The following is a 1,153,433-nucleotide window of genomic DNA, read 5'->3' as shown; positions in this document are numbered from 1 at the left end:
GTTTAAATCTAACAGGATGAATCATAATGCACATCCTTTGCTTGTATTGAATATGAAAATGAGTAGTACACTCGATTTATTATACTTTAAACACAAGCAACATTATCCCCACAAGCCTGATCATCATCACCCTGCATCCGCATTCACTGAGTTCACGCCGTTTGAATTTAGGTTGCCATCGCTGATAGCCCCTTTACGGTCTGCTTTAATTTAAGAGCCGTTCCTTGACTTTCTAAATAATCTCAGTTCTGTAAATTAATTCCTTTTATACCCCATCGCGCACAACACACACACTCGCGATCCTCTCTTTGTGAAGGCTCAGGCGGGATTCCTCACCTATTCGTACGCGCCAAACCGCACGGTGGGCGCCAGACCGCACCCTTCTGGTACAATGGGGATTCCCCGAAGCGATGCCAACTCGTTGGAGCGAAGGTGCGTAAAGCCCTTCTCACACGGGGAGAGGCAGCTAACGTTGACGTCAACGCGAACGGGTTATCCGACCTCGCCGGGAACAGTACCGTCAGCACATGAGCACATGAGCTGGTTAACGTGATTTGCGCTCTCAGCCCTCTCCAGCGGCCGTTCTCGGCTATATTTGGCTCGCAAATCACTCAGTTCCTGAACTAAAATGACGTGCGCAAAATAGCTGCTTTAACTCTGTTAGCGGCTGTCGAAGAAGTGCAGAGAAAATCGCGAAGAAGATTCTGGACTCGTCGATGGACTGAATAGCGAATTGTTGATAGTGGGACACTCCATAATGCTGAGGTACGTACTGGTAGAAGTTATTCTTTAACTCAGTTCGATTTTCATCCCATTTTCGGTTTAAGTTGAATATAATTAAGGTATAGTGTCTAATGTCATTTTTGGCATGCCTAATTTCCAAATTCTCGGTGTTGCATTGACTACCAACACTCTGAAATAACGTATTTCATCACATAGATTTCGATATCAGAGTCATTTCGTAATTTCATTTGAATGGAAGAATGGAAGCTGCTCACAGTCGGTGGAAAAGGTATTTACCGGCAAGAAACACACATAAGCCAACCCATAAACCCAGGGATAGGTACATATATTTTACGCAAAGTTTCATAATAACAATAACGGCCAGACTGTAACTTGTGTTTACTTTCAGACGTTGACGTAGACTGGCCAGACTTTGGCCTTTGCAACCAATAATTGCAGCAAATACATAATTTACAATAAATAACATCGACCTTAAATGTAACACTTCTATTAAATGAGTAGGAAAAATCCATTATCTTTCAGAAAACAAAAGGTGGAAAAATTTTCAAGGGAAGTGGACAGGAATCTGTGACATTTTCTTGACTACTCAAAGCTCACGACACTATAAACTGCGCTACAAGTTAGACAGCCTCCGTATATGGCATATACCATCTAAAGACTGTGTCTACGATGTTATTTGATATTTAACATGCAAACAGTGCCAAAAAGAAATGTATTTGATAGAGGAGCATTTTGCCGTAGCATTGAATCGGTCTACGTTCTTAGCACACAAGTCAAACATTAAAAACGTCAACTACAGGAAGCCTTTACCTACCAGAATGTAGTTTCCTGTCAATTTGCTTTGACACACAGATACAGACAACTGAAATTTTGTACATGCTACAATAGCTTTTTTTAAAAAAAAAAAAAAAAAAAGCAGAAGATGTGCCATTTTTTCGAGTATCCTCCACCGCAAGACGGCCATCGACCAATCTGAGTACTCATCTGGCCATGGGTCCTCATGCTCAGCAGTCCCTAACATAACACAACCTGAGGCTAGTTACCCCCTGAGGGATAAAATTTAATTTTTTAGGGATAAGAACAGAAGGGTACAACTACATTTCAGTCACGATAGTAAATTACTTTCAAAAGAGCATTAGTATTTAGTAATACTGTAATACTGATTACATAAGTTACCAATAATTCTTGTTTTTTAAGACTAGCGTTAATGCGTGACACAATGTGGTAGAGATTACAGCTTCTGAAACGAATGTACGAACATCATCATCTTCACCTAGTCCACGCACTCCTCAAACGATTTGTACCACAAATCTATGACAGTACAACTGAGTCATACATCAAATGTGCTTAAATATCTCATGAAAATTCCTTCTCCAAGTTGTAGGTGGTTACAGCAACAGACCATAAACTGCTTCATTGTTCACTTTGCAACGCTAAACGAACTAATTTACAGCACAAAAGAACAGTAACTATGCAATGTCAGCTACACTGCTGTAGGACCTACACTGTATTATTATTACTATTACTATTATTATTATTATTTCGTTTCATCCGATTTTGGAGTACGTAAAATCAATCAATTTCAGTGCCTTTCTATTAGCCCAGTATTCCTTCATTCTTTGTAATCCTGTTTCCTTTCCTCCTCAAAGATTTGGATCGTTGGTTTGATATTCGTGTTAACTTGGAACTTCTCTTTTTTGTTTTTGATTTTTTTTCTTGCAGTTTTATCTGTGTGCATATCTTCTGTGACTTGGAATTTTCCAAGTCCTTCCCTGCATCTTTAAACTAATTTTGTCGGTTTTATTTTTATTGCGAATGTATTCAATATTTATATGTTGAGGTCTTTCCGAGGATGTGTTCTTAAAAAGTTTCCTCGTGTGTCTCAGAGTTCTTCAGTGGTGTGATGCAGATTAGTTTGTTGTTGTGGAATCACGGGCCAAGGATTTTCCTTAATACTTTTCTTTCTTTGATCGCCAGCCTTTCAACTGGGTCATGGGTGGTGGTGAATAGTGTTTCGCCTGCGTACAAGGCTTCTGGTTTGATTACAGTGTTCTAATGTCTTATTTTGCATTCCGTGAGAGGAACTTTTTGTTACGTGTGTTTCTAGTAATGTGCAAGGCCAGTTCAACTTTACTTCTTCTGTATTCCATTGTCTTTTTGTCGAGGGCATTCCAGATGATTCATTCTCCAACATATCTGAATTTTTTTACGATCTCTGCTCTTTATTGGCTTCTCCTGGGTCTCGGCTAATAGGACCATGTCATCTGCAAGGGCTAGGCAATTTACTTTTATGCTTTTGTTTTTCGTTCGTAATCGGATTACACTATGGAACTTCGTGTTCCACTCTCTCACTACTTTTTCTAGGGCGCAGTTAAATAGCAGTGGGAAGAGTCCATCTTCTTTACGTAAACCATTTTTATCTGAAAAAGGTCAGAGGGCTCTCCCATGAATTTGACTTTGGAGTTTGTGTTGGTAAGTGTTATCATTATTATTAGTGGCAACGGTCAGACACAAAGTATTGGGAACTTGAAGTATTCCAATTTTTGCCTGTTGAGAAGTATGGAGTCCAGCAATAAAATAGGCCTAAGAATAGTGAACACATTTTAATTTGGTTGATTTTCAGTGGGGGTGCAGAACGTGGGTGAAGCAAGCGTTGCTAGGGAAAGGAGTGGTGCAGGAAAAGCATGTTTTGTAACAAGTGTTTGTACGAAATGTGAATAATTTTTTTTAAAATAAGGAGATGTATTGAGAACTAGCGATGCACTGAGAATTGTTTCATCATTCTTTCTATTGACTCACAAGTTTTGGTTTAATAAAACATCCACAAAGACTAAATATCATTCATCTTTCGTCATTTTAAAAATGAAAGCGTTGAAAGGAAATTCTTTTTCATTCTGAAGTTTCGTTAGGCGCTAATGTTGATAATGGTGGTTTGAGGTGGGGGGATACTGGCTAATATCTGATGGTAAGCAGGAATAACATAAAGGTTGGGAACCACTGCCGCAGTGTTTTTTTTAAATATTTGTACTAGGCATAATTTTTTATAGAAACATATTTCTACATGTGAATGAATGATCTGGACAGTCATCTATTCACTTTTTATATATTTTGAATGGCTTCCATTATTATGAACACATTTTTCAACTCGCCTGCCAAAACCCTCCGCGAGCACTGCTGTCTCTCCAGGGCTCCTGAACACGTGCAATAAGCTGCTTTCTGCTGGGTGGACTAGGTTTTTTGAAGACTGCATCCTGTAGCCTGATCCACAGGTGCTCTATAGAGTTTAGGCCTGAGCTTTTTCTAGGCCATTCATCCCAAATAACAGGAAATATCTTCTTCAGGAGTGCAGTTGTTTGATTGGCCGTGTGAGGCGTTGCTCCATCTTTCATAAGAACAGCATTCGCTGGATTTGGGAAAAGACCATTCCGGATTGCTCGAGAATATACAGAAAAATTCCTTTCCCGATAATATTCATCATTGACTATTTTTTTTGCATCAACCATATGCAGTTCAGTTTTTTCCACAGTCACTCATGCCGCCATTATCTTCAATCGTTTCTTTTTTTGTGGACTGGAGAAATTTTCTCTGGTTCATTTGTTCGGAAAGGGCACTTAGTTTGGCTTTGGATAAAGTTCCATCCGAGACTCTTTTGTAAATAAAACGTGTATCCTTTTCCTCTTTTTTACGGGGATTAGCATGGCAGAAATCATCAGGCATTTTTCTTTCACAATGCTTGACGATCAATATTTTTTCCTGATAGTGTGGGTTTTGTTGACTGGACATAAGCAATTTTTCTACATAACTGTTTACTTATTAAGTCTTTTACACTTGTCCTACCGATAGTCTTCTGTCTTTTTTATCATCCTACAAATTCGGGAAGCAGACCGACAAGGCGATTCCCGACATGTCACACACAGTGGTCAACCTCACTGAACGACAATTGACCGAAGAGGAAGTGTCTGTTCTTCAAAAAGGAGGGAATTTCGCTATCGTCCCGAGAACTATACCTATAGAGGACATCATTGCCAACACCGAAGCAGCCATTCGGACCCTTCCTTGTGAAAGAGCAGAGGAAATACGCACTGAAACAGCCAGGATACTGCGCCGAGCAAAACCACCAGCTTGCAACCTGAAGGAAGAAGAGGTACAAACCATTAAGAATCTCAACGCCGACAAGAGTATATTGGTACTGCCTGCCGATAAGGGGAATGCGACCGTCGTAATGAAGACCGAAGATTATGAGCAAAAGATCCGAGACCTATTAGATCCGACGACGTACCGAAAACTAAGTGCAGATCCGACGCAGCCTATCACTCGGAATACGAATCGATTAATCAAGGCGTCTTCTCTGCCAGCGGACATACAGAGAAACCTGCGCAACACAGAAGCCCTACCACCTCGGCTGTATGGATTACCCAAGATCCATAAGAACAACGTTCCACTGAGACCGATCGTTAGCGCTCCTGGCTCACCAACGTATAAACTGGCAAAGCACTTGGCCTCTCTGCTCCAGCCACACGTGGAGAAGACCGACACATACATTAATGACTCAGGACATTTCATTGAGAAGCTGAAGGAACTGAAACTTGCACCAAACGACATACTGGTCAGCTTTGATGTTGTTTCGTTATTTACGAAAGTGCCACTCAGTGACGCTCTGGAGCACATCGGTTCCATGTTCCCGCAAGACATCAAAAAGCTCTTCCATGCATGTCTCACCACGAGCTATTTCACGTGGAATGGTGATTTCTACGAACAGCTGGAAGGCGTCGCCATGGGTAGTCCTCTCAGTCCAGTGGTGGCCAACTTCTTCATGGAACAATTCGAAGCACAGGCACTGGACTCGGCGACTTGCAAACCTAAGGTGTGGTACAGGTACGTCGATGATACTTTCATGGTGTGGAGCCATGGTGAAGAACAGCTCGGTGACTTCCTAAGGCACTTGAACAGCCTCCATGCCAACATAACATTTACCATGGAAGTAGAAAAAGACAAGAAACTGCCATTTCTAGATGTGCTGGTCACAAGGGACGGCGAAAACCTGGGACACAGCGTGTATCGAAAACCGACACACACGGACCGATACCTGCACAAACTGTCAAACCACCACCCGAGCCAGAAAAGAGGCATGATTAGTACGCTCGTAACGAGAGCAGGACGAATATGAGCCGCAACACCTCAAACGAGAAATGCAACACCTGGAAACTGTTCTGAGGAGCAATGGGTACTCCACAAATTACATTAGAAGTGTAACAGAGCCAAACACTCGGCGAAGTAACGAACCAGAAAAAGAAATGCCGGGTACGGCCTTTCTGCCATACATTCCCAGAGTGACGGACAGAATCGGCCGTATATTGCGCAAACATGGCGTAAAGACGATTTTCAAACCGACAAGGAAGATCAAAGAGTGTCTTAGATCGGCGAAGGAGAAAAGAGACCCACTTGCAATGTCGGGAATGTACCGTATACCATGCACATGCGGAAAAGTTTATGTCGGAATGACTGGACGATCCGTTAACACCAGGATCAAAGAGCATAAGCGACATTGCATGTTGGGGCAGGTGGAGAAATCGGCCGTGGCAGAGCACGCACTGAATGAGACCGACCACGTAATAAAATTCGCCGACACGGGTGTTCTGGCTGTAGAGAAGCACTATCATACGCGCTTGTTTAGAGAAGCTGTAGAAATACAAAAACACGCGAACAGTTTCAACAAGAAAGAGGAAAGCCTTAAGGTAAACGGATCCTGGCTTCCCGTACTGCAGCGAACGACCGTCGCAGGTAGCAAGAGGAGAACCGCACCGGAAATGACCGCGGAGAAGCCCTCGGACGTTGGCGCACCAGGTACATATAGTCTGCGGCCGCGAGCTCGGCTCCAGTTCACCACCGGCAATGGAGGGTGAAGCTTTGACAATGCCAGCCACTCGTGCTGGCGAAACGTCAGAAAAATCATTAGATGAACGTCGGCCGAAGAAACCGAGACAGAAGCCAATAGGCAGTTTGTCAACAAGTGGCCACGAAAGCCTTAACAATTTTGTAAATTTTCATTACCCTACTAAGTATATGTTTGTTAATTTTATAAAAATGCTTTATTTAGAAGAAGTGTACAACTACCACAACAACACTTGTCAGCAGCAGACAAACAACTGTTCACAGTGAATCTTGAAGTAATGTAGACTACAATTAAGTTGATACAGGTAGCACCATCTGTTGGTATGGTACTACTTCCACAGAGCCTCAAACCTCGGTGGATCTCTTCGTAAAAGAAAGGAGTAACTTTCCGTCCAACCTGTTTATGTAATAACATCGCTTCTAAAATTTCTAAAATATTGTAGTGAAAACGTGCGCTATTAAATGTATGTGCACGAACACGGGAATTGTGCGCTCATTTAACATGCAGGTCGCTGCTCGGGAATTTTTATAACGGTCACAGCTCGGCGCTCTGCAGAAATTACGACGTGAAGCCTGCAAGTTGCGGCGAAAGAAGTTGTGTACGACAGCCGTAGCGTGACCCGGGAGTTCCGAGCTCGCAGTGGGCGGAGAGCGGCTGCGAGTTGCCGAATGTCGCGTGAGCGCCTGCTCGCGGGCCGGATAATTAACGCTCTCCGAGGAAAAGCCTTCACCGGCCATGTTCGCTGAACTTACAAGAATTTTGTTCCACAGTATCGTTCTTCAAGTTCATCAAGAAAGTAAACAAACATTTCAGCTCAAGGCAAGTAATGGAACCCAAGCTGTAATTCTGCAAGTTCGAGAGCCAAAGGAATATTAGACCCATTTACGATGACCTGTGTACTGCGTTATAAACCTGTTGTAAATTACCCCTTTTCTCGCCATTGGACCCGATAGTGGTGTGCAGGGGTGTGGTATATCCCGCATGACGAATTTCTATAGTTAATTGCTAGAGGGCATGTCACAGTGCTTTGTAGTTCCAAATGGCTCTGAGCACTATGGGACTTAACTTCTGCTTTGTAGTTCCACGTAGCTGTTACGAGGTGTCAGTAGAGTGGCAGTTCGCCTCAGTACCGCAGCGGTAGCGTTACTGCCTACCACGCAGGGGGCCCAGGTTCGATTCCCGGCAGGAGAGTGGTTGTTGTGTGTCCATCATCATTTTCATTATCATTGACTCGCAAGCCGCCGATGTGGCGTCAACTATAGAGGACTTGCACTACGGCGGCCGAACTCCCCCGCATGGGGCCTCCCGGCCATCAACGCCATACGATCATACTCATACATAATACAGTGACAAAAGTGTATTCGTGTAACTTTAGTTGTAAATAGGATTTCGTAAGGTGTTGTTGGAACAATTTCGAGACGGCTGGGGTTTGCAGAACCCCAACACATCACTCTCGGCCCACAAGAAGAAAATCCCAAAGTAGCCATTTCATTAAATTTATGTGCATATATTGCACAATATATGATATTTGATTATATAATCAACTATTGTTTAAGATGGATCCTTATGGGCCAGAAGTGGCCCTGTGAGAACTTTGATGACGTACTTAATGGAGAGGGGGGCAGTAGATCACAGTTTATGAGATGAAGAGGATTGTCAGTGATCCTGACGCATCATCAGAGGAGAAAGGAGATGAAAATGATGGAGATAATGTTTGTGATTGTTATTGTCTGAGAAAAGACGGAACGACAACTGGACAAAACAATTTTTATGACCTATTCTTAGAAAGAGGTCGCACAATATTATTAGCCATTTTCCGGAGTCGTTTGAGATGCCAAATTATGCGCTACATCTCAGCAGGGACACATAAAGGAAGAAGACTGAATTTGGAAGACCTTTTGAGCATCTGACGGAAATGGGCCGGAGATTTGTCAGGTTGCTATGTCCCTCCAAGGATCAGGTTACTCTTGTGGTGTCTACGTTTTCATAACCAAGATACTCGAGCAACAAAGAACCAAGTAGACACCACGTAGGGCGTAGTAAGTAAATGTATGCCAAGTAATTTAGTGTTTTTATTAAATGTTTTTGTTAATTTAATGTGTTCAATTACTTCAGTACAATAACTTAGGAAACAAGACAACTATTTCGGTAATGTGTGGTTCAATATTTATAACTGTCAAGTGAGCAATAATTAACAAATAAAATTTCATTTCATTATTGTTAATGTATATTACTAATAGGCCGTATACAACAATGTTAACCCATTGTAAGAGCTTACAGTTGATTCAACCACTAGCTGCAAAGTTAAAACCTTCGAAACATACAGAAAAATTGCATGGTTTGTAAGAATTCCAGGTCCCCCCCCCCCCCCCTCTCTGCTGGGATAATCTCTAATCAAGCTAGCGATCAAGACGCCAGTTTTAGTATTCATTTCTAAAATAGTGAGCTTTATCCATCAGAGTGATTTTAAGGAAACCACGGAAAATCAGATGGATCCTCTCTCTTTTTTGAATATGAAACAATAACACTACTGGCCATTAAAATTGCTACACCAAGAAGAAATGCATTTGATAAAATAGTATTCATTGGACAGATATATTATACTAGAACTGACATGTGATTACATTTTCACGCAGTTTGGGTGCATAGATCCTGAGAAATCAGTACCCAGAACAACCACCTCGGCCCGTAATTGCGGCCTTGATACGCCTGGGAATTGAGTCAAACAGAGCTTGGATGGCGTGTACAGGTACAGCTGCCCATGCAGCTTCAACACGATACCACAATTCATCAAGAGTAGTGACTGGCGTATTGTGACGAGTCAGTTGCTCGGCCACCATTGACCAGACGTTTTCAATTGGTGAGAGATCTGGAGAATGTGCTGGACAGGGCAGCAGTCGAACATTTTCTGTATCCAGAAAGGCCCGTACAGGACCTGCAACATGCGGTTGTACATTATCCTGCTGAAATGTAGGGTTTCGCAGGGATCGAATGAAGGGTAGAGCCACGGGTCGTAACACACCTGAAATTTAACGTCCACTGTACAAAGTGCCTTCAATGCGAACAAGAGGTGACTGAGACGTGTAACCAATGGCACCCCATACCATCACCCCGGGTGATACACGCTTCCAATGTGCGTCTACCGCGCTGTCGCCAAACACGGACGCGACCATCATGATGCTGTAAACAGAACCTGGATTCATCCGAAAAAATGACGTTTTGCCATTCGTGCACCCTGCTTCGTCGTTGAGCACACCATCGCAGGCGCTCCTGTCTCTGATGCAGAGTCAAGGGTAACCGCAGCCGCGGTCTCCGAGCTGATAGTCCATGCTGGTGCAAACGTCGTCGACCTGTTCGTGCAGATGGTTGTTGTCTTGTAAACGTCCCCCATCTGTGTACTCAGGGATCGATACGTGGCTGCACGATCCGTTACAGCCATGCGGATAAGATGCCTGTCATCTCGACTGCTAGTGATACGAGGCCGTTGGGATTCAGCACGGCGTTCCGTATTACCCTCCTGAACCCACCGATTCCATATTCTGCTAACAGTCATTGGATCTCGACCAACGCGAGCAGCAATGTTGCGATACGATAAACTGCAATCACGATAGGCTACAATCCGACCTTTATCAAAGTCGGAAACGTGATGGTACGCATTTCTTCTCCTTACACGAGGCATCACAACAAAGTTTCACCAGGCAACGCCGGTCAACTGCTGTTAGTGTATGAGAAATCGGTTGGAAACTTTCCTCATGTCAGCACGTTGTAGGTGTCGCCACCGCCTCCAACCTTATGTGATTGCTCTGAAATGGTAATCATTTCCATATCACAGCATGTTCTTTCTGTCGGTTAAATTTCGCGTCTCTATCACGTCTTCTGCTGGGTGTAGCAATTTTAATGGCCGGTAGTGTACCTTAACTACTGCGCCACGATTCTCAGTGTTCGAATCTAGTGATGATCTGGAGAAAATTTAATCATTCGTATCATCCCTTTCGTATTGCCGCGTAAAGAACCATGTAACGAATTATCACACTCATAACCCACTTAAACAGGACTCAACAGGACGTCAAAACGACAGCAATCACGCCAAGCAATATTATTTGTGCCATTATTCGAAATTTTGGCTTTAGGTTTAAGTGGTAAAACTAAACAAACCTCTACCAAAGAAGTGCGATCATATGTAGTGAATAAAGTTTCGAATAACAGAGTTACATCTTTCAGAAACGGCGGGTGTTGCCTCAGAGTTTCGCATCTTGAGTCCGAGGTCACGCGGTATACGGATACCGTCAGTGTCGTTGTTCTCATAGCGCAGATGTTAGCGCAGGAGTTGACTCAGCTTTTCGCTCGGTTTCGGGCCTAACTGCCGTCCCATATCCAGTTTTCGTATCGTTCGATTGTAGGAAACCAAACGAAGGGCACTTTTGGCAACATCGTCTCTGGAGGGCAGTTTTAATTTGGACGCGCAACGGAGTGAATCACTGACTTCAGTGCTAATTAACTCGGAAACGGCCCAACGTATAGAATTTTTTTCTTAGCAATCATTTCTCAACACAGCCTTCCCTGCAGCACCCTTACAAGCTTCCCAGACTGTTTCTGATCACCCGTACATCTACTGTTTACAGTTTTGGTATAATTTATGTTCATGGATGGTTAATGATCTTTGTATCCCACTTACAATTCTTGGGGCTTCCATGAAACTTTGGTTACAGTAAATTCGGCCTTCATATTGGGTACACACAGGAACTGGCCTATTTCATGCCTACTCTAGTAGTACTCAATTTCGATGTGATTAGGTTTTGTATCGCATTAAGTACTTAAGTGTTTCGGTTGAGTTGAACTGCCACAAGCACGTCTCAAGACAAAATGTAACATAATTTCAAACACGATCTTGTGAACGAAATACCATCAATGAAACAGCTAAACTGATTACCCAGAAACATTACGGTATACTCTCTGTAGTACCTCAAAGAATAACACAGTAGGAAGTTAAACAATAATTGGTAAGCTGTTTAGCACTCGCAACATGGGTCCTCAGTTACTTGCTGGATGTTCAAGAGTTGGAACTTTGATAGTGGCAATTATTTATTTACAGCTGGTACAAAATAGATCCGTGTTTCAAAGTTTTACTGACCTTCAAAGTAGTCACCAACATTGTGTATAACCCGTTGACAGCGATGTGGAAGTCGTAGGATACTCTTAGCAGTGCCAGTTGTGCTGACAGTTGGAGCGGCGCGGTTTATTGCCCGACGAATTTGTAGCGGTTCTGAAGCAAATGCCGTGAAGTGTTTCCTTCCGTTTAGAAAACGAGTTGAAGCCACGGGGGCTTAAGTCATGAGAGTGCAGTAGGTGCAAGCTGTTACTCATTTGTTTGCCTGATGGGTCATTTCCGCCGATTTCTCTTACGACGCAGCCCTGCGAGGGCACCGTGCAACCCCCATGCCAACAGATGATGCATTTTATAGAGAATATCAGTGTATGTTTTTTATCATGTTTTTTGTGTGGTGTCTGTATGTTTGCGCGCACGTGAAATGTATCGCACACCCTCTTCCCGCCTGTTCTTGAAGCGTTGTCATCTGTAGCTCAAACGTAGCAGACGAATCTTGTTAGAGAATCCTCTCTGGGGTAGTGGCAGAGATGGAACACGGGTAGGTCATGACCAAACATAGTCCGAAAACTTCCGATTTGTGGTGGTCAGGTTGGTCATAGCCAATTGGTTCGGTCATTCCCTCCACTAGGCACCGGAGGATCTCCGGACGCCCGCCGTTTACGAGAAGAGTAAAAGAAGACGGGGAAGTGAGCGGACGTGCCTATAGTGCGTCTGTCTCGAGGTTGCTGGAAAAAGATATCAGAATTTATTATGTGTTATCTAATCCATTTTTTGCCGCATTAGCTTGAGTAGGTAAAACTACTGCAGGAACCGTGCTCATTTTTCCCTTTATTAACCAGAAATCCGTTTAAAATGTAGTGAAAGTGTCCTTTGTTTCGTGCCGTTTGGTAGGGAGTTCATAGGTTATAAAGTGTCTGTGCTTATTTCTATTTCATATTTAGACATAAACTCGTGTGAAATGTTAAATATTAGCGAATGGTTATATTTCCGGATCAAATATTTGAATTGTAATAGGCGTTTCTTTGCGGTACGTGGGACTTATTCCCTGTGCTCCAGGTGTGCACTGTATTCCGGATCAAGCGAGTGTAGATGATCGTAGGCGATTTGTGCTACCAAATTAACTTAATCAAATCAATGTTAGCCGCCTCACGGCACATGTTATAAATTATTTAGTCCGGTTTCTTTGCAGAAGAAATCAGATGAGGTTCCTTGGTAGACCCACGTGGTCGCAGGCATAATTTCTCAGATACAGCCCAGAATCATTAGAAGTAGCTCAACTCTGAAGTTCATTTGCTAAATTTACTCCCAAAATTATAGAACGAATAGAATTGATCTTTAAAGCGCCAGTACCGCCAGCTGGGTTATTTGTCGTATTTTCTCTACGCTCGGTGGGCTACGAATGCTAAATTCGATATGCTTTTAGTACTTCGCGTTCCCGTGGTCCAATCTCTGCTTCTTTCTCGGTACTCTTTCTATTAAACCTATTTCTTAGAGGCATTTTATGTTCGATTGTTTGCCACATGTAGTGCATGTTGACTGAATGGGTATCTTTCATCGCGGATTGACCAGACGCAATCCTGACCACTAGAATCCTCCTTGTTTCCTTCTGTAGCGTGCGCGTATTTAAAACTAGCAATATCTAAGAGGCCTCACCTCTACGCCATGTACACTTGTTACAACAAATACCGAGTAAATCGTTATATTGAGTATGTTTTCTTAGCATGATAAAATTAAAGGAGTTCAGTAATAACCAATCTACAACATGCTATGAAACCAAGCACTTTATAAAAAAAATCAGTGCCCAATAAAAATGCATAAAGCATTCAAATAAAAAAAGATGGTTAAAAGAGAGTTCACTGGGTCCACACATCAGCGTGTGTGCTAACCTTCGCCCTTCATTTCTCAGAGATGCGTTGAAAAAGGAACTAAATTAGAAAATTTTTCGCTCTGTTCCCTGAGTGTAACTCCATTTTCCCTTCGCGTTATCCGTTGCGCTAAATTATAAATTTGTCAGTGGTAATTTTGCAGCCACTGCTTCAGTAACGGATAGACTGTGTCGGTGTTCCCCCTGGTTGTGAATCACTAGTTAATAAAATTCCACACTCATTGAGGGCTGACTAGATCAGGAAAGGGAGCGTAGTCAGATGAATACAGAAAGGGCATGATAAAACGAGTGTTCTCTCCAGAGGTATTGAAGGACGTCTGTCAAAGAATAAGATAAGATAAAATAGTTAACTGACGTGGTCACCCCTCTATCTTTTATCACAGCAGATTGATACAGCATTAAACGGTGTCGATCTTTTCTTAACAATTTACGAATGTTTCACCTCGTTGATAATGGTAGTTAAGGCACTAAAAATCCTCTGGGTAAAGGAGAAACGTACTTTCATCCGTCCATATAAATAAAACCCCTAGCAAACGGCAAACGTTCAACTGTTAGTAAAAGTAGTTTTCTCTTATCGTTTATGCAATTTTAATTATGAGCGGTTTGAACTACTAATATTATATTCAACAGCTGCTTCGGTTTTGTTTAACAAGAATGTATATTTACAGTTGTGGTTTCCCACAGTACAAGCATGTTTGCTGCTACATAATTAACTGGCTGTAAACAGTCTAATAATCATACAAAACACTAACATATGGTGTTTAGGACAGTATCCTAGCAGATACCACATTGCAATCACCTTCTCCGATTAATGAAACAGGTTATCCGCTATAATTACATAAAATTTATTTTACCGGCGAAATATGATCTTACCGACAAAAGTGGGTACATCAGTAAATGTATCTCGCTGAATTCTCTAACTAGACACCATGAAAGATACTATATCACGTCCGCAGCTCGTGGTCTAGTGACTAGCGTTGCTGCCTCTGGATCACGGGGTACTGGGTTCGATTCCCGCCCGGGTTGGAGATTTTCTGTGCGCGGGGACTGGGTGTTCGTGTCGACGTCATCATTTCATCATCATCATCAACATTCGTGACAGTGGCTACATTGGACTGTGACACAATTGGACTGTGTAAACATTGGGACTTTGAACAGACGCTGATGACCGCGCAGCTGAAAGCCCAACCAACCAAACATCATCATTCTCATCATACTATATAACCGTTATGTAAATAATTACTGATTTTGGAATATTTGTCCAATTAGGAATGTTTAGGATGTGGTTTGTAGTTTCAGCATTTGCCTTACATCCAAGGAAAACCACCCTAAAGTACTGGTCAGATTTAACAACAATAAAGGAAGTTTCATTTATTCCTAGGACAATGACTTCCACCATCCCACACAAAAATCAAAATTTAGTGTGTTGTGTGTATATATGAGTGATTGCTCATTGGTATCTCCTGTAACATACGTCGTAATCGAAACAAAGACGCTGCGAGTGACATTTAATCTCTAAACATAGTACTCGCTAGTGCATCTGTGTGATTCTGATATTTTTTCGGCAGGCAAATGCTTTACTCTCTGTCTGTGCTTGTGTGTGTGTGTGTGTGTGTGTGTGTGTGTGTGTGTACTTATTAGTATCTCCGGTACTATACGTTGTGATGGAAACAATACACTACTGGCCACTAAAATTGCTACACCACGAAGTTGACGTGTTACAGACTCGAAATTTAACCGACAGGAAGACGATGCTGTGATATGCAAATGATTAGCTTTTCAGAGCAATCACACAAGGTTGGAGCCCGTAGTGACACCTACATCGTGCTGACATGAGGAAAGTTTCCAACCGATTTCTCATACACTAACAGCAGTTGACCGGCGTTGCCTGGTGAAACGTTGTTGTGATGCCTCGTGTAAGGAGGAGAAATGCGTACCATCACGTTTCCGACTTTGATAAAGGTCGGATTGTAGCCTATCGCGATTGCGGTTTATCGTATCGCAACATTGCTGCTCGCGTTGGTCGAGATCCAATGGCTGTTAGCAGAATATGGAATCGGTGGGTTCAGGAGGGTAATACGGAACGACGTGCTGGATCCAAACGGCCTCGTATCACTAGCAGTCGAGATGTCAAGCATCTTATCCGCATGGCTGTAACGGATCGTGCAGCCATGTCTCGATCTCTGAGTCAACAGATGGGGACGTTTGCAAGACAACAACCATATGCACGAACAGATCGACGACGTTTGCACCAGCATAGACTATCAGCTCGGAGACCGTGGCTGCGGTTACCCTTGACGCTGCATCACAGACAGGAGCGTCTGCGATGGTGTACTCAACGACGAACCTGGGTGCACGAATGACAAAACGTCATGTTTTCCGATGAATCCCGGTTCTGTTTACAGCATCATGATGGTCGCATCCGTGTTTGGTGACATTGCGGTGAATGCACATTGGAAGCGTGTATTCGTCATCGCCATACTGGCGTGTCACCCGGCGTGATGGTATAGGTTGCCATTGCTTACACGTCTCAGTCCCTCTTGTTCGCACTGACGGCACTTTGAACAGTGGACGTTACATTTTAGTTGTGTTACGAACCGTGTCTCTACCCTTCATTCGATCCCTGCGAAACCCTACATTTCAGCAGGATAATGCACGACCGCATGTTGCAGGTCCTGTACGGGCCTTTCTGGATACAGGAAATGTTGGACTGCTGCCCTGGCCAACACATTCTCCAGATCTCTTACCAATTGAAAACGTCTGGTGAATGGTGGCCGAGCAACTGGTTTGTCACAATACCCCAGTCATTACTCTTGATGAACTGTGGTATCGTTTTGAAGCTGCATGGGCAGCTGTACCTGTACACGCCATCCAAGCACTGTTTGACTCAATTCCCAGGTGTATCAAGGCCGTTATTACAGCCAGAGGTGGTTGTTCTGGGTACTGATTTCTCAGGATCTATGCACCCAAATTGAGTGAAAATGTAATCACATGCCAGTTCTAGTTTAATATATTTGTCCAATGAATACTATTTTATCATCTGCATTTCTTGTTGGTGTAGCAATTTTAATGGTCAGTAATGTAGATACAAACCTGCTGCGAGTGACATTTAATTATTGGCAGAAATGTGATCTTTGGATACTATGCGCACTAATCAGTGATGTCTATACTATCTAGATGTCGGACGCCAGCTGTCTGCACATGCCAGCCAAAGATGCTCCTACTTTGTTTCTTGCCTAATTAAACATGGTGGCCTCGAAATGTCACGAGTACGCAAAAGGAAGAAACTTTTTGATTCTGCTCCCACATCGTCCTATTCGCCGCATATTGATCAGACCAGTGTAAATTTTTTTGCCTAATTACAACACGACAGACTATGTAGATGACAAGAATCCGCAGGCACGTCGGAGTTCCATGCTCTGAGAGCAGAGATCTACACCCGAGTGGTATGGAGGTTACTAGCATTTACTCTTGCGTGTGATTTAGTTATTTCTTCGACAGTCAGTTGCTTTTGTGACGAAGACAATGGTGGTTGTTGTCGAAAGCTTGATTATCAACGTGACAAGTCCACCGACAACAGTTTAAGAGATTAATCGGCCGCGTAAGGCTTCGTGATTACTCCCTTGCTTTACGTTGATTTTTTTCTGCTTCTGACTGAAAAAATACTAGTATTTCAAGAACAGGCACATCCCTGACTAGGCGAGTTCGGTAAAAGTAGGTATGACCGACGTTTGAGTAACCGATTGGGTCTAAAACCTCGTTCTGCGACGAGTTGTAATCCAACTTCGCGAGTTGACCTACTTTTCCGAGCGCTACTTTGCGCGTGAGCCCTACTATTACGACCGGGTATCCTCCGCTGTAGAAATGAGGTCAATAAGCGCGCCGCTGCTGGTGGTGGTGGTGGTGGCGGCAGCGGCGGCGACGGCAAGTTTAATAAAGTTATTAGCACACCGCACCACGGCACAGCACGGCCCGCCGCCGAGCTCTCGGCACTCTGTTTGCGCTGGGGTGCTACGTTCCGTGGACCGAAGACGAGCAGGCAGAGGAGAGGGCGCCTCTATACTCACGTCGGACTGCGGCCAATTTTGTTCCAGTCCCCACGCTCCATATCCCCGGCGTTTCGAAGAAATTGTTCCTGGCACAGTCTAAACGTATTTATGTGATTAATTGACAGGTTTTCTCAAAAAAATGTTCAAAAGGGGGCTATGTAAGTAGGCTGTTTAGGTTTTATATTGGTAACGCCACGTAGCGCTCTGTATGAAAAGCACTGGCTGTGCTGTGTGTAGTCTGTGGCTGGTTGGCATTGTTGTTGGAATATTCGCCATTGTAGTGTTGGGCAGTTGGATGTGAACAGCACGTAGCGTTGCGCAGTTGGAGGTGAGCCGCCAGCAGTGGTGGATGTGGGGTGAGAAATGGCGGAGTTTCGAGAGCGGATGATCTGGACAGAGACAGTAAATTTGTAAGACTGGATGTCATGAACTGATATGTATTATGACTTTTGAACACTATTAAGGTAAATAAATTGCTTGTTCTCTATCAAAATCTTTCATTTGCTAACTATGCCTATCAGTAGTTAGTGCCTTCAGTAGTTAGAATCTTTTATTTAGCTGGCAGTAGTGGCGCTCGCTGTATTGCAGTAGTTTAAGTAACGAAGATCTTTGTGAGGTAAGTGATTCATGAAAGGTAGAGGTTATTGTTAGTCAGGGCAATTCTTTTGTAGGGATTATTGAAAGTCAGATTGCGTTGCGCTAGAAATATTGTGTCAGTTTAGTGTTGATCAGAATAAGTAAAGAGAGTAATGTCTGAGTACGTTCAGTTTTGCTCAGCTGTTTGAAAAGCAAATAATGTAAGATGTTTATCAGCACAGTAATTCATTAATATTTCTAAGGGGACGTTTCAAAATCTCATGGGACTTAACTGCTAAGGTCCTCAGTCCCTAAGCTTACACACTACTTAGCTTAAATTATCCTAAGGACAAACACACACACCCGAGGGAGACTCGAACCTTCGCCGAGACCAGCCACTCAGTCCATGACTGCAGCGCCTCAGAACGCACAGCTAATCCCGCGCGGCCGACAGGTTTTCTAGTTTTCAGTATAGCGTCCGCGTGATGATATTGTCGCAGGGACTTAATCTACAACAACCAACAGGGGACCCATTGAGTGTAAGATCGCAAAAGGCTATGATGTTAACAGCATTCGACGTCTCACGGTATTATCCACCACGCAACCACAATATTGGCTGCTAATGGCAAAAGGAGGCTGGACTGCAGTATCCAATAATGAGCACAGTGTGGTGTCACCGCCAGATACCACACTTGCTAGGTGGTAGCCTTTAAATCGGCCGCGGTCCGTTAGTATACGTCGGACCTGCGTGTCGCCACTATCAGGATTGCAGACCGAGCGCCGCCACACGGCAGGTCTAGTCTAGAGAGACTCCCTAGCACTCGCCCCAGTTGGACAGCCGAGTTTGCTACCGATGGTTCACTGTCTACATTTGCTCTCATTTGCAGAGACGACAGTTTAGCGTAGCCCTTAGCTACGTCATTTGCTACGACCTAGCAAGGCGCCGTATTCAGTTACTATGAATGTATTCTGAACAGATAATATTGTAAATCATGTACCGTCAAGAGCGACGTTAATCATTAATGGATTAAAGTTAAGTATCAAACTAATTACGTCCGCTTTCTGAATTCGAAATCCTTGTCATGTTCCAGACCTCACGTCAGTATAGTTCTTCCCTCCGCACGCCAGCCTGCGTGAGCTAAAACGCGTGCATTTCAGCCTCCACTAGTAACACGGTCTTGGCTCTTCTGCCAACACAACACACAGCAGGAAGCTACGGAGGGTAGTTGAACTGTTTTGTCGACGAGTAACTCTCAACAGTGCTGCAGTCCTAGTGGCGTTGATACAAAGCGGAGCAATGCAACGATAAACAAAGGAGACATTGCATTACATCTACAATAACAACAGTTGCCGAAATTGACTTTTCGTCAGAATTGATCCCAAGGAAATTCGCAGAGTGAGAAAGAAGTGGCAGATGAAATATTAGCGATTCTGCAACATGAGTTAATGGGATGTGTGGTCTCCTATATGCTTGACTGTGTGGACAACGTACGATGATAACAGTATTTGCTTAATAAGTGAAAGTAATATTGAAACAGGTATCGAGCCATACAGTTCATCACCCTTGTCGGACAGGAAGCGACAAATCCTGTCTCCAGTGAAACGTGTTAAAGCACAATCGTTGTCCAAGGAGATGGTATTAAGCGTATGTACGTACGTGGAAGATCATCCGCAGAATAGTAAAAAAACAATCATGAAGAGATTTTGAATAAGTCCGCAGCAATATGACTGTATAGTGCATAAGAAAAACTACGGATACTCAAGGGAAGACAAGGCGCACATGTTACAAAAACTGGTTTTTACACTTTACGAGGATCCTCAATAAAAGATACAGGATGTGCATGATAGTGCCCTACTGCGTTATGCACATCAAATGGCGCGCGACGTAGATTACAGTGATTTCAAGAGAAACAGTGGTTGGTTGCGTAACTTCAGACAGTGCTACAGAAATTTCAAACAAAGCGTCAACCTGATTCTACACGCCGGCAGCGGCGGCCGTGCGGTTCTAGGCGCTTCAGTTCGGAACCCCGCGACTGCTACGGTCACAGGTTCGAATCCTGACTCGGGCATGGATGTGTGTGGTGTCCTTAGGTTAGTTAGGTTTAAGTAGTTCTAAGTTCTAGGGGACTGATGACCACAGATGTTAAGTCCCATAGTGCTCAGAGCCATTTTTGATGATGCACAGTAAACTGCGAAATTGGCCCGAAAACTTTTGGATGAGATAAACAAACTCATCTCATTGTTCAGTAAAGAATTTGTGTTCGCTTCCGACCAACCGGCATTTGAAGAAGAAATGCGTATGAAAGAAAACCTGAAAATTATATGTACCAAGAGAGTTGTATCGAGATCAGCTAACATCAATGCATTAACGCAGGTGTATGCAATTGTGTCGATTGTTAATCTGGACTGTAAATTGCCTGGAAAGTTATTTACTGTGCTCGAAAAGTTTCAGGTGCTCAGCCCCTCTACGATTCCTTCCCGTGTGCGTGGTTTTGCAAGGACAGTAGGGAATATTTGTGTCACTGCAAGCAAGAGTGGGAAAATGGACGTAAGAGAACTACGACTATGATATGAGCACTAATTTTCGCCAATAACTGGTCAAAATAACTTTCTTTTTCTTCATGCCTGGTCTGCGTATGAAAATCACACTCCTTTAAAACAAATTATCCCTCCTGAAAAGTGTGTGACATTGCAGGTCATATCACATGGGCAAATTCAGACTCTGAACGTTTGTTTTTCCGTGCCTATAAAGCATATTATCACACTATCTGCAGCTGTTCCTTAAAGGACAGCCGGTTTCTCTATAGTCAGCACAGAGTTTCGCATCTGGTTGTATTCCATCACTTTCCATCAGTTCTCATCGCCCCGTTTCACCAATATGATTCTATATGCATTTTTAAGAGTTGTTACCTAGTTGACCGTCCTTCACTGTTTGTAACTCCTAGAAGTTTGCCTTCGATTATGATGGTGCAAACTTTTCTTATCACTGTGGCGCGCCATTTTTCATTGGGTGTTTATGGTACAAGTTAATGGTTTGTTTGAACATATCTTGAATGTTGATGATATCCATTTTAAGAAGTTTAATACACACACCCCATAGAAGATTGATATCTGCCTCTCCCGGACACTCATTTTCTGTCGCCCTTCTGATGCACATGATGAGTCATTAGCATCTAACATTTTTCCTATTATAGCTGTTAACACAACAAAAATGAGCCTTCCTAAAGTTTTGATTTTTTTACGAGCGCTTGTTTCAGACTTGTGCAAATACCTTCATATTTTGTAAGAATATAGACAAATACAAGTAATTAATGATCGTCCTGTTATTATGTGAAAGATTTATCCGTTGCCAGAACGTGAGCAACATGATCCGATAGACAATAAAAAAAAACCTATACCGCATCAGTCGTCGCCTGAGTCAAGGGATAACTAAATCGGTTGCCAAGCTATGGAAGTCTAATGTCAGAATTACCATAGAGTAAAAGTTGGGAACGAGAAAGAAAAATGCTCCCATCACAGGACAAAAGTGTTCAACAGACCTGTGTCCCGCGCAGATTTAGGGATGTAAGAGAAGGGAACTAGCTTTCCGATTTATCTGGCAGCATCAAAGACATGTAAATCAAAACATCATGGCATAATCGCGCTTTTCTACCGGTTAACCCTACTTTCCCAGTGCAATAAGCTCTCTTACCTGCAAAAGGATCTAAGGCTTCCATTCAGTCTCTTACTGACCAGTCTGGTGTGGCAGTTGAAAATAGCAAAACAAAGCCGAAGTTTTAAATTTCACGTTCAAAGAATCGTTCACGCAAGAGAATCGTACAATCATAGCGTCTTTTGATCAACTGACTGGACGACATAAGCATACCTGACCTACAGAAACAACTGAAAGATTTGAAAGCAAATACGTCACCAGGTCCGGATGGAACCCCAGTTCGATTTTACAAGGAGTACTTTGCGGCATTTTCCCCCTACCTAGCTTGCATTTATCGTGTCTCCTCCAGCACAAAGTCCCAAACGACTGGAAAAAGGGCAGATGACTCCAGGGTAAAAGAAAGGACACGCAAAATTACAGATGGGTATCCCTAACTTCGGTTTGTTGCAGAATCATTCAACGTATTCTCAGTTAGAGTATAAAAAAGTTCTTTGAAACTGAGAAGTTTACGTCGACGAATCAACATGGTTTTAGGAAGCATGCCCTTTTCTCACACGTTGTTCTGAGAACTATGGATGAAACACAACAGACAGATTCCATAATTCCAGATTTTCGGAAAGCATTTGACACGGTACTCCACTGCAGGCTGTTAACGAAGATACGAGCATGTGGAATGAGTTCAAAGATTTGTGAGTGGCTCGAAGACTTCTTATGTTATAGAATCCAGTGTGTTCTCCACGACGGCGACTGTTCATCAGAGACAAGGGTTTCGTCAGGAATACCCCAGTGAAGTGGGATAGGACCGCTGTTGTTCTCTAAATACGTATATCATTTGGCGGACAGGGTGGGCAGCAATCTGCGGTTGTTTGCTGATCATGCCGTTGATACGCCCGCTAAACCCGCTGGGCAGAACAGGTAATAGGATTGTGGAAAGGGCCAAGGGTTGAGGTCAGTTTCTGCTTATAATTGTCATTTATTTTAATTTAATAACCTTAATAATCAAAGCAGCACATAGCCGAATCTTTACTGAATGCAGATCTTTCACGGCTGATGCCTCCAACAGAAATCTTAAAAATCAACAAGGTAAAAATCCAATTAAGATAGCAATAAAACAATTTAAAGAAGCAACATATGCAAGGTCAAATACCAATGGCTGAGGGCCACAATTAAACTTCAAAATTTTAAAATATATTACCATAATCTTTAAAGGCTGAAGGATGCAGTATTAAAGCTTGAAACATAAATTTAGAAATTAATTTTGCAAAATTAAGAAAACAAAACAAAAAAAAGCTGACAACAGATAATTAAACACCGGTGGAGCTCAGACGGCCTCCAAGGAGGTTAGTCTGCCGTCGTTCACTTAGGTGAGACAGTTGGTTCGTCCAACTATACTTGATCCGTCGGAAACCAACCAGGGGACAGTCACCAACCGACCGACTGCTCTCAGAGTGCCGACAACGTCTAAAATCGTCGCCAGTGGAAATAACAACTGCACACACAACCTGACAAACACTTGCACGAAAACCTGAACGATACCCAACAGTAACTAAACACACACACGCCGACAAATCGGGAGTCGATACACACATGCACAGCCGACTCATGAACGATCGGCGAGCCAAAACGCGTCGTCCGGTAGGACGACCGACCGACGATCCACCAAGACCGTGGCCCGGCTCAAGTGATGCGTGGCGGCAATGATCGGGCGAACCACGTCGACGCAGAGCTCCCTGCTGCTCCAACCCGACTGCACTAGTGCCACATTGCAGCTCACCGACTGGCAGGTCCGGACTGCGCTCCAGACGCGTTCCAACTGACTGGCCACACGAACTCGCGACCCGAACTGAAACGAACTGAACTCTAGACGAACTGTTTATTCGAACTCTACCCCTACAGAAACTACCGGGAAGTAATAGCAGTCGAGCAAAGATACTACGAGAGGGGATATATCGATACGCGCTGCTAGCGCCAGCCACGGTCAGGCAAAGCAGCAACTCAGTGACAACAGTAATTTAAATTAACGTAGTGACGTGGAAGTACGTTAAAAACAGGGTGTAAAATAGATGATGGCGGTAACACGAGCCTCGCGCGGTTCACCGTTGTGTACGGTAAGGTGTCGAAGTTGAATGAATGTAGGAAGGAAGATATGAGCTAGACAAAATTTCCAGTTGGTGTGATGAATGGCAGCTAGTCCTAAATGTGAAAAATTTTAAGTTAATGAGAACGAGTAGGAAGATAAAACCGGTAATTTTCGGATATTATATTACTAGTGTCCTGTTTAACACAGTCAAGTAGTTTAAATATTTGGGCGTAAAATTTGCAAAGCGCCATAAGATAGAACAAACATGTGAGACCTGTGGTAGGGAAGCCGAATGGTCGACTTCGGATTATTGGGAGAGTTTTGAAAAAGAGTGGCTCACCTGTAAAGGAGACTGCATACAGGACTCTGGTGCGAGACCTGTTCTTGAGTACTGCACGAGTGTTTGGGATCCCTTGCAGGTCGGATTGAAGGAAGACATCGAAGTAATTCAAAGGCGGGCTGCTTTATTCGTTACCGGTAGGTTCGAACAACACGTAAGGTTTACGGAGATGCTTCGGGAACTCAAATGGGAATCCCCGGAGGGAAGGCGAGGTTCTTTTCGAGAAACACTATGGAGAAAATTTTTAGAACCGGCATTTGAAGATGACTGCCGAACGATTCTACTGCCGCCAACACGCATTGTGCGTGAGGACCACGAAGATAAGATACGAGGAATTAGGCTCGTACGGAGGCATATAGATAGTCGTTTTTCCCTCGCTCTGTTTACGAGTGGGACGGGAAAGAAAATGACAACTAGTGGTGCAGGGTACCCTCCGCCACGCACCATAGCTCGCGGTGTATCGATGTAGATATAAGTGTAGAAATTGTTGGCACCCCTGCATCTTGCAATATGTAGCCAAAAACCGTTAATAGTCTGCTTAAAATCCAGAAGATTTGCCAGTGATAGTAAACAACATCAGGGTGAATTTCAATAAAACCGACAAATGGCAGAGATGGTTTCCTGATTGGAAACGGAGGAAAGGCGGTCCTATGAACATGTGTTCGGAAATACATCGTTGGAACGGTAGATGGAGCTGAAGAATGACCATTCCTCTGACCACTTACCGTGAGTTCCTTGGCGTTACAGGCTGTGTGATTGACGCAGCTTAGAATGGTCCGGTATTTATGACAGGAGTAAGCCGAGATGTTTGTGTACGGTTAAGCAGATGGAAATGGTCGAGAGGCAGCCCCCCTTACGAACACCAACCACATCACACGACATTTCGAGCCCTTTTTGGGTGCTTGTGTGATCATGGATCCTTTCAGGCAGACGAACATGCAGGGAGACGGCGGATTGTGCGTACACCAGATTTGGAGGTGGGTGTTCTACAAGATATTTGGTCGAACCCTAATATACAAGTTCCAGGTAAGTGGCCTCCAGCATGGTGTAAGCCGAAGTACCATTGCGTGTGTCTTGAATGACAACCGCTACTATCCCTACCACAGGCACTCCCACATCTGTTGTGAGTGGATGCGATGGTACTCTGTAGTGTGTTCCGGGATGATTTGTTGTCGTTGCAGCCGGCCGAAGTGGCCGTGCGGTTAAAGGCGCTGCAGTCTGGAACCGCAAGACCGCTACGGTCGCAGGTTCGAATCCTGCCTCGGGCATGGGTGTTTGTGATGTCCTTAGGTTAGTTAGGTTTAACTAGTTCTAACTTCTAGGGGACTAATGACCTCAGCAGTTGAGTCCCATAGTGCTCAGAGCCATTTGAACCATTTTGTTGTCGTTGCACGCACGCCGTCCATTTCCGGACACATCTTCATAGGTCCCTTTTTCCTCCATTTCCAGTTAGGAATGCGTCCCTGCAGTTTGTCGATTGGCGGCCGGAGTGGCCGTGCGGTTCTAGGCGCTACAGTCTGGAACCGCGTGACCGCTACGGTCGCAGGTTCGAATCCTGCCTCGGGCATGGATGTGTGTGATGTCCTTAGGTTAGTTAGGTTTAAGTAGTTCTAAGTTCTAGGGGACTGATGACCACAGATGTTAAGTCCCATAGTGCTCAGAGCCAAGCTAAGTCGCACAGTGCTCAGAGCCATTTGAACCAGCCAGTTTGTCGATTTTATTAATGTCCGTTCTGTATATCATATGGCTGAAGAGCAACCTTATTAACAGAGATGGTGGATTTTGTTTAAATGCTGCTTGGAATCCGGCTCTGTCTCTCGTCAAAAAACAGAGGGACAGAATTAGTGCTACTTCACCTGTTGATTAATACACTCCTGGAAATTGAAATAAGAACACCGTGAATTCATTGTCCCAGGAAGGGGAAACTTTATTGACACATTCCTGGGGTCAGATACATCACATGATCACACTGACAGAACCACAGGCACATAGACACAGGCAACAGAGCATGCACAATGTCGGCACTAGTACAGTGTATATCCACCTTTCGCAGCAATGCAGGCTGCTATTCTCCCATGGAGACGATTGTAGAGATGCTGGATGTAGTCCTGTGGAACGGCTTGCCATGCCATTTCCACCTGGCGCCTCAGTTGGACCAGCGTTCGTCCTGGACGTGCAGACCGCGTGAGACGACGCTTCATCCAGTCCCAAACATGCTCAATGGGGGACAGATCCGGAGATCTTGCTGGCCAGGGTAGTTGACTTACACCTTCTAGAGCACGTTGGGTGGCACGGGATACATGCGGACGTGCATTGTCCTGTTGGAACAGCAAGTTCCCTTGCCGGTCTAGGAATGGTAGAACGATGGGTTCGATGACGGTTTGGATGTACCGTGCACTATTCAGTGTCCCCTCGACGATCACCAGTGGTGTACGGCCAGTGTAGGAGATCGCTCCCCACACCATGATGCCGGGTGTTGGCCCTGTGTGCCTCGGTCGTATGCAGTCCTGATTGTGGCGCTCACCTGCACGGCGCCAAACACGCATACGACCATCATTGGCACCAAGGCAGAAGCGACTCTCATCGCTGAAGACGACACGTCTCCATTCGTCCCTCCATTCGCGCCTGTCGCGACACCACTGGAGGCGGGCTGCACGATGTTGGGGCGTGAGCGGAAGACGGCCTAACGGTGTGCGGGACCGTAGCCCAGCTTCATGGAGACGGTTGCGAATGGTCCTCGCCGATACCCCAGGAGCAACAGTGTCCCTAATTTGCTGGGAAGTGGCGGTGCGGTCCCCTACGGCACTGCGTAGGATCCTACGGTCTTGGCGTGCATCCGTGCGTCGCTGCGGTCCGGTCCCAGGTCGACGGGCACGTGCACCTTCCGCCGACCACTGGCGACAACATCGATGTACTGTGGAGACCTCACGCCCCACGTGTTGAGCAATTCGGCGGTACGTCCACCCGGCCTCCCGCATGCCCACTATACGCCCTCGCTCAAAGTCCGTCAACTGCACATACGGTTCACGTCCACGCTGTCGCGGCATGCTACCAGTGTTAAAGACTGCGATGGAGCTCCGTATGCCACGGCAAACTGGCTGACACTGACGGCGGCGGTGCACAAATGCTGCGCAGCTAGCGCCATTCGACGGCCAACACCGCGGTTCCTGGTGTGTCCGCTGTGCCGTGCGTGTGATCATTGCTTGTACAGCCCTCTCGCAGTGTCCGGAGCAAGTATGGTGGGTCTGACACACCGGTGTCAATGTGTTCTTTTTTCCATTTCCAGGAGTGTAGTAACCATCGATATTTCTGATGTTAGTTATCTTTGGTTGTGTTGACACTTGTTCTATGTGTGGTGTCTTCCTTGTTTCTCCTCTATGAACCGAGGTATTAAATTTGCTTGTACATTTTTCCTTCCGAGAATTTGTGCCTTGAGAATGGCAGGGTGTGCACCTGTCGAAATATCGGCGGTGTTCGACGACGTCACCCGGCAGCAAACCCGTATGTTATTTGAACATTCGATTCGCCGGGAAAAGTTAAGGTCTCACATTGTTTTAATTTAAATTCCTTGAAGTTGCCAGATAAGCTGAAAAGCTACTTCCCTTCTTTTGCATCCCTATCTTGCCCAGGACATATTTGCCTTTTTTTAGCTACGACAGGAGCATCTTTCATTCTGGTAATAAATTATACACATCGTTATGTTTCCATTACCGGAAGAAGTAAGGTCTTATAAATTTTAAAAAAAGAGTAAATTAGTTCTACTTCCAAATGTTCGCTTTTGAATAGTCGCGCACAACAAAATTATGCAAATCAAACCTTTTTATCACGCAACTGAGAAAGAAAGGACTACAAAAGTTGAAGATGTCAAACCTTTTTAGTCTGTCTTGTTATTTCGTGATGTCTTTTATGTCACCGTAGGTACGAACAGTAACTTGCGCGGTTGTACGTAACGCCACTTGTCCGAAAAGAAATGCAACGCTTACTCCACAGCAGGTAGCGTCTACACAGCAACGACCGCCGTGCACGCTGGAACGCGGACTCCGCTATGCCTCCCACAGGAGTAATTGGCTCCCGGCTACCTCAGAGTTTTCCGCGCAGCCACAGAGTCAGTCTGTGGTTTATCTGCGCCGCCGCGTAGCGTGCACGTGGGGGAAACCACCGACCTTCTCCCTCAGAAAATCTCCGACTTGCTGTCCTCTTCGCTCGAGCAGCACTCTAGTAAGAGCCAAACTTTCAAAACAGCCTAACTTTACGACCGTCTGCTGAGAGTGGTCATCACGGACCCAGAGTATACTTTTAACACCTGGAAAATGGAACGGGTGAAATACTGACCCCCGCGAGTTTTTCGGTCATTTCTGTGGCCTACTTGTTGCTTTTCGTGACGTCATAACATCAGCTTTTTCTGTAATTAAATCATCGGCAGAACAATAATCAGACAAGTATTACGTTGTCTCTCAGTAAACTGCTCTGAACCAGTATCACTCATTCTGTGTTATGGAAACAGTCTCATGAGACAAATGCCACACTGTAACTAGATTATTTCAAAGAACTGTTTATTTGGTGGTATAGAGTTTTAAGTAGTCTCACATTCCTCAAAACAAACACACAGCCACGTCCGCATAACAGCTGCCCGGATGATACACAGAGTGTAAAAAACATGTACAGCAGTGATATAGAGGAAGTCGAGATGATTAATTTTATACAGAACATTTGTGATCTGTCAAATCGGGGAACTACCTCAAATTGGCCTATGGAAATGAAATGAGCGCGTGACGTCATTGGCCGGGAGGCCCCTTACGGGGCAGGTCTGTCCGCCTTGGTGCAGGTCTTCGACACCACATTGGGCGACCTGCGCCTGCAGGATGGGGATGAAATGATGATGAAGACAACACAACACCCAGTCCCTGAGCGGACAAAATCCCCGACGCAGCCGGGAATCGAACCCGGGCCAGTAGGACGGCAATCCGTCACGCTAACAACTCAGCTATCGGGGAGGACAAATTGGCCTATAAAACGCCTAAGCCACAGCGCACGCGCATCGCCCGTAATTTCCAATGTTTAGTCGTGGGGAAAAAATGAAAAGGATCTTTTTCGTATGAAATGATATGTAGTTTAATTATCTACTGGGATACGTTTTGGATAGAGGCTGTGGTTTTCGATTTACTTAAAAGTGACATTGAAAATCACCATCATCCCCACACTCATCCCTCTGCCTCCCACAAGTAAGCAATTTTAGTAGATTGTCTATGGTACTCAGTCACACCAATGTTCAAAAATGTGCGACTACACGAATTATTTCCCGTATTCGTCCTTTTTTGGTCTTCGTTGTCTCGGCCATTACGTCACTGGCTTAGTAGTACACTTAAAACTTGTAACAGTGATACTGGTATACATTTTTCCTCAAAAAGTTTAAATTTTAACAGTATGAAATTAATAATTGTTTCGTTTTCTTTGTTTGGTCTTCTTACTACCAAACTACTGTGCTTGTACGGGTTAAGTTTAGACCGAATTGTAAACTTAATTAACTGGCAGTGTGGCTTCAGTTGCCTGAGACTGCAGTCATGTGTGTGTGAGTTGCATTTGCGTGAGCGTGTTTGTGTGTGTGTATGTGTGTATATGTGTGTGTGTGTGTGTGTGTGTGTGTGTGTGTGTGTGTGTGTGTGTGTGTGTGTGGGTGGGTGGGAGTCTGTCGCCTATTTTTGGCGGAGGCCTTACTGGCCAAAGCTTTATTTGTGACAGTCTTTTTGTTGTGCCTATCTGCGTCTCAGCGTCTCCACTATACGCTAAGTGAGAACTTTCCTTTTCATAGTATTATTACATCCATCCTGGATTTTCTATTGTTTAAACTTAACCATTCTTTGCATGAAGTTTACAAAAATCATTTTTCTATCATTATCCTAACGGGAAAGTTTGAATTAACAATGTTAACACGTTGGGGCTGAAGCTCTTTTTTACGTGTTTACTTTAACAACACATATGTTTTTGGATAGAGTCCACCTTTAGCACTGCTCAGTACATAGTGTTTGATAGTGATGAAGATGAGGGAAAAGAAAACGTAAGTGAAACATAATGTAAATCGACACACACACACACACACACACACACACACACACATACACACACAGAATTAATTAATTTCAGACTTAGAAATAACAATTTTCAAATAGTAATTTTGGCTTAAACAATTTATCTACTTCAAGGTGTAAGTGGTTGCAGATGACAAACTGTCAAACAAAACAGTCACTGTAGAAACACGTTACATCAGAAAAACCACACCATGTGGTAAAAAGGTATGAATTCATAATTTTATGTGTTTTTTCAAATATCTGTAATTATGATTTAAAAACTAATAGTTACATGTATACAAACAGTAAAGAACATTCTTTATCTTTAACAGCCATAATATAAAAGCCCACTGGAGATGCCGCAACTGCAGTGAAACATGTTTGGGTTAAAAAACAAAACTGTGTTTTGCTAAAGGCGGACCCTATCCAAAAACATATGTAATGTTAACACGTTCAGTGCCCCCGCCCCGCCACGCGTGGTAACTCTGGGAACGGCAGGTCGCCGACGCCACACCTAGCGCCGTCTAGTCTACAGTATGTTTTGTTTACTGTGCGCGTCGGATTTGTCTCAGTCTGGCCCGGGTACTCCGCAGTGAACGTCAGTTGCCGCTTAGCTGTTGGTTTATCTTTCTACCACTCTGTGGTGAAACTTGCGCAGGTAGTGCATTTGTTTTCAGTTTATCGTTCTTTATCTATAAAAAAGTTTATTTCAGCGTAATTACTCACAAATTTTATTTTTATAGAAACATCTCGAAACAGGGGTGGAAGTACGAGGAGATTATTTCTTGTTGAAGGTGAATTTATAATGAGTACAATTTAAAATGCAAATCCTCCGTATTTCATTTTGTGTTATATTATCACTGTTCGTTGCACGCTTTGCAAACATATTTAATATTCGATTTCATAATTTTGTTATATTATTTTCAGTACATATTCAGTAAATTATTTTTTCCCCAGTGAAATATTCAGAGATTATCTGACAAGAAATGGATGCAATGTTCCCAGCGTTCTTTGTCCTCCATTTCATCTCTGACAATTAACTTTTTTTTCAGTTGAATGCGAGGATGATATTTCTTCTTTAGACTTACCAGTCTCTTCTAATTATACCGGCTCGACAGAAAATGAAGATAAAATATGAAACTTCGGCTGCTTTTTGTCCGACGTTCACTGCAGAGTGTTCAAGGCACGGACTAAGGCAAATCCGATCCGCACGGTAAACAGAACATAGGCAAGACCGTGCAGACAGTCAGAATCGCCTGCCGCTGTGGTCGAGCGGTTCTAGGCGCTTCAGTCTGGAACAATGCTGCTGCTACGGTCGCAGGTTAGAATCCTGCCTCGGGCATGGGCGTGTGTAATGTCCTTAGGTTAGTTAGGTTTAAGTTGTTCTAAGTCTAGGGGACTGATGACCTCAGATGTCAAGTCCCATAGTGCTCAGAGCCATTTGAACCATTTTTTTTAGTCAGAACATGCTAGGCGAGGCGGCGGTCACCTCCCGTTCCCCGAGCTACTACATCTGGCAGGGTGGGGACACCGAACGTGTTAACGAAATAGCCGACTAAGTCGATTGTGTGTGTGGCGATCAGATAAAATCAAATGTGTGAAATAATTCGTCTAGTCGCAAACTTTTGTACAGTCAGAGGAGGGAGAACCATGAAAAAAATGCTAAAAATCCTGACACTTGGGGACGAGTGCAGAGATGGACGTGCGTCCAAAGGTCACTTTTGTATGTTCTTCTTGAATAATTTTTAAACCATGGCCTCTAGCGAAAACGTATCTCAGCTGAAAATTGAACTACAAAAAATTTCCTGCAAGAAAGGTCCTATTCATTTTTTTCCTATGGCTAACGGTATGCACGAGCAAAGCGAGAGAATAATGAAAATCTGGCGCGGCGCGCATGCGTCGTAGCTTGGGTGGTTTCTGTAGGCCAATTTAATGTAGTTTCCAGACTTAATAGCGTCCTCTATCAATTTGCTCGTCTCTATTCCCTCTAAACAGCTGCGGTATGTTGTAAACCTGTAGGTGCAGCACAGTAAAATCTTCACTTTTCAGTTTCGCCCATTATTTATATGTTTTCCATTGGAAAGAACGCAATTTGTGCAGCATACACTCCTGGAAATGGAAAAAAGAACACATTGACACCGGTGTGTCAGACCCACCATACTTGCTCCGGACACTGCGAGAGGGCTGTACAAGCAATGATCACACGCACGGCACAGCGGACACACCAGGAACCGCGGTGTTGGCCGTCGAATGGCGCTAGCTGCGCAGCATTTGTGCACCGCCGCCGTCAGTGTCAGCCAGTTTGCCGTGGCATACGGAGCTCCATCGCAGTCTTTAACACTGGTAGCATGCCGCGACAGCGTGGACGTGAACCGTATGTGCAGTTGACGGACTTTGAGCGAGGGCGTATAGTGGGCATGCGGGAGGCCGGGTGGACGTACCGCCGAATTGCTCAACACGTGGGGCGTGAGGTCTCCACAGTACATCGATGTTGTCGCCAGTGGTCGGCGGAAGGTGCACGTGCCCGTCGACCTGGGACCGGACCGCAGCGACGCACGGATGCACGCCAAGACCGTAGGATCCTACGCAGTGCCGTAGGGGACCGCACCGCCACTTCCCAGCAAATTAGGGACACTGTTGCTCCTGGGGCATCGGCGAGGACCATTCGCAACCGTCTCCATGAAGCTGGGCTACGGTCCCGCACATCGTTAGGCCGTCTTCCGCTCACGCCCCAACATCGTGCAGCCCGCCTCCAGTGGTGTCGCGACAGGCGTGAATGGAGGGACGAATGGAGACGGGTCGTCTTCAGCGATGAGAGTCGCTTCTGCCTTGGTGCCAATGATGGTCGTATGCGTGTTTGGCGCCGTGCAGGTGAGCGCCACAATCAGGACTGCATACGACCGAGGCACACAGGGCCAACACCCGGCATCATGGTGTGGGGAGCGATCTCCTACACTGGCCGTACACCACTGGTGATCGTCGAGGGGACACTGAATAGTGCACGGTACATCCAAACCGTCATCGAACCCATCGTTCTACCATTCCTAGACCGGCAAGGGAACTTGCTGTTCCAACAGGACAATGCACGTCGGCATGTATCCCGTGCCACCCAACGTGCTCTAGAAGGTGTAAGTCAACTACTCTGGTCAGCAAGATCTCCGGATCTGTCCCCCATTGAGCATGTTTGGGACTGGATGAAGCGTCGTCTCACGCGGTCTGCACGTCCAGCACGAACGCTGGTCCAACTGAGGCGCCAGGTGGAAATGGCATGGCAAGCCGTTCCACAGGACTACATCCAGCATCTCTACAATCGTCTCCATGGGAGAATAGCAGCCTGCATTGCTGCGAAAGGTGGATATACACTGTACTAGTGCCGACATTGTGCATGCTCTGTTGCCTGTGTCTATGTGCCTGTGGTTCTGTCAGTGTGATCATGTGATGTATCTGACCCCAGGAATGTGTCAATAAAGTTTCCCCTTCCTGGGACAATGAATTCACGGTGTTCTTATTTCAATTTCCAGGAGTGTATTTTGTCCCGTCAAGGCTACCGAGACCATTAAGGGAAACAAAGACTATCAAGGACAGACATTCGTATGTTTTGCTGAGCGTAAGACTAGGATTGCTCATCCGTAACTCTTCATCAAGCTGTTAGGGATGTCCCAGCTGATACAAAAAGACGACATGATTTTCAAACGAGCGACAGTTTGCTCGAAATCAGGCTATATTATCGGTGAAATCCTTTTCTTTAAATTTTGACCACTATTATTAGCTTACCAATTGGAAAGCACGCAGTCCTAGTGCCATATCTTGTCGCATCTATCTCGGAGTCCTACGTCTACCCGATATTAGCACCTTTTCTGTTTTTAGCTGACAAAATCGCTTTCGCAAAACGTTACTTATGTATCTTTGCACACATTTGCAGATTACGCGCGTCCTGTTGTAATGGCACTATATTGCTAATTCGACTGCACATATTCACGTAATCATGGAAGGAGAAACGGTTTTTAATATCTCGTTCCAACAAGGTAAGTTCACTAAATCGTCCTTTGCATGCCATTTGACTCTTTTACTGGTTTTCTGGTCTTCAACACTCAGAAGTGTTGTGCAATGAACGGAACCGGAGAGCAATCTCCTTAGTGAACCATGAGCGTGGCTAACACAGGGAAGCTGCCTTATGGTTTCAATTCCGTTCTTAATGTTTACTAAGACTCTTCGTATTTTCATTTCTTCTACATCAAACGTATTCAGTATTGTGTCTTAGTTTAATAAAGGTACCTACCCATCTCGGGATTTCGAGAGCTGTTGGCCGCTCGTCTTTGTCAAATTTCAAAAATGGTTCAAATGGCTCTAAGCACTATGGGACTTAACATCTGAGGCCATCAGTCCCCTAGACTTAGAACTACTTAAAATTAACCAACCCAAGGACATCACACACATCCATGTCCGATGCAGGATTCGAACCTGCGACTGTAGCAACAGCGCGGTAACGGATTGAAGGGCCTAGAACCGCTCGGCCCCAGCGGCGGGCGTCGAATTTCCGTTTCACAGCATTCTTACGAGGGAACGTTTCTATTGTTGTCTATACTTTTTCACACACTTAGGAAAGTGTAAAGGCTATAACTTCCCGCGTAACCTCGCTGTGTAGTACACGCTTAATTTATTATAATTCACACAATTTATATGATACTGTATATCTATATATTATATACAAAAACTTCCGCCTGAATCAGAGTTGCTATTCGTCGAAATGCAATCAAAATCCCTATAGCCGATCCTGAGACTAACCTTTAAATACAGATGGACGCGAGCAAGCGACTTCAGTATGCACTGAAGCGGCAAAGAAACTGCTATAAGCATGCATACTCAAATACAGAGAGATGTAAACAGGTAAATACGGAGCAGCGGTTGCCAACGCCTGTATGAGAAAAAAAGTGTCTGGCGCAGTTGTTAGATCGGTTACTGCTGCTACAATGGCAGGTTATCAGGATTCAGTGAATTTGAACGTGGTGTTAGAGTCAACACACGAGCAATGGGACACAGCATCTCCGAGGTAGCGATGAAGTGGGGATTTTTCCGTACGATCATTTCACGAGTTTGCCGTGAATATAATGAATAAGGTAAAACATCAGATCTCCGACATCGCTGCGGCCGGGAAAAGATTCTGCAAGAACGGTACCGACGACGACTGAAGATAACCGTTCAACTAAAAGAAGTGGAACCGATCCCCAAACTGCTGCAGATTTCAATGCTGGGCCATTAATAAATGTCAGCGTGCGAACCATTCAATGGAACATCATCGATATGGGCTTTCGGAGCCGAAGGCCTCTCGTGTGTCGGTGATAACAGCACGATACAAGGCTTTACACCTCGCCTGGGTCCCTTCAAAACTAACATTAGACTGTTGACGACTGGTAACACGCTGCCTGGTCGGACGAGTCTCGTGTCAGATTGTATCGAGCGCATGGACATGTACGGATATGGAGACAACCTCATCAATCCATGGACCCTGCATATTAGCAGAGAACTGGTCAAGCTGGTGGAGACTCTGTAAAGTGTGGTGCGTGTGCAATTAGAAATGATACAGGAAACCTGATACCTCTAGATACGACTCTGACAGATGACACCTACGTAAACATCCTGTCTGATCACACGCATCCGTTCAAGTTCATTGTGCATTGCGACGGACTTGGGCAATTCCAGTAGGACAATGCTACACCCCACATGTCCAGAATTGCTACAGGGTGGCTCCAGGAACACTTTTCTGAGTTGAAACACTTCCGCTGGCCACCAAACCCCCGAGACATGATTATGGAGCATATCTGAGATGCTACGTGCTGGTCGGAAAAGATCTCCACCCCCTCGTACTGGTATGGATTTATGGACAGCTCTGCAGGATTCGTGGTGTCAGTTCCCTCCAGCACTACTTCAGACATTAGTTGAGTCCATGCCCGTCGTGTTGCGGAACTTCTGCGTGCTCGCAGGGGACCTACACGATATGAGGCAAGTGCACCAGTTTCTTTGGCTCTTCATTGTATATATATATATATATATATATATATATATATATATATATATATATATATATGAGCAAAAACGTGATGAATGCCGCCTGGTGGCGTTGCAGTAACGTAACACACTATATATACATGGAGCAAAGACGAATGAGGAATCATTCTAGCAACGATACACGCAGCTAATGAGAACACACACTGACAAAAGTGATTTTGACAAAGAGCGGATTGTTATGGCCTGTTGCCTACGAACAAGCATCTCGAAAATGACAGAGCTAGTTGACCGTTTACGTGTCACTGTCGTGAGCGTGTTTATAAAGTGGTTGATGGACGATGAAAGCAAGGGTTTGTGACAGGGTATTAGAAGAGCACGCTTCATCACTGAACCTCGAAGTCAGAGGCTTGGCCGCTCTGTGAAGGAGGACAGGCGGCGATCTGTGTCAAGTCTGACGACAAAGTGCAACACTGGTGCTGCACGAGTGTTTCGGAATATTCTGATCAGGACAAATTTCTGAATATGCGGCTCTGCAGCAGAGGAACTCTCCGTATTCCCAGGTCTATCAAACTACAATTAAGACAGCATTGGGCACGGATTAATCGAGATTGGGCCCTGGATTTACGAATACATCTACATCGATATTTTTCAATCCACCTAGCGGCGCGTGGCGCAGGGAACCCTGTGTCACTATTAGTCATTTCCGTTCCTGCTCCACTTATAGAACGAGGGAAAACATCTATATGCCTCCGTATGAGCCCAAATTACCCGTATATTATTTTCGCCGTCTTTCAGCGCAATGTATGTTGGTGGCAGTAGAATAGTTCTGCCGTCAGCTTCAAATGCCGGTTCACTAAATTTTTTCAATGGCGTTCATCGAAAAGAACGTCGCCTTCCCTGCAGTGATTCCCATTTCAGTTCCCAAAGCATATTTGTAACACTTGTCTGATTTTCGAACATACCAGTAACATATCGGCAGCCAGCCTCTGAAACGCTTCGATGTTTTTCTTTAATCCGACCTGCTTCGGATCCCAAACATTCTCGAGCAGACTCAAGAATAGATAGCACTAGTGGCCTATATGCGTCTCCTTTACGAGCATGTGGAATAAGTTCACAGGTGTGTGAGTGGCTCGAAGACTTCTTACGGCATAGAACCCAGTGTGTTGTCCTCGACGGCGTGTGTTCATCAGAGGCAAGGGTTTCCTCAGGAGTGCCCCAGGGAAGCGGGATAGGACCTCTGTTATTCTCTATATACATAAATCAGATGAACCACACGTTTCTAGAATTCTCCCAATAAACTCAAGTTGATCATTCGATTTTTCTACTACAAATACTCACATGCTCATTGCATTTCGTATCGCTTTGCAACGATACGGCCAGAACTTAACGATGCGAATGTGCCAAGCAGGATACTACTAATGCTGTATCCGAACATTATGGGCTTTTTTTTCCTACTCAACCATATTAACTTAGATTTTTCTACATTTAGAGCTAGCTGCCATGCATCACAACAACTAGAATTCAACTTGTATCCTCCTACAGTCACTCAACTTCGATACCTTACCGTACACAATCGCATCGTCAATAAACAACCGCATATTGCTGTCCACCCTGTCAGCCAAATGATTTATGTATATAGAGAATAACAGAGGTCCTATCCCGCTTCCCTGGGGCACTCTTGAGGAAACCCTTGTCTCTGATGAACACACGCCGTCGAGGACAACACACTGGGTTCTATGCCGTAAGAAGTCTTCGAGCCACTCACACACCTGTGAACTTATTCCACATGCTCGTACCTTCGTTAACAGCCTGCAGTGGGGCACCGTTTCAAATGCTTTCCGGAAATCTAGAAATATGGAATCTGCCTGTTGCGCTTCATCCATAGTTTCCAGAATATCATGTGAGAAATACGCAAGCTGAGCTTCGCACGAGCGATGCTTTCTAAGCCCATACTGATTCGTGGACGTAAGCGTCTCAGTTTTAAAGGAGTTTGTTATATTCGAAATGAGAATATGTTCAAGGACTCTGCAGCAAACCGAAGTTAGCGATATTGGTCTGTAATTTTTCGGGTCCGTTATTTTACCCTTTTTATTCACTGGAGTCACCTGCACTTTTTTCCAGTCACTTGGGACTTTATGCTGGGCTAGAGATTCACGATTAATGCAGGCTAGGTAAGGGACCAATCCCGTGGAGTACTCTTTGTAAAACCGAACTGGAATTCCATCCGGACCTGGTGATTTATTTGTTTTCAAATCTTTTAGTTGCTTCTCTATGCCAGGGATGCTTATTACTGTATCGCCCCTACTGGAGTCTGTCAGATGGTCAAATGACGGTGTGTTTGCACGATTCTCCTGTGTGAACCGAGCCACTGTGGACTACGTGACCATTACTGCGCATCACATTCATCCCTTCATGCTTGACGTCTTTCTCAACAACTGTGGCATCTTCCAACGAAATAACTGTCCTTGTCACAAGGCCAAAATATTGTTACACAGCTTTGAGGAGTCTGATATGGTGAACTCAAGTTGATGCCTTGCCCACTTAAATCCGCTTGATATGATCCCGTTGGAACACGGTTGCCACAATATTGGGTGCCAGTTCCGTGTCCCTCAAACCACCGGTTCGTAAGTTTCAGGAATTTGTGTCCACATCCTGATGCCACGTATTTCCGGAAGCATGCCAAGGACTTGTTAAATCCATGCCACGCAGACTAGCTTCTGTATTGCGTTCCAGAGGCAAACCAACACGCATTTAGGTAGGTGGTCATGATTTTTTCACTCATCAGTATAGGTATAGTGTCAGCTTTAGCGTCCGTCGTTGCTCGTGATATTTAATATCTGACACACAATGTGATTGGCATTGTGCCTTGTTAATGCTCATAGGTAATGCAAGCCGCGATGTAATGACGTCTGATGGTACTTATACTAGTTCCAAGATGGATACTGCCGCTGTAACTTATTATCGCAATAGAACTTGCAGTCAGTTTACCACGATATGTGTCGTTTGTTACATATTTAATTTTTCATTGATTTTCTTCGTTGTTCCATCTGAATATATGTGCTGATGTTCTTCTTTGACCAAGATGGCCCCATTCTGATTCACTTTCTGCAGCACGGGACGATAGTGAATGCCCAGCGTTACTCCCAAATCTTTACCACCTTTCGACAAGCAATCAACTCAAAACGACCAGGCAATCTCACCCGTGGGTCCTTCTGCTCCACGACGGTACTAAGCGTGATACGGCCAACACAGTCGCGGCACTCCTGCAGAAATTCAAATGGGAGGTTCTCGGCCACCCTCCATGCAATCCGGACCTCTCTCCCTATGCTTACGCCATTTTTGGTCCCCTCAAAAAAGCTCTGCGGTGCAAACGATTCGCCTCGGACGACGACGTCCAGCTGTACGTGCGGAACTGGTTAACATCGTAGTCCCGGGAATTTTATGACATAGCCATTCGGCGCCATGTGTCACAGTGGGGCAAGTGTCTCAACAACCAGGGTCAATACTTCTAACATACAGGCACTGGTTTCTGTAATTATACCTCCGGCTCGTTTCTTTTTAAACGCCCCTTATATATATATATGTATATATATATATATATATATATATATATATATATATATATATATATATATATGTGTGTGTGTGTGTGTGTGTGTGTGTGTGTGTGTGTGGTGAAGCGAAGTTCGCGCACTCGGGCTTCGCAGCGCGACTCCTCAGATGCCAGCGATTAAAAAATGTCTGTCCCAAAATTAGCTCTGGCGAGTACATCCGGAAGAAAAAGAATGTTAAAGAGTGGCAATCTGGCAACACTGTAACAACATGTATGGTGACGGCCTCTGTCAGGACGAACACGTTGTACTGTGCAGTTGGTGCAATGTTTAAAGTTTTCGGTTAGCAAGCACGAGGTCGAGGGTTCGATCCTGGGTTGAGGCGCATTTTTTTTATTTGCTAATTTCATTCTGATTTCTAAGGTCACGTGTATCCTAAATTTACAAGATTTTGTAACGTTGAACATAACAAATACGTCGTTAGTCAAATAAGAAATAGACAGTTGAAACAAATGACCTCTCATAATACAGAATAACTACAATAACAATATCAGCTTCGAAATCCTAAAGATGATAGCACAGTACAATGACACAACATCTACTTGTCGTTTATACTACATGTAATATGAGCGCATCTAGTAGATGACATGGTGCGAATAAATTCACGCCCACGATGTGGAAAGGGCTTCATCCAAAGCTGACCAGTTCTCCATTTCTATGACTGCAGTATGTAAATGCAAATGTTTGCTAGAGGACCCACTGCAATCGCTGTCAACGATAAAGATGCCAGTTACCGTACCACCTGGACTACATTTACCAAATAAAAATCGTACGCCTCAACCCAGGTTCGAACCCTCGATCTCGACGACGCTAAACCAAAACTTCATACACTGCGCCAACTGCACAGTACAACCAATATGTGATGACAGAGGTAGTCACCATACATGTGGTTACCGTGTTGCAAGACTATCACTCTTTAACTTCCTTTTTCTGCAATGTACTCGCCATACGAAATTTTGTGAGAGACATTTTTTTATCGCTGACATGTGAGGTGTCGCGCTGCGAAGCCCGAGTGTGCGAATTTCGCTTCACACTATATATACAGGGTGAGTCATAAATCAGGGAAAATATGTTGTGCAAATTCTCACACACTGAGCTACAAACATAAATTCGTTTTCCGCATGTTCCTATGTCAATAAATGAGAATGCAAATGAAAGGTAAAAATCTGGAAATATGAAGTGGACTTTAGGGTGTTGCTGTGCTCCGACATTGGCCAAGGGGATAGATCGTCAACAGGGCACAACACGCGAGTGTTGTAGGTAGTCTAGCCGCTCACCAGAAGGCGAGGCACAGCAATGACAGCGCCCACATCTATCTCGTACCGGTTACGCTGGCCGGTATTACTGTACATGCATGTTTTATAATACGGTTTTTGTGTCCCAGACTTAGTTTTAAGAAACGATTACATAGATACAGAATACAAAATACAACTCCACAGGTATGTATCAGTTAAGATAGACGAATACAGTACAGCTGTACAAACCGAAACTAACATAGAAACACTTGACCAGGAGCTGCAGTGGCGGTTTACAAGTACTGTTCGAAATGACGGCGACGACGTGTGTGGCAAAGTTTATCTCTTCGCAGGAAGGATTGCTGAACACGATCCAACATGTCTGCAACTCTTTGTGTATATCACAGGCATGTTGTATTCTGCGCTGAAGGGTGTTGACATCAACAACCTCTCCTTCATAAATCACTGATTTCAGATGGCCCCGCAAAAAGATTACGAGTCAAGATAGATGTAACGGAACTTGAATAGCGTATTTGCCTCTATTGGTTACGGTAGAGAGATCGACATTTCGGTCCTGTCTGTATATAATATTGCCTGAATAAAGGCTGGGCGAGTGTAAAGCTATCGTTAAAAACGCACGCCGCGCGATTTGTTACGATTTGGTCGGTCATAATAATAATAACATGCTTTTGAATACAATTAAAATATAACGGCGATACCTGTTTAGTGTTATTGGAAATAATACGTAGTAAATAAATGAGTAAGGTAGCCGATCCTATAAGAAGAGGTAAAATGGGCATATTAAGGTGTTTTGCTTTATATCGACGAAGCCGATGATACGGCGTCTTTTTTTTTTTCGTTTACTCTTAGAAATGAACAAGTAAAGAAGTGCTAATTGTGCGTTGTGAAAAAATATAGGGGCAAGTTTTAAATAGCTACGGTATACAATCAGACTAACAAATGGACATTTAGTTACACGAAATCGCGGATAGCGAAGTGTGGTCATTAAATTGAGTACACCTACAGGGCGGTCAATTCCGGGATAAGTCTATTCGCTTCTCACGAGGGACGCGGTATTGAGACCGGTTTTTTTAATTATATCGCGGAGAGCGAGCTTCAATTTATGAAAAGGAGAAAAGCTGTGTCATTATCATTGACTGTTGGTGTCAAGCAACCAAAACTGTTCAGCAAAGGGTTTCGGTGAATGAGTGGTGAATGCGAAATAAAACTGTGAAGGAAGTTACGTTAAATAAAACAGAAGAGACAAGACAGTTTGGTCGTATCTGTTATTATTCCATAAACTGTAACATTTCTTCTCGTTGTACGAAGCCTTTATAGACGATCGTTATGACAATTTGCTTTGAAGGGATCTCGTTACAAGTTTAGTTTTGGGGACCTGGTCAAGAGGGGATCGTTCGTAGATCCTATCTACTGCAGCTATTCTGGAATCAGGTGCTACCGTGACCGTTGTGGGTTGTCAATGGCTTAAGGTCATCATATCTCATGCTCTAAGATCGACGCGCCTTTCCTCTTGGTATAACGGTGCTTCACGGTAACAACGACAACGCCGACGACGAAGGAAGATACGGTAGAATATCACAGGCATGCTGTATTCTGCGTTGAAGGGTGTTGACATCAACAACCTCTCCTTCATAAATCACTGATTTCAGATGGCCCCACAAAAAGAAATCCAGTGGATTCAGGTCTGGCGATCTTGCTGGCCATGCTATAGGACCTCCATTTCGAAGGGAAGGCATTGTCCAGGTGGCGCCGTACTGTGCCGCTGAAGTGAGCGGGGGCACCATCATGTATGTACCACAGGTTCGTACGAGAGGCCAAACTAACGTCTTCCAACAATAACGGGAATGTAGCATCCAGGAAACGCAGATACCGCTCTCCTGTAAGCCTTTGCAGCCCTATGAGATGGTGATCAATAATACCACACTAGATAATGACACCGCATCGTATCACTATGCTGTGGGGGTTTTCTTCCGCCCACTCGTGCCAATTATGCGAATTCACTATACCCTCCTTCGTGAAATAGACTTCGTCGGTGAACAGTATTGTTCGTGAAAAATGCTGGTCGTGGATCTGACGCCGCAGGATGAAGTTGCAGAAGTCCGGCCTCCTCTGATAGTCTTCCGGCGATAATGCCTGTACCTTCTGCATGCGAAATGGATGGAATGGTTTCTATAGAGTACTCACATAACAGCAGATAGTGACATTCCCACCGCAGTGGCGAGAGACCTGGTGCTTATTGTTCGGTCCTCCGCAACAGTTTGTAACACTTTTTATTCGTCATCCGCACTGTACGTCGACGGTCGGCAACGAACACTAAATCCTGGAGGTGCAACACATGCACCATACTCCCTCAAGAGTCTGTCCACAGAGTAAAACGTTTCTGGGATGGAAGGCGACGGCTAGGAAACCTCTCGTGATACAGTTGCCTTGCGACGTCAGTTCTTTCATCCGCAAGCCCGTAGGTGAGGTGGATGTCGGCGTATTCCTCGTTTGTGAAACATTCCATGGTACTGTAGTAACACTGCGACGCTGCCGTTAGCACCTGTCGACACTGCGAGTATCAGGCAGAGTGAGCAGCGCAGAGGTGTTGTAAACACGTCATCCACGCCGCGGTTTTATTTCCGCCGTTGACCACTCTTTCCGCTTGCAGGACACACGTTCCCTAACATGGGACTGTACACTTCGTTACCGCCGGCAACGTGTGATTCACAAGTTCTGATACAATTTCACATACATTACGATGGGATTTGTTCTTTCTCGTATCTTTCAAACGCTGGCAGATACACATCAGCTCATTGGTGTGTCATGTGTTGTATCTACGTTTTACGTACACAGTACACCGAGGAGAACGAAATTAACAACGGTGCGTCACGCGTTACGCATAGCAGCATGCGGCCCTCGACATACTTTTCCTCATTTATGACTCACCCTGTATATGTATATATATAAGTGTGTGTTAAAAAACACATAGCTAATGTCCACACAGATCTTCATTAGGGGAGCCGGCCGCGGTGGTCTAGCGGTTCTAGGCGCTCAGTCCGGAACCGCGGGACTGCTACGGTCGCTGGTTCGAATCCTGCCTCGGGCATGGATGTGTGTGATGTTCTTAGGTTAGTTAGGTTTAAGTAGTTCTAAGTTCTAGGGGACTGATGACCACAGATGTTAAGTCCCATAGTGCTCAGAGCCATTTGAACCATTTCATTAGGGGATCGTGTAGAAATCTGAATAAACAGGCCGAGGGATTTTTGGTAAAAATCTTCCCCTTTGTACAGTACTTACTTATGTTTCAAGGCAGATTACGAAATCTTATGAAGTCCTTTCTCTTGTCTTGAAGGTAAAGTGCGCATAGTTTCATTAAGATCGGTATAAAACTGTAGATTTGTATGAATTGCAAACAAAAGAATGAGCATTCTTTCTCGTATTTATATTTAAGACGTACAGTACTATAACATCAAGTGAGCACAAGAATGTCTATGTAATCATTGCTGAAGTACAAATATATACGTTTTGTACATGGGACGATAGAGGTACAAGTGAACCTCGAGCTTTTATGATTATTTGTCATTTATGGCATTGCAGTATTAAAGTCATGTAGGCTGCTGCACTAGTTTTTATGTACGTTCGAATTTATGTTCGGACAGTTTTCATGAATATGCTCCGTACATATTGTTACATTAATAGTCAGATAGTTAAATGTGCCCCATATGTTTTCTTTGTTTGTATACAGGTTGCCTGGTAACGATCACATAGTTCGAAACTTGTAGGAACAAAAATTTGTTTATGATGCAATACAACAAAGACGTCCTTGTAATATTTGCGAGTGTGGTGCATTACTCACATAACATAGTTTAAATTACAGGGTTTACTTTTCCGATTTGGGCTGACCATTATTCATCGACTCATTAATTCATCTTTCTGTCAGCATGTACGCTATTCTAGCATTTAATTTAGGGTAGTATAACGGTGACGCAATAACACGGAATTTATCCCTCGCATTTACTTCGCCTGCGGTGTGATAGCTATTTTTTGAATGGGTACTGTACCTATTCTGTTTTACAGACTTCGAACATCAGATGCAATAACGTTTCACTCCCTAAATTCTATTTTGATCTTAGTGACAACATAGGTAAAAGAGCGTACACGTCACGTTAGTAGTTCTCGTTAACTACCATCAAAAATCGCAAACTGGTGAGACGAAAACACGTGACTCTAACATTCGGTAAGTTTAGATGAATCTCTGCTCCCTCTCCGACACTTTTTCTCGGAAAGCTCCCTTCCTTTGGTTCCGAAGTTACTCCCGGATAATACGATTAAGACACACGTGAGAGGCTTACAGCCGGCGGCGGGGAAGATTTTCCCCGGAAAGGTCTGCGTCGTATTTTCAGCCATTAGTTCTCACGGGCTACACGAGTTCCCAAGAAGAAAGGTTAAAAAAATAGTCCCTCCTTCCTTCCTCCCTTTCTCTCTCTCTCTCTCTCGCTCTCTCTCTCTCTCCCTCCCTCCCTCCCTCTCTCCCCCTTTCCCTCTCTCCCTCTCTCGTTTTTCGTGTTTCTTCCTTCACAGTCACTTAAAGGCTGTTAAATTAATGATGAGTCTGTGTTACATTAGTTAATGACTTTGATGTTGCATTCTGGTCTTCGAGAATATAAATAACTTATATACTGGATTCTTCAAAGTAGCAATGACTCTTCAGCGTTTCGTTTGCTTGTTCTTGCTATGCTATTGTCGTCGCTTCCACTACTCTTAATCAAAAAACGCCAACACAAATTCTTCGTGCAGATCGTTTGTTAACCAATAGTCACTTCTGCATATGAGTAACACCAAGCGGTAGTTCAGCATTTCTTTCATTTCTTTATACGTCGGATATTTTCCCTGAAAACCCATAATTTCTGCAGGGTGATCCAGCTGCCAGTACTATGGGTTTCATGCAGAACGCAACATCTTCAAATACCAAACATACAATTTTCATATTCTCTCCCTAGCTAAAAGCAGTCTTTTAGTCCTGCAGAAAAAATGTGCGGGACCTCTTTGTAGGGAATTTAGTTGTTGTTGTTGTTGTTTTTTTTTGGGGGAGGAGACCAGACAGCGAGGTCATCGGTCTCATCGGTTTACGGAAGGACGGGGAAGGAAGCCGGCCGTGCCTTTTCAAAGGACCCATCCCGGTATTTGCCTGGAGCGATTTAGGGAAATCACGGAAAACCTAAATCAGGATGGCCAGACGCGGGATTGAACCGTCGTCCTCCCGAATGCGAGTAGGGAATTTAGCGTAGATAAATTTTGTACTGGGATATGTTTTCACTAAAGGCTGTAGTTTTCAGTTTAGTCCAGAAAAACATACAAAAGTGACCTTCGAACGTGTTTTTCTTGAATAATTCTAAATGCGTCGCCTCCAGCGAAAACATATTCCTGCACAAAATTTAACTACATTAATATTTCTACATATGGGTCCCGTTTATTTTTTCTACAGCACTGATAGTTGACACGTAGTGAATGGGAAATGTGAAAAATCTCGATTGTGGTTTTTGAAAGCGTTCTGGGTAACATAAAACCCATGGGTAGGGGCTGCTGGATCACTCTGTATAGTTGAAACAGAATTTCGATGTTAGGTGACTGCAGTGAGGAAGCTAAGAAGATGAGATAAATCTTAAATAATTCTCGTAATTCGTGACATGAATTCAGTATAACTGAACTCAACGCCAGCCTTCTCAATGACCTGTTTTCTTACTAAACTTTGCCCACTCACCATTAACAGAAGAAAGTTGTACAAGCTGCTGGCAGGGACGATAGTCTAATCGAAATACACAGAAATAATGATTTTGTATTTACGATTGTGTAGCAGAGATCCAATGATTCTGATACTGAAGCTTTCTGATTTGAATCGAAATGTTAATTTCCCAGCTCATGTCTGTGGCGGTCACACAGTTTAATCTGTGAGAGATTCACAATAAATGTGGGCTCCGCAGTACAGTGAAACATTCATTCTGATAATTCTAGTAGATAAAGGAATATAACACTTTATTTTAAATGGAGAGTTCTACGCAGAAACAAAGTTGTTGTATAACAGTGTGATAAGCAGGCATCTTAATTAAAGATATATCTTCGTGGACAGACAGTGACGATGCAAGGAAGCGAACAATGTTTTGCTTCGTTGTAATAACTATGGCCGTAAATTGCTGATTCTGCTTTAAAACGCGTCATTGTGTTCTTTTAGTGTTTTATGTAAATACCGTCTTTCTTTGCCACTTTTTATTCGAACAGAGTAGGAAGGTAGCTGCAGCATCCAAAATTTAGTCGATGTGTCATTGATAGATATCCTAATGAAGATTTAAATATGTCTTACACCAAATGAAGATGGGTGAAAAACCAAAAATCGTATTGGGAACATACAAAAATATATAAATGGTTGCTGGTTACTGCATGTCCTAAAGTAATGTAATCCACAGCCATGGAGATAAACAATCAATAAATTGGATAAATGAAGTCTCTGTTTATTTGTTAACGAATTCAGTTATTTCCTGAGTGAAACGAGGACTATATTGCAGTACAGACGTTGGGTTTCTGCATATTGTTACATTAAGCGAGTAGTCTTCACATCATGACCTGATCCTTAGTTAACAAGGATTCTGATGAAAGATGACAGGCAGAAGCTGTATAACTCATCGCGGTGACAGTTTCTGCTTCGATAATTCCTGATAATTCAATTTCAAAGGAGATGTGTAACTATTCCCGTCAAGAAGATGGCTTCTGTTATAATTTCCAAGGCAAAGATTATTTGTTTTCAAGGGGCGACGACCACCGGAAGTGATTGTACCACTGCGAGAACCATGGCTTCTTTTATAATTTCCAAGGCAAAGATTATTTGTTTTCAAGGGGCGACGACCACCGGAAGTGATTGTACTACTGCGAGAACCATAAAACCCAGTTTTATGACCTGTAGTTTGTTTTGTTTTGTTATTATTCAGTAGAAACTCTGAGTCAGTGGCACAAGGTTACGTTTTGCTTCATAACAGGTTTGGCACTTTCTGAAAGAAAAGGTATCCATATTAAAAAAAAGTGGACTGAAAAATTGCAGAATTAAAATAATAATGAAAAGTAAAAATAGTAATAATGATATGCACTGTAACATACAAAATATCAAGGAAATATCAGAAGTAATAGCAAAGATTAATCTTCTTTGAACAATTCTATCGAATGAATGAGGAAAGGGTAACAAAGCAAATGCTACACTCCTGTACTTCTGGAAAAAGAAATCAACAATAACATGGAGTACAGAATATGAAAAAAGAAACTGGAAAGAAACAATATCAAAGGATCGGAGAATCGGAAGGAAATATTTTAATAATAAAATATTAAACTTAGAAGAAAAAGTAAGCGTTCAGGAAGAACAGAGATGAAAGAAACTGAAAGACAACATGAAGAGAAGATGAGGAACTACTGGCAAAACGGAACAGAATACAAAATGAAAAGAGGAACTGAAGTTGTTACTTGATCACAGTTGATCAACACGAAGAATAAAATATGTGTACCATAAAATTTTACTCAATTTATAAATCCTAAAGACAGACATGAAAGAGTAAGGCATTTCTCATAACATGTCAGTACGAACCATTTCGGTAGTGGTCCGTAATGATTTGCGAAAATTATGTTAAACGCAAACCAGTATAGTGAGATCACGTAAGAAGTATGAATCCTCTTTATATGAACAGTTCTTCCCATTGTACAATTCAGTTTATGGACTGAGTGACACCACAACAGAAACTAGCCGATCCGAAGTATTCACAGAGGATGCCATTATCTACTGCTCCATACTTACAGAATTCATTTACATGGTCCAGGCTGGTTCTTCGGATAACAGAGTTTTTGCGGGAACAAAAGCTTCAGTTGACTTCGGAAAATGCTGTCAGTGGCAGCCTCCATCACTTACGGAAAGCCTACTCAAAACATACGTCACAGAGTGCTACATACTTTTTGGAACATTAGTTGAGGATGTTATAATAACAAATTTTGTTCTTCTGCTCACCGAATGGATGTTACTATAGTTTTTCAACAGATTCATATTTCCAAGCATAAATCTCGTAAGTGACTAAGAACACTTTTAGTGTTAAACATAGGAGCACTTGGAGTTCCTGAACCAGTGCAGTGAGAAGTGTTGGTAGTTGCCTTTGGGCTGGAAACAGTGTTTTGGCCTGTTCTGAGCTGCCCCAAAACTTTATTCAGTATGAAGACAAGGAATGGCCTTCGACTTAAGAGACAGCTGAACGGTGCTCAGCAGTAATACCGTTGTAGAAAGTCAACTGCAGTGAAATATAATATCACCAAACATCGTTTCGTTGACTGTTGAAGTCCACCGGCTACTCTGCTGACACGGCGGTCCAACGAGGCGGTTGTACCCTATGCAGCCATGAAATCAGAACAGGAAGTCAACTAGATGCTGCTACATGCTCGAATTTCATCGAAAATCTATGTATCTACATCTACATCTACATCCATACTCCGCAAGCCACCTGACGGTGTGTGGCGGAGGGTACCTTGAGTACCTCTATCGGTTCTCCCTTCTATTCCATTCTCGTATTGTTCGTGGAAAGAAGGATTGTCGGTATGCCTCTGTGTGGGCTCTAATCTCTCTGATTTTATCCTCATGGTCTCTTCGCGAGATATACGTAGGAGGGACTAATATACTGCTTGACTCTTCGGTGAAGGTATGTTCTCGAAACTTTGACAAAAGCCCGTACCGAGCTACTGAGCGTCTCTCCTGCAGAGTCTTCCACTGGAGTTTATCTATCATCTCCGTAACGCTTTCGCGATTACTAAATGATCCTGTAACGAAGCGCGCTGCTCTCCGTTGGATATTCTCTATATCTTCTATCAACCCTATCTGGTACGGATCCCACACTGCTGAGCAGTATTCAAGCAGTGGGCGAACAAGCGTACTGTAACCTACTTCCTCTGTTTTCGGATTGCATTTCCTTAGGATTCTTCCAATGAATCTCAGTCTGGCATCTGCTTTACCGACGATCAACATTATGTGATCATTCCATTTTAAATCAGTCCTAATGCGTACTCCCAGATAATTTATGGTATTAACTGCTTCCAGTTGCTGACCTGCTATTTTGTAGCTAAATGATAAAGGATCTATCTTTCTGTGTATTCGCAGCACATTACACTTGTCTACATTGAGATTCAATTGCCATTCCCTGCACCATGCGTCAATTCGCTGCAGATCCTCCTGCATTTCAGTACAATTTTCCATTGTTACAACCTCTCGATACACCACAGCATCATCCGCAAAAAGCCTCAGTGAACTTCCGATGTCATCCACAAGGTCATTTATGTATATTGTGAATAGCAACGGTCCTATGACACACCCCTGCGGCACACCTGAAATCACTCTTACTTCGGAAGATTTCTCTCCATTGAGAATGACATGCTGCGTCCTGTTATCTAGGAACTCATCAATCCAATCACACAATTGGTCTGATAGTCCATATGCTCTTACTTTGTTCATTAAACGACTGTGGGGAACTGTATCGAACGCCTTGCGGAAGTCAAGAAACACGGCATCTACCTGTGAACCCGTATCTATGGCCCTCTGAGTCTCGTGGACGAATAGCGCGAGCTGGGTTTCACATGACCGTCTTTTTCGAAACCCATGCTGATTCCTACAGAGTAGATTTCTAGTCTCCAGAAAAGTCATTATACTCGAACACAATACGTGTTCCAAAATTCTACAACTGATCGACGTTAGAGATATAGGTCTATAGTTCTGCACATCTGCTCGACGTCCCTTCTTGAAAACGGGGATGACCTGTGCCCTTTTCCATTTGTATAACTCACAAGTTTGTTGAGGGTAGAATCGATTTTCTTTGATAATAAAAATGGTAACATCCTGAATGTTTTTAAAAACAATCTGGTAACGTTGTCCTGGATATTTTAAAAACCATCTGGTAACTTTTAAGAAGTTGTTGTTGTTGTTGTTGTTGTTGTTGATGATGATGATGATGAAATGATAGTTTGGGAACACCATGCTGAAGTCGTTAGCGCCTTCATTGTAACCCGATGGAACGAGAGTGGGTGAAAGACGCTCATCACAGCAACGTGCGAGGGTCATCCTCGCCACGGGAGCCTATTAGACACTGCTGATACGCCCCCCAAAATTGGAAATGCAGAGGAGAAAGAGCGGCCTACGGAAGCAGGAGGACGGGAGACTGATCAATGGCGTCGCCTGGCGCAAAGTGTAAACAAGAGGGGAGCGCAGCGGACTTCAGAAAGCCTTTTGAGGAGGCGAAAGCGTTTGAAGGCTGGCATTCATTTCCATGGCCGAAAAGCGTCGCAGGGAAGATAGGCGACTGCCACAGGTCCCGTCTCCAGTTGCTTGCGTTCCGTCGACAGCATGAACTTTCACCATGCACGTACAGCCTTCAATAGTGACGCAATTTTTTTCTCACGCAGCAGACTATATCGATTTAGGACCCAGGAGTCTATGCAACAAGTTATCTTAGCGGATTTTTATTTTATTACTATTTATCGGCCTGGTGAACAATGCGAACCAACAGTGTATTCTTCGAAGTTCGACGTCGTATGTTACAGAGATGCCGTCTACGATGTGTTCGTGTATGTAGTTCGTGTATTTTGTTTACAATATTTGTGGTTGGAAGCTTAGATCTAGTTGAGATGTCGGGATTACTGATATTAGCGATACTGACGTTTTCCTTTGATCAGTGATCTTAACGTTGGCGCTTTTCTCTTAAGTGACAATAGTGTTGACAGACTGAACAACAGCGTAGCCCGAGGCCTGTGTTGTCAGTTGGCGAAGCTAGAAAATAGGTCACGAAAAAAAAAAAAGATTTTTTAAAAATATTTAGGTTGCGGCGTCATTCACCACTAGCGTTGCCCAAGATGTAGATTAGGTTTCAAGGTGACAGTCTGGTTGTCGAAATCAGTATTTCCATGACAAATTCTAAGATGTCGAAGCCAGCGGTACGTAAGATCTCCAAAACAGATTTGTTGGCTTCGACAACTTACAATCAAACTGCCTCCAAGACGTCCAATGAGAAGTGGCCAATATTTAGGGATACGATAGGAACGATCACTGGAAGCATAAAGCTTCATCTGGACGTATTCCCTATTCCTAATGTTTCTCGAAACCACGTTTAATGAGCATCGCTAATTATTCACACTATCATTCAACACACTGTCAGATTTACAGATGTGGAACAGTTGGTAAACATTAAAGTATGCGTTTAACAAAGTGTCAGTTCAAAACTGAGTATTTTTAACACTTCCAACAAGTGAGCATTATCATACTCGTCAAATTCCAGTTGTTGTACAGTTCAACTGCGCTGCACTGTTCAACAATGTCTTGCTGTTCCCCACGTTCAGAAGAGAAATGGTAACTTGGAAGAATACCTGTTTCACGCAATGTGCTGAAAACTCAGGTAAAGACTCTACGATCAGGAATTCGACGTTTCGGACAGCGCCGACGGTATTTTTCGACAGCATCAGGAGTAATACCGTCGCAGAAGCCGTAAACATATAACAGTACGCCATATCTGTACATCCTTCAATAGTGTTACATTTTAGCCAACGCTTGTACAAACAACCGGCGCTTCTTTCTGATATTCTGAATCACTCGCACTACTTCACTCACAACACATCATGGACAACTGCGCCTTCAGCGGCTGTTTTAAGGGGAGATGGTGGCAGTCTTGCACTGATATTTTTGTAAATCCATATCTTTGCCACTTTTTGTTCAATCTCATTGAAATTTTGCACACTTACGTATAGAGATCTAATATTATTCAGAATTTTTAATAACAATCTAATGCAGAGAGATAATTTTGAATTTTTTATTGCATTATTATTTTAAGGTACATTTTTTCATAATTTCGAGGCAAATTTGGCAATTTTTTTAATGGTAAAATAAAATACACTAATAGGTGTACAATTAAGTGCAGAATCTTTTTGATAAGTTAATGCTATTATTTTCTGTGATATTTTGGATTCGAACATTTTTTACAAGCAAACTTTTCACTATATTATCAACTACAAAACTGTGTATAATATCTCGATTAAAATTTTGTTCCACTTAAATATTGCTTCAAAGTAAAAGAATAGGTGTGCCAAATTTCACTGCAACCCTTCCAGTAGTTTCTGATATATGTGTTCCTGAAAGCAGAAAACCTTAAGCTACAGAAAAATTTGGATGAAATGCAAAAAAAAAGCTATCATACCTTAGCTAAAACTACCCATATCCATATTCCATTTCTTCCTCATCATCCTCTACAGCTCTTTTAGCTCCTTTGCTCCTTTGTCTAGCAATTTTTCGTATGTTCTGGATTGAAGTCTTTGCCTTCGCGATTCTTTGCTTATCGATGATATGCAGTATATGCACAGTGAAGAATCCAGGTGTAAAGCCCAACTTGCTGAGGATGTGAAGTGTCACCACATTCCCATCATTAAACGCTGCTGCAGCTTCCAAAGCAGAAATCTTCACCACGTAATTGGAAACAAACACAGTCTTTGGACATATTTTACAAATAAGAGCATTGAAACTTTCCTTTTGGTTCTGTGTTTTCCCATGCAGACATTTTTCTAGCAGTTCTGGTGAAGCCAGTGCTCTAAAAGTTGGTTTAATGGCCTTTGAAACCTCATAAGGAAGGTTATTTTTATGGGTATAAGCTTCTCCACTTTCCTTACTTTTCAAAAATTTGCACCATTCGTTAGAACAGAGGCCATGTTGAGGTGTAGTGTCTGTCGACAAGTAATGAAATCAAATGGCCCATACTGCTTTCCTCGTACTGTCCAAGCTTGTGAGGTTACTTCTAATTGCAGCACCATAATAGACTTTTAGGCTGTCAATTCTCTTCTTTGTTAGTCTGTTTTTACCTCCAAGTGGCCTCCCATCCTCTAGTAGCTTGCTTTCATTGTCTGCAACAAGTTTTCGGAGTCGTCCACCCATCCTCTTCCGAATATGGCCTAACCACTCCAGTTTCTGAATAGTGCAGTCTTTTCCATAGGGCTGACTTTCAACTGCATTCTTGAAAGCACTAGAGTCACCATCTCCTAAATACTGTACGTATCTTACTCCATACTTTTGCAAAGATCTATGGAAAATGAATTTCATACCTGGAGCATCCATTCCACCACTGGAGCCTGCAAAATTTCTGCTACAAACAGCTTTATGGGCTTCTTGCCATTCTGTTTCTTTGCCTGCATCAATATATTTCTTGTGCAAGGAACATACAGAACAATATTTAGACATCACCTCTAAGTCTAATACTTTTCCAGTGTCGACACTAATGATTGTTGAAACTCCATGTAGCGAAGTATGACCCCTCTTCATCAAGGAGCTGTCACAGGAAACTGCTATATCGTTGCTATTAGTTGGGTCACAATTTTCTTGTACTACCCGCAGGACAGCCATTTTCATGCTCTCTTCACTTACTTCTGCAACTGCAATTGAGAACAGCAGTATTCATTGCATAAAATTTTAGGGGACCACCAGGCATGTTCATAATACCACATAAAATGTTTCCACCATCTCTTCCAATCCCTATGCATCTTAGCCCACAAGCAAATCTCATATTGGCTTCATAGATTCTATTACTGACCTTTGATGTCTTGAATGGTCTGTCAGCATCACAGTTCTGACACAAAATGTGCAATGCGCAAATCAAACCTTCTCTCTTTTCATCATCAACCAAATCCACATTTCCTCCACAAACAGAGCACTTGCAGGCTTTTCTTAGTGCTTCTGCCACCATTTCCAGATCCACAATTCTGAAACCTCTATTTCTGTCATTATCTGTTTCTTCTGACACAATCCCTGTCCCAAGTTTTATTTTAGATGCACTTGGAGACAAGCTAATGTTTGCATCTGCAGGCCCAACCCTAACCTCAATGTCAGTTTTTCGCTTTATATTGGAAATATGTGACTTACTATTTTTTTTAAATACTTTACCAGGCCTAGGCATTGTAAAAAGGGATCAACAGATACAATCTTGCACAAAGAATGGCATAATAAATCAAGCGTCGCTCGAATTCCGCTGAACATCACAATACCTGTTTACAACACTCCACAGCCTTCTATACCACACTGCTTGAACCAGAAAATGGCTCCACAGCCTTCTTCACAACGCTGCTGTTATGTATACAAAAAATCACAGCCTTGCAAAGCTATATTTTCTAGGTTCAAAGGCCAAATTCTGCAATAAAATGTTTCCTCCATTTGGTACAATGAAAAGCGGGCTTTGTTGCATTACACTGCTAATAATCTCAATTATATTTACTATCAAATAAGCAAATAAAAATAGTTTGTAAATTTTTCATTATTTCTGCCACCATCTCCCCTTAATGGCAGAAAGACATCTCAAGCAAAGAGGTTGAAAACAACAAGGCATGTTGCGCTAGACAGAAACGTCAGAGGGATTCAGTGGACAAGACACATTCGTGCGCGCTACTAGACCAACAGCATGGGTACATTACAAGTGCTTTATCTCGGAAACCATTCGGAATAATGCGTATGCCCATATGAAGTTTTCTGCTTCAGATGAGATTTCCTGTCATTTCCCTGACTATTGGCCATTCCTCCTGGGACACCCTGTATACAGGTTTTCCAGTATCATCAAGTGCATTGTACTGCATATGATCTAACGGGTTACGTAAGTCAATAAATTTGCGTTCCTGGTGTAACTCTCTATCTTCTTACTGACGTCGTATTCCCGGTGGTGGTCTCATTAGCACTTCCGTTTTTTCTGATGTATTCTTGCTGTTATTAACGTCATTCATTGGTCATTTCTTGAAGCTAGAATCTCCTCAATGTAAATTATTTCAATCTATCGGTTAGTATCGCGTTGTTTAATAATCTCAAAAAAAATTTTAAGCTTACCGTCCACTAAGAACATGAAATCATCCGGTTGGGTGATAGATCTCAGTGCCTTGTACACAAGGGAGAAATCACCAAATCACTGTTTCCCTGATTAGGTTCTTCGTTATTCGACGTCTTCGCATGCAACACATAGTCAAGTACCATATGCAATTATGTGCAAGGACGAGTAGAGTATACCTGATTCGAGTTTGTTCTTGAGGTAACTGAGCGGCCCTGGTGGAGGTCAGTTGCCTGAAACGAAACAGTAAATTTACTTTGGCAGATCTGTCATTATGGAAATATAAAAACAAAATAATTTCTCTAAAATTAATTTGATTGTATTCCCGCGTCATAACTTAAAGTATTTTATGCACTTAAGTACCGAAAAAGAAAAACAACGTCTCAGATATTTTGTGTAGTTAGATCTTGAGGAAGACCGCTGAGACATGGCCAAACCGTCAGATAGCTTATAATTTTGAATATTTTCCATTATAGTGAAGAATATACTCAGGACTAAACTGAAACTGAAACCATCTGAGTAGGCCTAAGTATTTGTAAAGGTTTATTACTGGACAGTTAGAATATTTTAAACTGTAGGTGTCTTATGTATACAAATAACAGCAGTGTTCAAGGTCTTAAACACACTAAACTAGCACCCCAGCAATTTGTGAGAATTACTGTGTGGCCTTGCCAACCAGGCTGCATAAGTATTCGTAACACAGTGACTGTATCCTTCCACAGTCAAGCATGGTATGCAGGAGTACTTCTGTGAAGTTCGGCGTTGAATAACCCAGTCGGTAAAGCAGTCGCCTGCAATAGGCAAAGGTCACAGGTTCGTGTCCAGTCTGGAACACAATTTTAATGTGCAAGGAAGTTTCCACGCTATAATGAAAACAAGCGTGTATCCAAATTCCAGCAGAGGGCACGTGACCCACTTGCCTCTCCACTCTTATGGGCGACTATGATTTACACATTCATCATTACTTATAAATTATATACATAAAGGTTCCTCGTGAATCAGTCTAGCTATTAGCCAAAACCATATAAAAACCGCTACAGTTTCTCCTGGGATTAGCCTTCGCCTACAGACAGAAAAATATTGTAGATGACTATTGTTTAGAGATATATTTCAAATACATTAGTATTTCCACAAATAACCTTATACGTCGGACAATCATACCTAAAAAATATGTGCACAATGTGAAGGATAATCAAACAATTTAAAATGAAAGATGGTAACTATTCTATATTAAACTGAGTGAAAGTCCAAATCCACAATAGCTGCGTTATTGTGTTTTTCCCTGTATGACGACAGGTTTCATACTCTGAAGGTTTATCTTCAGGTCATATCCACACATAGAATGAAACTACGTAAGTAGAAGCGCTACTTATCAACATAACACACCGAACAAAGTAGACAGTAAAGCGACATATTCACTAAACTAATATTTCAAGTGCCACGACTTTCAAGGTGCAAGTGCGCATAAAAACATGTCACTCCTCGGTAAAACCATGGATGTACTGGCATATGAGCATCCGGTCCGAAACGTGCGTGATCAGTAAAACATCTCCAAAACATTGTCAAAAGGCGAGCCCGGACAGCACATCACAGTCCACGTCTTATTGGATAAAACCTATGAGCACAGAACGTTGCAGAATGGACGTAATGTAAATTAAAAAATAGCTCACGGAGTCGGTAGAGCATTTGCACTTTGGAAGTCGTGGCACATGAAGCAATAGTTTTGTGAGTACATCGCTTTACTGGCTACTTTGTTCGGTAGGTTATGTTGATAAGTCTGTAGTTTCATTCTATATGTAGATATGACCTGAAGATATACCTCCAGGGTATGAAACCGGTCGCCATACAGGGAAAAACATAATACAGCAGCTATTGCGGGATTGGACTTTGACTCAGTTTAATATAGACTAGTTACCATCTTTGATTTTAAATTGTTTGATTGTCCTTCACGTTATTTATTAATATTTACGCTCTACTTTTAGGCGAACAGTAGTGTGAGATACTTGTTCTATGAATTTTGTTCTGTATGCTAAGTTCCATTCTGAACCAGTTTTGCGCATGTAGCTATGGACAATTACATGCTGAGGATTTGATGTTGGGCAGATGTCTGGCTTGCAAAACTGCACATTATAGGAGATGTGTACGATCTGAAAACTTCTGTCTTTATTAATAATAAAACTGAAAAACCATTGTGTCCTTGTTTGAACACGCCAGTTTCCCAAACTACTAGACGAATTTTCATGGCGTTTTACAGGTAACTTGAGTGTAGTTTAGTCAACAATAGGCTTTATTTCGTCGAGGTCAGATCACAGGAAAATAACTTAATTTAATATGTGGATACAACATAATTTAAACTTGTATCTAAAATCATCTACTCAGCTTAGTAGCTTGGATGTTTAACCATCACGGCGTAGAACACCATAGAACGAATAACTGGTGCTGTTAGTTTCGTAGTACACCAAAGAACCACTATATCGACAACGTATTTCTTTTTCTGAGTGACAGACGTATTTTGAAAATTTACGTCTATGACAGAATTAAGTATCATAATGTTATCTTTATGAAAGCAAATTAACAGCACGTTACTTGGGTGGGATATATAGATTTACTGATTTCGCTTTGTGTATCAAAAATTTAACGACACTGCTTTGCTTCCTTCGACAGGTTTTGTGTATATTCTTTATTACGAAAAACGAATTTATTAAATATGATTGTGATTTGAGTGCCTACTTATTACATTTCGATTTCGTTTTATTTTCGAATAAAAGTACCTAAAAACGGTCGAGTATTTCTGAATACACCAGAATGGCTAAAAGACTGAGGATTATCCAGTCTTAAGAATTCAGTGAAGATTGAGAACATCAAGCTTTAACTCGCTCTTTGGAAACTCCTTCCGAAAGCGAGATACAACTTATTTCTGATCAAGAGCGTTGTGCATTATCTCGCTTTTCAGAACCGTTTACACGCAGTCTTAAAGTCACCTCTCTCCAAAGCAACATCACAGAAGAGGAAATTTCTCCGGTTACTGCCCTAGGCGAGTTATTTTTTATCCACCGAATCCCACATATTCCTAAGAATTTATCATTTCGCTTTAAATGTGTACCATTCCCGATGAGCTTATGTTATGCAGTGACCATCAACAAAGCACAAGGCCAGGTGTTGCGTGTTGTGGGCATGGACGTTAGTGTCAGTCGCATTTTGCATGGCCACCTCTATATGACTTTCCTGTGTTAATAAAGCAAACAAGGCCCAATCATACTGCTTCAAACGTTGTATACAAAGAAGTCTTGTAAGTAAAAAATAAATTCTACGTGTGCGAAGTCTCAGGCACAACAATAAATAAATACCCGAACAGTACCAGGTTTGTCAGCTAATTGTAAGCGAAATCCTAAATGATATCCTAACAATGTATGTGGGTGTAAAGGTGCGTTCTGGGATTTGTAGTCGATTATTTCATTGGATGATAACAACGTACACTGCAACCACGCATAGTCATAGTAAGATTTAATACATACATACTGTTATCTTGTGCTACGTCGCCATGTCGTCTACGTCTACTGTATGAACAGTTATTTCATTCACAAAGGAACGTGATGGTATTGTAACACAACAGTACAACGTCAGTAGACATAACTGCAGCTCCGAAAACATCCAGAGAAGCTGAAGTTAGTTCCGTGACGTATATCTGAGAAATCAGATTCCTCATGTGAGATGTTTATACCAAGGTGCTGTTGTTAGACTTAACCTGTGTGCCAAATTACCAAATCTGTCTTGTACGATTCGAACGTGTTCCAAGCTCGAACATAAAATCCTCGCCTGAAACAGTGGTTTTATCATTTGTTTATACTGTGTCATCCACTTCGGCGGAATGTCCTCACATTCGTCGCTCAACTTTCTAACTTATTGTTTTTCTTTCGTTGTAGAAGAACTTGTAGGACACAAAGCGATATGCTTCCCTGGTAGAAATGAGATGCAGATCGATCTGTTCCCTGGCTGGAATAACATGTCGACTAGGAACGTGTGGTAAGGCGTCCCGAAGTAACCAGCACGAGTCACTACCAATAAATCCACATCACTGGAACGATCCAGGTCAGAAACAAAACAAAATCCTCGTTAGTTTAGCATTTTCATGTGATAAAGCTCTTGTTGCAGCTCACACAGTGATACTTCTTCAATTTTGTACGAGAAAGTTCTTGACATTTTACAGGTATATATATATATATATATATATATATATATATATATATATGTGTGTGTGTGTGTGTGTGTGTGTGTGTGTGTGTAACTGCATTATTGCATCGTTTCCTACAAAATTCATGGATTAATTTGTGTCGCCGTAGCTTACAGTGAAGTGATGGGATGCCTCCTAATATCGAGTCGCACATTCTTTTTTTCCGGCGTAGAGCAGCAACTCGACGTGGCATGGACTCAACAAGTAGTTGGAAGTCCCTTGCAGAAATATGGAGCTATGTTGCCTCTATAGCAGGCCATAATTGCGAAAGTGTCGGTTCAGGATGTTGTGCACGAACTGATCTCTCGGTTATGCGCCATGAATGTTCGATGGGAATTGTGTCGGGCGATCTGAATTGCCAGATCATTCTCTCTAGTTGTCTAGAGTGTTCCTCGTACCAGTCGTGAATAACTGTGTCTTGGTGACATGTCACCATTAGTTGGGAACATGAAGGCCATGAACGGCTGCAAATGGTCTCCAAGTAACCGAACACAACCATTTCCAGTCAATGATTGTTCAGTTGGACCAGAGGACCCAGTCCATTCCATGTAAACACAGTCTACACCATTATGGAGCCACCATAAGCGTGTACAGTGCCTTTCTGACAACTTGGATCCATGGCTTCGCGAGGTCTGTGCCACTCTCAACTCTACCATCATCTCTCATCAACTGATATCGTGAATCATCGGACCAGGCCACGGTTTTCCAGTCGTCTACGGTCCGATCGATATGGTCACAAGCCCAGGAGAGGCGCTGCTGGCGATGTCGTGCTGTTAGCGGATGCACTCGCGTCTGTCGTCTGCTGCCATAGCCCAAGAACGCCACATTTCGCCGCGCGGTCCTAACGGATACGTTCGTCATATGCCCTACATTTATTTCTGCAGTTATTTCACGCAGTGTTGCTTCTCTGTTAGCACTGAGAACCCTACGCAAACGCCGCTGTTCTCGGTCGTTAAGTGAAGGCCTTCGGCCATTCCTTTGTCCGTGGTGAGAGGTAATGCCTAAAAAGTTGTATTCTCGGCACGCTCTTACACGGTGGATCTCGGAATATTGAATTCCCTAACGACTCCAGAAAAGGAACGTCCCCTGCGTCTGGTTCCAATCACCGTTCCGCGTCAAAGCCTGCTAATTCACGTCCAGCGGACATATCATCTTTTCACATGAATCATCCGAGTACAAATGATAACTTCATCAACGCACTGCCCTTTTATACCTTGTGTACGAAATACTACTGATATCTGTATACGTGCATATCGCTGCCCCACGACTTCTGTCACATCATTGTATTTGATGGTTCCAATGGCTCTGAGTACTATGGGACTCAACTGCTGAGGTCATTAGTCCCCTGGAACTTAGAACTAGTTAAACCTAACTAACCTAAGGACATCACAAACATCCATGCCCGAGGCAGGATTCGAACCTGCGACCGTAGCGGTCTTGCTGTTCCAGACTGCAGCGCCTTTAACCGCACGGCCACTTCGGCCGGCATCATCATTGTATTTCTCTACGTGTTTCTTTACAGCAGCAATTTAGTCGCCAAACAAAGTAATAAAATGAGAATCCATTCTAAAAGGAAAGAGTCAGAATCTGAAAATATTAATCAAAAAGTTAGACAAAGTTTCCCATTGACTGCCACATGTAAATATTTCTTTGTATTAAACGGCGCATTAAGAAGTGATAATTTTAATTTCATGATGATGCTAGTTCCTGATGACAAATTTATAATGAGAAAATCTGAAGAAGAGGTTCAAACTGCAGTATACAAGTTGAGCCAAACTGCCATCATCTTGCCGTAAGACAAAATAAATGTAAATGGAAAACGATGAGGATCAAACAAGAAACAACGATAACTGGTCCAGTCCCTGGAGAGAATGATAATCGGAAAAATTGAGGTGAATTTTAGGAATCGAAAATCACGAAATAATGTCGTTAGCTATGAGGAGCTATGTACCACTAATACATAGACAGGGGCGGCGCGACAAAGCCTTACTGCCTTAACATCGATGAAATGGTGGAATAAGAAAGCCGGTTGCTCAGAGTGCAAATAACGTGTTCGTATCCAGATCACGGCCGAGCATTCTTCAGTGAAACGTCTGGACTTGACTAAAGCAGACAGAATCTCTAAATAGTTGTTTCCAGAGCGATGGAAGCCAAGTACAACGACGTACTAATTATTACTAATAACGAACCGAAGCCGACTAAGAACTGCAACGAAATGGCGAGGGAGAGTGTCTTTCCATAGTATTCTAACCTCGGCCGCAGCGCAGCAGTGTACCTTCTCCGAAAGAAAAGGTATCTATAGCCAACTTGACGGGATGGCAATGCAAACGGTTCCCACTGTTTGCAGCCGGGAGAACAGCTCATCCTTCTGACACTCATGTTGGTAACCCTGTGGTGGTGCCAGTTCCCAACCGCGACTGGGTTATTGTCCTTATACGTTGTCATGGCTGCAGTTTGCATTTGAAAGTAACAGTATTGAACTTCTATTGATTTTCTCCACACTGTGCATTTTCTGAATATACATGAATATTGCTCCAACCCTATCATTCCATAGTCCTCTACTCATGTGAACCATTGGTAGTCTCTGTTGTCCAAGGAAAATGATTTTAATGCATAAATTGACCGTTTAATTTCATCGACCTTTAAATTAATTCATTTGTAGGCACATGCCCACTGTCACTGAACTAGTCATTACTTAATAAATATGAATATGTGATTGGAAACGCGATTTTAATTTAATTCAACTCTCTTTCTTTGCAAGGAGACTCGAGTGGCCAGCTGCTAACACTTCTCCAAATACTCTGTAAGTACAGAATGGTCTCTGCATACCATGTCACAGGTCCCTTAAAGAGACGACGTGAACAATTTTGAGATGTAACCAATCAAAAGACCTACTCTTTGAAGGCAATGATGATTGCTGTAAGTTTACCAGCCAAAACATCGGAATAAAAAATAATATTTTCCTGGTTCCTCACCTGGAAGATGGGATCTATTCTCTGTCGAGCTGTCTGTCAGAGTTCGCACCCACTGATTTCGACTGTTTCCCCATCTGAATACGTGGCGATTTCTGTCCTCAAAATCCTGAGCTCCACTATGTGCTAATGGTAGTGCAATCTACTTTCAGGATCAAGTAGGCACATCAGTCATTCATCGCACTCTGGCAGATGGAGGCTAGGGAAGGTCTGCAGCAAGGAATCGTCGGCAACGCTGGAATGCTGCACCCCTTTCTTCGAAATAGATCAGTCAGAATATTTCTAAGCCAACAAATATTCTATGCGTTATGAAAGGACAAAAAGACATGATAGGAATAGATCATAAGAAAAAAACATTATTCAAATGAGTTGACGAAATGGCACAAAACATTTGCTACTTTGATGTCTGTCAGTAAAGTGCTGGAAACTACACAGCTTTCGCTATGGATTATGGGAACAAGTATGAAATATACCAGCGACAAATAGTTAAAAACCATCATTCATGTATGCAATGTTATAACGAATTATAAATAGCTACCAAAGGTGAGTTTTACTTCAACTACTATTCCACAAACCTTCAAAATGCGAAATAAAATAAACGGCCACTTTAAGCAGCTAACAAGCAGCATGCCACACAGCTGCGGCCTTGTTGCTTGTCGTCACCTTCAGCACAACGATCAGGCCCACACATAACAATCTTTCGCAGAAATGGCGTAGCAGCCCAGTATTTTAATAGCCATCAAAATGAAACAGCTAAACACGTCCCATTGAACGAAATAGAACTGGGCATTAAAATAAAAGGCCACTTCCCATCTTGAACTCTCATACATCAATGAGCACAGATTGACCATTGTACCACACTTGGTGCATAGCACAATGGAAGCTAAAATTAAATATTTCGACACCTAAAATGCTGTACTATTTATTAAAATATAAGTGACACTGATGCTGATCTACCTTACTGGTTACTCTATACTTATCAATGAGCATAGTTCTATTGAAAGCACCTCTTTAATTATTTTTTATTAAACACTGACCTACAGAATTTTCCCTTACAAAGACAACTCAAACTTAACCTATTCGTTTATTATCCATAATATACAAGCCCAACGCAATCTGACTGCTATACATTGACAACATGACTTCCATTAATTATCACAAAAGAATGGCCCTGAATTGCAAGAAATCCTAACAATAACACAAATCAAAAAGTTATAAAATTAAAGAAATATGAAACTACCTCCAACTCTGTTAATTGCCTAAACTTATTTCAGTCACGAATACCAACAGTGCAAACCGCATTCTTTTTCAAAAGTCACTTACCTCACAGGAAATCTTCATAACACGAACTACAGCATTTACAGCAAGTAGCAACAACAACCAGCTAAATAAAAATATTCTAACTACTACAGACTCTAACTACTAGAAGGCATACGATTATCGAAAGAAAGATTTTGTGGAAGAGCAAACAATGTACTTAGAAAATTTTACCTTATTCGTGTGGGATCCAGATCCAAAAATAATATAGTTGTCAATAATTCCACTGGCCAAACATTACCAACCAAACCTCCATCGTCATACATTTCTTTGCATATTTTCTTATAAACACATCATTTCATCTCACTTTACAATGCATGTCCTACCAACACAGAGTCTCCACTAAGAATATCATGTCCATACACTTCCGTATCCATTCTCTAACTGCTAGTCCGTCCAACCACAGAATCTCTTGCAGAGTATACAGAGAACTGTCAGCGATATTAACACAATCTATAGCGCTGCCAACACACAAACAGGCTACTTACATAGCCCTCCTGCTCTCCTCAAAAAAATTTACAAACTGTTTTGGGCAGCGGTCAAGACTAAGTTGTCAAACTTTTTATGTTAAAAATTTGAAATAGAGCAGATGCACATGAAGGTTAAGTAATACGCTGTTGGTCAATAAAGTAAAAATTCTCCTCACAGTCACTAAAGACAGTCCTAATAATTCATCAAAAGAGAAGTCTACACCCATTTTATGCACATAGGCTGAGCAGTATATGAAAATTCATAAGTAAGCAGTGCACAACAATGCAGTCTTGAAGAAGTAGTGTTCTCCTCCCCACGTAAACACAGTGCTGACTCTTGACATGAAGTTTTGAAATTATATGGTAAGACTGGTAATGAGCCACAACAGAGCAGAGCCACAGCACTATCAGTTGAAATCTTGAAGAATTTTGCTAGAATTGGTGGATCGCCACAGAGCAGACCCACTGTAGTATCAATCGAAGTCTTGAAGAATTTTGGTAGTATTGGTGGGTCACCAGAGAGCAGACCTATTGTAATCTTAGTAGAGATTATGATAGTAGTGGGCCACTAAAGGTGCGTACCCACTGTAGTCGTTGTAGAGGTTATATATGACGGTAGTATCTGTTCCCGAAAGAACAGTTACCGTGGATGACCATGTAGCTTTGCTAGAAATGAAATGATAATTAAATGGACACCCTAGCTGCAAACAGGCGTTGATGTACTTCATGTTGAAAATGTGTGCCCCGACCGGGACTCGAACCCGGGATCTCCTGCTTACATGGCAGACGCTCTATCCATCTGAGCCACCGCGGGCACAGAACATAGTGCGTCTGCAGGGACTTATCCCTTGCACGCTCCCCGTGAGATCCACATTCCCAATATGTCCACACCACTACATTCGTAGTGCGGGTAATAGATGTTTGCCCATCATACTCATTACTCGTGGCAGATTAATCTACCAAGTCTATTAGGCGCACTACGAATGGAGTGGTGTGGACATGTTGGGAATGTGGATCTCACGGGGAGCGTGCAAGGGATTAGTCCCTGCAGACGCACTATTCTCTGTGTCCGCGCTGGCTCAGATGGATAGAGCGTCTGCCATGTAAGCAGGAGATCCCGGGTTGGATTCCCGGTCGGGGCACACATTTTCAACATGTCCCCAATGAAGTACATCAACCCCTGTTTGCAGCTAGGGTGTCCATTTAATTATCATTTCGTTGTAGAGATGGCCAGCAGCCACCCGTTGCAACTAAGTGGGTGCACAATCACAACTGAAGAGTCTTGAGGATAATATAGCAAATCCATGAGCCACCACTGTGTAGCCAGTATTGATGCATATTACAAGTCCCTGAACCACCACTTGTGCACTCACTTTTTTTTCATGTCCTTACAACCAGCAATGCTGTCAACCAGTCCCTTGCTGAATTATCGACACACGTGCAAGCACTAAAAAAGTCATATAATCTCTAAGCCAGCCGCGGTGGCCGAGCGGTTCTAGGGGCTTCAGTCCGGAACCGCGTGACTGTTACGGTAGCAGGTTCGAATCCTGCCTTGGGCGTGGATGTGTGTGATGTCCTTAGGTTAGTTAGGTTTAAGTAGTTCTAAGTTCTAGGGGACTGATGACCTCAGAAGTTAAGTCCCATAGTGCTCAGAGCCATTTGAACCAGTCCCGTAAGAGTTCGAGCAATCCGTGCGCACTCGCACAGACGAAGGTCAATGGCTGGGTAGTCTTTAACTATATATATGAAGATTGTAACTGTTCTCGAAAGAACAGATACCATTGATGACCGTGCACCTTCTCTAGAATAAATGATAACTAGTTAAAACCCTAGCAGATTAAAACTGTGTGCCCGACCGAGACTCGAACTCGGGACCTTTGCCTTTTGCGGGCACACAGTTTTAATCTGCCAGGAAGTTTCATATCAGCGCACACTCCGCTGCAGAGTGAAATTTTCATTCTGGAAACATTCCCCAGGCTGTGGCTAAGCCATGTCTCCACAGTATCCTTTCTTTCAGGAGTGCTAGTTCTGCAAGGTTCGCAGGAGAGCTTCTGTAAAGTTTGGAAGGTAGGAGGCGAGATACTAGCAGAAGTAAAGCTATGAGTATCGGGCGTGAGTCGTGCTTCGGTAGCTCAGTTGGTAGAGCACTTGCCCGCGAAAGGCAAAGATCCCGAGTTCGAGTCTCGGTCGGGCACACAGTTTTAATCTGCCAGGAAGTTTCATATCAGCGCACACTCCGCTGCAGAGTGAAAATTTCATTCCAGTTAAAACCCTAAGCTGCCGACAGGTATTTTTGATATACCTCGATGGGGACAGCTGAAAATGTGGGCCCCGACAAGGGCTCGAACCCGGGATCGCCTGCTTGCATAGCAGACGCTCTATCCATCTGAGCCACTGACGACACAGGTGAATAGCGCGACTGCAGGGATTTATCCCTTGCACACTTCCCGTGAGACTCACATTCCCAACTCTTACGGGAATTGCCACCTTATAACATATTACATTATACTAGTACATATTAACCAAGGAAGCATACGAAACATAGAAAAAGTGCTTTGCTCAGAAGTTACCTGTTAGAGGCTACCTCAGCAACGATCATACATGACTGCTGATTGTGGAATGCAATTATCTCTATGTATTAGAACATTTCTTTTTAGAGTTATACAGAAACGGTAATGATTCAAATTACAGTATATGTTCATTTCCTGTTCTCAGGAGCGAATAATTTTAGAAAAGCTATATCTTTTGAAGTTTACAAAAATGTAAGGATTTATTTAGTAGCATAGTTTGCTTTGAATAAACTAATAATATTACTTTTAAGATGTTGAAAAACGTCATGCACTTAAGGCAATGAATATTTAGCTTTTTCTAGCATCTTATTTTATTTATGAGAAATTAAGGCTGTTTCTGGTATATAGTAACAATTTTATTCCTAATAAATAAATAATTTTTGATAACAATTACATAACTGATTTTTTTGTCAGTTATCTCAAACATGTGTCACACATGGTAACACCTATGAAGGAGAATCTGTAGGGCAACTAATTTCCTTAGCACAAGGTTACTTACAATAATTTTGTGAAATGCACCCATGAATAACGCAAAAATTGGGAAAACATGAATCACGTAACCTGCAGTTGGAATTTAGTTAAAGCATTAGTGAAAAATATGTGGTATCATAAATGTTTGTTATCTCTAGTTCACATAAATCTTTGCGCATTATAAATGAAGAATCACAACCATATACTTGGAAACAGTTGGATTATGTAAAGTAACTGCCAAGAACACTACAGATCTCCTAACAGTATATATATATATATATATATATATATATATATATATATATATATATATATATATATATATCATTTTCTTCATTTTACAGATCACTGGTAATGCCTAGTATGTATAGGAAAAACGTGTTTGCTTGGAAACGAAATAAACATTCAGTTGGAGAACACGAAATTTTCCTTGTCTGCATGATAAAACCAATGGAGGTACTGTAGCTGGACATCAATAGTGCAACTGATTATTACAGTCTGTGCATGATGGAGAGTTGATCGTGAAATGCTCTTTTTTCGGACGAAGCATGGCTATCTTCCTTGATGTAAGCAAATCACAGAACAATCGTTGTTGGAGTTCCAAAAATTCTCACCACTTACGTCAAGAGCCTCTGCAAGAGGTGAAAATGGGTGTGTGGTGTGCCATTAGCGCAACATGCAGTTCTGAACCGATCTTTTCCCATGAAATCATAACTTCTGATAGCTTTGTGATAGTACACTGCAACCTTTTCTTCAGTGATCTGACAGCTAACGAAAAGATTTTGCGTAATTTCACGCAGGGCAGTGTAGGAACCAACACTGCCAATGCGTTCATGATTAGTGGCGTCTCGTGGGAGTGTACGGATCGTGCGCCAATGTCTGAATAAAACTAGGAAATTGTGATATCATTCTTAATCAGCATATAACACAGTACGTCTGTGATTTTGCTCGGTAATGGTTCAACTCAACTGTTTACCACCAGCCTAGCCCCTGGCAGTAAGCGAGGCGCTCAGCATGAGCCGAGGCGTTGGTATGGCTTCGCCACTGAATCCGCTGTGCGAGTGTCACTGCGCATGCGTCAGTTCCGTCCACTGGTCGGCCGTACCGGAGGCAGGACGTTGTTTCGTTTGGGGTGACTACTGTTGTGGTGATTATGTCTCATGTTCCTTGCGTACGTGAAGATCACGGTAGTTCTTAAATGGGTAGTGAAAGCGTTGGGCAAAAACTATTACACAGTCCTTTTTCATTAGTATCTTGCACAGAGAAGAAACAAATTACGAACAAGGACAACCCATGTACTACCTTAACAGTATCAATGCGTGCAAAGGCAAAATGTGGTTCTTCTGGAAAGGGCTGTGAAAGGCATTTTCGTAAGGAGTTGTACGAGTTATCAAACCAGCTTTGCAGCTGTGATGTAACGAACAGAAATTTATTGTTGGACCTGTTATTTGTTACAAAGAAAACTATTTGAAATAATAAAGTGTATTACGATTTAAATAATTTAATACTGCAGTGAAGAAACATGGTGAATTTGAAATTCACCTTTCTATTTTTTTAACATACAACAGATTTACTGCCGACCCTGCTAGGACTGACGATCTTGTGAGTTCTCAACAATGGGTAGAAACAGAACTGCACGACGAGAAAGAAATAAAGAACACGGAAATATTGAGCAGATTACTTAATGCAGTTTCCTGATTAGCGAAATAGAAACTATCTTTTCGAAGCCACAAGAAAAATTCAGAATGAGCGAACAAAAGAAATTACAAATGCCGAGTATGATTCTCCATTGAAAGGACATCCCTGGTCCCATCCGTAAGCTTTCAGAATTATTTAATAAACGTAGTAGCTGACGTTTTGAGAGATGAAGTGTGAAATGAAATTAAGAATACGGATTTTGTGGTTATTATGCTTGATGAAATATAGATATAAGCGATAAATCAACTGCATTCCGTTGCTTTTCAAATTCACAGAAAAAAGTAATGGAACGCTTTCTTGAGCTTCACGATGTGAGCGCTGACAGAACTGCAACAGCTCTTTTTAATCATATCGATGAAATAATAGAACAATCGAAATGAGCGTCTGGCGTCATTGACCGGGAGGCCTGTTACGGGGCAGGACCGGCTGTCTTGGTGCAGGTCTTATTACATTTGACGCCGCATTGGGCGGCCTGCACACCGGATGGGGACGAAATGATGAAGACAACGCAACACCCAGTAACTGAGCGGAGAAAATCCCCGACCCAGACGTGAATCGAACCCGGGCTCGTTAGGACGGCAGTCCGTCACGCTGACCACTCAGCTATCGGGGTGGATAATATACACTACTGGCCATCAAAATCGCTACACCACCAAGATGACGTGCTACAGACGCGAAATTTAACCCACAGGAAGAAGATGCTGGCATATGGAAATGATTAGCTTTTCAGAGCATTCACACAAGGTTGGCGCCGGTGGCGACACCTACAACGTGCTGATATGAGGAAAGTTTCCAACCGATTTCTCATAGACAAACAGCAGTTGACCGGCGTTGCCTGGTGAAACGTTGTTGTGATGCCTCGTGTAAGGAGGAGAAATGAGTACAATCACGTTTCCGACTTTGATAAAGGTGGGATTTTAGCCTATCGCGATTGCGGTTTATCGTATCGTGACATTGCTGCTCGCGTTGGTCGAGATCCAATGACTGTTAGCAAAATAAGGAATCGGTGGGTTCAGGAGGATAATAGGGAACGCCGTATGGATTCCAACGGCCTCCTATCACTAGCAGTCGAGATGACAGGCATCTTATCCGCATGGCTATAACGGATCATGCAGGCACGTCTCGATCTCTGAGTCAACAGATGGGGACGTTTGCAAGACAACAACCATCTACACGAACAGTTCGACGACGTTTGCAGCAGCATGGACTATAACCTCGAAGAGCATGGCTGCGGTTACCCTTGACGCTGCATCTCAAACAGGAGCGTCTGCGATGGTGTACTCAACGACGAACCTGGGTGCACGAATGGGAAAACGTCAATTTTTCGGATGAATCCAGGTTATATTCACAGCATCATGATGGTCGCATACGTGTTTGGCGACACCGCGGTGAACGCACTTTGGAAGCGTGTATTCGTCATCGCCATACTGGCGTATCACCCGGCGTGATGGTATGGTGTGCCTTTGGTTACGCGTCTCGGTCACCTCTTGTTCGCATTGACGGCACTTTGAACAGTGGACGTTACATTTGAGATGTGTTACGGCACGTGGCTCTACCCTTCATTCGATCCCTGCGAAACCCTACATTTCAGCAGGATAATGCACGACCGCATGTTGCAGGTCATGTACGGGCCTTTGTGGATACAGAAAATGTTCGACTGCTGCCCTGGCCAGCACATTCTCCAGATCTCTCACCAATTGAAAACGTCTGGTCAATGGTGGCCGAGCAACTGCCTCGTCACAATGCGGCAGTCACTACTCTTGTTGAACCGTGGTATCGAGTTGAAGTTGCATGGGCAGCTGTACCTGTATACGCCATCCAAGCTCTGTTTGACTCAATGCCCAGGCGTATCAAGGCCGTTATTAAAGCCAGAGGCGTTTGTTCTGCGTACTGGTTTCTCACGATCTATGCACCCTAATCGTGCGAAAATGTAATCACATGTCAGTTCTAGTATAATATATTTTTCCAATGAATACCCGTTTCTCATCTGCATTTCTTGTTGGTGTAGCAATTTTGATGGGCGGTAGTGTAACTGTGGGAATAAACCTATTGTCCAATACTGTCACGGCGCTGCCATCATGAGCAGGCACTTCAATGTACTCTAAAGTTGTGGAAAAATATTCTAAGGCTCTGTTTATGGTCGTGTAATGAACCTGGCACTTCAACAATGTAACAAGGACCTGGTAGAACTATCTCTGGTCATCGCATCTGCCGAAGAAAGTGACACACATTCTGCAGTCGCTGCGGTATCCAGCACCCAAGTGAGATACTAGTGACGTTCACTTTAGCCAGCACTAACTGTGGAAACGGACACACGCTCAGTATTAAAGTAGGTGCCCCGCCTTGGAGTGAGTGAAAAAGGTTCATTTACGCCATTTCGTTGCCTTCACAAAAGCAGCAACGGTACTTCCAATGAAAAGATGGAGAACAGCCTAATAGCGACGTCAACTGATCGGCTATTGTTCATCATAGCCATTCCTGAGAGCCGTGTACTTTTAGCAGTCGCTGAGCGGAAGAATACGACACTTAGCGGCGCCAACTTGGTTGCTCGTCGTCGACGTCTCGTTACACCCCGCGGCACGGCTGCTGGAGTTTCCTGGATCGCCGCTTCGCCGTCACATGAATGACGTGACTGCTGATACGTGTTATGTGGTATCTAGGCTTGTTTGCAGAGCCGAAAATTCACATTTATCAAACAGCTTCATAGCTTTGTCTTCAGTTCATTTAAATAGACTGTCAGCTACGTAAAATCATCTTTTTGTAAATAATAATTTGTTGGGAGTTCAACAGTTTTCAAAATTTATTTATCACAAGAGAGAGAGACAGAGAGGGAGAGAGGGAGAAAGTATCGATTCCCTGCTTTAATTTTTTTTTTTAATGGAATGAAGAGTCACTCACCGACCAAATACAATCAATTTTCGTAATCTTACTGTAGATATAAGTTTAGATTTCAGTCCAATAATCTTGTTTTTCAGTTTTGCAATTCTTCGGTGTCTAAGAAGGTTTGGTTGTTTTTGTTTGTTTATTTCATTTATTCATTTGTATTTAGAGTATATCCTCAGTACAAGTTGTCCTATTGTAGTTTACTAGGTCGATCCTGTGGGTTCAACTATCCTACAAAAACTTTCGTCTTTGTTCTATTCTATTAATTATACAGTGGCGATCTGCATTTGTGGACTAAAAGGACCTGGCACACGGTATTCTTGGTTAAACACATTATTCTTTTTACACGTCTCCAAAAATCGAAATTCGCCGCGTCCATTTAATTTAGATACAAATGTGTCCATCCTTCCGTGACCATTTGGACCATAATTTTCGACCTATAGAGGGCCACGACTAGAGACAAAGTTTTACAGTCAACGAACGGGACTGGGAGACTTCCAGCATTTAACGCTACTTAGCCTCACAAATCACATTTCTCTGAATCTCACAAAAAGAGGGCTAAGGTGTAAAGCATGCTGTCGTATTTTTTTTTTCTTTTCCAACATCTTAAGATCCAAATTACGAGACACCACTGCTCACGATAGTGTTGCGAAGTTAGTTGCTATCATCAAAAACACTTCGTTGCAGAATATTGCTCACTGCCTTAAGTTTGCACAACTTAGCTATCATGCGTCATCTCATTTTCTGTTGTCACATTTTGCAATTCAAGTAATATTTCTTTCTACAAGTAGATTCTATTCTATCGCAGCTCCTGCGAAAATCATCATCAAATTGAATCACTGTACTAATAACATTATGTTAAAAACAGCTTTAACGTAGTAGCTTCACTTCATTTGTAGCATATACGCCGTACTTCATTGTGGTGAAATAATAAGACAGCCTTTTTCTAGCCAGTCTGCGGTCATAATTGGGTCATGCAGGGTATGTCGCCTGTTGCTAGACAAACGTCCGGTATTTAATGTTTTCATCTGGTGATAACCCAACAGCCGTTAGGTGCTATCAGCTGTCCTATTATTTTGTAAAAACAGCTGATGGTGAAAATGCATTTTCTAAACACATCTCATGACACCAGTCAACAGTAAAAATGTAATTGGGATGAAATAAATATTAATTATATCAGCCAAGCTGGTAACGTAAACGACAATGAAACCTCATATTAGCTCTCATTTCCAAGTTGAAGGCGGTGCATATAATAAAAATTATATTTTATTAGCATTCATTGTCAATCACTTCCCGTACAGGTTTAGAAATCCTGCTGATGATAGAGTGATTAAATTTCAAGCAACAACAGCTGCATGAATTTTGTTGCTGTTTTTAGCCCGGGCTCGTAGCAATAAGGGGAAGGGGAAGAGGGAGGGAGGAGCGGAGCATGTTTCATTCAAGCGTAGCTCCAGTCTGTTCGTGTGCTGGAAGAACGGGTTGCTGAAGTGTACCTAGTGGGTGTGGTCACTGCAGTTCCTATGATTCAATGTGCCTCGCAGTGCTGACAATGTTTACTGCTTTAATGAAAAGGCTACAATGAAATCGCAAAGCAAGGCGTAAAGACTGCACTTTGGCTGTGAAATCTGGGACCATTAGAAGGCCTGGGCTCCTCATGTACGTTGCATATACTATGTCTCGAGACTTCATTCGTGGTTGAATCGTAAAAGATCTTACATGAGCTTTGCTATACCTATGATCTGGCGAGACTTATCAAACCATATGAATGATTGTGACATTTGTATGACAACTCCATTAACACATGCTATTTCCAAGAAGAAAAATGTTTCCTTGAGATATCCCAACATACCATCGGCCATGCGACAAGTGCCTCACGAAGACACACTGCCTGTTCCTGTCCCACCTGATTGTAAAAGTGACGAGGACCGTGGTGAAGCTAGTGCTGCACCGTCACCTTCAAAACCCAGTTCTTCCAAAGATCCTGATACTGTGTGTGACGATTAGTGTACAAGAGGGTCACATAATAACGCAGTGTAAACTTCATGACCTATTGAGAGATCTGGAACTGCCGAAAGGTAAAGCTGAACTGTTGACGTCAAGATTACAACAGTGGAATTGTCTTTATAAGACGGTAAATGTGATTGCGTTCTGTAACCACAATATCCCATTCCTTCCATTTTTTTCTAAAGTGAAAAGAACTTTGTATTTTGTAGTAATGTACTGGGACTAATGACAGCTATGCGGTTTGACCATAAAAGGGATCAGTGGGGGTTGTTCAACGACTTTTCCAAAGTAAGTCCCAAGTATGTGCTACTGAATAATAGCAACGTGTTACATCGATTCAGATTGCGTATGCACCTTACATGAAAGAAACATATTATGACATGAAACAGTTGTTATTGCGAATGAACTATGACAGGTTTAAATGGTAGATTTCCGGGGATCTGAAAGTGACAGGCATATTCAAATGGTTCAAATGGCTCTGAGCACTATGGGACTTAACATCTGTGGTCATCAGTCCCCTAGAACTTAGAACTACTTTAACCTAACTAACCTAAGGACATCACACACATCCATGCCCGAGGCAGGATTCGAACCTGCGACCGTAGCGGTCGCGCGGTTCCAGACTGTAGCGCCTAGAACCGCTCGGCCACTTCAGCCGGTGACAGCCATATTACTTCGGCTACAACAAGCTACACCAAATTCTGTTACTTTCTATGCCACTGGGATAACCACACCAAAAATTATAAAAAGAAAGACTGAGCTAAGCGTCAGTCACTTGAACCACGATCTTCTCGAATCCAGGAAATAATTCTCCCTGCTCTCCATGTAAAATTGGGCCTAATAAACAACTTTATTAAAGCCACGGACAAAAATCGAGAAGCATTTTTCTATCTTCGCGAAAAGTTTCCACGTCTTAGTGAGGCAAAAATACACTGAAGCGCCAAAGAAACTGGTACCGGCAAGCGTACTCAAATACAAATATATGCAAACAGTCAGAACTCGGCGCTGCGGTCGGCAACGCCTATATCAGACAACAAATGTCTGACGCAGTTGTTAGATCGGTTACTGCTGCTGGAATGGTAGGTTATCAAGTTTTAAGAGAATTTGAACATGCTGTTATAGTCGACGCACGAGAGATGGGACACAGCATTTCCGAGGTAGCAATGAAGTAGGAATTTTCCCGCACGACCATTTCACGAGTGTATCGTGAGTACAAGGAATTCGGTAAAACATCAAATCTCCGACATCGCTGCCGCCGGAAAAAGATCCTGCAAGAACGGGACCAACGGCGGCTGAAGAGAATCGTTCAACCTTCCGCAAATTGCTGCAGATTTCAATGCTGGGTCATCAACAAGTGTCAGCATGCAAACCATTAAACAAAACATCATCCATATGGGCTTTCGGAGCCGGAAGTCCACTTATGTGTCCTTGATGACTGCACGACACAAAGCTTTACGCCTCGCCTGGGCCCGTCAACACCTACATTGGATTGTTGATGACTGGAAACGTGTTGCCTGGTCGCACGAGCCTTGTTTCAAATTGTATCGAGCGGATGGACATGTACGGGTATACAGACAACCTCATGAATCCATCGACCCTGCATGTCAGCAGCGGGCAGTTCAAGCTGGTGGAGGATCTTTAGTGGTATGGGGCGTGTACAGTTGGAGTGATATGGGATCCCTGATACGTCTAGATAAGTCTCCGACAGATGACACGTACGTAACCATCCTGTCTGATCACCCGTATCCATTCATGCCAATTGTGCATTCCGACGGACTTGGGCAGTTCGAGCAGGACAATGCGACACTCCACACGTCCAGAATTGCTACAGAGTGGCTCCAACGACACTCTTCTGAGTTTAAGCGCTTCCATTGGCCACCAAACACCCCAGCCATGAACATTATTGAGCATATCTGGGATGTGTTGCAACGTGCTTTTCAGAACAGATCTCCAACCACTTGTACTCTTACGGATTTATGGACAGCCTTCAGAACTCATGGTGTCAATTCCCTTCATCAGTACTCCAGACATTTGTCGAGTCCATGCCACGTCGTGCTGCGGCACTTCTGCGTGCTAGCTGAGGCCTTACACGATATTACGCAGGTGTACCAGTTTCTTTGGCTCTTCACTGTAAAAGACGGGATTTTTCCTAGGTCCTCAGACCCACTGTACAATGTACAAAGATGAGCATTTCAGTGCTATCCTGATATGTGATGAAGAGTTAGCTCGGAATACCTTTTTCTAAGTGTCAAAAAACACTCTAGGAAATAAGAGGGCAGAAAACTTTTAGGATCATGTGGCAAATCTTCTGCGCTGCTGCAGTAGATTGGGATGCACATTTGGTCTTCTTCCTGACAACTGTGGTGCTGTAACCGACGAACACGAGAATGCTTCCACTAGAAAATTTCAGACATGGAAATGAGGTACCAGGGAAAGCGGAGTGCATAAATGTTAGCGGCTTACTGCTGGACACTAACCAGGGAATCATCAGCATAAAACTACAAACGTTAGGCAAAGTATTGCACGAAACTTCCTGGCAGATTAAAACTGTGTGCCCGACCGAGACTCGAACTCGGGACCTTTGCCTTTCGCGGGCAAGTGCTCTACCATCTGAGCTACCGAAGCAGGACTCACGCCCGGTACTCACAGCTTTACTTCTGCCAGTATCTCGTCTCCTACCTTCCAAACTTTACAGAAGCTCTCCTGCGAATCTTGCAGAACTAGCACTCCTGAAAGAAAGGATATAGCGGAGACATGACTTAGCCACAGCCTGGGGGGATGTTTCCAGAATGAGATTTTCACTCTGCAGCGGAGTGTGCGCTGATGTGAAACTTCCTGGCAGATTAAAACTGTGTGCCCGACCGAGACTCGAACTCGCGACCTTTGCCTTTCGCGGGCAAGTGCTCTACCATCTGAGTTACCGAAGCACGACTCACGCCCGGTTTTAATCTGCCAGGAAGTTTCATATCAGCGCACACTCCGCTGCAGAGTGAAAATCTCATTCTGGAAAGTATTGCACCTTCAATTACCTTCATCCGAGGAATAACACCAATGTAAATCCATGCATAAACTTATTTAGACAATAACTTCAAAACGAGAGCTAATCTTGCCTGTAATTAACACTTTCGTTATCAGCACACCCGCAAACATAAAAAATAGTTGTTTTCATGCCAGTTACAGAGAAGAAGTAGAATTTTGTTGACTCATCTGTGCTACCGCAGTCGCTCTCAGATTGACAGGTGGCTTAGCCACTCCACTACAGACAGCTGTAAGCCGACCATCCCATCCACTATGTTGAGCTGCCTCGCGCCATAAAAAACATAACCTTTTACATGACATAAAAAGTGAAAACAAAGACAAGAACTAAATGTGGAATATGTCCCAACCCCAATATTAGAAAATAAATGACCTTGTTTACTATGGGAAAGAAGTAACGAGAAAGAAAATCTACGTTATGTAATAATAACGTACAAATTCAGTGTGAAAACAGAAGTGGAGACAGCGCGGAAGCGACGGAGTGACCTATGATGGTGATGGTAATGACCTATGTCCTAGTGAACTACTACCACTGTCACAGGAATCCTCTTTTTTCAGTTTATCAAGACGAACTCCGAAAATATTATGATAGAGTCGCTTCCTGAAAACTGATACTGTTATATGCATCTTCATGTGTTCGCGTCGTAAGGGCGGCTCCATTGAATTCTTCTCTCTAAAGATGGCTGAACGATTTACAGCCGAAATATTATAAGAAGAAGCTGCATATGCGGCTACAGGAGAGAATCTTCAAACTGACTGTAACATTTTATGCACTGGTTTACCCATTCTCTTTAGACTCTATTACTGTTGTGAAATTTTGCTCTACAGTGGAAATGTTATCGCGTCTTGATCAAAGAACACTTTCAGTGGAGAAACCTTACCTTATGGGACATGTTATGTTTTGTGCGACTTCTTACCGTAAGGTGAGATCAAAAAGTTTCTGTTCGGAAGCGGTACAGTCCAGATTCGGTATGCCGATCAGGCAGTGTCGTCATGATCGTTGAGGCAATTGTCCCATCGATGGACCACGCTGAAAACACCCGTTTAGTAAAACGTATCCTGCTGCAAGAAGAAGTCCAAAACTGAGTGCTGCACTTCCTCGTCCAACAGGAATTGTCGACTCTTCCACGCCTTTTTCAAAGTACCGTAGGCCTGGTTTTCGACAGACATGCTGTTTCATATAGACTGAAGGGCCAAAGAAACTGGTACAGGCATCCGTATTGAAGTACAGAGATATTTAAACAGGCAGAATACGGCGCTGCGGTCGGTGACGCCTACATAAGGCAAGTGTTTGGTGCAGTTGTTAGATCGGTTGCTGCTGCTACAATGGTAGGTTATCAAGATTTAAGAGAATTTGAACATGCTGTTATAGTCGGCGCACGAGAGATGGGATACATCATCGAGATAGCGATGAAGTGGGTATTTTACCGTACGACCATTTCACGAGCGTACCGTGAATATCAGGAATCCGGTAAAACATTAAATCTCCGACATCGCTGCCGCCGGAAAAAGATCCTGCAAGAACGGGACCAACTACGACTGAAGAGAATCGTTCAACGTGACGGAAGTGCAACCCTTCCGCAAATGCTGTAGATTTCATCGCTGGGCCATCAATAAGTGTCAGCGCGCAAAGCATTAAGTGAAATATCATTGATATGGGCTATCGGAGCCGAAGACCCACTCGTGTACCCTTGATGACTGCACTGCACAGAGTTTTACGCCTCGCCTGGGTCCGCCAACACCGACATTGAACTGTTGATGAATGGAAAAATGTTGCCTGGTCGGAGGAGTCTCGTTTCAAATTGTATCGAGCGGATGGACATGTACGGATGTGGAGACAACCTGCATGTCAGCAGGGGACTGTTCAAGCAGGTGGAAGCTTTGTAATGGTGTGGGGCGTGTGCTGTTGGAGTGATATTGGACCCCTGATACGTCTAGATACGACTCTGACAGGTGACACGTACGTAAGCATCCTGTCTGATCACCTGCATCCCTTCATGTCCATTGTGCATTCCGACGGACTTGGGGAATTCCAGCAGGACAATTCGACACCTCACAGAACCAGAATTGCTAAAGAGTGGCTCCAGGAAGACTCTTCTGAGTTTAAACACCTCTGTGACCACCAAACTCCCCACACATGAGCATTATTGAGCATATCTGGGATGCCTTGCAACAGGCTGTTGAGAAGAAATCTACACCGGCTCGTACTCTTGCGGATTTATAGACAGCCCTGCAGGATTCATGGCGTCATTCCCGTCCATCACCACTACTTCAGACATTAATCGAGTCCTTGCGACGTCCTGTTGCGCACTTCTGCGTGTTCACGGGGGCCCTACACGAAATTAGGTAGGTGTACCAGTTTGTTTGGCTTTTCAGTGTATATTTATCATTCTCCGGCGGAAGTCTATCGGTATTTGACTTCGGAATAAAAGTAAAGAATAAGAACACAGCGGTCCTTTTCGAACGCGATTGGTAGTAAGGGCGTCTAGTTCACGTTTCCCCATTTACCGCACCCTCGTCGGAAAGATCCGAATGTCACACTAATCCCTTGCCTACATACCGAACCAGACGTCGTCAGTGCGACTGGATTCAGGTCTTACATGCAGATATAACTCAAGACGTCGCCCTTAATGGTACAAAGTCGACTGATGTAAACTTCATTTTCGGAGTACCCCAAGCAACTGTAATAGTCTGTTAGCCTTTACACAGCATATTTATCACCTAGTGAAAAGTGTCGGAAGCTCTATGATACTGTTCATAGATGATGTGGTAGTCTATAAGAAACTAGCAAGGCCAGAAGACATTATAGACGTGTAGAGGGTTGATGAATGGTTCAGGTTCTAGCAGTTGATCATGAACGTGAATTTAAAAAAAAATGTTCAAATGTGTGTGAAATCTTATGGTACTTAACTGCTAAGGTCATCAGTCCCTAAGCTTACACACTACTTAATCTAAATTATCCTAAGGACAAACACACACACCCATGCTCGAGGGAGGACTCGAACCTCCGCCGAGACCAGCCGGACAGTCCATGACTGCAGCGCCTTAAACCGCTTGGCTAATCCCGCGCGGCCGTGAATAAATGTAACACATTGGGCACACATAGAAAAATAAATCGTTTACTGTACAACCACACTAGTGATAACAAACTGCTGGAAGCAGTATCTACCGTAAAATATCAGGGAAGATTAGTCGGAGCGAGAGCTTTACAGTGATGCTCAACACAATCCAGTAGCGGACGTTACAAGAGAGTCGTTATGCATCACAGGGAGGTTTACTTTTGAAATTTCTAGATAACACTTTCCGGGATGAATCAAACAACATTTTACTTTCCCCATATATGTCTCGCATAATGACCACGAGGACAACATTCGAGAAATTAGAGCCAATTCAGTGGCTTACCAACAATCATTCTTCCCACGCTGCATTCTCGAATGGAACAGGAAAGTATGGATCAGTGTTAACAGAAGTACCCTCTGCTATGCACCGTTAAGTGGCTTGTCGAGTATGACGTAGATGTAGATGAGTCAACATTATAATTTGTATAGCATATGAGCAACACATAGCAACAGTAATCACATAGTAGTAACAACAATAATAATAATAATAATAATAATAATAATATAGCAATGGATACACTGTATAGAATTCCAGAAATTTCAGTCTTACTAACATTATGTTAAGGAATTTCCTGAATAAGTTCTTGACGAATGCGAATAATGACATATAACACAAATGTATGGCAGCAGCAGTTCACATGGAATCAGTATAGAGAAGAAGCTGGCTTGTGTAATGTGGCTTTTTGGATGTGTTAATTTTTGTAAAGGAAAATGATATATGTGAAGAATTGTGGTCAGTGAAATAGTGTCTGTGTCTGCGATGGCAGCACTGCGGAATCGTAGAATCTATAACAGCCAGTAGTGGATATCTGCGGTGCGCAGCATGTGGGTTTTTCGTTGAGTGTACAGTGTAATGCACGGACGTACTTTTGGAACTATGTGAATTGCAGATTTATTATGAGGAGGAACGATGCCTCAGAACAGTGGTTGGATAGCATGCGGACTAAAGAACAAGGCGTTATTTGAAGAGATAAAAAAGTTATTTTGTTTTTGTAGACTTGTATTGTTGATCCACTTCACCCTCGTCGCAGTCAAGTTTTTGACAATTATTTTATTGATTGATTTTCTGAGTTAATTTAGATTAAATGAATTTTCATATTAGAGTTTATAATTGTTTTCTTTGATAAGTTTCTTCCTAACTGAATGTTAAGTCATGTGTTTCATTGGCATTCTGTGTCAAGATTATGAACCAATTTCCTTGGACCAACAGTAGTTAGTTTTTAGCAGTATTTTTTTTTTTTTTTTAGCTGTTGCGGAGTCTTTCTGTGTTGCTGTTTCTGCCAGTACTTCATTTTGCAGGTGGAATTCATAATACGTGATTATCTCGTTTCCTTTGCGGAATGTAGGTTCTGCCTGTTTCTTTATTTCTATCATTTCAGAATTTTTGTGTGTTTCAGGTTATATTCTTATACAGGTCGATATTACAGTCTGGTTTTTTTATACAGTTATATGTTTTTCCAAACAGTTTGTACTGAACAAGTCCACTGAGCGTGAAATTATTGGTTTGCTTATTTATTTGATTATGAATGAGATCGGTTTTCACACACGCAGGATTCTTTTCAGTTTCATGTAAGTAACGTGGCTTTGAGCTTAGTAGCACATTTAGGTTGCCAGTTTATATTCCCAGATTTGTATTTACGATAACACACACATACAAGTAAAGGCTACTCACTTACCCTGGTTAGAGGGAAAGAGAGAAATAATAAGGTAACGTTAATAGATTGATTGGAAGGAAGAAAACAAATAGAAAGGGATGAGAGAAGCATAGGTAGTTTACAGAGTGACACAGATGCTGGCTCCCTCTTGGACGGAAAGAAAACAGCAGGGATATGCCGAGAGGGGAGCCACGCCGATGGTAAAAGATAAAACTGTAATGTCCTCTTGAATGCAGAGTTGTTTTGGATAAGATGCTGGTTTATTTCGCAATCATAGGATTAACACTGAGAAGGAGATGCAGAAAGGTTTAGCATTTCAATCTGCTGCTGCAGTTAGGAAATAATTATGTGTATTTTCGTGGATTATTGAGGACATCAGTGACAATGAAACCCATGAAATAAAGAGAGCTAGTGAGAAACACGCCACCTATCCGGTCGCATCAAGGCTGAGCATAGATGTTGAACTACATCACAGTAGTAAAGATATGGCAGGACTAAAGAATGGAGTAATTTTTGTTTAATATGAGGTGGAAATATTTTTCTAAATTTTTACTCCTAAAAACACTATGTTTGTTAACAAATTCTGTAAACGTGCAGAAAATAATAGCTCGCGGCAGCATAGTACATGCATTTAATCTTAAAATGAAGAAATGAAGAGCTGAAAACATAATCCGTGTCTTTACTATACTTTAACGTCTTAATGTAAAGAACTGAATTTCAACTGTATAGAGAGACTGGTGCTTTAGACAACGGAAGTTATCGTACAAGTTCTAAGTAAAACTCAATAAATTCCAATTACTTCATAACAAAGTGGCCGGACGTAAGTGAAGAAATGCATTGAAATCGACTAAGAAAAGATGTGAGTGACGTAAAGCGCCAGCATTAATCTGAAAAGGAGATAAAAGTAGATCTAAAAGCTCGTTGATACTTTCCTTCGGTAAGACTGAATAGTATTCCATATCTCAGAAAGGCAGGAGAAGAATACTAATGACGTATTTTACAGTTGAGAAAGAGACCTTCTCTAACGAGAATAGCAAAAGACTTCATAAATGAATCAAGCTACCGTGTTGTAAAGGAAGCATTATGTTGTGAATAATTAAGCGTCCGAAGTACAGATCTAAGGTAGCCAGGCCGACGGAGCAATTCTTCGCATTTTTAAGAAGCTCTGTGTGAACTACAAATTGAGGAGCTCTACATAAAAGCTTACTAAACAACAAAAACTAGGATTTGATGAAAAGGCGACACTGACTTCGTGACTTTACTCTGCGCTTCGTCAGCAGGTAGTTCTGGTGTCGCCTCACAAAAAGTTGTTGAAACTACTCGTGGGTGGAGAAAATGGCTCTCTAACTTTGCTTGAAAGCATTTCCGCTCGGAATTAAAGCATTTTGATGTTAATCTCAAATAAAAACTAGAAGGAGGCATCCAATTACAATTACTGAGAACCTAAATAGATTATTTAATTGCTGATAGAAACAATCTGATGATTGAGCCGTATGCAACTTCTCAACGGGTCAAGAAAGAATATTCTTGTATAACTTATCGAACGCATTTTTTTAAAAAAAATAGCTATGAAGTAATCACATGATGACGCCCTCAGGAAATTCACTGATATAAGACTTCGGTAACGTGCGACTTGTGCACGCGCTTTAGCTCGCCGCTTCCGGGATTCGAGGAGGCACGACGGAGCGGGCGAGGTTTTTTAGGCAGTAACCCACAACTGAGTAGGTGAATGCCGGGCTGGTACCCCGTCCCAACTCAGAATATGCCGTAATGATTAATGATACTTAATCATGTACTGAGACGTTTAAAGCATGTAGGTCGCAGAAAGACAGCAGAATAAAGCAAGGTCATTTTTACTAGGAGACAGGCTCATGAAACGGGCAAAACAAACATACTGTCTCACTAAGAATCTCTTGTCTAAGACTGTTCAGCATTAGATGTTTATAAACTATTTTAGTGGTAACTGGTGACACAAGTGTCCCAAGAAGACGCGAAAGTGACGTTACTTTATGATACAGTCTGTCGTATTTCCCTTCGTAAAACTCCGATTTTTTTCTTTCCTTAATTCTTCAGTGGAAACGAATTTTTTACTTACAGAACCGAAGTTCAGTCAACTATTCCGCTTAAGGCAATGAAGCTCCTAAAAATGTATTTGTTCTGCTACCGGTAACACTGAATATTGTGTTAATGAGAAGACGATGGGGTTATACAACAGATACAAGGAGCATTTATTGAACTATATGAAAAAACGTACACTAGTTACAAGCTCCAGCGTGCACTCACTTTATTCAACATGTAAACATCATGCACACACTTGATAGCTCTGAGGGCAGCGTGGAGGATTACTAACCGAAGGGGCCCGGGTTCGATTCCCGGCTGGGTCTGAGATTTTCTCAGCTCGGGTACTGGGCGTTGTGTTGTCCTTACGTTCGAATCGTGAGAAACGACACTGAATTGTTGAGATGGTTGTAAGGACACGTCCCGAAAGCCCATAAAAAAGAAACAATTGCCTCCATCTGGTCTATACGATAGTCTGTCTCGCACGTTCTTTGTATTGCAGAATGGCAGCAGCACTAGCCTGGAAATATTTTTACAAAGTGACGTAGCAATGGAATACAATGCTTCATTTGCTTTAAAAGAGTAAAGATTTGTTTGTCGTTTCTATGAAATAATAAAAGAGGAAGGAAAGCGTGGTGACAGTAATAAATTAAAAATTTAACAACGATTCATTCGTGGTATACAATAAAAACGGAAAGTAGCTCACCCGTGTCTACATAATATGTCATAATCTGTTTGTAGCCCGTGAAAATCGACAATTTAACACGAAAAACAATATTCTTAAACCTCACTTTTCACCCTTTAGCACTGACTACTCGTAACGCCTATCCGGTGGTATGATTCCCAATTACAACGTAGTTTTTGAGGAGAATACACGTATTTTGTTTTTAGTATTCAACACCCTACAGCTTCTCGAGAAAAGCAGCGAACCTTGGACGGACTATTTAATTTAATTCTTTGATTCTATTTATCTTGAGATTGAGAGAGACAAAATTTTACAATTCCTGTTTGATTTCTACGTTTATTACAGGAAATAATAGGAAAAAAACCAAAAAAAGATAATCTCAGACAATGGGTTTTCTGAGTGGTATTAACAGCATAAAAAAAAAGAAGATACAACCGAACACCGGTTGTTTCTGCAATAACCGCCAGCCCTACCTCATAGAAGTGTGCAGTCGTAGGGTTGTTTGACATCCAAAGAATTTATACTTGTACAAGAACTGTATGAGTAGATTTTCTCAACAGAATGGAGAATGCTGCAAAAGAAGAAATGCAATGGTTTACGTATTTGGCGAAGACAGATACAGAAACATTACTAAAATCTTACTTTAATACTATTTCCTCAGCTGTTAATGGTTTTCTGAGACGTTTTCGACGGTAATACTTCTGTTTCAAGAAGGATATATTCGCGACAGTTTATGTTCGCTGCCTTTGTACGTGAGACGTCTACCGAATTTCCTTTCTCGATTTGTGTGTTTCAAAGTATTCTGTATTCGTGTGCCATCAAAGAAATTTTCATTACGAATGCGAAGTGGTTGACCCTTATAGTTCGATACCAACACTGTTTGTTGGTGGCATACAGAAGCTACTCGCTGCTGCACGCCGTGCTTCTATAGAGGAGATTGATCCCCGACGAATCCGCAGAATTGCTAGTCGGAAATATTGGTAGACAAGTGTCGCCAAATTCCATTTCAATTACCGCCAAACCCGGCTTTCAGACCCTGCTTCCGCCCATTCCTCGCAGCGGAGTCCGTTCCGGCAACACGGAGTTAGTTCCCACAGCCGCCGCCAGGGACAGCACTTTCCGGCTGGTCATTTGTGAGCGCGGCGGCGCGCCAGAAAGTTTCTCCATGCCAAGTCTGCAATTACAATTAAGCAGCCGCGCATTTACTGAGCTTTAACAACCGGACTTCCGTCGTTAGTAAATCCGTGCCGCAATTCTGATGAAACGTCTGTTTCAATTGTCCCTTCTCTCTGTAACGTTGCACTCGAAATTCACCTGCCTGCACAATTTCAGAAACACCTGAACTACATTTTAATTTTAGATGCTTGCTGAGAATTAGGCTCTATACAAATTACGCATTCTAAAAAAAATGCTGAAATTTCTTCTACAATCGTGAAATTATGTAAAATACTGGTAGCAAAGTTTACAACCAACTGTTTGAAGACGGAAATTATGTTATAGAGGTGTGAGTGCTCGAGATAAAGCTACACTGGTTTTATGAAACCATTCCATCTAAGTATATCCGATTTTGTCAATAGCTCCTTAAATGTTCAGTTATCCAAGTTCTTTCAAGTACTTCCCCATAAAGAGAAACTCTTCAGATCAGTTGTCCATTTTTCTTTTTGCTTTTTTTTTAGGATTATGTTGTTATGCATTTTGTGAATAAATTTTTGAATATGATGCCTCATGCAGCTGCAAAACTGTAGTGCAACAGGTAACCAATTTTTTATTCATCATGTAGACAGTCATTTGTTTATTCATACACATGTCAAATTAAAATACTATTAGACTTGACAGCTTCACACACAGAAAATTTAAATGAAAACTAACCTATGTCTAGGTATTGACATATATTCACCAGTTTGTACTTACGTTTATACACGTTTTAGTAGTAATAACAGTCATGGTGCAGTGTTGTTGTTGCTGCGGATGTAAAGAGAAGTGCGCGAAAGGAGGACCGGTTACTTTTCATAGCTACGTGCACTTATTCAGTACTGCACTAACCATTAAGTCAATGGAGTTCTGAAGGGATACATGACTAGCATCTTTATTGTAGTGTTGGAAACTTGTTTTGCACATATGCAAACTTCTACTACATCATCTGCAGATGTAACAAGACCACCACGACTCTTCCTCTGAATCAAAGAGTAAGCTGAGTGGTTACCATCACCCCTCTGTGCTGAGACACAAATTTCTCAAGTGATTTTACTCTCTAAATACCTCACAACAAACCCCGCTATGTACACAGAAATGCAGGTCGATACATCTGACAGGCAATCACTTGACGGGATGTAGTCATAATCATGGCTAACAGCACTGTCAGTTCCATCTGAAAGCATACACTTCCTGGCTGTTGCTATATTTATACACTGCACTTATACTGAAACACCTAAGAAACTGGTATAGCCATGTGTATTCAAATACAGAGATGTGTAGACAGGCACAACACTGCACTGAGGTCGGCAACGCCTATATAAGACAACAACGTGACCCAAGCCTCCCCTTCCCCTCCACCCGTGAGACCTTCGTCACACCCGTGGCCTATTGCACGAGGTGGTATCGCGGAAGGACCTGCGTCTTCTTAACGCCCGCCCTATCTTCACCCCCGGCGACTGGGAGCATGTCTACCAAGTCGCGGAGAAGTGGGTGAAGGAAGAGTGACGCTTCGGCAGGAGGAAGCCTGCCCCAGAGGATCAAGCAGCAGTAGACGACTTCTAAAACCTCAGGAAGTAGCGTGATACCAATTCAAACGAGAGGCCATCAAACGGAGGAACAGCAGCCATGCTGTTTACCCTCCCACATCACCGGACTCGATGACAGTCCGCCTATTAGTGCAGTGCAGTGGCACAGTTGTTACATCGGCTACTGCTGCTACAGTGGTAGGTTACGAAGTTTTAAGTGAGATTGAACGTGGCGTTCAAGTTGGCGCACGAGCGATGGGACACAGCATCTCCGAAGTTGCGATGTAGTGGGGATTTTCCCGTGCGACCATTTCATGAGCGTGCCGTGAGTACCAGGAATCCGGTAAAACATCAAATCTCCGACATCGCTGCCCCCGGAAAAAGATCCTGCAAGGGCGGGACCAACGACGACTGAAGAGAATCGTTCAACGTGACACAAGTGCAACCCATCTGCAAATTTCTGCAGCTTTCAATGCTGGGCCGTCAACAAGTGTAAGCGTGCGAACCCTTCAACGAAACATCATCGATATAGGCTTTCGGAGCCGAAGGCCGACTCGTGTATCCTTGATGACTGCACGACACAAAGCTAACCATCCCGCCTGGACCCGTCAACAGCGACAGTGGACTGTTGGTGGCTGGAAACATGTTGCCTGGTCGGACGAGTCTCGTTTCAAATTGTATCGAGCAGATGGACACGTACGAGTATGAAGACAACCTCATGAATCGGTGGACCCTGCATGTCAGCAACGGACTGTTCAAGCAGATGGAGGCTCTGAAATGGTGTGGAGAGTGTGCAGTCGGAGTGATACGTCTAGATACGACTCTTAGAGATGACATGTACGTAACCATCCTATCTGATCACCTGCATCCTTTCATTCTATTGTGCATTCCGACGGACTTTGGCAATTCCAGCAGGACAATGCGACACCCCACATGTCCAGAATTGCTACAGAGTGGCTCCAGGAACACTCTTCTGAGTTTAAACACTTCCTCTGGCCATCAAACTCCCTAGACATGAACATTATTGAGCATATCTGGGATACCTTGCAACGAGCTGTGTCCCACCCTCTCGTACTCTTACTGAGTTGTGGACAGCCCTACAGGATTCATTACTCTAATGAACTTCACGTAGCATTGCACCTATCGAAAGCTGATATGCCTAGGGAATACGCTTCTCCTAAAGTATCAGCTACTGAGTCATTAAAGAGCTGAGTAGTAAGTGCGACCTCGTTTTGTATTTAACCCAGTTGAAATTGCATGTATGTAACATATTAGCTAGTGGCTTGTAGGTAACTTATTAGTCTGATGGACACCCTCATTCTCATGAATTAGTGTAGTGCCTCAACGAACCCTCATGATACGGTATTGCCATCGCAATCAAGTAAATCCCTTTTCGTCCCCTAAAGTACTTATTTCCAACTTAAGCATTTGTGGGGGAGCTAGCAAAAGTGAAACAGATTTGTGTTTATCAGAAACATTGAAAGTGATACGCAAAACTGACGGTACCAAGGAGCAAGCAAGTGCAGTTGCCATGGAAAGATTTAATGCAGCACAATCACATCTTAAAGATATAACTTTAACGCCTGCAGACACATCGAGAACAATACACTTCCTCACCAAGTTCAATCCTGCAGTTAAAAAATACCCAACTAGTAGTTTCCAGTTGTCGTTTATACCCACACGCAAGAACACCATTGCCTCTTTCGCTACTGGCAAACAATCTTGAGTCAATATCAGATCCAACATCAACATAGCCAAAGTACCGACGGCCATCAAATTCTACTATTGCCTCAGTGACGCATCATCCATTAAGCCACTGCAGACGGGAGGATAATCTGCAGCAGCTTTCACTTTTAAAAGTTCGAAAGCCTCACTTGTAAAAGCAGGTACCCCATTCACACTCCGGTACCACTCGCTTATTGTTCTTGTATGTGGTAAACAAATGTCAACTGTAGCTCTCACATAATCGTACAGCCGGTTCTAGGTGCTCCTGTCCGGAACCGCGGGACTGCTACGGTCGCAGGTTGGAATCCTGCCTCGGGCATGATGTGTGTGATGTCCTTAGGTCAGTTAGGTTTAAGTAGTTCTAAGTTCTAGGGGACTGATGACCTAAGATGTTAAGTCCCATAGTGCTCAGAGCCATTTGAACCATTTGAACCATAATCGTACACTCTCGGAGAACAAAGGCTGAGTGTTGATGCAAAGGCTCTCAAGGCTGATCCATACTTTTTTGGAGATGGAGTAACTGTAACCTTTGCACACTGACGTGACAACAACTCTTCATTTACAACTGTTACCCTGAAATATTGACTTCATTTAAATAGTTCTTCTGCAAAGTTTTTATAATGTCTTTCAAACCGGAGTTTCTCTTCTTGAGTCACCGAGCGAGGTGGCGCAGTGGTTAGACACTGGACTCACATTCGGGAGGACGACGGTTCAATCCCGCGTCCGGCCATCCTGATTTAGGTTTTCCGTGATTTCCCTAAATCACTCCAGGCAAATGCCGGGATGGTTCCTCTGAAAGGGCACGGCCGACTTCCTTCCCTAATCCGATGAGACCGATGACCACGCTGTCTGGTCTCCTTCCCCAAACCAACCACCCTCTTCTTGAGTCGACGGTTTGTCTGCTTAAGCAGCTTCATTTTTTTCTGTACTGCATGTTTGCCTCCGAGACAGTGTCCTATTTCCTCTTCGTTAATACAACAGGCTCATGAGGTGGCGTGACTGGATTTGGTGGCACTTCCGTTAGCAACACTAAAAAAAAGTATTACGTTACAAAAGTAGCGTTTCACAAGTTTTGGAAGCACAGAAATTATCACTACTTAATGGAGTAGCGACTCTCAGTCTACGATCCACAGGTCCCAAAGTACTCTGTGGGCAGCTCCAACAATCTGTTGGCTGACAGTAACATTGCTCCCCTCGTGTAGCACTATTTTGAAACACATTTAACAGGTAAAACATAAGGCGAACTTAAGGGGCTTAGCATTGAAAGTTAATCTAAAAAGTTTAACATAAAAGTACAATCATTCTTGACATGTGTAGATTTGCCGCTAACAAGAACGAATCTAGAGTACACGTGAAATAAAGATGTACTGAGAAAGTTTGAGAATCACTGCATTTGTTGTTGGACAGTTAATATAAGCCTTACTTTCTTGGGAACTTGATGGTTGTTCGCCCTTCTCTACATTTCCTGTGTTGATCTCTGCAAAATATCTCTCTGCTTGGGAACCTGCTACATTCCAATACTTGCTCAAAAAATGCAGCTTATGTAACAGCCAGCTGTGCGTAAGGCCTATACTCTGAATTGGCAATCTTACCGCCATAAAATGAACTCGTGTAATTTGTATGGACACCAGCGGAATAGAAAACAAAACAAAACTTCTAACAGATAATGCAATCCAGAAAATTTATAAACAGGTTACAATTATAAAACTTCCTGGCAGACTAAAACTGTGTGCCGGACAGAGACTCGAATTCGGGACCTTTGCCTTTCGCGGGCAAGTGCTCTACCAACTGAGCTACCCAAGCACGACTCACGCCCCGTCCTCACAGCTTTACTTCCGCCAGTACCTCGTCTCCTACCTTCCAAACTTTACAGAAGCTCTCCTGCGAACCTTGCAGGAATAGCACTCCTGAAAGAAAGGATATAGATTATATACGAGTCCAAAAGCAGATTATCTAGTTGATGGAGTTATACAGTTAAAATGGGACTGGCCTCCTGATAATGTATTTCTCAACAGATCTTACGCTAGAACCATCCATTTCTTTTTTTTCAGTCCCGTGTTCCAACTCCGCTTTACTTTCGCAGTAAAAAGGTAGCTTCTGCAGGTGTCAGATACAGTTGTCTTATCACATGAAATGAATTTGTACATGAAATGAATTTGTACATGAAATAAGAGAGTAACAGTATTGAAGACTGTTGAACCCAATTGTGCTGCTTCATGAGAAGTTTCCCCACCACTAATTATCACATCACAGTGTGCTTCATGTCATTTAGGTACTGTATACAGTCATAGGAAAGTTTTTAGAATGCTGCACAACACCATTTAAGAAAAGATTAGGCACGCAATCCGATTCACGACAGCTTTGTACATTAACTTTTTAACCCTACCTTCCTTTTCCGTTATTCGTACATATTGCTAACAATCACAAAGTACAATGGCTTTGAAGAAAGCAGAGAAATCTCCAAACATATAATTAGCACTGAACACACATGTAGGAACAAAAAAGACTAAAAATTTCGAAAGAATTATTTTTAGTCGGATCACAATATTCACTCCCTGCATTATCTCAAAACGTTGAACTTCAGTATGCAGTACACTCACATCGGATACCAACACAATATGAACAATAGACAAACTTCAAATTTCAAAAAGTACACAACACACTGAAACATTGCACTCATTAAAGTAACATCTCGTGAAACTTACATTCTGCATGTATGACGGGAACGACGAGAAAATGCACCGTCTCTGATACGAACACATGACAATGACGTTCGACCAGTGTCAACTTCGCGAAAATGATCAGAACATACTCTGCTATATTCAAATGGTTTCCAATCTTTTCGTTGCGACGCCTTGATCCACAAGCTTCTTTTTTCACTGTCCTTTGGGATCCTACAAACAATCTGAAGTCGTTTAGTTGAAATGACTAGTCCATATTTTAACCATAAAAATTAATTTAGCTAGTGTACTTATCAGCGAAAAGTAACATCTGACTTCCCGGTTTTAGGCAACACAATTAACGACTCCTAATGAATTTATGATTCTCTTTCGAAAAGCAGCGCAGCAATAGCAAGACCTCACCAAAACTCAGCAATATGGCGGACGCAAACAGGGGGCAGGTTTCACTTTTCGGCGTAAGGGCGTCTCCCTGTTTTCTATCCTCCTTGGAAATAAACAATAGTTATTTACGTCCTCTGATTAGCGATACCTCTGCTAATAAAGTTTAAATATAGTCTTTTGTACTAACTCAGAAGTCTTTCATAAGAAAATCTTTGCTTATTGGTTTATAATTGTCAAAAATATTTTTTAACTTAACGCCAATGTTACCTCTCAAGAAATTACGTAAAAAGTAAACTTCGCGTTGTTAAACTTTGATAAAATTCTTCTCTGCTTCCTTTTTAAAGACTCACCATTCATGTATTTGTATTATATCACTGCCTTGAGCGTGATTGCTCTGCTTGTTCTAAGTCAGATCACTAAACTTTCAACCGTTTTTTTTATTTTTTAACTTCCCTTTTTGAAGTTCAAAATATGATTATTCTCTTTCACTTTATTTAGAATAGTGGGTCAACTGATAATACGGGCCGGCCGCTGTGGCCGAGTGGTTCTAGGCGCTTCAGTCTGGAACCGCGCGACCGCTACGATCGCAGGTTCGAATCCTGCCTCGGGCATGGACGTGTGTGATGTCCTTAGGTTAATTAGGTTTAAGTAGTTCCAAGTTCTAGGGGACTGATGACCTCAGATGTTAAGTCTCATAGTGCTCAGAGCCATTTGAACCATTTGACAATACGGGGACCTGGTTAAAATTTTAACGAATCAGAGATCAAAAAAATGGCTCTGAGCACTATGGGACTCAACTGCTGAGGTCATTAGTCCCCTAGAACTTAGAACTAGTTAAACCTAACTAACCTAAGGACATCACAAACATCCACGCCCGAGGCAGGATTCGAACCTGCGACCGTAGCGGTCTTGCGGTTCCATACTGCAGCGCCTTTAACCGGACGGCCACGTCGGCCGGCCCTATCAGAGAGCACTTTAGCTCCTTTAAAATGAATCAGATCATTACGAAGGCAAACGTTGATGTGAGCGAATGACCACAAATCTAATCTTCACACTGAACGAGATAGAAGTTAAAAAAAAAGAAAGAAAAAAAACGGTAAGCGGGACTACCAATTTCAAGCTCAACTTCAAATCAGATTTTCAAAACTCAACCACTCCAAGTGTTAGCTTCTCGCGTACGTACTACAAAGCTAATTGAATGTCACTCGTCACATACTGTTAGAATAATGGTAGCAGTTGGATTTTCATATGGTTCAGCTGGGGCAAGGGAATCTCTACAACTTTATCACTAACAATGAGTACGGGCTAAATACATTGGTACTAACAATTCACTTTCGGACGTTTGTTCCTGTATTTGTTCCTACGATCAAGAAAAACTTGAGAAAGGCGCTAGACTGTCAAATACTCCACAGTACGCAACAAGTTACCACCTCGTAGTAACACTATCCTCCACAAATCTACACAAACAGCTAACATTCAACTACCTTAGATGTGCTTATCCCAATACCTCAAAACTATACGCTACACACAAATCCTGAAGACGTGTGCAACAAACTATCACAGGGAAAAAAACCGGACTTCGTCAGACACAGCTGGTGACATTAAAACTTTCATTTACGGTCGTTCCTACGACACACAAATACTAATCTTCAAACTAGCGCAGCGTACCAGCAACGCTACACTAAGCCCATCACTCAAAGATTGCTTGACCACAGGTCAAGTACAAAACAAAATTACGTGGAGATACTTTCAAATCAAATTCATCAAACAGTTCCAATAATTGTGCCCTACTATCGTTATCGCATTATCTAATCTTGCGTTTAAAAAACTTTCCAACAAAATTCACGGAAAATCTTGATATTCAAGACAATCATACCGAGTTCTGCTAGCAAAGTATCGATAGCGAGACACGTAAACGTGTCTCCACCCACATGCAGACTCAAGCTCACGTACTCCTCTGCTCTTCGATAGTGACTGACTGCTTCTTTCTACATCTACATCTACATACTTACTCCGCAATCCACCATACGGTGCGTGGCGGAGGGTACCTCGTACCACAACTAGCATCTTCTCTCCCTGTTCCACTCCCAAACAGAACGAGGGAAAAATGACTGCCTATATACCTCTGTACGAGCCCTAATCTCTCTTATCTTTGTGGTCTTTCCGCGAAATGTAAGTTGGCGGCAGTAAAATTGTACTGCAGTCAGCCTCAAATGCTGGTTCTCTAAATTTCCTCAGTAGCGATTCACGAAAAGAACGTCTCCTTTCCTCTAGAGACTCCCACCCGAGTTCCTGAAGCATTTCCGTAACACTCGAGTGATGATCAAACCTACCAGTAACAAATCTAGCAGCCCGCCTCTGAATTGCTTCTATGTCCTCCCTCAATCCGACCTGATAGGGATCCCAAACGCTCGATCATTACTCAAGAATAGGTCGTATTAGTGTTTTATAAGCAGTCTCCTTTACACATCTTCCCAAAATTCTATCAATGAACCGAAGACGACTATCCGCCTTCCCCACAACTGCCATTACATGCTTGTCCCACTTCATATCGCTCTTTCCACAAAACCATGGCACAATCATAAATCTAGACAAACGTAGGGCGCTACCATTGTTCTTTAACAATCGATGCATAATTTCTTGTGGCTGTCGTTTCGTTGTATAGCGGCCAGCTCGCACAGGATGATCCCTGGCGCGCGTTGCTGCTGTCAGCCACCTCCACATCGATGGTCTTTGCTGCCTCTGAGCGAACATTTGTACAGGAGGTTGGGTACAATACAGGTCTTTTTAGAAAATATACACAAACACTCTGACTATAGTTGCAATAAATAAAGCATTTTTACACCCTTTATCTGCTTTACGACATTTTGCTGCTGTCATAATAGATTGAAACGACCACATTATTTACGTAACGACACGAAACTGTTCAAAATTAATTTTGACACGTTACAACAGCTCACTTTCCATTCTCAAGCGAGTAAGGAGATGAAATCGAGCAATCTGAGATGATGTTAGTGGAATATTTTCCATATATTTTAAACACACACATATATATATATATATATATATATATATATATATATATATATATATATATATATATATATGCCCTGAGGGCATCGTTAACAGATGGTAGCAGAATACTCTAGTGGACATTATTTAATATTTTGGCGTTTTATGAGAAAAACGGTTTGATGTTCCAGTCGTTTCCACAGGATTCAATAACGTATTTTTGTTTTCTTCTATTTGAAAGTTTGTGTTAAGCAGCTGTGAGTAAAATGTAAAACGGTTTCTTTACTTACTATACACGATGGTCCGAAATAGTCTGAAAACCTTGTAAGAATGTTGCAGGCTAAGTTCTGCTGAAAATTAACTATTAAGACAAAAATTCTATTTATTGCCCTATTTCAGGGCTAACTGGCATTGAAGTTAGCCAGTCACGAAGTTACGCACACAAATTACAGCATCGCACTAAAGACGGTATTGCCAAACGAGTGCTTCCTTTGGTTTCCTAAAACTAAACAACAGAGCGACACAAAAATTGGACTTGGGACAGTGGTAAGGATCGAACCCGAGCCGAAGGCTGAGCTGTCTCGTGTACTGTCGTACGCTATGAGAGCAGCTGACACTAATTATATCTGGCGGGCCGCTTGAATGTGCGCATACACTGGCGTGATTGGCTACCTTCAATTCTAATTGATTCGAAAATGGAGTAACATACAGAATATTTTTGCTTAACAATTATTTGTCAGCACAGTCTATCCCGCAATAAGTTTTTCAGACGATTTCTGAACACCCTGCACACTGAAGGTTTGGGCTATGAAGTTACTATATACGGTGGTCATAAAATGTCAGAAACGCTTGTAGGGATGCTGTAGGAGATGTTGTACTGAGATAACAAATGTTAAGAAAAAAAATTCAATAGGTTGCGCCGTTTCCGGGTTAATTAGAACTGAAGCTAGGCAATCAAATAGACGGGAGCGCAAATTCAAGTTTCAGCTAACCAAACAAAGCACTCATTGGGGAGCACCGCCCCTGGAAGGCCGCATGAATATGAGCGCGTGACGCTACGATTGGTTAACTCCAGTGCTAAATAACTCGGAAAGGGAGCAAAGTATCGATTTTTGTTCCGTAACATTTGTGTCTCAGTACAACCTGCCTTGCAACATCCTTACAAGCGTTTCACACATTTTCCAACCACCCTGTATTTCAAGTAAAACACCTTGAATTCTGATGTTATTGCTGCGTGCAATGTGGAAGCAGCATTTGTTATTACAAATAATGTTCAAGGAGTGGTGGGAACAGAGAACAAAATATCGTCAACTGACATTTTTCAGTAATGATTCGTTCCACCAAATACCATTTAGGTGAGAAGATGATAATGTATCATATTCTATGCTAGAAGAATATAGTTGACCTTACTGAATGGCTGCAATAGCTCTCTGTTATTTTCGATTTTAAGACTGGTTAAGGCTATGCTTCAGTGGAGCCGATACGTTTCTTCTCTACAAAGTGGGGGAGAAGTCACTACCGGAAAGTATTAAAGTAGCTTAGTATATAGTGCTGTGGTTACATGTATCTGGAAACGTATTCAGTTGAAAATAATGTTCCCTGTTCGTCGTACGTCTGAATTCTGTTAGAGACCACCTAAGTTACAACAATGCAGGGGTCATTCCATGAAACACGGCATGTGGTCGTGTTGTTTCTGGCGAATGGGTGCATGGAAAGGAACAAAGGGGTGAGAAATATGATGAAATTAGGGGAAACTTTTTAATCACACCAAGAAGGAGGGACCAACGGAGACTGATCTTTGCAAACTGGAAAGAAAGGCTTTTGCAACTGGGTCTTTGACAGGTGCACCAAGCAGTGGAAGAGCCAAGAAATATGACGATGGTAATGAAGTTGCTGAAAGCTTAAGTGCATCATTGCTTCGTTGACCAGCAGGAAGCGGTCGGCGGAGATGAATATTCCCAGAACCTCCATGTTTCGTTGGATGAAGAAAGAAGTGTACCGTTCATTTCGACTAGGTCGTATCAATGAATTAAGTGATCATGACATGAATATGCGACGCGACTCGTGCGAACAGTTACTTGCAGCTTTTCCAAAATTAGCGCATCGCACTAATCACTAAGATTATGATGACAGATGAACGAGTATGTACCGCATATCTTAGCTCACAGTCTCTAAGTGTCTCATTCATCGCTTCAATTGGCATATATATACATCACAGATGTTGGAGAGTTGAAAAGGTCTTTGGAAGCACATACACTGATGAGCCAAACCATTATGACCACCTGCTTAATAGCTTGTTTGGCCGTCTTTGGAACGAAATACATCACTGATTGTGTGTATGAGGGATCTGACAGCATGTTGGTAAGTTTCTGGAGGTAAGTGGTATTAGATGTCTACGCACATGTAATTCGCGTAAATAACGGCCTGCCGATTTGCGTACCCGCTGATGGCCCCCCGATAGTGACTCAGATGGGTTCCATAGGATTTACATCAGACGAATTTGGTCGCCGAAACATCAACGCGAGTTCACTAAAATGCTCGTCAAACCACTGTAGCACGATTGTGGCTCCGAGACACGTACAATTATGCTGCTGAAAAATGACATCGCCTTTGGGGGAGACATCAAGCATGAAGGGATGCATGTGGTTCGCAGCTGTCAGCGTGTCTTCGATTACTACCAAAAGCCCCACGCAACCTCAGGAGAAGCACTATACTGCTTCCACAATCCAGCATCCATGGCGCACTGCACCTTTCGAGCCGCCGTTAATCTCGATGACGGCGTTTGTGGAGACGACCATCGTCGACCTACTGTTGCGAAAATGTGAATCTGCGAAAAGCCGAAACATTTTCATTAGCCAGACGGTCGAATACTGGTGGTCCCGTGCCCACTGCAATCGTAATTGACGATGTCGTTGGATCCACACGTGAACACGTAGAAGTGGTCTACTGCGGAGCTGCATGTTCAACAATGTACGATGAATGGTGTGCTCCGAAGCACTTGCGCGTGGACCACCATTGTGTCCCTTCGGCAGAGATGCCACAAATCGCCATCTATTCAACTTCGGTGGTATTCTCACTGGCCCTCTACCTCTTTCCGTAGATGCTCACTACACTGGCAAATGAACATTCGACCAGCTTCGCCGTTCACGGGCTCTGCGTAATAATAATCTGTCAAAGTCGCTTATCTCAAGGGATATCCCCATTTGCAGCCCATCTCTTCGCTAGGATGATCCCTTGTTCGTATCTGCTGCGTTTACATACTTTTGTTAGCGTGTCATGTGCCCACAACGCCAGCAGGCGGCTCCAACGTCCCGGTGGGCAGCCGTCATAATATTTTTGTTCATCAATGTAGTTTCATTTGTTGAAAACAATTTGGTTTCGATTCAACGTTCGGTAATTTTTCTGCTTTTATGAGCCTGCATTTCCTGCAGTTGCATTAATTCCAGTCCACAGAACTTGTCGTCATAGAAACATTACCTGTTCTGCACTCAGGACAGTGTTTTTGTGTGTGCTTTAGTGCCCGGGAGTCGTTGACCTCAATGATTGGTGATGGAACTTGGTTGTCAGAGGTCAGAAAGTCAGTAGTTCACCACCCTGATCGATGCAGTGGTGGAGCAGCGAGTATATATCTTGTTGTCAGCCGACATTTCGTCATGAAAACTGCTTTGTTAAAACGTTCATTTATTGATGCGCCCGAAGGGTACTCTGTACAGTCGGTGAGAAGGTGCCGCGGTCTGCTAGTGGCCTGTTGTCAAGGGCAGCTTGCGGCGTAACTCGGCTGCTGAAACAATGATCTCAGCAACTCGGCAAGGGAGCTGATGCAACGTGCGTCCGTCAGTCTGGGCCAATGTTCGCGCAAACTATAGTCGAGTCGGCATGAGGAGATCTCTGGCAGCTACTAGTACTGGGTGGCTTTCAGTTGCTGCAGGCGAAACAGTAGATGTCTATACTGCTGTGATAACACTGAGGCATTGTCATAGAGACGTTTCCAAAATCGTGTCACTTGATTGGGCGGGACGGGTGTGGAATCTGCAGTGTGCAGCGTGCTGCAGTGTCAGAGATCTTCTTATCCCGACTCGACTACAGGCACAGCCTCGAAGCTCAGGGCAGGGCACACCAGGGCGCACAGATGCCACCATAGACCCAGCGTTGGTGAGACACGAGACAGCAGCAGTTTCTGCCATACAATCTGAGGTGGAGAGCAATGATTTTTCCCACAATAGTGGCTGAGCGGCTGCACGACCCCGCAATCGAACTATATATTACCAAGGCTACAGTAGTTACAGTAGCTACAGTACGTTGTGTGCTGTAGAAAACCTGCGTGCATTTAAACACGCAGGCAAGAACTATTAAACTCATCTAAAATGGTTACTCGCCCACCGCTGGAGACAGCTGTTTGCACTTTTAAGACATGCAGCGTCAGGTGCTGTGACGCACACGCCACGGCCTGTCCTTCTAGTGGGCCTCGGTCGGGTGTACCATGACGTCTGAACGTTATAGAGACCTGCTTGTGCAGCGTGTCATTCGAGTTTTGGAAGAGCGCAACTGTGTGCAAACTGCTGTTCGCATACAAGATGGGACAACACCTCATGTCGCTCGCCCAGGGAGAGATCGGCTTAAGGGGCTCCGGAACGCCCTATACTTGCAATGTTAAAATAACGCTTATAAATTACATCTTTCCTCACAAAGTATTTGAGGTAGGAAGTTGAAATTTTTTCCAGATTATTTATTGGAATATGGGCTACAACTTAACACAGGGATTTTACAAAATTTTAGTTCAGTTATTAAAGATGATTTTTTTTCAATTGTAATGAAAATTCACAACATTTTTTTGCAATTTTTTATTTATATATTCAAAAATATACAGTTTTTTGGAAAAAGGCTGCGTTAAATTATGTAGAAGGTACTGTGTAACATTTACTGAAAGTCTGAAACAAATATGTTTGGAAGATCCTTAGAAAACATGAAATTAGTATGAGAAAATAAAAGTTTTGGGAATCGAGCGACAACGATTGGATTAACTGTTTAGTGCATTCCAGGTCAATAGGATGGATTATCTTCATCCTCTGCAAACTCCTCCTTCAGCTTCCTCTTGTTCCTCCTCCTGTTTACTCTTGCTTGTATTTCTAGACTCTTTACAGCCCTGTCTGCAGCCCGAAGGCGTTCCTTGTCTAAAGCAAGCATCGCTCGTTGTTGTGTTCATAGATTTTTCTACCATTTTCTTCAGTTGCAGTTACTGCAACACTGTTCCAAAAGGTGGTCATGTATGAACACTTATCACATTTCAGTTGTATTTCACTAGCAAGTCCTACGTGCTTTATTATGGAGAGAACCAGACCAACTTCACTACAATGAATACATCTTACACAGTTTGAAAAAATTCCTTTGAGAACCGACATATCAAATATTTCATTCACATCCGATTCGCCCATAAAACATTCATAGTTTTCACTCATTGAACCAAGCTTCTTCTGTGAAGTATTTTCTTTCCCACTTTGACTGCTATGGGCAGGTGTACTTGAGAGGTTAGGTTCACTCACTTGGTTATCGTCTTTATTGTTTACAGTAATAACACATACCTTTGGCTTTCCAACATTTCTCCTTTTCTTAAAGGCCTTCAGAGGATTTCTAATAACTTTACTTTTACTCATTATTATACTTCAACAAAAAATAGACTCAAGAAACAGAATTAATTACGAATATTTTCGAGATAACGACAGAGTAAATAAACATGAAACAATCGACAATCACACCAGCGATATATATTGAACCATCACAGGTTAGCCACAACACATACTTTATCTCACATCACTAAAATGTACCTGATGAACACGGACGTTAAGAATAACAACATTTGACAGCAGTTTAACAGCGCCACAGTGGGTCACGCCCATGTAGAACACATTTCAAAAAAAATTTAAAAATAGTTGTAGTCTTCAGAATTGAATAAATTATATATCTATTAAAAGGTAATAGTCTGCAGATTCAGAAAACGCAAAAAAGTAAAAATTGAACTTTTCATGATTTTGAACCTTTCCGGAGCCCCTTAATGCAACCTTCCAAGAACGAGTTATCTCCAGAGGTTTTCCAGATGTATGGCCTGCAAGATCACCTGATCTGAATGCACGTGACTTTCCGCTCTGGAGATGTATGAAAGAACGCGTTTACATAGGAAATGTTTTGTCTCTACCCGACCTGAAGGCCAGTGTGCAGGAACTTGATGCTCAGATTCCATTGGAACTGTTGCGAGCGTCTATTGATCACGTCGTTTTATGTATGCAGCATCTCGTTGAAATCTCTGTTGCTTATATTGAACCAACTGAGTCAGCGGCCGTTAATAATAGAATCAACATTATGCCCTTCTCACTTGTTTGACCTTTTCTGCCCACATTTCGTTCCTGTTTCACCATACGGAAACATTTATGAACACAGCGCAAGATTTGCACCATGTGGAACTACTTTTTCAAGCGTAAATCTGTTCCGCATTAACGCATTAGAATATCTACAAGTTCCGCTGCCATACGATAATTACAGCCAACATTGTACCTCTGTGAGTAGCTGCAGTTTAATTATAACTACCCGGTACACAGCACACCGTACAGACTGTGAGCACTCACGCCCAGACATTGCATTAAATGTACGCCCTTTGTAGTAATTGCAACTGTACTTCAACGCTGATTAGGACCAGACAACACAACAGTTCGTTTTACACATGTAACAAGAGAAGCGACAGTTTACTAAGTACAAGTACTGCTGGGATTAAAAGGCCACTAATTATTATTAAATACGTCCAGCTAACTTTACGGTACAGCAACCTACACCGCCCTTCTATAGAAATTAAATACAATTTTACCCTTTTGAACCAACAACCTATACTCTTCAACATCATATACCGCATTGCATTTCCTTTCTCTGCATTGAACTCACTTGAAAACATCAATACTGTTACGTATCTGTCTCTCAACAAAGCGACTTTAAGAGCTATATTGCTACAGGTTCGTGCAATACGTAAGTTACATTTGCGATTTAGATTAATTTAAGCGTTCGCATAATACTTCTCCAGTTGAATTCATTGTACGTAAATTGTGTCCCGGTTTTATTATTAAAACTGTCAAGACCTATTTTGATGTATTGGTTGTCATGTGCCAAATAGTGATATTATGATACGTGCTAGGGCCTACCTTTGATAGACGACCACCTCTGCTTACAGTAGTAGAATCTCTGCTGGGCAGCTACGTATAGTGTTACTTTCCTTTGATAACGTTGAAGAGCATTCACTCACAGTAGAAAGTAGCCAATGTCTGTATGACGGCTTTTTGCCTTAATTTCCAGATTTGTCTCATAGTGTCTTAGGCTCATATTCTTGCCAAATACGTATTCCGTACCCAGCTTTCGACGTGCCTCCACTGAAAAGTTAGTACCACACTTGGGACGGATGCTTCTCTCCCTGCAGGTCGCAGACCAAAAACTTTACATTACGTCTTGCAGTTACTGTAGATATTTTCTTAAATATCCCGAAAATTTTACTGTTCAACACGATGGCTCCACCGCTGCGTTACCTACTGTCTTCTGATCAATCGACATTCAACTAGGCCAGTGCTTTTTACCAGCGTCAAAATTTCTCGAAGCAAATTTGACATTTTTGTTACGTATGCCAAAACTGAAAAATAGGTCGTATGAGAGACGTTTATTCCGGACGAAATGAGAAATTTTGTTTCAAGAGAGCACATGTTCAAGTAAGATGCACAACATCTTGAAGCCATACGACGTTGTTACGAGAAGTTCTTATACATTCGCTTTCCTGCGGGGATCTTGCATCACCATATTTTTTATCTATTTTAGAACTAATTACGCTGTATAAAGTTTTACAGCAGGAACGAATTGACGTTTAAACGCGTAAAACGTACCCGAGTAATTTTTTGTCGCTTCAAGAACACCAACAAAGAGAAGACGCTTCTTTTATGATATTGGATATTACCATTGTTTTTGTTGTTGTGGTCTTCAGTCCTGAGACTGGTTTGATGCAGCTCTCCATGCTACTCTATCCTGTGCGAGCTTCTTCATCTCACAGTACCTACTGCAGCCTACATCCTTCTGAATCTGCTTAGTGTATTCATCTCGTGGTCTCTCTCTACGATTTTTACCCTCCACGCTGTCCTCCAATACTAAATTGGTGATCCCTCGATGTCTCAGAACATGTCCTACCAACCGATCCCTTCTTCTAGTCATGTTGTGCCACAAGCTCCTCTTCTCCCCAATTCTGTTCAATACCTCCTCATTAGTTATGTGATCTTCCCATCTAATCTTCAGCATTCTTCTGTAGCACCACATTTCGAAAGCTTCTGTTCTCTTCTTGTCTAAACTATTTACCGTCCACGTTTCGGTTCCATACATGGCTACACTCCATACAAATACTTTAAGAAACGACTTCCTGACATTTAAATCTATACTTGATGTTAACAAATTTTTCTTCTTCAGAAACGCTTTCCTTGCCATTGCCGGTCTACATTTTATATCCTCTCTACTTCGACCATCATCAGTTATTTTGCTCCCCAAATAGCAAAACTCCTTTACTACTTTAAGTGTTCTCATTTCCTAATCTAATTCCCTCAGCATCACCCGACTTAATTCGACTACATTCCATTATCCTTGTTTTGCTTTTGTTGATGTTCATCTTATACCCTCCTTTCAAGACACTGTCCATTCCGTTCAACTGCTCTTCCAGGTCCTTTGCTGTCTCTGACAAGATTACAATGTCACCGGCAAACCTCAAAGTTTTTATTTCTTCTCCATGGATTTTAATACCAACTCTGAACTTTTATTTTGTTTCCTTTATTGCTTGCTCAATATACAGAATCAATAAGATCGGGGATAGACTACAACCCTGTGTCACTCCCTTCCCAACCACTGCAACCCTTTCATGCCCCTCGACTCTTATAACTCTCTTATAACTGGCATCTGTTTTCTGTACAAATTGTAAATTGCCTTTCGCTCCCTGTATTTTACCCCTGCCACCTACAGAATTTGAAAGAGAGTATTCCAATCAACATTGTCAAAAGCTTTCTCTAAGTCTACAAATGCTAGAGACGTAGGTTTGCCTTTCCTTAATCTTTCTTCTAAGATAAGTTGTAGGGTCAGTATTGCCTCACGTGTTCCAATATTTCTACAGAATCCAAACTGATCTTCCCCGAGGTCAGCTTCTACCAGTTTTTCCATTCGTCTGTAAAGAATTCGCGTTAGTATTTTGCAGCTGTGACTTATTAAACTGGTAGTTCGGTAATTTTCACATCTGTCAACACCTGCTTTCTTTGGGATTAACTGAATTGTGATGTTCATTCAATAAGCAACATTAAAGGTACAGGTCTGTTTCTATTAGTTAACCGCTTCGATAGAAAATACTTTACGTCGCTCCCAAATAATTTTCATTCGTCAGCTATTTTATTTAATTATTGCCTTATGCATGCCGTTTAAATTCTCCGATTTTGTCTCAGCAATTTGCAGGAGCGGGATAAAAATATGGAAACACCAAAACCAACACAAAACCGTGCCTAATACGGCGTAGGAAAACCGTTGGCACTCAAAAAACTTCAAGTCGTCTCGGTATGGATAAATACTGGTTCAGTACGGTTTTCAAAGGAATTTTCTACCATTCTCCCTACAAAATAGTGGCAAGATCAGGTAGCGGTGATGGGGTGGATAGCGATCACGCACCCTTATCTCCACAGTAGACATCAAAGGTTCAATAATATTGAGATCTGATGACTGTGGGGACCGAGGGAGATGCGACTTCACCCTTGTGCTGAAAAAACCGGTCTTGGAATATGCGTGTTGTGTGAACGAAATCCTATCGTCTTGGAACACAACTTCAGCATTGGGAAACTCGCATTGTACCACGGGATAGACCTGATCTGTCAAAATGGTCACATAATACTTGGCAGGAATGCGACTTTGCCAAGAACTCATAGGGTCCGTAGAATATCACGATATGTATGCCCAAATCACCAACGAACCACAAGCCCTGTTTCGCTTTTGAGACATAAACTTACATGGTTCAAATGGCTCTAAGCACTATGGGACTTAACATCTGAGGTGATCAGTCCCCTAGACTTAGAACTACTTAACCCAACTAACCTAAGGACATCGCACACATCCATGCCCGAGGCAGGATTCGAACCTGCGACAGTAGCGGCAGCGCAATCCCAGACTGAAGCGTCTAGAACCACTCGGTCACAGCGGCCGGCAGACGTAAACTCGGCCAGAAGTTGGGAAGAGAATGCAACAAGACTCATCCCACCGAATGACTTTCTTCCGTTGCTCTATAGTTCAGGTTTACGGCTTTGGTATCAGTTTTTAATGTTACGGGTATTTCCATGACTGATGTATAGTTTTGGAATTACAGCTCGCCGTGCAGTTCCTACCATACGGAGATCCCTCCCTTGTTTTGGTGTTGACAGGGACGGCGAAAGAGGTATTTACTTCTGCAGTGACCTTTACAGCTGACGTCCACTTACTTCACGTCGCAATCCTCCTCCACGGCCGTCTGTCACGACCACGCAAGACACATTTCCGTCCGCGTCCTGGCTTAACGGCTGGTGTTTTTTCTGTTTTCCTTGTATGCGGTATTAATTTCCAATTCGGTGCCTCTCCAGAAATCAAACAATTCGGCTATCTTTTGGTGCTTCCATATTTTAGTCCAACCCCTGAATATTCATCTACACCTACATCTACTCTGTCAATTCAACTAAATACTCTGGGATTGTAATTACAAACAGTTTAAACAAAAACGATAACAAAGAAAATGTCTTAGGGAAGGCGAACCAAGGGCTACATTTTATTCGCAGGATACTTAGAAGATGCAATAGGTCTACTAAACAGGCTGCTTACACCACTCTTCGGCAGTCGTCTTCTAGAGTGTTGCTGCGCCATAAGGGATCCTCACCAGATAGGACTGATAGATAACATCAAGAAGTCTCAGAGAATTGCAGCTCGTTTTGCATTATCGCGGAAGAGGGGAGTGAGTATACCGGCTATGATACCTAAGTTGGGGTCGCTATCATTAAAACAAAGGCGTTTTTCGTTGCTTTCCACAAAATTTCAATTAGCAGCTTTCTCCTCCGAATTCGAAAATAGTTTGTTTACACCCATCTACTTAGGAAGAAATGATCATCTTAATAAAGTAAGAGAAATCACAGCTTGCACGGAAAGATTTGTTTGTTTTTCCCGCACGCTGTTCGGCAATGGAACGGTAGGGAAATAATGTGAAGATGGTTCGACGAACCCTATGCCAGCACTTAAATGGGACTTCCGGCGTAACCAGGTAGGTACCTACATACGTATTCCAAGAAAGGAGGGACCTTCATGGCACGAACTCTTACAGGTAAGATTCTTCGGTTCGCCACTTCAACCGGAAACCAAACGATCGTCCATGGTATGAAAATATTCCATTCCTGCAACAACAAAAAAGTCCGGGACCATTCAATCAGCCCCGTGTTTTGGAATATGGAAGGGACACACTGATGAAATTCCAGCGTTTGGGTGAGGCCGTGGATGCCACGTCGTATCCCACCACTCTGCGAGAACTCCGAAGTTCAGGCGCCACGAACGACCTAGCCAACTAACAAAGGGAGTGATTTTTCTGGTAGACGATGCCTACCCTCACACAGCAACACATAAGCAGGAGGTATTACAACCATTTCATTAGGAACGATTGGAATAGCCTCTCTACAGTCCCGACTTAGCCCCCAGTGACTTTCATCATTTTGGACTCCTAAAATCACATTTTCGTGGCCGTTGTTTTGAAACTGATGATGCTGCAGCCGAAGAGGTTACACGTTGGCTGCGACAGCAAACGTAAGATTTCTCTGCTACCGGCTACCAGTGACTAGTAAAGAGATGGAATGTGTCTGAATGTAGAAAAGTGAAATAAATTGATTTACGTTGATTACTGCTGCCTCTGTCCCGTTTTGTAACTTACCTATTGATTTGCCCTCGTCTAACGGGAGTACGATTCGTTACGAATAAGAACGTTGAGTGAAGAGTGAGAAACTGCTAACACTTCAGTCATGGGATTATTCTCACTAGAACTGGAAACAAACCAACGCCAAAAGTTTAGATATCATGCCAAGGTCACAAGCAGAATATGAAGAGCTGAAGCATTTGAGGGCAATGAAAGAGTGTTTCTGTATGTAAATGGACATGAAAATCTAACAAACATAGAAGATTGGAAAACTATAGCAGAGGAAGTAGTAGAAAACAGAGTTACGGAAGAAGCAGTAGGAATTAGAGATGAGATAGCCCAGTTCAGTTCTACAATAAATTTCAGCTAGTAATAGCGAATACACTGTTCAAAAATCATAAGAGGAGAACGAATTCGTAGAAATGGCTCACAGACGCGGGAGATATCAGATAGATTATATCATGGCAAGACTGAGATTCCGAAATCAGGTATTGATTTGTAAGGCGTATTCAGTAGCTAATGTAGACTCACATCACAATTTAGTAATGATGAAGAGCTGACTGAAGTTTAAGACACTCGTCCGGAAGAACCAATGTGTCATAAGTTGGACGCTGAAATGTTGAGTAATTATGAAACGCGTTAGAACTTCTCTGAGGAATAGATACGACAATATTGGATTCTACAGTTGGCAGTCTAGTTGAAGAGAAATAGAAACCCATAAAAAGGGTAATCGCAGAAGTTGGCCAGACAAATATAGATACACGGAAGGGAACTACAAAACCTTCGGCAACATAGTAAATAATTCAATAGGTCGACGAAAGAAGGAAATAAAAATACTGTAGCCTACAGGAAAGAAAGGACTACAGCAACTGACGTCATTTGGGGTTTAGATTAACAAGAAGTCCGAAGCATATAAATGGAAATGGCTGAGACCAAGAACAAGAATCGGGATGAATTTAAGGAAAATTATTTAATAACAATTCAACCATGAGTCAACTGACAGTTACCAATATCTCGTGAAATGCACACAGATAGTGTAGATTTTTAATTAAATTCACAGATTATAAGGACATTTTCAGTATACATAAAATTACAAACAGTACACAAAACTGTCAACTGTGGAACACAATGGTAGCCCGACTACAAACAGTTAATTAATTAAATAAACCTGCGGATACACTTTGTCTCCGCAGCTAGATCACAACTGTGGGCTAACCCACAACAAGGCTTGAATATAAGTTCAACAAACATTAAATAAAAAACATTAAAATGCTTACATCTCCACTGGTTATTCTGCTCTCATATAGACTAAAAACGGCCAAGCTGCCCAAAAACTACCCACATGTAAAACCGAAGTATTAGTAATACTTCATTGATTGGCCATAAATCTGTTCCACATACATCACGCTAAGTACTTTAATAAACTACTGGGCCCCTAAAACACAATTAAAATAATAATGACAATTAAACCCTTATTTTTTTTAAAGAAATCAAGAAATTCAGTGATCATTTTGCCAAAAGACTTTCATCACACGCCCACAAGGACCTTGCAATAATAGAATTACAGAGTCAGTTACTTCCTAATCCGGCGACACCCCCACCGTGGCACGATGCCTCAACTTGAAGCTGGAATGGGAGATCCACAGAGTCGCGTGCGACCTGACAACGCCTAGGTCTCCTACGATGACGGGAAAGTAACCGAAGCAAAAGGAAAACGCATCCTTTTCTCGGACCAGCAGTACAGCGACACATCTAGCGCTGCCGATACAAGGCCGTCAGCATATACCAAACAACAAACAGCAAAACAAGTTCGAAAATAATTAACATACACAGCAATACTTAAACGGGCAATTGAAAATTCAACTATTATAACTTCAGAACGAGATTTTCATTGTGCAGCGGAGTGTGCGCTGATATGAAACTTCCTGGCAGATTAAAACTGTATGCCGGACCGAGACTCGAACTCGGGACCTTTGCCTTTCGTGTGCAAGTGCTCTACCAACTGAACTACCCACGCACGACTCACGCCCCGTACTCACAGCTTTACTTCTGCCAGTACCTCGTCTCCTACCTTCCAAACTTTACAGAAGCTCTCCTGCGAACCTTGCAGAACTAGCACTCCTGAAAGAAAGGATATTGCGGAGACATGGGTTAGCCACAGCCTGGGGGATGTTTCCAGAATGAGATTTTCACTCTGCACCGGAGTGTGCGCTGATATGAAATTTCAGTATGGGAGCTACCGCTCATAACATTGCAAGTTAACCTTCCCAACAATAACAAGAAGCAATGTAGGTCATCTAAAAGAATAATTACATAATAATTCAAACAATATTTTAACAATCAAGGTATAAGTTTGCTGAGGCCTCTTAGGAGCTAGTATACACTGTAACTGGGATACGCACCAAATGGCAGATGGCCGGTTAACCGTGCACCCGCAACTCGAAGGGCTCCGCAACAAGCAAGCACATACACATGGCCACACGTGCGTTCCATAAGGGCTGAAAACACACAACTTTAGTTACAGGCCAAATGGAATAACTCTCCCCACGATGGGCCATGAGATCTACAACAAACACAAATTACAATCAGTAGTATCAAATACTCAATAATAACTAACCGTGGTTTCAAGTACAAGATTAACATTTCAAAATACTATCTTGGAGCCAGATTGAGACACACAGCCCCAAAGGGGTCACCGAAAGACTTTAAGAAACTGGATTCCTGGCCAGCTCGCACTGTGCAGAATTACCAGTCTACTAAGTACAGTACTTACTAAACAGTCTTCGTAGATAATTTCGCCGGCCGGTGTGACCGAGCGGTTCTAGGCACTTTAGTCTGGAACTGCGCGGCTGCTACGGTCGCAGATTCGAATCCTGCCTGGGGCATGGATGTGTGTGATGTCCTTAGGTTAGTTAGTTTTAATCAGTTCTAAGTTCTAGGGGACTCATGACCTCAGAAGTTAAGTCCCATAGTGCTCAGAGCCATTTGACCCATTTTTTAGATGATTTCAAACAAATGCCAAGGATGCCAATAACTTCAGGATTCGAGGTAGGCACCAGATAATACTGTCCTGCTGCTCGTGGCTGCCAACAAGTTGCTCAATACATCTCGGCGTATTTAGCACAACACCATTGACTGATGCACGTCGCAGGTAGGTAGCACGCGACGAGAGTCGCTCATTGCCAGTAGCCGGTAGCAACAATCAACGCTACAGGAAAACACGGACCCCCTTTGTCCAACGGTCAGCGGTGTTAACTCGTTACAGTCACCAGAACACAAGTACTCAGGCACATTCGTCCAGCTCTCTGTCGCACGGAAGACTCACCACTACGCAGCTCCAGAAGGAACACATAACACAGCAAAGATGATGCAACGAGAGCTACAGTCGATGGAACGCGCGCCTATGTGGAGCCAGTAGGATCACGCGCGCATCCTCAAGGTAGCGGCCACGGCCCAATGGCTACAGAAAAATATGAAGAAACTGAAAAGGAAGTGGTCCTTGGAGGAACTGATTCAGTAAAAAGATAATTCAAAACAGTTTCCGATAAAATTAAATGCCACGGCTTCAACATTAAGAGTAGAAGAGGAAACCCATTGATATACCCGCCGGCCGGAGTGGCCGAGCGGTTCTAGGCGCTACAGTATGGAGCCGCGCTGCTGCTACGGTCACAGGTTCCAATCCTGCCTCGGGCATGGATGTGTGTGATGTCCTTAGGCTAGTTAGGTTTAAGTAGTTCTAAGTTCTAGGGTCTGATGACCTCAGAAGTTGAGTACCATAGTGCTCAGAGCCATTTTTATATACCCAGAGTAGAGAGCTGGAAGGCGGAAAGTTTACGTTCAGAGACCTTACGAGGGAAGGAACTGTCTCCCAACTAGCAGAAAATTATCAGATGTCAGTCTGGAAGAAATTCAGTATTTGAGGCTGCGTATTACAGTCATTTGGAAGGCTTGCGATAGAGCGAGGCGGAAGGCATAGATAACATTGTTTAAGAATTATTAGAACCATTGGAAGCAGTTAGTGCACAGAATGTAAGAGACTGAAGAAATGGTATCGAAATTTCCGAAGAATGTCAGCAAAACAGTTTCGAACACATAAAGGTCAGATAAATATAAGAACTACCTGACAATCAGTTTTACGGCTTATGCATCCAACTGCTGACAACATTAATATACAGAAGAATGGAAAAGAAAATTGAAGATGTGTTAAATGACGCTCAGTTTGGATTTAGGAAAAGTAAAGGCACCAGAAAGGCAGTTCTGGCGTTGTACTTGATGATGGAGACAATACTTAAAAATCAAGACACATTCGTAGGCTTTGCCGTCTTCGACAAAGCGTTAGACAACATAAAATGGTGCAAGACGTTCGAAATTCTGAGAAAAATAGAAGTAAGCTATAGGGAAACAAGGAAATCATACAATATGTACAAGAACCAAGAGGGAACAATATCAATGGAGAGCCAAAAACGAAGTCCTCTGATTAATATGGTGTAAGGCATGGATGCAGACTTTCTGTCCCATTGTTCAAACTGAATAACGAACAAACAAAACGGAAGTAAAAGAAAGGTTCAATAATGGGTTTAAAATTTAGGGTGGAAGGTCACCAATCATAAAATTCGCTGATGGCATTGCTACCCTCAGTGAAAGTTAATGATTGGAAAACAAAGGAACACGAAAGTAATGACGAAAGCAAAAATAAAATGAATCACAGTTTTAAAATCAAAACTGAGTGCCACCTAGTACAAGGTGTGAATAAATTATGCCATCTTGGAAGAAAAATAACACAACACATATAGGCTTTGATTTGAGGGAGAAATTTCTGAGAATGTACGTACGGAGAACAGAATTATTGGAAGTGAATCGTGGATTGTGGTAAAAACGCAAATGAAAAGACACGAAGAGTTAGACTAGGTGATACTGAAATGCACTATGTTTCGAAACTAAGTGCCCAGTACTTTCTCACATCCATAAATTCCTTGAGTTGCTTTTTCATTCATTGTGGTCTTCAGTCCTGAGACTGGTTTGATGCAGCTCTCCATGCTACCCTATCCTGTGCAAGTTTCTTCATCTCCCAGTACCTACTGCAACTTACATCCTTCTGAATCTGCTTAGTGTATTCATCTCTTGGTTTCCCTCTACGATTTTTACCCTCTACGCTGCCCTCCAATGCTAAATTTGTGATCCCTTGATGCCTCAGAACATGTCCTACCAACCGGTCCCTTCTTCTCGTCAAGTTGTGCCACAAACTCCTCTTCTCCCCAATTCTGTTCAATACCTCCTCATTAGTTATGTGATCTACCCATCTAATCTTCAGCATTCTTCTGTAGCACCACATTTCGAAAGCTTCTATTCTCCTCCTGTCCGAACTATTTATCGTCCATGTTTCACTTCCATACATGACTACACTCCATACAAATACTTTCAGAAAAGACTTCCTGACACTTAAATTTATACTCGATGGTACCAAATTTCTCTTCTTCACAAACTCTTTCCTTGCCATTGCCAGTCTACATTTTATATCTTCTCTACTTCGACCATCATCAGTTATTTTGCTCCCCAAATAGCAAAACTCCTTTACTACTTTAAGTGTCTCATTTCCTAATCTAATTCCCTCAGCATCACCCGACTTAATTCGACTACATTCCATTATCCTCGTTTTGATTTTGTTGATGTTCATCATATATCCTCCTTTCAAGACACTATCCATTCCGTTCAACTGCTCTTCCAAGTCCTTTGCTGTCTCTGACAGAATTATAATGTAATCGGCGAACCTCAAAGTTTTTATTTCTTTTCCATGGATTTTAATACCTACTCCGAATTTTTCTTTTGTTTCTTTTACTACTTGCTCAATACACAGATTGAATAACATCGGGGAGAGGCTACAACCCTGTCTCACTCCCTTCCCAAGCACTGCTTCCCTTTCATGCCCCTCGACTCTTATAACTGCCATCTGGTTTCTGTACAAATTGTAAATAGCCTTTCGCTCCCTGTATTTTACCCCTGCCACCTTTAGAATTTGGAAGAGAGTATTCCAGTCAACATTGTCAAAAGCTTTCTCTAAGTCTACAAATGCTAGAAACGTAGGTTTGCCTTTCCTTAATCTTTCTTCTAAGATAAGTCGTAAGGTCAGTATTGCCTCACGTGTTCCAATATTTCTATGAATCTGAATTTTTTCATGCAATGAGACTTCCGAATTGTCTCTTGCTCACCACACTTAATTGCACCCGTCTTAGTTACGTAGTACAAAACTGTTATTAGTAGTGATCAGTTGTAAAATTTTCTTGGATACAAATGCTAATGAGATAAATGTGAAGTAAAATATATGGAATAAACAGGAAATGAGTTCGCTATTAGTATTTCTATATGTATTTTAAGATGTCTTTGTCTATAAATACTGCTATTTCTTAAATGATGTCACCTTGCTTTCAGCTATTGGATTTTTAAAATTGCAGTTTCGGCAGTAGGACATTTTCAAGCATCTACAAAACATAACACAGCCTAATGACAACATAGGTCACATTATTTTGTATTATGTTTTCTAGATGCTTGAAAATGACTTAATGCCGAAACTGCAATCGAAAAGTACAATTCTAACTGCTGAAAGCAAGATGACATCATCTAAGAAATTTATAGAAGGTATGGAATCATATTACAAGAAAGTGTCTTTAGCCTCGGATGGTTTGGTGGAAGCTTAACGATGTACTCAAAATGGCTTACCTATCGGAAAACTGAGAAAGTCTAATCTGGTAATGAAGCATGCACCCTATGACAATTTTCACGAAATAGAGAAAATGAATCTTTTCCCTGTACTGAATTTTTTTCCAAAGAATTGCTCCTTCCGAACATCGATCTTGATTGCTTCTTACACATTTTTTCTAAATATCGAATAATTGAAAATGAAGAACTCCGAAATGTCGTCATCTGCGCCAAATAGAAATGCAACAACAGAAATCGTTACGAAATAATAAACGATTTTAAAATTAATAATTGTTAGTGCATGTTAAATAACGTTAGCACTCGATATTAATGTTCTAAACACGTACTGACTCTTTCTCATCACAGATTTGAAATACCATTGGTTTGGCGTCTAAAATCATTTAAATCAAGACTTGGTTGGTCGACTATATTTACATTTAAAGACAGATGCAACAGATCGCACAGAACACCTATATGAAATATTCTTCTCCGTGGAAAAAGCATATATAACTACTGCTTGTTTTTATAAATGAGATATCTATATTGCAATATATTTTCCGTATTCCACTTCTGTTGCAACGCATTAAGCTCCATTAATGTAAATGATACAATAATATCATTGCCCACACGGCACAACTGAGTAATTAATATGTATCTAGTCCGAACATTTTGGTTTAATTATTCCATAATTATTCCTCTTAATTATTATTCCATAATGGTGCATACTGTTTATTATGATTCCTTTGATTGCCTTCGTCTGCAAGATTAGTAAATTTTGCCCATGTGGCGACATACGAGTATATGTTGCAGCTGATAATATCAAGCGCACAGACACACGGACTTGGCTCCACTCTTCATTAATCGTTTGATGTTCCCTGTCTTCTCAGCGTACATATGAAGAAAAGATGTTAGGGGTTTAACGTCCTGCCATACACTTCAGTAGAGACAAAAGTAAAGCTCGAGTTTCAGAAGGAAACGGAAGGAATTTGGGCGTGTCCTTTTCAAAGGAACCACCCCAACATGTTCATTAGGTAAGCGATTTAGTAACGCCAAAGATAACACAAATGTGGGTGGACGAACGGAAATTTGGACTGTCGTCCTCCCGAATGCAAATCCAACATCTTGGTACTGTGCACCTAGTTCGGTGTATAAATGAGTTTAACACTTTTTTTTTTTTTTTTTTTTTTTTTTTTTTTTTTTTTTTTTTTTACAAATGTTAACAGACTGGTTTCACACCGTTGATAGAGACCTTCGCATTTCGCTAAAATCAGCGATAAAAATATGTCGCAAAATGGGAAGTTCATCCTGATGTAATACATTAATACCTTTTTAATGCTGACTGTCTTAAAATGTGAAGAACGTATAGTCGTCTTCTTCCTTCTTCTTGCCTGAGCCGCCATACTACTGTACTTCAGCATGAATAATAATCAGTTTTACTCCAAATATGATCTTATTTGGTACTACGACGCATAATCCTGTGCTCTACTAACGATTACACGCTTTGTGTATTTTTCAGCTTGTTAAATACTGTAACTTGGAAGCGGCCGGTTTGGTGAATCAACGGTCGCGAGCCTTAAGCGCGCTATTGTATATGCATTTCAACATTTATAAATCGAGCCTGCAGTCTATGCCTTAACAAAGTCCGAGCATTATTATTATTGCTATGCTAGTCATTTTCTTGCATGAAAACCTGTGTAACAAGTTAATTTATTTGTTTACAGCTGATCTACGCGCAAGGCAAAGCGTTGTATTCAGAGTATCGTCGTCTCTAACACAGAAAAGTAGAATTCTTCGTTGTTACAACCACTCATCTCATCGTTTACACATTTGAGATACAAGAAAAAATACAATCAAAAATTTTCCTTAACAACTAAAAACATAAATTCTGGAATCTGACTTTTCGTCAGCCTAATTCTAATACTATTATTACACACACAGCTTAGAGAGTATACAGACCTTCTTCAATATACATTACTTCCTTGATCGTAGCTGATGAAGCAAGTGTCTACCAAGCTCGTGCCCCCACTCTCGAAGATCACAGGACGGGGGCCTGCCGTGAGCGGTTCAAGTTTTTCTTCGTCCCGGTGGCAACGGCTTCTGGGTTAGGCATAGCTTCTACTCTATGGACTGTTTGTGTTTGATTACGCCAGTTAATATCCTGTAAGGCTCTTGACTGAAATTCTCTTTGCTTTTGCGTGTTATTGGGTTTATTTGCGTTACTTTGCTGGCAGAATTCCGCTGTCTGTGGATTATTCGGCTGTCTGGTATTGTTTTGTGTTTGCCAAGCAATCAAAAAAAAAAAATGGTTCAAATGGCTCTGAGCACTATGGGACTTAACATCTGAGGTCATCAGACCCCTAGAACTTAGAACTACTTAAACCTAACTAACCTAAGGACATCACACACATCCATGCCCGAGGCAGGATTCGAATCTGCGACCGTAGCGGTCGTGCGGTTCCAGACTGAAGCGCCTAGAACAGCTCGGCCACAACGGCCGGCGCCAAGCAATCGGATGATTATTGCCGGTAGCTTGTGTCTGTACAAATTACACAGGCTGGCCATACTCTGTTGCCCGTTGCAGCTGTTTTTGTTAAATTTTTGCTATTTCTTTAGATCCCCCCTTGAATTTATGGCTTTTGCCATTGCTGTTGTGATTACCGTAACCACTGCCATAGGTCTGTGTGGGGTAATGTTGCCATCCGTGTTGTACTACGAATCCGTTGTTCACTTGTTGATCCTTAAGGCTCTGTGGCATTATCTGCGTATTAACAGGCTTGGGTTGTACTGATCTCTATCGTATATCAAATCAGTTGAGTCCAGTATAGATAGAAAGTATTCCGTGTCGTGTTCCGGAATGGTATTGAGTTTTTCCCTATGGTGGGCAGGAAGACGGCTCTTTAAAATTTTCAGCACATCTACTTGAGATACCGGGTTCGTACAGTATCTGGTTTTATTCAAATATTTTTCAAAAAAGCCCCTTAAGCTTCCATGTTTGCTATTGTATGTAGTGGGTTGAATACTTCAAGTCTGAGCCTCTCTTGTACGGCCTCGGACCAATATCTATCCAGAAAGGCTCTCTAAAACTGTTCGCAGTAGTGACAACGTTCCGCCATGTCCGTAGCCCATAGTAGAACGTCACCCTCTGTGTGTTCAACAACAAATCTAATTTTCTGGGTTTCGGTCCAGGTACGAGGTAAAACATTTCGAAATGCTCTGATAAAGACCACGGGGTTTGTTCTTTTCGCTTCAGAGGTAAATACCGGAAAATGTCGATGCCTAAATAATCCCTCATCTGCAAGTAATGTCGACAAACACGCCGCGCTGTCAGTGACAGTCGTGTTTACATTCATTTGTGGCGTAACGCATGGCAATTGCGCTTGCCCGACAGGTACGGCTGCCGGCAAATGTTACTGCATGCTGCAACCTTCGCTGTTTTCCTTCGACGGGCTAGCCATGTATTGTGGGTTAGCAGTGAAAGTGTCTAACTTCTCTAAAAGCATGGGTTTGTTTTCTGTCAAATGTTGTTTTGGAAAGATCTCATCCTCCTACGCACTTTGCTGTCATTCATCGTATCTATCGATGAATTTCCGCTGATGCAATATTCCTTATTGTCAAAATCTGAATGACTGGCCTTATTTCACAGTTAATAGCCTGATCAATTGTTTTAAACATTCTGAACTTACACTGTGATCAGCACAGTGCGACAAGCTTTCCCGCTGGATTTGTTGTAAATAGTCTTCACGGGCTTGCCGCCGGATGACGTTGCGCAAATTACACAATATACAGGGTGTTTCAAAAATGACCGGTATATTTGAAACGGCAATAAAAACTAAACGAGCAGCGATAGAAATACACCGTTTGTTGCAATATGCTTGGGACAACAGTACATTTTCAGGCGGACAAACTTTCGAAATTACAGTAGTTACAATTTTCAACAACAGATGGCGCTGCATGTGATGTGAAAGATATAGAAGACAACGCAGTCTGTGGGTGCGCCATTCTGTACGTCGTCTTTCTGCTGTAAGCGTGTGCTGTTCACAACGTGCAAGTGTGCTGTAGACAACATGGTTTGTTCCTTAGAACAGAGGATTTTTCTGCTGTTGGAATTCCACCGCCTAGAACACAGTGTTGATGCAACAAGACGAAGTTTTCAACGGAGGTTTAATGTAACCAAAGGACCGAAAAGCGATACAATAAAGGATCTGTTTGAAAAATTTCAACAGACTGGGAACGTGACGGATGAACGTGCTGGAAAGGTAGGGTGACCGCGTACGGCAACCACAGAGGGCAACGCGCAGCTAGTGCAGCAGGTGATCCAACAGCAGGTTTCCGTTCGCCGTGTTGCAGCTGCGGTCCAAATGACGCCAACGTCCACGTATCGTCCCATGCGCCAGAGTTTACACCTCTATCCATACAAAATTCAAACGCGGCAACCCCTCAGCGCCGCTACCATTGCTGCACGAGAGACATTCGCTAACGATGTAGTGACAGGATTGATGACGGTGATATGCATGTGGGCAGCATTTGGTTTACTGACGAAGCTTATTTTTAGCTGGATGGCTTCGTCAATAAACAGAACTGGCGCATATGGGGAACCGAAAAGCCCCATGTTGCAATCCCATCGTCCCTGCATCCTCAAAAAGTACTGGTCTGGGCCGCTATTTCTTCCAAAGGAATCATTGGCCCATTTTTCAGATCCGAAACGATTACTGCATCACGCTATCTGGACATTCTTCGTGAATTTGTGGCGGTACAAACTGCCTTAGACGACACTGCGAACACCTCGTGGTTTATGCAAGATGGTGCCCGGCCACATCGCACGGCCGACGTCTTTAATTTCCTGAATGAATATTTCGATGATCGTGTGATTGCTTTGGGCTATCCGAAACATACAGGAGGCGGCGTGGATTGGCCTCCCTATTCGCCAGACATGAACCCCTGTGACTTCTTTCTGTGGGGACACTTGAAAGACCAGGTGTACCGCCAGAATCCAGAAACAATTGAACAGCTGAAGCAGTACATCTCATCTGATGTGAAGCCATTCCGCTAGACACGTTGTCAAAGGTTTCGGGTAATTTCATTCAGAGACTACGCCATATTATTGCTACGCATGGTGGATATATGGAAAATATCGTACTATAGAGTTTCCCAGACCGCAGCGCCATCTGTTGTTGAAAATTGTAACTACTGTAATTTCGAAAGTTTGTCCGCCTGAAAATGTACTGTTGTCCCAAGCATATTGCAACAAACGGTGTATTTCTATTGCTGCTCGTTTAGTTTTTATTGCCGTTTCAAATATACCGGTCATTTTTGAAACACCCTGTATATAGCGTACAGCGTACGCGCAGGAGGACCGCTCTGCGATTTTCGGCAGAGGGCGTTTGAGTATGGCGCCATCTATCTGCAGATCACTGTGCATGCGTGATTTCCGCGCCTGCGCATTCTACGCGCGCGTGTGCTATGTACAAGGGCATCGACGTGCGGATACCGTCAGTCGTACCTAGCCACCAGCAAGGTTCAACCACCAGAAGATGTCGGACAGTTACTCCGAGGAAATATTGTGGAAACTGCACAACGTCATCTGGCGGCAAACCCGTGAAGGCTATTTACAACATACCCACCGCGTAAGCTTGAAGAGTCACATTTGGTACCTTTACAGGGAGGAGATGGCGAAGAACATATGTGAGTTTGACAATTTACGTCTCAAGAGAGGTGGACTGTTAAGGGGGGTAGAACGTCAAACGGGCCGACTTGTAGCAGGAGAGGCACCACAGGACATTTTAATTTACAAATAAATTCATAAAACTTTGTCAGCAATACCGTTAAGGATGCAGGATTCTCACTCGTAGCAGTGGAAGTACAAAAACATAACCAAATTATTTTTTTTACATGCGAAATTTCATCATTTTTTTCGCTTATTGTTGGCTGCATTTGTTGCTATAGGTACACTTTTCTACATAAGTAAGAGAGAGTCTTAGATGAATTTTGCACGGCATACAAAACATACTTACAGGTGCATGAAACTCTATGATTTATTTAATTTATGAAAAATGAATGAGCTGTTACGTTTTAAACGTCATGTTTAGAAAAACCTCAAATTTTATAGTTAATTATCTCAATTTTTACCACAGTTTTTAAAAGATTTGGAAAATTCTAGAGTTTCATACACCTGTAAGTGTGATTTGTATGCTGTGCAGCCAATAGCAAGTGAAAAAATGATGTAATTTCACATGTAAAAATATTTATTTTGCTATGTTTTTGAACTTCCACTGCTATGAGTGAGAATCCTGAGTCCTTCCTGGTCATGCTGACAACGTTTTATGAATTTATTTGTAAAAGTATAGACACTGGAAATTAAAATGTCCTGTGGTGCCTCTCCTGCTCCAAATCGGCCCGTTTGATGTCCTACCCCCCTTAAGCACCCTTGCATTTTTACTGATATGCCGCGACAAGTAAACCAATCCTAAGTTTGCTAAATTTAAACATTATATAAACTCTGCATCTGCCGTTAGAATTAAACGGCGGGCGAGTGTGGCACTTGGGAGAGAAATGGAGCGCTACACGTGTTAGGAATTGTGCTTAGTGTCCAGACAGTTACTACCGCTCCACCTGATGATTTCAGCGAATCTTTCAGCGGTATCCTGGATCTCGGTAGGTGTCGCCACTTGGGGGCTGGCTGATTGGACTTGAACGACGAGCTAAGGTCCGTCAAATGACAAAATACGATCGACACGAACCCCGAACGCAAGAATAGATGCCAAGAAGGCCTGCCGTGTTTAATCTCAAGGAGAAGACTTTAGACGACGCTGCAACAACTCACTGAGTGGCAGTCGAGCGTGGAGCAATAGTTCCGCTTACTCGAGAACGTTCACCCATAGGCCCCCGCTTGCACGGGAGTAAAAACAGGAGTATCTACCGGATTTGTTTTTATCAAAACACTGACGGGCACTAGCAACGAGGTCTCGCTGCGTAGCAAAACGGCACTTGGAAAGTCTTGCATGTCGTCGCCTGATAGCAGAATTGTTGTGTCTTCTCTACGAATCGGAATGTCGAGCTTGGATGGTGCCTTGGTGTCGCGGAGGTCACATTCCGCCGACAACACGAGGCGCGTTCTCTTGCTGCCGCGGGCCGCTCCGCCCGCCTTTTCGAGCATCTCGGCTGCTGCAGAGCCAGGCTCTGCTCCCCCCAACAATAAGGGAAAAGTAGGCCAGGACCTGGAAGCAGGCCGCGGAACCAAAGAGAGGTTTTCCGCCACCTCCGCCCAGAACTCCGCGTCTGCCATCGTCTTATTAGGGCCATCAATGCAACGGGGAAACCCAACGGTGCCAACAAAGGTTGTAACTGGCAATCCCCTAGCAGCAACCCCCCTTTCCGCTCCGGACTTTAAGGCGTCAACACAAAATGCCAATAGACAAAGAGCACAGACAAATAAATACATTGTCAGTATTTGCGATCCTCCCGCCCCACTAATGAGCCCACTCGTGCTTGCCAACGCCCAAAACCGACTCGCCCAACACATCCTCAACCTAAATGATGGCAAGCAGAAGTCCCTTCAACCGACTAAAATTCTCCCCAAACCCACAACTGCAACCCAAACCCCCCCCCCCCCCACCCGATCCCAATTCCTCAAATCCTCCCCACTCAAAAGCACGTCCACGAAGGATAGACATAAGAAGAGCAGGAATCCCACCCCCCCCCCCCCCTCCAACCCAAATCGCCCCACCCCTCCCTATCACTAAGGAGCCCACGGTTTCTAAGCCACCGTCAGCATCTGTTGTCGCCCTGGAAGGGAACCAGGAAACCGCTGCCATGGAAGGGAACCACAAAACCGGGGAGGATTCGGAGGGCTTTGTACTGGCGAGGAAAATCTTTCGCCAGCCGAGGCTTCCACCTACTCAGGGAGTGGAACCCACCCCAAACAGGTTTCAGGCGGTGGCCAAAGCGCCAGAGGAACTGCACCAAACAACAACACGGAATCACACATCACACCGCCTCCCACTGATCGTCGCGGAGTTTCCCTGTAACTACGAGGAACTCCACGACATGATCAAAACACTATTCAAGGGGGACAACTTCACAGCAAAACCTACAGGGGTGTGGCAAAATAAAGATCACACTACACAACACAGAAAACTAAAACAACATAAAAAGGCCCCCACTGACTGACACACTACATGTTCCCCACCACAAAGACAAGAAGCAAAATCATCGTCATTAGGGACCTCCCCAGACGGCTTCCCCTCCCCCCCCCCCCACCCCAGGCAGTCAAAACAGACCTTACTTCCCAGAGATTTGTCGTAAAAACTGTTGAGCAGATGAGCAAAAATGGGGCAGAGAGTAAGTGGCCATTATTCCAAGTCACTCTGCCAGACATACCCCAGAACAGAGGTAAGATCAAGGTTGTTCTGGCAGTCCCTGTCACCACAGAGCCACTCTGCCACAAGAACAAGGTGGTGCAATGCTTCAGGTGTCAGGGACTGGATCATATAGCTGCCCACTGCCAGATGCCTGTGTGTTGCAGAAAATGCTCCAAACCCCATGAGACCAGCACTTGCAACATGAAACACTTGAACCCACAGATAAGGTGAGCACCGTGTGGGAAAAACAACACAGCAAGGTACCAAGGCTGTGAGGTCCACAAAAAACACACACAAAAGGTAAAGGGTGCGAAGGCCGCCCTCCACATACGAAAACAAGACACCACCACCCCATCAATTCCACACAGAGAGACAAAACAGGACAACACACACAGACAAAACTTGGGTAAAACCAAGGCCCAACACACCAAGGGCAACATGCACGGAAGAGGTTTCTCCACCAAAAAGAAATCGATGCAAGCCCCATCACCACAACACCAGACACACGCAAGAGCAACACTGGGAAAAACACAACAACGACCAGGTCCACCAAGGAAGTCCTAGGGAACCCCATGCTCAATCCACCCCCTCAAATCAGTTGTTAGGCATTATGGTCCAGACCATGAACCTCGTCATGGAAATGATGAAGGGATTCAGGGAGACCCAGAGGCAGAACACTCAGATCCTCGCTGCCCATCAGGCAGCAGTCCAGCAGTCGCTCCCCTCTGCGACTTCCTCAGTAGTTTCAAAACCCCATCATGGACAGATGACCAAATATCCAAGGCCTGACAATGTGTGTCTTTAACGCAGATGGCATTGTTAACCAAGAGGTCGGGTTCAGAGATCTCATGAAGGAATTCTCCATCGACATATGCATGATAGGGGAAACCCACCTAAAACAGGGAATAAAATCGACAGTTCCCAACAATGTTAGCTATCGTAAAGACAGACCAACCCAAGGCGAAGGAGTGGCCATATACATAAAAAGAAGGATCCTCTACCACCAGGTATACCTGCCAGCTACCAATAAAATTGAAGCAGTGGCGGTGGAAGTAACCACTGCCACTATACCCCTAATAATTGTTGCAATCTACAGACCCCCACAAGACTTGATAGACGAGGGAGACATAGCCGCTCTAGGGCAAACTGAAGGCAAACTCATAATACGAGGCGACTTCCATGCCAAACACCACGCCTGGAACCCTAGAGTAACCTCCAGAGCAGGCGCCAAACTGCAACAACTATCGTGCGACCACATGGGGTCCGGTCGAGCCCACACATTTTGCTAAAAATGGAGGTAGGCCCGACGTGTTATACATAACCCCAACTAGGAGAATCTCGGGGTTTGTGACCGCAAGGACAGTCAACAGAATGTCCTCCGACCACAACCCAGTGGTTCTAGAGGTCGATGTGGGAGAATGGGTAGCACTCCCACGGTACCAGACGTCTTACGAACGCACAGACTGAGAGCGATACCGAGAAACTGTCGCCTCTGACATCGCTCGCTCTCCGCCACCTACTGCCGAAAGAGTAGAATAAGCGCTACAAGACCTAACAGGTACCACCCATCTTGCAGGCAGCGGAAGATGCCACTCCCTCACAAAGGGACGGCCCGCGCCCGCAAGTACAACTCCCGGAACATTTGCTAGCCCAAATCCGACAAAAGAACAGAGTGGCAAAAGAGTGGAAGGTCACCAGAAATCAGGCCACCAGGAGGCTCCTCAATCGTCTACAGAGAGAGCTGAAGGTAGCGCTCAATGAGCACAGAAACCAGCAATGGCAAAAGCGCCTCACAGCTCTCAAAGTACACGATCATACGCTAAGGCAAGCAACCAAGCAATTCACTAAAAGACGCGCTAGGATGCCGCCACTACACGGCGAGCGGGGTCCGGCCTACAGCCATGCTGAAAAAGGCAACGCCCTTGCCGACACCTTTGAGAAGCAGTTTCAAGCGGCAGAACGAACATGAAGAGGTAGTCGGTCATCAAATGGCTGTCTTCCTCAATGCTGAGGAGAACCCAGAGGACGAACCCCCACTTTTGCCCCCGAAGACGTGGCAAAAGTAATTAATTCTGTCCCTACAAAAAAGGCGTCAGGACACGACATTGTCACCAGTTAGATAGTCAAAAACCTCCCGCCCTCGGCTATCAAACACCTCGCGAACGTCTTCAACGAGATTACTCGTACCCGCGAGTTCCCAGCTTACAGGAAACACGCGGAAGTGGTCGCGATACACAAACCAGGGTAAGACCCTTTATTCCCGCAGCACTACAGGCCGATTACCATCTTGCCAACTCTCAGCAAGATCTGTGAGCGCTTCATGCTAATACCCATACGAGATCACATCGCCAACGAGCGACTCCTGCCGGCTTTCCAATTCGGATTCCGACAGAAACATTCCGCCCCACAACAGATCATGAGACTGGTGGAAGCAGCCACAGAGGGCATCAACCACAGAGGCTACTGCGGATAGTGCTACTTGATGTATCCAAAGTCTTCGACTCAGTATTGCATAAAGGGCTACTATGCAAGTTATACACATAGGAGTTCCCCAGGAGCGTAGTCAGGTTAATCCAAAGCTATCTCATGAATAGAACTTTCTCTGTCAATGCAGAAACACCCACCTCTACCAAAAGGTGTCCCGGATGCTACAGGGACCGATCCTGGAGCCCGTTTTGTACAGTCTGTTCACTACAGACACTCCCACAGCCTCCCTGTTACTTCGAACAGGTAAAGAAACGACTCGTAAGGGCAACGTCTTAGACTTCCTAGCTACAAACAAACGCTAACTCTTCCGATAAGTTAACGCAGAGGAGGGCATAAATATTTATTATGCTATGATAACATCAATGACTTCGAGTGTTAAAAGGAATGTTAACAGAAGCAGGAACTTAGTTTTGCTTAGGAAGAGTGACAGGATATGAAGTGCAATGTACCTGAGTAGTCAACATCAAATATTCATCTCTGAGGACGAAGATTTGGAGGACATGTTGAGAAAATTCAAAATTATTATTCAGTACCTCTTCGATCAATATGTGCCGAGGAAGGTTTCAAGTGATGGAAAATACCCACTTTGGTCAATATCCGTGTTAGAAAATTTCTATGAAAGCAAAGGGACCTTTACCAGAGATTTAAGCGAAATCAAAACCTAATTGACAAACAAAATGTGAACAAAGCGAATAGAGCGTACAGAGAGTTATGTGAGAACACAGTTCGGATTTCAAAAATGCTGTTCCACTGAGACAGCAATATACAATTTCACTGCCCACATAATAGAGTCTTTAAATAGTAAAATGTCACAAATAGGAATTTTCTGTGACTTGTCCAAAGCATTTGATTGTGTGAACCATGACATTATGTTACAGAAATGACAATTCTATGGTATAAATGGAATAGTATATGAGTGGTTTGAGTCATACCTACAGAACAAGAAGCAAAACGTTTCCTTATATGGGTCAAGTGATTTAAATAAGTTTGCTACTTCATCTAACTGCGGTGAAATTACATTAGGTTTTCCCCAGGGTTCAATCATGGGTCCCCTTCTGTTCTTCATGTATGTGAACGACCTGCCTTCCTATCTGAAACAGGAAGCTGAACTGACACTGCTTGCTGATGATACAAGCATCATTATTAATCCAGTAAAAGAAACTCCAATTGAAAATGATACAAATAGGGTCTTTGGAAAAGTCATTAATTGATTTTCTGTAAATGGGCTTGCTCTAAACTTTGAAAAAACACAGTACATCCAATTTTCTGGTGCAAAAAGTGCAGTACCTTCAGTAAATGTAACACATCAACAGAAGTCAGTAGACAGGGTAGGGCATACTAAGTTTTTGGGTGTACGCATACATGAGAATCTTAATTGGAAAATTCGTAGTTGGATCTTCTAAAGCGACTAGGTTCAGCAACTTTTGCAGTCAGAATAATTGCCAATTTTGAGGATATAGGAATTAGTAAGCTAACATACTTTGCATACTTTCACTCTTTGATGTCATACGGAATAATATTTTGGGGTAATTCAACATTTAGACAGGAAGTATTCACTGCTCAAAAGAAAGTGGTTAGAATGGAGTTCGTAGTCGCACATCTTGTAGGCATATTTTTAAAAGATTGGGAATTCTTACAACAGCCTCACAGTACATTTACACACTAATGAAATTTGTTCTCAACAACATGGACCAGTTTAAAAACAAGTGACATTCTTGATTATAATACCAGAAAAAAGAAGGACTTACACTATCCTTTACTCAACCTATCTTTGGAGCAGAAAGGGGAAAAACATGTTGCTATAAAAATTTTCGACAAATTACCAGATGAAATAAAATGTCTCACAAACAGCAATAATAGCTTCAAAAATAAGTTGAAATCATATCACCTTGACAACTCCTATACCATAGATGAATTCTTGAATAGGAATAAATAAATCTATAAATATAGCATACGCATTTTGTGCAATTTAAGGGAATGGGGTAAGTAATAGAAATATTAATCTTTAACTTTGTATTGTAATACATATATATTAAAAAATCTTGATTCATGTGTGCATTTCTTGTGCACTTGACACGTTCCACATCATAACGGCTACCGTACCGTGCGAAACACGCAACCAACTAATTAAATAACTAACCATTCAGTGAATGTGTAATTAAGAGTCGACTGAAAACTCTATGACTTTTTCTTCTGACGTAAAGTCAGTAAGCGGATCGAAATCGTCTGTTCAATTGCTCAGTGACCATACTGACGCCGACGGAGGAGATGGTAAAGAGAAGGTCGACTGACTGATTTCGATCCCTCGAAACTGTTTCAGCGAGGAAGACCGTAGTACAGTTCGTCCTTTAAACCAACTCACCAACGCCGAAATGGAAGATACTGGGATATGTGACCCCAGAATAGAAAACCAACTACAATCACTCAGTGGAAACGCATCTGGAGCGGATGTGATACCTGTGAGATTGAACACAGATTATGTAAACTAACTTGCTGCCCTTCTATCAGCAATTTATCTTAGGTCATTGGAACAATGGAGGGTACCTCGTGACTTGGCAGATCCTTCTCTTTTTCTTGAAGGGCCGTATGGTGTATACACATAATCGTGGTGATACAAGTCTGGCGTCACCTTACGGTGTACTGTAGAGATACGTGGTACCACCTTCCAAGTTCCATTGACGAATAGCACATGGGAGGAATTATGGTCGGTAAATCTCCATATTAGATGCACTGTTCTAGTTTTCTGGTAGTCATTCCGTGAGACATAGTAATATTAAAAAAATCGTGTGGCTAGGATCACCCATCGGGTGGATAGGTCGCCTAGTGCAAGTCTTTTTAGTTGACGCCGCTTCGGCGACTTGCGTGTCGATGAGGACGAAATGATGATTAAAACACAACACCCAGTCCCCGATAGGAAGAAATCTCCGACCCAGCCACGTACTACCGCCGAATTCAAATAGTAAACCTCTCCGTGATGCACTAGCCTCTGTTGCAAAGTCTACCATTAGGACTTCTTGAGCATCTCATTAATAAATTCACACCGAATAAACGAATCTGTGATGGAAGCGCAGCTCTTCCTTTGATATTCTCTATCTCTTCCGTTAATGTAACCTGATAAGGGATACACATTGATTAGTAACAGCAAAAATCGGTAGAAACAGTCTCTTGTAAGCAACTTCTTTCACGGATGAATTACAGTTTCTTAAGATTCTCCCAATGAATCTCCACTTGGCATCTGATTTTGCAACAATTTGTTATTTGGTCACTGCTATTGCGAAATACAGAAGTGGATGTAACTGTGTTGTGGCTGTACACTTCTGCACAATCAAAGGAACAACACGTCGGGCCGGCCGGAGTGGCCGTGCGGTTCTAGGCGCTACAGTCTGGAACCGAGCGACCGCTACGGTCGCAGGTTCGAATCCTGCCTTGGGCATGGATGTGTGTGATGTCCTTAGGTTAGTTAGTTTTAATTAGTTCTAAGTTCTAGGCGACTGATGACCTCAGACGTTAAGTCGCATAGTGCTCAGAGCCATTTGAACAACATGTCGGTCCACTCGGGTGCTAGTTGCGTGGAACTGTTGAGATCCTGCATGGTATTCAGCACGGCCCTCCTGAATCCACTGATATCATATTCATATAGCAGACGTGGGATCCCGACGAAAGCAGAACGATAAATCACAGTCTCGATAGACCAGTTTCCTGCCGCTACGTTAATAGCCGTCTCCCCTTAGACAAGGCATAACATAATCTTCTCACAAAAAATCATTATACAAACTCAGTTTCTGAATGAGAACCCCATTGCGTAAATTTTCCGTGCATGCAGATTGTACCAGATGGTTGTAACTAAAGTGCAGCTCCTCACAGAGGTCCAGTGTGGGCGGTATTTATTGTATGGTACATATTCTAATGCGTTAATGCGGAACCGATTTACGTTGGAAAAAATTGGTTCGAATTTTGACCACCAGGTGCAAGTCTGTAACTGCGAATGCAAGAAAGACGTATATAAATGTTGCCTTATTCCATATGCAATGGATTAGAAGTTGGACGTGGGCAGAAGAAGTCAAACAAGTGGGAAAGGCGTAATATTGATTTTATTACCAACTGTCGCTTACGCAGTTTGTTCTACAAGATCACCGGAAGCGTTGACGAGATGCTCCATACGTAAAACGACTTGATCAGCAGTTGCTCGCAGCAGTTCCGTGGAGTCTGAGCAATGTGTTCCTGTACGCTGGCCTTCAGATCGGATAGAGACCGAACGTGTCCCTGGTAAACGCTTTCTTTTAGATATCCTCAGAGCCAAAAGTTGCATGGATTCAGATCAGGTGATCTTGCAGGCCATGCGTCTGGAAAACCTCAGGAGATAATACGTTCGTGGAAGATTGTACTAAGCAGATCTTTCACTGGCCGAGCGACGTCAGGTGTTGCCCCACCCTGCAAGAAAACAGTGGTTTCCAGACAGTTTCACTCTTCCAGAGCAGGAATCGCATGCTGTACAGGGAGGGCTCTCTAGCGTGCTGACGTCGCGGTACTCCTGACAGGCCCTCTGGGTGCATATTCTTCAAAGAAGAACGGACTGATAATAAAGGTGCTTGCGAGTACACGCCACAGTCACATACAACGTGTGCAATGGCTCTCCGTACACAGCACCTGTTTAACGGTACTCCTACTTCGGCAGTTACATTTTGTAGTGTAAAATGTGCCTATTCATTCCACAGAATATCACCCGGCCACATGTCATCAACTTCGATCCCTGTCAGAAACCGAAGAGCAAATTCAGACCTTTGCTGCGGATCGTGGGGTTTCAGTTGCTGCACCAGTGTAAAATAGACCGCAAAACTTTCCGTACTGTTGACCGTGGGATGCACAATTGTTGGGACTCTGCACCAGCACTAGCATTACCCAGGGCACACACTGCACGGTAAGTTACAACAACAACCTCCTCAGTATCTCACACCGACACAGCACGCCTTCCTCCTCCAGGGCCGGCCACGGTGGCCGAGCGGTTCTAGGCGCTTCAGTCCGGAACCGCGCGACTGCTGAGGTCGCAGGTTCGAATCCTGCCTCGGGCATGGATGTATTTGATGCCCTTAGGTTAGTTAAGTTTGATTAGTTCTAAGTTCTATGGCAATGACGACCTCCGATGTTAAGTCCCATAGTGCTCAGAGCCATTTAAACCATTTGAACTTCCTCCAGGTGCCACACCGAGCTCAAACTTGTTTTCGATTTACAGTATTGTCTACTTCAAACAATTTAATGACATTCGGCCTCTCCTCAGACTTTTAGTCGGCAATACTCTCCCAATGCAGCAGTATAATTGCAGCCGTTCACACAAACAGCTTTAGTAACAGCACACGGTCTCTCTTCTCGATAGGCGTACTGTTCACTCGCGTTATGCCTTGTCAAGTGGCAGCGTGGATGTCGTATCATTACACAAACAGTGTACAGCGCCAGATCTGCACCTAGTGGCCAAAATAAGAGCTAATTTTTTTCGAGCACGAATGGGTGCTGCATTAGCCTGTTAGCATATCTACCAAATAACGCTGCCGTACGATAGTTACAGCCCACACTGGACCTTCGTGAGTAGCTGCACTTAAATTATAACCACCTGACAGATAGTATTACTGTTAACTAATTTGTGCGAATGAACTGAAATGTTAATCATTTTCATTTCCAGACTTTTTAACATTTGTTGCAAGCCTCTTCATGTGTAATGGCAGTCATTGCAATAGAATGATGGTTGTATGACTTTCGAAGAGGCTTTAACTTTTCCCGTCTAGCACAGTACATGATGTCTCAAATTACCGGGTTGGGTACCCGCCGGCACTAGGGCCTTCAACGACTCGTCGAGGGCGCAGGCAGAGCGGTGTGATGGTGGAGGATGGCAGGGGAGGCGTGGGCCGTGCTTTGATCAGCGCCACACCGCACCCTGCTCGCCGAAAGACGTTAAAAGGCAATTGAGTAAACTTTCGTCACTTCGGCTCGCACTGATAATTAACACAAGTTTAAAATTAGATTTCCAACAAAATTGGTAGAGGAAGCAAGGAGGAGTGGTTGAAGTTAAAGGGCCCCCATTAAAGCGGCTCCGCGTGTGAGGTGTAAAATTAAACCCGCCTCTGCGACACCCCACAAAGTCGTCAGAGAACAATGTAACGATACACGCCGTCGGCGTTGTCACTGATTCTTCTTATACAGGAAGTCTGCACTGGACAACATACTTCGAAACACGTGTAATTAATGGCAGAGCATTGATACATCGAACGCGGCCAGCAGCTATATTCTTCTTAACAGGGAGTGAAATACACGTCTCCGAAATAATGTAACGTTTCAGCACCTTTATGTTGGACAGAGGAGTGAAAATCAGCAGTACCGGGAAGAGACGAGAAACATGCATGAAGCAGGCGTTAATAGTGCAAAGGGACTACATCTCATCCTTACCTGAAATTCCTTCCTCATGTCAACATTCACTCTTTAGTGTATTCGTCTCTTGGTCTCCCTCTACGATTTTTACCCTCCACGCTGCCCTCCAATACTAAACTGGTGATCCCTTGATGCCTCAAAATATGCCCTACCAACCGATCCCTTCTTCTAGTCAAGATGGGCCACAGATTTCTCTTCTCTCCAATTCTATTCAATACCTCCTCATTAGTTATGTGATCTACCCATCTAATATTCAGCATTCTTCTGTAGCACCACATTTCGAAAGCTTCATTCTCTTCTTGTCTAAACTATTTATCGTCCACATTTCACTTCCATACATGGCTGTTCTCCATACAAATACTTTCAGAAATGGCTTCCTGACACTTTAATCTATACTCGATGTTATCAAATTTCTCTGTTTCAGAAACGCATTCCTTGCCATTGCCAGTCTACATTTTATATCCTCTCTACTTCGACCATCACTAGTTATTTTGCTCCCCAAATAGCAAAACTCATTTACTACAGTAAGTGTCTCATTTCCTAATCTGCTTCCCGCAGCATCACCCGATTTAATTCGACTACAGTCCATTATCCTCGTTTTGCTTTTGTTGATTTTCACATTAATATACTGCCCGATTTACATTAGTAACTACGAGGAGTAAGCCGTTTGTTAATACTCCAACTTTGAAATTTCTTGATAAGATCTGTGCAGTCATGTTACACCACATATTCTTGAAGGTTTACTTCTCCTCCATTTTTGAAAAGCTACCATGTTTATTCATTATGGTTATTTAAATGATAGCTCTACTTGAGAGCAAACCAAAATACTGTTAACAATACTTTATTCACACTGATTTGCTTATATTAACTGAAACGTAATTTAAATTGTTGTACTATGGAAGTCATTGAAATTGCATATGAAATTAAGTAAACTTTTCCAAATTGAATATCAGAACATGTACGGCAATATGTGGCCCATTTCTGATGCAAGTAACTAAAATTATCTCATGATTTTTAATTGTTATTTTGTTTAATTTTATTGAAAAGGAAGTGGCACCTGAGGCACGAAGTCAGTCTGAATTATTGTCTTTCGGAAGCTGTTTGTGGGAGAGTCTTTCGAAGGTTGTCAGACGGCCAATGTATATTCCACCGATGTACATGATAATCGGTGACAATATAAGACAAGTGCATCAGCAACGCTGAAATCTTGGACTTTCTGATGCAATAACCCCAAAGGGTAGCAAAGTTGAGTATCTCATCACTTGGAGCAGCTACGTTATTATGTGAACTCTCATTAACTGTGATTGAAATTTTCTAGTTTCACTCGTCTTCCTTCTTGTGAATGGTGAAGGCCCAGACTATCAAGATGCTGCAATGGTCTCCTTGAGAATTCACTATTACCACTGTCCAACTGCAGACAGAACTAGAGAAACTGTATAATTTTTTTTCACTCAGCGTCAGTAGTAATTAAAATGCTTTCCTCCTCTCACACATTTAAGGGTGGCAGTTTACTGGCCTCCATGGTCGGTCTTACTAACGTACCCTGATGCAGTGACAGTCGATGTGGGTGCTGGAAACTGTTTGTCGAAGAAACTGCTTTCACAAGCGATTTACTGTCCAGAGGGGAGAGGTATTTGAGTATAGTTCCTCATCATGGCGTCAAGTCCCGAGTTAACGCTCAAACCTCCAACATTTTCTGTAGTCATTCACGTGAGATTGGTGGTCGGTTCGTCGAATGGGGTAGATAAGATATTCCTCACGTTGTGTTATACAAAAGCCGTAGGCTGCCTACCAGCAGCATGTTTCACCTCCTATCGTAACACTCTGCACAGACTTGGTATTTCGGAAATCCACGGTTGTGATCACAACATTCGGTTTAGAATCTGTCTATATCTGAACGTATTTATCTAAATAAAAATCAATTTCCACATGTATGAAAGATCATCACTTGAGAACGGCTCCACCGAATTGGCTGATTTTTTAAATTGTGTTCGTAATCATCAGGACAAGATTTTTATAAAAGAAAATTTTTGGAAATTCCACCGCAAATTTGGGTGGCATTTTGGTGCGGAAATCTCAATGAAAGAAGTGTGACCGTCGGGTTGGCAGTTCTGACGTCTTATGTTTCCATAACAAACAAACAAAAATTGTGTAATTGAGTTTGACAGTTCTGCTGTCACATGTTTTCATAACAATAACAAATTCCACATTGAATATTGACATTTTGAGGAAAAAAAGAACAGTATTAAAGTGGTACTTCAGTGTTTTATCGCTGATGAGCATAACTTTAGACTATTGCAAAGACTGAATTGATGACAGTCCCTAGTAATTTGTTGCGATGCAAACATTCAATTGATTGCAGTTCGTGGTTTATTTCTTTGGAAGAAATGCCGCCCGTGAGACGTCGAAGTATCTGTCGGCTTAGGCGCAATGCAGGCCAGTTACAGGATCGTCAAATAAATGAGACTGACTAAGAGCATGGACAGCGTTTGAAGGCAAATCGAATACGAATCTCTCAAAGGCAATCCATTGTTACTCCGTAACAATCAAATCCGATTTATTTCATTTCAATAGATTCATTATCTTACTGCAATGTTTTGTTTCAGTTCACACAAATTCAAAGAAAAATTCGGTTGGATGAATTCCTTCTCGGCCAACTGCCTGATTGACTGACTGACAGGCACAGCCTACCCTATGTTATCGAAAAAGCACTTCCACTTTCTGTTGAACCGGATGCTAGAAAGAACGTGTTAAGCTGTGTTGTGAAAACGTACCGTTTTATTTTCCTTTTCGAAGTCGTTTTTAATAGAAAACAGGAAAGTTGTGTTTATGGCTAACTTCATGTGAAATACTGTCATTGAAGCTACTATCCTCACAGATCCAGCAGCTGGAAAGGTCTCTTCATACACCGCGTACTAATGATTCCAACCAACTTACTCATTCATTTTGGTTTCTATTTCCAATAAAGTTCCATTTGCAGAAACAATAAATAAAGTCAAAGAGAGGGGGCAGAAGGAAATGGATAGAACATGGGGATGAAAAGGAGATAAAGCAGGGGAGGACGATATGGACAGAGAGCGATGGTGAGGAGGAGATGGGTGGAGACAATGTGAGATAAGAGAAGTGCAGGGAGTGGGGGAGGGCATTTGATGGACAGAGATAAGGAAGGAGGAGGAGATGGACAAAGGGAGGGGGAGCAGAAGAAGTATAGAAAGAATATTCCCATATATTTTTATCAATTACTAAACATTTCCGGGTTCGCTAGTAAATGAAAAAATAACTAAGTTGTGTCTAGTATTCACTTTGATCTTCATACTCGATGAAGTACTAGCTTTTTTTATTGGAGAAAATGAGGTGCACACATGTAACAAAAATTTATATGCAAAAATTTATATGAAGATAAAATGCATAAAACTTCCTTTAATTAATTAACTCCAATGTTCGTTACTAGTTATTGTTTTTGTGATGACGTTTGAGTTCAGTTTTCTAAACTGAAAGTTGTTCTGCAGGGAAAAAATGTTGGATGTCCGAAGAGTCATTCCCTTAACCATCCGTTGTTTCCCAAAATAACGTAATTTTGCATATTTAGGACGCGTGATCTACTCAAAAATTCGTAAAACGCTTGAGTTTCATCACTATCCAACTGAAAAAAGAATAGGCAACTAAAAGAGAGCACGAGATTAATTTAACTTGAGTCTATAAACAACCTCACCTCTCTGAATCGATAGTAAAAATTACTGATCTAAGTACCACATCAAGGAAATTGCAGGAAAAGAAAATGGTTTTTTCCAACTGCCTTTGGATAAAAATATACGAGATGAAATTCCGTTAAATAAAATTAACGTGTCAAGGAAGAACATAGATATGATATCATATGCTGCAGGGCAACAGAAGACGTTGATGAGTACATTTAAAGCACAGGCATGCATCCACTGAAACGGAAAACTTAAAGACATTTCCATGTATATAATGCCCTCTATTACTTCATGAACGGTTTTCGCAATCTCAAAAAGAGACTATGGAAAATTGGTAGTACACTATCGTGTCGAATATTATTATAGTGACACACAATTAGCGTACACGTCAAGAGCCTCAAGAGTGCTTACTAAGAGATATCTTTCGTTGCTCTTCACAAAAATGTCCGAAATATGTGTCGATTGTGAAGCCCATGTCACCCGATAGAGAGCATTTTCAGTTTTGCAAAAGTTAGTTTCACTTTTTTGGAAAGAACTTAGCGACAGTTACTAACGAGCGTTATATCGCTACACACATTTTCACGAACTGTCGAGTTCCGTTGAAAACACGTCGTTCCAGTACATAAAACATATCAGCATCTAGGCAGATAAAAAAATCTATGAGCATTAACTACAAGTCGAAAGCCGCGCGGGATTAGCCGAGCGGTCTCAGGCGCTACAGTCATGGACTGTGCGGCTGGTCCCGGCGGAGATTCGAGTCCTCCCTCGGACATGGGTGTGTGTATGTCCTTAGGATAATTTAGGTAAAGTAGTGTGTAAGCATAGGGACTGATGACCTTAGCAGTTAAGTCCCATAAGATTTCACACATATTTGAACATTTTGAACAAGTCGAAATATTCACCCCCCTTTTCGTCCACATACCGAGTACCTTGTTCCGCTCTCCAAACCCGTTTGTGAAGTTATGGAAACGAACGTGTTATGTGGGGCACACGATGTTTTCGCTCAGGGCGGGTCCTATTGGTATGTTTATATGGTAAAGAGACTGTCACAAAAAGGAACATTAAACCGGTTGCGTATATCATGAATATTTCGTCTTAAATTGTATGCTTTTCCAGGGTCTGCGAAAATACACACATATTAAAATCCTACGTGTATTACAACAGTTTCATATCAGCGCACATTCCGCTGCACAGTGAAAATCTCATTCTGGAAACATCCCCCAGGCTGTGGCTAAGCCATGTTTCCGCAATATCCTTTCTTCCAGAAGTGCTTCTTCTGCAAGGTTCGCAGAAGAGCTTCTGTGAAGTTTGGACGGTAGGAGACGAGGTACTGGCAGAATTGAAGCTGTGAAGACAGGTCGTGAGTCGTGTTTGGTTAGCTCAGATGGTAGAGCACTCGCCCACAAAAGGCAAACGTCCCGTGTTCGAGTCTCGGTCCGGCACACAGTTTTAATCTGTCAGGAAGTTTCATATCTGCGCACACTCCGTTGCAGAGTGAAAATCTCATTCTGCATTATTCGTGTTTATATTTGCAGAGTATTCCAATATTATGTAATAACCCACCGTCATCAGATTCCCAGGGACAAATAAAAAGAGTTAGATATATGCAACATACGGTCTAAAGCAGTTTTTAAATGTGCTTTAGGAGTAATGTTCGTGATTTGGAAACCTCTTGCGATCAAGCAAGGAAAATGGAAATATCGGCTAAGAGTGTACCATGCAGCTTGGCGTTCATGCACTCAACAAATATTAACATCTTGTAATTGCCTAGATTTTTGTAGTCGTGGACTTGAAGTACACTCCTGGAAATTGAAATAAGAACACCATGAATTCATTGTCCCAGGAAGGGGAAACTTTATTGACACATTCCTGGGGTCAGATACATCACATGGTCACACTGACAGAACCACAGGCACATAGACACAGGCAACAGAGCATGCACAATGTCGGCACTAGTACAGTGTATATCCACCTTTCGCAGCAATGCAGGCTGCTATTCTCCCATGGAGACGATCGTAGAGATGCTGGATGTAGTCCTGTGGAACGGCTTGCCATGCCATTTCCACCTGGCGCCTCAGTTGGACCAGCGTTCGTGCTGGACGTGCAGACCGCGTGAGACGACGCTTCATCCAGTCCCAAACATGCTCAATGGGGACAGATCCGGAGATCTTGCTGGCCAGGGTAGTTGACTTACACCTTCTAGAGCACGTTGGGTGGCACGGGAGTCATGCGGACGTGCATTGTCCTGTTGGAACAGCAAGTTCCCTTGCCGGTCTAGGAATGGTAGAACGATGGGTTCGATGACGGTTTGGATGTACCGTGCACTATTCATTGTCCCCTCGACGATCACCAGTGGTGTACGGCCAGTGTAGGAGATCGCTCCCCACACCATGATGCCGGGTGTTGGCCCTGTGTGCCTCGGTCGTATGCAGTCCTGATTGTGGCGCTCACCTGCACGGCGCCAAACACGCATACGACCATCATTGGCACCAAGGCAGAAGCGACTCTCATCGCTGAAGACGACACGTCTCCATTCGTCCCTCCATTCACGCCTGTCGCAACACCACTGGAGGCGGGCTGCACGATGTTGAGGCGTGAGCGGAAGACGGCCTAACGGTGTGCGGGACCGTAGCCCAGCTTCATGGAGACGGTTGCGAATGGTCCTCGCCGATACCCCAGGAGCAACAGTGTCCCTAATTTGCTGGGAAGTGGCGGTGCGGTCCCCTACGGCACTGCGTAGGATCCTACGGTCTTGGCGTGCATCCGTGCGTCGCTGCGGTCCGGTCCCAGGTCGACGGGCACGTGCACCTTCCGCCGACCACTGGCGACAACATCGATGTACTGTGGAGACCTCACGCCCCACGTGTTGAGCAATTCGGCGGTACGTCCACCCGGCCTCCCGCATGCCCACTATACGCACTCGCTCAAAGTCCGTCAACTGCACATACGGTTCAAGTCCACGCTGTCGCGGCATGCTACCAGTGTTAAAGACTGCGATGGAGCTCCGTATGAAACGGCAAACTGGCTGACACTGACGGCGGCGGTGCACAAATGCTGCGCAGCTAGCGCCATTCGACGGCCAACACCACGGTTCCTGGTGTGTCCGCTGTGCCGTGCGTGTGATCATTGCTTGTACAGCCCTCTCGCAGTGTCCGGAGCAAGTATGGTGGGTCTGACACACCGGTGTCAATGTGTTCTTTTTTCCATTTCCAGGAGTGTATATTTAGACGACGTGTAAAGAAGCAACATGCAAAAAGCAAAAAAAGAAAAAAAAGTTGCAACTAACCGATAATCTACTTCGACAACGTTGAAGTCACAGTTTTAGGTGGTACGAGAGTACATGATCCACTGGACGTTAGGCATATGTTGCCTGTATGCTAATTCGTTGCTTAATCGCAAGCTGGTTATACTGTTATGATGACAAACTGTTTCCAATTTGTTGTTGTTGTTTAAGTTCAAACGGCTGATGAGTATTTCAGGTCACCACTTTTCTATCGACAAAACAAAGAAAATGAAAGCAAGTGAGCGAAGACTTTCAGTATAGTAGTTATATTGATTTAACACAATCAATTTTCAACTAACTGTTTCACGACTAATATTTATGGTTAAGTTTTCTCATACTATAATTTGATAATTTGACCTCGTAATTATAATACCTGTGTATTATTCTGAGTTTCAGTATAATAAATGCAAAAATAAATATTACTTACTTGATGCTACCAAACAGATTAGTCTATTCGTATTGATTAATAAATAATTGAAATGGTAATGTTTCTCACATTTTTACAGATCGTTAATTCATTTATAAAAAAAATATTTCATCAGATTTGCGTGCAGGATAAATTAAGTTCATTAAACTGTGTTTTAAATTTAGTGCAGGTCCTAAGTCTTGTATGTAAGTTGCCCTTCCACTGATATATCATTGCGTATACAGGGTGGTCGGCAACAGTATGAAAAGAGTGTTGCTGCGTAGCTTGTGCTGAGATATAATTCTTAACAAAAAAATTCGGTGAGTTGCGCAGTTTCAGAGTTAACGGCCCGATTTTCTAATTTCAATGCTAATTAACTCGGATAGGGCTCAACATATCGAATTTTTGTCTTAACAATTATTTCTCAACATAACCTACCTTACAACACCCTCACAAATATTTCAGACTGTTTCTGACTATGCTGTATGTATTCAGAGCATTACTACCATTAGTGACTTACACGATACCCCCTGTCTCGACAATCTTTAATTATTATCTGATATATTTAATTATAATACAAACGCACTGAGCGCACAGCTACGGAGACAAACTCCACGCATAAGAAGATTTGGCTAAGTAATTTTCTTAAAGTTAGCCTGTGTTATAGAATCATGGTAAGAAACCTCAATGTCATTAATTTGTCCTGTTGAGACACGGTAGAGCAACAGCTATTGCAATGGCACTTACAAGCAAAAATACAGAAGTTTGTTATATTAATCTGAAGCTACTCTAGGGCTGCTAAAATAATTAGCTCTTTGGTTGTATGTTCAACTCTCTACGACTTCCAGAAACGTCTGCCGTGACTCATGACGACGCCAAACGCCCATTTAGTCTTCCAACTTTAGGGACTCATCTAAAACAAAAATATATTGGAGGCCTGTCCTGTAGACAGACCGAAGAACCATTTGAATGGTACTAAGTTTAGTAAATTTCAGTGACTGTCATTTTACTGTCAGTCTTTCATAACACAGTGTATATCTCTGAAATGGCTACTACAATGTAGACAGTAAGAAGACCGCAACACGACTTCGTCTCAGAGCTCCATCGATTGAAAGCACAATAACACATTAATGGAACATTGAAAAGTGGTAAGTGGTCTTTTGTTTGCAGTAGCCCAGTATCAGGTCTCGATGATATGGCACCATCCTGGGTGGACGCTCCAACCATCGCAACCAGCATTGTTAAAATTAGTCAGCCTGTTGGGTACTTACGCACGAACAAACATAAATAATACACGACGAACTGATTACATTCTCCCTTTTGAAGGACTGTTAAAATCGTTCTTATATGCTGAAAATGGTTAAATTTCATCATGTGCGCTTTGCTGTTCCTTAGATCAATATTTTTCAAACACTTTATAGTCACTGCTCTCCATATTTTTAAATGTTTTTTTATATATTGCAGTCTGGGGTGTTGCGAGACCAATGTGACTAGATCATGTCTTTGAAGTGAGATGGTTTAGGTCTTTCCCCTTAATGAAACAGAAAGTTTGTTATGTAAATTCACATCCAGTTAGCTGAAAAGTATTTTATTTAGCTTGTGCTAGTCGTACTTCCTCACTACAAGTCTTTTCCGGCTAGTATGTATTTGTCAAGTGCACCTTTTGATGTTACAATTAATGTAGCGTATTGGAATTACTGAAGAATGGGCTACAACCCTTCGGCTTCGACCAATGACGTCAGAAGTTACCAGAGATAGTGTATTGTACAGATTTAACAGCAAAGATGAATGTTGAGAAACAAAGGAATGCAGGTCAGAGAAGACAGACAGTAGACATATTTCACGTAAATTCATATTTCGAACATAATGTTTATTATATCGCTTCTTTGAGTCCTAGTGTCCTATTCTTCAGTTGATCTTCAAAGCTAAACCGAAGAATGGGGTACTAGTGCAAAAAATAAAGAAAAAAAGGGACAGAAGTTAGCATGGAATACCTCAGTTGACATGTATGAGTTGTTTCCCGAGCTTCAGTTGATCTGTATAGGCTAACTGCAGTACGGGATACAAATTCAACGTACGTCGACTTTTTCGCCTCTGCTAGCACTAGTACCCTATTCTTCAGTTGACCTTTGTAGGTCAACTGAAGTATGGGATACAAATTTTACAGGTGTTCATTTTTTCGCTTCCGCTACTACAGTATCCTATTCTTCAATTGGATTGGATTGGATTGGATTGTTTGGGGGAAGAGACCAAACAGCGAGGTCATCGGTCTCATCGGATTAGAGAAGGACGGGGAAGGAAGTCGGCCGTGCCCTTTCAAAGGAACCATCCCGGCATTTGCCTGGAGTGATTTAGGGAAATCACGGAAAACCTAATCAGGATGGCCGGACGCGGGATTGAACCGTCGTCCTTCCGAATGCGAGTCCAGTGTGCTAACCACTGCGCCACCTCGCTTGGTATTTTTCAATTGATGCTAGTACTAGCGAAGGTGAAAAGAACGGCATACGTAAAATTTGCAACTCATACTTTAGCTGACCTATATAGGTCAACAGAAGAATGGGATACTAATGTTAGTGAAGATTGAATACAAGTTTGTTTCGTCTTTGATACTAGTAGTATCGACGGAAAGTTATCGTAGTAGTACTAGAAACGGCGAAGAAACCTACAACAGTAAAATTTGTATTCCATACTTGAGATGACCTATGTAGGTCAGCTGAAGAATAGGATACTAATATTAACAAAGGCGAAAACCTCGACATGAGTAAAATTTGTATCCCGTATTCTGTTGAACTGTATAGGTCAACTGAAGAATAGGATACTAGTATTAGCGCAGGCGAAAAATAGCGACATACATAAGATTTGTATCCCGTACTTCAGCTGACCTATGTGGATCAACTGAAGAACAGGAAATTTCGTGTTGCAACTGAGGTACAGGGTGCCAATGTTACGTACAGTATGTCGCTTTTTTTTTTGTCTTTGTTAGTACTAGGAACCGGTATTTCAGTTTGTAAGGCTACAGTACTCTTACACAGTATCGATCGTACGATCTATGTAACGATCGTAAACAAAAGCAAAGACTGCGGTGCAGTCAATAATGTGCGAGTGGGTGAGCAAGAGTCGAGTTGTAGAGTCCGTGAGTGGAAGTCGGGTGTGCGAGAGGCTAGAGACGGCTGCTCGGTAACGAGGCCGGATATTAGTGGCAGAATATAGGCGTAATGGCACACAGTATTTGATTTCTGTTGAGTGTTTATAAATGTTGGTCAGCAAAAGGGTGTTTCATTTAATAAAATCCAGTATTCGAGAAAGGACGTGTTGTCATTTAGCAGTTTTGCTTAGATTTCCCAATAACAGAAGGGTATGACAATGAGTGTGATGTGAAGGAGCTATAACTGATTAATCTAAATTAATTAAATATAGCTTCATCTTCAGCGTATGCGAATAATAAAGTTCGGTGCGAAACTGGAAGTGGTGTTAAGTTGACCTATATAGGTGAAGTACGGGATACGAATTTTTCATATGTATATCTTTTCGCCTTCGATAGTGCTATTATCGAGTGAAAAATATCGTAGTAATACTAGTGCTAGCGAAGGCGAAAAAAAAGCGACAACTGCAAAATTTGTATTCCATACTGTTGACGAATCCTGCTTCAAGTCTTCCATATTCACAGGAATAGATAAGTCCACATCTGCAAATGAAAATCAAAAAGTAAAAATTGTCCAGAACGAGAAACAATTCATCCAAAATACGCTACTGGCCATTAAAATTGCTACACAACGAAGATGACGTGCCACAGATGCGAAATTTAACCGACGGGAAGAAGATGCTGTGATATGCAAATGATTAGCTTTTCAGAGCATTCACGCAAGGTCGGCGCCGGTGGCGACACCTACAACGTGCTGACACGAGGAAAGTTTCCAATCGATTTCTCATACACAAACAGCAGTTGACCGGCGTTGCCTGGTGAAACGTTGTTGTGATGCCTCGTGTAAGGAGGATAAATGCGTACCACCGCGTTTCCGAATTTGATAAAGGTCGTATTGTAGCCTATTGCGATTGCTGTTTATCGTGTTGCGACATTGCTGATCGAGTTGGTCGAGATCCAATGACTGATAGCAGAATATGGAATTGATGGGTTCAGGAGGGTAATACGCAAAGTCGAGCTGGATGCCAACGGCCTCGTGTCACTAGCAGTCGAGATGACAGGCATCTTATCCGCATGGCTGTAACGGATAGCGCAGCCACGTCTCGATCCCTGAGTCAACAGGTGGGGACGTTTGCAAGAAAACAACCATCTGCACGAACAGTTCGACGACGTTTGCAGCAGCATGGACTATCAGCTCGGAGACCATGGCTGCGGTTACCCCTGACGCTGCATCACAGACGGGATGGTCTGCCATGGTGTACTCAACGACGAACCTGGGTGCACGAATGGCAAAACGTCATTATTTCGGGTGAATCCAGGTTCTGTTCACAGCATCATGATGGTCGCATCCGCGTTTGGCGACATCGCGGTGAACGCACATTGGAAGCGTGTATTCGTCATCGCCATACTGGCGTATCACCCGGCGTGATGGTATGGGGTGCCATTGGTTACACGTCTCGGTCACCTCTTGTTCGCATTGACGGCACTTTGAACAGTGGACATTGCATTTCAGATGTGTTACGACCCGTGGCTCACCCTCCATTAGATCCCTGCGAAACCCTACATTTCAGCAGGATAATGTACGACCGCATGTTGCAGGTCCTGAACGGGCCTTTCTGGATACAGAAAATGTTCGACAGCTGCCCTGGCCAGCACATTCTCCAGATCTCTCACCAATTGAAAACGTCTGGTCAATGGCGGCGGAGCAACTGGCTCGTCACAGTACGCCAGTCGCTACTCTTGATGAACTGTGGTATCGTGTTGAAGCTGCATGGGCAGCTGTACCTGTACACGCCATCCAAGCTCTGTTTGATTCAATGCCCACGCGTATCAAGGCCTTTATTATGGCAAGAAGTGGTTGTTCTGGGTACTGATTTCTCAGGACCTATGCACCCAAATTGCGTGAAAATGTAATCACATGTCAGTTCTAGTATAATATATTTGTCCAATAAACAACCGTTTATCATCTGCATTTCTTCTTGGTGTAGCAATTTTAATGGCTATTAGTGTATCTCAGACTCATTAAGAATGAAAATAAGTACCGAATGAATTGATATGAACAAATGATTTAAATTAATACTCGTATAAGCGACGAAAATCGTAAACAAAGTCTAGCGCTGTCTTTTAAAAACATTTTCATTTATTTCAATTTACTATGATCACGCCTCGTCACAGAAGATAACCTATAGGTCTAAAATAAAGACATTAATATCTACGAGTAAACTATGACATCATTGATGAAATCAGACGAGTTGTATCCCATTCCTCAGTTGACCCAGCTTACTTACGTCTATGCATATTTCACATGAAGTTGTTTTAAAATATTTTTACTTACGTGTAGATGTTATGACGTTCATACTGCATCTTGGAGAGACTATTTGTCTCGTGACAGGTTGTACGAATCACATAATTTCGTCTGTATAAAATACTATTTTTGACATATAAACTGACAGTTCTCACTCACGTTCACAGAGAAATTGTATCTCTGAAGGTCAGAGATGGTGATTGTGTGTGATAAATATTAGAATTCTGTTTAGTATTTCTGTATAACGTGTGGTTTTATTCGTTTTATTTTTCTATAATTTCGATAAAGTTTTCTAAATATTTTTTTTTAGCTTTCAAATCGGTTTGTACGTTGAGGACGCCGTTGGGATATTTATTGGTATCTGTGTAAATTTCCACCCTACAAAATTTCATGTTACGACTACACTAAGTTTTATATTGGGTGAACAGGAAGAAGCTTTACAATTCGATTTAAAGAACAAACGAGAAAATGTGAAAACAACCAGTCAGGCTCCAATTACACTTAAAGAACCAAAAGCACACAGCGGACACATTGAAAATGGGCGCCTACAATTCATAACAGAATGCGGAGGTTGGAAGGTTGCTCGCTTTGTAAAGCAAGATAGCCGGCGATCTCTGGGAGATTTGCTGACTGGATACAGTGCTAGTGCAGCACAACTTTTTAGGAGTACATCGTTAAGTGCACATTGTTGAACACGGGGCCCCCCAGCGGACGACATCTATGTGTTTCCATGTTGCCCAACAACATCGTCAGTTGCGATTGCAATGGGCATGGGATCATTGAGGTTAGAACGTGTACGGATAGAAACGCGTAGCATCGTCGAATGAACCACGTTACTTGTTACAACAGGTTGGGGGCACTGATATAAATGGGGGACAATACCCGAGCTACCGTAGGATCAGTGACAGTAATGGGAGACACTATAACAGCTGTGGTCTGGGTGACAGTTATTGCGGACCATCTTCGTACTTCATTTCTTCCCCGACTTGTTGACCATAGCTGTTAAGTCCCATAGTGCTCAGAGCCATTTGAACCAACAAGCACAAGCATCTTCCCCGACACCCCGCCAGTGGCATATTCTAGAGGGATAACTAAACGTGTCACAAGGCTATAACCGTGCTACAATAGTGTGAGAAGCATGATACTGAACTCACACTGATGTCTTCGCCACGAAAATCGTCTGATATCATTAACATCGGTTTGCTGCAGAATACATGAACGTATTCTCATTTCGAGTGTAATAAATTTCATCTAGAAGTAAAAGCTTCTGGTAGCGAACCAGGATGGTTTTAGAAAACATCGCTCTTGTGAAGCTCAGCTTGTTCTATCCTCATATGATATTCTGCGAACAGTGTGCTGTTTGACACAATCACGGCGATTAAATATCTAGGCGTAGCGCTGCAAAGCGATATGATATGGAACGAGCATGTACGGGTTGCAGTAAGGAGGGAAAATCGTCGACTTCGATTTATTGGCAGAATTTTAGGAAACTGTGGTTCATCTGTAAAGGAGACGACATGTAGGACACTAGTGTGACTCATTCTTGAGTGCTGCTTGAGTGCCTGGGTCCCGCACCAGGTCGGATTGAAGGAAGACATCGAAATAGTTCAAAGGTGGGCTGCTGGATTTGTTACCGGTAGGCTCAAACAACAAGCAAGTACGAGGGCAGTTCAATAAGTAATGCAACACATTTTTTTGTCGGCCAATTTTGGTTGAAAAAACCGAAAATTTGTTGAGGAATATTTTCAAACATTCCTGCTTCGTCTCGTATAGTTTCATTGACTTCCGACAGGTGGCAGCGCTGTACGGAGCTGTTAAAATGGCGTCTGTAACGGATGTGCGTTGAAAACAACAGGCAGTGATCGAGTCTCTTTTGGCGGAAAACCAGGGCATCTCGGATATTCATAGGCGCTTGCAGAATGTCTACGGTGATCTGGCAGTGGACAAAAGCACGGTGAGTCGTTGGGCAAAGCGTGTGTCATCATCGCCGCAAGGTCAAGCAAGACTGTCTGATCTCCCGCGTGCGGGCCGGCCGTGCACAGCTGCGACTCCTGCAATGGCGGAGCGTGCGAACACACTCGTTCGAGATGATCGACGGATCACCATCAAACAACTCAGTGCTCAACTTGACATCTCTGTTGGTAGTGCTGTCACAATTGTTCACCAGTTGGGATATTCAAAGGTTTGTTCCCGCTGGGTCCCTCGTTGTCTAACCGAACACCATAAAGAGCAAAGGAGAACCATCTGTGCGGAATTGCTTGCTCGTCATGTGGCTGAGGGTGACAATTTCTTGTCAAAGATTGTTACAGGCGATGAAACATGGGTTCATCACTTCGACCCTGAAACAAAACGGCAATCAATGGAGTGGCGCCACACCCACTCCCCTACCAAGAAAAAGTTTAAAGCCATACCCTCAGCCGGTAAAGTCATGGTTACAGTCTTCTGGGACGCTGAAGGGGTTATTCTGTTCGATGTCCCTCCCCATGGTCAAACGATCAACTCTGAAGTGTATTGTGCTACTCTTCAGAAATTGAAGAAACGACTTCAGCGTGTTCGTAGGCACAAAAATCTGAACGAACTTCTCCTTCTTCATGACAACGCAAGACCTCACACAAGTCTTCGCACCCGAGAGGAGCTCACAAAACTTCAGTGGACTGTTCTTCCTCATGCACCCTACAGCCCCGATCTCGCACCGTCGGATGTCCATATGTTTGGCCCAATGAAGGACGCATCCGTGGGAGGCTCTACGCGGATGATGAAGAAGTTATTGATGCAGTACGACGTTGGCTCCGACATCGACCAGTGGAATGGTACCGTGCAGGCATACAGGCCCTCATTTCAAGGTGGCGTAAGGCCGTAGCATTGAATGGAGATTACGTTGAAAAATAGTGTTGTGTAGCTAAAAGATTGGGGAATAACCTGGTGTATTTCAATGCTGAATAAAACAACCCCTGTTTCAGAAAAAAATGTGTTGCATTACTTATTGAACTGCCCTCGTATTACAGAGATGCATAGGGAGCTCAAATGGGAATCCCTGGAGGGAAGCCGACGGTTTTTTTTATTTTCTTCGAGAACCACCAATGAGAAAATTTAGAGAACCGGCATTTGAGGCTGAATGCAGACCGAATTTACTGCCGCCACCGTTCATTTCGCGTAAGGACTGCAAAGGCAATCCCGCACAGAGGCGTATAGATCATCATTTTTCCCTTACTGTGTTTGCTTGTGGAAGAAGAAAAGAAATGTCTAGTTATCGTACAGGGTAGCCTCCGCCACGCACCGTACGGTGGCTCGTGGAGTATGTATGTAAATGTAGAGGAAGCTGTAGAAACTGCTCATCTGTGTGTGTGCGCGCACGCGCTCAATTTGATTATAAAAATCATATCTCGTGACACCAACGAGTCGGAGCGCGGCTGCAGGAAAAACGTGAAGAAATCGAAAAAGAAACGTTCATCGAAAGGTCTGATTCAGCATATAGAAAAGTCCGTTAGCAAGCACGGGCGGCCATATTAAGAGGGCAATGGAAATTCCACTATTAAGGGCAGATTAAAAGGCTCTATAGGGCGGGGAGGGGGGCCGGAATTGTCTGATGGATTGGTAGAAGAAGCAAGAGGAGTCGATGTGGAAGAGATATAGAGGCGGCTCTGGTCAGAGTTTAACTGGAATAGTTAGGATCAAATAAGGTAGAAAGGATAGCTAAAATCCCTTCGGAATTTTTGAAGTCATTAGGAGACACGGTAACCAAGTGACTACTCAATTGTTGTGTAGAATCTATGAGCCTGCAGAGATACTTTCGCAAAGTCATCATCCACATATTCTCGAAGATATCAAGGCCAGATAAGTGCGTGAACTATCGCACAATGATTTTAATAGCTCATACACAAAAGTTGCTGACAAGAATAATAGACGGAACAATGGAATATAAAATTGAGGATCTGTTACACGACGATCAGTTTGGCTTACGGAAATGTAAGTGAACATAGAGGCAGTATTGACGTTACAACTGACAGCAGAAGAAAGACATCTGAAAAATTAGGACACATTGATAGCATTTGCCGACCTGGAAAAAGCATTCGACAAATAAAATGGTGCAAAATGTTCGAAAGTAAGCTATGGGAAAAAACATGTAATGTACAATGTGTGCTGGCCCCTGTGGCCGAGCGGTTCTAGGCGCTTCAGTCCGGAACCGCGCCGCTGCTACGGTCGCAGGTTCGAATCCTGCCTCGGGCATGGATGTGTGTGATGTCCTTAGGTTAGTTAGGTTTAAGTAGTTCTAAGTTCTAGGGGACTGACGACCTCAGATGTTAAGTCCCGTAGTGCTTAGAGCCATCTGAACTATACAACGTGTACAAGAACCAAGACGGACCAATAAGAATGGGAAACAAAGAACGAAATGGTCAGATTAAAAAAGATTTAAGACAGGGATGTAGTCTTTCACGCCTACTGTCCAACTTAAACACCGTAGAAGCAATGACGAAATAAAACGAAGCTTCAACGAGGGGACAAATATTCAAGGCGAAAGGATATCAAGATAAGATTCGCTGATGGCATTGTTGTCCTCAGTGTAAATGAAAAAGAATTACAGGATGTGTTGAAAGGAATGAATGAGTATAGAATATGGCTTGGGAGTAAACCGAAGAACACGAAGGTAATGAGGAATGGTAGAAATCAGTAAATCCCGATTCTTTAAAGAATACAGTAGCTCCAAACGTCTGTCCATCTTACAAATCAGTTATTGCGTTAATTATTTATTTTATGCATCTAAGAGAGAAAAAATTAAGGAAACGTTTCAAATTATGAGTGAATCTTGTTGGAAATCGTTAAACGCTTTCATTATGAAATACTGGATGAACATATTCTAGGTGATTTGGGCTCCGTTTTAAGGAAAAGCTAGTTTTCTATGCATGTCAGTATATACGAGGTCGTATCTCCTGAACTATGTGTTGTATAATCCTATTATTTTGCAGGTACATCCAGTGGTATATGTGGATACTGACCGCAAACTGTGTAAAGAAGAAATAAATTAAACGTTATGCCTGATGCTGAAGGTTGAGTAAATGAACAAAGGAAGTGTAGTAAGGGATAATAAGTTCCATTCGTTATTTTGTGGGACATGTCAGCTAGAAAAAGGTTCATAATGGTTTGAAATTATGTATAAGGGTTGTTGGAGCCGCTGAGTGCGGTCATTCTAAAAAAATAGTGGATGAGTATACAGGCATTGGACAAAAATAGGAGAACACCGCAACAAAAGTTTTCGTAGCATAAATGCAGCTACTAGCCAGCCTGCTTTACCTGACGACGATCGACACCTGCGCAGTGTTCTCAGTACGTTGCAAGTGACAGACGCTGTCAGGGCAGTGTTTTGTGCAGTCGTGAGTGCATTACGTCGGAACAAAGTGAATTCGAACGTGGGCAAATGGTTGGTGCTCGTATGTTACGGTCTTCCGTAACCAAGGTAGCCTATGAGTTTGGTGTTTCAACAGGCTCCGTATTAAATATTTATACCTCATACCAGAAAAGCGAGAAACGTCATCCGTCAAGTCAAAGCGCGCACGAAAGTGTGTGTTGACTGATCGTGACGTACAGTCGTTGAAGAGGACCGTGACGCAAAATAAGAGGACAACAGCTGCAAAAGTCACTGCAGAACTGTATCTACATCTACATTACATCCATACTCCGCAAGCCACCTGACGGTGCATGGCAGAGGGTACTTTGAGTGCCTCTGTCGATTCTCCCTTCTATTCCAGTCTCGTATTGTTCATGGAAAGAAAGATTGTCGGTATGCCTCTGTGTGGGTTCTAATATCCCTGATTTTATCCTCATGGTCTCTTCGGGAGATATACGTAGGAGGGGGCAATATACTGCTTGACTCCTCGGTGAAGGTATGTTCTCGAAACTTCAACAAAAGCCCGTACCGAGCTACTGAGCGTCTCTCCTGCAGAGTCTTCCACTGGAGTTTATCTATCATCTCCTTAACGCTTTCGCGATTACTAAATGATCCCGCAACGAAGCGCGCTGCTCTCCGTTGGATCTTCTCTATCTCTTCCATCAACCCTATCTGGTACGGATCCCACACTGGTGAGCAATATTCAAGCAGTGGGCGAACAAGTGTACTGTAATCTACTTCCCTTGTTTTCGGATTGCACTTCCTTAGGATTCTTCCAATGAATCTCAGTCTGGCATCTGCTTTACCGACGATCAATAATTTATGGAATTAACTGCTTCCAGTTGCTGACCTGCTATATTCTAGCTAAATGATAAAGGATCTTTCTTTCTATGTATTCGCAGCACATTACACTTGTCTACATTGAGATTCAATTGCCATTCCCTGCACCATGCGTCAATTCGTTGCAGATCCTCCTGCGTTTCAGTACAATTTTCCATTGTTACAACCTCTCGATGCACTACAGCATCATCCGCAAAAAGCCTCAGTGAACTTCCGATGTTATCCACAAGATCATTTATGTACATTTTGAATAGCAACACTCCCCTGCGGCACATCTGAAATCACTCTCACTTCGGAAGACTTCTCTCCATTGAGAATGAAATGCTGCATTCTGTTATCTAGGAACTCTTCAATCCAATTACACAATTGGTCTTATAGTCCATATGCTCTTACTTTGTTCATTAAACGACTCTGGGGAACTGTATCGAACGCCTTGCGGAAGTCAAGAAACACGGCATCTACCTGGGAACCCGTGCCTATGGCCCTATGAGTCTCGTGGACGAATAGCGCGAGCTAGGTTTCACACGATCGTTTCTCGAAACCCGTGCTGATTCCTACAGTGTAGATTTCTAGTCTCCAGGAAAGTCAGTATACTCGAACATAATACGTGTTCCAAAATTCTACAGCTGATCGACGCTAGAGATATAGGTCTATAGTTCTGCACATCTGTTCGACGACCCTTCTTGAAAACGGGGATGACCTGTGCCCTTTTCCAATCCTTTGGAACGCTACGCTCTTCTAGAGACCTACGGTACACCGCTGCAAGAAGGGGGGCAAGTTCCTTCGCGTACTCTGTGTAAAATCGAACTGGTATCCCATCAGGACCAGCGGCCTTTCCTCTTTTGAGCGATTTTAATTGTTTCTCTATCCCTCTGTCGTCTATTTCGATATCTACCATTTTTTCATCTGTGCGACAAACAGAGTGTCTGGACATTTTGTTTTGATCCACCTACCGCTTTGAAATGAGACCAACATTTCTTTGCCATGTCAGTACATAGAACTTTACTTTCGAAAGCATTGAACGTCTCTCCCATAGCCTTCCTCACATTACATTTCGCTTCGTGTAATTTTTGTTTGTCTGCAAGGCTTTGGCTATGTTTGTGTTTGCTGTGAAGTTCCCTTTGCTTCCGCAGCAGTTTTCTAAATCGGTTGTTGTACCACGGTGGCTCTTTTCCATCTCTCACGATCTTGCATGGCACATACTCATCTAATGCATATTGTACGATGGTATGTCACACTCGTGAAGCGTGTCAGCATCAGTGCAACAGGAGCGGAGCTTCAATAGCTGGGAATTGCAGGGCGAACTAAAACTCCAAAACCAGCCATCAGAGACGCAAATAAACTAACAGGAAAACTTGCTGCCAAAGCCGTAAAACCTGGACTGTGCAGCAACGGTAGTTTGTTGTCTTTGCGCTGCTTCCATATTTTTGTCTACACCTGCAGCTGGAAGACTTGCGCAACGTCAGTTATATTGTCGCAAGACAAACACACAATTAATGATTGTAATACGAGGTTGTTCTAAATGATTGAAGCGATTTCATAACTTCGCTGTAGCTACGTTAATGTACAAATTGTCACAAAACTTAACACGTATAGAGAAAAACTCAAAAAAATTTTTATTGTTGCAGCCGCACCTCATATTTGTGCCACGATGGTGCAGCAATGATACCGACAGGCACTGAGAAAGCATATGATGTGGTTAAAATTTTGCGGTAACAAAGCGAAGACACTTTAGAACCAAGTTCAGCAAGGATCCACCAAGTGGCGACTCCATTCGGCGATGGTATGTGCAGTTCAAAGGATCAGGATGCCTCTGCAGTGGGTGAAGATAATGAACAATTCATGACGTGGCCTCCACGATCTCCCGATTTCAGGCCATGCGATTTTTTGTGTTGGGTTGTGCGAATGATTCGGTGTTCAGCCTCCTCTACCAACAAACCTATCAGAACTGTGAGTTCGCAACAACAGTGCTTTTGAATACTGAAATCAGTACTGGGGCCAAGGAGAGAAATGAAGTGAAGCTGAAAGGCATTGCTCCCCATGTTGTCCTTGATGGTTCTTGTGTTTTTGCAGGTGGTATTTTGAATTTTTCCCTTATAAAGGATGATAAGTTTAGTCATGGTACAGGATGGCTTACCGAGGCTTTTGTTTGCTGTGGAGGTATCGAAAGTGTGCTGAACGAAGAAACAAGTCAAATATCGACTTGATAGCTGCAGAATCAGTAGGTGTGCACGTATGGAGCCCTGGGAATGTGTCAAAAAAAGAAAGGATTTCGAGTTTTTCCGTGTATGTGCCAATCACTGTGCCAATATGTCAAATAATATAGCTACAGCAAATCTGTGAAATCGCTTCAATCATTTATAGTAACATTGCACTTATATTACTGCGTTAAACTTGTAACATAAGATTATACCTTTTAATAAGTAGACTATGACTCCATTTTAAATAGCTAAATTCGATGAATAATTACGCGAAATATTGGAAATGAAGTTTTTGTTATACCTGGAAGACGTTAGATTAGATAGGCGACCTGCATCTAGAACTGGGTTGCGGGATAGTGGTTCAGTAATATACATGAGACCAGAGATATACTTAACATCAAAACTGCGAACCACAAAGATGAGGAAATTAAGGAATTCTGCTACGTTGTAAGCAACGTAGCACACGATGGACTAAGCAAGCACGGCTTAAAAAGCAGATTGAGCGTAGGCAAAGAGGTCGTTCGTGGCTTCTTCTGAGGAAGAAATTTCTGAGAACATACGTATGGATCAAAAAAAAAAAAAAAATGCTTCAAATGACTCTAAGCTCTATGGGACTTAACATCTGAGGTCATCACTCCCCTAGACTTACAACTACTTAAACCTAACTAACCGAAGGGCATTACACACATCCATGCCCGAGGAAGGATTCGAAACTGCAACCGCAGCAGCCGCGTGATTGGAGCACAGCATTGTATAGTACTGAATCAAGGCCCGTGGGTAAACTGAAAAAGAAGACAATCTAAGTGTTTTAGGTGTGGTGTTGGAGAAGAATGTTGAAAATTGGGTAGACATAGGATCGACTTCCGTCAGCTAAATTCAATATCTCTTGTGTTATCCAGGGATTTCCACTGGACTTTTTATTTTTACCTATATAATCTTCAACTATCTCCCCTGTGTCATCTCTTGGGTAGAGATAGGATCGACTTCCGTCAACTAAATTCAATATCTCCTGTGTTATACAGGGATTTCCACTAGGCTTTTTATTTTTACCTATATAATCTTCAACTATCTTCCCTGTATCCAAGGTTCTCGGGTGTACAGCCTGATCCGATCGTCGAAGTTCCACGATATTTCGGCGAATAACCGTTCTGCCATCATCAGGTGGTGCTGATGATGGCGGAACGGTTATTCGCCGAAATATCGTGGAACTTCGACGATCGGATCCGGCTGGACACCCGAGAACCTTGGATACAGCACATTCGCCGGGAAAGACTCAGATCACATAACAACTATCTTCCCTGTTTCATCTCTGAAAGCTAATCGCTCGTCTTCTACTGTATTCCTCTCCCCTGTCCCCTTTGACACTCTCAACAGCCACTGGTTCCTTCAACCTATGGGTGTCCGATTTCATTGATTTCCTACCTGTTTTGCAGTATCTTCAATTTCATCTGCTGTTCATAAACGATAAATTATGGTCGGGTTCTACATAGACCTCTGGAAACGTTTTAAGGTTTAAGTTTTCTAACAAGGGAGACTCCCCATCGCACTCCCCCTCAGCTTTAATGGTAAGAGGCCCCAGTGGACAGCCCGTCAAAAAGTGAACACAGATCAAGCATAAAAACTGGAAGAAGGTCTACTGGACTATGAAAAAAAGCAAAATAGAAACAGTGACGGTCCAAGAACTAGAAGTGCAACATAGATCAGGTGCTAAGAAAAAAGGCGTCGTTGTTAAGTGGTTACGATGTACCACTGCAAAACGGGAGAGCCGCATTGACACCTTCCTCGTCCCTATATATATATATATTCGCTGTTCGCTTTATTCAGATTTGTGTCTGTGTCTTGATATCACGTCCGTTTGCAACAGCGAGGTGTAAGGTAGAGACCTATAATGACAATTGATTCTGCCCGACTACTCTATTAGCAGCTGAAAGGAAGTGGCTTTCGAATGTGAACCGCAAACGTTTGATGACAAGGCGGCAAGTGAACCAAATCCTCCATCAAGAAACGCGTCTGATTTGTCATACACGGCATTAATGGCAGTGCGGGTGACTTATGATAGGAATCTTTTAGCGACGCACCTAAGTTGTACGTTGGCAAGTGAGTGAGATATTTATCCTTGCCTGATATAGGTGTACGTATGAATGTGAATGTGATCACTCCCAAGGAAATGATGAAAAGATAATAGTTTGTCACATAAGCTGCAACAAATGAACGCAACAGGTTCACAATCACACAATTTTTCTGTGCTCTGTCAAAACATACGTATGTTTGAATTTGCGTTCCGTTTTGGAAGTCTTGAGTCTTGAATTCCTTTGTTGTGACGTAATCACCCCCGTTTATTTGCTGTTTTCATTTCTGTGGGATGTCTATGTGGTACCTCGCCTGCTCTCATTATTCATCACATTTAGTTATGACGGTTACGAATTCTTACCAAATGACTCATATTCTATAACCATTGCGTAATATGACAACTGCCAAACCTACATAAAGAAAACAAAAATTTCAATAACCGGACGGACAGCTCATTATACTGTGAAAAAAAATAAAAAATAAATGGCACGACGGAGTATTGAACACGATTCGCCATTCTGGTAGTCCGACACCAGGACCACTTACCCACGACGCTACAACTGTTTCAGCATGCTCTTTATTGCGCTTCTTGTTCTTGGATCGTTCACTGTTTCCATTTTGCTTTTTTTTTTTTTTTTTTTTTTTTTTTTACACTTCAGTACACCTGCTTCCTGTTTCGTGCTTGATCTGTATTCAGTTTTTAACGTTCTATCCACTACATCTGAGGGAGTTTTCCTTCTAAGTTTATTTCTTAACATCATGTAATCAGTCCGATTCTCTTCCATATATACTATTTCGGGGCTTAACGTCCGCGGGAGACAGAGTGTGTCCAAATGAAAGACACGTGTACGAAATACATTTCTGTTCAGGAAGCTGCACGAGAAATGAAAGATAACTCAAACATGGAATGAATAAACAAACATCACTTTAAAATACACTACTGGCCTTTAAAATTGCTACACCAAGAAGAAATGCAGATGATAAACGGGTACTCATTGGACGAATATATTTTACTAGAACTGACATATGATTACATTATCACGCAATTTGGGTGCATAAATCCTGAGAAATCAGTGCCCAGAACAATCACCTCTGGTCGTAATAACGGCCTTTATACGCCTGGGCATTGAGTCAAACAGAGCTTGGGTGGCGTGTACAGGTACAACAACACAATACCACATTTCATCAAGAGTAGCGACTGGCGTATTGAGACGAGCCAGTTGCTCGGCCACCATTGACCAGACGTTTTCAATTGGTGAGAGACCTGCAACATGCGGTCGTGCATTATCCTGCTGAAATGTAGGGTTTCGCAGGGATCGAATGAAGGGTAGAGCTTCCCGCGCCCGGGTTCCCGGGTTCGATTCCCGGCGGGGTCAGGGATTTTCTCTGCCTCGTGATGACTGGGTGTTGTGTGATGTCCTTAGGTTAGTTAGGTTTAAGTAGTTCTAAGTTCTAGGGGACTGACGACCATAGATATTAAGTCCCATAGTGCTCAGAGCCATTTGAAGGGTAGCGTCACGGGTCGTAACACATCTGCAATGTAACGTCCACTGTTCAAAGTGTCGTCAGTGCGAACAAGAGGGACCGAAATGTGTAAGCAATGGCACCCCATACCATCACGCCGGATGATACGCCAGTATGGCGATGACAAATACACGCTTCCAATGTGCACTCACCGCGATGTCGCCAAACACGGATGCGACCATCATGATGCTGTAAACAGAACCTGGAGTCATCCGAAAAAATGACGTTTTGCCATTCATGCACCCAGGTTCGTCGCTGAGTACACCATCGCAGGCGCTCCTGTCTGTGATGCAGAGTTAAGGGCAACCGCAGACATGGTCTCCGAGCTGATAGTCCGTGCTGCTGCAAACGTCGTCGAACTGTTCGTGCAGATAGTTCTTGTCTTTCAAACGTCCCCATCTGTTGGGTCAGGGATCGAGACGCGGCTGCACGATCCGTTACCTTTATCAAAGTCGGAAGCGTGATGGTACGCATTTCTCCTCCTTACACGAGACATCACAACAACGTTTCATCAGGCAACGCCAGTCAACTGCTGTTTGTGTATGAGAAATCGGTTGGAAATTTTCCTCATGTCAGCACGTTGTAGGTGTCGCCACCGACGCCAACCTTGTGTGAATGCTCTGAAAAGCTAATCATTTGCATATCACGGCATCTTCTTCCTATCGGCTAAATTTCGCGTCTGTAGCACGTCATCTTCGTGGTGTAGCAATTTTAATGGCCAGTAGTGTAGTTATATTGAGAGGACTCAACTCGTACGTCGAAGATATGCATGTGGTGCAGTTCAAAGTCCTTTGCTTACTCATGGTGTTGGCATATACTATCGTAGGTCTATGTACAACAGTTTTGTTGGCGCCTGACTTAAAGGTCCGCTTAGCTAACTGTCCTAGACGTGAGTTGACGTCACTGAGGCAAGGTAAACACAGAATAGCGACTTACATCACTGTACTAAGTGGCTCTGCTGGCGTCGTCGTGGCCTACACTGGTGAGGACACGGAGATAACTGGGGCGTAATTGACGAATAACTGGAACTGCCGCTGCAGACGGCGCCTTTATGTGCGGTATAGTCTCGCGCCCTGGTGACGCCGCTCGGGGTTGGACGATGGCCGTTGCAGTACCGACCGCTGGTGGTTGGCCGCTGCACTTGTGCTTCCAGCTTCGGAGTCATCGACGATGATGGTCTCTTGTGTGCTATCGACTGTGCAATGATATCACATATAAACCTTCTACCATGCTTCTTAAACCATGCTCTCTGCAAAACTCTACAAGGCGGCTTCCTCTTTCATTCATTCCTTTTTCCCAATTCATGTTCTGCTATAGTTTTTCCTTCACTTCCTTTTCCTGCTACTAAAACACTTATCTATGGGCTATACTGGCCTTCCACTTTCCTAGCGCAGCGTCTCTGAATTTGTTCGATGCCTGCCGTATTACTTACTTGATAAGGATTTCAAGCACTGAAACAAAGCTAGAATTTGTCGCATTAACAATTTCCTTTTATAGGTGCGTTTCATTTTTCCAGAAACCTTCCGACAAATCAGCATCTTGTGCTCATCTTTCCTAAAGCAAATTTACGCGATTGTCCTATTTCACATTATTTCTCGATATTATCCGTAACTCGGCCACGCAGTTGATCTAGCGCCCGCATATGACATATAAATGCTCTGCTGTCCGCAATTCAGGACTCTACACATTCACCTGCGCGCGTCTTCCGATAGGAGTTTTAAAATTAATTTTACTGGTAGAAGGATTGAAAAAACCTGTAATGTGTCTTGTTACAAGACGACGAATTCAAAGTGATGGTCCAACATAAGCTGGACGAATAGGTCGAGTGCGTGCACGTGCCAACTCTGGAGACTTAGATATGGTTACACATTAATCAACCACGCCGTCCCTCAGGTAGCATTGACACGCACGTTAAGACTCCGCAGTGTTTGCCTTTTCTGCTGAATGCGCCCTCCCCCCACGACAGACATAGAGCACAGTGTTTCAGAGGCTCCATTAAGACGGAGGACTCAATAGGAGAAGCAGCTCGCGGTCCGCCTGTCAGCTCCACGGGTAGGTGTGCCAGCCACCGCGCTGTCGAGCACTCCAGGACCTCACGTACACTCCCTCTGAATAGGCGCGGTGTTTAATTACGGAGACACGTGTACTGCAGTTAAACGCGCAATCTCGCTGAGGCAAGCAGGTAAAGCGCTTGTCAAATGTAATTAATACGGCGCGCCTTCAGCTGGCGGTCGCCATAATTACAGCGCTCGAGCGGCACTCATTAAACGGGCCGCTGACAGGACGGGGGTGGCGAACGCGCCCCAACTGTCTGCCCTTGCTGCCACTGCGAGGGCGCGACACTGCACCAGAGGGTGCGCCCCGCCAATGCGATCCCTTCTTCTTTTACTCTACTCCTCTTTTTATTATTCGAATCATTCTTATGCCCTATGGTGTGAACCGACCCTTTAGACAGCAGAGGACTTTGAACATAATACTTGGAGATAAAGAACTGATGGCTGGATTTTTTTTTTTTTTTTTTTTTTTTTTTTGCATAAACGACTTCCTGCTTATGGAAAAGACTTCAGCTCATAGCATCTAGGCCTCTACCAGATATAAAACCTTGTTTTATGATTACTAAACCAAGTGTTAGCGACGATTAAATTAGGCTCTGGCAAAATTCTACCAGTCTATATTCACCTACTATTTTTGCTTCTCTTCCTTTTCCTACTATCGAATTCTAGTCCTCCATCACAATTAAATTTTCGTCTCCTTTGACTATTTGAATAACATCTTTTATCTCATCATAAATTTCTTCAGTCTCTTCACCATCTGCGGAGCTACTTGGTATATTCACTTGTGCTACTGTGGTAGGCGTGGGCTCCGTGTCTATCTTGGCTACGACAGTGAGTTCACTACTCTGTTCAAAGCAGCTTACCCTCACTCCTAATTTCTAATTCATTATTAAATCCACACCTGCATTACCCCTAGCTGACTTTGTATCCCGGGTTCCCGGGTTCGATTCCCGGCGGGGTCAGGGTGTTGTGTGATGTCCTTAGGTTAGTTAGGTTTAAGTAGTTCTAAGTTCTAGGGGACTGATGACCATAGATGTTAAATCCCATAGTGCTCAGAGCCATTTGAACCATTTTTTTGACTTTGTATTTATGACCCTCTATTCACCTGACCAGAAGTCCTGTTCCTCCTTCCATCGAACTTCACTAATTCCCACTACATCTGACTTCAACCTATCCATTTCCCTTTTTCAATTTTCTAATCTACCTGTCCGATTAAGGCATCTAACGTTCCGCGCTCCCATACTTAGAGCCGCGCGGGGTAGCCGCGCGGTTTAAGGCGTCTTTTCACGGTCCGTGCGGCTCCCCCCGTCGGAGGTTCGAGTCCTCCCTCGGGCATGGGTGTGTGTGTTGTCCATAGCGTAATTTAGTTTAAGTTAGGTTTTGTAGTGTGTAGGCTTAGGGGCCGATGACCCAAGTAGTTTGGTCCCACAAGACCTTACCACAAATTTCCAATTTTTTCCGATACGTAGAATGCCAGCTTTGTTTCTTCTGATGACATCCTACGGAGTAGTCCCCGCCCGGAGATCCGGATGGGGACTATTTTACCTCAAATATTTTACCGAAGAGGACGCTATCATCATGTAACCGTACAGTAGAGCTGCATACAATCGGGAAGAATGACGACTGCAGTTTCCTCTTGCTTTCAGCCGTTCGCAGTACCAGCACAGCAAGGCCACTTTGTTTGATGTTACAAGGCCAGATCAGTCATACATCTAAACCGTTGCCTCTGAAACTGCTAGAAAGGATGCTCCCTCTCTTCAGGAACCGTAGGTTTGTCTGGATTCTCAACAGGTACCCCTCCGTTGTGGTTGCACCTACACAGCTATCTGTATCCCACCGACGGGAAGGGCCATGGTTCATGGGTGATGGGGAATCAACATTAATTCGTAGGAATTTTGTGTTTGTTATGCAGTCTATAGAGGTACCACCCATATTTAATTTAACAAATTCATTTTTCTTCTTCAAACTGAAGTTCATTGTGTCTGTTTTCTTTATGTTCAGTGTCACATTACTGCATACCGACCAATTGTAAACTAGCTTCAGCGTTTCATCTGCTTTCTCTATAAGAAGTTCTCTTGTTTTCTCAGTGACTATAATATTATTGTAATCACTAAACCGAATTTTTTCCCCATGATTGAATGGGGAATCGCTATTCTTTTCAAACTGTGATGTATATTTATGACGAGTTTATTAGATAATAGTCGTAAAGGTGCAAGTGAAATGCCTAACTCCTTGACGAGGTACTTGCAAGAGAGCTGCAAGTGAACACCACCAACAGTTCTTACTGCTCACCTTTTGTCTAATCGAAACTTTCTTTCTGATTGATGAGTTACCTCAGAAAATTGTCCATGAGACATTACTGAATGTAAATGTTCAAAGTATGATAGGAAATTGATTCATTCGCCTGCAACTAAGCAAACAACTGAACTTGTCTCAACAGTTCAGTAATATGTTTCTTCCAATTCCAGTTTTGATTAAAACGCACACTGAAAAAATTATATGTTTACTGACTCTTGTTCATTTGCTACATCACTTGTTGATTAGATTCTGTTCGTTGTACAGAACTGAATATAGTGTGTTTTCTCAAGATTAAGGAAGTCAGAGTTTTTAGAGATGCACTTAATAATTCTTTGAGAAACACCAGGACCAATTTCTCTCGTTGCTTTCTTTCTAGTGTAGTTTATTCTAACACAAGTACCGCCTACGAAGTATCAATTCTGTTTCATGAATGTTACGGTCATTCATTTATACTAGAAATAGAAGTGGATCCGTAATTGAGCCCTGTGCGACTCCCTTCGTGATTTCTTCCCAGTCAGTAAAATTTTCTCTGCTTTCAACATTGTTTGGATTATTTAGAACATTTGTTTTTTAGATTCTGTTTGCTACGTTTGATTCAAATTAGTTATTTGTAAAGCTCAATTCCATACTTACTACTCACCTTTTGTGTAATCAAAACTTTCTTTCTGAATGATGAGTTATCCCAGAAAATTGTCCATGAGACATTATTGAATGCAAATGTTCAAAATATGATAGGAGTAACATGATCTACACAGTCAGACGCCTTTGTCAGATCGCAAAAAATACACATATCAGAGGGGTCAATACGTATACGTAAGAAGAAGTCGTATTTGCTCCACCGGGAAATGGCGAGCGCTGAGAGAGACCACGACGAGCTTGGGGCTCCGATAATGGGAAGCAAAACGTCGCGCCGAGTCAGCCGCGCTCAAAGTTTTAAACGCAACAGGTTCAGCTCCTGAGGCCTCTCCTGGTCCTCGAACCCCTTCATTCCATCGGCCTTGGCTGCTGCACAGTTCTCAAGCTGCCAACTTCGGAATGAAATTCTCCCGATCGTCAAGCGGAACTTGGCGAGACTACTGGAATCAAGAGCTCTTAGGGGACTCTTTCACTTACATCTCAATCCCCGCCTTTCCTTTAAAGTTACTTAATAAAATCCCTGGCTCCTCCCGTACTTCATAAAATCTTTGGTTTCTCCCTCCTTAACGAGGGTTCTCCATCAGAGTAATATCGCTACATCTCCAGTGCTGAAGATTATTAACGTTCCGAATTCATGTCAAAAAAACAAAAAAAATATGTCATAGTCTGAGCGTGACCGCCGAGAAAGCATTCGCTCTTAATTTTTTGTTAGATATATCATATGTATACCTGTTAAAGCACCATATTTTTATTAGTACCCGATCAGCATTATGACTTCTGAGCACCTCTTCTTGCTTCTGTTCCGGCACGAGTGCAGGGACACCAGCATAAACTGTGCATGTTTACTCGCTGAAAACTAGAGAATAGCCCGCACAACAATTGATGCATCAGAACCATATTGTTTGTTTATGAAAACTTTTAAATCCTTGAAAGAAAAAAACTTTATATCCCCACTGATATAATACCTGCGGAATTTACCTATTTGCAAAGAGTAAGGTGGCGCAGTGGCTAGCTCACTGCACTCTTATTCAAGAGGACGTGAATTCCAACCCGCGAACAGCTATCTGGATTAATGTTTCCCGTCGAATGATTACTTTCCTTTCAAAAGTAAACGGCCGATTTCCTTCCCTATCCTTCCTCCAATCCGAAATTGTGCTACTTCTCTATCGACTTACGTTAAACACTATTCTTCTTTCCTTCCTTAACTATTTGTTGACTTCTCAACCAGCTATTTGTGACACAGATACAGGATACCAGGAATTATTTATTTTATTTATTTGCTATTTTCTTTTAGACTGTTATCTATATAAAAGAACAGACCGAATGTTGACCATGAACTGGCATCAATACAGCACATCATATTTTAACAGAATTTCAGATGTGTTAGTAATAACTAAGCATTTTGCTATTTAAGGTATGATTGTACCTACATAAAATAACTACATTAAAACAAATAATAATAATAATAACTAAAAATATTCTTCATACTACCATTTGGCGATCTGGCGCACAGATATACGTTCATCCGGAATCCAGGAGGCACACACCGTTGGTCTATTTCACTATGCGGCATTGGTGGGTCACAAATTTTGTAATTTGTAATTCTGGATTACACTGCTACAACGCTATGTTACACGGCATTACACTGCACAATACTACATTACACTAACATTTTGGTATTAGAACCAAGCTGGATCTCTCATTTGTCTGGAAGGTTATCCCCCGGCGCCCTGATATGCAACTCAGGATTCACAGGGGCTGTGTTGTTGTGCCAGCCAAGGTGTAGAGAGTGGACCATGCAGGCTTGCAGTTCATAAGCCGCTACCTTAGCTGTGAGCGGGTCCAAAATGTTTCTAATGGCTCTAAGCACTATGGGACTTAACATCTGAGGTCATCAGTCCCTTAGACTTAGAACTACTTAAGGGGATACGGAATCACCTATCCCCGCAATGTTAATATATGCCTACTATAGGGAACATTTTCTCACAAACTACTGGAGACAGAGAGGTAAAAATTTTACTGTATGTGCATTCATATGTTACAACAATACTGAAACAACAGTTTATTGTCAAAGTATTTTCTTACAGAGATATTGTACATTTATTTTTAAGTAAATTTTTTCCATCGCTTTTTACTAGACTATCACCCCTAAGTCTTTTGTAAATCAAGTAATTAAAAAATCGTTGTTTCAGTATGTAATAGGGACCTATGTCACTACGTCATAAAAATCTCAGACTTCTAGGTTGACCAGTACCTGAGATAATGTTCCTAGATGAAGTAAAAAGAAAACTTACGGGAAACGGAGAAATAAGATTAAAACATTCCTGATCCGTAGCTAATACCCCCTTCACAGTCTTCATAATCATCTTCAAGTCTTCTTTTGGCACCCCTCTGCACCTGTCTTGCTTTTTTCACTAATGTCTTGATTATATTATCAGCATGCCTTAGTCTGTGCTGATCTAAAAAGAACATAGCACGTACCGTACGGGAACCAACACACATACCCAACTTTTGAAGGACCTGGCATTTAGTTATATTTCCAAGATTGAAGGTTGCCACAGCATCATACACACCAAAATGTAGTGTATTAATTCCGACAAACACTGTTTTTGGGAGACGATGCCATATCACACTATTCAAGCACTCGTTGGGGTTCTGCGTTTTTCCGTGAAGACATTTCATCAGAAGACTTCTGTCAGCCAGATCTCTGAAAATGGGCTTTATTTCTGCCATGATGGCTGATGGTAGACTGTGGTGGTGAATGTATTTCTCTCCTGTTGTTAGTCCCCTATTGTATTTACACCAGCTGTTTTCACCTTTGGGGCACAAACCATGTTGTGGATGCTCATCCGTGGATGCGGTGTGGAAATATAAAGCCCATATAGCTCTCCTCATTTCTTCAAGATTGCCTGTATTTTGCCTGATTGCAAGGCCATAGCAGTTCTGAATGTGGTCTATTATGGAATCAGTCAATCTTCCTCTACCATCCAAGGTTTTCCCATCATCTAGTTTTTTCCCTTTCATAACTGATTTTAACCTTCTCAGCCTGGCACCCATTCTCTTCTGCACATGTCCTATGCATTCAAGTTTGCTTATATTTACACTGTTCCCATATGGTTTGCTTTCCAAAACTTCTTTGAATGCTTTAGAGTCACCATCTCCCAGATATTTGACATAGCGAACATTATACCACTGTGAAGAGCGATGAAAAATTTTCTTCACCCCAGCAACCTCCATGCCACCACTACTACCATAATAATTAGCAATACAGTCATCACTGTGTTCATTTTTCAGCCTGCCTGTGCACCTACAGTATTTAGACATTATTGCAACATCAATAACCTTGCCAGTATCAACACTAGTTGCTGTTACAACACCATTGTTGGAGGTGTGGCCCCTTTTCTGCCACGTGCCATCAAACGCCACTGTGAGGTCACGACTGCCGTCATTTTCTTCCACTGCTTCTTCCACAGCAACCTGCATTGACTTCTGTGCTACATCTTCAACTGCAAATCCTAGTACATAATTGTAAGCTTCAAACTTTGAAGGTGCACTTGGAAGATTTAGAACACCACATAGCATATCACCAGCTGCTTTGCCCTTACCAATTGCTCGCAATCCATAAACTAACCTAATATTTACACTATAAAGTTCAGTTTTCTTGTATCCATTATTTACAGGTACTGAAACCGAACTTGGAAACTTACAGCTGTCTTTACAAACACTGCATATTAAATTAAACTGGGCAGCCAGGCCAACATGGGATTCTACTTTCAGAGAAACGTTTCCATGACATTTTTTGCAGCACAAACTGTTTTCAAGAGCTTCACACAATATATTCGTATCAATGAGTTCAAAAACTTCATTCCCTCTATCAAGTAAATTATATTTCTCTTCCAAATCTCTTAGTTTTTTATGAGAAGCACTGTTTTCATTTGGTGTAAGTTCGTTCGGCAAATCAGTAATAAGTGGATTTTCCAACAGTGATGATGATGAACTGCTTTGCTTTGCTAATGAATCATTATTTCTTTTCTTTTGCCAGTTCACACGCTTTTTAAATACTTTTGCTTTAGCTCTAGGCATTTTCACTGCGAAAAATGAAGCACTAAATACGAAATAACTCAACAACAACTACTTTCTTATATCACACTGTTTACAAAACAGTCCCGCCACAAAGTCAAAGAGTAACTTGAGGAAACCAGAGAGAAACATTTTCGGGCAACTAGTGTATAAATAGTCGCTGGAAACCGGGATATTTGAATTCATGTCACTTTAAAGGTACTGCCAAAAAGTTCATGGTCAGCCACGAGAGACGTGTATAACTAAAGCGCAATACCCGATCTCACAAATATATAAAAATAAAATAGTTATAATTGTAGTAGAGCTATGTATGATACGTCATTTTAAAGAGGAAACATGGCAGAATATAATACGCCAATAAAAAAAATTCGATTTTTTAACCCAAAATCCGATTCCGTATCCCCTTAAACCTAACTAACCTAGGACATCACACACATCCATGCCCGAGGCAGGATTCGAACCTGCGACCGTAGCAGCCGCGTGGTTCCAGACTGAAGCGGCTAGAACCGCTCGGCCACTGCGGCCGGCTGAACGGGTCCAGCTTATGCCACAGTTCCTATCCTGACGTGTAAAGTCTTATCTAACGGCACACTCCCAGATGATGTGAACCATGGTACTGATTGCTCCACATTCGCAAATGTACGGGGTGCGCTGTTGTATTTTTAGTAAGGAGCTGGGGTATGGACCACGTCCCCACTGGTAGTGTATAGCTCCCTTGGTAAGAAATAAATATATCATTCTTGTTCTTTCTTTTATGCTAGGAAAAAATAAATTGCAAATTTGTGGTAAGATCTTATGGGACCAAACTGCTTTGGTCATCGGTCCCTCAGCTTACACACTACTTAAACTAACTTAAACTAACTTACGTTATGGACGACACACACACCAATGCCCGAGTGAGGACTCGAACCTCCGACGGGGGGAGCCGCGAGGACCGTGACAAGGCGCCTGGGCCGAGCGGCTACCCCGCGTGGCTCGGAAGGAACTGGTAGGTTTCCCTCTCCGTTTCTGCGGAGACTCCTTACCATTCTCTATCAACGCATGCTTTTATTTTCATATTCGATACGTCTCTTGTCCCCAGTATTTCCTTTACCTTATCATATTCGCCATTTTTGAGCCAGTGTTCTGCACCTCCCTTTCTTACCACTATGTCTAGCGGTAGCAAGCTTAGTATCACCAGCAGCGCCTCAGTCGTTGTTCTACACGCGTCTCTCAGGCCCAGGAGTACGGTAAACTGTTGTTGTGCTCGCCGTAGAGCCTATGCTGTGCTTAACTTTCTGGCTTTATGAGCCCGAACATTCAACCCGAAGCCCACAACAGCTAGTAAGATTGCGTTGTGGTTCGTTCTTGTTGCACTCAGTGGAAGCTGAAAACTTCTTTGGCCAGTCGTTGCTATTGTATTTAGGATTTTAATGCCTCTCTGGCAGACGATTTCTGCATGTGAATGCAATTTTTTCTTTTCGCCTATGTTAATTCCAACGTAACTAGATTTGTATTGTATTGTATGTTAACCGGGGGTCTATAAACGACGGAGAGGTTCCGTCCCCGCCGCAGCTGCAGTGGTCCACAACATTACGACGACTACCGCAGTCCACTTCACCCCTCCGCCGCCCCACATCGAACCACTCTTTCAGGGTTATTGTGCGGTTCGGCCACCGGTGGACCCTCCCCCCCCCCCCCCCCTCCAGGGATCGTCGCACACCAGACGAGTGTAGCCCCTATGTTTGCGCGCTAAAGTAATGGTAGTGTACGCGTACGTGGAGAACTTGCTTGCGCAGCAATTGCCGACATAGTGTAGCTGAGCCGGAATAAGGGGCACCAGCCCGCATTCGCCGAGGTAGATGGAAAACCGCCTAAAAACCATCCACAGGCTGGCCGGCTCCCCGGATCTCGACACAAACTCCACCGGGCGGATTCGTGCCGGGACCAGGCGCTCGTTCCCTGTCCGTAAAGCCGTGAGTTAGACCGCACGGTTAACCGGACGGGCTAACGTAACTAGATACTTCTTTTCTTTTCACAGGTTGGTCGTTTATTCTGATTGTGGGATTTCTCGTTCTTGATAATATTCCTTTTAGTAACATACAGACTGTTTTGTGGGCTGCTATCATTAGTTTGTTTTACATGTACTTGTTGCTTAATTTTTCGAGATCTATCCTACTGTTTGCCTCTAATTTAGGCCTTGTTGGCTGGTTCAAATGGCTCTGAGCACTATGCGACTTAACTTCTGAGGGCATCAGTCGCCTAGAACTGAGAACTAATTAAACCTAACTAACCTAAGGACATCACACACATCCATGCCCGAGGCAGGATTCGAACCTGCGACCGTAGCAGTCACGCGGTTCCAGACTGAAGCGCCTTTAACCGCACGGCCACACCGGCCTAGGCCTTGTATTAGCAGATACTATAATAGGTAGATCGTCTGCGTAGGCGATGCAGCCTGTAGTATTTGTTATACCCCGAAGCTGGTTCAGTAACGGCTCTATGCCAACATCCCAGAACTCTGGACCACAAACAAAGGGTTTGTGGTGTCTTTCACAATTTTCTTTCCAGAACATCCTGACTGCGTCTGCCTCTGTGTGCAATAATCTCGTAGACTGTTATAGAGATACCTTGGACAGCCCGTCTGTTTTAGTCTTTCGTACAGGGCAGGCCACCACAAATCATCAAACGCCCCAGTAATATAGTCATTATGCTTGTAGCATGCTTGTCGTCTGATGTGTTCAGAATATTCATTCTCGGTTTCATTCCTGAAACCGTACTCCATGGAGGTAATGCTTATTAGCTGTCTGTGGTCCATCAGGCGGCGGCAGAGAAGTTTTTGTTGTACTTTAGCCAAGCAATCGGCCTGTAAGATTTCGGTTCTATTGTATCTTTGTCTAACACTTTTTTTAGTACAATGCTATTTCCCGATTCTGAGCACCCAACCCTACAACAGATCTTCGTTTAATATCTCTGTTACGAATATTTATGGTACAATTTGGTTCACTAGCTGATGCAAAACATCTGCCAGTATTATATCAGGTCCTGGTGCTTTCTTCTTCTTTACCTTCATTATTGCCAGTCTCACTTCCTCCTGAGCAAATAGAATCACAGCAATGCTATTCATATGCTGCTCTGGTAATTCAAAGAGAGGATGCTGATGGAACACTCTGTCTCCCATCGTTGTATCGTACGGCAACGAAGTTCTGAGTAGGTGCTCATCTGGTTACCCAGTCTGTCGTCATCGTGCAGTCGGATCTTCTCAGGGCTAATAATACAGTGGGTAATCTAACTTTAGTTGTTGCAAATTTGTGTAGAAAATCCCAAACATCTGTTACCATCTGATCGTTAATGCACGTCTCCCATTTTTCTGCTCTTGTTTCCTGTAGTAGTTCCTTATATTGTTGTTTGTCAGTTCAATAGAAAATCAGCCTTCTTTGTCGTTCTGTTTCCCCTAAAGATCTTGAGTAGTATATCCTCGCCATCCTTACTCTATGTCTTAAGGACTGTAGGGAAGGACTCCGGGGAATTTCAAACTCTTTTGACTTCCGAACAAATGGGATCGCCTTGTGTCATTTGCAGCGTTCGCGCCAGTTCGTCCGATATGGCGTCAATATCAAAACCGCTTTCTTGCAGTGTTTATATCTTGAGTTTTGCATTTAAAAGTTCCCAGTTCGCCCGGCTTAGATTGCGTAGTCCCTCTGGATGGATGTTAGTGTCTAATTCATTACACGCGTTTGTAATTGTGAGGTATATGAGGTTGTGGTCACTTCTTGTAAATCCATGAGAGACCTTTCAGTTGCCAATATGGTCACTGACTTTCGAGATTGCGAGGGTCATATCTACGTTTGTTGCCGGCGCCTGCGCGATTTTGGAAAGTAAGTGAGCTGAGGGCCTATTCGTGACATGAAAGTCAAGATCTGTGCAATGTCCTGAAGGGAAAGTCCTCGTTTGTCCGCTACTCTGCCATGCCACAATTTTGTTTTCGCGTCTGCATCCATTACGAAAATGTGTCTGTCGTGTCGACCCAGGATTGCGGTGTTTCTAAGTTTTTTTCTCATGGTTGTATTTCCCGACTGCATTGAAAATATTGATTAGTCATGTAAAATTTTGCCACATTTCCGACATTATTTTTGTTTTCATCGCGTGTTCGTCACTGAGTTGAAGTATCTATGTCATTGTTACGTCTTTGTCTGGCACCACAATTGCAGCCACTGGATATCGACGTGATATAATGATCTGTGCTGTGACTGGCACGTGGGATAATGCCCCGTTTCTGGTATGTGATCCTGTATACATAGTGTGTAGTTGCAACTCCTCTAGCACTTTCCCGAACTCTTGCATCACCATAGCACTGCGCATCTCATTCATCTGGCCGGATTTAATCATTTTTCTCTGTTCCATTGCCGTTGGGGTGTGATTTGAATGTAACTGAATGTTACGGGAACCTAGTGAGCCCTTAGCTATGTGGCCTTTTAACCAGTAATCATATACAATTATGCCATGTGTCATCACTAATTGTCGTAAAGACGCTCAATATCAAATGTCTTCTGTCTCTTCTTAAAGACGGCTCAAATAGAGTCTGCAGTTCCTTCGTTTTTGTTGGCAAATTTTTGACACTGAGCTGATTGTGATCATCTTCCTCCATCACAGGAAACGTTATGGTACAGACTTTTTGATGACAGTGGTTCAGCAGGTGTCTTATTGTTATGGTTAACGTAAGTATATCCTCTTGTCTAGCCAGTCTCATTGCATTTTCACATATTTCGCAAAAAGTCCGCGGGTCCGGCCAGAAACTTCTTCCATTTTTCATGTCATGTCCATCACTGTTTGTATCCTTTCTGTAATTTTAGTTGCCATTGGTAGGTTTTATGATATGTGTATTCTCATAATCTTCCTCTATTAGCTGTTGCGGGCTATCACACTCCGTTACTACGTTTTGCGTGACTTTCATTTATTGCACTTCCAACATTTTCTGAATTTGACAGTATGTTCTTCTTTAAGTCTTCCTTCTGTAGAGGTAGGTATGCTGTCCGTTCCTTGTTTCGCTTTCTTCTTAGCCTTTCCCAGAAACTCCACTCCTTCTCTCGATCATTCTTACTGTTGGCCTTTTTGTTGCACATCTCGTTACTGCCCTTCTCTGTATCGCCAGTCGCGTTTTGTATCTGTATCGCTATGTCTCTTCTCGTTCTACCTTTCGCATTGGAGCAGAAAATTTTGGCTCTCTCTGAATATCGATTACTTTTCGATGGGAGATTCCGTTTCTTACAAAGATGACAGGTAATTTTATAATCCGCTTGATCAGTGATCTCTCCTTAAGACGTTTATTTTGAACATTTCATGTAAGAAAACGTTTCATGTAATATGCTGGTACCTCCTGTTTCTGTACGTATCTCATGAATAATCATTTGCGACCTCTTTCCGATACATATACTCGTATGTTTTCCTCTAAGTGTGATGCAAGTTTCCCGAAAATTTGGCCGTACCTTTCGGTTACATCCTCTATATCCAGAATGAGTAAAACACCGGGTCATAACATGTAAGCTCTCACGGCCGGTTTCTTCATTAATTAAAACTTCCGGGCTTAATTGCCGTGGTCCATGTATAAAACTGCTTCTCCTTCCTGACGTTTTGTTGCCTACTGCGGGCAACGTCTTCTGAGGTGAGTCGGCGACTGGCTGCTAGGCGCTGGAGGTCCCGCTTATATAGAGCGCTTAGATGGCGCCACCACTCATCACGTGCTTTCGACTTTAAAACTATCTCTGGCTAGTGCCATCTCTCTCGATTATAGGTAATCGATAGTCACTTCGTTGGTACAGAGTCGACCGCCATATCTTGTCTAGTTTTAATCCTTCTTCTTTTTTATTAAAATTATTTTCGTGCTTGTAGATTTCTATAGCTTCTCTATACATGCGGGTATAATAGTGTGAGGTCCTAGCTATCACGTTTGTCTCACTAAATTTTATTTCGCGATCACCGTCTTTGAAAACGTGTTCCGCTACAGCTGATTTATCAATTTGTCCCAATCTACAGTTCCTTTTGTGTTCCGTTAGTCGGGTATTAACACTCCTTTTAGTTGTTCCAATATAAACCATGTCACAGCTACACGGAATTTTATGCACACCTAGGGGTAGCTAAGGGTTGTCGTACGTCTTTCACCGATCTTAAACTTTCACTAATTTTCTCGGTAGGTCGAAAGATTGTCTCCACTTGAAACTTGGCCAAAACTTTCCCAATACGGTCCGTGATGTTATGAATAAATGGAAGAAAAACTTTTCCAGACGGCGGTTGTTGTCGTGTATTTTCGGACACTTTTCTTCTAGGGTGGAGTGCTCGATGTATTTCGTTGTCAGTGCACCCATTTCTCTTGAAAGCCGTCCGCAAATGGCTTAATTCATCTTGCAAGTTAATTGGCTCACAGACGTTATTAGCCCTGTCCACTAAAGTTTTTATGGCTCCTCTCTTCTGCCTAGGACGATGATTCGAATCCTTATGTAGGTAACGATCGGTGTATGTGTTTCCTATATACCTAGTGCCCTAAAATCCCATCTGCCCGTTTAATAACCAATACATCCAAAAAATTTAGTTGTCCATTACTCTCTTTCTCCGTGGTGATTGTATCTTTGGGTTGAATTTGTTTATGTGCACCAAAAAATCACTCCGTTCCTCTTCAGCATGATTGCATATCACAAAGGTGTCATCCACGTATAGATACCATTTCAAAGGGCTTTTTTTGTCCGACTGCAGCACTTGTTGTTCGAAAAATTCCATAAATAGATTAGCAATAGCAGGGCTCAGAGGGATGTATTGGTTATTAAACGGGCAGATGGGACTTTAGGGCACAATGTATATAGGAAAGACACACACACCGATCGTTACCTACAGAAGGATTCGAACCATCATCCTAGGCAGACGAGAGGAGTCATAAAAACTTTAATGGACAGGGGTAATAACACCTGTGAGCCAATTTATTTGCAAGATGAATTAAGCCATTTGCGGACGGCTTTCAAGAGAAGTGGGTACACTGACAATGAAATAGACTGAGCACTCCACCCTAGAAGAAAAGTATCCGAAAATACACGACAACAACAACCGTCCCTGGAAAAGTTTTTCTTACATTTATTCTTAACATCACGGACCGTATTGGGAAAGTTTTGGCCAAGTTTCAAGTGGAGACAATCTTTCGACCTACCAAGAAAATTAGTGAAAGTTTAAGATCGGTGAAAGACGTACGACACCCCTTAGCTACCCCACGTGTGTATAAAATTCCGGTAGCTGTGGCATGGTTTACATTGGAACAACTAAAAGCAGTGTTAATACCCGACTAACGGAACACAAAAGGAACTGTAGATTGGGACAAATTGACAAATCAGCTGTAGCGGAACACGTTTTCAAAGACGGTAATCACGAAATAAAATTTAGTGAGACAAACCTGATAGCTAGGACCTCACATTAAAACTAGACAAGATATGGCGGTCGACTCTGTACCAACGAAGTGACTATCGATTACCTATAATCGAGAGAGATGGCACTAGCCAGAGATAGTTTTAAAGACGAAAGCACGTGATGAGTGGTGGCGCCATCTAAGCGCTCTATATAAGCGAGACCTCCAGTGCCTAGCAGCCTGTCGCCGACTCACCTCAGAAGACGTTGCCCGCAGTAGGCAACGAAACGTCAGGAAGGAGAAGCAGTTTTATACACTCCTGGAAATTGAAATAAGAACACCGTGAATTCATTGTCCCAGGAAGGGGAAACTTTATTGACACATTCCTGGGGTCAGATACATCACATGATCACACTGACAGAACCACAGGCACATAGACACAGGTAACAGAGCATGCACAATGTCGGCACTAGTACAGTGTATATCCACCTTTCGCAGCAATGCAGGCTGCTATTCTCCCATGGAGACGATCGTAGAGATGCTGGATGTAGTCCTGTGGAACGGCTTGCCATGCCATTTCCACCTGGCGTCTCAGTTGGACCAGCGTTCGTGCTGGACGTGCAGACCGCGTGAGACGACGCTTCATCCAGTCCCAAACATGCTCAATGGGGGACAGATCCGGAGATCTTGCTGGCCAGGGTAGTTGATTTACACCTTCTAGAGCACGTTGGGTGGCACGGGATACATGCGGACGTGCATTGTCCTGTTGGAACAGCAAGTTCCCTTGCCGGTCTAGGAATGGTAGAACGATGGGTTCGATGACGGTTTGGATGTACCGTGCACTATTCAGTGTCCCCTCGACAATCACCAGCGGTGTACGGCCAGTGTAGGAGATCGCTCCCCACACCATGATGCCGGGTGTTGGCCCTGTGTGCCTCGGTCGTATGCAGTCCTGATTGTGGCGCTCACCTGCACGGCGCCAAACACGCATACGACCATCATTGGCACCAAGGCAGAAGCGACTCTCATCGCTGAAGACGACACGTCTCCATTCGTCCCTCCATTCACGCCTGTCGCGACACCACTGGAGGCGGGCTGCACGATGTTGGGGCGTGAGCGGAAGACGGCCTAACGGTGTGCGGGACCGTAGCCCAGCTTCATGGAGACGGTTGCGAATGGTCCTCGCCGATACCCCAGGAGCAACAGTGTCCCTAATTTGCTGGGAAATGGCGGTGTGGTCCCCAACGGCACTGCGTAGGATCCTACGGTCTTGGCGTGCATCCGTGCGTCGCTGCGGTCCGGTCCCAGGTCGACGCGCACGTGCACCTTCCGCCGACCACTGGCGACAACATCGATGTACTGTGGAGACCTCACGCCCCACGTGTTGAGCAATTCGGCGGTACGTCCACCCGGCCTCCCGCATGCCCACTATACGCCCTCGCTCAAAGTTCGTCAACTGCACATACGGTTCACGTCCACGCTGTCGCGGCATGCTACCAGTGTTAAAGACTGCGATGGAGCTCCGTATGCCACGGCAAACTGGCTGACACTGAGGGCGGCGGTGCACAAATGCTGCGCAGCTAGCGCCATTCGACGGCCAACACCGCGGTTCCTGGTGTGTCCGCTGGGCCGTGCGTGTGATCATTGCTTGTACAGCCCTCTCGCAGTGTCCGGAGCAAGTATGGTGGGTCTGACACACCGGTGTCAATGTGTTCTTTTTTCCATTTCCAGGAGTGTATATGGACCATGGCAGTTCAGCCCTGAAGTATTAATTAATGAAAATACAGGGTGTCCCAGAAATGTTGCGACAAACTTAGAAGGGTTGTAGAGGGTGCCTTGAGGAACAAATCGAGGATATAAACCCCTGTCCATACACGTCATCCGGTCACCCTACAGAACGCTGAAGTCATAGGCACCGGCGCCTGGTACGAGGCCACGCTGACGGACCGTGGGCGGAAAAAATTGGATATTTCAGAGAGTTCCAGGAGAACAATAATCTTTGGATGGAAGCCCGTGTCCTGAACCGTTATCGCATTTGTAGGGGACGAGGCGTTTCTGAACAGCAGCTAGATCCATCCTCTCCACTGGGATTGTCAGCCGCTGTCTCTGAAAAACAAACAACATTGTGAGCCATAAAGCCTACGGTCCATCAGCGTGCATAGTCACGATTTCTGCCGAAGGGGTAGCCTAGTGGCAGGCTCCAGCGCTTATAGTTTCGACGCCCTGTACCGACGTTGAATGATGTTTCCGGACAGGTATTCCTATCCTCGATTTATTTCTCAAGACATCCTCTACGGCCCCTCGAAATTTGTACCAACATTTCTGGAAGACCCTCCATATCGGAGATCGATTTACGCTACATTATAGAGGGACAACATCGTGAATTTTCTGATATACGCAACTGATTTTAAACGTTTATAGCTGCAGAACCATGACACCGACTTGTCTTTAAATCTACACATGTATTTTCCTGTGTCATTGGAAGGAAGATTCGTAAATGACTTTAACGACGTAATATGTCAAACTGATTAAATAGTAACAAGATAACAATGTCGCAAACCATTTTGCAGCCATCAGGCGAGGAGCTCGCACAAACGCCTGCCTACTATCACAAATGTAAGCCAACACATTACTCAGTTACGCTTCGCGTATGTTCCAATTCGTTTGAAGACCATTAGGCTCTGCTTTAGTCTCTTCCCAGTCAGACAACTTCCTCGTCAGTTTGTTTCGACTTTCACATTGTTGCAAGAGTTTCTGCTTCTGGCAAAAGTTAGAGCAGCAGTATGGCTGTACACTGATAGGTATCCAGGTATGACATTTCAAACATTATAAAAAAAAAATTCAAAAACTGGAAATGGGAAGAATGAAATAATCAACAAAGGGAAACAGCAGCTGATGAGAGAAATATAACTGACGTTTTACACTGCCCACTAACATTAGAGTGGCCACGTGCCAAAGATCTGAATAACCACCTTTTGCGCCTGAGACATGCAGGGAGAGAATCAATGAGGTTCTGGGATGTAGCCACAAGGATGTGGAGGCGTGCAGACTCCAGTGCTATGGTGAGCTGCAATAGGTTTCACAGCTGAGGATCCATGTCATAAACAGCCCGATGGAGGTCATCCCACAGATTCTCGATTGTGCTTTAATCCATCGGGGCCAGGTTGGTGGTCAGGGTAGTACAGTAAACCCATCGTGGTGCTCTTGGAACCACGCTCATTCATTGCGAACTCTAAGAGGCATTGGATTGTCCTACAGGTAGATACAATCGTGCGGAGGAAAAGCAAACTGCATGTAGGGATGGATATCATCCCGAGGACAGATGCTTACTTGCCATGATCCATTGTCCCCCCCAGAATGGCGAAATCACCCAGGGAATGTCACGAAAACATTCCCCAACCCTAATACTCCCTCCTGGTTGCAGGGTATTTGGTGGACGACCAGTTACGGTATTCGCGTGCAAGTTCCAGCCTCCGTCGCCAATGACGTGCATGAATGGATGAACCAGGTGCCTGCTGCAGAGGCTCATACGCAACAACGTTCGCTCGACGGTCGTTGAGCAGACACTGTTGGTAGCCCCTTGGTTCATCTGGGTGCTAAGCTGTCCAACAGCCGTCGCTCACCCCTGTTTTGGCCTGTGTTGCACCATAGTTCTCTCGGCACCAGTTTTGGATAGCACCATTTTTCCATACACGGTATGCTTTAACGACGGCGGCAGGCGACTAGTTTACAAACTTAGCTGTTTCAGAAATGCTTTCACCCTTGGCCCGAAAGCCATTGTTCATTGTTTCAGAAATGCTTTCACCCTTGGCCCGAAAGCCAATGTTTATATCCTCTTGGACGTAAGATAAATCGTTCCGTTTCCGCATTACGACAACGACTTCACTAATCTCTGCATCCACCCAACACGCGTTATATACTCTCCACGGCTAACTCTGCTAACTGCCGTCTTTCATTGGTGATTGCATGTCGACGTCTCGAACATAGGCGGTGGTCACATTAATGTGACTGGGCCGTGTAATAGTGATAACACACAATCCACATGTCACAGCAAGGCAGTTTCAATCTGCAAGTGGTATCAGTCGCTGGAGTGTTCTGCAAATGGTACATTACAACGCATATCAAGCTATCCGCATATGCTTCACCACGGAAATCACTTTCAAAATCTGTTACGGTCCTCCAAATGTTGTCCACGAAAAATGCAAAGTAATTTTGTTTTTATTAACAAGATTTTCTTTGTGGATGATGCATCGTCTAATAACCATGGCCAATCAATCTTCGCAATACGAATTATTGGTCAGTCGAAAATCGAGGCTGGGAGAGGGATGTGGATAAACAACGATCTTGGTGTGCCAACATCTGCTGCGGGCTTTCCCACTGGACATTAAGCAGTCCAAGTGGCATCAATAAGACGTATGCGCCGCACATTCCACACAGACAATTGCAAATATTGTTTATTAACCATTTGGAGACTGTTTGATCGGTCATTCAGAAAACGCAAAATGGCCTGCACGCTCCATAGACCTACCAGCTCTGGACTTCCACCGAGCGAGGTGGCGCAGTGGTAGCACATTGGACTCGCATTCGGGAGGACGACGGTTCAATCCCGTCTCCAGCCATCCTGATTTAGGTTTTCCTAAATCGTTTCAGGCAAATGCTGGGATGGTTCCTTTGAAAGGGCACGGCCGATTTCCTTCCCAATCCTTCCCTAACCCGAGCTTGCGCTCCGTCTCTAATGACCTCGTTGTCGACGGGACGTTAAACACTAACCTAACCTAATCTGGACTTCCGTGTGCGAGGAAAAATTGAGACAGGAGGTATAGTAAGAAATACCGACGGCTCCCGAAGACATTAAATAACGTATAACAGTTGCCTGTGTTGCAATAAATCCCGGTGAAATTCAACGTGCAACGTTATTTGCTCGGAATCACTTTGAAGCGTATATTAGTCCTCAAATTCTGACCACTTGATATGACAGCCACTATAATAAACATACGAATCATACCTGAGTTACATGTTTGCTTATTTGTGGTACAGTAGGCAGAAGTTTGTTGGCTCTCTTCCACTGACGGTGGAACAGTGGTTTCCAGCGATGTTATCTTGCTATCGTTCGATAAAGTTCCAAATGTCGATGAGACGATGAAGTCTTCTTCGAAGGTTCTTTTCAGTGCCTCATGATAATGCATATACACTCCTGGAAATGGAAAAAAGAACACATTGACATCGGTGTGTCAGACCCACCATACTTGCTCCGGACACTGCGAGAGGGCTGTACAAGCAATGATCACACGCACGGCCCAGCGGACACACCAGGAACCGCGGTGTTGGCCGTCGAATGGCGCTAGCTGCGCAGCATTTGTGCACCGCCGCCGTCAGTGTCAGCCAGTTTGCCGTGGCATATGGAGCTCCATCGCAGTCTTTAACACTGGTAGCATGCCGCGACAGCGTGGACGTGAACCGTATGTGCAGTTGACGGACTTTGAGCGAGGGCGTATAGTGGGCATGCGGGAGGCCGGGTGGACGTACCGCCGAATTGCTCAACACGTGGGGCGTGAGGTCTCCACAGTACATCGATGTTGTCGCCAGTGGTCGGCGGAAGGTGCACGTGCCCGTCGACCTGGGACCGGACCGCAGCGACGCACGGATGCACGCTAAGACCGTAGGATCCTACGCAGTGCCGTTGGGGACCGCACTGCCACTTCCCAGCAAATTAGGGACACTGTTGCTCCTGGGGTATCGGCGAGGACCATTCGCAACCGTCTCCATGAAGCTGGGCTACGGTCCCGCACACCGTTAGGCCGTCTTCCGCTCACGCCCCAACATCGTGCAGCCCGCCTCCAGTGGTGTCGCGACAGGCGTGAATGGAGGGACGAATGGAGACGTGTCGTCTTCAGCGATGAGAGTCGCTTCTGCCTTGGTGCCAATGATGGTCGTATGCGTGTGTGGCGCCGTGCAGGTGAGCGCCACAATCAGGACTGCATACGACCGAGGCACACAGGGCCAACACCCGGCATCATGGTGTGGGGAGCGATCTCCTACACTGGCCGTACACCACTGGTGATCGTCGAGGGGACGCTGAATAGTGCACGGTACATCCAAACCGTCATCGAACCCATCGTTCTACCATTCCTAGACCGGCAAGGGAACTTGCTGTTCCAACAGGACAATGCACGTCCGCATGTATCCCGTGCCACCCAACGTGCTCTAGAAGGTGTAAATCAACTACCCTGGCCAGCAAGATCTCCGGATCTGTCCCCCATTGAGCATGTTTGGGACTGGATGAAGCGTCGTCTCACGCGGTCTGCACGTCCAGCACGAACGCTGGTCCAACTGAGGCGCCAGGTGGAAATGGCATGGCAAGCCGTTCCACGGGACTACATCCAGCATCTCTACGATCGTCTCCATGGGAGAATAGCAGCCTGCATTGCTGCGAAAGGTGGATGTACACTGTACTAGTGCCGACATTGTGCATGCTCTGTTGCCTGTGTCTATGTGCCTGTGGTTCTGTCAGTGTGACCATGTGATGTATCTGACCCCAGGAATGTGTCAATAAAGTTTCCCCTTCCTGGGACAATGAATTCACGGTGTTCTTATTTCAATTTCCAGGAGTGTAGTTCCGTGTTGTGACGTGCCACCTATATCTTATTACTACTTGAGCGTCACGTAAAATAATTGATCTCCTATGAGTAATGCTGAGTATTTGAATACGAATAAAATTTATAAATGCTCAATCAGTCACTGTTCGACGTTCTAAGGACCACAGTGTCATAAAATATCTTAAGTAGTGTAGCACAGACTCACAGATGATTTGAAGTCAAGCAAAGTCTGTGGCGTAAGCCCGTGACAAGGCTGTTGGCCTGGGTGCAGGCAGAGCACAGCCTTTCTTCGCCACAACACTAGGGGGAGAGGGGAACTGGCTGTCACTCCGGCCGCCTTTCACTCTTGGACATGATCACCGATACTCATTTGACAGCAAGCTGAGTAGACTTGTGGCTGTCCTGAAGAACTCGGAAGAGGGAATATCCCCGATCCTATTAGAGATTGAACTCGCACCTTGCAGGGCCGGAGCATTGTGCTTTATCACCATGGCCACATAGGGTTCGTTTATATGTCAAAAATCCACTTATTACACAGTTCAGTCACATTACTGTAATCAACTGTCAAAAGCCTGACAACCAATTTTAGCAGCACGGGCCAGTGATACATGCTGAAAGAAAGTCAGTGAGGTTCTGAAAGGTATCGATAAGGATGCAATCATGCTGACTCCAGCGCCGTGGCTATCTGCACTAGATTTCTCGGTTGAGGGTCCATGATCCATGGTGCGAACAGCCCGATCGATGTGGTCCCACAGATTCTCCGATGGGTTTGATTAGAGGTAGTTTGGTGGCCAGGAGAGTATGGTAAACTCATCCTTGCGCTCTTTGAACCACATATGTACACTGGGAACAGTGTGACACGTTTGCATTGACTTGTTGGTAGATCCCATCGTGTCGAGGAAAAACAAACTGCATGTAGGGGTGGACGTGGTCCCCAAGGCTAGAATTATACTTGTGTTGATGCATTGAACCTTTCAGATTGACGAGATCGCCCAGGAAATGCCCCAAAAACGCTCTCCAGGCTATAACATTCCCTCCTTGTTTGCTTTCTTACGTTCGACGCTATTTGCACCAATTCATCTGCCCCATTCATATGGAAAGGCCACCTATCACCACTCAGTGGACGTCCAGTGGCTGTATTAGCATGTAAGTTCCAGCCTTCATTGCCAATGGACAACAGTCAGCGTGGGTGCGTGAACCAGTCGCCTCCTACAGAGGCCCAGACACAGCAATGTTAACTGAACGGTCGTTGAAGAGACACAGTTGGTAGCATCTCGGTTCATTTGCATAGTCAGTCACTCAACAATTGCACGTCTGTTCGCCCATACTCATTTCCATAGTCGTCATTAACCGCTGTCATCTGTGGCCCCTGGTGCACAACAGTTGCCTTGTCAGTGGTTTTGGATAACGCCATTTTGCCATGCACTGCATACTTTAACCACGGGAGCACATGAACAGTTTACAAACTTAGCCATTTCGGAAATTCTTCCACCCTTGGCCCACAAGCCAGCGACCATGCCCTTTTGGACGTCATATAAATTGCTCCACTTCTGCATAACGACAACGACTGCACTGTTTTCCGCACCCCCCAACACGCTTTATTTTGTACTGCGCGCCGCGGGTTTTGAAACCACGCCAGACGGCATGGACGTCCAAGACCATTAGAGATCTCTGCACCGTCATGCCATAAGCTGTGGAGGCGCACGCCTCCTGGCCCAAGTATAATGTGAGGGAGCCACGGTGGAACACATGGTCCCAGCGGCCAATAGCGATGTCCCTGATCATGTATTTAAGCGCCGGCCTCTGGCTCAGCCAGCCCCCCCCCCCCCCCCTCTTCAGGGCTCCCTCTCTCCCTCCTTCTCTTCTTCCTCCTTTTCCTATGCCAACTACCTTCTTTCTCCTTTTCACACACCCCCCTCCAGGCTTCCAGCTCCTTTCCTTCCCCCTCCACCGCCCCCCTCCCCCCCTTCCTGGCTTCCCCCTGCTGGGTCTCCCCCCTCCTTTCTCTTCCCGCTTTCTACCCTTCACCCCGTGGTAGGTCCCCTTTGGTGCAGCGATTTTTAACGTTTTCGTTGTGGTGTCAGTGTTTCTCCAGTGCCGTGTGCAGTGCTACGTTCCACCAGCACCAACAGTGTCACCAGCATCATTCATTTGTGTTCCTACTGCGGTGTTTCTTTGTTTTCGTGTCGACTCACAGTGCTCATTCTCCACATGTGTGTGTGGCTCTATGTTGTTTTTAAATCTACCATTTATACTTATCTATTTTTGTTCTTGTTTATTCACCAATTTATACCATACTATGTTGTGTGTTCTTTTCTCATTTGACTATGTTTTTCTATAACTCTCTTGGCTGAAGAGCGGCGTATAGTGCTGCTGCCAGCCCATCCCATTTTGGGGAGTGAAATAATAATAAAGAAAAAACAAAAAAAAGCTCAGCCAGATCTTTGCGTGCGTCTATCGACACCTCGCCTACAGACATCTTGTTTACATTACTTTGTTCCATGTACGAGTGGACGTGGTTGATTCGTGAGGTTTTCTTGTGGCTCCATTGCTTCTTGCGTGTTGTTGTTCGTATGGTCTCGCTCGTTGTCCTTCGTTGTTCGTGTGCGTCCTTTCCTGTTTGTGTTGTTGTTCGCGGGCCGCTCCGTGGGTCCCGCCATGCTTCCCTTCATGGCAACCCAGCGACTGTTCCGGTCGCGGTTACAACACTTTATATACCCTCCACCTCTGGTGTTGCAACCTACTGTTTGTGAATGATTATTGCACGGTGATTTCGATCGTAGCAAGTGGTCCCAATAGCGTGTCTGGGCCACGTGTACAGAAAATTTCTTGATGAAATCACCTTTCATTTCGGTTAGAAGGAAATAATTACTCTGGAGTTCTCCCGCCATGCTATTTTCCGTACAAATAAACGCAAATAAGCTACTTTCCCTTGATATGATGCCGTCACATGTATCATATCAGTATTAGAGTAGATCTCCAGTACTTTCAATACGAGTGCATCCTGTATAATTTGTTGCTTGTGTTTCAGCGTCAGACTGCATTATTCGATTATCCTGTTCAACTCTGTTTTGTCACAAAACAGAGCTGATGTTACAAATGGTGTTACAAACTACGTCGTAGATTCTAGAAAATGCTACATACTTGTTATTCTGCTGTGGCTTGATTTAATTATTCTGCAGTTTCAGCTGTCGAGGAAACACATACTACGTACGAGAAATTCCGATACATTCGTTCAGATAGAATATCCATCTGGATGTAAAAGGTAATGGCAACATGCCCCTAGGCACGCTCGAACGCCAAGAGCTTGTTATAAAACTAATCTCTGATCACACAAGACAAGGGAGTATAGTCCTTGTTCTTTTCTCTGAATTCTTAATATAACTGATTGTTGACTTTGGGCACTGCCCACAACGATAAAGCCTTCACAGACAGAACAACAAGTTTATGTTTCCACCACATCACATTCATTATTAGTGAATAACTTAACCATGTAAAAGTTGTAGGACAGTTACAGGATCTTAGAAACTGAGTAAAGATTGGGATTAAAAGATATTTATATGCTCTAATTGCTGACAAACTTCTCAATAAACAGAAAACAACGTTCTCTAAAACTCAAATCAAATTACAAGATCATGCTAATACTGTGGAGAGGTGCCGTAAGTGTGGTAGACTGTACAGAATTTGCACAGCAAGATCTGCTCATCTGCACATCTCATAAAATTAAAGTTAACGGTACAACAAGATGCCACAAACTATAGCCAAATGGTCCGCCCCGACAGCTGAGTGGTCAGCGTGACGGATTGCCGTCCTACGGGCCCTGGTTCGATTCCCGGTTGGGTCGGAGGTTTTCTCCGCTCAGGGACTGGGTGTTGTGTTGTCTTCATCACCATTTCATCCCCATCCGGCGCTCAGGTCGCCCAATGTGGCATCGACCGTAGTAAGACCTGCACCAAGGCGGCCGGACCTGCCCCGCAAGGGGCCGCCCAGCCAATGACGCCAAACATTCATTTCATTTCCATACCAAAATTAAGCAACACAAGTTGTGTGCCAAATGTAGAGAGTAACGTGTTGCTCAGAATATGGGTCGCACTGCCACAACTGTAGCACATTTCCTCAAAATCAGCAAACCACATGTATGTCAGCACCGCATGGCAGCCGGCAGTCATACATGTGGAGGTGAGAGAATGGCCATGAAACATAACTGTCCGTTCACACCTCTCTACTCTGTATGGAGGAGATGACTCGACGTTACTATGAATGCGACAGACGAGAACATCGCGTGTTTTATGAAAAAATGGACAATAACTTCTCACTCTGGGCTACAAAATGCACTTTAACAGATAAGATGTTCGTGCTGGGGTGGAACAGTATTCCATCGACTAGTCGTCTTCTTTACACCAAGAACGATGGAGGGGCGATTCAATTCGATTGGATACAACAAACTTTTGAGCAAAAGCAACAGATCTTTCCACAATGGTTGGGTGGTATCTCTGTGTCTTGTCCTTTGATGTTTGAGCAGAATAGGCAAAAATGTCATGCTCAGTCATTCTCTGGGTTTGGCAGTGGCGGCAAGGCACCTTTCGCTCAGGACTGTAAGAGGCATCGGCTCTGCTGGTAAAAGCATGAAGCAGGCTGCAGTATAACTTCCGCAAAAAATGCCCAGTTCCCAGAGGACCTTCGCCCTTCCTAATTAGATTCACTGAGCATCTCCTGCCAACAAAGACGACCGAGAGCCCATTTTGGGACAACACTGTACCAGTGAGAAAAACACAAAGCTTTTCTCCTAGCAAATGTGCTGAGTGCAGGCTATAAAAATTACACAATAAATGGTGGCAAAATTGAAACACTATCGTGTAGCAATATGAGATAGCATTGTCACATCAGCCTTTCATCCCTCTTTCAAAAGAAATAAAAGCTCCCCGAGTAACAATCCCTGTTCGTCACCTGCTTAAAGCACTCCAGAAATTAATTAACTTAAATAGCTACTGGAATCAGAAAAGACTCCTAATAGTCTTCCACCAGGATTGTGAAGAAAATCAAGGTGTGATATTGCTTGTTCGTTTATAATAGCATTATCTTCTGAGAACAAATGTGATACCTCCAATTTGTTCACAAATACTTTGCACTAGCAAAATCAAAATATAATATCACATATTTCCGTTTCATATAACATAAATCTGATGTTCATAAAATTTTCTTTTGGCCTGGGTACACATTGCAGGCTTCATGCTTAACCAACTTCATTAATCAAAATTTTCTTGTGTTACGTAATCTGTTTATAATATACGTATTTCTTGGAGCTGTGCCCATCAATTTCAACTTGTGACACATGAGTGCTACAACGACAGGATGGTCAGACATCATACAAAAATTTTCTCTCACACTGAGATGTCAAAATTGTAATAATAAAATAAATTGTTCGTATGAATGAGTCATAATGAAGATTAATATCTAGCGAAATTTGTTTCAAAAGGACATATTGTGAATATAATGGCTCATAAGAACCCGTTAACTATCAGCATTTAACGTAACATCTGACATCCCCTATAGTACAGAGTCCACTAATTTGTTTTACTGTTTATAAATTACGTAATGTATTTATCAGAGTACAAAAAGACACAACATAAATGAAGTAATGTGATAATTAAAAAATAGAATCTAATGGCACTTCAACTGACATATGTAACTGTTAATAAATATGACCTAGAGAATAGTAGATGTGGGCATCATCCGTACCACTAAATGCCACTTGTTTTCATTGAAAAATATGTGGTTAGGAAAAATTATTTTGTAAAATAAATGAAATGCGTTTGTGCAGCACCTCGTTCTCCACAAAATGCAGTGTTTACACATGGGCTTGATTTACAGAGTATTCTTAAAAAATTTCTTCTTCTGAGACACAGCTCAAATGCCGCAAGGCTTCACTGGTTTAAAAGGTATGGTCACCTCTGTTGCTTAGAGCTCCCTGATAGCTGGTTTACTTTGGCACCTGTTTTGTGCTGGCTGACAAGGAGCTGCCGAGAGGCGTGTGTCAGAAGTTCCCTTGTGGCTTAACACAGGGCGCTGTCTCTGATCTCGTCTATACCTGCTGCCCAGTACTCTTCTTGTGTCTTCCCACAGCTCATCTGGTACTGAAACAGTTGTACGAGTCAATCGGGAAGTTTTTCAACTGTGCACAACATTATCCCAGCACATGGTAATCCTCTCTTGATGTATCTCAAAGACTGTACTGAGACTTAATGTGACTGTGCAACCAAGGAAAATTTAAAATAAAAGTATTTTGGCTTGATGTCTTACAATAATTTTTTGCTCACAAATCAAGATAAATCAAAACACGGTTTCCACGCCAAAAGTTAAGTGCAAATTCTGACACAGTCAAACTGACTACTCATTATCTCAAGTTTCGTTATCTCCGAGAATCTTAAGTTCAACAAACTACTAGTACTCTATCTTAGGTCTGTCTATGTGACTGTCTAAGTGAGATGTGCGATACCTCTGCCAAATTTAGAAGAGAGTGCCGTGATCAAAATTAGGCAACACCTTCTATGAATATAGACACAACATACGAAAATGATGCAGAGGAAGACACAATACCTAACATAAGTATGGTTAGTAACGCTCAGCACTCTACTGGCAAAAGCTGGCATCTGACATAAGCTCAGAACTAGTCAACAAATGCCCCAGAACGTAATTCGCAGCTGGTGGAAAGTCTCATAATAACATTTGCTAGCCTCCTACACAGCGCCTCCCTAGGTGGTGGATAGGGGGATGCTCACCAGATACGGTGGGTACCGGGAAAATAAAATACACAGGGTGGACGAAAACTAGTACCAAGGCGACTACGGTTCCATATGTGAGTGGCGGTATCCCGGCAGCGTCTGTTCCACATGTTCATGGCGGATAATTAATATACACTGTGGCTAGCAGCCATTGTTGTAACATGGAGCTTGCTTCACTTGAGTTAATAGCCTCTGACAGTCAAACACGACATCGGATTCGGTGGGTAGCCAACTAGGTGACCCAAATGAATCGGAGCGTTTGAAACCACCCAACACTCACCAAGTGCTTAATGCCAAAATAAAACATAAACATGTTAACTACATTACAACACATAACACTTCGCACAAAACTAGAAAGCTCAAAATCTGCACAAATGAATTGGACAGACAAAACGTCGTAATAGCAGGACTCCAAGAAATGAGAAATACAACAGAAGATCCATTCGAATCTCAAGGTTATAGAATTTACAATGGAAAATCAGAACAAATTCCGCCCCCAGCACTGAGTGATCAGCGCGACAGACTGTCAATCCTAAGGGCCCGGGTTCGATTCCCGGCTGGGTCGGCGGTTTTCCCCGCTCAGGGACTGGGTGTTGTGTTGTCCTAATCATTGCATGCCCATCGACGCGCAAGTCGCCGAAGTGGCGTCAAATCGAAAGACTTGAACCCGGCGAACAGTCTAACCGACGGGAGGCCCGAGTCACACGACATTTATTTATTTAGCAGAACAAAGAGTTATGAAACAGTAAATTTGAAAATGATAGATTCAGTAACTGATTTTAAAGCTATTGATCCACGAATCGCAACTTTAACTCTGAAAACCACAAACAAGATCTGTACTATCATCAACGCCCATGCCCCTACCAATGAGAAAAATTTTCTGACAAGAACTATGGTAGAAGAAGAAAAATTCTTGGATCTTTTGGATCAGACAATAAATCAAGTCAATAAAAACAACTTAACGATCTTAATAGAGGATTTTAATGCCCAACTGGGAAAGGAAAAGAAGTATGGATATAATTGGAAAATGGGCGCCACATAAACAAACTAATAGAAACGGACAACGACTTGTTGAAATTTGCAGAACACATGGGCTTACCTCTAAATCTACATATTTTAAAGGAAAACCATTCAAACTTACAACATGGAGAAGTCCTGACTGGACAAGAGGAGAGTGGCAACTGGACCATGTTCGCATGGACAAATACTTTCACGATAAAATTCGAAATGTTAAAGTACTGAAAAGAAGAGACACAGTTTCACATCATTATTTTGTGAAAATCATATTCATCCAGTAAGGAAAAAAAGACAGAGAACAATTGGAGATAAAAGAAAATGTCACTCACATAAATTAATCAAAAATGACAAATATCACAAAAACACACAAAATACAATAGTAACGGATTATCTTGAGAAACTAATACCAATTTTAAAACATGATGAAGAATCGGCCCCAATAAATCATCATAAAAAATATGCATGGTCGACTCCAGAATGTGATGAAATTCATGATGAAAGACATCAAGCTTTGACAAAATTTCAGACTCACAAAACAGAAGAAAATGCAACTAACCTCAAAAACATCAGAAAAAAATCTCTCAAATTATCAGAAAATCAAGACGGCAACATCAAAAGGATCTACTGAGTTCCATTGAAGAAAACTACCACAAAGCAATTGCAGAGAGTATTTTAAAGCTTTTGGTAAACAATTACGTAATTATAACCCTCCCACACTATTGCTGATAAATAAAGATGGAAGAATAGCTCATAATAACAAGGAAAACGCAGAAATCATAGCAAAAGCATTCAACAAGCTCTTGAACTCTGATGAATCTGAAAAGCTTTTAACAATAGATACCCCTGTAAAAACCAAACCAGAAAGTATAAACCCACCTACAGCACAAGAAATGGAAATTGCACTTAAAGAAATTAGAAACTACAAAACATGTGGTGAAAATCAAGTGTTTGCGGACATGTGGAAGTACTTTGGTAAAACAATTCAGACATCTTTACATAATACTTCACAAAAATTTTGGGAAACAGAAAAATTCCTAGAAGAATGGGCCATAGCTGTAATTAACCCTCTTCATAAAAAAGGAAGCAAAAGTGATCCAGGCAACTATAGAGGAATCTCGCTCTTGGACTCTACCTACAACATTTTTGTCAAGATTTTATACAATAGGATCAAAGAACTGGGGAATACCAAGGAGGCTTCAGACCTCGGAGAAACTGTGCCGAACAACTAATTACTCTGAAATTAATAATGGCTTATTTCTGCAAACGAAACAAGCCTCTCTCAGTTACATTTATAGATTATGAAAGTATATGATCCTACCTGTAGACTCTCACTGTTAAAAATTTTGAGACCTTTCGGTCTCCATCAACAATTAATTAAGCTGATGTAAATTACCTCCACAAAAACAAGTTCAGAGGAGAACTTTCTGAATCATTCTTGGTAAAAACTTGTTTAAGGCAGGGAGACGGCCTGCCTCTACTTCATTTTAATCGTGTCCTTGGATATATAATGAGGGAATGGTACAAGGACAATCCAAAGAACATTAATGTTATTTTGTCATATGATGACATGATGGAGACCGTGGCTGTTGTTTGAAGACGTGCCGTTACCGGTTTCGAATCGTTGTGATTCATCCTCTTTATGACATGTGGTGTGTGTTTTACAGATTAATTGTCCTAAAATATAAATAATTCATAATTATAAACACGCCACACACAGATGGTTGCGTTACAGATTTTCATTGCATGTGACTTACGTGAAATGTCGGTTTGGAGTGTTTGTTTTCATAATATTCGTCCAACAGATGTGAATACATTCCCACTGCATTCTTGTTGTTGAACACGTAAAAATTTTCTCACTGAACACTTCAGATTTGTCACTGAGAAGATTTCTACCACACACCACATGTTTTGATACATACACAGAGCTTACAAACATATGAGTATCAAAGATGCTATGATATATTATAACATTTGACAATGATGTCCTATGTTTCGAAAGGATCATATATTCATTTACGCAACTGTAATGCCTTTTACACTAGTACAGAGACATTGATTTTTTGAGTTGATATTGATACATTAATTATATATATATATATATATATATATATATATATATATATATATATTAAATTATTTAATTACATTTACCATCATGAGAAATATAGTAACATATAAATTTGCTACTTGATCTGCAGATAGGCGTACTAACATTATTTGCTTTGGAGGTTGGAAAATAATTTTTGGAAATTTTTCAGGAAAGGGGTATTAGCTAACGCTGTTTGTTCATTAAGGATGTAGTCTGGGGTGCTGCTTTTGTGTGCGTGTATTTCTGTTTCTTCTAATATATTCATAGTGGCTCCTTTTTCTGCTAGATGTAAAATTTTTAAGTTGTCCTTAATGTTTCCCACTGAATGGTTTTCTTTGGCAATATGTTGGAACAGAAAAAGATGACATAAAGTTGAACTGTTTAGTATTTGCTGAAGACCTGGTTCTTCTCGCCAACAATATTCAAGCAACCAAACAACAATTACAATCATTACAGTAAATAGCGCAGAGTATTGGCCTTAAAATATCTTTTGAAAATAGCAGAAATAATACTAAGGGAACCGCCACTGGCAAACAAAATTAGAATTGGAGAACACGGCACGAAATCTGTTGAAAAGCTTAAATATTTGTAAGAAATAATAGCACACAGCCTGAATAATAAACCAGCACGGCAGAGTAGAACAAACAAATCATGTTACCAACAACATATATAACAAAAAAAATGCCTCTCAATAGCCACAAAACTGAAACACTACAAAACAGTCACACAGCCAAAAATAACATATGCTAGCGAAACTATATTTAAAACAACCAACACTGTAGCAATAGACATATTACTCAAAATAGACAGAAGGATAGTGAAAACATGTGTAAATAAAAAATATAAAAAGACTGAGTTTGGAGAATAGCTTGAGATGAAATATTTCATAAAGAAACAGAATCGGTGGAAGTACAATGAAAAAGGTACGGATCTCCTTCCTAGGACATTTGATGAGGACAACAGAAAATAGAATTAGCAGGAGAATGGAATAGTAAGAGCGGCGTTAAATGGATCTCAGGGATCAAGGAGGACATGATGAGATTTCGATGGAAGATCTAAAAGGCAAGAGAGACGCACTCAAGATTCTTCAGGACAAACATATCACACTATCAATAAAAATTAACAAGCACAGAATGGGAAGGGTGTTTCGAATGAGGAGAGAACGACTTGAAAGAATGAAAAAGTACTGGGCCAACAAAAAACAGAAGAACCCAATTCAAATATTGGCTAAAGTAGTCCAATATAAAATAAATAAATAAAATAAAATAAATAAATAATGTCTACAGTGCATTCATTGACCATACAAAACACAGCACCTCTAAATCTCCCTCGTGCTACACACAAAAGTCATCTTCCATGTCACAACACAATTCGCTAAATCCTTTAGGTCTTTAAATGACTGAAAGCAAGTAAAGGTTTCCTCAATGAAAGGTAAAACTTTAACACCAGATACGGACAGAAAGTCAAAAGAAAATGACGTGAGGCACCTTGATAAAAAATGCAGTACAAAATCAGATTTTGTTACTTGACATTCTCGGCGTTTCTGAAACAGAAAAAAATGATATGTATGGCCAGCATGTGGCGGAAGTCATCGCTAACTGTAGCTACACTTCATTATTTAAAAAAATATCTGTGAAACAGGCATTATTCTTATGCAATACGGGGTCATTGCGCCATGGGAGATACCGAGGAGTTAATTTCCTCTACAGTCTGCGTCTTGAGAGAAAGTGGCACATTTGTGTCCTTAACTTTCTTCAAATTTGACCGGCTTGGTCACGGTATTTTCTTTCGTTTCTGTTACATTGCCCAGTTGTTTGCCCACGGATTTCAATCGGAAATCGAGATTTCTCCCTAGGTCTGCCATATTTTCCCAAACTTGTTTCCTATCTGGTTTGGTAATTTTTCCTGTCCGTCTCTGATTTCCTGTTTGTCTCTCGTGCCTCTTTTCTATGTGCTTCGGACTTCCTATCTCTCTCCTCTGCTTTCCTCTCTCTTGCATTCCTTTCCTATCTGCGTCTACTTTCCTGTCTCCTTCGTGCATTTCTTCTGCTTTCCAGTCTGCTTCACGCATTTCTTTCCTACCTGCTTCGAATTGTTCTACCATTTATTTTACCCAAAATGGACTACCTCTCATATTTGCGAGATTCGAGCTGTTTTGTGCAGTTGTTGAGTCTGATTCGCAAGCTTCACTAGTTTCACACCGTTCGGCTATCAGTGTAGTTACCTGTGCTTCAGGCAACACAATCGCTGCTGACGTCTCCGCAGAAAAGACTCCGTTGTGACTTCCTTCGATTCCCTTGAATTCCCCTAACTAAGAATTCGCCTTGTCTACCTAGATTGCGTTCGACTAGCCTTATCCATGTACAGAAGATATGAAATGAGAACCTATTACACAGCAAACTACCGCTATCACAAGAGTGTCATCAGAAATATATCTAGACATATAAAACAAACAAAAAAATCTCCGCATGTAAAACAAATTTTTTTTCAACAGAATTCCCCCGAGCGCAGGTACATACACAAATAAAAGCACTCCGTCTTCAGGCCACAAGTGGCCTATCGGAACCATCCGACCGCCGTGTCATCCTCAGCTGAGGATGCGGATAGGAGGAGCGTGTGGTCAGCACACCGCTCTCCCGGTCGTTACGATGGTTTTCTGTAACCGAAGCCGCTACCATTCGGTCGAGTAGCTCCTCAGTTTGCATCACGAGGCTGAGTGCACCCCGAAAAACGGCAACAGCGCATGGCGGCCCTGATGGTCACCCATCCAAGTGCCGGACACACCCGACAGCGCTAACTTCGGTGATCTGACGGGAATCGGTGTATCCACTGCGGCAAGGCCGTTGCCCCTATATAAATAAAGCAAATTATAAAAAAAGATGTAGTTCATATGCACCGTAGTAGTGTGTCCTGCTGCTGCATATTAATGTGCAAGTTACAAAACTGGGGCAAAAATGGTCGCTACAACCTTTTTACCCTGAAGATGGGTCACTGTGCTGGGCTAACTGCAGGATATCAAAAGAAACCAAAAGCATGATCCTGGCAGAATCGCCATGAAAGCTGTTTCTCAGTTCTGGATCAGAGTCGAGGAGCATAAATTGAAAAGCTGGTTGTAAAACAAATCTCTGATCATAAAAGGTAAGCGAGTGCAATGCTCGTTCTTTTCTGTGAATTCTTAATATTCTTGATCGTTGAGTCTGGCGGCTGTTCAGGACAATACCGTCGTCACTGTGAGAACAACTAGCTTTGATATCCACTGGGTTATGTTTATTAGTAGTTGAGTGCCCAGCGTTGCCTGGGTATGTAATTATTCCAGTTCTATTGGTCTATCTCCTCCTTCCACCTCCCTACGTCTGTCTCTTCCATCCCACGTGTGCATCTCCTCCTGACCCTCTCTCTCTCTCTCTCTCTCTCTCTCTCTCCCTCTGTCCATCTGCTCCTCTGCATTCTCTTTGTTCATCTCTTCCTCCTTCCATCCTCCCTCTAAGTCCACCTTCTCCTCACCCTTCCTACCTCCTACTCCCCCACTCTCTGTTGATTAGCTTCTTCTCCCCCATATCTGTGTTCATCACCTCATTCTCCCTATCTGTCTGTTCAACTCTTCCTGTCCCCACTCTCTCTCCATGTTGTTACCCCTCCCCCAATAGGAGGCTGCTGGTTTTTACCTCCATAGTATTTCTCTCTAGACAGTAAGCAAAATGTGTATTAAGTCCAGTTGGAATCGCTCCATGTGTTCAGGAGAAGTTTATTATCAGTGGTTCTATCCACTCACGCGCCCGTCAGATATATTTAACATATTTTGGAGAAATTTGTATATACATTTCACCTGTATCTCTAGCGAATTTCGCCCTGTTCCTCAATGTTTATGACGTCATATCTCCTGGACTGTGTGTAGTCTAATGGTATAATTTTGTAGTTAAATTCAGCAGCATATTTGGTTATTAAATGCGAAATTTTGTTACGAATAGAGTTAGCAGCAAAGAAATAATAAATTTAAACGTATGCATGATACAGCAGTTTTTCACGCATCTCAGTGTTTATAATGTCATATGTCCTGAATTATGTGTGGTACAATGATATAATTTTGTAGGTACGTTTAGTAATATATGTGAATGTTGTCTGCAAAGTGTGTTGCCGATGCAGTTAATAGTAAGTAAGTAATAAATTAAAGAATCGTGTCTGATCCCGCAGTTTTACAGCTCGAACAGGGAAAATGGAACGAGTTTCACACTAGCGAAGATGAACAAGTCCTCATAGATACTCAGGTGTACATTTCAGAGCCAATGTTTACTGGACATTTTTCCTTGGTTTGATTCGTATCACCACCTCCGAAAGTTTCCTAACCTAAGATCTTAGCAATAACAATACCGATACATTTATTCCATTGTCAGAGGTATCAGAATGATTTTCGTTTGTAACTTTCGACATGTTCGTTTCCGGAACAGGGACTCTTGCCTCAAATTGATACAGTTATCCTTTTCCATCACCCGTGAAAGTCTGTTAACATCATCACGGGATTAGCCTGTATATACATACATTTAAAGGCCCCAGTACCTATAACTATGATGTTCTGCAGCGTCGTTGGATGACATTTCTTATTCAAAATATTATGTACTCACTCCCCTCTATACGCCCTACAAGTTTGTAAGGGAAATTTCCAACACCTTGCATATATACACACGCACATACATTTTCATAACAGGTACCGGTATGGATTAGTAGGTCGCCTTACCGTGGAAAAGTAGTTGGACAATGTAAAGGATCTTCCAATTAAGGCTAGACTGAGATTATCGGATATTTGTTTGCTCTATTTACTCACAAAAATCACAACAGACAGATAAAAAGTTCTCTAAACCTCACTGTCAGATCAAATTACAAGATTATACCAACGCTGTGAGAGATACCATAAGTGTGGAAGAATATACAGAGATTTCACAACAAGATCTATTCATATGAACATCTCGCGAAATCAAACTTAACGATACAACAAGATGCCACAAATTCTATCCAAATCAAGCAACACTGGTTGCGTGGCGAAGTAAACAAGCAGCGAGCTGTTCGGAATACGGACCGCTTTACCACAACTGTGACACCAAAATTTCCTCAAAATCAGCCACGTGCCCGACAGTATCTCACGGCAGCCGGGAGACGAGTGACCACATAGTGCAGGCGGCGATCGAATGGCCACGAAACATAGGTGTCCCTCCACAGCTCTCTACTTTCGAAGAAACGCTGTATGGAGGGGACGACTCAGTGTTCTTGCCAGTGTGAGAGACGAGAATTTCGTTTATTTTCTGAAAAATGGGCGGACGCTGCAGAAACTTCCCACTCTTAGCGAATGAAACGCATCTTAACAAACAATAAGCTCCTACTGGGCTGGACCAGTGTCCCACCGATTGGTTGACTTCTTCGCGGCAAGTACATTGGTGGTGAGACCAGTTTTGGAGCAAAAGCAACGCAGCTTTCCACTGTGGTCAGGTGGTGTCTCTGTGTCTCTTCCTTTGATATCCGAACAGAAGAGGCCAGATGCCGAGCTCAGTTACTCTCTGGGGACGGCCTTATTGTCGTGGCACCTTCTGCTCAGGGCTAGTAGCCTCCGGCTCCGCTGACTACAGCAGGAAGCAGGTTGCAGCCGTACATCCGCAAATGTCGCCCAGCTCCTAGGGGACCCTCACATTTCCTAATGAGATTCACTGACCGCCTCCTACCAACAAAGAGGTCCGAGAGACTACACAGGGAGAAGATCCTTCCCAGTGAGAAAAATGGCAAGCTTTCCTCCTGACAAATAAGCCTAGGACACTCGAAATAAAATTACTGACGAAATGGCGGCAAAAATAAATCAATATTGTATTGTACCTTGCTGGCTCAGTAGTGAAACAGTGTCGAACAGAACGTCAAATTATTACGCAAAACGTCGTAACATTTCCCTTGATGATGTATGTTTTGTTGCTATGTGAATTAAATCCTATATGGGATCGTGTGAAGCGCTTTCTATAAAAGTGTCGAACCAGATGGCAATTGGAAAGTACTGTCCCTACAATGAAAATGTGACTGCGGCCATGAATCGTTATCGAGCTGTATAACCGCATTACGAACAAACTACAATTAATAACGTGAACTGTGTCTCTGATGCAGACATATATTAACTGACAGTATGCATCCATTGTTAATGAACTGTATTTCTGGACTAGGTCGAAAGACATTCAGAATTTTGGGCATTCAGTGTTGTCTGGTTAACATAGGTGGACAGCTACGTCACTGACAGCTCGAAGACATTTGAATGCTTTATTTATTCCTCAGTAGTTTATTGCAGAAGACTCGTGCCCATTCAGGTGGGTAGTGGGTGGTGTTCGTTGAAGCCGCAATCCACCGTACACGATGTATGGACGAGACACAGTCAGCAGTAGCTACTCCCAGTTAGCTCGATGGCGGGCCGACCTTACGAGGCTCACTGCTGGGAAACCTTGCTGTGGTGTGTCAGTTGCTTGCGAAGCCACTAGGCTTGCCTAGGCCGGACCGTAGGTAAGGTGCGCTCAGTGTGTAGTGGACGCCCAGGGCACTGGTGGCTGTGAGGGCCTCAGTTCGACCTTCGACCCATCAGTGCTGCGGCTGGACCCCAGGCAGATCGTCCTGTCAGAATTGACTGCTGACTGCCTCACAATGGTACTGCATGCTGCAACGAACGCCGACTCGATGATCCGCCAATTCGATGCCCCAACCTGGCCAGACACCCAGTTTTTAAATACGCCAGGGCGGGCGTGTTATTGAGTGGATTGCCCAGTGGTACATACACCCCATGTCACAATGCCCCCGAAGCATCCTGGATTACAGTCATCGTCTGAAATTGTCATACTGGTGTACTGAGAAATTGGGGTGGTGAAGTGCTATGCCTGCTCACACCCCTTAAAACTTCTGGGCTAATAGGCCGTGGTCGATGTACAAAACTTTCTCTTAATGTTTCCTCTGCCACTGCAGGAGACATCTTCAGAGGTGAAGTGGCCGTTTTACCTTTGAAGTTGCCTCCCGCAGTCAGAGAGGAGACGTTCGAAGTAAGTTTTATACATCGACCATGGCCTATTAGCCCGTGAAGTTTTAAGTGATATCAGTACCAGCCGCGAAAGCTTATATTGCTATGCCAGCTGGTTACACAGCCTTACTGCTTATGTTACATAGCTGACAGACTGTTTAAATGGAGCCGGCCTCAGTGGCCGAGCGGTTCTAGGCGCTACAGTCTGGAACCGCGTGACCTCTACGGTCGCAGGTTCGAATCCTGCCTCGGGCATGGATGTGTTTGATGTCTTTAGGTTAGTTAGATTTACGTAGTTCTAAGTTCTAGGGGACTGATGACCTTAGCAGTTAAGTCCCATAGTGCTCAGAGCCATTTTTTTTTTTTTGTTTAAGTGGATCAAGGCACATGCCTTTTATTTTACTCATGATTTGAAAGGAACCAACTGATCTCACACTAGACAGCTATTTCTGTCTGATAAAAATAGCTGGATTCGCCTCGAAAACAAAAACAAATTGCAGAATATCTCTATTAACCTGCTGTGAGGTGTATACCGGGTGAGTCACCTAACATTACCGCTGGATATATTTCGTAAACCACATCAAATACTACAAATCGATTCCACAGACCGAACGTGAGAAGAGGGGCTAGTGTAATTGGTTAATACAAACATATTGTTGCATTGTAAAATGTTAATTACATCCGGAGATATTGTAACCAAAAGTTGACGCTTGAGTACCACTCCTCCGCGGTCCGGTCGTGTGTATCGGAGAGCACCGAATTACGTAGGGATCCAAAGGAATCGGTGATGGACCTTAGGTACAGAAAAGACTGGAACAGCACATTACGTCCACATGCTAACACCTTTTTATTGGTCTTTTTCACTGACGCACATGTACATTACCATGAGGGGTGAGGTACACGTACACACGTGGTTTCCGTTTTCAATTACGGAGTGGAATAGAGTGTATCCCGACATGTCAGACCAATAGATGTTCAATGTGGTGGCCATCATTTGTTGCACACAATTGCAATCTCTGGGGTAATGAATGTCGTACACGCCGAAGTACATCTGGTGTAATGTCGCCGCAGGCTGCCACAATACGTTGTTTCATATCCTCTGCGGTTGTAGGCACATCACGGTACACATTCTCCTTTAACGTACCCCACAGAAAGAAGTCCAGAAGTGTAAGATCAGGAGAACGGGCTGGCCAATTTATGCGTCCTCCACGTCCTATGAAACGCCCGTCGAACATCCTGTCAAGGGTCAGCCTAGCGTTAATTGCGGAATGTGCAGGTGCACCATCATGCTGATACCACATACGTCGACGCGTTTCCAGTGGGACATTTTCGAGCAACGTTGGCAGATATTTCTGTAGAAACGTGATGTATGTTGCAGCTGTTTGGGCCCCTGCAATGAAGTGAGGACCAATGAGGTGGTCGCCAATGATTCCGCACCATACATTTACAGTCCACGGTCGCTGTCGCTCTACCTGTCTGAGCCAGCGAGGATTGTCCACGGACCAGTAATGCATGTTCCGTAGATCACTGCCCCGTGGTTTGTGAAACCCGCTTCATCGGTAAACAGGTAGAACTGCAACGCATTCTCTGTTAATGCCCATTGACAGAATTGCACTCGATGATTAAAGTCATCACCATGTAATTGCTGATGTAGCGACACATGAAACGGGTGAAAGCGGTGACGATGCAGTATGCGCATGACACTACTTTGACTCAGTCCACCGGCTCTCGCATTGTCCCGTGTACTCATGTGTGGGTTCATGGCAACAGCAGCTAACACACCAACTGCACCCGCTTCTCCTGTGACGGGCCTGTTACGGACCCGTTTGCGTGCTACGACCATACCTGTTGCATACAGTTGGCGGTAGATGTTTTGCAATGTGCTGCACGTTGGATGCTCTCTGTCCGGGTACCGTTCTGCATACACCCTGCAGGCTTCAGCTGCATTTCGTCGACACTCGCCATAGATGAGTATCATCTCCGCCTTTTCAGAGTTCGAATACACCATGGTCACAGTTCCTACAGCACTACACTATCACAGACGTCTGGTAACAAGATGTACTACAGTTGGTCTGCGTGCGTAGACCAATGCAGAATAACAATAGCAGCAAGCGCTACATGCAGACACTGCGACAGCTAGACGAAACCACGACAGTGCACTACAGCCACACTCGTAAACACGGTCGTCATCGTAAACATGACCCTGCAGATGCTGCTCGCTTACCGTGGCCCGTGTTTGTTACAACACGCAACTGAACGTCGGAGGTTTCAAGCGTCAGCTTTAGGTTACAATATCTCCGGATGTAATTAACATTTTACAATGCAACAAACGGCACTGATTACGTATTTGTTTATATGTTCAAATGTGCTAACAAAACTAACGTGGCTCCATTTAAAAAACGTAGGTTTGTGTTAAAAAACATACTTCCGTGCATTTTTGTATGATTTGTATTAAACAATTACACTAGCCCCTCTCCTCACGTTCGGTCTGTGGAATCGGTTCGTCAGTATTAGATGTGGTTTACGAAATATATCCAGCGGTAACGTTAGGTGACTCACCCTGTATATCACGGAGAGGAATTGCCGCTACCAGTGCTCCTGAAAATGTGACTGTGAGTAAAGACGATTGTAGTGCCCAGCAAACAGACAGAGAATCAGATATTCGTGCCGACCCAACATTTCAAATGGTTCAAATGGCTCTGAGAACTATGCGACTTAACTTCTGAGGTCATCAGTCGCCTAGAACTTAGAACTAATTAATCCTAACTAACCTAAGGACATCACACACATCCATGCCCGAGGCAGGATTCGAACCTGCGACCGTAGCGGTCGCTCGGTTCCAGACTGTAGCGCCTAGAACCGCAAGGCCACTCCGGCCGGCCACAACATTTCAACTTCCATAGAAAGTGAGTAACACTTTTTGACTTAAGACGATATCGATTCTTTTCTTTATTTCTATAACGAAGAGGGATTTGAAATACTTTTAATATTTTTTTAGTTAAATATGCCAAAGTGAAAGGTTGATCCTTTAGTTTCAGATTACAAGTAGGTTTGTCGAAACACCTCATTTTGTGTTTTCTGAATATTTACTTCACATTTTTCCATGATACTATGATAAACATTTGAAAAGACACTGGCTATATGTATTTTAATATATATAATTTATAAATATATATACATATATGTGTGTGTAATTTATAAAGAGGAAACATATTACTAAGAAATCTCAAAAAGTAATCCACTGATTTATTTAGAATTTTTACATATTACTTACTGTAATAAAGGTGTGGTCAGATATAGACGTCGGCCATTAATATTGCTACACCACGAAGATGACGTGCTACAGACGCGAAATTTAACCGACAGGAAGAAGATGCTGTGATATGCAAATGATTAGCTTTTCAGAGCATTCACACAAAGTTGGTACCGGTGGCGACACCTACAACGTGCTGACGTGAGAAAAGTTTCCAACCGATTTCTCATACACAAACAGCAGTTGACCGGCGTTGCCTGGTGAAACGTTGTTGTGATGCCTCGTGTAAGTAGGAGAAACGCGTAACATCACGTTTCCGACTTTGATAAAGATCGGATTGTAGTCTATCGCGATTGCGGTTTATGGTATCGCGACATTGCTGCTCGCGTTGGTCGAGATCCAATGACTGTCAGCAGAATATGGAATCGGTGCGTTCAGAAGGGTAATACGGAACGCCGTGCTGGATGCCAACGGCCTCGTATCACTAGCAGTCGAGATGACAGGCATCTTATCCGCATGGCTGTAACGGATCGTGCAGCCACGTCTCGATCCCTGAGTCAACAGATGGGAACGTTTGCAAGACAACAATCATCTGCACGAACAGTTCGACGACGTTTGCAGCAGCGTGGACTATCAGCTCGGAGACCATGGCTGCGGTTACCCTTGACGCTGCATCAAATACAGGAGCGCCTGCGATTGTGTACTCAACGACGAACCTAGGTGCACGAATGGTAAAACGTCATTTTTTCGGATGAATCCAGATTCTGTTTGCAGCTTCATGATGGTCGCATCGTGTTTGGCGACATCGCGGTGAACGCACATTGGAAGCGTGTATTCGTCATCGCCATACTGGCGTATCACCCGGCGTGATGGTATGGTGTGCCATTGGTTACACGTTTCGGTCACCTCTTGTTCGCATTGACAGCTCTTTGAACAGTGGACGTTACATTTCAGATGTGTTACGACCCGTGGGTCTACTCTTCATTCGATCCCTGCGAAACCCTACATTTCAGCAGGATAATGCACGACCGCATGTTGCAGATCCTGCACGGGCGTTTCTGGATACAGAAATTGTTCGACTGCTGCCCTGGCCAGCACATTCTCCAGATCTCTCACCAATTGAAAACGTCTGGTCAATGGTGGCAGAACAACTGGGTCGTCATAATACGCCAGTCACTACTCTTGATGAACTGTGGTATCGTGTTGGAGCTGCATGGACAGCTGTACCTGTACACGCCATTCAAGGTCTGTTTGACACAATGCCCAGGCGTATCAAGGCCGTTATTACCGCCAGAGGTGGTTGTTCTGGGTACTGATTTCTCAGGATGTATGCACCCAAATTGCGTGAAAATGTAATCACATGTCAGTTCTAGTATAATATATTTGTCCAATGAATAGCCGTTTATCATATGCATTTCTTCTGGGAGTAGCAATTTTAATAGCCAGTAGTGTATATATAATAGTGAGACTTTGGTAGCAACAGGAAATTTGTATTTATGGCTTACCTGCTTATAATCAGAGAGAGGAGGAGAAGTTGGCCATAGAAAGGGAGGACATAATGGACTGAGAATGGCAGGAAAAGATGGAGAGACAGAGGGGAGGGAGGAGAAGATGGACAAAGAAGGGGGAGGAGGTGATGAACAGTGAGAGGGGGAGAGTGAGAGAAAGGCGAAGATTATTCTACCAACGAGAGAGGAGGCGTGATGGACAGGGAGAGGAAGGTGTGACATAGAAAGAGAGGAGGAAGGAGCTGATGGATAGAGAGAAGGGGAAGGAGTGGGATATGCACAAAGAGAGAGGAGGGGGAGATGGACAGAGACAGGAAGAAGAAGGAGATTAGGGCGTATATCCAGTTCTCATGCATATTAGAAACGTGTGCTTTCTCTTTTCTTTCTTTCCATTTAACCAGGCTGAGCGACAGCAGCACGTGGCCAGGAACAGCTAGCATAAAATAAAAGTGCGCACTCGACGTTATCAGTACTTTGCAAAGCACTACGGTCATGAATACAGGCCAGCAAATTATGGCTACGCGAGTGCATAAATCAGGAAAATACTCTTTCTTTTAGTCATTTCTGCCCACGTTCGAGGAGTGAGTCTTTCTAAATGCTTGCATTTCTTAGCGGAGGTTTTTTTCTCTCTTCCAATACTAAAGTTTCACTGGTGTTGCACCTGCGGGCTCGCGAAATCTGATGAATTTGTTGTTGATAGCAATTACAGTAAATGCGCACCACTACCTGGCTGGGGTGTTGTCGGTCGGACCGGAAGTCCATCCGCATGGGCAAGCACTCACCCTTGCAGTTGAAAAGTCCATTTTGCGACTGAAAAATTCGGTGAATGTGGTCTCAGAGAACAAAGGAAACTTGAGTCACAAACAAAAATACGTTTACTGGCGTTCCAGGTAATCACCATTAGCTCCAATACACCGATTGTAAATCTGTTGGAAACTGTCACCAAACGCTTCTTGTGGATTCGCTCAAAGTACCTTGGTCACGTGTTGTTGTAGATCTGCATCGTCACAGAAGATGAGACCTGACGCTACCAGCACTATCCGGAGACCAAGCGACAGTCAAAGGCTTGGTGTTTATCTTCTTCCGCACCTCCCTCGAGTAGAAATTCATGATGGACCAAGTCCTTACTGCTGAAAAAAGGCGATCTTGAATTTTGTCAGCCGACTTTTTTTTTAAAGGAGGGAGAAGGCAATAAACACTGTGCCATTGACTTTCGCTTGATCTCCAGTTCGTGTTGGTAGTGCCATGTATCATCTCGTGTACCGATGTGGATATCCAACAATGCGTGAACACGGGCTTCGAGCGGTTCCACAAGAAGTGCTTGCTGACTGTTTCCAACAGCTTAACAACAGATGTGAGAAGTATGTTGTAGCTAATGGTGATTACTTTTAACACCAGTAAAGGCCTTTTTAGTAAATTTTGTTTCTTTTATTTTCTGAGACCATTCACAGAGTTCTTCAGATGCACCTTGTATCCTATGTTGAACGTAGCTTGTGGTTTCCAGAATTCCTAGCCATTTAGGAGGCCCTTAGTTTTCCTTTTACTTTATTCTACCAACGTTACTTGTTAAATTTGAGAATTCATAGGCAAAACGTGCACTACTATTTGATTTGTTAATTTTTTGGGAAGGGAGGGGAGGGTCATGACCCCCACCCCGTCTTCGATCCATGCCCCGTTCGAAGTGAAAGACTAATATAAAACTACCATTTGGAAAGGCCGATGCCTGATTCATATTCATTATGGGTCGTCCATTAATTACGTGAAGGTTCTCTTTTTAATTTGGAGCCAGTCCTCCTTTTTAGCGCATGGTAAAATGTGTTGGGGCCCCCGTCCCTCTCACGTGAGATTTACCCTAGAGTTTTTAAATACGTAATTAAATTTACTTGAGTTGTTCTTGCTTTTCTTCTATCACTAAAAATATCTAAAGTATGTCTTCTATATACTACATTTTTTCTGTGAGATTAGAGGTGAAAATGATAACTACATTTAAGGTGCGTTATATCGAGTTTAAGTAAATTGTCTTGAAAGCTGCCAAATGGTTTTCTACATACCGTGGTTTCTGCAAATAATTTTCGTAAATAAGCAAATACAAAAGAGGATGCGACACCACTTTGCCTAATTCTTCAATGACTCCTTGGGCATTCATGTGCTTCCTTCCGTGTAACGACTGGACACATAATATCCATGTGTATTGATAGTACAGGAAGACAATCATTAGACATACCTACATTCTCCTCGTGAGGCCACTCCAGTTTATCGTTCACAGTCCAGCCAGACGGGTGACCACACGTGTTAGTCGGACCCTGACGACAGGTGCTCGCTTGGTTGCGTTCAGCGCCGATCTGCATTTTTGCAGCTTCAAAGTCTGCAGCATCTGTTATGGATAGTATGTTGATTCATCAAAAGAGACAGGCAGCAGTAATGGTATGGCATTTGGGAATAGCCTGCATATTTGGATACACCACGAGAGACTGCCGAAGCAGGAATAGTGCGAACGACATCACATCGTGTTCCCCAGGCTCTGGCACGTTTGGTTCTCCAGTCACTTAGAGGTTCAGATAAGGTACAGGTATGAAACCGTCTGCGAAGCAAAGTATGCATCGATCTCCTCGATGGCCAGCAGCAGTCGCGATTTTCGCACTTGACCACGTGCAAGTACAAATTAAAATTCCAGATTTATAAAGGCGCTTATAATAAGTATTTTATCATGAAGTACGTGTATATGAAGAGCCTAATATCGTGTAGGGCCCCCGCGAGCACGCAGAAGTGCCGCAACACGATGTAGCATGGACTCGACTAACATCTGAAGTAGATGCTTACGTACGTGTCACCTGTCAGAGCTGTATCTAGACGTATCAGCGGTCCCATATCGCTCCAACTGCACACGCCGCACGCCATTATAGAGCCTCCGCCAGCTTGAACAGTTCCCTGCTGACATCCATGGTCCATAGATTCATGAAGTTGTCTCCGGACCCGAACACGTCCGTCCTCTCGATACAATTTGAAACGAGACTCGTCCGATCAGGCAACATGTTTCCTGTCATCAACAGTCCAATGTCGGTGTTGACGGGCCCAGGCGAGGCGTAAAGCTTTGTGTCGTGCAGTCATGAAGGGTACACGAGTGGGCCTTCGGCTCCGAAAGCCAATATCGATGATGTTTCAAAAATGGTTCAAATGACTCTGAGCACTATGGGACTTGACTTCTGAGATCATCAGTTCCCTAGAACTTAGAACTACTTAAACCTAACTAACCTAAGGACATCACACACATCCATGCCCGAGGTAGGATTCGAACGTGCGACCTTAGCGGTCGCCCGGTTCCAGACTGTAGCGCCTAGAACCGCTCGGCCACCCCAGGCGGCGATGATGTTTCGTTGAATGGTTCGCATGCTGACACTTGTTGATGGCCGAGCACTGAAGTCGGTAGCATTTTGTGGAAGGGTTGCTCTTCTGTCACATTGAACGATTCTCTTCATTCGTCTTTGGTCCCATTCTTGCACGATCTTTCTCCGGCCACAACGATGTAAGAGATTTGATGTTTTGCTAGATTCCTGATATTCATGGTACACTTGTTAAATCGTCGTATGGGAAAGTCTCCACTTCATCGCTACCTCGGAGCTGCTGAGTCCCATAGCTCGTGCGCCGACTATAACATAACGTTCAAACTCACTTAAACCTTGATAACCTGCCGTTGTAGCAGCAATAACGGATCTATCAGATTTGCCAGACACTTGTTGTCTTATGTAGGAGTTACCGACCGCAGCGTCGTATTCTGCCTGTTTACATACAGTAGCTCTGCATTTGAATACGCGCGCCTATGCCAGTTTCTTTGGCGCTTCAGTTATATGAGTAGCGCAGATGCGAAAGCCACTAAGTGCATTTTTTATCGATTTAGAGTTCGGCACATTGCCGTATTGATTTCTTCAGCGCCTACACGATGAAATAGGTTTCAGGCTGTAAAACACGCCACAAAATGTTGAAAATGGCTAACTGCACATTCTCTTCGAGTGCAAGGCCGGCTAAATGTCCAACGTTTGCAAAACCCGTCAGGTTCAATAGGCATGGCGGTGCCCGTGCCATGTCCCATTCCAAAGCACGCCAAATGACATCAAACTTACCTGTCTACACATTCAAAGCTACGTTTTAGTTTTTTATAACTAGAAAGGATATTTTCTTATTCAGAGTGAGGTTGGCTGCGCGGTAGCAAACGCATACGCGACCATGAAGATCTCACTGTCGGTGCATTGCCGAAATATACGCCTGTAAGCACAGTTCAGCTGATCAACAGGGTGTCTGTTGACACATTTTCGCAAGCGTTTTGATGAAAATGGGGGATTCTGTGAACGGTTTAATGCAGTAGATGGTACAAAGTGGGCGTCATTGAAATAGTAGGAATTCTGAAAGAAGTCGAATCCATCGTAGTAGTTGGAAATGACCAGAAAGAGACCGAGGGCGACAGCCACTCTAGGGAAAGGAAGAGGCGTCCTTGTCGGTGGAAGATAAATCAAATGGTTCAAATGGCTCTGAGCACTATGGGACTTAACATCTGTGGTCATCAGTCCCCTAGAACTTAGAACTACTTAAACCTAACTAACCTAAGGACATCACACAAAACCATGCCCGAGGCAGGATTCGAACCTGCGACCGTAGCTGTCACGCGGTTCCAGACTGAAGCGCCGAGAACCGCACGGCCACAACGGCTGGCGCGGAAGATAAAAAAAGCAGGAAGGTAAATAATATGAAAAGTATTATTAACGCACTGTTATGATATGAAAACTGTGTTGACACTAATTGCTGTGACATAGCCTCATCAAATTCGTGGTACGGTCTGTGCTCTCCTAGTGGCGTAGTCTGACTAATTTAATGGACAATTCCTGCAAAATTGTAACTGGTGGGATGGGTTAGGTTGTAGGAGACCAGACAGCGAGGTCATCGGTCTCATCGGACTAGGCCCTTTCAAACGAACCATCCCGGCATTTGCCCGGAGCGATTTAGAAAAATCACGGAAAATCTAAATCAGGATGGCCTGACGCGTGATTGAACCATTGTCCTCCCAAATGCCACTCCAGTGTGCTAACCACTGCGCCACCTCGCTCGTTATATAATTGGTAGGTATATGACGAAAAAGTAAGAGTAGTGCGTAGAAAAACCGAAGAAAATTTGTGTTTTGCAGTAGATCTCGCAGGGAGCAGCAAGGAGTGCGCGCAATCGCGCGTAGTTGTGCTGAGTACTACACTTAAAATGTTGCCAGACAGCTCCCAGTTTTAGTGTCGGAGGAATTTTCCACTGTGGAGGATTTGGAGCAACCACTAGGGGAGAGGGGGTGTTGGCAGTAAGAACTGAAATTTTCTAACAAGAATGTGGCTTAATCACGCCTTTTTACGCTACTGGCCATTAAAATTGCTACGCCAAGAAGAAATGCAAATGATAAACGGGTATTCATTGGACAAATATATTACACTAGAACTGACATATGATTACATTTTCACGCAATTTGAGTGCATACATCCTGAGAAATCAGTACCCAGAACAACCACCTCTGGCGGTAATAACGGCCTTGATACGCCTGGGCATTGTGTCAAACAGACCTTGAATGGCGTGTACAGGTACAGCTGTCCATGCAGCTCCAACACGATACCACAGTTCATCAAGAATAGTGACTGGCGTATTGTAACGACCCAGTTGCTCGGCCACCATTGGCCAGACGTTTTCAATTGGTGAGAGATCTGGCGAATGTGCTGGCCAGGGCAGCAGTCGAACATTTTCTGTATCCAGGAAGGCCCGTACAGGACCTGCAACATGCAGCCGTGCATTATCCTGCTGAAATGTAGGGTTACGTAGGGATCCAATGAAGGGTATAGCCACGGGTCGTAACACACCTGAAATGTAACGTCCACTGTTCAAAGTGCCGTCAGTACGAACAAGAGGTGGCCGAGACGTGTAACTAATGGCACCCCATACCATCACGCCGTGTGATACTCCAGTATGACGATGACGAATACACGCTTCCAATGTGCGTTCACCGCGATGTCGCCAAACACGGATGCGACCATCATGATGCTGTAAACAGAACCTGGATTCATCCGAAAAAATGACGTTTTTCCATTCGTGCACCCAGGTTCGCCGTTGAGTACACCATCGCAGGCACTCCTATCTGTGATGCAGCGTCAAGAGTAACCGTAGCCATGGTCTCCGAACTGATAGTCCATGCTGCTGCAAACGTCGTTGAACTGTTCGTGCAGATAGTTGTTGTCCTGCAGACGTTCCCATTTGTTGACGTAGGGATCGAGATGTAGCTGCACGATCCATTACAGCCATGCTGAGAAGATGCCTGTCATCTCGACTGTTAGTGATACGAGGCCGTTGAGATCCAGCACGGCGTTCCGTATTACCTTCCTGAACCCACCGATTCCGTATTGTGCTAACAGTCATTGGATCTCGACCAACGCGATCAGCAATGTCGCGAAACGATAAACCGCAATCGCGATAGGCTACAATCCGACCTTTATCAAAGTCGGAAACGTGATGGTACGCATTTCTCCTACTTATACGAGGCATCACAACAACGTTTCACCAGGTAACGCCGGTCAATTGCTGTTTGTGTATGAGAAATCGGTTGGAAACTTTCCTCACGTCAGCACGTTGTAGGTGTCGCCACCGGCGCCAACCTTGTGTGAATGCTCTGAAAATCTAATCATTTGCATATCACTGCATCTTCTTCCTGTCGGTTAAATTTCGCGTCTGTAGCACGTCATCTTCGTGGTATAGCAATTTTAATGGCCAGTAGTGTGTATACGCTACTTGATTTTTAACTTAACTAGTCGTGCTTACTGTCACTTTCATTTTATCTGTGTATGCAGTCTTATGCCTACTTTTCAAGACACATGATGTGACAGAAAGGGACTCCTAGAGTCACTCCTGCCACTGCCAACCCTCAAAAGGAGGACGAAGCTGGAAGCGATATTGATTTGATGGATGGTGTTGAGGTCGATGTCACTTAAAAGCAATTTTCAGCCAACTTCATTTTCTAGATCTTCTTTTCGCTATTTTAACTAAGATGCAATTTTCCTCCATTCTTTTTTCGTTTTCATATCTTTCGTCGATGTTTTACTAAGATAAAATTTGGGCTTATTTTAATTTCTACAAGACTCCTTGATGTCTAAAACACAAAGGTTTACTTTTTTAAAACATGATGTTAAACATTCATTTTTGTTCTACTTAATTTTATCTATTGTTTGCAGTGTTTCTTCTATGATTGTATTACTTTCGTAATAATAAGGAACAACTGCCCTCAGCCACAAATCGTGATTTTATTAAAATGCACGATACATGTTCGAGAGCTTTCACAGTCTACATCAACTTTACATTTCGTTTAATTCTTGCACTGGCAAGATCATATTGTTATATCACAAAATACCACATTATGAAATATAAGTTTATAAAACTATGATGAATCGAAAAGTAACTTACTGTTTCTAGTAGTAGATTCTGATAACGTTAATGTACAAATACACACTTTCTATTAAACGGCACATTTGCAGGAACATTTTGTCACAGCATATTTTTGAACACAATTCAAAACAAGTCACAGAATTTCGACTGTGAAGAAGCTGCATTTTTACAAATACACAGATATTACAGGTGTTACATTATTATTTACCTAGCAGTCCTTAATAATACAGATATTTGAAAATATGATAAATGTGCCTATATTTTATAAAATGGTTAGATTATTAAAATTACTGTAGAAAAAACTTAACTTTTAAAATTACTGAAAAAATTGTGACTGCTAAACTCTGTTCGTTCATTCACCAGGTTTTCAGAAGCCTTTTCTTTATGTAACATTATTTCTAATTGCTCTAGCAGATCAAGTTTCTTATCATTTTTTCTGTGTGGAGTACAGTTAAGCCGTTATGGATGTCACTTAGTCTGTGTCTGTTAAGGTACTTGTGATAGCTATTGCAGATTTGCCAAAGCGACTAAGTCTAAAGGCAACAATGTTTTCTTTGTAGCATGTATGGAAACTTCTTCCTGTTTTGCTTGTGTAAAATGGAGGGCAGCTGTTGCACTGTAAATTATATACTCTACTATATACTGCACCATGGAAGGGTCCCAAGCGGCCAGCAAGCGACACTTCTGAATGCGAAATCGGATGAGTGCGACTACTAACGTTTATATTGATTTGTAAGATAGTTTTTACAATAATAAATGTATGCAGTGCCATAAAAATGAGCAATAACTAAAAAATTACACCACATTTGTGATAATTTAGTTTCCTACGGACCCTGGGAGAGGACAGGTAATTTACGATTCTCTTGTGACGTACACACATTTACTGAATAACGTCGTCTTCCTTTAATAACAAAAATTGCTAGTAAGCATAAAAAAATTAAGTGTCAATGAAAGTGCCTAAGATAATAACAGTAGACAACAGAAATACATGCATCTCATGCGTGAAACGTGTTTATATTCTCTTGTTTTCAGTGGGATAAGCTGCGGGTATAGACATAGTCGAAAATATTTATTCGTGAATGAGCTGTAGCTTCTATCACTCAGTCAGTGAGATTCGGCTGTGTTTACATGTATTTTGCGGTAATTTGTGTCTCTTGGTAACTTACTAACGCATGGAACCCAAAAATATAACAATTGTTCCGTTAATTAAATAGAAAATAATTAAAAACAAACATTACCCTTACGATGCATGTGACAAACTGCTTGGAGCGCTACTGTCGCACCAACTGTCAAACGGTAACAACTTACGCACCAGAGAGCGCTGTAACTGTATTTATTACACTGTGTTAAGAGACCCTACGACACTTAGAGCGACGGATCGAATGACATATTTTCCCAAAATACACTCATCAAAAAAATTCTTGCACGACCTCGGTTCCAAGAGTTTCGGAGCCTGTACAGAAAATTAGAACAGAGATCAACACAAACATAATTTCCGTCCTTTTTATTGCTCATGAAAACCACACATTGCATGTTGTACCACCATACGGCCAGACCTTCAGAGGTGGTGGTCCAGATTGCTGTACACACCGATACTTCTAATACCCAGTAGCACGTTCTCTTACATTGATACATGCCTGTATTCGTCGTGGCATACTATCCACAAGTTCATCAAGGCACTGTTGGTCCAGATTGTCCCACTCCTCAACGGCGATTCAGCGTAGATCCCGCAGAGTGGTTGGTGGGTCACGTCGTCCATGAACAGCCCTTTTCAATCTATCGCAGGCATGTTCGATAGGGTTCATGTCTCAAGAACGTGCTGGCCACTCTAGTCGAGCGATGTCGTTATCCTGAACGAAGTCATTCACAAGATTTGCACGATGGGGACGCGAATTGTCGTCCATGAAGACGAATGCCTCGCCAATATGATGCCGATATGGTTGCACTATCGGTCGGAGGATGGCATTCACGTATTGTACAGCCGTTACGGCGCCTTCCATGACCACCAGCGGCGTACGTCGGCCCAACACAATGCCACCCCAAAACAGCAGACAACCTCCTCCACCTTGCTGCACTCGCTGGACAGTGTGCCTAAGGCGTTCAGCCTGACCGGGTTGCCTCCAAACACGTCTCCGACAACTGTCTGGTTGAAGGCATATGCGACACTCATCGGTAAAGAGAACGTTATGCCAATCCTAAGCGGGCAGTTCGGCATGTTGCTGGGCCCATCTGTACCGCGCTGCGTGGTGTCGTGGTTGCAAAGATCGACCTCGCCATGAACGTCGTGAGTGAAGTTGCGCATCATGCAGCCAATTGTGCACAGTTTGGGTCGCAGCACGACCTCCCGTGGCTGCAAGAAAAGCATTATTCAACATGGTGGCGTTGTTGTCATGGTTCTTCCGTAGGTAGCGGTCATCCACAGTAGTAGTAGCTCTTGAGGGGCCTGAGTGAGGCATGTCATCGACAGTTCCTGTCTCTCTGTATCTCCTCCATGTCCGAACAATATCGCTTTGGTTCCCTCCGAGACGTCTGGACACTTCCCTTGTTGAGAGCCCTTCCTGGCACAAAGTAATAATGCGGACGCGATCGAACCGCAGTATTGATCGTCTAGGCATGGTTGAACTACAAGCAACACGAACCGTGTACCTCCTTCCTGGTGGAATGTCTGGAACTGATCGGCTGTCGGACCCCCTCCATCTAATAGGCGCTGCTCATGCGTGGTTGTTTACATCATTGGGAGGGTGTAGTGACATCTCTGAACAGTCAAAGGGACTGTGTCTGTGATACAATGTTCACAGTCAACGTCTATCTTCAGGAGTTCTGGGGACTGTGGTGATACAATTTTTTTTTTTATGTGTGTACGATATTAAAGCAGTTCAAGGGAGTTTAATGAGGGGTCAGATGAACGTAGCCATATTATAAATCCACCGTCAGCTTTGCCGTAGTTGGGTAAAAACATATAAAAACGATGTTTTTATTTGTTTTAAACATTGGTTAAAGCAACTTTATTAAACCATGTTTTATTTAGAAAGTGTATTAAACAGTGTTTTTAAAAAATGGCTAAAATACTTTATTTTAAACATGCCAACCATGAGTCGTATTTGGACGCACAGACAGGCAGGTGGACAAGACGGCATCGCGAAATTAATATTCACCGTTTTGATGGATCACTAAAAAATTCACCTTTTATTGCTATGTTATACACACTAAATGTCATTGAACTTTTAATTACTCTGCAGATGAAAGACAGCATCGCTCGTACCTTCCTTTGAACCGTATCATTACATACATTTTCAAATTCTTCACTTTCATTATCACTAAAAGAATCCTAGTTGGTGCACTTAGCTTAGCTTCCTTCCACAAACGATTACCTTCTTAATGGCACCTTTGTTTCGACCTGCCGACATGTCACATTGTGAAAGTTTTGATACAGTTTCAAGTTGAACACGTTAACATCGGCTTTATATGCTTTGCGGGTTATCACGACCGACCTAATCACCTGATTTCGACGGGCGTAGCAGGGTACTCCCCGAATGAAATCTGACGTCTTAAGTGTCAGATTGTTTTACACAGGAGAAAGTTGGACCCACACACGTGTAAAGCATTCAGAGCAGTTAACAAAATGTTAGCGGTTAGAATAATGTGTAGTTTCTTAAATAAAAAATTGGCGTTGATTTACATTTACCCTCCAATGTTGAAGTGAGATTTTGCTGGACCCCTCCCCCAGATCAGTTCTAGTGTCCGAGTCCACCAGTCGGATTTACCAACGACGTAATCGCTCTGTTTTATAGGGGCTCCCAAAATCGGATTTCATAAACCGATTTCCCAATACCTCTTCTGGGTGGCCATGTAAACACCTCAAAACCGATTCTGGAAATCCGCTTTTGTTGCCAGTTTTCCAATTTCGCAATCGATTTTCGCTCCCATGTAAACGCAACCGGTTTCGAAACGTGCTTGGGCTGTCAGGCTTTGTCTTGTTTTTACAAATTTTCTGCTAATATGGACGGAGTGGTTCTTTGTACAGTGAAGGATAAGTAGAAATGTTAGACTGAACCTGTTTACACATCGTGTAAATGAAGACAAATAGCGATTGTACTGACTAAATTACAAACTGTAAGAGCTGTTTTCCAGGTGCCATATTTAACTGGGCTAGCAAATCCGCTTCAGGTCTTCGCAGGTAAACGCGAAATGCAAAAACGGTCTCCGAAATTCGGATTTCGTCTTCCAGTAGATGTATCGCATGTAAACATAGTGAATTAGGGTTAGGCAAATAACAGTAGCGTTCGAACAGGCAACGAGATTTTCCGATACGCTGCAGCGTTAGGTGCAGTATCGAGTTTGTTCGAACTTCGACGTGACATTTGACCCAAGCGGCACGAGTGCAGGAGGTACGCAAGAAACTACGAGCGAGCCGCAACAATAAACTATAGCTCCGCTTAAAATGTGATAGTTTCGTAAAACGCGAGAGGAAACAGCATTAAATACTACTACTGGAGAAACTCCTGTTGTGTTTGAACAATTTTTCAATACGAGTTCTCATAAGTAGAGGTAACAGACAAGGGTGAAAATGTTGTCCTCCACAAAATAATACTTGACTGAATCCAGTGTAATGTTTTATTTGTTAATGAGGGACGGTAATGATTTACAAATGAGCTGTTCAGTCCCTGTTCACTTATTAGAATAACAGATAAGAACGTTACCAGATTTGAAAAGAAGACGGCAACATTCAGATGAAACAATCAGGGCACGTAATTAAGAATTAAATGCCGAACAAACGAAATAGATCTAAAGAGACTAATTTTATTGCGAGAATGAATTACTCTGGCAAGACCTGTCTCTGAGGCAGTACTATCAGACGTCACTAGATCCCGAGACGATCGAAATCTCGAAAATTGGACAGATTTCAATTTTTGATTTATTTACACGCATGATATGCGCCCTAGTAACTATTTCAGACCGTTTTCACGATTATTTTTATTATTGAAATCCGTGGTGCATTAAAAATGCTAAGACAGGTCGTTGCGATGGTACCAATAAAGTGCACTACATCGCAGACCGATCAATAGATCGTGCAGAGCCGGAAATTTCCCGAACTGTGACGTAAACCGTTCGGACATGGACGTGTGTGATGTCCTTAGGTTAGTTAGGTTTAAGTAGTTCTAAGTCTAGGGGACTGATGACCTCAGACGTTAAGTCCCATAGTGCTTAGAGCCATTTTTTTCGATCGAACAGTTCGAGTGGCGTTCAAACACGGCCTTATACATAATGCATGCTTTCATTTTGTTTATTTCGCATATTGTAGTAGTGGATGTTGAGGGTTGTCACTAGATGCCCTTCTTGGGCGCATACGGGCATATTTAAAAATTTAATGTTCACTCTTTCGTCCCCTCTCTCCCCTCCCCCCCACCCGTACACACACACACACACACACACACACACACACACACACACACACAATTCTGCGCTCACGTCATTAACGATAGTCCCCGTAGAAGAATTTTAAGGAAATGCTTTTCATCCCAGAAGAAAGGAATTTAGATAATTTTTCTTTGCGATTAGTCTCTAAAATTTTGTCTGTTTTAGCGCTCATTTGAAGTCAGAGTAATTAGCAACCAAAGACATCGTAAAAAATGAATGAGTAATCACAAATAAAATGCATTATCAGGTGATATGAGAATATATGAAATTAGATCCGAGTGGTGAGCTATTGTCCAAATGATATGCATCGTACGCAACTTCTGCAGCAATAATATTTTTCGTAATATTGCTATATTGGTATTTTATAATTTATTCACTTATGTATACAGCGTGTTCTGTGTTGGAACCACTCAGAGCGGTGCTAATGTTTATTTATTTATTTATTCATCCGTAAACAAATTTCTTTGTATGGATGTCGTCATTATACATACATGTCTATATTATTTTGTCATATAAGGTAATAAAATACAAGCTACATGTAATAAATTCATTATATATATATATATATATATATATATATATATATATATATATATATATATTACACACACAATTTATCATTGAACTACATAATGCAGAAGAACCTGCCTCAATCAAAAGCAATATATCACAAGACTCCTCTAATACTTGTATGAGTAAATTACAATCTAGTATGTCCACTTTATAATTTTTTAACCTGATTATTTATTTATGCCAATTTTATGCTGCATGAATTCTCTCATCGAGTAAAAACTATTTTTTAATAAATATTCTTTAAGGAATACTTTAAATTTACAGAGTTCCTTTATGTTTTTTATTTCTTTCGGCAGTTTATTGTATATCTTGACACCTTGGTAAAACATAGTGATTTGGGTTTTAGTTTTATTCATTCTGTCTAGGTACAAGCAGTTACTGTTTCTGGTTTGGTGATCATGTATGCAGCTGTTTGCTAAGTATTGCTCAATATTTTTGTGAATAAAAACTGTAGTTTGCAAGATATATTTACTTGGGATTGTCAGAATACCCCACTTTTTAAACAGCTCACCGCAGTGTGCTCTTTTGTGACTCTCGTTCATTATTCTGATAGCTCGTTTTTGCAATCTGAACACATGTTCCACATTTTGGGCATTTGCACCCCAGAATATTATGCCGTAACTTATTATAGAATGTATGTGTGCAAAGTACGTCATTTTCTGGCATGAACTATTGCACACAGTGACTAATATTCGTAAGGCATAGCATGCTGTGCTGATTTTTTTTCCCAAGCATCCTAATATGTTCATCCCATTTTAATTGTTGATCAACTAACCAAAAATTTTGTGCTGGCTACACACTCTACAGTTTAGTTTTGAACTTTAAGTTTTGTCATATTCGGTTTTTTCTTTATATAGAAGTTCATGTTATTAGTCTTCATCCAAAACAGTATAGATGGACAATGTGTTATGTTCTCTGATGTACCACTGGTAGGGGCGCGTGTTACGTGACATGGATAGGTTCCCATTTAAAACAAATAAGTCAATCACATTTTTCGTTTATCGCAACCAATGATTTTGGGGAACTGCACTGTTACCACAAGTTGTACCTCGTTTCACTATCCGGCGCTAGATGGGACTACAGGTTGCGAACGTTGTTCATTCACACTAATGCCGGTAGATGGCAGACTATTACACTTGCACGACGATATTGAGTGACGTCCATGTGTTATTGTGTTTACAGATAGGTAAATACGCAGGGAAACATCATTGCTTCAGCGTGTAATAATCAGTTCTGGCGTGTTTCGGTAAGTTGGAGATATTGTGTATGCTTTTCAGTTTATATTTATGCCTTCATCAACGTAATGTTGCTGAAGTCCTCCAGTATTAATTGCCGAATGCACCTGAACAAGTTGCAACCATAAACTGCAGCTAATATGTCCGCGATTTTCGTGATTTATTAAAACGCCGGCTATTTGATCCTGTATCAAACCTTAGCGAGAGTTGCCTCATGTATGGGATGCACCTATTGCAATATGGAAGTGTGATGTGTTAAGTACTCCCTTAATGACAGTCGGCTTTGCATTACGTTATTCTGATTTTAGCTATTCGAGAATTTTTGCTGTTGTGCAATGGGCATCTTCTCCAAGTAATGTAATGTTAAGTTGGGATCCACGTCGCTCATCTAATAGATGTCAGGTTTTTGCATAATGAATCGCCTCATTACTGTTGCAAAACGTAGATTTTAAGGAGAAGCTAAATGTTCCTTTGCGAATTGGCTGCCCGTTTTAAACGCTTAGCCAGTCATACAAATTAAGTTTCCAGTATAAAAATGTAAGAAAGTAACCAGGGTTATACTGCGCACGAATTGTGTATTGTGAGACAAAGTGTATTCCTTTTTCTTTCTTCCTAGCGATGGATCAGGTTGCACTGTGTTTTGTAGCCTATCCTTGAAACCATACTTTGTATTACATAAAATATTTGATTCACTTCCACATATTTTATGTAAAAGGCACTGTTATTGATTTGAATGACGGAATGAACACAAATAAGACAATGTCTTACATGCGGATGGGATAAAATTATTTGATGTTTTCATACTACTCAATCATGTTTGGTTCATTTCGTTGGTTTATGTGGAAATTCAGAGTTTTAGCTGCCACATGTTATCACTGGTAGCCCTATCCTTTTCTAACAAACAGCAGTTATTTTTCATATTGTATGTTTCCTAAAACCAATGTCAGTTTCGTCAATGCCTCATTCTTTATAGGCCTATGACAGAAATAAGGAAACATTTTGTTTTTCTGGATAGAACTGAAACTTAACATTCTTATTACATGTCCTGAATGATAAGCATTTCTTATACCGTAAAATCTGATCATTTAATTCTTCTCACCTGTGTATGCCTTTCAGAATCAGATAAACGTTATAAGACACCATTACATAATGAATAAAATTCAAACTTTTTCCCTCGTTTTTTGCAACAATGTGGTAGGTTTCTAGCAGCAAGGAGGAACATTTCTATGCAAAATACAATTATGTGTTACTGTTGTTTCAAATTATCATTCTTAAGATCATAGAACAGAACATGCATTATTCAAATTATTTCATTATTATTAGTTCAGCTTTTTCTGGTATAGCATTAGGCAATAAATTTTAAAAAGAAACACTGCAATAACATCCTATATTTTACCACAATAGAATGAATGAATACAGAGTCTATCTATACAATAAGGTTTGTTTGCAGAGTCAGCAACAATTTGTTTTGTTTTGTGCATCAGTTTATTCAAATACAGTAACAACTATCAGCACTTTTTCTTTCCCCGTTTCAGAGCAGTGCTGTTGGGAGCAGAGGAAGCAAGCTCCAACCATATACTGTGTAAGATAGCTGGAGGTGGAAGGATTAAACTTCATGTCCTCCTCAAACAAGAGATGTGTAACCTGTTTTTTGTGCTTTATACTGATAGCTGATCAAATAAAATAGTTATGCAGGGAAAAAATATATTTTTTTTTGTCCCTTCCACCAAAGCTTAAACTGTTGGTGACGTAGAGCACATATAACACAATATCTATTTATACACAGACTATGCAACATAAACTACAATTAATGGAAGACAGCATTTAGCAACAGTGCTGTGTTTTCCATTGTGTCTATTGTTATTTGGTGGTATATATTAGTGAAAACACTAAAAGTCAAGACTTAGATAAGATCTCTGTATGGTCTAAAAATTGGCAGTTGACCCTAAAAATGAAAAGTGTGAGGTCATCCACATGAGTGCTGAAAGTAATCCATTTAACTTTGGTTACACTATAAATCAATCAAATGTAATGGCTGTAAATCCAATTAAATATCTCAGAATTACAATTGCGAACCATTTAAAGTGGAAAGAACACACACAGAAGGTGTAGTGGGGAAGGTGAAACAATGACTTCATTTTATTGTTAGAACACTTAGAAGGCGAAACAGATGTGCTCAGGAGACTGCCTACACTATGCTTGTCCATTCTCTTTTGGAGTACCGAGCGAGGTGGCGCAGTGGTTAGCACACTGGACTCGCATTCGGGAGGACGATGGTTCAATCCCGTGTCCGGCCATCCTGATTTGGGTTTTCCGTGATTTCCCTAAATCACTCCAGGCAAATGCCGGGATGGTTCCTTTGAAAGGGCACGGCCGATTTCCTTCCCCGTCCTTCCCTAATCCGGTGAGACCGATGACCTTGCTGTTTGGTCTCTTCCCCCAAACAATTCAATCCAATCTTTTGGAGTATGGACGCATGGTGTGGGATCCTTACCACATAGTATTAACAAAGTGCATTGAGAAAGTTCAAAGGAGGGTAGCACATTTTGTATTAGCAAGGAATATTTAAGAGAGAGTTGCCATGGACATGATAAAGAATTTGGGGTGGACTTCTTTAAGACAAAGGTATTTTTCATTGTGGTGGGATCTTCTCATGAAATTTCAATCACCAACTTCCTCCTCTGAAAGCAAAAATATTTTTCTAATGCCGACCTACATTAGGAGAAATGAACAGCAGATTAAAATAATGGAAATCAGAGCTTGCACAGAAAGATATGAGTGTTGATTTCTTCTGCATTCTGTTAGAGAGTAGGATAACAGAATTATTGTGAAGGTGGTTCGATGAACCCCATGCCAGGCACTGAAGTGTGGTTTGCAGAGTAGCCATGTCGATGCAGAGCCCAAAAAGAAGGAAAATAAAGTACAGCAGATATTGCATTGATATTGCTTACTGACCTCAAAAGTAACTTACATTAATGTAGTTTACAATATGTTGCATGCACAAAACAAAACAGATGGTGCTTTCTGTTTAACCTGCTATAATACTTGTATCTGGTTCAACGGTACACTGGTCAAATAGAGCTTTTGCAGTACCTCTTTGCAAACCATGCAGAAGGTATGTGGCATAGTTCAATAAATTTTAACAGTGGTATAGATATAGGACAGAGAAGTGATTTATTCATGTTCATGTGCTACTAGTATTATAACATAAAATATCAAATAAATGCTGATAAAAGTATTTTGCAGCTCACCTTAAGATGAGGCTTCAAAAGGAGTGATTGTATTTGAACATCCAACATACCAGTTAATCATGTTACATGGACAGCATTTCTTTCATGTTCTGATTTTGCCACATATTGAAGTTTCTATCACATTTGCAACTTGTATAGAAAATATATAGCTGTTGGTTGTGATGATGAAATTATGAAAACTACGTTATGTGAAGGCTCTTTCTTCATTTTCTGGTTTTACTGCTTACAGACATTTATTTCTTTTATTACCGATTCATGTATAACCTTTGCAGTATCTGCATAGATGTGAAATGCATTGTAATCAAAACATAAATAATTTCATATCAAATATAGAGTCTATGTGATACTGTCATTTTCCGTCAATTTCTGTCTGCATCCAGAGTCCTGAGAATAGGGGGATTGGGGGGGGGGGGGGGGAGTGAGAGAGTTTGTGCATCTCCTTAATAGCTTGTTGGTTCACCTTTGGAATGCAGTACAGCAGCAGTTCTCTGCAGCATGGATACATCAATGGTGAGTTTCCAGAGATAGGTGGCACCAGATATCTGTAAACTCTCTCACAAGCTTCTGACCTGTTGTTTGTGGGCATGTAGCTGCTATCTGTTTTCATCAGGCAAATATGTAGGCCAACATGTCAATATGAGCTCACTATCACACTTCTCAAACCACTGTACCACCTTTCTAGACTTGTGACACACACATTTGTTCTGCTGGAAGATGCCGTCTCCACCAAGGATGACGTGAAACATAAAAAGGATGCAGGTGGCCAACAATGATTTTCTCATAGTTCACAGTTTTCATGAACTCATCAATTACTGTTACATGCCCAAAAGAAGTCCATGTGAGTGTTCCTCATAACATAGTACATTCATGCACAGCTGTTAGCCTTCTGTAACAAATAATGTGATGTGTATGGCCAGATGACATATTTGCAGTGATAAATGCTCTATCTTCATGTAGGAGGTGTCTGCTGCAAGTCCTTATGTTCTACATTGTGTGCTGAACCATGTACACTGAAACACTTGTGCCTGCACCGACCTTGTACTCACTCACAGTCACCTATGCTGCGTTTCAGAGCGAGCAAATGTCTGACCTCCATGTTCTGTGATGAGGTGTGAATCTCCAACACCTTTTCTCCTACTCATTGTTTCACTGTCTGGCTGCCACTTGCCATAAATGATCACGATGATAGCTCACTATCCTCACCATTTCCAAGATGCTTGTTCCCAGGCATAAGGCAATAACAATCTGCCCTGTGTCAAAGTCACTTATGTCAATGGATTTCTCCATTTGCAACCTTTATCATTGTTAAAATGATACACTATACATCTCTGCTGCACTTGTATACTTTCCTTACTGTGTTACATGCTGTGAGCACTGGTCGTAATCTTTTTGGCTGTCAGTGCATGTGTGTGTGTGTGTGTGTGGGGGGGGGGGGGGGGGGGGGTTGAAAGAGAAAAACAGCAGAAAGTAATACTGAAGACTAAATTATTTATTATTGTGGGTGGGTGGTGGTGGTGCTCAAAATTCTGTTTCATAACAGTTTGTGATGTACCTTCTAGATATGTGACTGCCCAAGCAGCCCATCACTAATACTGTGTTTGAACATTATGGAATTGTTCTTCCTACCCATTTACATTAACTTGCATTTTTCTACACTTAGAGCAAGCTGTCATTCACCACACCAAACAATATTCTGTTGAAGTCATCCTCAATCATCAACACTTTTCCCTTCATTAGCAAATTCACAAATTGCTGCTCACACTATCTTCCAGATCATTTATGTATACAGAGACTAAGACTACCTCTGTCTCTAATGACTCACCATCCAGGACAACATACTGGATTCTATTACTTGAAGTCTTTGAGCCACTCACATGTCTGAGAACCTATTCTGTATTCTCAAATCTTTGTTAACAGTCTGTATCGTGGCGCTATGTCAAATAATTTCTGAAAAGGTAGGAATATGGAATTTTCCTATTGCCTTTCATCCATGGTTCGCAGGATATCGTGTGAAAAAAAAGTTAATGGGGTTTTGTGTGAGTAGTGCTTTCTAAAACCCTGCTAATTTGTGGACAGAAGCAACTTTGCTGTCTAAAGGAGGTTTACGATATTTGAACTTAGAATATGCTCAAGAATTTGCAGCAAAGTGACATAAAGGCTATTGCTCTGGTATTTTTTGGGTCCCTTCTTTTACCTATCTTGTTTATAGAACTCAGTCTTATGGATCCCCCCCCCCCCCTAACCCCCCACCCTCTAGTAGTTTGGGACTTTTTGCTGGATGAGAGATTTGCGATAAAAGTGAACTAAATATGGGACCAAAGTTGAAGTTTTCAACTGTTTTTCAGTGCCAGGGATGCTTGTTTCTATATCCTCCTTGCATGTTTTGTGTGGCGCTCTAACAGTGGCATGTCTATATGATCCTCTTGCATGAATGCTTTTTTTAAAACATGAATTTAAAACTTCACATAATTAAACAGAAGCCTTCATCCCATGTAGTGATTTTATGTGGGACCGGAGTGAAAGATTAAGTGAATATGAATAAAAAAATATTTGAGGCTGTATGTGTTATGAGGCTACAAAAGTCTTGACCAATATGAGCTATTTCTCATATTTGCCTGAGAATATTTTGCTCTGGACAATATGCCTGTGAAAATAAGATAAATAACTTAATGACTCTTACATGACTATGGACTGACATTATTTATAAAGAAGATTAGGGCTTAGAGTCAGAGATATATGGTATACAAATTACTGAAATCTGTTGGAGATACAGAGACTAGAATACCTGAGTTGGTGTCAAATTATATGAAACAGAAATTTCTGATCACATTTCCAGGTCAACATTAACATCGCATTATCAAAAAAGGTAGCTATAAATGTGAAAACTATCCAATGATTAGACTCGCAAGTTATACTTGTAAATTGCTGGTCAGAATAATGCACATGAGAATATAAAGAAAGAATGAAGATGTATTGAAGGAAGGGCAGTTTACTTTTAGAAATGAAAAGCTACCGGAGAAGCTGTTCTGGATATTGGACTAGGAAATTGATGGAAGAGTGAAGAAAAATCAGGTTACCCTAATCCGTTTGTGGTCCTAGGGAAAGCCTTCAAGACTTTAAGTTAGACTAAGATGTTCACAATCATGAGAATATGGTGGCTAAAGGACAGAACCAGACATAAATTATTTACTGTATTTATGAAGCTCTTGTGAGAGTAATGGAAGTGGAAGGTGAAGAAATACACATTGGTGTTAGGAAGGGTATAAGACAGAGATGTGCCTTATTACCACTATTATTCAGCTTGTACGTCAAAGAAGCGGTACAGGAAGGGTAGGAAAATTTTGGGAGAAAACTAAAAATGCAAGGGGAACAGATTCCAGTGCTAAGGTTTGCAGGTGACATAGCCTTTCTGGCCAAGTGTAAGGAGGACTGACAGGACCTATTCAGTGGAGTGGGCAACAAGCTTGGCACAGATATGGCTTAAGAACAAACCATATAGAGATGAAGGCGTTGAAGTGTAGTAGAAAGGAGAGTAACTACTTGTTTAATTATGTAGTCTGGAATGGGCACACACATAAAGAACAGGCTCCCAGATAGGTCAGTAACAGTAAACAATTTAATAGCAATAATATAAACAGACACACTTCTTGTTAACATCAAGGGTTGCAGTTAAATCAGTCACACTGGCAACTGCCTTGTAGTGTGATAATCAGTGACAAGTCTTTATCTCAGACTGCCATAAAACACTCACTGTAAGTCTAACAAAATAAATTTCTGAGCCAACATGGATCCCACAACTTGGACAGCTGTCCAAACTGTACAATCATTGGAAAAGTCTAAGACCTCAGGATACCAGGTTCTGGAATTCAAGTCCACAGAAGCCAAGGTTACAGACCATTGCTCGTGGTGGACTGCTGGCAACTCGTAGAGGGCTCTGAAGGCACTAGTATCCAGGAGTAGTATCGGACACATCTGGGTCCTATTCAGCACTGGAGTTGCTGTCTTTGTGGATACATCAGATAGAATATCCTTAGTTTGCTGAGCGAACTGAATTGCTCTCATAGTGGCTGGGCGGCACCCTAAGTACCTGTCCGGTGGTAGGATACCGGTGTGTTACTCAGAGGGCAAGTGTCTTGCAAAGGAAAAATAGTGCTCACAATTGCAGCACTCTTGACTGCAATCCTCGCGCTACAGGTAGTGAGGTTGGCATTTCTTATGATGAGTCCAGAACCACAAGTTTCCTTGTCTGCTTTCAGAGGGTACTTTGGCAACAAATCACCCTATTGATGCTGTCTGAAATGTTTTCATACATGCAGTGCATGTTCCATCCAGTATTTGGATTGCCAGCACACGTGCTGACCATGGCAGGAGACGTTTGTGGTACTGAAGGGTGCCCACTTGCCAGCCATGGGTGTGTGCTGTGTAGCTGTAGTGGCAAGCAAATAGCTGGCACTTTAATGTCAAAATTGGGAACAACATAGTAGGAGAAGTGAAAGACTTCTCCAGTCTAGAAATCAAGATTATACAGGATGGCTGAAGTTAGGAATATGTCAGAAGTAGATTGACAAAGATGAAGAAAACTCTCTTCAATAAAAGAGCCCTCCTGATATTAGATATTGATATGGATCTGAATAAGGAGTGCACATCTGGAGTGCAATATAGTATGGAAGTGAAATCCAGAGAATAAGAAACTGAAGCATGTGAGCTGTGGCACTGTGAAAGTATGGAAAAAAAATGAATCAACAAAGTATGAAATATGAAATAGTAAACAGAAAAGGTGAGGAAAGAAGTCTATGGAAGACACTTAACCCCGAGAAGGCACAGTTTGACAGGGCATTTGGCACAGCATCCAGTAGTTGTTAACCTTACTCTGGAAGGAGCAGTAGTAAGAAAAATTTGGAGAGAGAGACTGAAACTAGAAGTGCAAAACTTATTGTATAGGATGTTGTGTGTAATAGTTGCACGAAGATGAAAAGAGTAAAAGATAATGAAAGATGTAGGACAGCATTACACTAGTGAAAAGATGGAGACTTGTAAAAAGGTACTCATTTCCTTACTCATTTTATAACGTTACAGATCATCTTTGTACAGGGTGGCACGAAAACGGACCAATTTGTTCACAGCAAAACAGGTATTGTAAAACATTTTTCTTCACAACAACAAAATCCTTGTATATTGCCATTTCAAGCATTATTCATGTTTTGAAAATGGTGTCTTGTTGGTGGCCACCATCATTATTTTGATACTCAGACAGCCTGTAATTTAAATCGTTCATAGCACATTCAGTCATCTGTGTAGGAATGTTTGTGATTTATTCACAGATGGTGTCTGTCAATTCTGCAATTGTGTGTAGACATCTAGCATACACACTGTGTTTCACAGCCACCCCAAAGGAAGTAATCACAGACTGGTATGTCAGGAGATCTGGGAGGCCACAAAATCTCCCCATTCCTTGAAATGATGGGGTTACCAAACACTCTACGCATTGCTGCCCTTGAAATTTGAGCACAATGAGATGTAGCACCATCTTGCTGAAATCAATACTCATTTGCAGAAAACTGTTACAGTTCAGGTTCTAAGAATGTGTCAACCATGGCAGCATACTGCTGACCAGTGACTGCAGTTGCTCATCCATGTTCATCCTCAAAAAAGAAAGGATTGATAATGCTCATTAAAGAGACAGCACATCATACTGTGATACACTGGCTCTAGTACCAGCAGTTTTGTTTGTTGACATAACCTGTGAGATGAAAATGTTTCTCAGCACTCATCCATAGAAGAATTAAGCAGCCTTCATTATCACTAATTTTAGTCGTGAATGCTACAGGTAGTCATTCACTTTACATAATCCTTTTCATTTAACTGTTTCATAACCCGTATCTTGTATGTTTCCAACTTTAAATCATTCCATAAAATTCTGCGCTTCCACAATTTGTCTCACAGAATGCTTTGGACTGTTGGTTACAAAATTCCGCACCTCCTCGTTTTTTTCCTGTGGGAGGCAATTTGTGGGCCTTACTAGCAAATAGGTGTACTTCCTCTTGCTTCAAAGTTTTTCACCCATAACCTGATTGCATGTGCCATAGATATAGGATCATTCTGTCTAAGGTTGAAATAATGAAGGTATTCCCATCTAGCAGTAGCCTACCCAGTCACTGTTTTTGTAAAGGACCTCCGCAGCCACTGCAAGTTCCATCTCACTCCGTCTCAGCAAATGGCGTACATACCCAAAATGCATTACAAACGTTCAGTGTTCCCAGTAATACCATTCCAAGTTTAATTAGTCTTTACCAGCCCATTTTTGTGCCACACTCTGTGTAATTCATTATGTTTATATGTTACAAAGATAAAAGCAAATGCTCTGTTAGGGCCTAGTTATTTGCCAGAGATTGTTCATTTTATTCAAATCACTTCTGGTGAATGTCACAATGTATGCCACACCAAGAACTTCATTGATTCCCTTCACTAGCATTCTCCTAACGTGGCCAGTACTGTGATGTGACTGACATGTTATGTGTACAAAGGAAGAAGAAAATGCCAACTTGGAAGTGAAACTCACTAGTAGATACCTTTCTTCAATTACATTTCAGGAAAGGTCTGCAAAATTCTATCTGCAGATGCCATCATCATCATTGTACTAAACATGTTTCTCAGTGACATATTTCTTTAGATGTGGAGTAGATCTATGTCAGAAGGTGGCAGATATTTTTGCACACTTTGAATACACCAACATTTCATCTTAAAAATCTATTAGCCAGCCTCACCCCCAGCAGTGCAAGTATCACTGTCAACAGTGCTGCAATTGCAAGTACAATGTTTCCTCAGTGAGACACTTTGTTTCCAAGCAACACATGGATATCCTCAGCTGGGCAAGTACTTACGGTTGTGTCTGGCCACTATAAGAGCGCGTCCGGCTGTCTTGATTTAGGTTTACCGTGATTTCCCTAAATCGCTTCAGGCAAATGCCGGGATGGTTCCTTTGAAAGGGCACGGCCGACTTCCTTCGCCGTCCTTCCCTAATCCAATGAGACCGATGACCTCGCAGTTTGGTCTCTTCCCCCCAAACAACCCAACCCAACCCCCTCCAGACAAATACCTTAAGAAAAATACTATAAGAGCAGTTCAGTTCACTGAGTCAATCAATGAATGTTGCAAAAGCAAGCTTTTTGTTTTGTTTGCAATCTAGGACACTTCTCTTATAATTTTTCATGTGGTTGGTACATAATACTGTTTTGCCCTTTTCAAGAAAGTCGCTAAGATAAATTCCTTAAGCATCCTAGAAAACACTGGCTGCAACCTCCCTGGCAGGTGAAATAAAGAACTGTATGCCATTTTTGGTGTAACCATTCTTTCATTTATACAGTTCTGTGTAGCTTATAAAAAAAAAAGGAGAACCGTTAGGGACATGAAATGAGTAAGGTACACTTTAACAAGAAAGAAGCAACTCTTCAGTGTTTAATATGTACTCTGTGTTTGCAATAAACTGTGTCTCTACTGCTTAATACTATTTGTGCTTAGGTCAGGTAATTGTAACCTGATAAATTGGCATGAATGCTGTTACTTTAAAAAAAAGCTGGCATTCTGTCAATTATATCGCCATACGAATATCTGTGCATATTAAACCACTCGCCTCTGGGATGGTGAGGTGCTCCGGGCCCATTTCAAATTTGCCCCGTGGATTAAAGACAAGGGATGGTGTGCTGGCCACCCTGGATATGGTTTTTAGGCAGCTTTCCGCATACCACTAGGTGAATACTGGTTTGGTACCTGTCCTGCCTCAGGTACATATTGTGCAAACATTTAGAAAACTTTCTCACACTTGCATATAGAATTAATTGTAGATACAGACAGGTGGGTATATTGATTCCATCCTGTGTTGTTAATATGGGACTGATGATCGTAGATGTTTAGTCTCCTTAAACCCACATTCAGCAGCAGTCTGCCAGTGGTATTAAATAGCTACTTCTTGTTTCTTGCTGATAACTAAATATTTATTTATATATATACAATGACAGTATTATGAAAAGGGTAGGTTGCTACTCACAATATAGAGGAAATGTTGAGGCACAGACAGAGAAAACAAAAATACCTATACATGTGAGCTTTCTTACAAAAGCCGCCGCCACCACCACCACCACCCCACACACACACACACACACACACACACACACACACACACACACACACACACCCCTATCTCTGGCCACTGAGGCCAGACTGTGAGTAACTGCGGCTGATGGAGAAATCAATCTGGATGGTAGGGATAAGGAGGCTGGTGCAGGAAGGGAGAGGGTTAGTGGCTTAGAGGTGGCTGAGGGTGTAGTGCTGCTTGTGGGTGCATGCAAGGACATAATGGGGACAGGTTAGGGCCATAAGGAGCAATGGGGAGGTTGAGAGGGTAGCAGAGAGAGAGCAGAAATCAGAGAAGTAGAGGAGGGAAAATAAGAGAGACTAACGGGTGCATTGGTGGAAGAGAAGACTGGGGAGCAGCACTTTTTCACAAGTCATAAAAGGTCATGAAGGGCATGTAGTATACTGTAGACAACTAGGAATAGAGTTAATTTGCAGAAACATTACATCAGTGTGACAGTAAAGGAAGCTTCTTTAACCAAGAATATCCAAATATCGAAATCAAGTTTTCCAACCTTACATCCAGTCTTCATTCTCTCATCTATACTGATTCTGAGATGAGTGATGAACAATCATATCTATAATGTAGGAAAAGCTATATTGCTACTTACCAAACAAGACACATCAATTTGCACACAGGCACAATTAAAAGACACTTACATAAAGCTTTCTGCAACAGCCTTCATCAGTAAAAGAGAGACACACAACATTCACATACACAAGCAAGCACACCCCGCACACACACGACTGCCAACTCCAGCATCTTGGGTCAGAATGCAACTATCATGTAGGATGCAAGCAGTAATCTGGAGGGTTGGGGAGAGAGATGAATGCTGTCTGGTGGAATGTGCAGGGACTAGATTGCCAACAGGCACAACTCAAGAGGTTGTGGGTAGGGAGGTGGGGAAAAATGTAGCAAAAATGGAGAGGAGCAGGGAAAGACAGGCCGATGCATTGGCAGGGGGCTGCAAATAAACAGCATGGAAGATGAGAATCGGGAGGAGGTAATAGGATAGAGGGGGTGGAAACAGGGTGTGGGGACAGTGCTTTATTGTAGGTTGAGGCCAGGATAATTGCGGAAGCAGGGAATGTGTTGTAAGGGTCACTGTCATTTGTGCTGTTCAGAAAAGCTGGTGGTGGAGGAAAGGATCCAGATGGCTTGGGTAGTGAAGCAGCCATTGAAATCAAGTGGTTATGTTAAGCTATGTGTCGTGCCACAGGATGGTCTGCTTCTCTCTTGGCCATAGTTTGGCAGTGGGCATTCGTACTGGTGGACAGCTGGTTGGTAGTTATACCGATATAAAAAGCTATGCAATGATCGCAGGCAGAGCTGGTAAATGACATGGCTGCTTTCACAGGTGGCCTGCCCCTGATGGGGAAGGATAAACCTGTGGCAGAACTGAAATAGGAACTGCTGGTTGGGTGGATTGTGCAGATATTGCACATGGGTATGATCCTTGTGGCAAGGGGTTGGGATTGGGAGTGGCATATGGATGGACTAAGATGTAGTGGAGCTTGGATGGGCGATGGAACACCACTTTAGGAGGGGTGAGAAGTATGTCAGCAGGATGTCCCTCATTTCAGGGCATGATTAGAGGTATTTAAGACCCCGGTGAAAGATGTGGTTTGATTGTTCCAGTCTGGGGTGGTACTGGGTGATGAAGGGGACACTCCTTTGTTTCTGGTTCTTGGGGCTGGTGGAAGGATTGGAGGTGTGAGAGGACATGGCATGGGAGCTCTGTTTGCGGACTATATCTAAGAGTCCATCCAGCACTTCCTGTTCCAGTCCTGCCACAGGTTTGTCCTATACCATCAGGAGTCAGGCTACTTGTGAAACTGCACAGCCTTGTATATTGGAATGACCACAAACTAGCTGTCCACCAGCATGAACAGCCACTGCCAAACTGTGGCACAATATCAGGGTTGCCACAAGTTCTGGAAATCAGGGAATATTAAGTAATTTCAAATGTGTCAGGGAAATTTTCAAGGCACTGGAAAAATCTCATTGGTCTCATTTCATCAACGTGGTGTTTGTAACACATGAATAGCTGGCCACACAAGTGGACTTCCATGATGGTTCAAAACTGCAGGCCATTTCTGTGGGTATCTTTAATGGATCAGGTCTGCTGGTCTGAAGCCCATCATTTCCCACTAATGTGTAAGCCCTGCCCATCGGATCTAGTCTCACCAATCTGCCTGCAGTCTGGTTCTGTTTGTTTGTGACATAATGCTGGAGATTTTCATGGTTTATCCAAGGGCCCAGGACTGCAGTGCTCCTCGGCAGGCTAGAGGCCGCGGGCGACGGATTTCAGGAATTGCGCCCGTCTCACCACAAGTACCTTGTACAGTGCGGCATTCTATGGACATTTCATTTATTCTAGTAAATTTTACCACTTCAAATATAATTTATGTATTAGAAAGTATGGACGATAAGAAGAAGAAAATTGTGGCAGTTGCTGGCGGTTCATATGCTATGTAACCATATATATCTCAAGAGAAAACTCACACAATACCTGTAAAATAATAAGACATAACACAGTGACTAATAACTGGCAATAATTAACATAGTAGAACCAACATTTTATTGGTGGTCACCCATAATGTTGATTTACACAATTCTTCCATGCATTGCACACTTCTTTCAAGAGGCTTACTTTTTTCTGACGTTATTTCAGAAATCAGTGAATGTATTTTAAATCTGTCTTGTGACTCCAAGGATATGCGTATTTTTGTCACAGTTTGTTTCATTTTATTGAAATAAAATAACACCAGTGGTCTTAATGGAACACACATACCATTTGCCCTGCTTTCTCCATCTAAACACAGTCATTACAAAAGATGTTGATGTTGCTCACACTGGGGAGAAATCCACCACGGGCCCCAGCCTTTGTAGCGTCTTTTCCCTTCCATGCTGCATGTCTTATCGTCTTGCTGTTCTTTTTCCCCTCCTTTGGGGAACGTGTCTGGGGTGTTTTTGGGAATGTCCTGCACTGTCAGTAGCTGACAAGAAGTCTCACCACTGTTTTTCTAGGCTGCTTAACGGTCTGACCGAGGCCAAAATCCAGCCTCCTTAGTGCCCACACCCACTCTTTTTCTCACCTTAGATAGAGTGGTGCTTCCATCAAGATCAAAGCAGGCTATGAGGTTCTCCCAGTCTAACCATACATTCCAAACCCAATGCACTACTACACATCATTTCAACCACACTGGAATGTGTTATCAACACCTGGCCAAATGTGTAATCTGCGTTAGGGATGCACAGGAGGGCGATTGTCCACCTCCTCCTCCCTGCTGTATCAACTGCAATGGCGACCATGCTGCTTCCTCTCGAGATTGTCCCATGTATCTCAGTGAGCGAAGTGTCCAAGAGATCCGGGTCAAGGAAAAAGTTCCTTATCCGGTTGTTCACAAGCTTCTGGCTGGTTGCAAACTCTGTGTTCTACCGTCTGGCACTTGTAGTACTGTTCTTGGTACATCTCACTCCATGAAGGACATAGCCACTTAGACATGTGACCTAAAATTCAGCTCTGAGAATGTGAAATTCCCCAGTGTCGTGGTAACATTGCAGTCCCCTCGTCCAGCTGTGCAACAAGCTATCAAACTCTTGCCTCAAGGGGCGAAGTCACTAGCAGGCCAGAAAGGACAGAGGGAATGCTCCTGTGAAGACTTCCTATGACCCTCCAGCCAACAAATACCTGAGCCTTCCTCTGCTAACCAGTAAGGCTCAAAGAAGTCTAACATAGTCAAGCAGTCATTTCCTTTGCCGACTCAAAGATTGTCTTTGATGGTGTCGCCATGTGATACCTTCACCCAGCTGGCCTCTGTGTTGCTGGTGCACACCACCAACTCTCTTTCTGTGTTGGACTCTGCAGGCCAACAGCAGAAGAAAGCTGATGCTTATGTAGACCTCATGGAGCAGCATCCTCCTGCCTCGGTGCCATGTAGCAGCAAGTCTTCCCAGGCTAGCACTCGGCAGCTGCTGAGGTGACACCACTTCATTTTTTCCTCATCATGACTCTCTTCCAATGGAACATTCACGGTCTTCAATTGAACAAAGAGGATCTACAGCTGCTTTCTGAATTGCAGCGTCCACTTGTACTATGCCCCCAGGAAACAAAATTGCGTCCTCACAACCAGTTTGAGCTTTTGCATTTCTTCCTGGTCCGTTTTGACCTTCCACCTGTGGTTGGCATTCCATCTCATGGTGGAGTCATGCTGCTCATTTGGGATGACATTCATAGCCAGTCCATCTCCCTGACTACACGTCTTCAAGCTGTTGCAGTTTGCCTTTTCCTTCCTCACTTGATCTTTTCCCCTTGTACCATTTACATCCCTCTGTCATTCGATGTCACCAGGGTCAACTTCCTCCACCTTATTGGGCAGCTACCTCACCCATTTATGCTGCTCGGTGACTTTAATGCCCACCATCCCATTTGGGGTTCTCCCAGAACCTGTTCAAGAGGTGCCCTCTTGGCTTACCTTCTTAATCAAGTTAACCTTTTCTGCCTTAGCACAGGAACACCCACGTTTCTTTCAGACTCCTCACACACCTGTTCCCATTTCGTCCTATCCTTCTGCACTGCGCTTCTTCCTCATCATCTTGAGTGATCCATTCTTTCGGTCACGTATTCTAGCAACCATTTCTCGTGTGCTATCCGTTTGCTGACTCACACCCCCACCTCTGTGCACACCCAAATCACAGCTTACTAAGGCCGACTTGAGGTTTTACTCCTCCCTGGCGACCTTCGACCAACACGATTTCCCCAGTTGTGATGACCAGGTGGAATATCTTACAATCATTATCCTTACCTGTGCCTTTTCATGCTTTCCCAATGGATCTATTGCAAATATGCTTCTCGGGTTTGCTGCCAGTACGTATTGTGTAACTTGCACAATATTTCATCGATGCAACTGCTCGATATCATCAGGTGGTGGTAGCTGCTGCTGTCACTGCTGCAAGACACAACTGATGATAATCACGTGGTGGTGTTGAAATTTATCATGCTAGTAGCAGGCAGTTCACGTGCGCAGGAAGACGCTCATAGTTGGTGGAAAGCAGTGCTGCTGGTGCCCCCTGCTGGGAGCCACAGAAAAGCCATCCGTGCTTGCGCTATGGGCAATGACTGTGCTGCCAGATGCTACTGTGCTTAAAGGCTGCAATTCCCATCTTGTATAACGTACTAGAGTCCTGCATGACCGAGTAAGCGAGCACAAAATACGAGATGGGGCGAGCACACCCTAACTGGATAGGCTGCCCGCACTAGTTCTTGTGACAGAGCATAGAAGCCGTGACCGAATACGTAGCACGTAACTTCAAACACATTACACGTGTCATTATCCGTGTGAGACTGCAGCCAGTACGGGCTTCTCATTTGTGGTCTCTCTCTCTCTCTCTCTCTCTCTCTCTCTCTCTCTCTCTGCAATCATGCAGTGCGAGGAAACCAGTGCAGTAAGACGTAAGATTGAAATCAATGTTTACACATTGAAGAGACGGGAAGGTCTAAAAAGCCAAGTACGGAGCATATTTTTGGCGCTTGTAGACGAAAACAGTGCGTCTACTGGATACGTATCGTGCATAAACTGCTCCATATTATTGTGTTTCTAATCGAGAACCACTCTTTTAAAGAAACACAGTTGCAAGAAATCTCACAAAGATACAGCTCCTTCAGGAATACCGGCAGTAATAAAAAATAGTATTACAGCAAAGTGTGTTGCAATGCGTGCTAAAGATATGAGACCTTTTAATGCTGTTTGCGGTGAAGGTTTCAGAGAACTAGGCCAAGAATTAATACATCTAGGTGCGCATTATGGAAAAGTTAACGTGGCAGATGTCATGCCACATCCCTCTACTATAAGCAGACATGTCAAAGAACAAGCTGATGCAATACGAAACAGTATAATGCCTTCTGTTATTGCGGAAGTTATTAATAAAACATGTGCTGCGATAGTTGATATGTGGACTGATTCGCATAATCAGGTGCACTATTTGACGCTTACATCTCATTACATTAACACAGATTGGTCTCTTGTGATCAATGTTTTATTTACAACAAAATTCCCGGATGTTAGGAAGACGGGAGTAAATATTATAAAAGAAAGTGCTCTATGAATTTAGCTGTGCAATGTACCCGTTCTTGGAAACATTACTTTTGTATTAAAAGAAAGAGAGAGAGAGAGAGAGAGAGATATGTTGGATTTGTACAGTACAGTGCAGAGAGTCGGGGCGAGGCGAGGTGAGACGTCAGCGGTGACCGGTCATGCTCGGTTATCCGCGTGTCCGGAATCCGGACATCAGACATGGGGCGAGTACGTGACCGAGCCGAGTCGTATGGGGCTGGACAAGAGCGGCTCGGTCACCCCTCAACAGGCAAGCCGTGACCGGTCAAACATGCAGCGTTGCAGCACTCTATAACGTACCCTCTCTCTCACTAGGGCTGAACTTGCCCATTGTTTAATTCTAATAGGATCTGACTGGGAAAATCCAGAGGAAAACATTAGATCTTCTCAAGAAGAGTTCTATTCCTTCTAAAGTGACCGAAAGCCTACATGAACAGCCTGCAGATCCGCCCCCCCCCCCCCTCCCAAAGACTGTACGGCCTACCAAAGATACATAAGGATGGGACTCCTCTTCGCCCAATAGTGAGCAGCGTTGGAGCTCCAACGTATTTTCTGGCCAAACATCTTACTGCACTGTTGGGACCTCTCATAGGCAAGTGTGATCAGCACATCTGGAATTCGGGGGACTTCATAGGTCGCCTGAAGGCACTTAAGTTACAAGTGTCAGATATTTGGTTAGTTTTGACGTTATATCTTTGTTTACAAAAGTACCTCTGTGGGGCTCATTAGAGCTTATCAGTAGCCAGTTTGAGAAAGACATTGTGCTTACCTCAACTTATTTCTTATTCAGTGACCAGTGTTTTGAACAAGTGGATGGTGTCGCCATGGGAAGTCCTCTGACTCCTATGGTGGCAACTATTTTATGGAAGACTTTGAGGAAAAAGCGCTGCAGTCAACAAGTCTCAAACCTTCCTGCTTCTGGTGGTATGTAGACAGTACTTCTGTGGTGTGGCCCCATGGAATAGAGACATTACCTGTGTTTCTCTGGCATCTGATCTCGCTCCATCCCAATAAACAATTCACAATGGAAGTGGAAAAGGATGGAATCTTACCATTCCTGGATGTCATAGTCAGAAGAAAAGCTGATGGTAAACTGGGACACAGCATCTATTGCAAATCAACTCATATGGAGCTATATTTGTAGGCCATAAGTTGTCATCATCCTGCACAACACGATAGTGTCCCACGCTCTTTGGTGCATAGAGCACATGTGGTCTCAGATACCGAAAGTCTACCTGGTGAGCTACAACAGCTGTGAATGGTATTCCAACAGAATGGCTATTCCAATAGGCAGATACACCATGCATTCTGTTCTAAGCAAACTTTAAGCAGGGATATAAATGAAGATGCGGCAGCACCCCCTGCAACAGCATTCTTGCCTTATTTTGGTGGCATGTCTTCGAGAATAGAAAGAATCCTCAAAAACCACAACATCAAGTGTGTTTTTCGGCCACCAGCAAAATTGAGGAATTTATTGTGCTCAGTCAAAGACAACCTTGGCCTTAGGGAATGTGGCGTGTATAAAATCCCATGCCAATGCGGAAAATCTTATCTTTTTTGGCAGACATGCCAAACCGTGCAAGAACGTTGCATTGAACACCATCGTCCTACATGCCTGGGGCAACCTGATAAATCAGCGCTAGCAGAGCATTGTCTTGACAGAGGACATCATATGTTTTACAAACAGACGGAAATTTTATCCCCAGAGTCATCTTTCTGGGACTGTGTTGTTAAGGAGGCCGGGGGTCATACATCTCCATACGGTGGACGATCTTATCAACAGAGATGCAGGTTTTCAACTAAGTGCCGCCTGGAATCCAGCACTGGCTGCCATTAAATCAAAACAGGAAAAACAAGAACTTCTGATTCATCACGTGACGCAACATGCTACTGAGATTTAACCGCAGGAGTGTCCAGCAGCGCAGTCATTGCCCATAGTGCACACGTGGATGGACTTTCTGCAGCTCCCAGCAGGGGCACGAGGAGCACCACTTTCCTCCAGGTACAAGCATCATCCCGCACATGCGTATTGCCTGCTCCCGTTATGATAAATTTCAATGACGGCACACAATTATCATCATTTGTACCTTGCAGCAGTGAAAGCAGCAGCTACCACCAACTGATGATGTCGAGCAGTTGCAACGGTGAAATATTGTGTGTGTTACATAATACGATCTGGGAGCAAACTCGAGAAGCAGTATTATCCGTACTGCTGCAGAACGTTCCATTCTTCACACTTCCTCTTTACCATGTCATGTTCCAGTCCCTTGGTGGATTGAGACATGCCACAATGCAATTTGCTCACAGAGACATGCTCTCTGCATTTTTAACTGCCATCCTATGATGGCAAACTGCTTCATTATAAACAAATGAGTGCACTGTGTCATTGCGTTCTTTGGGATAACAGAAAAGCTAGCTGGATTTCATTCACTTGTTCTTTTAACAGTTCCACCCCCTCTTCTGTCATGTGGGCCATCCTCCAACAGATCCATTCCCCAGTCTCCAGCCTGACAGTAGCAGACAATGTCATCATGGACCTTATTGCTATCTCCAACACCTTAAGCTGCCATTTTGTGGATATTTCGAGCTCCTCCCACTGTCATCCTGCCTTCCTCCGGTGGAAACGAATGTAGGAGGCTCAGGCGATACCCTTCTATTCTCAGAATTGTGAGTGTTACAATGTCACCTTTACTATGAGGGAGCTAGATCATGCTCTCACTTCATCCGGATCCTCTGCCCCAGGGCTAGACGCTGTTCACATTCAGATGTTGCAAAACCTTTCTCTTGCAGGCAAGGACTTTCTGCTTAATATGTACAACTGCTTCTGGGCAGAGGGAAAGCTTCCCAGATGCTGGCATGAAGCCACTGTCATACTCATACCCAAGCCCAGTAAGGACAAACACCTTCCTTCTAGCTACTGCTTCATATCTCTCACCAGCTGTGTTTGCAAGGTGATGGAACGTATGATTCATGCCTGGCTAGTATGGTGGCTCAAGTCTTGCAATTTACTAACCACTGCACAGTGCGGATTTCGAGCACGCCGTTCTGCAGTTGACCATCTCGTCAGTTTGTCCACCCATGTCATTAATGGTTTTCTGCAGTAATCCCAGACTGTGGCTGTGTTTTTTGATTTGCAGAAAGCCTACAAGACCTGCTTTAGGATTGGTCTCCTCTTTACTCTCTACGCATGGGGTTTCTGTGACCGCTAGCCCCATTTCCTTGAGGAATTTTTTAAAGACTGAGTTTTCAATGTCTGTCTCCCGCTGGGCACCTCCGGCTCATGTTTTGTTGACGATTTTGCCATTTATTGCAGTTCTTCGCGGACTTGTCTCATTGAGCGGCATCTTCAGTGATGTCTTGATCGTATTTACTCATGGAACATCGACAATGGCTTTTGTTTTTCCACTGATAAAACCATTTGTATGAACTTCTGGCAGTGTAATTGGTTTCTCCCACCATCTTTACATCTAGGGCCTGTTGCTCTTCCTTTCGTTGAAACTACGAAATTCCTGGGGCTCCTGCTCAAGAGGAAACACTCTTGGTCCTCCCACATGTCTTACCTGGCAGCCCGCTGTACGCAGTCCCTCCATGTCCTCAGTGGTACTTCCTGCAGAGCAGATCGAACCACCCTCCACCTTTTGTACCAGTCCCTCATAGTTCGAAACTAGACTATGGGTGCTTTGTTTATGCATCTAAACATACGTCACTCTTATTCTGCCTCAATACTATCCACCATCGTGGCATCCATTCGGCCACTGGCGCATTTTACCCTAGCCTGATTAAGAGTCTGTATGCAGAAGCTGCCAAACTACCACTGTCCCACTGCCGTGACTTCCTCTTCAGCAGATATGCATGCCGTTTGTCTGCTGTGCATGGCCACCCATCCTATGCCTCCTTCTTCAGTGACTCCTTTGATCGCCAGTATGAGGCACATCCCTCTTCTCTGTTACCTCTGAGAGTTCACTTTCAGCTCTTGCTGCGGCAGATTAACTTCACGCCCTCTGTAACTTTCCTGATGGGTGTGGACACTTCACCACCTTGGCCTCGTGCATCGGCCGGAGTTCACCTTGGCCTTCATTCCCTTCCTAAGGACACTAAACCAGCCTTGCTCTAATGCCTTCAGTTTCGCAAACTTCACATGGAATTTCATGATAGTACCTTTGTGTACGCTGGTGGCTTTCGGATTGACCGTGGTTTCAGGTGTGCCTTCTTCATTGTTACCAACTTTTTTTGGCATCAGTTTCTGGCACACTGTCCAGTATTTACAGCAGAGCTCTTCACCCTATATCAGGCCATGGAGTACATCTGGCAACATAGGCTTTTCAATTGTGTCGTCTGCTCAGTCTTTCTCAGCACCCTTCAAAGCCTCTGTGCACTGTACACCATCCATCACTTAGTGCAACAGGTCCAGGAAAGCTTGCACTTGCTCACTCTTGATGGAGCCACTGTGTTGTTTATACAGGTCTGACAGGAAACGAGGCTGCTACCAAGACTGCAGTCCTCGTACCTTAGCCTGCTAGTTCTTACATTCCCTCCAATGGTCTCAGTGTTGCCATCTGTCAGCAGGTGGTGTCACTTTCATATCGCCACTGGTCTCGCTTCATGGGAATAAGCTCCAGGTTATTAAGCCTCTCCCAGCAGCTTGGATGACCCCCTCTCGTCCCTCCCGCCAGGGGAAGGTCATTTTAACTGGGTTGCGTATTGGGCACTGCCCTTTTAGCCATCGCCATTTGTTAAGTGGCACTCCCCCTCCACTTTGCGCCCGACTTTTAACTGTCCACCATTTCCTGATGGAACATCCTTTTTTTTTTTTTTTTTTTTTTTTTTGACCGGTTACGTTCCTGTTTGAGTTTGCCGTTTTAGCAAATGACACGCAGGATATCGACCGGGTTTTACTTTTTATGCATTTTAGCATTATGGTGAAGGCTACTCGATTTTTAGTTCTGGACCTCCATTTCTCTATTGCATATTTTATAGACCTTTCTTCACGTCCCTGTTTTTAGCTTTCTTCTCTTCCGTCATTGGGAATTGAGATGTAGTCATTTTTAACTTCTTTCTTTGTCTTCATGTTTCACAGTTTTGACATGGGCGCATATGACCCTAGTTGCTTTTACACTCTAAAACAAAACAAAACAGAATGAGGGAGAAATACGTAAGTCCTTACATTTTTTTGTCAACTTATGTCTTTCTTACACTTGAGATCTCAAAATTTGTCAGGGAAAAATGCTAAAACTTGTCTGGAAATCAGAGAAATATCATGGAGGTTCACCTGGGGAAACTTGTGGCAAGGCTGAGTATGCAGCTGAATGTAACACACTTGATTTCAATGGCTGCTTCACTACCAGAGCCATCTGGATCCTTCCCTCCACCATCAGCTTCTCTGAACTGCGCAGATGAGAGTTACCCTCACAACACATCCCGGCCTCAACCTACAATAAAATACCATCCCCACATCCTCCACTCAATAGTTTCCAGCCCCGCTGCCCATCATCTCCTCTGCATTCTCATCTCTCATGCTGTTTATTTGCAGTCACTGCCAACGCATCTGCCCATCTTCCCCTGCTCCTCTCCATTTTTGCTGCTTTTTGCCCCACCTCCTTGCCACAAAACCTCCTGATGCTGCACCTGTTGGCCCTGCACACTCCAGACAAGGTTTCTCTCTTTCCCCACCTGTACACTATCCCTTCCCCAATCTAACCCCTCCAGAGTGCTGCTTGCATCCCACATGATAGTTGCATCCCAACCCGAGTTGCTGAAGTTGGTGGCCACGTGTGCATGAGGGGTGCTTGGTTGTGTGTGTGAATGGTGCGTACATGTCTCTCATTTACTGATGAAGGCTGCGGCTGAAAGCTTTATGTAAGCGTCTTTTAATTGTGCCTGTGTGCAATTTGACATGTCATCTTTATGGTAAGTAGCAAGTCATCTTTTCCTACATTGTTGATATTCCTAGCTGGCGTTTTCATTGTTTGAAAGATCATATCTCAAAGACCTGCATACATACGATCTCAGAAAAGTTCCAGGATCAGAACCAGTGGTGGGGAAAAAATCTGCCAAGAACATTTATTTTGTTGGAATTACAAACGAGAAGGAAGTCAGCCCATTACAACTCTACTACAATTGCAGAGAGACTGTTCTAGAAAATTGTGAAATTCAAATTATCTGTGTGAGATCTGTAGGGATGTCGGTGAAGGTGTTCAAAGTTTTATTTACCTTTTATTTTACACATCTAGTTTTGTAGGACCATATTGAGGAACAAATCTCCAAGGTCATGGAACATGTCAGTACATGAAATTACAACATAAAAGTGCTAACAGATAAAATAAAATGTTAATGAACCCAAAAAAGAGAAGGCATAAGTTTATGTAACACAATCAACAGTATGACACAGGAATCAGCTTAATTTTTCAAGAAACTCCTTGACAAAATAGGAGTAGTGACCCATCAGGAAATTTTCTGTTTCAGTTGGAAAGTGCATGGATTACTGCTAAGATCTTTGAATTCTTGTGGTAGCTTGTTGAAAATGAATGCACCAGTATACTGACATTTTCTGCACAAGAGTCAAGGAAGAGTGATCCAAATGCATATTAGGTTTCTGTCTGGTATTAAGCGACAGCTACCAATTTTTAGGAATAAGTTGATATTGTTAACAAGAATCGACAGTAAATAATATCTATGTATTAAGAGGCCAATGTGAGAATACCCAGACTAATGAACAGAAATCGACAAGAGGTTCGCGAACTTACACCACCTATTGCCAGAACTGCCTATTTCTGAGCAAAAACTATCCTTTGAGAATGGAAAGAGTTACCCCAAAATATAAAAATATATGTCATAAGTGAGTGAAAATAAGCAAAGTAGACTAACTTTGCTGTCGAACTAGCACTTACTTCAGATACTGCTCGGATAGTAAAAATGGCAGCGTTAAGTCTTCGAACAAGATCCTGAACGTGAGATTCTGACAACAATTTACTATCTCTCTGAACACCTAGAAATTTGAAATGTTTAGTTTCACTAATTGTATACCCATTCTGTGGAATTAAAATGTCGGGTTTTGTTGAATTGTGTCTTAGAAACTATAAAAACGGAGTCTTACTATGATTTAGCATTAGTTTATTTTCTACAAGCCAGGACATATGTCATGAACTGCACTATCTGAAACGATGCCAGTGTTGCACACAACATTGTTTACCACCAAGCTAGTGTCATCAGCAAACAGAAATATTTTAGGCTCGCTGTAATACTAGAAGGCATATCAGTTATGTAAATAAGGAATAGGAATGGCCCAGTACTGACCCCAGGGGCACCCCTTATTTGGCCATGCCCCACTTAGAACCCACCACGTCACAGCCATTCTCAACATTGTGGATAACAACCTTTCGCTGTCTGTTGTTAAAGTAAGAGGTGAACCAACTGTGAGCTACTTCCCGTATTCCATAATGGTCCAACTTCTGGAACAATATTGTGTAAGCAACACAATCAAACGCCAGAATGAGATTTTCACTCTGCAGCAGAGTGTGCGCTGATATGAAACTTCCTGGCAGATTAAAACTGTGTGCCGGACCAAGACTCGAACTCAGAACTTTTGCCTTTCGCGGGCAAGTACTCTACCAACTGAGCTATATGGAAGGTAGGAGACGAGGTAGTGGCAGAAGTAAAGCTGTGAGGACGGGGCGTGAGTCGTGCTTGGATAGCTCAGTTGGTAGAGCACTTGCCCGCGAAAGACAAAGCTCCCGAGTTCGAGTCTCGGTCCGGCACACAGTTTTAATGTGCCAGGAAGTTACATTCAAGTTAAATAAAAAGAGATGCCTATCATTCAAAACATTTTGTTTAATCCCTTCAGTACCTCACAGAGAAAATAAATACAAAATTTTCATTTGTTAACCCACTTCTAAAACTGAACTGTACCTTTGACAGCAAATTATGTGAAATAAAATGATCAGTTATCCTTACATACACATCCGTTTCAATAAATTTAGCAAACACTGATGGATAGAAATAGGTCTAAAATTGTCTGCGATATCCCTTTCTCCCTTTGTATAAAGTGGTTTTACTACTGAGGTCTTTAATAGTTCAGGAAACTGAACATTCTTAAAGAAAAAATTACAAATATGAATATAATAGAGGGGAAACATTCCACGTGGGAAAAATATATCTAAAAACAAAGATGATGTGACTTACCAAACGAAAGTGCTGGCAGGTCGATAGACACACAAACAAACACAAACATACACACAAAATTCAAGCTTTCGCAACCAACGGTTGCTTCATCAGGAAAGAGGAAAGGAGAGGGAAAGACGAAAGGATGTGGGTTTTAAGGGAGAGGGTAAGGAGTCATTCCAATCCCGGGAGTGGAAAGACTTACCTTAGGGGGAAAAAAGGACAGGTATACACTCGCGCACACACACACATATCCATCCGCACATACACAGACACAAGCAGACATTTGTAAAGGCAAATAGTATTGATATAATTCCCACTTTGTTCCGCATGATATCTTTATCCCTCTAGTCAGCCACCCAGGCTGGCTTTTACTGTTAATACCCTGTTTAGAATGTTCTAATTGAAAACAACTTTCAAAGAGCATGAGAAATGTGTTACAGAAAGCATTATATTTGTCATCTACGTTTTTGGTACTGTAAACATCCTGCCACTCTTGTTCCTTTACGAGGTTTAAAAAACTCTCTATTGTCATTGGATTAGCTTTACTGCATAGTTTGTAATTATATATAACATTTGTTGGATACAAAAACCTGTTAGTGTTAACATTTGTGCATCATGGTGTGGAAGGCCATTCACCCTTTTACTGATGGAATGCCCATTTAAAAGTATTGTCTATGGCTGTGCCGCTGTTCCCCAGCATCCTGATTGGAAAAAAAAAACCAGTCCACATCAGATCATACGAATTTAGATCTTCCAACATGCTTTTTCTCAAACAGTCGCGTACAAAATTAATATTGAAGTCACCACAGACAACTAATTTTTGGCACTTGCCATAAAGTGAACAAAAAACCCTCTATAGCTTGAGGAGAAATGCTCTGAAGTCAGAGTTAGGGGACCTATAAACAGCAACAATTAGAAATTTAATTTCACTAAATTCAACTGCCCCTGCACAGCATTCAAATACCTGTTCAGTGCAATGCTGTTATACGTCTACAGACTCAAATAGAATACTGTTTTTTGCACACTTGGCCACTTCACAAAGAACTCGTTGAAAAAACAGCCAACTAATCTGTACCCTGTGAAGAAAGTCTCTGAATTGTCAAGTTATTTAAGTAGTGCTCGGATATGCCAGTGATGTCAGAGTCAACATCTATAAGCAGTTCACTAACTTTGTCTTAATACCTCTTATATTTTGATGAAATATGCTAATTCCTCCACTACTTGGATTCTGATCTCATCTGAAGGTGATTCTTTTTTTAGAGGAACTTCCTTTGAGCAGGGATACCTGTCAGCTGACTTCAGTCTAAAAAGGTGCAGCTGTAACACCAACTACTACAGGAATTTTTCCAAGTGTTATCTCACTACTACCCACTTCACTGTCACCTGTAAGATTTGCCAGCCTCCCCTTCCCATACCTGTCGAGGTGCAGGCCATGCCTAGGAAAACCCGATCTATAGATAGACTCAACTGGCACAACTGCAATGTGAGCCGTGCCCTCCACCATCAGTGCCTTCTCTGGCCCTGTGTTAACATGCCTAACAGTAGCGTTAAGATGAGGCCGATCATGACACTGAAGTAGTTGCACGAAGTGCACATTAGTGTCACTAGTTTTAGTAGCTATCTCTACCAAGTCACCACCTACAGCATATTCCCTGTACCTATCAAGACTATTTCCAGCTCCACCTACTATCACTATCTGATACTCTTTCGTAAAATTCCTGCATAACTCCCCTATGTTAACAGTCACCTGAGCCAACCCTGCACTAGGCTTCACAATGCTGGTGACCTGGTACTTACAGCCCAACACTTCCTTGCAACTGCTGGCTCACACATCTGCCATGTGAACTACCTAGCTGCAGAACCTTCTTGTTTCTGTTAGAATTTGCAACTGACTTAGGCTCTTTTACTGCTGAGGACTGCTACATGTTTCCTACACGTACACCTACACCTACAAGAGGTTCCTCTCCACTCAAGATGAGAGGGATGTATCCTACACCGAATTTGAATAAGTTGTTCTGTTCTCCTGATTCCAGACATCAAACATGCTAGAAACACGTTGTACTAAGGATTTTCAGGAAATTTTTTCTGAAAGTGAATGAGTTATCATCTGCTTAGTTTTTTTTTAAGTGATGAACTTTTTAAATAGAAATAACTACGTACTCATGACTTCAAAGTAATACTGTACTGAAATTTATCTTGTTTGTAGGCAACAAAACTTCCCTATAAGGTTATTGAAATATCAAGTAAGGCCTAAATATGTTAGCTGCTGATTCAACTATAAATTGATATAATAAATTGAATTACAAGAACAGTTATTTTTGGAAACATTATTGGAGATATCAGCGATCAAAATATAATATTTGAAACTAATTGTAACAGTCAGATCGCAATGCACATTTATTAAAATGTGACCAGTTTCAATCATCACATGATCATCTTCAGACCTCTAGCCAAGCCCAACCACGAGATATTCCCAGTCCCACCCATGACAGTCTTAGATTGGAATTCTCATAAGCAAGTAACATTTATTGTTATTTGAACTCATTGATAATTGTTTGAATGGTACGACTTCATTGTTTTCAGAAGTTTGTAAATTCGTGATATTCAGATTTAAAGGGAAGGTAAACAGCTGTTCATATGATCACCAATTAGTCTGAAGAGAGAACATGAATGCATCCATGGGACGTAGTGGTACTGCTTCCTTCTGCTGGTCCCTGTTATACAATGTTCTTTTGATCATACACCGTTTGCATCAGATGGCTTACATTATAAAACGTAGTTTATCACTGCTCGTCCTATGGACACCCTCTGGTGACTCCTAAATTGTGAACATGCTGCTATACTTCTTGCACTACATCTACATCGACACTCCGCAAGCCACCATAAAGTGTGGGGCAGTGGGTACCCTGTACCTCACTGTACCTCACATTTCCCCTCCTGTCCCAGTCGCAAATAGAGCGAGGGAAAAATGACAGTCTGTACGTCTCCGTATGAGCCCTAATTTCTCATATCGTATCTTTGTGGTCCTTATGTGTGATGTATGTCGGTGACAGCAGAATTGTTCGGCAGTCAGCTTCATATGTCGGTTCCCTAAATTTTCTCAAAAGTTGTTCCCAAAAAGAATGCTGTCTTCCTTCCAGGGATTCCCATTTGAGCTCCCAAAGCATTAGTTTTGTTTGAACCTATTGGTAACAAATCTGGCAGCCCAACTCTGAATTGCTTTGATGTTATCCTTAAATCTGACCTGGTATGGATCCCAAACACTTGAGCAGTACTCAAGAATAGGTCGCACCAGTGTTTTATATGCAGTCTCCTTTACAGGTGAACCACTCTTTCCTAAAATTCTCCCAATAAACCAGAGTTGACCATTTGCCTTCCCTACCACAGTTTTCACACGCTTGTTCCACCTCATATTGCTTTTCAGCATTACGCCCAGATATTTAAACGACTTGACTGTGTCAAGCTGGACACTAGTAAAACTGTATCCTAACATTACAGGTTTGTTTTTCCTGCTCATCTACATTAATTTACATTTTTCCACATTTAGGGCTAGCTGCCATTCATCATACTAACTGAAAATTTTGTCTAAGTCATCTTGAATTTTCCTACACTCACTCAACTGTGACATCTTACTCTACACCATAAAACCAACTCCTGACCTGTAAACATGCTACTATGCCCCATGAACATTTTCGTGTCATCTCTTCAGCCCATCAGAGAAACAGTGATGGTGCATCAGCACATTTTGTAGATGGCATCTACATTCGTTTCAATCAAACACATCTCAAAAGGTGGCTGGATTGAAATGGACCAACCCCTTGGCCATCGCGGTTGCCAGATTTAACTACTCTCGAATTTTTGCTGTGGGACTATAAGAAGAATCTCATGTCTGAGACTCCTGTATAGTCAGAAGAAAAGTTGATTGCATGAGTTCGGGTGGCAGCAAATTTATTCAGCACATACCAGGGTTTGTCAACTGTGAGTATGAAAGCAGGCATAGCAGATACACATTGTGCGACTAACAGCAGGGTCATCATGTGGTTCAGCTCATGTTATAGGGCACACATGCTATGCTCATCCTCTCCACTGTGTGGTAGATTTGAAGAGCTCCAATCTTCAAACTTACTTTACACTAAAAGGTAAATTTTTGAATGTGGATTCCTTATCAAAAATTTCTCTAGGAAGTCCCCTCGACAAGTCTTAGAAACCTTTAAAAGTAATTATGAATTGTGTATATTAAGAACAGAATTGGATCCGGTACACTATCCTGAGGCACACTTTCATTTATATGTTTCTTGTCCTAGACATTTAACTAAAAATTTATCATCAGCAGACATGAACTATCTCTCTACGTTGCACCCCATTTTCCAGGTAAGACGGGAGCCTCTTGTTTGCTATTCCTCCTAAAACTAGTGCTTCTGGGTGACAGTGTCCAATGCCTTGAACAAATCTATGAATGTGCATGTAACACAGTCATCTTTGTCAAGAGGTTCAAGTACTAATTTTGTGTATTCTACAATGGCAGATATTGCACTTCTCCTACCTCAGATACCAAACTATGCTTTGTTAAAAAGTTTGTTTATTCATATAACTCTATTCTGTCTCTCATGATCGATTTAATTTTTTGAGAATGCTAACAGTAACTGAAACTGGCTTTTCATTTTCTATACCCTGAACATTACTTTTCTTTAGTAAGGGCAAGTCTCATACATGTCATAGGAACTCTGGATAAATACCAGAACTAAAGACCTCTTTTATTTTTATTTTTTTTTATTTTGAGGGGTTTATACACTGCTTACGCACGTCTTCAGAACAGAGACTGCAACATCATCTATGCCTACTGACTTTTTATTTCTATATTGTCTTTGTGACTTCAAGATATGTTGTGGAAAGCATCATCATTGTTATTGTTGCGTAATTCATTGCAGGTGCTACACGTGCTTTAAGATGATTTTGTTGCATCTTTTCCACAATACCAGAGAAATTGTCATATACAAAATTAGCCAATTCATAAGGATTTTCTGGTAATTTACTACCAAATGTCAGACAAGGAACTTGTTAATGTAGCTGTGCCTCAGGGTAGTATAACTGATCCAATTATGTTCTTAATAGACATAGTGTTTCATGGTTCCTTTTACAGACTTCTAGAGGTCATAGTGGGAATTTCTGATAAGGAACCCATGTCAAAACAATGTACTGTTTTGATGTAAAATAAGTTTGAAGATTGGATCTTTTCAAATTCCTCACTTCATGGTGTGCACATAATGATGCATGATGATCCTACTGTTGGTTACACAAGGTGAATATGCAACACAAGCTTTCATACACACAGCCAACAAACTCTGGTGTGTGTTGAATAAATTCTGCTGCCTCCAGAACTCATGCAAGGAGTGTTTCTTCCAACTTCACAGGTGTCTCATACACAAGTCTCTTCATATGGCTCAGTGGTTCAGTTGATAAAGTGTCAGACTACAAATCCGGTGGTCTCAGGCTCAATTCCTGATCAATTACCTTTTCTTTCACCTCTGGCAATGTTTGTGCTGTGAAAAATGTTGTTGCACCATGTCTGGGAATCCACTTTAAACTGCAGATCCACCAATAACTGGCTGGATTACTCAGTTCAAAGGTTGGAGAAAGGCAGTAGCATACCACCTCTAATAGGACCACACCTAGTAAAGCACTGTGGTTCTCAAAATAATCTTCAGATTAATGACTGCTTTTCTAAATTACTCCCAACTCTGATTTGTACTTCAATCTACATTTTCCAGTTTCATGTTTTATGGTATCCCATATTACTTTGCTGTTACTTTCTGTCTTATATATTATTTTGTCATTTAATGTGCGTGCGTACACACACACACACACACACACACACACACACACACACACACACACACACAGAGAGACAGCAGTTCGGGCATGTTTATTGGCACATGGTCACAAGTTACAATGTGGATTCCAAATAGTCTCCCAACTTACCAACTGCTGCATCCATAACACAGCATGGTCGATAGCTCCTCATAACATCTCTGGTGTAATCAGAGTGATATGTCATCATATGTTATTCTACAGATCAGGAAGAGTCTGGATACATCCCTGATAGTCATGATATTTCGGATATCCCCAGAACCAAAAGTCACATGGATTTAGGTTGGGGGATTTGGAAGGCCACAGGCCTTGAAATTGCCTAGAGTTGATGTAGCCTTTACCGAAGGTTTCTTGTAGCAAATCTTTCACATGGCAAGGGACACGTGGTGTCTCCCCGTCTTGCGTGAATGTAGCGGTTAGGTCACAGTTGTGTTCTTGCAAAGCTGGTTTCACAAGGAGGTCCTTATAAGGTGCAGATGTCACTGTACATGTAACAAGCTTGTGAGTTGTTATCTCCTTGAAGAATAACAGACCGAGAATGAAGGAGCTTGTGGTACCACACTACACAGCCACAAAAGCTGAGGGCAGTGGATGTTCCTGCACAACATGTGGTGAACTAGAACCCCATATGCAACAGTTCTGTGCATTCATGGCACCATGCAGAGTAAAATGTGCCTCATCCATCCAAAAACTACTCCCTGGCCACACATTAACCATTTATGTGTGTGCCAAAGAAAGAAGGGCAAAGTCACGGCATTATAGCCTATCTTGGGGCTTCATTTGGTGCACAGTCTGAATCCAGTGTAAAATGTGCCACAAAATCTTTTGAACCTTTGATCAGGGTAGATAGGAGTCCTATGACACAATTCGAGCTCTGGATGCAGAATTTGAGGCATGTGCTCCACAGTCTGCTATAGCTACAGCAACTTCATCAACAACTGCCATTGGAGTGGGCAGCCACCCTCTACCTGCTGCACTACCTAATTCGCCTGTTTCTTCAAGTTTCTTGATCATATTCTTTAGCCTATTTATTGACCATGGGGCCTCTTCACAGCTGTTTCTGTTGGCGATATTCCCGCAGTGCAGCCCTGCTATTACTGCCATTATGATAAAATAACTTTACCAGCAATGCACAGTCTTTCTTCTGAATAGCCATCGCATTTTCTGTGGGTAACTTCATTCCGCTTAACCCATTACATCAACAGTCACTTCACAAAAGAAATCAGCACTTGTCACCAAGCAGCAAATAGCATACTGGCATCAAAACAGGAAACATTACACATTCTGACTATTACAGGGCCATATTTTCACCTGGTGGCAAAGAGTGCAAAATCTTTTGAACTTTTGATCAGGGCGGAGAGAAGTCCTGTGACACAGTTCGAGCTCTGGATGCATGCTCCACGAGTGCACGCATTAATGAACAAACCTACAAAGTTTGAGCATGCTGCAAAGTAAACAGCCCCCACTGCAGCATTTGGAACACAGTCAGTTCAATTATAACCTCCCCGTTATATAAAACTTCAGCAAGCAGCATCTTCCTTACGTGTTTTTGTACGTTTGATAGTAATCTAGGAGCTATGGATTGATGTAGTTCTTTTGTAAAGAATTAAGAAATTTTAGTCTCCAAAGACTATATAATACCCATAGTTGACCGTCTGTTTTCCTTCAATGCTGCTACTGAATTAGCTACTTTGGGGTATGTCTCCTCAAAGACTAATGTAAACAATGTGCATAATTTAGAGAACTTAATATCTGCATTGGTTTCCACATATACTTCATCCCAGGTTTGATTTTACATTGCCCTAGTAAAAGTGTGAATTTTATGTCCCAAGATGATACTTTTATATGCCTGCAGTTTGTGTTATTTATCAAGCCTGCCTGCAGCTGCATTATCTAACAGTAATGATCAGAAAGGCTAATCTTTAATAGATACTTCACAATGGAAAATAGACTTACTTTCCATCTGTTGGTCACTGTTATTATTATTATTTTTAACTGACCAGTTTTGGGCAGTATCGCCGTCTTCACATCATTTTTCATATTTACTGAGTAAACTGACACGTTCGTATGATGATAGTACTATATGCTGATTTCAGTTTTGCAGAAACACACACACACACACACACACACACACACACACACACACACACACACACACACTCTTCCTAATTGTGTTTGTATTTAATTATAAGACTGAATCCAAAATGAAATGTGAAATTCAGGGTACTAGATGTAAAAATAATTTTTGTGTAGACTATATATCCCTGTATAGAGTTTGGAATTGAGTTTTACACTGTGGTGCAAAAATATAAAAGATGTTGCAAGCAAACAACAGGTGGGAAGTTAGAAATCCCAGAATATTCAAAAGCAGAAGGAGAAAAGAGTATGGCATTAACACTTTCTATATTTATCATAATAGTTGGACCTGAGTGCGTAAATTCAAGTTAACACTAATATTAAAACAAGGCAGGTTTTTAACTTCTTGAGTATCTACACAGCTGACAATGGTCTCAGAAATGTGTAGTTACATAAATGCTTAGTGTGAAGTAGTAGATAAAAACAGCAATGGCAGAGTGAAAGAGGAGAAACAGTAATTTCTTTGAAAGTAGCTGATTTCAATATACATCTATAAATTAATGTAGATGTAATTCCCATAATTATCAGTGTGAGTAGATTGATGCTTGTCTTAAGTTGTTGTTTTGTATGCTTTACATAATTTGTTGCAATTCAGTGGTGGCTTCTACCTGTTGATTAACTTAACTCAATCCACATTCGTGAAGTTATCCTTTGTAACGGGATTTACGGAAACCAGTGTCCGAATGAATGAACCACTTCATGAAATGTTTCTCCCCTCTTAGTTTAGTCTTATTCCTGTTACACACACTGTCAATGTGACCCTCTGTTTTCTGTTATGAAGGTAGACTCCATTCATGCAAGAGAGATGGTGTTATAATGCCATAACATCTTAGTTTGCCCAGTAGTATTCTGTGGCCCACACATGTTGTGCAGGCTCACAGAATATAACAGCAGCACAATTTTTCTTGTTTAGCTCTGCCATGACTTCATTTGTTGAGGTCTTGTATGGCTTTCCGTGTGGAGAATCCGTTATGAAAGTGAAACTGATTGGTATGTAAAAAGTATGCTCAGAAAAATGTGCTGATATTCTCATGGTTTACTCTCTCAAAAACTTTCCAAAAGCCTGCAATGAGTGGTGTCCATCATTGGAAACAGTTTACTTATCTGTATTTAAGTCCATCAGGAAACATTAACAACATATTCATGACAGTCATGCATATGCAGTGGCCATAGACAATTGAAAATAGGTTGGGAACATCCATATGGTCATGTGCGTGGAGTCCATTTTTTGTCCTGATCTGCAAGTAGAACAGTCATAATCACACCTTAAGAAAACAGTAGTGTCTCCACACAGGGAATGACAATTCTGCAAGCTCTCCAGTTGGCAGGTCATGTATACTGAACAAGATTTTGATCATACCGGACTTGCTAGTTGCACTGTTAGCTTTCAACACTCCAGTGGTACAGAGGGACAATGATCATCTTAAAAACATAATGCAGAAAGTGGCTAAGCTGCAGTAGTACGGAAGTTTGATGAAGTTGCTGTGGTTTCCATTGAACTAAGGCCTCCAACAAAATGAGCGGAAAGACCTCCTCACAAAGAACAATGTGCATTTACTTATCCTTGGTTTCAATGCATCTGACCACATCCCTAAATTAAATGTGCGGGTGTATACTGCATGGGAGGAAACATGATGGCAGAGAGCCCTGCATCAGACTGCATTTTACAGATTGGATACCTAGCATACAGTACCAGATGTTTGTGGTAAGGGTAAGTTTCTACCATAACAGCTTCCCCGACTACCTCTACAAAATAGATGTTAGAGATTCCCCAGTTCATTTGTATAACTGAACATCAGAATGTACTTTGGTGAATTCTTTTCATACGAGTGGTAGTGTGTTCACAAAGTAACTTTGTGAAAGAGACTAAGTAGGTGGAAACACCAGTTTAACAATAATGTCACTATTATCGTGGCATCATAAAATTCAAGAACTTACAAAGTAGTGATGGACTCGTTAAGAGATTGTGAGCTACACGGGTGCTTGAACGCCTTTTCCCACATCGTGCCACAGTCAGGCGATAAAGCCGGAACAATTGACAGGAATGGGGGAAAGAAGTACAGTAGAAGAAGAATGGGTAGCTCTGAGGGATGAAGTAGTGAAGGCAGCAGAGGATCAAGTAGGTAAAAAGACGAAGGCTAGTAGAACTCCTTGGGTAACAGAATAAATATTGAACTTAATTGATGAAAGGAGAAAATATAAAAATGCAGTAAATGAAGCAGGCAAAAAGGAATACAGACGCCTCAAAAATGAGATCGACAGGAAGTGCAAAATGGCTAAGCAGGGATGGCTAGAGGACAAATGTAACGATGTAGAGGCTTATCTCACTAGGGGTAAGATAGATACTGCCTACAGGAAAATTAAAGAGACCTTTGGAGAAAAGAGAGCCACTTGTATGAATAACAAGAGCTCAGATGGAAACCCAGTTCTAAGCAAAGAAGGGAAAGCAGAAAGGTGGAAGGAGTATATAGAGGGTCTATACAAGGGTGATGTACTTCAGGAAAATATTATAGAAATGGAAGAGGATGTAGATGAAGATGAAATGGGAGATACGATACTGCGTGAAGAGTTTGACAGAGCACTGAAAGACCTGAGTCGAAACAAGGCCCCGGGAGTAGACAACATTCCATTAGAACTACTGATGGCCTTGGGAGAGCCAGTCCTGACAAAAGTCTACCAACTGGTGAGCAAGATGTATGATACAGGCGAAATACCCTCAGACTTCAAGAAGAATATAATAATTCCAATCCCAAAGAAAGCAGGTGTTGACAGATGTGAAAATTACCGAACTATCAGTTTAATAAGTCACAGCTGCAAAATACTAACGCGAATTCTTTACAGACGAATGGAAAAACTGGTAGAAGCCAACCTCGGGGAATCGAACCCGGGCGCGGGAGGCGAGAACTGATGGAATCCTATCAGATTCTATGCTGATCTTTCAGCTGAATGAGCCCCTCTTTTCACTATAATCTACCATAGATTTTGTGAACAAAAATTCATTCCCAGCTGCTGTAAGGAAGCACAAGTCACACCCATCTGCAAGGAGGGTAGCAGAAGTGACCCAAACTGCAGTCCATTATTCTTATCATTCATTTGTTGTAGAATCTTTGAAAATATTTTGAGCTCAAACATAATGAGGTATCATGAACAGAATGACCTTCTCCGTGCCAAACTAGCATGGATTCCAAAAACATAGATTATGTGAAACCCAACTCTCATTTTTCTCGTGTGAGATACTGAAAGCCATGGTTGGAGGCAGTCAGGTAGATGTAGTATTCTTCAATTTCCAAAAAGCTTTTGAGTCAGTAACACATCTACAGTTATTATTAAGAGTAAGATAGTATGGATATCAAGTGAAATCTGTGATTGGATTGAGGATTTTTTGGAAGGAAGGACACTGCATGTTATCTTGGATAGATGGGTCATCTGTGACAAATGTAGAAGTAACTTCAGGTGTGTTTCAGGGAAATGCGTTGGGACCCTTGCTGTTTGTGTAGTGTATTAATAGCCTTGCAGGCAATATTTATAGTAGCCTAAGACCTTTCACAGACTATGCAGTTGTTGATAATGTACTGTCAGATATTGAGTCAGATCTTGATAAGATTTCAGTGTGGTGCAAAAATTGGCAACTTGCTTTAAACGTCCAGTAACGTAAAATTGTGCACTTCACAAAACCCAAATACATAGTATTCTATGACCATAATATCAGTGAATCAAATGCCAGTGAGCCACAGTTGGAATCAGTCAGTCATACAAATACCTGGTGTAACAATTTGTAGGGATATTAAATGGAATGACCTTAGTTGCAGTCATAGGTAAAGCAGGTGACAGCGTACGATTCATTGATAGAATCTTGTGCAAATACAATCAGTCAACAAAGGAGATCTCGTATTCCTTAACTGTGAGGGACCAAGACGGGATATTGAACAGATTCAAAGGATGGCAGCTTGAATGGTCAGCTGTTTGGTTGACCCATGGAAGAGTGACACAAAGATGCTGAAAGAACAGAACTGGCAGGTGTTTGAAGATAGATGCAAGCTATCCCCTGAAAATCTATTTAGAAAGTTTTTAGAACCAACTTTAAATGATAAGTCTAGGAATGTATTACAACCCCTACATATTGTGCTGATAGGGATCATGAAAATGTGATTATGTTAATTACAACAAGCACAGAGGCATTTAAGCAATCGTTCTTCCACAATGCACATGTGAATGGAATGGGAAAAAGCGCTAATGGAGTGTAGCCTCTGCCAATAGTAAACTTCAGACTCAATCTAGTTATGAATGTGTGCATAAGATATGTCTGAAATATTTGGTTGTTTAATCGTGTCAGTCCATCCTATGCCCAGTTAGGGTAGAGCCTCATGTCTATCCTTCCTATACTCAGTCAGGGTAGATGCAGTTAAACAGGCAGTGTATACCATCCATTTTCCTCATCGATTTCACAGTCACTGGTGTCCAGCGCCTCACCTCACATATCATATACCACCCATATTCCATAAATACAATATAAAAGTGGACATGTGTAGCACCTTGGCTGTACCTTTGCATAACAGTAAATCTTTCTCCATTTTGGCCATATGACTCTGGAACAAACTATCCTGTAACTTCCATCTTTTCTGGAATGACTTTGATTTCAACAGGAAATTAAACCTTTATCTGTTATGATTGGCATAGCTGCCCTCTCAGCATTTGCCAGTTGTATTCCTTCTGTCCATCAGAGAACCAGTATCTGTCATATTGTAAGCTATCCATTCTTTTCTCACACCTATTTATTTGTTTCCTTCCTCCCATTTTATCTGCTAATCTTATCATATTGCGTACAACTAAGAAATATTGAGGAAATCTCTTAACACAGTGTTACTAAGGCCGATATTTCTTAAATTTATATTACGTTTGTCTCAGTGCATATTGCAATATTTTGTAAAAATTTGAAGTCCAAACATTCATTAGTGTATTGTGTAAAAATCGGAAGTAAATTGGTCAAGATGTTTTTGAAATTTTTGGCAAAAATGTTAAAGTCCTATCTTTATACAGAGCAGTCATAAACAGCCTAAAAAGTGTATAGTGTCTTAAAGGGTAGGTTGTACTGAGAAATAATCGTTAAGGAAAAAATTCAGTATCTTGTGCTGTTTGCAATTTAATTAGCATTGAAGTTAATCAATCAGGTCATTGTGCATGTAAATTCTAGTAGCCTGCCAAAGCCAGTGGCACCAAATGTTTTGTTCACTGTTTTTCCTCTAACCAGACAATTGTAGCTTTTTCTCACTTAGCTTAAATTTATCATTTTCAAAAAAGGCCCATTTTAAGTGGTAATGATCATTTGAAAAAGTGATAACTCACAGAACCACAGATGTCCGTGCATTACCACATTTTAGCATGATTGAATTTGCATGTCCTGAGACCTGATTCATTAGAATTTTTTTTTTTCTTAACAATTATTTTTCAGCACAACCTCCCCTGCAACACTCTTACAAGCTTTCGTGACTGTTTATGACGCCCCTGTATTAAAACAGGATGTTGTTTAACATTGTTGGCAAAAATTTTGAAAAGTTCTTGCTCAATTTACCCCCTCCCCATGTAGTAGTATGAATAATAATAATAATTATTATTATCATCATCATCATCATCATCATCATCATCATCATCATCATCATGTTTGACTGTTCTAGTGCTGGCTGTCATTATCTTCCTTCCTAATACAAACAAAGACAGACAAAACATTAAACTTCAGAGTAACCCATTACAGTCATCTGCATGGTAAAGTCATTTTTCAGCCATAGCTTGAAGGTATGGTTACCTGTGCCACTAATACATCAGTAGGAAATGAATTGGAAGGGGTCATATTGCCTGCAGTACTCAATGATGGGTGGACATATAATTGTTTTTTCTTTGTCTTTAGATGACCTTATCAGCCACACACAGACTATTTCACATAGTTCAAGTGGAGTCAGTGGTCTCATCTGTGAAGGAGTAGTGGGCAAATCATAAGAAAGTTTTACAGTGGTCAAGTTAGTCAGGTTGCTCTTCATACCTATCCATCGCCCAAGAAAGTGATAGATATTAAGGATGTACAATAGACAAATATGTTCTTCAAGGGGACCTTACAATAGTATATTGTTTACTAGCCATACAAATTACAAAGCAGTTACTCCTACATATTTTGCATGTGGCTCATATGCTCCTTTCCTGTGTGATTATATAACTTTTCCATGTAAACTTGGAAACAATCATCTCTCCTCTAATTTTCATTAAATTTAAGTGTGTTTTATTGATTTCAGTAGACTAAAGTTGTATTATTAAACATATAGGTTGTAGCTGTGGCTGATGATAATGTATTCACTAAATTCTGTATTATAACTCTTACTACAGGTGTCAGGATGACAGTTAGTAGGAAATCATATAGCCCCAACAGGGCAGGTCTTTCTTTCCCCCCTTCCTTTCACAAGTGCTTTCAGAAACCTTCAAAAATCACATTAAGCATGTAATCCTATAATAGTATATATTCTGTGCACTTTGAGAACAGCAACTATTTTTAGGAAAGTTTTTTGTATCCTTTTTCGTATTCTTTGCATTGCAAATTCATGTTCTCTGATGTGAAAAACCAGTATTCCTTCAGTAGACTATTTTCCAGGTGGAGGAGGACAGCAGAAGGAGGACATGTGTTAGTAACCCTACTGGTCAGTGCCCGAAATCCACGGTCATTATCATTATGATACAAAGCGCATAAAATTTTAAAGCAACCATTTTGTGATGAGGTTGTAGGCCAGACTTGTCTTAAATTTGTAGTAAAGGGATCAAACACATGAAAATTGTTTATGATCATAGATGTTCAGAAAAACTTTCAAGGTGCCAGAAAACATTAGCAGTGTGCAAACTTCAACTGAGGAGAATCATAGTCAAATTACAATGCTTGCTAGATTGTGGAAGTGTCATGCATTGAGAACTTTGTCTCACTAGTCGTTAGGGTTCCATCCAAAATTTCACACGTTAGCCTCGTGGATTTTGCTAAAAGAAATGGGTTAATACCATGTTTCCATTTCCAGAAAAATGTAATCTTGATGAAATTCAATAAAATTTTATCTGTGGCTTATTGCAGAAATTACAGAAATCAGTTATTGTTTGTTGGTTATATTTAAATTATTCTTTGATTCTAGGATTATTTCCTAGGTGTCTAGAAAACTGCATTTTCTCGGGAAATAAAAATGGAGATGCTTATGAGATAATTACATGTTCACTTGACAGTTACTCTTGCAGGACTACATTTTTTTGTTTGATGCAAATGAAAAACTAAGCTTTTCCATTCATTATTGAGTTCAGTTTGTAACTTTATAAAAAAAGAAAAGATAGATAACCAGAATTCAGTCTTATCCGCAGAGGTCTTGTGCTGCTTCTGTTAGCCAGCATAATCTAAAGTACTGTAGCATTCCAAGGAATCCTACAGCAGAAACACAAATTTTACATTCATCAAACAATACCAGTATAAAAATAGTTTGTGAAATACAACATAATTGTCTTGTCAGAGAGAACTGTGGTGACAAAAAAATCTATTTTTATGTGTTAGAATGGATTGGAAAGAAACCGTTGTCTGCCATCATAGTTCTGGCATTTTCCATATCAAAAAATTTGGACATTAGGTTAAGGAACCATGAAGTTTTCTAAAAGGGTCCTTTCTTGTATCGTGGCATGAATCGTACTGAGTTCAATACAAGCCAGATATGTAAGAGCAGTTATATTGGCCAGATGGTAAGAATTTTTGTACAACATTTAAGGAACACAAAGATGTGGCCAATTCCAGGTCAGATTTGACAGTGTGCTTGAGTGACAACCAACATCAGCTGCAGCAGGTTGGTGATTACTTAACTGTCTTACACAGTATTGAGAGAGGGCAGTTATTCACTGTCCCAGAAGGAACTGAAATCTTAGAATACCTGATTGTTAGTGGGAAGGGCGGCTATGCCACTTGTAGGGTTATGAACCAAAGACTGTGGCTGACATGTAAAGAGTATCATTTCTCCTGTCCCCTGCCGTCAAGCCATCCCTGTGATTTCTGCTAGAAATACATGCCAAAATACATGTCTGTGCTGATGTCTAGTCTTCCCCTCCCCTGCTATGTGAGCAGTTAACTCGCCATCGAAGTTTCATCTCTTGGATGACCAGTAGTTTTCCTTTATAGTCACTGTGAAATTAGTATTGCCAATACTGAATCCCATGCTGTACTAAGTTTAAAACCTGTATTTCTGTTCTCAAGATTTATTAAGCTTCTAATTTTGACTGCTTCTTTCATTATACTGCCCCAATACAAAGACATCAATGAGAGGATTTTAGTGCTTTTGTATTCCAGTTTGTGTCCTTTACTGAGACTGTAGATTTCTGTTGTTGTCTAGACTTCTGTGTTATCAGTGTTTGATGCATCTGTCTTCTTTGGTGTGACAAGTTTGTCCACTGTGTGACTTCCCGCAGCTGCAAGGAGTCCTATAAACATCAGGCTTTCTGATACTAAGAGTGTCCTTAAGGGGACTGGTCCATGAATACCAAGGGAAACCCTGAAAAAAAAACATCAGTTTTCTAAACAGTGTAACTCAAAGAATAAGATTTGTAAGCCCAAATAATGCTTGCCATCTTTTAAGAAACCTGTTGCGGACATTTTTATGTATGAACCACAGCTTTAGCTCATAAACTTTTTTTAATTGTATTTTTTTGTTGCTAGTGAAATCAACTATACTAATTATTTATGTACATCATAGGTACACATTACTCAAAATACAAAGTAGAAGGTTTATTTTTTTCCTGTAAGTGCTTTACACTGTTATCTTTAAAGCAGACTATTGAAAAGATGGTACTGTCATAAACTGTGGTAAAAAAAAATTTTAAGTGTGATTCTCAACAATTTTGGAAATGAATTCATGGTTTTTCTCAAAGGGGCATTTTGTTTTCAAAGTTAAGTCACAAGAGTAACCTGCTTTTTAGTTAAGCATGTTTTAAGACAGTATACAACATTTCAGGTCTCTATCATTAAGTTTTTAGCCAAAGTGTACCAGAACATGAAGTAATTTAACTTTGGGGAAATTCAAGTTGAAGTTAAAACTTGCTTTTTCTATTAAACTTGCATGGCATTAATGCATCCCAGGTCCATATTCATCTTGTTTCCTGTGCTGTTCTTCCTCCCTTCTCTATTTCACACTACTTTTTCTTGTTCTTGCTTCTTTGGTGGCTTCCATCACTGATTTTTCTGCTTTGAAGAGTCTCCTTCGGTCAATAGCTTTTAGAGCTCTAAGCATATTTAGTCCACCAGGCCCTCCCATCAGTCCCATAACATTAAGCCTTGACACTGCACTGTCATTGAAACATAGAACAGCATCTAGCACATCTATTTTCAAAATATTTAGTGCTACTAGAACAGTTTTTGGTATCCGTTCCCATATACTGCTGAAACTGTCATTTGGATTTTGAGTCCTACAACGTAAAAAAAATTCTCCAATAATCTTGTGTCACTAAGGTCTCTGTATATAGGTTTTATAACTTCCTTTGTAGCAAATGGTGAAGAATGTTTATGGTTGTAGGTCTCACCTTGAGTAACAGCCCTTTGGTAACCACATCGTGAATTACTGCCAGGAGGGCAGAGTGCATGACATGGGTTGTCATCAGTGGAGGATTTATGAAAGAAGGTAGCCCATACTGCCACTTTCATTCACTCAAGCTCATTACTATTTTGTCTTATGGCTTGTCCATAATAATACTGCAACCTGTTAATTTCTTTGCCTGTAGGCCGACCACGTCCACTAATGCACTTACCATCAGCTAATTTCTTTCCTTTCAGATTCCCTTTCAAGTTCCTCAATCTTGTACCTAACCTTCTACCTAACCTTCCATTTTTCAATTTTCTGGTCAGCATAAGGTTTGGACTGACAAACTTTTTGGTACCCATTTGAGTCTCCATCACATAGGTAAGATGTATACATCACACGATATTTCTCCACTGACCTGTGGAATATCTTCACATCTTCAGATTCCATCCGTCCACCATAACCACTAAAATTAATCAAACATTTATGATTTTCAGTTCCACTAGTACAACCATGACAGTATTTGGTAATACATTCCACATCAGTGGCTTTACCGTTGCCCTAGGAGGTAGCTGTCACTACACCATTTATGGAGCTATGGCTTCTTTGTTGCCAGGATGCATCCAGGGCTGCAAACATACATGTATTGCTGTCATTCATGTCTACACCTTTCCTGGACAGCATTTCTCATACTATCATTTGCTTCTTCTTCTACAGCCCGTAAAATAATTTTATTATACCTGTCAAACCACGTAGGGGGAGGTAAGTCCATAAGGGCACAGAAAATTTGTGCACTTTTGTACCCTTTGGCTATACACCTCATAGCATAAGCAAGTTTAATATTTGTGTTATACACTCTCTGTTTAGCTATGCCACAAATATAACCACATTAGCTTAAATCACAAAAAAATTACAAAAATTTCTTAATTTTGATGCACAATCTCTTCTAGCATGTATCTCCTCAACTACCTTCACACCACTATTTCCACATTCCTTACACTGCAAAGCTTTATTTATTAGATTAGATAGAGCAGAGAGTTCAACAATAGCACAACCTGGATCAACAGTTGATATATTTACATTATCAGCATTAGTGTCCAGCACCGGTAGCTGAGTGGTCAGCGTGACGGAATGTCATCCTAAGGTCCCGGGTTCGATTCCCGGCTGGGTCGGAGATTTTCTCTGCTCAGGGGCTGGGTGTTGTGTTGTCCTAATCATCATGATTTCATCCCCATCGACACGCAGGTCGCCGAAGTGGCATCAAATCGAAAGACCTGCACCAGGCGAACGGTCTACCCGACGGGGGGCCTTAGCCACACGACATTTCATTTCATCAGCATTAGTATTGTCAAGCCCTTTGTCCAAATATCTCAGTTTTAGCTTGTATCACGTTGTGTTTCAGTATTAGCAGAGTTAATCAGTTTGGCAAACAGACTTCCATAAAATTTACAATGTTTACCGTCGAACTTTTTAATTCTTCCCATTGCTTTCAAGTGGAATAAGAAACACATGCATACAATAAGAAGCTCATGTATAGAATTACTTAACTGTAAACAAAATATTCTCAACAAAACAACAGCAAACAGTGACAACTCTCTATATAAACAAAAGATAAGCAACTTTAAAGCTTTTGCGGGTTATCAAACGTAAGAGATTAAAAAGTTATAAAAACAAAACAAATGAGAGCAAAACTTTATTTTTAACAGAGCTGACTATGTGCCTTGGGAATGTTGTGGTGCATGCAGCCACTTTTAAATTCCTCTAATTTTGGTTTTTTCAGTGGTTCATTTTCCTTTTGACAGTTATTCATGTAGAAGTCCCCTTAATAGATCCTAGAAGTGCTCTGCATTTCATAGGCAGCCAGATCATGCATTTAACATTATGGCTCATCGGTATTCTTCATATTTTTGAAGATACTCTGCCAGTGTATGGCGAGATGACTTATCTTCTCTGTTCCTCATTTTCTTCTAGATCTTTGCATTGTCTAAAATATGCTGGTTCTGGGACACGATCAATCTCCTGTACAGAATACCTGTTTCGCAGGAATAGGGTTAGAGGTAGTGAAGCTCATCGAATGATCTGTCTGAATCAGGTATGGCTCATCTTTTGTGAACCAGCATTGTAAGCATGCCACTTCAGTGTGAAATATGCTAACTGCTGGTGGCCTGTAGGTATAAGTCCATGTGTGTTGTCTTACAATTCACAGTGTGGCCCAAGGTGGCCTTCTCCTTTCTCTGCACCAACATTCCCTGAAATGGATGTTTGCCATTTTTCTCCTTCTACATTGTAAACTTGATATTAAGATGAAAATAATTAAGATGTTATACAACTAAAACTCCTGTGTGATGGTGGGAAATTACAAAAGTGTCATCTGCATATTGCCGAAAGCATAAAGATTTTAATTTCACTGACTGGAGTGCTTTGTCTTCAACATCTTCCACAAAAAGATAATCCACGAGGGACTACTCATTGTGACACCGCCAGTCTGTTCAAATTATTCATTATTGAATAAAAAATATGTCAAACTAAGCACACACTTAATCTGGTACCCTGTCCAGTTTCTCACCAGTGTGTGGCAAGTTTACTGTTTAGTACTGTTGCCAGCTGCAGAGTTTATGAAGTGCATCACCGTAGCAAAGATAGCAGTATCTTGAAGATATCAAGATCTCAGTAAGAAAATGAGGTCTGCTCTCCTTTCATCATTTCTGATACCATTTATCGCAAGAAGATAAACTAGAAGACAAATTTCGTAGATAGACTCTGTACAATTTAATGGACAAACTTCTACCTGATGCATCAGTTTTAGTCTTGGAGAAGGATCTTAATTTCTCACAAACAGTGAAGTCATCACTGATACAGGACAAATTAACTCCATCAGACAGGGAGTTCTGAAACTTTCCAGGGCACTGCCGAGAAGATGAGGCAAGAGCCCTACTGTGCACTGACATAGGTGAAGTCCAAAAACAATATCTCTGCTGCAGAAAAGTCAATGATTTGATCCCTTCAAGAGGATCCTGATTTATGATATTATTGGCAAGCAAAGACAACACAACTATCATCCTCTCTGGGCTGATGTACTTAAGCAAAGTCAACAAGTTACTGGACAACTACATATCGCCTTCTAAGGCCTTCACAGCCAGAATGCAGTGAAGAACTTCAAAGCTCACCTAGAGGCTACATGCATAGGGACTTGTCCCTCCAGTGCTATGTGCAAAAGGAATGGCAGTGCAAATGTCCACTTTAGTAGGAAAATGTGAGCACAACATATGTAACTCATAAGACTTCATTTATCAGCTCAGGAATGTGAGATGAACATCACATGAGATATTCATTAGTTTTGTAGTAGTCTCACTTTTCACTCACGTGCCTTTGCAGGAAATGTTGTTGGTCATTGGCAAGAAGATAAAACAATGTTTAGTAGATTTGTTTAACCCATGCTCACATGTAGACAACCCACCAACTGCCCTGTAGACAACCCACCAACTGCCCTGAGCAACCCAAACACTCAGTTGATTAGATTTTTAGAAACACTTCTTACACAAAAGTATCTAATTGTGTTTCATATAGTGACTGAATTTTGATAATTAAACAGCTTTATTATTGTTGTTAATAGTGTGAACTCTCAACTCTTCCAAGAAAAAAGAAGGTCTGTAGGAAATGAAATGCACACTTAACAGCAGTATCCAAGATACTCATTCCTTTGATAATGGCATCTTTGAATGTTTCTCTCAAAGCTTTTACAGAACATATTTCTGAACTCCACAAGCAAGTCTCACTCTGATGTCTGTATTCTCTATGTTCCCTCAAGATATTGACTCTGAAAAAGTGCAAATGAATTTTTGGTTTATTCAGCGTTAATATCCATAGAAGTCTGTTAACATCAAGTATAGATTTAAGTTTCAGGAAGTCTTTTCTGAAAGTATTTGTATGGAGTTTAGCCACATATGGAACTGAAACATGGATTATAAGTAGTTTATGCAAGAAGAGAATAGAAGCTTTCGAAATGCGGTGCTACAAAAGAATGCTGAAGATTAGATGGGTGGGTCACATAACTAATGAGGAGGTACTGAATAGAATTGGGGAGAAGAGAAATTTGTGGCACAACTTGACTAGAAGAAGAGATTGGACTGTAGGACATGTTCTGAGGCAACAAGGGATCACCAATTTAGTATTGGAGGGCAGTGTGGAGGGTAAAAATTGTAGAGGGAGACCAAGAGACGAATACAATAAGCAGATTCAGAAGGATGTAGGTTGCAATAGGTACTGGGAGATGAAGAAAGATAGAGTAGTACGGAGAGCTGCATCAAACCAGTCTCTGGACTGAAGACCACAACTACAGCATACATAGAAGGTGTATAAGTAAAATTTTATGCAAGTAAATGAATTTCATTCCTCAGACCTCTGCCCTGCAATGCGTCCACAACTGAACACTCATACGGGAGGCTTTTCAAAGTGCAAGTCACTTCAGCGTACAGTCCCCCCTTTTTTTCTCTTATTTGAATCTCACCCATTACCATTGCTAGCTCTCACCTGGCTTGGTATTATCAAACAAAATTTGAAAATGATTATGCCTACATATTTTGGATACCGTAACATCACAGGATTACTCTTTTTTTTTTCCATAGATGAAATATGCTGGTGCTCCCCTATCAGAGACACATTAATCGTTTCCACGGATTCACATCTTCATGCTAACCTGCTGGATCTTAAATATAAACCACTTTAAACTATGATTCGTTTATTCTGTGTTCTTTTCTTGTAGGAATAAGACTTGTGGGATAAAAATAGCTTCCAGTGTTATTGATTCTTTCAGTAACTGTGTCATATTATACTTCTGATAAATTATGAAATAGATTCGCTGACGAGTACTTACTTTCAGGAGGCAAAATGTTTAGTTCTGCTGATAGACAGGCATAAAAATAATAGTGACAATACAATCTTACCTTCCTTTCTTGTGGAGGCAAATAAAAGTGTAAGTTAGGGTGGACTGGAAAGGAAGGGCAGGTCACTGAGTTTTTAGGATGAGAGGGTCCCCACCTGTAGTCCATTGAACCATGATAGTACAAATGCAGTGGTTTCAGGAAAAATAAGTTTTGAGGCTGTTTCCCAATCATTCTGTGTCCATTAAAATGGAAAATTATTTAAAAAATTAAACCTCCAAGTTTTAGGGAGATGAAAGAGCTACTCTGCATCCTCTCAGAGAAGTACTTCTAGTATACATTTCATTTTTGATGGAAAAACTGACAACACTGTGTTTTTTCACAATGTAAATCCTTTTTAAAAAATACTATTGTTAGGAACAAAGTCCAGGTTTGCCAGTATTATTTCAGTGACTTTGGTATCGTGGTTAAGTGTTTCAGAATGCTTTTGGAAATGTAATTCCCTGTTTGTATAATATATAAATATCAAAACAAAAGGAAGAGTGATTATGAAACAAGGCAGTGACTTATAGCATATTCATATTAAGAAACTTGCAGGCTTAACTTCAGTGTTCAGCAGGTGGTTTACCATCAGTAGTGTGTTATGCCCTGTATCTGTAAGCCACTAAAAAGAAATTCAGGATTTTATCTCAAGAAAGGTGCCGCTGTCGCCCCCCCCCCCCCCCCACACACACACACACACACACACACACACACACACACACACACCACTAGTAATGAGTTCCATCGTCCCTGTCCTAGCTCCTCATAGTAATAGTAAAGCAATGAAAAATATTTTCATTGCCTGCAATTCAGTATTGTCAGTTGGTTAGTGACCTCAGACAAGGCAGATTATGAAGTACTTTCAGTTAAAAAATTAAAAAAAATTCTTCTCAAAACAGCTTTTCTATTTTCACAATGAAAGTCTTTTAAAAAATTCTAAATATTTAATAATGATTTTTATACAAACATTTAAACCACTGACAAAATGCTATTGGGACTGCGGTTCATCTTCCCTGCTCCCTTTCTTGTGTATTACAGTTATTGCAGCATTATTCCAACCACCATCTTATACAAACATTCTGTGAGTAAGTGTACTGTTTTACTTTTTCCTCCAGCTTTTATTATGTCTACTGTTATCCCATTATTTCACAGTTTTTCCTTTTTCCATGCACCAAATTGCTTTCCTTATTTCATCTGATAATTCAAAAGTCACACAAACATTATATAAATTTTTGTTTACTTGAATGCACTGCATACTGTAGCTTTTTGAATAAAACTTAAGATGTTGTTAGTATGCTCTCCCAGTTTTGTTGCAATAGTATCATCTTACATCTCAGCTTATGTGACTTTTATCCTACAGAAGTGCCTATATTGTTTTCTTCATACTTTGGTTGTTGTTGATTGTCTCCCATATAATCACATTACCCTTTCTGGTGTCTTCTTTTGATTTTAATGCAGTTAACAGTGTTGCCTTTTATCAAGTAGGTATTTATCACCAAACATTCTAAGTTTGAAACTCAGTATTATACAGTATGCTTTGTTTGTAATAATTCCATTCATTCTCTTTCAAATTCCATATCACTCTAATACTCAGTTAATACTGAATTCCTTTTTCTTTAAAGAAACTTTTCGCATCAGTCGCCAAATATTAACCACTATTATCACTGTGAAATCTGTGTTTCCTCAAGCTAAAGTCAGTAGTTGAGATTGCTTCTTACTGTGTAAATTATTGAAATACTTCGTATTTGTTACCAATCATGCAAACAGTTGTGAAATGAGTAAAGTCATCTTGTATACTTCTTTTTGCCACAAGAAATGGAAGCAATAGGATCCATGAAGTTAGTATGTAAGAGCTCATTTGGCCACTTAATGGTGCATATGTTGTCCTCTTCTGATTATGAGGTAACCTTACTTGTTTACCTTTCATACAGATAATACACGAGTAGTACATGATTCTAGACCATCATGGTTAATCTCTTCAATGCACTTTTATTTTTGATTTAGAGTATGGCATAGCAAACCACATGTTAGTTATATACATAGGATCCAAACAGTAACTTACATATAAAAACTTGGGTCACACTGAAGAAGTTGGATCGCTGACCAAAATAAGACCATAAGACACACTGCTGTAAAGTGATGTATATATTGGCACCACATTGATTATTTGGTGAAATTGCTTTACACCTCAGTAAAAGTTCTTCAGAAGCAATTTTTACATGTGCATAATTTAAATGATGTAATGAAAAGGATAGTTGCCAGAGACTGTGGTCATATGTGAGAGTTGTGTTAGTGTTAGTGTGTGTATGTTCTCTATTTTTGACAAAGGACTTGTTGGCCAAAAGCTAACTTTCTGGCGGTCTTTCTGTTGTCCCTTTTTGTAGCTCAGGATCTCCGCTATATGTGTAGCAACTATCCTTTTCATTATATTTTTATATTCCATTCTGGATTTTCCATTGTTTCCTAAGTAAAATGATGTCGCCTTTGTTGTCATATTTGTATCAGTTTCATTAGAAGTGCTGCATAGAAGTTTCTGGCAAATTTCAAATTACACAGTCTTGTCTGATGGCCCACTCCATAGTTTCTTGTAACAATTTCTTTTTCTTTTTGAGCAATTTTCTTCTGTTTTGTAACACAACTTAATAATCCTTTGTTTCCGATATGCAAGGTGACAATTATCGAACTATATGAAAAAAATGTAAATTAGCTAGAAACTATGGTGTGCACGCACTTTATTCAATGTATAAATGTCACTACACAGCTATTCAGATTTAGGTTATGACATGTTCAATATGCCTGCCATCACTGGCGATGATGTGGCACAGATGAGTAGTGAAGTTGTGCACGACCCACTGAAGTGTTGGAACATTGATGCTGTCGATGACCTCCTGAATGGCTTGTTTCATCTCAGCAATGGTTTTGGGATTATTGCTGTACCCCTTGTCTTTAATAGAGCCCACAAAAAGGAGTCACATGTGTTCGGATCTGGAAAATCGGTGGCCAACTGAGGCCCATGCCATTGGCCTCTGGGTACCCCAGAGCCAGAATGCGATGTCACTTTGGATAATGGGGATGAAATCATCTTCCAAAACCTTCACATACCGTTCGGTAGTCACTGTGCCATAAAGAAATATTGCACCAATTGTTCTGTGAATGGGCATTTCACACCACACAGCCACCTGTTGAGGGTGAAGAGACAACTCAATCACAAAATACGAATTCTTGCTCCACCAAATGTGCCAGTTTTGCTATTTTCACATGCAAATGGCTGACAGCAACAAGGCATGTGCACATGTGCATACTAATTCCCATCATGCCCCTTGGCCAACCATGCAGTTTGAACATGCTGATGCAAACCGTTCAAAAGTTATGATGACCGTATTTCATGTAGTTCAATTTTGTCACCTTGTATGTGCTTTGTTAACAACTTGTGAACAAGTCCAGAGACAAATAATGTTTTTATTTTAAATTGACATGACTTTCCATTGACATAGATGACACATTAAATTCACCAAGTTGAGTTGCTTTCAGTACAGTTCCAGTTTCACAACAAAAGTACTACCCATATTTAAAGATTCTGTACTGTAATCATGCAGCTGGAGAATTTTCCCTGTTCCTTTTTCTTTCAACTGATAGATGGTTAGCTGCAGAAAGAAAAGGTCATATTTTGTATTTGGACCCTGTGTATGCAGTGGGTCGATTAGTGAATAACTTTCATTTATCTGTTCCTTTTCTTACAATTATTCTTTTGCATCCATATTCGCCACAGTCATGATGTTCAAAGCTAAACTATTTATATATGTCTAATCTGTGCTTCTTTTTCAACTTCTATGCCAGAAATTTTTTTTGCATTGAAATTTCCCATGATTGAAATTGTTTCTTTAAGTGTGAAACAGGATCCTGTTCTAAGTCTCCTGTAAAACTTGGCCATTTTCTTTTTTGATCATGATGAACGAACCTAGTTTTCACATAGCCTAACATCAGTTTCTCAATTGCTAATTTTTTAATTGTAGTAACATCCTTTTATGTTTCTGAGACATTATTATCAAAAGTAGTTGCAGAGCACCAGTTTGTTTCAACCACTGCACCTGTCAACTGAAACCACATATTAACTTGCTAAATTGTGAAAAATGCACAGTAATTGTACTTTTTGCTGGATTGAATTTCTGTTGCAATATCTACTTTTATTAATGTGACACACCCAACTTTGTCGGGCATATTCTTTGATATTTGAAATTCTCTATTTGTAGCCAGTCATGTATTCCAATCATGTGGTTACAAATAAATGTCTCAGTTCTTTCTCTTAATTGTAAAATATGTCTTTTTATGTTTTAAGGAATTTTGAACTCTCTTTCAGTCTGTTCCTCTTCCATGACACTTTCCAAAAACCTTACATGTTATGTACATTTGTCAGTAACAATATTTAAAAAGAAAAGAAAAAAAAGTTACTAGTGCATACCTTGCACTTGAAATTTCGAACTTAGCTTTCTTCTGACAGTTTGTTGTTCCAAACTGATGAATGAAAAAAAGTTGTATGTACTATGATAACACTTAATTTCTTATTTCTGTACCTGTAACCTCAAGAAATATGTCCTGGTTGGAAAAATATGTTATTAATAGTAAAGACACTTAGTTCATTTATGCACTCAAAAAAGAAAAATGTTCATACACTATACATTCAGGATAACACATTCAGTACCAACAAAACAACAAGAACCAATAGAACCATAAGAATTACCCTTTAAAGTACTGCACTGCGCATTATTTACACTGTGAAATGTGTCATACAAAATTATTATTTCCAACACTCTCTTGAAATTAAAGCTTTTGTTCTCAAATTTAAGAGTACAGGACCAATTTCCTTGTTTTATACTACTGAATGCCCATTTTAGTCTGTCTACCCATGTATCCTTCAGTATTTTACAAACTAGACTTGTCAAAATTTCTTCCTCAATGGCAGTATTGAAGAAACACCTTAAGAACAACTAAATAATTTTCTAATTTATACATTACAGCAATAATTTTAAAAGAATGTAACCGAGTGAATTGTACGTAATTGATGGTGCGTAAGTTCATTCATTATCTTAATCTGTTATCAGCCATACACACTTTACAATACAGATGATACCCATCCATGTCATTGTTGTTTTAGTGTTGATTACTTCTCTGTGTAATAGATGAATCTCCTTTCTCAGTGTGGTCCTAGTTCTTATTGTACCACCTTTAGCCATCCATTTTTTCAGAATATTATGATTATAGTATTATTTCTAGCATTTGTGAATCTGTGTCTAATATGTTTTATATATTGAAATACATACAAAAAATTCTTAAGTTTAGGTATCTCGGCAGTGTTTCTTAGTAGCTGTATTCACTGATATGTCTCGGTATCTTTATTGGCTCTCTTAGGGCTACAGTAGAACTTAACACATCACCTCAATTATAACATCAGTGCATGACATTTTAAACAAGAAAAAAAATTTGGAAGTAGAGTTCATGTACCAATGTATGTCTAGTTGCTTTAATGCCTGTGCACTACTATCTGTTGCTATAACATGAAGGATGTTATAAATGGGGTTCTTTCCATTGACAGCTTACGATTTTATTTAATATTTTCTGGCACAGCTTTACTAATATTTCAGTAGTAACACCATAATCATATAGTGATGTGGATTACTTTGTTGCAGTGAACTTTCCTTTTTTCATGAAACATCTATGATGACCTTATGTTGATGGAACATTAAAACTTAATATTCCTTCCTTTTTAGGTTGATGCATTGTCTCATTGCTCAGTGGTTTCCAGAAAATGTTGTTCTTTTTGCCTCGCAGTAATGTATTCTTAAAACAGCTGTGATATGAATTCCAAATTTTAAAACCAGTTTCACTGACTTGTATACAGAAGGTAATTTAGCAAGTTAAATGTAATCAGCATCTTTATCTTTTACACTTCAACTTGAGCCATCAGTTTATTGGATTTAAAAATGATTTTTGATATACTAGGGAATTTCAAAAAGTAAGTTACACATTATTATAGCAGTCTAAGTAACTATTGTTGAATACTGTGCTCCACTTCAAAGTGGCACAGATAAATGACGTTGTTTTGCAATATAGTCACCAAGTCTCTGTAAACTATGTCCTAAACATTGTACCATCATTTAGTTCCTCAGTGATTGAAATTTTCTCCTTAGTCTTGGAGCCATTTGAGAACTTCTGTGTGAACTTCCTCACTGTCAGAAAATTTGTGAATTAGGACCTCCATTGCCTGGCCATTGGTGTATGTGATCAATGTTAATTTCCTTTCTTCACAGTCATATCCCTCTTGTCTGTGTGACCTTGATTAAATTTTTGGCACCATTTCACTGTAGCTGGATGCAAAATTGTGTTTAGTCCATATACCACCTGGATTTTGCACTGAATCCGTGTGCAGTTTAGACATGGTGCCCACAAGAAGCACACTACCCCATGTACTTCTACTTTGGAGTATTGTTTCCAGTTGTTATGCCATTTTACTCCCACACAGTGATGCATCTTTTATATGTACTGCAGCAGAACTATTTTTGCAGGAAAGAGGATCAGTGTTTAATGTCCCATTGTCATCAAGGCAATTAAGGTGGGTGTCTCTAGGAAACCCAGAGCATATATTTTCTTCTGGCAGTGTGGTGCAGTGCATTTCAGTGGTCGTACCATGGGATGCCATTTGTAACTTCCCTTTTGAAGGCCCTTTATAGCTTACTGTTATATGAAATAATTATTTTCCGTCAGATGCTTGGATGGATTCTCAAAATACTTACACTCATAAATTTTATTTGGCTTATTCCTTGGGTTTTTGTTTGTAACCTGAGTAAAAATGTAAATTACAGTAATAAATGAATGGATAAAATTATGTTTGCCATTGTAGTTTGGATCTTCATTTCATTCATAACCATTTAAATGAGAGAGCTCAAAAGTTCAAAGTACCTACATCTTCATTGTGAACTGTGTCACATCCTAGCACAGGTCCTATCACCAACTTTGGATAAAACTGTAGCTTGTGTGGTGCAATCAGAATGTTGTTGGTAATGTGGATAGAGGTCTGATAAGTTACCTTTAAGGGAGTGAGAGGTAGAAAATCTACTAGGATGCTTAGCACATGTAATTTTGGAATCGAGAGGTGAAGTTGCGGGTTTCATAAGGATTTAGTAAGGGTGTACACACTTAAGGACACAATTTAAGAACACTTTATTTCCCAGCAGTTCAGCCTTGCTTGGAGAGGTGTTTTACAGTGGCTTCACACCCTCACATATCAATGGTTACATGCTGCCACACTATATGTTAATCCCTCCCAACAGCTCTTGGTTCATGACTCTGCCGTTCACTATCAGACAAGTGCTCTGCTTGCCACTCATTCTGGCAACACACAATCCAGTACTGTAACCAAAGTAGGAGACAAGTGCAAGACAGAACTCATTCCTCTTTATATCCTGACCATGGTATACATATACTATTACTCATAGTTCGTGCTTTACTAACAAGCAGAAAACTAAGGATAATAACTGTTCCTGGATGTTTATTGGAAACTCATTTGCCTTTCCTTGATTGTCTACAGATTTATAGTTCTTCTCTGTAGCAGCATCCAAGTGTTATTCTATTGTGACTCTTGATGCTCAGCTGTACTACTGCTTTTTCTGCTTCCTGGTACTGACTGTAACTATGCCTCCAACTGAATCATCCTGTGCGCTTGTTGTTTATATACCGATTTTTCAGGGACTTGTGATTGAGTTTCTCTAATTAGCATTGCTTTCCCCAGCTGCTACCGAAGGTCTTCCTAATGACCAAATCTTTCCAGAACCTCTTAGGAAGCTTACGAACAGTCTGGAAATGTCCACTCTCAGTTGGAATGATCCTCAAACACGGCTGCCTTTGAGTATTAGAATAATACGTGGGCTCTCCTGGCCTTTTGTGAACCTAAAAGCAGGTATTTAAATGCTTTAACAGTTTCTGGAAGTTTGTCACTAATGCCGCAATCTCATGCTGTTGAGTTTTCTCTCTCTTATGAGCATCAATTTGCAGTATTACCAAATTTAAGAAAAATGGCCCTTGAGGTGACCTATTCCAAGTGAAAACTGGACAAGTCTTTCAGGATGTTTGTTATTCCTTAGCAATCCTGCAATATTTATTTTTTACTCGGATATATGTGTAGCCCACTGTATACTGATTGTATTCGTTTTATTTCCCTTTCTTTCTTCATTTTCGTGTTAGATTGCCCTCACATTTCAAACTTTTGAACATGCTGGTGTACAATGCAGTGGCGAACCCACAGTCAGTGGTTCTTTGACCTTCTCTTTGGATAACACAAGGAACCTTTCAAAATCCTGTTTCTTATTAGAATTCAGATATGTGGCCAATTAAGTCAACACTTGGGCATGTTCTCATTATAAAAATTTAAATTTTACAGGTTTTTGTTTTTCATGATATTTCTATTTTGATAGTGTAGCCACTGCAGTAGTTTATTTGGTGGATAGGCTTCCGTCTTCTATCGCTGTTTGATAAGTAGCGGTACTTTAATTTTACATACCTTTAATTTCTGAATTCACCAATTTGTGATCATAAAGTGTTATTCATTCATGTTTCCTCTCCCTTCTCATCAATTTCTAACTTTTTGTGATTTTGACTTCTCTCACACTAATACTATTCTGCCCATTGGATTTTTTATTTATTTATTTTTACTCTGTTGCTGCATGGGGGATGCCCCACCATGTTTATCCCTAGTCTTCTGCCATGTTGAGAGCTTTACAGCCTTTAGACTGCTGTGTAGTGTTTCTATTCACCACTCTTTTGGTCAAGTTTTGGGCTGCTTTCCATCAACTTCCATTGTGTAGATTCTCCTTGTCACAGTATCGTTTAGTATGCATGGCACATCTCCAAAACATAATAGACAATATTGTCCCATTTGCCATGAAGTGGCTCAATGAGTTATTAACACTTCTATCTGAAACATGGTTCAGTCTTGCAACACCAGTTATTTATTCAACTATCTTAGTTACCTTGATGCTTACAATCAGACAATTGTCTACCTCCATTGTGCTAGTTATTGTCATTTCCCATTTTATGCAGGATTAATTCAGCCTTGCTTTGGCTGCATTAGTATGTTGTTCATTGCCAGTGATAGTGAACCAAGGATACTGATATTTTTAATAGAATTTTGACATGCTGCCAGTGTGAATTGTCCTCTGTGATTCCCGCAGGTCAATTGTTTGTCGTGTCTCAACTTTTTAAGATGTAAGGTATATTGCTAATTGTGGCTACATTTTATCATCAGTGTAGAGAAGGGTCCTTGTTAGTGGTTGGCAAGTTTTCAGTATTGTTTGAGTGTCTGTTGACGATATGGCAACTCTACTACCCACTGTCAATCACAAGGTTGAATAGAAGTAGTTGTAAGGCAGACTGTTTCTGAATACCAACTGTAATACAGAAGTCATCTGACACCTCTGCAACATTTTCAGCCTAGCTTGTTGATTCTGTAAACAACAGTTTACCCACCTGACGAGGTATTCCAGAAGACCACAATATCATCGTATGTAAACGATTTGGGAGACAATCTAAGCAGCCATCTTTGGTTGTTTGCTCATGACGCTGTCGTTTATCAACTAATTAAGTCATCAGAAGATCGAAACAAACTGCAAAGTGATTTAGAAAAGATATTTGAATGGTGCGAAAAGTGGCAGTTGACCCTAAATAATCGAAAAGTGTGAGGTCATCCACATGAGTGCTAAAAGGAACTCGTTAAACTTTGGTTACATGATAAATCAGTCTAATCTGAAAGCCATAAATTCAACTAAATACCTAGGTATTGCAATTACAAGCAACTGAAATTGGAAGGAACACAGAAAATTTTGTGGGGAAGGCTAACCAAAGACTGCATTGTATGGCAGGACACTTAGAAAATGTAACAGGCCTACTAAGGAGACTGCCTTCACTACAGTTGCCAGTCCTCTTTTAGAATACTGCTGTGTGGTGTGGGATCCTTACCAGATAGGACTGACAGAGAACATTGAAAAAGTTTGAAGAAAGGCAGCACATTTTGTATTACCGCGAAATATGGGAGAGAGTGACACAGAAATGATACAGGATTTGGGCTGGACATCATTAAAAGAAAGGCGTTATTTGTTGCGATGGAATCTTATCACAAAATTTGAATCACCAACTTTCTCCTCCAAATGAAAAAACATTTTGTTGACACTGACCTACATAGGAAGGAATGATCACCATGATAAAATAAGGGAAATCAGAGCTTGTATGAAAAGATATACAATAATATAATAGATAGATAATAGAGAATTGTGAAGGTGGTTCGATGAGCCCTCTGCCAGGCACTTAAATGTGATTTGCAGAGTATCCATGTAGATGTTAAACCAGATGAAATCACACACTACTGAACAGAGTCTTTTTTAATATCTAGGAAATGAAAATGTAACAGCTTGATCTTTTCACATTGTTTCTCAGCTGCATGGATTGTGAATTTGTGAATGCAATTAATTGCTCCTCAGTTTTATGCAAATCGTATTATTTTGCCAGTAATGCATTTGAGGACCTTCATTACACAGCTCAGAAGTTAGATCATACTGTAACTGAAACATTCCATGGGATAAAGTGTTTAGAGGAAAAGACGTATCCTTTTCTTCATTGACTTCATTCTTCTTAGATGAGCTTCTGTGTTTGAAAGAGAAATTAGCATACATGCCCATCAGAAAACATTTTAGGACACCAGCTGTATCTGTTTATCACAAAGTTGTGGGATATATGGGGAAGAACATTTAACATAGGATGGAGCAGCTATCAAAGTGAGGGCAGTGCTACTTGTGGGTGAACTTAGCATAAACCAAAGATTTATTATGACCGTATGGGTCCTATGTGCCAGTATGAGTTGTCACATTGAAAACATACATTCTGTGTCCTACTAAGACCTCATGCAACAACCGCGAAGTAGACAAAATATATATAATTACAGCCATACAGAGCATGCAGATAGTCTGTTGTCCAAACTACATATTTTAAACTGTGTTTTATTTACATGACAGCTGCCAAACGTAATTCAAAATGAATCACCACTGACAAACACTCTACACTTTAAACACCCAGAGCCTCAATATTCAGGTCATTTAGATCATCTTTTCAAATCTGAAGATGGAAACTAGGTCTTCAAATTGAACATGTCTTTACCAGGGACCTAGTCTTAATTTTCACTGCCTTTCCCCTTGAGATCCTCGATGCTCTCCTACAGCATTTCTTTTCTCTCTCTCTCTCTCTCTCTCTCTCTCTCTCTCTCTCTCTCTCACCAGACATCTAGGTTTTTTATGTAGTTTTGTAAAATTATTTTATTTATTCTTATTTTCCCTTGTTTTGGTCCAGTGCCTTTTCCAACTTAGTGCAGCCTGTTATTCTTTGACGTATTGGTACCCAAAAGCTTTGTCACTGATGCTGTGAAAATATCCTCTTCTGTTGATGTGCCACTGTACTCAGGAGTCTCAGCAAACTAGAATTTTCAGGTTGGTCATTTCCACACAACTGTACATGACAATCAGCAAGAAAGTGCAGTTCAGACAGAAATTGCTGACTGTGCCCTCTTTATTGAAACCATTCTCAAACTTGCCAATAATTACTACCTACATAACTGGCAATACAGTATAGTGCAGACAGGTTATTCTGAACCTCATAGAGGTGCCACTGACATGAAGGAGCAAGCATCAGAAGATAGGTAGATAGATGTGTGACGTGATTTGCGTGGTCTTCAGGTTAGGTGCGAGAACAGCTAGTTAGTAAGCTAAACATATTGATTCACAAAAAACTAAGGTTTCAATATTTGTACATATTTTTCCACTCAGAGTATATATTGTACCTCACCAATAACTTGAATTAGAACTCCTTTGGCCAACAAGCTGTATCTGACTCAGCACTCTTCATCATTCAGAGCAGTGTTAAAAATGAGGAAGAACTAATGGTTTGTTCCTACAGAAATGTGTGTAGCAAATGCTTTTTGTACGGAAAACTGAGATGCTTTAGCAATAGGAATACCCAAGTATTTGAAATATGAATTGTTGGTACAGCCACCCATGTCACCAAACTCTGAAACACACCGTCTTTCGTAAGGTTCATAATTGCACTACAACTCATTTCTTGTAATGTCTGCTTTTGAGGAGAAAGCAACACAGCTTTTCACTGCCATACTGATAACTTTTCACTTTGTCATTGTACCATCCTCAAAAAAATTACAAAAACTCATAGAGTATACTGGCACGTTCTGTGCACATTTTCTTGTCATTAATGTAATTATCCTTCATTTTCTTCGATAATGTTCTTTGTGTTGTATCTTTGACAGAATGTTTTAGTTCTATTTCTTAAGTTATCTCTAATAACAAATTTATTTGTGTGATCAAAGTCTATAATGTATGGTTAGGACGTTTAATACTATTCACAAAATATCATCACACTGTCTGATGATAGGGAACTGCATTACACTATCTCCTGCATGTGGTTGGGATGGTATTGTAATTATGAGGGCATGCTGAATTTTAATTCCTCTGAATTTTTTGTGTGAAAACTCTTAAAACTTTCTAAATAAAACAAACTTTATTAATATTCTACATCTGTATTCTTCATATCTACATGTTTCCCAAGGCACCAATTGGTACAGATGTCGCAGCTCAGGTGTATGATGTGGCATTGTCATGCTGAACTAAAGGGTGGTCCATGTGTGAACGAACTCTTTGAATTTGAAACTTAGTTACAGCATGCTGTTTTTTCACTCAGTGACATAATTATGTTACACACCACCATGTTACATGCTACAGTTCTGAGCCCTATAGTGGCAGAGGGCTGCAAATCTGTAGACATGAAGAATAAAGATGTAGAATGTTAATAATGTTTGAAAATTAGGAGTCATTGCTTTTCAGCACACCCTCATAGATGTGTTTAGTTTTGAGCTGTTGTACTTCTGTCTAAAGGTACCTTACTCTCTTTAATATCTTTATATTATATCCCACAATGCCTCCTTCCTACCACTGCAGGAAAGGTAGAATTCTTCAGTTATCCATCATTTATTACTTTCTAAGTGTCAAAGTCCTTATTAGGAAAGTGAAAAATTGTTTGCTTGTTTCTAGTATTTAATTGAATTTGGTGAGTGTAAGCCAAAGTAAAGTGGAAGTTACAAATAATTGCAGTAAACAGTGTTCTGCAGTACTCTCCTGAAGTTTTTCTGGTTAATATATCAATGATCTAAAAGGAAAGGGTACTGCAAAGCATGACTTCAGCATGAAAGTTCCTTTTTTTGGGGGGGGGGGGGAGTGAATGATAAATGGAGTGAGAAGAGAATTATAGCTGAGATGCATTATTTGCCACATAGGCAGCAAACTCAAGAGCACTCAAAGGGACTGGTAGATTATACTCCTCTCTACCAAAGATTTGTTAATGAAATCAAGGCGAATGCACCATCCATCAGTGCTGCCTTCCATCTCATGGTGGAGATGACAACTGATTTATTTACATCCATACTGTCCCAGTGCAAATATTTAATTCATATCCCAAAATAGTGTCCAGATGAACATGATCACTGTGTTGTATTGGGGTGAAATTGTACATCTGTTCAAATTTGCACCGTGATGTTAAGTTTATGTGACTGAACTTGTAAGTTGTATTGAATATCAGTTAGTTACTCTATTTCTATGTTAATTGCTGTACTAGTCCCTTGAAACAAAAATTATGTGTAATCTCTATTTATTCTTAAAAGTAGATGAGACAGTGAGTAGTGAAAAGAATGTGGACCATTATCTTAGGAAAGGAAAGGTTCTCCAGTGAAGTAGCCTGTAAAAAGCAATAGAAGGGTGATTAGCAATAAACAGCTGTTGCAGCATTGTCTTTCATAGTTTAGTAAATGTCAGGCGTGATAAGTACCTGTAACTCAATGGTGACAGCTGCTAAATATGTCAGCATTGTTAACATTCAGAGCTCATATCTCATATTATCGTATTGGGCCTTTCTGAACCATTACTCTGTGTGGCGTTCATTTATTGTGCGAAGCTCTAATTGTGTGTTACTGTCTCTTCTCCATTATTACCCACTTTAAAACTGTGAAAGAAGAGCAAGAAGGAAGAGATTGTGGAAAACTCTTGTCCCCAATGTTGTCATTTTAAGAAATAACTGCAGAACCTTTATCATACACAAAAGTAAAAATGAGAGTTAAATAATTCCTGTCTTCATACTCATACAATGCACTAACGCACAGTTCTCTTGTACATATCCGATGTAAATTTTGTGTGTTCCAACAATCACATATTTCACAATAGTGTTCAGCCCTACCATCAGTCAGCTAAGAATCATTTCACATCAGTATTTATATATTTAATAACCTTACCTTCATCTACAGTGTTGAGAGCCTTCTACGGAAACCAAAACTAGCTGCTTCTCTTATGACAATAATCGATTTCCAGATACGTGGAAAATATTTGTCATTGAAGTATGATGTCACGTTAGTATAATAGTGATAATTCAAGAAACTTGGGTACACATCTGACCAAGGAAATACAATACTTACACTGGCATCACATTGTGTTTACTTTCTTGAAATTCGGTGTTGATAACAGTCATCTCTTTAATAATAAATATTTCACTCACTTCATAAGTGCAGCAAAATAACGATCTTCTGCACAGAGATCATTAACTACTTTCTGTGAAGTGTGCACTTATCTGACATCCCCATTTACTGATAGTACCAAGTCTCAGACTATACAGCCCAAACTGAAGGCCTTTCTTTTGGTACACACTTGTCTTTGCTAGGATGCCCTAACCACCAGTATTTCACCTGCTATTTGCTTTCTGTCATGAATAACCTTTTAATGCTATTCTTTTACTAAGGTTTGCCTCTGATGTATTTTTATGGGAACTGTGTTTGACAAATTACTCAACATCCAGGCTGAAGACCTGATGCAATTAAAATTAAAAGTAATTATATCAGTTCAATAAAATCCTGTGTCTGCTGTAACTCAGTTCACAACACATTGCAAATCTTTCATGGACATTGTGAATGGAAATGATTGTGTAACATTCATTTTGTTGTTATGGTGTTCAATGTGTTCAGCATTCAAGTGGGTACATGTACTTGGCAAGTTTTTATGAGGTTTAAAAAATTAAACAGAAAATAATTTTTCTTAAAAGAATTAAAAGACCATTTTGGACTGTGCAAAATACACTTCAGACAACACCCACTGAGGCACATACAACATTGACTATTATGTCTCATTGTTTTAATCATCAAAGCTTTCTCTCACCGTTGGCAGTTACAATCCAGGAAAGCAATTCCATGTTTGCTGATATACACAATTTAGTGGTCCCTGTAGGAAATAATGAAGCTATTGGAAATATCTAGTTAACTGGGCCATTTCCCTAAATCCAATATGCAGTTACTGAGCACTGAAATGTAAGCGGACATCCACCCTGAATAAGTCAGTGGTTATCCTTGTTGTTTTGGTCTGCAGCCCAAAGTCTGATCTGATGCATCTCCCCATGCTACTCTATCCTGTGCAAGCCTCATCTTGTTCAAGTAACTACTGCAACTTACATCCTTCTCAATCTGCTTAGTGTGTTCATCTCGTGGTCTGGCTCTATGATTTTACCCTCTATGCTTCCCTCCAGTACTGTATTGGTGATCCGTTGATGCCTCAGAATGTGTCCTACCAACCGATCCCTTCTTACAGTCAAGTGGTGCCACAATTCTATTCAGTACCTCCTCATTAGTTACGTGATCTACCCATCTAATCTTGAGCATTCTTCTGTAGCACCACATTTCAAAAGCTTCTATTCTCGTCTTGTGTATGCTGTTTATCATTCGCGTTTCACTTCCATACATGGCTACACTCCATACAAATACTTTCATAAAAGACTTCCTGACACTTAAACCTATATCCGATATTAACAGACTCCCCTTCAGAGATGGTTCCCTTGCCATTGCCAGTCTACATTTCATATCCTCTCTGCTTTGACCATTATCAGTTACTTTGCTGCCCAAATAGCAGAACCCATCTGCTACTCTGAGTGTCTCATTTCCTAATCTAATTTGCTCATCATCATCATCATCATCTGATGTAATTATACTTGATTCCATTATCTCATTTTGCTTCTGCTGATGTTCATCTTATATCCTCCTTTCAAGACACTATACATTTTATTCAACTGTTCTTCCAACTCCTTTGCTGTCTCTGACAGAATTACAGTGTCATTGGCAAACCTTAGTGTTTTTATTTCTTCTCCACGAATTTTAATTCCTACTCCAATTTTTTCGTGTTTTTTGGAATAGGCTACAATGCTGTCTCACTCCCTTCTCAACCACTGCTTCCTTTTTGTGCCCCTCAACTCTTATTACTGCTGTCTGGTTTCTGTACAAATTTTAAATAGTCTTTCGTCCCAGATTTTTACCCCTGCGGCCTCCAGAATTTTAAAGAGAGCATTCCAGTCAACATTGTCAAAATCTTTCTCTAATTCTACAAATGTAATGAATGTAAGTTTGCCTTTCCTACCTTAACTATCTTCTAAGATAAGTCATAGAGTCAGTATTGCCTCACATGGTGCTACATATCTATGGAATCCAAACTGATCTTCTCCAAGGTTGGCTTCTACCAGTTTTTCCATTAGCATTTTGCAACTGTGACTTCTGAAATGGGTAATTCAGTAATTTTTGCACCTGTCAGTGCCTGCTTTCTTTGGAACTGGAACTATTATATTGTTTGTGAAGTATGATAGAAGAAATGCTATCTCGTACATCTTGCTCATGAGACAGAAGAGTTTTGTCATGGCTGGCTCTTCCAAGGCTATCAGTAGTTCTAACAGAATGTTGTCTACTCCCGGGGCCTTGTTTTGACTCAGGTCTTTCAGTACTTTGTCAAATTTTTCACGCAATATCATATCTCCCACCTCATCTTCATCCTCTTTCATTTGCATAATATTGCCCTCAAGTACATCACCCTTGTATAGACCCTCCATATATTACTCCTACATTTCTGCTTTCCCTTCTTTGTTTAGGAGTGGTTTTCATATGACCTCTTGATATTCATACAGGTGGTTCACTTTTCTCCAAATGTGTCTTCAATTTTCATGTAGGCAGTATATATCTTAGTGATATATGCCTTTACGTCCTTACATTTGTCATCTAGCCATTCCCACTAGGCCATTTTGCACTTCTGTCTATCTTATTTTTGAGACGTTTGTATTTCTTTTCACACACTTCATTTACTGCATTTTTATATTTTCTCCTCTCATCAATTAAATCCAATATGTACTGTGTTACCCAAGGATTTTAGTAGCCCTCGTCTTTTTAAGTACTTGATTCTCTGCTGCCTTCACTATTTCGTCTCTCAAAGCTGCACATTCTTCTTTTACTGTATTGTTTCCCCTGTTCTTGTCAATCATTTCCGAATGCTCCCTCTGAAACTCTCTACAACCTCTGATTCTTTCATTTTATCCAGGTCCCATCCCCTCAAATTCCCACCTTTTTGCAGTTTCTTCAACTTTAATCTACAGTTAATAACCAATAAATCGTGGTCAGAGTCCACATCCGTCCCTGGAAATGTCTTACAATTTGAAGCCTGGTTCCTGAATCTCTGTCTTACCATCTATCTGAAACCTTCTGGTGTCTGCAGGTCTCTTCCACGTACACAACCTTCTTTCATGGTTCTTAAACCAAGTGTTAGTGATGATTAAGTTATGCTGTGTGGAAAATTCTACCACACGGCTTCCTCTTTCGTTCCTCACTCCCAGCCCATATCCACTTACCACTCTTCCCATTCCTACTATCGAATTTCAGTACCCCATGACCATTAAATTCTCATCTACCTTTACTATCTGAAAAATTTGTCTTATCTCATTATACATATCTTCAATCTCTTCGTCATCTGCAGAGCTAATTGGCATATAAACTTGTACTACTGTGTTAAGCATGGGCTTCATGTGAATCTTGGCTACAACAATGCATTCACCATGCTGCTCGTAGGAGCTTATATGCGTTTCTATTTTCTTATTCATTATTAAACCTACTCCTGCATTATCCCTATTTGATTCTGTATTTATAACCCTGTATTCACCCAACCAGAATTTCTGTTCCTCCTGACACCAAACTTCACTAATTCACACTATATCTAACTTTAACCTATCCATTTCCCTTTTTAAATTTTTTAACCTACCTGCCCGATTAAGGCATCTGACATTCCACCCTCTGAGCCGTAGAATGCCTGTTTTGTTCTCCTGATAACAACATCCTCGTGAGTAGTCGCCACCCGGAGATCCGAATGGGGGACTATTTTACCTCCAGAATATTTTACCCAAGAGGGCGCCATTATCATTTAACCATTGGGTAGAACTGCATGTCCATGGGAAGAATTATGGCTGCAGTTTCTCCTTGCTTTCAGCCATTCGCAGTACCAGCACAGCGATGCTGTTTTGGTTAATGTTACAAGGCCAGTTCAATCAATCATCCAAACTATTGCCCCTGCAACTACTGAAAAGACTTGCTGCCCCTCTTCAGGAATCACACGTTTGTTTAGCCTCTTGACAGGTATCCCTCCATAGTGGTTGCACCTACGGTATGGCTGTCTGTATCATTTAGTCAAGCAAGCATCCCCACCAACAGCAAGATCCATGTTTCATGGGGGGGGGGGGGGGGGGGGGGGGGGTCTTATCCTAAGTGAAGCCATACATCATCTCACAAATTTCTAAATGTTTTCTCCTACAACGTGGGCAAACATGGGCTACTATACAAAACGAGATGAGTAGGTAGTCATGTACAATGGAAAAAACATATCAAACTGAATGAAAAGCAGCTCCCTCAGTAAATGTAACAACAACGAAGTACAGTGTATTGCCCATTTCAGTTTTCCTGTCCCACCTTCTTAACCTCTGCCCCCAACCTCTCCTCTCCTCTCTCTCTCTCTCTCTCTCTCTCTCTCTCTCTCTCTCTCTCTCTCACACACACACACACACACACACACACACACACACCAAAACTACATACAATTATTCTTTACTCTGCAGCAAAACAATTTTCACAAGCTGCGACATCGTTTCGAAAAAACACAGTGACCCGTATATGTAATAAGTTTCCTTTAATTTACGTCTATGGTCACAATCTTTTCTGTTTCACAGATTACCGGTTTCGGTCTTTAATGACCATCATCAGATCTGTCTCAGGACTTTGATTTTATAAGACAGATCTGATGACGGTCATTAAAGACCGAAACCGGTAATCTGTGAAACAGAAAAGATTGTGACCATAGACATAAATTAAAGGAAACTTATTGCGAAACAATTTATTTATATATCTTGTGACCAGTTTCCAGCTAATAATTCAGTAATAATAAATTCTAAAATTTTGTGGTTTCTTTTTTAAATACCATATTTGGCTCATGATTCTTGCCTCATATGATTCAACTGTTATCCTCTGCAACCCATCCCAGTGTCTTTTCCTCTCTTTTGTTGTAGTGTCCAGATATGGGACCTCTCACTTGAATGATCTCGTCTTGATATAAACTGTTGAAGGCAAATTGCTTATTGTATGCAGTTGATAATATTTATTGTGAATATGTGTCCAGAGTTTAATTGTTCGACAACAGCCATGGTTTTTTTCCCCTCAAATTACAGTATTAGCTGAATTTATATATGAAGATCTCAAAACTGGGCATTATTTAAGTTACATACGCCAACTGTCTTATCTTGTATGGTACTTGGCCATGATGACACAACATTTGGGCAGATTTTTAGACTCTTGTGTTCTGTTTAGTAGACAAAAGGTAAAATAAATGAAAAATAGTAATTATGGCCAGATTAGAAAAATGCAATTGTCATAGTCAAATTCCCTGTTTGCCCTAATGATTCTGTACTCTTTTTCTCTCCATATAATCTCTTAATAGTTATTGTTGCTGAATTTAATCTTAAAATTTGTTTTTGTGCATCATGACCTTAGCAGCCAGAGATGTGTGTAAGTTGCATTTTCCCACGTGCTTTTTTTTTTGTGTGTGTGTGTGTGTGTGTGTGTGTGTGTGTGTATTTTCAACAGAGGCCTTGTTGACCAAAAGCTCACTTTCTGACAACCTTTTTGTTGTGCATATCTGCAACACAGCATCTCTGCTGTATGCATTGCAGATGCTTTTCATTTCCCTTCCATTTTTGTTCATTAACATTAAAATTTTGTGGTTATCTAATATTTCTTATAGTATAGCTTCCCATAGAGTTTGAAAATCCTGTCTTTGCTGAGAATATTCACTTTCTATAAACCACATGAGCCATTGAGTTCTGTAGGTATATGCATCTATGTCATTGTAACAATGGTTTTTTCGTTTTTATTGTTTTTGTTTACAGTGGAAAATCATATATGCATTGTTGTGTGTTGCAAGTCCAGTTGCACAAATAACATAACAAAAATCGGTAACACACAGTTCATAATTCAAAGACAGCAGCAACACAGTCCCACATTTTTTTCTGCAGAAGTATTTCTTTCGGTGCATATTCACTCAAAAATGGGAAATGTCAGGCTTGTGATACTTAACTTCTTCAGTTATTCTGTTAGAAGGTACCACTGAGTGTAACTGAGCAACTTGCAAACTTTACCATTAAGCTATGATCATCTTCTTCCACCAGAACTTTCCATCACCATATTTTCACTTCACAGCGTGTGTTGTGTCGTCATCATCATCATCATCATCATCCCCCCCCCCCCTCTCTCTCTCTCTCTCTCTCTCTCTCTCTCTCACACACACACACACACACACACACACACACAAACATTTCCACAATATTTTGTGACCGAATTATTGTATTTAAGTCTGGATATCTTACAATAGATTCTATATACATGAACTTGTTTAGGAACTGATTACAAAGGACTGCAGTGTGATTTTTTTTTTTACACTTCTGCAGAAAATTACATTTAATACACTGTGGATTTGTAAAACAAGCTGGTGTTTCAGTTGATATTATGTCTCCATTCCTGATTGCAGCCATCGTCATTGTTTATCTTCTGCAATATTTCAAGGTTTATGAGTTTTCCTTCAATATAGAGAAAGGATACAAAATCACAGCAATAAATATTTTGCGAAATGAATAAAAACTTCATATCAGCTTAATGAAACTGTTCAGTTATCTACCTGTAGTCATATCACACATACCATTGCTTAGCACAGAACTAAAATCAGGGAACTTGTCAGCTGTTTGACATTGCAGTAGTTGAAATAAATTTCAGAAGTTGTAGGCCTCTAGAGAGCCAGTCATATGCTGTAGCTGAAAGCTAGCCACAGTACAAAATAATATTTAATCCCAGTCACTATCCATCATGTCATGTGTAAAAGTATGTCATGCCAGTATTGTGGCTTTATGTAAAGTGACTTTCCCACTTACCTTTAGTTAATGATCTCATTAAAATGTAACTCTCACCTTCTTTACTAAACAAATGGATCCAAAATGAAATTTCTTTCCTACAGCATAGTGAGGCAGGTTTCTTTTTTTATCTGTGGTGTACTTTCTGTTTATTTCATTTATTGATCATTTGATAGCAGAGATGATTATTTGGTAAAAGAATGAAACAAAGTAAATTTGTATTTGACTTCTATAAATTTAAGATTATTTTTAATTTCTGTAGTTGGACACAGTAAGTAGTGTAACCTGACTGTCTGAATGAAGAGCAGTGGTTCACTCCAAGGAAAAAAGGATACTGAAGTGGTGATATTTTCACATCATATGGTCATATGTCTCAGTTTGCCTTGGTAAGTATAGTCAGTGTAATGTGCCAGTGTGTGGGGGGAGAGTGCCATTTTGTAGCTATTCTCTCTCTCTCTCTCCCCCCCCCCCCTCCCTCCATCACAGTTACAAAAAATGTATTGTTTCATATTCAATAAAATTTCCTCTGTAATTGTGCAAAAAGGGGAGGGCAAGAATACTGTTAAATTTGTAGTAAGATTTGTTGAAAAGAAATGTTTATTTAAATGTCATGTGTTGTTAAGGTGAGTGTGTGGAGGTTTATTTCAAAACAAGTGGTTCTCTGTTGTGTCATGCTTAATGGGCTCTTCCATGGAGTGCTCAGTGTACAAGTCGAATTGAAAAATACTGTTTTCTTAATGTAACAGGCCAACTCAAATAACTGTATTAAACTGCAACACATTGTGGAGAACACCTCTATTAGTACCCACTGGATATTATTTTCCAGGAAATGCAAACTGTTCTGTCATGTGATGGTCTGCAGCATTCTGTTAATTGAGAGGTGTACTGTAACACTACAAAACTTTGATCCGTTTAAGCTCATGTGGCACAGCAGCAGCCTAGTTGCTGTATAACAATTCAAATATCCTTTGAACTGTCATACACTACATGAAATGTTATGCTCATGACAGTGGTGTACTACATTAATCACCAAATGCATTGGAATGAATCTCAAAGTAAGACCTGAAACACTTAATGGTCAGATTAAACATGGTTTTACTAGCCCCTACTTAACTGTATTTTTTGCAAGAGTATCTGACTGATGAGGTGTTGAGGAAGGAGCATCAATTCACTTTTAACCCATGTTAGTTTTCTCTCCCAAGGTAATAAACAGCACAAATTGTTGAGGACTGGGTATTGTAAAACATATGTGCAATATTAACATTTTATTTATTCTCATTGATGGATGGAATGGTTGACATGAATGACTCAGATCATAAATTTCAAATGATGTTCAATATAGGACAGATCTAAATTTTAAAACTGGTGTATATACTGCCATAGAATACTGAACAAGTTCCATCTATTTGATAACATTTGCCATTCTTTATCACAAAACAGTTTTAGTTCACATTTTGGCAGACACTGTCACCATGTCTATTTTAAATTAAAATTTAACTTAGTCTTACTATTTACAGTTTATTGACTATAATAACTTAGTGGTCAGTTGGCATGGGAAGAATGGATTCCTATTCTCCTTATCAGGGATTTTCAGCACTTTCAACAAAGTTTAGAAAGGTACAACTGTCCCTGAGAGAAATCACAACTGACATTGCCATTAATTTCTAAAATGCAACAAGGCATTTAATAGAAAATATTTTGGAATTAAACAGCTATGAAATACTTCAGACAATAAATGCGACAATCTTGATTTACAAGTAAACACTTTCTGCAGTCCATTGTAATCAGGATAAACAAGCTCAATATGAGCTGACAGTCAATGATTTCCTGCCACACCAACTGAATATGCAGTTCACAGTTCAGACAAGTGGGCAGAATAATACTTTACAAACATATCACATATTTACAGTTTCATAATATCATGGTTTGAAAGGCCATATTGGTATGTAGTACAACAGACTCAACTGTCTTTTTGGTTTGACATTTGCACAGTATTTGAACATGACTAAAAAAGCTTCGTTCGCACTGAGATGCAGACACAGCTAAGCGCCAGAAACCTGCACTTTGCAGTCCATTATATATCTAATTGTATTAATATACATAAATTTGTTTCAACTGGTCCCGAAGTTCTGCAGGTATTGTGTACACTTCATTGGCAGGTTTCCTCTTCACAAGGCGTCTCCATCTGCCTCTCAGGTTTTTCCTAAATCCTCTGCAGATTCCGGGTTGACCAGCAGGGAGGGTGTGTACGAGCGGGTCCTGTAAAATACAACATTAAACTTACATGAGTTTAAACATCATTGTGACCTATCCAATAATATCGAGTTTTTAACGCAACTACCAAAATAAACACTGAACGAAATTCTTGTAAAAATTTGTCTCGCCCCATCGTTTCAAGTAAGAACGCATAAGCAGGTAATATAATTCTATATTGATTGTTACTTTGAAAACCTGTCTGTGTAGTACGTTACTTTAGAAACCTGATTGTTTTTGTTTACACTTATCATGCGGTAATTCTATTCTATAATCCAAGCGGGCGTGAGTAGGCCAACAGCTGTTCGAGCGCATACTTCACATACTAATAGCACAGTACTTAATGAAAGTATTCATTCCCTCGTGGCAAAACACACTTTCAGATTTCATAACGTGGTAAACGTTACTTATAACGTAATTTTCTATCACACTGAATTCACATTGGCTATTGAGGTTACGAAAGCCATGTCAATAACACTTTCACATCACTTATAACTGAACGATTCGTTTCTAAACTCCCACAATTGTCTTCACCAGTAAAACAATGCGACATGGAACACCCAGCTATGCATTCATTATACACAGCCGCCTCTGGCCAACAACGGTATTGCACCCACTCACGCTAGCGCGGAAACATCATTGTTAAAGACTACGCTACAAAAACTGCATATCTACCTGGTTGTTGCTGTACAGCGAGTAGGGTGGTGGAAATTGCCACAGAAACTGCGGAGGGTAGACTGTTGTCGTTGCTGTGCTCCCAGGGCAGGCCTCGGGTGGCGGCAGGATGGTAGTTGTCACCTGGGCAGACACCGTAGCGACAGATTGGCAGTTGAGGTGATTCACAGCTGTTATCTGCGTCGTCGTTGTCGTCGTCGTCGTCGCTGCTGCTGCTGCTGCGACGCCCACAGGATGCCGCGGCGGAGGGCTCTGGTTGTCATCTCTCTTCCGCAGTTTGCTGCGGGCCAGACGCAAGGTAGAAACGGATGAGTTTGGTCCAATCATCTTCTCGATTTTCTTCCCGGGCTTCAGGATGAAAGCTAGCAGCTTGCTGGCTAACGTGCTCTTTTGAGAAGGCGTCTTGGCGGTATTTAGAACCACGCGAAAGTGTAAACTGGCTGGCAGTGCCTAGCCTGTTTAGTTTATAATGAGACGAGACCGCGGGCGTCGAATCACTGTTGCATCTACAACTGTTGACGGTTCACACGACGAACAACGACCGAACAATAACAACAGCACTTAAGACCTGACTTGGGCTGAGCCAACACAACAGCAAACACCGTACGGCGAGCTGCGGCGTGCGCTCACAACCGTTGAGCGAGGCCCATCTAAACTACTAGCACCGTCCCGCACTCGTTTTAAACCGGAGGTCTGACGTCACAGACACGTGCCTCCCATTGGCTGGCGGAGCGGTGGAGGGGGCGGCCAGCCTCTATCTAGCGAGACTGCGCAGAGGAAAAACAAGCGCAGCAGCGTCACTGGCGCAAGGGAAGTACGCGATTTCTTCTAAACTGACGAATAGAAAGGTTTTAATTTCGTATGTACAGACTTTCGAGGCTCCATAATCAGTTTTCTAGTGTCACCTCCAATGCTTCTTCATGCTGTGACTAGCAATGTTTCGTAATAATTTTTAACTTTCTAACCCAGTAATGGTTTTTTGGTATTTATTTATGAAAGGTGTAAATGTAAACTAGAACCTTACATAAAATCATCATTTTCAGTTAGTAAGAACAGATGCAGAACCGCGTACATAGAACGAGATGTTACAGGTTGCCGTTGCTGTAGTGCGTACTACATGTGAGTTAGAGTGCACAGGTTAGACCTAGGATCTCTTGAGTGTATTTATCATGACTTTCCAAGTCTGTCAATGTACTGCGTATGTGAGAAATTACAAGTTTTTGATTCGAAATATTGGTATAATTATTGCAAGTCAGGCTGGAGGAAAGCTATCACACTCCATAGACCTGTACTACATTGTAAAGTGTCTACTAGGCTTTTATTACACTGTGTAATATCTTTGTCAGATATCTTTTATAAAATTTATTTTATACATTCTTCGACGGTGTACTTTGAGTTCTTTTATCACATCTTTTATAAAAATTTGTGTGTTCGTAGCTTTGACAGTGCAATAAGGATCATATGACCATCCCCAGAAAACCACAGTAACGTCGAAAATCGGCATTAAACTACTTATTTTAGCTTAGTGCTTCTTTCAACTTTAGCTTCTAGCTTGTGTTAAGGCAGTTCTTGAACCCAACGTATACGTAAAACTTATAATAAATATCATCATCATCAGTCATTTGCACCTACTGCTGGATGAAGGACTGCTTGATTTGTAACGAAAATGCCACCTCCAGTGTTTCAGTTTGCCTGTCCACTGCAGTATTTCAAGCGTACTGGAACATTTGTTTCTTAATTTTTTTTTAATATACGGAACTGACGGGACTCGAGTGTAGAAATGCGCTATATTTTCTGTTGAAGCATCTGTGAGAGGGTGCGTTTGGTATTAGCGCTGCGGGACCCCAACCATAGTTCCATCTCCGCGCGCGGTTGCCTTGTTGGTCCCAGGAGAGGCGATCTGGCCGCTCAGCCTTCGTATCAGGCAGTTCAAACGCATCTGCACGGCTGTAGCTTACATGGATGGTTGCATACGCGCAGTAATCGTGCCAGCACATTATTTCATGTTTTCCCCAAGCATTTCTTTTTCCCTTTTTGATAGAGGTGAACAGTTGCGGTCTGAGTCCTACAACTGTCGCCGACCTCGCTAAGCAGTGTCGTCGAGCGAGTTTCGCAGTATCGCGGGCAGGCGCCTCCTGATAGGCGCGCCGTCCAGCAGATAACCGTCGCAAACTGCCATGTCCGTACAGTACTGTGCTATGGATTGGACCTGGAAGTCGACCGGGTGGTAGAAATGTGGAAAAATCGCAGTATTATGAAGTACTGAAATTGGCAAATAATTTGCAGTTATTGCGTTTAAAACTTTTAGAGAACGGGAAATCCGAATTCTAGAGCGATCATGTAATACAAACAGCATTAATACTAAGTAGCCGCGGAAGGTGTAATTTAAAGGCTGTGAAGAAATCGTATATGGGGCTATTGTCAGTTTCTCGAGGACTGTTTTGTGATGAACACTGCAGACAACTCGTATACCAAAAATATCCGTAACACGTCTGGCGATTACAATCTACAAGGGCAGCGTTTACTGTTTTCTTTACCAGATAACGGCTATCGAAATGTTGCCATTAAACTTGGCCCTTTTCAGTACCTCTGGGCACCAGTATGTCGCTTACGTGGTAAATAAATCTTTACGACAGAGAAACCCTAGCACAAAACCCAAGTTCGGACAGCCTTCGAATGAGTGGTCTCCTTCATGCATCCGTTGACAGTTCAACATGTTACAGTTCTTCCTCCGCACTATTACCTGTCGTCACATACCACTATTTTTGAGTCTTCTTTTCAGGTTTGTCCGCCTCAGTGTTTCTATTTATAAGCATCGTAGGAGTGACAGCAGAAAGCGGTTCCATGAAAGCTAGGTTAACCTACGACAGACTCTTCAGGATCGGCTTCCTCCGAATACGTAAAGAAGTTCCGATTGATCAAACAGCTTGTGTGCTGACGTTGCACGCCAGTTCACTCTACAAAATTACTGGATATTACCAACTTGGTTACGATAGACGCAAGGTTTGTCTGGGAGCGGGCAGCGACGTCACAACAAGACTGGGGTACTTTTTCGTGCGTCGGTGTGTACAAACATTGGGATCGTGGCGCAAATGTGTCCTCTGTGTATCGGCGTCCGTTGCGCAGATGAAGAAACAGGCGTGTAAGTGGTGACGTAACAGGCGGCGGCGCCTTCGCCGAACTTGTGACGCCTGCGAGGTGTTCCCCGTGAGGCCCGCGGGAAACTTCCTGCCGGAGATTTCGGTATGCACGCTCAGCGAGTCGCTCGCTACAATTGTCGATCAGTAGTTATGTCGAGGAGCTGTTGCTGCCGTTGGATGGAAATAGCGTTTTTAGTACTGTGTCAAAGTGTCCATCATCTCGACTTCTATCCGGAGTAAAAGGTGGGAACGTCATGGAGAAACAAAAACATTTGTGAACTTTATCAACCAGTATACTGAGCAGCGCTGAGAAGATGCAAGCGTTGTGCTTCGGTAAGTTTAGGATAGGATGGGTTTTGTTTTACGTTTCTGCATGTGTAGTACACAGTCTAAACACCCCAGGGCAATATGAAACTAAAGGAACTTTCTGTAAGACGCAGGCCAATGTGCTTTATCGTCGGCCTGAGGTGTCATTCGAGGGTCATCTGTTCCTCATAGCTGTCTCGCAGTCGACGAGGCTGTCATTCAAAACATGAGTCTGTACTTAACCTTCAAGTAGCTTTTCACCTACCCTCAATATGGTGAAAGAGCCCTGTTACAGTCTTTCCACCAGTTGAAAATCATTGGAAATTACAGGGTCAGAACCTTGCAATGACCGTGCAACGACGTTGCAACAATCGTATTATCTCATACTCAATTAATTGGTGTTTTATTTGTCCCCAGAATATGTGAAAAGACGTTAGAGCCTGAAGAAATAAATGGATGAAACAAACAATGTTGCTTCGGCAAAGTAGTAGTTGCACAGTGCCTCCGCGAACTTATCGTCCACACATTTAGATGGTTTCTTTGCATATATTTTACTTTCAGCTACAGCAAATCAATGTGCGGTGCATTGCCGTACGTGGAGACTCTCGACAACTTCGAACTTTTGTGATGCTGTTTTTTGCTTCTCTTTGTGCAGTTAATCGTACAGTTTCATCTTTCTGCTATGAACAATGACAGTACGCTTCTAAACGTATCAAATTTGCTGTACTTGCATTATCAGAATCTGTCACTACTATTCTTCGACCGTGCTTTTGCTGCAAGGCGTCTATCGATTGCCGTATCTGCTTTTTAGTACGCTGGAATGTATTTATGAAGTGAGGTAATATTTTCAAGAAATGCTGCGGAGTGTCTTGAAATCTTAAAAGTGTATTGAACCGTACTTTTGAAGAGAGTGTCTGTGTTTCGCAACAAAATCAAAATTCGGTAACGAATTCATTGGAAAAAAGTGATAGATGTTGATTTACACGGCGTAGATGACAAGCTTTCTGTGTGTCTACGATGACGTTTCAGTGACTTACAGTGAGATAATTGGTTCGCAGTGGTAATCTTAAGACGCTTAGGGAGAATCTGGTTAATTGATTGAAGCTTCTTTTAAGCAGTGTCTTTTTGAAAACGTTAAATTCTTTTATAAAGTTTTGGGACAGTTTAGTTATCAGCAAACTGAAGGCCAGAGACGTAACTATTAAGGTTGGCAGAAGAGCAGGCTCTTCTGGTTGCAGTGGCGACAGTCTAACGTACCCTCTGTACGGACGCGGACAGAAAGTGCAGTGGCCGCTGTGTATTTGCGCTTGTGTCTGTCGGCGGGCGGAGCTGACTCAGGGGAGGGAGCTGTCTATTTCTGGCGAACCGATGCGAGCCGGGCACAGCGCAACTCGCAGACTAAGCTTTATGTAAAAATCGGTCACGTCGGAGAGGCCAGAGTTGTTAGCTGGTTCCTCTGCCGAGTCTGCACATCGACGCGTCAACGTCCTTGGTAGGCCTACATAGTGTGTGCGATATCGTCACGTGCCCTGCGTAAAATTTTGCAGGAAGATGCATGAATACGTAATTAGCGCTCATCCCCCCTCCTCCTCCCATAACACACACACACACACACACACACACACACACACACACACACACACACACAAAGCGCACGGGTAAACCTAGCGGCCAACGTGGCCAGGGCTATAGAAACCATCAGTTCTGTCCTTTTTCTCTTGACTAGCGATATTGTTGTGCCGGCCGCTGTGGCCGTGCGGTTCTAGGCGCTTCAGTCCGGAACCGCGGGACTGCTACGGTCGCAGGTTCGAATCCTGCCTCGGGCATGGATGTGTGTGATGTCCTTAGGTTAGTTAGGTTTAAGTAGTTCTAAGGGACTGATGACCTAAGATGTTAAGTCCCATTGTACTCAGAGCGATTTTTGATATTGTTGTGGTTGAGCAGGGTGAATTGTATGTCAGCATACAGGCAATTTCGCCGTGCGTTTCTTACTTACGTATTCGGAGGAAGTTGTGTGTGTAAGGTGTGTTACCTAGCTTCCTATCGGGAACATAAGAGAAACTGTAATATTGTACCACAGAGCTCAACTACAGCCTTATTGTGATATCCCTGGTCGCAGTTCGATCACTTACGGGCCTTGGGGTGCCGATATGAACCTAAGCGGAAATTAGTGCAGTTCATGTTCAGAATTAGCAATGCGTAAGGATAGGGAGATAGGGCAGATGAAAAATTGTAGTAAGGTGTAACGGATCGATGATGGAAACCACTAATTCGCAGGACTTCCACGTACGTAAATTTGAGTTTTGGTCTAGAGTTTGGTCGTGATAAGAATTTATTCAGACCGAAAGAGTGACACGGGTTCTCTGAGACATTGTACAGAAAAAGCTTACTGGTAACGTTACGATAGCCGTTGTTTAATAAAAATCCTAACACTACATTGCCTCCTACAATAGCCACAACTTTCCTGCGTGAGTACCGATGCACTTCCTAGTCATTCATTTACGCTTTTTGTAGTCTCTGTTGTTCATTCCGTAGAAGGAGAGAATATGAAATTATGTTGAATTTTCTCATTATGAGAGTACTAAAGGGCGATCTGTTTCAATTGTTAAAAACCATTCAAAAGCCAAGATCGCAAAAAAATATTTTTTTATTTAAGACAACCGGTTTCACACTCTTAGGTGTCATCTTCAGGTCTTCAACATTGTTTTTAGTAAAAGAAGTTTAAGGCCTGAAGACGACAGCTTGAATGGTTTTTAACAATGAAATTATATGTAATACTCCGGTGGTTCCTCCCCGACTGTCGCCCCGCCCGCTCTTATCCACGCACATACATTCTGTTTTATGAATTTTCGATGTCAAAGTACAGTAACCGCTTTCGTTTCTGTTTACTGCTGATTTATCAACAGGGAAGGTTAGTAGAAGATGATATGTTGGTAGGCCCTTGCACCATAGGCAGTTAAGCATTAACTGCCACGAGAAACAACTTGAGTCCGCTGGAAATCTATCGGAAGCGCCTCACGTGTTTGGTTATGTCATTGCAAAACTCCTGTTTGGTTGGCTTTCGGAGTTTGTGTATGACTTTCGCATCTTCTGTGGGACGTCAATGGCGCTATCGTGAGCGTTTAATGTCAAGGGCGCGACGCCGCCCCGCCCCACTGGAAGCGTATCTGGCGCCTATCGAGCACTGGTGACGGTGGAAATTAAGTAACATATTTTGCATGTTTACCGAGTAACTAGGCACGAAAACAACTAAATTATACGGATAAGAAACTGATTGCCGAAGGATGGTTGGTTCTAAATCCGCGTAGCGTTTTTAGGAAAGAGCGTTAGCCAGCAACTGCAGAGCTGATCATCCATTTGCCTTGGAAAAGAATCGAGCGTACATCTAGCTACTGATGTTCCGTTAGAATATATTGTCAGCTCCAGCACTCACCTGATGGTCAGAGCTAGCAGCACGATGATGAGTGCCACCAGGACCATGGCAATTAGCACACCACAGATCATGTACACAGTCTCGTTCGGATCTGTGAAACAGAAGAGAGGAAAGCGTAAATTAGTCACCGGTTTGGATACAAACTCTTTGCTGGCATGCTTAAAGGCTTAAGATACATGTTTATAACAATTTTGGCATCTGAAAACAAAGGCATCTCCTTATAAAACTTAGTAGTGTCTTTTGCTGCTATCGTAGGGATTATTACCTTTGATGATACGTACTTCTTTTTGCAAGGTACCTTTTTAAACAAGATCTTTTCTCTCTCCCATTTTTTTTAAATTGTCTATTCGTTCCATTAAAACGTTTCGGACATTGATCTAACAGCTGGACATTGCAGTAAGATGTCCATGCATCAGAAATAAACAGTTAGGGTTATAATACAATGAAGTATCATAAAGATCGATACTTTAATATTATTTTAGTCACCGACTTGTAGTACATGTGGATGTATGTTGATTTCGAATAGGCAGAGGTATCGGGCACAGTCTCCTGTCACGTAAATTTCTATGAAAAGTATGCATCCGTAACTGTGTGTACTTCGTCAGTACTGAGTGCTTCAGCCTGCGTTGTAATACGAGTAAATATGGGAGATTTAATGTGAATCGTGTACCTTTCTCTTGACCTGTCGTCCGATCATTGTGTGATCTAATATTAAGTAAAATTAACGAGACAGAGTTTCGGAAGAGTAGTGTAAGTTCGCCGTTAGTGCAATGACTTTAGTAGAGCCATTAAACTGCATAAAGAACATAATCCAGGTAGTATAGCACCATGAAGCCCGAAAGGGCTGCTTGCTGCATTTGCGGTCTCGCTAGCCTCTAATGGCATCTGCTGATAATGTCGGTACAGTTACTCGCAGGCTGGCTGCAAGGCATCGTAGGTGAAGGAGAGCAGAGCGTGGTCCGAACCAACTGAGCATCACAGTGCAGCGCAAAAACTGTCGCGTGTTTCACCTAACATGTTTACGTATCCCGACTCAGTTGCAGGAAAGTTACACACACACACACACACACACACACACACACACACACACACACTCACACTCACTTATCTTCAGTATATATACATACTGAAGGAAATGTGTAACTTTACTGCAACCCAATCGGGATTTTGATACGTAATCGTGTTGTTAGATGAAAAACGCGACATTTTTTGCGGTACACTGTGATGTTCACACTGTGATGTTCACTTAGTTTGAAGAACTCCCTGCTGTCTTTCCCCTGCGATGCCTTGCAGCCAGCCTGCGAGTAACTGTACCGATATTATCACTAGATGCCATTAGAGCCATCTCCGCTAGAGAGACCGCAAATGTAGCAGCAGCCCCTTCGGGCTGCATGTTGCAAGACTACCTGGTCTCTGTCCCCTACGCAGCTTAATGGCTTTACTGAAGTCATTAAACTAACGGTGAACATACAGTCCTCTTCCGAAATGCCTTCCCCTTATGTCGTGAACCAGGGTCAATTTTCACCTAACAACACGCTACTGACGAAGCACACGACAGCTGCAGTGACACAGTTATAGATACTTCACATACAGGGTGTATCATAATTAATTGCGTAAACGCATGCAGTTGAAAATACACGATACTAGAAGCTAAAAGGTCTCAGTATACATAGGGCCGAAAATGCATACACTGAGAGCTACGATCAATTTTTCATCTTAGGTATTGTGAAACAAATCTCTTATGCTGCACGTTCTTTGCCTTCCATATTTTGGGAAGAGGTAGTTTGGACCAAAATAAGAAAAAAAATTTCCAGCAAACATCTGCTCTAAAACGTATACCTTAAAAGTTACGAGCACTTGGTCATTAGAAGAGCTGTGTTTCAAAGGAGCAAAGATGAACAAGTGCTCATATCTCTTAAGGAATGCATTTTAGACCACAAGTTTACTGGACTTCATTTTCTTGTTTTGGTCCATACTACCAGTTTCCAAAATATGGATAGCAGAGAACTTGCACTAGAAGAGATTTGTTTCACAGTATCGAAGATGAAAAATTTCTCATAGCTCTTAAGGTTGCATTTTCGGCCCTATGTATACAGAGACTTTTTTGCTTCTAGTATCGTGTACTTTCAACCGTATGCGTTTACGTCATTAATTGTGATACACCCTGTATGTGCCCTATATAGTGCTTGTTGTGCTAAAAAGAGATTCCGGTACTGTGATCTACGGCGGATCTTGTTTTGAAATTTAGACGTCTTAAAACGTTAGTTTAACGCTCTTTTTGTCAGAGGTGTGGGTACGACATACCGGCGCGCACCGTCAGTGTAATATATGAGAGAGAGAGAGAGAGAGAGAGAGAGAGAGAGAGAGAGAGAGAATGAATATATGTAAAGCTCCTGCAAGGATTTTAAACAATAGTTAGTCGTTGCCGGATCGTATTACGAGTAAACTAAAGAAAATTACATAGGCGTAGGTTTTCACGGCTGAAGTCCATTTCATAGATTTCAGCTGGCTGCGATGTTTTATCACATAACGACGCGATCCGACTGCTAGAAGAATTTTGTGGAAATGAAGAAAATTACGTCCATCTTCCCTATTAAAATTAGACGAAGCGAGTTATTAGAAAGATTAAAGACACTACAAGGAAAATGTTCTTATCTCCGACAGACAATCCCGGTGTCCGTTGCCCGTGTCTTCAGTAAGCCACTTCAGACAAATGTTGGGTTTTGTTCCTTAAACGGATTAAAACAGACCCCTGCTTCCAACTTTCCCCTAGTGAGCTGTTACCTTGTAACTGCTGCCCATCATCGAGACGTGAAACTTCAGGCTCGTGTACCAACTTTCGTGTAGTCTTCAGTTTGGCGCGATATTGGTGAACTGTCAACGGTATACCGTGACCTGGTCGTCAGTTATCACGTAATGTATGCAGTCTCTGCCTGAAAAATACTTAAACACGTTTTTACGGAATGTAGGTCTGGCACGCCAGTTAGGAATTTTCCTATTTTGAAATCTGTAGACTTTGGGAGGTATTGAAGCCTGGAACCATGAGACAGTACGCTGGCAGAAAAGCAGTGCTTGTGAGGTAGACTGTATGAAGGTACATTAGATCTTAGATGCAGTACAAGAGTTGCGTTGAGAGACGTCGCTGGAAGTGATGTCTCTAGGCGCGGCGTTTAGAAGCAGATGGCGTTCAGTTTAGGGAAAAAAATGCTAGCCTAATTGTTTCCAAGAAAGACTGATGTAAACAATACACAAGGGGGGCAGTAGTGTCGCGTGACAGCTAGCGGCGATGTTAGGGTCCTGGACGCCCCGACTCACGCATGGCCGAGTGGTTACAAAATGCGTTTTCCTGCGAACCGCATAGTGAAGTGCAGGAGTAACACAGAAAAATCCCACTCAGAGTAAAACCGCTTCCTGTTTGTTGACGGCAAGACGAATAAGGTGACGTCTAGTGTTTTTTTTTTTCCTCTTGTTTCTTTGTGTTTGTTTTTTTCCATTAGTATTTTTCTTACAGGCGTTCAGATTTTCACCGTCTAAAACTTATTTTCTAATATATGATGTTATTTATCTATGGATTTCATCACAAAGAGAGCAGTGTTGAAGGGGAAAAGGAACCCCTTGGCTTTTCATTGCTTTAGTCTTACTTGCCAGTATCAGGTTAGATAAACTTAACTCTGCTGTAAAGTCCTGCGCTTAAGAACAGTTTGATAGTCGCAGCTAAAGCTTTCACTGATGAAGCATGGATTTTTAAGTCGGAGCTCAATCGCTAATTCTGCTGTCTGTCACTGTCACTGCCTTTATCGAGGTCTTATGTAAATCACATTGACTGTCGTATATCAATATGTTGACATGATTAGGCCGAAGAAGAAATTCCCGGTGGCACAAGAGAGAGACCTAAAAGTATTAAAGTCTCATCTAGTCTCGGTTAACGATTACAGCAGTCGGAGAATTTTTCTAGTGCGAATGTGGAATGCGGTCCCATAACTCGTCTGTGAGCCATATGTAACGCGCGACGAAGCACTAACTACTTGTACACTGCCTGGAATAGGAGTTAGGATGGATATCGGTAGTTTGGCCTGATCAGTGCACCTTTTGTTTTGCTTTGTTCGAGTAGAGTTTCACGCAAAAACGGAAGTGCAGTTGCTCTGACGTCCAGGCATCTTTCTGTAGTACAATGTTTCTGATTAACAGCGAACTTGGACATCATGGTGCCATTACACAAATAATTAATGTGCTTGTGACGCGTCCAGCCATACAAGGTGTTTCCCAGTTCATGTTCCTAGTAGTTGTAGAGCGGATTTAGTAGACCATGTTTTACACAGGTACCTCTGTCCGAAAACGTCATCCAAGGGCGCTACGTAGCGTCAGAGTTGTAGGCACCGGCGCATGTAAATGTATATATACACAGGGTGAGTCAGGAGGAAAGGTACGTGTTTTGCCAGGTGGTAGCATTAGTGATACTGAGGAAAAAAACTTGTTGTGGATATATGCCCTATTCCGAATAGTTTCCGAGATAGAACACTTTTAATGTACATTTATATTTATTTTCTGTATTATTCATTGTCATTGTGTACAACATACCACAGTAATATAGAAGAAGTTGAGACGAACATTTTGATACTGGACGCTTGTGGCCTATCAAGTCGGAAAACTACCTCAAAGTGGCCTACAAAAAGCACATAAGCTACAGCGCACGCGCGTCGCGCGAGTTTTTCAATATTCTCGCTATCTCTCAACGCAAACTGTTGTCCTACACAAAAAATAAATAGGATCTTTTTTCGTAACAAATTTAATTTAGTTTAATTGTGTACTGAGACACGTTTTCGTTGGAGTGTGCGGTTTCAAGTTATTAAAGAAAAACGTACAAAAGTGATATTAAACGTGTTCTGTCTCGGAAACCATTCGCAATAGGGCCTATGTCCACATGAAATTTTTTGTTCAGAATCACTAATACTATCGCATCTCAAAGCATGTACTTTTCCTCCTGACTCACCCTTTATATACAGGGTGATTCCGTGATGGTGATAAAACCTTCCAAGGGTGATACAGACGGATAAATGTATCAAAACGGTTTTCACTTATAACTGTCGATTCGTTTGTTTCTGGTACAGGGATCCTTACCTCAAATTGATACATTTACCCTTCTCCCTTCTTGAAAGCGTGTAACACCATCACGGCGCCAGCGCCTATAACTTTGAGTCTCTACAACCTCTAGAAATGTGTTAACATAAATTGCGGAACATCCTGTATATCTCTCTTTTTCTTTTTAGCGTTTCGGAATATTTCCAGTGGTGTTACTTTACGGAATGTCATCTCCGTACACGATCATTTATTGACAGCATCTTATAAGATAATAACAGCTACCACATCATTTCCACAATGCGATGGCTTCTCATAAATTATTCTGTAAATAACGAAGCAGACCTACTCAGGGTACCATTATTGTCATAGGTTAAGTTTATAGATCTACAACTAAAAATGTAGCACATATAACTAGAAATACAAGTTCCCGGATCGTACATTTTATTGAAGACTATCATAACTGGCTACAGCGTGAAAAGCTGAGAGAACCACTGACTTCGGTCCATTTGATAGGGTTTCTTAGAAATGGTCTCTTCGACAGGTGGTGAAAGACCGAGCAAAAATAAAGAGAACAAGCTACCTCTGTCGCATGAAATGATGTGACCAATTTGTCTGCGACGTGTCTGTTAAATTACCACTACATAGGCAGAGGTCCGCATTCATGTATCTTGGTCCATTACCGACCTTCGACACGTCACTGCATGTGTACAGATATGTGTGAGGAAACCAGAATGCTTGCTGCTGCATCGATTAGTGACTTGTCGGAGACAATTAGACTCCATCACATTCAGTAAACGTTCACTCTTTCCTCTGATTTCCTTCACTCTCTGGGAGAATTTTAGTGTCTTAAGATAATGTACAGCGCTTTAAACTGCTCCGGGAGACGGCAGTGTATTTAACAGATTTGCTGCAGGTAATCCTATAAACACACACAAGCAATTGCCGCAGTCCAACGATGGACCACGTCGTTCGCAACTGCCTGTTAGCTGTGTGTTGTTTACTGCGTCAAACTATTCCAGAGCGCTGTAAGTGTTGCGGATGATAATCGAAATTATGCTCAGAGCATGTATGTACGATGAGACATGGTTCGAGGGCGACGCCAAGGAGCAGTTATAAAGGGTTACCCTAGGATTTGAGGTCTTCCTGATTAAGGGCCCGTCCTGGTCTAAGTCCATATTCTTTCTGGCCACTTGCAAGTGCATTTTTTACGTAGCATTCGGTTACAAAGTGCAATGAAAATGGTATTTGAATCCTCGCGGTAAAGTCTGAAGTACGCATTGTCGATATGGAAGTGACGCTACAGCAGCCGTATCTCCCGTCTGAAGTGTTTTGATTCGCTACTTCGTGATCGTTCGGCGAAGGGCTGGTTAGATAACGCTTATCCGTCGTTCTTGGAATACGTCATTACGAAAGCTGAAAAAGTTGAAAGAATGTCCAGGTATCTGTTTGTGGATGACGCGCAGATAGCTGCACTCTTGAAATCATGTGATGCTGTCTTGAAAACTTGACGCAAGTATGAACAAGCTCCGAATCTCGTTGAGTGTTATTAATTTCGGTGTTCGTTCTTCTTCCCAGAATTCCAATATACGGATACATCGTCGTTTCACAAGTGAAAATCGCACTCGCCGAGTGGCTTGGATCATCATCATATGTTCACTAGTTTTCAAAATCGTCGTAGACGCAGGAAAGTTACTTAATGCCGGAAACTGGGCTTAACTCTTCCTTTGTTGTAATTTAAGAAACTTTTTAGTGGAAATATGATTCAATAAATTGTGTTTTAAATGTCATTCGACGGTCGTCTCCTTCCGCAGAGTAGCATAAGTAACAGATTGTAATCAAACGTAAAGCCAAACTGAGATAGAGGATCTATACCGTCATGCTTCCCCACGTATTTGTTGTCTTCCTTCTTTTGGTAGCACAGTAAAACAGAAGTTCCATTGCTTTGTGATGTTGCCGGAGACAAGTCTGTAAAAACTAATATGCCTCAATCTTCGGTCAATTGTCTTAGGTACTTTCGGAAAAGCGACGGGCTGTGTCTTCTCTTCGTTTTTCCTCCTGCTGACGTTATTTCAGTAGACATTAGAAGATAAGAGCACGTATACTGATTGTCCAGCTAGCATCATTTCCATTCATTGACAAACATTTATATTTAGCGGAGGCCTGTACGTCATAACTGTCCGTAGAGTGATAAGAATCTCAGAATCTGTCAATCTGATTTCAGAATAACAAAATCAATGCCTTTTAATAGCTGAATGTGAGAGCTCGAAGATATTCAAGCACCTTCGTGATTCGCAGAATACCTTGAGTGGAACGTCCGTTGCCTTGCGAAACGGCGACAATACGTGAGCAGTTGGAAGCAGCTGAATGAGGGAGCATCATAACGTGTACTTTCTACAGATTCACTAAGTCATGTGCCTTACGTGTGTATGATAGCAATAGCATCTGTCGGTTCCACTAACTAATCCATCTATTAGCAATATCTTTCTTTCTGTTAGCAATATCTTCCTTCTCTCTCACTGCATGAGGATGGAAACATGAAGTAAAAAAATGGTTCAAATGGCTCTGAGCGCTATGGGACTCAACATCTTAGGTCATAAGTCCCCTAGAACGTAGAACTACTTAAACCTAACTAACCTAAGGACATCACACACACCCATGCCCGAGGCAGGATTCGAACCTGCGACCGTAGCAGTCCCGCGGTTCCGGACTGCAGCGCCAGAACCGCACGGCCACCGCGCCAGAACCGCACGGCCACCGCGGCCGGCAAACATGAAGTAACGCCTATGAATAAAGTGTTGTACATTAGAGAGGAGGAAGGGGGGAGGCTTCAGATCCACACTTTGCTTGAGTTGAGCGTTGAATTAAAGGAACGAAAACTTGCCTTAGTCTGGCAACTTTTAAAAGCGGCACTTGCAAGCTTGCCGACCGGTGTGGCCGAGTAGTTCTAGGCGCTTCAGTCTGGAACCGCGTAACCGCTACGGTCGCAGGTTCGAATCCTGCATCGGGCATCGATGTTTGTGATGTCCTTAGGTTAGTTAGGTTTAAGTAGTTCTAAGTTATAGGCGACTGATGACCTCGGAAGTTAAGTCGCATAGTGCTCAGAGCCATTTGAACCATTTGAGCTTGCAAGCTCTTAATGTGATGAGGGCGTCACATTATGAGCTGTCCAGCCTAGAGCAGACGGGGCCCTTGATAATGGCAGAAAATCGGTCCTGACCGGCTGCCGCGGTATAAGGTCGTCTGGGGCGTTCGATAAGAGTGAAGCCTGTGAATGAGATTCTTGCCCGAGTACTAGAGTTTACGTAACAGCCCACGCCGGCGGATGTGATAAAACTGAGGCCGGCGGGCGCTAACAGCAAGGCGTGTCGCCTTCTCGGGCGGAAATTGGGTAACACCGTTAATTACGGCAGCTTTGAAATGGAAATGGATGATGGGTGAAATGAATTGTTTTGCTTTGTGGGCAACAGTTCGATTGTTGCATTAAATAAATACGCGAAATCTAATGCCTCACCTAACTCTGATTTTGAACAATATTGAACGGAAAGGAAGTAGTGTAAGTTATGCTCACCGATGAGTATACGTACCGACGTTGTGAATTTTACTGACTGACGTTAGCGACGAAATCTAGCAGGCAGGCGACCAAAAGTAGAGTGCAAAATTAGGTGAAATATCATCACTCTGCCAGCGTCACTCCTGTTTCCTGTGGATTGTTTCGTTGCATCCCTTCTTCCGGCCGCCGCTCTGCTGCGGTGGTTTCTTTTGCTGTGGCACCCCCTCGGAGCGCGGTATCTGCCCCGGGTTGTCGTGGAGACGCGCCGCCTTGTGTGTGTGTGTGTGAGAGAGAGAGAGAGAGAGAGAGAGAGAGAGAGAGAGGTTTGGAGGTGGTCTGAAGGTGGCACCAAGGGCGCGAGCGGCCAGGGCCCGGAAATGCCGCCAGCACTCACAGGCTTTCCCCGGACCGCCGCCGACATCCGCGGCACGGCACACTTGGCGTTTACCGTCTTCGTACAAGACATCGTACGTCCTGCGGCCTATGCTTTATGCTTCCATATGTTTGTCTTAGTTCGGACCCTGACGAATTGTGGCGCTGGCCATACAGCCTTGGCATCCGTCCTACTTTACCTCACACTACTTCACGTAACACACGTTAACCGTCGCTCCATTCGCGCTTTATCCCTACTGTGCGGCCACCTGTTGTGCAGACATACATGTGACTCCAATGCCACTGTCATTGACGGATGACTTGGGCAGCCAGCTCAAAGGTAGAAAAGCGTATACGACTCTGTTTACACGTTTTCGGGGAGCTTTCCTCGATGTCATGACAAAACTCAAGACTGGAGGTAAAAACTAAAAAATGTAGCGATTCACAATGAATCCTTCAATCTTCAGCATAGTGTACATTACTTTTAAACTTATAAGTAGATTAAAGCTGCTTACCAGACCAGGACTTGAAACATTGCCGTAAGGAAAAAGTTAGGGAACTTTACTATTTCAGTAGTCGCCATAACTGTTAATACATTTACCCCACTGTGAGACAAGATGACCAGATCTTCATCAAAAAATGTTTGCAGTTGTCTACAGAACCATGATTTTACCCAGGTGTGCACCTCTTCGTCCGAAGCAAATCGACGGCAACGAATGTCTTCCTTCAGGGCTCCAAAAATATGGAAATCGCATGGGATAAAATCGGGACTGTATGGAGACCATGTAAGGACTCCCAACGAAAATTGCAGCGTAGTCGAAACAACATTCGCGACAAATAGGCCCGCTGCAGACATTTCGCTCGGAAATCCTTACATTGTCTCCATACAGTCCTGGTTTCTTCCCATGCGATTTCCATATTTTTTGAACCCTGAAGAAAGACATTCGTGGACGTCGATTTGCTCCAGACGAAGAGGTGGACGGCTGGGTACAATCATAGTTCCATAGGCAAACGCAAACATTTTTCCATGAAAGCATTGACAGTCTTGTCTCGTCGTAGAATAGATGTATTAAGTTACGGCGATTTCTTCTGAAGTGATAAAGTCTACGTACTTTTTTCATATGTCTCGTTTTCATTACAATGTTCCTTATATTATCAACTGAAATGTATTTTTCGGTATTCAGCGAGTAAGAACAGCATCATCTCTCTCAGTCCTTTATACAGGGCGGTAAACGGTACTCACTTTTTGTAAGGTATATTTTATGTAGTAGATAAATATTTAGCATGAAAACGGTGAAATAGTTGTCTTCATTAATCATCTGCATTATTGAAAGCATTACTCTCATATTTTTGTGGATCTGTCAGCTCCACACCTATCCTTCATTTTGTTACATTTATTTGATGCTTTGGTACTTGTTTTAACATCTGCAACGCCACTCTCCAGCGCCCATTCTTGTCGAAAACTGTGTATCTGCAAACTGACTTATCGCTGTCTACAGTGATTATTCTAAGGTTACACACGAATGTGACATACACAGGTTGGTATACGTCGCATTCACATGCTGTCTTAGTCTGTGTGCGCTAATGATGTGAGGTTGCAGCGTGATAGCTTTAGCTCATGTAATCGAGAGTGGGTGCTTGAAAGTGGCGGATCAAATACAACCAATAAAAGGAAGTGTAGATGTGGAACTACTAATTCCAGAAAATGATTTTGTCGCCTACGAACCGACAAATAAAATTAACCTTCTAAAACAACAGAGAAAATAATAGAAAAACAGCAGTTCCATTCTCCAGATTTCTCCATTTCAGCACTCCTTAGACTGTATGGGTGGCAAAATTTCTTCATTCGCAAGATGCGTTCAGAGCGGGAGAAGATAAGCCTGCGGTCACTGTACTGGAAAATTCCTCATCTCGTGCCAGCAAGATAGTGTTACTTTCATCTAATTTAGCTGTCTACTCGTACCAAGGCCGTAGTGTTCCGCGATATTTGTTGAAAAGCTAGCGTTCATTATATCACAAAAATATTATTGTTTTTCCCTGAGAGAAATTTTATCTGAATATTACGTTGTATGACAATACGTAGTCGGGATACTGGCTGACGTCATTAGATTTTACGTTTTGCAATGTGACTCTTGATTAGGACTTATTTACTCATCCAGCAGAAGATGTGATATCTTTGGCGAGTTACTACGCGTAACTGATGTCTCTGTTCGCCATATAGTCGTTCAATTAATGTCATAACGTGATACTGAAAGAAAAATCCTCTCTGCCCAATTTAATCGCTCAGAGAAACGAATTAAATTGTGATTGGTAATAAAACAGTAGTAAATCATTTCAGAAGACTTTATGATTGAAACTGACTTTTTTTGACGACTTCCAAAAACGCCTGATAAATAATGGATACCTTTCGTAAACCTTGGTCGGAACTAGATAGTGGAACTATTTGCAGTTTATTTTTTGAACAATGATGTCTGTTGTTCTAGACAAAAATTTGAAAGTGTGTGTGTGGGGGGGGGGGGGGGGGGGAGAAGCGAGGACTGAATACTTATTACCATTCGTTACGCCGCTTATTGCTGTTACACATTGTTGAAACGCACAATAATATATTCTGTTGGATAATACTGTGGCGTGTTCTTATTTGAACTACTGCAGTGAACCAGAATCGTGTCATTCCCAAACATCCAAGTTCATCTCTGTGTTGATATGGATTGGCGATGCTGTTGTTTTGATACTATTACAGTTGTTTTTCTTTTCACTGTTTTGTTGTCTGATAATACAGTATATCAAAAGTAGTTTGATGCTCGACTTTTTATTCTGTGATCCATGACTTCTTAAATGTAATAAAAGTATGACGTCTGTAAGTACTGCGCGAATCTGCACTGTTTCAAAAATTAAGAGGAAATGTAAGATGTGGAGAAAACTGATTAACGTTTTCCAACGAAAGCCACAAGGAAAACATGCACTTGCAATGACGTATGCGGAAACAGGAAATTATTATATTATAAAGTCTCGTAATCGGCTCGGCTTGTGATAAAAAAGGTGGCCTCGGTCTGTCGAGAGGTGATCCATTTTTTGAATTATTTTTAGGAAGTACGCTCTGAAATCGCTGACCTAGAAAACTTGTGAGTATGCTGTAAAATAGCACGCTGTCGGTCGCTCCGGCGTGTTGAACTTCGCAGCCCAACAACTAGCGCCCTGTTATGACAACGAGCAGCCGCCTCGGCTGCACGTTGCAACATTTGTTTTCGGTTTTGCCATAAACAAAACATAGCGCCACGGGGAGAATTCCCCGAACCCCGCTATTCTGTTTGCGTAACTCGTACGGCACCTATCGTGCTCGCGGCTTATCTGCGGCAGCGTGCGTAATTTGCCAGATAAGGCTAATGATTTGCTTGATGGATCACCCCATGTACTCTGCTCCTACTGCGACAGGTGAGTCCTTTGCCCCCTGCTGCGCGTCTGTACTCGGGCGCTCGTCGTTTCAGTCGGTATTGGGTATGCCTTTCTGTACTGGATCGTCGGATTCAGGACTCCTGTATGCTGTTGTAAGGTCGAAAAATGTTCGAATGTGTGTGAAATCTTATGGGACTTAACTGCTAAGGTCATCAGTCCCTAAGCTTACACACTACTTAACCGAAATTATCCTAAGGACAAACACACACACACACACACACACACACACACACACACACACACCCCTGCCCGAGGGAGGACTCGAACCTCCGCCGGGATCTGTAAGGTCGAAGCATCGAAATAAGTATGGAACGGCATTAGCTGGAGCCCACTTGGCTGAAAGGTGGACCGCGCGATCCGAGGCGCTTCGTCAAGGACTGCAGGCTTGGCTTGTTTGGTTTGGAGGTTAGACTCAGGCATCAGCAATCAGCGTATTCGAACTATGTTAACGTAAGAATTATATAACAAGTGGGACGTGGAACTAGTTGAAAGGTCAGTGGCCAACAGCTGCAGAGATGAGAAGCTTAAGTTATTTATAGCAAAGAAGGCAATTGCGTTTACTTGACTGTGAATTGCAGTCTGTGGTCTATCTGTAGGACGAAAACAAAAACTATGTGCTCCAACTCTACATTAGTCTGTAACGATGACAGAACACATGCAAATGTACTTTGAAACGATGCTGTCATATTTCCATGGATGGGTGAGCAGCTAGACGTTAAGGTTGGATATTTTCCCTTAAACTGAGTTCACCTTTACCAAATGATGTGAACTTTTCATGTAAGTGATCAAAGTCAGCGAGATGTCTCAGTGGTAAGACTAGATTCGTATTCCGGAGGACGGAGATTGAAAGCCCAGTCGGACAATCCAGATTCAGGTTTTCCGTGATTTCCTTAAATCGCTTGTGCCGAATGGGGTCGGGGATGGTTTCTTTGAGAGAGCATGACCGATTTCCTGCTCCAATCTGAGCTTGTATACCGACTCTATAACGACCATTTCGCAGACGGGATATTTTTTCAGGAACCAGTGTAAGCGTTATTCCTGTGATTCACGGAGTGCGAGGAGCAGGCGTGTTATTGGGAGTGGAAAGCGCATTGGCTCAAACTCCTGTCGGCAATAAAATCACCACTTTCTTGACCGATAAAGCCCCTGTAAGGACATCGTTACTTTATATATAATGAATATTGCCGCCCGTGTATTGGTCGCAGTACGACAGCAGAGAAATAAGATTTAAATGTACAACATTTATTTTTGTCCCGCGAGGATACATGGCAATACATTCCGTTCCCATTCTGATTTATATTCTCGTTCGTTTTGTGTATGCCTTCTATTTCTGATGCGACAGACTGCTGATTTATCCACAGTCACCAAAATAACAATAGTATTAACAGTAGACGTTGCAGCATTATTACAGAGTTTCTTATAATCGTTGCTTGACAATCGAGCCACATTCTGAATCTGTGCTCTCGTTTTCCTCTACCTAGGGCAATTAAAGGACGACAAACTTCGGAGAACGCAGACACATACAAAATAGTACTATGCCTTGTGATAGTGGCGCCTCCAGCTTGATAGTGTGTCGAGAGTTTGTTTGGAGCGAGGCACAGCTCATATCCGGCGCAAACTCGTTTCGTTGAGCAGCTGTGCTTGGACCACTGGATCTTGGCACAGTAGCGAACACATGTAGCGCTCACCTCAAAGCGAGACGCCGTGAAAGCAAACAGCGGATCTGTGGTGGTGCTGGTGGTGAAATGCTTCTCCTCAAACTTGTGCAGACACAACTCAAATGTGGGCCGCAGCTGTATCATCTTCTGTCATCAGCCCGTTAAAGTTGTCTTCTTTGAGAGAGGAGATGATCCACGGTGCACGTAGTTTTGACTGTTTTACATGTCACTGCGTGTGCTCATGTTGTAAAGAAGGTAGATGATGACATAAAAAAAGAAAAAAAATCGCCAACCACAAGTGTGCGTCAAGGTGCGTGGTGAAGTACTACTACACGCTTTGTTACCGATAGTAGTGACGGAATCAATCCTTTAATCGTCACAGTGCTTCATGCAGTCGTTTTAGCACAAGATGGTAGTGACAGTGCTTTACTACGGTACTTTTTGGGACCAAAATCGTGGAGTACTACCTGCATCATGTCGAAACAATAAGTCAGAACTGTCGCCCCTCTTGTTTTCTTCGATAATGGTGATGAGGCAGTCTTCCATTGGCTCGGTGGTTGCTTAGTTTGCAAAACACAACGCCTCATCATCTGTACTGATTTTATAACAAAAACCTGTTGTTATCAATTCGTTCTGTCATATTCACAACTGTAAACACATTGCAAAACAGGGTTTATGACAGGAAGCACTTACACCAGACAGACACTTGCGTTGGGCAGCTGATATATAACAGCGTATGGTAGAGCTATCTAGTAGAACTTGCAAATGCGAGGAATAACCATAAAATTTTAACTGTCACGTCGAAGAAATAAATTAATGTCATTAATTTTTTGCCTGTCTGCGCGTACTTGTCTGCAGTTGTGGCAAAACATTGCAAAATGCATGCCACAGTAAAGCAGCATGCCGCTAGAGATCCTGAGGATCCAAAACCAAATAATAACGGGGGAGGGGGGGGGGGTGTTACTAGTGCAGTAATTCGTCTGGGTTGGCATTGACAGCTGCAACAAACAGTTCCACTGCCGCCGAAAACGAATTAACGCACGCTACCTCACTTTATAAAAGCCCTCGGCCATTTTGTTTTGATTCCTGTGGTAATGTGGCGCAACGCTTTCTGTGTATTCCAGGACTGCAAACTTTAGCTGCAAACAAACAAAATATTAATTACGTAGCTTTATTTTTCGATGTGACAGTTAAAACTTTGTGAGTACCCCTCGTGGCGCACCTCTGCTTGCAGGAAAGTAATGGTAGTGTCTTTCGGGTCGCCAGTCGCACCCCTATGTCTTGAGAGAGCCTCACTGAGTGTTATCTGGATTCTCATTCATCTTATGTAAAAAGTATACAGTACGAAGGTGGGTTCCTAGACCATAACTAAGATCACATTTTTCGACCTTAAATTAGGGATGGGCGGAAAATATAGACGTATCAAAACGTCGATACTTTTTCTAAACGATTTCGATATGTATAGATGATACATGAGTTACAGGTACAGTGATTAATCGATATTAAAGACTGAGTATCGAAACTGATATCTTTTACTGTGTTTTCTTGACTTGTAGGCACTATAGGTATCATCGGCAGATTTTTTGCCCATTCCAGCTACTTCCGACCTTTGCAAATGTCTTACGATGGACTTAATTTCATTTTATATTCAGTACTACAAATGATTACCAGATTTGAACATGAATATATCTGGAATGCATATTTATGAAAGTTTGTTGCTTATGTGTGTCATTTGTGCCATTGCAAATGAAGGTACGGGGTGCAAAACGAACAAGTTTGGTGACAGCACTGGTATAAGAATGGTGGACATAACCACTCCCTGCTCCCGACTATGAGGCAGAATGTGCGCTCTTCTTACCCCCTGAGTGCCAGGATCAAGAAAAGATAGACACGCTGCAAAAGTAACGCAGACTCGGCGCCGGCCGCTGTGACCGAGCGGTTCTAGGCTCTTCAGTCCGAAACCTCGTTGCTGCTACGGTCGCAGGTTCGAATCCTGCCTCGGGCATGGATGTGTGTGATGTCCTTAGGTTAGTTAGGTTTAATTAGTTCTAAGTCTAGGGAACTGATGACCTCAGCTGTTAAGTCCCATAGTGCTTCGAGCTTTTTTTTTTACTCTGCACCAAAGTCACACACATTACTGCACTGGTATGTAATGGACAATGGACTTTTGTTGTCTGACATGTTTGCGCTAAGTACATTATTTCAAGCTCAGAATACATATCACAAATGTTTCACCCCCGAGACTTCTGTAGCGTTGAGATGGGCCAAAATTATCGATATATTTAGAAACATCGATATTTGGCCCACGATACTACAGACGCCTTTCATAAACATCGATATTTCTTAAAAATTCGCCCGTGCCTACCGTAAGTTAGCACATCGTTGGAAATACTCCACTTCCACTGACTTCCGTAATGTCCACCATGTGCCCTTCGAAACAATAATTTAAATTTAGACTCCGCAAGCTGCCTTACGATGTGAGGCGGGAGTAATGGCTCTGAGCACTACGGGACTTAACTTCTGAGTCATCAGTCCCCTAGAACTTAGAACTACTTAAACCTAACTAACCTAAGGACATCACACACATCCATGCCCGAGGCAGGATTCGAACCTGCGACCGTAACGGTCGCGCGGTTTCAGACTTTAGCGCCTAGAAACGCTCGGCCATCCTGTCCGGCTGAGGCGAGAGTAGTTCTGGTACCATAACCTTTTGCCCTTCCTTGTTGTTCCTTTTGCGAATGTGGCATGGAAAGAATGATTGTCGGTAAGCCTCTGTACGGGATCTAATTTAAATGATTTTCTCGTCGTGATCAATTCGCGAGTCATATGTGGGACGAAGTAACATGTTGTCCTGTTGCACATCGACATATTGGAGGCGGGAGATGTAAGACACAGTGATGTTCCTTGTATCTCCAGCTTACCCGCGTAACAACAGTGCACTATGCGCGGAGGACAGCGTACGGGAAGCAACACTAGCTGAAGAAGGGTCTTTGCCGTGCGCGCCACATAGCGACTAAAAGTGGGTGGAGGGCGTTCGGGACGTGGGCTGCAGCGCCGGCGCGCGGCCGTGGCTACAGACGTCAGCGCGCAAGGGCGTTTCAATACAGGCAATCTGCGGACGCGAAAGGTGCCGGGCCAGCCCTGCAACGCTTCTGCGTCATCTCCAGCCACTTGGCCGCTCCTACAAGTTCATCTTCACAGCGGCGCCGACGGCTGCTGGTTCCAGCGAAACACATCTGGCAGTCCCGAGCCACACGGATGCAACTACGTGTACAAATTTCCGAAAAGTAAATTGCGATAAACAATTTAAATATTAGCAAGCAAGGCTGTCTTCCAAAGGAAGAATCGGATTCATATTAATTCGCTTGGAGTAAGCTCTCAAAATGTAAGCACTGCAACGGCAGAATGTCCTGCGTATTTGACTGGTTAGTATGCCTGGCCGTACGGAAGACCTGTGTTCGGGAGTCGGAACTACCAGTGTGTGTGCCTTGGCGGAAGGACTGCAGTGTGGTTTACTTGTCGACATGAAGGCAACTAAAGAGCTAAGCATATGTACTAATAGTCACATGCTTTTCGAACTGCCATGAACGATATGAGCATCGGATGAGCAGCAATTTAACGTCCTCGCAAACTGCGCAGTGCAGCTGAATGCAAGAGTTCAACGTTAGAGGGATTATGATAAAGCCCAGACCATATCGAAATTGTTACAAATTGATGAAGAATGGAGGCACAAATCGGTCATGATAGGTAACAAACCATCATCACTCCGTTGTGGCTCAGTGAGGCGCATCGAGTCTTGATCAGAAAGCTTGTACGAGAATAAAGCCTCGCGTTCTCTCCAACACTAGACCAGATACAAATAAAAGTATCACTAGAATTCGAGACTGTGTATGTACACGCTATATCCGTGATTATCTATTCCAGTGCTATTTTGTGTCATCCACAGTGACTGTAATTGCAGGTACGAAACACTGGCATAAATGAGATATTACACAACAGCTTTCGTCGACTTTCTAAAAGCTACAGTTTCTAGCTGTGAAATTTTAATGATACCTTCGCATTCAGTGTATACAAAACAGGAAGAAATTTTAATGATGTCTCCGCATTCAGTATATACTAAACAGTTAAGTCTGTAATGTTCGGTAAAGAGAATCCACGTTACAATGCCATGTGTGCGTAGGAACACAACACGCTCAAATTCTGCACCTCTGTGACACCGCTATGAAGTGTGTCAGAAGTAAGATGAAACCGTGACAATAACGCTCTGTTTCCAGATGTGTATTGACTGTTAAAACAATTGCTATTTTTAGGAAGGTTCATTTTACAATAATGACCGTTTGATCGTATCGCTTGATTCACAGACGTTCTCTCCCAAATATGCTTGTTAACTGCTACGAAAATAGTTCAAGCAGTCCAGTAGCCTGAATATTCAGGTTTTCAGTATTGCAGATGCAACTGATAATTACATGCCTTCACTTTTCCCAAATACAAGTCGGTGCATTCAGCTTTCGTGATACATCATTGACTAGGGGCAGCTCCTCTGTCGCGAGCCTGATATGTAAGACGGGCTCTATGTATACTCTACGAAATAGCTGTCACAAGACTACTGAATGAAAACGTCGAGTTCGAATAGGTTTTGAGGCAAAAGTCTATGTTGCTGAAACTAAGCAACCAACGAGGGGAAAAATACCAAATGTGTAAGTTAACATAATTGAGCAGTATTCATTTGTTGGTCACAAGCCGCAGAACAGATTCTCAAGAACGGAGACCAAGCTCGGCGTACCGCTACGGTTTTAAGTGAGTTTGCTTTGTTTTGGTGGTTGACTACCTCAAGAGAATTGCATTCTCGCTGGGTCTCGTCTACAGCTTACTCCACGTTGGGTAACTCGCCAGCAGCGTTGAGAAACCTCTCTGTGTTCCGAACAACATAAATTTTGCCGATCCTGAATGAAAATATTATCTTAATAAATTTTTCCCTTAGCTACCATATCTCATACTGTACTCCCGGCTTATCTTTGTCCTCGCGCTTTGCATAGACGAATATTTTCGTAATGATGATATACTGGCAGAGAAAAAACAAAATTCCTCTACTGTTTGCGATAGGTATTTTTGTTTTCTTTTTACATGGTTTTAAGAAACTGTTGCTCATATGTTGTCATTAGGTCTGTCAACGCCAAGTTACTTTCAATAAATTAACATCAAAAATTGTGCAAGCGATACTTGCAATATATTTCATCGCTTTACTAACACTGTGTTTTGTTTCGGCTGCTCAACTGCTAATCTTCTCAGTGATAAAGTATCGTGGCACTTTTCGGTGAGGATTATGTGATAACTGGACTGTTACATACATAATGCTCTTAGAATCGTCTACAGTATCCAGGAGATTAAGGAAATAAAAACAAAGTAACCCTTCACTGGAATCGCGAACAAGCCCATATCGATAACACACTGAAAAGAGCGATATCATTTACGCGATGGCGACTTTTGTTTAAGAGGTCTCAGGATAACTGGAGTGCCATAATCTGTACGAGGAATTGGACAGTATATCGCTGCTGCTTCTAGAAGCAGAGAGCGTCTCACAAAATTAAGGGAGGGTCTGTTTTGCTACCTCTTACACATTTGACCTTTTCCACTGCCCATAATTGTTAAAGCTATGTCTTAAACAGTCGTTAAAAATGCTAAAGTCATGCCAATTTAACTTCACATGAGTCTGAAAAAAAATTAAGTTTCACAACATTGGTACCAAATTTGTTTTCCATGAAACCATCACGAGCTATAACATATGAGAAACGTTTTCGAACCGAGTAAAAGAAAATATAATACAGCTTCAGTCCAATTTCATTTAAAATAACTTGTAGGCAAACAGATGACTACAGATGCACTCGCGTGTCGATGTTTGTCACTATGAAGGTATCAGGGAACGAGTGTGGCGTAACTTTTGTGAATTATTAAGGAATGCCCAGCACATGCCAAATGCAAGTGACACCGATATTGTAATCACACCGATATTGTAATCCGGGCAAAAACACATACACACAAAGTAATACACCTTCTTTCTGTCGTTCAAGTATGTGTCTCAAAAACTACACGTCTCATTGACGATTCCCTGTACTCTAAGCATTTTCTATAAGTCTATGCAACTAATTAGTAAAAGTTACTTAGAGCTTTTATGAAGCCATGGGGGGAGAGTCGTGTAACAAACTACTGTGTTGCAGTTTATTGTGATTCGTTTCATCGCGAGTGTAATTGCTTTTTTTTTAGATGGACAGGTTTTGGCACAATTTTTCAACTGTTTTATGTTCATCGTATGACTGGGGCACTTGACGTCAAGGTTATCAACGCCCTTGTGTGAAGATGTGCCTTGCTTCTTAAAATCGAACATAACAAATATCAGCGTATCGTAAGCATACACGGAGCGTGGTGGTGCATTGACTGAGCACTGAACTCGTATTCGGTGAATGTTAGGAAGGTAAATTTGGAAAGTTTATGGTCGATTCTTTCCCGCATTGTCTTTCAGCTGAGGTAATTATAGCTCCGTCTCTAACAACGGGGACATCACCGAGGCTGTCACCTGTAACCTTCCTGGTGTTCACAGTTATTCGGTGACGCCAAGCACTTAAATGTGATATGCAGAGTATCCATGTAGATGTCGATGTAAAACAGCCCCTACAGCATACAAACGCCACCTAACAAATGGCGTTGAAGTAGGTTAAACAGGACCATGTTAAAAGAGGGCACCGTTGCACTCCATTATCGCCACCTCTCTCCAGTAACTAAGGGCGTGACCATTTGCCTGACCCCGTGTTCCAAAGCTGTAGTAAGGTGATAATGATTAGGATTATAGTACCTCCGTTTATCATTTTCACACCTATCCTCATTGGTTCTGCATCAACAACACGGTTGACAGGCGATTGGAAGGGACCAGCCGTCCTCTTCTGCAGAAAACCATCTAGAGAATTTGATAATAAAATGCGTCTCACAGTGTTTTCAATACCGTTTTTTGCTTCGCCAATGTACCTATCGGAACCAACGTGCAAGAAATTGTCGTGAGAACTGAAGCCCTGAGTCTACCGCTTTGAAATGGACATTGGCGAAGAATAATACGCAACTGTAACGATAGTAGATGGATTTCATTAACAAGTTCTCCGTTCATTTTACTGCCCTTGTTTTGCCAAGAATAGCCACTATGGCTACTGTGAAACTATAGGGCTGCATGTAACTGAGAAGTTGCGCTTCCTCTTCGATAATACTCTGGTACGCTCATAGCGCAGTTGTAATGTGAATTGTGCGTGTTTTCGCTGTGAGAAAGTGACGCGGCGTTGTGTCACGGGATGCTCATCACTCCCCTTAACGTATTATGGAGAAAGTGATTAGCCTGTGCAGAGACGGATCAGAGTTGGAGTGGGCCTGTAAGCGGGCGAGCCGCCAACGCCAGCTGACGGAGCCTGCGCTGGTTCTCCTTCGCGGTCCCGTTACCAGCCTCTGAGCTGCTGGACGCGTGCACCAGACCGCTACTGCTGCCGCCGCCGCCGGCACTGCTTCTGCACACCGTTCCCAGGGGCTCCTGTCGCACACCTGCCCCGATAACTGGCCCATTTCCCATCACTTCGCTTCTTCGTAAATACCTCAAAAATATCTTTCTAACCAATTTCGAAATTCCTTGCAGTTCCTCATAATTGTTTGTGAGAGTTTGGACGGACAGTTCATCTAACTAAAAATGTAGTTTCCTTGTCTAGTTAGTTGAGTGCGTCACTTCAGACTTGGACAAATGCAGTAAATCTTCCCCTAAAGACTTCAAAACGAAAGAGTCATTACAGCTAAAATAGTTCGTTTTCGATTACGTCCTCCAACAACTCCAATTGGCTGGGAATTCCCCCCACCCCCATCCACCACTCCCCTCCCGGTCCCGCAGAATCCTGTGTAATCTGCAGAACGAGCACCCTGTTGTGTGCTCAAATCAGCTCTTTTGTACAGGGAATTATTTACGTGCAGTCTGTCAGAGCCATTACCTTCCTTTGTGTTTCCACCATCGTCTGTCTATTAATATGTTGATGATGATGATGAGTCCCATACTTCTTTACAGAGCGTGGGGGAGCGACGCGGGAGAACCGCGCCGCCTTACTAGGCAAGGTCCTAGTGGAGATGTTTTGCCATTGCCTCCCTCCGACCGCAATGGGGATGAATGATAATGATGAAGAAGACACAATAACATCCAGTCATCTCGAGGCAGGAAAAATTCATGACCCCGCCGGGAGTCGAACCCGGGACCCCGTGCTTGGGAAGCGAGAACGCTACCGCGAGACCACGAGGGGGGGACGTCTATTAATAACAACACCTCAAAATGCAGCATTCCTAAGCCAACTCTCACATCCTTGTATCGTCTAAATTACTTTCTGTTGCCCTTGGTATCGCAAATTTTTAAGCTAATCTTTCTGTGTATCTAGGCACTCAACGACTTTTTTTCTGAGCGTTACAGAAATTACACATTTTCCGGCTTTCGACAATAAACTAAAGCTTTATCTCCTGAAATAATGGTAGCTCCGTCATTCGTACGCATTCCTTGTAGACACAGTAGTAACTGTAATTTAATTATTTGTTGCCGGAAGTGATAAACATGTTTTTAACTCTCTTTTCACTCGTCTTTCAACATTTCCCATTCAATTTCACTTTATTGTCTTTCCTTGTTTCCATTATGATTATTGTAAAGATAACCACCTCGTATGAATCTGCCATTAGTACTTCCGTAAAACGTCTATCTTCTGACATGCAAAGTCTGTGTTCTGTTGTAAGAGAAGGCTTAATGGTCTTAATTTGTAATTCAAATAATATTTACATGAAATTCTATATTTTACTTCATACATACTTCACAAGCCACCATATGGCGGAGGGTACCGTCTACAACTGCTAGTCATTACCATTTCTGTTCTAGTCGCAGTTAGAATGGTTCAAATGGCTCTGAGCACTATGAGACTTAACATCTCAAGTCATCAGTCCCCTAGAACTTAGAACTACTTAAACCTAACTAACCTAAAGACATCACACACATCCATGCCCGAGGCAGGATTCGAACCTGCGACGTAGCGGTCGCGCGGTTCCGGACTGCAGCGCCTAGAACCGCTCGGCCACACCGGCCGGCTCGCAGTTACAGCGAGGGAAAAGCGACTGCCTTTATGCCTTTGTAGGAGCCGTAATTTCTCTTATCTTAAATTGATGGACCTTACGCGAAATGTACGCTGGCGGCAGTAGAATAGTTCTGCAGTTAACTTCAAATGCCGGTTCTCTAAATTTTCTCAATAGTGTTTCGCGAAAAAAATGGTTCAGATGGCTCTGAGCACTATGGGACTCAACTGCTGAGGTCATTAGTCCCCTAGAACTTAGAACTAGTTAAACCTAACTAACCTAAGGACATCACACACATCCATGCCCGAGGCAGGATTCGAACCTGCGACCGTAGCGGTCTTGCGGTTCCAGACTGCAGCGCCTTTAACCGCACGGCCACTTCGGCCGGCTGTTTCGCGAAAAGAACGTCACCATCTCTCCAGGGATTTCCATTTGAGTTCACGATACATCTCCTTAATACTCGCGCGTTGGTCGAACCTACCGGTAACAAATCTAAAAGACTCCCTCTGAATTGCATCGATGTCTTTCTTTAATCCGGCCTCGTGAGAATCCCAAACACTCGAGCAGTACTCAGTATGCAAGTTACGGTCATACTTTTAAATTTTCTAAGTTTTTCGTCATTGGTGTAAGTTATAGTTCTGGTTATTATGATTATGCATGCGCAGCCAGAAATGCCTCTCCTGGCTGCTCGATTGCTCAGCGACTTATTGTCACAGCTCTAATCCAAAACTACAGATTTCCATCCCACTTTGGTTTCAATGTTATTTTCTGCTCTAGTTAGCTTTACCCGTCTGATCGTAGTCGTGTGCTAGGAATGCCGCTGTATCAGATGTAGGAGCACCATTACCAGCTACGTGTTGAACCAGCTCACAGGTTGGAGGAAGTCAAGAGCCTACCACCTCCTACACGACCATGCCTAGAAAGTAAGAACTAATCCTCGACTTGATAAATTCGTCTTACCGGCGGCACGTGAAGTCACACTACCAAAGAAACCTTCTTGTTCCTTGGTTCATTTCCAGTTTCACAATTACTTTCATCCATCTCTTTAACAGAACCGTTTGCGAATTCTTGAATTGTAACTGTTTAGCAAAGGAATCTGAAAACTTTAACAAGTACCTAGCTTAGAATGCCTATCCTCAAATCTATTCACCCCGTCAACCACTTGACACCAGTGATGTGACAGGACAGCTGCATAACAACCTAGATTTTATTTTCTGTCTTTAAATCTCTCAAATGCCATTGTTTCTTGAGCACGAACTTTGTTTATGGTCCTGTTGCCTATATCTCGTGTTTCGTTGTCTCTTGTGATTATGAGCTTACGCATCCGCGTATCTGGTTATGCGAGATATGAGGATTTTGCATTATACGATGTAATCGGAGATGCGATGAGTCATAATCCTTTCGTTTACTCCTCCAGGTTATTCGTTTACGACCTAACGCAAGAACTGGTGTTTGCTTCGTTAGCCGTGTCGTCCCGGAAACGCTACGCAACACAGAATTGTTCCAGTTCCCAGTTGCAGGATACGCCGCATGTACGGACATTTCGTATTTCTAATCTCCACCGATTGTAATGTGTGGTTTATGATTTGGCTAAACTGAAATATGCCCGCCCGGTTAGCCGTGCGGTCTAAAAGCACTGCTTTCCGAGCGGGACGGCGTTCCAGTCTGGATTAGTGTCGAGGTCCGGTGTGCCGGCCAGTCTGTGGATGGTTTTTAAGGCGGTTTTCCATCTGCCTCGGCGAATGCCGGCTGTTTCCCCTCATTCCGCCTCAGTTACGCTATGTCGGCGATTGTACCACTGAGGGCCACGGCGGGGACGAAGCCTCTCCGTTGTTTCTAGGTCTCCAGTTCAATGCAATACAATACAACTGAAATATGTACGAAAGGACAAGCATGTACTACAAAGAAATTGTTTTTGACCTCCTATAGCGCTTGCGGATTGCATGCGTAGTTGAGCCTCTGTAACTATTACAATTGTTTAATATCTTACGGAGCCCTTCGGCTTATATACTGATTTCCACCGAGCGAGGTGGCGGACTGGTTAGCACACTGGACTCGCATTCGGGAGGACGACGGTTCAATCCCGCGTCCGGCCATCCTGATTTAGGTTTTCCGTGATATTCCTAGATCACTTCAGGCAAATGCTGGGATGGTTCCTTCGAAAGGGCACGGCCGATTTCCTTCCCCATTCTTCCCTAATCCGAGCTTGTGCTCCGTCTCTAATGACCTCGTTGTCGACGGGACGTTAAACACTAATCTCCTCCTCCTCCTCCTCCTCCTATACTGATTTCTCTGTTCTTTCTCCGTGATTGTAGCGTCGAATTATAAAACAGTTGTTTTACTTGCCGTGAAACGTAACTAGAACAATTTAGAAAGGCTTTTCAAAGTTTTTACGCAATAATTTAATCTGCAACATAGTGATTTGGCCGTAGTTTCAGATTTGCTTTATGCCAATGACGTGACGTATCTTTAATGTACGCTTTGCATTGTCACGCGAAGGTGTGCCGAGGCATGTGCCCACGTACTGGCTGCATTCCGACGATGGAAATTCTTATTGAAAACAAGAAATCTCCGACTTTGCACTCGGGAGATAACACGTCAGTGCTGATTGCATCTGTAAAAAAAAAAAAGTCGCTGTTGAAAGGTGTCATATGAGCTTATTTGTAAATCAGATATGTGGTTGATGTAATGCCTCGACATCTGTTGCTAAGCTAGTGGTGGAATGCTCAAGACACTGGGATCGCTTTCGGGGGGATTGCGATTGGAATTCCCCACCGGCCATTGTGGTTTGCCTAAATCACTAAAGACAAATGGTGGGGTGTTTTCTCTGACAAGAACACGGCCGATTTCCTTCCCTTCGGTTGCCCATCGTGGTCTTGGCTCCGTCTGTACTGACATCTTCGTCTACGGGACGCTAAATCTTTACTTCCTTCGACTTTATTGACTACCAGAACACAGTGGCAGACATTGGCTATCCGCAACTAGCAGACAGCGCTGTGCCTGTCCTCTACTACATTTGCGCACGAAGAAGATTCGCGGCGAGTTGGCTAATGAGACTAGCTGATTCGATAGGTATCGAATGGTATTGGCCGATTTCTGGTGGCAGTTAACAGTGTATTTACAGAACCGATTTTCATTCATCGGCGCTTTGTATGCTAATTTGAAACTCCGTGATAGATTAAAACTGAGTGTCAGACCGGGCCTTGAAGCCGGTATCTTTGCCTTTGGCGGCCAGTTAATTTATCGACTGTTCTATCAACGCACGACTCACGACCCGCCCCATCGCTTTGCTTCCGCCAGTAGTTCTCTCCTGGATGGCTCAATCGGTTAAACAATTCCCAGCGAAAGGCAAAGGTTCAGGGTTAGTGTCCCGGTCTGGCAGGAAGTCTCAGCAGTGTATTTACTGTGTCTACATCTGTGAAAGTAGGAGTAGCAAGCGGAGTCGCCGATTGCTGATACGTAACATGTACCTGAATTCGAAATAATTCTGTCTAAAAAATGGTTCAAATGGCTCTGAGCACTATGGGACTCAACTGCTGAGGTCATTAGTCCCCTAGAACTTAGAACTAGTTAAACCTAACTAACCTAAGGACATCACAAACATCCATGCCCGAGGCAGGATTCGAACCTGCGACCGTAGCGGTCTTGCGGTTCCAGACTGCAGCGCCTTTAACCGCACGGCCACTTCGGCCGGCCAATTCTGTCTATTGTCGTGTCCTATCCATTAGTTGCAGGGTTGTGTCTGCTAGCACAATTTGTCAACGACCGGAATGGAATTCATACCGGGCAACGGTATTCAATTTCCATCGATTGAACTGCTCCCATCAAACCCACCTCTCTGAGAGTGTAGGGTATGTCCATTAACTACGTGAGGAGTTTTCTGTAAAATTTTGACCAACCGCCCTCCCTTTGGTGAGATTTGGCGAGGTTCCTCCTCCCCATCACGTGAGGTTTGCCCCTAGTCAGCTAAAAATAGCAGAAATTAGTTTTTGTTTATTTTAAACATTGATTAAAACACCTTAATAAAACCTTGTTTTATTTAGAAATTGTATTGAAAATGTTTTTAATTCGTGATTAAAAACACTATTCTAAACATTCCAACCCTGAGCAGTATTCGGACAGACAGACAAAAAGGCTCCACGAAAACAGAATTAATTGTTTTGACGTATCCCTAAAAACTGACATTTTATTGGTATATTATATACTTTAAATGTCGTTGAATATTTACTTCGTTTTTGAGGTTAAAGACAACAATGTTTGTACCTTCCTTTGAACCGTACGATTCAGTAGCTTTCCAATCTCTTTGATGTATATGGTCACGGAGGCAATCCTTGTCAGTAAACTTCAGCTTATCTTCATCCACAAACGATGAAATTCTTGCCCGCATGTCTGTTTCGCCTTTTCGGCATGCAGCTTAAACACACAGTATGCATTGTAAGAATTCTGATCCAGACTCGTGTTGAACAGAATAACATCGACTTTGCATGCGTTGCTGAGTATCACAGTTGACTTACTGACTGACATGCAGTGGTTTCCACCCGCCCAGCAGAGAACTCTCCGAAAGAAATCTGACATTTGGTGCGGCTCTCTGTGCGGCTGGTTTTGGCGGAGGTTCGAGTCCTCCGCCGGGCATGGTTGTGTGTGTTTGTCCTTAGGATAATAAGGTTAAGCAGTGTGTAAGCTTAGGGACTGATGACCTTAGCAGTTAAGTCCCATAAGATTTCACACACATTTGAACATTTTTGGTGTGGAACTTGTTTCAAATTGGGGAATTCCCGGCATGCAGATGTGTAAAGCGTTCATTTCAGAGAGGCCATAAAGATTGGCGGGCGCTTCAGTATTGTCGATTGTAATAATGTATGTTGTTATTGTTGTTGTGGTCTTCAGTCCAGAGACTGGTTTGATGCAGCTCTCCATGCTACTGTATCCTGTTCAAGCTCCTTCATCTCCCAGTACCTACTGCAACCTACATCCTTCTGAATCTGTTTAGTGTATTCATCTCTTGGTCTCCCTCTTCGATTTTTACCCTCCACGCTGCTTTCCAATACTAAATTGGTGATCTCTTGATGTTTCAGAACATGTCCTACCAACCGATCCCTTCTTGTAGTCAAGTTGTGCCACAAATTTCTGTTCTCTCCAATTCTGTTCAATACCTCCCCATTAGTTATGTGATCTACCCATCTAATCTTCAGCGTTCTTCTGTAGCACCACATTTCGAAAGCTTCTATTCTCTTCTTGCCCAAACTATTTATCGTCCATGTTTCACATCCATACATGGCTACCCTCCATACAAATACTTTCAGAAAGGACTTCCTGACGCTTAAATCAATACTCGATATTAACAAATTTCTCTTCTTCAGAAACGCTCTCCTTGCCATTGCCAGTCTACATTTTACTTCCTATCTACTTCGACCATGATTAGTTATTTTGCTCCCCAAATAGCAAAACTCATTCACTAGTTTAAGTGTCTCATTTCCTAATCTAATTCTCGTTGCATCACCCGATTTAATTCGACTACATTCCATTATTGGCGTTTTGCTTTTGTTGATGTTCATCTTATATCCTCCTTTCAAGACACTGTCCATTCCGTTCAGCTGCTCTTCCAGGTCCTTTGCTGTCTCTTACAGAATTACAATGTCATCGGCGAACCTCAAAGTTTTTGTTTCCCCTCCATGGATTATAATACCTACTCCGAATTTTTCTTTTGTTTCCATTACTGCTTGCTCAATATACAGATTGAATAACATAGGAGAGAGGCTGCAACCCTGTCTCACTCCCTTCCCAACCACTGCTTCCCTTTCGTGCCCCTCGACTCTTATAACTGACATCTGGTTTCTGCACAAATTGTAAATAGCCTTTCGCTCCCTGTATTTTAGCCCTGCCACCTTCAGAATTTGAAACAGAGTATTCCAGTCAACATTGTCAAAAGCTTTCCTAAGTCTACAAATGCTAGAAATGTAGGTTTGCCTTTCCTTAATCTATTTTCTAAGATAAGTCGTAGGGTCAGTATTGCCTCACGTGTTCCAAACTTTCTACGGAATCCAAACTGATCTTCCCCGAGGTCGGCTTCTACCAGTTTTTCCATTCGTCTGTACAGAATTTGTGTTAGTATTTTGTAACCGTGGCTTATTAAACTGATAGTTAGGTAATTTTCACATCTGTCAACACCTGCTTTCTTTGGGATTGATAATAATGTATATTCCCCGAATTAAAAAATATCCTTTGCGCCCCCTCCTAAATGAGGTCTGGAGAGATTTTGTCGGACCCTCTCCCCCACCATTTCGAGCTCACGTAATCACTGGACGTCTCCTAGTCTGCTCTAGTGTAGTGTAGTGTAGTGTAGTGTAGTGCAGTGCAGTGCAGTGAGGAGTGTGCGGGGGCCGTAGCAGACTCCAGAGCGTGGCAGCGCCAGCCTCCCAGCAGCCACGCTGAGCCAGCCGGCGCGACGGCCACGTGTGCAGAGCGCCGCGCCTAGCCAAGGACAGCCGAGCCAGGCCTAGCCATACAGCCGCAGCCGCAGCTCACGCCACGAGCCGCGTGTCGCAAAGCGAGCTTCACCCATCGTTCCTTACTGCGGAACACTGATGCAGGATACCATTTTACTTCCAGGCTCATCCACAACTGGTCTACCATCGTTCCACAGGCAGACGACCTGAACTGCCGCAGTCATATCCAAATATCGTCTGGAAAGTTAAGGCGTGCCCAGTTTTCAGACCCTTGCTTCTCATGTTGTACATTAATGACCTGCAGACAATGCCAGGCTTTTTTACATGTGATGGAAGAAAGCAGTAACAGATACAGTAAGACCTTCATAAATTTTCAGACTGGTGCAAAAAGTGTCTAGAAATTTAACACTGTCCGCTTTACAAAACGAAGAGATACCTAGTATTGTATGACTACAATACCAATGAGATCGAATTTTCTCATTTGAGAATGTGAAGGAACGGCCTGTTTCATTTGGTAAAAAAACTTTCTGAAGCCAAGGTAGAATAAACATTTTTTTGTTTTCAACAACCGGAGCCGGCCGCTGTGGCCGAGCGGTTGTAGGCGTTTCAGTCCGGAACCGCACTGCTGCTGCGGTCGCTTGTTTTCATTTTATTTTATTTTATTTACACGTCAAGCTCCGTAGGACCAAATTGAGGAGCAAATCTCCAAGGTCGTGGAACGTGTCAGTACATGAACTTACAACATAAAAGTAATGACACATAAAAATAAATGTTCATGAACCTGAAAAAAGTCAGTCCATGAGTTTAAGTAAACGCTATCAGCAATACAAAAGAATCAGCTTAATTTTTCAAGGAACTCCTCGACAGAATAGGAGGAGTGACCCATGAGGAAACTCTTCAGTTTAGATTTGAAAGCGCGTGGATTACTGCCAAGATTTTTGAATTCGAATGGCAGCTTATTGAAAATGGATGCAGCAGTATACTGCACACCTTTTTGCACTAGAGGTAAGGAAGTCCGATCCAAATGGAGGTTTTATTTCTGCCGAGTATTAACCGAGTGAAAGCTGCTTATTCTTGGGAATAAACTAATATTGGTAACAAGAAACGACAATAAGAAATATACATACTGAGAGGCCAATGTCAAAATACCCAGACTCGTGAACAGAGGTTGACAAGAGGTTCGTGAACTCACACCACGCCCGAACCGCCCGTTTCCCCTTCTAGAATGGGAAGAGTTACCCCAAAAACATAATACCATACGACATAAGTGAATGAAAATAAGCAAAGTAGACTAATTTACGTGTCGAAGTATCACTCACTTTTGATACCGTTCGAATAGTAAAAATGGCAGTATTAAGTCTTTGAACAAGATCCTGAACGTGGGCTGTCCACGACAGCTTGCTATCTATCTGAACACCTAGAAATTTGAACTGTTCAGCTTCACTAATCATATGCCCGTTCTGTGAGATTAAAACGTCAGTTTTTGTTGAATTGTGTGTTAGAAACTGTAAAAACTGAGTCTTACTGTGATTTAACGTTAGTTTATTTTCTACAAGCCATGAACTGAGGTGAAACCGGGTCAATGTTGCACACAACATCCTTTACTACCAAGCTAGTGTCATCAGCAAACAGAAATATTTTAGAGTTACCCATAATATTAGAGGGCATATCATTTATATAAATCCTGCCTCGGGCATGGATGTGTGTGATGTCCTTAGGTTGGTTAGGTTTAAGTAGTTATAAGTCTAGGGGACTGATGACCTCAGATGTCAAGTCCCATAGTGCTCAGAGCCATTTGAACCATTTTTTCAGCAACCGGTTTCGACAGATTTTGCTGTCATTTTTAGGTCCTCAAAATTTTTGTTACAGAACGTGTTCATTGTGAGTTTGAACCTCATGGCAAGTTGTCACCAGTGAATGGAAAATATCAGGGTAATGTAAAGATATGTGCTACTGTGCATTTTATTGTATATTGTGATCTTTGTGACATAAGTCGTCTGTGAACGCTCCGTGAGTGGACATGGCGATGTACACAAGGCGCTTTTTGACTGTAAATGTTTAATGTCTGACAAACGTTCCTGTAAAGTCCTACATTTTATCCACTACCTTGACATCTTGGCATGAGGCTCTATCCATCTCACAGTGAACACGTTCTGTAACAGTAATTTTTAGGACATGAACTGACAGCCAAATCTATCGAAATCGTTTGTTTAAAAAAACAAATATTTATGCAGTCTTGGTTTTAGAAAATTTTTTCATCAATATCGGTGACGTACAGTTCGGATCGCTCGGTTCGTACCAATCCCTGAGCGTAACAATTTGAGGGGATGTGAAATGGAACGAGCACACGGGCTCAATTGTAGGTAAAGCAGGATACGGTCTTCGGTTCATTTATAGAATTCTAGGAAAATGCAGTCAGTCTACGATGCAAAGATTACATAGCATTTTTGCAGCCCACTCTAGGCAAACGTATGGGACTCATACCAAAGAGAGCTGACTTTTTTTTAAATACTCAAGGTAGAGCGTCACGGAGAACGTGAAAAACTTAACTTACACACGGTATAAGTCAGATGCAAACTGTTATTTTGAGGAATCCGCGAGTATACACGTACTGCTCCCATAGGCACCATGAAGACAACATTAGACCAATCACGGCACAGACACATTCACAGCCCGCGCTCCATACGGGGATTAAACTAGAAGGTACCCGGTTAATGCTGCAACGGGAAGTACCATCTGTAGTGCACTTGTCAGTGAGTGTAGATGTAGACCTCTTCCTATGGAAGATTGTTATGACTACGTGCTGAAGTCGACATCACTTGGGGATAGCTTACTATCAAATTGCCGTTACATTTGTTCAAACTGAAATCGTTGTGGCTGACCAAAGTAATTAACTTTTTTTAAGTGTAGGCGTTTGGCTACACTAATACAGGCAGTCGAAATTTATAGTTCTTCCTATCTTTTGAAGGTGCCAGCGTACCGTTTCTGATGAATTTAAAACATATTTCGTTCTCATGGTCAGCAACACATTATTCTAAATACAGCAAGTTTACCTACAGATATCTAATAAATCGAAGTAACCACGCACACTGGACGATTACAGTAAAATTCACAACCATTTTGTAAGCGGTTATATTCATGTTCTCACATTCGATTGATACTTGAGGACCATCTTCATAAGTAGCCAGTCTGATTGTCTTCTGTGTCTAGGTAGGGCGTCCAAAGTAGATGCTATTGATGTCCTTGATCGCCCCACAGTCGCAGTATGCTGATGTTGTGAGGTGGTTTCTATACAGGTGCTGACGATAGCAGTCGTTGTTGAATTTCATCCTCGCAGTCAGTCTTAGTTCCTGTCTCCTGTTCCCTATGTCAGCTGAGTCACATTTCATATCACATCTTTCAGCATATCATTCGGCCTCCTGTAAATGTGGGTGGTATCAAATGCCCTTCTGTAGATCTTCTATCTTCCACGCCTTGTTCTATTCTTTTTGCCCTGTCATTGACTACAGCAATTAGATCATCCGCGGAATGTATAGCTCTTGTATTCCATACTTTACTTTCTTATATCTCCCCCCCCCCCCCCCCAATCCCAGCATGTCCCTTGATCCATTCAAATGGTACCTCCGTACCCTTTCTTTACGTCTGTTGCAGCAGCAGCTATTTCGCATGGTAAACAGCAACTCCCTTTGGGTTTACCAGTTGAGGTTAGTGTTTGACCGCGGAAAGTGAGTCCGTGATTATTACGACATTGTTATCTGTGATTTTCATATTATATCTTAGTGTCTTTTCAACGCTAAGAGGGAAAGAAGCAATGCTAGGTTTCAATGTCCCATGGACATCGAAATGGCTAAGAATTCAGCCGTATAAATTGATGCCTCTTTCGGTAGGCGAAATACTCCACTCTTGTTATTCTTAATGGTTAATTTTTGCTATGGGCTACACACCTCTTTATCTCTTTTATATTCGTAGTTCCATTGGCTAATTCTCACTGTAGCGAAGTACAGTTGTAAATATAAGGTTTCCCCAATCTTTGGGGTCAAAATGGTAGAGTGCCTTAAACTGAGCAGTCTTAGATAGGAACTAATGGTAGGGAACGGTCTTTTAGATTTCTATTGATATAAGGGACTTATTCCTTGTGCGAACAGCTTCAGCTCGCATCAGGTTGACAAGTACTTATTGATGAATGTTCTACTACACGATCCAAAATCGTTTCGTCAAATTCTACTCTGCGAACCTTTCCTTCAAAGTTCGCAAGCTGTCTGTGGTTTGATCGACCCAGCTGCTCGCAAGTTTCTGTTCAAAACGATAAAAAAATTTGACAGTATATACCGAGAATCATTGTGGAATATCGTAAGCCTGTATGGAATTCCTGACCATGTCATTGATTTTTTTTTTTTTTCAGAAAGCTGTTTCTAGGCTCGAGTTGCTGTATAAGAAAAGAAGATGGAACACCTTTTTCCACGATTCATTTTCATATTAGTCGTAGATTTGATAATGAGGAACTCCAACATGGGCATACGTTGGAATGAGCCATCTGCGTTTACGGTGCTGGATTTTGCTAAGGACATATTTCCTCTGGCAGAAACACCACAAATTTGACAGCTAATTACTACCGAGCTGGATTGAATGGTCTGTTCTGTAGACTTAAAAATAATGGTGATAAGACAAACACAATGTGCATAAGAAGTAGAAATGTATCTATATCAAAGTTATAGTGATTCAGAAACTAGCCTGCTACTAGAATATGTTGACAGATTTTCGTATCACGGAAGCCTTCTGCAATAACGGGGACGTATATGCAGACCTCAGTAACAAAATTGAGGGAGTTTCTGAAGTCTTCCAACGAATGCGATCCATACGACAATTAGACTCGATAAGTATGTCGAGAAATCTTCGGTTGTACTGCTCTATCATCATACCAATGGCCACATACAAGTGTGAGATCTGCAAAATGTCAGTTAAATCAGCACACAAATTTAATATTTTTCACTAACGATGCGGATTTTGAACACCAGTTATCGCGACCACGTTTCGAACGAAGAAGTGCTGAGAAGTAGTAGTGTACGCAGCCTGCTGAAAGAAGACTGCAGCTTGCGGGGCATGTTGTACCAATGAAAGAAACAGGAGAATCCCCAGATTAGCACCGTTTTTGAAACCAACAGATGTATACAGAAGTAGGTGCAGACCTAGTAGTTACACGTGGGAACGAAGTTTTGCGAAGGACGTGAACTGGGAGGAAGCTGAAAGCTTGGCAGCTGATCAAGTTCATTGGAGGAAAGGTGTTGCCCGATATGCTACCAAGTATTGGAGGAAGCAAATCTAAATAAGTAACTCTATTTAGTATGATACGTTTTGCGAAACTTTTCTCAGTACAGTCGTTCAGCTTTCTGGGTACTATATCTCGATACACCACTCACTGAGTGCCTTCCTGTGGGTGCTTGTAGCGTGTAATGTTAAGTCTTCGATGAATTATAATCGGTGGAAAACTCCACCGTGGACATATCTAAGGCGACTGAGTACTGTTTTTCTAGATAATGCCACCAACGTCGATGCGACAGAAATGTTGTTTGTAGACGGTTTTGTTTCGGAAGAGAGACGTACTTCACACGCATTTCTGATCCAACAGCTCATTTTAGGCACTGGTTCCTCAGTTTAGTCTACTCTGTCGACAAAAGAATAGAAATGGAATAAATACTGAAGTATGCAACTATAAGCCAGAATTATAATACTGTTACGCGAGAACTACTTTTCGCTGCACTGTTGCCTTTACCGAGTGTAGTAAAGTTTTACTGTGACAGTTCTTGACCCACATTGACTATTCTTGTACCTTCATTGTGTTTTGAATTCATCTTCTATTCTCCGTTTAATACGAACTTTCATCGCATGAGGCTCGAGACGAAACAGGCGTTTGCTTCCAGAGTTCTACTTTACTGAACTTATGTCGCACGTTTTCGTTTCTTTGGTTCGCTGATCACCTGTCCCATTTCGCAGTTGAATATATGATATTTTTTCCGCTTTGTCGTAAGCCTGAGAGATTGTTTTTCGTCGTTTTGTGCAGGCTCTGATGGAAAGCGATCCAGTTGTGAGAAAGCTCAGTGTTGTGACGACCACTGTGTACCGGAGTGAAGGGTTCGCCGCGAGCTTCCGCCGGCGGAAGGGTAGGCTCGGGGAAAGTGAAAGCAAAGCGACAATTTCGCACGCTGCGCCGCGCCGGGCGCCGGTCTGCAGTCGGGGATGTATGTGGGTCGCGCGCTACATTGTAGTCACGCCGCCACAGCGGCTGCGGCGGCCAAGCTGCTGGGAGGGTGCGCCGGCGAACGCGCCCGAGCTGTAGGCTTCTGCGGCGTCCACAGTTTTGTAGAACTATACAGTGCTGCAGAGCTAATTATTTTCCATTTCCTCCTCTTCCTCCTAACCGTAGTGTTCGCAACAACAAGAACAATACTTGTACAGATAAACCGCCAGAGGTTGCGAGTTATTTATGTAATTTGTTTGACTGGTTTCGCTCTTCAGTCGGGAACATCTTCAGCTATTCATTGCTTTGGCGACAACACGTTACAGGTATAAACCATCGCCCGGCCCCATCGTCAACACACAGTGAGGTGAGTTCGATACAACACTTTGTATTGACAGAAGTGCCGAGTGGAGCCTTTAAAACTGTAAGTCGTTGTCGCCAGGGCAATGAATATCTGAAGATGCTCGCGTGCGATGAGCGAAACCACTAAAAAACATCAAATAATTCGCGAACTGTGGTGGTTTGTCAGTGCGTTAATTACAATGGTCACTGTGTTCCCTGAAGGCGATCCGTCCGTTTGCTTAAAAAGAGAGAGAGAAGAAAGAGGGAGGGAGAGAAGGGGGGAGAGAGAGAGAGAGAGAGAGAGAGAGAGAGAGAGAGAGAGAGAGAGAGAGAGAGAGAGAACTACATTGCGTTCAGGAATCAGTCTGATATATGGTAAGAAGAGACTGTACAATGAAGAATTTTATGTTAATGTTATGTTCTTATTTCAACTTGCAACTTCAGAGAAGTACGAGGACGTGCTGCAAAAGAATGCTGCGGAATTCTTTACGTGAAGACGCTTAAAGCTTTTTGAATAATTCAAACGTTATTCACATTCTGTACCTTTATTCTTCATTTCTACAGCGTTGTGACATCTGCATTAATCGGGTGCCGTGGGCTCTACGTCATCGATCAAACCTCCATACAGTCCCGACTTGGCCCCATCTGATTCTCATCTGTTTCAAAGCATTAAGGAACACCTTCGAGGACTTCACTTTGATAGTGATGAAGCGGTACAGCTGTAGGTGAGGTTCTGACTGAGTCAAGAAAATCAAACATTATACAGTGACGGTATCAACAAACTGGTCTCTCGTTGGGAGTAATGTGTTCGTCGCCAGGTTGACCATGTTGAGAAATAAATTTGTAGACATGAAGAATAAAGATGCGAAATGTTAATAAAGTTTGATTTTAAAGCGTTTTAGAGTTTTCACATAAACAGTGTAAAGGCAATACTTTTCAGCATGCCCTCGCACATATGCAGTTCTTACGACAGTTTGGGTAACAGATAGCTTATAATCACCCCGTGTTTCGAAGCCGTGTTTTATGATACATTTTGTACTGCAAATGTTCATAATTTTGTCTAATTAAGGGGCCTTGTTAAGGTATGAGTGTTATTCGCGTAAGGAAACACTTTCGATTTGTGGCGAGAAAGATTATCCTATTCGTATTGACAGACTTCAAACCGTCGAATACGGTTTCGACGGAGACGTGGTTGTGTGCAAACTACACGTTTTGAACTTCGTAGCGAAAATGAAATCATATACCAAAATGAATTGTGAATATCCGTCGCATCACTTAGTGTTGGAGATTGTTATTTGAACAATTAAAACAATACTAAACGTCTTTGCTCTTGACTTTTTCTCAACTGTGTTCCAGTACATAATTTCCTCGTGTGGCTAGCTCTGCATACAGTGTCAGTACTTTCGAAGTAAGTGCAAACTTTGAGACGACCTCTCTAAAAATATACGTCACAGCTATAATCTACCAAATGTGCATTAGTAGTGATAAATATAGATAGCTGAACATATTTTCTAATCTGGTTTTTGTTCAGGTCACAAACGCAATGTTGAGGTAAACCAAATGGTGCATAACGTACGCATAGTGTCAGAGCGATATGATACGGTGACACCTAATGCAGTAAGTAAGCACCTGCTGATGGCAGCATATAATTGAAACTCATCGCGGAAATCTCATTAGTAAATGCAGTCACTGGCTGAGTACTAGTCAACTGATTGATTATAACATAATCCAAAAACTACCTCGGAGACTGCAGTTGTGTATGAAGATAATTATTAGATCGTAGGAAATTCCATAGAGTGTTCGCATTCCCTGCAGAGTGTCTGGTGCATCTTAACCTATTGTTCTGCAGCTCCTATCTTCACGAATCAACCCCGCATGAGTCAGTGTTTATCGTGCAGTAATAACACGGTAGCGCCTGCTTTAAAATGCCGCGCGCATCGTCGCAGAACGGCCGCAATAGGGTAGCAGGCAGCGCGTTTCCGGCCACAGGGGAGGACCGCTCGTTTTTGCACGACAGTGGCGCGTGCGGCCGCAGACTTTCACTGCTTTCCTCTCTGTTATTGCGAGCTCCGTGACTGACGCCGCGTCACGCGAGAATCGCGCACTTTGCTGGGACGGCAACCAAGCGGTCAACCAAAGCAGCTGGTTTCTCTGGCTTTTGTGATTGAACCTATGCGGAGGCTGGCTGGGTATCAGACTACACACCCAAAAGGTTTAGAGTTCTATCCTGGTGTGGTTCCAGGCCTCCTTTCTAAAGTGTAATGTTTCTTCCACCTCTGGCAGTCCCACTGTTTGTTTGAAACACGTAAAACTACTCTTTGATTTCCGCTCCACGTTGAAATAGAGAGCCCTTCGCGATTGAGGTATACAGTTCATAACTAAGAGTAAAATGGAGATCTGCCCCCACTCTCCAATAAACTGCGGATACTAAAGCACGGTAAAGAGAAATAAAAGAGAAATTTGATAACATCTTGTATATAAGTCTTTGTATGAAGGGATTTGCTGGGAGTGTAGCCTTACACTGAAGTGAAAGGTGGACAATAAACAGCTCATACAAGAAGACGGTAGAAGCTTTAGAAATGTGATGATACAGAAGTATGCTGGAGGCTAGATACGTAGATCGAACAGCTAACGATGATGTACTGAATCGAATTGGGAAGAGACAGTTTGTAGCACAAGTTGACTGATGGAAGGGGTGGGTTGATAAGACACATGCTGAGGCGTCAAGGATCTGGCGATTTGGTAACGGAGGTGTGTGTGTGTGTGTGTGTGTGTGTGTGTGTGTGTGAGAGAGAGAGAGAGAGAGAGAGAGAGAGAGTGAGAGAGGGGGGGGGGGGGAAATTGTAGAGGGAGACCAATGTATGACCGTAGTAATCAGCTTCAAATAGCTGTAGGTTGTAGTAGTTAAGCAGAGACATAATAATATTTCCCATGACCCGCTAGCATGGAGAGCGGCATCTAACCAGTATTCTAACTGGAGACCAAAACAACAACAATGGCAAAGCACTGTGGTCTTCAGTTCAACTTTTGAGTTGCTTGATTTTCATTGGAATAGAGCTTTGTCAAGGTGGGCTTGCGTTAAAACTGGAGTTTCCTAGGTTTCAGTTTTCTTATTCTGTGTTGAGTGGCTCATGTGTCGCTGGAATTATCGGACACCATCACTCTGTGGACAGATTCCGTTTAAAGTATTCCATTTACCTGAGGATTTGGAGCAACGTGGGATGCCACGGTTCCGTAAGGTTCCCTGAATTCCAACGCAAAAAAAAATCTTCGGATTAATTAATAATGTGTAAGCAGTTAGTGCAAAAATCGATATACATGTTCACTGACAAATAAATGTTGAACATTTTCGAAGGATATTACGTGTCGTTAGGCGTAATTATGACTTCACAAGGCGCAGCGGCTACTGGGGTTACAATGTAGATTCAGCGCTAAATCTTGAAGAGAACAGGTAAATTTAGCAACTTAGCTTACATTCGCTTTATTCCCAAGTTCGTAAATGATTATTTAATACAGTAGATTGTTTTCCACCTTTACGAATCATCTTCAGTTCTTTTTAGCTTGGTTGACTGTAGTATGCACACGGCCTTGCCACAGTGGCAAAACGGTTCCCGTCAGATCACCGAAGTTAAGCGCTGTCGGTCTTGGCTAACGCTTGTATGGGTGACCCTCCGGGTCTGCCGAGCACTGTTGCCAAGCGGGGTGCACTCGGCCCTTGTGGGGCAAATTGAGCAACCACTTGATTGAGAAGTAACGGTTCTGATCTCGTAAACTTAAGCGGCTTGGAGTGCAGTGTACTGATCACATAATCCTTCATATCCGCATCCAGTGTTACCTATGGGCTGAGGCTGATGCGGCGTTCGTTCGGTACCGTTGGCCTTTCAAGGCCTATTCAGACGGAATTAAGTTTTTATGGTGTAATAGGTCATCTTCGTCATCGTGTATGGCTGCTTCAGCATTAATACTTTGTTCCAGTATTGACGCAGCCACGCACGGCAACTAAATTGACATGTTACACTATACAATAGTTGAAAACTTCGATAAATTTAGATGGGAATAGTTTACCACGCATTAGGTGCGTGGTTTGATATAAAAACAGATGTAGAGAGCTTTTGTGACTGAGGTTCTGGTGTGTGTATGTATATAATTTCCGACCTGCCGCATACACTGCTGCAGAAAGGGATGTACCCGGAGTTCAAGGGACACATTTCCCTCCGCCTCGTAGAATGTTGCAGTCCGGACTGTTTACAAGTGAAGCATGCTCCGGCGGATGCTGTCGTCTATTTGCAGCAAAGAATGAAGTCACCAGTGGTGACCCACAAAGCGGCTCGTTTCGTGGCGTAGCGCGTGTCGTGGCGTAGCGCTGTTCGTGCATCCTCTGCGGGCTGCACCAGTTGGTGCCTAATGCGCGCCGTCACAAGCGCGGGAATATGTAAACAGGAAGCCAGGCGCGCTCCGTCCGTTGAAAGTGCCAGGTGAACTGATTTGATTTGCTACGATCTGGCGAGGCGAGCAGCTGGCGGCGGCTGACTGGGATTGGCGAGCAGAGCCTGCGCAAGATCACCCGGGGCGTTGCAAGACGTCTCCGCCGCTCCCATTTCACAAGCCGACACTTGTGCCACGTTTACCATTGCCGGGTAGTACCTCGATCGTTCACGCCTGCCTAGTTGTCACGAAATTTTTCTGGCGAAAATTACAATATTGTGGTCTTAAATTACGAGCGTTCTGAGGAGCCATCTAACGGGGGCCAGTAATTGAAACTATAACTTCTTCCCGAGCACATCCAATCGTCGTTTCGATACGGCGTCTTCTCGTCGTATTTGAAACATAAAACTGTTGCTTACTTCCCACTGCTGCGAGGGCTAAGGCGAAATGACAAACTGAAACTTTCTCCGGTCAATGAGGAGCGCTTGAATGTCTCGTAATCCAGACCTGTACCGAAGGAGGACACATGGATGTCGGAGTAGCAGACACACTGCTTTCTTATGTGACTTAGCTACTCTTGTGTAAAGACTAGCTACAACTACGTAAAGGAGGGCCATCCAGGAACCAAGCCAGATAACGGTATACTATTATTTGAACAAAATCACAACAGTGTAAAGGGAGCACGTAAATGATTTAGAAATTTAGAGCCGGCCGCTGTGGACGAGCGGTTCTAGGCGTAGATTCGAATCCTGCCTCGGGCATGGATGTGTGTGATGTCCTTAGGTTAGTTAGGTTTAAGTAGTTCTAAGTTCTAGGGGATTGATGACCTCAGTTGTTAAGTCCCATAGTGCTCAGAGCCTCTTTTTTTTATTTTATTTTAAAGAGGACTATCAAAGCAGCACAGGGCCTGTGAATAATCAGAATTACAGATGAGTGTGCTACAGAAGAATATTGAAAATTAAATGAACTGGTAAGGTAATGAATTAATAAGTTCTTCAGATGGCTCTGAGCACTATGCGACTTAACTTCTGAGGCCATCAGTCGCCTAGAACTTAATAAGTTCGCTGTAGAATTGGCGACGAAAGGAACATACGGGAAACACTGACGAGAAGAAGGGACAGAATGATAGGACATGTGGTAAGACATCAGGAAATAACTTTCATGGTACTAGAAGGAATTGTAGAGGGTAAAAACTGTAGGGGAAGACAGAGACTGGAATTTATCCAACAAATAATTCAGGACGTGAGGTGCAAGTGCTGCTCTGATATGAAGAATTTTATACAGGAGAGGAATTCGTGGCGGACGGCATCACAGCCAGCATGCCGATGAATATTAAGAGAGAGAGAGAGAGAGAGAGAGAGACTGAGAGACTGACTGTGTATGTGTATGTGTCTTCTGAACTGTCATGTTAACTGTTAGAGATAAAACGGCTATTGAGTGTCGTTGTGTATTATTGACTGCTGGTGTTAACTTTGTATGAAAGACTTACAAGTGTACATAGGACAGCTGAGCCTACATAAGTTGGAGAGTTTGGACGTGAGGTAAATGGTCGATCTTCGTCAATGTGTTTCGTGGATCATGGGCAGTTACGGCTGCTTGAAGGTGCGACTATTCACAGTATCTAATGGTACATTACAATGACTTTCCTGTAGCTTTGTAATAACAGAGCAGTAGCTATTCTTGTAAGATGTCTTGAGGCTTATACCACAGGGGGGATGATAACTTTTCGCGTACCGATTTCATTATGTAATCGTTTCTTTGCTTTTCTGTATGTAGCATGTGTGGTCTAATTTATTCGTACATTCAAGTATGATTCTTTCCTGTTACAATATGAGTGCTGACGGAAGAAACATTTGTGAATTTCACAGCTAAGCGTCCAACCGTAGCAGTAAGCTCAAAAAACCGCAAAGGGCACTTAACGTAACGGTCCTTCGGACAACAGGCAACAATGACGCGCCCACTAGAATCGTGCGGCATTTTGTTGATGGCGAGTGTTTCTCTAAATGCCCACGTTAATTGTGTATTTAATCAAATTGCCTTTGATCATTTTAGTAACTGAGCGCCTGAGTACTCGGAAACGTGCAGTTTTAGTTTGGATATAGGGTTTTTCGCGAGTTCAGGATGTATCGTGAGGGCTAGACAGTGAATTGTTGCGAGGATACGTATGATGGTAAACCAGTCATTGGTTAAGAACTTTAATTATTTTCAGTTATTACAGTGCAGTCATTGCAACAGTTAAAAGAAACGTTGTAGAATTGCACGAAATGATACATTCAGAGAATGAAGACTTATGTCACTGTGCCGTGAATCTTCATTCCCGAAGTACTGTTCTTCACAACCTCTTTATTCTTTTTTCTGGCCAAATTCACTGTCTTCATAGGATCGACTTGACAGTGTTAGTGATAGACGGTGGCACGGCGCCTTTCTGTGTATGTTTCACGTCTGTCTGCGTCCAGTGTCATCGTATACGAAAGTGTGAGAACGTTTTCCAAATGTTTGCGTGTCATGTAACTCTGAGATATTTACGCAGTCGAATGTGAGAAACCGCGTGAAACCCATGCGCAGGCTGGCCGGCTTACCGGCCCTCGTCGTCAATCCACAGGGCAGATTCGATCTGGGGCCGGTGCTCGTCCACGAATCCCAGAAGCAGCGTGCTAACGTGCGCGGCTGTCCAGGCTGGTCTCTGACGATATTCAGTGTTGCTATTAATTTCGGACGCACTGGTTCGCCGTATTCACTAGTTGCTTGGTTGGTTGATTTGGGGGAAGGGAGAAAACAGCGAGGTCATCGGTCACATCGGATTAGGAAAGATCGGATTAGGAAAGAATGGGGAAGGAAGTCGGCCGTGTCCTTTCAAAGGAACCATCCCGGTATTTTCCTGAAGCGATTGAGGGAAATCACGGAAAACATAATTCAGGATGGCCGGGCGTGGGTTTGAACCGTCGTCCTCCCGAATGCGAATCCAGTGTGCAAACCATTGCGCCACCTTGCACGGTATATTCGCTAGTAAAAATACTCTTAGCTTATGTCAAATTGCAACTGGTATTTCCGTCATGCAGAGGTTGTTTCGAACTTCTTAACGCCGACAATATTTTCACTAATGACTGACAGAGATCAAGGCATAAAAATATTGCGATGGGCAAATGTTGTCGGTGACATAGTTCACCATAATCGAATTGAATACTCTCGCGACGGTCACATACTTCAACTAGTTTTAAGTTTATCAGCATCCATTAGCTGTGTAATTACATTAAGCATCTATAGAACAGATAAAACAACGCCCGCATCTCGTGGTCGTGCGGTACCGTTCTCGCTTCCCACGCCCGGGTTCCCGGGTTCGATTCCCGGCGGGGTCAGGGATTTTCTCTGCCTCGTGATGGCTGGGTGTTGTGTGCTGTCCTTAGGATAGTTAGGTTTAAGTAGTTCTAAGTTCTAGGGGACTTATGACCACAGCAGTCGAGTCCCATAGTGCTCAGAGCCATTTTTTGAACAGATAAAACATTAGAGTCGGTGTTTTAGTAGTTCTTTGTACCTTTGTGTGACTGTCAGTCTGAAGGAACAATTCACGTGTCTAGGCATTGATGTTTCCGGTACGTAGCCCCGAAAGCGTCACAGGTTCCAGCGGAAACGCACACCGACGCTTCGTTCGGACGTGCTTGCTCTTTATTAGCGCAGTACTTTTCCGCAGCAGGTTTTCTGTCGCGCAATCGCTAATACGCCAGTAGCGTCAGAACTAGCGTTAATGCCAATCAGCGGCTGTCGGGACTGATTTCTGGCGTCCGGCAAAAACAGAGCCAGCACACAGCCGCGCCTGCATTGCGTTCGCTCCTCCCTGCCCCAACAAACGAACCACACGGTTTCCTGTTTGCACAGCCGCCGTATGCATACGTCGAATGTTGGGGCCGACACGTTCTTCCACAGAAGTGGAATATTTCGGCATCATGTACTGAATATCAAACAAGAAGTGTAGGGAATGAATATCAAAGAGACGTGTCTCTCGTATCACTGAGACGCACAGGGATCAGAAAGAAAGTCGGTCGTAGTGATTATGGAGAAACAATCGTTGCACCGGCCTGATCTGATTAATGGAAAATTTGGCAAACGTCAATCCTGATGGCCCGAAGTCGATTTACAGCGCACCCCCACCAAAGAATCGTTTGGTACAATAAATTGATTAACTCTGGCAAAGAAAGCTTTGATAAAGAAAACTACTTTTGTCAAGCAGAATCCTAGTTAAAATTAACAAATAAATTATTATACTGTTCGTCTAGAACACGCGTGCACGGTACAAGGAATCAGCATAGAAGAAACAAGGCAATTTCAAACGGTGCACTGCGCAAGAATTTTTTTAAAAAAAAGATGAATATAGTGTAGCAGATATTGCCCGAAATGCTAAGAATGCGATCCGTGGGTAAACTGCCTGTACAAGCGAGGCTAAATAGATAGGTCGAACAAGACCAGTCGTGAAACCTAAAAGTCATTTGACAAGGTTCAGAACAGGCCGACTACAGTCACAATGGTGTGCTACAATAACATGAGTCTTTGGCTGAAATGAGTAGACAAACATAGAATAAAATTGGCAAAGTACGAGTAGGACTCGCGCAATGAGGGTTCCGTACTAACTTAATTACATATAGTTCATCCATCATGGGAATCGAAAATCTACACTTTTGCCCGCTTTCGATATACTCGTATATACTGACAAGATACCGGTTCCGGCAATCCTGAAACAGTACCAGACTCTATTTCCTCAGACTATCCCGGACTTATAAAAAGAAGCGAGCAGGGGGCTTCAGTTTATATATATAGGAGATTTAATAAAATACTTACTAAAACATGACTACAACTTACATTTTATGTTTGCATACAGTTATGTTCGCCGGCCGGGGTGGCTGAGCGGTTCTAGGCGCTACAGTCTGGAACCGCGCGACCGCTACTGTCGCAGGTTCGAATCCTGCCTCGGGCAGGGGTGTGTGTGATGCCCTTAGGTTAGTTACGTTTAAGTAGTTCTAAGTTCTAGGGGACTGATGACCTCAGAAGTTAAGTCCCATAGTGCTTATAGCCATTTGAGCAGTTATGTTCGTGTATTATGCATCTGACGGCTGATGAACGCAATGTATATTCCAATGGCAGAACGTATTTTCATGTGATATACTTAAAATTCAACAATTTTCAGAATTTTTTACTTTATTTATACTGTGTAACCTTGCTTCTTGCCAGATTTCTTGATTCTACGTCAATGTGAATTACCCTATAGGTTCTGATAAGTGAGTTTGCGAGTATCAAAATATGTTACATGCATGGCCGAATCTTTTGATTGTATTGACTAGGAAGCAAGTGTTTTTACAAGTCCAAGAGAACATAGACATTAGTACGTGACATAAATTTGAAGTTGATACACCAACCGGTTCAAAAGGAAAAGACGTCTTAACACACGGGCAGACGGATAGATAAACGGATGAAAAATGTCAAAAAAATTTGACATGTTATTTAATTACAAATTAACAATTTTTTTCCTTTAATTGCACTGTGAAACCTTGCTTCTTCCCGAAGATCATAATTCTAGGTCAACAGGGAGTTTTGATATGTTTTGATGAGTGAGTTAGCGAGTTCAGAATATGAGACATAAGCGACCGTATCTTTAGATTGAATTGACTTTCATCATTTTTATATGCTACACCTCAATATGTGCCATATATTTGAATTTAATAAGTGTATCTTTTCCTGATAAAAAGGGGTTCATAACATTCGGACAGACGGGCAACAAAGCTATCCTAACCGAGCGAGGTGGCGCAGTGGCTAGCACACTGCACTCGCATTCGGGAGGAAGACGGTTCAATCCCGCTTCCGGCCATCCTGATTTAGGTTTTCTTTGATTTCCCTAAATCACTCCAGGCAAATGTCGCCGGCCGAAGTGGCCGTGCGGTTAAAGGCGCTGCAGTCTGGAACCGCAAGGCCGCTACGGTCGCAGGTTCGAATCCTGCCTAGGGCATGGATGTTTGTGATGTCCTTAGGTTAGTTAGGTTTAACTAGTTCTAAGTTCTAGGGGACTAATAACCTCAGCAGTTGAGTCCCATAGTGCTCAGAGCCATTTGAACCAGGCAAATGTCGCAATGGTTCGTTTGAAAGGGCACGGCCGACTTCCTTCCCTAATCCTATGAGACCGATGACCTCGCTGTTTGGTCTCTTCCCCCAAACAATCCAATCCAAGCTATCCTATAAGGGTTCCGTTTCTACGGATTGAGACACAAGACCCAAAAAAAGAAGCGTAACCCAACGGGAAAGTAAATAAACGACCACTGAGGTACACAACGGTGTGGGAACGTATTTGGGCAAATACAAACGTCTACATATTTTTGTGTATTCCGCAAGGCACATTACGGTGTGTGGCAGAGTATACTTCTGGTATCAGCGCCTTTGGTAGGAGGTGGAGATTACGTCGTATTCATGCAAGCACGGACAAGACTTTAGCAAAATGCTAGATAAGAGGATCTTTAAATGTTCACTACTTTTGCAGCGTTCTTCTACGTGTATATCCAGTCAGCGAGTTCGTGAACCAATACGCGAGTGCCTGTTCCTCTCAGAGAGTGTGTATCGGTTGGATAGCAGCGACCGGTGGAGGTCTGGGATGGCAGAGCCGTCGCACCAGGCTGTCTACTTGTCGCGGACGCGGACGCTCCCCGCGGGCTGTGGGAACCTCTGAGGGGCAGGTAGCGCCGGCCCGGGCCCAGCTGCCGCCTTGCCCTGCCCCGCCTGGTCTGACAGCCATCGGCCTTTGTGCCCGCCTGGTGCTCGTTTTTGGGCTGCACGCACGGTGCTCGCGTTACGCGCCCGTCTAGACGCCACGCAGAGGAGGGACCACCTACTTTGCTCACTGCCTGCCGGGTTCAAGGTTGAGGCGGCGGGAAACCAATGCCAATGCCGTTCGCAGGATACCCAACTCCGTGCGCTGTTCCAGTTACTGTATCGGACGCGGTGACATATTAATCAAGTCGTACACCTTTTTTGATTGCGAAACGGCATAGACACACAATTTTTGAGGTCGGGCGTAAGGTGACTGTAAGACAACTGTAGAAAAACAAGATTAATTTAGAGGCATTAGCGTATTTTGGTTTGATGTTTGTGTGGGTGATGTTTTATGGTGTTTGGAAACGGGTAGCTACTCAATCGGCCACAATAGCTTTGTTTACACAAGCCTCAAATCCGGTGATACAGAATGAGCCAAAGGCTGTTTACAACTTGTACGGAAACCGGGCGGCAGTAATAGGAGTTGAGGGGCAAGAAAGGGAAGCAGTGGTCGAGAAGGGAGTCAGGCTGAGTTGTAGCCTATCCCCGATGTTATTCAATCCGTACAATGAGCAAGCAGTAAGGGAATCCAAAGAAAAATTTGGAGTAGAAATTCAAGTTCAGGGAGAAGAATTAAAAGCTTTGAGGTTTTGCCGATGACATTGTAATTTTGTCAGAGACAGGAAAGGACTTGGAACAACAGTTTAACAAGATGGACAGTGTCTTGAAAGTAGGATATAGAATGAACATAAACCGAAGCAAAATGAGGGAATTAGATTACGATTGAGACACGTAAGGTAGTAGATGAGTTCTGCTATTTGGTCAGAAAAATAACTGATGATGATCAAAGTAGAGACGATATAAAATGTAGACTGGCGACGGAAAGGAAAGCGTTTCTGAAGAGAAATCTGTTAACATCGAGTACTTGTGTCAGGAAGTCGTTCCAGAAGGTGTTTGTATGGGGTGTAGCCGCGCGGGATTAGCCGAGCGGTCTAGGACGCTGCAGTCATAGACTGTGCGGCTGACCCCGGTGGAGGTTCGAGTGCTCTCTCTGGCGTGGATGTGTGTGTTTGTCCTTAGGATAATTTAGGTTAAGTAGTGTGTAAGCTTAGGGACTGATGACCTCAGCAGTTAAGTCCCATAAGATTTCACACACATTTGAACATTTTTTGTATAGAGTGTAGCCATGTATGGAAGTGAAACATGGACGATAAACAGCGCAGACAAGAACAGAATAGATGCTTTTGAAATTTAGTGCTGCAAAGGATGCTGAATATTAGAGGGTAGGTCATGTAACTAATGAGCAGCTGCTGAACAGAACTGGGGGAAAAAGAAATTTCTGGCACAACCTGACTAGAAGGAATGATCAGTTGATAGGACACATTCTGAGTCACCAAGGGATGAGCAATTTAGTATTGCAGGGAAGTTTGGGGGGAGGGGGGTCAAAATAGTAGAGGAAGACCGAGAGATCAACACAGTAAGCAGATTCAGAAGGATGCAGGTTACAGTAGTTATTTCCGAATGAAGAGGCTTGCACTGAACAGAGTAGCTTGGAGAGATGCATCAAACCAGTCTTTTGACTGAAGACCACATCGACAGCGTGAAGATGAGGTATTAACCCTCAAAACAAAGTGTGTGGAATTACATGCATTATATTGCGACGGGTAACGGTGTGGCTTTCTATGTGTGTACTGTAAACATTGCTTAGGATATCGAGAGATGGTACTCCACTCTCCATTTGTCGTCGTCGTCAGTCCGAAGACTGTGTTCAGCAAGTCTTCACGCTAGTTCATTCTGTGCGAGTGTCTTCGTCTCTGGGTTACAATAATTCCGTACGGCTCAACGGCCTGGTGCAAGTCTTCCAGTTGGACGCCACTTTGGCGACTCGCTCGTCCCCAACCAGTAGTCCTACCGAGGATATCAGACCTGTAGTTTAACGTGAATCCGAACAACTGGTGGTTCCTACCGGTCCCCAGCCCTTCCCGTCTCCCAGACACACACACATTTCCCACCGTTACAAAATTAGTTAACTATGCGGTGTACCAATCTAATATTCAGCATTCTTCCATAGTAGCACATTTCAGAAGTTTCTGTTCTGACTTTGTCCGTCCTATTTACCGTCCGTATTTGACTTTTCTATAAAACAACACGCCAAACAAATGCTTTCAGAAATAGTTCTACAAAAAGTAAAATAAAATTAAAATTCTTCTTGGGATACAGTGAGCTCGCATTCCAGTCTCCACTTTTATGTTAATACTTCCCTTTCACTTCGTAAATTGTTATGTACTCATATAGTAACTAAGGACTACAAATTGCTGCGATTAAAAAAATGGACCGATATTCCAGGAAACTTTATCGCGCACGTTCATCGTATTTTTTAAGCCGCCTGTTTCTCTTTTAGACCAGATCGTCACTGTCAGCAAGTGACGACGTTAGTTACAGGACGGTATAGCAAGCCCCACATCCCCTTTCCCCTCTCCTTCCCGATCCTTCATAATCTACTGCTTTTCTTAAATTTACTGCGTAACTTTTGTCACTGTTAAATTCTTCGCGGACCTTTTTTTTTCGTTTCTTACCAAGATCCTTATGCTAAAGACCGCACAGTGGAGGCGAACTATAAAATGCACTCATCAGTTCCCAAAATAGCTGGTGAATGTTTGTTATTCTGGGGTATTTCCTCTGTAGGGTGATGCTCATCGCCTCCGTCGTACTAGTTAATATTCCGACGAAGGGTGTTCACTCTGTGGTCCCTGAACACAGACTGTGATTTCATGTAGTGCAAAATGTATGTCATAATAGAAGAGTATGTTCTTTTAAATGCATATATCAGTGGTGACTGGAGGTTCATTGTGTCTGAGTCACCAAAGGCGTATCAATATATCACATCGCTAATAAAACCTGTGACGATGCACACAGGTTCGCGTATTCAAGCTTTCGCTGTTGTAGTGATAGGTTTATAAATATCCTGTCGCTAAATGTGCTGTTGTCAACAGCGGTTTGCGTGTCTGAATGACGAAGCTGAGCCAAGACAAGAAACCTACAGTTCTCGCAGAACAACCTTGTGGAACTGTGTGGGAGGAGCACGGCCTTCGCCCCGCCCTTGCTAGTCTTAATGGCTCTTCAGTTGTGTGTTGGCTTTCCTACCTTATTTAATGAAACTCGTCCTCTCAAACCTTTTTGTTTAATTGTCGTTGTAGTAGTTATCTGAGGGGTTATTCTGACGTTGGCAGCCTAGGCAATACGTTTGAACTCTCTCATAAAAATTTTAACCTAGGTGCTAAAGAATTTGTTGTCGTGCGCCTAAACCCACCATCATAATCATCATCAATAACAGCGTGGAAACGACTCTGTGTCAACGATAAATAGTCCGCCAACAGCGAATTAAGCGCAGGATGGAAAAAGAGATTCCTAGAGCTAGGTAACAGCACGGCTTGAACAATACGCAATCCGCTGCCCAGGCGGCGACGAAAGACCGAAGTGCTTTAAGCCGTCTGAAATGTAGAACCTAGCCAGTCAGCTTTTTCCTCGTGGAAAGGGACGTGACCAATGAGAGGCGACATCATTTTTACGTGACAAGCTGAAATTAGGGGCTGCCATGTTGTTTGACGTTTTCTTTTTCATTAAGTACGTGGTTTGAACATAAGCTGTTTCAAAGCATCAGCAAATTGAGGATCTCTCGAAAACGCGTTATTTTAGCTACAACTTGTTGTATAGTAAAATGACAAGAAACTATGTATCGGCAGATAAAGGCTTACTGTAGTTGATGTTTTTAGTGTTATAACTCGTATGCTGTAAGGGTATACCGTTTCAGTGCTATCTATCAAAAGCGCATCTTTTTGGTACAATTTCCGTATTAAATATCAAATAATGACATTTGTAGATACAGTCTCCAGACAGTGCAAGCCATATACGGAGGTCCGGTTGCTTTGTCGAAGCCGTAGCGTTGTTCAGATGGTCGTGAGCCGTGAAGAACAAGGTAGCAGGTTCACGTCCAGCTCCTTCCACTTTTTTCACCTACTGTTTTCTAAAAAATTCTGGGTCTTTATTATTGATTAATAGAAGTATGAGAAGTATGATCAGCAGACGTCGATGTTATTTACTATAAATAATGTATTGGTTGCAATATTTGTGCAAAAGCCAGTCCGCAGCTCGCGGTCTAGTGGCTAGCGTCGCTGCCTCCGGATCACGGGGTCCCAGGTTCGATTTCAGGGGTTGGGGATTTTCTCTACCCGGGAACTGGGTGTTTGTGTTGTCGTCATCATTTCATCATCATCATCATCATTCGCGTTACGGGGTGGCGGCAGGAAGGGCATCCAGCCAAGCCTTAAATTAACCACACCACATCCGCCCATAACCATGCCGACCCTCCGAAAAATGTTGGACAAAGACACAAGCAAAAGAAGAAGATTTGTGCCAAGGCCAACGACTGGAATGTTTCCCCAGTGACCAGAAAGCTTAATATGACTGCCAGTCTGTTATTATATATATATATATATATATATATATATATAATATGTTTTACGCACTGCCTCATGTTTGAGTGTTGGTGGTAAATATGCTTTTCATTGAAGGTGACCAGATTCGAAAAAATCTCATCTTCAATTCAAATGAAATTACGAAACCAATTTCGATGTTTAAATCTATGTGATGAAGTACGTTATTCCAGAGTGATGATAGTCACTGTAACAAATAGCTATATTCAGTTTTAAAACGAAAACGGGATGAAGATTCCGTTGAGTTAACGAACAACTCCTACTAGTATGTATCTCAGATCGTCTACAACATTATGTTGCCTTACTGTACCAGCAGTTCGTCGTTCAAGCCATCGACGAGTCCAGATCTTCTTCGACAGTCGCTAACATAATTAACGCAGGTATTTTACGTGCGTATATTTTTGCAAAGAAACAGTGTTGTTTACGCGTCACATGCAGCCGGGAACAGCTACTGCAGAGCGCTTAAGGCTGCAAACCACGATGAGGATCACGTTCCGTGAGATGTAACGGGTCGTTTCAGAGCGTGCAGCAAACACGACGGACACCAGGTCTGGCGGGCGTCGCGTTGAGTAACATGTCCCGTGTGAGGGCTGCTTTAGATGTCAGGAAGCACCACGAAATTTCACGCGCCTCCGCAGGCGCAAACCGCCCTTAAGCGGAAAAGAGCGGACGGCTAGCGGTCCACGGCTAGCAGGCAGGAGCTACTTTCCCGTTGCAAGGGGACGAGTGGTGAGACGAGGCAAGGCGCCGTGAAAGCTGTACAGTGTACAGGCCGCGAGGCGATCCCGCACCAAAACACTGCCCGACTGGGACGACAGTCAACCTCACCTGCGCTTGTGTGTTCTTCGCACAACTGGAAACTTCTGTAATTGCAACTACGCGGAAATGGTGGGCCTCCGCGGTGCGCGATAGCGTAATTGACATTTAAAGCTGAGGCCACGAGTTCGTATCTCACGTCGGGTAAAGGTGTGGCCTTTAAGTACGCATATATTTGACTGCAGTCTCGGAAATACTACTGAGGAACTGTCAGTATGACTGCGCTAAACCCGCAACCCGTCAGTGCTATCGCAGATTGATTTAAAGAACTGGCTACAGGGAAGTGATAGGAAAGGTAGATGTAGGGTTAAAGTCTCTTTGACGACGAGGGATGTATAGACAAAGCACCAAAAATCTGAATCTGGATGGCCGGAGAAGGGATTTGAACCGCTGTTTTCCCGTGTGTCATACCACTGCACCCTCTCTCTCGGGTAATCAATTTCCAGGCACATGCTTCATACGCATTACTCATTCAAGGGTTCTTTTCACTTTAAATATTTATTTCTGACCGTTGGCTCCCATGTACTGTAAGGTAAAGCTGCCTTTTTCCAAACTATTTATATTGACAATGACGACGCCACACGAGCGCATGGAATGTGCGTCGAGCCAGCGCAGTGTGGATTTGATTCTGCTACCAGAATCAAATAGAAGAACGAAATAGTGCAGTATTCTTATACCTGTAACGTTACTACCTCTCCTGTTGGTGCACAGTTCTGGCTTTTCGTTTTGTAGTGGAAAAAAACAATAGAGTTAAATCAAGATATCTTTGTATCATCTGTAACCCTCAAGAAAAACTTCAGTGATTTAAGATGACATAATATGTTCCCGATGACATAATATGTTCCTGATCCTGAAACATGTGGACTTAAAGTACAGAAACAGACTGATAATCTACAAAGCAAAGTTGAAATAATAAAAAAGGAATATCAAGAAAGATAAATTTGAGTTAAAAACAGTTCTCAGGTAGTGATGCAACTTATCACGACTGTTGTTTACGTTGTACGTCGAGGAAATGATGAAGTGGAGTAAAATTTTGCAAGAAGAATAGGGACTAAACAACCAGTGCTAAAATCCACATATGAACGAGTGGTTTTTGCCGAAATAGTTTCTGGTTTTCTACTATTTGGAACTAATTCACCAGTTGGCAGTTGTTTGTTAATTTGGTAAATACGAAGTCTACAGGTGAAAAGTCAAATAAGGTAACAATCAAATGCTCCTGTCTTAAATGGTACTACAGGACATTGGAGCAGAATGTATACATCAGCATAGCTTGAATGCTCTGAATTTGACAAATGTATAACCGAACCTGAATTTCAACGGAAACTGAATATCACACTTAGGAAGCTACTGTATTTACTTAGTGACTTGTTTATAGTTCCCATTCGTGACAGCTATACCTTGGGAACTAATGAGAAAAGAATTTTCCTCCTCAAAACAACTTGTACAATAAGGGTGCATACTCCTCAACTGGTAGGATAAATGGATTCTTTTCTTCATTGCTCACCATATGTGCAATATCTTGCAAAATCAGACTTTTTCCATGGGATCTACACTTTTCTTAGCACAATTTACATTTGCATAACGTAACAGTCTCAAGTCCACCTTACAGAAAAAGCGCTTGTTATTTTCTTATAATTGATCACGTAACAAATTTAATTCCTCTTTTTTGTGTTGTTTCCCACCATTCTAGCAGTCTTTGAACGTCTGCCCGCGTATTCTTTTTCTTTCTTCTGCCTGTGTTGTTCCTGATTTCTTATTTATCTGATTTATAACCCTCATTCGACAGCTATGTCCAAATAATGTCAACCTACGCTTTACCATTACTTTTGATATTTTCTGAATATTTTGTTAGACCTCGTAATTACTTCTTGTTTTCAAACCATCTGTTGTTTATCTTGCACACATTTTACTAATCCTTCCTTCAAGTATCTCTATTCTGTCCAGCATATAGTTCAATGTTAAGTATTTACAGGCATATAAATATTCTGGAATAGTGTTCTAGTGTATTTCTAGAGATGTATTTCTTATTGTAGGTGTTTTCAGTCTAACCGTCTTCTTTTTCCGATTTACGAATTCTTTCATCTATTAGTAAATCTTTCTAGTCCATTCTGCTATGTGGCCCCTCCAAAATATTTAAATTATTAACTCATTCTGTTTTAGTGTTTCAACATACTAATATTTTGGTGCATTTTTTAATACTGTTTTTGTTATGAATATCTATTTTCAGTTGAAATTCTCCTTCAAGTTCTACTAACCTTTCTTTCCAAAAGATGATTATTATTACTTTTCGTATTCCTTCTTTCATTTTTCTATCTGTTCTGGAAAAAATGGCGTTGTTATACGTTTGTATATTAGTAGTTGGTAAAGAATGTTTTTTGTACGGTTGTGGCTCAGAAAACTAGTTGACCTATATGGATCATCCCCTAGGAAGTTATCTTAAAATTTTTTCTTCAATAAAACCATATTCAGAGCTACCATTAGTTACCTTGCGGTGCCGTGCACTGGACTCTTATTCTAGAGTTGCAAGTTTCACTTTCACGGAGTTAGTCAGGATTAGATTTTCTTTAACCTCCATAAATGTTCTAAGCGAATGTCATGATGGTTGCTCCAGTGAGACCATGACCAGCTACCTTTACTAGCGTTGTCTATCTGAGAGAGTACTCAGGTACAAATGCCAATATATCGACGAGTCAGCCCTTTTTCTTTTTCACTCTGTTAATTCTTTGCTCAACGGCACACTGGAACTCTCAGTACGTGCCCAATTTAGACTTGTCTCTTTTCGGTGCGTCACTTTTTCCATGGAACCACACATTCAATTATTTCGTATTGTTAAATTGGTTCAAATGGCTCTAAGCAATATGGGACTTAACATCACCAATCCCCTAGACTTGGAACTACTTAAACCTAACCAACTTAAGGACATCACACACATCCATATCAGAGACAGGATTCGAACCTGCGACCGTAGCAGCAGCGCGGTTCCTGACTGAAACTCCTAGAACCGCTCGGTCACATCGGCCGACTGTTGTTAAATTTTATGTATATCTTGAAGTGGCAACACTTGTCCCCAGTGAAACAGCAAAAGCATTACTTCACAGTTCCAAAAAATTATCTCTGTCATACCTAGTTGTTACCTGATCTGGAGAACGGATTTTACGACATGGCAGGATTAGTTAGACCATTGTACGGGCGTCCCGACGCCGTTGGCCTGGCACTAGCGAGGACAAAGACTCTTCAGAGGCAGCCGTCGGTTGAACAACCTGCCGGCAGAGGCTGCCTCGGCAGCGGACGGGGCGCGCGTTTTTTGCCCAGCTGGCCGGCCGCCGGTTTAAGGTCAGCGTAGCCGATCACGTGACCGGCGGCGCGCTGGCGGCCGCCATCTTGGATCCGGAGTGTTCGCGCCAACGCCGCCATTGTCTACAAATGTGTATAGGTTATGTGCTGCGGTGCTTGAAACACGAATAGCAGTGCGGGCAGGGAGAACAAAAGGAGGCAGGCGTCGCCATCGCCGCCGCCGCCCGACGCCATTGTTGCAGCTTACAACCAGTGTGGTGGGTATTTGCTCTGCTAGCTCGCTCCTTCAGACGAGAGCGGCGTACGCTTGGATTTTATGAGGGATAACTTAAAACTTTCCTCCTCTGTAACATACCTTCATATCCCAGAAGATGTAAAAGTAGCTTTCTGAGTTTGCGCGCTTCATTTCTGTTGAGTAGCGTAATACATCTTGGTCTCCATTGACTCAGTCTGTAAGACCTTCATCCGATGCTGATGGGCTACAGCCTATAATGTCCTTCTAGATAATCATTTATCTCTCTCTCTCTCTCTCTCTCTCTCTCTCTCACACACACACACGTACATACACAGAGTCTCTCCTTCCCATATTACCCCAACCCCAACATACTTCCCTACGAATAGTTACATTTCTCAACCATGGAAAAGCGACAATTGATCCGTGTTATCTTTTCGCTGTAATTGCCAGTGGACCCTATATCTCCTCCGTCCTTCCAATTTTCTTGTCTTTAATTTTTATTTAACTGAATAATCCTTTACGCTGCTTCGAAATTTGCGCTGTTGTAAAATTTTGTGGCAGAGAATAAATGTACAGGACTAGGAATCGAACCAGGACCCCTTTTCTTCGCGAGCAGTGCCTTTGCTGAATGAGCTATCCGAGCATAACTCATGATTAGCTGTGTCGCTTCAGTTCAGTCGGTGCCTCTTCGTACTTTCCAAACTGCAAACAAAATCTGTATATCTCGATGGACAAACACTGCCCAGAGGAAGGAAAGGCTTCGGGTACGACACCCTCTGCGGTACGCAGTTCTAATCTACCAGAAGATTTCGGGTGATTTATTATGTTACTCACCGCATTAATCATTCCTCTAAAACGACAAGTCGATTTTCGTATAAACATATCCAAGGACATGGCATTTAAATCTGCGGAATACAACAATTCTTCTTCTAGTGAACGTGTATCATAACATTGTCGACGCACTTGTTGAAGTATGTTATACAAGTGTTGCGGCACCAGGAGCAAGGGCGACAGATTCCGGCTTGGAGCGGTCCTTGTCGTATGGGTTTTTACGGCATCCGCTTCTTCTCACAACTGCCATTTGTCGAAAGGCCTTAACCTGTTAACAACTTGTAGCTGCTTCAGAGAATTACTTTTCTGGGAATTTTCTCCGTCTTGGGAACTACTGAGAAGGGGAACGGGTGGGGTAGTCGAATTTGTTTTGAAGCTAGGTTAGGTGAGTTCATTACTATCCGCGATTTTCGGTTTACTCTGACCTTCTTGTCCCGTTAGAGCTATTGTGGTCCGCGTGACATCATCGCACATACCAGACGCGAAACTCACTAGCGTCCGTTACCGTCTTCTCCCAACATGCTCTGTCTGCGGCTGTTAGCTACTGTCAGAGTTACCTACCTGACACTTTTCTTTAAAATGATAAGTGATTGGACTGAGAGGTGACAGGGCTCTTTTCTGGTAAGTCAAATACTGTATTGTCGTATTTTACAAGTCCACCATGCATTGAGACCTACTGCCAAGAACTCAACACAGCAGTTGTAGATAGTTTGTGGAATGCAGGGCAGATGTGCAGCCTCAGTGCAGGAGTATTATTTGATGTTGCCTTCACGTATAATTTCCTCCAGCATGTGAGATATTAGTTTTCCTTTCTTCTCTTTTCTGTTATGTTTTATGGGGATGAGGTCTATATACAGTCGACATATCACCACGGTTCACCGGTTAAGACATACTATATGAAATCTGCGAGATAACTTTTTCGACAGCAGCACATACAAAACTTGCACGTCAGATCTGGTCGTCCTTCCATTTCCTACGTGTAGCATACAGACTAGTTAGCATTCTGGACTAATATTTAACAACGAGGTAGCAGAGAAAGCGACTTTCTTTCTCTTACCACCCAAAACCCAATATGAAATTTACGTGCTGAGGACAGCCTCACTCTAGGCCACGTACGCTATTTAGAAATACCAAGAAAATTATACTGATCGACATTCGACTTCTTGATCCTAATGTATCTGAAGCAAAGGTATACTAACAGTATTTCCCTGCTGTCCTTGTGTTATGGATTGAGGAGCATGGAATACCCCCTTCCAACACCCTACTTCCTGTTACTATAAGAAATTCTAAGCTTTTGGGCCTGAAATGTACGTGTAAATTAATATATTAATTTTATAAAGTCTGACACCAGGTTCTCTCATTCTCAATCATCACATGCTTACATTTTACATAAGTAGAGTCGCACTTAGTTGATTAAAAATGTGAGTTTTCTCTTAGTCCACAGAGCTGCAGACACAAATAGGAAGAAATTAATTCATTTCGAGACGTGTTCCCGCTGTAGGGAGATGACTTACACGTTGGTTACATAGTGAGGCCAGTCAAGAATTGATGACAGATGACACTTGTTGTGTTATGAGACCAAACTGCGTGGTCATCGGTCCTTTCGACAGCGAAATGATCAACTGTTGTCTGTAGAGCGAGGGAAAGGCAGCGGGGATTTTTTCCTGGTTCAGTCAAGGTGAATTCGAAGTTGCTTTTCGTTTTTTCAACAAATTGCATTTGATTCCTTGTGTTCTCGTGAGTGAGTGCAGTGCCGTCCCACGTCAAATACAGTGTCGTCCACAGGTGGTTAAATCCTTTCACACACAAACACACACGACTTTGTGATAGACTGGAGTCGAATTTCGCGCTTTTCGCAAGTAGTCATCATAACTATTTGACTATCTCAGCACACCTTCAGATCTAGCTAAAACTTTAATTGCCACTCGTTTTCCTCCAGTTATTTCCGAACAGATATGGATGGTTCTCGATTCCGGAGAAGAGCCTCCAAAGAATCTGATATGATGAGGATTGTGTGTTACCCTGGTGTTTCGGCAGTTGTTTACAGTTTCGTTTTTGTTTTGTGTAGCTAGAGTCAGCCCAAACAATATACGTCGCTTATCACGTCTTCCATGCGATGTCCAGTGTCGACGGAAAGCGTCGATTTCTTTCCCGTTGTAAATAAAATGATTTTTAAAGCGGAATTTCACGTCCCCAGTCGATAGAGCTGTCGCAGGTTAGTCTATCGGTATTTATATCAGTGACAGTAAAACACGAAGAATAAACGCAAGCCAGCAACGATTCAGTAGCGCTGGGTGCTCAGGCTAGCACTCAGCGCGGGCCAGGCAGTGCTATCGCTACTGGAGTGCTGGTTATTCTCCGAGTTTTGCTGTCCCTTTTAATACACATCGGTAAACCAATATCGCGCTAGACTAAAGTGGGGCCGCTCTATCGAATGGGCACGTAAATTTCCGCTTTAAAAGTCGTTTTGTTTATAACGGGAAAGAAATCGACATGGGCGTCACATGGAAGCGCTGTTTGTTTGGGCTGACTAACTACACAACGCAAAAACGAAATTGCAAATATCTGCTGAAACACCAGAGAAAATATGCCCGACTAGGAGAGATACCATATATAATAATTTTAAATAATTTCACTGAAATGAAATTGAGGTAATTGGTATGGAAGAAATGAAAATCTAACAATAGACAGGAGAACCATGTGTGTTTGTCCGGAAGTGAAGGTTGAAAACCAGTGACAATGAAGGTGAGTATGAGACAGACCTGGAGGCGCGCTCAGACAGCATAATGATTTCGAATTGACTCCTCGCGAAAAACTGGAGCGATACATGATAGATCAGTGTATCCAGATTTTGAAAGTGCATTTGAAGTGAGTGCTATGCAGAGACCGTTCGAAGACTTCGTGTAATTTTTGGAAAGTGAGACGCGCCTAATGTGTCAACAGTGTAGAGACTGGTAAGGAAATTTGAAGATACAGGATCGACCGTAAACATTGAATGACGTGGACGTCCTCATTATTGTTGATCGGTAGAGGATGTCACTCTCGTCAGTGAGAGCGCCACTGCGAGACCGGTAAGTCGATTCGCCGCCATTATCATTGGTTAGCCAATCAGAGAAGCAGGTTGCATCGAATTTTAACAAAAGAGCTGCGTTGGCATGCTTTTACCATCCGACTAACACAAGAGCTGAAGCCGATGGACCATTTGAAGCCTCGAACATTTGTCGTTGGGTATTCACGAAATAAGAATTTGGTAGTGATTTTCATAAGTAAGTAATATTCATTGACGAAGCACACTTCCAGCGATTATGTGAATAAACAAAATTGTCGGTTTTGGGGCACAGAGAATCCTCACATGGTCCGTGGGAAGCGTCTTTATACAGAACGCGTCACTGTTTGACGCGGGCTGCGTTATGGGCTGGCGGACTAATTGGGTCACACTTTTTTTGAATACGGCACTGGAAAAGCAGTGGCAGCGACTGGTGATCGTTACCTCCACCTTATAACACAGTTTTTATGGCCGCAGTTCAAGAATTGAATGTGGAACACATATGGTTCCAACAGAGTGGGGCCAGTTGCCACACTGTGGTTCAAACAAGAAAACTTCTGAAAGAGAGTTCCTACTCGTCTCGTCTCTCGGAATGGTGATCAGAACTGGCCACCGAGGTTGTAGGGGGATGTCAAATCTTGTGTTTATGTGAACAATCCACGAACCATCCCTCAACTCAAGGCAGAATTTAGACGTGTCATGGGTCAGATTCAAGCGGAACTTTGCTCTTGGGTCGTCTTAAATTTTGCCCCCAGAGTGAATATGTGCATACGAAGCCGTATAGGACATTTGGCTGATAGTTGGTTTCATGTTTAGTCGCAGTCTTTGTGTTCCATACAGACGTAATAACACTACCAATTTTCAGATAAAATTTGTGTGTTTTTTTTACTAAATTAAAAATTGCGTTCTGTACGAGGCACAGTATAGAAGCGATCTTGATCCGCCTGTAAAGTGCCTTACAGGGTGTTTATAAATGAATATCGGGATTTTAACGCTTTATAATATCTGTTATATTAAACTTACAGTTCTAAATGGTATGTCAAATGAAAGAGCAATGGTTCAAATGGCTCTGAGCACTATGGGACTCAACTGCTGAGGTCATCAGTCCCCTAGAACTTAGAACTAGTTAAACCTAACTAACCTAAGGACATCACACACATCCACGCCCGAGGCAGGATTCGAACCTGCGACCGTAGCGGTCTCGCGGTTCCAGACTGCAGCGCCAGAACCGCGCGGCCACTTCGGCCGGCATGCAAGAGCAACTCAACAGTTTTACCAAGAACCTTATAAATGTTCAATGTGAGCACCATTTGTCACAGGGCACACATCAAAGTCTATAGCCGAGTTCTTCCCAAACGTTGATAAGTGTGTCTTCGGTGATTGTAGCAACAGCTGCTTCAATCCGGTTTCTTAATTCAGGGAGGTCTGCTGGTAGCGGAGGCACGTACACGCGATCCTTGATGAAGCCCCAAAGGTAAAAATCTCATGGCGTTAGGTCGAGTGAACGTGGAGGCCATGCAAAGCAAGCCCTGTCATTGGGCCTCTTGCGGCCCATCCATCGCTCGGCTATAGACTTGATGTGTACCGTGTGACAAATGGTGGTTCAAATGGCTCTGAGCACTATGGGACTTAACTTCTAGGGTCATCAGTCCCCTAGAACTTAGAACTACTTAAACCTAATTAACCTAAGGACATCACACACAGCCATGCCCGAGGCAGGATTCGAACCTGCGGCCGTAGCGGTCGCGCGGTTCCAGACTGTAGCGCCTAGAACCGCTCGGCCACCCCGGCCGGATGACAAATGGTGCTCACATTGAACATTTATAAGGTTCTTGGTATTGAGCAAGCAGCAAAGGAAACAAAAGAAAAATTCAGAGTAGGTGTTAAAATACATGGAGAAGAAATAAAAACTTTAAGGTTCACTGATGACATTGTAATTCTGTAAGAGACAGCAAAGGATTTGGAAGAGCAGTTGAACGGAATGGACAGTGTCTTGAAAGGAGGATATAAGATGAACATCAACTAAAGCAAAACGAGGATAATGGAATGTAGTCGAGTTAACTCGGGTGATACTGAGGGAATTAGATTAGGAAATGAGACACTTAAAGTAGTAAAGGAGTTTTGCTATTTGGGGTGCAAAATAACTGATGATGGTCGAAGTAGAGAGGATATAAAATGTAGACTGGCAATGGCAAGGAAAGCGTTTCTGAAGAAGAAAAATTTGTTAACATCGAGTATTGATTTAAGTGTCAGGAAGTCATTTCTGAAAGTATTTGTGTGGAGTGTAGCCATGTATGGAAGGGAAACATGGACGATAAATAGTTTGGACAAGAAGAGAATAGAAGCTTGTGAAATGTGGTGCTACAGAAGAATGCTGAGGATTAGATGGGTAGATCACATAACTAATGAGGAGGTATTGAATAGAACTGGGGAGAAGAGAAGTTTGTCGCACAACTTGACTAGAAGAAGGGATCGGTTGGTAGGACATGTTCTGAGGCATCAAGGAATCACCAATTTAGTATTGGAGGGCAGCGTGGAGGGTAAAAATCGAAGAGGGAGACCAAGAGATGAATACACTAAGCTGATTCAGAAGGATGTAGGCTGCAGTAGATACTCGGAGATGCCCGCATCTCGTGGTCGTGCGGTAGCGTTCTCGCTTCCCACGCCCGGGTTCCCGGGTTCGATTCCCGGCGGGGTCAGGGATTTTCTCTGCCTCGTGATGGCTAGGTGTTGTGTGCTGTCCTTAGGTTAGTTAGGTTTAAGTAGTTCTAAGTTCTAGGGGACTGATGACCATAGATGTTAAGTCCCATAGTGCTCAGAGCCATTTGAACCATTTTTACTCGGAGATGAAGAAGCTTGCACAGGATAGAGTAGCATGGAGAGCTGCATCATACCAGTCTCAGGACTGAAGACCACAACAACAACAAAGGTTCTTGCTAAAACTGTTTGAGTTGCTCTTTCATTTGACATATCATTTATAACTCTAAGTTTATTGTAATAAATATTATAAAGCGTTAAAACCGCGACATTCGTTTATAAACACACTGTATTTTTGTTGCGTCGCGATTGTTGTGCTCCGTCCGTTAATGGCGAACAGTTACTCGACTCGAGCGATGGCTTGTATACGTACGGCAGGCGAGCTGTGGAGAAGAAGGGTTGGCGTACATCCTGCTCCTCCGAGCGTGGAAGGAAAGAGTGCACACATAGGCACACGTGGTGCCGCGTCTGGCGGGCGCTAGGGTTGTGGCAGGGTCGTTGACCACTCACATCCTGCGTGGCGCCGGGCGGCGCGGGGTGTGTGGCGGCCCGCATCTGCCGCCTCCGGCCTTTGTGCCGGTGGCTGGGCGGGGCGGACACCGCCCGCCTGCTTCGGTTTCGAGTTATTTCTGTAATAATAACTGCGAGCCGAGGGCGAGGTGAGACGGGGCGAGGCTCGCGCCGGTAGCTGGCCTTGGGGCCGCGTCACCAACCGACTGCCGGCCGCGGCCGCGCAGATCCGGCACACTTGGAGCACTGGCCCGTCGGGGCCTCTGCTCTGCTCTCTTCCACTACACTCCACTCCACTAGCGAGCGCCTAGTCTCATCTGCTGGTCTCACGTGCCAACACGGCAGTATGCAATTTTTCTGCAGTGTCGGCGAGAGCGCATCCTAAAATAGCGGCCGCCGATTGGACTTTGCGGAACGGGCGTCTGAACCGAGTGGCCTTCGTAGTGAACGGTATCGCCTCAGCCTGTCTTGCAACACTGGTGCCCTTTCTGGCAGCTGATCTTGGAGGACAAGCGTGATGAGGGCACGCGACCTTCGCGTATTCCGCTTTTGCCACGGCCTCTCGTGAAGCGTCTTCAACCAAAATGTGTGTTCTAAACGTCGTATGTCAAATTCCATGTTAGCCATAGTAGCTACTCTCGGCAAGCCGATACGTAATAATAAAATCCTTATACTCTTATAGCGTCGCTACTATGGCAGTGTACATTCAGAATCCACAGCATCATCAGGTTTTGAGTAAAGAGCTTCACTGCGATGTCAGTACGCCTGAAACGCATGCATATGAGAGCTGTACTGGATTGTCTATTGCAATTCGCGAAATTCTTTTGTAATAGATGTGGAATTGCAGATGAAAGTATATAGATTCTTGTTATAGCTTGTACTATACCTGTGAATTTTGTTGATTTACTTTGTATATAAGATCCCAGTGGAGAAACTCGTACATCTTCAACATGCAAGATGACAACAAGTTTCAGAGGTATTACAATATCCATGCAGTTTATCATTGTCTTCGAAAACTCTAAGTGGTACACGGGCGAATTGCTCCACTGGGATGTCTTATACAAAAGAAATCAACAAAATTCGTAGGCATACCATAAATTTCAACAAAAATCTGAAAATATTCTTTTGTAATTCTGTGTCTATACCACGAGAGTTACGAAAATTGCAAATAACAATTTACTACAACTCTCACACATACGCCTTTCTGCTGTGCTGACATCGCTTTGTAGTCTTTATTAAAAAACTGAAGCCCTGACGATGAAACAATGGCTTCGATATCACTGCTGCCTCGTAATATCACACAGAATTCATAGCCTCAGAACTGTGTTTCAAGGTATGCTGTGTCGTCGTTACTTCCATCACAATTCGTTTTGTTTGTATGTATTTATGGTTGCCTACTTGCATTTTTTAAAACATAGACGCGAAACTCCGTCTCTCTGCCGCGTAACAAACTACTGGCGATCGTGGGAATAACAAATACTTACAGAATTCTTTGTGTGCTATAATTTATCTAGTTTTTCATTGCGATTGTACCGTGCGTTACTGATATGAGTAAATACGTTTCAGAATTTTCAGGACCTCTACTTGATTTAATTGGCAGCATATTTCGTGTTTCATGGATTCAGAGTGCAAAAGATACATTAAAAGATGAGGTGTGTCAGCCACTTTTGTTTTCTATTTTCGAGGCCTTACACCTCATCTTCAGGTAGATCAGGGGATTACATGACAGTTTCTTTTTGAGGATATAGCTTGTTGTCTGCCTTACACTTAATTTCGCTTCAGATTAGTTACTGTGTGTCGCTTCTTATCATAATATGACCCTGAAGTTATACGTTATAAACAATAACAAAGCTTCTTGCAAGATGTTCCACCATAAAGAACACCGATGATCTTTACGCATACGCATTTGTGGCATTGAACAACATACAAACAAAAAACAATAACACTCCGAGACCGGGCATGAGTAGAAGTACAGTATTTCGTGTGCGAAAGAACATTACCAGCTCACACTGTACTATCGTCCGCCCTTGATAGATGAGTGGTCAGCGCGACGGAATGTCATACCTAACGGCCCGGGTTCGATTCGCGACTGGGTCGGAAATTTTCTCCGCTCAGGGACTGGGTGCTGTTTTGTCCTTATCATCATCATTTCATTCCCATCGACACGCAAGTCGTCGAAGTGGCGTCAACTCGAAAGACTTGCACCAGGCGACCGGTCTACCCGACGGGAGGCCCTAGCCACACAGCATTTTTTATTGTGCTACTGAACAGTTGGATATGTACAGGGTGGTCAGGAATAGTCTGCAAAAATTGTAACGTTGTTGCTGGGTATGTATACTGAGATATAATTATTAAGAAGAGAAAGCGATACGTTACGCCGTTTCCTAGTTATTTAGCGTGGAAAGTAGCCAATGAGGCTCTTGCGCGCACAAATTCAAGCGGCCCGCCAGAGCGGTGTCGCCAAACGTGTGGATCGTTAGGTTTCCCACAGCCGAACAAAGCGGCGAAAAAAAATTTAAAAAAGGAAAAAGAGAGAGAGAAGTAAAAATTGGACATGGGATGGTAGTAAAATCGAACCCGAACAAGACGTTGAGCATTATCTATGCTATGAGAGCAACTGACACTAGTTGTATCTGGGGGGCTGCTTGAATTTGCTGCGCAACGGCCTGACTGGCTAACTTCAGTGCTAATTAACTTGGAAATGGTGCAACGCAACAAGCGTTTCAACCTGTTTCTGACCACCCTGTATAACGAGCTTAGATGTTTTTTGACTGGGTGGAATATCTCGTAAATAGGTTCGTTATTCTTTCCAGTGTTCGAGTTCAGTGCCATACTACGATAACAACTTATCTGAGCCGAAATTAAGTGTAAGGAAAACAACTGGCCATAACCAGAAAATGAAATTGTCATGTAATGCACCGATCCATCTGAAGATGAAGGTGTAAGTCCTTCAAACGCTTCGTGGAGAAAAATAAATGTGGTTTGGCACTGAGAATTGTTTTACTTTGTCTTTATATCACAAAGATTCACAATTTGCTATTCACAGTCCATCATAAGATGATTCAGAGCACAACCACGTGGGTGAAGAAGTACTTTGTCCATCCATATACCTTTAGTCCATCCTCGTCATATGAGTCGTACGTGAGCAGTGTTGTGGAAGATAACAACTGTTTTCTAACCTTAGAAAGAATTGAAGTTTGCTGCTTCCTTGCCGGCCGCTGTGGTCGAGCGGTTCTAGGCGCTTCAGTCCGGAGCCGCGCTGCCGCTACGGTCGCAGGTTCGAATCCTGCCTCGGGCATGGATGTGTGTGATGTCCTTAGGTTAGTTACGTTTCAGTAGTTCTAAGTCCAGGGGACTGATGACCTCAGATGTTAAGTCCCATAGTGCTTAGAGTCATTTGCTGCTTCCTTTCCTCCTCAACTGATGCTATTTTCAAGCCCCTAGCTTATAGTGACACGCAGTGCTAATCCCAACGTTTGTATCCGTGTTATGGCAGATCGTACATTCAACATGTTAATCTGTACTCACCGGCTAAAAATAATCACATTTAATTCTGAGCAGTGTCCATAGTGCCATTTGCAATTCGCGGTTTATCAAGAGTAATAATGTGTGTAATGAGAGATGTCCTTCATGTTTAACATCCTACGAATACCTACACGAAGAACCACAAGTTTAGTCGCAGTTTGACCAAAGAGAGTTTAGATCGTCGGAATCGGGCTTGTTAACTTGAAGCATAACCCACAACTTATCATGAATGTTGAACATAGCCTTGTCTCTAGGGACGTATCTTATAGTCAGATGTTTTCCGCGACTTTAGCTTCGAAAGCAGAGTCCGTGATTTCTGATTGTCTTTAGTTTCTTTAAAACACTACTGCAAGTAAATATCGAGAAATACCGTTATCTGGTGGGAGGTTTTTTTTATCGTCTTCCCTGACCATTGTCGGAGTTGTGTATCTGTTGATTTCGGCGCAAAAAGGCTTTGACTGAGGTCTGATCCGGACAGACTACTGCCAGAGATGTCGGTTCCTTGACCGCCAACGGTATCCCCGCGGTCAAAACAAGTTTGCTCTGACTCACACCTGCTGTGTACTGCACTCAATACACAGGTACCGACATTCCTGTCGAGTACGGGGAAAGCCCCCGACAGTCTGCAAGGAAAGTGAAACACCGACTGACTAAATTCCGCATCCGTGTCTAGCTCCCTTTGGCTTTCAGTACAAAAACCGGGAAATGGTGATTTATGATTAATAAAAATAAAAAACGAGACCGCATGATCCGCAACGTCGTTACTACTCCTCTCCAAAGGGGTATCTGTTCAGCAAATTCTTTACTGATATTGCTTTCGTTCGTTGTCACGCTTGCAGAACGATGTCCGGTATAGTCTAATGCTTACAAATGAAGAGATGTAAAGAATACGTAATAAATCATCTACATATCAGGGTCTAAGGACCCGTCTGCGAGAGGAAATTGATGAACGAAGTAATTAGTCAAAGTTAAACCCAACTGTACTTGTTCCTTTAGTTCGGTGAAGTCTTAAAATTTTGCATTTAACATCGAGTTTGTGATTGCTATCCGCTCGTGACTTAAATTTTGCTTTTCAGATGTAACAGTTATTTTATGGTCAGCTGTAACATATCTGTTGGTTTAGTGTTTTTTTATTTTTATGCGTTATCGTTTGTCAAAATAAATTTTGTGGCAGTCTCTTTCACCACTATTCAGCGCCAAGCAGGGAAAACCTACGGCGGAGTCTGAGATTGGGGTCAAGAGAACGTGGATGTCCGCTCAACGTGAACGCTACGGAGAAAGCGACGCTATTGCGGACAACTTGGTTTTCACGGTATTTACATTTTATTCATCCCGATGTTGTTACCAACAGGTACTTTGTTGAATAGCACCCACTCCTACAGAGAAGCTGAAAAATGCGGGCGCTACGTATCAATGTATTCGAACTGTGTGTTATTTCGTGAACGGTTGTAGATGTCGCATGGAGGTTTTCGGAAAATGATGGCACGTCGAGAGGGATGCACGTGAGTTCGTTAGTCGTCGTAGCCATTGTATCAACCGCGACGCTGAAGCAAATAGTTTGTTTTCTGAATTGATATACTTTTTTAACGTTATTCGAAAAGTCGAGGTCAGCAGTATTACACTCATTAAAGTTGACATTGAAACTTTCCGCAAAAATATCCGAGAAAAGTGCTCATGTTCAAATGTGTGTGAAATCTTTAGGGGCTTAACTGCTAAGGTCATCAGTCCCTAAGCTTACACACTACTTAACCTAAAGTATCCAAAGGACAAACTCACACACCCATGCCCGAGGGAGGACTCGAACCTCCGCCGGGACCAGCCGCACAGTCCACGACTGCAGCGCCTCAGGCCGCTCGGCTAATCCCGAGCGGCAAGTGCACATGTTTGTAAGGCAAAGGTGCTGGTGAGGGCTGATCCGATATAAACACCGCCAAGATGACGCTTTTATGCATGGCTCCGTCGCTTTTTGCTGCAAGAAGACATGCCTAAGCTGGTTAGATAAAATGTATTTCTTTCTGGTCCCACTACATACGACACAAGTACAGGGTGAGTTACAATTTTTGTAAATTCAACTGTATACACATTCTAGCGTTTCAGAAGGCGCTTATGAAAGTCAGTTCAAATGTGTGTATGCCTGAGTAGATTGTGGTATTATGTTGTGTCATAACAGTGTGTGGCGAACACTGAAGAAAGTATGTAATTGTATAAAACTTGTAGGCTGCATAACACTTATCAACTATGAACATCGGAGTGGTTGCTGGGTATGGGGTTAATTTATTTAGAATTCTAAGAACTGGCGCAACAATAACGCCGTCTGCTACGCAGATGCACGTGTGATAGCCAACGTAGCAGACCTGTATACACGTCATGTGGATGGCAGGGTCGCCATCGTCGGGTTTCTTTCTCTCTGGCCTCTCAGTTGACTCACATATTTAACCCCTTAATATGCGTCGAATGACGGGCGTCCGGGGGAACGATTGATTGCCCCCACAGCGCTGCTTCTAAAATTAAAACGGCTGAGCCACTTGTTCTCAGCCGCCTTGTCACGAACATGCTTGAGACAATATCCTCACCCGTATAGTAGTCTGGTACCGCGTGTCGATAAGTAGCTTTTGGGGATCGCTTTACTTTTACTTATTTTGTCGTCTGTTTATTCCTAGTAAGTTCAGATCGCCATTTCTAGTAGAAACCCAACATTTCGACAGGTTTTCCTCTTTTTCGCCATAACTATATTCCCTCCGAGAAAAACCGTAGCGCTGGCTGCTTTCCAGGCGGCTGGAACGTTTGTGGGGGATTTTTGTGACGCCTACGTTGGCAGCCGCTCAACCGCGAAAGGCTAGCGTCGTGGGCTGCAAGGCGCAGGTCTTAGCGGGACTTGAGTAATTCCCTGCAACGTTCCGCAATAAAGCTGTGCCACTGTGTGTGTGTTGCTAGCCCAGCTAACATCGGCTGGGCAGTGTCGGCCGCCACCTAGCAAATGGCACGCGCACGAGCGGCCGAAATACCAGTCGCAAGAGTAACGGGCCTGCCTCCTGGGTCAACTGCAGCCCAACCGTCAGCTGAGCCCGCTTGCACGCTTGGCAACGCCGACACCTTGTGACGTCACATACACTTTCGCTCGCGTTTGTCTGGCTGCCGTCCGCCTCGCGTCGCGCCAGTACATCCGGTACGGCCTATCAAACGGCTCCCAAAACTGTTGGCCACTCTTGGTAGAGCCATCTCAGCAGGAAACTTGGCCGCCTATCGAGGCAGCTAGGATCAGACAGAAGCCAGACTTTCGTACTGCTCACACAAATGAAAAATAACTGCCTTTCGCGCTCACCATTCTTGTTTTCCATTCCACTGTGTTTCCGTAAATGCAAGGCAATACCAGCTTGAAGTGAGTTTCGCCACTCTGTGTTTAACGTTTGGTTGGCTACCCTAATTTTCTTACTCCCCTACGGCGAAGGCAAGAAATGCTGCTGCTCAGTCCGAAGACTCATTTGATGCAACTCTCCATGCTAATCTGCCCTCCACGAGTCTCTTCATCTCTGCATACTTGCTGTAGACTATATCCATTTGTACTGGTTTGCTGTAGTCAAGCCTTGGTTTCCCTCTACTTTTTTGCCTCCCCCCCCCTCCCTCACACACCCACACACAAATTCCCTCCATTATCAGATTGTCGAATTCTTGATTTCACAGGATGTCGTGTCAACCGACTCATTCTTTTAGTCAAGTTGTCTTACAAAGATCTATTCCCATTTACAAGATTCAGTAAGTCGTTTTTGCTTATTGTATTATCCCGTCTACCCATCCTTTCTTCAGCACTCTTCTGTCAAAACCGCATTTCAAAATCTACAGACTTCCTAACCGTGATGAAAGTCCATGTTTCACTCTCATATATGACTACGCTCTAGATAAACACTCTCAGAAGAGAATTTCCAATACTAAAATATGCATTCAGTGTTGTAATTTCTCTCTTTCAGAAAAGCCTTTCTTGTTAGTTCTAGCCTGCATTTTTATTTTTTCTTTGCCGCTGCCATCGTCAGTTACTTTGCAGTCCAAAAATAAAACTTATGTAGTACTTTTCTTATTGAAAAACCAGCAACCAGTTGCACAAAATAAATTTTATTTCTTTACCTGTTTGAGGCACGTAGTGCCTCCTTCAGAAGATGGCAATGATAATATTTTATTGTAAATATAATAATAATTATTATTATTGTTGTTATGTTGTTGTCGTCGATATTGTTATCAGCGAGCGTCAAAAATGCGTCAAAACGCTCGCTAATAATGCGATAATTATGATACTCTGAAGAAGGGCACTAACTGCATGAAGCTTCGTGCAGTTGGTAATGATTTTTATCAACAAAATGAAATAGACTTACTGAAAATGGACAAAGTACTTCTGCTATCTCATTCAAAATGTTCAAATGTGTGTGAATTCCTAAGGAACCAAACTGCTTAGGTCATCGGTCCCTAGACTTACACACTACTTAAACTAACCTATGCTAAGAAAAACACACTTACCCATGCCCGTAGGAGGACTCGAACCTCCGGCGGGAGGGGTCGCGCAGTCCGTGACATGAAGCCTCTAACCGCGCGGCCACTCATCGTGGCTGCTATCTCATTCTTTCCCGAGCATCATCTGGTCTAATTCGACTACACTCCATCACCAAGAAACGCGAAAATGAAGGGAAAGGGAAGAAATACCTGTTCATTGAGCCGACATGCTCAGACAGAATTTCAGTTAGGGTCTGTACTGCGGAGTATAAAACGAGCAAATGGAGATATACAAAAATTTGAAGACAAAAAGGGGAGTTTGTTATTTCAGTCAGTGCATAATAGCAAATCCTGAAGTTGTCATGTTTATGTAATAACATAAAAAGGTTCAAATGGTTCTGAGCACTATGGGACTCAACTGCTGAGGCCATTAGTCCCCTAGGACTTAGAACTAGTTAAACCTAACTAACCTAAGGACATCACAAACATCCATGCCCGAGGCAGGATTCGAACCTACGACCGTAGCGGTCTTGCGGTTCCAGACTGCAGCGCCTTTAACATAAAAAGGAAATCCATCAAATGGATTCGGATGAAAGGGTGAACACAGTGCAGTGAAAAGTAATACCGAGAAAAGCAGTAGATATTAGCTCAAGTAAACACGCAGAAAAAACTTTCTACACTTTCGATATACTTTCATGCAACTCTGTTCACCAGCTCCGTGAACTTTGGAACACAAGCTCGTGAAATTCAAAACAAAGGATCCTCATGAAATTCTTTGTATCTCCGGAGGTCCGTTCTTGAACACTGTCTCTCTCTTATTTTCTACACAGTAAAAGACAGAACGCGTTTTTAAGTTTCCACTAAGGGCCAGTGTATTTATGATATATGGAAGCCGGACGTTGTGGTCGAGCGGTTCTAGGCGCTTCAGTCCGAAACCACGCGGCTGCTGCGGTCGCAGGTTCGAATCCTGTCTCATGCATGGATGTATGTGGTGTCCTTAGGTTAGTTAGGTTTAAGTAGTTCTAAGTCTAGGGGGACTGATGACCTCAGGTGTTTAGTCCCATAGTGCTTAGAGCCATTTGAACCATTCTAATATATGGAAACGCGGCCTTAGCGTGGAATAGAAACATGGGAAAATTCGAAGTAGGGAATGAGCAAGAAATACTAATGTTGGCACGTTACATTAATATTTCGACAAAGCCATCTCAATACACTTTTTAGTTCGGCATTGACTGACTTCAGTAAGCGAATAATAAACTGCTCAGTTAATGTAGTTCATGAGTGTGTTGATTCGTTATACAGTGCTTCCGGTCGTCCCAGATATTCTTAAAAGATGTCGGCTTGACGCCAGCAGCTCATGAAGGAGCCGCACGAGTGGCACTAGAACAAGTGGTGTGTCGTTATCAGCCGCCTTTATCTCTCTCCAAGGACAGTGGTGTCTTGTTAGGGAGATTTGCTCATTGTGAAGCATGTGGCGATCTGGCTGGACACGGACGTCCTGAGTTCCTCCGAGTTACACAGCGTGCTGAGGATGAACGAGTGGTTTGTCTGCGTTTTGTAGGTAAGTACCACCGCCCGTTGCCGTTCTGGCGCCGAGTGATATGACATGTCCGCCATTATCAGTATGCGCGATTCCCTGATAAGAGATAAAAACAACCTCTACTACCAGAGAGCTTTCACTTTAGTATTTCTACTCTCCATTGACGTAACGACGCATTTCTCTTCCAGCAGCGTAATTAAATCACTGTGCAGACATCTTTTGCATTAGTTTAAAATCATCTAAATTTAAACACCGTTTCTAGATTGCGTCTGTTGTACAGAGGTGACGCTGTGGCTAAAACACGATTCGTATTCGGGAAGAACGTGGTTCTTATCTCTCTGTCCGGCTACTCAGATTTACATTTTCCATGTGTTCCCTGTATGTCGTGATGGTTGCTCCGCTTTTAATGATCTAGATGTCGACGAGACGTTAAACTTAAAAGGTTCCGTGCCTTTCATTCGCTCAAGACCTTTTCTGCGTAAGATGTTGATAGGTTGGCCAATCTAGCATCGTTTATATAGATTTTGAAATACGACAACAACTTCAACGACACATCTGCCTTTGGTTTAGTATGTACAATTACTGACTTCGTATATCTTATCACCAGTCTGCTTACTGTAGACGCTATTTCACATACATCTCAGACTGTTGATTTCAAAAAAGCGAAAAAATAAAAGGAGGTATTGGATCATCGACTGTTGACATAAAATTCTCACCAAGCAAGGATGATGAAGGGTTTGGGGGCGGGGGCTATGGAAGGCATACGGTAATGAACACTGAGAAAGTTTGTTTTCACTGCCTCGCAATAATTTGAAAATGGCGTTCAAATCATCCATCCGTGATCCGGAAGCGCCCTCTTCGCAAACGCCAGTCTCTGTCAGTTATTCCAACTCATAGAGGCGGCGTTGTACTGTACCCTTATCGTTAGTTTGCTGCACATGCCAGACGGTGAAAAACACGCGTTTTGCTTCGACGGTCTGTTATCTCCCCTCAGAGCGAATAGCTGTTTCATCGTTATACAGCGCCGATAAAGTTCACGCCAGTTGTTAGATAACGGTTTGAAAATCAAATTGGTCTCGTTTCTTCCCCCCCTCGCACTTTGCACCCCGTTCCGGCAGAGGGTAGCCGTAGCAACCGGGAGGCACGACTTGAGCGGCCAGCGCTCATCGCCGCCTTGACATTTACCTGCTTAGCGACGCCGCGCCGGCTCAGCTGACACACTTTGCGTCTGGTCTGGCGCCGTCTGCAGCGGTTCGCTGCGAAAATAAACACCGCTCGTGCGCTGGAGCTGGCGGAGCTGAACTATATTCCTACCTGTCATGTTTGTTTGAAGACGCCTCCTCCGCCCGAGCGAGTCACTCCTTACGATTCGTGTACACTCTGGTCTTGGCGCTGCTCGCCGTTCGGTATTTCCCTCGCATTTTGTCAGTAAAGTACCGCTTTATGACAGTGAAAAGCAGGAGGGTAGGTCGTAAAGAATAGTAAGTGACCGGATTTTAATGTTTCAAATGTCTTTTTTAACTGAACACTGGATATAGAATCGCCTTAAGCCAGAGCGTTTCTCTGCTCTAAAACTTAGTAGAGTTGCATTCAGTAATCCTTTTTAATGGTGCCTCGAGCATTATGATGCTTTGCTTGATTGAGGAAAGTGCGATATTGTTTTAGCCACAAAACTATAGTTACAGTAACTATAATAATAATAATAATAATAATAATAAGATCGAGAGCCATACTACTGCACAGGGTGTCAGTAGTCAGTAAAGTCGCAGTACCCCTACTGACTGTTTCCCAGCGGAACTTTAAATACCGCGAACATCAGTGCATGACCACATTAAAAGAGTTTTGAGAATGGAAGTGTGAATGAATTATCTGACAACGACATGGAGCAGTGAGTTGCAGCCTGCCGTGCTTTGTCGGCACAACTTCCAAATGCTGTGTCTCGCTCAAAGTGAATATGCGATATATCGGAGTCCACAGAGGAGCAATATCGTTTTTTGGTCTATGGAAAATCCCAATACTATGTACAAGATTTATGAAGAACCCGTATGACGTTATGGGCTGGGATCTCAACACGATGCCTGTTCTAACCATATTTTTTAAGGACACATGAATGCAAATTAGTATTAGGACGTGTTGCAATCGTGCTTAGTACCTGGGCTCGAAGACATAGGACGAAACTCCAGTATACTTTGCTGTTGCTTATAAACGAGCGTCCATAGCTGCATCAAACCAGTTTTCCGACTGAAGACCACAACAAGCAAAGAAACAAATAGTAACTTCAAAAAGCTAAACAAGATATTTACGTAGTTTGTGCTTTGCTGTGTGCGTCACGTCTGGGGCATTATCGGAAGCAAGTATCCGGAGAGAGTAGCCACTGTTGATTACTCGTGCAACATCCACTTTGTGCCTGGCTTTCGGTGCGCAGGCTCAGAGAAAGTGGCGCTTCACTTAGCGGTGTCTGAGTTGTGTAACTGAAATTTACTTTTGCTTATGATGCTCTCCGTCACAACTCTACTTGGTAATTACTTTTACAGAGCTACCGATCTCGCCGAAGTTTTGTGATTTTTCTGTGATCAAAACGGCAAGCCATTGTGTTGATAGTTTGCGGTGCACTCACCCTTTCCTTTATTCCTATTGAGACAAGTTGTTGTCGATAAATTTCCTGTAACCGGAAGAGATTTCCCTTACATATTGGGGAACGTAGAGGATGGCAATTATTGAACTACATGAAAAAAGGTAAAATAGTTACAAACTACAAGTGCACACACTTTATTCACCATGTAAACGTCACTATAGATATTTGGATTTAAGTTGTGACATGTTCGATATGCGTGCCATCGTTGGCGATGATGTGGCGCGGACGAATAGAGAAATGACTCGCTGAAGTATCAGATGCTGTCGATGATCTCTTGAATGGCTGTTCTCAGCTCAGCAATGGTTTTAGGGTTATTGCTGTACACTTTGTCCCCAATGTAGCCGTACAAAAAGGAGTCACACGTGTTCAAATCCCAAGCATATGGAGGCCAATCGAGGCCCATGTAAGTGGCCTCTGGGTACCCCAGAGCCATGCGGTCCGTAAAGTGCTCCTCCAAGACATCAAACACTCTCGTGCTTCGATTGGGTCGAACTCTGCCTTGCACGAACCACATCTTGTGGAAATGAGGGTCACTTTGGATAATGGGGATGAAATCATTTTCCAAAACCTTCACATACCGTTCCGTAGTCACCGTGCCGTCAGGGAATATCGCACCGATCGTTCTTTAATTGGACATAGCACACCACACAGTCAGCCGTTGAGGGTGAAGAGACTTCTCGGTCGCGAAATGCTGATTCTCAATCCCCCAAATGCGCTATCTTTGCTTATTGACGAATCCATTCAAATGAAAGTGGGCTTCGTAGCTAAACCAAACTACGCAGCGCACACTAATTCCCATCATCTCCCGCAGTCTTCCTCAAGAATGAGGCGTGGGATTTTAATTTCTAATGTGTGTAGAGGTCACAAAGAGAGATGACTTCTGTTACGTTCAATGTGTTGTATGGCATCTACTGTCATGTAGCTGTCATGATAACGAGGAATGTCAACCTGGTGAAGCACATGCGCTTGCAGGACTTAAGGGTTCTCATCAGTCTTAATTCTCGTGGGTATTTATGCTCGTCTGAGACAAGCTTTTGAGCAAAAACATACTCATATTATCTTCTAGAAAGGCGAAAGTTAAAATGTGATGCCTCGGTGGATTTCATTAATGAATATCACATTAGTTCCATCAGTCTTGGCTTCACGAAATGTTATTGAGAATACTCCTTGTAGAGTAAGCTGCTGCATATCCTTAGCCATTTCGGCGGATTTTCCACGCTGTAGAATGTCACGAGCAGTGGGTCTGCTGGTTCTAGTCTGAGAGCAGTTGGAAGACTCCTCCGTCTTGTCGTTTCCACTGACGTCACTTTCGGCCTCAGCTGTCACTGCCACGGTCTGGAGCTCATGGCTAGCAAGCAATACCGGAAGCAGGAGTGGTGCAGCATTACATCAACACTTCGCCAAGATGTCTTGTGGCACGTCAGGTCTCAAACCTGAAAATCGAGGGTACGAAGAGTTGAGCTAAAACTCATTTCCACTTGCGAATATTTGTTCAGTGCTTCGCTACGCTTTGCAGTTTTCTGCACATCCAGGTAGAAATGAAGCATCGTCCCGATGACGTATCTGCAGCGTGAAAAAATTCTTCGTTGCTTATTAGCTGTGTTATACTTACTATAGCGGTCATGATTAGAGACATAATTTCAAAATATCAGGGCTGACAAACTGAATGTGCTTATTACGAAACGTCGAACGAAGCTTTGGCACAAGGATGTTTCTTCCACTTAAAGGGCATCGGATTGGTCTGTAACCTTGAACCTCAGCACCTGGAATCCAGGGTTGCAAAGCGGCTGACGTTAATGACACGGAAGGCATAACTCTGTGGCGTGCGTAACTCATTAACAGAGGTTTCGATAGGGCGCCACGTGGCTGCAGCAACGCTTCCGTTAATCGCCGCAGGTTTCTGCAAAAAAATACGAGTAGACAACTAACTAATCCAGATGTCGAATCATTCGTTAAAATCACATGATTGCCATTATTTTACATTATACTGCGAACGGTGTGTCTTTTGAAAAGATAACAAACCAAATAATTTTTTGTGCTGCTGTTGATACTGAAATGTTTTAGAAGTATTTTTTTTATTATTTACTCTCGCTGTTTTGAACACTGATAGGAAACTCGTTGCCTATGCGATATAATTGTTGCACTCGTGTCGCGAAAAATTTACATAGCACTGGAAAGCCTGAGAAGCTGTGCAAGTGTCACAACCGTATCCCTTGACATGACGTGTCATTACGAGGGACTACTTAAAGGAGATAATGCCTCGCTTGTCCTCATCAGACTTAATGGTTTCTCCTCATGCTCCGACAGCGCATCAGGGACTGAAATTGCTTCAGAACGGCCATTTTCCAGATGTTTCTGCATTCAGTCAGCTTTTATAACTGTCACTAGCACCTGATGTCACTGTTGTGGGCAGATAGCCGGCCGTGTCTAACATTAGATGAGTATCTCATTCAGTTAACCTGTCCGTGAGTGTGATGTCAAACCCTGGCTCCCTTATGGACTCGAGGTAACATTTATCCTCCTCAGTTACTGAATGTTTCAAATATTTATATACGTCCCCAGCATGTGTGGCAAAATATCTGGAGTGTGTCCAGCCGTACTAGATAAATGGTTTGTTCTGTACGTTAGAAGGAACTACCGTATGTCTTTTTTCTTTACTTTTATAATAATCGGTTTTAGATTTCCGTCTTCAGCAAAATGCAATATACGCATTTGCTGCTCAGATACGCGTCTGTCGTGTTCAACCATATTTCATTAGGTTATCTTTATCCGTATATTAACATAACTTTACTTTTGCGACTGTCCAGAGTAGGTTTTAAAGCTTTAAATATTTCATTACAACTTTGTATCATCCTTTTTTCCACATTTTGTGATGGTCGTGCCCTGCTAAACTGAGTTTGTTTGTGTTAACAATACTGTGTGACTCTTATTTCCGTTCTTAGGTTTGGAATTACTGCGTTTGAAGTAATTACTGCCGGCCGTAGTGGCCGTGCGGTTCTAGGCGCTACAGTCTGGAACCGCGAGACCGCTACGGTCGCAGGTTCGAATCCTGCCTTGCGCATGGATGTGTGTGATGTCCTTAGGTTAGTTAGGTTTAAGTAGTTCTAAGTTCTAGGGGACTGATGACTCAGAAGTTGATTCCCATAGTGCTCAGAGCCATTTGAACCATTTTGAAGTAACTGCTGTTACAAAACTGTAAAATTGGGAACATATCTCAAGGGTCTGATAAAGGTTACCAGCTCAGTTTAGACCTGTGATTGACTTTTAATTTTCTGTTTTTATTTTAATAGTTGATGTCACTTAATCCACGATCGTAAAGGCTGGGGGAAAAGTCGACTGCCGTTTTTGTTATTTTCTTTTTGATGTGGAAGTAACAGTTTAACGCTGAAAAGAGGAATAAGTTATATTCGAAGGCGTACAAAGTAATAGAATGAGTGAAAACCCAATAAATATTGTCATTAGTGCAATGGTGAATTTTCTAAAATGCAATGAAGACAGGAATTCTTATAGTAATCCAACCATTCCGGCAGACAAAATTTCCTTTAGGCCAACAGGTAGCTCTGTATCTGTCACGTAGCTCTTTTTCGTCTTTATTTAATTGAATTTACTATCTGATTCAATGGAAATTGTTGCGAACTGAACAGTAAGCGTACTTTGGACATAAAGGAATTTTTGAGTTCGTGGAAGTGTAATTGCGGGTCACTGTGAACATTATTACGTCACTATACAAACTACTGACGTAACGTAAGTGTCTTAAGTCGCTGAAAAAGTAGCGATTCTGACGACAACTTTTTAAGTCCCATGTTTCTATTTTAGTGCACTGGTTAATTAGAGTGCTTGGTAAACTACGCACTTCGTGGAACTTTCTTTCACTGTCTTGACCGAAGTACTCATTACGCCGTAGTTCTGAAGCCTGCACGACGCAACCCCGTAGATAAAATTTCGTGTTCGCGCGCTTCCTGGACTTACCCGCGGGCGATAAAACATCGTAATTACACGATGCAATATTCACAAGGAATAGTGCCCACACAGGCCGTACGGTAGCAATAACCGTGGCGGATATTAAACAGGTGAGGGGGATGGAGGGGGGTATTAGGGGAAGGATCTACAAGCGGTGTGTGTAAATGCGATAAGGTAAATGTGCGTGGCGCCGGCGTCCACCTGTTGTGACGTGAAGACAGCCTCCAAAACAGAGCACGAGCGCTGTTGTTTGTTATTGTACTCTGAATTTTTGAGTCTTCTTCTTAATCAATGTGGCAATGTTTATACTGATAGCTTCAGAAATGCTTTTCCCTCCATGACTGAGTACGTGAATTTTACTATACTCTCAGAGAACCACTGTGACACAGGCCATGCAGTATGGACGTTAATTGATTTAATCAGACCTCAAACAATTTTTTTTCTCGTCTGAAGACCTCTGTCTGACCAGCCTTATTAAACTGCCTTGTGTCACATGCTACACGCAGCGCGCGCTGCTCCATGTTCTCATCGAAACTAGGTTAAGTACCTATGAAAGCAGCACGTCCCATTATCCGCCTTATTTCTTCCGCCTGTGTCATTTATTCCTTGTCTAGTAACTTCCTCCACAGATTCCCAAGTTCATAGCATTTCGAAATACTCTATTCTGGAATGATTGTTCAACCGTCCGCAGCTCGTGGTCGTGCGGTTCGATTCCCGGCGGGGTCAGGGATTTTCTCTGCCTCGTGATGACTGGGTGTTGTGTGCTGTCCTTAGGTTAGTTAGGTTTAAGTAGTTCTGAGTTCTAGGGGACTGATGACCATAGATGTGAAGTCCCATAGTGCTCAGAGCCATTTGATTGTTCAACCAAGTCACGGCCACTTCCTTCTTCCATTTTTGATTATATGAGCTTGTGCTTCGTCTCTAATGACCTTGATTTTGACAAGGTGTTAATTTTTTGTCATTATTTTCATTTATTGTATATAATATTTATTTATATTTATTTTAAAAATTGTAATTAGTTTTAAAATACGTTATTTTGATGAAGAAGAGCTGTCATATTACTTGTTAATGCTTGAAGAGAACTGGTTAACGTTAATATAAAACCAGTTTGTTAGTGTGCATGAAGTTTACATTCGAAAAAATGTGATTGTTGTCTGCTATTGCTACTCCTTTATCTTCACAATAAAAATTGCGAAGGTGTATGCGGTGAGAATGGCTGAGGAATGATACATGTTTAAAACTGATGCGAATTGTGGAAGCTACAAAAGTTTTATTTGCTTTAATTGTTTGAAACCAGGACTCTGATGGAATGTTTGGCTATGTATGTCCGTAATATTTCCCTTTACTGCATATCGACAGTTGATACTCGCCTTCCCACTGATGTCTTGAAATTTTAATCTTTCATTCGCTCTTCAAATAATTCCTTGTTTCTCGGTTTTTCTGCCGACACCTGTTCGTATTCACTGGCGTTCTGTATTCATCTGCCTTGAAATCAGTCTTAAAACAGTGGATTTACTTTATTAACTCTACCTCAATGGTACTCTCCAGACATAAGTAAAGCTAATTGTTTGACATAGTTTCATCGCGAGATTTCGTTTATCAAGAAAAGCACGCAACACTGTGTTTTTTGGTGTATTCTTTATTTTAGTCACTTTCCACACTTCTACTTCGTATGTAACACTTAGCATCTAGACGTTATGTCGAATCGCATTCAAAAGGAGCAAAGATAAATCCCTATCCGGCCAGTCATATTTAGCTACTCCATAGTTTCCCTAAATCAACCAAGGCGAACGCCGGGTGGTTGCTTTGAAATGGCTTCGGTCGATTTTCTTCTTCATCCTTGTCCAAACCGAACTTGTGTTCTCTCTCAGATGACTTCATCGTCGATGACACTTCAGATCGTAATATTTCTTCCTGTACAGTATGTGCTCAATTCTGTATTTTTGTTATTCACTTCTGTGATTAAACTCACAGTTTGATACATTTTTGACAAGAATGCCGCTAAACAGAACGTCTGTGCCATTCTCTATCTCTGCGCTCTTCTAACTTTCGGCAAGAAGGATAGTGTTACTGGTGAACTTTTCTTCAGGAAGCTGTCCACTCTCTCTTTCTTCGTTGTTCCTAAAACAAGCTGAACGAGGCTGGTGACAAACAGCAACAATGATTTAAGACGATCCGCCAAGTTAACTGTAGAACTGCACGAGCTTGAATTCTTTTCGAATTAACTGCTTCATCTTGATGTATGAGTACATTTCTAGAAGAGACATAACAATCTGGCTTTGGCGTCTCTCTAGTGAGTAATCATCATTTAGCTTCTGTGCGATAGTGGCAGTATCACGGCAGTGCGCGGTGTCGTCGGTCACTTACGTAACTGTTGAGTTGCTCTTTCGTAATATTTCACAAACCTAATTAATGTCGATGTGTCCTTCGTATGAGTAGACTGTATGCTACTGATCAGACGACGTTTTAACGGTTAAAGGCCGGAACTTTTGTATTTCAAAGTATTTGTTATTCGAAGATGTACTTCCTACTTTTCACTGGTAAGACACCAGAGGCAGACGCATGAAAATTTAAATTCAAATCGTATTATCCTCTCAGTGTTCCGTCGCTATCGATCCCTTCTTGACGGGTCGTCGCGCTTCGTGTGAAGTGATCTCGAAACCTCTATGGGCCAGTGGGGAGTCCAGGCGTTTCCTTCTGGTGTCACCTTGTCCTGCTTGGACGACGTCAGTAGAAATGTTCCCGCAGGCCTTGGGGCGCAGTTTCGTTGCGCAGCGCTTGGAAATTGCATCAATTGGCCGCCATAGTTGACACCGTCACGTGATACCGTACCGAAATCAATCATTGCCCGAGACAAGACGCACAAGCAGGGTTGCCGCTGAGACTGTGTCGACCTCTGCGCATGTATCGCCTACTCTTTCACGTGACGGGCGCCAGTTCAGTAGACGTGACCTATAAGTGTAGTGGCTGCAACAGAAATGAAGAGGTATAGACCAACGTGGACAATGATACAATAGGGGTGCTTGTATCCACGGGCTACGTTCTCTAGCGATAACGACGCAATTCCAAGTATGGACTGTGCCCATAATTTTTAGCTGAATGTACATAGAGTAATACTGTCATAAAGTAAATTGTCGATATTCCAGTCCAACTGTTTTTGATCGGTGAAATACACAATACATGCAGCATTCTCGATTTAATCTGTAACGAATACATTGTCATAACGCATAAAGTGACCGTTATTTTGTGTTAACAGATAATACCACAGAGAGCCAATTACGGGTATGGCAGCGCATCTGAACTTGTTAGCAGTGTCTCCCAGCATCCGGCACCTGGTTCTGATGCTGCTAGCAGTCGCCTCATTCCAGAGAAGTGGCAACGTATCTTCCGGAAAAGACGAGGAGCTGACGATATCTCTGTGGAGATGGATGACGAGATAACTCATAAATTACGCCTCCGAGAGGACACTGAGAAACGGGATGTGATTCACGGCGTACTTTTGGCTGTTATTTTGTCGTCAGGGGAGACATCATTAATTGTCAAGCGGCTCTTACGTACTGTGCTGCACGGGATGACACGGCGGCCGGTCGAAACTGAATGGCCTGTCAGAGCCAGTCTGCGTGGCTTTGCTTTGTTTTGCTTCTTAACCATCGCCATAAATTTTTGTTTGCGTCGATAACTTGTTGGTTCTGCCTCTCACTGTGTGATACCTTATAACGCGCTGTATGCTTCTGACGCAGCTTAGATGTCGTAACCTTCCACGTGGAAAATACATTGCTGCCAAACAGTTCGCGATATTTTGAGACTTGGTAGTAACCATCAAAACAAGAAAAATGTCCAATAAACATTGGCTCTAAGGTGGATAACTTAAAAACTGTACGCGCTTGAACAATAGAAGAGATTTGTTTCGCAGTAGCGAAGATGAACAAGCGTTCATAGCTCTGAAGGTATGCTTTTTAGTGCCCATGTTTATTGGACTTTTTCTTGTTTGATTATTACTACCACCTCTCAAAATATTAGACACTTTTTTTTAACACCCCCTATTTACCAGTTGTCTTTGGGAGACTCGAATTATGTTTAATGGCTTGCAGTCGGGGCGCAGTCGGCCAATTAACCCATCGCTTGGAAGTTTAAAGTTTCTTGTGTGTGTGTGTGTGTGTGTGTGTGTGTGTGTGTGTGTGCAATAATTACAACCCGTATCACATACGTGTAGGTTCTTAAAAATGATTCGTCCTTTCCGCACCGGGCGTAATATCAAATAGATACAACTGCATCTGGTTTAGTAATATTCTCAGAGAAACTGGCAAATCGCAAGAAAATCTATGTCACCGCGAAGGTTGGTTTAGACAGCTCACTAGTTGATTATGTGTGGCACGTTTTTGCCTTTCTCCGACCTTTCAGATGAGTTACCCAGACAATTATAGAGGGACATATTGTTCAATGTGGACTCCGAATTATGGTGTTAACATTGCGTTTGTCACACGTGCAGATTATGGATGCGATGTTTCGAGTTATTCCCATATACAGAGAGTGTCGAGTAGTGAACGCATTTGAAGTCTGTCAATGTTCCCAATTTGTTCGCATCACTGTCAGTCAACGAGACTCTGATTGTGGAACGGCAGTAATAACTATTCTGAGAAGCATAGTATAGTTTTAGAACCAAGATGGGATAATGGACCATGTTCTCAGATCTGAAGAAATCTGGATGCCCTCAGGTTCCTCTGTGTAAGAGATGGCTGTGTGAAGGTCGAGAGGGACTGGAACCATGTCGTACAAAAAAAAGGGGCATCCGTGCCCCGTTGTCCCCCTTCTCAACGCGAAAGATCCACAGGGATAAGCGCGCGCGCGCGCACACACACACACATACACACACACACACCATACTCCAATTGCAGGATAATGCGTTTACTGCGTAGTTCCTTAATGCGGCGATGAGAGAGATTTGACTGACGTCATGTTATCACAGCACTTCTTGCACCGTAATTGTAAAACAGGATACTAGAATGAAGCGTAGACAACAGGATGATACGCTGTTTGACGCATGTTTACAAGAGGTTGTAAAAGACATCTCTTTCTACTTAGCTTACCCTAATCCCTCATTCTCCTTCTCAACACCTTCTACCATGGCCCTGTAGCTCCGCTGGTGCTTCATTGACGATAAGTGTGACTTGCTTTTTTGTTAACTTTGCCACATTAATTTTCCCGCACCAACACATAACCGACTATATTTTCATATGAGGAATATAGGCCCCACTTGGTCACTCAAGAGTATCGTTGATCGTACTGTAGAGTTCATTCATTGTGTCGTGGTTAAATATTTTTAGATGATAATGCTTCGAACTTAGCAATTTCTAGAACTCATGTGATTTCTACATCGTTTCAGTTTAAAACCATTATTCTTGCCGGTTTGTCGCAATTTTTCGCTTGCGAAGAGATTTGTGTGAGCGTAACAAACCCGATTACGAAATTCTCACTGCGCCATCAGATTGAATGGAAAATTCCTTATAGTGTCAGGAGAGATCAGAGGCATCTGACTGAATTCTCTTTGAATCCGCGTCGTGCACGGCGCATCTTCAGATGAGATAATCTTCCCCGTGTCATTTGGCTACTCAGTTTACATTTCGACTAATTTGTGGAGGTGTCCTCAGTGATCTCTAAAGAAAGTTGTGCCTCGCATCCTTACTTTTATTTGAAATTGTTTGAATTGAACAAAATAGGTCGCAACCAGTTCAATTTTCACTGTTTATTTATTTGCTCATTAACACCACACTGGTTTTGTGATCTCTCGGCTCATCTGCAGCTACGATGCATCTACTTAATAGAGTTGCTTTCTGATATTTGTGATGGTCTCCATGTTTGTGTATCCAATCGTCGATTCAAGAATCTATTATGGAATTTTGTAATCGTCACACTTTCTACAGCTCAGTCTTGTGCTGGTATCCAGAGGTGATACCCAATTATGTGGCACCGGCCCTCTGATGAGAGAGGCAACCAACCAAAAATGCTCGTCTGGCTATCGTGGTTTGGCTGTTAGTCGTCTCTCTACATCACCTCAAATTAATGCCGTGATGGCTTGAACGCAACCACAGCTATTTCTTTCCTCGTTCTCTTCCCATTGTGAGCAAGCGTTCTGGCTCTAAAGACGTCGGTATCAAGCAGACTCTGAACTTCCTTTCCCGGCCTTGGTTTTAATGTGTTTCTTCACGCAGATTTAGTGATAAATGGCTTTTAATACCGAGTTATGATATCGTCGCAGTTTCAAAGCGTGTTCTATGCTAGAGAAACTTAGTTTAGTTTTCATCTCACTGATTGTTTCGTTCGCTTTTGTTCTCTGATATTATGCACGATTAATCGGCGTAAGAGTGTGTGAGAAATTAATTAGCACAAGTGAGCCAAAATAATCACCAACACCCATTTTCATTATGGTACCGTTTCATTTGCTCACCGCTAGGAAGATTAGCGAAGTTGTGTCAGAAATGCTGAAGTGTCATTTTTTAAAATCGATGCTTCCGTTCTGTTGTCCGTAAAGTTCTTTTTATTCAGTGACTGGGTTATTGATACAGCGCAGTTAACTAAACTCTGTGGTGCCATCGTCCTACACATTTTCCTGCCGATCATCCGCGTTACGGCGACATTGAACGTTCCATATCTATCATCTAGCTCTATTAGACCGCCGCGCGGAGTGGCCGCGCGTTTAGAGGCGCCATGTCACTGACTGCGCGGGCGCTCCCCGGAGGTTCGAGTCCTCCCTCGGGCATGGGTGTGGCTGTGTATGTTCTTAGCATAAGTTAGTTTAAGTAGTGTGTAAAACTGATGACCTCAGCAGTTTGGTCCCTTAGGAATTCACACACATTTGAACATTTTTTTCTATTAGACCATTGTCCAGTACGCTGATCATTCAGTCACGGAGACGGAGAAGAGATCGTAAACTTTCATATCATCTAGTAAAGGCAGGCAACGAACTAAAAAGACTAGTGTCATAAATGTACGAGCTATCTACACAATTGCTACGAATTCATTGTGTGTGCGTATTTATGGTTCACAAAAATCAAAAATAGTGTAATAAGTAGTGTTCGGAGCAGGGTTCATCTCTTTAGGCTTTCATGACTATGGAAACTGCTGGAGTATGGAATTATGAGCAGGACACCAATTAAGACTCGGACGTGCTACGTCAGCGAGAACAAAAGATCGCCAGCAAGTGGCTGAATTGTCACCACATACAGCCCCAGAGCAGGCTGGAGAGTTCGTGCGTTTCCCGCGAAGACTTTGCTCAAACAATGTGAGACGGTGGCACGCGCCCTGCCTCATACCCTGGGAGCAACAGTCCGCTGAAGCTGGACTAAGCAAGAGGAGGCGGGCGCGTGTGGAAAGGCCAGCGTGGTCGGCGCGTGTTCCGCTGGTGAGTCAGGCGGCAACCGACACCGCTTCCCACGCCAGCACGTGGAAGGAAATGTGCTGGACGTCTGCAGAACGGGGCGCTCCAGCCGCAGCACTCTCCAGTCGCACGCACCTCTCCAGAGTCGCAGTCTTGAAGCGCTCTTTGAAGTTTCGCTGTGTACCGTGTCTCTAAATATTCGAGACGAATTGGTCCTGTTAATCATTAACTATGCCCGTCTTACCATTATTGTGAGAAATACAAAGAACTTGACTTTACCAACGGAAGCCAGTCTAAATCAATAGTAAACTCGACAGTTTTGTAGGCTGACAAACGATTTTTCACTCGCTCCAGCAACTAAGTCGATTTAGTTGTCAAATCCAAATACTGTGAGTGGCCAGATGTCGGGATGGCTCTGTGGCACGAATCTGACGTCGGTCGTTGGATAAGGCGGTGCATTTGTCTCCGTACATCCCTGGTAGATGCAGGTTTCTGACACCCCCACAGTGAGACCTCAGTATATCCTAAATCGCTCCCTCAGGTCTCTGACGAGGCGGCTGGACGTCCCTTTGCCGAACCCTCGTGGTCGTCGTCCTGTGCAGCATTTTAAGCGCATGGAAAGACTTATCTGCGTTACTGATGATGATGAACAATGTTGACTTCGTAAACTCCTATTCTTGCCTAATCTGCGATATGCTTTGACCCGTGACCAATCATAATCTTAGAATCGAAGGCCGTTACGTCAAAGGTACTGCAGTGATCGCTACGTACCTGTATATATACGAGTAACGTGTCTACATTCGTGCCGTATGCAACACCTAGCCGTTCATTCGGGTATCCTGCTCGGCACATCTTAAAATGAGATAAAGTTTCCCGTGTCATATGGCCTCTCAGTTTATATATTGGCTAATTTGTGGAGGCATCCTTACTGAGCTATGAAGAAACTTATGCCTCTTCTCTTTTTACTGCTTATTTATTTGCCCAGTAACACAACAATGGTCTTCTGATCTCTTGGCTTATCTGCAGCTACTTAATAGAGTTGCTTTCTGATATTTGCGATGATCCCCATGTTTTTGTATCCAATCGTCGATTCAAACTATTATGGAAGGATGGAATGAAGATTGGGTTTAACCCCGTCGACGTCGAGGTCATTAGAGACAGAGCACAAGCTGGGATTGTATCAAGGAGGGGAAGGAAACATACCGGTATTTGCCTCGAGCTATTTAGGGAAATCACGGAAAACCTTAATCAGAATGGCCGGACGCGAGTTTGAATCGTTGTCCTCCCGAATGCAAGGCCAGTGTGTTAACCACTGCGCCACCTCGCTTGGTTCAAGCTATTACGGAGAGCGAGTGAAATTATACAGTGTGTCCTTAAAAAACTCCGAAAAGTTTTAGGGATAGGTTCCTTACACCAAAACAAGGAAAAATATGTGTTGGTCGTGGGCTCTAAAGTGGACACTTTAAGATCTATGAACTACTACTACTACTTGTTCATCTTCGGTCGTATGTAACCCATCTCTTCTACTGAACAAGTGGTGATAGGTCTTAAGGTATGCATTTTAGAGCCCATGCGTATTGTACATTTTTCATATTTTGCTGTTAGAAACCTGTCCCTAAAGTAGTTCTGTGACACAGTAATGTCCGAGATGTTAATTTGTTTATTATGCAAAGCGTATAAGTGTTTCCTTTCAAAGCCTGGGTGTATAATGTCCTGAAGCGATATATCTCTTTCTTGGCTGAGTCAATTACTCTGCGGAAGACAGAGTGATGTTAACGGCGATAAATGAGGGAGTCGTTGTGGGTGTGATTAACACAATATCAAATAGTTTAATGTATAATACCCAGGATGTAACTAGCGAAATGCTGTCGCTATAGCCCCGAAGTAAAGTTGTTGCAGCTTTAGTCCTTTCTGGTTAGAGTTACAGCAACACTACAGTTTTATTTTTACTCGTTTGCTTGGACTCACACTAGTCTTGTGCATATCACACATGTCTTCTTTATGTTGTAGTCAACTGCACTAGTTCTTGAATTACGACGATCACTGACACTACCCTTTAGTAGTAGATAGAGATTTTATGAGATTCCCGAAACGACGACACTAGGAGCGTGGCATGACGACATCTCCTGAATTGTTATTCGCTCTTAATCGGACCGTTGTAATTCCTCTGTTGCAGGTACAATTGAAATACGAAAATGGCGCTCTTCAAGAAGCCGAAGAAGAATATCAGCCGTCGAGTATTCGGCACCGACGAGAATGCTGACGAAAGCGAAACTACCCCGGCTCCTGGGACCAGCACAGAGCAGGAACCATCGCCTCCAGTGTTGCCTGTGGAGGCGAAACCTACCAAGAAGAAGGAGAAGAAGCAGGCCAAACACAACCCCAGCGTCCTCAGCTTCGAGGAAGACCTCAACGAGGGCGAAGAAGTGTTCCAAGTGAAGAAGTCGTCACAGAGTAAAAAACTGAGCAGGATGCTGAATAATGAAAGGAAAAAGAAAAAGGAAGGGAAGAAGCAAGAAACGGAGGAGAAACCAGACACAACAGATGCGACAGAGACCGTCATACCGGGTGACGCCAGCGAACTCAAAATAGTTGTTAAACAGACTCACAAGCCTGTGATCCTAAGTGGTCGCGAAGCGGAAATGGCCTTCTGCGATATTAGTTCAGAAGAGGAGGAGGAGGAAGAGGAACGCGAGAGAGAGAGGTCTAAGTTTCCAGACGCGGACAACGTCAAGCTGTTGCTGCAATGCGGGAAAATACCCGACGCAGCTGCTATTCATGCGGCGAGGAAGCGGCGCCAGCTAGCCAGGCAAATGGGAGAAGACTTCATTCCCGTGGCGACCACAGAGTCTAGTTCCTCGAAACTTAAGCTCTCTGACGACAACGACACGAGCGATGAGGAGAGAATCAAAATGGAAGTAAAGACTCAAGTTTCGGAGAAAGAGAACAGGTTGGAAGTATTCACTGCAGCTAGGGAGAATCCGGGGAACAAAGAAGACGACGACGAATGGGAATCTCAGCAGCTGAAGAAAGGAGTATCCAGAGGTCAGATAGAGGCTATGCGGTCCGAAACGACAATGGCGAGCATGTATTACGCACAGCCGTATATGCCTATGGCCAGTGAAAGATTCGTGGGCACCGAAGTGTCCAACATGTCTGCGGAGTCTGGAGATTACACGGCTTCACCGTTCCCACCGCCGATAGAGCCTCCGGAGACAGTAGTCAACAGGCTGCGCGAGAGACTGGCGCAGATGAAGCAGCAGCACGATGTGGACAACCAGCTCCTTCAGCAGACTTGCGAGCAGATAGAGATGAACGAGAAGAATCGCGAGTCGTGCGAAAGGGAGCGGCCCGACTTGGTCAACAGGCTGCAGTTCTACCAGAAGCTGCATTACTACGTGCTGAACTTGATCGAGTGCCTGGACGAGAAGGTGTTCATCATATCGAACCTGGAGCAGCGCTTCCTGGAGGTGCTGCGGGGCCGCGCAGAGTTGCTGATGGAGCGCCGCCGGCAGGACATCCGCGACGAGTGCGACGAGGTGGCGTCGGCCGCGAGGAACGTGAAGCGCTCGGGCCCCGAGGATGAGGCGCGCACGCGCAGGGCGGCAGAGCGCGAGGGCCGGCGCGCGCGGCGGCGCAGGGCGCGCACCCCGGCCGCCGCGGCCGCGCACGTCGACGGCATGTCCAGCGACGACGAGGTCACCGAGCTGGAGGCGGCCGCCTTCAAGCGCAAACTCGCCACCATCGAGTCCGACGCCGACCTCGTCCTCGACGACGTCGTCGAGGAGTTCTCCTCTCTGCGGAGCATCAAGTCGCGCTTCGAGGACTGGCGCTCCGTCCATCCGGACGACTACCGGGAGGCCTATGTCAGCCTGTGCCTGCCCAAAATCTTCGACCCGGTGATCCGGCTCAGGATGCTGACGTGGAACCCGCTGCAAGAGACCACGGTCGAGATGGAGCAGTACGAATGGTACGCGACGCTGCTGCTGTACGGGCTCACCGAGTCGGAAACGGAGATGTCCCTGAGGGAGGACCCGGACGCGCAGCTGGTGCCCAAAGTGATGGAGCGCGTCATAGTGCCTAAGCTGCGCGCGCTGGTGGAGGCCGCCTGGGACCCGCTGTCGACTTCGCAGACGTTGCGCTTGGTGGGTTTGCTCCGCAAGCTGCTGCGGGCCTACCCGTCACTGACAGAGGACAGCAAGCCGCTGCAGCAGCTGCTGCAGACCGCCCTCGACAAGATGAAATCTGCGGTGGCCAACGACGTGTTTATCCCGTTGGTGCCACCCAACGTGTCTCGCGGCGTCTATGCTGAGGCGTGGACGCCTTTTTTCCAGCGGCAGTTCGGGTCAGCGCTCAAGCTGCTGAGGAACGCACTAACGTGGCACGGTATTCTTGGGGAACGAGTGCTGCAGGTAATTGATCATCATCATGTGATTATACAGTAAAATTATTTACACCGGTCTGCATGGAAACGTTTTTATTGCGGCGAGAAATAAAGCAATGTTCATCCCTGTGTTTACAGTTAATCAATCGTAATATACTGTCAGTCCGATGCTACACAGACAACCCATAGTCGCATTGCTTGCAACGATAAAGAAAGACCTTTACAGTGTTGATCAGTGGAAAGCTGTAACAGACAAAATAACAAACGAAACAGCCCATATATACTTTCCTTACGCCAAGTGGTTAACGCGACGAAACTAGAGTGGTCCCATCTAGTAGCTGAAAATGCGACACAGGCGCGAACGTCTCCATACGAGGGCGTAGGTCTTGTGCAACTCCTCATGCATCTCTTTTATACATCCCCGCTGCCTTCCGAGTTAAGTGTTCTTCACACTTTGCCCGTCATGTTCCTTCTATTCTTCTTCTTGTTGCCTTCCTCCTCCATTTCCTTCTTCTTCTTCTTTCCCCATTCTTCGTCTCCTCCTCCTGTCTCTCCTTTTCCCTGTCCTCCATATCCTCTTCCTCCTCCTTCTTCTTTTTCCTCTTTTGTTTTTCCTTCTTTTTCCTCTCCTCCTCCTGCTCCCTCTTCTTCTTCCTCTCCTCTTCCTCCTCCTCCGCCTCTCCCTTTCTCTATCCCTGCTACTTCGCTCCCACACTCTTCTCCTCTTCCGTTACCCTTCCTTATTTTATTTAGCCCATCCGACAACGTGCCCCCAAGGGAACGGCACACTGAGCACAGGCCCCAGCTGTCGTACACTAATTAGTATTTGGTTAGGCGCTCCACTAACAGATACATGAACAGCTGCTACTTATCTGAGAAATACAACTGAGAGTAGTGTATAGTTTGGTTGAAACAACTAGTGAATTTCTCATTCAAAGATAGAACATGAGAAACGACTATAATTCTTCATTTATTTATTGAAAAAATGGAACAAAAATAAAAAATAGGTACCTTTTGATTGAAAGTGCTTTATCAGTTTTTCAATTCCCATTAATTTGGAAGCTGGGAGCTAACAACTGACTTAGTGTGTTAACTTTTTAATAGTATGCATATGAAAATAAATTCTGTGATAACCTGTGATCCAGCTGGCTAACTGAGTGTTAAGTCACTGAGATTTTTATTATTTTTGTATCTCTCCCTCTTCTTTTTCGACTTTGCTTCCATCAGATACTCCTCACAGCCTAATTTCTGCGCCTGTGCGAGAAACCTCCCAGTTTCGTTTCTCTTTCAGCCCTCCTCTCTCTTTGTATTATCAGCACAGCTGACGTGTCTCGAGCCTCTGCCACGCAGCTTTCCGCAGTCTCCGCCACTCCCCTTTGTCGTGTTTTGCCGGCAGGAGGTGTCCGTGACGATGCTGCTGAACCGGTACCTGCTGACGGCGCTGCGCGCGTGCACGCCGGCGGACGCGGCGCGCAAGAGCGCCTCCATCGTGGCGACGTTCCCGCGCGCCTGGTTCCACGAGGAGGGCGAGCGGCCGCCGCTGCAGATGTTCGTGCAGCAGGTGCGCGCCACGGCGCTGCGCCTGCAGGACGAGCCGGCCGCGGCGACGCGCGAGCCGCTCGAGATCATCGCCAACATCCTGCGCCAGTTCCAGCCCGCGCCCCTCTCCGTCGTCGCCACCGCCGCCTCTGCCGACGCCTGAGCCGATGCACTTGCGACACCTTTTGGTCTCATTTCACTCCAGTAGCGCAACTCACAATAGTACAGCGGGTGTGGAATGTGTAGCTTGGGGAGATAGCGGATTGCTTAATCACATTCTGGTACAGTATTAATATTGGTTCATTTTGGTGGCGAGAAAGCAGGCAAAGACATCTACCATTGTTGTTACAGCTTTTATGTATGTAAACGTGTAATTACTATTATTATTTGAAATAAAGTGCAGTTTCGACATTATGTTGTAGCGATACCTTGCTTTCAAATTTCATGTCTTGCCAGATGTCGTAGTAGAATTCATTAGAACCTACCCCAAAGTCCTGTTTGATCCCGTAGAGAGACCAACAAAATTTCATTTTCATTTGACGTTAGATAGTACACGTGATATAACAATGTGTAACCTCGTATCCATACATATTATAAAATGTATATATTTATGTTGCATAGCAGCTGCTAAACCACTGGACCCATTTCAGCCGAAGTTGGTACATACCACATTTACTATATAGGGGTAAGAACCATCTATCTACCAAAGGATGGGGGTGGAAAAAAAGTGTAGCCCACGACGCGCCCATGCACAGACTTCCTTCATGCAGTATTTGAGAATCAAAGCACTTCGTGACTTGCAACAAACTTTGTACATAATTCGAAACTTTTATGAAACATTGTCTTGCTGAGAAACTTTATCGCTTACTACAAATCCTCTATTCAAGCAGTAAAACTGCTGCATCAGGTATGACGTTTATTTTTATTACTTCTTTGTTAAGAACTCTATTCGCTTCACATTTTCCTGGCCGTATACACACACGCCACTGAATGTACCTAGAACATTACATCATTGTACGACTCACAGTTCAAGAGATACGACGTCATAAACATTGAGCTGCGTGAAAACGAAACTGCAGTGCAAAATTTTCTAAACCTACAGGTTAAATATGTGTAAAAACTCGTGTCAGATATATTGAATATATGTGACATGTGCGTTTGCGGACACAGCTGCAGATAAAAAAACTCCCCCTAAACCCCTGGATCCTTTCTAACCAAATGTGGTACACGTAGTGTTTACTATCTGTAAGAAATACTGTGGGGGTAAGAATCAGCAACCTCCTATTGGGGTGAGGATTATAACGCGGAGAGAGAACTAGGGGAGGAAGGGATGGACAGAGAGAGGGGGGTGGGGAAGGGAGAGCGGACACAGATATGGGAGGAGACGGAGAGAGAGAGAGAGAGAGAGAGAGAGAGAGGTATGGGGAAATAGAGGGGGAGAGGAGGTGATGGGCTAAGAAGGAGGAGGAGGAGGAGAGAGAGAGAGAGAGAGAGAGAGAGAGAGAGAGAGAGAGAGAGGTGGAGAAGTTGAGCAGAGAAAGAGAGGGAGAACGCGTGGACAGGCGGGCGGGGACGCTGAGGAGACAGACAAACAAAGGGGGAAGGAGGAGATGGACAAATAGGGCCACAAGTACGTACAATGCGCACACTACGCAAATGACCAAGAGATGGTCAGATGAGCGTGGAGGGTCGACCGCAGTTTCGACCCAGAGCGGCCACCAGCCAGGCCTCAGTCCCTCTTACTCCATAACTGTGGTACGAGTACAACAATAATAACACCACATACGAAAGTCAGCTATCATACTGATAACCCTGGACATCGAACCAGCTCCAGCAGAGAGGACGTGGGCCTCAATGGACCCAGCCCTGAGATCGCCTTAATAAATTTAGGGAAACCTAAATCTCGATGACCGGACGGCATCCCGTCTCCTTTGTTGTTGCACGTGCGTTAATTTAATCACGCCAGTTATTTCTTACGCGAGCGTATCTCTGGTATCCGATAAGGAGAACGGCACAATAGTGGTACAATCTTCTATTATTTAGCTTTTTAAACGAATTTGTCACTATAAGGTAAAGGTACTATCCTGGGTGTATTCGCTAGTAACACACTTAAACAGTTCTATGGAAGAAGCTGTAACAAAATCAAAATTAGCGTTCATTGTATTTTGTAAATGTTTTTGAGTGCGTCAAATTAAATTGCACTTTCGTAATTGTGAACAGATGTTTTCCGCAAGGAAAACTGATGGCTAGGTCGTAAACGCAACCAGAGATCTTAATTGTTGCTCACAGAAGAAGTTAACTTTGTTCATACACCAAACTCCTTTTTCTGCAACTATTTTCCCAATATTTTTGTTTTTGATAAATCACAGTGCACGAAAATGTATATCGCTAAGGATCTTAGCACTGCATCTTCAGTTGAAGTAAGAGTGGTTACAAGGGGGATCTCAGTCGGTGTTGCCCCGAGTGCGCCATCTGCTCGGTACGAACAGCTAGAAACAAGACAGAGAAATCGAAAAATCTGGGTAGGCCTTAGTGGCGGCTATAACATAAAATGGGCTGCAGCATGAAACGGGTATAGTGACCTTGACTCCAAAGTACCAAGGACACCAAAGATCAGGTCACTGGATTCTACGTCAAACAGGAAAATATTTGCGACTTTTTCAAATTAAAATGCATCATCGCTGAACTATAAGAAAGCGTAAGTAGAACCATACATTAATTTTCTAGTTAGAAATAGTATTGCGATTTTAGAAATCAAGAATGGGCTTCTAAAAAGGGCATTTTTAAACCAATGCAGTTTCACAAATTCGGAGTCTTCCACGGGCAGTGTCATAATTAGTTTTCAGTATTGGGCTTTATCGTTATGAAAGACTAAAGCATCTTCCCCCTAATACCGAAAATTAATTACATCACAATGCTCTTTTCTTGTAAACAAATTTCAGAACAACAGTGACGTCCATACCTACAACAGTAGAGGCGAAAATTACCTTTGTTACCTATTTTTAAAGCTGTCTTGGCTTAGAAATGAGTTCAATATGTAGCAACAAAATTTTTTTTAATTTTTTTCCCAATAACAAAATATCCGACAGGTAGTAAATCAAGTTTTAAATCTAACCTAAAATAATTTCTTCTGGGCTACTCCTGTTATTCCATGAACGAATTTCTATTTAAAACCTGATGGCGTCCAAAAAAACTTGTTTTTATGTATAGTTGCATGAGTAGGACTAAAAAATGTGTTCGTTAATGTTAACGCTACCCATCTATATACTGCATATCCTATTAACTGACTGGTGCCGCATCATTCCGATAAAAGAATCGTTCAAATGAGTGTCGATGTTCATAAAAATGGGTGAGATAATGAAATCGACAGTATCGGTGTTTGTGAGACACCGGAGGTTCATGAAACCAAGAAACCTAAACGATGCACATATTAGGCAGAAGAAGGACGAAATAAATCGAGTGATGTGCTTGATCGAACGACTGTTGCAGTGTCGTGAAGTCCTCATTTATATTAATAGAGCGCTTTCCAAGTCTACTACTATACATATAATGTGTCTTTACGTAGAGTGCAAGAATGAATTAAATCAATAATTTACTTAGAAACACTGGAATTAGACTTGCAGCTTAATAAATCTGTACCTCTATGTCTGTGGTTACTGAACAGGAATATTGAGAACGGAAGTGTGTGTTGATGAAGTGTTCATATTTGACATATGAGGAACATTGCGGAAGAGTCAGAAGATAAGTTAATCTACCTCCAAAATAAACGAAAATACATTTCAACGGAATCAAACACTACAGAAAATATTTGACTGAAGCACTTCTCTCATTATCCTGTGACACGAGGTATTGAAGAATACAGAAACAGCTTGCCATTTTCTCACGTGATATCGTTCGAACTATGGAAGAAGGGCAACAGACATTCCATATTCCTACATTACCGAAAAGCGTTTGAAGCCGTGCCCCACCGCAGACTGTTAACGAAGGTACGAGCGTACGGAGTAGATTCCCACACATATAAATGGCTCGAAGACTTCTTAAGTAATAGACCCAATACGTAGTCCTCGACGGCGAGTGTTCGTCAGAGAGAAGGGTATAAATGATCTTCCGGACAGGGTGAGCAGCAATCTGTGGCCGTTTGCTGATATTGCTGTGGTGTTCGAAAAGGTGTCGTCGTTGAGTGACTTTTGGAGGATACAAGAGAACTTGACACAATTTGTAGATGGTGTGATGAACTGCAGCTAGCTCTAAATGCAGAGAAATGTAAATTAATGCAGACGAGTTGGAAAAACAACCCCGTAAGGTTCGAACACAGTAATCTGCTGCTTGTCGCAGACACGTCGATTAAATGCCTACGGGTATCGTTGCAAAGCGGTATGAAATGGAATGAGCATGTAATGACGTAGGGAAAGCGAATGGTCGTCTTTCGATTTTTTGAGAGAATTTTAGAAAAGTCTGTGTCATGTGCAAACGAGGCCGCATATAGAACACCTGTGCCACCCATTCCTGAGTGCTGTTTAGGTGTTTAGGATCCCCACCTGCTAGGTTTGGTACCGGTAGGTTCAATCAGCACGCGAGTATTACAGGAATGTTTTGGGGACTCAAATGGGAATCCCAGGAGGAAAGGCGAAATTTAGAGAATCGGCGTTAAACGCTGACTGCAGAATGTTTCAACTCCCGCCAACGCACATTTCGCGTAAAAACTACGAAGGTGAGAGAAATTGGGGCTTCTACGGAGGCATATGGACGGTCGTTTCTTGCTCGTTCTGTCTGCGGGTGGAACAGGAAAGGAAATTACTAGTAGTGGTACAAGGGACCATCCGCCACGCACCATACGCTGGCTTGCGGAATACTATATGCTGTATGTAGATGTAGAAGTTTCATTTGAAACAGCCTAAAATGCATACAACATTTAATAACGTTAATAACGTGTTCCAGACTTTGTATATTTCTTCACAACTTGAGAAAGTTTTGTTGACTGTAATATTTGGAAAGCTGAAGCGTCCACTGAATGTCGACGTCAACATTACCGAGTTATTTGACAAATAAATAATAACAAAGTGTTAAAACGCAACCGCGCAGCTGTATAGAAGACTGCGCTCCAAGTATTACCAGCGAGGGTGAAATTAGTGTAGCGCTACAAGAAATTTTAAAAGGACGGGGAAAAAAACAAAACAGAATTTCGCGGTGCGTCTGGCGCGCCAGACGCACGCGTATCGGATGACCTGAAGGACGACATTCTTGAGGAAGCCGTCCGGCGTCTCTGGCCCCGTAGAATGCAAAGAGCGTGCGAACGTGTGTGTGTGTGTGTGTGTGTGTGTCGCGGTGGAGGGGATGGCGTGGCTGCGCCTCGCCTCGCCTCGCCACGCCGGGGTGAACGCTCCGGCCTCAAGGTGATCGACGGAAACCGCACGCTTGCCGCTATTCCCTTGTTTTGTTTCAAGTCGGTCACCGCCTTTGTTTATTTTTCGCCGCGTTGAAATGTGTACGAGCAATGTCCAGAACAAAACCCTACTTGTGCCTTTTGATCTGAACTCGCATTCTACTTGCCAGAAAGTACTTCTGGAGCCCTGAACAAAATAATGTGACCATCAGGTATCGAATCCCACCTTTGAACTCGGAGTCTAACAAAGAATTGATACAAAATCGTGTATCCTCGCCCCTCTGCGGGTTCGAATGCCCAGCTCTCCGGTATTGTTATACATCTATATCTACACTGCGCAAGTCCACTCAAGGTGCGCGGTGGAGGGTACTTGTGATGCCACTGTCAGCTTCCTCCCTCCCCTGTTCTATTTACGGATGGTGAGTGGGAAGAATGACTATCGATAAACCTCCGAATGAGCTCTAATTTCTCTGAATTTCACGTCGTTGTCATTTCACAAGATGTATGTATAGTGACTGTTCTTGGAACATATGCTCTCGGAATTTCAACGGCAAACGTCTTCGTAATGCACGATGCCTCTCTTGTAACGTGTACCCTTGGTGTTTGTTGAGCATCTCCGTAACGTTCTCGCGGTTACTAACGAACATATTAGGAAACTTGTCGCTTTTCATTGGATATTTCTCTCTCTTCTATTAATACAGCTTTGCAAGTGTCCCAGACTACTGGTCAATACTCAATACTCGGTTTATAAGTGTTTTATAAGCTTCTCTCTTAGATAAATTACATACACACCATATATTTATGGCATATGGATGTTCCAACTATATTTTTTTTTCGTTTGACTACGATGACTGTTATCAAATCGGAAATTCTGCTGGAAATTAAGGACCCGCTTCAGATTGCGCAGAGCGTTTTCCAAGTGAAGCTGCCAAGTCCTTTCCACCGCGAGTAAAACGGCAGCAAACTTCATGCAACAGACTCTTGTTCACGAAACGACCGCGATTACGTTTATATCACGTTGAGTAGATGTGATGATATACCCGGAGCCTCGAAGTGTTCCGCATGCAGTAGCTTTTTGCAGATGTAGTATTGTTGCAGTGGGACGAGTAACGTGCGAAAATACGTAGATGGTAACACTAGTCTTTTTCGTCTTAAGTCCCGTGAGACCACTGCTCGTTAACTTCGTTTCTACTCTTATTTCTACAATCATCTCTGAATTAAGCAGCCTGCTCCGAATTTTACATTTTATTAATGACTAACATAATCGTGTGCTTCCGCAAGAGACTGTAACTAATTTGCTCTTTTTCGTGGCGGGAAAGAGGAGGGGGCACTTGGAACTAAGGAGCAGAATCATTACCGGAGCTTGATGGATCAGCGAATATTTGAAAGTGTGGGCTTCAAATCTCTCAACAGGGCTTCCTACCAAATTTTCCTATATTTACCCTATAGCGCTACATGGGAGTCCTTTGGCATTTTCGTCTAATTTTTTTCAACTGAAAGGTTGTATTTAACCCTTCTTCCTTCAGTAAAGCATGTTTGTTTCTTCATGTACGAAGTGGAATATCTTTTACAGGGCGGGAGGTTTATTCGTAATTCAGTTTCATTTCTCAGACTTAACGAATCAACCATCTTAAGAAACAGTATTTGGGCAGTTTTGAAGCTATTAGCAAGCGAACTTAGATACCAGAAGGTAACAAAAAATCTTAAATGCCTGGTATAAAAAATGGTTCAAGTGGCTCCAAGCACTATGGGACTTAACATCTGAGGTCATCAGTCCCCTAGACGTAGAACCACTTAAACCTAACAAACCTAAGGACATCACACACGTCCATGCCCGAGGCAGGATTCGAATCTGCGACTTTAGCAGCAGCGCGGTTCCGGACTGAAGCGCCTAGAACCGCTCGGCCACAACGACCGGCGCCTGTTATAATATCGTATAATCCAAACATATTATAAAAATGGATGTTAGTACTTGTATATGAATGTATGTATGTATCTACGTATGTTCGTTCCCCATGTCCCATACCACGGGAGCAATTTCAACCAAACTTACTGTCTGGAAAGAATCGCTGTGGAGGTAAGAACCACCTACCCCCTACCCATCGAAGGGGTGGGGGTGGAGGTGACAAAGAAGTGTAGCCTACGACGCGAGAATACCCAGACTTCATTTATCCAGTATTTGATAGTGAGGGTACTTAGTGAATTGCAACAAACTTTCCACATAATTTCAAACCTTTATGAAACTTTTTCTCGCTGGTATCCACCACAAATTAATAAAAGGGAAAAGGTTTATCGCTTACAACATATTCGTTGTTCACGTACAGCAATAGTACTGCCGCATCTGGTATGACGTTTTAATTTATTACTTCTTTCCTGGGGACTATATTCACGATAGATTTTGCATACAGTTTTCATGTACACTACTGAATGTACTTGCATAATTATATCATTGTACCACACACAGTTCAGGAGATATGACGTCATAAACATGGGATGCTTGAGAAACTGGCGCATCATGCATGTCGTTTAAATGTATTACGTATTTGTTACTAAATATATTCTCAACACATTTCGCAGACAGTATCGACATACGCCTCTGAACGTATCTACAAAATTATATCGTTGTACGACGCATAGCTCAGGAGATACGACGTCATAAACATTGAGCTGCTTGAGAACGAAGCTGCAGGGAGAAATGCGCTGGAGATGCATATGAAATATGTGTTAAATATATTTGAATTATATGCGGTATGTGCGTATGCCGGCAAAGCCGAGGGTGAAAAGCTCCTCCAAAACCTTTGGACAGATTTCAACCAAACTTGTACACGAATTATATACTATCTGGAAAGAAATACTATAGATGTAAGAACCAGCAACCTACTATTTGGGTGGGGATGATAACGTGGAGAGAGAAGGAGGGAGGACGAGAAGAACAGGCAGAGTGTAGGAAGCAAGATATGAGTACAGAGATACGGGGGGAAGAGGGGGGAGGAGATGGACGGATAGATGAGAGAGAGGGGGGAAATTGACAGAGAAAGGGAAAAGTGGGAGATGAATAGAGAGAGAGAGGGATGAGGAGATGGACGTAGGAAGCATTGAGGAGGAAACGGACAGAGAGAGAGGAAGAGGAGGTGGACAGAGAGATGCGAGTTGATAGACAGAGAGAAGGGGAAGGAGATCGCCTATTACAGTTGGATAAACGCATAGCCGGGCAACGCTGGGTGGTCAGATGGTACAGTATAAAGCTCTCGTGTTTCAAGTCCAGTGAGTTCGTCGAAGCAGCGCGACGTTTCGATGAGTGTCGTTCCCATGATCTTCAAGCAAAATGTCAACTCGCCGAGAAAGACAATCAGGTTATCACGAAATACACTCCTGGAAATTGAAATAAGAACACCGTGAATTCATTGTCCCAGGAAGGGGAAACTTTATTGACACATTCCTGGGGTCAGATACATCACATGATCACACTGACAGAACCACAGGCACATAGACACAGGCAACAGAGCATGCACAATGTCGGCACTAGTACAGTGTATATCCACCTTTCGCAGCAATGCAGGCCGCTATTCTCCCATGGAGACGATCGTAGAGATGCTGTATGTAGTCCTGTGGAACGGCTTGCCATGCCATTTCCACCTGGCGCCTCAGTTGGACCAGCGTTCGTGCTGGACGTGCAGACCGCGTGAGACGACGCTTCATCCAGTCCCAAACATGCTCAATGGGGGACAGATTCGGAGACCTTGCTGGCCAGGGTAGTTGACGTACACCTTCTAGAGCACGTTGGGTGGCACGGGATACATGCGGACGTGCATTGTCCTGTTGGAACAGCAAGTTCCCTTGCCGGTCTAGGAATGGTAGAACGATGGGTTCGATGACGGTTTGGATGTACCGTGCACTATTCAGTGTCCCCTTGACGATCACCAGTGGTGTACGGCCAGTGTAGGAGATCGCTCCCCACACCATGATGCCGGGTGTTGGCCCTGTGTGCCTCGGTCGTATGCAGTCCTGATTGTGGCGCTCACCTGCACGGCGCCAAACACGCATACGACCATCATTGGCACCAAGGCAGAAGCGACTCTCATCGCTGAAGACGACACGTCTCCATTCGTCCCTCCATTCACGCCTGTCGCGACACCACTGGAGGCGGGCTGCACGATGTTGGGGCGTGAGCGGAAGACGGCCTAACGGTGTGCGGGACCGTAGCCCAGCTTCATGGAGACGGTTGCGAATGGTCCTCGCCGATACCCCAGGAGCAACAGTGTCCCTAATTTGCTGGGAAGTGGCGGTGCGGTCCCCTACGGCACTGCATAGGATCCTACGGTCTTGGCGTGCATCCGTGCGTCGCTGCGGTCCGGTCCCAGGTCGACGGGCACGTGCACCTTCCGCCGACCACTGGCGACAACATCGGTGTACTGTGGAGACCTCACGCCCCACGTGTTGAGCAATTCGGCGGTACGTCCACCCGGCCTCCCGCATGCCCACTATACGCCCTCGCGCAAAGTCCGTCAACTGCACATACGGTTCACGTCCACGCTGTCGCGGCATGCTACCAGTGTTAAAGACTGCGATGGAGCTCCGTATGCCACGGCAAACTGGCTGACACTGACGGCGGCGGTGCACAAATGCTGCGCAGCTAGCGCCATTCGACGGCCAACACCGCGGTTCCTGGTGTGTCCGCTGTGCCGTGCGTGTGATCATTGCTTGTACAGCCCTCTCGCAGTGTCCGGAGCAAGTATGGTGGGTCTGACACACCGGTGTCAATGTGTTCTTTTTTCCATTTCCAGGAGTGTATATTTCAGCTCAGAAAGTCCTATACGTTACCTGTATTTTTTTCTATCTATTTTTCAAGTCTGATCGCAGCTGCAATTAGTTTACTGTCTTATATGTGATAACATCGTTTCCGTTTTGGAACAGTGCTCAGGGATCTGCAATGTTTACGATTGTCTGTATTCTCCGTCTTAACTGCCAGAAATATGAATCTTATGAAATGGGAAGTCGTCAGTAAGTCCTTCAATTTTTAAGCAATGTGTTAATATTAAATAGTTATTCACGGGTGCTCTAAATATCATTCAGTTTTACTCAAGTGAAACAGCTAAATGGCAACTTGCAACAAGCTGCGAAAGACGATCTGAACTAGTCTTCTGTAGAGCGCTCGCTACGAAATATTCTAGAACAGAAAAAGCGACTTTGTACATTCAGAATAGCCAATTAACCCATACTTAGGACTGTTTTATGAAAAGTTCATTTTCTTCTGTTCTGCATCTGTACTCACCGTTTATCATGCGACATGGGAAATAAAAAACCTCGAATTTTATTCAGAAGTCAGTCACCGCTCACATTGACAATAGCTGGAAAATTTCCAGCGTCAAATGACGAGACAAATGCAACCCCAAAAACTAATATTTCTTCTCATAAGAAAAAAGATGTGTATAATGTACAGAAATAATACTGGTTTCTGCTGATTTTCCCTACCATTCTCTTCTGTCACAAAGAAACAATGAAAAACAAAAGCTATTACTGTGAGGGTGTAGAAGCCAGACATAAAATTGGTTCTGTGTTGAATGTTGGGATACAGCTCTTACCACATGCAGCATGGAGCGCTACATTTCCGGTCGCACATATCTGTTCAAGTGTAAAACTATACAGCACGTCTGTCGATATTTATAGCTCCTTTACACCAAACGCAACTCCTTGTCATTCATGAGCTAGGTCATTTTGATCTCAACTTTACACAGTAAACCGACGTAACGCCGACCAGTTCTGGCAACGTACTCTCAATGATGCAGTTTGATGAATGGGTACAGGCGGCGAAACAAAACCGGTTACATCACCGCCTTTACTGACACATACTACGGTGATTTGCGTCTAGAATTTCTTTTGCGTAGCAGTGACATCTAGCTGCACGCTATGTATGTATTTATTTATTCTGACAATCATTTGGGGATAACAATGCATAACTATTCTAAAACTCAATATCACCTCTTAAAAAGTTGTGTACATCAATACCACGATTTCGAGATGACTGCGTATGAATTATATAACACGGCGCCATTTGATTCAAGTGGTTCTGATACCAGAAAAACAGAGATATTTACTGACGAGAACGTAAGCAGGAAGAAAAGTTATGTACCGTATGTCAGTTTCATAATGTCGTAAAAACTCAAATTTCTTGGGGTGCATGCGCGATTTTCCTCCTTGTATTACAAATAACGGGTAAACAGCATCACGAACATTATGAGTACATTCACATGTTTAGGGCCGTCGGTAGGTCATTTTTTCTTAGCTGTGATATTAAAACAGTCGAAGATGGGAATTTACCATAACAGAAGGAAACGATGAAATTCATTGTCAGTTAATGGAAAACAAACACAGAGTTTAGATACTAGTTGGGAATGAGCATCAGCTTTTCTGCCTACAATAAAAAGTCGGTCTCAAGAGACGTAAAAGAAACGCTGTAACAATGTGTATAGCAAAATGAGAAAGAGGTAAAACATACACAGTCTGGAAATTCGAACGATGTCAAGAGGTACGTGAAAATTATCGGAGAGACTCCCAAAACTGTCAGTATTTCAACAGCAAAGATGTATGTCAAGGTAAATGAATAGGCACAAGGATAATCATGCATAGATGGTGGCAAGAGAAGTAATTGAGAGTTGATGAACAGAATTTAGGAGAAAAAAGCTGCATGGATCAACTACACCAACATGAGGAATAAGTTGATAGAGGGCATTGCAGGGTACGTGCAGAGGGACAGTTGATTTGGTAATGGAGGGAAGAGTGTGTGTATGTGGTGAGGAGGGGAGGGGGTAAAAAGTGTAGATGGTGACCAAGTCTTGAATAGAATAAACAGATTGAAGTGGGCATTGTGTACAGTACCCATGCAGAGATGAAGAGGCTTACACAAAAAAAGATAACAAAATGGAGAACTGCATCAAACTAGACTCTGTGCTAATGGCAAGAACAGCATAATAACTTCAGACATGTAAATCTGAGTAACGCGTAAAGCGAACGTAAGAACTAGCTAAACCTCAATGACATAACACCAACTGGAGCAGTCACTGCAGTATGAAAAAATTTCGTTTTGGTGTGTTTGCTTGACAACGTCGAATGAGCTTGAAATTAGGTAACTGCGAAGCGTAATTAGAAATAACGTGTACATCATGTTACTCTCTTACAAAATCTCAAGTTTTATGGGTCTAACAGCTTTACACACAACTGGTTTGAATGATACTTAACAAACAGAATAGAAAATGTTGCGCTGAGTAATTCTAGCAATATAGCAAAGGGTAGAAAATTTTAGTTACTGGCGAGAAACCACAAAGGGAGTCCAGCAGGGTCCAATTTTTGGTCCATTCCTATTCCTTACAGATTTGAATAACCTTCCATTTAACATTTAACAAGCAGAATTGGTACTATTTGCAGACGATACTAGTGTTATAATAAATCACATTAGACAGAAATCAACGGAAGATAAGGTAAATTATATTTTCCAAAGAATTATTAAGTGGTTCTCAGAAAATGGACCCTTCCTAAGCTACGAAAAAGAAAAGAAAAAGGAAAAAAACACTATATTCAGTTCTATACAGCACGTAGAGTCATGCCAACAACTGATGTAGCACAGTAAACAGGGTAGAATGCTCCAAATTTTTGGATGTACAAACTGATGAAAACTTGAACTGTAACATGTGTATTAGCAGGCTTTTCAAATAGTTGCGTTACTTTTGCTCTTCGTACAATTATTGCTAATCTTGGAAACAAACGAATTAACGTCCCGACAATATTTTGCGCACTTCCTCTCAATAATTTCTTATGAAATAATGTTATGGGGTAACTCATCACTTAGAAAGAAAGTATTGATTGCGCAAAAGCGAGTTGTAAGAGTAATATGTTGATCCATGGACGTTAAAGAAAGTATTGACCGCAGAAAAGCGAACTGTAAGAATAATATGTAGTTCTCACCCGTGGACGTCATGTAGGTACATCTTCAAGAGCTAGGCATTTTGACCGCACCTTCACAATACATAATATATTCGCTAATGAAATTCGTTATAAATAATCCATCAAAATTTGAGAGCAACAGTGATGTCCATACATATAGCGCTAGACGGAGAAATGAACTTTACTATCAATTATTAGTCCGGCCGGAGTGGCCGAGCGGTTCTAGGCGCTACAGTCTGGAACCGCGCGACCGCTACGATCACAGGTTCGAATCCTGCCTCGGACATGGATGTGTGTGATGTCCTTAGGTTAGTTAGGTGTAAGTAGTTCTAAGTTCTAGGGGACTGATAACCTCAGAAGTTAAGTCCCATAGTGCTCAGAGCCATATCAATTATTAAATCTTTCAGTGAAAGGACTTCAATATGTAGCAACAAAAATCTTTTGATCTTTTGTCACATAACAAAGTGTCCGATAGGTCGCAAGCAATCATTTCTCCTGGACAACTTCTATCACATTGACGAATTTCTACATAAAAATTGGCAGCTTTCTAAAAAAAAACTACTTGTTTTTAAATGTTGTTGCATGAATCGGACTAAAAAATAATGTGTTCATTAATGTTAAAGCTAATCCTCTGTACATATCCTGTAAACTGAATCGTTCCACATCATTTCGATAAAAGAATCTTCAAACGATCTAATGAACATGTAAATAAGTAACAACCTATTGAAGAGATATGCTCTCTTTCGAAAAGGGCTATATTTTAGTATTAAGTTTTCTCGTTAACTAGTTTTCAGCTTGCAAAGCCACCGACTTCTGTCGTCAAAGACGGCAGTTCACTTGCAAACAAGTTATATGCTAACAAGAAGACCCACTCCGCTTCTCTGACAGTGTATTGAGCAGTTTGCAGAGTTGAAACTACAGGCTGTTCTCCCCGTCTCTGGGCGTTTGCTGACGTTATCCGCCCTATTGATCATAAACGTCGCCGGAAACGTGAGTGATGGGCCACCTCCCGAGCTTATTTTGCCTGCCTCCGAACGGACACACGAGGCCTTCAACCGCCTGCGGAAGACCTCCGGCGAGCGCTGGGGCAGAGTAAACAGGCCGCGCTGTCGGCAGATATTATTTGGAGCGTCGCGTTGCGACGGCTCGCTCGCCGTTAGACAGGTAGGGTCGGAGCCGGTGGCGGCGGCGGTGGCAGCGGCGGTTCTCGCCGGTTTGCTACCAAGGTAAGGCAGGAGGGGAGCTCCGGGTAGCGTAGCCTCGCTCGAGGCCTCTGCCGGCGTTCCCGCACGCACGGACACACACACATACACACACACACACAACACACACACGGGCTCACACAGACAGGCTCAGCGCGTGCGGGCGCGCGGCCGCCCTTCTGAAGGGCGTCGCCCAGCCCTCCGACATCAGCCCTCAGCCCTCGGGACTGGGGCAGGGCGGCCAGCCTGCTCCTGCCGCGGTCCCCCTGCCACGGCGGGCTGACGTTGGGGGTGGCCTGGCACTTCCCTGCCGGGCAGGCTCTTTAACAGATCAAAACCTAGTTAAACCTTACGCTGGTTTGTTTCTGCTATGGCTGTAGCGCACCGTACTCTGTGCTACATAACCCTCTGTCATCCTATTCTGTCCTCTCCAGTACTATTCATAGCTCCACACTTTCGTATACACCGTCTGTCCAAAAAGTTCTGTGAGAGATCTTATTCCTGGCGTATAAGGGGCATCAGCACATAAACTACGGTAGCAGCTTAGACTAACAAGTATTAGGTTGGTGCATAAGTTCTTAGCGGTTTTGTTTTGCATGTTGCTATTCCAGTTGCTAGTGGTTTATTTATCGATTGTCATTTTCTATTTGTAGTCCATTGTTGCTATTTGAGTTGCCATTTGCAGATAGTTGACTCTAGAAAATGGAGTGTCAAGTGAAAAAATCGCACCCTTTCCGACGTATTCTTCAGTTTGAGTTCAAGAGAGGAGTGACAGCAGTGGAGGCACCTAGAAACATTTGCGCCGTGTATGGGGATAATTCCATTGGGCAGAGCACAACAAGAAAATGGTTTTCTCGCTTTAAGGAGGATCGTTTTTATATTAGAGCGACGCTCCACGCCCAGGAAGACCTTTGGAGTTTGATGAGTATCGGTTAAACGCATTAATCCGCAATGATCCACGTCAGTGCGATGCTACTGCACGATAACGACAACCCGCATTCTGCTAGACTGACAAAAAACTCTATACAGGATTTGGGTTGGGAAGCCATTCCGCACCCATCTTATTCAGCCGATCTTGCGCCCTCGGATTTTCACCTTTTTCGCTCTCTATCGAACAACCTTCAAGCAACTTCCTTTTTGGATGAACATGCGTTCTGTATATTACAACTGAAAGAAAAACAGCCCTCGGTCACTATTTTTAACAAATTAACTTGGTTTCAACACTGCTAGGAGTGTCTTCTTCAGAATTTAAAACAAAGAATGGTCTATATTCTATAACATGGTCACAGAATAATGACTAAAAACGTATGATACGGTATAAGAACGGAATCATTGTAAAAGACTGACAGGTTGCACCACGCAAGTAACGAGCAGCCCTTAGTGGCTCGCCATCACAGTTTTCTTTATCTTAAACATCTTGGGACTAATGCCCTTTTGTCATATTTATTATTTTCTAAATGACATATAAGTACTGTCAGTCTTTTACGACGATTCCGTACTTATACCCTATCATACATTTTTAGTCATTATTCTGTGACCATGTTATAGAATATAGACCATTCTTTGTTTTAAATTCTGAAGAAGACACTCCTAGCTGTGTTGAAACCAGGTTAATTTGTTAAAAATAGTGACCGAGGGCTGTTTTTCTTTCAATTGTAACTATTCACGGTCTCTGAACGTGCAGCCATGTACAAAATTTTGCTCTGTATATTGCTCGACAAGTTCTTCGCCTCAAAATCACGTGATTTCTACAGTCGCGGAATTGAAAAGTTACACTAGCGTTGTCAGACTGTTGTAAAATAGTGGAGGAGAATATATTATTAAGGACTAAAGTTTCTGCTATGTGTATCTGTTGTGTTTATTAAACGCTACGAACTTACGCACCAACCTAAAACAAACAGTGGATTTGCGAACCTTGAGAGCTATCAGCACTTGTCCATTAGAAGAGACGTGTTTCACTGTAGCAAATATGGTCAAGTGGTCATAGCTCTTAATGCATGTACTTTAGAGCCAATGTTTACTGGATTTTAATTTTGTTGTTTTGGTCCATACCACTTCCTTCCAAAATACGGAACGCAAAGAGCTTTCAAAAGGAGACGTCCATTGTCGAAGGTATCAGAACCATTTTCGCTTATGAGTTTCTAATTGATCGTTTCCAGACCAGAGCTGCTTCCCTCAAATTGATATAGTTACCGCTGGCCGATGTGGCCGAGCGGTTCTAGGCGTTTCAGTCTGGAACCGCGCGACCGCTACGGTCGCAGGTTCGAATCCTACCTCGGGCATGGATGTGTGTGATGCCCTTAGGTTAGTTAGGTTTAAGTAGTTCTAAGTTCTAGGGGACTGATGACCCCAGATGTTAAGTCCCATAGTGCTCAGAGCCATTTGAACCATTTTTTTGATACAGATACCCTTCGCCATCATCCCTGTAAGCTTGTAACATCATCACACAATCATCCTGTTTGTGAAAGTATTTCAGGATCACACCGACAGCCATTGAGGGATGACAGTTCGTGCACAGAATAGTTTGTCAAAGAGTGCATGTTTTTAAACCGTCGTTCACTATAAGTTACGCGCACGACAGACGCAAAGGTAGTGCTATGCAACGCAGAGCTTTCAGCATGTAGTTCGTTGCCCTGCTAATAAGCCTTCAGCGTGCTCGTAAGTTGTTGATCACATTTGACTTACACACTTATTAGTTACGAAAGTATCGCTGACGTATTTTAGACATCTGTAATGCACACCGCCACAAAGCTGCCAAAGTCTCACTTAAGCTGCATGTAGTTTCGACTGTTTATATTATCATGAGACAGACTTTATAATCTGGAACTGAGTACACCTCATATCTAGTACTGTAAAATATGTCACATATGTAGTTAGTGCTGTGGCAGCAAGTAGACCTGAAGTAAGGTAGGACACTTCGTTATGTTGGGGGTTGAGGAAGTCGTATCTTCGCCAAGTCCACTTGCTACCGTACCACTAACTGGATATGTAACATATTTTATAATAATTGACATGTGGCGTACATAATCTGAAATTATAAAGTCTTTCTGATGATGATATATATTGTTAATATTAAATGCATAATAGTTAAAGTTTTAGCTGCTTTAAGATTCATAAAGCTATGAAGCAAATCGAAAGAAGATATTGTTGGGTGATCTCTAATAGAGACAACAAAAATACGTTTTTACAAGTCTATTATTGCACACTGTTCCACAGCATCTGCATATAACGTTGTTACTCATCCCTTTCTTATTCTGAAGTTATTCATCTAATTCCTGCAAAATTATATTTACTTCATCGTTATGTTGACATACATACTGAGTCTCTAATCAGGTAAAAACAATTACTCGTTCTTGTTTTCATGTTAGCTGATCCGGCATCTTAAATTTTTATTGATAACAATAGCGGCCATTATTACTTGTATTATTAGAAAAACATTTCCACCTTTCGATTGTAAATACCTTATAGGATCTACATTACAATTCACCTCTCTGCTATTTCCCAGAGACGTACAGGATGGTCAGACACAGACCGAAAAGCTTGTTAGGATGTTGCAGGGGGAAGTCGTGCCGAGAGATAATTTTAAGAAAAAATTCGATACATTGCACAGTCTTCAAGTTATTTGGCACTGAAGTTAGCCAATGAGGTCGTCGCTTTCGCATATTCAAGCATCCCGCCAAGAAAGTGTCGCCGAAATTATTCTTCGTTTGGTTTCCTGAAACTGAACAAATGTAGCTTTCGCTCACCTCGCTTGGTTCCCTCAAACCGAACAAATGTAGCTTTTGCTCACATAGCTTAAATTTATCACTTCCGAAAACGTCCCATTTTAAATGGGAATGAACGTTTGAACAAGTGGTAACTCACGCACCCACAGATGTCTGTGCATTATTGCATTCTAGCGTTTGCTTGAATTTGCTTGCGCATCAACCTGATTGGCTGACTTCAATGCTATTATAACTCGGAAATGGCGCAACGTATCGAATTTTTTTCTTAACTATTATTTCTGTGCAGAGTCTTCCCTGCAAAACTCTTACTAGTTTTTCAGACTATCTCTGATCATGTTATATAAACGAGTGTAGATCCACCGCCGTCACCATCTTCTACAGCACCTTACCCACATATTCTTGGCCGTTTCCTTCCGATGTTATTCCCGTGTTTGTGTTCATAACTGGATACACAACAGCGACTGAGATGCTAATGACGTAAAAAAGAGAGAGAAAGAAAGAAAGAAAGAAATAGGTGGACAGCGGTAGGTAATTGGACAAAGATGTGGTAGGGACACGACAGTAGGCTCGTTGAAGAGATCTAGACAACGTATGAAATGGTTTTGAGAACTGGCGAAGGACTGTATCAGGATGACTTGATGGAGGATTTCTATTTAATTCTCTTCTCTCCATCTCCACATATCAGTCGACTGACCTGTAGTTCTAGGTGACAGGATAGGAGAGAATTAAAATAACAGTGGAGGGTGAAGGTAGAGAGAGAGAAGAAAACTGAGAAAGAGAAAGATTCAAAAAAGCGATTAAGAAAAGGAGAGACAAAGAGAGAGGGAGAGAGACGGGGCAAGGGGAGAGAGAGGGGGGGGAGGAGGGGAGAGAAAGAGTGAGAGAGGGGGGGGGGGAAGGGGAGAGTGTAAGATTGTAGGTTCAGAGATCCCTAGGGGTGCTCAGCCAGCGAGACGGAGAAGTTCTCTTTCACTCGCGCTGTTGCCAGCTCTATCTGGGAAGATGTGTGAGACTGAACAGATTAGATGGTTCGCCGTGCTGTTCTAGGCGCTACAGTGTGGAGCCGAGCGACCGCTACGGTCGCAGGTTCGAATCTTGCCTCGGGCATGGATGTGTGTGATGTCCTTAGGTTAGTTAGGTTTAATTAGTTCTAATTTCTAGGCGACTGATGTCCTCAGAAGTTAAGTTGCATAGTGCTCAGAGCCATTTGAACCACTTGAAGATTAGATGGTTCGGGGAAATAAATAAGAAGATGAAGCGATATCACACTGGATGTTTTTTTACTATTTCCCAGCATTCCTCCCCGTTGGCACAGATGAAAATATTGACAACGTCCCGCACTGCCATGTAGTGAAAAAAGAAAACCGAGCTTGTCGAGTTCCGGAGCAGATTTGCGAATAGATTCAAGACTTCCTTGTAGATAGAACTCGCGCTTAACGGAACAAAATCTACAGATGTAAAGTTAATTTCCAGAGTACCTCAATGAACTGTTACCGGACCGTTACTGTTTACAGTGTATGCAAATGATCTCGTAGAAAGCGTCGGATGTTCTTTACGACTGTTCGCAAATGATGTGGTTGTCTATAACTACGTAGCAACGTCAGAAGACAGTATCGATTTGCAGAATGTTCTGCAGGGGACTGAAATATGGTGCAGGCTCTGGCAGTTCACCATGAACGTAAGTAAGTATAACATATTGCGGATACACAGGAAAAAAAGTCCGCTACCGTAAAACTACAGCGGCCGGCCAAGTAGTGGGAAAAGCAGGTGTCAGATTCATACGAAGAACCTTAAGGAAATGTAACTCACCCACGAAGGAAGTGGTTATAAGGCGCTTACTCGACAGATTCTTGAGTATTGTGCACCGGCAAGGGATCCTTAACATGTAGGAATGACAGAAGAGATAGGGAAGACCCAATGAAGAGCAGCGCGTTTCTTCACAGGATCGCATAATCAGCGCGAGAGCGTTAACGAGATGTTCAACAAACTCTACTGGCAGACGGTGCAAGACAGGCAAGGCATTGAGTGTCACGGAGAGGTGCACTACTGAAATTTCGAGAGAGCAGTTTCGAGGATGATTCGGTCAGCATATTACTACCTTTGACATACATCTCGCGTAATGACCAAGACGAGAAAGTTAGAGAAGTTAAAGCCAATACAGAGGCTTACCGACAATCATTCTCCCCTTCACCACACATCATTATGTGGCTTGCGGAGGATTATGTAGATGTAGCAAGCCTATTTTCACATAGTTACTCATAGTGCGGGCCTAAGAGACATCCTTGGACTTCAAGTCGGATAGCAATAAAAGAGAACAGCTGTCACGGAATATATCACTAGAGTTGCCTAATTTCCTGATTTCATCTACATCTACATCATACTCCGCAAGCCATCTAATGGTGTGTGGCGGAGGATACTTTCAGTACCACTGTCTGATCCCTCCAACCCTGTTCCACTCGCGAATAGTGCGTGGGAAGAATGATTATCGGTAGGCCTCTCTATTGGCCCTAATTTCTCGAATTTTCTCCTCGTGGTCAAAACCTCGAGATTTATGTGTTTGGGGGGAGGGGGGGGGGGAGTGCTGTCCCGAAATTTCAATAGTAAATTTCTATATTGTATAACAGGGGATTGCGGGAAATAAAAACTAGGTTAACATTTGTTTAGAAGAGCCAATTGGGACAGGCTTGAAACTCTGTAAACCACCAAGAATTTATGATCACGAATAACAGTAGCAGTTCAAGAAAGGACTAAACAGTCCGACGACATTTGTTTTGCCAGCACTAAAGCAGCCTCGAGGTTTGTGCCGAAAGCTCTGTCCGTGTTCCCTTCAGAGGGGGGTACGGTCCGGTATATAGCACCCAAAAAGCAATAAACCAGTCTGGCAGCTGGGAGCAACTGAACTTCGCCGCATGGACGTAAACAACATTTCAAAGCAGCTGACTTCTGCTTCGTGCCCATGGAGGCAACGAAATGTGTGTCACGGTCAACAGTTGCTGCGGCGGGTACAACAATTATTTGTGGAAGCTGATATCGGACGTGGGATTCATTTTGGCTGGCTGTCACGTTCTCCCGGAGTAAGACTGTAACTCGAGGCATTGTAGGAAAGGACGAGGGGCATGTTGTGGATGCAGTGCACGGGGGCAGACGCAGCTGGAGAGGATTGGACGAAAGGACCAGGGCTTCCGCCATCTGCAAGGCCGCAGGCTGGCCTCCGGAGGTCCCAAACACCCTGCCAGCCTAGGGGAACACGACAAACATTTGGTCGTGCCGGGACAGTTTACGCTTGGCGATGCCGACAAAAGACGGCCGACGACTGTCCAGCGCCCACCCGAGCTACTGGCAGACCTGAAGACATCGGCTAACCCGGGTTTCACTCGCCCCATTTTCCTGGCTCCAGCGCAAGCCGCATGGAAAACATTCGCTGGTAAAAACACTGGCGTGCTTTCCCCTACGTTTAACACCTCTCTCGAGTGTACCACCGAGTAAACCTGCATGAAGGTTGAAAATGTTATTAGCAGGGGAGTAAGACTGCTCATTGTTTCATATCTACATCTACACTCATTACGATCCACTGGGAAGTGCATAAAGGACTGTACTTAGCATGGTACCACATTTTAGGGTTTCTTCTGTTCCAATCACGCGTGTAGATAGAGGGACACGAATGACTGATTAAATGTCTCCGTGTGTGCTGTGCCTCTCTCTCCGGAGTAAAAAAAAACCTGTGACCATTCGCACCGCTATTCTTTGTATTCATTCACTATCCCTTGTTGGTCCTATTTGGTATGGATCCCACACACCTAAGCAACATTCTAAGACAGGACGCACAAGTGATTTATAAGAAGTCTTCTTTTAAGACTGACTGCGTTTTCCCTGAAGTCCTTCAGTGAAACGCCACCTGCATTACCTGCGGTTGAATCTGTGTGGTCATTCCATTTCCTGTCCGCGGTTCGTGGTCTTGCGGTAGCGTTCTCGCTTTCCGCGCACGGGGTCCTGGGTTCGTATTCCCGGCGGGGTCAGGGATTTTCTCTGCCTCGAGACGACTGGGTGTTCTGCGTTTTTCATCATCACTGACTCGCAAGTCGCCGAAGTGGCGTCAGCTAAAAAGGATTTGCAATGTCGGCGGCCGAACACTCCCCATGTGGTCTCCCGGCCAACATTGCCGTTCGATCATTTAATTTCCATTCCATTTCCTATCCATCAAATTTTTACGCCCTTGTACTTCAGTGAGTTGAATGATTCTATTCGTGAATCCTTGATGTTGGTATAGGATACAACATTTCTTCATTTTGTATGGTGCGTAATTTTACATTTGTGTACATTTAAAGCAAATGAACAATCCTCTCACCTACCTGAAAACTTGTGAAGAGCTGATTAAATGTTTCTGCCCATTTTTTCAGATAGTATTTCATTAACTGTTCTAAGTTAATGCTCCGTTCCATGACCTTTTACGAAACCAATTTCAGTGGAAAAAATATCGAGGAGTAGGATCTGATGTGCAAAATACTAATACGACGTTCAGTGCAGAATTTTTGATTTAATTTTGATTTATTCAATATTTTAACCGTACGGCGTACGGCAACAAACCGAAAATAGTGATTAAGTATTAATCGTTCTGTTACAGAGACATGGAAACATAATCTGTGCTGTCATTAAGCATCGTTTTATAAACCATAAAAATCAGATTGGATGCGATGTAATTGGCAGAAATAATTCATCTTTTCAGTTGCATCGCGTGTGTTTACGCAGACTCGATCTTCAGCAAAGATTATCGATTTTGAACTGTTTCTGCCAGTAGAAGTATATTGACGCTAAACACAGTCTGCTCGATGTAGCCATACCGTATGTGTTGCCAGACGACAAAATCATGCATATACGCGTTAAGCGGAAACCTGGGTTCGAGTCCCGATCCGGCTAAAATTTACACGCGTCATTGGTCACTTGTGCAGCTGATGTATTATGGTATTCGCAGTTTGCGACGGTTCGTTATCTATGACAGTTCTTATGACAGCACATGATTCCCTCTGCTTCTATAACTTATTAATATCGCTGATGAAAACTGGCGTGTCTGAGTGATATTTAAAAATTCACCGAGTCACTTCACTATGTTTGGTATAACGTGCAATTTGATAATGACCACTATTCAATTATTTGGTTTGTTTCTGCTATGTTTTCGTATATAGGCGACTAAACTGGTATATAGTGGTGCACTGTACTTCAGCATTTACGTGGTAATCGTACTTACTTCCGAATCTTGTAGAGTTTGTTGGAGCCTTGGTTATTTTCTGTTGTGTATGACACAGTTGTTCTGTATTTTATAAGGAGCTATATAACCTTCACTGCCGTCGTTACAGTACACTTTAAAAGCAGCTATTTATGTGCAAAACGGTGTAATAATTCAGCTCTCACGACACTTCCTGTTTGCTTGCTTCCTGATAACATCTACAATTCCTTGAGCTAGAGATTCGTGTCGTGGCACTCTAAGGGTTGAATTGCAATTAATCCGCGACAGCTTCGTCATAAAATTTCACAGAAGTCGCTAATTAACTTATTACACGAAAATATGATAATAAATGTTATTACAACAGAAAATTCTGTGAGTTCATTTTACGCACGTCACGTAATTCAGTTACATGTAAATAGCAACAGGTGATAATCGTTAAGTTGCTGCCATTACAAGACTCGGAGCATTAAACGAATACTGATGTAGATATGGCCCTTCTTACAACTGCAATAAGTCGTTGTTTCAACCGTTGAATTTCACTTCAGTTCAGGCAATATTATTTCACATCCGAGTGCTTAGAAAATAGGAAATGCCCGCATCTCGTGGTCGTGCGGTAGCGTTCTCGCTTCCCACGCCCGGGTTCCCGGGTTCGATTCCCGGCGGGGTCAGGGATTTTCTCTGCCTCGTGATGGCTGGGTGTTGTGTGCTGTCCTTAGGTTAGTTAGGTTTAAGTAGTTCTAAGTTCTAGGGGACTGATGACCATAGATGTTTAGTGCTCAGAGCCATTTGAACCAGCCAAATAGGAAATGTCAGAATAGGCTCTTGTGATCAAGGACATTTAAGAAACAGAGCATTTAAGAATTAATGTACCAAGGACTACGCTAACTCATTAGCGCAGCAGTGCTATATTTGAGGGAGGGATGTAATGAGATGAAGAGAAAGCGTGGAATGTTGGAGCCAGACGTTCCGGGAACGTAGGGGTTGTTACAGACAGGTGGGCCCAGTCAAGCGAGGGTGATAAAGGGGCTGTGGTCTGGTTGTGCGACGTCCGCTTATTTGCGGGAAGTGATTCCGGGAAACCAGGGAAGAAGTAAAAGGCTGCTGAAGAAGAGCAGGCCATAATGTGCGGGAATACCGCTCTCCGCCCTTGCTTCCAGTGTTTACGTCTCCACAGCGGAGCCAAAGTGATCGTACACAATGAGTCACAGAGAAACACTGAGTTTCCATAAAGTTCCGGTTTTCAACTATTAGAGACTAGCCTAACGCCCGCTTCTTCGTTCTTGTAGACAGTATTGGCAGCACAGCTTTTTATCTTTAATGGATATTTACGTTGTTCACAAACTGCAGCAGATTTTAATCTTTTCATGCTGATTGAGGCCATAGGCCTTTGCGAAAATGCTTCTCACCAAAACGCGACTCGGCTGGCTTGAGTCGGAGGTTTTCATTAATCCTGCGTTTTGAGTCCTTGTGGTAATATTTCCATAGCAAATTTCATTCCCTAATGCATATTTTTATTTCACCAATTTTCATAGATTTAGCTTAAAACGATTTAATATAATGGCATATTTTCTTAAAAAGTTTCATCACCTATTTCACTCCTTTAGGGGTTGAACTTCCAAAAACATTGAAACACGCATTTTTTTGTTTCTAACAAAGAAGGCAAATACAAATTTTTATTGATACAGCTTTGGAAACTCTTTCATAAAGAAATATTTTCATAAACTTTTCATTCCCCATTTCACTCCTTTAGGGACTGAATTTCCAAAAACACAGAACAAGTACTTCTTTTATTTCCAACCAATAATTCAAGAACCAGTTTTCTTACATATAGCTTTAAAAATGCTTTAGTATTCCTTAATAATGATTTATTTTCAAAAAAGGACTTCCAACCTCTATTTTGCCCCCGTAGCGGTTAAATGTCCAAAAATGCTGAAACATGTATTTATTTTCTATTTATGACTGAGAAATTAATTACAATTTAGCTTTAAAATTGCCTTAACAACAACACATTTTCAAAAAGCTTTTCATCCCCTTTTTCGTCCCTTTAGGAATGGATTTTGAGCAAACCCTTCTTAAACGATGCCTACAATAGAAATCAACAACCTCTCCAAATTTCAAGTTTTCGTCCTTAGCGGATTGGGATGGGCGATGATGAGTTAGTAAATCAATTACGACATAGTTTCTTACAAATGCAGACAAAGTGTCACTCTTTAATGTGAAACCCTTAGCAGCTCTCGAAATTTTTCTTCTGTCATGCTAGAATTTCAGTGTGTGCCCCACTCGTCGCTCGTAGAACTTCAAGGCGATATTCGTGTTCTGTCCTCGAATGGGTCACCATCTACTGGCCTGATTGCTTCACTGATTCGTGCACGAAGGGTATCAACGTCACCGACTGATGTTGTGTACACGCGAGCGTTGACGTAACCGCACAAATAAAAGTCTAATGGCATGGCAACGGGAGAGCGAGGGACCAATGCGATGAGACCATCATACTGCCCATCCACCTCTCATTCAACACAACCCCCACGTTCAGAGTCCAATGTGGAGACGCACCATCGTACAGGAAAGTGGATGGACGGCCACAGTTCTTCGACCTATGATAGAAGAAACCGTTCGAGCGTGTCTATGTAAAAGTATCCCGTTATGATTTTCTCTGCGAGGAAAAATACGCCGCCCACTCTACTGCACACTAGGCTACACCAAACATTAAGCTTCGGGCAATCACGTATGTCCCCACGTGTGTTGTGTGGGTTTTCGGAGCCCCAGATCCAAAAGTTGTGGAGATTCACATGTTCAGAATTGTGAAACGTTACTCTATATGAAAACAGACACTTTTTCAGGTGCTTGTCAGTATCCATGTAGGCCAGCATGGAACACACGAATGTTTACCGCAGAGGACTATCGTTTTGCTACAATGCTTGGACCATTTGCACTTTGTAAGCACGACGTCGTAACAGCTTATTTAACTCTGTATGGCTTTATGGAATGTTGAACTCGTTTCCTGCAGTTCGCGTGATGTGCTACGAACTGACTTCTGGGGACTTCATTGAAATGCAGCTTGCTTTCTGTCAACACGTGCTTGAAATACAGCTGTACGTCCACTTCGAGGAACGTCTTTGATGCTGCCTGCGTGGTTAAAGTTTTTGAACTGCCTCATTATGGCTGCTTTTGTCTGTAGTTCCCTCCCATACTGGCGTCGACAATTCGACATTACCGTTGTCACAATTATGGATTCCGCGTACCAGATGACACATTGCCCTTCTCATGGTCTGTCGCCATTCTGTTTCACTCGAGGTCAAATCTGATATAAAAAAAACAAACTCTGATAGCTGCTTAACGCCTTATAACAACCCACCATTCTCTACATCTAATAGTTTCTAGATCACGATTTTTTTAAATGACGGCGGCGCCTTAGGGACAGCATTTAACTAGTAATAAAAATCACTGTGACTCGAAAACTTCAACAGATGTTGCACGTGAAAAAATTTGCTGACGATTACGTCACTAGTCAGACAGGCAAAGCACAGCACAAGATTTACAGTCTGTAAAAATTACTTCAAACTAATGTCCAATTTCTTTGGTAAATTAAGAGACGATGCGAAAAGTTATTCCATGATTGTGGAGGACTGGGGACGGTTAGTTCCGAAAAAACAAATTAACGCCCTCTTATTTACTATATTTTTCTATCAAGCTGTACGCCATTACATTCCGTTGCTGTTACAATCACTATTTTATTTAGCCTACAGATATCTCGTCCTCTTTCTGCAACATAGTAATGTAATTTTGTATATGGTTTCAACATTGCTTTCTTCTTAACACGAGCCGAAGAGTTGCTTCCGCACATCCGTTCGTATAACGCCGAAAACTGATCAAGACTTCCATTTCTGCAGCTTGTTTTTGTCTTTATTGTTATCTTCTATTAGCGATATTTTCACTGAATCACTGAAACAGTTATCGTTTCACGATATTTCATTACTGTATCGTACGTAGATTTTTTCCTTAATAATTTTCAGTTTTGCACACATTGTTGAAAACTACCGAGTAGTTAGTTAGTTACATGTTCCACAATTAGCAGTAGCACTCTATTTAAAGGTAACATATACTACATATATTTGTGTACATGGTTGCATACTGTCCATGAACGAAATACTCGTTGTAATAGTGGTTTGATTTTAATAAAAATGAAATATTAGTTTCTGTCACTGCTTATGTTTCAAGTGAGACACATATTCAATAAAATATGGGTACATATTTGTCTGCCCTACTACACGAGCCACCAGAATTTAATAGAATATTCATTTATAGAACATAAGTTGTACAGAAGAAATTATTTCCGGTAGCTTTACTACCTGCCTGACATTTTAAATCAGTAGGTAAATATTTAAGTATTTTTGTGGTTGCATATAAACAATCAAAATTTACGTCTAGAATGAATGACCAGCGGCGATATAGATATTCGAACTGGTGCACAGAAACGGGCGCTTCTTGCTGAAAGGCAGCAGAGAAAGAAACTGAACCATCGACAATCTAATGAAGTATCGCTACCGATGTTCTTCCATCACAGGCATCGACATAATTTCTCGTAGCATCCGAAAGTTCCGCCGGCCGGAGTGGCCGTGCGGTTCTAGGGGCTACAGTCTGGAACCGAGCGACCGCTACGGTCGCAGGTTCGAATCCTGCCTCGGGCATGGATGTGTGCGATGTCCTGATGTTAGTTAGGTTTAATTAGATCTAAGTTCTAGGCGACTGATGACCTCAGAAGTTAAGTCGTATAGTGCTCAGAGCCATTTCAACCATTTTTTTGAACCGAATGTTCCGTGACTTCGTGATGTCACCAAGTCGTAATTCGGCCAACTAAACAAGGTATGACATGGGATACCAATACGTCCTGGCGATGACGATGGAGGAAGTCGTCGAAAGCGTGATATTACGCACATACATACGCGGTAAGAAGTCCCTGAAGAATTTATGCAAGAATGAAGGCTTTCACGACCGGGTGACGTGGCTGTTGATATACTTTCCGGGATGTGAGGTCGTGGTCCAAGAACTTTTCTGCTCCTTACGTTTCGTCCAGGACTGCGCTGGACTTCCTCAGAGGCGCTGCTCCGCTGAGTCTTGCCGGCAAGACTCAGCGGAGCAGCGCCTCTGAGGAAGTCCAGCGCAGTCCTGGACGAAACGTAAGGAGCAGAAAAGTTCTTGGACCACGACCTCACATCCCGGAAAGTACATCAACAGCCTTATCCAAGAATATCGTCTCGAAAAACTACCTTCCCATATCACTTCGCTCCCTTGTGCATTACAGTTATTCACTGTTAGCTACGAGGGGCGCTCAATAAGTAATGGAACCCCTTTTCTGACAGTAGGTTGGTTTTATTCAGAACTCCAGTACAGTTTACTACTCCCCACTCTTTTGGCTACAAAATCCTATTTTTCAACATAATATCCGCTCAATGCCACGGGTTTACGCCACCTTACTGGAAGGGCCGGTGTACCTACGTGGTATCACTTTACTGGTCGACGTCGATGCCAACGTCTTACTGCATCATGAACCTCCCCATCATCCACATACTGCTTCGCGCGGAGTGCATCCATAATTGGGCCAGACAGGTGGAAGCCGGAAGGTGCGAGATCCGAGCTGCAGTGTGGATGAGGAAGAACAGTCTAATGAAGTTTTGTGAACTCCTCTCGGGTGCGCACACTTGTGTGAGGCCTTACGTTGTCACGGAGATGGGGAAGTTCGTTCGTATTTTTGTGGCGACGAATGCATTGATGTCGTTTTTTCAATTTCCTGAGGGTAGCACAATATACTTCACGTGCGGCTTTAAACTTTTTGTTCGGAGGTGAGGTGGTGTGGCGCCGCTCCATGCATTGCCGGTTCCATGTGATAACCCATGTTTCACGGTCTTCTATTAGGCCACGAGGGACCCTGCGGGCCGGCCGCGGTGGCCGTGCGGTTCTGGCGCTGCAGTCCGGAGCCGCAAGGCTGCTACGGTCGAAGGTTCGAATCCTGCCTCGGGCATGGGTGTGTGTGATGTCCTTAGGTTAGGTTTAAGTACTTCTAAGTTCTAGGGGACTTATGACCTAAGATGTTGAGTCCCATAGTGCTCAGAGCCATTTGAACCATTTTTTGGACCCTGCAGGCACAAATTTTTGAGTTCTCCGACGGTTGGACGAGTGTATCAGCACTACGAACGGAAACTTCCAGCTGAGCAGCGATGTGTTTGATTGTGACCCGTCGATCACCTCGTATTAGGGTGTCTGCACGTTCCAACATTGCAGGAGTCACAACAGAGTGCGGCCGGCCGGCACGCGGGACATCGGAGACGTTTGCGCTACCTTGTTTCGTTGATGACAGACGCCTCGCTCAACGACTCCCCGTGCTTTTGTTCACTGCCAGGTCTTCGTAGCCATTCTGCAAGGGCTTATGGATATCTGCAATGCTGTGGCTTTCCACCAGAAGAAACTCAGCGACAGCTCTCTGGTAGGAACATCCCTCCATTACAGACGCCATTTTGAAGGCTGCGTGTAGCGCCGCCACCTATCGGAATTTCGCAAAAACATAGGGGCTGAAGCGGGAATATTCTACGATGTCCCACAACAAATTCCGGATTTTTTGAGACGCAACTGGCGTGAAATGCACCCAGTCCGTCGCCAGGCCACGAGTGGCATACCGGTACCATCCGACCGCCGTGTCATCCTCAGAAGAGGATGCGGATAGGAGGGGCGTGGGGTCAGCACACCGCTCTCCCGGTCGTTATGATGGTATTCTTGATCGAAGCCGCTACTATTCGGTCGAGTAGCTCCTCAACTGGCATCACGAGGCTGAGTGCACACCGAAAAATGGCAACAGCGCATGGCGGCTGGATGGTCACCCATCGAAGTGCCGGCCACGCCCAACAGCGCTTAACTTCGGTGATCTCACGGGAACCGGTGTATCCTCTGCGGCAAGGCCGTTGCCAGGCGAGAAATGCGTGAAGCTTTTATCCAAGAATGTCGCCTCGAAACCCACATCACACCGCTCCCTTGTACAACATTAGCTGTTAACTACATTGTCATCAAAAGGACACGATAGTAGTATTTCGACCGCAAATGGGCGTACGAGGTAGCAACTAGTCGTCGAGGCCGGTAGCTGTGGGTGCAGCGTGCGGACAATTGGCCAGCGCTGCCCTTGGTGCCAGAAGAGGTTTGACGGCGCCGCCCGTGGCCTAGGCAGCGGCGGGCCACACGGAAGAGTGACCAGCCAGCCTCATTACGAGCGGAGGCCGCCCGTCCTGTCCAGTGGAGCCCCGCGCAGGTGCCGGGCTGTCGCCTGCGAGGCCCTTGCGCGCCGGCTCCACGCCGCATGCGAATGCGGGTACCGGGATGAAAGCCAAGGATGGCACCGGCCCCGTCGCGCCGCGCCCGGAATAGGTTCTGCGAGCGCCGTTGTTCGCCGCCTCTCCAGTCGCGACGCTGCGCTGCTATTTCGTCTGCACGGACACAAAACATTTGCGTGCCCCACCACAGTGCACTCACGTCTCGGCAGCTGCTCGGTTGCCGTCGCGTGTCGCGCCTCAAGGACAACGATTCCAGCCTCCCCTTGTTCCACAACACTCAGGCTCCGTCGTGAGCTCATCTTGCATACATGCTCGATTCGTGCTCGTTCTCCTATTATGAGTCACGACAACAATCAATCACGCTTCATAAATATCCAATACAGTTAATGTGCGGCGATACGAATACACACATTAACCTTGGTATAAATGCACGCAGTGTATGAAACATTCCCTTTGAAAAATTAATGAATTACTGTGCTGATAAACCTTTTAAATTATTTGATTTTCAAACAGCTGAGCAAATCTGAACGTACTCAGACATTTCTCTCTTTACTTACTCTGATCATCACTAAACTTATACACAATATTTTTTTAGCGTAACGCAATCTGGCTTTCAGTAATCCCTATAAAAGAATAGCCCTGATTAACAATAACCTATACCTTTCATGAATCACTTACCTCACAAAAATCTTCGTTACTCAAACTACTGCAATACAGCGAGCGCCAATACTGCCAGCTGAATAAAAGATTCCAACTACTGAAGGCACTAATATCAGTTCATGATATCCAACATTACAAATTTACTCTTTCTGATGGACACACGTCCAGATTGTCCACTCTCAAAACTCTGGCATCTCTCTCCCCACATCTACCACTGCTGGCGGCTCACCTCCAACTGCGCAACGCTACGCGCTGTTCACATCCAACTGCCCAACACTGCAATAGCAAATATACCAACAATGCAAACCAGCCACAGACTTCACACAGCACAGTCAGTGATTTTCATATAGAGCACTACGTGGCGTTACCAACATAAAAACCTAATCAGCCTACTTACAAGTGTCGCGCCAAATATTCACGAAATCAATATTCCGCCGAAGCTCAGGTACTTATCCTGTAGCAATACAAAGAAAACGACGCACCACAAATGAATCATCCGAATGCGTCGGAAATCGGCAGATAAAATGTACGCCTACGGACAAACAAATGATTAAAACTTCAGAAATGTTAGATGATTTACTGAAGAGAAACAGCTTCACGTATATCGCAAGTTAGTAACGCATTGTTCCACCTTTTGTCCTTATCCAAGTGGTTATTCGGCTTGGGACTGATTGATACAGTTGTTTGAGGTCAAACTGAGGGACATAATGAGGAATTCTGTCCAAATGTCGCGGTAGATCGTCAAAATCCCGAGCTGGTTGGAAGGGCTGCGTCTTCGCTGGTCATATGGGCTCAGTTCGAAGTGTGACTCATTACTCAAGACAATTCTACTCCAGTCAATGAGGTTCCAGGTCGAAGAAGTGTTTGGAGAAGCCGCGGACAGTGGCGGGATACCGATCTCACTCTCACCCGCCACACATCCCGATATCCAAGAGTGATAGTCTGGGGTGCCATTTCTTTTCACCGCGGAGCCCTTTGGTTGCCATACGCGCCACCCTTACAGCAGAGCTGTACGTCGACGATGTTCTACGCCCCGTTTTGTTGCTCTTTATGGAAAGCCGTCCTGGGCTAGTATTTGAGCAAGATAATCCCCGCCCGCACACGGCGAGAGTTTCTACTGATAGTCTTCGTGCTTGCCAAATCCTATCTTGGGCAGCAAGATCGCCGGATCTCTCCGCAACTGAGAACGTTTATATCATTATGGGTAGGGCCCTCCAACCAGCTCGGGATTTTGACGATTTAACGCGCCAGTTGGACAGAATTTCGCACGATATCCTTCAGGAGGACGTCGAGCAACTTTATCAACCAACGCCAAGCCGAATAACTGCTTGCATAAGGGCCAGAAGTGGACCGAGCATTCTACATCTACATCTACATCCATACTCCGCAAACCACCTGACGCTGTGTGGCGGAGGGTACCTTGAGTACCTCTATCGGTTCTCCCTTCTACTCCAGTCTCGTATTTTTCGTGGAAAGAAAGATCATCGGTATGCCTCGGTGTGGGTTCTAATCTCTCTGATTTTATCCTCATGCGAGATATACGTAGGAGGGAGCAATATACTGCTTGACTCCTCGGTGAAGGTATGTTCTCGAAACTTCGACAGAAGCCCGTACCGAGCTACTGAGCGTCTCTCTTGCAGAGTCTTCCACTGGAGTTTATCTATCATCCCCGTAACGCTTTCGCGATTACTAAATGATCCTGTAAGAAGTGCGCTCCTCTCCGTTGGACCTTCTCTTTCTCTTCAATCAACCCTATCTGGTACGGATTGACTTGCTCAGTTTATGAAGCGGCTTTGTTCTGAAATTGCAATCATTTGTTTGTCTGTACATGTACATCACATCTACTGATTGACTCAACGTGTGTATATAGTCTTTTCTAAAAAAAAAAAAAAAGAAAAAATGGCTCTGAGCATTATGGGACTCAACTGCTGAGGTCATTAGTCCCCGAGAACTTAGAACTAGTGAAACCTAACTAACCTAAGGACATCACAAACATCCATGCCCGAGGCAGGATTCGAACCTGCGACCGTAGCAGTCTTTTCTAAATACGAACCACAGTCCAACAGACAAAGCACGGAATGGAAACACATCCGCTCGCCTGTCCGAAACAAATTTAGAATACAAGCATCAGCGAGAAACAATATGTTGACCAATCTTTGGGAAGCACAGTTTGTCGTTTTTTGTGATTATTTGGAAGATCAGAGTACAATACGCAATGCCTGCTTTTCAGACATGCTCAAAAACAAAGTAAAGCCAACAATGAGAGAAAAACGTCGAGGATCTCAAAGAGAAGGCATGACAGTGCTCGTCCGCCCACCGTCCAGCTGAAACCACTGAAAACATGGTTTCAGAGATACTACCTAATCCTCCCTACAGTCTAGATTGTCATTTGTTTGGTCCACCCAAGCTGTCATTATGTGGAAGAAAATTCAGCAAAAATGAGGAGGTCGAAAAATTTGTAGCAAACTGACCCAGCCGGCCAGGGTGGCCAAGCGGTTCTAGGCGCTACTGTCTAGAACCGCGCGACAGCTACGGTCGCAGGTTCGAATCCTGCCTAGGTCATGGATGTGTGTGATGTCCTTAGGTTAGTTAGGTTTAAGTAGTTCTAAGTTCTAGGGGACTGATGACCTCAGAAGTTAAGTCCCATAGTGCTCAGAGCCATTTTTTGAAACTGACCCAAACAAGAAGACAAAGATTTCTTCGCATCGGGTATAGAAAAACTAGTTCATCGTTGGGACAAGTGTATTGATATTGGTTGGCATTATTTTGAGAAGTAGTAAACGTAAGTTCCTCCGGAACACAAATCCAGTCACTTAAACGCTGCACCACGTCATTTAGGCAGAGGATAGTACTCACGATGCATATGAATCCCTGCCAGGGGCACCCACTCAAGAGCTAATTTACGAGCCGCGATTAATTTTTCGGCTGACATCAAAGATGAAAGTGAAGGCGTTCGTCCTTTAACGGGACGCTAAAGAAGACAAGTGGGAAACGGCGCGTGGGATGATGCCACTAGAAGAATCGCCGCGCTGACGAAAGATTACACAAATTACGGCGGCGGCGGCGGCGGCGGCGGCGGCCTCTGGCTGGAAGGTCGTCCAAATGGCACAGGTTGGTCGGTACACACACTACAGACTACACGGAGCTGGCTTGGCGCGCGCCCCGCTACCCTTGAAGCACCTGGCGGTTCGCTGCGACCCTCTAAACATAGCGGCGGTTGCTCCCTGGGATGTCGCCAGGACTTGCCCGGCCCTGCACACGCTCCTGCGGGCCCTGTGTAGCCAGCTAGTGTTCCGGCCACTGCCGTGCCACCCCGCCGCGGCAGGCCAGAAGGAGAAGGGCGAGGGAGACGGCACACAACGCAGTGTTTTGGCGGTACTGCAGTCCCAGGCCTGCAAATAACGGAATTGGTCGGTTGATTTGGGGGAGGGGACCGAGCAGGTAGGTCATCGCTCCCGTCGGATTAGGGAACGATGGGCAAGGAAGTCGGCCGTTACCTTTCAGAGGAACCATCCCGGCATTTGCCTGATGCGAGTTAGAAAACTCAAGATGGCCGGACGCTGGTTTGAACCGTCGTCCTCCCGAATGCGAATCCAGTGCGCGCCACCTAGCTCGGTAAATAACGGAGTATGTGCTGTCTTAAACTTTCTCGAGACGACGAAACAGTGTACTGGATCGGGACTCGAATTTGGGAAAATGGTATTTGAGGGGCTATATAGGGCAAAAAAAAAAAAAAAAAAAAAAAGAGGCTCATCACGAAGGTAGTATCCCAATGGGACAGTAATCAGTAGATGCGATGTACAGTGCAGAAAAGCGAATGATTACAATTTCAGAAAAATCGGATTATTTACTGAAGAGAAAAAGCATCATAAGCTGCGCAAATCTACGCGTTGGCCTGTCTCTGGCCCTTATGCTAGCAGTTATTCAGGTTGCGTCTGAATGATAGAGTTGTTGGATGTCTTCCTGAGGGACATAGTGCCAAACGCTGTCCCGTTATCTGGAGCGTCAGAATCCCGAGCGGGTTGCAGACCCTGCCCATAATGCTCCGAACATTCTCAGTTGGGGAGAGATCCGGCAACCTTGCTGGCCAAGGTAGGTTTCGGCAAGCACGGAGACAAGCAATACAAACTCTCTTCATGTACGGATGGGCATTAACTTGCTGAAATGTAAGCCCATGAGGGGCAACAAAACGGGGTGTAGAATATCGACTTACCGCAGTGCTGTAAGGGTGCTGCGGACGACAACCTAAGGGGTCCTGCTATGAAAAGAAATGGCACCCCAGACCACCACTCTTGGTTGCCGTGCGTAGTTTTTTGTCTTGAGTGTGTATTTTTCCCGTTAAGTGGACATGATACACACAACAAAGGAAAATAATGGGGAGCAGACATTGGTTAAAAAAAATGGTTCAAGTGGCTCTGAGCACTATGGGACTTAACATCTGAGGTCGTCAGTCCCCTAGAACTTAGAACTAACTAAACCTAACTAACCTAAGGACATCACACACATCCATGCCCGAGGCAGGATTCGAACCTGCGACTGTAGCAGTCACGCGGTTCCGGACTGAAGCGCCTAGAACCGCTCGGCCACTGCGGCCGGCGCATAGCTTTTGTGTTGAGGATGCGGCGGGAGGTCAGTAATGTAATTCGGATGGATAGATTAAAAAGATTAGGTACTCGGAACAGTGGGAGAGCAGAGAAAATGGCTGAGTGTAACAAAAAGAAAGAAAAGAAACTGGATAGGACATACATTAAGGCCGGCCGGTGTGGCCGTGCGGTTCTAGGCGTTTCAGTCTGGAACCGCGTGACCTGTACGGTCGCAGGTTCGAATCCTGCCTCGGGCATGGATGTGTGTGATGTCCTTAGGTTAGTTAGGTTTAAGTGGTTCTAAGTTCTAGGGGCTGATGACCACAGATGTTAAGTCCCATAGTGCTCAGAGCCATTTGAACATACATTAAGATAAAAGTAGGGTCTTATAAAATCGATTTTAGAAGGATTGGTTGAAGGAAAGAGGAGACGAGGGAGGAAGAGACTTCGCACCTTGGACGAGATACTGTATTGTAGCACACCCAGCGGTATTAAGAAGGAAGCGATGGACCTCTAGAAATGGAGATGCAAAGTACCTGCTAGCGTAGTGCAAAACTGATGTTGATGATGACATCTTTATTCTTACTATACCTAGCCGAACAACGCCAAGTCATTCTAACAGCACGAATTATTCACCTACGGAGGCACATTCATTTATGTATGTGGTTTCATATTTATAGTTAAACTGTTCTTCTGCGTACTGCTTCGTGTTCAGAAATTAATGGCTGAGTAGTCCTAAATCGGTGGCTGGGGAAGAATACTGCTTCTGCGGAAATCAGCTGGTACGTTATTGCGAAGAATAACAACTTTTCTTCTATTCGAAAAGGGAGAATTTTTTAAACTGAGTCACTCAAATTGTGCTTCATAATAGTACCAAATTTTTTGTTCGTTTCATCAACACAAAAGTTGGTTTTAACACCAGTGTCCTTTACTAGGCATGGGCCTATTGTAGATGCTATATCACAGCCGTTCTCCACACGCTGAACTGACTTATCCACACAATTATGGGGGGCTTATCTTTTAATATGGAATCCGAGCCACGGTGCAGATCGGTACAGTGGAAACCGCCCATGGTACTTTATGGGTAGCCATCCGGGTTTTTGCGAATGTGGTTTAGTTAAATTACGGAAAAACAACATAAGGGTGACTCAGCTGAGGTTCAAACTCTCTCCTCAAATGGTTCAAATGGCTCTGAGCACTATGGGACTCAACTGCTGAGGTCATTAGTCCCCTAGAACTTAGAACTAGTTAAACCTAACTAACCTAAGGACATCACAAACATCCATGCCCGAGGCAGGATTCGAACCTGCGACCGTAGCGGTCTTGCGGTTCCAGACTGCAGCGCCTTTAACCGCACGGCCACTTCGGCCGGCCTCTCTCCTCAGCTTTACTTCTCTTGTGTTCAACATTTACATACGTCAGTAGTGGTGGCACATACTAACTGTGCTGAGTTGCGTAACGTTGGCATGCTCAAACGCATGTAGTTTCTGACTACGCATTACAACGCTTTGTTAACCAGTTCCGCAATTATCATTTCAGTATGGTGTCCATGACGTTTGAAGTAATTTATGTGATAGGGAAAGGCATGTAAAAATAGTTGACAATCACCTCAAGGCCTGCGTAATTTGAAATTACCATTTTATCTCGTCTGCCACTAGGACTCAGTCAACACACCAAGCGCAATTCGCTCCGGTCCGTAACGTATACAAGATAAAAAAAAAAGAAATGAGCTTAGATGAATGCTACATACAGGTACTACTCGCACAACCTAGCTGTTTACAAGATCATACGCAACCTCCAGGATGTAGCATGAGAGGCCCATCATCTGTGGGACGTCGGACAGACGTAAGGCACAATTCGTGGGTAATGTTGTTGGCTCTCCCCCTCATTAACTGAACATGAATTACGTAGAGCTTAATGTACGACCCACAGACACAGCAATGGCGTCCAGGATGGGGAAGGCCGACGACGTAGTTACCTAGCGCGAGGAACGTAGCAGATACGTCGAGTACACACTCATCTTCTATTCACCCTCCCAATTTCACATGTTCGCGATTCGTACTTAGTTGCAGCACGGGCGAACAATCTAGACATGTATTCAGTAGCCTATTTGTGCAAACGTAAATGAAAGATCAATGTAACTGTGTTTTAAGAACCTGGAGTGTTTGTTATTGTGAAGTGCCAAGAGATTGCGTGGGGTACGATTTCAGCGTCCTGTTACAATAAAAATTGACATTGTGGAGAAGTTAATAGCCTATATATATTATAAACGCGAAAGTTTGTGTGTGAGTATGTTTGTTACTCCTCCATTCTGAAACGCCTGGACGGTCTGGTAGAAATTTGGAATAGAATTAGCTTATACCTTGAATTAACTCATGGGCTCCTTTTAAGAACGTGTAGAACAAGACATTTATTTATTTGAAGAATACTCGTATAGCATGAAATGTGGAACAAAAATTATTCTTAGAAAAAGCATTTTACTCTTTGAGTTCTGAACTGTATCATATTTATGAAAGTGCTTTTATTACTCACTATGTCCGGCTGAAGACTCACAACAACTGTGTCATTTAAATTCTGTACGACAGAGAGAGCGCGTGCCTTTACACGTAGAAAGTGCTAGGCTTTTAGTGACAGTGGGATTCCATTATGACATGCGATCGTATCCGCTGGTGACAGGTACACACGTGAGGGCAGATGACGTTTTTGCAAGTACAAATATTATAAAATGTGCGCTGCACCTATCTAGAAATACTTACTTTCTTTCTTCGTCGAGTTAGTATGTTTATTACTCCTTCTCGCTGAAGCGGCTGTACGGATTTGGATGAACTTTGGAATGGAGATAGCCTTTGCCCTGAATTAACACATAGGCTACGTTTTCTTCCGGAAAAAAGTCTGTTCTCGCATGGGATTGTCAACGTGTCTACTGTTCCCGTGTGATGCGTAACATTACTTAAAAAAGTCTTCCATGAAAGACAGCTGTCAGGTGACTGCATTACGGTTAGCGCAGAAATTGGGATTTTCCTAAAAGAGTGAGTTGCGAGCGACAAGTATTGCGTCAACTTATGCCATCGTCTCAATTTTTTTTTCCGATGTCGCGCGGTTTGCTAGACAAGTGGGTCGTGCTTCAATACCTCGAAGAGATAATGGTTGTGATGGCGCATACGCGTGGAGAGTGAGTTTCGGCATTAACATTTCTTTATAAGTAGCTGTTTAACAGCGGATAACACAGCGGGGTGCAGGTAATTGTCGATGTGGCCGTAGACATGTAATACTGATAGTAGAGCTCTGTGGTTTAGCCGACGTCGAATTTGTAGATAGAGCTGAAATCGTTGATTCGCCCTCCAAGAAGAAAGTTGCCTTGACACTGATTGCGTAAGCAAACATTCTGTCGTGTTTAGGAAAGCGTGGAGGAAGTGTGTTAGTGCGCTCGGGTTGAGGACGGCACATGGCATTAACCGGTAACGAGCTCTTTGAGTGGTACATTTTTGGTTAAATTACAGGAACGTCAATAATTAAGTACGCAACGCCTTGTATGTGATATTACTCACTTGCTGTGGAGGGCAACGACGAACGCGGAAGAGATTCTCTGGTTTACGACCCTTAGAGGAACGGGGACAAGGGCGGCGAAAGATCAAACAGAGAGAGGTCAGTTATGAACCTTCATGCCAGATTTAAACGTAGGTTTCTCATTCTCTGGGGAGTGTGTCTACTAAAGTAGATGTGCTCTCGTAATAATCTGTTTTCTATATAACCTGATAACTGAGGGGTAGGGAGGCTATGACAAAAAAATTACAAGAAAGGAATCGGATGTTTGAATTGAATTTAGTTACACTTGGATTACATCTTTCTAAAACACACACACACACACACACACACACACACACACACACACACACACACACACACACATACCTATATATACGATAGTCCAAACAGCCACTGCTCATCTAGTCTCTCATGAGACTCCCGTTGTCGACCGAAAGCGTCGCTTTGTTTCCCGTTACAAACAAAATGATCTTTAAAGCGGAGTTTTATGAGTCCATTCGATAGAGCAGTCCCAAATTAGTCTAGGGCGATATTTGTTTTAATCGACATGTGTTAATAGGGACACTACAATACGAACAATAACCAGTACTGAAGCAGAGACTGCACTGCCATGTAGCGCGCTGACTGCAGCGCTACTGAGCCACTGCTGGTTTGCTGTTTATTCATCGTGTGTTACTGTTCCTGTTAATAAATATCGATAAAACGAATACCGAACTAGATAAATCTGAAGCGCTGTATCGAATGGGCACGTAAAATTCGGATTAAAAATAATTTTGTTTGTAACGGAAAACCCTTCTGTGTGTGTGTGTGTGTGAGTGTGTGTGTGTGTGTGTGTGTGTGTGTGTGTGTGTGCGTGCGTGCGTGCTTTAGAAAGATGTAATCCAGATGTAACTAAATTCAATTCAAACATCTAACTCCTTTCTTTTTTTTTCGACATAGCCTTCCTATCCCTCACTGGGCATCGCAAGAAGGACGTGACGAGCAGCGATTGTTTGGGTTGATTCCAGCTACGCCATGCAAACATGACATTGGAAATATCTGCCGAAACTCCAGAGATAATACGCAATATATATATATATATATATATATATATAGACACAGAGAGAGAGAGAGAGAGAGAGGAACGGACACACACACACGTATATATATATATATATATATATATATATATATATATATATATATATATATATATATGTGTTTGTGTGTGTGTGTGTATTTTTATATAATTGCTTTTGCGAATGACACTACTTTTCTTCTTATTTTTGGTGAAGGAACCCAATCCTGAGTATTCTGTGTACCCCCATACGTATATCAATTTATCGTTACATACAAAGAACTAGTACACTCTCAAAAAATGGTTCAAATGGCTCTAAGCACTATGGGACTTAACATCTGAGGTCATCAGTCCCCTAGAACTTAGAATTACTTAAACCTAACTAACCTAAGGACATCACACTCATCCATGCCCGAGGCAGGATTCGAACCTGCGACCCTAGCAGCAGCGCGGTTCCGGGCTGAAGCGACTAGAACCGCTCGGCCACAGCGGCCGGCGGCACACTCTGATGAAACGTTTTTAAGCTGGGACGAAGAAGGCTTATACAAAATGAAATTAAATATCTAAGGTTTATAGCTAATTTTTGATAATGTGGTATTAAACGCCTGTTAACTTGAAACTTGGAGAATAAGGGGCATTCTTCTGTACTGTGGTTAAAGTAGCGTTATCCGACTGCAAACTGTTTTTCTGCCTAGCGTTCACTGAGTGAATCCTTCTAAATGACCCATATCACTAATTAATTAGGTGAAAGAGTACATGTACTGGTGAGATGCTGTTAGGTATCTTAGGCGGTTTATCAACAACCTCCACGAATTTTCCGATCGAACATCACAATTTTCCCCATTGATCCTATTCAAGGCGGAGACTCGCTTTCCGAAATGCACGAAATTATTCTAAATTATGATAGTGTAGGTAGGGCCTAATGGAATCTTTCCGAGTCGAGTGTCTTAAACAAGGCTTGTCATCCCCCCCCCCCCCAACTCCTCTGCCCCTCTCCCCTTCCTCTCAAAGTCTCCTTCGGTCATAACATTGAAGTTTCTATGTTTAGGGATGAAGGAGCCTGCGCGAATCAGGTTTCGTCATTCACAGATCACAGAAAAGGAGCTAACTGCGACCGGAGCTCATTTCCGGTTTTCCGGTTCAAATGGCTCTGAGCACTATGGGACTTAACATCTATGGTCATCAGTCCCCTAGAACTTAGAACTACTTAAACCTAACTAACCTAAGGACAGCACACAACACCCAGCCATCACGAGGCAGGGTTTTCCGGTCTTGAAAGAATGAAGATTAGCGTTTATCGCCCCGTCGACGATTAGGTCATTGGGGGCGGAGCCCAAGCCCTGTTTGAGAAATGAAATGCCGTGTGGCTAGGGCCTCCAGTCGGGTAGACCGTTTACCTGGTGCAAGTCTTTCGAGTTGACGCCACTTCGGCGACTTGCGTGTCGATGGGGATGAAATGATGATGATAAGGACAACACAACACCCAGTCCCCGAGCGGAGAAAATCTCCGACCCAGCCGGGAATCGGACCCGGGCCGTTAGGTAATGACATTCCGTCACGCTGACCACTTGGCTACCAGGTGAGGACCCCTGTTTGAGGACATACGGGGAAGTAAAAGGACTGAAACCTTCCAGGCATTCTCCGTAAGCGCTTTCCGGCTAATTGTGGGTGGCTGGACGGGGATCTGAAGCGCGCTCCTCTTGAATGCGTGTCCAGTGAGCCGCCGCTGGGCCACCTGTTGTGGGCAGGCGTGGTAAACAGTGGTGGAGGCTGGTACAGGAGGCGTATCAGGCGCTACCGCCCCCACGTCCGGGACTGGGAGCGCTCATCAAGGCATTAAGCAGGGTGCAAAGCCGAGCTTCCCGCACGCAGAGAGATACCGCCGGAGAACAATGCGGGCGGGTCAAAGAGCAACCCCTTACCGGTTCTGGGCGGTTTTCAATCTTCCTCTCACGTCACAGTCCTGGTGACGACTACCACATCAGCTCCCTCGCAACTTTTCCGCCTATGAACAGGCGAAAGGGAACGAAAGGGAAGACGCACACGTACGAACTGTATGTACTCCATAAATATTATAAAATGGATGTATTACGTATGCCTGTGTGTATGTTCCACATCTCCTGAAACACTGGACCGATTTCAACCAAACTTGGGACACATATCCCTTACTGTCAGGCAACAATGGCTGTGGGGTCACGAATCACCTACCTGTCATAGTTCAGGAGATATGACGTCATAAACAATGAGATACGTGAAAAACTGCCTCATCGTGCGTAACATTTAAATCTATTACGCTTGTGCTACTAATTGTATACGCAATAAATTTCGCAGGCAGTATCATCATTTGACTCTAAATACACCTACAAAATTACAGAGTGTCCTTGATTTCAAGATTAAATATTTATTATATTTTTGATGGTAATATTTGTTTTTTGTTACAGATCTGCTAGGGAACCTATGAAGTTTCTGTACAGCTGTGTCTCTTTCAACACTTTCACCACAGGGAGCGCTGTGTGAGCTATATCGTAAAAATGGCTTCCCCACAGGAGAAAGCTCAATGTTTCTTTAAAGTCAGTACCGCCAAGAGGCTGTTTTTTATTTGCAATGTTACATTTACACGATCATGATTTCGGCTTTACAATGCCATTATCAAGTGTTTTAATGCTATACAGTACCTAAGATGGCATACTGTCATATTTTAAATGAACTATTATACAGATTGTCTAGGGGTCAATATTTCTGGTGAAAGCCTACTGCTTTGTTTTATCACTGAGTATACCAGTGATGACTGATTTACTAACCTTTATTCCTAAATTCAACTGTCTTCCGTAATGTTTGACCTTTTTCTATCTCCTCCTCACGGTGACAATTCCGGCAGCTGCTAGTGTCAGATGTTAGACATACAACACAAAGTCGAGTTGGATCAGGCTGGTCCAACAAACTGGCCGTGGCAATTTCAGAGGAACCACCCCAGCAGACGGTTCAACCAATGTAGAAAAATCGTTGAACACCAGAATTCGGATGGTTTAATGGGGATCTGAAACCCGCTCCACCCATTTGTAGGGCGACCTACATTTTAATTTAAGCTAAACGCAATTTTTAACTTGGAGAACGCGTATTGAGGACTGAAAATCATGTTAAGTGGCAGCAAAATATCTAGCTAGATGTTTACTATTGAAACTTCGATTGCTCTCTAATGCTATAAGATTTCAATAGTGACAAAGGCTGTGGGCAACATTGATGAATATATTAGTTATCGATAACAAATTTTGCAATGGAAAGAACACAAAATATTTGGTATCTGTTGGTAAGAAGTACAATATAATTGGATTTGTATATGTTTTTAAGACGACTGTTGTTAACATTCAGGAAATCTCACTTAATGCTCCACTCATGTTGTAGAACAAACAACCGATTGACAAAGCTGTCCATTTCGCCTACCAATCACTCTTCCTCGACAGTAAGTAACCCTGTCACTGAGGAGCCACGAGTGTTGTGTCGTTCCCTAGCAACGGAGCGGACTGGACAAATAGCGCATGACAATTGAATTTACGAGCGACAAGATTTTAGCTCCACATAGCGTCTTAAAGAGTGCTTGCGTCGCACCTGTTTTCAAGTGGCAACACTATTGTCCGACTGCATAAAGGACTACATCACTTTTTCGTCAGTCCCAACGACTGCAAATATAAAGCTCTGTCTCCGTTTAAAAGAGCAAACGTCTGGTACAAGAAAGATGTCAGATAATTTTGTATGTCTACTGTCTGTTTACGAGTGCAGTAACGACGGACAAAGATGACACTGAGGACACTTCAGAAGTAATCAGACTGCAACCGCTTAAAAAGACTTTTTTTATTCGCAGTGACAGTGCTTATATAAAAAAATAATATCACACTTAATTTTTTAATATTGTGAGGTTTGTTTTAATAGCAGTGGCTTGTATGCTAAGATGAGCTGTGGAATGAGACAGCTGAAGGAAATGCCTCTACAGTGGTGTTAACTCTCTGAACCTTCGATTTCCTATTGAACCTAAGTCGGGCCGTATCTAATCATCCGATACACTTCGTTCGCCACCAACTGACACGCCCTTCCGTCATAGACACAGGTTTCCGAAACTATCGTTTAGTTTCCATTTGCTGGCTTGACGATTGCAGTGCGTGGGTGTACTTCAGCTCCTGCCTCCGGAGGTTCAGTTTCGAGTAACAGCCTTGCTGCACCTTGGCGTGCTGATTCAACTGCCTACCCTTCCGGAAAGCCTTACCACTTACGTTGTATGACGACGCTTGCCACATCTTATAATATTATAATGAAATATTGTTATCATTCCACGATCGTGTCGTGGAGTGCAACGAATGAGCTTTTAGCATTTATTGCTTCGTTTAGGGACGACTGAAAAGACACGCCTCAAACATTGTGCTAGTGCGTGTGTGTGTGTGTGTGTGTGTGTGTGTGTGTGTGTGTGTGTGTATCGTTTTCTTTTTACTGACAAACATGTAAATCAATTTTACGTTTGACCACTTCCACGCTTGTAGCTATTGTGACTCACGAATACAAAGGAACATAGTTTAAAACTGCGTAATAATGCAGGCTGTACTAGCGATTTTGTGGTAGGAGTAGTGTTAGTAGTAATAGTAGCAGTAGTAGTAGCAGCAGCAGCAGCATCAGAAGTAGTCTTATTCATCGTTAAATCACTTTTACCATACAAGGATATTGGACATTTGATGTTATAGTTTAAGAACAAAAAGGACCTAATTCATATTTACAGATACTTCCATACTTAGTGGTTTAGTTTGACAAGGATTGGACAGAGATTTTGAGGGGATTACGGGGAACAGCGAAAATCGTAAATCAGGATGGCCGTATTGAGATTAGGGCCTCTCTCCTTCCAAATACAAGGCCAGTCTGTTACAAAAAGAACAGTCTCGATCGTTTATCCATAGTACACAAACGTTGAAGCTGAATCAATAAATTAAAATTTGTGCCATGGCCAGGACTTTAATCCAGGTCTTCCGCTTACTAAGCGGAGGTGTTAACCACTACAGTACCGTAGCATTAAGGTTACTAGCTGCACAGACTACTGTAGTCCAACGCCTTCCCTAACACAAATATCAATTCGCACCTACAGCCCCTTTCCCCTTTCTTAAATCGTCACTACGTTTTGCTTAAACATACATGCAACGAAATTATTTCATAATATAAAAAGTTAGTGCTATGTTATTCGTTTATTTCTCAAAACCAGTCACTGCATACCCTATCAACTCACTTCAGGAAAATGACAAAGCTGTTTGGTTCTATCTTGTGCACTGCAGCTCTCCATTAACTTGCCTGAAAAACTGAGTCAGCATGTCTTCATAATGAGTGAGAAACGGGATTCAGAGCAAGTTTTAGCAGAAAAAAAAGCAATGTGGAAGTGTCCTGCAAAATGACAGAATTGTTTGTTTACTTGTGTTACACTTTTTATTATATTCCTATGCAGTGTTATCTACGTAATTCTCCGCTTTATAGAAAGTATTGTTTATCACTACCTTTGTAATTGACTTTTTAAATAAGTTTGTTTTATTAGCTCTTTAATCATTTTCGGCAATGGGTTTCGACTCTTCTTCAAAATACTTAGAAAAAATTAATTCCATAGAATTGTGGTACCGGTTACTTTCGAGTCACGGGATTATTCACCGGTTGTTTGCGTCTTTGGAAATGTAATTCTTGGCGAACTTGTTTAAAACTTGGCAAGATACGAGGGAAGCGAAAGTTATTCGCTGTTATGTAGAAGCTACCGCTGTTAGAGATACTGCAGCTGTTACGAGGGTCCGCGCCGTAATAGAGCTTGGAGAATGGCGTCCTGAATGAAAACATTTTGTGAGACGTACTTACAGCTGCCGTTAGCTTTTTCCCATTCCTGTTTCCCACAAAACTCGGGAAAGTGCATAAGCCTGAATTCTCACATTTTCCCTTTCTCCAGTCGTTTGACGTTGGGCTAAGTAGGAGGCGAAGGAAATATTACTGATGTAGTTGATCAGCATTACGTGGCATCTGTCACAGTTCCATAACACAAAGGCGCATCGTACATTCGAAAGTTGACTCGTTATCAATCACATCTAGGTCGTGATGTGACATCATCATCGAAGTTCTTTACGGGTATTCTGAACGCTCATCTAATGCCAATCTATTTATGTTCCCCCTCGTACCTGAGACATGTTAAATATGTTGAACAATTCTGCACTTGATTAGCACGTTGAAACTGATATACAAAAGCTACTCTTAGATTACTAGTGCATTGCAAAATGAACTTTGAATACCAATGGATAAGATAGCCATTACAAGAATGCGATCGTAGGATTCCTTTACATACACATATTTTGTGCGCTGCACCTTTTTAAGGTTTTGACTTGATTTTCTACGTCAACATTTCTCCACGAACTTGGTACGAGTTCAGACTTGCAAGGACGAAAGCGATTGACGTTCAGAATCCGATAAACAGTGAAAGTTCTGTCAATCACGATATTTTTAACTGCGTGTTTCTGTAAGAGTTTGCGTCAGGTGGCCTATTTGGCCGATAGCGCTTTGACCCTCTAAAGTACTGTAACGTCAAATATGGTCCCTACCTTGATAAGGTTGTATATTTGCGTCATACAGACAACGGAGTGTCATAACGTCACGAAGTGCGAAAGAAACTGTTGCTTATCATCTTCCCATCGATATTCAAAACAGACAGAGATGTAATGGTTTTTGTACTGAACCTGTATTGTTTTAAAGTTTTGTTTCATATCCCCTTGCTAGGATCCCTGCTCAAGTTTTCAGTAACTTCTTTTCCTCATTTTACGGCGGTTGAGGTGGTGTAGTGGTTAGGAAAACGGACTCGTGCTTGAGAGAAGTGGGCTTTAAATTCTCACGTAGCCACAATGATCTGCATTTCTCGGTGTTCTGGCTCCTCATTACGGACAAATGGAGGTGCTACTTCAAACAGTTCGCTGCCAACTTTCTGTCCCGCAGTTCTCCATCTACAGGAATGATGACGTTTACGGAAAGTTAACTCAAAGCCTCTCTCCTCAAAAATTCAAGAACTTTTTTCATATTTGTGGACAGACTTTATGAAGACCGTTAATCACATCGTTCTATTTTAGTGTCTGTACAATAACTGTACGTGTGTGTGTGTATTCGTAGTAAAAGGAGGGTGGGCGTGGACCTGCTGACATTTAGTACTGTCTTCCATTTCTTTCTGTTCTGTGTTAAACTCTTCGTCTCTTCTGAGTGATGAACAAACATTCTCCTTAGATACTGTAGCCTTTATCATACCTTGCTCTTTCTCTTTTTGCTGCTTATATCAGTGCCGTTGTTGCACTTGCGGGCTAGTGTTTTACACAAGTACATCACTTTGTCGTAAATATGCTTGCCTGATTCGTCTATTAAAGATACACATTTCGCCTCAAGCATCTTGTCTGTCCCATCTGGGTGTTGTACCTCACTTCTTTTCAACTAGAGGGGCTAATGGTACGCCACAGCCTTATCAGAGCACCATGTTACATTAAAACGCAATGTTGATAAACTACACTCGTTCTTGCACTTTTTTTTAACAAGGCAGTTTCCTTGATTTTCCACTTCTGCTATGTCTACTAAATTTCTGCAGATTTGAAAATCACTCATCTGCTTCTGTACTTCATCCATATTCTGCATGGATACTGAAAGCCTTATTCGGTATTATATTATTTCGGTTCACCGGTCTCATAAGTGTCTACTGTTACGTTATGTGCAGCAGAACCATTAAATAAATCTTCTGGGTTTGCTCGCATTGTAGATGTATGCTAATGTGTACAGGAAGTGCAGCGCTCTACGTCTGATTCCTTTGCCATATAACTTATGAAGAAACTCTGAATAGCTTTATGCATGCAGACACACGTAACGGGGAAAATAATTATGTAACTGCATAGAGCGCATGAAGACGGAGCTTATCAAAATAATGTGTGTTTGCTATTAATAACGCTCACAGTTACCATTGACACCGCAGTAACATTTTCATTTACACTGATGAATTCTCAAATTCCAGTGTTATCTTTTAAGAAACTGGCTTTGACCTTGGATACTCGGACCAATGGTTGTTTCATATTGAGACGTAGACAGCAACCAATGACAATAATTTACTACATCGATTATAGGCAAACAGGCCATCAGCGGTTTCATCGTTAGACGAGAGTACTCATATAATAAAGTACAACCTCCTCTGTAATTGCATATTGTCTTTGTAGTCACTTTTTCGCCATGGCTTTGTGGTCTGGGACCAAAATTATATCGAGCAGTGGAACTGTGGAACATTCTGTAACAAAGCTGAAAATCAGACGTCTAGTTCTATAACATTATAGAGATAAAAAATCTTTGAAAAGTAACATTATTCTTTCACTGAACACTGAGCACAATACACACACAAACCCTGTGTTACTTATATACAAGGTATACAAATTGTAGGATACCTCTTGCATATAATCAGTTGTTCGTATTTTACGTATTTGAGTGTGAATATTTTCGGATGTGTTTGATTATACACGTAAAATATAGGTCTTGATATGTAGATGTTTTTACATACGCTGGAGCAGAAACTAAGACAGCGGGTAATTTGAAATACGAACCAGATATTCTTACCATCAAACGTTGTTTGGTACTACAAACCAAAATTATGAAACACGTGGGCAGAGCTGATATACACTTGATGCTAGTACACTACAACATGTGCAGTTTGTAAAATTACGTAGTATCTGAAGCATTACGACTGCAGAAATTACTTTTCCGGCAGCGTAGCATATTTCGCAAATCCATACACCACTGGTTGTTCTGAGCTTACAAAAAACAAAGTATGCTACCCTTGCTGATTATCTTCAGATGATCCTTTGAGGATGTGAACTGGCAATGGATCTGTTTACCCGCCGTAGAGTAAATAGCTGTAGTTGATAAATGGCCCGCACACGCGTTGCTGAGTTTGTTTCAACTTCGGTGGGAAGCTCTTGCACATCCTCCGTGCAGTCCCGATCTCTCCCCACGTGATTTCCATATTCCTCGAGCCCTGAAGAACGACATTTGTGGCCGCCGAGTTGCTTGGTACGAAGAGGTGCTCACATGGGTACAATTATGGTTCCGTAAGCAACCACAAACATTTTTCCAGTGTGTGCTGACCGTCTTGTCTCATAATGGGATGAATGTATTAACAGTTATGGAGATTACGTTTGAAATAATAAACTGTTTACTTACTTTTTCCATCTGTATCGTTTCCTGCATCTACCTCAAAGTCTGTAAGCCACCTAACGGTGTGTAGCAGAGGGTAATTTTGATACCATTAACTCTTTTGGCTGCCCCTTACGGCATTTGAGCTACGGTGTTACAGAAGGATTCCGCAAATTAAGTGGACTGATGAGATACATAACACCCGCCCGAAGAATTGGGGAAGGAAGGAAGGTATGTGTGGAAAACTTCCAACTAGAAGACGGGACAGTGAGATAGCAGATATACTAAGACATCAGAGATTAACTGCAATGATTACTAGATATAAGGTCCATCTGTTCTGCAAACAACTGTCAAACATTTTTGAGTACATTTGTGCCATCGTCAATGAGTATTCTTTATACAGTTCTGTGAAATGTAAACATGCTTTGGTTTGACGCTAAACTAACATGAGAACAAGTGAACTTCAACCTCGAGTGGACATTACGGCAGCAACACCAATCGTAAGGTGGAAAAATGTTGTTGACGACTGAGGTCAGACAAAATATGTGTACCGTTTGTTTGTGCATTTCAACGATAGATGAGTATGCAGATGAGAAAGGGTATTTTAAATCTAACCGTAAGTAATTGCAAAATACAATCGCAAAAAATTGTGCAGAACAAAATTATGTTTACGGATAAAGTGATTTGTTAAGACGCCAATAGAACTTACAGTAACATCATGTAGTTGCAGTTGACAATCTAGCAGTATCCAGTAATATACAGAGGGTCCTACATAAACTAATAATGTAGAAAAATTAATGACAACAACAGACAAAAATTGATTTTAGCCCTAAAAAAACCCACTGACGTTGGCATATGAGTGCTGAAGCATGTTTGAGTTTATGTGAAAAAGAATCAGTTTTTTTTTTTTTTTGTCTGGAAACAACGGCTAGTGCAACAGCTCTAAAATCAAGTGATGAATAACTTCAGCGATATTTAGAGGGAGTTGCGGAAAGCACACAAATGTTGGGGAAGACAGAGATTAAAATCTATACAACAAATAATTGAGGAAGTAGGGTGTAGGCCCCACGGTGAGATGAGGAGACTGGGCACTGGAGAGGACAGCATCAAACCAGAGAGAAGACTGAAGACCCGAGAAAAAAAAAAGACTGAAAAAGTGAGTGCCGAGGAGCGTCATTGTCCTGAAGTCAGCTGTGGAGCGGATGTGAGAGCACGTGGCCAGCAGTCAGCAGCTGCAGTAGTCAGTCAGCAGCGGTCAGCAGGAAGCGTGCGGTCACTACACCTGGCCCTGCTCTGCTCTGCTCTGCTCTCCTGGCCCGCCCTGTCACTACATGTGGGTCGCTAAGGCCGGCAATGGGGCACTAACCCTGTGCACTAACCCTTTGCTTCGTACTCATCGGCTGACAGGTTCAGGCAGGCCATTTAATCGTAACGTATAAGAAACGCCAAGCAGCTGAGTGTAGTCAAAAAAGATTACTGCTCAGAGCGGAGCGTCGGGCAAGCTCTCGGTATATTCGTGAGATGGGCGCTGCTTCATGGTGGGAATATTTAACTGATCGAAGTCTCATACAACTTCTCGGCGTTCATTTGGCGCAATGCATAATCAGTGCTGCATAAGGGGCCCTCTTGATTGGAGTGGCTGCGGGAAACTTCGAGGAATCCGTATCGATACCTGCATACTGGGGCTGTCAAAATATCGATATATCGGCACGTTGGTAACTTTTTCAATAAAATATCTATATATATATATCGGCGTTATTTCTTTCCACGATATATCGATATCGAAATGGCAATATCGAGTGCCGATATTTTTGAAATTGTAATAGAACATAATTTTACTTTCACTGTGTGAAGGAGTCTTACTACTTTTTGAGCTTTCATCACATCCAGTCTTCCTCTTTGACTGTCTGAAGCATGTATAGGTGGCAGAAAAGAAGTCCAATTGCACTGGGGAGTGGCGGTGTGAATGGAGTCACGAGATTTCCGATGTGAGGAAATAGCATACCAGTTGCGTTAACAAAACAATTTTAACGCAATTAGTGTGCTATTTCTTCACATTGGTATTCTTCAAAAACAGTTGTTGAAAATGATGAACAAAAATCTAAATGACAGGATTAGTCTTTGTTGCGGCCGGAGACGTGTGGGGGGAAATGATGACGCAGTTGGCACTCGACGCTAGCAACAGAAACTGCTACGTTTAACTTCACCACGCAATTTTGACACTACAGCTGCTACGTCGCTGGCGTCTGCAGAAATGAAAGAAACAGGGAAGTCGACATGAAGTGTACAGGACAACTCCGATATGTGACGAAGCCGAACGACGGACCCATCGGACACATTTTATCGTGCCACGTATATACAGTTACCATTGTTACCAAAGTGGTTGTCGCAAGCGTGAACGTGCATCGTTTTCCTTTCTATACTTGCTCTAAGGGAGATAAGCAGGCGTCTAGCTTGTTGATGTACAGAATATCTAATAATAAATCAGTGCTTCAATACACAGCTCTAAAACCGGCAGTAATTTCACAATGTGCAACCGACACTTCTGTAGGCCGGAAGTCGATATTCTTCCGACGATATGCTAATGTTTTCTCTCGATATATCGTATGCCGATAACGATATATTTTAAATATCGATATTTCGGATTCCCGATATTTTGAAGAATATCATCAGTCCTACTGCATTCTATTACTTCACGCCGGCCGAAGTGGCCGTGCGGTTAAAGGCGCTGCAGTCTGGAACCGCAAGACCGCTACGGTCGCAGGTTCGAATCCTGCCTCGGGCATGGATGTGTGTGATGTCCTTAGGTTAGTTAGGTTTAACTAGTTCTAAGTTCTAGGGGACTAAGGACCTCAGCAGTTGAGTCCCATAGTGCTCAGAGCCATTTGAACCATTATTACTTCACTTTTCACACTATTCATCAGGCAGTTTGAAATTATGTGTAGTTTCTGTAACTTATCTACATCCAAATAGCCACTGCAGTATGAATAACGCAGTTAGAGCACGTCCAGTAGTTACCATTCACTCCCTTCCCAGTTCTAAACGTTATGAAGCTTACATGATGTAAGCGCCTAGATTGAAACAATATTGGCAGGTGATAGGAAAGTACGTTTTGCAACCGTGGCCTTTACCACCTACCTGAAGCTCCTCTTTCTTTTGTGACACTGTCGATTGTAGAGATGCTGAAAAGTTTCAACACAACATAAAATTCGACCCGGGAGGAATGAATGGGCGTTATTCTACCGGTGAAGGAAAAGCAGTTCTGTTAAAATCACCTCTATTCTGATTATTTTTTTCATTTCTCTCTCACGGCCGCACTGTTCACAGGTTATCCTCATACATAAACCTGAGTCATTTTCACAGCCAAGTCTAGTCACACAAGTCTAGTCGTCGCTTTCTCGTGAGCATTATCGCGATCTTCTGTGCAACCAGAAAACACTGACCCAAACAAAACCTTCTTTGGAAGAGTGAGTGCTTCAAGCTAGCCCAGAACAATAGCGTCACAGCGAAATATTCTTTTTGGGCGTACAGTAGTGCATATGCAAATGCGAAAACTCATAGTTTTTCGACCAAACAGTTGGGTTTAGCTGCGCTGACTATTACGAGTTCTTGCTAAAGTTTCTATTATTTTTTGTCCCTACGTGTCCTGAATTCCACTTGAGGAATGTTAACAGACTAGAATGAACGCCTCTAAAAAGAATGGTATCAAGGAGGTTTTCTGGGCTCGAGAATCATCCCGTTCCGCGACTGTCTCTGATATTCCAGAAATTTTACGCTTCTACCACACGCTTCCGTAGTGATGCCAAAGGGTGCAAGAACTCATCCTGTCACAGTGGAACAACTTCCTACCGAGTTTCCGCGTCTGCCGTGAAGGTTAGCAACGCTCATTAAGCGTCGGCTTTCCTTGAATGAGGAGCTGAGACGTGACTCGTTTTAGATCCCTTTTTCGGTGCCACCGCATGTTGTGAAGTCGACGAGGTTACGCTGGTGTCTGTTTAGGTTCCCCAGGGAAACGCTACCATGACCGGATATACAACGGTGGCCTTTACATTTCTCAGGCGCATTAAGTAAACTTACGATATAAACTAAGTATGTACGAGGGTCACCTGAGTAGTAGTATAAACAAGGTGGACTAGAAGAGGTGTTCGTAAATTTAATGACATTGTCACTGAATACGACATGAGCCCCAAATACTGCGTATGTAATACGCGCAGATATTCGCATAATTCTCATTCCAAAACTTATCAGTACAACCCACGTAATGTGTGTGAGATGAGATGCAGTTACTCAGTACTGAATCCTACTTCATGCATATTACCGATAAGAAGCTCTGTAACGAAGCCATTACGGAAGTAATGAACACCAAAACCAGGTCGACATCGACGTCATTAAAGACTTACCTCGAACTCAGATGGAACATCATTTTGTGTGTGTGGTTGGGGAGGGAGGGGGTGGGGGAAGAAATCACACACGGTCCTACGGAAAGAAGCGTCCCAGCATTCTCTTCAAGTGGTCTAGAGAAACCAGGAATAAACCCAAATCAAGCCATACCGGGTTTCGAATATCGCTACTTAAGGAAAGGGAATTTCATTTCTATGTGACAACAAAACACCGTGGCTTATTTTTACTTGGGGTTGCCGCATTATTGATTCTAAAGTCCTGTTGGGTCGGAAACGTCACGGCTTATGAGAGTAGCTTATAGATGCTTGTTAATTTGGGGTCCTTAGTTGTGTTCTGGTGTGCCGTTAGTCGACAAAACTACGATGTTTAAGCTCACACAACAAAATATTAGTCACTTCTGAAAGGAACATATTAGTCCAAGAAATGTTCCAAGAATAGGAAACACTCTCCGTTGTGAGTTTGTTAATAACGACGCTTTTCGCGCGGTTAGCACGTCTTCAGGTGACAGTAAATAGTAACAATAATTTGTTACATTACAATGTATTCGCGAATCTATCTGGCACCGATCAGTGCTAGATAGATTCGTGAATAAACTGCTATGTAACGAGATTATTGTTATTATTTGCAGATAATCTGAAGATGCGCTAACCGCGTGAAACACGACGTTATTAACGAAACACACACACACACACACACACACAGAATGTTTTCTATTTTTGGAACATTGAACCCCTGTTGCTGCATCCGGCGAAAATGGAATGAAGTACTGTGAGCATACTCCTCCCTTTAGAGCGTTGTAAATGGTACAGAACTGGCACCAAGTGGTCCTGCGACCCTACACCGCTGAGTAAGACATGGCAGTGAAATGGCGTTATGCTGGTTGCGTGGAATGAGTGCAGTAAGATTGGGTCGCAGTGAATACGCGAAAGAATGGCAGAAAGGAACCGTCTTGTTTGGACATCCCAATGTTCACATCTGAATGAAGTTGCAATCAATGCGGACTGACCAAGGTATCTACAAGGAATGGTGTACTTCTAGCAGGAGTGTAACGAGACGTGAGAAGAGAGACGAGTGTCACGCCATGTCGATGACAATCGGTTTCAGGCAGTCAGGAATTGCTGCTGCCAGTGAATGCTGGTCCATTTCAACCAGCTTCAAAGTGAACATTGCGAAAGGAAGTGCATACAATAGGCATTTGGACTCGGGTGCCTCGCAAAAGACTATTACTTCCAGTGACTTATAAAGCTGCACCTCTACGGTAGCCCAAATGAACAAGCTGGATACTAACTGACTCGCTGCGTGCAATTTGGTCAGATGAGTCTCGATGTTATGTCTTTTAAAATGATGCAAGGCTTTGAGTGCACCGACATCACGATGAAGCGAAGATCCACAGTGCTTGGAGGATGTATTCAGGATAGAGATGGTTCCATGATGTTTAAGGAGTGTTTTACGTAGTTCAATCATTCATCTTGGTCTTCAGGCTCTCCCGCCGAGGCGTTGTCATCATTTTTCTGCTGGTAATCCCTGTTGTACTTGCGCCATATTTTGATCGCATAACTCGCAATCTCCATCGGCTACTCCCTGAAGCTGAATCCAGCGTTTCTTTCTTTTTCCTGCTGTGAAGGAGCTGGATGGACCACTGAGAGCTTCCTCTCTACTGGGCCATAGGTTTGTATCTATATTTTTTTCTGATTTCTTTTATTACAATACTTAACTTAGAAATTAAGTTACACTTCTATTCTAATTACTAGAAGTTGAACTACGTTTACAGTTTACAATTCTTTCTTCTTCTGAAATAAAATACATCGTTATTTTTCCTTCTTGATTACTACTGGCTAGAGGCAGCTTTACAAACGATTTTCTAGCAGAAGCTAGTGAAGTGTTTTTGATTTCACTGAATTGCTATTAACATTATAATTTATAATACGTTATTGGTAAGTGAACCAACGGTTTGGGTCTGGACAGTGATGATGTGCACGTTTCGATAGAGGTGTTCGTTGGTAGTTTGCTATTTAAGCTGCTTCTTGTGTGGTCAGTGTTGTTGCAGTGGTTAGTTTTCAGGCTTCAGCGTTACAGTGTTATTTAAACGTCTACGTCTATGTCATCTTTTTCAGTCTCAATTGGATCTGGCTCTGGTTCTGGTCTCTCTAGTAGATAAGCTGGGAAGGGGACATTTACTGCCAGTGTTTGAGTTTCTTCTCTCCTGAGTCTGGTTGTATGTCGAGGTTGTTTTGCAAGATGGTTCTGCAAGGATATTTCATTTTAATCTGGATTTGTTGTTTATTCTGGGATGAGTTGTTAATACGTTTCTCATATGTGGAACAGGTGCAGTATTTATGCTTATGTGGGGCTAGGTGCTCCGTCATCGGTCCGCGCCGCTTCTAAACCCACATAGGCTAAATAATGGACCTGTTCCACACTGGATTCAGTCTCAGGGACTGATGAAGACTACGAGTTACGGGATCGAAATATCGTGCAAGTATGACGCGGAATACGGCAAAAAAACCGATTTTTCAAAAATGACGTCATTAGTGTTACCACCGAGAGGAATTAGGATGTTTAGTTCAACAGTCTCGGAGAGAAAGTGTTGGGCTTTCTCCTACATATTCACGATGAGAATGCTGTGGACATTCCGGTTTTTCAAGGTGACGACAGCTTTGTTCACACATACATTTCTGATTTGTCGAGCACTCAAGCTCTCTGTCACGCCACTCCTGGCACGCAGAATCACCCGATCTTAATCACATGATAATGTCTAAGACTATTTGGAACAGCGCATGAATTGCAGTTTGGTACCACTCCGGGGACTAATGAGGAATAAGTAGTTCCGGTGGACATGGCGTAGTTGAAGAAACCTATAGGCTCTCTTCCTCGTCCAACTGAGATGGTGTTTCAAGGCACTGGCATGATGTATCGGTTGGGGGAGGAGGGGTTCCTTTTCATGCAGTGTGCTTAATGGGATGGTCAATTGTGAAGGATGACTGACAAGGGCAACACTGGCTACAGTAGACGGGGACGCAGCAGCGTCTACGATGGCGCATCAGCCGGCGGCGGGGTCGCGTGCGTCGCTCCAGTTGGAGCTGAAGAGACGCGGCGTCCACGCTGACGGTCGCCCCACAGTGCCAAACGGCAATTGACCTGCCCGGCTGTCCGCCGGCCGCGGCTGGCGAGTCGCTGCGTCGATCTGCGCCTGCTTGCTGATGATGATTTGCAGCGCTCGCGTCAAGCGGCCGATCCGTCTCTGACGCCGCGGACACACGGAACAGGGGTGGGAGGGTTTTTTTTCTTTTTTTTTGCGAGTGCACTCACGCTGCAGTGGGCGCCCACTTGTCCCTGGGCTATACCCACAGCTGTTGTGCGGACAATACTTCAGAGATCCCTGCCCACACCACGGGTGGTCCTGACCTGCACACCACCGCAGCAGCTACTTCCACAAAGACAACCTCTCCCGCGGTGTTGGTCCCTACTCGTTGTCAGGTAGTAAACTGTTGCCTTACAAATGATCTTTCTACGTAAAGACAAAGGTGTCGTGACGCGGAAGTTATCCAGATCTCTAGATCTAGTGGTTCCTACGCAGGCAAATGTGGACAGTGACTGGCAGAGCTAGGATGAAAACAAAAGAAGTAGTTCGCGCCGCTGCCTCTACAGCGCGGCGTAGCGGGTTCGGTTCCGCACCGTTTCAGAGATTTCCTTCGCTAACGGGACTGGATGTTTTTATACTTATATTTTATCTGTCATGTTCCAAAATGAATAGGAAGTTTCCATGGTCACGGAACTAGTCAGCACATGAAATTATAACAGAAGAGTAATAGCCGATAAAATGAAACGCATATGAATCGTATGGAGACGACAAGTCACAAATTTAAATATCTGTAATCATCAAAGTAACACAGGAATTAGCTTAATTTTTAAATTATTTCCAAGACTTCCTCGACAGAATAGAAGGAGTGAGCGATGAGGAAACTCTTCAATTTGGACTTGAAAGCGCACCAATTACAGCTAATATCTTTTGAATCCTTGAGGCAGATTATTGAAAGCGAATGCAGCAAAATACTTCACCCCTTTCTTCACAAGAGTCAAGCAGGTGTGTTCCGAATTCAGACTGGATTTCTCCTAGTATTGATTGAATAAAAGCTGCTAACTCGCGGGAATAAGCTGATGTTGTTAGCAACAAGTGACTTAAAAGAAAATATGTATTGAGACGCCATTGTCAGAATTCCCAAGACTACTGAACAGAGGTTGACAAGAGATTCGCGAACTTACACCACATATTGTTCGAACCGGCCGTTTCTCATGCAAAAATACCCTTTTTCAATCAGAAGAGTTACCTCCAAAACATAATACCATACGTCATAACTGAATGAAAATAAGCCAAGTAGACTACCTTTCGTGTTGAACTATCGCTTACTTCAGATACTGTTTTAATGGTAAATAAAGCAGCATTTAGCTTTTGAACAAGATCTTGAACATAGGTTTTCCACGACAGTTTACTATCTATCTGAACGCCTAGGTATTTAAACTGTTCATTCTCACTAATCATATTCCCGTTCTGTGTAATCAAAATGACAGTTTTTGTTGAATTGTGTGTTATAAACTGTGAAAATTGAGTGATACTGCGATTTTGCATCAATTTGTTTTCTACATACTATTAACTTACGTCTTGAACTGCATTATTTGACACTGTATCAACACTGCAAGCAACGTCCTTTACTAACAAGCTGGTGTCATCAGCAAACAAATATTCTAGCATCACCTGTAATAGCAGAATATCACTTATCTACATAAGAAACAGCAGCGGTCCCAGCACCGACCCCTGGGGTACCTCCCACTTAACTGTTCCCCTCTGGGGCTGCACATCACAGCCAGTCTCAATACTGCCTCTGAGAATGACCTTCTTTGTTGTTTTCCTCATTTTATCTCATCTTCATCGACGCGCAAGTCGCCGAAGCGGCATCTGATGTAAAGACTTGTACCAGGTGGCCACTTAGGCCACACGATCATACCATTTCATTTTACCCAAGATTAGTTTCAATACCTCGCCGCTTGACCAGGCATCGTCCCATTGGACGCCTTCCTCCGACCTTTGCACTGATGATTAACCTGGACTCAGCACAGTGGTGCAGCTTGGCATTTTTCACATTAACGTACATTGCCAGAGGGGAAAGAAATGAGAAGTGGCACATAAAAATTCTAGGCCTGACCTACGGCTGGACAAACAATACAAAGTTTACGTAATATTAGAATAATTAATTGTATGGATATACAATCACAAAAAAGTGCTAATCACGCAATATCATTTTTCGTATTCTGCAGAACATCACAATGCAGCCGCACAAGACGTGTGCCGCGTAGTGTACGCATTTTAACTTGTGTGGACTGTGTTGTGGATACTTTCTGAGCAAGTGTGTTCAGCGTGTTGTGTTAATGATCATCCGTATCTTTGATTACTATTTTATTTATAAGTAGTTTAAGACTTACGGAGACACGAATGTAGCAGTAACAATCAAATGTAACTGAAAATTCCTTGTATTGTTTCTGTGCTAACCTTCTTAAACTAAATCACGCTGAGGCTTCGTATTCACTACCTCTAATTACGTTACCTCTATTCTGTTGATGTATGGAAGATGAAAACGGGAAATCAGCCGACATTTACACAGACCTGTGCGACGAAAAAGTGACTGCAGACCACATCCAAGTAGACTGTTGCCTTAGACAGTTCGATCCACTGACTCGGAAGAAAGAGGCTGCACGCTGTATAAATGCCATATGAAACACGTCCAGCCAATTCTCCCTGTTTCTCGACGTTCCGGCTCCCGTTTCTGGCAGCCATCATTCGGGATATCGCTGCGCGTCAGTGGCGCTGAGTATACTCCACTGGACCCCGATTCGTCCAGTTTTCACAGAACAGTGACGTGTTCGAAGCTCGTGCGATGCTGTGATGACAGGATCGGCAAAGAAGGAATTCAAGCAAATTGTTAATGAGAGTGTTTGAGATTTTATTTTATTCATTGTATGTGGCAAATAATATAGCAGGTGCTGCCAGTATGGATCAATTAAAAAGTACTGAACAAAAAGTGTGACAATAACTAACATTTATATGTGAGTGCTATCAACAGATCTGAACTTGTTAACCGAAACCAAGGATTCAGTTATACGAAAACCTTTAGAAGTTAAGTGATTCTAATACTGCTCCTCTATCCAGTCCCATGTCAGTCCTAACTTTTTCTTGCCACTATGACAGGTTACGCATGTTTTTCGAATACTTGAACAACATATACTCTGAAACTTCCTGGCAGATTAAAAGTGTGTGCAGGACCGAGACTCGAACTCGGGACCTTCGCCTTCCGCGGGCGAGTGCTCTAGCCGAACTACCCAGGCACGACTCACGACCCGCCCTCAAAGCTTCAATTCTGCCAGTATCTTGTATCCTACCTTACAAATTCACAGAAGCTCTTCTGCGAACCTTGCAGAACTAGCACTCCTGGAAGAAAGGATATTGCGGAGACATGGCTTGCCACAGCCTGGGGGATGTTTGCAGAATGAGATTTTCACTCTGCAGCGGAGTGTGCGCCGATATGAAACTTCCTGGCAGATTAGAACTGTGTGCCGGACCGAGACTCGAACTCGGGACCTAAAAAAAGGTCCGCTGCAGAGTGAAAATCTCATTCTGGAAACATACAATCTGCTCCTCAGACGCAACAGATTCTGTCACATATTCATTCTATTTCACGTGTTTATCTACAGCCGAGGAAAAGTATTGGATTCCCTTGAGAGTGTTTAGGGATCAAGGAGTGTGGATCTACGAGTAGTTAATCTGCTCATACAGCGACAGTAGGGGTAAAACGGATGGGAATATAAAGGTGGAAGTAACGCAGCGCACACAATGCAGAATTTCTTTCACTACGGTACGCGATGAGGGAAAATGTGGAAACACTGGAAGATTGCTACAAAGTAGTCGAAACAATGGGGACCGTAAAAAAACGAAAAAAAGGTGAACTATACAGATAGCATCTGTAAAAGCTTTACATTAACGCTGTAGAATCCTGTCAAAATAAAAAAGTAAATAGCTTACACATCCTCTGTTCTTGATAGAAAGCTGGTGCAGGAACATCCTATAGCTATGAACAATAGATTTTTGAAGCTTATCATATTTTCACGCCTCAAACTGAACTGTAACGCAGTACTTAAGTAATTTAGTCTTTATCGTATAGCGACGTGTTGCTTACGCAGGAAACAAGAATGTCATCTTCGGAACTGAAGTTTGTAATGAAGAAATTCGTCAGGAATTACTTAACTCACTGTTAAACGCCTAAATACGGACTGTGTACATTTTTGTGTCTGACGTTTTGAGCCCACTACAATTTTAGTCTGCCTGCAATGTTTGCATTGGAGTTTGAAGACAGGAAGTTGCAGAGGCTGTCTCTAGACTCGTCTCTTGATCGTGAATGACAGTCACGAGTTTCGTGTCCGGCGTTCCTGTGAAAGACGCCTACGGCCTTCCCACACAAAGTCCCCATTCTGAAACGTGAGCGTGCATTTACCTTGTGATTCATTACTCCATTACTTTCGCACGTGTCACGGGGAAGACAGCTCGCTAGCCTATGATGAACGACTGCCTGTGGTGAGGTGTACTGTCAGTGTGCTACTGTAACAAATTCTGTGCGTGTTTGTGTGTGGGTGTGTGGAGGGGGGGAGGAAGAGAGATGATGCAAGACGGATGGAAAAAGAATAACTGCATGCAGCGTCTCATTACGAAGTGACAAAACTATAGCTTCAAAAGTATTCTGAAACCTCTGTTGCTGAGAAAGGCATGACCGTCAGTGTTCAAGATAAATAGGTACTAGAAACTACCTCGGACGAGATAGACACAAATTTTCTCGAAGTTTTGTACTCTGTACTTTGACAATTCATACTTGTCGACTTTACAAAATACTATCGCGATATCTAACGAGGTCAAGTGAAGGTCCGATTCGTCCGGATAATATGGAAGGATGAACCAGTCAAAGAGAAGATGTTTCAGGCGACGGTTCCGCTCCCGGCCCTAAGGAACGAAAGAAAAGTTACAAGTTATTAACCTGGAAATGTGAAGTTAAGCAAGAGATTTTGTGCAGCTTGATACTAGTAGATGATTACTGCTTATGGCATTTACAGGAAACGATGGGAGGGAGGAAGCATAAATCAAATCCAGAGAAACAGCAGGCAAGAACGGAGCACTAGCAATTTTTTTTTCCCCCCATGCGATCCACTTTTATTTCCCGTTATACGTATGAGCTGGCTCAAGTGATACCGTTAACTCCATAATTATCGAACACGAACGATGCTGCTGAACATTCACCGAGACCGAAGGAGCCGCATTTCTAGCACGGTTTCGCAACAGTGCACAAGGATAAAGGCGCTACTTTTGTTCCTTCTGACGCCTCCGTCAGAAGGAAACTTTTTTCCTCTTCTTTTAGTTGGTATTGAGCCTTCTGACAGAGAAGCTATTACGTTGTTCGATTTACACTGAGATGACAAAAGTCTTGCGAAAACGATATGCACGCATACAGATGACAGCAGTATGACGTATACAAGGTATGAAAGGGTAGAGCACTGGTGAAACTGTCATTTGTACTCAGGTGATTCATGTGAAAAGGTTTCCGACGTGATTACGGCCGCACGACGGGAGATAACAGACGTAGAACATGGACTGGTAGCTGGAGCTAGACGCTTGGGACATTCCATTTCGCAAATCGTTAGCGAATTCTATACTCCGAGACCCACAGTGTCGAGGTTGTGCCGAGAAGACCAAATTTAAGGGATTACCTGTCACCACCGATAACGCAGTGGCCGACGGTCTTCGTTTAGCGACTGAGAGCAGACGATTGAGCAGAGTTGTCAGTGCTAACAGACAACCAAAACCGCTGAAATAATAGCAGAAATCAACGTGGGACGTACGGCGAACGTATCTGTTCGGGCAATACGCCGAAATTTGGCGTTAATAGCTTATGGCAGCAGATGATCGACGCGAGTGCCTTTGCTAACAGCACGATATCTACTGGGCTCGTGTGCATATCAGTTGGATCCTAGACGACTGGAAAGCCGTGGTGTAGTCAGATGAGTTCCGATTTCAGTTGATAAGAGATAATGGTGGGGTTCAAATGGCGTAGACCCCACGAAGCCATGATCCAAGTTGTCAACAAGGCACTGTGCAAGCTGGTGGTGACTCCAAAAATGGTGCGGGCTGTGTTTACACGGAATTGACTGTGTCCTATGGAAAAAAAGTACAAATGTGTGTGAAACCTTATGAGACTTAACTACTAAGGTCATCAGTCCCTGCCGGCCGCGGTGGTCTAGCGGTTCTAGGCGCGCAGCCCGGAACCGCGCGACTGCTACGGTCGCAGGTTCGAATCCTGCCTCGGGCATGGATGTGTGTGATGTCCTTAGGTTGGTTAGGTTTAAGTAGTTCTAAGTTCTAGGGGACTGATGACCACAGTAGTAAAGTCCCATAGTGCTCAGAGCCATTTGAACCATTTTTTTTTTTTTTCATCAGTCCCTAAGCTTACACACTACTTAACCTAAATTTTCCTAAGGACAAACACACACACCCATGCCCGAGGGAGGACTCAAACCTCCGCCGGGATCAGCCGCACAGTCCATGACTGCAGCGCCTTAGGCCGCTCGGCCCTCTGGTCCAAATGAACCGATCATTGACGGTAAATGGTTACGTTCGGCTATCTGGGGATCATATGCAACCATTTTGGACTTTATGTATCCAAACAATGATGAAACTTTTATGGATGACAATGCGTCACGTCATTGGGCCACAATTGTTCGCGATTGGTTTGAAGCACATTCTGGACAATTCAGGCGAATGATCTGGCCACCCAGATCGCCTGACATGAATCCCATCGAACATTTATGCGACATTATCCAGAGGTCAGTTCGTGCGCAAAATCCTTCACCTGCAACACTTTCGCAAAGAGAATGGCTCTGGGCACTATGCGACTTAACTTCTGAGGTCATCTGTCGCCTAGAACTTAGATCTAATTAAACCTAACTAACCTAAGGACATCACACACATCCATGCCCGAGGCAGGATTCGAATTTGCGAACGTAGCGGTCACTCGGTTCCAGACTGTAGCGCCTAGAACCGCACGGCCACTCCGGCTGGCTTTCGCAAAGATGGACGGGCGGCTTTAGAGGCAGTATTTCTACCGGAGATTTCCAACGATTTGTTGAGTCCATGGCACGACGAACTGCTGCACTATGCCGGGAAAAAGGAGGTCCGACAAGATGTTAGGAGGTATCCCATGACTTTCGTCACCTCAGTGCATGATCAGAGCAGCTGTTGCGCGATTACTCAGCAGGACAATCAGATGCACACAACCTGTTAATTTCAAGGACTCACCTAACCTGCAGTCACCACTTTATTAAAACTGATCGGAAGCGTACTGTTACTACAGGCGCGGCAGAAGAAATGTGTTCGCTACTGCCTTCACTGTGGAAGAGATCGATTGGCATCACACAGGCTGGCCGATTATGACCGGTGACTCTAGGAAGTGCCTTGCTCCCGACCGCGCAGGTGGCCGTGTTCAGATCAGCAGACTTGATATATGTCAGTGCGCGCTCCAACTCACTTCCGCCGTCTGGAGTGTCGTTTCTTTGTGCGACCTCGCGCCCTCTGGCTGCGGCGCCTCGTTAACACCGAGCACAGGGGCTGAGCTCTGGTCAAGGTTACCCCGCCTGCTTCTCTTCCGCTGTCGGAAGGACCGCGCAGCTCTTCCTGGCCGCTGGCGAGTGTGCCGCAACTGACAACTAAACCGAAACGGCACCACCACCTCCCCACAAGCCACTGCGCTGTCTTTAACAGATGGCTATGGCAGTTCCGAACGCGACATAATATTCCATTATTATCTCATTTTGAAGCTAGCAAGGGTAAAATGCAGGGAGCGAAACTTGTACAGAAACGAGACGGCAGTTATATGACTCGAAGGTCATGAATGAGAAGCAGTGGTTGACATGGGAGTGAGGGAGATTTGTAGTCTATCCCTGATGTTATTAACTCTGAACATTGAGAAAGCAATAATGGGGAAAAAAAATTCGAAGCATGAATTAAATTCAAAGGGGAAGAAATACGAACTTTGAGGTTTCTTGATGACATTGTGAGTCTGTCAGAGACAACAAAGGACCTGAAAGAGTAGTTGAAAGGAATGGACAGTGTCTTGAAAGGAGGATATAAGATGAACACCAACAAAAGGAAAACCAGGGTTATGGAATGTAGTCGAATTAAATCAAGTGATGCTGAGGGAATCAGATTAGGAAACGAGAAACTTAAAGTAGGAGGCAAGTTTTGCTATTTGGGGAGCAAAGTAACTGATGACGCCCGAAGTGGAGAGGATATAAACTGTAGACTGGCAATGGCACGTTGTGGCCGAGCGGTTCTAGGCGCTGCAGTCCGGAACCGCGCTGCTGCTACGGTCGCAGGTTCGAATCCTGCCTCGGACATGGATGTGTGTGATGTCCTTAGGTCAGTTAGGTTTAAGTAGTTTCTAAGTCTGAGGGACTGATGACCTCAGTTGTTAAGTCCCATAGTGCTCAGAGCCATTTTTTTGGCAATGGCAAGATAATCGTTTCCTACGAAGAGAAATTTGTTAACATCGAGTACAGATTTAAGTTTTAGGAAGTCTCTTCCGAAAGTATTTGTATGGAGTGTAGTCGTGTATTGAAGTGAAACGTGGACAATAAACATTTTATATAAGAAGAGAATAGAAGCTTTTGAAATGCTGTGCTACAGAAGAATGCTGAAGGTTAGATGAGTAGATCACCTACCTAATAAAGAGGTACTGAACAGAATTGGGGAGCAAAGAAATTTGTAGTAGAACCTGACTATAAGAAGGGACGCCAAGGGATCACCAATTTACTACTAGAGGGAAGTGTGTTGTGTGTGTGTGGGGGGGGGGGGGGGCGGGGGTATAAAAATCGTAGAGGGAAGACAAGAGGTCCCGGCGGAGGTTCGAGTCCTCCCTCGGGCATGGGTGTGTGTGTTTGTCCTTAGGATAATTGACGTTAAGTAGTGTGTAAGCTTAGGGGCTGATGACCTTAGCGGTTAAGTCCCATAAGATTTCACACACTTTTGAACATTTTTTTGAGACCAAGAGAAGAATACACTAAGCAGATTCAGAAGGATGTATGTTGCAGTAAGTACTGGGAGATGAAGAGACTTGCACAGGATAGAGTAGCTTGGAGAGCTCCATCAAACCAGTCTTTAGACTGAAGACCACAACAACAACAACATTCTCTCATTCGTATGCCATTCAGTTTGGATGGATGTCACGCATTGAACTCTGTACAGGAATAGGGCGCCAGTAATTTAGGGATTAGTTTTCAGCGCATGCGGACGTTTCTGCCCGACGTTTATTGTATGTGATATTCTGAGCTCGCCTTTAACAGGGCTGCGAAATTTTTGGTGATTCGAAGGGAGACTTCTAGTATAACATAATACTCTGTTGTAAGCATGGAGTGCCGCGCGGGGTAGCCGTGCGGTCTGGGGCGCCTTGCTACGGTTCGCGCGGCTGCCTCCGTCGGAGGTTCGAATTCTCCCTCGGGCATGAGTGTGTGTGTTGTCCTTAGCGTAAATTAGTTTAAGTAGTTTGTAACGCTAGGGACCGATGATCTCAGCAGTTTGGTCCCATAGGAACGTACCGCAAATTTCAAAATAATAATAATTAGTATGGAGTCAATAGGACTACACGTCGACATGTAAAACTCAGTCTTACATTCTTAATGTTGAGTGTACTTCTAGAAAGTTCATAATGAAGCCTCCTACAACCCAAGAAGTTTAGAGAGTGGATTAATAAGAAATAGAGAAAAGATGATTGTTTTAATGCTTCGGGTGTGGTACGTAGTCTCCCCTCACTTTAATTCAAAGCACAAAACGTTCATACAAACATGTGAAACTGTCAGAAAAGTTACATCAGTTCAACGCACAGAACATTCATACAACCATTTGAAACAGTTAGAAAAGTTCTTAGGGGTGTACTTAAACTCGCGCCTCACATTGGTTTGAATGTCGGTTATTTCGTCAAAGCGTTGACGCTTCAGGTGAGTTTCTGCATTTTGTCATTTTGAGGTATGTTCCTGTTATTACACGAAGACTCGTAACACGTGATGATTTTTTTCCAGAAAAGAAATGTCCGCGTTTGTCAGTTCAATCAAGTGGCGGTTGGTTTCCATGCGTCGTTGTTCTTGCTCGAGAGTCAAGGTGTGCGGGAAGAACTTTGCACACCCTTTTCTCTTCTTCAAACTATTCTGGAGAATGTTTTGAACACTTGATTTAGAGATGTTGCTCCGTTATGATTTCTTACACAACAACGTAGGCACACTCTTTAACACTGCCTGCTCACAACCGACTGGTCGAATGCAAATGCGTTGTTAGTTCAAGCCGTCACCGCTGTTGTTACGCTGACGTCGCTTGAGCGCTAGGAATAATTTCAATCTGGGAACTTTTTGAAAAGATGAGGTACGGTAGCAACGTGTAAAATAAGTAAGGCAAATAATTAGCAGAAGGGGATGATGAAGACGAAAAGGTGAGAAGAAGACGACAAATACCATTTACAAAAGAATAAAAATAAAATATCATTTCAAAAAATATCAACTCAAAAAAAAGATAAAAGAATGAAAGTAATAGTGGCAGCTGTAGCAGCAGTAGAAGAAGAAGAAACAAAGTAAAATATGTGACTACTGGTTTGACAAAGAGGTATTGCAAATGCAATATTGTATAGACGGATCAGCCGAGAAGACAGACACACTTCACACTATGGTACAATATGGACTGTTGCCTTCAGACACAATGAAGCGCAACTTGGCTGATTGCTGGGGCTAAGTTCGAGTTCAGTTCCGAAGTACAGTTTTCAGGACGTGTCATCTCGGACTCTGATCTCAGGCAAGTGACATACATCTCTTGTTGCGGTAACAAACATATCAGATGCCTTTCGATAACCTGACGAAAAATTTTTTGTAGTGAATGGTTGATTATTGTTGTACTTTCCGCTACTTTTTACTCGAGAAGCAAGACATCTTCTTTTCTGCTTGTGAAATATTTGAGTCTTACAATTGGTGCTTCTGTTTCACAGTCGGTGCACGAATGTATGTATTAATAAAAGTAATAAATTGCTTCGTGATCATTACGAACTTTTGTAGACAATACTGTTCAGTTTTGCGAAAAAAATAAATTACCTATGGAATGAATGTGCTTGAAGAAATGGAAGATCAATACAACAGAAAACAGTCATACTACATAGATAAGGAAGAATGTTCGCTATTGCGCTTATCTAGTTTATTAAGCCCAGGAGGACTGTTACCATCGCTTCGGTTTGTGACAAGTAAACCCAGAAAAAATACGTTTTCGAAATGGCATTACTTTGGTTTTTATTACATATTTAACTAAAAAATGCCGGCCGGTATAGCCGTGCGGTTCTAGGCGCTTCAGTCTGGAACCGCGTGACCGCTACGGTCGCAGGTTCGAGCCCTGTCTCGGGCATGGATGTGTGTGATGTCCTTAGGTTAGTTAGGTTTAAGTAGTTCTAAGTTCTAGGGACTGATGACCACAGATGTTAAGTCCCATAGTGCTCAGAGCCATGTTTTGTTCTAAAAAATGGTCATCGTTGGCTGTCGCTGCTGCTTGGAAGAACATTTACAACAATATTTATATTCAGAAGAAGGCGGAATGACTTTAAAATTGAAGTGATAAAAGAAAAATAGTTTTTGAGTATCAGTGACCTGGGGCTGACATCTGTGATAAAAGATGGTGCCTGTGTTACCCTACAGCAATATACCTTGTCTGTGTAAATTCTCCCACCTTCCTGATACTCTATTGTAGCTATTTACCTACTGTAGCAGCTCCATGTAATTTCCCCCTCCCGTTACTCCCCCCCCCCCCCACACACAATCCTCTCCGTCCCCCCCCCCCCCCAGCAAACCCCTCCTCCCTCTCCCCCCCGTTTAGCTCCCAAAGAAATTAGTTTCGCTGATTTCCGCACATATTTTTACTCGAAACTCTGTAAATAATTGTAATACTCACTAGGCGCACGTTCATTTTATTTCGTGCTGGTCTTCTCTGTCCTACTTTTTCCTATACGGCATAGTAACACGCTTACACGGTTTTGACTTGTGGTTACCAGCGTCGTCTTCCATAGACCTGTTTCGCGAATGAGGGACTGATGACTTCATAGTTTTGTCACTTAATCGTATACACCCAACAGAACGACTGCATGCTTAACAATGACTTTATTCATCTACTTGATTATTTTGCGGCGAAGGAATAAATGGAGGGAAGATGGTGTTTAACGCCTCCTCTGCTTCGATATTATTACTATTGGAAGTCTTTCTGTGGGACGTCACTTCGGCGATATGTCCGTCGATGATAATGATGCTGAAATGAAATAATGAGGAGAAGACAAACGCCCAGTCACCAAGGAGGAAAAATTTCCGATCCAGCTGAGATTCTAATCCGAGACCACAGGGTCTAAAACAGTGGTTCCCAACCTTTGTCAGATTATTCCTGAACGAGATCAGATGACATCCAATGCCTTGAACAGTAGCTTTTAAACTGACAAATGATTTATAATACTTAGTTAATGATCAAACAACTGTGACTCAGACGATTTCTACGTTTTTCACTATACTAAGAAATAATGCATGATTACTATTTGCAATTTAGTTTGGCGTCCACCACTGTACATCGTAAGTTATGTGCCTAGTTCATTCAGTTCTTCACTATTGTTTTCATTGCTACCAAAGTTGAAGGTCTGTGGACACACCTGTAAACTGAGTATGAAATCGGTATTCTTAAGAATTCTTCCAATAACAATAGCTACTAATCACCGAACTTTCACTAAAATAATACCAGTTGCCTTTCGAGAAAGTTGCCTTTTCAGTTATCATGTAAGAAAAGTTTCTATTACAATTTATTAACGACGACGAATTATAACTACTACCACTGGACGGGCAAACAAATAAATCAACTGAAGAGTAAAAATGGTCTCGAGTACTTTTGATGAAATAATAAAATTTCAAAATGAAGCTTGTACTGTGTATGAAACTATATGTTTGCGAACAGTTGGTGTTACCAAAGTTTTTACTCACGGCAGTGAAACCTGACCCTTTACCACGAAAAACGTTCAGAATTGAAGGTCAGCTGTGCGACTAATGGAGAGATGCCTGTTGCAAATTACTGGTAAGGACGAGAGAGCACGGAAATTGATTAGGGAACAGAGTAGAATGGAAGACGTGACCATGGTAGAGATGAAAAAAGTGGACGTGGCATGGGCAGTAACCAGAGAAATGGGCGGCATCAGACGGCCAAAGAAGGTCCTGTTCTGAGTTCCAAGAAGTAATAGAAGACTGAAAAGACAAAGTAGAGGAAAGCAGGTAGATGACAACAGAAAATAAGCAGGGGCGAGAGGGATTTGTATCATTCACGATCGCAATGCATGGAAATATCTAGAGGAGCATTGTATCTGGTAGCGGATGTGAAATGGACGATGACTATGATGATCCATTACATATTAGAGTCTACCGTAATAGTGCTTTAAAAAAATCATGGTGATGCCTAAATCATCATTGGTTTGATACCACGGAAATTTTCATTTCACATACCTACTCCCGACCCCCGTCTCGCCCCCCACGGAAGTGATTACCTTCAGGTTGGGGGTAACAACTGGATCAGAAGCAACGGACGGTTCAGTTCCAGCAGAAGCGTGAAGCGAAGCAGGGGTGACCTACTTAAAGGAAGCGTACAGGCATTCACGTGTAATGAAAACCCAAATCCGCATGGCGTTCGTTCTGGAATCAGGTCCAGTGCCCTAAGTACTTCGGCACCACGCTCTGCAGTACGTTTTTATAAATCTAGCGACTCTGATATGGGCAGTCGTTGCGTATTTTCTGTCGATTCCCAAGGTAGAACTATTTCCGTTATTTCAGCCGTTGGTGTCTTATGCCACTCCTGTTCATGTGAGGTGTTAACCTGGAATACAACAACTCAGGGACTAGGTTATTTATAAGTGTCGTTATGGAGAACTACGCTGACTGGACTTCAAAGCAAACAGCAGTTAGTTCATCAGCAAAGTGGCGGCTGCTGAAATGGTGAGCAATCAGTTAATTGCTCTCTCCCCCAATGACGTCAGTGAGTACTCGGGACTTATAATTGCAGCGCGTTCTAACCGGTTCAGCGATAAACGCGGCACAAGCGCACAACTAGTAAACTACAACAGCAGAACATACCACTGGCACCATCGAATACTGAAAACTGAAGAAAATGAGTTTCCGAATCGGGCATATACGTGAGTATTCCTTTATCTTATATAGTACTGCTCTCTGTATTTAGGTTTATAAAGCCGTTGTCGGTAAAACCACCCCGAGCAAATGCTTATGATGTGAGTACCATTGAAGCAGAAATTCCTGTTGGAAAATAAAAAATATTATCTTTTTCCGACAAAACTCGTACTAAAACTAGTCAGCCATCATACTAGGCAGGCAAAAAGAAATCCAATCCGCATCCATCGTCGATATCTGTAACAAGATCCAGTGCAGTTGCGCTCGACCTGGAGATAGCCGATACGAATCTCAGTGGTGCAAGACATTTTTATCATCAATATTTGACCACTAAGGTGTACCGTTCACAGTTACCAGATTTAGCACCGAGATCTTGTGTTGCCTCAGGGAATGCAGGGATGCGACACTATTGGCGGCAGTACTTTAACATGGACGACTGGACTCGGCGGGATTGACAGCATTAGAGCCAAGGAGTCTACATGACGGCAATGTATGTCATCTCTCCCGTTTCTTTCGTTCTAATACTTATTCATAACAGTAATATGAACAGAAATGCTTCATGTGTGTGAACTCTCTATGCGAATGATTTCGTGAAACATAAAGTGAAGCAGGCATCAACTCGAAGATCGGTTTAAACACCACGCTATTTTACCCGGAAGGAAAGCTGTTTCCTAAAACCTTCACCGACGTGAGAACCAACACAAACTTTTCTTTGTAATATCTGACATTCTAAGAGCTTTACTCCATTGTCTCGTTTTCCGAGGATGTGTTATTAGGCTGAACTGCCGGTTCATAATGAAAACAAATTGTATGCACTATTGTCAAACAAAACATGCTACCTTGGACGTATGAACAATGAACATGAACTTTCGGATTTTTTAGAAGAATTGTTTGTTGGTTTAAATAATTGATTTGCTTTATGTTCCCCTGGTAGTGGAGTACGCGCAGTACTGCATGATCACCCCTCTTCATCAACGTAATTTTCCATGTATTTTGTCATAATAGATAGTTTAGCTCGAATAAGAATACGTTTTCTGTTGGCTCAATGCGACTGAATAATTCTTTTGTACTCTGATCTTGAAGATGGTCATCATAGACAGAAATTAATTCCCTGGAGTAAAATATTAAGCTAAGGCTTCCTCCATGTTACCAACTCCAAGCACTTTCAGGTAGTGGTACATAAGAGTATCCTTGTTTCTAATGTTTGGCTTCCTACACATCCTAGTGTGTCTTGTGGGCACTAGTAGTTCTTGCTTGATGAGAACACAGTAAACCGAAAACATTTCGAAATAAATAAATATTAGTACAGAAAACACGCTGTTTCTTTGTTTTTCAACCTTTAAGTGGAACATCTTCTTCAGATCTAAGCCAAAATAAATTAAATTTATAGAACAACTTGCGTTACCTGCCTTTTTTGTGTTATTAAGCTCAAGTACAATAAACTGCGCTTGAAGTAGTTGCGACAATTGAACCTCAACATTTTTCAATCTTTTATGGTGATATTCCTATTTTTTCATCCTGCGATGGAATTCTCCGCAGGCAAGCAACGACTTTTGTCACAGCGGTGCGGAAATAAGTTGAGAAACCGTCCGTAGACTACTGCGTTATGTTGACAGGATGTCTGCGGTCAGCAAACGGATGTCCTTGGCAGATTCAAAAGTGATGACATGGTAGACTTGTCGTAAATTCTCCGGCCCAGCCGAAAATTTTTTTTTTGGACATGGCGTCTAGGAGGCACATATAATAGCAACAGTGGCTTACATAAATATGTTCTAAGTAGCGCTCGAAGTTTGGAGTAAATTTTGTTTTGCACCCGCAATATCCACTGCTTTGGCTTTTCGCCTAGTTAGTACAAAATGGTATTTAGTGAGCAGGAGTGCTGAAATATAAATTATCTACTATTGAACGGTTGTAATATTCTGAAAATGGTCACGAAGTGTTTTACATTTGTTTAGAAGAAATAGTTAGCAAAGAAAATTTGTAAACAAATGCATTTTTACATTACTAATTTTGATAAATGGGTAGCAGTTGAAGTCATTGTTGTATGACGCTTCATATTTCTTAACATATTTCCAACAACATTCGCTTTTTGTCACGTCGATTAGACAATTTACAAATAACATGTCATTAAAGACTAAGCTAAAAGTAAAAGCGTGTAATTTATTTAAACAGACTTTGGCCAGTAACACGGTATTGCTATGGAACATTTTTATAAGGAAATCCAAGTTTTAGTAGACAGGAGCGAAGTGAAAGAAGTGGGGAAGGGAAGGTTCATCGGCCATAATTATGTCACATATCATGTAGATGGATAAGTCTCCTAAGAGACTGATAAGGGATATCAAATCGATGCGAGATACACGAGTCTCACATTAATACCCAGCCTGCGATAATGTGTTACTTAGCTGAATTACATGTAACATTTCCTTGTATGTTGTTTTCGAGCGAATCGTCAAAAACGTTCCACATTTTACTGGTGGTTACAATCGCGGCGGATACAAACGAGCCATATTTTAGGTAGCTACCACCTACACTAGACAAGTGGCTTGTGGCTTACGAATGGAAATAACGAGGTTAACGTATGGGCATGCATAAGTAAGTCATTTGCACTTACAGATTATAATACACGAGGGTTGGAACTTTAATAGTGGCAACTATTTATTTACAGCTCGTACAAAATAGATAAGTGTTTCAAAGTTGTACTGACCTTCAGAGTAGTCACCAGCATTGTGTATAACACTTTGCCAGCGATGTGGAAGTCGTAGGATATTCTTAGCAGTGCTAGTTGTGTTTGACAGTTCGGGCAGCGCGGTCTATTGCCCGACGAATTTTTAGCAGTTCTGAAGCGAATGCTCTGAAGTGTTTCCTTCAGTTTAGAAATCGAGTTGAGCTCACGAGTGCTTAAGTCAGGGGAGAGCAGTAGGCGGTATAGCACTTAGCAGCCCCATCAGTCAAACAAATCAGTAACAGCTTGCACTGTACGTGCTTGACCATTGTGCTGCAAAATGATGGTCAGGTCCTGCAGGAATTGTCATCACTTCAGTCTCTATGCTGTTCATTTTTGGAACACAACCTACGACCAGCTTAGAGACAGAAGTGATGACACCTTCTGCAGGACCTGACCATGATTTTGCAGGACAATGGTCAAGCACGTACTGATTTGTTTGACTGATGGGGCCGCTAAGTGCTATAGCGGCTACTGCACTCCCCTGACTTAAGCTCTCGTGAGTTCAACTCGATTTCTAAACTGAAGGAAACACTTCAGGGCATTCGCTTCAGAACTGCTAAAAATTCGTCGGGCAATAGACCGCGCTGCCCGAACTGTCAAACACAACTGGCACTGCTAAGAATATCCTACGACTTCCACATCGCTGGCAAAGGGTTATACACAATGCTGGTGACTACTCTGAAGGTCAGTACAACTTTGAAACACGTATCTATTTTGTACGAGCTGTAGATAAATAGTTGCCACTATTAAAGTACCAACCCTCGTATCTTGATGGCGCAGTCGATTCGAAATGTATGCTGCTAGTTGGAATCCTGGTAAAGAAAACAGTTGTCACTTGGAGGATTAGGCACAGCGATGACAGCGCACTACAACTGATTCTTCAATTGTGGGCGTATATCCCGGGCTACATTCTAAACTTCTCTGTGATGGGTTACGAATTACTAGTGAAAGGTAGCTAAATACGCGAATAAGAAAGAGAACTGATTCAGATTCATCTGTAAGACGGGAGTATTAATGCTCAGCGGCTTCCTCGGTCCTCTCTAAGAGGAGAATGTAGTTCACCTGTCGTCGGGTTTCGCCCTTTCTCCTCCTGTCACGACAGCTGCGCAACGGCCAGGCCATCATTGTTTTACTCTCACTTCCCTAGAGCACAAAATGAGATCGCATCCACAGCACTGTCAATTAGAAATGTTCTTTGTGGGTCTGGGAATCTGTACCTACACACACGCTGTTCTAATCGCTATGAAGTGCGTTGTGGAGGGTACTTTTGTTCTATTATATGTTAAGAGATTTTCCTGCTTCAATCAAGGATGAAGTTTGGGAAGAGCTACAATTTATATTCCTATGTGGGAACTGTTGGTAGCCTAACTTTTTTCATATATTTTAAGGGAGCGGTCGGTATGAGGCTGAGAAATAATCGTAATTTTCATCCTCAACAGCTGTTCTTGAAATTTAATTATGAAGGTTTCCGACCTGTACTGCCAGACGAAATTTTTTAGAATTTCTACTAAATTCTTCTGTTAAAGGACAGAGATACTCGAAAGTAGGTGCAGTTTACTCTTTACATTCCCACGCGGGACCAGATGCTACATGACACTACGCTTCACAGACATATACTACTACTGTACAACACACATAGGGAGGACACGGAACAGCCGGCCGGAGTGGCCGAGAGGTTCTAGGCGCTACAGTCTGGAGCCGCGCGGTCGCAGGTTCGAATCCTGCCTCGGGCATGGATGTGTGTGATGTCCTTAGGTTAGTTAGGTTTAAGTAGTTCTAAGTTCTAGGGGACTGATGACCTCAGAAGTTAAGTCCCATAGTGCTCAGAGCCATTTGAACAATTTTTTTAGGACACGGAACACAGTTGGTAAAACACCTCGGCTAAGAGCTTGTCAGTAGCGCTGTGCAAAATTCTCGAGACGTGCCCAGTGAAGACTGGTCAAACGAAGTCTAACTTTGCTGTTTCATTGTGAATAACAGGCTGTGTAGCTAAGCGCCACGCTACTCGCTACAGAGTCTGAACAAGGCCGCCACTCGTCAGTAGAGATGCGCGTCACAGGTGGCTGATTATAATGAATGCAGCCGAACCGGGACGATGGGCGCCACAGGTCAGCGATCCCAGTCACGTGACCTGTGCATCTGCCACGCAGGGTCACCGCCGGCCAGCTGCCCCGCCGCATTCGGCAGCTGCAAGGGTGGCCAGAATCCTCCAGTCTGGAGTCAGGTCTCCGCTAGAGACATTCACAATTTTATCTACGTAGTTGGCTTCGTTTCATGAGTAAATTATCGAAGTTTCGCTTTTTTATTTGTTTCCGACTTTCGACCCTAAAGCCACAATGAGGAAAAGAATGATTCTGTCCATCGTTTTAGCAAATGATATAAGTCAACTGAGGCCACTGACCAATTCACCGATGAGTGGGTGTTGTGTGATGTCCTTAGGTTAGTTAGGTTTAAGTAGTTCTAAGTTCTAGGAGACTGGTGACCATAGATGTTAAGTCCCACAGTGCTCAGAGCCATTTGAACCAGTTGAACCAATTCACCGCTACGATATGATGTCGTATCAGATATTATCCTAACGCGGAATCTACTCAGGGACAGAAGGAACATATACTTCGATAAGAGACGAATGACTTTAGATGGTTCAGTTGTGATGCACATAGATATATGTTGAGAAGCACAAACCTTTTACCATATTGCTTATTTGTGACTGTGTACACCCAGGGATTCGAACTGAGTAATCATATCCTCCACAGATAGTGGTCTTCCAATCGAACATGCCAGTCACACGTCATGAACCCTCTAACAACATTAAGTACTCTTAGAGGCTCTTCTCTATTCTTACTACTTGCGCTGCGAGCCCGTGCGGCTTATTCCGAACACTGCTTCTTGAGTAAGGCAGGCACCCAGGTTCGAGCACAGTTTTAACTTGTCACAGACCAAGAGTGGAAAGTTAAATTTCATCATTTTTGTGGCTCGATAGCTAGTTGTCAGATCACAACTCTAAAGATTCGGGTTCAGTTTTAGGATTTCATTCTGTCATTGCTTCTTCCACCTTCTTCCACCGCTGGAAATGGTTTGTAAATCAGAAAAATGTGTAGTTGCACCATAGTACGAGGTCCACATTAAACTGGCTGACGGAATGAGTTCAAAATTTGGAGGAAGGCAAGTACCTCTTAAAGAACCAAGTGTTAGTAACAGGCCATCACTGCAATGTTCAAACCAACATTCAGAATGAGAAAAGCTGTAATGTGTATAGTACAGGATTTTTGCGATGACGACTTTTAGCACTTGTATCGAGATTGGTTATAAATCCCAGTATTGATCAAATGCTGCCATTTCCAGTCTCTCCTGAAACAAGTATGTCGCGCAGTAGATACTGCAGCGCTAACCTATCGTGGCTATGCCACCACACTTTTCCTTCAGCTGCTGCTGATGTGGCCCACTTTATCGAAAGATGTTTTTCTTTGTTTGCCTTTTATACATAACGTTTGTCAGCAGCTGGCTACATGCCAGCCTGCGTCATTTGAAACTTTGCTGGAAGCTTGCGAATAACTGTGTCATCCAGTGTCCATTAACAGCTATCACGCGAGAATTAGAGGAATTTAGATACGTAATTTCATACTTAAGTGCAACATCTGTACGGTGTCCCAAACATTTGATGTCATCGTATCGTCACGAAAACCCTCACTCGTCATTAATTAAGGCTACCGCAATTCCGTAACGAAGCTGCTTCGTACTTACTGACCAATAGCTAGAAGTACAAAATGACTCTGAGCACTATTGGACATAATATCTGTGGTCATCAGTCCCCTAGAACTTAGAACTACTTAAACCTAACTAACCTAAGGACATCACAAACATCCATGTCTGAGGCAGGATTCGAACCTGCGACCGTAGCGGTCACGCGGTTCCAGACTGAAGCGCCTAGAACCGCACGGCCACACCGGCCGGCAGCTAGAAGTACAGCAAAATCTTTGTTGATATTGGATCGGACAGTTTTTAAATTTTACTTCGTTCTTCGAAGTATTATAGCTGTTTTAGCTGCGTAGCAGGTAGAGATTTGTGGCAATGAAAGAATGTAGAATTAACAGAATCTTCCGTCGGTTCTGGGTAGAACAACATTCTAATAAATGAAAAGCACCGGTTTGCTTTTGTTCTACGATATTACTTATATTGATAACCGGTTTTTGGCTTACAAGGCCATCTTCAGACATAAATACAGACTACATAAGGAACTTAAGCAATATCAATAAGATAAACAGAAATAAATAAATGCAGGAAAGTGGAGGTGTTTGAGGGAACCTACAGTCTAAGAGTGTGGTGGTACTGCATTTTAACATTAACATTATAATCAAAGCAGTGTAACAATTTTCATTAAATAAATGAGCAAAATAAATATGAACAGTATTTGATGAGACAACTACAAGGAATGTTAAACATGGAAAGTAATACAAGTACCAGTTAAAAGAAAGCCTTAACTATTGAAACTACAATCTATGTGGAATACAAAGACAACTTCAACAAGACAAAACATCTTAATGAATACAGGAAAATGGGAATATGTAGGAAGAGAGAGTGTGGGAAGTAATGAACAATAAAGATGATTATATGATGTTAATGTTAAAATGCAGTACCACCACACTCTTAGACTGTAGGTTCCCTCAAACACCTCCATTTTTCTGCATTTATTTATTTCTGTTTATCTTATTGATATTGCTTAAGTTCCTTATGTATTCTGTATTTATGTCTGAAGATGACCTTGTAAGCCGAAAACCGGTTAACAATAAAAGTGATATTGTAGAAGGAAAGCAAACCGGTGCTTTTCATTTATTAGAATGTAGAATTCTTTAAGACGGTAACAAATTCCAGAAAAGCAAACTGGGAGCTTCTGTGGACTGTGCACGTTTCCCCACCCTTAACAGACCCTAGAGACAATGTTGGCGAAAATGCCTTCGAATGATCAAGAAACTGGTCAGGCGTGCGAATACGACTCGTGCACTGAGTGTTCTGCACATACTTAATTACATACAGTTCATTCATTGGGGGAATCGGGAATATCGGCCATTTTTGCCTATCGTCATCATTGGTACGGATTTCAAGATTTTCGACAATGTGTTAATTCCAGTAATACAGATGTGACGAAATCATGCAGGGAGCAGGCGTCCATTACTTTCAGAAGCAATAGTACCGTTCTCAGACTGACGAGGCCACAATGGCGATAAGTCAAATCTCAGACATAAAACGACTTTATTGGTCATAAGACGCGTTTCGGAAATTATCCATTATCAGATATCCAGGAGCGATTACTGCTCGTAGATATGGCGTTTCAAGTTGTATGTGAAACATACGTTCGCAGAATAGTCTGTGACTAGCGTGCAGATGATTCATGAACACGTCAAATGAGAAACAGAGTTATTCCTTGCCTGATGTTTGGCTTTTACCATTGCTGCCCAATCAGCCCGAACGCAGAAATACTGATTTTTTTTTTACCTTCAAGCAGAAACTTTAATGTTATGTGTGCAGGCGACAATATCTGTCTGTTCCACATTTTAGGTCAACGCAGAATACGTGGAAACTAGAGCTCTTACTACGGCACAGTGCGTGAGTGGATCACTATTTAACTGTTTCACAGCAGAATTCAGTCCGTGGTTTGTGTCGGAGGTTGTGTAAATTGAAGAAAACTGACAGTGCTCTACGGCCGTCGTTAGTTGTGAATGGGATACTTGTATCGCAATATTACGTCCTAGGATAAAAACAGTGTGGTAGCTGTTTTATGAATATGGCACTGAATTTAAGTTCTTGGGTAACCTGTTGAAACGAGAAACATACCCTTGTTTGTCGTTAATGAATCGAACCCCTTCCGCTTTTGCCGGCCGCGGTGGCCGTGCGGTTCTAGGTGCTCCAGTCCGGAGCCGCGCTGCTGCTACGGTCGCAGGTTCGAATCCTGCCTCGGGCATGGGTGTGTGTGATGTCCTTAGGTTAGTTAGGTTTAAGTAGTTCTAAGTTCTAGGGGACTAATGACCACAGCAGTTGAGTCCCATAGTGCTCAGAGCCATTTGAACCATTTGAACCCTTCCGCTGTTCATCTTTCCACTATGTCCTAGGCCAGCATAAAGCCATGAACGCTTTTTTAACGTCTTCATTTAATATATATGGCAAATGGACATTCAGAACGAGCTCTGTACAACTGAAAGAGACGTGAGCAGTCCACATTCATTTTTAGATTTTTGGCAAGTTTTAGACAATCACCCTTCAACACTCAGTCGTGTTGTAGGCCCTTAAGTATTTACGACGCCGTGAAATCACGCACACGAACCTAAATTACGGGCGTTTAGAAAATATTGATTGCTTCTGCGTGTGGCAGAGCTGAACTGGCAATCTTCGTAGTAATGCACGACGTCTCACATCATGATATTTGATGACTCCCGTTCTGTCTGTACTTGGACTTCGTTCTAGAGATTCAGTGCTTGAACTAAGCATCACAGACGTGAACGGCTTGTTGCTGATTTAGTATAAAATTCATTTTGAATGACCACGACATAAAAAGTGTTGCGAATGACGCATTACGTAACAAGTCGCGCCTGTCCCATGGCCCGACGTACGTTGGGTGAGGGTGGGCCTACTTAATGAAGTGCGTGATTGTTGGCTTTATGTAACTTTGGGCATTATGGTATGATACGTTGCTAACTCGTGACCCAGTGGTTTAGACAGTCGACCCACGAAGACTGAGGCTTATCAAGCAATAATGGTTAATTCCCTGTGACGAAGAGTTCAACGTTCCGTCGCAAGACGAAACTATTAGATCCAAGCTCAGATCGGACAAGGATGAAGAAGGAAATCTGACTTATTTTTAAGGGAACCGTCCCGGATTTCGCTTAATCGAAACCTAAATATGAGCTGAGATTTGAACCCGGCTATCTCGAACACGAGCCTAGTACTGTGTCACCTCGCTCGGTCCCTGTGAGACATGATGTAAGAGCAGTCTGGAATTACCTCACAATTCTACTGAACGCCTAATGGGCGATTAATAGAGTTGATGGACGCTCAAACCAGATACACACAAAGCAGCAAAAACTGTTGGAGAAAGTGTTTGAGGAACGCAAGAAAAAACTTGCATACATCTACTAACACCTTACTGGAATGTCCGCGAGAAAGGAAAGAAGCTTTTGTTACAAAAGAGCGCCTTTGCGTCACATTTTTACCATAGAAATTTCCATAAGCGTCGGAGGTGCAAGTTCTTTACTGCCGGATTCAGCATCTGCTATGGCGAGTTCTTCATACAGAATCTCGTATAACGAGTAATTTCAGAATTTAGAACAGTGTATTGGTTTATTGGAACGTGAAACAGGCGGCCTTCGCGAATGTCGCAAGCCGTCCGCCGTTCCGATCGAAAAGCGCTGCGGGGTCTCTGGAGAGCAGAGCTGCGGTCTGGCGGCGGAAAGTAAAAACAGCGGACGGAGTAGTCCACGGGCCCCCGTATCCACTGGTAGTCCAGCTGTTAAGGTGATACAAGCGTGAGATTGAATCTCGCTCTGGAGAAGAATATATAACTAGAAAGCACCAGCGAAAACAAGGGAGAAAATCACACCGCTGAATATGTACCTGACTAGGCAGAGTTTGTCGAAAGTATCGGACGTCTGGCTACTTCATACATAGATTTGACATTGGGGGGCGTAATAAAGGCTTTCACAGTAGGATGCAGGCCCCTTGCGGACATGCTAGAAGATCGAGAAGTATCGATATGAATCTTCAACGAATAGTATAAATAGCACTAGAACTGGCAAAGCCACACAATGAACATAAAGAGGATGCATTTGACAAATTCTTGTTAGAGTTGAACCGACCAGAGACAGGAAGATAAAAGCCTGAAAAAAAAAAGAAGTCACAAAAAGGATACATCACTAGCACCCTGACAAAATAGCAACAGTCTGAAACTATAGAACTTCGGATAACTGCTACGGCAAAGTTGAAAACGGATCTGATTGTTAAATTGCAATTAAATGTCAACACAGAAAAATTATATACTTCCGGTATACTTCTCACCCAATTAAGTTAAGATGTACATATGCAGGAATACAACAGACAAAAACGCTTTTTTCATTACTCAGTTACGTACTGCTCTTATTTGTCACTCTCTTCCGTATAGACAGCATGCCAAAAAGTTTTACATTTTTGGTTAACAATTTAGCTGTTGAAGAAATTTCTTCGCATGTTTTGCGTCGATCTTCTTGCAGTATGTCAATAGTGACAGCGGAAGCGCAATGTTTTGCAGTTACCGGCCGCTCACTCCTTAGGTACGGTGCTTGGCCAGCCTTCGCGGAATCGGAAAGCCTACCGTGACATTGTGCTTCGATCCAGTACTGTATCCTCACAAACTTCAATTAGAGCGTTGTAAACTTCGGTAGGTTTTTTTCCCCGCAAACTCTCAATCTTGATGTAAAACAGCTGGTCACTAAGTGAGATCACGGCGAGCTGTGGTTGTGGTCGAACTTTCAGAACACGGAAGTATGCTGATTCCATCTGTACAACCACACAGCAAGTAGAGACTTATACGTATTCGTTTGTAATCGAACGGTAAAACAAAATTAGTTCCCAAATTATCTTAGAGTATACCCAGATCGTTCCATCGCCTTTAATAAGCACCTCGAAAGCATATCACAAAAATTGGAAACCAGAAACAACTAGATTACAAAAATACCCAGAACACGTTGGGAACACACGTTGCATACTATGCATGGCGAAACAAGTTGCTGATTATTGCTCTCTTATGTGGAGTCGAAGCTGTCATATTAAAAAGATGACACAATGAGGATCCTCTCGTATGACTACCTGTTCTCTCGGCTATTGCTCCTGCTCAGCTTAAGTGGCACTTACAGATGGCTTGAGAGTGGAACAAGATTAACAATATCTCAGTCTCCAAAGATCTGCCAATAAATAATACATTGAGCTCCTTACCCTATAATAGGCTTAAATCTAGGAAATCTTTCTGAAACCACATTCCACCTACCTATGACTTGGAAGAATAATAGAGATCAGAATAGGCGCCCTTTCAGAACCACAGCTACAAGTCCTACTCAGATAGAACCAAACCACTTCGAGGAATTCATTTGTCTTGGAAACCACAGAGCTGTCTGAACAGAGGAAAAGGACATGCCAGAACGAAAGCTAGGCTCTTTAAATGGAAAAAGGCTAAAAGACCTAAATGCGAATGTGCTGCTTGTTATAAATCTAGCCTCATCGCAACTTGGGTTCAATTAAAGAACTGTACGATATCTGCTAGAATCTGACGAAGCTAAAGTGGATTTTCTTACGTAAATTATTTATTTCTTGTCTGTCGTTGTTCATAGTTTTCTGTTGGGCAGATAAAACTTTTCCCTAAATATATTTCTAGTATTTATGCATCGATATGTTATCATGTACCAGTTATACACTATGAAAATAAGTGGACGCATTATCACCACCAAATGCTCTGAAAACAAATCTGCATCATTTACAATATTTTTTTGTATTCAGTTTTAAATACAAACAAAATATCTGGTTCTCTTTATACTTTTATTTATTTTACTATCAATATGATAGTAAGTGGACGCATTATCACCACCAAATGCTCTGAAAACAAATCTGCATCATTTACAATATTTTTTTGTATTCAGTTTTAAATACAAACAAAATATCTGGTTCTCTTTATACTTTTATTTATTTTACTATCAATATGAAATCAATATTATCAAATAACAGGAAGTTTATAATTTTTGTAATTTTCATAATTGCAAATTTCGTAATTTTTTTATTATCAATTATGTCTAAAAATCTTCACATAAAGAAATATTTTCAGAAAATAATGTGGTAATTAAAAGGGATAAATAATTCCATCATTTATACATTTTATATTATACTGTTTTTGGCGCCAGTTGCGTCGGAGATGTATTGGAGTTCATAAGATCGTTTGTACGTTGTATTCACAGTCGATTTGGCTCAGACTTGGACAGATCCACATCGAGAAAATGTCTTTGGAATTCTCGATGAGTTTGTAAGCATTATGTTTGGTTTTTATCTGTGATGTTTTGGAAAAACTGTGAGAAGTTGTTTGAAATGATTAAGAAACAGCGCCCGCATCTCGTGATCGTGCGGTAGCGTTCTCGCTTCCCACGCCCGGGTTCCCGGGTTCGATTCCCGGCGGGGTCAGAGATTTTCCCTGCCTCGTGATGGCTGGGTGTTGTGTGCTGTCCTTAGGTTAGTTAGGTTTAAGTAGTTCTAAGTTCTAGGGGACTTATGACCACAGCAGTTGAGTCCCATAGTGCTCAGAGGCATTTGAACCATTTTTGATTAAGAAACAGCTTTTTCTTTTCTTTTTTATCGCAAAGGTATTGAACTCTCTGTCTGTTGATTTTGATATTTGAAGTGGATATTACGACTTAATATTTCCCTAGACGCTGAAGCCACCTTGAAAAGCTAACTACAGTTTTTAATCTGATATGTAATGTCCCATACCTTTAACCTAGGAAATCATTACTTACATAATGATGGACATTAACTAGCAGTTTTATTTCTAACGGACGTGCATTAGACGGTTCAGAACGAACAGTACACCACATAGTAACTGAGTGTCGACGCAGGAAATTCCAACTTGGGACGATCTGTTACCAGCAACAACTGAAAAAACTGAATGGCTTAATTCGCTGGTCATCGCGCTGTAACAGACACACGCTAAAAAATTGAGTGCCGTAGAAAAACTTGGTTTGACTTAATGTTTAAATAATGTAATCAGCATTCATTGCATTTGAAATTTTATTTATAGTACATGTCTTTTTTGACATTACTACATCACTCTTCGTACATAAATATTTTTATATTTGAATGTATAATGTTGATTAGGAACCTCAGTAGATGCCATACGATAATTAAGCTACGTGAGATTGACCTGAGATATTTTCTCTCTCCATTTCGAATGAGCATACCTTATCCAAATATAAATTATCATAACAGGGAAAACACGTGGTAATAGCTGACAGAGTGGCTCATAACTCACGCTTTGCGCACAAGAATAGTTCCACTGTTACGGACGCACATGCAGACGTTTTTGAAGTGGTTCTCGTGTTTTGTAGAAGGCTGTCAACTAGGGTCACGTGTCGAATTTATAGATCAAAAGGTGAAGACAGTTAAGGCAGTTTTCTTCATCCCGTGCCAGTCATTAGTATGGGAGCGGTATATCTTTACAAACACTGTAGAATGGCCACACGCATTCATAACAAACAAGCATATTATTGCCTATTTTTCTGTTCCAAAAAATATTTATTCTATCTAAATTTGAAGTTTTTTGGTTCGTTTCGCTTGGCCTGCAGATTTACTGTAAGTCTAGTTGGCTGTATCTTGAGTCACCTACTGACGTGAAATACATCGGCGAAAAAGGGCGCCTTATTTAAATGGTTCAAATGGCTCTGAGCACTATGAGGCTTAACTTCTGAGGTCATCAGTCCCCTAGAACTTAGAACTAGTTAAACCTAACTAACCTAAGGACATCACACACATCCATGCCCGAGGCAGGATTCGCATCTGCGACCGTAGCGGTCGTGCGGTTCCAGACTGTGTAGCGCCTAGAACCGCTCGGTCACCCTGGCCGGCCGCGCCCTATTTAACTCCAGTGCATATTCACTAAACCTTCCGTGCTGAAACCGGAAAACTTATTTCAATAATGATAATTTGTAGGCCAAAGATTACACAGGAGACTCCAGTGACATGACGATTAAGTAAATGGGGCCGCATAAGAATTATATAACGTTATCCTCTACGTCCTCCACAAGGCGCGCGTTCTTGTTGCGTAATGCAGAGTGATCTTGGAAACACATGATTGGACTGACATCAGAGATGCGAAGGGGGGAGGGGTGCGTTCTATACAGTCTTGCGCCGGATTACACATAGAAGAAGGGACTCATCACAGTAGAATGCAAATCCATCTTACAGCCCAAACAGCTTCGAAGTAATACCAAATATTTGTTGTCATCATTCGCAGAAACGCGTCAGCTGGATTTCCAAGATATCATCAAGAGGACTGCATGCCACAACACGGAGCGGCTGGTGTTTGCCAAACAACGATTAGTGGATTAAGCAGATGAGCACAGAAGATTACTCGGGAGAACAGTTTCACAGATAATGAGCTGTCGCAAAGTAGAACGCCAGTCACGTTCACGAACCGTGAAAACTTCGGGCTTCAAACATGTTTGCTGCCAGCTGCGCCACTGCCGAAGTTACAGCTTGATGTCACACTGAGACCCATAAATGTGATGTCATCTCTTTGACAGATCTAGAGTGTTTTATGGTTGTAAATCTTCCGGTGAAGCTTCTGCCTAGTCTGAGGTGAGATAAGCAAAGAATGTTTATCGTGTTATTTCCCGGACATCTGCGAATCGTGGAATGGAAATGCATAGGTTACTATACTTTTCCTCTCGATCTTTCACAGAAACTTTAAAACCATATTCATAGTGCATGTATCATCATTCTGAACTTAAGAATCTGATGCGTATTTTAAGAGGCAAATGCCCTCCCGCCTCCATTCTGTAGACTGGAAATTCTGATTTGTTGGAACTAATATACATTTATATTTTTTTCAGGGAAGACCCGATGCCCTTTCAAATTCCCTTACTCTATGAGTTCCCTTGCACTTTTATCGCCGGCCGCGGTGGTCTAGCGGTTCAGGCGCTCAGTCCGGAACCGCGCGACTGCTACGGTCGCAGGTTCGAATCCTGCCTCGGGCATGGATGTGTGTGATGTCCTTAGGATAGTTAGGTTTAAGTAGTTCTAAGTTCTAGGGGACTGATGACCAGAGATGTTAAGTCCCATAGTGCTCAGAGCCATGTTTTGAGCACTTTTATCACACAGCGAATCACAGTTTGTGCCGGCCGGAGTGGCCGAGCGGTTAAAGGCGCTACAGTCTGGAACCGCACGACCACTACGGTCGCAGGTTCGAATCCTGCCTCGGGCATGGATGTGTGTGATGTCCTTAGGTTAGTTAGGTTTAAGTAGTTCTAAGTTCTAGGGGACTTATGACCACAGCAGTTGAGTCCCATAGTGCTCAGAGCCGTTTGAACCATTTGAATCACAGTTTGTTCGCAGTGTGAACGCCTTGCACACCCGTGCTGTGTCATAGCAAACACAGAGACAGAGAATGGGGACGACAGATATTAAGTCGTTTAATATGTGTAACGTCGTTTCGTCAGCGGCGTCTTCCCAAACCCCGATGACTATTACCATTACGACCGAAGAAACTACCTACAGTACTGCATATATCTCATAAGGGTTTGGGTTCTGTGGGACTTGTAGATGAGACATAAACAGTAAAGTATGAGCAAAAGTGCGAAAGAAGTCTGATGAAATTAGCCACAACTCAGAAGCAGATGAAACAGATGCAGCGAACAGCGATGATCGTTAATAACAGCTGTGAATGTTTCGAAGGTAAGAGAAGCGAAAAGCTTCAGGCTTATACGTGGCAGTCTTTTATTTAAGCCGAATGACACAGACTTATGTAAAGAAAGAATTGCAAATGATTTAACGAATGAGAAATATACAGTAGAGACAAACAAAAGACGGTTTAATAAAGCAGTACGAAGTTTTAAATTTTTCTGAAAGTATCAGCAAGTACCTCTTTTTGACACAAGGCGTAAATTGATATGCGCTCTGGTAACGGTAAAGTTCGTAATTGCAGGCAGTATCTATTTCTTTTTGTCATACTACACTAGAATGAATACGTTGATGTACTCGACTATCAAATGAAATGTTGGCAATATTGCAAGTCAAAACAGTTAAATTTGCTTTATACCTCTTCAAATGAACACCAAGATTCTAAAATAAGACAAAAATGGCTCTAAGCACTATGGACTTAACATCTGAGGTCATCAGTCCCCTAGACTGAGAACTTCTTAAATCAAATTAACATAAGGACATCACACACATCCATGCCCGAGGCAGGATTCGAACCTGCGACCGCAGCAGCAGCACGATTCCGGACTGAGGCGACTAGAACCGCTCTGTCACAGCGGCCGGCTGAAAATAAGACATACGTGATAAAACTGTGAGTATGCCAAGGAACTGTTAGATAATTCTGCGTAAAATTTCATGGTCGTCTTGGAACGAAGAAGAAAGTACTGTGGCCTCGTTCCTCTTTACTGAAATCGGTGTCGTAACAGACGCACAATATTCAAACGTTCGCTGTAGGGCCAGTTTGAGTAAAAAAGCACAGAATCCAGTGGTCCCTTACCGTCGTATAAGTTTCTACAGGAGAATGGGGTTACGATGGTTCCCGCGAAACGCTTAACAGTTTGTTCATTATGTCTGATATATGCCGAGGACACAGCCAGTTTGGAGGTTGTGGACGTTTCAGGAAGCGTTTTCATACCATATAATTACGGCGTAGTGCTGAACGTCGTCTGTTGATGCTTTTACAGACAGGAGGCCGCAGAACAGAATCTGGAAGAAAGACGGACGCACGTTCTGGTTTTTCCCGCCGGGTGTACCTTGACAGGCTTACCTGCAAATCAGTTGGCCATAGGAGGCTTCCTACTTGCTTCAGAAAGTCAGATGATAGTATTACAATGACAGCCCACATATGATGATCAACTGTGGTCCTGAAAAGGACCAAGATGATGTTTCTGGTGTGAAAGGATCAGCCGCCAGAGAAACCTGACGCCCAGGGTACGTCCGATTGCAAGTCTTATCTTGGTCGGAAATCATTGCAATCTTCGTGGAGGCTCCTTTCATGTACTCAGCAACGGCTGAGGTCGCGAAAGAGCTTCCTGAGAACATCCGAGAAGCTCACCATTTCATCAGAGAAGGCAAGGCTGGAGTTATGGAAGAAGTCGATGCCTCACCTGCAGACGCCAGAACTACCACCTGGACACAACGAGAGCTGGCTGGTGTGGAAATCTTTAAACAGATTACGATCAGGAGTTGGACGATCCAGAGACAACCTGAAGAGATGGGGCTTCATAACAGAAGGTACGTCCTGTGATTGTGGACAAGAACAAACCACAAGCCACATGCTCCAGTGCCTTTTGTGCCCTACACCCTGCACGAAGATTGATCTGCAAGCCACTCCAAGCGCCTTGAAGGTTGCAAAGTACTGGGCACATGTAATATAAATACAATATATATATACTTATTGATGTGTATGGCTACTGTAAATTTGTATGTTTCTGACTCGAGAATAAATAAATAAATAAGCTCACGTGTCCGCAGCTCGTGGTCGTGCGGTAGCGTTCTCGCTTCCCACGCCCGGGTTCCCGGGTTCGATTCCCGGCGGGGTCAGGGATTTTCTCTGCCTAGTGATGACTGGGTGTTGTGTGATGTCCTTAGGTTAGTTAGGTTTAAGTAGTTCTAAGTTCTAGGGGACTGATGACCATAGATGTTAAGTCCCATAGTGCTCAGAGCCATTTGAACCATTTTTAAGCTCGCGTATGTCATCTCCAGGTGGCCTTCTCGATTTTCCCGTTTTCTACCTCCTCCCCTGTCTCTCCGCAATGGTTGCTTTACAAATTGTTAATTTTTTTAAGTACGGCGTCCTTGTTGGTATCTGGCAAGAACTCTCAGATTTTAAACCAATTTTTTGTATGCAGATTGTTTACATTCTCCGTTTGTAATAATTCTTGCTTTTTGCTTTTCATAAACAGGATTTCGATTGAGAAGGTTCAATGAATTCCTTTTGCTACTTGTCACGTCTGTAAATGAACTTACTAAATAAAAAAACAACAGACTCCACTAATAGTACTAAAAGTTAACATGACATAAACAGCAACACAAGTCTCCTTTGAACATCTCACATGCTGAAGCGAAAACAAGGGACGACCTGAGTCCCCTGGACCTGTAGCGTTCACAAACGAGTCGTACTCACGCTTCAGTCTGAGCTAGTTGGCAGGTAAAAAGAAATAAATTAAATCCTTCTCCGGTGCACTGTACAGTCTGGTTGCTCCCATAGCGCTAGGAAATTGGTTACATTAGTGGAGAATAAGGGCTATTATTGTCTTACTACTTTGCTTTCACTCAGTTGCGTTTATCAATTTTTGTGTGTTTGCTATCGATTTCGAAGCTACTACGGATTCATCTTCAGACACATTAGCACTGTGGTCGATGTTGTGTACCACCACAAGTATATCGTGTTAATGTGCCGTAGCTGAGGAAGAAAGTAGTGCTAAGCCAGAACTGCGAATCAGACTTACTACCTGACAAAGGGAACTGAGGATCTGAGCAAGGTGGCAGCACCGCCTTGTTTGCTCCCGGAAACAGGGAGGAGAGGCAGTAACAGTGTGCACTCCGGTATTCTCACAACTGGAGCGTTGCAGCTTGCTACACATCTGAACGCAAATACCCTGCATGCAACAATTCGCATTGGCGGAACTTCTGACTGATAACGGCTGACAACTTTTATTCACAGTTTAATGCATACAAATTCACGTTTCGCTTACATAAACGACACGCCGCTTTAATACTGGCGTTTCATTTTCTCATAAAAATCTAAGTAGTACACCTTTTTTTGAAATTATGTCGTCTAGTTCCCACACATGACGACTCATCTGTTCTGAGACATTTTAAAAATAAAATCCCAGAGACAGGACAATTTTTACGATATTACGGTTTTGCAGTGCCTGTGTGATGCCGATTACGGTGCAAAGCTCCTCTGGACATGCATGCACGCATCACAGTGTGACGCAAATCCATCTTACAGTCCAAACAGCTTCGAAGTAATACCAGATATGGAGATATGGAAATGTGCCAAAGGAACAGGCATTGCGGGGACTACAGCCGTTATGAACTACATTAAATGTATTCGCAATAGCGAATAAGGATAACCATCAGCTGTAGATGGGACTGGCGACAGTAAAAACTTGTGCGGATCGTGACTCCAACCAGGATATCCCCCAACTCGTGAGGTGTCGCCTTACCAGTTGGCTATCCGTGCACGACTCACGCCCCGACCCAGACTTCCGTATGTCCTCAACCATGCATCAACGATCTGTACTCGTTCATTCATTATGTATATTTCTGTACAGGTCAGACGTTTCACTTGAAAGTCACTTGCTCGGTATCGCCAGAGAAATACGATATTGCAATACCTGTGTTATTTTGATGACGATGCAAAGTTCCTTTAGACATGCAGCACGGTAGCTAAGCGTGTTCGGTCAGAGAGCAGTGTAATTAAAAAGCTAAGTGAAGGGAGCAACAACGAACTTCAACGGATGTCATGTGACGTCCTTTACGACCAAATACAACGAACAAAATTTAAAAAAAAGGTATGGTAATCGCTCGCGATAATAGGAATATCCGGGTTCGAATCCAGGGCCGGCATAAATTTTCATTGTCGTCATTCCATTCTACAGCTGAAGGTTCTCCTTATTCGCCATAGCGAATACATTAATTTTTGTCTTTCCTTGCTATCTTTAAAAGCCAGTCGCATGTGACAAAAGCTTTTAAGCTTTTGCAAAGTTGTTATTTCTTTGTATTGTTAATAATATCGCAGAAATTTTTGCTTAATAACGTTTTTATCCATGACAACAATGAGATATTTAATGTGTGCAGTTTCCTTTTTCTTCGCGGTAGATAGGCTCACCAGACAAAACATTAGTCACGCACAGATGAATCGTTAAGCCTTTACAGATGGCGTTAAGCTTTTACAGATGCTCAACTGCACGCGCACTGCCTCTGTGTCAACACACATCCGTAGAGATAAAAAAAAAAAAAAAAAAAAAAGTAATGGTTCAAATGGCTCTGAGCAGTATGGGACTCAACTTCTGAGGTCATTAGTCCCCTAGAACTTAAAACTACTTAAACCTAACTAACCTAAGGACACCCCACACACCCATGCCCGAAGCAGGATTCGAACCTGCGACCGTAGCGGTCGCACGGTTCCAGACTGTGGCGCCTAGAACCGCTCGCCCACCCTGGCCGGCCGTAGAGATCAGTGAGACATTTATGTGTCAGGCGGACATTGAACGCAAACTTGGGTAAATATATGGACATGACATAATGGCAAAAAGGGATAGTCGTTTTTGCCCGTGCCCATGGCCATACAGTGTGTGAAGTTGTCGACTTTACTGGTGTTTCGCGGCGGTCTGTTCAGCGTGTCTACTGGCAGTGGTGCAACATATCTGACCGCGAAACTCGATATCAGAATTATGCTCGGAAAAAAATCCTAACTGGAATGGACCGGAGGCGCGCCATTCACGGCTTGTGAATCAAGATCGCTCCCAAAACCGACAGGAAATGCTGCTGGTGGTGAATGGAGGTCCATTCCGACCTGTTAACGAGAGAACATTGCGGCGGGTACTGGATGCAATGAATACTTGGAGTCGGTCACCCCGCAAGAGACCATTGCTCACACAGGCACATAAATAAGGTAACAGCATTAAAGTTCATCAGGCTGGAAGAATATGTGACTGGTTCTCTGAACACTCCCCCAAACTATTAGATTTCGACAGACCTCCAAAATCGCCCAACTTGAAGCTCATAGGAAATCTGTGGGACATCTCGGAACAGCGGCTGAAACACCGACATCACCATCGCCGGACTTCGGTGGAATTGCTTGAGTGGCTTAAATTGGGTGCAGCGTACCTGCCCAACCTTGTGGACTCACCTCAAAACCGAATCCAGGAGGCTATCAAATTCGTTTTCTTCGTCAATAAATTTAATGACATTAACAACTAACAGTCAAGTCTGTCGACGAAGGCTTTTTTGACGATCACTTTTCATTCTTGCAATGCGAGAGAACAACGGGCACTGGTAAGTGTCTCTTACTAGCCGCTTGCGTTAAGTTGGTTCCCCCTATAACCGTGTACAGAGCACACTTCCTCTGACAGTACTTTGTGTTTGACTTAGTATTCGTTTATTTCTCAGGTTGAATACATTAACAGATCACACAGTGCTAAAGTGCCTTAAGATGAAGGCGTAGTTGCTTCGAAGTCGATAGCAAATACGATGAGCGTTCAATAAGTAATGCAACACATGTTTTGCTCAGAGCAGGGTGTTTACATTCGGAATACATTATGGGAGTGAACAGTGATCAATGTGTTACAAATATTTACTATCAAAAACAGTCTTGATCACAATTTATTTATTACGGTAGCCGGTTTCGACCACTGAGTAGTGAATCTCCAGCAGGAGGAGGTTCTTACTCATTGGTCTGAAGATGATCACAGTAGTGGTCGAAACCGGTAGTGATTCTACAGCAGGAGGAGGTTCTTACTCATTGGTCTGAAGATGATCACAATAGTGGTCGAAACCGGTCACCGTAATACATAAATTGTGATCAAGACTGTTGTTGATAGTAAATGTTTACATTCGGCATTGCAATACACAATGTTACTCCCCACTCTTTTGGATATAAAATCCCATTTTTCAATATAATCTCCGTACAATGAGACGGCATTACGCCACATTATTGGGAGCACCTGTACGCTCGCGAGGTACCACTCTACTGGTCGATGTCGGAACTAACGTCTTGCTGTATCTACAGCCTTCGCATCATCCTCGTACTGCTAGGTGCAGAGTGCATCTTTCGTTGGACTAAACAGTTACACGAGCGAGGAACTCAGTGGGCGCACGCCTTTGAGTATCCCAGCTGGTGGAAGAGTGTGTCAGCACTACAAACAGAGACGTCCATTTGAGTAGCGAAGTGTTTGATTGTGATCCGGCAATCATCTCGCATGAGAGTGTCCGCACGTTCCTACATTGCAAGAAGCACAGTGCGTGCGTCCGGCCGGCACGCGGGGGATCTGACAAGTTGAAACGTCCCCTTAGAAAAATTATAAATGACTGTGCTTAAACTGACACACAGTATTTTTACTACTGCAATACAGCGAGCGCCAATACTGCCAGCTAAACAAAAGATTCTTAAATACTGAAGTCACTAACTACTGATAGGCATAGTTAGCAAATGAAAGATTTTGATAGAGAACAAACAATGTATTTACCTTAATAGTGTTCAAAAGTATATATATATATATATATATATATATATATATATATATATATATATATATATCAGTTCATGACATCCAGTCTTACAAATTTACTCTGATGGACACACGTCCAGATCATCCGCTCTCAAAACTCCGCCATCCCACTCCCCACATCCACCACTGCTGGCGGCTCACCTCCAACTGCGCAACGCTACGCGCTGTTAACAGCCAACTGCCAAACACTACAATAGCAAATTCCAGCAATGCAAACCAGCCACAGACTGCACACAGCACAGTCCTTGATTTTCATACAGAGCGCTACGTGGCGGTACCAACATTAAAACCTGAACAGCCTACTTACAAAGTTTGCGCGGGCTTGTTGCCATGAAGACAGAAGCCTCGTCCAACGACTCACCTTGCTTTTGTTCAATGACAGGTCTCCATAGACATTCTGCCACCGCCTCTGAATATCTGCGAGGCTCTAGTTTTCCGTCAGTAGAATCAACATAAACTGGTCTAGAAATAAAATGTGTTCCATTGCTCACTGAACGGCCTTCGTAAATGCGTAACAATAAACGCGGTGGAGTGGAGGGAAAATAACAAAAACCAACATCAACAATAGAGAACTGTACAGTCGTCCTGACCTGCACACTTGTGTTGCACTGACCCTCCTGTTAACCTGTGCGGGTACAGCTGCCAGGCATGGCGGGCCGTGTGCGGATCGCTTACACTTTGGCTCGCGGCGGGCCGAATGACTTGGCAGTGGCCCGCGGCGGCCCCAGTCCGTGACCACAGACACTGGGCCGGCGCGTGGCGGCTGCTCCGTCTGGGCGACGCCGGCCCGCCTTGCAGTACGCGCGGCTCACCGCCCTCCCCTACAGCTGCAGCTGCAGCATGCGACGCTCGGTGGACCCGACACTGCATCTACAGCTGACCAGCACCTTTTCTTAAGTCTGTTTCTCACGAGTAATTGCTGATTGACAGTAACAGTAAATCACTTTCTTTTCTAAGGTTTCAGTGAGACGGAAAAGCTTCTAAGTTTCCTTTAATTTGCGTCTATGGTCACAAACTTTTTGTTAACAGATTACCGGTTTCGGTCTTTAACGACCATCATCACATCTGTTTCATGAAAACAAAGTCCTAATGTGCTGCAGCCGTAGTGGCATCGTAAATGCAGTGCATTAGGGCTTTGGCCGCGCGGGATTAGCCGAGCGGTCTGAGGCGCTGCAGTCATGGACTGTGCGGCTGGTCCCGGCGGAGGTTCAAGTCCTCCCTCAGGCATGGGTGTGTGTGTGTGTCTTAGGATAATTTAGGTTGAGTAGTGTGTAAGCTTAGGGACTGATGACCTTAGCAGTTAAGTCCCATAATATTTCACACACATTTTGAACATTAGGACTTTGTTTTTATGAAACAGATCTGATGATGGTCATTAAAGACCGAAACCGGTAATCTGTTAACAAAAAATTTTCTGACCATAGACGCAAATTAAAGGAAACTTATTACGTATATGGGTCACTGATTTTTCGCGACGATGTCGCAGCTTGGGAAAAGCTTCTGTTCACGAATCAGCTCGGTTTTAGAAAGCATTGCACGTGAGAAACTCAGCTTGCCCTTTTCTCACATGATATACTGCGAACTATGAGTAGGGGCAACAGGCAGGTTCCACATTTCTAGATTTTCAGAAAGCATTTGACATGGAGCCCCACTGCAGACTGTTAGGAGCATATGGAATAGGTTCTTAGATACGTGAGTGTTTTGAAGGCTTCTTAAGCAACAGAACGCAGGACCTTGCCCATCGTCCTTGTTTCACTTTTGTTCATTTTCATCTTACGTATATCCTCCTATCAAGACACTGTCCATTCCGTTCAACTGCTCTTCCCAGTCCTTTGGCGCCTCTAACGTAATCGTAATGTCATAGGTAAATCTAAGTCGAAACAAGGCCCCGGCAGTAGCCAACATTCCATCAGAACCACTGACAGCCTTGGGAGAGCCAGGCCTAACAAAACTCTACCATCTAGTGAGAAAGATGTATGAGACAGGCAAAATACTCTCAAATTTCAAGAAGAATATAATAATTCCAATCCCAAAGAAAGCGGGTGTTGACAGATGTGAAAATTACCGAACTATCAGTTTAATAAGCCACGGCTGCAAGATACTACCACGAACTCTTTACAGACGAATGCAAAACTGGTAGAATCCGACCTCGGAGAAGATCAGTTTCGATTCCGTAGAAATGTTGGAACACGTGAGGTAATACTGACCCTACGACTTATCTTAGAAAATACACTCCTGGAAATGGAAAAAAGAACACATTGACACCGGTGTGTCAGACCCACCATACTTGCTCCGGACACTGCGAGAGGGCTGTACAAGCAATGATCACACGCACGGCACAGCGGACACACCAGGAACCGCGGTGTTGGCCGTCGAATGGCGCTAGCTGCGCAGCATTTGTGCACCGCCGCCGTCAGTGTCAGCCAGTTTGCCGTGGCATACGGAGCTCCATCGCAGTCTTTAACACTGGTAGCATGCCGCGACAGCGTGGACGTGAACCGTATGTGCAGTTGACGGACTTTGAGCGAGGGCGTATAGTGGGCATGCGGGAGGCCGGGTGGACTAACCGCCGAATTGCTCAACACGTGAGGCGTGAGGTCTCCACAGTACATCGATGTTGTCGCCAGAGGTCGGCGGAAGGTGCACGTGCCCGTCGACCTGGGACCGGACCGCAGCGACGCACGGATGCACGCCAAGACCGTAGGATCCTACGCAGTGCCGTAGGGGACCGCACCGCCACTTCCCAGCAAATTAGGGACACTGTTGCTCCTGGGGTATCGGCGAGGACCATTCGCAACCGTCTCCATGAAGCTGGGCTACGGTCCCGCACACCGTTAGGCCGTCTTCCGCTCACGCCCCAACATCGTGCAGCCCGCCTCCAGTGGTGTCGCGACAGGCGTGAATGGAGGGACGAATGGAGACGTGTCGTCTTCAGCGATGAGAGTCGCTTCTGCCTTGGTGCCAATGATGGTCGTATGCGTGTTTGGCGCCGTGAAGGTGAGCGCCACAATCAGGACTGCATACGACCGAGGCACACAGGGCCAACACCCGGCATCGTGGTGTGAGGAGCGATCTCCTACACTGGCCGTACACCACTGGTGATCGTCGAGGGGACACTGAATAGTGCACGGTACATCCAAGCCGTCATCGAACCCATCGTTCTACCATTCCTAGACCGGCAAGGGAACTTGCTGTTCCAACAGGACAATGCACGTCCGCATGTATCCCGTGCCACCCAACGTGCTCTAGAGGGTGTAAGTCAACTACCCTGGCCAGCAAGATCTCCGGATCTGTCCCCCATTGAGCATGTTTGGGACTGGATGAAGCGTCATCTCACGCGGTCTGCACGTCCAGCACGAACGCTGGTTCAACTGAGGCGCCAGGTGGAAATGGCATGGCAAGCCGTTCCACAGGACTACATCCAGCATCTCTACGATCGTCTCCATGGGAGAATAGCAGCCTGCATTGCTGCGAAAGGTGGATATACACTGTACTAGTGCCGACATTGCGCATGCTCTGTTGCCTGTGTCTATGTGCCTGTGGTTCTGTCAGTGTGATCATGTGATGTATCTGACCCCAGGAATGTGTCAATAAAGTTTTCCCTTCCTGGGACAATGAATTCACGGTGTTCTTATTTCAATTTCCAGGAGTGTAGATTAAGGAAAGGTAAACCTACGTATATAGCATTTGTAGACTTAGAGAAAGCTTTTGACAATGTTGACTGGAATAGTCTCTTTCAAATTCTGAAGGTGGCAGGGGTAAAATACAGGGAGCGAAAGCCTATTTACAATTTGTACAGAAACCAGATCGCAGTTATAAGAGTCGAGGGGCATGAAAGGGAAGCAGTCGTTGGGAATGGAGTCAGACAGGGTAGCAGCCTATCCCCGATGTTATTCAATCTGTATATTGAACAAGCAGTAAAGGAAGCAAAAGAAAAATTCGGAGTTGGAATTAAAATCCATGGAGAAGAAATAAAAATTTTGAAGTTCGCCGATGACATTGTAATTCTGTCAGAAACAGCAATGTACTTGGAAGAGCAGCTGAACGGAACGGACAGTGTCTTGAAAGGAGGATATAAGATGAACATCAACAAAAGCAAAACGAGGATAATGGAATGTAGTCGAATTAAATCGGGTGATGCTGAGGGAATTAGATTAGGAAATGAGACACTTAAAGTAGTAAAGGAGTTTTGCTATTTGGGGAGCAAAATAACTGATGATGGTCGAAGTAGAGAGGATATAAAACGTAAACCGGCAATGGCAAGGAAAGCGTTTCTGAAGAAGAGAAATTTGTTAACATCGAGTATAGATTGAAGTGTCAGGAAGTCGTTTCTGAAAGTATTTGTATGGAGTGTAGCCATGTATGGAAGTGAAACATGGACGATAAATAGTTTGGACAAGAAGAGAATAGAAGCTTTCGAAATGTGGTGCTACAGAAGAATGCTGAAGATTAGATGGGTAGATCACATAACTAATGGGGAGGTATTGACGAGAAATGGAGAGAAGAGAAATTTGTGGTACAACTTGACTAGAAGAAGGGATCGGTTGGTAGGGCATACTCTGAGGCATCAAGGGATCACCAATTTAGTATTGGAGGGCAGCGTGGAGGGTAAAAATCGTAGAGGGAAACCAAGAGATGAATACACTAAACAGATTCAGAAGGATGTTGGTTGCAGTAGGTACTGGGAGATGAAGAAGCTTGCACAGGATAGAGTAGCATGGAGAGCTGCATCAAACCAGTCTCTGGACTGAAGACCACAGCAACAACACTGGAAAACCTCAAAGTTTTTATTTCTTCCCCATGAACTTTGATTGCTACTCCAAATTTTTCTTTTGTTTGCTTTATTGCTCGCTCAATGTAGAGATTGAGTAACATAGCGGATAGGTTATAACCTTGTCTTACTCCCTTCTCAACCTCTGCTTCCCTTTCATGCCCACCGAGTTTTAAAACTGCTCTCTGGCTTATATACCAGTTGTAAATAGCCTTTCGCTCCCTGCATTTTATACCTGTTACTCTCAGAATTTCAAAGAGAGTTTTCGAGTCAACACTGTCAAAAGATTTCTCTAAGTCTACAAATGCCATAGACGTGGGTTAGCCTTTCCTTAACCTGTCTTCCAAGAGAAGTCGTAGGGTCAGTATTGACTCCAAACTGGTCTTCCCCGAGGTCGGATTCTACCAGTTTTACCGTTCTTCTGTAAAGAAGTCGTGTATTCACACCCGTCGTCACCCGCTTTCTTTGGAACTGGAACTATTATATTCTTCTTGAACTGTGTGGGTATTCTGGCTGTCTGCTACATCTTGCTCACCAGGTGCAAGTGGTTTGTCGTCACTGCCCCTCCCAAAGCTATCAGTAGTTCTAACGGAATGTTGTCTACTCCTGGGGCCTTGTTCCGACTTCAAAGAAAAAAAAAAGGCTCTGAGCACTTGTAAGTAATCTGTTTAGGTTTTTATATTGGTAACGCCACGTTGCGCACTGTATGAAAATCACTGGCTGTGCTGTGTGCAGTCTGTGGCTGCTTGGCATTGTTGGAATATTCTCTTTTGTAGTGTTGAGCAGTTGGATGTGAAGAGCGCATAGCGTTGCGCAGTTGGAGGTGAACCGCCAGCAGTGGTGGATGTGGGGAGAGAGATGGCGGAGTTTTGAGAGCGGATGATCTGGACGTGTGTCCATCAGACACTGGATACTTTTGAACACTACTAAGGTAAATACATTATTTGCTCTCTATCAAAATCTTTCATTTGCTAACTATGCCTATCAGTAGTTAGTGCCTTCAGTAGTTATAATCTTTTATTTAGCTGGCAGTATTGGCGCTCGCTGTATTGCAGTAGTTTGAGTAACGAAGATTTTTGTGAGGTAAGTGATTCATGAAAGGTATAGGTTATTGTTAGTCAAGGCCATTCTTTTGTAGGGATTATTGAAAGTCAGATTGCGATGTGCTAAAAATATTATGTGTCAGTTAGGTGATGATCAGAATAAGTAAAGAGAGAAATGTCTGAGTACGTTCAGCTTTGCTCATCTGTTTGAAAATCAAATAACGTAAGAGGTTTACCAGCACTGTCATTCTTAATTTTTCAAAGGGGACGTTTCACCCCGTCTCATTCCCTTCTCAACCACTGCTTCCCTTTCATGCCCACCGAGTTTTATAACTGCTGTCTGCTGTCTGGTTTCTATACAACTTGTAAATAGCCTTTCCCCCGCATTTTACGCCTGATACTCTCAGAATTTCAAAGAGAGCATTCCAGTCAACACTGTCAAAAGTTTTCTCTAAGTCTACAAATGCCATAGAGGAGGGTTAGCCTTTCCTTAACCTGTCTTGTAAGAGAAGTCGTAGGGTCAGAATTGCCTCGCGGGTTCCTACATTTCTCCAGAACCCAAACTGGTCTTCCTCGAGGTCGGCTTCTACCAGTTTTACCGTTCTTCTGTAAAGAATTCGTATATTCACACCTGTCGGCACCTGCTTTCTTTGGAACTGGAACTATTATATTCTTCTTGAAGTGTGTGGGTATTCTGGCTGTCTGACACATCTTGCTCACCAGGTGTTAGTGTTTTGTCATAGCTGCTCCTCCCAAAGCTATCAGTAGTTTTAACGGAATGTTGTTTACTCTCGGGGCCTTGTTTCGACTAAGGTCTTTCAGTACTCTGTCAAATTGTTCTCGCAGTATCGTATGTCCCATTCATCTTCCTCTACGACCTCTTCCATTTCTATAATACTGCCCTCAAGTACATATCAGGTTACGTTTTTAATAGAAAATTGACAAAGCGAATACCCGGACAACGCCGGATTTGTCAGCTAGTAGGTAAATAAACAAAGAGCTGCGCCTGGCACGGTTGCCGTGCTTTCCAGTCTGCGTCCTCGGCAGTGGAGCACGCAGCAGCAGCGGCAGCCGCACGCCGCGGCATCCCGTCCAGAGGATTGCATCCTCGGGAGCGGCTCAAGGCCTGCGGAGCCCACTCAGGGCCTTCTGCGGCAGACGTGTCCGCTCTCCTGGACGCAAGGCCCCGCCTCACACTCGTTCCCCCAGCCTTGGCTCTGATTAGCCCCGTTAATGACCACGCTTCCGCATGAATGGCCGTTCTGACGTACTACTTAATGCGCGTAAAATCACCCTATGGCTCTATAAACAACGACGAAGTCATTAGCGTTGCTTTTTTCCCTCACTTTTCCGTACATTATTATAGCCACTTTCTGATTTTTGAAGTCGACAAAGCATTATCTGTGAAGTACTTAATATGTTATGACCTAACTTGATGGATGCATTAGGCGCCTGTAAATTCGTGAGCCATTGCTTAGTCTTACGTAACAGGCGCGATGATGAGTGTTGTAAAAAATCGAGTAAAGGCACTTCTAAAGTATTGTCCTAAGCGAAATTTTTGTGTGCTGTAACTGCGAAAGTTTATTACATAGGCTTATTTGGTGTTGATATTGCAGTCGAATTTGTGCTATGTAGGTGTCTGAGAGATGGCTGGCTACTTCTGTCTGGCGAATATTTAAAACAATGGTTAAGCAATCCTGCTGCGCATTGATCTTCAGAGCCTAGTTTGCCAATGGCCACAGATTCTATGATAACGAAGATCTATCGATTGGTGGACACTGCCTTGCAAATGAGGAGTTTTGTTCCACGTCTATCGTATAGATATTGGTATGCGAGGAGAGGAACTATTGAGAAGAATCATTTTACTGTAATTTTGTCCAACACAAGCTCTTGGCGGCAGCAGGGTCGTAAGGGAAACACTTTGTTCGTATTTCTGCTAACATTTCCTAGGAACGTGGTCCTAACTCTACATCTACATCTACATGGATACTCTGCAAATCACATTAAAGTGCCCGGCAAAGGGTTCATCGAACCGCCTTCACAATTCTCTAATATTCCAATCTCGTACAGCGTGCAGAGAAAACGAAGACCTATATCTTTCCGTGCGAGCTCTGATTTCCCTCAGTTTATTATGCTGATCGTTTATACCCTTTTAGGTCGGCGGCAACATAATATTTTCGCATTCGAAGGAGAAAGTTGGTGATTGAAATTTCGTGAGAAAAAAAATGGCTCTGAGCACTATGGGACTTAACTTCTGAGGTCATCAGTCCCCTAGAACTTAGAACTACTTAAACCTAGCTAACCTAAGGACATCACACACATCCATGCCCGAGGCAGGATTCGAACCTGCGACCGTAGCGGTCGCGCGGTTCCAGACTGTAGTGCCTAGAACCGCTCGGCCACCCCGGGCGGCATTTCGTGAGAAGATTGAGCTGCAACGGAAAACGCCTTTGCTTTAATGATGTCCACCCCAAATCCTGCATCATTTCAGTGATACCCTCTCCCCTATTTCGCGATAATACAAAACGTGTTGCCCTTCTTTGAACTTTTTCGATATACTCCGTTAATCCTATCTGGTAAGGATCCCACACCTCGCAGCAGATTCTAAAAGAGGACGTATAAGCGTAGTATAGGCAGTCTCTTTAGTAGGTCTATTACATTTTCTAAGTGCCGTGTCAATTATAAACGCAGTCCTTGGTTAACCTTCCCTACAACATTTTCTATGCTTTCTTTCAATTTATGTTGATCGTAATTGTAATTCCTAGGTATTTAATTGAATTTACGGCCTTCCGATTACAACATTTATTTCCAGAAATGCTGATGGTCTTACAGCAACACAGTTTGTCATGTTACTGGTTTAAAAGCACTATCTGACTGCCGTAAGAAAAGCACAGCTGAGGGTTCCTGGCATTGTAATTCTTCGTCCTTGAGCTCGAGTGTTTTCGTTGGACATGTGACAGTATGACATTAGATACCGCAGAGACTTACCGACACCGTACTGAGTAACTTCCAGCCCATCTATCTCGTCTGAAGACGGTCTTTGCTCTGGTATTAAACTACACTCCATTCGAACGGGCCACGGAAGGCCCAGCAGTACCAACCAGTCGCCGTGTCATCCCAGCCTGTAGGTGTCACTGGACACAGACGTGGCGGGGTGTGTGATTAGCGCACCGCTCTCGCTGACGTTGTCATTTTTCATTCTCAGTGAAGTAGCTCCGCCATTGGCCTCACAAGGTCTGAGTGGAACCCCGCTCACCATCACTCGGCAGACCCGGACGGTGACCCAAGTGCTGGCCCCACCCGACGGCGCTAAACTCTCGTGATCTGACGCCTATCGGTGTTACCAGTGCGGCAAGGCCATTGGCTGCTCCGGATATGAGACGATGGTAATAATGTGTCGACCTTGTACTACTCAAGAGAATCGCGTAACTTTAAAGAAATCTCCGTTTCAAACGGCGGTGCTGCTTCGGTTTCCACGTTTCGTCAAGGAAACTCCCGCACTTTTTTCTTATCGAGGCCGTCAAGCGTCTGTTCTTCCCGCTCTATCACAGCATCCCAGATAAAACAAACTTGCGCGTTGCAGTCGGATTCTATGACGTCATGACCTCCGTATGAGGTCGCTGTTTCTATTTTTAATGCTGTGCGTGGTCTTCCACGGTTACTATATGTATACGGAGTCACTTTACAAGTACCAGTCCTCACGTAACTTTATGATAAGTGACGTATAGCTTTGAAGTTTTGCTCCCAGCGCCCGTAAAACGCACTGGTTCTTTATTAAGTAGGTCTGTGAAAGTGTGAAGTGAATAATAGAGTGTATTCACGTGGACGAGGAATGTAAAAGGAACTTAGTCACCGACAGCATTAGCTCATATCAGCAAACATTATCCGATACGTTGGCATTTACTGCTCCAATTCCGTGTAAAAAGATTGCGAGAAAGTTTTTACTTCTTTATCTGTATACTCAACATATTGTGCTGTACAGTGCTGTTCCCACCACCTATCATTTACTGACAATGAAGTTTCAGTTGTTTCACATGGTCGGAAGAGCCACTGCTAATTCCGCAAGAATATTCGCAGTGCACTGAAGAAGTATGCAAAGCTCTAGTCTAAACGAAAGGCTGTTATTTGTATTTTCTTAATCGCGTACGAAGATGGAGGGCTATAATAATGAAAGTTTCTTTCGCCTTGTCTGCAATGATGTTTCCTTATGATTCATATTTCCGAGAACACTGATGAAAGTAGCGAAATATGTCAGTGGTGACATCGTCACTAAGGAAGGTGATGGAGAGGATAAAATCTCTGTGTGGATTCGCATTATCGTAGCTAGGTACACAGTCCCTTAGCAGCAATATATGTGGAAAAGTTCAGAGTAATCTAAACTTCCAGTCCATAAAATGTTAATTGTGCAATTCTTAGTGCACACGCACACATCGCACACTCTCTCTCTCTCTCACACACACGCACGCACACACACAAACTATATATATATATATATATATATATATATATATATATATATATATATATATATATAAGGACTGAACAATGAACATTGTATGAACTGGAAGATTAGGACCATGGTTGGTTAACTCGACGATCACAGATCGAGGAATACCACGCTGAAGGAATAGGAATATTAATGCCTGCAACGTCCAGCTGCAGTGTTTTCTTTTTTCTTTTTTAGTGGGTTTAATTCTTTACTCCTAAGGGAGAGTACGGACTGTCCGAAATCTGGTGCAGTACAAAGTTTGATAATTTTCCGTCAACTTATCGGGCAGAGGGGCCAGAGGGATTCCCAATTGGGAATATTTGGTTGGAACCGGGGAATTGGAGCTTTTTGTAATTTATTACTGGGACAGTATATGCCAAACAAAAATATGAAACCGTTCCCTATAACTGTGTATCTGCTGGCGTGTGTATACGACAGTAATGTCGCTGACATGACCAATACGTGCTGTGTACTTGCGACAGCTGTTACTTTACATACTTCTTCCACACATTCGGGGCCCATTTGAATGCGTGACTTACTGAATAAGATAGGAAATGTAGAAATCACGTACAGCGCCAATAAGGAATTTCTTTGCTAATAATTATTTCACTGCTCGGTAATTACGGAGGAAATAACGGAGCGAGGTGACGCGGTAGTTCAGACGCTGCATTCGTGTTCGGGAATAATGGGGTACAGATCTCCTCCTGTAGTTTTCGTAAATCTCTTGTGCTGGGGTGGTTTCTTTGAATAAGCAGTGGTTGACGACCGTACCCATCTCTGCATTTTCACTGACTGTCCTCCATCTCTAAATAGAGCGATGTCGACGGAATGTCAGCGTCTGATCTTCTATCAGAAAGGATACAGCAGGTTATTCGAAACTATACTTCATAATAAAAACGACAATAGTGCCTGCCACCAGAAGAGCTGTAGCAAGATTAATCACATTTGGGAACAATCGGACCATCCTTCTGATGATACCAAAACTTTATTGACGCAATTTTTTGTGAGCGTAGAATGAGGAGAACAAATTTTACTATCAGTACGCTACCGATTCTCTCAAAAGTGGATCGTGAAATAGATTGTGTTACATTAATTTCTAGAAATGCAAGTTTACGTAGGAAGTCACAGGAAGTCACCACCACAAAACATTGACGAACAATATAAAAAGTGTTTCACAATTGCTGTTATGCGCTTGTAGGGGTTGCGGAGGGGACTTAGAAATCAAAATTATGATAAGGAACCCATATCCGGAATTGTACCTTTTGGATACAAAATAAGTTTGAAGACCGTATCACTTTCAAATCCCACGCTGCACGGTACGCACATAAACGGAAAAGAAGGTGCGGTCTTCAGTCCCTGGTCTGGTAGTAGGCCTAATTATGTTACCTCATACCATTTTCGTCCGACTACAACAATGGCACCGAGCGAGATAGCGCAGTGGTTAGCACACGGGACACGCATTCGGGAGGATGACGATTCAAACTCGCGTCCGACCATCCTCGTTTAGGTCTTCCGTCATTTCCCGAAATCGCTTCAGGCAACTGCCAGGATGGTTCCTTTGAAAGGGCATGGTCGATTTCCGTCCAAATCCTTCCCTAATACGAGCTTATGCACCGAATCTAATGGCCTCGTTGTCGTTAAACTCTAATCTCCATATTCTACGACAACAGCCGCGAGAAACTGGTACTCCCGCAGCTAGAAGGGTTGATTAGTTGCTCTACGGCCTACCACAGTTCCTGTATCAAAGATTTGTCTACTAAGTCCCGTATACAACCCTTAGAAGCCTGTAATAGAAAGTGTGAAATTCATTATTCAGGCATAGACTTTGCGATCATTTAGGAGCGACTTGCAGAGCGTTTGGAAGTCAAGAATAAACCTGAGCTCAGGGTGATGCAGCATCCCGTTCCAAAGCGCGATTACGCATCATGTAACAGTTAATTACGAGCTGAAGATAAAACAGCAGCTGGGAAACATAACGCCACAGGACGCTGATAAGGGGTTTCCCTACCTCACCAGTCAAGGACGAGAGCACACGCGCTGTGAGGTGATGCAATTTCGCCTGTTCATCAGTGTTGGTTCAAATGGCTCTGAGCACTATGGGACTCAACTTCTGAGGTCATTAGTCCCCTAGAACTTAGAACTAGTTAAACCTAACTAACCTAAGGACATCACAAACATCCATGCCCGAGGCAGGATTCGAACCTGCGACCGTAGCGGTCTTGCGGTTCCAGACTGCAGCGCCTTTAACCGCACGGCCACTTCGGCCGGCGTTCATCAGTGTTATTGTCCTCTCAACAAGCTTCACATTTGCAGGGTAGCCCAGACTTCAGACGGAAATATTTGTGTGTCATCTCTCATAACACATGTTTTGTTATGCTTGCGTTGATCCAGATGTTTATCATGTGATGGTACTACGAAAATAAATTTGGTTTACTGAGCTTCTCGGCGTCGTAATACTACCACATTTCCCGCTACGCACACATTTAGGAAAACTGGCATTTTTGGTTAACAGTTGACAGGTATTTGGGATGCTTTCAGCACAAAGAAACAGAAACATAAACAATTGCAATAAATATTACCATCACTTTAAAATTTCCTAGCTCCCTCTCAGCCTTCTTCCCTTTTTCCTATCTAGTGCACTGGAGAGCAAATCGGAAATTTCACGTCCTTCAAGAGATAATGTTGTAGGTGCTAGACGCAATACCACTACCTTTGTTGGATGCAAAGATGGGTTGATGCGTAAGATCGTACCGTTTTTACATAAGTACACACATAACAGCGATTTTAGTCATGAGTAATATATTCTTCTTCACTATTTACAGCGGTCTGCCAAAACTGGGGTAACTTTTCAATTCCACGACTGTAGAAATCACGCGGTTTCGAACGAAGTACTCGTCGAGCCATTTTCATCCGGAAAGGAAGTTCCTTGAAGGTTACTCCATAGACACCGGAAAAGGTGAAGATCTGAGGACGCAAGATCAGGTGAATAAGGTATGCGCAGAATGACTTCCCAACGACTGTCTTTTGTCAGTCTAGCAGAATACTGGCTGGCATTACCGTGGAGTAGCACCACTTCACGCAGCCTTCTTGGTCGTTGTTCTTGGACTGCGTCTGCAAAACGTTTCAGTTGTTGACAATAAAAGTCAGCAGTGATGGTTACACCTCGGCGAAGCAATTCGTAGAGCGCTGAATGTTTGAATATGGTACGAGGAGAATAGTATTTTGTCCTAAGTCACTTTCCTTCATATAAAGCCCACATAATTCATTACTCATTTCTTCCCATCTGATGTACTGCTCCGTCTCTAATGATTTTGATGTCGACCAACATCAAACTATTTAACTTTCTTCTTTCTTTTCTTAATAAAGTTGGTCATAAGGGTATCACAATTAAGTGGACAGACGAAATAATAAGAGAAGTGCTAGGAAAAAGGGTTGATATGGAAAATAGAAGTGAAAGAGAAAAATTCGTGTAGAAACAGTTACCTTGCAGCTGAAAGGAGCCGTAGAAAAGGAAAAATTTAGGAGCAGATGACGTACATTGTAGAAAATTTTAAAAATTTGTGGTAAGGTCCTATCGGACCAAACTGCTGAGGTCTTCGGTCCCTAATCTTACGCACTGCTTAATCTAACTTAAAGTAACTTACGCTAAGGACAACACACACACCCACGCCCGAGGGAGGACTCGAACCTCCGAGGTGGGAAGCCGCCCGGACCGTGGCAATGCGCCTTAAACCGAGCGTCTCGTTGTGGAATACGTGCAGTTATAGAAAAGTTGAACTAGGTAAGAGACGCCATACAAGTCGAAAGACTCGAGTTTTAAAAGAATGGACCTTAAAGGAAAGAGGGAGCTACAAACTTGTTTCACAATATCCGAAAAAGGTATTCGTTTAACTTATATCAATTCGTTATATCAGAAAACTTTTTTCTCGAAGCTGTCATTCGGTATTATATCGCAGGAAACGACCAATAAGGTAATGAGTTTCTAGGTAATAACTCGTAACATCGTTTACGGGCAATGACATAGTCGGATTACGAAGATTGTAAGCCCGAGTTCAAGGATTATCTCCTTAATCCAGCTTCTTCGTCGTGAGAATGTATTACTGATGATATAATTTACGAAGTGTCATGGTGCATTTCAGGAAGTGATAAGATGTTCCACATTTTATAACATTTGTATGGAGCTATGGGGAAGATCGGGAGGAGGGGCAGGGGCAAAACAAGTTCATTATCGTCGTCAGATTATTCTCTGCAATAAAGATGCATCTGTCACAGTCTCTAACATCCGGTCTTCCAATAAATTGTGACTCTGTCGTCAGGACGGCAGCATAAGTACTAAAATGGTGAGGTATATAAAAACAAAATATCAGTTGGTCAACTACTACAACACATTTACCTGTTTCACAAAATATGTCTTACAGCTATAACAACTGCTTCTTGCCAGGAGATTAAATGAGTGAAATAAAGCAGCATTTATTAAGTGAAAGCATTTCGTCTTTATCTCTTCATTTAATTTTTTTGGAAACATGGTACTATTGTTTCCTTTCCTTTCAGGTAGGAAACCCTTAAAAAATTAATGAAATTGCTTCTTAATGTCGATAAATGCTTAAGTTTATAAACTTTCTTGAAATACTCCTCAGTTTAGAAAATAAATTAGTTGAGGAAGACGCCTTCGCATTGACAAATAATTTTATGTTAGTCAGGTTATTCAAAATAGTATCCAGCTTACGGCTGCCCATTGTCTGAATTTAGTTAAACATGAAGAATATCACGTCTAAATAAATCGAATTGAACCAACTTCGTTTTTCTGGTGATATAGTTCAATTAGGGTGAACCACATGGAACAGACACATTAATGTGACCATCGCCTGTGTTCGATGTCAACAACTCACAGACGGCAAGTGGCAGCAGTGCTAGTGTGGGGCGAACACGGACAACAGTGCAGTCGTTGTCGTAACGTGGAAACGGAGCGATTTATCTGGCGTAGAAACGGGCATCATCATTGGCTTTCGGGCCGAGATGCAAGCATTTATGAAGCCGGTAAGTTTGTTAAGTGTTCGCGTACCGACGTGATTAAAGTGTACCGTGCATGGCAAAATGGAGCTCTCTAAAACCTACGCAGAGGCAATTTTGGTGCACCTTGGGCCACAGATGACAGGGGCTAACCAAGACTGCGGAGAGATGTACGGGAAGATCGACGTGTAACTGTTGAGAAGCTCACCGCACATATGAACCAAGGGGCTATAACGCTCATTTCTCAACTACCGTTCAGCGATCATTACTGCGTATGGACCCCCCGCAGCCTAGGCGCCTGGTTCACGCACCCATACTAACTGCCGTTCATCGGTGAAGAAGGCTGCAACTTGCATGCCAGTACGGCAACTGGACGTTCACTGAGACGCGTCAGGAGGCCTTTTCGGATGAATCACGTTACATGCTCCATCGAAGGGATGGCCGTTGGCGTGTCCGGCGCTGCAACGATCGTTGGAAGGTTCTAGGCCGGAGGTGGGAGCGTTTTGGTCTGGGGAATGTTTTTGTGGCATTCCTTGGGTGATCTTGTCATTCTGGAAGGTACAAAAGATCAATGCAAATATGCAACTATCCTTGGAGACCAAGTCGACCCCTATACGCAGCTTGTTTTTTCCTCGGCTCATTGGCATCCACCAGCAAGACGATACAACGCGTCATACAGCTCGCAGTGAACTTGCTGGTTGGAAGAGCAGCGGGATGAGTTTACCGTACTGTCCTGGACACAAATCTCCTCGCATTTAAGCCCAATCGATAATCTGTAGGACCACCTCGATCGAACTCTTTGCGGCGTGGCTCCTCAACCGAGAAACCAAGCGTAGTTGGCCATGGCAAAGGAGTTTGTGTGGCTCCTCCCAGAACCTCATTGACACTCTTCCTACACGTCTCACTGCGATCAGTGCTGCAAAACGTTGTTGCTCAGTCTTTTTACAAGTGGCCGCACGAACGTGGCTGGGACCTGTGTAACAACAAATGGCAGAACTTAGAACTGAAAGTTTGAAAGCAAGTCTGAAAATGTATTAAAACAGAACTAAAACAACGTACTATGAGCACGTCGACACAAATTATAGATGAAGTCGCTGAACCAGTCAGTGAAATTATACATTCAGAGCCGGCCATTGTGACCGAGCGGTTCTAGGCGCTTCAGTCCGGAACCGCGCTGCTGCTACGGTCGCAGGTTCGAATCCTTCCTCGGGCATGGATATGTGTAATGTCCTTAGGTTAGATAGGTTTAAGTAGTTCTAAGCCTAGAGGACTGATGATCTCGGTTGTTAAGTCCCATAGTGCTTTGAGCCATTTGAACTATATATTCAGAGCGTAAGAGTTATTATTGCTTGGAGTATTTTAGGTATAATATTTTCCAATTATGAAAGTGTCTGAAAACAAAAATTTATAATTTTGTGAACAAAACTCGGTACGATAGTGATCGGTTTCGGCGAAATTATATAATCTTCAGGTCTACAAATATTGCGAAAAGGATAGCTACGATCGAGAACTGATTTAGATGAAACCGCTTACCACAGTAAAAATACTTGGTGTACCATGCTGTGTTCGTAAAATTATTAAACGACATTACAAATTTTCCCCTGGAGATACTATTTTTCTTCCCTGGGAAGTTTACAGTGGGGGTGTAGCACCAGTTTTGATGTATGTGACCGAGGCATAGACGTTTAGTGCGAAAACCATTCAGGAAGTGATGGTTCATCAAGTAATGGACACTTTTATGCTGGGCATCATTACGAGACAATAACAGACTGGCGCAGAATATATAACACTAGTTAAAATGAACTGGAGGTGGGCAGTACACCCAGTCATGCATTCGGATGACATACAGACCGACCAAGGAAGTTCTATATTGAATTCCATGAGATTGCTGTTCCTTGGTTCAAATGGCTCTGCCGGCCGGAGTGGCCGTGCTGTTCTAGGCGCTACAGCCTGGAACCGAGCGACCGCTACGGTTGCAGGTTCGAATCCTGCCTCGGGCATGGATGTGTGTGATGTCCTTAGGTTAGTTAGGTTTAATTAGTTCTAAGTTCTAGGCGACTGATGACCTCAGAAGTTAAGTCGCATAGTGCTCAGAGCCATTTTTCAAATGGCTCTAAGCACCGTGGGACTTGAACATCTGAGATCATCAGTCCCCTAGAACTTAGAACTACTTAGACCTAACTAACCTAAGGACATCACACACATCCATGCCCGAGGCAGGATTCGAACCTACGACCGTAGCAGCAGCGCGGTTCCGGACTGAAGCGCCTAGAACCGCTCGGCCACAGCGGCCGGCTTGCTGTTCCTGCTGCAAATGATGATGATAACAGTGAACCGACTGACTGCAGTCTAAATTCATCGTTCATGTTTAACTGTAGAGTGAAGTCCTCAGCATACTTTGCTGCTGAACGCAGCTCCTGAGAGTTGAAAGCGTAAGTGTGGTCCACGTTGGCAAACGGTGAAGTAGTAATGTAAAACCCACTATAATTTAAGAACCTGATCGCCCTCCCTCCCCCCCTTCTCCGGCACGACTGTTCGTTACCAAGTTGACGACTCCTTGAGACCTCACGGTGTGTCCAGTCAAAAGTTCCATTGTGTCAGTTTGTGCCCAAACATCGCGAATACATTTCTTGTCTTTGATTCTTACTTATAGATGAGACGATGAGTGGAGTAAAGGGCGTACCAGCAGAGCGAGTTGGAAGCTAGGCAGTGCAGCGTAGTGTGTGGAGCGGGAGAGCGTGGTTTCCCGCTATCTCTGAGCAGGTGTGCCGGCCGCGCCGCTGCCTTATCAGCGGGCGACGCGACGGTTCGCCGTTCCGCAGCCACCGGCCGACCTCGCGTTGCCGCCGCACGTTCACCACAGCCTGGTAAGCGCTGCGTTTCTCCTCCTTAGCGCACTAGCCCCAGTTTCTTCGTTCTTCTGGTCGATCGCAGCAGTACATGTCCACATCTCTGCGTCCGTCAGGTATAGGATAAAACACGTCTACAAACCCTCTTCCATATACAGAGAGGTCCAATGATAGTGACCGGGCCAAAAATCTCACGAAATAAGGGTCAAACGAAAAAGCTACAAAGAACGAAACTGGTCTAGCTTGAAGGGGGAAACCAGATGGCGCTATGGTAGGCCCGCTAGATGGCGCGGCCATAGGTTAAACGGATATCAACTGCGTTTTTTAAATAGGAACCCCCATTTTTTGTTACATATTCGTGCAGTACGTAAAGAAATATGAATGTTTTAGTTGGACCACTTTTTTCGCTTTGTGATATATGGCGCTGTAATAGTCACAAACATACAGCTCACAATTTTAGTCGAACAGCTGTAACAGGTACGTTTTTTAAATTAAAATACAAAACGTAGGTACGTTTGAATATTTTATTTCCGTTGTTCCAATGTGATACATGTACCTTTGTGAACTTATCATTTTTGAGAACGCATGTTGTTACAGCGTGATTACCTGTAAATACCACATTAGTGCAATAAATGCTCAAAATGATGTCCGTCAACCTTAATGCATTTGGCAATACGTGTAACGAAATTCCTCTCAACAGCGAGTAGTTCACCTTCCGTAATGTTCGCATATGCATTGACAATGCACTGACGCATGTTGTCAGGCGTTGTCGGTGGATCACGATAGCAAATATCCTTCAACTTTCGCCACAGAACGAAATCCGGGGACGTCAGATCCGGTGAACGTGCGGGCCATGGTATGGTGCTTCGACGACCAATCCACCTGTCATGAAGTATGCTATTCAATACCGCTTCGACAGCACACGAGCTATATGTCGGACATCCATCGTGTTGGAAGTACATCGCCATTCTGCCATGCTGTGAAACATCGGTACAACATTACCTAGGAAATCAGCATACGTTGCACCATTTAGATTGCCATCGATAAAATGGGGGTCAATTATCCTGCCTCCCATAATGCCGCACCATACAGTAATCCGCCAAGGTCGCTGATGTTCCACTTATTACAGCCATCGTGGATTTTCCGTTGCCCAATAGTGCATATTATGCCGGTTTACGTTACCGCTGTTGGTGAATGACGCTTCGTCGCTAAATAGAACGCGTGCAAAAAATCTGTCATCGTCCCGTAATTTCTCTTGTGCCCAGTGGCAGAACTGTACACGACGTTCAGAGTCGTCGCCATGCAGTTCCTGGTGCATAGAAATATGGTACGGGTGCAATCGATGTTGATGTAGCATTCTCAACATCGACGTTTTTGAGATTCCCGATTCTCGTGCAATTTGTTTGCTACTGATGTGCGGAGTAGCTGTGACAGCAGCTAAAACACCTACCTGGGCATCATCATTTGTTGCAGGTCGTGGTTGACGTTTCACATGTGGCTGAACACTTCCTGTTTCCTTAAATAACGTAACTATCCGGCGAACTGCCCGGACACTTGGACGATGTCGTCCAGGATACATAGCACACGCCCGTTGGGCATTTTGATCACAATAGTCATACATCAACACGATATCGACCTTTTCCGCAATTGGTAAACGGTCCATTTTAACACGGGTAATGTATCACGAAGCAAACACCGTCCGAGGAATTGAAAGATTGGTACAACTTTTCGTTCGTTGTTTACCGAGAGTTGGTGACTATGATGAAAAATGTGTCACATAGCTGTGTCACTTTGAACTGTAGTGCGGCATTCAATAAAAGTTACTTGGCCTGCAATTATACTGTGTAACTTAACTTTTTGAGGACCCTTCGTATTTGGTCTCTCTCTTGTGGAAGAACACTAGCATGACAAGTTCCAGGCCCTGGTGTTACCTTTGGAATGTGTCACGAAACAAAGCAAACAAACAAATAAGTGAGCAGGGTCAGAACTGGGTAATTTCCGATGTTAGCGGACAACGTCACAGTTCCCTGATTCTGCGCATGCGCATTCTGCAGCATACTCAAGAACTCTGTATTCAACACTGATGTCACTGAACCAATTGGCTGTCGATTTACAAGCACATGACGCGCAACCAAAACGATTACTCTAGGAGCTGACCATAAAGTTGCTCGAGCAGAATGGGCTTACGAGTCCTTTCGCCGCGTTCTAATTTTTGCCGTCCTTCGTTGCGTCATGTTGCGAAGTGCGTGGCAGCGAGAAGGCGCAGCAGGTGGCGGGGGTGGCTGGCCGCGCCGCGGTCTGGGGCGGCGCGCGTGCCGGCCGTTCTTTGACCCCTGCCGGGCGCTGACGCCTGCTCTTCTGCCGGCGCGCGACTCCTCCACACGAGCTTCTTGCCTACGCGGCACGGCATCGTCGAACTGGCCTGCGACGTGTGCTCGATTCAGAATCGTGCCACGCGGTTCATTCACGACCAACTTCAAATCAGTGACCTTGGTTTTCCTTCGCAGACCAGTTTTAGCTAGGCTGTTTAGGTTTTTATGTTGGTAACGTCACGTAGCGCTCTGTATGAAAATCACTGGCTGTGCTGTGTGCAGTCTGTGGCTGGTTGGCATTGTTGGAATATTCGCTATTGTAGTGTTGGGCAGTTGGATGTGAACAGCGCGTAGCCTTGTGCAGTTGGAGGTGGGCCGCCAGCAGTGGTGGATGTGGGGAGAGAGATGGCGGAGTTTTGAGAGCGGATGATCTGGACGTGGGGGAAAGAGTAAATTTCTAATACTGTATATCACGAACTGATATATATATATATATATATATATATATATATATATATATATATATGACTTTTGAATATTATTAAGGTAAATACATTGTTTGTTCTCTATCAAAATCTTTCATTTGCTAACTATGCCTATCAGTAGTTAGTGCCTTCAGTAGGAGTACGTTCAGTTTGTTCAGCTGTTTGGAAATCAAATAACGTAAGGGGTTTACCAGCATAGTAACTTATAATTTTTTTTAAGGGGAGGTTTCACAGTCACCGAAACGAAAACACGTTACGTTCCTATTTAACTATTGTACGTCAAACAGTTAAAAGATCCGTTTTTCGAAACCCCTTAATTGTCTCCCACTGCGAAGCAGAAGTATGAAATTTGCCTCAAAGTTGCCAACAAACCTCTTCTGTTATCCTGCAAGAACTAGAGGTGGCAGAAACCGACCGGTTAAAATCGATACCGGTATCGTAGTTCTGAATAACCGGTATTTTTCGGTATTTGTTTGATCTCGGTTATAACAAGTGTTTCTTTTATTTTTTTACTAATAACCGAGTAGGAAAAAAAACAGAAATATCAGTTAACCATAGAAGCAGGGCTATTTTTTTTCGTTTTTCAACAAGTCATTAAAAAGGAGTAATTTTTATTCGTATTGATTAGAAATATTGCTTCATTATAGAAATCGAAATAGTGATCAGTGCTATTTTGATAGCAATGCCGACTGAAACTATCAACAAACACATGGCATACAAATTGATACAGTATTGCTGAGACAGTAATGTATCTGTTGCTGTGTGTCGCGGCTTAAGATACGAGTGCACGTGCAGTCTGCAAGACTCGCCGCCACCTGGTTTATATGGTAACTTCTCGCTGAAGTCGCAGGACATCTGATATATTGCAAAATAGCACCAACCCTAGGCTGGAACTACTTTTACGAAGTGCCGTAGCAACGAAGTACAATGCTTCATTTGCTTCAAAAGATTAAACATTTACCTGTCATTTCTATTAAATAATAGAAGACGAAGGAAATTATGCCGACAGTAATAAATTAAAAACTTAACAATTCGTTCATAGTATACAATAAAAATGCAAAATAGCTTATCTGCTTGCTGCCTGTTCTACATAATTGCTTGAAGCCCTTGAAAACGGATATATCAACAAGAAAAACAGAGTTCTTTAACATCAGTTTTCACCTTTTAGCACTGACTATTCGTAATGCCCAAATAGTGGCATGATGCCTGATTACAACACAGTTTTTGAGCAGAGCTCAAAAAAATTATCAGTAGGAAAATGGCGCAGATTTTTTGTAGTATTCAACCACTTATTATTTTTCAAGAAAAGCAGCGAAAGGTGGACGGACTAATTTGTCTTTTATTTGCCCGTTTAATTTATTATTTTGATTCTACGTACCTTGAAACTGAGAGAGTAAGAGTTTTTCAATCTTTGTTCGATTTCACTGTTTATTACAGGAAATAAGAGGAATAAGAAAACCGAATAGCGGTTATTTCAGAAACCGGTTATTTTGAACGGTTGTAACATTCAGGTTAAATTGGCGTGGAAAAAACCGATACACCGAAAACTGGTTATTTAAGCGATAACCGCCATCCCTTGGAAGAGCGTGGCACCTTGCGATGTCACACTCGGGCTCGGCAACGCTCCAAGCAGCAAAGTGTCCACACATGCGAAACAAAAGACCAGAGCTTAGAAGTTAATACAAGATGTAAGGTGGATTAATGTCATATTGGCACCAAATTTCACCAAAATTATGCCTAACACCAACCGTGGATGTGTCATCGACGGGAAGGTCGTCACAACCCCTCTTCACCTTTATTTTCGCTCCTCCTTTTGACGACTTTGTGGTGGAGATCACGACGTTTTCTTATAGGTGGCAGAGCAAAACATTTCAGACACACCACCGCTGAGTATCGAGATGAGAAAGGCCTCAGGAGTTGGCACAAAGGGTGTCAATAAAGCTGCCCCTTCTCTCGAGGCATTGATTCCCACACATTTTGCGGTCAACAACGTCAGTTCGTAGTGCGATGGGCAACAAGACGATGTTCTTGAAAACCTTTGACACTGCTGAAGCACTCGCGGAGGATTCAGCCTTTTTCTAAGGACATCGCGGGCCTGCAACCCCAACAAACGTGACTCAAAAGGCAAGAAGACTAGTTCATGGAAATAAACAAGTATATACTAAATTACTGGTCGCTGTTACCTGTATTTATATTCAGTTAATATACGGTCAAGGTTCTCTACAATACCCACAATGGCTCAGCTTAAACGGAAATGGAGTTATCTGCAAAAGTCGTTTGTTTGTATGAGCTTTAATGCCAGGAATAGAGGAAAGTGATGAAGGACTTGACGCTAGCTGCTTGTGAGCCGGATGTGGGTAGCATTTGCCTTTCGGTTTTTTCGGTAATAAACGCCAAAGACTGTTTCATATTGATTGGGGAAAGCACGAGCCACCAGAAACCGGATTTCCCTGCAATAAGTGTCCGATACATTCATCAGTGTGCCATCGTGTGTGTGCTGCGATGTTATTGTTATCACGTACGTCGGACATCAACTGAAACGATGTCATTCTGCATACAGACAGGTTCCTTAATAACCGTGGGGAAACACGGAGCTAAGAAGAAATAATAATACCAATCCTTCATGAAATGTAATCTTTTGCTAATATGTTCATTCATTTTTGTTGGAAAACGTGGAAATGGAGACTTGTTCTTTGTAGTAAGAGGAACATTTTGCTTGATAGCACAGATAAAACGCTTTGTAGCGCAGTGACATCGATAAAGGTCTGCTAACAGCCATGTGGAGTGGTGTGGCGTATAATCCTCCCTCCCCCCTCCCCTTTCCCCCAGCCATACACAAAATCGATTGAAGGGAACCGAAACGCTAGACATTGCTTTTACAGAGAAAACGCTGAGAAGGTCTATATCTGACAACTTAAAAAACTCGAAATCATTTGTGCTGTAGTGACAGAGACTATTGCGGGGTCGAGAGTCGATCTAATTTCCTCTATTACGGCCTGACTTTTCACTAAGCTACCATATTTTACGACAACAACAAAAGGTTTACTCTGAGAGAAATTCGTAGCCCGAAAGCCGATTTCTCAACCACACAAACAGCATTAGAACCTTCAGGTTCTTCTCCTCACAGTTAAATACGAATCTGAAGTTAAAATCTTCTGGGTTATTAGGCCGCGTCATGTTTCTTCTAAAATGTTCGACGTTTCGACCCCTCTGCTGGGATCTTCCTCAGGATCTTTCGGTGTCCACTACTGCTAGAACACTCTTCTACTGTTCTAGCAGTAGTGGACACCAAAATATCCTGAGGAAGATCCCAGCAGAGGGGTCGAAACGTCGAACATTTTAGAAGAAACATGACGCGGCCTAATAACCCAGAAGATCTTAACTTCAGTAACAACGGCCACGAAAGCCTGCAAACTTACATAAATACGAATCTGTTCTTCGAAGGAGCGATTGCAGTCTGTTAAGTTGGTTACTTACCTTTCATGTGGAGCTGATGACGAATGGCATTTTTGACTGCGAGATATCAAATATTGCAGTCTCTTACTTACTGAACTTGTTACTGATCTCGTCTTTAATTATATGTAAATCACATTATCTCACAAAGGGAACTCGTCATTGGTCGCCCTTTGATGCAGTCAAAACTTGGCATGGTGAGAGAAGGGTGAAAACGAAGGGATATTTGTCTCTGCTTAGGTGCCAACACTCAACAGTTTTGGAAAAAATTACGGCCAAACTTTCGACGCGATTTCGTCAGTCCACTCGCGATCGTAAAACCAAGTGAGTTGGTAGTGCAGTGGCTAAGACCACAATTTCAAAGTTTTGTGCTCCGTGTTCAAATCCAATCTTATGTCTCGTTTTTCTTTTGTTATCACGGAAGTATGTCACATCACTATTTTTGTGGGATCGTAAAACACAGTGGAATTATTGACAAAAAATAAGCATTTTACATCTAATTAAAAATAGATTATATCCCCACAAATCTTATACAGGTGAATCACCTAAAACTTGCACCGCATATATTGCGGAAATGGAAAGCTCGTATTATTAGCCAATTAACAGACTGTAACAATTCTTTGAAAGTGTATTTTATTTGCAAACAAACACTTTTGAAAATGGAACAATCCCCACTGACATTAAAAAACTAAAGGTAGGGTAAATTAGAATGTTTGTTGCAGGATTGTAGTGTGAGTCGTTCACCAGATATCGTAATTTGAAAAGTTTTCACACTGTCACTTGTTTGTGCCATTCAACCCGCGTAGTTGCTAGGTAAGATGTTGCTATGTTTGCTCACAGTGAGCTTGTGTGTTGCTTGTGCGAACTGCGGGTTGCTAGTCACGGTGTGACAGTCCAAGCAAGAGGTCGTGAGTCGAGGATGGGATTTACCTGTGCAGAAAAAGCGGACATGCTCATGGTGTACGGAGAGTGTAGGAAGAATGCAGTTCGTTCTTGTACGGCGTATGCGGCAAAATATCCCAATAGACGTTCATTACCTTGGCAGTTATTTATCAACCTCTTCAATAAGTTACGTGAAAGTGGTAATGTAGCACCTAGACAAAGTAACAGAAGGAAACTAATAACGACAAAGAGGGTGAACTTAATGTTCCTGCTGCTATTGCAGTTGATCCGCACGTTAGCTGCCGCACAATAGCACGGGGAACTGGCATAAGTCAGGCAAGTGTTCTACGCATTCTCCATCTATCCAGGTTCCATACCTATCGCATATCTCTCCATCAAGAGCTGCATGGGAACCATTATGGGAATCGTGTTAATTTCTGTACATGGGCATTAAGACAGGATACTCCAGACGTAACAAGTATCTTGTTTAGTGAACGGCCTGGCCGGCCGCGGTGGTCTAGCGGTTCAGGCGCTCAGTCCGGAACCGCAGGACTGCTACGGTCGCAGGTTCGAATCCTGCCTCGGGCATGGATGTGTGTGATGTCCTTAGGTTAGTTAGGTTTAAGTAGTTCTAAGTTCTAGGGGACTGATGACCACAGATGTTAAGTCCCATAGTGCTCAGAGCCATTTGAACCATTTTTTTTGAACGGCCTAAACATGCACAATTGGTCTGTTGTCAATTCACATTTGCTTCGTCAGGTGGAACGCCAGCGTTCATGGAGTGTAAATGAATAGTGTGGGATAGGAAACCATCAGCTCACAGGCCCGTGTTTGATAGACAGAACACTGAACGCGCAGAAGTATCGCAGCCCCCTTACAAACCATCTTACACGGATGCTAGAAAACGTTCCTCTAGAGACTAGGAGAAACCTGTGGTACCAACACGTTCGCTATCCAATCCATAGCGCACGAAGTACTACAGCAAGTCTTCATGAATTTTTCCAAATCATTGTACTGGACGCAGAAAAATCTGTACCTTGGCCGGCCCATTCCCGGATTTTACTCCTGTGGAGTTTTTTTTTCTGTGGGGAAAGCTGAAAGACGCTGTATATCAACTACACCCAATGATATGCAGCGACGTATTAATGCAGCCTCCTCGGACATTTCCGCTGAAATGATAGCACGAGTGCAGCAGTCGTGCCGTGCTATACTGAAAGCGTGTTTTGCTGCTGTGATGGTTCAAATGGTTTTGAGCACTGTGGGACTTAACATCTGAGGTCATCAGTCCCCTATAACTTAGAACTACTTAAACCTAACCAACCTAAGGACATCACACACATCCATGCCCGAGGCAGGATTCGAACCTGCGACCGTAGCGGTCGCGCGGTTCCAGACTGAAGTGCCTAGAACCGCTCGGCCACACTGGCCGGCGCTGCTGTGATGTTCAGTTGTCTCGTTACTGGTCAGAATCCACATAAATAGTGCATGCACCTGCGTTATTATTTAGTGTATGCTATGACAGATATTCTACAAGTGTCTGTGTGGGAACATTTTAAAAAACGATGTATCGTAAACGAGTCTCAGTACAAACCTGCAAGAAACTCCACTGACATTCTGATTCATCCTGTTTTTAGTTTGTTAATGTCAGTAGGCATTGTTCCATTTAAAACAGTGTACGTTTACACAAAAATCCATTTTCTAATTATTATTATAATCTGTTGATTGGTTAACAATACGAGTTCCTGACTACCAATCCATTCTGCGGAAACCGCATGTCAATAGCACTTTCCATTTTCACAATATTTGCTGTGCAACTTTGACGTGATTCACTTTGCATAATGTTATATAATTAACAGAAATTGAAAATTAAGAACATAAAAGTTCTAGTATTTCATTTTTTACTTTGATTTTTAATATTATGCTCCAAGAGAACCCGTAAATTCATACAAGCATTCTAAGCATAAACATTCGAAGCACCACGAGCAATTTGCGAAGGCACATACACCGCGTCGTATATTGTTGTGTGATTGTCGTTAGGAAAACAACATCGTGATCTGGTGGTTATTTCGCGATAAAATACGCATGTCTATTTCCTCGAAAGCTGGAGGCTGCAATTGATTATGGATCAAGGTGTGCATTTTAATTGCACTGCTTCTACTCGTGATTTCCCTTTTCTGTGCGGTGAGAGTAGGACTCTTCTGGAATTGGCTAATGTGTTCTTCACCTTTGAGTAAAAGTATACGTCGCAGCGTTTACAAATAGACTTTGGCGGAATTAGTTTTAAAGAAGGTGTCAATGTTTCGATTTCATCGACAAACAGCCCATCGATAAGGAGGGATTGTTTTGCCCATACGACGAGACAATAACTGGCCGAAACGGCTTCACTTTTAAGTAAGATCGCAAAATTTTGTCCAGAAACTGATGATAGGTTTATTTTATGAGCCTTCTAGATTTTGCGGCTGTTGCGTATACATTCTGATGTTGCTCGATTAATTGGTTTACGTCTTGATACACTCGAGGACAAACATAGTCAAAAATTTCTCGTAATACACGAAAATTGTTGGTGACAGTTTTCTGGAAGGTGTTAATCCGTGGCAGGTGTGACAATAAAAACTATTTTTGCCATTAATCCATCTTATGTCGCGATGTTAAAAAAATATTGATGTCCCATACTTCCACGACAACAAAAGAAAAAACATAAGAATGAATTTTGGCACAAGGTGGAAAGTTTTCAGACTGTGCTCTCAGCCAGTGAGTTGCTAGCGCACTTGGTTGCACGCTGCGCAAGTAGCCTTATGAAGTCGTGACAAACTTTGATCGTCATTTTGTCGGAAGCTATTGTGTGTTGGCACCGAAGTCAAAATAAGAGTCCCTTTATTTTCATTCTATCACCCTGCCAAGTTTCGCTGTATCAGAGAGCGGGCTATAGCGGACTCCCGTTAGTAGTAAAGGTAAATTACTTGCTCCTGCAACACACAAATGGTCACCAAAAAGAGGCAAGAGAAAGTGGAAAGAATGGCTAATGCAAAATAGTTGCAGTGCGCGCTAATATACAATTGACCATTAAAATTGCAACACTGAGAAAGTGGCACCCAATAAACGTAAACAGGTCATGAGTGGAAACTGCAAGTAATTGACATCTCAGAGCAACCACACAAAGTACGAGGGGCGTTCAGTAAATAATGCAACGCACTTTTCTGAAAGCAGGATTGCAGTGCACCGTATTATTCGCCACTCTTTTGGCTGCAAAACCCTATTTTTAAACTTAGTCCCCGTTCAATGCTGCAGCCTTACGCCACATTACTGGCAGGGCCTGTATGCCGGTACGGTACCACTCTGCTCGTCGACGTCGGTGCCAATGTCTTGCTCATCAATAACTTCCCCATCATCGACGTACTGCTTCCCACGGAGTGCATCCTTCATCGGACCAAACAGATGGAAGTCGGAAAGTACGAGAACAGGGCTGTAGGATGGATGAGGAAGAACAGTCGAATGAAGTTTTGTGAACTCCTCTCGGGTGCGCACGCTTGTGTGAGGCCTTGCGTTGTCACGGAGGACAAGTTGGTTTGCATTTTTGTGGTGGCGAACACGCTGAAGTCGAACACTACGGGAGTGACAGCTGTGTGGAGCCGGGTGGCACTCGGGAGAACGGACAGGTGTGCGCGACCTTGCTGCGATGATGACAGGTGGCTCGTCCAACAACTCACCGTGCTTTTGTTCACTGCCAGTTCATCTACATCTACATTTATACTCCGCTAGCCACCCAACGGCTCGTGGCGGAGGGCACTTTACGTGCCACTGTCATTACCTCCTTTTTCTGTACCAGTCGCGTATGGTTCGCGGGAAGAACGGCTGCCGGAAAGCCTCCGTGCGCTCTCGAATCTCTCTAATTTTACATTCGTGATCTCCTCCGGAGGTATAAGTAGGGGGAAGCAATATATTCGATACCTCATCCAGAAACGCACCCTCTCGAAACCTGGCGAGCAAGCTACACCGCGATGCAGAGCGCCTCTCTTGCAGAGTCTGCCACTTGAGTTTGCTAAACATCTCCGTAACGGTATCACGGTTACCAAATAACCCTGTGACGAAACGCGCCACTCTTGTTTGGATCTTCTCTATCTCCTCCGTCAACCCGATCTGGTACGGATCCCACACTGATGAGCAATACTCAAGTACAGGTCGAACGAGTGTTTTGTAAGCCACCTCCTTTGTTGATGGACTACATTTTCTAAGGACTCTCCCAATGAATCTCAGCCTGGTACCCGCCTTGCCAACAATTAATTTTATATGATCATTCCACTTCAAATCGTTCCGCACGCATACTCCCAGATATTTTACAGAAGTAACTGCTACCAGTGTTTGTTCCGCTTTGTTTGTTGTGGCATACAATAAAGGGTCCTTCTTTCTATGTATTCGCAATACATTACATTTGCCTATGTTAAGAGTCGGTTGGCACTCCCTGCACCGAGTGCCTATCCGCTGCAGATCTTCCTGCATTTCGCTACAGTTTTCTAATGCTGCAACTCCGCAGACATTCTGCAAGCGCCTATGAATATCTGCATTGCTCTGGTTTTCCACCAAAAGAAACTCAGTGACAGCTCTCCGCTTGGAACGCACTTCCGTTACAGACGCCATTTTGAAGGCTACTTATAGCGCTGCCACCTATAGGAATTTCATGGAACTATAAGAGCTGAAGCGGGAATATTCCGCTATGTTCCACAACAAATTCCGCATTCTTTTAACCGAAATGGGCCAAGAAAAAAAGTGGTGCCTTACTTACTGAACGCCTATCGTAGGTAGGAGTAACGCCTCTACATACTGTATAGAAGAAAAGCTGACGTAGCGGGTTTCTCATTCAGAAATCTCTTTTGAATGTTGTTTGTTTGCAAAAAGATCGTGTTACGCCTCGTGTAAGAAAGAACAAGTCTACCAGCACGTGTCGGAATTCGACAGAGAGAGGATCGTGGCCTATCGACACTGTCGTTCTGCGATACTGCTGTTCGCTTTGGTCGGGATACCACGACTGTCACTCGAATATGGAATCTATGGGGTCCCAAAAGCCATACTCAGTACCTCGCAGGATCTCAACTGCCACGCGTCAATAGCGTTCGGCCGTGCAGGATTGTACACCCACGTCACGTACATTGAATCAGATAATGGTCTTGTTTGCACCAAGTACCCACACTGACAGCACGACGCCAGGAGCACTTCGGGCTGTCAGCGCGGTGACCACTGTTGCGGTTCCCTTTACGCAGCGGCAGAGGGAGGCGCATCGGCAGGTATGTCCAGACACAAAACTCAACACGGCAATGGCAACAAGTCGCCTTTACAGACGCTTTCTGTTGGTGTGTGCAGTGCTACGATGGTCGTCTGTGGAGACCCCGAGGAGAACATATGTTGCCATTTTGATTCGTCGTCGTCACACGTTGGCTTTAAGACACGGAATGCCATTGGTTGCCGGCCGCGGTGGCAGAGCGGCTCTAGGCGCTTCACAGTCCGGAATCACGCGGCTGCTACGGTCTCAGGTTCGAATCCTGCCTCGGGAATGGATGTGTGTGATGACCTTAGGTTACTTTGTTTTACTTAGTTCTAAGCCTAGGGGACTGATGACCTCAGATGTTAAGTCTCATAGTGCTTAGAGCAATTTTAACCATTCGAGCCATTTCTTACAAACTCGACCACCTTTGCTTGACGTAGAAGATCATCTGGACAGCATCCGGTACATTTCTGACGTGTTAAGGCCGGGAACTGTGCCCTGTCTTCTCCGTCTCCGAGACATTGTCTTTCAACAACATAACGCGGCACTGCATGTTTCCTGTGCTGTATTGATCTACCTCGGTATAGACGATGTTCGGCTGTTATCCTGGCCAGTACGTTCTCCAGATCTCTCACCCATCCAAACCATTTGGCGATTGGTTGTCGACAGACTGACATGTCATCACTCACCAGTGGCTACGATTGATGAATTGTGGCATAGGACTGACGCAACATGGAATGACGTACCCGTATCTGTCATCCAGTCTCAGTTCGGTTTTATGTCTTGATAGAAAGCAGCTATTTGTAGCTGCCAGAGGTGGCAACTATGAATACTGAATGTCGCATCCTGTATGCCCTCCAATTCTCAACAAATTTAGTCAGTTATCCTTCTTACATACTGTACACGCACAATAAATAAAATCCCGGTTTTTGATATTTTCCCTGGAGTTGCAATTTTAATGCCAGCAGATTAACTCTGTTGGTTTTTGTGTAATATTTTATTACCTCAAGATCGCTTAAATATACGTAATATTCACATTACCGATTTCGGCACCAAGTTTCAGATGTGATTAACCCACTAAAAATCATCGTAAGATATACAATTGCAGTTAGAATCCCAGAAAGCAGTCCGTATCGGCGCCCAGATTGATGCCGTGTTTCTTGACTTTTTCTTGCCATGTAACGATATGATGTACAATCATTGATATATTTGACACGTCAAGTGTTACAAGTGTTGGTGGTTGGTTGATTGATTTGTTGGAGGAGACCAAACAGCGAGGTCATCGTCCCATCGAAGTAGGGAAGGATGGGGATGGAAGTCGGTCGTGCCCTTTGAGAGGAATCATCCCGGCATTTGCCTGAATCACGGAAAAACTAAACCAGAATGGCCGGACGAGGGTTTGAACGGTCGACCTCCCGAATGCGAGTCCATCGTGCTAACCATTCCGCCACCTCGCTCGGTGTTAAAAGTGTGTAACTGCAAGTGTTGTACAGGGTGTTCCAGGAGGAATGGTCGGTATTCAGAGATATGACGGGAATGATCATTCGTAGCAAAATAGTCTGGTAAACGTGGGCTCCCAGACCTATTTGAAAATTTATAAAAATCATTTTTTTAAATTTTTGGGTTACATATTCTCTTTGATGTCTACTATTAGTGTTCATCCTAGGTTCGCCAAAAACTCCATACTCTAGTTACAAGGCGATTTGTGAAAAAGTGTCTTCGAAAACCATTCACAACGGGGAAAAAATCAGCATCGCGACGAATGTTGCAGCATGTAATTTCCAAGGCGACCTAAGAGAAATTATGGAAATTATCAGCTGCTAGAACTTGAGATCGGACTAGCCTGTTACACCTTCTGCATAAAAGCGGACGAAAAGCGAATCGAACGAGCAGAGCAGCGGATAATAGAAGCTGTCAAACAGGTCCGCAGGACCACCATGGCTACGAAGAAGATAGAGAAGAATCTCCTTTGGGATGTGGAAGGATTGCTGTATGGTCTAAGGATCTCTGACTAGAGGAATGTTTAACCTAACTACAAAAAACATAACCCATAATTTTAAACACGTTTTTCTCAATACCGTATTTACAAACTGTGAGGAAACATAACTTGAGTACAGTACATACGATTTTGATCGGAATTAGATGCTGAAATTCTAAATTGAATTCTCCATCGGGGTATACAGCCGATATACGATATCTTCAAAAGTGTACTTTCGTTGCGCGCTGCTGTCTCGATTTTGTGGGCGAAGAAAATGACGTTATTTCAACATGTCACAATTTTAGTACAACTTAATGATTTTCAGTTATCATGTGTATGCTGATAGAAAATGTATTGAAAATGATTTGTGCAAAATTATTTTGTTACTGTTTCAATAGCAGGGTCTCGAGACTGCCCGCCGATGACCAATGTTCCTGTTGCAAGGGGTCCTTCCACCTGGTGTAGCAGTTATAGGGGAGACCCGTTATGAACACAGAAATGATTGTTAAAGAACAAAAGTGTAAGGAATGAAATCATCTCATCAAGTTCAGCGTTCCTTTTTACTTTACTTGAAAAAATCACGAAAATCGCCAGTTTTCATGCGTTCAAAGAGCCGTGAGAACTTCTTTATCTTCGATACTGCGAAACAAATCTCTTCTATTGCAGGCTCTTTGTTTTCGATATTTTGAGGGATGATAGACGGACCAAAAAAAGAAAAAATATCCGCTAAACATGGGTTCTAAAGAGGAGACCTTAAGATCTATAGGCAGTTGTTAATCTTTGCTAATTTGAAACATCAATTTTACTGAACAAGTGCTCATAGCACCTAAGGCATGCATTCTAGAGTGAATGTTTACTACACATTTTTTACTCGTTATAGTCCATACTTCCTCGCCCCAAAATATGGAAAGCAAAGAGCTTGCAGTGGAGGAGATTTTTTTCACACTATAAAAGATGAAGAAGTGTTCATCTTAATGTATGCGTTTTAGAGCCCACATTATCTACACGTTTTTGCTTTGATTGATTGTTACTGTCACATCCCTGTATATTGACCATTCCTCCTTGGGCAACCTGTATATTCTGAAGATCCTTTATGGTTGATTAATCATACCTGAAGATAGCAACTTAATGCCGAAACCGTTAATGAGAGTATTACATATTTTAAGCGATCGTGACATAATAAATTATTATACAGACATTGTTGACGGTCACATCGTTGTGATTGGCAATATGCAAATTTTTAAAACATCGATTGATTTTTCCCGAATAATTCACGCATTCATTAGGAAAGGAAAGAAAGGGTGATATGTTTTTATTGATGCTCTGTCAATACGGGAGCAAGGGAACACAGATGGAGTGACAAACTGCTGCTGCTTGGTGACCATGTACTTACCAGAGAGGTGCACATCTTGGAGGCCTATATCTGAAACAGAAACAAAATTCAATGAATATAATGTTTCAGACGCAGGCACAACGCAGTTTATAACAATGATGTAATACCACACAGTCAAAATACAATTCAGTTCTTCGAAGACTACAGTTTAGAAGTAAGATGCTGTCACTAACTCCTTGATCCGCTCTGAAACCAGGCCAAGGGAAACATTTACGAGATTTTTAGTGCTTTGCTGACAGTAACGAACATTGTAACCGGCGAAGTCGACAAGGAGTGATTCAGCACAGTAAGAGAGCGAAATGATAAATGATCTTGGCGCTATTTAGATGGAGAATCTATTAAACGTGTTTGGTGTGTGACGTGGTAGTACAGCATCTTTCAGCCGTCAGAAGGACAGCAACGTTTGTATGTCTCTCGAGATAAGAATAAACAGCAGATTTTCATTTCGACGCGTGACTTGTATTAATAGAGTAATAGCTTGTGGCGCGCAACAAAGTGTACTTGAAAGTTCTGTTTTTCCATTTCCGCCAACACCTCTTCTCAAATTGTTCGGATTTCCTGTATGGCTTTTAAGCATTTGCTTCCATCGGCGGAAAGGCACTGAATCTACATCTACATCTACATGATTACTCTGCAGTTCACAGTTAAGTGCCTGGCAGAGGGTTCATCGAGCCATTTTCATACTACTACTCTACCATTCCTCTCTCGAATAGCGTGTGGGAAAAAGGAACACCTAAATCTTTCCGTTCGAGCTCCGATTTCTCTCATTTTATTATGATGATCATTTCTCCCAACGTAGGTGGGTGTCAACAAAATATTTTCGCATTCGGAAGAGAAAGTTGGTGATTGAAATTTCGTAAACAGATCTCGCCTCAAAGAAAATCGCCTTTGTTTCAGTGACTGCCACCCCAACTCGCGTATTATATCAGTGACACTCTCACCCCTATTGAATGGGGGCCACCTGTTCTTCATAGGCGACTGCTACATGCCTCAACTGGTATTTCTACACATTGTAAATTCTTATTGATGCTAGTAATTTATTCGCTGTACGTAGTCAAAAATTGTATGTCAAGGGACAATTTTACCCATATACCCTGGCTGCCATTCAGCGGCTTCTTCCAGTTTATTTTAGATCATTCAAAAGATGTGTTATGCACTGTTTCGTAAAAAAAATACGTTTTTTTAAAACCCTGTAAAGTGATTTTGATGAATTGTTCACTGATGAAATTGTTGTATACGGTGTAATAATTAAACTGCAGTTGTGAGCAAACAAATGCACCTAGAATCACGTATCTAGCGCCGCCTAGTAGTTTAATTGGTTTCCGATTTGTTCCTTTCTAGCAGTTTGGACTTGCTTTGTGATTGAGAAAATTAACGTGATACAATGTAACTATTGAACAATTTTATATGAGTGACATGATATTTGTAGGCTAGAAAACCATGTTCTACACATAATACTATGACTCTAATCAATGGTGAAATGTAACATATCTTCATATCTTCGGATGCCAGTTTTGTGCTGTATTTTGTAACCTTTGAGAATGACGGAATGTCGAAACGCATAGGGCGATTTTGGAAATAATAAAAAGTGTGGTCAAGGCATCTGAAAGTTATTGAAGAGCATTGAAATGGCCACCTCGTGTCGTAGGATTTCATGCAAATTGCAGCTGATAGACAAAGGGAAATTTAGGATAGAAAATAAATTTACATTAAAGGACTGCATCCACAAGGACTGTGCACAGGATTGTAAAAGTACGCGGCAAGGCCGTATATAAAATTAGATGCTTTCCTTATTCTATAGCAGATGATTTACATGTCCTGTGATGATACTCATCGTAAGACAGGGAACAAGTCATCTTCTTGGCATCTTGCTCACGTTGTAAACGCTGCATTTTCACTATTACACAGTTGTTTTAAAGTTTCTGTACAGGAATAAAATTGGTTTACATTCATTATAGTTTATCTCTCATCGCACAGTTTGCAGCAAAGCACTCGTAACGCTTCTAGAAAGCCAAAATGAAACTAATGGAATATGAAGTCTTATGCGCTGTAATTACAAATCCTTCTTGAAAGTTATTCGCAGAGTCCTCGTGGACGCTGTTAGTACAATCCCTTCTTGGAAATTTAATTGCTAACTCAAACTTTCCTTTGCATTTCTTCTTCATGGCTCTTATGAAAATATGATGAAATATAATGTATCGTACATTTCGGTTTATTTGCAGTGAAGTAATGTAAAAATTGAAAACAAAACAATGGTTCGCATTGGAGCTTGACTCGTGTGTGCTCTTTCCACTGTACCCACCGCTTCCTGGAAACTACACTAACACAAATGTCTCATGTCTTGCCCTACCCCCGTCAAAAATGCTATTTCTTTTCTAAACGCTTCGTCGTCTAGAGCTCTCACTTATGTCACTTTAATTCGTGGCCAAGCCCTTTCTACAGCATTAGTCTGGACGAAGTCGGTGCGGGCAGAAGCGGTCTCCTTGCAGTGACCGGCGTGTTGAACCAGCAGGAGTAAAGGTGCGCCTACAGAGAGCAAGGTAGGCAACTCTGCCGAGTAAATTCGCACAGAACGCCCTGCACAGAACTGCTTCAAACGTGATGTTAGTGACTAATGCACAAGACACCCAAACAAAAATCACGGGGAGGTGAAATACAATGTCGTAACGCACATACCAAGTAATCAGATTTGGAGATGTGGCTCATCGGATGACTCTGTGAGCGCTTATAGCTTGAAACTCCGTGGATGACGTGGAAACATGGCGGCGGAGCGCAAGGCGAGATAGCGGCGAAGGTTTCGCGACGTGGAGGGAAAATGGCGGAGCCCGGCAGCGGGCAAAAAGCGTGGCTGTGGCGACGCGGGAAACGGCGGTGCGCCGCTCCGTGCCTTGCGAGACGGGCTTTCTCCAGCGCTGCCGAGTCGCCGCTCATTACCCAACCACCGGCGAGGCTAGCAGCAGGGGGAGCTTATGTCATAACCAGCGTTGCACCCCGAGATTCCGTACGGCTGCAGCAGGCAGCGGGAGGCCGCAGCGGAATCCTTCGCAGGCTGCAGTTTCTCGGCCTGGTTTCCCTGGCAACGGGTCGAAACCCTGACACCACGGGACTTCGCAAGCGGTGTGCCCCGGCGGAGGCTCTCCTGGGGTGTACGTCTAGAGAAGTACGTAAAGCTAGCGGTCGGGAGATCTGCGGTCGCCACTCAACAATGACCGTTTTGCTTCTCAAATACTCACTCAGAGCTAAGATAGGGAGTCCAGACGTAGTAGAGTTTCTTTGCAAGGATAATCAGAAACTGCTACTGCAGTGCTGATTGTTTAGTAGCGTAGCAGAGGGTGTAAGATTATATTGCTTTTTATTTAATTTAATTTTGTGCACCTTTATAAAGTGTTTATCTAAAATCTACGTTGGAACATCCCGTTTTGCATTTTTCAAAGCATAATACCGTACGCTATTATTTTATGTGGAAACTCTATCCATGTGCATCACATCTTAAAACTGCAGAACAAAGCTATTAGGGTAATTATGGGTTCGTCATATAAAGCACATTGCGTATATTTGGTTTCTAAACAATAAATTAAGACGGTAGTAAACTTACATACATGTGTTACGTTTTAATTCAGATACCAGAAGCAAAACCCAGAGAAAATGTACACTGCTACAACAGAAAGCAATAGACACGTTTACACATTATACCTCACGCAGGCTTTTCACTGCTATGAACTAAATAATAATAATAATGTCGTGTGACGAGGGCCTCCCGTCGGGTAGACCGCTCGCCTGGTACAAGTCTTTCGATTTGACGCCACTTCGGCGACTCGCGCGTCAATGGGGATGAAATAATGATGATTAGGACAACACAACACCCAGTCCCTGAGCGGAGAAAACCTCCGACCCAGCCGGGAATCGAACCCGGGCCCTTTCGATTGACATTCTGTCGCGCTGACCACGCAGCTACCGGGGGCGGACACTCCTATGAACTCATAGAGCACAAATTCTTCATTAAGCCTAGACTAACTGTTCAAGATCTCTCTGATTAAGCATTCGAACAAACACTAAATTACTGGTTAATTCCTCCCTCCTTCAACAATAAACAGGAATTTCTTAATTACAATATAAAATTGTAGTGTCAATAGCTAGCCTATTAAGTTTCTGTATTACTAAGTGGACTTTGTTATTTAACATCGTCTATTATTGTATTAATATTATTATTATTATAACTTCCAGTCAGTAGAAGGTGGCTAAAACGACGCACTGAAATTCCATTTTTGTTTCCCAGCCCACTTATCACAGGTAAAATTTTGTAAACGCAATTTTACACTACTCTAAGTTTTTACAGTAGGATATGCTTGATGAATTTAACTAAAATAATTAGTGTCCCCATTGGTTAACGTGTGTGTGTATCTGTGTGTGTGGACTGAGGGAGCTCAACAGCAAGGTTTTTTGCGGCCTCTGGATATCTTGTACCCTCCAGGAATTTAAAAATTGACATTCACATTTAAAATTTCGCCAGCGTTCATCTCCGGAATCTCATCGACAAAGCTGAGGATATTTTATGCTTAGAACCCTAGCACAATTTTTATCGCTCTATTTTTAATAGCTAATGCATGTGAACCACACATTTCCTCCTTTTGGTTAGCAGCAGTAAAAACAAGTTGAATCCTCATAATTATCAGCAAAAATATTTATATGTGCTTCTTGTTCTCCTTCCCATGGTGAAACCAAGACCAAACATTGCTTCGCAGCTGCTAAGTTGGATTTTCCGTTCTTCGTCTCTTTTCTGACGCTTTTTTTCCTCTATACTTGTAGATTTGACGTTGAGAAAGCACAGTACTGTTTTGAGAGTTCGAAATCTATCTCTCACTTTTGAAGGGGAATGGTATGGAGAAAGCTCTTTAAGGATTATACCAGCACTTTCTGTGGATCACTTGTTATAGTCATGAGTTCCAGGAGCTTCAAATGTTGATGGGATGGATTTCTTTATTATGGGAGGAAGTTCATTTATTTCTCTGCTTGCCGCATACAAATGCCCTTAGTGTTTCGTGGAGTACTTTACACGTCAAAGACGCTTTTACGCCTCCAGTCTCACCCTCGTTAACGATAGTAATGACAGATTTTTTGCCGTTTTCATTCCCTGACAATCTGATTCCGTAAGTGTTCATTTTCACTACCTCTAAAAAGTCTTTTAGAAAGACTAAAAAATAGCAAATGTAGCTACTAGTAACATTTTTAATCTGTAAATGTCTTTTTATAAGCAGAACTGTTGTGTTCGAAACATTGACACGGCGTGTGAAGGAGAAGGTCAAAACTGCATTTCTGTGCCATTTTATTTTCTGTAACACAAACGTAATCTTTGGTTATAGGTTCGAAAGCTAACAGGCTTACGAACAAAATCTTGCTGTAGACAGAAATACCTATTGTTAGTCTCAAGGTCAATCGTTAACAGTTCTCAATTTAAAATGATGCTGAACGGGAATATTAGCTTCGTTGTCTTCGGGAAAGCTTTCTTCTGCCACATTCCACCAAATGGAAGCAGTAGGTGAAGCGTAGCCATCAAAAGCATTCAAGTAAACCCTAGATTAACATACTGTGATCCAGTACATTTACGAAGCGCTCACTGTCTCGTTTCGCCCTCCTGTGACATTTTAGACCATTTCCCCCCACAGAGTATCTCACATAACGAGGACAACTCTAGAATTTCACAAGCGGTTGACAAAATGTAAGAATGTTGTCGGCGCCCAACCTCTCCCTCCCCCCCCCCCCCCCCCCCCCGCACAACCACCCTCCAACGTGTTGTTAATTAAAGACGGAACGTAATTTTGGACTGGATAAGTAGGTGATGGAAATGTGGAAATGAGTCCTGACATTTGTGAGAAATCATCCTGTCGTAAATGGTTTAGACAAAAGGCAACGTTTTAGTCTCGAAGGCAGGGTGCAACCACTGTGGCGCCTCTCTGACACGTTAACATTGAACGCCGAAAGCAGTTGCCTACTCCCCCTTGAAGACAGTTTGGTAACTCCTTTTCCGTGAACACTTTTAGAATGGCTCAGAGCATTATGGGACTTAGCATCTGAGGTCGTCAGAACTACTTAAACCTAACTAACCTAAGGACATCAGACACATCCACGCCCGAGGCAGGATTCGAACCTGCGACCGTAGTGGTTGCGCGGTTCCAGACTGAAGCGCCTAGAGCCGCTCGGCCGCAACGGCCGGCGAACGCGTTTAGAGCTGACGTCGTATAGCCACAATGTTTCAAAGTAATCACGGCTTGTTTTCGTCGGGGGCAAGGCCAGGCGAGTGAGGCCGGTGGTCGAGCAAGTGATTTGCTTCCCGACTAACAGGAGTAGCGCTTGCGCAGGTGCATGGTCATGAAGCTGGAATCACCTGCTGGTGAAAGGATTTGGCCGTTTGTATCTCAGTTGTTCACGTAACGCCACCGAACGAGTGGCTGTGGCGTGGGACTATCGTTCGGGAGGATTGGGAACCTAATTCCCCACCTGGCATTTAGGCTTACATTTTCAATTTTTGACAAACCGCTTAAAAGGAATGCCACGATGATTCCTCGACCGTTTTCGTACAACATTATTCCCCAATTCGGGCTTCAATGCTCGTGTTGTTGACGGTGCGTTTAATCCTCATCTCCCAACCTCTCTTCTCGTTATATACGCAGAAAAACACTGTGACGTTTTGGAACAACACGACCATGAAATCTTACCGGGCTGCTTTTGGACAGATGTCTTCGAAACAGTCTGTTGTGATTTCGGGAACTCTATACTCTTATCTCGTAACTGTCGCGATTTTAAAGACAGATTTGACATAAACTCGCAGTACAAATTTGTAATGCCTACCAGGTGGTTTCAGTTCCGTGAAACTCGCGTGATTGTCGCTAAGCAAGAAATAATTTAAGTATCAGCATGAGCTGAAAATCACAGGCAACCGTATCAGTGCTGGAAGCATGATAAAAAAAAAAATCCCTGCGATTGCTTGTAGTAGACCGCTGATGCCCTTGGTAGTAATCACCAGGTAACATTTTATTTCACTTCATTATCGCCGCGGGACCTGTAAGTGTCCTCATCGCGTAATGTCAGGTCTCTCTAATCAACGCTACAACTGTCCCCACCAAATCCTAATTTACATTTGACGTCTTAGGCTTCGCACTTCGTCGTCAGAATTCTCGCGTGCTGCAATAACTTACATCCAGATAAGAAACATAACTTTCGTAATTGTCACAAATCTCACGTTGTTGATTCCCAATCTCTGTCGCTATTATGCCCCGCGCATTCAGTAATTACCCTTACAGTACAGTTGATCTGATGCATGCTTTATGTAATAACTGGTTGCCACCTAAGACCTAATGACTTGTATCGATTACGTAATAAAAATTGTAGCAGTAGTACAAATGTTAGTGTGAGCACCCATAACACCATACCACCAAATGTTAGTGATTTTAGTTGTGTATAATAATTACAGAAGATGACACCTGATGCTGCCATTATTATCCGGAGACCAAGGGACAGTCAATGACATGGTGTTCACCGTCTTCCCCACATCCCTTTGGTGCAAATTCGCTGGATCGAGCTCCTGCTGCCGAAGAAAGCGATCAGCATCGTCTTAACCTTGGATTTTGGCAGCCGACTTTCTTTAGAAGGCGGGGAAGATAATGAACACTGGCTGTCGCTTGGTATTAGCATGGTACTGGCAGCGCCAGGTCTCATCTCCTGTAATGATTCGAATATCCAACAACGCGTGACCACGGTGCTTCGACTGATTCCACACGAAGCATTTGCTGACTGGTTTATAAGTCTTTCTCCCTTTATTTCCCGAGACCATTCATCGAATTCTTCAGGTGTACATTGCAGAAATAGCTAACTTTTTATCTGAATCAGGAAGGGGAATTATTTATGAATGAAAACTCAACGCAGAAAAAACCTGCACAAAAATTAGTAGACACTGTAGTAAAAGTAGTGCAATATCTTGAGAAAGAGGAAAAAAAATGTAAAACGGTGACATCCGTAAATCCATTTTACTCGTAATGGGCTAATAATAAATTAGAATAGACTCGTGCGCAAATATGTATGTGTAAACTAACGTTGTTGCTAGGTTTCGCCAACCGCACCTCCTGTCCAGCTGACCTACAGTACGTAGGCAATGTCATGGTTACGCCGTATACAGTTGCAGTGAAGTGGTATGATGGACACAAGTAGTCAATTATGAGGATCATGGCTAACATTTACAATTAATTGCGAAGATAAGGAAATCAGCTGAGTGTTTCACGAAGAACTCTGATCTCTGGCAATGGTTTTGTTATTTCGTTTTCACTTGCCTCGAGCACTATCTGGCCAATCACCGTTTATCGCACTGAAGGTCACTGTTACTGATATTTTAATTAAATGCAATAACCATCTATGTAGCAGTTGAGCTTTTACACTGGTCACCATTAAAGTTGACTATGGACCTAAATTACTATATTTATAATGACGCAGATCTCTAGAATCCGCATTCTGCAGGCGGTGAGGAGATTCAGCGTTAAAGCAAAACGAGAGCCGTGACAGTCTATAACATAATTGACCTGTGAGTACCAAGGTAGGAGAATAACGTAGGGCTACAACTTGTGCTCTGTACAGATAGTATTACCTTTGTGATCAGGATGAGGCAAAGGTACAACATACGTAGCACTGCAGCGGCTGGACAGTGGATGAAAACAACTGGGAGAGAGTGAACATCGGGACCGAAGGGTGCAGTCCAAAATTCCTCTTGGTAAGAGTTTCGGCGGAATTTTCCACTTGCATCGGGAAAGATACGTAATTTGCCCGAAAAGAAAACGTAGGTTCCTGATCACCACGGCACATAAATACTTTACCACTTAACCACCACCGATATGAACGTTTTCTGTGAGTCGAGTTTCCACTTGCAACGTGAAAGGTACATAATTTGACATAAAAGTAAAAACAAAGTTTCCTTAACACCACAGAACGTAAAGTCTTGTTACTTTACTACTTAATCACCACTGATGTGGATTTTTTTGTCAGTCTGATTTCACTTTTCAAAATGTGTTCAGTTACAGTATTACCAACTCTTGACACTCAACATTTTCTGCAAAAAGGGGTTCTACACAGAGACTCTTTCATTAGACAGAGCAAATAATGTGGTGTGGTCGAGAAGAATTGCCTGCTCTTTATTTATAGCGAGTGCAAAATGTCTGTGTTTTCAATTTCGTTTTTGATATTCATTGAGTATTTCTTACTTTTAATCATCACAAGGATTCCAATAATGTCAATCTGCCGGCAACCATATCATAAAGAGCGGCTCTTGACATTTATAGTCACTATACTTGAGTTTCAATGATAGTAAAATGACTGTCAGTTCAAATCTTTTCCTCATTCCTTAGTCGACTTCATAAGTGATTAGAATGGGCTTAGACTCCTACTTTTATCAAAGACGCCGTGTTTTCCTTCTTAAAATTCACGACCCTATTTAGGAAATTTGCCTATTGGTGATGTTTCAAACATAAACAGTAACGACCTGACAAGAAACGAATGTTAGCACGAAATGTATTATTCGATGTAGCTAAAAATAGAGACATACTGTTAGTCCTTACAGGGACTTGTTCGTCATCATTGAATTGAAAAAAACTGCTTGCTTTGTTATATCCAAACACTGCGCGAGATTTCGTTATAGTGGTGCGCTTTTCATTAAAAAAAAAAAAAAAAGCGTTGTCAATGTTGACTGATATATGTTGAAATATTTCAGTACATTTTCCTGCCTCTGCCCCTTACAGGTTGTCAAATTATTAAAATAGGTACTGGGCCCATACGGCTCGTCAGCTGCAAGTTGAACTTTTATTGATACAAAACGCTTGGTTCGTTTCTGCAAACTGGTCGACGCACAGACTCTACATGCTCGGACCAACCAGCAGACGGAAAAAAGTGAGCAACGGATGCACCTCAACTTATATCAAGTCCCATTTCATCTGAACAGTAGCAATAGCTTCTCATAGGCGTCTAACATTCAGATGTCCAAATTTAGGCCACAAAACTACCTGCTTTGCAGTTGACCTCTACAGTGTTACCGCGTGATAAGATGTATTTCTAGAGTGTCTTGAAACTGCCGTCTTGTTTAGTTGTGACGTACGTTAAGCAGAAATAAACCAAAACAGATTTCTCTGTGACGAAAGGCTGTCACTCGTAAAGATAAAAGCAGTCGAAAAGATTGCTAACGACCGGTTTCCTCTGTGAATTATGTCGTAAGAGCAAGGCTGGTAACTAAGTATTTTATAGCATCCGTCTCATTCGAGAATTGTTAATTGATTTTTTGTGTCATGCTTAATCATGTTGTTGTTGTGGTCTTCAGTCCAAAGACTGGTTTGGTGCAGCTCTCCACGCTACTCTACATTGTGCAAGCCTCTTCATCTCCAAATGACTACTGCAGCCTAATCCTTCTGAATCTGCTTACTGTATTCATCTCTTGGTCTCTGTCTACGATTTTTACCCCCCACGCTTCCCTCCAGTACTAAATTGGTGATCCCTTGATGTCTCAGAACGTATCCTACCAACCGATCCCTTCTTCTGGTCAGCTTGTACCACAAATTTCCCTTCTCCCCAATTATATTCAGTACTTCCTCATTAGTTACGTTATCTACCCATCTAATCTTCAACACTCTTCTGTGGAGCACATTTCAAATCCTTCTAGTCTCTTTGTATCGTCCATGTTTCACTTCCATACGTGGCTACGCTCCACACAAATAATTTCAGAAATGACTTCCTGACACTTAAATCTATACTCGATATTAACAAATTTCTCTTCTTCAGAAACGATTTTCTTGGCATTGCCAGTCAGCGTTTTACATCCTTCCTGCTTCGACCATTATCAGTTATTTTGCTTCCCAAATAGCAAAACTCGTCTACTACTTTAAGTGTCTCATTTCCTAATCTAATTCCCTCAGCATCACCTGATTTAATTAGACTACACTCCATTATCCTCATTTTGCTTTTGTTGATGTTCATCTTATATCCTCCTTTCAAGATACTGTCCATTCCGTTCAACTGCTCTTCCAAGTCCTTTGCCGTCTCTGACAGAATTACGACGCCATCGGCAAACCTCAATTTACTTCTTATCCCTGGACTTTAACTCCTGCTCCAAATTTTTATTTTGTTTCCTTTACTGCTTGCTCAATATACAGATTGAATAACGTCGCGGATAGGCTGCAACACTTTCTCACTCCTTTCTCAACCACTACTTCCCTTTCGTTCCCCTTGACTCATAACTGTCATGTGGTTTCTGTACAAATTGTAAATAGCCTTTCGCTCCCTGTATTTTACCTCTGTAACCATTAGAATTTGAAAGAGAGAAAGACAGTCAACACTGTCAAAAGCTTTCTCTAAGTCTACAAATGCTATATACGTAGGTTTTAGTTTCCTCAACCCATCTTCTGTGAGAAGTCGTAGGGTCAGTATTGCCTCACGTGTTCCTACATTTCTCCGGAATTCAAACTGATCTTCCCAGTCATTAGGCAATCAGTTATAGGGAAAGTTATTTGAAGGTTTCGATTACTACTTAGCAATATCGCTTTTTACTTCTGTAGTCCTCAGCTCACTCTACAGTGCGTGTTGAATGGTAAATACAATTTGTAGCTGAATTTCGGACAATGCTCATTAGTCACGGTTTTTAATTTGTTTTTATTTAAATGACCGAACAACTTGTCTATAACAGTGCAGAGTGATTCTGCACGCAAGGAAGCACAGCTCATTGTTTCGGTTAACGAGAGCTCCACAAACTGCAGCTCAGATTTATGTCTTTAGACCTTCCGTATAATTTCGCATTACCGTTAGGAAATAAAATACGAGGTCATGGAATATCAGACCATGTATGAGATTTGGTGCACAGTACACCAGCGATTCGACGTGGAATGGATTTGGCACGTCCTTGGTAGGTTTATGGAGGTGGGTGACCCCAGATGTCTACCTATTGGGCCAGCCGCGGTGGCCGAGCGGTTCTAGGCTCTTCAGTCCGGAACCACGCTGCTGCTACGGTCGCAGGTTCGAATTCTGCCTCGGGCATGGATGTGTGTGATGTCCTTGGGTTAGTTAGGTTTAAGTAGTTCTAAGTTCTAGGGGACTGATGACCTCAGATGTTAAGTCCCATAGTGCTCAGAGCCATTTGAACCATTTTTTTCTACCTACTGATCACGCATTTCCCATAAATCACGCCCTAGTGGTTTGTGGGCGCGCTTCTGGCACCCGATAGTGTCGCAGATGTTTTTCGTCCGGTTCAGATCAGGAGAACCTGTCGGCCGAGAAATCAATGTGGGTTCAGCATCGTGTTCTCCAAACTACTGTAGCTCGTTTTTGACCTTGTGACGCGAGCTGTTGTCCTGCTGAAGATGCCACCGCCGACGGATATGATGGGGTGCAGGTTGACCACAATAATGTCCACCTAGTCAACAGTTGTCATGGTGCCTTCGACTACTTCCACAGGGCGTATGAAAGCCGAGGTTAATGTCTCCCATAGCATAATACTGCCATCATCCGGCTGTGTCCATTGCGCTGTGCCTGTTTCGAGCAACCGTTCGCCTGAATAACAGCTTATCTAGACAATATTCTTGACCAGATGCAACGAGAAACTTGATTCATTCGACCATGGGACACGTTTCCATTAATCCACGTTCCCATGTCGATGGTCGACTGCAGTCGTAATTAACTATGTCGTTGGGTGTACGTCAGAACAGGTAGGGATCCTCTGCTGCCGAGTACCATTTTCATCAAAATGCGACGAATGGTGTGCTTCGAGACACTTGTGCCGGGACCAGCTCTGTACTCCGTCGTTTGACCTGCCACAGTTCGCCGCCTATCCCACATTACAGAGATACGTTCGGTGATGGGGCGAAGACGTCCAACACCTTGTCACCGACTCGTCGTTCCACTGTTCTTAACCACTTTCCATAGATGTTCACAACAGCAGCACGCGAACAGCCGACCAGCTTCTCCTTTTCCGAGACGTTCGTTGTCAGTCCCCAGGCCATAACAGTCAGGCGTTTGTCCAAGTCCCTTTAGAACGACTACCCATTCGTCTCTGCTCTGCCTATATACACACACAGCAACGAAGGTGTTGCGTCAGCCCGACATGTCGTGTAGGTGCGTTGCTATTGTGACTGTTGCTGTACCGATGATGGTTGTTAGTAAACACAAACACAGTCACCATAAGCACTACCTACGCATAGAACGCCGCACTTGAATGGATTGCAGTATTTCAGTCGAAAGTAAAGCACCAACAGGAACGCATTAGAGACGTCTGTGGAACAGTAGACTGAATATTCATCATGTCACGGAAAGTCAGAACCAGTGATAGCATTTGCGTAATCGGTTTACAGGGACAAGGCTTGTCAACCTTGGAAGTTGCTCGATGTGTGCACCGAAGTCAAAGTGATAGGGTGCGGATATGGTATCGGTTCCAGCTGACAGGTGGTGTTGAGGAGTTACGCCGCACAAGCCGTCCAAGATGGACATGTGCGCAGGATAATCGATATCCACGACTTTTGAGTGAAAGGAGCCATGGGATGAGTGCTCTAGAACCGAATTCGGCGTTCTGAGTGGCTACAAGGTGCCGTTTATTGCATCAAAGAATTAGAGACGGTTTCGCGATGCGAATCTCCATTACCTACGACCATGGCGAGTACACCAGAACACCACTGATTCTGTTACAGATGGGCAAAAAATCGTGGGGAATGGAAGAGTCATGACTGGCACAATGTGTTGTTTATGGACGAAACTCGCACCTGTTTGTACACTGATAACCGCAGAGAACTTGTTTGGAGACAACCTGGTAATATCGAACTCCTCCAACACTGTATCCCGCACGTGCAACAAGTTGTTGGTGGAGTGAAATATTCGGGTGGCATTATGTGGGGCCGCCGTACACCTTTCGTAGTTGACGAGGGCAATCTTACTGCTCTACGCTACAGGGATGAGATTCTGCAACAAAAAGTGGAACCGTATTGCTAACATTTCGGTGGCAGTTTCGTCTTGACGGATGTTAACTTGCATGCCCAACGTGCTGTTCTGCTGAACACGTTCCTTCAGCATGCTAGGAGTGGCTTACTTGTGCCCGGGACATGAACCCAAATCGAGCATGTATGGGATCGATTGAGACGAGCTGCATTTGGACGTCGACAATGGCCGTGTAAACTGCGCAACTTACACCAGATCGTCATTGAAGAGTGCGACTGTTTGGACCAGGCTAGCTTGATGATCTCATCTAAGGTATGCCAAGATGGATTCAAGACCGCTTCCGAGTAATGGGAAGTTCCACCACGTTCCTAAGCAGTGCTGTTAAACACTCGACCCTCCCCTCGTGAGTAACAGACTACTTTTTGATTTGGTGGTCTGGACACATTACGAATGTATTTATATGTACGAGTGTCTCAGAGCCAATTTTTGTTTTCTGTGTCGCGAATTTCGAAATAAAGGCGCGATGCAAAACTTTTGAATTTTGTGCTTCCGTTAGCATGTCAGCATGTTAGCATGTACAGTGGATGGTACTGACAATGCTTTTAGCTCATTACTGTATCTTGCGAAGAGACCACAAACGTAAAATTAGATAAATCCAAGCTCACTAGGTGATCTACCAACAAACATTCTTCCTGCGCATCATTCGTGACTGGAAAAGGGACGACGGAAATGACAGTCATACACAAAGTAAGCTCCGCCACACGGCATACACTGTGCTCACGAAAGAAATGGGATAGCGCTATGCACATAACGGACTTTGGACGAGGAGTGGCAGTTGGAGCTACATGCATGGGACATTCCATTTCGGAATTTAATATTCCCAGATCCAGAGTGTCAAGAGCGTGCCGAGAATGGTATTCCCTCTCAATACAGACAACGCAGCGGCGAACGACCTTCACTTAATGACTGAGAGCAGTGGCATTTGCGTAGAGTTGTCAGTGCTAATAGACAAGCAACACTGTGTGAAATTACCACAGAAATAAATGTGGGACGTACGACTAACATATCCGTTAGGACAGTGCCGTGAAACTTGGGGTTAACGGTATGGCAGCAGACGAGCGAAGTGAGTACATTTGCTAACTTCATGACATCGCCTGGGGCGCCTCTCCAGGGCCTGTGATCATACCGTTTGGACCCTAGATAACTGGATAACCGTGGCCCGGTCAAATGAGTCCCGATTTCAGTTGGTAAGAGCTGATGATAGGGTTCGAGTGTGGCGCAGACGGCGCAAAGCCATGGACACAAGTTGTCAACAAGGCACTGTGCAAGCTGGTGGTGGTTCCATAATGGCGTGGGCTGTGTTTACATGGAACGGACTGGGTCCTCTGGTCCACATGAACCTATCTGGTTGACTGGAAATGGTCGAGTTCGACAACTTGGAGAACATTTGCAGCCATTATTGGACTTCAAGTTCTCAAACAACGATGGACGACAATGCGCGATGTCACCGTGCCACAATTGTTGGCGATTGGTTTAAAGGACATTCTGGACAATTCGAGAGAATTATGTGACCATTCAGATCACCTGAATGAATCCCATCGAACATTTATCGGATGAAATCCAGAGGTCAGCTCGTGCACAAATTCTTGCGCTGGCAACACTTCCGCAGTTACGGACAACTGTAAAGGCAGCGTGGCTCAATGTTTCTGCAGAGAACCTCCAACGACTTGTTAAAGCCGTGCCACATCGAGTTGCTGCACTACGCCGAGCAATAGGAGGTTCAAAAATGGCTCTGAGCGCTATGGGACTTAACTTCTAAGGTCATGAGTCCCCTAGAACTTAGAACTACTTAAACCTAACTAACCTAAGGACATCACACACATCCATGCCCGAGGCAGGAATCGAACCTGCGACCGTAGCGGTCGCGCGGTTCCAGACTGTAGCGCCTGGAACCGCTCGGCCACACCGGCCGGCAGCAATAGGACGTCCAGCACGTTATTAGGAGGGTTCCCATGACTTTTGTCACCTCAGTGTAAAGTGGGTTTGCGGAGTGTAGAGGTAGGTGTAGAAGATGCGCCCTTTCGGAGGCTCCCTTGCTTCCCTGTAGCGTAGGTGTGCAGTGGCTGTACGCCTGCGCGCCCACGGCCTGCCTCGGGCCAGCTCCTGTAAGGGGAGGTCCCGTCCGCAAGACGGCGCAGCGGCGGCCGCGGCAGCACAAGTAGGTCACCGGCCGGCCTCGTTCTCACCACCTCTCCGGGCCCGGCGCCGCCACCAGCCGCTGCGCCACGCAGCCTACATTCACCCCGGCAACGCGGCTACGGGGACGCCGCCATTGTTTGTTATGACGGCCACGCTAATGGCGGGGCGTCTCAGCCGCCAAACTGGCGTATCGTTGTCCATACGTGTCTCAGTACGTGTATACGTTCGCCAACTAGTAACCAGTCCACCCGAACGTGCGTCCGCGTTGACACGCGCAAGTTATACAGCGACCTTGGACTTGGCACACAACAACAGCTCGAGCGCCACTCTCAGTATCTGCAGAGCTACCAGTGTTACATTTGTACCCAGCCGATGGTGCAGTGGTTAAGCACTGGACTGGTATTCGGGAGTACGGCGGTTCGAATCCAGTTTTAGCTATTCCGTGATTTTCCTAATTCGGAAACGGACACTGCACAATATATCCTTTCTCATCTTTGCCACTCCGAACTTACTCTGTGTCTTCAACTACCTCGTCATTTATGGGACTCCCAACTTTAATATTCATTTTTCTTTCCAGTGTTATTCGTGACGGCGTCCCCCTCATTTATCGTCTCAAACAATCTGCATTAAGTTGTCGTTTGGCGCCCTTCCGACATCCAGGTACTTTGAAACAAATTAAAGTTTTTTCTTTCTTTGTACATCTAATATGTACGATAGCTTACGAAGGCTGAACGTCTATATGCTAATATTCATATGCTGTAGCCAATGGCCTTGCCTCGTCGAATAGCCCGGTTCTTGTCAGATCACCGAAGTTAAGCAAAGTCGGGTGTGACTTAGGGAGCCGGCCGATGTGGCCGAGCGGTTCTAGGCGCTACGGTTTGGAACCGTGCGACCGCTACGATCGCAGGTTCGAATCCTTCCTCGGGCATGGATGTGTGTGATGTCCTTAGGCTAGTTAGGTTTAAGTAGTTCTAAGTTCTAGGGGACTCATGACCTCACAAGTTAAGTCCCATAGTGCTCAGACCCATTTGAACCATTTTGTGACCTAGGGATCAGAAATGAGCTCTATATACTCCCTTTAAACGCGCCACTCGCGAGTCTTCGCCGCTGCCCAATTAAAATAGTAAACTCGTCGCTTGAGTTTTGTCGGGTACGAGTGAACTCTAGCAGCACAGAAAGGAGAGAAAATACACGAGCTCACAAGTACTGGGTGAACATTAACAAAACCGACAAATTGCCGGGACGAATTCCTCACTGGAAATCGAGAAAAAAAAGTCCTATGAACATATGTCCGGAAACGGACAGTGTGCGTGCAACGACAAAGTAGCCCCCATGAGGTTGCAGATGATAGGGATAGTAGTGGTTGTCATGCAAGATACACATAATCGTGCATTGGCTTACAACAGGTTGGCGGGCCACTTGTGTGGTGCTTGTACTAGGGTTCGTCTCAATATCTTCTAGAAACCGGTCCCCCAAATCTGGTATACGGGAACTCTGCCGCCTCCCTGCATGTTCGTCTTTGTGAAAGGATCCATGATCGCACAAACGTCCAAAAAGAGCACGAAATGTTGTGTGATGTGGTTAGTGTCTGTGAGGGTACTTCTTTTGGTATAGCCGCACCGTCTCTCGACCCTTTCCATCTGCTTGGCATTACACAGACATCATCTCGGGTTGGTGGTGGTAAGTTCTTATGGTACCAAACTGTTGAGGTCATCGGTCCCTAGGCTTACGCACTACTTAATCTAACCCGAGGGAGGACTCAAACCTCCGATGGGGGGAGCCGCGCGAACCGTGGCAAGGCGTATCTCGGGTTGTTCGCGACATGAATAACGAAACATTCTGCTGCTTACACTATGCTGCGTCTATCACACAGCCTGAAACACACAAGGAACTCACGGCACGTGAGGGAAACTGACATTTTCCAGCGCCATCTACCGTGTCAACGATGCATTTCCGAACCCAAGGTTATAGGCCCTTGTTCCCTCCATTGCTAGACAGGAATCCGGTTCTGCAGTTTGTCTGTTTTATTAATTTTAACCCTGTATATCCGGGAACTCGCGGCATCGTCGCTACATTAACAACCATTTAGGATGACGATTATCATACATCAATACTATGGCTGATCGTTTAGCACTGTATATTAATTTTATTTACACTCCTGGAAATTGAAATAAGAACACCGTGAATTCATTGTCCCAGGAAGGGGAAACTTTATTGACACATTCCTGGGGTCAGATACATCACATGATCACACTGACAGAACCACAGGCACATAGACACAGGCAACAGAGCATGCACAATGTCGGCACTAGTACAGTGTATATCCACCTTTCGCAGCAATGCAGGCTGCTATTCTCCCATGGAGACGATCGTAGAGATGCTGGATGTAGTCCTGTGGAACGGCTTGCCATGCCATTTCCACCTGGCGCCTCAGTTGGACCAGCGTTCGTGCTGGACGTGCAGACCGCGTGAGACGACGCTTCATCCAGTCCCAAACATGCTGAATGGGGGACAGATCCGGAGATCTTGCTGGCCAGGGTAGTTGACTTACACCTTCTAGAGCACGTTGGGTGGCACGGGATACATGCGGACGTGCATTGTCCTGTTGGAAGTTCCCTTGCCGGTCTAGGAATGGTAGAACGATGGGTTCGATGACGGTTTGGATGTACCGTGCAGTATTCAGTGTCCCCTCGACGATCACCAGTGGTGTACGGCCAGTGTAGGAGATCGCTCCACACACCATGATGCCGGGTGTTGGCCCTGTGTGCCTCGGTCGTATGCAGTCCTGATTGTGGCGCTCACCTGCACGGCGCCAAACACGCATACGACCATCATTGGCACCAAGGCAGAAGCGACTCTCATCGCTGAAGACGACACGTCTCCATTCGTCCCTCCATTCACGCCTGTCGCGACACCACTGGAGGCGGGCTGCACGATGTTGGGGCGTGAGCGGAAGACGGCCTAACGGTGTGCGGGACCGTAGCCCAGCTTCATGGAGACGGTTGCGAATGGTCCTCGCTGATACCCCAGGAGCAACAGTGTCCCTAATTTGCTGGGAAGTGGCGGTGCAGTCCCCTACGGCACTGCGTAGGATCCTACGGTCTTGGCGTGCATCCGTGCGTCGCTGCGGTCCGGTCCCAGGTCGACGGGCACGTGCACCTTCCGCCGACCACTGGCGACAACATCGATGTACTGTGGAGACCTCACGCCCCACGTGTTGAGCAGTTCGGCGGTACGTCCACCCGGCCTCCCGCATGCCCACTATACGCCCTCGCTCAAAGTCCGTCAACTGCACATACGGTTCACGTCCACGCTGTCGCGGCATGCTACCAGTGTTAAAGACTGCGATGGAGCTCCGTATGCCACGGCAGACTGGCTGACACTGACGGCGGCGGTGCACAAATGCTGCGCAGCTAGCGCCATTCGACGGTCAACACCGCGGTTCCTGGTGTGTCCGCTGTGCCGTGCGTGTGATCATTGCTTGTACAGCCCTCTCGCAGTGTCCGGAGCAAGTATGGTGGGTCTGACACACCGGTGTCAATGTGTTCTTTTTTCCATTTCCAGGAGTGTATTAATTAAATTACTGTGATTATAGTATGAATTTTTGTTGAAAATATCTGATGGTCTTATATGAGCCTTTTCTAAACACTTCAGTAAGAGAGGAGGAGTTGATGGGCAGGAAGCGACTGCAGCAGCACTGTCCTCAGACTCGTCGTACTAGCAGCACTGCAGCGGGAAGGAAGGAAGACGGTATAATATTGACGTAACAGCGGCGCCTTGATTTATAAAGTATGCAACCCTCAACATATGATTCGTACTCGCTCCATTTCTGATCTTTTAGTGTGCCCATTACTTGGATGGGTAACTGTCAGGGTACATCATGTGTTGTTGGTTGCTTTCCTTCTACCTTTTCAGCAAATGGGAGGAGGGGTGCTGGTGTAGAAATCCTGATTACCAGACTTTGCACCAGTGTCCTGGATTAAATTCCAGACCTCTTCAGAGTATCTCATAAAGTGAAGGCATATGAGACTGCTGATGGTAATCTGTCAGTCAAATGATGAGGTTAAGCTTGGTGGTTCCCTAGGCGCTATTCGAGAGGCTTAGGCTATAACATAACACTACACTACACACATCTATTTCAGTCACCTACACATATCAGATACACTTAAACACACAACTCTCGCACATTGCGAAGAAAAGATGTCATCGTAAGCGAAGGGCAGAAAAATCTTTCAAGTTAGGTAGTTCGTGGCCTCCTAGCCAACAGTACCATACGAATTTACTTTGTATGCTATCTTTTTACCTGTAAGAAATCGAAAAATTCTGACATGATTAATGACAGACATTTAGTGACAAACGGTATAATTAAGTAAGTAAGCTTGTACTGCAAAATTAAAGCTGGCTCCCATCTTAACATTTTTTTCTTAGGATGTAATCAGCACTTGAAGATAATAAACGAAATGGACATTTTAGTTTGAAAACTTTTCTGTAGAATGCTCAATGTTCTCTTAATAACATCACTGCCTCGCTCATTCTGTGGGAGGTGAAGTGTACCAATTTTTATAAGCTTTCATATTCGCGACTCCTCCTGTAACAATCGAGTGCATATGAGACAAACGTACGACACAACCGGACATCAGTCCGTATGATGGTAACGAACCCAAGAACAAACTGGTAACGTGTACACAAAAAATTGCTCGATTTGCTCTGTATTTCAATAAGTTAAATATTTTGTTACTGGCGACTGCTGACTGTTCATTTACACAATATCTATAATTATTTTTATTCTGAGTTCACAAGATATTTGTGTCAGTACAGCCTCGTCCTTACTTGGTAAGCCTGTACACTCCTCCTGACCAGCGGTATGGTATGTAATTTGTTCCTACACAGTAAGCCAACACAACCTCCCTCTAGAGAAGCCACGGACTTCACGCCCACAGGCAGCACAGCATGACCGTTCGAAGCTGTTCACTTCTTGTTCATTTCATGGTTATGTGGACATTGTTCCTCATTGTGCTGTGTTATTTGGGACCATTGGGAAGTATAAAGGACAGAATTATGCAACAGAACTCATAATTAAATGTTAGGGTAGCAGAGAAAGTTAAATATTGGCGTTTTGTACCGGAGAGCATAGGTAGACACGATTTGGTTTTGGAGAGGAATTAAGATCTAGATGTAATTTGTAGGCACCTCACTCATATTTCATTTCCACTTGGACGAAATCTGAATCATCCCCGCTCAGTCTGAAATACGTGATCCGTGTGTGTGTGGCAGGATGCTACGATGTGTCGACCAAATGACGCCTATCAAATGACGTCCCTTTCTCAAGTTATTTATTCCATACGTAGAAGCTTAATTTCCTATTGCGGCTTTGAAAGGATGCCGTGCCACAAGCCTTTTAAGTCATAAGACATAAGGATAGAAAAAGAAGATTAGGTTTAAAGTCCTGCCGACAACGAAAAGAAAGAAGGAAGAAAAGGAGGTCATTAGAGGTGACCCAACGACGAATTTTGGAGAGCCGAGTTCAAGCTCTGGATGGACAGGAATATGGAAGGAAATAGGCTGTATCAACTCGAAGCAACTGTTCTGTAATTTTCACTAAACGATTTAAAGAAATCACAGGAAACTTAAGTCTGATTGGCTGGGTGGGGCTTCGAACTCTTGTCCCCGACAAATCGAGTTAAGTATCTTGACCACTTTGCCATCTTGTTCGGCTGATAGGAACAGAGTGTGTGTGTTACTCCATAAGCAGGCAATAATTTGAAAACAGAGAGGTAATAGAATTCAGTACTCAATTGAAAGTTCATTTATAAAATAGGAACTTTTGTGATCACACATGTTAATTATTCCGGTCTTCTTTGCTGCTTATTCAAAATAAATATTTGATTTACAGTTTCCTGCAGTTAAAATTAAAGCCAGAATAAGAGCCGAAATACAGAAAGAATTTGCCGGCTACCCAGGTGGCTGAAACAGCTGCATTGCCCCAACAAAATCGTCACAGTTTTCCAACAAACAGAGATTTGATAAGGATTATTCGTTGATTTTTCTCGATGTAAGCCTTTCCCTTCTCTTCCACCCTGCAGTCATTCGCTAAAATAAAATAAAAACTAAAATAAGTGGTCTCCGTAAGATTATTGGATACACTTTTTAGACAGCTGTATCTTATTCAGAGAATCTGAAAAGGAAATGAGTTATAATCATTTCGATACTTAATCTATTTTTAAAAAATTTGGCACTTGACTGACTATTGTTTCAAGAAATGAATGACGGGGATAGCTGATAAGGCAGCTACGCAACAGCTATCAGAAATGTGCTGTCAGTCAGATGATAATAAGTAAGCAATACATCAAGTGATATAAATCGTAGCGAACACCATTTGCTAACAGATTCAGCTTCTATATCCAAAAAATATCACCTTAGCTGCTTGGCAGATCACAAATTTTCTAGTTTCAGTGCAGGTCATGTGTTCAGTTAGGTATTCAACACTGCAAGCAAAGCATCCTGTTTCAGAAATGTTTCAGTTCCAAGGAAAATAAATGCCTTTGTAGCATTAAACAGCTCGGTAAGGGAATATCTTCAGTATCTGCAGATCTTCCTTTTCTTTCGGAATTCAAATGGTTCAAATGGCTCTAAGCACTATGGGACTAAACTTCTGAGGTCATCAGTCCCCTAGAACTTAGAGCTACTTAAACCTAACTAACCTAAGGACGTCACACACATCCATGCCAGAGGCAGGATTCGAACCTGCGACCGTAGCGATCGCTCGGTTCCAGACTGCAGCGCCTAGAACCGCAAGGCCACTCCGGCCGGCAAATTCGCAATTATCTTCAGCTCTAGCACGGTACGTGAACAGGACTTATCTTTGACAAAGTGCGCTGGAAGAATTCCGAAAGGCCGGCCGGAGTGGCCGTGCGGTTCTAGGTGCTTCAGTCTAGAACCGCGCGACCGCTACGGTCGGAGGTTCGAATCCTGCCTCGGGCATGGATGTGTGTGACGTCCTTAGGTTAGTTAGGTTTAAGTAGCTCTAAGTTCTAGGGGACTGATGACCTCAGAAGTTAAGTCCCATAGTGCTCAGAGCCATTTGAACCATTTGAATTCCGAAAGAAAAGGAAGATTAGGGTTCGGCGTGCGGTCGACGACGTCCTTATTAGAGAAAGAGCACATGCCCGGAAAGGCTGGAGTGTGCAGTGAAATCTAAGGCGATCATTTTCTACATCTACATCACTGCTCTGCAATTCACAATTAAGTGACTGGCGGAGTGTTAATCGAATCGCCTTCAAACTATTTCTCTGCCGCTCCCCTCTCGAACAGCGCGCGTGAAGAACGAACACACACATCTTTTTGTGCTACATCTGACTTCTCTTTTTCTACTATGATGTTCATTTCTTCCTACATAGGTGGGCGCCAACAGTATCCTTTCTCATTCAGAGGAGAATGTAGGTGACTAAAACTTCGTGTAAAGACATACTTAATCGCCTTTGTTTCAATGATTGCCACCCTAGCTCATGCATCATATCCGTGACACACTCTCCCCAGTTTCACGATAACACAAATCGAGCTGAACTTTGAACTATTTAGAAAGTCTGAAGTCCACGAGCCGGCCGATGTGGACGAGCGGTTCTAGGCGCTTCAGTCCGGAACCGCGCGACCGCTACGGTTGCAGGTTCGAATCCTGCCTCGGGCGTGGATGTGAGTGACGTCCTTAGTTTAGTTAGGTTTAAGTAGTTCTAAGTTCTAGGGGACTGATGACCTCAGCAGTTAAGTCCCATAGTGCTCAGAGCCATTTGAACCATTTCAAATCCACGGTACCCATACACAGTAGTTTCACTCACGATGCTTTGGGCTTTTTTTTTGTCGAACAGAGATTCGATTCTTGACATTTATTTTTAGGATATTTCTTGCTGCGAGCAAGAAGTGTTACCGCCACAAAGCAAAGCTACATGCAGCTTTTAGTTGTGACAGACAGCGGCCCGCTGGCGGCTCAGTACTGGGCAGTGGTAATGCTGCTAGAAAAGCCGTCTGCTGCGCCCGCGCCACCCTCACCTAGAATAGCCACACCGGTGCCGGCTGCCCCTGGCTGGCCGCTAGCGGGCAGACGCAGGTGCCGCGACTCCCACGGCCCCTGCCTGCCTGCACTACGCAGTCCGGCGCCTCTGTGCGAAACTGCGCAGTACCCGACGACACGTCGCCGGCTCGTCCCGTTACACGGCCCAGGACACTGCCCGTACCACCTCTTAGCTGCGCTCATATTTTCAGAGGAAATCTATGCGTCTTAACATACAACTCTGATGTTGTCTCTTCTCTTTATGCATTGAATTCTTAACCTCTGCTTATTAGGAAGCGGAATGTTCAAATTTTAGACCATCAGCCATTAGTAAAATGTACGAAAGGTTCCTGACTCCCTATTTTTAGCAGACAGCTGGTAATGGGATTCATTTATTCTGTATTGCCTTCTTAGATACGAGGGGCGTTCAGTAAAAAATGCAACACATTTTTTTTCTCAAAGCAGATTGGATTTATTCAGGATTCCAGTACACCAGCCCCACTCGCGGCTACAAAACCCGATTTTTCAACACAGTTTCTGTACAACGCGACGGCCTTATGCCACCTTGCTGAGAGGGCCTGTATGCCCACATGGTACCACTCTACTGGTCGAAGTCGGAGCCAAGGTCCTGTTGCATCAATAACCTCTTCTTTATCCACCTACTGCTTTCCGCTGAGTGCGGCCAGACAGACAGAAGCCTGAAGGTGCGAGATCAGGGCTGTATGGTAGAAATCGTACACTTCTGCGCGACCTTGCTGCGCTGATGCCAGACACCTCGCACAACCACTCACCGTGCTTTTGTTCACTGCCATTTCTCCGTAGACATGCTGCAAGCGCCTATTAACCAAAAGAAACTAAATGACGGCTCTCTCCTTGCAACGCATCTCCGTGACAGACCGCCATTTTGAAGGCTACGTGTACGTGTATCGGAAAATCGTGAAACTACAAGGGCTCAACGGGGAATATTCCACGATGTCCCGCAACAAATTTTTCACTTTGAACATAAATTAGCCATTACTTATTGAACGCCCTCGTAGTCCATGCAGTAAATTATATAGGGTGGTCCATTGATAGTGGCCGGGCCAAATATCTCACGAAATAAGCATCAAACGAAAAACTATAAAGAACGAAACTCCCCTAGCGTGAAGGGGGAAACCAGATGGCTCTATGGTTGGCCTGCTAGATTTCGCTGCCACAGGTCAAACGGACATCAACTGCCTTTTTTTAAAAAAATAGTAACCTCCATTTTTTACTACATATTCGTGTAGTGCGTAAAGAAATATGAATGTTTTAGCTGGACCACTTTTTTCGCTAAAACACCTACTTGGGCAACATCATTTGTTGCAGGTCGTGATTGACGTTTCACATGTGGCTGGACACTTCCTGTTTCCTTAAATAACGTAACTATCCGGCGAACGGTCCGAACACTTGGATGATGTCGTCCAGGATACCGAGCAGCATACATAGCACACGCCCGTTGGGGATTTTGATCACAATAGCCATACATCAACACGATATCAACCTTTTCCGCAATTGGTAAACGGTCCATTTTAACACTGGTAATGTATCACGAAGCAAATACCGTCCGCACTGGCTGAATGTTACGTAATACCACGTATACCACGTACTATTACAGCGCCATCTATCACAAAGCGAAAAAAGTGGTCCAACTAGAACATTCATATTTCTTTACGTACTACACGAATGTGTAATAAAAAATGGAGGTTTCTATTTTTTTTTAAAATGCAGTTGACATCTGTTTGACCTATGGCAGCGCCATCTAGCGTGCCAACCATAGCGCCATCTGGTTTCCCTCTTCAGGCTAGACAAGTTTTGTTCTTTGCAGTTTTTTCGTTTGACGCTTATTTCGTGAGATATTTGGCCCGGTCACGATCAATGGACCACCCTGTATAGAAGTCGTTGATATCGAATAATATTTTGTGGGTATGGAATAATCTGCTATGTTCATAATTGTGAAGAAGAAAGAGAAGATTTGTAGATACTCCTTAGTACTTTGCTATACCTCTAGTGAGTAACCACTCGGGCGAGTCCTATAGTAACCACTAATGGGATGCCACTGCACCCGGTAGTGCCATTACGATTTGTGGACTCCTAGGATAAAAGATTGTAGGTATAAATATCTACCTATGGAGTCCATTTTGGCTGTAGCTATAACCTCTCTTTTTACCAGAAAAACAGATATGCTGTGAAACGAACCCCGTCCGCAAAAAAACGCTGTTTGTACATGTGGAAGAGTTATATGATTCGAGTACTCGGGAATAACAGCTCATTAAGGTAGGCTACCTAAGACGTTGAATTATGTTGTAGTGGTGTACGAAATCTAAAGATAACTTAAATGAGGGTGTCCGGGGACTGAGGGTGGGAAATTGAACTACGCTACTCCCGAACACAATTCCGTTGTCTCAACAACTACACACTTCGCTCTGTGTGCATGGACGCGCTATAATTGAAACTTGTTTCAGTTGAACAAATGAAACTGTCTGCATAAGTAAAGCGATAGGCGCATGCAGTTGCGTAGACGCATCGAAGAAGATTAGTTAAGATAATACAGTAGGATGTTGTTGTTGTTGTGGTCTTCAGTCCTGAGACTGGTTTGATGCAGCTCTCCATGCTACTCTATCCTGTGCAAGCTTTTTCATCTCCCAGTACTTACTGCAACCCACATCCTTCTGAATCTGCTTAGTGTATTCATCTCTTGGTCTCCCCCTACGATTTTTACCCTCCACGCTGCCTTCCAATACTAAATTGGTGATCCCTTGATGCCTCAGAACATGTCCTACCAACCGATCCCTTCTTCTGGTCAAGTTGTGCCACAAACTTCTCTTCTCCCCAATCCTATTCAATACTTCCTCATTAGTTATGTGATCTACCCATCTAATCTTCAGCATTCTTCTGTAGCACCACATTTCGAAAGCTTCTATTCTCTTCTTGTCCAAACTATTTATCGTCCATGTTTCACTTCCATACATGGCAACACTCCATACGAATACTTTCAGAAATGACTTCCTGACACCTAAATCAATACTGGATGTTAACAAATTTCTCTTCTTCAGAAACGCTTTCCTTGCCATTGCCAGCCTACATTTTATATCCTCTCTACTTCGACCATCATCAGTTATTTTGCTCCCCAAATAGCAAAACTCCTTTACTACTTTAAGTGCCTCATTTCCTAATCTAATTCCCTCAGCATCACCCGACTTAATTAGACTACATTCCATTATCCTTGTTTTGCTTTTGTTGATATTCATCTTATATCCTCCTTTCAAGACACTGTCCATTCCATTCAACTGCTCTTCCAAGTCCTTTGCTGTCTCTGACAGAATTACAATGTCATCGGCGAACCTCAAAGTTTTTATTTCTTCTCCATGAATTTTAATACCTACTCCGAATTTTTCTTTTGTTTCCTTTACTGCTTGCTCAATATACAGATTGAACAACATCGGGGACAGGCTACAACCCTGTCTTACTCCCTTCCCAACCACTGCTTCCCTTTCATGTCCCTCGACTCTTGTAACTGCCATCTGGTTTCTGTACAAATTGTAAATAGCCTTTCGCTCCCTATATTTTACCCCTGCCACCTTTAGAATTTGAAAGAGAGTATTCCAGTCAACATTGTCAAAAGCTTTCTCTAAGTCTACAAATGCTAGAAACGTAGGTTTGCCTTTCCTTAATCTTTCTTCTAAGATAAGTCGTAAGGTCAGTATTGCGTCACGTGTTCCAGTGTTTCTACGGAATCCAAACTGATCTTCCCCGAGGTTGGCGTCTACTAGTTTTTCCATTCGTCTGTAAAGAATTCGCGTTAGTATTTTGCAGCTGTGACTTATTAAGCTGATAGTTCGGTAATTTTCACATCTGTCAACACCTGCTTTCTTTGGGATTGGAATTATTATATTCTTCTTGAAGTCTGAGGGTATTTCGCCTGTTTCATACATCTTGCTCACCAAATGGTAGAGTTTCGTCAGGACTCGCTCTCCCACGGCCGTCAGTAGTTCCAATGGAATATTGTCTACTCCGGGGGCCTTGTTTCGACTCAGGTCTTTCAGTGCTCTGTCGAACTCTTCACGCAGTATCGTATCTCCCATTTCATCTTCATCTACATCCTCTTCCATTTCCATAATATTGTCCTCAAGTACATCGCCCTTGTATAGACCCTCTATATACTCCTTCCACCTTTCTGCTTTCCCTTCTTTGCTTAGAACTGGGTTTCCATCTGAGCTCTTGATATTCATACAAGTGGTTCTCTTATCTCCAAAGGTCTCTTTAATTTTCCTGTAGGCGGTATCTATCTTACCCCTAGTGAGATAGGCCTCTACATCCTTACATTTGTCCTCTAGCCATCCCTGCTTAGCCATTTTGCACTTCCTGTCGATCTCATTTTTGAGACGTTTGTATTCCTTTTTGCCTGCTTCATTTACTGCATTTTTATATTTTCTCCTTTCATCAATTAAACTCAATATTTCTTCTGTTACCCAAGGATTTCTACTAGCCCTCGTCTTTTTACCTACTTGATCCTCTGCTGCCTTCACTACTTCATCCCTCAAAGCTACCCATTCTTCTTCTACTGTATTTATTTCCCCCATTCCTGTCAATTGCTCCCTTATGCTCTCCCTGAATCTCTGTAGGATAAGGTAAAGGAAAATATCGAAGTGACCAAAGCACCTGCGGTCGTCAGACAGGGTGACAGTCTTTTCGAAACTACCTTGCTCAGAAGAGACATACAATTCCTGAAATCCAGCCAGCTAAGAGCATCTGCAGGAGGTACACCAACTGTGACAGAGAGATACAAACGCACTTTAATGAATATAGAAAGGAAGTGGTTCAGAGCAAACTAATATAGAGCTCAATGTTAACGACATCAAGGCTAAGTGTATCAATTGTCCACTTTCAAACTGAGAACAACATAAAATGAGGTAAACTTGCCAAAGTTGTTTCCTGCTTTATCCAGTAATAATATTGTGAGATTATGTACCAAAGCAGCTTTACAGGTTGGAAAAACAAGCTGTTTTTTTCAACCTTAGAGGAAATATTTAATTATAAGGACAATGAAATTGGTTCAAAATGGCTCTGAGCACTATGGGACTTAACTTCTGAGGTCATCAGTCGCCTAGAACTTAGAACTAATTAAACCTAACTAGCCTAAGGACATCACACACATCCATGCCCGCGGCAGGATTCGAACCTGCGACCGTAGTGGTCGCGCGGTTCCAGACTGCAGCGCCTAGAACCGCTCGGCCACTCCAGCCGGCAACGAAATTGGTACTTACGTGTTAAGAGTATGAACAACGATAGAAAAGAGCATATGAACGAAACATCTGGCAAATATATATGTTCCTACGAGAGAGGAAATGTGTTGGAGAACGAGACTCAGCTGTGGATTACAGCAACTTATGCGTAGAAAAGAAATAGTTAGATTCAAGGAATCACAGCTAGAAAACTGGAGAAGACGGGAGATCCAAGGGGATGTTGAAAGGAAGATTCTCTTACAGGGATGGACGAGCAGTGGTGAGACGGCTGTACAATTCATTGGCTGACTTTGCCAAGGAGTCCCGAGGATGGAGGAGAAAATATAGGGAAAAATGGCTCTGAGCACTATGGGACTTAACTTCTAAGGTCATCAGTCCCCTAGAACTTAGAACTACTTAAACCTAACTAACCTAAGAACATCACACACATCCATGCCCAAGGCGATCGTAGCGGTCGCACGGTTCCAGACTGTAGCGCCTAGAACCGCTCGGCCACACTGACCGGCAATATAGGGAAATTTTGATTATTTAGATTAGTTGGGGAAACTTATACATCTTGTAGCAAATTTCACGAGATAAGTGTGATTTACAGTCTGGTTGAAGACTGGCTTTAGATATCTTATGGAAGCGATCATGACAAATGCAGAGAGGGAAAAATTTCCCGGGATTACTGGCCTGCACGATTGACAGCCAATCAGTTTGGAGATATCCGTAAATCCTGGCTGCTGTGCTTCGGGGATTTTTGGAGCGGAGAGGGAGAGAGATGTATAGCTAATTGAGATACGTGACAAGCTGTTGCAAAATGCACCGAGTCGTGCTGGTGGGGCGGCTATCTCTCTCACGGCAGCTGTCGGCTGTCTACTGTGTCCTGGAGACGTGGCGCGCCTCGGCTTAGCAACGTCGGGCCGTCATCTCCGCGACATGTGATCGTCAGCCGGCGCCAGGCTGCGGGGCAAAGTGTGTATTCGCCACGAGTGGCGTTTCCCAATAGGCGTGCCTCGCCGGTGAGCAACGGCGAAGTGTTCACAGGTGTTCAGGCACTTTGCGGCACTGTCACTGTGCATGTACTTGCAGTAAATACAGTGTTTCGACTGGCTATAATACTTTTGTTTTGTAAAAATTTAACGTTATGAATTACTGGCGAACTCTTATGGGGTTATCAATACAGTTACAGCTCCGTTCTGATGCAACGTTTCGAAACATTTACTTCTCGCCCTCTGCTAATAACGTACTGTGGGACATCGTCAGCAGGTCCGGGCACATCTTATCGTCATACATTGAGGTGGCATAAGTCATAGGACTGCGATCTGCACATATATAGATGGCGGTATTACCGCGTACACGAGGTACAAAAGGGCAGTGCTTTGGTGAAGCTGTCACTTGTGCTCAGGTGTTTCATGTGAAAAGGTTTCCGACGTCATTATGGCCGCACGATGAGAATTAACAGACTTTGAACGCGGAATGGTAGTCGGAGTTACACGCGTGGGACATTCCATTTCGGAAATCGTTAGGGAATTCAATCTTCCGAGGCCCACAGTGTCAAAATTTTGCCGAGAATATCTAATTTCGGGCATTACTTGTCACTACGGACAACGCAGTGGCTGATGGCCTTCACTTAGCGACCGAGAGCAGCGGCGTTTGGGTAGAGTTGTCAGTACTAACAGACAAGCAACACTGCGTGAAATGAGCACCGAAGTGAATGTGGGACATGCGACGATCGTACCCGTTGGTCTATGGCAGCAGACCACCGACTCGTGTGCCTTTGCTACCGGCATCGTCTGCAGCTCCTCTCCTGAGCTCGTGTCTACTGGACCCTAAAACCAAGCTAAACTAAACTCCGTCCGAACAGGCCTTGGAAGGCCCAACGGTATCGACCGGCCGCCGTGTCATCCTCAGAACACAGGCGTCACTGGATGCGGATATGGATTGGCATGTGGTCAGCACACCATTCTCCCGGCCGTATGTCAGTTTACGAGACCGGAGTCGCTACTTCTCAATCAAGTAATTTCTGAGTTTGCCTCACAAGGGCTGAGTGCGTCCCGCTTGCCAACAGCGCTCAACAGCCCAGCCAGACAGAGCTTAACTTCGGTAATCTGACGGGAACCGGTGTTACCACTGCGGCAAGGCTGTTCGCCTACTGGACCTTAGGCGACTGGAAAACGTGACCTGGTCAGATCAGTCCCGATTTCAGTTGGTAACAGCTGATGGTAGGGTTCAAGTATGGCGCAGACGCCACAAAGCCATGCACGCAAGTCGTCAGGGCACTGTGCAAAATGGTTATGGCTCCATAACGGTATGGGCTGTGTTTGCATGGAATAGATTGGGTCCTCTAGTCCAACTGAACCGACCATCGACTGGAAATCATTATGTTCGATTACTTGGAGACCATTTGCGGCCATTCATGGGCTTCATGTTTCTAGAAAACGATTGAATTTTTATGGATGACAAGGCGCCATGTCACCGGTTTGAAGAATATTCTGGACAATTTGAGCGAATGATCTGGCCACCCAGATCGCCCGACATGAATCCCATCGAACATTTATGGGACTTAATGGAGAGGTCAGTTCGTGCACAAAATGCTGCACCGGCAACACTTTCTCAATGTGGACTGTTATAAGGGGGGGGGGGGGGGAGAGAACATCTCATTATCAATATTTATGACCTGCTGAGACCATGCCACGTCGAGCTGCTGCACTAAGCCTGGCTAAATGAGTTCTGACACGGTATCAGAAGGTATCCAATGACTTTTGTCACCTCAGTGAAGCATCCACATACCTCCAGAACCCATAGAAACCGTAAATTACGTTCATAATATGTGTGATTTCTTACTCTTTGAGTTCCTCTTTCTAGTTGTTACTACCTCGTAGCTAGCACAATATGGATGGAAAATCATCCAATGATTTGAACTAGCCGTAACGATTAAGGGTAGTCCAACTGATAAGAAGAGCTTTAGTCCAAGCCTTGCGCAGAATTTGTAATTATTGATTATTCTTTCTCCGATCTTTCAGTTTCAGCTTAACGAACAGTGCTTTAGCTATGGAGGTCAGCCAGACCCGGATCAAATCAGCGCAGCGGTTTCGCAACCGTTGGCCTGCTGCATCGGCGACCCGAGGTGTGATTTTCAAGCCAATTACAGTATGATAACACAAAATAAAATTTAGACAGTTCACAGAGTGATAGCACACAGGATTTCCCTCCGTTACGTTAAGTGGCGACAGAAACGGCACCAAGCCACAAAGTGAAATAAAATAAATTTGCCAAAAAACCAAAAAAGTTGTCCCTATATTACGGTACGAGCCATGAGAAAGACAGAGTTTGTTTCATTTCTTACTGAGTAAAAACTGTAACTACCTATGTTATTCAGTAAAATTTATAACTATCCATCTTACTGATTAAAAGCTATGAATATCTATGTTCGTTCACTGTAATACTTCAAATTATGTGTAAAGTAGAGACTGATGAGAAATCGAAATTTTAAAGATTCAAAAAAGAATTAGTACATTAACGGAAGAGAATGCTACCAAAGGCCAGAGTCATTCTATAACATAAAATAACGGTAGCTGTTAATGTTCTGCGGCCTATATGTGATCCTGGGGTTCGCATTTGAGAGGCAAAGAGCAGCTACATCTTAGGTTGACCTTTTTGTAGTGTATTTTAGCTTTTACGTCTTTCTTATTAGTCACCATTCCGACGTACTCCCTCACATCTATCTTGCTCTTTTCTTTTCACCTCTAACTATTAACTGTACCATAAGTCCCCGATAGTCCATTTCACGTTTTTTTTTTGTTCTCCACCATAAAACATTCCCTCAATTATATACTTCTGTGCCAACACATAAATTTTACGTTAATGTAAATGAAAATAAAATAACGTAGTGCTAAAACGTTCCTAATTGTAATAGCAGCCTAAAAAGAGAAAAATCTCCACATAACAATAATAATCTATACTAACAGTGAACTGCCTTTTTCCATGGTCGATTGCATTGGCTTCGAACTTCCTAGTAATAACAGCTTACTTTTGAAATAGTTATAAAAATAGATGTGTATATTCATCTCACAAAACCAACTAAGTAGTCTTCTGCACAATTTCATATCATTCCTTTCATAGACTTGAGCAACTGTGTCTTATCACAAGAACTGCTCTGAAGCCCATCTAGGTAAGCTGATGGAACTTTGATGCACAAAACGAAGCGCCGAAATACCATGCTGTAGTTCACAGTAACTTTTTCACCATTTTCTGAAGAAAATTACGTCATCAAATCCGAGAGCAGTACTCTATGCGCTGGCAGTGCATTTCACCTCATCCCCGACCACCCTTATTTCGAGCCCATACTCATCCACAACACCAGAAACGCAGCACTACGCTGCAGAAGTGCTTAAACACTCGGCAGTTCGCGAAATGACGGGGGACGGCAGCAGGAAATCGATGACGGCAACGAAGGATTCCTGCCTGTGATAATAGTTGAGAGTTGTCACGGTTGAAGTGTGTCAAACTTGACGACAAACACTGTCAATTATTCAGTTGTGAACGGGTTTCTTTTGCATGGCGGTTATATTACCTGACAAACATTGTGCTCTGAAAGCTCTACAAACGTTATCGTCTGAATTGTGAAGTACTGTAGTTTTTAAAGCTACAGTATTCTGGATGGTTAACCTGCACTCTTTCCCTGCAAATCTGAGTTTTAATTTGTAGTTCTGATCCCGAAAATAACAAAAGCACAATGTAAAGCTGGAGGATATGCAGCGAAACTAGTAGGTGGTTTGCCAAATAATAGCAGAGCTACAGATACGCCACCACTATATCTACAAACAACGAAAACGAAAGCAAATATGCGAATGTCTTCGTACAGGTATTTCGAGCCGCAAAAATTTTAAGTCGATTGTTGAACGAAGGATACATCGATTACTAAGCGGTGTGTCTAAGACAGTAAGGACAAATATTTAGGGTCTATATCACAGATGCCCAGTGTTGGTAAAAGATTCAGATACGTTATCTACGCGAAATTGATCCCGTGTCCCTTATTAACCTTCGTGATACACATACAACCCAGCTTCCAAACAGAGGCTTATAGCCGACGTATCGCAGAGTACGCTTCGCAGCAGACAGTTGGCTTGGTGACGCTTGTCTGTGCATGATGAAACTGTAAACAAATTTGCCTCATAGCGGGACGAGAGCAATAACACTAACACTAGGAGGTCGAGTGCGCTCACGTCCGTAATGCGCCACTTGGATTAAAAAACTGTCGCCATTGATTTATTAGCAAGCGATCTCAAATTTCATCGACGCAGCAGATAATATCGGCTAAGCGAATGTAAGCAAATGATAGAGAACGGGACGGAGAATGTCTTTTTTTGGAAACAGAAGAAGTTGAAGGATACCGACCGACAAGCAGTCACAATTTTGTGTTCGTGGCAGCAGTGTAGACGGCGGGAATAGAACGACATCTAAAAAACCCAGTGTTCTGAAGGTTTGTTATGCTCGTGTGGTAGTTGGCAGAGAGTCGTACCAGAGCATTTCTATTAAAATATAACGAACGTTGCACTCAATAACCTAACAGCTTTCCAGGTACGTATACTGAACTGTACGCAGCTGACACTTTGTGCTTAGGTCGTGTGGAACAAGTGCTAACGTTCCTACCTCGGGTGGAGGGGAATCTGACACCGAAAGCAGTGAACGTGAGCACTCAACTGCCGACAGGGTTACTGGTGGACTTCTCCTTGGTTATTTAGTCTTGAAATATGAAAATTATTTCGTTGTTGGGTCTCCAGCGCATTCAGAAACACCAGCGTATTTAGTCCGTTTCACAAAATTTTCAGTTTCATTTTCGTTCCATGGTAGTCGGTTTGATATCGTTGAACTGAAGAAGAAAGGAAGCTGTTTTATACTTGTAACAGAGCCTCTGATCGGTTCTTTTCATCCGTCCGATACTGATTGTCAAATGTCAGTACTGAGAGAAGAGGCAGCTCAATGAAATCCAGCTCCCAAATGCGTAACTCGATCTCGTTGGATTTGTCACCAGTTTAAGTAAAATTTTAGAGTTCGATACTTGATAAACTATTGAGTTGTTTAGCTTACGTTAGTAATGTGAAAGGGCTTATTAATTTATTTATATCTTGTTGTACGCATATAAAAAAATAAAAAATAAATTGTGACGGCAAGGAAACTATTACATGCTGCAAGGCGTAACGAATAAAGAAAAATATCGATCACCTAGCTGAACAGTTGCTTCGTTTTTCGCTATTACTTTTGGAGAGTGGAACGATAGAGAAATAGTCTGAAAGTTGTTCTATGAAGTCTTTGCTAAACATTTACGTGTGAATTGCAGAATTATCATGTAGGTGCAATACCTATAGAAGCATATACGCACTTTGTAGCAATAGAGTACTAGTATTAAATTATATGTGTAAAACCTTGTCTGTGAACTTTTGTTGGTAACCAATGGAGTGTTCGAGAAAGCAAGAATCGCTATGCATAGTAGCTTTACAATGCGAGCAACACCTCAAGATGTGTACCCATTGATACACTGACTAGAGATTTCCTGATGTTGGGGTCGACCACCGTTGACATCTGAGTGTGAACTTCCGGTTATCAAGACTTCAAATTTATCTTTCAGACCTTAGCTACGTTCGCAATGAACTAATAAATTTTCTCTAAATCTTGAGTTTCCACGAAGATTTATGTCTACAGGAACCTAAGTATTAAAGGAAAGTGGATGGGAATGTATTCCAAGAAGTGAATAATAAGTTTCAGACCTAGCTCCTTTCGTCTGTTAAAAACTTATTAACATAAACTTATTAAAGTAATGATTTCTTTCTCTTGTGGGTCCTTTAACAGGTAGAAAACATTTCATTTAATAATGTGTGATGGCTTGTCAACTCAGTCTTAGGAAATTATTTACGAGAAACATTTTTGATGTTATCTACTGTATTATTTATGGTATTCACCTGTATTATGTGACGTGTTATTTAAGAGTACGCATGCGGTACGCATCGAAGAAATGGAAATGAGCGTTTGGCGTCATTGGCCGGGAGGCCCCTCGCGGGGCAGGTCCGGCCGCCATATCGCAGGTCTTATTACATTCGGCGCCACATTGGGCGACCTGCACGCCGGATGGGGATGAAATGATGATGAACACAACACAACACCCAGTCCCTGAGCGGAGAAAATCTCCGACCCAGCCGGGAATCGAACCCGGGCCCAGAGGACGGCAATCCGTCACGCTGACCACTCAGCTACTGGGGCGGACATCGAAGAAATAAGAAAAGTAGTAAAAAACTGAAATATGTCTAGCGCATAAATGTGAAGTTTATCTATTTGAATATTCTTAGCGATGTTTACGTTTGGAGTTTAAAAATTACTTTGGTTTTGGAAAGCACATAAAGCCATGTACGTTTTTTGTTACATCATTATTATTATTGTTATTTGTATTTCAACGATATTAATGACCTTATGAAAATCTTTAAAATTTTGACAGGAACAGCCGAGAAGCTTCTGGACTTGGTCACTTCGAAACTCCAATCAGCACGTCTAAAGTATGACATTTGCTTCGTAGGACCTGGCCAGAAACAGCCGGATGTTTGTCGAATAAAGGCTGAAACACTTACGTCAACAACCGAAAATGAGGCTGACTGAATGCGTCCATTGATAGACGCACAATAAGATCTCTCGACATCATAGTTGCGATAACGATGTGCACGTCACTCAAAACTATAGTTATTTTGTGACAGATAACCTGCAGTAATTCTGTTGCTCGTAGAAACATTGAAAACAAGTCCAGCGTATTTTTGAAGGCATACTAGACCCCGTCAGTATCTCAGACTCTCCTTTCTGCCTTCATTTTACCGTGGGAAGGGAGCGGTTATCAGACACGCAAAGCTAAGAAGCAACCGGTAGCTGTCCTACCAACCAGTATTTCCGGCAGAAGATATTAACGTCTTTGACAGTGACACGCACATTACCGAAAATACAGACAACGGCGGAATATGACAGGGAACAGGTTCTTCACTTGTCACAAGAGGCTACACTTCTGTCGGATCTATATTCTTGCAGTAATTAAGACAAAAAACTCTATTCTTTGTTTTTATTACCTTTTATAATTACACTAATTTCATTTTCTGTAGGATGCGGTCAGCGCACATTCTCGTGCAGGTTGTTATCTGCAGCAAGATCCACGTGTGGGATTTGGTCAAGGAGGCATCCCAACTGGTAACGATGTTGGAAGGGATTGCTCCGTTAAAGATCTTATAAACCTGCCAGAAACTTCCTCAAAGTCGTGGTCGGAACTGGGAGATTTCTCAAAGATTACTTTACAATAAAAAGAACTTACCGGAGACTTGGTAAGACCTTCGATCCATTGTTTAAAATCTTAGATTTTTTACGTGTGATAGATAATGAATTAATTTATAGTGATAAATCCTATAGTAATGTAAAACGACTGCTATCCTATGTACAAGAAAAAGTTATCGTTTTGGTTATATAAGGGGCCCTCTGTGAGGCAGACCGCGAAGCCCTCGCGGTCCGCAGTCTCTAGTCACACGACGAGGCACATACAACGGGCTTAAAGTGAATTTCTACAGTTGGTTTAATACACTCCTGGAAATGGAAAAAAGAACACATTGACACCGGTGTGTCAGACCCACCATACTTGCTCCGGACACTGCGAGAGGGCTGTACAAGCAATGATCACACGCACGGCACAGCGGACACACCAGGAACCGCGGTGTTGGCCGTCGAATGGCGCTAGCTGCGCAGCATTTGTGCACCGCCGCCGTCAGTGTCAGCCAGTTTGCCGTGGCATACGGAGCTCCATCGCAGTCTTTAACACTGGTAGCATGCCGCGACAGCGTGGACGTCAACCGTATGTGCAGTTGACGGACTTTGAGCGAGGGCGTATAGTGGGCATGCGGGAGGCCGGGTGGACGTACCGCCGAATTGCTCAACACGTGGGGCGTGAGGTCTCCACAGTACATCGATGTTGTCGCCAGTGGTCGGCGGAAGGTGCACGTGCCCGTCGACCTGGGACCGGACCGCAGCGACGCACGGATGCACGCCAAGACCGTAGGATCCTACGCAGTGCCGTAGGGGACTGCACCGCCACTTCCCAGCAAATTAGGGACACTGTTGCTCCTGGGGTATCGGCGAGGACCATTCGCAACCGTCTCCATGAAGCTGGGGTACGGTCCCGCACACCGTTAGGCCGTCTTCCGCTCACGCCCCAACATCGTGCAGCCCGCCTCCAGTGGTGTCGCGACAGGCGTGAATGGAGGGACGAATGGAGACGTGTCGTCTTCAGCGATGAGAGTCGTTTCTGCCTTGGTGCCAATGATGGTCGTATGCGTGTTTGGCGCCGTGCAGGTGAGCGCCACAATCAGGACTGCATACGACCGAGGCACACAGGGCCAACACCCGGCATCATGGTGTGGGGAGCGATCTCCTACACTGGCCGTACACCACTGGTGATCGTCGAGGGGACACTGAATAGTGCACGGTACATCCAAACCGTCATCGAACCCATCGTTCTACCATTCCTAGACCGGCAAGGGAACTTGCTGTTCCAACAGGACAATGCACGTCCGCATGTATCCCGTGCCACCCAACGTGCTCTAGAAGGTGTAAGTCAACTACCCTGGCCAGCAAGATCTCCGGATCTGTCCCCCATTGAGCATGTTTGGGACTGGATGAAGCGTCGTCTCACGCGGTCTGCACGTCCAGCACGAACGCTGGTCCAACTGAGGCGCCAGGTGGAAATGGCATGGCAAGCCGTTCCACAGGACTACATCCAGCATCTCTACGATCGTCTCCATGGGAGAATAGCAGCCTGCATTGCTGCGAAAGGTGGATATACACTGTACTAGTGCCGACATTGTGCATGCTCTGTTGCCTGTGTCTATGTGCCTGTGGTTCTGTCAGTGTGATCATGTGATGTATCTGACTCCAGGAATGTGTCAATAAAGTTTCCCCTTCCTGGGACAATGAATTCACGGTGTTCGTATTTCAATTTCCAGGAGTGTAGAAGTGAAAAAACCTTATGGTTATGCATCAAGTTTTATGAAGTTGACTTAGGACATGCCTGTTTTAGGCAAACATTTAAATAATAACGAAGAAGACGTTATTACTAACGTTGAAACCTAGGTAAACGATAAAGTTAACCTGCAACTGTAGGCTGTATATTCTTATATAAACAATATCAGTTGCTGTCGCTGCATAAAAAATGTTAAAAATTACTATCGTTTTGGCTCGGAAAATACGGCATTTACATTTAGTTCTGAGTTGAGTTCAAGCGTCGATAAAAATGTCTGGTGCCTGTGAGGTTCTGGTAGTGATACTTTTTTTTTTTCTTCTTTATCGACTTCTCCAGGAGACACTCAACGTCATACAGTCAAAGTTTATGGTTATCTGTCCTATACTCACAAAAGAGTGTGATAAATTGAGCAAATACACATAGGTTTGAAGATAAAACTGTAACCAACCATACTTTTTAAATGGATGACATATTTCATCGTAATTAGTTCCGGACCCGAGGCCATCGTCAGACCGCAGCAGATATTCGTGATTTTATAATTTTCACAGGCTTTCAGTATAAATGAAATACGATTTTTCTTCAAGGAAGTAAAATTTATAGTGCTTGCTTGTAATGTAATAGTGAATGAAAATCACGAATATTTTGTTCTGCTGTAGGACAAAACTGATAAATTTCTACGAGAAATTCTCGATGCCGTCTGACGATGGGTCTAGGCCAGAAACTTGTTACGCTGAAAGAAATCATTCATTCAAAAAGTGTAGCTGGTTACAATTTTCTTTTCTTCGATAATATGTGTGAGTCCTTCCACAACCGCAAGAACGCGCGTCCGTTGTCGATTGGTCCACAAAAATATTTCTTGGCAAAATGTCAGCTGAGTCCGCTACCAGCTCCAATCGAGTTGTTAAACGCCCTTTTCATTCCTTTGTCGTGTCCTCTCTCCTCATGTCGCCAAAAAGTGGACGTCACATCATTAACACTCTGGGTTGCAGCGAAAATACTGAGGCATTTCGCAGTCAGATGTGTGGAAGTTATTTTTTAACGGGTGGTAAAAGCTCGAATAGGCATAACCACAGAGAAAGCAAATGAAATAGATCGAATCCCTATGTTTTTAGACATTTAAATTTGTCCGAACGTCTTACATTTTTCACCACTGGGCCAACGGATTTTCGATGAAACGGAGAATGATAGTGGTAGACATCGTTTTGGAGCGAAATGGCCTAAATGGATATATATACATTGCAATCAAGTTTTCATCCTTTGGGTAACTGCGACATATTTTCTGGAAGGAGAGAGATGTGTTGTTAATCCGGAGAGTTCTATGTTCAGTCTTCTGAGGTATTCTGAAGTCTAACAAGATCATTCAGAGCGAAGGAATCAGCATGGGTATCCTTGTTCACATTTGCAGTAAGCTTTTAGATTGTCTACGATAAGAAGACTTCCCGCTTCCGATGGGAAAAAAATGGTTCAAATGGCTCTGAGCACTATGGGACTCAACATCTTAGGTCATAAGTCCCCTAGAACTTAGAACTACTTAAACCTAACTAACCTAAGGACATCACACACACCCATGCCCGAGGCAGGATTCGAACCTGCGACCGTAGCAGTCCCGCGGTTCCGGACTGCAGAGCCAGAACCGCACGGCCACCGCGCCCGGCCTTCCGATGGGAAGCAAAATCAGTACGAATCAGACGAGGTCAGCTGGTATTAACACGCTTCCAGTTAGTTGGTTAATTAGTTAGATAGTTAATTTCACGTTCTAAGGATCATTTTGCACATAGATCGTAAGAACGTGGAATGAGTCATTTTACATTCACATCGCAAATTAATTTGTACATATGGTTATATTTCTAAGTTAATTTTGATTTTTATTTATTTATTTATTTATTCCCAAAAAAGGATGTACAGATATCCTACCCGCCACCTTTACAGTAATAGAAATTCTTCTGTGGAATAGGAGTTGTCAGGGAGAAACTTTTTCAAGTGAAGAGAAATTTTTGTTGCATCATTGTACACCCCTTTTTACGCTGAAGACAACCTTATTGTGGAGTAGTGAATGTCACTTTTTCCTTCTGTCAACATAAGGTAGCAAACACACTATGCCTGGTAGAATTGTAATAAAGTTTAAGAGTTTACTGCTCATTGCGCTGTGTGGTGTTTCCACGGTTTAATCCTTGCCAGCTTGAAGAAGCCGTCTCTGGTTCATAGCAGGTTGCCTGCTTTGCAACTGTCTACGACTTGGTAGAAAATAACGCCAAAAATGAGTAGCTGAGTCGATGTTACTTCTCACTGTACCAGTCGTTCCCATCCGGCTCGACAGCCATCCCGCGAAATTTCTGTAAGGGGGCAGTCAAATGAAAACGAGACAGGTGGAAAAAAGTAAGTAAACTGTTTATTATTTCAAAAGTAATCGCCATAACTGTTAATACATGTATCCCACTGTGAGACAAGACGGTCAAAGCCTCCGTGGAAAAATGTTTGCTGTTGGCTATGGAATAATGAGTGCACGCAGGCGTGCTCCTCTCCAACCCACGCAAACTGACGGCCACGAATGTCTGTTCAGGGCACACCAAAAATATGGAAATAGTATGGGAAGGTATGGGGACTGTGTGGAGGATGTGGGCGGGCATCCCAGAGAAACTTCTGCAGCTAGTCGAAACAACCCTGGCAACATGTGTGAGGAGGTGGGGGCGGGGGAGGGGGGGGGGTACAGGCGGACATTATTCTGCAACAGAATGATGTCTGTCAACCCGCTGCTCATCTGCTTCATCGAACACGGTGCCACAATTAACGCACAGAGGTAGGTGGCCACCTTGTAAAAACGGAAGCGCGTCATCAAGTTCAAGCGTTCAGGAGGGTTGACGGACGGATCATTCTGTTTTAGGAGAATGCCCGCCCACATGTTGCTAAGGTTGTTTCGACTGCGCTGCAGAAGTTTCGCTGGGAAGCCCTTACACGTCCTCCATACAGTCCCGGTTACTCCCCATGCGATTTCACATTTCTGAGCCCTGAAGAAAGACGTTGCGGCCGTCGATTTGCTTCGGACGAAGAGGTGCACCCTGGCTACAAGCAAGGTTCCACAGCCAACCGCAAACATATTTCCACAAAGGCACTGACCGTTTTGTCTCACAGTGGGGTATATGCATTTACTGTTATTGGGACTAGTTTTGAAATGATAAACAATTTACTTAGTTTTTTCCTCTGTCTCGTTTTCATTTGGTTGCCCATATATACGCTACTGGCCATTAAAATTGCTACACCACGAAGATGACGTGCTGAAGACGCGAAATTTAACAGACAGTAAGAAGATGCTGTGATATGCAAATGATTAGCTTTTCAGAGCATTCACACAAGGTTGGCGCCTGTGGCGACACCTACAACGTGCTGACATGAGGAAAGTTTCCAACCGATTTCTCATACACAAACAGCAGTTGACCGGCGTTGCCTGGTGAAACGTTGTTGTGATGCCTCGTATAAGGAGGAGAAATGCGTACTATCACGATTCCGACTTTGATAAAGGTCGGATTGTAGCCTATCGCGATTGCGGTTTATGGTATCGCGACATTACTGCTCGCGTTGGTGGAGATCCAATGACTGTCAGCAGAATATGGAATCGGTGCGTTCAGAAGGGTAATACGGAACGCCGTGCTGGATGCCAACGGCCTCGTATCACTAGCAGTCAAGATGACAGGTATCTTATCCGCATGGCTGTAACGGATCGTGCAGCCACGTCTCGATCCCTGAGTCAACAGATGGGAACGTTTGCAAGACAACAATCATCTGCACGAACAGTTCGACGACGTTTGCAGCAGCATGGACTATCAGCTCGGAGACCATGGCTGCGATTACCCTTGACGCTGCATCAAATACGCCTGCGATTGTGTACTCAACGACGAACCTGGGTGCACGAATGGTAAAACGTCATTTTTTCGGATGAATCCAGATTCTGTTTACAGCATCATGATAATCGCATCCGTGTTTGGCGATATCGCAGTGAACGCACATTGGAAGCGTGTATTCGTCATCGCTATACTGGCGTATCACCCGGCGTGATGGTATGGGGTGCCATTGGTTACACGTCTCGGTCACCTCTTGTCCGCACTGACGGCACTTTGAACAGTGGGCGTTACGTTTCAGATGTGTTACGACCCGTGGCTCTACCTTTCATTCGATCCCTGCAAAACCCTACATTTTCGCAGAACAATGCACGACCGCATGTTGCAGTTCATGTACGGGCCTTTCTGGATACAGGAAATGTACGACTGCTGCCCTGGCCAGCACATTCTCCAGATTTCTCGCCAATTGAAAACGACTGGTTAATGGTCGCCGAGCAACTGGCTCGTCACAATACGCCAGTCACTATTCTTGATGAACTGTGGTATCGTGTTGAAGCTGCATGGGCAGCTGTACCTGTACACGCCAATCATGCTCTGTTTGACTCAATGCCCAGGCGTATCAAGGCCGTTATTACGGCCAGGGGTGGTTGTTCTGATTTCTCAGGATCTATGCACCCAAATTGCGTGAAAATGTAATCACCTGTCAGTTCTAATATAATATATTTGTCCAATGAATACCCGTTTGACATCTGCATTTCTTGTTGGTGTAGCAATTTTAATGGCCAGTAGCGTATTTGTCGCTGACACGCTGAGGTTCATTACCGTGTCGGCAAATCGGCGCCCTTACGGCGAGTATTTGTGGACGCAGCGAGCCTCTGGAAAGCGGCAGTGCCTGTTTTGTCGGTGGCCGGTTGCGAACGTCGCCACACGCGGAGGCGCCGCCTCCTGGGGCCGCCAGACAACGGGGGGCGTCCTGCCAGCGCCGCGTCGCCGGTTTCAGCCAGTGTCAACCAGCGGCGACATACGAGTATTATGTGTGGGAATAATGCACCGCTGACGCTCACCGTTCCCCACTTCCAACAACGCCTTTTTCGTTCGACAGTAATATTTTGCTATAGTACTCGAGTACTATTTTCGTCATGTTCGCGGTCGCATGTGTGTAAGTGAGCTTTTAAGTTGTTCATCCAGAACGTTGAAGTAGAGTGACTGTTCAACTGTTCACTGCATGAGAGTAGTGTATGTCGTTGCAGGAACCTCGACACTTTGCTTCTAGGCAGCGCCCGAATCTAACTGATTGGCTCATTGTAAACTTAGATGTCCCTTAAAATCCACTTGATCTGAGTAATACACTGAAGTGCCACTGGTATTCAAATACAGAGCTAAGTGAACAAGCAGAATGCGGCGCTGTGGTCGGCAGCGCCTGCATAAGACAACAAGTGTCTGGCGCAGTTGTTAGATCGGTTACTGCTGCTACAATGGCAGGTTATCAAGATTTAAGTGAGTTTGAACGTGGTGATATTGTTCGCGTAAGAGCGATGGAACACGGCAGCTCCGACGCAGCGGTGAAGTGGGATTCTCCCGTACGACCATTTCACGAGTGTACCCTGAATATCAGGAATCCGGCAAAACATAAAATCTCAGACATCGCTGCGACCGGAAAGAGATCCTGCAAGAACGCGGCCAACGACGACTGAAGGGAATCGTTCAGCGTGACAGAAGTGCAACCCTTCAATGCTGGGCCATCAACAAGAGTCAGCGTGCGAACCATTCAATGAACCTTTCGGAGCAAAAGACCCACTCGACTCGTGTACCCGTGATGACTGCACGATACAAATATTTACGCCTCGGCTGGGCCCGTCAACGCCGACATTGGACTGTTGATGACTGGAACCATGTTGCCTGGTTGGGCGAGTCTCGTTTCAAATTGTACCTAGCGGATGGACGTGTACGGGTATGGAGACAACCACATGAATCCATGGACTCTGCATGTCAGCAGGCGACTGTTCAAGCTCGTGGAGGCTCTGTAATGGTGTGGGGCGTGTACAGTTGGAGTGATATGGGACCCTTGATAGTCTGGATACGACTCTGACAGGTGACACGTACTTAAGCATCCTGTCTGATCACCTGCATCCAATCGTGTCCATTGTTGGTTTCCAACGGATCTGGCGATTACAGCAAGACAATGCGACACCCCACACGTCCAGAATTGCTACAGAGTGGCTCCAGGAGCACTCTTCTGAATTTAAACACTTCCGCTGGCCGCCGAACTCCAGAGACATGAACATTATTGAGCGTATCTGGGATGCCTTGCAACGTGATCTTCAAAAGAGATCTCCACCACCTCGCACTCTTACGGATTTATGGACAGCTCTACAGGATTCATGGTGTCAATTCCCTCCAGCACTACTTCAGACATTAGTCGAGTCCATACCAAGTCGTGTTGCGGCACTTCTACGTGTTCGCGAAGGCCCTATGCGATATTAGGCAGGTGTACTAGTTTATTTGGTTCTTCAGTGTGTTATACTACAGACCATTCAAATGTACACTCCTGGAAATTCCAATAAGAACACCGTGATTTCATTGTCCCAGGAAGGGGAAACTTTATTGACACATTCCTGGGGTCAGATACATCACATGATCACACTGACAGAACCACAGGCACATAGACACAGGCAACAGAGCATGCACAATGTCGGCACTAGTACAGTGTATATCCACCTTTCGCAGCAATGCAGGCTGCTATTCTCCCATGGAGACGATCGTAGAGATGCTGGATGTAGTCCTGTGGAACGGCTTGCCATGCCATTTCCACCTGGCGCCTCAGTTGGACCAGCGTTCGTGCTGGACGTGCAGACCGCGTGAGACGACGCTTCATCCAGTCCCAAACATGCTCAATGGGGGACAGATCCGGAGATCTTGCTGGCCAGGGTAGTTGACTTACACCTTCTAGAGCACGTTGGGTGGCACGGGATACATGCGGACGTGCATTGTCCTGTTGGAACAGCAAGTTCCCTTGCCGGTCTAGGAATGGTAGAACGATGGGTTCGATGACGGTTTGGATGTACCGTGCACTATTCAGTGTCCCCTCGACGATACGGCCAGTGTAGGAGATCGCTCCACACACCATGATGCCGGGTGTTGGCCCTGTGTGCCTCGGTCGTATGCAGTCCTGATTGTGGCGCTCACCTGCACGGCGCCAAACACGCATACGACCATCATTGGCACCAAGGCAGAAGCGACTCTCATCGCTGAAGACGACACGTCTCCATTCGTCCCTCCATTCACGCCTGTCGCGACACCACTGGAGGCGGGCTGCACGATGTTGGGGCGTGAGCGGAAGACGGCCTAACGGTGTGCGGGACCGTAGCCCAGCTTCATGGAGACGGTTGCGAATGGTCCTCGCCGATACCCCAGGAGCAACAGTGTCCCTAATTTGCTGGGAAGTGGCGGTGCGGTCCCCTACGGCACTGCGTAGGATCCTACGGTCTTGGCGTGCATCCGTGCGTCGCTGCGGTCCGGTCCCAGGTCGACGGGCACGTGCACCTTCCGCCGACCACTGGCGACAACATCGATGTACTGTGGAGACCTCACGCCCCACGTGTTGAGCAATTCGGCGGTACGTCCACCCGGCCTCCCGCATGCCCACTATACGCCCTCGCTCAAAGTCCGTCAACTGCACATACGGTTCACGTCCACGCTGTCTCGGCATGCTACCAGTGTTAAAGACTGCGATGGAGCTCCGTATGCCACGGCAAACTGGCTGACACTGACGGCGGCGGTGCACAAATGCTTCGCAGCTAGCGCCATTCGACGGCCAACACCGCGGTTCCTGGTGTGTCCGCTGTGCCGTGCGTGTGATCATTGCTTGTACAGCCCTCTCGCAGTGTCCGGAGCAAGTATGGTGGGTCTGACACACCGGTCTCAATGTGTTCTTTTTTCCATTTCCAGGAGTGTATTAGAAGCAATCTCGTTCGCAGAAGAACAACAGCGTCTCAGTTTCATGAGAAAGAGCTGTGGTCTGCCATTTAGTTTGTTTTCACATGAGCTAATGTGAATGATTGCCTTCATATCCCTGCGCGGTGCTACAGCGAGGTACAGTATAACACTGACTCTTTTCACTCATTACTCGTGTGGGCAGTGGTACTACATTTCGTGAAGTGAACGATTTTACATTTCACGACATTCACAGTTAGTTACAAATCTTTGCACCATGGTGCACGATCGACGAGATCCAGCTGCATAGTACTACAGTATCTGCCAAATACAGGTCTTCGTCGATAAACGCATCATCTGTGAAAAGTTTTTTATTACAAGTGACGTCAACTGTTCTGTTCCTTATAAAATTATCTCGTAGACCGAAGGTGGAACAGATGATATTTACATGTGTTGCTTCTATCGTGACCTATCGTGCCATAATGCATTGGTGTTACATCAGATAATCTTAGCGCTAGAACTGTATCATTTGTATCTTTCTGTGAACTTCTCTGTTGTATTTAATTTCATCCGTTATTGTTAGTTTTAGAAACGTGAGGTCATATGACACGATAGGAAAAACAACCACCATCTACAACAAATCTTTTTTTGTTGTACTAATAATCAATTCGTAAAATTGTAGTGCCTATCTGTTTGTCTATTTGAAAACGCTGATCTCCAAAACTACTGGAAGACTTTTTATGCGGTTTGCATAGGTAACTTGAGCAAAGCTTGAGGCACCAAAAGGCTTTATTTCACCAAAATCGGGTTACGAAAAAAAGATATTGTTATTTAAAATTCGCAATATCTGAGAATAAAGTTATTCTTTGAGCTGTTTATGTTTCTGTTTCAACCACAAGTATAAAAATGTTAACCTATGTAACCAAATCTCTGTTACAAGTAAAAATTGTTCTTCACGAAATAAAGCATATGTGCATCAAGTCTGTGCAATTAGTAAGTAGGTACAGGAACTAATTTTTATAAAAATCAGAATTATATAGGGCGATTCAGCTGCCCCTACCGACGTCGTTTTATGTAACCCGCAACTTTATCCTGGCTTCCAAAAACCACAAGCAAGATTTTCATATTTTCTCGCTCGCTACACCCAGACTTTTAGACCTACAGAAGAAAATGTAAAGGACCTTTTTGTAGACAATTTAATGTATTTAAAATTTGTACTGGGATATGTTTTTGTTAGAGACCATAGCTTTCAAGTTATTGAAGAAAAATGTACTCCCACACCCAAACTCAGCCTCCACTCGTTAGGATTTCTATTATCTGGTTTGTGCCACTCCTTCCTAGAACCGTAAAAACATTTGCGACGTTATGAATTGTTTCCCACTTTCGACGTTTCGTGGTTTTCATTGACTCATTTTATTAGGCCACTGGCTTAGTCGATCACTTAAGAATCGTAAAATTGGTGTTTGTGTAAATTTTAACTAACAATTTTTTGAACTTCAGCTGCACAAAATAAACAATCACATCGTTGCATTCGTCAGGCATTACGGCTACGAAGTTGCTGTGCTTGTAAGGGTTAAGTTTTGATCGAATTGTCAATTTAATTAATTTTAGCGTAACATTTATAAAAGTTGTTCTTTCATTGCTCATATGGGCACGTTTAAATTAATAATTAAATTATATATATATATATATATATATATATATATATATATATATATATATATATATATAATTTAATAAAAAGTAATAGTTGAATCAGTAGAGACGGAAAAAGGTAGAATATCGAGAATAGTTTGTGTAGTCGGAAATTTTTATGCAGTGGTAGGAGGTAGTGCCAAGAACGACGTACTAGGAATCCTCACCGGTGAGGGATGAGTGTGGGGCTGTAGCTGCGTTTGAAGATCACTTTTGTACGTTTCTCTTGAATGACTCGAAAATCGTGCTCCCCAGCGAAAACGTATCCCAGTGCAAAATTTAACTGTATTAAATTTCCCACAAAAAGGCCAGTTCCTTCTTTGGGTACGACTAAGAATCTGCGCATAGCAAGCCAGAGAATATGAAAATCTCGCGGTTAGTTTTTGAAGGTCAGCTATAACATTGCGGGTTGCATAGAGCGGCATCGGTAGGGGCAGCTGAAAAACCCCGTATAAGCAAACTGACCAATCTATGAGTGGCATGACTAGCGAGAACTACTAAGAACAAAGGAAGACTACGTAACAGTGCTAAGCACGTGAAATTGAGTGTTCAGTGAAATACAACATTCAGCGTAACAAACACCACACTGTATGATTGAACGCTGATGGTTTTCTTCACATATTCTCCGTTTCAGTTGAGGGAAGACGCTCAGTGGTGACGGCAGAAGTGGCATTAGCACAAAGGGCGCGTGCTCTGTTAGCTGAGCCAGGCGCACAGATAACGGGGCTCGCGACGCCACGTGCTGCCGAACTGACCACCTAGTCTGGATCCCAGCCTAGAAACGGAGCCGGCCGCTGCGACCACCGGCGCCACGTCTGTCGACTAGACGGACTGCCCGTTTACCCGCGCGCGCCTTTCGCTCAGCGCAGTGCTGCATTCCTCACGTGCGCGTCATGCTCATCACTCGAGAAACAATCACGCAGAAGGGGAGGCTGGCGGTTTCTCTGTCATCACCAACTGTTTCCGAAAAACATTTGACAATCCGGGAAAAAATAATCTTCCATTTCATGTTCCACCTGTTGCTAAATCTTTTGCGAATGGCGGGTGTTTTCAGAAAGTCGTCTCCATTTTTGTCTCAGCCTAGTCAGACGTCTTGTATCTGCAGTTTCGTCCGTTCCGGATTCGTCTTGTACACTGAAGTGACTAATGTCATTGGATAGCGATACGCTCATGTAGAGATTGTGGTTGTATCGCGTACACAAGGCATTACAAGGGCAGTGCATTGGCGCAGCAATCATTTGTACTCTGGTGATTCACGAGGAAATGTTTACGACGTAATTGTGACTGCACGATGGGAATCAACAGACTCTGAACACGGAATGGTAGTTGGAGCTAGACGCATGGGACATTCCATTTCGGAAATGGTTGGGGATTTCAGAATTCCGAGATCCACACTGTCGACAGTGTGCTGAGAATACCAAGTTTCAGGTATTACCGCTCACCAGGAACGGCGCAGTGGCCGAGCAACATTGCGTGAAATAATGGCAGAACTCAATGTGGGACGTTCGGCGAACGTATCCGTTGGGACAGTGAGGTGAAATCTGGCGTTAGTGGACTACGGCAACAGACGACCGACGCGACTGCCTCTGCTAACAGCACTACATCGCCTGCAGCGCCTCTCCTGGGCTCGTGACCATATAGGTTGGAGCCTACACGACTGGAAAACCCTCACCTGGTCAGATGAGACCCGATTTTAGTTGGTAATGAGCTGATGTTAGCGTTCGTGTATGGCGCGGGCGACTCGAAGCCATGGACCCAAGGTGTCAACAAGACACTGTGCAAGCTGGTGGTGGTTCCATAATGGCGTGGTCTGTGTTTACATACTCTGGTCCAACTGAACCGATCTTTGACTGGAAATTGTCATGTTCCGCTGCTTGGAGACAATTTGTAGCCATTCATGTATTTATGTTCCAAAACAACGGCAGAATTTTTATGCATGACAATGCGCCTTGTCATCGGTTTGAAGAAAATTCTGGACAATTCGAGCGAACGATTTGGCCACGCAGATCGTCCGACGTAAATCCCATCGAACATTTACCGGACATATCTTTCGTACACAAAATCCTACACCGGCAACACTTTCACAATTATGGAAGGCTATGGAGGCACTATTGCTCAATATTTCTGGAGGCAACTTCCAACGACTTGTTGAATCAATGCCTCGTCGAGTCTATGCACTGCGCCGGGCAGTAGAAGGTCCGACACGATGTTAGGAGGTATCACATCACTTTTGTGACCTCAGTGTATTTCACTCGGACTTCCTCGCATTTGCCCATAGAATTCACGCTTTCACTACCGGTGTGAAAAACAAAATGTTAATTTGTCCTCAACCCGAAAGTAGGTTTCGACACTACAGTGCTTTACTAGTTGTGTCGCTTATTCCCACCTTTGAACTGACTTAACCATGTGCTAGAGAGTACAGAGATTTAAGATTAATAATCAATCTGAGTTTGAGAGAAATAGAAATATTCATAATACTCGGACTTCTTCGCATTTGCCCATAGAATTCACGCTTTCACTACCGGTGTGAAAACCAAAATGTTAATTTGTCCTCAACCCGAAAGTAGGTTTCGACACTACAGTGCTTTACTAGTTGTGTCGCTTATTCCCACCTTTGAACTGACTTAACCATGTGCTAGAGAGTACAGAGATTTAAGATTAATAATCAATCTGAGTTTGAGAGAAATAGAAATATTCATAATACTCGGACTTCCTCGCATTTGCCCATAGAATTCACGCTTTCACTACCGGTGTGAAAACCAAAATGTTAATTTGTCCTCAACCCGAAAGTAGGTTTCGACACTACAGTGATTTACTAGTTGTGTCGCTTATTCCCACCTTTGAACTGACTTAACCATGTGCTAGAGAGTACAGAGATTTAAGATTAATAATCAATCTGAGTTTGAGAGAAATAGAAATATTCATAATACTAGGAAGAAAAATGATCTGCATTACCCGTCAATGAATCTAACTTTGTCACAGAAAGGCGAGAAAGAGTCGTATGCATGTATTAAACCCTTTGACAGTCTATTCATGGAATTAAGATATCTGACAGATAACAGAAGTGTTTTGAAATGCACGTTAGATATATTTATCCTCAATAGCTACTTCTGTACCACAGAGCCGGCCGGAGTGACCGAGCGGTTCTAGGCGCTACAGTCTCGAATCGCGCTACGCTACGGTCGCAGGTTCGAATCCTGCCTCGGGCATGGATGTGTGTGATGTCCTTAGATTAGATAGGTTTAAGTAGTTCTAAGTTCTAGGGGACTGATGACCTCAGAAGTTAAGTCCCATAGTGCTCATGCCATTTTGTACCACAGAGCTAATCTTGAATTCAAGTAATTAGTAATTTTATACAGAATAATCCTGTAGATGGCCAGCACGTATTATTATTTCTACGTTTATTCTGCTATGACTTTCCATAGTGTGGAGTTTTTCGCGGATATGATCTGTGCAACAAGTAAGTAACTAACAGTTTACAGTGGACTCCAAACTGCGGGAAGCCTAGAGTTGTTCGCTGTAACAAATCATTTTCAGGGGAGACAAAAGCGTTAAAAGACAGAAAAAGTCCTACGATCGGCCGGCAATCGAACTCCAGACCTTTGGATTTGTGGTTTGACTCTTACCTTCCGACCTAATGCTATTACCAGTGAACGACAGTTTCTTTTCGCTTGGCTAATGTACTTTTTTCGACATAATCCTCTTTTAGGACAATGCATTTCATCCAACTTACGTCTATAGAAATCAATCCGTCCGCGAAATTACATTCTGGAAAGTGCGCAAAATACGCAGAAAAATTTACCGTAACCACTTCAGTGGAGTCTATATGCGTCCTGGCAAAAGTTTTCTGAGGTCATAGCCCGTCAAACTTCATAAGTTAGGAGCATGGTTCAATAATACGTTCTTTACGTCCCTTAGTCTTCCTATTGCTAAACATCCTTTGTGGGTACGTACATTATCTTTCTAAAACATTTTTTCTTTTCATCTCAGATATCTCCTTGCGTGTTCTCTCTCTCTCCCCCCCCCCCCCACTCCCCACCCCTCCATTCGACAGTAATGACTTATTGTTGTACCCTTGGCAAGCATGTCAGTACAAAGAACACACATCGTATTCCACTGAACACTGCCAAAATATTCACGGTAGACAAAAATCATTTCAGCTGTCTTAGTACAGGCCCATCGACATTCACTCACTGCATTAAATACCGTTTCATTTCTGCCTTGTGGAACCGCCTGAACTCCACAACAAACTGTCGGATTAAATCGAGTTATTCATTTTTAAACTGTTCAATCGTTGCTGAGACCTCCCTTTCTTCGTTAACTTTTAGACAGTACTCAGTAGTTACAGAATACACTATGCACCAACTTCTTTGCATTACATTTCAACCACGGAATCCTCTTCTGAGACTATGAAATGAGTACTGTCGTCATTCAGATGCCGATAGAACTACTTTGCCCACGATCTCTCACCAAGGTCACTGAGATGACTTCTTCTCGTCTGAAGCGAACTGCCTCTCTGCCAAACTTTTTGGTCAAAGTTGGATTTCATAACCCTGTGGTCATTACAATGGCTCTACTGAGTTAAGTGCTCGGTATCTAATCTACAGCCGACATTTCTGAAGACGATATGCTGAACCATTGGACACCCATAATCGAGACATCATCCTTTGTCGCGTATCTACCGCAGCAGCTGTTAAACATATTTCTCAGACAGAGGTAAACTCCTCACTATAAATTCTGTTCATTGCTGCGGTTGCTACTCAGCGACCTGAAATTTCGACCAAAATGTGTGGCAAATACTTTGGAAATACAGTAACAGAGGCCGACGGGATAATGTCCAGTCGGAATGGAGCCTCTGACAACAAGTATGTTACGTCATACTTCTTGGAGACGTGGAACAGCCGATCACTGCTCAGTGAAGGCCACTTGTTTTACAGGTAGCTCGGGATGCCCCCTCTTCTGCATCGCTGCTTACGTACGAGGAAAAGCTACGTATTTGCTTATTTTAATCTGCCACATTCATTCCAGAAGATACGTTCGTGGAATTTTTTTTTCACAGTTCTCTACGTGGTAGATCGCGGAATCAGTTATGTGACGTTAGCAGATCCCGCGTGCTAACGGTGTGCTTTCTGGTGTCCGGCTGAGCTGTTGTTTCCAATTTTCTGCACGATATTTCGGCAACCGATCCAGTCGTCTTCCTCAGATGCAGCTGTTATCATGCGTTCTCGCTGCCTAGGTACCAACCTGACTGCAGTACTGTTCATGTCGAACTCGGCTATAAATTGCAGCGCGATACCAATAACACTTCACAGCCTGTTTGGAGTCTGGGCAGCGACAACACGTAATAATAGCTGCACCTGCAGAGGACGACTGGGTCGGCTGTCGAACTGTTGTGCAGAACAGTGGAAACAGCAGCTCGGCCCGAAAGCACACCATTAATCTAACACGCCGAAAAACCTGGGATGTCACATTCTGAGCGTTTATTGCTATATTCATGAAGGCAATAAAATACACTGCAGTAACTTTCAGTGCTGTTAACAGTCAAAGAGTATTTCGCTGTCGTCTGTATCCCACGTAAGCTAAATTTTCCTCTATTCACTAATTATTTACTACTTGTCTTCTCGATGTATACAAATGTACACGCTTGTTCTCTGTCGTAGCGTTCGACGCAGTTGTTTCAGGTTATTGTTTTGCGTTTCAGTGAATTTTGTGCTTGCACTTTATGTAACAGAATATCTATCTTTGCTTCTGCGTACTCGTCAAACAACTCCTGTAAAATATAGTGTGGCAGGTATCATCGGCCCCAAAAAACTGAAATTTAACTTAAGGTATTCTTGAAACTTTCAGGCAAATTAAAGTTGCGCGCGGGACCTTTTGCTTTCGCGGATGACTGCTCCTACAGTCTGATTTGTCTGCCACGATTCACAACCCGTCCTCACAGTTTCACTTCCGTAATTACCTCTCACTTACCTCAGATACTTCGCGGAACCTTACATGCATAGCTCGCTGACTGAGCACTCCTAGTTCCGAAACACCGCACACTCCACTGCTGATAGAACCATTCTAGAAACAAGCCACTCTGTCTATATCTGTAGTGCGCTCCACACTTCATACATAACAATAACGTGCTGATATGAACTGAATAACTCAACACATAGAGGAAACCAATCCTCAAAAAATGTGAATAACTTGTTTTACAGCATCTCTCTCTCTCTCTGTCTCTCTCTCTCTCTGTCTCTCTCTCTCTGTCTCTCTTCAACAGGCAACACCCATTAAAAATTGTACATTAACGCCCCGTCGATGAATAGTTCACTAAAGATAGAGCGTAGTACCCAACGTTATACGAACTAATTCACTTACGTCAGTGTTCTTATGTTTTTGATTCAATCAGTCCTTAGTGTAAGCCACCAAACAGGCTGGCCACGCGATATATTAACCCAGATTCTGACTACTGATGCGAGGTATTTTTTCTGCACAGGGAAGAAAATGTGAGTTTTCGCGTATTTTCGACGAATCTTCGCTATACAGGGTGTCCATAAAGTCCTGCTATCATTTAAAAAGTCGTGGCTTGTTGTAAATTGTTTACCAGCTCTCGAAGCTTTTTTCCTTTTTTCTGTGTTGCAGTTTGACGTGGAGTGCATCACAACGGCGACATATCAGGAGGAGGCGCAGTGTGCCACCTGGTACGCAGAATCCAAATCTGAGACAATGGTACTGCGGAATCAAGGTCGTCAGTACAGGAAGGCACCACCGGCAAAAAGAAGCACGATGAAGAGATTCAAAAACTTTAAAGAGGCAGGAAGTGTCAAAGACCTTCCTAGAAGCGGATGTCCCCCTTATGTCTTAAGCACGTGTTGACAGGATGCAAACTGCACTTCAGCGCAGCCACCAGAAGTCAATTCGTCGTACATCACGCGAGCTGCAGGAAGCAAGATCAACTGTTCGTAAGCGTTGCATAAGAGTTTACAGCTTTTAGCGTGCAAAGTGCAAATGATACAATCATTGCAGCCAAACCGTCGTCTTCTGCGGCATGTTTTCGCATGTCCCAATGCTAGCCTCCATAGACGCTGGCGATGTCTACCTGAAAAAGTGCCTGTTTTCAGATGAAACTATTTTCCACATTTCTGAAAATGTGACCCATCACAATATTAGAATTTGTGGCTCCGGAAACACTTTCGTAACATCCCGAAGCTTATGTTTGGTGTCATTTAAAGCACGACAATGTGATAGGGCATTTTTTCTTCGCAGAGACCTGTGGCCGAGAGGTTCTAGGCACTTCAGTCCGAACTGAGCTGCTGCTACGGTCGCAGGTTCGAATCCTACCTCGGGCATGGATGTGTGTGATGTCCTTAGGTTAGTTAGGTTTAAGTAGTTCTAAGTCTAGTGGACTGATGACCTCAGCAGTTGAGTCCCATAGTGCTCAGAGCCATCAGAGTCAGCCAGCTCCTCAATTGGCACCAAGAGACTGAGTGCACCACAAAAAATGGCAACAGCGCATGGCGACCCGGATGGTCACCCATCCAAACGCCGGCCGCGCCCGACAGCGCTTAACTTCGGTGATTTGACGGGAACCGATGTATCCACTGCGGCAAGGCCGTTGCCCATTTTGAATTCGAATACATTAAATTTCCCTGAGACAGGAAACTTTCTGCCCACAAATCAGCACGGATTTAGAAAGCATCGCTCCTGCAAAATTCACTTGCCCTTTCCTCAGATGTTAGGCTACCAACCATAGATGGCAGGCAACAGGAATATTCCTAAATTTCCGGAAAGCGATTCACACGTTGCTCCGCTGCAGACTGTTGACGAAGGTTCGAGTATACGGTTTCAATATGTGAGTGGCTCGAAGACTTTGTAAACAACGGAACCCAGTACGTTGTCCTCGACGTGAGTGTTCATCAGAGACAAGGGTGTCGTTAGGAGTCTCCCAGGGATATGTGACAGCGTCGCTTTTATTCTCTACATGTATAAATAATTTGGCGGCCAGGGTGAGCAGCAATTTATGGCTGTTTGAGGATGACGTTGTGGTTTAGGGGAAGGTGTCGTCGTTGAGTGACTGTAGGAGTATGCAGTATGAGTTGACAAAATCTCTAGTTCGTGTGATAAATGCCGGCTGGCACTATATGTAGGAATATGAAAGTTAATGCAGATGGTAGGAAAAACAATCGCGCAGTTTTCGAATCAATATGAATAACGTCCTGCTTGTCACAGTCATGCGGATTAAACACCTAGACGTAGCGTTGCTAAGCGATATGAAATGAATCGAGTATGTAACGACTGCAGTAGAGAAGGCGAATGGTTGATTTCAGTTTATTGGGAGAATTTTAGGAATTTGTGCTTCATCTGTAAAGGAGACCACGTACAGAACTCCAGTGTGACGCATTCTCGAGTACTGTTCAAGTGTTTGGGATCCCCACCAGGTCGGATTAAAGGAAGACATCGAAGGAATTGGGAGGGGTGCTGTTATATTTGTTACTGGTATGATCGGTCAGCAGGCAAGGATTACGGAGATGCTTCGTGAACTCAAATGGGAGTCGCCGGAAGGAAAACGACGCTCTTTTCGCGAGGCACTGATGCGGAAATTTAGAGAACCGACGTTTGAGCCCGATTGCAGAACAATTCTGCTGCTGCCAGCCTACATTTCGCCGAAGGACCACGAAGGTAAGATGCGAGCAATTAGGGCTCGTACGGGGACTTTTAGACAGTCGCTTTTTCCTTGCTCTGTCTGCGAGTGGAATAGAAAAAGAGATGACTAATAGTGGTTCGTGATACACTCCGCCATGCACCGTACGGCAGCTTGCGGTGTATGTCTGTAGATGTAGATGCGGGTGGGTCGTGCCTTGGTCGCAGCGTATGGCCGCCGCGCTCTCCCGATATCACTCCACTAGATTTCTTTTTTGTGTGGTTATGTCAAGAATCGCACATACACAACACAGTCAGTCGCAGTCCTTCACGCAAGAATCAATGAAGTAATGATAATGATGTAGGCCGAAGCATTGAATTAAAGCCCGTACGAATGCAAAGACTTAAAACCAGGCCTTCTTTCTAGACAGGTCCGGTAGCTCATAGTCCACACTGGCACTGTGGTCACGACAGCTGCACGGACTATACTACTACGTCTCTCTCTCCGATACAAATTGGAGCTCTCCCATCAGTCTATTGCTATTTCCCTTTAAACTAGACGAGGCTCTCCATTGTTGGAACAGGAGAATGTGTCGTCCTGGAAACATCTCTCACGTTGGGGCTAAGCCATTTCTCCGCAATATAATTTCTTCCACGAGTGCTATTCTTCTGCGAAATTTTGAAGGCTGGAGACAAATTATTGGCAGAAGTGAAGCCATGAGGACGTGTCTGAGTCGTGCTTGGATAGCTCAGCCGACAGAGCACTTGCCGGCAAAAGCTCCGATTTCTTGGACCGGCAGACAGTTTTAATCTGCCAGGAAGTTTCATTAAAATAGCACGTTAGTACTGAGAGAAAGTGGTTGATCCTGCCTGTATCTCAGGCGTAGGTGACATATTAATCGTATACAGTTGATGTTCCTGAGATATATTGAGTCTCACCTTCATCTGAGATAATGATCCACGCCGAAGCAATGAATTAAAACTTGTACCAGTGCCGGGATTCGAACCTGTCTGTCCTGCTTACTACGCAGATGCGCTACCTCTGATGGACTGAGGCGTGAGCTGGAATCTGTGCCAGTGAGGGAGACATACCAGGCTAGTTTGTAGAGGTGTGGTAGCTGTAGTGGAGTAGCGGCTATGGCATGTGCCAACTAAGCAGGAGAACCGCATTCGAATCCCAGCACTCATACAAATTTTAATTTATTGCTTTGTCCTACGCCACTGTCATAGATATAGGTGAGACTCAATACGTCTTAGGAACATGAGCTGTATATGATTAATAAGAACTATTGGTGCTGCATTTCTGGCCCATACACGGATGGAACTCGAATATCGCACAGATATTCTAATAGCAACGAATGAAGCATATACTGAAATTCTGTAGTAACAGAAAAAAAGTTTAAGAGCTGCGTTTTACAACACACCATGGTGCTCTATCTCTAATAGTTTCCTAGTAACTAATGTTTTTTTAAAATGACAGTGGAGTTTTAAGAACATCCTGCATCTCAAGGTAGTAGGAGACAATCAGTGTAGGATGTATGACTGACTACACACTGCCTGGAGGGAAGTAACAGGATTCCAGGATATCCTGGCCATCGACGTCGCCTCTGGCTGCAGCTCCCACGCCCGGCGAACGTGTAACGCTGGATATAGCGTAGGCAGATAGGGGGCGGGCGGTCCTGTGGCAGAGGACAAAAAGCGGGCCACGCCGCTTCCTGCGTGCGTCACGGGGCTTCACGATGCGTAGCTCCTGCTGACGCCGCCGGCTGTGGGGACGGCGAAGGCGTAGCGCTGCTGCGTTAGGGTGATGCCCGTCTGCTCGCTGGACCCCACTGTCGCTATCTGCGCAGCCGATAGCGTGGCGGGACTGTTTGAGCCTTTTCCAGAAACAGTCGCGCTAAATGCAAACGGAATGAGGAAACAGATGGGCAGGCGCCTTCAAGACACCCTACACGCAGTTGCTGAAGTACTGCTTTGCCATCTAGCTGGAACTGTTTCTGTCGCCGAAGGACGGCTCCTAGAAACGGATAACGCTGCCTTCCACGACTGTGTATATTTAAACGCTGTTGCTGAAGCTCTGTTCGAGGTGTAACGACTTGTACACTGAGGTGGCAAAAGTCATGGGTAGCAATATGCACACGTACAGATGGCCTTACTATCGAGTACACAAGATATAAACGGCACTTCATTGGCGGAGTTGTCATTTGTACTCACGTGATTCATGTTCAAAATGTTCAAATGTGTGTGAAATCTTATGGGACTTAACTGCTAAGGTCATCAGTCCCTAAGCTTACACACTACTTAACCTAAATTATCCTAAGGACAAACACATACACCCATGCCCGAGGGAGGTCTCGAACCTCCGCCGGGACCAGCCGAACAGTCCATGACTGCAGCGCCTTCGACCGCTCGGCTAATCCCGAGCGGCACGTGATTCATGTGAAAAGGTTTCCAACGTGGTTATGGGCTCACGACGGGAATTAACAGACTTTGATAGCGGAATGGTAGTTCGATCTACACGCATGGGACATTCCATTTCGGAAATCGTTAGGGAATTCAATATTCCGAGAGCCACAGTGTCAAGAGTATGGCGAGAATACCAGATTTCAGCAATTACCTCTCACCAAAGAAAACACAGCGGCCGGCGGCCTTCACTTAACGACCGAGAGCAGCAGCGTTTGCGTAGAGTTGTCAGTGCTAACAGACAAGCAACACTACGTGAAATAACCGCAGAAATAAATGTGGGGCGTTCGGCGAACGTCTCCGTTAGGACAGTTTGGGCGAAATTTGTGCCAAAATTTGGCATTAATGGGCTATGGAAGTAGACGATCGACGCGAGTGGTGTTGCTAACAGCACGACATAGCTTGTAGCGCCTCTACTGGGCTCGTGACTGTGTCGGTTGGACCCTATATGACTGTAAAACCGCGGCCAGGTGAGAAGAGTACAGATTTCAGTTGGTAAGACCTGATGGTATGGTTCGAGTGCGACACGGACTCCACGTAGCCGTAGATTCACGTTGTCAACAAGAGATTGCGCAAGTTGATAGTGGCCCCATAATGGTGTGGTCTGCGTTGACATGGAATGGTCTGGGTGCTCGGTCCATTTGAAACGACCATTGACTGTAGCAGACCATCTGCTGCCATTCGTGGATTTCATGAGCCCAAACAACCATGTCATTTTTATGGGTGACAATGTTCCTTGTCACTGGGCCACAGCTGTTCGTGATTCGTTTGAAGAACATTCTGGACAATTGAAGCGAATGATTAGGCAACCCGGATAGCCCGACATGAATCCCATCGAAAATTTGTGGGACGTAACTTGGGGCCAGTTGGTGCACCACAAAATCCTGCATTGGCAACACTTTCGCAGTTATGGACGGCTCCTGGGGCAGCATCGCTAAACATTTCTGCAAGGGACTTCCAACGACTTGCTGAGCCCGTGCCGCGTCGAGGTCCTGCACTACGCCGGGCAGGAGGTGGTTCGACACGATATTAGGAGGTGTTCCATGACTTTTGTCGCTTCAGCGTAAACGAAGGGTGTATATTGTATATTAAACCGGGGACCTAGATGTTATATCCTAGCCAGTAATGCCACCCGAGCCCGCTGCCAAAAGGTTGGCAGCATCAAAAGTCCGGACGCCGTCCGCATAAGCAGCGCCAGCGAGACAGGAAATCGCCTCAAGTCTGCGCGCGCCACCGCTGGCTTCTGGTTTCTTAAGCGCTGGAGTCGCGAGCGCTAGGACAGTTCTGTATTCGCCGCTCAGTTGTATACTCGCCACCGAATTGTGTACTTGCTAGTCAGTTGTGTGTTCATCGCAGCAGAGTTGTTGTTTGTCGTCAGCCTACGCTGACCTAGCCGCTCCGACTCGAACTAGACAGATTTCTGTAGACACGGAGTTCACTACTGTGTTTCTGTATCTTCGTTAATAAAGATAAGTACCGACTTTTATTTAATCAGAGTGTTTGGGTTTTCATCTTTCTGTTCACTGTTCCAGCGGACCGGTCGGCCCGCTATTAAAAGTGTGGCGGTGACTTCGTAAGCCGTTTCTACAGCGAATTGCTTGTCGCTACGAACGCCGCCACAAAACTAGAAGCGACGGAGAGGCTTCGCCCCGCCGTAGCCCTCAGTGTTTCACAACCCCACATGAGGCCACAGCAGTCCACCTACCTCATCGGTGCCCCACACCAAACACAGGGTTATTGTGCGGTTCGGCCCCCAGTGTCATGACAATGCGACAATGAGGCAAAATTTGAAAAGCCAAAGAAGCAGTCAGCTCCACAATAAGCATTGGCGTCGCCGTGGAGCACAAGCTCTTACTGAAACCGTGAGAAAGATCAGCTTATCTTTTCCTCACAGTAGCCATTTCCTCAAATCGACAGTATTTAGTGGTGATTCGGTACTAGATAAAGTTCTCAGAAGGGCATCTTACACAAATAAATACGAGAGGCGTTCAATAAGTAATGCAGCACATTTTTTCTTGGCTCACTTTGGTTGAAAAAATTCGGAGTTTGTTGGGGACATCGTGCAATATTCCCGCTTCATCTCGTATAGGTTCATGAAGTCCCGATATGTGTCGGCGCTATACGTAGCCTTCAAAACGGCGTCTGCAATGGAGGTGCATTCCAAGCAGCGAACTGTCATTGAGTTTCTACTGGCGGAAAATCAAAGCATCGCAGATATTCATAGGCGCTGGCAGAATGTCTACGGAGACCTGGCAGTGAACAAAAGCACGGTGAGTCGTTGGGCGAGGCGTCTGTCATCATCGCAACAAGGTCGCGCAAACCTGTCCAATCTGCCGCGTGCCGGCCGGCCGCACACTTCTGTGACTTCTGCAATGTTGAAACCTGCGGACACACTTATTCGATGTGATCGTCGGATCACAATCAAACACCTCGCTGCGCAAGAGGACGTCTCTGTTGGTAGTACCGACGCACTCGTCTACCTGTTGGGGTACTCAAAGGCGTGTGGCCGCCAAACAGAAGATCACAGAAGATCATCAAGAGCAACGAAGGATCATCTCTGTGGAATTGGTTGCACGTTACGAGGCTGATCGTGACCTTTTTTTTTTGTGAACGTCTTCACAGGCAATGAAGCATGGGTTCATCACTTCGAACCGGAAACAAAACGGTAATTCATGTAGTGGCGCCACATCACCTCTCCTTCAAATAAATAGTTCAATGCCGCATCCTCATGGTGATGGTCTGCTGGGACTCTGAAGGGTTTATTCTGTTTGATGTCCTCCCTCATAGTGCAACGATCAAGTCTGAAGTGTGTTGTGTTACCTTCAGGAAACTTAAGAAACGATTTCAGCATGACCCGACAAAAGTGAAAGCGAACTTCTTCTCCATTACAACGCAAGTCCTCTCAAAAGTTCGCGCACCTGACAGGAGCTCACAAAACTTCATTGGACTGTTCTTCTTGATCCATCCTACAGCCCCTATTTCGCACCTTCAGATTTCCATCTGTTTGGCCCTATCAAGGATGCACTCCGATGGAAGCAGTACGTGGGTCACTGGGAGTTTATTGGTACAGCAAGACGTTGGATCCCACGTCGATAAGTAGAGTGGTACCATGCGGGCATACAGGCCCTCCCAGTAAGGTGGCGTAAAGCCGTCGCATTGAATGGAGATAATGTTGAAAAATAGGGTTTTTAGCCAAAAAATGGGAAATGACATGGTGTATCGGAATTCAGAATAAAACCAGACTGCTTGCAGAAAAGAATGTGTTGCATTACTTACTGAACGCACCTCGTAACTAACAGGGAAGGTAGTGTCAAATACTGTTTTCTGTATTGCATCAAAAAACTTCAAAGGAGGACAACTATCTGGAAAGACGAATAACGTTTCGATATGGAAAGTATTGTAATATCCAGAACTCTGACGGAGAATTGCGCGGAAAATGTGCAATGGGTGCAACAAACTAAGTGTTCAGACTTTTCTTTGCCATCGATGTTAACGATTTTCCTTTCACCACGTGCCATAAAGGAGTATATGTGAAAGAAGTAGCTATGTAAAAAATTACATGGGTGTGGAATTAAAGAGACTAGCGAGGGGGCTAATGGTAGCGCGTATAATTGAGGAAAGTAAAGGAAACGGATAAAAACAAACTTCCGATCAAATGGGTTGTTTAGTGATTTATGATCTTTCTAAGCTAACTATAGCCAACTCAAATCCATATCAGTGTAACGTATGACACACTTGTCTTCGAGTCGTTTCCGGGCTTATTGAAGAAACTGAATAAGATTGAAACACTGTCAAAGGACGGATCATATTTGGTGACAAGCTGTACGTTATTGTAAACAGGGAAGTTCCTGCGCGCCGCTAGAAAGCCGTGCGCTGTATTCAGGACCAATGACTCAGGAACTTCCTACGATGGACCGTCTACGCACGAGTCACGGAGCTGACTGCGTCATAGGCTATCAGACAGAACAGTCATCTACATCCTTAATCGAGTCGTTAACTGTGTTCTCCGTAGTACAACGTCAAAGGAAAACTACGACAAGAAAGTCACATTTTAGATTAATGCACATGTAACTGTAATGCACCTGATATTGGTAGCATTCTGTCGAAACGCATCGTGCTATTAAATAGCAGTAGAAAGTGGCTGCAACAGTAAAAATTATATATATATATGTGTGTGTGTCTGTCCTACACAGCATCACTGGAACAGAAGTCCCTCGTATTTGAATTTTCAAGATAGAAAAAAACCATACAGACTTTTATGTAGAAGATAACTCAAAATGGCCAACAGCAGTAAAATTTTTTAAGTAGACAGTAGTGACTCACTGAGGTTTACAGCATAACTGAGATATGCCCGTGCAGTAGCGCTACGCAGTTAAGATGACTGTAGTATTTGCAGTGTCTGTGTTTTTCGGTATTCTATGTTACGTCCTTCAGACAAGTATGCTGTTTGAAGGACACTGTACAGTACACCGAAAACCACAGACATTACAAATAGTAATACATGCCTAGAGAGGCCGCGACGATGATAATGAAGAGTCTCCCTGTGCAGGAATCACAAGAGTTGTGCGAGTGGAGGGCGTCGACACTCAGTGGCATTTGGAGATTTGAGTCGGTTCCGGAGGAGTGTTCGGTTAGCCGACCTTGTTAAGGCGATCGCTCGCGTGAAGTGGGAAATTCGGGTTCAAGTCCCGGCCCTGCACTGCTTTCACTTGTCACAATAGATAAAGTTTGAGGGCACTTTACCAATAACATTTGAGAGTGATGTGCTCTCCACTATTCTGTTTAATGTCGCCTTGGAGAGGGTGATGCGAAAGACACAAAAGCTGCGAACCTGGGGAAACAGTGTTTAATATAGTGACGAAGGATCTTGTTGCAGAGATGGGAAAGGAAGATAGGAAAATCTTCGGGCCAGTGAATGATAGGGGGCTTTGGCGAACTAGAAATAATTAGTAGATCAGAGAGTTGTGCAACAAATCAGATATCGTGACAGAAATAAAGAGTAATAGACTACGCCGGTTAGGACATGTAGAAACAATGGTGGAGAGCAGCACAATCAAAAAACTTTTCAAAGGAAAACCAGGTGGACGCCGTATAAAGGGCAGACTAAGGACCAGATGGCTAGGCAACGTGGAGGAGGAGTTGAGAAGAATGGGAGTTAGAAGATGGAGAGCCAAGGCTGCAAGCAGAGAAGAGTGGACGGAGATTGTCCAGGAGGCCAAGGCCCTACACGGGCCTTAGCGCCAAGGAGTAAGAAAGTAAGTACTAATAAATTGTGCAACAGCAAACATTTATTTCATAAGATTCTTGAGCCACAATCTCCCTAAAGAGTGTAAAGACTTGATAAAGGGTCCTAAGCAACACGAGGGGTAGGCATAAAGTTGCAATTATCACATCGAAAAAAATGAAATTTTGTACTTAGATTTTTTTGTTTGTAGGTACGTCTGAGATCCTGATACACATCTAAATCGCTGCGTCGTAGTACCGTAGGATGCCGCTAGAGGAGAAAAAACAAAATGATATGACCCAGGGATAAAGTGAATATGAGCTGCACCGTTTTGTTTCGGGCCATCTAGCGGCGTGATACGGTACTGTGGCGTGGGGATTTCCATGTGTTCCAGGACTGGAGACACAGACACGCAAAAAAACAAAAGATTGTGTAGTTTTATTTTTGGAAGGTGGTAATTAAAAACTGTGTGACTACCCCTCTTTCTTTCTGTTTACTTCGCCAGATTACGTTGGTACTTACAACCCATACGCCGGCCGGAGTACCCGTGCGGTTCTAGGCGCTACAGTCTGGAGCCGAGCGACCGCTACGGTCGCAGGTTCGAATCCTGCCTCGGGCATGGATGTGTGTGATGTCCTTAGGTTAGTTAGGTTTAATTAGTTCTAAGTTCTAGGCGACTGATGACCTCAGAAGTTAAGCCGCATAGTGCTCAGAGCCATTTGAACCATTTGAACCCATACGTTCATTGATCTTTCAGTCTGAAACTAGTGTACTTTCTGAAGTTCGTCAAATAACTGCGATAGTGTTGTTGTGGCGCAGATGGTGGCCTAGAAGGAAACTGTAGATAGTCTAGATCACGAATTCTGTACTGGGATTCAGAATGCGCTGTGTCTGGTTAAACTCGCAGCGTGTTATCCCATAACAGACTGAAAAATAGATTTAGACTATGAAGAGACAGAATGGGAAGAGACAATGTATATGTGTGCGTGACTATTGGGCTGATCAATCTGCTATCGTCAAAATAGTTCTTAGACCTGTGCGATTAAAATGTCAATCCTGCCCACCAGTGAAATCTGAAAGGATCGCTGAAATACGATTGTATACCCGATTCTCGACGGAGGTTGTGAAACGATTCAGTCGTATTCCGAGCGCGTTGCAGTTCCAGTCGGCTACACTGTAAGTTGAAGCTAATGAGATGGCCACGGAAATTATGGAGGTGTAACCCGATTACAGGGAGCTCCCGACGATTCACTTCAGATGCACAGCAGAACAAAGCGCCGCTCGCAGTCAAATCGAATAACGGCTGACGTAATCAGAGATTAAGTAGCATATCCGGTACATACGCCCAACCAATGTTTACGAAATTACCCAGTCTTCGACGCAAGGAGCGCTTGGAAAGCTTCTAGGAGGGGAACAGGGAGCAGTGTAGTGAAACATTCTCAGTGCTACGAAGTGCAGTAGTCTTAGCCACGCTCTGGTAGATACAGTGGTTTCCAACCTTTCTGAGATTGTTACTGCCGAGTGCCATCAGACATCTGCTAGTATCACGCTCCCTCCTATCATCATCAAAACTAGCGCACAGCTAATTTTTAGAATGAAAAATAGTTTTCTTTGCGCAATTATAGATGTTTTATTAACCACGAACGAATTAGTCAAAGATACAGTTGGCAATGCTTATTTCCAGCAACCTTTCTTATAGAATAATGAAGCAAATTTCACTGCATTCGGAATGCTACTTACGGCAACTGCTCAGAAAAGAAAGCTAACTAATTACATTGAGGGTAGACACGTGTTACAAAGCGTGTTTTCCCTGTACCAAATCTCTCCCTAGTGACCCTTCCGTCACCCAACCCCTGCACCCGCATATAAAATCAGCCAAGTTAAAATTTGTGCACTATGCTTACTGTGTGTAAATCACTTTGTTGCTGGACTCCGTACTTCTGAAGTGGCAGAAATTGGAATACTTCTGGCTGTTAATGTTTTGTGTCTGACTACTTCCTCTAATAATAACAACAAGTAATATTATTATTGTTATTATTATTATTATTATTATTACTGTAATTTGTTGTGGTCCCTCTTCAGTGTACTGTGCATTACATATTTACTGTTGCCCACCCTCAAGCTGCCAAAGTTATTCCAACTACGCTGCACAGGTTTCTCTGGGTAGCCCATACACATCCTCCATACAGTTTCGATCTTTCGCCAAGCGATTTCCATATTTTTGGAGCCCTGAAGAAAGACATTCGTTGCTGTCGATTTGGTTCGGACGACGAGATGCAAGCGTGCGTCATCATTCTGTAGGCGACCGCAAACAATTCTCCATGAACGCGCTGGCCGTCTTTTCTCACAGTGGGATAAATGTATTAACAGTTATGGCGATTGCTTTTGAAATACGAGTAATACACTTTACTTACTTTTTCCATCTGTCTCGTTTTCATTTGATTGTCCGTGATACATTTGGGTTTCAGAAGACGTAACCTACACTGCACTGTATCGCGTGTTATTGCTAGTAATTGAAATAATGTAACAAAACCTTGTATAGAAGAGTTCTGAACGCATAAAAACACTTTTATTCACAAGTGATAACCGGTTTCGACCCGATGTGGATCCCCCGGTGATGCGTGGATACGATGGTATGGAACAGGAATTGTGGATACCACCCACTGGTGAACAGTCAACAACAGCGAGTGGTACTCACAGTTCCTGCTCCGTATCATCGGCTCCGCTCGTCATCACCGCATGATAGACATCGGGTCGAAAACGGTCATCACTTAAAAATAAAGGTGTTGTTATCCAATCGAGACAGTTCTGTATGACATTTTATTACTGTTCATTGTCATCGCTGCCATGTCCAACATGTTTGCAAAGGTTACCAATGAAAAAAATAAGATTGCTCGTAACATATGCAACCAGTACTACAGTATACGAGTTAGCGATTAAAGTAAAAGCTTTTTAAAAATAAATTTAGTTTCGTGATCGAAACACAATCGAGCCCTTTTGCATCTACCTCTCAGAAAACTTAGTTTCACCCCTAAGTGGGTAATTACCCTCAGGACGAGGAATCGTGTGCTAGAATCAAGACACGCGCCGTTCTGAACAGCATCCCTTTTCTCTTTGCACACCATCCAAGAAAATGCGCAGATGTTCTCATGGCGGACAACAATATTAATATGCTTAGATCTGTGCCAAGCGTTGGTGCTTATTATAGATGTTGGCAATTGTACAAAGACAGAGGGAAACGCCATCAGATATCCAGAAGTAAAGTTTCGTCAGTGACCGTTATTGTCTAAAAAAAGACAGCTCGTCAAAACATTGTCTCCGCTTCGAGAACATTTTTCCGCACTACAGTTCAAAGTGTTTGTTATGTCAGCGTTGCTTCACCTCGTGGTTCAGATTCATGCTTTGGTTGAGTAAAATATCGATTTTCAAGCTGTGTTATATCGAATAAAATCCTCGGGCTTTCGACAAATGTCTCCACCATTGTTACCAGGAGTAAATAGTTTAGACAGTACTTCTAATCTTGATGACGATGTCGGAGACAGTTGTCGAAAGGTCGAAGTTTTTATTCGAGCCTAATCAGCTCGAAAATCGAGATTTTTCAGACTTTGGAGATATATTTCTTAGATGCACGCCTTTTTTACACTCGGAGCGCTGTGTCACGTTCTGTTCTGGAAGGGCGTCTCCAAGGAAATCAGTTATAGTTTTGTCGGCCCTCACACATGCTGTGTTAAGAAAATATCTACATCGAATCTTCTTACAGTATACGTCGCAGAAATGCGAATAACTCAGTGTACAGTCTTACATAAACCTGAAATATGGAGCAATAAATTAAGCGACAATAGGGTATCCCCGTAAGGATACTCAACCGCTCTGGAGAAAAATTCTAGCAACTTGGACAGCACACGCTGACACCTCAGAGATAGTTGTAGTCCAGTTAGCCTGAAAGACGTCAGTTCCTCCATTAGCTCTCATTTTTGTTGTTGTTATCAGTTTGAAAACTCTCCACGCTGGCCTGTTCATCTCTGCACAACTACTGGAACCTACATCCTGTTGAACCCTCTTACTGTATGCGAACCCTGGTCTCCCTCTGCTGTCTCCCTCCACACTTCGGTTCACTCCCAAATTGGCGATTCCATGATGCCTTAGGGAGTGTCCTATCAAGCGATCCCTTCTTTTACTCGGGTTGTGACATAAATTTCTTTTTTCCCCATTTTGGAATAGTGTCTCTTCATTACTTAATTCAATCTACCCATCTAATCTTCAGCATTCTTCTGAAGTACCACGTTCCTAAGGCTTCTATTCTCTTCTTATCTGAACCGTTTCATTTCTGTAAAGCAACGCTACACTCCAGACAAATTCCTTCAGAAAATACTTCCTAAAATTTAAATTCAAATTAGGTGTTAACGAATTTCTTATTTTCATAAAAACTTTTCTTGCTGTTGCCAGCCTGCACACTTTGGCGGTCATCAGTTACCTTATGTATGCAGGTACACTATTCCTTGCTATACTAACTCACGCGGACATGTAGTAGCCTGATACCTATACAAACCAGTACAAGCCATTTTGCCTTTCAGCATAGTTGACCGTTGACCTATCCCACTCCCTCGCTGCAGCCCATGAGGTTAGTTCCAAGTCTAAACATTGTCTTTATTCGTTCATGTTAGCCATGTTACTGATGGGCAGCAGCAAGCATGTTAACGTAACAAAGTTTACTGCAGCTAGATCCAAAAGTAAATTCTTAGGTGGGTACTCCAGTTTAGAATGGTAATTCACCTTCAGTAGCGCATGAATAATTCCTAGTCTAATATTGTGAGGAAGAAAATGGTAGGGTTCTTATGTAAATTATGACTCCCTCATATTCTGACGCAGCTTTAGACAAAGAGTTTTCCATGATCTACTGAAAACGGCTTATCAGTCGTAAACAGTTTAACCATCGAAGAATTTACATGAGAATTTGGCTGTTGTAAACTTCACCGGTACAATATGTTTACTCCGTCTCCAAACATGTGAGCATTCTCACATATAGGAAAGTGAGTGGCTAGAAAGACGACGATCTTTTAACTACTCCAGGTGATATACACTAAGGGTGTATAGGAAAGTGAGTGGCTAGAAAGACGACGATCTTTTAACGACTCCAGGTGATATACACTAAGGATGTATTTGACTTTTTCCGTAAATATTTCTTATTAGACGATGAAAGTTACATGCATTATTCATGATAATAACTGCTAACGCCTTCACCGCAGTGGTAACAGCGGTTCCCGTCAGATGACCAAAGTTAAGCGCTGTCGTGCTGGGCTAGCACGTGGATGGGTCACCGTCTTGGTCTGCCGAGTGCTGTTGGGAAGATACTTGGCTGAGAAGTAGCGGCTGCTCCAAATTACGAAGGCAGCAAGGATGAAGTAGTGGCAGCTAAATGTTATCCACAACTTGTTTAAAACACAAACAGCTGTTACAAGAGTGGAAGAATATAAAAGGAAAGTGGTACTTCACAAGAGACACGGTCGTAGCCTCTCCCAGATATTACTGCGTCTGTACATTGCACAAGCTGCCAAGGAACTCAGCATAAATTTGGAAAGGGAGAAGAAATTAAAGCTTTGATGTTTGCCGATGAGACAGTAACTGTCAGGGACTGCAAAGGAACTGAAGGAGCATTTGAACAGAATGGATGCTGTCTTGAGTTTGATGAACATCAACAAAGGGGGAAAAAAAAGAGGAGCCCGCATCTCGTGGTCGTGCGGTAGCGTTCTCGCTTCCCACGCCCGGGTTCCCGGGTTCGCTTCCCGGCGGGGTCAGGGATTTTCTCTGCCTCGTGATGGCTGGGTGTTGTGTGCTGTCCTTAGGTTAGTTAGGTTTAAGTAGTTCTAAGTTCTAGGGGACTTATGACCACAGCAGTTGAGTCCCATAGTGCTCAGAGCCATTTGAACCAAAAAAAAAAAAAAAAAGAGGAATTGAATGTACTCGACTTAAATGAGGCGATTCTGACTAAATCAGATTGAGAAATGGGACATTAAAAGTAGCAGATGAGTTTTGCTACATGCGTAGTAAAATAACCAATGATGGTCAAATTAGAGGATATAAAATGAAGACTGGCAATAGAAAGAATAATGTTTGTGAAAAGGAGAAATTTGTTAACATCAAATATAAATTTAAGCGTTAGGAAGTATTTTCTGAAGGTACAGGTTTGTGCGAAGTGAGACGAGGACGACAAAGAGTTCAGGAAACAAGAAAACAGAAGCTTTAGAAATGTGGCGATACAGAAGAATGCACATGATTTACATGCTGGATCCGGTAAGTACTGAGGAACTATTCAAGAGAATAGTAGAAAAAAGAGGTGTGTGGCACAACTTGACTTATGGAAGTGGTAGACTGATCAGACACAACCTGGGACACCAAGGAATTGTCATTTGGTAATGGAAAGATGTGTAGCGAGTAGAAACTGTAGGAGGAGATCATAGCTTGGCTATAGCAACTAGGTTCAGATGGGTGCACGTTGCAGCAGTTTTTCAGAATAAAGTAGCGCGAAGAGTTATGTGAAACAAGTCCTGGAACTGAAGAGCACAAAAAGAAGTTACCATTTGGCCATAGTGTGCGAGTAGTTCCTCCTGTACCCTCTCCAAACAACAACACGGCAACTTGTTGTTCTCTTTGCCAGAATGCACTTACGTTTTCCTAGCTGTGGAAAAATGGTTTATATGGCTCTAAGCACTATGGGACTTAATATTTGAGGTCATCAGTCTACTAGACTTAGAACTACTTAAACCTAACTAACCTGAGGACATCACACACATCCATGCCCGAGGCAGGATTCGAACTTGCGACCGTAGCAGCTGCGCGGTTCCGGACTGAAGCGCCTTGAACCGCTCGGCCACAGCGGCCGGCTAGCTGTGGACCACCTTGTGGTCATCGACACTCATGTAGCAATTACATTGTATTGGGGTGCCAAAGTACAGCGAGTTCGCCACTGAAATGCCAAGTTAAGTTGAGGCTAGACTTACCTGTAACAAATAGCGCAGCTCCACACAGCGTCATGGTCCTTAGGGGATAAATGTAAACATAGGATCTCGTGTTGTCGCACATTGCAGTCACACAAAACGAGCTGCAGCTTCTTCGAATCGAGGTATCCAACTGACGTACGACGACGTGGCTGGTTGCGCTTCCGCGCGTACGGTTGATCAAATGCTGGGGGGTTCCCTCATTAACTCTTCAAGTACGCATCACACAGGTATTCAGAACACGCAGTAAGGTGGCTTCAAACGCGGTTCGCACGGCAGTCCTGGCAAGCTGCCGGTATGCAACGTGCGGGCATTCAGTTGCCAAGCGGACGCTAAAGAATCGGGCCTGCATTAAGCAGGATCATCGACACGACAGAAAAAGAAAACCCCTTCATTCAGCCTGAATAGTCTTTTGTTACGATTCGTTGCCACACTTCCTTTTTTCTTCATATCTTCACTACGTGAAATCTAAAATTTCTTTGATAAGAAAAACATTTACGAAGTTGCCTTTTTACTACCATTTCTAAAATTTATACGTTCACTAACAATATTTCTAGTAACATGAAAGTTGTTTTCTCGTATGACCGAAATTTTAACTACGGAAAAGAGAACATTTTGTTATGTAACAACGCATTTTTCATGAGAAATGACTTCAATTGAATCCAAATTGAATTATTATCGTTTAAGACCAATCCGTGATCAAAATGAAAAAATGAATGTGCTATGAGTGGACATTAAAGTATCTTCACTATTCTGTTTTCAAAAGTCTTTGTCCAAAATGGTTTTATCTATGTCTTCCGATGTGAATTTACATGTCAGTTCCTAGTAAAATTTGATTTATTGGTATAAATAAGTACAAATTATATGTATACATATGTAGGACATAAAATGTTGAATCCGAGTTAAAAACTTTTCGCCACGATCCTCTATATCACACACTGTGGATCCATCTCGTAGCGACTCATGACGTGATGTGTTAAATAACTTGAACTTGCGTGTCAGCTATAAACTACTCAAATCTAATCTAGTTACTGAACGAAATTGCCGGCCGCGGTGGTCTCGCGGTTCTAGGCGCGCAGTCCGGAACCGCGCGACTGCTACGGTCGCAGGTTCGAATCCTGCCTCGGGCATGGATGTGTGTGATGTCCTTAGGTTAGTTAGGTTTAAGTAGTTCTAAGTTCTAGGGGACTGATGACCACAGCTGTTCAGTCCCATAGTGCTCAGAGCCATTTGAACCATTTTGAACTGAACGAAATTAAACATTAACAATCGGTACTTATGATAAATAAGAACGGATGTTGAAATCAATGACCTAACGGAACAAAAAAGTTTTGTAAAACAGAATGTGATCTTAAGTCATATTAAGATAAATCTTAAGCATCGTATTGTTATACTCAGCGTATTTTTTTATACGTTACACGGAGACTTGAAATTGAGAACCGAAAGCCCTGAGTGGCAGAAAGGCGTTTGACATCTGGATCGCCGGCCAGGTTGACCGAGCGGTTCTAGGCGCTACAGTCTGGAACCGCGCGACCGTTACGGTTGCAGGTTCGAATCCTGCCTCGGGCATGGATGTGTGTGATGTCCTTAGGTTAGTTAGGTTTAAGTAGTTCTAAGTCTAGGGGACTGATGACCTCAGCCGTTAAGTCCCATAGTGCTCAGAGCCATTTGAACCAAGAACGTAACCTGCGACAAACAACAACGCAAAGAGGTTCAGCCCAAGCCTGTAAAACAACAAAGCGTAGTTTGCAAACTAGCCGCGCAGCACCACCACCATGTCCCAGACTAGTTCCCTATCTGCAGTAGACGGAAAATTGTCGGCGTTGCGAGAATCGTGTTATCGTGCAAACAGGTTTGCTTTTTGCGGAAAGCGATGCACCGACCCACTCAGAACTATAATCATAAAAAACGGAAATTTTTGAATTTCGAAAAAGCTGCCGTTCTGCAGTAAGCGATTCAGTAACAAACCTAGCGATACAGATGGTAAACTCGTGTTTTGTTTATTAAACGACCGTGCAGAACTGTGTAAAACGCATCACACAGCATACGATTTTCATTATGGGACGGCCCCTCACCAAAGACTATAATATAGATATTATTTTAAGTACATAATTTAACGTACTATGGAATTATGGCTTGCCAAGTACATCAGGTGGTCTTGATATTCATATGGTATCGATGTCTCAGTTGCTGCTGATCCTTTGGCGCTGTTGAAGCTATAGTGGATGTTAAACTTTTCGTTGGAGGAGCTATTGTGTAGTTGTCGAATTCTGAAAGGTTATTTCATAATGATGTTTAATTACAGTTTTGTTGAGCCAGCGATATTACATGGTTAGAGACTGTTTGCTTCTACGGTATTCTGTAGGTCAAATCTTAGTTTTTTTGGTAAGTTAAAACGAAATTAAAAATAACCACTGGAAAGCATATACTCGCGAAAACAACATCGCGAAATTGACACAAACTTTGCGCACCATAGTACTTTCTGACATAACCAATTCCATAAAAAGTAATAGGATTAAATTACTTATGACCGTAGAACCACATAAATACGAATCATACAAGCAATATAATATGGCTGGTATACAAGGATATGACGTACCAGAATACCATAGGAGCAAACAGCCTATAACCATGCAACATCGCTGACTCAACTGTCAATACACGAAACTTCGTAATGACGTAAACCTTCGTAATTCAACAGCCACACAAACAACTGCTACACCAAGTAGTTTAACATATTCTGTAGCTCCAACAGCACCAAACGACCAGACTTATACAATAGTGTGACAGACATTGAGACATCGATGTCATGTGGATACCAAGACCACCTGATGTAAGTAGCAAACCATAATTCTATAATAGTTTCATAATGCGTTCAATAATAATAATACTTTAAAATTTGGAACAGTGTACCAAACTGTGCACTTTTCGCAGATAACCTGAAGATGGCAGTCACACCGAAATACACCTGTTCTAACAAACAGTATAATCAAACACAGCAGCATCTTACGCCTCATAACATAACACAGGGTGTATCAAAAAGTGTCATCCGACTTTTAAAAAAATCATAACTATTATGTTATTTGAGATACGTACGTGAACAACGTACTGCTGGAAAGAGCAAACTCTCGAATTTCACATGGTTCCCGCTAGGTATCAGCAGTCTGCGCCCACTTCACTTCTAGTAAAAATGGTGTCGGAACAACAGGCAGAGTTTTGTGTTCTACGTTTTTGCGCAGTGCGAGTCAGTAATAACTGTTTAGGGTGACTTTCGTACTAGGTATAGTGTGGGTCCTCCTACAGCACAGAGTATTAGACGATGGCATGAACAATACCGAGAAACAGATTGTTTGTGTAAAGGCAAATCGCCGGGCCGTCACAAAGTGTCTGACAGACGTCGGACGCATCAGCCGTAGTTTCACGAGGAGTCCGAAGAAATCCGTTCACCGTGCACCTCTACAGCTCAAAATGCCCCCGATGTCCGTCTGGCGTGCGTTGCGTCACGTTTATACTTGAAACCATACACAATTCAACTGGAAGCTGTCCATGAAGGTGACAAACAACAACGTGTGGAGTTCTGCAATTTCGTTCTTGGCAGGATGGAGGATGATAGTTTTCTTCCACGCTTAGTGTTTAGTGATGAAGCACATTCCAAAGGAAAGGTGAACCGTAATGATGTGAGAATATGGGGTACGGAACAACCACATGAAGTTGTACAACATGAGAGGAACTCTCTAAAATTTAATGTGTTTTGTGTAGTTTCACGGTAAAAGGTATATGGTCGATGTTTCTTTGCTGAGAACACTGTTACAGGAAGCACATATCTGGATATGCTTGAGAACTTTATTTTCCCACAGTTGGACACTGATTCGCACGACTTCGTTTACCAACAGGATGGGGGACCGCCACGCTGGCATCTGCAAGTGCGGGAATTTTTAAATCAAAGGATTACTGAACGATGGATCGGTCGCACTGGACCAAATGATTCAGCCTTACATTACTGACCTCCAACCTGTGTGTTTGTGATTATTTCTTGTGGGGGCTTATAAAAGACCCTGTTTATGTGACTCAGTTACCAACATCAATGAATGAAGTGAGACATCGCATAACAGCACCTGTGTAAGCTGTAACTCAACACATGCTCGATGCAGTGTGGGAACAATTTGAATATCTCATTGACACATGCCGTGCGTCTCACAGGGGGCATATTGTATATCTCTGAAAAGATTGTTGTTTATCGTGTTCTTCAGTCCAGAGGCTGGTTTGAAGCAGTTCTCCATGCTACTCTATCCTGTGCAAGCCTCTTCATCTTCAAATAACTACTGTAACCTACATCCTTCTGAATCTGTTTGGTCTCCCTCTACGGCTTTTACCCTCCACGCTTCTCTCCAATATTAAATTTGTGATCCCTTGATGCCTCAGAACGTGTCCTACCAAGCGATCCCTTCTTCTAGTCAAGTTGTGCTACGAATTCCTCTTCCCCCAATCCTATTCAGTACCTCCTCATTAGTTATGTGATCTACCCATGACATCCTTAGTATTCTTCTGTAGCACCACATTTCGAAAGCTTCTATTCTCTTCTTGTCTACACTATTTATCACCCGTGTTTCACATCCATTCATGGCTACACTCCATACAAATGCTTTCAGAAAAGACGTCCGGACACTTAAATCCATACTCGATGTGAACAAATTTCTCTTCGGCAGAAACGCTTTTCTTGCCGTAGGAAGTCTACAATTTATATCCTCTCTACTTCGACCATCATCAGTTATTTTGCCCCCCAAATAACAAAACCCATTTACTACTCTAAGTGTCTCATTTCGTAATCTAGTTCCCTCAGGATACCTGATTTAATTCGACTTCATTACATCATCCTCGTTTTGCTTTTGTTGATGTTCATCTTATATCCTCCTTTCAAGACACTGCCCATTCCGCTCAGTTTGTCTTCCAGGTCCTTTGCTGTCTCTGACAGAATTACAATGTCATCGGCAAAACTGAAAGTTTTTATTTCTTCTCGATGGAGAAGAAATGAAATGGTACCAAAAAACTTTTTGAGTTTCCCGTTCATCAAAAAACAGAATTCATTGTATATGTTTATTTGTTTCAGAACTGTAGACGTGCAAACTCGGATGATTCTTTTTGATACACCCTGTATAATAACGCTCTTTTATGAGATATACGACGCAGAGCGTCCAGTTAAGTACGAGGCGTGTTTTTTAAGTAAGTACTGTTTTGTAATTAAAAAGAGACGTGCTAAGATATCTCAATAATTTTATTTTTACGTGAAAGCCAGAACCTTAATCTACTTTTCTACATAATTTCCGTAAATATTAAGGCACTTGTCATAACGTTGTACCAGTTTTTGAATACCCTCCTCATAGAAGTCTGCCGCCTGACTTGTTAACCACTGCATCACCATTGTTTTGACTTCGTCAACATCTTGAAGACGCTGACCGCCCAGGTGTTTAAAATAAAATGGCTCTGAGCACTATGGGACTTAACTTCTGAGGTCATCAGTCCCCTAGAGCTCAGAAGTACTTAAACCTAACTAACCTAAGGACATCACACACATCCATGCCCGAGGCAGGATTCGAACCTGCGACCGTAGCGGTCGCGCGGTTCCAGACTGAAGCGCCTAGAACCGCTCGGCCACTCCGGCCGGTCCCAGGTGTTTCTTCAAGTGCAGGAACACATGGTAGTCACTGGGCGCAAGATCGGGGCTGTACGGAGGATGATTAGAGTTTCCCATGGAAAAAATGTGATGAGATCTTTGGTCTAATTCGCCATATGCGGACGGGTATTGTCTTGCAGCAAAACGATGCCCTTGCTCAACTTCCATGGACTGTTGCTTTGATTCTGGTGAAACGTAGGCCACCCGTGTTTCAACGCCCGTAACAATTTGGCTAAAGAAATCATCACCGCCGTTGTGGTACCGCTCAAGGAAAGTCAATGCACTGTCTAAACGTTTGGTTTTGTGCACATCCGTCAACATTTTCGGTACGCAACGTGCGCACAATTTTCGGTAATTCAAGTGCTCGGTCACAATGCCATACAAAACACTACGAAAAAATTAGGAGAGTCATCCCGCAAGAAGGAAATCGTAAAGCGTCTGTTTTCTCTCAACTTATTGTCCACTTGCTGCACCGAACTTTCATTAACGACCGAAGGAGTGGCCGAGCGGTTCTAGGCGCTTCAGTCTGAAACCGCGGGACTGCTACGGTCGCAGGTTCGAATCCTGCCTCGGGCATGGATGTGTGTGATGTCCTTAGGATAGTTAGGTTTAAGTAGTTCTAAGTCTAGGGGACTGATGACCTCAGATGTTGAGTCCCATAGTACTCAGAGCCATTTGAACCATTTTTGAACGCCCACTCCGTTGTTCATTATGCACATTTGTGCGCCCATCTTTAAATGCTCTCACCCACTTTCTTACCATTCCATCGCTCATAATGTTTTGTCCGTAAAGTGCGCAGATGTCACGATGAATATCGATCGCTTTTAGGCCTTTAGCACTAAGAAATCTTGTGACAGCCCGTACTTTACAGTCGGCGGGAATCACGATTATCGGAGACATCTTAAACACTCAGTACACAACGTAAACAAGGAAGAATCAGACTGTAATGGCGTCAGTGCGTAGAGTACAGGCTTACATGTAAAAATAAAATTACTGAGATATCTTGGCACGTCTTTTATTAATTTCAAAGCGGTACTTACTTAGAAAACACGCCTCGTACAAAAATATATTCTTCCGAGAAATAAGAAATCTACGTCGTGTGGAATACAGTCGACGAACGTCATTGTTATCTCTGACACACAGGACGTGCTAATGAGGGCCGAAGGAGAAAGAAGACGGCACCACTCAAAAGCAACAGACAAGATAGTAGAACCAGTCGTATGTCGTACGGCGAAACCTTCGCCAGAGCGGGCCGTCGTGTCGACGGTCGGCGGGCCTCGCAGAAGCGCGCGATTCCCCGGTGGACGTCACGTGTCAGCCTTGGACGCCCGCTTCCGCGTGGACACGGCGAGCACCTGCGCCCCTTCGCCGCTTTGACTCGCGAGCGGGACACACGCAACACGCCCCCGGGGCGGCAGCCGCCAGCCAACGGCAAGGCGACACCGCCAGCCGCTGCCGGCGGACTATTGTTAAGTTTGGAGAGGCGATGCGCCCTTTAAATAGCGCTCCCGCTCCCAAAGCGACCGTCCGGCTATTCCTGTCGGCCCCTTAACGTATTCTAGAATGGAGAAACGGCGCATCCGAGCGTCTGCAGGCGTGCACACGCCGGGGCAAAGTAGGTGGCTGCTGACGTCCGATACAGCAGCAAAGTAAATAACGCCGCCGCTTTGATCTGGGGAGTTATCGGCATTCTCCACTGAGCTACGGGCGGACTTCCCGTTTTGTTGGATACCGACTGCAAGATTTATATTGTGCTTTTCGTAATGGCACAGAAGCAAACGTAGCTGCGTGGTGACATACAGGGTGCTCAGAAACACACTGAAAAGTTTTTAGGGATACTGCAGAGTGGGTTGTGCTGAGAATTAATTGTTAAGAACAATACTCCACACGTTGCACCGCTTCCGAGTTCATTACATTGAAGTTAGTCAATCTGGTTGTTGCGCGCAAATTCAAGCGGCCCGCCATATACTGGGTGATAAAAAATTCAGTATAAATTTGAAAACTTAATGAACCACGGAATAACGTAGATAGAGAGATATAAATTGACACACATGCTTGGAATGACATGGGGTTTTATTAGAACAAAAAAAAAGTTCACAAAATGTCCGACGGATGGCGCTGGACAGCAAAACTGCTATCGTGACGGGTGAGAGGTACGCCGATATGTTACAGAATAGCATCATTCCCAGCCTGGCTGATAAACACCTGCTGGAACGTACGATGTAAATGCAGGATAGCGCTCCACCCCATATTGCTAGACGCGTGAAAGATCTCTTGCACGCGTCGTTTGGTGACGATCCTGTGCTCAGCCGCCACTTTCGTCATGCTTGGCCTCCCAGGTCCCCAGACCTCAGTCCGTGCGATTATTGGCTTTGGGATTACCTGAAGTCGCAAGTGTATCGTGATCGACCGATATCTCTAGGGATGCTGAAAGACAACATCCGACGTCAATGCCTCATCATAACACCGGACATGCTTTACAGTGCTGTTCACAACATTATTCCTCGACTACAGCTATTGTTGAGCAATGATGGTGGACATATTGAGCATTTCCTGTAAAGATTATCATCCTTGCTGTGTCTTACTTTGTTATGCTAATTATTGCTATTCTGATCAGATGTCGGACATTTATTGAGCTATTGTTTTTTTGGTTCTAATAAAACCCCATGTCATTCCAAGCATGTGTGTCAATTTGCACCTCTCGATCTACATTATTCCGTAATTTATTCAGTTTTCAAATTTATACTGACTTTTTGATCACCCGGTACATCTGGTATTAGTTGTTGTTTTAGCGTAGATGATAGCGTTCTAGACTGTTCAGCCTTTGGCTCGAGTTCGATCCTTACTACTTCGTTTATCTACCGACACATTCAATTGCGGGAATGATCAAAAGCATTTGGGATCACCCTGATTTTCATTCAGTAGCTGTAACCTGAAAGGTTATGAGCGATTAACTAATTTTAACGTTAACATGAAAGTTTTCTGGGGACGATACCGCGTCATATTTAAGAGAACAAAAATGTTATCACTTACGAAACTAACGGCAACGGCCTTGAAGCAGTGGAGACACCGGTTCCCGTGAGATCACCGAAGTTAAGCGCTGTCGGCCGTGGTCGGCACGTAAAGGGGTGACCATCCGGGCCGCCATGCGCTGTTGCCGTTTTTCGGGGAGCACTCAGCCTCGTGATGCCAATTGAGGAGCTACTCGACCAAATAATAGCGGCTCCGGTCAAAGAAACCATCCTAATGACCGGGAGAGCGATGTGCTGACTACACGCCCCTCCTATCCGCATCCTCAGCTGACGATGACACGGCGGACGAATGGTCCCGATGGGTCAGTTGTGGCCTGAAAGCGGAGTGCTTTTTTTTTATGAAACTAACGTTTCGGCCACGGTTACAGTGGCCATCTCTGGGTTCATTGATGTACTGTTGTTGTCCAGAGTCCCCATATTTTCTTACGCTTTTCTTGCTGAGCATGAAATTACGTCGTATTTTTTAAAAAAAACTCATATACAGTGAAGTGCCAAAGAAACTGGTATAGGCCTGCATATTCAAATACAGATATATGTAAACAGGCAGAATACGGCGCTGCGGTCGGCAACGCCTATGTAAGACAACAAATGTGTGGCGCAGTTGTTGGATCGGTTACTGTTGCTACAATGGCAGGTTATCAAGATTTAAGTAAGTTTGAACGTGCTGCTGTTACAGTCGGCGCACGGACAATGGGACAAAGTTTCGCCAAGGTAGCGATGAAGTGGCCATTTTTCCGTACGACCTTTTCACGAGTGTACCGTGAATATCAGGAATCCGCTAAAACATCAAATTTCCGACATCGCTGTGGCCAGAAAAAGATCCTGCAAGAACAGGGCCAACGACGACTGAAGAGACAACTGGTTCAAATGGCTCTAAGCACATCTGACGTCATCAGTCCCCTAGACTTAGAACTACTGAAACCTAACTAACTTAAGGACATCACACACATCCATGCCCGAGGCAGGATTCGAACCTGCGACCGTAGCAGCAGCGCGGTTCCGGACTGAAGCGCCTAGAACCGCTAGGCCACAGCGGTCGGCTGACTGAAGAGAATCGTTCAGCGTGACAGAAGTGCAATCCTTCCGCAAATTGCTGCAGATTTAATGCTGAGCCATCAACACGTGTCAGCGCGCAAACTATTCAACGAAACATCATCGATATGGACTTTCGGAGCCGAAGGCCCCCACATGTACCCTTAATGATGGCTCGACACAAACTTCGTCTGGGCCCGTTAACACCAACATTGGACTGTTGATGACTGGAAACAAGTTGCCTGGTCGGACGCGTCTCGTTTCTAATTGTGTCGAGCGGTTGGACGTGTACGTGGTTGGAGACAACCTCATGAATCCATGGACCCTTCATGTCAGCTGGTGACTGTTCAAGCTGGTGGAAGCCCTGTAATGTGTGGGGCGTGTGCAATTTGAGTGATATTGGACCCATGATACGTCTAGATACAACTCTGACAGGTGACAAGTACGTAAGCATCCTGTCTGATCACCTGCATCCATTCATGTCTATTTTGCATTCCGACGGACTTGAGCAACACCAACAGGACAATGCGACACCCCACACGTCCAGAATTGCTACCGAGTGGCTCTAGGAACACTCTTTTGAGTTTGAACACTTCTGCTGGCCACCAAACTTCCCTGACATGAACATTATAGAGCATATATGGGATGTTTTATTGACAGCAAAAATGGTTCAAATGGCTCTGAGCACTATGGGACTTAACTCCTAAGGTCATCAGTCCCCTACAACTTAGAACTACTTAAACCTAACTAACCTAAGGACATCACACACATCCATGCCCGAGGCAGGATTCGAACCTGCGACCGTAGCGGTCACGCGGTTCCAGACTGTAGCGCCTTTAACCGCTTGGCCACACCGGCCGGCTATTGACAGCAAAATCGATTTTCGATCACATAGTGATCATCGATTTCGCTGTCAATAAACCATCAATATTACGGCCAACGCTGACCTTCTCTCTAATTTCACGTATATGATCGTTGTACACACAGCACTCTATGGAGTAACCAGTCAATATCTGAGATGTCTTGCAACGTTCTGTTCGGAAGAGATCTCCACCCCGTCGTACTCTTACGAATTTATGGACAGCCCTACAGTATTCATGGTGTCAGTTCCCTCCAGCACTACTTCAGACATTAGTCGTGTTCATGCCACGTCGTGTCGCGACACTTTTGCGTGTTCGCCGGGGCCCTACACGATATAGGCATCTGTACCAGTTTCTTTGGCTCTTCAGCGCATACAGGGGGAATGGACAGTATTAATTTCCACTCTATAGGCTAAAACCGTGGAGACGAGGATAGAGATGGGAGTGTGTGTGTGTGTGTGTGTGTGTGTGTGTGTGTGTGTGTGTGTAGTGGAGGGAGAAGGAGAGGACACAATACCTTAATCATTTAGCATGAGAGCAAGCATCGAAACATGAAAATTAAAAGTATGGGAAAATCAATAATGCAGTATATTAAGTGTACGTAGATTTGGGGTGCCAAGTAACAACAGACCTCCGTCGAACAGAGAAATGTGATTCCGACATTTCTGAAATAAAGAAGTTTTACGATACCGTGAGAACGTGGTTTATACTGAGACTTTGTAAAGACGATGTTCTCCCCACGATTTGAATAAAAACAGTTCGCTGTTTGAGGGAAAAAAATTGCTATATCTTTAAATAACTTCCCACAACACCACAAAATTGAATCCGGTATGTTGAAAAAAAATTCTTGAGCGTGTTGTTTATGCTGTGCTGAGTTTAAATGTGGGCGGTGAAGTCAAAGGAGTGCATCTGAGACGAGGCGCTGACGAAGTCGCTGGGTTCGAGATAGAGCACGCGACTGCACGGGGGTTGCTGCGCGCTGCAAGCTGATACGCGGGGCTTTATGTTTCTCTGGAGTAAGTACGCGAAGAGACCCTCTGCCTGCTTGGTGGGACGAAACGGAAAGTTCCCGGGCAGGTACAGAGCTGGCGTCGATGCCACTGAAACTTTTGTTTTGATGTGTGAAAGCTTGTTAGCTGAAACATATGTCAAGTGCAAGCATTATATGCCGTCTACCATTATTTTATACGACTGTTTAAAACTAGTCGTTTGTGTGTGTTTCCCCCAAACTGCTAAATAAGTAATATCATATTCTGTCATCAATTTTTTTTTTGAGCCGTTTATGACCGATAGAAATAAATGTAAAATTGTTGTAGCTTCGTGACAGGTCTGCACCTTCAATTTCAAAGTATTAAAACGGGCCGCTGAATCTAAAAGTTACAGTATTTCTTTTATAAATAATGGACGCGAGAATGCAAAGACGACAATAACGAGAAAATGATGAACAGCATGTTGGAAGAACGGCGGTTAAAGTTGTTGGAGACAGGCGACGTAGTGTCATCAGGAGAAAACAGTGGTCTTGTTTTGAAAACATTGGTCAGGTGCGAGTGGAACTCGTGCACTGAGGGTTCCGTACAAACTTAATTATGCATACAGACAGGCCATCCGTCCTGGGAATCGAGAATCTCGACGATTTTTGCCTATTGCCATTGATACTGCTAAGATATAGGTCCTGGGAATTGCCGAGCGGTCAGTCAGGAACCGCGCGACTGCTACGGTCGCAGGTTCGAATCCTGCCTCGGGCATGGATGTGTGTGATGTCCGTAGGTTAGTTATGTTTAAGTAGTTCTAAGTCTAGGGGACTGATGACCTCAGATGTTAAGTCCCATAGTGCTCAGAGCCATTTGAACCAATGCCAAGACTTTCGAGAATGTTTTAATTTTGAGTTTGAAGTCGCATAACAAGTGCTAAAAGAAATATTTTTTGTGTGATATAATTGCGAAGTAACAATTTTCTCATTTTTCCCTGTACTTGTTCTGTGAAACTTGGCTTTCCGCAAAATTTCATGATGCTAGGTAAACGTGAAGTAGCCAACAAGTCTTGATGAATGAGTTCGTGAGTATCAGAACAGGTGACATAAACAGCGTTAACTTAGAAGTCTACATTTGCTACACCGCCAAGGGACTGTAGACGTTAGTATGTGACATAAATTTCATCTTGATATGTCTGCCCCAGAGGAAAAAGGGTCGTAACCGACGGACAGACAGACAGAAGGACAATAAAGTTATCCTATGCAGGTTCAGTTTTTACCGAATGAGGCACGGAACAATAATTATAAAAACAAGCAAGTCTAGATAACTGATTTTAATAACTATCACCAGTTTTACCCTAATTAGGCCATTTTCACATCGAATATACGGAGAGGCTGATAGGTATGACCGGCATCAGCTCGCGCACGGTGTCAAAACTGTCAAAAGTACGGAGATCACAACAGCTGAGGCCCATGACTGCTATGATTCTCTCCCTACTTTAGATCTGAAGATGGTTTAATTCGGGTGAAAGATGTCATTACAAAACAGATCAGAATACCAAGTGATTGACAAATGGCCGTTTCTAGAAGAGATACCACATGAATGAACAGCCAGAGAACGAACTTGGTCGCGCCTTTTGCTTTGTTCGCCGTTGACGCAGCGCTCTGCGGACGACAGTAATTATGGCCGGTAATGTAACTGTCGCCATTCGTTTTCGTCGTGTACCTTCTTTCCTTGTGCTGATACTTTTTTACAATACGCCTGCAGCTACTAGCGAAAGTAAGTAGCACTGTGTCAAGGCTATTACGATCCCGTAAAGCGACCTCAGTACTGTAGATTAACGGGAAACGTGAGAACGAATTGAGCACTACTGAAATGACCAGCTGTTGCTGCCGAGCCATATTGTGAGCGCGTGCAACGACGATCCGATAACATCGCCCCTTTCCGTGTCTATCAATCACGTTGCTATTCTAGTCCAGATACAGACTGCGATTTATTTATACGAAATTGCTGATTCTCGTAGGCATATTAGAAAAAAGGTCATTTCAGTTCGCTTGAGGAACTGATCAGAATTAACCATGAGAAAGCTGTGTGCTAGATGCGTGCCGCATTTGCTGAATGCTGACGAAATGCAACTCAATACCGGATATTTCAGCAACATTTGGACAGTTTTTAAAAACCAAATCTATTGTATGTGCTTAATTTTTACTGCAGAAGATACGTATTCCAGCACTGGCGTCATAAATTGAAATTGTAACGGCAGCAGTGGCTGGAAGGCATCATGAAAGGGGAATCCCATTTCATCTGCTGGAAATTTCATGTTCAGTGTTTTCGATGTTTTAAAAGATGCTCTTCTTATTGATTTCCGTATAAATATGATTTAGTAAATGGCAAATAGTAAGCAAGACCTCCGGACAGACTAGGTGAGAAAATGTACCCGACGAGCATTGTGAAAATAATTGTTTTATTTCTGTTTTTTGTGAGGATAATATAACTGTCCAAAAGATGCACAGGCAATGAGAAAACTGTGGGACTTTGAGTTTGTGCTGGGAATATTCACCAAATTTTACATATTTACCTTCGACTCATTCCCACACATAATAAATTTAAGGTTGGTATCTGTTTCGGGTACAATGAAGAAGTTGTGACAGCCATAGCTGGATATTTAGCAGTTCCAGACTCACACGTCATCGATGGTCTCTGCCTTGTTGAAAAACCATAGACATACTTTCGAAGAACTAAAACAAGGCAGCACTAAATGATAACTGCGTTTAAAACCCAAAATTACCTTATATCGCGATCAACCTGAGAAGTTTTTACGATGCTTTTCTATTGCATTTTAACATGCTGGTGTTATCCTGTCCCTTTCGTTCCCAAGTTTTTTTAGGCTTGCAAGTTTTAGTAAATAACTTACGAATTTAAAACGCTATCGTAATGCCTTAATGTTTCCTCTTACTCACTGATCAAAATCGTATATGCTGTAGAGCGCTGACTTGGAATGATGGTCTAATGCTACTCTCCGAAAAGCTACTCTGAAAATATTTGGAGATATTTCACAGATGTGTAAACAAGGTTTGTTAATGATCTCTATGTTACTTTTTTCCTTTTTATCTAAATGTACAACTCATTTTACACTTTTTCCATCTGAAAATAAGTCTGTGAGAGTGTTATTATTGTCGAAATAAGGCGAGACGAACAGAAGAGAAACAATGAAAGTCTGCTTCAGTAAAAACATACTTAACAGTCGTACGGAGTACAATAAGCCAGCAGGACTCATTGCAATCATATTAATGAATTGCAAAGTTTCCGGGTTTGAGGTTTGAGTTCGCTTTGTAAAGACCACTATTTCGATGAAACGACTGTCCATGATTGTTGAGCATAACTGAACTATTCCTGTCCATCTGTACTGAATTATGGCGTATCTAACCTTAACGATCTCATTGCAATATACATGACAAGCGTAACATTACACTAAGGCGACAAAAAATCGTAGGATACCTCCTAATATCGTATCGGACCTTCTTTTGCCCGGTGAAGGCCAGCAACTCGACGTCACGTGGATTCAACAAGTCGCTGGAAGCCCCCTGCATAAATTCTGATGGTTGCCGATGTAGCAGTCCATAAGTCCGAAAGTGTTCCAGGTGCAGGATTTTGTGCTCCCACTGCCCTCTCTATTATGTCCCATGAGTGTTCAATGGGTGGCCAATCCATTCGCTAGAACTGTCCAGAATGTTCTTCAAACTAGTCGCGAACTTCTATGGCCCGGTGACATGGCACGTTGTCATCCAAAAATATTGCATCGTTGTTGGGGAACACGAAGCTGCAAATGGTCTTCAAGTAACCAAACAAAACAATTTACAGTCAGTGACCGGTTCAGTTGGACCAAAGGTCGCCGACCATTCCATGTAAACACAGCCCACACCATTATGGAGCCACAGTGCCTTCTTGACAACTTGGATCCATGGCTTCGTGTAGTCTGCGCCTCACTCGAACCCTACCATCAGTTCTTACCAACTGAAATCGGGACTCCTCTGACCAGGCCTCCGTTTTTCAGTCGTCTAGGGTCCAACCGATATGGTCACGAGCCCGGGAGAGAGCTGCAGGTTCAAAAAATGGTTCAAATGGCTCTGAGAACTATGGGACTTAACGTCTGAGGTCATCAGTCCCCTCGACTTAGAACTACTTAAACGTAACTAACCTAAGCACATCACACACGTCCATGCCCGAGGCAGGATTCTAACCTGCGACAGCAGCAGCAGCGCGGCTCCGGACTGAAGCGCCTAGAACCGCTCGGCCACAGCGGCCGGCAGCGCTGGAGGTGATGTCGTGCTCTTAGCAAAGGCACTCGCGTCTGTCGTCTGCTGTCATAGCCCACTAACGTCAAATTTTGCCGCACTGTCCTAGCGGATACGTTGGTCGCACGCCTGACATTGATTTCTGCAGTTATTTCAGGCAGTGCTGCTTGTCTATTAGCAGTGAAATTCCGCTGCTGTCGATCGTTCAGCGAAGGCCGTCTCCGTGGTGAGAGGTAACATCTGAAATTTGGTATTCTCGGCACATTCTTGACACTATGTATCTTGGAATATTGAATTCCCTAACGATTACAGAAATGGAATGTTCCGTGCGTCTACGCCCAACTATCACTCCGGTCACGTTCTATTAATTCCCGTCAACCAGCCTTAAACACATCGAAAACCTTTTCACATGAATCACCCGAGTACAGTTGAAAGCTCTGACAATGCACTGCCCTTTTGAATCTTGTGTACGCGAGACTACCGCCATCTATATAGGGAACCCTATGTGCATATCGGTATTCAATGACGTTTGTCCCTTCAGTGTACACCTGGCTAACAAAAGAAGCGTAAGCTTTCACTCTCTTAAATCAGCTCGGCGTAAGTTCCGATTGCAGCTCACCGATGGCTTACCGGATCGAGGATGGCGAGCCGGATGTATACCATGATGACTCCAGTAGTTGCATAAATGGAATGCAATAGGAAAGAATGTCACCGCGATCGGCGTAGGGAGAAACGTAAGAGGGGGCGAAGACAAGAAAGGACGCAAGACAATCTTTATAGTTGTTATCACCGTGTTATTTGCTGTCTGCCAAGACAGAGTATTTGTTGAACACCCCCACTGGGCCACACCCCTGTAGCCTCGCATGGCAGAAATAACACGCTATTGGAAGGAGTTCTGCTACCGCCATCGGGCGCGACGTTTGCAAATGAAGCGGTGTTGAAACCCTAAACGGACAGCACACCCACGCGCTGAAAGTGTGTCAGTGCGAATCAGCAGGTGGCCGGTCTGCTTCCACTAGCCCCACTCAGGGCGGCCATGTCAGTGCGACGAGGACACGTACAGCAAGGGCGAGTCCACTTGCCGCGTGCGCTTACTCCGCCCTCTCACTGTGCTCTTACCTCTCTGAAAGACGTCTTCCCTGTTCGCCTACCGTAAATGCGTAAAACGAAGAGTATTGGTTGTCATCGCGTGGTGGTCGTAAGGCGTACAAGTTCCAGAGGACCCATTCTTCAACTTTACAAACATAATGGGACTGCTACGACACGTAGCTTCAAATCTTCTTCTCCTCGAAAATGGCTCAAATGGCTCTGAGCACTATGGGGCTTAACATCTGAGGTCATCAGTCCCCTACAACTTAGAAATACTTAAACCGAACTAACCTAAGGACATCACACACATCCATGCCCGAGGCAGGATTCGAACCTGCGACCACTTCCTCGACTGTTTAAAAACTTTTTGGACTAGACTCCGCATTTAGTGTGAACTTTAGATTTTAGACAGCGAGATATCCGATGAAACTTTGCATAGAAAGAGGAGGGAAAAATCCCTAACAACAACAACAACAACAACAACAAACACTCGAAACTTTGATCTGTTGCTGAAAATTCTGTTACGAATTTCTTTATTCTTTTCATTTTCACTAACACTTGCGTGTTGAGCGCTCTGGAGTCAGTTCAGCATCGGTCACTATGTCTCAGTACCGGAAGCATTGCCCGCGGTGACCTGCTAACGCAGACTAATGTCATTACGGATCATTCAGTACTTACTGGTAAAACGTCCCCTTCGGAAAATTAATGAATTACTGTGCTGATAAACCTCTTACGTTATTTGATTTTCAAACAGCTGAGCAAAACTGAACGCACTCAGACATTTCTCTCTGTACTCATTCTGACCATCACTAAACTGACACACAATTTATTTTAGCGCAACGCAATCTGATTTTCAATAATTCCTACAAAAGAATGGCCTTGACTGACAATAACCTACACCTTTCATGAATCACTTACCTCACAAAAATATTCGTTACTCGAACTACTGCAATACAGCGAGCGCCAATACTGCCAGCTAAATAAAAGATTCTAACTACTGAAGGCACTAACTACTGATAGGAATAGTTAGCAAATGAAAGATTTTGAGAGAGAACAAACAATGTATTTACCTTAATAATGTCCGGCCCCGGTAGCTGAGTGGTCAGTGTGACGGAATGTCAATCCTAAAGTCCCGGGTTCGATTCCGGGCTGGGTCGGAGATTTTCTCCGCTCAGGGACTGAGTTTTGTGTCGTCCTAATCATCGTCATTTCATCCCCACCGACGCGCAGGTCGCCGAAGTGGCGTCAAATCGAAAGACCTGCACCAGGCGAACGGTCTACCCGACGGAAGGCTCTAGCCACACGACATTTCATTTCATTTTCTTTACCTTAATAATGTTCAAAAGTCATAATATATATATATATATATATATATCAGTTCATGATATCCAGTATTACACATTTACTCTTTGTGAAGGACACACACGTCCAGATCGTCCGCTCTCAAAATTCTGCCATCCCCACATCCACCACTGCTGGCGGCTCACCTCCAACTGCGCAACGCTACGCACTGTTCACATCCAACTGCCCAACACTACAATAGTAAATATTCCAACAATGCAAACCAGCCACAGACTGCACACAGCACAGTCAGTGATTTTCATATAGAGCGCTACGTGGCGTTACCAACATAAAAACCTTAACAGCCCACTTACACTGGTCATTCACGCCTGAAGAAGATTTAGACCAGCCTTTATCCTTATTTAACCCAAAAAAGTTTCGGAACAATACTTTTCCATGCGATGTGAAGTGTTGCGTATTTTATCAAGATCTAAAATTGATATGTATGTCCATCTCCATAATCGCTTAAAGCTTTTTTTTTTCGCCACGGAAACTTTCATTACATCTTTATACATATATTCCTTCAGAGATATTCCTGGCCATATCACCATGGCATATCAATGATTGCGCAAAGGAGTACCGAATTGTTTTCAGTGGTGTTGCAAGTGACTGTAGGAAGAAATGAAGGGAGGGAGTGAAATGCGGCGCCGACACGCAATCTACTTCTCTCCAGCAGCGGACACATAGACCGACATCAGCAGTGTCACATATTGGTGTACAGTCTACATAAAGAACTTTACGCAGGCACCAAGCCCTTGTTGGCTAAACATTGGTATTGAAAATTCCTTCCACCAACAGGTTCTAATTTATTATTTCCAGGTTGGTGGTTTGGTTGGTTAATTGATTTGGGGGAGGAAATCAAACAGCGAGGTGATCAGTCCCATGTGATTAGGGAAGGATGGGGAAGGAAGACGGCCGTGCCCTTTCATAGGAACCATCGCGGCAATTGCCTGAAGTGATTTAGGGAAATCACGGAAACTTAAATCAGGATGGTCGCACGCGGATTTGAACAGTCAGCCTCCCGAATGCGAGTCCAGTGTGGTAACCACTGCGCCTCCTCGCTCTATTTCCAGGTCGACCACCCCCGCTGTACAGTGAGTCAGTGACGTAGACGACGAAGAAGGATGAGGCAGCATTAAGAGGCATAAAATAGTGTTTTGCGTTGAAGAAAGACTCATATGAAAAATTCCAAGATGTTGTATTCTTCTATAAAAAAAAAGATAGAAATTTATTCTTCTATAAAAAAACATAGATTTGTATTATTCTATAAAAAAAATAGAACTTGGCCGTTCTAGCTTCTGGAAACATTATTAACACGTAGCTGTTTGTTCAATAGTCCGTCCGACGTCGAACACGTAATTGTACTTTTCATTGAGAACTTTAGATGACTGCAGTACATCGATACCAGACAGTGAAACGTTTAGTATGAACCACCGCCAAAGCCGTCGAATCTCTTGCAACAATATCTTCAGGTGGGGACTTTCTGTTCTTCCGGTAGCGAAGAGACCCATTCTTATTTCATTACATCTAGTGAATACTGTTCGCTAAATTTTTATAGACGCCTTCTTGTCATCAGATAGCGTAATGCCACAACAAAGAGCCGTTAGGAATCTAACGCCTGTCTGTGTGAGGCGGTGTTGCCGGTTACGGGATCGGTCCTCGCTTCCCTGGCTGCGAGACCGTTACAGGAGTATAGAGGAGACAAGCTTGCTGACGCGCCTCGGACGTGGTGTAACTTACACTGGTGCGTAGTCCCTGCGGAACCCCTCTGTGTTGCTTAGGTCCGAGATCATATCGGACGACCTTATGGAAGATGTACACCCGATTTATTAGCCTTTTCCATGGCAGGCAAATGTTGTACGATGGTGGAATGATCACAGTTCATCACATTTGCCAGTTCTCAATAATTCTGGATTAATGCCTTTAAACGATCTTCATCAAATCCCAAAGGTCTTCTTGAACATGAAGAGTCACTGATATCAAAACGATATACATCTACATCTACATGGATACTCTGCAAATCACATTTAAGTGTCTGACAGAGTTCATCGAACCACCTTCACAATTCTCTATTATTCCTATTTCGTATAGCGCGCGGAAAGAATGAACACCTATATCTTTCCGTACGAGCTCTGATTTCCCTTATTTTATCGTGGTGATCGTTGCTCCTTGTGTAGGTCAGTGTCAACAAAATATTTTCGCATTCGGAGGAGAAAGTTGGTGACTGGAATTTCGTGAGATGATTCCGTCGCAACGAAAAACGCCTTTCTTTTAATGATTTCCAGCCCAAATCCTGTATCATTTCTGTGACACTCTCTCCCATATTTCGCGATAGTACAAAACGTGCTGCCTTTCTTTGAACTTTTTCGATGTACACCGTCAGTCCTATCTGGTAAGGATCTCACAACGCGCAGCAGTATTCTAAAAGAGGACGGACAAGCGTAGTGTAGGCAGTCTCCTTAGTAGGTCTGTTACATTTTCTAAGTGTCCTACCAATAAAACGCAGTCTTTGGTTAGCCTTTCCCACAACATTTTCTATGTGTTTCTTCCAATTTAAGTTGTTCGTCATTGTTATACCTAGGTATTTAATTGAATTTACGGCTTTTAGATTAGACTGACTTATCGTGTAACCGAAGTTTAACGAGTTCCTTTTACACTCATGTGGATGACCTCACACTTTTCGTTATTTAGGGTCAACTGCCACTTTTCGCACAATTCCAGTATTTCCTCTAATTCGTTTTGCAGTTTGTTTTGATCTTCTGATGACTTTATTAGTCGATAAACGACAGCGTCATCTGCAAACAACCGAAGACGGCTGCTCAGATTGTCTCTCAACAGCAAAGGGCCTATAACACTACCTTCGGGAACGCCAGAAATCACTTCTGTTTTACTCGATGACTTTCCATCAATTACTACGAACTGTGACCTCTCTGACAGGAAATCACGAATCCAGTCACATAACTGAGACGATATTCCATAAGCACGCCATTTCACTACGAGCCGCTTGTGTGGTACAGTGTCTGGAAATCCAGAAATACGGAATCGATCTGAAATCCCTTGTCAATAGCACTCAACACTGCATGTGAATAAAGAGCTAGTTGTGTTTCACAGGAACGATGTTTTCTAAACCCATGTTGACTGTGTGTCAATAGACCGTTTTCTTCGATGTAATTCATAATGTTCGAACACAATGTATGTTCTAAAATCGTGCTGCATATCGACATTAACGATATGGGCCTGTAATTTGGTGGATTACTCCTACTACCTTTCTTGAATATTGGTGTGAACTGTGAAACTTTCCAGTCTTAAGGTACGGATCTTTCGTCGAGCGAGCGGTTGTATATGATTGTTAAGTATGGAGCTAATGCATCAGCATACTCAGAAAGGAACCTAATTGGTATACAGTCTGGACCAGAAGACTTGCTTTTACTAAGTGATTTGAGTTGCTTCACTACTCCGAGGATATTTACTTCTACGTTACTCATGTTGGCAGCTGATTCGAATTCTGGAATATTTACTTCGTCTTCTTTTGGGAAGGCATTTCGGAAGGCTGTGTTTAGTAACTCTGCTTTGGCAGCACTGTCCTCGATAGTATCTCCATTGCTATTGCGGAGAGAAGGCATTGATTGTTTCTTGCCGCTAACATACTTCACACACGACCAGAATTCTTGTCCTTACAGCGAGAAAACCACTTTCATGCCGTGCTCTCTTAATGGCATTACCCCATACACGGCGCAAATGTTTCTGGATGCCTACGCTGCTGTCACCCCGCTCAAACAGAAAAATACGTAAAATGTTCCGATTTCCCCATTTGGAACAACATTTTCTTTCGTCCACTGCTCCACCCACTATCTCCAAATGGCAAAATGACAATACGTAAACTAAGCATCAGTGAAGCACAAATACACTACTGGCCATTAAAATTGCTAAACCAAGAAGAAATGCAGATGATAAACGGGTATTCATTGGACAAATATATTATACTAGAACTGACATGTGGTTACATTTTCACGCAATTTGGGTGCATAGATCCTGAGAAATCAGTACCCAGAACAACTACCTCTGGCCGTAATAACGGACTTGATACGCCTAGGCATAGAGTCAAACAGAGCTTGGTTGGCGTGTACAGGTAAAGCTGCCCATGCAGCTTCAACACGATACCACAGTTCATCAAGAGTAGTGACTGGCGTATTGTGACGAGCCAGTTGCTCGGCCACCATTGACCAGACGTTTTCAATTGGTGAGTGATCTGGAGAATGTGCTGGCCAGGGCAGCAGTCGAACATTTTCTGTATCCAGAAAGGCCCGTACAGGACCTGCAACATGCCATAGTGCATTATCCTGCTGAAATGTTGGGTTTCGCAAGGCTCGAATGAAGGGTAGAGCCACGGGTCGTAACACATCTGAAATGTAACGTCCAGTGTTCAAAGTGCCGTCAATGCGAACAAGAGGCGAGCGAGATGTGTAACCAGTGGCACCCCATACCATCACGCCAGGTGATACGCCAGTATGGCGATGACGAATACACGCTTCCAATGTGCGTTCACCGCGATGTCGCCAAACACGGATGCGACCATCATGATGCTGTTAACAGAACCTGGATTGATCCGAAAAAATGACGTTTTGCCATTCGTGCACCCAGGTTCGTCGTTGAGTACACCATCGCAGACGCTCCTGTCTGTGATGCAGCGTCAAGGGTAACTGCAGCCATGGTCTCCGAGCTGATAGTCCATGCTGCTGCAAACGCCGTCTAACTGTTCGTGCAGATGTTTGTTGTCTTGCAAACGTCCCCATCTGTTGACTCAGGGATCGAGACGTGGCTGCACGATCCGTTTCAGCCATGCCGATAAGATGCCTGTCATCTCGAGTGCTAGTGATACGAGGCCGTTGGGATCCAGCACGGCGTTCCGTATTACCCTCCTGAACCCACCGATTGCATACTCTGCTAATAGTCATCGGACCTCGACCAACGCGAGCAACAATGTCGCGATACCATAAACTGCAATCGCGATAGGCTACAATCCGACCTTTATCAAAGTCGGAAACGTGATGGTACTGATTTCTCCTCCTTACACGAGGCGTCACAACAACGTTTCACCAGGCAACGCCGGTCAACTGCTGTTTGTGTATGAGAAATCGATTGGAAACTTTCCTCATGTCAGCACGTTGTAGGTGTCGCCACCGGCGCCAACCTTGTGTGAATGCTCTGAAAAGCTAATCATTTGGATATCACAGCACCTTCTTCCTGTCGGTTAAATTTCGCGTCTGTAGCACGTCATCTTCGTGGTGTAGCAATTTTAATGGCCAGTTGTGTAAAAAATGACACCGGAGTTGCAAGAGCGATACGCTTCAGGCTGAGCAACGGGTAATGATGAGCGCTACGCTCGTGAATGCTAAGACTGGCCGTCCCCCTGCTGGCACCTGTGCGCTGAGGGCGCAGTCCTTGACGGCGGAGGCGGTCTCGACTCTTTGGCGGCCGCCACAATGCCTGCTGGCCCCGCGCCACGAACCACGCGCCACCGCGGAAGCGCCAGCCGTGGCGCCGAAGAGCCCGCCGCGGCGCCAGAGACGAGAACATTCCCACCGCACTGCTGCGCAACCCGCAGCCCGGGCAGATTCCATCGCGTGCCGCAAACATCATGCCGTCCCTGTCAGCGGACACATGGCTGTCCAACAACTCATCAAGAAAGAGGAAAATTATTCGGGTGTGGGTTTCTATCACATCGTGACGAGACGAAAAGCGGTTCCATCAGCGGTATTGTTTGATTAGGGACGCAGTGTCATCACTATCGTTCATCGACTGGAAATATTCGCGGACATTAAAATGACATTAAGATGAAATCCAGGACCTCTGCATTGTAAAATATCATCAGCACCTCGTTACCGTTCATCCAAGGCTGCAAGAGCTGAATTCCGTTACGATCCACTCCCTGGACAAGTCCTTGTAAGTTCGACTTGATTTCTAAGATGAAGGGAACACTTCATGGGATTCGATGCAAAACTGTTAAGAGATTCATCGGTAACAGATCGCTCATTTCGAACTATCGACACATCTGGCGTTGTTAAAGACTTCCACATCGCTGGCGACGCGTTGTACACAATGCTGGCGACTACTCTGAATGGTAGTAATACTCTGACACATGCATTTATTTTTTAACTGTTGCACATTATTACGATGGCCATTCAACAAGTACTGCAACAGTTTTTTTAAAAGCAGGTTCGTTTTAATTAGGATTCCAACGCACCACATTATTCCCCACTCTTTTATCTACAAAATCCTATTTTTCTACGTAATTTCCGTTCTACGTGACGGCCTTACGCCATCTTACTGGGAGGGCCTCTGTGCCCGCATGGTAGCATTCCACTGACTGGCGCCGGAGCCAACGTCTCGCCGCATCACTAGCCTCTTAACGCGCAAGCAGTTTCGCGTAGATAGTCCTCCGTTGCTCTTTATGGTCTTCTATTAGGCGGCAAAGAACCGAGAGGGCACACATATTTGAGTAGCCCAGTTGGTGCACTAGAGTGTCAGCACTACCAACAAAGACGTCCAGTTGAGCGGCAAGGCGTTTGATTGTGATTTGTCGATCTCTTCGAATGAGAGTGTCCGCACGTTCCGACGAGGCAAGAGTCACAGCTATGTGTGGCTGGCCTGCAAGCGGGATATCGGACAGGCTTGTGCAACCTGGTTGTGATGATGACAGACGGCTAGCCCAACGACACACCGCGCTTTTGTTCACTACCAAGTCTCCGTTCTGTAAGTGCCTGCGTTTATCTGCGATGCTCTGGTTTTTCGCGAAAATGAACTCAATGACAACTCTCTGCTTGGAACGCACCTCCGGTACAGACTCCAGTCTGAAAGCTACATAAAGCGGCACCGGCTGTCGGCACTTCGTGAAACTGTAGAGGCTGAATAGTGAATCTTCCACGATGTCCCATAACAAATTCCGCGTTTTTTCAACCGAAAATGGCCGAGAAAAAAAAAAAGTGTTGCATTACGTATTGAACGCCCCTCGTAGTTTTCACAACTAAAGTTCAAACCCTCGTCGCTGTTGAGAGAGTTGTGCTAACATATAGACCACATTTCTCGATTAGTATCAAAAAATGACAAGAGAGGACGGTATAACAAAATGAAGACAGACACGGTATCTACCATTTCAATGTGAAATACACAACCTTATCCAAAAATGTGGGACACCCAGGAGACATGGTCTGTGTCAATGCAAGTTCGTACACATACAGACGATCGGTGGGTATGTAAATGATGAGGGCTGCTATTGTCTACGACAAATAGAAGGCTCACCAGAGTGCTTAAGTCTTCCTAGTGCTTAGTGTTGTATAAGCGACGTGAACAGCGCTGGTTGTTGACTGTATGCTGTGAAGAACTTGGAGGTGCAGCGTACTTGTATGACACGGCGTTATCAGCACCTGGCAGAGTTTGAAATGGGTCACATTGTCAGCTTCCAATTGTCCTGGTGGTGGATCTGTGCAACGTCAGTTTTGTCGAGCATTCGGATGTGATCCTGGTCTGATGTTGGTTTGAATGAGAACGTTAGAGCAGATATACTCACCGCCAGTATTCCGGTCGACCACATCTGGCCACCATAAGGGAGTACCGCGTTACTGCGCACTAGCACACCGTAACCTCTTTACATCCGTGACAGCCACACAAGATCAAGAATTGGAATCCTTGCAACACTGTGTGTCATCCCACACCACTGGTCAGGGACCAGCAGCAGCCAGTCTAGGAAACTCCTGCCCCTTGTGTAGTCCGCATGGCGACGGTACTGGGAAGAGGTCCCATTCTTCCAATGTTCTGGAGATGCACAGTTATGTTCCTCTTGGCGTCAAGGTGTGGAGACCCATCGCGCATGATTACAGGTCACGATTGGTAGTGGCTGAGGGAACTCTGACAGCACTAGGGGTACGTCACGGGCATCCTGGATCTGCATGTGTCATCTCTCACGTGACAGTACTGTGGTGCCATTTTCCATCAGGACAACGCTCGTCCACACATGGAACGTCTCTCTATGGTCGGTCTTCGTGATGCTGAGGTACTCATCTGACCAGTAGAATCCCCACATCTGTACCTATAGAAATGGGTTGGGGCCAGCTCGGGTGTCAACTCCGTTCCAACGTCAACATGCAGGATATCAGCGCCCAGTTACAACAGTCGTGGCCCAGCTTGCCTCAGGACAGGATACAACGGCTTTACGCCAAACTTCCCAAACATATTACTGCATGCATCTAGGCCATAGAGGGGGGAGCGTTGTACTGATAACTGGACTCATACTGACAAGTTTTTTGTAAATATGATGTGGTGTCACCGCCAGACACCACACTTGCTAGGTGGTAGCCTTTAAGTCGGCCGCGGTCCGTTAGTATACGTCGGACCCGCGTGTCGCCACTATCAGTGATAGCAGACCGACCGCCGCCATACGGCAGGTCTAGTCTAGAGACTCCCTAGCACTCGCCCCAGTTGTACAGCCGACTTTGCTAGCGATGGTTCATTGCCTGCATACGCTCTCATTTGCAGAGACGACAGTTTAGCATAGCCTTCAGCTACGTCGTTTGCTACGACCTAGCAAGGCGCCATATTCAGTTACTATGTATCCTGAGCAGATAATATTGTGACTCATGTACCATCAAGAGCGACGTTCATCATTAATGGATTAAAGTTAAGTATCAAACTAATTATGTCCGCTTTCTGAATTCTAATTCCTTACGTCAGTATAGTTCTTCCCTCCTCACGCCAGCCTGCGTGAGCTAAAACGCGTGCATTTCGACCTCCTCTCGTAACACGGTGTTTGCTCTTCTGCCAACACAACATATGACTCGATTTTGTACCATCGAAATAACATAACATACTCTCTCAGTCCCTGAAATTTCATTTCGTTTCCTCCTCCTCTTCTACGTGCTTCACTATTTTTGGAAGGCAGTGTATTTTAATGGTACCTACGGGTACACATTCTGATGGGCTTCACTGCAAGTTTCTATGGGGCAAAAAAATCAGACTAATGAAATAACTTTTGTGATGCTGAATTTTTGAGTTATTTCGTCCGAATCTCAATACCCAAGTCATTACAGAACAGTCACTAACTTTACGTGAGACAGTACGAAGAGGAATACTACAAAGGATCGCAATGGACGCCGTAAGCACATAATTTAGAAAGTAAAGTTTTATATCAAAATTCTGGTGCATACATAAAACAGACACAACAGGGCATTTATAACTAGGAACTATACGCGCGATAAGATTAACTCCACGACCTGCCCTTCACGAGGCAACGACGTTACGCTAAGAGGACAGAAGCCGGCTTTGTTGTGAGCTAGCAGTATCCGGTTCCTAATAATATCGCTGCCACCAGTCTGCAAAACTCAAAGGGAAAAATGTATTTATAGAGGATTTCGCAGAAACCATTCCACGCCTCAGCTCCAGACTGGAACGTCACTACTGTCTTTACGAGACCACAACAAGGGACTCGAAGTACTTTGGTTACTGTCAAACAGATCCCGGCCTACACGGCAGCTAAACACCAGTTGTGTTTAAACAGGCGTCTGGCACGACATCTGGGCACGGTTTTTCGTTTTCTGACTTGGCTTCGTATCAGTTGTCTAGGCTCACAGAACTGCGCGTCAGAGTACATACTACAATACAGGTCTGATAATGCTGTCGATACGGTGCGGCTTGCAAGAAATGTGGGAGATTTTACGTGTACTTCAGGCGGAACTCGGAATGAAACTATGGCTCTGTGGAGCAAGGAGAGTGTTGGTCGCTTCGCAGCTTAGTGTTGGGCTTTGAGCCGGATTTATAGCCTTGTCCAAGTACATGCAGTTGGGAATCTATTGCTCGGAGGATGCAAGAAGTAACGGTGTGTCGGTTTATGTTGCCAGATAGAATCTAAGCCGTGGGTGGATGCAGAGTTACGAAGCTGCCTGCTGCCCACGCTAAAGTCAAGGACTAGATCGTAGCTGGCAGCGGGAGAGCTCCAGTCTGAACCAGTGGTCGCGAAGTCGTCCGCCAGTGCCATCCATGTCTGCGGCTCCTAACTCCGTAGAGCTATGGAAAGACGGACATATAAGTAAACATCGCATAAGTTACAGGGTATTTAAATGTCAACATACAGAGTGTACCATTTATCTTGATGGCCCCAAATAACTTTTCGTCCAGAAGCAAAATTAAGGAAAGAATGTATCAAGCAGGTGTTTTTTAGCTACTGGGGTATATTAACCCGCATGATTGCTTTTCTTGTACCTTTTTCCGTTGCGAAGATATGAATAGCAGTATGTCTTTTTTTTTTAAAGCACTATATATTTTTTATTCAGTTATCCACTTCCTTTGCTCAATATCTGTTCAAAAACGTACCAGAGTGTGTCATTCACATTGTTAAAAACGTAATGCGAAACTGATTTTGACTCTCATGTACAAGCACACAGTAGTGCACCCGGAGTAAGGTAACTCGGCCATTTGGTGGAGCTGACAGTAAGCACACCGAAACACAAGCAAATTCACACAGGTTATTGAGTCAACAGTCTTCAATTGAACGTTTGTGTGAGTACACTAACGAAGATATGGTAGCAATGCTACTCATCTACGCAAAATGTAGGTTATCGAGATAGTCTTTTTCTTCTTTTTCTTGTGCCTTTGTACCAGATCGGTGCAAGATCGGCGTGGTTATGAACGCTTTGAGCATGATTAGTGTAAGAGGTGGGCGGAAGCCTCTCCTGTTGCTACCCTATTACACCCGAGGCGATACGTATGATACCCAACTGTCAGCATGTAGTGTTATTCACGCGAAACCGAGCGCAATTTTTCAAAATGATTTCGGGTTGTCTAAATGAGATGGGACCTGGGTACCAGTCCGGTATTCACCTAATGGGGTGTGGGAAACCTCCTAAAAACCTCATCCTGGCTGGCCGGCACACCAACCCTTGTCGTGAATCCACCAGGCGAATTAGATTCGCCGCCGGCGCACCTCCTCGTCGCGAAAGCCGCGCTTTAACAGGGACGGCTGCCCGGGTGGGTCTAAGTTGACAGAACAGTAGCTGCAATAATGTTTTCTCATTTACAATGTGGGTGGATATAGTACATTTTGTATTACTTTAAAAAAATACGTTCTCTATAGCTAAAGGCAGCCTTTGATTAAAAACTACATTATCGTTAGTTTCCGTTTGTTGTGGACTGAAAGACCGATGCGCATTTTTGCTTTTGTTTCCGTTCGTTTATGTCATCTCCAGCAAATGGACGAATTACGTTACCCTGCCTACCATCACTGTTTACGTGAATGGTACAGTGCGGTACGTCTTAAACGGGTCTTAAGGAGAGGAAGCGAAGTGCGAAATAAAAAATATTGTGTTCTATTAAAAAGAAGATGTACTGCTGTTCATATCTTCGCAACGAAAATTTGCAAGAAAGGTTATCACCCAGGTAATGTTCTCCTGGTAGCTAAACAACATCGGATTGATAAAGCTTTCATTTTGTTTCATGACAAAACCTTATTTGTGATGGTCATCATACGTACTTGAGTAAAAAAGAAATTGTGGGTGTCTAACTACGTGTAAACTCACTTACTGAACATAATTGACAGATTGGCGATATTCGAGCAGACAAATCAAAGACACAGTTTGCTCTCGTGTTGTTAATCACTGACAAATTTTAAATCTATACGATTACTCAGGTTTTTTGCCGAACTGCAACCTTCTTGCGTTATGAGCCACGAGCCAAGTAGCATAACCGTCTTGAAGCATCGTTTCAATCAATTTCCTACTGCTCATTTTCAGGCGAAGGTATCAAGTAGGAAATTAGTCAAGATGTTGCTTTATGAAGACGCTGTTACTCAGCTCATAACCAAAGATGATCTCATCAACTCTAAATATGATTTAGATACTTTTACTCCCGCCAGGGTAGCCGAGAGCGCTAATGCGCTCCTTCCTGGACTCAGGTAGGCGCGCCAGCCCCGGCTCGAATCCGCCCGGCGGAATAACGACGAGGGCCGGTATGCCGGCCAACCTTGATGTGGTTTTTAGGCGGTTTTCCACATCCCGCTTGGTGAATACTGGGCTCGTCCTCACGTTCCGCCTCAGTTACTCGATTCGCAGACATTTGAAAAACGTTCGCACTATTCCATGGCTTACACTAGATGCAGACAGCTGGGGTGCACTAATTCCGTCCCAGGGGGTTCGGGGTGGCAGCAGGAAGGGCATCCGACCATCCTCTGCAACCAACACTGCCACATCAATAGCAACAAGGCCGACCCCGCATTGCAGTGGGAATAAGGCCTCAAGGAAATGAATGATTTACTGGGGAATTAGATCCACAAGTGGTGAACATTGCAATAAGAACTGTTAAAATACCAGGAGCACTCTCCAAGTTTTAACCATCGTGCCATTAAGTTTCGGCACCTTTGGTGACGTGATATGGCACTGTGCCCCAGCAATTTCAATGTGCAGTAGTATTGTAGGTATGTAACTGCAAACAAAATAAAAAAAATTAATTACGTAACTTTATTTTTTCGAAGTGATAATCGAACTCTATGGGTACCTCCAGTGTTTATATTGTCCGATTTTGAAATGGAATTATTTATGCTAGCCCCAGTTGTCAGACAGTTTATTGGTGCAATTCAGTTCGCGTCTATCTGTATCAAAGCCACGAAGATCCATACAATTCTAGCGCTAAAGACGCCTGAAATATCTCCAAGCAGTGTCAAATACTTACTGAGCTTTCCAACCACGTCAGATATGACCTCAAACAATAAAAATAATGTTGGTCCGAATTATGGTGTTTAGTTCCGAAGTGGCAGCATATTCGCAGCACACAAAAAAGCCCATTTCTAACCACAGTAAGTTTCGAAAATTATCCAGCACATTATTCTGTCACAGCGACGTATTTACCAAGCCAAGCATAAGTATTCAACTCATTTGTCATTCTCTCACTTCGTCATTCTTAAATAAAACATTGCAGCGTTACGTAGAACTAGAATTGAAACTCTTTGTTTTTATTCATACACAACAATTTGCAGAAAAGCTGTCGAGTAAGCGGTCGGCGTAATATTGACTGCGCAACATCCTGAGCCATTTCCTTCAACAGCATAACCACCATGTGTAATTCGCTGGTTAGAAACTTCCTGCTTGATCCAACTTCTCGGTTTTGACTCTTTGTGTTCATTTTATTCTTCATCGCTTAGCTTCGACCAAAACTACTGAAGAACTTGTCAACAGATAAGTATCTCCACAACACGAAGATAACCATTTTTTTTCAAAGTAAAAGATATGATAAAGTAATACAGTTCTTGGTGCTATTGGTAATTGACAGAATTGGGGTTACTGAGATAAGGTGAGACAAAAATCGAATCAAAGTATTCAGAACTGAATAAGCGACTGTGTTGCGTAAGTGTAACACTCTTCGAATAGTGCGATTTCGTCAGTTAGGGACAATTGAGAAGACTGTGAGTTTTGCAACGCTGTTGTGCTTGTAGGGTATCGAATCTTTCCGTATTTGTTTACAAATAAAAAAAAAAAACGCATCCAAGTTTCATCTGTGATCACAAACCGGCGAAAAAATCTTGTACGTTTCTTCTAAAGCGGGCCAAACTTTGTTCCGATATGTCCATTCTCGTGCGTTTTTGATCCAGCGTCAAGAGTTGCGGCACCCACCTCGCAGATAATTTTTTCATTCCTAATTCTTCAGTTAAAATGTGATATATCCTTTCAGATGACATCTGGCAAGGGTGAGCAGTTTCACGCACTTTTAATCGGCGACCCTCCATGACCGTTTTGTGCACTTTTGCAGAGATTTCTGGAAGTGACACGTCTTGGCCGATCATTGCGCGGATTATCATCTAAGCTCTCCCGACCAAATTAAAATTCATTTGTCCACTTGACACCAGTTGAATATGAAGGAGCAGAGTCCCCCAGTGTGTTCTGGAAATCGGCATGACTGTCCTTTGCTTTCATACCTTTCTTTATGAAGTAATTAATCACTGCTCGAATCTAAATTTTTTCCACTTCGCAAATCACTACGCGGGAACAACAACAGAGCAACGTCACCGCCACAGCTCTCTTCCAAGAGCACTGACGTGGCACGTGTTTAAAGGCAACAGTCCAATGAATACCACGTGAACAACTCGTTGCGCTAGCGCTGACCTCTCGTGGTGATTCCGAGAACTTTTCAAACCACCCTCGTACGTAAGGAATATTGAAATTAAGTACAGAGCTATAAGAATGTTGTAGTTAATACATGATGTGTTCGTTGCCTTTGAAAAACGGTGAACGAGTATGAAATTTGAGGTCTTGAACATCCATCTTACTCACCAGACCTCGCCCCCAACGACTTACCTGTGTTCGGAACCTCAAAAGAAGCGTTGGGAGGCAAAACATTTCACAGGCGATGGCGAGGTTAAAACTGCAGTATGCGAGTGGCTGCCTTCACTACCAAAAGAATACTTCTCACGGTATATCTTCGCAGTTCCGACGCACAGATTACGTGCATTACCCGACACGGAGACTACGCCGATAAATGACATATCTGTAATTACTTCACCTGCATAATAATACACACTCATATTTAATAAGAAACTGCAGTACCTATGTAGTTCAGAAGTACGATGCAATATAGTATTTGTGGTGTCACCGCCAGACACCACACTTGCTAGGTGGTAGCCTTTAAATCGGCCGCGGTCCGTTAGTATACGTCGGGCCCGCGTGTCGCAACTAGCAGTGATGGCAGACCGAGCGCCGCCACACGGCAAGTCTAGAGAGACTTCCTAGCACTCGCCCCAGTTGTACAGCCGACTTTGCTAGCGATGGTTCACTGACAAATTACGCTCTCATTTGCCGAGACGATAGTTAGCATAGCCTTCAGCTACGTCATTTGCTACGACCTAGCAAGGCGCCATTATCAATTGCTATTTATCTTGTGATGCATGTACCGTCAGACCGATGATCACCAATTATGGATTAAAGTTAAGTATTCCAGAAGCTACGTACTATTTTTGCTACTATAAAGACCTTGTCCTGTTCCAGACCTCACGCCATCCTGCGTGAGCTTAAACGCGTGCCTTTCGGCTACCTGTCATAGTGGATTGGCTGTCTTGCCAGTCCACAACAGTATTTACCCTCCGACACAGGGCAAGCGGCTGACAATTAAAAAATCTACATCGTACGGGAATATACAGGGCTATTACAAATGATTGAAGCGATTTCATAAATTCACTGTAGCTCCATTCATTGACATATGGTCACGACACACTACAGATACGTAGAAAAACTCATAAAGTTTTGGTCGGCTGAAGCCGCACTTCAGGTTTCTGCCGCCAGAGCGCTCGAGAGCGCAGTGAGACAAAATGGCGACAGGAGCCGAGAAAGCGTATGTCGTGCTTGAAATGCACTCACATCAGTCAGTCATAACAGCGCAACGACACTTCAGGGCGAAGTTCAACAATGATCCACCAACTGCTAACTCCATTCGGCGATGGTATGCGCAGTTTAAAGGTTCTGGATGCCTCTGTAAGGGGAAATCAACGGGTCGGCCTGCAGTGAGCGAAGAAACGGTTGAACGCGTGCGGGCAAGTTTCACGCGTAGCCCGCGGAAGTCGACGAATAAAGCAAGCAGGGAGCTAAACGTACCACAGCCGACGGTTTGGAAAGTCTTACGGAAAGGGCTAAAGCAGAAGCCTTACCGTTTACAATTGCTACAAGCCCTGACACCCGATGACAAAGTCAGACGCTTTGAATTTTCGGCGCGGTTGCAACAGCTCATGGAAGAGGATGCGTTCAGTGCGAAACTTGTTTTCAGTGATGAAGCTACATTTTTTTTTAATGGTGAAGTGAACAGACACAATGTGCGAATCTGGGCGGTAGAGAATCCTCACGCATTCGTGCAGCAGATTCGCAATTCACCAAAAGTTGACGTGTTTTGTGCAATCTCACGGTTTAAAGTTTTTCTTCTGCGAAAAAAACGTTACAGGACACGTGTATCTGGACATGCTGGAAAATTGGCTCATGCCACATCTGGAGACCGACAGCGCCGACTTCATCTTTCAACAGGATGGTGCTCCACCGCACTTCCATCATGATGTTCGGCATTTCTTAAACAGGAGATTGGAAAACCGATGGATCGGTCGTGGTGGAGATCATGAACAGCAATTCATGTCATGGCCTCCACGCTCTCCCGACTTAACCCCATGCGATTTCTTTCTGTGGGGTTATGTGAAAGATTCAGTGTTTAAACCTCCTCTACCAAGAAACGTGCCAGAACTGCGATCTCGCATCAACGATGCTTTCGAACTCATTGATGGGGACATGCTTGCGCCGAGTGTGGGAGGAACTTGATTATCGGCTTGATGTCTGCCGAATCACTAAAGGGGCACATATCGAACATTTGTGAATGCCTAAAAAAACTTTTTGAGTTTTTGTATGTGTGTGCAAAGCATTGTGAAAATATCCCAAACAATAAAGTTATTGTAGAGCTGTGAAATCGCTTCAATCATTTGTAATAACCCTGTAACATATTAGATGTACAGTGCAGTCTCTAGACTCATGGTTGACCGCATACGGAGGTTTCGATCAGGCCGTGAACCGTGCTCTAATAGCGTAATAGTAAGGCGGCCGCTCGCATTAAGTGGGAAATCCTGGCTCGAGTCTCGGCCCAGCGCAAATTTTCGTTGTCGTCATTCCATTCCACATCTGATGTCTGTCCATATTTGGAACTATTTTTGATTTGTTTTACTTCGTTCATCATAATCGGCGTTTCTGGAAAGCTTGCAGCTGTGTCATTCGTCTTTTAAATAAAGAAAAACTGCACCACTAACTGGTACAGCTTTTCTTTATTCAAGTCATTTGAGGTTTTCATTCGAATCAGCCTAGTAGCACCAGCCATAAAGAGGCGAAAATTTCTGCAGGCGACTGTTGCCTTCTGGTGGACACTGCCGTCCGCTGGTTACCCTGCGAGGTAACAATGCCTGTCCTTAGAGGCGTACCAGCCTTGGCGTCACGGCCAAAGGGAAACCAGTAACTAGCGTGACGACGTCACCAGGCGTGCAGTGAACGTTGTGTAACGGCGGCGGAGCAGTTTTCTCGTCAGTTGTTGACGATCACGCAGCTTCCGAAATGAGAAAATATTGGCGGTGATATAGGAAAACAGTAATGAACGCAAAGGGCAAGATTCCCTACATCACGATATTTCACTATTGCCAGCCGTTGAATGAACATACAAGGTATATACAGTGCAGATTATAGCTCACTTACTACGCATGTACATCGGTTCCAGCACATGCTTCTCTTCTTTCTTCATAGGTTCCAATCAACTATTCGTATCGCTTATAGCAATAAGTGATAGTAAACTGTTACTACTACCACTGCGCAGAGTCGAGACATGGAATAGCGAGCTGGAGTTGCAGAATGCTGGTTACTTCGGTTACGTCGACAGCATATGAGCGTTGCAGTCTAGGAATGAAATCTGAGAGCAATAATTCCTGACAGATGGTGCACTGTAAGCTTAAGTTGCAAGTCAGATTAATGATAAAAAATGGCTTGTTTTTTGCCTGCTGCCTGTCTTACGAAGCTAGAATGCAAACGGGGCATATGAAAGTTTAAGCGATCTAATTGAAAGAGAAAGTGTGCAAGAGGATAACTGGTGGCGCAGGAAACCTGACCATAGTGATCCTAAGGTCTGGAAATGCTGACCATAGTGGTACGGGAATATGTTATGGCCCAACAAAGATATTTTTAAACTCCCTAATTTGAATGAAATGCTTTACATTGAGCTTCTTGTCACCTTTCACATTTATTATTAGAAACGAAATACTGGCTTGGATGGGAATAAATGGGACAAAGGGAAATATCCTGGCAATCGCCTGAAATGATTTAGTGACACTGCAAAAATGTAAGTGAGAATCGCCGAACAAGTGTTTGAACTTCGTTGTTCCGGAATAAGAGTTCATTACCTCGAGAAATGAGCCACCCCGTTTGGATATGATAATAACAGGTGACCTCGTTTATTTATTACCGTCTCTGACACGCTTAAAGACTCTCGAGTCTACCTATATCGACCATTCCATGTCACCGTTGACAAGGACAGAATATTCCGGACTATAATCTTTACCCGTACCTGCCTTTCAAATTAGATATGCTCGAATAATTAATAGTATCAAAGGCGCAACAACGTGAGTTGGGGGAACATCATAATCTATTTCACAAAACAGCAGCACGACATATAAGGGGCAGTCTTCAAAAATTATCGCCATAACTGTTAATGCATTTATTTCCTTGCCTAATGAACAATGATTGTACCCAGGGCAAATCGATGACCATGAGCGTCTTTCTGCATGGCTCTAAAAGTATGGAAATCGCACGTATAGAGATCGGGACGGTAAGGAGTTTGTATAACGGCTTACCAGCGAAACTTCTGCAGCGTAGTCAAAATGACATTTGCACAAGTGTAGAAAAATAGTGTTTTCCAATGGTGCTTCACTCCTACAACTGTCGAATCCGTATCTCTTCGCTTGTATGCCAGGTCTGTTGCAGAAGTCCTTTAATTGTGATACTGAAGAACGAAGAATAGCTTCTACATAGCTTTAATATACAGGGTGAGTCAGGAGAAAAGGTACATGTTGTGAGGGATGATAGTATTACTGATTCTGAACAAAAAACGTCGTACGAACGTATGTTTATTCTTAACAGTTTCCGAGGAAACTAATGAAAACAGTGGTGAACAAGATAAATGCGGGTGGGAGTAAAGGAAACACTGTGATCTAATGTTTTGTTTAATTGTGTTCGTGTGCTCACTAGAGATGTTCAGAAAATCCACCGTCAAATGCAATGCGTTTTGCAGCTCTTGTGAACATCTGCTGTGTTGCTGATCTGAGCTCATTCGTACTGTCCTTTACTTGAGCGCACGCATGTAAAATACAAGGAGGCAGTTCCTCCTCTGCGTCCACTCTGCGCATTGAAATGAAATAGTCAGCAAAGACTTCACTACCTAGCCTAAAGTCTCTCTGGTTGTAAACGCATGTGAGTGCTGATGAAGAAGGACATGCGGCTGACGCCCGTGATTTTCAAACAGCTGTATGTCGGACACGGTTAAGAAAACGGTGTATGTCCATTTGATTCTTCACAACGACCTAACTCTCATCCCTCAAAGTATGTACCTTTCCTTCTCACTCGCTCCGTATTATACAGCACTTGGATGTTCAAATGGTTCAAATGGCTCTGAGCACTATGGGACTTAACTTCTAAGGTCATCACTCCCCTAGAACTTAGAACTATTTAAACCTAATTAACCTAAGGACATCACACACATCCATGCCCGAGGCAGGATTCGAACCTGCGAGCGTAGCGGTTGCGCGGCTCCAAACTGTAGCGCCTAGAACCGCTCGGCCACTCCGGCCGGCCCGCACTTGGATGTGTAGACCTACAAATGTTTATAAAAGCTGCACAGAAGACAACCTAATGTGTAATCACAACAAAAACAGTAGAAAATGCAGGAAACTGCTTAAGATGGTTTCTAGAGCGCGTACCTTCAGGTGATTCTAAAATCAGTGACAGCATATACTGACCGCGAGACGTCATGTGTTCCTACGAACACTATCCTCAAAGTGCATCACTCTCCCCTGATATTCGCCTTTGCATTCATCTGAACCACTTTCTGTTCATGTATATCAGATTCAAAACAAAGCTAGCTGAACCTGGCAGAGGACCGTTATGAAACTGCAGCTACTAACCTGCAGCGTTTGAACAGGTAAAGTAAACGGTAGTCCGTATTTCTTCTTTATCACTGTACACTTCCAGCCACCTGTGAATCACAGTGCGTCATAACACGCGCTAATGCGAGCCGGTGAGGCCAACGGATCCAGGAGCCTCGAGACCATTACACACACACACACACACACACACACACACTCTTCAGAGAAGCAGCGTTACGCAAGGACTTTTTTCCCTGGCAATGTAATTAGAGCACAGCACGACAACAAAAACACAAACAAACGCTGTGACGACGCTTCTGCGACGTTCTTGCATGCTCCTTGTTACGAAAGAGGAGGCAGAGGAAGTAGCTCAATAGAGAGGAAGAGGAGGAAGTTAGGCTGGCGGATGCGTGGAAAACTCCAAACAGGAAGGAGCCGCGCTGCGCGGTTAGATTACTGGAGACACGCAGCCAATAGGGAGTTTCTACGCTTGCGTTTTCCAGGAGCCACGTAAACCAGCCGGTAAGTTGCCCCTCACCTCGTCTGCTTATCATCTCTGCATGTCACGTGTGTTTGCAAATCTTGCAGTAAAACGTATTTTCGGAACTTCCAGACCATGATATTGGAGCGATGAGCAGCTCCATAAACAGACGGGCCAGGGGGCAGTGCTGCGCGCTAGCTACGCTGCTTCTCTTCGACCTATGGAACGGCGCCATCATTCCTGACAAGTGGACGTGCGTGTTTTTTTTTTTTGTTTTTTTTTTATGGCTTTACGGTTAATCCAATGAAGTGCGAAAGGTGAAGGAACACGAGAGGGAGCCCTTGCCACCTTCTGTTCTGGGGTACAGACTCCTCATTCATTACAGATTTCTCGAGCATTTTCAAACAATGATTATCTGTGATGCTACTAGTACTACATTTGGCAATGCAGAGTGCAACGGGGAACTCCATGACTTTAGAAAGCACCACATAACATGCGTTAGTATGTTATCACTCTGTTTACGAATAAGTTAGCAGTTTCGTTGGCACGGTGCCAGTACCACGGATATTCTACACAGAGTACGCGAAAGAACTTGCCCCCCTTCTAACAGCCGTGTACCGCAAGTCTCTAGAGGAACGGAGGGTTCCAAATGATTGGAAAAGAGCACAGATAGTCCCAGTCTTCAAGAAGGGTCGTCGAGCAGATGCGCAAAACTATAGACCTATATCTCTGACGTCGATCTGTTGTAGAATTTTAGAACATGTTTTTTGCTCGAGTATCATGTCGTTTTTGGAAACCCAGAATCTACTATGTAGGAATCAACATGGATTCCGGAAACAGCGATCGTGTGAGACCCAACTCGCGTTATTTGTTCATGAGACCTAGAAAATATTAGATACAGGCTCCCAGGTAGATGCTATTTTTCTTGACTTCCGGAAGGCGTTCGATACAGTTCCGCACTGTCGCCTGATAAACAAAGTAAGAGCCTACGGAATATCAGACCAGCTGTGTGGCTGGATTGAAGAGTTTTTAGCAAACAGAACACAGCACGTTGTTATCAATGGAGAGACGTCTACAGACGTTAAAGTAACCTCTGGCGTGCCACAGGGGAGTGTTATGGGACCATTGCTTTTCACAATATATATAAATGACCTAGTAGATAGTGTCGGAAGTTCGATGCGGCTTTTCGCGGATGATGCTGTAGTATAGAGAGAAGTTGCAGCATTAGAAAATTGTAGCGAAATGCAGGAAGATCTGCAGCGGATAGGCACTTGGTGCAGGGAGTGGCAACTGACCCTTAACATAGACAAATGTAATGTATTGCGAATACATAGAAAGAAGGATCCTTTATTGTATGATTATATGATAGCGGAACAAACACTGGTAGCAGTTACTTCTGTAAAATATCTGGGAGTATGCGTGCGGAACGATTTGAAGTGGAATGATCATATACAATTAATTGTTGGTAAGGTGGGTACCAGGTTGAGATTCATTGGGAGAGTGGTTAGAGAATGTAGTCCATCAACAAAGGAGGTGGCTTACAAAACACTCGTTCGACCTATACTTGAGTATTGCTCATCAGTGTGGGATCCGTACCAGATCGGTCTGACGGAGGAGATAGAGAAGATCCAAAGAAGAGCGGCGCGTTTCGTCACAGGGTTATTTGGTAACCGTGATAGCGTTACGGAGATGTTTAATAAACTCAAGTGGCAGACTCTGCAAGAGAGGCGCTCTGCATCGCGGTGTAGCTTGCTCTCCAGGTTTCGAGAGGGTGCATTTCTGGATGAGGTATCGAATATATTGCTTCCCCCTACTTATACCTCCCGAGGAGATCACGGATGTAAAATTAGAGAGATTAGAGCGCGCACGGAGGCTTTCAGACAGTCGTTCTTCCCGCGAACCATACGCGACTGGAACAGGAAAGGGAGGTAATGACAGTGGCACGTAAAGTGCCCTCCGCCACACACCGTTGGGTGGCTTGCGGAGTATAAATGTAGATGTAGATGTAGATATTCAGCAGCTGGTCCTGTGGCCGAGCGGTTCTAGGCGCTTCAGTCCGGAACCGCGCTGCTGCTACGGTCGCAGATTCGAATCCTGCCTCGGGCATGGATGTGTGTGATGTGCTTAGGTTAGTTAGGTTTAAGTAGTTCTAAGTTCTAGGGGACTGATGACCTCATATGCTCAGAGCCAGATTCTGCTCTGGCGTCAAAAGCATCAAGACTGACCTTCAGGGATGAGACACAACGCAGAGCCCGTGGTTAGTGAAAGTGGCCATGATCCAAGCCGAATCCACCCCCTGAACGGCGCGGCACTTGACAATATCGTGTAGACAACTGTCCAGAGCGCTACTGAGTATCTAAACTGCCGTCTGCAATTGTTTAACAATTTCTTGTCTTATTTTTCCTTAGTCACTTTATCTGTATTTGCGATCTGCGTTGTGTACTCCTGACACGATAACTGAGTATAAATAACAAACGACATACGAATGTTTGGATGGTTCTTGTGTAAGCTACGCGGCCGATTTCCTCTGTCAGCAGCTGCAGAACCGTCTCTGGTAGACTGTTGCGGAAACCAGGAGTATTGCACGTTGTATGTCTGTATCTAGAAGCTGTTTTCCATCAGTTGTTTGTTTCCCGCATGTCACTTGTTGTATAATGACTGACGTGCGAGTTCTGTTACGTCATTTGGGAAACGCGGACAGAAATCGCCGAGACGTTTCTAAGGGGAGGAACGGAAGGAACTTTGTAGGGAATACTCAAACTGCTACGTCCTCATTGCATCGAAGCAGAGTATCCGGAAGCGGCTCTTCCACGTGAAAGTTCCAGAAGTCTTCCTGAGGCAGGGTACACAGTTTGCGAGGAAGCGTCTGCGAGAACAGATGCACTTCCGCCACAGTTTGGAGGGAATAGAGGGGAGCGCTCGTGAACACGTTCTGAGCAGCTCTTTCGTGTTAATAAACGGCAATAACAAAATTATTTCTGTTCTCGTGTCCAGAAAATTGTTCTGTTTATTCATGTTAACAGTTCAATAGCCGACTGGCTGTCAGCTTACAAGATATTACATTATCAATGCACTTAGCACAAGGAAAGTATTAGCCGAATGCGTCAGAAACTGCTCTGATAAAAAAGGAGGAAGAAAAGAAACCAGCAAAAGCGCTTAACTGGAAAGTGATCTGTTGCGTAAAGTAGGCCTAATGAGGCAAAGTGAAGCGTTGGAGGGCACAACAAAAACGTGTTAAATCTCCTATATTCTCACAAGTTCTTTCCTTGATGAAGAAGTATCTAGAAAAGTTTCCTTGTTCTGTTTATTCGATCTTTAGTAAACTTGCAGCTGTTCAGTTCCACATGATGTCACACTCAACAGCCTTTAGAAGGCTTCATCGGAAGCTTGTGGCGAAGACACTGGCGAAACGAAAAGCTTTACGCAGAAAACAGTTACTGCGTTGTAACTTTTAAAAACAACCGGTTGCACTCGGTCACGGATTACAACAAAGTACGGCACTCACCGATAAATGTAAGCTTAAGAACTTTTCCAGAAGTAAATTTGGCAAACTAACGGAATGATTGCTGAAGACGGGAATCCCTTGATTCTGACCGGATGTATACCTCAATTGCTGCCCGAAACAACGGTGGACCATGGATTGTTCAGCTGTCCTGACACAGTTCGTGCACAGCTTGAAGATGGCACATTGCGTCCAGCTTTCTCAGCAAAGGCAACAGTAACCTCTTCAACAATTTGTGGCGCAATTGACCGTCGACCTCTCCCTTGAGCAATTCCCAAATCGCCAGTTAATTTGAACTTTCGAATCTTGTTCTTCAACCCTGGTGCGGAAAGAGGGCCTCTCCTTATTCCGTTAATGAGTCGATGCGAGCGAAGAACAGCAACACTATTGCTGCTGTTTTGATAAAACAGCCTTAACGAGTAAAGTCCTGCTCACCTTATCCAAACTCTTGTTGACTGTCTGCAACTGTAATGCACACTTGTGTGCATGTCGCCCTACTAGCGCTGCCCCCTAACGCCAAGTCGTGAGACTTAACATTAGCAATGCAATTCCTGCAGCGCTCAGCCCGAAGATCGTTCCTATAATGTTGGGTACTCATACGGTAAATAATTTTCCTTCTACACTGGCTAAAGTAACGAAGTATTAATTATAACAACGCTGTATATAAGCACGACTCGCTGTTTGAGAGTGAATTTTTGCGTTGAATAATTAGTCTCAGACAAAATTACAGTTAATTCCAATCTCCCGGTACCGACCAAGATCTTCAGAACATTATTATTATTATTGTTAGAAGGTAAACGCTGAAACAAACAAAAAACCGTCCGAAATACCGCCAATCGTCAATTCTTTTGCCCCACCGTCTCTGGGATTTGGCTGAAAGAACAATAGATTGCATTGCTGTCTTGGATGAGGAATGAAACATGCATTATAAAGAAAAAATTCTATCCTACATATTTCTATTGGGGAACTTCGTTTCCTCATCGCCATAGAGAATGGGGTCGGGGGAGGGGGGGGGGAGGAGGAGCGGGTGAGGAGAGGGAGAGAGAAACCTGTCTCTCCTGTAGAAGAGCCTAGGGCGTCCTACTGTGTAGTTCTACGCATGTGAACCAAGAGGATACAGTCTCTGCGATTCTACACGGGCGAAGTAACTAGCTGTGATACTTAATGAAAATGATCGTATATAGCCTTAAACCAAGTAGTCCAGCAGTGCTTGTGTCTTCTCGTGAAAGTCGGAAAATAACCGTGGATATCGAAAGGAAGAGGCAGAGATAATTAACTGTAGCCATTATATGATGACCCGTCAAGTAAGGTCGCGGTTTAAATCAGAAAAAAAGCTTTCTCAGTCCATTGGCTTTAAACAGCTGATAGAGAGGGTAAAGCACTGGACTACAAAATGAAATTAAGAGAATGCTTACAGGAGTAAATGTGAAATGGTCCACGTAGAGTTCACAACAGATCGTTTTGTGCAAAATGAGGGATATCTAGGAGCGCTAGCGGAGTAAGACGGCAGAGAAGAACCTTCTGTCTCATAGTTCATGTTGTCGCGAGTTATGTAGTGTATCTGCAAACTAAATTGACACTCGGCGCGGTGGCTGCTGGGAGCGACCGTAAAGGCATTTCCCATATACAGCCGCTCCCATCAGACACCGCACTGGGCATCGACTTTGTTTGCGCGTATAATACTGAAGAGTAACTGCTCACAAGGGGACCACACGAACTTCACCTCACCCATTTGCTTTATACTGACAGTGGCCGGCCGGGTGGCAGTGATTTGAGTCATTATGAAAACCAGGTATCACAAAAACGTAAATTTCTTACATTTGTGTCGGCCGTTGTGGCCAAGCGGTTCTAGGCGCTACAGTCTGGAACCGCGTGACCGCTACGGTCGCCAGTTCGAATCCTGCCTCGGGTATGGGTGTGTGTGATGTCCTTAGATTGGTTAGGTTTAAGTAGATCCAAGTTCTATGTGTCTGATGAACTCGGTAGTTAAGTCCCATAGTGCTCAGAGCCATTTGAACCATTTTATGCTGGCAGTCTATGTGGGGCACGACTAGGACATTGTTGTTGTTGTAGTCTTCAGTTCTGAGGCTGGTTTGATGCAGCTCTCCATGCTACTCTATCCTGTGCAAGCTTCTTCATCTCCCAGTACCTACTGCAACCGACATCCTTCTGAATCTGCTTAGTGTATTCATCTCTTGGTCTCCCTCTACGATTTTTACCCTCCACGCTGCCCTTCAATACTAAATTGGTGATCTATTGATGCCTCAGAACATGTCCTACCAACCGATCCCTTCTTCTAGTCAAGTTGTGCCACAAACTTCTCTTCTCCCCAGTCCTATTCAATACTTCCTCATTAGTTAGTGATCTACCCATCTAATCTTCAGCATTCTTCTGTAGCACCACATTTCGAAAGCTTCTATTCTCTTCTTGTCCAAACTATTTATCGTCCATGTTTCACTTCCATACATGGCTACACTCCATACAAATACTTTCAGAAACGACTTCCTGACACTTAACTCTATACTCGATGTTAACAAATTTCTCTTCTTCAGAAATGCTTACCTTGCCATTGCCAGTTTACATTTTATATCCTCTCTACTTCGACCATCATCAGTTATTTTGCTCCCCAAATAGCAAAACTCCTTTACTACTTTAAGTGTCTCAGTTCCTAATCTAATTCCCTCAGCATCACCCGTCTTAATTCGACTACATTCCATTATCCTCGTTTTGCTTTTGTTGATGTTCATCTTATATCCTCCCTTCAAGACACTATCCACTCCGTTCAACTGCTCTTCCAAGTCCTTTGCTGTCTCTGACAGAATTACAATGTCATCGGCGAACATCAAAGTTTTTATTTCTTCTCCATGGATTTTAATACCTACTCCGAATTTTTCTTTTGTTTCCTTCACTGCTTGCTCAATATACAGATTAAATAACATCACGAAGAGGCTACAACCCTGTCTGACTCCCTTCCCAACCACTGCTTCCCTTTCATGTCCCTCGACTCTTATAACTGCCATCTGGTTTCTGTACAAATTGTAAATAGCCTTTCGCTCCCTGTAAACAGGAAAACTCAACTCACAACCGTTTTCGAGAAAATTTTAGCGGTGGTTATAAACTTTGTCAGGTCACTAGTATATAAGGTCTTCGCAGGAGTGCTGTCTCTGGATCGAATCTCACCATTGGTACCTTTTTTTCTACGTAATTCTAACAACAGATTTATTGCGATTGTGAAAATTGTCGGTATTTAATGATTCTTCTATTATTTTCCTAATCTTTATTCTGAAGGAAGAAGAAAGGGGCAGGATGATAGGACTTGTATTAAAACAGCAGGGATAACTTCCATGCCGTAATAACCGTGGACAGGGGGTGTGAGTGCTACTCTGAGACGAAGAGGTTGAACACAGGAGAGGAAGGTTTTAGGATCGCATAAGACCAGTCAGGAGAGCGATGAAAAAAGGAAAAGAAATACATAAATGGCACAAAGACAGGAGCTAAAGAGACGAACTCCTGTTCCACATCCAGCTACAGAGGATTTTTTAACGTGGCGCCTCCCCAGGCGGTTTGAACCAGACGGTTTCCGCGAAACGTAACGTAGACGGTATGTACTGCAGTCACCAAGTGTCAACAGTGGACGGAGAAGTCGGATTCCAGGCAAGTGGTGAGCTCACGTCCGTCGCTGGAACGACAGCACGCTTGCTCGCTTTCGCAAATCCGACGGAGGTGCAAAGTGGCACAGGCTGTCTCACTGGCTGCCTGATCACGTGAAGCGTTCGTGGCGTGCGCTGTGTGGCGCTTCCATTGCGACACGTTGCAGTCACCGGCGGAAACCACCACGTGTTACCGATTAGCTGTACGCGTCAGCTGTCAACCGGAAGTCCGTTCAACTCCCTCGCCTGTTACCGAATTCTCAGTTTGGTGAGACGCAAAATACATCCAATAGATATGTATGTAGGTTCTAGAATGATGCTAAACTCAAAATAACGAACTATCCACAATTCAAATACGGTACACTTTGTAAATGTCGGACGTGGACCATGACCCTGTATTCCTTATTCTTATGTTTTACCAAGTCGTAATCTAGACAGAAACTGTCTCAAGTTTTGTATACCAACAAGCATTTTGATTCTCCGAAACTGAGCAGCTGCCCCTTACAAGGAGCCAGTTGCATTTGGAAGAAGGTTTGTGCTGTGCAAAACGGTAAACGAGGAGTTCCTCGACAGCAGGCGCGAGCTGATTCGTCAGCGCCATCTGTGCAGCGTACTGCAAACTACCTGCGCCAAGCACCGCGTAACAGGTGCTTCTGGCGATGGGCGCTAGGGGCAGCACTAGAGATACTGCGAGCACGCAAGTGGCACAAACACGTGTCTGGACTAACCTGCCCGCGAAATTCGTTTCGCGCGCGCCAAGTTCTGAATCATTTCCAGTACAGCAACACAGCGCCCATACCGATTATGCGGAATTCGCTGACCGTGTTGAAACGACATTATTTTGTCAGGAATACCTCCGACTTTTATTCAGTGAGACTAGGTGACGTGACTTTTTCAAAACTATTTTCTGTGTCTTTACTGTCATGTCATTTACCATAATTCAATGTTTCCCGTCCTTCCTTGCCTACAGCAAGTTTTAAGTTGTTAGATCGCATGAAGTCTCGTTTCTTTCTCTCTCTCTGTCTCTTACTATCACATACAGTTAGACATAACAACAACAAAACATTTTCTTATATTGCAAAAAACGGTTCAAATGGTTCTGAAAACTATGGGACTTAACTTCTGAGGTCATCAGTCGCCTAGAACTTAGAACTACTTAAACCTAACTAACCTAAGGACATCACACACATCCATGCCCGAGGCAGGATTCGAACCTGCGACCGTAGCGGTCGTGCGGTTCCAGACTGTAGCGCCTAGAACCTCTCGGCCACCCCGGCCGGCTCCTATATTGCATACTGGCGAGTAAACGACCCAACTGAATTTGTCTTTGACATTCCCAAATTCGACATTCCATCTGGCTACGGGGATATCTAGGACTCGGTTTGAAATTTCGCAGCGACTACTAGAATGTGTAATGTAAAGACTTGAAACTCGCTGAATTATAAAACCGGCGTGAAAAGGACCCAGTATTTCGCAAGGAATCTCAGTTGACCTATCATTATCCTCTACCAAAACGTCAACTGTCTGCTTCATATGCGTATAGGCGCGTAACTTTAAAAACGGAAGTAACAAAAGGAGGATTTCACTGGATTCGTTATGTAATTAAATGGAGACGATGTGCACGTTACTACGATTTTCAGTAAAATGGCGTTGTCGCTGCTAAGGTTTCCTATTTCATGTTAAGACTTTTCTTCCTGTAAATATCAGTATTGTGCCCCAATTTCAACTGTTTGGTTTCGATCACAGTGAGAGCAGAAAGTAGTTTCGCGTCAGTGTTGTTATTGCCACTAACCGCCCCGATAAACGCGCACATTAGCACGCTGCTTCCGGGATTTGGGCTAGCGCTCCCGCACCAGATTAAATCCGCCTAGTGGACTAAGACGGGGGTCGGTGTGCTGGTCGGACTGGATGTGGTTTTTAGGCAGTTTCCCACATCCATCTAGGCGAATACTGGGCTGGTACCCAAGTCCCACCTCAGCTACACGACTTACAAACATTTCGAAAACGTTGTAGCACATTCACAGGGGGTAACACTAGACGCAGACAGATGGCTTACACAGTTCCGTCGTCCCAAAGGGGTTGGGAATGCAGCGACTTGAAGGGCACCCAGTCTCCCCCTATCACTAAGATTGCCAAATCCAGGTTAACATGCTCACCCCGCGAACATATGTAATAAAGGCCAGCAAAAAGAAGAAAAAGTGGCTGTTGGCTCTGAAAGAGAAGGAAGAGGATGAAACCCATGCTGGCGAATCCTCCGTACTACTAACGAGGTAAGAGGGCAGGAAGGGAGGGGGGAGGGGGAGAGTTGAACAATCCCTTCCGACGATGCATTTGGTTCAGTCATAATACCCTCATAAACACAATACACACAATAATGTTTGAGCTGTACATTTTTCATGAAGGACAATGTACTTACAGCACAAATGTCACCGGAGAGGCTGTGTTGTGAAATCTGACAGCTAATAGTATGTGTTGTTTCGTAAGTAACGTCATTACTCAAACCAATATGTTGGTGACCAGCGAGATGATAGGGAAAGTAGTTTCGTCACTCCTCTATGCAGCAGAGCGCTTTTCCCAACCAAGAAGATCCCAATAAGAGTCCTCAAGATACAAGAAAGGAAATTCCTGTAAAAGGTAACGGACCAAGGCTCCTTCCACATAGGAGACGATGGTACGAACCTAATCGTGAACTCTACCAACAAGAAGAAAACCTCACCGAAGCCATCAGAATAGAGGAGGAGGAGATTAGTGTTTAACGTCCCGTCGACAACGAAGTCATTAGGGGTGGTGCCGTCAGAATAACACCAGCTTACCATAGCCACATGTACAGAATGGGCCCCTATTGGCAGGCCTGTAAGATTTTCAAAGTAGGCAACAAGGGTAAAGGCACTGGATCCTGGCGCATCAAGCAAGCAGAGAAAGACCTTGCAGAACTTCATATTAGGTAAGGCTTGATAAATAACAGGCGTGATGACCATCTGGCTATTGAAACCAGACTATTTCTAACGTCCCTTACGAAGCTATTCACAATGAGACCAATAAATGGCCCGAGGAACGCAAGACAGAATTCAGCAATAAATGAACGAATACTGGGCTACCAAAAACGCTCGTGGTACTAACAAGAAAACATCTACTGAACTTCACCAAGGACATCAGAAGTGTCAGGCGCCCACAGGTCAGCACGAACAGAATCATTGTGCTCCACAGATAGCCCAAAAGAAATTTAAAAAAGTGGGTGGCCTGCCATTAAAGACCAGAGTTTATGGCGTAGTTCCAGGTATCTGTAACGAAGGTTCATGTTTGTCGCTTGCAGGAATCAGAACTTGCGTCATATTATGGAGCTGTCGTGGGCGACCGTCAAACTTACTAAATATGTATTTGTTAACCCACTTTCATTCGTGCTAGGCATTAAGAGAGATTCTTGTACTCGGGGCGAAGAAACACGGGAGAGATTTCCAGTTTAGCAAGAGATGGGAAGGCTGAAGATGCCGGCAGCGTAAGGAGACATATGGGCCATGCCTACATTGATAAAAAAAGAACTTAAGCTAGAAAGACAGACGCACAGAGACCGCCATAATTGTGGCTTCCTTCTTATTGTACAGACTTGTGGAGGGGTACGTTCATTATAAAATGGTATGTGGGTGAAGTGCTAGGTGTTTTGCACCAGATGAGGATATATGAGAATGTATCCATGAAGACAGCATAAAACAGTCGTCATACTGATACGCTAAAGATGGGCACTGCAGCGGAACCATATGAAGTGCATAGGGAAACACCGTCTACATTTTGTATACAAGGAAAGACAACGTAGGGGGATTCTCATTCAGAAATCGCATTTGAAAGTAAGTGATCAAATGTTTGGGAGAAATTACGCAAAAGATTTCTCATCCGAATTCTGATAGCCAAACGAAGAGTCAGAGATGGACAAATAAGGTATCAAATTGATGAGCTTGAGGTCTAGTTCTGCAAAGAAAGATTTATTTAACTGAAAATAATCATAGTAATTATGAAAACCTTAATTAGTGATTTCTGTCCTAATTGTCACTGCCAAACGACGATTGGTCAATGGACAACTGGGTTATCAAATTAACTAGCGAAAGGTCTCGTTTAAAAAATGCTGGAAAGTAATAATGGTAATTAAGGACAGTGTAATTAGTGACTTCAGGGAAAATTTGAATATTTTGCGAACAGCTGCTGCTAGCTAAGTGAAAAGTTCATTTCCTGTTCATAAACAGTTACAATGGAGTGATATTCAACTATAAGAAAATTTGAAAAGATCAGTCAAATGTTTTTTGAATGCTTTGTCTAAAAGTAATAAATAAAAAAAAAAAAAAAAAACCGGTCAAATGTTTTGTGAAAAGATTTGTCTAAAAGTATGCGATAAAACAGATTACAGAAACATTTGACGGGCCTTTGAATGATGCTCGATACCATTCACAACAAATGCTAAACAGAGAGCTTTGAATTCTCCATCGGGACCTCATTAGCTCGTATGATTTCGAGCAGCATTCAGAGGTACGTCAAATGTTTCTGCAATGTGTTTCATTTCTTACTGTTAGACAAATAACTTCACAAAGAATTTGAGCGTTTTTTTTTCAAAATTTTGTTTCTAAGTCATTATTTGATATCATTTCTGGGTTTCCTCTTGTACTGGCCAGCATTGTAAATATGAGCAACACAATAGCTCTTCAATTCCCGACGCAAGGACTTGTAATACTATAGTTCCGCAGACTGCTTCTGAGTGTCTCTGCGACTATGGCTGATGAAATGCAGTCGCTGACGAGGAATCTTCCATTCTGAACTCGGGTCACCCGGAGGCCGCGTGGAGAGTGGCAACAGGCGTGAAACACAAATAGCGCGCCGTTCTTTTAAAATAGCGTGAAACCGGAGCTCACACCGTTTTCCTCGGAGCTTTCTCACGTGGCCCGTGTCTCCTAAACTCTTCTGCGTCTTGGGACACGGCTTGAAGCAGAACCAGGAGGTGGCTCGATGTCGTATAATCAGGGCGAGAGATCCTTCCCTTGTGTGAGTGATGTCTCGCAAGCTCACTTTTGCTTCGTACCTTTATCTTTCCCGCAACCGTGCAAGAACTGCTCCTACGGCGAGCTCGGAGTAGAGAGGGCGCTACATAGCAACCTAAGAAAGAAAAAGAAGTCGAGAACTGATTACTGTTGTTACTCCGCCTCTATCGCTGTCTTAACAAGGACGGCGACGAAAGAAATGGATAGGTCATCAATGAACTCTGATTCATTGGAAACACTTGACCCCTCAGTCTGCTTCTAAGCGCGAAAGACCAACCTCGATGCAACTTTAACTTTTTCCTGTGGACAAAAGCGTTGTCAACTTTGGAGGTCACATCAACTGCCAAAAATCTTACAAGGGGAGGTCGTCAATCGGAACACTCCAGTTTCGCCAAAATTGCGTGTGTAGAAGGAGGTGGGTCTCCACATCACGTGCCTTAAATTTTCGCCTGAGTGGGCGATAAAATGCTCTCGAAAGTTTTTCCGATTAGCACTATATACTTTATTCAGCACACTGGTCGTCAACGGCGTAGCGTAATGGTCAAGTGCATTATTTACGCAACAGGCCACCTGATATCAATCCCAGGTGCTTCCTAATAATTTTTTCTGTTTTTTCTCATTGTTGTGTGGCCGAGCGGCTCTAGGCGCTACAGCCTGGAACCGCGCGACCGCTACGGTCGCAGGTTCGAATCCTGCCTCGGGCATGGATGTGTGTGATGTCCTTAGGTTAGTTAGGTTTAAGTAGTTCCAAGTTCTAGGGGACTGATGACCTCAGATGTTAAGTCCCATAGTGCTCAGAGCCATTTGATTTTTTCTCATTGTTATTTTACTTCGTTTCTTCAGATTGTTCTGCTATTTACGGTAGAATTTAAATACATTCAATCTTCCGAATCAAATATAAAGCAATCATATCGTAAGTGACGTACAAAATGGTTAGAAAATAAAATATTATTCTTACTATGTATATGAAGCTAACAGACGTTACCCTAGCTGGCCGCTAGAATCGCAAGCGTCGCGTCGTCTGTCAGACAGTAATGGGTTTCTCACCAGTGACTGTCGCGGCTTTATGCTTTAGACTGTGCTACTATTGTCAGTTCGCAACGATTCGTGGAGCTGTGAGTATCGTCGCACCAAAATCAAACATGGCAACCCAACAAAAAGTGACTGAATCTCGAAAAGGTTGATGAAGATTTCAAAGCAAACTTCACCAGTGTTCTTTCCTGCGCTTTTTCAATTTATAAAGACAAAGGGATGATCACTGACAATCCTCCTATGTCCTTCAGTCCTACAGTAATATCCATAGGTGAATAACTGCAGAGGCAGTTATCGACGTTATGAATACGCATTTCATAGAGCACGACGAAGATCTGATACTATGCACAGAACCTGATGAAGAAAATATTTATGAAGAGGTACGTGGAACATCCCATTTTCTCTCTCTCTCTCTCTCTCTCTCTCTCTCTCTCTCTCTCTCTCTCTCACACACACACACACACACACACACACACACACACACACACACATACATACACGTTTACCATATGCAGTCTCTTTATCTGTTACAGGTGACTTCTTCAAGTACAGATGAGGATTATACTACAGAAGAATTCTCCACGAGTTCCTCACGTACATCAGCAACATTCGCTGACAAGTAGTAGGTCCTGGGATTTGCGACGAAGTGGCGATTTTCCCGTACGACCATTTCATGAGTGAACCGTGACTGTCAGGAATCCGGTGAAACATCAACTCTCCGGCATCGCTGCGGCCGGAAAAAGATCCTGCAAGAACAGGAGCAACGACGACTCAAGAGAATCGTTCAACGTGACAGATGTGCAACCCTTCCGCAAATTGCTGCAGATTTCAGTGCCGAGCCATCAACAAGTGTCAGCTTGCGAACCATTCAACGGAAAATAATTCATATGGGCTTTCGGAGCCGAAGGCCCACTCGTGTACCTTTGATGACTGCGCGACACAAAGCTTTAAGCCTCGCCTGGGCTCGTCAACACCGACATTAGACATTTGATGACCGGATACATGTTGCCTGGTCGGACGAGTCTCGATTCAAATTGTATCGAACGGATGGACGTGTACGGGTATGGAGTCAACCTCAAGAATTCATGGACCCAGCATGTCAGCAGGGCAGTGTTCAAGATGGTAGAGGCTCTGTAATGGTGTGGGGGGTGTGCGGTTGGAGTGATATGGGACCCCTGATATGTCTCGATAGGACTCTGACAGCTGATACGAAAGTAATCATATAGTCTGATAACCTGCATCCATTCATGTCCATTTTGCATTCCGATGGACTTGGCCAATTCCAGCAGGATAATGCGACACCCTAGACGTCCAGTGTTGCTGCAGAGTGGCTCCAGGAACACTCTTCTGAGTTTAAAAGCTTCCGCTGGCCACCAAACTCCCCAGACATGAACGTTATTCAGCATATCTGGGATACTTTGCAGCGTGTTCTTCAGAAGAGATCGCCACCCCTCGTTCTCTTATGGATTTATGGACAGCCCTGCAAGATTCATGGTATCAATTCCCTCGCATCACTACTTCAGACATTAGTCGAGTCCATGCCACGCCTTGTTGCTGCACTTCTGCGTGCTCGTGGGGGCCCTACACAGTATTAGGCACGTGTACCAGTTCCTTTGGCTCTTCAGTGTATAGTTTGCTGTATTTTCTCCACTACAATGACAACATGACATGAGCTAATAAATCACAATGGGACTCGTTTTATAACAAAACTTTCTGAAGACCGGAAGATGACAGTTACAGCAGTCGGAACAGGTTGTCAACACTAAAGGCTAATTGATGCGATCACGGCTATTGAAAGTTTTTTTTCTCTAAGTAAAACACAGATCGTTCCTTTGAAGTTATCACTATGATAAAATTCCGTCAAACACTTTTTCGTCATGCGCGTGCTTAAGATTTATTTCTTTATATTTATTTCTTAATATACCATCTGGTGAGCAAGATGTATGAGACAGGCGAAATACCCTCAGACTTCAAGAAGAATATAATAATTCCAATCCAGAAGAAAGCAGGTGCTGACCGATGTGAAAATTACCGAACTATCAGTTTAATAAGCCACAGCTGCAAAGTACTAACGCGAATTCTTTACTGACGAATGGAAAAACTGGTAGAAGCCGACCTCGGGGAAAATCAGTTTGGATTCCGTAGAAATGTTGGAACACGCGAGGCAATACTGACCTTACGACTAATCTTAGAAAATAGATTAAGAAAAGGCAAACCTACATTTTTAGCATTTGTAGACTTGGAGAAAGCTTTTGACAATGTTGACTGGAATAGTCTCTTTCAAATTCTGAAGGTGGCAGGGGTAAAATACAGGGAGCGAAAGCCTATTTACAATTTGTACAGAAACCAGATCGCAGTTATAAGAGTCGAGGGGCATGAAAGGGAAGCAGTCGTTGGGAATGGAGTCAGACAGGGTTGTAGCCTCCCCCTGATGTTATTCAATCTGTATATTGAGCAGGCAGTAAAGGAAACAAAAGAAAAATTCGGAGTAGGTATTAAAATCCATGGAGAAGAAATAAAAACTTTGTGGTTCGCCGATGACATTGTAATTCTGTCAGACACACCAAAGAACTTGGAAGAGCAGTTGAACGGAATGGACAGTGTCTTGAAAGGAGGATATAAGATGAACATCAACAAAAGCAAAACGAGGATAATGGAATGTAGTCGAATTATGTCGGGTGATGCTGAGGGAATTAGATTAGGAAATGGGGAGCAAAATAACTGATGATGGTCGAAGTAGAGAGGATATAAAATGTAGACTGGCAATGGCAAGGGAAGCGTTTCTGTAGAAGAGAAATTTGTTAACATCGAGTATAGATTTAAGTGTCAGGAAGTCATTTCTGAAAGTATTTGTATGGGGTGTAGCCATGTATGGAAGTGAAACATGGACGATAAATAGTTTGGACAAGAAGAGAATTGAAGCTTTCGAAATGTGGTGCTACAGAAGAATGCTGAAGATTAGATGGGTGGATCACATAACTAATGATGAGGTATTGAATAGAATTGGGGAGAAGAGGTGTTTGTGGCGCAACCTGACTAGAAGAAGGGATCGGTTGGTAGGACATTGTCTGAGGCATCACGGGATCAACAGTTGAGTACTGGAGGGCAGCGTGGAGGGTAAAAATCGTAGAGGGAGACCAAGAGATGAATACACTAAGCAGATTCAGAAGGATGTAGGTTGCAGTAGGTACTGGGAGATGAAGAAGCTTGCACGGGATAGAGTAGCATGGAGAGCTGCATCAAAGCAGTCTTAGGACTGAAGACCACAACAACAACAACAAGATTTTATTTCTTTTTTAATTGTATAGTAGACATAATTTAATACTTTTTAGGTCAATATTGCTTGGCTCCTGCGATATGGATCGCTGACCTATTGCGGGGAGTGGCCAAGAGAAAATCACAGATCTGATGCTAATTGTCGAATTCGGGAACTGGCGTTAGCGGCAGTTTTGGGAGAATTGCAAAGTTCGTGTGTAGAACAGGTAAAAGTTTCACAGATCGTGTGCGTCGTACCTCTAAGGTGTTTTCGGCATGGCTGATTAATGGTGAGCTTTCGGGTGTCGAGTACAAAAATGCAGAAATATGGAATCAACACTTCGGTTGAACGCCCACGATTCAGTCATTAGTTGGTAAAGACCTTGTTCGTGCAGAGATGTTACGTCCTAGTAAGTGCATCATCTAGGTGGTAACCCATTAAGTAACCGCGCTTCTGGGCAGCCAACGGCGGAACCTTGCACGCTCGCTGGCGACGAGCCCCAGCTGGTGCGCCAGCGCGGCTGTGATAGGCCGGCCAGAGAAAGGCGACCCCCTGCTATCGGGACGAGCCCCCCTGACCCCCGGCTGTCTCCAGGCGCCGGGCCCCCCGCGAACTGACTCAACGGCCGGCTGTCGTTATAGCAACACGCCACCCTGGCCCGTTGACGTACGCACGGGGTCACTACTCCCAGTAGCACAGTGTCAAGCGCTATCGCAGTCCGCTAAATGGCAGATAACCCGCCCTCGTGGCGTAACTTTGGGATGCTGCTTCACTGCCAGCATGAAATAGCGAAACGCGCCTGCCTGTTTTCGTCAGCCGCCTCTCCTGGTGGAAAATAACCGAGGCCTCGGCAGCTATAAAAGTATCTCCCGTACACAGCCCAGTCACTATTACTGGGCTCTGATATCTGCCTTCTGCCACGAGATTGCGCTTTCAAAAGAGGCCAGTGGAAATACCACATTTGCTTCAGTGGCGACCTTTAATACCATTCGCCGACCTTAGACGCATTTTTCATCGATATGTGGCAAGTTCCCCTGTCTGTTATAGGAGATGCTTCTCAAAGGAAACGAGGATTATCTAGGCTGTTATACGTGCAGTGTTCACAATTTGATAGCCCATGCTTGACAACTTAACGTTCCACAAAGTCACTGATGGTAAAATATTCTGACTTGTTATGCTATGTCATGTTCCTCTACAGAGTTCTGGAATACTTGACGTTTCGACGCCTATGCTGGCGTCTCCTTCAGGAGTGTATCCCCCTGGTGGCTGGAAGTACACCGCTTGGTTAGCCGCACATGTTAATGTGACCGTTCCCAGGAAGAGGAGGTACGCCGACCCCGAATCGAATCCATTTGGTGGATTACGGACGAGGAGTCGTTGCGCCAGGCAACCTGCATCTGATTTTTAGGCGGTTTTCCACATCCCAAAAGGTGAATAGCGAATTTACTCTATACGCAGATAGGAAGGGTACACTTCTTCTGCCCTGAGGGTCAATAGGAGACTGATCGCCTAAGCTGTTTGTTCTCCTTAAACACTGAACCAAGCAAGAAAGCCGAAAGTTCGATCACTCGGTGAACGCAGAAGAATTCTAAGAAAGATCCCAACAGAGGGGTAGAAAAGCCCAGTAATCTACCAGGGCTATTCGTTCACTAAGGACCGATTGGTCGCTAAATGGAAACCCCAGTGAAAACCCAATGAAGCCTCGGGCAGATGTATTGAGCAGTGTCTCTAGCATGCCTGTTGATCGCACCACGGCGCTCTCTTGAGTTCTGAGAACTCAGTGAGCCTATAAAGATGCCTAGAAAATAGTGTCTGCCGCAAAGTATGAGTGCCTGCTGAGAGATTTCGCCTGATTTCATGCAACCCACGTAACGTAACTGTCATGAATTTCCTTCTTCATGACAATTCTCGGCTGCGCATTGAGGGAGCTATGAGGAAGTGTTTGATCATCCACCACACAGCCCGAGCGTGGCTCCCTTTGACTGACTTGTAAAAATACTCTCTCCCTCCCTATTTTTTTACTTTTCATTTATGGAAATAAGTCCATTTACCCAGACTGGGAGAACGCGGCTGCAAATCGGAAAAGTAGGAGAGGGAACTTCTATTCCCAACTTTGTTGACACCTGAACATGCAACTTATGTTAATTTTATATTGCGACATAGAATTGGCCCAATCAAAAAAACGTATGTTCATATCCGTTTGCCTATATCGGTGCACGTATTCGGCAGCTTGTTCGCGTGCACCTCGTTGTACGGTTGAAGAAGCGTGAACAGTTGGCACCCAGGTGTGATCTTCAGAGAACGTTTGTCTTGTAAACGTGGATTCACCATGACGCTTGCGGAGTTAGCTTACGCAGCACTTTACAGCCCCGTCCCCCTACCTCCAACTCACTGCATCACCGAGTCCTCGTAGTCTCTACGTCAGAGAGGTGAACGTCGAATTCTCGAATACACAATCTCTTGTTTGCCTATGGCTTGAGACACCTACTCCTCTTCGTCGTTAGTTGCTAGTACCGTACATGTTTCACTTTCGTTTTTCTTTTACAGATTGGAAAGACTCGCCTGAAAATGATGGCAGGTGCCAAGAGATGTAATATAATATCATCTCTGTCATGAAACACTGAGATTTATAACTTGAAAGCAGAAATAATTTTCCAGTCTTTTCTTCAATATCATCAGCATCAAGTCAACGCTTCAGCATGACTGCTGAAATCTTCATTCTTAATATGGCTGAAAATGAGCAAAAAAAAAAAAAGCATTATTGCATTCTTTATTTGGGTACATTGCTTTCGCTGCACTACTGGGCCGGCCGGGGTGACCGAGCGGTTCTAGGCGCTACAGTTTGGAAGCGCGCGACCGCTACGGTCGCAGGTTCGAATCCTGCTTCGGGCATGGATGTGTGTGATGTCCTTAGGTTAGTTAGGTTTAAGTAGTTCTAAGTTCTAGGGGACTGATGACCTTAGAAATTAAGTCCCATAGTGCTCAGAGCCATTTTGCACTACTGGTTGCCAGTACGTAACTAAGAAAGAACTAACACAGCTGGTCTTACAAATATTACTAAATTATTCCTCTTATTCAGAAATTACTGGGGAACTATAAGGGACAGTGGAATGAAAACGAAACAGATGGGAAAAAAATTAAGCAAACTGTTTATTATTTCAAAAGTGACGGTCGTAACTGTTAATACATTAATTCCACTGTGAATAAAGACAGTCAATGCCTTCATGAAAAAATGTTTTCAGTTACCTACGGAACAGTGATTGAATCCAGGCGTGCACATCTTCGTCCGAAGAAAATCGACGGCTTCGAATGTCTTTCTTCAGGACTCCAAAAATTAGGGAATCGCAAGGGGAGAGATCGGGAGTGTGCGGAGGATGTGTAAGGGGTTCCCATTGAAACGTCTGCAGTGTAGTCGAAACAAGCTTGGCAGCACGTGGGCTGGCATTAACCTGCAGCCGAGTGATGCCGACCGTCAACATCTGTAGGCGTTTGGACCTGATGGTGCAGTTCAATTTTTGCATAGAGTCCATGTATCATTGTGGTTTAACTGTATGTAGCGCCGTGTTCCAGGAAGTCAGCGAACAGCGGTTTGAGGGACGGCATAATTTTTTTTGCAGTATATGCCCGTCCACGTGGGGCCAAGGTTGTTTCGACTACGGTGTGGACGTTTCGCTGGGGGCCCTTACACATCCTCCATACAGAAACAATCGCTCCACGTGCGATTTCCATGTTTTTGGAACCACGAAGAAAATCATTCGTGGCAAGAAAACAACTGGAGACTCCCGTTGACTGGAAATTCCTTATGGCACGGGCCTGTGCTACGATAAGTTCAGATGAAATTCGACTTGTGTTATTGTCTACTCGGAATATACACTCACGCCCATAAATTAAGGATAATTGCAGAATGTGGTGCCACACAACGTGACACTACACAAAGCTGGCGCTAATAGCATAGGTACATAGTGAACACACACGACACAGATCTGAAAGTCTACGGTATTGGTGATAAGTTGAGAAAACCGTCCCGAAACACATGTGCTACAAAACGCCACTGTTTTCTGCGCATGTACCACGACATCAATATGGGATATGATCACCATGCACACGTACACAGACCACGCAACGGGTTGGCATACTCTGGATCAGATGGTCGAGCAGCTGCTGGGGTATAGCCTCCCATTCTTGCACCAGTGCCTGTCGGAGCTCCTGAAGTGTGCTAGGGGTTTGAAGACGTGCAGTGATACGTCAACCAAGAGCATCCCAGACGTGCTCGATGGGGTTTAGGTCTGGAGAACAGGCCGGCCACTCCATTCGCCTGATATCTTCTGTTTCAAGGTAAGGGGTTTGAAGACGTGCAGTGATACGTCAACCAAGAGCATCCCAGACGTGCTCGATGGGGTTTAGGTCTGGAGAACAGGCCGGCCACTCCATTCGCCTGATATCTTCTGTTTCAAGGTATCTCGGTGGGGCCGTGCGTTATCATCCATCAGGAGGTAGGTGGGACTCACTGCATTTCCGAAAAGGCGGACATATTGGTGCAAAATGACGTCCCGATACACCTGACCTGTTACAGTTCCTCTGTCAAAGGCACCACACCATCAAACCACGACTTACATACAGGTCCCTTTGAAGGACATTAAGGGGTTGGCGTCTGGTTCCTGGTTCAAGCCAGATGAAAACCCGGCGAGAATCACTGTTCAGACTATACCTGGATTCGTCCGTGAACATAACCTGGGACCACTGTTCCAATGACCGTGTACTGTGTTCTTGACACCAGGCTTTACGGGCTCTCCTGTGACCAGGGGTCAGTGGAATGCACCTTGCAGGTCTCTGGGCGAATAAACCATGTGTGTTCAGTCATCTGTAGACTGTGTGTCTGGAGACAACCGTTCCAGTGTCTGCGGTAAGGTCCCGAGCAAGGCTACCTGCAGTACTCTGTGACCGTCTGCGGGCACTGATGGTGAGATATCGGTCTTCTTGTTGTGTAGTACACTGTGAACGTCCCGTACTGTAGCGCCTGGACACGTTTCCTGTCTGTTGGAATCGTTGCCATAAACTTGAGATCACACTTTGTGGCACACGGAGGGCCCGTGCTACGACCTGCTGTGTTTGACCAGCCTCCAGTCGCCCTAGTATTCTACCCCTCGTAACGTCATCAATATGCGTTCTTTGAGCCATTTTCAACACACAGTCACCATTAGCATGTCTGAAAACGTCTGCACACTTACTCGCTGCACCGTACTCTGACATGCACCAACACACCTCTGCGTATGTGGACTGCTGCCAGCGCCACCGAGTGACTACCGCAGGTCAAATGCACCGCATGGTCATACCCTGAGTTGATTTAAACCCGCAAATCGCCCACCAGAGCGTTGTTTCACCATGTATCAGCATTATCCTTAATTTATGAGCATGAGTGTAGCTCGTGTCAGCGGGAAAGGTCAACATTTCCAACACTTGATTTGACAGTCACAATAATAGACACACAAATCGTCCCTGAGCTAGGTGTTTGCTTTAATATGGCGCAGAAAGGTGGACGTTTGTGGAACCTCCTCCCTGACGGCGGGAAAGTGGTTTGCGGCGCTGTTATCTAGTCACTATTTGATCATGTTCGATACGTGTTTATCGTTGAAGTTCTCTCCGAAGGCCCCTTCCGACGAAGCAGAAAATAGTTATATCGAAAATACATAACTGCGTCATAATTCGGTCTCTATAAACGTTGAAATTACTTGTGTACCTCAGAAAATTCGCCACTTTCTCCATCTGACTTAGCATAACCCCTACAAATTTACTCATTCAAGATATATTTTGAGTTGCCTGTCATAACTGTCACTCTGGACAGGGGCGTTCTATTGCCTATGATTGACGCTCAGCTATCTGAAGAAGTCTTGAGGAAGATCTTAGCAGTGGAGTCGAAATGTTGGGTGGAAGAAGAAGAGACATGCTCCAACAATAAATAAACAAACCCCATGTGGATCATACCTTCTGTTACCGACAAACGGGTTGAATTTTCGCTGCACGTCGTCTTTAGGAAAAAGATGATCTGCAGCGCACACTGAAACAGGTAGTCGGTGATAAAAGAAGTGAAGCAGACGGCTTGTTTTTTTATTATAACAACAGAAACCACCGTTTTATACCTCATGGGGTCAATTATAAAATGGTCCAACAAGCTAAGACTACGCTCGTATTCGATTACGTCATTACTATATAATACAAAACAAAATGTTGATGGTGTACAGCAACCAGTCAAAAAATGGTTTTAGGTTCCTTTATTCAGAAAGTGCCGTTACCGGTTTCGAATTTATGCACTCCATCATCAGACGGCATTCATGCTTTCGTCAAGGAATGTGGTGCGTTTGTTTACTAGTGAGTTGCCCTAAGATAAACAATAATTCACAGTTACAAACGTGTGATAAAGATGGCTGCGGTACAGACTTGTGTTAGAAAACAATTTGCGTGAAATGTCCATCTGGAGCATTTGTTTCCAACGTCACAAATCTCATAATACTGTATGTTTCTTCAGTAGTCAGTATTATTCATGGCAGTAAATATCAATAAACATTAAGGTAGTATCTTCATCACTCTTCACACATCACGTAAGGATTTCACATACTTTCTTCTCCACATTTGTTTCTTTATCGTTCTGTAAAATAATTTTCTAACGCTGTAATTCGCATGATCCCATTTATCTACCAGTATTTAATGCCCTACTTTTAATGTAAAATATTTTTAAAATTCAAAACAATAGTAATTTACGCTTCCTTTCACAAAATGCCATATCTGTGTATCTTTGTCTTTCACGAACTTTGTTAACTCTATATTTGTTTCATGTGTTATGAGTCAAGTCATATCGTGCGCACTGGAAATCCATTTTGTGACCAAATGTGAGTCTAGTGTGGCAAACCGATGTATCTGATGGTGAAAATGCACTCTACATTACGAATATGATATGTTGGAAGAAAACTGTTGAAACAAATGCTTCAGATAGACATTTCGCGTACGCTGCGTTCTAACACGTCTGTAGCGCAACCAACTTAGTTACACGTTTATAACTGAGAATTATTTTCTATCCTAGAGCAGCTCAGCAGTAAACAAACACAGCATATGTTTTGACGAAAGCATGAACACCTTCTCGACGATGAAATGAATAAAGTCGAAAGCGAAACGGTAATTTTGGAATAAAGTAACCCAAAACCAATTTGTGACTGGTTGCTGTACATCATCAATATTTTCCTTTATAGAACAACCAGGACGTGCGACAGGGGTGTAGTCTTTCGCCTCTACTGCTCAATCTATACATCGAAGAAGCAATGACGGAAATAAAAGAAAGATTCAAGAGCGGGATTCAAATTCACGATGAAAGGATATCAATGATACGATTCGCTGATGACATTGATATCCTCAGTGAAAGCGAAGAAGAATTACAGAATCTGTTGAATGAAATGAACAATCTCATGGCTACAGAATAAGGATTGAGAGTAAATTAGCCGGCCAGTGTGGCCGATCGGTTCTAAGCGCTTCAGTCTGGAACCGCGCGACCGCTACGGTCGCAGGTTCGAATCCTGCCTCGGGCATGGATGTGTGTGATGTTCTTAGGTTAGTTAGGTTTAAGTAGTTCTAAGTTCTAGGGGACTGATGACCTCAGATGTTAAGTCCCATAGTGCTCAGAGCCATTTGAACCATTTGAGAGTAAATAGAGGAGTGACGAAAGTTATGAAAAGTAGAATAAATGAGAACAGCGAGAAACTTAACATCAGAATTGGGGATGACGAAGTAGAAGAGTCAAGGAATTGCGCTTCCTAGGCAGCAAAATAACCCATGACGGGCGGAACAAGGAGGACATAAAAAGAAGGCTAGAACTAGAAAAAAGGGTATCCCTGTCCAAAGAGAAGTCTATTGGTATCAAACATCGGCCTCAATTTGAGGAAGAAATTTCTGAGAATGTGCGGTTGGAGCACTGCATTGTATGGTAGTGAAACATGGACTGTGGGAAAACAGGAACAGAAGAGATTCGAAGCATTTGAGATGTAGTGCTGCAGAAGAATGTTGAATAAGGTTGACTTATAAGGTAAGAGATGAGGAGATTCTCTGCAGAATCGGCGAGGAAAGGAATATATGGAAAACAGTGATAAGAAGAAGGGACAGGATGATAGGACACCTATTACGACATCAGCGAATAACTTTCCAGGCAGTAAAGGGTAAAAGCTGTGGGGGAAGACAGAGATTGGAACACACCCAGCAAATAAGTGAGGAAGTAGTTGCAAGTGCTACACTGAGATAAAAAGGTTGGTACAGGAGAGGGATTCCTTGGGGGCCGTGTCAAACCAGTCAGAAGACTGATAACAAAAAAAATGTCTTTATTTGACAAAACTTCATGCTTCATTACTGTTGAAACGAAATTGTTATTGCGTCAGTACAGCCAGAAGTCTCCACATTACAGACCCGGGATTAGTTTTAAGTACAGGGGCGGGAAAATTCGGCGGATAAGCGGTGGCTTCTGGGCTTTAGTTGGCAACTGTTGCGCCACGCTTTGTGCGTCACCGCTGAGGCGACTTACGCCAGGGAAGACAAGACAGTCGTGTCAGCGCTTAGCCGCTAGCCAAAGCAAAACAACAGAAATATCTCCCAGAGTCTTTCCCTCTCCTTGGAGTCAGATGGTTCAGATGGCTCTGAGCACTATGGGACTTAACATCTGAGGCCATCAGTCCCCTAGAACTTAGAACTACTTAAACCTACCTAACCTGGTCATCACACACATCCATACCCGAGGCAGGATTCGAACTTGCGTCACATTTGCACGACACCGAGGCATGCTGTCATCCAAGAATTCGCCATTCATCACCAGCCAGAGCGTAAAATATCTGAACGGCAAAAGCGTACGACTGTCTGCCGTGCATAACGTGTTGCTGTTCCATTTTTATATGGAAAAATCAAGCCCTAATTGAACATCACGGAATATACCCTCAAGCGCCAAAGAAACTGGTATAGGCATGCGTATTCAAATACAGATATATGTAAACAGGCAGAATACGGCGCTGCGGTCGGCAACGCCTATATAAGACAACAAGTGTCTGGCGCAGTTGTTAGATCGGTTACCACTGTTACAATGGCAGGTTATCAAGATTTACGTGATTTTGAACGTGGTGTTGCAGTCGGCGCGCGAGCGATGGGACAAAGCATCCCCGAGGTAGCGATGAACTGGCGATTTTCCCGTACCACCATTTCACGAGTGTTCCGTGAATGTCAGGAATCCGGTAAAACATCAAATCTTCGACATCGCTGCTGCTGGAAAAATATCCTGAAAGTAAGGGACCAATGACGACTGAAGGGAATCGTTCAACGTGACAGAAGTGCAACTCTTCCGCAAATTGCTGCAGATTTCAATGCTGGGCCACCAACAAGTGTCAGCGTGCGAACCATTCAACGAAACATCATCGATATCGGCTTTCGGAGCCGAAGGGCCATTCCTATATGCTTGATGATTGCACGACACAAGGCTTTACGCCTCTCCCGGCCCTTCAACACTGGCACTGGACTGTGATGACTGGAAACATGTTGCCTGGCCGGCGAGTCTCATTTCAAATTGTATCGAGCAGATGGACGTGTACGGGTTTGGAGATAACCTTGTGAATCCATGGACCCTGTATGTCAGCAGGGGACTGTTCAAATTGGTGGAGGCCACGTAATGGTGTGGGGCGTGTTCAGTTGGAGTGATATGGGACCCCGGATACGTCTAGATACGACTCTGTCACTGACAGGCACTTAAGCATCCTGTCTGATCGCCTGCATTCCTTCACGTCCATTGCGCGTTCCGACGGACTTGCCCAATTCCAGCAGGACAACACGGCACCCCAAACGTCCAGAATTGCTACTGAGTGGTTCCAGGAACATTCTTCTGGGTTGAAACACTTCCGCTGGCCACCAAACTCCCCAAACACGAACGTTATTGAGTATATCTGGGACGCCTTGCAACGTGCTATTCAGAAGAGATCTCCACCTCTAGTACACTTACAGACTTATGGACAACGCTGGAATATTCCCTCCAGCACTACTTCAGACATTAGTTGAGGCCGTGCCACGTCCTGTTGCAGCGCTTCTGCATACTTGCGAGGGCACTTCACGATATTAGGCAGGTGTACCAGTTTCTTTGGCTCTTCGGTGTATAAGTAGTCAGTTGCTAATGTCGACAACACGACTTCCTTTGTGATAATTACTGTGATTGTCTAAAAGTTAATGTGTTTTCGTAATAAATATGCTGGCTTTGGTCTACAACCCCCTTTTGTCTAAGTACTCGTAACATTCTGTCCAGTCATATTGCACAGCTTTTATAAAGCTCATACACTGACGGCACCTTTAGTGGATTGGAGTATTTAGCGATTTCTTCTGTTTTCGAACGGTCGATGAAGTACTTGATTAACTGTGAAGAATTCCACAGAAACGTGGTAAATACACTCGCTGAAGAAGAAAAAGAAGAATATGAAGAATGTTACAAATTGTTGTAGCCTTGCTACTTGGCTGTTCAGCAAGTGGGTGCCATTCTGTGGACGTCCTTCTGCTAACCCAGTGACGTAGAAGTATTGTTGGTGCACCAGACACGTCCACTTCCCAGATGAGTTCGCTACCAGGTACAGGGTGCAGCGGCAGTGGTTACAGCGCCAGAGGACAACGGAAAAGACAAATTTCGTGACTTTTCCTGCATCTAGTTATCACATGTTCTTCCTGGGTACTTTCCCGCAACAGTTTTTACCCTACTGCTGTTTCGAAAGTGGCAGACTCTTTTCCTTGAGGTCAGAATAATTCGATATTCATAAGTGACAATCCTTTTTTTCAGGAAAACATGGGCTTCACATTCATTCTGTCTCGTTTTCAAAAACTGTAGCCGTTGTTCTCGTTTGTTGGGATCCAACATGTTTACAATCACACAATTCTTTCCCTCACCTCTCCATAAAACACATCGTGTCTCTAAGTATTCGCCCCATTTGACTTTGTCGTCTGTCATCACAACATTGTTTGAAGATCTCTTTTGGACCACTAAATAATGTATATTGATTTTACACTTACGACTGGAATTCTCGTTTTGGTGATAAGTCGTCGAAAGCATCTTTAAAAAATAAAATATAATAATTTGGTTCTAACACGTTTTGTAAGATGCAACTTGCGTCAACGCACTGATTTTAACGCCTCCAATCAAATTTTTTTACGATGTCGCATAATACGTGTTTCTATGCTTCCTCATAGGAGATATAAAATGATTTATGCACAAATGAAAATGAAACTAGGACTTTAGATGACGGATACTACATGACATTTGACTACTGACAAATGATTGAAAATTCAAAATAAGGCAGGTATATTGAAATGTCAAATGAATTATTTGGTAAGAAGAGTGTGACATAAGGAGTGATAGAACTACGCAAATAACTTTATTCTGCGAAAATGAATGTTGTTAAGGAGGCTAATTGCACAGCACATTACGCTTCCCGCTGCATCATTAAGTCGTAGTCCCTGTACCAGAAAGACGCGTGTTGTGTTCTCGACGATACTGTCCGTCTTATTTCGTCATGGATGTCAGCAGTTTCCTATTTGCTTAAGACGCCTACTGTTCTGCGCCGTTAGTTGTTTGTACCGTACGTATTTCACTTTCGTTTTTACTTTACGGGCTGGAAAGAACCACCTATTGAAGGACCGTAGGTGCCACAAGATGTAATATAATATTATCTCATGAAAATGTGAACACTGAAACATTGAGATCTACATCGTACCAGTTGATTACTCCACTTATTCATGTTTTAGAGGACGAAATAAAAGTCTCAATGCTGAGAAAACAAAGCAGGTGACTCTTTTGCTTGTAGAATTTTGTATTAAGGCTACTGCACTGTATTGTTAAGTTCATAGAGCACTGTCAGTTAAAGTAAAATTTTCTATGCTCTTAAGACCTATCATTTTCACATTTCGTCTTCTTCACCAACTCGTAAGTTTCATCATAATTGCTGAAATCTTCCTCGGGCCTTCTTCATATGGTTGAAAATTAGCAAAAGAAAACAGTACTGCATTCCTTGTTTGGACACATTACTCCCACCGCACTACTTGCTACCAAAATAGGAATATGTAATTGAGCTTGGAGGAGAATGCTACGAAACCACATACTTACATTGTTCATAATGTCTTGATCAGTACAGCTGAAGATATGGGAGTAATTAGAAAATAGTTATTGAGACTAAAAGTTGTACATTTACGACTTTTCACTGCATCATGAATAATACATTACATTTCACTAATGCTTCCCTGTAAATTTTAATTCTTTCATTGATACTTCGACAGCTGCCTTCCGCGTAAGGCCGGAAAGTTCACAACCGAATAATCAGTGGATGAGTTGGAATTTGTGCGGCTGCCTTCGCGAAATGTACTGGAGTAGTACTAAGAGATATTTGAAATTAGTTAGTGACGGACTCTTTGAAAAATCACAACGTACTTAACACTTGTGCAGCTAACACTGGTAAGATTCCATGTGAAGTATTTTGAGTTGGTGTTCCTGTTTTCTTCAGCTGTCTGTTAAATACAGAATGTTTCCTTTTATCTATAATGTCTGTCTTTACGACTTAATTACTTAGTAACAAAGGCTGGTTGTTTCATTTGGGGAGAAGGGAGCAAACACCGAAGTCGTCGGTCCCATTCGATTAGGGAAGGATGGGTAACGAAGTCGGCCGTGCCCTTTCAAAGGAACCATCCCGGCATTTGCCTAAAGCGATTTAGGGAAATCACGGAAAAGCTAAATCAGGATGGCCGGACGTGCGTCTGAACCGTGATCCTCCCGAATGCGAGTCCAGTGTGATAACCACTGTGCCACCTCGCTCGGTACTTATTCAGAAAGGTGAACCCTATAGATAAATGAAATCGGAATTTAAGTGTTTTGTTTGTTAGTAAGAGGTGAATTGTTTTATGAAAATGCAAAAAAATTAATATTTTACTTTCTTTTTTGAATAAGACTGTTGTAGCGGAAAGTAGTCTTCATTGATGGTGGTTTTATTCATGTTATAAGGGTAAATTTTTTAATCTGAATTTAATGACAAGTGTGCGACATCTGTGTAGATTTGCACTCAACCAAAACTACCGGACCGTAGTGAATGATAGGATTACCGGTAGTATGGGTAGAATTCGCAGGGAAAGAAACACAAATGTATACATGACAGAGAAACTGGGAGCCGACGACTTCTCTTTGTTTTGCATTTGATTAGAACCACACATCGCTCTGTGTTAGTTCCTTATGTATTTTAGATCCTTACAAAATATAAATTGCATTCTTTAAGTAATAAAAATTAGTTGATCACGTAACCTCTGCGCTTTTATGTAACCAAAGCAATCACTTTTGAGGGGCATGTATAATTTACATGCATAAACGTAAAAAAAGTATATAATTGTTGTTGTTGTTTTATACTCAATAGAACATTCTTCATCATGATCAAAGGAAAGAGTTTACTGTTATTACTAAGTGCGAAAGTTGTTTATGAGTATCAGAAATATGTTTATATAAGCGCGACGAAGTACTGAAGTGCTGATAGATATGTTTTTGTTTTGCGTTTTTTTTCTTTTAGATTTCACTTTTTTTTTGGGAAACTGAGTTTTATAGCGCTATATGATAAATCTGTATTTTTTTTAAATTTTGCTACAACATCCCTGTCCTTCAAGTTACAAGTCAATAATTTTCGAATACAACCTGAATTAAACATTCAAAATTTCAATTTTCTGTAAATATATTTTATTTTTAAGTAACAAAGAGGAGGGTAATCATGCAGAACGAAAATGTTCCGTAGGTTGTGCGGCGCTTTATGTATCTTCATTCAGTTTCCAGACGGTTCACCGATCCCGATTTCTAGTGGAATCCAGTACGACACTGATCGTATACACAAACAAAGAGATCGAAATAAAGTGACGCCCGGTAGACGTGCAACATCCATAATGTGCAGGTAACGCGTTTACGATGTTAAATGACCAAGGCTACTAGAAAAACTACCGTAGTCTATGCTTATTTATGATAGTCTGCGGTAGCCTACGGTAGTTTTACAACTCTACACTTGTCGGACCTTGCTATCTCGTGACGCTTACCGTACAGCAATTTACAGAAAGAGGAACACCAATTTAGTTTTAAATCCTTAACTATGTTGTGTCAGACAAGTTGTGGAAAATTTTAGACTGTCTTGTTCGCTGGTGTGGCACAGTTCTCAAATACGGGCACTGGCTGTGCGTTGGAGGCTGGCCGTACTATTATTTCTGGCTGCTCGGCTGGTGGCTTGTGGTTCGAATCTCTCATCGGAGGATTGGCCGGGGGTTAGGCGTTGCGTCACGGGCGGCTGGTGCGGATGGCTGGCGATACAGTGAAAATAGCTGCCGGTCGCTGGGCGCTGCTTACGCACGAAGTGTCCGCCGCCGCCGCCCCTCTGACTCACCATCCTCCCGGGTCCAGACTTCGCTGCTGGAGCCAGTCCAGAGGTGGCCGACTATTTCCGCGGTCGCCGTGAGCAGCGTCTGGATATCGAATGTGACTCAGCGGCACGAGGGATTTACCCCTCGGCGCACCACTACACAGTAGCGGCACGAACTACATACACTGACGTGACAAAAGTCACGAGCTAGCAATATGCTATTGGGGTGGTGTAGTACAGTTCTCAAACATGGACACTGGCTGTGCGTTGGAGACCACCCGTACTATTATTTCTGGCTGCTCTACTGGTGGATTGTGGTTCGAACCTCTCATCGGAGGGCCGATTTTAATTGGTAAGAGATGGAGGTAGTATCGCGTACACAAGGTATAAAAGGTCAGTGCATTGGCGGTGCAGTCATTTGTACTCTGGTGATTCGTGTGAAAGCGTTCTGACGTGATCATGGACGCAAGATGGGGATTAACAGCCTTTGAACGTGGCGTGGTAGTTGGTTCTAGACTCATGGGACATTCCATTTCGGAAATCGTTACGGAATTCAATATTACGAGATCCACAGTGTCAAGCGTTTGCTGAGAATACAAAATTCCAAGCATTACATCTCACCGTGGAGAACGCAGTCGTAGATGGCCTTCACTTAACGACCGAGAACAGCGGCGTTTACGTAGAGTTGTCAGTGCTAACACACAAGCAACACTGCGTGCAGTAACAGCAGAAATCAATGTGGGACGTACGACTAACATACCTATTAGGACAGTGTGGCGAAATTTGGCGTTAATGGACTATGACAGCAGGCGACCGACGCGAGTGTCTTTGCTAACAGCATGACATCATCTGCAGCGTCTCTCCTGGACTCTTGATCATATCGGTTGCATCCTACGTCGCCGGAAAATTCGTGGCTTAGTCAGATGAGGCTCGATTTCAGTTGGTAAGAGATGATGGTAGGGTCCGAGTTTGGCGCAGACCCCACTAAGCCATGGATTCAAGTTGTCAACAAGACGGTGTCTCCACTATGGTATGTGCTGTGTTTACATGCAATGGACTTCGTCCTGTGCTCCAACTGAATCGATGATTGAGTGGAAATGGTGATGTTCGACTACTTGGAGACCATTTGCAGTTATTCATGGACTTCATGTTCCCAAACAACGATGGAATTTTTATGAATGACAATGTGCCATGTCACCGGGAAATAACTGTGGGCGATTGGTTTGAAGAACATTTTGGACAATTCGAGCGAATTATTTGGCCACCCAGATCGCCAGACGTGAATCGCATCTAACATTTATGTGACATAATCGAGATGTCTGTTCATGCACAAAATCTTGCACCGGCAACACTTTCGCAGTTATGGATGGCTATAGAGGCAGCATGAGTTAATATTTCTGCAGGAGATTTTCAACCACTTGTTGCCACGTCGAGTTGCATTATGCCGGGCAAAAGGCAGTACGACACGATATTATGAAGTATCCCACGACTTTCGTCACCTCAGTGGGGAGTATCCCTTGTAGCGTTGCTGTAATGTAGCACATTCGACTCACCGTTTTCATACAGTACCTTAAGTGTTTTCGCTTTCGATAACGAGTTTACGTAAATTTTACAATAATGAAGTGTCTAGTACAGCTTTAATCTGTTGTCATTAAGGCTACTACTGTCTTCGGTCGGTACGAACAATTTCTAACCAAGCAAACTTATGCCAACCACCAGCTAAGAGTAACAAATTCCAGGGATCAGGAACAAATCAACTTGAATGTCAAAGTTTTGATGCAGTATACGTGCGGATGACGTGCAGGAGTTTGAAAATACGTTGCAAAGGGCACATTAGGTGTTGGAAGTCTTAAATAAACCATTCCTCATTTGCAGAAGACCTAAAGCACCATAACCATTATCCTACCAATTTAGAACAAGATATGAAAATCGTCAGGATAAATAACCACAACAAATGCCTTATACCAATGGTGAAATACTACCAACACAACTCTCGCCTAAAGTTAATAAAAGAAATAATCAGGTAAAAATGCGGTACCTATTTATACACGTAACAATACTGAAACAAACAAAAACCGTCTCCGTGGCTGAGTGGTCAGCGCGTTCGACGGAAGTGTAGTGGGTACGGGTTCGATTCTCGGCCGGGTCGGAGATTTTCTCCTCTCGGCGACTGGATGTTGTGTTGTTATCATCATTTCATTATCATCAACTCCGAGGTCCCCATTGTGGTGTCAACTGAGAAGATTGCCGAACTTCACCAAGTGGAGACACCCGGCCATCAATGCCATACGATAATTTCATTTCATTAAAACAATTTCAAGTACGCACACATATCATAGACACGTATTTGACAGTTGGGAATAACGTTGAACTTTTGGCAACAACGTCCAAAACATGACACGAAGAAAACGAGTGTTCATTTTCTAGTGGTATGCAAATAAAATTTCCATTGGGAGAAAGCAAAAGAGTAGCGCTGGAACTATAACGAGGATACATGTAGAACAGCAGCTACGAAATTAAAAGTAGAAATTTAAAACATTACTACGTAAAAGTAAATCAGAACATGACAGAATTGTTTATTACGTCAATATACAATGTCCAGTATGTAAAACATAATATTATAAATACATGTACGTACTTCAGGCCACTGAAAAAGCCTTTCAAATAATAACTGCGAAACGCGGGTGGAACGAAAAATTCGTTTTACTGTACGCAGCATGTTTATGGTCACTGTTTTTGCGCATGTTATTCAACATTACTTACGACAATTTGACCATTTGTGCCGTGACTTTAGCACAATTCGGCGTCCTGAAGACGTTCTACCAACGAAACCAGTCGTAACACAATACATGCATAATAATGCAGCTGAGCAGGTTTTCATTAACCATTAACGTCTTCTTATACAATTGTAATCAGATGAATCCAAAGTGATAATTGTCCAATAATGTTGGGTGCTTCGTTTATTGTTAAATTTTAGCAGTTTTGGTCAGTGGTGAGTTCCTTGGAGAATCAGGACTGGCTCTACAAAAGGTTGCTAGAGCAGATTGGCCGAAACCTGATGTAAGGATGAAACATATCCTTTGATGTCAGTGGGAATTTTCAGGACTTCTTGAAGTAAACAAAGATAGGAAGCAGTCCTTACTTCTTGAGAACGACCGCGGTAGCCCTGTTCCCTGGGGCACCACCTCCCCTTTTGTACGTGTCCTGCCGAAAGGCGCCTCATGCGAAGACATCACGTCGAAGAGCTACACCGGAGGATGGTGGGTGGACTGAGGACCATCTACACGCTGCTCAGTCGTGAATCAGTGATGCCAGAGGGATCCCACATCGCGTCATGTCTTACTCCACTGCGCCAGGTACTCGAGTACACTGCAGCATTGTGGGGCAACGCCGCACAAGAACACGTTGTGCAACTCCAAAGCGTGCAGAAACGCGCCGCGAAGAGCCCACAGCACCTCCGGTGAGATTTTCCCACTGCACAGCCAACAGCGTACCTCTACTATGGAAAGGAGCTACCAAACGGCACGCTCATTCCACGGGAAGCGTGTGCGGTCCAACAACGTATCAGTCTCGTTATTAGGGAGCCAAGAGCATTTATCACAGGGCCAAACTTGCTAAGCACACCATATTGTCAGCACAAGCTTAAATAATGTATAATAATTCTATTCAGTAGAAAAGAGACGATCTTCATAAAAGGGATTATAATTTACTTGCACATTAAACGTGTAGCTGTTTTGCAGGTGTAACACTTGTATTTGTTTCAAAGACGGAAGGGATGCTTTTTCGGAGACAGAATGCTGATCGCCACTTTTCAGGAGGTCGATCAGCAGTCGGTGGATGACGGGAAAGCATCATGTAGAATGCCGCTATGAATCAGTTGTGAGGTTCCGCAGAAAGAAGGTGCGGACGTGAAGGTGATAAGCGTTCTACGGTGGTTCCTGTTTTTTGAAACTTTCTCGATGATAATGTATTCGCCGTTTGAATGTTATTCTAGATACACACTCGAAATTTCGTCTTTGTAGCCATTGACAAGCGAAATTAGTTGCAATTCATTTCATAGTACATGTTAACAACATCACACGTATTATTTGAACATACAGGGATCACGTCGTTAATGTCACTTATATGATACGTCAGCGCAACAAGTTGCCTAAGATAGGCAGGAATTTCCGTACTGCGTATCAGAGTGTACACCTCCCTGAAGTGTGACTTGCACATACCATTATGTAAAATTATAACGACCGGATCGTAATAATTATATAATAATGATATGACAATGACGGTATAAAACTCTTCTGTGGGCTCAAGGCTCTCTGGGTATAAATTCCAGAAGACAACGAAAGAAGTAGTTCCAACTTGCCAAACAATGAAACTACGTACTTGATTCAGCTTCGAAAACACATAAAAACAAACGAAACGAAATTCGACCAGCAATTAACTACTACTCACAAAGCATTACTCAGCGTGCACGAGAGCAAATGCAAATTTTGTCCGAAACATGTGACAGTTATATAATAGTCAGTTCTCGTGAAAAATATGTGGTAATAAATCAGTTCACGAACAAACCGTAGAACTTTTAAAGTTTCAAGAAAGTTACGGCCGTTATTTGATACCTTTATGATTCAGCATTGCACTTAGGTTACGCAAAAAATCCAAGTTTCTATAATTATGATTTCTGAACTTTTACACAACAGAATGTCATCTGCTGTGATTTTCTGTGCTCTGTAGCATCAAGAAAATCGTCAGAATCGGTTTTAATGTTTTTCTTTCGTTTCTTATGATAGCTGCAATTCTACACATTAATAGATATCTGGAAGCAAAAATAAAATTAGTTGTCGATTTAGATATTAAAGGTCTTTTACTTTCGACTTTTAAACAACGCGATAATGCCAGTACTGTGAACTCCTTAATGAGTTGCATAGCGGCGGTACGCTGAAGCCTAAAAACAAAGGAAAAAACAGGTATCGCGTTGTTTAAAAGTCGAAAGTAAAAGACCTTTAATATCTAAATCGACTTTTTATTTTTGCTTCCAGACATCTATTAATGTGTAGAATTGCAGCTGTAGCCTTGCTGATGGTTCGCTCATAGTATTTCTCTCACCTTACTTAAGGATAACTAGCAAAAACTATGACTAATGCCGGCCGCGGTGGTCTAGCGGTTCAGGCGCTCAGTCCGGAACCGCGCGACTGCTACGGTCGCAGGTTCGAATCCTGCCTCGGGCATGGCTGTGTGTGATGTCCTTAGGTTAGTTAGGTTTAAGTAGTTCTAAGTTCTAGGGGGCTGATGACCACAGATGTTAAGTCCCATAGTGCTCAGAGCCATTTGAACCATTTGAACCTATGACTAATATTTTGATTCTGTTGGCGTACTGTTGAGCAACAAGGGAATTATTTTTAATGTAAGATTTAGTTGGTGTATCAAGGGAAAAAAAGGAATAGTAAACTCTGTAGGCGTCACTGAAAGCCGAGAGGTATTGAATTCTTGAACTGTATTACATGCAGAGCAGTAACAGTGTCATTGTACCGACTTGAAGGAGGACTGTAACGAGCATTTGTCGCGCCTCAAGTCCTCATGATTTGAAATTCACGAATAAAATAGAAATACACGCACACATAGCCGCCCCGTTATGAGGCGATAGCTGTTAGTATCAGCAAAGACTGGACCTGTAAACTCTGCCGTCTACTGTGAGTCTAAAAAGCACACGCGGCCTACGTCAGGAAAAAGACTTACCCGCAGTGTCATCGTACAAATACAGAACTGTAAACACGTCACTGGCAAAACGACTAAGGGCTATGACGGTGCGTGATGCAGCCAACGTACCGGTGAGTGCGAAAGATACTCCCAGCTGACTACTGTTCCGGCTCCTAACCCCACGCCCTCCTTCGTCCCTTGGGCTTCCGCACCAAAGAGAGGAAACCTCAGTTTTACCAGTGTAATGAATTTCAAATAGTTGTTAATGATTTCCTGTTGCGGGATGCTACAATTCACTATCTTTCTATGTTTTGAATACAATCTTACAACAGATTCTATGTATATTGACACTGTATTGTGACAGTTGTACGTTATCGTAAACAACAGTTCGCAACGCCATAAATCTGAGATTCAGTTGATAACACAGGGGGCATGAGCAACTGCTGACTTATATCTCATGCAGTAACTCCAAGCTATCTTGGCGACTACTGGTGATCCCCTATCCACCATAAGCTACTACGCTTCTCCTCTCAAACTGAACTCCGCTTAATCTCAAACCCGGCAACATATCGCATAAAAAATTCCTCTGTATTTTTCGGAGATGACTCGAGCGCTTGGTGCAAATCAAGAAGCACAGAATCCTCATGGTTGGTCACCTTCTTGAACTTAGGGTATATTTTATGCGAAGACGACAAGCTGTTCATCGCGTGGTTCGTATTTTTCTTGGCATTAGGGGTAAACTAATCATGCCACAGGTCATTATATTCAGCTCATTTTGGGACACTGCAGCATCCACATGTTAGCAATAATAGCTATGTAACAACTTTCACAGAAACAGTATGTGGCGAATTAATTTGGGCTAATGTCGTGTAATTATTATTTTACTTTACTTTGTATGTAAGCAGGGTAGAAACCTTAAAGGACGCTATACCTATGTCAGCGAATATCTAACTTGACATCCAGCGTCCTTGAAAGCTGTTACTAGTTGCCTAGTTGTACTGTAAACTACTGCTAAATCTGCTGACTGGGTTTGCAGTAACAATATTTTGAAGAGCTAGGAGTTGATTTCCCCACTTAGAATAACGGGGGCTCCACTTTAGTCCCCTTGTACATCCATGACGCACCTGCTCCAAGAGTAGCGCACACACGGTTCACCAATGAGCAATTTCTCCTGTATAGTTGGGAGTCAGAACAGCAGCTTAGAGAACCCACTATTAAGCCCCGTTGGTTCACATCCGAGATAGTCCACTGGAAACACGTCCGTTTGTTTTCGGAAGGTTTTGCCATCTAGTTAGCAACAAGGTTTTTCTATTTTACTACAGTCTGAAACTTCCGATTGAAGTCTTGAATGGCTGCGAATAGTTGATTTTAACAGTAGTTGAGTCATTAAACTTCCAGTGCTGCCTGCCACCTTAGGTGTGGTGGGATTGAAAAAAAATGAAATGATCGTATTAATAGAGGTCTGGAAGCAAAAATAAAATTAATTGTCGATTTAGATATTAAAGGCCGGGAGACCCATGCGGTGAAGTTCGGCCGCCGTATTGCAAGTCCTTTTTAGCTGACGCCACTTCGGTGACTTGTTTGGGTCAATGATGATGAAGAACACACAACACCCAGTCATCGCGAGGCAGAGAAAATCCCTGACCCCGCCGGGAATCGAACCCGGGACCCCGTACGCGGGGAACGAGAACGCTGCCGGAAGACCACGAGCTGTGGTGGGATTGATGTTCTTGTAGATATTTTAAGATGTACTCTTCACTTTCGTTTGTGTCATCTCGCTGGAAATCAATCTTCCGTGCGTGGATGCTGTTGAGGCAGACTGAACTGCAGCGATAGTTCCAAACAGTTTTTACAGAACGACTTTTTTCTCACTCTGGTCATTCCAACACTTCTGTGAAAGTGACCCCGTACGTTAATGAACGATCGAAAATAATATCGCGGTTTCTAGGAAATGGATGTGAATATAAAGAGAGTTCTTCGCAGAGACGCAAAGTATGTACTGTGGGAAGTTGACGCCGACTGCTCGTTTCTTTATTCCAAATGGCAAGTATTGTTTATCTATGATATCTAAATGGCCCCCTCTTGCAAATTGGTCAGACAAAGAGTGACAGTGCTAAGAAACGTGGCTAACCAGTGATGTCTAGAGAGAGCTGTTCCGAGTATCTTCTCTTGTTCGCTCGGGGTTTCCCCGGTCTCCCTCACACTTTCGCCGAGTCCCCTCCCTCCCTCCCCCCCCGTCCCCCCCCAACAGCGCGCCGGAGGCCGTGTTTCCCAGTGTTTTTGTGTGGTGTGCCCCCAGTCGCAGGACAGGGGATTTCTGTCCACACTGTCCGACCCGGGGCTCCAGGAAGCTGAGCGCGCGTCCCACGCCTCTGCCACTTCCGTTCCCCGAGGAACTGAGAGCTGGTGACAGAAATCGAAGATCAGCGGTAGGGGACTTCTTGTAACCACGATACGAACAACTGGCAACAGCATCTAACACATTTTCATCACCCTCTACTCTCCTCTCCCTCCTCCCACCATCATATCCTCTGCGTGCAGTGCCCATGTTTACCACGCATTTCAATCTTTTACCCTACACTTCGTTAGTCCTACGACACGTACATGAGTACATGTCATCGTTCTGCTCCTTTGAAGTTACTATATTTCTACTGTGAAAAGGCTTAGCTCTGACGATGGAATGTATTAATGACGGGGAATTTTAAAAGACTGACGTGTACTGAAGCAACATCTAAGTAACGTTATTGACACAATTTTTTCTAACGTAGTACAGTCTGACGGCTTCTTTGTGTGACTCGGTATATATACACCTTGTGCTTAATTTTCGTATATTTTTTAGCTTTTGCAGGACCACTTGGTAATGGCCCAAAGCCTGAAATTGCAATAGCGAAGTGAATAAATAATTTTCTACAGTGAACAGCGAACAGTAGGTCTTTCAAACAATGTTTGACCATATTAAAAACTATGGGAATGTATGGATTGTAACGCTATGCATAGCTGCGAAGGAAGAAGGCTGCTTATTGAGATGGGAAAGGAACATTTTGAGGAAGATATGTAGTGGAGTGATACAGGACGAAATGTGGAGAGTAAGGACAAACGCAGAACTACTGACGCTTTTCGGATACATGAATACTGCAGTGAAAATCAAACAAGGAAGAATAAGATGTGCTCCTCATACACCGAGAATGCAAAAAAATCCTAAGTGTAAAGAGAGACTTTATAGGGAAGTCCGAGGAGGGAAGGAGAATAGAAAGACCCAGAAAAATGCGTCTTGAAGGTTTGGAGGTGGACCTTAAAGCAATGGGAGTCAGGAGTTGAGATAGGAGAAGGAAACCAATGGAGGACAAGGTTCTACAAGGACTGTAGCACCGACCATTAAGTGAGAAAGTGTATTAAAACGTTATTCTAAACGTAATTGTGAAAAATATCCCAAGATTGCACGTAAACGCATGCAAAAAATATACATTTGTAAAATCGGATGGTACTTCAAAAATAAACCCTCTGGAGTCCTAACCGTAAGTTAAAATTTACACCAAGTTCCTGTTTTAATTCGTGTAGAGGATACAAATGAGTAAGTAAGTAAAGCAGTCTATCAGTCAGAAGACTCTTTTGAGTACCACAGTGCTTTCCTAGACATCGTTCTGTGGTATTGGTATGCCGTTCCTGCGACCTTTGAATTGATTTACCCATCCAGTTATAGGAAATTCAGAACCACGGTGCAACTTGGCATTTCTTACGTCAACAAACATTGTCAGAGATGAAAGAAGTGATAAGTGACAAATAAAAATCCTAGGATTGATCGGGCATCGAACCCGAGACCTCAGGATTTTGTAATCTGGCACTTAACCCTCTTTTTTTAATCTATCTGTTTCTTCGTCATTTGGTTGTTTCGGATGTTGCGTGACGTCTCTTCAAGTTCATCTTTGAAAACTTCGCTACTGTTTAGCGTTCTGTACCTAAACCGGCAAAAACCGTACCCTTACAGGATCTCTTTGTTGTCCGTCTCTCTGTCCGTCTGTCTTTTTGGTAAAAACCATTTTCCTCGGGAACGGACTGACGTGTCAGGTATTTATGTCACATACTAAAGATCTATGGTCACTCGGCAGTGTGGAAAATTGAAGCTTCTAAATCAATGAATTTAAAAGATAGGCCCATTTATGTCACATATTTTGATATGCGAAAAATCACTCATCAAAGAGTGTAGGGGTACTTACCGTTGACCAAAAACCATAATAATAATGTCGTGTGACGAGGGCCTCCAGTCGGGTAGACCGTTCGCCGGGTGCAAGTATTTCGATTTGACGCCATTTCGGCGACTTGGGCATCGATGGGGATGAAATGATGATGATTAGGACAACACAACACCCAGACCCTGAGTGGAGAAAATCTCCGACCCAGCAGGGAATCGAACCCGGGCCCTTAGGATTGACATTCTGTCGCGCTGACCACTTTTTTTGGTTTTTATTTTTTTCGTTTTTTTTTTAATTTTTAGAAAGCGACTTAGGAAAACGGAACTATAAAAAAAAGTGTGCCACCGCCACTTTTTTATCCTATAACAAAAAAATCTGGTCCACTTCAGGCGTTGGTTCCTGACTAAACCTACTCCAGAGAGCTGCCTATATACCAGGGGAAATATGGGAAATCAAGGTTAGGGCTATCCTTACAAACAAAACAAAATCTTCCTTTTTCTGAATTTTATTTTTATTTTTATTGGTTTTATTTTTTTTCGTTTAGTTTTGTTGTGTAATTGATCAGAATCCTTCTGCGCCCCACTGGTAATATGTTGAGTCACGCCTTCTCGAAACTGATGTGTTCCGTTCAATTGTTCAGAAATGTTCATTGGTTCCAACGGGAAACCTTCTTCTCTCTTGGCTTAACACATTCCAGCTGCGAGGCGGGTCGTGGAAAGCACTCCCAAGGAAGTTCGAGAAAAATTGTCTGTATTTTGGGTGACGGACAACGACATAATGACGGTCATTGAGGTATGTCCAAAAATCGAGTACAGAGTCTACAGTTTGTCCAAATAGGTAGTGAATGGCATGTCCGCGAATCCAATTCACAGCATTGGTCTTTGTCCGAGGAAAATAGTCACGTTCCGGAAATAATAATGAAAGGGGAGTAATCCGATCCGGATGTCCCGCGTTAGAAAAGCCACAGTCCGACGAATCAAGTGCTAAACCTCCGCCGCCGGTCCGCAAACAAACCGATGTTCGTCATTGCCTGGCACTCCGCACGTGGAATATAGAGATGAATGGGAGAGGTGGATACGATGAAGGCGAAATTGGTTGATTTGCTTACCATTGACAGTTAGGTACCAGACAGATTGAACATTCGTGTCAAGGTAACAGGCGAACACCGCGCGCCATACATGACGCCAGTCAACCTGGGGAACTTTTGTTCAATCGTGTTAGGTGGACGACCTAATTGGAGGACATTGTATACTGCCTTTGTCTTGAGTAAAAGCTGTCTTGGTAAGGTGATGCGTAGATAACTGAGTTCAAGAAAGAAGTATCGTATATAATGGAACTGGGCCGGAACATCCGAGATCATCACTGGGGCTGACAGTAAGACCGGCGTATATGCCGACAGGAGGAGACCAGTGAGGCTCATTGGGCAACGTGTCCATACCGTCATCTGGGAGCTGACAAATAGGGCGCGAGCTCTGTCCGGCACGTGAAACAGACCTATCCCACCTCGTTCACGGGGAAGAGTAAGGGTTGCATAGTTAACTTTGAAAAACAGCCCAGAGCTGACGAAAGATGCCATCGCTGCCAACATGCGACGTGCCACAGTAAACGGGAAAGGTAGAACTTGTGCTACATGGGGAACTCGGGATGCGATGTATTTATTGACATATCGAGCTCGTTGGAGAATATCTAGAGATCGAAGGCGATGGTCCGTAAGACCTTACCACTCAGCTACCGGGGGGCGGACACCAAAAACCATGAAATTTGGCAAGAAGCAATTTTAACGGTACAAGTAAATGAAAAATGCGGGGAAATGTTAATTTGTAATTATATAACACGAAAAAAATTGGTTTTTACGTTTATTACCCGACTCCAAACTTAAAATTAAAATATTCTCGGAACTCATTTGTTATCCGACTTCAAACATAAAATTAAAACATTCTCGAAACTCTTGGAATTCCCGGAACTGATATCTCGCGAGTGTCGATATCGATAACAGTCAAAAGTCGCCAGGATTCTCGATTCCTGGGATGTGTGAACCGTCTGTATACATAATTAAGTTTGTACTGATGGCTCAGAGCACAAGTCTTACTCGCAATGGCCAATTCTTTTTAATGATTACAGAGAATGTCCAACCCTCTGACACAACACGCAGAGCTACCGCGCCAGGATTACCACCGAGCCATAGCCACGTAAAATCGGATTAATCTACTTGAATCACAATATACTCCCCTTGATCGCAATAGTTGTCTGTGTGTTTCTCTTCTCGCCAACTATGTATAAAAACAATTCATTTCATACCTTACACGACCACTTATTTGTTAACATTATCCACAGGAATATATTTTAACTGACGACAGTCCTCTCCAGTTTTATTATTGTCCATATTTTACCCCCTTTCAGTCCTGTTCTCCAGAGACACTTTTTTAAGTTTTTAAATCTTTAAGAGCTATACATACATTTAGTTCAAGAAAAACTCTTAAAACAACTGAGGCAGTTAACAACTTTAGCTGCATACGAACTCAACATTACCGTGCTAGGAACTGTCGTACTGAAAGTGGTACTTTCATTTCTCTTGTTGGTGTGAAGCAGTCACTTTCCTATGCCCGTATTTGTTTACTCTGACTGTTTTATTATTTTTTCCTAATGTTGCAAGTATGTCGGTGCGGATGTACGGTAACTAGCAAACGTTTGACACGACACCTGCGAGTGGCGCAGCTGGCGCTGCGTCAGTTTGCACAACTGGTGATAATTTGTGTAAGCGCATCGCATGGCGAAATGATGTGGAGGATGCAGAAAATTTGTTCATGGTTTAGTTACATCTAGCTATGGGAAAGACAAAACAGTTCTGATAAGTCGCACTTCTGTTTTAATTGCGTTTAAATGCACAGACTTCCACTTCTTCCGCCCCCTCCGCCCCCCCCCCTTCCCGCTTAAGCAAGGCAAAAGGGTTCACACACACCACTAAGAAAGCCTCACTGTAAAACATGAACTGTGTTATGAAGTGACTTTCAGAACTGAAGAGAGGCAATCCTAAAGTCTTAGTAGAGAGAGACGAACTTATTAACAGAATGAACATTCCGTTTACTGGGCATATAGGAAGTCTGAGCTAGACTCCATTAATTACATTATTGCTATAGTTTAAAGAGATCTTTAAAAACTGTTCTTCATAGTCAACTGCATGTGCATTCAGATTCGTGTTATATTACAGCAATAAAAGACTTTTGGATGCCTCTCGCGACGAATGCAGTTATTCCAGCTAGACTGCAGAACGACAAGGAATCCATGCCTCATTATGGGTACTTGGAAACCAGCCTTGAAGCACAGACCGTTAGCTGCATAAGCGAACAGTATAACTGCGTGAGATAACCTTGCTGCTAAGTTATGTGACTAGTGTAATCGACGCTGAGATGCGAAGTTTATCGTAATGAGGTCCAGAGTTTACTTAGCTGCAGGAAATCTGGCCTACAGTTCGTATAGGAGCCACGAACATGAGGAAACCACACATCTTCCCTATCAAACAGAGCAGGACACACGGCACTTATGTTTCTGAAATCCAAACTGTTGAATAAGTTTCAATTATATTAATGTTTTATCTCACTGATCGCAAGTACATACCTACTAACGATCTAATCTGTTTTAATGTCAACACCTCTTACGATGTTTTGTTAAGCAAGCGGTCACAAGGAAGTACCGTTTCTGCATAGTTAAGGTAAATAACAGCGAGACGGGGAAGAAGATTCTGTATCAAAACGGAAACAGAAAAACTGTCCGATGTTTACGCAGAGGCAGACTATTTCGGAGAAGCCGTGACTTAGATACGACACAGAAGAGGGAGGGCCCCTTGTCTGATATCTCTCAGCGTATCTGTCAATGTTTGCTGCGGGCGTGTTCTGCGCGCAGCTGATTAGAAATCTGGCGCCACGGTATTCCGACGTTTCGTGACTTCTGTACTTGACCGCTGAAGCTGGGCTGCATTTTCTAGTTGCGTTTTACTCTCATTTCAGACTAAATGGTGTGGAGGAGAGTGATTTTAACACTTTTATGGATTAGTCTGCTAAGGACAATATTTTGGAAGCAGGCCTCGGTCCAGACCACGCACCATAACATTGGTACCTACTGTCGTTGCATGTTTGCTGTGTCCTACAGATGTCACCCACTTCGTTGGCAGTATGACTATTACAGAGAACACAATCCCGAGGCTAAAAGCTACCTTACGTATTAGATGAACGCGTGATCAAAAGTATGATGCAGTTCAGAATGAATTTGAATACATTTAGCCACCGTGTACTTATGCAGTATGTACCTTATAAAACTGACGCATCTCTGTGAACAATGTGTTCTGATTTACTATTCCTTGCTCGAAAAGACGGAGAGACTTTCTCAGTACTTTAACCACCAAGCAACGACTGAAGGAGTGGCCCGCATCTCGTGGTCGTGCGGTAGCGTTCTCGCTTCCCACGCCCGGGTTCCGGGTTCGATTCCCGGCGGGGTCGGGGATTTTCTCTGCCTCGTGATGGCTGGGTGTTGTGTGTTGTCCTTAGGTTAGTTAGGTTTAAGTAGTTCTAAGTTCTAGGGGACTGATGACCATAGATGTTAAGTCCCATAGTGCTCAGAGCCATTTGAACCATTTTTGTTTTTTTGTTTTTGACTGAAGGAGTGACAAGGTAACCGCTGATAGAATGGGGGCGCTTTTATCTTTGATATAAAGTACCTTCTGTTATTCGTTCGAATCAAAAATAACGTGATCTTCTTCTGCAGCACAGGGATTAGGCAGTTGCCTCCTCTGTCTTTACACTTCATCCCGCGTTTTGCGTTGCCTCCATAAGTTTCGACTACCTGTTGGATCATATAACGGATTCGGTGCTCATCCATTATTCACAAGTAACTTTTCCGTATTTGCGGTCGGTTAAGGCATATTTCTTCAGTTCTTGACCTACGTTCATGCACATACGGTCCAGTAGATTGCAGTCATTAACTCCCCGCAGGAACTGTATTTCAGCTTTCTGTATATTTCATTCACGTTTACGACATGTGATTCTGTTCTGTCACCTGTACAGCATAGTAGATATTGCCAGGGTTGCCACTGTTTTATAGAATTTTACCAGTGTCTCTTTTCTGGTCTTACTCTTAAGAGTCCGCTGTATTGTGAACCACTAAACTCTTAACTCCGTCCGAACAGGCTTGGAAGGCCCAAAGGTAACGACCGACAGTCGTGTCATCCTCAGCCGATAGGGGTCACTGGATGCAGACACGGAGGGACCTGTAGTCAGCACACCTCTCTCCAAAATGTCTCTGAGCACTATGGGACTTAACTTATGAGTTCATCAGTCCCCTAGAACTTAGAACTACTTAAACCTAACTAACGTAAGGACACCACACACATCCATGCCCGGGGCTGGATTCGAGTCTGCGATCGTAGCGGTCGCGCTGTTCCAGACTGTGGCGCCTAGAACCGCTCGGCCACTCCGGCCGGCACCTCTCTCTCCCCGACATTGTCAGTTTTCGTGACCGGAGTGACTACTTCTCAGTCAAGTACCTCCTCAATTGGCCTCACACGGGCTGAGTATTGTGGTACAATCATATTGAAAACTTTTAAATTTATTTTATATGCCATAGTTTCGGTCACAGCGTATGTCCCATGCTAGATGGTTGAAGTGTGACACCTGTTCAGTTCGTCGGTCATCAATGGTTGTCTTTGTTTGATAGCATGTGTTCCTTTAAATGCCATAACATTCGTCTTTTGTACTGGTATTTTAATGTAATATTTTTTGTAGATTACATTCATAACATAATAAATTGGTTGGTTGGTTGTTGGTTGCATGGCGGAGGGGACTAAACAACCCGATCATCGGTCCCATCGGATTAGGGAAGGATGGGGAAGGATGTCGGCCGTACCCTTTCTAAGGAACCATCCTGGCATTTGCCTGAAGCGATTTAGGGAAACCACGGAAAACCTATATCAGGATGGTCGGACGAGGATTTGATCCGTAGTCGTCCCCCTGAATACTAGTCCTGTGTGCTAACCACTGCGCCTCCTCGGTCGGTGAAATAAATTACCTAGTACGGATTTGAAACACGGACGATAAAGAGTTCAGAGAATAAGAGAACAGATTTTTTAAAATGTTATTGTACAGAAGAATAGTGGAGATTGGATGGGTAGATCGTGTACCTAGTGAGGATGAGCTTTAGCAAATACGTGGCGTCCGCAGCTCGTGGTCGTGCGGTAGCGTTCTCGCTTCCCACGCCCGGGTTCGCGGGTTCGATTCCCGGCGGGGTCAGGGATTTTCTCCGCCTCGTGATGACTGGGTGTTGTGTGCTGTCCTTAGGTTAGTTAGGTTTAAGTAGTTCTAGGTTCTAGGGGACTGATGACCACGGATGTTAAGTCCCATAGTGCTCAGAGCCATTTGAATCATTTGAAATACGTGGCAGCCGGCCGCGCTGGCCGACCGGTTCTAGGCGCTTCAGTCGGGAACCGCGCTGCTGCTACGGTCGCAGGTTGTAATCCTGCCTCGGGCATTGATGTGTATGATGTCCTTAGGTTAGTTAGGTTTAAGTAGTTCTAAGTCTATGGGACTGATGGCCTAAGATGTTAAGACTCATAGTACTGAGAGCCATTTGAATTTGAAATACGTGGCACAATTTGACTTAAAGAAGAGAGTAGTTCATGGGACTCTTCCTGAAGTGTCAAGGAAATGCCAGTTTCGTGATGCCGAGAAGTGTGTGTGTGGGTGCGGGGGGGGGGGGGGGGTGTTAAATTGTAGAGGATCACCAAGGCTTGACAACAGTAAGCATGTTCAGATGGATGTGAGTTAGAGAATTTATGCAGAGATGAAAAGGTTTAACAGGATAGACTAGTATTGACGGTTGCATCAAAAGCTTTGGACTCAAGACCACAATAAATAGGTAAAATCTGTTTTTTGTTTGTTTTCCAAAGTAGGCATCCGTGTGCGCACTCCATTTGAAATGCTCTTTTTGGGTGAAACTGACATTCTTTCCTAGAGGCCCAAGTGGAAACACTGCGCAGACCAGCACGCGGCCAGGCAGCCATGTTGCTCACTTAGTGGCTCTTGTCTAGCGTCATATTTCCATACCCTCGACGCGTAGATGAGTCGCGAAGAGTTGACAGAAGCCCACATGTTGTGTGCACGGTTTCCGGGACAAACAATGGCCGCGCACGCTGTGCAAAGCTGTGGCTCGGCAGGCCTGTACACGGCGAGCCCCTGTGCGGCAGGTCACGCCGCTGCGCCGTGCGCCGCTATCATGCGTGTTTCGTGTGTGTGTGTGTGTGTGTGTGTGCGTGTGTGTGTGTGTGTGGCTGTTCTGGGAACGGCAGCGCAGCCGCCGCCTTCGCGTGGTGGTTCCTTGTCAGCTGTGCTGGTCTCACTTCCTGCTGCTCCCTCTACACGTGAGCCGGCCGGAGTGGCCGTGCGATTCTAGGCGCTACAGTCTGGAACTGCGCGACCGCTACGGTCGCAGGTTCGAATCCTGCCTCGGGCATGGATGTGTGTGATGTCCTTAGGTTAGTTAGGTTTAAGTAGTTCTAAGTTCTAGGGGCTGATGACCTCAGATGTTAAGTCCCATTGTGCTCAGAGCCATTTGAACCTCCACACGTGATCCCGCTCCTACTACCGTTGTTTATCGCTCCTCATCGCATACTGCACTCTCATTCGGGAGGGCAAAAGTAGCGATTGTAGGGCTTTTGAGAAGTGTGGCAGCATCGTTCCTGTTCTCCGTTTACTCTGCTGGCCGTTAGAATTGAGACACCAGTGCAATGAACGTCACAGTGGCGTGCTTGAATATGAAAATAATTTGCATTTCAGAGTAACTGCACTAAGTAGAACCTTAGGTAACTTCACGTAGCAGGTTTCTATGTCAGAATTCGCATTTGCGTGTTGCTTGTTTCTGAAAAGATATCACCATATGGTGTTTTTGTGATCTTTCCAAAGTGTTTGACTGTGTTGAACATGTTACTCTCTTAGAAAAACTCAAGTTTTATGGAACTGATGGCTTTAAGCACAGCTGCTTTGGTTCATATTTATAAAACAAAATGCAAAAGGTTGTGGTGTGTAATTCAAACTATGTCGGATGGGTAAAAAATTTTAGTGACGCAATCACAAAGGGTGTTCCACGGGGTTCAAGTTTGAGTCCACTCCTGTCCTCATGTATGTGAATCACCGTCCACTTAATATTCAACAAGCAAGATTGGTATTTTTTGCAGATGATTCTAATACAGAATAAATCCCGTTAGAGAGAAAACAACAGAAGGGATAGTAAATGATATTTTTCAAAGAATTATTAAGTGGTTCCCAGAAAATGGACTCTCGCTAAATTTTGAAAAAGCACACTGCATTCACTTCTGCACAACAAGCAAAATCATACCAACAACTGATGTAGCAGCACATGAGAAGGAGTTAATAGATGGAGACGACTGCTCTAAAGTTTTGGGTGCACATCTTGATGAAAACTTGGACTGGAAGAAGCATATTACTGAACTTCTCAAACAATTAAGTTCAGCAAATTTTGTTGTTCATATTGTTAATTTTGGAAACAAACGAATCAACCTCCTGACGTTTATGTATATTTCGACTCAATAATGTCTTATGGAACAATTTTGTGGGGTAACTCATCAGTTAGAAAGAAAGTACTGATTGCAAAAAAACGATCAACAAGAATAATATGTGGTGTCACCCACGGACGTCCTCTTCAAGGATCTACGCATGCTAGTGAAATTCATCATAAACAACCCATTACAATTTGAGAAGAACAGTGAAGTGCATACCTATAACACTAGAGCGAAAAATGTCATTTATTACCCATTATTAGGACTGTCTGTGACTCACAAAGAAGTTCAATATGTAGCAACAAAAATCTTTGATAGTTTGCCCAACAATATAAAATGTTTGACAGATACCTCCGTTCTGGAGCGATATTAGTGGCCTGAAAACAATAGCTAGATCACTCTGAGGCTACGTTTACGCAGGGAAAGCAAACAAAAGACTAAAAACAACATTTTATATCAGAGATAAAATAATATGACAAATTGCCAAAGGAAACGAAAACGATTACTAAAAAGCATTTGTTTGAAAAGTCACCTAAAATGTCTTCACAAATAATGCATACTACACAAAAAAAGGTTACTAAGAGGACTCAGGGCAGTAGATAGTAATGACAGGGATTACCACAGCTCGTTGCCGCATTTCAATACTTGACTGTAGTTTACTGCTTTAACAAGGTTCATGTGTCAAGATATATGATGCCTGATAATAATGTCCGTTGGTTTAGTTTTTCAGTTGGACAGGTGCTGAATACGGAGTCTGGTAATGAGTCAAGCATCTTCTCAGTCCAGGAGTCCTCGATGGGTGTCTCAGTGTGAGCGCCAGTGAAGAGTGGAACTATGCCTTATATAAAAAGTGACTGGAAACAGTCCAGGAGTAATCAGCGGGATTCTTCAGGGTGTGGGCAGTAAAGAAGTAAACTATGTTTTATATTGCAAGTAGCATGAAAAAATGTGTGTAAATGAAGGAAGGTTATTCAATAGAGAATTGCAGAATGAGGCAGTGCAGCTGTTAGGACATAGACTTCATATTCGAGAGAATGGACCTGCTCTGGTCAGCCATCCTCATTTCGGTTTTCCGTGGTTTTCTGGATCGCTAGGTAACTGACGGGGTTTACCCTCAATCAAGGCCGCAGACGACCACCTGTCCTTTGCCCGAAGGCTACCTGTCGTATCCTCTGAAAGCAAGCTGTTTATGCTGTGTATTATACGAGTGTAGTCAAATGAAAACCTTAAATTTGTAACAACAAATCGAAATTTCGCACCGTTATCCTGTAAGTTGGTAAGCCTGCTACAGACAGCGTGCAGAATGGCGTATAGGTGGCAGCATAGTGTAGATGCACACATACCGTCGCAGTATCAGTATAAAGATGGCCGCCCCACTTGCGACTTGCTCCAGGGAAGAACAGCGTTCTGTTATTCGGTTTTTGCATAGTGAAGGTGTGAAACTTACTGAAATTCATCGACGAATGAAGGTTCAGTGCGGTGATGAATGTTTGTCACAGCAGCAAGTATACGAATGGAGTAGGAAGTTCGCAAATGGTGTGACTTTAGTGGAAGACGCTCCTCGTCCAGGTCAGGCACAACGAGTTGTGACTCCACAGAACATTGCAGCAGTTGAAGCCATAGTGAAGGGAAACCGCCGAGTGACACTGAATGACATTGCAGGATGTTTACAGATTAGTCATCGGTCAGTACACCACATTGTGCATGATGTGCTCCAGTTTCACAGTGTCTGCAAGATGGGTGCCATGGCAGCTGACTCCTGAAATGAGAGGACGACGTGTTGATGCCTGTGAGGAACTCTTTCGGCGCTTTGCAAGAATCGTTACTGGGAACGAAACCTGGGTTCACTTCCACAAACCGGAAACGAAGAGAGCGAGCAAGGAATGGCGCCATTCCTCATCACCAAAACCAAAAAAGTTTCGAACAGAACCATCAGCAGGGAAGGTTATGATGACTCTATTTTGGGAAGAAAAATGCTTCATTTTGGAGCATTACATGCCTAGAGGGACCACTGCCTCCAGTGCATCATACACAGATCTCCTAAAAAATCATCTGCGGCCTGCAATCAAATCAAAGCGACGTGGATTGCTGTCAGCAAGTGCCCTTTTGCAATACGACAATGCAAGGCCCCACACTGCCAATACAACAGTTGCAACAATCACAGACCTGCATTTTGAGTGTCTTCCTCATCCACCATACTGACCAGACCTTGTCCCAAGTGATTTCCGTATGTTTGGACCACTCAAAGACGCAATGGGAGGAAAGAAGTTCCGTTCTGATGAAAAGGTACGCCACGCGGCGCATGAGTGGTTGCGCGGACTACCAAAAGAATTTTTTTCTAAAGGAATTTATGCACTTTCTAAGCGCTGGAGAACTTGCACTGAGCGTGGAGGAGATTATGTTGAAAAGTGATACAGCTTTGTACCACTTCTGCACAATAAATAATATTTAAAAAATATTTAAGGTTTTCATTTGACTCACCCTCGTATTTTGGCCAATTGACTAGCGCTGTATTACCTTGACAATACCTGTGTCATTGTGAGGCGATCCTTGGATGAATAAATAATTAAATATATAAATAACACTGGTTCCTAAAACTTTGTGAGCACACTTTCGCCACTCGAAGGTCAAGAAAGTCGATAACAACCTGGAGAGCGGTGTGCTGACCTCATATCCCTGCATGTTGTATTCAGATGACGATAGTGGCAGAGGATAACACGGCGGCTGGCCGGTCAGACTGGTTCATGTGGGCCAGAACTCGGAGGCTCGCTTGCTTTCGCAAGATAACTGACATGTCTCTTCCAGTGACTGTCAATTCAAGTTTCTCAACATTTTCGTCGCGCTCTTTCGTTAGTCAAACAAATATCTTCTCGCTCCATTTCCCGTACAGGGGTGTACTTGACCTTGCATAACAGGAAGAGAATAAGAGTGCGAAAGGCCGACTAGAATTCCCGCTAGCAACGCCTTTGGCCCTCAGTTTCTGTTGAGAGGGGAGAGCAACCTTCTGCGCCCTGACATGATTTATACAATTCTTTAACACTGCATCTGTTTATACAGTGAAGTGTGACGTCGCTACTATTGACTAGGTTTGTTATTGCCTATAATCATGCAGTGCCTGAGTCTCGCTGATACAGTCTTAAATCTCGAGTGCGTCATACTTCCGGGTTTCCGGTCCAGGCTTCGGGCGTGTGAGCCAGCTGCATCCATTAATCAGGGGACGGCGAGGCGGAAGAGCAGTAAAGCATCGGACAAACACCGCACCAGCCGGCCGACCTGCCACCGATTCCGCTCGCGCGAGGCGAAGGCTGCCGCTCCGCTCGGTTCGCAGCCGCCCGACTGCCTGTGGCGCGCGGTAAGGCGAGCCTTTCACGCTGACTGGCACAGACACACACTTGCACACTTCCGCGTGCTGCGCTGCTCTAACCGAGCGCTGTCATAAAAGCCTCACTAATGGCCCCCTTCGTCACAAACGCCAACAGCCGGTGTTATGGACAAAACTATACGTTTTATGGCGGAACCTTCAGCCCCCGACAATGGCGTCAGCAGAGAGCCCATGGGATGGCGGACAGCTGCAGCTCACGATGCCCTTGGTACTCGAGAGGTTGCAGCCTTCGTGCAGACTGTGGAGTGACTTTTCTGATTAACAGAGTTTTGAGTTTTTCGCGCCCGTATAGGGTATCTGTAAATCAGTTGAAAACACAATTTACTGTAACCACTCACTTTTACTATTCTGCCTCTGCTCGTTTCGACGGATTACACCTCTATGATCAGGCGAGTTTATGTCAGTTAATAAGACGTGGATGTGCCTCCGTAGTTGAGTGGTCAGTGGGTCTGATTGCCTTGCTGAAAACCCGAGCTCAGTTCCAGGTACTGCCAGGGATCCTTCTCTTGTGGGAGGACAAGAACAGGGTATGCTGAGAACACTTGAGGGGTTACTCGAATGAGAAGTAGCGGCTTCAAAATATGGGAAGCCCACAATGGCCATGAGAGCGCTGTTCTGACCCCATACCCACACCAAACCACGTCCGAAAGACGTCCTAACGAACAGGAGGACGTGGCGGCCAGTCAGCGCCAGAAGGTCCATCAAGACCAAAACGCAATAATAAGGCACAGACGAGTAACCCGTATCACTGTATTCCATTGGCCACAGAACGCTTATCCAGACCCCTACTCAAGGAACGAGAATCGTGACGGTCACGATCTCAACATTTTAGTAAAAGCGTTTATGTTTTAAAATTTATAAATTTTCACATTTCTCAGCTAACTTTCGGAGTATAAAATAGCATGAAAATGGAAGGAATTATCGAAACTAAGCCATGCTTAACATAGTACTATTAGGTGGCTTGCGTTTGGGTATGCCCATGTGGATCACTTTCGGGAAAGCGAACATGTTCTCTTGCTGACAGCCCGTCCTGTATACAAAAATCAGAAAATGATCGCACTACTGCTGGCAGAAGCGGTAAACCACAGGAAACTAAGTAAGGTGGGACAGAAAGGGAAAGACCTTTCACTAAGAAAAACACTAACTAAGGATATGCTTCCTAGGCGAGAAGAGTGGAACAGCATCCCCCAATTTACAAGCTGGTACAGCCGTACTCTCTTCACCTCTGTTCATAATCGCGGTGCGACTGCTGCCACAGGGGCGGCCGTTGACAACGTGTTATTGTGCTACAGTACACTGTAAATATCTCAGTAAATAATGCCATTTCTTCCTGGAGGAATGGTTCAAATGGTTCTGAGCACTATGGGACTTAAAACAAGTCACGTATGTTTATGGGCCACTAGCCAACGGCCTTGTCGGAGTGGTCATTGTACTTAAGCGCTTTCTGGCTCGGTTAGTACTTGGATGGATGACCATACGGTCTTCCGAGCGCTTTTGGCAAGCGGGGTGCACTCAGCGCTTGTGAGGCAAACTGAGGAGCTCCTTGATCGAGAAGTAGCGGCTCCGTCATGAAATGAGATAACGGCCTGGAGAGCGGTGTTCTGACCACGTGCCCCTCCAAGTCCGCATCCAGTGGCGGCTGACGGCAGAGGATGACACGGCGGTCGGTCGGCGCCCTTGGGCCTTCCGAGGCCTGTTCGGACGGAGTTTAGGTGTAGATTTCAAAAGCGTTCAATAACTGTAATATCAAGAAAAAATTTCGTTTTCATGCAGCAGGTCACGAAATTCGTCGTTAACAGCAATGTCTGTACTCGGATAAAACTCCTAGATATGCACTATAGTATTTCACGTCATAGCATATAGCTGTTTTCAGAAAATTTCAGTTTTCTCGAGGAAATTCAGGAATTTTATTTGGGAATGCACGAAGTACATTTACAGGGAAGGGCGGTAAGGAGAAACCGTCCCAGTAACCACGGTGGCTATGCAAATGAAGTCCTGACACCGCATGGTTAATTAAAGTACGTAATGTTATGCAAGATCTTCGAAAACGAGGAAACCGCTTATAATATTTCGTCGGTAGGATTAATAACTCTGACGTACAAGAAGTAGAAATACAGATATTACTGAAGGTCTCTCTGAACATTCTTCGTGTCTTGGAAGTCCAGAGTTTGATGCGAATCGAGCGAGAAGCTGCAACTCGTAAGCTTCTAAGCTGAGCCACGTGCGCTGTAAACGACTGCAGTACTAGCAAGGTGGTTTCGCAAAGGTGGGTAGAGCAGGTGTCGGTCGGCAACCCTTCCACAGAAGCGGAACGCACGCTGGCGCGTTCAGCGACCACTTTGGGGTGTGACGCTTCTGTGTACGACGTGGACGCTGACTGGCGGCACGTGCGCGCCTCAGAAGCGCAGCCTCAGCCGCGGAAACCGCGCGCCCGGCCCGCCGTCAGCTGGGGGACCGTGTGCGACGGCGTGCGGCCGGTGGCTGACCGGGTCACTGTTCTCGGTGACACTCCGGTCCTCCGCCTAGAAGGTTCGCCGCGCGGCCTTGGGACAAGTGACATAACTTACTTAATGGCCTATTGACACGTCCGGGATGCGGCCCTAATAGCCCTGCTATTTGACAGTAATTGTTATTCCCGTCACTCTCTCGCGCACCGGAGATGTCTCCAGAGCCGAGCGGCGCGCTTAAACGACGGAAGGCGCAGCGACCACCGACGTCTCATGCTGACACCGCCGGGCTGCGTTGCCCCTTCTAGAAATCGTCAGACTTTTGCAAATAACGCAAATTTAATGTGTTTTCGGGAACGTTCTGTAGTGACGACAACTTAACACGTCCTTCTAGGCGCGAATTCAGTATTTGGTTCTGGTGAAGGGTGAGTAGTCTGTTATTCTCTTCCTCTCCCTCCTGCCAAATGTAGCATGCAGTCACCCCCAATTTCAACGTGCAACAGAAGCCTAGAAATTGTTCCAGACTGAAATTACACACTGAAGCGAAACGTGCACTGATTTACAGGAGTGCTAGTCTGGAAGGCAGGAAAAGAGTTAGTGGTGAAAGCAAAGCAGTGAGGTGCAGTTGTGAATCTTGTTCGGAAAGTTGTCCGCAAAAACCAAAGACTCCAGTTTCGAGCCCCATCTGGCGCACAGTTTAAATCCTCCAGAATGTTGTTTTGAATTTTAACTGGCGTAACATTAAAATACACACAATATTTTGCTGTAATACAAGGTGTTACAAAAAGGTACGGCCAAACTTTCAGGAAACATTCCTCACATACAAAGAAAGAAAATATGTTATGTGGACATGTGTCCGGAAACGCTTACTTTCCATGTTAGAGCTCATTTTATTACTTCTCTTCAAATCACATTAATCATGGAATGCAAACACACAGCAACAGAACGTACCAGCGGGACTTCAAACACTCTGTTACGGGAAATGTTCAAAATATCCTCCGTTAGTGAGGACACAAGCATCCACCCTCCCTCGCATGGAATCCCTGATGCGCTGATGCAGCCCTGGAGAATGGTGTATTGTATCACAGCCGTCCACAATACGAGCACGAAGTGTCTCTACATTTGGTACCGGGGTTGCGTAGACAAGAGCTTTCAAATGCCCCCATAAATGAAAGTCAAGAGGGTTGAGGTCAGGAGAGCGTGGAGGCCATGGAATTGGTCCGCCTCTACCAACCCATCGGTCACCGAATCTGTTGTTGAGAAGCGCACGAACACTTCGACTGACATGTGCAGGAGCTCCATCGTACATGAACCACATGTTGTGTCGTACTTGTAAAGGCACATGTTCTAGCAGCACAGGTAGAGTATCCCGTATGAAATCATGATAACGTGCTCCACTGAACGTAGGTGGAAGCGTAGGTGACGAAACTAGAATGAGCTCTAACATGGAAATTAAGCGTTTCCGGACACATGTCCACATAACATTTTTTCTTTATTTGTGTGTGAGGAATGTTTCCTGAAAGTTTGGCCGTACCTTTTTGTAACACCCTGTATAATAAACGTGACCAGACGGAACACTATGAATAAACAGAAAAGAAAACTGCAAACTTCTAGCAGAGGTAGGTTGCCAGATACGTGAGTGGCTCGAAGACTTCTTAAGCAATAGAATCCAGTATGTTATCCTTGACAGAGAGTGTTCATCAGAGACAAGGGTATCATCAGGCGTGCCCCAGGGAAGTGTGATAGGACCGCTGTTGTTCTCTGTAAACATAAATGGCGGACAGAGTGGGCAGCAATCTGCGATTGTTTACTGATGATGCCGTGGTGTACGGTAAGGTGTCGAAGTTGAGTGACTGTAGGAAGATGCAAGACGACTCAGACAAAATTTCCAAGTGGTGTGATGCATGACAGCTAGCCTCAAATGTGGAAAAAAAATTAGTTAATGCGGATGGGTAGCAAGAACAAACCTGTAATGTTCGGGTATAATATTGGTTCAAATGCCTCTGAGCACTATGGGACTTAACATCTGAGGTCATCAGTCCCCTAGAACTTAGAACTACTTAAACCTAACTAACCTAAGGACATCACACACATCCATGCCCGAGGCAGGATTCGAGCCTGCGACTGTAGCAATCGCGCGGTAACAGACTGTAGCGCATAGAACCGCTCGGCCACTCCGGCTGGCGGATATAATATTAGTAGTGTCTTGACAGACATAGTCAAGTCGTTTAAATTGAAACGTCCCCTTAGAAAAATTAGTGAATTACTGTGCTGGTAAACCCCTTACGTTATTTGATTTTCAAACAGCTGAGCACAACAGAACGTACTGAGACATTTCTCTCTTTACTTATTCTGATCATCACTAAACTGACACACAATATTTTTAGCGCAACGCAATCTGACTTTTAATAGTCCCTACAAAAGAATGGCCGTGACTAACAATAACCTATACCTTTCATGAATTACTTACCTCACAAAAATCTTCATTACTCGAACTACTGCAATACAGCGAGCGCCAGTACTGCCAGCTAAATAAAAGATTCTAACTACTGAAGTCACTAACTACTGATAGGCATAGTTAGCAAATGAAAGATTTTGATAAAGAACAAACAATGTATTTACCTTAATAGTGTTCAAAAGTCATAATATATATATATATATATATATATATATATATATATATATAAGTTCATGACATCCAATATTACAAATTTACTGTCTTTGATGGACACACGTCCAGATTATCCGCTCTCAACTCCGCCATCTCACTCCCCACGTCCACCACTGCTGGCGGCTCACCTCCAACTGCGCAACACTACGCGCTGTTAACAGCCAACTGCCCAACACTACAATAGCGACTTCAACAATGCCCACCTGCCACAGACTGCACACAGCACAGCCAGTGATTTTCATACAGAGCGCTAGGTGACGTTACCAACATAAAAACCTAAACAGCCTGCTTACAAAATATCTGGGCGTACGGTGGCAAAGCGACATGAAATGGAACGAGCATTTGAGGATAGTGGTAGGAAAGACAAATGGTCCACTTCTGTTTATTGGGAGGATTTTGAGAAAGTCTGGTTCATCTGTAAAGAAGACCGCACATAAGACGCTACTGCGACCTATTCTTGAGTACTGCTCGAATGTTTGGGATCTATACCAGGTCGGATTAAAGGAAGACATCGAAGAAATTCTGAAGCGGGCTGCTAGATTTTTACCGGTAGGTTCGAACAACTTGCGAGTATCACGGAGCTGTTTAGGGAACTCAAATGGTAATCACTGGAGGGAAGTCGACGTTCGTCTCGAGGAACACTGTTGACAAAATTTAGAGAACCGGCCTTTGAAGCTCACAGCAGAACGATTCTGTTGCCGCCAGCATACGAGGGGCGTTTGAAAAGTCCGTGCAAAGTCCGAGAGATGGCACCACCGGCGCATATCGAGGTCATGTTTAGTTAGTAGCATCTTTGGAAAGAACGCACATCAAGTTTCAGCCATATTGGTATATTTCTTTGTGTTTGGCATTCGTGTGAATCAAGGAAGTCGAGTGATTGTCAAGAAATGGACGAAGAAGAATTTCGTGTGGTGATTAAGCATTACTTTATGAAAGGCAAAAAGCCACAGGAGACTAAAGAGAAGCTTGATAAACATTCCAGTAACTCTGCGCTTTCGATTAGAACAGTTTATAAGTGGTTTCAAAATTTTCGGAGTGGCCATGTGGGCACAAGCGATGCTGAACGTTCTGGACGCCCTGTGCAGGTTACACCTCCAGAAATCATTGATAAAATCCATTATATGGTGATGGATGACAGAGGAGTTAAGGTGCGTGAGATTGCTAGTGCTGTGGGCCTCTCGAATGAACGGGGACATAATATTTTGCATAAAAATTTGGACACGAGAAAGCTATCCGCAAAATGGGTTCCGCGATTGCTCACGCTTGACCAAAAACGGAATCGTGTGAAGTGTTGCATGGATGGTTTGCAGCTGTTTAGGAAGAATCCGCAGGACTTTAAGCGTCGTTTCGTTACTGTGGATGAAACATGGATACATTACTATACTCCTGAGACCAAACAACAATCTAAACAATGGGTTATCAAGGGAGAATCTGCACCAAAAAAGGCGAAGACCAGTCCTTCGGCCATAAAAGTTATGGCTTCTGTCTTTTGGGATTCGCAAGGGATAATCCTCATCGACTATCTGGAAAAGGATAAAACTGTTACAGCTGCATATTATTCATCGTTATTGGACTGTTTGAAAACGGAGAGGCAAGAAAAACGCCGGCGATTGGACCGCAAAAAGTCCTTTTCCATCACGACAATGCACCAGCGCACACCTCAGCAGCTGTGGTCGCAAAATTATTGGAAATAGGATTCTAAGTCGTTTCACATCCCCCCTATTCTCCCGACTTGGCTCCCTCGGACTACTATTTGTTCCCCAATTCGAAGAAGTGGCTGGTGGGACAAAGATTTTATTCAAAAGAGGAGGTGATTGCAGTAACTAATAGCTATTTTGCAGACTTGGACAATTCCTATTATTCGGAAGGGATCAACAAATTACTACAGCGTTGGACGAAGTGTATAAGTCTAAAAGGAGACTATGTCGAAAAATAAAAAAGGTTTACCCCAGACACGTAAGTAGTTTTTATTTTTGCACGGACTTTTCAAACGCTCCTCGTAAATTACCCTTAAGGACCAAGAAGGTTAGATACAAGAAGTTAGGGCTCATACGGAGGCATATGGACAGTCGTTTTTCCCTCGCTCTGCTCGCGAGTGGAATGGGAAAGGAAATGACTAGTAGTGATACAGGGAGAGTACCCTTCGCTACGCACTGTACAGTTTCTTGAGGAGTATGCATGTACACGTAGATTTAGATGTAGGCCACTTTCAGAACTCCTAATCTGCGAAAATCCCTAGGCCAACTCACATATAAGAAACGCACCCCAAATCCTGAATCAGCAACCTTCACATTGGAAGAAATCAAATAAACAATCCGCAACTTGCTCACATTCTTTAAGAAATATACAGGAGATCAGCTCTAGTAAGAAAATCCCCCAAAATATAAACAATTATAGAGCAATTCAGCTAACTAGAAAAATCCTCTATGAAGCCCACTTAATAGTTTAGAAAAACAAACGAAGCATTTAACTGGAAAATAATGGCCAGGATTTCGAAAACGGAGTTTTTTTGCAGAATGAATCCTAAACCTTAAAACCACCCTCGAAACTCACAAAACTAAACAAACAGCAATCATATTTCGTGGTTTGAAAAAGGCATACGATTCTGTAGGTAGACAGAAACTGTTTAACGAGCTAAGGGATTAAGTTTTTCAAAGAGGGGGGGGGGGGGGGGGAGGCGAAGGACTGCCCCTGATCAAAATAATATGACAAGTTAAACTTTTGCGAGAACTTCCTAAGCCGTTCGAAATCAAACAGAGGTCACACAAGTGGATGGATTGCCATCGCTGTTCAGTGTAGCTTCGGAAAAAGTGATCTGCAAATTATAAAATGAAATTAAAGGTATGAATATTTGAAAAAGTCTCCAAAATAAGATTTTCCTTCACTGTCTGGCACTTTCAGATGAAACTGCAATCGTTTCCAGTCACAGATCAGAAGAAATACAATCTGTAGAGAAACTTCATGAAATGGCGGAAAAAACTGGGCTCCGAATTTCATATGAGAAGACCCACTGTATTAAAGTACTATTCTTACGTTAGAGTAATTGGTCTTGACAGCTACTCCCTGTAGATGAAGGTAAATAGGAACGACTTCTTTAGCGCAAATGTCGCCTCAAAGACTTAGAAAGTCGACATCAGTGGTACCACTACTGTACTACAATTTGCAAAACAAGATGCGAGTAACGTTTTAAAATATCAACACTGTTTCGCTTTTTATTTATTATCTTCTTGTTCTCGATAAATAATGAAACATCTTTAAAAAAAGAATAACATCATTTGTGTCGTTTCGATCTCCGCAAATGGACTTGTAGGCTACAGACGTAATTGATTTCAGTTGTGCCGCAATGACTACACGGTATGAACACTGGTGAGACTGACGCACGTGGAAATTATCAAAGGCTAATAAAAAGAAGACAGAATGCGAAGCCTTCTTCACGACACCTGACGAATCGTAATTCCATAGATCCCATATGGCAAAGACTATGGGATGTGAAAAGAAATCAAAGATATACATTTTATTTAAATGAAACACAACAGAATGATAAAAATTAATGAAATATTATAAAAAATAATAAATATTAAATTTTGAAAAATGTTTGTTTTACGATTTCCTGAAAATATTCTATCGGAGAGAGTAGAAGGATGGCCAACAAGATCTTTCACGTCCTCCTAAAATTGCAGTACTAACCACAAGAATTTAACGTCCTGTGGCAGATTGTTGACAACATGTGTTCCGAGGACATGATATTAAACGCTTGATAACTTAACAGAGACTGTTTTCGATGTTAGTACTGTAATCAGATTCATAATGTGTTTTGGGAAAAGAAAAATACTGGTAACGACGCAGGACATTAGAGAGTATTGTTGTGAAGTAGTCGTCAAAATACCACAGTTGTATCAAAAAGTTTGTGCAGGATGTTCGAGGGCTGATACCAGACATAATTAACACAAATTGCTCCTGTATTCTAGAAATATATTTCTGTAAGTCAAGTTTCCACAAAACATGATCCTGTATCTCTTTAGTGAATGGAAGTACGCAGAATTATTTACTTCCAACAGTTTTTAAATCACATGTACTGCAGTCACAATCGCCATCAATTTATCAATTTTTAAGACATTCATTAAGTATAGGATATGTATTGTCCTGTTGATGTATTGATCTGCTTGTAACCACTCTTGGGACTCTTCAAAATTTAACGGCAGTGAATTTACATTTAACCTTCCTACTATAAGATTATTTAATGTTTAGAAATATCAACAAGGTTAAATGTAAATTCACTGCCATTAAATTTTGAAGAGACCCAAGAGTGGTTACAAGCAGATCAATACATCAATAGGACAATACATATCCTATACTTAATGAACGTCTTAAAAATTGATAAATTGATGGCAATTGTGACTGGAAAATATTAAATTACTACGTTTTGACTTTCTAGTGGAAGATCGTTAATGTACATTAAAAACGAAACCCTTTATGGAACATTATTGTTACACACCGCGTCCCAGAGTCTGATTGAATCACGGAAGACTAACAGAATAATGTACGGAAATGAGTATACAATGATGTACTTTGCTGATTTCTTTCTATGACGTCTTACAAACTGGGACGCCTTTCCGGAAAATGCATTGGTGTCGGTGTTTAAATAGAACAAATGGGGAGAGGGGGAACGAGGTAACTGTCAGAAAGAGGCATAATGAAGAGACATGTCAAAATGGAGATATTATCCTAATAAGAGGTCAGGAAACTGCAAACAAACCGGACGAAAATGGGGACAGTATTGCAAGGATTGAATAAAACGAAACGTCGTCCCGAAGAACGAAAAGAATGAGGTAGATGATCTTTTTTTTTTCATGACAGATACAGAACCTGTTCAGTCGAGTGCCGTGTGTTGGCATCCATAAGCGGTATTATCGGGTTTCTTGCGAAACAGAGTGGCATTGAAACAAACAAAAGGAATCAACTGAGACTGTGCGTGCGTACTCTTTAGACGTCTGAAATTGTTTCACATTCCGTTAGCTCAGAGATCGTCGATGATGGAGTACGTTGCTCCTCGTGGAGACTTCCAGGCAGCTGTCCACAGTAAGTCTGCAGAAGAGACGAGAACAAGACGAGGCCGCGCTTGATCGACCTGTACCGGCCTGTTACGAAACACTAAAGCGAATTACGGCTGTGGACTCGCACGTGGAACGAATCCTCCAGAACTTGCAACGTCGCCTAGACTGTCATAAACAAGTGGTCTATATGTAACTAGATCACAACGGATCAACAGGTCATTTAATCTTATCATACTGACGAACAGGGAAAGTGAAGTGACCGTGGGTGCTCGTACTCGAGGCAGAGTACTTGCGTGGGAAAAAGCTTACAAAACTGTTAGTTTCCGATACTTCTTCAAATGTTGTAAAGAGATGAGTAGTGACGATGTTTCACTCCTTTCACCTGGATTAAAATAAAGAGGTTGTCAACTTGGACAGTGACTTCAGTGCTACCATAATTTACTACAAACAGTCGTATGGGGAACGATGTACTCACCAAAGCTCCAAAATAGAACTCTGTACAACACGATGCCTGATTAGACGAAAGAAAATAAGCCCCGATAGGAGGCTTATTGAAGATATATGTCGAAACAGAGATCGTAGGAAAATGCTGAAAGGACATAAACGCGTATTGGAGGAAAATGAATGCAGTATTCTCAGGAATAGATAGTTGAATTTTACCCAACAAGCGGTTTAACGTGCTATACGAAGCACGTCAAAGCGAAGCATTTTATGTAAAACATCGCCAAAGGTGAAAGTAGCGTTGATAGCAAAAGTTTAAAGTGGAATTCTGAACTATGGATGAAACTGTGTCACTAGTGGGAATATATAGATTCGTATGAGGATTCAGTCAACGTTTAGTGCCAAAAGGATGCAGAAAACTGTATCATACTTCGTGGTATTAAAAAAACTGGTTACAGACGTCAGTGTAGAGCTCTTATCGGAAGAGGCAGCGGATTCATCAGGAATCAAAAGCGAAATATCTACTTGCATTTTTTTTTTCATTTTTGGCTAGCATTTTCCTCTATGTTTAATCCTGCGAATACGGCACTCATTTCTTCCCCGAAATGTCTGATGTCCACGACTTAACTCTTGTACAGAAAATGTTCTTTTCTAAATATACTGTAATACAATCAGGCACATCATACGACTTGATTCTACATTGACTTTTTCTGGATTTTAGACTGGGTCCTTTGTCATTGCCAATATACGTCTCCAACCAGCTCACGATTGTGACGATTTAACGCGCTAATTGGACAAAATATGGCACGATACTCCTCAGGAGGACTTCCAACAATTCTATTAATCAATGCCAAGACGAAAAACTCACAATTTCTGAAGCTCTTTCTCTTGAATAGATCATCAATTTTTCTAAATTGTAATCATTTGTTTGTCTGTATATGTACGTCACATCTACCGATTTCAGCACCATTCGGATAATTCCTTGGTGGTTTTCCGTTTTTTTTTCATTTTTTTTGTCTTCGACTGTATTATAGTGATTTAGTTGTGGTGCTTTTGTTTCTATTCCTTTTAAGGCTTCCCTGCACGCGTAAGATACCTAGAACATTTTATAAGGCTGCGTCGTTTAGCGTGGCTAGTGAAATCGGGTCAGGTCTATCTTCTACAAGCAAACACATTCCCGCATTTCAGCGCACTCGCCGCCTTGCTGACGCAGCTAGAAACGCCGCCATGGGCTGTTTCCAGCTGTTCTGCTGGGGACGCTCGTAGCGAAGGCGCGGCAGTTTTACGGGGGCGCTTCAGGGCCTCTCGCAGTGTAGTGCGCAGCGGACTGGCCGAGTTTCCCCAGGGCTACCAAAGGCCGGCGGCTGTGTTCACGTTTCGTGAATCACACGGCTGTGGCGTGCGCGGAATAGGTGAACACTGCCCCACAGGAACACGTAGCGGCGACTGTGTTCGTCGACAGACTATGAACGAAGAGTTTCTGGGCAACAGCAGGGAGTCATTGGTTTGTGATGGGAAACGCGAAGTCCCCATTCTGTTGAAGACTTGGATTCCTGTAAACCTAATGTCTGAAAACAAGTAGTTTTCCATCTTTCGTAATATCGATTTCATGGACAGTTAAGTTGTGTTATGAGGTACGTTTCAGTGTCTCACGTTTCATGTGCAACTAAGGCAGACACAATCAGAGGTTATAAACACGTCTTAGCTAATTATCATATGTGAACTTCTAGTTTTATCTGTATTTTGCAGTTGTGGACGTGGCTGTAATCATGTACGGAAGTATGAATAATAACGCCTTCAGTCACAATTTTTTCCTTGCGGTTTCATCATCAGGATCAAATCTTTTTAGTACAATATTTACTTCTGTTCTTGAATAAAGTGATGGGATACGTTTGTTCCTGTTCTGAGAAGGTTAACAGTTGTGTTTCAAAGTGGCCGTGCGGTTCTAGGCGCTTCAGTCTGGAACCGCGTGACCGCTACGGTCGCAGGTTCGAATCCTGCCTCGGGCATGGATGTGGGTGATGTCCTTAGGTTAGTTAGGTTTAAGTAGTTCTAAGTTCTAGGGGACTGATGACTATAGATGTTAAGTCCCATAGTGCTCAGAGCCATTTGAACCATTTTTTTATATAACAGGGTGCAGTGTCATGCTGACACAGTAATCATCTCCCAACTGTTCCCCTGATGTACCTGGTACACAATGCTGTAAAACATCTCCATATCCTTCCATATTTAGCGTTTTCTTAAGCACAATAAGGGCACCACACTCTAACCACGGCGCAGGGTAGCCGCGCGGTCTCATGCGCCTTGTCACGGTCCGCGCTCTCCCCCCCCCTCCCCCTCCCCCCCTCCCGCGTAGTTCGAGTCCTCCCTCGGGCATGCGTGTGTGTTTTCCATAGCGTAAATTAGTTTAAATTAGATTAAGTAGTGCGTAAGTTGAGGGACTGATGACCGCAGCAGTTTGGTCCCATAAGACCTTACCACAAATTTACCACCCTAACCACGAAAACTGCCACCTCCTCTTTTCTTCACTGTTTGCACTACACATGTTGGCAGATAACTTTCTTCGTGCATTCACCTACTCTATTGGATTGCCACGGGGTGTAGCGAAATTAATCACTCCAGGCACGTGTTTCAGTCATCCACTGTCCAGTAGCGTTGAAACTTCCCCTTTGAATGTAAAGAATAACAGTGAAGGAAAAACTCTTTCGTTATTTGATTTTCAAACAGCTAAGCAAAACTCAACGTACTCAGACAGTTTTCTCTTTACTTATTCTGATCATCACTAAACTGACGCACTCTGACTTTCTATAATCCCTACAAAAGAATAGCCATGACTAACAATAACCTACACCTTTCATGAATCACTTACCTCACAAAAATCTTCGTTACTTGAACTACTGCAATACAGCGAGCGCCAGTACTGCCATCACACAACACCCAGTCATCACGAGGCAGAGAAAATCCCTGACCCCGCCGGGAATCGAACGCACCCTGTTATATAGCACCATGTGTGAGGCAGTGGTTTGTGGACAATGACGTTTATGAAATTGTCTGGCCCGCCCAGAGCTCCGACCTAAAACCAGTGGAACACCTTTGGCATAAATTACAACGTCGTTCCAGACCCTGAATCCAACATCATTACCATGATTTCGACTCTTGACAATGAATGGGCTGTCACTTCTCCATTCAGACACATCACTGAAAGTGACCGCAGCAGATTTCAAACTGACATAAAGGCGAGGGGCGGTCACATGCAACACAAATGTCCACTAATAAACTGAAGCGCCAAAGGAACTGTTATAGGCATCCGTGATAAAATACAGAGACATCTAAACAGGGAGAATACGGCGTTGAGATCGGCAACGCCTATATTAGACAACAAGTGTCTGGTGCAGTTGTTAGAAAGGTTACAGCTGCTACAATGGCAGGTTATCAAGATTTAGGCGAGTTTCAGCGTAGTGTTATAGTAGGTGCATGAGCGATGAGACACATAATCTCCCAGGTAGCGATGAACTGGGGATTTTTCCGTACGACCATTTCACGAGAGTACCATCAATATCAGGAATCCGGTAAAACATCAAATCTCCGACATCGGCCGGAAAAAGATCCTGCAAGAACGGGACCAACGACGACTGAAGAGAATTGTTCGAGGTGACACAAGTGCAACTCTTGCGAAAACTGCTGCAGATTTCAGTGCTGGGCCATCTACAAGTGCCAGCGTGCGAACCGTTCAACGAAACATCATCGATATGGGCTTTCGGCGCCGAAGGCCCACTCGAGTACGCTTGATGACTGGACGACACAAAGCTTTACGCCTTGCCTGGGCCCTTCAACACCGACATTGGATTGTTGATGACTGGAAACATGTTGCCTGGTTGGACGAGTATATCGAATAGATGGACGTGTACGGTATGGAGATAACCTCATGAATCCATGGACCCTGCATGTCAGCAGGGGACTATTCAAGCTGGTGGATGCTCTGTAATGGTGTGGGGCGTATGAAGTTGGAGTGATATGGGACCCCTGATACGTCTAGATACGACTCTGACAGGTGACAAGTACGTAACCATCCTGTCTGATCAACTGCCTCCATTCATGTTCATTGTTTCCGAAGCACTTGCGCGGTTCCAGCAGGACAATGTGACACCTCACACGTCCAGAATTGCTACAGAGTGCCTCCAGGAACACTCTTCTGAGTTTAAACACTTCCGCTGGACACCAAACTCCCCAGACATGAACATTATTGAGCGTATCTGGGATGTTTTGTAACGTGCTGTTCAGAAGAGATCGTCACCCCCTCGTACGCTTACGGATTTATGGACAGCGCTGGAGGATTCATGGTGTCATTTCCCTCCAGCACTCCTTTAGACATTAGTCGAGTCCATGCCATGTCGTGTTGCGGCACTTGTGCGTGTTCGCGGGGGCCCTACACGACATTAGGCAGGTGTACCAGTTCCTTTGGCTCTTCAATGTATATGTCTGTGTATTTTTGATCAGGTGGTGTACATGAGTGTCTCCTTCATGATTAGTAACCAGTCACCGTGGTTTTATCCCAGATTCCCACACGCCGTCAACTCGAGTGTGTGTCTCTTACATACGCATTAGTACGGAAAGTTGATGCGGCACAGTTAACATCCTAGTTTCCTTGTAAAAATGATGGGGACTGAGGGTTGCCTGTTATCTCACTTAGATCGTTTTAACGAGGCAGGTAACCATTGAAACTCGACCATGGTCACTCTCACCTTTAAGTGGAAAGAAAGTCATAAAGAACAAAGATCTGCTGTCTCCGTCCTTAGCTTTGAGTCAACTGCAGTTCTTCCTTATTGCACGTCAGCATAGAAGCGCGGAGTTATGAACAAGGTTCTGTTATTAAACAACTTGAACAAAGAAAGTTGCAACTACCGATGCAAAAGCATTACATTTCTGTATAGTAAACATTTAATTGATTCGTTATCACGCCGAAGGATTTGGCTTTATCAGCATTACTGTAGCGACCGCTGGTCGCTGATATTGTGCACGTGAAAACGTGACAAAGCCAGGCGATAACGGAGGCAAGGTTAAATCACCGAACTGCGCTACGTCGATAATACTAAGGGCAACATTGGTCCCAATCTACGACCGATTTGGGTAAGTGCTTTCTGAAGTCAGTCAAGTTTAAATTTGTTTACAAATACACAAATGTGAAGGGCAGGTGATGAAGCTGTTAAAACGAATGAGTGCATGTTATCTCCTTTTTATCATATAGAAAGTCTTGTATCGTTTATCACGTCTACTGTCGATGTCTTCGAAGGACAGTCCTGATAGTGAAATACAGTCAGCTATTTTAATAATAGCGTTTTATGCGTCCGTTGCAAGGTAACACTTTCAAACCAGGCGATATACTTACATGATATAAACTCATCTGAAGGAAACTCCCGTACCGACACAGGAAACGATTTACACTAGGATAACACTTCCTCCGTTTTCGTGCAGGTGCTCTCAGCTGTTACGAAGGATTAATTTTCAATAAGTTTGCAATAGAAATTAAAGAAATGGAGCGATCAACGCAAGATTTTCAAATCGAAGTCGAGATACTTGTTTGGTGCGGACTTCCTTTTTTCTTTACAAGAGACCATCCCCTTTTTTTATTTTTTATCCAAAGTATTGTTCAGACTACATATATAAATTGATGGTAAAGCTGTCATGAAACCGAAGGTTAACTGGGACACTGGACTGCTTTCATAGGCATGATCCTATTTGAGGTGGTATGCCCTTGCCTTATCCAACATTTTAACTGATTTACTCAACGAGTTGTATAGAAACCTGCTGCTTAACACGGGCTCCGAACGACTGTGTGAATCACCATTTTTTGGATTAATAAGCGAAAGAAGCGGTAAGTTGGAGGAAAAAAAATCTTTTGAACGAATGGGGATCGAAACTTGGACCCTGGAGTATTGATCATATTCTCCTTTAACTTTTCTTTAGATTGCTGTCGATTTTCCTTCTTCCTCGCGGCACTTCTGGGTACGTACATAAACATTCCAAATAATTCGTTTGTTATTTTTTATTTTAAAATTACGAGTCTTTCAAGTGGCCAGGCACTGAAGCTGCTGTACAATAAATGTTTTCAAAATGGTTTTGACCCCTTACTGAATACCTTCATTAACACTGGCTAGAACTGATGTTCTAAATAATACTACAGTGCTCGGGGTTGGGCCTAATGCATACAACTTTCGGGACACATTGTGTTATGTAAGCGGTCGGTTATACAGTACAAATTTTCTTCTTTCTTCTCTATTCAGGAAACATCCGACTACAAATTTCAAACTAATCCAGAAATTACAGCCGGCCGGGGTGGCCGAGCGGTTCTAGGCGCTACAGTCTGGAACCGCGCGACGGCTACAGTCGCAGGTTCGAATCCTGCCTCGGGTATGGATGTGCGTGAGGTCCTTAGGTTAGTTAGGTTTAAGTAGTTCTAAGTTCTAGGGGACTGAGGACCTCAGAAATTAAGTCCCATAGTGCTCAGAGCTATTTGAACCATTTTGAACCAGAAATTACAAGGGAGTTCGCGAGGCACTCCGGAAAAAGTGTATGTTGTTCAACCTGATGGCGCTCAAATTCATTGAAAAACATATGATTGGCTCGTAGAGCAAAAGAGCTATTTACTACTTTTGATTTTATTTTTAATCAGTATTATGTGACCTGTGTTCCTCAAAGACTTGTTTTGTGACCGGATAACCTGGCCTCAACTAGTCTCACAGAACCAGGAAAAGAAACTGATGTGCTTGTAAGGGTTAAGTTTAGATCGAATTGTAAACGTAATTAGTTTTAGCTTTACATTTAGATTTCTTGTTTCTTCCATTAACGTCACGGGAAAGTTTGAATTAATAATGTTAACGAAACAGCCGATGAAGCTGGTGGCGTTAAAGATCGGTTATGGTAGGATGTAGGAGAGAATGCAGTTGGCAACATTCTAAAAATCTCTAAAAGTGGCGGGTGAATGTGGTGTACTTTTCTCTTGAAAAAGTAGGAAACCATAGCTTCGAGCGAAAACATTCCCCAGTACAAAATTAAAATAACATTCATTTTGCTACAAAGATGGTGCCTTTCTTTTTTCTCTAGGACTAGTGGTTCGCGCGAAAAGATCGAAAGAATATTGAAAATCTGCCTCGACGCGCATGCGCTGTAGCTTAGATGTGTTCTGTGGGCCAATTCGAGGTAGTTTTCCGACCAGAAGTGTCCTATGTGAAAGTGTTAGTATGCACTTCCTCTACATGACTATGCGGCGTTGCTAGCAGCCACCGTCCACACAATGTTTACTTGTGCTAATTTTAGCTATTGATTACTTGTATAAAACAGAGCACGTGGTAGACCGCTCTCCTCACGCGATAAGTCCCAGCTTTTCTCCGGGCTACTGGTGATCAGAAAGCGGAGAGGTTTGTGGACAAGTGGAGAAGTGCAGGAACTCCAGCGAGTACCAGTAGCCGCCACATGCAGGGCAGGGCAGGCAGGCAGGTGTGTGTGTGTGTGTGTGTGTGTGTGTGTGTGCGAGCGGCAAGTAGGCCGCGAGGACCTTGCAGCGCCCGTGTGGACTTCCGCGTGGCAGGGGACGGCAGCCTTGCCGTATTGAGCCGCGCTGCACGCCGCGGACCCCCAAATGTACTGCTCGCTCTTCCGCGAGGGCACCGCTGCACGCCTTGACCCTGTGCCGGGTCCGGGCTGCCAGATGGAGTCATCCGTCCTGAGGTTGCGGCAGTCTCCTCACCTCACTTCCTGTTGACGTGGCTGCTCACTTTTTATCTGCCATGGAAAAGTGGGAGCCTCGATGATGTTGTATGTGCGTCGTATTGCCGTGACAGGTGATATACGTTTTGTTAGCCATATATGTAAATGGAAGCTAGCCTCGGAATTAACTGACCTCGCCACGGCCAAGCTGTGAATATCAGTGGCTATCCCCTCGCCTGTCACGAAATTAGTTCCGTGTGCGTACACGACACAGCCCTTCTGGACAAATACAAAGAAGGCAGAAGACCTGTTGAATGGAGTGGGCAGCACAGAGAAGTCATCCGAAACTGTCATTCAAAATTCTTCCTATAGACGTGACTGGTCAGTAGTCACCAGTAAGTGGACAGAACGTCGCCACGCCTTCTCACTACAGAGAAACCCAAAGCACGGCGTATCAGCCTCCAGCGCGCAGTTTCCCACCGCAGTCGCGTGCTCTATCTCCGACCCAACGACGTCGTCAGCGTCTCTCCTCAGATGCGCTCCTTTGACTCCACCGCCCACACTGAAACTGAGCACTGAGCCACTGAAATGTCGAAAAAGATTCACAAGTAATGGCGATTTCTTTTACAACACAGTGATTTTTTTGCAAACGTCGAAATACACTACTGGCCATTAAAATTGCTACACCAAGAAGAAATGGAGATGATAAACGGGTATTCATTGGACAAATATATTATACTAGAACTGACATGTGATTACATTTTCACGCAATTTGGGTGCATATATCCTGAGAAATCAGTACCCAGAACAACAACCTCTGGCCGTAATAACGGCCTTGATACGCCTGGGCATTGAGTCGAACAGAGCTTGGATGGCGTGTAAAGGTACAGCTGCCCATGCAGCTTCATCACGATGCCACAGTTCATCAACAGTAGTGACTGGCGTACTGTGACGAGCCAGTTGCTCGCCCACCATTGACCAGACGTTTTCAATTGGTGAGAGATCTGGAGAATGTGCTGGCCAGGGCAGCAGTCGAACATTTTCTGTATCCAGAAAGGCCCGTACGGGAACCGCAACATGCGGTCGTGCATTATCCTGCTGGAATGTAGGGTTTCGCAGGGATCGAATGAAGCGTAGAGCCACGGGTCGTAACACATCTGAAATATCACGTCCACTGTTCAAAGTCCCGTCAATGCGAACCGAGATGTGTAACCAATGGCACCCCACACCATCACGCCAGGTGATACGCCAGTATGGAGATGACGAATACACGCTTCCAATGTGAGTTCACCGCGATGTCGCCAAACACGGTTGTGACCATCATGATGCTGTAAACAGAACCTGGATTCATCCGAAAAAAAGACGTTTTGCCATTCTTGCAACCAGGTTCGTCGTTGAGTACACCATCTCAGACGTTCCTGTCTCTGATGCAGCGTCAAGGGTAACCGCAGCCATGGTTGCCGAGCTGATAGTCCATGCTGCTGCTAACGTCGTCGAACTGTTCGTGCAGATGGTTGTTATCTTGCAAACGTCCCCATCTGTTGACTCAGGGATCGAGACGTGGCTGCACGATCCGTTACAGTCATGCGGATACGATGCCTGTCATCTCGACTGCTAGTGATACGAGGCCGTTGGGATCCAGCACGGCGGTCCGTATTAGCCTCCTGAACCCACCGATTCCATACTCTGCTAATAGTCATCGGACCTCGACCAACGCGAGCAGCAATGTCGCGATACGATAAACCACAATCGCGATAGGCTACAATCCGTGATGGTACGCATTTCTTCTCCTTACACGAGGCATCACAACAACGTTTCACCAGGCAACGCCGGTCAACTGCTGTCTGTGTATGAGAAATAGGTTGGAAACTTTCCTCGTGTCAGCACGTTGTAGGTGTCGCTACCGGCGCCAACCTTGTGTGAATGCTCTGAAAAGTTAATCATTTGCGTATCACAGCATCTTCTTCCCGTCGGTTAAATTTCGCGTCTGTAGCACGTCATCTTCGTGGTGTAGCAATTTTAATGGCCAGTAGTGTATTTAATTTCAATTGTGGGGAAGGTATTGTCTTCGCAAAGTCTCAGTAAAAGCTCCTTCTACAGCGTTTCGTGATAACTTCTTTCTTTCTGAAATGTAGGAATCTTATTTTCTGCAGTATCCGGAAGCAGTATCGGAACTCCAGATCAACCTCAACGTAATAAATTAGTTTTGACGAATTTCCCATACTTTTACGTTTCGTTTTTCTTTGCTTTTATTCGCGCCTAATGAGCAAGATACCGTGCCTCCCTCTCCTCTCCGCCCCGCTCCACATATACACGTACAAATAGCCACACCCTCTATCCACCCACCCCCAAACCCCCTCCATCCTTCTTTTCTGTGCCATTACTGTAGCTTTTTCAAGTTAAATACCATCAATCACATTTTGTTTGGATGTGCTCATAACGGCATTATTAATGAATACAGCTATATGAAAATTTGTGTACCATCTGATCAAAAGTATCCAGAAACCTCAGTGTAATATGGAATTGACCCCCAGATATCATGAGAGGCTGACGTGCACCTTAAAATGAGGCGGGGAGTGTCGTGTTGTCGATAGACAAGCAGTAACAACGGAATGGGTCGGACAGGAGCGACTTCGGAGGTGACTAGTCACAGCATGTCATCTGACACCCAAATCTACACACGTCAGTCAGTCAGATAGGTACTAAACGTTGTATATCGACAGAGTATCAACCAGAACTCCGATATAGCTTGTGCTGTGTGCTGTCGTCCAGGAAAACATGCGAAAACGGCAAGTAATAAGTAAAACTTGACCCACGGAGCACAGGACAAGCATAGCTGTGAGCATCTGTCATGCAGGGCTCTCGTAGGCAAGTCGATAGAGCGAGGTTCAAAAATGGCTCTGAGCACTATGGGACTTAACATCTATGGTCATCAGTCCCCTAGAACTTAGAACTACTTAAACCTAACTAACCTAAGGACATCACACAACACCCAGCCATCACGAGGCAGAGAAAATCCCTGACCCCGCCGGGAATCGAACCCGGGAACCCGGGCGTGGGAATCGAGAACGCTACCGCACGACCACGAGATGCGGGCAATAGAGCGAGGTCATCGATCCCATCGGATTAGGGTGAGGGTTGATTTAGGGGAAGAGACCAAACAGTGAGGTCATCGGTCTCATCGGATTAGGAAAGGATGGGGAAGGAAGTCGGCCGTGTCCTTTCAAAGGAACCATCCTGGCATTTGCCTGTACCGATTTAGGGAAATCTCGAGAAACCTAAATCAGGATGACCGTACGCGGGTTTGAACCGCCGTTCTCCCAAATACGAGGCCAATGTGCTAACCGCTGCGCCAATTCATTCGGTGTTAAAAGCGTATATAACTGAAGAGAAAGCAGAAATATTTCAGTTCATGCTTCAATTTGATATTTATTTATTTTTTCAACACGAAAGTAATAATTCCATAACGTCCGAAGTAATATAACACTTTATGCGTAAAATGATATTTATTTATTTTTTCAACACGAAAACAATAATTCTGAAACTTCTGAAATACTATAACATTTTATGCATAAAATGGCAAGGCCTTGAAGAAATGAATTTTTTGATTCTTCATTTACGTAGCATGTAACAGCAGTGGTTGATGAAATATTTCGGTTTTCCCTCAAATCACTAATTATGTTTTTATTAATTATCCCGGTTACTGTCAACAAGTAATTTTTTTTTTTTTTTTTTTTTTTTTTTTTTTTTTTTTTTTTTTTTTGCGAAATTTGACCTCAGACCTGTCAATGTGCCACACTATTTGTTTTCCATTTCACACTCTTCAGTTCACTATGAAAATTCGGGCAAATATCCGTTCTGTAATATCTAGGGAGATTTTATGACTCCTCTCAAACATTTCCCAGAAATTATCAAGTTCTTGTGTAGCTAACAAAATAAGAAGTTTCACGATGTCTCACTCTTGCGTAGAATATTCCACGACTATTATCACGACACATTGCAGCCTTATCGACTCTAGTCAGTCTCTCTCTGCCTGTATTAACTCAATATTTGGATACAAAATGGTTCAAATGCCTCTGAGCACTATGGGACTTAAAATCTGAGGTCATCAGTCCCCTAGAACGTAGAACTACTTAAACCTAACCAACCTAAGGACATCACACACATCCATGCCCGAGGCAGGATACGAACCTGCGACCGTAGCGGTCGCGCGGTAGCAGGCTGCAGCGCCTAGAGGCCGGCCAGAGTGGCCGAGCGGTTCTAGGCACTACAGTCTGGAGCTGCGCGACCGCTGCGGTCGCAGGTTCGAATCCTGCCTCGGGCATGGATGTCTGTGATGTCCTTAGGCTAGTTAGGTTTAAGTAGTTCTAAGTTCTAGGGGACTGATGACATCAAAAGTTAAGTCCCATAGTGCTCAGAGCCATTTGAATTTGTAGCGCCCAGAACCGCTCGGCCCCCCCCGGCCGGCAGTTGGCTACAGAGCAGACGCTCTGGATTACTACATTAGCGTTATAAATGTGTAATAATCACTTGCATATAGTAACTGTGCAACGTGATCACCGATTAAATGCAAAACTATTAAAGAAAAATTTATAGTTTATTTACTAGAGCAAGAGTATCCATGGAATCTCTCCCACAAATAATAAGACCTTCCTTTCTGCAGAACTGTTGTTTGATAATTTTCTGTTTAACTGCTTCGACACGCCTAAAGTGTTCCAAAAATCTGAACTGTTATTAGACTTTTTTTTTTTTTACTTTACAGTCGCGATTTCTGTGCAAGCAGAGTGTTAGAAAGAGTGTGGAATTAACACTGAATTCGAATGGGATTGTTATACGAAATGCTACATCAGAGTTTTATGTAGACTACGTCTTTAATGACCTCGTTGTCGACGGGCCGTTAAACCCTAATCTTCTTTCCTTTTTTTGGATAGACGACAAGGAATATTGTTTACTCTCGTGCATACGAAGTGAAGTACGTAAGCACGGTCGAACACAAGGACGACGTCCTCTTAACGATAAAGAATACCCACTGACGCACTTCGTGCTGAGATACCACATTAGAATGGAACACATGTGGAAAAAAATAATTTCAGTGGCAGTTCATCCAGAATGTACTGTCGTTTCTGATATAGACTGAGTCTCTTACAATAGTGGATAAAACCCAGCAAGACTTCTGCAAGGCTTTTGATACAGTTTCTCGCAGTCGTTTGATGAACAAAGTAAGACCATATGGACTATCAGACCAGGTGTGTGATTGAAGAGTTCCTAGATAACAGAACGCAGCATCTCATTCTCAATGGAGAGAGTAAGAGTGATTTTAGGTGTGCCGCAGGGGAGTGTCGTAGGACCGTTGCTATTCACAATATATATAAATGATCTTGTGGATAACATCGGAAGTTCACTGAGGCTTTTTGCGGATGATGCTGTAGTATATCGAGAGATTATAACAATGGAAAATTGTACTGAAACGCAAGAGGATCTGCGACGAATTGACGCATGGTGCAGGGAATGGCAATTGAATCTCAATGTAGACAAGTGTAATGTGCTGCGAATACGTAGAAAGAAAGATCCTTTATCATTTAGCTACAATATAGCAGGCCAGCAACTGGAAGCAGTTAATTCCATAAATTATCTGGGAGTACGCATTAGGAGTGATTTAAAATGGAATGATTATATAAAGTTAATAGTTGGTAAAGCAGATGCCAGACTGAGATTCATTGGAAGAATCCTAAGGAAATGCAATCCGAAAACAAAGGAAGTAGTTTACTGTACACTTGTTCGCCCACTGCTTGAATACTGCTCACCGGTGTGGGATCCGTACCAGATAGGGTATATAGAAGAGATAGAGAAGATCCAACGGAGAGCAGCGCGCTTCGTTACAGGATCATTTAGTAATCGCGAAAGTGTTACGGAGGTGATGGATAAACTCCAGTGGAAGACTCTGCAGAAGAGACGCTCAGTAGCTCGGTACGGGCTTTTGTTGAAGTTTCGAGAACATACCTCCACCGAGGAGTCAAGCAGTATATTGCTCCCTCCTACGTATATCTTGCGAAGAGACCGTGAGGATAAAATCACAGAGATTAGAGCCCACACAGAGGCATACCGACAATCTTTCTTTCCACGAACAATACGAGACTGGAATAGAAGGGAGAACCGATAGAGGTACTCAAAGTACCCTCCGCCACACACCGTCAGGTGGCTTGCGGAGTATAGATGTAGATGTAGATGTAGATGTAGAAACGGAAAAGCTAATGAACTCACAGACTGGAGTTATTTTTTCGCGTAAGAAGAATGGAGGACAGTCGGTGAGCGAAAACACCAATGAAGATGTTGCCTGCAGACATGAGAGCAGTGTGGAGGAGCGAACATGGAGTGACAGAAACTGGAAGTGAACTGGAATCTGCAGATATTAAGAGCTTATCTTGTGAGACGCTAGTTGCAAAATTACCTTTAAGTTCAAAATTAGATACCCTACTGAAGCTATTAACATATGAATCACATAGGGATCTGCTTCATATATGTTCGAGGTGCTATGCCGTGGCACGATGGTAAGGACAGTATGGGCACAGGGTCACATATGACATACACACAAAAGAAAACAATGAGATGCAGGCAGTGGGGAGCTGCATTATACGACGGGAATTGAACGAGACCCGTCTTGAGGTCCGCGCTCAGTTCTAAAAAGCATAATGGAGGGGACGCATGGAGCAAAAGAGGCTCCGTGTACAACACATTAAACAATGGTTACCGACATTTGATACAGGACACATACAGAACTAAAACGGTCACCTGATGACCCTAGCTCTTTTACATCTACTTGACAACTCTGCAATTCACATTTAAGTGTCCAGGAATAGGTTTATCGAGACAGTTTTAGAATATTTCTCTACCGTTCCACTTTAGAACAGCGCGCGGGAAAACGAATTCTTAAACCTTTACGCGCGAGCTCTGATTAGGTGGGCGTCAACGGAATATTTTCGCATTCTGACGAGAAAGTTGGTGACTGAAATTTCGTGAAAAGATCTCGCCGCAGCGAAACATTCCAACGCGCGTACAGTCTTCGACACTGTCTTCCCTATTTCACGATAGTACAAAACGAACTGCCACTCTTTGAACTTTTTCGGTGCCCTCCGTGATTGCTATAAGTGTTGCTTAAGGAATTGCTTCCCGTGAGTCGTAAGACTGTGTACTAAAAGAAAAAAAGAATTGTGAAGGCGGTTTTTTTTAAATTCTAGAACTTATTTTTTTAAAGAGAGGTGTTGGAAAACCGTGTTGTCGTTTATTACTGTAACAGTTTCTGTCTCAAGTGCGTGCAACATAAACTTCGGGAATACAGGGGCATAATTAGGAGAAGTAATCCCTTTTTAAGGATCGTAGCATGCTGCCAGGAGGGAGGTGTCACCACTTTTGAATACTAGAGAATAAATGGACGCGAGCAGCTGGCACAAATTAATTCTGGGTAGGGTTTTCTCATCATACCAGTTGTGTCGAAGAAGTGGCTGACGTGTAGCTGTAACATGATCTGTGCAGCCTGATACACACAGCATATCGCAGTGAAGGAGTCACACGTTCTATGAGTTAAGTCTTCAGCAAAACTAGAAAATAATTACATGATTATTGAAAGCTTACCAGAAAAATAAGAGATGTATTCAAAAATTCTGTCAGGACTTACTGTCTATACAAATAAAATTCTATTTTAAAACTGTTACCACGTTGATCGGCGTCGATAAATGTAATAATTCCGTGCGTTGCCTGACGGATGGCCTACAGCAATGGGGGGGTCGTAGCGTGAGTTAACTTTTCTCAGCAACTAATAGTTCTATTATTAACGCCATTAATGTGGATGAGATGAGACCGCTGATTGGTGCTGCCTATCACAGACAGTGTGTCTGACGTACCATCGCGTGAGCCCGCCAGACATGTCTCAGCTGCGTTTTGTCCCTTTTTAGCGTGCTGAATAGTGGCGTGTATGATTGTCTGTAGCACATGGCCCTTTCTCTTCGTTTCCGTAACTTTCCACAGACACCTCTTTGGTACGGATAACGAATTACACCCTACTATTTTTACGTGAGCAGACACGGACGAGTTACGCTGAACAGATGTTAGTTTGGCAATGGAATCGAAAGTACCTAAATTAATATTGCGTATTTTCCTTTTGCAAGAGTAGTTAATAAGAAATATTTACTAGCACAAATGGGTTTCGGAAGTGCTCACACGCACCATTAGTGGGATTATTAGTCACATAGCATACCAGACAGTCACCTGACGGGTTCTGTTACGCAAATCACAATGTCATGCAAATGATATTACGTCCTCTAGCTCAACCTGCTGCGAATGAACCGTGGAAATGAAGAAACTAGGTACCTACCTCATTTATGTCGTTCCCCAAGATCTTTCCAATCAAATACTAATGATCTCATATCCTCTGCACTGAACTAATGGTTGCTCCCTATCGACGAAATAAAATACTTATACGAAAGAATCAAATAAAAATAGGCGAGGTGGCCTTGGTCGTCATTATTGTGTCGAGACTCTCCTTGATTGCCTCCGGTTGTATGATGCCTTCAACTGAGTGATTCCTTTAGTTACTATTTCTCCGAGAATCACTTCGGAGTGATACATCCAGTTATAATGTCCCGTTGACTTCAAAGAATGTATTGCTTACAGTTACACGCCATAGCATAATAAAATGGCAGTGTGTTTGCTAGTCATGTATCGATGTGCCATGCTTTAGTTCAGTATTGATTATCTGCATCCATTCCGTTGAACATTTGTTATAGTAATATTTAGTCTTAAGACTGGTTTGATGAAATCCTCTGTGCTAGTCTGTCCTGTGCAAGTCTGAATTTGCTTAGTACTCAGCTTTCGTTTTCTTCAACAATCTCCCCCCCCCCCCCTCCCCGCCATTTACGTTCCAAATTTCCTTCCATGATCAACTATATGCCCTAGCAAACAATTCCTTTCTTCCGTCAAGTTATACCATAAAAGACTTTTCCCCCACATTCAAAATCTTTTAATCACTTTCCAGGGCAGCATCAATTCCATTCAACTGATCTTTTTTCCATCTCTGACAGACTTACAATATCAAAACATCTTAAAGTTATTACTTCGTCTCCCTGAACTGTAATTCCTTTTCCAAATTTCTCAATGGTTTCCTTTAACGCGTGCTTTGTGTACGGAATGAATAATATGAGTATAGGCTACAACTCTTACTCCTTTCATGTTCGAGTCTTACAGCTGCATTTGTAGACAGCGATTCGCTTTCAAAGACCTAACTCCAATCAAAAAAGTCTAATGCTCTTTCTAAAGCTACAAAATCTGTATATACAAGTTTCTCTTGCTTATGCAGGTATGATGTATATTATTTTGCGACAAATATCTTCGTTGCTAGTGAAATTCGTCATGACTGCTGCCTATGTGTGACTGCTATAAGCTTGACTTGCAAACGGGGAATCTGTAATGTTAAAAATTTAGTTTGAGTAGGCGAATATAAATAATAGGCAACTACAAATGAGATCGAAAGCACGTGTGGAGCTACGTTGCCCTAACTCGGCGCGTTAAGGCTCGCGGGTAATCGCCGGGACGTGCGGGCGGCAGTTATCACGTCCTGCGCTGACGGCAGCAGCCTTGGGCCGCCGACCGTTTGTTCCTGCTCACCGCAACCCGCACCGCATGCGTCTGCTGCCATCTAGCGGCACAACGTCCAAATAAGGCCAACCTACCTCCAGCCACTTGCGACGAGTGGCGCCGCTAGGCGGCAAGTAACGACACTACTAGAAATCATACACGACGGAGAGGGAAGTTTGAAACGCTGGCGTTTCTTTGGGCTACACATTTCGTTCAGTAAAACACAGTATGACGAAAATTGGTACTGTGCAAATGAGGAGGCACTGGCAGAGAATTTATAATTAACTTGCTGCGAAGAGATGTAATGTTGCAAAGGGTTCTTTTTAGGAGGAAAAAGAACTTACAGCAAAAATAATAGATTTCATGTCCTGTAGCAAGTATATTACCAATCATTGATCATAATTGTGTCATTTAGCTGCATTTTCGTTCTGTTCATTTATATTTATACATGTGGTTCCTCTAATAAATTCGGTAACAATTCAAACATTTTTCTCTCAGCTTGATTTATGTTAAGCTATATAGTGTTCTTCCTGTGCCTCGACTACAAATATTCGTGGGTAATAAAATAATTAACAGTCTTTTCCACTCTGTTATTAATTCTGGAATTCTAGAAACACAGGGAGAAACCGAGACACTGAGCTTTTCATTTACTATATTAGAGAGCTTCTATGCGGTTCTTATTCCGAACCTGGTTTGACTCGATTTGGTATACTTTTTCCATTGCCTTTGTAATATCCCTAACAGTTTCTGTACGCTACGCGCGGCTGCTTCGCTTGTCTAAAACGCGATTTTATGAATGTTTCTGTGGCAAAGCCTGTCCGTAGTTCTAGAGATGCGATTGTTTTCGCTTCCGCCGTTTGTGCTTCGCAGTTGAAATCAGTCAAAAGCGCTACCACGTGTCAGAGATTCCTTAAGCTGACTCGACTGTAGGAGTGCAGAATCATTGTATTTTCACGCATCTCAGTGTTTACGAGACCATTCTTCTAGAACTATCGAGCGAACGCTGATATATTTGTGAAGGTACATTCATCGACGTATGTGGATGCGGTTTGCAAAATGTGCTGCGCCTAGAGTGAGTAGCAGAGAAGTAATAAAGTTAAACTTGATACACAATGCGGCAGTTTTTCATCCATTTCAGTGTTTATGACGTCATATGTCCTCAAATATGACAGATAAGTGGTTCTTACCCCGACAGTGATTGTTGCCAGAGAGTAAGAGACATGTGTGCCAAGTTTGGTTGAAATTGGTTCTGTGGGTAAGCAGATGTGGAACATACACACAGACATAAATATACATACATCCATTTTTGTGAGATGTATGGATATACAGAAGATATCCCCGAAAACGTTTGTCGTTGGAGTTCAGGTTGATCCTGCATACAGGTTATCCCGTTTATCCCGACCACCCAAAGTAATGTTTGCTTCAAAAGTGAAATAAAAGATCATCACACAAACGTTGTTTTAGTTACCAAGAGGGCCTTGACTTTCTAGTAACTTTGTTCGTTACGAGGATAAGAACAGCAGAACGTCTTTTTTAAATAGCAACCTGTAATTTTTCTTTGGTTGCCCACATCCTCTCTTCAAGACCTGTTCAGGAACGTACCACAGTGTACTATTCACGTAAGCACGACGTTATTAAAAACTTAACACATAACTGACTTGACTCTCCTGTACTAGCACACAGTACATGCATGAGAGTAACCTACCTTGTCCACATGCTGGAGCTGACAGTAAACAAATGAAAACAAAAGAAAATGCTCACCACCGTAATCAATTGAAGTTTTTTGTGTGAGTTGAGCGTAATCCAACGAATAAAAGTTAGAAATACTGTTCATCTATGGTGAATGCAAGTTAGCAGAACAGTAATGACCGGCGTACATTTTCTTTGTCTTTTATTCGTTCATTCTCAAATCAAGTATGCGAAAGTGTTACCTAACTCTGGGTACTGTGTGCTAGTGCAGGAGAGTAAAAGCCAATTATGTCTTACATTTTTAATAACGTCATGGTTACTTGAGTGGTACACTGTGATACGTTTTTGAACTGGTCTTGCGGAGGTGAAGTAGGTCGGCGAAGAAGAGATACAGGGTGTTCAGGTTAAACATAGACTAGTATAAAATTAAATAACTAGAAATAATTGAGAGATTTATTGACTGTATGTTTCTACAAGTGTTTTTTTTTCTTTTACACACCTAATACAAGTCGATATGCGTATCATTAGTGGCGCAACAGACACGTAGTCTGTGTCCCAGTTCTCTCCAAGTGTTTTGCAGCATTGCAGGCGTAACATTCGTCACAACTGCACGAATGCGATGACAAGATTTGGCAGATCACGAACTGCTGTCCGGTACATTTGATTCTTGATAATTCCCCACAGAAATCAAGTGGTGTGTTGTCTGGTCTACTAGGGGGGGGGGGGGGGGGCAAGCAATCGATGGACTACCTCTCCCAATACAGCGGTTCGCAAAATGGAATGGTGCGCTATCTTGTAGCACGATCATTTCAAGAGGAATTTGTGACATAGCATACAGCAACATGTCTATCTACACTGTTGCATTAACTGCAGGCTCCGCGGAGGAGAATGCTCCGATTGAGGTGTCCTTCAACAATCCATACCGCACATTTGATTTGGAGAGTCACTTTCGCTCTTTATCTCTACGTGGGAATGGGGTTCCGTTACTCATATGCGGCAGGTTTGCATGTTTACCGTGCCGGAAGTATGGAGTGTAGCCTCTTTCCAGAAACAGATGAAATCGAGGAATGATTCGTGTTCATCCATTTTAGCCAGAACTGTCTCCGCGAATGCCTTCGTCAGGCTTGCTTTTGTGACGATGCTGCAGTTTGTACGCCCGAAGGCGCTACTTTTTACGGACAACATCCTGTAATGTCAAATGAGGTAACTGTTGTTGCAGTTTGCTTGTCGCATTGACTTACAAGGGCTCCGTAGGAATGACGTACGGATTAATTCAACAGCAGCCTCTGAAACTGCTCGCATGGCGTGGTGGCCGACATCGAAAGCGAACTCTCTGTTTCACAAGAAGCCGCTTGTCCCATTTCTTGACTGTTAGGTAATTGGTAACATCGTCAGTTGGTCGCAGGCCATATTGACGCAGGAAACAATGTTTTACCAGTGTAACAGACTTAACCTCAGCGAGAGAAAGCACGCAGAGTAGACATGGGGTACCAACTGCCGCAAGCAAATACAGAAAACATTTTGAGTAACCAAACTTTTAGAAGCAAAGTCACCAATAAATATCTCTATTACGTCTCAAGTTATTCCATTTTATATTATTATACAATTAATCTAGACACCTTGTGTTAGGTGTTATTTAAAAAAGACGTAGCCTACTGCTGTTTGTACCTTTGTAACGACCAGATTTACAAGAAAGGCAGCCATGCTGATTAATGTCTCCCTAGTAGCCAAAAAACATTTGCTTCATACAGGGTGTTTCAGAAGTGATGGTCAGTATTCAGGGAGATAACAGAAATGATCATTCGAAACAAAAAGTCAAGTAAATATGAGTTCTAAAAGGCATACCTTAAGAGCTATGAGCAATTCTTGATCTTCGATAATGTGAAACAAATCTCTTCTACTGAAAGCTCGTTGCTTTCCATATTTTGGGAGGTGGTAGTATGGACCAAAACAAGAAAAAAAATGTTCAGTAAACATGTGCCCTAAAAAGCATACCTTAAAAGTTATGAGTAGTAGTTCATTAGAAGAGTTCTGCTTCAAAGTAGCGAAGGTATACCTTTCAAGGTATGCATTTTAGAACTCATGCTTACTGGACAATATTTTCTTGTTTTGGTCCATATTACCACTTTCCAAAATATGGAAGGCAAAGAGCTTAAAGGAGAAGAAATTTGTTTTACAGAATCGAAGAGCAAGAATTGCTCATAGCTGTTGAGGTATGCGTTTTAGAGCCCATGTTTACTTGACTTTTTTGTTTCGAATGATCATTCCTGTCATATCCCTGAATATTGATCATCACACACACACACACACACACACACACACACACACACATATTTATATATATATATTTTTTCGAACCCCGTGGTAAACCTTCAGAGAATACTTGCAAGGCGTTTTCATCGCAATGGAAGGCAGTTTGAGGCAGTATATGAGCCGGCGACAGTTTCACAGCAAGAACTACAAACTCTAAAAGAATCAATGCTTAAGAGAATTTTTGAGGTAATTAGGAAGAATGGTGGTTAGACAAGTACTAACAGTGCAGTAACACCATAGGACGGTGAGTGCCTTTATACCAGTTTTCATGCAGGAAAAGCAAACAACTTATTTTGTTGCTCTTGTTATGAAAGAAATTATGTAATTCCGTCGTCATTGTTTATGTCTTGAATGCCTGTACTATTATCATAGCAAATTCGAAACACTTATGCTTCAGACATTGTACTATTACTTACGTGGAACTCTGCCATATATTACGAGGGCAGTTCAATAAGTAATGCAACACATTTTTTTTCTGAAACAGGGGTTGTTTTATTCAGCATTGAAATACATCAGGTTATTCCCCAATCTTTTAGCTACACAACACTATTTTTCAACGTAATCTCCATTCAAAGCTACGGCCTTACGCCACCTTGAAATGAGGGCCTGTATGCCTGCACGGTACCATTCCACTGGTCGATGTCGGAGCCAACGTCGTACTGCATCAATAACTTCTTCATCATCCGCGTAGTGCCTGCCACGGATTGCGTCCTTCATTGGGCCAAACATATGGAAATCGGACGGTGCGAGATCGGGGCTGTAGGGTGCATGAGGAAGAACAGTCCACTGAAGTTTTGTGAGCTCCTCTCGGGTGCGAAGACTTGTGTGAGGTCTTGCGTTGTCATGAAGAAGGAGAAGTTCGTTCAGATTTTTGTGCCTACGAACACGCTGAAGTCGTTTCTTCAATTTCTGAAGAGTAGCACAATACACTTCAGAGTTGATCGTTTGACCATGGGGAAGGACATCGAACAGAATAACCCCTTCAGCGTCGCAGAAGACTGTAACCATGACTTTACCGGCTGAGGGTATGGCTTTAAACTTTTTCTCGGTAGGGGAGTGGGTGTGGCGCCACTCCATTGATTGCCGTTTTGTTTCAGGTTCGAAGTGATGAACCCATGTTTCATCGCCTGTAACAATCTTTGACGAGAAATTGTCACCCTCAGCCACACGACGAGCAAGCAATTCCGCACAGATGGTTCTCCTTTGCTCTTTATGGTGTTCGGTTAGACAACGAGGGACCCAGCGGGAACAAACCTTTGAATATCCCAACTGGTGAACAATTGTGACAGCACTACCAACAGAGATGTCAAGTTGAGCACTGAGTTGTTTGATGGTGATCCGTCGATCATCTCGAACGCGTGTGTTCGCACGCTCCGCCATTGCAGGAGTCACAGCTGTGCACGGCCGGCCCGCACGCGGGAGATGAGACAGTCTTGCTTGACCTTGCGGCGATGATGACACACGCTTTGCCCAACGACTCACCGTGCTTTTGTCCACTGCCAGATCACCGTAGACATTCTGCAAGCACCTATGAATATCTGAGATGCCCTGGTTTTCTGCCAAAAGAAACTCGATCACTGCCCGTTGTTTGCAACGCACGTCCGTTACAGACGCCATTTTAACAGCTCCGTACAGCGCTGCCACCTGTCGGAAGTCAATGAAACTATACGAGACGAAGCGGGAATGTTTGAAAATATTCCACAAGAAATTTCCGGTTTTTTCAACCAAAATTGGCCGAGAAAAAAGAAGTGTTGCATTACTTACTGAACTGCCCTCGTATTTTGCTTCTGGACAGAAAGTTACTTGGGACGGTCAAGATAAATTGGACAGCCTGTATACCTGTCGCACTTGAAAACGTAACTGGCCGGACATGTGTGTGCACCGAAGAAAATTTTTCAGTTAAAATGATGAGTATCTGAGGTCCAAACGACAACTTTAACTTTTACCAAACAGGAATGTTTGCAAGAGAAACGATTTTGTTCTCGCGAAAACCTGTAGGATAAATTTAGAGAACCGGTACTGGAGGAAGAACTGGGCGTGCGTCGCGCGAAGGCAACATGTGAATAAAATAAGAGAAACGAGGACGCTAACCGAGGAATACTGTCTATTCAGCCACTTTTCGTTTGTTCCACAGCAGGCGCGCATACAAGGCAGGGTTCTGAGAGGGAGGAGGCTCAGTCTTTCTACCTTCATCCTCATGCTCCCCTCTCCCCCACCTACCCCTACACCGAATTGTAGTTTTCTGTCTCCATTACCTTTAACGTATCAGTGTTGCCTAGTATTTTAATAATAATAACATTGAATATATAAAAAAGTTAATGTAATGGGTGTTTTTCCGGTTCTACCGGCGCATCCGCAAACTGCGTCGGATTTGCTGTAGGTAGCAGGTGTGTTCAGTCTGTAGGTACTATTCCAGAACACACGCTCATCCGTAGTTTCTTATGCAGAATCTGATTCTGCAATACAAAATGTGGGTTCCCATTTGAAATTTTAAAGTTGCCTCCGCCCCACCCCCAGGAGGCTGGGATGGCGGGCTAATTTTTGCACCAGCAGATGTCCCCCTCGAAAATGATCAACTTTGGATTCTACACATTTTCTCGTGTGAAGCTTACTTTTCGAGTTATTCTGGTTTGTCAACTTAAAATTTACACCCTTTGTGCATATACAGGGCGTTTCAAAAATGACCGGTATATTTGAAACGGCAATAAAAACTAAACGAGCAGCGATAGAAATACACCGTTTGTTGCAATATGCTTGGGACAACAGTACATTTTCAGGCAGACAAACTTTCCAAATTACAGTAGTTACAATTTTCAACAACAGATGGCGCTGCGGTCTGGGACGCTCTATAGTACGATATTTTCCACATATCCACCATGCATAGCAATAATATGGCGTAGTCTCTGAATGAAATTACCCGAAACCTTTGACAACGTGTCTGGCGGAATGGCTTCACATGCAGATGAGATGTACTGCTTCAGCTGTTCAATTGTTTCTGGATTCTGGCGGTACACCTGGTCTTTCAAGTGTCCCCACAGAAAGAAGTCACAGGGGTTCATGTCTGGCGAATAGGGAGGCCAATCCACGCCGCCTCCTGTATGTTTCGGATAGCCCAAAGCAATCACACGATCATCGAAATATTCATTCAGGAAATTAAAGACGTCGGCCGTGCGATGTGGCCGGGCACCATCTTGCATAAACCACGAGGTGTTCGCAGTGTCGTCTAAGGCAGTTTGTACCGCCATAAATTCACGAAGAATGTCCAGATAGCGTGATGCAGTAATCGTTTCGGATCTGAAAAATGGGCCAATGATTCCTTTGGAAGAAATGGCGGCCCAGACCAGTACTTTTTGAGGATGAAGGGACGATGGGACTGCAACATGGGGCTTTTCGGTTCCCCATATGCGCCAGTTCTGTTTATTGACGAAGCCGTCAGGTAAAAATAAGCTTCGTCAGTAAACCAAATGCTGCCCACATGCATATCGCCGTCATCAATCCTGTGCACTATATCGTTAGCGAATGTCTCTTGTGCAGCAATGGTAGCGGCGCTGAGGGATTGCCGCGTTTGAATTTTGTATGGATAGAAGTGTAAACTCTGGCGCATGAGACGATACGTGGACGTTGGCGTCATCTGGAGCGCAGCTGCAACACGGCGAACGGAAACCCGAGGCCGCTGTTGGATCACCTGCTGCACTAGCTGCGCGTTGCCCTCTGCGGTTGCCGTACGCGGTCGCCCTACCTTTCCAGCACGTTCATCTGTCACGTTCCCAGTCCGTTGAAATTTTTCAAACAGATCCTTTATTGTATCGCTTTTCGGTCCTTTGGTTACATTAAACCTCCGTTGAAAACTTCGTCTTGTTGCAACAACACTGTGTTCTAGGCGGTGGAATTCCAACACCAGAAAAATCCTCTGTTCTAAGGAATAAACCATGTTGTCTACAGCACACTTGCACGTTGTGAACAGCACACGCTTACAGCAGAAAGACGACGTACAGAATGGCGCACCCACAGACTGCGTTGTCTTCTATATCTTTCACATCACTTGCAGCGCCATCTGTTGTTGAAAATTGTAACTACTGTAATTTCGAAAGTTTGTCCGCCTGAAAATGTACTGTTGTCCCAAGCATATTGCAACAAACGGTGTATTTCTATCGCTGCTCGTTTAGTTTTTATTGCCGTTTCAAATATACCGGTCATTTTTGAAACACCCTGTAAAAGTATTTGGTTGTAGTAAAATGTTCTATGGGCAGGAGGGGGAGGGGAGGGTTCATGGTACCTATGACGCCCCCTTTGCATCAGCTCCTGCTCCGTACGCGAAGAGATTAGAACAGAAAATTGCAAATATTGGTAGGAAGTACTTGCACCATGTGGAGTGAATGCCTAGATGTGGACAGGGAGAATGGCGGAAAGTGTGAGAGGAGATGCACGGCTTTGCAGCCGTGGTCCAGCGACCAGCAGATAAGCCCCGGGGCGCTGCCTCTGGCAGGTCAGGGTCGCAGATCGGCCACCGTTGCGTCAGCGGCCGCCGTCGCCACGGGGTTTCACCATTTCCCGGGTCATGCGGGGCTCTCACCACGTTGAGACCGAATTGTTTCACTCCTTATGCATAACTATGCTCGGCGTGTAGCATTTCTGAGAAGTTAAAATTGCGAGCCACAAAGGGACTCTGTCGCCAGCACCAGTAATGTTGTTCCGATCGAGGTGCCGGGCGCAGATCACATACCTTTCTTCTGTGGTGGCCTGATACTTCCTTCCCATTCCTTGTTCAAACAACACAGGATTTCCCTGCGACTCTGTAGGACTACCAACCCAACCGGCCTGCCTTTCCTGTTCTATTCGCAGATGGAGAAGGGAAAAACGACTGTCCATATGCCTCCGCGCGAACCCTAATTTCAATTATCTTGTTTTCGCGATTCTTATGCGGAATATAGGTAAGCAGCAGTAGACTCATTCTGCAGTCAGACTCAAATGCCAATTCTCTACATTTTTCTCAATAGTGTTTTGCGAAAAGAATATTGTCGTCGCTCCGGGTATTCCCATTTCAGCTCCTCCGAAATACTCGCGCTTTGCTCGAATCCACCGGTAACAAATCCAGCAGCCCTCCTTCAAATTACTTCGATGCCTAGTAATCATCTTGGGGTTTAAGCTCTTTTTTGTCCGTGTTTGCTTTAACAATACATATGTTTTTGGATAGGGTCCGCCTTCAGCAAAACACAGTTTTGTTCTTTGTCCAAAACATGTTTCACTGCAGTTGCAGCACCATCAATGGGCTTTCTATTTTATGGCTGTTAAACATAAATAATGAACTTTACTGTTTGTATAGATGTAAATATTAGTTTTCAAATCGTAATTACAGATTTTCGAAGAAAGACATAAAATTATTAATTCATACCTTTTTACCACATGGTGTGGTTCTCCTGATGTGCTACGTTTTCACAGTGACTGATTTCCTTCATCTGCAGCCTCATACAACTTAGTGTAGACAAAATTATTTATACAAAAATTGCGATTTGGAGACTGTTATGACTATGCCTGAAATTAATTAATTCTATGTGGAAGGTTGTGTGTGTGTATGTGTGTGTGTGTGTGTGTGCGCGTGTGTGTATGTCTATTTACATTATGTTTCACTAATGTTTTCTGTTTTCCTCACATTCTTCATTGTGTTATTCAGCAGGATTAGCCGAGCGGCCAGGGGAGGTTAAGTAGTGTGTTAGCTTAGGGACTGATGACATTAGCAGTTAAGTCCCATAAGATTTCACTCACATTTTTTGTTGTAAAAACAAGATGGCGGACAGTGGAAAAGTTGAAGGTGTTCTATGTCTTTCAGAGGTGTCTGTCTGTCTCTCTGTGTGTGTGTGTAAAGGGAGAGAGAAGGACGGAGAGAGAGAGAGAGAGAGAGAGAGAATGTTTAAGGATTTTTCATAATTATATATATATATACCACCACTAGGACCTTGCCTAGAACAGTGGTGCGGGTCTCCCACATCGTCCCCTATGCTCCTCGAGGTATGGGACCTCATCATATATATATATATATATATATATATATATATATATATATATATATATAATCCTTAAACCTTCTCTCTCTCTCTCTCTCTCTCTCTCTCTCTCTCTACACACACACACACTCTCTCTCTCTCTCTCTACACACACACACACACACACACACACACACACACACACACACACGCGCGCGCGCACACACATAACCTTCCACATAGAATTAATTAATTTCAGGCATAGCCATAACAGTTTCCAAATCGTAATTTTTGCTTAAATAATTTTGTCTACACTCAGTGGTATGTGGTTGCAGGTGGCAAACTGTGAAAGGAATCAGTCACTGTAAAATCGTATCACATCTGGAAAACTACACCATGTGGTAAAAAGGTATGAATTCATAATTTTAAATCGTTCTTCGAAAATGTGTAATTACGATTTACAAGCTAATATTTACATGTGTACAAACAGTAAAGATCATTCTGTGTTTAACAGCCATAAAATAAAAGCCCACTGATGATGCTGCAACTGCAGTGAAACATGTTTGGGACAAAGAACAAAACTGTGTTTTGCTGAAGGCGGACCCCATCCAAAAACATATGTATTCGATGTCTCCGTTTAATCCAGTATGTTGGGATCCCAAACACTCGAGTGGTACTGAAGAATGGACCGCAATAGTGTTCTATACGTGGCCCGTTTTGTAGATGGGCTAAACTTCCCTAGAATTCTCCCAATAAACCGATATCGACCATTTGCCTTCCCTACTATTGACCTTACGTGCTCGTTCCATTTCATATCGTTTTGTAACGCTACTGCAAGATATTTAATTGTTGTGACTGCGTCAAGTCAAGAAACATACCACCAGTACTACTTAAAATATCACATTAGCGATTTTCCCACTCATCTGCATTAAATTAAATTTTTCTACATTTAGAATAATTTGCCATTCATCACATGGTCACTCAGCGACAATACTTTCCCGTACACATCAGCAAACTGTCGCAGACTTCTGCTCACCCGGTCGTTCAGATCATTTATATATATAGAGCACAAGAGCAGTTGGATCACACTTTCTTGGGCACTCCTGACGCTATTCTTGTCTCTGACGAACACCCGCCGTCCAGAACTATGTACTGGGTTCTACACGGCGTCTGCTAAGTTCAAATGGTTCAAGTGGCTCTGAGCACTATGGGACTTAACATCTGAGGTCATCAGTCCCCTAGACTTAGAACTACTTAAACCTAACTAACCTAAGGACATCACACACATCCATGTCCGAGGCAGGATTCGAACCTGCGACCGTAGCAGCAGCGCGGTTCCAGACTGAAGCGCCTAGAACCGCTCGGCCACGTCTGATAAGTCAATCCCTATTTTTAAATAGTTATAATTTCTTTTATTTATGAACCAATTTTCTTTTAACTATCTTTGTTAGAGACAGCACTCCTTGAGGTTGTGTTTCATACAATTTTTTCTTTTGTTTCAGTTGGAAAATACCTCCTGTGTCGACTGTGGAAGAACGGGCCAAAACAGCAACTAGTTATGAGATTTGGGATCTGTGATGCGAGTACTAAAGTGATGGAGAGTTAAACAAGGGACCATGCAACAATGGATGCAAAAACAGATAAAAATTGACATTCCTATTTATTAAAACAACGAGCGTCGCCGGTGCAAGAAGATGGCGAAGACCACCAACTTGGAGGACACCAGAGAACGTTGACCGAGTTCGTGAAATGTTCACGACGGCCTTACGAAATCATTGCGTCAAGGATCTCGTGGAAGTGGTCTTTCACGTTAGGTAGTTGCAACGATTCTTAAGAAAGATCTCACTTCTACGTCACGCAAGCCACATTATGTGCAGCAATTGTTTCCTGATGACTGTGAAACAAAAGTAGTTATAAGAAAATTGGTTCTTAAATAATGAAATTATAATTGCTTACAAACAGGGAGTGACGTATCAGACATCTGTATTACTTAAGAAGTCTTCGAGCAACTCACATATCAGGAAACCTACTTCATATGCTTTGGACCTTTATTAACAGTCTGTTGCAGGGTACTGTGTCCATCATAGTGGAACAGAATATAAGAGTTCTTTGCGGTGCCTGCCCACAGTGCACAGTGCAGTTCTGTTTGTACTGAGTTGAGACGATAGGCTGGATGGTTATGCCAGAAGAGGAGCCGTGGCGAGTGCAGCGTGGCTGGGCCGGGGGACACGGAGCAAACAGCAGCCGAGGTGCTGCCCAGCTGTGGCGCCGCCCCGTTATGCAACACGTGTCTGTCTGCAGCGGCACCAGCGCAGCGCCCGGTAACTGGAGCATGCAGCAACGGCCCCACCACCCAACAACACGGAGAACCATCTCAAGAGCACAGCATCCACATCTGTAACTCTTCTGAAGTGACAGGAACTCTATGCGACTCCCGAAGGCAGCCAGAAATCTTTGTACTGACGCATCCAGATAGCTTACGAGAAGAAATAATAATGAGCATTTACCTGGATTCGCGGTTGACTGTTCATATAGGTAATTGTTAAAATAGCGATCTCCAGTTTTAATTATTCAAAGACTTACCAGCCAGGGGTGTTCAAAAGTGCTTAGGGGGGGGGGGGGGGGGGGGGGTAGGACGTCAAACGGGCCGATTTGGAGCAGGAGAGGCGCCACAGGACATTTTAATTTCCACTTTTACAAATAAATTCATAAAACTTTCTCAGCATGACCAGGAAGGATTTAGGATTCGCTCTCATAGCAGTGGAAGTTCAAAAACATTACAAAATAAAAAATTTCTATGCGTGCAATTTCTTCATTTTTTTCACTTATTTTTGGATGCATTTGTTGCTACAGGTACACTTTTCTTCATTAGTAAGAGAGAGACTTCGATGAATTCTGTACAGCATGCAAACCATTGCTATTAGTGGAGCAAAATAATTGATGATGGTCGAAGTAGAGAGGATATAAAATGTAGACCGGCAATGGCAAGGAAAGCGTTTCTGAAGAAGAGAAATTTGTTAACATCGAGTATCGATTTAAGTGTCAGGAAGTCGTTTCTGAAAGAATTTGTATGGAGTGTAGCCATGTATGGAAGTGAAACATAGACGATAAATAGTTTAGACAAGAAGAGAATAGAAGCTTTCGAAATGTGGTGCTACAGAAGCATGCTGAAGAGAGGAGGTATTGAATAGAATTGGGGAGAAGAGGAGTTTGTGGCACAACTTGACAAGAAGAAGGGATCGGTTGGTAGGACATTATCTGAGGCATCAAGGGATCACAAATTTGGTACTGGAGGACAGCGTGGAGGATAAAAATCGTAGAGGGAGACCAGGAGATGAATACACTAAGCAGATTCAGAAGGATGTAGGTTGCAGTAGGTACTGGGAGATAAAGAAGCTTGCACAGGACTGAGTAGCATGGAGAGCTGCATCAAACCAGTCTCAGGACTGAAGACCACAACAACAACAACAACAACATGCAAACCATACTTACTGGTGTATGGAACTCTAGAATTTATTTAATTTATGAAGAAATTAATGAGCTGTTACATTTTAAACGTCATGTTTAGAAAAAACTAAAATTGTATAGTTAGTTATCTCAAATTCTACCACAGTTCTCAATAGACTTGGAAAATTCTCGAGTTTCATACACCTGTAAGTATGGTGTTTTATGCTGCTCAAAATTAATCGAAGAATCTCTCTTACTTATGAAGGAAAGTGTACATATAGCAACAAACGCAGCCAATAGTGAGTGAAAAAATTATTTTGTTGTGTTTTTGAACTTCCTCTGCTGTGAGTGTGAATCCTGAATCCTTCCTCTTCATGCTGATTGATTTTCATGAATTTATTTGTAAAAGTATAGACAGTGGAAATTAACGTGTCGTGTGGTGCCTCTCCTGCTCCAAGTCGGCCCGTTTGACGTCCTACCCCCCTTAATTTGCAGGCTTTTATTAATTGTGTTCCTTCATTTTGTTTTTAAATACCTCTTGCTTTAATCCATGTTCACGCGTCTTGTTAGATCCTAAGCAGGTACTCGAAGACCAATAAAGTCTAGTGACATAGGTCTAGTAGGTGTATCTACAATTCGGTCTGAATTACACTTAACCATTTAACCAAGGAGGACAGCGGCGAGGTTCTATATTGAAATGACATCCAAATACGGACCGTGTACGGCGTGGTGTTCTCATATGTAATGTCGTTTGTTGTGGCTCTATTTTATGTGAATCCTAACAGAGAGAGAGAGAGAGAGAGAGAGAGAGAGAGAGAGAGAGAGAGTTTTTAAGACGGATGACTTTCGAAGCGCTGTACAGAACTGGGTTTCCGTTACTCCATCCAAATATTAGGGAATTGGAACTCATCACATACCGGTATAATGATCTTTCAGTATATTCATATGCATACGAATTGTCTTTCGTTCAATTATTTCACGCGTCGTGGCTCTTTGTATCTCGTGTTTCATGCATGTATGTTGTGTGGGTCTTGGTGACTTAACTATGCTTTGAATAGAATTACATATATTTCTACTTCAAGATTTTAAAAGTTATACGCAATGCCTTGCCACTATTTGCAAAATTTGATGTGTTGCCGCCGGAGCTCCACATTGCTGCCGGTATCTAGCTATTCCACGTAATGTTCATTCTGTCTTCAGCAAAGACAGTAGTTTTCCTGAACTGTCATTGCGATCTTTAGATAACAACAGTGAACAGCAAGCTTCGGTTCTTTTTTTTTTAGCATGGCCTTTCAGAACAGAAGGCAGGTTTGCGGTTGGAGTTTGCAGGAGGTGTTGGCACTCGTCACTTTATAAATAACGTGTGTGCCTTGTGCTAGTGACCGTTCAGAATTTTTAGATAATACAGCTAGGCTAGCATTTGAGGCAGACATGCTCACTGCAACTATCTTTGCTACAAGCCGAGTTACTTACACACTGTAAATGCTAGGCCATCAGAACTTGATACATTTGTGGAAACCACTTAAATAGTCTATTCGTGCCATTATTATTGCTCTGCAGAAGAAATAGACTTCCCCTACCTCTTCACTGATGATTTTCCTCTGTAACCCTTGGAGTCACACAGCGTTATCTGATTATTTATTGGTCTTAACATTATATATCGGAGGGTATTTTAATACAGGGCATATTTCAGGATACATTCTTGCGACTAAAGCAGATGTAGGCGGCATAGTTCATGAATGGACTCACTGCAGCTTACCAGGTACATTTAATTACGAACCCAAACAATCGCCTCGTATTTGCAAAGTGTTTATTGTGCGACGTTCTTGCTTCAGATGCATTTAGGTGTACTGAATACTGTAGCGAGAGGTAAGACACAAAATATTCTTCAGGCGACACGAAAACCTGTTAAGAAAGTCACCGTGACTTACATTTCAAATGCGCTGTTGCCAGCGAAACAGAATAACCTCCCTAACCAGTTTTCCTGTCGCTCTGCTGTATGGGCAACGGAGTGGAGTACGGTGACGAGAGTTTGGTGTCATTGAGATCCGCTGATAAGGAGGTGCACAGAGAGAGCATTCGGCGGTAAACTGTGCTCCGCTATTAAAACGTTACACAGGAGCGAGTGCGTAATACTGTCTCTGTCTCTGTCTCTGTCTCTCTCTCTCTCATCGCTCTCTTTCTCATCCACAAATACACAGAGAGCGAACAGGCGTCTTAATGGCTCGTAAAAGCTGCCGGACGTGTCTGTTTAGCGCAGCATTTTGCGTCCACCTGCTGAAATTCGCTAGAAACGGCGGAGTTGCCGCTATGACGTATCGGCACGAGGCAGAGTGAGTCGACATTAACGACTTGAAAATAACTGATACTGAGAACTTAAATTATAAAGCGCAACACTTTCTACGGTGCACTGGTCGTTAAATTTCCCACAGATTGTAAATATTTCAAAGGACGACCTGTATGTTAATAAATAGTTTTTATTCAAGCATTAGCTTATCCTGGTAATCACAATATTATTTAAGATTCATGTATTTCCTTTCTAACCTAAAACGATATTGAAGCAAATCATAAACAGCATACAGCGCATGCAGCGCCCTACTAACGCTAAGGCTTTTTTAAGTCACAAGTTTGATACTGTGTTTTTTAATGCTTATCTTGCGTTATTCTTCGGACAATAGTTTTTCTTAGACTTCTTTTGTTATGTGCCGTTTCAGGTACTTCATTTTTTACTCTCTTACTTCGCTGATGACACACCTTCGCGGTATCGCATTTCAAATGATTCCAGCTTCTTTTCAGGTTTTCTGCGCGTCACTTTCACTTCCGTTCATGCAGACATCGTCTCACATAAAATCCCTTACCAATATTTGATACCAGTCTAGTTGATTCTTATTCATTTAAGAGATGCCTTCAGGCGTTAGTGGGGTCGTACCGAGGCTCATTACTGAAAAATGCTTCATCGTCGACTAAAATAAGAACTAAGCACATAAGATGCTCATATGATAGGCGAAAAATGTGTGATACAAAGAAGTCGTATGTAATACTGACATTAAATTTTCAGCCGCGTGGGTAATACCTCAAATGATACAAACTATATTCTTTCTCCTTGAAATACCATTTCTTCTCTAACGGACAGTACTGACAGTACGATGTTTACATTGCTACATGGCAGTGAATACTGTCAACACAATGGAAGGAGTTATTATTTTTACTTTACATCTGAATGTTACTGCTGCCCAGCAGACGAGAACTCACGTTCAAACTTAAGTTATTCTAGAGTGTCACTGGTAAAATTAAAATATACGCTTGTAGTGGTATGCTGCAACTATTGTGCGAAGATTTTCTGTGTATCACATTGACAGAATCATTTGAAGACTTCAGTTTTGTTCGATGTGCCTCATAGTTTCGGAAGGTTGTCTAATATGGCTTTCAAAGGTAATATATTATAATCAACCAGGAAAGAGCTTGACAGAAAAAATGGGCATGAATTTTCTTATTGCTATTCTTTCAGTTACAATGCTGTAAGTATTAGCTACTTCACAACTCACCAGAATAAAAAAAAAATATTCTCCAGAATTTATTATTGTGACCTACAGAGATTTAAGCAGTACTGTCGAATGGATCACTTACAATTACTAATTATTTCTCTGTTAACTAAAGTTTAGAAACTGGTAACTGATTTCTGTTTGTACCGAAAACGATGCTGCGCATTCATTATTTAGATTTTTATTTCGAGCTCTGGAGACGTTATATACGACATTAAGGTTAACAGCTATATTTTATAGCGAATATACATAATTATAGCGCCGAACAGTGTTATATACGAACGCAATTGGTGGTAACGTATTTTAAGGTAGGTCACAAGTAAAAAATGCAGAGCGCTTAAACTAAATTTCCTGTCAAAATTTGCTAAGTAGTGAAGTGATCAGAGATAGCGCTCATAGTTACAGAAACCTGAGTTAAACTTGAAGAAAACCAGCTGAATATGTTCTGGACTGACACGCAAGAGCTAAATCGTATGCTGGAGCAAATACTTGATATCTGCGGCATATTGATGGTTGTCGTCAGAACAACAGAGTAGTGACGTCAGTGTGTACTACGCGACACGTTGGCATTAACTCACAAAAGGAATTCGGTGGTAGGAAAACAGCAGATGATAACAGAATGTGAACAACTTGGAACAGTGATAATTCACAGCACTTATCACGACATGAGACAGACTGCGGAGAAACGTTAAGGAGGCATTATATAAAGACCATCCTAGAAAATGGGGGGGAGGAGGAGGACGTCACTTACAGATGGATACAAATAGGATACCACAATGTAGTGGGTTATGTTGTTTATAGTTCTTAGGCAACGCGACTTCTGGTTTCAGTTTTACTAACTCTATTTCGTAAAGCATACAGTTACATACCTATCAGTATCCAGTGGAAGAGATTATTTATTAGTGATATATAATATTAAAAAAAGTAAATTCGTAGTTAAAGGCCACTATGTCCTCAGTAAAAATCCGATTGAAGTTCATGGTCATTGTACCATGCTTGAAATTACCTATCTGTCCTCGTTTGATGCGCCTGTTTGTTGGCTACCAGCGATACACCGTTACGTTGCGTGTTGCATAACCGAACTTCGTAAGGCGCTTTCCGAATGTCTGCTGCATTTACGTCGATTCTGTATTGCTAGTAATCCAAAGAAGTAACTTACCTGTATCATTCCTTTGGGTTTGCTCTTTCGTATCCTCGGGTTCTCCAGACATAGCTGCAACAAACAGAGAGGAATGTTAGGATTATGCGAGTGCAGAGAGAGTAAAATGGTAGAGACCACGTTGATAGAATGTAGGTAATAGCATATGTTGACGCATTGTGAGCATATAAAATAAAACCAGAATATGTTATATTCGACATTAAGGTTAACAGCTATAATTTACAGCGAATACACATAATTATAGCAGCGAACAATGTTGTATACGAAAGGTAATTGGGGGTAATGTATTTTCAGAGATACGTCACAACTAAAAATGCAGAGCGCTACAAACTAAACTTCCAGTCTAAATTTGCTAGTAAGATGTGATCAGACATAGCAGTCATAGTTACAGAAAACTGAGTTAAACTTGAAGAAAAGCAGTTGGGTATCTCCTCGACTGACAAGCAAAAGGTAAATCAAATGCTGAAGCAAACACTTGAAATAACTTTAGTAACAGAGAAACACTGGCGGGGCAGGACGAAAGCCAGCGCACAGTAGTTGAGTGGTTGATATTCTGCGGCGGATGGGGCGGCGGCAGGCGCGTTAGGCGTGTTTGGATGCCGTCCGACACGGAAGCACCCCGGGGCCCCCAGACCACTGGCAGTGCCTGCTGACAGTTAAACGACCCGCCGGTCACGCTGCGAATCATAAACAACCGCCTGCAGGCGGACTTCGCTAGCTCTCCAGTTGTACGCGCTGATGCTATTGCGATCTTTATGTGCTAGGCAAGTATTCACGGACCTTATTTGTGCGGCATTGTGACTTCCATTTGTTCTCGAATACAATGACTGATATTTTTATTGACAAAACCAGTTTCGACGTCGTAAATCTCATTCGCAAATTTTTGGGTATCGTTTTGTCGTAGGCCAAAAATTCAGGATCAGTGGAATGCAGTATGGCTAATGTGGCGTTTGCAATGTTACGATCATTAATATAATTTTATGTACTAAAACGAACTACGGCTCCATATTTTCATGAAGTGTGCGAGTGAAATTTACAAACAACTGACAGCCTCTGACAGCTATGTATGTAACATATAACTACAGCTCATCTGTACAACACTGTGAATATGATATCTGATGATGGGTTATCCGGAAATCATCGACTGATGATGTTTTACTAAGTGGCTTATTCGGCAGTGTACCGCTGCAGTTAATTGTGAAGACACCAAGCTCTTCCCTTTGTTGATCCATTTCTTCCTATTCTGTGTCTATTCCTCCCCCTCCCTCTACATTTTCCTGCTCTTCACTTCGTTGTAGTATTTACTATTGTACGATACTATGTTGTTGTTGTTGTGGTCTTCAGTCCTGAGACTGGTTTGATGCAGCTCTCCATGCTACTCTATCCTGTGCAAGCTGCTTCATCTCCCAGTACGTACTGCAATCTACATCATTCTGTATCTGTTTAGTGTATTCATCTCTTGGTCTCCCTCTACGATTTTTACCCTCCACGCTGCCCTCCAGTACCAAATTGGTGATCCCTTGATGCCTCAGACAATGTCCTACCAACCCATCCCTTCTTCTAGTCAAGTTGTGCCACAAACTCCTCTTCTCCCCAATTCTATTCAATACCTCCTCATTAGTTATATGATCTACCCATCTAATCTTCAGCATTCTTCTGTAGCACCACATTCCGAAAGCTTCTATTCTCTTCTTGTCCAAACTAGTTATCGTCCATGTTTCACTTCCATACATGGCTACACTCCATACAAATACTTTCAGAAACGACTTCCTTACACTTAAATCTATACGATACTATAAGACTTGTTAAATCAATCTTTGCAGTAACAGATTTTCTAGTTCTTATTTCAGCGTTAATGCAATATAACGTTTCATGTACTATGGTAGCCAATCATTTCATAATTAATAATTTTCTGTTTAATCAAACTTCACGCACTTTCAAGCCCTGATTTTCTGGTTTTCTACTAGCAGTGTTTCAATATCAAACTGGCAGTTTCTTAAACTAGTTTCTCATTTTTAAACCAATATTTCAGATCAAACACCACCACTGTCTTAAACTTTAAAAGTAGCTCTTATTTCGATAATAGGTTTTATTTTTATTTAATAAGTGGTAGAATTATTTCAGTTCTTTTACAATAACATGTAGCTGCATTCTTTTGTAATTTGCTATTATTCCGTCATATCGCTTGATGTTCTCAGCTTCCTTGTAGCACACTGCAATTCGCATTCGGTTTGAGGTCAAAAGCCGTAATTTACGATGCCACAGCACTATGGGACTTAACAGCTGAGGTCATCAGTCCCCTAGAACTTAGAACTACTTAAACCTAACTAACCTAAGGACATCACACACATCCATGCCCGAGGCAGGATTCGAACCTGCGGACCGGTTCCAGACTGAAGCGCCTAGAACCGCTCGGTCACTGCGGCCGGCTGAGAGATATTCATCATCAACTGAAAATGTATGTGCTCTGTAAGAAAACGTGTAAAACATTTTGAGGGTGGGAACATATACTGCGTATAGCGTCATCAAAGCGCACGTTATGTGTCCTCTGTCATGGACGATGAGTTGTAATAGGTTAACAGACAATTTCGCAGCGTCGTCTCCCTGTAAAGGAAGTAGTTCCCTACACGTGCGGTACAGAATTGCTCTTAAAGAAACAATCGGAGAATTTCTTCGACAAAATGTGTGTTGTCGTTGAGCATCGCGGTTTTTAGTACAGTCCCGAGGAAACAATTCGGCAAATATTGCTGTGATATATTGCGCGTCAAGCTTAGTCTACCTCTACCTCCTTCCGATAGGTACTTTTTGGAATTTATAAATAATCAGGTACCACGGAAATAAGACGCCAGCTGTCGCGAGATAGAACTTGAGGTTCGTGTGCTACTGTATGTGTTTTCAACAGTGTTTCACGGACAGGAACAACGGTGGAGGAAGTGCGTATTGTGAAAGGCAAATAAAGGTACTTGTTTTTAGTGCTATACAAATCTCTTATTTTTCGTGCCTTACGAATAACGTGGCAATTGCTTCTTTTGAATCGCTCGCCCCACCAAATGTCTTACAGTGAAAAAGATTTCATTGCCGCAGGTGAGTCAGTCAAGGACTACCGATAATAATTTATATTACACAAGAACTATGTGGTGAGTTTACAATTATACGACTAATTTTGCGAGATGGTTTGCTGTATCAATCAAGTGGTTAACAGTTACCAAGAAGGCATAAAATGAAATGGCGACAGATGGGGCAACATTCGCAGTAGTTTACCGGAGCATCTTATTTCTTCAATGTTACCGATGGATAATTATCTAGCCGCAGTTTGTAAGTGGCTACTTCGCAGATCTTTTAAGAAAACGAATGAAACAGATAATAAATAAATAAATCTACCTTCGTATTAGAGTGATATGAAGAAAGTCTTATTGTCACAATAGAAAAATCACATTATGAAAGGTACATCACTGATTCATCACAATTAATCCCAATAAATTTTATCAGTCCCCCAAAACTTACATATGTTCCTGGGTTTCAACTCAAAGGCAGACATCATTTTGACTACTCTAACGTGCATCGCAAAAGCTATCGAACACACGCCGTAAACTGTGTTGTAAATGTGTCCCACATCTGACTCTCTACTCCGCAAGCAATACCATAGTGTGTAGCTGAGGGTTCAATGTAAATCAGTGATACTTTTGTCACCTAGCAGACGACGAGAGGGAAAAACTGTTGTTGGTTCCCTTCAGTATAAGTCTGAGTTTTCTTACGTTATTCTATTTTATGGTGTGGCGTTTATAGGTACCTGATCTTTGAACTGTAGTTGTGACGACACAGACTCCAGACAACGATGATGGCATGCAGTGTAAACAGAATAGGAACCTTGGTGAATTGTCGAGTGACTTTCACGAGCACGACGCCACACAAATGAAGGGCAAACAATAGATGGAGATAGCGGACGGCGAGGAGATAGCTAACTCATATGGCTGTCAAACGAAATTACGTAAGATTAGTTAGTCATCAGCTGCGCTGTGTACCTGTTTCCTCCTCACATTTTTCTTATGTCCAAATAATTTTTCTTTGTTTCTTACGTTGAAATGAATTTAGCGTTTCTTGAAAGAAAAAAAGATTCTAGAGTGGGAAATTCCTTGAAGCATAAAACGCTAATGACAGCCGACTTTACAGCATAAACTCCTCTTCGATTCACCACACCGCCCTCTCTGTCCCTCCCTCTTTCTCTCACTTTTCCATGTAAGAAGTAACAGACTATAATTTCGATACGGGTTCGCGTTCCCATCGTATTGGTGTAGTAAATGTGAAATGGCGCAGACAAACAACAAATGGAAAATATTGAGTCAGGTGCGTCGCGTTGCAGCGTTGACACCACGACTGGCTGTTTGCGAAGTTCATCACTGCACTGAAACGTTGAGTTATTGTGGATGGTTATGTAAATGAACAGGTGTTTGAAGAGTTTTCGGTGCCTAAGAGAAAAGTCGAATTTAATCTACGAAGGGGCAAAATATAGCTATTTGAGCCACTTACCTCTCCTTACCCGTAACATTCTAACATATCAGTCCCGTACTCAGCCGATGATCGTTCGGGCCAAAGTCCCGTTACCTCTCACCGACAGGTTACAGAGTATCACGTATGTTATGCGACTTGTGGATTTCTTATGAGTGCTTGTACAGTATAGTGTAGTGTTCATGTTGTTATGGCTGTATGGAAACGAGAAAGTGAAACGTGGTGCTACACACAGCGTACTTCTCTCGAATATCACCAAAGAGACTGCCAGGCTCCGTCTGATGGACTTATCATCATCTACAATATCATTTACCATCACTCAGTAGAAGTTGGTAACTTGAGCGAGGACACTGGCGCGAAGTCTGGTGATCAAGAACTGTGTACCATTACGTCTCCTCGTCGGCCATATACTGGCGATGAGAATTTCTGACACCCAGAGTTCGAAGCAGTTACCTCAGAGTCAAGCGCCAAAACAGAGGCGTGCGCTAGTGACTTCGATTATGGAGACGTGCGATAATATTCCACAGATAAAAAGATGTGTGACTAGGGCCCCCCGTCAGGTAGACCGCTCGCCTGGTGCAAGTCTTTCGATTTGACGCCACTTCGGCGACTTGCGCGTCGATGGGGATGAAATAATATTGATTAGGACAACACAACACCCAGTCCCTGAGCGGAGGATATCTCCGACCCAGCCGGGAATCGAGCCCGGGCCCTTAGAATTGACATTCTATCGCTCTGACCACTTAAAAAAAAAAAATCTCATTTTGTTCGCTTTTGTTCGTTGCATCTGCTCGGGGCGGACGTCGTAAGACATCCGTTTAAGTTCGTTGTTGACCGATTAGCTCAGTTATTTTATTACAGAGGGCAGCTAACCCTCTGACCGAACACGCTGAGCTACCGTGCCGGCGACCACTCAGCTACCGGGGGCGGACGTTTCCGCACCTGAAACTACTCAGTTTCGTACCAGGCCGCTCAACTGGGTAATTCGTATGTGTCTACTCTTTTCCGCTCGACAGGCAGGAGTACAAGTACAGTGGCTTTCTCCATCAGTAACGTAAGCTCCATTGAAAATGTCATATTACCGCCTGGAGCTGCTAGTAAAATATTTTATTTACACTACCACTTTCAGCCATTTTGACGATCATTATGTTCCTACATACAAAAAATAATACTTGAATAAAATTATAGCCCGCATCTCGTGGTCGTGCGGTAGCGTTCTCGCTTCCCACGCCCGGGTTCCCGGGTTCGATTCCCGGCGGGGTCAGGGATTTTCTCTGCCTCGTGATGGCTGGGTGTTGTGTGCTGTCCTTAGGTTAGTTAGGTTTAAGTAGTTCTAAGTTCTAGGGGACTGATGACCATAGATGTTAAGTCCCATAGTGCTCAGAGCCATTTGAATAAAATTATAACCTTAAACTATCACAAATATTTTCCTGATGTGAATGTTAACAACAAAGTACAATAATTAAAGTCCACGTACACACATAAAGGTATTTACAGCATCACGTTAGGCGAAATATAAAATCATTGTCTCTGTTATACACTGAAAATATCAGTTTAGCATACCGTAACACAGTGATGTGAGTTATTATGAAAACCATATATCATAAAAATGTAAATGGTTTACATAAGTACAGAGTTACCTGTTATCAAATCGTAATATAAATTACATAGTATATAAAAACTGAAAACTGTAATTTATATTACTACATGATAACAGGTAACTCTGTACAAATGTAAACAATTTACGTTTTTGTGATACGCGGTTTTCATAATGACTCATATCACTGGCTTATGGTATACTTCAGTGGTATTTTCAGTTTAACGTGGCGACAATGATTTTATATTTCACCTAACGTCATGCTCTGAATATTTTTATGTGAGTTCGTGACGTTTTATTACGTGTGTGTTGTTGTTAACATTTACATCAGATAAAGATTAGCGACAGTTTAAATGGTTCAAATGGCTCTGACCACTATGGGGCTTAACAGCTGAGGTCATCAGCCACCTAGAACTTAGAACTACTTAAACCTAATTAAACTAAGGACATCACATACATCCATGCCCGAGGCAGGATTCGAACCTGCAACCGTAGCGGTCGCGCGGTTCCAGACTGAAGCGCCTAGAAACGCTCGGCCACACCGGCCGGCAGCGACAGTTTAAATCTGCAGTATTACTTACGTATTATTTTTGGTTTATAGCAACCTGATGATGGTGAAACGACTGAAACTGATTGCGTAAATAAAGTATTTTACCAGCAGCTCAAGGAGGTAACATGACATTTTTCAAATATATGAGGACTATGGGGTATCACCTCATGAAAATAATGGAAAAAACCGTTCAAATGCTTTAGCGGGCCCGTCAGTACCGACCGACCGCCGTATGATCCTCCTCCAATCGCGCCATTGCATGCGGTATGGAGAGGCGTGGAGTCATTATACCGTTCTCTCGGCCGTTGTCAGTTTTCGCGTCCTGGAGGCGCTACTACTCCGTTAAGTAGCTCCAAAACTGCATCACGAGACTGAGTGCACCTCCATCCAGACCTCCCAGCAAGGGAAAATCCGTGGCAATACCGGGAATCGAACCCGGGTGCTGCGCAAGGCAGTCAGCTTCGCTGACCACTCAGCAACGGAGGCGGAGATACTGCGTCAGTACCATTCTGTAAATGTGAAGGTAACTTTTAAGAAAGCTGTTTATACGACTTCGTTTCTCGTTTGAGTATTATCAGTTACTGAGGTATGCTACAAGCGTGTTGAGAAGGAAACGTCTTATCTCTGGGCGCCTCCAAACAAAAAACAGTCGCCGATTAGATTCGGAGGATATCGCCCGGTTTTATCATATTTGTACTCGATAATTTCCTGTTGGCCGCAGTACAAACTTCGAAACTGCTGCGTGCATTTATTTTCTTGCGAAATGCTGCACGTCTGAGACACGTGATTAAAAGGACAGAAGCGCAGGTGAGACGGGTACCTGCGAAGTTTCGTCAGCGTGGCCCGGCGCACGGAGCTGGCGGGCGGCGAGCGAGGATGCGGCCGGACGCCGTCTTCATACACAGCGGCTCATCGCGGGCCGCGGGTGACGTCACGACCTGCCAGCTGGGAGCGCTCGGGCGCGACCGCTGATGCGCATGCGCCAGCTGTGTCCCGGCGTGGGCCGGTGGAGTGGGGGAGGGCGGCGCGTGGTGGCTGGACTCCCGTGACTGGAGCAAAGGCCGGCACAGCGAGGAACGTCTGCCTGGATGAGCAACGGTGTCACTGAGATGGGCGAGCATTCGAGAAGATCTGGTCCATAGTCCCAGTCAAGCTTTCCGGAATGCTTTCCGCTTGTTGCCCTAACTAGGCTTGGAAGAACGTCTGCGCAGTTGGTTCCGCAGCCTTAAGCGACAATAATAAGTATACAATGAGCTGTCAGAAGTCATGGGATAGCGTTATGCACATACAGAGATGTCTGTAGTATCGCGTACACAGGGTATAAAAGAAGAGTGCATTAGAAGAGCTATCACTAGTACTTAGGTGATTCCTGTGAAGACTTTTCCGACGTGATTATGGCCGCACGACGGGAATTAATAGATTCTCAACAGGGAATGATAGCTGCAGCTAGGCACATGGGATATTCCATTTCGGAAATCGTTAGGAAATTCAATATTCCTAGATCCACAGCATGAAGAATGTGCTGAGAAAACAAATTTCACCCATTACCTCTCACCATGCACAAAGCAGCCGCCGACGCCTTCACTTAACGACCGAGAGCAGCGAGGTTTGCCTATAGTTGTCGGTGCTAACAGACATGCAACACTGCTTGAAACAACCGCAGAAATCAATGTGGGACGTTCGACTAACGTATCCGTTGGGACAATCCGGCGTTGAGGGGCTATGGCAGCAGATGACCGATCCAGGCGCCTTTGCTAATAGCACGACGTTGGCTGCAGCGCCTCTCCCACGCTCGTGACCATATCGATTGATCTCTAGGCGACAGGAAAAGCGTTGCCTAGTCAGATGAGTCCCGACTGCAGTTGGTAAGAGCTGATGACAGGGTTTTAGTGTGGCGCAGACCCCAGGAAACCATGGACCCAAGCCGTCACGAGGCCCTGTGCAAGCTGGTGATGGATCCGTAATGGTGTGGGCTGTGTTTACATAGAGTAGATTGGGTCCTCCAGTTCAACAGAACCGATCATTAAATGAAATGGTTATGTTTGGCTAGTTGGAGACCATTTGCAGCTATTCGTGGACTTAACGTTCACAAAGAACAATGGAATTTTTATTGGTGACAATGCGCCATGTCACTGGGCGGCAATTGTTCGCGATTCGTTTGAAGAACATTCTGGACAATTATCTCGGCATGAATCCCATGGTAGGTTTATTGCTCAGAATGTGCTTGCACAAAATCCTCCACGGGCAACACTTTCATGATTATGGACGGCCATGGAGGCAGCGTGGCTAAATACTTCTGAAGGGGACTTCCAACGACTTGTTGAGTCCGTTCCGCGTCGAGATGCTGCACTAGGCCGGGCAAAAGGAGGTCTGACACGGAATTAAGAGCTTTTCCAAAACTTCCGTCATCTCCGTGTATGTACCACTGGCTTAAGTGCTGCATCTTAGTTCATTTACTATAAACAATCGATTTTATTGATATTAAGATGTTCACTGTAGTTCAATACTCTTTTTTTCCACATAATTCTAACTTCCGATATGCGTGGTACGCCACCAACTGTGTCATGACCGAAATCTGTTTATTAATATAAAGCAAGATTGTTTTGCAATATACACATTGAAAAAAAAAACATGCAGGCATTCATTACAAGTGCTGTATATCGCGATAATTATTGTTTTCCATGTTTCTATGATCAGTATCCTCCTGGTTCGTGTAGTGCTCCATAGGTTACACGTTATACTTGTCACAAATGTAGACAAATTACTGAAAATAAAACGATTATTCTGATTTGAGTGAAGTTTATTGTCTATCCTTTTATTTTTCTCTCGTAATGAATTTTTTTCTCTTTCGTTCAGGATAAACATGATGATAATCATAATTGAATCATTAAATTTTGATAATTTAGAGAGTCATAATAAATCTGTTGTTAAAATTACATCGGAATGAAAAAATAAAAACAAAGTACAGGCGAGAAGTTTCGATCCACAGACCTCGCGCTTTTGAAAACCAAGCACTTAGACGGTCATCTGCGGACCTCTTGAATACTAACGACTATATGAAGTATATAAGCACGCCTAAAATTTTCAACTTCGATTTTCTGGAAAACGGCGGAGAGTTGGCTCTTCCTGTTTACGCATGTTGAAGTCCTAGTTGTTCCCCACACATCCTGTCAATGTGCAACAAACCGATAGGGGCAAGTTCGTACGATCCCCTTGTTAGTCAGGTCACCAGGAAAGTTAATTAAAAAGTAAAGTTTCACTAAATTTTATGAAGACAACCTTGAAAGCTGGCGTAATTAAGTTGGATACTGACGTTGGTGTCTGCAACTAATGTAAGGTGCTTCTTTCAAAAATCAAATCGCTTTACGTTTGTGTTGGACTACTTCATATTTTTATGGGCGTTAGCTCGTCGCTAAACACCAATCCTTCGCAGTTATATATTCGGTTTGTGCGTAAGTTGGTAGTGTTTTCCGTGAGTTCAATAAACACAACGAGGCGGCCGAGCGATTCTAGGCGCTTCAGTCTGGAACCGCGCGACCGCTGCGGTCACAGGTTCGAGTCCTACCTCAGGCATGGATGTGTGTGATGTCCTTAGGCGATTCCTACCTCAGGCATGGATGTGTGTGATGTCCTTAGGTTAGTTAGATTTAAGTAGTCCTAAGTTCTAGGGGACTGATGACCTCAGATGTTAAGACCCATAGTGCTCAGGGCCATTTGAACCATTTTGAATAAACACAACGGATACACATAACAGAGGCTTTAGTCATCAATAATATATTCTCTTTCACAATTTGGCAACGGCCTCGCCGCAGTGAATACACTGGTTCCCGTTAGATAACCACAGTTAAGCGCTGTCGGGTGAGGCCAGCACTTGGATGGGTGACCATCCGGGCTGCCATGCGCTGTTGCCATTTTTCGAGGTACACTCAGCCTCGTGATGCCATTTGAGGAGCTTCTCGGCCGAATAGTAGCGGCTCCGGTCAAAGAAAACCATCATAACGCCCGGGAGAGCGGCGTGCTGAGGATGACACGGCAGTCGGATGGTCCCGATGGGTCTCTTGTGGCCTGAAGACGGAGTGATTTTTCACAATTTGCAACAGTCTGCCAACGCTGGGTAACTTTTCGAATTCACGACTGTAGAAATCATTTGGCTTTGAGGAGAAAAACTCGCCGAGTCATGTTAATATAGTCTGACAAGGAAGCTCCTTGAAGGTTGTTCGAGAAAGAGCGGAAAAGGTGAAAATATAAGTGAGCAATATCGGGTGAATAAGGTGGGTGCGGTATGACTTCACTCTTCAAATGTGTGTGAATTGTTAAGGGACCAAACTGCTGTAATGACTTCCCAGCCCGACTCCTGTATAACGGTTATCGTCAGTCTAGTAGAACTTGGGTTGGCGCTATAGTGGAGTAACATCGCTTCACGCTGTCTTCTTGGTCGTTGTTCTAGGACTGCGTATGAAAGACGTGTAACTTGTTGTCAATAAGTATCAGCAGTGATGGTTAAACCTCGGGGAATCAATTCGTAAACACCACACCGTCGCTGTTCCACCAGATGCATAACATTATCTTTCGTGAAAGCGCGTAGGTCTTTCTACGGGGAGTTACTGCTTTTTTGGGCCCAGCCATTTCTTCCTTTTCCTTATTTTAGCTTAACGCTATCATTTGTCAACATCAGTAACGATGCAGGTTAAAAATGGTCGGTGTTGCTCAGGAAGCACTTGATGGCGATAAAGCAGAGACCCTCTTATAGCCTCCCACTGATTTTTGTGATTTTTCCTTAGGTCATGCGACACACATACACCCGATGATTGAAGCATCCCCATTGCATGAAAACGTCGCACGATGGCGGAACGATCGCAGTTCATCACATTTTCCAGTCCTCGAGTTCACTGACGTGGACCAGTCTGGACTAATGCGCTTAAACGATCTTCATCAAACTCCGAAGTTTCTCTTGAACGTGGAGAGCCACTAACGTCAAAATGATTCTCCTTAAAAGGAGAAAACCATTTTCTTCCCGTGCTCCGTCCAATGGTGTTATCCCGCCCGCCTCCCTGTTTCTGTCCGCCTCCGCTGCTGCCATCTATTGAATTCAAACAAAAGAAGGTTCCAATCTCTCCGCTTCGCACTCCATTTCTGGCGCCCACAGCTTCACTATCTCCAAGTGATAAAATGCCAATAAGTAAATACAAGTAGCATTAGAGAACTATAAATATAAAATGACAACCTGTAAAGAAACCTAAAGGAACCGGTATACCAACATGCAAAGCAAAACGAACTTATGCACCATCCTAACAGAATTACTGTTCACAGACATTAGACTGTACTTTTAATTAATTACAGTGGTTCATTGCAGAAGGATGGGAACGAAAGGAGGACGCAGTATATTCAAGGGACCCATTACGAAAACGGCTCACACTGATTTATGGAAAACGCGGAAGATCTGGACCCGAACAGCCAGGCAGGTGCTGGAACGCCCGTCTATGGTCCCTGAGAAGTGGATAGCTGCTGGAGCATTGTTAAGGAACCAAAACGCCGCTGAATTATGTGACACCGTTGTTTTAACGCTGCAGCACGTTGTTGCTAATAGACAGCTTATTTAGCGTATAATACAGTCAGAACTATATTGTACACCCACATAGCTTGCCAAAAACTTATATTTCGTTAAGTATCTGCTATGCACAGTATACGGAAAAATGTTACTTGTATTACTAGACAGCAATTTAGTCATTTATAGAGAAGTGCTCTCTGCGAAATGGATTTGACAGTGACTGACGGCAGACTCTTTTGTTTCGGCAGATGATGTGTGATGCTAACGACTTAGCTAAAAGGACCGCTGACGTTCCACAACGTCGCTGGTTGTAAGCTCTTGAGCGTGTCACGTCTGTCCTCTTCTGGAGTGAGCATTAGATACGAAATGAAGTGGGACGAATACTTCGTTCTGAAAGTGGGTTGCAGACTTTAATTATTTGAGATGGGTTTGAAGAAGAACGGTATGACCGCGGATGGTTTTCTTCTCGAGTAGTGCACGTGGGACTCTCAAAACAGACTCACGCTTCGTGACAGGTGTAATTAACTACACGAAAATGTCTCTTGGACGCTAAACTGTTTTGGTTAGTAGCTGTTGAAAAGAATCGTCCCTTGCAAATGTTTAGAAAATGTAGCTGGAATTTGATTTCAGTCGAAGTGTATGTGCTATTCCTTCTAACAGTGCTTTCTTGCAGGAAATCCAGCGACTAAATCAGAGTAGGTAAAATGAAACGCGGATGGGCACAGATCGCTGGTGGCAAGCCCTTGAGCGTGTCACGTATCTCAGAGATTCTGGAGTGAACAATACATACGAAATGAAGTGGGACGAATACGTCGTTCTAAAAGTGGGTTGCAGACTTTAATTATTTGAGATGGGTTTGAAGAAGAATGGTATGACCGCGGATGGTTTTCTTCTCGAGTAGTGCACATGGGACTCTCAAAACAGACGCACGAAATGGACAAGGTTGCATACAAGTGGTACAGTAAAGAGACAACATATGTGGCAGTTACATTATTGCCTATGAAGCGAACTTTTGAAGTCATTGCAGACAATCACCTGAGCAGTCTGAAAAACATCCGCATCCAAAAGTAACATGGCGTCTCATATCCTCTGGCGAATGAAATAAAACTTTCTCACAGACGTTTTGCGACTCTTATAAACCACCTTAGGTTGCGTTTGCAGTGAATCCCTTTTCCCTTCCGACAAAATTGTTTTTACTTCTGACAGGCTATCGGAAATCATTACTTTTGGATACTCAATTATTTTCGCGCATGGGACAGACGAGTAATATTAACAGATGTATCCATGTCGACCTGATTCCGAGAACTTTTTGAAAAATCACTAGAGAGCAACATTTCACACACGTACACGTACTCCTTAAAAGAATAGATGGTTCAGATGGCTGTAAGCACTATGGGACATAACATCGGAGGTCAATAGTCCCCTAGACTTAGAACTACTTAAACCTAACTAATCTAAGGACATCACGCACATCCATGCCCGAGGCAGGATTCGAACCAGCGACCGTAGCAACCGCGTGGTTCCGGACTGAAGCGCCTAGAACCGCTCGTCCACAGCGGACGGCTAAAGGAATGGAATAGACGGGAGACACGACGGCTATGATAAGTTGAAGGGCCAGGATGATAAGACATATATTAAGAGAAGGAAATAAGTTTGGGACTCGACTGTCTCTCCACAACGAGACCAGTAGAGACTGGTACGTATTAAGACATTAGGTAATAACTTCCATAGTACTAGAGGGAATGTAGAGGGTAAAAACTGTTGGTGAAGACAGAGATTACAGTAAATCCAACAAATAAGTTAGGGCGTTGGGTGCAAGTGCTTCTCCGAGGTGAAGAATTTGGCAATGGCAGAGGAGAGGGAGTCATGGCGGTCCACATCACTCCAGTTAGAAGAATATCGAATAAAGAAAAATGAAACATGAGTCAGTCAGCGATCAATACTCAGATGCTTGAATTAAGTGAACGAAACAAAAGAGGTAGGCTTCAACGTTTTATTCTGCGAAAGAATTCACAGCAGGTTCACAACACTGCACACTGAAATATTAGTTCGGGGGACATTGCACAACATACATTTCGACAGCAGTAACAGTTACAGTGTTACTGCAAGGCAGCCACCACGGCTCTCTATATGTTCGTAGTTAGAATTCTTAAGTTCAGAAAATTGACTGGGATATGATCACTCTTGGCAATAGATACTGCGTAAGTTTGATCAAGATTTTATTTTATGCCATTAAGTCTTGTAAGATTACAGGTGGATTACATAAAATTTCTGGAACTTTAATAAGCTGTTATATAACTTAAATCACGGGTCAATAAAGCCTCCGTGTATAGTTTATTAAGTTGATGGCGTTCTTTCTTTAAATCTCTTTATGGCGGTTATCAGAAAGAACCTGATCGAGGTACGTAGTCAACTACGCCTTTCTCTCGATACTGACTCATCATGCAGTAAGCTTTGAACTTCCATGTGGCAATTATCTGTCCATGAGTCTGCAAATTATCTCTTTTTTCCTCTCCATCCTATTCGGTGTCGTGTTTATCGGCTCATACGTTTTTCTCTTTCTCAGCGCTCTCCCTCTCTCCCCCCCCCCCCTCCCTCCCTACCTCTACTGGGAGTGTGTGTGTGTGTGTGTGTATTAGTGTGACAATGACTGTTGTTGCTGCAGACCTTTACTTGTCCTTCTCCGGAATGTTCACTAGCACGGAGGAGGTCGTGTTAAAGTATGGGAGTGGTTTTCGTAGTTAGGGCGGGATACCCTTATTGCACTTAGGAATACGCTTTATGCGGAAAGATATGACTACGTTTTACAGTACTGCGCACAGTAGAGGAACAGTACGAAGACGATTATTGCGTAAGCGTAACAATTGACCCTGCCATAAAGCAGCACCTGTGAGGCAATGGTTTCTGGATAACAACATTTCTGAATCGATCTACCCTGTCACAGTCCCGACGTGAAACTAATGGAACACTTCTCCGATGAGTTAGAACGTAGACTTCGCTCTAGACCTCAGCGTCCAATTGACTACCTTCTCTGGACTCGAGTCTTGAGGAATAATGCACTGCCATTCCTCCTCAGACTTTCAGAAATCGCATTGAAGGTGTCCCAATAGAGTAGAAGTCGTCATAGCGGTTAATGGTGTACCCACTCCACATTAATGTCCACACACAGTTGTCCGAAAACATATGATTAGATAGTGTCTGCGCGATGGATGGTCCTTACGGCTATTTCACTGTACGCGCTGCAGTGCCAGTGACAGAGAAGGAACCGATAACATACAATTACAAATTTTTGTTGATGGTGTACAGCAAACCAGTCACAAATTGGTTTTAGGTTACTTTATTAAAAAAAGGCGTCGTTACCGGTTTTGAATTTTTTTGCAATTCATCATCAGACGGTTGTTTCATGCTTTTGTCAATACAGATTGGTCTACTGTGAGTTGCCCTAGGATAAACAATTATTTACAAATTACACACGTGTAACCAACACTTTGCTTCCACCGGGACTGGCTGAGTGCTGGGACCGACGTTTCTCTCTTATATAACAATGGTCTGGCTCACTATTGTGGAGTGGCGTGCGAAAATACCGGAAACGGATGGAATGTTCCAGGATTTGTGGGAGGAATGTGGATGGAGACCGCTCCCTGAACCACCAATTCCCTTTAAAATTAAGTTTTTCATTTTCTTTCTTTATGAGCGCTTTGTTTCTAGCGCATGGCCCCAGACTTCTCATAGATATAGCCGCTATCTCTGTTAAATTTACTAATGTACATTCAAATTCCCACGTCTTCGTTTATTAGAACGCCCCTGTAAGATGAAATATGAAGAAACATCTTCTTCAAAGGAAACCTTGTGTCCTTTCCGAAGCACTATTGGGCTATTGTTAACATTTCCAAACTTCTGTACTTTGTGCGTTGTGCTATTTCTCTGATTTTTACAAGTTTCTGTACTTGGATATGATATTCATGTTCAGAACAGCGCTCGGACATGGGGCGAACTGTATGCTCTACTTAATGGAGCACATAGTGGTGCGGCTATCGTTGTAATCTGACGAAGGAGGGGGTGAATGATTTCCTAAGCTCGAGCCTTAACTCAGCCATAGCTCTGCTTGGACATCGAAAAAATTTTATATGTGGATGCTGCAACGAAACAGTCTGAGGCCGAATGCACAGTCTGCCTCTACTGCACGTGATGAAGCACTCTAGAAAAGTCTGTGAATACGCTAGCTCTAGCGTAGTGTACACATTTCGTAGAACCACTTCACCGTTACAATCCCTCATTTTATTTCATACTGTCAGAGTGTAATGAAATAGCTTCCTAGTATTGTTGCAGACACGCCTGTGGAACGAAGAAACAGTTCCAAGTGTACCTCGCGATATTTCTACAGAAAGCACTTCTATCACACCTCTCCCTGTTGTTGCTACTTACGTCATCTCTCCTGGTGATGCAAGGGGCTAGGTACAGATGCGAATCACGCCTGTTACCGCGGTTGGGAATCAGAGGCCAACCGCAGTGAGGTAACATGATTCCTGCAGGCGGAACAAAGCTTGTATTCTGTCCGGCCGGCGCTTCGTGAGGGGACGTGGCTGTACGTACGTAACAAGTGGTGTGCATCGGTGACGCAGGACTCGAGGTACGGGCCGCCCACGGTTAGCGCGAAATCGCCGCTTCTATCAGCAGACAAGCCTCGCGCTTCGGCCCAAGTCTGACGTCACAGCTGACACTGAACTTCGCCAATTTCTGCTTATGACTAGCTAAAGTAATTGTGCGTCCAACGTGAAGAAGTTAACAGAACGTGGACGCATTTCGGTACATTTGGCCCTGACTGCTGCATCGTTGGCGATAAAAGATATAGGATCAGAGCATCCTGTTTGTGGCGGTGTGAAATCACCGGTCTGGTGCATTACATGCAATCCACCTTAGGGCCAAAATGTGGCGCCGTATGGAATTGTGTGATGATCAGTTATATTGGTTACAGGAAAATACATTGTGACTTGTGACTTGTCTGGTAAATTAGTTGTTTTTTATCTTTCTCTTACGCTGTCTATGTTATATGAAATGCGTAAACTTGTGTATACAATATTAAAAATCCATATTTTCTAGTGTATGGATTATATCCATAGAGATTAATAGCTGTGTAAAATCAGAGAAACATTCAATTGGTATCGCTGTGGTGTTTCTATTTATTTTCCTTTTACAAGCTTCACTATTAGAGTGTTGGCTTCTTCTCATCTCTAGTCACATTACATTTTTTGTAATCGAAGGAGTAACAGAAAGAAAAAATATTTTACATTTATTGAAATTTTCACTCCCTTTTCTATTCAGAACATTACCAGCAAATAGTGAGAATCACACTTACCACATGTAATTTACTTATTTTTTCTTACGACATAGTATTGAACGGTAAACGACACTTATTGTGAAGAGAATTATTTAAGGACTTTTGTGAGCTATTTCTTAGAATTTACAAAATTTTTAAAAATAATATGTCAGTTGTATAAGTACAACTTGTGTACTTTGACGTTGTTTCACATGCAAGTTACATAATCTCAAGGTTGCTAGCTTCCGCAGTTTTCGATTATTAAACACTCGGTACAGGGAAATATTGCATATACACTGACAGTGCCTTCTGTGTGTCATGTAGAAATGAAGATGAAAACAGTCCTCGGAATATTTATGGGAAATAAAAAGCAACAAGCGTGGCTAGTGTCAGTTATAAAACAATTAATTTTACTGCTAGCCACTGACATAAATTCTCGAGGCGCAATAAAGTAAGAGGCGGCACTTATGAATCCATTTATACAACTGCATACAAGTGTATCTACGATCACTGTTTGCAGTGACGTTTTTAGCGTTAATGTTTATCAAAGCACGGAGAAAAACTAATTTTTTGAATCTTCATATACACCTGTTATCTTTCAGCCACGCGAGTTTAGCTTAGAGACAAAAACAAGCAACAAAAGCTTTTATATCTGCTATTATATTCGTGCTCCAAATTTACTATTCGTCTCTCTGGGTTTCTGTCCAGCCACTAATTATTAAGAATTACTTATTCCACTGCCTACACATAAAAATTATTATACAGAGCACAGACAGAAAACTTGTCAGTAAGTGACTTCGAACTGGTGCAATGGTGATTGGGGTTTAGCGTCCATCTAAAAGCGTTGTCATTGGAGACGGTGTGCTAATTCCGTTGGACAGGGATCAAGCAGTAACTGGTCGTAGCTTTGTTGAGGGAATCATCCAAACTTTCGCCTGAAGTGTCGACGAAAACTAAATCCGTATGCACTGATAGGAAACTGATTTCCGCTCCTTCTGGATACATCAACTCATACTATTCCGTCAGACAACTACGGGGGCCAGTTATGACACTTTGTTGTGAGACTGTTGTAAGTAGGCTGTTTAGGTTTTTATGTTGGTAACGCCACGTAGCGCTCTGTATGAAAATCACTGACTGTGCTGTGTGCAGTGTGTGGCTGATTTGCATTGTTGGAATATTTGCTATTGTAGTGTTGGGCAGTTGGATGTGTACCTTTGTAATTGTATTTTCATGTCGTAAATTTGTAACTGTATAGACACCAGTTCTTCAGATTAAATATTTTCATTTCACTGGACACATATCTGTTGGTCATAGTGTATGCACAATATGTGAAAAAAGGGACTGTTAGTGTTTGCACGTGTGTTAATAATTCAGCAAGGGACTGGTTAAAAGCATTGCTGGTTCTAACGATAATTCCAAAAAGTTTGTGAGTGCACAAGTGGTGGTTTATGGACTTGCTATATTGTCCGCAAGACTCTTCGATGGTGATTGTGCACCCGCACAGTCGCAACAGATGGCTGCTGGCTGTCTCTACAAGGACTGCAGTCAGTATGCACCTCTGGTGGCCCACTAATACCGTAATCTCTACCAGGACTACAGTGGGTCTGCTCTGTGATGACAGACCTACCAATACTCTTGAAAACTTCGACTGATTCTGCTGTGGGTTTCCTCTGTTGTGGCCCATTACCTGTCTGCATGTCAATAGTTAGCACTGTCTTTCCGTTGGAAGAACAACACTACTTCTTCAAGACTGCATGGGAATCCACTATTTCCATGTGCATTTTTGAGAAAAAAAAGTGTAGTTACAACTGTGGTGAATGATCAGGACTGTCTTTATGAGTACAATTTTTGCTTTTGACCAACAATGTATCGATAAGTGTATTCATTTGATATGTTTATTAGCGTTAATATAAAAAATTTAACAAATATGTAGTGGCCATTGCCCAAAACATTTTGTAAAATTTTTTGTGGGGAGCATGGCGGCTATGTAATTAGGCTGTTTAGGTTTTTATGTTGGTAACGCCACGTAGCGCTCTGTATGAAAATCCCTGACTGTGCTGTGTGCCGTCTGTGGCTGATTTGCATTGTTGGAATATTTGCTATTGTAGTGTTGGGCAGCTGGATGTGAACAGCGCGTAGCGTTGCGAAGTTGGAGGTGAGCCGCCAGCAGTGGTGGATGTGGGGAGAGAGATGGCAGAGTTTGAAATTTGTAAGACTGGATGTCATGAACTGATATCTATATGATGACTTTAGAACACTATTAAAGTAAATACATTGTTTGTTCTCCATCAAAATCTTTCATTTGCTAACTATGCCTATCAGTAGTTAGTGCCTTCAGTAGTTAGAATCCTTTATTTAGCTGGCAGTATTGGCGCTCGCCGTATTGCAGTAGTTCGAGTAACGAAGATTTTTGTGAGGTAAGTGATTCATGAAAGGTACAGGTTATTGTTAGTCAGAGCCATTCTTTTGTGGGGATTACTGAAAGTCAGATTGCGTTGCGCTAAAAATATTATGTGTCAGTTTAGTGTTGATCAGAATAAGTAAAGTGAGAAATGTCTGAGTACGTTCAGTTTTGCTCAGCTGTTTGAAAATCAAATAACGTAAGAGGTTTACCAGCACAGTAATTCATAAATTTTTCTAAGGGGGTGTTTCACTGTATTTTTCTATATTCCAAATCTAATAGTTTTTACTGCTGACCAAGTCCTTCCACCATTGTTCTATTAAAATTTTTAAATGTAGCATTTTCTACTCATTTTTTGCAGTTTTTTAAAAATTACCATGTGAGTCCTCCCTAAGCACGGGACTAGCTGATATGCGTACCGTAGTTTTTGGACTCAGCTACAACCAATATGTTTACCAAACCAGTCCGCGTTTCCTGTCAAACTTCTGAAGCATGTCAATATCACCTGCGCGAGAATAGTGTGACTTCATTTCTCGCACCTATGTTAGATGTATCGACGTTCACAAACCGTGTAAATGAAGAAGTACACACACGTTTAAAGCTGGTTTATTTGCAGAGATGGTAGGCACCAAACAGCTCTCGCGTCGATACTCCCTGAAGAGACAGGTACAGTCCTCTGAACAGCACATGAATTACACGATACAAACGCATAATAACTAATCGAAATTTTTCAGAAGAAAATAGCTGATAGAAGGAAAGCAAGAAAACAAGAGAAATTACTGAAAACTTGAAATAAAAAAAAGGCTCTAAGTGCCAAAATTATGAATTTGAGGAAAATGAGTTTCAAGTATATTATGTAGTTAATGGTCATCATTGCACTATTAGAGCGTTTTATTTGAAAGTTAAGCATAGTATGGGTCTAGTTTCGAAAGGAAATTACAAACATTGTATGCTAAGTGTATGAAAAACTTACTGAAAGTGAAAATGCAATGAAAAGCTTTATATACCAGAGTTCAATGCTCAGCAAAAAGATAGCAAAAGTTCATTCTGCTTTTGTAAAACTGCAGCGACAGAAGACAGTATCGATTTGGAAAATAACCCGCAGACGATTGATGAATGGTGCAGGGACTGGGAGTTGTCCCCGAACGAAGACAAATTCAACAAATTACGCATCCATAGGAAAAGAAATCCACTACTGTAGAACTAGTGATGACAAAGTGCTGGAAACAGCATCTACCGTAAAATATCTAGGAGTAACTATCCAGAGAGAACTTAAGTGGAATGACCACATGAAACATATAGTAGGAAAAACAGCTGCTTGATTGAGATTCATAGGAAGTATCTTAAGAAAATGTAACTCATCCACGATGGAAGTGACTCACAAGGCGCTTGTTCGACCGACTCTTGAGTGTTGTTCATCATTCTGGGACTCTTACCTGCTAATACTGGTAGATGAGATAGGAAAGATCCAACGAGGAGCAGCTCATTTTGTTACGGGATCGGTTAGTCGGCGCGAGAGGGTTACAGATTAGCTCAACAAACTCCAGTTGCAGATGTTACAAGAGAGGCGTTCCGCATCACTGAGAGGTGAATTTTGAAATTTAGAGGAGTACTTTCCGTGAAGAGTCGGACAACATATTACTTGCTATTTTGTCTCAAACTGACATGGTGAGACCGTGACTGTGTACAATTAATGTAGGTTAATTTTTACAAAGAAGAAAACAGCAACCAGCCACTATTAACACTGCTATTTACCTAAATAAATAGCAGTGTTAATAGTGGCTGGTTGCTGTTTTCTTCTTTGTAAGAATTAACCTACATTAACATATTACTTCCTCCTAGATACATCCAGAGAAAAAATCACGATGAAAAATTGGAGAAGCTAATATAAAGGTTTACCGACAATCATTCTACCCCAAGCGCCATTCGAGAATGGAACAGGGAAGCGATGGGGGGTGGGGGGGTGGAGGACGGGGGGGGGGGGGAATTAGTGAGTGGCACCCGAAGTACTCTCCGACACGCCGTCTGGCGGCTTGCGGAGTATCCATGTCGGCGTAGACATGAAAAGTGTCTAGAGAATGAAAATTGATTTTGTTGTATCTTTAGTTGCTTGTAAACAGTTCTTAGAGCTTTCTAGTTTGTGACACAAAGTGTTTTAAGATTTACCGTACCGTCGGAAGGAGAAGGAGCCCAACAGGTGGTGGATGGGGAAGGAGATAGGCCATATCTCTTTTAACTGTGCTCTCCAACCATTCATCTCGGTCGACTTCAGAAAGCTACCAGGGCGGGGACTGAGTTCCTCTCCTTCCGAAACCGTTAACATGTGCGGCAAAGCATGTTCTTCTTGAAGAATTAGTATGCTGGAAGAATTACTGTTCATACAACGACGGAAATTTCAAAGTTTTACTCTCCGAACACCTTAACCGAATGTCATCAACACCGATAGCCTACTCCAGTATTCCAACGGCTAATGAATATATTGTTTAAAATTTCTTCCTCGTGCGCTATTATTTTCAGTACAGAAAAAACTCATTCCTATCTCTGTATGCTGGCTGTCCGTCATATGGTGTGAGCTTCACCCCGTCTTTCGTTTTCGTACAAAGTAGTGACGAGTTTCTAACAAATCCCAATAATCATAAAAAAACAAGAAGGGCGCAATGAATCACACAATGCAGCAGTGTAATTAGAAAACAGAGTCCACGTGCTTTGTAAAAGTATCCCCGCTTGAGGAGACGAGAGCGTATTTTTGTCTTTATCACAGCGATGCTTGCTAATCTACTAATCCGTTTATTACTTTGTATCATCACATCTTCGAGGGGACTTAAAGTGTGGGTATGTATATCTCCTCGTGATATGGCGACTATTCACTTAAGTAATAAGAGCTATCTCCGCTCGAACAATAGGATTAGCGAGGCTGATGCTTTGTGTTTTACGTGGTCATGATTATCGGGAGGAAACAGCTCTTTAGGCTGCTATTGCGGATAATGCAATGTATTGAGCTGTTCAAGTTCAGATTGAGCTAAAATTTTGCAGTGAGTCTCCGCATTGGGAAAAAGATATGTGAATGTGTGTGTGAGCGGTAGTTTCACTGCTATCTCTATTGCTGTATCTGTATGTGTGTCATATACTCACATTTTGCAAATATATTACACTAATGAAATAGTAATCGATAACTACATTTGAGCAAGTTTAATCAAAAGCTTCATCCGCGGTGTGATGATGGTGTTGGTTTGTGGGCGCTCAACATCGTGATCATCAGCGCCTGTAAAAGTTCCAGATCCTTCCATTTCAAGTCTCGGCATTTCCAGAATGAAGATGAGATAATGAGAACAAAACAAACACCCAGTCGCCCCCCCCCCCCCCGCCCGCCCCCCTTCCCTGTTACATTCGCGAATGTAGCTTGGGTAGAATGATTGTCGGTAAACCTGTATTACCTTCTCCAATTTTCATCGTGATCTTTCCTCGGGATGTATCTGGGAGGAAGTAACATGTTGTCCGACTCTTCCCGCCGGCCGGGGTGGCCGTGCGGTTACAGGCGCTTCAGTCTGGAACCACGTGACCGCTACGGTCGCAGGTTCGAATCCTGCCTCGGGCATGGATGTGTGTGATGTCCTTAGGTTAGTTAGGTTTAATTAGTTCTAAGTTCTAGGCGACTGATGACCTCAGAAGTTAAGTCGCATAGTGCTCAGAACCATTTGAACCATTTTTTTGACTCTTCCCGGAAAGTACAAAGTACGAAAGTCTCTGACCCGGCCGGGAATCGAACCCGGGACCCCCTGATCCAGAGACAGCAACACTAGCCACTAGACCACGAACTGCGGACTCATCGGCGGTGAACTGCATCTTATGATGCACCACATTAAGCCTGCGAACACCTCGATGTATGTGAGATACAACACCGCCGTGGAGCGTAGGATGCCTCCGAGAAGCAGGAGTATTATGCGTACGATATGAAAATAGCAACTATTTTAGTTTATAATCTGAAACTACTTCCTGAAAGACGACCTCTCTCTTATTTCAACAAGCACTGTACCTTTATCTTGCTTGCGTATAAACCCAATGATAGATATTACTTCTCAGTCTTTAATGTTCAAGTGGTGTTGACGAAGTGAATCCACTTATATCGATTGTATTAATGGAAATACACGCCTGAATTGATTGAAGTTACGTGCAGTTTAACGATGTCTCATCAGTGACAGCAATGTGTGTGCAACTGTTTCGTGAAAAGACATTCTTAAACATTAAGAGTGAATAAGAGGAATGTAGGCTTGGCCCGGACACTATGCGATTTAACTTCTGAGGTCATCAGTCGCCTAGAACTTAGAACTAATTAAACCTAACTAACCTAAGGACATCACACATATCCATGCCCGAAGCAGGATTCGAACCTGCGACCGTAGCGGTCGCTCCACTCTGGCCGGCAGGAATGTAGGAGAAAGAAGCTGTGCTATTTGAAATTAATGTCAGTTGATGCGCTTTGTCATCGATAGTTTGTATCACAGAGAACACGTGAAAATGATTAAAAGACAGGTAATATTTTGGCTATGAAATCTTCTCGGGTTATCAGTCGAATGGCGTCGTCTTCTAGTCGCAACGTTTCAATGGACTGCTTATCCATCATATTCAGGCGATGAAAGGACTTCGCCGGAAGATGATGGATACGCAATCCATTGAAATGTTGCGACTAGAAGACGAGAAGATAACCCGTTAAGATTTCATAGCTGAAATACTCCGAGAAAGCCTGCAACCAGCTTCAGAAAAGTTTTAATATGACAAGTTAAAACTTCCGTGCACTACCAGTTGTACCATCCGAACATGTATCACTGACCGTCTCCAAGCTTAAACTTGTCACGTATATTCCTCCGTGCCATCGAGGCGCCCCAAAGAACCTCCCCTCTACTGTGCTCGACTGCCACTTCTGGGAGAAAGGAGACATGGGAGAGTTGCAGCGTTCCCGCGAGGCCTCTCCGGTCAGCATAGTTGGCTGCACATGAAAGGCCGGCATCCGTGTTCGAACCTGGTGTGATTCACAACGTTGTCGACAGCGTCATCGCACCGTGTACTAGATTAAAAAACAGAAAAATATTACGGTGTACAGAAACGTTTCTTGTTGCCTATGTACACAAAAATTTTCGAAAATTGAAAATTATAAACCGTTTCTTAATTTGACTCAAAGGGAGTAAACAATAGTAACCGATTACTACGTCAGAGCTCATTTCATGCGAACCATCAAGTATCAGTGGAATATCTTACATCGGTATGATGCTGCTGATCACATTAGGGAGACATGCAGTCGATTAAATATGATAATCAGGACGAAACTGATGTCTAATTTACCATGATGAACTGCTACAGATTGGAAGCAACCTGGGACCTGTATGTGCGTGACATGGGAACTTAAATGTCACAAATTTCGTAATTCCCTACTGGACAGATCATTTTATTGTGAAGTGCTTAAGATAATCACTGTGCTTCCTTTTTTGGTCAGGTGAATGATGAATAACGCTTGAAAACATACGTTATATGCGTGTCGATTTCGCATTTTCCACTCGTTGACAGCTAATGAATCATTTAGGATATTTCTGTAGCTTTACCTTCTCTTAATAAATGTTTGACAGAGATCAAAGTTATACGCTTCTCTTGTCTTTCATTTTGAAGCCTTATCTTTGTGTTCATCTGCACTATTAACCGAACTATTTACTCGAACGAATCAGAACTTAGCGCCGCCGCCACGCATTTCTTATAACAGTTGCTACCAACGGCTGTGCTCCCATATCAGTAACTTTGAAATTATGAATGATATTGTGTAAGTTATTGTACGTGCAATAACTTGACCTGCCCTTACGTGTATGCTTGTTTGGGTAACCACAGTTCGTGACGTGCCCTCCTTCCCCCTTTCCCCTCGCCCAGCCCCACAGCCACCCCCATACCGACCTAACGCAAAACGTGGCTGGGGGCATGGGCGAGAGAGTGCGTCTATGCATTGTGTTATTGAATTAGCTGTAAATTTCACAATGTGTACATTATTCAACAAATTTAATAACTTTTTAACCTGGTTTATGTTCACAGATGCAAAAAAAAAAAAAAAAAGATTTTCCATTTCCTACTTCATTCTCTTAGGAGTCACTGTTTTTAATTTATAAAATAGCCTACATTCTTCCATAGGGTTTAAGCTATCTCCATATCACATTACATCGAAATCGGTTAAGCGGTTTAGTCGTACAAAAGTAACAGACGGAGCTACTTTCGCATTTAATAATATTAGTATGAAAGTATGGATGAAACACGTTGAGGGTTGTATAAACATTGTATTTATTATGTGTAAACATTGTATTCATTGCGGCAAATCGTATTATGTAGACCATATCAACCAATAAATGCACTTGCATAACTATGATAACCTTCGAAGATCAAAGACTAAATATCTTTTTCGGAAAGCAAATATTTTCTCCCAAATCAATAAATATCTTGTACTACACACTTTCTGAAGTAACCCATGTTCTTCCTCAAGATTCAAGCTATGTCAGTACCAAATTTCATTGAAATCGAATCAGCAGTTTTGTCACGAAAACGTAAGAGAGTTACTTTCGCACTTATAATACTACGAGATAAAACTTTAAATTACAATATCTCCTTTTTTTCGTGATACGATTTTGATGAAATAAAGTCTGTATATACGTTTGCCCAGCTACGCTGAAGTTAACTGTGAAAACCCGGCGAAAATTCGTCGTGGTAATGGGTATTAGCGTGTTCGAACAGACAGATACGACGGCTTTATTAGAATAGATTTTCGAACGCTAACTAGGAGCTACAGTAATGCCTATAACAACGAGAAAGAATCCGATAGTACCCAATTACAAGATTAGTCATAAGGATTTACAGCAAGTCACAGAAAATAAGTATTTAAGTATAATATTAAGAAGTGTTATGAAATGGAACGATTACGTAAATTTAGTGTTAGATTTGTTGGGAAGGTTCTCGAAAAATGCAATGCATCTGTGATGGGAATGTCGTAGAAGACGCTAATGCGATCAGTTCTAGAGTATTGTTACAGTGTTTGGATTCCTTGTCAGGAAGGCATGGCAATAGACATTGAAGGAGTGTAGTACACATGGAAGTATAACAGAAATGCTGAGGAACTTGAATGGGAATTATTGATGGAAAGATCCTGTTGGATGAATTAAGAGGTCCTGTGTTTGAAGAAGGAGACTATAGCACCAGTAAGCTGCAGCCGTCGTATGATCTTGCCTACGGACCATCATAATTAGATAGGAGAGACTATGACACGGACAGAGGCGTAGTAGACAACCATTTATCTCTCACTCGGTACGCGAATTGATTACGATAGAAAACCGGTAATAATTACTGCCATATACTCTCTATTATGCACGGTATAAGAGATTGCGCAGTGTACTTGTAGATGTAGATCTCTCCATTCAAGGCTAGGCTGGAGAACTGCTTAATTACGTCCTGTTGTTGTGCGGTGAGGTGTTCTTTGATAGTTGCATGAGACGCCATTTCTCAAGAAGCACAGAGAAACAGAGCCTTTCTTCGGCCCGAACAGTTCAAATATGTCTTTTCCTAGTAAACAGTTCGCTACAGCGTCTTTGGCGCGGTAGGAGCGTCCTTGACTCGTCATGCAGCAGGAGTGTGCGGCAAGGACGCACCGTAGTTGTGGGTGCGCGGTCTGTGCTCGCACTCAGCCTGTGGAGATTGCTGCGCTGATAACCTCTTTCCTGGAGGCTTACCGAAAAATCAGGCCAAGTTGGCGTTGCGTCAGCTGTTTACAGCAAGGAGCTCTGTCGGTTGGAGACGCTCCCAGTCGACAAATCACATTATCCAAATCTGCCCTCTCAGCTCTCAAATGGCGCTTCCTATCTACAATGTTTAATTGTTCATAATTTAATGGGACTAGAAAGTCTTTTATCGCTATACGTCTAATGTTCGTTTTTAAGATAACTGATGACGCAAAGGCCGAGCGAGTCGCGCATTGATGTGATGCTGGACTCGCATTCGAGAGGACAGTGGTTCTAACCTCTAGTCGGACGTCCTGATGTAGCTTTCCTGTGGTTTTCTGAAACAGCAAAAGGCAAATGCCGGAATGGTTCCTTTGAACAGGACACGGTGGACATCACTCCACTTTCTTCCCCAGCCTGAGGTTGTGGTCTCTCTCGAATGACCTCGGACTTCGTAGTTGAGCGTACGTTAAACCCTAACCTCCATCTTTTGAGGTTCCAGGGAGGATATTTTTGTTTTCCTCATGTAGAAAGCTTATACCATATATTTACAGATGGGGTAAAAGGTCATTCATTTTTGTGTCCTCGGAATCTGAAAGATCCATAGGAGCTCAGCTTAGACTGACGTTGCGATATAATCTTTTCATCAGTCCATTTTTAAAGGTCCCAGTTTAATTATTTTTTAGCCATGGCTTTGAGTGCAAACAGCACGTCGTCGCTTTTCTCTCGCCGCGCGGAGTGGCCGCTCGGTTAGAGGCGCCATGTCACGGACTGCGCGGCTCCTCCCGCCGGAGGTTCGAGTCCTCCCTCGGGCATGGGTGTGTGTGTTGTTCTTAGCATAGGTTAGTGTAAGTAAGTTTAAGTAGTGTGTAGGTCTTGGAACCGATGACCTCTGCAGTTTGGTCCCTTAAGCACTCACACATTTGAACTTTTTTTTTCTCTTACTGGCGAAGCTATTATGCTTTGTAATATGCAGGCACAAGATGCCATTGATAAAAGATTGAAAGTAATCGTGCAAAGGTAAATAGTACATCATTCGATGCAAATCATTCTGTATACAGAATATACGCTGCGGGTGACGTCTGACGATAAGTCGATGGATTCGAAAAGAGCATTTTCTCATAAATAGCTCAGGTAGTGACTTATACTGCAATATGTTTTTGATCCTGTGCTTTACACAAGCGGTTGTGGTGTTGATGTACACTGTGACGTTCGTCTAGAGTCATAGACTAGAAGCCATTCCTTATCACCGCCATCCTACTGAAGATTTTTGGGTTAGTTACCGTGTTATACAACAGTTTCCAACAATTATTTCTCTGTGAGGTTCGTCTAGAGTCATAGACTAGAACCCATTCCTTATCACCGCCATCCTACTGAAGATTTTCGGGTTAGTTACCGTGTTATACAACAGTTTCCAACAATGCTTTTTCTGGTATTCCTGTGTACAATGATTGAAAGAATAAACGACGATTTAAATTGGCGTGCGAATATTGTAGGTATATTAAATCGAAATTTCTTTTAACTGCAAAACTACAGCCCGAAACTTCCTCAATCACATTATACTATATAACTTATTAGTCGCGCGTGACCAGTACTTGAGCTGCCTAATCTCACCAGATCGAAGCGTTTGACATTTTGTTGTAGCATTGTTCTCTGTCTTACAAATGACTATGAAAGTAATATAGTTCATTGACAACTTTTGGTTTAAAGCAAACAGCTCCATCCGCTTACTGTAAGGATCAGCCAATGAAAAAGAAACAGATGGAAAAAGAGTAAGTAAACAGTTTACTATTTCAAAAATAATCGCCATATCTGTTAAAACATTTATCCCACTTTGAGATAAGACGGTCAATGCCTTCATGGAAAAGTGTTTGCGGCTCCCTACGGAACAATGATTGTATCCAGGCGTGCATCTCCTCGTCCAAAGCAAATCGACGGCCACGCATTTTTCTTCAGAGAGGGCCCACAAGTCGCCGAGGTTGTTTCGACTACGCTGCATCGCTGGGAAGCCCTCACACATCTCTCCAATGCGATTTCCATATTTTTAGACACCTGGAGAAAAGCATTCGTGGTCGTCGATTTGCTCCGGACGAAGAGTACATGCCTGGGTACAATCATTGTTTCGTAGGTAACCGCAAATATTTTTCGATGAAGGCGTTGACCGTTTTATCTCATAGTGGGATAAATTTATTAACAGTTATGGCGACTACTTTCGGAATAATAAACAGTTTGCTTACTTTTTTCCATCCGTTTCGTTTTCATTTGTCTGCCTCTTATGCATTATGAGCCGACATGGAATCTGGCGAAATGTAAAGTTGTAATCTTGATGAGATTCTAAGTGCAAGGCGTCAAAAGTGGAGGCACTCTCTGGAACCTGCAGTGCGGTGGGATTTGAAGCCAATCGGTAGCATAGGCTTCGATGAAGATAAAGCAAATGGCATGCTTTACTTCATTGGTAGGACACCAGGTGAACGTCTACGAAAGACACTGCTGATGAAACCACCTGATATGCGTCGGAGTAGTGCTTAAATGAGCAACATCTCCACCAGTTTGCTCTAGCCGTAGCTACAGAGTGTACACAAGGAAGAATAGCGTATTTAATTTGGTCGAATCATCATAGACTGTAACAAATGTGCAGAAACGTATCTGGGAGGCACTTGAATTATAAACCCATCACATCTCGCAAAAATCTGTTTAAAAAGTTTCAAGCCTCACTTTGCAGGGGTAGAGATTAGGAGGATAGAAATTAAGCGAATGCTAACTTGCACAGAAAGAAATAAGAAGATTTTCTTTGCACGCCCCATGCGTGAACGGATTGGAAGGGAACGGTACAATAAAGGATATCGCCTACCACGAATCCAACAGCGGTCTTCCGTGTACCAATATAAATGTACGCATTCCTTAATCTTTCTCTCTCGATATTTTTGAAATTTTAACAAATCAACCAGTGCAACAAAAATACTGAATTGCTGAAACTGCGACAATCCTCATGCAGGATACGACTGTAATTGGGAGATAGAACTGACTACTCTCTTTCTCTGACCTCATTGTCTTATTTTTATGTAATATTAAGTAACATTGCGGATTTTTATTTTCCTTTACGTCAACTATGTCTTCTGAAAGCTAACAATAGAACTTATTTAAAAATGTGGAGTATTGAAAATAAAAAAAAAACTCTATGAAAGTCTGTGAAAAATGGCCACAAATCTATTTCATTGCAGTCGTTGTGGTCAAAGAGGTATGAAGACAATATGATTACATACTATTATTAAAATCTGTGAAGTCTGTGAAAAATGGCTACAAATCTATTTCACTGCAGTCTTTGTGGCCAAAAATGTGCGAAGTCAATATGATTACAGCGTACATAAAAGTAAATAGCTTTTATGAACTAATTTTGTAAATTATTTTCTGCAAACAATAGACAAACAGTGAAACGATACAAGTAAAATTTTTGCTCTGAGTGGCCTACTCTACGAATAAAATTGTTATGATATTTCGTGCATGAATCACTTTCAGAAGATTGTTACACATAACGCTACACAGGATACGAGTCACTCCGTGCAAGTAAAGTAACTACCAGGTTCTCGAAACCAACCTTTCTTTATCTAAAAATAGTTTTTTCTTCCAAATTCGTAGCAATATCGCGCAGAATGACGAGTTAGGCGATTCTCAGAGGTGGATGGGTGTACCGTCAAACGTTTGAAATCCGCGATAATTGTCATCTTTATCGATGAACACTCACAGCAAAGTTTGACGAATGTACCACTCGGGCGACGGTATCATTGCGACTGAGAACCTGTAGCCTAGGTAGGCAAATTGCTTCTATCTCTGCCACTTCAGCGCTGTGTGCTGCTCTTTAAAAGATATCATATCGCCGGAGATGGAAAAACCACTGATAAAAACTGATACGAAACGAGTGTACCACTCTCCAGCAACACAGAAGTCAATAACACGATTGACACACAGTAATATGGAGGATTAACGAAGATCTTTTAGAAGAACTAATTTTTCAGAAGGTGATTAAATGATCGTTAATCAATTTTATTTTCAGCGAAGGACATTAATTTTCCTGACGAATTACCATAAGAGGATTTATACAACACCAGAAATAAGAGAATGCACTTAAAGAGCAAAAATTACTATGCTCACTGAAGTAAAATCAGAAATTAATTACAACGCGTGACAAAATAATGCAATTTTCTATTGAAGCTGTTTGCGACTATCTGTTCGTTATCCACACACAATCGCCGCATCTTTCGTAACAGATTGAGCCACATCGAGACCTCATATTTCTGTCTTTGCAGAACTGTCTTCTGTTGAGCGAAGAGGGTAGGCATTGAGCTTGATCTAATGACTTCTGCTTTTAACGCTCTCGTTGAGGTATACTTCGTAAAGTTACGGTCTTTAGTCTTATCCAAACTGTAAAATAAAATGTGATGATTATATTTTGTAGTGTTCTTAAGTGCTTTGATTTAAAACTACTGTGTTTCTGGAGCAATTATAGGTAGCCAAAATGATTTAGATGCATGTAGATGCTGTAAGAACTAAAGCATCTCTATTGAGAGGGTTCGGCACGTCATTTTACACAGTTTGAATTTTCTTCGTGTTGAAGAATTTGTATACACATTGACGAAATATTTTCGGGATATCACTTGGGTGGCAGCATCGTCTTGAAACAACGTTACGACGTCGTTTCTAATTGTCATCTTCTGGCGTGGTTTCCGTCTGAACAAACTCTTCGAAACCTTGCATCGAGGTGATACTGCTGTTCGGCTGGTATTCCGAGAAGACTGCATCAGCGGAAATCGTCATTACGTCTATATTCCTAAATGCAAATATTTGTCTGGAATTTACTATTTGTGAAACGTTAGAGAAGAATTTGGCAAAATAAGACAAATGTGGACGTAACTGATGCTTTGTTTCTATCATTCTGTAAACTTTCCCAGACAAGGCGCATGGTACATCAGATAGTTGAGTCGGTATATTTTTTATATACGTTACTGCAGTTATCAGTATTTCTGCTACTATGATGAGAACCATCACTCAAGTTTCACCAATGCTGATCTCTTCATTTCTTACCTATTATGAAGTACGTTCTCCAATAAATGTTCTAAATATTCGATTCCTAATCTCCATTTGCAACTTTCTCCTGTCTCGCATCCCTTTGCCTCCTTCTTGTATCACGTTAATCACTCTCGTGTACCTCAGCGAGTCTCACAAGTCTGTTTCTTCCATTTAATATATCGCATCGACTCCTTTATTTTCCTATTATTTGCAATATTATTTTGTTTAGTATTCGATCTACTCATATTACGTTTCAACTTCTTCTGTAGCACTATGTTTCATAAGCTTCTAGTTTCTCTCGTGTTGTCTAGTTCACCTCCCCATCTGCAATTTCAAATACGTACATATTTCTAGACGAGTCCGAAGTTTTAAGTCCTCAGCAAGGTTTAATATATTCTCTGATCATATGTTTACCTAAACTCAAAACTTGTATCTGTTCTATTTTAGGTATACGTAAGTAGTTAACAGGGGAAGTTTTAGAAAAGAATGCATAGTGTCGAAGTCACATTCTGTAACTTTTCGGGGGCCCAGTCTACGATTCATTTTTAGAACTTCACATTTTTGTACTTCCTGTTCCGCTTTTCTTTGCAGACCTTCGTTTTGCATTCTTCTCTGAATCGACAAGTGAAAAAGTCTTAGATCGCTTCACAGTATAAAAGAAACAGATTTGCTTTGAGTCGCTGGTAATAGGCGGTGACTTTTCGCGTGATAGAGAACGCTTGAAGCCAGTGGAGTACATACGTAACATTCTATAGCGCAATTTAAATTAGTTGGCAATTGACAGCTAGCGGGCTAGAGTGGTTTCACCATCAGTGCGCTAATGGGCTCATTACGTTTTTGCCTGCCACTGTAATGCCATTTCCACAGTGCAAAGCATTGTGGCTAGCGTCTAATGAATCTCGCCTCATGATACACAATGAAAGTAGACGAAACAGGGGCACAGGGGTGATGATATTGAGATGTATATCATACGTCAATTCAGAATTTTACGTGACTTTTGTCGAAAGGTGGAGACTTTAAACGCCATCTGTTTTAAATGACATCATGTTAGCTTTCGACTGTACTATTTATTACAATTCCCACATCTGCAATTTCGACCAGAAGTCATTTTCAAGTGGTTAAGGACTCGCAAACACAGCAGTTATCTACATCAATGAAATGAGTCAAATTAATTATTTTATTAATATTGACAACTGCTGTATTTTCGGCACCTTTACCACCTGAAAATGAATTAAGGCCAAAATTGATGGTGATAGTACAGTCGATGGTAAATATGATATCAGTAAAAAATTCAGCGAGACCGTAATTCAAAAACAAATACAGTTGTTTAAACGTCATAGTTGTTAAGAGTTAGCCGGCCGTGGTGTCCGAGCGGTTCTAGGCACTACAGTCGGGATCCGCGCGACCGCTACGGTCGCAGTTTCGAATCCTGCCTCGGGCATGGGTGTGTGTGATGTCCTTAGGTTAGTTAGGTTTAAGTAGTTCTAAGTTCTAGGGGACTGATGACCTCAGAAGCTTAGTCCCATAGAGCTCAAAGCCATTTGAACCATTTTTTTTTTTGTTGAGAGTTAAATATTAATTAAAAAAAGGATTACTCAGTTTTCGAATGGAACGCAATGTAATACGCTGCTTTCGATAAATGCGTTGCAAAACGAAGTATTTTGCCATTTAATGGAAAAATATTTCATTGAGTTCATTATTTTTCAAGATACTACGTAATCAGTTTGAATATGTTTCCGAGACTGGAAAATATCACTTTTTTGACATTGCTTTGGCCCTAACTAAACTTAAGAACACATTTTGCTCAGGGTTAGAAACACTAGAGAGATCTATACAATACGTGAACTTCAGATTTTTTTTTTTTTTTTTTTGAGACAGAGACTTTTAAGAGATTTTATATTGCAGTGAAGATGGGAGCGCTGTAGCGACTGAGTAGAAAATGCGTACCGCGACAACATCGCAGCTTTGGGCACTAATCGTCAGACGACAACCAACTTACAGTGAGGTGACAATTATCATGGGATAGCGATACGCAGATATACATATGGCGATAGTATCGCGAATACAAGATATAGAGGGACAGTGAATTAGCGGAGTTGTAATTTGTGTTTCAGGTGACTCATGTGAAATGGTTTCCGGCGTAATTAAGGCAGCACGACGGGAATTAAGGATTTGAACGCGGAATGGTAGTTGGAGCTAGACGCATGGGACATTCCATTTCGGAAATCGTTAGGGAATTCAATATTTCGAGATCCACATTGTTAATAGTGTGTCGAGAATACCAAATTTCAGGGATTACCTCTCACCACAGGTAGCGCAGTAGCCGACAGCCTTCACTTAACGACCGAGAGCAGCTGCCAGAATGAGATTTTCACTCTGCAGTGGAGTGTACGCTGATGTGAAACTTCCTGGCAGATTAAAACTGTGTGCCGGACCAAGACTCGAGCTCGGGAGCTTTGCATTTCGCGGGCAAGTACTCTACCATCTGAGCTACCCAAGCACAACTCACGCCCCGCCCTCACGGTTCGCAGAAGAGCTTCTGTATAGTTTGGAAGGTAGGTGACGAGATACTGGCAGAAGTAGAGCTGTGAGGACGGGGCGTGAGTCGCGCTTGGGTAGCTCAGATGGTAGAGGACTTGCCCACCAAAGGCAAAGGTCCCGAGTTCGAGTCTCGGTTCGGCACACAGTTTTAATCGAGAGCTGCTGCGTTTGCGTAGCGTTGGCAGTGCTGACAGACAAGAAACAATGTGTGAAATAACCGCAGAAATCAATGTAGGAGATACGATGTACGTAGCCTTTGACGAAATGAGGCGTTAGTGGGCTATGGCAGCAGACGACCCACGCGAGTGTTTTGCTAACAGCACATCGCCTGCAGCGCCTCTCCTGAGCTGGTGACCATATCGGTTGTACTCTAGACGACCGTTAACCCATTGCCTGGTCAGTTGAGTCCCGATTTCAGTTGGTAAGAGCTGAACGGTTCGGGTGTGGTGCAGATCCCACGAAGCCATGAACTCAAGTTGTCAACAAGGCACTGTGCAGGCTGGTGGTGCCCTGTTAATGGTGTGGGCTGTGTTTTCATGGAATGCACTGGGTCCTCTGGTCCAACTGATGGTTCAAATGGCTCTGATCACTATGGGACTTAACATCTGAGGTCATCAGTCCCCTAGACTTAGAACTACTTAAACCTAACTAACCTAAGGACATCACAGGCATCCATGCCCGAGGCAGTATTCGAACCTGGGACTGTAGCAGCAGCGCGGTTCCGGACGGAAGCTCCTACAACCGCTCGGCCACCGCGGCCGGCAGGTCCAACTGGAACGGTAGTAGACTGGAGTAGATCATTTTCAGTCATTCATGGACTTCATGATCCCAAACAACGATGTCATTTTTATGGATGACAATGTGCCATGTAACTGTGCCACAATTTTCGCAGTTGGTTTGAAGAACATTTTGGACAATTCGAAGAAAACGTTTAGGTTACACAGATCGCCCGACGTGAATTCTATCGAACATTTGTAGGGCATAATCGAGACGTCAGTTCGTGCACAAAATTATTCACTGGCAAATTCCCGCATTTATGGGTGACCACTCATGCTACGTCGAGTTGCTGCACTACGCCGCGCAAAAAGAGGTCTGACACAATGTTATGAGGTATCCTATGACTTTGGTCACATCGCTGTACTTCGGAAGACAAGAATAATTAAAAACACTACGAATGTTACATGATAACATATCGCATGTGGTGACCGCGTATGTGAGACTGTACAGAAGCGGATCGAATTGCGAATAAAATTTATACGTGCGTTTGCCGTAGTAGTGTAGTGGGCGATGCAGTGCGGTTGGCAGCGCTTGGGTTGTGGTGCAGCTGCGGGCAGCCCGTGACGCAATTCCAAATGAGCGGCACACGTGGCTAGGCGTGGCGAGTGCTGCGCTGCTACCGCCGCCATTGAGAAGGTGACAGGGAGCGTCCGCAGGCAGCAGACACCTGCTGGAGGCTTTCCAGCGCGGCTCGCCTGAAGCATGCCGTGGAGGGGTGGAGAGCGTGACGGCGCACCTTCGAGTGGCAGGCTTGATCGTGGTGCATCGCAAGACCACGCGAGCCGACATCACGTGCACGCGCCTTCCATGACGCTTTACGACGGCGATAGCGGGTAGCGGGGGGATGTTTTCACTTAAAACTTCCGGGCTGATAGGCCGTGGTCGAAGCATAAAACTCTCCCCTGACGTTTCGTCTCTGACTGCATGAGACATCCACGGAGGTACAGCGGCGAACTGCGAGGAGAACTCGAGGAAGCGGTGATTATATAGGCAGTGCAGAGGGCACCACTGTCGATCACGTGGCGTCGGCTATGAGATTGTCTCTGGTAATGTCAACATTCTCGATTGAAAGTAATCGATCGTCACGCTTCCGGTGCAACGCTGACATCCAAATTTTATCCATTTTAACACCTTCGTCTTTCCTGTTAAAATTATTACGGTGTTTATCAATCTCGATAGCTGATATGACGCTCGTCTCGCTGAATTTTATTTCATGATCACCTTCCTGGTAAACATTGTAAGTAGCCTGTTAGGTTTTTATGTTGGTAACGCCACGTAGCGCTCGGTATGAAAATGACTGGCTGTGCTGTGTGCAGTCTGTCGCAGGTTAGCATTGTTGTAATATTCGCTGTTGTAGTGTTGGGCAGTTGGCTGTTAACAGCGCATAGCGTTGCGCAGTTGGAGGTGAGCCGCCAGCAGTGGTGGATGTGGGGAGAGAAATGGCAGAGTTTTGAGAGCGGATGATCTGGACGTGTGTCCACCAGAGACATTAAATTTCTAATACTGGATATCATGAACTAATATATATATATATATATATATATATATATATATATATATATATATATATATATATATATTATGACTTTTGAACACTATTAAGGTAAATACATTGTTTGTTCTCTATCAAAATCTTTCATTTGATAACTATGCCTATCAGTAGTTAGTGCCTTCAGTAGTTAGAATCGTTTATTTAGCTGGCAGTAGTGGCGCTCGCTGTATTGCAGTAGTTCGAGTAACGAAGATTTTTGTGAGGTAAGTGATTTCTGAAAGGTATAGGTTATTGTTAGTCAGAGCCATTCTTTTGTAGGGATTTTTGAAAGTCAGATTGCGTTGTGCTAAAAATATTGTGTGTCAGTTTAGTGTTGATCAGAATAAGTAAAGAGCGGAATGTCTAAGTACGTTCAGTTCTGCTCAGCTGTTTGAAAATCAAATAATGAGAGAGGTTTATCAGCACAGTAATTCATTAATTTTTCTAAGGGGGCGTTTCAACATGTTCCGCTACGGCCGATTTATCCGTGTGTCCCAGGCGGCAATTCCTCTTATGTTCAACAGGAAGGGTGTTCTCACTTCTCTTTGTGGTACCGATATAAACCTGTCCACAACTACAAGGAATTTTATATACCCCCGGTGTAACCAAAGGGTGTCGTAGAGAGGCTATCGAGATTGATAAACAACGTAATAATTTTAACAGGAAAGACGAAGGTGTTAAACTGGATAAAATTTGGATGTCAGCGTTGCACTGCAAGCGTGACAGTCGCTTGGAGGGAAGTCGGCTGGAGTCCGAAGAACTCAATCGCAGCGCAATTAGTGTGTTCCGCTGTCAATACAAGAGTACGAGAGCTACAATTAACTGTCGGAGTCAAGCAACATGACTCCCAGGAGAACAGGTGACTGACCCTGCGTTAGTCGCTTAGAGGGAATTCGGCTGGAGGGTGATCGATTACTTTCAATCGAGAATGTTGGCATTATCAGAGACAATCTCATAACCGACGTCACGTGAACGTCTGTACTGCCTATATAATCAGCGCTTCCTCGAGTTCTCGTCGCAGTTCGCCGCTGTACCTCCGAGGATGTCTCCCGCAGTCGGAGAGTTTTATACTTCGACCACGTCCTATCAGCCCGAAAGTTTTAAGTGAAGACAATACCGGCCGTGAAAGCCTACATTGTATGATAAGAGGGGTGTTTGTACGCTGTACTACTTGACTTCCGTCGCTAATATGGGCAGTCTTGAAGAGGTAATGCCTTATCTGCAATCCGATCGCGAAAACAAACTTACACTATTTTCGGCACTCCAAATGGCCGCTATTTTCGGCTGCGAAGCTGAATTCCCGAGAAGCGATATTGTCCTGTTGCAGTAGAAGTTCCTCAGGGCATTGTGCTCGTCTGTCCTCTATCATATGGAATCATAAAATTGAAGAAATGTAATCCGTTTATAGTTTTACTGTTTGTGTAGTCCATAGACGGGTGTCAGTACCGGAAGTGTCGTCTGAGCGTCAGATTTGGTCTTTTATGGAGCAAATTTGGGCGCTGTTGGCGTAGTGACTAGAGTGTTTTCACATAAATTTTAACGGATTTTCTCCGAAGGATATGGTAGATCGATGGTTGCCTTCCTTTTTTATTGCATTTGTCACCGATTTCTCGCCTACCTTTTTCACTGACGATGTATCATGAGTGTGATTTATCAGGCGCCTAGACAGAATATGATCAATTCCTGTTAGAAGAATTTTGGGGTTATGCATCTCCAACGCTGTTCGCTAGCGGATATCTGTGTACGCTTGATATTACTTGGCTCTTTTCGGGCTGACAGCGAAACAATCGGTGGATGCCGGATGAGTTAGGCCGCTACGGAACGTTTTGGCCCGTTGCCAACCTTGGCTAATAAACAATACAACACGCTGTAGCACTGCAGTAGGCACTGTGAATGGGATGTTGATTCCAGTGCGTTGCGTGCCCTGCTAGAAAGATGCGACTCTTGTTCCCCCTACACTTCCCCTCCTCCTGAGGCAGCTGCCGCCTGCTAGGCGGCGATCGCGTGCTTAAGTTTGCAGCATCCCCTGCAAAAGGGCCAAGTTATATCTGTATTGTGCCTGTAGTACAATATCTGAATGTAAGGTAGGAGCTACAGGTACTTGGTCCTAATGTGGCGTTAGCTCACGCACGTGCTGATGGTGGGAAACGCACTCCTCTGCCTGAAGGGCAACGCACGGAATTCCAGTCGGGGCATTAGTGGTTCCTCCCTCGTTAGATTTTCAGTTACAGGGTTCGTGCCCGCCCTGTGACGCGGTCGACAACAGATTTAGAGGCAGTTGTCTTGAAAGCGATATACCGCTCCTCTCAGCGCTCACCAGCCAGTGGCACTGCGCATACTCTCTGCTAAGGTCAATGACGTCACCCGGCGCACGCGCCGTGGGCGTGTTTTTTAGGCTGCACACCTCAAGATGATGGCCACTTGGAACGCCGAAATATTCTGTCAGTTACTAAGCCGGGATAGGCTAAAGACTCACTACAAGTAATGCCTGTTTCATTGAGGCAGTGCTGCCAACAGGACGAGGCGAGCGTGGGTTTTTTGCCGCAAACCAGTCACCTAACGAAGTTAAACCAGGTGTGCTGAAATAACAAAAGCTTATATGTTAATTTAACCGAACTGGGGATCTATTCTCGAAGAAGGCCTTTTCCGTAGCCAGAATTTCTTTAGTACATATGTGTGCTATAAATGCCATTTTATTTAGAGTCATGTAGGCATTGTCCGCAGTTTTTAACTACTGGCCGAGTTAAATTTCAGAGACGTTTCCGCGCGTAATTCAAACGTCGCTGTAGTAGATTTAGTTCTACTCGCTATTAGAAAATATAAAAGGCACAATCGCCATTTTATGACCTCCATTTACGCGGTAGATTTCGCGTAGGCCTTATGTGAATATTAGAGCTTATTGAATTGACTAGATAATACGTATCTTTAGACAAAAGCTTAATTCATCTTTGTGATGTAACTATTCGGAACGCATGCTAAGGTAACTCAAGTTTTACTGTGAGTAAAACCGTAGACAATTATTATTAAATATTCGTGTGAATTATTTATTCATCCTCACCACTGAATTTTTTAAGACAGGAAAGGGATAATCTTGAAAAGTTGTATAAACTAAATTTCAAGCAGAGTATCGTGATCATATACGGAAGGAAGAACTTCATTTGGATGATATAGAAACCTGCTACATGTCAGGAATATTAAAGCCTACGATGATTAGAATCTTTTCTATTGACAGTTGCCGCCATATAAAACGAGTGTTTTGTCGTACTGAATATTTGCGTTCGGGAAAAAGTACAGGTTTCGCTACTCCCGTGGTAAACGAAACCTTATAATTATTCCTGGCAAGCGCTATTATAACACTCTCAGGACGACAGCTGAAGCATACAGCAACCAGCAACAGCATTATGGCAACCATTACATATGAATCCGTTGATCCAAATAAACTGACACATACACACACACACACACACACACACACACACACACACACACACAATTACACATAAAATATTAATTTTTGCCTGAAAAAATGGACAATGTTGTGACTGAGACAAATTAAAATAGTTCCGACCGAGGTATTCGGGAGGTTGCCCTTGGTTACCCCACATGTTCCCGATTAGGAACTCCTCTGCCCCACTGGCAGTCTAGTGAGATATTTGGTTGAAAAGCTAATACAGTAGCCCGTCCAGCTGTCATCAGTGCAGAAGGGAAGAAGCAGAGAAACTCCGTGACAGCTGCAATGGACTTGGCGCTGCTGCTTTACCCGTCTGCCACGACCAATTGCATAATGAGATTTTGTTTACGTTTCTATGGCAATACTGAGGCGTTGTCACAATTTTGAGTAGTTATAGGTTTCTGTCAGTACTACGGCAATCGTTATCCAATTATCTGCCGCCTGTCTGGAATTTTCTTTCTCCAAGTGGAGTACAGTGCGGGGCAGAATTACTGTTTGAATGTATCAGTTTCTGTTTATTCACGACAAGGAACCAAGAGGCAAGGAAGTAACGCCAGTGAAGATTACACTATCGGTGCTGACTGGAGAAGACAGGAAGCACCACAGGCGTGCAAACACAGTTATACGGAACTTTGAAGCAGTTTCTTTGCGATGTCATTCCTCCAGTTAAAACTTTTCAAGTATATGTCGCTGTCGGCGCAACGTAAGTCTGTACGCTCAACCAAATTAAAGAGCTGACACAGGGCAAAGAAACAGCTACCCTAGAGAGGAAGTACTGGGAGATGCGGCTTCTTTAGGGAGGTCGCTAATCGCGAACGTACTCTAAGTTCAGATGCAATATCTGGAAAAAATCTCGTTTGTTATTATCGACGCCATTTAATCACCATTTCTCAAACTTTAGTACAAACTGCTTTTAGCTATCCATCATATTTCTAGAATGTTATGTACTGTGTACTGAAATTCTGTCACTTAGTAATGTGTGAAGTAATAATCTTTCATCTTTTATTTTATGGACCTCTCAAGCTTGCTTTTAGATTGACGATAGCATTCAAAGATTAATCTGAAGCTATTTGAAAAGGTGATTTAAAGACGTAGAGTGTTAGAGCATGGAAAAAACCGAAGGGCTCATTTGTTGCGGCTGCCTTGCAATTCGGTAATGCTCCACGGTAGCACGATAGGCTTTTGTTCGCTATGATGATGTACAGTCGATCCGGGAAGGTAGTGCTAAGTTCTGTACTGTCACATGTAATCACTGGCAAACTGAACAGCGAGAGGTTTAGAACCTTGCTGATTTTAGTTTTGCATCGTCTCCCTCACTCAGTCCAGGCGAATGCCATTCCTCTGCAAGATCCACGGACGAATTCTATCCTTACCTTTGCCTCTCTAAACTAAAGTGTGTAATTAATGAACTGTATTGGAGAATATTACTATTAAGAATGATACCGCTTGAGTACGATGGGTGGACGTATAGCGATGGTTAAATGTTAGTAAAAAAGACGAAGCGAGACCCACAATTTACGGTCTAGTGACACTTTGCATTATCTAAGAGACAGCATTGGTAGCTCAAGCCGCACTTACCTCAGCTTCTGCGACATTACTCGCTCAGGAATATGTGCACGTTCCGCACGTTATAACAAACGCCTGGGAACTGTGGTGGCACTTAGAACCACACCTGAAGGCATACTCCAATGCTGTAATTCCGCGGTTTGCCACCACTGTGCAGACTATGTGTTCGCTATCCCGTAATACTACACGTGTCGTGGTCATCATCAGGTTTACGACTCGTCCTTTTCTCCACCGCCACGCTTCACGTCCAAGTTATTCTGAGGTTCGCTACACCTTTAAGTGGCTGGAATTTCAAATTACTGACAGCCGGCCATTCGCATCCACCGAAGATCCGACGTATAAGCGACGACATGACATACTGAACTCTTAAGCCGTGCTCCGTTGCTGTCGGTCATTGTACACAACATTTACACGCAAGAATGGAGAATAAGTTCATATCAGGGGTAGGTAAGAACAACTAGGAGACCTCTCCTGCAGTCGGATGGGTGGTACTGACAGGTTCTTCTGCTAGGAGCTTTTGTTACACAATGTTGTTGAAGACTGCTAAATGTCATCTGTGTCTGAGTGGCAGATCAGAGAGCTTAAATCGTAAACGCAGTTTGATATGTTTGGTGATTTTTGTTTCACTTCTTCTCTCTTTCGTGCTCAAATGTTTTGCTTTCTTCAGCAATGGCGACATACACCTCTACTGCTTCAGTTGTTGTTTCGGTTCTGCGTCATAATCATAGCACAACTCCTCGTCACCTATAATGGCAAATTGATACAAAAAGTTGATTCCAACGCGCTGCTCCGTCAGGTCAGAAACTGCCCAAACATGTAAAACTCTTAAAACAGTGTTTATAAGTACTCTCGCTTATTTTACGTTGATATTTCGTCCATAAAGGACGTCATTATGAGGGCTGCGACTGTTAATCAGTAAAAATAAAATAGTTTTCTATGTCAGTCACTTTTTTATTTTTCCATTACCCGATTCGATGATTTATACCATCATCTTCAGGTGGAGAATTGTTTATTTACTTGGCTGGTGTTGGCGAAGAGTACAGACGCCTTTCCACAGTCGCAGCCCAAGGGCAGTGTGGGTTATTCTGCGTCTTTTGCTAATGGTAAAATTTGTTGATTTAGAAAAGGCACTTTAGAGGCCAAAATCATGGACTTCTGGCAGTGAATTGTACTTACAGGAATGGTAGAGTTGTAATAGAAGGACATAACTATTTAATCATTAGTTTTGTATACAGTGCTGGAGTAATTAATGTAAACACTCTCATTCATCCCTCAATAATTGAACTTACAATATATATGTATGATCGGTTGTAAACTTTTTACGTATAAGAAATTAGTATAATGATCGTGTAAACACTCGCATTTATCCCTTAATAATTTCAACCTACAATAAATATGTATGATTTGTTATAAACTTTTTATATATAGGAAATTAATATAATAATCGAAGTGTGCACGTATCTGTATTCAAGAGCAGCCCATTAACATTATTAAAACAAAAGGGAAACATATTTATGTACAAAACTATTTAATCACTGTTTTTGTATCCAATGCTGCAGCACATTCACATGAAAAGAATTTATTTATCGCTGCCTAATACAATAACTGAGTTGTGCACATATCAGTATCCAATGTAAAAAACATATCTGTAACACATACAACTTTCTTGAAACGACAGTACAAATGTAATATGCAGCGGAGAGGGCACATCAGGCAAGTGTATCCAGACCTTTTGCAACTCTCCATCCCTTTAAGTATAATTCACTGTCAGAAATTCATGTGTTTTAACCTCTAAAGTGTCTTTTCTAAATCAACAATTTTCACCGTTAGGAAAAGGCGCAAAATAACCTACACTGCCCTTGCGCTGCGAGTGTGGAAAGGCGTTTGTACTCTTCACCAACACCAGCCAGGTGAATAAACAATTCTCCACATGAAGACGGAGGAGTGAACCATCGAAACGGGTAATGGCAAATAAACAAGCGACTGACGCAGGATGTGTTTTATTACTGTTTTTTGACGTTTCTACAAGCATGACGCCGAGATGCCTGATTCAAGCCGCACAATAAAGATTACTCGCCAGTCACGTCATTCGCTCAACCTGCAGGAAAGAAATTTTAGTTACTTTCAAGCATGTACATCTCCCCTCCAGCTTTTCCAAGACTGACAGAAAACTGATTACTCAACAAAAATCTCACAGGTTTATAATTGCAGTATTACGAACTCATAAGTGATACACATCGAAATGGTCTTGTCTGGTAATGTGTGTTACTATTATATGTTTTGTTGAAATTACCTCCCATGTACACAAGCACAAAAGTAACACCTGCGAACTAATGATTTTGTATCACCTTCAAAGGTAATTTCAAGAATAACCATTGCAGTTTTCACAGCTCGAGGTAATAGGTGTCTTGAACTGTTTACAGGTGGTACTCAATACACAAGCCGCTTCAACCCCCTTCCCCTCCGTTAACGACAAAAAGAAAAGAATACATAGATCGTGATGGGATAAGATTTACTCATCCGTTCCAATCGGAAGATCGATGGAAGTGTGTAACTGATCTAGTACACAAGCATCAAAACCTGTAGGGCTTCCATAACGTTGGAACATTAATCATTATCTGTCTGTCATCGGAACTATACATCTCGCACTCTACATGCTGGGAAAATGTTAAGAACCGATCAGAAATATTTGTCAAGATCTCCTGTCGAGAGAATGTCCATACGACCGATCTGTTCGCCACTAAAAAGTGCATCGTTTTACCTGCTCTGTCAACCCTGAATCTTCGTTAAAAAAATTTCGCACACTGACGAGTCATGAGTCAGTCGATTCGGATCCATACCCTGTACATCATGTTGATATTGATATGTAATTCTTTAGCAAGACGTCCCCTACTTTGGATGTGTTGAAAATATCATGTAATTTGCGTGTCGCAAAAGGAGTATGTAATAAGTCGAAAGCGTTCTATCGCGTTGCTGAGCTAACGCAAGAAGGGTGTTTAGCCGGTAAACGACGCACGAGGCACAAGACAGACAAGATGGTCAGGCAGGCAGGGAGAAGCGTCGCTACTTACGTGGAGAACGGGGAACGCTGGGCTGCAACATGGCGAGGCAGAGGGGCGCAACGCAACAGGTGCGCGCGACGCCGCGGGACAGACTGTTATCGGCGCGCTCCGATAACTCAAAACACTTGCTGGCCGGCCGATAGCGCTCTGTTATCGCTGCCATCTCACCTTGGGTCACTCGAGATCGCCTTGTCACACAAACGCTCTCGCCCTGAGCCACCCAGCGGGATGATGAGCTAATTGTCTCATAACTGCTGCTGGCAGCTCGCCAACACGCAGTTCGCTTCCTGACCACACCGATCTGGATGAAGCCCTCTGTGCCGGCCGAAGTGGCCGTGCGGTTAAAGGCGCTGCAGTCTGGAACCGCAAGACCGCTACGGTCGCAGGTTCGAATCCTGCCTCGGGCATGGATGTTTGTGATGTCCTTAGGTTAGTTAGGTTTAACTAGTTCTAAGTTCTAGGGGACTAATGACCTCAGCAGTTGAGTCCCATAGTGCTCAGAGCCATTTGAACCATTTGAAGCCCTCTGTGTGATTTTCCAAAATTAGTTCGGGGAAACACCTATGACAATGTTCATGATAATAATGATAAGGACGATGTATGTCAGTAGAGAGGGCTATGTGTACAAACGTTAACGGGGCTATGCGACTTCTGTACACTTCTCACCCTGAATGAGATTTTCACTCTGCAGCGGAGTGTGCGCTGATATGAAACTTCCTGGCAGATTAAAACTGTGTGCCCGACCGAGACTCGAACACGGGACCTTTGCCTTTCGCGGGCAAGTGCTCTACCATCTGAGCTACCGAAGCACGACTCACGCCCGGTCCTCACAGCTTTACTTCTGCCAGTATCTCGTCTCCTACCTTCCAAACTTTACAGAAACTCTCCTGCGAACCTTGCAGAACTAGCACTCCTGAAAGAAAAGATACTGCGGAGACATGGGTTAGCCACAGCCTGGGGGATGTGAAGGTAGGAGACGAGATACTGGCAGAAGTAAAGCTGTGAGGACCGCGCGTGAGTCGTGCTTCGGTAGCTCAGATGGTAGAGCACTTGCCCGCGAAAGGCAAAGGTTCCGAGTTCGAGTCTCGGTCGGGCACACAGTTTTAATCTGTCAGGAAGTTTCATATCAGCGCACACTCCGCTGCGGAGTGAAAACCTCATTCTGGAAACTACGTTATTTGATGAGTTGTGATCTTCCGATACCATACGGCCTACTCGTTATTTCACCATCCCATCCTTCAACCACTTTCCATAGGTGCTCACGACATTAGTACGCGAACAGCCGACCAGGTTCTCATTGTCAGAGTTTCTCGTTTGTAGCCGCAGCACAATATAAGTGATCCCTTTGTCAAAACCGCTCGTATCAGTAGATTTCCGCATATGCAGCCCGTAACTTCGCTATAATGAGTGACCGTTCGTCTTTCGTACTCTGAGGAGAACTGAATACAACTAGCACACAGCCTATTTGCTGGATAGTGTGCGAGGAGTGATGACCTAGACGTTATCCAGACGTGTCCTCAAGACCAATTAGGCCTCTGGGCGTCCTTGAACAAAGCTACGGACCACCCAGAGCCATGGTGCGAGAAGAATGTGGACAAGTGCACACCTAGAACGTAACTGGACAACGGCGTTGGGCTCTGCTCACCGACCAGTGTATGATTTATATAAGTCTGCAGGCCTTCGTGGTCGTTGTCACTAAAGTTAAAATCTTCTGGTTTGTTGGGCAGCTACATATTTCCTCTAAAATAATCGACATTTCGACCCCTCTGCTGGGACCTTCTCCAGGATCTTCCGGTGTCCAATACTGCTAGAGCCGTTTTAGCGGTATTTGACATCGAAAGATCCTGAAGAAGATCCCAGCAGAGGAGTCAAAACGCCGATTATTTAAGGGGAAATATGACGCGGCCTAACAACCCAGAAGATTTTAACTTTAGTGTAAGATTTGTCTGACGTCAAATGATGATCTAGAAGAGTGTGAAGGTGACAGTGCCGATGCACGTGCCAGGCGTGCAGGCAGCCCAGCGGATTGAGCAGGGAGGTAGGCCAGTCTGGTATCATGTACAGATGTCGGTGTCGACACATGCGAAAAATAGGCAAGAGCTCAGAAGCTTATGTGGGCATCAAATACCACAACAACTGTGCACAATGCCACTGTGGACGTGTCACACGATGGGAAGATTCTCACACCTCCTCTCATTCACATTTCATCCCTTCCTTGACACCTCTGCGGTTGAGGTCAGAACCCGACGCCCATGGTTGAAATCATGTGGGTTTCCTATGGGTGGCATACACACTGGCGTTCAGAATCGACACGAAAAGGCCTGAGTAAATTGCATAATGGGCGTCTATGAATCCACTCTTTTCCTAGGGTCGTTCATTTTCACACAGTTCACATGCTCGAAACGACAGTTCTCAGTACGATGTCCAACAGGACAACGTTCTTGACAAATTTTGCCAATGGTGACATCCCCGGCCGATTATTCACTTTTCTAAGGACACCGCAGGGTTGCAACCCAATTGAACGTGATCTCACCCCTTTGGAGCATAGTGCAATCCCTAGTTTTCCTTTGGTGTACGTGGTGGAACCACTGGCGACTGTTCACAATTGTTCGATGAAATTTGAACGCGATCCGAAAGCAGAAAAGTGTGTTTATGCTTTTTCATCCCTCCTTTTTTCGCGCGCCCCCTTGGCGTGTGCATGGAGGGGTGCAACATTGACATGCACTGGAACGAAATGACAAAGGGTCCCTTAAGATCCCTCCCCCCCTCCCTTCTCCACTCCCTCTTCAGTTCGACAATACCGTTGGCCACCTTTGTTGGATACTTTAAAAATGTCTCTGTACAGATTGACTCATTCAGTTATCACTATTGACAAGTGGGACAGGCAACCCGCTCCTCTCCAGCGGCTGCTGGCCCCATGCAAAAATCAGAGGGGTGTCGAAAGGGTTGCATACCTCGCCGGTTAGTACAGATCGGTAGGTAGATGTGTCTGTACAGAAATCAACCTCTCATCGTTATAGATTGTTGTTTCAGGCCTATATAGTATTGGAACAGGATCCTCCAATCTACTGTCCAGCCCTCAGTCAGCATGTCGTTGATGAGCTCGCCTTTCAAGACGACAGAGCAAGAGAATACCACTCCCACTTTGTGTACAGCTTTCTCCAAGTTGGAATCATCCGGATGGGAAGACCTGTGGCATCTGCTAATATGAACTACAGTTAGCGAGCTTGGGATCGGTTGAAACTTCCAGTGCATCGTCGTTGGAACTCTTCTCACACAGCCCGCATCTCGTGGTCGTGCGGTAGCGTTCTCGCTTCCCACGCCCGGGTTCCCGGGTTCGATTCCCGGCGGGGTCAGGGATTTTCTCTGCCTCGTGATGGCTGGGTGTTGTGTGCTGTCCTTAGGTTAGTTAGGTTTAAGTAGTTCTAAGTTCTAGGGGACTGATGACCATAGCTGTTAAGTCCCATAGTGCTCAGAGCCATTTGAACCAATCTTCTCACACACGGGAGAGCTGCCGTTGAAGAGTGGAACAGAGCTGAGCAGCAAGGTCCCTAGCATGTTGTGGCAAACTTCCCAAGTGGGACCCAGACCTGTTACAACGTTAGAATAAACAGCAACAATTTTATCAGAGACCACTGGTACCCACTTAGTAGGGGGTGGGCTTCGGACATTAAGTGAAAGCAAAGACGAAGGTTTGACGCTTGTAGGGACGCGGGAGCAACAGTTTCAAACATGGCACCGGCCCCTCGCGCCTTGGACGTCACTTGGTCCCGCGCAAGGCCCACGAGAAAGAGAGGTCGTGGCGCGTACGTCACAGCACATGACGCTGCAGGTCCTTCGAGTACCAGCAGCCGTCTCTGTCGGGGAGCGAGTAACTATTTCAGACGAATTTAATAATTCTTGACTGCTCGTTTAAATGCATGCAATCTCTCTATAGCATACGACAATGTTAAGACCTTTAGCGATTATCTTTCCAATTACACATTGGTTTCCAATGGGCTCTGCACGGAGCCGAGCGTTGGTCAAATGTGGTGCACAAGCCAAATAGTGTGACCCCGCAAGTTCTTTGTGGGGCCCGTATTTCCCGTGAAACCATGGTCCCACGGCCGGACGGAGCTGCTACGAACTGCTCAATTTGGCTTCTTTGCATATATAACTCCGTCCCTCTCTGGGGGGTTCCAGACGCTGCAATTGCATCTATATAAGCGGAACACTGTGACAGCCCCGGCTGTCAGTGACTTTAACTCCTGATGAAGATGGTGGAGACAACTATCAAAAGCTGAAGTGTGTTGTTCGAAGTGATGAAGCTTGTAAACCGAGAAGGTTTTATTGAAGCATGCTACCGAGAAAGACTCTGAGGAAACGAATGAAGAAGTCGTAGTTAGGTTCAATATTATATATATTTTTGATGTATCATGTATAAAACCTTATTCTGTAATGTTCTTGTGTTTTCTAACACTACATTTTTTTATATTAATAAAGAACGCAGAAGTTACAAGCTTAGCTTAAAGCACACTTACAGCCTGTCATCCTCGCTCGCGTTCTCCCGCCAATCACACTCACCTACGAATAACGAAAATTTATAACTTTAATGTTACAAAGTTTAGAATGTATTATTGCAAGTAAGATATATTTATATAATATAGGACAAGATAATACCTGCAGGCGGGCGCACACACACACACACACACACACACACACACACACACACAAACAAACAAAGAGAGAGAGAGTGAGTGAGTGAGTGAGAGAGAGAGTGAGTGAGAGAGAGAGTGAGAGAAAGAGAGAGAGAGAGAGAGAGAAAAGAGAGACTGGAGAAAAGAATTGGATTATGAGAAATAAGGGGATGAAAACAGAACGGGTTGGAGATATACAGAAAGAATTTGGTAAACATAAAGAGAAAATAAAGAGATGATAGAAAAGATAAAAAGAAGGGGGAAAGTTAAAAACCGGAAAGCCAAAGGAAAAGAAAAAGAATGGCGTATAATGAGCAAAATATAGAGGAAAAGAACAATAGAATAGCAAAAAACCAGACAAGTGCAAAGAGAAGTCACTCTCAGAGGGTCCCGTACAAACTTAATTATATACATCGATAACTTTTTTATAGGTTTATGTTCAAATGGTTCAAATGGCTCTGAGCACTATGGGACTTAACTTCTGAGGTCATCAGTCCCCTAGAACTTAGAACTACTTAAACGTAACTAACCTAACGACATCACACACATCCATGCCCGAGGCAGAATTCGAACCTGCGACCGTAGCGGTCTCGCGGTTCCAGGTGAGGTTCCAGGTGCGGTTTTTGTGAGTGGCTTTGTGATTATCGAAATGTGTTGCATAAACGGTCGTATTCTTTGAGCTTCTGAGTCAATACAAACAAACAATAGGGCCATTTATTTTATTTATTGATAGAAATTTAAATTTTATATTTCTGTCCGTTCCCGAGAGCAGAGATATTAACAGACGGAGAACTAAGATAAGGGATCCGTTTTTACCGATTGAGGTACGTAATCCTAAAAAGTGAAAGGGAGGGTTAAAATGAGAAAGTATTACATACACTGTGCAATACAATTAAAGGGTCGCATTTTGGAAACCCCGTAATTGTATACCAACGCGACGCAGGAGTTTGACTCAAAGGTGGCGACAACTTTCCTGTGTAATGGTGCAAAAGTGTGGTGCCATGCGACGTCGTAATCGCGCTCAGCAACACTTCATGCAGCAAGTTGTCGACACGTGGAAAGTAAGGTTAGAGTTCAGCAGTTGATTTGAGCTGTAATGTGGGTTATGACGTCACACTAGCATCAAATGTTACCACAAATCCAAATCTTCTCAACGCCACCGTGGCCATGTCATAGGATGGGAAGATTGTCACACCCCCTCTTACCCAAATTACAAACCTTCGTTTGATGCCTGTGCGACGGAGGTCTGCTCCACAATGCCCAGCATTGAAATCATACGGGTTTTTTATGCGTGGCAGAGGAAAACATTCCTAACATACCGCTGCTCAGAAGCGACACGAGTAGGCCTTAGGAGATGGCATAAGGTGCGTCAATTAAACCGCCCCTTTCCTATGGGTGTTCATTCTCACATATCTCGCACTCGGAAAACGATAGTTTGCAGTGTCATGAAGAGCAGGACATTGTTCTTGACTCATTTTGCCGCTGCTCACACACTCCTGGATGATTTATGGCTTTTCTCAGGACAATACCTTTGAAGGTGGTCTCACTCCATTGAAGAGTAGCCTGACCACAAGTTTTGGTTTTGGTACACAGGAACTGTTCAGAACCGTTTGGCGCAATGTGAACGTGATCCGAAGCAGAAAAGAGTGTTTATTCTGTTTTATCCATCCTTCTTCACTCCATCCTATGGCGTGTGTACAGGGGAATGCGACATTGAAGCACTCGTGAACAACATGGGGAAGCGTCCCTTTCAGACCTCCAATTCAGCGACACCATCGGTGCCACCTATCCATCATTGTTGGGCACTTTAAAAATGTCTCTATATAGAGACAGCTATCTACTGATCACTACCCGCCGGCCAGATAGCCAACGCTTTCGACATCTCTCTGATTTCGCATGTGGCCAGCAGGCGCTGTTGTGGATTGGGTTGCCTGTCCCACGTGCGGGTAGTGTCCAGTGGATGAGTATCTGCATACGGGAACATTTTTAAAGTACCCAACAAAGGTGGCATCAGGGTTTCTGCCAAACTGGAGGGAGGGGGCGAGGACCCTTTGCCATTTGATTCACTTGCTTGCCAGTGTTCCACCCCTCCATGCACAAAACAAGGTGGGATCGAAAGAGGAGGGATGAAACAGCATAACCACTGTTTTCTGCATCGAATCACGTTCAAATTTCATCGATTCCATTCTATACACAGCTGTCACGGTGTACTTCAAAGAGGGGTGAGACCACGTTCAATGAGGTTTGCAGCCCTACAATTTCCTTTAAAAAGTGCAGAAATAGGGGATTTCAGCAGCGGCAAAATTTGTCAAGAATGTGGTCCTGTTGTACATAGCACTGCAAACTGTCGTTTTTGGGCGTGAAATATGTGAAAATGAACGTCCGTACGGAAGGAGTGGATTCATTGACGCCCTTTATGCCATCTCCTGAGGCCTTTTCTTGCCGATTCTGAGTGGCGGTGTGTGTGAAATGTTATCCTCGGCCACCCACAAGAAACCCACGTGATTTCAACCTTGGGCGTCGCAGTTCTGACCTCCATCGCAGAGGCGTCAAAAGAAGGGGTGGAATGTGGGTAAGAGAGGGTATGATGACCTTACCATCCTGTGACACGTCCACTGTGGCCTTGGGCACAACTGTTGTGATATTCGGTGCTCACATGAGCTTCTGAGGTCTGGCCTGTTTTTCGAATGTGTCTATACCTTGCTAAATGAAGCATTGTCGAACCCGACTGTGACATCGCAGGGCGCCACGGTTTTGCAACATTACAGAGGAAGGTCGTAGGCACATTTGAACAAAATTTCAAACTTCTGTGACGCAATGGGAAACAATCACAGCTGGTGCAGTATTCATCGACAGACAGACAGAAAGGGGAGAGAATGGGAAGGGGTAGTGGAGTAATAAAATAAGAAACTGATTATAGGCTTCACAAGAACTGCAAGATCTGAATAACATTGTGGTTGAATAAAATTGGTTCTTTTGCTCTGTGATGCTTTATCAATACATGACTGCAGCGTAAATACATTTAAACAGTAAGGGATTTTAACATGATAGTCTGGAGACACGGAAATGACTGAAAAGAAACACTTAAATTAGATTGTGTTTAGCTATCTGGTGATATCGTTAATACACATTTGCGTCATGCGTGTTTCCGCCAAGCATTGGATTAGCACGAATCGCAAGAGTTTTCTTATCTAGGATATTGCGTGTTGTTCCTATTGCTACCCGACTGCGTGATACGTTTGGCCTCTGAACAGGTTGGGATTAAAACGAGCAACACTTTAGTTTTTATTGCGACATGTAGGTGTCTTTTCTTACCGCTAGTGGATTTATGATCGCCGTCGATACAGGTCATGGACTCGTAAAAAAAAAAGGTTTAAAATTAGCAGATTGTGTTTTTCTGTAAGGAAGTTCGTAGTATCACCTTATCGTTATCACAATCATGGTATCCTCATACCATCGTTTCACCGACATAATTCACTGTACATTTTGGTGGCACCTGCTGCTCGGTCTGTAACTGTTTGCATTCGAAATAGGAGACTATGTAAATGATAGTTCACGCAATCGAAGTCGCGTTTTAGTTATTTTACGCCTTACGAACGTTGATGCACTGACGGTGAGATGCGTTTTTTTTTTTCCATCTCAACTGTTGGCAAACTGTGCTAGCCAGGTGGTGAGGGGTGGACACAAGGACTTACTGGTATAGTACAGTGTGAAATTTGTTGTACTGTTGCAACGGTTCCTTTGTAGCATCGTCCAGTGCTGTGTGCTAAGCTTTTTAATCTGTCAACACTGTAGGTTGACTCTTAGATCTCAACTGACAGCCGGCTGTTGCCTGCCTTCGGATGTTCTCTTTCACGTGCCATTATGTCTCGCTTATTAGTATGAACAGTACTGTTGGATGCTTGACTATGCAGTGTTGCTCTGAATTGTAGAGGGATGAGCGCCCACTATACAGACTAGGACGATCGTCACTATCGTGTAATCTTACTCCATGTCCCACTACAGTGAACTGAATTCTTTTATTTACTCGTCCAAAATAGTACCGTAGGAAAGAAAAGCAAGATAGAAATTTCTGAAAACCAAAACTACCTTCTTGTTCTTCTTATTTTTCCTCCTCCGCTCTTCACGAATTAGACCTCTGTAACTCTTCGTTAGGCTTCCCACACTTCTTCGGTCTACTGGATTATAATTTCTGATTTTGTATGGTAGGGCCCACATGTTGCCAACGTTGTTTCGACCACGCTGTGAAGCCCTTACACATCCCTCATACGGTCTCTACGTTTCCCCATGCGATTTTCACATTTCTGGAACTTTGAAGCAAGACTTACGTGGTGTTGATTTGCTTAGGATGAAGAGGTGGACGTCCGGGTACAATCATGCTTCCGTTGGCAACTACAAACATTCTCCCCTCACTGACCATCTATTTGCACAGTGGTACGAATTATGGCGATTACTTTTGAAATAATAAACAGTTTATTTTTTCCATCAGTCTCTTTTTCATTTGACTGCCCCTTATATTTCAAAGTGAAAAGTCCATCTTCATGTTTTCCGTTATTGACTCGAACCAGTGAAGCAGTAGCACATGCATAGTGCTAAAATCTGCTTCACTGGTGGTCCATGGAGAAATTCCTCTAAGTTGTTTGGTTTTCATTGTACACATCAATTTGTTGTCGATATGTGTGCAATTAAAACTAAACAACTTAAGGGTATTTTCCCACCGTCCATCAGTGAAGCAAATCTTTGCAGTTTGGTCGACTGCTTTGTCAGGGCTCGTGTGAATCCTGGAAATCCTTTATCTTCGAGACTGGCCTCGAAAATAAAAACCCAAAAAGGCGAGTCACAGAAAGTTCACCAGCTTTTATTCACAAAATAATGACCCGCCCCGCCTTCGCGCGGGTAGCACTAAGTATCTATGACTGCGCGACTTGTCTGGCGTAACAGTAATAACTTACCTCCCTCGTGGATCAGTCAAAACTTTATCAAAATTCCACAGTATTTACTGATATAACGCTTCACACACAAACAGAAAAATGGGACAAGGGATCACGATTCGACATAGCTCAGCCAATTTATCCGAAATATTTATGAATTTAATACCGTAAGCAAACCTTTCTCGTGAATGAGACTAGCTACTAGTAAAGACCACATAAAATTCGCTAAAGTAGTTCCTGAGACTGGTTGTCACATACAGACAAAAAACACGACAGGGAATTTTAATTTATAATATGCATGGAACTTATATCTTTCACTGTGTCTGTATGCCCCGGGAAGCCTGCAGTATAAACGCTGGTGAAATGTAATAATGAAGAAAGAATGACCGTATTCATTTGAGAACGTTGCGGTAGCCTCAGCACTTCTATCGAGAGTGGTAGAGCGAGAACCAGTTTTTATTCTTGGAGGACACCATCTCCCACTCCCAATGGAACATTAGACAGAGGTGAGACAGAAGGCAACGCTCGCAACTCATGGTGACATCGAAGGATGCACCGCAATGGAGATGTGGCAGTTAACTGTAATACCCCCCCATCTCATCTCTCAGACATGTGGGTACACCAGACGGCTTGTAGCCGAAAATCAACAGCTTGCGATTTCTTGGCGAATCATTAGGGAAGGCATCGTAGGCTCCCTACAAAGCACGGGAGTACGATTAAGACCAGTTTTATTTTTGGCAGCATAATGATGTAGGTTCAGAGATGTAGGAATTCTATGAAATAGTATTACTCACAGTTCCTACCACACTGGGCTTATCAGAATTCAGCTTGCTTGTCTGGATGTAAAGTTAAAGCTAACATCTCGTACTGCAATATCCATCGAATGTCCGTATCGCTTCTGTGCTTGCTGTTAATCCTCTTGCCAGATAGTTATCACTTCTTACGATCAACGAGTGGCTTTCTAAGATCACACTGCCCACTTCATGACCCAACTCACTCTTTGTTATCTATGGAACAAAGTTGGTATTGAACTGTTTGGTGTAGAAATCTTTATACATTTAATGTTGATCTGGCTCTATAGGTTCCGTAGAATGAACGATACAAGCAGGCGTTTCTCGAATCAGTGCCATACGTCCGCAATACGAGGGGCGCTCAAAAAAAAAAAAAAAAAAACAAAAAATGCAACACTCGTTTCGGATAAAAAATGCGGAATTGGTTGTGGGAAATCCTGGGATGTTCTCGTTTCATCCGCTACAATTTCATGAAGACCCGATATGTGCCGGCACTATACGCAGCCTTCAAAATGGCGACTGTAACGGAGGTACGTTCCAAGCAGAGAACTGTCACTGAATTTCTTTAGGCGGAAAACCAGAACAGCACAGATATCCACAGGCGCCTGCAGAATGTCTGAGGAGACCTGGCAGTGAACAAGAGCACGGTGAGTCTTAGGGCGAGGTGTCTCATCATCGCAACAGGTTAGCACAAACTTGTCCGATCCCCTGCGTGCCAGCCGGCTGCACACAGCTGTGACTCCTGCAATGATGGAACGTGCGGACACTCTCATTCGAGGTGCAAAAAATGCAAAGGAACTTCAGCCTTTCCAAGACAACGCTACCTCACATAAACAAAAGTTCAGTTGACTGTTCTTCCTCATCCATCCTACAGCCCGGATCTCGCCGCTTCCGACTTCCATACGTTTGTCCCAGTGAAGGATGAACTCTGTGGGGAGCAGCAGTTGGATGGTGGGGAGGTTACCAATGCAACAAGATGTTGGCTTCGACCTCGCCCACGAGAGTTGTAAGATGCGGGCATATAGGTCCTCCCAGTCAGATGGAGTGAGACCGTCGCGTTGAACGGAGACTATGTTGAAAAATTATTTTGTAGCCAAAAGAGTGGGGAATAATATGGTGTACTGGAATTCTGAATAAAACCAATCTAATTTTAGAAAGAAAGTGCTTCATTCCTTACAAAAAAATGTTCAAATGTGACTGAAATCTTATGGGACTTAACTGCTAACGTCATCAGTCCCTAAGATTACACACTACTTAACCTAAATTATCCTAAGGACAAACACACACACCCATGCCCGAGGGAGGACTCGAACCTCCACCGTGACTAGCCACACAGTCCATGACTGCAGCGCATCAGACCGCACGGCTAATCCCGCGCGGCCCATTACTTATTGAACGATGCTTATACATCGTAAACGTAACCTGTCAGCATTAATAGCTTATCAAAGACTTTCTTCTTGGCTACAACGAGTTTAATGCCTTCCATGAACAAACGTAAAGCTAATTTTTAAGTAAATGGCTGGGTTAAAGCACACTGCGGAACTTTCGGCAATGGAAAAGTGCACGTACATCCTTAGTGCTCTGCTTGGATTGTCGCGTTAAAAAAAAAAAATAAATAAATAAAAATGACCGTGTGCTAGTAGGACTGGCGCTCTGAGGCAATCGTACAAACGTAATTATTTATTATGTATATAGACAGTTCATCTATCCCGAGAATCGAGAATCTCGACGATCTTCGCCAGTTATTGACTCTGATATTGGCAAGGTATCGCTCCTGGGAATTCCAAGACCTTCGAGAATGTTTTAATGTTACATTGGTAGTCGGATAACAAATCGTGTTATATAACCGCAAATCAACATTTTCCTGATTTTCTCCTTCACTTGTTCTATAAAACCTTGCTTCTTGCCAAATTTTATTATTCTAGGTCAACGGGAAATACCCTATCGGTTTTGATGAGACAGGTTCCGAGTATCAAAATATGTAACATAACTAACCGTGTCTTTTGAATGCACTAACTTAGAAGCTTACGCTTTTTACGCCGCCAAGGAGTCCTGAGCCTTGGTATGTGACATAAATTTAAACTTGATACGTCTACCCGTTCCTGAGTAAAAGAAGAAACATGTCGAAATAACGAAAAAAAGGTCACGGTGCGTAGATGGCTACAAAGTCAAAGACCCGAGGATTGAAACTCTGTTCGGTGCACAGTTTTAATGTGCCAGTAAGTTTCAAAGTCCTTATTCTTCATTGGAGATTTTATTAGTACTGAGACTGAACCGTAGAGGAACACCTCACTTCCTGAAAATTTCCTTTTGAACACTGGCCATGATGCGAGCGGAAATAAATGAAGTTTTCATATATGCCCCCTCCTCCTCAGACTTGTAAGGATTTTGTTCACATCACTTGATTAATGACTTAGTAATGTTTAGGAATTAATAATCTGCGACTTTTCAAAGGAAATATTTTGTGCGATTCCATACAAGCGCGAGAAACACGGATCACAGCGATGTACAACAAACCATCCTTACCATCTCTTGCAGTTGTCAACGGAGACAACGAAATACCTGACGAGTTATACACGCAGACATCAAATGCCAGTTTTAGATACGAACCTGTGGTCTTACTACAGTGAGGTAACATGATATATGATGCACAATTTAGCCCAGTTATTAGCTGTTGCTTCTGTCTAGATAAGCTTAATGACATGTTAATGTATCATGGTAATACGTAGAGCAGAACAAATTAATTATAGTCGTGTCAGATGTGATAGCACCATGTTTTGTTACGCACGGGTGACAGTACAGTCTTCTATTAACCTCGGATGCACACGTGCGAGCGAGTGAATGAGTGAGTCACAATCAGCTGATGAGGGCGGGCGATGAAGCTGTCAGAGGGCAAGTGCGTCTGGGTTGAAGGAGCGGGCGTCAACACGCAGACCCGGCGGGCAGCGCAACTGGTAGTAGCAGGTCACGTGACGGCCTGGGATGACACCAGCTGCAGCCAACTGATTTCTCCTTGACGGCGGGCCGAGGTCAGCACATTGACGGTGAATCACAAATGAATGAGGTCATTCATTCAGCTGCGGAGTCTGCTTTGATGTAAACACGTTCCAGTCGATGAAACCTGTCTGTGGACCGCATATCTCAACCGTCTCGGTTAGAATGCTACCAACTGAAAAAGAAAAACAGCGAGAGTTTCACGACGTCTAGTGTATTACCATACCCTCGACATATCGCCGATCACGAAGAATGTATGTGTGCATTCAAGCGGGACATGTGTCTGCGTCAGCCTCAGAATGAGCTGATGAAGTAAGATGTAAGTCTGAAGAGGTTTCCTCCGGATAGCTGCCGGTATTCGTTGCTGTGGTGATATATCTAATGACATAGGGACGTACTGAGAGCGCTTTGTATCAGCAACTGGTGACGTCACAAGGACTGGACAGAGATGATCGGTATCAAAATGGGTGGGACATGCGGGTGAAAGTTCCAGCAGCTTTGTTCTGATCAGTAACTGGCCCCTACAATCCTATTCACGATTACCTGTTATCGCACGTCTAATGTCGATGTAGATTAGAACAGATTAACCATGACATTTTATCACCTGCTCGTACAGCTGGCCGGCCGGTGTGGCCGAGCGGTTCTAGGCGCTTCAGTCTGGAACCGCGCGACCGCTACGGTCGCAGGTTCGAATCCTGCCTTGGGCATGGATGTGTGTGATGTCTTTAGGTTAGTTAGGTTTAAGTAGCTCTAAGTTCTAGGGGACTGATGACCTCAGATGTTAAATTCCATAGTGCTCAGAGCCATTTGAACCATTTGAACCATCGTACAGCTGAATGCGTAGTACGATAGCTTGCGAGGCAAGGAGCCAAAGCAGACGCGGATCAAATAGGGCACCTTCTAACATGATAGCGGTTTTTAGATGGTTTTCCACACTCTTTAAGGCAAATGCTGGGCTGGTTGTCAATCTTTGTCACAGAAAATACGATACACAAACAGTTGTAATACAGCACACAGAACAAAGTTTACGTGATTCACAAAGAGGTAGCGCACAACACTTCCCTGCCTTTAATTAGCAGACGACTGTGGCGGCAGGAAGGGCATCCGGCAATATAGTTAAAGTAGGTTTGCCGAATCACGAGAACAGTATACCCTGTATTACGATATAAGCTGTAGGAAAGAGTCGTAATTTTTTAGCCTGATCACTGTGACTGAACATAGGAGTGCAACATACTGAAGGCCTGATATTTCCTAGGCCAAGTTTGTACTCAAACAAGAAAGGCGCGTCTTCATGCGAACGCTTCTAATTTCTGAGTTGCGTGTCCAGGAGATGTGATGCACATTTTCGGAGTAGTGAAGTCAGACGTGGCGTGTACTTAATAATTGGTTAGAAATATTAGCGCGTTCTTTGCTTCCCTCTAAGTAAGGAGTCTCTACTGGTCGTCCAGCTGGCGTTTTGAAGCGGCGTTGTTAGCAAGAGTTAATGCTTGCTACTTGTGATAAATGGTCTTCACCTTCAGTGCAGTCAGAGTGAACACAGCTTGTCTTAATTCATTACCAAGCTTTTACAGTCAGTACTGGAGTCTCTACAGTTCTTTTGCAGGTCATATTAGCTATACTATTTGATTTTGCTCCTGTGTGCACTGTAAATCACATTTGACAGAGGGCTAAAGTTTGTTTAAAAATTTAAATAAGAACTACGTTTGAAACAAATCAGGTACGTATCGCTATCCAAGCCGAATCACACCACTTTTCAAATTCGCTTGCTCTAATACAGGCATTAAACATTTAGAGATCATAAAGATATAAAATCCACAAACTGCGTGTTACATCATGTACACTGTTCAGTCACGTTAATGTCACCACTCGTCAAAAGCCTAAATAACCACGTCTGGCACCCCGATCGAGGTGGTTCCTCAGATTCTCAAATGGCTCTGCGCACTATGGGACTTAACGTCTGAGGTCATCAGTCCCCTAGAACTTATAACTACTTAAACCTAACTAACCTAAGGACATCACACACATCCGTGCCCGAGGCAGGATTCGAACCTGCGGCCAGCCTCAGATTCTCAATTGGGTTTAAATAAGGAGAGTTCGGTGGCCAGGAGAGCATAGTAAACACATCCTGATATTCTTCGAACCACACACGTACACTTGGAGCTGTGTGAGACGTTGTATCGTCCAGCTGGTAGATGGCATCGTGGCGAGGAAAGACGAACTGCATTGGGGGGTGGAAATGGTCCCCAAGTATAGATGAGAACTTGTGTTGATACATTATGCCTTCAAGAATGACGAGATCAGCCGGGGAATGCCACGAAAACGTTCCCCAGACGATAACGCTCCCTCCTCCGGCCTGGATCCTTCCACGATTGTTGAAGGGTGTTTGCCACTGTTGGTAGCCACTTGGTTCACCTGGGCGGTCAGTTCCTCAACAGTTGCACGTCTATCCGCCCGTACACATATACGCACCCGTCGTCCACACCTGTCATCTACGACCTGTGGTACATCACACTTGCCTCGGCGCCAGTTTTGGATAGCGCCAATCCGCCGTACACGGTATACTTTAACCACGACGTTTCGGAAATGCCTCCACTCTTGGCCCGAAAGCCAATGATCATGCCCTTTTGGACGTCAGATAAATGGCTCCGCATTACGACGACGACAGAACTGTTTTCTGCATCCCCCAAGACGAAACTCTACACTGCTGGTGCTGCCACCTGTGTCTGTGAGTGGTTTTTGTATGGTGAGGTCGAGCACAGTGTCGGTCACATTAATGTTACTTGACCGCGCAGAAAGCCGCAGCACTTTCAGATTGCTGTAGTTTCAAGAGTAGTCGTCGTGCCATATGCTCAATATTGAGACCAGTATCTTAGATGTCCTCGAGGGAAGATTAGAGTCGTAACGTCTAGTATGCACAACTCTGAACTGAGCTTGGTGTCAGAGCTCTCATTTCTGGCGAAGGCTGTCAAAGCGTCTTTGCCTACCGCCAGATGTAGGGGCTGTCATTAAATTTAGAATTGCAGGCAGAGTTTATTAAGAAACTTTCTCACTTATTGTTGTTGTTTTTAGTTTGGAATAAGGAAACTCCGAAAAAGAGGATAGGTAGCATGGTTAAAGCTTAATATCCCGTCAAAGACGGGGTCATTAGAGACGGAGCTAAAGTTCGAACACGGCACGGATGATGAAATAAATCGACCGCGTCACTTTCAAAGTAATCATCCCGGAATTCGCCTTTAGCGAAAAACTTGAATCTAGAATGCAGGACAGGACGGGAACCCCCCCCCCCCCCCCCCCCCTCCTCCGAGCTGGAGTCTCGAAGAAGAGGGAATCACGCCCAAGTCTCCTACGACTGACAGACTTTCCAACAGAAGTGCCTTATTGACGCGTTCTCGAGTCAATGCGAATGTCTCCTTCCTGCTATGTGTAAATATTTATTTTCACTTTTACTTCACCTTTAACTAAGTACAGCTGAGAAGCCAGTTATGCATCGATGAGTCTGCTCTTTACGACAACTGAACGAATTACCTTATCAAAAAATAAGGAAAGATACGAAGTATTATCAGTTTTTGGACAATTACTGTCTTGCAAATTTTTTCCTGTCACAAACGTGATTAATGTGTTTGTTTCGCTTATCTATTGCACAACTATCCAGCACACTTGAAAATATCGCCGCTTTATGCATAAAAGGGTCTGATGAAACTTTTCAGCACTTTTGGACTATGAATGGAGGCGTCAGTATCAGGGGAGTAGGTTCATGAATGTGCAAGCGGATAATAAAATAGGAAGCCTGGGTGGGTGTGGTTTATCTGTTGTACAGTGTGCTTGAAAAAAAAATGCAATAATATTTCACTGAGACTTCAATTTTCATAGAATTTTGAGGTACGAGAGACTTGGCAAATGGTTCAAATGGCTCTGAGCACTATGCGACTTAACATCGGAGGTCATCAGTCGCCTAGAACTGAGAACTAATTAAACCTAACTAACCTAAGGACATCACACACATCCATGACCGAGGCAGGATTCGAAACTGCGACCGTAGCGGTCGCTCGGCTCCAGACTGTAGCGCCTAGAACCGCACGGCCACTCTGGCCGGCCCGAGGGACTTGCCTGATGAGTAAGTGAAACTGGGTCGAGTGATCCACCACAATTGTAGCTCAAGGGAAAACCACACAGACGTGATAATAAAACGTGAAAAGCAAGAAAAATGTTGCCCAGTACAGAAGAAACGAATATCACAAATTTTTGCCGCGCTACAAATGACAAGAATCTTAAACACATTCGTTTTTGAAGCAAAAGTAATTAAATTTAGGAAAATATTCGTGTATTAGAAAGCCGGAAAGGATAGTGTCTGCTCTAATAAGAACGGACAATAACAAAAATATATATTGTAACGTATGTCACTATATAGGTGAGATTCTGTTGTTTTTAGATTTAATTCATACCTCTCGATATTTTAATAATGTTTCGAATGCAAAAATATAACTATTTCGCTAATTAACTAGCAAAATAATTACAAACAAGCATTAATTCTACGGCTTTCTAACCATCAGGAGCGCTAGTGCAAAATGGCTCTGAGCACTATGGGACTTAACTTCTGAGGTCATTAAGTCCCCCAGAACTTAGAACTACTTAAACCTAACTAACCTAAGGACATCACACACACCCAAGCCCGAGGCAGGATTCGAACCCGGGACCGTAGCGGTCGCGCGGTTCCAGACTTTAGCGCCTAGGACCGCTCGGCCACCCCGGCCAGCCGCGCTAGTGTAGTTCAAATTGTCAGGCGGTAGCAATTTTCACAGGAGAGATGGTCACGACTATATATCTTAGACTGTGGTATTAGCGTGGTGCCCCCTCCCCCCCACTTCTTGGGAGGGGTGCGAGGAGGCAAGAGAGGAATGTAACTCATCCTTTGTTCGGTGTGGCTTATGCGCTTCACGTATTTGTGACAAACAGAGCAGTATTCCTTCTGCCTCTTCCAATTTTGCACCGATGAATGATCTAGAAAGGATGAATTTATAAGAATTACAAAACAGATTATTTCGTAATAAATAAGACAAATTGAAGAAGACGTTTTGCAAAACACACCACAGGGGATTGCAACCGGAAACCGACATCGCCCAAGAGCGGAAAATGAGTAAACAGCAGTAAACGCGCCGCCATGATGATAAACGAAATATCGTAGGCCTGCATACAGCAGCTACACATAGCAATGCTAACAACATGTGTTGCGTCACATGCTACGGTTAAGCATATGACAGGTAGCTGGGCTTTTCAATTACGAGGGTTACTCCAAAAGAAATGCACACTATTTTTGTAAAAATACAGTTTTCATTCTGCATGTGTGAAACTTTTACAATGTGTAGATACATCCTTCCCGCTTGTTTTCAAACTTAGTTCAACCTGTTCCCGTGAGTGGCGCCGTCACAGCATGTCTTCAAGATGGCTGCTACACTTGACTTTCGTCAGAAGCAAAGTGCTGTCGTAGAATTTCTGTGCTGTGAAAACGAGACAGTGGGATATAAGAGGTTGAAAAAGGTGTATGGAGATGCTGCTGTTGATTGCAGTACAGTTATTCGGTGGACAAGCAGGTTACGTGATGAAAGCGGGCACGGCAATATTGAGGTTTGTCCTCACAGCGGCAGGCCTCGTACTGCACACACTCCAGACAATGTGCAGAGAGTTAACGAATTAGTGACTGCTGACAGACGCATCACAGTGAACGAATTGTCACTCTACGTTGAGATAGGGGAAGGAAGTGTTTGCAGAATACTGAAAGTGTTGGCGTTAAAAAAGGTTTGTGCCAGGTGGGTTCCCAGGATGTTGACGGTGCCTCACAAAGAAACAAGAAAAACAGTATGCAGCGAACTTTTGGAACAGTACGAGAATGGTGGAGATGAATTTCTTGGAAGAATTGTGACAGATGATGAAACATGGCTCCATTATTTTTCACCAGAGACGAAGAGGCAATCAATGGAGTGGCATCATGCAAATTCACCCAAGAAAAAAAAAATTCAAAATCACACCTTCTGCTGGAAAAGTTATGGCTACGGTGTTTTTCGATTCCGAAGGACTCTTGCTTGTGGGCATCATGCCAAGTCGAACCACCATAAATTCTGATGCATTTGTGACGACACTGAAGAAACTTCAAGCTTGACTGAGTCGTGTTCGACCACATCGGCAAAAGCAGGATGTTTTGCTGTTGCACGACAATGCACCACATGTCAGTCAAAAAACCATGGAAGCGATCGCAAAAATCAGATGGACAACACTGAAACATCCGCCTTACAGTCCTCACCTGGCTCCATGTGACTATCACCTCTTTGGGAAACTGAAAGACTCTCTTAGTGGAACAAGGTTTGAAGATGATGACTCCCGTGTGCACGCTGCCAAACAGTGGCTCTAACAGGTTGGTCCAGAATTTTACCGTGCGGGTTATAAAGGCGCTGGTTCCAAGATGGCGTAAGGCAGTTGAGAGGGATGTAAATTATGTGGAGAAATGAAAATATTGTTCCTAAAGGATGTATCTACACACTGTAAAACTTTCAAACATATAGAATAAAAGATGGATTTAAAAAAATTGTGTTTATTTCTTTTGGAGTGACCCTCGTATTATCAGGAACATATTTTAAAAATTCCAGTGTAGAAACTAATTTGGTACGAATGACTTCGTAAGATGGCAAGAACTATGCCTCTTACATGAAGTCATTAAAGATCACCTAACTCACGTTGAGCGAACAGTAGGGCTGAACAAACATGACTGACAAGGACAATGCATCTTGTAGAAGGTATAGTATGGACCTATTGGAATAATTAATGTCGGGTGATGGTTTTAAAGTAATTCACACGACATGAAAAACTTTTTGGAAACACGTCGATTTACTGGAGGCTAGGGAAGTATACAGAGTTGACCGTGGCTGGCTGGAGAGCGGGGAAGGGAGGCGACAACAGGCAGCTTACGGCGGCTCAAGCTCTGAGAAAGCGGTAACGGGGTGCGGCTTCCAGCTGCCTTAAGATGAGTGACAGTGATTGGGTGCTTGACCCCAAGCTGGTGTACCGGGAAGCAAACAAAGAACTTGTACGCCTGTTGATAAATGTCCGTCGTCCCGTTTTCAGTGATACATGCGAGTAAGCCGCGCAAAGCTACAGTGGAGCGGTCAACAGAGGCCAAAATATGCGTGTTCATGGCTATAGCAACTTCACGTTGAATTCACGGTCCGCATAGCCTGAAGTAAATCAGGTGAAGAGTGACAGAATGAAATACGCCGACCTCCGATGGGAACATAGGGCCAAGGAATTTGAAATACTCTCCTGGGAGTCAGAATTCCGGAAAAATTGGTGTTTTGAGCAGACGCTAACCTTGATGGGTGGCCTGGGAGGAGCTAAATAGCAGAAGTTGAGAGGAATGGAAATTTTGTGGGAATTTGTTCACTTCCCAGAGCAGGCATTGGTCAGCGCTGGGAAGCGACGCATAATTAACGCGACTTGCGCTCAATTGGCATAAGTGATTTTGCTGGAGGGGAAACCGAGGCGAAGAGAGGACTGGGAGAAGTCCCCGTGGAGGTCTTCCGTTCCCAGCTTGGCTAGAGTGCGGACGTGGCGTTCTTTACTCAGCTAGCCTGAGAAAGAGTGAGCATCTCTGCAGTTTAGGACTTAGCAAATGGATCGATTGAGCTTGGAGATAGGAACTCTTGGTTCAGCTATGTACTGAGCAAGATAGCTAGGAGTGAATAGACGAGCGCAGCCTTGCAGCACCACAAGGTCGGCCGACGTCCGCACAACGACGCCACTCCGCCACGCTGTATTCGGTGATATTGCGCCCTCTCCGGCCACTGATTAATTTGTTGGATCACGTCGGCAAGGTTTCCACGAGGGTTTCATGGGCCGTGTATTGTAGAATTCTTCTCGCACTTCGCATTACGCCTGGGTCAGTCGATAGGAATTACTTTCGAGTTATCACGCTTTACTCCACGCAAACGCAATTTATTGCCACTGCCTGGTAGGAGAGTCATGTAATGTGATGATTGAAGGTCGTGAGTTAAAATAAATTTGTGCTAATCGACTGTATCTGTTTTCAATCAAGTAGTTGAAATCCCAAGTCATTTTCTTAATTAATTTTATGTTCAACATTTGCATCTGGTGTTCAATAGCTGAATATAACATCAATGTGCACCCCTTTTTAATTAAAAGTGATCAATTCTGAATCAATTAATGTCAACACTCCCACCGCAGTTCAATCAGGAGTCACAGGGCCTTATTACTTTCTTTGCGTTATCCGATATTGCGGCAGTTTTGCATTCTCTGTTGAACTGTTAGTCAATCAGCTGGGGTGAACACACGCCAAAACCAGATAAGTGACAGGTGGGGTGTTACAACTTTCCCAAATTGGGCAGTTAATGTCACAGTATTTATCTGCGACGGATAGCGTTGGTTATTGTCTGACTCTGACTGTGGCCGCACAACGGCCAGCGAAGCACGGCAGGAAGAGGATGGGCGTCATTTTTAAAATTGAACGTCGTCCTGTGGGCAGCTCATTCTAAAAGCGTCATGCGCGTCCGCGATGCCATTACGGAACGCCGAATGTGTCAGGCAACGCTGTTCAGGCGGCTGGCCCTTTGGGGAAGACGCGTCCGGTCGTCAGCGAGGTAAGCACCTAGCGACACCCACGAGTACACAAATAAGCCGCGCTATGGCTCCCGGCGAAGATGTCCTCTAAGCGACCACGTGGCAACCTCGGCACACAGTGTTTCGACTGTCTAATGATGCTATGCAATTTTTTGATACAGGTTACGTAAATCTAAAACGGTGATTCGCAATTCCTGTTATGAACTTCAAGCAATTCCTGGGCAGACAACGTTCAGAGTAAGAGTTAGGACCGCAAAAGTACCTCGATACAAATGAAATAAAATTACATTAAGTAGTCAGTTCTCTTAACTTTGGCGAGATACCACACTACTGAAGCGGTCAATATTCTTTCAACAGACTTCCCTTGGTTGTGTGGAGATACAGTAAAAGAGATATGGCAAATCGTCCTAAAAGAAAACTAGCTAGTCCATCGTAGTCTGCTCACCTCTCCCCGAAATTTGATGTAGACAGTCACCGACAGAAGATGGCGGACTAGACCCTGGATTTCTTACAGCAGTACTAGGAAGGTAGTTCCTAACCAGGTATGAGATGAGACTACGTTCAATAATATTAAACAGGAAACACTTTCCTAACGTTCTGCAGAACTTTTTTTTTTTTTTTTTTTTTCACGAAGCGGCTTTCGACTTCTTAGGTCATCATCAGATAACAACTTGGCTTAAGAAGGTGAAAGACGTTGCATGGCAAACAAATATAAAATTGCATAACGTTAGGAAAGTGTTTGCTGTATAACATAGATGGCATGTTCTGCCAAATACAGACGGAAAAGTCACATAATAATGTTTTCAAAACTTTATCTAAGTAGTGCCATAGAACTTGGGAATAAAATTTGAAGGCAGAAGGAAAAGTCATTTAATAATGTTTTCAAAATTTTATCTAAGTAGTGCCATATAACTTGGGAATAAAAATTGAAGGCAGAAGGAATAATTTGTTGCTTAGAAGCTTTATTAACAGAATAGTAGCTGTTAATTGTTAAATGGTGATGTATGCCGATCCAAATGAAATGTTAAAAAGTAAAAGGCTTATGTCCTGAAGCATGAGAATACATTACGCATTGTGGTATGGAGGTCTACGAAATTTAGATTAACAATTTTTGACATCATTATGGAACACGAGGATCGTACTTGATATTTCAATAAAAAGTAGTCCAGGTCGCAATAAATTTGTATTTTTAATAGTGCTTACTGGTTTCGGTCTATAAGACCATCCTCAGACCAAAGCTCCAGATGACGTGAGGAACCAGTGCACGGCTCGCTGTGTAGTACTGACCAGTAGCTGCCAGAAATTAAAAAAAAATTGCGATACTACCCACGTTTTATTAAAAAGTGGATTATTTGAGAGGATACTACATTAAAGCTAAAAAATCGGTTAAAAATTGGTGTCTGTATTTAGAGACCCTTGTTGAAATTTGAAACACACGAACTACAAAACGTGAAAATAAAGAGATAAATTTACAGCAAAATAACAACAGCTGAGAAGATGTATCTCATAACTGATCGGTTCAGTAAAACTGACACTGCAAGTGCCTAATGATTTCCTCAACTTTTAAATACATTAATTTTTTAAGATTTGGCGAGTAACGTCAGTGACACGTGCTGTAATACTGAAATACATAAACTGGAAACACTGACATATTAGGTTTTAGTTATACTTTTCATCAGTTACACTCAGTGGTATTATGATTTTCTGTCTGTTTGGGTCCCCGTGAGATAACCTTGCTCATTTCATATGGCTCAAATGGCTCTGAGCACTATGGGACTCAACATCTTAGGTCACAAGTCCCATAGAACTTAGAACTACTTAAACCTAACTAACCTAAGGACAACACACACACCCATGCCCGAGGCAGGATTCGAGCCTGCGACCGCAGCAGTCCCGCGGTTCCGGACTGCAGCGCCAAAACCGCACGGCCACCGCGGCCGGCGTTCATTTCATATCTGAAGAATGTTAGACCCCTGAATTTTTCGATTAATAGTGTCTTTAGAATTAGCTCATTTACTCTCTTCGCCCATTATAAACAATTACAAATTCATTAAAATAAGTTGTACCGAACACTTATGCTTTACCTATTCTACAAATCAGAGGGTTTGAACAAGTCGCTCGTACCATATCACCACAGTAATGTTCACCTCTGCCAACCAAAGAATATTTGTCTGCCTTCATAGTGGCTGAGGGACAAAAACAAGCAATACCTATGGCCGAACCGTTGGATCTCTATCATGATGCTGTCGCACGCTCAGAATGATTTTAATGATCCTACTCCACCTTATTTACTTACTTACTGAAGTGTGTGTTGAAAATATAGCCACATGCGTCAGAATATGTTATAAAAGAAGGATTTAAAACCAAATACTTCGACCTCGTCTTCTGAATGTAGCTTCTGGTGTTTAAACGTCTTGCAGTCCAGCTGAATGTTTATCTTCCCGCGTCCTCCAACCGATACCGCTGTTTGTGCTCGGACATTGCCACAGTGTTCACAGTTTGCGAGAGAAAACATCAGAGACACGTGAGGAACTCACCATCCCATACGCGGAATGTGGGACGCTTTACTCCAATACTGAAATATCTTCGAGAGACGCTTTGTTTGCGTTATCGATAGCCAAGCCGCACTGAAATGATAAACAACTGAATTTTCTCAAATCTAGACAATTCATACAGCGAACTCACAGTTGCAAACATCTAGCCACAAAGTCTGCGTAATGGAAGTTCGACTCTTCATAACATTGCGTAGGCTCTCTACTTTTTATGGTGTTTCTGAGCTAGTTAAGACGCCAAAATCTTTTCTGATTTTCTACCCAAAAATGTTGTTTTCTTTCTTTCTGTGCGTAGAACATACTTGAGATATACATTATTATCGAGAAGTAAACCATCTCTCTGCCTTATGTATGAGTCGCAGCGTATTGTTCATGGCAACTCGTTTTGTTCATTTTAATGGAGGACAAGCACTCGTTGCTACCTCTCAGAAAAACAGCTATGCTTTGTTAAAGTATTGCTCTGTGGCACGCTGTGATAATGTAGGCGATTAAAAAGAGAGTGCGCGCGCGCACACACACAGCATAAGAACGCACATACAGAGAGAGGCCGTATGCGCGTGTGTGTGGGCGCGCGCGCGCTTGTGTGTGTGTGTGTGTGTGTGTGTGTGTGCGTGTGTGCGTGCGAGAGAGAGAGAGAGAGAGAGAGAGAGAGAGAGAGAGAGAGGGGGGGGGGGGGGAGTGTCTGGAGTCCTTAGGAGCCTCTCGCAAACCAGAAGCTACATGTAATCATCCAAAATAGAGAATTGTTGTAGACTAAAGCTCTTTGGTTTAGATTTCTTGACCAAGTACTGCACAATAAACATTATAAACGCAACACTGGTGGCAGGATACCCCTATTACCTTTCACAATATCAGTCGGTGGATCTAACTTAAAAGCATTCAGTCACATTGTCGTCATACGTTATGCTACACGGAATCATACAGATTCGGTTATGCTACTCGGTATCCTACAGATTTTTTTTTACTAATCGAAGAGGTAGACGTAGTTATAGATAATATCAAATAATTTCAATCTTACAGAACAACAATCATCTACTGATGATGTAATACTTTACAGTTCTGCTGATGAAATTCTAATAGAAATGTAGAAGGATTTGGGTTGCGATGTTTTAGTTACAAGGTTCATACAGTAGATTATTGTCGTATTTCATTCATCAGTCGGACGAATAGGCCAACAGGAAAGACCTTTAAAGGTTCTGCACTTTTAAATGAGTGAAACTTCCTCACACCCACAGGTATTGCAATGCAAGTGCGAGGGTACTGCATGCTTCGGGTAATTAGCTTATCGCCGCTTGTTGAGTGTCGAGGCGGATAAGATAAACTTTGTTGTTTGAGTGGCAGTTAGTCTTTTCCATACGTGATTTGCATCCGTCATCTATATACCTTAACGAATATATGAGCCACTCGCGGTGCTCTAAACGTTAGAGATTAGAAATTGTATTGTCCGATGTTGAGTGTGGATTAAGTATTCGAAGCTACTGTCTACGTGTGCAGATAAACATTTCTGGCAAGACTGCATGAAGAAAAAAGTATATTTTGTATGTGTTTTATCTATAATGGATGTAGCTGAACTCCGTGACTATTCGTTTATAGGGTGTAGAATAAAACCGCTACAAGTCACAACGGAACAGGAATTTATTTAACACACGACCGGTTTCGGCTTTGTGCCCATCTTCGGGTGGTTTACATTCAGGTGCATGTTTCCATACTCAGTGTTGGAGATCATTGTTTAAGTCAAAAACAAATACTATGATGATGAGTAAATATACGTAAATGAAACATTTGGAATTATTCAAATATCCTTCAGCACCAACAATAAGCTACAACAACACATCATTCACTGCTACAAGACAAACAGTTAGTCATAGCAAATCTTGTATTTACAAACTTTAATGTGACAGTTGACCGCAATTCTACATATGCCAGATAGGAAGGAGTTTAACCAGGAACATATGCATGGCTTCCGGATACGTAATTTTAATAAATTCACTTTTGCAACATTTCTGCAAGAACATAAGCAGTCAGCCATAGCCATTAAAGACGACCTACAGATACTGCACACTGAGAGCAAACGAAAGAAAATGAATCTTCTCGAAGAGCTCGAAATTTACATCCATAGCTCCAAATCACCGCACCTAATTGTCAATGACAAAACAGACCTTGAATACAAGTCTTTTCTACAGATTTGTAATGAAATATTTTAAAAATAAGAAACTGTAATATCGTGGCACCTCTCACAGCTAGCAGTTCATGGGAAAAAATACAATGCCTATTTAACCTTACGTAATTTACCAGAAACCATTCTAGATTTTACAAATGACATTGTGTTTGCACCATCATGTAACAATTTCATTTTCATAATTTGTAAAATCTGTTACGTTTCTGTATGTATTACATACCTTTACCCTCTGTTTTTCAAACATAAACACGTTTGATGTTGTGAGTGCATGTGTTCTGAAGTTTTCGACATCTAAAGTGCTACTACTATATTAAAAACACGATATGGAAGCAACAATAACTAGCATGGTGACTAATATACAGTTAACGTGTAAAAAACGAAATATTTTTGTGCAAAAGTGTGCTAAATTCAATCTGAAAACGGTATAGATACACCAGTATTATGTAAGTACTATAATATTTTGCAACACATATCGCTTAGCCAGTTCCAGATATTTCATTTGCGTCTATTTAGTCATCATCACATTATTTGTTTTTGATTCAAACAGTGATCTTCAGCACTGAATGTGGAAACATGTACCTGAATGTGAGCGACCTGAAGATGGGCACAAGCGCTAAACTCGTCGTGTGTTAAATAAAATCGCCTTCTATTGTGGTTGTAGTGGTTATTATTCTACGTTTTACATTTTATATAATGAAAGAGGGGGGCGGGGGGGGGGGGGGCCAGGGGTAGGGAAAAAGGTAGACAACCAATGTTAGAGATAGTATAATCACGTAAAGTCTGCGTTTAGTACAATATTTTTATTTTATTTTGTTTATTGATTTATTTAACGTGGCAAGATTAGGGTCCTCAGGCCCTCTCTCTCATCTAACCGGGAAATGTACATTTTTTACATTGCTTGCATTAAAGTAAGCACGGTATACTAAATTTAGAAAACGTCGCCTTGTGAGCACAGCTCGCCGTTGCTAGTCTGAGAAAACGCGTCGTTGCTGAAGACCTGTCTATTATGAGTACATTTAATGGCAGTCATTCTTCTTTGAGTAGTAAGCGCTACGGCTATATTCCGAGGGTTGGAACTTTACTAGAGGCAATTATTTATTTACATTTCGTACAAAATAGATACGTGTTCAACGTTTTACTGACTTTCAAAGTGGTTACCAGCATCGTATATAACCTGTTGCCAGCGAAGTGGAAGTCGTAGGATTCTCTTAGGTCTTCCAGTTGTGTTGACAGTTCGAGAGGCGCGGTCTATTGTCCGACGTATTTGTAGCAGTTCTGAAGCTAATGCCGTGAAGTGTTTCCTTCAGTTTAGGAATCTACACTCCTGGAAATGGAAAAAAGAACACATTGACACCGGTGTGTCAGACCCACCATACTTGCTCCGGACACTGCGAGAGGGCTGTACAAGCAATGATCACACGCACGGCACAGCGGACACACCAGGAACCGCGGTGTTGGCCGTCGAATGGCGCTAGCTGCGCAGCATTTGTGCACCGCCGCCCTCAGTGTCAGCCAGTTTGCCGTGGCATACGGAGCTCCATCGCAGTCTTTAACACTGGTAGCATGCCGCGACAGCGTGGACGTGAACCGTATGTGCAGTTGACGGACTTTGAGCGAGGGCGTATAGTGGGCATGCGGGAGGCCGGGTGGACGTACCGCCGAATTGCTCAACACGTGGGACGTGAGGTCTCCACAGTACATCGATGTTGTCGCCAGTGGTCGGCGGAAGGTGCACGTGCCCGTCGACCTGGGACCGGACCGCAGCGACGCACGGATGCACGCCAAGACCGTAGGATCCTACGCAGTGCCGTAGGGGACCGCACCGCCACTTCCCAGCAAATTAGGGACACTGTTGCTCTTGGGGTATCGGCGAGGACCATTCGCAACCGTCTCCATGAAGCTGGGCTACGGTCCCGCACACCGTTAGGCCGTCTTCCGCTCACGCCCCAACATCGTGCAGCCCGCCTCCAGTGGTGTCGCGACAGGCGTGAATGGAGGGACGAATGGAGACGTGTCGTCTTCAGCGATGAGAGTCGCTTCTGCCTTGGTGCCAATGATGGTCGTATGCGTGTTTGGCGCCGTGCAGGTGAGCGCCACAATCAGGACTGCACACGACCGAGGCACACAGGGCCAACACCCGGCATCATGGTGTGGGGAGCGATCTCCTACACTGGCCGTACACCACTGGTGATCGTCGAGGGGACACTGAATAGTGCACGATACATCCAAACCGTCATCGAACCCATCGTTCTACCATTCCTAGACCGGCAAGGGAACTTGCTGTTCCAACAGGACAATGCACGTCCGCATGTATCCCGTGCCACCCAACGTGCTCTAGAAGGTGTAAGTCAACTACCCTGGCCAGCAAGATCTCCGGATCTGTCCCCCATTGAGCATGTTTGGAACTGGATGAAGCGTCGTCTCACGCGGCCTGCACGTCCAGCACGAACGCTGGTCCAACTGAGGCGCCAGGTGGAAATGGCATGGCAAGCCGTTCCACAGGACTACATCCAGCATCTCTACGATCGTCTCCATGGGAGAATAGCAGCCTGCATTGCTGCGAAAGGTGGATATACACTGTACTAGTGGCGACATTGTGCATTCTCTGTTGCCTGTGTCTATGTGCCTGTGGTTCTGTCAGTGTGATCATGTGATGTATCTGACCCCAGGAATGTGTCAATAAAGTTTCCCCTTCCTGGGGCAATGAATTCACGGTGTTCTTATTTCAATTTCCAGGAGTGTAGTTTACCTCACGAGGGCTTAAGGCAGGGGAGTGCAGTAGGTGGTACAGCACTTAGCAGCCTCATCAGCCAAACAAATCAGTAACAGCTTGCACTGTACGTGCTTGAGCATTGTCCTGCAAAATGATGGTCAGTCCCTGCAGAATACGTCATCACTTCTGTCTTTATGCTGTTCATTTTTGGAACACAATCTACGACCAGCTTAGAGACAGAAATGGTGACACTTTCTGCAATACCTGACCATCATTTTGCAGGACAATGCTCAAGCAGGTACAGTGCAACCTGTTACTGATTTGTTTGACTGATGGGGCTGCTAAGTGCTATACCACCTACTGCACTCCCCTGACTTAAGCCCTCGCGAGTTCAACTTGATTTTTAAACTGAAGGAAACACTTCGCGGTATTCGCTTCAGAACTGCTACAAATTCGTCGTGCAATAGACCGCACCGCTCGAACTGTCAACACAACTGGCACTGCTGAGAGTATCCTACGTCTTCCTCATCGCTGGCAACGGGTTATACACAATTCTGGTGACTACTCTGAAGATCAGTAAGACTTTGCAACACGTATCTATTTTGTAGGAGCTGTAAATAAATCGTTGCCACTATTAAAGTTCCAACCCTTGTATATTCTACCGCATAACTATGTTTTATTTTCTCATGTCTTGTTCAACACAATGGACTTCCTGAATTGCTAATAATAAAGAGTTTCGAAAATGTTTGTGTAAGTTTTCCTTTTGTGCTTCTAATAGTAAAAAGTGATTCAGATAACTTGATAAACACCATCGATGAAGAGTATCGGGTTTGAAAGTTGCTTTCGTCCAAATATTTGTATCACAACGATCTACAGATAAACCACAAAGTCAAAAATATCGACAAATGTGTGACTAATGCGTTCAGCTTCTATCACGTACCGTACAGTTCGCAGTCATTTCAATAATTCTCCGACCGAACTCTTCAATCGTAGTGTTACGCTTCGCATCTGATCACACATAGTAGGAGCCACAGTCTATCCTCCTCTTTCCCGTCGAAACTCTTCAGTACCATGAGAACTTCCACGCCTCGTACATCATATTGTACTCCGTGCAAGCGCGTTGTGAACGAGCTACTTGTTTGCGAATTTGAGCGCGCTTTATGAATCGATAGAGAAGCGGCAAAGATCTCTGCGCCACTTCGCGTGTCATATCTTAGTCAGTTCAAGTACTTCGACTGGCGCGAGCCAATGAGAGGACAGACCACTAAATTCCGTTGTACCAACATCCTCTGAAAAGAAGAGGTTGTATATTTGCTCCTAGATCCTACTTCGGTGTAGTTTAGACGTTCTGGAGGAAAATGCTGATGTCTCAGTCTTTCAGCACGCTGTATGGCACAGCTGAAAAAGAATGCTACTTGCTGTAGGCTCTGACCGTGCCATTCATTCGCAATTTATTCGTGGCTCTCGTGTTTCAAAGATATACTTCGAATGATGTTCATTCAAAGTAATTTCTCGAACGCGTGTTTGACTCTTTGCTACTAGATATTAAGCCATTGGGAGCTTTTAGAAACTACGTCCACACCTGTATGGGATATCTGTTAATAGTTTCTCCATCTGTATGTGGAAAGAACTTATGATCTCTCTCTCTCTCTCTCTCTCTCTCTCTCTCTCTCTCTCTCTCTCTCTCACTCACACACACACGCACACACACACACACACACACACACAAAATGCACTTGATACTTTTTGTAGATTTCATTATGGATATTATGGGGTGATTAAGTGATTCTGAACTTACGTGTTTACTTGTACTGGTGAACTACTCTATCCTTTGGGACTGCCGTATCTGTACTACCTAATTTTAAACACTACAGCAATCATTTTCTCAGATCTCCGTACGCTTAGTTTTTGAAGCAGAGAGTTTGCCTTTGTCCTCCCGTGTAGCCTCATGGCTTTGTTCATTCGTACTGACACGAGGTGCTCTAATGGCACCGAACCCTATTTTCCTGTGTAGTTTGTTTTGAAATCAAAGCGCCTATTTGTTTTTCAATGAGCGTAGCTGCTATCTTTCGTAAGATTTTTCAGCAATCGGGGATGGATGCCGTGATGCAGATCCTGCGACGCAGCTTGGAGCAACAGTTTAGCGATTTTCAGGTCCACCACAGCTTATTACTTAGTAATTTAGAAGTGATATCTATAACAGATGGCAACCATATATTCCCTGCACGAAGCGAGCCTATAGAAAGATTCATTGCAAGCCGGGTCTTCGTTTAGGCAGCGAGTGTACGTAAATTCAGAGTGTGCTAATTAGAAATGCTTTACAGAATCCAACCCCCTCTCGTTAACGAAAGAGCTACTACGTCTTTACCTAAATTTTACAAGTCAGACTGCGTCATCGAGAGTTCCACTTTTGAAACCTGATACAAACATAGCATGAAACTTGTTCGAACTTCGTTTGAATTTGTACTAAATTTTTACAAGACGCTGTAAGATTTGACTGTAACCGAGCGAGGTGACGCAGTTGTAAGATACTGAATTCTCATTTGGGTTGATTAAGCTTCATATCCCTGTCCGAGGTCCATATTTAATTTTACAGGTTGTCCCTAAAATGTTTAGTGCAATTGACGGTATGGTTTCTTTAAATAGCACGCGGCTCCGTCTCTAATGATCTAGCTGTAGACAGAGCATAAAATCCCAATGTTCACTTCCCTCATTTCTCGCAGGGTGATTCAAGTGTTCTTCAACTGCACACCTCTTGAAAAACCCTAGTACCTGCTCTGGAACGCGTTCTGCACTGCTCGCAGATTATCTCGCGATACGTTAGGAGAACAGATCTTCGATTGCCTGGGGCCTTGTTAACGTGATTAGCAGCAGAATTAAACTGTGCTTCCAGATTACAGCAGTTTTCGATTTGCATCGTGAATCCTAAAAATAAATACAAAGACAGAGAAGTGTAATTTCCACTGGTAGCATGAGTTAACAAAGTACCTCGCTGAAAAGAGATAAGACGACGGCAAGCGTAATCTTCGTTAGAATGAGTGCAATTTATATCACACTAGCAAGCGATCAAGGTGCGTGCATGTAACACCCGTGTTTAGGTAGCGTGATTCACTCTGATCATGCTAGAAAGGTTGTACGTGTTTCTGATACATATGGTGACTCTGAATTAGTTCCGGACAATTTATTTCTTCATCTCTTACTCTAACAAACCTGGCATGAGGTTTGTGCAACTTCTGCATTTATCATGCGAATTAAGGGAAGTATTTTTACAGAAAATCATGTCCTACTCAAAAAAAGGAGTTGTTTCGTTAATGACTACTGCCGATGGAACAACTTCGATGCCAAAGTGTAAGAGGTCCGAACAGATGTAATTTCGATGAATTGCTCATGCGCTGCCTGCGATATGCAAGGTATAAGAGAATCGCTGACCAGAGAGCAGAGTTGACTCCGTACGAACTGTGTAGCTGTAGCAGTAAGTTGTTGCTAGTCTGCGCTAGTCTGCGCTTGTGTGGAGTCTGCTCTGGTCTGGTCTGGTGTATCATGTTGGCTGGGCCGGTCGCGGTGCAGCGGTGCCGGAGCCTGAGTATTATTGTATAAGGTAAAAAGTAGCCTCGCGCATACCTAGTAATGTTATGTGAACTCCCATGTAAATCTTTTAAAAATGTCCTAATAATAATCTTTGTCATATAAAGTAATTTCCAACAAGCATTCATTTCAATTTAAAGAATTTACTAATTTCTCCAATCCATGATCATTCCGATTGTTGCAAAAGAAAAATCAGTTGCTTCCTTTCATAAATGACAAATCTATCGGCCAGCATTGCACAGAGCTGTGCCGGAAAAAGGTTATTGTAAGAGCAGATAGTTGGCGACTTTATTGAGGTAAGAATTTTTGCCTTTTTATTCAGAATGATCTTACAGGGCCATGACGCAGCACTGCTGTCGTCCAAAATTTACCAGGTTACTGAATTTATTTTTTATTACGAGGTTTAGGAATTTTTCTGTTTCGAGCTTACATCAAATGGGAAACAAATTCTGTGGGTACATTAAATGTGAATGCATTTCTGTACGGAGATTATAAATGGGAAGCAATTTTGTTCTGAGGTTACACAAAAATTGGAATCATATTCGTATTCATTATTATTATTTATTATAATTTTGTGGGGAGGTTATACTAAAATTAGAATCATAATCATATTATTATATATACATTTTTTTTTTTGTGGGGAGGTTACACTTGGCGACAACCGGCCAGGATTGTATTCTTTGTGAATCTCTGAGCAGTAGTCATATATCTGCTCTTATTTACTTAAATGTAGTTAGCATCTGGCGCAACGCATTTACTAATTTGTCGCTCTTTCTTTCACAGATCATCGGCAATTTATTGCTCTTTGTTGTAATTGTGTTTGTTCCATTTTTGCTTTGACTTTGTTTCATTTTGTGCTTAATTTTGATTTGTGAAAAATGCCGCGAAAAACTGTTAACAGTACATCGCGATGTGCAATGAGTGAAATAGCCGACTCGACTAATTTGACAGATAATACTAGCGACACTCAGTCTAATAGTGAAAATCGCCTAATTACAGACAATCAGTGCGTGTCGATCACTAGTAATGATTTTGATCCTAATGGTGAACAAACACATTCAGTTATGTCCACAGTAATTGCGACAAATGATGGTGCGGCACGTTCCGATACAATGAACGCTGCCCGGTTTGACACACCCGGTTTGCAAAATTTTAATTGCGAACAGATAAATTTTTCTCACGAAGATGAACAATGTAGTCAAAATACGTCAGATTTATTTGATTCCGAGGTAGTGACTAACAATGCACATTCAATTGGCGAACCTGTCCAAGAATCAGAGAATGACCAAATGGTTATACAAAACGCGACAAATGCACATACACCATTACACAGCATAGAAAATAGAGTCGCTAATTTTGGCTTGGATCAAATTATGGCAGTATTGCTACAGTCGAAGAAAGAACAAGACAACTTCAAAGAACTTAATGAAAGTTTCAAGCAATCGAAGAAAGAACAAGAGAACAATTTCAAACAACTTAATGAAAAACAAGATAACCTTAATGAAAATTTCAAACAGTTGAATGAAAAACACGACAACCTAAATGAACAGAACAAACAACTTAGTGAACAGATTACAGCCGTTACCGCGCAATGTCATGATACTAAAGAACAATTACGTGAGGAAATTAAGGCTTGTGCTAGGAACAATAGTGAAGAAATTAGATCCGTTGCTCAAGAATTAAGGAATACGCAAGCAGCTACAACGAAATTACTTAGAGATGAAATTAGTGCAGTCGCTAAACAATGCTCTGAAAACGCAACACAGTTACGCGACGAGTGTCAGCAGAACTTTCACGTACACTGGATGCAAAAGTAGACACGAAATTTGACCAACAGAACAGCCAAATTGACGAACGTTTTAATCACCACCTACAAAACAGTGAAACGCGTTACCGTAAATCTATACAGGGACAGAATAAAGTAAAGCGACAAGTCGTGGAAACAATTACTGCACAGAGACAGGAAGATAAGCGTAAATTGTTTACGAAAGCAAAAACATACGTAGACAACAATATTGCTACAGTATCAGACGAAATTAATAATATCAAACAGTTGAACACCGAATCACCTGATGAAATCTCTGATCTTAAAACAAAAACAGACACACACAGTAGACTTTCAGACAGTGACCGACAGACTTGAACAATTAGAACTAATACAGGATCCCGATGCCATCAAAGCAGACGTTAAAAAATTGAACGAAACCACACGTAAAATACAAAGACAAATTAACGCTTGTGATAATAAAAACGATGATCAGGTAAAAGTACTGACTGAAAAATGTGATGAATTGGCCAGTCGTATTGATGTTATCGAAAGTAATAATGACACCAAATCAGACGATACTTCACCAATTTCGTTTAATCAATCACCCGAATTCCAAAATTTACAGCAACAATCAGTGAGATAGGTTCGTCCAATAATACATTACGTAGAAAATTGTCAACTTTACAGCGAGAAGTGACAGAGATGAAAAATGTTTCAGCCTCTAACACGGCACAGCATACGCCACATTCCGAACATTTATCACACTCACACAGCCAGTATAACTTACGTAATTTACAGAGACCACGCGACTTAGAATCCGAAGAGGCACATACAAACAGATTATCATACAATCCTGAACCTGTTGACACATTCAGATACGATAACGTTGATTATAAGCAAGTTTTATCCGTAAAAAAATTTAAGGTATTTAATAATGACAAAACACAGAATCACGCTTTGTACTGGATACGACAATTTGCTTTTGTATTTTCACCAGCTTGGCCTGTAACGCAGAAACTAGCATTGGACTGGATACAACAATTTGTTTTTGAATTTTCACCGGCACTGCCTGTAACGCAGAAACTAAAATTTATTTGCAGCGCGTAATAGACCTCAGGGGATTCATTACACTTCGATGAATATGTGGCGTAGCGTGCACAGGGCCCCGAGCCGTAGTAGTGCTATCTCATCTTTAGTTTTCTGCATTGCTGCCTTCTCTTTTACTATCCTTTATATCTATCAATACATCTCTTCAACTATCGATCTATCTAGGATTAAGAATGTGTAAAGAAAACCAGAAATGACAAGTTTTACCGAAAGTGACAATTTTCATTAGACACTCGCGAAATGACAACTACCAGAATTTTAATAACAGACAAAATTTTAATCATCAGTATGTACAAAATTCTCAGCTATAGCAGACGCATTTTGGTAACAATAGAGGTTTTTTCCTAACAACAGCAACAAAACCAGCCGGTTAGCATACCTAACCAATAATGTAATGTGCAAGGTCAACCAAGCATTAATGTTTCGCCGCCTACACGTATAGCGTCGGCTCCGACAAATAGTAACGCACAGCAACAAGGAAATCAGTACATACAGAAAACACACAATTTCAACTCATATCGCAATGCACCGTATAGAGATGACTATCATGACAGACGTAAAAGTAATGAGCACAATTTTCAGCGTACGTTTAATAACAGTCGGTATTACCAGCAGCAAAATCATCCGCAACAACAGATTATCATGAATGAACCAGACAGTCGGTATCATCCCGAACCTAATGCATCAGGACGAAATAACAGAACAGTACAAATAGTCGAAATGCCACAGCATCCTCCAGCAAATAATAGCACGTCGGATAGAATTTGACTAGATACAGTACAGGTTGCATCTTCCAGCAACGCAAGCAATACTTTTGACACAGAGAATTTTGTTCATGAAAATGTTATTACTTTTGACGACATCCGAGACACTCTTTTTGCAGGAAAGACCAGTTATTCAAAAAACCATTTCACACCCTGTCTTTGAAGTAAAGATTGGATCATCCAAATTTTCAGCAGTAATCGATTCCGGATCACCTATGTCAGTTATAAATGAGGAAACTTTCAACGAATGTAACAAAGAGAATACCTATCCTACATTACCATTAGGCAAAACTAAAGTAAAAGGTGCAGTATCTGGTAAAGGAGTAGATGTAAAATTACAGACACACTTATCATTTTGTATTGCAGGTCATACGTTTCACTCAAATTTTTGGATTGTTCCCATATTGACAACAGACGTTATTTTAGGTACGAATTTACTGGTACAACACGACGCAATTATTGACTTTCAAAATTCCTATTTAATGTTAAAGGATGAAAATGTACAACTGGCTTTAGAATTTCAGCACTCTTTATCTGCAGAAGAACAAACAATTAATCGTACAGAGGTCATTTCCGCATCATGTAACATAGACTGTCATTCCACATTGTTCACAGATACGTACGTACACAACTATAATACTCCAGACGAAGCCGACTACGACGTTATACAAATGATTTCTGATAAAGTTAAACAGAGCAGTGCAAATACAGACGACGAACGCACGCAACTTCTTTTACAGCAAGCTCCAGTTTTTGACAACGTCCCTGGTACTATGTCCGGTTTTATGTATGAATTTCAAGTTAAACAGCACGACACGTTTAAAGCCAAACATTATCCCATTCCGTATATTCACAGAGAACAAGTTAAGAAAGAATTGCAAGCTATGCTTGACCAAGGAATTATTGAACCGGCAGTTAGTCCGTACATAAACCCACTCCATATTATTAAGAAAAACGATCATTCACTTCGTCTCGTACTTGATTCGTGTTACATCAACAACATTATTATTAATGAAACAGATCGCCCACAGACACTAGAAGAACTTCTACAGAAATTTCATGGTACTGCTATTTATTCCACATTAGATTTGAAATCGGGATTTTAGCAAATTCAGCTCCATCCGGACTGCAGAAAGTACACGGCTTTTCTCTGTTTTGGTGACTTATCAATTTTTTTAAATTACCGTTCGGTTTAACTATTTCTTCAGCAGCATTTATTCGCGGTTTGAATACTATACTTCCGACAGAATTAAAATACAGAATCACAACGTATGTAGACGACATTCTTATTGCAGAAGCTAACTGGTCTGAACACAATCTGATTCTTGAACAACTGTTACGAACTTTTCATGCACAAGGACTCACAGTTAATCTCAGTAAATCGCACTTTGGCAAAACTTCTATAAAATTTCTTGGACATGTAATTTCAGCAGAAGGCATTGCGCCTGACCCCGAAAAACTTCAAGCTTTACGTGACATTACTATTCCTACGACGAAGAAACAACTACGCAGCTTTTTGGGTTTAATTAACTTTTTTCGTAAATTTATTCATTACTCTGCTTTAGACACCCCTAGATTATGTCAATTGACGGGTAAAAACACTATTTGGTCCTGGGATAGCCAAGTACATTCTGAATTTGTGAATCTGAAAGAAGCTTTGTTGAACGCACCACTTTTATCACATCCAGATCTTACTAGAAATTTTTCCATTGCTACCGACAGTTCTAACACCACTTTAGGCGTACACATTTTTCAGGAAATTGAAGAAGATGGTACTACAGTAATTAAAAACATCGCCTTTGCGAGTCGCATTCTGTCACCTGCTGAACGCAATTATTCTGTTACAGAACTTGAAACATTATGTGTTGTATGGGCATTTACGAGACATAGGCGTTTTCTTTATGGAAGACACACTACCGTTTACACAGATCATAGAGCTATACAGTTTTTACTTTCCGCTAAATTTACACACGACAGGTTAAGCAGATGGAAACTTTATTTACAGGAATTTAATTTTACAATTGTTCACATTCCTGGTACACAAAATATTGTAGCAGATGCACTATCCCGTTCTCTCAGCAACAATCAGCAAGACATCGCAACCAACTTCTGCAAAGCAAATTTCAGCGTCATGTATATTCAACGAGTTGCATTTGAAAATTTCATTTCGTCGTCATTACGAGACATAGCACAAGAGCAGAGTAAAGACAACGTATGGAAAGAAATTAAACACCTTTGGCAAGATAGGAATAATGTTACCATTAGAAACCATTACACTGTACGCAATAATATTCTGTTTCGCCGCTCTCACCTTGACAGCAACAATTGGTTATTATGTATTCCTGACGAGCTTGTTAACAAATTAATTTGGTATACTCATTTAAGTTACGCACATTACGGAGCCAGAAAATGTTTTCTTATACTGAGACAGAACTGTTATTTTTCCAACATGGAGAAACGTATACGACGAGTTTTAGCGTCATGTAAAATCTGCCAGAAAGCTAAGTCAGATACGACTTCACATATTCCTCCATCACATCCCATTGTACCTGTTAAATTGAGACACATGGCCGCTGTAGACATTTTTGGTCCGATTCCCAGAACTAATAGAGGTTTTTGCTACATCTTTGTCGCAGTTGAACTCACTTCGAAATTTGTTACCTTCACTCCGTTACGCAAAGCTACTGCTAAATCTGTTTCGAAAGCATTTAATAAAATATTTTCTATTTCATGTAGGACATGTATTGGAAGTAATTTCCGACAATGGATCACAGTTTCGATCTGATATATGGACACGTATGTTACAAACAAGAAACATTTCTCCGATTTATATATCCAAGTATCACGCTTCTTCGAATCCTTGTGAACGACTAATGAAAGAAATTGGTAAACTGTGTAGAATATACTGCCATAAAAACATATTGATTGGGACACACACATACTCTCATTCCAGGATGTAATTAATTCCATACCAAATGAATCTACTATGCTATCTCCGACTGTTATACTGGAAAATGTTGAACCACCTAACAAAATTAAAGAATTAGTATCCTTTCCTACATCTCGTCGACTACGACACCATGAAATAATTGACATTGCGCTGAACAACATTAAACGTGCCGCAGAGCGCCGGAGAAGACAGCAAAAACAGGTTTGTACACGCCGTGACTTTCACATTGGACAGAAGATATTAGTACGCACACATTATTTATCCAACAGAGGAAAGAGTAGATGTAGTAAATTTGAGCTTCTATACGCAGGTCCATATCGAATTCGCAGCATTCCTCACCCCAATGTAGTACACGTCGAAACTCTGAGAACCGTAAAAAGTAAAAGCAATCACCATGTCTCCAATATTAAACCCTTTATTGAATGAACATATTTTATGATTTATCACACTGTAATGCCATTTCCTGATTTTTATATGACCACTTATGCAATTATATTTATATGAATACTTACTGATGATTATCATATTTTTTTCTTGGCAAGTGCCTGGCAAGGTAAGGTTAGCAGGTCGCTTTTCTTGTCGTTACATATCAGACCGTGCACATTTTTCCAGATAAACTTGCATATTTTATGACCAATTATGCAACTATATCTAGTGACATATTAATCTTATCAAATTCTTTCTCCATTAAAGTCTTCAACTCTCGCCTCTATCAACTACACAACATACAAGCTGAACTCAAGGAAAGTCATTTCTTGTCGTTGTATGTCAGACCGTGCACATTATCCATTTTTCATGTATGTATGATTGTTTTCCTGTTTTGTTTGTATGCACTACGAAATCTTTAAGATATAACAAACACCAGTTGACTTTGACATTTTGCCTTATGATATCTCAACATCGTGTCTATTTTAAATTTTTTTTTTTTTTTTTTGCTACTACATTATGATACTCTGTGTACATTTTTGCACCTGAACACTGTCTATGTTTTTGACATAATACGTTTTCTGTCATGCTATGCTGTATGCTTAATTATATCACTAGAAACCAGTTTTTATTTAATGGGTATATGATTTAAATGCAAGATATTAATCCTTATTCATCATTTTCAGAAAGCAATAACGTGTAAAAGAAATAAATTAAACAAACCACAGTGGATTACTATGAAATGGGAATTTCACCTTCGGAATGAACGAAAGAAGATGCAATACTTCGTCACGAAGAGTAAATGGATCTGAATTAACGAGCGTTAACAAGAATATACTATACACATTGTATGATAGCAGTCTTAACTAATTATCTTTCTTTCAGAATACGAGGCGATTGATGCAGGCTGTCAGACAGAACTACACATCTTAGTTTTAGTGATGAAATATGACAGAAATAAGAAACTCTGTACTATGAATAGTTGTATGAAGTAAATGGTGATATGAATAATGAAGTGTCTTTTTTGCAGATGATAATGAGTGGTGATGAATAGTTACATGAAGAATATGCTAATATGAATAATGAAGTTTTTCTTTGCAGGTGATGATAGTAATGAAGTTATGGTAATATGAATAATGAAGTTTTTCTTTGCAGGTGAGAATAATGATGAAGTTTATATATTTACTGTTAGTTAAGAAATGCTATGTAGTTATTTAAGTATTTGTTGCAGTTCGTTTTGACAGTATGTCTTATGTCGCATGGTATAATGACTGAATGTTTTGGAAAGGACAGCTAGAGTACGTACATATTGCGTGCACGTTTCATTACCTGTTAATTCGAAGTTCACTACTTTTCAGCATAATATGCGTTTCTTCTTTCAACTTAATAATCCATTTTGTATTTTTTCTAGGAGAAGCTATTCATGAAATTAATGTGCTATAAGCAGTCATTAAACTTGTTCTAGTACTTGCATTTTTTTTACCCATTTGTGTGTGTCATTCATGAAAGTGATCACATATACTCTACTTGTTTCATAACCTTGCTACAGCTGACTTATGACGAATGACGTTACCTATCCTTATTTGCAGCAATAAGTCAAAGGCAAATATTGTTATGCCCCAGCAATTAATTATCGATCCCAACGCAATGCATTGCTAGCACAAAACAAATGTATTAAAAGTCCCAAATAATGCTACCAGTTTAAGAGAGTTCTGAGTAATACTGAATGATGTTTTCTAACCACAGACCTTGAGTAATAGTTACAGTGTGTTACATTTTAAATATGTCTTATGTCACTGGAATGATGAGTTCTGAGTAATTCTGACTGATGTTTTGTAACAATGTATAAATGCTATGCCAGTAATTTCTGTAAATAATATTTTTGTTATACTCAATAAATGCAAGTACTAGAACAGGTTTAATGACTAACTCTATAAATGCTATGCCAATAATTAACTCTCATTTTGAATGATGACTTCTGAATAATACTGAATAATGTTTTATAAAAATATAAGAATACTTTGTAACTGGCCAATGAGTGCCAATAATGACCGCAATCAGATGAGTGATGAAAAATGTTTTGTAATATTCAATACTTGCTATATGTTTAGTAACTGGCCAATGAATGCCACTGTTTCTTATATTTTAAATTTGTCTTATGTCACTTACATGCTATTATATATGAATACCAGTAGCTTGATGCTACACTCCTTAGCTCCTGTTTTGAATAATGACTTCTGAATAATGCATAAGAAATGGTTTGTAACTGGCCAATGAGTGCCAATAATTACCACAATCAGATGAGTTATGAATAGTGCTTTGTAATATTCAATACTTGCTATATGTTTAGTAACTGGCCAATGAATGCCAATGATTAGATAACTAGATGAATTATGTAACTGGTATGCCATTAATTAACTCTTGTTTTGAATGATCACTTTTGAATAATGCATAAAAATGGTTTGTAACTGGCCAATGAGTGCCAATGTTCACTGTAATCAGATGACTTATGAATATTATTCTGTAATACTCCATACATAGTACAGAAATATTTAGTAACTAGGCAATGAGTGCCACCAATTACTCAAATCGGTTGATAGACTAGTGTAATTCTCAATGATGATTAGCATAATACTTGATGTCCTTCACCTTCTGACCTAATTACCAGAAATTACTGCAATATCTATTTGTCATGTCCATCCTTATGATCATGGAGCACTATATTTGGTTTCTGCACTAATTCTACATTGGTGAAAGAGTGTGGTGTTGACACATCATGGTGTCCAGCACCTTGAACAATGGAGATGTTATTATGGTTCCACTGTTTGGTGTACCTAATGTACTACCAAATCATAACATTGAATATTAATACGACATTTCAGTGTGTTGGCTACACTGATTAATACTTCAGGGAAGAGAACTTCAGATTGTCTCACTTGGTGTTGTGCTTCTGTAGAAAGATATGGACTTTCAGTGCAGCTATGTGCAACCTACTGTGCTACAACCATGATGGAATCCTTCCCTTTCCTATCCTAGTTCTTGTAAAATGGGAAAAAATACTACAGTGCGTGTGCACTTTATGCCGTTTGTTAATATGTTTTGTACTCATTGCGTATACTAGTTCTTGTAAAATGGTAGAAATATATACAGTGCATGTGCACTTAATGCCATTTGTTAATATGATTTGTACTCATTGCGTATACATTTTGTCATTGCTTGATATGTTCTGTACTACAGTGTGTATGCACTTTATGTCATTTGTTAATATGATTTGTACTCATTGCGTATACATTTTGTCATTGCTTGATATGATCTGTACTACAGTGTGTATGCATTTTATGTCATTTGTTAATATGATTTGTACTCATTGTGTATCCTAGTTCTTGTGAAATGATAAAAAGGTATACAGTGCATGTGCACTTTATGTCATTTGTTAATATGTTTTGTACTCAAAGCGTATACATTTTGTGATTTCTTGATATGTTCTGTACTCAGTGCATGTGCACTCTATTTCGTTTCATGTTCTGCACTTATATATATATGTATATACTCTGTGACTGTAAACTTAGTTAATTAAGAAAAATTTGTTGCTCATGGCGAGTCCAATTGACTCACCATCGCTGCCAAATTTTTGCCCCCCCCCCCTCCCCCAGTAGAGGGTTATGTAAGTGGACTGAGCAGATGTAATTTCGATGTACTGCTCATGCGCTGCCTGCGATATGCAAGGTATAAGAGAATCACTGACCAGAGAGCAGTGTTGACTCAGTACGAACTGTGTAGCTGTAGCAGTAAGTTGTTGCTGGTCTGCGCTAGTCTGCACTTGTGTGGAGTCTGCTCTGGTCTGGTATAGTGTATCATGTTGGATGGGCCGGTCGCGGTGCAGCAATGCCGGAGCCTGAGTATTGTTGTATAAGGTAAAAAGCAGCCTCGCGCATATCTAGTAATGTTATGTGAACTCCCATGTAAATCTTTTAAAAATGTTCTAATAATAATCTTTGTCATATAAAGTAATTTCCAACAAGCATTCATTTCAATTTAAAGAATTTACTAATTTCTCCAATCCATGATCATTCCGATTGTTGCAAAAGAAAAATCAGTTGCTTCCTTTCATAAATGACAAATCTATTGGCCAGCATTAAACAGAGCTGTGCCGGAAAAAGGTTATTGTAAGAGCAGATAGCTGGCGACTTTATTGAGGTAAGAATTTTTGCCTTTTTATTCAGAATGATCTTACAGGGCCATGACGCAGCACTGCTGTCGTCCGAAATTTACCAGGTTACTGAATTTATTTTTTATTATGAGGTTTAGAAATTTTTCTGTTTCGAGCTTACATTAAATGGGAAACAAATTTTGTGGGTACATTAAATGTGAATGCATTTCTGTACGGAGATTATAAATGGGAAGCAATTTTGTTCTGAGGTTACACAAAAATTAGAATCATATTCATATTCATTATTATTATTTATTATAATTTTGTGGGGAGGTTATACTAAAATTAGAGTCATAATCATATTATTATATATACAATTATTTTTGTGGGGAGGTTACACTTGGCGACAACCGGCCAGGATCGTATTCTTTGTGAATCTCTGAGCAGTAGTCATATATCTGCTCTTATTTACTTAAATGTAGTTAGCATCTGGCGCAACGCATTTACTAATTTGTCGCTCTTTCTTTCACAGATCATCGGCAATTTATTGCTCTTTGTTGTAATTGTGTTTGTATCATTTTATAAATGGTAGAAATTTTTTTAAAAAAAGTAAAATGAGAGCTGTAGCGGAGAATGGCCTTTCACTTCCCTGTAGTAATAATGAATGACGGTAGTCCCAAACAAGACGTCAGTACCAAGATATTGTGACTGATCCCCTAGCTGTTTTTAGCAGTATGTTTATTCTCCTTGCACTTTTACTACTGCTATTAACTTCCCTTCCCTTTCCTTTCTTTCGCTGTCTCTCGTATTTCATTATAGGTGATAATTTGCAGTTGTGTTTCACATTTTTTTATTTTAACGTAGCTTTCCATGTCTTGAATTACAATGTTTATCATTCCTGCCTCGTTTTGTAAGTATTAATTACCCATCTATCTCTTTAACTCTAATCATCAGAATTCCACAACACTTATTTCAGCTGACATTTCCAGTCGTTTTCTCTAGGACTAAAAATGAAATAAAATTATCGCCGATTTTCCAGATTTCATTTCCTGCTAGAAAGAGAGCACTGAGAAATACACTCCGACAGAATTACTTCTGATAAATATGAACCAATGATCAAGCAGGTTCACTGCTGTATTGTCTTATTTTATGTCGAACATGGCGACAGTCAACAAGTCTAAGGTTAGATAATCGGACTCTTCTTCAGAAACAGCTCTTATCTATATGCTACGCTGTTGTTTTACGTTGTTTTGATATTTTACGTTTCATCAACAATTAACTGTTCTTCAGTATTAATTTGGCAGGAAATTCGTGGACGCCTGCTACATTATCTGAGTTAGAAGTTTACGTATGTTAGTCACACACGAGTTTGTTTTTCTTCTATTATTCAGCCATTTAACAACTCGTGCCCCTTCTTCCTACCTTTCTCAAAATTCTTTTCCCCGTATTGAGTTCAGTAGCGGTTGGATATCGACAGGTGTAATGAAAATTGCTGCAATTCTATATATCAACAAAACATGCACCACGGTTTCAGTTACAGTCAACCTGCACGAACAGTCCAAAAATGAATACATTGAAACGTCCCCTTAGAAAAATTTAATGAATTACTGTGCTGATAAACCTCTTACATTATTTGATTTTCAAACAGCTGAGCAGAACTGAACGTACTCAGACATTTCACTCTTTACCTATTCTGATCAACACTAAGCTGACACACAATATTTTTAGCGCAACGCAATCTGACTTTCAATAATCCCTACAAAAGAATGGTCCTGACTAACATTAACCTATACCTTTCACAAATCACTTACCTCACAAAAATCTTCGTTACTCGAACTACTGCAACACAGCGAGCGCCACTACTGCCAGCTAAATAAAAGATTCTAACTACTGAAGGTTCTAACTGCTGATAGGCATAGTTATCAAATGAAAGATTTTGATAAAGAACAAACAATGTATTTACCTTAATAGTGTTCAAAAGATATTTTATATATATATATATATATATATATATATATATATATATATATATATATAAATTCATGACATGCAGTCTTACAAATTTACTGTCTCTGATGGGCACACGTCCAGATCATCCGCTCTCAAAACTCCGCCATTTCTCTCCCCACATCCACCACTGCTGGCGGTTCACCTCCAACTGCGCAACGCTACACGCTGTTCACATCCAACTGTCCAACACTACAGTAGCGAATATTACAACAATGGTAACCAGCCACAGACTGCACACAGCACAGCCAGTGATTTTCATACAGCGCACTCCGTGGCGTTACCAAATAAAAACCTAAACAGCCTACTTACAACATGTACGTATGTGTTTTTCTTACTGACTCAGGACAGAGGACAGACATTTCAAATTACAGCACTACATACTGCAATATCCCAATATCGGAGAGGACCTGGCCACCTGCCAGCCCACACATGTTGACTGAACACCCACCCAGCCTTTTAATCTTACCACGCAAGTGCTAATATGTGTTTCCTGGTGTCATATATGGAAATCTTGCAGATAAGGGTGAGAGCAGATAACTATAGCTGACAGACGCGCAAGTCAGTATACTGCCAGCGCGGGACTCAATGTCAGACAAAACCGTAATGGACTCTACAGCGTACAGCAACGTCCTGTTGTGTGTATTAGCTCGTGGACAGGGCCCACTCCCACCAAGAATGGTGCACGACGTGCGGAATCTTCACCAAATAAGTTTCTTTGGTTTTAATAAGTAATTTAATCATCAGTATTTGGGATATTATTCTACAGTTGTCATATATTTCTCAAAATTTATGGAAGTGACTTAAGTAGGTTGCTAAATGGAAATCATGCCTACATCTGACGTATTTGGTAAATATCATCATATGAAAGAACATCATTACAGTGGCCACGCATGACTCAGTATGGATCTACGAAGGAGAAAGGAGTTTTCTTTGTGTTCATATTTAATTTTTAATTAATACATTTACGACAATTCCTGTTACTTTCTGAAGAGACTGAGTTAATTTTCCTGTCATAATGAAACAAAACCTTATGGAGAACATCAGCTCGATGTTTCATTTACTTGAAACTTCGTGTGTTTTGATTTGTAAGTAGCCATTTGGAAGTAGCGGTTTTTTACCGAATTTATATTTATATCGATAGTGAAATATACAACAAATTGACCACATTATCCAATTTTTGTATCAGAGCCGGTCAAATAAGTAAAGATTGAAAATGAACGCATTGACAGAGAACTGATTAGGTTATATACTATTATAAAAGTGAGAACAGTCCCAACATTTATAACCAGCAAGCCCCCTCCTCCCTCTCCTGTTCCATTCACGAATGGTGCGTCGGAAGAATGGTTGGTGGTGAAGCTCCATATGACATCTAATTTCGCTAATTTTCTCGTTGAGATTATTTCGCGCGACGTATTTGTTGAAAATGGCTCAAAGAACACATATTGATGGCGTTATGAGGGGTAGAATACTAGGGCGACTGGAGGCTGGTCGAACACAGCAGGTCGTAGCAAGGGCCCTCCGTGTGCTACAAAATGTGATCTCAAGATTATGTCCAACCCTCGAACGCCCTCGAAATTTCAACAGCGAACCTTTCCTTTATGGCCAGAATGAAATTTTCGCTTTGCAGTGGAGTGTGCACTGGTACTTCCCGGCATGTTACAAGTGTATGCCAGACGTGGACTCAAAACCTATACCTTTGCTTTTCGCGGGCACGTGACTCTAACCAGGCTGTGGCTAAGACATGTCTCCGCAATATACAGGGTGACACAGAAAAACGCGAACATTTCCACAATCCAATAAAACTAGAAGTGGTGAAGGAAAGAAATTGCATTCATAGTAACTGAAACCTTACAACTTTGCCATTTACGAAACATTGATGACATTTATCATTTTTTTATAATTACGTCCTTTATATGGCGTCCTTATGCACGAATACATTCGTGAAATCTGCTGTTGAGATTCCTCACTGACCGCTGCAACATCTCAGCTGGGATACTGTGAACTGCTTCCCGAATTCCCTGTTTTAACTCATCCAGGGTTTTTGGTCCAGTGTAGACTTTGCTCTTGAGGTATCCTCACAAGAAAAAGTCATAAACGGATATATCTGGCGATCTAGGTGGCCAGGGAATGTTACCGAATCATGAGATCACTCGGTTGACAAACAATTCTCGCACATATGACATTGATTGACGTGCAGTGTGTCATGTCTTTCCGTTCCGTTGAATCCAGACTTCTTGAACGTTTGGAAAGTTGTTCAATGCAAGTGTAACGAAAGTTCGTAACATCTCCACATAACGACTGGCATTTACAGTTGTTGTTTCCTTGTTTATTTGCGAAAAAATACGGTCCGATAATACCATGTGATGAAACACCCCACCATACTGCCACTTTACTAGCGTGTAAAGGGCGTTCATGTACGTCATTAGGATCTGTGTTTGCCCGGTAACGGTAGTTCTGTTTATTCACATAACCTGTGAATGAAAATGTGCCTCATCTGACATCCACAACTTGCTTAGAAATTCATCGTCATTGTTTATTTTTATTATCATTTGTTGACAGAATCCTAATCGCAACCGATAATCTTTGTCCTTCAATGGTTGCACCATATGTAGTTTGTGCGCATGAAATTTTAAATCAAGCTGAAGAGTTCCGCAAACACTCTTCCGGGACATTCTAATCACTGGTGCTTACTAACAAATTGAACGGCGTGGGCTCCGTAAGACAGACTTGCGTACAACTTCAATGTTCGCTGGAGAACGTACACTCCTTGGTCGTCGTGTTGGTTTCTTCTTGAGGGCAGATACATGCTCTTCAAAGTTATTAATCCAACATTTTATCGTGTGTTTCGACGGAGCGGCATCATGACGTCCCAAATTATAAAAACGTCGACACTCCCTCTGCGCCACTACCAAACTATCATTGTTTTTATAAAACATTTTTATGGCTAACGCACGCTGTTGTCCGTTCCACTGAGCCATGATTACCGAAATGGCGGACTATTTACTCCCTGACTGTCACGAACCGCAGTGCTGCCACCTGCTCATGGCTGCCACTATTAATTTCAAACATTCCCGTTATTCTGTGTCACCCTGTACTTTCTTCCAAGAGTACTATTCCGGCAAAGGTATGCAGGAGAAATTACGTGAAGTTTGGAAGATAAGAGATGAGGCGCTGGCGGAAGTAAAGCAATAAGGAAGGGTCCTGAGTCGTGCTTAGGTAGCTCAGTCGGTAGAAAATGGTTCAAATGGCTCTGAGCACTATGGGACTTAACATCTGAGGTCATCAGTCCCCTAGAACTATTTAAACCTAACTAACCTAAGGACATCACCCATATCCATGCCCGAGGCAGGATTCGAACCTGCGACCGTAGCAGTCACGCGGTTCCGGACTGAAGCGCCCTAACCACACGGCCATCGCGGCCGGCTCAGTCGGTAGAGCACTTGCTAGAGTAAGTGTGCAGACGTTTTCAGACGTGCTAATGGTGACTGTGTGTTGAAAATGGCTCAAATAACACATATTGATGACGTTATGAGGGGTAGAATACTGGGGCGACTGGAGGCTGGTCGAACATAGCAGGTCGTAGCACGGGCCCTCCGTGGGCTACAAAATGTGATCTCAAGATTATGGCAACGATTTCAGCAGACAGGAAACGTGTCCAGGGGCTACAGTACGGGACATCCACAGTGTACAACACCACAAGAACACCGATAGCTCGCCATCAATGCCCGCAGCCAGCCACGGAGTACTGCAGGTAGCCTTGCTCGGGACCTTACCGCAGCCACTGGAACAGTTGTCTCCAGACACACAGTCTACAGACGACTGAACAGACATGGTTTATTCTCCCGGGGACCTGCAAGGTGCATTCCACTGACCCCTGGTCACAGGAGAACCCGTAAAGCCTGGTGTTAAGAACACAGTATAGCGTCATTGGAACAGTAGTCCCAGGTTACGCTCACGGGCGAGTCCAGGTAGAGTCTGAAAGTGATTCTCGCCGGGTTTTCATTTGGCGTGAACCAGGAACCAGATACCAATCCCTTAACGTCCTTGAAAGGGACCTGTATGGAGGTCGTGGTTTGATGGTGTGGGGTGGGACTATGATTGGTGCACGTACACCCCTGCATGTTTTTGACAGAGGAACTGTAACAGGTCAGTTCTATCGGGACGTAATTTTGCACCAGTATGTCCGCCTTTTCAGGGGTGCAGTGTGTCCCACCTTCCTCCTGATGGATGATAACGCACGGTGCCACAGAGCTGCCATCGTGGAGGAGTACCTTGAAACAGAAGATATCAGGCGAATGGAGAGGCTGGCCTGTTCTCCAGACCTAAACCCCATCGAGCACATCAGGGATGCTCTCGGTCGACGTATCGCTGCACGTCTTCAAACCCCTACGACACTTCAGGAGCTCCGACAGCCACGGGTGCAAGAATGGGAGGCTATACCCCAGCAGCTGCTCGACCACCTGATCCAGAGTTTGCCAACCCGTTGTGCGGCCTATGTACGTGTGCATGGTGAACATATCCCATATTGATGTCGGGGTACATGCGCAGGAAACAGTGGCGTTTTGTAGCGCATGTGTTTCGGGACGGTTTTCTCAACTTATCACCAATACCGTGGACTTACAGATCTGTGTCGTGTGTGTTCCCTATGTACCTATGCTATTAGCGCCAACTTTGTGTAGTGCCACATTGTGTGGCACCACATTCTGCAATTAACCTTAATTTATGAGCACGAGTGTATTTACAAACTTAGCCATTTCGGATATGCTTCCACCCTTACCCCGAAAGCCAATGGTAATGCCCTTTTGGACGTCTGATAAATCGCTCGGATTCCACATTACGACAATGACTGCACTGTTTCCCGCGACCCCACGACATGCTTTACATACTCTCCAATACTAGTGCTGCCATCTGCCGCCCGAGGGTGGGTATTGCACTTCGACGCCGAATATACGCGGTGATAATAATGTGACTGGACAGTTTATTAGCAGAACTGAAACACTACCTTGGGGTATTTCAGAAATTGTCTTAACATTTGTCGATTTTGTTCAGTTAAGATGGTGGTGGTGGTGGTTAGTGTTTAACGTCCCGTCGACAACGAGGTCATTAGAGACGGAGCGCAAGCTCGGGTTAGGGAAGGATTGGGAAGGAAATCGGCCGTGCCCTTGCAAAGGAACCATCCCGGCATTTGCCTGAAACGATTTAGGGAAATCACGGAAAACCTAAATCAGGATGGCCGGAGACGGGATTGAACCGTCGTCCTCCCGAATGCGAGTCCAGTGTGCTAACCACTGCGCCACCTCGCTCGGTGTTCAGTTAAGAGCGGAGTGTTGTATGCAGTGACAAATTTGTTACGATACTCGCCAAACTCGCATTTTGTTCACTAAACAACAGTGTTTAACTGTAATGATTGCCTTCCGGAAGCCAAGGAACACGGCATCAACCTGGCCACCGTCGTGTACGGTATTCTGGATCTAACAGACAAACAGAGTGAGCTGTGTTCAGCAAGATCTCTGTTTGCGAAATCCATGTCGCTTTTTTAGAGGAGATTTGTGTTCTCCAAAAACGTCATAATTCTTGAGCAAAAAAACAATTTCATCATTCTGAAACACATAGGCGTCAGCGACAGAAGCTTGTTATGTAAAGGACCGGAGCAATAACAGGATGTATACAATGTTTCACTAGATACTAGTTGAAGAGCTTTGCGATTAGAAGAAAAAGCTCTGTTAAACAGAGAAAAGGGGCAATCTCAAGTTTTCTAGAAGTGATGTCAGCCAGTGGAGAGTACTGTGAACGCCTTTCATGAGATGCATGTGCTGTTTGTCACTGCATTAATTGCAGTCGACATCGAAACGAGATAAAGGTATGATAAAAGGCGATTTCGAATAAGCGCTATTATTACTGACGTGAGTTCTTCTTGTGGTGCGCATAATGTAATGGCGCTCTTAAGTAATAAACGTGGATTGCAAACAAAGCATTCAGGAGACAAACTGATTCGAAATGAGAGAAAAACTAGTTGGCCTCCGGGCTGTCAGGGTGACGTCACTGCCCTAAACACCTAAACAAGACAGCTACGAAAGCTGCAGTGCGAAGTAACATTAACTCCGCTGCAAATTAGAGCATCTGCTGATTATCGTTTTCACCGAGAAAGCTTGACAAAGATCGGTTTTTCCTCAAATGAGCATGAGAGGTAAAAATAACTATTCCAACGCAAATACAAAGCCGGCCGGAATGGCCGAGCGGTTCTAGGCGCTACAGTCTGGAACCGCGCGACCGCTACGGTCGCAGGTTCGAATCCTGCCTCGGGCATGGATGTGTATGATGTCCTTAGGTTAGTTCGGTTTAAGTAGTTCTAAGTTCTAGGGGACTGATGACCACAGAAGTTAAGTCCCATAGTGCTCAGAGCCAGCTAATACAAGGAGGCCAGTAAGGGTTTTTGTGGTATGGTCACTGGAGGGATTCGCACAGACTTTAGGAAATACTAAAAACCTGACATGAAACTGAAGCAAGTGTTCCAAATAATAAATCAGATGATGCAACACAAGGAATTAGAAGTCATGCAGACATATATCGGACACTGCTTGCCCCACACTTGTATAGAAAGCACTGAATGACACGGAACATCATGGAAAAAAAGGTTATGAAATGTATAAATAAGAAAATGAGGAAGAAAACATGATAAGTCAAACATTACCGCTCCAGATTTCTACTTATAATTAATAAAGCAATGCTAGATTCATGTACTGGAGGGACACTAGTGTCCGAATGTTTTAAAACGAAAATGAAAGCTCACCTGCACAGCAGTTAGGTTATAGAGAACATATTTGTGAGAGAAGAAAAGAAGAGAAGAGAGACAAATCGAATTTATTTATGAAAATGTTTTTAACTATTCACAAAATCAAGTTTTTAAGGCGAAAGAAGAATTTAAACTGTCGAGTAAACCAGAAGAAAGAAAATGATTGAAAATTTTACTTAATTCTGAAATATTATTGAGTAAAGAAAACTGAAACAACTCGACTGTAGTTAAGGTGGATCCAAGTTTATATCCAATTGTTCGATATCACTTTTGCATGAATTATATGTCATGGCTTGAAAATCAGAGAATATCGATTGGAATAGCTAATCAAGCCATTTTTGTGAAATTGTAGAGTACTTAACTTTGGAAAGTCACAAACCACGAAAATAACGTTGAACAAGGTGATACGGCCAGCGTTTGAAGTCTTCCATCTCAAGGTTGTGTCGCTCACGATTTTCCGCACGAGTTCCACTGGGAACACAGACGTCTTTTTGAAGAAGTGCGATAATGTGATGTGCTAATGGCGTGGCGAACATACTGGGTGTTAACATATGCTAATGTGAGCCACTGTCCACTCACAGACGGATCAGAAAGACTCGTTAAGTCGGACTCGTTGATTTATAGAGTCGAGCTGCTTCAAAGCGACGAGTCAGCGTTCTAAGTAGACGAAAGATGGTGAATGAAACGAAAACAAGATTAAAAAAAGGAAGGACCGAATCATTATTACTCAGACAGCAGGAGGGAGACTGGAATGTTTGCCAAGAAAACTGAACATTTTTCACATGAGAGACGTTAGAGTGTACTCGTTGATTTCAACAGAAATCAGCTGCATTTTATACATTATCGGGCTATCACACAGAAATTAAAAACCTGCCACTATTTTTTAAAGTGAATCAGGGAGTTCATAAGAGATTATGATCCTGCTTTCTACCCTGAAATTTACTCCCACACATGACTCATCACCCACTAACAACCCAAAACTTCCGCGAAGCCCAACAGAGGAAAACGGAGGCGGGGAGTTAGTCGGAAGTAACACAGATGAGATTTTAATCAGGATATCGTATGCAAACACCATGCAATACTGCCCCAAAGTATTATTAATTGTGCTTTATCGGCTCAATTTTTGCAGGACAAACGTGTTTCTCATTTGTGGTCTACGCTGTCTAACAAACTGAAAACTGAGAGCTGCTGTGGTGGGAACAATAACTTACGATGACGATATCTCTGCCGCCGCGTGTTTCGAAGTTTGGATTTACGTCGCCTTATCTGATAGGCCAAATAAATTCTTGCGGATGATAAACGAAAGTGATATTTACGTATTCATCGTGATTCCTGAGCAAGCTGCAGCATAAGGGTTGATTCGGGGGAGAAGACCGAATAGCGAGGTCATCAGTCCAATCGGGTTAGGGCAGGATGGGGACGGAAGGCGGCAGTGCTTTTTCGAAGGAACCATCCAAGAATTTTCCTGAAGCGATTTAGGAAAATCACGGTAAACCGAAATCAGGCTGGCTGGACGCGGGCTTGAACCGTCGTCCTCCCGAATGCGAGTCCAGTGTGCTAACAACTGCGCCACCTCGCTTGGTACCATAAGGGAATGAAACACGTTTCCTCATAAAGAAAATCTGAAGCATTCTCAAATAGAGGTATGGTACGGGACGTAGAACTCCTGGAGAAAAGGTGCAAAATGGTACATTCGGGAAGAGTAAATGTAACATAAACACAATATAATGTTTGACTACGCCGTGTACACAAAGTTAATCGTCATGGATAAGCATAGGTGTCGAATTAAACCAGCGAGCATCATGGTACAAGAATACTCAAAAATATATTTACGAATTTCTGAAAAATAACCTTTCGAGTCAGACAAACTGTTTGTAAATCAGCTGAATTTATGGATGGTTCCCTCAGAAACGGATGCCGTTCAATGGGTTCTTGTCAAAAGCGAGAAAGGTTCGAATGCCAAATTCAATCCAAAAAGGTCACGATTCTAAATAGCTACAACGCACTCTCGATTTCCAATCACATGAGTACAACATGAATGATCGTAGCTTGCTGCAGTCTAGCATAGTGCTGAATGTTACTGGTCGAATTCACCCATACCAAATGTACAAGATAAGTGTATAAATCGGATCTGCTCGATGTGCTGCCCAGGAAAAGAGTACTTTGTGCTTAAACTGCACGAGGCGTTCAACAGAGCTCCGACTGACCGGCACCGGTCAGAGATGTAAAGTCTCTCCAGGAGATAGCTACCCGATCCTGTTGCAAAGATGTACCGCTGCTGCAGACCGTGTCGGCTAGTGTCGGACAGTCTCTGATAACAATTGACTTTCGCGTGGCGCGCAGGTGCGCGATTATGAAATACACTCGCGTACAAAGGCCGTCTTTCATCAGGAAAAGTAAGATAGAGTATTTACGTGGCGTTGACTGACAGCGGAAAGCGCAATGCAGCGAATATCAATAAAGCGATTGTTATCAATGACTTACTTTGAAACATGGTCCATTGTTGATAGTAGAGTGTTCAGTGAATGATGAAACGCCAGTAACGTCTTCATACCTGCATGCTTTGTATAGATTAAAATTAATTTGAGATTTGAAGTTTATGTGGTGGTCCTGTCAAGTTTTAATTATAAAGTACTTGGAACTATTCACAGTCATCGAACGATATCCATTTACATAAGGAAATCGAAGTCAGATTTGGTAATGGTGTGCGTATGCTAGTAAGCTTGCTTAGATGCAAAGCGTGTTGTGTTGCATAAGAAGAAATGTCCAGTTCGTTCTGTACGGCAACGAGAATTTCTCTCCTTGCTGCTCTCAGTTTATAATGTTTCTTGAGGTATTGCTAATAATGGTAGGAAATGAACAAGCAAAAGGTAAGCTCCAGTTGATTTGCAGAAATCTACCTCGTAACGTTTACGAGGGAAGTAGGAAGTTGTTAATCACGACTGCGATTCCAGCCCATTTATCGAAAAGATACCTCCCTCTGCGATTCTTAACGAACCACATTCAGTGTGACAAAAAGCACAAGGCGCTGATGTAAAATTACCCAGCAACTTGAAGAAAAGTTTCATAATTTCTAAGGCAAACGAGATCAAAACACACAGCATGGCTATGTGACTCAGTGGTGATGACAGTTTTAATTTAGCTACTGCAGCTTTGTTGTCAGCAATCCACTTGATGCCGGCCGGTGTGGCCGTGCGGTTCTAGGCGCTTCAGTCTGGAACCGCGTGAACGCTATGGTCGCAGGTTCGAATCCTGCCTCGGGCATGGATGTGTGTGATGTCCTTAGGTTAGTTGGGTTTAAGTAGTTCTAAGTTCTAGGCGACTGATGACCATAGATGTTAAGTCCCATAGTGCTCAGAGCCATTTGAACCATTTTTTTTGCACTTGATGCACATGATCGCAGGTGACCATAGGAGCAAATCACATTAAGTTGTAACGTTATAATGTTCCAATGAATAACAGCGTCGGAGGAGAGCTATAAGGAGTAGCCCGAGTGGATAGGACCTTGAAAAGACTATTGGCGGGTCTGATTGAGACCAGAGTCGCGGATTTTATGGCGATTGCGACAAGTGTGATCTCTCTACTGAAGTTGGCTGACGTTACCAGAAGATACGGTACACATGGAATATCTAGACCAGGTGGGGAAGACAGCCGTTCAAGTGGAAGATGAGTCTGGAGTGCCACTCCAGCAAAATTTGCTTCATAGCGGCTGCGCATTTCTCCAGAATACTACAGCGTACATGAGAATTCCTATGCTTCACAGAATCTTTTGTGGGAATCATGGAGATGAGAATTACTGTAATGTTCTGCAACCCATCTGTCATTACCAAGAAACATACCACTATCATATAGCTGGTTAACAGAAGACCGCAACAAACAGGAACACCCCCTCATCTACAACTGCGTCTGCTGGTTGGGCCAGAAGTCACGATCGCAAAGTATTCCAGTTGCTTAAGATACAGATCTGCGATTTCATGGATCTGGATATGTTTTCTAGGTTGCAAATAATATTCCATGCCCATAGTACGCCTGTCTTCTGACAGAGGCTACTCAAATTACAGCAACTCATATAATACATATGCGTTAAATTACAACAATGCAGGCGTCTCTCAACGTAAATACGGGTATATGATCTTGTTTCGATTGTGTTTCTGGCGACTGCCACGGCACGTGATCGTGTTCTGTTTTGTTACCAATGTGATACTGTTTTAAACATTTGTGTTATAATGGCGGACACAAGCAGATTCACAATTGAAAAACTGTGTTCTTAGTGTAGGGGTGTATGATAAGGAACTAACAGTTTACAAATGTGATGAACTTAGGGAAAACTTTTTTAATCGCGTCAAGAAAGAAGCTTCAAAGAGGATCCGGTCACCCCTTAAAATTAACCATGCCACATCCGTAGTTAACCCTGCCGACCATGCGCACACTGTGCAATAAAGACAGTAGCAAAAGAAAGAATGCTGAGGGAATTAGATTAGGAAATGAGACACTTAAAGTAGTAAAGGAGTTTTGCTATTTGGGGAGCAAAATAAGTGATGATGGTCGAAGTAGAGAGGATATATAATGTAGACTGGCAATGGCAAGGAAAACGTTTCTGAAGAAGAGAAATTTGTTAACATCGAGTATAGATTTAAGTGTCAGGAAGTCGTTTCTGAAAGTATTTGTATGGCTCTGAGCACTATGGGACTTAACTTCTAAGGTCATCAGTCCCCTAGAACTTAGAACTACTTAAACCTAACCTAAGGACATCACAAACATCCATGTCCGAGGCAGGATTCGAACCTGCGACCGTAGCAGTCGCACGGTTCCGGACTGAGCGCCTAGAACCGCTAGACCACCGCGGTCGGCAGTATTTGTATGGAGTGTAGCCATGTATGGGAGTGAAACATGGACGAAAAATAGTTTGGACAAGAAGAGAATAGAAGCTTTCGAAATGTGGTGCTACAGAAGAATGCTGCAGATTAGATGGGTAGATCACATGAACAATGAGGAGGTATTGAATAGAATTGGGGAGAAGAGGAGTCTGTGGCACAGCTTGACTAGAAGAAGGGATCGGTTGGTAGGACATGTTCTGAGGCATCAAGGAATAACCAATTTAGTATTGGAGGGCAGCGTGGAGGGTAAAAATCGTAGAGGGAGACCAAGAGATGAAAACACTAAGCAGATTCAGAAGGATGTAGGTTGCAGTAGGTACTGGGAGATGAAGAAGTCACAGGACTGAAGACCACAACAACAAACACTCCGCTCTCATTCGTCATCGTCACTTGAACTGAACACATACGATTTTATATGGCGTGACGACTGAGTCATTAGCAAGACACGTGTGTAACCCGATATTCGTGGCGAGTGCCGCTTTGAATTACGTGATCGGCATCTTGTACAGTACAAATGTCCGTGGCTGTTAGGTAATCGCCATGTACAAGGAGGCGTGCTGAAGCGTCTGGGCGCAGGCTGTTGAGCAAGCGACGCGGCTGCCGAGGGGAACCGCAGAGGGAGTGAGGATGCGCCGCGGCCTTGCCCGGAGCGTCCGCTGCCCGCTGCAAAGTGCATCGCATTCCCACACGGCGCGCAGGGGCGGCCAGTGTTGCGTACACGCGGCTGCCCAGCTCTTCTTTTGGACTCTGTGCCAAATGCCGCGCCGCTACCTCCGCACGGAACACTTGTGTCGAGAGCGACTCTCATTACTTCAGAATTTACTAACACGCTGGAGCTGGAAGGCCGACCGTGCTGCACGAACTCTAGCACTACGGAATTTGCGTGTGCACATTCGACGTTACAAGATATGTACAGGCATGTTCAGTGTAAAGCCACCCGCCGGGTTAGCCGAGAGCGCTTATGCGCTGCTTACTGGACTCGGGTAGGCGCGCCGGCCCCGGATCGAATCGGCCCGGCGGATTAACGACGAGAGCCGGTGTGCCGGCCAGCCTGGATGTCGCTTTTAGGCGGTTTTCCACATACCACTAGATGAATACCGGGCTGGTCCCCATATCCCGCCTTAGTTACACGACTTGCAGACATTAGAATACGTTTGCACTTTTTAATGGATTACACGGGACGCATACAGCTGGGGTACACTAATTCCGTCCCGGAGGGTACAGGGTGGTGACAGGAAGGGCATCCTGCCACCCTCCGACACTAACATCGCCAAATCCATAGCAACAAGGCCGACCCCGCGTTAAAGTGGAACAGAGGTCCAAGGAAATGATGCTGATGATGAATGTTAAGTGTAAATCCGCCCTCACACGCCACGAGCCAGCTAACGTTGGCGTGGAAGTGGACTGGATATCCTACCTCTCGAGAGTCAGCACTGTCGCCACACGGGACGAGCTCATTAACGTGATTCTCTCAGCGCTTTCCAGTGGCCGTTATCAGCTTTAAGTACGTTTACCCGAAAAGGAGCCAGGCTTTCACTGCCAGGTGGAACTGCTTTCACCTTACCATCTTACCGTCAAAAATCTATGTTCGACCATCGCTACCGTAATGCTATACCGATGACACGAACTTCCGACAAAAATCGCTCTCTGCTGTTTACATTCTATCGAACGCTGTGAGGCACAGTCATATAACCTAAAAAATATCTAGCTGTCAGCATAAAATTTGGAGATTGTCTTAGTCTTGCTCTGTATAATCACTGTGCAATGCGACACATTTTTCCCAACGATGAATAACGTGGCGGAGGTCTTGATTGTAGATGTCGTCGTTTTTTGTCTATGGGGGAAACTTTCCACTTCGAAAATCACATTGTCATTTTGTAAATGACTGTCTCTCAATAGTCTCTTCATCCAAGGAAAGATAAAGGAGGCATTGGCTTATACGTCTGAAGAATGCGTGGTGACTGAGGCACACTTTGATCTACATCTAGATGACTATTCTGCAATTCAAACTTTTTGCCAAATCACGTTGAAGCTGTTTCCCTACCGTTTACTCTCGAACAGCTCGCGGGAAAAAAACGAACGCTTAAATCTTTCCGAGCGAGCTCTGATTTAACTTATTTTATGGTGATGATCAGTCCTCTCTGTGTAGGTCAGCGACAACAAAATATTTTCGCATTCGGAGGAGAAAGTTGGTGATTGAAATGTCGTGAGTAGACTCTGCCGTAAGAAAAAATCGTTGTTGTAATTACTGCTACCCCAATTTGCGTATCGGATCCGTGACACTCTCTCTCCTATTTCGAGATAATACAAAACGAGCTGCCCTTCTCTGGAATTTTTCGAAGTTCTCTGTCAATCCTGTCTGATGCGAATCCCACACCCAACAGCAGCACTCCAGAAGAGGACGGACAAGCGTAGTGTAGGCAGCCACTTTAGTAGATCTTTTGCGTTTTGTAAGATTTCCGCCAATAAATCACGTTCTTTGGTTTGCTCTGACCACAACATTTTCTATGTGATCGTTCCAAGTTAAATTATTCGTGATTGAATCCCTAAGTACTTAACTGAATTCAAAGCCTTTAGATTTGTATGATTTGTCGTGTAACCGATATTTAGCGGATCTCTTCTAGTACTCATGTGGTGATTTCACATTTCCCATTACTTAGAGTCAAAAAAAAAAAATGGCTCTGAGCACTATGGGACTTAACTGCTGTGGTCATCAGTCCCCTAGAACTTAGAACTACTTAAACCTAACTAACCTAAGGACATCACACACATCCATGCCCGAGGCAGGATTCGAACCTGCGACCGGAGCGGTCACCCGGCTCCACACTGTAGCGCCTAGAACCGCACGGCCACTCCAGCCGGCACTTAGAGTCAATTGCCATTTTAGCAATCAACAGATGTATTGTCTAAATCATTTTGCAATTGCTTTTGATCATCTGGTTACTTTACGAGATGGAAAACGACAGCATCATCTGCTAACCGCCTAAGAGGGCTGCTCAGATTGTTTCCTAAATTGTTTATACAGATCAGAAACTGCAGAAAGCACGTAAGACTTCCGTGGGGAACGCCAGATATTAATTCTGTTTTAACCGACCACATTCCGCAAGTTATCACAAACTGTGACCTTTCTGACAGGAAATAGGCCAAAGAAGCAACATGTGTGTCTGTGTACTGTACAGAACGTTCTGGGACGTGAGCACCCTAAAAGCCAGTGAGCGGTGATTTTTGTCATGCTCAAACTGTCGTGCACTATGTTGAAACCTGGTATGGCTACTTCTCACTTTTTCCACAGTCATCTCGATAGTGATACGCTTGTCTTCGAGAACCAAGGTTTCCACTTTTCTTGCGATTTCTGGTTCATGACAGAGGGATGGTCTGGCACTTCCTTCCCCTGCATGGCTTGCTGTAGTGTTATCCCTAACGTTGCAGAAAGCGAAGCACCAAACGATACTCTACTGCGGCTGCAGCTCTCTCTTTCTTTTTTTTTTTTTTGGCGGCGCCGGGATTGCGAATTTCAATGTCTAAACAGACATGTCGTTCCCAGCAAACAAATTATTAATTACGTAACTTTATTTTTCGAGGTGATAACTAAAACTTTATGACTACCTATATAGGGTGCGCCACCGTCTCTTTGTTTCACTGATAGTTAAGGCACTCTTTCACGAGATGTGAAAACGCACGTGCTGGTGACGTCACAGCGTGCAATTCCACGTTGCACTGCTCTGCGGAGCGTGGAAGAAAGAATGTGGCATGTCAGATTTTTGCCTCGGGGTGAGAAACGTGGCCAATGAGATGCGACTTCGTTTTACGTAAAAAGCATAACATAGGAGCCGCTATATTGTATGACGTTAAACATCGTATCTGGTGAGTTTACTTTCTCACAGAGCACGTGCTATAAACATATGCTGTTTCAAATCACCAGTAAGTTGAGGATTTCTCGAAAGCACGTTGTTTTAGATACGATTTGTTGTAATAAAATGAAGTGTTATGGCTTGTGTGCTACGGAAATATACCGTTTGAATGCAGGGGCACAATGATGCACCAAAAGCACGTCTTTTTGGTACAATCAGCACATTAAACATCAAATAATGACGTTTGTAGATATAGTATTTAGACAATATATGCCAATAAGGAGTGTCGGTTGCTACGTCGAAGCTGTAGCATAGTTGATAGCGTCGTGTGGTCAAAGTGACGAAGAAAAAGATGGTGGATTCACGTCCACCTCCATTTTTTCCCCTTTGATTTTCTTAAGGACTCTGTGTCTTTTTTATTTATTTAATATTAATATTATCTCAAAAGTTGAAGTTATTTATTACAAATCTTATATTTTCTGCAATTATTGTTGCGAATGCCAACGACTGGAACCTTACCCCTTTTGATGGTAAATCTCCAATGATGGTGAGTAACTTCGAAAAAAATATTTTCTCCTATTCCAATGAAATTACGAAACGAATCGCGGCCTTGAAATTTACGTGATGAAGCACATTATTTCGGAGTCACGTAAGATGATTTCGCAACTGCGAAAAAGAACTACCATCAGCTGTAGAATGGAATGACGACAACGAAATTTTGTGCTGGACCGGGGCTCGAATCCGGATTTCCTGGTTATGGTGAGGGGTTGCCTTACCATTTGGCTATCCGTGCACGACTCACGGCCAAACGCAAACTTCCATATGTCGTCAACCATTCGTCTATGACCTGAACTCATACATCCATTATGTATGTTCCCGAACAGGTCAGATATTGTACTTGAAAGTCGCTTACCCGATGTCGGCGGATAAATACGATATTGCAGAGGCCTTGGGCATGCATGCATGTCCAAACGAGAAGGAATTTCGGCGACCACATTCGTTACGAAACACATCAAAGGACTTCGCAATTGCGAATAAGGACTACCATCAGCTATAGAACGAAAAGACGACAGCGAAATTTTGCGCCAGACCGGGACTCGAACCCAGATTTCCGGCTTATCGCGAGCGGTACCTTACAATTTTTTTAAAATCTCATTTTGTACGTTTTCGTTCGTTGTATCTGCTCGGGGCGGACGTCGAAAGACACCCGGTTCAGTTCGTTGTTGATGCATTAACTCAGTTTTTTTTTATTACAGAGGGCAGCTAGCCCTCTGACCGAACACGCTGAGTTACCGTGCCGGCGTTTTTGGCTATCCGTGCACTACTCACGGGCCGCGATAAGCGGGAAATCCGGTTCGAGTCCCGGTCAGGCCCAAATTTTTACTATCGTCATTCGTTTCCGCAGCTCATGGTTGTTCTTATTCGCAATTAGAAATTCAATTGATATGCTTCGTAACGGCTGTGGTCGCCACAGCGCCTGTCCCTTTGGACATGCATGCTAGTCCAAAGGAACTTTGCGTCGTAATCAGAATAACACAAGTACTGCAATATCTTATTATTTCAGAGTGTTGGTGTCATTGGAACATCGAGAATATTGATATTGTGCACACACAAACTGACATTACATACTATATCTTAACAATAGTAAATTCAAAACTGAAAATGGGATGAAAATTCAATTCAGTTAACGAATAACTTCTACTAGTACGTATCTCAGATCGTTGTACAGCATTACGAAGTGTTCTTCTACCAGCAATTCGGTGTTCAAGCAATCGACAAGTCCAGAAATTTCTTCGCAATTTTCTCCGTTCTTCTTCGACAATCGCTAACAGAATTAATGCAGCTATGTGACACGTGTCCGTTTTCGTTTTGCATCCCAGAGAATACTGGACATAGTCTGTGGCACTTAAATCTTGATAACCTGCCATTTTAGCAGAAGCAACCGATCTAACAACTGCGCCAGACACTTGTTGTCTTATATAGCCGTTGCCGACCGCAGCGCCGTATTCTGTCTGTTTACATATCTCTGTATTTGAATACGCTTGCTTTACCAGTTTCTTTGCCACTTCAGTGTATTTTGCAAAAAGTCGTCGAGCGACTCCCCTTCCAGTTAGCGTCATAACAGAGCTGTCCGTAATGAAAGAACCAGTCAACGAGGATAAAGGCAGGCGTTTAAGGTGCAACGTGACCCGCTGTGCACCTGTTACCTCGATCTTCTCCTTCTTGAGGAGTGAGATATTGCAATCGAGCAACATGCGGAGTGCGCAACAGAATTCCGGATGCGGAGGGGCAGTGCTGGCTGTGAAGCGTCTGATCGTGTGCGGAATGTCGGACATATCTGGCTCTTGGGGGTGACCTATGAACCGGCAGCGGGAGGCGGCAGGTAGGGAAATGCCAGGGCTGCCCCCGCGGGAGCGTCTTCTCGCTTTCGTGTGTCGTAACAGCAGCAGAACCAGCCAGCCACGGAGGACTTTGCCCTGCGACGGGTAACAGGTATCCAGTATTCCAGGGCTTTTCCACTCTGCTGTCAGCGTGACTTGCAAGTGCTGGAGATACGGACATTGGACTTCGACACAAAAAAATTTAATACAGAGTACATAACCTTCATGAGTTCATTTCAGATTGTGTCGCAGATCCTTTGTAAAATTCTGCATCGTTAATGGAGTTCTCTCTCTCTTTCTGCCTGTCTGCCTCTCTCTCGTTTATATATGATATAAGGTACAGTTTTCCTCGATTCGAAGTTTAGTTTGAACACCGCAAGCTACACTAGGAGTAGTACTATTGGAAGCGCTATACGCTTCCCTTGCTCCTACATTTCAAGCAGAGTAACCATTAATGGTGGCCTACTGTCTAGCGTAGTCTCTGATCAAGGGTGCAACATGGTATCTTTCTCACACACAAAATACACAGTGACTCATAAGAACGGGAAATTTTGAAATGGAGATTAATGGTTTAAAATGGCTCTGAGCACTACGGGGCTTAACAGCTGAAGTCATCAGTCCCCTAGATCTTAGAACGCGCAAGCAACCTGACGGCGTGTGGCGGAGGGTACCCTGAGTACCTCTATCGGTTCTCCCTTCTATTCCAGTCTCGTATTGTTCGTGGAAAGAAGGATTGTCGGTATGCTTGTGTGTGGGCTCTAATCTCTGTGATTTTATCCTCATGGTCTCTTCGCGAGATATACGTAGGAGGGAGCAATATACTGCTTGACTCTTCGGTGAAGGTATGTTCTCGAAACTTTAGCAAAAGCCCGTACCGAGCTACTGAGCGTCTCTCCTGCAAAGTCTTCCACTGGAGTTTATCTATCATCTCCGTAACGCTTTCACGATTACTAAATGATCCTGTAACGAAGCGTGCTGCTCTCCGTTGGATCTTCTCTATCTCTTCTATCAACCCTATCTGGTACGGATCCCACACTGCTGAGCAGTATTCAAGCAGTGGGCGAAAAACCGTACTGTAACCTACTTCCTTTCTTTTCGGATTGCATTTCCTTAGGATTCTTCCAATGAATCTCAGTCTGGCATCTGCTTTACCGACGATCAACTTTATATGATCATTCCATTTTAAATCACTCCTAATGCGTACTCCCAGATAATTTATGGAATTAACTGCTTTCAGTTGCTGACCTGCTATTTTGTAGCTAAATGATAAGAGATCTATCTTTCTATGTATTCGCAGCACATTACACTTGTCTACATTGAGATTCAATTGCCATTCCCTGCACCATGCGTCAATTCGCTGCAGATCCTCCTGCATTTCAGTACAATTTTCCATTGTTACAACCTCTCAATACACCACAGCATTATCTGCAAAAAGCCTCAGTGAACTTCCGATGTTATCCGCCAGGTCATTTATGTATATTGTGAATAGCAACGGTCCTATGACACTCCCCTGCGGCACACCTGAAATCACTCTTACTTCGGAAGGCTTCTCTCCATTGAGAATGACATGCTGCGTTCTGTTATCTAGGAACTCCTCAATCCAATCACACAATTGGTCTGATATTCCATTTGCTCTTACTTTGTTCATTAAAGGACTGTGGGGAACTGTATCGAACGCCTTGGGGAAGTCAAGAAACACGGCATCTACCTGTGAACCCGTGTCTATGGCCCTCTGAGTCTCGTGGACGAATAGCGCGAGCTGTGTTTCACACGACCGTCTTTTTCGAAACCCATGCTGATTCCTACAGAGTAGATTTCTAGTCGCGCGGTTCCAGACTGTAGCGTCTAGAACCGCTCCGCCACTCCGGCCGGCGGAGATTAATGGCTTATATTTATGTCTACGTACTCTGATTAGCCAGTACATTATGGAATTGTAATGAAAGAAGCTGACGACGATTTCGCTAGAGGCTAAAGGCAGGCGTTTAAGATGCAACGTGACCCGCCGTGCTCCTGTTCAAGTATGGCGATCCCAATAGCCGATAACGCGGATAACAGCGGCGACGCGTCGTGGCATGGAAGTAGTGAGGCCTTGTTAAGTTGCTGGACGGCGTTGGCACCACATCTGCCCCAAAAGTCACCTAATTACCAGAGTATCTTGCTGAAAAATGCAACTGCCGTCGGGGAACATGATCGTCATGATGGGTTGTACGTGGTCTGCAACCATTGTGCGATACTCCTAGGCCATCATGGTGTTTTACACGAGCTCCACTGAACCCATGGACACCCTCATGAATCTTCACCAGAGCATAGTCTAACCTCCGCCAGCTTGTTTCCGTCTCAAATTCAAATGGCTCTGAGCACTATGGGACTTGACATCTGAGGTCATCAGTCCCCTAGAACTTAGAACTACTTAAACCTAACTAAGAAACATCACACACATCCATGCCCGAGGCAGGATTCGAACCTGCGACCGTAGCGGTCGCACGGTTCCAGACTGAAGCGCCTTGAAACCGCTCGGCCACAGCGGCCAGCATCTCCGTCTCGCTGTGCAGGTGTCAAGAAGCTGCCTTCCTGGAAGACAGTGAATTCGCTCCTTCCCATCGGCATGATGAAGAAGGTATCGAGACTCATCAGACCTTGCAGCGCTCCGCCACTGCGCCAACGTCCAGTTCCGATGGTCACGTGGCCATTTCAGTCGTAGTTGCCGATATCGTGGTGTTAACATTGGCACATGCATGGGTCGTCGACTGCTGAGACCTATCGTTAGACGTATTCGATGCACTGTGTGTTCAGACAGACTTGTTGTTAGCCCAGCATTGACGTCTCGTGCTAGTTCCGACACAGTTAAGCGCCTAAGAAGTCCGTCATCTGTAATGAGAGGTGGCTACCCAAGCTCTAGTTGTCTCGAAGTAATTTCACTGATTGTTGAAGGCACTCACTCCACGAACATCCAACAAGTTGTGCCTTTTCGTAAACGCTGATGTCGAGCCTCGGGCAGTCACCATCTACTGTTGGTCAAACTCAGATCGTCGCCTTCCCTGTTCTGCACACGGACAGCACGCTCACTGATATCTACATGCACCGAGCGTGTGTCTCAGTAACAGACATTCCTCACCATGTGACGTTGCTATCGTCTGGACGGATTTATATCGATAGCAGGTCGGTCCCTGCTGATCAGTATGTAGTACAGAGTATAATATTATTGAATGTGACAAGAATTTTTATTTCTTGAATGTCACAGCTGACAGATGAGTTCTCCATCGACGCACACATTCCTCCTGCAGCCTGATATGCATGGCTCGACCTACAATTCAATAGGAATCCTGGAGATTTCCTCTCGTATCCTTGCTTTAAGATCCTTGGTGGTAGCAGATCGAATACGGTGAATTGCGCTGTTAATATCGTTCCAAAGGAAAAAAACCGCAGGCTGTCAGGTCGGGCGGTCTTAGTGCGCATGCGCCGGCCGAAGTGGCCGAGCGGTTCTAGGCGCTACAGTCTGGAATCGCGCGACCGCTACGGTCGCAGGTTCGAATCCTGCCTCGGGCATGGATGTGTGTGATGTCCTTAGGTTCATTAGGTTTAAGTAGTTCTAAGTTCTAGGGGACTAATGACCTCAGAAGTTAAGTCCCATAGTGCTCAGAGCCATTTGGACCATTTTAGTGCGCATGTTATGCCACCGTGCCTTGAAATGACACGGTTACGAACGAATAGTCGCACAGCTCCCATCGACATCCATGCCATATGTGCGGTTGCTCCGTCATGCTGAAACAAACTGCTGGCATGAATATGGGGCATTTCATGCTCAGCAGAACTTTCCATCGTGGCAAAATACCGAACAGACGTTGCAGTGGTTACGCACCCATCATCATCATTAAGGAAGTAGGGGTCCATAGTGCCATGGCGCACCAGACAGTAAATTATCTGCTGTGCAGTGGTGGCTCGTGTATCTGACGTGGATTTTGCTGAGACCAAGAGCGTAAATTCTGTCTATTGACAAAACCAGTGATCTGGAAGCGAGCTTCATCCACACCCACAATTGCTAATGAAATTGCCGTCGTCGTACACTTATGCTACATGCCTTCAGAATATTGTCCACGCATTTAGATTTGCGGCTTGTACGTATGGAACTTTAAATCCACTTTCAGTAGTCGTTGAACCCATGAACGATGCAACTGTAGGCACACTGTGTGACGTCGAAAAGTGCACTGCGGGCCTCTCATGAAAGCATTTCGCACAACCTCGATATTCTCTCCCAGTTCGGGGTCTCCTGCAGATTGCTTCTTCAGTGCAGAAGCCGTTGGTTCAAAATTGAGGACCCAGATGTTGACTGCTAGCGCTGAGAGAACACGACCATGCCGTCCGATGTTGAAATGATGCCGAAGTTCTCGACGCGCGGCCTCCACACTTCCGTTCTTATAATAGGCTTTCACCGCAAAGGCACCCTGCACATAGTTCCGTTGCTCCATGTTTACTGTTTACTAAACGGCAAGATAGTGCGAGCAGCATCCTATACGTCATTCGGTGCCACATGCTTCGCAGTGTTGCCAAAACACATTCCAATATTTCCCGTTCTTTTGAGTCACCCTGTATTTCCAGAGAGGAAAGATTGCATAAGCGCAGGAAATGGTCGAATAAAAGTGTGGCTCTTACGTTCACTTCTGCTGGGAAACAAGCACAGGTACACGTAAAGAAAGCCGTCGACTTTACTGTGTTATGCTCCCTTATGGAAAGACGATTTTACAAAGTAGATCTTCATATTTTTTCTCAAACTTATTGCCCAACAAAAAGTTAAAAATAGGTTTGATCCCCCATGTTGTGACTAAGTTCTCTGGGCGACTCCCACTGAGTAGATGGCAAAAGTCACTCCCGCTGAAAGCAATAGAGCCCTACAACGTCGGAGATCTCAAACAACTTGCCCTATGGAAAAAAATAAATAAAAATCACTTCCAAACGGAAACCCGTTGATAGTCAGTTGTATAAGAGAAATACTCTTTGCCATCAAAATCATAGGTACCGCAGTGTAGATTGCAGCATATTTTGTGTCCGCTCAGGAATGGTGGAGAAGTTCCAGTTGAGAACAAGCAACGCCAATATACACAAGTAATTTTGCCTACAAGAGTAGAGGGTCAGAGGTGTGCTTCATGGAAGAAGGCGACCGCTACATCCCAAAAGCACACACTAGGGACTTTCTACACGAAAAAGCTATAAAGCCAGAAAAAATGTAAGACACGTCTTCCACTCTGCCACAGGAACTCGTTCATTCTTTTGACAAACGAGGCTACGACGTTTCAGGCAAAATACCGATTTAGACACTCACAAGACAAATTAGGTTATAACAGGATGTAGTTACAAAATGTAATTCCTACTATCTCGTTCAATTACAGAAAATGAAAATGTACTATTCGTTCGCTGCATCCCTTCTTAGAAGAGACGATGTTCGCTTGTTCATGGCATTGCAGTCTATATCGTGTACTCAGTTTATCGCCTAAGTCTATTTCCTTGATTTAAAAAAAAATGGTTCAAATGACTCTGAGCACTACGGGACTTAACTTCTGAGGTCATCAGTCCCATAGAACTTAGAACGACTTAAACCTAACTAACCTAAGGACATCACACACAGCCATGCCCGAGGAAGGATTCGAACCTGCGACCGTAGCGGTCGCCTGGTTCCAGCATGTGGCGCTTAGAACCGCTCGGCCACCCCGGCCTTCCCTTTATTTAATTGCTATATTATTTTTGTAAGACCATATCTACTAAGAACAACATCTTTTACGATGCGGTCGATCTGTTGCGGTGTTGCTTCCTTTAATAGTGGAGCTGCTCCCTGAAAGATCGTGTTTCACCGAACGCTGTGTGCTCAGTGAAACATACCAAAAGTAACCACCCATGAATAAATAGTGCTAGTGTCGATCATTATTCGATCGTAGCCTGGTTCACGAATGCTACTTTTTTCTTCAGTCCACACAAACAATTTTGCTCGTCAATGACGCTGTATTTCGCTTCGACGCGAACGTCATTTGGCATCATGGGCAGGGTAGAGGGGCCTTCCTGATAGTATGAATGGAGTCCGATTCATTGTGATAAAAATAAGATACTGCTGTATTTGATAGAGTCGTATGATTCAGCGGCTCTTCCGACAAGATCTGTGACTTACACGGACTTAAAATATCTGTTAAACGATGAAGTCATATTTGAGAGATTATTGTGCGACTGATCTGAGGAACGTCAGCAGTAGGAAGACTACTTCTAGCCGTACCGGCAAGCAGACTCCGTGAACTCACCGCTGTCACTAACTTTCCGCCAAGTTTTAAAAATCACCCCATCGAATATACAATTTTTTTATAGAGTGCCCAGGTTCTGGGAATCATTATTCTCTGTCATAAATGTCAATACCTTCCTGCAGTTGTCAGTTTGTGAGCACCATTACCGAAAGTTCTATGTGGCCATATTAAAAATTATGTGAAACTTTATAATTATCCTCGATGTGGTAAATGTTTTATACGTCTTTAATTTTCGGCTGCTTCTCGCTATTTTAGGGCAACGGCCTTGCCGCAGTTGATACCCGGTTCCCGTGAGATCACCGAAGTTAAGCGCTGGCCGGCACTTGGATGGGTGACCATCCAGCCGCCATCTGCTGTTGCCATTTTTCGGGGTGCACTCAGCCTCGTGATGCCATTTGAGGAGCTACTCGACCGAATAGTAGCGGTTTCGGTCAAGAATACCATCATAACGACCGGGAGAGCGGTGCGCTGACCCCACGCCCCTCCTATCCGCATCCTCCTCGGAGGATGACACGGCGGTCGGATGGTCCCGGTAGGCCACTCGTGGTCTGAAGACGGAGTGCTTGCTATTCTAAGAAGTTGTACCAGACCTTCGAAGTCCACTTTATAATTTGTGGAAGGAAGTTGACATTAGCTTATCGATAAAACGAATCAGAAACACAAAGAATCGGTATGTGACTAGAACCGATTTATCAGACAGAGAAGTTGCCGGAAGCTGTGGCTTTCGTGGAAATTATCTTAGTCTCTAAATGGCCGTAAACATGCTCACTCGAGCTGTAATGTCTGCGTGGAGCAAAGCGAAGCTACTAACTGAAATGCGGCAGATCTTTCTAAGTATGTGGCTTCAGCTCCCGGAGGCTGCAGTCATCTGTGTGTGAGTGTGTGTGTGTGTGTCGTCTATTTTCGACAAAGGCCTTGTTGCCCGAAAGCTTATATTGTGACGGTCTTTTCGTTGAGCCTATCTGTGACTCAGTATCTCCCCTATATGGTGAACGGCAACTTTCCTTTTCATAATATTGTTAATTATGTCCTGGTTTTTTCCATTGTTTGATAGATATTTCTTGAGGTTTGATATAATAAATAATTTCGTTGCCTTGTGTAATTTATCTATTATCGCGATTAAAAATTTTTCTTAATGGGAGGAAAGCGATTGCTCAGTGGTGGACAAGAATCACCTCTTCTACTGTTTACTTTTCCTGTTGACAGTCTAGTTTCTTTTTAACAGGTGAATACTCCATTTCTCAGCAGGAGGCACATAATTGACAGGCACTTCAAGTAAACGCCTCGGAGTTAATGGCTTCACACTGTGAGCGTCTCATCAAAGTGAAAACTTGCAGATACACAGCGATAACGTTCTTCTCCACTACTACCTTATACCTAGTGCAGTGAACACATGTCAAGCAACAGACTTGGCAAACTCACTATCTTCATTGTACTGTTCCGCCTCATCTACTAACAAGTTACGAGTAAGTTGTGTTACGAGACCATATACTACACATTACATTTTGACATGACTAAGAGACATTGGTGATATATTGCGAGATTTCTACCGCAAACGAGTGTGTGCAAGTTTTGTACTTTCGATGGGTTGTAGCAACACTAAGGGTATCAAATTCCTATCGTATCCTCCAGCAAAGCTATAAAGCAGCTTTTCCAAAAAAAGCTTCTGACAAACTACAAAGGAGATGGACTTACATATACTTCAGGTCGAAAATTTTTGTAGCTTGACAGGGGCTGTTGCAATTTTAGTTTAATCTAATAAAAATTGCATTCAAACTATAATTGCACTCTACTTGCACGTAACTGTCACTTAATGTAATAAAGACGTTATGCAGTGATTGAAAAATGTTAATTGTCCATAAAATATTGAGTAATTAAGGAAACTAGTATACAAATTAACGTGTCGTCGACATGTTGATCATTTCAGACTTAGTGCTACTGGAAAAGGATAAGCGTGTAACGGGCATATGTTATTTGAGGAAACTATCCTTTATTCGATTAAATTGAATTAGAGAGTCCGCAGCTCGTGGTTGTGCGGTAGCGTTCTCGCTTCCCACGCCCGGGTTCCCGGGTTCGATTCCCGGCGGGGTCAGGGATTTTCTCTGCCTCGTGATGACTGGGTGTTGTGTGCTGTCCTTAGGTTAGTTAGGTTTAAGTAGTTCTAAGTTCTAGGGGACTGATGACCGTAGATGTTAAGTCCCATAGTGCTCAGAGCCATTTGAACCATTTTTTGAATTAGAGAAATCAGAAAAAATGTAACTCAGGATTTCGGTGTCTTTGGCGCTATGCCAAATTTCAGGGTGAATAAGGGAAAAAAGGAGAAGCCAGGGCACGCGTAAAATATTCTGCGGATGGAAAGAATTTACACAAGTTGCACAGATAAAAGGAACAAGTGGAAACTGTATATGTTACGGCTGTGTGGGTGCGCTTTAAAAACCACGCACTAGATCAGAAAGACCGTTTTGCTGGAGACGAGCTGCATTCAAATAACTGGATATTACTATTTTCTCTGGTTTTCCTAAAGCACTTCATGTACAACACACAATTCGCATTAATAAATTACCTTTACAGACAGAATAGCCTGCCTCTTCAGACAGCAAGTCGGCGCAAGGCAAGTTATGTGTAAGGAAGAAGGGCGGGAAAGGGTGACGAAATACACTGAAGGAAGTTTCTTGCCTCACTTTCTCCCTCCTTTCCCCTCTGTTTCTAAGTTTTTCTTCTCTTCTCTCAAGTGGGTGGAGGAATTTTATGCCAAAAAAACTAAGTAACTGCATTTACTTCTCAATACCGCTCAAGAGCGCGCACGCGCGTGGCGCAAGTGTGTGTGTGTGTGTGTGTGTGTGTGTGTGTGTGCGTGTGTGTGTGCTCGCATACGCACCAGTGTGCGTATGTGAGCTAGTAATTAGTTTTTTACCCCTAAGCAGAGAAGCATGTTGGAATTTAACTTTAACGTCTCACTGAGACAGACTTCATTAGAGATGAAACTGTAGGCTGTCCGGGACAAGACAGTCGCCTTGTTTAAAAAACTAGTAGATGAGTAGCCGGCGTTGCTCGGATATCTATTAGTTCCAGTCTTCTATTAGTCTGTCTCTTCCTTCTCCCTTTTTCTGTCCGTCTCCTCCATCCCTCCTCTAACATCACCTCCGACTCTCTCCCCCCCCCCCCCCCCGGTCACCTCCTTATTTAACTTCGTATTCTCCTCGCTCCTATATCCCTACCTCACCCCCTCAAAGTCCATCTCTTCCTCCACCTTCTCTTTCCACCTCAATAGGGGATTGCTGGTTCTTACCCCCACATTAGGCCTACTTCTTTAGAGACAGTAATATCTGCACCAAGTTTGTTTTAGGAGGAGCTTTTTAGCCGTGGCGTTGCCTGCGTACACCCGTGCGACATATATTTAATATATTTCACACATATTTGTGTGATTCAATGGCAGATTCTGGTAAAGTTTATCATTTACCATTGTTAGTAAGATAAAGGTTCATAGTACGATAAATATGTACTTACTGGCTCTGTCGAGGCTGAGTAAAAGTATTCATCAAGCGTTCAATCTTAGATATGACAGTCTATAAAACCCGAAGCACCGTCAAACGGCCGGTGTTACAGCATTGCTCAAACGACAATATCAAGTACGCGAAATACAAGTAGAAGGCAATCAGCAGAAGTATTCGCTGTCCTGTGAGACGGCTAGAAGCTGTCTGCACAGACGAGGTCAGGCAATCCGTCTCTCCGTGGCCACGTTCTCGTGGAAGCTAGGGATGGCGATTATCGCTGAAACACTTTTTTTTTCACTTGCCGCCCTGATTTTACGACCCACCACCTAATTTGCTTAAGGTGGGTCTTTATTGACCACTCGGTCGCTGCGATCGGTATATGGGCGCTGATGTGGCTGAACCTCCACACCAGTTCCCGCATCCGATCGCACCGTTGCCCGTGTCCCGCCACGTGGAGGCGGGTCATAGTTGATCGTGTCTTTGTTTTTGTCTCTTTTATTTTGCTTTCTTTTACTTGGTTATCTTTGTTTGCTTTCTTTTCTTTATAGCAGCTTTCCCAAACCGTTTAACAAAAATTTATATGAAATTTAAATTTTGAAAAAGAAATACAAAAATATAGTTTATAATGAAGAAGAGGAAAGAAGATAGGAAAGGAAGAAGTTTAAAGTCCATCCACCATGGGGAACTGAGGATGAAAGCCTTGGAATTAGTCGTCAAGCCATTGATACTCAGTTCCAATCCTTTGCTTACCTTTAACTAAGAAGATCTATGCTAATCTATAATTTCTATGCTAATTACTAAACCTATTACTAAGATAATTACGCTATATATCGCTGAAACAACCGCTTTTCGCTTGTATCGAATTTTCCCATCCCAGTTCAACCTGACTGTTAAAAGCTGAAAATAAAGGGTTTCTGGAATAACCCACTTTTGATTTTTTTATTCTTGTTATTTCGTCTAATAAACGTAGAAATCGAACAAAGATTGAAACATTTTGAGTCAGTTTCAAGACATATAGAATCAAAACATTAAATTAAATAGGAAAATAAAAGGAAACTTAGTCTGCCCTCAGCTCGCTGCTTTCCTGGTAAAGTGATAAGTGGTTGAATGTAACAAAGGTTCACCAACATTCTCCAACTGATTCTAATTTTTTTAAACTCTGCTCAAAACTCATACTGCAATCGGAGATCATAACCACTATTTGGGCATTACGAATAGTCTGTGCTAAAGAATGAAAACCGAGACTGATGAACTCTGTTTTTTGTATTAGTTTTTTCCGTTTTCAAGGACTATAAGCAGATAAAAATTGTTCAAGTGTGTGTGAAATCTTATGGGACTTAACTGCTAATGTCGTCAGTCCCTAAGCTTACACACTACTTAACCTAAATTATCCTGAGGACAAACACACACACCCATGCCCGAGGGAGACAAGCAGATAAAGACCAATTTTGTAAACACAGGAAGCAAAAGAACTACTTTCTAATTTTATTTTACACTATTAATGAATTTTTAAGTTTTTAAGTTATTACTGTTGCCACAGTTTCCTTTCTCTTTAATTGAAATGAAATGAGCGTATGGCATCATTGGCCGGGAGGCCCCATCCAGGGAAGTTCGGCCGCCGAGTGCAAGTCTTATTTCAGTCGACGCCACATTGCGTGACTAGTGTGCCGGTGATGAGGATGATATGATGACGGGGACAACACGACACCCAGTCCCCGAGCGGAGAAAATCTCCAACCCGGCCGGGAATCGAACCCGGGCCCACTTGCATTGAAGGTGAGCACGTTACCACCCAGCTACGCACGCGGACTCTCTTTTATTATTTCATGGAAATGGCAGAAAAATCTTTCATCTTCTAAAGAAAGTGAAGCGTTGTAATTCATTGCTATTCACTTCGTAGAAATACACTACTGGCCATTAAAATTGCTACACCAAGAAGAAATGCAGATGATAACGGGTGTTCATTGGACAAATATATTAAACTAGAACTGACATGTGATTACATTTTCACGCAATTTGAGTGCATAGATCCTGAGAAATCAGTAGCCAGAACGCCCTTGATACGCCTGGGCATTGAGTCACACAGGGCTTCGATGGCATGTACAGGTACAGCTGCCCATGCAGCTTCAACACAATACCACAGTTTATCAAGAGTAGTGACAGGCGTATTGTGACGAGCCAGTTGCTCGGCCACCATTCACCAGACGTTTTCAATTGGTGAAAGATCTGGAGAATGTGTTGGCCAGGGCAGCAGTCGAACATTTTCTTGTGCAGAAAGGCCCATACAGGACCTGCAATATGCGGTCGTGCATTATCCTCCTGAAATGTAGGATTTCGCAGGGATCGAATGAAGGGTAGAGCCACGGGTCGTAACACATCTGAAATGTAACGTCCACTGTTCAAAGTGCCGTCGATGCGAACAAGAGGTGACCGAGACTTGTAACCAGTGGCACCCCATACCATCAAGCTTCCAATGTGCGTTCACCGCGATGTCGCCAAACACGGATGTGACGATCATGATGCTGTAAACAGAACCTGGATTCATCAGAAAAAATGACGTTTTGCCATTCGTGCACCCAGGTTCGTCGTTGAGTGCCCTATCGCAGGCGCTCCTGTCTGTGATGCAGCGTAAAGGGTAACCGCAGCCATGGTCTCCGAACTTATAGTCCATGCTGCTGCAAAAGTCGTCGAACTGTTTGTGCAGATGCTTGTTGTCTTGCAAACGTCCCCATCTGTTGACTCAGGGATCGAGGCGTGGCTGCACGATGCATTACAGCCATGCAGATAAGGTGCCTGTCATCTCGAGTGCTAGTGATACGAGGCCGTTGGGATCCAGCACGGCGTCCCTATTACCCTCCTGAACCCACCAATTCCATATTCTGCTAATAGTCATTGGATCTCGATCAACGCGAGCAGCAATGTCGCGATACGATAAACCGCAATCGCGATAGGCTACAATCCCACCTTTATCAAAGTCGGAAATGTGATGGTACGCATTTCTCCTTCTTACACGAGGCATCACAACAACGTTTCACCAGGCAACGCCGGTCAACTGCTGTTTGTGTATGAGAAATCGATTGGAAACTTTCCTCATGTCAGCACGTTGTAGGTGTCGCCACCGGCGCCAACCTTGTGTGAATGCTCTGAAAAGCTAATCATTTGCATATTACAGCATCTTCTTCCTGCCAGTTAAATTTCGCCTCTGTAGCACGTCATCTTCATGGTGTAGCAATTTTAATGGCCAATAGCGTATTTCCAGACTAAGGTTGATGCCATTCTGCTGTACAACGGATGTCCAGTGACGACAGCGAGAAACTACTTTATAGACCAGGTGGGGCAAGCCTTGGTCACAGCAAGTACATGCGTACCTTAATCCACGACACACAGCAACGGGGGACATTATTGTCACAGCCTCAGCAATAGTGTACCAGTTCTCATGTCATGAGTTTGGTGCTCGTTTCTGTCGGCGTTGCTAGTAAAATACCACTGACTGTTTTTCCTATTTTCTATAATAACGCAATATTTCTAAACAATGCAAATTTTGCGAATAAAAATTACTAATCATTTCAAAAATGCCTGTATAAAAAAGAAAAATTGTAGCTTTGCTGCTATGGGTAATTGGTACTTTGGTTTTCTTCCTCGGTTATTAGTAAAGAAACACCTGTTATAGCCGGGACCAATCAAATACCGAAAAATACCGGTTATTCATGACTAAAATATCAGTATCGGTTTTAACCGGCCGGTTTTTCCCGTTCCTAGTGGAAGCTGGCCGTCGCCCGGTAGACTCACCGGACTGCGAGTACGCTACCTCTCACCGCTGCGGCCACGTCGGGGCACAGAGCCCGAACCTCAGCCCTGACGCTGACAACAGCCCGCGGCTTGCCTGGCTCCGGCGAGCGGCGAGTGACTGACACGACGAGGAGACAAAACAAAGCTGCGAGGAGCAGCCTTGAGGGCGTCGTAAGCCCCGCGTGTGCGCGCTCTATTTGCGCTCCGCTAGAGATAGCTCGGCACGGCCCGCTGCGGTTGATACCGAGTCCACGGCAGCTGCATCGCGCCGGATGTGCAGCGCCGCGACGCGAGGCGAGGACACCGGCCCTTGGCTGACACTCCGTGCGGAGGCAACCGGCCATCCACTGCGCGGGCAAGAGCGTTCGCTGTTAGTGCCGCTTCTTTTCTGGACGCAAAACCAAAGACTCAACAACTCAACGGCAGCTCAACTTCGCACGCAATATTGTCAACTTAAATTTTGTACAGGAAAGGGACAAAATTTGGAAACACCAAAAAAAAACAACACATTAACACATATAATACGGTGTAGCAAAGACGATGACATCCAAAACAGCTTCCAGTCGTCTCGAAACTGATAAATACAGATGCTGTATGGTTTTCAAAGGAATCTTCTACCATTCTTTCTGCAAAACTATGGCAAGTTCAGCTAATTATGATGGAGGTTGTAATGGTTCTTTATTTACGTGGCCATTACGGCACTCCTACCCCAGTTCTCGATACCGGTAATATCGTACTACTGTTCTGCGAAATAACAGACATATTTTTGTGACAATATTCACATTTGGTTTTATTAATGTATAGGTACTCCTATGTATCGATATATTACAGTGATATGGTTCTTGTGTGTATTCATTTCTGTGAGACTGTCATAGTCTTTGACTTACTTGTAACCGTTTCGGCGCGAATGCGCACAGAGCAGTCTTTGTTTCACTTTGCAGAAGTTATGTTGTTATTTCGCTTTGTAAAAGAACAGTCATGTCTTTTGTTTGGTTAAAGTGGAAATTAAATATATGAAGACTGATACAAAACTGTTTTCTTGATGATGTGACATTTAAGAAGAAGTATATGTGAGTTTACAAGACGTTTGATAAAAATGTGGATCGTGAACACTAAGTCAAAAATTATTTCTACCATACCATTGTTCTGATCTGAGATTGTTTGATCATTAAGAATTTCCTAAAAAACGCATTTTTAGTTCGTCATATATTGCTAAAATATAGATCTGGACCTTCTTGCAGTCAAAGTGGAATGACCCTAGAATCAACAAGATGACCCATAACAACTTTGACAAAATCTACGTGGGAATCCATTCAAGATAAGTGCCGAAATTAATGACTTTTTTACAGTGACTTCATTATTTCCATTCTGACGGTACCATCCACAATCAATAACTTTGTTGTTGCCCAATAAAGTGAACAAATGCTGCGTGAGCAACATTATTAATCTGATTTCTAACCTACTTTGCAAGTGGTGGTATTGTTAGAAGGTGGATAGCGATAACGCACCCTTATTTCGAAAGCTGACCACAAAGGCGCAATTGAGATCTTGCGACTGTGGCGGCCAGGGAAAAAGCGACCGCTCTTCCACGTGCTCACAGAAAATCCTAGCCAATGAGAGCTGTGTGAACATGGGCCTGTCATCTTCCAACACAGCTTGAGCATTGGGGAACATACATCATAGCATGGGATGGACCTGAACAGCCAAAATAGTCACATAATCCTCGGCAGTGAAGCGATCTTGCAGAGTACCCATGGGGCACGTGGAGTAACACGATAAGGCTGCTGAAATCATCACCGAACCACCACTACGTTTCCCTCTTGGGACGTAAACTCTCTCAGGATGTCGTACCAGCATGAAACGAAGTTCATCCGACCAAATGACTTTCTTCCATTGTTCCACACTCCAGGTTTAATGACTTGGATACCACGTTTTTCCGTTAGGGCCATTTGTATCAATGATGAGTGGTTTTGATATTCCAGCTCGCCCTGCAGTTCTCTGCTTATGTAGATGCCATTGTAATGTTTTGGTACTGACATGGTTCGCGACACTTGGTTCCTCTTATTTTTAGCCATATCCATCTTCAACGACGGTCCATTACGATCGATCAACACACACTTTCGTCCGCGTCGTGACTTAGCAGATCGTGTTCTGCTTTCCCTGTACGCTATATAAATCTTCGATACTGTGATTCTTCCGACATCAAAAACTTCGGATACCTCTGCTACGGAAGCACCCGCCATAAGAGCACCAGCGATTTGCCCACGTTCTAGTTCATTTAGCTCCGACATAATGTAGTGACAGCTACACAGAGCAGTGCTGTGGCGATGAGTGACACTTGCAACGTATTAAGGACATTGCACAGATCCGTTCGTTGGAAAATATAACACAACCAGCAGACAGCTAGACAAACTGCCTATTGGCTTCTGTCTCGGATTCTTCGGCCGACGTTCATCTAATGATTTTACTGACGTTTCGCCAGCACGAGTGGCTGGCATTGCCAGAAATGGAGGGTGAAGCTTTGACAATTCCAGCTACTCGTGATGGCGAAACGTCAGTAAAATCATTAGATGAACGTCGGCCGAAGAATCCGAGACAGAACCCAATAGGCAGTTTGTCAACAAGTGACCACGAAAGCCTTAACAATTTTGTAGACTTAGCTAGCATCTGCATTTACGTTCAAGCATCCATTTCTCTCTGCGTTTCAACCCCTGTATTCCATTAAACTTGCGGATTTTAAGCAGGAGAATTTCCCTACTGAGGATCCATATTTCTAACGTACGTTGCAGCAAAAGTTTTTAACGTCCTGCCACATCATCCGATATATTTTGCAGGTGTCCTGCTATTGTCTATTGTGACTGTTCCTATTCCGATGTCAAGGTGACCCTTGATGTTTGTAAACATACACACAGTTACGATGAGTGTTACCTACTGATACAACGTCATACTCTAATGGATTGTAGCAGTTCAGCCGAATGAAAAGCACCAATAGGAACGCACTAGAGACATCGGTAAAACGGTAGAGTGAGCATCCAGCATGCCACGAAGGACAAATCAAATGGCTCCGAGCACTATGGGACTTAAACATCTGAGGTCATCAGTCCCCTAGAACTTAGAACTACTTAAACCTAACTAACCTAAGGACATCACATCCATCCATGCCCGAGGCAGGATTCGAACCTGCGACCGTAGCGGTCTCGTGGCTCCAGACTGAAGCGCCAAGAACCGCTCCGCCACACCGGCCGGCCCCAGGACGGACATTTGAGACGAATGACCGAGACCGCATCATCATGTTACACGAAGAAGGCTTGTCAACGAGGAAAGTTGCCCGATGTGTGCACCGGAGTCAAAGTGATATGCTGCAGTCATGGAATCAGTTCCAATTGACTGTGCTGTTGAAGAGTTGCACCGCACGTGCTGTCCACGTTCGACAGGTTCATGGGATGATCGATATCTACGACTGTTGACTCAAAGGAACCATGGGCTGTGTGCCCCAGAATTGTATTCGGTGTTCGAAGAGGCTACAGGACGTCATGTATAGCATCGAACTGTTAGAAAATAGTCCATTCCCGACGACCATGGCGAGCATTACTTCTTACATCGTAACACCATGGACTCTGTTACACATGGGCCAAAATCATGCGGAATGAACGCCCCGGAATTAGCATCCGGTGTTGTTTACGGATGAAACTCGTACTTGCTTGTACCCTGATCCTTCCAGACCAAGTGTTAAGAGACAACCCGATAACATCGAATGCCTCCAACACTGTGTCTCAATTGTGCAACAAGGTGCTGTTGAATGAGGTAGGGGAGTGGCATTACATGGGTCACCGTAATCTCTCGTAGTTGTTGAGTGCAATCTCACGGCTCTACAGCACAGGGACGAGATTCCGCAACCAATAGTGGGACCGTGTACCCAACACTGTGCTGATAGTTTCTTCTTGACGGATAACTCGCGTGCTCAACGTACTGTTCTCGTGAACACGTTCCTTCAGCGTGCTAGAATCACCAAAACTAAGTGGTCTGCCTCTTCTCCGGACATGAACCAAACAGAACAGGTGTGGGATTTTACAATGTAACTTTTAATCCGTCTTGATTGCAAAATGTTTATTCATATGACCGGTTTCGGTTGCTTTAGAACCATCTTCAGATTTGATATTACGGTTACAGGAGTAACCCGTCCAAATACAGCAACTTTCACAGGTGCGATAGATTGCGTGCGATATCGCTGACGTCTATCAGGAGCGATTCTTCACTCATATGTGGGGCCTCTTACTTTGGTACCATCGCCGGGGAGAGTTGGGACAATAGAGTCATTAAAGCTTCTGTGGGATGGTGATATGGATGTGGCAGTCACTGAGAGCGTTTGCAGGTCAAGAGCATGCACAACGTGCTGGCTGAAGTTGCCTTGGATGGTTTCGATGGGTAGAGCACTAGTATGCTGTATATACACACATACTAATGGATGTTGCTGTGTTTGGACGGGTTACTCCTGTAACCGAAATACCAGATCCGAAGACGGTGGTTGTAAAGGAACCGAAACCGGTCATATGAATAAACATTTTGCAATCAAAACGGATTAAAAGTTACATTGTAAAATTACTGATTGCAGCTATTTTATCAGACATTATGTCTGTTTTTGCAGTTGTGGGATTGATTCAAACAAGCTGTCTTTGGATGTCGGTAACGACCACCTATTCTGTGCGACTTAACGCGGAATCGCCAGTGAAGAATGGGACAGTTTGTATCAAGGCTGGGTTGATGACTTCATCAACCCTATGCTACGATGGATCAAAGTCTGTATCCAAGCAAGGGATCGCTCAGGAGTGCTGTAAGCACCCCCCCCCCCCCCCCCTCCTGGGAAGTTGACTATTTTATTGTTACACATTTTCTTTTCAATCTGATGATCTGGACACATTGCAAATAAGCATATACACATGCCTCAGAGCCAATTTTTGCTTTCTTTGTCACGAATTTTGGAACAAGGGTGTGATGCAAAAGTTCTGTTGACATATGTATATAAGAGCTCAGTGAGAGTGACATTTTTTGACTGATCTTTCCCCTATTAGCTATCAACTACGTTCGTGTTTTGTTGTTATGGCGATTTCCAACGACAGTTGCGAATAGCCAGTTGATGTCGATGTATTGAGCTGCTAGCTTTGAAGCCTTCCTTCCAGTCCAGCGGTCGTATCTCGGAATATTCCCTAAAAGTAGTTAGATAACTACTGATTTTTAACTATTGACTTTTGAGCTGTGAAATTTAACCTGCTTCGCAGGTCAAAGCGAGGCTGGGGACCCTTATCTACTTTGGCTTGACAATTTATCAGTGCAGACAGACTACAACAATTTGCAGAAGACAATAACATTACACCACAAGAGCAAGCTGGTTTCAGAAACAATCACAGCATCGATGATCCGTTATTAAGAATAACTAGCAAAGTAACAGAAGCCTGAAACTTAACAGATGTGACTGCTGCCCTCTTTTGACACATGGGATAAGGTATAGCATGCGGGTCTTCTTCACAAAGAGCTAAAATACAACTTCCCACCTGAAATAGTACAAGTAATAGAAAAACCCTTTGGAAATAGAAAAGTAAAAGTACTAGTTGGTGACCAAAATCCATTTTACTTTACACCTAAAGTGGGAGTCCCTCAGTTCGCCGTCATCTACCTAGCGGTTCTCGGCCGGCCGGAGTGGCCGAGCGGTTAAAGGCGAATCTCGCACCCTCCGACTTCCAAATGGTTAAAATGGCTCTAAGCACTATGGGACTTAACATCTGAGGTCATCAGTCCCCTAGAACTTAGAACTACTTAAACCTAAGTAACCTAAGGACATCACACACATCCATGCCCGAGGCAGGATCGAACCTGCGACCGTAGCAGCAGCGCGGTTCCAGACTGGAGCGCTCGGCCACTCCGACTTCCATCTGTTTGCATTATGAAGGGTACACTTCACGGGAGGCAGTACGTGGATGATGGAGAGCAAGACTTTGGACCCCACGTCGACTAGTGGAGCAGTACCATGCGAGTATACTGGCCCATCCAGTAACGTAGCGTAGGACTGTCACACTGAACAGAGATTATGTTGAAAAATAGGATTTTTTTTTTGCCAAAAGAGTGAGGAATAATATGGTGTACCGCAGAGAATCTGGTAGGCGTCTTCTTTGTGCCATACTGCACCGTCGGTGACTGTATACACAGCGACTGTGGATGTGGGACTACCCGGAAAACACTAACCAGTTTGATAGGTACCCTGAATCATCTTTAACGTAGTTTTCCGTTGACGGAATGCCATATTCCGTGCAGAAGACAATGGTACGGACATCTGTTGACAGTTTGTATGATTATACGGTGGATTAGAAACAGCAGTTCGTTGCTTTAATTCTGGGCACAGTGTATGACTACTTAAGAGAGCTCCTGAGTATCAGTCCAGGGTCTTACAAATGCGCGTCTTCGTTTAGTGTCATCTTACAGCACCTTATCGCTAGTTTCAGTGCCATTTTCCTGTATTAGATAACCCTCTTTCAGCACTGTTCCATGCGATAAATGCATAATCAGCTTGCTCGTTGGACTATGTGCAGAGAAGATGTGCACATGAGGCTTGCACAGGAGAGAAGTCCCAAGCAATGTCCCATAAAAACGTTTAAGTTGATGTTTAGGACGATGAGAACACACGAGTTGTATGATTGTCAGCTCTTCATATTAATAAGGAAGTAATATATCTCTTAATGTAATGGTAAAAAATGAACGAAGATTACAATATAACGCCCCGTCGACTTCTAATTCATGAGAGACGGAGCACACGCTCAATTTATAGGGGAAAGATGTGAAAGAAAATCGACCGTGTCCTTATCAGAGGTATCATTAAGATATTTACTTCAGGCATTTAGGGAAACCAGGAACTACTTAAATCGGGTGGGCCAGACGGGGATTTTAACCACGGTCCACTTACCACAGTGTCACCTCACCCGATACCTGATGCAATAGAAATGACTTGAAAGCGTTTCACCGGTATGTGTACCAGCACCTTGTTCTTTTACTCCGGGGGCATTCTCAGTGATGAAACTGAAGTCTACGTGTTTGGTTTACAAGTGGCGTGCCCGACCGTTACATGTTTATTTATAATGGTACTGATCTTACCTTTCTTTAGTGACATTTATTACCACGTCTCACAAGTGAGGAAAAATTCTCTTGTTGTTAATACTGCTTATAACAAGAAAACGTAATCAACATGAGCAGACGTTGTAGAAACGAAGTGTGGGAATGTTGCGATGTTATTCTGAGCAAGACCGCAGAATGTAAATAACGTCCGGCGTACAAGCTGTGTGTCAGAAACCGGACTACTTACCTAACTACCGGCCTCTTTACCAGGAGAGTACATCACGCGTTGAGAAGGTCGGGACGATCTGAGGCGATGCCGGTTAGTGCCTGCACTGCTGCTCATAAATTATCTACCTTTGTTTCTTTTTCTTCAGTCTTCTGAAATGGAGAGCTATTGCTTTTGCACGGCTTCTTCTGATGATGGAAGTAGATAATCGTAAATATATGAAAGCAAAGAAAAAAAGAAAACTTCAAAGGAATTATAGTGAACCATCGTTCTGAGTAAGTTCAAGAATTCAGCAAAATCATTTATACACGGCGACTTATTCAACGTGTAATAAGTAATACTTGAAAGGAAAAGGTAAATACCTTAAAGGTGGTGCGATCAGAATTCGAACCTGAACCGCACAATTCAAGCAACCAAAGTGTTGTTTCATTCGATTGTTTTACGTCCTGCTGCACATTAATTCAAACAATGTTGGAAGGGCAGAACATTTTAGTTCCTGGGAAGAAATCACAAACAGAGTCCCACACGGTTCAATTTTGAATCGACTCCTATTCTTAATATATGTGAATGACCTACCACTTAACACTTAACAAGCCGAATTGGTACTCACTAGTGCTATAATAAATCCAATTAGAGAAAGCAAGTGAAGAGAATGTAACTGATGGTTTTCAAAGAATTATAAAGTCGAAACGTCCTGGCAGATTAAAACTGTGTGCCGGACCGAGACTCGAACTCGGGACCTTTGCTTTTCGCGGGCAAGTGCTCTACCGACTGAGCTACCCAAACACGACTCACTACCCGTCCCCACAGCTTCAATTCTGTTAGTACCTCGTCTCCTACCTTCCAAACTTCACAGAAGTTCTTCCGCGAACCTTGCAGAAGTAGCACTCCTGGAAGAAAGGATATTGCGGAGACATGGCTTAGCCACAGCCTGGAGGATGTTTCCAGAATGAGATTTTCACTCTGCAGCGGAGTGTGCGCTGATATGAAACGTCCTGGCAGATTAAAACTGTGTGCCGGACCGCACACTCCGCTGCAGAGTGAAAATCTCATTCTAAAATTGTAAAGTCGTTCTCAGAAAACGGACTCTCCCTAAATTTTGAAAAAACGAACCGTATTCAGTTCCGTTCAACAAATAGTCATTCTAACAATTGATTTAGCACATGGGCAGGAGTCAGTAAACAGGTCAGAATGCTCCAAATTTTTGGGTGCAAATACTGATGACAACTTGAATTACAAGAAGCATATTACTGAGCTTCTCAATAAGTTAAGTTCAGTTACTTTTACTCTTTGTTTAACTGCTAATCTTGAAAACAAACAAATCAACCTCCTGATGTGTTTTTTATATCTTTACTCAATAGTGTCTGATGAAATACTTTTGTGGGGTAACTCATCTCTTGGAAAGAAAGTATTGATTGCACAAAAGCGAGAAGTAAGAAAAATGTGTGGTGTTCACACACGGACGTTATGTAGATACCTCTTCAAGGAGTTAGACATTTTAACTGCGCCATTACAATACATATATTCGCTAATGAAATTTGTTATAAATTATCCATCACAATTTGAGGAAAACAGTGATGTCTATACCTACAATGCTAGAGGGAAAATTATCTTTAATACTAATCATTAAAGCTTTCAGTGGCTCAGAAAGAAGTTCAATAAACAGCAACAAAAATTTTTGATCATTTGCTCAATAATATGAAATGTCTGGCAGGTAGCAAAGCTACCTAAAATCACTCCTTCTTCTATTCCACTGATGAATTTCAATTTAACAAATGTTAAATTTCGTTTTTAAGTGTTGTGGCATGAGTAGGACTAAAATACTGAAATGTTCATTCATATTAACACGAATCATGTATACATATCCTTTAAACTGACTTGTTTCACATCTTATCGATAACAGAGTCCTTCAAATGATCTGTGGAACATGTAACTAACTAAAATTAATTGAAAACTACCGCGCGTAAAGATGAGCCTAAGGAAGGGCTGGAATTGTGTGGAGAGAGAAGGCTGCCTCTCCGTTTAAGAGCACATTTATTTATCTAGTTGTGCCCTGACCATAGGCAGTCTCCTATTAAAAGTCTCAAAGGACGGTTAGGGTTAACGTCTCGTCGATGACTAAATCATTAGCAATGGAGAACAAGCGCGGATTGGGCAGCAATTTAAGGAAACAGTGGAAAACCCAAATCTGCATGTCCGGAGGGGGATTCAAACCGCTGTCCTCCCGAATACGATATCGCTGTCTTAAAGTCCTGTCGCCTCTCTCGGTAGTTCAATATCTTTCCAGTACGGTCCTGCAGGATGCTGACAGTCCAGGTCAGTAGAAGCTTAAACAAACGTGTATCACAATCTGTCTACACTTTGAACTCAGAAAACTAACTGCCGCTGTTTGAAAAGTCGGCATCTGAGCCGGTTTGCAATTCTTGATTAGTTAGTTAACTCCGAAAGACTCGGTAAAGTCTGCTGCGCAGAAATGCACTTTAAAACCGTTCGGATATAGCAGCGAATTTCAACACCAACATCTCTTCTCAGTTCGGAACGGCAGAGTATTGTAAGTATAATGGCTCTGAGCACTATAGGACTTAACTTCTGAGGTCATCAGTCCCCTAGAACTTAGAACTACTTAAACGTAACTAACCTAAGGACATCACACACACCCAACCCCGAGGCAGGATTCAAACCTGCGACCGTAGCGGTCCCGCGGTTCCAGACTGTAGCGCCTAGAACCACTCGGCCACCCCAGCCGGCTGTAAGTTTAATGTTTTTTGGGGCTACTTAGAAGAAAGTTAAGATTTTATTAGTTAATCAGTCCGAAAAAGTAATGAAAAATGCCAATAGGGCCTACGCACATATGCATTACATGCTACTGAATGCAAATAAAATTTTATTTGTGCACAATACCGCAGCTGTATGTAACAGACACCCGAAACACGGTGCGCAAAATTTTGTTCTTCTCCTCTCTTAGCAGTGATCATAATACTGTACTACTTATTAACCAGTAGCCAGCAGCTCAAGTTGCACATTGGTACATTATTACGATCGATGTTGACTAGTGACTAATATCATCAGGCCCCACGAAAAGTTGTGGCGGTATTGGTAGCGTAATAGTCACAAAAAAATGTTAAAAGTGAACGTGAAACGTTCCTTTTGTCTGTCCTCGAAGCTTTCGCTCCTGGCGACGTGCGGCGCGCGGGGCGAATTACGCGGTGTATTGCTACGCGGATTCGATTGGAAACGTTTTTGGCGGACCACCATTAATTGCCTTCTTTTTCTTTTCTTTTCCTTCTTTCATTCCACCTCAGAGTGAGATGGTGGACTGTAGGAGAGCGTAGCCCTTTTCAGCCAGTAATTGTAGTTTGTTCTGCTGTGACACCATTTATTTTGGGTAACTGGGTGCTTGTTTAATTTTGTAAGATTTCTAATTACTTATAAATGGATAATTGTGAGCAAGCTGTTGTTATTTAAGTTTCTTCATTCCAAATCCCGGTATTCGCCTTACGGCTCATAGAAAAATCTCTCCATCGAAAAAACTGCAGCTAGGATTGGTTGCTCATTGTTTTGGCTTATATGTCTTCATATCATCTCAGTGGTCTTGGTAATGTGACACTGTGATCTTGGAATTTTATTCGTGAAGAGAATTTTCGTCTAATTCTGTAGATGATGAAAAACTTGAAAATCTGCTCGATGTGGAGATTTTTGCGTCTTTCTGTAGGTACTGATGGAAGTATTGTTGGTCAAGGCTGCTACATCATACCAAATCCTTGTATGTGTTATTGATTTGTTGACAGTCTCATTGGTTTTTTCGTTTTCCAGAGAACTCTGCTGGAGTGAATTCGATACTGCTTCGAGACTAATATAGGAAGCATATGCGTATTTGAATTACGGAAAATTAAACGTTGTAGGATCATGCTGCAAGAATGATTTTGTAAGTCCATTGTAACGTAGTCTGTTGAGTCCGAATTTGGCGATTTGTTCTTTTATTCCGGCTAACATGTTTTTTATTTTAAATGTTTCGTAAAATAAATTTGTTGGGAAGCCACTGCTTAGATCCCCAGCTATTCGAAGCATCCTCCGGCCAGCAGATAGATTTTTTTTTTTTCGTTTGGTTAGATGACAAATCCATACTTGAAATCCATATTCGAGGATGGGATGGACAAATATTCTGTATATAAGAAGAGCAACCGGTTGTTCCTGTCCAGGTGTTCTGTATTTCAAGAGACGTACTACGTGGCTTTCAGCTTGTTTAATCTTTTCAGATGCGTTTTTCTGCCAATTTAGGGATTCATCTAGATAGACTCCGAGATATTTAACGTTTAGTTGTGGAGTAATTTCTTGTCCCCAAGACTCCGAGATATTTAACGTTTGGTTGTGGAGTAATTTCTTGTCCCCAAAGTCCAATGCTGAGTCTGTGAGGGTGCTGTTGTCAGCGATTACCAAGATTTCTATGTCTGAACAGAACAGGTTGGATTTTGGTTGGAATCAGTTAGATCCTCCATTTACTGAACCAGGCTTCAAGTTTACTGATTAACTGTTAGCCTATTAATTGATTACGTTGAAGGTGGATGCATGACACCAATAAGAGGTGTCATCAGTGTACAGAACGGTGTCTTCATTCCGTCACTTAGGTCTGGGGATGCTAGCAGTTCAAATGGTTCAAATGGCTCTGAGCACTACGGGCCTTAACTTCTGAGGTCATCAGTCCCCTAGAACGTAGAACTACTTAAACCTAACTAACCTAAGGACATCACACACATCCTTGCCCGAGGCAGGATTCGAACCTGCGACCGTAGCGGTCGCATGGTTCCAGACTGTAGCGCCGAGAACCGCTATGGTTCAAATGGCTCTGAGCACTATGGGACTCAACTGCTGTGATCATAAGTCCCCTAGAACTTAGAACTACTTAAACCTAACTAACCTAAGGACATCACATACATCCATGCCCGAGGCAGGATTCGAACCTGCGACCGTAGCGGTCGTGCGGTTCCAGACTGGATAGCTGTTTGTTTCCGCTTCGTAGCGCTCAAGCAATTCGGCACAAATTGTCTTGCGTTGCTCTTTATGGTTTTCTGTTAGGCGGCGAGGAAGCGAGCTGGCACACATCTTTGAGCACTCCAACTGGTGGGCGGGTCTGTCAGCACTACCGACAGAGACGTTCAATTGAGCAGCGAGCTGTTTGATTCTGATCTGTCGATCGGCTCGAATGTGAGTGTCCACACGTTCCAACACTGCACGAGTCACAGAAGTGTTCGGTCGGCCGGTATCTCGAGAGATCGAAGAGGCTTGCGCGATCTTGTTGCAGTGACAGACGCCTCGCCCAACGACTCACCGTACTTTTGTTCACTGCCTGCGCCTATGAATATCTGCGATCTGCCGGTTTTTCGCCAAAAGAAACTCAATGTCAGCTCTCTGCTTGGAACGAATCTCCTTTACAAAGACCATTTTGAAGGCTACCTATACTGCCGCCATCTATTTGTACTTCATGAAGCTATAGGGGCTGAAGCAGGAATGTTCGACAATGTCCCACAACAAATTTCCCATTTTTTCAACCGAAATTGGCTGAGTGTGTGTGTCGTGACCAAGAAGGTCTTAATAAATACGGAAGAAGAAGTATCTATATTCTGATCTGAGCGTTTTTCAGTGGAGGCAAAGTGTACACTGATGCAGTTACCGCTGTTGTATATCCCCCTCAGGCGCGGATTCTGGAGGGAGAGCAGACGGCTCGGCGACGCCACGGGCGGTGGCCTCCGGCGGAAAGCCTTCCGGCGCCCACGCGACGCCTCCAGCCCCTCCCCCAACAGGTGGCGCCGTGTTTACGGGCGCCTCCCGCCTCCGGCGTTTATTTCATTTGGCGCGCGCAACACGCGAGGTAGCGGGATTTCCTTTCGCGCCCCCACGCGCAGCGCGCCAAATAATTACAGCGACGGCTCGCCTCTGAGTAGGGCCGTGCCTCCTCCCACTCCGCCCCCACTTGTTTACACCGGGGTACGCGCGCACAAGAGTTCGCCGAAGGAAGAAAGCCGAGCCCATCGCTACCGGGAAGTTGTGCGCAGTCGGTCGCTGATCGCCTGGCTGCATCTGTTTGTGTCAAGTAGCGAGGTGCGCAGCTCCACAGCAGCTTTCAACTTACTCGTATCTTTATTGACTCCCACACAGAGAGAACGGCTTGTGAGATTTAGTCGACAGTAAGATTAGTCCACTGCGTCATCCTGCTGTTTAGTATGGTGATCGAATCTTTCCCATGACGACATTCTCACATTATAGGCTAACGAAAGCAGGCCTGGTGTTAATCGATGCAGACATGACACGTAAGAGGCACTATTCAATTTTAACCATGACGAAAACGGTGGAAGTAAGCATTCATGTCTCACGCGGCTTGTACACCAGAAACCTTTTGTACAAGGGTTGTGATGCAAGTAATTTCAAGCATGCATTTATTCCCCGAATATCACAGTCTATCCTAAAACACTGACGTCATAATCCTATTATGCGGAAAATTTCGTGTTCTTTTCATTTTTGTGGAACTCTCTTTTTTCTTCCTAACCGTCACTTTAAACGCGGAAGGTGAACTCTGTGCAACTTCGCCGCAAAATATAATAGAAATGTGTATCAAATTTATCTCGTGATTTAGAGCTATTGGCCTTTCAGCAACACAGTTTACTGCTAGGTGTTTTAGCAGGTTATCATCAAACGTCTTACGTGTCCAATGTTCGGTTTCCACGCATTGTTGTATCGTCTACTTTTTTGGCGCCATTCAGATTACATTATTTTAGTGACGCCCACATGTCGTCAATTGCAATGCAATTATGTATTTCTTTTCTGAATGTCCCATCCAACCACTTGTTATTTGTGCAGTTTTCGAGCATTTTGAAATATGAAGTGGACTGCAGATACACTAATACTGGTCTGGAAATCGTTATACAAAAAAAGAGCTGCCATGCCCAAAAAATCGTAAGTACTGAAGGAAACGATGCAGTAGTGTATCTGTAACGGGATATAACAGCCGATTAATAAATTTCAGAGACGAGGAAAACTGCAGTGACGAATCTAATGCTGCCGAGGATGATAATTGTCTGGCCGTGCGGTTCTAGGCGCTACAGTCTGGAGCCGCGCCACCGCTACGGTCGCAGGTTAGAATCCTGCCTCGGGCATGGATGTGTGTGATGCCCTTAGGTTCGTTAGGTTTAAATAGTTCTAAGTTCTAAATAGTTCTAAGTTCTAGGGGACTGATGACCTCAGAAGTTAAGTCCCATAGTGCTCAGAGCCATTTTTGATGATAATTGTCAACGAGTACCACCGGAGCTGTGAAGAATGTTAAAAAGTAGCCGCAAAATAAACAGAAAAGAAAACTTCTGGAAGTGGGACGGAAAGAGAGAGGATTACATCAAAGTGCACTGAATCCTGCCGCAGTGGTATCAAAGACCACACTTCGCTATTTAGCAGTACAAAAGAATCCTCAATAAAATTGCACATACAAGCATGTACTGAAATCACCCAAAGGGGATGCTCACATTGTCTCAGTAAGCTTCAACAGTGATTCTTCGGGTTTCTTAAAGTTGGCCGAAGGAATTTACTTCCCCAGGAGGACTTTACTACGCATCCTTACAAACAAATGTGATTTCGGATAACACTGCGCCACACTTTTCACCATTCTCTTGCAAACATACGCGAAGTTTGACCAACGTCTGTGACGGAGGCTGCCATGCAGTGTATGTCGTCACAAATCGATAGTAACTTGAGTGACGTAGAGTGCCTAGGACGGCGCCCGCGCTTCAGAAATCCAAGACTACGGCGAGCTGTTATGGTACTTTTCTCGTGTTCTCATTGGGCACGTCGCGGAGAAATGGCGGAAGTGTATTTGAACTATGATTACTTGGATAGGGGATTAATACTAATTTCATTTCCTTGTAAGACTTACGATCATAGATCAAAATCACTGCAGTACACAGAGAAGCGTCTGTAACAACTATCCATTGCCTGTAGACCTGAATTTCGTATCTCAGCACACGTCTCTACCAATGAAAACGAGTTGCTTGATCTTGAGAACGGACAGACAAGGCCAGAACTTCTAACACTGCTAACTCTCTCTGTAATGTTTGTTCTATATGAAGCTATTTCCTGGATACGTAATGAACTGGATTCATGAAGTTTTAGCATTGACAAAATAAAAGACGAAATAAATCATAACACAGAAATGAAAGTCATTAAAAGTCTATAAGCAATAATAATTTTTGACAACATGTCTCTCTGGAGTACAGTGGTTTATTTATTGTTGGAAATGAATACTAGCAGTCACAACAGTAATTTTAAAATATTTTTAGTATAAGGTTACCTGTTTCGGTCTCTTTTAGACCATCTCCAGACCTTACACCATGATGGTAGATCGTGACTGTGAACGGGCAGGCGCTACACCTCCACGAAAGCTTTGAGTAGTTAACAGTCGTGGAGCTGTAGCGCCTGCTCCGTTCACAGCCACCATCTACCATCATGGTGTGGGTCTGAAGATGGTCTAAAAGAGACCGAAACCGGTAACCTAATACTAAAAAAAAAAGTTTATTGTGGTTGTGACTATTCGTATTCATTTCATCTGTTAGTAATGAACACGATTTATTTATAAAGAGATAGTGTATTACAATGAGGTTCTTTTTATGCATCTGGTCTGCGACTTCATTAAAACTAATAAATAATACTATACGGTAGCATAAATACATATTTCTACAATAATAAACTTTAAAGGTGAATGCTTTTTGTAATTCTGCACGGAGTGTAAGAATTTATACTATCTCCGTCCTCGAAACAGCGATGCAATAGCTTGTAACAGATATTCGCATCCTGTCAGAATAATGTTTCAAAACACAGTGAGCACTTATTTCGTCTTACTCTACGAAACAGATGTCAGCCAGCAAAAGTTATAAGCGATGGCAGAGATTCAAATTATCCCCACTGAATCACTGGTGTGGCATCCATGCACTGCTAGACCAGAACATAATTTGCGTCACGTATTTCAGTGACAAAGTCGATGCTATAAACAAGACAGTATTATGGATATTGCAAAACATGTCATGGGTTGATGTTACTTGACGACGAGATTACGAGCGGCGCTCAATAAGTAACGCAACACTTTTTTTTCGGAAGCTGGTTGGTTTTATTCAGGATTCCAATACGTCATATTGTCTCCCAGTCTCTTGGCTACAAAACACTATTTTTCATCATAATTTACATTCAGTGCGACCGCCTTACGCCACCTTACTGGGAGAGCCTGCAGTATGCCCGCATGGTTCCACAATACTGGGTGACGACAGAGCCAATGTCCTGCGGCATCAATAACCTCCCAACCATCCACACACTGCTTCCCGCGGAGTGTATCCTTCATTGGGTCAAACAGATGGAAGCCGGAAGGTGCAAGAATCAGGCTGTAGAATGGATGAGGAAGAACGCTCCAATGAAGTTTTGTGAGCTCCTCTCGGGTGTGCAGATTTGAGTGAGGGCTTGCGTTGTCGGGGAGAATTAGAAGCTTGTTTGCAGTTTTGTGGCGACGGACAAGCTCAACTCGTTTCTTCAGTTTCGTGAGAGTAGTACAATATCGCTGCACCAAGAGGAGGACATGAAACAGTATAACCCCTTCAGAGTCCCAGAAGACAGTCGCCATGACATGAGCGGCTGAGGGCGCGGCTTTGAACTTTCTGTTCGGAGGAGAGGTGGTGTGGCGCCACTCCATGAATTGCCCTTATGTTTCCCGTTCTAAGTGATGAATCCGTATTTCATGACGACTGAGATGTTAGACACAAAACTGTCCCGATCACTCTTTAAACGCGCTAGCAATTCCATACAAATTGTCCTTCGTTGCCCTTTACGGTCTTCTGTTAGGCGGCGACGATGCCAGTGGCCACATACCTTTGAGTATCCCACCGGTTGGACGAATCTGTCAGCACTACCAACAGAGACGTCCAGCTGAGCAGCGAAGTGTTTGACTGCGATCCGCTCAAAAAAATGTTCAAATATGTGTGCAATTTTATGGGACTTAACGGCTAAGGTCATCAGACCCTAAGCTTACACACTACTTAATCTAAATTATCCTAAGGACAAACACACACACTCATGCCCGAGGGAGGACTCGAACCTCCGCCGGGACCAGCCGCACAGTCCATGACTGCAGCGCCTTAGATCGCGCGGCTAATCGTGCGCGGCTTGCGATCCGTCCATCATCTCGAACGAGAGTCCGCACGATAGAACACTGGAGGGGCACAGCTTTGCGCGGCCGGCCGGTACGCGGGAAATCGGACAGATTTGTGCGACCTTGTTGCAATGATGACATTCTGCAAGAGCCTATGAATGTGTGCGATGCTTTAGTTGTAAAAAAAAAATAAATAAATAAAAAAATAAATAAAAAAAAAGACTCAATGACAGCTCTGTGCTTGGAAAGCACCTTCGTTACAGATGCCTTTTTTGAAGGGTACGTACAATGCCACCACCAACCGGAAGTTCATGTAACTCTAGAGGCCGCAGCGGGAGTAATTCACTATGTGCCACCAAAAATTTCGCAACAGTTTCCAACCGAAATTGACCGAGAAAAAAAAGTGTTGTATTATACAGTGAACGCCCGTCTTATTAACGATGGAGCAATGAATGGGCACTACACTCTGGAACCGCGCGACCGCTATGGTCGCAAGTTCGAATCTTGCCTCGGGCATGGATGTGTGTGATGTCCTTAGGTTGGTTAGGTTTAAGTAGTTCTAAGTTCTAGGGGACTGATGAGCTCAGAAGTTAAGTCCCATAGTGCTCAGAGCCATTTGAACCATTTTTGAATGAATGGGCAGCATACATTGCAAAAGAAATATTCCAGAACTGACCTTAATCGGTTTCGGAAAAGCCACGAAAACCTACGTTTGAGTAGCCGGACGGGATAATACGAATACGTGTTTGGTGTCCCAGGTGAGTATTACTGCGCGGAAGGCCATCCCAGAGCAGAAACACAAACATCGCTCTGCGACCGGCCTTGTCACTCGAACATCGCGTGACTGTTGTGACGTAAACAGAGCGTGGTAGTGTGGAGCGAGAGGCCGAGGCGGTGCCAGCGGAAAAATCCGCCGCGTGGTCAGCTGAGCGCCGTGTATTTTGGCGCGGCGGCCGTGGCGCCGCTCTCTGTGCTGTGTTGTGTGCTGTAGCGCCGTGTGTCGCCCGTCTCGCGCTCCCCCCGCCCCCGCGGCTATTCCCGTCCGCCGGCTCGGGTTGCGCCGCGAGCCGCGACCTTGGCGCAGCGCGCCGCGGCTGCAGCCCCAGAGTCACCCTCACGCGCCAGTGGCGGCCGGATGGCTCGCAACCGGCAACAAAGTGGTTCAAATGGCTCTGAGCACTATGGGACTTAACATCTGAGGTCATCAGTCCCCCATAACTTAGAACTACTTAAACCTAACTAAGCTAAGGACATCACACACATCCATGCCCGAGGCAGGATTCGACCTGCGACCGTAGCGGTCGCGCGGTTCCAGACTGAAGCGCCTACAGCCGCTCGGCCACACCGGCTGGCCCACCGGCAACAGCCTGCCTGCTCCTCCCGCAGTAAACACGGACAGCCCTTGGTTAAACTCCCGCTCCACACGGACCACCCAGCGCCAAAGACGAGAGCACGCCAGTGCAGCTGTGTCCGGCTGATCTCCTACCCTAGCTTCAAAGAATAATTTTTAGACAACATAGTTGCGTAGAGATAGCAGCGATTGGTTTGAAACTTCCTGGCAGATTAAAACTGTGTGCCCGACCGAGACTCGAACTCGGGACCTTTGCCTTTCACGGGCACACAGTTTTAATATGCCAGGAAATTTCATATCAGCGCACACTCCGCTGCAGAGTGAAAATCTCATTCTGGAAACATACCCCAGGCTGTGGCTAAGCCATGTCTCCGCAGTATCCTTTCTTTCAGGAGTGCTAGTTTTGCAAGGTTCGCAGGAGAACTTCTGTAAAGTTTGGAAGGTAGGAGACGAGATACTGGCAGAAGTAAAGCTGTGAGTACTGGGCGTGAGTCGTGCTTCGGTAGCTCAGATGGTAGAGCACTTGCATGCGAAAGGCAAAGGTCCCGACTTCGAGTCTCGGTCGGGCACACAGTTTTAATCTGCCAGGAAGTTTCATATCAGTGCACACTCCGCTGAAAGGTGAAAATCTCATTTTCGAAGCGATTGGTTTACTTATAATCAATCAATCGAAATGACAGTCACAATCGCCTTATTTATTTTCTTGCCAACCGGTTTCACCCCCGATGGGGTCAAATGGTTCAAATGGCTCTGAGCACTATGGGACTCAACATCTTAGGTCATAAGTCCCCTAGAACTTAGAACTACTTAAACCTAACTAACCTAAGGACATCACACACACCCATGCCCGAGGCAGGATTCGAACCTGCGACTGTAGCAGTCCCGCGGTTCCGGACTGCAGCGCCAGAACCGCTAGACCACCGCGGCCGGCCGATGGGGTCATCTTCAGGGCAATTTACACTGTAAAGTTATAATATTAGTAAGTAATCATGTACGTAATCTACAAGCAATTAGTCAAAGTTACATAAATTAACAAATTTTTATAGCTATTTGGTCGCTCGCTGGAGTTGTCATCCTGCCTCTGCACGGTTGGTAACACAGGCTAGGGGGCGCTTGATATATACTATCGCCCATGGCAACGGCGTCCCTACCGCAAAAGATAGAGGGCTCTACTCTGTCCACAAATGATGTGAAAAATGAATGGGACAACAGTTATCTGAATTTTAAATAATTGTAAATTTCTCGAGATTTAATTAGTTATAATTATTATTTATTATGTTTTATACTACGACTGGAACAAACTTTAAAATTTACGATTTCTTGCTTAAATATGTAACTACCATTGGTCACCATGGAGGGCGTTACCGTCTGCCCACGTGTTGTTGGCCGTTATTTAAGCACATGAAGAGAACCCAACCATGTCTTCTCTGAGTTTTGAAGAATCGCCAACTGTGTTTTTTAACTTTCTGGTGACTTTTTTTAACTGTCCTCCATGAACGTCTCCATGTTAGTCTATTTTTTGCCTCAATTTTCTCCCATTGTTCTGTTTTAAGTCCGCATTTATCGCCTTATGTATGTAACATTTTATTCTTATTTTAAGTTGTCATGTCACTCGGCTGCAGAGTGGCGGATTGTGCCGCTGGCAGCCCTCCCCTGCCCATATGGGTCAGGGGAATGAAATCACAATAAAGAAAAAAAAAAAAAAAACCAACCATGCATAGTTACCAACCGTGCAAGGGCAGGGAGACAACTCCCCCGAGCGACCAAATGGCTATAAAAATTTGTTTATTTATGTAACTTTGACTAATTGCTTGTAGATTACATACATGATCACTTTCTAATATTATAACTTTACAGTGTAAATTGCCCCGAAGATGACCCCATTGCGGGTTGAAACCAGTTGGCGACAAAATAAATAACACGATTGTGACTGTCATTTTGATTGATTGATCAAAGAATAGTGATGGTCTCTCACTAAAACTCTTATGTGGGTGTATCTATACTAATCCAAACTTTTTATAAAAATGGATGTGTGTGTACATGTATGTTACCCATCTCTACCTAAACCAGTGGACCGATTTCAATCAAACTTGGTAAGAATTTCACTTGCTGTCTGGAAAGAATCGCTTTGGGGTAAGAACCACCTATCTGTCACATGGGTGTGAAAAAACAAACAAACAAACAGTATCGTCCATGAAGCGCGAATATCCATACCTTATTCACCCAGTATTTCAAAATGTGAGCACTTTCTTCCGCACGGGAGTTTGTCATTGTCTTGTCGTAGACGTTGTAAGATAAATTCGGATTGTAGTATTCACTTATGGGTGAAGGCTAGTGGTCCTTCTTCTTTGGAAGATTGTCGCATTGTTGGTGATTGTACTATCTATAATCATTGAAAGCAGTTCTCAACAACTGTGAACAACTGTGAACTGAAAAAAACTCTACACATAATTTCAATCCTTCGTGAAACTTTTTCTCTCTGACAACCCCCACAAAATGATGAAAGGGAAAAAAATGGCTTACTACATGTTCCGGTGCATACAGTAAAGCTGCCGCATGAAGCACGCCGTATTAATTTATTACTTCTACGTTACTCACTCTATTTGCAACACAATTCTGAGACAGTAACCACATATACCGCTGGATGTACCTACAAAATTATGTCATTGTACGACACACAGTTCAGGAGGTACAATGTCGTATACGTAAAGTTGCGTGAGAATGAAACTGCAGGGTGAAGTTACCTAGACATACAGGTGAAATATGTGTACAAACACGCGTGAAATTGTTAAGTATGTGTGAAATATATTCGACATTTGCGTATTCCAGCAAAGCCATAGGTAAATTCCAGGCTCCGTCGCCAATGAACAGCAGTCAAATCGGGTGAGTGAACCAAGCGCCCGCTGCAGAGGTCCATATGCAGTACCATTCACAGAAAGTTCGTTGAGGAGACACTTTTGTTAGACCCTCGGTTCATAAGGGCTATCTGTTGTTCAAAAGCTGCACGTCTATGCGCTCGCACACATCTCCGCTGCCGTCGTTCACACCTATCACCTGTTATGGCCCGTAGTGCACCGCAGTTGCCTCAACGCCGATTTTAGATAGCGCCATTTCGTCATGCACGGTACACTTTAAACATGGTAGCACACGAACAATTTACAGACGTTGCCGTTTCGGTACTGCTTCCACCCTTGGCCCCAAAACCAATGATCATGCCCCTTTGGACATCAGAGAAATAGCTCCGTTTCCGCATTACGACAACGACTAATCTGTTTTACACGTCCCATCCCACCCACGCTTTATACACCCTCCACCGCTAGTGCTGCCATCTGCCGTCTGTGAGTGGTATTGCACATTGACGTCGAACATAGCCGGTGGTTACATTAATGTGACTGGACCATGTAAATGCCTATTCTCCTCTTTGTGGAGAAATCAACTTTGTACCTTAAAACTGAAAACGGCGAGCGAGGTTCCTTCCCGACGACTTGAGCTCCAATCTTAGGGTAAGTTGAATGTTTCCTTGTATTAAGATTCAGTTTTGTGTACTTTGTGTTACATATACTAATATCCATAATGTTTTAGCTTTAAATTTTTATTACTTCATATTTCAGGAGTAAATTTCGGAAGGCTCCAATCACTAGCTTTTGTTGTTGTTGTTGTGGTCTTCAGTCCTGAGACTGGTTTGATGCAGCTCTCCATGCTGCTCTATCCTGTGCAAGCTTCTTCATCTCCCAGTACCTACTGCAACCTACATCCTTCTGAATCTGCTTAGTGTATTCATCTCTTGGTCTCCCTCTACGATTTTTACCCTCCACGCTGCTCTGCAATACTAAATTGGTGATCCCTTGATGCCTCAGAACACGTCCTACCAACCGATCCCTTCTTCTACTCATTAGTTACGTGATCTACCCATCTAATCTTCAGCATTCTTCTGTAGCACCACATTTCGAAAGCTTCTATTCTCTTCTTGTCCAAAATATTTATCGTGCGCGTTTCCTTTCCATACATGGCCACACTCCACACAAATACTTTCAGAAACGACTTCCTGACATTTAAATCTATACTCGATGTTAACAAATTTCTTTTCTTCAGAATCGCTTTCCTGACTAGCTTATACGAAAGAAAAAAAGTCGATACGACGTTATCGATGCAAAAAGACAACAGCGTAGAGTCGATTTCTCGTTTATCGGAGGAAAATGTAGGATGTCACTAGACCCTGTGTCGTCAACGGACTGTATACTGTTGCACGACTTTTGGACATTTTAACTTTGGGTGGCTTTGGAACGCTTGTCTTTGGTGGATAGTAGTCTTCAGACTGAGGCACCTGAGTACACACCGAAACAAAAACAATACACCAAGAACCGTCTCGAAAAAGAAAGGAATGGGTGCGTCTTTTCTCTTGTAGAGAGCAGCAGGCCCGCATTAACTAGCTCAGACCGCAGACGGGTGAGATCAGCTGGAGGGCGTCCAAGGTGCCTGTCGTTGCGCTGCTTAGAGTGCGGTGAGGCGTGTGGCTGGTGGCTGGCACAGAGCAAAATAAGCGGCCGGCAAGCTGGTGGCCGTCGCAGCCCTGGACAGAAATACACACACACACACACACACGCACACACACACACACGCTCCAGTTGTCGGAGCAGTGTCGGCCCTTGCAGTTACTTGTTCACGGCCGCAGTAAGACCCGCGCCCAACTGTCTGCGACTACACAGCCAGGCAGTTGAAATTATTCCTCTCTAAATCCGTCCTTCGCCCATGCTGGCCACCCAGGATTCTCGAACGGGAACTTGCATGCTTTAACACTATTACCAGACGGACAAGTGACGTGCAAGGGCGTGCGGTTTCTGAATACATGACTGCTGACGAGCGTTACTCGTATGACCCGTACTTGCAGGGTAGGGCACTCGAGTTTGTTTCTGTAGGACTAACGTAACTGTACACGAAGGTACAATATGATCAAGTGTACAGAAGAAAGAGTAATGCAACAACTCTGTGGCCTTACTGTGCAGTATATAACAATACAAAATTGTTCAAAATACTGACTGCCGAGGTCACTACAGGTAATGTACCATGCGCGACTGTCAAGAACCCTCTGGGACTGTAACACAGCTTCACAGGCTGCGACAACTGGGTCCATACGAGTTATGACTGTTTGTGCTCCTGTACAGACTGCAGCGTCCTAGGAGTTAGGCGGCAAATGAAGAGATAAATGAGCGGCTGTCTGCCCTCAGCGGCAAATTCAGTAAACTAATGGAAACGTTTTCATTACGAAGATACACATCTGTGTTGAGCAACTTCCGTAGAACTGTAACTGAGCCTACATCTCACCTAGTTGTAATTCTGCACAAGGAACTATTAGCTAGCAGTAATCAAATGGTTCAAATGGCCCTGAGCACTGTGGGACTTAACATCTGAGGTCATCAGTCTCCCAGAACTTAGAACTACTTAAACCTAACTAACCTAAGGACATCACACACATCCACGCCCGAGGCAGGATTCGAAGCTGCGACCGTAGCGGTCGCGCGGTTCCAGACTGTAGCGCCTAGAGCCTCTCGGCCATCCCGGCCGACTTAGCATTAATCGTTTTGCAAGAACACAGCATAGCATAAAATTCTGCAGTGATTCATGAGATGTATGATGCGGCTAGTTGTCAGTAAACGGAAACGTCTACACCCGGATCAAAATAACCAAGCGTTTGACAACTAGTTGTTTACAGCAGAGCTACCATGGCAACAAGCTACCGGAGACTGGGCGTGGCCAGACAGTCCGTTTTGTTCGCCATTGCCATATCGCTCTGTGGACGGCATTGCCACCGGCCGCTATCGTCGAGCGGTTTTAGGCGCTTTAGTCCGGAACCGCGCTACTGCCACGGTCGCGGGTTCGAATCCTTTCTCGGGCATGGATGTGTGTGATGTCCTTAGGTTAGTTAGGTTTAAGTAGTTCTAAGTTCTAGGGGACTGATGACCTTAGATGTTAAGTTTCATAGTGCTTAGAGCCATTTGAACGGTATTGCAGTCGCTACTGAAACTGTTCTAGATCTTTGTCGTTCTATGATTTGTGTTGACTTTTTTCATTACATGCAATGTAATGTCTGCAACTAATAGCGAACTGAGTACTGCAGGTTGACGAGAAACGTAAGAGGCACAGTGTTGCTACCCAGTCTTTAAGAAAAAGTAATAAGAAGTAGTGATGAAGCCACCGTGAAGTGCTGCATTAGCATCCACAGGCTGGTAGCCGCAGTGTGGCGAAATGTTGGTGGGAATAACATACTGGTAAAAGGATTGCGAGACGTGGCTCGTCACGCTCAGTGGAAAACTGCAGCACACAGCGGGAATGACTGTAGCTGGTGGGCCGATGTCGTCACACCAGGGTAAGTCTCTTGTTATGGGCAACGTGCTTAGGTGTCAGATTTTAGTGAAACAAATGTGCCTCCGAGCGATATAAATGTGTCTGAATTTTGAAGCGGAAGCACTTCTTGTCGTTAGACTTCAGCAGCACCATCACGACGCCAGGGTCGTGTTGGACAGCGAGACGACTGGGCTTCACCAGCAGGAGCCGTAGGTTCGAGACCGTACTGCACCCGCCACCGCGGGCGCTGATAGCCTCGCCGTTGAGCGCCTATAAGCACCAAACAAACACACGACTGCCACCGACACCACTAAATTCCTCACGGGACTTGGTTTCAAAGCAGCGTCAACCTGTCGTTCGCCTTGTAGCCACCAGTACCACGTTTTTTCCCTGGGACTTAGTACCATACCGGCAGCCGCCGCCTTGCTCCTGCCAGGTAGAATCGGGTCGAATCCCATAGTGCGCTGGTTGCATGGGGAGCCCAAGCGGTGCCGCCACTGACGTAGCGGTAGTATGCCGGCAGAGGCTACCGGCGCCCATGAGCATTGTAGGACGCTTACATAGCATCCTCTCACGACGGTGCAAGCCACAACCCGTACTTAGGTGCTGGCCAGGGTCAACAGAGCGAGGCGTGTTCTGCCTTGCTGAGCCCGACGAAGTATGTACCAAGATTGAATGAAGCCTTCTTTATTGTCAGCAGTGTTTCCACTGGGCCCTCCATCCTGCTACCACCACCACTCACCCTTTCGAGCACAGCTGCACTCTTCAGTACCGAACTGCTGCGGCCATAGTGAGCGTGAGTGCCAACGGCCTTGCCGCAGTGGTAACACCGGTTCCCGTCAGATCACCGAAGTTAAGCGCTGTCGGGCTGGGCTAGCACTTGGATGGGTGACCATCCGGTATGCCGAGCGCTGTTGGCAAGCGGGGTGCACTCAGACCTTGCGAGGCAAACTGAGGAGCTACTTGATTGAGAAGTAGCGGCTCCGGTCTCGTGAACTGACATACGGCCGGGAGAGCGGTTTGCTGACCACATGCCCCTCAGTATCCGCATCCAGTGACGCCTTTGGCTTGAGGATGACACGGCGGCCGGTCGCTACCGTTGCGCCTTCCAAGGCCTGTTCGGACGGAATTTAGTACAGTGAGCGTGAGAGTAACTGCGCAACTGATATGGTTCAAATGGCTCTGAGCACTATGGGACTTAACATCTGAGGTCATCAGTCCCCTACAACTTAGAACTACTTAAACATAACTAACCTAATGACAGTACACACACCCTTGCCTGAGGCAGGATTCGAACCTGCGACCGTAGCGGTCGCGCGGTTCCAGACTGAAGCGCCTAGAATCGCTCGGTCACAACGGCCGGCCGGAACTGATATCGTAACCCCTCTCTGTGTCTGTCAGTCACTTTCTTATTCTGATACAGGTACAAATTTCAGTAGGCGGTATTTCAAGGAACTGACAATAAGGGGTATTTTTAGGCAGTGTCGGCCGTCTATTTACGTACCGAAGGAGGTTGCTTTGCTGTACACTACGTGGTGCAATAGACATTGCTCCAAGCAGGCGAAATGGGACACCTCATAGTTATACAATGAGGCTAAATTATCGATGTGTGGCTAATGCGGCCAATTTACCGCAGGCTGCACCTGCGTTGGGAGTAGGAGCGCGTGACATGGTGACGCAGTTTGCAGCTGGAGACAAGATACACTAATGTTGAACGAAAATCAGCGTTCGCTGATAAGGATATCCTAACATTGGAAGAAGGTTATAATAAAAAAGAGCAGAGCTATTAAATCAGAGCGATAAGAGGAGTCAGTATGCATCTCGATTAATCTGTTACTGCAATCACTCTTCGACTAGAGCTGCCAGAGTTGAACGTCCACCCGCGAAGGAAAGTCTAAAACCACTAATATTCCACGATGAGATGCTAGTAGCTTACGAATCAAATTGCGCCGACATCGTGCAGCGTTGCTTAAAATATCTGGCGGAGAGTCATAGGGACCGATGAGTAATCAGTTACTCAGCAACAAATTGAGTTTGGCTTGAGTATCGTCTAAAAACACCCGCGTTAAAAGCCTATTTCCTGCAGTTAAAGATGCAAATGGCTGAGTGACAGCACAATGGCAGATTGTAGTTGTTATGTTGGTCCTATTGTTTCTCTCGAATGATGAATTACTCTGACGCGTTACGTGAACATTTTTTTTAAATAGGCACTGAGTGAGTCCACACAAACTGCCATCGCCCCCCCCCCTCCCCCTTCCCCCTCCGCCTCATGTCTCACCACTTGTGAAGTAGTTTCGCCTTTCGTTTTATGGAGATAAGGAAGAACTGCAACGCATCTTCCGGACTACTCAGTCACTCGACTTTTACGTTATCGACAGTAATTGGGTTTTAGAGCGGACAAGATTTTCTTAATCATAATGAATGTCGGAAGGGGTGCTCCAATGTACAACAAGAGGCGCGAGATCTATTTATTAACATTTTATAAACTGTATGAGCCTGTTCCACGACAAACCAGAGAAAAAGAACAGCCATGTATCATGTTTGTTCAGGTGTTTCATTAATTTGATAACTAACTGTTGTTGTAACAAATGACTATCTTACTGCGTCTATTATACAGTACTCTATGAAGCGATAAAAACATACGGGTTGCACTTTTTGATTTGATCTGCGTTCACATATACTTTGAAATTATATGAAATTTTTTGGAAATTGTGGCAGGAAAGCTAATATACGGGGATTATCATACAAACATACAATGGAAGCAAATACCACTACTGTAGCACTTGTCAATTTACAATTTCTGATCATTTCATTAACGAGGGGGTGTGTATGGCACGACATGGTGCTGGTATGGTGATTCCCCCAATACACTTCTTCAGTAAATTCGTGGATCGCTTCAGCCGTCTATAGCAGCAGGAGATTAGCTGCTGGCGCCGCCTCTAACGTACTTGGTAATTTATTTGACAAGATCCAAGCACAGTAACAGAAAGATTACATGTGTTGTATGTTTTCATTACATTATTCTGCTCCGTAGCGTTAATCGTCTGACGCAATAACATCTTTCTGCGTTGACGTTATCCATGTTAAAGATGGTACCATCTCGAAGCACTGGTCTTCTTCACGGATGATTTATCTATAATTCCCTGTTTTACTGTCTTGATGAAAATTTCCCTCAACTTCACAGAATTCCTCGAGGAAAATCCTTGCCAGGTTTCTGCAATGAGATTCACATCCACAGACACTTGACTTCCGTCTGTAATTTATTTCTCTTGGTGAGATTTCAAAAATAAAAATAAAAATGAAATAAATAAATTGAATGTTTGTTAGTAAATGAATTTTTTTCAATGTAAAGGTTCCAAGGCCGTAGCCGAATGGCCAGTGTGACAGTCGCTCATGCAGGGGTCTCGGGTTCGATTCCCAGTACAGCCAGGTATTTTTCCTTGGTGGGAGGACTGGACCAGGGTGCTCTTAGCCTCTTGATGTCAGATGAGGAATTACCTGATTAATAGTTAACGGCGAAAAGGTCGAAACGTCGACAACGTCCGGGAGATCGGAGTGACTGACTCCATGGCCCCCCCCCCCCCATACCGCATCCGATGATGAATGACTGAGGAAGACACGGCGGTCGTGGTCTTCAGGGTCTGATCGCAGAGTTTTCTTTTCCTTTCTTTTCAAAGGAAGGGCATCAAAGTATGTGCAACATTCATTCGTTGTACATTAAACATAAAAACGGTTTGCACTTAGTAAAAAAATTTTTAATCATTGTTCTGAAAAGTGCGTAATATTCTTCAGGTTTCATTTTCAGTATGCTTCCAGCAGAACTGAACAATGTGAGTGAAAAGTCTAAACTGTTCAGATCCAAACTGAAGGGTTCCTTTAAGACATGCTCGTTTAATTCTGTTTGGGAATTTCGCATATTATCTGAGAGACTTTCGCTGTAATATGTTATTTATTTTATATACTGTCACAAATATTTCGTTTCCGTGTTTTAAAAATTCTTTACAGTATCAAGTTTCTGAATTTATTATCTGTATACTGTGAATTATGTAGAGACTCGTTTAGTGCACGAACACCTTCGACTTCAATGTTCCCACTGTACTTGAGAAATTAATAAGAAAATAAGGGACAAACCCATAATTCTTTCAGAGAAGCGAATTAATGGAAAGTGTGGAGGAGTGGCGGAGTGTTTAAGACGCTAGATTTGCATTCGTGAGACGTGAGGTTCCATTTCCCGTCCGGCCACCAACATTCAGATATTCCGTCATTTCGTTGAACTCAATAAGGAAAAAAGGCAAATGCTCGGATGGTTCCTTTGTAAAGAACGCGGCCAATTTCATTCCAGGTCTCTGTCCAACCAGATCTCGTGACTGCAACATCGATGGGGCGTTAAACCACAGTCTTCCTGCCTTTACCAATTTATTCTCGATTTTACGTCTACCACTAGTTTTGGTGGGTTCTAAAGGTGCGACACTGCACATCATTAGTTGAGAATCACGCGCTTAATATACCTTACATACTGTCGTCTTCAGCATTTTCGGCCGGCCGCTGTGGCCAAGTGGTTCTAGGCGCTTCAGTCTGGAACTGCGCGACCGCTACGGTCGCAGGTTCGAATCCTGCCTCGGCCATGGATGTGTATGATGTCCTTAGGTTGGTTCGGTTTACGTAGTTCTAAGTTCTAGGGGACTGATGACCTCAGATGTTAAGTACCATAGTGCTCAGAGCCATTTGAACCATTTTTTTCAGTATTTTAGTGTTGCTTAAGACCTTCGCAACGTGAAAGTGTCTTCTCTTAACAATATCGTCGTACATTTATTCAGATTATTAAGACATTAGTGGGCTCTTCACACTGTCAGCCAGATCAGAAACTCTACTGTAGCTCTTGCCAGCAACATCCATTACGTAATTACTTAGACAGATACAGGCTTGATAGTATGGTCAGTGAATCAGGGGTCATCTCTGATCTTGTGCTAATCTTTTCTGTCATATTTTACACAGAGATGAGCCAAGCCTTGCGATTTTTCGCATCCTTTCAGCCTTCGGTACTTCGAAAGCCGCAGCCGTGAAATATACCCTGGAACCGTTAGGTATGCTGCCAGTTCCGCAAACGGTTTAACGTCACCTGGTTCTGGTAACTGACATAACACGGATTCTCAGGAAACGGTAGTGGGACTCTATGTATTGTCAGCAGCGGGTAACAAGAGGTACGTCTCAAATCTGTTGTCAGAGGAATGAGTGATAAGATTTCCGTAAGTAGAACGAGGATAACAAACAGCGCGACAGTTGTAAAACACAAGCTGTTGGGAAACGAAGGTCGTAGATGTTAAATCTAGTCGACAAACAAATCACATTTCTAAATAAGGAAAATCTGCCTCATATATTTAATAAATGCAGTCTACTGATCTTACAGGAGCACGTTACTCAAATTACAGGTAATAAGGCCAGGAGATTTTCTTCTGTATTTTGTTTTTCGTTTTGGTAACAGCTGGTATAGAAATCAAAAAGAAATTACTTAGACGTATGGAGTAGCATTCCAAATACACTAGGATTCCAAACTCATTCTAATTAAGAAAAAAAAATCAATTGCGTTGTTAAACTTTAAATGTTTAGTAGAAACATCAACTTCGAAGAATAACACTCGAAGCTATGAACACTATACCCGTAAACGATAGAGCTGTCGTTAGCGATCCAGCGACGCTGGCCAAGTAAAGTATGGTTATCATAAAAGAAGCTAATCTGTAAGATAACTAACTGAAACTGGCTGTAATTACAAAGGATACTGGTGTTGCAAGTCAAACTTAACAAAGTTTTTTCGAGCACTGGCTACCGAGGATCTTGACGAATGTATCGAAATTGTTTGAACACAGGCGGAAATCATTTTGGGGTAATTAGTGTCGTATTACCCGTTAAGATGACGTATAAGACAGTGGGATTTTCGCGTTAGTTTGCGGATTTACATAGGCGGCTTTATGTTTATGTCTTTCACAAAATTTTGATTCGCTGTTTTGGTTGACGTGTAACTCATCTGAAAAGATGGCAATATTTAACTGAAAAACTGTACAAAGCAGTATCGTCAGAAAGAAAACTCTAGTAAATTAGAAATAGTGTTGCACTTTTATTGCAGCTGGTAGAATTACGTTGCAACTGTTACTGTACCACACTCTGTGGCTTAGCTCAGATAGAGCATACAGAGAAGGTTAAATCAGACCTAAGATTATTGTAATTCATTATTTAAACATCTTTAGAAGTTATATGTGAGTTACGGGGAAGCAGTACTGTGCAGATCACTGTAAATGTTCCTTATGTGTAACGCTTATTGTAAACAAAACGCGTTAAGTTGTCTTAGTGACAAGCATCATGTCTGGATAAATATTTTTGACAGCACATTAGAAGCGTGCAAAGAAATAAATATCAAGAATCGTATGGGAAAGCTATTTCAAATACGTTAGTAATGTTTTGAAACAGATAAATTACTCAATGGTTCAAATGGCTCTGAGCACTATGGCACTTACCATCTGAGGTCATCAGTCCCCTAGAACTTCGAACTACTTAAACCTAACTAACCTAAGGACATCACACACATCCATGCCCGAGGCAGGATTCGAACCTGCGACCGTAGCGGTCGTGCGGTTCCAGACTGAAGCGCCTAGAACCGCTAGGCCACTCCGGCCGGCAGATAAATTACTCCACCAGCTTTCAATGAAGACGGTAAACATATTCTGTACACAAACCTCTGCTCTCTTCATTTTACAGAATAACAGCCCATTTACTGTATTTATAATTTAAATAGGCGAGAGAAAAGAGTCTTGTGATGGAATAAACATTAATTTTCATTGGAGAAGCAAAACAAAACAAAAAAAATATATGTTAGAACCAGGTGGAGTGAAACCGAAGCTGCACGAAAATTAACAGCATTTAGGAATAGAATGTGAGATACCGTCGAAATAACTTAGTATTACTGTCCGAAGCAATTCGTATTAAGAAACTGAGGTGCAACGGACTAAAGCAGTATTTTTAACCTTAATTATGGTTGTGTCCTCTGTAGTACTGCCCGTTTCATCGGCGACATTTCATTTGACCGCTGATGAAGGTATTGTTGTGGGAAGCCTTGCTAGAAGAGAACACAAAGCACAGACTAAGCGGCGGACTTACAAGTGTCTGTTGTGCCTGCCGCAAGTGTGCCGCTGTCCTCTGGTTCGCGGTTCATACACGTTAGAGCTAATTAGGTACAAATGGTCGCTCCGACCGCACCAACGCCACCAGCGCGTCATTAGGACGGATGACATCAGGTATTTGTGCAGCAGACCCCTTCTGCGACTGACTTCATAGTTGTCCTCCAGCTACAGTCAAAGCTTTCACAATGTAACACGATGATGATCTTAGAGTAAGTCCATCACGAGGGTTAAACTAGTAACTATACGAAATATTACACGAAATAATTTCTGAATCTTAGATTGAATGGAGGCGTTTACGAAGTAAAATTGTGCTAAATCATTCTAAATTCTTTCTACATGAGGGTCTGCAATAGAAAGCAATGATTAAAGGTTTTTTCTTCTCGGTGGAGTAGTTCTTCGCAATGAAAATAGGAAAAGTATTTTTGGTGTTCTAATGCGATGATGTTAAAATGCGAAGTATACAAACCTTTTGATCTTAAATGAGATGAAAGCGTCTCATTTCAGCAAGTATTATATTTTAAGAAGCAAGTAATGAAGCTTGTGTCTTAGTGACTGGCAGAGAATATTTCTATGTTGGTATATAGACTGTCTCTGTTGTTGTTAACAATGACACACAAGTCCTTTAGTTCAAAAATATTTTCGGGCAGTCAACCAAGTTCCACTTCTATCCACTCTAAATCATCGTGCTAACAAACTAGTCGTCTCCTGCCAGTTATACAAGATGTAGCGGCCTACGTGAGTATTAACCTGAAATGCACTGGTGTCGAAAATTAAATCAACAAAGCAGTATTTCCCCGTTCTGTGTCTAATTCACGATATAATCGTACAAACTGCCAACACACGTCAGTACGATAGTATTCTGCACGGCAGATGGCATTCCGGTCAACGGACAACCGTGCCAACGATGAAGTCAGGGCACCTATCAAATAGGGTAGTGTTTGCCGTGTAGTCCCACATCCGTAGTCGCTGTGTACACAGTCACAGACGGCAGAAGGTTTAATGTGAATCGTTCTGTTGTTTCTCGGATGTGGCGACATTTTGTAGAGATCGAAGCTGATCCCGAACACCAGGGCAGGGCCGACCACGCGTAATATCAGAAAGACAGGAGCGTTCTTTGGCAGTAAGGGCACGACGGTACTGGCATCTGACCGCAGCATCCCCTGGACGTGTTGTATCGGGGCAAATGGAGTACAAACTACACACATCAAAAACAGTTTTGCATAATCTCAGTTCCGAGAGTTCCGGAACCTGTACAGAAAATTAGAATAGAGATCAACATAAACATCATTATTTTACGCCCTTTTTATTGCTCATGAAAACTGCACACTGCATGTCGTACCACGATACAGCGAGACCTTCAGAGGTGGTGGTCCGGATTACTGTACACAGCGGTACCTCTAATACCTAGTAGCACGTCATCTTCCATTGATGCATGCCTGTATTCGTCGTGGCATACTATGCACAAGTTCATAAAGGCACTGTTGGTCCAGATTGTCGCACTCCTCAACAGCGACTCGGCGTAGATCCCTCGGAATGGTTGGCGGGTCACGTCGTCCACAAACAGCCCTTTTCAATCTATCCCAGGCATGTGCGATAGGGTTCATGCCTGGAGAACATACTGGCCACTTTAGTCGAGCGATGTAGTTATCCTGAAGAAAGTCATTCACAAGATGTGCACGATAGGGGCTCGAATTGTCGTCCATGAAGACGAATGCCTCGCCAATATGCTGCTGATAAGTTGCACTATCGGTCGGAGGATGGCATTCACGTATCGTACAGCCGTTACGGCGCATTCCATGACCACCAGCGGCGTACGTCGCCCCCACATGTAATCCAAAAACAGCAGGGAACCTCCACGTTGCTGCGCTCGGTGGACAGTGTGTCTAAGGCGTTCAGCCTGGCCGGGTTGCCTCCAAACACGTCTCCGACGATTATCTGGTTGATGGCAGATGCGACACTCATCGGTGAAGAGATCGTGATGCCCATCCTCAGAGGTCCATTCGGCTCGTTGTTGGACCCATCTGTACTGCGCTGCATTGTGTCGTGGTTGCAAAGATGAACCTCGCCATGGACGTTGGGAGTGAAGTTGCGCATCATGCAGCCTATTGCTGACAGTTTGAGTCGTAACACGACGTTCTGTGGCTGCACAAAAAGCTTTATTAAACATGGTGGTGTTGCTGTGAGGGTTCCTCCGAGCCATAATCCGTAGGTAGCTGTCATACACTGCAGTAGTAGCCCTTGGGTGGCCTGAGCGAGGCATGTCATCGACAGTTCCTTTCTCTCTCTGTATCTCCTCCATGTCCGAACAACATCGCTTTGGTTCACTCCGAGACGTTTGGTCACTTCACTTGTTGAGAGCTCTTGCTGGCACAATGTAACAATGCGGTCGCGATTGAACCGCGGCATTGACCGTCTACCCATTGTTGAACTACAGACAACACGAGCAGTGTACCTCCTTCCTAGTGGAATGACTGGAACTAATTGGCTGTCGGACCCCCTCCATCTGGTACGCGCTGCCCATGCATGGTTGTTTACATCGTTGGGTGGGTTTAGTGACATCTCTGAACAGTCAAAGGGACTTTGTCTGTGATACAATACCCACAGTCAACGTCTATGTTCAGGAGTTCCGGGAACCGGGATGATGCAAAATTTTTTTTGATGTATGTATAAAGACGTAGCAAGATTTTGTCCTTATATGTAAATAATAAATGATTGTCCTTCGCATCCAGCGTTTTTGGAGAAACTGAAATTATATGTAAGGGGCAGTCGAATAAAAACCAGACAAACGGGAAAATGTAAGTAAACTGTTTATTATTTCAAAAGTAATCGTCGTAACTGTTAACACATTTGTCCCAGGGCGAGACTAGACGGTGCATACCTTCATGGAGAAATGTATGCGGTTGCTTACAAAACCACGATAGTACCCAGGCGTATATCTCTTCGTCCGAAGGGAATCTACAGCCAAGAATATCTTTCTTCAAGGTTCCAAAAATATGGAAATGGTATGGGGAGAGAACAGTACTGCATGGAGGAAGCGGAAGGACTTCCCGACGGAATTTCTACAGTGTAGTCGAAATGACATGCCATCAAAACGCCCGGCCACGTGTCGCCAAGGTTGTTTCCAGTACGCTGCAGAAGTTTCACTGAGAAGCCCTAACACATCCTGCATACAGTTCCAGTCTCTCTCCATCTAATTTCCATATTTTTGGATTCCTGAAGAAAGAAATTCGTAGCCAACGATTTGCTTCGGGTAAGAGGTGCACGCCTAGGTAAAATTACGGTTCCGCAAGCAACTGCAAACATTTTTCCATGAAGGCATTGACCGTCTTGGCTCATACTGAATAAATGTATTAATATTTATGGCGATTACTTTTGAACGAATAAATGATTTATTACTCGCATCTTTTTCCATCTGTCTTGTTTTCATTTGACTGTCCCTGATAATTGTGTTTTTCATAACGGTGGACTTAATGTGAAGTTCTCTGTAAATACGAATATATCGCAGCAAATTGAATTTAAGACAGAAGTTTTCATGCATAATTATTATTGTCCTAAACGGCAGGAAGTGGAAGTACGACCAGCAAATCTGTAGGATGTTTGCTTTTCGACGCCAGCTGAATATTTGAGGTGGTTGCAAGTATCACGGTGTATTCTATCAAAGAGAAACGTTTGACATTTTTACAGGAATAATAGAAACATACTTTTTCCTGGTTTAATGACCAGGTCTATATTTCCCGGTCGTATATTGGAACATATTTCTGTAGCGAGATACGTTATCTTAGTCATGTACGCAGTCTGACTATCGAGCTAAGTGGCACAGTTATTTAGACTTTGGACTCGTATTCGGAAAGAACGGTGCTCTGATCCGAGACCAGATTTAGATTTCTATCATCTCCCTAAAGTGCTTCACATGAACGACGCGATGATCCAATGCACAAATACAGGTCGATGCGCCTGCCTCAACGTGGTGCGTTCCGAAATAATTCTCGCTCTTGTCTCTTTAACTTCGGCTGCTTGTTCTTCCCTGCCTTTGTTTCGTAGTAGAATAAATTATGCTCTTTTTTGTGTGTTGACTGTTTACGGAGTTGCCCGCAAGAAGCGGAAATGAGGAACCAAGGTGCCAACCAGCTAAATAGATTTGGGGAACTACCCGAAAATTACACGAAATGTGCTCACTGTTCGAACCACCGATCTTAAGTCGATCGTCGGAATTTTGTCCCTATGAGATTCATCTTCACGTCGTTTTTTCTTAACTGCAGGCTAATGAGTTCTTTTCCCCTCTTTCCATTCTCCACCCGTTCACAAACCGATTCGCCCATTCAGGTACTTGAACACACCTCCAAACCTGACTCGAACATTACTGGCCCAGTGTTTCCTCCAGTTACTTCCAAGAACTGCAACAAGAGACTCCGTCATTGGGTACTGAATTGAAATAGTCTATCTCACTGTGACATGGTAAGCCATGGTTCTCCGCCGACTTTTTTCCGGTAGTGGTGCTGTGCCCACACGCCCCGTCCCGTGAGAGAACCTTAGATGGCAGCACTCGGAAAACACAGGCAGTAGCATCAACGACAATGGAAGTGTGAATGTGGCCTGATGCGTACTCAGGTGACTGCTCATAATAAGCAGGAAAAAAATTTCTTTTGTCTTACAGGTAAAGAGAAGAGAACTGTTACACTGGAAGCGTCAAATGAACTTCAATTTGGGCTATAGCGTTTACCGGATTGCTCATTTTTTTTCTGGTCATCACAGCAGGTGTATTAAACTTTACTATGTGAGAAAAATAAGGAGTAGAGAAGCATGTTGTTGTCTGCAGCTAGATGCACTTGCACAATTTAGCAGCAGGTAAAAGTTTCGAAGGCCGGTTTCATAGCTACGCAATGACCTCGCTGCCTACCATAAGTTAAAATACCTACAGTTATTGGCTAGGAAGCGTGCAGAAGCCTCACGGAGGACAGTGAGCTCGTAAGAGTTTGAGAGCGCTCTTTCGCAAATCGTGCTTCGGCCTTCCTCATTTCGCTTTACTGTTGCAGGCATGCTCGAACCACGTGAGTGCTAGGACGTCTGTTCGTGCACGATACTGCTGGTTTCTTGTTCAGATACTGCGGAATCTTTGTACAGGTTCTTCTTTTCCAGTAACGACGACATCGTCGACTAAATACACACACACACACACACACACACACACACACACACACACACACACACACACCTATATATATAACTGAGCTGGCTGCTACCTAGACGCATCTGCGTGACTACCAAGACGTCCAGTGCGCAATTTCTCTGAGCTAAGGCCTATGCGCATTAACTTCCCACTGCCGTTTTATTGCTGCAGTCGCTTTAGAGAATGCCGTAAATACAATGTTTTACTTCAGATGTCTGACGTCTTACTAAAAGAGAAGTCGACAGGAGCTCACAGCATTCGAGCAGGTAAGTAGCGTGAGGCCAGGCTTGAGATACAGACTTATCAGAGTAGCAGAATCACTTTATGGAACACAACTGATACTCAACTATCCCGTTGCGGACCGAGAGCATTGTTCCTGCTTCGGATTCTTCATCTAAAACCTATTACAGATGATTGCCTGACTTCGGTCCCGTAATGTAGGGGAGGTGCTCAAGACCACGCTTAAACGGAGCTGTGGTCGTAAGTTTTGAGGATTTTATCCTAGAATGAGGCAGCAACATTTTCGCACATACAGTATGTCCCACATCACAAATTCGATACACCACTTCTACATACGCTCCAACGACATGTTCTCAGTGAAAGCCGAAGAGAAGTCTCATTGTGTCTGTCCTTTTTCTGACTACGCGAGCAAATACGTGATAAATAATCAAACATGTTGCAGAGACATATTATATGTACATTTATGTCTGAATTTTCATCTACATCTAAGCTTCGCAAGCTATGATACGGTTGTGCACGTTGTGTACCAGTATCATTTACGCCCCTTCCTACTCCATTCGCAAATGACACATGAAACGCGCGAAGAAGAATTTTCGGTGTCCTTCTCTATGAAATCGAATTTCTCTAATTGTAGCGCCGTGGTCATTACAGAAGATAAATGTGATAGAAAATAGTGTGTTTCTCGACGCGTATCCTTTACTTCAATGATATTCGACTTTCTCTGAGCATATGTGTTCAATTTGACCATCACACAAAGATAGTGTGGTTCTTAAGTGGTTCCGCTACTTCGATAATAATATGGACGAGCAAGCGGCACGTCAATATTGTACTGTTTTGCTAGTGGGTTTCAAGCTCATCTTCACAGCAACTTATGGTGACCGTTGCGCATACTGTTGTCTTTTGCTTTAATATTATTAATTAAAACCTGTAATTCAAATGTTTCTGATCACTATGGGACTTAACATCTGGGGTCATCAGTTCCCAAGAACGTAGAACTACTTAAACCTAACTAACCTAAGGACATCACACACATCCATGCCCGAGGCAGGATGCGAACCTGCGACCGTAGCGGCCCGGACTGAAGCGCCTAGAACCGCTCGGCCACTCCGGCCGGCAAACCTGTAATTAATACAGCGTCAGTTTTGAGCATATACTGTTCGGAGCGCTGATAGAATACCAAAATTAGAAAGTCTGGCAGATTACTATAACTCGAAATGGCCACAATTTTTTATGTTTTACCAGAGCAGATCATAAGCGGCAAACGTGATTACATACAATAATTAAAATTGTGCATTAAATAAGTTCTGAATATCAGAGATGTGGCATTCAACTCGATTGCCAAATAATATAAGGGGCGATCAAAAACGTCCCTTTTGAAGGCCGTACACTCCAGGCTCGGCATGCCAATCAGGCAAAATGGGCGTGAGCATTGAGGAACTTATCTCACAGACACACCAGGTTGTAGATACCCGTTTGGTAAAACACCGTGTCCTGCTACGTGAAGAATCCATAACTGTCTGCTGCAAATCCGCAACCGACAGGAATCATCGACCATTCTAGGTCTTTTTTAAGGGACTGAAAGCGTGATAGTCTCATGGGGAGGGATCAGGACTATAGGGCGGATGGTCGAGTCTTTTCCACTTGAGTTGGCGTAACTTCTGCTTTAGGACGTTCACAATATGGGGAAGTGCTTATCATGAAGCTCAAGCACCCCTTGTCGCGCCATCCCACAACGGTGGTTTTCGACAATTCTTCATTCTCCGATGGTTGTCTGCCTGTGTTTGTCCTTTGGCAGCCAAAAATAGGAATAACAACACGCTGATACTGTTTTGATGCATTCGGTAACTACGTCACCGTAGTTCACGTTTCAGCATTTACCGCTCGCACGTCGGACATACACGAGTGCCACGCTAATCGCTTACCTACATGCCGGTGCTTATATACCAGCACTGGAATCGCACTACCTTGCATATTCACTGCAGCAATGCCCTCAAACGGGAGCTTTTTGATCGCACTTTTGTATGTTGTACGTTGTTAACGCAATTGTATTTTTCGAACATACGGATCATGCTACTTCTGCATGTATTTTACGATGTCATATATTTATTTAGAAGGCATAAACTTGGAAATGAAGGTGTCTCAATTCGTGGGTGACGCGTATTGAGATTATGACAAAATCGGAATGAGTACACCTCATTCAGACATTGATTCCGTAAATGAGACACCTTCAAGGACTGTAAGAGGATTTGGAGTGTACACCAGAGAGAAATAAGTCGGAAATCCGGGCATAACAGTAGGATGAAGAGTGTAAAGTATGGACTCTAGATGACAGCTGAGATGCAAAGACCTATCAGAGAGTGAGACGAGGCATGCGGTTAGCAAGGCAACTCAGTTCCTTAATAGTGGACTACCACCTAGCCGGAAGGTAGTTTGAACTGTCGTCCACCATCCTGACGTGCATTTATCTTAATTTCCTTACATTGCACGACAAGGATGCACGAAATTCATCACATGTCCTTCACATCCCCTAAGCAAATTCCGATTTCAAATGACCTTTCTGTTGACAAAGCGTTAAATATTAGCCAGGAAAACACGAAGAAGGTCTCTCACACACGAACAGAGAAAGAAAAAGAAGAGAAAAAGGAAAAAGAGTGGAGCAAAAAAGTGTAGGACTGAAGGACAAATACAACCGTAGAACAATGTCTGGTATTTTTCAGGGAATGGTAAGTAATGATGCTGCTGTTGAAAACATGTTAGTGTGCAGAAGGAAGTGCTTGCCAGCTACTGGACAATAAGAACAGCATTAGCTTACCACGACAATGAGCAGCAGATAAAGATGACACGTTAAAGATTATACTGTGCATCATGCAACAGGACAGGATGTCCATGTCGGCTGCAACTGCACAATTAAAAATCTAATGTTCAGACTCATTATAATTTCCAACGAGAAGCTCGACACTTAGTAACTGAAATCAGTTTTCTCCGTGACCACAGCGGAAGAGAACAGTATAATAAATCGTGTAGATCCTTCTTTCTAAACGATGAATGTATTACACTGAGAGTGTCGTTACAATTATTTTCACGGAAAGTATTTGTTTTGAGTTGTTCCGTTAGATACGGACTTCCACGGTATTCACACCATTCAAATCGGCTCAAAATGGCGCAGCCTGATCGTATTCAAATATGGCTTCCATTGGACAACATAGTACTCTGTAAGGTGTCATACAGTTTCAATGTTGTTCATCGAACTTTTCCAATATAGTCCAAAGCTCGTTTACAGAGTTGCGTCGCACAAATCTTTAATAGCCATTCCATGCATGACCCCTCGACCAATATCAGAGTTCTAGAATCGTCTTGGAAGTCATTCTTTCCCTAATATCTATTGTAACATAATGCTGAAAATAATGAAATAATATAGACCTGCCTCTATATATAAACTAGCTTATAAGTTTTTGGTTTGTTAAAGGAATCTGACAGCTGCTGCAACATATAGGAAAGAAAAAAGTATTATCTGATGGAATTTCTTCGTTTGTAATACAGTCTCGTGTCGCAATCATTGCTCTTGTCCGATTATGTTAATGTATCTAGGCAGACCTTTCATAAGTTTCAAAGCACGTTACAGTTACATAAACCGTACTTAATTGCACATCATTATGGTGTTGCTCGACCCGGAAGTAGGAAATTCGAATCCCGAAGGTGAAATAAATTTTTACCGCCTCTCACGAATAGGAGAGGCGGTGACGTGGAGTTCATTACCATCAGACGTCACACTAATTTTCGGAGTTGTGTCCTAAACTTCTCCGAAGTGTCTCGTTTAGTGGGCGCGTGTAGCAGTGCTACTCATTACTGTCCGTCTGTCGGAGGGGGATGATGGCCGCCACAGTCACCTACACAACAAAGTTTCACGCCACAGGAAACACCTCCATTAGTACAGGGTGATCAAAAAGTCAGTATAATTTTGAAAACTGAATAAATTACGGAATAATTTAGATAGAGAGATACAAATTGACACACATGCTTGGAATGACATGGGGTTTTATTAGAACCAAAAAAATACAAAAGTTCAAAAAATGTCCGACAGATGGCGCTTCATCTGATCAGAATAGCAATAATTAGCATAACAAAGTAACACAAAGCAAACACGGTGTTCTTTACAGGAAATGCTCAATATGCCCACCATCATTCCTCAACAATAGCTGTAGTCGAGGAATAATGTTGTGAACAGCACTGTAAAGCATGTCCGGAGTTATGGCGAGGCATTGGCGTCGGATGTTGTCTTTCAGCATCCCTAGAGACGTCGGTCAATCACGATACACTTGCGACTTCAGGTAACCCCAAAACCAATAATAGCACGGACTGAGGTCTGGGGACGTGGGAGGCCGAGCATGACGAAAGTGGCGGCTGAGCACACGATCATTACCAAACGACACGCGCAAGAGATCTTTCACGCGTCTAGCAATATGGAGTGGAGCGCCATCCTGCATTTACATCGTACGTTCCAGCAGGTGTTTGAAAGGCAGGCTGGGGATGATGTGATTCTGTAACATATCGGCGTATCTCTCACCCATCACGGTAGCAGTTACCTGCTGTCCAGCGCCATCTGACGGACATTTTGTGAACTTTTTTTTTTTTTTTGTTCTAATCAAAACCCCATGTCATTCCAAGCATGTGTGCCAATTTTTACCTCTCTATCTACATTATTCCGTGGTTTATTAAGTTTTCAAATTTATACTGACTTTTTGCTTACCCGGTACATTGCGCTGTTTTCCTTCAAGTACTCAACGCAAATTTACTAGTGTAGCACTGACTTTGACTCGGAACTTCTACTTCCTACCTACGTTGTATGGTTGAAGAGTGACCAGAAATGGTTACTTAACTCTAAATTCGGTACTAGTTAATTGCAAAACAAAAGCAATTGCGATGTGGCAGTTTCACGTGTCCGCTGTTACGTATCTCTTTCCTAACCATGCCTTATTTCTCCGGCAAAGCGTTTCTTATCCAGAAGCAAAGCCCAGAATCTCTTTTGACGTCAATGGAGTTCCGCAGCACTTGTTGCCGGGATAATAAAATTGCGGGTCGAGGGCCAGCCGTGAAGGCTTCTGGGAAAGTTCTGGGGGCACGTCGCACGTGGAGCTGGCATCGGTCCCACGCTACTCTGACGTCACACCGCTCTATACAGGTGTCCCTGCAGCAGCGGCTGGGCGAAGAGCCAAGGGGCGCTACCTTTCTGTGCAAACAACGAGGGTGAGCGATGACCGAAGCAAGCTCTGATCGATGAAATAAACCGCGCGGCTGGATGTAACCCCACGTATAGATAATTAGCTCAACTTGAGAACAGTAAAAGTAAAAAGAACTGAATCACACAAAGTATTTTGCTCATAAAAAACGTGGCTGATGCAATATTTTCGACCCCTTCCGAAAGTGACACCGTCAGGTGACGGTAACTTTTGATGTTCTTCGTTTATCTCGCCTCTATCTTGTTGACACCGGTTGGCACGGCAGCTGACCTGATCAGATAAGGTACGACTTTTTTTCTCCTCTGGAGATACCGACATGTAAGTCCTACGAACATCTACCTGGAGTTATCGAACAAAAAATCACTGCGATAAGAAATATCCACCATTCTCCTCGCGATTACCCGCAAAAACATCGATAGTTTGCGTGAAGGGGCCTCCACTTGAGCAATGTTGTGTTCAAAACTCACGAAAGGCTGACGAAATGTAGAGAAGGATGGACAATTGCTCATCCGCTTGCGCGTGTGCTGTAATTAGTATAGCTTTGCCCTCGGAAAACCTTCCTAAAAACTATGAAGCTTCTGGAGAACAGAAATTCTTGTGTAAACAAACTGCTTTCGAAATTCTTCAATTAACTTTTTTCCTGAATGACTATTTCACGTTGTTGTGGATGATACCTTGTTATTAAATTTTCCTATTGAAGTTGTGTGGCATATCCTGGGTGAGATAGGAGCTTTTGTTCACAAAAGTCAAGGATCCGATTACAGATCGCTGTGTTTATCTGACACTAAGTTTCAATTTTTTTCCTGCTAAGAGCGTTCGTCCCCTACCTGTCGTTCAGTGTTGCTCAGTACTTCTGCAGCAATGAACGATATTCAGTTAGCCATCGATAGCGGTCATACACGTGCGCACTGTACATCCACACCAATTTAGTGCGAAGTGCATATCTTTTTCACAGCAGCAATCCACTTAGATGAGTAGCATCCAAGTACTAGCAGCAGTAGGGTATACCTATATCTTACATCGTTATAGTCACGTCTCTGCAACTGCTAAGTATCTTCTATGTGGGACCTGTGAATTTCATCTGCAAGATCAAAGGAATGAGTCTTCGTTTGTTCGTTACTACTGGGCAAAGTAGCACTCTACCACGCGACGAGAACGAACAACAGAATATACACGATGTACGAGGATACAGTCGTCTGTCAACAATGTGCTTCGAGGATCCGAATAGGTAGCCGAAAGTAAAAAAAAAAAAAAATCGCCATGTTTTGTTATGGTTACTAGAGTTATAGAACAGCAATGTTGAATCTAGTAGAAATAGTACTAGTACCAGTTGTAGCAGTAGACTGCCGCATATCTTTCAGTAATCACTAAGAAAATCTGTTGCTTGGTTCATTACTATTGAGTCTAAAGACACGAATGCAATAGGAAATTTCCAGTGTATGCCCCTAGGGTACGTACATAAAAAGTCCTTCATGCCAGCAGTAAAGCTCTCGAGCTAGTTTCAGACCTTGAAGCTGCCTGACAATGATCTCTAAAATTTTATTTTGCTGAAATTTGAGCACCTGTAAAAACCATTGATGACTTGTGTTATAAGGTGTATTAAGTAATTTTTTATGGATCAAAACAGAAATTAATTTCAGCGATCATACTGAACGAAATCGCCTTGAATTAACCTTTCCGTACATGAGGTTGATTTTTCGAAAAGGGCAGTAAGCCATATTGCCAAAAACATTTGCTCAGCAGCGAACCAACTAACCGCCGAAGCAACAATCTGAATTTCTTCCGAATTATTAAGTCTACTATACAAGTCGAAGCCATTGATGTCATAATAGTATATGCTAGTTAGCGCACAAAGCCCCATTTCAAAAGGGTTAGCATTGCTTAAGCTTGTGGAAAAGACAAGTAGCGTGCAATACTTTCCCCCAAAATTATTAGTGCTGTTACCAGACCCAACAAGAGTAATACAAAACAGTGATACGTGAGCTGAAAGACCGGATGTTCTAAGAGACTCGATTTTTCAGACTGTCTGTCGTGGGTGTTACCTTAGGTGCGAAACGTAAGGTGTATCAGCAAGAGTACAAATGGTTCAAATGGCTCTGAGCACCATGGGACTTAACTGCTGAGGTCATCAGTCGCCTAGAACTTAGAACTACTTAAACCTACCTAACCTAAGGACATCACACACATCCATGCCCGAGGCAGGAGTCGAACCTGCGACCGCAGCGGTCGTGCGGTTCCAGACTGTAGCGCCTAGAACCGCTCGGTCACCATGGCCGGCAGCAAGAGTACAGATCGTAAGCAGCAGACGTTACCTTTACCACGCATGATACTGCTGTGCTAGCTATGCATGGTGACGAAGATGCTTACCTGAAACAAAGTAAAAACAAAAGATTACTTGAGTTACAAGAACGATTTTTATTTAAATTTCAATTTAATTAAAAATAAATATTGTTTCTGGACTACATTCTTACACAAAGTTCTTGTATAGCGAGTGTTTGTTGGTATGAAGAGCCGCGTTCCTTTCATGGTCATCATGGTGCAAGCATTTAATGGTGAGGCGTATATAAAAGCGCTTCCTGTAGTTACAAGAGCAACAGAATATTTCGTATACCTTACCATGCAGCTGATGTTTACAGTTACATTCAGCATGGCGGTGTTGTCACAATAAACAATTAACTATCTAAACACTGTGCTGCTGCTGTACACCAGGGCATTGGACTATCAACCAGTCGCTCCTTTGACCCTTACATAAAGCTTCGTTAGGGGACAAGATCCGAGAAGGGGCACGTGGTTAGCATACTACTGTCTCCAACGTTAATGTCGGTGTTCGAACTCAGATCTGCTACTACTTTTAAGGGTGCTTTCTTGGCTTTCCTCTCCAGATTATGTGGACCTTGGACATGAATGGGGATGGAGCCGGAGTCTCCTGGGTGGCAGGAAGACGTATGACCCGTTAGGCGTGGAGGTGGAACCCTTAAGTGTCTAATCCTCCTGCTTTGATCTCTATGGGTCACGTGGTAACAAGTGATGGGTTGGTTTTTATTACCAGCTCTTAGTTTCAAGAAATATGTTAATAACAATGATGCTAAAATTCTGCAGAGTGAGCTGAAGTGTAGATATTTTCGCTCTGAAGCGCTAAATTACCTGAGTGCAAATCTTCCTGCTGTTTCTGCGACTACTGCGAGTAGTCAACATGAGCTCAGAGCCTTTTTAAGCAGTTCTTCCTCTGTGTTCAGATTTGGGATACTGAATTTACATGATTACGAAGAAGACATACCTTCTCCTGAAATGCTGGCGACAGTGATCAAGTAGCTTACTCTTCCAAGGACGGACAGTAGATTGTACTTCGCAGAAGACAAGGGCTGGGTATTTTGTATCATCGAGGTAGTAAGGTAAAAGGCGTGTCGTAAATTCAGCTGTTGTAGTCGACCTTGTTTTCAATATTGCTTACGAAGTAAGCTTTCAATGTTCTGTTTTAATAGACGGTTTTATAGTCACTTAAACTGTGGTATGCCCACCGATGAAAATAAATGAATGGATGAACAATGAACGACTTGATATCCAGTGATAAAGCTCTTAATTCTTCCCTGTATCCTACGCTCCAAGTAGTTTGAGAATATTCAAATGTTTTTGTTTTGTCACAGTTTTGTCCTTACCAAATTAGTTAGGATTAGATACTTTCACTCCTTCTGATAAAGATTTTCCCATAGTCCTCTTCGTTCAAAGTGAAAGTGAAATTATGTGCAAGATGTATAATCCATTTATGTCCGTAGCAGAGAGTGACTTTTTTTTGTGGAGCAGTTTCAAACGTTTTCTATCAATAAGAGTGGCACTAAGGCTGCTCTCCAGAAATCTTTCTCGCTATCATTTCCCTGACGAGTAGCAATCATTAATCTTGTCGGTTTGTTATTAGAGTTAATTTTCATCGTTATTTCGTACTAATAAAAGATAACACTAGTTAATGGCTGTAGTCTGTTGGAGAGAATGTTTTTCTCGCCCACGTGCTGTCGTTAAGAGATGAGTGTACCGTTCTCTGTTCCTCTGTAGTTTTTCTCTGTAGCCGTTTTAAATCCACTTCGGGTCGACGGATCTTTGATTTTACTGTTACGGGTGACCTAATATTTTCTAGCTGCTGTCACCGTAGTTACAGAAATACGTCTAGAAAAGTAGGTAAATAGATTGGTATTTAAGAAATAACGAGTGTAAAATGTATGGGAGCATAGTCAACTAGAATGAGATTATATATATATATATATATATATATATATATATATATATATATATATATATATAAAATTGTAAGTAGGCTGTTTAGGTTTTTATATTGGTAACGCCACGTAGCGCACTGCATGAAAATCACTAGCTGTGCTGTGTGCAGTCTGTGGCTGGGTGGTATTGTTGTAATATTCGCTATTGTAGTGTTGGGCTGTTGGCTGTTGACAGCGCGTAGCGTTGCGCAGTTGAGGTGAGCCGCCAGCAGTGGTGGATGTGGGGAGAGAGATGGCGGAATTTTTAGAGCGGACGATCTGGACGTGTGTCCATCAGAAAGAGTAAATTTGTAATATTGGATATCATGGACTGATATATATAGCATCACTTTTGAACACTATTAAGGTAAATACATTGTTTGTTCTCTATCAAAATCTTTCATTTGCTAACTATGCCTATCAGTAGTTAGTGCCTTCAGTAGTTTGAATCTTTTATTTAGCTGGCAGTAGTGGCTCTCGCTGTATTGCAGTAGTTCGAGTAACGAAGATTTTTGTGAGGTAAGTGATTTGTGAAACGTATAGGTTAATGTTAGTCAGGGCCATTCTTTTGTAGGGATTTTTGAAAGTCAGATTGCGTTGCGCTAAAAATATTGTGTGTCAGTTTAATGTTGATCAGAATAAGTAAAGAGAGCAATGTCTGAGTACGTGTGTGTGTATGTGCAGATATTTTTAGTGATGCCTGAAGATATTGTTCTGAACAAAATAACATCAGTATTTACTTCACTTGCAGACTAATAATTACAGCTATTTTCAAGTATTATGTTTTGAGGTTGGTTAGTATGTCCAAGTATACAGGACACAAACAAGCAATTAATGTTTATTTTGCCCTGTGGAGCAGGTCAGATATTGAAGTGTGAACACGTGGACGCAAAACAGATAGTCTGTACTGAGAGATGTATTTCATTTCGTGGCTAAGTTACGACGATGCAGAAAACATTAGATAGTAAATTATGTGATGTGTTTGTGGGATGACTCAGAGAAGAAACTACCGGCACACTGAAGTGGGTACATGCTGAGGTACCAAACATCACAACAACTGTATCTATACCCCTAACACCATATAAACTCACTTGGAATCACTAGAATAAATAGTCAATTTCTGTCAACACAAAACTAAGGCATTTCAGCACAGTAGTTCTGCAAGAAGCTACGCTGCAGAAACTACATTGATTCATAGTCATATAAAAATAAGATACAGTGAAAAGCAGGAAAAGAATATTCTAAGGAAAATATTCAGACCAGTTTTTCGCGAAGGAATTTGGATAAAGAGGCCATCAAGAGAGCTCTAAAAATCAGATAGAAACAATAATATATAGCTTTAAAAAGAGAAGGATGAAATGTAATGGAAATATCAACAGGATGAACAAGATCAGGATCACAAAGTAAATCTTTCACATAGCAAACACTAGCAAAAACACGACAAAATGGGTCACTGACGTAGAAAAAGACATTAAAGAACTGGAAATCACACTAGACAACATAAACAATCGAGAAATGCTCAGAAACATTATAAAGAAATATACACTTAAACAAGAACACACACCGAAAAAAGAACAGGAAATAAGTGGTCAGAAGAGTGCAAGAGAGAACTCAGCGAGAGTAAGAAGAGAGTTTAGGCGGGACGAAGGAAAAAAAAATCATGATTACTCGAGTTAAATCGCTCTCTTAAAAATGAGTAGTGCCTCTCATATGGGTGGTCAGGCGCATTTTCTCCGGCGTTTCGGAAGATATTTGCAATTTAGTTTTTGCAACGTGTAGACGGAGTCAGCACAAACAAATGCTGCTTACCATGTCTTTCATACGATGCTACGATGCATTTTTCTCATTACAAACAAAATGATATTTCACGTGGACTTCTCCCTGCCTGTTCGGTAGAGCGGTTCCAAATTAGTCTAGTGTGTTATCGTTTTATCGACATGTATTAACAGGAGCACTGATATGGCTAGTCGGACGTTGCGATTGATATGATGGAGCTACTCATGAACATTAGATAGTGTTGCAAATTGAAAAAAAAAATGGAGAAAGAGACAGTCCAGAAATGTAAGTAAAAATGGATGTTGATGTATTTACGATTGGTTCGAAAGGTCGGATGGAGGAAATAAAAGTGCTGACATACGCCTCGTTTGGGTCGTCCGACAACTAGCATAACGAGAGACAACATCGAGCATGTGTGACAGGTGGCGAGACAAAATCTACGATTTTCTCAATACTGACATTGAAATCACTGTTGTGAGTAATGTTAACACCATCACTCTTATACTTTCGGCTAAACAGAGTGTATGTCCTGGGTTGCAGCACGGATGAGCTTTGTGAATAACATCCATCCTTCCCGCAAACCATCATCATAGAAGGTGATACGCGGGATATCAGTTCAGTCCAGGATAGGGGAGGCAACCACTATGGTCACAGTGCACAGACGCCTGCGACATTAAAAAGTAACAGACGCTGAGAGTTTCTAATATGCCTTACAAATTTTTCCCGGTATATAACTGGTAGTCAGTGACGATTATGAAGTTGAATAATTAGAGTTTGTTCGTATCCTACATTTTCCTTATTTGTGATATTATTCACAGGATGTTTCAGACAGACTTTGTAAAGTATGCACAGGATATATAATCAACAAGGAAGGAACCAGCGGTTAGCACAAAGTCTTTGCTTATGCTGTCCGCACCCAAACCAGTAGACCCACATTAATTTCTGCGAGTGTCAGAATTATTGTTCGTGTGTTGCCAAAATAACGTGGCGGGTGTCCAGCAGGCACGACGGCACAAGGCCGGCGCCAGAAGCGACGGGGAATACCAGAGCCGTGCGCCCCACGAGTGACGTCAATCAGCTCCTCCCACGGAGACCCGTGTTTGCTCTGTGGACCACAACACGGCGTGGCCGCCGCTGTTTGCTGCAAACAGACACCGCTGTTTTCGTCTCGAGCCTGACAGGCGTAAGGGCGGTGCAGAAGCATTTCCTGCCTTTCATCAGGTGAAGGCAGCGTGCTCTTTACCTGCCGAGCTCATACGTAACCTTTATCCACTATTGGATCAAAAGTAGGCGGACACCCCTCTGCAGTGCAGATTTGGCTACTCGACAACTCGAGAGGCAGACGCCAGTATAAAAGGAGGTGGGCAGTATTGTGCTGACAGTAGAGAAGCAGTAACAGTGGAGTATGTCATCCGGGAGACCTCAGTGACTTTGAATGTAGACTAGTCATTGGATGTCACCTTAGTAACATATTCATCAGCGACATTTCAACACTTCTGAAGTTATCTAAGTCACCTTTAATGATGTAATTGTTAAGTGGGGCACGTGAAGAAACAACCACAGCTAAACCAAGACCAGCAGACATTGTGTACTGACGGACAGCGAGCATCGAGAATCGCGGAGGCTGGTCGTAAAAAATCTCATGAAATCAGCTGAAGGAATCACTTGTGAGTTACTTGCCGCCACTAGTAGTCCAGGTAGCACAATGACTGTGAATTTCCTTAAAGAGAATGGGGTACAACGGTCGAGTAATTCCTAGTAAGCCCCACATTCCTGTTGTCGATCCTAAGCGTCACTTGAGGCGGTGTAAAGAACATGGCTGGAAACGAGTGGAGTGATTGGGAGTTATGACCCACCGTGTGGCAAATCGATGGAAGGATTTGGATTTGGCAAACGCATGGAGAACGTTACACGCCATCATGTGTAATGCCAACAGTGAAGGGCGGAGGAGCTGGTGTTACGGTATGGGGGTGTTTTTCGTGTTTAGGGTCTGGTCCCCTTATTAAGAGAACGCTAAACGTGGGAAGATCTCAACACGTTTTACTGAATTGTGTACCATGTAATGTGGAGGAACTGTTTGGAGACGATGACAGTTTGTTCCAGCATGACAATGCATCCTGTCATGAAGCAGCATCTCTAACGCAATGGTTTGTAGCCAATAACATTCCTGAAATGGACTTGTCTGCACAGATACTCTATCTGAACTCACTGGAACACCATTCGGATGAGTTACAACGTCGAATTCACTAGAGACCACAGCGTCCCCAATTATTACTTTCTCTGAATTCGACTCTTAAAGAAGAATGGGCTGCTGCTTCTCCAGTCACATTCGGACGCCTTATTGAAAGTTTTCTGTGCGCGATTCAAGCCGCCATAAAGGCGTAAGGTGGTCATAAGCTATATTAAAGTCCACTGTTAGGTGTCTGGATACTTTTGACCAGATGGGTTGTATACAGCGCCGGTTTAAGTTTCAAGCGACACAAGTCAAAAGTATCCAGACACCTAACAGTGGACTTTAATATAAGCTATATTAAAGTCCACTGTTAGGTGTCTGGATACTTTTGACCAGATGGGTTGTATACAGCGCCGGTTTAAGTTTCAAGCGACACAAGTCACCGCTTCGGGAACAATGCTGAAGATTAGATGAGTAGATAGGGTAGCTGCTGAGGAGGGGACGAACCAAATTGGAGAGCAAAGAAATTTATAACACTACCTCACTCAGTTAAGAGATCGACTGATGAGACATATCCTGAGGCATCAAAACATCATTTGTTTTAAATGGAGGTAAGTGTAGAGGGATATGAGAGCTTCGCTATACCAACCGGCTTCAAATGGGGTGAAGTTCTAGTAGCTATACAGAGGTGAAGAGACTTACACAAGATAGGCTAACGCAGGGCCGCTACGGTCGCAGGTTCGAATCCTGCCTCGGGCATGGATGTTTGTGATGTCCTTAGGTTAGTTAGGTTTAACTAGTTCTAAGTTCTAGGGGACTAATAACCTCAGCAGTTGAGTCCCATAGTGCTCAGAGCCATTTGATTTGAAGATAGGCTAACGTGGAGAGAAGCGTCAAATCAGCCTTCAGAATGAAGATAGCAGCAACAGCAAAACTTAAAAAATTACTTCATTTACTTATAAATGAAAAACACTATATTGGTTATTTTGTGCAGTATTAATTTATTTCGCAACGGTTTCAGGCTTATGCGTACAGTTACTCACTGTTTGTCCCCCTAATATTTGAAACAGTGCCATAATGTGTGAAACGTCTGTTTCCTGGTTCATTTATAGGCGGAGACACCCAAAGACCGAGCATTAATAGGACTATTTTGTCGTCTTCACAGTTGAATGATTGGGGAATCATATTTCCTCAAGATACTGTGCTAATTTTGTCGTAAACGAAACAAAACTACGAACCTGAAGATGGGAAACTGTACGCGAAAAAATTTACGTCTTTCGCTCTTCCGTGTGCGGGGAAATTAACTGACGACTGATTAACAAATAATGATTTATTTTTATCTTAACGCGGAACAGTCTCTTTGGGAGTGATTTGTTAAGGGTGTACGGAAAATAAAGGGTGGACGTCTTAGAAATGTGTTTCAGAAGCAGTGATGTGAAACATGTAATTGAGAAGTGTTAAACAGAAAGCGACAGACCACTGATCCTGGTGTCGCTGTTGTAATCAGTCAGGTCGAAAGAAAACAAAACAAATTTTACTAGTTCGCTACTGATATGGAATTCCGTCTATCGCCGCTGTATCGGATGAGAATCCGCGTGTGAGGCTGCTACTTTGTCTCAATCCGGTAGCTGAGTAAGTGGCGCAATGTGTTCAGGCTGGTGACCGCCTCCCCACACAATGAACAAGCGCAGCTCCTGACGATGGAAAGCGACGATAAGTCGTGCTACCTGCTATCTGCTATCTGCTCCACATCGGTTTGCTCTGATGGTCGCGGTACGGCGTGAAAGTTCCAATAGAGGTGTGGCGCGTTTTCAGGTAAACCTGTTTCACATGTCGGTCGTACGTCGCAGCTGGCATGTAAATAGCTCAACGAGAGCGCAGACTCATTAGGTGTGATCAGTCGTTCTTGCATTGAGTGAAATGAACTGTAGTTTTCTTTCTCAAGGGTGAACTGCCAGAAGTTTACAATTAACTTGCAAAAAGTGATGACAGTTCAGTACCTGAACAAACATGGAGGAGGGAAGGAAGGGAGGAAGATTAGGATTTAACGTTCTGTCGACTTCGAGGTCATTAGGGATAAAGCACGAGCTCGGAATATTACAAGTACGGGGAAGGAATCGCCCTTGCCCCTTCAAAGGAACCAACCCGACATTTGCCTGGAGCGATTTAGGGAAATCATGAAAAACCTAAATCTGGATAGCCGGACACGGATTTGAATCATCTCCCTCCCGAATGCGAGTACGTTGTGTGAGCCACTGCGCCATCTCGGTCGGTCCAGTTTACAAGGAAGACAAGTATTTTGCTGTGAGTGTAAACTATGATACTTTGATTATGCTGTCAGCCTCACGCGTGCTAATCTGTCGGTACAAATACAAACCTATGATTTCTAAAAATCTGCTTTGGATATAAATCCAAAAATGTTTTTTTAACTCCATACTATGTGACCATAGCTTTTGTGCTCCATGGAAGTTGCATACATTATTGATGAGACTAGTTGTTCATACTGCAGATGTCGTTTCACTACATTGGCACTGATTTTCTAAATGGTAAACTTCGCAAATATCCACATTTTCCTTTACTTGTTGCATAAACCGGGATATTTCTAAAAATGAACGGAAATCGGTTCAGAAGAATCTCATTAGCATCAGCGCAGCCATACACAAAAACTCGGGTCATGATGCACAGATTGAGTAAAATGCCACTGAATGAAGACAACGACAATAATGGGCTACTGACAATTATAATCACACAAATAGCTGTAAAGAATGGATGTGTCACGACAAACTGAATCACAAAATTATAACAAAAATTAAAGGAATATCGAGCATACAAAAACAGGAGATCGTCACTAACATGCAATCCCAGGCACACATCATTCACTTAGTCGCATAAACAAACAACAAAGCAATTCATACGATAGCAATATACTCACAAAGCAAGGACTGAAAGTATCCTATACATCAAGTAACTCAATACAGAGGACACTAAGAACAACCGGTACCAGCGCAGACAAACACAACACATCTCGTATTTATCAGCTGACATATCAATGTTGAAATTCAATTTATATTGGACAGACAGGCAGAAACTTCAATATGAAGTACACAGAACACAGAAGAGTACTAAAAAGCAACAGCTGTCATTCTACATTCACAGTACACCTTATGGATACCTATCACAGATCAACCGACGTGAACACCGGCCTGAAATGGAATCCCCCCCTCCCCCTCCCTACATAGAAACTAATAATTGAATAAAGCTACCAAATATACCAAATACAGAAAGCTGAAAGCTGTCATAGCTGGAAAGGAAACAATAAACCAATATGGAGCCCTCTGTAATGGAACTCTGATCCCTGCCTTTAAAGAATTGCCGGATGACCCAAACCCATAAACGTACAACTATAAACAAAGTAAAAAAATAAAACCGCTTCACTCGCTCAGTTTGACTCTCTCTCTCTCTCTCTCTCTCTCTCTCTCAAACACACACGCACACGCACACACTCTTTCACGTAGAATAAAATAATGTTAGCCACAACTGTCTAATATTCCCATTCGTAAAGGACCATCTACAACTGTCTAATATTCCCATTCGTAAATGACCATCTAAATAATTTTTCTATGTATTAAACCCTCTATGGTTGCAGATGACAAACTGTGAAACAAAAGCAGTTACAACGCAAAATACAGAAAGCCACAGAAAATCACAGTAGTGTAAACGAGATATGTGTAAAAAATTTGTCTGCTTTTAAGTTTATAAACACGTCTCTAAAATCTAAATTCTACATGTACAGATAGCGAAGACGAATTTTCCTGTTATTTAAGGGAAGGAGAAAATAAAACTACTGATATGCTGTAACTTCAGTGAAACTCGTCTGGGTAGAAAAGAAGAAAAAACTGTTTGCTGAAGGTGGAACCTATCCAAAAACAAATTTAGCTAATGTGTAACTGTGATTCAACTTACAACAGCAGGCAGATCATGCAAACATTACGTCTACGTCTAAACCTGCAACACGTACAAACTGTGGCAGTGGATACACGGTATGTCATCATCGTTTCACGCTGGCCCCTTTGCATTTCATTCGTGAGTAGTGCGTGCGTGGCAATACCGACTGTCGGTACAGCTTCGTATAGGCCCATACTTCTCTATATTTAGTGTAGTAGTCATCCAGCGACATGTATGCTGGACTAAGCAATTTTTGTTAACTGACTCTTGGTCATATGGTGTCAGAATTTTAACAATAAGTCTGTATGTAAGACGTGGCGTTTTTACTGAAGTGATTCCCACTAGATGTTGTTTGACTTAGAGCGAAGAGTTTAATTTTGAAAGATTCAATATTTTACAAAATTTCGAAATGTAAGCCAAAAAAAGTAAAGAAACAGCTAGCAATATATAAGCACAGCTTAAATAGTCATGCAGTACATTCGGCGTTGCTGTTGGCATTAATGGTGCCACTCTTTATGGCACGGCCATTGCATTGTTTGTGAGTTGCTAGTTTACTACTCTTAGTTCTGTAACATGTTGTTTTCTTGTGACAGCGCGTTATTTAGACTTTATTGCCAGATACCACTAGTTTTTGCACCCTTCACCAATTACGTAGAGACGCGCTTGAGTGGTTCGGCGCGCATTGTCCGCCAAACGCAAAGATCTCGTTTCGACTCCTGGTCCAAAGAACCTTTTCAATCTAGTAGAATGATATTACTCCACACTCTGTGATGGACACCATTGTCCTACCTTAATATGTGAATGTTATAAGGTAATGATAGCCAAATACGGAAGCTCACTTGTAAATCTGTACTGTCACTCTCAGCTGCCTTTTTCATATGATGTTCCTTTTTTTATTTTTTATTTACGCTTCCCTTACATTTCATTTCAGCTGCATATATTGTCTACTGTCTTTTTGCTGCTGTTGTATTCCTCCAGAGACATTTCTTTACTTGGTTCCGTCTTCCCCAACCAAAACTCACTTTTACTCTCTCCCCCCCCCCCCCCCCCCCCCCCCCCCCCCGCCCGGAGGCTCCCTTACTCTTTCCATTACTCCTCGAGAGATGCTAAGACAGTCCAGTTCCCTACAGAGTTGGAGACGGTTTATCAGCGTGTCATCAGAGACAATGGAAGAACATTAGAAGCTCGTCTACAAACGTTTATAGCGAGTTTCTTCCTTTAATACAATAAGTATGTGCATCGAGGACATTCGTTCCACGTCTGGAATCTATTTAACTACCGTATCAGACTATTAGCCTTGATTGCTACTCCAGGTGAAAAATAGTTTCTTCTCGGTCAGTTTTCGAAAAACATAAGTTCTCTCATTGAAATGGAACTCCATAAACCTGTCTCTTTTTTACTCTATTTTGCAACTCCAAAAATTACTAAAATTACCTCTTCTTATTTACGGATACCAGATTTTTGTTATTATTATTATTATTATTATTAGAGCGGCATGTGTTCTGTCATTTATTCAAACTGACTCGTCGCTTCTCTGTCTAGCTGCATCATTTCACAAGTGACGTAAATATCACAGCGTATCTATTAAACGCTCAGTGACTGCATGATGAATTCCCCCTTATATAATGAAGATCGCAGCTGCAAGCCCAGCGTATTACATCACATTGTGGAAAAGCCTCAAGAGCGTTTCACTCGATCATTCAAACACTTAGTACTTACGTTTCACTATTTGATCTACTCGTAATACTCTACTGAGCAGGTTAAACACAGACATCTAATTGCGGGATTGGAATGCATCCGAAAATTTTGCCAAAGAAAGAGACCATCATGAGGTGAAGATGAGAAGATTTTCTGCATGTCATTTCTGAAGTGATTTCAGTGCCGTCCTTCATCGCCGATTCTACAGCTCTGAGGCTTAGTGTCCTGATGAAAAACACAAGAAGATTAACGCGAATATATATTGGTTTACAAAAGAAAACTGTCAATATGAAGTCGATTACGGAGCTTTGTAGAATTCGGCTGCTGAAACAAAGGATTTTTCAGAATCCAGAGAAACTTGTATAAACAGTCTTGTACACTAGAAGTGACTTCTAGATTTCGAAAGTAAGTACTGGCGCACCGAGCACCAATTGTTGGTCATTTTGAAATCAGCAATGTGATCCAAGTCCAAATGCTTCCATGGCTGGAAACGAACTGAGCGGCCGACAAAGGTGTCCAGCAGTTCAGTCACTAGCAGCTATAAATATCGAACTTCACAACTTAATATGAGTGGTTCTTGCTTTGATCCACCTTTCTCGCCGGTGGGTGCAGATTTGTTGGAAGGGTTTGACAGATGGACGGTATCGCCGCTCTCGCTATGGTGCTGTACAAGCGACGTTTAGCAGACGCAGCGTACGTACGTATACGGCGAGAAAGGCCGGCCTGTGCGGCGGTGGTGAGTCTCGCGTTTCCGCATTTCGGGCTGCGGCGAACCGACGGAAACCGCCCGCCAAGGCTACCGGAAGGCAGACGGGGCCGCGCATGCGCACTGCGGCTCGAACTCTGCGAAAACTGGCAGCAACCTGCTGCCTCGTCTGTGTCTATAACGGACGAGGAAGAACGTAACAGGTCGAATAGCAAAAATGTCAGTTGCTGACAGATGTAATTAAAACCGAACTACCAGCTTAGGACGTTATGACTGTAAAACTGTACATGGATTATTTACAGGAGAAAGGAGACGTCGGGTAAGGCCGATCTCGTGCATGATTAATTCCGAATAAATATGGGAACACGTGATGCAATAGCGCCTCAACTACGTATCTTAAAGATAGGTTACAGAGAGGCAAACCTTCATTTATAGCATTTGTAGGTTTAGAAAAGATTTTGAAAGTGATGACTGGAATACACACTCTCAAATTCTAAAGATAACGGGAATAAAACTGAAGGAGTGAAAAGCTATTCACAACTCAGCAAGAAAAGCGTTTCTGAAAAATAGAAATTTGTTGACATAGAATGTGCAAGGTGTCCCACCTATCTCTACACAATGGGCAGAAATTCACAATCCATAAATGTAAACAAAAAATATTTTCAATACAAAGTTGTCGTTGTAGTCCTCATTCCAGAGACTGGTTTGATGCAGCTCTCCACGACGCTCTATCCTGTGCAAGCCTCTTCATCTCCACGTAACTACTGCAACCTACATCCTTCTGAATCTTCTTAGCGTATTCATCTCTTGGTCTCCCACTAAGATTTTTACCCTCCACGCTGCCCTCCAGTACTAAATTGGTGATCCCTTGATGCCTCAGAACATGTCCTACCATCCGGTCCCTTCTTTTAGTCAAGTTGTGCCACAGTTCGATTCAGTGCCTCCTCATTAGTTATGTGGTCTACCCATCTAATCTTCAGCATTATTCTGTACCACCACATTTCGAAGGCTACCATTCTTTTCTTGTCTAAGCTATTTATCGTCCACATTTCACTTCTATACATGGCTTTCATCTGTTCCTGATAATGAAAGACGATCTTCGAGGACATCATTATGCTTCTGATGAAGAGGTTGAGAGAACTGTGAGACTGTGGTTGCGGAAATAGAGTGTCGACTTCTTCTGTGACGGCTTCAGAAAACTTGTTCGTCGCTGGCAGAAATGTATCCAATTGGGTGGTGATTATGTGGAAAAGTGAACACTGGTAATTAAAAATCGCGTTCTAAGGACTATTTCTGCGATTGATTTATTAAAATATTCCCATCCAAACCCAATTAACGAAGGTGGAAGCATTACTTTTCACTCAACCCGCGTATACAGATTGTGTTGAGGAGTGTCCTCACAAGTTTCAATGATCGGTTGTTGAGTAGACCTTCTGCCTGCTAATCTTAGACACTCCGTCACTTAATGTAATCATCAAGACTATTAATTATAATAAAAATTAAATATTTATAAACTCATTTGCACAATGTGACACTTCTCCACTTTGAACTCCATGTGTGCATATCATCGAAGACCTACAGGCGTTGAAACTGAAAAAATCTTCTTATATAATGCATGTCATGCCACATTTCATTATAGAGACAGTTTCAAGTAGTCAAAGAAACAACCTGCTAATGGATTTATACACGCTGAGTCGCTTAGAATTTGGATGATAAGACTGATAATCAGTATATGTCACTGTCGATTAGGTGTTTGTGCTCTCCAACTAATACGTGTACATTAAGTCGATAAACACGTCGCGAAGTATTTGAGATGCTGCTGTCATACATCGGGTTTTCCATACGTTACGCCGTCTCTCATGACCTCGTTGTCGACGGGACGTTTAACTCTAACAACCACCACCATACGTTACGTTTCTCTATTAACTATAGTTGATACATTCCACAAGTAAATATGATGACTATAGGCAAGCAGTCTGACGTACACATAAATATTTTTGTCAAATAAAAGCTACTCCAGAAATCTCTATCGGCAGACAGTTCGCTTTGCTAGACCGATGCTGGCGATCAGCAGCAGAATGTGTGTGCAGCCTGCAGCGCCTTCCACCGTCTCTCTTCCCATATCACCTGCCCTCTCAGCCCTTCTACAGGGAATAATTTAATTTAATTTAATCTTAGGCTTCAAATTTACACTTCGATTTTTCTTAGATAGATTCACGGTTGATGCACCTTAGCCAATAAGAGTCAATAAATATATTCATGAGCGATTCAAAATAGTATTTTTTAAAAGCTATCATAGTATCTATCGATTGTAGAAATTGTTTATTTTCACTTCTGCAGTTTCAGTCTTAAGGCCGTTATCTGGTGGTATACAGCAAAAGCTGAAAAATCGAGAACAGAGTATACAGTTATAGAATGGCTCTTAGGTATCAGATACACTGTAGTACATCACAAAAATGGCAACAATAGCACCTCACTTACACTGTGCTCCAGCACATGTGAAACTTTAGAAATCCTCCGAAATGCACACGTCAAACTTTACAAATCCTCCGAAATGTACACATGTCATCATCGTAATGAAGTTATTTAACTTCAAGAATACAGCCACATTAAAAGAGCACTAGGCTATGTACATCGTGAAATTATATAAATTATATAAAGCATTACCAGTGGTAACATCCTTAACACAAATCCCAATAAACCACTGTTCTTGTACATTATTTACATGTGAAATGTGGCAGTTGGTGCGAAGATACTTTCACAAACTGTATTTTCTTTATTCTTGTTAAGGGTAATTCCAGGAAGAACAATTTAAATTTGTTGAATACAGACAGATATAGTCAAATTTATTTATAACGATCTGGCATAAAACTGCATTCGTTATCTGCCCTGCAGAACATTCAGTGGTTTGGGTGCTCATGCAGACATGGCAGCAGAAATCTTATCTATCACTTTACGTGCGTATATATAGCTGGCCACGATCCCTCCACATCCATCTCAATCAGTTTGCCTCCTGATCAACCAGTATTTCCTCAGAATCAATCCTACCAAGACCCAGACAACAATTATAGTATGGACCACACGCAACTTCCACGCCCACAACTTTTACCTTACCATTTACGGCAGTCCTATTCAATTAATTAACGCACTAAAATACCTCGGACTAACACTTCATCACCCACTAACATGAAAGCACCCTCTACTAACCATCGAACAGAAAATCTATGATAGATAAAAATTACTAAGATTACTAACCCACAAAAAATAGGAGTTCCACACCTATAAATCCCTGATCCGACCCATCCTCTGCGACGCAAATGTGGCGTGGATTTCAGCACCTCCCTCTCTCCATCAACCCTTGCAGGCCATAGAACGCCAAGCATTACACCTAGCCTTTCGGATCGGCTTATCCTCTAACAACTTATAAAATTCCCCACCCTACTTTTCCATCCTGAACGCCTCCGAACATCCTATGTCACGCTCTGATCCTGGAACACTGCCGCGCCCATAACCACCACGTTCCCCCAGCACTAAACTTCCACACTCTCGAAATCCTCTCCCAATGATACTTCAATCGCCTTCAATCGCCCTACCATGAAATCCGCTCTGATATATACCATCCCGCCAGTTCTAGAAGACCCAACCCCTCCCCCGGCCCCTTGCCAGGGCTTCCTTCTTCACCCCTCCCCTCCGCCCACGTTCTAAGGCTTGGTTCGAAACTACATCTCTCTTTACTCTTCCATATCCATCGACCAAACATTCATCTGCAGAAACCCCTTCCCAGCATAGCAACATACGCTACAAATTTCCTGCTACCCCTACCCTGTCAGCCTATATGAACCCATCGCTTCGTTCCCCTGTGTGTATACCTTAATCAAGCAACAAATCAGCTTTTTTTCTTGTACTTTATGCAACGTTTGACAATGTTGACTGGAATACTCTCTTTCAAATTCTGAAGGTTGCAGGGGTAAAATACAGGGAGCTAAAGGCTATTTACAATATGTACAGAAAGCAGATGGCAGTTATAAGAGTCGAGGGATATGAAAGGGAAGCACTGGTTGGGAAGGGAGTGGGTCAGGGTTGTAGCCTGTCCCCGATGCTATTCAAGCTGTATATTGAGCAAGCAGTAAAGGAAACAAAAGAAAAGTTCGGAGTAGGCATTAAAATCCATGGAGAAGAAATAAAAACTTTGAGGTTCGCCAATGACATTGTAATTCTGTCAGAGACAGTAAAAGACTTGGAAGAGCAGTTGAACGGAATGGACAGTGTCTTGAAAGGAGGGTATAAGATGAACATCAACAAAAACAAAACGAGGACAATGGAATGTAGTCGAATTAAGTCGGATGATGCTGAGGGAATTAGATTAGGAAATGAGACATTTAAAGTAGTAAAGGAGTTTTGCTATTTGGGGAGCAAAATAACTGATGATGGTCGAAGTAGAGAGGATATAAAATGTAGACTGGCAATGGCAAGGAAAGCGTTTCTGAAGAAGAGAAATTTGTTAACATCGAGTATTGATTTAAGTGTCAGGAAGTCGTTTCTGAAAGTATTTGTATGGAGTGTAGCCATGTATGGAAGTGAAACATGGACAATAAATAGTTTGGACAAGAAGAGAATAGAAGCTTTTGAAATGTGGTGCTACAGAAGAATGCTAAAGATTAGATGGGTAGATCACATAACTAATCAGGAAGTATTGAATAGGGTTGGGGAGAAGAGAAGTTTGTGGCACAACTTGACCAGAAGAAGGGATCGGTTGGTAGGACATGTTCTGAGGCATCAAGGGATCACCAATTTAGTAATGGACGGCAGGGTGGAGGGTAAAAATCGTAGAGACAGACCAAGAGATGAATATACTAAGCAGATTCAGAAGGATGTAGGCTGCAGTAGGTACTGGGAGATGAAGAAGCTTGCACAGGATAGAGTAGCATGGAGAGCTGCATCAAACCAGTCTCAGGACTGAAGACCACAACTACAACAACAACAACTTTATGCAACTGACAATCTGTATTTTATTTTGTGAAAACATTCATTCTTATAATACCATGTCAGTCTTTTCAATATGTTTCAAATTTTTAACACCGTTTGGCTGAAGAGGGGCGAGCTATATCCGCTGACAGCCCATTCCCGCACATTTGTGGGGAAAGGAATGAAACAGCAACGAAGAGAAAAAAGTACGTATTGCAACAGGTGAAATGACACCCAAGGCATAAAAAATGCTCACTCATGAACCGACACAACAAAAGAACCAAAAGCGCAGCACAATAAATTGAGACAGAAGTATATGACGAGACACTTTCCACTCTATACAGGGCATGTCTCTTTACTACCTTCTAGTATGTGAAAAGTAATATAAATATGCAAAAACGTATGTAAAATAAGTCATACATTTCCATGGTGCTTAGAATGTCAGCGAGCAAGGTCTTTTTGAGTTGCACTTATAAAACTCGTTACACAGTGCTAAACTGCTCAAATACGTTACATAAGATAAGAAGACATTCTGAAAATAAATTAAAATAAAAAATAAATAAAATGACAGGGTGTGCTGTACTTTTCGTTGTTTTTTCGTGTCGGTTAATGAACGAGTGTTTTTGTGCCTTCTCTGTTGTTTCACCTGGTGCAACGTTAACGCATCTAAAATGATGATAAATGAAATTATTACTACCCCTTCTGTACGAGCAGCCGAGTCACTGTCAGTTCTTCAGGACAGGTAACCCATGTACTTAAACGCCACTACGTTACAACTAAATTCCCAATCCCGTCCCTTTGTACCATTTAACTGTATCATACAGAGTCCGGTATTATGTCAACAAATATATAATATTATGACACTGTGATGAAGCCTTGACATCACCTGAAGATCACGAGTAGGAAACTTATCGAAACGTTGCCGCAGAAATACGCCTAGACTCGGCAGATAACCGGAGAAGATTTCACATGGAAATTCGTCGGGGAAGTCTGCATTCCCATATTATGATACTATATTACAGTTGTTATCACTGGATTGCACTGTCTCTGACGAGAGCAAGTATTGTACAACCTGTGAAACTAGCTTCACACCATCCGTCTCAGTTCTCACATAAACAGCGCTCATGAGCAGTCGTCTGTTGGGGTTTGCGTTAAGAATGTTAGTAAGGATAGCATTTTATGTAATTTATATAATTTTTATAATGTACATAGCCTCACGTTCGTTTAATGTTATTGTACTCTTAGCGATAAAAGGCTCAGATACGACGGTGATGTGTTATTGCTGCCAATTTGGTAATACACTACCGCACATATATATACTGTATTCATTATTTTTTAACATTTGCAGTATACCAGCAGATAATGGCCCTAACACCGAAACTCCAGTAGTGAAAATAAACAATTGCTGCCGTCAATGGCTACAATAATTTTAAAAGTTCTACATGACTGTGAGCCCCAGCCATGAGAAGAGAACCAGCTTATACTCGTATTACTGTCTTCGTTAAAGGGATCCATAAGGCAGTCACTATAAACGTATGTTCCTGGGTTAAATAAACAGAAATTCACAATTACAATTTGCTACGATTGATTTCCATTGAAACTGCAGACACCGAAAATTGATGTGATTTTACCCCTTCCGGAGGTTTGTCGCCTGATTGTTATGCAGACCAGTACGACAACTCTGTAAATAAAGTTGCCTCTACTGAAGGCTAGATAGCTTTCCCTTCGTCTGCGTACTGTTTTTCAAAAGTGGTGCTGTAGAAAGAAAATGAAGCTGGCCATCAATCGTCAGTCTTTACCATTATGCAACGGTTGTTCATGTACTGATGTGGATTTTCTGATGGTCTGTGGCACACCTTATCTTAAGAACTGAAAACTGAGGATTCAAATGTCGCGATACCACTTCATGAAGATATCACTGATAGAAATGAAGACGTGTGTGTTACTCTGAAGGTGTTGGCTTAGTCACGACCGAAATCTTTTTAGGATAAATAGTGACCATGTTCTGAAAAGACGATCATTTAATTCTCACTTAAAAAGCTAAATGGCGTTGAAATTTTGTTGGATTTATCTGTAGGCTATCCTTCAAATGGGTACATCCTTTCCTATTCAGTTTTCAAATGAAAACTTTGCGCTTTAAAATATACTTAGGGATTTACAAAAAAAAAAAAAGGGTTCTACTTTCATTTTGGTCGCGCTGTAACTGTGACCATACGCTAAAGTACCCGAGTAGTAGTGCTATCGTAATGGAAAGGCGTCAGTCAGAGAATTTCTCTGAGAATTTCAGTTTGTCCAGAGATTTTTGAAATTATAAAGTAAAAGTATTATAATCTTTATCTTGTCTGCTTACCCCTTCCTTTTGCAGGCCTCGTGACGCTTTTTACGTGTGAACAGCTGACAGTCAATGACGTTCTGAAGTATTATAATGAAGGACTGAGAATTTTCACGCGCTGCTAAAAATATGAAACTCATTTAATTAAGACATGATAGATAACACTGCAGTTCAAATAGTAACGTAGTCCTAGTTGCGAGGCATCACTAGGAAAATTTATCGTTGTCGCGTGTAACACAAACATAGGAGCACGCGTAACATACTCAACTTTCAGAGTAATCGTTAATGTTTGTTACCATAGACAACATTATCCCACACCTTAAATGGAAAAGTTTCGATATTCTAATTAGAAAATTGCATTTATTATACGGAGTCTTTCTTTTCTCTTGGACGCGTTCTCGGATGACGATCATTTTTTTCTACAAAAGAGAATCGAAGTTGCTACCTCCAGGACGAAAGTCCTACTGCCTCACTATCATTTACGATTTCAGCCTTGGTGATAGACTGCTGAAAACACAAAAAAAATCAACTTTCGATAGTGCTGGTGTAGCTGCTTATTCGTTTCCTTTTGATTCTAACAGAAGAGCATGACCTTTAAAAAGACGTAGCTCTTTCACCACACTGAGATATACCAATGGAGACGATGTTGTGCGAGGAAGTTGCGCGACCTTAAAAATGTGTGTCAAGTCGCTTAGCAGCGAGAGACAACGATCGCTGTTACTGCGCTGTTAGCGTAGCGGCTCCAGCGGTGAACGCCCACTGCCTCATACGTAACCAGGCTGCGAAGTGTACCGCAACAGGTATGCAAACGGTTTCGCGTGCAGTAAGCTCCACCTGAGTTATGAGCTCGCCGAATAAGAAACCCTACTGAGGACATCAGCTGTGCTTTAAAAACACAGCTACAACAACTCCACTACAGCAAGTCCTCACCGGAATTTTGTTAAGACTGCTTTCGATTTCTGAGTCTCTTCATCATTACTCAAATATTTGTTCAGTGGCATCAGCAAGTCCTCACCGGGATTTTGTTAAGACTGCTTTCGATTTCTGAGTCTCTTCATCATTACTCAAATATTTGTTCAGTGGCATTATCACGGATGAAATGTAGGGATATTTATATTTTTTCTTAAATAGTTAAGTCGTTTTGGTAGTCTGCTTGGGTTTGCTGCTGGATTCTAAAATCAGCTTGACTCGATATTCACTGCGATCCTCAAACCGCCATCTTCAGGAGAACACTGCTACTGAGTCCCAATGAAAACTGAAGCCAAGGCTATACGAATGCGTGGTGTCTGTTCTTTCGACATTTCCGAAAGAACAAAATGGCACTGAGCACTATGCGACTTAACTTCTGAGGTCATCAGTCGCCTAGAACTTAGAACTAATTAAACCTAACTAACCTAAGGACATCACACACATCCATGCCCGAGGCAGGATTCGAACCTACGACCGTAGCGGTCGCTCGATTCCAGACTGTAGCGTCTTGAACCGCACGGCCACTTCAACCGGCTCCGAAAGAACAGACACAACGCATTCATATAACTGATTCACCTCGATGGGCAATGGGTCCACCACATTCAGTGCGGATGCACGGTTACGTTCGACCTCCTGCGGAAATCTCTTAAGTAGTGAGCACGGAGGACATGGACAGGGACTTTGGATAGGTGGTGCTAGGTGGGAATGTAAATTGGCAGAGAGGCGAGACGAGATAGTCTGCGCAGTTGCGAAGAAGACTGTGTCCAGGTGGTGCAGTGGTTAACGCGCCTTGCTAATAAGCAGGAGATATCGGGTCCGAATCCCGGTCTGGCGCACGATTTGACTCGTCGCCGCTGATGCCGCGCATAATCCTGATGCAGCTGATGTCACTAATTTCTTCAGTTTCCTTTCTCCCCTCTCCTCCTTCAGGTTACATAAATATGTCAAGGCGGAAAATCTTCTTCCTATACGGGCCTCAGTACCCTACACGGCACATAAGCCGCCCAACATTGTTGCTGCCCCAAGACTAGACTGGTAGCGCCGCCCCTAGTAGAACACCGGCGCCAACGATGTAGCACACGAAGACTATCTTCAAACACTCGGGCTGGTGGCACGAAAGAACGCTGTGTTTTGATACGAAATAATACAGTGTTTCACCTCCTGCTAAGAGGAAAGGGCTTGTCTTCCGTCAGATGGACCTGAAAAATCCGTAGTAGCAAAACGGTGTTTAAAAGAGGGACATGGGGTGAAATTTGACGAGACCTCGATAGCTGCCAATACTTCCGATTTCTGGAACAATATTTATAAAGAGGAAATTAAAATTAGGTTAGCAGACAATTTATTAATAAAGATAAGGGTTTTCAACTTCGCAGAACATGGAACCCTGTACTATTTCGCATCGAAACACGACGCTCATTGGTGCGGCCGGCTCGAGTGTTTGAAGACAGACTTTGAGTGTGACATATCGTTGGATCTGGTGTTCTACTATGGGCGGTGCCAGCAGCTCAGTCCTCGTGGGTAATAACTATGGTGGGTGGCACATACGCCATGTACGGTACAGAGGTCTTTATAGAACGACGATCTGCAATCCTGGCATCAGTCTTCAGGGGGCTCAACAGCAGCCTCGTTCTCCTGAAGATGGCAGACTGGTGGATTGTCGAAATATCGAGTCATGTTGATTTTAGGATCCGGCAGGAAACCCGAGGAGAGTGACAAGAAATATTAGGTCGGGAAAGCCTACGCAGTAACGGGCAAGTCCCTATAAAACCGTATCGTCTAATTTTGGCAGCTATATCAATTACATACAAGAATGAAACGGGTATAAGTACAGATATTTTTGTATGTGGTGTTCTAACACGTATACAAATGAGTGTGCTATTAGTTTTTTCTCTACGTTGAACTGTCTTCCCACAAACATATCACATAATTTACTATCTAATGAAACTTTCTGGCAGATTAAAACCGTGTGTGGGCCGAGACTCGAACTCGGGACCTTTGCCTTTCGCCGGCAAATGCTCTACCAACTGAGCTACCCAAGCACGACTCACGCCCCGTCCTCACAAAATGGTTCAAATGGCTCTGAGCACTATGGGACTTAACATCTGTGGTCATCAGTCCCCTAGAACTTAGAACTACTTAAACCTAACCAACCTAAAGACATCACACACATCCATGCTCGAGGCAGGATTCGAACCTGCGACCGTAGCGGTTGCGCGGCTCCAGGTTGTAGCGCCTAGAACCGCGAGACCACCGCGGCCGGCCCGTCCTCACAGCTTCACTTCCGCCAGTACCTCGTCTCCTACTTTCCAAACTTCACAGAAGCTCTTCTGCGAACCTTGCAGAAGCAGCACTCCTGCAAGAAACTTCTGTGCCGGCCAGTGCGGCCGAGCGGTTCTAGGCACTTCAGTCTGGAACCACGCGACCGCTACGGTCGCAGGTTCGAATCCTGCCGCGGGCATGGATGTGTGTGATGTCCTTAGGTTAGTTAGGTTTAAGTAGTTCTAAGTTCTAGGGGACAGATGACCTCAGATGTTAAGTCCCATAGTGCTCAGAGCCATTTGAACCATTTTGAAGAAACTTCTGTGAAGTTTGGAAAATAAGAGACGAAGTATTGGCAGAACTGAAGCTGTGAGGACGGGTCGTGAGTCATGCTTGGGTAGCTCAGATGGTAGAGCACTTGCCCGCGAAAGGCAAAGGTCCCGAGTTCGAGTCTCGCCCCGCACACGGTTTTAATCTGCCAGGAAGTTTCATATCAGCGCACACTCCGCTGCAGAGTGAAAATCTCATCCTACTATCTGATATTTTCAGCACAGTCGTAACCTTTCGGTTTCGAGTAGCCGTTGTGCATCAACAAGTCATATTTCAACACCTGACCTGCTGCGATGGGGCAACTGACCTTTACCACATGTACTTGGAGGTGCTAGCCAACCTAAAAGTATAAGTCTCCTAATACTTATAATTTTATACCACAAGTGATGTAAGTAATGATGCAAAGTTGTCCAGTATACCGGCCTCCGTCACCAGTAGAAATATCTGCTCGTATACCTGTTGTAAGTAGGATGTTAAGGTTTTTATGTTGGTAACGCCACGTAGAGCTCTTTATGAAAATCACTGACTGTGCTGTGTGCAGTCTGTGGCTGGTTGGAATTGTTGCAATATTCGCTATTGTAGTGTTCGGCAGTTGGACGTGAACAACGCGTAGCGTTGCGCAGTTGGAGGTGAGCCGCCAGCAGTGGTGGATGTGGGGAGAGAGATGGCAGAGTTTTGAGAGCGGATGATCTGGACGTGTGTCCATCAGAGACAGTAAATTTGTAAGACTAGATGTCATGAACTGATATATATATATATATATATATATATATATATATATATATATATATATATATAATGACTTTTGAACACTATTAAGGTAAATGCAGTGTTTGTTCTCTATCAAAATCTTTCTTTTGGTAAGTATGCCAATCAGTAGTTAGTGCCTTCAGTAGTTCGAATCTCTTATGGCGCTCTCTGTATTGCAGTAGTTCGAGTAACGAAGATTTTTGTGAGATTAGTGATTCATGAAATGTATAGGTTATTGTTAGTCAGGGCCATTCTTTTGTAGGGTTTATTGAAAGTCAGAATGCGTTGCGCTAAAACTACTGTGTGTCAGTTAAGTGTTGATCAGAATAAGTAAAGAGAGAATTGTCTGAGTACGTTCAGTTCTGCTCAGCTGTTTGAAAATCAAATAGCGTAAGAGGTTTATGAGCACAATCATTCATAAATTTTTCTAAGTGGAGGTTACACTGTTACACCCTATGCAAGTATACCCCACAAGCATTGCGCTATAGATACAATGCAATGAAAGCAACAAAAAATAGTTATAATAACATTTGATACAATGTTTCTTGGAACTATTCCTTTCCAAAAAAAGAAGGGCAGTGTAGGTTGATAGTTTGGGTGTTCGCAGAAGCCACTTGTTGTGGCGAAGGCACTAGGACGCCAGCTGGAGTTCACGATTGTCATGTACGGCGGTGCGCTGCCTCTGAAAGCGTCCGGCGAGGGTCGAGTGCCGATGGCAGGGTGAGGTCATGGCGCGTGCTCGCCATGTGTGTACGCGCGCGTGTGTGTGTGTGTGAGCGGGACACAGGGCAGGGCAGGGCTGGAGGCCGTGAAAGTCCCAGCTGCTCCCCAGAGAAAGCCGCGCGCCGCCGGGCCGCGATTCGCAAAACGCGGCACGCACTGCGACCGTCTCCTGTTTCTCTGCTCCATTTCTTATCTGCCGGCATCTAATCTCTTCACCTTGCTTACGGCAAGGCTACACAAAAATTCTGGAGAAGTCATCCCCTCTTCACGGCTCGTATTACTGACGCTGCCTGTTAATCCACATCTACGTCTGCACGTCGTCTCTTCACTTCTAGTTAAATGTTCAGCAGATGGCTAATAGAACCACTTTCAGATTATTTCTCGGCCGTTCTAGTCTCCGACAGCACGTGGAAAAATGAACACCTAGATCTTCCAGCGGGAGGTCGGATTTCCCTTATTTTATTATGATGGCCGTTTCTCTGCATGTGAGTGAGAGACAACGAAATATTTTCGCATTCGGAGGAGAAAGCTGGTGATTGATATTTCGTGAAAAAATCTCACCACAGCGAAAAATTGTCTTTCATTTAATGATTGTCACCCCAATTCGCGTACCATATCCGTGATACTCTCTCCCCTATTTCGCGATAATGGAAAACGAACAGCCCTTCTCTGAACTTTTTCGATGTCCTCCGCCAATCCTATCTGGTAAGTGTCCCATACCTCTGAGCAATACTCCACAAGAGCACTAACAAAGTTAGTGTGGACGTGCCCTATAGTAGATTTGTTGCAGGTTCTAACTGCTTTACCAACAAAAACCAGTCTTTCTGGGCTTGTGACGATTCGGTTTCTGTTTCTTGTTTACTGAAACGCCCTGAAGAAGGTCACTTGAAACAGCGACCGAAACGTCGGTAGTTTTACATATTGACAATGCGGTCAAAAATCTAGAAAAATTTTGTTGAAATTATAACTTGTTCAGACGCTAAAGAGTTATTGTATGTAGCTGTATGTAGTGACACATCATTCGTTGTAAGCAGTGTCTTTATTCTGGTGGAAAGTTGTCGATGAAGCACTAAGCACTGTAGTACTTTTGTTTCCGTCTGGTATAGTAGATGGTAGCCGAAAATGATGTGGTCGATGTGGTTCTCGGCGTCGCAATCACAATATAGCGGAGACGGGGTGTGGTGACCAGGAACTTTCCATGGTACATACAAAGAGAATACTACGGTCGTGAAGGGCTCATTCCTCTCGCGTTTCGTTCATCAACATTTTTGACAAGAAATAATAATTAATCGAAACCCTCAGCTGCCAATAGGTGTTGTTGATATACCTCAATGGGGACAGCTGAAAATGTGTGCCCCGACAGTTGGGAATGTGGGTCTCACGGGAAGCGTGCAAGGGATAAGTCCCTGCAGTCGCGCTCTCCTCTGTGCCCTTGGTGGCTCAGATGAATAGAGCGTCTGCCATGTAAGCAGGAGATCCCGGGTTCGTGTCCCGGTAGGGGCACACATTTTCAGCTGTCCCCATTGAGGTATATCAACAACACCTGTTGGCAGCTGATGGTTTCGATTAATTATCACTTCTTTCTAGAGAAGCTGCATGGTCATTATTGGTATCTGTTCTTTGGGAACAGTTACTATCTTCATATGTTTTGACAAGAGTGAGTTGGATTCATCGAACGTATGTCTTTTTGGAAGAAATTTCAATTCGTACCAGGAATTCTTACGCGTATACAATTCAAATAACTATTACAACACAGGCTATTCATGAGGCATGACAAGAAAGTATGGATAAAGAAGTTAATCACCACCACTGCATTATTTCAAGTTCCTGGAAACAGTCTACTTCTGAGAAAAGTAAAACTTCTAAGTTGTCGCATTAGGTGAAAGATGGTGTCAGGGATAACAATGTAGGCATTCAAAGAATTATCAAGCTGTGGGAGGGAGTTTACGAGAACGAATGTAAACTCCTCCTTCTTCTTCTTCAAGGAGTAGGCTTAAAGCCTGTTTCGTCTCCACGAAGCCACCTTTTCGGTGGTCTATCTATATCTCTTTTCCTACTGCCCGTAGTCTATTATGTGACTGTTCTTTCAATGTGCTTCTTTCATTTTGTTATCTATTCTTTCGTTCATGTAAAATAAATACAATTATTTTCTTATTTCATAATTCTTTATTTGATCTATTTTCTTAAAAATTTCATTTCAGCAGGCTGTATCATTGTTTCGTCTTTCATGGTCGTAGTTCAGGGCTCGCTTTCAGATGTGAGGATAGGTATTGCCATTATTTTGTAGAGTTTTGTCTTCGTGTCTTTCTTGGTTTTATTGACCAATATTCTATGTATAGTGCAACGAACTCCAACTTTATTTTAAAAAAAATTACCGTTGACTCTATGAACGATGCCGCCAACAAGTAAAGAGTACGTGCCAGTCGAATAAATTTCAGAATGCATTTAAGAGAAATTGGGGGTACTGCAGTTTTTGTTGGTAATATAATAAAGTGAAGTTGCAATAATTATAATGGATCTTTCTTTAGGTACATCATTGTTATTTTAATGTTTACAGTAGACCAATTAAAAGAGAACTTGTGTGTAAACGTAACGCCTTGCTTAAGTTTACTCATCTCAATCTTATGAACAATAACCAACAATGACAGTGAGAATCGTGATTAAAAATTCAATGTCTGTTACCACTGCCTAATTATGCTACAGATGCCGTACCTCTGTTGAGAGCGGAAGGGAGGGGGGCGCAGGAAGATAGGGAGAGAACGGTGGGGATCTCATAACAACACCTCTCCGTCACGTTAGTGCGAATACATTCTGGTGAGCTCAGACGACGTTTCTAGGTAGTGTAATGTTTTCCATTTGATCACACCAAGATCTGTCCCACTCATGATAAAGGAATTATCCTGGAATTATTTTGAAAGTAGCTTAAGAAAAGGCAAAGGTATGTACAGTAATTATGCGCTAGGTTAACCAGACAGATATTTGAACTCAGATGGTGCAGTAAAAAAATTCTAAGTCTTCACTGTGGTTGGTGTGTAATTAAATGTGTCACTTTTTAGCTGACGTCGAAATTATCTGAAACGCGAAAGCAACAAACGATCGAGGCAGAATTGTATTTGAAGTATTAGTTTTGGGCGATAAGTGTACATAAAACATGTTGATCCGATCAAGAAATTTTGTACGTCGTCAACCGATTCTGAAGAAAATTGTTAGCCATACAGTAACGCGCTTTCTTGCGGGTAAAAAATTAAAAAAAAATAAAAGTTCAGGATAACAGCTTTTTGAGTATCAAGTTCCAGCTATATTTCTTCTGTGAAATCAGAACGTGGCAAGAAGTGTTCCAAGTGTACAGGAGCTCTGACGTGACAGTCAAGTGTATGTGCACAGTCTTACTGCATGACGTATTACTGCTGTCGATTACAGCTGTCTCGTCACGTGAGATACTGATCTGTTATCGTTCCACCTGTCATGCGGTCGTAGACTGCTTATCTCCGGTCTCTGTTAAATGTTATCGAATCGATATCGGCTCCCGTTTCCTTTCTATTACACGGAGGTAACTCTCAGACCTCTAAAATATCGGATACTCTCACGTGCTGCAACACAACACGTGTGGACTTTAGACTTAACAACGGCCCTACATCGGACCCCTCCTCCCTCCCCCGAAAAAAGTGAACCGAGAAACAAATACTAGTGTATGTGTGTGTGTGTGTGTGTGTGTGTGTGAGAGAGAGAGAGAGAGAGAGAGAGAGAGAGAGAGAGAGAGAGAGAGAGAGAGCGGCGGCGGGGGGGGGGGGGGGGGGGGGAGGGGGAGGGGATGAGAGAGGTTTATGGCTCAAATGGCTCTGAGAACTATGGGACTTAACTTCTGAGGTCATCAGTCCCCTAGAACTGAGAACTACTTAAACCTAACTAACCTAAGGACATCACACACAGCCATGCCCGAGGCAGGATTCGAACCTGAGACCGCAGCGGTCGCGCGGTTCTAGACTGTAGCGCCTAGAACCGCTCGGCCACTCCGGCCGGCAACAAGTGAGGTCATAAGTCCCCTAGACTTGGAACTACTTAAACCTTACTAACCTAAGTATATCACACACATCCATGCCCGAGGCAGGATTCGAACCTGCAGCCGTAGCAGTAGCGCGGTTCCGGACTGAAGCGCCTAGAACCGCTCGGACACAGCGGCTGGCAGAAAGGGTTAATTCTGTAAAGTAGTGACTTCTATATATACCAGGTGCATATCAACTAATGAGTCGCCATTTGTGACTATATAATTTGTTTATTTCACTTTAGTGGCTTCAGACACTTCTTCTGACGTGCGTTATATGCTGTTTCATTGAAGTGATCTCAGATTGTTAGTGAGATGGATAAGAGCCAAGTGAGCGTTACATATGAACAATCATTCGATTTTGTCTATTCCATTATTCCAATCCATCTTCCCTTTTCTCTTCTTTCTTGTACACATTACTGAAAGTTCATACCCCTTTATTACTCGAATGGCCCCAACTTCGTACAGTATATTAGGTGTGAGCAGATACAGCGGAAATAAGATCTACGTATTCTGAAGATCGTACACTTGCATATGTTTTCACCAATAACTGATTGCAATGTTATTTGTTCCAAATGGCTTTGAGCACTATGGGACTTATCTGCTGTGGTCATCAGTCCCCTAGAACTTAGAACTACTTAAACCTAACTAACCTAAGGACATCAAGCACATCCATGCCCGAGGCAGGATTCGAACCTGCGACCGTAGCGGTCACACGGTTCCAAACTGTAGCGCCTAGAACCGCTTGGCCACTCCGGCCGGCTCGCAATGTTATTTAGCGAAAAATGGTCACTATGTGAACCTTCAGAACAGTGCATGTAGTTCCTACACATTATCTTCCTTTTCACTTAAAAATGCTTGGTGTAACGCTTTATAGTACGTATATTCAAAATATCTGAGCGCCAAGTTTCTATAAGTGACCATGATTTACTGAAAATTCAATTTCCCTTAGAATGGCCACTGTAGCCAATTTCGCCTACACACATCGGGCAAGCCCATTTCGTTTTAGTGCGAAGCCGGGGTTAGTGCCTTTGGATCTATCAGAAATAGTGCATTTGCCTAGTAAATTTCGCATTCCTCATGCCTTCAGACAACCTACAAATATAATGATTTAGCACAGTACTGTAAAGTACGATAATGAGAAGACTGCTATTTGCTATCCTTCCTGTTTCCAGAATCTCATTCTGGAAACATCCCCAAGGATGTGGCTAAGCCGCAATATCCTTTCTATCAGTAGTGCTAGTTCTGCAAGGTTCGCAGGAGAGCTTCTGTAAGGTTTGGAAGGTAGGAGGCGAGATACTGGCAGAAGTAAAGCTGTTAGGTCGGGGCGTGAGTCGTGCTTGGGTAGCTCAGATGGTTGAGCACTTGCCCTACATGCAGTGTGCCGTGAAGTGACGCTGGAGGCAACACGAGCAATACGACGGTTCAGTGCAAGGTCGCTGGGTGCGTGCGCACCTACTTGGCTACTCGGGATGGGTTCGGCGAAATGAGTGCGGACGGGGCGTCCCCTCGCGCCGCCCACGTGCTGCCGCCTCGGGCCAGAATTGCAGGACAGGTTCTGTGTACACCAAGTGCAGCTGAAGGCGGGCTAACCGCTGCCGCGGATTCTCATTACGGCCTGCTTAATGAGCTCTGGCTCCTATGAGCCGGAGGCACAGCACGAGAAACCGAGAGGCAACCGTCCGCCTTGTAAGGGTTACTCTTCTCAAGCTCGTTCGAATATCGGTACGTGCAAACGAGTTTAGCGAGCAACAGAATCGGCGAGTTGTGGGGCTAAGTAAAAGAGCATCTCTGGCCACAACACTGGTGGTATTTTGACCTGTGTTTAGAGTTGGGGGCAGGAGCAGGTGGTCTCAGTGTAGTTCATCTAATATTTTAAAATCTTTTCCTGGCCTTCCAAAACATTGGATTCCTGTAACTCTTCCAAACACAACCTTGTGTTAGCAAGGTATCATTCAAAGTGAATTTTCTTCCAAAAGCTGTTTCTACTATGTAGTAGCGTAGAGAAATTCGCTGCAGAAAGCTGGAGAGCTGAATCTGGAAGGCCTGGTGCTTGGTTAGCAATACTTAGATCAGTACAAGGATTTTGGTCGCATTTCCAGATGCACGAATGAGGAATCCTATCTTCCAATGTGAGAAGCTGTTTCTTCGACAAATACTGTCGATGTATCAGCAGTTAAACTACCTCCATAACAGCTTCTATATACTTGCGAATGCCACTCATTTGATTGTTTCTGTCCCTCAAGCCGTAAGTGATGTATAAACGTTCCACTGCCCATACTCTAGCCTTTATTGCTCCTTAAGATGTCTACACATGCCCGTGAAGTAGTACCATCACTCCACCCTTACTCAGCTTTCTAACTTGGTCGGTCATTTGATGATTTTATAATTTACCTGTTGAGTGCTGTCGTACTGAGTCGGCACCGCACTGTTTCTAGACAGCATTTCGGGCCAACTTACTTGCGATGTGAACGTATCATTGCAGTAGATTATGATGAAAAAGGATATTGAAATTAAACAGTTTATGATTATCACTGGTTTTATCATGTCTTAAGTTCATAGAAAAGTTCCTAGGTCGATATAAAATCCACTCAGAATACACGAACACACACACTATTCTACTTTTCAGTCCAGTTAGTCATTAGTCTTTGTAGACTTATATTCAGTCACTGCAAGGGAAAATATGATGCTGCATCTTGCACAATAATAATCATTGAATAAATACTTCGCTCTCCTATCTGCGACAACAAGGCCGCCTCACGGTTCGTACTTGTTCACTCCATGAACCGATCTCGCAGAACAACTACTTACTCACCTTTTCTGCAGGAGACAAAAGCTCACCCATCTCCCTAACTGATGGACCATTCCCGCTTCACTTGCGGGTCTAAGGAGATGGGTCAGGGGAATATTCGATACACCGTAGTAGGAAGTATCGGTATCTGTACCGTTACTACTTTTGCTAAAAATTTTGTTCACAGTGCAAAATACACGTTAACTAAGCTCTTTGCAGCCTTCGCACCCTTGCGGATCTTCCGGCGGTCGTCCAAGATCTGGAATTTTGTTGTCCTCGTCTGTAGTTCTGGACTGCTGTGGACGTCAGTGGGCGAGGTGAGGAGTAGTGGTCATATCCCGGTTCAGATTTAGGCTTTCTGTGATGTTACGAAACCTGTTGCTACAAATGCCGGGATGGTTTCTTGGAACGGTTACGGCTGATATCCTTCCTCATTCCTGTCTAGTCCGAAACTCTCTGATGATCTTGTCTTTGCTGGGGCGTTAAATTCTAGTTTTGCTTCCCTCTTCAAGTTGAAAGTTAGCGGCGCTCGTCTTCACTCGTGATCCCACGACCATAGCTCTCCATAGCTCTGTTTTAAAGAGACACTCACCAATTACAGAAATAGAAGTGCAGAAACAGAGGATACTTTTAACTGTGCAGCTACTGTGTAGGTGCATTAAGATCCTAATAACGTCTCGAGAAAATTCACCTATCGGAGGTGTTTCAAGTATGTTCAGTGCAATTCATTTCGGAGCTTATCGACGCGCTTTCGACTACCGTTCGCGCACTTGTTGAAAATACAGACAGCAATAATCTGTCGAGCTTAATTTTGAATAAGATTGGCTACATGCTTGTCGTTTCTTCTCCCACCAGACATACGCAGTTCCTGGAATGAAACTTCGGCTCCCTTGCGCAGTGTTCACAAATGATGACGTACGTCCTCCCGCCTTCGTTGCAGAAACTAACAGTCGGCAAGTTACAAGCCATTCACCACCACATCCTTTCTCCCGGATGCGCAAGCATCGTAGCAGGGCCCGTGTGGAGGCGGGTGCTGTAGAGAGAGAACCGTGCTACATTGAAACTGAGACTAGGGCTGTCAGGCGTATTCGAATGGCTGAGCTGGTGAAATGTTTACCGAGAAAAAAGATCACAAGTACACATGAGATTCGTTGAAGCAAAGGTAAAGAGCAAGAAGCTAAAATCGGATGACGATAGAAATCACTGAGTTCAAAGTCTATCCCTTCTCTTACAAAGTACTCATCAAATGGCTCTGAGCACTATGGGACTTAACATCGATGGTCATCAGTCCCCCAGAACTTAGAACTACTTAAACCTAACTAACCTAAGGACAGCACACAACACCCAGCCATCACGAGGCAGAGAAAATCCCTGACCCCGCCGGGAATCGAACCCGGGAACCCGGGCGTGGGAAGCGAGAACGCTACCGCACGACCGCGAAAGTACTCATCTCATCAAATGATATGGTGCACGTTTGTGGTAGTGTAGAGATGGAGGCGAACATGTATGGGGACACATGTCAGAAAATTGGGTAATAAGTCTTCAAAAGATATCAGTTGAATAAACTTGGAACTGGGTTGCTTGCTGAAATATGTCAGAAATATACGGGGTTCTTCCTCGATGACAATACAAACTTTGAAGATGATAGTGAGAGGCAAATTAATTAATTCGAGATAAGAAGTCATGTTCGGGAAAAGACTTTGTAAGTCGAAAGCAACGAAGTGGAAACCTTTCCGTGATAACTCTGCCAGTGGAACACGAGAAACTACGAATAAATGTCTTCTGTACGTAGCTGCGGAACGGGCAGGCGATTCTACATCTACATAAACACTCCGCATCTTCGTTGTGTGGCGGCGGGTGCCCTGTGCCGTTACTAGTCATTTCCTTTCCTGTTCCACTCGCAAAGAGAGCGAGGGAACAACAACTGTCTATATGCCTCCGTATCAGTCGTAATTTCTCGTTTCTTATCTCCGTGGTCATTATGCGAAATGTATGTTGGCGGCAGAAGAATCGTTCTGCAGTCAGCTGCAATTGCTGGTTCTCTAAATTTTCTTAATAGCGTTCCTCGAAGAGAACATCGCCTTCCCTCCAGGCATCTCCATTTGAGTTCCCGAATTATCGTAATACTTGCGTGTTGTTCGAAACTGAAGGTAACAAATCTAGCTGCCCGCTCCTGAATTGCTGCGATGTCTTCCTTTAATCTGACCTGGTGCGAATAGCAAACACTCGAGCAATACTCACGAACAGGTCGCACTAGCGTCCTATATGCTGCCTCCTGCCAACAAACCGGAGTCGACCATTCGCCTTCCCTATCACAATCCTGACTTACTCATTCCATTTCATATCACTTTGCAGCCCAGATATTTAAACGGCGTGACTGTGCCAAGCGGAAGACTACTAACGCAGTATCCGAGCATTAAGGGTTTCTTTTTAATACTCATCCGCATTAACTTACATTTTTCTACATTTAGAGTTAGATGCCATTCAGCAACCAATTAGAATTTCTGTCTAAGTCACCTTGTATCCTACAATGGAAAATCCAGGATGGAATGTAACAATACGAGAGAAGGAAAGTTGCTACTCACCATATACCGGAGATACTGAGCCGCGATAGGCACAATAAAAAGATTCACACAAACATAGCTTTCGGCCATTAAGGCCTTTGTCAGCAGTAGAAACAAATACACAGACGCGCGCGCACACACACACACACACACACACACACACACACACACTCACGCAAGCGCAACTAGCACGCACATCTGTAGTCTCAGAGAGCTGAAACTACACTGATTGCGCTTGCATGAGTCTGTGTGTGTGCGTGTGTGTATGCGTGTCTACTGCTGACAAAGGCTTAATGGCCGAAAGCTATGTTTGTGTGAATCTTTTTATTGTGCCTATCGCGGCTCAGTATCTTCGCTATATGGTGAGTAGCAATTTCCCGTCTCTCGTATTGTCACCTTGTATCCTCCTTCAGTCACTCAACTTCTAGAATCTCCCTGCCTACTGATCAACTGACTGGATGAGTCTCTGTCCTGAGATGTTATGCTGTAGTGGGCACAGTGTGTGATGGCCTAAAGTCAGAATCCGAATGAAGCGGAGAACAACAGATATCGGGTGTATAACAGTAAAATAAAATGCAGAATATAAAACCCCACATTATTCTCAAAATTTTGGCAGTTATCTCTACGGTTAGAATGATCTTCAGTGAAATTATCAGAATGCAATAAAAACTGTGAGGAATATTATCAAATAGAGATGGCAAGTGCCACTGGTCGATGGCATCGTCTGAGAAGTCAAGAGGCTTGTGTTAGTTTTGTGCTGTTGCACTGTAAGAGAAGTCGTTAATCTCGCATCTTCGTGTTTTTGCGGCACATTGACTGAGCCACCAGGTTTCGTGTGTGCAACTGGAAAAACATCATTTCTTCAACTCTGATATTTCGAGTATAAAGGACAGCAGTCAGTTGCAGAATAAGTAATGTAGACGACAACATATAAGTATAAACTTATCAGAGCATAAACATGTGACATTTACATTTACATTTTGTTTCTGCAATGTAAATGCTAGAGTCAACTGTTACATGCTCTTCTGGTAATACATCGATGATGATTACTTTATAGTCGAAATCTAGATCTGCAATAAATTGCGGATTCTGCTGACTGTTCTCCTTTATATTTGAACATTCAACGGTCGCTGTGCATCGCCAGTGTCCAATCTGGTCTTTCGGCTGCGTACTTGACGGCACACCAAGATGGGTGAAAGTTACACGGCCGAAATATTACAGCTGAAGAAATGACGCTTCTGCGGCTGCAAGGATCAAGTAATGTATCATCGCTATGTAGGTTCTCAATCTTTCGGCGGTAGCCAGCATTTTTTTAAAAAAATGCCGAAAAATGAAAATTAAGTAAGCTGTAGAGTTGTCTTAGTTGTGTTATCGCCTTATTCGAAAAGACATTCTGATGTCACGCTAATGCTGGCAGTATATGATATCAGAACTGTGTAGCACATGCGAACACGAGGAAAGAAGAAAACGGACGAAAGGTAAATCTTCCTGTGAACCTAAATGCGTGAAGACACAGAGGAAAAGCAGTCACCAATTCTGCATAAAGTGTCGGAACACGACGTTTATTCTTACTCGGGTATTTCGCAGGTGCAGTAATGTTTGTTTTGATATCACGGTGTTTTTTTAACAGGGGGACTGCTGGCAAGCGTTCATCCAGTAAAGGTTACGTCGAGCGTGAACTGTGCTCGTCTCGGGCTACAAAAGGCTCACGAGCACAGACAATGGCTTGCGATTTGAGAATGGGACGTAATTTGCGAGAGCCATTGGCTAATGCTTGCGACGATGAACATAACCTGTCACTGAACAAAGGTTTGGTGGACATTTGTTCTGTTACGTGTTTTGGTCGTTATGCTGGACGAAAGAAGAACAATTCAGCGCACTATGTTATTGGCTATAGTTGTCGAACTATCTGGAGATTTTTATTTGGAAATGCTTCACAGACAACAATAACGTTGTTGATATACTACGGGTGTTACATCGTTTCTCCTGTGGCCTTTTTTATATCAGATGGTGCATTCGATACGGTCTGTATGATTAGAACGTGACGTATAATACTCCACAATATGACTAACGTGCAATTATAGACTGCCGTTGGCAATGCTTCTCGACCAGAAATAGTTTTTGAGGTTACGTGACAATAATTATAGGTAGCGGTGTTAGTAGTTTTACGTACAACGTAAACTGTGCTGTAGCGTTCCACTATTTATTAGGAAATGACAACTGAAGTTACTTGCTTTAATATTTAATACTAAATTTTCTCTTGAATTTCAGTATTTGTTTTGTGTTTCCAGCTCACTGAATTGTACTGAGTGTTTCCAATTTAACTTATGCATGTAGCTAAATAGAATAAATAACAGAGTATCTCTTACACGCATGCACATAGAATCTTGGGAACTTTTTACAATTACCTCTAGGATCAAAATCTTTCACAGATGTTCAGTCTGCCCTCCACAGGGTAAGTGAAAAACACCCAGACGGTAATCAATCTCTTTCCTACTTCTCCGGACATGTCTGGAGTTGATCTACATTCACTACTCTCGCCGTGTGGCGTCGCGATCGGCCCAGAGTTGTTAAAAGGGAGTACAAATAGAATGAACCTCTTGGAAACCAAACGAAATCATATAACATGATATCAAGCGACCTTGGAGACCAATGGTGCAATGCTATATCTGTACACCTAGTGCGGCAATCCATCATTGAGGCAGCTCATTATTAAGTAATGCTCATACACGCTTACGTACGTGTTACCTGTCATAGTCGTATCTCGACGTATCATTGGTCCCATGTCACTCCAACTGCACGCGCCCCTCACCATTACAGAGCCTCCACCAGTTTGAACAATCAGCTGCTGGCACGCAGAGTGCATGGATTCATGAGGTTGCCTCCATACCCGTATGCGCCCATCCGTTAAATACAATTTGAAACGAGATTCGTCCGATCAGGCAACATGTTTCGAGTCATCAACAGTCGAATGACGGTGTTGATGAGCCCAAGCGAGGCGTAAAGCTTTGTGTCGCGAAGTCATGACGGGTACACGAGCGCGCCTGCGTCTCCGAAGGCCCATATCGATAATGCTTCGTTGAATGGTTCGCACGCTGGCACCTGATGACGGCCCAGCATTGAAACCTGCGGCAGTTTGCGAAACGGTTGCACTTTTGTGGCGCTGAACGATTCTCTTCAGTCGTCGTTGGTCCCGTTCTTGCAGGACCTTTTTCCGGTCGCAGCGATGTGGAAGATTTGATGTTTTACCGGATTCCTGATATTCACGGTACACTCGTGAAATGGTCGCACGGGAAAATCCCCACTTCGTCGATACCTCGGAGTTGCTGTGTCCCATTGCTCGTGCGTCGATTGTAACACTACGTTAAAACTCGGTTAAATTTTTAGAAGCTGCCTTTATAGCAGCAGTAACCGATCTAACAACTGCGCCAAATACTTGTCGTGTTAAATAGGCGCTGCCGACCGCAGCATCGTATTCTGTCTTTTTACGTACCTCTGTGTTTTAACACGCATTTCTATACCAGTTTCTTTGGAGCTTCATTGAAAAAAGCTTGCGTTAGTATGAATTGACGCAATCTGCATTGCGGAAGATGTACAGCGTGTTGCGAAACTATTCATTCGAATTAGTATAGGAAACAGAGAACAACAAAACAAATATATTTTGATAAGAAACATAATATGGTCTTTGAAGTCAGCCTGTTACGTCCGGAAACATTTTCTGAGAGGTGTTGACGTAAAGCGTTGTGTCGGTGGCGCTGACTAGGAAAGTGTACCGACATTCAGAACTGCTCTGTGTACAGAACAAGTGTTGGCAGAACTGCTGGGCTACGTACCTCTGCCGCTAACACAAAGGATGTACTCCCAGCACGATGGGGCGCCAGCCCTTTTCAGCGCAGCTGCGAGGAATCATTTGAGAGCCACCTTCGGGAGTCGATAGATCGACCGAGGTGGTCCTGTGGTCTGGCCACCCTGGTGACCTGACCGCATTTGTCTGGATTTCTGCCTCTGGTGGCTTATGAAGCACCAGGTGTACGAAGCCGTTGTGGAAACAGAAGAAGACCTCATCGCTAGATTTGTCGTTGCTGCTGGTACCACTGCAGACATGTCAGGAATCTGCGCAATAGCCGTACATTCTAAGAGTTCCTGTGAATACCACTCCTTTAAATAGCATGCTAAACTACCTACGGCGTAAATCGTCCCTGGCGTCAGAAATTGGCATTTCGGACCGTAATCAGCATAACAAAACGTATTTGTTTCGATGTTATCTGCCTCTTATATTAATCTGAACGAATAGTTTCGGGTTCAAATGGCTCTGAGCACTATGGGACTTAACATCTATGGTCACCAGTCCCCTAGAATTTAGAACTACTTAAACCTAACTAACCTAAGGACATCACACAACACCCAGCCATCACGAGGCAGAGAAAATCCCTGACCCCGCCGGGAATCGAACCCGGGCGTGGGAAGCAAGAGCGCTACCGAAATAGTTTCGGAACTCCATAAACACTGTAGACGGAATGATGGCGACAGAAGTTGGAAACGACACAACGCATTGTTAATTTGCTTGGAGAAACATCGGCGAAACTCCCTTCGCGGCAAAACTGGGTAGCAAAGCCAATATGTCTTACAAACTGGATGTAGTTGGTTCGTATCTGCCACTTTAGCGAAGTGGAGCAAGATGTATAAGCTTTACTGTCACTAACATTGGAGCTCCAGTGTCATTACGAAACGTGGCCTTGTTAGAGGCGTTACTTTCCTCTCCGTTACAGGCAAGACTGGAGACACTGGAAAGTCAATTACGGTTATAAGATTGCTGAAATAAAACGTCACATAATGAAAACGCTGCGTGGCGAGCCATTATGGATTGATCAACTGGACTAGATGAAGAACGCGGGATATATCGACTGCTGGAAACCAGCTTCAAGCTCGGTCTTCGAAGTGGAAGACGCTGCTACACCTGAAAACAGGTTTGGCGACCCTGGAATCATCTGCCACCTGTTTGCTTGAAAGCGATTCCTCCGAGACGAGCGAGGAGGGCACACGTTTGCCTTCAGCGGCACTTTGTTGTCACGGCGAGGTGAGGCGGAACTGCGGCGCGCGTCCACGGCCGCTGGCGTCCGGCTCTGGATCCGGAGCCGCAGGCTGTCTTTCATAAAAAGACGGGCGGAGTTGCTGCTGGGGGAGCTTCACATCCCACAAAATGCTCCCACTCCCTCGCTTTCTGCTTTTCTCACCCCCTTGGCTGTCTGTTCTGCCTATCTGAGTGTCGATAAGACATCAAGGAGAGGATTGTAACTTAGCTTGTGGAATTAGTGCATTGTCTAGTGTTTATGAACTGAACTCCGCTCCCGCTTATCGTGCTCCCCTTTGGCTACTTTCTGGCTGTGACTCAGGCCGATTACTTTAAACTTGAGTAAGCTCTGCAATTCTGAGATTTCTAGGTCTGTGTCCTCCTATGACCATAACAACTACATTAAAACGTAGAAACAGCATTTTTTTAAAAACGGAATTGAGCGATAATGATGGGACGCAAGGAATCAAAGTCAGGTAGGGCAACAACTACATGTGGAAAGCAGCATCACATTTTTCGTAATTTATCACATTTAAAAACCCTAATTTTAACTCAAGTAGACTGCTAGAAGTGTTGTTTCTATGGAAGCACTTTAGGTTCCCTGAATATGTTGAACGAGTAAGTTGGTAGACGTGTTTTTAAATCTGAAAGATGATGACTATATAAATTTCACGCCATTCACATAAGATTGGCGCTAGGAGCGCCACTATGAGGGTGTAAATCACGTTTGCTTTAAATACACATTGTAACGATCGTGAGCGTTAGTTACCTTGGAGATTGGACGTGGTGTAAAAGGTCCGAGCAGATGTAATACAGATGTAATTTTATGTAAGAGGTCCGAGCAGATGTAATTTCGATGTATTGCTCATGCGCTGCCTGCGATATGCAAGGTATAAGAGAATTGCTGACCAGAGAGCAGTGTTGACTTTACGAACTGTGTAGCAGTAGCACTAAGTTGTAGCCAGTGTGTGTGTCTGCTCTGGTCTGGTCTGGTGTATCATGTTGGCTGGGCCGGTCGCGGTGCAGCGATGCCGGAGCCTGAGTATTATTGTATAAGGTAAAAAAAAAAAAAAAAAAATAGCAGCCTCGCGCATATCTAGTAATATTCTGTAAACTCCCATGTATATCTTTTAAAAATGTCCTAATAATAACAAGCATTCATTTCAATTTAGAGAATTTAATATTTTTTTTCAATGCATGATCATTCCGATTGTTGCAAAAGAAAAATCATTTGCTTCCTTTCATAAATAACAAATGTATAGGCCAGCATTGCACAGAGCTGTGCCGGAAAAGAGCTATTGTAAGAGCAGATAGTTGCCGACTTTATCGAGGTGAGAATTTTTGCTTTTTATTCAGAATGATCTTACAGGGCCATGACGCAGCACTGCTGTCGTCCAAATTTTACCAGGTTACTGAATTTATTTTTTATTACGAGGTTTAGGAATTTTTCTATTTCGAGCTTATATTAAATGAGAAAAGAATTTTGTGGGTACATTAAATGGGAACCAGTTTTGTTCCGAGGTTACACTAAAATTAGAATCATTAACCAAATAATATTTATAATTATATATTTTTTGTGGGGAGGTTACAGTGGTGAGTTGATGTTAGTCTAGGCTGTCCTTCAGGCGATAAAGACGTCATTATCAATATCTCACTGAGTTTGAAGAAGGTCTTGTAATAGGGCAACGAATAGCTGAATGTTCCTTCTGCGGTACTGCAAAAAGGCTTGGCGGGAATGTAGCCACTGTATGTGATTACTGGCAGCGATGGATACGGGAATGTATCGGTTACTTCCAGGGTTAACTCCGAGCCAGACGCACTGCAGCGTGCATTCCACTACCCCCACACCACTGTTGTTTGTGACTTCAGTGGTGTCAAGCGAGAGATTAATGGAGGACAGAGTGGAGATCTGTTGTGTCTCCTGATGAAATCTGGTTCTGCCTCGCTGTCAGTAATGGGCGTGTGTTGTTTAGACGGAGGACACTTGAGAGCTTGCAACCAACCTGTTCATGTGCTAGACACACTGCATCTATACTTGCAGTTACGGACCGGGGTGCAATTTCGTATAGCAGCAGGAGCATTCTACTGGCTACCCCTCGCTCCCTGACTGCAAAATTGTACATCAGTATGATGATTCGACTTGTTCTGCTGTCATTAACGAACAGCATTCCAGGGTGACTTTTCCAACAGGATAACGATTGCCCACACCTCGCTGTTGTAACCCAATATGTTCTACAGAGCGTCGAGACGTTGCCCTGACCTGCTCGATCGTCTCCACTGGAGCACATATAGGACATCTTCGGACGACAACTCCAGTGTCCTCCACAAACAACATTAACCGTCCCTGTAATGACCGATCAATTTAACAGGCATGGAACTCCATCCCACAAACTGGCATATGGCACCTGTACAAGACAATGCATGCATTCTGCATCCTTGCATTCGCCATTATGACGGTTACACGGGTTACTGATGTACGAGCATTTCACATTTTAGATCTCGTGTTTACAGTAACCTGTGATCTTACAATGTTAATCAAATGGTTCAAATGGCTCTGAGCACTATGGGACTTAACTGCTGAGGTCATCAGTCCCCTAGAACTTAGAACTACTTAAACCTAACTAACCTAAGGACATCACACACATCCATGCCCGAGGCAGGATTCGAACCTGCGACCGTAGCGGTCGCGCAGTCCCAGACTTTAGCGCCTAGAACCGCTCGGCCACTACTGCCGGCCAATGTTAACCATTTAAATATGTTACCCAGATAAATGTATTCCCGAAATTTCGTTATTCTACATTAATTATTTTTTGGTGTTGTAAATTTTTCTCGCCAGGGCTGTGGCTGTTGTGTAGGCGACTTGGGAATTCCTCTCACCAAGGAAGAGACTTAAGCACGGAAACCACCAAGAGGTAGAAGCGTGGGAAAGCGACGTTCTTACGAGATGCATACAGCTGAACATACATCCACATCTGCGTCTGTAAGCCTACTATGCAGTTCACACTTACATCCTTGGCAAATTTCGGACTATTTCTCGACCGATCCGCTGTCGAATAGCACGCAGGAAAAATGAACACCTAAATATTTCTGTGCGAGCTCTGACCTCTTTTACTTTATCAAGTGTAATGACCATGATGAGAAAATTCGAGAAAGTAGAGCCGGTACAGAGGCCTACCGATAATCATTGGCAGCCGGAGTGGCCGAGCGGTTCTAGGCGCTGCAATCTAGAGCCACGCGACCGCTACCGTCGCAGGTTCGAATCCTGCCTCGGGCATGGATGTGTGTGATGTCCTTAGGTTAGTTAGGTTTAAGTATTTCTAAGTTCTAGGGGACTGATGACCTCAGCAGTTAAGTCCCATAGTGCTCAGAGCCATTTGAACCATTTTTTGATAATCATTCTTCATTCGCAAGCGGAAAAGGGTAGTAGAGTCAGTTAAAGGTACCGGAAGTATTCTCCACCACGCATTATTAGCTGGCTCGTGAAGGGTGAAGTGCATGTAGATGTAGGCAATGGAGTTCCTCATTATGTAGGTGAAAGTCAACAAAATATTTTCGCATTCGTAGGAGAAAGATGGATGACTGAAATTTCGCGAGAATATCTCGCCACAACGAGAAACGCCTATGTTTTAATGACTGCCACTCCAACTCACTTGTCATATCTGTGATACTCTCTCCCTTGCTTCGCAATAATACAAAAGGGGCTGCCCTTCTTTGAACTTTTTCCGTGTTGTTCGGCAATCCTACCGGGTGAGGACACAAAGTAGCAGTACTCCAGAAGAGGACCGACAAGTGCAGTGTAGGCCCTCGCTTCACTGCATTTGTTGCATCTTGTCATTGTTCTGCCAATAAAACGCAATCTTTTGTTCTCAGTCCCCAAAACATTTTCTGTGTGTTGCTTACAATTTAATTTGTTCGTAATTGTAATCGCTAGGTATTTAGACAATTCGACAGCCTCTGAACATCAAGAGTTGGAACAGAATGTGACAGGTAACCTGGTAGCTGTTGGGACCGGCACCTGCAGTACCTGTTACGCTGAAAGAAGGTATGCTGTAACGTTTCAGCCTGTGCCTACCTCACACGTGGCGTCACCGTACGGGAGCAGCAGGAAGCTGTGGCGCACCAACCTGCGTGGGGAGGGGCGGCCCACAGCACACGCCCCGCGGAAGAACACGGTTATGCAAGAGCCGAGGTGGGCCGTGGACCGCGTGCTGTCCTGTGCCGGGGCGGTAGAAAGTAGCGGCTCTCCAGGCCGCCGGACCAGCCCGTGACTCACGGCCGGCGCCACGCCACTGTGCATCCTCTTCCCTACCCTCTTCTCCGTACCGTCACAGCAGCGTCACTCAGAACGCGCTACGCACTGTAGAACTCGACGCGAAACTGTTTTTCTCTTTCTGCTCAGCATTAAGTGAAAGTGACCACGTGTGAACGAAACGTTGGTATGCAAACCACTCCAGGAACGTACAGGAAAGTTGGTGTTCGTGACTTATTTGTAAAATTTCTCCGTGGTGTCGATGTCAGTACGAACTGACATATATGTGTCCCTCTTTCGATCGTCATAGAGCATCTGCATCTACACCCATACTCCGGAAGCCACCTGACGGTGTGTGGCGGAGGGTACTTTGAGTACCTGTATCGGTTCTCCCTTCTATTCCAGTCTCGTATTGTTCGTGGAAAGAAAGATTGTCGGTATGCCTCTGTGTGGGCTCTAATCTCTCTGATTTTATCCACATGGTCTCTTCGCGAGATATACGTAGGAGGGAGCAAAATACTGCTTGACTCCTCGGTGAAGGTATGTTCTCGAAACTTCAGCAGAAGTCCGTACCGAGCTACTGAGCGTCTCTCTTGCAGAGTCTTCCACTGGAGTTTATCTGTCACCTCCGTAGCGCTTCAGCGATTACTTAATGATCCTGTAACGAAGCGCGCTGCTCTCCGTTGGATCTTCTCTCTCTCTTCTAACAACCCTGTCTGGTACGCATCCCACACCGGTGAGCAGTATTCAAGCAGTGGGCGAACAAGTGTACTGTAAACTACTTCCTTTGTTTACGGATTGCATTTCCTTAGGATTCTTCCAATGAATCTCAGTCTGGCATATGCTTTACCAACGATCAACTTTATATGATCATTCCATTTTAAATCACTCCTAATGCCTACTCCCAGATAAGTTATGAAATTAACTGCTTCCAGTTGATGGCCTGCTATATTGTAGCTAAATGATAAAGGATCTTTCTTTCTAAGTATTCGCAGCACATTATACTTGTCTACATTGAGATTCAATTGCCATTCCCTGCACCATGCGTCAATTCGCTGCAGATCCTCCTGCATTTCACTACAATTTTCCATTGCTACAACCTCTTGATATACCACAGGATCATCGCCAAAAAGCCTCAGTGAACTTCCATTGTTATCGACAAGATCATTTATGTATATTGTGAATAGCAACGATCCTACGACACTCCTCTGCGGCACACTTGAAATCACTCTTGCTTCGGAAGACTTCTCTCCATTGAGAATGACATGCTGCGTTCTGTTATCTAGGAACTTTTCAATTCAACCACACAATTGGTCTGATAGTCCATATGCTCTTACTTTGTTCATTAAACGACTGTGGGGAACTGTATCGAACACCTTGCGAAAGTCAAGCTGTAAAGCGCGCATTCTATTTTATTCCTTACAGATTTTATAGCAATATACAAACAGCCAAAATACGAGAACGTGCTGAAATGTAATCCCTCTGATTTTTTTTTCCGCTCTCAACATCGATTGAAGTATTACACATAATTGATAATACTCGCTCGGCTTTCCCGTTTCGCTAATGCAAGCTGAAACCCGCTGGCACTACATGACTTGTAGCGAGTAACTTGGCGACGTGTTGCGATACTGTGTTGGTGCGTAAGAAACACAAAACTGAAAGCACGAATTCGAAGACGAGGATGATGATATTTGGTTTGCGTGGCGTTCAGCTGTGCGATTATCAGCGCCCTTACAAAATCCCAATATTTTTAATAAAAGTTTCTCGGGCTTCTAGCCGCGTAAGGTGGTTAAAATCCCACGAGCTTTCGACCGACCTCTCCTCAGTCATTATCAAGTAGTAAGAAAGACTGCTGTGTCGCGATGGCCGTGTCGTTATACAGCCGCACTGCTGGCTGTGACGTCACTAGTGCCCTCTTCCTCGCCATATATGGTAATGTTTTCATCCCGCGTACGTCGCGCCTGTTTTAACCTCGCGATGGCCGGGTCTCAGGCTGTCTGAGCTGCAAACCGCCGTCCTTGTTGATGGTGTTTTCAGAGGTTTTAACATTATTGATGATATAGTTTTGACTTTATGCGGTAGGAGCGTTGCTGTCGCGTCACGCGACGAGGCGACCAGCGAGCTTAATGCAGAAGGTGAATCAGGCCTGCAGCTCACGAAAAGCTGCCCACGGCTGCTTTAGGCGCTCAGTGCGCTGCGCGTGTCTGTTGTATATAAACAGCGTGGAGAACAGGGGCGCGTCATCCGGCCAGCGTCTCGTTGGGTGTACGCGTGAGGCGCTCGGCGGCGGGGTCAGGGCCGGCGGCTGGCGCGACCCTGCGGTGCGTGCGGCCATCCTCAGCCGCAGCCTCGGCCTGCTCCTCTCCGCCACTTGTTGCTGCCGCGTCCCGGATGCGGCCCTGCGCCAAGGACGCGCATCTGCCGCCAGCTTACGGTGCACACTCTCTGACTAACGGCCACCACCACTCTACATCTACACCTATATTTATACTCCACAAGCCACCCAACGGTGTGTGGTGGATGGCACTTTACGTGCCACTGTCATTATCTCCCTTTCCTGTTCCAGTCGCGTATGGTTCGCGGGAAGAACGACTGCCGGAAAGCCTCCGTGCGCGCTCGAATCTCTAATTTTACATTCGTGATCTCCTCAGGAGGTATAAGTAGGGGGAAGCAAAATATATTCGATACCTCATCCAGAAAAGCACCCTCTCGAAATCTGGACAGCAAGCTACTCCGCGATGCAGAGCGCCTCTCTTGCAGAGTCTGCCACTTGAGTTTGCTAAACATCTCCGTAACGCTATCAAGCTTACCAAATAATCCTATGACGAAACGCGCTGCTCTTCTTTGGATCTTCTCTATCTCCTCTGTCAACCCAACCTGGCACGGATCCCACACTGATGAGCAATACTCAAGTACAGGTCGAACGAGTCTTTTGTAAGCCACCTCTTTTGTTGATGGACTACATTTTCTATCGACTCTCCCAATGAATCTCTACCTGGCACCCGCCTTACCAACAATTAATTTTATATCATCATTCCACTTCATATCGTTCCGTACGCATACTCCCAGATATTTTACAGAAGTGACTGCTACCAGTGTTTGTTCCGCTATCATATAATCATACAGTAAAGGATCCTTCTTTCTATGTATTCGCAATACATTACATTTGTCTATGTTGAGGATCAGTTGCCACTCCCTGCACCAAGTGCCTATCCGCCTCCGTGTGTTTGGACACGTGATCAGACTTGCACCATACAGTATTCCGTAACAACTGTGATCTAATCAATCCTAATACGCGTTATGAAGTCTCCGATACCGATTGGTATCGATATTTTCATTTTAAGACAAGCAGCTCGCAAATAAGGTATGCATACGAAGATTCCATATTTCAACCATTGCTGTTTGTATTTTATATGATTAGGATAATTTTGAAGTTTTGATATGAAAATCTGTAAATCTGTTTTCAGGTAAGTTTTGTTACATATGAGGGTGAGTCAAATGAAAACCTTAAATGTTTTTTTTAATATTATTTATTGTCCAGAAGTGGTACAAAGCTGTATCACTTTTCAACATAATCTCCACCATGCCCAGTGCAAGACCTCCAGTGCTTACAAAGTGCATAAATTCCTTTAGAAACAAATTCTTTTGGTAGTCCGCACAACCACTCATGCACCGCGTGGCGTACCTCTTCACCAGAACGGAACTTCTTTCCTCCCATTGCGTCTTTGAGTTGTCCAAAGATATGGAAATCACTTGGGGCAAGGTCTGGTGAGTATGGTGGATAAAGAAGACACCAAAAATGCAGGTCTGTGATTGTTGCAACTGTTGTACGGGCAGCGTAGGGCCTTGCATTGTCATTTTGCAAAAGGACACCTGCTGACAGCAATCTACATCTCTTTGATGTGACTGCAGGCCGCAGATGATTTTTTAGGAGATCTGTGTATGATGCATTGGTGACAGTGGTCCCTCTAGGGGTGTAATGCTCCAAAATGACGCCTTTCTTGTCACAAAAGAGAGTCAGCATAACCTTCCCTGCTGATGGTTCTGTTCGAAACTTCTTTGGTTTTGGTGTTGAGGAATGGCGCCATTCCTTGCTCGCTCCCTTTGTTTCTGTTTGGTGGAAATGAACCCAGGTTTCGTCCCCAGTAACGATTCTTGCAAGGAAGCCATCATCTTCTCGTTCAAAGCACCGAAGAAGTTCTTCACAAGCATCAACACGTCGTTCTCTCATTTCAGGAGTCAGCTGCCGTGGCATCCATCTTGCAGACACTTTGTGAAACTGGAGCACATCATGCACAATGTGGTTTGCTGACCCATGACTAATCTGTAAACATGCTGCAATGTCATTCAGTGTCACTCGGCGGTTTCCCTTCACTATGGCTTCAACTGCTGCAATGTTCTGTGGAGTCACAACTCGTTGTGCCTGACCTGGACGAGGAGCATCTTCCACTGAAGTCACACCACTTGCGAACTTCCTACTCTATTCGTAGACTTGCTGCCTGTGACAACCATGCATCACCGTACTGAACCTTCATTCGTCGAAGAATTTCAATAGGTTTCACACCTTCACTACGCAAAAACCGAATAACAGAACGCTGTACTTCCCTGGTGCAAGTCGCAGGTCGGGCGGCCATCTTTATACTGATACTGCGGCAGTATGTGTGCATCTGCACTATGCTCGCACCTACAGGCCATTCTGCACGCTGGTTTTAGCACGCTTACCAACTTACGGGATAAGGGCGCAAAATTTCGATTTGTTATCACAAATTTAAGGTTTTCATTTGACTCACCCTCGTATGTACCAGTTAATCTCATTATTGTCATTGCCAGCGATATAAATTGTTTAAATTATTTGTCCTACAAATTGTTGATTTTTCTTTCGCACTTTCCTGGAAGAGTCGTAAAAAGCAGTTATGTTTTATGTGAACCGAAGGCGGAGAGGCTAGAAAGGAAAGGACTGTTGATGTGAGCTACATCGGGACTTTGCGAGCAATCAGCGGTGACGAATGAGAATGTGTAACGAACTGAGATTCGAACCCGGAATCTCCTGCTTACTCAGAAATTGTGCTAACCACTGCGCGACCCGCACACACCGTTTATGGCAACTTCGTGGACTATCTCGGCACACCTCTCAGCCGACCCACATTCCCACATAGCGCCACCTGTCTCTAGAACCCGTCCATGTCCTCTCTGCTTACCAATTTTAGACTGCATGTCCGGAAGAACAGACACCATGTGTTCATATAACTGACTCGCCTCAAAGCTGAGTACATCCACCGTCTACCGTGCGGATGTACAATTACGCCCGATATCCTGCGGGAATCTCAAAGTAGCGAGCATGGAGGACATGGAGGGGGACTGTGGATAGGTGGACCTCTGTGGGAATGTGAGTCGGCCGACACGTGTGCCGAGTTAGTCCACACAGTTGCGATAAACACTGTGTCCAGGTCGCGCAGTGGTTAACGAAACTGTCCAGTAAGCAGGAGGTCCCGGGTTCGAATCCCAGTCCAGCACGTAATCTCACTCGTAGTCGCTTATTTCGCACAAAGTCTCGATATAGCTGACATCAGTAGCCCTTTTCCTTTTCTTTGTCCCCATCCACCTTCAATTTACACGACATGTATCACAGCTGCGTATTCCACGTGGTATCTGTTCTTTCGGATAGGTCCGAAAGAACAGACACCACGCCTTTATGCAAGTTATGTTTTGGTTGCTGTGGAAAGCAGTTCGGTTTTAGTTATTTTAAGGAAAAGACACGTTTCGTATCTAGTGTCATTTCGTAACTCAAGGGAGATAATGGATATTAATTTTGTCAGGTGAAGAATTTCAGAATACAGATATTTAATTTGTAGTTAGTAATCAGTCAAATATTTACAATCCCTTAAAAAATTATAGATTTCTTCGTACAAAAACATCTCGATATTTTAATACCCGCGAGAAGAAGATAACGAGGCCAACAACAGTAGCAGCTAAATAAGAAAACTTTTATCTGTCAAAATACGTATGACTTCTAGTTTCCCTCAAAAATGACGAATGTATTGGACATATCATGAGACAGATATTCATTGCTGAAACAGCATGTTACAAAGTGTATGCGGGGAGACTGTGCTAATAAATATAGTCGATCTCTTTAAAGCTCTAGCTCAAACAGTAGCTACCCACTTACGAGCGGATTTTCGTGACTGGCGACGGACATTTCCGTATAGGTGCCGATTGCGCGCGAAGCGGTTTACTGTTTGCCCATCCGCACGACAGCGGGTTCAGCACTACCTCAGCAAACAGGTGGACTGCGCGTGACGTTGTACTCGTAAGTTATAAAGGTTTCGACTGCGCGCCAATGTCTTATTTGCTACTTGGTAATATTTGCACTGAACTGTTGGTAGCACTGTTATCATTAATCATTTTCGTTGAGTGCTGTGCTGCGTGTGCCAGTTCCTACTCCTCGTATTTGGCTGATATGTTAGAAATGGAGCACGGATGAGTGAAAGAGGCCATAGGTTGATCGTTGTTGGAAGAAACAAATTTTGGAGAGACAGAGAAACATGATGTGGAGTTAAGTGCAGGTGCACAGTAAAAACATGTAAATCGGTATTTACTTAAATGATTCTTCAACCCACATTCAGTTTCCTTAGGAAGTCAGTCTTAACCATGAACCCACTGATAATTTTAACACAGAAACAACTTGCAATAGTGAAAAAACGAATAGCACTGTAGAATTATGTGAGAGACCTCTAAAATTAATTTGTAAAGAAGTTGCATCCAGTGGACTCGATATTTCCAGCCAAGACTAACATTAAAGAAATATATTTATCGGACTAGAAGGCTATTTTGGCACCATTGCCGAAAACATAAACGATGTTCGTAATGTTTTACAGTAAATGTCCATTTTGAAGTGTAAGAAAAGAAAATATCCTACTCATCCACGGCTGTAAGTTTAATAGGAATGAAAATAGCATTCAGGTGTTTTTAAACACCTTCATGAGTGCCCCATAATGGACAAGAGTATTTTATCAAGCATTACCTATGACTGGTCTAGCTTAGCAACCACGGAGTGTCCTAAGTCTCTGAAAATGGGAAGCAAAATGCTGTAGTGCCAGCTTAACTTGTGTTTTATTCTGCTCGCAGTTAACTTGAGTCCGAAATCGACCACCACGTGCAGCTGAACAATTTCGAAAAGCGATCACGCGCCCTGTTGGCTACTTCAACAACAGATGAAATTTTGCATCTGCACGCCATCGGGATCACCCGATATTTCCGACAGATTTTGCAAAAACCTCAGGCCCCGCCTGTGCGTAATCGGAGACCCGACGTTCAGACCGTTAGGTGCAGTTCTTGGAACCGGCGATTCCGCTTCCCCAGCTGGCCATACACAGCGCGTTTCTGCGAAGACCTCCGTTCAGGAGGTCCGTGACGTTTCCAGTGCTTTTAACACGAAAGGAAGTTTGAAGAACTACAGGTGTAATGGAAGAGTGGACCAGTGACCACGCCGAAAAACTGATACGACTGTACCGCCAAATACCTTGTCTGTGCAAATTGTCACATGAATATTACAGAAACAAGAATATAAAGAATATGGCGTACAAAGAGATCATTGAAACATTTATAGATTGTGTTCCAGCCGTGGACCAAAGCGTAGTAAAAACTAAGCAACACAATTTTAAACAAAGTTTCAGAAAAGAGCTCGGAAATGTGCAAGTCTATCCTAGTAGTCCGCAGCTCGTGGTCGTGCGGTAGCGTTCTCGCTTCCCGCGCCCGGGTTCCCGGGTTCGATTCCCGGCGGGGTCAGGGATTTTCTCTGCCTCGTGATGACTGGGTGTTGTGTGATGTCCTTAGGTTAGTTAGGTTTAAGTAGTTCTAAGTTCTAGGGGACTGATGACCATAGATGTTAAGTCCCATAGTGCTCAGAGCCATTTGAACCATCTATCCCAGTATACCGAACCTTCATGACTGATAGAGGAATGCTCACGATTCTGAATCAGAACCATGTGTCTGGGATACTGCATTTCCGTAATAAATTTTTTAACCGATTTTGTGCGATTTTTCTTTCGAGAGATATGCGAGTACACACAGTATTAATCGCCGGCGACTGTCACAGTTCTCTTCCTACTATTGCCCTTAATAGCTGTCTGTCGACGATTTAAACGAGTTTAAAAACCCAAGAAATGTACTACAGTAATACACTACGTGATCAAAAGTATCCGGACACCTGGCAGAAAATGACTTATAAGATCGCGGCGCCCTCCATCGGTAATGCTGGAATTCAATATGGTGTTGGCCCACCCTTGGCTTGATGACAGCTTTCACTCTCGCAGGCATATGTTCAATCAGGTGCTGGAAGGTTTCTTGGGCAATGTCAACCCGTTCTTCACGGAGTGCTGCACTGAGAAGAGGTATCGATGTCGGTCGGTTAGGCCTGGCATGAAGTCGGCGTTCCAAAACATCCCAAAGGTATTCTGTAGTATTCAGGTCAGGACTCTGTGCAGGCCAATCCATTACAGGGATGTTATTGTCGTGTAACCACTCCGGCACAGGCCGTGCATTATGAACAGGTGCTCGATCGTGTTAAAAGATGCAATCGCCATCCCCGAATTGCTTTTCAACAGTGGGATCCAAGAAGGTGCTTAAAACATCAATGTAGGCCTGTGCTGTGATAGTGCCACTCAAAACAACAAGGGGTGCAAGACCCCTCCATGAAAAACACGACCACACCGTGTTTACACGCGTATTTTAAAACATCAAATATATATTTACTGTCCGATATTAGGACTAAGTTGGAATGGATGTTTGGTCTTACTGAATGGTTGCAAGCTGCTCCAGACAATGAAAACTCATATTAAAACACATAATGCTTGTAGCAGGTGAGACACGCCCAAATGGAGAGGAACAGCTTGATGTTCGGTTCCATTCTTCAGCAACGGTATTTGAAGGTTCTCATTACTCACTGTGGCCTATCATTAACATGGGGCTTTACTGCAATCTGTGTCGTACGAGAAATCAAAGAAGCGAGCTATAACTGGATGCTCGGCACGTGAGCTCTTACTTGCAGAAGACTTTTGTCAGAGCTCCAGTTAATTATTTATGCTGACTAATGACGTCCAAACGAGAGAACAAAAATCCGTGGTATTTATGAATGGTGTCGCTGTAAACAAGCGCACGGGAACTTCCAGTCATTTAGCTGATTCGGGAGAAGGACCTCACGTTTCACGAAACGCATCACGGCACTGTTTTAATATTACTCTATGAACATTTGTTCCTTAATTTGGTCATTTCCTCCATCCGTCTTCACAACTGATTCAGGTATGTTGTATAACAGATCTGATTATTCCCAAGACAGAATCATATTATGAAATAGTAAGCGCATTGTCATACAAAAGTCTGAAAGTCGGTAGCAAATTTCATTAAAATTTCCGTGACAGATGACGCAGTTGATACTTAAACCACCATATCAGACCGGAATTTTATATCGAAATGTTTTAAACTAGTTTTATTACTGATAAAGTATGTTGTTGTTTCTATAGACCTTTGTCCATAATGAAGTGTATGCAGTACCGTACTATTTACTAAAAGTACCTGTTATGTGTCCATCATTTCATGTTTTGGAAGTTCGGAGTTAGGTTCCTACCATGGAATGAAGGCGACAAGTAAACGTACTAGTTCTACACATCACTGCATGTAGAAGCAACTGAACTTAACAATCAAAAAAGAAGATCGATAAATTTTCGTCACTTTTCGACGTGTTACAATGCGTAAAAATAACGTTCAATTTAATAACTGCTGTTTCCTTAGGGAAAATTGTAAGTCACAGAGATTCATTTCCTAGTCTTGAATTCCGAGAGGTGCTAACAGTGCGAAACTCTTAATTGTATCGATTGATTTGCCTGCAAAAACAGTGACACAACATCGTGTCCAATAACGAATGCCAACAGATTAAGAAGTTTGCTAACAAGGAAGATATTGAGACAAGAACAATAGTACTAAGGAAAGAAAAGTAAAAAAAAGATCTATCCATTTAGGTATGAGTAATGTAGCTGTGACACACCAGTTCGTATTACTTAGCGCGCAGGAAAACAATGAGGTAAGTCGGATCAGGACTGAGCCCATGCAGCAGATTAACGACTTGAGTCCTGGCGTACCACTCAGTCCGAGTACGGTACTTCTCGTTGTTCGTTTAGGCAAATTTCCCCAGCCTCTGCCTCGGAAGGCACGATACACAGACACTTAAAAGACGATACTAATCAGAACAGTGATTAGACGGTGCACAGACATTCTCCTCCCTGAGGCTGAATGTCAACAGAGGCAACAGGAAGGTCATGCGACCCCAAAATTGAAAAAAATAAATAACTGCCAAATTTTGGAATAGAAAGATGAACATACCAAGGAGAGAGTCAGTGAGGTTGTGGAAAGTACCGACAAAGACGTGGAGCCATGGCGAACCCCGTGCTGTGGCCAATTGCGGTAGATCTTTCAGTTGAGAATCCATGGCGCGACGGGCCCGATCGATGTGTCCCACATATTTTCGATTGGGCTTAAATTCGCGGAGTTTGGTGGCCAGGGGAGTACAGTGAACCCATGCCGGTGCTCTTCGAAACGGGCACGAACGTTGCGAGATTTGTACCGCGATGCACAGTCCTGCTGGAAAACAGACTGCATTTATGGGTCGACATGGTTCCCAAGGTCAGATGCATACCGGTGTTGATCCGTTGTGCCTTCCAGAATGACGAGATCACCCGGGGAATGCCACGAAAACATTCCCCAGACCATAACGCTCCCTTCTGGTTGAAGGGTGTTTGCTTTCAGACGTTTCACGCTGTACACACCAGTGCCCATCGATGGAGCGTAAAACGTTATTCATCTGAAAAGGCCAGTTGTCGCCACTCAATGGACGTCGAGTTGCGGTATTGGCGTGCAAATTCCAGCCTTCGTCGCCGACGGACAGCACTTAGAATGTGTGCCTGAACCAGACACCTGCTGCAGAGTCCAATAAAAAAAAAAAATGGTTCAAATGGCTCTGAGCAAACGGGACTTAACATCTGAGGTCATCAGTCCCCCACAACTTAGAACTACTTAACCTAAGGACATCACACACATCCATGCCCGAGGCAGGATTCGAACCTGCGACCGTAGCGATCGCGTGGTTCCGGACTGAAGCGCCTAGAACCGCTCGGCCACTCTGGCCGGCCTACGCAACATGTTTTGCTGAACGGTCGTGAGGAGACAGCGTTGGTAGCCCCTTTGTTCATCTGGGCTGTCAGTTGCCCAACAGCTCGACTTAATCTGCTGCCAAATCTACTATTAAAAAAGTTGAAGGAATATGGTGTTGTGTGTGCCATTCAGAGTGTTGCCTTGTGGCGCCGCTATTTAATTTTCCACGCCATCCTTATGGCGTTGTGGAGTAATGTAGTGCTGCACAAGACGAATCGAACCAAGCGTAAGCATAGATACTGACACGGCAAACGATCTCGGACGATGGAATGAGCAGTGTCTATTGAGAAGCGCATTTGCTGAGCAATGTATGCTATATTCATTCTGAGATTGATGAGAATCAGTTCTTCTATTACCTGGAAATTGGAGCCTCTGGACAATGTGGATTGCCTTCCTTTTCGAAGTACGATAAACGGACTATCTCCGTGAATGCCATGTCAAATTCCAGATAGTAGAGAACGTAATGCCTCTACAGTGATGAATCTGTTGATCAACAAGACGGCCTTATAGAATCACGTGAGGACTCTTGCAAATGAGATTAGCTTGGGATGATGGGCACATATCAGGCCGTTAGACCCGGCGTGTCAGTAACTGATTCGCATGCACAGTTCTCTTCAGCTGCCACCACACGTAAAAATCAAGGGGTGTTTATTTCTGGTGACAGAGGTGGCCAGGTACAAGGGCCAGCCGGTGTGGCAGAGCGGTTCTAGGTGCTTCAGTCTGGAACCGCGCGACCGCTACGGTCGCAGGTTCGAATCCTGCCTTGGGTATGGATGTGTGTGACGTCCTTAGGTTATTTAGGTTTAAGTAGTTCTAAGTTCTGGGGGACTGATGACCTCAGATGTTAAGTCAGAACCATTTGAACCAAGGACCTCGTGCTGTACATCTACTGAGGGAAGATGTAGCTGAGGTGTTGGCAAACATTAATGCAGAAGTGGGCTGTTGGCTCCTCAGGAACCTGTCGCGTTGCTAAAGGCAACATCTTACGTAACACTGAAAAAATTAATACATTGTAATGTACCTTTGTTGCTTGCTTTATTTCCGGCTCACCGTCCAATTCCACATATTTCCTTTTCCTGTAGGAGTCATCTCCTGAACTTTGACCCCTTACGTGATGCATATGCAGATGTCGACGACTATGTGTAATCGTGCGAGTGACTTTCTCAGGAGTGAACATGACGTCAACGAAAGGAATGTACGGAAACAATGCGAAGCGACAGAAGGGGAATGGCTTGCGGAGGTCAGAGAACCGCGGCGAGTCGTAACGCCAGGCCGGAAGCGGCCCTCGGCGCGTGCGCCGGCCTTCCGCGGCAAGGCCCCGCGAGGGGCGGCACCCGGCTTTTGTTTACACGCAGCGCACCGCGCCGCGCGGCAACGCAAGGCTAGACACTGCCAGTGCTGGCTGGTGAACCTGCTGCTGACACGCGCTCCAGTAACAGCAATGGTCCCACTACCTGTGTTCGACGTCATGGTGCAATAACTCCTCACTGACGGGAGGTGACACCACTAAAAGTGGAGGACATGTAAAGCGTCTCTGGAGGACGCGCAAAACATTTCAGTTGTTGTCGTAATGCGGAAACGGAGCAATTTACCTGTCGTCCAATAGGCTTGATTATTGGCTTTCAGGCCAAAGACGGAATCATTTCCGAAACGGCTAAGTTTGTAAACTGTTCGCGTGCCACCATGGTTAAAGTGTACCGTGCATGTCAAAATGGCGTTATCCAAACTGGAGATGAGGCACCACGGCCATAGATGACAGGGGTGAACGATGGCTGCAGAGAAGACTGGCTGGCTCTGAGCACTATGAGACTTAACATCTGAGGTCATCAGTCCCGTAGAACTTAGAACTACTTACACCTAACTAACCTAAGGACATCACACACATCCATGCCCGAGAAAGGATTCGAACCTGCGACCGTAGCGATCGCGCGGTTCCAGACTGAAGCGACTAGAACCGTTCGGCCACTCCAGCCAGCGCAGAGATGGTTGGTTGGTTGGTTGTTTTGGGGGAAGAGACCATACAGTGAGGTCATCGGTCTCATCGGATTAGGGAAGGATGGGGAAGGAAGTCGGCCGTGCCCTTTCAAAGGAACCATCCCGGCATTTGCCTGGAGAGATTTAGGGAAATCACGGAAAACATAAATCAGGATTGCCGGACGCGGGATTGAACCGTCGTCCTTCCGAATGCGAGTCCAGCGTGCTAACCACTGCGCCACCTCGCTCGGTCCAGCGCAGAGAAGACTACAGACGAATAGACGTGTAGCTGTCGACCAACCGACCACCCACATGAAGGGTCTACCAACAGTGTCTCCTCACGAGCGTCCAGCAAACGTTGCTGCGTATTGGTCTCTGCAGCAGGTGTCTGGATCACGCACACATTCTAAGTGCTGTTCATCGGCGGCGAAGGCTGGAATTTGCACGGCAATACCGCAACTGTACGTCCATTGAGTGGCGACTGCTGGTCTTTTCAGATGAATCACATTTTATGCGCAGTCTAACAGATGGCCGTTTGCGTGTAAGGTGTGAAACATCTGAAAGCAAACAGAGTGGAAGCGTTATGTTTGATGTATGTTTTCATGGTATTCCCAGGGTGAGATCGTCGTTCTAGAGGGCACAATGGACCAACACAAGTATGAATCTATCCTTGGGGACCATGTCCATCCCTAGCAGCAGCTTGTTTTTCCTTGGCCTGGTGTTATGTACCAGTAGGACAACGCAACGTACTCGCAGTGTAGGTGCATGGTTCGAAGAGCACCAAGATGATTGTACCATACTTCCTTGGTCATCAAAGCTCCCGAATTTAAATCTAATAGAGAATCTGTGGGATCATCTCGACTGGGCTGTTCATGTCCTGGATCCTCAACCCAGACACTTAGCGCAGCTCACCACGGCACTGGAGTCGGCACGGCTTCATATCCAAAAAATGTTCAAATGTGCGTGAAATCTTATGGGACTTAACTGCTAAGGTCATCAGTCCCTAAGCTCACGCACTACTTCACCTAAATTACCCATGCCCGAGGGAGGACTCGAACCTCTGCCGGGACCGATTCGTATCCCTGATGGTACCTTTAAGAACCTTATTGACTCTCTTCCTGCACGTCTTGCAACGGTCCACGCTGCAAAAGGTGGTTGTTGAGGCTTTTGACAGGCGGTCACATTAATGTGACTGTCTATTTCCAAAATGGCTGTTCAGAAGGTGCCACTCAGCATTATCTCAATTCTGAATTTGAAGACTACTTGGCAGCAGTTCTTGTCCACTTGACTGTTGGCTGTTGATTTCTTGATTACCTCATCTGAGTCTACTCGGCGCTGTCAGTTTGTAAATCTAATCGTCTGTGTTTCATATCTCGTTATGGATGTCCCACCAAGTTTGAAATCGGCTGCACGCATTCCTCTCATTGTAGCAGGTGTCACAGACTGTAACCGTGCACGAAACACACACCAGGTGGTTGGTCCTTATTGGATTTTCTCGTACAGGCTGAGTGCGGCGGCGCTGACGCGTGCTGCAGCCGTGACGCAGGCCGCTGCCGGGGCAGCGCGCCCAGGGCCCGTAACTGGACGGCTACGCACACCTCGCGGTACGTGCTGGAGCCTCACTGCGCACGAGCGCCGCACCACTCGCGACCCTCCCGATAACCAGTTTCCGCCAGTTACGGCCAGTTACGCCCCGTAACGACGGATCGCCTCAACGCTCGCTTGCTCAACAGCGTGCGCAACAATTCGTTAAGATTTATTTTGCGGAGGTCGACACGAGTGGTATCAGCGAGAGCTTCGCTCTCACGTCGCGTAAACCACAGCAGGTAGTTAGATGCGCCATCGTGTTGTTGCTAGTCTCTTCGAAGGAAAGCATGACTCGAACAGTTTCAACGGGGTCGTCCAGAAACTTTTCCTTACGACGGTCAAACAGTTGACAATGACCACCAATCTGCAACAAGTTATTTTCAGAAACACTAATGCGTCTGCTGCTGCAAACAAATTCGGTCCCCGGCTGGCTCGGAGATGTTCTTCGCTCAGGGACTGGGTGTTGTCTTGTCCTAATCATCATCGTTTCATCCCCATCGAAGCGCAAGTCGCCGAAGTGGCGTCGAACCGAAAGACTTGCACCCGGCGAACGGTCTAATGGTTCAAATGGCTCTAAGCACTGTGGGACTTAACAGCTGAGGTCATCAGTCCCCTAAACTTAGAACTACTTAATCCTAACTAACCTAAGGACATCACACACATCCATGCCCGAGGCAGGATTCGAACCTGCGACCGTAGCAGCCGCTTTGTTCCGGACTGAAGCGCCTAAAACCGCTCGGCCACAGCGGCCGGCGGGAACAGTCTACCCGACGGGAGGCCCTAGTCACACGACACTTACATTTATTTAACAACGAGGAAGAAATCGACTTACCGAGCCCAGCAGAAATTGGTTCAAATGGCTCTGAGCATCTTAATGACTTACCAGATATGTAATTAGAAGTCATTTACAGAGATTGAAGATTGCATCTCTCAATCTGTAGTGCAGCGTACCCTGCAGTAATCTGTGCGATAAATGAAAACATTGCAGGGGGCCAACGCTCTGTACGAAATATTTCCATTTATGGTGCGGCGGCCTTACGAGCCGAGCCTTGTGAGGGCTTCACCCACCACGAGTCAAGACTTCAGTCCGCCAGTAACTCTGGAGTATTATCGAAATCCTATAAAAACTCCAATGATTAATGGAAAAATTTTATTGCTATGATTTATTTTCTATTGGCAAAATAAAAAAAAATGGTTCAAATGGCTCAGAGCACAATGGGACTTAACTTCTGAGGTCATCAGTCCCCTAGAACTTAGAAGTACTTAAACCTAACTAACCTAAGGATATCACGCACAGCCATGACCGAGGCAGGATTCGAACCTGCGATCGTAGCGGTCACGCGGTTTCAGACTGTAGCAGCTAGAACCGCTCGGCCACCTCGGCCGAGCCGGCAGAAATAATCAGGTACCATGTTGCCATTATCACGTTCTCGATATTGTATATGAAATCCACAAATTGAGTACCGATGGGACGAAATACTTCAAATAGGTCGTATTCTGTCGTCTGTGATCTCGAAAATACACCGTACAATTATCAGGATAGTTTTTATAAGTAGATGGACAATAACGTTTACTGTTTCTTTCCCAATCAGAGAAATGGACAAAAGGGACAGGATGATGGAGTTTTACCAACCAGAGGAATTGATTAAAGAGAAAGGAGGATGAAGAGGAGAAAATTAGCAAACACTGAAAAAGTGAAAAGACAGAAACAAAATAAAAGCAGAGTAAATATAACTGATGAGTTACAAATTTCTTTGAGGTATCCAATTTAAAAAATTCTACTTTAAGCTTGCAACGAATGTTCCGGAGTTTCTTTCCAGAGAGGAGGGGTGCAGTTCAGATTCTCTCCAAAATGACATTCCACAGGGTCATAACAAGTCACCCGGGAGCGACGAGTAGGAAAATTGTCGAAATATTGTTTAAAGGACGACACTGTTGCGTGAATGGATACATAGAAAAAAAATCTGTGAAATTCGCCTGAAAATGTCAATTGTTCGATACCCTTGTACAGAGAATTGCTGTAAACTGTAGAAACGAATAACGGGGAAAACGAAGAAGGCATCGTTGTTAAGAAACATATTGCCTAAGTTCAGAATAAATAATATCTACAATATGTGTGAAAATACTACGAAAAAGAAGAAGAAAGTATATACAAATCTAGAAGGGGAAATAATACGTATGTTAGTTAACCTTCGTAGAGTACAGTATTTCTCCGGTTGAAAGCAAAGAAACGTAGAAATCATCGCCGTATGTAGTGACCAACAATAGGCCTGCAATAGATTAGGCGTTAAAGACATCAAAACGGTCATGCTTATGAGACAAATGATAAGATGTGTAAAGAATGAGGAACCTGACATTGGATGGCGGCCCAGTGATTAAATCCTGTACAGGGAAGGAATGTGAATCTTATCTGTAGAAAGAATGCAGCGCTGAAGAGATAGAGTTAAACCAAACTAAACAGGGCACTGGTTAGTCAGCGCTAGAACGTTACAGAAATCTTCAACGAAATCAAGTAGGAGTCGCGACAGTAATAGCGGAGAATCTCACTCTGAGAACTGTAGAGCCTTTCATACCAGCATGACTAATGTAACATAACTGAAATATGGGGGGATTATATAGAAGGACTGTAAGAAGGAGCTAATAATTCCAACTTCAAACAGGCAGCTGCTAACAGGAGTGAATATTAGCGAACTATTAGTTTAATAAGTCATGGTTCCTAAATATTGACAGCAATTTACTAAAGAATGAAAAACTTGTAGAAGTCAACCTCAGGGAAGATTAGTTTGGGATTCAGAGAAATGTAGGAACTTGAATGGCAATGGTGACCCGCAAATTTTCTTAGAAAATAGACCAAAGAAAGGCAAACCTACGTTCAAGCATTTGTAGATTTGGAGAAAGCTTTAGACACTGCTGAATGAAATACATTCTTTGAAATACGGAAGGTAGGAGGGGTAAGATACAGCAAACCAAAGTTTATTTACAACCTGTATAGAAACCATACTGCAATTTTGAGTCTAACATGAAAGAAAAGCAGTGGTTGAGAAGGCAGTGATAATGGGCTGCAGCCTGTCCCAGATTTTCAGTCTGTACATTGAGCAAGCCGTAAAGGAAACAAACGAAAGGAAATTAAAATTAAAGGAAAAGGGATAAAATTTTTGAGGTTTGCCGACTACATTGTAATTCTGTCAGAAATATCTAGAAAAAGACTTGTAGACCAGTTGAACGAAATGAATATGACTTCAAAAGGTGCTATAAGATGATCAGCAAAAGTGAAACTATGGTAATGGAATGTGGTCGAATGAAATCAGACAATGCTGATGGAATTGGAGTAGAAAAAGAGTTATTAAAAGTAATAGATGAGGTTTGCTGTTTGGACAACAAACTAATGATGATGACCGAAGTAGAGAGGACATAAACTGGAAACTGGCTATAGCAAGGAAATAATATCTGAAAAAGAGAAGTCGGTTAACATCAAATATAAATTTAGGTATTAGGAATTCTTTTCTGAAGGTATGTTTATCTGCAGACCGATAAGCAGTTCAGACAAAAAGGGAACAGAAACGTCTGAAATGTTGTGCCACAGAAGAATGCTGAAGGCAGGATAGGTAGATCGCTTAACTAATGGGGAGGTACTGAATCGAATTAGGAAAAAAAAGAAAAAAAACTTATGGCACAACTTGACTGAAAGAAGGTTTGTGTTTATAGGACACATGCATCAAGGAATCGTCAAACTGATAATGAAAGAAAGTGGGGGAGGACGGGGGGGGGGGGGGGGGGGGAGCGTGAGTATTTTAGTGGGAACCAAAGAAATAAACACAATAAACAGGTTTCTTCGCAAGTAGTCTGCAGCAATTATTTGGAGATAAAGAGGCTTCCACGAGATAGCTAGCGCGGAGAGCTGCAACAGATCAGTCTCCGAACTGAAGACCACAACAACAAACAACCAACATATTAATTTCTGTAACTAATTTGTCGTGTAATGACCTCGAAAGAAAAGTTAAAGAAATATGGTAGCATACAGAGGCAACGGAAAAGGTGTCCTCGTGCGCACTATCCCCAATGAGATACGGCATGGAGGAAAAATCGTTTTGTTACACCATGTCCCATTCACCACAATCCATACACTGCCTTGCGACATACCTTGGTTGATAAAGCTGGAGCTAGACCTTCTCCTTTAAACAATCATTTCCTTCTTCAATATACAACAATTAACTTCTAAACTTTCGATTGGCGCTCATAGATTTGAAACGAGGCGACGAGGTCTCTGTTACGTTTTGCGCGGTAGAAGACCGGTTTCAAGAGAGATGCAGATTATTTTGCGTTATAGGGACTTTTAATCTATTGATGTGACAGATACGAATTGATTTAAAGGCATGCTAGCCAATGCGGACCAACCAGTGACACGGTAGATTGTACGAGTAGCTTTTTGTGAGTTTCAAGTGGCTCGATACCTCTACGCCGTTAAAAAGATTTATCAGTGGAATGCATGACAGAATACGTTCTCTGTAGCGGACTGGCCCCATTAAATATGGAATCACGCTTGGAATATACTCACAGAATCAGTCTCACATCTCCGGAATGAGATCGTATGGCAATTAGCACGTATTCGGAAGTTACGGGCTTCAAATTACAGCCCCTCTCATCTGACTCAGCTTTTAGCTGATGACTGAGGGCAAGAATCGGAGCATTTATTCAGCAAGGTATTGGTCGTATCTTTTTTACACGCTTTGCTTAACGGAACTCGGTGTTCCACGTACATCGCGTTTCTGCGCAACAAAAACAGTGACACTATCAGAGTCTAACGGTACGTGATGTTGCCATACACGGTGTTTCTCGTCGGTGATGGATGTGGACACAATGTTTTTCTCCGCATGCGTGCGCCGTGTGTTCGCCGACAATGGAGGGCCGTGCTGCGGAACGCAGCGTGATGCCTCACTGCCCGGAGAAAGCGCTTTCCGGACCGCTGATTGGCGGGCGCTGCGCTGGCCAGACGCCACTCAGCTATGCGAAAACACGGCACTCGGCATTTCTGCCGCTCGGCGCCCTGCGTTACGGCGATGAATGGGCGAGGTTGAATTTTATTTACTCAGCGAACTGGTTTGATAACAGACACTATTTATTTCTCCTCGTGTCAACTTCTTCCCTTCTGTTTTCAACCCTCAATCAGACCTAGCGTATTCCATAATCAGTACTACCGATCCTCCATAGTCTGTGCACAGAATCATCTTCGTTTAAGAAATTAGGCACTTAGTAGAGTGCTTTTTATCTGAAATTTTCTACACAGATTTTCTATGGTCATATTACGGAAGGTCAGTTTTCTTCGTAACCTGTTCTCTCATATTACCCGTATTCGATGAGACTGGTTTACTAAATGCTCTGCGCAGTGTTATACTTCAGACGCATAATTTGCTTCCCGAGCCAGAAGTTGAAGAATGACAAGGAAATCTTTATTTCACTGTATTGTACTATCCTTTTTTACCATTTCTACAACCGTCTTGTGCAACTTTTCTGTCTGAGTAGCGAATACCCGTTGTTCCTGTTCTGTCTATCCTAGGTGTTTCTTTTCTTTTCTTTTTTTAGTGGCAAGGCAACGGCATCTTCAGATCTTAACGGCTGCTACCTTTGTCCTTGAATCTTAACTCTCGGTCTGGACTTGAAGCTCGGTTTTATCATTGCCATTTATGTGGCATTTACAGTGTAATGCTGTTCAATTGGCACGTGGAACTCTTAATTTTTCAGGTTTCCTTGCCTCCATCTTTCTGCTGTTTCTTCCGAGTGCTCTGTCTCTTTAGGTTTCCGTACCTCAGCTGACAAAAATGGAACCTTCTTAGGGTCACTTTGTAGTCCGTCTGTCGGTCTGTCTATCAGTTAAGAACTCTTTTACCATGAATGGGTGGAAATATCAAGTTGAAATTTATGTCACGTACTAAAGTCTACAATCCCTTGGCAATGTAAAACATATACGCTTCTAAATCGATGCAATAAAAAGAGACCGCCATTTGTGTCACATGCTTTGATACTCGCAAAGTCACTTCTCAAAACCTATAGAGTACTTCCCGTTGAACTAGAATCATAAAATTTGGCAAGAAGCAGAGCTTCAAAGTACAACTAAGGGCAAAAATAGAAATTATTAAGTTGTAATTATACGACGTACTAAATATCTTTTTGCTATTACATCTTATCAGCTGCCAGAAGTCCACCCCCGTAGCATAGCGGTCGCGTTTCCGCTTATCACGCAGGGGGCCGGGGTTCGATTCCCGGTAGGGGACTCGGTGTTCTGTGTCCATCATCATTGACCCGCAAGTCGCCGAAGTGGCGTCAACTAAAAAGGACTTGCAATACTGAGGCCGGACTCCTCCGCATGGGGCCTCTCGGCCAACAGTGCCACACGCTCATTTCATTTAATCTGTCAAAAGCATAATACAAAAATATTACTGCATGCAACTTATGTTTTTGTTTCAGAAAAAAGGAAGTCTTCTCTCTCTACACATATAAAGTGGGTCCAGTGCTCGCTTCCGTTTGCATATCTGGCTTAGTATCAGCAGCTACTGTAAAGATTCTGATACGGTCTTGGAACTCTCGGGACCGATATCTTGTGAGTATCGATAACAGGAAAAAACCTTCGAGATCCCTGATTTCCGTGATGGATCATCTTCCTACGTATATAAATCGTCAAGTTTTTACGGAACCCTCAGTGCGTGAGTCCTACTCGTGTAAGTAGGCTGTTTAGGTTTTTATATTGGTAACGCCAAGTACCGCTCTGTATGAAAATCACTGGCTGTGCTGTGTGCAGTCTGTGTCTGGTTTGCATTGTTGAAAAATTCTCTATTATAGTGGGCAGTTGGATGTGAACAGCGCGTAGCGCTGCGCAGTTGGAGTCACGAGCCGCCAGCAGTGGTGGATGTGGGGAGATAGATGGCGGAATTTTGAGAGCGGACGATCTGGACGTGTGTCCATCAGAAAGAGTAAATTTGTAATATTGGATATCATGGACTGATATATATATATATATATATATATATATATATATATATATATTATGACTTTGGAACACTATTAAGGTAAATACATTGTTTGTTCTCTATCAAAATCTTTCATTTGCTAACTATGCCTATCAATAGTTAGTGCCTTCAGTAGTTTGAATCTTTTATTTAGCTGGCAGTAGTGGCGCTCGCTGTATTGCAGTAGTTCGAGTAACGAAGATTTTTGTGAGGTAAGTGATTTGTGAAAGGTATAGTTTAATGTTAGTCAGGGCCATTCTTTTGTAGGGATTATTGAAAGTCAGATTGCGTTGCGCTAAAAATATTGTGTGTCAGTTTAAGCACAGGCATTTATAATTTTTCTAAGGGGACGTTTCACTCGTACTTGCCCATTTTTTTTAAATATTCTCATACATTTCGTATAACTATGTTTGGAAATTTGTGGTAAGTTCGTATGGGACCAAACTGCTGAGGTCATCGGCCCCTAGGCTTACACACTACTTAATCTAACTTAAACTACGCCGCATGGCGTATAGCTATTCAGTGCGTAACTCCTCATTAGTTCCTTCATTCTACGCTTCGAAATCTTTTTCTGGTCTACGCATCTGGTGGTTGTATAATGACTTTCCATTAGTCTTTCTCTAATAGTAATGGCGTCATTACAGTTTTTCGAGATATCTACTTTCTCCAACACCGAATTATCGGTGTGTAGCATTTGTTCAGTTTCTCTTTTATTTGTTGTGTCAGATCAGTTGAAAGCACGATGTGTAAAATCGACCTACAATTCGTCAGACGCTTCACACCAGATAATGTAGAAGAATTCGTGATACTGGCTGATGCACCTGCAGATTGAAAATACAACGAAACACTACTTTCACAGTAATTGTCTGTGCTTGGTGAAGACTCTCTCCTTCAAGGGCTTGATTTTTATTATTCTAATGAACTTCCTTATTTCTATATTTGATTCTATATGTAGGGAAGAATTAGACGGTAATGGCACAGTTGTGATGCTATCTCGAAACCGCGGAGGTTGGTCAAACGCAACAATTTTAATTTGAGCGTCTGCCTTCGAAGTACGTTCGTGCACCATTTCTTGTCTTCAGATATTTAGAGCTTATGTAGTATTTCTTGTTAACGTACGGCAGCAAGCTGAAATCTGCAAATTTTGTGAAGGCAAACAGATTAGTGGTCACTGGCGCCAAGTTACGATCTATTTCTCTAATTGTGCACACTGGTTTTGTTAAGGCATTGAAATCCGTGTGAATGGTAATCTAGGTTTTCCCCTTCTGGAAAGAATAGCAGGACAAGTATGGGAATAGAAAGAAATGATTGTACTATGGTACATAAACCGGAGGAAGTGTTGCGAATGTGGCAATAATATATAAGAGTGACTATATGAGGGTGATCAAAAACCAAACGATATTAAATTAGAAGAGGAGACGGAAGTTATAGAAGAGGAAAAAGGATTCTGCATCTTGGAAGAAGAAATAGAAAGGATGTTAATAGATATGAAGAATCATAAGGCAAATGTTTCAAATGGCTCTGAGCATTATGGGACTGAACATCTGAGGTCATTAGTCTCCTAGACTTAGAACTACTTAAACATAACTAACCTAAGGACATCACAGACATCCATGCCAGAGGCAGGATTCGAACCTGCGACCGTAGCAGCAGCGTGGCTCCGGACTGAAGTGCCTAGAACCGCTCGGTCACAGCGGCCGGCAAGGCAAATGGAATTGATACATTACCAGCAGAGCTGTTTAAGAGACTTGGGAGCAGTGGTTTGGAAGAGTTAACATATCTATGTATATGAAAAAAGTGAATGGTCAGATGACTTTCTCTTGACAGTAATGATACCGATTAGTAAGAAAAGGATGCCAAGAAATGTGAGGGTTTTGTAACTATGAGTTCGATTTGTCATGCAGCAAAAGTTTTATTAACGGTGCAAATAATTTCACGAAACACGTGAAAAAATTATTGCAGAGGAAAATTATGGATGTAGAAGAGGGAAAGAGATACAAGAGGGAAGGAATACAACTGGATTTCTGAGAATTATAGGCGAAAGATACATTGAAAATGGAAGAGAAGTTTATACTGTCTTCATTGACTTGGAGAGAGCCTTTGATAGAGTACAATGGAATAAATTAATGAACATTCTAAGGAAGAATGGTGTCGACCTGAAAGATAGAAGGCTGACTAAAAACCTATACCTATAGCATAATACACGAGTTCAGATTGGAAATGAGATGACAGAGGAAACCACAACTGCAAAGAGAGTGAGGCAAGGCTGTGTTCTCTCCCCACAGTGTTTAACATATATTTTAAGTATGCTACTGAGAAATGTTTGAAAAGAAATAAAGGAGTGCGGGTTGGTGGTAGGAGGATAGACTGTATATGAGATGATGTGATTGGCAGAGAGCGAAAGAACTGTGACTGGAATGTTAAAAGAATTAAATAAGACCGGTGAGTAATTCGAAATGAGAATTGATAAGAAAAAGACAAAATGCATGTTGATAAGTTCAAGAAAAGTAAGAACAACTATGAAGTTAGGACAGGAAATTATAGTGCAAGTTAGAGCTTTCAAATAATTGGGAAGCATTAATATGGACGACATGAGAGATAATAAGGAAGCGAAAATACGAACAGTAGTTGCCAAAATGGCATTTAATAAGAGGACGAGACTTCTATGTGTCTCCATGGAAGTGACGGGAGGAAGAGACTGGCGAAGTGCTTAATATAGAGCTTGGCATTACACGGAGCTTAGACATAGACACCGAGGAAAGAGGAAGAAAGAAAAACAGAAACATTTGAGATGTAGAATTGGAAAAGAATGCAAGGGATAAAACAGACAGGCAAAGTGGGAAATGAGGAGGTGCTGACTGGTGGAAGAGAGAAAAATTTTAAAAGGAATCAGGAAGAGGGAACATAATTGGCTTGGACATTGGATGAGAATAATGGAAGGAACGGTCAATGGACGAAGAAGAAGAAGAGGTGGAAGAGGACGCAGAAGATACAAGATGGTAGATAGTATAAGGATAGGAAACAGTGATGAGGGAACGAAGAGGGTAACAAATGACAGGACTACATGGAGGGCACTGGTGATGAAGATATGATTGTATCAAAAATGCAGAACACCGATGGCGATGAGGTGATTATATCGAAAATATTATCAATCTTTGTTTCTTGATATTAAGTTTCGTGACGTAAATAACAAAATACGAGTAAGTACAATGATCAAGGTTTTTTACGCGTTAACGTGTTTCTCTTGCTATTATGAAGACACTGGTTTGAAAAAGATTACGTGTGTGTGTGTGTGTGTGTGTGTGTGTGTGTGTGTGTGTGTGTGTGTGGCGTGCAACGGCCGAGCGGAGGCGTTTACATAAGTAGAAAGTTTTGGAGCGCTGCCCAGTCTGTTGTGCACGCGTTGACTGGGAGTTAATTGTCCGTCGCCCGCAGACCAGAGATCGCCGCCGCTTCTCGGAATGCCGCCCGCTGCCGGCTCCCCTCGTTCTCCCCCTACTCTCCCCGCTGTCACTGGTTTTAATAAATGGCTCGCTGCAGCGAATTAAACGCACGGCTGTTCGTATTTTATTTTTATAAGGCACGTAATGAAACCTTTAAAGCGGCTGATTTGTCCGTCAACTGAGAAAAGAAAAGGTGGAAATCAACTGTCAATCAGCTTTCGCAAGCCCCGCTCAACGAAACAGCATAGCACCTTTCTGCATCTCTCTCGTCTTCTAGATCGTGGACTATTCTTTCATAATGAAATCTGATGCTGAGTCTCATTTACAGATTACTATTACACATTTACATCCTGGGTTTAATAAGAACATCATGGTTTTTCTGCTGTCACCTGTCGGAAAAACATTAAGTGTCGCTTCATGCTGCTTATTTCAGTTGGGAGAATAGTAAATTTTCATTCTCTTTCCGCTGGTATATCAGCATTACCACAGAGGCGACAGCAACGACCATGAACTCTAGCACCAGAGGAACCAATTGAAGTAGACGTACGAGTAACTCAACTTGTCAACTTCAGGATGCAATTGCTGTAGAAATACAGGGTGTTTCAAAATGAATATACATATTTTAAAGGCTTTTTAGCATTTATTAACTTACAACTATAAATAATACGTCAACTGAAAGAGCATGTCAAAAAGTTTTTCGTACAAGTGTTCAAGGTGAGCGCCATTCGTCACACATCCAGTCGACAGGCGAGTTAATGCCAAACATTGATAAGTGTGTCTCGAGTAATTATTGCAAGAATGCTGTTTTTAAAGTCGGGTCGAACAGCCGGTAGCGCAGGCATATACACATCACCCTTTATGAACCCCCAAAAGTAAAAATCACCTGGTGTCAGATCGTATGCCAACGTGGAGGTCGTGCAAAACAAGCTCTGTCATCCGGTCCTTTGCGGCCGGTCCAGCGGTCGGGTACAACGTTGTCTGACCAATTGCGTACTGAGTTATGCCACTGGGGCGGAGAACCGTCTTCCTGCCGAATAAATTACTATGGTTCAGCTTCTTCCAACTGATGAAAGAGCCATACTTGTAACGCATAAAGATAAGAAACACCAACTGCAGTTGCTTCATTGACAAAGAAAGGCCCATAAACTTGCCACCGGGATATGGCACGAAAAAATATTCAGTTTAGGGGAGTCTCGTTGCAACTGTACCATCTCTTGGGGATTGGCTGTCGCCTAGACGCGCACATTGTGTGTGTTCACATTTACACTTAAGTGAAATGTCGATTCATTACTGGAGCGTCATCGTCATGCAGATACATTCTTTTGCAAAGTCGGCATGTCAACCGTAATCTCTAGGCCTGTAAGAACAGCAAACGGTGAGGACGTAGTTGTAAGGGTCTCCTTAAGTTTTCACACGGACGTCACTGAAATTGCTAATTCACGACTACCCTTCCGAACTGATTTCTTGGAGTTAATGATCTTTGCTTCGTGGCAGACCACAGTCATAAAGAATTTTTTTAAACAAATTTTCGCTGTTTGACTGTTAATTCTTCGTTTCTTTTATAAAATCACGATTTCGGCTTTATAGCCACTCACAAGCGCATAATGAAATGTTCAAATATGTTTGACATGTCATCGTCGAAAAAGCAATTTTTGATCTTATAGACCAGTTGTCGTATTACAGGACACGAGTACATATCGAAGAAACATAATATGGCTGACGTTGTGCACAGTGAAAACTATTAATACAGAGTACTCTGAATTTAGCAGATAATATAGTCCTGTGACCTGCATTCGACACTTCTGTTCATGAGCAGAACATTTAAGACCAGAAATATGTCTCTTCGACGATGAGATGTTACAGACAGGTCAGAAATATTTTAAAATTTCGGAATGCACTTGGGAATTTGTACAAAACAGAAATTATGACTCACTAAAATAAATGAACAATTGGCGGAAATTTCTTTAAAAATGATTTCTTGGAGCTACGCGTGAAAGACTCTCACTCGTTCCACACGTTCTTCACTCACTATTGGTATTCACTACTCTTCCCTTTGCGCACAGCTATAGAAATAAAACTGTTTGAGTTGCTCTTTCATGTGATGTATAATTTATAAGTTACATGCTACAAATCCTGCAAAGCTTTAAAGACGGTATATTCATTTTGAAACACCCTGTATATTTAAAGGTCTGAACTGAACATATTTTCTGCGAAACGTAATGTAACAATAGTGCGTCAAATTATATTGTTTTCTATGTTCATAATTAAAAATTACATTCGCTAATTATTTTATTACAGCTACAAAGTAACGAACAGTTTTGTAGACAACGTATAATGAAGTTGTAACATTGTAATCAGTTTGCTTTTCAGCGTAGAGCAGAAAGTATGCCTCGAGATATTCATGTTTATGTTACGAACAGCCGGGAGAAGCCTTTAGAGTTTACGTGTGCTGTCAACATACCAAGGACATCGCTACTCTGTCCCATGTAGTCGTAAACAGAGACTATTCATCGAACACTGACTAAAGGAGTTTTGACGTCGTAGAAAATCCAATTATATAGCAGTGCTTGGAAAACTGTGCTTTTACCGGCGTGTTCGCTTTGTCGTTATTGCGAGTGCTCTTTCCGTCGTAAACTTCAACAAGCTGATATTGTTGCACCATGTGTATAACACGAAGTCACAGGCAGGCTGTATTGTCGCAGGAAACAAATTGTACGCGAACATGGCGAACAAATGAATACAGAATTTACAGCACTTGCTACCGGTGCCTGAGGCTTCGAGGCAGCTGCGTAGCACACCACGTAAGAAGTCTAGACAACTGTGAAGACGGAGCGCTGTAGCTACTGCAAGGAAGCAGTAACTGTCGCCACGCTGATGGAAGACCTGGCAGGGTTTCTGTAGGGCTCGGGCGGAAGCTCAAGATCTGCACGTACAAGACCCGCGCACAAATAGCGCCCTCTGCTGCCGCGGGTACGTGCCCGTTGTGCTAGAGTGGGAAATACCATGTCTCAAACAAATAAGGCAACTGTGAAGACAGCACACTGAAGGAAATCCTTCGTGAAATATAAAACACTTTAATAACACGTGTAATTTCTTGGCAGGTGTGGTAATAGCTCGCAAGGCAGCTCACTTTAAGAAAGAAAAAATATGTAACTGAAGTTCCATTGTTTGAAGTATTTTTGCAGTTCTCAGCATTCTTTAAGTCCAGTATGAATTATTAGCGAGGTCAGAGTGAGAAAAAGACGAGAACAACAAATCTCAAACAGAGAGAGAGAGAGAGAGAGAGAGAGAGAGAGAGATAGAAATGTACCAGAAATGCAAAGGAAATATACACACATCAAAGAAAGTTTTGCAGCACCTCGGTTCCGAGAGTTCCGGAACCTGTACAGAAAACTGGAATAGAGATAAACATAAATATTATTTCCGCCCTTTTTATTGCTCATGAAAACGACACATTACATGTTGTACCACCACACAGCGAGGCCTTCAGAAGTGGTGGTCCAGATTGCTGTACACACCGGTACCTCTAACCCCCAGTAGCACGTCCTCTTGCACTTATGTATGCTTCTATTCGTCGTGGCTTACTATCCACAAGTTCATCAAGGCACTGTTGGTCCAGATTTTCCCACTCTTCAACGGCGATTCGGCGTAGATCCCTCAGAGTGGTTGGTGGGTCACGTCGTCCATAAACAGCCTTTTTCCATCTATCTCAGGCGTGTGCGATAGCGTTCATGTCTGGAGAACATGATGGCCACTCTAGTCGATCGATGTTGCTATCCTGAAGGAAGTCATTCACAAGATGTGTGCGATGGGGGCGCGAATTGTCATCCATGAAGAAGAATGCCTCGCCAATATGCTGCCGATATGGTTGCACTATCGGTCGGGGGATGGAATTCACGTATCGTACAGCCGTTGCGGTGCCTTCCATGACCACCAGCGACGTACGTCGGCCCCACATAATGCCACTCCAAAACATCAGGATATCTCCGCTGTGCTGCACTCGCTGGAATGTGTGTATGAGATGTTCAGCCTGACCGGGTTGGCTCCAAACACGTCTCCGACGATTGTCTCGTTGAAGGCATATGCGACACTCATCGGTGAAGAGAATTTGATGCCAATATTGAGCGGTCCATTCGACATGTTGTTGAGCCCGTCTGTACCGCGCTGCATGGTGTCGTGGTTGCAAAGATAGACCTCGCCATGGACGTCGGGAATGAAGTTGCTCACAGTTTGAATCGTAATACGACGTCCTGTGGCTGCACGAAAAGGATTGTTCAACATGGTGGCGTTGCTGCCAGGATCCTCCGAGCCATAATCCATAAGTATCGGTCATCCACTGCAGATTCAGAAGGACGTAGGCTGCTGCAGGTACTGGGAGATGAAGAAGCTTGCACAGGATAGAGTAGCATGGAGAGCTGCATCAAACCAGTCTCAGGACTGAAGACCACAACAACAAACAACATCTAAACTTCATAAGAAATATCTACTTACTCTTTGTGCATCTTGCAGGCGGTCGTTATCATGGATAAACATAGTGTAATCTACCACATTGACATGTAATTTCCAGTTCATCATGATACCTACACCCCTGGAACTTCGCGCGTCATGTTTTCCGCATGCACCATGACCTCGCGAAAGTTACGATGGACATCACTTTGCAAAGAGCGAGTGGTTGCATGTGAAACAAGTGCCTCTCCAAGAAACGAAGTGGCAGTCTCTTATACCTAAGAGACAAATGAAGATTGCTTTTCTGTTTAGTTACTGATCAGTTATTAGTTAACTGACGCTAATAAAAACGCAAGTCTCAAATGAAATAAGCGTTTGGAATGAAGTTATCATACTGGCATGCTCTCCTGCTACCAAGTGACTAGGATGTGAAGTATTATTATGTCTTCATGCAAAGCTTCTACAGTAACTGAAATTTAAAAACCTGTGACGTATTTTGTTGTAATATTTTGTGACAAGGATGTACCTGAACGCCTCTCGTTTGGTATCATTTTCAGTTCTATCTCTGCACTTTCCTGCCCTCACTCCCCCCACCCCTACTCCACACTCTTGCTGTTTTTGCGTAATGTAATTGAGTAAGCAACGAATATATACATGAGTGAAAGACGCTATACGGGTTCAATGAGCTGCAGTGCGATTTTTGCTAATTAACCGGCAAGCTGTGCTCTGTATTCAGGGAGGTCTGAGAACATCTTTTTATGGCAGAGGACGGCAGTAATAACCCACACTTATAGGGTGAAGAAAGATATATACTGCGCAACTTTCCATGTATGACTTATATGTAAAACTGCGGCGACGAAATTGCTCTAAGTACTCTGTTTCCTTTTAGAGCTGCAAGAGGCGGCAACAGACAATAGGGAGGGACGTGGGAAGAATGGGCTTGAACACATCAGCGAAACAAGTAGGTCATCGTCATCAGAAACTTGTTGAACACAAAGCAATCAAGGGATCTTCAGTGGCCCGGGAGCCATCATCCCAGAACTCAGTTTAAGTGATTTAAAGGAAACTAAGGTCAAAGTCACAAAAAAGTGAAAAAAAAAAGCAAAATTTATGTAAGGTCCGCTGGAGAGTGTGCAAATTACAGGCGAGGTGAGAAGGCAGAAAGTACTGCAAATTCGTCAGTGAAGCAGAGATTCTACGTAAAGAACGGAAACAGCGCCACTGGATGCTGATTAAGAAGGCTACAGCGTGTCGCGGAGCGACCTGTTGGCGTGTTGCTGTGTTTTTGCAGCCCCCCAAAAGTGGTCCTGCAAGAAAGTGCCGGTCACTCGGCCTGCCGGTGTAGCCGCGATGACGTCATGCGAAAGAGCTGCCCCGGCCAGCGTAGACGTCTGGAGGGATGCATACCCCTCGCTCCTGCAGGGGATTCCCACACGCAGGAGTCCAAAACTTTGCCCGGCCGGTGGGCGGTGCCAAAAGACTATAACATCCAAACCGTTTCTGCCCTAGTTGCTCTGAACGAGTGTCACCATCACATACCGGAATGTCTCTCGTAAGTAAGAGATTTTTTTTTGCTATCGTGGTATTTTACGTAATTTGTTGGATTTTTGGAATCGTCATTCTGACAACAGACATACAACAGACCTCAACAGGGTGAAGCAGAAGTTAATGAGTTGCTGCATTTCGTTTGTTTTCTTGCCCCCCCCCCCAATTAGCTTTTTATCTGTACTGCAATGAAAATAGCTCACAACAGTGAAAACTGACGATAAGCACAGTATATCATATTTGGAAACAAACTACTTCTTTTCAGTCACGACGCTTGTTGTTAGCATCAATAGCGCCCACTTTGGTCTTCATCTTGAAGCTTACCTACAGCATTTCTCTGTTCTGCCTCAGGTTTGTATTTACAGTAGTGCTACTGTACGTTAACAGTAATACATCACGGTATGGATCGGTTTACTGATGAAGAGTTGGCCGACATCCCCGTCTTGTGTAGGCTGACTGAATGCAGGGGAAAAGCGGCACGACGACACTATGCTGACCTGTTTCCGCAGCGACAGGAACCACTGCACAGTACAATGAGTACACTGTTTGGTCTGAGGGTTGTTGTATTGCTCTGTGATGTGTGTTGTGTGCTTTCTGCATTTTGCAGGCTTCTTCACTGTTCCACAGAAACAAGAGTGATTTTAGTAACAAACCGAATAAACCACAATTACGTAGTTACTCGCCAACAAGTCGCCGGAGACCGTGGGTGTTATACCAAAATACTCAGAAGAAATCCGTAACAACATCTGCAGGTTTATCGGTGGAGTTTTGGTTCTCCATGTATAAGGTGAAAGTGAACTCCAGCAAAAAAGGTTTTGGAGACTATACAGGGATATTTTTCGAGTATTTTCATCAAAGGGGTCCTCGGGATATACTCCTGACCAACCGCTGAAAACTTTTAGATTGAAATGCGTGTAGAATTTTATTCACGAAATCTGAAATTACGTCTTGGTAAAATTATTTTATGTAATCTATTATGTACATTCGTGTGCTCTTCAAAACAGTGCATTCTTCTTGTTAATTTGTGAAATGAACTGTTTTAGCCTGAGAAGCTAACAAACGTGTACAGTAGAATACGTGAAATAACGATAAGAAGACGTTTACAAGGTAGGTTTCACCTGCGCTTTTGACTATTAACTATTAATTGCTATATTAAAGGTAAAAATGGTTTAAGATAAAGGTAAATACTCTTTATCGAAAAAAGGAACATCACTGTGACGTCTCAGGTATACTGGCGAACATCTTGTTGGTATTATTATCTTATTAAAGATTAGCTAAGACCTACATCTTGGAGAAAGTACATCACAGGTACCTAGTGGTACGACAACGGACGACTGACAGTTTTTAAGTTTAAATTCAACTGTTTGTTACTATCGATCCCAAGAGTGACATTGCTATTAGATACTTCAATTTATTTTTCTTTTTTTTCTTTTTCCTCTGTTTGCAATTATTAGGAGATCATAAACCAGTAGCATTCTTCAGTAACGAAGAGCTGGAACGTCCATTTTAAATTATCTAATTTACATTTTTCCTCCGCTATAACTGCAGATCAGAATGGACAATGCGAAGCGTTCATTACACACAGCTGCTTCATAAATTGAAACCTGTTCTGTGAATTTATTTCAGACATACTATTTCATTATGTCCACTTCTGTTTGTAATCTTTCAGTCTCATACATATTTTCGATATGAAAGATTCATGCAGTACTGATTCGTGTACGATATTGTCGCTGATGTCAATCAATATCAAGTGCGCTTCACGTTCAGTTTCTGGACGTTACGATTCACAACATATCGTGACAGGATCAAAGCCTGAGAGAAACATTGTTGTAAGAAAAATGACAATGATTATAAAATTAGCCTAGACAGAGCTTCTGGGAACTGAAAAAGGGGAAAATCAGCGTACACTGATCCAGGTTTTTCCCCTATTATTGTTATCACTACACATCGTCCCAACAAGAGCTTAACGGTATAGAAAGTGCTGCACGAGGTGGAGCAGTGGTTAAGGTGCTGGGCCTGCACTCCGGAGGATCAGAGTTCAAATACCGGTATGTTTGTCTAGATTTAGGTTTCCGCGAATTCCCTGAATCACTTGAGGCGAATTCTGGAAAAGTTCTTTCCTCATTCTTGTCGAGTTCAGCTAATCCGCCATCAAATTCAGGTTTATGAGGCGTTAATCTCTAGCGCTTCTTCCTCAATAAGTGATACCGTTATTGACCCATTCTACATTTCACTGAAAGCAGAACAAATGTGAAAATGTGATTCTGTACGTAATGAAATGTTCTTTATTGAATGTGATAAGATGTGCAGAAACTACAGAGAAGTTGAAATACAATTGACTCACAGCCTGGAATGAAGAAAAAGCACGAAATGAAAACACGTATGTATGTGCTGTTTCGTTTTCTTGTAAACGAATAAGGCAGCGAATATACATTGCGAAAGCAAACTCTAGATCACCCACACAGACGCTGATGTCACTGCTTGTATTATTCTCACAACGCCGAGATCCCACTCTTCTGTTACGAGAGACTCGGCGTTATGCTGTCTTTGTGGCTCACAGGAACAATATGTAATTATGCTTCATCACATGTAATCTCCGGTTGTTTCAGCTAACAGGTACTGCTGGGGTATTCCGTCTTCTGAGATACCTTCTACTGAAATCATATTTCAAAGGACAGCAAAAGCTCTCTCTGTTTGTTTGCCTTCGCACTAAGCTGGAAAATCACTTAATTACTGGACGTGATGTGTTCTGCGAAAATGTTATCATCTTCAACAGCAGTCTGAAGTTCGTCAGAGAATGCCACACGTTTGCGTTTGTCGTCATGACGCAGAGCCTGTAACAGCTGTAACTTGTACCGCTTCGTAACCAACTGACAACTCAAACCACGCCAAAATGTTGTTGTTGGCACTTGTAAATCCCGACGGCACGACGAGCTGATTTTGTAGGACTATGCTGACAAAGCAATTTGAATTCGTCCAAGATTTTCATCGGAAACTCGATGGCAGGCAGGACTCTTACCTTTACGTACACATCCTGTGGCTACATTCTCCCGATACCATCTGAAAATGTTCCACCGATTTGGAGGATCACTTTAGTACGTCAATCTCAAACATCTTTGCACTGTAATCGCGGAACTGCACTTCGCAAACTTGAGAACACAAAATAATTTCTGCTGCGGACTAGCCATTTTGCAACATTAGATTAGATTAGTACTTGTTCCATAGATCATGAATATGACACTTCGTAATGATGTGGAACGTGTCAGGTTAATAAAAGGTGTCTATACAAGATGTTACATTAGACACAATATTACATGACACTCAATAATTTTCTTTTTCTTTTTTTTTCTTTTTGGAGGTTGGGAAATTACCCACTTACTATATCCAAAAATTAATCTAATGAGTAGAAGGAGTTGCCATTAAGAAATTTTTTTAATTTCCTTTTAAATGCTATATGGCTATCTGTCAGACTTTTGATGCTATAAGGTAAGTGACCAAAGACTTCTGTGGCAGCATAATTCACCCCCTTCTGAGCCAAAGTTAGATTTAGCCTTGAGTAGTGAAGATCATCCTTTCTCCTAGTGTTGTAGCCATGTACACTGCTATTACTTTTGAATTCGTTCGGATTGTTAATTAAAAATTTCATAAATGAATATATATATTGTGAGGCTACAGTGAAGATTTCTAGCTCTTTAAATAAGTGTCTGCAGGATGATCTTGGATGAACTCTAGCAATTATTCTGATTACACGCTTTTGCGCAATGAACACTCTTTAACTCAATGATGAGTTACCCCGGAAAATGATGCTATACGAAAGCAGAGAATGAAAATAGGCGTGATAAGCTAATTTACTCAGACGTATATCGCCAAAATTTGCAATGACTCTAATAGCATAAGTAGCTGAACTCAAACGTTTCAGCAGATCCTCAGTGTTTTTCCCAGTTCAACCCCTCATCAATGCATACACCTAGAAATTTTGAATATTCTACCTTAGCTACTGATTTCTGATCGAAGTCTATATTTATTAATGGGGTCATTCGATTTACTGTGTGAAACTGTATATACTGAGTTTTGTCAAAGTTTAATGAGAGCCCATTTGCAGAGAACCACTTAATGGTTTTCTGAAAAACATGTGAACATGACCAAGCAAACAGAAGACAATCAACATCTAGTGGCAATGAATATAAACTACACAGTCTATTCTTTCCTCCAATAACCGAGCTGTGGCGCAGCGATCGGTAGTTTTGACAAGATGATACTTTATAATACATATACTCGTTCTGAAAGACCCTGTATAACTTACCTTCTTCCCAAGTCGTCTCTGCTGGCCACATACAATTTTTCAAAATGGCTCTGAGTACTATGGGACTTAACATATGAGGTCATCAGTCCCCTAGAACTTAGAACTACTTAAACCTAACGAACCTAAGGGCATCACATACATCCATGCCCGAGGCAGGATTGGAACCTGCGACCGTAGCGGTCGCGCGGTTCCAGGCTGAAGCGCCCAGAACCGCTCGGCCACACCGGCCGGCACAAGTTTTCAAACACCTCGATAAAGTACAGGGATTTTGAAATGTTCTCAGGTATACAGCCGGAGTAGCATCGTTCAGATGGTGGGATATTTCGGCAAGTTGAATTGTTGCCATCTTCAAGTTGCAGCTTCGCAGAAATATCGCACGACTTTGATGAAGCCACCCCGATGAACGCCAGAGAATATTTGAAAATCATTACACACCGGGAAAGCCTGAAAGCCCGCATCAAGTAAGGGAACAAAATTTCACTATTTTTGACGGTAATTATCGCCATAGTCGGTGGTTACCTTTAAACTTATTTTGATAACTTCAGTTCAGTGCTAAGGCTGTCGGTCGCGTGGGGCTGCACTGCGCTTGTGGGAAGTCGGCCACGTACGGGTCACACGCGGCCGGCCACGGGCACTGCCTTGAGCGGACGCGAGTATTTACCAGATATGGTGATTGCAGGCGTAATGGCCAGGCCGTTACACTAATGGCGCGGAGAGTCACGTCAGCTGGGATGCCTTCAGCTCCGTCCGCCTAGAGACAAGTGTCACCAACGCACCACGTCACACCGATAGACTCCTCCGTGTCGTCAAATAACGCCCGGAGCCCGAAATTAATGGCGAGCCTCCCTCCCTCCCTCCCTCCCTCTCTCTCTCTGTCTCTCTCTCTCTCTCTCTGTTTTTGCCTCTCTCTCTCTCTCTCTCTCTCTCTCTGTGTGTGTGTGTGTGTGTGTGTGTGTGTGTGTGTGTGTGTCCAATTATTTATTCCTGGCCTGGCAAAGTTTTAAAACTTGGAAAAAATTCGGTGAGTCAGCACTTAGAGAGACAGTGTCACGAAACAGGGAGACCCCCTTCATAAAAAAAAGCGCTAGAATATACATATCTTTCCTCTTTTTTCTCATCATCTCTCGTGATTTGTCTTTAGTCAGTTATGGAATGCTATCTTCGTGCGCCGGCCGCAGTGGCTGAGCGGTTCTAGGCGATTCAGTCCGGAACCGCGTGACCGCTACGGTCGCAGGTTCGAATCCTACCTCGGGCATGGATGTGTGTGATGTCCTTAGGTTGGTTAGGTTTAAGTAGTTCTAAATCTGGGTGACTGGTGACCTCAGATGTTAAGTCCCATAGTGCTCAGAGCCATTTGAACCATTTATCTTCGTGCCTTAACACAAATTTTGAATATGTTTAATAGAAATCAAATAAAATTATATTTTAAGCAAGACAATGTGTCACAATGTTCGCAAAAATAATAACTGCTACGCATTTAATAGTACACACACTAAATAGCGTCACTCTTTCTTCAAAATGGAGAGTCATTCTCAATAGGAATCTGCTTTCCGATAATATTCCTTTTTATGTTCCTTTAGTAACGTACCCACATGGCCATCAGATTTTATGTATCCTTCATAACATGCAAATTTGATATGATAAATACACATACGAAATAAGCGCGCAACACAGTTACTACCGCTGTAACAACGTGGAATAATATAAGACACATCGAATGGTAGTTACATTGACAGTAATTTCAGTTGCATTGGAATCTGCCTCTTTATTGAAAGCTAATACTAATGTCAACAGCCGGCCGGTGTCGCCGAGCGGTTCTAGGCGCTACAGTCCGGAACCGCGCGACCTCTACGGTCGCAGGTTCGAATCCTGCCTCAGGCATGCGTGTGTGTGATGTCCATAGGTTAATTAGGTTTAAGTAGTTCTAAGTTCTAGGGGACCGATGACCTCAGAAGTTAAGTCCCATAGTGCTCAGAGCCATTTGAACCATAATGTCAACATACTGAGTGTTTGTAATAGATGAATTTAAAATTTTGCGCATGAAATTTTAATACTCGCTTGTTTCTTAATATGTTTGTGGGAACCCAGCAAACAGATGTTTAATATCTTCTACTTCGCAGCCGCACAGGAGGGGGTTGAGTCTCATGGATGGAATAGAGATGTCAACTATTTTGGATAAGGTTCTCAACAGTGATACATAAAAAATGCATAAGAAAAATACGCAAGGGAAAAATGCTTTAGTGAAGCCGGTTCAACTTCTTTTCACACAAGTAATGGATAAACAGTTGGTATTGAAATTAACTCAAACAAGGAAAATCGAGTTTCTTCTGGCGTTAACCATGTTCAAATAATTTACGAGAATACAACTGGGTGACGTCTTCGACAGCTGCTGTTACTGAAGACGTCACCCGGTTGCGTCGATATGTGGCGCGTTTGGCTCATGTGGGAGAACATTGATCGTGAAACGCAAGTGCGTTCGATTCTAGAAGCGGAAGACTTTTTAATTCCCCCCCCCCCCCCCCCCCCCCCCTGAGGTGCAAAAACTTCTTTCTGAAACGAGTTCTGAAATATTATTAATATTGGCGTTCTTTTAAAAAACAAATATTCCTGGAATTTTAACGGACACCGTGGAGATAGCTACACCATTTACTGCTCGCTAATTGCCAAGTTAGCACTCTTTTCTTGCGGCAATGAGGAAAGGTGATTGAAAGTGCTTGCGCAGTGACCGATGTGGCGTAGTGGTCAGGACGCAGCTCTCGTATTTGGAACAATGTGGCGTCGAATACCTGTCCGACAATTTATATTTAGGTTTTCTAATATTTCCCTCAAATTATTTAAGGAAATAGAGATGTTGCTCCTGTGAGTAGCTCACGGACGATTTTCTTTCACATTTTTCCTCACTCAGAACTTGTGCTCTATGCTAAAGCCCCTGTTGGAAGAGGACTTTAAAGCATAAGCTTGAGTTTTGTGTAATATACTTCTTATTGATCCACTTTTTAAATGTCGAACATGATGGGATGTCTTACTGTCGGTGTTACTCAAATAATTAAACAGATTCACAAATTTCGATAAGACCTAACATGTCTGAGAATGCCACTGTATTGTATTGTATGGTACTTGGGACCTAGAAACGACGCAGAGGCTTCGTCCCCGCCGTAGCCCTCAGTGGTACACAACCCTACAACAGGCTACAGCAGTCCATGCGCCCCAACGCCGCCCCATATCGAACCCAGGGTTACTGTGCGTTTCGGTCCCCAGTGGACCCCCCAGGAACGTCTCACAACCTTCGGGGAGTGTAACCTCAATGTTTGCGTGTTAGAGTAATGGTGGTGTACGCGTACGTGGAGAAAGTGTTTCGGCAGCAGTTGCCGACATAGTGTAACTGTGGCGGAGTGAAGGGAACCAGCCCGCATTCGCCGAGGTAGATGGAAAACCGTCTAAAACCATCCACAGACTGGCCGGTACACCGGACCTCGACACTAATCCGCAGGGTGGATTCGTGCTGGGGACCGGCACGCCTTCCCGCCCGGAAAGCAGTGCTGTATACCGTACGGTTAGCCGGGAGGGCGAGAATGCCCTACAGTCGCAGAATATCAGAAACACTATACAGGATTGACAGTTGCCTCTTATTTTGACACTACACGGAATGATTCGGCTGTCGGTAATACTGCGCAGTTCAGAGCCGCCAGACTCTTCCACACAATAACAAGGAAATTCCAGGGGTCATGGAGGACAAATTCTTTGTGCGTTGCAAGTATCGAGGACACACCTTTCTCGTTTGCTTTATGACTTTGTCCTATGATGTAAAATGAGCTTCACAAAGTGCACTCAAGGAAAAAGGAAAAAAAAGAAACAGTAGTTAATATAGTGGCTATAAACTGATTGAAGCAGTAGATGCCAGCTAGTGCTTCGTCGGAATGACGACAAGTTCCCATGCTCAGCAAGTGTGTTACCACATGGAGAAAACATATTAAAGAACAAGACTATTTATGTTTTACATCAGTAATTTGTCAACTTCAGTTGATACAAAAATATCAGCTAGGATGTGCTTGCCATCAAACAGAAGAAAGGAATTGCAAATAGTAGTTTAATGAGGTGACTCGATACAACTTGAAATTTGAAAAATGACATGTTTGCCTTTAGCTGTACAAATTTGTTCTTTATTTTCCACCGGTTTCTGTCGTATTGACCGTCTTCGCAGGAATGCTATATCAACACAAACAAACATTGTACAAGCAGCATAAAACAAGTAATTTGTCTAGTTGATCAAGGTAAAGATGTGGAAATACTTACAAAAAAGCTGTGCATTAGTTATATATGCAATTCAGTTTTCCATTGGATAAACTGAAAATCATCATAACCATAAAATATTTATGGCACAGTACCATGGGACATGATTTCGATACCACGACAAAACTGACTTCACTCTTATTAAACAGGATGACCTTTAAGGTAGTAACAGGAGGACTGACCTCTGTTGATACAAGTACATCGAAGAACTTCTGAATATATGTGAAATCTTGTTACCTTACAGTGCAAAGATCATCTTTCCGTAATCGATTTTGTGTTATGTACAAAGATATATACTGTCAACTATCAATAAAACGTAGATTATGAACGTCTTTCTCTGAAAAATGTAATGTTTACATTACAATATATATCTTTGAGGATAACAGAAATTCATTACTAATTGATGATCTTTACTTTGTAAAGTATCGAGATTTCTCATATATATGTAAGTTCTTTGATGTGCTTATATCAACATACATCATTCCCTTTGTTACTACATTAAGGATCGCTCTGTTTAATCATAATGAAGTCAGTTTTGTGCTGGTACCGATACCATGGACTGTTGTACTCGGTTCTGCAAACATTCTATGACTCTGATAATTTTCAATCTATCCAATGGAAAGCTGATTTCCATATCCATCTAATGTACAGCTTTTTTGTAAGTACTTCCACATGTTTACCTTGTTCAACCTGACAACTTATTTGTTTTACGCTGCTCGCTCACTGTTCGTTGGTTTTTGTTTATATAATCTTCCTGTGAAAATGGTCGGTACGACTGAAGACAGTAGAAAATTCATATAAATAAAAATGAACGTTTCTTTGTATGTTTGTCGTCATTGTGTTACTAAAACATTCATGCGATTGAAATAAAACTTTGGTAAGTTGTTATCCGTACGCCCTCGAAGGTTTCTAGGCACCACTCCCCCCCCCCCCCCCCTCCAAAAAAAAATTAAAAAAAAAAAAAGCGTACGACACTTTAAGGAGATTTATGCATCCACTGTTTGAGAGTGAAGGCACTTAGTAACTGGCAACAAACTTAACTTAATTTATAATTTCAGACTTTTACAAAATTTTTTATTGCTGACACCCTCCACAAAATGATGAAAGGAAAAAATTTATTGCTTACCACATTTTCTCTGTACAAGCCGTAAAACTGCCGCATCACGCACAACGTTTTAATCTATAACTACCATCTCGATTCGCAATATACCCCTTTTGCATACAGTATCCGTATATATCACTAAATGTGCCGGCAAACTTATATCACTCTACGACTCAGCAGATATATCCTCATAAATTCTTGACATGCGTGAGAAACTGCCGCGTCAGGCACGACCTTTTGTTTTATTGCTTGTTTGCTACTAAAGCTTTTTGCAACACATTTCGCAAACGCACGACAAAAGTATGTGAAGCCACGGGTGTATTCCTTTGCAATGTTGTGACAAAATTTCAGATCAATTCGTGTGCAGATAGTAAATTATAAATTTGTACAGCTGATGGCAAATCTTCGAACTACTACTACTACTACTACTACTACTATTGCTACTGCTAAAAAAAAAAAAACACCAGCTGAAGTGACAGTCACCAGTGAAGTCAAATGAAAGTATTTCCTAGCCTCTTGGATGGATATATGGGTGGACGGATGATTGGATCAAATGAAATGAAATCAACAGATGGGAGGCGCCTTTTTCTGGAACGGGGATTTCGTGAGCGGAAAGCATGATTGCTGGATTTCAGGTCCCCTGTTAAGCAGACAGATGTTTTTAGTAACATAGAATAGAATTATTCCGCCAACAGTACTTGTGGATCCCGATTTATTTTGTATGGGTGACGTTGGTATATTAGGTGAGATGTAGAATGATTTTATATGATTATGATCTGATAGATGAATCTAGATCGTAAATTATTAGGCACTAGATTATTTCTGATGTCCTTCAGCTATCAACTAAAGCAGTACTTCACGTTAAATCACAAACAAACTTGGATATCCCTGCGACTCAAGAAGTTACGGACGTCCTATATAGCAACTTAAGTTGCACATTTCCTCATCAGAGGAGTACGTAATTTAAAATTAAAATGCCTCTTGGAATATACAGCTGGAAGCAAGGATTCGTATGGTCATGCTATAAAATACTTTCAAGAATGCACGGATTCGAAAACATGTATTACGCTTGAACCTGCTAAAAGAGTTGCACAAGACTGCAGACAGAAGCAAAGAAACCTGCTGCACAAAGAGGTAATCCCTTCAGCCACGGAGCGCAACATCTCACAGTTACGTAAGGACGAATGATTTCCTCCGCCTCCTCTTCACTTAAAGCGCACACAGAAAGAGCTGGGAATACGTGTGCTGTGGAAAACCGCATGTTGCTGCTCCGTGACACGACTGAAACCACAAGCTGTTGCTTGCACCTTGCACCTGTTGGATTATGCTTCCTCATTCTCGGTAAATGGGCACAGACTAAAATGTCATTCCTGATGATGAATCTATGACTGATACCCAAAAAGTCATTATTGCTTTAGCTGACACGTAGTATTCATGTTGTACGTTTTCGATCCGATAGGTGATTTACACGTACACTGTTGGCCATAAAAAATTGCAGCACCGTAAAGACGGCATGCTCCAAGCCTCAAATTGGCAAGATGTATACTACATGGCTCGATATGCAAATGATTAGCTTTACAGCACAACCGCAGGAAGTACTTAGCAGTAACGGCATCTAGGTTCTGGATGCAGAGAAATATTGATTACGCAACGGGTATTCATTCAGAACTGACATTTAAATGTTGCGTGCTTGTAATAATATCGCGTTATGTTTCCTGTAAGCATGGTAAGCCAACGGCCTTGCCGCAGTGGTAATACCGGTTCCGATCAGATAATCGATGTTAAGAGCTGTCGGGCTGGGCCAGCACTTGGATGGGTGACCATCTATCTGGTCTGCCGAGCTCGTTGGCAAGTGGGGTACACTCAGCCCTTCTGAGGCAAACTGAGGGGCTACTTGATTGAGAAGTAGCGGCTCTGGTCTCGTAAACTGACATACGGCCGGGAGAGCGGTGTGCTGACCACATGCCCCTCCATATCCGCATCCAGTGACGCCTGTGCTTTGAGGATGACACGTCGGTCGGTCGGTGCCGTTGACCCCCAAGGTCTGTTCCGAGGGACTTCTTTTTTGTCCTGACCATCACCTGGCAACAGTGCCGATCTGAAGTCGATTGAAAGTTTGTTGTCAAGGCTGGAAATTGTGGTTTCACGAAGGAAAACCAGTAACAAGAGGGAGGTGTTACAGACCATTGTCAGTTCATGTACCAGAATGATCAAACCGGAAAATCTACGATGTTTGGTGGACTCGATGCTATGCGGAATAGATGCAGTGATAAAATCAAAAGGATATTCTACGAAATACTGAGAAACTTTGTAATAACTTTTGTGCCAAATAATTTGCAAGTTCTGAAATTGCTGGATTGTAAGCAATAAAATTCGAGAAATTAGAGCTACTGCAGAGGCTTAAGGACAATGATTCTTCCCACTTGCCATTCGCGAATGGAACAAGGAAAGGAGGATTACTTTGTGGTACCAGACCTACCGCCCCACAACACATCGTCAGGTGGCTTGCGGAGTATTGATGTAGATGCAGGCTAGAACGGAAAGTGTTGGTTACCAGAGCATGCGATCGCACACCAGAATAACAAAACTGCACCACACAATGCCCTGTCGTCCTTCATCTTTCCTCGAAGATGGAAATGCCAGGGAGGACACACAAACTCAAGGCCTACAACAGGAGAGCAGAGTTCGTTGACCTGCATCACCAAGATGCCAACGAAGAAAGACGCCGGCTGTTGTACGTGACGACGCGTAGCTCGTGTTGTGTCGAGGTTGGCCGTGAGTGCACGAGAGCCGCTCCGCCGTAGTAAAACGGGTCCTCACCGCCAGGGCGGAATTATTCATATCGTGTGTCGGCAGGGCCGCCCACGCGCGGCTCTGTCAAAGAGGGAAAGGCCAGCGGCTGCGGCAGTCGCTTCACTTTCGCAGGGTGCGCGTGTGAGAACGGCCGTGGGAGGGCCGCCCGCCGTGCTGTGCGGGGGACGTTCACCTGTCGCTGCCGCTGCTCCTCTCGGAACACACGCGGCTGGCTCACATCACACACAGTGCCCACTGTGGCAGCAGCCTGCAGGGCACTCTACTGTGGGCGCCAATGTTAGGGGGCTAGCAAATATCCTTTAATTGGTTTTGGGCGACCGGGCTAAGAGAAACCCTTAACGCATTCAAAGCTATGGTGTATAGAATGCTGCAATATCTATAAAAGAAAAAAAAGTGGGTACAACTTGGTAATTACTAATATGCGAGTTATAGTAGGCAGCCCAGAAGAGCGTCTGCGAAGGATAAGCCGGTGAGCTCTCTTGCGCCCTGCGGCTGCCCGTGCTCAATGTTATTTGTGGTCCGAAAGATGTTGCCTTACCTTCATTGTCAGTCTCAGTCAGTAAAAACGGAAGCCTTACACGAACACTTTGCTGTCCGTCGGTCTACCTGTCCGACTGTTAACAACCCTTTTTCACAGGAACGGATAGAGGTATGAAATTTAAATTTATGTCAGATACTAGGATCTACCTCGTAGACTGACATACGGCCGAGAGAGTTGTTTGCTGACCACGTGCCCCTCCATATCCGCATGCAGTGACGTCTGTGGGCTGAGGATGACACGGCGGCCAGTCGTTACCGGTGGGCCTTCATGGCCTGTTCGGGCGGAGTGTTTTATTTTTATTTTTATTTTTTTTACTTTGATCTACGGGCTCTTGGCGGTGTGAAAAATTTAAGCTTCTAAGTCAATGCAATAGAAACAAAAATACGGCTATATACGTCAGATATTTTAATACAAACTCACTACTCAGAACCCGTAAATGAACTACCTATATATATGTCGGGCCTGCTGGCCTAGCGTTAAAGCAAATTAAAGATGTAAATTTCGGGGAACAGTGTGATGGGAAGTGGTAAGAACACCAACACTACTAGTATATTTCACTAAAAGTAAATGGAACATTTCGCTCGTTTTAATTAGAGTTACCTGTCTTTTTCAAAAAAATGTTCAAATGTGTGTGAAATCTTATGGGACTTAACTGCTAAGGTCATCAGTCCCTAAGCTTACACACTACTTAACCTAAATTATCCTAAAGACAAACACACAGACCCATGCCCGAGGGAGGACTCGAACCTCCGCCGGGACCAGCCGCACAGTCCATGTCTGCAGCGCCTAAGACCGCTCGGCTAATCCCGCGCGGCTACCTGTCTTTTTCTTGCAGTGGTTGCTATAAGACACAATTTGGACGCTTATGCCTCTTCCCACGATCAAATTCGTCCCCCAGATAGCTATTTGATCACATGGGTGTTGTCCTTGAGTTGCGAACGAAGTACGGGAGTATCAGTGTCTACATGGCTTGGTTTATTTAAGTTTCCTCCTTTTATTAAAAACTTCGTTTTATGGCGGTTACGGCTGAGGGTGGGTTCGGGTTCAACTCCCCTCCTGCCTTTTCCTCCCCCTTCCACCACTGAACCCCTTCAGCCCATCATGGGTCCTGGCACACAACTACCACATGTCTTGGTTGTCACTCCATCAGATGGTTCTAATTTGTCGGGACGAAAGAAGTACATGGAGCAAATACAAGGAAAGGCAACTCGGGTAATCGCCCCTCCCTCCCTATGATGGCCTCAAAGAAGTAATGATGATTTATACAATCAAATAACTGAAAAAATTGCTGTTTGAATTAAGTAACCAATTTGCTTTATAGGGGCGTCAGATGCGCGTCATTTTGCTGAAAGCTCTCAACCTTCCGGAAAAAGACCGTTAGCATTTACCGGTGAACGTCATTTCTGAAGCTGTATTTGTAGAAAAACCGATCACGAAAGACTTCCAAAAGGAATGTTAATCATATAGAATGTTAACATAATATTTTGCAGATCATAATTTCTTACATGTTCCACAGATCACAAATTCTGTTCAAAAATGTTAAACGAGTCACTTTGCAAGCTTTATTTACATGGATTGTTTGTGTGTGTGGATCCATGCTTGTCATTTACAGAACACTAAACAGTTTAGCAATGGCTCATATTTAATAAAAATGAATGAATCAGTTCTTTCATTATTCACATTAAAATTTGTTAGCAACAAAAGGAAGGAAGAAGGAAAATTAGGGTTTAACGTCTCGTCGCCATCGAGGTGATTAGAGGCCGAGCACAGGCTAGGATTGTTTTCAAGGATGCGGAAGTAAATCGACCTTCCCTTTTCAAAGGAGCCATCCCAGCATTTGTATGTACCGGTTTATGGAAATCATGGATCACAAAAATATAGATGCTTGGACGCGGATTTGAACCGTCATACTCCCGAATGCGAATTCCATGTGCTAGCCAGACCGTCACCTCCCTCGGTTTCAACAACTTAATAAACGTCTTGTCTACTATTCTTCACATACTTCCTTTGTGTAATTAAGTATTCATCAGTGGAATGGAAGATGTATCCAGAAGAACTGGTTGACTGCAAAATTTAAAATCTGTATTGTTATCTGTCGGGCATTTTGCAGTGTTAGGTAAACGATCAAAGAGTTCAGTGGTTGAACACACTTTTATCATTTATACATCTCTCATAAAGGGCCTCCTTTAATCAATCAGTGATGAACGAAACGCGGACAAACAGCGAGGCATTTCTCACGCATGCGTGCCTGGCCAGAACACTTCACATGAGCTGCTTGACAAGCAAGGGAAGAGTCGTACCGTATTGCTTGATGCGAGACACATAGGGACAGGGTCAGCCTCGTAGTGTGTGTGTGTGTGTGTGTGTGTGTGTGTGTGTGTGTGTGTGTGTGGGCGGGTGGGTGGGTGGGTGGGTGGGTGCGCACGCTTGAGTGTGTTGTGTGGTATCATATTTGTGTTGAGTGATGATGACCTTAGAGGGGAGAAGGTAAAGACAAGTGGGTCACTACCGCATAGCTATGCGTCAGAAACCTCGACTACGGCCTAAACGGATGGAACGACAGTGAACTTCCCAACATTCAGCTAGTGCTGTGGATTCTGATTTGACGGGATTAAAGGAGTGCATGGAGCAAATACAACGATAGGCATCTCCGGTAGTCATCTCTTGCTCGCAATGGTGTCTCACAAAAATATTGATAATCTATATAATCAAATACTTGAAAAAAAAGTTTGTGTCTGAACTTGGTAACTGTATTTGTAAAGCTCAACAACTGCTTTCCTTAAGGAATTTGGCAACGCCCTACTTTCTGCGTACTGTTTCAGTAGTTTGATCACACCTCAGCAATGGTTCGTGCACCAGCAGAAAATACTAATTGTCACCAACCTGATGTGAAGTAAAGGACGTAGATTGCGTAGCGAAAGCACTGTCAATACGGTATGCGTTGAGGAGTAGCAGAGACTAAGGACACACCTTGTGTGCCACGACAATAAGAAAGGCAACTCTGTTAAGCCCAGCAGTGTGTCATATAAAACATTACGCCGTAATTATAAGTGATTATATACCTGACTGTCCTTTATTGAAGGAACTCAGCACGTAACCTGGGTGAAATTGTTAATTCGCTTTGTTGCGGAGAACACTGCTACAACTGGGCAGGATAAAGTTGGTTTTGGCTCGTTGGAATAGTCTGGCAGCAAGATCATGACGTTACCTTGCGGTTCCACAACTTTATAGCCGAACTACTTTGAATGAAGACTCGTCCACTGTGCGTATCATTACACGCATACATAGTATCATTCAGTAGCTGGTGAGCGCAGAAACACAGAATTAATGAGTCGTCCTAAACCCGCACTCATGCTCCAGGCGGGATTCCAACCCATGCCCTCTGCGTTATGTGGCACGAAAGTTGCATGAGACGACAGATGTGGCACGCTATGCTTTGGCTTGAAGCTGCGTCATGATCTGATAGTGTGCCGTTGGAGGAAATTAGGGTATTGGGCAGTTCTCTTCGTTTGTGTACCGAAGGCCGTGTCTGATTTTCAGATTCCGGTTTGCATTATACGTCTGGGGAGGCGCCGTAGGCATATGGGAGTCATTCAAGAGAAGCAAGTTTAATGTATTCGTCATGTTTTTGTGACTTTTGTATCGTTTAAGGTGAATGGTTCCTCCGTGTCTGGCTCGACCGATTACTTCTACCAATAAGCATGCATAAAATGTAAACAAACACATATGTAATGAGTAAACTGGTACTTTAAGATCATATAAAAGGCGAGTGTTCGTCTGCAGTTTGTCACGTGCGTCGTCTATTCATTCCAAACGGAGCAGAGCAAATGCCCGTCGTGACCGACCAACAGCTAGTTTGAGTCAGCACCGAGTGATTCATCATGTTTACGGTGTTGACCTACCGCCTCTAAGTCCTTCACAATAACTGCGACACGGTTTGTCATCAACTGCGTTTCACTCTCTCAGACAATATACACACTCGAAAGTCATATTATCCCGGCGCACAGTACCTGAAGACGATGAATATTGAGTGAAAAAGTAATGAGTACATACACTATTTGATTAAAAATATCCAGATACCTGTAAGTGAAATTAATGTGAGCTGTGTCCATCCTTTTTCTTTATGACGGCTTGAACTTTGGTGGAGATATTTTCAGTGAGGTGTCTGCATGCCTGAGAAGAAATGGCAGGCTGCTCTTTCTCAAGAGCCGGAACCAGAGAGCGTAGTGAGGTTGGACATTAGGGTCTGGAGCGAAGTAACGTTGTAACCCATCCTAGACGTGATCCATTCGGTTTAAGGACGGGGCTCTGGGCAGGCCGGTCCATTACAGGAATGCTACTGTCCACAAACCACTGCCTCCCAGGGTGCACTGTAGCGGTAACAAAATGGCTCTGAGCACTATGGGACTTAACATCTATGGTCATCAGTCCCCTAGAACTTAGAACTACTTAAATCTAATTAACCTAAGGACAGCACACAACACGCAATCATCACGAGGCAGAGAAGTCGCGGTAACACAATCATCGTCTCCAAACTGCTCCTTTACTGTACGTCGTACGCAGTGCTGTCACATGAGTACATATCCTTCCCCATTTTCTTAAGGGCAATAAGGGGATCAGAGCGTAACCACGAAAAATATCTCCATACGATTAAACTCCTTCTCAGTACTACATTGTTGACACTACACACGATGAGACGTAACTTTCTCCAGGAATTCGCCAAACCCATACCCTTCCATCCGATTGCCACTGTGCATAACAGCTTGATTCATCTCTCTAAATCACTAGTTTACAGTAATCCACTGTCCAATGGTGTCGGTTTTACATTACTTCAAGCGTAGCTTGGCATTGACCATAGACACATGTGGGTTATGAGAGCGGCTCGTCTACTTTACCCCATTATTTTTAACGCCCCACACGCAGTCATTATTCTAGCTGCACTGCTGGCAGCACTTTTGAACTCGCGAGTAATTCCTTCCTCTGACTGGATACCACGTTTTAGAGTCGTCCTGCGCAATGTTCGAGTCCCCGTCTGGTCTTGGTTTACCTGTGGTTTTTTCTTTGCGTTTTCACTTTGCAATCACGTCGCCAACAGTATACTTGGGCAGCTTTAGAAAGAGTGAAATGTCCCTGATGGATCTGTTGCTCAGGTGACATTCAATAACTAGGTCACATTCGAAGTCAGTGAGCCCTGCTGGCCGACCCATTTCGCTGTTGCTGTTTCTCTGTTGACAACAATATACTCCGCGCCTCCTCTTTAAACTGGTGGCTTCGTGACGGCTAGTGGTCAATTTCACATTACACAGGGGTGCCCAGATACTTCTGATCAGCAACTAATCTAGATAGCGTAATACGTAGTAAAAGAAATCTGATGGATGTATAACCTAAACAGCAGTTTTATTTGAAACTAGAGTTACTGGTATGAACAGAAAGCTGTTTAAGAGATACCACTGAACAATCCGTCAAAGGGCGTGCTGAGGAATAATGTCGTGCACTGTATTTGGTATTTCTGTAGGCGGTCTGTTGCAGGCACGACAGGAAGTGCTGCTCTCTGTGGGTGCAAGTCCATGTCGACCAGTTGTGAAAGGAAGTACACACAACGGATATCTTAGTGCGACAGATAAACCTGCGCTTCTTTAATGGCCCAGGCTACATATAGACTGGACAGTGGGTCACAGGGCGTGTAGTGCGCTCCGAAAAGTCTTCATTTCCCCTCTTTTGTGAACGATACAAGCCACTGAAGGCAGCGGCGGCACAAAGAGATGTTGGAGGGTGTCATTCCAGATGGAGGTGGTTCTGTGATGTTTTGGGGCTCGTCAACACCGACATTGGACTGTTGATGACTGGAAATATGTTGCCTGGCTGGACAAGTCTCGTTTCAAATTGTATTGAACGGATGGACGTGTACGGGTATGTAGACAACCTGATGAATCCGTGGACCCTGCATGTCAGCAGGGGACTGTTCAAGCTGGTGGAGGCTCTGTAATGGTGCGGGGCGTGTGCAGTTGGGAGTGATACGGGACCCCTGAAGCGTCTAGATACTACTCTGACAGGTGACAGGTGACAGGTAAGCATCCTGTCTGATCAGCTGCATACATTGTCCGCCGCGATAGCTGAGCATTCAGCGCGACAGAATCCCATGCAAAGGGGCCCGGGTTCGATTCCTGGCTAGATCGAAGATTTTTTCCGCTCAGTGACTGGCTGTTAAGTTGTCTTCATCATCATCATCTCATCATCCCCATCGACACGCAAGTCGCCGAAGTGGCGTCAACTAAAAAGACCTGCATCAGGCGAACGGTATTCCCGACGGGAGGCCATAACCACACCACATTTCATTTCACCTACATCCCTTCATGTCCATTATGCATTCCGAAGGACTTGGGCAATTCCAATAGGACAATGTGTCGCCCCACACGTCCAGAATTGCTACAGAGTGGCTCCATGAAAACTCTTCTGAGTTTATACACTGCTATTGGCCACCAAATACCCCAGACATGAACATTATTCAGTATATCTGGGACACGCTGCAATGTGCTGTTCAGAAGAGGTCTCCATCCCCTCGAAGTATTACGGATTTATGGACAGCCCTGCAGGATTCATGGTGTCAATTCTCTCCAGCACTACTTCAGTAATAATAATGTCGAATGACTATGGCCTCCCGTCGGGTAGACCATTCGCCTGGTGCAAGTCTTTCGATATGACGCCACTTCGGCGACTTGCGCGTCGATGGGGATGAAATGATGATGATTAGGACAACGCAACACCCAGTCCCTGAGCGGAGAAAATCTCCGGCCCAGCCGGAAATCGAACCCGGGCCCTTAGGTTAACATTCTGTCACGCTGACCACTCAGCTACCGGGGGCGGACACTACTTCAGTCATTAGTCGAGTCTATGCCACGTTTTGTTGCGGCACTTCTGCGTGCTCGTGGTTGCCCTATACAATATTAGGCAGGTATATCAGTTCCTTTGGCTTTTCAGTGTAAAATTCCGGGTAGATGTGGGACGGCTTGCATCTGCTCTTCGATTAGCACAGTTCAGGACAGAGAGGTGGAACATCGCCGTCACGCGAGCATACAACAGCCGGAAAAATCGACGGTAGCAGAACATTCATTAAACAGGGACATGCTATGAAATTTGACGAGATCATGATAGTTTCCAGTACTTCCGGTTTTTGGAAGAATGTTTACAATGAGTAAATTGAAATTATATTGGCAGAGAATATGATTAATAGAAACAATTGTTTTTCTGTTAGCAGGACATGGAACCCTATACTATCACGCATCGAAACGCAATGTTCTTCGATGTGGCCAGTCCAAGCGTGTTTGTAAATAGTCTTAAAGTGCGAGATACCGTTGATGCCCGTGATCTGCTAAGGGCGGCGCTAACAATCCAGTTTTGGAGGGCAGTAACTGGTGAACGGGATATGCCTATACAGGGTGAAAATTATATAAACCGACAGACTCTAGGAGGTTGTAGGGGACATCAAAACAAATATTTTTCCCTAAGGTCATTTTTTCCTATGAGGATTATTTAAACCGGTGGAGGCCATATTACGCTCTTCAGTTGTTAGAGGCCGTATTAGGATCTTCAGTTGTTAGAGGCCGTATTACGCTCTTCAGTTGTAGGAAACTGCTGTCCACCAGTGTAGTAGTGCATTGCCTCTGTTTACTAATGGAGCGATACACCTGGAGTGAGTATACTGATACGGTTGGTACGTACTACGTAGCGCACCGCAGCGGTCGAGCTGCACAGCGGGTTTATCAACAATAATATCCTAATCACGGTATCCTGCATCATACGATCTTTGCTGTACCAACGGGTGCGTGAGACCGGGTCATTTAGCAGATTACCTGGACAGGGACACCGTCGCACGGTAAGAACGCTGCAATTTGAGGAAGCTGTCTTGGAGCATGTGGAGGGGCATCCTTCAATCAGCACTCGTGCAATTGCACGTAACATGGGGACGAATCAGACGAATGTAAGAACAGTACTTCGAGAGCAGTTGTTACGTCCATTTCACTTACAGCGTGTCCACAACGTGGAACCAGTTGATTATCCACCCAGAGCACAGCTTTCGCAGTGGTACCTTGAACAGTGTGAAATGCGTCCTACATTTCCATCCTCTGAGTTGTTTACCGAGGAAGGAACGTTCGGGCGTGATGGAGTCTTCAACATGCACAATTCGCATGTTTGGAGTGAGGGTAACCCCCATGTCACAGTTACTAGCGCTCATCAAGTGTGGTTCTTCGTTAATGTGTGGGCCGGTGTTGCTGAGGACTGTTTAATTGGGCCGTATCTGCTACATAGGCCATTAAATGCCAGGCACTACTGCAATTTTCTCGCCAGAGCATTGCCAGAATTGCTGGAAAACGTCCCGCTCCGTACAAGACAACGCATGTGGTTCCAACATTTCAGTAATCGTGTGCGTCGATTCGTGGACCGACGGTTCCCAGAAACGTGGATTGGTAGAGGCAGAGTGTTTGTTGATTTAATTAATTTGCCGCCAGAGAAATCTTCCTCTGCCGGTTTAAATACTCCTCATAGGAAAAAATGACATTAGGGAAAAATATTTGTTTTGATGTCCCCTACAACCTCCCAGAGTTTGTCGGTTTAAACACTTTTCCAAAGCTGTTTCACAGAGGAAGACCGCACTGCAGTTCCTTCTCTAAATCACCGCACGAACGAAAAAATGGCTGACATCGAAATAAGTGTCCAAGGAATAGAAAAGCAACTGGAATCACTCAACAGAGGAAAGTCCGCTGGACCTAACGGGATACCAGTTCGATTCTACACAGAGTACGCGAAAGAACTTCCCCCCCTCCCCCCCTTTCTAACAGCCGTGTACCGCAAATCTATAGAGGAACGGAAGGTTCCAAATGATTGGAAAAGAGCACAGGTAGTCCCAGTCTTCAAGAAGGGTCGTCGAGCAGATGCGCAAAACTATAGACCTACATCTCTGACGTCGATCTGTTGTAGAATTTTAGAACATGTTTTTTGCTCGCGTATCATGTCGTTTTTGGAAACCCAGAATCTACTCTGTAGGAATCAACATGGATCCCGGAAACAGCGATCGTGTGAGACCCAACTCGCTTTACTTGTTCATGAGACCCAGAAAATATTATATACAGGCTCCCAGGTAGATGCTATTTTCCTTGACTTCCGGAAGGCGTTCGATACAGTTCCACACTGTCGCCTGATAAACAAAGTAAGAGCCTACGGAATATCAGACCAGCTGTGTGGCTGGATTGAAGAGTTTTTAGCATACAGAACACAGCATGTTGTTGTCAATGGAGAGACGTCTACAGACGTCTACAGACCTCTGCGGAACCGCGCGACTGCTACGGTCGCAGGTTCGAATCCTGCCTCGGGCATGGATGTGTGTGATGTCCTTAGGTTAGTTAGGTTTAAGTAGTTCTAAGTTCTAGGGGACTGATGACCACAGATGTTAAGTCCCATAGTTCTCAGAGCCATTTGAACCATTTTTTGAACCAAAGTAACCTCTGGCGTGCCACAGGGGAGTGTTATGGGACGATTGCTTTTCACAATATCACAATATATATAAATTACCTACTAGATAGTGTCAGAAGTTTCATAAGGCTTTTCGCGGATGATGCTGTAGTACACAGAGAAGTTGTAGCATTAGAAAATTGTAGCGAAATGCAGGAAGATCTGCAGCAGATAGGCACTTGGTGCAGGGAGTGGCAACTGACCCTTAACATAGACAAGTGTAATGTATTGCGAATACATAGAAAGAAGGATCCTTTACTGTATGATTATATGATAGCGGAACAAACACTGGTAGCAGTTACTTCTGTAAAATATCTGGGAGTATGCGTACGGAACGATTTGAAGTGGAATGATCATATAAAATTAATTGTTGGTAAGGCGGGTGCCAGGCTGAGATTCATTGGGAGAGTCCTTAGAAAATGTGGTCCATCAACAAAGGAGGTGGCTTACAAAACACTCGTTCGACCTATACTTGAGTATTGCTCATCAGTGTGGGATCCGTACCAGATCGGGGTGACGGAGGAGATAGAGAAGATCCAAAGAAGAGCGGCGCGTTTCGTCACAGGGTTATTTGGTAACCGTGATAGCGTTACGGAGATGTTTAGCAAACTCAAGTGGCAGACTATGCAAGAGAGGCGCTCTGCATCGCGGTGTAGCTTGCTCGCCAGGTTTCGAGAGGGTGCGTTTCTGGATGAGGTATCGAATATATTGCTTCCCCTTACTTATATCTCCCGAGGAGATCACGAATGTAAAATTAGAGAGATTCGAGCGCGCACGGAGGCTTTCCGACAGTCTTTCTTCCCGCGAACCATACGCGACTGGAACAGAAATGGGAGATAATGACAGTGGGGACATAAAGTGCCCTCCGCCACACACCGTTGGGTGGCTTGCGGAGTATAAATGTAGATGTAGATGTATAGGACGACAATATGCAACCTCGGCATCAGTTTTCAGCGAGACGTATCAGCTGGATTGTCGTGAATATGTCGGACAGAGGGATCGCCGAAAATGTTGATTTTAGGATCCGACAGCAAATCCGAGGAAATGTTAACGAGGATGCCGTAATTTGTTAAAAATTTTAGAGCAGTAGGGAGGTTGCAGACTCACTGCAGATGGCAAATGGAAACAGACCATACTTTGGTGGGGAGCGCCCGTCGGCCTGACCCGCCAGGCTGCGCGGCCCGGTGCCGGCCCAGCGCGTCCTTGACCGTGAGCTAGCAGCTCTCCGCCGCGCCGCAGGAAGCGACGCGGACCGCGCAGCGCCGCTCGCCTGTTTCTTCACGAGAGCGCTCATACGCTTCCTGTTTCCCCTGTGCACTTTGCGCCATGTCGCATTGGCCGTAGGTGCAGAGTATCCTCCATCATCCGCAACTCTGTCACGCGTGAGACTTCGTGAGGACCGTAATAAATATATCGCACCAAAGCTATTAGGCTGGTGCATAAGTCCGTTGTGATTTTGTTTTGCACGTTGGTTCTCCAGTTTGTTTATCGATTTTCATTTTTGGTTTGCAGTTCACTGTTGCTATTTGAATTTATATATTGTCACTTAGAGATAATGAGTGGAGCTGTAGACGATAGAAAATGGTGTGCCTAGAGGAGAAATCCGAACATTTCCGACATAATATTCTGTTTGCGTTCAATATAGAACTGACAGCAGTGAAAGCAGCCAGGTACAATTGCGCCGCGTACAGGGATATTGCCATTGAACAGAGCACGGCAAGGAAATGGCTTTCTCGTTTTAAGGATGATGATGTTGACATCGGTGACTCTCCACGTTCAGGAAGACCACAGTTTAAACGCATTAATCCACAATGAGTCTCGTCAGTGTACAAGACAACTGGCAAATGCAATGAACTATGATCATTCCGACATTTGCGTGCAACTGGGAAGTTTCAAAAATCGGGTGTATAGCTACCGCATGCTCGAAGCCTAAATGCAAAAATCAGTGGATGGCCATACGTGCATATCTGCTTACTCGTCATCGGTTGGCTCGTGAGCAACACCGACCATTCCCACCCTGGTGACGATAAATGGCGTCTTTATGCTAACACATGGAAATGAAAGGAACAGTTGAGCCCAAACAAAGCAGCAACTCCCCGTACAAAGAACTACGCGGAATCATAAAAGTTAAGTTATGCAATCTGGTGGAACAACGACGGTGTGCTGTACTAGGAATTGCTCCCCCGAGACGTAACCATCACGGATGACATTTATTGTCAACAACTGAGAAGTCTTGCAGACAAAGTCCAAGGACAGCGACCGGGAAGACTGCGTGAAGAGATGGTACTGTACGATGACGCCCGTCAGCATTCTGCTAGACTGACAAAAAACGCTATACGGGTATTGGGTTCTGAAGTCATTCCGCACCCACCTTATTCACCAGATCTTGTACCCGCAGATTTTCATCTTCTTCGCTCTCTTACGAACGACTTTCAGGCAACTTCCTTTCAGGATGAAAATGCTCTCCGAACATGGCTCGACCAGTTCTTCGCCTCAAAACCACATAATTTTTACAGTCATGGAATCGAAAAGTTACCTCAGCTTTTTCAGAATGTTGTAAATAGTAAAGGAGAATATATTAGTGATGACTAAAGTCTCTGTTAGGTGTATCTGTTGTGTTTACTAAACTTATGGAAAAATGCTATGAACTTATGCACTAACCCAATACTAGTCAACCCACTGGATGTCGCAAACACGCTTGAGTGAAAGCTGATATCTTTCTGCGGAGTCAGTTCCTACTCTAGTGATATTTATTATTTGTTTTCGAGTGCTTGTACAGAGTATAATCGCCTGGATACCCGTGCGTATTAAGGAGCCGCTCTGAACACTATGGGACTTAACATCTATTGTCATCAGTCCCACAGAACTTAGAACTACGTAAACCTAACTAACCTAAGGACATCACACAATACCCAGTCATCACGAGGCAGAGAAAATCCCTGACCCCGCCGGGAATCGAACCCGGGAACCCGGGCGCGGGAAGCGAGAACGCTACCGCACGACCACGAGCTGCGGACGCCGCTTCCGTGACAGGGACGTGCGCCGACCCTCGGATCGAATACTCCCGCCAGATTAACGAAGAGGGCGAGTGTGCCGGTTAGCCTGCACGCGGTTTTTAGGCGGTTTACCACATCCCGCTAGGTGAATACAGGACTGTTACCCAAGTCTAGCCTCAGTTACACGATTCGGCAACATTTAGAAAACTTTCGCTCACTTTCACATGAGTAACACTATATGCAGATAGTTGGGGTATATGTATTCCACTGCGAGGGAGAGAGGGGCGGGGGCCGTAAGGAATGGAATCTGACCACCCCCTAAACTAACCATGGGAAATTCGTTAATAACCACGTCTACACTGCGCTGATATGGGGCAACGGTACAAGAAAACGAAGAATAAGTTCTTGTAGAGAGTATATTAACATCTGCGCCCTTTTCACTTTGTTATGTCGTAAATAAGTTTTGTTCCGAGTGATCTCGTGCACATGTCTTTCTTGTCATTTCTTGCAATATATCGGGTATTTTTTTTTTCATCTGCAGTTCATCCTAGTGCCTTATGCGGCTGTGCAATTCAGCCAGCTGTTGTTTCACACCGAGCCTTCAGGCTACTAATTTTGCCGAAGTGGCATAGAGACATTCGTGGACTGTTTTCCGCTGAAAATGTTAAGCTTGAGCGCAGTTTCTATTCTACTTTGTGCAGTTGTGACGAAGTTAGTGACGTTAAGATGTGACTGAAACAGTCTAGAATACGTTTACAATACGCGAAAAGTCGTGAGGAAGTTCACGGTAAGCGTCACGGAAGAAACTGCGTGAAAACAAAGCATGCGTCATCTCTTTACCTTCTGTGTGATCTTCTGCAGTCCCTTCGATTATCAGACCGAGTGGGGTGGCGCAGTTGCGAGCACAAGGGAGTCGCATTCTGGAGGGCAAAGGTTCAAATCTTCGTCCGGCCATCCTGACTAAGTTTTTTCGTAATTCACTTTAATCGCTCGTGGAAAATGCCGGGATGGTTCCTTTGAAAGAGAACGGCCGATTTCCTTTCCGTTCCTTGAAACATTCTCAACTTGAAACTTCCTGGCAGATTAAGACTGTGGGCCCGACCGAGACTCGAACTCGCGACCTTTGCCTTTCGCAGGCAACTGCTCTACCATCTGAGCTACCGAAGCACGACTCACGCCCGGTACTCACAGCTTTATTTCTGCCAGTATCTCGTCTCCTACCTTCCAAACTTTACAGAAGCTCTTCTGCGAACCTTGTTTTAATCTGCCAGGAAGTTTCATATCAACGCACACTCCGCTGCAGAGTGAAAATCTCATTCTGGAAACATCCCCCGGCTGTGGCTAAGCCATGTCTCCGCTATATCCTTTCTTTCAGGAGTGCTAGTTCTGCAAGGTTCGCAGAAGAGCTTCTGTAAAGTTTGGAAGGTAGGAGACGAGATACTGGCAGAAGTAAAGCTGTGAGTACCGTGCGTGAGTCGTGCTTCGGTAGCTCAGATGATAGAGCACTTGCCCGCGAAAGGCAAAGGTCCCGAGTTCGAGTCTCGGTCGGGCACACAGTTTTAATCTGCCAGGAAGTTTCATATCAGCGCACACTCCGCTGCAGAGTGAAAATCTCATTCTGGATTCTCAACTTGTTCTCCGTCTCTTATGACATCGATGTTGACGGGACGTTAGGCCCTAATCTTCCTTCCTCCTTCGGCTAAAACAGACATCACACACATCCATGCCCGAGGCAGGATTCGAACCTGCGACCGTAGCAGTCTACTGCGAGCAGCGGAATGGTCCGGTATGCATGTCGGGAACAAGCTGAGATGGTGTTTGAGTACGGCTAAGAAGATGGAAACAGTCGAGAGGCAGCATGGCTATACCAAAACAAATACCCGGACACCAACAACATCAAACAACATTTCAAGCCCTTTTTCAGCGTTTGTGTGATCATAGGCCCTTTCAGACAGACGAACGTGCAGAGACGCGGCTGACATGTGAAAGGGAAAAGTATCCTACAGGATACTGCAACGAACCCAAGTACAAGCTCCAGACAAGTGGCCCATCAACATGGTGCGAGCCAAAGTAAGATTATATGTAAGTTGCATGACAACTGCTACTATTCCTATCACATGCAATCCTATGGAGACCGCTTTGGACATCTGTTGTGACGGGCGTTCCGGGACGATTTGTTGTCGCCGTACGCACAACGCCCATTTCCGGACACATGTTCATAGGACCTTTTTTTCTATATTTCCAATTAGTCAGTTTGGCAGTTTCATTAATGATTACGCTGTAGGTGAGCTTATGGACGGCACACCGCTCTGTCTGCAGCTCATGGTCTAGTGTCTAGCGTTGCTGCTTCTGGTTCACGGGGTCCTTGGTTCGATTCCCGGCTGGGTCGGGGATTTTCTCCACTCAAGGAGTGGTTGTTTGTGTCGTCCGCATAATTTTATCATCATTCGTGAAAGTGGCGAGTCTCGACTGTGTAAATATTTGGAATTTGTACGGACACTGATAACAGCGCAGTTGAGCGCCCGCAAACCAAATATCATCCTCAGCACACCGCCCTCCCGGCCGTCGCACATTTTCGTGACCGGAGCCGCTACTTTTCAGTCAAGTAGCTTTCCGATTGGCCTCACGAGGGCTTAATGCACCCCACTACAGAGCTTGGCAGAACCGGACGGTCACCCATCCAAGCGCTAGGCAAACCCGACAGCGCTTAACTTCGGTGACCTGACGATGTTACCACTACAGAAAGACCATTGGAATTAAGCGTATATAGTAACGAGATTATGAAATAACTGCAAGGGACACTTTAAAAAATGGAATAATCTGCATTTTTCAAGACAATGGGCGTACTAACTGCTGTAGAAGACGAAAATATTCAAACGATAAGCTGAAATCTCAGATAATGTAGAAAGAAATGTAATACGTTTAACGATTTAATCTTGAAATTAGGAATGAAAGCTTCTCCTGCAATTTTGAGCCGCCTCTCGCTGCAAGAAGGTGAGTACAGTCTTCAGAACAACGTGTATAGCGTCCATTAGATTGCAGCTCCGTTTCCGAGTATGGCCAGGGTCGGCACCTGCGAAGATTTCGCGCTGGCATTGAAGGCGCGCCACGGCGCCGCTGATACTCTATACTTAGCAGGGATTCTCCTTCCCCTCTCGTAACAAGGCCTGCCGCAGCCGTCTCTCTCACGGCCAAGTACGACGGGCTCCTGTTGCCATCTTGTCTTCTGCCTACCAATTCTTTTTGTTCGCGTTGCTGTTGCTGCAGAATGATGCTTCTTTGTGTTACATAACGAGAAATACCAACACTTGTGGTACAGTCTCTTTTAAAAATATTGGATAAAAATCACTAGGAGACGAGAGACTCTTCGTGTTTGGAGGGTCTACTTCCTTCTTGGAATGCCATGTAGCACTTGCGGTTGCGTGAACTTCCAAGAATAAGTTAGCCTTGACCGCACGTACGCTACGTAGCCGAACAGAAACCTCAGAGCTTATGATGTAAGGAAAAAAAGTTTTCTAGTATTCAGCGAGTAGCTTTCAGAGGCTTACTTTGCGTTGCTCAGAGTTTTAGAAGTTTTCTTTTTTCCTTGTAGGGACATTCCTTACGTTAACGAAATAGCTTCCATCCGCCTACGTTACTCTGAACGTCTGTGTGTGCCTGCCGGGCGTGGCCTGGCGGTTCTAGGCGCTTCAGTCTGGAACCGCGCGACTGCTACGGTCGCAGGTTCGAGTGCTGCCTCGGGCCTGATGTGTGTGATGTCCTTAGGTTAGTTAGGTTTAAGTAGTTCTGAGTTCTAGGGGACTGATGACCTCATAAGTTAAGTTCCATAGTGCTCAGAGCCATTTGAACCATTTTTTGTCTCTGTGTACGTCGAAAGCGGAATTCGTACGTTACTAGCCATTTTTGAACATAATAGGACAAAACTGTCTAATCCTACGACAGAATTTATGCTGCTGAGGAGACTATAAATTGATGTTGAATGGAGAGTGGACGGAGATATGTGTGAGTAGCTAGAAGCTGGTTTCAGTTACAGAGGAACGGAGAAGAAGAGCGGACTATAAATATCGACCCAAAACAAATGACTACTGAAATGTGATTTTGCTTTTGGACAAGTCTTCATGCCTCGAAGTTCGGAAAAATCTAGACGTTGTGAGATGTATGGGCTGAAGCGTGTCAGCAGTGGTGAAATTATCCATGTATAAAAATCTCTTGCAAACGGCTTAAAAAGGCAATACCTGTGGACTGAGAATGTCGAGCGGCTTACAGCTTGTGGCTGCAAATCCGCTTCTTGAGAAACATCCCGTTCAGTTTGCAGGTGACACATAGTTGTAGGTGCGTCGTAGACATCAAGAAACCTTAAAAATTAGTAGCCTTTGAGTGGCTGTATGGATGAGTCTCTCAATTTGAGAAGGCTTTTAGTTACGAGAAAATCGACTCTGATCCAAGTTTCCACTTTCGATCCCGCAACTACACTACCGGGCATCTGAGTTCTTCGTCTGACCTTAATGCTGAGGAGAATGGAAAACACTCCACTATTAGTTGCGTCGTAACGACTCCCTTGGTAACTACTAACAGCAAATACTTCCACATGCCGATGTCAGCCACGTGTCCGCCATTACATTTCATTGAAAGGTTAATAAAGTTACGTACAGTTTCTGTTTCTCATGCTCAATTTTTTCATGTGAATCTGTATAGACACTGAAATTACTTGTAATTTCATTCTAACGAGCTGCATGGTCACCGATGGTATCTGTTCTTTGGGACATGTCCGAAAGAAGATTCCATCTTCATATATATAAGTATAGATACTGATGCCTTTTATAACCGCAAATTTATACATACCACGCCATATCAAACTGAACCTCTCTTTCGAAATGTCAGAGCTCCATTTTAAGATAAAGGTTATTTTACCCCTGTGATTTAGTAATTTAATCTGCTGTTTAATATATTATGCTATACCTGAAACAACAATAGAAATAAAAGTAACTTGTATCTGTTTCAGTGTTTCAGCGAGCATTTCATTCCCTCTTCCAGTTTGCAGCTAGCCCGTAAGAAAAGTAGACTGCACCGTAAAAGCATTTAACGGGAAACTTCTCACTATTGTGGGATCAGCTATGTAAGGCGCTGGACATGAAGAAAACATTTAGAAACGCTAGTTCTTCCTCCTATCCAACCTAAAATTTAGTGGCGTTCGGAAGGGAGCGACATCTGCTTAATGGAGACTTCAATGCTCAGTAGGAAAAGGAACCGTATATGTTACTGTGGGATGATCAACGTCTTGACATTGTGTAGAATTCAAGGTAAACAGTATTGTCAGATAGTGGTAGTTGTGAGGTATGTAAAATGCTTAAATACACTTCTTGAATCAAAGGGTGCAAAATTCTTGGAATGCGCCACAACATTCTCCCGGCGGACGTGTTTCTACAGATGTTAACTGCAGAAAAAATGTTCAAATGTGTGTGAAATCTTACGGGACTTAACTGCTAAGGTCATCAGTCACACTACATAACCTAAATTATCCTAAGGACAAACACACACACCCTTGCCCGAGGGAGGACTCGAACCTCTGCCGGGACCAGCCGTACAGTCCATGACTGCAGCGCCTAGACCGTTCGGCTAATCCCGCGCGGCGTTAACTGTAGAAAGAAATTGTTTTGGCTGAAGGAAATTGGAAGACAAGAGACAGAGAGTGGACTGGTGGTGCTTCATTATTTTTTGTCACATTACAGCTGCCTCATTACAGTCGTACCAATGGAGTCAGACAAGCCTCAAGATCGTTTCCCCAACGAAACTGCGTTATTTCTTACCCTGTTGCCGTCCTGCTCCGCTTAGGTCGTATCCGTGAACATATATGGGTACCATGGCAACAAACTAAAAGAAGTACTATGCTGAGAGTCCTATTTACAGTCGAAATATGTTGCAGAAGTAAAATATTTTTCAATGAGCAGCAAAAATAAAAGAATCTTGAGCGTTTGCTTTATGAAAACAGTAGTACGAGAAGAATTTGGGATAGAGCCAAAAAGAAATGAATATTGAATGCGTGACGCCAGCCTATTTGTCACATAATACACAACATATTAGACAAACCGTCGTATTTAAATCGAGTGCATCTTAGACAAACCGTCGTTTGGAAAGTGAGTGCTTTTACTTTGGTGGTTTGTGGCTGAGGCACTAGACAGTGCGAAAGTAGCGCGCGTTACAGGTGCCGTTTCTGTGTGTCCTGGAGTTACCGCAGCCGCCCCCAGGGCGCTCGAGGGACGCTACCCGCGGGAGAGGCAATTAGCACGCTGCTTCCGTACTGCTGAACGGGCCAAACTGAAGAGCTTCGTGGGCTACGTTTAGCACCGGCCCGAATACTGACTCGTTTAATGGTCCCGCTCTTCTCGTTTCTTTTTGCGAATGGGTTGGAGTTGTCGTTTTTTGCAGGTGTGAGGCTCTACGTTTGCGAAACCGGCTTCGACACAGTTTGCAGCTTCATTGCGAAACTCAGAGAAAAGAGGAAAGACGGAAGCAGCTATCTGCTTCTCCCGAAACTTCAAGCAAACAGAAGTTTTTTCTTCAATTTGTACTCTCATACCCACGTGAAGCTTTGAGGTGGAACAATTAAAAGCCATAGTGGCTCTTATCCGAATGTTTGTTAAAAATTCATTAACAGGTTTTTCAGGGACCGCTCCCATTCTCAATTCTTTGTTAACTATTTCTACTGCATCATGTTTCGACACGTAACACACTCAGGCGAAAATGTAAGCTCAAAAATACAGAGTGTATCAAAAAGAACCATCCGATTTAAAAAAAATCATAACAATTATGTTACTTGTGATACGTGCATGAACAACGTACTGTTAGAGAGAGCAAACTCTCAAGTTTTACGTCGTTTCCGCTAGGTAGCAGCAGTGTGCGCTAACTTCAGTTCTAGTAAAAATGGTGTCGGGACAACAGAAATCGTTTTGTGTTCTATGTTTTGTGCAGTGCGGATCAGTAGTAATAGTTCAGCGTGACTTTCGTACTAGGTATGGCGTGGATCCTCCTACAGCACAGAGAATTAGATGATGGCGTGAACAATTCGGAGAAACAAGTTGTTTGTGTAAAGGCAAATCGCCGGGCCATCCCTGACGTCGAACGCATCCGCCATAGTTACACAAGGAGACCGCAGAAATCCGTTCGCCGTGCAGCTCGACAGCGCAACATGCCCCTGATGTCCGTCTGGCGTGTGTTGCGACGACGTTTACACATGAAACCATACAAAATTCAGCTACTCTCACAGCAACGTGTGGAGTTCTGTAATTTCGTTCTTGGCAAGGTGGAGGACGATAGTTTTCTTCCATACTTAGTGTTTACTGATGAGGCTTTTTTATTTTGTTTTGCTTTTGCTACTGCCTTTATCCCGCATTGTGCGCAGGGTTAAGGACGGATTTTGGATGGTTAAGTTTAGGGGGTGGCCGGGTGCCCTTCCTGCCGCCACCCCATACGCCCCAGGACGGAATTTGTGCACCCTAGCTGTCTGCGTCTAGTGCAAATCGTGAAATAGTGTGAATGTGTTTCAAATGCCTGCGAGTCGTGTAACTGAGGCGGGTCGTGGGGACCAGCCCGGTATTCACCTAGTAGGATGTGGAAAACCGCCTAAAACCACATCCAGGCTGGCCGGCACACCGGCCGTTGTCGTTAATCCGCCGGGCGGGTTCGAACCGAGGCCGGCGCGCCTACCCGAGTCCAGGAAGCTCGGCTATCCTGGCGGGTGTTTACTGACGAGCCAACATTCCATTTAAATGGAAAGGTGAAATGACCATAATGTGAGAACACGGGGATACGGAACAACCAAATGAAGTTGTACAACATGAGAGTAACTCTCCAAAATTTGATGTGTTATACGCAGTTTCACGAGGAAAGGTGTATGGTCCACTTTCCACTGTTACAGCAAGCACGTATGTCGATATGCTTGAGAACATTCTTTTCCCATAGTTGGAGACTGATTCGAATGACTTCATTTACCAACGGAATGGGGCACCGCTACACTAGCATCTGGAAGTGCGGGAACTTTTAAATCAAAGGATTGCTGAATTATGGATCGGTCGCACCGGACCAAATGGTTCAGCCTTACATTACTGGCCTCCAAGGTCACCAGACCTGACTGTATGTGATTATTTCTTGTGGGGTCTTATAACAGACTCTGTTTGTGTACCTCTGATACCAACAACAATGAATGAACTGATGGTTGGTTGGTTTGGGGAAGGAGACCAGACAGCGTGGTCATCGGTCTCATCGGATTAGGGAAGGATGGGGAAAGAAGTCGGCCGTGCCCTTTCAGAGGAACCATCCCGGCATTTGTCTGGAGTGATTTAGGGAAATCACGGAAAACCTAAATCAGGATGGTCGGACGCGGGATTGAACCGTCGTCCTCCCGAATGCGAGTCCAGTGTCTAACCACTGCGCGAATGAACTGAGACATCGCATAACAGCAGTTGTGGAAGCTGTAACTCAAGACATGCTCACTGCAGTGTGGGAACAATTTGAATACAGCGCTGACATATGCCGTGCATCTCAAGGAGGTATATTGAACACCTATGAAAAAGCATGAGAAAAAAAAAAACTTTTTGGTTTCCCGTTCATCAAAAAACAATATTAATTGCGTATCGGATGATTCTTTTTGATACACTCTGTACTGTTTAACATAAATTCATTTTGTCTTAAAGTAACTGTATTCTGTCTTGTCACGTACTGTAGCTGCCTGCCTACTTTAACCCTGTGCTGCACATGTCCGCTACATTGGCCAGGTGTTAATGTCACTCCTTTGGCGATTTAAATCGGTCCTCAGGCTATAAATGCACGCAGTCCGCTGCAGTGGCCAATCCCTACTGCTGCTGTACCCTGCGTGTATTTTCAGCCTCAGAAACGATTGAAAACTCCAAAGAAGTTACTATTAACAGCTGCCCACTGCAGTGGACACGTGCGCCACAGGAATGAGAACTATGTGTATTTACGTCAAATGTTTTTGTGTATACATTATTATTGGCTGATGATCAGATTATACCTCGAAACATGTTGGAATATTAAATAGGAGCCGAACAAAAAATTGTAACTGGTAGCAGTTTTCTTAAAAGCCTGGGATGTTAGTTTTAGTATGAGATGTATTTCGCGTACGCCTTTCTGCGACAACTTCCAGTCCTGTGATGCCTAGGATAAAACAGTTTCTGTTGTCTTACTACAAGAAATATGGGAGAAATCTTAATATTTCGGCTCTTTACTCAATTATATTCGTTTTTTTACAGTGGGAACATTTGCTTGGTTACAACGGCTTTAATTTTATTATTGTTATGTTCGTTGTGAACTTTAAGGCGCAGTATGTTACTTGTTCCGCTTTCCTGTACTTGAGACGAGCTTGGCACTTAGTATCGCCAAAGGGCTACGATTAAACTAAATTCTGAAATGAGCAGTATTCACTGTTTATACAAAATTACAAAACTGTAAATTCAGTGTTACACCATAGAGCAAACAGAAATGACACCAACGCAGTGTTGAGATTAGTTTCTTACAAAGTGATTTGCTTTCACAATCTATTCATGACATTGTCTTAAATTTGTGCGGGAGACTAACACCAGAAACAAGATCTAGAATCTGGTTTAGGCCTAGACCTGGACATATCTTAACACCCAGGAATGCCGTAACATGATAATTAAAGTTCCCCGGTATGCAGCGAAAAACTAAAACTTTTTATGGGTTAGCGAAATTCTTGCCTCTCAATATTTATCGTATTTACGGTTTTTGCTGTGATGCAAAGCAGAGGGAAAATAATTTAAACAGAGCAGAACCCCCTGCATTAAGTGGACTTGGAAACAACATAATCTTATATCTGACTTGATGATTAATACGAAACAGTAACCAACCGAGAATACACATTTTAACAATCAGCTCAACAAAACTGCAGCAACATAAAAAGCTTTGTATTTTTAAATTTTAATGTGTAGCACAGTCTCCCTTAACTAGAGTGCTCTTTCTGTAAAGGGCCAGTGAGGCAGCGTGCGTAACCTGGAGTCCTTACACGCTTCGCTCACGATAGTTGCCACTGCCATGTTCGGATTCCTCCTTGACCGAGAAAAAAGCCTGACTCACAGATACAACGCAATCGTAACCGCCCGCGTTCCTCCTGAGATTTTATCTTGACATATATATTATGTTACAAGAGCACTTGTTTTAATACACCAAATGTCAATAATACTGACGTGGAACTTACGTCCTTGAAGTGCTATAATTAAGGGGGGACCCATGAGAAAATAAACTGGTCATACAAGTATAGGCCTATGTAACTTCTATTGTTTGAAGAGATAATTCAACTCAAGTTTGCACAAGTTGTCATCATGTTATTGGCGTCAATATGGACTGTTTCCAACTTTTTGTGAAATAATTCGATCCGAAAGTTGCTGCATACTTTTAGATAACATACTACGAACATCATATGAGGAATATTTTCTCAGACGTTACTTTACTTACTTTCGAAATGTGATGGGTCATTCTTAGTAATTAGACATACAAATGCGTGCACCAGTTTTTCAGTATCAGTCTTAGAACTTTCGCAAATATTTTTGATATTTATGTGCATGATACATAGAAATTATTATTTCACAAAAATTTAAATAAATTTGACGGGTACGTACTCTGAAAAAGTTTCTAGTACAGGAAGTTGTGTTATGGTATGTACAAATTCTATAGCAAATTTCCTGTTTTGATCTGTATACGGCCCAGCAGAAAATGGAGGAGGAGGAGGAGATTAATGTTTAAACGTTCCGTCGACAACGAGGTTATTAGAGACGGAGCATAAGCTCGGATTGGGGAAGGATGGGGAAGTAAATCGGCCGTACCCTTGCACCATCTCGGGATTTGTCTGAAGCGATTTAGGGGAATCACAGAAAACCTAAACCGGGATGGCCGGACTTGAGTTTGAATCGTCGTCCTCCCATATGCGAATCAGCAGAAAATGTTTTTTATACAATGTAAGTGAAAATTCCTGGAAATACGGATAAAATATATCTTGTTAGCATTTATGCCAGAAAAAAGTACCTTAATGCTGGTCATAACCTTGCATTTGGTATTTTCGGTCTTCATGTAGCTCTTTTCTTCTAGTCTGATCCTTCTGCAGCGCCCTTTTTGAAACATTCTTCACTGACATTTCAGAAATAGTAATAAGCACTTCATCAGTCTTCTTCAGTAGATTTTCAGTGAAGCAACCTGCATCAAAACCTAGTCCCATAACAGTCCTGGATCTTCGAGTGTCCCCATCTTTGGACACCAGACAAGCATCATATAGGGAAATAAATGAGCAAATTGTTGTCTTTGGGCGTCTCTTCTAAATGAGATCGTTCAAGCTTTCGCTCAGGTTTTGTGTTACACCATGTGTACATTTCTCTAATAAATCGTAGTTAATCTCATCGTAAATGGGCTTCCATCCTTATATACTTAGCACATGTCTTCTCTGATGGTAGGAAGTAATAAAATCTCCCAAACAAGGACAGAGTCGTGTAGAAAAGGAGCCGTGCCTCTGTGCATTGGTTGAATAAAGATGGATATTACATCATTTGTACTACGAATTAAACGCTGAAAATGAGAGACAATATTTCTAATACGATACAGAACTATCTGGAGCGAAAATTTTACATACATCCCCCTTAAGTAGCACTGTTGCAAACACTGATACCATGATATGTCAAACATCAGAAATTAGAATTCTGACAGTAGCGAGGTGAACAGGGAAATGCGAGGGAAAGGAATCAAAAATGCATCGCTGAACGTTTCATCCGGCAAATGACCTGAATAAATTTCTGTAAGCAATGACGATTTGAATCTGGCACGTTTGTTGATGAAACTCTTGTTGCTACTCACAGAAACAAAAGCGATTTTATTACCAAAGAGGACAACTTTCGACGCAACAGTCAGCATTTAAAAAAATAAAATAACGAAAACATGTATTTGAGGAAGGAAATGAGATTCATTAATTAGGTGTGGGAAAACAACTGATCACTCTCGTACCAAGTGGCATCAAATGGCTCTGAGCACTATGGGACTTAACATCTATGGTCATCAGTCCCCTAGAACTAAGAACTACTTAAACCTAACTAACCTAAGGACATCACACACATCCATGCCCGAGGCAGGATTCGAACCTGCGACCGTAGTAGTCGCGCGGCTCCGGACTGAGCGCCTAGAACCGCTAGACCACCGCGGCCGGCCAAGTGGCATCCTTGGTTAGAATTTGGTGCCATTCCGCTTTGTTACTATCGCTGCAATTTGCTTCTGATTCAGAGCCGCTGTGGTCAAATACAAGTAAGATTCGCTGTAAACATTTTTTGTGCATCATCCGCTTTGTATAAGCGACGCATACAGCGATTTACGAGATTTTAGTGTTGGATGATTTGGAGCGCTAAGAATTAGTGGATTTGTTGCTGATTACTGCAATGTTCTCTTGTTCCTCGATAAATATCTTGTTGTAATGTTTACGAAATCTCGTTAAGTATCAGTTTATAAATTTCATCCATGCCTCCCAAACGGGGAATGCCAGTACGTTCCCGGTTCTTACTTTGACCCAATCTCAAACCTCTAACTCGTGTTGTGGAGCGTCCCATACGACGTTTAATCAGAGCGTATGCAAGGATAATAGGGTTTTCTGACAATGGCGGAGAGTTAAAATATGTATAAAAGTATTAAGCTACATGTTTCGTGGAAGCAGATGTTATTGGCCATAATTTTTGGCGTAAAAAAGAAGCAAAGGCACAGTATGCGATTCATCGATACGGAGGTGATTAGCAGGAACAACAACACAATAGTGACGATTTAAGAAGGGGAAAATAAGCTGAAGAAATGAATTAAAATTTGTGTAAGGGGGGGGGGGGCATTGGACTAGGATAGTCCATACACCTGTGTTACCTATACTGCTATGGTGGTCTAATGGCCAGCCCACCTGCCTAGTAAGCAAAGAGACCTGGGTTCAAATCAGAGGATTCTCCGTAGGAGACAAAGCAATAGCATGTATAGCCTACGCTGACGACCTAGGTAACTTTATTAAAGATCAGGAAGATATTGGGCGAGTAGAAACTATCATGTGCACATTCCAAAAAGCGTCAGGCGCCCAAACTAACCCCAGAAAAACAGTACTACTGCCGACAAGGAATCAACGACTCAAACCAGACGGGCAGTGGTACAAAATAGCAGACTGCTATAAAATTCTCGGAATATTTATACAGTCTTGCCCGCTTAGAATGGCCGCATACAACTGGAGAGACGTGTTACACACCATAAAAGGTCTCTCCAGACAGCACGCGAACCGTAAACTAACAATCCACCAGAAAATAGACCTCATAAACACGACGATCCTGTCGAAAGCATGGTACCTGGCGCAAATCCTAAGCATAACTACCAAAACTGCACGAGCACTTACGAGCGCAGTGTACAACCTGCTGTGGCGTCGACATATATTCAAAGTGGCGCAAGCAACGTGGTCGCTGCCAACGAAAGAAGGGGGACTGGGTCTAGTTGATAAAAAGACCAAATGTGCAGCACTCCTATTAAAACGAACGCTCGCCATCCATGACAAAAACCCTCACAGCGTCACAGCCACAGCGATTGTAGGATGCAAGTTCCGATCAGAGGACGCGCCGGTCGACACGAGGCACATCCCCTTCAGGATGCGACACCTCAGATTGCACGACATCAACAAAAGCTACGCTCTGGACACCGTGGCGAACCCCGGCTACAGAAAAGCAAAGAGAATATACTGGGCCCTCAGGGGGAAGCCGGCGAAAACAAAATTAAAAACAAACTTCCGCAGTACAATTGGAAACAAATATGGGACAATGTCTCGGAAGACGTATTGCCTAAAGATGCAAAGGAGACACGGTACAAATAGTAAACAGAACTGTAACAACCAACCAACGGCTGGCAGAGATAAAACTCGTCGCAAGTGACAAGTGGGACGTATGTGCTGTGACCGAGGCCCTCGAGCACCGTTTCACCTGCGGGAATGCCACCAACATATGGGAAGCGTGCCAGCAGATGGTGGCCGACATCAACAGAACCGCCGGGAAGCATCACAGTGGAAGCAGTCACCACCCCAGACTGCAACCCATTTCCACGACCCAAGCGACTGGCGACTCTCTGGACCCTCGCCATGACGGCACACGCCATCGTAGCGAGGAGGCAGACCGACCAGCTGGCCTTCCTGATGGACCTCTGGGAGGAGAACAAGACGGCCCAGCAGCACAGGCGCTACCGCGAGAACTTCAAAACCTTCCTGCAGATTCCACTGCAGACGGCAATCGGAAGAGTCCTCCCCAGCCTGTGACACTCAGCACCGCCACCAGCCACCCCACCACACTCACCACAAGAAGAAAGTGTGCAGTGAAAGTGGATAAGTGCAACAGAAAAGATAAAGTGTTTCTCCTCTCGCCTCAAATAGTCAAGTATAGTATTATAAAGTGTTTCTTCTCTGCGAAATCAGTGCTAAAAGGTGCTCCCCACTAAACATCTGCCATTCTTACTTTCAAATCAGAGTGAAACCTACGTCCAATAGAGTTTTTTAGGCACCAGTGTTTCCTAAACGCGTGTTTGTTAAAAAAAGCAACAGTCACTTCCTGTCACGCGGTGTTGCATAGCATCCAGGTATACTTCATTATTTGTACTATATTGTTTAAGATAAAAACATTACCTAGTGAAAAGTGCCTATTACTCATAATAATTGAATAGTTTCCCTTATTATGTGCGTTACAAAATTTATATTGTTTCTTCACATTCTCCTCACTTCTTCTCTTAAATAATATGACCTTATTTTTCTTTTTTCTTCAATTTACCTTTTAGTTTGTAGTATATACAAAAATTTTTTTTCCTCTTCTGTTCTATCCGTCATGCTGATGTTTTTTCACTGTCCCACCTAACAGTGCTGACTAAAGAAAGATATCAAACCAGCATGCACAATGTGCATGTCGCACCATACAGTGCATCACATACACAAATCTGAACTCATAATCAATGATGTGTTGACGCTAGACATAAATTATTATGCTTGTCCTGCAATGGTTTATCCACAAAGAAGACGACAAATGACTATGGAAACTGGTTCGAGGATCAAGAATAAGGGAAAAATCAAAAAAGAAAAGAATGTACAAACGAAAAACTTTAAAAACGACAGTAATGTTAACCAACTGTAGGATATAATACCTTAATAGAAAGAAATGTTTAAAAATGTATAGTTGTTAATAATTTAAATAAATATATATGGTTACAAAAAAAGTCCTGGCCATGGCATAAATTTTATTTCATTGTTTCAGCTTCAATCATTATTTAACTTCCATCACTAAAAGCAAAATTATACATGTTTTGGGTGACACAATTTAGGGAAATTAGCGAATAGGAATCATGCGCTAATCACTGCGCCGTCATATTCGACGCACATAAATGAAGAAAAAAGGGTGTTCGGTCATTATCTATTTACTCCACGGAAACAATGTTGCCGATTTCGTGAGTGTTATCCAACATCGGGTATAATTTCACAAAATTGGTCATAGCAGGTATGGGGTCAAATTCTATTACCTGTGTCTTCACCTTTACGCTAATACTGGGTTTTTACCTCAACATTCTTACATCAATGGGGTGACAACATTGCACGTTAGTAATATAACATCTGCAGATCATTTACGAAGATTTACCTATCGACTGTCGAGGGATATTAGCAGTAATTTACTTTTATTTGTGTTCTTCGGAAGTTATTGAACAGTTTTGACATTGTTAGTCAAGATACATTGGAAGCCCTATTTGTTTTCAAGTTTTTAACAGTGTTCAAATTCCCGACTTGGGAGAATTTGTAACTTTTTTCAGTTCAGTGGGATCTGATAATTTTAACTATCGGAAAGGTATCACAGTTTGTTTTTTCAGTAGCAATGAGTAACACCACGATTCGTTTCAGCAGCATACCGCCATCATGGAAGCCTTTTTGTGTGTAGCGTGACGACGATAGTGTGTTGAAACGCTTTTTTCTGATGTATCAAACCTAGCAAGAAGCAAGTCATAAAACGTATAAGTTCCTTTACATCTACATCATCAATATCAACATACATACTCCGCAAGTCATCGTATGGTGCGTGGTAGACGGTATCCTGTACCACTATTGGTCATTTCCTTTCCTGTTCTACTCGCAAACAGAGCGAGAGGAAAACGACTGTTTACATGCCTCCGTTCGAGCCCTAATTTCCCTAATCTTCGTGGTCCCTACACGAAATTTACGTTGGCGGCAGTAGAATCGTTCTGCAGTCAGCCTGAAAAATTCCTTCTATAAATTTTCTCAATAGTGTTCCTCGAAGAAAACGTCGCCTTCCGGCAGGGATTCCCATCTGAGTCCCCGAAGCATCTCCGTAATACTTGCGTGGTTTTCAAGCCCACAGGTAACAAACCTGGCACCCAGCCTCTGAACTGCTTCGATGTCTCCCTTTAATTCGACATGGTGCGGACCCCAAACACTCGAACAGCCGAGCAGTGGATCGCACTAGTTTCCTGTGTGCGTTCTCCTGTACTGATGAACCACACTTTCCTAATATTCTCCCAATAAATCGAAATCGACGGTTCGTCTTCCCTACTACGATCCTAGCACGGTCATTCAATTTCATAGTGCTTTGCAACGTTAGACCTGGCACACTGCTAATGCTGTACTCTAATAATATGGGTGTCTTTCCTACTAATCTGCTTTAACATACGCTTTTCTACTTTTAGAGCTAGCTGCCATTCACCTCACCAACTAGAAATTTTGTCTAAGTCATCTAGTATACTCCTACAGTCACTCAAGGACGAAACCTTTCCATACACTACAGCGTCGTCAGCAAATAGCCGCAAACTCTGCGCCAGATCAATTATGTATATAGGGAATAAAAGTGATTCTATCACACTTCCCCGATGCACTCCTGACTATACTCTTATCTCTGATGAACACTCGCCTTGAGGAGAACGTTGTGGGTTCTATTACTTACCAAGTCCTCGAGTCATTGACATACCTGGGACGCTATTTCGTACGCTCATACCTACGTTAACAACCTGCAGTGGCGCACCGTTTCAAAATTCTTCTAGAGGTCTAGGAATATGGAATCTACCTATTGCCCTTTACCTATGGTTCACAGGATATCCCGTGATAGAAGAACAAGCTGACTTTCGCATGAGCGATGTTTTTTTTAAAACCGTGCTGACCTGTGGACAGAAGCTTTTCCCTATCAAGGAAATTCATTCTATTCAAACCGTGAATATGTTCAAGAATTCTGCAGCTAACCGATATGAAGGATACTGGACTGTAATCTTGCAGGTCCATTCTTGTACGTTTCTTACATCTAGGAGTCACCTGCGCATTTTTCCAGTCGACTGGTGACAAATGCAAGCTAAGTAAGGGGCCAGTGCTGTACTCTGTAAAATCGAATTGGAATTCCATCAGGACCTGGCGACTTATTTGCTTTCAACTGCTGTATGCGGTACGTACGGCCTTCGCGCAGTCATGACGCAGGAAGTATATTAAAAATCAGGTTGTGGTCCTGGTGATTGGCGGACACTGCCACAGCTCCGCAGAGAGCGTAGCGAGCAGACTGGCAGTGCGGCCAGGAGCCGCACAGAGATCGTGGTGCTATGATAAACTGCCCTTCGCAAGTGGAGCCGGCTGCTGGCTGCAGCGCAGGTCAACCAGTCTGCGCGGAAACCGGTCGCCGCAAGACGCGTCACTACACAGGGGCGGCGACGGCGCATGCGCATGGCGGCGGCTGCCGGCGGAGTCAACAGGCCGCTGATTCCCAGGGAAAGGCGGCGGGCTGCATGTCTCGTTACGGAGAAAGCCGGTAATAGCTCGCCCGCGTTTTTCGCTAAAGGAGAAACTGATAATTGTTGGTGCAGCTGACGAGGGATCCGTCAGTGTCATTCGACACGCTGTGCTTCGTGTAAAGCGACGCAATATGTCGATAAAAATAGGCAGCGCTTACGAAATGGTAAGAAACAAAAAGTATTAAAAAATTGGCCAGGTGCGAATAGGACTTGCGCACAGAGGGTTCCGTAGGAACTTAATTAAGTGTACAGACAATCCATCCATTCCGAGAATCTAAAATCTCGATGATCTTTGCCAGTTATGGACATTGATACTGGCAAAATATCGGTCCCAGGGATTTCAAGACATTCGAGTCGGATAACAAATGACAAAAGAAATATTTTTCGAGTAATACGATTTTATGGTTTTAATTTTCATTTACTTGTACTATTAAACGTTTCTTCTTGTCAAATTTCACGATTCTACGTCGAGGGGAAGTACCCATTAGTTTTAATGATCGAGTTTGCGAGAATCAAAATACGTGACTTAACTAGCCGTATCATTTGACTGTATTGACGCTTCACTTTCTTATATCTCTAAGGGTCGCTGGACCTAATGTGAGACATAAATTACTTGGTAGTCTACCCGTTCCTGGAAAGAAGAGGTCTTATCAGACGGAGGACAGTGCGACAGTCTGATAACAAATGAAAAAAATATGTTTTTGGTGTTACACAATTCCATATTAACAATTTTCGAATTTTTTAATTTGGTTGAAGTGTGAAATCTTGCTTGTCGGAAAATTTCTAGATTCTCGGTCAACGGAAAGTACCCTGTAGGTTTTGACGAGTGAGCTTGCGACTGTCATAATACGTGACGTAAATGGATGACTCTTTTGATTACATTGACTTAGAACCTTCACTTTTTTACATCGTCAGGCGATCTTAAACCTCAACATGTGACACAAATTTCAACATGAGACGTCGGGAAGACAGACAGAGAGACGGACAGACAGACAACAAGTGATCCTGTAAGGGTTCTGTTTTTATCAACTGAGGTACGGAACCACAAAAATTACGGCAAAGATCACTACCGAGAACTCACGTATTACATAAATTCCAAGTATTTTTGAGGTGGGACATACGGATGCATGCCACACCCTTCCGTTTTGAATACGACTCTGATGTGTGTCTGTGTATCTGTGTTTTAGTTCGGGACCCTGTTTCTGCATTCTCCGTTAATTAAAGCCTTACGTTGTTTATTTTATGGTTAGAATGTTTATAGTAACTTTCTTAGTTTTTTTGTAAGGTCATAAAGGAAACACCAGTACATCTACGTCTGAAACGAAGTTGTTCTCTTTATATTGTGTGCCCATGTGCTTGATTAACATACCTGGAAAGTAAAAATGAAAGATTGTGGAATGAGACATAAATTACGGACAAATGTAGCTTTTCCTATTTATTTTCTCATATTTATTTTAATTTTAATGGAAAAATTAGATATGTGAATTTGGTTCAACGTGACACGTTGCTTAAAAATTTTAAGTGTGACGTGGCTTCACGATTCGACGCTGAAATTGTTGGAGAAAATTGTCTTCGACGATAGTCAATGCCACCAATGTATCGAAGAGAAAACTAAATTCTATTTACATTATATATTTGCTAAGAGATGTTAGCAAGAGTTTTTTACACAGTGCAACTGTCGGGTACATTAAAAATTCTCATTTTGTTTTACAAAACTCGTCTCTCATTACGTTGTGGTAATTTAATATCGACAGAAAATCCAAGAAGTGAACAGATGTGTTCGAATTTGATACGGTCAAGAGAAAAGGAGGAGGAACAGGGAGAAGAAAAAAATAATTATGTCGACACAAAAGGAGGCGGAAAAGAGCACTTTCAGGGGTATGAATTTGCATAGTACTTACACTTGCCATTTTCACACAATTACGACTATACAGTTTAAGGGTCAGGCTTTTAGGTAAAAAAAGGTTCAACAGTATTGCAATGAATAGGGAAGCTGTTGTTCAAGAGGCAAGCAATAAATAAAATGTTTTCTCCCCAACTACAACAATGCAATGTTCATATTAAGGTTATGCTTTCTAATACCCATACTCATTGATGTGTGAAATTAAAAATGAAGACTGAAGATACTTATCATACGATAAAAGGGAGGTTGCGTGCCCCGTAAACGACATAAACGCCTTGCCATTTTCGCAAAACTCGGAGGTCACCCCAGTACGTGTCATTGTGTCTTCGTTTGCGATGGCAGCTAACGAAATTACTGTGAACGAGAGTGTGTGATTCAGCAGGCAGTAGTCACGACTACAGCAAGACCGTGTCGGGATTAAGTAAAATATCTGCACGCTCGACGTCTTACCTTCACCTTTCAGGCAAAGTCCTCCATCGCTTCGTTCTGAGTAGTGCCACATATAATGAAGACATCGCGAGGCTTTCCTTGAGCTAGTTGAACGAGCAGCTCGCAGATATCAATCCAATTTCTTCAGCACTTTTGTGGCAACAGCGTGTTCTATTACAAACATAGCAAAACATTTACTCACAGATTTTCTTCTACTGTATACTTCTATAATCCGAATACAGAATGTATTTTTTTACCAGAAAACCAAACTACAGGCAAATCCATTATCCAATATTGCAAACGTTGAGACAGAAATAATCGTAAGCCTCTGTGCAATACAGATCTATTGTTAAGTAAATTGTTCATCAGTTGAGGGATTGTTTTCCGCTAAAGACAGAAGACCACTGTTCGTGATGTCTGGCGCTTGGAAGAAATACTTGTCGCCCTCATTGACGTAGAGCGGCAGCAGTGTCTGCCGAGAATGCTACCACAAAGCTCTGCAAATGTGAACTGAAAATCTGGCACAGTGTAGGATTTAATCATCCCTGAGATCTTCCATAACAACATGCTCTTAGCGGCCCTATTTAGGGAACACCATTATTTCTGTCCACTCAGCTACGCTACTCAACATAGCTCATTGTCTTTTTCTGCAAAACAGCGCACTTCCGTGTGTTCGTACGTGCACTACCTTCTTCCTACCACTCACACTATTTCTCAAGTCAGCAGGTTGGTATCTGCTCAGATTAAGAGTGCTAGCACCGCCGGTATGACACTTCTCTAAAAAGCCTGTTTCTCAACGCATTAATCCGAACAGATAGTATCTCGCTGCTTTCCACTTGTTTTTGTTGTTTCCTTTTGTTTCTGTTGTACGTCTCCTCTGCCTGTCTGTCAAACAAAAACGCCTGTCGCATCGAAATCTTACCTCTGATACATCATTCTTTTGAATAATTTGTTGCCATTCTGAATTTCTTCCTGTCCTCCATGCATCTGTTCATTTTATTATACTGAATATACATAATCATATTGTATCCTACATCAACATACAATTCGGCCCAGTTGTCTAACCTGTGATTACTGCCACAACATGTTTCAGGACGACACTGTCCCATATAGCATTTTTAAGTGCTTAAATTTTTTTTATGCCATAAAATGAGATAATGTTGTCCCGAAACATGTTGTCAGAATAACCACACGTTTGACAACTGGGCGGAGTATCCTCAATATTGCTTGAATAACAGGTGTATGATTAATTTACATCAAATTATCCTATACCGACATCTTGAGTGCTTCCACCATTGCCACATAGATGAATCCCTCATATTTCAGTATATGTATCTTCAACTATCCCATAATTTTTTAGCAGTTGAAATGTATTACTGCACTAGCAACTCTTCGGTTCGTACTATTTCTAATTCTAATATAATCAGAATCTACCTCTAGAGTGTCCCTAAGGTTTGAGAAACTCGGTATAACAGAATAATTTGAACACTTCCAGTTTTTTTTTCTCTGTACTGTTTGTTTTCATATAAAACAGCGTAATTCAGCTGCCCCTACCATTGGGTTTCATGCAACCTGCAGTGCCTTCAAAACAATGTGCGAGATTTTCATACTCTCCAGTTTGCTATGTGCAAACTTTTCGTCCCACAGAATAAAGGGAAAGACCTCTTTGTAGGAAATTTAATGTAGTTAAATTTTGTATCAGATACGTTTTCTCTAGAGGCCACGCTTTTCGTGTTATTCAAGAAAAATGCGTTTGTAGGGTACTTTTGTACGTTTTTCTTGAATAATTCGAAGACTACAGCCTCTACTGAAAACGTATCCCAGTACAAAACTTAACTATATTAAAGTTTCTATGAAAAGTTCCTATTCATTTTCTTTCTGTAGCGAGCGAGAAAATGAAAAGTGCATGCTATTTGGAAGCGTTGCAGTCTGCATAACACTCAGCGGTAGGGGAAAATGAATCAACTTATTTAGGTGTTCAAATGGTTCAAATGGCTCTGAGCACTATGGGACTTAACATCTGTGGTCATCAGTCCCCTAGAACTTAGAACTAATTAAACCTAACTAACCTAAGGACATCACACACATCCATGCCCGAGGCAGGATTCGAACCTGCGACCGTAGCAGTATAGGTGTTCCTTCATTCTTCGTCCATGTGTACTTGAGGTTTGCCATCTTACCTTACATAGGGCGGAGGTTGTTTAGCGGTATGTTCTGAGTATTTGCTAAACGGGACCCGTGGTCCGCGATAGACGTGACAGAGAAGAAACCTGTAAAATGACATCACGGAAACATACCAGACAAAACGCAGAGTAATGTGAGAACCCTCAGCAGCAAAAGTTCTGCGATGTGGTTGTCATCAGTGCCTGGACAGCTCAAGAAAGCGTCATTGTGTCTGTCTTCCTTTGCATTCAGTGAAGTATCTTCAAGAGTAAACCCACCCACATCGCTGGGTATCACGGTTAACGCTGTCGGAAACACAAGCCCTCGGCAGAACCAAGTATATAAAGTGTATTACGTGCTGATGTTACAAACCTATGTACCTGGAATACATGTACTGGCACTGTTGCTGCTAAGATTATAGGGCAGACAACTTTCAGGGGTGGTAGTATGGAACACAAAAAGAAAAAGATGTGTAGTAAATATGTGCTCTAAAATACATACCTTAAAAGCTATGAGTACCTTTTCATCTCCGATACTCTGAAACATACCTCTTCTGCAGGAAGCTCTTTGGTTTCCATATTTTTGGAGGAGGTAATGTGGACCAAAAGAAGAAGGAAATGTCCAGCAAATATGGGCTCCAAAATACATACCTTAAGAGTTATGGGCAGATGTTCACTAGAAGAGATGTTTCACAGTAGCGAAGATGAACAAGCGTTCTTAGTTATGCTTGTTAGGGACAACGTTTACTATACATCTCTTTCTTGTTTTGGTCCGTACTATCACCTCTGAAAGTTATCTACCCTAAAATATTAGCACAAAAAGTAGCGGTACATGTATTTCACTGCCAGAAGTACCCGAACTACTTTCGCTTATAAGTTTCGACTCGGTCAGTTCCGAACAGGGACCCTTACCTCAAATCGATGCATTTACCCTTCCCTATCATCTATGGAAGTTTTTAACATCATCACGAATCACCATGTGGGATTCGAACTTGATAGAGAAGAAGTAAAGTGAGCGTCACTGCTGTCAACAGCAAGTACCGGGAATGAATGAAACGAGTTTGTTTTTCACACAAGACCGTCGACGTTTGCACAGTTGTGGAACTACTTCACTTGTAAAACAGATTCAAAGATAAATAAGGGTAGGAAATCAAACGAAATGTAATTGCTGTGTAACGAACTATCGTAGACCAGGGTCCTCAAATTAGAATAGGAAATATCCCTGAAAAACCTCCGAAATGTCGTCGGTAAAATTGTCTTCACCCTGTATGTGCAGGAGAGATTAAGTATGAGTAGACTATCGAAAGAAAATGTTAAGACAGTTTTGTCTAGCTAAGTGGTCAAACGTCTTTCATCGAAACGAACTGCATACCCATTCAGTATTAGGGTAAGGACAGCTATAGCGACTATGGCTGGTGAAGTGACCACCTCGTTTTATTTAGGCATTAGACGCTATAAGAAAAGAAAAGTTGCAGTTTGCTACAGCAGCCAAGCTGTTCAGTATCTCAAGAAACACACTTAAAAGAAGAGTTGTTAAAAAAAGTGATGCTATTGAAGACCAGAAAATTCTTGGGAAGTCCGCTTGCCGGCCGGCCGCACACAGCTCAGACTCCTGCCTGCAATGTTGAAACGTGCGGACACTCATTCGACGTGATCAACGGATAACAGTCAAACACCTGCTATACAACTGACGTTTCTGTTGGTAGTACTGACACATGCGTTCACCAGTTGGGGTACTTAAGGGTATGGACCCGCTGGATTCCTGGCCGCCTAACAAAAAGACTATAAAGGGCAACGAAGGACCATACACTGTGTGATGAAAAGTATCCGGACACCTGGCTGAAAATGACTTACAAGTTCGTGGCGCCCTTCATCGGTAATGTTGGAATTCAGGATGGTGTTGACCCTCCCTTAGCTTTGATGACAGCTTCCACCCTCGCAGGCATACATTCAATCAGGTGCTGGAAGGTTTGTTGGGGAATGGCAGCCCATTCTTGAGGGAGTGCTGCATTGAGGAGAGATATCGATGTTTGTCAGTTCGGCCTGACACGAAGTCGGCATTCCAAAACATCCCAAAGGTGTTCTATAGGATTCAGGTCAGCACTCTGCGCAGGCCAGTTCATCACAGGGATGTTATTGTCGTGTAACCACTCCGCCATAGGCCGTGCATTATGAACAGGTGCTCGATCGTGTTGAAAGATGCAGTCGCCATCTCTGAATTGCTCCTCAACGGTAGGAAGCAAGAAGATGCTTAAACATTAATGTAGGCCTGTGCTGTGATAGCGCCACGCAAAACAACAAGGGGTGAAGTCCCCTCCATGAAAAACACGACCACACCATAACACCACCGCCTCCGAATTTTGCTATTGGCACTACACACGCTGGCAGATGACGTTCACCGGGCACTCGCCATACGCACACCCTGCCATCGGATCACCACATTGTGTACCGCGATTCATGACTCCACACAACATTTTTCCTCTCTTCAATCGTCCAATGTTTTCACACCTTACACCAAGCGAGGCGTCGCTTGGCATTTACCGGCGTGATGTGTGGCTCATGAGCAGCCGCTCGATCATGAAACCAAGTTTTCTCACCTCTTGCCTAACAGTCATAGTATTTGCAGTGGATCCTGATGCAGTTTGGAATTTCTGTGTAATGGTCTGGGTAGATGTCTACCTATTACACATTACGACCCTCTTCAATTGTCGGCGGTCTCTGTCAGTCAACAGACGTTGTCGACCAGTACGCTTTTGTGCTGTACGTGGCCCTTCACGTTTCCACTTCACTATCACATCGGAAACAGTGGACCTAGGGATGTTTAGGAGTGTGGAAATCTCGTGTACAGACATATGGCGCAAGTGACACCCAATCACCTGACCACGATCGAAGTCCGTGAGTTCCGCGGATCGCCCCCTTCTGCTCTCTCACGATGTCTAATGACTACTGAAGTCGCTGATATGCAGTACCTGGCAATAGGTGGCAGCACAATGCACCCAATATGAAAAACGTATGTTTTTGGGGGTGTTCGGACACTTTTGATCACACAGCGTATGTGGGGAATCGCTTGCACTTTACGAGGCCGATCGTGACAATTTTTTGTCGAACGCCGTCACACGCTATGAAACATGGTTTCATAATTTCGAACCGGAAGTAAAGCGGCGATCATGATGTGGCGCCACACAGTTTCTCCTAGGAAGAAAAAGTTCAAAGCCGCATGCTTAGTCAGTAAAGTCGTGGAGACGCTCTTTTCGGAATTTGAAGGGGTTATTCTGTTTGATGTCCTCGCTCATGGTGCAATGATCAACTCTGAAGTGTATTGTGCTTCCCTCAGGAAATCGAAAAAGTGAGTTCAGCGTGTTCGTCGCCACAAAAGAGCAAACTAACTTTTCCTTCTCCATGACAACGGAGGACCTCACACATATCTGCGCACCTAAGGGGAACTCACAAAAGTTCATTGGACCGCTCTTTCCCATCCACCCTACAGCCCAGATCCTGCAACTTTCGATTTCCATCTGTTTTGTCCAGTGAAGGATGCACTCTACAGGAAGCAGTACGTGGACGATGGGGAGGTTATTGGTTCAACAAGACGCTGGCTTCGGCGTCGACCGGTAGAGTGATGCCATGCAGGCATGCAGGCTATCCCACAGAAATGCCGTAAGACCGTAGCACTGAACGGTGATTACGTTGAAAAATAGGGTTTTGCAGCCAAAAGAGTTGAGAATAATATGTTGTACTGGAATCCTGAATAAAAACAACTTGCCTTCAGAAAAAAATAGTTGCATTACTTACTGAACTTCCCTCGTAGTAATTTGTTTACGTCATTTGACATTTTAACTTGCTGAGCAGAATGATTTACCCACACCCATTCAACAAAGAGAAAAAGATAGCAGACAAGGATTCGGTAACACAGTTTAGAAAGAGACAGCCAAACATGATCCTTAGAAAACCATATTTCGCTTCATCTGAGTCTTATTTTTCCTTTCTCTGTCCTTGGCCCCTGACCATTTTGTAGATTTTCACTTTTGACTTATCACGTTCACTTTTCTAGTACGAAAAATCATCTGAATAATAATATCATTGTTTTACGGTAGTTGAATGTATACAAGTTTATACAGAAATATGTTTATCTATGAGATGAAGTCAGAGTAAAAACATTATTTTCTTTAGTGTTGCCAGTTTGGCCAGCTTTGTAAATGTTCAAATGTGTGTGAAATATTATGGGACTTAACTGCTAAGGTCATCAGTCCCGTAGCTTACACACTACCTAACCTAAATTACCCTAAGGACAAACGCACACGCCCATGCCCGAGGGAGGACTCGAACCTCCGCCGGGACCAGCCGCATAGTCCATGACTGCAGCGCCTAAGACCGCTCGGCTAATCCCGCGCGGCGCCAGCTTTGTAGCAATGTCGTTTGAGTCTGCATGTATGCCTCATAGATGTTTGAGACTTGGAAGGGCTCTGAAATCATATATTTTCATTTGATTACCCAGCATTCCTCGAATTTAGTTAATCTTAACTCAAAAGAATGCTCCAATACAAGACTTTGTTTAGCAGAGCCGCATGACTTATAAAGCTCGAACTGTTTCGCATGAACTCTCTGGTGCTAGCTGCACCTTGTGCGGAAACTGGACGGCGTGGTCCGTGGAGATGAACGTGGACGCCGTCCTCTAGGCCGAAGGGCTCGCCCGGCTGGGCGTGGCCGGTCGGCTTTCTTTACGGCGTCCCGTCCCGCCCCACTCATTACGAGGACGATGGTCGTTAGGTGCCATAAAGCGGAATGAAATCCTTATTGAAACCATAAACTCCCGGCCCCCCGGTAAGTGGAGTGGCCAGCTGACAAACCCGCTAGGCTTCCCCGAGAAGCGGTTCTAGTTCTGCACACCGGATTTTCTTCGTTGCTGTGGTCATGGAAGGCACCCGGCTGTCAGTTGTTGGGATAATGGTCCGTGCCAAAATGTTCACCTTCTGGTCCATCAGTTGTTCTGGTGAAGGAACTTACTTCAAAAAAGCCCGTAGAAAATTTTTGTAGCTTCTTATTTTGCTTCTCAATTCAGTCTTTACTAAAATCATTGCGTCTTTAAATGCGAACTTCGTATTGTTATTTCTGCAATTTACAGATGATTGAGCGCTACACTTTTGATTTTACATACTATTTCCCTCAAATTTTGATCTGTCTTGTTCATATTTCTCCTCAGAAAATTCACTTTTTCCTACTGAAACCAGATTTGGTCTTTCCTCAAAGAACACATCTGTGGAACACTTTATCATTTTTTTATCCAATGCTACAGGTAAGGGTGATGTATTGCTAATATCACATTCAAAGGACCCCAGAATCTTTCTCATTATATCCAATTATATAACAAGCCGAGCAAATCACTGCTTGCTACTGAATCATTTTTTATGCTATACTTTCTGGACATCCAGCAAGTGCGATATTTAGAGAGTAACAGTCTTTAGTGTTCTAGCACGTGTGTTGCTGGAAATGATCTGGTGCATCTTTTACGATATGTCCTCTCTCCTGTGTTCAATTATGATAAGTTCTCATCTAAAAGGTAGGTAAGTTATGATAAGTGTCTACATCGAGGCCATTAGACTTAGAGCATTAGATCCTTTGCATAAGTATGACGTTAGCACATGGCAGCGAGTTTCGTTTAGGAACTGTCTTGGATTTGCTGATACACTATATGCGAAAAAAAGGAGCCATCCGAAACGGGCGGAAATCGGCAAATGCGATGTACAGACGAACAAATGATTACAATTTCAGAAAAAACGGGATGATTTCTTCAAAAGAAAGAGCTTCACAAATTCAGCAAGTCAATAGTCCACTGACCCACCACTGATCCTTGTGCAACCTGTTACTCCATTGGCACTGATTGGCAGAGTTGTTGGATGTTTGACTGAGGAATATAGTGCCAAATTCTGTCAAACTGGCTCGTCGGATCGTCAAAATTACGATACTGTTGGAGGTCCATGCCAATGATGCCCCAAACCTTCTCAATTGGAGAGAGTTTCTATTCTAATGCTTATGTTCGTGCTGGCCAAACTCTACCTTGGCCAGTGATGTCGCCGTATCTCTCCCATTGAGAAAATTTTAGCATTACTGACTGGGCTCTCCAACTAGCGGGGGATTTTGAGGATCTAATGCGCCATTTGGACAGAATATGGCACGACATCCTCTCGGGAGGACATCCAACAACTCTATCACTCAATGCCAAACCTAATAACTCTTAGCGTAAGAGTCAGAGGTGGACCAACACGTTATTGACTTGAGCAATTTATGAAGCTCTTTCTCTTGAATAAGTAATCCACATTTTCTGAAATTGTTATCATTTGTTTGTCTGTACATGTTCATCACATCTCCCGACTTCCGTCCCATTTGGATAATTCCTTCGTGGTGAGTCGTTTTTTGTCTCAGAGTGCAATTATTTCAGTAAACAACATAAAAGCCAAATCTGTTTGGCCGGATCTGTACTAAAACTGTGCTCGCCTGAATGCAAAAGTAGCTTTTTAACCATCGCTCCATTTCTCACATAGAAAGAAACTGAGTTTCATTCTTCAGATGAGACATTAACAATGTATATAGACACGTGCGTGCAAAGAATCTCAAGCAAGCTACCATCTCATGAGTAGGGAATAAAAGATGTTCTTTAAGGATCTATTTCTACCGTCAAGCAAACCTTTACGTTGATTACGAAACAGCTTAGAATTCTAAGAGTAAATACCCTCATGTTTGTTGTAACGTATGAGAAAATAAAAAAAGGGGATTCAACGGGCAGAGCCTTCTAAGACTCGCTATTTGAACAGTAGTTCGTTGTGGTGAAGAAATACCATAGTCAGACACAAAATAAACACACATGGACAAGGTCTACGAAAGATTGATGACTAACTCATGTGTATAAACAAAGCAGCTAATCGAATTGGTAGGTAATAAGGAAAAGGTTGATAAAACTATCACTTGCACTGTCGTTTAGGGCCAGGCCACACTGCAAGATACATTAGCAAAACTACCGGACTACTGTATTTTTGGCACAGTTGAATGCAACGCCTGATGGTTATCATACGAACGCCTGATTGAAAAGCGTTTGATAATTCTACTATAAAAACTTCTATGGGACGAAATTTGTGCGATTTCACAGATGATAAGAGATGCACAAGAGGCAACTGGTGCAAAATGAAGCCCGTTTCGTAAAAATAAAACTTTTTTTTTTTTTACTTTTAAATTACGTAATTTTATGGTGTACATGAAATTTTTATTTGTAAATTCCATGTCCTTGCCATGTCCAACGTAGAATATTTTTACTCTCGGTAGTGACGTAATAAATATTACTAATCAGGACACCACACAGCAACCGGATTTTTGTAATTTTTCATATTTATGATACGTGAAGTTCAGGACTCAAATATCGATCTTGCGAAGTGGTTCGATACACTTCCAAAAATTTTCGAGAAGATCCCCTTTTTAAATTTTCAGAGCGAATTTAATACGCTAAACAAAGGTAAAATATTCCACTGGAAGCTTTGCTCTGTGGTACAATGTAGGAGTGTCATGCGGGGGACACGTGTTCGATTCTCGGTCGACACAAATCTTTAAAGAAAGAAGCATATTTTTTTATCATTTTCGAAGTGTAAAGTACATAAACCTCAAAAAATTACGTTATATTTGTTAATTTAAAAAATACTGGTTAACAATTTTTAAAGAAAAGGTAGCTAGCCAGAATTTATGTTTGTAATGATAACTGGATTACTGTGTGATAATTTATTAGAAATAATACGTGAATTTTTCATTAAATAAATGGTTCAAATGGCTCTGAGCACTATGGGACTTAACATCTATGGTCAGCAGTCCCCTATAACTTAGAACTACTTAAACCTAACTAACCTATGGACATCACACAACACCCAGTCATCACGAGGCAGAGAAAATCCCTGACCCCGCCGGGAATCGAACCCGGGAACCCGGGCGAGGGAAGCGAGAACGCTACCGCACGACCACGAGCTGCGGACGAATTTTTCATAAAAACGACAAATATGTATATATATGTTAATTAGTATATATTTTATGAATTTTGTATTTAAATGACGTAGATACTCGAACTGAACGAAAAAAAATGAAAATAATAACCGGAACTAGACTCGAACCAGCGATCCACCTATTATCAGTCTCGAGTGTCACCAATTTCTTTCCATGTTCATGTATTTTACGTTTCACGTGGATGGTCATAGAACATGTAGCTTTAATAAAAGCCGGCCGGTGTGGCCGAGCGGTTCTAGGCGCTTCAGCCTGGAATCGCGCGACCGCTACGGTCGCAGGTTCGAATCCTGCCTCGGGCATGGATGTGTGTGATGTCCTTAGGTAGTTAGGTTTAAGTAGTTCTAAGTTCTAGGGGACTGATGACCTTAGATGTTAAGTCCCGTAGTTCTCAGAGCCATTTGAACCATTTTTTTATTTAAAATTTTGCAATGGCATGGAATCGAACCCACTCCCCTCCTCACCCTGTCCCTACACGGGAGATGAGTATTCAACCACAGGGTTACGCCGAAACGTACATCGTATTTTTAGGGTATAAAAGCCACTCTGAAAACTTCAAATCCGATTTTCTCAAGAATTTTTGAGAGTTGCCTTGAAATACTTTCGGATACTGATATATGAATACTGAACAACGCGTACCATAAAACTGAAAAATTACAGAAATTTGATTGCGCTATGGTCTCCTTAGAAGATACAAACTCATATCGTGATCTAATAGATAAATCGTAATATCGTAACAGCAAATGAGATAATAATCCACTTTAGCACAAATCCATCACGTTATCAATGTGCCCTCCCGAAATATAGTAGTTGTATCAGAAACGTATAACAGAGCTCAAGGTCATCGTTTAATAGTTGGTAACAGTGCTTCTCAGACAAACTACTGCATGATCGCTAAATGAAGCTCTGTGCTGTACTACTGCGGTCCGCTGAGCGTATGGTATTAAGGACACGCGCTTTCCGTGAGCGGCTGTCTTCGGAATGCAGATTATATCGTCCATTGTTTGGCAGCCGGAGGACACCCGACCAGACATGCGGCCGGTGGCCTCATTCCCCGTGTTTGGAGAGGATCTCCACGAATTCCCTCCAATCTGAACCCAGCTGAGACTAAGGCCACAGCAGTCACTTCGAGGCCAAAGACAGTCCCTCCTGCATCCACAGACACGAAGAGAACGTTCGAGAGTCACTTAAGTGCTTGCAGTCACTGCAAACACAAACGTCCGGAAATCAATGCGTTTGCGAGGCAAGAGCTGTTAGTGAAGTCAGGAACAACAAACAATTTTAACGGAGAGTGAAAAGTTGCGTTACTGTTCAGAGCGCTGGTTTAACTTTAAGAGCATTTATACCCCTATTATTGTCGCGCTGGACTACTCGACAACGTGAAACCATTACGCCAGATGTGTTTGCTAGACGTTATTAGGAATTTATGGGAATCTGAACAGCACCGACCGAAGCAGCTGATGAGCCGAAATAAGATGTACACTTGTATGTCATCTGTCGAGACGATCAGAGAGGCCGTGGTGATCCACCGAACCTGCTCTGTGAATCGACTTCTCACCACTCGAGATTATTCTTTTCTTTATTTGTTAACAGTATGACATCGTATTTAAAGGCATGTAGCACAATACAATGTACTTAATTTTCTTATTTATATCATAGTTCTCGGAATATTTTTTGATTAAGGCATATTGCGACATACATATAAGCAACCTTCTCCTTTGTTTGTATTACTTGTGAATTGTGCACTTACAGAAATTTTTCTGCAATACAGGGTCGAATAAGGTATTCCGTATCTCGAAAAGTACAAGCTTTACTACTTGCCGATGAGAAGCATCGAGTTAAAATACAGACATAGATGGAGTAATAAACAATATCTATTGAAAGTAAGCGGGAGTTATAGAAATAGAATACAGAGGGGTCCAAAAATGTATCCACTGTTTAAAAGTCCATACCTTGCAAACTAATCGACGGAGCTGTCTCATTTTTGGTGAAAGTGTAGCTTAAAGTCTAACTTAAAGATATCACTGCAGGTGTTCGAAATGGTCACCATTAACTGCAGCACGAACTACTGATTGCAACGTGTTCAGTTGGATATTTACACATGAATGTACGATGGATTCTCGAAGTTCATCCAATGTGCGTGGCTTTTGTCGATAAACGACGTCCTTCAGTGTTCCACACAGGTAAAAGTCTAGAGGAGTTAGGCCTGGGGAACGTGGTGGAAACTCCACAGCACCTCTACGGCCTACCCATATTCCTGGTAGATTTTCGTCGAGATACGCCCTAACACGATTTTGGTAGTGGGCTGGGGCACCATCTTGTTGAAAGTAAACTCTTCCGTCTCCATACAAGTCTCGGATGGCAGTTAAAATGGATGTTTGAAGCTTCTCAAGGTACAACTCACCGGTAACTGTGCCGTCAAACAAGAATGGTCCAATCAAGCCCCGGTAAGACAACTCGCACCACACATTTACTCCTGGCAAATTCACGGCTTTGGCTACGTGGACGTTCGGATTTTCGGCGGCTCTGTAGATGCAATTGTGGCGATTTACTGTACCATTGAGTTTGAACTGTGCCTCCTGAGACCACACAATCATCTCTACAAACTCTTCATCGTTGCACACCATGTTAGTAAACCACTCGCAGTACTCCATTCTACGATCTGGGTCGTCCTCGTTCATTGCGTGTAGCAATCGTGGGATGTAGCACTTCCACTTCGCTGTCTTCAAAATTCGCCGAACACTTGAGCGACTCACTCCAGATTCACGGGAACAATGTCTCACAGACTTCTGTGGTGAGCGACTAAATTGTTGTAATACACGACGGGAGTTAGCTGGACTTGTTACAGGTCGCCCAGATCGTTGTTTGTTTACATCTTTAGCACAGCCTTCGGCTTCAAATTTGTCTCGAATGCGACGAATCGTTAAACGGGTCGGTGGCTCTGTTTCGAATATAAGCCTTGCGCCAGCCATGTTTACTCGAGTAAGTAGGTGCAACTAAGAACAAGACACTATCTGGCGACTGTCATCTGACAAAACAAAACAACGCAATACAACGCTTGTGTGGCGATTGTCGGAACTACAAACTATTACACTACCAAAGATGAGACAACTCTGTCTATTTGTTTGCCAGTTATGGACTTTTAAACAGTGGATATATCTTTTAGACCCCTCTCTATTATCCCAAAAATATTCCTGTTAAGAAGAGTGTAAGGCATTCATGCAACGTTGTATTTTTTCTCAATTTAGATGCCGAAAAATTTGTGAAAGTAAGCGGAAAAAAGGAACACAAGCGGAAGGAAAACACCAATTTCAAGTTACAGACGACAAAGGCTTTTTGAAGAAAAGAAAGGAACACTTAGAATTGTAAGCCATAACTGACAGCCTACCTAACGAAGAATTTACACTGCGGATAAACGATATAGATATAAAAAGAAGACGACGTGTGGAAAGCGGAAAAGCGATTTGCTAAATGTCCAAACTGTATAATGAGAAGAAGTTAAAGAAGTGTTTTGCCGAAGGAACAAGATTACACAACATGTCCGGGGCAGAGAAAAATCAGATTATTGCATGGAAAGAAAGTTTCCTTCAACAAATGAAATTTAAATATTTCTAACAAACCATCTATTTTATATGAGGTGCTGTAGAAAGATGTTAAATATTAAATACACTGACGAAGTTCCTGCGACGATTGGGCGAGGATATATGATGCGAAATCTGCTAAGTTATTCACAAGTTGTTAATGTGCAAATGGAAGACGCTGTGGATAATCTGCGGGTAATGAAGGACTAGGATACACAAAATAAATTATGAAGAATGTTCAGTGTAGTAAATACGTGTATAGGAACTGATTAGCGGAGTACAGGAGGAAGTGAACAGTGACACCAAACAAGTCAAATGACTCACAAAAAATTAAATAAAGGAAAAAAGCATAATGGCTTGTGTGTTGTAGTTTAATTGTGCAATTCTGCTATTAGTGCACATCGTGAAAATGTAGCGAAAACATATAGCAGTTTATTAATCCTCCACTCTCAGCAACGACTGCAACTGAGAAATAAGTCTACCGTTCTGAGATTCGACGATCTCTGTGACGGAAGGCAAGAGAACAGAGAGAAATGATTTGCGCATTCCGCTTTGCAGTAATAGCCAGACAGGAAAAATAGGAAGCTGGTGAGCGCAGGCGCTGGAATGCAGCCAGTGTTGCGGGAATTCCCCGACGGCAGCAGCGACAGTGGCAAGGCGGTAGCGCTGGTTGATCGACTCTCGCTGATCGACTCTTACCTAAAAACCCGGCCAGACACTGGCAGATCTGTTCCTAGCAACACGTTTAAAACTGGGGTTTTCTAAACACATGAGTATCAGACATCCGCGCGGAAATGAACAAATTTAGAACTGTTTGTAGCGCAGTGTTTTTTTGCGAAGTCATGCACTTAGTATCCATCCCTCTACTAAACTATTGTGTCCAATAGTTACAAGTGCATTGCAAGGAACGGAATAACTTTGGTATCCTATGGTTTAATGAGGCAACATAAACGTTAGTATCGAAATTTCTGTTGTGGTTATACATAACGATCTTCCTCTTTCTCCTTTTCAGGCGTCCTATAACAATGTCTAAATCTACACGTTTCATTTCTTTAAATTTTTTCCAAGGCAGTTCAAGTGTTGCTCCGAGAGTGCAACATCTGCATCACGCATGCCATCTGCAATAATTTGTGAATGATTTCTTCTCTTATTCAGTTATTTTTTTCATGTGCAAATTAGCACTGATAAAATGGAAATGCCCTTCATATTCCTGCAGGGATTTTTAAAAGAATAAAACAAAGTTTGACAAACGTAATATACACTGCCAGTATTATCGGTTACACTAGGTCTAAAAGGGCAGCGCATTGGGGGAGCTGTCGTTTGTACTCAGTTGATTCATGTGAAAATGTTTTCGGAAATCATTACGCAATTCAGTATTCCCAGATCCACAACATAAGAGTGTGCCAAGCATATCAAATTTCAGACATTATCTCTCAGCATGGACAACGCAGCGGTGGGCGGTCTTCACTTAAAGACCGAGAACAGCGGCGTTTACGTAGAGTTGTCAGTGCTAACAGACAAGCAACACTGCATGAATTAGCGCAGAAATCAGTGTGGAACATAAGACAAACGTATCCGTTAGGACAGCGCGGTGAAGTCTGGCGTTAATAGTCTATGGCAGCAGACGACCGACGCGAGTGCCTTCGCTAACAGCATGACTTCGCCTGGTCTCGTGACCGTATCGGTTGGATGCTAGACGACGGGAAAACCGTGGCCTGGTCAGATGAACCCCTGTTTCAGTTGAAAAGAGGTAATGGTAGGGTTCAACTGTGATGGAGGCGCCTAAGAAGCCATGGACTCAAGTTGGTAAAGAGGCACTTGTGCAAGCTGACGGTGTCTCCATAATGGTGTGGGCTGTGTTTACATGGACTGGACTAGGTACTCTGGTCCAGCTGAACCGGTCATTGACTGGAAACGGTTATGTTCGGCTACTTGGAGACCATCTGCAGCCATTCATGTACTTCATGTCCCCGAACAACGATGGAATTTTTATGGACGATAATGTTTCATGTCACCGGGATAATTCGAGCAAATGATTTGGCCACCCAGATCGCCAGACATGAATCCCGTCGAACATTTATGGGACATAAGAGACAGGTCAGTTCGTGCAGGAAATCCTGTACCGGTAACGCTTTCACAATTATGGACGGCTATAGAGGGGCAACACCTTCCCAGTTATGGGCGGCTGTAGAGAAATCATGACCACAGTATTTCCGCAGAGGACTTCCAGCGAATGGTTGAGTTCATGCTACGTCAAGATGCTGCACTACACCGGGAAAAAGGACGCCCGACGTGATATTAGGAGGTATCTCATGACAAGTCACCCCAGTGTACAGTGAAAGTGCAGAAGAGACTTTCATAACCCTCTTCATCACAATCTCGGTGCAATTTCGACGTATTCTACACGCCTGAGGAAGTTATATAAGCGTTGATTAGCTTCACGTAATCATAATATCTGCTTTTGTTTTGTTTTTATTTTTTTATTGCGTTCAACGTTCTGTCAAAGAAGATATGACCAGGAACAAGGAAGTAGCTGTTCCACGAGGAATGAATTTTTCCTTCCATCTCTGAAGTATCTAACCACACCATCGTGTGGAGTGTTTTAGCTATGCGTCTGAGACCGTCACTGTACCGAGATTGGTTTCCAATTCGTCTATGACTTAAACCTGAAGCAGAACATTCGGTTCTTCCAGTATTGCCGCTGTCAGGTCTCAAAATGACTTTTTACCACTAGAGCGTCTTTGCCATCGCTCTGAGGGCTCCCTTTCTCTGTTAAAGTGAGCTGACGATGGTAATGCGTAAGCTTCTGAAAGGAGAGAAGGAAAGTTAGCGTTTAACGTCCCATCAACGGTGAGGTCATTAGAGATGGAACACAACTACTAACTGGAGAAGAGAGTCAACCGTGCCCTTAAACAGGAACCATTTCAGCATTCGCCTAGAGCCGTACGAGTCCACGTTCTTACCACTGCGCCATTTCGCTCGGTGGTTTTAATGGCTCACTTAGTCTGTAGGTTCTTAATGCTGTGTGGCGCACTGCAAACACACAAGGCAGTAAAAGTTTTCGCACTTTGTCTGCATTGGTTAGAATGTCACCACGAGCAGACTTAACGACTTCCAGTGGGGAATGCGTCGACAGGATCGCGTCCAGAGGTGACAAGTAACCTTGCTCCCTATAAGGACTTTCCCGGCTGTTCCTCTCACCTGCGTGCTGTGCGGAATGGTGAACTGGTGCCTTGAGGCCGCCTCCATAGTTGCACACAAATTTATGAAAGCTGGTGGATTCCGTCTGAAATATTGCACTGACTCAGTGAGTTATTATAACGAACTCCCTGACGACAGGTCTAACGAAGACAGCGATACAGAGTTACCCCGTACTTAATTCTAAAGGTCGCGTGAGACAGGGCGAAATTCGCTTTATTTTTTAAATTTAGTCTACACTGGAGTTTTCAGCAAAGAGGAGAGCATAGGTAAGAAACAGTGAAATTCTGTAGGAACACTACGTGTGTGTGGCTTTTTTCCGTTTAAACTGTGGAAGTTAGAAATTTCGTTTGAGTTTTACCTTCTTCTTACAGTATTTAGAAACTCCTGTATCTCAGTTTGTCGCCCTTTTGCGTTTCGGGTATATCGTTGAAGATCCACATTGTTCTAGATAAGATCTCTGACAAATAATTCTTTTTTATAGTTCAGTACCTAAATCGGTAAGAACGAAACCCTTATAGAATTGCTTCGATGTCCGTCAGTCTGTCTGTCCGACTCTTAAGAACTCTTTTTCTCAGGAACGGGTAGACTTACCTAGTTGAAATTTGTCTCTCATACTAAGATCTCCGGTTTATTGGTGATGTAAAAAACGTAAGCTTCTAAATTACTGCAATGAAAAAATGCGGTGATTTACCTCACACATTTTGGCGCGCGCAAACTCACTCATAAAAATCAATAGGGTAGTTTCCTTTAAGCTAGAATCATGAAATTTGGCGAGAAACAAGGTTTCTCAGCGCATGTAAAGAAAAAAAAACTAATTGTATTACATAAAAAATATCTTTCTACAATTAGAGCTTACATTGTATTCAACATCCGTCAAAAGCATGATAAAAAATTATTACTGGTTGGAAACATAAAATGCAACTTCAATTCATGTCTTTAGTAAGTAAATAAAAATATTTCATTAAAACTCCTGTCCCTACATGTATAAACTGAAGTCCTCTGCTCGCTAATTTATAAATGTGCGTACTGATCTCAGGAACTATTGTAGACATTTTGATATGGTCTTTGAACACCAGGGACCGATATCTTGCCAATATCGATATCGATAACAGGCGAAAATCGCCGAGATCCTCGATCCTCGGTATGGATGAATAGTTGGGTTTTCATGGAACCCTCAATGCATGAGTTCTACTCACACTTCGTCAATTTTTTGTAACGTACGTGCCTTCCAATTAAAACTGGTATTAATTTGCGTCGTCTAGTTTCTCATTGAGGAATATCAGCCTCAGAAAGAAAAACACGCTGAAGGCTGACTCCACGACAACCATCGTCCGGTAATGTAACGCAGCTCCCTGTCTGCAATGAAGTACTCCTTCTTTTTCGTACGATTTCAGCACGACCTTTCTTGAAACTGCCGAGGCGACGTATATTTGTGTGTGTGTGTGTGTGTGTGTTTGTGTGTGTGTGTGTGTGTGTGTGTGTGTCTGTGTGTGTGAGCGTGAGTGAAAATTAATTCACTGATTTGGAGTGTAGGAGGCTTATATGAACAGCTACTACCAATCAGGTAGTTATCTACCAAGGCCAAGAGTTTAAAATGAGGTAAGAAACATCTTGAGTTACCGCATCAGAATTATATAAGGCGGCATTTTCACTTAAAAGTTCCCAATCTGCCGAAGGTATGAGACCACAGTTGGAGAAGCGTTGAGCCTAAGTGTTTCCTATTCCGTATTCGTTCGTCAGCTTGCATTGTTAAGTGCTACAACACATTCTTGACGTCAGATATTCAGTTGTTGGGGTCACATTTCAGTTGGAAATATTTCCTCATCGAACTACGCGGAACAGAAAAGCAACTCTGCACGCAAGAAACGTTCCAAGAAATGCTGAAGTAGTTAAAAAAAAGTGTAACTCATTTATTGTCAAGGCGCTTGCGTGAAGTGAGAGGTTGGTAATGACCTTCGTAGGAATGGTGAAGACGGAGCTGAATTTATGTTGATCTCTTGAAACAGAGTCGTCCCGAATCAAAGGAAGAATGAGAGAAAGGTTGGAAGTTGACGTCGCACGACGATGAGGCCAATGAAGAGGTGACCCCGTGTTATTCAAAACGTGTGGGCTGTGTACCGACACAAGGTCACCCTTTCTTCCGACCTTCCAACGCAGTTATTTACCATGCGGTCGTAACAATGGACAGAAAAGTCGGTCACAGTAATCAGAGCTAGACAGATAGACGCTTTAATCAACGCAATAGGAGAAGGAAACGAGTATGCCTTGTATAGTGTACTCCACAGGGTTACAGTGCCCATATCCGAACAAACGAGCGACAGGCAATTGACTTGCACCGTACATGGTTTCTGCTTAGGTAGCGAAGAACTGCGTGCTGCCACTGCGCTCCGAGTTACGGCGAGAACGTCGGGTAGGCTGGGCATTCCTGCGAGCGGTGCCGTCAGGCGTTCGATGCCCGTGACGGCGTCCGTCCTTGCCGGCGTATCACGTGGGAACGCGCCGCCGCAGGAAGAGCCACATCCAGGATGATTCACCGAGCCTCGTTCCGAAGGCCGTCTCCCTCGCTGACAGCTGGAGGCCTCTGCCATCAACACGTTTGTTTCCTACTCTCTAATAACAGTGCAGCTCCTTCCATTACGGACATGTGCTTGGATACTACGAGGGCTGCTCAAAAGTGATGCCTCAAATGGTTCAAATGGCTCTGAGCACTATGGGACTTAACATCTGAGATCATCAGTCCCCTAGAACTTAGAACTACTTAAACCTAACTAACCTAAGGACGTCACACACAGCCATACCCGAGGCAGGATTCGAACCTGCGACCTAGCTGGCGCGTGGTTCCAGACTGAAGCGCCTAGTACCGCTCTGCCACTGCGGCCGGCGTGATGCCTCAGAATTCTTTTGCACGAAAACTTTTAGAACAAACTTCATTAACATTCTACACCTTTATCCTTCATGTCTGCGTATGATTTTCTGAACATTGTCACTCTGGCGACGAACACATTTCTCCCAACGAGAGATCAGTTTGTTGCTACCGTCACTACAGAACGTTCGACTCTGTTGACGGAGCCACAACCTCAGTTCTGCTTGCACCGTTTCATCACTAACAAAAGTGAAATTCCCGAAGACGTTATTTAAGTTATGTTAACCGGGGACCTAGAAACGACGGAGAGGTGCCGTCCCCGCCGCAGCCGCAGTGGTCCACAATCCCACGATGACTGCCGCAGTCCACTCCACCATTCCGCCGCCCCACACCGAACCCAGGGTTATTGTGCGGTTCGGCCCCCGGTGGACCCCCCAGGCAACGTCTCACACCAGACGAGTGTAACCCCTATGTTTGCGTGGTGGAGTAATGGTGGTGTACGCGTACGCGCAGAACTTGTTTGCGCAGCAATCGCCGACATAGTGTAACTAAGGCGGAATAAGGGGAACCAGCCCGCACTCGCCGAGGCAGATGGAAAACCGCCTAAAAACCATCCACAGACTGCCCGGTTCACCGGACCTCGGATTTGTGCTCCTCCCCGCCCGGAAAGCCGTGCGTTAGACCGCACGGCCAACCGCGCGGGCTAAACGGTCCTTAGTCTGAACTGTATGGAGGATGATCGGTGACAGTGAAACTAAGGCGTCGGATGGTTGCAGATGTCACACGTGTGCAGTCTGGCATTTGTCATGCTGAAGGAGAGAATGCTCCACGTGTGGACGAACTCCTCTGCGATTATAAAATCTAAATGAGCGGGTTGTTGCTCACGCGCCGACATACACTGAAGAGCCAAAGAAACTGGAACACCCGAGTAACGTCGTGTAGGGCCCCCGCGAGCAATCAAGAGTGACGCAACACGACGTGCATGGACTCGACTAATGTCTGAAGTAGTGCGGGAGGGAACTGACACCGTAAATCCTGCAGTGCTATCCATAAATCTGTAGGACATGAGGGGGTGGAAAGATCTTCTGAACAGCACATTGCAAGACATCCCAGTGATGCTCAATAATGTTTATGTCTGGGGGGTTTGGCGGCCAACGATAGTGCTTAAACTCAGAAGAGTGTTCCCGGAGCCACGCTGTAGCAATTCTGGACGTGTGGGTTGTCTCATTGTCCTGCTAAAATTGCCCAAGTCCGTCGGAATGCACAGTGGACATTAATGGATGCAGGTGATCGGACAGGATGCTTACGTACGTGTAACCTGTTACAGTCGTATCTGGGGTTCCATATCACTCCAACTGCGCACGCCCCACACCACTATAGAGCCTCCACCAGCTCGAACAGTCAGCCGCTCACAGGCAGGGTCCATGGATTCATGACATTGTCTCCATACCGTTAGACGTCCATCCACTCGATACAATTTGAAACTAAACTCGTCCGACCAGGCAACACGTTTCCAGTCATCAACAGTACAATGTTGGTTTTGACGGGTCCAGGCGAGGTGTAAAGCTTTGTGTGGTGCAGTCATCAAGGGCACACGAGTGGGCCTTTGGCTCCGAAAGCCCATATCGATGATGTTTCGTTGAATAGTTAGCTCGGTGACATTTGTTGATGACCCATCTCTGAAATCTGCAACAATTTGCGGAAGGGTTGCATTTCTGTCACGTTGAAGGTGTTCTTCAGTCGTAGTTGGTCCTGTTCTTGCAAGATCTTTTTCCGGCCGCAGCGATGTCGGAGATTTGATGTTTTACTGGATTTATGATATTCACGGTACAGTCGTCAAATGGTCGAACGGGAAAAGTCTCCACTTCATCGCTACCTCGGGAGATGCTGAATCCCTCGTGCGCCGACTTTAACACCACGTTCAAACTCACTTATATCTTTTTTTTTTTTTTTTTTGGACTTGTAGTCGGGGGTGATATGTTACAATACAGCATCACCGGTCTATTGCGGTCTAACTGTGTTGGTGAGGCAGTGAATTTCCACAGGGCGGTGACTCCGTCACTGCAATTCACCCTCTGACGGTGATAGTGCTGCATGAGTCAGGCAGAAGAATTTTGCCTAACATGGGCGGGTGAGGGTGTGTCGGTGGGGCTTGTAGTCCCGTACGCCAGGGAAGGCTCACTCACTTCTATCCTGCTAACCTGTCATTATAACGGCAGTAAGCGATCTAACAACTGCGCGAGACACTTGTTGTCTGATGTAGGCGTTGCCGACATTAGTGCCGTATCCTGGCTGTTTACATATGTCTATATTTGAACACGCATACCTATACCAGTTTCATTGGCGCTTCAGTGCGGTTACATTACATACCAACATGTCACACACTAGAGTTCGGAGGCATCTAGCGATAGAGGGTCTTATCTTGCGTCAGGGAAGCGGGAAAGACGATCGAGTAATTTGCATGAAGCGTAATACGTCAACTAATGTTGAGAACAGAATAAAACTTTACGAGGAATTACTCTTCAGCACGCTCTCGTATTACCTCATCGGCACAAAGTAAAAAGTAGTCTGTTTCACATAGTCACCGTGGTAGTATTCAGGAAAATGTCACGTGGTTTCTTGTGGAAATTACTTGTTTGTCTCGCCGCAACATTAATTCATATTTACTGTATAAGTCACATACGTTTAATGGGATTTTCCTTTGCACAATCTGGTTCGAGTCACGCAAGTGGCGACGTCTACATATGAAGCTGAGGAGATTTAGTGCATTCAATAGCGCACAGAATCGTTCTTGGTTCATGTAAATGAACACATGGTGAATTGTAGCAGTTCGTCTGCTTGCCTATCTACATCATACGCCGTAAGCCACCTAATGGTGTGTGGCGAAGGGTACTTTCGGTACCACTATCTGATACCTCCAACCCTGTTGCACTCGCGAATAGTGAGTTGGAAGAATGATTGTCGGTAAGCCAGTGTATTGGCCCTAATTTATAGAATTTTCTCCTCGTGGTCAATACGCGAGATGTATGTGGGGGAAAGTAATATGTTGTCCGACTTCTCCTGCAAAGTGCTGCCCCGAAATTTCTAAAGTAAATCTCTCCGTGATGCACAACGCCTCTCTTGTAACGTCTGCCAGTCGAATTTGTTTAACATCTCCGTAACGCTCTCTCGCCAGCTAAGCGATCCCGTGACGAAACGAGCCTTTCTTCGTTGGGTCTTCTCTATCTCCTCTATCAGTCCTACGTGGTAGGGATCCCAGATAGATGAACAATACTCAAGAATCGGGCGAAGAAGCTTTTCAACTTTTGTCTGCGATTCTCCATGAACCGCAAGTAAACTGACACAGAAAGCTTTAGACTCTGCAATTGAAATTGATTTAAATGTTCAAATGGTTCAAATGGCTCTAAGCACTATGGAACTTGAAATCTGAGGTCATAAGTCCCTTAGACATAGAACTACTTAAACCTAACTAACCTAAGGACATCACACACATCCATGCCCGAGGTAGGATTCGAACCTGCGACCGGAGGAGCAGCGCGGTTCCGGGCTGAAGCGCCTAGAACCGCTCGGCCACAGCGGCCGGCATTTAAATGTTCGGATGGCCATATTATGTTATTTATACCTTAATTTCAAATTTTCTACCAGTAAGTGATAGGGCAATATTAACGAAAAAGAATCTTGCAGAAAGTGGTAAAAAGCTGAGAAATGAAAAAATATGAGCTTAGTATGCAGGAAGTCAGCAATATTCCATGAAAATAAAGGACCTTCTCTGTATGTAACATACGGTGGAATGAAGTGTTCATCGAAGGAAAATTCTCAGCCCACACCAAATAATTCATTAGTAGGGACTGGGTCTAGCGTGCACATTGTAGATCCTAAGATGCAGCATATAAACACACTGTTCACGTATTTAACTGAAGTATTTATGTGTTGGCTGGTCCTGAATTCAACGTGTGCCCACTACCAAGGTATGGACAAAACGGACTGGGAGTTTTTTCTTTAGTCGATGAACAAGTATTTCCATCTCAGCTTCAAAGAAATGGCTAGAAAGAACACAGTTCTCCAAGAGATTGCTTTGACCGATGTGGATGGAGATTGAGTTGTGTAGTATAAATCGCTCGTTACTTCACTTGATCATGTGTTAGCACTACTTCTTCCTTGGAATGATCAACAACATGACACGCCACAAGCAGGATACATGTGGCTGTCGTGCGAACATTCTGCCACACCGCTCTCAAATCATGAATGTTCCACATCGAATGTGCAGTTTCCCGCAAGTAACCGTCTGTGATTTATTGCCTACTTTTTACACGCTGATATCCTATTAATCCAGAAACTGGTCCTTTCATGTTCTTCTGGGGAAAATGTCTACGGCAAATGAGTTTTCTGAAGGGTTTATTTGCTCGCTGAAGGACGACACGAGGACTGCTTTGCAAGTGTAATGTTCATCTGACTGCTTGTTTGTTGGCGGAAAGTTAAGGCCTCAGACGAAAAGTAAAGGAACATAGTTGACGGACTTTTAACAACTGTTCATTATAAAACGTGATTATGCGTTTATTTTAATAACTTGCTTACATCTAACTTTGATCTAAGAAAAGCAAGCTCTGACAACCCCGTAATTCTGAACCTCATTTAACATCACGCTTATTAAATATGGAAATGTAAAACCTTCTTCATACCTTCATGGCTCCTTCCAGGCAACTGTTTTCAGGTAGGCGCTAAGAGTTTCGCCGTAACACGAAAGGTATGAGTTTTGATAATTAGAACTCTAGATTTCAATTGCGTGACTGACTTCCTACAGACGTGTGAATCCTGATTGATGGTCAGCTGTTAATGACCTTACGAGAAGCTACGTCCGCCTGAATGTACGTAATCCACTCAGAAATCCGCAGCATGCAGTGTTAACCACCGGTACACCATTGCAGCGACTGCCAGAGTTAAGTAATGTGCTCTCCTCACCTCATCGTTAGGTCGTTAGCTTTCCGACAACAGCATTTTACTAATGTTCGTCACTAACTTAACAGAAGAGTGCAGTCCGTTTTACTCAAAACTGGTATTTCAGGAATTCCAGTTCTGTTGATATTAACTGATGGGTAGTCGCGCATTCCCTTTGCTCATTTGCTTGGAACATGAATATGCACACACGAATACGAATAGTTTTACTCACACAACGACAAGGACGGATATCGTGTTAATGCTCTATGTATGGGGAGATACTGAACGCAGCTTATCCTGTCAGTGGATGTTATGAATTTGTGTTACTTCAAAACGATGCAACAAAGACAGAAGCAGGGGTGTGTGTGTGAGAGAGAGAGCATAATTACAGAAACATGTGAGATATCCGTAGAGCCTGCGGTGTGGACCGAGTTAGTACACTGGACTCGCATTCGGGAGGACGACGGTTCAATCCTGCGTCCGGCCTTTCTGATTTAGGTCTTCCGTGATTTCCCTAAATCGCTCCAGGCAAATGCCGGGAGAGTTCCTTTGAAAGGGCACGGCCGACTTCCATCCCCGTCATTACCTAATCCGATGAGACCGATGACCTCGCTGTTTGGTCTTTTCCCCCAACCAACCAACCTGCGGTGTGGAATCAAGACATTATAACCTTATGAGCTAACAATGCCTGACAGTCGAAACAAAACATTCAGTTCCATTTTTATGGAAATTCGAGCGGAATACGGACGCACTGAGCCACGGCCCTTTCTCTTTCCTCACAGTAATGTGTCAGACTGTGTCGAATGAATGACTGTGGAGGTTGTTTGAGTGGTGAAGTGTTGTTATGGCTGACTGGAACTACTTCACTGGTTTATGCTCATACAGCGTATGTTTCTGTTGTGAATAAATGACAGTCTGTGGAGTTACCAGGCGCCGGTTCGTAGTCTGCTCCTATCGTACAACAACGCCCTCTCGGGAGAGACTGGCAGCGCCTAACGCCTCCATCCGACGGACGGATTGCCATCTATGATGTCGCTACTGCTCTCACCACGATACACAGCGCCCTTGCCGCGCAAACACGATGGCACAACGCAACATCAGGATTAACGACGTAAAACCATGGATTGCTTTTGTAGTTGTACATAAACTATCTCACTAATGTCGGCTCTTACGGCGTAGGTTTCTATTGCGAATAAATGGAGACTCGTGATTTTTCCCCCCTACCTCAACGCTTCATTCTCGCTAAATGCTGAAGGGTTAGTTGCATTGCATTGCATTTTTACAGATGGTCATACTTCTCGAAGACGTTCGTGCGCTGAAACACTCATTGTATCAAGTGGGACAACTTTTGAATTGGAGACTTTTCTAGCACACACAAGAATCCACGTTGAGAGGTCCCAGTGATCATTTCGTTAGGCCTTACAAAGAAAAGGATATAAAATATTTAATTAATTTAATATTCGAGCACAGATTCAAACTGTAAAGGTGATGACGAACCGAAAGACTGCAGTCACGCGTTTACTATATGCGTAATTAATGAGCTGCTAAATTCGATTGGCAAATTTTACCCTTGAATGTAAGTATCCCGGATATTACGGCGTGGAAGAGGATCATAGGATGAGGTCTGCATAATTTTTAGATTTCTGGAAATCGGTTTAGTAAAACTGCAAAAAGTTGAAAAGAAAGTCATGAGTCACTGAGTTCAAACTCGATGCAGAGACGCGAAGCCCCACCCCTCCACCTGAAGCCACGCACGAGGGGTCGGCAATGTCTCCCTGGTCGGGCTGGCTGCGTACCACCACTTTCTTTCCGGACTAGCCTCTGCATTGCGTAGCCACCGGCGCAATGATAACAAGAACCACTCTCTCGGAGCCCACTATGAAGCATTCTAGTCACGTGCACTTGGTTTCTGTACATCTGGAAGGTTGGTGTGCAAGGCACCCGCCAGCCTAGTTGTATCATACTCTGGACATCAAAGTCATGAACTCAGAAATGTACAGGAAATTTGCGGTAGGAGTCCGGGAACATCTTACGAAAATGCACGTGGTGGTTGTAAACACGTAAACATGTTCTCACTCACGGTTCTATAGGCAGTCCACCGACTGCTCGTCTGTGCAAGTGTGGTGAGCAACTCGCTCACGCACCTACGCCTTCGTGCCCATACTCCGTTCATCATAAGAACAAACCTCGTGTAAACATTGCACTACGTATTCTTCTGTATTTGTTGGAACTCATTGGATTTAGTTTCACGTGGCGTGGAAGCCAAGCTGCGGTGAGTACAGTCGATAACGAGGATACGTTTTATGCTGTGCGTTACCCGTACATCGACTCAGCGATAATACGGGCAACAGCTTACCGGCGCATTTAATTTGGACGCCGCTGGCCAGGCAAGGGTCCAACTAAACTGCAGTAATGTGAACAGTTGTAGTAAAGACGTGAAAAGAGACGAGCAGAGAACGTAATTTAATTTTTAAACATAAGGAAACTGTGTATGGCAAAACCAAGCGGTACGCTTCTTAGGTGATCTGACGGAAAACATAACATGCTCTTGATTTTAGCTAACATAGTATTGTAATTAAAAACAAGGGTAATTTTTCTGCATGAGCTGTGCGTGGAGTAAAAGCGCACTGCTTATTTCTCATGTAGTTAAGTATTGAAGCCACTGAAGTTATTACAGTCAGTCGTCTGGTAGTCTCTGAACTCCTTCCATACCGGTCTCCAGGGAATACATTTCATTAGTGCTACGTTGAGAACGAGGCGATCGGCAACAGAATCCCAAGCCACCAAAAAATCCAGATTTCCTCCTCCTCTTTTATGACGATTTGTTCTGCATTTCGCCAACGTTCGGCAGTGACGTGTCACAAATCTCAATGCATGAGTTCCAGTACGTCTGGTAGCTAAAATGTCTGATTATTTCTCGCGACAAATCACTTAACGTGACGCCAGATCAGTTCTATTTCATTCAGTTGGGAGTGGTACGGTGATAACAACAAAAATGCGATATACGTAAAGCGTCCTCGACGTCGTGAAAATCATTGTTTTCTTTGTCTCTACGACGTTTATCACTTTGGATCCTGTAAGACCACACCTGTCCTACAAAACAATGGGCGTATTCAAATAAAGAGTATTTGATTTTTCATTTTTCTCCAAACAAATTTGATTGTGTAATGTTTTCTTAACTTCAGCAATCTCTTATAAAATATCCATATTTAAGAATTTATGTTTGCAATGAAAACTAGATTTTTGGGTCTGACATGTAATTAGAAAGTAGAAGACGTGCATTTTTCTTGAAAAACAATGCTTAAGTATGAGTTAATTAAAACATATTTGACGAATTCCATATTTAAATGATATAGATATTCAAACCGAAAAAAATTATAGACCACAACGAGATTCGAACTGTCGCTTCAAAGCAAAGACGCGTATCGATCTACAATGCTGGCGATTGAGCCATGCATTTATCTTGATTATCAGTTAGTGTTTAATACTTAGTCTTTCCCGAAAAACGTCAGAGCTCATTTTTTCTTGTACGCTTGTGAAAAATATTAAGAACTTGTTTCTCGCCATTAACTGCGTTCCGCGCACATGTTTCACTACGAAGCAGGTAGCAGTGTCATCCATCTTCACGGAACGTATTAACAGCGAGACAATCAGAGTACAAATAGTGTTTACGGAGACTGTGACGGTACGCTATTTTGTAAATAAAAATTACGTAGCCAAAGTATGATTAATAAAAACGGTGATGACTGTTAATACATGAGAATGACTTAAAGTTTCATTTACAATGTCATAGTAACAATATATCTAATACACAAGTTGGATCTATTTCCAAGGGTGGTTCAAATGTTTCAAATGGCTCTGAGCACTATGGGACCAATCATTGCGCTTGTGTTTGCTTACATCAGGTTTAGCAGATGCCAGACTGAGAGTCATTGGAAGAATCCTAAGGAAATGCAATCCGAAAACAAAAGAAGTAGGTTACAGTATGCTTATTCGCCCGCTGCTTGAATACTACTCAGCAGTGTGGGATCCATACCAGATAGGGTTGATAGAAGAGAGAGAGAAGATCCAACGGAGAGCAGCGCGCTTCGTTACAGGATCATTTAGTAATCGCGAAAGTGTTACGGAGATGATAGATAAACTCCAGGGGAAGACTCTGCGGGAGAGACGCTCAGTAGCTCGGTACGGGCTTTTGTTGAAGTTTCGAGAACATACCTTCACCGAAGAGTCAATCAGTATATTGCTCCCCCCTACGTATATCTCGCGAAGAGACCATGAGGATAAAATCAGAGAGATTATAGCCCACACAGAGGCATACCGACAATCCTTCTTTCCACGAACAATACGAGACTGGAATAGAAGGGAGAACCGATAGAGGTACTCAAGGTACCCTCCGCCACACACCGTGAGGTGGCTTGCGGAGTATGGATGTAGATGTAGATGTAGATGTATTATTATGGTGAACGAAGTGTAGTCACTGTTACTCTCATGGCTCATTAGCTGCTCAGTAATTTCCTTCTGATTGGTTCACTCTCAATACATCGAGTAATTTTCCCTGAAGGCTTGAACCAAAGCTCACCATTATAGTCTTGTGTAATATAAGTGCATTTCTTCCGTGCACGACCTGCTTATGCCAAAAAATACTCCATAATTGTGGATTCAAGGATTTAGCCACATTTTGCAGGCTTTCTCTCCTTCTCAAGTGCAGTATACTGACTTTAATTCAACTGAAGCATCTCTGTTACTCGTCTGTAGCCTTTCCCCCTGTCCCCACATAATTTGAGCACGCCACAACTGAAACACCTGTTTCCGCTTCTACCTCTGTCGCTGAACGATGTAGGAGACAAGCAGTTTTGAAGGAAAGGTCGGATTTACTTGTAAAATTCCAGGAAGGAGCGCCAGAGTTGCGGATACGTTTGTGATCGATCGCACCACGCATTTTTGTTTAATTAATCTCATCACTAGCGATGACGAATCCACGATATAATTTCCTTTATATGACAACGTGATGTCCGTGCTTTCTGTCGTGTCCGCGTTCATTTAATCGATTCGCACCGAAGCGCAATGAATCCACAGCCTTCAGTGCGGACGCTCATTTACGTTCGACCTCCAGCGGAAATCTAAAACTAGGGAGCTTGGAGGACATGGACGAACAGGTGACGCTAGGTGCAAATGTGAGTCAGCCGGGGAGCGTCCGCGAATTTGCGATAAACACTGTGTGTGGGTGGCGCTGTGTTCAACGCGCTGCCTATTAAGTAGGAAATCCCGGGTCTGAGTCCCGGTCCGGCACACATTTTCACTCATCACCGCTGATTCTGCACACAGTCCTCATGCAGCTGATGCCATTAGTTCCTTCCCCTACCTTCCTATCCCTTCAATTTCAACTCCGTCTTCAGGCCACGAGTGGCCTACCGGGACCATCCAGCAGCCGTGTTATCCTCAGGGGAGGATGCAGATAGGAGGGGCGTGGGGTCAGCACACCGCTCTCCCGGTCGTTATGATGGTATTCTTGACCGAAGCCGCTACTATGCGGTCGAGTAGCTCCTCAATTGGCATCACGAGGCTGAGTGCACCCCAAAAATGGCAACAGCGCATGGCGGCTGGATGGTCACCCACCCAAGTGCCGGCCACGCCCAACAGCGCTTAACTTCGGTGATCTCACGGGAACCGGTGTATCCACTGCGGCAAGGCCGTTGCCCCTCCAATTTACAAAATAAGATATAATTTCCTTCGCGGCTTCACAGGCGTGGATCATCATTTATAACCCACTATACAGGTTACAAACTTACCAAAGTGGTGCATGAACATGGTTTACGGGTTCAGTGAAGGATCGACGGCAGAATGGATCGGTGTTCTATCGCGCCTCACCCGTGTCAGCTTTCACTACTAATTCTGATGCACCATGCATGTATTTGACTTCGTAACCACGAAACGAAGCCTCAGACTGGACACGCAGGTACCAGAGGCGAGGTGAAGCCTCTCGTGGACAGCGAGACAGCAGCTTCTGTCCCGGTAACGTGGGCGGCTGCGCGGTCGTGCGCTTCGAGAAAAGACACGGTCCGAGCCGTCGGCAGCGGGCGGGCCGCCGATGGGTATCTTAATGTGTCTGCAGCGCCGGACCAGAGCCACCGGCTGGAACCCCTCTCAAGGGCAAGGCCAGGCGAATAATGGGGCGACAAAGAAAGCCCTCCACTCCCGCAACTGCGCGGTTTCTTTGGTCGCCACAGTTGGGCCTCTGTTCACCCGCCGTTCACGTAGCGACGCTGTGGTTGTATAACTCGGGCCAGCGTCGGCATCGGCTGTCCGGAAAAAAAGCGCCAAGCGCACAGGAGGAGATCTGCTTGCTCTGGCGGATTAAGCTGCAGGCGCTGTGCGAGCCGCGTGACTAACTGCCGTACTGAGGGAGACGGCGGCATTGCTCGAGAGAAGTATGTAAGGATTCGTGTAAATTACCGCACGTTCATTAGCTTCAACATATCTCTGCTGCATTTATAACACCTCCAATCTGAGGTATTTCGAGGAGTTAGCGTTGCCTAGTCGTGTTGTAAAGGGACAAAATACCGTTGAGAGGCGAATTATTTTAGTTCATATACAAACAAGCATCGGAAACGTACACCCAAATACGGAGGAATGTGCAAAAGCGAGTGAGACAGTAGCATCTGCGAATGTCCACACCAGTAAATTTGGATCAAATAACAGAAATTACACGGTACAGTCACATTATTGTAACCACCACCTATGTTCGACGTCAACGTGCGATAACCACTCATAGCAGCCGAGGATACACTACTGGCCACTAAAACTGCTACACCACGAAGATGACGTGCTACAGACGCGAAATTAAACCGACAAGAAGAAGAAGCTCTTCAGAGCATTCACACAAGGTTGGCGCCGGTGGCGACACCTACAACGTGCTGACATGAGGAAAGTTTCCAACCGATTTCTCATACACAAACAGCAGTTGACTGGCGTTACCTGGTGAAACGTTGTTGTGATGCCTCGTGTAAGGAGGAGAAATGCGTACCATCACGTTTCCGACTTTGATAAAGGTCGGATTGTAGCCTATCGCGATTGCGTTTCATCGTATCGCGACATTGGTGCTCGCGTTGGTCGAGATCCAATGACTGTTAGCAGAATATGGAATCGGTGGGTTCAGGAGGGTAATACGGAACGCCGTGCTGGATCCCAACGGCCTCGTATCACTAGCAGTCGAGATGACAGGCATCTTATCCGCATGGCTGTAACGGTTCGTGCAGCCACGTCTCGATCCCTGAGTCAACAGATGGGGACGTTTGCAAGACAACAACCATCTGCACGAACAGTTCGACGACGTTTGCAGCAGCATGGACTATCAGCTCGGAGACCATGCCTGTGGTTACCCCTGACGTTGCATCACAGACAGGAGCGCCTGCGATGGTGTACTCAAAGACGAATCTGGCTGCACGAATGGCAATACGTCAGCTTTTCGTATGAATTCAGGTTCTGTTTACAGCATCATGATGGTCGCATCCGTGTTTGGCGACACCGTGATGAACGCACATTGGAAGCGTGTATTCGTCATCGCCGGCCGCGGTGGTCTCGCGGTTCAGGCGCTCAGTCCGGAACCGCGCGACTACTACGGTCGCAGGTTCGAATCCTGCCTCAGGCATGGATGTGTGTGATGTCCTTAGGTTAGTTAGGTTTAAGTAGTTCTAAGTTCTAGGGGACTGATGACCACAGATGTTAAGTCCCATAGTGCTCAGAGCCATTTGAACCATTTTTGTATTCGTCATCGCCATACTGGCGTATCACCCGGCGTGATGGTATGGGGTGCCATTGGTTACACGTCTCGGTCACCTCTTGTTCGCATCGACGGCACTTTGAACAGTGGACGTTACATTTCAGATGTGTTACGACCCGTGGCTCTACCCTTCATTCGATCCCCGTGAAACCCTACATTTCAGCAGGATAATGCACGACCGCATGTTGCAAGTCCTGTACGGGCTTTTCTGGATACAGAAAATGTTTGACTGCTGCCCTGGACAGTACATTCTGCAGATCTCTCACCAATTGACAACGTCTGGGCAATGGTGGCCGAGCAACTAGCTCGTCACAATACGCCAGTCACTACTCTTGATGAACTGTGGTATCGTGTTGAAGTTGCATGGGCAGCTGTACCTGTACACGCCATCCAAACTCTGTTTTACTCAATGCCCAGGCGTATCAAGGCCGTTATTACGGCCAGAGATGGTTGTTCTGGGTACTGATTTCTCAGGATCTACGCACCCAAATTGCGTGAAAATGTAATCACATGCTAGTTATAGTGTAATATATTTGTCCAATGAGAATACCCGTTTATCATCTTCATTTCTTCTTGATGTAGCAATTTTAATGGCCAGTAGGGCATATAAAGTGTGCTGGGAGTGGGATGGGGACGCGGAAAAAGAGTTCAGTCGTTATCATAATGCGGAAACGGAGCTATTTATCTGACACCCAAAACGGCATGATCATTAGCTTTCAGGCCAAAGGTGGGAGTGTTTTCTAAACGGCTAGGTCTGTAAAATGTTCGCGTGGCAAAGTGTCGCTGTCCAAAACCGGCGCCGAGGCAACTGCGGTGCACGGCGGGGCGTAGATGACAGGGCTCAACGACGGCTGCGGTATACGTACGAGGGGCGCTTGAGAAGTTCGTGCAAAGTTCGAGAGATGGCACCACTGGAGCACGTATCGAGGTCGTGTTTAGTTAGTAGCATCTTTGGAAAGGACGCACACCAAGTTTCAGCCACATTGGTCTATTTGTTTGTGTTTGGCATTTGTGTGAATCAAGGAAGTCGAGTGATTGTCAAAAAGTGGATGAAGAAGAATTTCGTGTGGTGATTAAACATTACTTTCTGACAGGCAAAACGCCTCAGGAGTCTAAAGAGAAGCTTGATAAACATTACGCTGACTCTGCACCTTCGATTAGAACAGTTTATAAGTGGTTTCAAAATTTTCGGAGTGGCCATATGGGCACAAGTGATGCTCAACATTCTGGGCCCCCTCTGTAGGTTACGACTCCAGAAATCATTGATAAAATTCATGATATGGTGATGGATGAAGGAAGAGATAAGGTGCGTGAGATTCCTAGTGCCGTGGGCATCTCGAAGGAACGGGTACATAATATTTTGCATAAACATTTGGACATGAAAAAGCTATCCGCAAGATGGGTTCCGCGATTGCTCACGCTTGACAATAAACGGAACCGTGTGAAGTGTTGCAAGGATGGTTTGCAGCTGTTCAGGAAGAATATGCAGGACTTTAAGCATCGTTTAGTCACTGTGGATGAAACATGGATACATTACTATACTTCTGAACCAAACAACAATCTAAACAATGGGCTACCAAGGGAGAATCTGCACCAAAAAAGGTGAAGACCATTCCTTCGGCCGGAAAGATTATGGCGACTGTCTTTCGGGATTCGCAAGGGATAATCCTCATCGACTATCTGGAAAAAGTTAAAACTATTATAGGTGAATATTATCCATCGTTATTGGACCGTTTGAATACCAAGCTACAAGAAAAACGCCGGCGACTGGACCGCAAAAAAGTCCTTTTCCGTCACGACAATGCACCACTACACAGCTCAGCAGTTGTGGTCGCAAAATTAATGGAAATGGGATTCCAATTCGTTTCACATCCCTCCTATTCTCCAGGCTTGGCTCCCTCGGACTACTGTTTGTTCTCCAATTTGAAGAAATGGCTGGCGGAACAAAGATTTTATTCGGACGAGGAGGGGGTTGCAGCAACTAATAGCCATTTTGCAGACTTGGACAGTTCCTATTATTCGGAAGGGATCAACAAATTGGAACAGCGTTGGACGAAGTGTATAAGTCTAAAAAGAGACTATGTCGAAAAATAAAAAAGGTCTACCCCAAACACATAAGTAGTTTTTATTTTTGCACTGACTTGTCAAACGCCCCTCGTACATGTGAACAGACGTGCAACTCTTGAGCAACTGACCATCCAGGTGAACTGAGGTGCTGGCAACAGTGTCTCCTCAGCGAACGTTGCGGCGCACAGCCCTCTGCAGCAGGCGCCACGTACATGCAGCCATGCTGACTGCGGTTCGTCGGCAACGAAAGCTGTAATTTGCACGCCCATACCGCTTCTGGATTTCCACTGAGTTGCGACACATGGCCTTTTCAAGACGAGTCACGTTTTACGCTCCATCGGACGGACGGTCGTTGGCGTGTATGGCGTGAAACGTCTGAAGGCAAACACACTGCAGCAATCTTCCAAAGGGTTGCTGTCTGAGGAATGTTTTCATGGCATTACGTGGATGATCTCGTCATTCTGAAAGGCATAGTGGATCAAAACAACTATACGTTTGTACTTAGGGACCATGTCCATGGCCGGCCCGTGTGGCCGAGTGGTTCTAGGCGCTTCAGTCTGGATCCACGCTACCGCTACGGTCTCAGGTTCGAATCCTGCCTCGGGCATAGATGAGTTCCAGTTTGCTTTTCCTCGTCATGATGGCATCTACCAACAGGACAATGGAAAGTCTCACGCAGGGCCAGGTGTACGTGCGTGGTCATAAGAACACCAGGATGAGTTTACCTTACTCCTCTGGCCTCCAAACCCCTCAGATTAAAACCCAATCGCGAATGGGTGGGGCCTTCTCGATCGGGCTGCTGGTGCCATGGATCCTCAGCCGAGTAATTTACTGCAATTGGCCACGGCGCTATAATCGGTTTGGTTCGATATTATTGTCTGTGCCGTCCAGAACCTCACTGACTTCCTTCCCGCACGTGTTGCAGCAGTGCGGACTGCAATAGGTGGTTATTGAGGCTTTTGACGGCCGCATTAATGTGGCTGGAAGTGTATTTTGTTAAGACTTTTGATGGTACTGACGTGATTAAAAACAGAGTCTAGGCTGAGCTCGGTGTATACAGACGCTATTCGTAAAATCATTGGAGCATTCGTCTGAAGCGATTTGGGAAACGTAAATATAGTCGACACGGACAGGCACATAAATCCACGTCGTCCCGTATATGACTCCAGTCTCTTGAACCATCAGATCACTTTACTCGATTCACGTTCGCGCATAAAACGCTGAAAAAGCCCTATACTGTAAGGCTCCATACTGTACTACATATATAAATAAGTTTCTTGTAGCTGAGGAAGTCTATCGATACACCGCCTTTTCGACGGTTTGTCGGTCAGCGTCGTTGCTCATTTATTCAAGCAAATTTTCTGTTTGCATTAAAAGGCTGACTCGAACCCATTGACGATCTGCACGCGTCGGAAAACCTCACGGGAAAAGAGAAACGGATCTCCGTGGCGGTAGCCTTTGATACTTAACCTTCGCAAGTAACAATTTCAAAGTGCCTCTTCGTAGTGTATTCACGGGCGTGTTACAAGATGTAGATGATGGATGGACGATAGTCGATGACCAAAGAAACTGTGACAGTGGATCTCAGCAGGGAGAAGAAAGCGTGGACGACATAGGAGGAGCTGGAGTCGAGACGTCCGGATCGCGGTGACTGCCAGAGAATTGCAAGAAGGAGACTGGCGTTATCAGAGGGAGTGGAACACGGGAAGCGAGAAACGGCGCAGCCGTAGAATACCCGCAAGATGATGATGATGATGATGATGATGATATTGATGTTAATGAGATTATAACATTAAACCCGTGTATGTAACGTACGAATACAGGAAACACAAAGTAGAGAAGAGGGAAAACTGTATGAACTAATGACAAATCTAGACCATGGGACGAAAAATGAAGGATAGAGTGAGTCACAAAACCGGAATTGGACAGTAGTCTAATTCTGTACCAAAGAAGAACACAGAAAATTTGCGACTTGTAGAGACGATATTTGAGCGGTGTTGTCTTGTGATCGTATTGCTATGAAATGAAAATAAGAGTGGAGCTTGTGTCAACCCACAGCCGACCGTTTTTACGCTTATGTTTGGTTGACGGATTATGACGTTATCCGCAATTGACTGCAAACAACTTTGAATTAAATTCCAGACTTCTGTGGAGAATCTGGTGGCCAGAAAATGTTCACCGTCAATCTTCTTCCTAGCCGCCTTGTGCAGTCGGTAAAAATTTCTATCGTAAGTAAAGTTCGAATGAATTGCTTCCATATCGAGTGCCACAACATTATGAGATCTCATTACGACTGCCACGGAGGTAGTAATTAATTAGCATTCAATGTGCAGTCGACTAGACGCCAACGCATCCATATAACCCAAACTGAATTAAAGTCTCGCTGCAAAATGGCAAATATAAGATACATAGACAATGCTGGTATCATCTTGTTGGGAAACAGCGACAGCCGTGAACAGAAATGATTGAAGCCTGCGGTGGAGGTTCGCGATCTGCGCTGTGTCAAGGCCAGGGAACCACAGTCGTTCCGCGCTGATAGGTTCGGACCGCAGAACAAGGCGGGAGGTTTCCAGGCGTCACTAACGCCGCCACCAACAAACCTGACGACGCCATTTAATGTTTCCGCCACTGGGTCACGGTTCTGTAGCAAAAGCAGTGTCCGCCTAGCCATGCGAAAGCAATAATTTCCCACAACTAACTAGACAGTTTTCTCCCTGTGCTCCTTAAAAATCTCTCACTGCTGGTTCATCATAGCAGCACCGCTTTCCGTCATCAGTATATAAAAATTCTCATCGTACTGCAACCATGTGTCTTCTAATCAATGGGTAATGAATACTGCCGCTCAGTCCCATATTGAATATTGAACTACCTGTGAAAAAAAGCCTCTCATCTTGGCACAAGCATTTCCTTTGACGCAAATTCGACGACTTGAGTGTCAATTCACTTATTCAATCACGCAGCTCCTCATTTGGCTTCACAGGGCCGAGTGCACCTCGTTCCGGACTTTTCCGTTGCAGAATACTCTGAGATGGTTACTAGGAATCGAATCCGGCTACTCCGAATCAGTAGTCAATAACAGCATCAGCTAAACCCCGGAGGCGGCCTTCAGTTGTCTCTCCCGACGAGACAGTGAGGTGATGTTTGCAATTTAACCCAAAAATTTGGAGGAAAGTCTCCTCGATGAAAATTTTTGTGGAGACCTCGAGTTCTTCCTAGACTACGTTGTATACACGATTGTTGCACCTTTCGAGCATTGTTTCGAATGTATGAACGTGATCATCAACTATGCAAAACTCTAAACATAAATAAGTGGAATCTAATGTGCCTAAGTATTCCCGATCTGGTTTGACTACACGGTCGGTGACGAGTCACAGGAAATCGGCAGGACTGACAAACATCTAGAATGATTAATTCGAAGCGATTTCAGGTGAAACACCGACATAAATGTGTCCGTGGTAGACACCAAATAAGATTTACAGTAGAACCTTAAGGAACTATAATTCAGCTATGAGATTGCTTCCAAAACACCTTGCAGACCGGTTCATGACCTCCGTTTATCGGTCCGGGCGCTTAGCATGTTGGATTAAAGGGAGGAATAGAAAAGAACACTATGCGCTTCGTCTGGGGTGGCGCTTTTTTTTAGGCAACTTCCCAGAAATGTAGCGGAAGACGCTGCAAGACAGACATTGTGTATAGTGGAGAGCCTTTCCGACAGCCTTCGTTCAAGCATGATACTTATAGAGGGAGGTATGGAAAATTCACCTCCCTTCGTAATTGCTACGAAAGGAATATGAAAAAGAGGGGGAAGGGGAGTGGTGAAGGTTAATTTTGGTTGACCACGTAGCCTACGGCATGCACTGTATGGCGTCTTGCAGAACACGAATGTGGCTGAGGAATTTAATTGCGAACATTTAAATTTATACTTCACCGTGGCTACTATGTGTACCAGAATGAGATTTTTATTCTGCAGCGGAGTATGCGCTGATATGAAACTTCCTGGCAGATTAAAACTGTGTGCCGGACCGAGACTCGATCTTAGGACCTTTGCCTTTCGCGAGCAAGTGCTCTATCAACTGAGCTACCCAAGCACGACCCACGCCCCGTCCTCACAGCTTTACTTACTTTACTATGTGTACCGGTTGAAACAAGTTTCCTGTAATGGGGGACAATTTATTTTACTTCCACTAAACCTCCCGGAGGGTTATATCTTCATCATCACGTCGATTTACGTCAGTTAATAAGACATATATGTGTTGCATGTACGACTTTCGGGTTTTCCTGCCATGGTCTTCAGGTGGAGAGCAAGGCTGGTGAAGATAGTAGAGGTGTGGGGCGTTAAATAGTGATATGTACTCATAATTCGTTATGAACATAAAGAAAGTTTATTGTTGTACTGTGTACGGTCCATGGCGGTTTAGTTGTCCACTAACCAATCTTGACAGGGGCTGACCGGTGATGCGTGAGAAATGTAAGTCAGTCATTTTATAACCATAGTTGATAAAGGAGTTAGGGAAGAAACACGTCCTAGATGACTGGGAGCCGATGCTTGCGGCTTGCAGCCGACTCGCTTCGGTAGTGACATTTCAGTGTATACAAAGCGTATGTGATATTGTATGTAAGGCTCGAGAGGGAAAGAAACGTATGACAACTTCAGACAGTGCCACATAAAAAAGTCGTATATACAATACATACATGTCTCATTAACTGACTTAATGATGGAGGTTTAGCCGTCCCGAGCGCCCAGCGTAACTCAAATGATTTTTGACAGGTTATAGAGACTTGTAGTTTCCACAGATGGGTGAGAAACAGCAATATTTAATCGACAGTATATGTGAGAGCGAGGGCAGCGGACAGCTGTTGCGACGCGCCAGTGACCTGTTGGCCGCAGACTGCTGTGTCGCCCAAGTATGGAAACGAGCGCAGCGCGCCAGCTGCTGCTGAAGCGAGACGCGGCGTTTCATTGCCATTTGGTTATTTTCTGGAGACCTCGCTAGGCCGCTAGCGTACTTGGGGACAGAGCGTATCATTAATTTTAACGTTGTGACGCGGAGGACAGCAGAGTGGATCGGTGTGAAATGTCACGGAGAGATCACGGCTGCGGTTCGGGCAGAGCGACCGGTGAGCGCGGGACAGATGGCGAGGCGAGACTGCCGCAACGCGCGGGGAATTCTGCTGCCTGAACGCCTGCGGCAGCCCGCAGCGGACAGCCCGTCCACTCCGACTCTGCCACAGCCGCGTGGGCCGAGCTATTATCCTCCCTGGAGTTTTCCGCTGAGCCTGAGTGAACAACATACAGAAAAAGCAGGTGGGCTGCAATGCGGCTGATCTTCCTCTGCAAGTTCAACAGTCGTTCCTACTATTATTTCCGTTTACGAGTTTAACGAATTTATCATAATGTAACACATCGCTAAATGGCGTACTTCCACGTGTTTAGTCAGGTTATTGATACCGCTTTTCGGCTCAGTATTTTGACGAATACCAGTCCACTTCTTAATGTGCTGCGAGCAGTGTTGTTATGCGTCCCCGCTGCCTCGACTCCAATCGGACTGTGAAGTACTGTTGCTAGTATCGGCTCCCGGCGACCGGCACCTCGGTTTCCTGCGTAAATTTTAATAGTCTTTTGAAATAATTTACGCCTAGGAAGTAGAGGCTCGACCACTCGATCCCGAAGACGAACATTAGGATAACTTCCACAATTTTTAAATCAAGTATTGTTGCTTTAGGGCTAATGTGCCTGTAGAGGCCCCTATAAAAATCGGGTGTGTGTAGATGGGAATCAAACTTCTTCGATTAGTTTCAAAAGAGGCGTTTCGGGGTTCAAAATCTAGTCTTGAGGTATACGAACATTAGAAGTTATCTTCGTTGATCCATTACGGATCGTGGGACGACGGCTGGCATCAACTTCTTGATGCAGTAATTTACCAACAGCCGTATGTATTATAGAAATTTATTTTATTTTATGAACTTCTATGTGCTACCAGTTTCGGTATTACATTGATGCCATCTTCAGACCCCATTCGTCATTGTCGTAAAATAGCTATACACGGAAGGAGACATATAACTGGATCCGTGAATCAATCGTCCTGCAACAGCTCTTGGTGGCCAGGCGCCTGGATCCAGTTATATGGCTCATTCCATGTATAGCGATTTTACGACTATGACGAATGGGGCCTGAAGATGGCATCAATGTAATGCCGAAACTGCACATAGAAGTTCATAAAATAAAATAAATGTCCACAATACGTACGGCTGTTGGTAAATTATTGCGTCAAGAAATTAGAGGTTATAGTTGCGTTACGGTAATCAGCTCTAAATTGAGGGTAGTCTAAACATTTAAGAACGAGGGCAGTTCAGTAAGTAATACAACACTTTTTTTCCCCTGAGTGCTGGTTGGTTTTATTAGGGATTCCAATACACCATACTATATTCCACTCTTTTGACTGCAAAACCCTAGTTCTCACCAAAATTTCCGTTTAATGCGACGACCTTATATCATCTTACTGGCAGTGCCTGTGCTCCCGCATGGCACCTCTCTACTAGTCGACGTCAGAGCCAACGTCTTGCTGCATCAATAACCTCCCCATCATCCACGTACCAATTCACGCGGAGTGCATCATTCATTGAGTCAAACAGATGGAACTCGGAATGTGCAAGATTCGGTCTGTATGGTGGACAAGAAGAACAATCTAATGAAGTTTTCTGAGGATTTGTGTTATTATGGAAAAAGAGAAGTTCGTTTGCATTTCTGTGGTGGCGAACACGTTGAAATTGTTTCCTCAGTTTCCTCAGCGTAGTGCAATACAATTGAGAGTTGGTTGTTGCACCGTGAGGGATCACATCAAATAGAATAACCCCCTCAGTGTTGAAGAAGACAGTCACTATGACAGTCCTTATTTTTCCAACCGAAATTGGCCGAGAAAAGAAGTGTGTTGCATTAACTTACTGAAAGTCCCTCGTAATTTAGATACTCTTCTTTATGTATCCAAATAACACGGGGTTAGCATTGTAAATACGAGTATTTAAAATGTTTCAAAATGTTTCAAATCTTGGAACATTCAGCCGGCCGGTGTGGCCTTGCGGTTCTAGGCGCTTCAGTCTGGAACCGCTTGACAGCTACGGTCGCAGGTTCGAATCCTGCCTCGAGCATGGATGTGTGTGATGTCCTAGGTTAGCTAGTTAGGTTTAAGTTCTAGGGGACTGATGACCACAGATGTTAAGTCCCATAGTGCTCAGAGCCATTTTTATGGAACATTTCTTCCAAATTTAACACGTTGACTGCCATCCACGAGGTTGCCAGTAGACTGAGCCGAGCTTCATCTCTGGCCGACGGTCACAAGCTCCAGTCTGTGTAGAACAGGCTGCCTTTTGATGACGTATTCGTAATACAGATACAGTCACATACTGCTTGTTGATGGAAATGGAAATGCTGTGTGGCTAGGGCCTCCCGTCGGGTAGACCATTCGCCTGGTGCAAATCTTTCGAGTTGACGCCACTTCGGCGACTTGTGTGTTGATGGGGATGAAATGATGATGATTAGGACAACACAACACCCAGTAACTGACTGGAGAAAATCTCCGACCCAGCCGGGAATCGAACCCGGGCCGTTAGGTATGACATTCCGTCGAGCTGAACATTCAGTTACCAGGGGCGGACTGCTTGTTGATGAAAAGTAGACAGCCGATGAACGTGGTATGTAAAACGAACCCGGACTGGTGACGTACTATCAATTTAAACTTGGTCTCAGTTGTGGCATCTAACGATGCTTGCTGTAGATTTCATGCAGTACTACGCATTAATTTGTATTTCTTGATACAACTGACAAGAGTGTACAGGAAATCTGGTATAATATTTTGTTCAGCGTTCTCTAGGGAGCAATAAAAAGAAAATATTAGTACAATTTCATGGTCCAGTAGCAGGAGATACAGTTACACGAGGGGAAAGGTGACAGAAATATAAAAGTGCGAAAGAGATGGCAAGAGAGTTACTTGAAGTTTTCTGAAACTCACGCTAGGTCTGAAGATTTGAAAGGAGTAAAGAAAACTGAAACATATGGCTCTGCCTACAAAATAAATAGTGTATTAAACTGTATATGTATACGTGATCGTTTCCTTTCTCCTCGTTTATGGTTTACTAATTTTTACAGCTACATCTTTTATTTCTAATTACGTTGTGAGGTAACTAATCTGCAGCTGTAGGCTCCCTCTGTGTTCACATGTCACACTGACACGTGATGCATCTACAGGCATCCTCGATGTTTTTTGTTAAAACGTTTACCTATAATGGACTTGTATTAACAGGATGGGGAAAATAACATCATTTTGTGTGATTTCTTAATTTTTTTTTTCTTAACGTGAACTGACTTAGAGCAGCCACACAGTGTCGCCTCTGGAGGACCATTGTGTTTGGTGTGAGCCTCTATTGCATCCACGGGCGGCCTCTCGGTAGGCGACGGGCTGAAGGAGTGAAATGAGACTGGATTTCGTATGCTGGCTTACTTAAATGTTAAATAGGACCAACATTTCACCTGGATGTCTGCTATAGTCAGTTCCTCACGGTTGTAGAAACTGGCTTCATCCCGGCATTCGGTTCCTTATCTTCCTTATCTGGGGTCTGGTGCTCGTAAGTTGAACGTAGCTCGAAGCCGACTGTCTCAATATTGCTTCATCTTATTGTGTAACGTAGCACCAGGAGGACTTCCCAGGCAGGCGTTAAAAGCAGTCAAACTAAAAGGATTGAGCCTCGAGAGGAAAGTGCAGTTTGCTAACAAGGTCAGCGTGTGAATTCTCCGTAATGGCACATTTGCCAGGTGAAGGAAGAACAAAGTCTCACTTGGGGAGTTTGCACTGCACACATTTTAGTTGTCTGTCTGTTTCGCTGAGCTGGAGACTTATTTTTTGAATGAATGAACTGCTACAGTACGTTTGGCATACATGCTGAGGTTCTTAACACTGAATTGAATACTCCCAGCTCATTCAGATGTTGTGATGTGAGAACGTGAATCTGAGCTACTTCAAGAAGTGATGTTTGATTCGAGAACATATCCCAAATCGGACATAAAAGAAAAAGACATTTTTCAGTGTTTCCAGTTGTTTTCTTTTAATGTGATCTAAAGCAAACTTGCTTAATTAAGTACCGCTGTGCAGCTTTTAGACTCTTCGCTAGGTTTTCAATTGTGTTAACATACGAGAACGCCTCTTACAGAGCTAACACAGTGTTCCTTGAAATTTTTTCGACTGTCCCTACCTATGTGTTTGCGCAACCCACAACGCCTTTAAAAACCGTGAATGATATTTTCATTTTCTATCGCTCGCTACCTGCAAACTTCTAGTCGTACAGCAAAAATGAACAGGACCTTCTTGTAGGAAATTTAATGTAGTTGTATTTTGTATTGGGATACTTTTTCGCTGGAGACCACGGTTTTCGAGTTATTCAAGAAAAACACGTTAAAAGTAACTTTTGTACGTTTTCTCGAATAATTCGAAAACTACGGCGTCTAGTGCAAACGAATGCCAGTATAAAATTTAACTATGTCACATTTCCAACAAACAGGTCTCGTTCATTTTTTTGTAGGCCTAATAGCGAGCGAGAGGATATGGAAATCTTACGCGTGGTACTTGAAGGTATCGTGGTTTGTGTGAAAGCCGAAGGTAGGGACAGCTCAATCACCCTGTATGTATTAGAGGTCAACATTACCACAGACCAAACATGTTAAATTAAAACGTGACTGGAGAGCATCATGAGCAACCTAATTCATTTCAATTTTCGATTCTCTATTCTCGGAACATGCTTATTGATACTGACTGGAGCAGTAATTTTTAATGAAGATTTATGGAAACAGTTATTAATTAGTATTAGCATACTATTTCACAATACTTTTGACAAATATGCAATGTAACCCAATTATATGTAGTCGTTTGTATAGCTTATGGGAGGCAATGTAGTTACGATTGGCACTGAAATTATTGTGCTAAGAATTGTTGAAAGTTTGACGGTTGTTGATTTGTTATTGGTAGACCCTAGATTACTATTCAGGAGAACCATGGGCCTTCGAAAGTAAGTACACAAAATATTGATTAGCTATATTACGTACAGTAGTCAGAAAAGTAAGTTTTGGTCTTAGCATTCCGTCGTCGACAAGGTTATTGGAGATGGAGCATAGCCCGCATCTCGTGGTCGTGCGGTAGCGGTCTCGCTTCCCACGCCCGGGTTCCCGGGTTCGATTCCCGGCGGGGTCAGGGATTTTCTCTGCCTCGTGATGGCTGGGTGTTGTGTGCTGTCCTTAGGTTAGTTAGGTTTAAGTAGTTCTAAGTTCTAGGGGACTTATGACCACAGTAGTTGAGTCCCATAGTGCTCAGAGCCATTTGAACCATTTTTTTTTTGATGGAGCATAAGCTTAGTTAGGAAGAGCGTAGGGGAGGAAATCAGCCATGACCCTTTCAAGTATTGTTTGGTATTTAGTAAGCACGAAAATGCTAAATGAAAGTGCTCGGACAGAGATTTGAATCCTGATGCTGTCGAATGCTAGTCCGGTGCCATAAAGGGTGCGTGAAGTCTCTCTGCGTTTTGTGCAGTTAAAATATTCAACAACGCTACCGACCTTTTTGGTTAGATATTCCAAACTAAGCCGTCGTCGAACCCCTCAGTGACAGCGTAACTGGTAGCAAGAAAAACAACCAGAATGTGTCAGTAACTACTTCTTGAATACCCAGTTACTCGAAACGCGTTTTTCTCCAGAATAGGACACTTTTGATAGCGAAATGTGAATCAGATATGCGCAGTCAGAGTATACACTCTCTAATACCTATGGAGCATATTACGTAATAGTGTTCATATGTTACGAAGAGATGGATGACGGTGCTAAAGAACAATACTGACCTAAAAATATACATCACCGACTGCAGCCGTCACAGACGTCGTTATTAGGTCTTACTCCGATAAAGAGCGGGTCTCAGAAATGCCAACGCATTTACGTACTTCCAGCATGCTGGAATAATTGTAGGTCAGCAACTCCTGTTAATCAGTACAAAGGAAAAACCAGGCATGGTTGAAAATTTCACAGTTTTTTTTATTCACTCAGTGACTGGTTTTAGGCTGAGACCCATTTTCAAATAATCCTACAGGGCAGAAAACCAAATTTACACTCGTGTAAAATACCGGTATTTAAAAAATTTTAAGCAAATGCCACAAATACAGCCATATCTTTTGAAGAGTTACGAAACAGATAGTCAAATTAGTATTTCCGAAAATGCAAAAACCATGTTAAAAATGTAAGTAACTGGCAGCCTACTACTTCCGCTGGCGTAAGGAAACATCGGGAATGGGGCGCCCTATCGGGATATAGGAAACCTTTTTGTATTTATTACGATGATCTCTAACCATCAGAAGTACAACAAATAACAAAGTGACAGTACAAGTCAACAACAAAATTAATACTTTAAAAATATTTACCAAGAACAGTCAAATACTGAAAATCAGTGAATAATAAAACACAGCAGCGCCGCATAAGGCGCATATTACAAAGCTGTATGCCATGTTGCCACGTAAAAAACATTATATGTGAACCGCAACATTAGTATTCAAAGAAACCAAAACAATAGGACATTAAAAAATGTTCATCACTTCCAACGCTTTACAAGCATAACAATTTTAACATAACAAACTTTACAAAATATGTGAAGATAAAACAATATTCTTCTCTAACTTGACCGAGGTGAAAACAGACAATAAACCACAAAGACAAATCATAAACACACTCAAGGGCGTATCGGGCAGGAGGGGGCCCCCTCCCGAAACTACTAATCGAGTGAATAAAAGAAGTGAAATTTGCAACTTTGGATGGTTTTTCGTTGTACTGGTCAACACATTTGTTTGCCTGACTGACATCTTTGAACGACTGCTTCCAGAAGCCGTTTAACTGTCATGAAAGGCTGTTATTAGACTTTGAAGAATGTTCTGAGATGCATCTAAGGAAACAAAAGAAAAAAAAACCCTCAGATAAACCGAAGCGGCAAAGGAAAGGTAAAATTATGTCTCCTGCTCATGAGAATCAAAAGAAATGTTTGTTTACCATAGTGTCATGCGATGTGGAGCTCTGTTCAGTTATAATTCTTTCTGCCGTAAAGACTGTGTCTGCTAAGAAGGACAGTCGGTCATTATTTCGTTTGTCTCACTGACATCTGTTACCCCCTCTGCTCCTGCAGTTGTGACAGCGTGGAGTCACAAATATTTCGAGAAGACATTAGCTAATGACATTACTTTATCCCACTTTCTGTTTCTTTTAAGGATTTGGTAAGGTAAATAAGTCTGCTGCATGGTACGACAGACAGTCCTTCTTATTCATAGCATAGTCCGAACGTCCTCATATTTCTTTTGTTGTTTGTATCTTATTGCTGTCTTTCAGTTTATTCTCTCTAGTGCCCCTGTGTGTGACCATTATTACAGTGTACTACGATGAAGCTTTGAAACTCTGATGACTCAATGTAATACGAAAACATTTTCTCAGGAGGCCAAACACACACTGTTCTTCAGAGTGTACGCTATTCTACAGAATTTAACTAATCAACACATTATTGTATGGTTAAACGGCGATGACAAAGGAGGGACATAAGTGTTAACGTCAGTGTAATTTTCGACGCTGTGGCAGCAAAAACAAATGAATTGTTACTTAAATGGATAAGTAAATAACTGCAGCGATCTCTTTACACCTATGAGAGAATTGGGATCCGAGTATTATCTCGATGGTTGACTCATCTAAGAAACGAGTAAGGTAAGTCAACTTATACCTCTAATGTTTGTGCCGGTACAAGCTAATGTGAAGAATAATAACCGAAGAAGACGTCAAAAGCTTGAGACAGAGTACGTATCTGGCGTGGCAAGAACTCCGTGAAGCATTTATTCAGTCTTGATTACATAATAATAGACTCGTTCTTCGTTAGATAGTTATGATTTTTTTTTTTTTTGCTGCTAACACTTACCTTGGTAAGCAACTATAATCAGACAATAAGGTATCTAATGACCTAGTTTAGTTCCAAGAGAAGCGTAAATTACGCAGAATGGAAACAGTTGGCCGAGAAAGTACAGCCGTCCTTCGCCTTGCCTTTAGCGTTTAGATTGCAGGCTGAAGTGGAATATGGAAGAAAATGGAATATAAAATACTAATAGATGACAAAAAACCTTGTATTATTTATTGTAACAACAGAACATCCCTTGTGTACACTTTTTTTTCATTGCTTCCTACGCACACCGAATTTCCTTGTCGTTTCAAAATTCATATACGGTCATTAATAGGTGTGTGAACACGAAAAGCACCGTATCACGGCCCATTTAAGAGTGGTCTATAAACATCCACAACTAATAGTTCTTGCTTTTAATAGGCAGTAATGAAACAGAATCTTATAGTAAGTTTTTTAGAACTGTAGAATTGGAACCATACAATACAGGTAGAGTTATAATACCGTAATCCTAACATAATGAGGCATCATGTACTTGGGCACTGCAAGCAGACCCTTGTTTCATGATGTTACCTGTATTAAGCGTGTATCACGCCTGCGCTGGTTGCCCGTATTGTGAACTTGAAGTGAGCTTTTGTTTCAGCTGTCTTAGTACTACAGTCAGAGTAATCCTATAACCACAAACTTATTCAAATCTCGAAGGACATGACTTGAGCATTTTCAGTGAAAAATACAGACGAGAAGAATAACAAACACTAGTAAATAGAACCCAGTCGACCTAATTTAAGGCAAACAACGGTTTTTTAATCGTTTGTGTCGATCGATTGAATCGAGAACAACGCTTCAGGTGCAGCCCTGAGACAGAGGAGGGGAGGGACAGAAGGACGTGCCGGTTCCAGTCGGTCTCGTCCGGCTGGCGGCGCGACGCAGCGTGAAGACTGCGCCCGTGTCTGTCGCTCGACCAGAGCTCGGGGCGAGGCTGTTTCCCGGAAAGCCAAGGATTCAGCGCAGAGCCTGCCACAACAGCAGACAACCCGCGTTCCGAGCGGCGAACCACCAGCCTGTTTTCACCCAACTTCTCCTGGACACCTTGGTGTAATCCAAGATCTGACATCTTGATATCTAAATCGGATTCCTAATAAGAAAAGCAGTTACGTTCTACCATTTCGACAGTGCATACATAATTACATAAATAATTACATATTTCATAGAAAGATGACTAAATTTTTGCAGGCATTGCAACAAGCGATAACAGTTTGCCTCTTAAAGTTTTTTTTTTTTCGTCATTAGTTTGATGCGCCCCCCACGAATTCCCTCACTGTACCGACCCTTTCATATCAGAGTAGCACTTGCATCAAACGTACTCAATTATTGGATGTAGAATGAGAATTTCACTCTGCAGCGGAGTGTGCGCTGATATGAAACTTTCTGGCAGATTAAAACTGTGTGCCGGACCGAGACTCGAACTCGGTACCTTTGCCTTTCGCGGGCAAGTACTCGCGCAAGACAAAGGTCGCGAGTTCGAGTCTTGGTCCGACACACAGTTTTAATCTGCCAGAAAGTTTCATTTGTTGGATGTGTTCCAATCTCTCTCTTCCTCCGTTGTTTGTACCATATACAGTTCCCTCAAGTGCCACAGAAGGTATCACCCTATGCCAACTTCTCAACGTTTTACACATCTTACTCTACTCTACTCGCAGATTCTGTGGAAGTCTTTTCATTCCTTATCTTATCAGTCCACCAAATTATCAACACCCTTCTACAGCATTACCTCTCGAACTCTTAAGATCTGTTTTCCGGTAATCCCAAGCCTTTGTTTCACTTCCATACGGTGCCGTACTTCAAACACACAGCCGACCGCGGTGGCCGAGCGGTTCTAGGCGCTTCAGTCTGGAACCGCGCGACCGCTGCGGTCGCAGGTTCGAATCCTGCCTCGGGCATGGATGTGTGTGATGTCCCTAGGTTAGTTAGGCTTAAGTAGTTCTAAGTTCTAGGGGACTGATGACCTCAGAAGTTAAGTCCCATAGTGCTCAGAGCCATTTTTCAAACACAGATTCACAGAAATGTCTTTCTGAAATTAAGGACGGTGTTTGATACTAGAAGACTTACGTTAGCCATAAATGTCCTTTGCGTCTGTGGTGGTCTACTTATTATGTCATGCTTATTTCGCACACAGCCGTACAAGTTGTCAAAAGAGCTCGTTTTCAATCTTCAAAGATTGTCTGGCGATTTTATCACACTAGAAAGTGTGTGTTCCTAACTTGGCGGTCGACACACAGAGAAGCCTTGTTCAGTGTTCCTGCAGGTAGAGGCACTTATTGTGAGTTCCAGTAACGGATGGAAGGCAGTAAAATCCACATACAGCCACTACATTTCTGATATTCGCCGTTCACACTAAGCGTTTTTTGTGTGCATACAATGTGATTATACAGAAATATTATTACAGACTTTGCGTGCTTCTGTTTCTCGTAACTGGCCCTGTTTCTGTTGCTGGCTCAAAAAATTTAGAACTTCATTCGTCAAGTGAGTACTTAACACAAAAGTATCGTTAACCAGACTAGAACTACATTGTACTTCCGAATTATGTGACGAAACAGGAACTGACATGAATGTGTAGTGTGAAGTATAAAATTAACAAAATAACTGTATGACTGTTCTTCATAATTTTGTTATTTTCTTTTATTAGTTACAGCCAGAGCTGTCCATTAATTTAACGTCAGTTATTGTGAAGTAAAGGAAGCTACAGTGTGAACTGGTGTCTTTCATTGTGTTCATTGTGTATGAACTCAGGTATTTCGAAGTGATCACAAAAATAGTAATGGCGAAAAAGAACCAACGAGAAAAACGGAACATAGGAACATTTTTATGATTAGTATAATGTTGATGTTCCACAATTAAGGAATTATTGTAATGCGATCCTTTAGACGGTGACACAGTATTGGTCTCTATGGTAATAATCAGCACTGCATAGTACAGGAAGACAACACAGGATGTCGGATACACAAGACGCATACCGTTCAAAAAGCCACGGTTCCCTCCGGAAGACGTCATACTACGAAATTTAGGTTTCGTTAGAGTCTGCATTGTCTTTGAATTGCGTTGTTATTGATACAGTTTTGAACTATTACAGAACAAATAATCTGGTTTTCCAAGTCATCACATCAGTTATCTGCTATATTAGCAGGTCCTTTGCCTCTCCATTTTCTGCGATCCATTGCTTCCTTCTTAAGGCTGCTGTATGTTGTGCCATCCATCATGTTATCCAGTCAGTTTTCCAAGTACATGACTAATAATGAACTTAACGGAATCTTAATAAGCACTGAACTCCATTATTATGCTATCTTTGTTAACAGTAGTATGTTTTCTTTCCTAACACAATCCCATATTTTCCTGTTGCAAATGAATCCCTTTCATATTCTCCCTTTGTCTGGATCTGTTTCATGTAGCACTGTTTTTTTATAGTGACGCAAATTTCCTAAGCTCTATATTTCTGCCCGTCACCTTCCCCTCTTCCTTTTTCTAGAAAATTTTCGACTGTATTTTGGTTAATAAAATCACTGATGGTGCGTTCTCTTCGTTATGGTCACATGTAGTGTATAGTGATTTCAGTCTTTCGTTACGCAATAGAAGTACGTAGATGATTATCTACAACCACACAACTACGAGTAATATTAGCCTCATCGCGACAGTAAACATTGCATAACTGTAACGCTTTTACTGGGAATGAACACATGTGCCTTCTGTTTCCTACTATTCTGCCCGCTGTATGTGGGCTGTGGACGGTTTTATATTCCCTCACGAAGGCAGCTGTTGAGCATCTGATGGTGGATGGCGAGGGCGGGGAAGAGGGAGGTAGCAAAGCTATTACAGTCGCTTGTCCCTCCGGAAATAGCACCGAACTTAAGACGCAGGACTATATTAGTCTGACAAGAGTGATGTCTGGCTACGAATATATCTGTTCTATTTATGCGCAGATACTCTCGATAACATCAATCGCTGGGTGATCCACGGCCAGAACAACGGCTGGAACAATAAACTCTCGTTTATATTGGTTTGTGGGGGCGTTTAAACTATTTGCATCGCCCGACCGAAGAGAAAGACGCGGAAAAATAAACCTGAACTTCAACAGCTTACCGTGAGGTATTGTGTGACCGCTCGAGGGGTGTGTTTAAACATGAAATAAACTGCTATTAATTGCCTAAGAATCACAAATATTTCTTAGAAGAGCGGGATATCGAATGAAACTCCACAGCTATAATTTTTTGGTGATTAAACTGAAGCAGCGTTTGTAGGATCTCGAACTATATCGCTTTGTACACAAATACGTGATACCTCGCAGGAATTGCCATCAAAAGCCATCTCGTAGTATCGACACAAAAAAAATCTGTCGAGAAAACTGGACTCTTCAAGAAAAGCAGCGGTTATGTGCATTTATGGTCGACGCATGGTAGCAAATTAGAAATTAGAATAGATGGAAATGAAATGAAAAAGAACTTTATTTAAATATAATGCTTGTAAGGCAGTTTTTTTCACTTCGCTTTATTGGCTTTGTTTGGTGCCCATACAATAACCTCAGTAGTGTGATGACTAATGTCTATACGACATTGTGTTTAAGGCAACTTTGGTGCCAATAGTGACAAAGCGAATGTAACGACAACACAACACCCGTCACCGAGAGGAGAAAAATCTCCGACCCGCACGGAAATCGAATCCGGGCCCCTCCTATTAGCAGTCTGCCGCGATAACACCACATCTACCAAGGCAGAAATGCTTGTAAGGTTGCTCTAGCTTCCTGCATTATTTACTCATCCATACAAGGTCTTGATACGACGTTCAGATACGACGTTCAGATGGGCTCCAGTGCTACACTGTCGAAAATCATGTCCGAATTGAGGTAATCAGTTTAAAAATTGAAAAGACGACTTTTGCAACAATGCTACTTAGCCACATTACGCTGTAGGGCAATGAACGAGTACTACTACGAAATCGTGTTTTACCCGTCATAAATTATGCTTGCTTCACATTGACGCCTACAAACTGTTGTAATTAGTGTAGGCTATGGCTGATCTGTAAAGTGTCATAGATCGGCCTAGAGGTTTTGATCCAGAATAATTTAATGAATGTTCCACGACGTGCTGCCTCAGCTGTTCATTAGTAAAGATACTGCATACGGAAAACACCACCACTGCTGCTGTTAAGAAATTGTTAAATATCTCCTATCTGTTGTAAGTTCATTGAACATCCGCAGTAGACAGCTATCTAGGACCTTGAGAAATACTTTGCTACAAATGAGAACAGTCTCAGAAGCATGTAGTTTATTGCCACGATTCACATATTAATGAAGCGGGTCTCACGTTTACTAATGCTCTCCATAAGGTTTCAGGCACATGAGAATGTTCAGCAAATGTAGCCGTTAGTGGAAAGTAATGTATTTCCTAAAAGCAGCTGACGTATTGTTTTACATATACCTCAAAATTTAACTGAAAGAACAGTTTTTAGTTCGGAGATTTAATTTGTACAATTTGCCTCAGACAATGCCCACACCTACTACAGTAGTACAAGTTTATATGCCAACTAGCTCTGCAGATGACGAAGAAATTGAAGAAATGTATGATGAAATAAAAGAAATTATTCAGATTGTGAAGGGAGACGAAAATTTAATAGTCATGGGTGACTGGAATTCGAGTGTAGGAAAAGGGAGAGAAGGAAACATAGTAGGTGAATATGGATTGGGGGACAGAAATGAAAGAGGAAGCCGCCTGGTAGAATTTTGCACAGAGCACAACATAATCATAACTAACACTTGGTTTAAGAATCATGAAAGAAGGTTATATACATGGAAGAACCCTGGAGATACTAAAAGGTATCAGATAGATTATATAATGGTAAGACAGAGATTTAGGAACCAGGTTTTAAATTGTAAGACATTTCCAGGGGCAGATGTGGACTCTGATCACAATCTATTGGTTATGACCTGTAGATTAAAACTGAAGAAACTGCAAAAAGGTGGGAATTTAAGGAGATGGGACCTGGATAAACTAAAAGAACCAGAGGTTGTACAGAGATTCAGGGAGAGCATAAGGGAGCAATTGACAGGAATGGGGGAAATAAATACAGTAGAAGAAGAATGGGTAGCTTTGAGGGATGAAGTAGTGAAGGCAGCAGAGGAACAAGTAGGTAAAAAGACGAGGGCTAGTAGAAATCCTTGGGTAACAGAAGAAATATTGAATTTAATTGATGAAAGGAGAAAATATAAAAATGCAGTAAATGAAGCAGGCAAAAAGGAATACAAACGTCTCAAAAATGAGATCGACAGGAAGTGCAAAATGGCTAAGCAGGGATGGCTAGAGGACAAATGTAAGGATGTAGAGGCCTATCTCACTAGGGGTAAGATAGATACCGCCTACAGGAAAATTAAAGAGACCTTTGGAGAAAAGAGAACCACTTGTATGAATATCAAGAGCTCAGATGGAAACCCAGTTCTAAGCAAAGAAGGGAAAGCAGAAAGGTGGAAAGAGTATATAGAGGGTCTATACAAGGGCGATGTACTTGAGGACAATATTATGGAAATGGAAGAGGATGTAGATGAAGATGAAATGGGAGATAAGATACTGCGTGAAGAGTTTGACAGAGCACTGAAAGACCTGAGTCGAAAGAAGGCCCCCGGAGTAGACAATATTCCATTGGAACTACTGACGGCAGTGGGAGAGCCAGTCCTGACAAAACTCTACCATCTGGTGAGCAAGATGTATGAAACAGGCGAAATACCCTCAGACTTCAAGAAGAATATAATAATTCCAATCCCAAAGAAAGCAGGTGTTGACAGATGTGAAAATTACCGAACTATCAGCTTAATAAGTCACAGCTGCAAAATACTAACACGAATTCTTTACAGACGAATGGAAAAACTAGTAGAAGCCAACCTCGGGGAAGATCAGTTTGGATTCCGTAGAAACACTGGAACACGTGAGGCAATACTGACCTTACGACTTATCTTAGAAGAAAGATTAAGGAAAGGCAAACCTACGTTTCTAGCATTTGTAGACTTAGAGAAAGCTTTTGACAATGTTGACTGGAATACTCTCTTTCAAATTCTAAAGGTGGCAGGGGTAAAATACAGGGAGCGAAAGGCTATTTACAATTTGTACAGAAACCAGATGGCAGTTATAAGAGTCGAGGGACATGAAAGGGAAGCAGTGGTTGGGAAAGGAGTGAGACAGGGTTGTAGCCTCTCCCCGATGTTGTTCAATCTGTATATTGAGCAAGCAGTAAAGGAAACAAAAGAAAAATTCGGAGTAGGTATTAAAATTCATGGAGAAGAAATAAAAACTTTGAGGTTCGCCGATGACATTGTAATTCTGTCAGAGACAGCAAAGGACTTGGAAGAGCAGTTGAATGGAATGGACAGTGTCTTGAAAGGAGGATATAAGATGAACATCAACAAAAGCAAAACAAGGATAATGGAATGTAGTCTAATTAAGTCGGGTGATGCTGAGGGAATTAGATTAGGAAATGAGGCACTTAAAGTAGTAAAGGAGTTTTGCTATTTGGGGAGCAAAATAACTGATGATGGTCGAAGTAGAGAGGATATAAAATGTAGGCTGGCAATGGCAAGGAAAGCGTTTCTGAAGAAGAGGAATTTGTTAACATCCAGTACTGATTTAAGTGTCAGGAAGTCATTTCTGAAAGTATTCGTATGTTGTGTAGCCATTTATGGAAGTGAAACATGGACGATAAATAGTTTGGACAAGAAGAGAATAGAAGTTTTCGAAATGTGGTGCTACAGAAGAATGCTGAAGATTAGATGGGTAGATCACATAACTAATGAGGAAGTATTGAATAGGATTGGGGAGAAGAGAAGTTTGTGGCACAACTTGACCAGAAGAAGGGATCGGTTGGTAGGACATGTTATGAGGCATCAAGGGATCACAAATTTAGCATTGGAGGGCAGCGTGGAGGGTAAAAATCGTAGAGGGAGACCAAGAGATGAATACACTAAGCAGATTCAGAAGGATGTAGGTTGCAGTAGGTACTGGGAGATGAAAAAGCTTGCACAGGATAGAGTAGCATGGAGAGCTGCATCAAACCAGTCTCAGGACTGAAGACCACAACAACAACAACAACAATGCTATACGTGCACACAAAAAGCGGTTACGCAATTCGTAGGTGTAATTGAACATCGTGGGTGGAGAAATGGCAATTAACTAACTTGCCAGTCCCGAGCCTGTCTCTGTCCACATAACGATTTCAGAGCTGGCAAAGGCTACTTACTTACGCACGAGCAATCCGGTGCTGGCGCTCTGAACGATTCCCTTTGCAAGCGCCCCACTCCGCCAAGTCATCACTTCGTCCAAGGTCACCCCCGCAGCGCTACAGATCCGCCCTGTTCACAGTTTCCTATCGCTGCGCTTCAGGCGTATCGACGCCCCAGACTGTCCTCGCAGCCGGCTTGTAAGAGTTAATAGACTGCCTTTGTGGGAGCGTTTTCAATAACGATCCTATCGCAGCCCTCACTTGAGCATTTAAATGTATCCACGCGTCAACAAGCACCTACTGCAGCTCGTGCTGCATTCCATGTTCTCTCCTCACTTCTGCACTAATACCGAGTCGTACGGACGGCACTCTTTAAGCATTTGCCGACTAACAAGACATCCAGTCTTTAATAGAGGTTTTGGAAGCACATAATAAAGAAAATTTCAAAACAAACTTGATGTCGAAGAACCATTTACCATATAACATTTTAGGCGGTCTTCTGACTTTCTGATATTATTATGTGGGGAGGTTAATTGAACTTTCAACTATTACGAGATAGTGCTTTATGCAATACATGCATTGTTATTATTATTATTGTTATTATGTTGTTGCTCAAGTTCGTAGCGTTTTTCTTAAGTGTAATAAACACAACAGATACACATAACAGAGACTTTAGTAACCGATAATATACACTCCTGGAAATGGAGAAAAGAACACATTGACACCGGTGTGTCAGACCCACCATACTTGCTCCGGACACTGCGAGAGGGCTGTACAAGCAATGATCACACGCACGGCACAGCGGACACACCAGGAACCGCGGTGTTGGCCGCCGAATGGCGCTAGCTGCGCAGCATTTGTGCACCGCCGCCTTCAGTGTCAGCCAGTTTGCCGTGGCATACGGAGCTCCATCGCAGTCTTTAACACTGGTAGCATGCCGCGACAGCGTGGATGTGAACCGTATGTGCAGTTGACGGATTTTGAGCGAGGGCGTATAGTGGGCACGCGGGAGGCCGGGTGGACGTACCGCCGAATTGCTCAACATGTGGGGCGTGAGGTCTCCACAGTACATCGATGTTGTCGCCAGTGGTCGGCGGAAGGTGCACGTGCCCGTCGACCTGGGACCGGACCGCAGCGAAGCACGGATGCACGCCAAGACCGTAGGATCCTACGCAGTGCCGTAGGGGACCGCACCGCCACTTCCCAGCAAATTAGGGACACTGTTGCTCCTGGGGTATCGGCGAGGACCATTCGCAACCGTCTCCATGAAGCTGGGCTACGGTCCCGCACACCGTTAGGCCGTCTTCCGCTCACGCCCCAACATCGTGCAGCCCGCCTCCAGTGGTCTCGCGACAGGCGTGAATGGAGGGACGAATGGAGACGTGTCGTCTTCAGCGATGAGAGTCGCTTCTGCCTTGGTGCCAATGATGGTCGTATGCGTGTTTGGCGCCGTGCAGGTGAGCGCCACAATCAGGACTGCATACGACCGAGGCACACAGGGCCAACATCCGGCATCATGGTGTGGGGAGCGATCTCCTACACTGGCCGCACACCACTGGTGATCGTCGAGGGGACACTGAATAGTGCACGGTACATCCAAACCGTCATCGAACCCATCGTTCTACCATTCCTAGACCGGCAAGGGAACTTGCTGTTCCAACAGGACAATGCACGTCCGCATGTATCCCGTGCCACCCAACGTGCTCTAGAAGGTGTAAGTCAACTACCCTGGCCAGCAAGATCTCCGGATCTGTCCCCCATTGAGCATGTTTGGGACTGGATGAAGCGTCGTCTCACGCGGTCTGCACGTCCAGCACGAACGCTGGTCCAACTGAGGCGCCAGGTGGAAATGGCGTGGCAAGCCGTTCCACAGGACTACATCCAGCATCTCTACGATCGTCTCCATGGGAGAATAGCAGCCTGCATTGCTGCGAAAGGTGGATATACACTGTACTAGTGCCGACATTGTGCATGCTCTGTTGCCTGTGTCTATGTGCCTGTGGTTCTGTCAGTGTGATCATGTGATGTATCTGACCCCAGGAATGTGTCAATAAAGTTTCCCCTTCCTGGGACAATGAATTCACGGTGTTCTTATTTCAATTTCCAGGAGTGTATTTTCCTTAAGTACTTACAACAGTGTGCCAATGCTGGAGTTCACTTTAAATTCTACGACGGTAGAAATCACGTAGTTTTGAGGAGAAAACCTCGTCGCCCCATGGAAAGGAAGTTTCGTGAAGGTTGTTAGATGGAATGTGGAAAAGCTTAAAATCTGAGGGCGCGAGACCAGGTGAATTAGGTGGGTGCAGAATGACTTTTCAGTCCAACTCCTGTGTAGTGTTTCTTGTCAGTCTAGCAGAATGCGGGCAGGCGTTGTCGTGAAGCAGGTTCGTTTCACGCATTCTTCTTGTCAGTTGTTCTCGGATTGCGACTGCAAAACGTCTCAGCTGTTGACAATAAATGTCAACAGTGGTGGTTACATCTCGAGGAAGCAATTCGTAGCACACACCACTGTTCCTGCTCACATGATGCACATCATCATCTTTTGTAGATGCGCTTGTGTCATTGTACGGGGAGTTGCTGCTTTGTTTAGGTCCTCTCTTTTCCTTAAATTAGCATAAATACACCATTTCTAGTCACTAGTAACTATAGAGTATAGGTATGGTGGGTTTCTTCACGAGCCAGTTGATGATTAACAACCATAGATGCACATATGGCCATCCGCTAATTTCTGTAATTTTGGCTTAGAGTATGCGGTAGCCACACATTCGATTTTTGAGCGTTCTAGATCGCGTAACAAATGTGGCACGATGATGGGATGATTACGGTTCATCACATCTAGCGGTTCTGGAGTACACTAGCTTGGATCATTGTGTATTAATGCGGTTAAACGGTCTTCATCAAACGCCAAAGATCTTCCTGATCGTGGAGGGTCACTAATGTCAAAAAGATTCTCCTTAAAATGAGGAAATAATTTCCTTCACGAGCTCTATTCAATAGCATTATTCCTATACGCGGCGCAAATACCGGGTGATCAAAAAGTTAGTACAAATTTGAAAACAAGAAATCACGGAATAATGTAGATAGAGAGGTACAAATTGACACACATGCTTGGAATGATATGGGGTTTTATTAGAACCAAAAAAATACAAAAGTTCAAAAAATGTTCGACAGATGGCGCTTCATCTGATCAGAATAGCAATAATTAGCATAACAAAGTAAGACAAAGCAAAGATGATGTTCTTTACAGGAAATGTTCAATATGTCCACCATCATTCCTCAACAATAGCTGTAGTCGAGGATTAATGTTGTGAATAGCACTGTCCGGAATTATGGTGAGGCATTCGCATCGGATGTTGTCTTTCAGCATCCCTAGAAATGTCGGTCGATCACGATACACTTGCGTCTTCAGGTAACCCCAAAGCCAATAATCGCACGGACTGGGGACCTGGGAGGCCAAGCATGACGAAAGAGGCGGCTGAGCACACGATCATCACCAAACGACGCGCGCAAGAGATCTTTCACGTGTCTAGCAATATGGGATGAAGCGCCATCCAGCACAAACATCGTACGTTCCAGCAGGTGTTTATCAGCCAGGCTGGGGATGATGCGATTCTGTAACATATCGGCGTACCTCTCACCCGTCACAGTAGCAGTTTTGCTGTACAGCGCCATCTGTCTGACATTTTGTGAACTTTTTTTTGTTCTAATAAAACCCCATGTTATTCCAAGCATGTGCGTCAATTTTTACCTCTGTATCTACATTATTCCGTGGGTTATTAAGTTTTCAAATTTATACTGACTTTTTGATCACCCGGTATTTCTGGTTGCCTTCGCTACTTTCACCCCTCTATTCATCGTCATTTTATACTCATCATTGGCCGCACGTCGTCCAATGTGGCACCGAATGACATAAACTTGCACTTGGCGGCCGAACCCGAATGGGACCTCCCGGCCAAGAATGCCATACGCTCATTTCACTTACCACTCTATGTTCTTAAACAGAAGAATATGTCGGAAATGATCCGATTTCTGCACTAGGCACTCCATTTTCTAGAGTCCACAGCTCCATTCACTCCCTCCAAATGACAAAATGACAATATGTTAATTCTAGCCGCCCGGGGTGGCCGAGCGGTTCTAGGCGCTACAGTCTGGAGCCGCGAGACCGCTACGGTCGCAGGTTCGAATCCTGCCTCGGGCATGGATGTGTGTGATGTCCTTAGGTTAGTTAGGTTTAAGTAGTTCTAAGTTCAAGGGGACTGATGACCTCAGAAGTTGAGTCCCATAGTGCTCAGAGCCATTTGAACCATTTTTTGGTTAATTCAAACAGCAACAGGGAACTACAAATAAAAATGACAATCGATAAACAAACCAACAGCAACCGGAATACCAACATGCAAAACAAAAACGCTACGAACTTCTGCACCAACCTAATATCATTATTAACGAGAACGCATATTCTGAGACGGCTGGTTGGGTATGCTGTTTCATGTGGTATCAAGGAAGCAAAGGAAGCGAATTCCAAGGCTGGGACAGTGTTCACGGACAGGCGTTCTCTAGCCTTCGCAGCCGTTCACACGTTGTAGTCCACCTCCTTTCCCGGCGCTGTACAACGGGGGCGCTCGCTGCGCCGTCTGTGTCGCACACAGTGCTGCCAGAGAATGGTCAGGCGCTACGGAGCACAAAGACGCGGAGTCGTCTGCGTTTCCATAGCAACGCCCGCTTTGTCTCCGCCACGGCGCTATTCTCATGTGTCGACCGACCTCGATTTCCTCCAGGGTCGGCAGAAAATAGCTCCGCTTCTTTTGTGATCTCCCTCTGTGGCAACAGACTGGCTCTCTGACGCAGCTATAGCACTAGGAAAGGCTTTCGTAACTCCACAGCACCAAATGGGGAGCGTAGCGGTGCATCGTCGAGGTAACTGGGATGAACGGATTCCTAAGGGGAGGTGGGAAAATAGCATTCAGCCATGTAGGTTAGTTTAGCAGTTCTGTGGCGTACTTCATTAACTGATTCTTTCACCGGGCGTCAAAATTGACATACCTACATGGAAATGGCTCGTTTCAGAATAGGTGCAAGTGGTTAGTTGTGACAGTACGTCACATAAATATTGACATTTTTATCAGTTGTAAACCACAGTTAAAGTATTTTATGAATATAATTAGTGTAAAAGATATAGTTAATTTTCTTGAAACAACTGATATGCAGCGATAATTAGCATCTTTATTTAATGTCTATGAAAACAAAAAAAGGATCGAAAGAGACGCGATTGTACGGCCGAGGAGGAAGGACGTACTTTATGGTACACACACTGTTTTGTTTCGTGGTACGGAAGGCAGCCATTGAGCGGCTACACATATTTTATGTAAGTTATTCGTATTTATTGCTAAAACAAAATTCTCATTATTATCACAAAATGAATTTCTTTGTAATAGTTGTCACCTCAAATGCTCGCAGTGGCTAATTATTTTTAATAAGCATTTTTTTCAGTAATTTGCGCTGCGAGAAGCTCATCTTCCGATGCAGCCTCTGGTCGGCCATTACGCGCCGAAGGATTAATTTATTTTTCAGTGGTAACAGTAACTCTAAATGCGAGAGATTTCGTTGTAATAACCTTTTTAAATTGTAAAAGTTAATTAATTTACGTTAAAGTTCATTTTTTAAATTATACAGATTCCATGAGTTCAGTAAATTTTATCTTGGTCGCTCCAAGGCAACAATCGAAATTCTCTGGAGCCTTTCTTTGCAATCAATAAATAGAAATTAACAAAATCACATTCAATTCAGTTAACGGCAACTATATTTTAGTCATCACGTTCAAAACCTAAAGTTGGTACAAGAATAACAGCGGCCCTTCAAGAACCCGTTTCATATTTACTTATGCACGTAAGTAAAAGCGATAAGAAAAGACAATATCCCTGAGAGAAAGAATCATGCACTAACAAAAGAAAAATTCATGCTGATAAATTATATATATATATATATATATATATATATATATATATATATATAATTTTTTATATATAACGTAACGAATTGGCACCGACGTCACATAGTGATCATGAAATGGGATTGTTGGAGACATGAGTGTGCTGCATCAAGCTGATAGTCAGTCCACAGTGTGTCTCAACATTGAGAAGTAACTCGAAAGTATCAGTCTAGTGTGCTGAAATCATCATCCCATCATTATGGACAGATATAAACTTCGGACAAATGTTTCCCTGTTATCTTGTAGCGTCAGATCCGTCTGTAAAATATGTTTAACCATCTAATATTTCTATTGCACGTTACTGACGGCACAGAGTGCTGAAAGATGTTGTAATAGGTAGCGATACTTTGCAGAAGGTGAGCGAAGTATTGGCACGTGTATCTCTTGCGTTACATGGGTACTCTATTCAGAACGGAGTCACAGATCTTCCATATGTTACTAGATATAATGTAGGTACCAATTATAGAGGAAGATCAATTAGTGGCAGTTAACTTTACAGCCTTTCAACATCGAGTGCCCGTTTCCACGAACGACTAAGGATATAGCTTCTATTCCGGCGGTTAAAGTAGCTGTTGCACGTTCTGAACTCAGAGCCTTCTTTGATGATAGAATCGCAGACAGTAGATGGCTGGGATAAGATTTTCGTTGAAACGAACAGAAGAGAATGTGACTTCTGAAATTTTCCCGGCGTATTTCTTCTTCTAATAATTTCCGGGTATGCAGCCGGATCCCGTCGACATTCTGCCACGATATTTCGGCCCAGAGACGTCCGGCCATCATCAGGTGAGTACACAACTACTGAAGAGCCCAGGTGCAGTCGCGGTATTTATGCCGAATCTCGCGCATTTGAAATGTACTGGCATCCTACAGCGCATGCGTCAGGTGTTGACATGCGCAGCATAGCCGAGTTGTACGTGCTGCCCTCGGTGGTGGAGATAAAGGTTCATCTAGTCATTGAGTATCGAATGACACTGTCGATTCCGCTGTGATTGTATAATTTTAATAACAGGATTCCAATTTTTATCCAGCTGAAAGCCGTTGTCACGATTTATAAGATTATTGGCAAGACGTATTTCCACTGATTCCTTGATTACGGAATCCCAAAAACCGGAAACCGGGGATAAAATTTTTGTTACATTGTATTCCATTGAATGTCCCAAAGAAATACAGTGCTCTGCTACTGCCGATTTTGACGGTTGCAGCAGACGGGTGTATCTTTCATGTTCTATACATCGTTCATGGACAGTTCTTGTCGTCTGGCCAATATATGCAGCGCCACATTCACAGGGAATTTTGTAGACGCCTGCCTTCTTCAGTTGTAAATCGTCTTTAACGGATCCAACCAGGGCCCGGTTCTTTGCTGGTGGACGGAAGATAACCTTGATTTTATTTTTCTTCAGTAATCGGCCTATTTTCGACGACACATTCCCGGCGTATGGAAGGAACGCAGTTGATTTAAAGTCATCATCTGCGTCCTCAGTGCGTTGCTTCTTGTTATGATAGTTGCGCATGGCCTTCCTTATTTGGCGAGAAGTGTAGCCATTCTCTTTGAAAACCTTCTCCAAGTGTTCTAATTCTGCGTGGAGGTTTTCATCATCCGATATTATACGCGCTCGATGTATTAAGGTACTGAGAACACCGGCTGTTTGTGCTGGGTGATGGCAGCCGGTGTTCTCAGAAATTTGTCTCCCTTAACTTGGTGCTGTAACTGGTTTTGACATGAGTGATAGTTACAAACTGAAAATCTGAAATTCACTACAGGTGATGTGTGCCTACTATAGAGCACCGTGAAGAAGTATTTTTTTTAAACTTGACGTATCACATCTTCTGATTTTTATCATGGCACTTTTTAACGGATCTTCTTTTTGATTCTGGCGTGAGGCATCTGGTAGCTGAGTAATCCCTTTTATCCGGAGACCTGAAAAATTTTTGCTTGATCGAAGAACCAGTTGAGAAACACTCTTTAAGAGATCCTTCAAGACATGACAACGACATTCTCGCGGACCGTTGGTGTGCCGTGTTGAACGGGCGAGTTTCGTAGAGGTACTGATAAATATCGTTTCACAATCCTGTTTAACTTGAATGTGGAATCGGGAACTTGTTCACCCCGTAACATAACGTTAGCGTCGACAGCGCTGGTCTCCGAACATTAAGTTTCGGTTGGGAGTGCAGTTGTTCCGGCAGTATCCAAAGCGACGCCACCTGGCGGTTCCAGCGCCCCCTACGGAGATTAACGTCGCAAATTTACAGGCTCGTATCTTAGGAGCTCGGAGGAACACAGCTGTCCCTGACACTGGCAATGAATCCAGGGACGGGACGGAAACTGCGAACAGACCTGGCCGCGGTCATGGACCCCTGGTGGTTCGCGAAAGCGATCTGCGGCACCATGTGTTGGACAAGTTGTTCTTCAGAGGGCGATAGCGCTCTGGGCCACGTGAGGCGCTGACCTCGAATCCCTGCCGGGTGTTTGGCGAGGCGACTCCTGGGGTCCAGCAACAGGTGGTCTAGACAGCAGGCCCCACCACCCTGCTCGTCGCCCCCATCTCGGCAGCCAATCACTGGCTTCCGCACGCCACGCTTCATAACGCTGCTCAATAGCGATCACGACCGGCGCTCTAAGCGGCGGATGGAATCGTGGCCTTCATCGTGAATAGCCACTAAATGGGAGCCGCAGGTTTATTACGCGTTTGCCCTATCTTGACTTTGACCATCACTAACTAACTCGGGGCGATCAAGCTGTTGTAGTCTTCATTTCAGAGGCGATTCCATTGTAACGACGTGGAGATGCGTGTTTGTCGATGCGTGAAGGAACGGGGGAAAAGAATGGGCACGCCATTACAACACGGCCGAGACGTGACGCGACAAGTACGCCGTTAGTTTCGATCCAGCAGTTTCGATTATGGGACTGTCACATCACTGTGCCAATCCAAAGGCAACAGTGATTCATCGTAAAGCTGGAGTGTGAGATGTTCGCAATGAAGTTATAACGATTCAGAGGCTTTTGTATTATTTGCATTATTCTTTGATCGCGAGTTTTTAAAATACCGCCGGCCGTGGTGGCCGTGCGGTTCTAGGCGCTTCAGTTCGGAACCGCGAGACTACTACGGTCGCAGGTTCGAATCCTGCCTCGAGCATGGATGTATGTGATGTCCTTAGATTAGTTAGGTTTAAGTAGTTCTAAGTTCTAGGGGACTGATGACCTCAGATGTTAAGTCCCATAGTGCTCAGAGCCATTTGAACCAAGCCATTTAAAATACCTTTTTTTGATTACTATTTTCGATCAGTAATGATCGTCTTTAGAAACCAAATAAAATGTAAAAAGCTCTTTTAATCAAGGACTGATAAAAACGGATGGTTACAATGTCTGTGTTTATACAGTGTTTGTTCAAAAATGGCTCTGAGCGCTATGGGATTCAACTTCTGAGGTCATTGTAATGTGAAGATACAGACACTGTATAACCACAGACATCGTAACCATCCATGATGTATCCGTGCCTCGACGGGCTAAAACAGCGATAAAATATTTGTCTCTCCCTGCACAGGAATCACGAAATATGCTAGTGGAAGGGTTGTGGACTCTGTGACATATGGAAGTTTGGATCGGGCTTGCAAGCGTGCTCGGATAGCTGAAGTGATTAGGCGACCGTTTACGTAAGCGAGAAATCTGGGTTTGAGTCCCGATCGAGCGGAAATTTTCATGTGTCGCAAACAGCTGACGTCAGTCTAGATTCGCGAAAACTAGGATCCATTTCGTAATACTGATACAAATACTACAATTTCATAGAAATTGTTATGATGGTGGTGCGGTGATTGGAGTGTTTCTTCTGAAAGATCCCCCCCTCTGGATTTGGACACTGATCCAAGCGAGGCACGAAAATTTGTCTTTATTATGTTGATACATTTTCTCCAATAACGCGAGACAAGAGAAAACCTGATTCGCAGCACAGTTGTGTGTATATGGTTTTCAAAATACCTGTTTGTGTGGCACGTGTTTTATTCAAATGGAGGAACTGGAACACCGTGCCACCACAAAATTCCTTATTGGTCGATTCATCTGCAACAACAATTCTGCCAAACTTGGTACATGTTTATAAGGAAAATATTCCCTCATTCTTAGCAGTTAAGAAATGGCAACTGGTATTCCGACGTGATTGTGCGTCCCCTATGACTAACATATTAAAATTGCAATACCAGATGAAAACATCGAGAAAGAGCACAGTATGAAGCACAGTATGATACCGGATGACAGGCAATTAAAGAGGGTGTCGATGAGACGTCAGGAAAAACAGGAGGATATATTTTACAAGGAAAGCCATTGTGTATGACTGGAGCGGCATCTGTTCTCTGTTGTCTGATGGCCGAAAATAAATGCGGAAACGAATTTCTCGGCAATGTTTGGTCTGTTTTAAAGCAAATCCGACTGAATTGAAATTACAATTTGCTCTAACCAATCCCAATTTATCAGTATTTTCACTACGCGTTTCCGAGGATTGTTACGTGCCTCGGAGAATTATTACCTCCATCAGACGGATTAACGTCAGTTAATGACGCGAATATGTACTATGTGAACAACTTACTGGCTAACCTGTGGCACTATCTTTCATATAATAGCAACTGAAAACAGTAGGGCGTCCACCTATCCTCGTGGATACTTGTCTTGCCGCAAGTGTTCCAATATCCTGACGCGAGGTACGGACGTGGCTGCAGAAGGTCACATGGCCGAGTCAACAATGTGTGTCCTTTCGAGCGCTAGACGCGTGGAACCGCCGAGACACAGCTTGGCGCTGAGAATAGCTCTCCTGAATCCTTATCGGCCTACCGGTGTCGACTTAAGACACGTGCTGGAAGCAATTTCTTCTTCTTACATGAGGCTTGGCACGATTTTCTCACACCCAGCCATCAGAAAGTACGATTTATGAATGACAAATCCGCTGCGTAATAGTTCCTTATATACACAATGTAAAGAGCGTTACTGCTATGTACTGCAGCGGCTGTACTGAAATGCTGATCATTTGCATATCCAAGCATTGTGTATGGACTATATGGCAGTCTGACGTTTGACGCCTGCCACCTTCACAGTGTTACAATTTTAACTGCCAGCAGTTACGTGGCATGTAACTGAGGGCGATGGTTGTAGGATGCCACTCTGATAAGAAGACCACACGGCAATCGGATTTCTGTAATTTTTTTTTTATATTTATGGTACAAGAAGTTCGGAACTCAAATATCAGTTGCACAAAGTAGTGCCATGAACACAAAAAATTCGCCAGAAACCCGACTTTGCCGGCCGCGGTGGTCTCGCGGTTAAGGCGCTCAGTCCGGAACCGCGCGACTGCTACGGTCGCAGGTTCGAATCCTGCCTCGGGCATGGATGTGTGTAATGTCCTTAGGTTAGTTAGGCTTAAGTAGTTCTAAGTTCTAGGGGACTGATGACCACAGAAGTTAAGTCCCATAGTGCTCAGAGCCATTTGAACCAAACCCGACTTTGCTGTTTTCTGAGTCTTTTTAATACCCTAAACCAATGTCAAATTATCGATAGGCAGCGTGTGACTGTGACAGAACGGTTGTCTACCGCATGGGTGGCTTGGGTTCTATTTTTACCTATGATAAATTTTTAAATATAAGTGCATGTTCTACGGGCATCTCTGTAAAGAGTAAAATACACCAAAAAGAAAATACCTACACATTACGAAGGAATTATTGGAATGTGACGGAAATCAGTAGAGTTGATTAATATGTACAGACAAAAAAAATTACAATTTCAGAAAAACTGTATTATTTTTCAAGAGAAAGAGCTTCAAAAATTGAGTAGGTCAGTAACACGTTGGCCCATCTCTGCCCTTTACGCAAGCTTTTATTCGGATTGGCTATGTTTGACAGACTTGTCGTTCGTCCTCCTGAAGAATACTATGTCAAATTCTGTTCAAGTGGCACGTTAGATCGAGAGAATCCGGAGATGACTGGAGGGTGCTGCCAATAATGCTCCAAACGTTCTCAGTTGAGGAGAGATCCGGCGGCCTTGCTGGCCGAAGTATAGTTTCGCAACCGCGACGAAAAGCAGTAGAAACTCTCGCCGTGTCCGGGCGGGCATTATCCTCTAAAATGTAAGCCCAGGATGGCTTGCCATGTAGGGCAACAGAACAGAGTGTGGAATGTCGTTGACGAACCTCGGCACTGTAAGAGTGACAAGCAAAGTGGTCCTGCTACGAAGTGAAACTGCGCACTAAACCATCTGTCGTGGTTGTTGGGAAGTATGGCGGATGACAGTCACGCTGCTACCCCACCGCTGTCCGGGACGTCTGAGTACTAGTCTTTGCTGGCCATCGGGGCCCAGTTCGAAGCGGGACTCATCACTGAAGGTGGTTCTACTCCAGTCAATTACATTCCAGGTCCAATGTGACCGACTGCACTGCAAATCAGCTTGTCCATGGGAGTCGGCGCAAGTGTCACCATGAGCTCGTCCCCCTTTTCTGTGAGACACCTATTAATGGTCCTTGTTGCCACTGAAGTATCAGTTGCACGTCGAATCAGCGAAAATGTTTATCCGGGCCTCAGAGCACCTTTCTGACGAGTGTATGGTCCTCATGTTCTGTCAGCTCTCTAGGTCGACCGCTTGTTTCTTGAAGCTGTGTTCGGCCATGTATTACCGATTCCTGTCAACATGGTCGAATAGGCCATCGCTCCTATTAACATGTAGAGCGGTTTGTCGATTACTTCAACCGCCTTCTTTGTGCGCACGTCCTCTCTCAAATGCTGGCATGTGCGTAGCGTATATTGTGCACTCATTTGTCTGCGAGGCATAGTTATTCTCCAACTGGCCGGTCGGAGTGGCCGAGCGGTTCTAGGCGCTACAGTCTGGAACCGCGGGACCGCTACGGTCGCAGGTTCGAATCCTGCCTCGGGCATGGATGTGTGTGATGTCCTTAGGTTAGTTAGGTTTAAGTAGTTCTAAGTTCTAGGGGACTGATGACCTCAGCAGTTAAGTCTCTTAGTGCTCAGAGCCATATTCTCCAACTCATTACACGGAATGAAATTCGCAAAGATTTCATGCCCTGGTACCGACATGTCCCCTGTTTACTATCCTCACCGACTGCGCGGTGACTTTGCGCTGCAGCGTCACACATTCGTCCATCGGCCGCCAAAGTTTACAATTTTGCATTTTCCGACGATACGTAAGTACCAGTTTCTGACCAATTAGGAAACTCCTTCTTCGTGCGTCATTTTCTTATAGTTTTCTGTTTTGTTTTAGAATGCATATAAAGATGAAATCACTGTGCTGTTTCTTTTTTAATTTAAAGGATTTTTATTAAGAATCTTTTATAAAAGATCGGTATTTAAGAATTCGTACTTGCAATGAAAACTGGATTTTTGTGTAGATATATAAACGGAAATAAGCAGATGCGCATTTTTTATTACATGACAACTAGATATGTTAAGTAGCAAACATTTGATGATTTTTATATTTAAATGATGCAGGTATTCGAAGTGGACGGATAAAAACGAAAAAAAATAATAACCGAAAGAAAACTCGAAGCAGCGATCCAGCGATTACCAGTTTCGAGCAGTGCCGATTTTTTTTGCCGTTTTCATGTTTTTTACGCTTCACGGAAGTGCTCGTACAGCATGCAACTTTGGTTAGAAATCTGCATGTGCCAAGAAGTGAACCCAGGCCGCTCACATAACAAGCGAGCACTCCAACGCACAGACACACTGCCTGTCGAGAAAAATCGAGGGTCGAAATTTAAAGCAGATTTTCTCGATTAGTTTTTACAGCAGCACCTCAGTGCTTTGTGCAAATGATATTGCAGTTCTGGACTTCATGTACCATAGATTGTTGTTGTTGTGGTCTTCCGTCCTGAGACTGGTTTGATGCAGCTCTCCATGCTACCCTATCCTGTGGAAGCTTCTTCATCTCCCAGTACTTACTGCAACCGACATCCTTCTGAATCTGCTTAGTGTATTCAACTCTTGGTCTCCCTCTGCGATTTTGACCCTCCACGCTGCCCTCCAACGCTAAATTTGTGATCCCTTGATGCCTCAGAACATGTCCTACCAACCGGTCCCTTCTTCTTGTCAAGTTGTGCCACAAACTCCTCTTCTCCCCAATTCTATTCAATACCTCCTGATTAGTTATGTGATCTACCCATCTAATCTTCAGCATTCTTCTGTAGCACCACATTTCGAAAGCTTCTATTCTCTTCTTGTCTAAACTATTTAACGTGCATGTTTCACTTCCATACACGGCTACACTCCATACAAATACTTTGAGAAACGATTTGCTGACACTTAAATCTATACTCGATGTTAACAAATTTCTCTTCTTCAGAAACGCTTTCCTTGCCATTGCCAGTCTACATTTTATATCCTCTCTACTTCGGCCAATATCAGTTATTTTGCTCCCCAAATAGCAAAACTCCTTTACTACTTTAAGTGTCTCATTTCTTAATCTAATTCCCGCAGCATCACCCGATTTAATTTGACTACGTTCCATTATCCTCGTTTTGCTTTTGTTGATGTTCATCTTATATACCATAGATACAAAAAAAGCAGAATTCCGATTACCATGTGGACTCCTTGTGAGATGAGAGTGGCCCAACAAATGGAATCGTGGCGCGAGGCTAGTAATATCGGATTGCTAACCGAACGGGCCCGGGTTCGATGCCCGGGCGGGACGGAGATTTTCTCCGCTCGGGGACTGCGTGTTGCGTTGTCCTTACGCTCGTACCGTCATAATTGACATTCCACTGTTGAGTGGCTGTAAGGGCACGAGCAAGAAGCCAATAGATTACTAAAAAGCAGAAAAGCCAGCCACAAGATTAATGAAAGGTGGATAACTACTCGGCGGCCGAGGCAGAAGCCAGGCGTGGGGCAGCGACGCTGCGGCCAGCCGAGAGGAACGGCCCGACACACTTGGCTCGCCGCACTTTCGCCGCCCGGCTGGCCACTCGCTCGCTCTTGAACTTGACACACAGCGCCGGTCGCTCTTCCTTGAGGCGTCAGCACTGAGGAAGTACTGTGCCGCTGTCGGATCGAAGGAAAGGCACAGAGGCTCGCGGTTCCAGACGTTGCACTTCAGGCGCTCCCTCCCGTGGGAGCAGCACAGTCCATAATATCCCGCAAGCCACTAAATAGTGCGATTCGGACAGTGCTTCGTTCCAGTATTAGCGATTTTCTGTTCTGTTTCATTCGCGTATTAAACGAAGGAGCAACAGTCTTTGTAGCTCTGTAAACGCCTTAATCTTAATGTCTCATACCTTTTATTCTCATGATCCCAACTTAGTTATACGACGGCGGCAGCAGAAATGTCAACAGAGTTCGTCGAATACTAATTCTATAAATTTGCGCAAAAGGGTTTCGTGAGAACAATGTCACCTGTCTTTCAAAGATTCTCATTTGAGTTCTCCGAAAATCTGCATTACCTTTTCGTGTGGGCTATGGCGATCTGCGACGACTAGTTAACTAGAGCTCCGAAAGCTCTAGAATTAGTCACTCTAGCATCTTGTGCACTATTTACTTACAGATATACTGCACGTTTCTAGAACGCTTCCAACAGATCCAGGTCTTCAGTTTGCATTCGCCATCACTCATTTAACGTGTTTCTACTGTTTTATAGCGCTTCCCTTTAAATATTTAGATAATGTGATGTGCGTCGGCTACTATCCTGTTATTTTTCATAGGCATTAACTAGCATTTATGAAACTCATAGCGTACAGATCAGCGATCGTCAGCCTGGTCCCTAGTAGTCGTTCTAGTTTTCGCGGTGAACGGTAAACGTTAGGAAATTTGAAAACATTTTGTTTAAGTTTTCATAACATTTTGACACAATGTATTTGGCAAGAAATTAAATGACAAAATTTCAGAGACTTTACTGGTATCATACAGATATGATTTTATGTATGTAGACTGGAGCGGCTTAGTGGCAAACGCACCTGCTTGGTAAGCAGGAGACTCCGGTTCGATTCCCAGCTTTGATACTAATTTTCACTCTCCGCTTGTGTCCAGGTACATAATATCTGGTAATCAGTAGTTATTGTATTCTTTAATTTGCTGTAACTTGGTTTTATAAATTTTATAAAGTTACTTCACTACTTCATAAACCACCATTACTGTGGAACTGGTGGGAAATTAGAAAATTTTACTACTAATAGAGATACAAAAGTGGGTCGTTGGTTGATTACCCCTGATGTAAACACACCGAGATTGCTGGCTCAATTGCTTCTGCTTTACTACCAGTTTCGTACCGTCATGGCTTAGAAATGTTGACACGCCGATTTACTGACAAGTTAATCTAGCCAATATGTGTGGGAAGTCCATTAAGAGTCTTATTCGAGCAAAACCTCACACTAGATTTCCGTAATGAGTAACGTGAAATTCTGTACATTCGACAACGTAGTAATTATCCTATATAGCATATATTGCCGAAAAGCCGTCTCATCTAGTCTATTTTTAAGTGCAAATTGCGTTCTATCACTCGTCATGAGCCACTTACTGTACACTTTCAGTCGAGTGAACATGTGTGTATTGTGGAGATGTTTTTGTTGTTGACAATGATCTGAAAGACCAAAATTAATAATAGTAGCCGGCCGCGGTGTCCGTGCGTTTCTAGGTGCTCCAGTCCGGAGCCGCGCTGCTGCTACGGTCGCAGGTTCAAATCCTGCCTCGGGCATGGGTGTGTGTGATGTCCTTAGGTTAGTTAGGTTTAAGTAGTTCTAAGTTCTAGGGGACTGATGACCACAGCGGTTGAGTCCCATAGTGCTCAGAGCCATTTGAACCATTTTTTTTAATAATAGTAAAATAAAAACAAATCACCTACATTCTCGTCGTGTCTATATTCTATCAGGTTCATACAATTCGTATTAACTGAGGAGCGCAGCTTAACAAACGTGCTTTGCACTTATCAACATTTAAAGAGCAGTGCAATTCACAGGAACTAGAAGAAATGTTGACAAAGCAAGCAGACCGCTAGACGTCATCGCCGTCAGTTTAATTGAAAATTATTGGCGAACAGTTCTCCACTTGACATGTGGCTTCATTTAAGTGATAATTTCATGAAACTAGATATTACGTTGGTAAACTGAACAAGCCATCGTAGAAAACTGGATGTCGCGATTGCAATTTATGTTCTACCGATCTTGCACTCAAATGAAAATTTAATTTCTCCTAGCAAAGCTACGTTTAATTGAGACAAATCGTCAATAAAATAAACTTTCTGGAATTTTGGTTTATGCATGTTCCTGATGCAAGATTTAAGTACAATTTCTTGTTGGGACTGGCATTATCGATTTCTACGCTTTTCCCGGGTCATTCCATAATCAGCTGTGTACTACACCGAACGTCCTCAAACTGAGACGTATTTTACTATCTGCCTTCGTTTACAGTGTCTCTTTTGCTGTGCCGAAATAACTAAATAACTACTACTGAATGCCTTCGAAATGTCCCTCCACGTTGCCAGTTTTCGTTCTCCATCGCTTTTAATTTTTCCTTCGTACCAGTTATTTAGTATTTGATCATCCGCTTTGTTGCGTACGATCACAATTACCATTATTTTATTTGAGCTTGACATAAGCAATAAAGAAGAATTATTTTGCGCAGCCTATGGACAATCGGAACAAATGAAGCTGCAACATTTCTTCTTCTTTCTGATACAATGATAACTGAAACGGAGATAATAACACTTCAAAATAATGTTTGACAAAATCAACTTCTTTTTCATTGAAAATGCCTCGGAAACAGGGTTTTGTCAGGCAGAATACACTCCTTCTTCTGTGGTCGCTATTGCTCAAGGAGAGCACCTCGAGTGGATTAGGTATAGGCGTAATTTTAAAATCCAAGGTAATGGAAAAAGAAATGAGGTCATAGATAACGTACTAAGTCCTTCAGATTCTCATAGCAAACTAGGAAGAGAGTTCAATAAATTTTAATATCCTAAAAATTGATTGTTTGATTGAACTGAATTTTCGTCTAAATGCAGTTGGAAAAATTACTAGCAAAGAATATTGTCAGTTGCTGTATAGCCACGAACCAGACTGAGAAGTGGCCGAAAAAGCTGTTTCCAAGGAATTTGTCTCTGCCGATAGATAAAAAATGTGGAAAGAATAATGACACATTGTTCTATTGAATGTTCATGCTTCTCGCTATTGTGGATGGAAGGCAAATAGTAAGATTCCAACAGAGAAAGATGCTTATCGATATTTCATCATGAAAGTTTTACGACGCCGTAGTTCTTTCAGTCTGTTTTTCAGTGAAGGTATCCACAATAGATAACTAGTTTGCATAAACAAATAAATAAATTTTAACCATACACCATCGCTGGATTTGCTACCGGTCGTAGCTGTCAAAACTATAGCAGTATACACCATAGATAAAAGACCAAATCTGATATTTTCCTACGACAGCAATCTTAAGTGAAGTAAATGGCCGGCCAGAGTGGCCGTGCGGTTCTAGGCGCTACAGTCTGGAACCGAGCGACCGCTATGGTCGCAGGTTCGAATCCTGCTTCGGGCATGGATGTGTGTGCTGTCCTTAGGTTAGTTAGGTTTAATTAGTTCTACGTTCTAGGCGACTGATGACCTCAGAAGTTAAGTCGCATAGTGCTCAGAGCCATTTGAACCATTTGAAGTAAATGACTAACAAATAAAATTAAGCTGCAATTGAAGTTCTCTATGCAGCAATAACATTAGAAGACAGCGACAGCACCGCGGTCCAATATGGATGTAAGTATGATCACGCAATCAAACAAAATGGTTATTAGTTATAATTTTGCAACTGTTAACAAAGCGTGTTTGCCTGCAGATAGCCTGAAGATGGTCAGAGAGCTAAAATATGCCTCTTGCAACTGTATACTCAACAGCAATAAAATAACTTCAATCATAGCAGCATCTTGGTTCAATAATATTATTGCAATGTTTGATATATTGTCGATATCTATGTAGGAAGTAAAGCACTTGTTTAAAATATTGTCGATATCGAGGTTATTGGAGACAGCACGATAGTTCGCATTAGACAAGGATGGAGGGAAGCATCGATCGCTTCCGTGTTGAAAGAACCACTCCGACATTCGCTTGAAACGACTTAGGGGAACCTTACGTGAAAACTGTTCCTACGGGGATCGACACCTATAAGTTCCAAACCACTCCACAACCACGCTGTGTGTACGAGTAGCTGAGTGGAGAACAGTCTCTGCTCGGTTGGTGTACGTCTTGGGAAAGAGTATAACAGTTTTGTATAATAACTCGTTATTTTGCGTTTTATGGGATTCACCAAGTGTACGCCAGGTGCATACAAACTAGCTGATTAGTAACACACACCGTTAGGAGTGATTTCCTCGCCTCGGCTCCACTTGTGGAAGGCGTGCCGTGCGACTCTTCGATCACAAGCTGTTGCCCGGTTGGCAGGCCGGGGGGCGGCAGATGGTGTGACGAGAATTGATCACTAGCCGGGCTCGCCACCTGGCCGCGCGAGGGACAGGTTCCGCGCCGAGGTCGGCCCCGGTCACACCGCGTCGCCGGTTGCCTAGCAACGGACTCCTGCCTGCTGAGTCACTATACTGTGGGGCCAGGCGCAAATTACAGCCGTCGGTGCGGCGGGTTGCGTAATGCGAAGCGAATGTGTCCATTTAATGGGAAATTCCATGTGTTTATTTAAGATACGTGGTTTCTTTGTTCTACGAGTCAGCAGCTCATGCACAAGCCCACGGAAACCGCGGCCTGTACCGTAAGTTCATTCCGTACGCGGCGGGGATTGGATGGAGGGTCGTCCACTGTTGACCTCAGGCGGCTGAAGGTTAATACAATCTCCAAAGTAAACATGTTAGTTTCCTTAGACGTACACCTCTACAAAAATGAATGAGCAAAAAAGTTACTTTACAAATTTCTTTCAGAATGGAAGTGAGCGGTGCCTTGTTCCAGTTTGGTCTAAAGGCGCGTACACACTAGGCCAATGAAGGCCAACGAACGACAGAGACTTTATTCAGGCGAACGTTGGTCGCCAACGCATTGGCGTTCGGCTTATCATCCACATCAAACGAGGGACTTGGGACCAAGAGATTCAGCCATGTGGAATGGCAACTGTCTCTGATAACTTGCTGACGTTGCTCGCGTTTCGTTACTATTTTAATAACGATTTCACCGGCCGATATTATGAGCAAAGAAGAGGACTTAGCAGTTCTTGCATGTGCAGCATTTATTTTACTACAAGAATATCATCAGAAAAAAATAAGAAAAGTCGATGGTGGATGAGCTCTCTTTTAAAAAGCAGGGAGCACTGTGGCAAGATAAAATTAATGTCTACCTTAAGGCTGGATAGGAATACGGGCTATTTAATTGTGTAAGCCCTAACATTTCCAAAGATAACATCTTTTTCAGGAGAGCTATACTTGCAGCAGGAAGCTAGTAGTGACTCCCCGTTTTGTTTGTTACTATTTGTCGTTCACTGCGAAAAGATGTCAATAGAGGCACAATATTCTTTTTCACATCGTGCATATCGCTTTCAAGTAGCTGAAGTTATTTTCCTCCAAGCGTCTAGTCTTTTCCCTTTGTTTTTGTAGACGCAGTTCGTAGGGGCCCATAAACATACCCGTTCATGATAAAACTCTATCAGCTTTAATGATCTTTCCATATTCCACTCTATACTAGAATATTATTGAGCACAGTAAATACAAATAATTGGCGAGAGCGTGCATTGCCTACAGGGGAAACAGGACAACCACAAGTCACACTCAGTATGTTTTATTGACTGGTTTCGCTCTTTAATTTAATAGTCAACTACGTTAAACTGCAAATACCAGAGTTTCTGATAATTGCCTTGATAAACTACCGAGCGAAACCGGTCAACAAAACAGACTAAGTGGGACGTGTGGCTGTCCTTAAAAAGGTAAATACACACCAGTTCTAGAGACACAAAAAATCGCTGCTAGGCCAAAGAACATCCAACCCGGCCTCCACACTAGGAGCGGGGGCCAAAAGCCAACCAACCGTCAACGTTTTGGTGTTGCTGCCAGCAGACCGAACGGCAATCAAGGCTAATCGATTCGTTGGCTCCGATTTGCCATCCGTAAACACTAAGAAAATATCGGCTAACGAATTGGCTGAATGTCGCTCGTTGGGCTTGGTTGGCCTAGTGTGTGCGCGCCTTAATACGAACTAGCGTTGCGTCTCCAATTACTTCGAATGTTCTAATGTGCGCTAATTCCTAAGGGACCAATCTGCTGAGGTCATCGGTCCCTAGACTTACGCACTACTTACACTAACTTACACTAACTTATGCTAAGAACAACACACACACACCCATGCCTGAGGGAGGACTCGAACCTTCGGCAGGAGGAATTACTTAGAGTTGGCAGTACTTTAAACAAGTCTTTTCCTAAATACCTCCTTCTGTATTATTTCTTCTTAAGGAGCATTTGGAGTGTTTCAGTAGGAATTTGTCTTCAAATGATAGACTATTGAATCTCTATCAGCACTAGCAAAACTGCTCGAAAAGCAATGTAAATTGAATGGTACACTGCTTGACCTTTTTCCTTTCCAAGGTGTGAAATAGTTAAGAGTACTACGCGCATGAATTATCTGGGAACAGAATACCTTGTATAAGCAATTGTCCGCAGCTCGTGGTCGTGCGGTAGCGTTCACGCTTCCCACGCCCGGGTTCCCGGGTTCGATTCCCGGCTGGGTCAGGGATTTTCTCTGCCTCGTGATGACTGGGTGTTGTGTGATGTCCTTAGGTTAGTTAGGTTTAAGTAGTTCTAAGTCCTAGGGGACTGATGACCATAGACGTTAAGTCCCATAGTGCTCAGAGCCATTTGAACCATTTGTATAAGCAATTAGGACGATTTAAACTGTTGTTTTCCCATATACCTATTCAAAAGTCGGGGGAAGTCACATCGACATTCACTTGAAACGATACAGGGAATCTTAAACGAAAACTGCTGGAAGAGGATTGGAACCTACGAATGAGAAGTTCAGAACTTCTCCACGACCACGCCGTGTATGTGCGGTTGACAGAACACCAGTCTGTACTCTTTCGGTGTACGCTTTAGGAAACCTCCAATAGGACTATTCCTAGTGGTGTTGAACGTCGTCAACAATGTGAAATTTGAAGGACAGTATAGAATGCTTACGATGACTTAGCGTCTAAAACTACTCTTAAGTATTCATAACGGATTTTCACTCTGCAGTGGAGAGAGTGCTGATATGAAACATCCTGGCAGATTAAAACTATAAGCCGTACGGGGATTCCAACATGGGACCTTTCCTATCGCAGGCAAGTGTTCTATCGACTCAGTTATCCAAGCACGACTCACGACCGGCCCTCACAGATTTGCTACAGTTTATCAGTCGACACCTATGAGTCGCTTCGTGAATGACTCGTTAGGTGTACTGCTGGTAGAGAAGTTGAAACTTAAAAGATAAGAGTTCCGTTGCTTAACGAAAGACCAGCTTAACGCTCACATACACAGAAGAAAACAGCGTGAGAAGAGGCTCACACAGTTTGACAAACCAAAGGACTACTTCGAACGAATTATCATCACCCTTATAGGTTCAGGAGACATGGGGGTACCAATAATTTTGTGCTTTCTTTCTAACATCCCTTCGCAGCGAGATTATACTAAGCCAGACACTTCTTCGATATTGATTAAAGCATCCACTTTTTCTTCAGATTGTAGACCCACGGTGATTTTTGGGGACAAGGCGGAGAACGTAAATTCAATAAGGGTGAGCGCACAGGACTCTTGAGCGCAGTTCGCCAACTATAAGAGCGAAGCGCTCGCGGCGGCGGCAAACTGTACAGCACAGCACGTGGTTGTCTGCTGAGACAATTGTTCAGACATTCCTACTTATCAGTAAACTCGGCAGCTGGCCTTGGGGGAACGCCACAGATAGCGCTTATCAGTCGCATGCGACTGTCATTTTCGCGAACATTTAAGTTTTCCACTTTGTGGTTTACAAGTCTCACGAACAGACGTGGAACTTACCTGCAAGTAAACGAAACGAACTAGGTCTACAGTGAAAGATCAAATGTTACAGTGTGTTACCGGCAGCGACGCGCAAGCTGACGATGTTCTTTTTCCGTTCGGGGATGGTTCAAATGGCTCTGAGCACTATGGGACTCAACTGCTGAGGTCATTAGTCCCCTAGAACTTAGAACTAGTTAAACCTAACTAACCTAAGGACATCACAAACATCCATGCCCGAGGCAGGATTCGAACCTGCGACCGTAGCGGGCTTGCGGTTCCAGACTGCAGCGCCTTTAACCGCACGGCCACTTCGGCCGGCTCCGTTCGGGGACATCCATTAATTACCTGAGGCGTTTTCTTCCAAATTTGGACCCCCTGTCCCCTTGGTAACATTTTGTGAGGGACCTCCACCTCCACCTACGTCGTTTTTACATCATTGTCGGGAGAACATGAATTTTTTCATTTGTTTTTAATACAGATCAACTATAATAAAACCGTATTTTATTTATAAAGCATGGGATTAACAGTGTTTCAAACGCATGATTAAAAACGTGTCAACCCTGAGCAGTATTCGGAGGGACAGACACACAAAGACAGATGGACAAAAAGACTGCTCGAAAATAATGTTAACCGTTTTGACGAATCCGTAAAAATTCTCCTTATATTGGATACTGTATACATTAACTGTCACTGAACCTTTATTTATTTCGCAGATGGAAGACAACACTGTTTGTTCCATCCTTTGACTCGTATGTTTACCAGGCTTTTCAATGTCTTGATTTATGTCGGTGGACCTCAGCTTAGCTTCCTTCAACAAACGATTAACTTCCTGCTCGCACGTGTGTTTCGACTTGTCAGCATCTCGTAAGTGTTGTAAACGTTTTGAGACAAATTCATGTTGAACACACTAATATCGGCGTCATGAGCATTGCGGAATATGACGGCTGACTCACTGACTGAAATGCAGTGATTTCGACTGCCGTAGCAGAGAACTTACCGAATGAATTCTAATAATCGTGCGGCACTTATTTCAAATTGCGGAACACCGGGCATGCACACATGTAAGGTTTCAGTTAATTTCAGTTCAGAGAGGCCATAAAGATTATCTGAATTAAAAAGTTGATGTGAGATCTTCATTGCTTCCTCCCTCTTTGGGCGTAATGTCAGCTTAAACATAGCAAATGTGAACACAAGTATTAGTCATGTATCGCTCTGTTTCATTGTTCAGAATGGCAAACTTGCAGAAAACTGGTACCTATACCGCAGTAAGCAAAGAATACTTTTCCTAAAGGAAGTAGAAGGTATAGATATCGCGACCAGTGTAGACGTTTTTGTAAACCAAACTATCGCTTGTACACTTGTGTCATGTTTTCCCGGTGTTTATAATGTGTAATGTTCTAGCCCTTAATTACCAGATTGTTATGCTGCCTTTGTGTCGATGCCGCAACTCGTTGTCATCTGCAGGTTTCCCCCCCCTGACATGCTTAAGTATCCAAGTACAAAGGGCACTGGTTTTCCTTTTGCAAAAGCCGATGAGAGGCCAACTGCCGCCGTCCTTCGCCTTTTAGTGATCCTGGATTGGGTGTTGTGCACGCAGTCCGATTCCAAGTGATCTTCGCTCGTCCGGAGCCTTCCGTAAGCAGCCGCTTCCACCGGTGTGACTATCACCCAGGCGGTGTGTCACTGGGTGATTTAGCCTTATTGTGGCCTAAAGTAAGCTTCCCGGCGCTCATTTATTGATTTAAAAAAATTGGTTCAAATGGCTCTGATCACTATGGGACTTAACATCTGAGGTCATCAGTCCCCTAGAACTTAGAACTACTTAAACCTAACTAACCTAAGAACATCACACACATCCATGCCCGAGGCAGGATTCGAACCTGCGAACGTAGCGGTCGCGCAGCTCCAAACTGAAGCTCCTAGAACCGCTCGGCCACAACGGCTGGCTATTGATTTTAAGACAGGATCCGTTACCTTGCTCAGACCGTAGACGGAAGCTCTATTGATAAGGTTTCCGTCCAACTTAATCGCCTTCCAGATATGACTGTGCAAGTACCTGGGGGCCTGTATCAAGGTTTTTGTACCACCGTAACCCGCTGACTGATTTAATTTTCAGACTGTTTTCAGGGAGAGCTGATTTACTTTTGGCTAATAATGTAGAAATCTGCCCAAGTAATTTTCACCTAAACTCGACGTTAGTTACGGAAAATATATTTTTGGTAGTTTTTCCATGTGCTCCGCAATTATTTGTTTAATTAGTGATAAATCCAAGCCAGTTGCTCTGTAGAACTTTACCTAGTCCCCTACCGGTTTCACCATTTTTTGTTAAGCAAATACGAAGCGGATCTGAAACTGCAATACATATGATAGATGTATACATTTGTATGATTGAAGGTGAAAAAACAAGGCTCAGATATATTTATCTACAGACTATAAAACTTACAGCGGAGTAATAATGTCCTAAAGATGTAAGTACAAGTCTGATGCATCTAAACTCTTGCTTGCCTAATGATGTCGTGAGAATATGGTCGTGTCAAGACTATAATTCACTACATTGTAATTATTCTTTGGCTTTATGAAGATTTGTTTTTTGACGTATTCCAGTTGGCATATTGTATAAGAAAGAGGTTAAAAACAGTTTTATTTATAAAAATGCTACACAGTTGCAACTATGTAGCACTTTTAATAAAAAAAACTATTTTTAAACTGTTACTTATGCAAAAAGAACAATGTACCACTTGTGTTATAAAACAATTTTTAACCCCTTACTTAAAGAACACTCACCTACGTAGCACTTCTATTAAAAAATGTTTTTGACGTCTTACTAATGTAACATGGAACTATGTAGCACTGTTACTAAAATTTCTTTTGATGTCTTATTCAGACAAAATGCAACTACGTAAAACTTTTACTTAAAAACTATTTTTAAGCCCTTACGTATCCAACATGGAAATTTTATATGTCAGAACGTAATCTCCAGAAACCAAAAGAATAGTTACAATGCAATGTATTATACAGTGCCAACACGATCAACACGACCATATTCTAACGACGCCATTGGACAAACATCTTATTAAATCTTCCAAAGTTGGACTTATATTTTTTGGACGTTACTTCTCCACTGTACATTTTATGCTCCGTCTGTAGATAAACTTATGCACGCCTCATTTTTTCCATATTTATTCATATACATGTATGTGTCTATCATTCGTATGGAAGTTTCAAATATACCTGAGAACGGCTTAACAACAAAGTTGAAACCTGTAGCAGAGTAAATAAAGTTATACAGAGCAACTGGAGTGATCTTTTCGTTAATAATTGATTGTGTCTAAAATAGCGTTGCCTGTTGCAATTTGTTTCCACGCTGATGTTTCCTGAAATGTTCCCACGTGAGCCCCATTTCAGTTTTGCTACCAAGGAAACATTTTTGGCAGCTCCGGAGGAAGAAGTTGACTGCGCGATAAAACAAAAAAAGTGTCCAGTAACATCAGGACGTAAAACTATGGTGATTTTTACGGTCAAGGCAGAGAATGTAAGTTAAATGAGCATGGCTACACAGGACTCACGAACACTTTCCATCAATCATAGCGTGTAGGCTTTCACGGCCGGCGTCTTCAGTAATTAAAACTTCCGGGCTAAGAGGCCGTGGTCCAATAGTAGAAATACTTCTCCCTGACGAAACGTCAGGGAGAAGTATTTCTACTATTGGACCACGGCGTCTTAGCCGGGAAGTTTTAATTACTGACTATCAATCAAGTTTACATAGGGATGGCGGTTATCGCTGAAACAATCGGTTTTCTGTTACATCGGTTTTTTACAACGCCAGTTTAAGCTAACTACTAAAAATGCTCAAAATAACCGTTTTCTGAAATAACCGATTTTCATTTTTTTTAGTCCTATAATAAACGTAGTCCACCGTTCGCTGCTTTTCTCTAAAAGTGATAAGTGGCTAAATACTACAAAAAAAGTCACCTGTGTTCTCTTGCTGATTCCAGTTTTTTGAAATTTTGCTGAAAAACAATTTTGTAATCGGGGATCATACCACTATTTGGGCATTACGAATAGTCGGTGCAATAGGGTGAAAATTGAGGTTGCAGAAATCTGTTTTTCGTTTTAATTTGTCCGTTTTCAAGGGCTACTCGTTTTGTATTATAAAGCAATATTTCGAAGAAATGGAAATTTTACAGAAAAATTACTCGTCTTTTTTCCAAAAATAGGTTTATTTAAAAACTAAATTTTAGCACATCTACTATATCTAATGATATTTGGATTTTTTACTCTGTTATTATTAAAAAATACACTGAAGAGCCAAAGAAACTGCGACACCTACCTAATATCGTGTAGGGCTCCCGCGAACACGCAGAAGTGACGCAACACGACCTGGCATAGACTCGACTAATGTCTGAAGTAGTGCTGGAGGGAATTGACACCATGTATCCTGCAGGACTGTCCATAAATCTGTAAGAGAACGATGGGGTGGAGATCTCTTCTGAACAGCACGTTGCAAGGCATGCCAGACATGCTCAATAATGTTCACATCTGGGAACTTTGGTGGCCCGCGGAAGAGTTTAAACTCATTAGAGTGTGTAGTAATTCTAGTCGTGTGGGGTGTCGCATTGTCCTACTGTAATTGCCCAAGTCCGTCGGAATGCACAATGGACATGAATGGATGCAGGTGATCAGACAGGATGTTTAAGTACGTGTCACTCGTCAGAATCGTATCTAGACGTATCAGGGGTCCCATATAAATCCAGCTGCACACGCCCCAAACCATTTCAGAGCATCCACCAGCTTGAACAGTCCCCTGCTGACATGCGGGGTCCACGGATTCATGAGGTTCTCTACATACCCGTACACGTCCATCCGCTCGCTACAATTTGAAACGAGACTCGTCCGACCAGGCAACATGTTTCCAGTCATCAACAGTCCACTGTCTGTGTTGATGGGGCCAGGCGAAACGTAAAACTTTGTGTAGTGCAGTCATCAAGGGTACACGCGTGGGCCTTCGGCTCCGAAAGCCCATATCGATTATGTTTCTTTGAACGGTCAGCACGCTGACACATGTTGATGGCCCAGCATTGAAACCTGCAGCAGTTTTCGAAAGGGTTGCACTTCTGTCACGCTGAACGATTCTTGTCAATCGTCGTTGGTTCCGTTCTTGTAGGATATTTTTACGGCCTCAGCGATGTCGGAGATTTGATGTTTGACCGGATTTCTGATATTCACAGTACACTCGTGAAATAGTCGTACGGGAAAATCCCCACTTCATCGCTACCTCGGAGAAGCTGTGTCCCATCGCTCGTGCACAAACTGTAACAACACGTTCAAACTCAGTTAAATCTTGACAACCCGCCATTGTAGCAACAGTAACCGATCTAAAAACTGCGCAATCACTTGTTGTGTTGTATAGGCGCAGCGTCGTGTTCTGCCTGTTTGCATATCTCTGTATTTGAATATGCATGCCTATACCAGTTTCTTTGGCGCTTCAGTGTAAGAAACACCTGTTATAGCCGAGGTCAAACTAATGCCGAAAAATACCGGCCATTCGGAACTAACATACTGGTATCGGTTTTAACCGGTCGGTTTTTTCCATCCCTGCTTTACGGCCGAGCGTTTACAGCGCGGCAAGTGAGGAAAACTGGTCAGAGTGGGAAGTCCCACGGGCGAGAGTGAGCCTCGGGCACGCCGCCTCCCGACCCGCGCACGGCAGCCCGCGGCGCGCCCGGCTGGGTTCGGCGCGGCTCGGTAGCCGGGGCAACGCGCGCGACCTTGCGGCTCGGCTGGCGCCGCTGGTTTCGCCGGCGCTGACCCCTGACCGCCCGCAACCCGTGGCGCCGAGTGCTGAGCAGGGTCCACCGAGGCCGCACTGCTGGCCGACACCGCCGCGGCTGCTGAGAGCGGCATCTTTTATCTGCCCCACACCGGTCCTGCGACTGCACCAGACTGGCTTAGAGCGTAAACAAAAAGTCGGAAGAACGAAACTACTTGTTCAGAAAGGTAAGACTTATTTCTCTGTTAATGGTAGTTGGTTCAAAACTGTCATGGTGAGACCCTGAATGGGTGAAAATACAGGTTATTTGCTACAAAAAAAGGATAAAACCATCTACTGTTGGTAATACTGCCTCCTAAACCAAATTGCTCAGTTACCGATCTGGAACCGATACGTTTTACATGTGATGTTGTAGACGTTCAAAACTAGATTTGGGACTGATGACCTCAGAAGTTAAGTCCCATAGTGCTCAGAGCCATTTGAAAGCGAGATTTATAAGGGGCGATCAAAAAGTCAGCGGTAAACTTAACATCAAAATTGAGGACCATGTAGCAGGCTATATGAAGGAACTCTGCTAATACGGAAGAAAAGTAGCTCATGATTGACAAAGAAAGGATGATATAAAAAGATCAACAGTAGAAGCAGAAAGATCATTGCTCACCAAAAACTTATTATCCAGCGTTGGCCTTAACTTGAGAGAGAAACTCCTCAGACAGCACGTCCAGAGTTAGCCATTATACGGACGTAAATTGAAAAGAAGTGATTTTAAGCTTTTCGAACGTGATGTTACGGAGGATCCAGACAATTAAGTGGACCGATAAGAAAAATAAAGAAATAAATTCAGTTCAGAATTGTCCACTGACTAGGTGAAGGGAATGGATTACATTGACTAGATGAAGGGAAAGGATGGTAAGTCATGTGTCACGACATTAGGAAGCAACTTACGTGCTACCAGAGGGAGCTGTAGTGAGGAGGGAGGGACTGGAACCGGCCGAAGTGGTCGAGCGGTTCTAGGCGCTACAGTCGGGAACCGGGCGACCGCTACGGTCTCAGCTTCGAATCCTGCTCGGGCATGAATGTGTGTGATGTCCTTACGTTAGTTAGGTTTAAGTAGTTCTAAGTTCTAGGGGACTGATGACCTCAGAAGTTATGTCCCATAGTGCTCAGAGCCATTTGAATCATTTTGGAGGGACTGGGACATACATTGTGCTTCAACTGGAATGGTAGATGTTTTCGGAGGCGCTGGTATAGACTAAGTGGAATAAAACATTCCACGTAAAATGTGTCCCGTTCTTGTACTTACAGAGATAAAACTGTCAGAATGTGGCCCAAACAAATATTCACCGAAGGTGTTACGAAAGACATGATTAAGATTAATGTTGAGTTCCATAAATTCCACCTCCGTCTTTATTGCACTTTTGAATTGTCGTGGCTACGTCACGTTTAGCTCTTCTGTAGACGTCTTAGCCTTCTCTTGTAAGGGCAGCACTGTACACGGTCCGAACGATTAATTCGTCTCTTGTGTTTACTCCTATGTAAACTTCGACTTTCAACCCACCGCACAGACAAAAATGTAAATTGCTAAAGTCCGGGGGGCGCTCATTTCCTTCTCGAAGGAGTTGAATCCGCTGTAAATGACAGAGGCCATGCATACGTAAATCCCGTCGTACTCTTGTATACAGAACACAGAAACGTGGAGGAATAGTGGGTGTGCGTGTTCAAGGAATTCTTTTTTCCTACTGAATAATGTCTTCAAATTTATTCACACTCGGTTCATTTACATGTACGGATGAGATACGATTTCCGCGCAGTTTAGTGAAAACGAGTAAATGTTTCAGTTGGAGGGCGTTGCTGCAGCGTATATGAAACGTAGCGCGATTCCGGGAAGGAAATACAAGCACCGACATGTAGCCAAGGGATTAGTGTGGTATTCGTGTCTTCCCGACGTGTGTGCTGTAAATGCGGAAACGATAACTACGTCTACGTCATTACCAAATACGTCCAAATAGGACCAACGTATTGTTAGCCTTTTCTTGGCTGCGTAGGACAGACACCGGTAGACATCCACTGAAGAATGAGGAATGCGTATGAAATAGAAAGACTGTCGAAAACCAAAGTTGTTCGACACAGGATGCCGGTCGAATTGGGATGCCAGCCAGCCTCATCCATTAAAGGCAAGCAGGAGACACTGTAGCATCCTATAGTCCTGACTTCCGCCGGCCGCAGTGGTCTAGCGGTTCTAGGCGCTCAGTCCGGAACCGCGCGACTGCTACGGTCGCAGGTTCGAATCCTGCCTCGGGCATGGATGTGTGTGATGTCCTTAGGTTAGTTAGGTTTAGGTAGTTCTAAGTTCTAGGGGACTGATGACCACAGATGTTAAGTCCCATAGTGCTCAGAGCCATTTGAACCATTTGAGCCATCCTGACTTCCGTTCCTTAAAAAAATGCTTTGAAGAGTCGACGATTCCTGTCGGACGAGGATGTGCAGAAGGCAGTTACGCACTTCTTCATGCAGAAGGACACGGTGTTCTGCCAAATGGGTATCTTCATCCAGGTGCGTCGATGGGATGATTGCCTTAATGCTGACAGTGCTTTTGCCTGATTGGCATACCGATCCTGGACTGTATGGCCTTAGAACTGAAACTTTTGATCGCCCCTTATAACTTATGCTGTAAATGTAATGTTTTAAACGTAAACAGCTGTCTGAGCATGATCCTGCTGGCAACAGCATGGTGACGGTGAAATTTAGTTTAATGAAAAGCATTTCACCAGCTTTTGGATGCTCTCGTTTCTCAGTTTAGCCCGGCCTGGAATCTCAATTGTGACCTCGAAGGATCACCTAGATACAAAGCGTCCTACGTATTGTTTAAAAAAACTGTCGGAGACATCGAATCTTAATTTTCGACTGGCGCTATCTAGCAGAGGTGCGAATCTTCTTTCCCTACTTTCAACCACGTACGTTAAAGGAAAAACATTACTGATGTTCTGCAAATACTATTTATTTGTACACAAACTGGCTTCTGGCTTCTTAGGGCATCGTCAGAGTGCAGAAAACCAGCTTCTGGTGTGGTAACGTGAGTAATTAAACTACTGCCATCAGTCAATAATCAAGACCGGTCACCAGCGATTAATTTTTGGAATCTTTCAATGACACTCAAGGGGAAAAAAACAGTTCGTTTATACGTACACATTCTCTCAACGGTCTTATAACTGTTCTTCAAAGTAGTCCTTCCGTTGCGACTTACCTAGCTATTGAAGGTATTATCACTTCTCATACAATCATCATAAGCTGCTTTTCGTGATACATACACACACACACACACACACACACACACACATACACACACACACAGGCGCACGGGCGCGAGCGCATGCGTGCAATACAAATGGCAATTGAAAATGAAAGCGGGGAAAAGTCAGTAAGCTTCTATGAAAGAAAAAAATAAAAGAAAAAAACCGTTTACCTCATACCACACCAGAGGCGAGATTTACGAAAAGTAGTGACGCATTAGGGGATTATAGCTGCCATCGTGAAGTTACACACGCCTGTGGAAGTGACAGCACTGTTGCGACGTTAATTATAACTCGCAGCAAACAAGAACTGATGTGCTAACATGGCTTGTGCAGAAGCGGCGTTCGTGCAGTGTGGCGGAAAAGCTCTCCGAAAGATCAGCATCTCGAACAACATTCTACATGAATTTGCTTGTGTGATTGTTTGTGTGTGTGTGTTTTATTTTTTAAGATGAAGAAATATACAACGCTCTATTTTGCGCACGACGCGTAATAGGCATCCTTCTTCAATCCTATATCACAACTCATGGTAGTACAACATGAAAATAAATACCTTCAGTTCCATATTAACTAGTCACCATGAAAACACGCATGCTACTAGTCTTAATGCCATTCTCATAGCATTCGGCGACAACGCGTCGGAAACACAGCCTGTCTACGTTACTGCGTGTGCTGTAATCGATTTGGTTTATGACCTCTAGTCGTGGTTGTGTCGGCGTCAAGCGGTCGTTAATCGGCACATAAACAGATGGATGTGTCGTCATTATAACACACTGATGCCCAGTACTCTATTACATGTTATTTCCAACGTTATGGTATGTCACCAAGAAGTGACAAAACTGCTGTAATTAAAAATATTGGAAAAACGTAAAAGTTACCTTCTTTGTAGTAGATCTTTAGAAAGCTATCACGCTATGTAACATCGACAGTGCTGATCTACAACCAGGGATAAATTAGAACTTTTATTGTCCAGGGAAGGATTTCCACAGAGAATTTAAGGACAATTTTCAGCCATCTTCCAGTTCCATTCAATCTTTGACCGCACCACTTCACATGACTATGGCAATAGGTCAATGATCACAGATGACATTGTGATTTTCGAAACTTAAAGTAGCTTTTGAATTATAACTTTATTATTGATGAACTATCGCCTATTGTGATCTTATATACAGGGAAGTAATTCATTTTATTTCTCTTCGGTTTACGTTTTGCAATCTTTAAACACACTGTCTTCGTCTACGCGCTAAACTATATCTGACATGTTACCATGGTCGCAATAGGCGATTGCTCTGCACAACCTTAATTTTTTTCCACATCGTGCTTAATGTCAACGGCCATTAGGTCTTGCAGAAAAATGAAATACCAGTTCATTTAAATAAATAAATTAATGTAGTTGTTACGAATATGAGTTTGTAAACACCAGTAGGAAAAATGTCATGTATGGTAGATTAAAATTAGAGGAAAGGATTTCCTAGGAAAATACTAAATATAAACTCTTGCTTGCTGCTGAAGGACTCCAAGAAAACCGCAAGCAGAGGTAACTCTTTTCCATATTGTTGACGACTGGAAACGGTACTTTTCAGAAGTAAATTTACTGAAATAATTACATGCTCCACTTGCTCCCGAAAAGGGATAAAAATAGTTTTTTTTTTATTAAAACCATCACACTGACACCGTTTCTGAAACTATTAGATGTGTGTGTGAAGTAATTACCTACCAATTAACACTGCTCATGTTTACATGTTCGACGAAGACGAATTATTTGTGGTGTGCAAACGAATCTTACACGTAGCTAACTGAAAATACACGTCTCAGACAGTTTTTCTACCAACGGCATAGAGTAACGGACATGGGAAGTAAAAGGTACCAGAAATAGCTTGCTGTTGCAAATTTCCTGAAAGTCGCTACTGTGGCTACACGAAATTATCTACTTTTGTAGCAGAGAATTTTTCAGGCAGCGCAGGAACGACGAATTTCGTACTTTTTAGAACCGGCCCTTATCTCAGGCGCAAGGTGACAGCGCGCCATTGCGACACGATGCCGCGATAAACAACGCGGTGTAAGTAGTCCGGGACAGTGTCTTTTCTGTTGGCGATATTACTGTGTGAGCTGCAGAATCAAGTGTCACTCAAAACCTGATCAAAATGTAATTTGGAGGTTCCATAAATCTGAAATATCTTCGTAAGTTCCAGATCATTAAAGACGAAGCTCATGTTTGGACACGGCTAGGATGAGGAAGGAAATGGGCATTGTCCGCTAAGGAAACCATGTGGTGTTTTGTTTAAACGATTTAGGAAAATCATAAGGGCCAAGAAGTTCCTTGAGGAATACATTGCCCATCACTGGGTGCTCAGCTTCAGTGCTTTGTGCTTTAGATTTTAGAACTTAATGTGTAAACAGTTAGTGAGAGTGTTCTTTTAATGTGTTGGTCCTTTGCCATGGGGGCTTCGCTGTTTTCCATTTCAGAGCCATTCATCGTCGGATTTCTGCTTCTGTGACACGTACTGCGAGAAGCTACCTGAGCGAACTGAGTAGTTACCAGACACATGAACGGAGGTACAAAAAATTTCGCAGACGACCTACTTTAAGTAATGAGTCCAAAAATAATACATCGGTTCACTTGTCACTGAGTTCTTATTATTTCTGTGCAGTTGTACCATCTCTTTTCGTACGATTTTAATGTTTCCCAGCATACAGAAATCTTGAATATTTCTTGGTTATTCAGCTGAGTGACGTCGTTGAAAGGGCGCGATATTACGGCTAGCCAAGTTGTTGCCATCTTCCGACGTTTCTGATAACGCCTGAAGATGGCAAGAAGTCGACTTGCTGAAATATCGAGCCTTTTGGGCGACGCCATCCGGCTGAACATGCCATAACTAACCAGGTACTTGATTTCTTGTTTACATTACCGCTCAATATCGTCCAGTATTTGACGTGTACTCTGACTGAATGACTTAGCATCTGCAGAGTTCACATAATCGAAAAAATACAACGAAACGATAGATATTCCCACACTAAAACGTCCCAACAGCAACTGGTAGTGGAACTCAGATATTCGGCTTCACTGATTGTGAGTCTGTTGCCCGAAAAGAAGACACGTACAATTTGGTGTGATGTTGTAATACAGCTTTTAGGATAATTTAGGAAGCCTTTTGACATTAGGGATTTCAAAGTTTACTTTTCCAAGGTTTTATCACTCATATAACATCTAGGTAGTGGCATCTTTCAAAATGTTAATGACACATGTGGTTCCAGTAATTACGGAAAAAGAAACGACAGTTACTGTCTCGTAGATGTCATTGTAGAAAGCAGTTGACATTTTGGAAGCGCCATCGTAGCGTTCACTTGCAGTGGCGGACGAAAAGAAGAGAGGTAAGTTTATTGACGATGATTAGGTGGGGAAGTGACCTTACTCCTTCAGAAGGCAATTCCAGTGTCAGCACCATTTAAATTGGTAATGATGAGGAACTTGAACACACGGGCCAGATCTTGTTGTGGCTGCGCTTTGTGAGGGATATAACAGACATGTTCTTCGTAGGCGCTGGCTCAAAAAAGTCTTATCTATGTAAAGTAATACCACCTCGATTTCCATAGATTGCCTCTTAATGTCATTCGGCAAGTTACTTATATACCGACTGAACTTAACCTGCCCTCGGATATGGCGCGATAAGAGCAATCGCCGACTTTGGTACGACTGTCAACGAGAATGCGTCAAGTCGCAGTGGGCGTATCGGCTGAGCACTAACCTGTCACGTGGAGTATGCAGTCGCCGTTCCGCACCTTCCGGCGTATCCACAGAAAGAGAGGAGACGGCAGAGGCGAGCCTCCAAACACAAGCACAGAACGGAACGGAACGCAACGGCACGTCACACACGCGCACAGTCACAGTCGCACGTCACAGACGCTGGCGGCGGGGTGCGTGGCACGCGCCGGGCGCGGGCGACACGCGACTGGGCGCGGGGGCGGCGTCTCGGCGGGGGTGGCGTCTCAGCAGGGGCCGCTCCGCGAACAGTCGGCGTCCGATAAGCAGCGCATCGCGCGGAGGGGGCGTGCTCGCTGGCGCAGGCAGTGGCGGGTGCGCGGCGGCAGGTGCTCGCCGGGACGGTGTCCGGTGCAGAGTGCGCGCCAAGTTCGCGTGCGGCGCGGGCATAAGGCCGCGGAGCGCCCGCCGGCGGCGCCGCTGATTGGCCGGTGCGGCCGCGCGCACCTGTCGCCATTGGCCGCGGAGCGGGCGCCGCTTCCGATGACCGGCTGCGCCGCGTCCTGACGTAACGTCACGCCGCCGCTGGACGCCGCCGCTCCGAGGCGCCGGGCTCTTTCGGACGCGTCCAGTAGCAGCCCGTCAGCCAGCTGTTTGCACTGGGACGCCACACCAGTTCTCCTTGACTGAAGACAGCTGGGCGCAGCTGACTCAACGGCGGCTCCTCGCCTCTTCTGCACTGTTCTCCTGCCATCCTTTGCGGTAAGTTCGCGTACTGACTGTACTTCCAATGTACACTTCTGGCCATTAAAATTGCTACACCACGAAGATGACGTGCTATAGACGCAAAATTTAACCGACAGGAAGGAGATGCTGTGATATGCAAATGATTAGTTTTTCAGAGCATTCACACAAGGTTGGCACCAGTGGCGGCACCTACAACGTGCTGACGTGACGAAAGTTTCCAACCGATTTCTCATACATAAACAGCAGTTGACCGGCGCTGCCTGGTGAAACGTTGTTGTGATGCCTCGTGTAAGGAGGAGAAACGCGTACCGTCACGTTTCCGACTTTGATAAAGGTCGGATTGTAGCCTATCGCGATTGCGGTTTATCGTATCGCGACATTTCTGCTCGCGTTGGTCGAGACCCAATGACTGTTAGCAGAATATGGAATCGGTGGGTTCAGGAGGGTAATACGGAACGCCGTGCTGAATCCCAACGGCCTCGTATCACTAGCATTCCAGATGACAGGCATCTTATCCACATGGCTGTAACGGATCGTGCAGCCACGTCTAAATCCCTGAGTCAACAGATGGGGACGTTTGCAAGACAACAACCATCTGCACGAACAGTTCGACGAGGTTTGCAGCACCATGGACTACCAGCTAGGAGACCATGGCTGCGGTTACCCTTGACGCTACATCACAGACAGGAGGGCCTGCGATGGTGTACTCAATGACGAACCTGGGTGCACGAATGGCAAAACGTCATTTTTTCGGATCAATCCAAGTTCTGTTTACAGCATCATCATGGTCGCATCCGTGTTTGGTGACATGGCGGTGAACGCACATTGGAAGCGTGTATGCGTCATCACCATACTGGCGTGTCACCCGTCGTGATGGTATGGGGTTCAATTGATTACTCGTCTCGGTCACCTCTTGTTCGCATCGACGGCACTTTGAACAGCGAACGTTACGTTTTAAATGTGTTGCGACACGTGGCTTTACCCTTCATTCGATCCCTGTGAAACCCTACATTTCAGCAGGATAATGCACGACCGCATGTTGCAGGTTCTGTACGGGCCTTTCTGGATACAGAAAATGTTCGACTGCTGCCCTGGACAGTACATTCTCCAGATCTCTCACCAATTGAAAAGGTATGGTCAATGGTGGCCGAGCAACTGGCTCGTCACAATACGCCAGTCACTACTCTTGATGAACTGTGGTATCGTGTTGAAGCTGCATGGGCAGTTGTACCTGTAAACTCCATTCATGCTCTGTTTGACTCAATGCCCAGGCGTATCAAGGCCGTTTTTACTGCCAGAGGTGGTTGTTCTGGGTACTGATTTCTGAGGATCTATGCACCCAAATTGCGTGAAAATGTAATCACATCTCAGTTCTAGTATAATATATTTGTCCAATGAATACCCATTTATCATGTGTATTTCTTCTTGGTGTAGCAATTTTAATGGCCAGTAGTGTACCTAATGTGCTCTGAGGTGACAGAAGTCGTACTATAGCGATACGCACAATACAAGCGCCGGTAGTATCGAGTACACAACGGTTAAAAGTGCATTGGCGGAGCTGTCATTTCTAGCCAGGTGATACATGTAAAAAGGTTTCCGAAGTGATTATGACTGCTCGACGGGAGTTAACAGACATTGAACACGGAATGGTATTTCTAGCTAGACGCATGGGACAATCCATTTCGGAAATCATTAGGGAATTCAGTATTCTGAGACCCACAGTGGCAAGGGTGTGCCGACAATAACCAAATTCAGGCATTTCTCTCACCACGAACAAGGCAGCGGCCGACGGCCTTCACTTAACGACCGAGAGCAGCGATGTTTGCTTAGAGTTGTCAGTGCCGACAGACGAGAACCACTGTGTGAAATAACCACAGAAGTCAATGCGGGACGTACGCCGAACGTATCCGTTGGGACAATGCGGCGAAATTTGGCGTTAATGGCTGTGGCAGCAGTTGACCGATACAAACGCCTTTGCTAACAGCACGACGTCGACTGCACCTCCTCCGTTGGCTTGAGATCATATCTTTTGGAATCTAGACTGCTGGAAAACAGTTGCCCTGTCAGATGAGCTCCGCTTTCAGTTGGCCAGAGCTGATGGCAGTCTTCGAGTGTGGCGCAGAACCCACAAAGCCATGGACCCACGTTGTCCACAAGGCACTCTGGAAGCTAACGTGGCTCCATCATGGTATGGACTGGGTCCTCTTGTCCAACTGAACCGATCATTGACTGGAAATGTTCACGTTCGGCTACTTGGAGAGCATTTTCAGCCATTATGGACTTTATGTTCCCAAAAACGTTGGAATTTTTATGAATGTGAGTGCATCATCTTACTGGGCCACAGTTCTTCGCGACTGGTTTGAAGAACATTGTGGACAATTCGATCGAATGATTTGGCCACCCAGATCGCCCGATATGCATTCAATCGAACAATTGTGGGACATAATCGAACATCGAACACAACATGCTGCATCGGCAATACTTTCGCGATTATATATGGCTATAGAGGCAGCGTAGCTCAATATTTCTGCATGGGACTTCCAACGACTTGTTGAGTCCACGCCACGTCGAGTGGCTGCATTTCACCGGGCAAAATGAAATCCGCCACGATATTGGGAGGTATCCCATGACTTTTGTTGCCACGCTGTACTACCACAAGGTCTTAAGAGATGCTCCGTTTAGTTATTAAATTAAAAGCGACTAACCTAAAGAAGGGAAGTGGTGTGGGTCATCTGTTTGTAAATTGCATAGACTTCGTTGTGTGCGTTATCATCAATCCAAAGGGCACAACCATTAGTCACCCTCTTAAATGTGTAAGGTCAAGAGCAACCTCCCCCCCCCCCCCTCTCCCGATAAACGAAGTCATTGCTCTGAACCGATGTGTACACTATCTGACCAAAAGTATCTGGACATCTATTAGTGAACGTCAATATGCTGTATGTGTGTGGACCCTTCTCTTTTACGACTGCTTGAACTCTCCTGGGGACAGGTCAGTGAAGGCAGGGATGGTGGACGATGGGTTCTGAGGCAAATTCAATGTTGTAACTTATCCCAAAGTTGTTCCATTGGGTTCAGATCAGGAATATGGGCAGATCTTTCAATCTATGGAATGTTGTTGTCCACAAGTCATTACCTCACAGATGATGCTTCACAGCAGGGTGCATTGACATGCTTTAACTGTTTCTGTACTGTACGCAAAACACGATGCTGCATAATGTGCTGATATCCTTCCGTATTCACCTTTTCCTGACTGCAGTAAGTGGATCACTACCTAACCATCAAATGTATTTCCATACCAAAACCCCATATCTTCTGTTGGCGCTACACATGATGGCAAGTAACATCCATGGGATTGCCTGAGGGTATAATGTGATTCATCATTCCAAATCAGCCATTTCCAATCATCTACTACCCAGTGACACCGCTCTTTACGCCCCTCAAGCGTCGTTTAACACTGACTACAGAAACGCGTGGCGTATGAAGGGCTCCTCGGCAAATGTATCCGATTCTTTATCCACAGTCATTGTTGTTGCTGGAAGCTGGTAGCACTTAGGAACTAGCAGATGATTCATTCTACTGACTGCGTGGAATTTCTTACTGTCATCCACAGTGCTCAACGTCCCCTGTCCATCAGTACATGAGGCCTATCTGGTCTTGGTTTCGCTGTGATTGTTACTTCGCGATTCCACTTCGCAATCACATCACCAACAGTCGACTTGGGCAGCTTTTGAAGAGTTGAAATATCCATGATGCATTTTTTACTCTGGCGACGTCCACTGACTACTGCACGTTCTAATGACTCAGCTCCTATGGCAGACCTGTCTTGCTGTTACTTGTTCTCTACTGACAACACAACACTCCCCGCCTCCTTTTATACTGGCGGGTCCTCCTCTCCTGACATCTAGTGATCAGTTTCGCATTACACAGGAATGTCGGGATGCTTGTTATCAGCCATTAAGATGGATTGTCGTGGAGACATGCCACAATGGCTGAAAGGAGATATCATGTTGCGACGCGCCCATGATCACACGGCGAATGAAGTCGCCATTTTTTCAGGTAAATTAGCGTGGGTTGTCCATCGAATCTCTAAGAATGGGGTATCACTCGCAATATGTTACAATGAGTAATAACAGTCGTAAAAAGATCTCAACCAACAGGGATCGGAGGGGAGTGTCACCCCCTTCCCAATGACTATCGCCGGCCGCGGTGGTCTAGCGGTTCTAGGCGCTCAGTCCGGAACCGCGGGACTGCTACGGTCGCAGGTTCGAATCCTGCCTCGGGCATGGATGTGTGTGATGTCCTTAGGTTAGTTAGGTTTAAGTAGTTCTAAGTTCTAGGGGACTGATGACCACAGATGTTAAGTCCCATAGTTCTCAGAGCCATTTGAACCATTTGAACCCAATGACTATCGGGATAATACTCGACGGGAATTGCTGCTTTTAGTGAATGCAGTTTCATCTTGAAAGACGTGCGCTAATCTCACACCTCTTTCATGAATCTATCAATCTCTAACATGCCGTAGTCCCATATTGACCAACCTGTCTACCTCATATTCTATTCGTTTGTACCAATGCCTGGAGGAAGTTACCTGTGTGACACGATTTTTTCGTTTCCCTATATCGGTCTCTGTGCTCAGCAGTCTCCAGTCTTTAATGTAGGAAGCTTGGCTTGGCAGTTGGCTGGAGCAGGATTTTTCTCTGTCTTCCTGGCGAAGACTACGGAGAGTTGTCGTTGCTTTCTCGGGACAATATCAGGATGGACCTCATAAAAGCCGGCCGGTGTGGCCGAGCGGTTCTAGGAGCAACAGTGTGAAACCGTGCGACCGCTACGGGTATGGATGTGTGTGATGTCCTTAGGTTAGTTAGGTTTAAGTAGTTCTAAGTTCTAGGGGACTGATGACCTCAGAAGTTAAGTCCCATAGTGCTCCAAGCCATTTGAACCATTTTTTGACCTCAAAAAAAGCTTGCAGTCCAGACATCTGCACATTCTTGGGCGGCCTACGTGCTGCGTTCGGCTGACAGGAGTTGAAACCTCAATGGTAGAAGCAAGGCGTCGCCCCCCCTCCCCCCCCCCCCCCCCCTCCACGCCTATGTCAAAAGCGAGATGCTCAATTGGCTCCTCTGGATTGTTTGTAAAAGCTTTGAGAAAGGTTTAGAAACTTTTCCTCTGTTTTGGAAGGGGCATAGGATGACTTCGTCAAGTGCTTTGTATCACGCCGTGATAGGGCCACCGCATCATGCTTTCGGAGTGCGGCAGCAGATTGGACACTTAGCCCCTACTAAAAATTCAGTCGCTACACCTTGCGTGTGCTGGAGCCTAGTAGTGGTAGAGGCTAGTAATTTGGCGGGGTTGAGAAGAGGACACGGCAAGGAGGAGTTACGAAGAGGTCTTCGGTCGAGCAGTTGCTTCTGCTAGCTTGTGAATGTAGGTGAATATGTTACTGCAAGTCGCGTGCCCGGATCTCGTGGTCGTGCGGTAGCGTTCTCGCTTCCCACGCCCGGGTTCCCGGGTTCGATTCCCGGCGGGGCCAGGGATTTTCTCTGCCTCGTGATGGCTGGGTGTTGTGTGCTGTCCTTAGGTTAGTTAGGTTTAAGTAGTTCTAAGTTCTAGGGGACTGATGACCACAGATGTTAAGTCCCATAGTGCTCAGAGCCATTTGAGCAAGTCGCGTCGTATAGGAGACTAGGAAGCGCTAAATTCAGTTGGTATCAGTGCTTTCAGAGATAGACAGTGTTTGTTAACATTCATATTACCTGTGGGTGATAAAATAGCTTTTTTCAGTCAGACTTGATGGCATGGCTTCAGTTTTCGAAAGGAGCCAGTCTTGGTTCACAGAAGCCCATCCTTTTCTTGTGAACAGACATCTTATGCAACCGTACTCTAGCCTCCCCTCTACAGTTTGGTTCTGGATTCGTTCAGGAAAAGCCAGTGTAAATGAAACCCAGAATTCACCCTAATTTCTTTCCACTGTTCAATATAGAATACATAGCATCTGTATAACCAGGAACTGATGCGTCAGTGGATCATGACCTCCTCAGTGCACAGAGACATTGCAGTGCGAATTGTGTATACTTTCCACATAGGTACAGGACAATTTCAGCTGGAAACCACGAAAACGGGTGTTCTTTAATTCCCTGTCTGATATTCATCCTACGATAATAATTTGTTAACTTCACTTTCTCTTTATTATCCGGTAAATCCATTCCCCTCCTCCCCTCCTTATTCGCTATCCTATGCAACCTTTGGATGTGGTTCAAATGGCTCTGAGCACTATGGGACTTAACAGCTATGGTCATCAGTCCCCTAGAACTTAGAACTACTTAAACCTAACTAACCTAAGGACAGCACACAACACCCAGCCATCACGAGGCAGAGAAAATCCCTGACCCCGCCGGGAATCGAACCCGGGAACCCGGGCGTGGGAAGCGAGAACGCTACCGCACGACCACGAGATGCGGGCCTTAGGATGTGGTATCTGAGATCTGACAGGTTCGAACCGAATATGAAACACAGCAAGTCGTCACCCATAAGGTCAAGTTCGAGCGCTATCCTTGTCCGACATTAGTTTGGGCATACATCAGTTTAACTTCAGGGCTTAGATGGTTCATAAATAATTCGGTATGGCCATTGCACTTATGGTGAATGAACAAACAAGCATACAAGAGAACGCATACGTCTTGGAAGTAACATATTAGATACATAGCAATAGGGCAGAAACTGGTAATAGGTACGGACCACTCTTTTTACTACTAGTAACTATCCTGATAATACTCTAACACAACCTCCCACAGTCGTATAAAGAAACAAGCAAACAATCCATTTCCGAGTGAACATTGCCAAGGGAACTGAATACGATGGAAGTTTACAATAATGAACCTCGAGAATGGCTTTGCTCAGAGTGGAAAATGAAGGTCCAATTCTTCAGTCGACCAAACAACACAGGAATTGGATAGTGGCTTTCTGCAGGCTTTGAGAATGGTCCGACGGGTACCGACGTTGCCTCTTTTCGAACTGTGCAAAATGCAGAGTGCACCGACGGTCCAGTGGAGCGATTGACCCAGAGAGTATGGAGAGCGTATTTGAGGTCGGAGGTGGTCCTCTGTTGTTGTGGGAGTGGTTTTTCATTCCATGACTTGGCCCCACATATAGTACCGTGGACATGAACCAGGATATCTGTTTCAACCTCCTCGGAGTCCATCTGTTGTCCTTTTTCCTAAATCTTCATCAAAAAATATGCTGTGGACACTAACGTCTTTCAAGATGACACCAGATATGTTCATAGCATACATTTCTAATTTCACGAACGCTTAAGCTTCCTCGGTTGGCCACCTATGTCACCCTATCTTAATTCCATGGATAAGACTGGAGGCTCTTTGGAACGGCATATGAAATGTGGATATTGCTTCCCCACCATTTGGTAGCTCTACAGGATCTAGTGATGAACGAGTGGCTTTAGTTAGATACGGCACACCAGAAAAAATTCGCGTGTTCTCTTCCTTGCCACCCGAAACCACTATGAGGGGTATAGCTGGTGTTACGCTGTATTAGCGTGTGGTTCCCGGTACGAGTGTTTTTTATCCGGCTTGCTTAAAATCGACGCGGCATATGTTTCATGGGTAGTGTGGATATAGCTCACCAGTTTGGACATTGGCCAGTGTTTGAACATCATCTTCCCAGGATCTGGTGCCGAGATGCAGAGCACTATGATGCTCGATTTTATGAGCTTAATGTGCTTTGCCGCCAGTTTTTCCCATTCTCATCTCATTTCTCGAGACAACCTGTGTATGTGATTGCGGCAATGGAGCTGTATACATAGCTAACCGTTCGTGAGGGCGTGACCATAAAACTTCTTAAACTTGCAGTTTTTCAACAACTTTAATACCTTCTTGCTCCTTTATCTTCATAGTAGTTTATATACCCCCATAATGGTTTCCCAGAGGATGATGGTTCAGTGAACGCGAAATTTGCAAGGTATTACGACACTTATTTCAGTAGTTAGAGAGTGTTACAGGACAATTGCCTTTTTATTTTTATAATGAATTTATGAAATAACAGCATATTTGAAAACTTGGGAATACCATCTTGTGTGCGAGTAGGCTAAATATCTTAAAAATAAAGGTTTGTAACATGTGGATGTAGCTGGATTGTACAACACGGCCGTCAAATACAAGACAATGAGTTACATCTTCTGGAAAGGCTAGTACTGCAAGCCTACAAAATACATTAAAGATGTCTCGTCGATGTGGTATATATGTAAGAGAAATCGAGGCCCAACATATCAATAAATCTTGTTGGCTGCCTCCTCTAAATGTACAAAAATGTTACCCGTAAGTCATTAAAGGGACACAGAAAAAGTACAATATATCAGTCGAAAAATAATTCCAAAAATACTAGGAGGTAATCTTTTCGATTTCGTTGAGCACCTCAGCCAATACACTGCATCCAATTATTGTTACTACACTTATATTGACTTCTATGTCTCCTCACACAGTGATTACACTTGAAAACTGTGTGAAACTTATTGATACAGATATAGCTAACGTTTCTTCGTGTGCCCTTGATACTCAAGAGAAAAGAAGTATTCTAGCAGACTGACAAAGATTTTAAATAAAGCTATTGAAATTCCACAAATAAGCGCTTAACGGAATGTTTGCTAACAAATATTTCCTCTTAACAGCAGCCCTGTCCTTTACGAACACATGCGTGAAGCATGTGCAGGTTATGCAGGAGCACTCTTGGCTTCCCGTAGGACATTTATCTTCCAGCACATACGGTTGCTGAACCTCAGCACCTAACTTTCTTCTTTTCTCCAGATTTTTTCTATTCGTTGCCAACTTAGCCATCGAACGACTTATACGTAGGTTGGAACTTAAATAGTGGCAACACTGCTCTGGAGACACTACGCAATGAAATCCACTATTGTCGCTGATAGCACACGTTGTTGACATACCTACCTTACCTGCGAGCATATGGACTCGCCCGTCCCAAGTCACCGGCGTGCGCACAATCGAGGTAAACACAGTCACTTGCGAGCGAGCTGTCTAACGTAACGGTGTCACTATGTTTTCAAAACAGGACCAACGGATTTGGATCAAGAGTGAATGTGCCAGAGGTCGTACAGCACGACAGTGTCATCAAGGTCTTCAAGAGGCGTGCGGGGAATCGGCATTGCCGTACAGAACAGTGGCACGTTGGGTAAAAGCCTTCAACGAAGGTCGGCAAACGGTGGCAGACATGCATCGGGCAGGTCGTCCTAGCGTCTCTGAAGAAGAAGTGCATGCTGTTGCAGCGTTAGTAGACAGTGATCGACGCCATACGATTCGTGAGCTCGCCCACGAGACAGGATTGGCGCATTCGACTGTGTTTCGCATCCTGAAGGAACGCCTGGGCAGGCGAGAAATTGCATCACGATGGGTTCCGCATGACTTAACGAAAATGCAGAAATGGATGCGTTACGACGCTGCTCAGTCGCACTCAGAGCGCTATGAGCGCGAAGGAGAGGCTTTCTTACGCCGTATCGTAACACTAGATGAGACATGGGCCACATCTTACCAGCCAAAACTGAAACACCAATCAAACGAATGGCGTCATTATGGGTCGCCGCGAAAGTCGAAAGTGCGTCAGAGCCCCAGTATGGTGAAAGTTATGGAGATTCTCGTGTACGACAATGATGGTGTTATCCTAAGGCATTACGCTCCTCCACGGCGACCGTCAGTGCACAGTACTACTGTTCGTTTTTGGACCATCACCTGCGACCAGCTTTGCGAAAGGAGCGGCGACATTTTCTGAGCAACCAACCCATTATTTTTCACGACAATGCGCGGGCACATACAGCGCAAGCTGTGCCTGCTCTGTTCGGTCGATGGGACTGGGAAGTACTGTGCCATCCACCATACTCCTTGTCCTTGTGACTTTTATTTGATTCCGAAGATGAAGGAACCACTTAGTGGCATTCCCTTCAGGACAGTTCCAGGGATTCGACAGGTAGTAGACCGCTCCATTCGCACCATCAACAGAACAGGCTCTGATAACGGTATACTACGCCTTCCACATCGCTGGCAACGGGTTCTACACAACGCTAGTGACTACTTTGAAGGTCAGTAACAGGCGCAGACAAGTAACTTTTTTTGTATCGATTGTGAATAAATAGTTGCCACTATTTAAGTTCCAACCCTCGTATTTCAGTGATTGCGGCAATGGAGCTGTATACATAGCTAACCGTTCGTGAGGACGTGACCATAAAACTTCTTAAACTTGCAGTTTTTCAACAACTTTAATACCTTCTTTCCTACACGATCAATAATTTTTCTCCTAGACATATCCTAGAAAATATACTCTGATCAATAGCCTAGTGTGCTGCAGAGCTCATCTCCAAATTGCAGCAGAAAACTCGGTTCCCTCAACATGTAATAAAAAATTCCCCTCCACGATCTAGCACATACTTTCTTGATAAAGATCAATTGCAAACGTTTACGTAAACCAGTTTAAGACTGTTAGCTACGATTTCTCCGTAGAAATCTGTATCTGTATTCTGCCTGTGGGGCACGAACGATAGTGATTGACTCCATACATTATGCTTCTCTAAAAAGCCAAAGTTATTGTATTCTGTTTCCAACGCAATGGAGTATAGTATCAAGCGAGACACGCTGAAAAAAGAAACTGCACCAAAAGAAGAGAGTTCAGAGTTCTAAACTGGCAATTAATTCTCGCCAGCAACAGCCGGACTCTAAAGCACAATCCAGTGACGCAACGTTAGAGCGGTGCCGAAATTGCCAGAGGCATGACACTTTCTGGCAGCAACCATAAAAGCGGAAAGACGCAAGAACGTGCCATAAACATCGGTTCTCTTTTTTACATTTCGGTTTCTTTTATTGCTCTTTCCTCCAGATGCCTCCTGCTATCTCACGACTCGTCATAAAATTTGTTAAAAGCACACGACAAGACATAAACGATGCCGTCCAGAAGACAAAGCCACGAGAGAAGACGTCACGGTGGTTTTCTGCTCCGTCATCACAGCCGCATCGCTGCGCCACTCGGGGTTTACTGTTGATTGCTTACGGTTATTTGTTCGTTGCTACATCTAGAGGCTGGCGAACTCTTATCTGACAGACATTCAACCACGAAGAAACTTCTCTTCACCACACCTACCGCAAACATTTGGTGGCAGTACGCTTCTGCATGATCCGATAAAGTTATTAACTGATGAAACAACAGTATACCTTCGTTCAGGTAGCAAGATGCTTACTAAAAATATATTTATGGGGACCTTAATGGAAAAATATGAACAACGGACAAATAAACTGGTCACCCCTAGGAGACGGAATACTACGAGAGCATGCTGAAAAGTAATGTCTCAGAATTTTTTATTCTGTATCAATATCAGTTGATGTATTAAATGTCCATATTACTCGGTCGACTTCCAACTTAAATCCATAGAACAATGAAAACTGTGTATGGTGATGATTGTTTCGAGTGTCAGTAGTGTGGGACGTTGGGTTGTTCGTGCTCGTAATGAAGAAACCGATGGTGATAACATTAAAACGTCCTCTTAGAAAAATTTATGAATGACTGTGCTGATAAACCCCTTATATTATCTGATTTTCAAACAGCCGAGCAAGACTGAACGTACTCAGACATTTCTCTCTTTACTCATTCTGGTCATCACTGAACTGACACACAATATTTTTAGCACAACACAGTCTGACTTTCAATAATCCCTACAAAAGAATGGCCCTGACTAACAATAACCTATAACTTTCATGAATCACTGACCTCACAAAAATCTTCGTTACTCGAACTACTGCAATACAGCGAGCGCCAATACTGCCAGCTAAATAAAAGATTCTAACTACTGAAGTCACTAACTACTGATAGACATAGTTAACAAATGAAAGATTTTGATAGAGAACAAACAATGTATTTACCTTAATATAATAGTGTTCAAAAGTATATATATATATATATATATATATATATATATATATATATATATATATCACTTCATGACATGCAGTCTTACAAATTTACTGTGGAACAGAGCTCGGAGTAGGCGACTGCGCACGGCAGCTGGCGAGACTCATAGGAATCGAGCTGATGAAGTCATCAGAGAAAAGCGTCGGATGACACAGACACAACTGTCAGGTAAGTGTTGCATATCACGAGAGCGTGTACAGCATTGCAGAACAGCGGTACTGAAAACTGCATGCGCGGCAGGTGTCTCGAATACTCACGTCTGACATGGAAGAGCGGAGACCGGATATCTGTCAAAGATTTCTTTTACGATTTGAGTGTAAGAGTGTTGGATTCCTTAACAACGTTGCGCAGATGATGAAAACAAGTGAGAATTAGTAAATTCTCGCCTCCAAGAATCACCGACGCCAAAAGGGTTCAAGACTACGCTGTCAGCAGGCAAAGTCATCCTCACAGTGTTTCCGAATGTTCAAGGTGTGGTGCATTTGGTATTCGTGCCTAAAGGCACCACCCTAAACTCTACAAGATGTTGCGAGACCCTCATAAAAATTGAAAGGAAGAATTCGAAGCGTTCGTATACACATTGAGCATCCTCTCGTTCAACACGACAATGCCGGATCACACGCGAGTGCTGTAACATCTGCAACAGTCCGACGCCTTGCGTTCACTGTCATCGACCATCCTCCACACGTTTCTGAATTGGTCCCATCAGATTTTCATCTGTTTTCAAAACTTAAAGAAGACTTTCGAGGACGTCAATTTGATACTGAAGAAGTGAGGAAAGCAGAGTTAAGGTTGTGGATTCGACAACAATGTCAAAAGCTCTACAGTAATTACAGTAATGTACCACAAACTGGTCTGCCATTGGGAAAAATGTATTTGTCGTCAGGGTGACTACGTTTATAAATAAATATGTGGACATGAAAAATAAGGAATACGATGTTAACAACGTTTGTTTTGTATCATGAAGGCAGTAGCAGAGAGGCGCTAATCGTTTCTCTCTAGAAATGAACGCTGCTACCGAATCGAGTGGTTGATGAGCTGTTTTTCATTACGTTACAGCTATCAGATCTTCAATAGTGTTGCCGACATACATGATAGTGAAGTAACCAATATCATGGTCCAGTGTAGCTAGTTGTGCGTTTCTTCATGAAACATGATGGGCATGCATTGTTTTATTAAATACATAAGAGTGGTCACGATTTGAATAACAAAGTAATTTCATGCATATTTATATTGCGTTAGCAACTACTGCCTTAAATTTGGGTAGAAGTGCGCGTATGAAGGAGAGATATTTTCATTTTGCCGACTGAACTTACGTACCTGAGAATAATGGAGAAGTAATTAAGACAGTGGACTCGTATTGGAGAGCACTGCTCATGAAATCCGTGTTCGGCCATCCAGATTCAGAATTTCCGTGGTTCCCCTACATCACTTAAGGTGAATGCGGGGATAGTTTCTCGGAAAGGAAAGGACAGAGTACGTTTCGCATGTTTCCGAAATTGTGCTCCGTTCCTAATGACGACGTCATCGACTGGGCGTTAGATCTTAATATTCTCTTCTTTCTTTGGGGTTACTCCAACGATTTTAGGTGACATCAGACAGTAAGAAAAGCTAGCATTTCTATACTACTAATGCAAATGGATTACATTGACTTAAGCATTGATTGAAGGGAATGGACAAAAATTTGTTGAATGCTGAAGTTCTAACTGTCATGATACTCAAAAAAGCTTTGGCTTCGAAATAAATACGCTGTTCAGTCACATTATCCCAGAAGCCTGGATAACCAATTTTTGTAGTTCGGACCGCTGCAAGGCTTGCAGTAAGAGGGTCAGTGGGTCCTGGAAGGCACCGACAAGGATGTGGAACCATGCCGACTCCAGGGCCGTGGCCGGCTGCGCTAGCCTTCTAGGTTGAGGATCCACGATTCATACAGCCCGAACGAGATGGTTCCACGTATTCTCGATTGAGTTTAAATTCGGAGAGTTTGGTGACCACGGGAGTACGATAAACTCATTCTGGTGCTCTTCGAACCATACACGTACACTGCGAGCTATGTGGAGGTTGCATTGTCCTGCTGGTAGATGCCATCGTGCCGAGAAAAAAGAAACTGCATGTACCGGTCCACATTGACCCCAAGAATAGGTACATACTGGCTTTGACCCATTGTACCTTCTAGAATGACGAGATCTCCCGAGGAATGCCACGAAAACGTTTCCCAGACCATAACGCTCCCTCCTCCGCCTGGAGCTTTCCGATGGTGTTGCAGGGCGTTTACTTACAGACGTTTCCCGTCGTGCACTCCATATGGCCATCTGTGCGATGGAGCATAAAACGTGATTCATCTGAAAGGGCGACCTGTCGAGAATCAGTGGACGTCCAGCTGCAGTATTGGCGTGCAAATCACAGCCCTCGTCACCGATGAACAGCAGTCAGCACCAGTGCATGAACCAGGAGCCTGCTGCGGAGGTTCTTCTGGGTGGTCACTTGCTCAACACTTGCAAGTCTATTCTTCCGTACACATATCCGTAGACGACGTTCACTCCCGTCATATATGGCCCTTGGTGCACCACAAATACCTCAGCCCCGGTTTTGGTAAGGACCATTTTGCCATGCACTGTGTATTTTAACCACGGCGGTAAGCGAAGAGTTTGCGACCTTAGCCGTTTTGGACTGCAATGTTTTCCACGTTCCCCCCGGAGACGCCTTGAATACCCTCCACTGCTGCTGTCACCTGTCGTCTGTTAGTTGTTACTGCACGTTGACGTCGAACAAAGGCAGTAGTCATATTAATGTGACTGGACGTTGTAACTCGACATGCAAGGTGCATCGCGGTAGGATATGACACAAAATTTTGTGCCGGCCTCTGAGGCCGAGCGGTGCTACGCGTTTCAATCCGGAACCGCGCTCCTGCTACGGCCGCAGGTTCGAATCCTGCCTCGGGTATGGGTGTGTGTGATGTCCTTAGGTTAGTTAGGTTTAAATAGTTCAAAGTGTAGGGGACTGTTGACCTCAGATGTTAAGTCCCATAGTGCATAGAGCCATTTGAACCAATTTGAACAAAATTCCGTGAAAATGCCATCGCGCTCTGAGAATGAATTATCAGTTCATCTGGATATGTAGGACTACTTTCTTGTCTTCTCTTTGTTTGTTTGTTTCTTTCTCTCTTTCTTTCTGTCTTTTGCCGAAGAAAAAAATGGTTCTGAGCACTATGGGACTTAACATCTGAGGTCATCAGTCCCCTAGAACTTAGAACTACTTAAACCTAACTAACCTAAGGACATCACACACATCCATGCCCGATGCAGGATTCGAAACTGCGACCGTAGCGGTCACGCGGTTCCAGACTGAAGCGCCTAGAACCGCTCGGCCACACCGGCCGGCTTTGCCGAAGAGAGACGCTACTGTGACACTTGGAGGAAATTAGGGCTGCATCGCAAAACATGGTGGAAAAAGAAACTAGCAGACACAGGGCTTTATGGGCACTTCCAACCGAAGTCCACGCAGAACGCGAAAGATTTTTGTTCAGTAGATCTGCTTAGTTAAAAGATGCCATAAATAATGAGAATTCACTACTCCCAACTTATGAATAGCTACATGTATTATACTTCTGCAGATAACGCCTTTTACTTTTAAAAAAAAATTCGCCAACGTGTCTCAAGTTTATCCAACGTGGAGAGTGAAATGACCAGCATAGTACTGTTCTGCCGGGAGACAGAGGAATATTTTTGCGCGTCTGAATTTACTAAGACGCACTGTGTTGTCTCCAGATTTCCGTTGAACTTTACTCACTGTGGCAGAATCTGAGCAATACTCTTTTCACAGACGTTAATTTGCGTGTTTTCCAAATCCATTACCTGCACTTATAGCGCCATATATATCGTCTGAAATAGCGCGTCATGTTTTACATTCGTGGCATGCACATAAAATAAATAATGAAGCTGGTTGGTGATATTATACACAGAGTAGACTCAGACAGGGAGATTTCATGGTGTACAAGAATCAGCTCATCCTCACGGCAAGTTCTTTGAACAAGACTAAGATCGGTTTTCTCCTCGTCTTTGTCCAGTGGAGCTTCTAATACCTCCCTGATACGGCAGAAGCTACAGTGTAGATTTCCGTCATTCCCTGTGACGTGAAGAACTTGGAAAATTGAGAGCAGTGCTTTATGCTCTATGCGACGCTTTTCTCTGGCTCTCTGACACTGGGACTTGGTGTCCATCTTTGTGCAGTTTCTGTTCATACCAGCATAACCCATTACTAACAGCGCAGATGTTTCTTGTACATCTCTATATTGCTCCGTCAATCGAACGTCGCACACAGACGTGTGTTCGTGAGGGCACGAGCTGTAATTTATGTCCCTTTCTCTGACCTTGCATTCAGTATTCACAATAAAATATTGGAGTTTCCTAAGCCTCTTTTCTCCACTCGTCTATTATTTTTCTTAAAATTCGAACTTTGCCTGTTTATCTGCTACTTTTGTTGGAAATTAAGCACAGTTTATTTGCTTTATCCAGCACTATTTGCGCATTGCCTGTCTCCTATAGCGCCCTTGATCTTTTACTCACGTCTGTTACGTCGGAAAGCTTTTTACAGCGCCTCGAAGTAACAAAATATGGGTCGGAACACTCTGCTGCCGCACAGATGACAGTTTTAATATCCGCTCATAAAACTGTTATAACTATGGTAGCATAATAATAACCAATTGTTAGATTCCTCCCTTTCACCTTCGGCTCTCGGTGGACTGCGAGACACATTTCGAAACACGTTTCCAGGTTACATTTTAATAATTGCGCCGTAAATCTCTTAAGAGCGCCGTGTTTCGGAAACTGGGATACGACGTCATTTAGACACCGCGCTACATAATTCATCTCGGGTAAGCGTGTTTGCAGATTAGCCTACCCTGCCAGGGACGCGAGCTGATGGTACGCTTCTCCGGAAACGATCGGACAGATGGGCAGGGCATCTGCTTGGCTTGTGAGACTTTGGGAACAGTTAAGTCTGCAAAGGCGCCCCACTGCTGGCTGCTAGGGCAGCCACCTGAGAGGTATTCACCTGTTTTTCGGGAGGCGTGAAATACGCCGTCAGGGGCGACCTCTAGGTGACAGTCGCCATAAATCAGTGAGGCGGCTCTCTTGCTACATTCGTGTGCCTCTTGTGGGGTTCCACTGAGGAAGAAGCAGCTAAGGCAAAAGCGCTGAGGTGGTTTGGGCAGAACAGAATTTGTGTGTTTGTGTTTGAGGTCTTTACTATGCATTGTAATGTCACGGAGTTCCCTACGCAGATAAGTCACCAGCCACTTGTGCTCGAGAGGAACTTAGCAGAAATGATCCAATTCTCGTACATACTCATGCAGTATAGAACTGTCATTTTACAACGATAAGCTGGGTCGAACGTAGCGATGCTGGGTGTCGGACTCGACCCCTGACATAACGATGTGGCGCGAATTTTTTTAAGTGTGCAAACAGAGGTAGTAGAGAACATTAACAATATATATTTTGGCTCTATACTATAATTTGAACATATGTTTAGCATGGACAAGAAGAGGCTGACTAAAGTAACTCAGTGATTGCACACATAACCTTTCTGACAAATTATCCACGGGGGAGAGAAAGAATCTTGGACGAGTTGTACTAGATTGAGGAGACATTTCAGGCCGCAAGAAGTATGAGTCAGTTATCGACATCTTTAAAGGCTTCCATACTGAACAGAAACTGATCACTGGATGACAAAGGAAGGATGATGGGTGCTGGAGAATGAAGGCTTCCGATAATGTGTAATTGTCACATGATATGGTCCTGAACAATGGACTGATCCACAGCGTAGCTAGAGATCTAGTGGAAGGTGACACTTTGGTTGAGGATCGGCGAGACCATCGAATGTCAGTGCGAAGTCTAAAAAATGGCTCTGAGCACTATGGGACTCAACTGCTGAGGTCATTAGTCCCCTAGAACTTAGAACTACTTAAACCTAACTAACCTAAGGACATCACAAACATCCATGCCCGAGGCAGGATTCGAACCTGCGACCGTAGCGGTCTTGCGGTTTCAGACTGCAGCGCCTTTAACCGCACGGCCACTTCGGCCGGCAGTGCGAAGTCTACTATTGATCGGTATTGTATCCCGAGTTCTATTTGACAAAACCAAAGAATGTGATGTCATAAGAATAGCTATTTTTATTCACGGTTCATAGCTTCCATTTTGATGATATCGTGAGGAAAAGCACACTCACGGTATAGTCAGGTTTTATATTATCCAACATTTATGTAGTACTTGAAGAATGAAATGTATACTTCCCGTGGTAAATGCCACCATTTACAACATACACACAAAAAAAAAAAAAAAAAAAAAAAAAAAAATAAAAAAAAAAAAAAAAAATCGATCACGTGGAATCCAACTGGCTTAGCTCAAAATTATACAAGACGAGCGGAGAAGAAAAAAAATCTGCGGCGGCGACATTGTAAAGGATTAATGTACAGAATGACATCTGCACTTACAAATAAATTGACGTTTGTGCGGTATATCTTGCAGTGGGAAATTTCTTTAAACCATTTTAACCCGTACGGAGAGTGTTGAAGGCTGCCACGGATAACCTCAGGTGTGCTTTATGGACTACGACCAATCAATGTATACCTTAATGACTTACCAGATATGTAATTAGAAGTCATTTACAGAGATTGAAGATCGCATCTCTCAATCTGTAGTGCAGCGTACCGTGCAGAAATCTGTGTGATAAATGAAGACAGTGCAGGGGGCCAACGCTCTGAACGACAATTTTCCATTTATGGTGCGGCGGCCTTACGAGCAGAGCCTTGTGAGGAGTCACCCACCACGAGTCAAGACTTCAGTCCGCCAGCAACTCTTGAGTATTATCGAAATCCTATGGAAATTCCACTGTTTATTTTAATGGAAGAATTTCATTGCTGTGATTTATTTTTCATGTTGGCAAAATCCTTGTACGGGGAACCGTTGTACTGATTCGGGAAGTTTCATTTCCTAAAAGTGCTATCATAAGGAACCGCTCGATTTCCCACTTTGATCCTGATCACCGCGCGATCGCATTGATCCGACTTGCCTCTGGAATTCAGTTAGGAATTTTGGAGTATCCTGCGCGTCTGTGAAGAACAAATATCGAAGATGAGATAAACTCTCATTAATAAATATGCACACAAATCGTTATTGGGTTTATTTTCTGAGGTTGGCAGTAAGACAAGTACCACTGGAACTGAGTGCAATGCTCAGACGATTTTTCTAGCTGCTACCAACAAATACGGAAAAAGCATTCCGATACGTATTCAATTTTTTCACGAAATTTATACCACTAACTCTCTCCTCTGGATGCAAATGTATTTTTCTGTCGCCAACCTACATAGGGAGTAATGATCATCGCAATGAAATAAGAGAAGTCAGAGCTCGTATGGTAAGATTTAAATGTTCATTTTTCTCACATACTGTTGGAGAGTGGAACGATAGAGAAATAGGATGAAGGTGATTCGAAGAACTCTCTGCCAGGCAATTAAGTGTGAATAGCAAACTAATAATGTAAATGTATATGTAGCCGTGAGAGACGAGGTTCCGAGATCGAGTCCCGGTCCCTCACACAATTTGAATCTGTATGTAAATTTTGAGGATACTGTACTTCAATGTGAAGCTTGCGCTACGCTCTTCAGTTATGCCTGTTCCTCCACAACTCTTCCTCTCTCTCTCTTTCACTCTTTATCTCAACACACACTCCAACATGCAGGCATGCACGCATTTGTCTGCTTCTTTCCGTTGCCTGAATCTACTTTTCACCTATTTTAAGCGGGCTGTAATGCCCAAAACGTCTTCACATGATTCAAAACTTAAACCCAAATCAAGAAAATTATCAGACTCCCCATCGCAAATCGTCAGAATTAATGGAATAGTTTAAATTATCCTCTTGCGAAGTTAAGACTCCACTCCCAAACTTGTGCCGGCTGTTCGGATGGACGGGCGACGTGCGGCAGAGCACGCGCTGGCAGCGTAGCCTAGAACCTATGCAGATCCCTGGCCGACCCACACAGCCGACTAAGCCACCAGGGCCGTCGTTCGCAAGTTCCGTCGCCGTGTCAGCCCACAGCCGCGCTTGTCCGACGCAGCGCACCCGCTGTTCTCTCTTTCAGCCTCTTCACTCTCGATCGCTGCCACTGCCGCACTCCATCTGGTGCCTGTTCATGAAATTACCATCTTCATCTACGTCTGCATGGTTAGTGTGCAGTTCACAATTAAATGTCTGGAAGAGGGTTCGTCGTACCACGTTCAAGCTATTTCTCTATTGAATAGCACTTGGGAAAAACGAGCATCTAAATCTTCCCGTGCGAGCCTTGACTTCTGTTATTTTATTTCGATGTTAATTTCTAGCTACGGCGTAGCATGTCAACTAATATTTTCGCATGCGGAGGATAAAGTTAGTGCTGAAATTTCGTGAAAAGATTTCGCCGCAACGAAAAATATCTTTAGTTTAGTGACTGTCGCCTCAACTGTGGTACCATAGCCGTGATACGCTTCCCCCTGTTTCGCTGTAGTACAAAACGAGCTGCCCTTTTTGAACTTTATCGATGTCCTCCGTCAGTCTTATCTGATAAGAATCCCATACCGTGCAGCAGTAGGCCTACTCCATAAGAGAACAGTGTAATATAAGCAGCCTCCTTAGTAGGTCGGTAAAACGCTTCTCCACAACATTTTCGATGAGATGGTTGTAGCTTAAGTATCTGTTATCCACAAGTCCTTAGCTGATTCTACAACCTTTAAGTATGCGTGATTTATCGTGTCACTAAAATTAACTGATTGCTAAACATAACCATGAGCAGGACTTCACATATTGTATTGTTTAAAGACAACTACCACTTTTCGTACTGTACAGACATTGTGTTTAAATCATTTTTCAGTTGGTGTTGACCTTCTGATGCTTTTACTAGACGGAAAACGGCAACACCGATATCGCATTACTGGCAAAGTGAAGTGCGGTAACTTCTGATACTATATTTACTATAAAGTGACTCCAACATTTGTTTTTGGCCCTTCGTCCCGAGTCAACGCGAGGTCGGCCGTGTTACTATGGATTTGGCAATGTTAGTTGCAGAGGGTGGCCGGATACCCTTGGATGTCGCCACCCCGAACCCCCCACATCTACATCTACTCTGCAAATCACAGTTAAGTGCCTGGCAGAGGGTTCATCGCACCACCTTCACAATTCTCTGTTATTCCAATCTCGTACAGCGCGTGGAAAGAATCAACACCTGTATCTTTCCGTACGAGCTCTCATTTCCCTTATTTTATCGTGGTGATCGTTTCTCCCTATGTAGGTCGGTGTGAACAAAATATTTTCCCTGGGACGGAGTTGGTGTACCCCAGCTCTCTGCGTCTAGTGTAAAGCATGAAATAGTGTGAATGTGTTCAAATGTCTGCAAGTCGTGTAACTGAGGCGGAACGCCCGGACGAACCCGGTATTCACCTAGCGGGATGTGGAAAATGGCCTGAAAACCATGTCGTTAAACCGCCGAGTATATTCGATTTGGGGCCGGCACGCTTACCCGAATCCAGGAAGCAGCGCATTAGCGCTCTCGGCTACCCTGGCGGGTTATTTACTATAAAGTGACTATTTATGGAAAAATATAGTTAGCTCAAAAACAGATGCAAATTGATTTTGGCCAGAGTTGTGAGAGGGTGAAGAAAACTGGGGGGATAGAAGATTTGGCACTAGAAAATAACCAAGGAGCGAGTTCTCTACAAAGGCTGTCAATTCAATTACGAGTACAAAATTTTAGCATGTATCATTTTTAGATCAAATAATGTACGTGGCTGAGTATACAGCACTCCTTTCATTATGTGCTCCTTCAGATTTTGGAAAATAAGTTCCACTGAACTCGTCGCAGAATCATCAAGCCACCGATCTCACTACAGTCTGGTAGTCAGTGGTGCGGGGAGGGGGTGGTGTTATTGACGCTGGCTCGTAGATGCTAAACAGGTGCCCTAGAACTGCGTGTTATAGTCACGTGACACCTGTTACGGCCTACAGTGAAGCCTTGTAGAGTGATAATCAGTTAGGCTGTCAATATATCGTAATTTTCTGTACAACCGTTGTGATCCAGTGACATGAAAAACTGTGTACCGTAATTCATAATCTGATGCATCTGTATATGACCAGAAAGGATATTCGAAATACAGATGAAATAATAATGTTGTACTACACAAATAATTTAAAATTGTATGAACTGCTACCTATGGACACTTTTACACTTCACATCCAAGGTCTAGCTTTGTGTAATTCGCAGGTTAGAGATATACTTCTTGACTCCTGTTTAGGAGTAAGTTTCCGAATTAAAGTCATAGAATGCCTCCATTCTTGAACCCCACTCGATTACCTGATATTCAGTTGCAAGAAAGTTAAATTTTTCTCTTTGATGTACCATGCATTTCAATGGCGGTTTCCGTAACTAACATTCACCGCTTATTTTTTAATGTTAACACGAACTGTTTTTTATTGGTTGAAGGTGCCCACGCGAAGGGTACCAGCGACCGGTCATCGTAGCTGCAGGTAAAAACTGAGGACCGTCCTCACAAAAGTCAATATCTACAAGAAATAAACATTTCATTGAATTACTTGAACATTAGACATTGCTGATGTCTATAAAATTATACTTTACAAATAAATTCTTGATACACAGTAGAGTGGAAGAAAAACATTCCTATAAACTTTCAGTTGCAAATAAAGAAATATAAAAGTCATGAATTTTTTTCCAAAACTGAACATCTACAGATTACTTATTTTATAGCAGTAAGGTTATAGTTTATTTTAACTTATCAGTTGATTCAGTAAGGTACTGTACTTCTTTATCCCTTGGCACATTCATCGCAACATTCTGGCGCCTTTCCATAGAACTCTCGAGCTTCTTCCAATGATCTATCAGAAAATCTCTTAAGTTTCTTTAAATCGTCAGATTTTTTAACATTCGCATGCTTTCTAGGTTGTATCACAGCAGATTGATCAATGCCCTTGTATGTGACACTACAGTGCGCATCTAGATACATATGTATGTAAACACAGTGTGATATATCTGGAACGGGGAAGTTCAGTTTTGATTCTGCAGAAATGTAGGAACACGCGAAGCGATACTGACCCTGCTACTTACTTTAGAGGATAGGTTAAGGAAAGGTAGACCTACGTTTATAGCATATGTAGACTTAGAGAATGCTTTTGACAATGTTGATGGGAATACTCTTTTTGAAATTCTGAGTGTACCTGGAGTAAAATACAGGGAGCGAAAGGCTATTTACAACAAGTGCAGAAACCAGGTGGTAGCTATAAGCATCGAGTGGCATGAAAAGGAAGCAGTGATTGAGAAGCGAGTCAGACATGGTTGCAACTTATACCCGATGTTATTCAATCTGCACATTGAGAGAGCAGTAAAGGAAAGCAAAGAAAAATTTGTAGTAGGAATTGAAGTTCAGGGAGAAGAAATAAAAACTCTGAAGTTTGACGAAGACATTATAATTCTGTCAGAGACAGCAAAGGACTTGGAAGAGTAGTTAAAGGGAAAGGACAGTGTCTTGAAAGGAGGATATAAGATAAACATCAACAAAAGCAAAACGAGAATAATAAAATGTAGTAGAATTAAATCAGGTGCTGCTGAGGGAATTAGATTACAATATGAGACACTTAAAATGGTAGATGAGTTTTGCTATTTGGGCACCAAAATAAATGAGGGCGACCAGAGTAGAGAGGGTATAAAATATAGACTGGTGATGGCAAAGAAAGCATTTCTGAATAAGAGAAGTTTGTTACCATCGAGTATAGATTTAAGCATTACTGAATAAGAGAAGTTTGTTAACATCGAGTATAGATTTAAGTGTCAGGAAGTGTTTTCTGAAAGTATTTGTATGGAGTGTAACCATGTATGGATGTGCAACATGGACGATAAACAGTTTAGACACGAAGAGAATAGAAGCTTTTGAAATGAGTTGCTGCAGAAGAATGCTAAGGATTACACTACCGGCCATTAAAATTGCTCCACCAAGAAGAAATGCAGATGATAAATGGTAATCATTGGACAAGTATTTTATACTAGAATTGACATGTGATTACATTTTCACGCAGTTTGGGTACATAGATCCTGAGAAATCAGTACCCAGGACAACTACCACTGGCCGTAATAACGGCCTTGATACCCCTGGACATTGTACAGGTACAGCTGCCCATGCAGCTTCAACACGATACCGCACTTCATCAGGAGTAGTGACTGGCGTATTGTGATGAGCCAGTTGCTCGACCACCATTCACCAGGCGTTTTCAATTGGTGAGAGATCTGGAGAATGTGCTGACCGCGGCAGCATCGAACATTTTCTGTGTCCAGAAAGGACCATACAGGACCTGCAACACGCTGTCGTCCATTATCCTGGTGCCGGCCGCGGTGGTCTCGCGGTAAAGGCGCTCAGTCCGGAACCGCGCGACTGCTACGGTCGCAGGTTCGAATCCTGCCTCGGGCATGGATGTGTGTGATGTCCTTAGGTTAGTTAGGTTTAAGTAGTTCTAAGTTCTAGGGGACTGATGACCACAGAAGTTAAGTCCCATAGTGCTCAGAGCCATTTGAACCATTATTCTGGTGAAACGTAGGGTTTCGCAGGGATCAAATGAAGGGTAGAGCCACGGGTCGTAACACATCTGGAATGCAACGTCCACTGTTCAATGTGCCGTCAATGCGAACAACAGGTGACCGAAACATGTAACCAATGGCACCCCATACCATCACGCCGGGTGATACGCCAGTATGGCGATGACGAATACACGTTTCCAAAGTGCGTTCACCGCAATGTCGCCAAACACGGATGCGACCATCATGATGCTGTAAACAGAACCTTGATTCATCAGAAAAAATGTCGTTTTGCCATTCGTGCACCCAGGTTCGTCGTTGAGTACACCATCGCAGGCGCTCCTGTCTGTGATGCAGCGTCAAGGGTAACCGCAGCCATGATCTCCGAGCTGATAGTTCATGCTGCTGCAAACGTCGTCGAACTGTTCGTGCAGATGGTTATTGTCTCACAAATGTCCCCATCTGTTGACTCTGGGATCGAGACGTGGCTACACGGTACGTTACAGCCATGCAGATAAGATGCCTGTCATCTCGACTGCTAGTGATACGAGGCCATTGGGATCCAGCACGACGTTCCGTACTACCCTCCTGAACCCACCGATTCCATATTCTGCTAACAGTCATTGGATCTCGACCAACGAGAGCAGCAATGTCGCGATACGATAAACCGCAATCACGATAGGCTACAATCCGACCTTTATCAAAGTCAGAAACGCGATGATACGCATTTCTCCTCCTTACACGTGGCATGAGAACAACATTTCACTCGGCAACGCCGGTCGACTGCTATTTGTGTATGAGAAATCGGTTGGAAACTTTCCTCATGTCAGTACGTTGTAGGTGTCGCCGCCGGCCCCCACCTTGTGTAAATGCTCTGAAAAGCTAATCATTTGCATATCACAGCATCTTCTTCGTGTCGGTTGTATTTTGCATCTGTAGCACGTCATCTTCGTGGTGTAGCAATTTTAATGGCCTGTAGTGTGGATGGGTAGATCACTATTTAATGAGGAAGTACTGAAGAGAACTGATGAGGAAAGAAATTTATAGCTCAACCTGACTAGAAGATGGGATCGGTTGATAGGACACATTCTGAAACTTGAAGGGATCACGAATTTAGTACTGGAGGGAAGTATGGGGCGTATACAGTAGGCAGATCCGAAAGAGATGGGTTGCAGTAGTTATTTGGCAATGAAAAGGCTTGCACAGTATAAAGTAGCGTGGAGGGCTGTATCAAAGGAGTCTTCAGACTGAAGACCACAATAACAACAATTTATGGAAGTGTTGGTGGGTGTGTAAGCAGCGCGGGCGCCGTGCCCCACAGCGGGGCCTCAGATGAGCAGCGCTAACCTGCTGTAGTGTAGAGCGGTGTAGTGTGGTGTGGTGCTAAGTGATCAGGCACGCCGTCGTGTTGTCTCGGCCATTACAGCCGGAGGGCTAATGGCCCCTGTCCTGGCCTCCGGTCACACGGGCAGCCACGGACAACTTGCTGCGTCGACGTCACTGCCATGGCCAAGGCACGGGCTAACACCGTGACAGCTCCTTCACCCCTCTGCAGTCTCCTGAGCAACATAGTTATATGTTCTTGATTTCTTCTGAAATGTAGGGTTTCGCAGGGATCGAATGAAGGGTAGAGCCACGGGTCGTAACACATCTGAAATGTAACGTCTACTGTTCAAAGTGCCGTCAATGCGAAGAACAGGTGACCGAGACGTGTAACCAATGGCACCCCATGCCATTACGCAGGGTGATAGGCCAGAATGGCGATGACGAATACACGCTTCCAATGTGCGTTCACCGCGATGTCGCCAAACACGGATGCGACCATCATGATGCTGTAAACAGAAGCTGGATTCATCCGAGAAAATGACGTTTTGCCATTCGTACACCCAGGTTCGTGGTTGAGTACACCATCGCAGGCGCTCCTGTCTGTGATGCAGCGTCAAGGGTAACCGCAGCCATGGTCACCGAGCAGATAGTCCGTGCTGCTGCAAACGTCGTCGAACTGTTCGTGCAGATGGTTGTTGACTTGCAAACGTCCCCATCTGTTGACTCAGGGATCGAGACGTGGCTGCACGATCCGTTACAGCTATGTGGATAAGATGCCTGTCATCTTGACTGCTAGTGATACGAGGCCGCTAGGATCCAGCACGGCGTTCCTTATTACCCTCCTGAACCCACCGATTCCATATTCTGCCAACAGTCATTGGATGTCGACCAACGCGAGCAGCAATGTCGCGATACGATAAACCGCAATCGCGATAGGCTACAATCCGACCTTTATCAAAGTCGTAAACGTGATGGTACGCGTTTCTCCTCCTTACATCTACATCTACATTGATACTCCGCAAGCCACCCAACGGTGTGTGGCGGAGGGCACTTTACGTGCCACTGTCATTACCTCCCTTTCCTGTTCCAGTCGCGTATGGTTCGCGGGAAGAACGACTGTCTGAAAGCCTCCGTGCGCGCTCTAATCTCTCTAATTTTGCATTCATGATCTCCTCGGGAGGTATTAGTAGGGGGAAGCAATATATTCGATACCTCATCCAGAAACGCACCCTCTCGAAACCTGGCGAGCAAGCTACACCGCGATGCAGAGCGCCTCTCTTGCAGAGTCTGCCACTTGAGTTTGTTAAACATCTCCGTAACGCTATCACGGTTACCAAATAACCCTGTGACGAAACGCGCCGCTCTTCTTTGGATCTTTTCTATCTCCTCCGTCAACCCGATCTGGTACGGATCCCACACTGATGAGCAATACTCAAGTATAGGCCGAACGAGTGCTTTGTAAGCCACCTCCTTTGTTGATGGACTACATTTTCTAAGGACTCTCCCAATGAATCTCAATCTGGTACCCGCCTTACCAACAATTAATTTTATATGATCATTCCACTTCAAATCGTTCCGCACGCATACTCCCAGATATTTTACAGAAGTAACTGCTACCAGTGTTTGTTCCGCTATCATATAATCATACAATAAAGGATCCTTCTTTCTATGTATTCGCAATACATTACATTTGTCTATGTTAAGGGTCAGTTGCCACTCCCTGCACCAAGTGCCTATCCGCTGCAGATCTTCCTGCAAAAAATGGTTCAAATGGCTCTGAGCACTATGGGACTCAACTGCTGAGGTCATTAGTTCCCTAGAACTTAGAACTAGTTAAACCTAACTAACCTAAGGACATCACAAACATCCATGCCCGAGGCAGGATTCGAACATCTTCCTGCATTTCGCTACAATTTTCTAATGCTGCAACTTCTCTGTATACTACAGCATCATCCGCGAAAAGCCGCATGGAACTTCCGACACTATCTACTAAGTCATTTATATATATTGTGAAAAGCGATGGTCCCATAACACTCCCCTGTGGCACGCCAGAGGTTACTTTAACGTCTGTAGACGTCTCTCCATTGATAACAACATGCTGTGTTCTGTTTGCTAAAAACTCTTCAATCCAGCCACACAGCTGGTCTGATATTCCGTAGGCTCTTACTTTGTTTATCAGGCGACAGTGCGGAACTGTATCGAACGCCTTCCGGAAGTCAAGAAAGATAGCATCTACCTGGGAGCCTGTATCTAATATTTTCTGGGTCTCATGAACAAATAAGGCGAGCTGGGTCTCACACGATCGCTGTTTCCGGAATCCATGTTGATTCCTACATAGTAGATTCTGGGTTTCCAGAAATGACATGATACGCGAGCAAAAAATATGTTCTAAAATTCTACAAGAGATCGACGTAAGAGATATAGGTCTATAGTTTTGCGCATCTGCTCGACGACCCTTCTTGAAGACTGGGACTATCTGTGCTCTTTTCCAATCATTTGGAACCCTCCGTTCCTCTAGAGACTTGCGGTACACGGCTGTTAGAAGGGGGGCAAGTTCTTTCGCGTACTCTGTGTAGAATCGAATTGGTATCCCGTCAGGTCCAGTGGACTTTCCTCTATTGAGTGATTCCAGTTGCTTTTCTATTCCTTGGACACTTATTTCGATGTCAGCCATTTTTTCGTTTGTGCGAGGATTTAGAGAAGGAACTGCAGTGCGGTCTTCCTCTGTGAAACAGCTTTGGAAAAAGGTGTTTAGTATTTCAGCTTTACGCGTGTCATCCTCTGTTTCAATGCCATCATCATCCCGTAGTGTCTGGATATGCTGTTTCGAGCCACTTACTGATTTAACGTAAGACCAGAACTTCCTAGGATTTTCTGTCAAGTCGGTACATAGAATTTCACTTTCGAATTCAATGAACGCTTCACGCATAGCCCTCCTTACGCTAACTTTGACATCGTTTAGCTTCTGTTTGTCTGAGAGGTTTTGGCTGCGTTTAAACTTGGAGTGGAGCTCTCTTTGCTTTCGCAGTAGTTTCCTAACTTTGTTGTTGTACCACGGTGGGTTTTTCCCGTCCCTCACAGTTTTACTCGGCACGTACCTGTCTAAAACGCATTTTACGATTGCCTTGAACTTTTTGCATAAACACTCAACATTGTCAGTGTCGGAACAGAAATTTTCGTTTTGATCTGTTAGGTAGTCTGAAATCTGGCTTCTATTACTCTTGCTAAACAGATAAAAATTCCTCCCTTTTTTATATTCCTATTAACTTCCATATTCAGGGATGCTGCAACGGCCTTATGATCACTGATTCCCTGTTCTGTACATACAGAGTCGAAAAGTTCGGGTCTGTTTGTTATCAGTAGGTCCAAGATGTTATCTCCACGAGTCGGTTCTCTGTTTAATTGCTCGAGGTAATTTTCCGATAGTGCACTCACTATAATGTCACTCGATGCTCTGTCCCTACCACCCGTCCTAAACATCTGAGTGTCCCAGTCTATATCTGGTAAATTGAAATCTCCACCTAAGACTATAACATGCTGAGAAAATTTATGTGAAATGTATTCCAAATTTTCTCTCAGTTGTTCTGCCACTAATGCTGCTGAGTCGGGAGGTCGGTAAAAGGAGCCAATTATTAACCTAGTTCGGTTGTTTAGTGTAACCTCCACCCATAATAATTCACAGGAACTCTCCACTTCTACTTCACTACAGGATAAACTACTACTAACAGCGACGAACACTCCACCACCGGTTGCATGCAGTCTATCCTTTCTAAACACCGTCTGTACCTTTGTAAAAATTTCGGCAGAATTTATCTCTGGCTTAAGCCAGCTTTCTGTACCTATAACGATTTCAGCTTCGGTGCTTTCTATCAGCGCTTGAAGTTCCGGTACTTTACCAACGCAGCTTCGACAGTTGACAATTACAATACCGATTGCTGCTTGGTCCCCGCATGTCCTGACTTTGCCCCGCACCCGTTGAGGCTGTTGTCCTTTCTGTACTTGCCCAAGGCCATCTAACCTTAAAAACCCCCCAGCCCACGCCACGCAACCCCTGCTACCCGTGTAGCCGCATGTTGCGTGTAGTGGACTCCTGACCTATCCAGCGGATCCCGAAACCCCACCACCCTATGGCGCAAGTCCAGGAATCTGCAGCCCACACGGTCGCAGAACCGTCTCAGCCTCTGATTCAGATCCTCCACTCGGCTCTGTACCAAAGGTCTGCAGTCAGTCCTGTCGACGATGCTGCAGATGGTGAGCTTTGCTTTCATCCCGCTAGCGAGACTGGCAGTCTTCACCAAATCAGATAGCCGCCGGAAGCCAGAGAGGATTTCCTCCGATCCATAGCGACACACATCATTGGTGCCGACATGAGCGACCACCTGAAGATGGGTGCACCCTGTACCCTTCATGGCATCCGGAAGGACCCTTTCCACATCTGGAATGACTCCCCCCGGTATGCACACGGAGTGCACATTGGTTTTCTTCCCCTCTCTTGCTGCCATTTCCCTAAGGGGCCCCATTACGCGCCTGACGTTGGAGCTCCCAACTACCAGTAAGCCCACCCTCTGCAACTGCCCGGATCTTGCAGACTGAGGGGCAACCTCTGGAACAGGACAAGCAGCCATGTCAGGCCGAAGATCAGTATCAGCCTGAGACAGAGCCTGAAACCGGTTCGTCAGACAAACTGGAGAGGCTTTCCGTTCAGCCCTCCGGAATGTCTTTCGCCCCCTGCCACACCTTGAAACGACCTCCCACTCTACCACAGGTGAGGGATCAGCCTCAATGCGGGCAGTATCCCGGGCAACCACAGTCGTAGTCCGATCAGGGGATGCGTGGGACGAGCTGGCCGTCCCCGACAAACCCCCATCCGGACCCCCACAGTGATGCCCATTGGCAACAGCCTCAAGCTGTGTGACCGAAGCCAACACTGCCTGAAGCTGGGAGCGAAGGGATGCCAACTCAGCCTGCATCCGAACACAGCAGTTGCAGTCCCTATCCATGCTAAAAACTGTTTTGCAAAGAACGTCTGAACTAATCTACAGAGAGCGCAAACAAATCGACAAAATTTAAACGGTTATTAAAATACAAGATTGCCTAGTAAACGCAGTAATGCTGCTACTTGTACACTGCTGACACTGCTCGGCGGCGGAAGGAGACTAAGCGGAATTACACTATTCAGGTACTAAAACGCGATGCTACAACTCTCAAATACTATAATACGCCCGAAATTTATGAATTAAACAATGCAAGTACCAAAAACACGCAAAGAAATTAAGAATTAAACTATGTAACAAACGAGTGAGCTAGGAGTATACGACTTGCTGCTCAGCTGCTTATCCAACACGAGGCATCACAAAAACGTTTCACCAGGCAACGCCGGTCAACTGCCGTTTGTGTATGAGAAATCGGTTGGAAACTTTGCTCATGTCAGCACGTTGTAGGTGTCGCCACCGGCGCCTCATTTGCATATCACAGCATCTTCTTCCTATCGGTTAAATTTCGCGTCTGTAGCACGTCATCTTCGTGGAGCAGCAATTTTAATGGCCAATAGTGTAATATCACGTACCTTCTCAGTCTGTGAAGTTTTATTGCGTTGTTTTCTCCCCTTCTATTGTTTCACATTCTCTGTCAGGCGATGTAAGTATTCTGACGGCCTTCTATCATTCATTATATCCTGCAAGATGAGATTATTCAATGATGCAGGTGCTACCCGCATTAGCCGGCCGGAGTGCCCGTGCGGTTCTGGGCGCTACAGTCTGGAACCGCGTGACCGCTACGGTCGCAGGTTCGAATCCTGCTTCGGGCATGGATGTGTGTGATGTCCTTAGGTTAATTAGGTTTAAGTAGTTCTACGTTCTAGGGGACTTATGATCTCAGCAGTTGAGTTCCATAGTGCTCGGAGCCATTTTTTTGCTACCCGCATTCATTCATTCATTTCCAACTTGGTACAGTAATTTTCGGGCGATATTTTGATGAGTTCTGTAGGTTATAGAGGGGTGGGAAGCGATACACAGCAGTGGTAGCCAGACTGTTTGCGGGAGACGGAAAGATCTGAAAAGACGAATAACTGGGACCGTCCCGGAGAGCAGCAGTCGGAACCCAGCCGTTACGTAAGCACTGCGCTGCGCTCCGCAACGTGACCGCAGAGCCAGGCGGACGACGCCTCGGCTGCCGTTAACGTCGTCTGCCTGCCTGACGAGAGCACTCGGTGTCTCTGGCCGACTGATTAAACTTCTTTCCTTACGTGGTCTCTGTTTCATCTACGTCCACATCTACATCATTAACATTAATTCTGGACACTCTGTAGATATTCATTGAATGTTGCAATATGAATTATATAAATTGTAGTTCATTACAAATTTTCAGGTAAAATGCCCTAATCCCACAGTTTGAAAATTTGACTTAAAATACAAAAATTAAATTAAATTTAAATAAACAAAGAAAATGCTTGCAATTCAACAATTTAAGAAAGTTGCAAATTACTTGGCACAAAAGTTATTACAAAGTTTCCCAGTATTTCGCAGAATATCCTTTTGATTTTATCACTGCTTCTGTTCCTCACAGCGTCGACTGCATCAAACACCGGAGATTTTCCGGTTTGATTATTCTGGTACATGAACTGATGATGCTCTGTAGCACCTCCCTCTTGTTACTGGTTTTCCTTCGTAAAACCACAATTTCCAGCCTCGACAACAAACTTTCAATCGACTTGAGATCGGAACTGTTGCCAGGCCAATTCGTCACACTACTGCGATGGTCAGAACAAAAAGGAAGTCCATCCGAACAGGCCTTGAAGGCCCGACGGTACCGACCGACCGCCGTCTCATCCTCAACAGTAGGCATTACCGGACGTGGATATGGAAGGGCATTGTCAGGATACCGCTCTCCCGCCGTTGTCAGTTTTCGTGACTGGAACCGCTACTTTTCAATCAAGGAGCTCCTCAGTTGCTCTCACGAGGGCTGAGCGCACCCCACTTGCAACAGCTGTCGGCAGATCCGCACGGCCACCCACCGAAGGGCTAACCAAGCCCGACGGCGCTCAGCTTCGCTGATCTGTCGATAACCTGCGTCACCACTGCAGCAACGCTATTGACAACGCGATGGTCAGCGAACGTATTACTGATTCCAGCGCTCTGATATTGCGCACTGTCTTACTGAAGTATGCATTGATATAAACCACGGACAGAGGGCAGCAATTTCAACAGTATCACTTCTTCTTTGTACATGTCGGCGTTAACACTGCCCTGTAACACTTTCAGACGCCCAATGCCGTATGTTGTCATGTATCGTGGCACTGATGGGAAGACTCATAGTGGCTGTGGTGCACTCGGGCACCAAGTCTTATCGTTCGACGACGAATGAAGATAATTCCTTCGCCTCTAATAATGCTGATCTTAGTCTCCAAATAACTCTACTCACTCTTCTTGCATGCCCTCACTGTGTGCTAAAGCCCACTGCATACGTTTCTGCCTCTGTATTCTGCTCAGATATGGCCTTTTCTCTGGAGTCCTCACTAATGTGCGCGTAATAAAATTAATTGCAACAAGTAGTGTTGAGCAAATGACTATCTGGAGAGTGCTACATGAGAAACTGCCGTATCCGTACCATTTACAGCGTCGGCAGACACTATCAGTAGTTGCTTTTCCTGCACGGGTACACTTCTGCGAATGGTTCATTCAACAATTTGTCAACTGTCACTTTACTGCAAATTTGCTGTTCACGGATGAGGCTTTGTTGCAAAACGAGTGATTAATGTGTTGAAGATAGCAGAAACTGAACGCTAAAGCGGGAATAAAGCGTTTCCGAACCCACGTCCGCATAACATATCTTCTTCCTCTAAATGTCAGAAATGTTTCCTGTAAGTCTGGCCACAAATTCTCGTTAAACTGTGTATTTTACAGTCAAATATTGTTGTCAATTCCACAAATATTTAACAATGGGCCGCCGTATACTTCGATGCAGGTACGTCACACTTTTTAAGAATTATGAAGTTTCGTCTTTACAGGCTATGTGTATTTCTAGGCGATTCTATGAAAAGGGGACTAATGATTAAATATGTAGAGCAACTTTGTCTCTGCGTCAAAAAAGAATTATGTTACAGTACCACTATACAAAATTATCGCAACTGAGAAACTCAATTTCTTTTTCACTGATGTTTAATTCTCTATAGATCTCAGAAGAGTTTAGTTGATTCTTGTTGGTACGAGGGGCGTTCAATACGTAATGCAACGTATTTTTTATCGCCCTATTTCGGGAGAAAAAATACGTAATTTGTTGTGGGACAGCTCGTTATATTCCTGCTACAGTCGCTATAGTTTCATGAAGTTCCGATAAGTGGCGGTGTGCTATACGTTGCCTTCAGAATGGTATCTGTAACGGAAGTGGACCACACAGAGAGCTGTCATTGAGTTTTTTTGGTGGAAAACCAAAGTATCTCAGATATTCATAGCTGTCTGCAGAATTTCTACACAGACCTGGCAGTGAACAAAAGCTCGGCAAGTCGTTGGGCGAGGCCTCTGTCATCATCGCAATAGGTCGTGCAAACCTGCCTTATCCATCCTCTCACCCTCCGACTTCCACCTGTTTGGCCTAATTAAGGATGTACTCCGCAGGAAACTGCACATGGATGATGGGGAGGTTATGGATGCAGCAAGACGGTTCCGACGTCGACAAGTAGAGTGGTACGATATGGGCATATAGGACCTCCCTGTGAGGTGGTGGAAGGCCGTCCCATTTATGGAGATTACATAGAAAAATAGGAGTTTGTAGTCAGAAGAGTGGGGAATAACTTGGTGTATTGGAATGCTGAACAAAACCAACCAGCTTCCACGAAAACAATACTTAATGAACGCCCCTCGCAGAAACGAATGAACACAATACCATCTTCCTCTTACTTATTGAATTTTGAACATTTTTTGAGAGTGTCTCTGTTTGTCCATCCTTATACAGAGAGAGGCTGCTACTAGGCATATGATATCTCTGCATCGTTCCGAACAACATAAATTATCAAACAGAAAATTAAATGTCTGCAGGAAACTAATCTGCACAGACAGGCAATTAACTGTTCATTGCGGAAACTCAATTCACTGTGCGGAAACTTAGGACGCTCCGGATTACACATTCCTTTTTGAGGACAAAATATTTTTGTATTTCTTCATTTGGGAGTAACAGGTAACTGGTATCGCAGAAGGCAAGATAAAGCGACAAGACAATGAACGCCGCACACTACGGAGGACGCCCGCCGCTGCCTCACCATTATCCATACGTGAGTAAGTTTCCGCATTCAGCCTCGCGATAAACCTGGAATGTTGCCGGCAACGGCGGCTCCGAAAGGTTACTTCGACGGAAAGGGCCGACGACCTGTGCACTGGCGATGGTGAGAACCGGACCCCGTCACGCATCGGCAATGCTCCCCGTCCTCTTTTAATAGCCACGCACTCGGCGGGCCATTGTAAAAGACTAGACCTCTGATGATGAGAAACCTGGTTGAACACCGACCGTGCCGTTCTTAGTGAGATTATCCGTGGTTTCTGTAATCAGTTCACGACAGTACCTCCACGGTTCGTGCAGCCTCTTTTCCCAGGTGTATTGCTGCCTCTTCGATGTACAGCCTGTGAATGAAACTTCTTCCTACCTACACCACCACCCCTATCATCATCTTAATCATCATCATCATCATCATCATCGACATAGTCATCATCTGTTCGACATCTACTGCTGCGTAAGCCTTCCTGTATGCTCTTCCAAGCATTGCGGTCTTGACTTGTCGTATCTGTATCGCTCCAGCGTGTTTTGTAAGGGCGTCAACCCACATTCTATTATGTAGATTTCTAGGTCTTTTCATAATTTTTGGAATCCACCAATAACTTCTATTTCTTCCACCTCCAATTCGCTTAGTTACATATCCTACCCATCTAAACTTCATTTTCATTATGTAGGGTGTATCATAATTTACGACATTATGCCTCATGTTGATATTGATTCATTTTTGCCATCATTTTGTGGTTAATTTTATTTAGGTACACTGGGCACGTTTGCTACAAGAAAAGCTTTGCGTTTTTGTCGGTGGGAAGGCGGTTTCGCAGTGTTGTCTCAGAGTCGTCTTTGCGGGTAGCAGGCAGTCAATGAATCTTTTTAGAAAGAACGGAGGTCCCATGGGAGCTGGACAGCTTATGCATAAGTACGGATGTGGCTTGCTTACTGCTTTTGTTGGCAGAGCCGGCGCCTTGCTAGCCCTGAGCGGAAGGTGCCGCGCTGTCACTGTATTCTCAAGTGAATAATACTGAGCACGGCATTCTTGCCTGTTCCATCTGGACATTAAAGGACGATACACCAAACGTCAACCAACCAGCGTGGGAAGGTCCTTTGTCTCCACTCCCAAATTTGGTGCACCCAGTCGCCCTCCCACCTTACTTGATGCGAAGAAGCCGTCCCGTCGATGGAACACTGCTGCATCACTGTGCCAACCTCTTATTTCGTTTTGTATACTACGAGTGTGAAGTTTTTGCAGCATTCCCCAGTTTTATCATCAAATAAACGATATTCTCGTTCGTCACACAGGCAACAGAGCTGAGTCGTCCCCTACTTACCTCGTGAGGGTCACTCATCTCCCAGCTGCCAATTTGGTACTGATGAGTACACAGTTTGCTGATTTTCGGAAGATGAAAGTGTCGCAATTATGGTAGTATAATTTAAATAATGAGCCGTTCACTACTTGCTTACTTTGTCATGCAACTTGTGTTGCTTAGTTTGGTTATAATTGTGTCATCTTTCTAAATCGGTAAGTTCGATTTTGTGAGCTACCCAGATGAGCAGATCTCGTTGAGCTTTCTCCGTACAGTCTTCCACACTTTTTGGTACCTCCCCGCAGAACTTTCTTGTCTAATAATTTCACTTGTAAGTTTTGTCACTCATTAGAGCAAATAAATATATGTTAATCGCAGTGTTGACATAGATTCCAAGATCCTTTAGATCATCCTATAACTTTTCCATAGTTAGGCGCCCCACTGATCATAAATACGACATGATGTACAGTTGAACTTGTTCTCGCTGTGATGGGGCTATAGTTGTTGGCAGTGGCCAAACTCAGCGATCGTTGTGTTAAGAATTGAAAGTAATGAACTAGCTTTGTAGTTACTCGTCTTGTATGAGCGAAGATTTGTTTTGTAACAAGCATTGCGATTACGCCACTCATCTGATACAGAAATGGAATCAGACTTTCAAATTAATAGCACAGTCTGATAGAGTGAGCGTTTCCGATAACAGAAGCAAGAAAATGGTTCAAATAGCTCTAAGTACTATGGGACTTAACAGCTGAGGTTATCAGTCCCCTAGACTTAGAACTACTTAAAACTAACTAGCGTAAGGACATGACACACATCCATGCCCGAGGCAGGATTCGAACCTGCGACCGTAGCAGCCGCGTGGTTCCGGACTGAAGGGTCTATAACCGCTCTGCCACAGCGGCCGGCTAACAGAAGCAAAACTGATCCAGTAAACATGGATCCACAAGATAACAGTCTGCTATATAGTTACTAATGTGAGTGCAAATATATTTAACATTTTAATTAAGCCTCCATCTGACTGGGCACCAGTTTCATCCATGACCCATGATTACAAGCTGTGGTACATGAATGGTGGGTTATCGGCATATTTTGCTGCTGATGCGAGTACGGTGCGAGATAGACGAGTCGAGCAGGGTCTGAACTTGCTTTTTAATTCCACCTGAGCTCAATCCCCTACATCTTTATGTTTGTACTTATTTCAAGGGAAATGCACAGCTTTCCCTTTGATGTGGCCGAAGAACTGTAGCGGCGAATTGTACAGCCTTGTCAAGATTAAAAGATGATCTGAAGGTGCTTAAAACAATTCATAACTCACTGCACAGACGAGTTCTGTGTTGCATCCAAACGCAGATGACACGCGGCACCTCTGCAGTGGTCCAAGTGTACAACAAATTGTGAAATGTTACGTGATGAAGTAATGTTGTAATTCTTATTCCGGTTGCTCAAACGTGAAATTTGAGCCCATTTATGTGGGAACTTAATGAAAAGTTAGCATTTGAAATACGTTTGTACCAACTGGGATAACATTTCATATTGAAGTCAGTGGCAGCTAGCAATCACACTTCCGCTTTTATGTCGCAGAAGGTATCTTTGCGCACACCCGATCACTGGAGAGCTTTCGAGTATATTATAATATACTTTCAGCTGTACCAATTAACGCTATCATTTATGACACAGAATCCATCTGTAATTACGTCTTCAACTGAACTATGGTGCCTGAAACATTTGTTTCTTGTTTCAGTAGTTCCCAACACTAATGAACCGCACAATAACACTGAAAGAGTGTTTCGGTGTGGGGCGCCGGAGGGGTGAAGTGGACTGCGGTAGTCGTCGTGGGATTGTGGACCACTGCGGCTGCGGCGGGGACGGAGCCTCTCCGTCTTTTCTACGCCCCTGGTTAACATAAATACAATATCCATACTGAAACGACTGGAAACTGTTTTTAATGGCAATGATTTCCCTATACCACATTAGGCACAGTAAAGTGTTGTGTCTTTTGTATTTCCATAATTTTGTACAATATATATATAATGAATTGTACGTAAAAGTTCCGTAGACTGTAATAACCGTTAAAACATCCAGGAAACCACATCGTGTCGTCTTCAGTAACTACCTTCCAAAATTTCAACACTGCGACTTTAGTGCCTACCCGAAATGTTGGAATATATAAGACTGAAGATTACTCAATAGGATTTACCAAAAAAGTTTCAATGTGTTTTGCACAACGTTTAGCGGCGATACGACTCAGGAAGTCATTTCATATAGAAAGCTGCGCTCTATACAATGTCCGCATTGTTACTTAAATTTATTCACTACGTCGTCTATTAAAATAAGAAACGTATTAAATATTCATGTGCGCAGTATAGTTACCATCTGCGTCACTCGACGGCTGCTACAGTTTATAAACGGTGGCATGTTTCATGTAACATGCTGTACTACGCCAGCATGGCAATTACGCGCACTGGGTGTGCGTCATAAGCGGCGAGTTTTATTCCGTTCCGATGAAATCGAGATTCCAGTTAAAGTTTCCGATACTGCCAGTACTACATTTGCTTTATTTGTTTATTGGAGGGATAAATTAAAACCAATATCCTGCAGACATTTTAGTGCACTACCAACCCACTCCATGTAATTTGCATAGATTTTTGTTACTGGACACTCTCAAAGTGGCTTAAAAAATTGTTGGGAATCTACTATGGTTTGCTGTGATAGCCCGCTGTAAAGCAATGCCTCTGAATTCTTTATGTGAAGACTCAAAATCTTTTTAAGCACAACAAACTTTATTACCATTCTACACCTTTATTCTTCGTGTCTACATACTTATTTCTCAACATAGTCACCCTGGCGACGAACACATTACTCCCAACGGAAGACCAATTTGTTGGTGCAGTCACGGTAGACTATTTGGCTTTGTTGCAACCTCACCTTTGCTTGCACCGCCTCTTCACTATCGAAGTGTCCTCATCGAAGTTGTTCTTTAAGTTGTGGAAAAAAGAACTCCGTCTTCAGGCCACGAGTGGCCTACCGGGACCATCCGACCGCCGTGTCATCCTCCATGGAGGATGCGGATAGGAGGGGTGTGGGGTCAACACACCGCACTCCTGGTCGTTATGATGGTATTCTTGACCGAAGCCGCTACTATTCGGTCGAGTAGCTTCTGAATTGGCATCAAGAGGCTGAGTGCACCGCGAAAAATGGCAACAGTGCATGGCGGTCCGGATGGTCACCCATCCAAGTGCTGACCACGCCCGACAGCGCTTGACTTCGGTGATCTCACGTGATCTCACGGGAACCGGTCTATCCACTGTGGCAAGGCCGTTGCCATAAGTTGTGGAAACAGATGGAAATCGGTTGGGGTGAAGTCGGGACTGTATGGAGGATGATCAATGACAGTCAACTAAAGGCGCCGGATTGTTGAAGATGTCGCAACGCTCGTGTGTGGTCTGACATTGTCATGCTGAACGAAAGTGTGCTCCATGTGTGAACGAACTCCTCGGATTTGTGCTCTCCGTTTACTCACGCGCCGACGTAGTTACGTTATATACCACCATGTTACACGCTACAATTCGGAGCCCTCTACCAGCAAACGGTTGCAACTTGCGTCAGAGGAGCGAGAAGTCGAGAGAGTAGAGTGTAAAATGGATGAAATGTAATACCTCAACCGATGTTGAGAACAGAGTACAAAATTCGGAGGCATTCCTTTTCAGCACGCCAGCGTAACATATGTTGTTCGTTCAAAGATGAACATTAGTTTTGCTCGCTTGGGAACTTATCACACTACTCAGGCGAGGAACCACAGAAACAGGACAAAACAAGAAAGAGAATGCTGTCACTGACGTTAAATGTCAGGCATTTCTTACACAGCCAGCCAGTGACAGCGAGACGAGTAGTGGATTATTTGATAACACGGAACGGAAGCCCAACAGTAAACATTGGAGCCTAACCGCCTCTGCATTGTGCCACATTCAAACTGCTGTGAAGTCGCGGCGATCTGGTCGTAAGTTCTGCTACAAACCGGTTGCTAAAAATTCAAGGTTAGCGAATGTCTGTCCTATATGGAAACCTTGACAGTAAGTCATTCGTTGTCTTAGGACGACGCTGTGACCTTGTCGGTTATCAGCAGTCAGCAAAGTGCAGGCAGGGAAATTCCACGGCGGAGCAAAAGCGGTCGCAGCTGCTGGTAGTGCGTCGAGGCTGCTACAGCCAGGAGGTAGGCGAGTTATGACGAAACTCCGGCACAACTCGTTCTCCAGGCCACACTGCCAACCTGTCTCACATCTTGTCTCCACACGCAATTACTTTCAGGCTGCGACCTGCCAGCATTATGAGAGATTATTTACCAAGATTACTGTGTGCACTTCATTTCACGCAAAGTGATCAGCACCTATTTTTCGTGAGATTTCTAAATTACGAACATTACAGACAACCAAGGTGCTGGTAGACGTCTACACAGATGTCAGCGTGAATGGAAGTTAGTAAAATTATATCTATCTTCTTGGTTTACCTCCTAAACCTGTTGTTTAGGAAGTAAGCACTTTACTTTATTGCCACTGTTAAACAGCAATGAAAAGATATCGCCCATATCTGACGCGAGGTAAACGGTAGCATCACCATAGAGGGCTCAGTGAGGAGATTATTTGGATAAAAATATCTAACGCGAAGAGGGAGGAAAAAATTCTAGCCACCAAAACACACAAATAACTTTTGTTGTTGTGGTCGTCAGTCCGAAGACTGGTTTGAGGCAGCTCTCCACGCTACTCTATCCTGAACAAGCCACTTCACTTCCAAATAACTAGTGTAATCTACGTCTGCTTACTGCGTTCATCTCTTGGTCTCCCTCTACTGCTTAATCTTTTAGTCAGGATGTGCCACATATTTCTTTTCTCCCTCATTATATTTAGTACCTCCTCATTAGTTATGAGATCTACCCACCTAATCTTCAGCATACTTCTGTCTAACCACATTCCAAAAGCTCCTATTCTCTTCTTATTTAAACTGTTTATCGTTCATGTTTCACTTTCATACATCGCTACACTCCATACAAATACTTTCAGAAAAGACTTGTGACACTTAAATCTGTACTCGATGTTAGCAATTTCTCTTCTTCAGAAAAGCTTTCCTTGCCATTGCCAGTCTACAATTTATATCCGCTATACTTTGGCTATTATAACTCATTTTGCTGCCTAAGTAGCCAGACTCATCTACTACTTTAAGTATCTCGTTTCCTAATCTAATTCCCTCAGCATCACCTGATTTAATTCGATTAGATTCCGTTATCCTCGTTTTCCTTTTGTTGATGTTCTTCTTATATTCTCCTTTGAACACACTGTCCATTCTGTTCCACCGTTCTTCCAAATCGTTTCTTGTCCCTGACAGAATTACAATGTCATCGGCAGACCTCAAAATCTTTATTTCTTCTCCTTGTACTTTAATTCATAATAGAAATTTTTCTTTGATTTCCTTTACTGCATGCTCAGTGTACAGACTGAATGACATCTGGGATGGACTACATCCCTGTGTCATCCCTTTTCAACCACTGCTTCCCTTTCATGCCCCTCGACACTTATAGCTGTCATCTGGTTTCTGTACCAGTTGTAAATAGTCTTTCGTTCCCTCTGTTTTATCCGGGATAGACTCAGAATTTCAAAGAGAGTATTTGAGTCAACATTGTCAAAAGCTTTCTTTGAGTCTACAAATGCTTTAGACGTAGGTTTGCCTTTCCTTAATCTGTCGTCTAAGAGACGTCGTAGGGTCAGTATTGCTTCGCATGTTCCTACATTTCTCCGGAAACCAAACTGATCTTCTCCGAGGTCGGCTTCTACCAGTTTTTCCATTCTTCTGTAAAGAATTCGTGTCAGTATTTTACAACGTTGACTTATTAAACTGATAGTTCAGCAATTTTCACACCTGTCAGCACCTGTTTTCTTTGGAATAGGAATTATTATATTCTTCTTCAAAGGTTGAGGGTATTTTGCCGGTCTCGAACATCTTACACACCAGATGGAATAATTTTGTCATGCCTAGCTCTCCCAAGGCTATTAGTAGTTCTAAAGGGATGGTATCTACTCCGGGTCCTTGTTTCGACTTTGGTCTTTCAGTGCTCTGTCAAATTCTTCACGCAGTATCATATCTCCCATCTCATCTTCATCTACACTCCTGGAAATTGAAATAAGAACACCGTGAATTCATTGTCCCAGGAAGGGGAAACTTTATTGACACATTCCTGGGGTCAGATACATCACATGATCACACTGACAGAACCACAGGCACATAGACACAGGCAACAGAGCATGCACAATGTCGGCACTAGTACAGTGTATATCCACCTTTCGCAGCAATGCAGGCTGCTATTTTCCCATGGAGACGATCTTAGAGATGCTGGATGTAGTCCTGTGGAACGGCTTGCCATGCCATTTCCACCTGGCACCTCAGTTGGACCAGCGTTCGTGCTGGACGTGCAGACCGCGTGAGACGACGCTTCATCCAGTCCCAAACATGCTCAATGGGGGACAGATCCGGAGATCTTGCTGGCCAGGGTAGTTGACTTACACCTTCTAGAGCACGTTGGGTGGCACGGGATACATGCGGACGTGCATTGTCCTGTTGGAACAGCAAGTTCCCTTGCCGGTCTAGGAATGGTAGAACGATGGGTTCGATGACGGTTTGGATGTACCGTGCACTATTCAGTGTCCCCTTGACGATCACCAGTGGTGTACGGCCAGTGTAGGAGATCGCTCCCCACACCATGATGCCGGGTGTTGGCCCTGTGTGCCTCGGTCGTATGCAGTCCTGATTGTGGCGCTCACCTGCACGGCGCCAAACACGCATACGACCATCATTGGCACCAAGGCAGAAGCGACTCTCATCGCTGAAGACGACACGTCTCCATTCGTCCCTCCATTCACGCCTGTCGCGACACCACTGGAGGCGGGCTGCACGATGTTGGGGCGTGAGCGGAAGACGGCCTAACGGTGTGCGGGACCGTAGCCCAGCTTCATGGAGACGGTTGCGAATGGTCCTCGCCGATACCCCAGGAGCAACAGTGTCCGTAATTTGCTGGGAAGTGGCGGTGCGGTCCCCTACGGCACTGCGTAGGATCCTACGGTCTTGGCGTGCATCCGTGCGTCGCTGCGGTCCGGTCCCAGGTCGACGGGCACGTGCACCTTCCGCCGACCACTGGCGACAACATCGATGTACTGTGGAGACCTCACGCCCCACGTGTTGAGCAATTCGGCGGTACGTCCACCCGGCCTCCCGCATGCCCACTATACGGCCTCGCTCAAAGTCCGTCAACTGCACATACGGTTCACGTCCACGCTGTCGCGGCATGCTACCAGTGATAAAGACTGCGATGGAGCTCCGTATGCCACGGCAAACTGGCTGACACTGACGGCGGCGGTGCACAAATGCTGCGTAGCTAGCGCCATTCGCCGGCAACACCGCGGTTCTTGGTGTGTCCGCTGTGCCGTGCGTGTGATCATTGCTTGTACAGCCCTCTCGCAGCGTCCGGAGCAAGTATGGTGGGTCTGACACACCGGTGTCAATGTGTTCTTTTTTCCATTTCCAGGAGTGTATGTATTCTTCCATTTCTATAATATTGTCGTCTTTCAGTACTCTGTCCAATTCTGCTGGCAGTATCTTATCTCCCATCTCATCCTCATCTACGTCCTCTTATCTTTCTGTAATAGTGCTTTCAAGTTCATTTCCCTTGTATAGAATCTCTGTGGTTCCTTTTCCTCCCGAAGTCTCTGTAATTTTCCTGTAGGCGGTATCTGTCTTTCCCCTATTGAAACATGCTTCTAGATTCTATATTTTTCCTCTAGACATTCCGGCGTAGCCATTTTGCGTTTCCTCAAAGTCTCATTTTTAGACACTTGTATTCCCTTTCGCCTGCTTCATTTACTGCATTTTTATGTTTTCTCCTTTCATCAATTAAATTCAATATCTCTTGTGTTACCCAGGGATTTGTACTAGCCGTGTTTGATCTTCTACTGACTTCTCTGTTTCATCTCTCAAAGCTACCCATTCTTCTACTATTGTATTTCCTTCCCCCGTTTTTTTTCAGTTGTTCCCTAATGCTCTTATCCAGGTCCCATATCCTTAAATTCCTGCCTTTTTGCAGTTTCTTCAGCTTTAATCTACAGTTCATAAACAGTTAATGTGGTCAGAGTCCACATCTTCCCCTAGAAATGCCTTACATTTAAAATCAGGTTCGGAATTCTCTGTCTTACCATTATATAACCTGAAACCTTCCAGTGTCTCCAATTAGCTATAAGACATAATTATTAATAAGAAAGCTAAACGTGAGATACGAATGACATAAATAAGGAATTATTAAATAGTTTAAACTAAATTGCACATATTAATCATTTTGGCATATGGTCAATAGGAAATGTGTGAAGTACGTGCATAAAGGACTGACGGAAAACCTAAAGCACCGTCGAATGTCAATCTAACTTCGAACATGTACACACCATCCTGGGGTATGAAAATAACTTGGAATTGACAGGTAGAATGGCCATCAGAATGCATTAGAGTTGTTCGTTTTTAGTGTTGTCACCTGACGTGCTACGGGATACAACGGAAATGAACAACGCCAGATGTTCAGTGATGTCTGTGATGGACGCAGAGAATACCGTGTACTCGTGTGTGACAGTGTTAGCAGCACCTCACAGAGTTTGAAAGGGGCCTCACTGGAGTTTCCATTTGACCAGCTGGTCGAATCGTGTAGTAACGAGATTTGTGAGACATTCGGATGTGACGCTTGTACACTATTGGACGAAATACGCACTTGAGGGCAGGAATACTCGCCGTCGAGATTCCAGTGGACCACGTGTGTGACCACAACAAGGGAGAATCACCATATTGTGCCCTAAGCTCATCGTAGCCCCTTCATATCTGCGCCAGCCAACCTAGAACAAGTAATGGCCCCCAGCAATATTTTGCGTCATTCTGCATCATTGGTCGGAGGTTAGTAGCAGCCGGACTAGGGAATTACCGTCACAGGCGTAAGGTGCCACACAAACGACTATATTCGGAGTGATGACGCGAATGCGGAGCATCTGCTGCCGATTAATGGTATCGTACTACGTTTAGTAATGAACTGGGGTTTTGATCCCGGATGACCGTAGTCGGCGAATGTGGTGGCGACATTGGGAGAGGACTCACACTCGAAATGTACAGCCATTTACTCATAGCGTCATGGTTTGCGGAGCCATGTGGTATGACATTAGGTCGCTGCTGGTAGTGACTCAGGGAACTCTGACGCTGTAACGGTACGTCACGGACGTCCTGCGTCCTCGAGTGTTACCTCCCTCAACACAATATCGTGGCGTCATTTTTCAACAGGACAATGATCCTCCCCACATGACACATGTCTCTGTGAACTGCCTGCGTCATATTGAGTTACTCCCGCAGGCAGCAATATCGCCTGATCTGTCCCTAATAGAACTTGCGTGTGACCACCGCGGACGTCAGCTCCGTCCCACTGCCTGTAACCAGAATATCAAGGACCAGAAGCAAGAATTTGTGGGCAAACCTGGCTCAGGAGAGGATCCGACGACCTCGTGCCACCTTTCCCAACCGAATCGGAACAAGCATCCAGGCCAGAGGGAGTAGAATGTCATACTAATTAGTGGTCTCATACTACCAAGCACTTTGTAAATTTGCCACGATTTTGTAATCACTGAAGTAACATCACTTCCCGCCTCAACCTTCCAGCTGCTTCATTTTTATTATTCAGCCACTGTCGGTTACCGCTAAATCTACGGCAATTATACACGGACCCAGTAAAATGGATGGTTTTAACGTAATGAAGCGCTGCAGAGTAATTCTGACAACACAATGTAAAGTCTACTGAGAAAACACTATACTCAAGTATCATATTGCTGTTACCTAAGAGATTTATGAGTTATTTGATTCATTTAGATTGTCCATGTGTTGTCGATGCAAAACCTTATTAACGAGCAGCCTAGTGCGCAGCCGGCCGAGGTGGACGAGCGGTTCT

The 1,153,433-nt window shown here is 43.4% G+C and overlaps 2 protein-coding genes, 1 long non-coding RNA gene, 1 other non-coding gene and 3 pseudogenes across 7 annotated transcripts; 3 read left to right on the top strand and 4 right to left on the bottom strand.

The window, feature by feature from the left end:
* Positions 1 to 65,879: 65,879 nt before the first annotated feature.
* On the bottom strand, positions 65,880 to 65,954 carry Trnat-ugu. Its single transcript has one exon. It is a non-coding gene; the product is annotated as a tRNA-Thr (tRNA).
* Positions 65,955 to 215,842: 149,888 nt separating this feature from the next.
* Positions 215,843 to 388,617, top strand: LOC124615190 (PAX3- and PAX7-binding protein 1). 4 transcript variants are annotated; one of them, XM_047143007.1, is made up of 3 exons: positions 215,863 to 215,988; positions 384,457 to 386,692; positions 388,061 to 388,617. In XM_047143007.1, the coding sequence occupies exons 2-3, from the start codon at positions 384,476 to 384,478 to the stop codon at positions 388,364 to 388,366; spliced, it is 2,523 nt and encodes an 840-aa protein (XP_046998963.1). In that variant the 5' UTR covers positions 215,863 to 215,988; positions 384,457 to 384,475; the 3' UTR covers positions 388,367 to 388,617. The 4 variants fall into 4 exon arrangements, 3 of the variants coding, with proteins under 3 accessions (XP_046998963.1, XP_046998964.1, XP_046998965.1); XM_047143008.1 differs by lacking the exon at positions 215,863 to 215,988 and adding an exon at positions 351,469 to 351,644; XM_047143009.1 differs by lacking the exon at positions 215,863 to 215,988 and adding an exon at positions 368,249 to 368,331.
* On the bottom strand, positions 286,762 to 289,105 carry LOC124615231. The gene is made up of 2 exons (XM_047143010.1): positions 288,440 to 289,105; positions 286,762 to 287,770 (listed from the first exon to the last, which is right to left on the bottom strand). Exons 1-2 carry the CDS (start codon positions 288,764 to 288,766, stop codon positions 287,603 to 287,605), a joined length of 495 nt encoding a protein of 164 aa, XP_046998966.1. The 5' UTR covers positions 288,767 to 289,105; the 3' UTR covers positions 286,762 to 287,602.
* LOC124615247 lies at positions 295,319 to 1,106,614 on the bottom strand. The gene is made up of 4 exons (XR_006979767.1): positions 1,106,256 to 1,106,614; positions 725,851 to 725,904; positions 516,391 to 516,420; positions 295,319 to 295,409 (listed from the first exon to the last, which is right to left on the bottom strand). It is a non-coding gene; the product is annotated as an uncharacterized LOC124615247 (long non-coding RNA).
* Positions 736,297 to 736,414, top strand: LOC124555233 (annotated as a pseudogene).
* On the top strand, positions 875,174 to 875,291 carry LOC124561258 (annotated as a pseudogene).
* Positions 1,045,044 to 1,045,160, bottom strand: LOC124552536 (annotated as a pseudogene).
* Positions 1,106,615 to 1,153,433: the final 46,819 nt, after the last annotated feature.

The sequence above is a fragment of the Schistocerca americana genome, chromosome 1 (assembly GCF_021461395.2).
Source record: "Schistocerca americana isolate TAMUIC-IGC-003095 chromosome 1, iqSchAmer2.1, whole genome shotgun sequence".
Taxonomy (NCBI): domain Eukaryota; kingdom Metazoa; phylum Arthropoda; class Insecta; order Orthoptera; family Acrididae; genus Schistocerca; species Schistocerca americana.
This window is presented reverse-complemented; position numbering and strand designations above follow the sequence as displayed.

Excerpts from the sequence above, each read along its gene's own strand:
- LOC124615231 (XM_047143010.1), bottom strand. The coding sequence starts at position 288,766 with ATGATTGGACCAAACTCATCCGTTTCTACCTTGCGTCTGGCCCGCAGC. Across the intron at positions 287,771-288,439 it reads CGCTGTACAGCAACAACCAG|GACCCGCTCGTACACACCCT; the intron begins GTAGATATGCAG and ends TGTATTTTACAG.
- LOC124615190 (XM_047143007.1), top strand. The coding sequence starts at position 384,476 with ATGGCGCTCTTCAAGAAGCCGAAGAAGAATATCAGCCGTCGAGTATTC. Across the intron at positions 386,693-388,060 it reads TTGGGGAACGAGTGCTGCAG|GAGGTGTCCGTGACGATGCT; the intron begins GTAATTGATCAT and ends TTTTGCCGGCAG.